The following is a 1,020,560-nucleotide window of genomic DNA, read 5'->3' as shown; positions in this document are numbered from 1 at the left end:
CACTGGCCTTTTTGCACACTGTGGAGCAATATTTTCCTCTACTAATTCAAAAATTTCTCTTGAATTAACTATTGTTAAATAAATGAATACCAGCCTTTTGTGACCTGTCAATGCCTGTCCACTCTAAGCAAGAATGATCTATGTACAACTTACTTGTTCTGGCCTCCAGAACAAGAAGCAAAGGGAGCTCTTCCCCCAGGCTAACACAGGTTCCTAATAGACTATAACAAGGAGGTTACAAATTCAAATCTCGTAAAGCAACTTCAGGATCTTGCTTGGAGAAAGAAGGCCAAGTATCTGGAGGACAGTGGTCTTTTGTTGTGTGTTTTTCATTACCTGCTCCTGAAGTTCTGATCACCCAGATATTGACCTTGTTCTATAATAACTGTGCAGAAGTCAGTGCTAATAAAGGTTAACAGCTTCTTGCTATACTTTCCAGGAAGTAAATCAGTGGCAGACAGCTACTTACTTCCTTATGGATTCAAAGCCCAGAGCATTGCTGAGGCCTCTCATACCTGCCCCCTTGGTCGTTCCTTCCTGTCAAAGCCAAGAGGGGAAGGAGAGAAGAGCCTCGTCTCACCATGCTCAGGAAGGCATTCATTCTCCTGAGAGTAGATGAGCCCATCTGTGTTCTGGGGCCCTGCCCTGATCTGGGAAGGTGTCACGGTCCCAACAGAGAATGAATCAGTCCCATAGTGGTGAGGGCTGGAGTAGAACCCCCATCTTTGAGCACTTCCCTGACACCTGACCCCCTCCCTTAGTTACAGTTGCCTGGTTCTACCAAAGCCACTGGCTACCAGACTGTTTCCTTCACACCCCAAACTTCTAGGTGATCTGTGGGATTTATACCTGGGCAGCCTTCAGGTACGTCTGAAGCCCCACCCATGAGGCTCCTCAAAGTGGAGTGGAGTGAATGAGGCCTGCTTTACTCCACCGGAAGAATATGCATTTGATAGGGGAGTAAAGAATAAATCAGACTAAGAAAAGCAATTTGGTCTACCTAGCACTCTCAGTCTATGTGGCCAGTGAATATCCACTTCAGTGGGGCTGGGATTTTCAGATCAAAAAACCAGAATAAGATGTATGGGAGCCAGGCCACAAGACTCAGGTATAAAAAAAGACTGAGGAAAACTTTCATGCCTTCCTCTCCCTCTGCCAGGATCAGTGAGTGGGTGTCACAGAAATACCCTGGCATTACCCCCTGGCAAGCAGTTGATAATCCACAGAAGGTCACTTTGTGGGTTTTGAGGACAAGACAAAAAAGAAAAAAGAAAATCTTTACCTCTGCTTTGTGCTTGGGCCCATGCTGAGTACTACACACATTATTTCATTTAATTCTCACAACAGCCTATGACATCATTCCTGCTTTACATAAAGACAGTTGAGAGATGTTTAGCCCAAGACCACACAGATGGCATAGGGAAGGCCCATATTTGAACTCAGCCAATTCTAAAGCATCTCTTCTTTCCATGCAAGCATATACTTCTCTGAAACGGCAAATCTGCCCACCCCGGGTCTACTAAATGAGAATTGGCATTTTAGCAAAATCCCCAGGTGATTTATGAGTACATCCATGTTTAAGAAGCACTGCTGAATTTCATAAGACTCAGTTCTGCGTGGTTCCCGGATGAGTTAATGTCAGGCAGCCTGGACGTGTGAATATCTGAAGGACCTGCTAGGTGACTCCCCTCCAAAATTCAGTAGAGGTGCAGTAAGACTTTCTAAATTTTTACTGGGTTTGACTCAAGCTATATAAATTATTCGAGGACTACCCACCCCAATAAACATGAACCATGAACTTAAACCCTCTGGTGTTGCTGCAGGGAGTAGTTACCTAGAAGCCCCTGGTCCAGGCACTAAGGATTCTGGACTATTGTCCAAATGAGATCCAACCTCCTGTGAGAGACCGCCAAGGCCAGGCGCTTCAGGCGGCCATCCTGTTCACTTGAGTCATCACTGAAAGCTCAAGCCCCCCAGGCCATTCATCCCCAGACTCATCCCCAACAACTCTACACACCCTTATCTGGCCGGCACCCCTATTCATCCTTACTGTCCCCCCTTTCCAATGTGCCCTCTGGAACTCTCAATCTGTGACAGGCAAATGACCCAAGACTCCATTTTTTCAAATGTTTCTTGACCTTTCTGCTTTACCCGAAACCTGGCTGTCCCTTGAGAATCTCTCTCCTTAAGTGTACCCTCCATCTCCCAATTGCTGCTTCGAAATAATTTCTCCTCTTCCCTTCAAAACCTCCAGCTCCAGTGAAACCTGTGCTAGCCAGTTCTACCAGGTACTCCCCTTCATTGTCCCTCTTCCTGCTCATACTGTCTTTGTCTCCAGCATTTCCCTGTCGTCACTCTCCACTTACGTTCATGTAGGTGATCTGTCCAATACCCTAGCCCAGTGTTTCTTAACTGGGGCTCTGTCATTTGGGGCAAGACAATTCTCGTGCTAGGCAATCCTCCGCAATATGAGCCTAATGGCATCTCTGCACCCTCCCTGCACGTTACCAGCCTTTTACCCCCTCCACAGTCTGCAACATCCCGTGTCCTTGTGCATCCCCCACATTTCATCCCGCAGGGGATTGGCAGGCCTGACCTCAGTTGAGAACCATTCAATGTCTTGATCTCATGTCAGCCATTCTTTGAAGGCTTCAACTTTTCATCATTAGTAACATTCTTTTTTTTTTTTTTTTTTTTTTTTTTTTGAGACAGAGTCTTGCTCTGTTGCCCAGGCTGGAGTGCAATGGTGCAATCTCAGCTCACTGCAACCTCCGCCTCCAAGGTTGAAGCAATTCCCCTGCCTCAGCCTACCTAGTAGCTGGGATTACAGGCACCCGCCACTATGCCCGGCTAATTTTTGTATTTTTAGTAGAGACAGGGTTTCACCATGTTAGTCAGGCTGGTATTGAACTCCTGACCTCAGGTGATCCACCCGCCTCGGCCTCCCAAAATGCTGGGATTACAGGCGTGAGCCACCGCGCCCGGCCCATCACTAGTAACATTCTAAACCACTTCTAAAAATCTTAATTTTAAGCATCACTAACCATGAACTTCCCAGCTCATGCTAGTACCCTACATTCCAAAAGTCTTCGACTTATCAAGATCCCAAATCCATCAATCCTAACATCACCTCCCTCCCATCTTCGTTTCTCTTTTCACTCAGCCTAAATTCCATGGCCAATAATTCAATCATTTCCTTCTCAGTACCCTCTAGATCTATGCCCCTTTCTCCATTTTAATAGCCTGGCAAACCCTGTACTGTTCTGAGACCTCTCTGCATCTGCGCCTGATGAGCTGAATGCTGCTGAAGAAAAACCACACAACTAGGCTGACTGATTACAGTTTACTGATCCTGTCCACAAACCTCACATGGGCACATGACACCACGCCATGGTTTACTATAGTCCCTTGTCAGCCTGCTCTTCTGCTCTCCTGGATGACACTCATAGCTTCCGTCTTCACCTCCCCCACACGTTCCCCGCACATTTCAGCTGAGAACCTCACTTTACGCTTCAGTGAAAATACAGAGACAATTTAGGCAATCTCCCAGTCTACAAGCTCACCTGAATTTGTGCCCGTCTCTATAAATAAATAAATAACGCCTTGTGAAATACGTATGCAAGAGAATGTATATGTTGGTTGGTTGGTTTATTTATTTAAGATGGAGTCTCACTCTGTTGCCCAGTCTGGAGTACAATGGCACAATCTTGGCTCACTGCAACCCCCGCCCCCTGGGTTCAAGCAATTCTCCTCAGCCTCAGCCTCCCGAGTAGCTGGGATTACAGGCGCGTGCTACCACACCCAGCTAATTTTGTTTTTTTTAGTAGAGACGGGGCTTCACCATATTGGCCAAACTGGTCTCGAACTCCTGACCTCAGGTGATCCGCCCGCCTCAGCCTCCCAAAGCGCTGGGATTACAGGAATGAGCCGCTGTGCCCGGCCAGTATATGTACAATTTAAAAAGTGATAAGACGAACACCTCCCTGAACAACCATTCAGCGTACAAACTAGAACATCAGCAGCCCATGTAGGCTTCCCCAGCCACTTCCTCTTCCCCCCACTGGAAGGGTAACCACAATCCTAGTTTTGTGTAATCGTTCCTTTGCTGCCTACATACGCATCCCTGGACAATACTATATGATTTGGTTTTGCCTATTTTGAACTTTATAGAAATGGAATCATAAATTTCAGTTATTTTTAAAATTTTTACATTATTTTTATAATTCATGCATATTATATGTATAGTTGTAGTTCATTCATTTTCACTGCTACATAGTGGGGTTTTTCTTGTTTTTTGTTTGTTTGTTTGTTTGTTTGAGACAGAGTTTCGCTCTCGTTGCCCAGGCTGGATGGAGTGCAGTGGCTCGTCCTCAGCTCACTGCAACCTCCGCCTCCCAGGTTCAAGCGATTCTCCCATCTCAGCCTCCCGAGTAGCTGGGATTATAGGTGCACCCTACCACGCCTGGCTAATTTCTGTAGTTTTAGTAGAGACGGGATTTCACCATTTTCGTCAGGCTGGTCCTGAACTCCTGAACTCAGGTAATCCATCTGCCTCGGCCTCCCAAAGTGCTGGGATTACAGGCGTGAGCCACTGCGCCCGGCCTGTATGGTATTCTGTTGGACTAATATGCCACAATTTTATGCATACATTCCACCTCTAACGGATATTTGGACTATTGCCAGTTTTTACTGCTATTATGACCAATCCTCCTATGAACATTATCATGCATATCTCCTGCTGCAGATGTAATGATTTCTCTAGACATGGGATTGGTAGATGGTAAGGAAAGTGCAGGTTTAATTTTATTAAAGTAGAAAAAAAGACATTATACTTTTATTAAATGAAGTCTTACTCAGCCCTCTCTCCATCTTCTAATCAAACAGCTCCACAAGCTAGTTATTCTTTTCTAATGTCGTATAATGAAATGCTAGAGCCTGGCCTTCAAAATATTTTTTACAATTAACTAAAAGAGTCAAAGAGATCAAAACTGGTGCTCCACACCCACGCAGCCACTGGGAAAGATGACACTCGGCATCACAAAAGTGGTTTAAAGAATCTGATTGATTTGGTTAAGAACTTTCAAATAAAAACTGTCTTGTTCTATGAAGAGTGGATATGTATGTGTACATTCATCACTCTTTGCAACTCTGTTTGAGCAATAGGGTCTTGTTAGACTCCTACAACTCTAGGAAATAAATTGATAAATAAAAATATTTGTGCAAATAACCACCATGCGAAAATAACCTCCAAAAAGAACCTCTATCTGCCTGCTTGTCTTGATAATTTGCTGTCTTGGTTATAATGTTGTAAATGACATCTTCATATTCCTAAAAGTTACACACACTTGAAAGACAGATGAGGCCAGGCACGGTGGGTCGCACCTGTAATCCCAGCACTTTGGGAGGCCGAGGAGGATGGATCACGAGGTCAGGAGTTTGAGACCAGCCTGGCCAACATGGTGAAACCCCGTCTCTACCAAAAAATACAAAAAACAGCCGGGCATGGTGGCGCACGCCTGTAGTCCCAGCTACTCAGGAGGCTGAGGCTGGAGAATTGCTTGAACCCACAAGGTGGAGGTTGCAGTGAGCCGAGATCGCGCTACTGCACTCCAGCCTGGGCAATAGAGTGAGACTCCATCTCCAGAAAAAAGAAAAAAGAAAAAAGAAAGAAAGGGAGGGAGGGAGGGAGGGAGACAGGAAGGAAAGAAAAGATAAGATCAGAAGACTGTGCACTTTTCTTCTACGTGCATGATGAAAAAATCAAAGCCCTTGACACCCTGCCAGATATATTATTTAAAAGATCATCTGACAGTTCCTGCTTCATAGCATCAATCAAAACTATTTTCCAAAGTGGCTGTAACACTTGACACCGCTACCAGCAGAAACTTTTAGTCTCCATTACTCCATATCCTTGCCACTTGATGCTGACCAAGTCTTTAATGTTTGCCAATCTGGTAGGTATTAAATTGGCATCTAGCTGTGCTTCTGATTTACATTTTCCTGATTATTAATAAGGTTTAGACTCTTTATATGTTTCTGAGCCATTTAAGTTTTCTTTTTCTGTGAAACGTTTGTCTTATCTTTTGCCCATTTATTTATTTATTTATTTATTTAATTTATTTATTTATTTTTGAGACAGAGTCTCGCTCTGTCGCCAAGACTGGAGTGCAGTGGTACAATCTCGGCTCACTGCAATCTCTGCCTCCCGTGTTCAAGCAATTCTCCTGCTTCAGCCTCCTGAGCAGCTGGGACTACATGCGCCCGCCACCACACCTGGCTAATTTTTGTATTTTTAGTACAGACGGGGTTTCGCCATGTTGGCCAGGCTGGTCTCCAACTCCTGACCTCAAGTGATCCACCTGCCTCAGCTTCCCAAAGTGCTGGGATTACAGGCGTAAGCCTCCTCACCCAGGCTTTTGTCCCTTTTTCTACTGGACTATTTATTACTTCTTATTTGTAGGGTCTCTTCACATATCTTGACTACTAATCTTTGACAGTTCTGTAGTTGCAAATATTTTCTCCCGGTTTGAAACTTGTCTGTTCACTGTCTTTAAGGTGTTTTGAGAAACAGAAGCCCATTTTAATGCAGTCAAAAATATCAATAGTTTTGCAGCCATAAAAAAGAATGAGTTCATGTCCTTTGCAGGGACATAGATGAAGCTGGAAGCCATCATTCTCAGCAAACTAACACAGGAGCAGAAAACCAAACACCACATGTTCTCACTCATAAGTGGGAATTGAACAATGAGAACACATGGACACAGGGAGGGGAACATCACACACCAGCGCCTGTTGGGGGCAAGGGGAGGGAGAGCATTAGGACAAATACCTAATGCATGCAGGGCTTAAAACCTAGATGGGTTAATAGGTGCAGCAAACCACCATGGCACATGTATTACATTCTGCACATGTATCCCAGAACTTAAAATAAAATTTAAAAATATATATATATATATATCAATAGTTTTCTCTATAGTAAATAATTTTTGTATCTTAAGAGATGTTTCTCCCTCTAAATCATATTCTTTTTTTTTTTATTTTAAGAGACAGGGTCTTGCTCTGTTAGCCAGGTTGGTCTTGAACTCTTGGCCTCAAAGCAATCCTCCTGCCTTGGCCTCCCAAAGTGCTAGGATTACAGGCATGAGCGATGGTGCCTGACCCTCCTATATTTTTTTCTAAGTATTTTGTCTTTTGCATTGGTCTTTAATTCAACCACAATTGATTGTGTGTGTGTGTGTGTGTGTGAAGTAGGGAGCCAATGTAATTTTTTCGTATGAATAACTATTTGTCCTAACACAATACACTGGATAGTCTGTCCTTTAGCCACTGTTCTACAATTCCTACTTTTCCATTAGTCAAGTTTCCATATATATTTGACTCTGTTTCTGGACTCTGTAGGTCCATCAGTCTATTTAAATACTCTCTCCAGACCAATGACACACTATCTTAACTACTGAAGGTTTATAAGTTTTACTATGCGGTAGAGCAAGTTCTCCTAACTTATTCAGGAGTTATTACGTGCTATTTTTTGGCCTTTTACTCTTCCATATAAATTTAGAATCAGCTTTTCAAGTAAAACACCCACATGTGTACACATATTGGAATTCTGGTGTGTGTGTGTGTGTATATATATATGTATGTGTGTATATATATATATCTATATATACATATATACATATATATCTATATATACATATATACATATATATCTATATATACACATATATACATATATATCTATATATACACATATATACATATATATATCTATATATACACATATATACATATATATATCAACTTTGGTTTTTCTGTTTGTTTGCTTGTTTGAGATGAAGTTTCACTCTGTCACCCAAGCTGGAATGCAGTGGTGCGATCACGGCTTTCTGCCACCTCCACATCCTGGGCTCAAGTGATTCTACTGCCTCAGCCTCCCAAGTAGCTGGGATTACAGGCGCCTGCCACCATGCAGGGCTAATTTTTGTATTTTTAGTAGAGATGGGATTTCACTATGTTGGCCAAGCTGGTCTCAAACTCCTGACCTCAAGTCATCTGCCTGCCTCAGGCTCACAAAGTGCTGGGATTACAGACATGAGCCACCATGCCTGGCCAAGAATATATGTATCAACTTGTAGTGAATCAACATCCTTATGATATTTTTCAGTTTTTAATTATGGTAGAGGCAGAGTCTCACTCTTTTGCCCAGGCTGGTCTTGAAGGAATTCCCGGGCTCAAACTATCCTCCCACCTCAGCCTCCCAAAGTGCTGGGATTACAAGCATAAGCCACCACACCCAGCCTGATATTGAGTCTTTACCAAGATCATGATATATATCACTCTGGCCAGGCACGGTGGCTCATGCATGTAATCCCAGCAGTTTGGGAGGCCGAGGTGGGTGGATCACTTGAGGTCAGCAGTTTGAGACCAGCCTGGCCTACATGGTGAAACCCTGTCTCTACTAAAAATACAAAAATTAGCCCAGCATGGTGGTGGGCACCTGCAGTCCCAGCTACTCAGGAGGCTGAGACAGGAGAATCGCTTGAAACCAGGAGGCAGAGGTTGCAGTGAGCCGAGATAGCACCATTGCACTCCAGCCTGGGTGACAAGAGCGAAATTCCATCTCAAAAAAAAAAAAGATATATATCACTCCATGTGAACTGATATTTAATGTTTTTCAATAAAGTTTTATAGCTTTCTCCATAAAGGGTTTTCATGTATTTTGTTAGATTTATTCCTAGGATCCTTATATTTTTTGTTGTTGCTAATATAAATAGTATCTTTTATTTCTTATATTTTCTGATCCATTGTTTCTCATATGTAAAAATGCAATTGACTTTTTAAAATAATATACTACTTTTTAGAGCAGATTTAGGTTTACAGAAAAATTGGGCACATAATACGGAGAGTTCCCACGTACCACTCTTCCCCACAGTTTCCCTATTATTAACATCTTGCATTAGTGCAGTACATTTGTTAATTGATGAATCAATATTAATACATTATTATGGCTTGGCGCGGTGGCTCACGCCTGTAATCCCAACACTTTGGGAGGCCGAGGAGGGCGGATCACAAGGTCAAGAGATCGAGACCATCCTGGCCAACATGGTGAAACCCCATCTCTACTAAAAATACAAAAATTAGCTGGGCATGGTGGTGCGCACCTCTAGTCCCAGCTACTCGGGAGGCTGAGGCAGGAGAATCACTTGAGCCCAGGAGGCAGAGGTTGCAGTGAGCCAAGATCGTGCCATTGCACTCCAGCCTGGCGACAGAGCCAGACTCCATCTCAAATATATATATATATATACACGCACACACACACACACACACATATACACACACACACACACAATTATTCACTAAAGTCCATTGTTTACATTAGGGTTCACTGTGCTGTACAGTTCTGTGGATTTTGCCAAATGCATAATTCATATATCTACATGACAAATGATAGAGTAGTTTCACTGCCCCAAAAACCACCTGTGCTCCACCCATTCATCCCTTCCCAATTTTCAACCCCGGCAACCACTGATCTTTTTACTGTTATAGGTTTGCCGTTTCCAGAATGTCATATTGTTAGAATCAAAGAGTATGTAGCCTTTTCGAACTAGCTTCTTTCACTCAACAATATGCATTTAAGGCTCCTCTTTGTCTTGTGGCTTGACAGCTCATTTCTCTTGTCACTGGATGATATTCCATTATATGGCTGTGGACCACATTTTGTTTATCAATTCACCTGCTGAAGAACATCATCTTGGTTGCTTCCCAGTTTTTGCAGCTATGAATAAAACTGCTGTAAATATTTATGTGCAGGACTGGGCAGTGGGGGGGTCACACCTGTAATCCCAACATTTTGGGAGGCTGAGGTGGGCAGATCACTTGAAGTCAGAAGTTCAAGACCAGCCTGGCCAACATGGTGAAACCCCATCTCCACGAGAAATACAAAAAAATTAGCCATGTGTGGTTGCCGGGCACCTAAAATCCCAGCTACACAGTAGGCTGAGGCAGGAGAATTGCTTGAACCCAAGAGGCGAGATTGTGCCACTTCACTCCAGCCTGTGTGACAGAGCAAGACTCCATCTCAAAAAAAAAAAAAAAAATTCATGTGCAGATTGTTGTGTGAACTTAAGTTTTCATCTCATTTGGGTAAATACCAAGGAGCATGATTGATGGATCGTATAGTAAAATTTAAACATAAATTTACCATATTAAACTAAACATGTTTTATAAGAAACTGCCAGAATGTCTTCCAAAGTAGCTATACCATTTTGCATTCCCAAAATGCAAAATCAACGAATGACAGTTCCTGTTGCTTGGCAGCCTTGCCAGCATTTGGTGTTCTCAATGTTTTGGACTTTATTCATTCTAATAAGTGAGTAGTGGGTTTATTTTGCAATTCCCTAAGGACATATGATACTAAGCATCTTTTTATATGCTTATTTGCCATCTGTGTTATCTTCTTTAACAAGGTGTCTATTCAGATCTTTCGCCTACTTTTTAATTGGGCTGTTTGTTTTCTTGAGTTTCAAGAGTTCTTTGTATATTTTGGCACAAGTCCTTTATCAGATATGTGTTTTGCAAATATTTTCTCCCAGTCTGTGGTTGCAATTGAATTTATAGACAGAGTTTTATCTAACGATCTTGCTAAGCTGTCTTGTTAGTTCTAGTAGCATATCTGAGATTCTTTGCAGTTTTCTACTTAGTTGTATCATCTGCAAATGACAATTCTGTTTCTTCCTCCCAAATCCATATAACTTTAAAAAGAATTTGTGTACGCCTTTGACCAAGACCTCCCAAACAATGTTGCCTAGGTTTTTTATTTTTTGGTAGGCGGCCAGGGGGAGGTTTGGGACGGCGTCTCCCTCTGTCGCCCAGGATGGAGTACAGCGGCACAATCTTGGTTCACTGCAACCTCCACCTCCCAAGTTCAAGCGATTCTCCTGCTTGAGTAACTGAGTAACTGGGATTACAGTCACACACCACCACCCCCAAGCCTGGCTAATTTTTGTATTTTTAGTAGAGACAGAGTTTCACCACGTTGGCTAGGCTATTCTCAAACTCCTGATCTCAGTTGATCCGCCCGCCTTGGCCTCCCAAAGTGCTGGGATTACAGGCATGAGCCGCCGCGCCCAGCCTACTTTGATCTTAAAAGGAGTATTTTCAGCATTTTGAGTTTTTGTCAAATTTTGCCTCATGTGTTTTGAATCTCTGTTATTGGGTGCCTACACATTTAGAATTACGTCTTCTTGACAAATTCACCATTTACTTATTATGAAAATCTACTTTATCCTTGGTTATATTTCTTGTTTTTTTGTTCATTTGTTTTTTTTGAGAGGGAGTCTTGCTCTGTCGCCCAGGCTAGAGTACAGCGGCGTGATCTTGGCTCACTGCAACCTCTGAGGCCCGGGTTCAAGCGATTCTTCTGCCTCAGCCTCCTAAGTAGCTGGGATTACAGGCATGCACCACCATGCCTGGCTAATTTTTGTATTTTAGTAAAGACGAGGTTTCACCATGTTGTCTAGCCTGGACTCAAACTACTGACCTCAAATATTCTGCCCGCCCTGGCCTCCCAAAGTGCTGGGATTACAGGCGTGAGCCACCGCGCCTAGCCTATATTTCTTGTTCTGAACTCAACTTTGATATTTCTGTACTGACACAACTTTCTTATGATTAGTGTTTTTTCAGTTTTTTCCATTCTTTCATTTTTAATCTGTGTACATCATTATAAAGTGCATTTTTTAAATACAGCATATTTTGATCTTACATTTTTATTTCAATCTGACAATCTCTACAATTTTTTTTTTTTTTTTTTTTTTTTGAGATACAGTTTTACTCTGTTACCCAGCCTGACACATAGTGGTGTAATCTTGGCTCGCTGCAACCTCCACCTCCCGAGTTCAAGCAATTCTCACACCTCGGCCTCCCAAGCTGGGACTACAGATGCGGTCCACTAGGCCCGGCTAATTTTTTGTATTTTTAGTAGAGACGTGGTTTCACCATGTTGGCCAGGATGGTCTCAAACTCTTGACCTCAAGTGATCCGCCCACCTCGGCCTCCCAAAGTGCTGGGATTACAGGCATGAGCCACCACGCCTGGCCCAATCTCTGCCTCTTAGTTAGAGTTCTTAGACATTTACGTTGACTGCGATTATCAATACAATTGAGTCTAAATCTACCAACTATTTTTTAACAATTTTTCCTCTATGTTTTTTGTTCCTCTTTTCTTGCCTTCTTTTAGATTTAGTATGTTCTAGTATTCTATTATATCTACTTTATTGGTTATGTATCTTTGTTGGGTTTTTTTAGTGGTTGCTTACAGTTTACAGTATGCATGTTTAGTTTACCACTATCTACATTCAAATATTTTACTATTAATATTTCATGTGTATTTTTAGAGCCTTAAAATGGTATACTTCAGTTTCCTCTCTCCCATTCATAGTGTAATTGTTGTCATATATTTTGCTTCTACTTGTTATAAACCACACAATAATTGGTGATTGTTTTGGGGATGGTTTGCTTGGTAGTATGCTTAGAAGCTGCCACTGTGTCAGAGTTGCCTTTCCCTTCCCCACTTTGCTGCTTCAGAAAAGGGCATTTTGGGAGCAAGGAACAGCCTTAAGTTTATAATCATCGTAGATCACTGGTGTGCAGGATGAATGGTCTGCAGTTCACACAACATGAAAGTCAATACATGTCTAAGAATGAGAAAAGAAATTAAAACAAATTTCTGGAGTCTCAGACATTCAGGTTCTTTTGTTTTGAGACAGGGTCTCACTCCCTCACCCACGCTGGAGCACAGTGGCACAATCACAGCTCATAGCAGCCTCGACTTCCCAGGCTCAGAGGTGATTCTCTCACCTCAGCCTCCCAAGTAGCTGGGACTACAGGTGTGTGCCACCACACCCAGCTAACTTTTGCATTTTTTTGTAGAAGCAAAGTTTTACCATGTTGCCCAGGCTGGTCTTGAACTCTTGGGCTCAAGCAATCCACCCACCTGAGCCTCCCAAAGTGCTGGGTCTATAAGCACGAGCCAACATGCCCCGCCCTTTGTTTTGTTTTTAGGACCTCTTTAAGCAGTTTACCAGAAATGTGCACATGGAAAGCCTTCCTGATGGCCACCAGGCTTCTCTTCCCCACCTGGAACTCTAGGGCCCTGGCCAGTGAGGGCCGTGGAGCTCGCACTTCATTAGCTTCATGGAGAACCCCATTTACTGGTGTTATAGAAGACAGGAAATTTCTGATATAGTCCCAGTCCTGACAGGTGAACAAGTACACTTCCCCTCTGTGAATCTGAGTTTCCTGCTATGTTGCTGGTCCCCACAGTCGCTTTCTACTGGTTCTGCCTAGAGGTGCCCAGGCAGCTTGCAGACTTTTGGCATAGCCTTGGGAAAAGGCCTGCTTTTCCCAGGAGGTGGGCCTTGGGGACGGAAGAGAATTAGCCAGTGGTCCACTGAGGCTATTCCCCTACAATTCCTACCCCTTCCACACTGTTCCCCAAACTGTATCCCTAAGAATCATCTGGGAAGCTTCTTAAAACACAGGTTCCAATAGGCATTATCTCCCCAATAGTCTGAGTCAATAGGCCTGGAGGGAGCCCAGGAATATGCTTTTCTTGGAAACGGGGGCTTGCTGCATCTCCCAGGCTGCTGGAGTGCAATGGCATGATCATAGCTCACTATAACCTCAACCTGCTTGACTCAAGCAATCTTCCCAACTCAGCCTCCTGAGTAGCTGAGACTACAAGTGTGCACTACCGTGCCCAGCTAATTATTATTTTTTTTTGAGACAGGGTCTCACTGTTGCTCAGGCTGATCTCAAACTCTTGGCCTCAAGGTAATCCTCCTGTCTTGGCCTCCCAAAGTGCTGGGATTACAGGCATGAGCCACCAGGCCAGGCCAAGCAACTTCCTGGGTGCTTCTGACTCAGATACCTGCCACCCATGCTTAAAGGAACATAAGGAAGGCTGGAGAGGGAGGGGAGTTGTGTTAGCAGACATGGGAAGCTTCTTCCCAGACCCGTCTACATCTCCCTGTTTGGTCGTTTCATCTCAAATTCTCTGGTAAAGCCTATGAGCCTCAAAGGAGGGAAAACAGGATTTGTTGAGAACCTTTCCCACCTTTACGTCATCTCATATAAACCTCACTCAGAAGTGAAAATAACTGGCCTTGGGTAAGGCAAAGAGCCTGGAGATGAACTCAAGTCTTACTTTGAAGCCTGTGGTCTTTTTCACATCTTGGGTACCTTGTAAGAAATGGAAAAGTGAGCACCTTCTGTGAGCCAGGCCCTCTCATGTGCATTTTCTTCATGTAGTCCTCATACTAGTCTATATAGATATTATCCACATTTTAGAGCTGCAGAATTGAGACTCAGCGTGGCTGAATCACTCCTCCAAAGTCAAACCGCTCACAAGCTGCAAGAACTGGAATTCTCTCAAACCCCAATCTTACTCTGCTGTTCCTCTGACTGGGAAGTTGACCTTCTCTCCAGGCCAGGGGAAGAGGTCAGTGTTGCTAGGCCATTAATGCTAATCCCATTCCCCCTGCTGTGTCTGGTTTAGAGGTGAGTGTGTTCTGGCCACTGAGACATGAGTGGAGTCCACTGGAGGGACTCTCAGAGAGGTTTCCAGAGAAGACTGGGGCCGGGTGCAGTGGCTCATGCCTGTAATCCCAGCACTCTGGGAGGCCGAGGCAGGTGGATTGCTTGAGGCCAGGAGTTCAAGACCAGCCTGGCCAACATAGTGAAACCTCGTCTCTACCAAAAATACAGAAAAAAAAAAAAGTGCTAAAAACAAAAAGTGCTGGCAAGGATGTGAAGATAACGGAACCCTTGTTCACTGTTGGTGGGAATGTAAAATGGTCCAGCTGCTGTGGAAAACAGTAGGACGATTTCTCAAAAAATTAAACCCAGCATCACCATAGGACCCAGCAGTTCCTCAGTGCAGGGCCTCGAAGAGATCTGTGTCTACCCATGTTCATAGCAGCATTATCCACAATAGCCAAAAGGTAGAAGCAACCACCCAAATGTCCATTGAAGAAGGAATGGACCAGCCGGGCATGGTGGCTCATGCCTGTAATCCCAACACTTTGGGAGGCCAAGGCAGGTGGATCACCTAAGGCCAGGAGTTTGAGACCAGCCTTCCCAACATGGTGAAACCCTGTCTCTACTAAAAATATAAAAATTAGCCAGGCGTGGTGGCATGCGCCTGTAATCCCAGCTACTCGGGAGGCTGAGGCAGGAGAATCGCTTGAGCCCAGGAGGCAGAGGTTGCAGTGAGCTGAGATCACAACACTGCACTCCAGCCTGAGTGACAAAAAAAGAAAGTGACTCAAAAAAGAAAAAAAAAAAAAACAGAAAAGAAAAAAGAAGAATTCAAGTCACATAGTAATTCTTAGGAACCTAGTGCTGTGTAAACTAAGGTCTACCAGTACCTGTATAAATAAAAATGTTGGGCTGCCTTAAATCTTACCTCTCTCCCCAGGGGCAGAAGCCTGCCTCACCACCAGGACTTAGCCCTAGGTATGTATGTACCTTGGAGGACCGTGGCAGAGCAAGCACTCTGACCAGTTATTGGCAGAGATGAGGCTTCTCCTCTTGAGCTCATCAGTGATAACCCAGCGTACCACCAACCTCCCCTTTTCCTTCAGACAGTTCAAAGTGTCTCCTGAATTCTTTTCTCCAAGGAACCCCAGCATCGTAGATTGGCCCCATCATTCCCACATGAGTGACCCCCTCTGCCAGCCACTACCACCCAGATACTTAGGATACTGGTCTGCTAGAGGCTGACATCCCTCTTCACGAAGACACTGGGGGGTGAGGTGAGATGGGGCTCCCTGTCCCCCACAAGCCCCTTCCTTCAGGTCCCCAAGACCACCACGCAAGACTGCTCAGGCCCACCAGGCCCTGGGTCCCATAGTCAGTGGGGAGCCCCAGTCCTGCTAGTCCGAGGCCCTTCATTCATCCCCAGCCACAAGCTGGCTAGATCCATTTAATTCAGCACAGATAGTACTTTTTCTTTTCCTTCAAGATCAGAAGTCTAAATAAACCATATTGAGAAAAGAAAGAAACTCTCATGTACCAAGTTGTCTCACTTTGTGGAGTTAATGCGTTCTCAGAAATTGTGTGACATAGCCTTTGGTGTCTTTCCTGCTGTATGTGGAATAGAAAAAGAATTGCCTTCAAGCTCTGAAGTTGATGACATTCTCCCTTTGGGGAAAAAAGAGTTTTCAAAGGAAGGAAGGTTTCCCAATTTCCCTGAGGTACTTTCATTGGCTCATTCACTCAATAAGCACACCAACCATGTACCAGAAACTTATAAACATGATTTCCTATTTGCAAAGGCCTTCTGGCATCACAGCTTTTCTGATCCACAAATTGCACTGGACTTGAAATAAGAAATATTTCCAAATCGCTGTTTGGTCATTAGAAGTTAGTACAACCTCTCTGAGCCTTGTATTCTTATTTTAAAATGTAGTAAGAGCCGGTGCTCCTACCTGTAAGCCCAGCACTTTGGGAGGCTGAGAAGGGCAGATCACCTGAGGTCAGGAGTTCAAGATCAGCCTGGCCAACATGGTGAAACCCCGTCTCTACTAATACAAAAATCAGCCGGGCATAATAGTGCACACCTGTAGTCCCAGTTACCCGGGAGGCTGAGGCAGGAGAATCACTTGAACCCTGGAGGCGGAGGTTGCAGTAAGCCAAGATGGCGCCATTGCACTCCAGCCTGGACAACAGAGTGAGACTCTGTCTCAAAAAAATATATATACATAGTAAGACTCCTTGTCCTGTCAAACTCACAAAACTATATGCAGATCACTTAAGAACAGCCAGTGAACACGGGAGTCATGCTGTCATTGTTATAGTTAAAGAAAAAGATTGGTTGATTATTTTAAAATGAGATGGGGTCTTGCCATGTTGCCCAGGCTGGTCTTAAACTCCTGGCCTCAAGCAATCCTCCCACCTTGGCCTCCCAAAATGCTGAGATTGCAGGTGTGAGCCACCACGCCTGGCCAAAATTTATTGTTAATTAGAAAGAGGGGAAGCAAGATGGAAGGGCCAAGCCACCTGTTAGGGCAGAAGCAGTTCTAGAAACCCCATCTCATAGAGTTCAGGGTGCAGAACTGCTGAAGGCATCCTCCTTCTTTCTGGCTGGGCACCTCTCAGGGCTTAAACACAATGATAGCCATGAGTTTTACTAACTCACATTGAACATGTCAATCACGGGGCCTGTCTTACCCAACAGTCTATTCTAATGAAAACTCTGCAGCACCCAGCACAGCCCCCACTGCCTTTTCAGGAAAGCAGTACTAGGCTTCTCTTAACTAGGGGTTTGGACCAAGGGTAGGACCCCTGATCCAAAGGCAGCTAGACCCCAGGAAGACAGCCACGAAAGTAGCCTGGCTTCACCAATAGCAATGGTGGTAATTACCAAAGTCAATCAGACCACATCCCTCAGACAGATCTGTCTGGGAGGATACAGAGTGATCGATTATCAATGGGAAGAGAGAAAGAGGACAGGCCTGCACGGGGAGCAGGGAGGGAGGCTCAGCCCACAGGAGGACTCAGCTCCAGCACGCCTCAGGGCTGTGATCTAGCCCCATTTTCAGCACAGTGTTTCCTTATAATAAACACATTTCCCCTAGATTCCTTTTTTTTTTTTTTTGAGATGGAGTCTCACGCTGTCACCCAGGCTGGAGTGCAATGGTGTGGTCTCGGCTCACTGCAACCTCCGCCTCCTGGGTTCAAGCGATTCTCCTGTCTCAGCCTCCCGAGTAGTTGGGACCACAGGCCACCACGCCTGGCTAATTTCTGTATTTTTACTAGAGATGGGGTTTCACTATGTTGGCCAGGCCGGTCTCAAACTCCTGACCTCGTGATCCACCTGCCTCGGCCTCCCAAAGTGCTGGGATTACAGGTGTGAGCCACCACGCTTGGCCCCCCTTTAAGGTAACTTTACCTTAAAGGAATCTGAGGCTAGATAGAAAAGTCTCTAAAAGAGGAAACTAAAAGAGCTTGACTAACACAAAAACTCAACCTGACTTACCCCCTGTGGCCAAGAGACATGTTTCTGGAATATCTACACCAGAAAACACTCAACCCCAGATGGCTGAATAATGAGGCACTACATTTTTGTTGGTTTTTTAAACTGGTTTTCAGCTAGAAAGAAGATGGATATGGGAGTAAGAAAAAGTCCCATGCTGGTCCTAATGCAGCTCTGCAAGATCAGAGATCAAAGTTGTCACCGTGAAATACTGCAAATTCCTAAGCTTGGGGGTGGAGGTGGGGCAGGGAGGGGGCAGTGGCAGAAGGGACCACCTGCAGGTACTCAACCCCAACGATGCAATGCAGCCTGGGTGCTCTCTCTGCATCCAAGGACCACGCTTCTGCTGAATTGGGGCCTTAGTGGGAGACATCTGTTGGTGTATCAACCCAGCAAATCTGGTAGAAGCTACCACTCTGCTCTTGCCCTGGGAGAGAGCCATTCTAATCAACAGCCAGGAGGAGCCAATTGAAGGCCGACAGCACAGTGCCAAAAAGGTAAGGCTTTGTGTGGATACCTAAGAGTGAAACTAGGAAGACAGAGGACACACGTGAAACCACCCTAATAAATTCTCTAAATAAGTTGAGCATTTACATTATGCTACGTGCTTATACACCAAGCCTGGGTGTGTGTGTGTGTGAGTAGAGAGGGGTCCCCACAGACCGAGACACAATCTAGGCCAATTTCCTCAGCCTAGTGAAGAGGAAGTACCGCCGAGGGCCACAAGACAGTCGAAACAAAAAGGCATGGCTACATTCAAATAAATTAAGGGTCAGAGAATTAACTGTACTTTGTCTCTTTCCTTTCGGAAACAAACAAACCCAGAAAACATTAAATAGGTGGAATTTCTTACACATTATTCAACAGCACCTCTATTCCAGGATTTGAGAATTCAGCAATTGGGCATTCTTCCAGCAGTCTTTTCTTTACCGGCCTCTTAGCTTCAACCCCTCGAAGCAGAGAGGGTTCAACTGGGCTGCTACCTATAGAACAGCTTTTAATTCAGGCATCACGGGACCCCCCCGCCCAGTCAGCTATAGACAGGATAACAGGATGGCCTTCCTCCTAAGGATGGGGCTATGAGGTTTAGTGGCTTTTCTGGTAAAAACGCCTTCCTCTATCACAGACCTACAAAGCAATTTCATCTATCTGGGCAATGACAAGAATAAAGAAGCTAGGAGAAATACAAAATGCACCTAACCAACCCCAAGTCACAGAATTACAGAGAATTCTTCCCTATGGGGCGCCGGCTCCTGGCCTCGGCTTTCTAGCGTATACCTTGGTTTTTCTGTTTTTCATCTTCCTAGGTTCACTGTTCAAGTATCAGGCATCATGATCCTCCACCTCCCACCCTTCCCCCAGTGATTTTTTTTTTTTTTAAGACAGGGTCTGGCTCTGTTGCCCAGGCTGGAGTGCAGTGGTACAATTACAGCTCACCGCAGCTGAACGCTGGGGCCTAAGCGATCCTCCCACCTCAGCTTCCCAAGTAGCTGGGACTACAGGTGCGCACCACCACACCCAGCTCAATTTTTAAATTTCTCTGTAGAGAGGAGGCCTCCCCATGTTGTCAGGCTGGTCTTGAACGCCTGGCCTCCAACAATCTTCCCACCTTTACCTCCCTAAACGCTGGCCCCTTCCCCAGCGTTGACGCTCTAGGTCAACGGGGAGGGGAAATCCCTGCCTGGAAGGCGCCAGGGACTCCAAAGCCGCTTCAACAGCTGCACCATCGAGTGGAGAGCGTCCAGGCTCGCAGTTTGGCGTTTTTAGCTTGCTAGTGAAAAGGGTAAACTGGGCAGGGAGCGGTGGCTCATGCCTGTAATCCCAGCACTTTGGGAGGCCGAGGCAGGTGGATCACCTGAGGTCGCGAGTTTGAGACCAGCCTGACCAAACTGGAGAAACCCCCGTCTCTACTAAAACTACAAAATTAGCCGGGCATAGTGGCACATGCCTGTAATTCCAGCTACTTGGGAGGCTGAGGCAGGAGAATCGCTTGAACCCGGGAGGCGGAGGTTGCAGTGAGCTGAGATCGCGCCATTGCACTCCAGCCTGGGCGACAGAGCAAGACTCTGTCTCAAGAAAGACGGAAAGGAAAGAAAAAGAAGAAAAGGGTGAGCTAGTGAAAAGCTTGCCAGCTTTGGCGCATGAGGCAGTGAGGGGAGAGGGAGGTGTGGATGCTAGTCTGGGAACAGCCTCCGGAGAGACCGTTATCACAGTTTAGTAACTACCTGTAAGGTGTGTCGCGCTTTCAGAGTCCCCACAGCACTTTCACTTCTACTATTTTACTTTCATCCTCACGAGTCTGTAGAGCCAGAGTATCATTAGCAGGTTTTTATTGATGAGGAAAAGGAAGACGTTCAAGACCCATCTGGGAGCCTCCAGGAGTCCTTTCCCTTTGCTCTTCTAAGTCTAGCCCTGGTTTCCAAACTCCCCTGTCCCACCCCCACCCCAAGCCACCCTTCCTAAATGCCTGTCAACAAAAGCATAAAAGTAGAGTTCGCTCACTTCAAAGTGGGATGTGAAGCTCAGCATCCTGCTTTAAACGATTTTTTTTTTTTTTGACGGGGCGTGGTAGCTCACGCCTGCAATCCCAGCGCTTGGGAGGCTTAGGATCGCTTGACGCCAGGAGTTTGAGTCCAGCCCGGGCAACACGGTTTTTTTGTTTGTTTGTTTGTTTGTTTTTTCCTGTCTCAAAAAAAAAGGCATTGCAGAGATTGAAAACCGTTTCCCACCTTCTCCCCTGCAGTGTTTAGGAAGAGACAATCCGCCCCCGATTCAGCGCTTCCCAGCCCGCAGCAACTGCGCAGCGGGGGGAACCCAGGGCTCCGCGGCACCCGCAGGCTTTAGTTACTGCTCCGAGGCCCTCGGACCAAAGAGAGGCTGCGAGGAGGACGCGGCTCGTTTAGCTCGCTGCGAACCTCAAGATAACCCTTGGTTTCCATGCACATCCCCCCAACATTGCATGTGCTTTCATTCCTACGGTGCTGGGTTTACTTTCATTTATTGCTTTTGTTGACCAAAAAAAAAAAAACAATCCTGAGCGTGCACAGGGGGCGCAAAGCGGGGCCGGCTCCTCGTGGCTGACCGGCGGCGGGGCTGGCGCGCGGGAGCGGCCTGCGCGGGCCGCCCGGGGACGCTGCTCTGGGGTCCGGCCGCGGCCTCGTGGCCGCCCTGCGCGCGGTCCAGCACCAGCAGCGGGATCTCCTCCTGCCGGTCCGGCCGCTCCTTGCGCCGCAGGTAGCGCCGCCTCCACGTCGCCAGCCTCTGAAGCAGCCTCTGCAGGCTCGAGGGGCCCCACAGACCGCGCTCCGGGGCGTCCTTGCCTGCGCGCGCGTGAGCTTGCCTGAGCTGCTTCCTGCGCGGGCCGCGGAACAGTCGCCGCCAGCACCAGCACCCAGAGCAGGAGCCGCCGTCGCCGGCCACCGCGCGCCGCCCGACCGCCTCCGGATCCCCGCGCGGAGGGGGACCCCGCTTCAGGCGCGCCGCCTTCTCCAGCAGCTCGTGCTGCGCGCCGCCGCGCCGGGGGCCACCAACCCGGGCGGCCGCCATGGCCCGCGCAGGCCTCTTCTCGGAGCGCGGGGCCCACATCTCGGGAACCGTCGGGCTGGACAACAACGCTGCCGCCTCCAGGACTCCAAAGGGCCCCTCGCGTCCTCTCCCGGGAATGTACCCACAGGCCCCCTCTACGCGCTTGGGTTGCCCAGGAAACCCCAACGGTGACCCCACAATGCCCAGCAGAGCCCTCGCCCTCTGCCAAGGACGGGGTCACCAGAATCCAGCGACCCAAGGAATCCCTCAAATAAGTCGGCCAAATTTCGCTGCGAACTGATTTACACATATGGCCTCACCTGGACAAGAAGGAATCTTGGAAGTTCCTGGGGCCCAACTCCTGGTTCACGAAGACACACAGCGTCCACGAGCAGGGGGCTGCGCAGCCTTCCCTGGGTCAAGGCGTGGGTTTCAGCCTCAGGCGTGTGTTGCGCTGGAGATTTGTATTTTGTGAACTGGTTTCAGGTGGTCTCAGCACTTTTCTGTTAACAGGGAACCAGAGTTTCAGGAAAGATCTCAAAACCTAATTTTCTTCATCTCGCCTCACTCAAAGGCCTCTTTCTTGTAAGACTATGATTGTTTTTTTTAAATAATTTTTTTTCTGATTGCAAACATAAGATTTTTGAAGAAATGTTGTAAAACTAATACAAAAAAGAAATACTCCTTTTTTCTGCTTTTTTATATATATTTTCGTGCTTATTAATTTTCTCCAATTCAAAGCAAAGTTAAATAATAATAGCTGCTATGGGGACTGGTCGTGGTGGCTTATGCCTGTAATCTCCGCAATTTGGGAGGCCAAGGTGGGCGGATCACTTGAGGCCAGGAGTTTGAGACCACCCTGGGCAACATGGAGAAACCCTGTCTCTACAAAAAATACAAAAAAATGTCAGGGCATAGAAAAAAAAAAATGCTACTCTGGGCACAGCCCTGGAGGGAGGGGCAGGGCAGTATCCAAAGCTCTTCTGGCAGCTGACTCCGTGGGGCCCCCTCCCCATGGAGAGTGAGTGGGATGAAGGGTTCATGCTATGCACTAAAATACAATGCAAATATTGATGCAAATAAATTTTTTTAATGAAATTGTTGCCCTCCTACCAAATGGGAAATGAATTTTATCACTGGATAGACACTTATGAAGAAACTGGACTTCAAGTTTGTCCATCCCAGTATTCTGGCAGAAAAGCATGAAATTGAGCCATTCCTTGCAAAGACCAGGAAATCCAGCATTTCCTACAAGACTGGGGATTGCTTGGAAAAGAAGAGCTGACAGAGTATCTCCAGACGCTGACAAGCTTGTAGGACGTATGCAGGACTGTTCATGAGGCCAACCAGAGAGGCCCAACTGTGAGCCCTGTCCCTGTCCTTCGGGAGAGGCCCTGCAGCAGACCCTGGGCCAGCCCTGGGAGGAACACATCTGCTTAGCTGTGTCCCTTCTGTATTCCCTTTCATGGTCCTTAAGTGACTACATCATCTAGTCCGGACCAACACGCTGTGCTCTGAGCAAGGTAGAAGATTTGGGGACAAGCCTGTGCCCACGGTTCCTTCTTCGCAAGAATGAAAATGACTTCACGCTCCTAAGTTTGCCCCTACCTGTCTTATTTTCTCCTTAACAACTCATGCACAGAGCAGTGGTGCTGAGGGGCTCTGCTGCTGGTCCTGTTCCGGATGGGCAGGGCCCCTGAGGAGGGCAAATCAAGAGGCAGAGGCCCAGAGAGAGGGTCTGGATGACCTAACCCAGCCTTAAAGGTGCCTGTTTTCATCAGCTCTTCCGTGTACTCAGCACCCTCCCAAGACCATCTGGGCCTGGCCCTTCCACCTTGCTCTGAGGGTCTGCTCTGGGATCCCCCACAAGTGAACTCTACTGAGGATGCCCAAGACCTGAAATGGGTTCTGGAAATCTTGGGTCCTCCATGGTCATCCCCACATGTGTCTCCCGTCTTTCTCCTGACAGACTCCACTCCCAGTAGTAGGGATCAACCTCTGCCTGTTAGAATAGACAGCTAGGCAGACATGAGCAGAGCAGGAGACCGCCCCTGCCAGGAACGTGAGACAACCACCAGGTGATGGTCAGGTGGTTGTTATACTTTCTTTCTAAAATAATAATTGGTCACAGCAGGCACCAGGAAAAGGCGGTCTCCCAATAGGTAGAAAACACCTGATGCTGGTGATTAGCAGCCTGCGAGTAAGTTCTCAGGAGCTGGGCGAGTAGGCTCAAGTATGTGCACTAAGAGGCAAAGCGGCGGAGTTTAACTGGTATTTGACCTTCTAGGAACACTCAGCTGACTCAAATGAGTATGCACACAACTTCAGTAAACGCATTGCGCATGCAGCCCCTGCTCTCAAGCGCGACATGCAGCCCACCACACGCGCAGACAGCCCACCCCACGGGAGGAACTGGGAGAAGGAACACAGCCCTCCAGAAGCATGCCAACGTATAAAGCCCCAAGTCAAAGGCTGAACAGTGCACTTGGATCGCTCAAGTCGCCCATTTGGCCCTCTTCAACTGTGCTTTACTTCCTTTAGTTCCTGCTCCAATACCTTTTTCCCCCCCGCTCTATCACCCAGGCTGGAGCGCACCAATCTCAGCTCACTGCAACCTCCACCTCTGGGTTCAGGTGATTCTCCTGCCTCAGCCTCCTGAGTAGCTGAGATTACAGGCACACACCACCACGCCAGGCTAATTTTTGTTTTTTTAGTAGAGATGGGGTTTCACCATGTTGGCCAGGATAGTCTCAAACTCCTGATCTCTAGTGATCCACCCACCTCGGCCTCCCAAAGTGCTGCGACTACAGGCGTGAGCCACCGCATCCAGCCTTACCATCTTCAGCTGAACCAAAGATAGAAGGGTAGAGCTGAGGCCAGGAAAGAGAAAGTGCCTGGGATGAAAAGGGTAAAAGAGGGCAAGATTTGTTATACAGATTAAATCAGCGCCTTCTCCAATAATCAGAGCCTCCAGTGATGCAGAGTCATCTTCCTCTTTCTAGTACCAGGAGGAAGACACTCTTACAAATGGAGATTCTTTATTTATTTGTTTATAGACATGGTCTCGCACTGTTGCCCAGGCTGGAGTGCAGTGTCGCAATCTCGGCTCACTGCAACCTCTGCCTCCTAGGTTCAAGCCATTCTCCTGCCTCAGCCTCCCGAGTAACTGGAATTACAGGCACGCACCACCATGCCCAGCTAATTTTTGTATTTTTAGTAGAAACGGGATTTCACCATATTGGCTAGGCTGGTCTGGAACTCCTGACCTCAGGTGATCCACCCGCCTCAGCCTCCCAAAGTGCTGAGATGACAGGCGGGAGGCACCAGGCCCACCTGTATTTTTTTTTTTACAAATGTAAATTTCTCTTACAAAAGGGTAACCACTCCTGTTTTCAGAGCTTCTCTTGTCTCTGCTGTTTCTCAAAACAACCAGCTCAAAATAATCCTTATACCTAAGAAAAGAAATGTAGCTCAGAGATGTCTGGGCTATGTGAGGTGTGCAGGCCCAGATCCACAAGGCTACAGGACTTCAGTTGTGGACCCTTTGCATCATCCCAGGCTCCTACACATGCCTGGGGGCAATTATTTAACTTTGTTCCTGACTAGCCTCACCCTTCATCTTCATGTTCTTGGAATTTGTGATACAAAGAACAATGTATGGCCAACCAATAGCTTAATGTTATTGTATTTATTTATTTATTTATTTATTTATTTATTCTTGAGACGGAGGAGTTTTGTTCTTGTTGCCCAGGCTGGAGTGGTACGATCTCGGCTCACTACAATCTCTACCTCCTGGGTTCATGCAATTCTCCTGCCTCAGCCTCCTGAGTAGCTGGGACTACAGGCGCCCACCACTATGCCAGGCTAATTTTTTTTTTTTTTTTTTTTTTGTATTTTTAGTAGAGACGGGGTTTCACCATGTTGGCCAGGCTGGTCTTGAACTCCTGACCTCAGGTGATCCGCCTGCCTTGGCCTCCCAAAGTGCTAGGATTACAGGCATGAGCCACGGCACCCAGCCAACTGCAGTGCAAATTCTTGGTAACAATTTAGGAACTGCCTCTTCTTTCCCTTTATTTTTTATTCTTTCTGTGGAGACAGTCTTGCTCTGTCGCCTAGGCTGGAGTACAGTGGCGTGACCTTGGCTCACTGCAAACTCTGCCTCCTGGGCTCAAGCCATTCTCCTGCCTCAGCCTCCCAAGTAGGTGGGAATACAGGCGGCCGCCACCACACTTGGCTAATTTTTGTATTTTTAGTAGAGGCAGTTTTCACCATGGAGGCCAAACTGGTGGCCATGGAGGCCTGACCTCAAATGATCCACCCACCTCGGCCTCCCAAAGTGTTAAGATTACAGGTGTGAGCCACTGCGTCTGGCCTTCTTTCCATTTAAAAACCCACTTGCAACTGCTGCTAATTGGAGCGTATCTTCAGGACAACTTGAATCTATGCTCACAGATTGCAGTTCTCAAGCTTGGGCCCAGATCAACTCTCTACTTATATTAGTTTTGCCTCTGCTTTTTCCTTTTAAGTTGACATATCCAGTGTAGTTGGCAGGATTCAGAGTGACTGTCCCCCCACCTCATCCCCACTGAGAAAGGAGAAAGGAAAAAATCCGGTCAGGCAGGCAGTTAGGGTGGGTCCTCAGTTGAATCCTTTCAAAGAACAGCCTGAAGGCACAGATAAGGGAACTTGCACAGCGGGGCTTGTCTAAGACATGCCCACAGCTGCACAGACAAGAAAGCCTACATGGGTGACTTGCCCAGACATGCCCGCAATGGAAATTTCCATCCCCTGACACATGTGCAGTAAGGGGAACAAAGCAATATGGATGAACTCAAGCTAAGGGCCCACATTCACATTAAGAGGATGGGGCGAAGCTACCAGAAATTGGCACCATATGCAAATGAGATGCCCAGCCCTCATCGGTTTCCTATAAAAGCCTTTGCATTCAACTGTAAAAACAGCAACCCTCCTCTGGTTCCCATCTCTGCAGCGGAGAGCTTTCTTCTTCCACTTATTAAACATTAGCTCCAACCTCACCCTTTCCTTTGTATCCACACTCCTTAATTTCTTGGTCCTGAGACAAAGAACTCCAAGTGATACCTCACAACAAGAGACTGCTACATTGTGGTGCATTGGCGAGACTAACACCACCACTGTTTCTGAAAATGGCCTTGATACTAGCATGAACTCTCTGTCTTCAGGAGTCCTATTGCAAATGCCCAATGGGTTCACCTTGCCTGCTGCCTAGACAGAACCGATTTATCAAATCAGGGGAATTACAATAGAGAAAGAGTTATTCAAGCAAAGCCAGCTGTGCCGGAGACTGGAGTTTTATTATTACTCAAATCAGTCTCCCCGAGCGTTTGGGGATCAGAGTGTTTAAGGATAATTTCGTGGGTTGAGGGGAGCCAGTGAGTCAGGAGTGCTGATTGTTTGGGTCGGAGATGAAACCGTCAGGAGTCGAAGCTGTCCTCTTGTGCTGAGTCAGTTCCTGGGTCGGGGGTGGGGCCACAAGATCAGATGAGCCAGTCTATTGAGCTGGGTGGTACCAGGTGGGTGGTGTCTGCAAGATATCTCAAGCACTGTTCTTAGATTTTACAACAGTGATGTTACCTCCAGGAGGAATCTGGGGAGGGTCAGAATCTTGTAGTCTTCAGCTGCATGACTCCTAGACCATAATTTCCAATCTTTTGATTAATTTATTGGTCCTACAAAGGCAGTCTAGTCCCCAGGGAAGAAGGGGGTTTGTTTCCAGAAAGGGCTATCATCTTCCTTTCAAATTATAAACTAAGTTCCACTTGGCTGGGCACGGTGGCTCACACCTGTAATCTCAGCACTTTGGGAGGCCAAGGCAGGCAGATTGCCTAAGGTCAGGAGTTTGAGACCAGCCTGACCAACATGGTGAAACCCTGTCTCTACTAAAAATATAAAAATTAGCTGGGCATGGTGGCTAACACCTGTAATCCCAGCTACTTGGGAGGCTGAGGCAGGAGAATCGCTTGAACCCAGGAGGCAGAAGTTGTAGTGAGCCAAGATCGTGCCATTGCACTCCAGCCTGGGTGACAAGAGCGACACAGTGTCTCAAAAAAAAAAAAAAAAAGTTCCACTCAAAGTTAGTTCAGCCTTTCAGCCTTCACCCGGGAATGGACAAGGACAGCTTGGAGGTTAGAAACAAGATGGAGTTGGAGTTGGTTAGGTGACATCTCTTTCACCATCTCAGTTACAATTTCGCAATGGTGGTTTCACTATTGGGTGTTTCTGGTGAGTTCTCCTAAATTCAGACCTCTCACTCTTTGGTTGAAGGTCTAGACTATCTGAGCCGTTTTGCAAATGCTTTCTTGTCTTTGAGCATGAGGGCCTTAGTCTCTGTCTTTACACAGGAAATTTGTGTAAAGAGCTATGCAGACAACTGTCTTTATTCTACCTCTGCCTCACAGCAGAGGTTCAAGTCAAAGGATTGGCAGTTAGGCACCAGTGGTTTTGTTTTATACAATATGCTTTTTTCTTTCTTTCTTTCTTTCTTTCTTTCTTTCTTTCTTTCTTTCTCTCTCTCTCTCTCTCTCTTTCTTTCTTTCTTTCTTTTTGAGACAGAGTCTCACTGTGTCATCCAGGCTGGAGTGCAGTGGTGCGATCTTGGCTCACTGCAACCTCCACCTCCTGGGTTCAAACGATTATCATTCCTCAGCCTCCCAAGTAGTACTACCATGTCCAACTAATTTTTGTATTTTTAGTAGAGACAGTGTTTTGCCATGTTGGTTAGGCTGGTCTTAAGCTCCTGACCTCAAGTGATCTGCCTGCCTCAGCCTCCCAAAATGCTGGGATTACAGGCATGAGCCACCACGTCCGGCCTACATAGCATGATTTTAAGATTACAGCTGTTTTCTATCATTTGAAAATTCTGACTTAGGGCTGGGCGCGGTGGCTCACGCCTGTAATCCCAGCACTTCAGGAGGCCGAGGCGGGTGGATCACAAGGTCAGAAGATCAAGACCATTCTGGCTAACATGGTGAAACCCCGTCTCTACTGAAAATACAAAAAATTAGCCAGGTGTGGTGGCGGGCGCCTGTAGTCCCAGCTACTCGGAGGCTGAGGCAGGAGAATAGCGTGAACTGGGGGGCGGAGCCTGCAATGAGCCAAGATTGCGCCACTGCACTCCAGCCTGGGAGACAGAGCGAGACTCCGTCTCAAAAAAAAAAAAAGAAAAAAGAAAATTCTGACTTAGCCTTTCATTTCTGACCAGTTATTCCTAACTGAAAGTATACCTACTTTTTGCTCTCCCAAACAGGTATGAGGGTCCAATCCCCCATAACTTGAGCACTCTGCTGCCACCTGGCAGGTGTAGTCACATTTTGACCCTAACCACATCCCTGACCTTGGTCACTTTTGAAAAGTTCATTGGCCAGGCGTGGTGGCACACACACGTAGTCCCAGCACTTCGGGAGGCCGAGGTGGGCGGATCATGAGGTCAGGAGATCGAGACCATCCTGCCTAACATGGTGAAACCCCGTCTCTACTAAAAATACAAAAAAAATTAGCCAGGCATGGTGGCGGGCGCCTGTAGTCCCAGCTACTCGGGAGGCTGAGGCAGGAGAATGGCGTGAACCTGGGAGGCGGAGCTTGCAGTGAGCCGATATCGCACCACTGCACTCCAGCCTGGGCAACAGAGAGAGACACCATCTCAAAAAAGAAAAAGAATACTCTAGCAATGTGGAAAAAGTTTCATGACTTCTGTTGTCTATTGTAGTATAACAAACCACCTCGAAACCTAATTGCTTAGAACAACAACCAATTCTAGGTTGGGTGTGGTGGCTCACGCCTGTAATCCCAGCACTTTGGGAGGCTAAGGCAGGCAGATCACAAGGTCAGGAGATCGAGACCATCCTGGCTAACATGGTGAAACCCCGTCTCTACTAAAAATACAAAAAATTAGCCAGGCGTGGTGGCAGGCACCTGTAGTCTCAGCTACTGGGGAGGCTGAGGCAGGAGAATGGCGTGAACCCAGGAGGTGGAGCTTGCAGTGAGCTGAGATCGCACCACTGCACTCCAGCCTAGGCGACAGAGCGGGACTGTGTCTCGGGAAAACAAACAAACAAACAAAACAATAGTTCATCAATTATGGGAAATTAAGCTTCAAAATCTAAGTGCTCTTCTTAGAGACACCGGCTGGATTTATGTATAGCGCTGATGGAAATTCTCTTGTAAATGTCTAGGTAAGTGAAACCATCTAACCCAGGAGAGCCACAAGCAGCAGTAGCCAAAAGAGAGATTCTCTGAAATGTCTAAAATAATTCATCTGCACACACAATTGGGGAAAAAAAAAATACTAGTTTTAGACCCAAACCAACCAAGTGGAAGACGTCCTTTATGTTTGTCCTTCCTGAAATCTGATAAGAGATTTGAAAATATTATTTTTTGGGTTATTTTTTTCTTTCTTTGAGACAGAGTCTTGCTCTGTTGCCCAGGCTGGAGTGCAGTGGGCCATTCTCAGCTCACTGCAGCCTGAACTCTTGAGCTCAAGCGATCCTCCTACCTCAGCCTCCTGAGTAGCTGGGACTACAGGTGTGCACCACTCACTCAGCTAATTTTTTGATTTTTTGTAGAGACTGGGTCTCACTATGTTGCCCAGGCTGGTCTTGAACTCCTGGCCTCAAATGATCCTCCCACCTCAGCCTCCCAAAGTCCTGGGATTGTAGGCATGAGCCACCACCCATGGCTTTTAGAGCTTTAGGATTGGAACTCAGCATAATTAAAAGCTGACACTTGGGCTATCATTTTTTAGACAAAGACAAAAAGTCCCTCCTGCTTTTTTCCTCTTTTGGATCTTCTTTCTGGGAATTTTCTTAGTTGACTGAAACCCCTTTTTAAATGTGTTTGATTCCTCTGTTTGCTTCCTACCTTGTTGGCATAATTTCTGCTGAAAAAAGTGTAAAATTTGTTGGCCTTTTAGAAAGCTTAGAATCTCCCCAAATTGCCTCTTTTAACACTTGTTCTTCTATTTTCTTCCACTTGAAACCAGCACTGCAAAATTATAACTGAGACAGTGAAAGAAATCTAGCTTTGCCAACTCCATCTCGCTTCTGACCTCTAAACTGTCCTTGTTCATTCCTGGGTGTAGACGGAACTAACTTTGGAGGAACTTAGTTTGTAGTTTAACTTTGAAACAAAGACAATAACAGCCCTTTCCCAGAACAAACTCCCTTCTTGCCTGGGGACTAGACTGCCTTTGTAGGACTAACAAATTAGCCAAAAGATTAGAAATTATAGTTTAGGAGTCATGCAGCTAGAGGCCGCAAGATTTTGAACCTCCCCAATTTGTTCCTGGAGATAACATCACTATTATGAAACCTAAGATCAGTGCTTGAGGTATTTTGCAGACCCTGCATTTATGACTCACCTGGCACCACCCAGTTTAATAAACTGGCTCATCTGAGCTTGTGTCCCCCAACCAGAAACTGACTCAATGCAAGATTCAACTCCGTATGATTTCATCTCCGGCCCAACCAGGCAGCACTCCCGACTCACTGCCCGCCTCCGCCCACCAAATTATCCTTAAAAACTCTGATCCCCGAATTCTCAGGGAGACTGATTTGAGTAATAATAAAACTCCAGGCCGGGCGCCCTGGCTTACGCCTGTAATCCCAGCACCATGGGAGGCCCAGGCAGGCAGATCACCTGACGTCGGGAGTTCCAGACTAACCTGACCAACATAGAGAAACCCCGTCTCTACTAAAAATACAAAATTAGCTGGGTGTGGTGGTGCATGCCTATAATCCCAGCTACTCGGGGGCCGAGGCAGGAGAATCACTTGAACCCGGGAGGTGGAGATTGCAATGAGCTGAGATCGCACCATTGCACTCCAGCCTGGGCAACAAGAGCGAAACTCTGTCTCAAAAACCAAAAAACAAACAACAACAACAACAACAAAAGGTACTTCCCTTTCCCCTTTATTATTATTATTATTATTATTTTTGAGATGGAGTTTGACTCTTGTTGCCCAGGCTGGAGTGCAGTGGCGCAATCTTGGTTCACTGCAACTTCCGCCTCCTGGGTTCAAGCAATTCTCCTACTTCAGCCTCCCGAGTAGAGTAGCTGGGATTACAGGTGCCCGCCACCACACCCGGCTAATTTTTTTTTTTTTAATTTCTTTCTTTCTTTTTTTTTTTTTTTTTTTTTTTTGTATTTTTAGTAGAGATGGGGGTTTCACAATGTTGGCCAGGGTAGTCTCGAACTCCTGGCCTCAGGTGATCCAAAGTGCTGGGATTACAGGAGTGAGCCACTGTCCCCAGTGGTAAATTCTTATCTTAAGGTGGAATGCCAATATAAGAAAGGAAGTGTAGGACAAAGCTGAAGGTTTCCAAGTTGTTGAAGGCTTATGAAAGATTAATCTCATGAAAAGAATTTTGTATGGCCGGGCGCGGTGGCTCACACCTGTAATCCCAGCACTTTGGGAGGCCAAGGCGGGTGAATCACCTGAGGTCAGGAGTTTGAGACCAGCCTGACCAACATGGTGAAATCCCGTCTCTACTAAAAACACAAAAATTACCCTGGTGTGGTGGCGCACACCTGTAGTCCTAGCTACTCAGAAGGCTGAGGCAGGAGAATTGCTTGAACCCGGGAGGCAGAAGTTGCAGTGAGCCAAGATTGCACTGCTGCACTTCAGCCTGGGTGACAGATGGAGACTCTGTCTAAAAAAAAAAAAAAAAAAGTTTACGGAAATCTTATCCTGTGTGGTCAATGCTGACTGAGATTAGATGAATTAATTTGTTTATTAGGTTTTATTAACATTAGCTTTAGGGTTGAACTCAGTAGCTCACACCTGTAATTCCAGCACTTTGGGAGGCCAAGATGGGAGGCTCCCTTGAGCCCAGGAGTTCGAGACCAGCCTGGGCAACATAGTGAGCCCTTGTCTCTACTAAAAATAAAAAAATAAAAAAAATTAGCCAAGCATGGTGATGCACAACTATGTCCCAGCTGCTCCAAAGGCTGATGATATTGGAGGATCACCTGAGCCTAGGAGGTCACGGCTTCAGTGAGCCAAATTCATGCCACTGCACTCCAGCCTGGGCCACAGAGTGAGACCCTTTCTCAAAAAAATAATTAGCTTTAGCATGAATAATATACTGACACAAAGATAGAATTTGGTTTTCTCTTTGAACATGATTTTCATATGGTATTAATAAGAGACAGGCCGGTGCGGTTGCGCACGCCTGTAATCCCAGCGTTTTGGGAGGCTGAGGCATGCAGATCACTTGAAGTTAGGAGTTCGAGACCAGCCTGGCCAACTTGGTGAGACCCTGTCTCTATTAAAAATACAAAAATTAGCCAGGCATGGTGGTGGGCGCCTGTAATTTCAGCTACTTGGGAGGCTGAGGCAGGAGAATCACTTGAACCTGGGAGGTGGGGTTGCAGTGAGCCAAGATCCTGCCACTGCACTCCAGCATGGGTGACAGAGAGAGACTCTATCTCAAAAAAAAAAAAAAAAAAAGAGAGAGAGAGAGAAAATAGGCCGGATGTGGGTCTCACACCTGTAATCCTAGCACTTTGGGAGGCCGAGGCAGGTGGATCACCTGAGGTCAGGAGTTCGAGACCTGCCTGGCCAACATGGCAAAACCCCGTCTCTACTAAAAATACAAAAAGTAGCCAGGAGTGGTGGCATGTGCCTATAATCCTGGCTACTCGGGAGGCTGAGGCAGGAGAATCTCTTGAACCTGGGAGGTGGAGTTTGCAGTGGGCCGAGATCATGCCACTGAACTCCAGCCTGGGTGACAGAGTGAGACTCTGTCTCAAAAAAAAAAGGGGGGGGGGTTGGTAATAAAAGATTTTTGTTCATCTTTTGAGTAAATTGCCAAAAAAAAAAAAGGAGGGAAAGACAGATTCTAGTAGTCTTATGCTATCTTTATTAGGTTTTTGTTGTTGCTGTTTAAATCAATAATTTTTATTGTTGTTTTAAATAAACATTGATTGATTTTTTTAATTAAATTTTTTTTATTTCCATAGGTTATTGGGGAACAGATGGTATTTGGTTACATGAGTAAGTTCTTTAGTGGTGATTTGTGAGCTCTTGATGCACGCATACCCAAGCAGCATACACAGAACCCAATTTGTAGTCCTTTATCCCTCACCCCCTTCCCATCCTGTCCCCCAGGTCTTTTGATTGTTTGGAAAACTGAGTCTCCTATCAAAAAACAAAGGTTTTTGCTTTCTGAAATCTTTGAATTATCACTTGGGCTAAATGACCTACTATTATTTTCCAGTGACTTATGATTTTTTTTTTTTTAGACTGGAGTGCAGTGGCACGGTCTCGATTCACTGCAAGCTCCGTCTCCCGGGTTCAAGCGATTCTTGTGCCTCAGTCTCCCAAGTAGCTGGGATTCCAGGCAAGTGCCACCATGCCCAGCTAATTTTTGTGTTTTTTTAAGTGGAGATGGAGTTTCAACATGTTGGCCAGGCTGGTCTCAAACTCCTGACCGCAAGTGATCCACCCGCCTCAGCCTCCCAAAGTGCTGGGATTACACGCGTGAGCCACCGCACCCAGCCCTATGATTCTATTTTGATCAAGTATTTTTAATCTTAAATATTTGACATGCTTTCCAAATCAAACTTCAAATTCTAAAATCAAGTCTTTTGCAAATGGAGGCCCTGGAAGGCTAAGAGGTACATGTTAGGCTATTTGTTATGTTAAAATCATACAGAAAACATTGTCAAATAAAAAATGGTGTTCAACTTTCTTTGAGTTATATTTGTATGAATACATTATTAATATGTGTCCCAAAATTATATGAGATTCCTAAAATTCTGATATGTCTTGATATTGTCAGACATAATTATGGTTTTTTTTTTTTTTTTTTTTTGAGATGGAGTTTTGCTCTTGTTGCCCAGGCTGGAGTGTAGTGGTGTGGTCTCGGTTCACTGCAACCTCTGCCTCCTGAGTTCAAGTGATTCTCCTGCCTCAGTCTCCCAAGTAGCTGGGATTACAGGCGCCCGCCACCATGCCCAGCTAAGTTTTGTATTTTTAGTACAGACGGGGTTTCACCATGTTGGCTAGGCTGGTCTCGAACTCCTGACCTCAGGTGATCTGCCCACCTTGGCCTCCCAAAGTGCTGGGATTATAGGCATGAGCCTGTAAAATAATAGTAGGTCATTTAGCCCAAGTGATAATTCAGTTTAGGCACCCGGCCTAAATTGTTGTATGTCATAGAAATAACCACATTCCTTGTCAATTGCATCTTTAACCATGACTTCTCTGTCTTTTGTCAACCACATACAATTATTATTTTACTTTGATTCTTCTCAAAAAGCAGTTTAAATTCATTAAAAGGGCCCTGACAAGTACTCTTGGATATGGTGTGTTTTGTTTTGTTTTTTTTACACGGAGTCTCGCTCTATCACCAGGCTGGAGTGCAGTGACACGATCTTGGCTCACTGCAGCCTCTGCCTCCCGGGTTCAAGCGATTCTCCTGCCTCAGCCTCCTGAGTAGCTGGGACTACAGGCACGCACTACCATGCTTGGCTAATTTTTGTATTTTTAGTGGAGACAGGGTTTCTCCATGTTGGCTAGGATGGTCTTGATCTCTTGACCTTGTGATCTGCCTGTCTCGGCCTCCCAAAGTGCTGGCATTACAGGCGTAAGCCACTGCGCCCGGCCGGATATGGGTTTCTGATAACTTTGGAGATCATATCATTGGACTAAGTAAAAACTTTTAGAACTCTGATAAACTGATGCATTCATGAAGATTGCTAACCCAACATCAAGCAGAACAAGAATTCATTGCATGGGACTGACCTGATAGAGGACTGGAATGATTTTTATGACTTTTTGTTAGAAACATTGCTGAATCTTTTTATATTTGTTTCCTAGAGTCAATAAAACTTTTTTCTTTTGAGCTCCTTATAACTTATAGCAACTAGGTAAAATATAACTTTAGGAACAAAATTGAAACAATTGTCTTTCTCTCTACCTCATTTCTCTAAACTTTGGAAACTATGAGTATTGTATTTTATGGCAATCTAGTTATTTGTAGAAATTCAATAAGAATCTGTTTTATGTAACAGGACCCAGTCAAGACACTAGGTATTTTACCAAGGCCTTCACTCTCATAGCATATTTTCAGATATCTTGAGACTGCTTTGAGGAACTGAGATTTTGACTTTACAAAGTCAATTAAAATCCCCTTCGAAAAAGTGGCCTGGTACCTTGTGTACACAGTTCCCTTTGAAGGTTTCTGATCTTGCAGTAAGTAAAGAATGTTACTTTCTGGCCTGGTGCAGTGACTCATGCCTGTAATCCCAGCACTTTGGGAGGCTGAGGCAGGCAGATCACTTGAAGTCAGGAGTTCGAGACCAGCCTGGCCAACATGGCAAAACCCTGTCTCTACTAAAAATACAAAAATTAGCCGGGTGTGGTAGCACATGCCTGTGATGCCAGCTACTCAGAAGGCTGAGGCACGAGAATTGCTTGAACCTAGGAGGTGGAGGTTGCAGTGAGCTAAGATTACACCACTGCACTCCAGCCTGGGTAACAGACCGAGACTCTGTCTCAAAAAAAAAAAAAAAAAAAGTCACTTTCTGATGGGCCCAAAAACATCAAGATGTTTTGGAGACCTTGAGAAGAGAGGAACTCACCCATTTTGCACAGGTATTACAGGTACAGTCTAATAGTGAATCCTTGGCTTGGCTTCTTAGCCTTGAGGCTTTTAAGAGTCTAGTTTGAAATTCTGTATGAAAGGTTCAGCGAAGCCGACCCAAAGGCGTCTATATGGCTGATCACTATTCTTGTACTTTATGCAAATAATCAGCCCAAATATAATACTAAAACTTATTTGCAAGTACATCAGTCCTAGTAAGATTTATTTTGGTAAAAACGGGGACTGCAGGGAGGGAAAAGTTATGTTTCAGAAGAAAACCATAGTACACCTGTTATTCTATTCTAACCCTGCCTATTGTTAGGAGTTTTTATTATTTTCCTACAATTTGGACTGAGTCTCCAATTGAATAGGTTTTTTTACTATGTATTTCTCGTTGTTTTACTTCTTCTGAGAAAACCAAAAGCGTGAAATTCTGAAGACTAGAGATGATTCAACAAGCAACATCAGTTGTATAAATTAGAGGCTTGACTGAGAACTATTTCGGAATAAGCCTTCCCAGGGCCGAGTTATGAAGGATGTCTATCACTCTCACCTGAGCAGAGATGGGTCACCGATGCTTTCATGGGAAGCTTTTTGATCAACAGTGGGGAAATGAGAAAAGAAAAGTAGCTCAGAGCAGTCTGAGCTATGTCAGGTATGCAGGCCCACAAAGACGTGAGTACGGACCAGTCCTGCTGCCCACACATCCACGCCTAGGGGTAGTTGTTTAAAGCCATTTTGTTCCTAACTAGCTGCTTTACCCTTTATCTTCATGTTCCTGGAATTTGTGACACAAAGAACAAGGTATAATCAATGAATAGTTTATGTTGTTTTAATGTTAATTCTTGAGAAACAACTCAGAAACTGCCTCTTCTTTGTCTTTAAAACTCCACTTGTAACCGCTGCTCATCAGACTGTATATTCAGGGCAACTTGAATCTATGCTGCCCAGCTGCCACCCCCAAGCTTGGCCCAAACAATCTCTCTACTTCTATTAATTTTGCCTCAGTTTCTTCCTTTTAGGTCACCATGCCAAAGAGGCATATTTTGGGGTGGCATATTTTGGGGTGGCATATTCTGGTCTGCACAATCATCCGGGCAGGAGTGTGTTCAGTTTCCATCACCTCTGATCACACCCGAACTGTCTTTCGCTTGTCCCCTCACCTTGGCATGACTGCATAGGAGCTGGTCCTTCCCCTACCCCATTCATTGCCCTTTAAGAATTGCTGTATGTGGACTGGGTGCGGTGGCTCATGCCTGTAATCCCAGCACTTTGGGAAGCTGAGGCGGGCAGATCACCTGAGGTCAGGAGTTTGAGACCAGCCTGACCAACATGGAGAAACTCCGTCTCTACTAAAAACACAAAATTAGCTGGGCGTGGTGGCAGGTGCCTGTAATCCCAGCTACTAGGGAGGCTGAGGCAGGAGAATCACTTGAACCTGGGAGGCAGAGGTTGCGGTGAGCCAAGATCGCACCATTGCACTCCAGCCTGGGCAACAAGAGCGAGACTCCGTCTAAAAAGAAAAAGAATTGCTGTATGTTTTATTTGCTCCTTCTCTCTTCTCCACTGGGTGCTTCCTCCTTGTATGTAGGCTGTCAACGCTTCCAGCCTCCTGTGGTATAAGGCACAAGGCCAGGCCTACAGACAGATTCAGAGGGTAGAAACAACAAGCCATAACTCAGGTTATTACTTACGTAGATGGTGAAAGGAAAAGTAGGCAAAGATGCTAGCTCCCCATCGCCCTCACACCAGGCAATGCTGAAGCAAAAGGGGTCAGGTGACTGCAGTGCCAATGTTGGGACATGCTGTCGCTGAAGAGCTACTGCCATGCGGCCACTAGTTTACCACCTGCAACTGTGCCCTACATGAGGGAGGGCAAGGGAGGAAGGCCCATACATCACCAGAACCTGTTGAACTAAAAGGAAAGGGCTGAGGCATAAAATAGAACGTAAAGAGGTTACATGAGCCGAAGTGAGGAGAGCAGCCCGGGACACACTTCCAGGCTGCCTTGGGGAGTGCGCCATTAGGCCTTTGTTACAAGCAGGCTTTTATGTTGTTGTTGTTTTGAGACAGAGTCTCACTCTGTTGCCCTGGCTAGAATGCAGCAGCACGATCTCTGCTCACTGCAACCTCCATCTCCCGGGTTCAGTTCAAGTGATTATCATGCCTCAGCCTCCCAAGGAGCTGGGATTACAGGCGCACGCCCCCATGCCCGGCTAATTTTTGTATTTTTAGTAGAGATGGGGTTTCACCACGTGGACCAAGTTGGTCTGGAACTCCTGACCTCAAGAGATCTGCCCGCCACGGGCTTCCAAAGTGCTGGGATTACAGGGGTGAGCCACCGTGCACAGCCTAAATTTTTTTGTGGTGGTTTTTATCTTTTCAATTTTTTTATTTTTGTTTTTTCTTTTTCTTATTTTTTATTTTTCTTTCTTCTTTGTTTTTCTCTTTTAGTTTTATTTCTTTATTTTAGTGTTTTTTTTCACAAGTAGGTTTTGTTTTGTTTTGTTTTGTTTTTTTGAGATGGAGTCTCGCTCTGTTGCCCAGGCTGGAGTGCAGTGGCACGATCTCAGCTCAACTGCAAGCTCCACCTCCCGGGCTCACACCACTCTCCTGCCTCAGCCTCCCAGGTAGCTGGGACTACAGGCGCCACCACGCCCGGCTAATTTTTTATATTTTTAGTAGAGACGGGGTTTCACCGTGTTAGCCAGGATGGTCTCGATCTCCTGACCTTGTGATCCACCCACCTCGGCCTCCCAAAGTGCTGGGATTAAAGGCATGAGCCACCACGTCCAGCCTCACAAGTAGGTTTTTAAAGGCAAAAGGAACAAGGAGTGGGCTGATACAAGGTTGTCTGCCAGGACTCCTCACTGGAGGACGGAGAGAACACTGGATGCTGATTGGCTCTACGTTGCTGAGCTATAGCATTTGATGCCAGTGCAGGGCATTTTATGGCTACTTGGCATCAGTGTGTCTAGAGCCCACATAGCAAGTGGCTTCAAGAGGAAATTATTTAGCTCAAGGGGGAGTGAGAGGCAGCTTCTGTCACATTTTAAATGTTTCTCTGGGCCTGATCTTTTAAAAGTGCTCACATTCCTCAGATTAAAAGTTTTCTTTTTCTTTCTCAAACCTGAGAAGTGATGGGAAATGATCTCATGCCATCCTCTCAGGAAGGTAGGAGTCGGGTTGAAAACGGTCTTGCAGCGTCTCACAAGCCTCCCATGACTCCATGCTCCCGGAGTATCACAGGCTAATCAAATTAAATCCAGACTCACCTTCCACTGCAATTCAAGCCTGGCCTCTGTGGCCTCTGTGGGTATGAACCAGGTCCCCAGGGCACTATTCCCCTGCACAAACCACTCCACACATTTCCCGAACTTTTCTCTGGCTGTAATGGGCTGAACTGTGCACCTCCTTCCCCAATTCATATATTGAAATAGTAACCCCTAAAGCCTCAGAATGGGACTATATTTTGAGATAGGGCCTTTAAAGAGATAATTAAGTTAAAATGAGGTCGTAAGAGTGTTCCCTAATCAAATACTAGTGCTGTCCTTATAAGAAGAGGGGATTAGGGCCAGGCACAGGGGCCCACACCTGTAAGCCCAGCACTTTGGGAGGCTGAGGCTGGTGGATCACTTGAGGTCAGGAATTGGAGACCAGCCCGGCCAACATGGTGAAACCCTATCTGTACTAAAAAATACAAAATTAGCCAGACATGTATGCCTGTAGTCCCAGCTACTCTGGAGGCTGAGGCAGGAGGATCGCTTGAACCTGGGAGGCAGAAGTTGCAGTGAGCCAAGATCACACCACTGCACTCCAGCCTGGGCAACAGAGAGCACTCACAGAGGGACGACCAGGTGAGGATGTAGCAAGAAGGCAGCCCTCTACAAGCCAACGAGAGAAGCTTCAGAAAAAAAGAACCCTGCTGACATCCTGACACTGGACTTCCAGCCTCCAGAATTATGAGAAAATAAATGTCAGTTGTTTAAGGCACCTATTCGTGGTACTTTGTTATGGGGGCTTCTGCAAATTAATACACTGACAGACTGGCATTTAACTGCATTTTATTTTGCCTCTCTTATTCCTAGGTCGTTCCATCCTCACGGCACCAAGAGGCACCTCCTCAGCAGCCCAGCACCCAGGCTCCTTCATGCAAAGATGCCCTTCTATGATTATCTCTGTGCGGCTCCTGCCAGGCCTGTGCATCTGCAGATGCTCTCAGGCCACCCAGGGCCCCTAGCAAAGGTTTGGGCAGCCGCAGACAGATCCTCAGGCCTGGCCTAGAGATGTGAATTTTCAGACACCTGTCGCCATCCACAGCTGCTCAGGCTAGTCCCAGAGGACCCCGGGTCTGGGCTTGCAGGTAAAATACAGGACGCCCTGCTGAAGTTCAGTGTCAGATAAGCAAGAAATAATGTTCTAATGTAAGTAAGTCCTAAATGATGTTGCATATATATATATATATATAATTATATATATATATATATATATATATAATTTTTTTTTTTGAGACAAAGGCTCACTCTGTTGCCCAGGCTAGAGTTCAGTGGCAACATCTTGACTCACTGCAACCTCTACCTCCTGGGTTCAAGTGATTCTTGTGCCTCAGCCTCCGTATAGCTGAGGCTACAGGCGTTTGCCACCACAACTGGCTACCTTTTGTATTTTGGGTAGAGATGGGGTTTTACCATGTTGGCCAGGCTGATCTTGAATCCCTGGCTTCAAGTGATCCACCTGCCTTGGCCTCCCGAGTGCTGGGATTACAGGCGTGAGCCATTGCTCCCGGCCAACATACTTAAAAAGTATTTGTTTACCTGAAATTCAGATTTAACTGAGCATCCTGTATTTTTATTTGTTACCCTACTGGGGCCGTGAGGAGAGCCCCTCCTCAATAAGGCACTTCCGGTGGGGTTTTCCTGCACATACCTGGGAGGATCTCTGGACCAAAAGCTGCCCAGAAGCTGGAGAGCTCGCCACATGCCCTGACTGCAAGCAGCGGCGGACTCTTCTCAGGCCACCCAGTCCTGGATCAGGAACTCTACCTAGCACCAGAGACCCGGAGTCTCCAAAACTGAGAAGAGCTCACCTTATAAAATAAAAAGCTGTGAGAACTTCCATCCCTCCTCCCCAGGATTCTAAAGAAATGACAGCAGATTTGGCCATAGCTCATGGTACCCCAAATCCAGGGAAAAAAAAAAAAAGGCAGACTAGAACAACTAAGAACTAAGCTTTGGGTCATACAGACCTGATTCTGAATTAGCAGTATGGCGTTGTGTGAGTGATGGGCCCACTCTAAACCCCACTTGTCCCATCAGAACACGGGATTCCTATTCCTATCTTTCTTATGGTGTCATTATGAGGAGTAAATGAGACAAGGCACGCCCGGCGCGGTGGCTCACGCCTGTAATCCCAGCACTTTGGGAGGCCGAGGCGGGTGGATCACGAGGTCAGGAGATCGAGACCATCCTTGCTAACATGGTGAAACCCCGTCTCTACCAAAAATACAAAAAAAAAAAAATTAGCCAGGCGTGGTCGTGGGCGCCTGTGGTCCCAGCTACTCGGGAGGCTGAGGCGGGAGAATGGCCTGAACCCGGGAGGCGGAGCTTGCAGTGAGCCGAGATCGCGCCACCACACTCCAGCCTGGGCAACAGAGCCAGACTCTGTCTCAAACAAACAAACAAACAAACAAACAAAAAGATGAGGCACATAAGGGCTGAAGACCGCGCCTGGCACGAAGCAAGTGCTCCGTCATTGTGGCTGCTGCGGCCGTGGAATGCCCTCCATTTTTGCCCTGCTCACATCTGCTCCAAACACTCCCCAGCCTGTGTGGGTTCTCATACATGAGCCCCATCAGTGCCTTTGCTTCTGAAAGCCTAGAGGTAATGACATGCTCGGCGAGCTCAAACTCCTGGAAACTCTCCCAGGAAAACTCGGGATGCGAAGATGTACCCTAGAAGGGAACAGATGGCTCCTGTTTTTGTGTGTGGTATGGAATGGATGGCAAAAGGTCAGTGAGCTCTGTAGGAGACAGCACGGTGCCAAGGGGACCCGTGTCACCTTCCTCACCTCTGCCTCTGTCTCAGACACCTGCTGACATATGACCAGGTGCAGATGGAGCAGTGCCAGCCACGCCCTGGGATGAGGAGATCAAGCTGGTGCTCAGCCCCAGCAAGGCGGGGTCAGTGACATCCCTATATGTGAATGGGGACACATTTGTAAGCAGAGACATGAAGTGAGAGAATGAGATCACCCACAGCGACATCTGCCACTACCCAGGTGACTGGGCCAAAAGTGGGCTGTGGAATTGGAACAAAATACAACAGATTGTATTTAGATATTGACTCCGTTCTAATATATAGACTTTGCAAGGTAAACATTTCAAAATTGCACTTTATTATGAGAACCAAATGTTTTCTCCAGATATTTTGATATAAATTTTTGATGAAATAAATACATCCTAGGAAAGGCCTTGCTCCCATATTAGGAAAGTAAATTCTATATCCAAGGACACTGGGTAACTACAGCCTTGAATGTTCATGGGCTACAATAACGACGATTATGAGGGAACCAGATTCTCTCTCCTTTACTGTGTTTGGGCAGATCCTTTCATCAGTATGTCAAGGCTACTGAAATGTTAGTGTAATCTTGATGTCAGACAGGGGACAGGGTCTTTGCTTGGAAGCCTCCCAAATCCAGGGCTTGTGGAAAGCTAAAGCATTCCCTCCGAGATTGCGGCGAATCTTTTGTCTCCTAATTCCCCTTTCTTTTTTCTTTTTCTAGTTTTTTGTTTTTTTTTTTTAGGCGGAGTTTCGCTCTTGTTGCCCAGGCTGGAGTGCAATGGCTCAATCTCGGCTCACCACAACCTCCGCCTCCCAGGTTCAAATGATTCTCCTGCCTCAGCCTCCCAGGTAGCTGGGATTGCAGGCGTGCACCACCATGCCCGGCTAAGTTTGTATTTTTAGTAGAGACGGGGTTTCACCATGTTGGTCAGGCTGGTCTCCAACTCCCGACCTCAGGTGATCCTCCTGCCTCTGCCTCCCAAAGTGCTGGGATTACAGGCATGAGCCACCACGCCTAGCCTCTTTTTTGTTTTGTTTTGTTTTGTTTTGTTTTGAGATGGAGTCTCACTCTGTCACCCAGGCTGGAGAGCAAGGGGCAATCTTGGCTCACTGCAATCTCCACCTCCCAAGTTCAAGCGATCCTCCTGCCTCAGCCTCTTGAGTAGCTGAGATTATAGGCACGCCACCACAACTGGCTAATTTTTTTGTATATTTACTAGAGATGAGGTTTCACCATGTTCGAGGCTAGGCTGGCCTCGAACACCTGACCTCAAATGATCCCCCTGCCTCAGCCTCCCAAAGTACTGGGTTTACAGGCATGAGCCACCGCGCCTGGCCCTAATTCTCCTTCCTATGTGATCTCTCCACCCCCTCTCTGACTTTCACAGAACCCTCTCCCACAGCAAGCATGAAACAGTTTGAAATTCACAGGCTGTCATCAAGATTTTGGAGGGAGTAGCCGGGCAGTGGCTGGCTCATGCCTATAATCCCAACATTTTGAGAGGCCAAGGCAAGAGGATCACTTGAGCCTAGGAGTTTGAGGCCAGCCTGGGCAACATAGCAAGACCCTGTCTCTATTTTTAAAAAAAAGGATTTTGGAAGTGGGAATGGATAAGGGGCTCACACCACAAAAATGTAAACAATTTCCCAAAGAATGACAAACATCATGGTTCCCAAGGTATTCTCTACCTCTGTGGAGCCGTGGAGGCCAAACTCTAGCCTCTCTCACTCTTCCTATCTCCATTTTTTTTTTTTTTTTTTTTTTTTTTTTTTTTTTGAGACCGAGTCTCCCTCTATTGCCCAGGCTGGAGTGCAATGGCATGGTCTCAGCTCACTGCAACCTCCACCTCCCGAGTTCAAGCGAGTCTCCTGCTTCAGCCTCATGAGTAGCAGGGATTACAGGGGCCTGCCACCATGCCTGGCTAATTTTTGTGTTTTTTTTTTTTTTTTTTTTTTTTTTGAGACGGAGTCTCGCTCTGTCGCCCAGGCTGGAGTGCAGTGGCGCGATCTCGGCTCACTGCAAGCTCCGCCTCCCGGGTTCACGCCATTCTCCTGCCTCAGCCTCCCGAGTAGCTGGGACTACAGGCGCCCGCTACCACGCCCGGCTAATTTTTTGTATTTTTAGTAGAGATGGGGTTTCACCATGTTGGCCACGCTGGTCTCGAACTGCTGACCTTGTGATCTGCCTGCCTCAGCCTCCCAAAGTGCTGGGATTACAGGCGTGAGCCACTGCTCCTGGCCTCCTCTCTCCATTTTTTTTAAGAGATGAGGTCATGCTCTGTCACCCATGCTGGAGTGCAGTGGTGCAATCATAGCTCACTGCAGCCTCTAACTCCTGGGCTCAAGTGATCCTCCTGCCTCAGCCTCCCAAGTAGCTAGGACTACAGGTGCATACCACCACACCTGGCTAATTTTTATTTTTTTTTTTTGAGACAGGGTCTCACTCTGTCACCCAGGCTGGAGTGCAACGGTGCAGTCTTGACTCACTACAACTTCTGCCTCCCAGGTTCAAGCGATTCTCCTGCCTCAGCCTCCCAAGTAGCTGGGACTACAGGCACACACCACCACACCTGGCTAATTTTTGTATTTTTAGTAGAGATGGGGTTTCACCATGTTGGCCAGGCTAGTCTCAAACTCCTGACCTTGTGATCTGCCCACCTCGGCCTCCCAAAGTGCTGGGATTACAGGCATGAGCTACCGTGCCCAGCCAATGTTTTTATTTTTTATTTTTTGTAGAGAAGGGGTCTCACTATGTTGCCCAGGCTGGTTTATTTTTTATGTTTTGTAGAAACAGGGCTCACTATGTTGCCCAGGCTGGTCTCAAACTCCTGGGCTCAAGTGATCCTCCTCCCTCAGGCTCCCAAAGCATTGGGATTGAAGGCGTGAGCCACTGCAGCTGGCCACCAGCTTCTTTTAATCCTGCTACTTCTCTTTTCTCCTCTTTTCAGGAAGAAAAATAAAATTAGTCCTTTTCCCTTGTTCATGGCAAAGGAGTTTCTCCTTTCTACTGATTTTTTTTTTTTGACACTTGTAGGCTGACTTCAGGATTTTACCTCCCTGAAGTATGCTTGATATTTTCCTAGAGATACATATTTCTACCTAAGAAGGATTCTTTTGCACCTCCTTACGTTAAGGATGTTTCTATTGTTATAATGTAGACCTTTGCAGGATTACCTCCCTGTAAGATCACAGGTGGTGGGTGGATGAATGAGGAAGGGGGAGAAATATTCTTGAGTCAGCATCGTTTGAACTAACACCACCACAACCACCATCATCACTTCCATTCATTAACTCTTGCTGGTGTTTTTTTGTTTGTTTGTTTTGCTTTGCTTTGTTTTGAGACGGAGTCTCACTCTGTCACCCAGGCTGCAGTGCAGTGGCGTGATCTCGGCTCACTGCAACCTCCGCCTCCCAGGTTCAAGCGATTCCCCTGCCTCAGCCTCCGGAGTAGCGGGGATTACAGGCGCACGCCACCATGCCTTGCTAATTTTTTGTATTTTAGCAGAGATGGGGTTTCACCATGTTGGCCAGGATGGTCTTAATCTCCTGACCTCATGATCCACCCACCTTTGCCTCCCAAAGTGCTAGGATTATAGGCGTGAGCCATCACGCCCGGCCAACTCTTGCTGTTTTAAGTAATGTAAGGGCATTGCATATAGGATCTCATTTCAGCCTCACAACAGGCCTATGAGATAGGTAGAAAGAGACTCCCATTTCACAAGTGAGGACACTAAACAACAAATTGCCACTGAATGCTCTGCAGCTGAGCAGAGATGACAGGCTGGCTAGGAAAGGCTTGTGGATAGAACCCTGCCTTGTGGATCAGCTGGGAATTTGACGTGGCCTCCCGGATGGACAACTAGAAACTACCAGGCAGGGGTAGAGGGAGGTCTGGAAGATTTCAATCAGGCACAGATATGGGTTTTTTTGTTTGTTTGTTTATCTTTTTGTGTATTTATTTTATTTTATTTTTATTTATTTATTTTTGAGACGGCGTCTCACTGTGTCACCCAGGCTGGAGTGCAGTGGCGCCATCTCAGCTCACTGCAACCTCCGCCTCCTGCGTTCAAGTGATTCTCCTGCCTCGGCCTCCTGAGTAGCTGGGACTATAGGCGTCCACCACTACCCCCAGCTAATTTTTTGTATTTTTGGTAGAGATGGGCTTTCACCATGTTGGGCAGGCTGGTCTCAAACTGCTGACCTCGTGATTCGCCTGCCTCGGCCTCCCAAAGTGCTGGGATTACAGGCGTGAGCCACCACACCCGGCCAGATATGGGATTTTTATGAGAGAAGGCTTTGCTACTGTTCTTACGGAAGGATTAGATGCACAATTAGATGCTGTCTTGTGTTGGGAAATAGGAAGGCCCTGGCCATGTGGAGACAGGGCGCTGGAAAGGAAGGACCCAGACAAAGCTGCACCAGGTTCCTGGGAATAGAAAATAGTTCCCTTAAACCAGGGATGCAAAGGGACCGGCTCTGTTTGCTTGTTAATCACATTAGCTATTGTAGATCATGAACCTCCAGCTCGTAAACATAGTGTTGTATATTCTGAGTTCTTTCTGTGGCTTATTCAATGTTTTTGCTGCCTTTGTAATCCTCTTAGATGATGGCAGCCTACTTCCTTTGTGATTAAGAAGATATACAAAGGGATTTTTTTATAGTCACTGGGACAGTTTTTTCTTTCTTTTTTTTTTTTTTTTGAGACAGAGTCTTGCTCTGTCTCCCAGGCTAGAGTGCAGTGGCGCGATCTCAGCTCACTGCAACCTCCACCTCCCAGTTTCAAGCGATTCTCCTGCCTCGGCCTCTTGAGTAGCTGGGATTACAAGTGTCTACCACCACGCCTGGCTAATTTTGTATCTTTAGTAGAGACAGGGTTTCACCATACTGATGAGGCTGGGCCTTGAACTCCTGATCCATGGTGATCTGCCTGCTTTGGCCTCCCAAAATGCTGGGATTACAGGCATGAGCCACTGTGCCCGGCTATCTTTTTAACATTATAATTATTTTGAAAATTTCAATAGTTTTGGGGGTACAGGTGGTTTTGGGGGTACATGGACGAGTTCTACAGTGTGAATTCTGAGATGCTGGTGCATCTGCACCTGAGCAGTGTACCCTGAACCCAACGTGTATTCTCTTATCCCTCATCCCCCTCCTCACCTCCCACTTCTCCAAGTCCCCAAAGTTCCTTATAGGGACAAAGTTTTAAAGGCAAACTGTACAGCTTGCATCCAGATAAGGTAATGGGAGAGCAAATCTAGAGAGAGTTTCTGAAAGAAGGAGAATTCAGAGGGGAGGAGGCTGGGAAGACACAGCCACCCTCCACTGCCTCTGCCCTTTGCCCTGAGTTCTCCTCCTAGAACTTTGAAGTCATAACAACCAATACAAGTGGGCTCTGTAAGCTTCCTGATTTAGATAAATTGGCTGTGAAATGGGAAGTCTGAATACGGACTTGGTATTAGATGCCACTGTATTAGGGTTCTCTAGAGGGACAGAACTAATAGGATATATATATATATACACACACACATACACCATATATAAATATATAAATATACACCATATATAAATATATATACACCATATATAAATATATATTAAAATATATATACATATATATATAAATAAAGGGGAGCTTATTAAGTACTAACTCACGTGATCACAAGGTCCCACCATAGGCCGTCTGCAGGCTGAGGAGCAAGGGAGCCAGTCTGAGTCACAAAACTGAAGAACTTGGAGTCTGATGTTCAAGGGCAGGAAGCATCCAGCCTGGGAGAAAGGTGTCCGCTGCGAGTCTAGGCCAGTCTAGTCCAAGGACAGCTGTGAAGCTCTTGGTATAGCTGTGACTACGGCACAGCAAACCAGGCGGCGATGCAGCCCACGCGACCCCGAGGCCCTTGGTGCCTTTTGTGGACGGCTAGGCCAGAGCCTTTTCTGTCGAAGTCAAGTGCTGAGTTCGGGCAATGCACCGTGTGAGTGTGTCAGCAATCTCCAAGTTCTCGAGGTGTGCACCGAAGAGGCCCTCCCACCCTGAGGTTGTTGGGCAGAAAATCCAGGTGATTCAAATAAACTGGGGCTGAGCCCTCAATGGCTAGGATAAGTGGTATGCTCCAGTCTCTGTTTTGTTCAAAAGGGACTTGGGCCAAAGGCTGCATTTATCTTGGCAAATGTTTTATTTAAGAAAGCCCAACACATTTATTTCAGTCAACACATTCCTTATTGAACACTCAACAGTCAACACAGCCTCAGAAAAAAATATGAGTAAGTAATTAATGTTGTATCTGACAGGAAAGAAAAGCTTCAATCTCTGTGGTTTCGATAACAGCTGCTAAAATGTCAGAACCAGGTTTTCAGAACTTTCCCACCAGTGGAGATGGGGCTAGATGGTGGATTTTGGAAGAGGCAGCCTAGTCATGGCTTTCTTTTGCAGCTCGGCGTCTGTTCATCCCCTCAGAACTGCCCCAGGCCTTCAGCCTCCCTATTAAATGACCCCCCTCCTCTCAGGCCAGAGGATAGAACCCAAACTGGGTCAGAGAAATTCTGTCCCCAGGGCCAGGCTTGGTAGCTTCTGCCTGTAATCCCAGCACTTTGGGAGGTCGAGATGGGAGGATTGCTTGAGGCCAGGAGTTTGAGACCAGCCTGGGCAACATCGTGAGACCCTGTCTCTATTTTTTTAAAAAAAAATATTTAAAAAAAAGAAAAAATCTGTCACCCAGGAGCTTGTAATTGGGACAGAGATTCTGGCTAGGTAGGTGTGGGTGCAGGAGCTGGAAAGTGATGTTGATTCAGGGGTGAAGAAACCATCATACCCACCGTTGTACACGCCACTGTCCCCAAGCTTTAGGGATGTGCAGCATTATATGTAAAATGCAGGGTGTCTGTCCCTTCAATACACTCACACTCTTTCAAGCAAGAAATATGACATATTCATTTTATTGAATACAACAGACTATGATTTTTTTTTGGTTTTTTTGGGTTTTTTCTGAGACAAGATCTCATTCTGTCTCCTAGGCTGGAGCGCAGTGGCATAATCATAGCTCACTGAAATCTCTAACTCCTGGGCTCATGCAGTCCTTCCACCTCAGCTGCCCAAGTAGCCGGGACTACAGGTGCATACTACTATGCCCTGCTAATTTTTTAAAAAAAATTGTTTTTTGTAGAGACGAGGTCTCACGATGTTGCCCAGGCTGGTCTGGAACTCCTGGGCTCAAGTGGTCCTCCCATCTCAGCCCTGCAGAGTGCTTGGGGTTACAGGCGTGAGCCACTATGCCCTGCTGAGACTAAGATTTTTCAGCTCACATGTGAACCAGTTTCTCAAGGTCATTTAGGAACTCACCAGAAAATCCAACTGGAACTTGGATTTCTCCAATCCAAAGTTGCTTATACCCTACGAATGAGAACCACTTCCTCCCTTGGAGTGCCACAAATACATCACTTCAGTCACCAGATAATGTGAATTTAAATGTCCGACAGTGCTAAATGCTAAGCAGTATTGTAACCTGAACCATCTAGAGGCTTAGCAAAACAGCCGGCATTCGGCAGAGAATTGCCAGCCCTGAAATCACTGTACGCAGCAGACCTTTAGAATTATGTATATTTTAGGTGATGAATTCAGCTCTATTTTTAGCTTCCCCAGCCTACAAAAGCATTTGCAAGAACAGAGAAAATCTCTGTGACAAAATCTATTAAGTGTGAATTGCTCACTTGGTATCTCAGAGAGAAACAGTACAAGTTCTCAGGTTGCACTTTTAAAAAAAAATTCTGGAAAGTAACGCAAATAGGTTTTTAGATTTTTACCTCTTCATAGAATACTTAACACCCTTTGTAATTAGAACATTCCTTAAGGTCTGCAAATTAAATCATTAGCACTGCGTCTTTTCAGGCGTGAAGCTGCTGAGAAGCTGAAAAAATAGGATTTCGTTTTCCTTGACATCCAGATTTTAAAACTACCGTAAGAATTGTTTCCACAACAAAGTATGGGGTTGGTGTCTGGAATTTCTGTAAGGAATGCACAGCGTTCGTATTTCCATGTGACGTGACGGCATCCACCTCACAGCCGGGCACTTCACCTGAGAGTTTAAGGAAACGCAACATGGCCCAGGCTGAATTTGTTATCTTCCACTCCAGCAACATTGACACAGATAATCCATCCACAGAAGTCAACCACTGAGAGGTCAGGATTCAGGGAAATAAACTGCAATTAGAAGGTTCCCTGAGGGCCAGGCATGGCGGCTCACACCTGTAATCCCAGCACTTTGGGAGGCCAAGGCGGGTGGTTCACTCAGGTCAGGAGTTCAAGACCAGCCTGGCCAACATGGTGAAACCACATCTCTACTAAAAATACAAAAAATTAACCAGGACTGGAGGTGGGGCCTGTAATCCCAGCTACTCAGGAGGCTGAGGCAGGAGAATCGCTCAAACCCAGAAGGCGGAGGTTGCGGTGAGCCAAGATTGCGCCCCGCACTCCAGCCTGGGCAACAAGAGTGAGAAACTCCTGAGATGCAGGCTGGGCGCGGTGGCTCACACCTGAAATCCCAGCACTTTGGGAGGCAAGGCGGGCCAATCACTTCAGGTCAGGAGTTTGAGACCAGCCTGGCCAACAAGGTGAAACCTCATCTCTACTAAAAATACAAAATTAGCCGGGCATGGTGGCACCTGTAATCCCAGCTACTCGGGAGGATGAGGCAGGAGAATCGCTTGAACCTGGGAGGCAGAGGCTGCGGTGAGCTGAGATCATGCCACTGCACTCCAGCCTGGACAACAAGAGCGGAACTCAGTCTCAAAAAAAAGGTAACCTGAGAAGCAAAAGGAACTGGGGGGTCCTGTAGGACATTTGCCCCTGACTGGTATAGGGCCTAAGAAAGGTGCCCCGTCCACCGTCCACCATGCTGCACCTTCCAGAGCCCCGGGCTGCCTCCCAGACCCTCAGGTGCCCATGTGCGCTGCTCTCAGAGAGTGGCTTCACATTGCGTCTTGAGGATTTCTTTCCACACAGCTTATGAAGAGAGCCAGTCTCCGGAGCACAGGTGAGGACACACTCCACAAGCTGTTCCAATTTGCCAGATGTCGATTGTTACCGTTACGTCTGACCCTGGGGCTGGTGTCATGGGGCTGACTAGGGAAGCCAGGGCCCTGGTGAGGCCACAAGCCACACCCATCCAGCCAGCCTCCATGTCAGGGCATGCCACGGGTCACAGCGGGCATCCGGCAGAGAAACTGGCTCCAGCAGTGGCTCAGAGGGGGCGTCCCCACACCACAGAAGCAGCAGCGGAGGGCTTGTGTTCACGCCCAGGCTCTGACACTTGCTAGGGGGATGTTTCTTCCCTTACTGATTCTCAGTATCTTCATTTGTAAAGCAAAGATGGTTATGATATCAACTTCAAGGAGTGAGAATTAAATGGGAGGTATGAAAGTACTTTGTGAAGTGCAATGAGAAGTGAGATATTATTATGAGTTCCTGAGGAAACTGAGGCTCATCATAATGTACTAGCACCCAGCACATAGCCCTACATAAAGGAAAGGCTTAATAAATATGGGATAAAAGGGAGAATTATTATGATTATTTCTTTCTTTTTCTTTTTCTCTTTTTTTTTTTTTTTTTTTTTTTGAGATGGAGTTTTGCTCTTATTGCCCAGGCTGGAGTGCAGTGGTGCGATCTCAGCTCACTGCAACCTCCACCCCCCGGGGTTCAAGTGATTCTCCTGCCTCAGCCTCCCGAGCAGCTGGGACTACAGGCATGTGCCACCATGTCCAGCTAATTTTTGCATTTTTTTTTTGTAGTAGAGACGGGGTTTCACCACGTTAGCCAGGCTAGTCTCGAACTCCTGACCTCAGGTGATCCACCCGCCTCGGCCTTCCAGAGTGCCGGGATTACAGGGGTGAGCCACTGCGCCTGGCCGTATTATAATTATTTCTAAGTGTGCTGATCCCCCGTCCCGCCACCCCGCAGCGGCAGACCACGATGTGCAGGGGAGGAAAGAGGGTGCTCCCTGCTGGGAGCTGGAAATTCCTGGGGGTGGTCTTTTGAGGAATGTAGGAGCAAGGAGACCATGGTCAGCCTTCTACGGGCATCGCATGCTTTCTTTCCTTAAAAAAAAAAAAAAAAAAAAAAAGTAACAATCGGATCGGGCTTTAGTTTCCAGGCAACCGTGTTGCATGAGCCCCACGTGGTGGCAGGTCTTCCACGCAGGAGCCATATTTACGGTGAACGGCGGCAACTCCATGCCCAGGAACACGGCTCAGACCCGCACTGAGACCTTAGCGGGTTTCTTAACCGTTTCTGTGCCACGGACCCCTTTGCCAGTCTGCTGAAGTTTATGAACCTCTTCTAAGAATAATGTTTCTAGACACATTAAAAGTAAAATGTATAGAATTATAAAGGAAACAAATCATATCAAATATTTTATTTTTATTATTTTGTTTTTATTTTTTGAGACAGGGTCTTGCTCTGTCACCCAGGCTGGAAGATAGCGGCACAAGCCTAGCGTACCGTAACCTCAAATTCTTGGGCTCAAAGAATCCTCCTGCCTCAGCCCCTTGAGTAGGTAACACTGCAGGTGTCCAACGCCATGCCTGGCTAATTTTTTATTTTCATTTTTAATTAAAACATTTTTTGTGGGCACATAGTATGTGTATATATTTGTGGAATGCATGAGATATTTTGGGACAGTCATGCAATGCATAATAATTACATCGGGGTAAATGGGGTATCCCTTTGTGTTAAAAACAATCTAATTATACCCTCCCTTCCTTCCTTCCTCTCTCTCTTTCTCTCTTGAGACAGTCTGACTCTGTCACCCAGGCTGGAGTGCAGTGGCGTGATCTCAGTTCACTGCAACCTCCACCTCCTGGGTTCAAGCAATTCTCATGCCTCAGCCTCCCAAATAGCTGGGATTACAGGTGCATGCCACCATAACTGGCTAATTTTTATATTTTTAGTAGAGATGGGGTTTCACCATGTTGGCCAGGCTGGTCTCAAACTCTTGGCCTCAAGTGATCCACCTGCCTCAGCCTCCCAAAGTGCTGGGATTAGATACCCTTTTAGTTATTTTTAAATGTACAATTAAATTATTGTTGACTATAATCACCCTGTTGTGCTATCAAATACTAGATCTTATTCATTCTTTCTATTTTTTTTGTACCCATTAACCATCCCCACTTTTCCACCAGCCCCCCAGTACCTTTCCCAGCCTCTGGTAACCATCCTTCTACCCTCTATCTCCATGAATTCAATTGTTTTAATTTTTATCTCTCAGAAATGACTGAGAATAAGTGAAGTTTGTCTTTCTGTCCCTGTCTTGTTTCACTGAACATAATTACCTCCAGCTCCATCCATGCTGTTGCAAATGACAGGATCTCATTCTTTTTCATGGCTGAATAATACTCCATTGAGTATATGTACCACATTTTCTTTACCCATTCATCTGTTGATGGACACTTTGGTTGCTTCTAAATCTTGGCAATTGTGAATAGTGCTGCAACAAACATGGGAGTGGGTATTTCTTCGATATACTGAATTCCTTTCTTTTTTACACTCTTGTATACACTCTTGCCAACACTTGTATGGCAGCTCTATTTTGGTTTTTTGAGGAACCTCCAAACCATTCTCCATAGTGGTTGTACTAATTTACGTTCCCACCAATAGTGTTTGAGGGTTCCCTTTTCTCCACATGCTTGCCAGCATGTGTTATTGCCTATCTTTTGGATAAACGCCACTTTAACTGGGGTGAGATATCTTACTATAGTTCTAATTTGGATTTCTCTGAAGAACAATGGTGTTGAGCACCTTTTCATATGCCTGTTTGCCATTTGTATGTCTTCTTTTGAGAAATGTCTATTCAGATCTTTTACCCATTTTCAAAATTGGATCACTAGATATTTTCCTATGAGGTTTTTTGTTTGTTTGTTTTGGGGGGGTTGTTTTATTTTGTTTGGTTTCAAGGCAAGATCTCTCTGTCACGCAGACTGGAGTGCAGTGGTACAATCTCTGCTCACTGCAACCTCCGCCTCCCAGGCTCAAGCAATCCTCCCACCTCAGCCTCCTGAGTAGCTGGGACTACAGGTACATGACCATGCCTTGCTAATTTTTGTATTTTTTGTAGAGATGGGATTTTGTCATGCTGCTCAGACTGGTCTCAACCTCCTCGACTCAAGCCATCCACCCACCTCAGCCTCCCAAAGTGCTGAGATTACAAGTATGAGCCACCACACCCAGCCTTTCCTACAGGGTTGTTTGAGCTCGTTATATATTCTGGTTATTATTATTATTATTATTATTATTATTATTATTTGAGATGGAGTCTTGCTCTGTTGCCCAGGCTGGAGTGCAGTGGCACGATCTCCGCTCACTGCAACCTCTACCTCCTAGGTTCAAGTGATTCTCCTGCCTCAGCCTCCTGAGTAATTGGGACTACAGGCGCCCACTACCACTCCGAGCTAATTTTTGCTGTTATTAATCCCTTGTTAGATGGAAAATCTGCGAACATTTTCTCCCATTTGGTGGAGTGTCTTTTCACTTTGTTGACTGTTTTCTTTGCCCAGTTCAATGTCCTAGAGAGTTTCCCCATTGTTTTCTTGCAGCGGTTTCATAGTTTGAGGTCTAAAATGTAAATATTTAATCCATTTTGTTTCTTTTTCTTTTAGAAACAGAGTATCGCTCTGTCACCCAGGCTGGAGTGCAGTGGCGCAATCTTGGCTCACTGCATCCTCCACTTCCTGGGCCCAAGTGATCCTCCTGCCTTAGCCTCCTAAGTAGCTGGGACTACAGGTGCATGCTACCACACCTGGCTAATCTTTAAAAATGTGTTATTGAATTCAGTTTGCTAGTATTTTTTTTTGAGGGGGGTGGTGCAGAGTCTTGCTCTGTCACCCAGGCTGGAGTGCAGTGGTGCAATCTCAGATCTTGGCTCACTGCAGCCTCTGCCTCCCGGGTTCAAGCGATTCTCCTGTCTCAGCCTCCCGAGTAGCTGGGATTACAGTCGTGTACCATCACACCCAGCTAATTTTTGTATTTTTAGTAGAGACAGGGTTTCACCATGTTGAGCAGGCTAGTCTTGAACTCCTGACCTCAGGTGATCTGCCCTCCTCAGCCTTTCAAAGTGCTGGGATTACAGGCGTGAGTCACTGCACCCGGTCTTGCTAGTACTTTGATGAGGATTCTTGCATCAGTCTTCATCAGGGATACTGGCCTGTAGTTTTCTTTTCTTTACTTTTTTTGTTTGTTTGTTTGTTTGTTTTTGGCAGCAGGATAATACGAGCCTCATAGAATGAGTTTGGAAGTATTCTCTAATTTTCAGAATAGTTTGAGTAGGATTGGTAATATTTTTCCTTAAATGTTTGGTAGAATTCAGCAGTGAAGCTATCAGGTCCCAGGCTTTTCTTTGCTGGGAGACTTTTTATTGCGGCTTTAGTCTCATTACTGGTTTTTGTTCTGTTCAGGTTTTGAATTTCTTCATGGTTCAATCTTGGTGTGTCTGGAATGTATCCACTTCTTCTAGATTTTCCAATTTATTGACACATAGTTGCTCATGGTAGCCTCTAATGATCCTTTCTGTGGTATCAGTTGTAATGTCTCCTTTTTAATCTCTGATTTCATTTATTTGTATCTTCTCTCTTTTTTCTTAGTCTGGCTAAAGTTGGTTATTTTTGTTTACTTGTTAAAAAAAACAAACTTTTCATTTCATGGATCTTTTGTATTGTTTTCTTCATTTCAATTTTATTTATTTCTGTTGTTTTGTTTTGAGATAGTCTCACGTTGTTGCCCAGGATGGAGTGTATTGACACACTCACAGCTCACTGCAGCCTCAACCTCCCAGACTCAAGTCATCCTCCCATCTCAGCCCCTCAATTATCTGGGACTACAGACATGTGCCACCACGCTCGGCTTAGTTTAAAAAATTTTTTTTTGTATAAACAGGGTCTCAGTGTGTTGCCCTGGCTGGTCTGGAGTTCCTGGGCTCAAGCCATCCTTCTGCCTCTGCCTCCCAAACTGCTAGGATTATAGGCATGAGCCCCTGTACCTTGCCTACTGTGATCTTTATAATATTTTTTCTTCTACTAATTTTGAGTTTGGTTTGCTTTTGCTTTTTTGATTTTTTAAGATGCATCTTTAGGTTGTTCATTCCAAGTTTTTCCTCTTTTTTATATAGGCACTTATAGCTATAAACTTCCCTGTTAGTACTGTTTTTGCGGTATCCATGGGTTTTGGTATGTTGTGTTTCGACTATCATTTGTTTCAATAAATGTTTCGATTCCCTTCTTAATTTCTTCATTGGCCCACTGGTCCTTCAGGACCATACTGTTTAATTTCCATATGTTTGTATAGTGTCTAAAATTCCTCCTGTCATTGACTTCTAGTTTTACTTCATTGTGGTCAGAGAAAATACTTGATATTCTTTCAATTCTTTCTTTTTTTTTTTTTTTTTTTTTTTTTGTGACAGAGTCTCACTCTGTCATGAGGCTGGAGTGCAGTAGTGCGATCTCAGCTCACTGCAACTTCTGCCCCCCTGGTTCAAGTGATTTTCCTGCCTCAGCCTCCCGAGTAGCTAGGACTATGCGTGCCACCATGCCCGGCTAATTTTTGTATTTTTTAGTAGAGACAGGGTTTCACCGTGTTGTCCAGGATGGTCTCCATCTCTTGACCTCGTGTTCTGCCCACCTTGGCCTCCCAAAGTACTGGGATTATATTTTATTTCTTCTTCACGTTTGAAGGATATTTTCATCAAATATACTATTCTAGGATAAAACTCTTTTATCCTTCAGCACTTTATTTTTATTTTTTATTTTTTGAGACAGAGTTTCACTCCTGTTGCCCAGGCTGGAGTGCAATGGCTTGATCTCAACTCATTGCAACCTCCATCTCCCAGGTTCAAGCAATTCTCCTGCCTCAGCCTTCCAAGTAGCTGGGATTACAGGCGTATGCCACCATGCCTGGATAATTTTGTATTTTTAGTAGAGATGGGATTTCTCCATGTTGGTCAGGCTGGTCTCTAACTCCTGACCTCAGGTGATCCGCACCCCCTAGCCTCCCAAGTGCTGGGATTACAGGCGTGAGCCACTGCATCCAGCCTATTCAGCACTTTAAATATGTCATGCCACTCTCTCCTGGCCTGTAAGGTTTCCACTAAAAAGTCTGCTGCCAGATGTATTGGAGCTCCATTGTATGTTATTTGTTTCTTTTCTCTTGCTGCTTTCAGGATCCTTTCTTTTTCCTTGACCTTTGGGAGTTTGATGATTCAATGCCTTGACGTCGTCTTCTTTGGTGTTCTTTAACCTTCTTGTACTTGGATATCAATATCTTTCTCTAGGTTTAGGAAGTTCTCTGTTTTTATCCCTTTGAATTAACTTTCTACCCCATCTCTCTCTCTGCCTCCTCTTTAAGGCCAATAAGTCTTAGACTTGTCCTTTCAGAGCTATTTTCTAGGTCCTTTTAAGTGTGCTTCATTGTTTTTCAGTCTTTTTTTCTTTTGTTTCCTCTGTCTGTATATTTTCAAATAGCCTGTGTTCGAGCTCACTAATCCTTTCTTCTGCTTGATTAATTCTGCTATTAAAGGACTCTAATGCATTCTTTAGTTTGCCAGTTGCATTTTTTCCGGTCCAGAATCTCTGCTTGATTCTTTTTAATTACTTCAATTCTTTGTTAAATTTATCTGATAGAATTCTGAATCCCTTTTCTGTGTTCTCTTGAATTTCTTTGAGTTTCCTCAAAACAGCTGTTTTGAATTCTGTGTCCAAAAAGTCAAATATCTCTGCTTCTTCAGGATGGGTCTCTGGTTCCTTATGTAGCTCATTTGGTGAGGGCATGTTTTCCTGCAGGGTCGTGATGCCTGTGGATGTTCATTGGTATCTGGGCATTGAAGAGTTAGTATTTATTATAATCTTCCCAGTCTGGGCTTGTTTGTACCTGTCCTTCTTAGGAAGGCTTTGTGCCTATCAGATGGGACTTGAGTGTTGTGATCTAAGCTTTCGGTCACTACAGCCATATCTGCCTTAGGGGCCCCCCAAGCCCAGTAACACTGTGGTTACTCTTAGAGGTAACCACAGACTCTTAGAGGTACTGCCTTGGTGGTACTGGATATAAGATCTGGAAGAATTATCTAGATTACCATGCAGAGACTCTTGTTCTCTTTCCTTACTTTTCTCCCAAACAAACAGAGTCTCTCTCTGTGCTGAGCTGCCTGGAGCTGGGGAAGTGGTGACACAAGCACCCCTGTGGCCACCACCACTGTGACTGCACCGGGTCAGACCTGAAGCCAGCGCAGCACTGGGTCCCACCCGTGGCCTGCTATAACCACCGCCTGGCTACAACCTGTGTTTGCTCAAGGCCCTAAGGCTCTACAGTCAGTGGGTGGTGAAGCCAGGCTTGTGCCCTTCCCTTCAGAGTGGCAAGTTCCCCCAGGCGCTAGGTGGGTCCAGAGATGCTACCTGGGAGCCAGGACCTGGAGTCAGAAACTTTAGGAACCTACCTGGTGTTCTATCCTATTGTAGCTGTGCTGGCACTCGCACTACAAGACAAAGTCCTTCCCAGTCTTCTCTCCCCTCTCCACAGGCAGAGGATTCTCTCCTCATGGCCACCACCACCGTGGACCCGGGGGAGTACAGCCTGGCTACCACCAATGCTCGCTTAAAGCCTAGGGCTCTTCAGTCAGCTGGTAGTGAATGCTGCCAGGCCTAGGACTCATCCTTCATGGAAGTGGGCTCCCCTCTGGCCTAGGGTAGGTCCAGCAATGCCATCCAAATGCCAAGGCCTAGAATTAGGGACCCCAAGAGCCCACTTGGTGCTGCACCCCACTGTGGCTGAGCTGGTACCTAGGCTGAGTTCTGCCTGGTTTTGACAAAGTCCCCTTTACCCTTCCCTCTCCTTTTCTCAAGCAAAAGTAGTCCCTCTTTATAGCCACCACAGTTAGAAATGTGCTGGGTCATACCTGAAGCCAGCACGTCTCAGAGTCTTACCCAAGGCCCACAACGTACTCCCTGAGTATTGCTGCTGATTATTCAGGGCCTAAGGGCTCTTTAGTCAGCAGGTGATGCATTCTGCCAGGACTGTGTCCTTCCCATCAAGGCAGCAGGTTCCCTTCTGGCCCAGGGTATGTCTAGAAATGTAGTCCAGGAGCTAGGGCCTGGAATGGAGGCCTCATGACTCTACCTTGTGCCCTGTGCTACTGTGGCTGAGCTGGTTTCCAAGTTCCCTCTCCTCTCCTCAAGCAGGAGGAAGAAGTCTCTTTCAGAGCTGTGAACTGTGCTGCCTGAGGTCGGGGGATAAGTGGCACAAGCTCTCCCTTAGCTGCCCAGGCTTGTGTCTCTGTAGGCCATGTGCCCCCAAGTCCACCGGTTCCAAGCCCAGCACAGCACTAGGACTTGCCTAGGAGTCGTAGTCCTTGTGGCCTAGACTGCCTTTCACATTTATTTAGGATCCCAGAGCACTTTAGCCCATGGTGGCGAGATTTGCCAAAAATCGGCTTTCCACCGTTGGGATGGGCAAGTCCCCTGTGGCTAGGGCTGATCTAAATGCTGCCTCCGTTGCTGGCTGAGTTCTGCCTGATTTTACTTTGTGCTGTGATGGGGCTGCACTGAGTTCCAATGCGAAGTCCCCCAGTCACTGCACTCTCCCTCCCCCAACACACAGGCTCTCTTTCTGTGCCACGCGGCCACTGTTAGGAGACTGGGGAGGGGTGGAGTCCGCAGTTCAAGACTATCTTTCCTACCCTCTTCAGTATCTCCTTCAGCAATGTGAAGTTAAAACCAGGTACTGTGATTGCTCACCTTATTTTTGATTCTTATGAAGGGGTGTGTGTGTGTGTGTGTGTGTGTGTGTGTAGATAGTTGTCAAATTTGACGTTCCTGTGTGGAGGACAATTGGGAGGCTTCTATTCAGCCATCTTGCTCTGCCTCCTTCCCGTTTTCTTTCCTCCTTTCTTTTCCTTCCTTCCTTCTTTTTTTTTCTTTTTTTGAGACAGGGTCTCACTCTTGTCCAGGCTGGAGTGCAGTGGTGCGATCATCGCTTCAGCAGTCCTTCCACCTCAGCCTCCCAAGTAGCTAGGATTACAGGCATGTGCCATCACACCCAGCTAATCTTTTCAGTTCTCGTAGAAATGCGGTCTCACTGTGTTGTTCAGTCTGGTCTCAAACTCCTGGCCTCAAGTGATCCTCCCACCTTGCCCTCCCAATGTGCTGGGATTACAGATGTGAGCCACCCCACCTGGCCAAAGTATTTTTAAAATTTCTGATCAATCATATATTTGTGAGAAATTACCACATTCAATAACAAGATAAAGTGGGAGGTCTCGTTTCACTGTTAAAATTGCAAAGTAGTAATAAGTGCAGAAGATAGTTCATGCTCTCTGAAACAACCGTAACATGATATAAAAATGTCTGTGATTTCCACTGATGGTGACCAAGTCACTGGGACTGATAATGCTACTGTGGTTTGTTGCCTGGATTTATAATAATGCTCAATTTCAGTTCAAGGTTAGTAAATTTCCTATCTAACTCCATGGATCTCTTGCAGTCTATCCATAGTCCTCAGGTTAAGAAGCCCTTCCTTAGAGTGAACAATTCAAGGTTCTAAATAACTTAGAAAAGATTCCCCTGCAGGCACGATGCAAGACAAATTCACTTACTATTTATTGCTGGGTCATTGGTAGCCCTTCATCCCTTGTCTAAGCAGAACCTCAGGGGGCTGTACCTGGGAGGCATGTATAGATGTCCCGGTAAGAATGAACACAGAAGATGAGAGAATGACAGCGGGAGAGGAAGGGAGGGATGCAGAGGGAAACACAAACATCCAGACTAAAAAGCACCTTTAGCCTTCACCTCCCGCCACTACCCTCTGATCCCAAGCAGGGCTTGGAATCCAGAGAGGGGCTGCCTCCCTCAAGTCATTCCCCCTTTCCTTTATTCCTGTGACCAATTAGAGATCAGTGATGCTTAAGTTTTTTGCATTCACCTTTTTTTTTTTTTTTTTTGAAATAAAGTTTTGCTCTTGTTGCCCAGGCTGGAGGGCAATGGTGCGATCTTGGCTCACTGCAACCAATAAGGTGGACTTCCCGGATTGAAGTGATTCTCCTGCCTCAGCCTCCTAAGTAGCTGGGATTACAGGCATGTGCCACCATGCCCGGTTAATTTTTGTATTTTTAGTAGAGACAGGGTTTCTTCATGTTGGTCAGGCTGGTCTCAAACTCTTGACCTCAGGTGATCCACCCACCTCCGCCTCCCAAAGTGCTGGGATTATAGGCATGAGCCACCATGCCCGGCCAGCAGATTTACCTTTCAATCTCCCTTCCCATTGCCCCTCCTAATCCCAAACACCCACATGTCAGTCTGAGTGCTTGGTTGTAGCAGATGGTCTCCCTTTTCCCCTCCAGTTTATCCTGTACGCAGCTGTCAGACAATTTTTCTGTGTGTCACTTTCTGCTCAAGGAACTTGCTGGGGAATCTCCATTATCACTGGTCCCACAGTCCACGTCTCTGTCTGGCTTTCAGGGCCCTTCATAATTTCACTCCATTCTCTCAACCAGGTTTATTTCTCATCAGTACTCACACTCACACTCCTTCTTGCCACACTCATGACTTTGTTGATGCTGTGCCCTTACCCGGAACTGTTCTCCTCCCACCACGCAGCCAAACCAAATTCAACCCATCCCACACACCCACCTGGAGATGGTTTTCCCCTGGCTGAGCTGAGCTGACCTGGCACTATTCTCAATGCCCAGTGCATGGACATTACCACATAGCCTGGCACTGAAGCATTTTCCAACTATTTCATGCTTAGTAATTATCTCTCCATGGACTCTAAATGCCTTGAGGATAGGAATCATCTTCTATTCTCCTATATATCTCCCTGGGCCCAGACTAACGCTGAGCAATAGAAATCATGTTATCACTCAAGTTATAATGAGAAGAGGAAACTTTTTATTTTGTTAGATCTCTTTAGGGAAGCGCTATATGTGCTTGGAAGAAACACGCTGACAAGCTTACTGAGGATAAGAAGGAGGCCTCCCAGGGCATTCTCAAGCAACGAAAGACGTTTGCTGAATTATTCGCCAGAAGATCAGGAGAGTACTTTATGGCGCTTGTGAGAAAAAGGAAAAGCAAAAAGAGAATAAGAAATGAGACAGGGATGCTGTACATTGTATTAAAATGAGATGCCTGTACCCCCAAACCCTGAGTAAAATTCTATTAAAACTCAAAAAACAGCTGTCTAGGTGGATTTCTGGTGGAAACCAGTGAAGGGGCCAAGATTTCTATGGAGGGTAATGTGAGGTTTTGAGATAGATGCAAACAGGAGCCAGGTGGACACGGAGGCCTTGACTAGCATTTGGATTATATTCCAGTATATGATTGATCCATTGGCCAGTATGGAGAATTATCATGGAAATGCGTGTGGTGGCTCACTGACCCCGGATGTATATTTCTCCTGCCTCTTCCATCTCACTACTATCTATTTGAGGAAGTATTAAAGTGAAGGCCACATCAGACTCTGTAGGATAACAGGTAGCCACAAAGTCTTTATTCATAAAATCCACTTCAGGCCGGGCGTGGTGGCTCATGCTTGTAATCCCAGCACTCTGGGAGGCCGAAGCTGGCGAATCATGAGGTCAGGAGTTCGAGACCAGCTTGGCCAACATAGTAAAACCTAGTTTCTACTGAAAATACAAAAATTAGCCAGGCGTGGTAGCACGCGCCTGTAGTCCTAGCTACTCAGGAGGCTGAGGCAGGAGAATCGCTTGAACTCAGGAGGCGGAGGTTGCAGTGAGCCGAGACCACGCCACTGAGCTCCAGCCTGGGTGACAGAGTGAGACCCCATCTCAAAAAAACTAAAACTAAAAATAAATAAAATAAAATCCACTTCCAAAACATTCTTTTTAAACTGTGAGTGTGTTTGGTTCTTAGCTCACCTCAAGGTTAGGTAAGTTATCCACTCAGTGAGCATACATCTGGCTATTAGCTTGGGTTTCGGTGGTTGCTTCAGGTGTACTCAGGGTGTAGGTGGAATTTGGCACTCACTGGTTGAGTCATTTATAATTGTCCAAATTTGAGGAGGTATGAATTATGCCATCTCAGCTAGATTAAAAATGGAATGCATGGTCTTCTAGATGCTTTGATTTCATCAATATTATAATCCTGGAGAAAATAAACATTTCATTTATAAGACATGACAGATGCTTGGTAAGTACTCCAGATACTGTAGGTGCTCAGTTCAAGTCTGTTAATAAATGCAGACTTTGTTCATTACATTAAGTAAAAATGTAAAAGCAAGCAGGGTATGTATTAGTGTTCTGCAGAGAAACAGAATAGGGAATGGATATAGGTATAGATGTTTCAGTCCATTTTTTTGTTGCTTAGAACAGAATACCTAAAACTGGGTAATTTATTTTTTTATTTGTATTTATTTATTTTTGAGACAAAGTTTTGCTCTTGTCGCCCAGACTGGAGTGCAGTGGTGCGATCTCGGCTCACTGCAACCTCCGCCTCCTGGGTTCAAGCAATTCTCCTGCCTCAGCCTCCCAAGTAGCTGGGACTACAGGCACCCACCACCACGCCTGGCTAATCCATTCATGAAGGCAGAGTTCTCATGACCCAATCACCTCTTAAAGTCCCCACTTCTCAATACTGCCACATTGGGGGTTAAATTTCAATGTAAGTTTCAGAAGGAGACAAATATTCAAACCATAGCAATAGATGTATAAAGAGATTTTTTATAAGGAATTGGCTCACACAATTATGGAGGTCAAGAAGTCCCAAGATCTGCAGTTGGCAAGCTGGAGACTCAGGAGAGTTGTTAGTGAAGTTTTTTGTTTTTGGTTTTTGGGGGGTTTTTTTGAGACAGAGTCTCGCTCTGTCGCCCAGGCTGGAGTGCAGTGGCATGATCTCAGCTGACTGCAAGATCCGCACCCTGAGGCTGAGATTCTCCTGCCTCAGCCTCTCAAGTAGCTGGGACTACAGGCATATGCCACCACACCTGGCTAATTTTTGTATTTTTAGTAGAGATGGGGTTTCACCTTGTTGGCCAGGCTGGTCTTGAACTCATGAACTCAGGTGATCCACCCGCCTCAGCCTCTCAAAGTGCTGAGATTACAGGCGTGAGCCACCATACCCAGCCAATGATGAAGATTTGATCCAATGTTTGGTAGGCTCAAGACCCAGGAAGAGCTGATGTTTTAGTCTGAGTCCAAAGGCAGGACGAACAGTCAATCAGGCAGGAGGAATTGTTTGACTCTTGGGAGGAGCAGCCTTTTGTTATATTTAGGCCTTCAGCTGATTGGATGAGGCCCACCAACATTAGGAAGGGCAATCTGCTTTATTCAGTCCACCAATTCAAATGTTAATCACATCCACAAACACCCTTACAGACACACGGAATAAGGTTTAACCAAATGTCTGGGCTCCCTGTGGCCCAGTCAAATTGACACATAAAATTAACCATCGCAAGGTACAACATTGAATTCCAATTATATAAAATATAAACTCAGGCAAAATTAATATATTCTGTAACAAAGTCAGGAGAGTGTCTGCTCTGGAGAGAAAGAGAAGGGGCTTGAATGGCTTCTGGTTATTGGTAATGTCTTATTTCCTGATCTGATGTTAGTTTTACAGGTATGTTCACCTTGTGAAAATTTATTGAGCTATCCACTAGGGATTTACGCCCTTTTCTCAATGTATACTATGCTTCAATTCAACATTATTTATTTGTTTGTTTGTTTGTTTATTGAGACAGAGTCTTGCTCTGTCACCCAGGCTGGAGTGCAGTGGTGCGATCTCGGCTCACTGCAACCTCCACCTCCTGAGTTCAAGTGATTCTCCTGCCTCAGCCTCCCAAGTATCTGGGATTACAGGTGTGTACTACAATGCCTGGCTACTTTTTGTAATTTTAGTAGAGATGGGTGTTAGGAACAGGCCCCCAAATCTGGCCATAAACTGGCCCCAAAACTGGGCATAAACAAAATCTCTGCAGCACTGTGACATATTCGTGATGGCCATGACGCCCATGCTGAAGGTTATGGGTTTACCGGAATGAGGGCGAGGAACACCCGGCCCACCCAGGGCAGAAAACTGCTTAAAGGCCTTCTTAAGCCACAAACAATAGCATGAGTGATCTGTGCCTTAAGGACATGCTCCTGCTGCAGATAACTAGCCAGACCCATCCCTTTGTTTCGGCCCATCCCTTTGTTTCCCATAAGGAATACTTTTAGTTAATCTATAATCTATAGAAACAATGCTTATCACTGGCTTGCTGTCAACAAATATGTGGGTAAATCTCTGTCTGGGGCTCTCAGCTCTGGAGGCTGTGAGACCCCTGATTTCCCACTCCACACCCTATATTTCTGTGTGTGTGTCTTTAATTCCTCTAGTGCCACTGGGTTAGGGTATCCACAACCGAGCTGGTCTCGGCAGACGGGTTTCTCTGTGTTTCCCAGGCTGGTCTCAAACTCGTGGCCTCAAGCAATCTGCCTGCCTCAGCCTCCCAAAGTGCTGGGATTACAGGCATGAGCCACCGTACCCGGCAATTCAACATATTTCACTGGGGTGATGGGAGTGGGCATGTGGAATGTCTTAGGAGATAACACTGCTATAAATTCCTTCCAACAAGCTTACGTTTTCTTGGCTAGAATTCTTCAGCCTCTCAGAATCCCTGGATAGGAAGTTGGATCATGCAGCTCCTGTCTGGGTTCCATTAAGTTAAAGCTCAGTTAGTTCGAGGGGCATCTCTTTTGCCTCAAGAGAAGTTCCTGAAAGGAAGGACAACAGTGAGCTCTGGCTATGGGACCCTTACTGCCAAAAGCACAGGAGCCCAGTCCAATCACAGCAGGTGCCGAACCTATCGATCTAGGAAAAGATGACCTAGCCGAGGTCACATCACGCAAGAACCTTGCAGCCATTGGTTCCTTCCATTTTTGTTGCTGTCGTGCTTTCTCAGAGTCTCCTTCTGAACATCGTTGCTTTGACATTTCTGGGCAGCAAGAAACTGATATAAGACCTGATTCCTCTCTGATTCTGTGGGAAAACCACAGCCCCAAAGGGAGTTTTGGTTGATTTTTTTGAAGACATGTTCCCAAAGGATTTTTTTTCCTCCTAGTTTTTTCAAGTGCATATTCGTTGAGACCCAATCCTCTGGCACCCAGTGAAGTAGAGATCCACTGACTAGGTTAGCCAAGGCAGAGAACGGATCTAAATGATTTGGGCTCCAAATTAAAATTTTGATCTGAATCCAGTGCCTTGTTAAAATTCTTCACATTGCGCTTCGCCTTGCATTCGGTAGAACGTTTATTTAGGCATTGTGTCATATGATGGGAAAAGGTTGACATGGTTTAGGATTCCGGCTCAGCCACTCACTTGCTGAGTAACCAATGGTAGATGATTTAACCTCTTTGAGGCTGTTTTCTCAAACTCAGTATTGAGGGATGAATTAAAATATGTATATGAGGCTGGGCATGGTAGCTCATGACTGTAATCTGCACTTTGGAAGGCTAAGGCGAAAGGATTTCTTGAGCCCAGGATTTCAAAACCAGCCTAGGCAACATAGTGAGACACAATCTCTACAAAAAATTATTAATAAAAAATTAGCCAGGGCCATGTGTGATGGCTCACACCTGTAATCCCAGCACTGTGGGAGGCCAAGGTGGGCGGATCATGAAGTCAGGAGTTTGAGACCAGCCTGGCCAATATGGTGAAACCCCATCTCTACTAAAAAATACAAAAATTAGCAGACATGATGGGGCACACCTGTAATCCCAGCTACTTGGGAGGCTGAGGCAGGAGAATCGCTGGAACCTGAGAGGTGGAGGTTACAGTGAGCCGAGATCATGCCACTGCACTTCAGCCTGGGCAACAGAGCAAGACTTCGTCTCAAAAAAAAAAAAATAATAATAATAATTAGCTGGGCGTGGTGGTGCACACCAGTAGTCTCAGCTACTTGGGAGCGTAAGGTGGGAAGATTGCTTTAGCCCAGGAGGTTGAGGTGGCAGTGAGCCAGGTTTGCACCATGGCACTCTAGCCTGAGTGACAGAGTGAGACTATGTCTCAAAAACATAAATAAATAAATAAATAAATAACATACATGCAAAGTGCCTAAACCACTTTAGTTACTCAGGTAAGTAATAAACATTCATCATCATCATCATTTCAATATCCTGTGAAGTCAGTGTAGACCTGGCCTAATGCAGTCAAAGTGGTTTAACTCAAAAAGCACATAAACGTCTTTATTCCATGGGAAGTGTGTAGCTTTACAGCCCGCAGGAGACATTTAAATAGAATCTAGACAACGTTCAGATCATCAACAGGTTTTGAATCTCCCAGATCAGAATATTTGTGATTATGTGAGCTTGACATCAATGAAATTGAATAAATAAAATGTTCATTGCTCTGTTGCCCAGGCTGGAGTGCAATGGCACAATTACAGCTCACTGCAGCCTCGACCTCTCAGTCTCAGGTGATCCTCCTACCTCAGCCTCCTGAGTATCTGGGACCACAGGCATGCACCACCATGCCCAGCTAATTTTTGTGTATTTTGTAGAGATGGGGTCTTGCTCTGTTGCCCAGGCTGGTCTCAAATTCCTGGGCTCAAGTGATCCTCCCACCTCAGCCTCCCAAAGCACAGGCATAAGCCACCACCCCCAGCCATTCTAATAACTTTGGTGTATATGGCTTGATGTTTATATTAGATTTGATTGATCTTTTTGATGACATGAGTGGGTGGTAGAAAAGAGAGTATTTACTTGTGTTTTGATGAACTGGTGGATTTTTTTAATTTTGAAAAATATAATTCACAATAACATAATTCAAAAATATCTAATAAATGTGTTTTAGAATGGCTATTGATAGTGAAGAAATCTTATGGGTTAGGGTGTTTCACACTGATTTATTTGTATTGCTGACCTTAGAAAAATTAATTTCTGGACCAGGAGTGGTGTCTCACGCCTATAATCCCAGCACTTAGGGAGTACCATGCGGGTGGATCACTTGAGGCTAGCCTGGCCAACGTGGTGAAATGCTGTCTCTACTAAAAATACAAAAATTAGCTGGGTATGGTGGCGCGTGCCTGTAAGTTCAGCTACTCGGGAGGCTGAAGCAGGAGAATCGCTTGAACCTGGGAGGTGGAGGTTGCAGTGAGCCGAGATTGCGTGCCACTGCACTCCAGCCTGGGCAACAGAGCAAGACTCCATCTCAAAAAAAAAAAAAGAAAAAAAATTAATTTCTGGCCAGGTGCAGTGGCTTACCCCTGTAATCCCAGCGCTTTTGGAGGCTGAGGCAAGAGGATTGCTTGAAGCCAAGAGTTCAAGACCAGCCTGGGCAACAAAGCGACACCTCTGTCTCCACAAAAATATAAATAAATAAATAAATAAATAAATAAATAAATAAATAAATAAATCAGCCAGCTGGGGTGGTGTGTGCCTGCAGTCCCAGCTACTTAGGAGGCTAAGGCAGGAGATTGCTTGAGCCTGGGAGTTTGAGGTTACAGTCAGCTACGATCACAACACTGCACTCCAGCCTAGGTGACAGAGTAAGACCCAGTTTCTTTTAAAAAAAAAAAATAATAACAGCTGGGCACAGTGGCTCACACCTGTAATCCCAACACTTTGGGAGGCCAAGGCAGGTGGATCACAAGGTCAGGAGTTCAAGACCGGCCTGGCCTACATAGTGAAACCCTGTCTCTACTAAAAATACAAAAAATTAGCCAAGCGTGGTGGCAGGCACCCGTAATCCCAGCTACTTGGGAGGCTGAGACAGGAGAATCACTTGAACCTGGGAGGTGGAGGTTGCAGTGAGCAGAGATTGTGCCACTGCACTCCAGCCTGGGCAACAGAGCAAGACTCTGTCTCAAATAAAATAATAATAATAACAAAAGAAATTAATTTCCTTCGCAGTAGTTTACCAAGTGTGACAGCAAAAGTACTGAGGTTAAGAAGCATTTTGGAAATGTGATTTCTGAATAAAGTAATGAGTTTTTTTTTCTTTGCAAGTGGAGAGAAACTTCCTCTTTGCAAAATTTCATGTCAGATAAACCCAAGGTATAAGCTGAAATAAAAACAATTATGTAATCGCTCTTCTTCATCTTATCTCCTTTTTAAGGAATATAAACTATTGGTAATATACTAGTGAGAATTCTGATGTGTGAGTCATAGCCTGTGAATCATGGTAACGCATCAGAAGGCTCTGATTGGGAAAACTGAATTATAGTCCTCTTCCTGCACTAAAAGAATAACCTCCTCCCACAGGGGCTCAAAGAAAAACATGGTTTTCCAGCAATGAACTTTAACTTCTCCTCTTTATTTTTTCCTGGTTTGATGTTTATGGGAATCTGCTCTAGGATGGCTGGCTCCTCTCTAAGACTTACATGATTTAGAGTCGTCTTCCATACCGGGTGTAATTCTCGCGCTCACGGTCTCTCTCTCTCTCGCTCTCATCTTTCTTGTACTTATTTGCTGTTATTTCTACAAAGATAAGACAATAACAGGTGACTTGTTTTTACAGCGTACAGTTTACAAAGCACTTTCATAAATATCTCATTTGAGCTTCTTAGCAGCTTTATAGAAAAACATAAATTATTACTCATTTCTACAGATCGGGAAACCTAGGCCCAAGAGAGGTAAGTGACTTCCCAAAGGACAGTCAGTGCCTCTTGATATCAAGTCAAGTAAATCAAATCCCTCTTCAGCTTGGTGGACACCACCCCGCATGGTTATCACAGCAGGAAGATGGAGGGTGGGTGGTCAAATGCTAACACAGTGAGAGCACTAGACTTTCTTTTATGGCAAAGAGCACAGTCACTTACAGAGATGTTTGTACCATGCAGGAGACAGCATGGCTGACTCCCAGGTGGAGTTAGGAGCTGCCCAGGTCTGCAGGTCCCCAGGGAGGGATAGCTTTGGAGGACACCCAGGCAAACTGAGGATTCCAGCAGACACAAGAAGCTCACCTCAGCTGCTCTAATGGGGTGGTGGCCAGCGGGATTAAACCAATCTATCCTGCCCCCCAAAACACACCCTTCTCAGCCGCCTATCCTGGGACAGGACACACCCTCTTGGCTCCCCACCCACAAGTTACTAGCATGAAACAAACCCAGCGAACTCCTGTGAATTCAAGGAAAGGGAAAGCTCGTTTTCTAGGCATAGGGTCCTGCAGTGGGGCCGGGCTTCCAGCCTGGCTGTGCTTCAGGGCTGCACACTCACACAAAATGTCTCATTGAGTAGATGACTCGTTCACTCAAGAACCAGCCATCGATGGCCTGTGGTTACAGAGTGGAAGACACAGTGAAGCAGGGGGAATTATAAATGGGGTGCTCAATGTAAACCAGATTGTTTGTTTTGCCCCTCTCCCCTTTCTCTCATCTGTCTTTCTTGTCCTTTATGCCCCAATGGCACCTGTGGGGTCCCTTCCCCAAGCAAAGCTGCTGGCACCTACACACAGAGAGCATGATGCTCATAGAGGCTCTCCAGGAGGACAGAAGTGCCCACAGAAGCACCAGTCAGTGTAGCCTGAGGCTGCCCAGGCCCAGAACCTCCACCCCTCCGCTCTCAGCCACCCAGAGTCGTACCCTTAACCTCATCATTATCCAGACCTACAGCGCCTACACCCGCTCTCCAACCACTCCTGACCATGTCCTCTATCTGTCCAGCTTACTCCCTCAGCCCCCCAGTTCCAGCAATCCTGTGAGCCACCAAGACCTACAGTCCTGCCCTATAGAGACCTCACCACCTTCTCACTGTCCCCCAGCCCCCACGTCCTCCCCTCCCTCCTGATCCAATCATGACGGTCATTCATCTGCTTATACCCTCCGACTTCTTCACCTCTTTCTCGCTCTGAGGTTCTCTCTGATGAAACCACACCCCTGGTTAAATGGAACTCTCCAGCCGCTCTGGGCCTGCATCGCCCCATGGCTGGAGAACAAACTCAGTCAGTCTCTGTTCACCCTTTGCATTGCTGACAAAATCCAGTGGGCCCTGACTGATGCTCCACAAACGTATCACACTTCTCTCGTCTCCTGTCTCCCACTCTCCCAGGTGATGATTTCATACCTTCTCCTCTCTCCCCACACCTTCAACAACTCCTCCCCCTCCTCCCTCTCAGCAACTTTGCTTCCTATGCCACCAAGAACATGGCAGCCACCAGAAAAGAGCTCCCACGCGCTCTCACCAGCGCGCCCACCCACCCCCCGGGTCTTTGTCCGAGCACTCAGCCTTCTCCCCGTGGCGTGGGTGAGCTGCCCTGCCCCCACCTGCCCCTCCGTGGGATGGGATCCCAGCCCCTGCGGCCCACTCGCGGACATCTCTCCTGCCGCTCTGTCTTCTCTCTCCTGCACCTCCGCATTTTCCTTCTCGATTGAATTAATCCCATCAGCTCATAAACATACTGTATTTCTCCCATCTTAAGAAGAAAAGAAAAAACAGCTCTCTTCACTTCCCTTCCCCCTCCAGCTTCCACTCCGCTCCTCTACCTTCTTTCACAACAAAACTCCTTGAAAGAATGGAGGACGCTCTTCTTCTCTCTGCCTCTGATTTCTCTCCTCGAATTCACCACAGCTGGGCTTTTGCCCCCACCATGCCACTAAATCGGTGTTCAGGTCACTGGTGAATTCCACGGTCACCTGTCGGCCCTCTTCTTGCTTGACCCGTTGGTGACATGACATGCAACTGACGCTGTCTCCTCCTTGAACCGCCTTCTTCTCTCGGTTTCCAGGATGCTGCCCACTCCTGGTTCTCCTCCTGCCTTTCTAGACACCGTCTCTCAAGCACTTTTGTTGGTTTTGGTGGTGGTGGTGGTGGTGGTTTTGAGACAAGATCTTGCCTTGTCACCCAGGATGGAGAGCAGTGGCCCAATCAAAGCTCACTGCACCCTTGACCTCCCGGGCTCAAGTGATCCTCCCACTTCGGCCTCCCGAGTAGCTGGGACCACAGGTGCCCACCACCACACCTGGCTAATTTTTAAATGTTTAATAGAGATGAGGTCTCACTATGTTGCCCAAGCTGGCCTCAAGCCATCCGCCCACCTCAGCCTCCTAATGTGCTAGGATTACAGGCGTGAGCCGCCGCGCCCGGCCTTGTTGGTTCTTTTTCCTAACCTTGACTAAAGTGCTGGGATTACAAGTGTGAGCCGCCGCGCCTGGCCTTGTTGGTTTTTTTCCTATCCTCCTATCCTTGACTAAAGTGCTGGGATTACAGGCATGAGCCGCCGCGCCCGGCCTTGTTTGTCTTTTTCCTATCCTTGACCTCTAACTGTCAGTGTGCTCCAGGGCTCAATCCTCGGACGTTCTCTTGCATACCTATACTCAATGCTGAGGAAATCTCAGCTTGTCTTATGGCTTTAAATACTGCATATCTGATAGGTGTAGATGGATATGATGGATATAATGATGATTCTCTAATTTTTTTTGCAGACGGAGTCTCGCTCTGTCGCCCAAGCTGGAGTGCAGTGGCGTGATCTCAGCTCACTGCAACCTCCGCCTCCCAGGTTCAAGTGATTCTCCTGCCTCAGCCTGCCAAGTAGCTCAAGTAGCTGGGATTACAGGCACCTGCCACCATGCCCGGCTAATTTTTGTATTTTTGTAGAGATGGGGTTTCAACATGTTGGCCAGGCTAGTCTCGAACTCCTGACCTCAAGTGATTTGCCTGCCTCGACCTCCCAAAGTGCTGGGATTACAGGCATGAGCCACTGCTCCCGGCCTGATTCTCTAATTTTTATCATCAGGAAGACCCTTTCCCCTGAGCTCCACACGCACCTACCCACTGCCATTAGACGATGGGCATCTCCAGCCTCACAGAGCTCCCAGTTCTCCACTCAGCCGGCCTTTTGGCAGTCTCCCCGTTTCAGTTCAAGGCAACTTTATTCTTCTAGTTGCTCAGACCAAAGACATTCCTCAGTTTGCATTCTCTCACCCCACGCAGCCAGCTCATTAGGAAGTCTTGTTGGCAATACCTTCAAAATACATCCAAACCCAATTCCTTTCCATCTCCCCCACTGCCACCATCATTCCTCACCTGGGTTACTTCAGTAGTGTCCTAACAGGCCCCACGGCTCTGTCTTCACCCCGTTGCAACCTACTCTCAGCAGTTTTCAGAAAGATCTGATTCAATTCTGTCACTCCCCTCCTTAAAAGCCTTCTCTAAATGCATTTTCAGTTAGAGAAAAGCCGTAGACCTTAGCGTGGGCCTGCAGCCCCTAGCTGACTCTGCCTCTTATCTCTCCGCGCTCTTCCCTGCTGACCCCCATCCCCTCTGCTGCAGCCACACTGACCCCCTTGAGCACACGCCAGGCTTTAGGGCTGGTCCTTTCCACTCTGTCTGCCTGGGCTGCTCTGCCCCCAGACAGGCTGCTCTAAAAAGGCTCACCCTTCTCCAGCCTTTCTTACTCACCCTGCCTGCTATTTTTTTCTCCTTAGCACTACTGCCATCAAACATACTATATGCGGCTGGTTGCAGTGGCTCACACTTGTGATCCTAGCACTTTGGGAGGCCAAGACACGCAGATCACTTCAGGTCAGGAGTTCAAGACCGGCCTGGCCAACATAGTGAAATCCCGTCTCTACTAAAAATACAAAAATTAGCCAGGCATGGTGGCAGGTGCCTGTAATCCCAACTATTTGGGAGGCTGAGGCAAGAGAATCACTTGAACCTGGGAGGTGGAGGTTGCAGTGAGCCGAGATCATGCCATTGCACTCCAGCCTGGGCAACAGAGCAAGATTTTGCCTCTAAATAAATAAACAAGTAAATAACATATGCTGTACTTACTAACTTTGTTAATTGTCTGTCTCCCCTCTAAAATGCCATTGGGAGTGGGGTTTTTTTCTGTTTGGGTCACTGCCATGTCCCAATGTCCACAGGCGTTCACGGCAGCCACGTGGCGAGTACTCACAAATGTGTGCAGTTTCGTGGACAGGAAGGTCTAGGCTGAAGCAAGTGGGATGATCCCACAGCCTGACTATCTTAGTAGTCACCCATGAGGATGGTTTTCAGAGCCCTCACCCTCATGTACCGCAGAGAAACGACTGCAGCCCGGCCCCTCTCCGACTTCCCTTCCTTCAAGCCACCGCAGAAACAGCAAGGCCGTGAAGAGCGTAACGAGAGAGCCAGCAGGGCCCGGGCTGACCTCAGCCGCTGACACTTCAGATTTTCATGCTGGGAAAAACATTTCATCTCTCTAAACCTCAGTTTGTTTTTTTTTGTCTTTGTTTTTTTTTTTTTTTTTTTTTTTTTTGAGACCTAGCCCACTCTGTTGTCCAGGCTGGAGCACGGTGGCGTGATCTTGGCTCACTGCAACCTCCACCTCCCGGGTTTCAAGCTATTCTCCTGCCTCAGCCTTTCAAGTAGCTGGGATTACAGGCGTGTGCCACCACACCCGGCTAATTTTTGTATTTTTTAGTAGAGATGTGGTTTCACCTTGTTGGCGGGGCTGGTCTCAAACTCCTGACCTCAAGTGATCCACCCGCCTCAGCCTTCCAAAGTGCTGGGATTACAGGTGTGAGCCGCCGTGCCTGGCCTACACCTCAGTTTCTTAACCAGTAAAATGAGAATAATGCTACCTACTTCATAGGACTACTGAAGGCTGAAATGAAACAGTGTGTGTAAAGTACTTAGTACAGTGCCTGACACAGAGCAGCCACTTGGAGAATGGAGATTATTTTTATTAGTAGTAAGAAAAGTTATAGGAAGGTGGGTGTGAGGGCTCACACCTGTAATCCCAGCTGCTCCTAAGGCCGAGGTTGGAGGATCGCTTCGGCCCAGGAGTTTGAGACCAGCCTGGACCACATAACTATCCCCCAACTCTGAAAATCGATTAAAAATTAGCTGGAGATGGTGACACATGCCTGTAGTCCCAGCTACCAGAGAAGCTGGGGCAGGAAAATGGCTTGAGTTCAGGAGTTTGAGGCTGCAGTGAGCTATAATCACCCCACTGCACTCCAGGCTGGATGACAGAGTAAGACCTCATCTCTTCAAAAAAAGAAAAAAAGAAAAAAAGTTACAGCAGCTGTAGGTTCTTGGCTCTTGACTTGGGAAGAATTTCACTGATAATTTTTTTTAAGTTGATATTTTGTATTTTCATTATTTTACCTTTGGTAGTATTATTCACAACAAAGCAGTGTCGAGAACAATGATCACATTTCTCCTCTTCTATAACTTATTGGTTGTCCTGGAGTTTAATTTTTAGTCTCCTTTTTGTTCTTTTTTTTTTTTTCATTTTTGAAATTGAGATATGTTTAGATTAAACGCAGAGATCTTAAATGTTACAGTTTGACGTGTTTTGAAAAATATGTACATGGCTGAAACTCATATTTCTAAAAAAAAAAATGAGGTTTCCAATATACCATTAAGTTCACTGGGGCCCCCTTACAGTCAAATCTTATACACCACAACCCCTCAGATGATCAAGGTTCAGATTTCTTTGAACATAAATTAGTTTTGCCCATTTAGAGATTCATCTAGCTGTGTAAGTTCTTCTTTCATTGAGAAAAAGATTTTAAATTCCTCCACATTCGTGGCTATATCAATCGTTGGAAACTTTAAATTATTGCCTAGTATTGTTTTATTTTATTATTATACTTTAAGTTCTAGGGTACATGTGCACAACGTGCAGGTTTGTTACATATGTACACATGTGCCATGTTGGTGTGCTGCACCCATTAACTCGTCATTTACATTAGGTATATCTCCTAATGCTATCCCTCCCCCCTCCCCCCACCACACAACAGGCCCCGGTGTGTGATGTCCCCCTTCATTCACTGATGATTTAAAAACAGCTTGTTTACGATTGCAAGGACCCAGATGGTTGCTCACTGTCTCCATAGAAGCTGACGGGAAGAAATGTGCTTGAGCTACAACAGGAAGGGGCCAAGTCAACCTACGGAGGTCTTGTCTGATCATAAGAGGTTGAAGCCACAGAAGCAGGCTTATCCAAAGAAGCTGTGACAGCTCATCAGGACAGATCCTTAAAGAGTGGCATACCCTAGGCCGGGCGTGCTGGCTCAGGCCTGTAATCCCAGCACTTTGGGAGGCTGAGGCGGGCGGATCGCCTGAGGTCAGGAGTTCGAGACCAGCCAGGCCAGCCGTCTCTACTAAAAATACAAAAATTAGCCGAGCATGGTGGTGCATGCCTGTAATCCCAGCTACTTGGGAGGCTGAGGCAGGAGAATCGCTGGAACCCAGGAGGTGGAGGTTGCAGTGAGCCAAGATCATGCCACTGCACTCCAGCCTGGATGACAGAGCGAGACTCTGTCTCAAAAAAAAAAAAAAAAAAAAAAAAAAAAAAAAAACTGGCGTATCCTGGTGTGTCTAGTCATAGAGTCCCTGCAGCTTTCTGGGTGAGAAGTCTGTGATGGAAACAGCATGGAAGCCTCAAACTCCATGGATAAATGGGGCAGCTGACCAGACAGCTGTGAACTAACAGGTCTACACTGCAAATGCAAAATATTGCAGGCCCCGTACTGCACTTGTTAATACTCCTCTCTGCCCTTTAAAAATATATATATTTAAAGTCTTCTGCTTCTCAGCTTGCTTCCATCCCCCTCCTCAGTGCTTGTTGATGGGATTCAAGCACTCACCCCTGAAAACTGCAGGCCCTGCTCTTCTGATGCCTGGTGAAAGAATCTTAAAGATGAGAAGGAGGGACGTACGCTCTCTTTTCCTGAAGCTAGAAAAAGTAGATGCTCTTCTGCATCATCAACCACCTGTCTTAGTTTGCTTTCTGTTGCGGTGACAGAATACCACAGACTGGGTAATTTACAAAAGAAAAACAGAGGCCGGGTGCTGTGGCTCACGCCTGGAATCCCAGCACTTTGGGAGGGCAAGGTAGGAGGATCGCTTGAGCTCAGGAGTTTGAGACCAACCTGGGCAACATGACGAAACCCCCTCTCTACAAAAAATACAAAAACTAGCCGGGCCTGGTGGCTGTCAGCCCTGGCTGGATATTACAATCACCTGGTGGTGATGAGTTAGATCAGTAATTAGTGAGTAAAGTCACCTAGAAAGTTTGGTCTGGGCTCAGCATGGATAGAATTCAATGAGAATTTCTGGGGATGGGGCCCAGGCACCAGTGTTTTAGTAAAGATGCCCAGATGATTCCAATGTACCACTAAGGCCGAGAACCACTGGAATAGCCTGGATGATTCCAATGTACCACTAAGGCCGAGAACCACTGGAATAGCCTGGATGATTCCAATGTACCACTAAGGCCGAGAACCACTGATATAGCCCAGATTATTCTAATGTACCACTAAGGCCGAGAACCACTGGAATAGCCCAGATTATTCTAATGTACCACTAAGGCTAAGAACCACTGGTATAGCCCGGATGATTCCAATGTACCACTAAGGCCGAGAACCACTGGTGTAGCCCAGATGATTCCAATGTACCACTAAGGCTGAGAACCACTGGTATAGCCCGGATGATTCCAATGTACCACTAAGGCCGAGAACCACTGGTATAGCCCAACTAACATATATCCAAGTTATTGCTGCAGAGTTTTACCGCTTCATTTCTCGGGAAAACCCTGACAGATGAAAGAAGGCTTGATTTAGCAAGAAAGAGAGTATTCAGATCAATCCAAATTCTTATGTCATTTATAACTATAATCCCTCTTAATATATTATTTCCACAATCCCCAAAACCTTTTTATTTTTGTCATTAAATTTTTATTTAATAGGATACAATTTTTAGAAAAAAAAACTCATTATTTTTAAAACACTCCAAATTTTTCTTTGCAAAAAGACCTCGGCCTGGTGGTTAAATTTTTTAAGGGAATTGATACTCTTTCACCTCATTAGCAAAAAAAAAAAAAAAAAAAAAAAAAAGACTTAAATTTATTTAGATCTCTCAAACTTTTAAAGATGATACCTTTTTTATTGCAACACTGTCCCAAGAGTAGACATGTCTTTGACATGGGAGACCTCTGGTGTCTCTATGTTTTCTATATAGAGCTGTACTGTCTGATACCATAGCCACTAGCCATATGTGATTCTGGAGTCTCACTCTGTCACCCAGGATGAAGTACAGTGGTGCCATCTCAGCTTACTGCAACCCCCACCTACCAGGCTCAAGCGATTCTTCCACCCCAGCCTCCTGAGTAGCTGGGACCACAGACTCAGGCCACCACACCAGGCTGTTTTTGTATTTTTGGTAGAGACGGGGTTTCACCACATTGCCCAGGCTCGTCTTGAACTCCTGAACTCAAGTGATCCTCCTGCCTCAGCCTTCCAAAGTTCTGGGATTATAGGCATAAGCCACCGTGCCCAGCCAATATGGGACTCCTTAAATTTAAATGTCTGGGGGCCAGGCACGGCGGCTCACACCTGTAATCCCAACACTTTGGGGGCCTGAGGCAAGAGGGTCACTTGAGTTTAGGAGTTAAAGACAAGCCTGGGCAACATGGCGAAGCCCCACCTCTGGTAAAAATACAAAAATTAGCCGGACATGGTGGTGCATACCTGTAGTCCCAGCTACTCGGGAGGCTGAGGCAGCAGAATTGCTTGAACCCAGGAGATAGAGGTTGCAGTGAGCTGAGATCGATCACGCCACTAAATTCCAGCCTGGGCAACAGAGCAAGACTCCGTCTCAAAAAAAAAAAAAATTAAATGGCTGAGGTGGCAGCTCACACCTGTAATCCCAGCACTTTGGGAGGCCTAGGCAGGAGGATTGCTTGAGCTCAGGAGTTCAAGACCAGCCTATGCAACATAGTGAGACCCCTATCTCCACAAAAAAAAATTTTTTTTTAATTAGGTGAGTGTGGTGGTGCACACCTGTGGTCCCAGCTACTCCAGGGGCTGAGGTGAGAGGATCACCTGAGCCCGGGAGATTGAGGCTGCAGTGAGCTGTGATCATGCCACTGCACTCCAGCCTGGGCGACACAGCAGGCCCTGTCTCTAAATAAATGAAGTTTAAATGAAATAAAATTAGAGGCTGGGTGCGGTGGCTCACGCCTGTAATCCCAGCACTTTGGGAGGCCGAGGTGGGTGAAGTGCCTGAGGTCGGGAGTTCGAGACCAGCCTGGCCAGCATGGTGAAACCCCGTCTCTACTAAAAATACTAAGATTAGCCGGGCATGGTGGCAGGCACCTATAATCCCAGCTACTCGGGAAGCTGAGGCAGGAGAATCGCTTGAACCCGGGAGGCAGAGGTTGCAGTGAGCCGAAATTGCACCACTGCACTCCAGCCTGGGTGACAGAGCGAGGCTCCGTCTCAAACCGCCCCCCACCCACCAAAAGAAAAAAGAAATAAAATTTAAAATTCAGTTCTTCAGAATGACTGGCCACATTTCAAGTGCTCAGTAGCCACATATGGCTGGTGACCACCATATTAGACGATGCAGCTACAGAATATTTCCATCATTGCAGAAAGCTTTATTAGCACTGAATTCAAGAGTGACTTTTAATTTATGCAACCATATATGGTTTTACTCCTGGACTTTAATGGAAAATGGAGGCCCACCATAACCTGCAGCAGATCCTATGCCAAGGGGGCAGGAAGTGCCATTCCACTTATGGTGGAAGGAGGTGGTTTGGGGGAGGTGGGGGTGACTCCTCTGCTTACTCCCTGTGAGAAGAATCAACCTCTCAGGGCCTGAGGGGTAAACATTTGAGGAGGGAAGTGAAAGTCCTTTCTTTCTGAACTGTTAAGCACCCCCACCTAGTGCTCGTAATATTATCATTTTATGTACAAATTGGATGCAAAGCCTACACCCTGTCAAACTACAGATTGCAGTGTGATCAGTTTCACTGCAAAGATTGGCCGGGAAAATCAACTCTCACCGTGGACAGCAAGGAGCCAAGTGCATCAGCAGACTCTCCACTCATTCCTCCCCGTCACTGAGAAAGAGCCCAGAGCGGTGTGGGTGACTGACGTGGAACGGAGCTGCTCTGCGCTGAGCGTCGGCACTTCGGAGACCTCGATTGAATCTATTCGGCAGGAGAGCTGAATTCAGAGCAGCCCACGGCTCACCCCAACAATTGTCAGCGCTGGAAAAGTCACCACCGTTGGTGTATTCCCGGCCACTCTGCTGGACGGATGGCAGGATTCCCAAGTAGTGAAGGGGAAGGCGGCCATCCTGCCCTTCCTGCTTCCTCGGGTGGGCCCCGCACCTCTGGGCCGGCCTGCCTGCCTGCTCTGCTTGCCAGTGGCTCAGAAATGCTGGCTCCCAGGCCGTCGGGCTGTTCCCGGGATGAGACCTGCTGCCTACACATGTCACAGCAGTGGGTTCTGTGCAAAAAGTGACATGAGAGAAGAGAAAAGTCTCTGCTCCCTCCCATGACAGTCATGGAGAGTTTCTACCCTCTGTCAAGAAATCCGACTCTGTGTGTGTGTGTGTGTGTGTGTGTGTGTGTGTGTTCACATGCATGATTGACACTTCGCTGCCTCAGCACCTCGCCGATCCTGCATCTTTCCTGTGAGTTCAAAATGAGAATACACCCACATTTCTCTACTGTCAAAAGTTTTAGAACTGTTCAAGTGTGTTGTTAAGTATTCAGAGAAAAGGAGCTTGGTCCTGGGAGAACTGTTGAGTGGCGGGGATTAGCAGAGGGTATTGAAAAAGAAGACTGAGGTGGCTGAAGGCAATGGCAGAGGTGGAGAGACCCTCACGCGTGAGCTGCAGGGTGTATGTGGCTTTGGGGATTCAAAGGCGTGAGACCTGCTTTGACTGTGGAGGAAACTGACCACATATCACGCCTCCACTGAAACGTTAATTAGCAGAGCCTGGGAGAAGAGCTGATATCCTCACTCTGGTAGGGGCTGTCAGCTTGTCAGAAGGAAAGCTCTGCTTAGCCCAGAAGCCCAAACCTCTAACCACAGCTCTAGATGTGTAACATTCGGAATGTCAAGGACTCAGCCAATCCAGATGATTACAACAGCCCTAAATATCTGATGGGAGGACAATTAGGCAAGACAATGATGAAAGGCGTCTGGCTGGCAAGGAGCAAGCAATACTATATTTGAAATGACATAGTCTTATGTATAGAAAATCCTAACGAAGCTACTAAATTATTATTGGAATTAATAAATAGGTTCAGTTGTAGGGCACAAGGTTACTATATAAAAATCAATTGTATTTCTATATACTAGCAATGAACAGTACAAATGTAAACTTAAGAAAACAGTTCTATTTATAATTGCATTGAAAAGAATAAAATACTCAGGAGTGAATGTAACAAAATAAATACAAAACTTGCACTCTGAAAATTACAACATATTGTTGGAAGAAATCAAAGATGAACTAAATAAATAGACATCCCACATTATGGATGGGAAGAATCAATATTGTTAACATGGCGATACTCCCCACATTAACCTACAGATTCAATCACATTATGGATGGGAAGAATCAATATTGTTAACATGGCGATACTCCCCACATTAACCTACAGATTCAATACAATTCCTATCAAAATCTCAGCTGAGATTGTGAAGAAAAAAAAAATCCCAGCTGACTTTTTTGACAAGCTGATCTTAGAATTCATACAGAAATGCAAGGGACCCAGAATAGCCAAAACAATCTTGAAAAAGAAGAACAAAGTTGGAGGATTCACACTTCTCAATTTCAAAAGAGTACAGAGTTCAGAAATCAAGACAGCGTGGAATGGACAGAAGGACAGACATACAGATGAATGGAGTTGAATGGAGTTGAATGGAGTGCTCAGAAATAAATCCTCACTTTTATGGTCAATTGTTTTTTGACAAGAGTGCTAAGACCTTTCAATGGGAAAGAATAATCCTTCCAACAAATTGTACAAAGACAACTGGACATCCTCTTCCTTACACCATACACAAAAAACTCCAAATGGATCATAGGCCTAAATATAAAAGCACAACCTACAAAACGTATAGGAGAAAACACAGGAGAGATCTTCATGCCTTTAGGTTGGGCAAAGCCTTCTTAGCTATGACACCAAAAGCACAAGTGACAAAGAAAACAGTAGATAAATTGGACTTCATCAAAGTTAGAAACTTTTCTGCTTCAAAAGATGCCATCAAGAAAGTGAAAAGGGCTGGGCACGGTGGCTCATTACAATGCTCAAGTAATCCCAGCTCTTCCGGAGGTCGACGCAGGAGGATTGCTTGAGACCAGGAGGTTAAGGCTGCAGTGGGCCGTGATGGTGCCACTGCACTCCAGCCTGGGTAACAGAGCAAGACCTCGACTGAAAAAAAATTAAAAATAAAAGACTGGGTGGGGTGACCCATGCCTGTAATGCGAACACTTTGGGAGGCCAAAGTGGGTGGATTGCTGGAGCCCAGGAGTTCAAGACCAGCCTGGGCCATATGGTGAAACCCTATCTCTTCCAAAAAAAATACAAAAAGCAGCAGAGCGTGATGTCATACACCTATGGTCCCAGCTACACTGGAGGCTGAGGCAGGGGAGGATGACTTGAGCCCTGGAGGTCAAGGCTGCGGTGAGCTGTGATTGTGCCACTGCACTCCAGCCTGGACAACAGAGAGAGACCCTGTCTCAAAAAAAATAAAAAATATATTAAAATAAATTAAAAAGAAAGTGTAAAAGCCAATCCACAGACTGGGAGAATATATTGGCACATCATATAGCTGATAAAGGACTTGTATCCAAAACATAAAGAACTATTACAACTCAAAAAGAAAAACAATACTACTTTCTGTTCACCAGACCTGAAAAAAAAAGAAAAAGAAAGACAAATAGCAGAATCTTAAAGTAGTCAAAAATCTGAAGGACATTTCTTCAGAGAAATATACAAGCGGCCAATAAGCACATGAAAAGATGCGCAGCGGCCACAGCGGTGCACCTGCAATCTCAGCTACTCAGGAAGCTGAGGTGGGAGGATCGCTTGAGCCTGGGAATTTGAGATCAGCCTGGACAACATAATGAGACTCCATCTTAAAAAAAAAGATACTGAAAAATGCCCCATTAGGAAAATGCAAATTAAAACTACCATGAGATATCAGTTCACATTCACTCAAAAAGTATAATCAAAAACACAAATAGGCCGGGCGTAGTGGCTCACACCTGTAATCCCAGCACTTTGGGAGGCCGAGGTGGGCAGATCACCTGAGGTCAGGAGTTCGAGACCAGCGTGGCCAACATGGTGAAACCCCTTCTCTACTAAAAATACAAAAATTAGCCAGGCATGGTGGCGGGCGCCTGTAATCCCAGCTATTCAGGAGGCTGAGACAGGAGAATCACTTGAACCCTGGAGGGGGAGGTTGCAGTGAACCGAGATGGTGCCACTGCACTCCAGCCTGGTCGACAGAATGAGACACCATCTTGATTTAAAAAATTAAAAAAGAAAAAATTGTGATAACCTAAAAGGATTTGGCACTCAGATTGTTTAGCATCTGTCTAAATTCTTGTTCCACTTACATAACCAAGACTGGATACTGTCCATGATGAAATATCAGTGTGTTTACACAAGAAAGGACACAGAATTCCACTCAACTGATCCATACTCAAAGAGAAGACCTTGGCCTTGCATTCAGAGATCAGCAAAAAACAATATTCACTTTATGTTTTAGAATATCAAATATTCTAACCTAATATGGCTAATAGGTTTTAATATCTAATGGCTAATTTGATATTCTAACCTAATAAGGCTGGTCTTGAACTCCAGACCTCGGGTTATCTGCCTGCCTTGGCCTCCCAAAGTGCTGGATTACAGGCGTCAGCCACGGCACCCAGCCAGGATCTCTTTTAAAGTAAGTACAACTACAATAGAAGCCCTCTTCTCAATGTGACCAGCATCGATGATTGGTGAGTGAATGAAGTCAAAGTGGGAATTTAAACAGACAGAGTCTCACTATGTTGCCCAGGCTGGTCTTGAACTCCTGGGCTCCAGCAATCTCCTACCTCAGCTTCCCAAAGTGCTGGGATTATAAGCATGAGCCACCACGCCTGGCCAGGGAAGGATTTCTTAAGGTGTAAATAATACAACTATTAAAAAAAAAGATTAATAGATATGACAATATTAAAATTAATAATATCTATTCACCAAAGACATCTTAAAGAAGGTGAAAAGACATGTTACTAATTGGGAGAAGATATTTGCAACAAATAGCATATTATGGATTAGTATTAAGAATATACGGGCCAGGCGTGGTGGCTCACGCCTGTAATCCCAGCACTTTGGGAGGCCGAGGTGGGTGGATCACCTGAGGTCAGAAGTTCAAGACCAGACTGACCAACATGGTGAAACCCCATCTCTACTAAATACAAAAAATTAGCCGGGTGTGGTGGCAGGTGCCTGTAATCCCAGCTACTTGGGAGGCTGAGGCAGGGGAATCACTGGAACCCAGAAGGTGGAGGTTGCAGTGAGCTGAGATTGCATCACTGTACTCCAGCCTGGGCAACAAAAGTGAAAACTCCATCTCAAAAAAAAAAAAAGAACTCCAAAAAAATAATAAACAGCAACAAAACAACAATAAGAAGGACAAATAACTCCGTTTTTTAAAAAATAGGCAAAAGACAAGAGTAGGCATTTCAGAGAAGAGAAAACACATACGGCTGATAAACATACAGAGAAATATTCAATCTCATTAGCAATCAGGGAAATGCAAATCAAGACCACAATGTGATCACATGGTAACTGCATCCAAAGGACAAAAATTATGATTGACAATGCTAAGTGCTAGAGAGGATGTGGATCAACAGGCTCGGTAATACATCACTAGAGGGTCCACACAGAACCATTTTGGGAAACCCTTTCAGATAATCTTTTTTTTTTTTTTTTTGAGACGGAGTCTCGCTCTGTCACCCAGGCTGGAGTGCAGTCGTGCGATCTCGGCTCACTGCAAGCTCCGCCTCCCCGGTTCAAGCGATTCTCCTGCCTCAGCCTTCCCAGTAGTTGGGATTTCAGGCGCCTGCCACCGCACCCATCTGATTTTTGTATTTTTAGTAGAGACGGAGTTTTGCCATGTTGGCCAGGCTGGTCTAAAACTCCTGACCTCGTGATCCGCCCGCCTCAGCCTCCTAAAGTGCTGGGATTACAGGCGTGAGCCACTGCACCTGGCCAGCTAAGCAATATCCTGCAATCAGGCATTCCACTTTTAGGTGTATACCCAAGGGAGCTCTTGCATTTGTACACCCAAGATACGTACCAAAACATATTTAGAATAGCAAAATCATGGAAACAACCCCAAAAAAAAGCTCATTGACAGGAGACTGAATAAATAACTTCTGCTATAGTCACAGAATGGAACAGTATATACCAACTTCATGCAGTCATATTTTCCAGCTATTTATTGCTGTGTAACAAACCACCCCAAAATTTAACTAGATTAAAATGTAATTGCTTAAAACTGTCATTTTATTATATTTTCTAATTTGTGGGTCAGGAATTCAGGCAGGGCTCAACTGGGCAATTAGTGACCATCTTGAATCTTCTGCAAATACAGGTAAATCTCTAACTTTGAGTAAAAAAAATAAGCACGAAAAGATTATCCACACAGGGCCAGGCACGGTGGCTGACGCCTGTAATTTTAGCACTTTGGGAGGCTGAGGCAGGCGGATCACTTGAGGTTAGGAGTTCAAGACCAGCCTGGCCAACATGGCAAAACCCCGTCTCTACTAAAAATACAAAAATTATCTGGGCGTGGTGGTGCACACCTGTAGTCTCAGCTAGTTGGGAGGCTGAGGCATGAGAATTGCTTGCATCCAGGAAGCGAAGGTTGCAGCGAGCCGAGATTGTACCACTGCACTCCAACCTGGGTGACAGAGCAAGACTCAGTCTCAGAACAATAATATTAATAATAATAATAAAGAGTGTTCACACAGGCTGCCCTTTATATAAAATTGGAAACAACCAGAACAACAACAACAAAAAATGTACCTTCTAGGAATACATGCACATGTGACAAAACTATATAAAAGGAAAGTAAGTGAATGATGAGTATGATTTGAAGCAGCTGTTTCTCCTAAGGTGGTAGGAAGCAGGGAGTGGGGAGAGCTAAGAGGGGAAGGATTGCTAGATAGTAGTAAGCAAATAGGGACCTGGTTTTTGTGTTGAGTGATGTATCCATCAAGATGGTGCCATCTTGGCTCACTGCAACCTCTGCCTCCCGGGTTCGAGCAATTCTCCTGCCTGAGCCTCCCGAGTAGCTGGGATTACAGGTGCACACCACTACGCCAGCTAATTTTTGTACTTTTAGTAGAGACGGGGTTTCACCTTGTTGGTCAGGCTGGTCTCAAACTCCTGACCTCAGGTGATCCACCCGCCTCAGCCTCCCAAAGTGCTGGGATTACAGGCGTGAGCCACCGCGCCCTGCCCATTTTTAAAATTTTTTGTAGAGACAGGGTCTCACTTTGTTGCCCATGCTCAACTCCCAGCCTCAAACGGTCCTCCTGCCTCAACCTCCCAAAATGCTGGGATTACAGGCTTGAAGCACCATGTCTGGCCTCATTTTATTCTTCATACTTTTCTGTCTGGTCATAATTTTTAAATGTTAATTTAGATAGATAGAGAGATAGATATAAAAATTTTTTTTTGAGATGGAATCTCACTCTGTCATCCAGGCTGCAGTGCAATGGCGCGTATCAGCTCACCACAACCTCTGCCTCCCAGGTTCAAGCGATTCTCCTGCCTCAGCCTCCGGGGTAGCTGGGATTACAGGTGCCTGCAACCATGCCCAGCTAATTTTTGTTTTGTTTTTGTTTTTTTTTGAGACGGAGTCTCGCTCAGGCTGGAGTGCAGTGGTGTGATCTTGGCTCACTGCAAGCTCCGCCTCCCGGGTTCACGCCATTCTCCTGCCTCAGCCTCCCGAGTAGCTGGGACCACAGGCACTCACCACCACGCCCGGCTAATTTTTTGTATTTTTAGTAGAGACGGGGTTTCACCGTGTTAGCCAGGCTGGTCTCGATCTCCTGGCCTCAGGTGACTCCCCACCTCAGCCTCCCAAAGTGCTGGGATTACAGGCATGAGCCACTGCGCCCGGCCTATATTATCTTCACAACAAATTTTAAAACAAACAAGTTCTTTTCAAAACAGCAATAAATGCTTACAGTTCATTTTCATTTTCTCCAACGTGTACATTTATCTTTGAACCCCAAGAGGGGTATATATGACTATGTACAACCTAAAACAACACAGCAGAAACCATGGCTACTTCTAAGATCAGTACTAGCTCCAAGACATGACTGATTCAATACAATCAACTCAAGTGGGGAAGACGCAACAAAACACGATAGCATTTACTCACGGTGTTGAGCAGCGAGAGATGGGACCTGGGGAAGCAGGGGAGAAGCCAGGGAGCCACCTGGAGGTCTGGTTTCTGGTGACTAGCCAGTGACAAAGTCAGATTTCATCGAGGGGTAGCAACAGCTGGTGCCATTGAGGACATGACAGCCTTGGAGACAAACTGTGTGACAATTTCCCCCTCTTCCCTCCTTCTTCCCAACTCAGTTCACCCTCCGCCCTCCACATGAATGAGCAAGACAGGAGGGAGACAGAATGAGAACGTGACTGTTCCTCTTCCGTAGCCTCCTCTCACACACCCTGCCCTCGCCTTCCTCCCGTCCCTCCACACCCAACCCCTTCCCCTTCCCCTGTGGTGCCCCTTCTTTTCCCCGGCCCTCTGTTGCTGTCACTCCAATCCACCCACATATCTCCCTTCCCGCGATGATGACAACTTCTTGTATCCAATGGGTGACACTGCGATGCCCCCACCTGACCACCCTTCAAAGGAGGATTTGTCGTCCCAGCTGCTTGAGAACCATGGAACTCTGGGTTCTGCCAGCCCAAGGTGAAAATTCCCCAAGGGAAGGATGGATGCTGGACACGGTCACCATATGTCCACCAGTTAGAATCAACTCCTAGACATGGGATTTCCGGTCAAATGGTTAGATATGCATGGAAATCAGACTTTAGTTTCAGCATTTGGCCCCAGTCTGCTAACTGGGCTTGGTTTAGTCTTGACCTTTGGAAGGCCAAAGAGCCTACTTCCATGTTATTTATGTTTATGGCCTCCACGAACTGTGACTGATCAATGATTCTGTGATCACTCTTCTCTCTTACTAGCATAAAAATGTTGGCCAGGCACGGTGACTCATTCCTGTAATCCCATCACTTTGGGAGGCCGAGATGGGTGGATCACCTGAGGTCAGGAGTTAAAGATCAGCCTGACCAACTTGGTGAAACCCCGTCTCTACTAAAAATACAAACATTAGCTGGGCATGGTGGCACATGCCTGTAATCCCAGCTACTCAGGAGGCTGAGAAAAGAGAATTGCTTGAACCTGGGAGGCAGAGGTTGCAGTGAGCCAAGATTGCACCACTGCACTCCAGGCTGGGTGACAGAGCGAGACTCCATCTCAAAAAAAATAAAAAAATTTAAAAAGTCAGTAATACTCAAAGCATGCCATTTTGATTTAGTATTAATATTTCAATATTCACTTCCTTTTTTTTTTCTTTTTTTGAGACAGGATCTCACTCTGTTACCCAGACTGGAGCGCAATGAGGCCATCATAGCCCACTGCAACCTCAACTTCCTTAGCTCAAGGGATTCTTCTGCCTCAGCCTCCCAAGTAGCTGGGACTACGGGCACCTGCCATCACACCTGGCTAATTTTTAAATTTTTTTTGTAAAGACAGTGTCTTGCTATGTTCCCCAGGCTGGTCTCAAACTCCCGGCCTCAAGCAATCCTCTCACCTTGGCCTCTCAAAGTGCTGGGATTACAGATGTGCACTGCATGATCCCCGTGAGCCACTGCACCCGGCCCTCAATATTCACTTTCAAATATTCACACCTTGTCTAGGGTGGCCTACAGCCACTGCCCATAAATGCAGGAGTATAAAGGTCTAGCCATCTCAGCCCAACTCAAGAAGACTCTGAAGGGCCATATTTGTGGCAGAGCTCCTCGGGGGTTGGCCAAGGCTGTCATTGGCCAACATCACAGCTTAGCTTCTCCCTCTGCCCTCTCCTGTTTCTGCCTCCTCTCTTCTATAGGTGCTGATCGCAAGGGCACTCCTTAATAAACATCCTGCCCATCAAACTCCATCTCAGAGCCTGCAGCACAACCCTTACTATCTGAAAAGTCATTTGGCCTTGATGCTAAGATGCCTTCCACAGGTGTCCAGCCTTTTGGCTTCCCTGGGCCACATTGGAAGAAGAATTGTCTTGAGCCACACATAAAATACACTAATGCTGTTGGGTGCAGTGGCTCACGCATAATCCCAGCACTTTGGGAGGCCGAGGCAGGTGGATCACCTGAGGTCAGGAGTTCAAGACCAGCCTGGCCAACATGGTGAAACCCTGTCTCTACTAAAAAATAAATATGAAAATTAGCTGGGCATGGTGGTACATGCCTGTAGTCCCAGCTACTCAGGAGGCTGAGGTGGGAAGATTGCTGGAACCCGGGAGGCGGAGGCTACAGTGAGCCGAGATCACCCCACTCTACTCCAGACTGGGCGACAGAGTGAGACTCTGTCTCCAAAAAAAAAAAAAAAAAGTCCATGCATAATTATAATTTTCATGATATCCGCCACCATAGAGAAGCAAAAATGTCCTCACATTCAAAGGGTTAGACAGTGCTCTTTTTCTTTTTCTTTTTTTTTTTTTTTTTTTTTTTGAGATGGAGTCTTGCTCTGTCCCCAGGCTGGAGTGCAGTGGTGCAATCTCAGCTCACTGCAACCTCCCCCTCCCGCGTTCAAGTGATTCTCCTGCCTCAGCCTCCCGAGTAGCTGGGACTACAGGCATGTGCCACCACACTCAGCTAATTTTTGTATTTTTAGTAGAGACGGGGTTTCACCATGTTGGCCAGCATGGTCTCGATCTCTTAACCTCGTGATCCACCCACCTCAGCCTCCCAAAGTTCTGGGATTACAGACATGAGCCACTGCACCCAGCCTAGACACTGCTCTTAGACTGTAGAGATGAGGTTTCACCATGTTGGCCAGGCTGGTCTTGAACTCCTGGTCTCATGTGATCCACCTGCCTTGGCCTCCCAAAGTTCTGGGATTACAGGCATAAGTCACTGCACCTGGTCCTCTTCACCTTTTAATCCTCAGTCTTTTCTTTGGACTGTTTCCTGCTGTAGGATACACTTACTTAAAATCAGCTGGCTGGCCACAGTGGTGCACACCTGTAGTCCCAGCTACCAGGATGGCCGAGGCAGGAGGATCCGTTGAGCCGAGGAGTTCAAGGCTGTAGTGCGCTGTGGTCACACCTGTGAATACGCACTGCACTCCAGCATGGGCAACATAGCGAGACCCTGTCTCCAAAAAATAAATAAATTAGCTGATCACTCCTTGGCGCATTTAGTGAATTAGGAATTCACCAATGGAAGAAACACGTGTGAGTATACGATGGCGACACCTGGTGGTAGGATATGCAATAACATCGTGAACCTCCCTTAATGGTGGATTCCTGGCTTATTGTTGGAATAAAATGTAATTACATGGAAATTGTAAGAGCCATTCTAAAAGGTTAGCAACAACAAGAAAAAGGTTGTCTGCATGAACTTGCATGTGTGTGTGTCTATTCTTGTGCATTAAGGACAGACAATGATCCAAGACACAGTTAATGAAGATGAGAGCCTGATCAAGAACCTGTCGTTCACTCTGCTGCTTACTGTTATGCTGACCTTGTGCAAGGCACTTCACTGCTTTGGGCTTTGGCTTTCTCATCTTTAGAGTAGGAAGATTTAAGAATCCCCACTTAGTTCAATAAATAGTATAAGTGAAAAGTGTTTTGTGAATTGCGTGAATATGTTATACTACGTTAATTATTATACTATTAGCTATTATTATAATAAAGATCATTGTGGCAGGACACAGTGGCTCATCCCTGTAATACCAGCACTTTGGGAGGCCAAGGCAGCCGGATCAGTTGAGGTCAAGAGTTCGAGACCAGCCTGGCCAACATGATGAAACCCTGTCTCTACTAAAAATACAAAAATTAGCCAGGCATGGTGGTGCGAGCCTGTAATCCCAGCTACTCGGAGGCTGAGGCAGGAGAATCATTTGAACCCAGGAGGCCGAGGTTGCAGTGAGCCGAGATCACACCACTGCACTCCAGCCTGGATGACAGAGCAAGACTCCATCCCAAAAAAAAAAAAAAAGATAATTGTTACAAAGTTAGCTCTCTGCTACAAATTTCCTGTCAAGGAATGTTAATATTGCTTGAAGATGAGACAGCATTAGTCTGGACTTTGAACCTTGTAATAGTCCCTTTTACTCAGGGATAACTGCTTAAAACTGCAACGTGTCCAATCTATGAGGGTCAAAACAGCAACCGGGTGCAGGGTTCTCAGCCAGGGGCAATTTTGTCCCCAGGGGACATTTACAAATGTCTGGAGATATTTTTGGTTGTCACGACTAGGGGGAAGAGTGCTACTGGCATCTAGTGAGTAGAGTCCAGGGACGCTGCTACACATCCTACAAGGCACAGACAGCACCCCCACCACAAAGAATTATCCGGCCCCACATACCAAAAGTGCTGAGGTTGAGGAACCGGTCTAGCGTAACAGAAGGGAGGAAGTAGACCTTTTTCCCTACTGTCCTAACCACCATTAACAGCAACCACAAAGATGGGATGGTGGGTCATCAATGTGAAATTCTCCAACATATATGTGCAAAAGAGCTCGAGAAATGTATTAAGTAGCATCATACAATGCCATTGTTATCTACTATGTGTAAACCGTCTCAACATGGGCACAACTGGTCTTGTTTTTCCCTCCTCTTTTTACAAAGAAAATGAACCTGACCTGAATAGAACTTTTGCTCTATTCAGACATCAAAATAAAAACTAGCGGTAACTATTAAATGTGTAGTTACTTGTGGAATTAAGACTAAGAGTTAAAAGGGAGTGAGTATACTTTGTAATGACCACATGCTCTGATAGTGTATAGTAGTGCCATTTTTTCACTTTTCATTTAATATTTTTCAGACAAGGTCTCACTTTGTCATCAAGGCTGGAGTGCAGTGGCACAATCACAGTTCACTGTAGCCTCAACCTTCCAGGCTCAAACAATCCTCCCACCTCAGCCTCCCAAGTAGCTGGGACTACAAGTGCATGCCACCATGCCCGGCGATTTTTTTTTTTAAGATGGAATGCCATTATGTTATCCAGCTGGTCTTGAATTCCTGCACTCAAGCAGTCCACCCACCTCAGCCTCCCAAAGTCCTGGGATTACAGGTGTAAGCCACTGCACCCAGCTGAGTATTGCCATTTTTAAAAATGGGACAAGAACATTTACAAATACATTTAAAGGCTGGGTGTGGTGGCTCACACCTGTAATCCCAGCACTTTGGGAGGCCCAGGTGGGTGGATCGCCTTGAAGTCAGGAGTTTGAGATCAGCCTAGCCAACATGGTGAAACCATGTCTCTACTAAAAATACAAAAATTAACCGGTGTGGTGGTGCATGCCTGTAATCCCAGCTACTCGGGAGGCTGAGGTGGGAGGATCACTTGAACCCAGGAGACCGAAGTTGCAGTGAGCCGAGATGGCACCACTGCACTCCAGCCTGGGTGACAGAGTGAGACCCCCTCTCAAAAAAAAACAAAAAACAAAAAAACAAGCACACACATTTAAAAATGTGTGAGCAAGCACATAGAAAAAAGCTTTTTAAAAAACATTTTTAGTAATTATATTAGTGATGGTAATATTAGTATAGCAGCTCCGACACTGTTATGAGTAATGCGGACAAATCAAATGCGCAAGATGAGGTATTCTGATTCCATTCTAGATTTTGGTTTTGAGAATCATATTTTCTACGTGGAAGAATGTGTATACAGGATTCTCAAGATGTAGAGGTTAAGTAAAATTCCTTGCTGTTCTGAATCTGAATGTAAAGTATCAGTGTGAATGCATGAGGTATTTTCTATTCTATTCTCTTCATGTGTCTATATATGCAAAATCTTCACTGAGAAGGCCCAAAGGCAAAGCAACGACCAGCACAGTAGCAGCCAGCATCTTTATGCCCAGGGTATTGTCTTCAAATACCATTTCCCACTAAAAGAAACAAATGCTTCATGAAGAAATGACTGATTCCCGGTTTGGGACACAAAATACACATTTTGACCTTTGTCATATCATCTAGTCACATCAGATAGCAACAAAACTACCGAAGACTACTAGGGCCATGTAAGAAGGATTCAGGAGCCAGTTGGAAAAGGCATCCACTTACTGAAGATGAGACAATTTATGCTTCAATAATTCCAAGGGACTGAGAATGATCAAATATGTTTAAATCCCTAAGTTCTTAATTATATTCAAACATTTTTAATCATCACATTTGGAGGATGTTAGGGAACCAATTCTCCTCCCGGGAGAGGAGGGTGGGGGACCCATTCCTTATCTTAGAAAACTTACGAGAGAAAAGAATCCAGTACTTTTCCCAACTTTCCTACATGGATTGTACCACTGGGTAACCTAATGGTAGATGAGAGGAGGCATCTCTTTATGAAAGTATTGCGACTAATAGACCGGCGGGCGCGTTGGCTCAAGCCTGTAATCCCAGCACTTTGGGAGGCTGAGGTGGGTGGATCACGAGGTCAGGAGATCGAGACCATCCTAGCCAACATGGTGAAACCCCGTCTCTACTAAATATACAAAAATTAGCCAGGTTTGGTGGCACACACCTGAAGTCCCAGGTACTTGGGAGGCTGAGGCAGGAGAATCGCTTGAACCCGGGAGTCGGAGGTTGCAGTGAGCCGAGATCATGCCACTGCACTCCAGCCTAGCAACAGAGCGAGACTCCATCTCAAAAAAAAAAAAAAAAAAAAGGTATTGCAACTAACAAACGAAAAAAAAAAAGCGGTAGAATTAGAGTATTACAGTTTTGTAATTGTCAGTGGATTAATGGCTTTAGGCATCAGGCATCAATGACTATTAACATAGCAACAGAGTTGACCTACGTTTTGCGCTTCCTGATTCAAGATCCAGTCGTGACTTAGTCTTGCCATAGAGTCTGAACCTAAGTCTCATCATACCTTGGGATCCAGCTGCTACATCGTAGGAAATCCAGAACACATTGAATTCCACCGAGAATAATTCATCAGCAACATCCAGATTGTGGGAAATGTCACAGGTCAAAGGATTCAGGTTTTTCAACAGATAAATTGTCAGAATAAGAAAGAGAGGGGAAACTTGTAGCTTCGGAGACTTAAAATCATAACTAATTTTCAAAAAATAGAGATGGGGTCTTGTTATGGTGCCCAGGCTGGTCTCCAACCTCTGCCTCAGCCTCCCAAAGTGCTGAGATTACAGGCATGAGCCACCACACCCAGCCACGACTTTTTTAACTGGACAACCATAGAGTCCCAGGTGTTCGCTATAAAGAAACACAACCAAGTGATTGTCTTCGTGGTTTCTTGGCGGCGGTGGTGGTTGGGACGTGATAGGGATGGGGCCCGTGGATGGTCTTCTCAGTGGCTTGCAAAATTCTATTCCTTGACCTGGATGGTAGTTACAAGGGTGTTTGCCTTCACTACACTATACATGCATTTTTGTATGATTTTCTGTATTTATGTTTTATTTTCCAAAAAAAGTTTTAAAAGAGTATAAAGAAAGTAGATGGCAGAAATTTGTGGAATCTTCCCCCAGCAACATAAAAACGCGGTGGGTTTTTGTAACTTGGTTTTTACACTTTACAATTAATATTGTAATGAGAAATACTCGTGTGGGCCACTAGGGTGCACAATTTGTTGCCCGCAGCATCTGCGGCACTGGCACTGATGAAAGGGGGATGCTAAATGCTTCAGTAACGCCACCTGAGTCTCGGAAGGAAGCAACATTATTCATCGCCCTTTGATCATGAGCTACACATGTGAGTGCCAATGCTGGCCAATCGTATTTGGAAAGTCGGGTCCAACATGTAATGTGTACATACAGGGTATACACTGAAAATACTGTAGTTTTATCCTCTTTTAAGATAAGCCTCAATTTATTCGAGTTATTAGAACAAAACCTCATAAACCACGGTAAAAAGAACCTTAAAACTTTTTTTTTTTTTTGAGGAAGTCTTGCTGTGTTGCCCAGGCTGGAGTGCAATGGCACGATCTTGGCTCACTGCAAGCTCCATCTCCTGGGTTCAAGCAATTCTCCTGCCTCAGCCTCCTGAGTAGCTGGGATTACAGGTGCCCGCCACCACGTCCAGCTGATTTTTGTATTTTTAATAGAGACAGGGGTTTCACCATGTTGGTCAGGCTGGTCTCGAACCCCTGACTTCAAGTGATCTGCCTGCCTTGGCCTCCCAAAGTGCTAGGATTACAGGCATGAGCCACGGCGCTCAGCCCAAAAACCTCAAGACTTAGTGTGTGGAGAATGGAGGTGAAAAGTTTTCGTGGTGGTGTTCTAATGAGACGATAGCCCACTGGCGGAGGGAGAGAAACACGTGAGAGCTATTTGGAGCCTCCCTGAAAGGTGTCACTGGGCTATGGATGGACTGAGAACCACACAGCGATGGGCCAGCCTTCGAGGGCCAACACAGAGTGAGAGACGGCCTCTGCAGGGCCCAGGCTGGGGAGGGGTGGTGAGGCCAGTCACGACTAGTAATCCAAGAGCCGTCTTTCCTTACCTGTGGTGTGGAAAGGGCTGCGGGTCACAGAATCTTAGTGATATGAGCTTAGGCGAGGCTCAACAGCACTACCTCTCAGGTGGGAAAGCAGCTCTCCTGTAATCGTTATCTTTTCTCAAAGGGGAAGAATAGGTGGTACAACTTCTTCCTGTTAATAAATCACAGACCTCAGATGCTTTGTATTGCTGAGGAAACAAAACGTTTATGAATTGTTCACAGGCTGAGAAAATAAGATGCTTTGAGTTTTTGTTTTTTTCTACAAGGCTGCAATAAATAACACAGCAGTAAATCCTAACCTTTAGCTCTGATTGGTATTATTTCATTTTGGTGCCTTTCCAGCCGGCCCAAAAGTGTGATGCCGTGATACACACAGTATGTGTGTATGTGTGTATATACATGACTATTGTGTGAGATTTCGCGTATTAGTTCATTAGTGGCGCCCTGGAATCACAGATGCTTCCTGCTGCGGTGATAGCGTGTGGGTGGCGCCGAGGTGGACTGCTGCTTGATGGTGAAGAAAGAAAAGAGGACAGGAGGACCCGCCAGGACCACACGTGGAGAGCTGCAGCGAAAGAATCCTCGCTCGGTGGACACCATGGCTTTTTGCTAAGCTCTGGTTCTCTCTATGGACCCCATGCCTCATCTCCAGAGCCAAAACCCAGCCTTTCTCATTCAAGGACACTCCCCAGAGCTTTGGGAACACATTTCATTCTGGGTCTGTTAAGTACCCCCATAGGGTCCGGAAAGTCCAGGCTGCTTCTTGCCCCTGCCAGCCTCAGGTCCCAGAGGCCCACTGCTGCGTCCAGGACGCCTCCTCCGACACGTGCTCTCCCAAAGCTTATGCAGCAGTTAAGCAAAGGGGCCGTGGCCTCTGCAGCACCGAGGCAGCCTCCTGGTTCAGCCACTCTCATGTGAGTGTGGACAAATTATTTAACCTCCCTAAGCTTCCATTCTCTCTTCCATTCAATATGGATGATAAGGATAATAAATATTAACCTCATAAGGTTGTTGTGAGAGTTAAATGAGAAAAGATATATAAAACGTAGGCCGGGTGCAGTGGCTCACGCTTGTAATCCCAGCACTTGGGGAGTCTGAGGCGGGCAGATCACTGAGGTCGGGAGTTCGAGACCAGCCCAACCATGGTGAAACCCCGTCTCTACTAAAAATACAAAATTAGCCAGGAGTGGTGGCGCATGCCTGTAATCCCAGCTACTAGGGGGGCTGAGGCAAGAGAATCTTTTGAACCTGGGAGGCAGAGGTTGCAGTGAGCCGAGATTGCATTATTGCACTGCAGCCTGGGCAACAAGAGCGAAACTCTGTCTCAAAAAAAAAAAAAAAAAAAAAAGATGTATAAAACTTAGTGTCATTCCTGGCCTGTAAATGGTAAGTAAAATGTAGCTCTCACCTTTACTCCAGATTTTAGAAACACTGCTCCTTTCAACAGAGATGTAGTGGATTCTCGATAAATGCTGAGGAATGAATGGATGGATGAGAGAATGTAGTGACCACTTCCCATGGATGGATGAGAGAATGTAGTGATCACTTCCCATGGATGGATGAGAGAATGTAGTGATCACTTCCCATGGATGGATGAGAGAACGTAGTGATCACTTCCCATGGATGGATGAGAGAATGTAGTGATCACTTCCCAAGGATGAAGATTGTGGCAAAAATTGATTTTAAGCTCCTACAAGATAGAACCCATGATTTAATTCTTTTTATTTTTTTCTTTAAGACAGAGTCTTACTCATTGTCCAGGCTGGAGTGCAGTGGCGTGGTTACAACTCACGGCACCCTCAACCTCCCCAGGCTCAGGTGATCTTCCCACATCAGCCTCCTCAGTAGCTGGGACTACAGGTGCATGCCACCACACTTAGCTAATTTTTCTATTTTTTTTAAGAGATGGGCTTTTGCCATGTTGCCCAGGCTGGTCTCCAACTCTTGGGCTCAAGCAATCCTCCTGCCTTGGCCTCCCAAACTGTACAGTCATGTGTCACTTAAGAATGGAGATACATTCTGGAAAATGCATCATTCAGCGATTTCATAGTTGTGTGAACATCACAGACTGTACTTACACACACCTAGATGGTACAGCCTCCTACTACACACCTAGTCTGTATGGTATAGCCTATTGCTCCTAGGCTACAAACCTGTACAGCATGTTACTTTACCGAATACTGTAGGCAATCGTAACACGATGGTATCTGTGTATCTAAATATATCTGAACGTAGAGAAGGTACAGTAAAAATACAGTATTATAATCTTATGGGATTCTAAGATTATAATCTTATAATAATATAATCTTGTATATTTGGTCCATCCTTGACAGGAACATTGCTATGCGGCATATGACTGTATAGCTCTTCGAACCAAAATAAGGCAAAAAGATGACTCCCAAAAAATAGATTATGAGGCCGCACGTGGTGGCTCACGCCTGTAATCCCAACACTTTGGGAGGCCAAGGTGGGCAGATCACTTGAGGTCAGGAGTTCAAGACCAATCTGGCCAACACAGCAAAACCCCATCTCTACCAAAAATACAAAAATTAGCCGGGCATGGTCGGTGCTCGCCTGTAATCCCAGTGACTCGGGAGGCTGAGGCAGGAGAACTGCTTGAACCCAGGAGGTGGAGGTTGCAGTGAGACAAGATCGTGCCGCTGCACTCCAGCCTGGGCAACAGGGTGAGACTCCATCTCCAAAACAAAACAAAACAAAATTATGAAGAGACTACGCTTAGATTAGGGACTGGGATTTAACACAGGTTCAATCTTCCTAGAATACATCTTTAATAAAGTATACACAGGGAACAGTGCCCAAAGCATAAGTGTACAGCTAGATGACCTTTTACAAAGTGAGCACGCATCTGCGATCAACACCCACAGAAAGAACATTCCCGGCGACCAGCACTGTGGCCCTCCCGTTCACTGACCCCGCCTTCCAACTTCCGGGGCATAGATTTTTGTTTTTGAATTTCGGACTTGTTTTTGTTTTTGTTTTTTGAGGTTTTCTTTTTTTTTTTTTTTTCCTGAGACAGAGTCTCATTCTGTCACCCAGGCTAGAGTGCAATGGTGTAATCTTGGCTCACTGCAACCTCTGCCTCCCAGATTCAAGCGATTCTCCTGCTTCCTGGGCAGAGGTAGAAAAAAAGTTTCAAAAATCATGAATTCATTAATATTCAAATTAGGACATTTACAATCTAGGCACTAAGGACAGGCATTGCTAGTAGGCGTCATTGCTTTTTTTTTTTTCTTAAGATGAAGTCTCACTCTGTCGCCCAGGCTGGAGTGCAATGGCGCAATCTCGGCTCACTGCAACCTCCTGGCCTCCCAGGTTCAAGCAATTCTCCTGCCTCAGCCTCCCAAGTAGCTGGGATTACAGGTGCCCGCCACCATGCCCGGCTAATTTTTGTGTTTTTAGTAGAGTCGGGGTTTCACCATGTTAGCCAGGCTGGTCTCCAACTCCTAACCTCAAGGGATCCGCCTGCCACAACCTCCCAAAGTGCTGGGATTACAGGCGTAAGCCACCTCGCCCGGCCTGTTTTTTAACTTTGGATAAATGGTAACCTACAGTGTACACATTATTCTGTCTCCTTTCTTTTCATTCAACCTTCTATTTCTGAGATTCACCCAAGTTGTCCCATTAAGTTCTAGACTTAAATATTATATGTGTTGTAGGGTTATTATGGACAAATAACACAGCAGAATGGAAAAGAACATGAAAGTGAGACCTCTGCAACCCATTAATGTGTGTTTCATTTAATGACGGTAACTCTACCGAAAAGGAACAAGAAGCAATGACACCTGGCCGGGCGCGGTGGCTCACACCTGTAATCTCAGCACTTTGGGAGGTTAAGGCGAGCAGATCACTTGAGGTCAGGAGTTCAAGACCAGCCTGGCCAACATGGTGAAACTCCATCTCTACCAAAAAATACAAAAATTAGCCGGGAGTGGTGGAGGGCAGCTGTAATCCCAGCTACTCGGGAGGCAGAGGCAAGAGAATCTCTTGAACCTGGGAGGCCAGGAGTTTGCAGTGAGCCGAGATTGCGCCACAGCACTCCAGCCTGGGTGACAGAGTGAGACTCCATCTCAAGAAAAAAAAAAAGCAATGACACCTACTAGCAATGACTATTCTTAGTGCCTAGATTGTAAATATCCTAATTTGAATATTAATATGAATTCATGATTTTTGAAACTTTTTTCTACCTCTGCCCACTGAAAGAGCCTAGACGAAATGGCTCTCAGTAGCAGTGAGCTCTCCTGGGGCCTGGTTCTTGGGTTCCAAATACTATATCCACTAGGAGAGGCCGGGTGCAGTGGCTCACGCCTGTAATCCCAGCACTGCGGGAGGCTGAGGTGGGCAGATCACGAAGTCAGGAGTTTGAGACCAACCTGGCCAACATGGTGAAACCCCGTCTCTACTAAAGATACAAAAAATTGGCGAGGCATGGCGGTGCAGGCCTGTAATCCCAGCTACTTGGGAGACTGAGGCAGGAGAATCACTTGAATGCGGGAGGCAGAGGTTGCAGTGAGCCGAGATCACACTCCAGCCTGGGTGACCGGGCGAGACTCCATCTCAAAAAAAGAAAAGAAAAGAAAAGAAAATGTACAAGATGTTCCAGGGATAGCCTTTGTGTCAGAAAGTAAGACAGCTTGGGTCCATAAGGGGCCACTGGGGGGAAACAACAAGTTTTTAAAATTTAAACAAATAGAAAAAAAAAGGAAGGAAGGAAACTATTAAAGACGTCTTGAATCTTATCAAAGATACAGGAACTAATTGGATGAAGTAAAAAATGGAATGATTTCCGCATCCAAAAGAATAATCGCTATAATGGATGGAAAACAACAAAGTTATAAAATTTATATAAAATATACAGAAAAATTTATATTAAATTTATGTAAAATGTAATGATATATCATTATATCAAGTCCTCTCCACCCCCACGAAAAATCCCTCATTGTTGTCTTTGGAGGTTGCTGAGGGACCAACACATTATGCTGAAAACTGGCAAATGAAAGGAGTGAGTCAAGCATTTATCCTGTGTCTTCCTATATACTCTGCATCTTTCTTTGTTTTCTTTTCTTTTCTTTCTAAGTTCTTTTCTTCTTTCTTTCTTCTTTTTCTTTCTCTCCCTTGCTTGCTCCCCTTCCTTCCTCCCTTCCTTCCTTCTTTCTCTCTTTTTCTTTCTTTCCTCTTTTTAGAGAGATGGAGTCTTATTATGTTGCCCAGGCTGGTCTCAAGCTCCTGGCTTCAAGTGATTCTCCCACCTCAGCCTCCAAAACACTGGGATTACAGGCATGAGCCACATGCCCAGGAGTCTGTGTTTCAAAGTAACCAAAGAGTTAATGAAGGAAAGTTCTTTATTTTTATTTATTTATTTTTTTTGAGACGGAGTCTCACTTTGTTGCCCAGGCTGGAGTGCAATGGCGCGATCTTGGCTCACTGGAACCTCTGCCTCCCGGGTTCAAGCGATTCTCCTGCCTCAGCTTCCCGAGTAGCTGGGATTACAGGCATGCACCACCATGCCCAGCTAATTTTGTATTTTTAGTACAGACGAGATTTCTCCATGTTGGTCAGGCTGGTCTTGAACTCCCGACCTCAGGTGATCTACCCACCTCAGCCTCCCAAAGTGCTGGGGTTACAGGCATGAGCCACCGTGCCCAGCCAGGAAAGCTCTTTTTAAATGAAAATCCAGTTAGTAAATCCAGAAGTAATGGTAGCAACTAATGAAATAATGTATTTAGGCAACAATCATCAACAGCTACTAAAACATCAGGCAAAAGGTTACAGAGAAACTGTAATGGGGGATCAGGCTGACACCACCTCAACCCACTGACCAGTTTTTGAGAGTGAGGAACAGGAAGTAGATGCCACCTCTATGACATATGCTCACCAACAAAATTAGATCTGAATGGAATCAAGCTTCTAGCGCTGCCTGCCAGCTTATGGGAAATATGGACAATAGAGGAAAAACACAATGACACAACAGAAATCAGTCAGCTGAATCCGATGTAGGGAAATTCTACAGGCATGACCTGGTTTCTTCAAAAATAAATGACATGGGGCCAGGCATGGTGGCTCACGCCTGTAATCCCAGCACTTTGGGAGGCGAGGTGGGCGAATCACCTGAGGTCAGGAGTTCAAGACCAGTCTAGCCAACATGGTGAAACCCCATCTCTACTAAAAATACAAAAATTAGCCAGGCGTGATGGGCACCTGTAATTCCAGCTACTCAGGAGGCTGAGGCAGGAGAATCACTTGAACCCGGGAGATGGAGGTTGCAGTGAGCCGAGATTGTGCCATTGCTCTCCAGCCTGGACAACAGAGCAAGACTCTGTCTCAAAAATAAATAAATAAATAAATGACATTGGGGAATGGCAGGTAAGAGTAGTGATTAAAATAGGCTTAAAAGGCTGGGTGCAGTGGCTCGCACCTGTAATCTCAGCACTTTGGGAGGCTGAGGTGGGTGGATCACCTGAGGTCAGGAGTTGGAGACCAGCCTGGCCAACATGGTAAAACCCCATCTCTACTAAAAATACAAAAATCAGCCGGGTGTAGTAGCACATGCCTATAATCCCAGCTACTCAGGAGGCTGAGGAAGGAGAATCACTTGAACCCAGGAGGCAGAGGTTGCAGTGAGCCGAGATCGTGCCACTGCACTCCAAACTGGGCAACAGAGACTTCATCTCAAATTAAAATAAAATAAAATAGGCTTAAAAGAGGCTGCAACCAAAGACACTTTGTGGCACTTATCTGGGTCCTAATTTGAATGAAGCAATTATATAAAGACATTTTAGAGATGTACAGGGAAATGTGAACATATTGGTAATTTTATTAGATATAATAATAACATCGAAGTTATTTCTCTCTCTCTCTCTTTTTTTTTTTTTTTTTTTTTTTTTTTGAGACAGAGCCTTGCTCTTGTTGCGCAGGCTGAAGTGCAATGGCATGATCTCCGCTCACTGCAACCTCTGCCTCCTGGGTTCAAGCGATTCTCCTGCCTCAGCCTCCTGCGTAGCTGGGATTACAGGTGCACACCACCATGCCCGGCTAATTTTTTTTTTTTTTTTTGAGACGGAGTCTCGGTCTGTCGCTCCAGCTGGAGTGGTGGCGCGATCTCGGCTCACTGCAAGCTCCTCCTCCCAAGTTCACACCATTCTCCTGCCTCAGCCTCCCGAGTAGCTAGGACTACAGGCGCCAGCTACCACGCCTGTCTAATTTTCTGTATTTTTAGTAGAGACGGGGTTTCACCTTGTTAGCCAGGATGGTCTCGATCTCCTGACCTCATGACCCGGCTGCCTCGGCCTCCCAAAGTGCTGGGATTACAGACGTGAGCCACCGCACCCGGCCTAATTTTTGTATTTTTAGTAGAGATGGGGTTTCACCATGTTGGTCAGGCTGGTCTCGAACTCCTGACCTCATCCACCCGCCTTGGCCTCCCAAAGTGCTGGGATTACAGGCGTCAGCCACCACGCCTGGCCTCTCTCTCTCTTTTTAAATTATTTTTTTGTAGAGACAGGATCTCATCTCTCTATGTTGGCCAGGCTGGTCTCAAATTCGTGGCCTCAGGCAACCCTCCCTTAGCCTCGCAAAGCACTGGGATTTGGGATTACAGGCAAGAGCAACAGTGCCCATATTTAAGTTATTGTTTTTCATGCCCATATATCTCAGAGATAGCTACTAAAGTATTTATGGTAAAGTAATACAATGTATATTATTTGCTTTAAAATATTCTAGCAAAAAAAAGAGTGGAGGGGAACAGATGAAATAAGGTGAGCCAAACATTGGGTGTTGAGGCTGGATCAAGAATGTTTGAGCACTCACTATGTTATTTCCTTTATCAGAGGCATTTTTGAAATTTTCCAAAATTAAAAAAAAAATTAAATTTTATCCCACATTTAAATGTATGCAACTGGTGTAAACTACATTAAAATCTCAAGAATTTTGACGAATGGAAATGAGGCCAGAGTAGGAGGAACACAGCAGAGAGGGCGGTTTGGTGGCAAAGACGATGGATGAGCTGAGTTTGAAAGATGTCAAGTTGAAGTGCCTGTGAGAGACGCGGGGAGAGTCGCCAGGCAGGGAGTTTGGCAGCAGCGTCTGGCGTTCAGGAAAGGGGATGAGGCCACAGGCTGACGCCGGAAGCCACGGGCCTGTGGATGGCGGCTGCAGCTTTGGGAAGGGTAGGCAGTGTGAAAAGGAAGGTCAGAGCCCTGGCAAAGCCTCAAGGAGCAAAAGCTGACAAAGAAAAGCTCAACTAAGGGCCGGGCATGGAGCCTCACGACTGTAATCCCAGCCCTTTGGGAGGCCGAGGCGGGTGGATCACCTAAGGTCCAGAGTTTGAGACCAGCCTGCCCAAAATGGGGAAACCCTGTTGCTCTACTAAAAATACAAAAATTAGCCGGGTGTGGTGGCGCACGCCTGTAATCCCAGCTACTCAGGAGGCTGAGGCAGGAGAATCGCTTGAACCCAGGAGGCTGAGGTTGCAGTGAGCTGAGATGGCACCACCGCCCTCCTGCCTGGACGACAGAGCGAGACGTTGTCTCAAAAAAATTTTTAAAAAAAGTTGGCTACAGCCTGGAGAGCAACCAAGAAGAGTAGGAAAAAATGGTGTCATCAAAGTTTAGGGACGTGAGTGTTTCAAGAAAGAAATAAACCCACAATGTCAGATAGGGTTGGTCAAAATAAAGACTTGAAATGGGCCTTGGAGAATTCTTCTGTTTTTGAAACACATACTGAAATATTTTGGGATAAAGGATATGCTATCTGGAGTTTTCATTAAACTTATCCAGGGTGAGGTGAGAGGGAGCAGGTGGAGATGGTGGCAACAAGATTGGCTGTGAGTTGTGACTGTGGACACCGGGCATGGAACACGTGGGAATTCACTGCACTGTTCCTTCCACCTATACGTATGTTTGAAATTTCCCATAATGAAGTTTTTTTTTATGTTTCTATGACAATCAGTAGCCTGTGGATTTCTCATCACGGAGACCACCAGTAACCTCTGCGTGGGTAGTTTGGGTGGCCTATGAAGGCAGAGGCCAGGCTGAACGGATGAAGGAGTAAGTAGAGGTCAGGTTCTCAAGACAGTGAGGAAGGCAACAGACAACTTGTTCAAGAAATTTAACTCCGGAGGGGAGAAGGGGCAAGGGAGTAGACAGGGGAGGATGTGAGGTTGAAAGATGGTATTTTATTTTTCACACTGGAGAGACTAGAACTTGGTTATAGCCTGATAAGGCGAGCCAGCAGACAGGAAAGTTTTTGAAAAAGGAGGGAGCCCGAGAAAGTAGGAAGTGATGGGAGGGAGGTTCCAGAAGAAGAAACTGGCCTTAAATTTGATAACATTTCTTCCTCTGGTACAGAAGAAAGTGGGCAAGGAGGCCGAGGCGGAAGGATAGGTTGAGACCAGGAGTTTGAGACCAGCCTGCACCATAGCAAGACACTGTCTCTACACAAGCAAAATAAAAACTGGTTTTGCGTGATGTAGTTCCAGCTACTTGGGAGGCTGAGGCGTGAGAATCGCTTAGACCCAGGAGGTGGAGGTTGCAGCGAACCGAGATCACACCGCTGCACTCCAGCCTGGGTGACGGAGGGAGACTCCATCTCAAAAAAAAAAAAAAAAAAAAAAAAATGGAGTAGAGGCAAAGAGGCCTGTGGCCAGAAACAGTGGAGCCAGGTGTGGTGGCACAGGCCTGTAGTCCCAGTGACTCAGGAGGCCAACGTGAGAGGATCACTTGAGCCCAGGAGTTTGCAACCAGCCTGAGCAACATGATGAGACTGTCTCTACAAATTTTTTTTTTTTTTAGATGGAGTCTTGCTCTGTCGCCCAGGCTGGAGTGTAATGGCACGATCTTGGCTCACTGCAACCTCCGCCTCCCAGGTTCAAGAGATTTTCCTGCCTCAGCTTCCCGAGTAGCTGAGATTACAGGCACCTGCCACCACGCCCAGCCAATTTTTGTATTTTTAGTAGAGATGGGGTTTCACCATGTTGACCAGGCTGGTCTCAAACTCCCAACCTCATGATCCGCCCACCGCGGCCTCCCAAAATGCTGCGATTACAGGCGTGAGCCACCACGCCTGGCCAAGAAATTTTTTTAAACTACCAGGTGTGGTGGTGCATACCTGTGGTCCCAGCCAGTCAGGAAGCTGAGGTGAGAGGATTGCTTGAGCCCAGGAATTCAAGGTTTCAGTGAGCTATGATCGGGTTACTGCACACTCCAGCCTAGGCAACAGAACAAGACCTTGTCAAAAAAACAAAAAACAAACAAACAAACAAAAACAGCCCAGGCATGGTGGCTCACGCCTGTAATCCCAACACTTCGGGAGGCTGAGATGGGAGGCTCACTTGAGGCCAGGTATGGTGGCACACACCTGTAATTCCAGCTACTCGGGAAGCTGAGGCAGGAGAATCGCTTGAACCCAGGAGGTGGAGGCTGCAGTGAGCCAAGATCGCACCATTGCACTCCATCCTGAGTGATAGAGCAAGACTCTGACTCAAAAAGAAAAATTTTTTAAATTAAGAAAAAAAAGGAGAATATTTGAAAATGAGAGAGTTCACTAGAAAACACTGTGAAGCAGTGTCGAGGATCCAAATGACATGGGTGGACATGAAAACGACATGCCCCGTTTTGTGAAATTTTCCAGCAATACTCAGCAGCCTGGTTCTGAGCTCACAAGAAGGTCCAGGCTCATTCCACTGCTGGAAGGTTACCAAGGATGTGGATAGGACAATTGAACAAGAGAGTCGAGAACTGTAGTTCTTCAATGTTGCCGAACAAATTACATCCAAATTTAGCAGCTTAAAACAACAAGCATTTATCATCGCACACAGTCTCTGAGGGTCGGGAATCCTGGAGCAGCTAAGCTGGACAGCTCCCGCTCAAGGTCTGTCACAGGGATAGGGTCCTCTTCAGGCTTGCCGGGGTGGAGGACCAGCTCCCAAGTTCACTGGCATGGTTGTCGGCAGGCTCAGGTTTATTGCTGATTACTGGCAGGAGGCCTTGCCACTGGGCTCTCCATAGGACTGCTTACAACATGGTACCGAGCTTCTCCCAGAGTGAAAATCTAACGGAGAAAAAGAGAGAGCGCCAGCCTAAGATGGTGGCATTTCATAGCACAACCCATTATCTCAAATTTTTACTTGCCTTTGCCCATCGCCCATCAGCTTCCTGAAAGGGGGGACTGACTGTGTCTGTCTTGTCCACTGCTGTACCCTTAGAGGAGTGCTAGGCACATAGCAGACGATCGAGTTTTTTTTTTTTTTTTAATCTCGGCTCACTGCAACCTCCACGTCCTGGGTTCAAGTGATTCTCCTGCCTCCGCCTCGTAAGTAGCTGGGAATACAGGTGCATACCACCATGCCCAGCTAATTTTTGTATTTTTAGTAGAGACGGGGTTTCACCATGTTGGCCAGGCTGGTCTCAAACTCCTGACCTTGTGATCCACCTGCCTCGGCCTCCCAAAGTGTTGGGATTATAGGCGTGAGCCACTGGGCCTTGTTGTTGTTGGTTTTTTTTTTTTTTTTTTTTTTGAGACAGGGTCTCACTCTGTTGCCCAGGCTGGAGTGCAGAGGCATGATCATAGCTCACTGCAGCCTCAAACTCCTGGGCTCAAGCGATCCTCCCACCTTAGCCTCCTGAGTAGCTGGGATTACAGGTGTGAACCCTGAAAATCTGAGACAGGTTCCAGTAAACTTAGAAAGTTTATTTTGCCAAGGTTGAGGATGCACACCCGTGACACAGCCTCTTAAATTGAACCTTGGGAGTTCCTGACACCGTGTGGTCAAGGTGGTAGGGGGAGAGTTTGGTTTTCCACATTTTAGGAGACATGAGACCTCAATCAATATGTGTAAGATGAACATCGGTTCAGTCTGGAAAGGCTGGACAAAGCGGGACAACTCCAAGCGAGGAGGGCTTCCAAGTCACAGTAGATGAGAGACAAACAGTTGCATTCTTCTGAGTTTCTGATGAGCCTCTCCAAAGGAGGCAATCAGATATGCATCTATCTCAGTGAGCAGAGGGGTGACTTTGAATAGAATAGGGGGCAGGTTGCCCTAAGCAGTTCCCTGCTTGACTTTTCCCTTTAGCTTAGTCATTTTGGGGCCACGAGATGTATTTTCCCTTCACACAGGCATGAGCCAGTGTGCCCAGCTCTAAAATACATCTTTAAGTAAATGAATGAAATGAGTGACTGAAACCCACCGGAGAAAACTGTAGCTACACTCAGTGAAAAACTTTCTTTTTGAGGGAGGGGCAGATCTTCCATGGGCTGGATTATAAATTTTTATAGGTGACCGGGTGCAGTGGCTCACATCTGTAATCCTGGCAGTTTGTGAGGCCGACACAGGCATTTCACTTGAGGCCAGGAGTTTGAGACCAGCCTGGACAACATGGGGAAACCCTGTCTCTACTAAAAATACAAAAATTAGCCATGCGTGGTGGTGCGCCTGTGGTCCCAGCTACCCAGGAGGCGGAGGCGGTGTCAGAGGTGTTTGAACCAGAGCAACTGCATCTTGAATAGGGGCTGCGTAAAATGAGGCTGAGACCTACTGGGCTGCACCCCCAGCCTGTTAGGCATTTTAAGTCACAGGATGAGATAGGAGGTTGGCAAAAAATACAAGTCATGTGTTGGCCGGGCGCAGTGGCTCACACCTGTAATCCCAGCACTTTGGGAGGCCAAGGCAAGCGGATCACCTGAGGTTGGGAGTTCGAGACCAGCCTGACCAACATGGTGAAACCCTGTCTTTGCTAAAATACAAAAAATTAGCTGGGTGTGGTGGTCGCGCCTGTAGTCCCAGCTACTCGGGAGGCTGAGGCAGGATAATTGCTTGAACCCTGGAGGCGGAGGTTGCAGTGAGCCCACATCCCACCACTGCACTCCAGCCTGGGTGACAGAGCAAGACTCTGTCTCAAAAAAAAAAAAAAGACACAGGTCATAAAGAGCTTGCTGATAAAACAGGTTGCAGTAAGAAGCCGGCCAAATCCCACCAAACCCCAGACGGCCATGAGAGTGGCCTCTGGTCGTCCTCACTGCTACACTCCTGTTAGCTCCAAGACAGTTTACAAATGCCACGGCAACATCAGGAAGTTACCCTCTATGGTCTAAAAAGGGGAGGCATGAATAATCCACCCCTCGTTTAGCATAACATCAAGAAATAACCATGACAATGGGCGACCCGCAGCCCTCGCGGCTGCTCTGTCTGTGGAGTAGCCATTCTTTTATTCCTTTACTTTTCCTGATAAACTTGCTTTCACTTTACGGACTTGCCCTGAATTATTTGTTGCACGAGATCCAAGAACCCTCTCCTGGGGTCTGGGTCGGGACCGCTTTTCAGTAACATCTTTCTGGTGATCACGGAAGAGACTATAGTGTGGAAACACCCGACCCAAAGGCTAACTTTGAGCCCGGTGTGGTGGCACGCACCTGTAATCCCAGCTACTCAGGAGGCTGAGGCAGGAGAATCGCTTGAACCCCAGCGACAGAGGTTGCAGTGAGCTGAGATCGCACCACTGCACTCCAGCCTGAGCGACAGAGCAAGACTCTGTCTCAAAAACAACAACAACAACAACAACAACAACAACAACAACAAAAACCAAAGGCTAACTTTGGGTAAGTGATGGGGTTCAGTAACATCTTTCTGGCAAATCATGGAAGGGACGATACTGAAGAAACCCCCGACCCAAAGGAAATAGACTGGAGCACTGATTGGCTGACTTTGGGTAAGCGGTGGGGTACTCTGGTACAGGCTGGGATGGGATTAGAGGCCAACTTAGGGGAATTAGAGTCCTCCTAAGACAGAGTGGGATAGAGGCCCCTCTTAATAAAAGGCAAGGACACGGTGAAACCCCGTCTCTACTAAAAATACAAAAAATTAGCCGGGCGTGGTGGCAGGTGCCTGTAATTCCAGCTACTCAGGAGGCAGGAGAATCGCTTGAACCCAGGAGGCAGAAGTTGCAGTGAGCCGACATTGCACCACTGCACTCCAGCCTGGGCAACAAAAGCAAAACTCGGCCTCCAAAAACAAAACAAAACAAAACAAAAAAGGCAAGGACGCTTGACCAACCTTGGGTTAGAAGCCCAACTTAGGAGGGTCAGAGTCCCTTCCAAGATTTAGGGGGTTAGAGGCCCCTCTCAGTAAAGTCCCTTTCAGCTAAGAATGGGTTTGGCACTATGGGATGTTAACTGCTGTTCTCTTTAGATTAATCTGCCTTGCACTCTTTGCTGATGGCTGTGGGTGACAGGATTAAGCGTGTACAGGATCGTGGGACATAGGGAGCTTTTTTCTCCCTAAAAGGGGAAACTTGAGAGCTGATGGGACTTCTGGAAAAGATCCCTTCACGACCAACAAGCAGCCGCCTGGACTTTTCAGTGTCACTGCAATGGGTGGGTCTTTCTCTGGCCTCCCCGAGCACCTCCTCACCTTCCTCACCTTCCCCACCCTGCCTCAGGCAATGCATTCCTCTCTCTCTGTGCAAATGGGTTAAATGGTAAAAATCACTGTTTATCTCCTCTATAAAGTTTTGATGAATGGAAGAAAGGATTTGCGAGGCTAATCTTACACTGTAGTGAATCTCGTGTGCTTTGCCTGTCTTTCTGTGTTCTGTGATGGAGAGGAGTATCTTAGGACAGAATGAGGGCCTAGGACACCTGTAAGCCCGCTGTTCAGAGACGGCCCAGCACACTGGTCAGTTAAAAACTTCGGCCGGGTGCGGTGGCTCACGCCTGTAATCCCAGCACTTTGGCAGGCTGAGGCGGGCAAATCACAAGGTCAGGAGTTCGAGACCAGCCTGACCAACATGGTGAAACTCCGTCTCTACTAAAAATACAAAAATTAGCTGGGCGTGGTGGTGAGCGCCTGTAATCCCAGCTACTCAGGAGGCTGAGGCAGGAGAACCGCTTGAACTCAGGAGACGGAGGTCGCAGTGAGCCGAGATCACGCCGCTGCACTCCAGCCTGGGCGACAGAGTGAGATTCCGTCTCAAAACAAACAAACAAACAAACAAAAACTTTGCTGCAGGTCCCTGAAAAAAGCTGGATGAGGTTCCCTTCTTGTCTTGTATGTCCTTGGGAGCTTGACCTTGTAATCATGTGGCTGTGCTTTCTCTTTTCACAATGGCAGCCTGGGTTCAGAGTCCAATTCCTGGCTTGGGGAATGAGTCCTTTATCTTCTGTCTGTCTGCATATTTATGTGTGTCGTGTGTGTGATGTTTACATATAAAAGAGCTTGGGTTGATTGGCTTAAAAACAAGTGCTTAAATCAAATATTTTGACAGAAAAGTATAAAGTATAATGCCTTTTAGTTCATGTGACTTAAGTAATCTTTGGGAAATAGTTTTAAAGATTATTGGTAAAATAAAAATATCTTCAAAAATGTAAATATTTGGTCTAACTTATGCAGGTCAGATGTTTGCTAAATGCTTTGAGGTTATAAACTGCTTCTTTGACTTTTGGAAATTGTTCAGTTTACCTACCTTGCTGTGTATGAACATATTGGCTAAAGTTGGGTATTATTCAGTTTTTGCATAAATTAAACATTGGAAAAAAACACAACAGGTTTTTCCTAAAGCAAAAATCTGCTTATGATCTGCTCTTTAACAAAAATTGTAAAGGGTTATAAAAAGTTTATGAGAATCTTACCTTAGGGTCAAACATTAAAATTGGGTAAATGTGTCTATAAGGTTTTATTAAGAATTGGGTTTGGCTGGGTGCAGTGAATCACGCCTGTAATCCCAACACTTTGAGAAGCCAAGGTGGGAGGATCACTTGAGGTCAGGAGTTCAAGACCAGCCTGGCCAACATGGTGAAACCCCATCTCTACTAAAAATACAAAAAATTAGCTGGGCACGGTGGCACATGCCTGTAATCCCAGTTACTCGGGAGGCTGAGGCCGGAAAATCGCTTGAGCCTGGGAGGCAGAGGTTGCAGTGAGCCAAGATCATGCCACTGCACTTCAGCCTGGACAACAGAGTGAGACTCCATCTGAAAAAAAAAAAATTAGCCAGGCATGGGGGCACACCCCTGTAATCCCAGCTACTCGAGAGGCTGAGGCAAGAGAAACACTTGAACCTAGGAGGTGGAGGTTGCAGTGAGCCAAGATTGCACCACTGCACTCCAGCCTGGGCAACAGAGCCAGACTCTGTCTCAAAAAGAAAAAAAAAAAAGAATTGGGTTTAACATTAATAGTACACTAATGTAAAGGTGAAATTTGGCTTATTTGGTACAAAACTCATACAGGAAACATTGTCAAATATGAAACGGTGTTTGCTTTTCTTTGGGCTGTATTTGTATAAATGTGTTATTGGCATATGTTCCAAATAATAGGAAATTCCTATAATTCTGATATGACTTAGTATATGTTATTAATAATTATAATTGTTACAGAAAATCATTGTATGCCACAGAGGTAACCAAAAAACCAAAGTCTTATCTAAGATTTCTTCTATGGAACAGAGTTCCATCAAAGCCAATTTAAAAACAGCTTATATGGGCCAGGTGTGGTGGCACACACCTGTAATCCCAGCACTTTGGGAGGCCGAGGCAGGCAGATTGTAAGGTCAGGAGATCGAGACCATCCTGGCTAACACAGTGAAACCCCATCTGTACTAAAAATACAATAAAATTAGCCAGACGTGGTGGCAGGCGCCTGTAGTCCCAGCTACTTGGGAGGCTGAGGCGGGAGAATGGCATCAACCCGGGAGGCAAAGCTTGCAGTGAGCTGAGATAGCACCACTGCACTCCAGCCAGGGCGACAGAGTGAGACTCCATCTCAAAAAAAAAAGCAAAAAAAAAAAAAGCTTATGTGAAAAATAGTTATTCTTGCTGCACTTTATACAAACAATCAGGCCAAAGAAAAACATCCTTTGTCAATCATGTTTTTGACTGTGGCTGTCCTAAGACATTTTGCCATCCACAGACAATTGTTGTCTTAATACTCTTCAAAAGGTGGTTTATAATCAACTAGAGAACTCTAACAGGTATTCTTAAATGCAGGTTTCTGATAACTTTGGAAATTGTGATATTAAAATGAGGAAAAAACTTTCAGAATTCTCACGGAGAACTGGAATGTCCATGAATATCAAACACAGCAGGAGATAACTGCAACAGCTCAACTCAGTAATTCTGAAGTAATCTTTTTGACTTTGCTTAAAATATTATTGATCCTTTGTTTTGCTTTTCAGAGTCAAGAAAACTTTTCTTTTGAGCTATTTGCATTTTTTTCTTTTTTTTTTTTTGAGACGGAGTCTTGCTCTGTCGCCCCAGCTGGAGTGCAGTGGCACGATCTCGGCTCACTGCAAACTCCACCTCCTGGGGTTCACGCCATTCTCCTGCCTCAGCCTCCCGAGTAGCTGGGACTACAGGCACCCGCCACCATGCCTGGCTAATTTTTTGTACTTTTAGTAGAGACGGGGTTTCACTGTGTTAGCCAGGATGGTCTCGATCTCCTGACCTCGTGATCTGCCCGCCTCGGCCTCCCAAAGTGCTGGGATTACAGGTGTGAGCCACCGCGTCTCGCCTGCATTTTTAAACAATTGAGTAAAATATACTCCTATGAACAAACTTTGAATCATATTTGTTTCTCTGTACCTGCTTTCTCCAGAATTTGCAAACTAGAGAGTATTCTTAACTTATGGCAATATAGTTATTTGCCTAATTGCAACAATAATTTTTCTTTTGTAACAGGACACAACTGGAAAAGCTGGTTATTTTACCAAGGCTTTAACTGGAATGGTGTGTTTTTCCTTTAAGGAATTAAACTTGACTTACAGAGCCAATAAAAGCCCCTTGGGAGAACGGGCCTCATACCTTGCCCACACAGTCCCTGTACAGGGTTTCTGACCCTTGGGAAGTAAAGAATGTCACTTTCCAACAGGCCCAGGAGCCCCAAGTTATCTGGGACCCCAAGATGGGAGGAATGTACTCATCCCACAGCTATTTGAGGATACAAACCCATGGCAGGGCTCGGCTCTGAAAAAGTCTTATCTAAGATTCCTTCTGTGGAACAGAGTTCCATCAAGGCCAATTTAAAAACACCTTTTGTGAAAAATAATCATTCTTGCTGCATTTTATACAAATAATCAGGCCAAATACAATAAAGTAAATCGGCCTTACCATGATTTGTATTTAGTAAAAATGAGAAACTGGAGAGAGAAAAATTATATTTCAAGAACTATAATACACTTGTTATTAGATTCTAGTCTCATGAGTTGTTTTTAAGTTTGTTTCTGTAATTTAGGCTAACTCTGCTTATTCCTGTGAACCAACCAGTGATCTCTGGCTGCAGCTCAAAAAAAAAAAAAAAAAAGGGATGGGTAATGTAAAAATCTGGATCAGTATTCTAATTCTGGGCATGCATTGGAATTGCTAACAACCCTGTATCAGCTTAGTTCCAACAGTTGCCCAGTTGATGGGAAGCCTTCTAATTTAGTTTACTTGGAACAATTTTACTTATTTTGCTTTACTCTTGTGGAATATATTGTTGTTGTACTCTTTGTGTAAAAATGAGGATAAGTTTACTCAACGTTTTCTTAAATTTAACACTTACGATATCACCTTTTGTCGGAATTCAAGAGTTATGGATGGCCCTCACCATATGGATGCTTTCTGACTGAGCTCCTCTCTACCCTGAATGCAAAAGACCCAGTAGTTGGGCAGTAATATAATTGCCCCTATTCAGCCTGAAGAAGTTGCAGAAGATGGATCTTTGTCCCTCTGCAACTCTTAGGATTAAGGATTCTCTTATAAAAGGGAGGGGGGAAATGTCAGAGGCATTTGAACCAGAGCAATTCCCTCTTGAGTAGGGGCTGGGTAAAGTAAGACTGAAATGTACTGGGCTACATTCCCAGGTAGTTAGGCATCCTGAGTCACAGGATGAAGTAGGAGGTCAGCACAAGATACAGCTGATAAAGACCTTGCTGATAAAACAGGTTGCAGTAAAGGAGCCGGCCAAATCCTACCAAAACCAAGGTAGTGACGAAAGTGACCTCTGGTCCTCCTCACTGCTACACTCCCACCAGCACCAAGACAGTTTACAAACGCCATGGCAACGTCAGGAAGTTACCCTATATGGTCTAAAAAGGAGAGGCATGAATACTCCACCCCTCGTTTAGCATATCATCAGGAATAACCATAAAAATGGGCGACCCGCAACCCTCGGGCGGCTCTTTCTGCGGAGCAGCCGTTCTTTTGTTCCTCTACTTTCCTAATAAACTTGCTTTCACTTTACTCTATGGACTCGCCCTAAATTACTTCTTGCCCAAGATCCAAGAACCCTCTCTTGGGGTCTGGATTGGGACCCCGTTCCAGTAACAGTGGGAGAATCTCTTGAACCCCGGAGGCAGAGGTTGCAGTGAGCACCACTGCACTCCAGCCTGGGCAACAGAGCAAGACTCTGTCTTAAAAAATAAAAATAAATAAAATTAATTAAGGGGCTGAGCGTGGTGGCTCATGTCTGTAATCCCAGCACTTTGGGAGGCCAAGGCAGGCGGATCGTTTGAGGTCAGGAGTTTGAGACCAGCCTGGCCAACATGGTGAAACCCCGTCTCTACTAAAAATATAAAAATGAGCCAGGCGTGGTGGTGGGTGCCTGTAATACCAGCAACCTGGGAGTCCGAGACAAAAGAATCGCCTGAACCTGGGAGGTGGAGATTGCAGTGAGCTGAGATCATGCCACTGCACTCTAGGCTGGGCGACAGAGCGAGACTCCGTCTCAAAACACAAACAAACAGGCCATGTGCGGTGGCTGACACCTGTAATTCCAACACTTTGGGAGGTCGAGGCGGGCGGATCATGAGGTCAAGAGATCGAGACCACCCTGGCCAACATGGTGAAACCCTGTCTCTACTAAATATACAAAAATTAGCTGGGCATGGTGGCAGGCGCCCGTAATCCCAGCTACTTGGGAGGCTGAGGCAGGAGAATCGCTTGAACTCAGGAGGCGGAGGTTGCAGTGAGCTGAGATCACACCACTGCACTCCAGCCTGGTGACAGAGTGAGACTCTGTCTAAAAAACAAAAACAACCAACTAACCAAACAAAATCCAAATAAGTTTGCACAGAAGTTCAATGGCTCCCTAACTGTATGCTATTATTTTTAACTTTTTTCTCCTTTTGTCTTTCCTTTTTTCAAATTTAATTAGCTGATATTGCTGCCCATGAAACAGTTCTCAGGGTTAGGACTTAACATCTTGTGCCTTTGAAAATTCGCCTTCAAATACAAACACAATTTTCCCATTCTAAATGCAAAACAGAAGTTCCACAAAGGATTGCTGGAAAGAAAGTGTCCACTTAGGGCCAGGTGCGGTGGCTCACGCCTGTAATCCCAGCACTTTGGGAGGCCGAGGAGGGTAGATCACCTGAGGTCAGAAGTTCAAGACCAGCCTGGTCAACATGGTGAAGCCCGTCTCTACTAAATATACAAAAATTAGCTCCCTCTCCCTCTCCCCCTCCCTCTCCCCATGGTCTCCCTCTCCCTCTCTTTCCACGGTCTCCCTCTCTTTCCACGGTCTCCCTCTCTTTCCACGGTCTCCCTCTCCCTCTCTTTCCACGGTCTCCCTCTCCCTCTCTTTCCACGGTCTCCCTCTGATGCCGAGCCGAAGCTGGACTGTGCTGCCTGCCGCCATCTCGGCTCACTGCAACCTCCCTGCCTGATTCTCCTGCCTCAGCCTGCCTAGTGCCTGCGATTGCAGGCGCGCGCCGCCATTGCTGACTGTTTTTCGTATTTTTTTGGTGGAGACGGGGTCTCGCTGTGTTGGCCGGGCTGGTCTCCAGCTCCTAACCGCGAGTGATCCACCAGCCTCGGCCTCCCGAGGTGCCGGGATTGCAGACGGAGTCTCGTTCACTCAGTGCTCAATGGTGCCCAGGCTGGAGTGCAGTGGCATGATCTCGGCTCGCTACAACCTCCACCTCCCAGCCGCCTGCCTTGGCCTCCCAAAGTGCCGAGATTGCAGCCTCCGCCCGGCCGCCACCCCGTCTGGGAAGTGAGGAGCGTCTCTGGCCGCCCATCATCTGGGATGTGAGGAGCCCCTCTGCCTGGCTGCCCAGTCTGGAAAGTGAGGAGCGTCTCTGCCCGGCCGCCATCCCATCTAGGAAGTGAGGAGCGTCTCTGCCCGGCCGCGACCCCGTCTGGGAGGTGAGGAGCGTCTCTGCCCGGCCGCCCCTTCTAAGAAGTGAGGAGACCCTCCGCCCGGCAGCCGCCCCGTCTGAGAAGTGAGGAGCCCCTCAGCCCGGCAGCCACCCCGTCTGGGAAGTGAGGAGCATCTCCGCCCGGCAGCCACCCCGTCCGGGAGGGAGGTGGGGGGTTCAGCCCCCCGCCCGGCCAGCCGCCCGGTCCGGGAGGTGAGGGGCGCCTCTGCCCGGCCGCCCCTGCTGGGAAGTGAGGAGCCCCTCTGCCCGGCCACCACCCCGTCTGGGAGGTGTACCCAACAGCTCATTGAGAACGGGCCATGATGACAATGGTGGTTTTGTGGAATAGTGGAGGGGGAAAGGTGGGGAAAAGATTGAGAAATCGGATGGTTGCCGTGTCTGTGTAGAAATAAGTAGACATGGGAGACTTTTCATTTTGTTCTGTACTAAGAAAAATTATTCTGCCTTGGGATCCTGTTGACCTATGACCTTACCCCCAACCCTGTGCTCTCTGAAACATGTGCTGTGTCCACTCAGGGTTAAATGGATTAAGGGCGGTGCAAGATGTGCTTTGTTAAACAGATGCTTGAAGGCAGCGTGCTCGTTAAGAGTCATCACCACTCCCTAATCTCAAGTACCCAGGGACACAAACACTGCGGAAGGCCGCAGGGTCCTCTGCCTAGGAAAACCAGAGACCTTTGTTCACTTGTTTATCTGCTGACCTTCCCTCCACTATTGTCCTATGATCCTGCCAAATCCCCCTCTGCGAGAAACACCCAAGAATGATCAATTAAAAAAAAAAAAAAAATTAGCCAGGCGTGGTAGCGGGCGCCTGTAATCCCAGCTACTCGGGAGGCTGAGGCAGGAGAATCACTTGAACCCGGACGCGGAGGTTGCAGTGAGCCGAGATCACGCCACTGCGCTGCAGCCTGGGTGATACAGCGAGACTCTTTCTCAAATGAAAAGAAACAAACAAACAAAAAACAGTCTGATATCCATACTAATTGCATAATTGCATAACCTTAAGCAAATCTCTTAACATCTTTGATTCAACGTCACACTGTGAGGGAGAGACACTAATACCTCCTTTTATAGAGGAGGAAACTGAGGTCCAGTGACTGGCTCAAGGTGGCAGACCTGGAGAGAGTTGAGGTGCAACTGTGGGTTCAAGGTGCTGGCAAGAGGTCCCCCAGCCCCTCCGTGTCACTCACTACCTGCCATCTCAAACAGTGGTATAAAGCCCAGTAAAATGTGCATGTTTTTATATGCACGTACAAACCAAATGTAAATGTATATTGGTTTAGGTGGGAAAAAATAATTCTAAAATTTGCAAAAGGAGTTATGTCAAAGTCCTTTAAATATTGATACGTTAAAAAGTTAGTAAGTATTCTGGGCTGGGTGAGGTGTCTCAGCCTGCAATCCCAGCACTTTGGAGGCCAAGGCGGGCAGATCACCTGAGGTCAGGAGTTTGAGACCAGCCTGGCCAACATAGTGAAACCCCATCTCTACTAAAAATACAAAAATTAGCTGGGTGTGGTGGTGCATGCCTGTAATCCCAGCTACTCGGGAGGCTGAGGTGGGAGGATCACTTGAGCCCAGGAGGTGGAGATTGCAGTGAGCCGAGATCACACCACTGCACTCCAGCCTGGGCAACAGAGCAAGACACTGCCTCAAAAAAAAAAAAAAAAGGGTAATAAGTATCCCTTCATCGGTGCTTAATAAATGTATTAGGAATATGAGTAATTTCTATGCACTTTGAGATAACTAATCTCAAATTCATATGAATATATTTCAGAAAAGATTGACTCTAAGGACCCTCATACAGCCATGGAACGTACCACTTTTTTTTTTTTTTTTTTTTTGGAGACAGGGTCTTTCTGTCAGAGACAACTGAAATTTTAAAATAATAATAATAATAAAGAGCTGGGAATTGGGGAGATAATGATGATGATGATAATGATGAGGAGCAGAGGCTTGCCCAGCTTGGGTCTCCAGGGACACAGCAACAAGAATGAGCCCAGAACTCTGCATATTCTATTTCTTGTCCTCATTTTCAGAGATGTATTATAATCTCAGTTTTGCAGATATGAAACCTGCCAGCCAAGATATAGCTTTAATATGCATTTAAAGAAAATAATGGCTCAAAAATAAGGTGCAATGCTTTCATTCTATGATCAGCAATGTAGATGGAACTGACATGTATATACAAAGCATTAGTGACTTTCTTTAATAAAATTGTATCAATGGTTTTTTCTTTTGTTTTGTTTGTTTTTGAGATGGAGTCTCGCTCTGTCACCCAGGCTGGAATGCAGTGGCATGATCTTGGCTTACTACAGCATCCGCCTCTCAGGTTCAAGCAATTCTCCTGCCTCAGGCTCCCAAGTAGCTGGGATTACAAGTGCCCACCACCATGCCTGGCTAATTTTTGTATTTTTAGCGGAGACAGGGTTTTACCATGTTGGCCAGGCCAGTCTTGAACTCCTGACCTCCAGTGATCCACCGGCCTCAGCCTTCCAAAGTGCTGGGATTACAGGTGTGAGCCACCGTGCCCGGCCTCAGTGTTCTTCTCATACTTAAAAAAAATTCATCTCAAGTGGCTTTAAGAAGCAACTTAATCCCCACTGAAACAAACAAGAGTTCCTTGAAGAAATGGCCAGGGAATGTTCAAGGAAAGGATGTGGGCTTCAAAAAGAATAACCATAATTAATTGAAACCCATTAAATAAATATTTCATATAAAGATACATGTATATGAAAAGGGAGGCGGGAGTGCTTCATAGACGAATGCTAGCTAATAAATGGATTGACAGAATAAGGTCACCATTTGCTAACTCCAGTGTAATCGCTGATTCCGTCAAGGATCCTCACAAAGTGCTAAAACCATTAGGTGAACAGATTTTTGGTAACAGGATATTTGCATGGGTTTTTAATTGAAAGCGAGAAGCGTATCTTTACAATGGCAAGTTCTGGCAGTCTCCATCTTAACCCAGTGATCAAAGTTAGCGTCGCTAATGGTAGCACAATCTGACGTCTGTGCCTTCCAATGTGATGCAATTTGAAATCCACATCATCTAGAAGTATTTTTGCCCAAAATGTTTAACCTAAATTGAATCAGGCTCCTAGACCAGCACGTCAATACAAATATATGTGAGCCACTTATGTAATTCAAAATTTTCTGGTAACTGCATTTGGAAAGTAAAAACAAAACAGAAAAACCCGGGGTGAAATTAGTTTAAAAACATACTTTAGCTAACCCAGTATATCCAAAATATTAGGATTTCAACATGTAATCCATATTTTAAAATTAATATTTTATATTCTTTTCTGTACTGAGTCATGTATTTTCAGCATGTGTTTTTACACTTTAAGTACATTTCAATTCAGATGCTAAATCTTCATTGGAAATACTTGATCTGTATTTAGATTTCATAAAATTTGCAATTGAAAAACTAGCTCCAAGTTGTTCCACACATACTTACATTTTTCCTATCACTGAATTGAGTATCAGTTTTTCAGTTTAAATTCAACTTAACAAAGATGAAATGAAATTTAAATTCAGTTCCTCAGCTGTATTCACCATATTGCAAGGGCTCCAGAGCTACATGAGGCTTGTGGCTATGATACTGGATTAGGCAGCCCTAGACTGAACTTCCAGTTTAGAGGAAAGAAAGGGATAGTAGACAGACAAGTTAAATGACACCAAGAGACAATCCAGAATGTGGGACATTTTACAAAACAATTGCCTTAGACTTCCTAAAAAATCAATGTCATAAAAAAAATAAGATGGGGAGATTGTCCTAGACTAAGGAAACCCAGAGATATAGCAACCATAGGCAGCAGCATGTCTGAAAACAACAAAAGCTTAGACAATTGGGGAAATTTCTTTGAACACTTGGGGAACTCTGAATATGTACTACATGCTAGATGGTATTCTGGAATTATTGCTAGTTTTCTTAGTTGTGATAACAGCATTATGGTTATGTAGGAGACTGCTTTATATCTAGGAGGGATAATCATTCTGGTGGAGAATAATTGTAGAAATGCAATTTTAACCAGGTATTGAAGTTGAAAGGAGCAAAAATATTGTGGGGCATATGAGATCTTAAAATATATACCTTCTCTGCAAAAAGTTCTCTTCAGTAACTTCCAGGAAGTTGCTGAAGGATACTCTTCTCCAAAATGAAGGAGTAAGCCAAGAAAAGAAAGCTGTGGAATGGAGGAGCAGGTGGTTCAGCATGAGGTTACAAGAACCTCCAGGACAACAAGTGGGAACTAGTCTTAGAAAGCAGCCATCATTGACTGGAGCAGGAAGACAAAAACTCCAGGGGAGGCCAGTCGTGGTGGCTCACGCCTATAATCCCAGCTACTCGGGAGGCTGAGGCAGGAGAATCTCTTGAGCCCGGGAGGTGGAGGTTGAAGTGGCCTGAGATCATGCCATTGCACTCCAGCCTGGACGACACAGAGAGACTCTGTCTCGAAAAAAAACAAAACAAAACAAAAAAAACTCCAGGGGAGATGTTTCCAAGAAAAAAAGTACTGACAGGTGGATCATGTGATACATTTGGCCATATTGTGGAGGGTTTTATAACTGTAGGAGAATTTCCAGGGAAAAATGGATAGGTATGTTCAGTGGTGTATTGGTAAACCACCTCTCTGAAAAATAACAACAAAAAGCCCAAAAAACAAGAGGCCCTGATTTGTAGCATTGTTTGATTTCTGTGGCATAAATACTTCCACCGTAGCTGATTTCAAACTACCAACATTTGCACGCAGAGTTGGCAAAGGATGTCCACCATCGGCTCTCAAGGGCCAGTAAGAGTTGGCTTCAACAAAATTCAGCAAATAAACAAAACAGTTATTAACTCCAGGAACAATAAAAAGTTTTATAAGCAATGAAATCATAGTACTGTGCATGGCTCAGCTATGAGCAATATTTACACCATCACGACAATGCACACACTGAATGCTGGTTTAACTTTTTTTAAATTTATTTTATTTATTTATTTATTTATTTTTGAGATGGAGTCTTGCTCTTGTTGCCCAGGCTGGAGTGCAGTGGCACAATCTTGGCTCACTGCAACCTCTGCCTCCCAGGCTCAAGCGATTCTCCTGCCTCAGCCTCCCAAGTAGCTGGGATTACAGGTGCCTGCCACCACGACCGGCTAATTTTTGTATTTTCAGTAGAGACAGGGTTTCACCATATTGGCCAGGCCGGTCTCAAACTCCTGACCTCGTGATCCGCCCACCTCGGCCTCCCAAAGTGCTGGGATGACAGGCACTAGCCACTGCGCCCGGCGGTTTTAACTTTTTTAAAATGTGATGTAACCACACTGAGAGGATGAGAGTAGAGAAGGGTGCAGAAAATGGAGCTAAATATTCATTATCAATAGATAACACCTCAAATGAAAAAAATCAAGAAATAGCAGAATGAACATTTTATTTAGAAATAAGAAGGTAAACTGGCAGAAGAAAGGGCCAAAAGAGACCAAAGTTATTACCTGCAGGGTGCAGAACTCCAGCGTAGAGAGAAATGTGCGGATAGAAAAGAGCTGGCTTTTTTTTTTTTTTTTTGGGACGGAGTCTCGCTCTGTCATCCAGGCTGGAGTGCAGTGGCGTGATCTTGGCTCACTATAACCTCCACCTCCCAGGTTCAAGTGAGTCTCCTGCCTCAGCCTCCCGAGTAGCTGGGACTACAGGCATATGCCACCACGCCTGGCTAATTTTTGTATTTTTAGTAGAGACAGGGTTTCACCATGTTGGCCAAGCTGGTCTCGCACTCCTGGCCTTAAGTAATCCACCCTCCTTGGCCTCCCAAAGTGCTGGAGTTACAGGTATGAGCCACCATGCCCGGCCAGCTGGTTTTCTTTACGAGCCCTGTAGTACTATTAGACTTACACATATGCACACACTCATGTGAGTACTCACATACACAAATACTACTGAGGCAGACTTCTGGTTATAGAAGACTGAACACAAACTTTTATCACTCTTTCCTCCAAAACCTATTGAAATGACAGAAAGAATATAAAAGGCCTGGCACGGTGACTGACGTCTATAATCCTAGCACTTTAGGAAGGCGAGGCATGTGGATCACTTGAGCTCAGCAGTTCGAGACCAGTCTGGGCAACATGACAAAACCCTTCTCTAGGCTGGGCATGGTGGCAGGCACCTGTAGTCCCAGCTACTCAGAAGGCTGAGGTGGGAGGATCACCTGAGCCCGGGAGACAAAGTTTGCAGTGAGCCGAGATCCCACCACTGCACTCCAGCCTGGGCAACAGAGTAAGACCTGTCTCAAAAAGAAAAAAAGAAAAAATATATATAAATATATATATTTGTTATTTATTATATATAAACTTGTATATGTATATATTTATTATTTATATAAATTTATATATATAAATAAGCTGGTAACTGCTGGGAAGCCAGGAGAATGCAGCAGCAGCAAACCAAGACAGTTAAAATTTTCTGAGTACAAGACACTTGGAATCACATTGATTTCTAATCCCAACATATTAAAAACAACCCCAGACAAGCCAAAGAAAGAACCTCAAAAAGTAAGTTTTGCCAGCAAAGCCCCCATCCCAAACCCCTAAAGTGACGTCCCTGTTTCCCTTCAGCCCATCCTGTAGCCTGCAGATAACCACACCACTAGGATGCGATTCCTGACACTGCACTTCCTCCCACAGGAGGGAATGAAAGCGGAAACTCCAGGCGGGGTCCCAGGGGACTGACAGCCACCGGAAGGAAGGCACCCCTTTAAGAGAAGAGTTTTTACTGGGCGCGGTGACTCACACCTGCGATCCCAGCACTTTGGGAGGCCGGGCCCTGTGGATTGCCTGAGGTCAGGAGTTCGACACCAGCTTGACTAACGTGGTAAAACCCCAACTGGACTAAAAATACAAAAATTAGCCAGGCGTGGTGGCACATGCCTGTAATCCCAGCTACTTGGGAGGCTGCGGCAAGAGAATCCCTTGAACCTGGGAGGTGGAGGTTGCAGTGAGCCAAGATCACGAGCCGAGATTGCGCTGCTGAACTCCAGCCTGGGCAACAAGAGTGAAGCTCTGCCTAAATAAATAAATAAATAAATAAATCAGAGGTTCTGCTCTGCCACTAAGCTAAATGGCCACCTCACTCCCGGCTTCTAGAATCATTACTTTTCTTTTTTGAGACAGAATCTCACTCTGTCGCCCAGGCTGGAATGCAGTGGCGTGATCTCTGCTCACTGCAACCTCCACCTCCCAAGTTCAAGCGATTCTCCTGTCTCGGCCTCCCGAGCAGCTGCGATTACAAACGCGCCACCATGCCTGGCTAATTTTTGTACTTTTAGTAGAGACAGGGTTTTACCATGCTGGCCAAGCTGGTCTTGAACTCCTGACCTCAGGCGATCCGCCCACCTCGGCCTCCCAAAGGGCTGGGATTACTGGCGTAAGCCACCGCGCCCGGCCTGGAATCATAACTTGTATCGACCGCCAGACACACAGGGAGTCAGTCTCACAAGACAACATGATAAAAACACAAAGCACAATATAAGGCGTCAGACTGGAGAGGCCACGGCCATGATTCCTAGCAGGGAATCCTGAAGAGCCACTCATTTTGTTCTTGCCAGACGTGTCCTGAATGCTGTCCCTTTCCAGACCTGGTTCTTCAGCTTTCTCTTCAATTCGATAAGTTTCTCCACATCTTCACAACAGAGGGAAGACCTTTTTTTCTTGTTCGTGATAACTAGAGTCAGAGTCTGTTGCTTGCAATGAAAAACCATTACAATACAAAGATGGCTGAATGATAAGCTTGACCGAATGCTATTATATTTTACATACTTATATATAACGATAATATACAACATATTACAATTAATAAGCTTGGTTTAATGCTATTATAGAGAATGCACATTCTTTCCAAATCCCCATGTAACAGGAACAAAATGATATCTTTTTTTTTTTTTTGATACGGAGTCTCACTCTGTTGCCCAGGCTGGAGTGCAGTGGTGCGATCTTGGCTCACTGCAACCTCCACCTCACGGGTTCAAGCAAGTCTCCTGCCTCAGCCTCCCGAGTAGCTGGGACTACAGGCATGCGCCACCATGCCCGGCTAATTTTTTTGTATTTTTAGTAGAGACGGGGTTTCACCATGTTGGCCATGCTGGTTTCGAACTCCTGATCTCAAGTGATCCACCTGCCTCAGCCTCCCAAAGTGCTAGGATTACAGGCATGAGCCACCATGCCAGGCCAGAAATGATATCTCTTAGGTAAGACCACACACACACACCCCACATACAATCAATAAACCCCCAAAAGTAGAAATAAACAGGCCACAGTATAAGACATAATAAGACAAAAAATAGAAATGAACAACAAAACATATCCAATCATATTCACTTGTGAAATAAAAGCTGAAATTATACAAAATTTAGGAAAGATTAACAGGAACATTACCTCTATGATAATCTGATATAATGAACAATAAAATGATTCTCAGAGGGAATTTTATAGTCATAATGACATTCATTAGAAACCAAAAAAGACGGAGAAAAAGTGAAGGAAGTAGTCAATTCAAAAAGCTAAAAAAAGACAATAGAATATATCAGGTAAATTTTTTAAAATGTAAAATAGAAAATGAAATAAAAAATAGTAAAACCAAAAGTTGGTCTTTTTAGAAGAAAAAATATTCAAAATTATGAATGAGAAAGGGAGTATAGGATTATTTTCAAAATCATGAAAGTATGTTTTCATTATGAGTCAAGAATGCCTACTTAGGCAAGACACAAGATCAAGCACCATAAAAGGAAATATTGACATATTTGACTCTGCAAGAAAAAAAGAGTTAAAACGTTTGAGAAATAAAAGACCCCATAAACAAAAACAACAAATAAGTGAACATGCAGAAAATATTCGTTACATATATAAGGACTAAAAACTATACTTGTAAAGAGCTACTTTAACAAGAAAATCACATACACAACCAATTTTATTTATTTCTTTATTTTGAGACAGGGTCTCACTCTGTCACCCATGCTGGAGTGTAATGGCACAATCTCAACTTACTGCAACCTTCGCCTCCTGGGTTCAAGCAATTCTCTTGCCTCAGCCTCCCGAGTAGCTGGGACTGCAGGTGCACACTACCATACCTGGCTAATTTTTGTATTTTTAGTAGAGACGGTGTTTCGCCATGTTGGCCAGGCTGGTCTCAAACTCCTGACCTCATGTGATCTGCCCACGTTGGCTTCCCAAAGTGCTGTCCCCAAATTTTTAAACACACAAAAGCTATACAAAGTTAATTCTTAGAAAAAGAATGGTCAATAAACATTTGAAAGAATGCTCAACCACAGTAGCAATCAGGAAAAGTTTAAAGCAATAAGATACCATTTTCCCCCCCATGAGATTCAGCTTAGAGACAGGGTCTTGCTCTGTCGCCCAAGCTGGAGTGCAGTGGCACAATCACAGCTCACTGCATCCTCAAGCTCCTGGACTCAAGCGATGCTTCCTCTTGCCTCAGCTACCCCCAAAACCCCCCAAAAGCTGGGATTACAGGGACATGCCACTGAGCCCAGCTAATTTTGTTTTTTTTTTGTTTGTTTTTTTTGACAGAGATGGGTGTTGGGAGGAGTCTCGCTTTGTTGCCCAGGCTGGTCTCGAACTCCTGGCCTGAAGAGATCCTCTTGCTTTGGCCTCTCAAATTGTAAGGGGATCGCAGGCCTGAGCCATCACGCCCACCCTCCCCCAAATTAAAAAATGTGAACATATGCAGTGTTGAAAAGGTGAGGAAACAGGTAACTCTCCCATACAGTTGATGGGGAATGTAGATTGATAGTATTTTTGGAGGACAAATTAGCAGTATGTATTACATTTTAAATTGTGTATACCCCTTTAAATCAGTTATTCCACTTCCAGATATTTACCCTACAGAAATACTTGAACATGTACACAGATATATATGTATGCATAAAGATGCTGATTGAAGCATTTTTGGGGATTAGTAAAAAATGGAAACTTTCAGAAATGTCAATCAGAGGCCGGGCGCGGTGGCTCACGCCTGTAATCCCAGCAGTTTGGGAGGCCGAGGTGGGCGGCTCACGAGGTCAAGAGATCGACACATTCCTGGCCAACATGGTGAAACCCCGTCTCCATTAAAAATATAAAAATTAGCTGGGCGTGGTGGCGGGCGCCTGTAGTCCCAGCTACTCAGGAGGCTGAGGCAGGAGAATGGCGTGAACCCGGGAGGCGGAGGTTGCAGTGAGCCGAGATCACACCATTGCACTCCAGCCTGAGCGACAGAGCGAGACGCTGTCTCAAAAAAAAAAAAAAAAAAAAAAAAAAGAAATGTCAATCAGAAAGAAAAGAAAGGATTACTAAGCAGTCATTAAAATGAATGAGTAAATCTGTAGTACATAAATCAAACAAGTTCCCAGATATATGGCAAAAAGTAAATTACTGAATGCAAATGATGTGGTACAGTGTCATTTCAGCATGTATCACATACAGATACATGTATACATAGGCGTGGAGGCAAGTGTGACATAGAGCCTTTCATTATTTACCCCATATATTCCAGTGTTGTTTTAATTAAGACAAAATATAGGTATTCGTGGGATAATTTTTTTTGTTTTTGAGACGAAGTTTCGCTCTTGCTGCCCAGGCTGGAGTGCAATGGCACGATCTCGGCTCACCACAACCTCCACCTCTTGGGTTCAAGCGATTCTCCTGCCTCAGCCTCCCAAGATGGGATTACAGGTGTGTGCCACCATGCCCAGCTAATTTTTGAATTTTCAGTAGAGACAGGGTTTCGCCATGCTGGCCAGGCTGGTCTTGAACTCCTGACCTCAGCTGATCCACCCACCTGGGCCCCCCAAAGTGCTAGGATTACAGGCATGAGCCACCGTGCCCGGCCTCATGTAATAATATTTAATTAAGAAAAAGCCGGGTGCCATAGCTCATGTCTGTAATCCCAGCACTTTGGGAGGGTGAGACAGGAGGATCACTTTAGTCCAGGAGTTTGAGACCAGCCTGGGCAACATAGTGACACACCATCCCCCACCTCCCGTCTCTACAAATAATTGTTTTTAAGAAGGATAAAGAAGAGTTTAGAAAGAGAGACATCAAACTGTGAGTTATATTTACCTTAAAAAGGAGAGAAAGAACTGAGATTTTTACTTTCCATTCTATAACTGTTAAACAATTAAAAATGGAAATATTATATGCAATTTTGTGAAAATAAAAATTTTAAAATAGGCCAGGCGCAGTGGCTCACGCCTGTAATCCCAGCACTCTGGAAACCAGAGGCAGGCGTATCACCTGAGGTCAGGAGTTTGAGGCCAGCCTGGCCAACATAGTGAAACCCTTTCTCTACTAAAAATACAAAAATTAGCCGGGTGTGGTGGCAGGCGCCTGTAATCCCAGCTGCTACTCAGGAAGCTGAGGCAGGAGAATCACTTGAACCCGGGAGGCAGAGGTTGCAGTGAGCTGAGATTGCGCCACTGCACTCCAGACTGAGCGACAAAGTGAGACTCTGTCTCAAAAAAAAAAAAAAAAAAAAAAAAAATTAAATCATCCTTATGAAAATACTTTTCAAAGACAAATGAAATAGACCCCAACAATGTCTACTCTAGCAAATTTTCAAAGTCACAATAAAAATAAAATAGGATGACTCGGTGGTGTTTTACCTGGTACTTTTCCAGTTTTCCTTTTACAACATAATCAACAATGACTTCAAAAGAATTCCCCACTCCTTCATGGAATATTACTACCTTCGACACGGCCTTTCAGATCTGGGGTTCAAAGCATAGTTAGAATTAGAATTTCAGCAAAGAATCCAGGATTGGCAGGATATCACCAGTAGGGTGACTTTTTTTCTTTTCCCTAGCAAACAGTAGAGCAGTATGTAGTTTCTCCCCCGGCCCAGACGGAGTTTCGCTCTTTCTCCCAGGCTGGAGTACAGTGGCACGATCTCGGCTCCCTGCAACCTCCGCCTTCCGTTTTCAAGCTATTCTCCTTCCTCAGGCTGCCGAGTAGCTGGGATTACAGGCGCCCCCCACCACGCCAGGCTAATTTTTGTATTTTTAGTAGAGACGAGGTTTCACCATGTTGACCAGGCTGGTCCCGAACTCCTGACCTCGTGATCCGCCCGCCTCAGCCTCCCGAAGTGTTGGGATTACAGGCGTGAGCCTCCGCGCCCGGCACAGTATGTAGTTTCTAATTACAATTTCAAAAACAAAAACAAAACCGCCCCCCCCCGCAAAAAAAACCTCAAAAAAAAAAAAACTGTGACACATAAATACACAACCTTAACTGTGTATTTTACTGGGATTGTAGAAAGGTATCGAATGGGCATGCAAGTAAGGTCGTTACGGAGTAAGAAAACGCCCAATGAACAGTACTTAATATGAATTCGACATCGTTAACACTGAGCGCTTGCTGTGTGCCAGCGCGCAGCATAATTCGAAGCAGCATGACTTTGCACAATGACATATTCTACAAGTCCAGTTTCCTAAGGAGTGCCCTTAGGTTACATATAACCTAAACGTGAAATGTAAAAGTACATAAAGGAGGTATAAGGTTAAAGGGGAAAAATTATAAATACCAGAAAAAATTGCATTGTATTATTTTGATGGCTGAAAAATGGGCTCGACCCTGCATGCACGCGTTCTCCATTGAGCTCGACAATATGCAGTATTTTGTTTCACGTTATGTCGCAGTCTTAGGGAGGAGTGAAACGTGGAACACGACTTCACATCAAAAATGCACGTTGCAGAGGCATTTTTCCTTCGGGGACGCCGGAAGACTTCGCCACACGCGCGCCCTCTCCGCGGACACCAACGTGCTGACGCATGTTCATTAGCGAGCTGCTCCCTCCATTTTGTCCCCAGTCTCCTTTAGGCGAACTGCGCGGTTCTATGTTAAAGCCACTTAGTAATGAAACTATAAAAGGGAGGAAGTGGGGTGGGCGTGGGAGCCCCGTTTGCGCAAGGCAGGCGCGGGGGACTAAATGGCTGCTGGTGCAGAGTGGGGCTGCCCCGGCACCAAGGGCTCGTCCCGTGGCCGGAAGGACAAAGGACACTTAGGGGACGAGGGCCGCCGAGCCAGCGCGGAGCGCCTTCCGGGTCGGTGGGCTGGGGCGGGCTGGGGCCGGGCCGACCCCCGCGGTGGGGCCCACCCCGCAGGACAAAGCAGCGGCTCCGCGCCCGCCCTCACCACCGCGGCCCCACCCCCTCGGCGCGCGCCCGAGGCTCGTGCATGTGAGCACGCGCGCCGGAGACGGTTAGAAATGGCGGTTGGGGCGGCGCAGGGGGCTGGCGCGGGAAGCGGGGCTGTCTGGCTCGGTTACGCCCCCACCTCGCCAGGAATCTAGGAGCCGGTTTGTTTTCCGAACCCTTCTCCTTCCGCTCTCCCGCCCCTGCAGGCTGTGTGCCAAGCTGGGAAGAAAGTGTGACCCGTTCGACGGAACAAAGGACATGACAGCCCGGCCCCGTGCGGCCACTGCGGAGCGTTAGGAACGTTCCCTAAAATGGCGGCCGGCGCGTCGGGACAGGGCGGGAGGCGGCGGCGCGTGGGGGCGGGACGGGGAGGGGCGGGGCCAGCCGGGCTTCTGTTTCCGCGACCCCGGCGGTGCAGGGCGGGTGGAGTCGCGGAGTAGTCCTCATGGCCGCCGCGCCGGAGCCCGGTGAGCCCGAGGAGAGGAAGGTAACCTGGGGGTCGGCGAGGCGCGCGCCGGGGGTGGGCGGTGGGTAAGGACGTTCTCCGCGGAGCTCCTAGGCCCGAAGCACGTGTCACTGGCTTCTCTGCCACCCATGGGCTTGAAACTATTTTAACTGTTCCTAGTCCTTATCCCAAGCCTCCAACATTTTAATCTAAGTGGCCGGGACAAAATTGACCAAAACTAGGGGGAGGAGGGGACCAGTAGTACTAATGACTTACTACAGGTCATTATGAAATAAGCTAACAATACTGAATCTTTGGCGAGAAAATTTTGCTGCTAAGGGCACTGCACTGTAATTTGTTAGTAAAGGCTAATAGTAGAGATTAAAGCTCCGTTGAGGACAGGTGCCTTGTCTTTAACACGTTGTATTCATCACATTTAACATAGGAGTAATTGCTGAGGGATGACTTGATTGTACTACGATGAGATGAAGGGTTAAGATTTCTTCCCCATCATCAGTAGCCTCCCTAGCTGGTGTCCCTGTCTCCATACTCTCCTGAATCCACCTTCCACTATTGTCCGCTGGCCCTTTCCAGCCTGTAAACTGGACAGTTTTCATTCCTCTGCCTAACATCCAGTCGTAGCAGCCCATCCTATCTCTTTAAGGATAAAACCCAAATTCTTGGTATAGTAAAGCTAAACCAAGCGCTCTCCCTGGAAGGGCTCCTGTGTTTCACCAAAGCTGACTTACGTACTTTCCCCATCTTCCCAGGCATCTTGTACGTCGTTACATTTATCATATTGGAAGGTAATAAATGATCTTGTCTTCCTCTTTTCCTGGGCTCCTTATTAAGAGCAGGGAACCTAATTTATATCCTCAGGGCAGAACAGGTATTCAGAAAAGAATAATGCAAGAGGAAAAAAGTTTAATATAAACTAGGGAGATCGTAACATTGGCTAATCACGAGCAAATATTTATAGAAGACCCACTGTGTGCTAAATGGCTCCTAATATATACTTAAGATATTCTCCCAGCTTGGAAATTCTGCTCACTTCTTGCTCTTGCTTGCTTCTCTGGTGGGCTTCCATCCAAATTTGGCCATGACATCAGATCATATGGTTAATATTAACAAATATTACATAAATTGTTTTCATACTTAATATCCAACAGGTTGTCAATTTATGTACTACTGGTGCCTTATCTGTTTTTACTGTCCCATACACTGCCCATCTGGAATAAGCTTAGTGTTTAAAAAAAAAAAAAAGATCTTTGCATACACACAGTAAATCCTAGATTCAGTTTTGTGATAAACACTGGAATCCTGAATGGGACTTTTGGTAGGAGATAACTGCTGTTTTTAAAGGTCATAAAGGTGGTTTAATCCATTGGAAATTAAAAAAAAAAACTTAAAAGAGGATCAACATTGACCTATTTAACTGGCCCATCAGTAAGTAGCAAAACAATACTGTAGTTGTTGAAATGAAGATAGTTATAAGCCTCAAACCGAGCACAGTCAGAGGTGGGAGGCCAAAAAAACAAAAATTGCTCATGAAACAGTAGTACCTGTCAGAGCCCATCAAAAAGCTAATTAAATTAATAGAAGCTATGACGAATTAACAGCCCAGGGTGCTGTCAGAAAGGAAGCCTGTGGTTATTTTTTTTTTAAAGAATTTGTCAGTGATCATTCCAGCACAACCCAGGGAGGATTATTTTATTATAAGAATTAGCAAACCTAAAGTAAAAATGGGAGTTACCAAGCTGGCATACCTCGATAGAACTAGCCCCTAAAAACTGTCCTCTGCCACATTCTTGTCCTTTAAGAAACTTTAAAATGTGAAATTTGGTACATACAGGTAAATTCACATTCAGGTAAATTCTTAATTCACCCATTCCAAAAATATTTACAGAGTACCTACTGAGTATTAGACACTGAACGAGGTACTAGACTGATTAAGACAGGAAAAATCCCTTTAAGGAGCTGACATTCTACTGGGGGAATCAATAAGCAAGACTTCTACTGAGCCAGTCATGCAAAGATCCAGGAGAAAGGCAGCATGTGTTCGTTCGGTAATAACCATCTCGGCTTGTTAGAATGGCAAGGCCACTGTACCTGGACTAGTGGACAAGAGTGGGATATGAAAGAGCATGGGATCATGTAGAGCCTTTGGAGCAATGGTAAGGATTCTGAGCATAATCGGAGGCTACAGAGGACTTATAGTCATCTGATACACATTTTTATGAGTAGAATCAAGATCTGAAAGGTACTGTTGATAGATGGTAATTTGATAGGACAGGTTGAGCTTCCCAATTCAAAAAAAAACCTTGTCTTTTGATGTATCAGTTTCAGATTTGGGATGCTCAACCTGTATTAGCAATGAAGTTGGTGGGCAGTGGTCTGGCTCAGGATGTATTTAGAATGTGGATCCTTCCAGACTTGCTAATATATTTGACGTGGATTTGATGAAGGAATCAAGGATGACTCTTAGTTTTTGGGTCTGAAAATTGGTTGAGTAGTGTGCCATTAAGAGGAAGGTTTGGAGGTGAAAATATATTTTGCAAATACGAGGTTCCAGGTGCTTTTTATACATAAAAGTGTCATTCACTAAGCAGATGAATGACGCTGAAGCTTGGGAGAGATTAGGGTTTGATTTAGAAATCTGGAGTCATCATATAATGGCATTTAATTGAAAGCCTTGAGATACCTAGGAAGAGACTAGATTCCAAAGGAGTTAAGAGTGGCACTTCAGAATCAGGTCTGTAGAGGAGGGAACAGCAACAAAAATGTCAATGAAATAGAAAACCAGGAGACGTATTTGAAGCCAAGTAAAAGTAAAAAAGTTTCAAAAACAAATGATAATTTGTGCCACATATGCTGAGATGCGGATTTAGACTGCAGTGGATGTCTTTTAGAGGTCTTGACTGGTGTCAAGTGAAGTTCAGTGGATAGATGCCTCACTCAAGTGAGTTAAAGGGAGAATGGGAGGTTTTAAGTAGAAAAGCATACCTACACTCAGGAAGTTTTGCCCCAAAAGGATGGTGGTTTAGGCGGCTGATGAGAGGAGAGGGGTGTATAGAGGATTTTTGGTTTTTTTTTTTTTGAGATGGAGTCTTCTTGCTCTGTTGCCCAGGCTGGAGTGCAGTGGTGCCATCTTGGCTCACTGCAACCTCCGCCTCCTGGGCTCAAGCGATTCTGCCTCAGCCTCCCGAGTAGCTGGGATTACAGGCATGTGCTACCATTCCTGGCTTATTTTTGTACTTTTAGTAGAGACAGGGTTTTGCCATGTTGGCCAGGCTGGTCTCGAACTTCCAACCTCAGGTGATCCACCCACTTTGGCCTCCCAAAGTGCTGGGATGACGGGTGAGCCACTGCACCTGGCCAAGAGGGCTGATAGTAAATTATTGCAAGTGAAAAAACTAACGATGCAAATGAAAGGGGTAGCTATAGAAGCCAAGCCCTTGAGTATGCAAGAGGGGAATCAAGTGCCCAAGTGGGAAGACTAGCATTAGGTAGGAATAGGGCCAATTCATCCTTTGCAACCAGAGGAAAGACAAATAGGGGCACTGAAGCAGATTTAGTGGTGGAAAATCAACTGTCTCTAATTTGATCAGATCTATTTCTATACATTATTGACATTCTGGCTTGGAAATCTCTTGAGCTTTCCTTAGATTGATCAGGGTGAGCTGGTAAAGCTGCTTTTCTAAATCTAAGCTTAAAAAATGTCTGACATTTCCTTAATTTATTTTTAAGGGTTCCCGTTTGTTAGTGGCAAAGAGTTAAATCTTAAGTATGCAGGCTACTTAAGGAATAGAAGAGAAATGTTAAAGGCATGTATATTATGAACAGAATATTTCTGTATATAAATAGAATACTTCAAAGGGAGTTATGCCCGGGATCCTTTATTCATCTCCACTTCTGAGCATTTTACAGTTCAGTGTACTTAACTGTAAAGGTATACAGGCTCAAGTTGTTGCGTATTCTTCCTGTTTTGATAGAAATTGCAGGGATTTATGTACTGAATCGTATTACTCCTTAGATATGTGACAACTGGAAAGCTCCCCACCAAACCCTCCAGCCTTGGTTACTTCTTAATGATGTGGTTTGGCACAATGGAAATGTCATAGGCTTTGCGGTGAAACTGACTTCTGCCTCCACTCCTGCCAACACTTATTATTAGCCTCTTAAGTCCCCGAGCCTGTTTCAGAGGTAATCTCACACAGAGGCTAGAGAATTACAAAACATGTAGAGAGCCTGGCACTAATACCTACCTCCCCCACCAGCAGCTCTTAATTATGAGATCAACCACTATTATTTTAGACCAGAGTTTTGTTGGGGATTGGGTTTGTTTCAGAAGGCACTATTTTAAATAAGATGTGTAGCTTCTATTTAGATATTTGCCTTTAAAGTCAGCTGAGCTATTTTCCTATTGTTTGCAAATTTACTTTTATTAAAAAAAATAAAATTTCCTAAAGCAGTGTTTCCCCAATATGACAGTCATCAGAAAAAACCACCTAGAGTTTTCTAAACATAGATTCCAGTGATTCTAAATCAGAATCTGAGAGTGGGACTAGAAAATACTTAATTCTATCCTGTGGTACAAGCTGGTCTCACACTTGCATCTTTGCACCTAAGACTAGATCAAACTGGTACTAATCCTCTGACCCCAGCATCCCATCCTTGGGGAAATAGTCTAGTTTAGAGGTAGTCCTGGACTGGAGCGCTAGGTCCAGCATTCCTCACCTGCATAACACTACCCACATGATCATATGTCCCCTGGGCTCTCAAGCTGATAGGAAAAAGTCATCTTGCTAAATGAAATCCCCCAACCTCTTGGTAATGTGAAGAACTGTACTGCAAAGCTTTGAAGCAATCCTGTGTTAGGCATGCGGGTGGGAACGGGGCCAGACAGGGAGAGGGAAAAAATGGAATAGAATGATCCGAGAGTAAATAATTTTTGCTTTATTATGAACCAAGTCACATTTTGTCTCTTCCAACAGATGCTTGAGCCAAAAAAGCAAACATAAGCAGAAATACAATTGAGAATATCTTCATGTTTCAACCTTTAATCTGACTTGCCTTTTACTATCCTTTCCCCATTTCTTCTAATCTCTTTTGCCTTACAATATATTACCTTCTAGGTATCACCTCATCCTATAGAATCCCTTCTAGTTTAATGTCCTGCCCCAAACAATACTAACCCATTGAAGATAACTATGAAACCTTTAAATGGACAGTGGTTCCTTTTAAAAGCAGCCTTACTGAAAATTTTATATACACTTAAATCAAGTAACAGTTACCGTGAGTTTTCTAAACTTTTGTGTTAACAGAAATGCCAGTTCAGCAGTGTGACTGTTACTTTTAAATGTCTGTCTTGCCGCCCTAGAGTGACAGACATCCCAGTTTAACATATTAGGAATAAGAAATACATAAATCCAATGAAGACTGTAGAAAAGGAATTTTAGCACTTGAAGGAACTTCAGTCATTTAACCCAACCCATTCATGTTATAGATTGAGACCATAGAAATAAAAGTAGCCTATAGGATACAAAAGTTAGCGGCAGATCTGAGATAAAAATCCAGCTCTTTGGATCCCCGCGTTTTTCACCACACTTAGCTGTCGTTCCCATGTATTACGAACAAAGAATCAAATATAATCAAGTGCAGCCTCACTTCACAGGCAAGAAAACAGACTAGAGTTTAATATATTGCCCATGTTTATCTTAAGGTGAAACATTTACTCTTACAACCACAGTTGATGTTAACCTAGTTAATAAAATATGAAAGGTAATTACTAGGGGAATTTTAAACGGCACTACATAAGCAAACATGACTCAAATTACTTTTTCCATTTCTGCTTCCCAAATTGTTGGAGTTACTGAAGCAAGCTATGCTGCTTTCAATTCCAATGATAGGCATATTCCCAAATAAACTCATTTAAAGAGCTCATAAAATGAATTCTCCTATTTCCAAGTCAGTTGATTAGCAAATTAAGATACAGCTCCAAGTTACCCTACTGCTTAAGGGTTTTCCGGTCCAATTTGTAAGGTTTTCGGATTTAAAGATTCAGACTGCATACCAAAGCTGGACAAAGACAATGCAAGCTGATTTAGGTTGTCATGTGGCACATACTCTAGTTTAAACCCTCAACTACAACAAAAGTAATGGTGTATTGTCATTTTTGCCAAAGCACCCCAAAATGAAATACTTTTCTTACTCAATCTAGGTTCTTTTTTTTCATTCTAGTCCCTTAAGCTCCTAGGATTTTTAGATGTTGAAAATACTCCCTGCGCCCGGCATTCAATATTGTATGGTTCATTAGGATCTGCTGTGGCTGGCTTTGGACATTTTTTGTTCACTAGTGAGTATCTGTGTTTTTTATTTCTCTATGTACTAAAAAAGCATTTCTCTACGTAATGAACTATTTTTTTCTAGATGGAGTAATGTATATAACATGTAATTATATTCTAATTGATTGTTATGCTTATTTTTGACAGGTAGAATTAGAAGATCATGTGATGTTGGAGTAGGAGGGTTTATCTTGGTGACTTTGGGATGCTGGTATGTTTGCTAAGTATTCAAGAACATCCATGATTATAGTAGGTTATCTAATTCAAAAAGCACATGCTCTTTTCAGAGCAGTCTCCCATTGGGAGATCCTCACCCTCAATGAAGAATCTTGATTTTTCAGGACATTTTCATGGAAATCTGTCTTAAAATGCTTGAACAGATAAATGCATATTAGACATCCCATTAAAAAGAAAGCTGTGGTTTTTACACTTCACTTAGGAAAGCCTCAGCCATTTCCCTTACCCTAATACTTATTTCATCCCTGCTTATTCATATCTGAAAATGCTACTTTAAGTTTACAACTACTGATGAGTGAATATAAAATATGGATGAACCTCAAATATTTGCCAGACCTAAGAGTATGATATGTATGTACTATATGGTTCCATTTATACATGAATTTCTACAGTGAGCTATTTAAGGTGATAGAAATCATTTTATGTAGACATGCCATTATTATCCCGTTAAAAACGAGAGCAAATACTTGTTTCTTATAATAGCCAATGCTATCAGAAGACTTAAAAACTAATGGATTTTATCACTTTACAAATTGTTATGTAGACATCCTTTTTTTCCTAATAAAAAAAGAATGTGTTGATAGGTATTCTGACACCAAAACTGCCCAAAAATAGCACTATAAATTAGAACATATTTTTCAGTCTCAGGGTAGTAGTCATCTGTATTTAAGTTTTGTGTGATTTAGAGAAATTTCATAAATTAATTTCTGTAGGACTTTATATTAACAATTTATTCATATTCTTTTCTTCCAAGGTTTCATTGTAGGTATAATTATGCAAAGCAAAGAATCCAGGAAAGAATTGCCAGAGAAGAAATTAAAAAGAAGATATTATATGAAGGTACCCACCTCGATCCTGAAAGAAAACACAACGGCAGCAGCAGCAATTGAATAATCTTGAGCATAGAAAAGAAGTCAATGTAAACGAAGTTAAGATCAACCACATAAAACATTTCATGTGCAGTAAGCTCTCAATCAAGTAAATAAAGTTTAAGTTGTAGTCATTTTTTTCCCACACTTGTATGGAATGAAAACTTGCCAGTTTATTCTGGCCCTGTGTCTACTGCCAGGATAGCATTCTTACGTGTTACATATAGTGGACTTGTCATCCTTAAAATGTGAACAGAATTTATTGGCAGTATGGCAAAGAATTATAAAACCTAGTGTTTAATGTACTTGGAAAGAGTTTCCTTGTAGTAATAAGTATAGAGTTTAATGATAAGTAAACGTCCCTTAACAAAAACCTCAACCTTATTACTATCCCATTAAAAAACAGCAAATACTTACTGAGTTCTTGTAAGAGTTAATGTCATTGTAAGATTTAAAACTAAGGGATTTTATCACTTTGCAAATTATTTTTTAAATGCATTCATCATTTGACAGTGTTCTCTCATTTCTTAAAATGTGAGTCATCTTCCAAAAGAGTTGTTTTTAACTGCCCTAAACATTTTTGGGGAAGTATGCAGGGTTTAAATTTTTAAGTATAATTAGTTCTGAATTTAAATATGCACATGGAACTTGTCTGGCAGACTGATGCAATAGAAAAACAACTGCAGAATTACTATTAATGTAAACAATCCATTTGAAAGTCAATCAGCTGCTCCCATTAAAATATTATTTAAAATACAATACCCACAGCATCTAACTAAATCCTCAGGATTTATTCTCCGGGAGAAATTATCCCTTTCTAGGAAAATGAAGTTATTTCTGGTTTTAATTCGTACAATACTTTAAGAAAATCTGTTAAATATAACAAAACACAAGCTAGATGCTTAAGAAATGCTTAAAGAAATATTGGGGGGAAGATACCAGCAGTCAACAGGATTGTGGCCATTACTGGTCCTATTATTTTGATGTACCATGGAAGGCACAGAAATCGAGCAAGGAAGAAAATATTATTTTGATCTACATCTTTTTCTAAAGAAAAGTGGAGCTTGCCTCCAGTTCAATTCACAAGAGCATTTTCCCTCCCATGCCCACCTTTTCTTGTGGCTGTCGCTAGGAAGGATTCAGAGGCTGTGTGGTTTACCAAATGCCTTAACTTAGCAGTGAATGACAACTGTCAAACACATGTTGAGGGAAAATTTTTACTGATTCACAAAAAGGAAGACAGTTTGCCCACTCTTAGTGGCACAAATCAAAGCTGCATGCAGTCTACATTATTCAAATTAGTTGTAACCAAATAGTTAAAAAATTCTGCCGGGCACGGTGGCTCATACCTGTAATCCCAGCACTTTGGGAGGCCGAGGCAGTTGGATCACCTGAGGTTAGGAGTTTGAGACCAGCCTGGCCAACAGGGTGAAACCCTGTCTCGTCTAAAAATACAAAAATTACTCAGGAGGCTGAGGCAGGACAATCACTTGAACCTGAGGTGGGGCAGGCGGAGGCTGCAGTAAGCCAAGATCGCGCCATTGCACTCTAGCCTAGGTGACAGAGTGAGACTCCATCTCCAAAAAAAAAAAAAATTCCATAGGATGTTCAACCATGTTTTCAGAGGCCACACTGCATGAATGCGGGAAAATGTTGATGATCACTAATCAATAATCTGATATTTAACAAAATGTGGACAGGCCACTTATGCTCAGTTTTACCTTAGTTATTCCTTGGTATCCACAGGCCCAAGTCCCTTTAAATAAAATACCCTCATATTTCCATATAATCTACATACATTCTCCCATATACTTTAAATCATCTCTAGATTACTTATAATGTCTAATACAAAATAAATGCTATGTAAATATAATTATTATACTGTGCATTTTTGTTGTTGTTGCTTCATTGTTATTTTTTGTCTTTTTACCTCCAGTATTTTCAACCCACAGTTGGTTGAATCCAAGGATGCAGAACTGGAGGACATGGAGGGCTGACGTGTAACATACATAACATGTAAAACAGGTCCCTTCCAGCGCTAGCACACTGCAATTACATCTTACCCTGAATAAGAGAGAAACTCTGTCTTGGCTGGTAAAATTTCCAATGTCTTCACCAATAACAAAGCTCATTTTCACAGAAGTTTGCATAAACTGGAAACCTGGATAAAAACAAAGTTGTAACATATTTGGTTGGATTATTTTTTAAATGTTTCATGTATTTGCATGATCACTAATAATTTTTATTCTTATGCTATTAAGATTTTACAAGTGTATTAATAAATTACCAAAGTCTGTAACACCCACCCTCAATAAGGAGAGACTGGTAGAACTTCCAGTCTCTCCTATCAATGTCTACCCTACCATCCAACTTCACGTCCAAACTATTTAGTTTTTTGCCAAACCTTCAATGCACTATGACCTTTTTTTTTCTCTCTTGAGATGGAGTTTCACTCTCGTCACCCAGGCTGGAGTACAATGGCGTGATCTCGGCTCACTGCAACCTCCACCTCCCAGGTTCAAGCGATTCTCCTGCCTCAGCCCCCTAAGTAGCTGGGATTGCAGGTGCGTGCCACCACGTCTGGCTAATTTTTGTATTTTTAGTAGAGAGGGTTTCACCATGTTGGCCAGGCTGGTCTCGAACTCCTGACCTCAGGTGATCCGCCTGCCTCGGCCTCCCAAAATGCTGGGATTACAGGCGTGAGCCACCATGCCCAGTGCACTATGACCTTTATATCGTATCCATGCTGCCACTCCCAACTTTTTCATTTCACTTGGAATGCCTTTTTTACCTCCTCTCTGTAACTTTCCATTCTTTTGCTCACTAGCTTCTGGGAATTACAATCACCTTTTCATTTAAGTTCTCACTATTTTGTGTCTTATAATAGTTGGTACTTTTCTTGGTCACCAGTATTTGGTACAATCACATACAGCCTAAGTTTCTCATTGGCAAAAACCTTGGCCATTTTTATCCTTACATTCTCATCCAAGTATCTGGCACAAGATAGTCAATAAATGCTAGACAAAAAGAAATAGTCCAGGTTCCTGGCCGGGCGCGGTGGCTCACGCCTGTAATCCCAGCACTTTGGGAGGCCAAGGCAGGCAGATCACACGGTTAGAAGTTCGAGACCAGCCTGGCCAACCATGGTGAAACCCCGCCTGTACTAAAAAAAAAAAAAATACAAAAATTAGCCTGGCATGGTGGTGTGCAACTGTAATCCCAGCTACTCAGGAGGCTGAAGCAGGAGAATTGCTTGAACCCGAGAGGTGGAGGTTGCAGTGAGCCAAGATCACGTCACTACACTCCAGCCTCGGCGACAGAGCCAGACTCGTCTCAAAAAAAATTAATAGTCCAGGTTCCCCTTCCCCTCTCATCCAGACTTTCACACTTTACAATTTCAAACTTTAAGAGTAACCTACCTTCCATGACCACCTGGAACCTCCAGTGTACAGCTTCCTTCATTGTTCCATTAATTCCGAAATGTCACACTAGGTGATATAGCAGTAGGTACCAGCTAAATAGCTGATTAAAATAGAATTATGGTTATTAGTAGTCTTAAAAACTTCTTGTGGCTTATCTATCATACCTACTTTTAAAAAATCTTTAAGTGCTTTATGCACTTTCCCCTTCCCTCACCCCTCCCTCTTTGGTTTTCCTTGACTGTTTGTGCTTTTCCATCTCAGTAAAAGGACCTCGGGGAATTTAAAATTAACTAGCTCTTCTCTGGACTTGTGATTATATTGTCTGAGTTTGGCAACAAGAAAATGTGACTATCCCTAGGTACCATCATTTGCAAGCATCTCTTTAGTCTACGTACCTCTACTCCATCGCTGGTTTCCCTTTGCTTCGATTATATAATGCGAGGAGGTCTATATAATAAATTCAGGATTCCTGTTTATGCACTTTTCAGCAAAGAGCTAGGGATCAAATAGGGTTTCAATCCTTCTATTCATAGATAAAAATCTGTGATGGGGATCAAGATACCCCTTTAAAAGTCATGTTAAGATATACACTATTCTTTGGGTAAGCAGAAGACCTTAACAAGGAAAGTAGAAAAATTAAAATGATTGCTGTAATTCTGATTTTTAGTGGTCCTCTAGAATAAAATAAGTTTTGGAAGTAGGTATCTTAAAATAGTCCAGTAGTCATCAACCCAGGTCAATATAATATACCAATATCCTCCACCACCCAAATACTGGTATTTTACACAACTTATTTTGCACATTAAGTTCCATTTTAAAATGTTTTAAAATGTTTTCTTAAAAAGGAAGCTGTTAGAACAAAAAAATTATGAAGATGGTTTTCAAAGTATTACATTTAAAGTTCATAATGTGAGCACTACAGATGTTTTACAAATATTTTTCAGTGCTTTCAACCGTTGCATTTGCCGTACACTTCCATGTTCTAGAATAAGGACATTTTTATGTTGAGAAGGCTACACTGATTACATTAATAGGCAGATACTAATTCTGAGAGAGGTTTCTATTGTTCACTTTAAAATGTAGGTCAATGTAATGGGTGATATCTGTTCTTAATTCTTCTAAGAATTAAATCCTGTATGTTATTAGTCACCTATTATATGGCACACCCTCAGGGGGTATCAATCATTCTTTGCATATACTGGTTTCTTAAAGGGTAAGTTTCCATAGAAATGTTTCATTTGACTTCTACCCTGAAGTCATGTGAAATAAAACATATATGCCTTACCATCTAAATTCAAAGCTTATTTTTGAAATGAATGTTTCCTTTTCTGTAATTTTATGATTTTTCTCAAATGAACAGAAATGGTAATGAAACCACAAGTTGCCTACTCTTTCGAAACCATTAAATTGCTTTATTTGTGAGTAGACCCATATTTCATTAAGCAAACTCTGATAGCTACGTCTAGAATCAGAAGACCCCAAGCCCTCTCATTTCACCTAAAGACATTCTGGAGCGTATAGTGGGGAAAATAAATTTCCTCTGAAGTCTTTTTCAGGGAAATGGAAAATTACATATTCTGGACTGATACAACCAAAACTCACACAAGCTCTCCCATTCCTTCAGTCTTGAATTTACTTCCTAGTTATTTTATATACTTCAATATATGAACTAATCACTTCATTATCCAAAAGGATGTCAAGCTATTTTCCAAACTTTCATAAGCTAGTAAAAATATGTATTTCTGAATTTAGTAGAAATGAAAAAGATTTTGGGCAACCAAGGACAGAAAGGTCTCCTATGCACTGTTTTACATTAGAACATTGTAAGGAAGTACTTACACTCTACCAAGTAGGGTGGATATCAAAACAAATGTATTGCCAAAAGTTAAAGATGAAATCAGAAAAATGATCTAACTTTGAAAAGACTCAGGTCTATTTTCACATACACCTGTAAACCTAAGCAAGAGGACTGCCAATTGCTAAGAGCACACAGAATACACACTTCACCTCAGATATGCAAGAGAAAACACCCTTTTTTTTCTGTTATAGAGACTCTGTCCATCTGGTTACCAATTACTCTCTTCCCCCATCTTTTAAAAAGAGTCCTATTTAAAGTGATTCTGGAAGCCTAACATAACTATTAAATGTACAAGCAGCAATTAATTTGGAATACCTATTGGAATCACTGGAACATTTAGTTGGGCCCTTTAACTCTTCCACACAGCACATTCACATGGACAGACTAAGGAAAAGGAGATGAAATGTAAATCAACACATTTGTTTGCTTTACTTTTCAAGAAAAAAAAAAGTTATGTTGGAATCTTTTTTTCTTGTACGTGACCATGACTCTCCCAATCTTTAACTACAAACAACTGATACAGGATACAAGCTGCCTCAAAAAATTTCTTTGTTAGTTGACATTTAAATAAGCCCCAATAACTCTTTAGGTATCTCTATATATGCTTTAACTTTTATAGCATTAATGTCACACTTATAAACTGGTGTCTGTACTAGCCACGTCTATTCTTGGTGTTTTAAAATTTTTTAAAATGTCTTGGCTGTCACCAATTTGTGGCAATGCTTTAAGTGTTTGTAACGTATATTTTACCAGACATAACTTATTTTACTTCCTGTAAGGTTCAGAATGGAACTGTTAAAGGAATAGCAGGAAAGAATATGCCCCAATAGTGCAGCACTTCTCTGTCAGATTAACTCTCCAGCCTGTGATCTCTGCATTATCCTTCATTAATGTAGACAGACTGGACATGCTCATGAGTAACTGTCATTGGCACAGTATGGTGATCATAATGGTGCAAAAAAACCCTGAATCTTTATAGAAGACATTTCTCTAGAGACTAGCCTACATTGACATTTACTTCACTTTCAACTACAGTACATAGCTTCTTATGCCCAGGATTCAGCTTTAAAAGCAAAGCCCCCTGCTCAAGACCTAAGTATATGCTGAATCCTGGCATGAAAAATAAAGTATCCTAATCAATAAAAATTAGGTAGCTACAAATTGACATGATTACAATCCCTGTCCTAATTACTTGCCTAACCAAGTAGTGATTACTGATGTCCTGGCCCATCATCAACATGTTTGCCTACCAACGCTAGGCTTACAATCAATAGATTCTACTACATAGGTGTTATATTTTCTGAATAATTCTAGGTTAACATTATGAATATCCATTATGAATAACCCATCTACCTATGTCCAATCTACTATCCCTTAAAACTATTATTAAAGACTCCTGGGGCAACTAATGAAAATTACTTCAATCATTTATATTTTTAGTCAATTGGTTAGGGTGTGAAAGCATAGTCCTGCTCAATAATGTAAGCATATCATCTATTTCCCACCTAACCTCTTTTCTGAGACTGTGCTATTTCTGCATGAATTGAGATTGACATAAGTGTGACGCCAAATTAGCACACATATTAAGCTAAACATAATGAAAACTAAATATTAAGATGAATTGTTTCTGTTCAATTTCAAAAATATACTCTTGGGGACCCCTGGTTTTTCATCTACTCCAACACACTCGAGATATATACTACATTAGTAGTATAGCTCACTTCCAAATTCTCAAGGGCTTATTCTAATTAACAAGTTTAGTAACAAAGGTTAGTAAGACAAAGGTCACTCCAACATGAGTTAGCTGGACAAAGTACTTTTAATGCTTATTTTACAAATACGTACCTGTAGTGCTAATACTAGGCAAAGAAAACAGGACGATTCAAGAGCAGCCTATGTAACTACCAACTCAAGCACTAACACTAGCTAGATCACCTTCATGCTTTAAAATTTAAAGTTATGGAGTAGCTGTGCCCCCCCCAAAAAAAAGCTTTAATAAAGGCACTGCAGCGTTAACTAAATTTTAGGGTAAATTTAGGCAATTAACAATTCGAAGAGACTTGTGGTTTATATATTAGTAATTCAAATTACTGTTTTAGAGATCTCAGGTAGTTAACCAATTCTTGCTCAAAGCACTAATGTTCAGTCCCTCACCATTTATGCTGGGTATGAGTCCCAATGCATGGGTATTGCAACCTATTATCAGGCCTTAACATATATATGTTTGCTTTTATTACTAAAATGTTAAAACTTAAACCCAATTATTCACCAAATTCTGAATACCTCAACCTCAGAGCTCCAGAATTAGGAATGAATGACAAAGTTTAGACTCTAATCATTTTAAGAATGTTAGGTGGGAAGAAATGGCTTCAGATGCAGTATTGTGTTCATCTTTCCAGGGGAACATCTCAAATGAGTATTCTGAAGCAGGTTGAGAAGTAGATAAAGTTCTCTGCTACAAGTTCCATCCACTTTTTTTTTTCTTTTTTAAGAGACCAGGTCTCACTATGTTGCCCAGGATGGTCTCAAACTCCTGAGCTCAAGTGATCCTCCCGCCTTGGCCTCCCAAAGTGCTAGGATTACAGGTGTGAGCTACCACACCCAGCCAAGTTCCATCCACTTTTGAAAACAAGACATTTTATATTTATGTATAGGAAGAGAATTATGGAAACACTTTGTAAAACATCCATTTATTATATCCAATGCTAAACACTACCACTTGGACTCTAAGATATGTTTATGCCTCTCTGTTTATTCTAGTTCTTAAAAAATCAAATATACAAGATCTACAATTATTTATATCCAAGATGTCTACACCACTGCCTAAGAAGCTATTAAAATATTTGTATTTGTGCAATGGAACCCATTATTCACATGGTCCTAGAATAAAAAGTCAATTTATATTGTGAATAAATTTATCAAAAAACATGTCATTCAATTCCCACAAATGAGACATTTTAAATACAGAATACACTCTGTTCATGAATATAAAATCCCCAGATGAAAGTCCCTTAAAACACTATTATGGTTATGTTTCCTAGAATAATTTTATAACTTTTTCAGAGAATTCCTTTAAACTTGTTAAAATACCTTGTTGCTAGTGCTCAGAACATCTAGGTTCAGTCTTTATTTTTAAGACAGTATCTATCCTAGGCAAATGAGAGCTTGTTTTTATATATTTAAGAGTTTCCTCTTGTCATTTCAATGTCAAATTGATTTGACTCAATTTCATGATTTCATCTCGCTCAAGGCCATCAACCGGTCAGAGCCAGAGCCCTTCAAAGGCTGTATGTGAGTATATGAGGGAAAACTTTCCACATAATTTTACATCATTTCTATCTCATAGCCGTTTTAGTTTTCTCATAGCTATCTCATAGCAGTTTTAGTTTTCTCAAATTCTATGCTGTTTTTGTACTACTGCAGCTGACCAATCCAAAGCCAGTTTACACTCAGCATGTTATTCTACTTTAAAATATAACCTCTTAGTGAAAGCACCCTTCAAATCAACAGCAATCTCACAGTGAGTTTCCTCTGGGTAGTCAGGATTTGTCCAGAACTACATCCTTTTCAGTTGTTCAGATTTTTGCTTGCCATTAGGGAGGCAAGGGAAGGATGAGCAATAAATCAGGTTTCTCGTTCGTATCTTACTTCTTACCTAATTTTCTCCCTGTTGCTTGCTATTTGGTACATTCCCTTCTCTGAATTCCTTAAACACTTTATAAGGTTGTTTCTGCCATACAAGTGTAGACAATTGTATTAATTCTAGTCTTGACTAAACATTTTAACATTTTTCTGGGTGCCATTTTTATCTATTCTCTCTCCCCCCAAATTCTCTGGGCTAAACAGGCATGATAGTCTACCTAGTGTTACTTGACCATTACTTTCCCACTGCAATTACAAAATGAATTCCTTAATAAGCAATTTTAAACTAGAGGGTATATCCAAAACTTTTTAAAGGCACAAAGGACAACTTTAGGACACAACACTGATTAGCATCAAAACCTGAAACTGTTCCTCTAGTAAGTCTATGCAATCCTAATAATGTATACTGAAGAGTAGTAGCTCAGGCCAGTGGTTCTTAGCATTACTTGCTAAAAAAGATAAAAATCCATGACACTATCTTCAACTGTTAAATATCTTATGTTAACTAAGGATTTGCCTGTTCCAAAAATGTCTCAACTGAACCTATACATCACCTAAACTCCAGCTTATAGCAAGAAAATTCCTTAGAAGTATGAATTCATATTTATGATCTGATTTTAAAGGGCTAAAACAAAATTCTAAGCAATCAGAAATATAGCAAACCTAAACTTACCAAAGCAACCTAAAAACACCAAGGAAACGCTAGACTGAAGTCAAATTTTAGTTCTACAGTTTGACTCCTGATTCCTCACTTCACATTGGTGAGGGGAAGATTAAAGTGTTCTGTGCAAACCCAATATAATTACAATTAGGGGATCTAATGTTATTACATAGCTACAGTCAAGTTAGCAGTGTTGTGTAGCAGTGACATCAATGACTGGCTTGCATGATGGCTTCTAAAAGCATCTGTTCCCAGAGTTTCATGTATCATATATATGTATATAAAATAATCAGTTGAGGACAGCATTAGCATTCTGTAAAGATGATAAACTCAGTGTTAACTTCTCCCAGCCAGTACCTTTTCCCCTCATTAAATATGTTAAAAGTTGTCTGGGGGGGAGGGGAAGGGAAGAATTCAACTTTACTTCATAATTATGTATCAATTGTCAGTATACATTTAAGTTTTTAAAACCTAAATGTTCTATGCAGAGTAAAGAATAAGCTGTCCAGAAAGCACACACTTAATAAATTTCTCCTCTTGGGAGTTATATAAAGGGATTTTGAACCTTGATGGCGAGAATCCCAAAACAAGAGTAAAATGAATTCTTTTTATTGCAAACAAACGTCTAAATTAATTTCTCCACCCACTTTCTTTAGAAAGAAAAAGAAATCAGCAGGCTAAGGAGATACCCATTCAAGAACTGACATGATTAAAAATTAAGATATAAATGGGTGACTCACAATTTCATTAGCTTACAAAGATGGTGGAGTTAACTACTACAAGCACACTAGTTATACAGTATTTTGTGGGAGAAGGGCATACAGACATGGCTAACTTCATATAGATCCCATTAGACAACTGGATTTACAACAAGTTTTTTTAATAAGAAATGGGCAAAGCCAGCTTTCTTTTCAGAATCAAAATGCAGAACAAATGGAAAAATTATGGTATTAACCTTCACAAGTTTGAGCCTCCACAAATAATGCAACCAAGTTTTACATTTTTAACAGCCCTTCTACATACACTCCATCTTCTCTATCTTAGTTCCAAGTTTTAGTTTTCAATCCCAATTATACCAATTCCATTGTTATTTTAAGAAAAAACCTTCCCAGTTATTGTCAGAAACTATGATTTAGCTTAACCCCTCCACTACCCAGCAAACTACAGAGAGGATGGAGTGTAATATGAGCAGTACAGAGTCTTAATGCAATTCATGAGGACCACTTAGTCCTTACATGAATCTGGTTGCTAACATTTCTATTATATTGTGACAATGACTCCCGACTGTTATTCTCTGTGAGAAATGGGGGGAGTAAATTCTTAATAAAAGACACCAGGTACAAAGCAACATTTTACTTCTGTTGTGATAAAAAAAAAAAAAAAGTCACATTTTACAGATAAAATGTAGAACCCTGAAATACTGACACATTCTCTTATCGTGCACAATGCTGAGGTTCTCTTACGATTCACTTTTAAACTGCAATTAAAAATGTACAAAAAAGAAAAGAAAAAAAATCAACCCACAAAGCTTCTAAAAAAGGAACCCGCAGGCACTTCCTCTTGTGGAATGTTTAAAAAGTTAGCCTACTAAAGAAAACAGTCGACTTCTTGTGAAGGTTTTGGAGAAATATGTATCAGTTCGTTTTATTTGGGTATTCAATAATATCCTTGGTGATAATGCTGACTCCATGGCTTCTGACCCCAGAATTGCTGTAAGAGAAAATTTTGTTTTTAAAGAAAAAACATCAATAAGCCACTCAAACTGTTTTTAGGAAATGACAATGAATCTAATTCAGAGTAATTTGCTGGAAACAAATTTATACCTGTCATACCTCTGATTTCTACCAAACCAGATTTAGTTTTAATATCCCATAATTATCAATACACATTACAAAATGAAACATCATGACTTTGTTAGTTTACACAATTAAAGCTAGCAGTAAAAGAACTGTATATATTAAATAATATTACTTTATTAAAAAAATTTAACTTATAGCAATCTTCAACCTATTTTGCCTTCAAAAGGTAGATTATGGCTACTACTGCAAGACGATTCACACTTTACCCTATTAACACTTATAAACACTTCAATCCCTGGACAAGATCTTTTTCAAGACTGATAAATCTTAGGAACTCAAAATACAATTAATGTACATAAAGCACATAAGAAATTACTTACACCCTGCTGCCACTGGTTGTAGCCCTGAGATTGATTTTTGTAGCCACGATTGTTTCCTCGTCCTCTGAAGTTCTACAAAAAGGAAATACTCTCTAAGAGCTCTGAGCCCAATTGCTTGTTAGGTTTGTGGGGGTGGGAGAGAGGAGCAGAAATGGACAGGTTGCTAGCCCCTAATCTTAGGGGGCAATACACAAATTCTGGATACCCTCTGCTGGTTTCTTAATGTTTTAATTTTTTATTCATTATGAGAAATGCATCTGACTTGTTTAGTACACCTGAAAAAACTCAAAAGTAAGTAGACTCATTTCACCATTACTAGTTCAATTTTCCTTATGTCAATGCCTATCACGTTCCTTACGGATTACTAAGACACCCCAACATAAAGCTCACACCTTTCCAGACTAAGCTACAGTTATCAATCATGCTTCCAGGGATCTTGAATCATTACCTGGTTGTAGTTCCCTCTGTTGGGCATTCCACCTCTGTTGTAGTTCCCTCTGTTTGAGTAACTACCACGGCCAGGAAAAACAGGGGCACGAGGGTATGGATAGCCGATTCCACCACTTCCTCCACCGCCACCACCTCTCTGTGGCATGTTGCCCCTCCTATTATATCCGCCACGATTCCCAGGGGCTAAAAAACAAGAGCTGTTTTAGTTTCATTGTATATTGTACCCTACTTATACAGAAGACTTAGGATTCCTCTAGATTGTTCCTTTTTCTCCAAAAATAATTGTTTAAAGACAAAAGAAATGTTTAATTCTAACCATTAACATAACCTAGGTGTATTTAACATCACATGAATACTTTAGTTACTGTGACAGTATACCATTAATGAGGAAGAAACTTCAGCTACATCCAAACTATAAAATTGTATACCATTAATGAGGAAGAAACTTCAGCTACATCCAAACTATAAAATTATCACTTGTTTCGATCCTGAACTAAATACAGAACACTCAAAATTAACTTGCCTCCTCCTCTGAAATTTCCACCACGCATATTGAATCCTCCACGTCCTCTATGGCCACCACCTCTGTTAAACTGGTTCTTGCCACTCTTATTTTTATTGCTTTTCTTTGAGCCAGTGTTCTGTTTCTTTTCTGGTGGAAGAGCCTTTTTGCTTTCTTCCTTATATTGCTCCAAGAGTTTTTGGGCTTCTTCCTTCTGAAGTTCAACATAGGTTATTTCATCAAAGCACTCAGCTACCTCTGGGAGGGTAAAGTTTCCTGCAGGAAACAAAGTCATATTAGTAACTTAGAAACCCACCACGAATCCTCACAATCCTAAAGCTGACAATTCTTGAGGTTTAGTAACATATTTTCCTAAAAATAAAAACAGACCAAACATATATGCATATGTAACAACTGCAATTTTAATTCCTGAAGCAGTATTGCTGGAAAAAATGTTAACTTTCAGGAGGCTTAAGTCCTAATAGATTTAACATAGTTACACAAGCAGAATATGTAGGAAAAACATTCTTTTAAAAAAAAGATTTCACACAGTAACAGAATTAAAATTCCATGCCTTTCATTTTGAGGACCGCATGTTCTGGTAGGTCTTTCCCCTCTACTTCTGCTTTCTTCTGTGTTCTTTGCTTATAGTCTTCATCTTTTGGGCAAACTACAACAGCTTTTCGCTGGAAGCCTGCAAACAGGCACATTTTTCTCCTCTGGGCAGCAGCAGACACATTTGTCTTTAAAAAAAGAAATTTATGTTTACAACCCCAAACATTAATTCTACACCAATCTATCTAAATTATCAGTTAATATTTTTCAATTTCAAAGCTACAGCGTACCTGATCCAGAATAAAATTTCGCTTCTTTCGGGCAGCAATCTCAATAAATTTCCCAAGACACTGGGGGGCTCTCTGCAACAGTGTGTTCAGTTTTCCAGTATCTGCCATTTGCTTCTTAAAACCTGCCACCTATATTCAAAAGTTAAAATTTCCCCTTGAACTTGTGAATTTTAGTAAGTTATGCTTTTTAAAATTCAACTCATATCTATATGTAAAGCAGGCAACATTTTATAATTTAAGTATTACCTTTGTCCATTACTGCTACAAAAACAGGTCACTTAAACTATGTAACAAGACCTTACACTTACTCAATTCTTTTTAGCTGCTAGATGTTAAGAGCTCAAAAACACTACGGAAAAAAACAGAAGCCTAGCCACTGGAAGGCAGTTTACCCTCAGAGTTGAAAGAACCAACTTAATCTTGCCTTTCCTCCCATCTCTTTAAGATATTAACAAAATGGATAGACACAAAGGCAAAAAGTTTACCTAGAATACCTCCCGGTCTATAATTTTTCTTCTTTTCTTTTTTTTTTCTGAGACGGAGTGTTGCTCTGTCGCCCAGACTGGAGTACAATGGCACGATCTCAACTCACTGCAACCTCTGCCTCCCAGGTTCAAGTAATTGTCCCTGCCTCAACCTCCCGAGCAGCTGGGATTACAGGAACCCACTACCACACCCAGCTAATTTTTAAATTTTTAGTAGGAACGGGGCTTCGCCATGTTGGCCAGGTGGGTCTCAAACTCCTGACCTCAGGTGATCCATCCACCTCAGCCTCCCAAAGTGCTGAGATTACAGGCGTGAACCACCATGCCCAGCCTCTCCCAGTCTATTTTAAACACTGAGATCAGGCCCTAAACATTTTACTTACCATCATCTTATCCATAATAGTATTTGTGCCAAGAATGTTATATTTCCCTGGATTTTCTGCTGCATGTTTAGTAACCCAGGTAGTTTTTCCAGCTCCTGGCAAGCCAATCATCATCACAACCTAGTGAAAAGAAAAGAAATGTCATTTCACTGTCAGTAGACACCACCTAATAATTCTTTAAATATTGTTTTTTAAGGCCAATTTAAATATCTAAGTTTTCATAGCCCTTACACTAAGGGACAAAAACTTGTTTATGGAAAGATTAACAGTCAACATAAGGGGGAAACAGTTACTTAAGAGCAATATGCACAGCACAAAGTAAATGAAACAGACTAATCATCTAGTTCTTCTAAATGTCATTTTGTGCCAGGCAAGCAATATTCAAATGCCACAGTTTTAAAAAAAAAATCCCTTACTTCACAATCTTTCTTCTCTTCAGGCCCCTTTGGTCCTCTAACTCGATCCTCTAAGGGGACGTTCTGGATGAAAGTATACTCTTCAGGTATTGGAAAATATGGCTTTTCCTTCTGACCAAAATTAAATTCAACTGCACAGTTGTGGCAGAGAACATGCGGGAACAGTGGCCGTCCAGCAAGAACTTCCTTACTGATTTTGAAGGCAACGCCAAGATCTTGTCCATTCTTAGCATACGAGAGTTCTACTTCATCACTTTCAAAGTTCTGTTACACAGAAAAAAATTCAACAGTTAAAATCTGCTTCCTTAAACTTTCTAAAAAACTAAGAATTAAAATTAGGAGCAAAGCTTATCCTGTGGAAGCTACAGGTTAAAGAACTATTAGGTGGCCTTTAAGGGCTACACAGTTAAGAAATCTGATGGTTGTCAACCATGAAGCACGTATCTCCAGAACCAGAAACAATACTGATCTAGAAGCTAGACTAAATTTTCTAGGTCAATTTCATGCTCACTGTTTTCAGTCAAAATGAATTAGTGAGTTCCTCAAAAATGTCCTGTGTTTTCCCAATTCAACTGCTGAATGAAGTCTTTACACTAATCCAGGGACTGGTGTATTTTGTTGCTCATATTGAAAACTGACCTCAGTAAAGCTTCTTTAAAGTTCCTAGATATAGCTACTAACTTTGCCATTTATACATAGAAAGTTAGCTTTAACTTACAGCAAAACATGTAATCACATCATTTTCATCAAACTTTTCTCCATAATCTTCAGTCTCACAGTTGCATGTTTTTATTCCTTTTAGAGAATACCCATAAGAAAATTCTTCTTCACCTAAGAAAATAATTAATCTTCATGAAGTAGATGTTTAAAATAGTCCAAAGACTCATCTATTTTACTACTTAAGATGTAGGCTACAAGAGAAATAAGCATATAACCTAATCACCTGTCACTGACACTATTACTTTTCTATCTCTGTACCAGAATTGATGGAAGTTAGGAGGGATATATACGCAGAGACCAAATTAGTTGACGATTTGCATATCATGGGTAAGATTTTATTTCAACCACTGGTCATAAACTTCTAATAAAGGAACAAAAACTAAAATGTAGCCTGTGCCTACTATGCGCTAATATAACCTGTCTGAAGTATTAACAGAATAGATAAAAACAGACAAAAAGCTTAGAATGCCCTCTAGTTAAAAAACACTGAAATCAGACCCTCCTGAACATTCATGAGCCCACATCAGTCAAAAAGAAGCTTTACCAAGTAACATTCCACTTGTAGTTAGTGACCAGCCAATACGAACTTCATGTATGTCAATATCTTTTGTATATAAATGCCTTACTGGGATCTTCTCTGTAACCTGAAAGTCAAATCATTAAATAATTAAAATAATACACCAAGGAGGTAACCCCTTAACTCTCGCATATTTCATTGCGCCACGGGCTAATCTTCCTCTAGCTATAAATACAAAGAAGGCACACTCTAGCCCACCCCCAATATTTGTAAGAACTTTAAACTGATGTGCTTATAACTTGAAATTTAAAGTTAAATACTTTTTTGACCCATATTTAAAAGAATACTTAATATTTTTAAAGTTCATGTTGTCAGTCTTTAACTTAAAGCCAATTAAAGGATACAATTAATGTTTTTCTCACCAACGAAAGCAGTAATCTAACCAAATTTTATTTTTAACTCTTTGGTGGCCCTTTCAAATGCTTGATAAAAATGAAGTACCCTAAATAAAAAATCGCCTAGCTCTGCATGGCAAGTTCTAACATAACAACCGTGATTAACTGTCACAACAAAATGAAGGTTCCAAGCTCCTCTTTTAATTTACAGGAAGCTTCAAAAATAAGTACCTTTGATAACTTAGCAGTATGAAGCACCTGTAATTCCAGCATTTTGAGAGGCTCAGGCGGGCAGATCACTTGAGCTTAGGAGTTCAAGACCAGCCTGGGAAACATGGTGAGACCTTGTCACTATTTTAAAAAGAAAAAAAAGGCTGGGCACGGTGGCTCATGCCTGTAATCCCAGCACTTTGGGACGCCGAGACAGTGTATCACCTGAGGTCAGGAGTTGGCGACCAGCCTGGCCTACATGGTGAAACCCCATCTCTATTAAAAATACAAAAATTAGCCAGGTGTGGTAGTGTGTGCCTCTAGTCTGAGCTACTTGAGAGACTGAAGCAAGGAGAATCGCTTGAACCCAGGACGCGGAGGTTGCAGTGAGCCTAGGTTGCACCACGGCAATCCAGCCTAGGGAACAGAGTGAGACTGTCTCCACAAACAAACAAACAAATCATAAAATTGCATTTACCTTCATCTCAAAACACACTTTGCCTTTTGACACACCATAGGATGCTCTTCCTCCAGCCCAAAGAAAAGCAAAACTCTCCATTGTAAGGGAAGAAGCACTGAGACGATCTCTTGATATTTTAAAATGTAGATCACAATTATCTGTAATTATATCAAATACTATGTTACTTTTGACATCCAATGTAAACATATCTGCTATATAGACAAAACTTGGTTACTTAATTTTTGCATGTACTTAATGCTGCACAACTTTTCTCCACATCATGCTGTTGTTCCAATTTTCAGTTTAAAGCCCCACTCCCACCAAGTCACTCCTGTTAAATTATGTACTGAAAAGTAAACTGCCTGTGAAACTAATACCAAGGTTTAACATGTATATTTTAAGTATTTAAAATAATCAAGACAATGTGACATTAATACATACCTGCTCTGCTCTTTACCTTGATTTAGAGGCAAGCAGTAGAGGATAGCAGGAAATCAAAGTGAAGCATGCCAGAACCAGGTAGATTTACCAGTGCCACATTAAAACTGAAGGGAGGCCACGATCAAATTATTTTAAAATAGGAGTATGAGCTGCTGTTGATCCTGCACCAGGGCTCTAGCTCCTAAATTCTTTTTCTAAAACTTGTGAAGAAGACAGCCTAAATCTATGAAGTACAAACCTGGCCGTCTAATGCTGTTAATAGTGCAGCATTTTAGGTCCTCTTTACCCAGGACTGCCTGTTCAACAATTAGGGATTAATTGCTTCCCGGATTATCCAAATCCAAAGTGTCTTTAACCCAGCTACCTATGGGTCACTGGCTCATTAACATGCACTTCCTCAGACTTCTCACTTGAACAGCTAAAGTCAAGCTGGAACTCATTTTCTTTTTACTGATCAGAGAAAAATAAATCTACAGTTTGGAATTTTTCTTAAATTAGAATTATTCTAATTAACAGAATTTAATTCAACAGATTGTTTGAATTCAACATTGTACTTATATATTGACATATTCCTGATTTGCTAAAAAATCTAACAATTACATTACCTGTGTGAGTCACCACTTCACTACCTTGCCAATTCCTAGCAACTTCTTATTTATACAACCCAGAATTTCACTAAAACTTTCAAATCAACTAACTCCTTTTTCACCTGCAGTTTTTTCTTTTAAAAAGGCTCAGATGACTATCTCAACCTTCTGTAAAGGATATTCCAGTAAGAAAGACTTTTACATTGACACTCTTACAAATCTGAATAAAGCCAATTTGTACAAGAAAACATGAGAAGCTAAGCTCCAATGCCTTCCATCTAACACAGCAGGCTGACACCATAGCTGATACTTTTGAAACAGTTATTTTTATCCTTTGGTCTATTTATCACACCCAGAGTTGTACATTCTCATCACTAAACCAACTACGTTTTTTTGTAACAACAACAAAAAAAAAACAAGTCTGACAGTCAAAGCCCACTTAGAGGTTTGCGATACTTTCTCACTCAATTGCAACCCAACTGGGTAAAGTAGCAGTATTTATTTACAGTGCTGCACTGCCATTGATACCATTCGCTGCTGAAGAAAGCTAGTGGCCCAGTGATAGCCCACTGCTGCTGCCTCAGGTCTTTGGAAGAAATCAACTTATGTTTAAAGCAGCAGCTACTGAACTGGAATTGAGAACAAAAGAGCAGTTATTGAAAAAGTAGTATTACAATCTTTTAAAATAGGGAATATACTTGTGTGCTAATGGGAGAAGTCATTAGTAAATATTTAACTAGCCCAAATAGCTCACTTAATATAATTCCACAAAAAAATGAATTACTTTATTGTAGAAGCCTGTAAGGCTAAATCATAGGTAGTGTTACAAGTTTCCGTTAGCTAATCAAAAACTGGCATTAATTTTACATTTCCTAAGAATGAGAACTTTCAATTCATAAAAATACGAAACTCCTAGAGCCTGTAAAATAATCCACTTAATACAACTGATGACGTGCTAAATATTAAACTACTAGGTTCTGAATGTAAACCATTATCTTCCTGCTTTTAAAAAAACTAACCCAAGTTTTGCTGCACTTAAGCATTAAGTTTTCTAACATTCTGGAACCAAAAAAAAAAAAAAAAAAAAACCACCATCACCGCATTTCATAATTGGGGAGAAACAGCTTCACTTACAAGTATCAAGACAAACCACTGTGTCATCGAAGTGTTCATCTTCTTCTTCAACAGGTGGCTGAGGAGATTTGGCTCTGAAAGACAGAATTGTCTCCTGATACAGCTTTCCGATCAACGAACGAGTAAGGGATGAGTAAAACTAGGTGAGCATCCTATACCTGCTATACTTGTTCTCTTCAATGTACTCAAAATATCCACGGCCATGATCTTCTCGTGGTCTTTTAACACCCCTCTTTTTATCTCCGCCTTTCTGTTCTGTTTTGCCGTCCCCTGAAACACACACGAGCCCCATAAAAGGCCAAGCCTCTAAACAACAAAAAAACGCTTTTCCGTTCCGAGAACCAAAGCAGCTCGACTTTATCCTGCTTTTTAACTGAGGTTTTAACCGAGGACTCAAATGTGAATTCAAAGAACAATCAACTACGAATTCGATTGGCGCTAGTGACGCAGTCTAAAGACGTTACTAATTTTGCCAGTCTCCTCGATGATTCGAGAAAGCCAAAGAAAAACTGCGCGGCCCAGGCCCGAAGCCCACGTGTATCCCGAAGAGGGCGCGGGGAGGGGGAGGGGCCGAGCCCGGCGCGGCGGCGCTCCCCTCCCCCGCGGGCCCGCGCTCCCCGCGGCCGCATTGTACTGATCTTCCGCCCCCCGCCCCGCCCGGCTCCTCCCGCCGGAAGTGACGTCACGCCGAGCCCCTGCGCTCCTTGCACAATACAGCGGCGAGGAGCCGCCAAAGCGCGCCCGCCCCGGGACCTGGGGCCTCTCCCCTCCCCCCGAGACATGTGCCCGCACCGCGCGCACGCAGCGCGACGGCGCCACCGCGGGCCGACCGGGCTCCCTCCCGCCGCCCGCCCGCGGCTCCTCCCCCTACAGCGGCAGCTGCAGCTCCCCCCGGCTCTCGAGCCACATAATGGAGGCGCTGCCACCGCCGACACACACACACACACGCGCGCGCGCGCGCACACACGCCCCGAGCCCGAGGCCTCTCGGCTCATCTGGGATTCCCCGCGCCCCCTCCCCCACCCTCACCGCGGCGCCCTCCCGCCCGGGGCTCCCTCCCCCTGCGGGGCTCCGGCAGGCCTGGGGCACGGTCCCCACCCCGCGCGGGCCTCCCGCCGCGCGCAACGTACAACGCAGCACTCACCCGCCGCCGGAGCCCCGGGGCGACCGCCGCCTCCGCCGCCTTCCGCCTTCTTCTTACCTCCCGCCTGCTGCTGGCCCTGCCTCGCCCCGGGCGGCGCCACCGTCACCGCGAACAGCGAGGTGGGGCCGCTGCTCTTCCCCGCGGCCTCCTTGGCGGCCCCGCGCTGCTGTTGGGGCTGTTGCTGCTGCGTCGCCGGCGGTTGAGGCTGCTGCTCCCCGTGCCCGTTCTCGTCGCCCGCGCCTTCCTCTTCGTCCCCGAGCTCATCTTCCCCTTCCTGGAAACCCTGATCGTCGCCGTTCTCGTCTTCCGAGGCGGCCTCCTCCTCCTCCATCGGGCCCGAGTCGGCCGCCCCCGCGGCCCCGTTCTCCTCTCCTAGCTCCATCTGGTCGCCGTCCAGAGCGGAGATTCCTTCCTCCTCCTCTTCCTCTTCCTCCTCCTCTTCATCGCCGCCGGCCGCGGCCTCCTGCTCGAGGCCTGCTCCCGAGCGCCCAGCGGAATCCCCGCCCAGGTCTAGGCTGCCGTTCCCGGGCTCCATGGCGGGGCGGCCCCCGGCCTCCTCGTCGTCCAGCGCAGCCTGGAGTCGCTCCATGAGCTCGGCCTTGAGACCCTTGTCAGAAAGGCGTCGCTTCTTGAGCTCCTCTTTCAGCTCCGACACCTTCAGCTTTTTTACATTAACAGGCGAGGAACTCATGGTGAGGGCCCCGATTCACCGCTAGGCGCTGCCTCAAACTCGGCTCCGCTCACTCGGCCACTGGTGGCGGCTGCTGCGGCTGCTCCTCGGCCGGGGCGGCGGCTGCGGCTGCGGCTGGAGATGGGTTCGTGCTGCAGAGCGGATCCGCCTGCTGTCGAACGGCGCCAATTCCTTTCACCGAGTTCGCGAGGGAGACGCGGAGACTCGCCTGGCGCGAGCGAGCACGCAACGTCCTCTCGCAGGAGCGGCGCCGCTCACGTAATATAGGCGCCCCGCCCCCTGCGCTGACGGGAGCGCTGCGCAGGAGGAAAGCCGGAGCGCGCCCGCGCTCGGCCCCGCCCATTACCGTACTTACCTCCCCGCCCCCACGCCGAACCCGGGCGGAGAGCGCTGTAGAGGCCGCGCAGTGCGCTTCCAATTGGGACTGAGCAAATGGAGGAAAAGGAAACCGCCTTTCAGTTCAACCGACTCACTGCATGATATATTGGCCTTTCTGGGTCTTTGGTGGCTATACTCGTTTGGCTTTTCTCCTTCCCAGCTTGGAGGCTGCTTTATCCAAATGCTTTCTTCAGTCCTCAACTTGGCGTTTCAACCCGAATCCGCCTTTTCTTCCATCTTAGATCTGCCTTCTTATGTGTTTCTCCAGCTCTTCGTTTAAAACTCCTTCAAATCGTATCTCAGTTTTGACTGGTATAGCATACATTGGCAACTGTTAACACGCAGCGGCTCTTTTCCTCATAATACTGTATTTGGTTTAATTTGTGTGAGTCCTGCCTTGCGAATTGGATTTTAAGTTCGAGAAGGGCAAGGGCAGAACCGTTCTTTTGTCTGTTCCACACCCCGGGTGCGGGGCCTGGGAAGTAGAGGCTTTGCTTACTACTCCGTACTGCAAACCTTAGTTTACCTGCCTTTGCAGGGCAGCTGTTCTCATGCTCTTAGTAGCCCTGAATAAACCTCAGAATTGCATTTCCAAGTTTTCTGTACCTACCACGAAGACGGACCTCCAGTAACACTTGTTCTGTCCACTTTAGGACCTGGTCATCAGCTACGAAGTCCCAGTAGCTAACCGTGAGGGTGAGACCCAGCTAAGTCTTTGATTATAGGCCCACTTGATTCTCTTCCTATTCCTGTAGAAATACTCTTGACCAAATTATTCTGAAACTTAAAGTTTATGAAAAATCAAGGGCTGTGATTTTGTAAAAAGAAAAATGGACTATCGCTCTTGAAAAGAAATCCGTTATTTTATATGTTAGAAGTTTACTTTTTCTCTTTAAATAAAAGATGTGATGTTCTCGAAGTTTTAGATAGGGAAGTCAGAATTTAGATTCGTGATAGAGGTTAACATCTTAAGCCCTAGATAATCTGCAGTGTCCAGCCAGTGTTCCATCTGACTAAGGAGATGGTTTATACCCACTGTTTGGTGCTCTAGGTGGCACAATAATATTGCCCCATTATTAATTTGAAATTTGGAAGTAAACACATTGAAATTTCTCCCATAGGCTAATATGATTTAACTAATTGATACATTTTATTTTTGAAGTTTATTTTCAGTAGCTTTTATGAAGCATTCTACCATACCTTGCAGTCATGTATACGTGAAATATTAACACTTGTGAAATGATTTGACTTGAAATTAATGGACTATGTACAGTACTACTGATAATCCCCAGTTCAAGTTCAGTGGTGAGGATAGCCCCCAAAATAGAAACTTCCAAACAGTACCAGAAACTCATTTTAGCCTTTGGTTATAATTTTGAAGGTATGAATAAGCCACAAACTGGAATTTGAAATTTTGTCTTCGTTCAGAAATGGGAAGAGAGCTACAGGGGGTTTACATGTTCACAAACTAGATAATCCCTTAATGAATCAGAGTTAAATACAATTATGATGGTTCCTTAAATTTATGTGTCCTAGATATTATTTACACCTTTAAATATTAGTTATATGAAAACAAATTTCATTTACTGGAAAACACTAAACTATGAAAACAAAGTTTGTATATCTACATATAGTAGATCTGTAACAGTCACTCTTGGAACATTAAGTCAGTTGCAATAATAAACATGAAATACAACTTTTGATGCTCACAAGAAAGTTCTATGGCTTTATCTCCAAAAGTTTTGGAGAACTTGAGAGCTGGATGGGGCCTGGAGATCGATCTGCAGTCCTGTTCATTTTACTGCCCAGGAAGCTGGGACCCTCACCCCCCACACCAATGGGCTTTCTATTACATTGTGCTGCCTTAGACAGCATTTGAAAGAAAAACAATTTCTGCTCAAAGAACCATCATCATACTATCCTTTTCACAAACAGAGGAAATATGCCATTCCATAGTCTTATGCTACCACTTCAAAGTACAAATGGTGACATCTTATTGATCATTTTTGCTTCTTATATTTTTAATGCTATCATGATAGTCCTGCTCTACAGAGACCTGTTAAAGTGCAGGTCACTTCCTGTAAATCTCTGAAGGACCTCTAAGACTATTTAAATTCCCCCTGTGTGAAATCCTAGAGGCTACCAAGAATACCGCGTGCCGGAGGAGACAAGTTAATTCTCAATAACAAAAAATGATTCAAGAATGACCTATGAATAATTGATCTGTGAGAGGTAACTACAAAGTTTTGGTGCTCTGCATATCTAGCTTACATTTTTGAGGTTTAAGCAAAGGAAATGCTATACTTTGTCACACAATTTATTCAGCAAATATTTTTTCAATACCTTCTCAAAAACATTTTATAGTCATAAAGATGAGGCAGTTCCAGAGATCTACAGTTAACAAAGCATCCTGCACTTAAAAATTTGCTGGCCAGGCCCAGCGGCTCATGTCTGTAATCCCAGCACTTCGAGAGGCTGAGATGGGAAGATGGCTTGAGGCCAGGAGTTCGAAACCAGCCTGAGCAACACAGTGAGACTCCATCTCCATAAAAAATTAAAATCAGGTGGCTGTGGTGGTACGCCTGTAGTCCGAGCTACTCAAGGGGCTGAGGTAGCAGGATCACTTGACCCCCGGCAGTCAAGGCTGCAGTGAGCCGTGATTGTACCACTGCACTCTAACCTGGACAACAGAGGGAGACCCTGTCTCAAAAAAAAAAAAAGAAAGAAAGAAAGAAAGAAAGAAAGAAAGAAAGAAAGAAAGAACCTGTTAAGATCTTATGTTAAATATTCTTATTCCCCCCCCGCCCGCCCCCAAAAAAACAAACAAAAAAAAACAAGATCGGGAGTGGTGGCTCACACCTGTAATCCCAGCACTTTGGGAGGCTGAGGTGGGCAGATCACCTGAGGTCAGGAGTTCGAGACCAGCCTGGCCAACATGTTGAAACCCCATCTCTACTAAAAACACAAAAAATAGCCAGGCGTGGTGGTGGCCGCCTGTAATCCCAGCTACTCAGGAGCCTGAGGCAGGAGAATCACTTGAACCTGGGAGGCGGAGGTTGCAGTGAGCTGAGACTGAGCCACTGAACTCCAGCCTGGGGGACAAAGCAAAACTTCGTCTCAAAAAAAAAAAAAAAAAAAAAAAAAAAAGGCCGGGCGCGGTGGCTCACGCCTGTAATCCCAGCACTTTGGGAGGCCGAGGCGGGCGGATCATGAGGTCAGGAGATCAAGACCATCTTGGTTAACACGGTGAAACCCCGTCTCTACTAAAAATACAAAAAATTAGCTGGGCGTGGCAGCGTGCGCCTGTAATACCAGCTACTCGGGAGGCTGAGGCAGGAGAATGGCGTGAACCCTGGAGGCGGAGCTTGCAGTGAGCTGAGATCGCGCCACTACACTCCAGCCCGGGCGACAGAGCGAGACTCCATCTAACAAAAAAAAAAAAAAAGAAAAGAAAAAGAGCCGGGCGCAGTGTGGCTCAAGCCTGTAATCCCAGCACCTTGGGAGGCCAAGGCGGGCGGATCACCTGAGGTCGGGAGTTTGAGACCAGCCTGACCAACATGGTCTCTACTGAAAATACAAGATTAGCCGGGTTCGGTGGCAGGCGCCTGTAATCCCAGCTACTAGAGGGGCTCAGGCGGGAGAATCGCTTGAACCTTGGAGGCAGAGGTTGCGGTGAGCCGAGATTGCGCCATTGCACTCCAGCCTGGGCAACAAGAGCAAAACTCGGCCTCCAAAAACAAAAGGGAAAATGAAAAAGAAAAAAAAGGACAAAGGTACACAAGGAAACTGTTGGAGGTAATGGATATGTTCATTTTCCTGAATGTGGTGATGGTAGCATGAGTGTGTATGTCTGTCCGAACTCACCAAATATGTATAGATTTATTAGTTATATACAGGGTTTTCTTTTTTTTTTGAGACAAAGTTTCACTTTGTTGCCCAGGCTGGAGTGCAGTGGAACCGTCTCAGCTCACTACAACCCCCGCCTCCCGGGTTCAAGCAATTCTTGTGCCTCAGCCTCCCTCGTAGCTGGGATCACAGGCGTTCACCACCACCCTCGGCTGATTTTTTTTTTTTTTTTTTTTTTTTTGTATTTTTGTAGAGACAGGGTTTCACCATGTTGCCCAGGCTGGTCGTGAACTACTGAGCTCAGGCAATCCACCCATCTCGGCCTCCCAAAGTGCTAGGATTACAGGCGTGAGCCACCGAGCCCGGCCTACATGCAGTTATTGTATACCAGTTATACCTCCATAAAGCTGGGGAGGTTGGGGGAGGAAGACAAAAGAATTCAGGCCTGCGGGGAATGATGGGAGTGGGTAGGAGAGGAGAGAGGGGAGAGAGGAAAACACAGATCACCAGCAGCCTCGTGGGTGGTTTTGTAAGGGACTTTGGCTTTTCCTTTCTGCTATGGACTGAACGTTTGTGTCCCCACAAAAGTCCTGTGTTGAAACCTAATCCCCCATGATATTAGGAGCTGAGGCCTTTGGAGGCAACGAGGTCATGAGCGTGGAGCCCTCATCAATGGGATTAGAAAATTTATACAGAGCTGAAGAGACCAGCGTTCGCGTCTTCTGCCCTGTGAGGACACGGCAAGAAGGTGCCCTGGGTGGGGAGGCGAGCCCTCACCAGTCACTGAGGCGCTGGGCTTCTTAGCTTCCAGAACTGCGACCAATAAGTGTCTGTTGTTTATAAGCTACTCGGCTTATGATGTTTGTTAGAACAGCCCAAATGGACTAAAACACCTCCAGGAGGAGGGAAGACATAGAACGTTGTTAGCAGAGTGACATGAGGGGACAAGAATGCTAAATTAAAAGGACTCGAGAGGCTGTTCTATTTAACTTGGTTTTTGTTTGTTTGTTTTGATCTGGAGTGCAGTGGCGCAATTTCGGTTCACTGCAACCTCTGCCTTCCGGGTTCAAGCAATTCTCCTGCCTCAGCCTCTCTAGTAGGTGGGGTTACAGGCGTTGGCCACCGCGCCCAGCTAATTATTTGTATTTTTAGTAGAGATGGGGTTTCACCATGTTGGTCAGACTGGTATTGAACTCCCGACCTCAAGGGATCCACCCGCCTTGGCCTCTCAAAGTGCTGGGATTACAGGTGTGCGCCACCTCCAGCTAATTTTTGCATTTTTAGTAGAGACAGGGGTTTGCCATGTTGGCCAGGCTAGTCTTGAACTCCTGACCTCAACTGATCCACCCACCTTGGCCTCCCAAAGTGCTGAGATTACAAGCGTGAGCCACCATGCCCGGCCTTAACCCCTTTTTTTGTTTTTGTGTTTTTTGTACAGCACGATCAAGCCCAATTTAAATTAATCAAAGACGCATAAAATATACTGAGATACATTTTCCAATGTATTTTACAAAAGATGTAAGAGTCAGAAACACCTCCAAAGTATTCTGTACTAAAAGTAGACATTTTCACATAGACAAACAGGAAAGCTCAGCTGCAGGGGAGGAGGTACCAAGTTCTGGTTAGAAGTGCAAACTTTCAACTCAGAAAGTCGAAGCTGTACCACATAGTCGCTGCGTGATTTTGCACAAGCTATTTTTCTCTCCATGCCTGAGTTTACTCACGTATAAAAATAATACTTGCCACCTGAAGTTGTTGGGGAAATTCAACAAATAACTGAATACAGTGCTTGGCACACAGTAAAAGCTCAAAAAATAGTAGTCTTCATCAGACACACTGAACAATTTTAGGCAGTTAAAAATCTATGATTGGCTGGGCGCGGTGACTCACGCCTGTAATCCCAGCACTTGGGGAGGCCAAGGCGAGCGGATCACCTGAGGTCAGGAGATCTAGAACAGCCTAGCCAACATGGTGAAACCCCGCCTCTACTAAAAATACAAAAATTAGCCAGTGCCTGTAGTCCCAGCTACTCCGGAGGCTGAGACAGGGGAATTGCTTGAACCCGAGAGGTGGAGGTTGCAGTGAGCCGAGATTGCACCACTGCACTCCAGCCTGGGCAGCAGAGCGAGACTCCATCTAAATAAATTAATTAGTTAAAAAAAATTCTACGATTGAGTGATTAATACTAAATCTTATCAAGGAAATTATAACTACATGTATTTTGTAAGTTATCAATGAATTGTTTGTGGTAAGATGTCAATCTGGGTCTAAACATAAGTATGTAGGTTGGGTACAGTGACCCACACCTGTGATCTCACTATTCTGAGAGGCTAGAGGTGGGAGGATCTCTTGGGTCCAGGAGGTCAAGACCGGCCTGGGCAACATAGCAAGACCCTGTCTCTAAAAATAAATAAATAAATAAAAATAAAAATTATTTTTTAATTAGCCAGGCATTATGGTGAGTGCCTGTAGTCCTAGCTACTGGGGAGGCCAAGGTGGGAGGATGACTTGAGCCTAGAAGGTTACAGTGAGCAGGCCGGGTGCGGTGGCTCACGCCTGTAATCCCAGCACTTTGGGAGATCAAGGTGGGTGGATCACCTGAGGTCAGGAGTTTGAGACCAGCCTGGCCAACATGGTGAAACCCCCTGTCTACTAAAAATACAAAATAATTAGCTGGGTTCGGTAGCAGGCACCTGTAATTCCAGCTGCTAGGGGGACTCAGGCAGGAGAATCGCTTGAACCCTGGAGGCAGAGGTTGCAGTGAGCCAAGATCTCGCCACCGTACTCCAGCCTGGGCCACAGAGTGACACTCTGTCTTAAAAAAAAAAAAAAGGTTACAGTGAGCAATGATCATGCCACTGCACTCCGGCCTGGGCAGCAGAGCAAGACCCTGTCTTCAAAAATACATTTAAAAAATAAAACACAAGTATCAGACTTGACTTCTAGGCCCAGTGCTGTTATGATAACCAACTCTGTGACCTTGAGCGAATTGCATGACTTCTCTGGATATTAGTTTTCTTGTCTATAAATGAAGCAGATCAGGCCAGGCATGGTGGCTCATACCTGTAATCCCAGCACTTCGGGAGGCTTAGGTGGGAGAATGGCTTGAGCTCAGGAGTTCGAGGTCAGCTTGGGCAATATAGCAAGACCTTGCCTCTACTGGAAAAAAAAAAAATTAGCCAGGTGTGGTGGCACATGCCTGTAGTGTTAGCTACCTGGGAGCAGGGAGGTGGGAAGATCGCTTGAGCCCAGGAGATTGAGGCTGCAGTGAGCTGTTATTACACCAGCACTCCAGCCCTGGCAACAGAGCAAGACCCTGTATCAGGAAAAAAAAAAAAAAAAAAGCGGAGTAAACTAGATTTGTAGAGGCCCCCTCAAGGGGAAACTTCCATGAGTTTCGTTTTTGCTGACTTGAAGACTATAAATGGGCAAGCTTCGTTAAACTTTGAAATAATAGTTTATTCATATTTAGCTTTTACTTGTTAAAACTTTGCTCTAGAGTCTCACAGTATTTTATAATTAATTAGCAGACATGAATTTTTTTTTTTTTTTTTTTTGAGACGGAGTCTTGCTCTGTCGCCCAGGCTGGAGTGCAGTGGCGCAATCTCAGCTCACTAGAAGCTCCGCCTCCTGGGTTCACGCCATTCTCCTGCCTCAGCCTCCCGAGTAGCTGGGACTGCAGGCGCCTGCCACCACGCCCGGCTAACTTTTTGTATTTTTTTTTTAGTAGAGACGGTTCCACCATGTTAGCCAGGATGGTCTCGAGCTCCTGACCTCGTGATCCGCCCGCTTCGGCCTCCCAAAGTGCTGGGATTACAAGCGTGAGCCACCGCGCCCGGCCAGCAGACATGAAATTTGAACTACTGTGCCATAGTTCAGTACTATAGGCTTTGAATTTTAAATGGTACAAAATATTCCTATTTACATGAGATTTGTGTACCACAATAGGCTAAAAGTTTTAGGTTTTTTTAGAGACAGTGTCTTGCAATTTTGTCCAGGCTGGACTTGAATTCCTGGGCTCAAGTGATCCTCCCACTTGAGCCTCCCAAGTAGCTGAGATTTACAGGCGCACACTGCACCCGGCTTAATAGGTTAAAAGTTTTAAAGTAAATGGCATTTATTTGAGTCATCTTATCTTTGATGTTGTGAATCTCTGTCTTCGTGTAAATTATGTAACTTCTCTAAAATAAGATGTGCCAATTAGAAAAGAAAGTGGTAGGAAAACTGGAATCATGTGGTTAATAGTAAGATGTCAGGGCTTTCCTGATAATTAAAATATTTACCAGGTGAAGACTGCTAACGTTCACCAAAACTCAACTTCCACAAAGGAAATAACCATTCTATCTTCGGATTGTCAAATTCACAGGCATCCAGTACATTCACCATTATACATTCATACATGACAAACTGTTGACCTACTTGTGACAGATGCTTCCGTGGAAAAACTAAACACTGTGACACTGCTCCCTTTGCACCTACTGTACCGTTTTCAAACTGTTGATGTTACTATCTCCCCCATTAGGTGATAAACTCCTGGCTCCTAGCACCGACTCACAACTACTCAGTTTATTTTATTTTATTTTATTTTATTTTATTTTATTTTATTTATTTTATTTTGAGACGGAGTTTCACTCTGTCACCCAGGTTGGAGTACAGTGGCGCCATCTCGGCCCACTGCAACTTCTGCCTCCTGGGTTCAAGTGATTCTCCTGCCTCAGCCTCCGAAGTAGCTGGGATTACAGATGCACGCCACCACACCCAGCTAATTTTTGTATTTTTAGTAGAGATGGGGTTTCACCATGGTGGCCAGGCTGGTCTTGAACTCCTGACCTCAGGTGATCCGCCTGCATTGGCCTCTCAAAGTGCTGGGATTACAGGCATGAGCCACCGCGCCCAGCCACTACTCAGTTTATATTTCTTTCTTTTTCTTTTTTTTTTTTGGAGACAGGGTCTTGCTCTTCTTGCTCTGTCATCCAGACTGGAGTGCAATGGTGTGATCAGGGCTCACTGCAGCCTCAACCTCCCAGGCTTGGGTGATCCTCCCACCTCAGCCTCCCAAGTAGCTGGGTCCATAGGCATGCACGCCACCACACCCTGATAATATTTTTTATTACTTTTGTAGATATGGGTTTTCGCCATGTTGCTCAGGCTGATCTCGAACTCCTGGGCTGAAGTGATCCTCCCACTTTGGCCTCCCAAAATGTTGGGATCACAGGGATGAGCCACCGCACCCCGCCAATTTATATTTCTTAAGCCCAAATGAACCACTTTTCTTTTTTCTGACTTTGATCCTATCTGACATAATGCTTAGCCCAATGTGAACAAGCAGGAAGTTTCCATAAAGCACCAGTCACTGAGGAAAAAGTGCTACCTATTCATAAGAAACTTCGGTTCAGATTACCATGAGGAAGAATTTAAATTCCTGAATGAACCAGCACCTTCGCAACTTGATAAACTGGGCTTTGCTGAACTAAAAAGCTTTGCAAGCACATAAAGGATTTTTTCCTCAAAACAATTTTATTGTGTTAAGAATAGTGCATGTAGGCTGGGTGCGGTGGCTCACGCGTGTAATCCCAACACTTTTGAGAGGCCGAGGTGGGCGGATCACTTGAGGTCAGGAGTTCGACACCAGCCTGGCCAACATGGCAAAACCACATCTCTACTAAAAATACAAAAATTAGCAGGGGGTAGTGGCGGGTGCCTGTAATCCCAGCTACTTGGGAGGCTGAGGCAGGAGAATCGCCTGAACCCAGGAGGTGGAGGTTGCAGTGAGCCAGGATTGTACCACTACACTCCAGCCTGGGCGACAGAGCAAGATTCCATCTCAAAAAAAAAAAGTCTTCCAACTCCAGATATAAGCGCCATCAAAAAGTGTTATCTGTGATCTAGCAGATGACTGTTATCTGGACAAGCACATAGAAATGTCAGAGATTCTAGACTGGCACTGACCAATACAGTAGTCACATGTAGCTATTTGAATTTAAATTAATTAAAATGAAATAAAATCCAAAATTCAGTTCCTCATTTAGACTAGCAACATTTCAAGGGCCTCCATGGCCATTGGTCTCATATTGGATAATGAATATTTTCATCATCACAGAAAGTTCTTTGGGATAGCACTGTTATAGACTGTTTCAAAGGTCTAATTTACACCAAGGATGGAACTATATAGTCTATATGTGACTCAGTAGCCAGACTAAATGGAAAGTTGGCCCGAGAAATGAGAGAATGGGAGTAAAAGTGTGTGAGATTGTATGTGTGTGTGTATATACATATATATAAAACACAACATAAATATATAATATATATGGAACAACATAAATATCTATAAATATCATGTATTCATAGATACGTACATAGTCAACTCCCAATTCACCCATTTATCTATATAAAAAATATTTACTGAACATCTGCTATGTACCAAGTATTATACTACGTGCAAGGAAAGCAGATGTGAATGACCAGTCCCGGGCCTCCAGGAGTTTGCAGTTTGCAGAGAAGGACAAGCCTTAGCTAGATGCCGTGGAACACTAGCATGGCTGCAAGGGGAGCTAGCCGTCCTGACCACCTGCTGAGCTATTGTCTGCAGGACTCCCATGGTGTAGGTTTGTAGGCACGCCTCCCCCCACACACACATTCACATGTGCAAAAACAAAACAAGACAAAACTTCACACACACACTCAAGAAGCCAGTTGTACGACATTTGCAAGTAAACAGTAATTAGCTAAGATTATCTTATATCATATTCATTATTCTATACACAGAGCTGCCTATCATTTGCAGACTTCTGCCAGCTGATAATTAAGCAAGTCTTCCATCAAAAGCTGTCAGGTTAAGGGGAAAAAAATCAAACTAAAAGTGTCTCCTGCATCGTCCTAATTGCCAAGACACTACATACTCATAACTTTTCCGCCTTTTTCCTGCTTTCACTTTGCTCCATCTAAACACACATTAAATAGGCTATTTTTTAAGTCTGGTGTGTTTTTTCCTGATCTGTTTATTTGTGCTATTAACTGCCAGTTATTAAGTGCCTATGCCACTGTACCAGGCATTTATACAAAATACCTCTAATCCTCATAGCAATTATGTGAGGTAGGAATTATTATTCTCAATTTATAGATATGGAAACGGAATCAGAGGGGTTAAGGAACTTGGTCAAGATAAATAAATGGTAAACTGAGATATCAAATCAGGGCTGCCTGACTTTCGTGCCCGAGCTCTTTCTCCTGCACCAAAAAGTTGGAATCATTAGAATTTCCCAGCCAGGCAGGGTGGCTCACGCCTGTAATCCCAGCACTTTGGAAGGCCAAGGCGGGCGGATCACGAGGTCAGGAGATCGAGACCATCCTGGCTAACACAGTGAAACCCCATCTCTACTAAAAATACAAAAAATTACCTGGGCGCAGTGGCGGGTGCCTGTAGTCCCAGCTACTTGGGAGGCTGAGGCAGGAGAATGGCGTGAACCCGGGAGGCAGAGCTTGCAGTGAACCAAGATCGCACCACTGCACTCCAGCCTGGGCGACAAAGCGAGACTCGATCTCAAAAAAAAAAAAAAAAGAAAGAAAGAAAGAAATCATTAGAATTTAGAATTTCAGAGTTATAAATGGCATACTCTGTTCCAGCCAAATTTTATACTATAGAGTCCTGAAGAAAGAGACAGGCAAATCAATGATTAAATTACAAGAGTCATACGTGATAGAGGTACATATTCAGTACAGGAGATGGAGCAAGGGGCTTATTGGGGGCAAAGGGACTTAAGTTGAGTCTTCAAAGAGTGAGCAGGGCTGAGAGAGAGGGAAGGGCATTCCAGGTAGGAGGAACCACCTTTACAAATGCATAGAGGCGAGGCGCATTCCTGTGGCTATAATTCAGTATGAATGGACATGCTTGCAGGAGCAGGGCTAGGAAATTATTATAGTGGACAAAGAGGTCGATTAAGAAGAACCCAGCCAAGCTAAGAAGTTGGAGCTTCATCCACTAATAAAGAGGCGGGTAGTGAGGGGATTAAAGAATGTTAAGCTGAGAAGTAGCTCGATCAGGTCTGAATTTTAGGAAGATCATGTAGGCATCAGAGTGTTGAAAATGCACATGTTCACATATGTCGTAAGCAGGAAACGTAAATAAATAGCAACAGGTGTAATAGCTGCCATCTAATAATACATGACAAGGTCATGCATTGGCTCCAGGTCAGTGGTGCCAGAGGGAGTGATGGAGATTGTGAGCTGGAGTGAGGGCCTCTATGGAAAAGGAGCAGTCGCCTAGGACCATCTGCAAATGGGACCCAGGATTGTCGGTTTTTTGTTTAAGGGAAGTGGGAAAATCTTTATTTTTATATCATATCTACTGAATTTTAGAGATGACCAACCTTATGTAGGCCAAAAACAAAAAACCACCTTTGGTGATATGTTTGTAAGCCTTGGGTTAAAGAATCTTGAAGGGGGCACGGGCCGGAAGATCAGTTAGGAAGTTATTTAAACAGGTGAGGGCCGGGCATGGTGGCTCATGCCTGTAATCCCAGCATTTTTGGGAGGCCAAAGCAGGCGGATCACCTGAGGTCGGGACCTCGAGACCAGCCTGGCCAACGTGGTGAAACCCCATCTCTACTAAAAATACAAAAATTAGCCAGGCGTGGTGGCACACACCTGTAATCCCAGCTACTTGGGAGGCTGAGACAGGAGAATCTCTTGAACCCAGGAGGCAGAGGTTGTAGTGAGCTGAGATCACGCCACTGCACTCCAGCCTGGGTGACAGAGTGAGACTGTGTCTCAAAAAAAACAAAAATACAAAACAGGTGAGAAGTACTAAAGGCCACTCTGACTCACGTCAAATGGATCAATTAATCCTGAGAAGAGTAAAGAGGGCTGTGAAGAAAGATTACTTAAGATTGCTAGGGTTTTCTTAAATTCCAGTGGTGTTTTGGACCCTCACATGACCACCCAATCTTGGCAACTATAACCATTTGGGTTAATTCTCTAAACAGTGCTGCCATTAGAAAGGAAAGGGAGGCCCAGCACGGTGGCTCATGCCTGTAATCCTGGCACTAATCCTGGCACTTTGGGAGGCCGAGGCGGGCGGATTATCTGAAGAGGTCGGGAGTTCACGACCAGCCTGACCAACATGGAGAAACCCCATCTCTACTAAAAATACAAAATTAGCCGGGTGTGGTGGCACATGCCGGTAATCCCAGCGACTCGGGAGGCTGAGGCAGAACTGCTTGAACCCGGGAGGCGGAGGTTCCAGTGAGCCGAGATCACACCATTGCACTCCAGCCTGGGCAACAAGAGTGAAACTCCGTCTCGAAAAAAAAAGAAAGGAAAGGGAATGTTTTGTGGTTGTGGGCACCGTGCTTACTAAGAAGAAAAAGGATGTACAATGTGCAGATTTTTCAGCTTTTTGGACAAATGTATATGAAGGTATTGAACCATGAAGCAGTTCATCCCCCTCAACCAAAAAGTGGCTGATTCAGATGAAAAGGCACATGAATTAAGTCACAGAACCAAAGCAAACCTTAGCAACACGTGAGGCTTAGGAAATTGTTTCTTCTCCCCTGCATCTTTATACCATTGAAATAAGATTGAACGGAACGCCAAGGAGTGTTCTGAAACAGAGTGTAGTCACAAAGGGAAACGTTAGTCCCAGAGGAGATGATGTGTGGAAGGAAGGCACAGTCCCATTAGGTGGATCTGGAGAGAGAGAAAGAGAATTTTACAACTTTTTTGGTTGTAAGCAAGAAGTAATGATGCCATATTCTCCACTCACCATCTCCCCGAGTCACTGCCCAGCTGTATCATGTGTTAATTAATTGTCATATGTATAATTTATTATTATTATTATTTTGAGACAGGGTCTTGCTCTGTCACCCAGGCTGGAGTGCAGTGGCACAATCATAGTTCACAGCAGCCTTGAACTCCTAGGCTTAAGCCATCCTTCTGCCTCAGCTTCCCAAGTAGCTGGGATTAGAGGCATGAGCTACCACACCCAGATAATTAACATCTTTTTTTTTTTTTTTTTTTTGTAGAGACAAGGTCTTGCTACATTGCCCAGACTGGTCTTGAGCTCCTGGCCTCCAGTGATCCTCCCACCTCTGCCTCCCAAAGTGCCAAGGTTACAGGTGTGAGCCACCTTGGGCCATTTATCCTTTATTAAACATAGAAATATCTCATTATCTGATCCCACAGTGATTCTGAGATTGTATGAGGATAGGCCTTGCTTATTCTATTCTGTTTTAATATTCAGTTTAGCTACTCAGGAGGCTAAAGCGGGAGGATTGCTTGAGCCCGGGAGTTCGAGGCTGCAGTGAGCTCTGATTACATCATTGCACTCTAGCCTGGGTGACACAGCAAGACCCTGTCTCTAAAAAAACTAAAAAAAAAAAACTTCTAAAAAAAGATTTTGTTTAGGTGTCACCTCCTCTAGGAAGATTTTCCGAATTACCCCCACGCATCCTCACCGCCGCTGAGTGGATTAGGTGTGCCCTTTCTGAGCTCCTAAAATCTCAGAATTTTTTTTTTTTTTTTTTAGACAGTTTCACTCTTTTTGCCCAGGCTGGAGTGCAATGGCATGGTCTCGGCTCACTGCAACCTCCGCCTCCCACGTTCAAGTGATTCTCCTGCCTCAGCCTCCCAAGTAGCTGGGATTACAGGCGTCTGCCACCACACCCAGCTAATTTTGTATTTTTAGTAGAGATGGGGTTTCACCAGTTTAGCCAGGCTGGTCTCGACTCCTAACCTCAGGTGATCCACCCACCTCGGCCTCCCAAAGTACTGAGATTACAGGCATGAGCCACCATGCCTGGCCAAAATCTCCAAAGTTATTCTTGCCCTGTGGTTTCATTATTTTCTGTCTCTGTTTCTATTTCTCCTACTGACTGACCTTCTAATGGGGGCTCAAGCTAGATGTCTAGTTTGTTTTGTATCCTTATCGTTTCCTGGAGGGTAAGCACTCAGGACATGAAACATATGGAATGAATGAGCCTGTGTAGATCCGACATTGCTTAGTAAATAACTATACCCCTTACCAGCCAGGCAAAGTTGCTCGTTTCTCTCAGTCTCAGTCTTTTAACCTGTAAAATGATAATTACCACTGTCCTGTCTACCCTGGGGGTGTAAGAATCACATATATAAAAATTCTAACCTGTGAATGCTATGTAATTACTACCTACTTATAAACATATACTTTTGGAGAAAAGGGAGGCAGAAGATTTTTTTGGTTTTTGTTTGTTTGTTTGTTTGTTTGTTTGTGTCAGGGTCTCATCCCCATCGCCCAGGCTGGAATGCAGTGGCACAATCTTGGCTCACTGCAGCCTTGGCTTCCTGGGCTCAGGTGATTCTCCCACCTTGGCTTCCTAAGTAGCTGAGACTATAAGCACGCACTACCATGTCTGTCTGATTTTTTGTATTTTTTAAGTAGAGATGGGGTTTTGCCTTGCTGCTGGTCTCAAACTCCTGGGTTCATGAGATCCACCTGCTTCGGCCTCCCAAAGTGCTGGGATTACAGGTGTGAACCACCATGTCTGGTTTAGGAAGTTTTTTTGTTTTTTGTTTTTGAGACAGAGTTTCGCTCTTGTTGCCCAGGCTGGAATGCAATGGCACGATCTTGGCTTACTGCAACCTCCGCCTCCCAGGTTCAAGCGATTCTCCTGCCTCAGTCTCCCGAGTAGCTGGGATTACAGGTGCCCGCCACCACACCCGGCTAATTTTGTATTTTTAGTAGAGACGGGGTTTCTCCGAGTTGGTCAGGCTGGTCTCGAACTCCCGACCTCAGGTGATCCGCCTGCCTCAGCCTCCTAAAGCGCTGGGATTACAGCCACAAGCCACTGTGCCCGGCCTAGAAAGTTCTTTTATTGCCAAGCATGGTGGCTCACGCCTGTAATCCCAGCACTTTGGGAGGCCGAGGCAGGCGGATCACTGAGGTCAGGAGTTCGAGACCAGCCTGGCCAATTTGGAGAAACCCCTGTCTCTACTAAAAATACAAAAATTAGCCGGGCGTGATGGCGCACACCTATAATCACAGCTACTTCAGAGGCTGATGCAGGAGAATTGCTTGAATCTGGGAGGCGGAGGTTGCAGTGAGCCGAGATGGTGCCACTGCACTCCAGCCTGGGTGACAGAGCGAGGATCCATCTCAAAAAAAAAAAAAAGAAGAAGAAGAAGAGTGTAGTGCTTTAAAATATGAAGATAAAGTCACTGACTGCCCATCAAGTGGGACAGGTTTTCTTCTGGTAATGGGGATACACCTGTGCGTCCCACTCTCACCTAGGACTCCTCAGTGATCCATGATTTGACATGAAGACACTATCAGCTAAAAAGCAGGGCAGTCTCAGGGTGCACTTTGGAAGTGCTTAAGGGATCTATATTTTGAACTCCAGAAACGGAACTTCCAAACTTGGACTTTATCACACATCCTCAGGCAGCCCCACACTTCTATAACAAACGAGCTTGAAGCAAACTCTCTCTCAAGTTATGATGGGTAATATTGCCTAGGCAATCTAATTAAGCGCTTGGTAAACAGAATCTTAATTTACGCTTAGTCCAGAAGGAACGGCAGGAATTTATCTCCCTTCCCCCAGGGAAGACTTGAATTGACAAGTTGAGGGAGGGAGGCCAGTTATATTTTAGGCTTATACATTGTATCTATCAGAGAAGTGCTATGATTTCTTCCCAGCACAGGGGAGGTTTGGTGGGCGGCAAAACGGGACTGATTTCCAGTTTTTTCCATTTGTCAGATCTTCAGAATCTGGTTATACTGTTGTGGTGGTCGTGGTCTCAAACTCCTGGGCTCAAGCGATCCTCCCGCCTCTACCTCCCAAAGTGCTAGGATTACAGCTGTAGCTGTGAGCCACTGCGCCCAGCCTGGTTGTATCATTTACTTAAGAGAAATGTGAATTCCCAGAACAGGAACTTCAGACATAAAACCAAAGATTTTACAACGTAACTACTAGTGATTTTTCTATCACAGGTGGTTCAAAGTTAGTGTACATGCCAGCAGCATGATAATAAAGAATGGCAGAGAAATGAATCATTTGTTAACTAGGGGCAGAGTGATTGATCTTTTAAAGGCTCTGCTTCACGCTCTGCAGCGGCTTCCCACGGCCCTGGAGGTAGAGCAGGAACCCTTCCCTGGGCCCTCCTGGAGGGAGGTGTCTCCTGCTACCTCTCCAGCCTTATCCCAGGCTTCTCTGAGCTTCATCGGGGAAGGGATGAAGGGACCCATTTGTTCCTAGAGCCTGCTTTGGTGTCCTGCCTGCCATGGAAATACTCTTGGCCTCCTAACCCTGACTCAGCCTTTAGCTCTCAGCATAACCCTGACGGCCCAGACCAACTAATGTCCTCCAGACTGAGCTTTCCTCCGCAGTCACAGCCCACAGCTCCCTTTCCGTCGTGCTTGTTATACTGGGAACTGTTGGGAACGTACACCTACCTCAAAGGAGTGCATCAGTGCAAAGGGCCTGCTCATGGGAGCATTCTGCAAACATTAGCTCTTCACCGTTTGTTTGTTTGTTTGAGACAGGATCTCACTCTGCTGGAGTGCAGTTGATTGCATGGCGCAATCACAGCTCACAGCCTCAACCTCGCAGACTCAGGTGATCCTCCCACATCAGCCTTCCAAGTAGCTAGGACTACAGGCATTCCCCAGCCGGCTAATATTTGTTATTGTTTTTGTAGAGCAGGGCTCTCACTATGTTTCCCAGGCTGGTTTTGAACTCCTGGGCTCAAGCGATCCATCCGCCTTGGCCTCTCAAAGTGCCGGGATTTACAGGCATGAGCCACCGCACCCATTGGTTATGTTTGTCTTTCTCCCTAGATTGTACCCTCTCATTTATTCTATAACCCAGACCTCCCACAGTGAGAACTGGGCTGAATCGCAGGTGCTCAATAAGTACTTGTTGAATGAAGGACTATATAAAAATTGGTTGGCCGGGCACAGTGGCTCATGCCTGTAATCCCAGCACCTTGGAAGGCCAAGGCGGGCAGATCACCTGAGGTCAGGAGTTCGAGACCAACCTGGCCAACTTGGTGAAACCCCCCCCCCCCAATTTCTACTAAAAATACAAAAATTAGCCAGGCGTGGTGGTGCACACCTGTAGCTATTCAGGAGGCTGAGGCAGGAGAATCGCTTGAACCCAGGAGGCGGAGGTTGCAGTGAGCCAAGATCGTGCGATTGTACTCCAGCCTGGGCTTCAAGAGTGAAACTCTCTCTCAAAAAAAAAAAAAAAAAAAAATTGGTTGAATGGGGAGTGGGGAGTTATTATGCAATTGTACAGAGTTTCCATCTGGGAAGATAAAAAAAGTTTTGGAGATGGAAGGTGGTGATAGTTGCAGAAGAGTGTGAATGTCTTTAATGCCATGGAACTGTACACCTAAAACGGGTTAAAATATCTATTGGACAAGAGATTGGTGTAAAAAAAAAAGAATTAAAAAATTTTTTAAATGGTTCAAATGGCAAATTTCATATTATGTGTATTTCACCGTAATAAAAAAGTGGCTCATGCCTGTAATCCCAACACTTTGGGAGGCCGAGGTGGGCAGATCACGAGGTCAGGAGATTGAGACCATCCTGGCTAACACGGTGAAACCCCGTCTCTACTAAAAATACAAAACTTAGCTGGGTGTGGTGGTGTGTGCCTGTAGTCCCAGCTACTCAGGAGGCTGAGGCAGGAGAATCGCTTGAACCCGGGAGGCGGAGGTTGCAGTGAGCCAAGATCGTGCGATTGTACTCCAGCCTGGGCTTCAAGAGTGAAACTCTGTCTAAAAAAAAAAAAAAATTGGTTGAATGGGGAGTGGGGAGTTAATATGCAATGGTACAGAGTTTCCATCTGGGAAGATAAAAAAAGTTTTGGAGATGGAAGGTGGTGATAGTTGCAGAAGAGTGTGAATGTCTTTAATGCCATGGAACTGTACACCTAAAACGGGTTAAAATATCTATTGGACAAGAGATTGGTGTAAAAAAAAAAGAATTAAAAAAATTTTTAAATGGTTCAAATGGCAAATTTCATATTATGTGTATTTCACCATAATAAAAAAGTGGCTCATGCCTATAATCCCAACACTTTGGGAGGCCGAGGTGGGCAGATCACCAGGTCAGGAGATTGAGACCATCCTGGCTAACACGGTGAAACCCCGTCTCTACTAAAAATACAAAACTTAGCTGGGTGTGGTGGTGTGTGCCTGTAGTCCCAGCTACTCAGGAGGCTGAGGCAGGAGAATCGCTTGAACCCGGGAGGCGGAGGTTGCGGTGAGCTGAGATAGCACCATTGCACTCCAAAAAAAAAAAAAGTGCTAAATAAATGTATAAATAAATTTGAACCAGCTCCTATCCGACTCTAATATTTCAATTCAATAAACATTCATAGGGTGCCTGCTCTTGGTAAGACATAAAGTCCACTCTTGGACTTATTTAATAGTACATAAAATAGACTAAAATTTGAAATCCGATTGCCCTTCGTGTGTAAAACATGTTTTAACTAGATAGCCAGGTCTTATTTATCTTTATACCCCGAGCAGCCAGCACTTAATATGTGCTTAATATTTGCTAAATCGAAAATAGTGCACAGACAAAAATTCAGTATTTGTTCAGGCCTTTCCCCATTACAAAATGCTCCCACAAACAATACAACATTTCCTGTTACCATTAAGATTCTTTGACTTTCACCCTTTCTTCTCTTTCCCCTTACTTTCGTGGTTTTTTTTTTATTTGTTTTTTTTGTTTGTTTGTTTTTTTGTTTTTTTTGAGATGGAGTCTCGCTCTGTCACCCATGCTGGAGTGTAGTGGTGCAATCTTGGCTCACTGCAACCACCACCTCCCGAGTTCAAGCGATTCTCGTGCCTCAGGCTCCTGAGTAGCTGGGATTACAGGCACGTGCCACCACGCCTGGCTAATTTTCGTAGTTTTTTAAGTGGAGACAGGGGGTTTCACCACGTTGGCCAGGCTAGTCTCAAACTCCTGACCTCAGGTGATCCACCCGCCTCGGCCTCCCAAAGTGCTGCTATTACAGGTGTGAGACACCGCGCCCGGCCTTCATGTTATCAGCCTCGTCTTCCTGACTTTCTGTTGCCTGAATCAACACATCTTCTTCAATTTCTTTATCCTTGTGTTACTATTTTCAACTGCCCATTTCTGGCTCTCATTCCCTCACATCTCAGCAAATGTTTCTATTTTATACCCAAACAGTTACATTTGACTCGGAGGTGGAAGGCACATTACTAGCGGAAAGGTCAGTTTGCCGGAAGCCAATTAGGTCACATGCCTGAGAATCCTGAGAGCCATCGCCCACCTGTCGCAAAACCTTCTGGGCATCCTTGACAGCAAGTATCACTCATCCAGTTTCAAAAAGGAATTGCACACTGCTTGTCTACTACCTGTAGTTTAAATGGTGATCATGTTTCTTCCTTTGTAATCAACTTCAGGCTTTTTATAAAGAAAGGAAGTATAGTTTAGATAAGCAACTTACTGTATAATAAAAAATTAGGAGGCATTATAAAAAGAAGGGAACACCAAAAGTATGAGGTTAATCAGAGTGATAAATAATATTTCTGGGCAGGTGTGGTGGCTCACGCTTGTAATCCCAGCACTTTGGGAGGCTGAGGTGGGTGGATCACTTGAGGTCAGGAGTTCGAGACCTGCCTGGCCAATATAGTGAAACCTCATCTCTATTAAAAATACAAAAATTATCTGGGCATGGTGGCACAGGCCTGTAGTTCCAGCTACTGGGGAGGCTGAGGCAGGAGAATCGCTTGAACCTGGGAGGTGGAGGTCACAATGAGCTGAGATGGTACCGCTGCACTCCAGCCTGGGCGATAGAGCAAGACTGTCAAAAAAAAAAAAAAAAAAAAAGAGAGAGAGAGAGAGAAAAAGAAAGAAAGAAAGAAAGGAAATAATGTTCCTTATTTTCAAGGTCTGATGTCATATGGTAGCTACTATCAGGAGGAAGGACCCCTTTAAACCCAGATTTTCAATGATAGACCAGGCTATAGTGTGAATATGGCCCCCAAAGTTCATGTGTTGCAAGCAGAATCCCCAAAGCAACAGTGCTGAGTGGTGGGAACTTTAAAAGGTGATTAGGTCATCTGCGTTCATGAATGGATTAATGCTATGATCTCAGGACTGGGTTCCGTTAAAAGGATGAGTTCAGCCTCTGTCTTCTCTCTCTCTCTCTCACACACACTCACTCTCTGCCCCCTCTCTTCTCTCTTCTCTTTCTCTCATTCTCTCTTGCCCTTCTGTGATAATGTGGCAAGAAGTACCTCACCAGATGCAGACCTCACCAGATGCCCTTCAACCTTGGACTTCCCAGCCTCCAGAAACTATACCCAGTCTCGATATCTGTTACAGAACACAAAATGGACATAGACAAAATAGAAACAAGTAGAGAGGAGACAATAGTTTCATAAGAAGCTGGGAGTCTCATTTGGCTTCCATATGCCTGATGCCTTTGACATCTAGGCAAAGGTCTCATTCTAATATCCCTAGTAGATTTGACACAGCACAGCAGTTAAGAGCACAGACCTGGCCGGGCGGGGTGGCTCACACTTATAATCCCAGCACTTTTCGAGGCCGAAGGTGGGCAGATCACCTGAGGTCAGGAGTTCGAGATCAGCCTGGCCAACATGGTGAAACCCAGTTTCTACTAAAAATACCAAAAATAATAATAATAACTGGGTGTGGTGGCAGATGCCTGTAATCCCAGTTAGTACCAGACTCTGGCGCTGGGCTGCCAGAGGAAGAAACCTTTTTCTTTTACTTACTAGCTTTGTGAACTCAGGCAAGTTTCCTAGCCTGTCTATGCCTCAGTTTTCTCCTCATTCAAAAAATGAAAACAACAAGATATACCATAGAGTTTTTGTGAGCATTAAATAAATTAATATTCGCAAAGCACTTAAAACGATACCAAGTTCCTGGCATTGTATCAATGTTTGATAAGTAAATTACATTACAAATATAGTTATCTCACATCTTAGCACCCTATAGTTTACAAATTAATTTTGGTATACTAGCCTCATCAAATTCTCGCAATTCCGAGGAAGGTATTATTACCTTGATGTGTGGATCAAGAAATAAAGTTTCCTAAGTGTTTTGTGAGGTTAATGATTTGGGACAAAGTTGACCAGAAAGAAAAATAATTTCATCTATTTTATTTCTATGCTTAGTTCAAGGGAAAAGGGTCAGCACCTTTTCTCCTATTTTCATAGCAGAGAGCACGGTGGTTAATCACTTACTTTTTCTTTGGTTACCAATATGGTTTGGCTGTGTCCCCACTCAAATCTCATCTTCAAGTGTAGTGCCCATAATCCCCACGTGTAATGGGAGGGACCTAAAGGGAGGTAATTGACTCATGGGAGCGGGTCTTTCCCGTGCTGTTCTCATGATAATGAATAAGTCTCATGAGATCTGATGGTTTCATAAAGGGCAGTTCCCCCGCACATGCTCTCTCTTGGCTGCTGCCATGTAAGATGTGCCTTTGCTCCTCCTTCACCCCCTGCCATGATTGTGAGGCCTCCCCAGCCATGTGGAACTGTTAGTCCATTAAACCTCTTTTTCTTTATAAATGACCCAGTCTCAGGTATTTCTTCATAGCAGTATGAAAATGGATTAATACAGTTACTATGATAATAAGTAGAATACCTTCCATTGAAACATAGTTTGTATATGTGTATCTGTGATATGTGACATATTGCATGTATCTCTTCCAAGAAAGTTTTCCTATCACTAAGTCCTTTATTACTAAGGACCTTTGGGGAACAACAGTAATTTCATACATATTAGTTTTAATGGTGAGTGTTACACTTATGCTCAACTTCTCGGCTGAAGTTCAGTCTTTGCCTGTAGAGGGAAGCTCACTGTAGACTCTGGACTGAGTCTTCCTCTTCTCCAACACACACCAGAGTTATGGAAGAAGTTTGTTTTCTGCTCTGCAGTATTGGTATTTCCTTTTTCCCTTTTTTTCTTTTCTTTTCTTTTTTTTTTTATTTTTATCTGGAGACAAAGTCTAACTCTGTCGCCTAGGCTGGACTGCAGTGGTGCGATGTTGGCTCACTGCAACCTCCACCTCCCAGGTTCAAGTGATTCTCCTGCCTCACCCTCCTGAGTAGCTGGGAATACAGGCACGCGCCACCATGCCCAGCTAATTTTTGTATTTTTAGTAGAGACAGGGTTTCTCCATGTTGGTTAGGCTCGTCTCGAGCTCCTGACCTCAAGTGATTCACCTGCCTCTGCCTCCCAAAGTGCTGGGATTACAGGCGTGAGCTACCATGCCCGGCCCCCTTTTCTTTTCTTTTCTTTCTTTTTTTTTTTGTTTTCAATAGAGACAGAGTCTTGTTATGTTGCCCAGGCTGGTCTCCAACTCCTGGCCTCAAGCAATCCTCTCTCACCTCAGCCTCCCAAAGTGCTGGAATTACAGGCATGAGCCACTGCACCCAGCCAGTATTTCCTATTTTAAACAGGATACTATGCATGGGCAAAGGTTCTCAGGGTAGCTGGACAAACCGGAGAGGCAGGATTGCCTTCCTCCTCAGGTCTTGGGTGCTCCTAGACACTGCAGAGTGGTGTCAAGCACACAGGTTTGGGAATGAGGAGCTGAACTGTCTGGGATTGAATTCCAGCCGTACAATTTTCTAGCTGTGTGACTTTCAGCAAGACAATCATTCTCTCTCCATTTCCTCATTTACGACGTGGAGATATTGACAGTATCTACCTTATTGGATTATTGGGAAGATTACGTGGTTAATGCCAGTGAAGCCCTTAGAACACTAGGCCCAGCTGGCTCATACAAACATTCCGTAAACGTTATCTATTAGTATTATGTCCTATTTTGCTTAACACACTCATCATCCTGTCGTCTAAGTCAATAGCTTTCAAACATTTTTGCCCGTGACTTCCAGTAAGAAATATATTTTGGCCACGCACGGCGGCTCATGCCTGTAATCCCAGCACTTGGGGAGGCTGAGGCCGGCGGATCACAAGATCAAGAGATTGAGACCATCCTGGCCAACATAGTGAAACCCCGTCTCTACCAAAAATACAAAAATTAGCTGGGCGTGGTGGCATGCCCCTGTAGTCCCAGCTACTTGGGAGGCTGAGGCAGGAGAATCATTTGAACCTGGGAGGCAGAGGTTGCAGTGAGCCGAGATCGTGCCACTGCACTGCAGCCTGGCAATAGAGCAAGACTCTGTCTCAAAAAAAAAAAAAGAAAGAAATATATTTACATCATAATCCACTACATACACACATAAAAAAACTAGATTGAAGTTTCACAAAACATGAATACTCTTACTAATACATTGTACTGTCTTAATTTCTATTCCCCTTTTAAAAATGGTGGTGCATTATTAAATTGATTTCACGACCCGATAATGGGTCAGTTAGAAAAACCGGGCTCTTTGATAGGCTATTCACTAGGCTGAATAATGACCCCTTGAGATGTCCATGTCCTAATTCCTGCAAAAGGGACTTTGCACATGTGATTAAGGTTACAAACCTTGAGATGTGGTGATTCTCCTGGATTATCCAGCTGGGCCTAGTCTGTCAACGTGAGTCCTTAAAAGTGGAGAACCTTTTCTGGCTGTGATCAGATAGAGAGGTGACCATGAAAGAAGGGTCAGAGATGCAGAAGGAAAAGGACTCAGTCGGCCATTGCTGGCTTTGAACATGGAGGAAGGGGGCCACAAGCCAAGGAATGTGGATAGCTGCAGAAAATGGAAAAAGCAGGAAGACAGATTCCTTCTGAGAGCCCCTAGAAAGAAACACAGCCCTGCAACACCTTAATTTTAGCCCAGTGAGACCCCTCTCAGACTTCTGACCACCACAATTGTTAGATAATAAATTTATGTTAAGACCCTAGATTTGTGATAATTTGTCCCAGTAGCAATAGAAAACTAATATATTATGTAAGCCAGAAGCCTTGACTTTACTGTTTCCCTAGACTTTTCTTTTTTCTTTTATTTATTTTATTTTATTTTTTTTGAGACAGAATCTTGCTCTGTTGCCCAGTCTGGAGTGCAGTGGCACAATCTCAGCTCACTGCAACCTCCACCTCCCAGGTTCAAGCGATTCTCCCACATCAGCCTCCGGTGGAGCTGGGATTACAGGCATGCACCAGCGTGCCCAGCTAATTTTTGTATTTTTAGTAGAGACAGGGTTTCACCATGTTGGTCAGGCTGGTCTTAAACTTCTGACCTCAGGTGATCCACCTGCCTCAGCCTCCCAAAGTGCTGGGATTAAAGGTATGAGCCACTGCACTGGCCTAGACCTTTAATTTAATGGTCTTTAATGTCATTAAATTTAATGCCACCTAGTCCTCTTGCTTCTATCTTTGAATATCTCTGAAAAAATCCATATGTTTCCCCAATTTCATGGCTCTTGCCCTCATTCAGTTCCTATTTATCTCTATCTTGAATTATTCCTACTTCTGGGCCCCTATCTGTCCTACATCCTCTTCCTTCTGGCTTCAGAGTTAAGTTAATAAACTACCAATATGATTACCTCTTGGCACTTTTTTTAGGGGGTTGGGGGAGATGGAGTCTTGCTCTGGTCGCCCACACTGGAGTACAGTGGCGTGATCTCGGCTCACTGCAACCTCCACCTCCCGGGCTCAAGCGATTCTCTTACCTCAGCCTCCGAAGTAGCTGGGATTACAGGCACGCATCACCATGCCTGGCTAATTTTTGTATTTTTAGTAGAGACGGGGTTTCACAATATTGGCCAGGCTGGCCTTGAACTCCTGACCTTGTGATCCACCCGCCTCAGCCTCCCAAAGTGCTGGGATTACAGGCGCGAGCCACCGCGCCTGGCCAGGCACTTTGTTTTTTTTAAGAGATTGGGGATGGGGGCATCTTGCTATGTCGCCCAGGCTGGTCTCGAACTCTTAACCTCAAACCATTCTCCCAAAGTGCTAGGACTACACGTCTGAGCCTCCACGCCCAGCTCTTGGCACTTCTGATGCCTCAACATGCTTCCAGAATAAAATCTGAAGTCTTCAGAGCAATCGCCAAAGCTTCGCAGATGACCCAGTTCAAATCTATGAGGACACATTTCTCTGCTGCCATTTTCCCCATTCTGGCCTCTCAGAGTATTATATTTATAAAGTTAGTTTTCCATGTCACTTTATTATAGTTGGTTATCTATTTTTTTGGTTTTAAAAAATGTGCTTCCTCAGGGCCAAAGAAGCCACAAAGAACATGCCCTGCCTGCCAGTCAGTCAGCTCCACCTGTGTGCCCGTCTAAGGCCTCATTTATTATGTATATAGAGTATGGCTCTCCAATCACAATGTGCTTTATTTTTTAATTAGGGCGTTAGTGGCCAAGAGAACTCTCTTTTCCATACTTGAGCAAAATAAATAAATCAATCAGGAGTGCATTTTTTATCTGCATCTTTTATTTTAATAAATCTCATCAAAAATTTGTATCAACCTATGCATTTGAACGGTCTTGCTAGACCTAACATCAAAACGTGGATGATAAATGCATGAAGGAGCCGGGCACAGTGGCTCATGCCTGTAATCCCAGCACTTTGGAAGGCCAAGGCAGGCAGATCGCTTCAGGCCAGGAGTTTGACACCAGCCAGGTCAACATGGTGAAACCCCGTCCCTACCAAAAATAAAAAAATTAGCCAGGTGTGGTGGCGCTTACCTGTAATCTCAGCTACTCAGGAGGCTGAGGCAGGAGAATCACTTGAACCCAGGAGGTAGAGGTTACAGTGAGCCAAGATCGTGCCGCTGCACTCTAGTCTGAGCAACAGAGTGAGACTCCGTCTCAAAAAAAAAAAAAAAATTACTTCTTTAAAGGCACTATCTCCAAATAGAGTCACATTCTTAGGTTCTTGGTGTTGGGATGTCAATATATGAATTTTGGAGAGACATAATTCAGCCCATAATGAATAGTGAGGATATCACCTCCTAACTCAGCTTTGCGCATACACAGAGTTCTAACAAATCTCTTCTAGGTGCATCTTCAAGCCCCTGTTATGATCCTCCTATTTGGGTACTACATTTCCATTTTCCTATCTCAAGGCTGAGTTCTACCCTGCAGCCCTAATTTGGGCTCAAAAGGAATTCCGTCTTTTCCTATGGTCCCTCACACACCCATCCCTTGTTCTTTGGTTATAACCCCTCCACCTGCCACAGCGTCACCACCAACTCAGCTTGCCTAGCACTGCCAAAAAATTTTTCCCCTTCTTTCTGACATTTCGGACTTGGATTCTTTTGAAAACTATCCTGAGCCCTTATATTTGCAATGGAATTTTTTTTCTTTTTTCTTTTTTCTTTTTTTTTTGAGACAGAATCTTGCTCTGTCGCCGAGGCTGGAGTGCAGTGGCGCGATCTCAGCTCACTGCAACCTCTGTCTCCCAGGTTCAAGTGATTCTCCTGCCTCAGCCTCCTGAGTAGCTGGGATTACAGGCACCTGCCACCACACCCAGCTAATTTTTGTATTTTTAGTAGAGACAAGGTTTCGCCCTGTTGCCTAGGCTGGTCTCAAACTCCTGACCTCAAGTGATCCACCTGCCTCAGCCTCTCAAAATGCTGGGATTACAGGTGTGAGCCACCATGCCCGGCCTTGCAATGGAATTTCTGAGAGATCGTGTTCCACTCTTGCTTCCCCTTTCTTCCCTCTATGCCCTGCATTTTTAAATAAGTAACTTTAGGCCGGGCGCGGTGGCTCATGCCTGTAATCCCAGCACTTTGGGAGGCCGAGGCGGGCGGATCACGAGGTCTGGAGATCAAGACCATCCTGGCTAACATGGTGAAACCCTGTCTCTACTAAAAAATACAAAAAATTAGCTGGGCAAGGTGGTGGGCGCCTGCAGTCCCAGCTACTCGGGAGGCTGAGGCAGGAGAATGGCGTGAACCTGGGAGGCGGAGTTTGCAGTGAGCTGAGATAGCGCCACTGCACTCCAGCCTGGGCGACAGAGCGAGACTCTGTCTCAAAAAAAAAAAAAAAGTAACTTTAATGTTATTAATATTATTTTTTTTTTGAGATGGTGTCTCACTGTTACCCAGGCTTGAGTGCAGTGGTGTAACCTCGGCTCACTGCAGCCTCTGTCTCCCGGGTTCAAGTGATTCTCCTGCCTCAGCCTCCTCAGTAACTGGGATTACAGGTGTGTACCACCATGCCCAGCTAATTTTTGTATTTTTAGTAGAGATGGGGTTTCGCCATGTTGGCCAGGCTGGCCTTGAACTGCTGACCTCGAACTGCTGACCTCAGGTGATCCGCCCACCTCGGCCTCCCAAAGTGCTGGGATTATAGGTATAAGCCACTGCGCCCGGCCAAAAGTAACTTTTAGAATTACTCAACTCCTGCTAGGCACAGTTATGTAGATTCCACTAATGGTCACATAACTTGAGTCCAGATTCTCAGGTGCATTATCTGTCCAATTAGAAAGTTGTAAAGATCATTTTCAACGAAGCCAGCAGGAACACCTTTCATTAAACATTTCAAGTATGTAATGTGGGGAGGCTCTTCCTCTTCTTCCTCCTGTTTCTATTTGCAGTTTATGTTTTTTTGCATGAGGCATTCTTGCTTCATGGACCAGGTTCAAACTTGACCAATATACCTGACCACCCAGAAGCTGTGTCCTAGTCCTCGGCTGTGGTCTGGGAATAGCGGTAGCTCCTCGGAAGGAGTGAGTCAGTGGCAGAGTGATGCGATGTGCTGGCAATGGGGATGCATTTGAAGACCAGTGGCTCATGCCTTGAGCTATCACAGGCCCAAGTTCAGTGTCCTCTCCTGGGAAACTTGGTGGTTTGTGCCTGTGTATGTTGAGAGTAGGCAAGGGTAGCATTCCTGATCTAGGCAGAGCCTTATTTGAAAGACTTCTGTTTTCATTTTTGTTTTATTTTAGTTTGGAGTGTGTGTGTGTGTGGGTGGGTGGGTGTGTATATGTGTGTGTGTGTGTGTGTTTTAAGTGCACATTAAAAATTCCAAGCCTGGCTGGGCCGGGCACGGTGACTCATGCCTGTAATCCCAGCACTTTGGGAGGCCGAGGCGGGCGGATCACGAGGTCAGGAGATCAAGACCATCCTGGCTAACACAGTGAAACCCCGTCTCTACTAAAAATACAAAAAATTAGCCGGGCGTGGTGGCGGGCGCCTGTAGTCCCAGCTACTCGGGAGGCTGAGGGAGGAGAATGGCATGAACCCGGGAGGCGGAGCTTGCAGTGAGCCAGGATCGTGCCACTGCACTCCAGCCTGGGCGACAGAGCGAGACTCCGTCTCAAAATAAAAAAAAATTCCAAGCCTAAGGCAGAATCACCCTGAAGGATGCTAAGTGCAACTCCAATTCCAGGATCTGCTGTCTAAAAATACAAATTCCATTTTCAGACACACGAAGCATCATATTAGACAGCAACAGTGTCTGCTTTGATCTTGGTTAGTTGAGATTGATCATTTGCATTCAAAGTTCATATTAATATTCAGGCTAACAGGTAAAGCTAGCATGCTGAGGTTGGAGAGCCAGCCCACTTGTTAACTATTATAATTGAGATAGGCTGTGGTCATTAATATAAATGACAGTGACTCCCCTTGGTCATCTGGTTAGTAATAAAGAAAAGAGCTCTGAATGAAGATCAATGGATCTGATTCAAATCCCAGCCCTAACTCAAACATTCTCTTAACCTCTCTGACAACATTCTCCTCTTTTGCCAAAGGATCATAAGAATAGCTTCCATATGCACTAAACTTGTATTTAAGATTTTTTTATCATTTTATAAAAATGATACACATACACTGTTTAAATAGTGAGATAGTACTATAAGGTTTATTACAAAAAACAGCAATTCCCTGCCTGTGACAGATTGTATTTTCCAAAGATGGCTACAATATCTCCCAGCTCACAATGCTTTTCTTCCAATGAGACCATGACATTTCTCCCACAGAATGGAGTAGGGGGCTCTGTGTTTCCTCCCCTCTAACCTGGGTGGATCTTGGTGACTGCTTTGACCGATAGAGCATGGCGGAAGTGATGCTGTATTCATCAGGGTTCTCCAAAGAAACACAACCAATAGGAGATAGCTACATCTCTCTACGTATTTATTTTGAGACAGTGTCTCACTCTGTCACACAAGCTGGAGTGCAGTGGCACGACCATGCTTCCCTGCAGCCTCAACTTCCAGGGCTCAAGCGATCCTCCCATCTCAGCCTCCTTAGTAGCTGGGACTACAGACACACGCCACCATGCCTGGCTATTTTTTTCCTTTTTTTCTTTTTCTTTTTTTTTTTTTTTTTTTTGCAGACAGGGTTTAGCCCTGTTGCTCAGGCTGATCTCTGAACTCCTGAACCCAAGGAATCCACCTGCCTCAGCCTCTCAAATTGCTGGGATTATAGGCGTGAGCCACCACACCAGCCAGGATGAAGGTATTCTACTCTCTTTCTCTTTCTTTTTTTTTTTTGAGACACAGTTTCACTCTTGTCGCCCAGGCTGGAGTGCAATGGCACAATCTTGGCTCACTGCAACCTCCGCCTCCCAGGTTCAAGCGATTCTCCTGCTTTAGCCTCCTGAGTAGCTGGGATTACAGGCGCCCGCCACCATGCCCAGCTAATTTTTTATATTTTTAGGAGAGACGAAGTTTCACTGTGTTGGCCAGGCTGGTGTCAAACTCCTGACCTCAGGTGATCCACCCGCCTCGGCCTCCCAAAGTGCTGAGATTACAGGTGTGAGCCACCGCGCCCGGCCTCTACTCTCATATTATCCCAGCCTGCCACTTCTACTTCCTCAACCCTGCAAACATAATTATATCAAGATATTGGTTAAGCCAATATTTATTATTGACCCTATTATTTCTATGTGAGTGTTGTTCACTGTTGAGCTAAGTAATGCATTAGCATTACATTCTCTTTCTTATACTATTTAATTTCCCATTTGCTCAATTTCCCATGTCATTATTACTATTTCTTTCCACATTCTCCAACTGAATTGCAAAACCCCCGCATAAGATTTTCTACGTGGTCAAACACACATGAAATAATGTTGCTATCAGTGTCCATTTTCCCCTGGACTTCAGGGTCCCAGTTCCTTTCTGGACTGGCTCCCTCTGGGTGTAGCTGCCGTCTGGAGGCCCCTTTCACCTCTCTCCTGGGTCAGATCCCTTTGTCCTGACTGTGGTCCTACTCTTCAGTGGGTTATCCCCTCATTCTGGTGGAGTGTAGTCTCTGGTGGCTCTGGAAGAAGGTGCCCAGGAAGTGAAAATGTCTTTTTTTTTTTTTTTTTGAGATGGGGTCTCCCTCTGTCACCCAGGCTGGAGTGCAGTGGCTCCAACTCTGCTCACTGCAACCTCCACTTCTTGGGTTCAAGCAATTCTCCTGCCTCAGCCTCCTGAGTAGCTGGGATTACAGGCATGTGCCACCATGCCCGGCTAATGTTTTTTGTTTTTAGTAGAGACGGGGTTTCAGCATGTTGGTCAGGCTCGTCTCGAACTCCTGACCTCATGATCCGCCCGCCTCGGCCTCCCCAAGTGCTGGGATTACAGGCATGAGCCACCATGCCTGGCCAGGAAGTGAAAATGTCTTTATTTTACTCTCTCATTTGATTAATGGTCTGGTGAGGCAGAGAATTCTAATTCAAAAAATTATTTTTTCCTCAAAATATTGAAAGCATTGTTTTGTTGTCTGCCAGTTTCCAATGCTGTTCTTGAGAGTTCCACTGCCATTCTGATTCCAGAATCTTTATGTGTAATACTTATTTTTTCCCTTCTATGGATTAATGTTTTCTCTTCATCTCCAGTGTTCCGAATTTTTTTTGTTGTTTGTTTTTGAGACAGGGTCTCACTCTGCCGCCCAGACTGGAGTGCAGTGGCACGATCATAGCTCACTGGAACCTCCACCTCCCAGGCTCAAGCAATCCTCCGCCTCAGCCTCCTGAGAAGGTGGGACCACTGGCCTGCACCACCACACTAGACTAACTTTTTGATTTTTTGTATAGATGAGGTCTCAACATCTTGCCCAAGCTGCTCTCGAACTCCTGGGCTCAAGTGATCCTCCCACCATAGCCTCCCAAAGTGCTCGGATTACAGGCGTGAACCACCGTGCCCGGCCTCTTCTGAAATATTATGAAGATATGACTTAGTGTAGATCTTTTCATTAATTTTTCTGGATAGGCCCTTTGAATCTAGAGGCCCGCTCTCCTGAGTTTTTTTTTCTTTGATAATTTTCTCTTCTCTATATTCTACTTATTAAATTCCTGGCCGGGTGTGGTGGCTCATGCCTGTAATCCCAGCACTCTGGGAGGCAGAGGAGGGCAGATTACCTGAGGTCAGGAGTTCAAGACCAGCCTGGCCAACATGGTAAAACCCTTTCTCTATTAAAAATACAAAATTAGCCGGGTATGGTGGTGGGTGCCTGTAGTCCCAGCTACTCAGGAGGCTGAGTCAGGAGAATTGCTTGAACCCGGGAGGCGGAGGTTGCAGTGAGCCGAGATCGCGCCATTGCATTCCAGCCTGGGGCAACAAGAGTGAAACTCTATCTCAAAAAATTAATTAATTAATTAATTCCTATTAGTTGGCTATTAGACTATCTGGATAATCCTTTATTTTAAAATTATTTTCTTGCTTGTCGTCCATTTATTTCTATATTATGGGAAATTGCCTCATTTCCCATAAAATTTGCTGTCACTTTATCTTATCTCTCTCTCTGAGAACAGCAATTTCATCTATTTCTGGAAGTGTTTGTCCATTTCCTGCATTGCCTTTTTCTTCAAAAATTTCCCCATCATTCGTTTGTTGATTTTAGTCCTTGTCTTTCATACGGGATCATGGAATGCCCAGCAATCCTTGCAGGACCATTCACATTAAACAGTGACTCACTACAAAGCTGAGAGGAAACATGAGCAAGGCTTGGTAATGTTGAACTTCACTCCAGGGTGATAGGGTCATGCCTGTTCAGAGAGTTATTTTCTTTTTCTTTCCTTTCTTTCTTTCTTTCTTTCTTTTTTGACGGAATCTCACTCTGTCACCAGGCTGGAGTGCAATGGTGCGATCTCAGTTCACTGCAACCTCTGCTTCCCTGGTTCAAGCAATTCTCCTGCCTCAGCCTCCCGAGTAGCTGGGATTACAGGCATTGGTCACCACACCCAGCTAATTAATTGTATTTTCAGTAGAGACGGGGTTTCACCATGTTGGCTAGGCTAGTCTCGAACTCCTGACCTTAAATGATCTTCCCACCTCGGCCTCCCAAAGTGCTGGGATTACAGGCATGAGCCACCGCGCCCGGGTATTTATTTATTTTAGAGACAGTGTCTCACTCTGTCACCTAGGCTCTCACTGCAGCCTCCATCTCTTGGCCTCACTCAATCCTCCCACTTTGGCCTCGCAAAATGCTGGGGTTACAGGCGTCAGCCACCACGCGTGGCCCAGCTATTTAATATTTTAACGCAACAGTTTTTCCAAGAAAAACTCATTCTTCTACCTGAGAACAGGGGTGGGGCTACCATACACTCTGAGGACAAGCAGGGATAGGGCCTGGCTGCATTTCATGTGACCCCTCTTGCTTTCAGCCCAGTGCCTCGTCCCTGCCTTCCAGAATGTCAGCTGTTCCCGAATCTGGACCCCTGCAGTTCCATTTCCCCACAAATTAGCTTCTGGACTCGTGCCGGCAGGGCGGGGGCAGGGTGGAGGGGAGGAGCGTTCACCTGGCTATGTGGAGAGGTGGAGGGAACATGATGGGCACTCTTCCACAGGGTTGGAACCAGTTTCCCTGTTTCCAGCCCCACTTGGCAGAACCTGTCTCTCGCAGTCCCGAGCCTTTAACGGTTTTTTGTGTACATCAGCGTCCTCCTCTGATCTGGTGCCGCTTCCCTGCTATGTGAGTTACTCTCTTCTTATGACTTCCATAGTCTCCAAATATACTGCTGTCATTCGCTGTAGTATTCTCTTCTGTTCTCTTCGATGCTGTGGGTTTAGACTCATTTTATTTCTTTTCTGTCATTTTAGTAGACCCCAGGAAGCCATGGAGACAAACATTGTGCTGACTCTGCTGTGTTTAATCAGCCATCTCCCTACCTACTTGGTAAGATTATCGTCAGTATCAAATTGGACAATATATGCAAGTGCTTTGCAAGCTCTAAAATGTCATCCACGTGTGATTTACTATCATTTGATCCCTAAGACACCTCGAGAGATTTTTTTCTGCTGTGACTTTTCTCTTGCTACTTTTGACAAAACGAGCACTTCAGTGCTGGCAGCTGTCCATCTAGCAATAATCTTTAAGGTCCCAAACAAGATGAAAATGACTAAAACGCTCACAATTGTATGTGTTATACAAAAGAAGTTGAAAATGCAATACTGAATGGTAGGCTAAATGAAATGTACCATGCTAGAATTTCCAGCAAAAGTCTCTTAAAAGCTGGGTGCAGTCATGTATTCCTGTGGTCTAAGCTACTTGGGAGATTGAGGTGGGAGGATCATTTAGGGTCCAGGAGTTCAAGACCAGCCTGGGAAACATAGCAAGACCCCATCTCTAAAAAAAAAAAAAAAAAATTCTTTCTGCTCCACTCACCCACAAAACCCCCAGGTAAGTGCGCTACTTGCCCCTGTGCTCCACAGGCCCCGTGCACAGAACTCTTACACCACTGCCCACTCTGTGGAAATTGTTTACTTCTTGTTGGTTGCACCCTCTGGTTATGGGTTATGTCTTACTCATCTCTTTATCCCCAGCACCTAGTAGAGTGCCTGGAATACAGTAGCTCCTCAATATTTAATGATTCGAAAAACTGCAGACAACCACATTCAAATAGTATCCCGTTTTTTTGGGAAAATGCTTCTAAAGGGGATGACCAGATATTCCACTTGAAATGTTAAGAAAACAAAAATTGGAAATTCTTTCTCCTTTTTTTTTTTTTTTTTTTTGAGACAGAGCTTCCCTTTTGTTGCCCAGGCTGGAGTGCAGTGGTGCGATCTCAGGTCACGGCAACCTCTGCCTCCCGGGTTCAAGCCATTCTCCTGCCTCAGCCTCCAGAGTAGCTGGGATTACGGGCATGCTCCACCATGCCTGGCTAATTTTGTATTTTTAGTAGAGATGGGGTTTCTCTATGTTGGTCAGGCTGGTCTCAAACTCTGCACCTCAGGCAATCCGCCTGCTTCGGCCTCCCAAAGTGCTGGGATTACAGGTGTGAGCCACCGTGCCCAGCCTTCTTTCTCCCTTATAAAGACAAAGGAGGCTGGGCTTGGTGGCTCACATCTGTCATCCCAACACTTTGGGTGGCCAAGGCAGGTGGATCACCTGAGGTCAGGAGTTTGAGACCAGCCTGACCAATATGGTGAGACTCCATCTCTACTAAAAATACAAAAATCAGCTGGGCGTGGTGGTGGGCACCTGTAATCCCAGCTACTCAGGAGGCCGAGACAGGAGAATTGCTTGAACCCGGGAGGCAGAGTTTGCAGTGAGCTGAGATTGCACCACTGCACTCCAGCCTGGGCAACAGAGTGAGACTCCATCTCAAAAAAAAAAAAAAAAAAAAAAAAAAAGACAAAGGAGAACATTTTGGATCTGTCTGACAGCTTGCTTCATCTTTTCATGCAATGGGAGAAGAAGGATAGAGAAATGAAACTCCAGTTCTGGCAGCACCAGACAGCCCAGACACAAGTGTTAAGCACAAAAGGAGAGGCAGCATGGATCCTGGCAGCTCTCGTGTTCCATGAAAAACACCTGCTCTGTTGGCAGCCAGGAGAGAAAGACCAGAATAGCACAGGCTCACCCACTCACGAAAACACAGGAACTCCCCTGTATGTAGGCAAGAGGGGCTGGGGAGCATCAGGAGACAGGCCTAGTGAAGCTTACCTGGAAAATGTACCCTATACTCTTAAAAAGGACTTGAGTTTCCTTCAGAATGAGAAGAGAATGAAATTCAACACCTTTCTTTCTTAGAGACTGCTAGGCCTGATCAGAGCCCACAAGGTTGCAAGCTTGCCGGAAGCTTGACTCAGCCAGGACTAGCCACACACGAATGAGGCCTGGGGCCAGAATCGCCCCTGGGGGAGGCTCCCTCGGCCACACTGTGAGGAAATTGCTGAGGAACATGCCATCCCCTCTGCTGGGGGTACCCCACAGTGGGCATTGCACTCAGAGTTCTGGGGGAATGGGGCAAGATTTGGAGATAACAGTATTGAGAACACTGAGGGCAGCAACCAAAATAAGCAAGCAAGGAGGCCTACAAATCAGGAAACAAGGGGACAGGGAAGGCCTGAGCCATGAAGACCACGGTATTAACCCGCGAGGATGACCCTCTTGTATCTTCAACATCATGTGTCCAAAATAGCCCTTTGAGATGTTCCTTAAGAAAAGCGTTCATGGGCCCGGCACAGTGGCTCACACCTGCAAACCCAGCACTTTGGGAGGCTGAGGCAGGAGGATCACTTGACCCCAGGAGTTCGAGACCAGCCCAGGGAAAATAAGGAGTCCCCCATCTCTACCAAAAAAAAAAAGACAGAGAGAGAAGAGTTCTACCAGAAAATCAATACCACATGTTTTCACTTGTAAGTGGGAGCTAAACACTGGGTCTGTACAGACATAAAGATGGAAACAATGGACACTGGGCACTCCAGAAAGAGGGAGTGGGGAGGCAGACAGGGTTAAAAACTGCTTCCTGGGGGCCCTGTGTCCACACTTGGGAGACAGGTTCAATAGGAGCCCAAACCTCGGCATTATGAGTATATCCATGTAACAAATCTGGACATATACCCCTTGAATCTACCTTTTTTTTTTTTTTTTTTTTGATGGAGTCGCACTCTGTCACCAGGTTGGAGTGCAGTGGCACAATCTCGGCTCACTGCAACCTCTGCCTCCCGGGTTCAAGCGATTCTCCTGCCTCAGTCTCCAGAGTAGCTGGGACTACAGGCGCGTGCCACCACGCCCAGCTAATTTTTTGTATTTTTTTTAGTAGAGACGGGGTTTCACCATGTTGGCCAGGATGGTCTCGATCTCCTGACCTCGTGATCCGTCCGCCTTGGGCTCCCAAAGTGCTGGGATTACAGGCGTGAGCCACTGCACCCAGTCCTAATTTTTTTTTTTTTAAATTAAAAAGAAAGGGTTCTATGGTCACAGAAATTTGGGAAATGCTGCCTGCAATAAACCCCCATAGGGATTTACAATGAACAGTAACCTCTGGAAGGCCCTGAGCAGTTCTTCAAGAAAGGAAAAAGACAAAAACAGAAAAAATGACACCTGGATTTCCCACTTTCCTTCAAGCAAGGCCTGTTAACATCCTGCAGAACTAGTGTTCCAGGGACCATAAAATGGTAACTGCTGTTCTACCCAGCCTTGACAGTTGAAGCTTGTCTTTAGCAATGACACAACTTTCAGAATGTTGTAGTGAAAGATACGTTTTGTTATAAACATTAGTTGTGAATTTTTAAATCCTTTTTTCTCAAATAACATCTCACAGCGGAAAATCCACCATGTTTCTGAAATGTTGTTTTGTTTTTCCAATTAACTTTTTTTTATATAGACTCAATTTGTTTAGCACTGTTTGGGCAAAACTGAGCAGAAAGCAATTGTTCCCAGATGCCTCCTCCCCACCCCTCCCCTTCAGACTCCCCCATATCAACACATAGAGTGCCCCACAGTGGCACATTCTTACGAACAATCAATGAACCTGCACAGACACGTCATTATCACCCAAAGTCCGTAGTTCACATTGGGGTTCACTCTTGGTACTGTGCATTCTATGAGTCTTGACAAGTATATGATGACACGTATCCACCAGTGCAATAATATACAGAGTCGTTTCACTGCCCTAAAAATCCTCCGTGTTCTGCCTGTTCATCCCTCCCTCCCCCTAACCCCTGGCAACCACCGAACTTTTTACTGTCATCATAGTTTTGTCTTTTCTAGAATGTCATATAATTGGAATCCTTATAATGTTTTTGTTTTTGTTAAATCTTATGGTATTTCTGTGTAAAAGGAAATTAGAGAGAGAGAGAGAGAGAAATAACACCCCTTCCATGGAAGATCACTGGCTCATTCTTTACTTTATAACAGGGTTTCTCAACCTTAGCACTATTGGTATTTTGGACCAGATAATTCTTTGGTGTTGGGCAGGGAAGGGAGTGCTGTCATGTGTGGTTTATTTATTTATTTTTTTGAGATGGAGTCTCGCTCTGTCTCCCAGGCTGGGGTGCAATGGAGAGAAGTCGGCTCACTGCAACCTCCACCTCCCGGGTTCAAGTGATTCTCCAGCCTCAGTCTCTCGAGTAGCTGGGATTATAGGCACCCACCACCATGCCCGGCTAATTATTTGTATCTTTAGTAGAGATGGGGTTTCACCATGTTGGCCAGGCTGGTCTCGAAGTCCTGACTTCGTGATTCACCCGCCTCAGCCTCCCAAAGTGCTGGGATTACAGGTGTGAGCCACCGCGCCCGGCCTGTTTTGTGTATTTTATAGGATGTTCAGTGGCATCCCCAGCCTCTATCTACTATATAGGAAGGACCACCCTTCCCAAGTTGTGACCATCAAAAACATCTCAGGCATTACCAGATGTCCCCTGGAAGCGAAATCATTCGGACTGAGAACCACTGGTCTAAAGGAGACATTCAAACTTCATCAGAAAATCTCACAAATATTTTATATGTAGTCATTTACCTCTGGTAAGCATTTGGCCACCTAAAATGTTTGGTAAGGGTTGGGCACAGTGGCTCACGCCTGTAATCCCAGCACTTTGGGAGGCCGAGGTGGGCAGATCACCTGAGATCAGGAGTTCAAGACCAGCCTGGCCAATGTGGTGAAACCCCGTCTCTACTAAAAATACAAAAGTTAGCTGGGCATGGTAGCAGGTGCCTGTAATCCCAGCTATTCAGGAGGCTGAGGCAGGAGAATCGCTTGAACCCAGGAGGCAGAGGTTGCTGTGAGTGGAGATCGTGTCACTGCACTCCAGCCTGGGCAACAGAGGGAGACTCCATCTCAAAAAAAAAGCCATGGTAAGGAGTAGGAAAATGAGGTATAGGGATCAAGGAGTTGCAGCCGAAATCTACAGGATGACCATGAATATGGACTTTTAATCTCACACAACAAACTGTATTATTCTTTAATCAGAACAGCACATAAGTAAATCAGATAATAAAAGTTTTTTGTTTTTTTTTTAAGAGGTTTTCTCCTTGAAACCTTGTTAAAGGAAAATATTTGAACCCTCGTTTTGGGGTTGTTTTCATGTCGTCTCTAGATCTGAAAAGAGTTTGATCCTGTTCAGATGTTCTTTAAATGTTCATAGAAGGTAAATTCTTGCTCTCTTTAAGAATTAAAAGCTAATACTTGACATAACCATCTTAGACTATAAAATACATCTGATAAAAGTCTACTTTAAAAAAAGCATTTGCTGGGTGTGGTGGCTCATGCCTGTAATCCCAGGACTTTGGTAGGCCTAGGCATGGTGGCACATGCCTGTAATCCCAGCTGCTTGGGAGGCTGAGGCAGGAGAATTGCTGAACCCGGGAGGTGGAGATTGCGGTGAGCCAAGATCACACCATTGTACTCCAGCCTGGGCAACAAGAGTGAAACTCCGTCTCAAAAAAAAAAAAGCGTTAGAGGCCGGGTGCGAGTTTCATGCCTGCAATCCCAGCACTCTGGGAGGCCAAGGTGGGCAGATCACTTGAGGCCAGGAGTTCAAGACCAGCCTGGCCAACATAGCGAAACCTCGTCTCTACTAAAAATACAAAAAATTCACTCGACATGGTTGTGCATGTCTGTAGTTCCAACTGCTCGAGAGACTGAGGCAGGAGAATCACTTGAACCCGGGAGGCAGAGGTTGCAGTGAGCCAAGATCATGCCACTGCACTACAGCCTGGGTGACAGAGCAAGACCGTCTCAAAAAAAAAAAAAAGGGTTAGAAATTTAGAGTGAGATACTTCTGCTCCAATAAACTGTGGCCCAAGCGTGTGAGACCACATACTAAAAACAGGCCAGGCCAGACACGGTGACTCATGCCTATAATCCCAGTGCTTTGAAAGGCTGAGGTGGGAGGATCGCTTGAGTTCAGGAGTTCGAGACCGACCTGAGTAACATGGGGAAACCCTGTCTCTAAAAAAAAAAAAAAAAAAATTAAATTAAAAATTAGCCAGGTGTGGTGGTGCATGCCTGTAGTCCCAGCTAGTCCAGAGGCTGAGGCAGGAGGATGGCTGCGATCAGGAGTTCGAGGCTGCAGTGAGCTATGATCATGCCAGCGTAGGCAACAGAACAGGGATACCCCATCTCAAGAAAGGAAGGAAGAAAGGAAGGAATGAAGGAGCAAACATCCCAAAAGGCAGTTTGAGAAGAGGGGGAACTCTTACAATGTCACTTACCAGAATAGACCAACAGCAATTTTTTAGTGACATGCTTTTGATTTTAGTCCCAAATCCCTAGTTTTTATTGAACGTGGCCAGCAAAGCCCTGCATGGTGTGATCCCTGCCCACCCAGACAGTCTCTCTCACGTGACTCCTCCCAGCCCCACCCCACTTCTCAGTCAGATTGGACTTCTTGCCACCGCAGGGTTTTTACCTCTGCTATTTCCACTGCCTGGCACCATTTCTTCCTCTTATCCTTATCCTGTCTCAGCCTATTCAGTCTTAGTCCATTCGAGGTGCTATAACAAAATACCATAACTGGCCGCTTGCAAACAACAGAAATGTATTGTCTCAGAATGCTGAAAACAGAAAAGTCCAAGATGAAGGCGCTGGCAAATTCCGTGTCTGGTGAGTGCACACTTCCGGTTCGGAGACGGCACCTTCTCACTGTGTCCTCACGGTGGAGGGGACTGGGGACTCGCAGGGACTCTTTTTTTTTTTTTTTTTTTTGAGACGGAATTTCGCTCTTTTTGTCCAGGCTGGAGTTCAACGGCGCGATCTCGGCGCGCTGCAACCTCCGCCTCCCCGGTTCAAGCGATTCTCCTGCCTCAGCCTCTCGAGTAGCTGGGACTACAGGCGCCTGCCACCACGCCTGGCTAATTTTTTTTTTTCTTTCTTTTTTTGACAGAATTTCGCTCTGTCGCCCAGGCTGGAGTGACAGTGGCGCGATCTTGGCTCACTACAAGCTCCGCCTCCCAGGTCACGCCATTCTCCTGCCTCCGCCTCCCGAGTAGCTGCGACTACAGGCGCTCGCCACCACGCCCATCTAATTTTTTGGTCTTTGTTTTAGTAGAGACGGGGTTTCACCGTGTTAGCCAGGATAGTCACGATCTCCTGACCTCGTGATCCGCCCGCCTCGGCCTCCCAAACGCCCGGCTACTTTTTGTATTTTTAGTAGAGACAGAGTTTCGCCATGTTGGTCAGGGTGGTCTCGAACTCCTGACCTCAGGTGATTCACCCACTTCGGCCTCCCAAAGTGCTGGGATTACAGGCGTAAGCCACCGCGCCCAGTTGCCTTTCAACTTTTCTCAAGATCTTCCTTCAGACTGAGGGCTGTGTTTCTGGCCCTAGCCCTTGAGGTTTTGTTTTGTTTTTTTTTTTCAATAATCAGTAGTTCTGATCATTTCATTTCCCAGTTTCTGTGTTCTTTCTGCCCAAAGCTAAATTCTAATATTTCAGTAAATATTTTCACTGGTTCTGGCAGCATAGTATTTTATCATGTGACAATGCCACTGTGGGTTTATAGAACCATTCGTTCCCCGTTGAGGGGCATTTATGTTGTTTCCAACTTTCTGATATTATGGTGAAATGCCACAGTGGGGATACTCGTAACCTAAATTTTCCCACATGTCTGATTATTTTCTCAGGATAAATTTCTAAAAAGAACTGCTAGGCTGGGCATGGTGGCTCACGCCTGTAGTCCCAGCACTTTGGGAGGCCGAGGCAGTTGGATTGCTTGAGCCCAGGAGTTCAGGACCAGCCTGGGCAACATGCAAAACCCCATCTTTACAAAAAATACAAAAATTAGCCAGGCATGGTGGCACGTGACTACAGTCCTAGCTACTCGAGAGGCTGAGGTGGGAGAATTGCTTGCGCCCAGGAGGTGGAGGTTACAGTGAGTGGAGATCGCACTACTGTACTCCAGCCTGGGGGACAGAGTGAGACCCTGTCTTAAAAAAACAAAAAACAAAACAAACAAAAAAAACCTACTAAGTTAAAGGGTAAGAACATTTTTTAAGGCTAAAGGCATATTTTGTCCGTTTTGTCCCATTACATTAGGCTTGCTTTTGACACTTAACTCAGTGGTCACGAGAGTTTTCCTACCAACTCTCCTCCCACTATTTACTTTTTCTGTGTCAGCTTCTTATCCGGTTTCATCTGTCTGATTTCCTGTATTCCTTTTTTTTTTTTTTTTTGAGATGGAGTGTCGCTCTGTTGCTCAGGCTGGAGTGCAGTGGTGCAATCTCAGTTCACTGCAGCCTCCCGGGTTCAAGTGATTCTCATGCCTCAGCCTCCCGAGTAGCTGGGATTACAGGCTCCTGCCACCAGGCCTGGCTAATTTTTGTATTTTTAGTAGAGACAGGGTTTCACCATGTTGCCCAGGCTGTTCTAAAATTCCTGGCCTCAAGTGATCCGCCTGCCTCAGCCTCCCCAAATGCTGGGATTACAGGAGTGAGCCACCATGGCAGTCCTAACACTGCTTGATTCTTACGTCTCATTAATCTTCGCATTGACTTGTTCATTAAATAAGTGCAGAGCCCCTATGCTGTGCCAGCACTTGTGCTTGGCTAAGTGCAGTCAACAAGATGATCAAATCATAACAGAATGTGCTCAGTACTCTATGGACACTAACATAACCCTAGGAAATAATTATATCGGAAAGGTTTACTTCCGAAAGTTTGTTAGGAAAGTTATTTTTTATTTTTACTTATTTACTTTTGAGACAGGGGTCTCACTATGTTGCCCAGGCTGTCCTTGAACCCCTGGACTCACGCAATCCTCCTGCCTCAGCCTCCTGGGTAGCTGGGATTACAGGCGTGCACCACCATGCTCCGTGAAAAGTTCTTTCTGAGAAGATGAAACCTGAAGAATAAGAAGGAACCAACTGGCCAATGAGCAAGCACATGAAAAGATGCTCAGCATCATTGGTCATTAGGAAAATGCCAATCAAAACCACAATGAGATAGCACTCATAACACCCACTAGGATGGCTATAATTAAAAGAAAAGGGGGAGGAGGAATAACAAGTGTTGGCAAGGATGTGGAGAAATAGGAGCCCTTGTACAGTACTTATGGGGATACAGATTGGTGCAGCTGCTGTGGGAAAGTAGTTGAGCATTTCCTCAAAAAGTTAAACCTAGAGTTACCACGTGGCCCAGCAATTCAACTCCTAGGTATGTATCCAAGAGAATTGAAAACACATATTCACACAAAAAGTTATAAACAAATGTTCACGAGAGAATTATTCATAAAAGGTCAGGTGCAGTGGCTCACGCCTGTAATCCCATCACTTTGGGAGGCCAAGGCGGTTGGATCACTTGAGGTCAGGAGTTCAAGACGACCCTGGCCAACGTGATGAAACCCCACCTCTACTAAAAATACAAACAAATTAGCTGAGTGTGGTGGCAGGAACCTGTAATCCCAGCTACTCAGGAGGCTGAGGCAGGAGAATCTCTTGAACCCAGGAGACGGAGGTTGCAGTGAGCCGAGATCACGCCACTGCATTCCAGGCTGGGGAACAGAGTGAGACTCCATCTCCAAAAAAAAAAAGGAATTATTCATAAAAGTCAAAATGTGGAAACTACTCAAATGTCCATCAACTGATAAAGAAAATGATAAAGTCATACAATAGAATATTCTTCAGCCATAAAAAGGAATGATGTGCTAATCCATGCTACGACACAGGTGAACCTACAACATTATGCTAAGTGAAAGTTGCCAGAAATAAAAGGGCACATATTGGGATTCTATTTATACGAAATGTCCAAAAGGGACGAATCTGTAAAGATAGAAGTAGATTAGTAAGTTTTGTTTGTTTGTTTGTTTTGTGACAGAGTCTCACTCTGTCGCCCAGGCTGGAGTACAGTGGTGCGATCTCGGCTCACTGCAACCTCTGCCTCGGGTTCAAGCAATTCTCCTGCCTTAGCCTCTGTAGTAGCTGGGATTACAGGCATGCGCTACCACGCCCCGGCTAATTTTTGTATTATTAGTAGAGACAGGGTTTCGCCATGTTGGCCAGGCTGGTCTCAAACTCCTGGCCTCAAATGACATGCCCGCCTTGGCCTCCCAAAGTGCTGGGATTACAGGCGTGAGCCATCGCGCCAGGCCTAGAAGCAGATTAGTATTTGTATAGGTTGCAGGAGGGGAAAACAGAGAGTGACTGCTTTTAATGAGTATGGGGTTTTGGGAGCCAGGTGATGAAAATATTTTGGAATTAATAGTGGTGACGTTAGTGGATGACTGGATGCAGGAAAAAAAAATAGTGGTGATGGTTGCACATCATTGTGAATATGCTCTAAAAAACAATAACCACTGAATTGTACACTCTAAGATGGTTAAAATGGTGAATTTGTTATGTGAATTATTATTATTATTATTTTTGAGATGGAGTTTCACTCTTGTTGCCCAGGCTGGAATGCAATGGCGCAATCTTGGCTCACTGCAACCTCTGCCTCCCAGGTTCAAGCGATTCTCCTGCCTCAGCCTCCTGAGTAGCTGGGATTACAGGCATCTGCCATCATGCCTGGCTAATTTTGTATTTTTAGTAGAGACAGGGTTTCACCATGTTGGTCAGACTGGTCTCGAACTCCTGACCTCAGGTGATCTGCCCACCTTGGCCTCCCAACGTGCTGGGATTACAGGTGTGAGCTACCGCACCTGGCCGTGAATTATTTTGTATTGAGATGCAATCACATGACATAAAAGTAAACATTTCTTTTTTTTTTTTTTTTTTTTTTTTTTGAGACAGAGTTTTGCTCTTGTTGCCCAGGCTGGAGTGCAATGGTGCGATCTCAGCTCACAGCAACCTCTGCCTCCCAGGTTCAAGCAATTCTCCTGCCTCAGCCTCCTGAGTAGCTAGGATTACAGGCATGCGCCACCATGCCCAGCTAATTTTGTATTTTTAGTAGAGACGGGGTTTCTCCATGTTGAGGCTGGTCTCGAACTCCTGACCTCAGGTGATCCGCCCGCCTCGACCTCCCAAAGTGCTGGGATTACAGGTGTGAGCCACCGCACCCGGCCAAAATTAACCATTTCTAAGGGTGCAGTTCAGTGGCATTTAGTATATCCACAGGAATGTGAAAAAAAAAGAAAAACTACACTTAAATGTAATATGCGGACTGGGCACGCTCATGCCTGTTATTATCCCAGCACTTTGGGAGGCCGAGGCAGGCGGATCACTTGAGGCCAGGGTCTGAGACCAGCATGGCCAACATGATAAAACTGTCTCTACCAAAAATACAAAAAAAAAAAAAAAATAGCCGGGCGTGGGGGCACGTGCCTGTAGTCCCAGCTACTAGGGAGGCTGAGACAGGAGAATCTCTTGAACTCTGGAGGCAGAGGTTTCAGTGAGCTGAGATTGTGCCACTGCACTCCAGCCTGGGCCATAGAGTGAGACTGTCTTAAAAAAAAAAAAAAGTAATATGTGGAAAGGATGTCAGTCTTCCAGTTACTATTTTACTAACTTAAAAATAACCTTCCAAGGAAAGGTATTAAGAAAAATTACTGCCAGAATTTTCATTTCGATTACATGGACAAAAATTGTGACACCACAAAATCAATCCCTTTTTAATGATTTTATACAGTTATGAAGTGTATGATCTTTTAGATACCGAAAGCAGGGGGGACAGTCACCATCAATCATAAACAGCACAGGCCAGGCACGGTGGCTCACGCCTATAATCCCAGCACATTGGGAAGCCAAGGTGAGAGGAAAGCTTAAGCACAGGAGTTGGAGACCAGCCTGGGCAACCTAGGGAGACCCGGAAGGAAGGAGGGAAGGAAACAGTACGGGGAGTCCAGAGTGACGAGATCCTCATCACCACAGCTGAGCTGAGAACGGGTGATGCAGGGCTGGGTGTGGTGGCTCACACCTGTAATCCCAGCACTTGGGAGGCCGAGATGGGCAAATCACTTGAGGCCAGGAGTTCAAGGCCAGCCTGGCCAACATGGTGAAACCCTGTCTCTACTAAAAATACACACACACAACAACAACAACAACAACAAAAAACAGGTGATGCAGGAGAACAAGACACAAGCAAGGAACAGAGCCCACCAAACACCAGAATTCACTGGTGCATGTATATCGATATTGATACTGCTGTGTATTTTCTCTTTTCTTAATAGTTTCAACATTTCCAATACTACATTTCCCAGGACAGTCTCCTAATTAAGTCTACTTCTTTGCACCTAGAGACCACTCGTCTTTTATATTCTGATAATTGACCCTCTCCTCAAATCACAAGGTACACAAAGAAGAATGAGGTTATTTATACATCCTTCCATCCATTCATTCCAACCGGCCATCCAGACAGGAAAGTATTACTGAGCAACAACTATAGAGAAGGTGCATAGTATCATTTTAATAAATGTTTTAAAATGGCTAGGTTGACTGCTAGGTTGAAGAGTTGCAACAGCAGCACCTGTGTGGAAATTCAATACCACGGCCAGGCAGGAAGACTTTAAAAAGCAACCACTTGTGGTCGGGTGCAGTGGCTCACACCTGTAATCCCAGCACTTTGGGAGGCTGAGGCGGGGGGATCATGAGGTCAAGAGATTGAGACCATCCTGGCCAACATGGCGAAACCCCATCTCTACTAAAAAAACAAAAATTAGTTGGACGTGGTGGCGCGCACCTGCAGTCCTAGCTACTCTGGAGGCTGAGGCAGGAGAATCGCTTGAACCCGGGAGGGAGAGGTTGCAGTGAGCCGAGATCATGCCACTGCACTCCAGCCTGGCAACGGAACGAGACTCCATCTCAAAAAAGAAAGAAACAAAAAGCAACCACTCGCATGAGGTGGGAACAGAGGTCTCCACTGTTAATTATTTGGAAAGATCATTCTCCAGGAGAGAAAAGGAAGCCTGACAAACTTTTTATATTTGTGTCAAGCTCTTCTAATACTAGAAAGGCAATTTGGGGAAATCTGCAAACTCCTGGGTGGGTGACCTCTGCCCCACATAATACACGGATATATTTTTCAAATGGAGTAGGGTCTTAATTTCCAATGATGGGTTTTTAAAATACAAAATTAGTACAAGTACTTTGGGTGAGTAACAGGTCTAAAGAAACTATGCAATCTGAAAATTGCGGCCTTAAATGTGCAGTCGTTTAGCAATTGTTTTGCTATGGTTGTTCTTATTTATTTGTTTGCTTTTTACTATAAGCAAGTGGCTTTTATCTCTCTGTCCCTCAATTTCTGTATCTGTAATATGGAAATTATAAATGTAACTGAAGAATCGGGTTGTTGAGATTATGAGTTAATGCATGTAAAGTGCTCAGAAAGAGCAGCAGCTGGTACGCAGTGAACACTTAACACATGTTAACTGCTATTATGGTTATTATTAGTAGTAAAATACATACAAAGTCACACTTAATTCAGGTCTACCAAGAATCTTTTAGTGCTTTCAGTATGTTATTTTAAAAATTATAGTGTGATGATTTGGTAATCACTATTTTCTTGGGGATTACCAGATTTTTTTTTTTTTTTTTTTTTTTTTTTTTTTTTGAGACGGAGTCTCCCTCTGTCGCCAGGCTGGAGTGCAATGGTGCAGTCTCAGCTCACTGCAACCTCCGCCTCTCAGGTTCAATTGATTGTCCTGCCTCGGCCTCCCGAGTAGCTGGGACTACAGGCATGTGCCACTATGCCCAGCTAATTTTTGTATTTTTAGTAGAGACGGGGTTTCACCATGTTGGCCAGAATGGTCTCGATCTCTTGACCTTGTGATCCAGCCGCCTCGGCCTCCCAAAGTGCTGAGATCAGAGGCGTGAGCAACTGTGCCTGGCCTGGAGATTACCAGATTCTTTGGCTAGAAATAGAAATTTGGATATTTCAATGAGTTCAATTTTCAGGTGAAAACTGAAACAGATAAGAGGGTTCAGGTGACTAAATATAGGCAAAGCACACAGAATCCTTGAAAGAATAACTTCTGATGGGAAAGCTGTATTTTACTCTAGATCAAGGAGAACATGAAGGAAGAATGGAAACCGTGGTGGGTCTGCAGAGAACTATAAAAATAGGTTACAATTTGAGCCATGTAGAAATCACAGTCACTGGGATTCATGCAATTACTCTGAGAGATAGAGATGAGAGTCTGCATCATCGTGACAGATACAAGAAGTGATATTGGGGCTGAGCTTTGTTATTTCCATGGGATAGTCAGGTACTGAGTCAAAAATTTGTTGAGATAAAAAAATAAAAATAATGACAGGGGAAAAACCTAATATAATTGACAACAGCACTGGTCTAGTATAGAGAGCACGGCAATCCCATGAGTGTTCATGGAAATGGCCATTTATTTATTTATTTATTTAGAGACTGGGTCTCACTCCGTCGCCCAGGCTGGAGTGCAGTGGCACGATCTCGGCTCACTGCAGCCTCTGCCTCCCAGGCTCAAGCAATCCTCCCACCTCAGCCTCACAAGTAGCTGGCACTAAAGATGCACACCACCACACCTGGTTAATTTTTTTGTATTTTTAGTGGAGACGGGGTTTTGCCATGTTGCCCAGGCTGGTCTCAAACTCCTGGGCTCAAGCGATCTGCCTGCCTCGGCTTCCCAAAATGTTGGGATTACAGGCGTGAGCCGCCCCACCTGGCCAGAAATGGCCTTTTAAAGGTAGCCATACTGTGCCTCAGTTTCTCAACTATCAAATGAGAATTAAATGGAGGCAATTTTACTCTACAAAGTTAGAAGACCGAAGGAGTAAATGTGAATGTTCCTTTTTAAGAGAGACCTTTGCGAAATTTAACATTGTATTTGGATACTGCCATGCATTTACTCTTCCAGATTAACTTTGGAGTCACTTTGCTAATTTCCAGCAAAATCCTTTTGGATTTTTTGTTTGAAATTGAGTTAAAGTGTAGATTAATTTGGAGACAGTGTTTTAATATGAAATCTTTCCTGCTGGGAACAGGACATGCCTCTCCATTGACTGAAGGCTTCGAGTGCTTCAGGAGAGATTCTTAGTTTTCTTCCTAAAGTTTTCTTACACTTCTCATTTTGTTTGTATTTAGACTTATATCCTCTTTGGTTGATATTTTGACTTCTCCCACTCTATTTTGTAACTGGTTTATAGGAAAGCTATTTTTTAATATCGGTCTTATAACCAGCTACTTTATGAATTCTCTTATTCTTTCCATCAGTGTTTCGTTGATTCTCTTGGGGTTTCTGACTACACAGACATAGCAACTGCAAAAAAAAGGGAATCATTTAATCTCATTTTCCCAATAGGCTCATTTCTTCATCATCTTTTTACATGGGCTAAAACTACCACAACAACATTGAATAGTGGTGGCGATGAGGGGACACACTTTGTGCTTTTGTTTCAGATTTGTAAATGAATGTCTATGGGATTTTATCCCTAAGTATAATGTTAGTTGCTGATTTCAGTTAGAAAAATGCTATCACATGAAAGAAGATTCCTTCTACATTTTCTTTACTAGTGGTTTTTCTTTTTTCTTTTTTTTCCCTTTTTGGAGATGGGGTCTCCCTATGTTGACCAGGCTGGTCTTGAACTCCTGGCCTCAAGCAATCCTCCCATCTTGGCCTCCCAAAGTGCTGGGATTACAGGCACCAGCCACCGTGCCCAGCCTCATTAGTGGTTTTTCAATTTATTACTTTACTGTATTAAGGTTCCTGCTTACTCAAAGTACTTTCCATAAAGCCCCACAGGACTCATTTTTGTCAAAAACCTATGCACCCATTCCAATTTAATATATAATTATTAGATTATCAGTTAGTACTGTCATAATTTGCATAATCATTAGGACCTGAAAATATGAAGCCCCTCTTTAATTAATATGATGAAAATTAAATTCAGGAAATAAGCGTGATACATAAGCGCCTCGTGTAAGGCATTTTATGAGACGCTCCTGAACAGTGTTGCTCACTGAGGGGCCTGCAGCTCACTTGAAGTGTCTCTGTTAGAATACAGACTGATGGGCTGCCCTCCGGACTTCCTGAGACGGAACTTGCAGAATAGAGGCCGGTGGCCGGGCGCCGTGGCTCACGCCTGTAATCCCAGCACTTCCGGAGGCCAAGGCAGGTGGAGCACTTGATGTCAGGAGTTCAAGACCAGTTCGAGAGATGGTGAAACCCCGACTCTACTAAAAATACAAAAATTAGCTGGGCGTGGTGGCGCGTGCCTACAGTCCCAGCTTCTTGAGAGGCTGAGGTGAGAGGATCATTTGAACCCGGGAGATGGAAGTTGCAGTGAGCCAAAGATCACACCATTGCACTCTAGCCTGGGCAACAGAGCCAGACTCTGTCTCAAAAAAAAAAAAAAAAAGAATAGAAGCTGGGAAGCTGCATTTTCAAGGAGATTCCCAGGTGATTCTTACACACCTTATAGTTTAAAACTCTGCCACAGAGAATGAAAGATCAAGTAAAACATACAGAACTTAAAAAAAAGAGAGAGAGAGACAGAGGCATGGTGCGGTGGCTCATGCCTGTAATCCCAGCACTTTGGGGGGCCAAGGTGGGCAGATCACTTGAGGTCAGGAGTTCGAGACCAGCCTGGCCAACATGGTAAAACCCTGCCTCTACTAGAAATACAAAAATTAGCCGGGCATGGTGGCAAATCACTTGAACCCAGGAGGCAGAGGCTGCAGTGAGCAGAGATCGCAACACTGCACCTCAGCCTGGGCGACAGAGCAAGTCTCAAAAAAAATTTTTTTTAAAGAGAGAGAAGAGTATATTTGAACTTACCATCAGAGAGGCAAAGCTAAATTCATCATGAGATAGTGATTAAACTGGTTGTGAACATAATAAAACAGCTCAGCCACGCTCACGCACCACTGTTTGTCTAGGCTTAGTTCTGACTGCTTCTAGGAATTCCCTTCAATCACTGGGTTCTCCAGCTGAGCCATACAGCCTCCAATGAAGGAAAAGAAAGGAGGCCAAGTCACTGGGACTCTTTTTTTTCAACTTTAACCAGAGCAGCTCCACTTACATCTGTTACGGTGTTTTAGGGTTCTGAGCAATATTTTTAAGAATAAAAGTTTGAAAATTATCGATTGACACTCTTTAAATTGTTTAGATTACATTTAGTAAGATTGCACCCCTGTCTTACTATCGAGTTTGATCCTTTATGTTGGTACACATGATTAAAACTCAAGAAGTTCATGGCCGGGCACGGTGACTCACACCTGTAATCCCAGAACTTTGGGAGGCCGAGGTGGGTAGATCACTCAAGGCCAGGAGTTCAAGACCAGCCTGACCAATAGCCTTTAGTAGAGACCAACCCTGTCTCCACTAAAAAATACAAAAATTAGCTGGGCGTGGTGGTGCACACCTGTAGTCCCAGGTACTCGGGAGGCTGAGGCACGAGAATCACTTGAACCTGGGAAGCAGAGGTTGCAGTGAGCCATGAGCGAGCCACTGCACTCCAGCCTGGGCAACAGAGTGAGACTCCATCTCAAAAGCAAAACAAAACAAAACCTCAAAAAAAATTGATTTGAACAAATTTGACAAAATCTGTTTTACATTTTTCTTTTCTTATACATCTCTCTCAAAAGATGAAATATCTTCCATATCATAATTTTGCATATAATACGTAATGCTTCTGTGAATTTGAGGGCATTCTATGACTATTATTATTATTATTATTTGGAAATTCTCTAATATTGTGTTTTAAAAGTTTTGGAAAGGGAGAAAAACTCCAGATGAAATACTGAAGGGGTAATTGATGTAGTTCTGTCCCAGTGAAGGGAGCTTATGTTCCCCCCTTCACTGGGACAGAACCTGCATCAATGACTAGGGCAGCAGCTGGAGCTTCTGACGCTCACGCTCCGGTCACCTGTTTGTTTTGGTGCTCGTCCTCTCACCACCCTGGGCTCCAGTTCCTTCTTGGATAAACTGAACCAGTTGGAGCATGAGATTTCCAAGATTCTTCCCAGCTCTACAAGTTGATAACTTCTTTGTACGTCAAAGAATCCCACATAGACTTAGATTACGGCAGGCTCTCTCTCATAACCAAGAAAAAGTTCTGGCCAATTTTCAGACATGGAATAATGCTCCATATCAATATACATTAAGATTAATTTATTCTAAGATTAATTAATTCAGCATAATAAGTATCTGCTTATGTGTAATTAAAAGGAAATTATTTTAAGGGAACCTGAGCTAATCATCGTGTTTGTGTTTTGAATATCAGCATGATAAATTAACTTCTTGTGTTCCATTAAGATAACCAGTTCATTGCGGGCAAGGATGGCATATGAAATCAAGCCCAGTATCTCATTTCTCCTCTTTAGGTTTTAGTTTCTCCTTATATTTATTTTTTAAGACAAGTTTTTATTTTACAGGCAGGACTTCCTCTCCTCCCACAGTCTCTGCAGAGCTGAAATTTTCAAAGCTTTCTTTTTTCTTTTTAGTTGTGCTCCATGATTTCTCACCAGTGCCCACTTCTTATAACAAAAAAAAATGAACTAAGTTGAAATAGGAGCCTCTTGTCTATTTAGCAAATACTCTCTGTGCACAGCCTATAGTCCTAGCAGTGTTAGAACACTGGAAGGGAATGGGGTGGCCATGACCTTGAGAAGCTCAGGCCTTCTCAATGCCCTGGAAAAAGTGGAAGCCATATTCAGTATATTGATGTCATGATAAGGATGATACTTAACAAATAATACTTTTTATCTTTTCAACAAAAAATCCTTAGCAACAATTGCTTATGAAATACACATTTGAAACTTTAACAATCACGGTATTGGTTTGAAGCAGAGCCTTAGTAATGTCCCTTAGTGGTTGTCGAAACCAACTGAAAAACAAGATAATTAGTGAATTGAAGTAATTAATAATATTTTGTGATAAGCACCACTAACAAAGAAGTAAAGACAAGTACATGAAATGACAGCTGCCGTACATAAGAATCACATTTCCCTTCCCCTCCTAAAGAATCCTAGTAGGATATCTTATAAAAAGAGAGCTTCTGGGGTAAGGCGACTTAGAGGGAGAAAAAAACATGCAGATATAACCTACAAAAGGCATCCCAGTCTATTCTTTGCTTAGAGACTGCAGCATAGACACTGTTCCCACGAGGCAGGGTCCCACAGGGTTGGGTAAAAAAACCTATCTAAAGCAATTCTGCAGAGGCAGACTCTGACATTGCGTTGAAAGGCTCCACGCACTCTGTGAGCTCATATTTATGACATAATAGGGTTCTCTTTGCTGGGCAGTTCTTTCCCTTGTGTTGAAGAGACAGTTGATAGTTGACCCTCACCTCACGGCTCCCTCACTTGTGAATTAAAGTCAGACACTGCCGTAAGGTTCTTCTGGTTCCTGCTTTGTGGAGAAAGCTTTCAGCAGCAATATCTGGGATCACTGGCGTATTAAATGTCAGGCCTCGCATCATTATTCTGCCCTGAGCTGATGGTAAACTGGGCACCCAGCCTTTTAGCTTTCATCCAGCACGAGGGAACTTGCCTTCAGATGTGACACGTACAAGTCAAAAAAGCTCAGAGTCAGCTCCAACGTCTATTGGATCCCACTCTATCGCCTTTAAAAAGGAAAAGAAAATCGAATTCACAGAACCGAGGCTAAATACGACCGTTAAGAATGGACTGCGTTCACCATATTTCCATGAGAGTGGCAAAGAGAACAAAGATAAATGCCAGGCTACATCTTGCATCCTTTGCCAGCTTGTGGAAGAACTTAGCAGAAAAAGATGTGAACTCTACTGTTTAGGAATAAAATAATTTTTAAAAATAAATTATTGAAAAGTGTTATTTGGCTGTTTCTTTTATGCATTCAAAAGCAAAATAGTAAGAATCCAGTGGACTTTGAAATCTTCCTATATGTTAAAAAATAGGCCGGGCGCGGTGGCTCACGCCTGTAATCCCAGCACTTTGGGAGGCCAAGGCGGGCAGATCACGAGGTCAGGAGATCAAGACCATCCTGGCTAACACGGTGAAACCCCGTCTCTACTAAAAATACAAAAAATTAGCCGGGCGCCGTGGCGGGCGCCTGTAGTCCCAGCTACTCGGGAGGCTGAGGCAGGAGAATGGCGTGAACCCAGGAGGCGGAGCTTGCAGTGAGCCCAGATCGCGTCACTGCACTCCAGCCTGGGCGACAGAGCGAGACTCCGTCGCAAAAAATAAATAAATAAATAAATAAATAAATAATAATTAGAGTCCACCTAAGGTAAGAATCTAGGACTCATTTTTGTATTGAAATTTCATTCCTTGTAATTCATATTTTTTCATGTGATCCCTGAAATAAATTAAAAAAGAAAAAAAAAGGTACCAGTGTTCGTAAGTAGAAAGTGGAGAACTAAACGACTCCAAAATGTGCAATATGTTGGGCCCTGGTGGCCAGCTGGTAAAAATCTTATGAGAGTTGCGGATTTTCGAAATATATGTAATTTAGTTATCTGTCAAAATGAGATCCGCATCTACATGGCTTTACCCAGGAAGGCAGAATTTGAGACTGGAGCGTAGGGAGAAGCCTATGGGTCTTGGGTTTTCCGGAATTGGATTATAAATACGAACAGGTTTAAAGAAATAATGAGGCCGGCAGTGTGCGAGGAGCCCCGCGCTTCCTGGGCACCACGCGGCGGGACCCGCGGAGGCAGGCGGGGACCCGGGGAGGCAGGCGGGGACCCGGGGAGGCAGGCGGGGACCCGGGGAGGCAGGCGGGGACCCGCGGAGGCAGGCGGGGACCCGCGGAGGCAGGCGGGGACCCGGGGAGGCAGGCGGGGACCCGGGGAGGCAGGCGGGGACCCGCGGAGGCAGGCGGGGACCCGGGGAGGCAGGCGGGGACCCGCGGAGGCAGGCGGGGACCCGCGGAGGCAGGCGGGGACCCGGGGAGGCAGGCGGGGACCCGGGGAGGCAGGCGGGGACCCGCGGAGGCAGGCGGGGACCCGCGGAGGCAGGCGGGGACCCGGGGAGGCAGGCGGGGACCCGGGGAGGCAGGCGGGGACCCGCGGAGGCAGGCGGGGACCCGCGGAGGCAGGCGGGGACCCGCGGAGGCAGGCGGGGACCCGCGGAGGCAGGCGGGGACCCGGGGAGGCAGGCGGGGACCCGGGGAGGCAGGCGGGGACCCGCGGAGGCAGGCGGGGACCCGGGGAGGCAGGCGGGGACCCGCGGAGGCAGGCGGGGACCCGCGGAGGCAGGCGGGGACCCGGGGAGGCAGGCGGGGACCCGCGGAGGCAGGCGGGGACCCGCGGAGGCAGGCGGGGACCCGGGGAGGCAGGCGGGGACCCGGGGAGGCAGGCGGGGACCCGGGGAGGCAGGCGGGGACAGGCACCAGCCCACTTGACAACTGCGCGCAGCGGCGCAGCCGGCAGCTCCGGGGCGCGCACACCCACACCGCGTCACGTGCGCGCGGGGGCTGCGGAGACTACCCGAGCCGCGTGGGCGCGTCAGAGCCACCTCCACTCTCTCTCACGTCGCCAGGGATTCTTGACGGATGATTCCGCTGTCAGATGCCAGCTTGCCTCTGTCACACCGTTTTCCTGAACGCAGTAACCATGTATTTGAAAGCCGTGTCATGTGTGAAACGAGTTTACCTTGTAGATTAGGATAAACAAAGATTCTCCGTGCTCATCCAAAAGTCCAAAGCCCCCTCCGCTCTGCAATTTCCACTTGTTATATGCAGAACTATTCTCACCTCGGGAATGTGATGGTTTTATAACTGTGGGGGCCCAAATGTACTGACTAGGACTGTTTTCCCGCACTCACCATGAGGAGGTGTTCAGTTTGACATGTGCCTAAGGATTTTTGTTGGCTTTTAATTTAGTATTTGCTCATTTTGGAAAAAAAGTACAAACTACCTTCAAGCTGGGAGCTACACAGAGAGGCTTGCTCAGATTCAGATTTGTTTTGGTATGTCTGTTTCATAGGCTGCAGACTTCCTACTGTGTCACATCCAGTGCGCATCATACCTGCTGGGGTGTCTCTCAGGGATGTTAAGATTGATCAGTGGGCTCAGATCCTGTCAACCCGATATGTCCACTATAAAGTTCCCCTTCAGCTCTTCACCTCTGGTTTCAGCAGCCATTGATAATCATTGCTTAGATACTTCATTTCATTAGGGGTTGCAAAATGGCAATATTTTAATTTATCATTTCTTTTATGTATCAGCAGGATCTTTTCCCATCAATTATTTGGTTACCCTAAATACAGTTCATACAGGAAAGGCAAAATAAATACTTGATCCTTACTCTTTATTTTTGGAATAAAGAGTTGTTTCCTTAGCACTCTCCAAAGGTGACCAATCCATCTATTTTTGGAGCATTACTCTCAACCGGTGGATGTTACCATACTTGATGTGTCTTAATATGCTACAGTATTTATTTACTTATTTATCTGATGGCCCAAATACCCCACTTTCAGCCAGGGCTCCTGTAGCCTTCTGACACAAACATAGAAGTCTTTGATGTATTATGAAAGACTATGTAATATTCCAGGGGTCAGAGGAAGATATTAAATGACATCATGGGGAAGCAAAATCAGCAAAATTTAGAAAGTGAGAAACTCTACAGCACGCATCATTCAGTTTCTTCAACAATAGATTGCAAGGGGGTAGAGAAGGAGGGCGTGAAACTCCTCTAGGGTCAGAAGAGACCAAGAAACTTCAGACAAAAGCAACGTCCGGACTTTGTTTGGATACTGGTTTTTTTTTGGTTTTTTTTTTTTAGATTGTAAAAAAAAGAGTTAAGGAGATGGATGATGGTAATGGTTGCACATTATGAATGGATTTAATACCACTGTTTACTTAAAAATGAATAAGATGGTAAATTTTATGTTATGTGTATTTTACCAATATAAAAATAATAAATTAAAAAAATAATAATTTGGCTGGGCACAGTGATTCATGCCTGTAATCCCAGCATTTGGGGAGGCTGGGGCAGAAGGATTGCTTGAGGGCCAGGAGTTCAGGACCAGCCTGGGCAACATAGTGAGACCCTGTCTCTACAAATAATTAAAAAATTAGCCAGGCGTGGTGGCACATGCCTGTGGTCCCACCTTTTTGGGAGGCTGAGATGGGGGGATTGCTTGAGCCTGGGAGGTTGAGGCTGCAGTGAGCCAGGATCACACCACTGCACTCTGAATGACAGAGCAAGACCCTATCTCAAAAAAAAAAAAAAAAAAAGCAAAAGTAAAATAAAATAATTTGTGAGAAAATCAAGGAAACTTGAATGCTGGCTGGCTTTTTGATGATATGCAGGAATTACTATAAAAATGCATAGGAGTGGTAATATGATTGTGGTTATGTTAAAAAATATTCTTTCTATTTTAAAGATGCATAGTGAAATATTATAGACGAAATCATATCTCGAATTTGTTTCAAAATAACCTAGTGGCAGTAAGGAGAGAAAGTAATTGTGGTATGATGGATCATCATTGAGGCTGGGAGACGGGTACCTGGGGGTTCACTGTGTTCATCTGTCTGGTTTTATATATGTTTGGAAATTGCATAATAAAAAGTCTAAAATTTATTTTAAAGTACAGATTACCCTAGAAGGAAGCCGAAGAGGAACTGATAGTGGTAGAACTACACAAACTCCATAAATAAAGTCTTGCCTAATTCAGAAATGTGCTACCACCTGCCAGCTGCAGTAGTGGAGTAAGAGGAAAGCCCAGTGACTAAGCAAGGAGAGTAACTGTCTTATATTATCGAGGGATGCTCCGGGCCGGTGCTAGGTGCTTTGTATGCTTTTAACTCATTTAATCCTTACAATAGTCTTATGAGATAGATACTATTATGTTAGTATAATATCCACACTACAAATGGAAAAACTGAAGTTCAGAGAAGCCATTCTCTTCATAAACAGCAAAGATAGGCTTCAAACCATGTGGTCTGGCTTTGGAGCCAGTCTATTGATAAGAGCAACATAAGTAGCTCTTAATAGATGCCAGCCCTGTTTTAAGTGTTTTCTGTCTATTAATTCATTTAATACTCACAATAACCCTATGAGGAAGATACTCTCATAGGACCCATTTTACAGATGAGAAAGTTGAGATACAGGCAGGTGAAGTGACTGTGTAAGATCACACAGCTGGCACACGGCAGAGCCAGATATTAAGCTGGGAGTTTGGGCTCCACCCCACCCTGCTGCCCCTCACATTATTAACCACTGAGCTACAGTGACAGCTAGCTATGCAGGCTCTTTCCTTCCTTAATAAACATTTATTGAGCACCTGCAAGAGGCAGTCTTTGTTAGAGGCGCTGGGATATGGTGATGAACAAGACACATCTTGCTTTACCTTCCGGTGACATACAGTCTCCCAGTCCCTGAATCTCTTAGGAGCTAATTTAGGAGATGAAGGGGTTAAACTCAGAAGCTCAGGCTACCGTGTTGGCACTTTCTTGTTTTAAGCTGAATTGGCCAGAGGGTGATGCATGCCTGTAATCCCAGCTACTCAGGAGGGAGGATCACGCAGGAGTTCCAGACCAGCCTGGGCAACAGGGCGAGACTCTGTCTCAAAAAAAAAAAAAAAAAAAAAAGTTGAATTGGAAAGAGCATTGGATCAGCAGCCCAAGAAGGGCGCTTCTGAACTTGAAAATGTCAGAGGTAAGGCTGTGAAGGAAGTTGCCTGTGGATCCTACTGCTCTACCCACTGGGTCCAGTAGGTCCCTTTCCGCTAGACACCATTCTCATTTCTTTCCTAGAATCCTCTCTCTCTTCTGCTGGGTTCTGTTCAACCCCAACTTCTTCTCTGCTTTGGAGCTCAATGAGCTCCTCTTCTCTGAAATCTCAATGCCCTTGTTGGTTGCACTAATCAATTCAATACTTAATTATATACAAAGCTTGATTGTTATCCAATAATTTTACTACGTATGTCTTGCCTCCTCACTTAAACTGTACATATTTACAAGACAGAGACTAGGTCTTATACTTCATTGATATTCTCCCAGCAAGCCCCAAGCCATGGAGTAGGTGCTCACTAAATATTATTTAAATGAATAAATCATATTTTAATAATATTGTGTATGTTAGATGACAATACATAGAATGATCAAGAGCACAGACTCTCTCTCTTCATAGTTGTGTGCCACCAGGCAAGTTATTAACATCCTTTATGCCTTAGTTTTCTTATCTGTAAAGGAGGGATAATAGTTTCTAATCCACGCACATGGAATTCTTAGCCTGGCGCCCAACAAATGTTCAATATATGCTATCAATCAATATTTTTATTATTACTACAACTGCCTAGTAAAGTAAGATTAGATTGACTAACCAGAGCATTTCTCCTACATGTGACGTCAAATTAAATCAGAGGTTTGCTTGATGAGCATGATTTGGTGAGCATGATTTGGTGAGCATGATTTGGTTGGCTGTGGAGGCCGTGGACTGTAGCGGAGCAAGAATGGGCATTAAAATCTCACCTCTGACTCTGGCTGTGAGACCTTGGCTTTCATGAGCTTCAGTTTGTTCATTTGCAGACTGCAAATAATAACAGATATATCCCATTGAGCTATCGTGCGGGCCAGATTTAATGAATATAAAGCACCTAGCCTGACACAAAATGGAACTTTGATAAACCATTCTCTAAATATCATCAAGCCCATAGCGTCCCTCTCTACAGAGACCATGTCTGCTTAGTAGATGAGACATTTGTGGTTGTTCATTGACTCCTTTTTTTCTAGAAAGTTCTAGTCCTCTAGAGACTCATTGTAATACCTTTGTCCCTCTGAATTCTTGGTATTTAACTATACCTCCTCCTGTTATATGCACCCAGGGTAATATGCCTCTGGCACATGGTAGGCACTTAATGAATTTATGTTGAATAATTCAGCAACTTACTTTTATAGATACATACAGACTATCCCTCTTCTATTAACTCATTCTTTCTCAGTGTATCAAACTACCAATCTGCTGAGCTCATTCACAACATTTTGGTGCTTCTTAATGTTCTCAGAGAATAACTTTCACTCTAGTGCTGGCTTCTTCCATCCATTGGTAGGGGTTTGGATCAGATGAAAGGGAGAACATCCCAGGCTGGGTGCATAATGTTTGGAAAGGGTTAAGGAAGGCCAAGTGAATAGTTCTTGACTGAAACTAAGAGTACAAGATGGGAGAAAAAATCAGAGATAAGATTATACAGGGAGGGTGGAGACAGATTGTAGAGAAACTTTAAGGTCAGGCTGAAGAATTTGACTTGATACATCAGGCAATTGGAAAAGTCAGGGGATAGTTTACACAAGTTATAGTAATTTTTAAATTTAATTTGTGTACGTGAGGTTGAAGAATTGAAGTTAGGACATGGGAGTCATTACATTTATAATGAAAAAACACATTTCCTGTCACACCTTCCCAACCCACTGCCCAGAGGCAACCATGATCAACTCAACCTATTGATTATTTGAATGTAATTGTTTCTTTCTTTCTTTCTTTTTTTTTTTTTTGAGATGAAGTCTTGCTCTGTCGCCCAGGCTGGAGTGGCAGTGGTGCAATCTCAGCTCACTGCAGCCTCCGCCTCCCGGGGATCCAGCGATTCTCCTGCCTCAGGCTCCCGGGTAGCTGGAATTACAGGCACATGCCACCATGCCTGGCTAATTGTTTTTTGTATTTTTAGTACAGACAGAGTTTCACCATGTTGACCAGGCTGGTCTCAAACTCCTGACCTCAGGTAATCCGCCCGCCTCGACCTCCCAGAGTACTAGGATTACAGGTGTGAGCCACATGCCTGGCCGAATGTATTTGTTTCTTTTTGAGAAGGGTAATTCCCAACTCTTGCTCCATTACCTTCCCCTCATTTTTCCAGTGTAGTCATATCCTTGTTTTTGTTAAATAAATAGCATTTCCATCTTTATATAGTTCACAGCTAATTACATTTTTCTTGTACACTCTTTTTGGTTTTCCTAATGTTTGTTAACTTTTACTTTTTAATGATTTTTAATTTAAAGTTTTAAATGTGTTTTTCCTGGTTAATAATTGTCTTGCTTTAAATCATTTAAAACATTTTTTTAGAGACAAGGTCTTGCTTTGTTGCCCAGGCTGGAGCGCAGTGGTACCGTCATATCTCCCTGGAGCCTCAAACTCCTGGGCTCAAGCGACTCTCCTGCCTCAGCCTCCAAAGCAGCTAGAACTATAGGTATGCACCACCACACCCAGCCAGTTTTTCTGTTTTTTTGGAGATGAGGTCTCGCTACGTTGCCAAGGCTAGTCTCAAACTCCCAGCCTCACTTTTTTATTTACTTCATTTTTTGTGTACTTACTACTAAATCAACCCTAAATGTTCCAATAAAGATGTAAACTGATCAAATACATGAAATAACCCATTAGTTTTATTCTTTTCTTGAATACTTTCTTACCAGAACCTTCTCTGCCTATTTTAACCAGGACTGACTGCTCTCTGAGCTCACCACACACCTGGGATTTTTCTTCACCAACAACTTGGAAATTTTCTTGAACTCCTTGCTGTGTGGGATTTCCTGTTTCTTGGATCTCATGTGCTCATCTTTCTTGATTTGCCACGTGTGCGTTGTGGTGGGGAGGGGTGTACATCTGCCCGTAACTTGCTGAGAAAAAGCATGGGACAAATAAAATTTTTGCTGTGCAAGAGCACGGTAGAAAATGTTTTTATTTTACTTTCTTCTACAGGCTGGGATTATGATTTTAGTTTGAAAAGCACATTTCCTCTGAATTTTGAAGGCATCTCTCAATTTCTTCTGTTGAGAAAACGAATGCTGATTTTATGTTGACATAGAGCAATATGGCGTTATTCCAATTCCTGATCTTTTATGTGTGACCTGTTTTATCTTTCTAGAAAGTTTTAGAATCTTCTCTGTAAAATGAGGATAATATGAGTACCTACCTCACTGGATTAGTACCTTAATTGTGAGGATTAAACCAATTAATATATCAAAAGCCTTTAGAATGGTCTCTGACCCATGGTTAATTTTAAATGTGCTTGTTATCAGCACATTTAAATTAATCCATGGTTAATTTTAAATGTGCTCATTTTAGTAGAATTTTGGGAGAGGTGATATAAAGACTTATGTTCAACTTGTCATATGTAACAGGGATTGCAGAAGTTAACATTTTTAAATTTTCCTCATAGCATTTTTGTGGAGGTTATTTTCTTCCAAGACTGAAAAAATAACCAAAAGATGAAATGACTTAAGGAACTATTACTCAGGGATATTGATCAGGGCAGTGACCCAGCTAATTATAATAAGTTGGTAAACACGTTAGGATATATAGAAAGAAAGCAGGATGTTACTGTCTGCTGAGGCTTAATGCTAACATTAAATCATGTTCCCCAGATATAGTGGGTTCATTTCTACAGTATACCTGTTCATAATTATTCATCTCTATGTCCTCAGCACATAGGCCACTATTTGATTCCTGGTAGGCAGTAGATACAAAGCCCTTGGCAATGTCTCTGACAGGAAGTAAGCAGTACCTATTAGCTCTTTATATATGTAACACACATCATCTACTTAGAAACTTTGTTTTAGTTCTCTTTCAAGTGACCTTTCTCGTGACCTTAGAGAAAGAATTTGTATGCAATTGCTAATTTCCCCATATATATTCGCATTCATTATTTTCATTTGATCCTCAAAGTGTCCAAAGAATTAAACTGAGTTTTGAAGATGGCTCTAGTGCTTACTAGCTGTGAACAAGTTACCTAATTTCTTCTTATTTTTCTCAAGACATTGGGGATCACCTCATGTGAGGATTAAATTAGATCATCTATGTCAAGCACTCAATGCATATATTAGCTATTGCCAGTGAGGTAAAGTATTATTATTATTATTATTATTTAGACAGAGTCTCACTCTGTCTCCCAGGCTGGAGTGCAGTGGTGTGATCTTGGCTCACTGCAACCTCCGCCTCCAGGTTCAAGTGATTCTCCTGTCTCAGCCTCTGGAGTAGCTGGGATTACGGGCATGCACCACCACACCCGGCTACCTTTTGTATTTTTAGTTGAGACAGGGTTTCGCCATGTTGGCCAGGCTGGTCTCAAACTCCTGGCCTCAAGTGACACCCCCGCCTTGGCCTCCCAAAGTGCTGGGATTACAGATGTGAGCCACCACACCCAGCCTAGCTAAAGCATTATTATTTTACTTATTTATTTTGAGACGGAGTCTCGCTCTGTCACCCAGGCTGGAGTGCAGTGGTGTGATCTTGGTTCACTACAGCCTCCACCTCCTGGGTTCAAGCAATTCTCTGCCTCAGCCTCTCAAGTAGCTGGGACTACAGGGGCCTGCCACCACACCCAGCTAATTTTTTTGTATTTTTAGTAGAGACAGGGTTTCACCATCTTGGCCAGGCTGGTCTTGAGCTCCTGACCTCAGGTGATCCACCCGCCTTGGCCTCTCAAAGTGCTGGGATTACAGGCGTGAGCCACCGCACCCAGCCAAGCTAAAGCATTATTAACCCTACTTGGTGATTAGACTCATCAGAACACAGAAATTAAATGACTTGTTCACATAGTTGTGCGAGTGGCTGATCTTGGCTTAAAGATTGGCACTGAATGATTCACAGTGCAAATGTTAGAGGAGTTTAATTTATGTTCTTGCTCACTGCTGTATCCCAGCACCTAAAATAGTATCTGGTAAATAACAGGCACTCGTATATGTGATTAATAAATTAACATGTACAAAAAGTTTTAATCCTGGAAATGGCTTCATAGATCATTTAATGAAATGAACCAGTTTTTCAAATTGGTAAACTGAGGCCCAGATGCTTTGCTTTAGGCATGTTTTGTGTTTGTTTGTTTTGTTTCTTTGCATCTTCACAGTGCTTTTTTTTGAGATGGATCTCCCACTGCCGCCCAGGCTGGAGTGTAGTGGTACAATCTCTGCTCACTGCAACCTCCACTTCCCGGGTTCAAGCAATTGCCTAGGATTACAGGCACCTGCCACCATGCTCAGCTAATTTTTTGCATTTTTAGTAGAGACAGGGTTTCACTATGTTGGCCAGGGTGGTCTCAAACTCCTGACCTTGTGATCTGCCTGCCTCGGCCTCCCAAAGTGCTGGGATTACAAGCGTCAGCCACCGCACCTGGCCCACAGTGCTTTTTAAACCACTGAAGTAATTGTCAAATTAGGTTTGGCCACATATGAATAGAAAAGCCAAATTAGTGGCTTATATAAGATGGAGGTTTATTCCTCTCCCATGTAAAAGACAAACCAAAGATAGGCAATTCAAGATGGTGGCTCCAGAGTCAGCCAGAACCTAGGCAGCCATCTTTCTGCTCCACCATTCTTGCCATATGGCTTTCACTCTCAGTACTGTCTTATGATACAAAGAGGCTGCCAGGGTTCCAGCCATCTGCATTCATTCTATCAGGAAGGAGAAAGACGGAGAGAGCAAAAGGGGACATTTCCCAGCTGAGGTGGCTGCCTTTAATTTCTCCATTTATCTTATTATCCACCCATGGTGCAAGAGAGACTGGGAAATGTATTATTTTATCCAGGAAGCTTGCTGCCCAGATTCAAAGCAGTGTTCTAAGGAAAAGGGGGAATGGCTATTGGGTAGGCCGTCTCTGTCAGAGTTGTCAACATTTTGCAAATCAGAAATTTCCAAATAGAAATCTGGATTTTTTTAGCTTTTCTTGAAGAATCAGAAGACGGAGCTGAGGTTTGGGGCCAGAGAGAAGGAAACAAGGAGCTGGATTTTGAAGGGAGGGCTGGATGAAATGGAGAAGGCCCATGAAACAGACTGGCGAGGGAGAAGGGAGCTGATGTTCTAGGACTTGAGAAGTGATTTAGGAATTTGCATCCCTCGTTTGGTAGAAGTAGTGCTTTGAAGGCTGGGTACAGGGGCTCACAACTGTAATTCCAGCACGTTGGGAAGCCAAGGTAGGAGGATTGCTTGAGCCCAGGAGTTCGAGACCAGCCTGAGCACCACAGCAAGATCCCATCCCTACAAAAAATTTAAAAAGATTAGTGGGGTGTGGTGGTGCATACCTGTGGTCCCAGCTACTCAGGAGGCTGAGGTGAGAGGATCGCTTGAGCCCAGGAGGTGGAGGTTGCAGTGAGCCATGATTGTACCACTGCACTCCAGCCTGGACAACAAAGTGAGACCCCATCCCAAGAAACTAAAATAGTGTTTTGAGAGGATTAAACTAGTAGAGAGTATGTATAACAAGAGAAGGCACAAAGAATAGTTAGGGAACTATTAAAGAGCTCCAAGCATGAGTGAGGAGGGTCCAGACCAGCAATGTCAATAGAAATATAGTATGAGCCATGTATGTCATTCAAAAAATTTTAGTAGCCACATTTTAAAAAGGAAAACAGATGAAATTAATTTTAATAATATATTTTATTTACCCAATATAGCTGAAATATCATTTCAACATGTAATCAATATAAAAAGTCATCAATGAGATGTGTTACATTCTTTGTTTTTTTTTTGTTTTAGTTTTTGTTTTGAGACAGGTTCTCACTCTGTCACCCAGGCTGGAGTGCAGTGGCACAATCTCGGCTCACTGCAACCTTCACCTCCTGGGCTCAAGGGACCCTCCCACCTCAGCTGCCTGAGTAGCTGGGATTACACAGGCATGCATCACCATGCCCAGCTACATTTTTTTTGATATTTTTAGTAGAGATGGGGTTTCAACATGTTGGCCAGGCTGGTCTCGAACTCCTGACCTTTAGTGATCCTCCCACCTCGGCCTCCCAAAGTGCTGGGATTATAGGCATGAGCCACTGTGCCCGGCCTGATCTGTATTTAGAGTGCATAAAATTTATAGTTGAAAAAGTAGATTCACATAACCAAGTTATTCTTCACAAACTAAAAAATTTTCCAACAACTAAATCAAGTGTATGCATTTTTACATTTAAGTTAAAATGAAATTAAAAATTCAGTTCTTCAGTCATACTGACCATGTTTCAAGCACTCAATAGCCACATGTGGCCAGTGACTTCCATATTGGATAGCACGTTCCAGACAGGGAAAGAAGACAGAAATAAAGGGCCCAGTTTGAGATATGGCTCATAAAGGATGCTCCTCAGATGGAACACTTCTGACGAAACCTGTATTATCCTTGTCTTCCAAAAGCATGGAAATTCTCTCATTTCCCACATCCCTTAGATTTGCCAGATCCTTTTACACGCCTGTGCCTTTGCCTGAAATGCTTTTCCCCTTCTTTTTGCACCTGGAAAATGTCAACTTACCTTTCCAGTCTCCATTTAAATATCATCTCTGTGAAATCCACCCCAGGTCCATCAGGACAGGCTAGTTGCCCTTAACACTGTGTTCCTATTTCATGTCTCATAGATCCGTCATGTCCTTGAGGTCGAGGACTATGTCTTGATTGTCTCTGAGTCCTTGGTACATGGCATGCAGACTTATAAGAATCGTTATTGAATGAAGAAGACCTTCCGTTTAACCACACCTGGCTAATTTTTGTATTTTCAGTAGAGATGGGGTTTCACCATGTTGGCCAGGCTGGTCTCAAACTCCTAACCTCAAGTGATGCACCTGCCTCAGCCTCCCAAAATACTGGGATTACAGGCTTGTGCCATTGCGCCCAGCCTCAGCACGCTTAATTGAAGATGTCATTGATTGTAAGGTGAACCACTGTTTTGTGCATCATTAAGGAAAAAACCTGTCAGTAATAATTGTGAGACCCAGCACAATGGCTCACGCCTGTAATCCCAGCACTGTGAGTGGCTGAGACAGGCAGAACGCTTGAGCCCAAGAGTTTGAGACCAGCCTGGGCAACATGGCGAAACCTCATCTCTACTAAAAATACAAAAAAAGCCAAAAAATACAAAAGCCAGCTGATAGCTTCTCTATCAGCACTTTAGTCAGCTACATTTTAAAAGGATATGCTTGGCCTCCTTAATTCAATTTTTGCTTTATTAACTTGAATATCATTGGACATGGCCCTTCTAAATAGCAGACTTCGAGGCTGGCTTCTAACTTTAAGCTCCATACATAAAATTTCCGTGGTGCAGGCTTATGTAAAACATTCATCTTCTTTAGGTTCGATATCAGTGCATACTGCTGCCCTGCGTCACACATTTGAAATTAATGTGTGTGTCTTTTTGACTGTTGTCTTTTATGAGGATAGACACCAGCATACAGCAGTACTTGAATGACAACCACGAGGATTTTTCAAAATATAGGAGGTATTCATTCCAGGGTAGCTTACCTGAGCGAGGTGCTGCAAAACAGACTGACAGCCCGAACAGACGCACCTTCACTCCTCAGGTAACAAGGAACACATTCCACTAGGTATTCTTAACTTGGGCACAATTAACTTCATGGGGATGGAGCAACTGATCTTCAGTGTAGCTGAATCCACCTTGGTCACATGCTCTAGATGGGAAGAAAGGAAAGGAGGCTTAGATGATCTCAAGTGGTAGAAAGGTATTTGGCAACATCAATTAAAAGGTCAAGTGCAGATTCCCTTTGGCCCTCCAAATTCCACTTTTAGGAAGCTACTGTGTGGAATATTTGCATAAAGACATAAATTTATGAAGAAAAGAATGATCCTTGTTTTTTTTTTGTTTTTGAGATGGAGTCTTGCTCTTGTCGCCCCTGCTGTAGTGCAATGGGAAGACCTTGGCTCACTGCAACCTCTGCCTCCCAGGTTCAAGCGATTCTCCTGTCTTGGCCTCCTGAGTAGCTGGGAATTACAGGCATGCAGCTCCATGCCCAGCTAATTTTTGTATTTTTAGTAGAGACGGGGTTTCACCATTTTGGACAGGCTGATCTCGAACTCCTGACCTCATGATCCACCCACCTCGGCCTCCCAAAGTGCTGGGATTACAGGCGTGAGCCACCGCACCCAGCCTATTTCAAGTTTTCAAAATAACAACCAAGAATACAAAGATCAGCCAGGCCCGGTGGCTCACGCCTGTAATCCCAGCACTTTGGGAGGCCGAGGTGGGTGGATCATGAGGTCAGGAGTTCAAGATCAGCCTGGCCAAAATGGTCAGGCCAACATTCCAACCAATGTTTTGTAAAAGCAATGGCAGGTAAGTGGCCTCCTCTCCAGAGCTGAAGCTTTTTGCGCTTGCTTTGGTGTCATGCCCATGCAGCTAACTCGTTTCCTCAGATTCTATTCCATTCCATTTCTTTCTTTTCTTTTCTTTTCTTTCTCTTTCTCTTTCTCTCTTTCTCTTTCTTTCTTCCTTCCTTCCTTTCTTCTTCTTTTTTTTTTCTTTTTTTTTGAGACAGAATTTCTCTCTTGTTACCCAGGCTGGAGTGCAATGGTGTCATCTCTGCTTACTGCCATCTCCACCTCCCGGGTTCAAGCAATTCTCCTGCCTCAGCATCCAGAGTAGCTGGGACTACAGGCACCTGCCACCACGCCCATCTAATTTTGTATTTTTAGTAGAGACGGGGTTTCACCATGTTGGTCAGGCTGGTCTCGAACTCCTGACCTCAAATGATCTGCCTGCCCCAGCCTCCCAAACTGTTGGGATTGCCGGTGTGAGACATCGCTCCCGGCCCTCAGATTCCATTTCTATGCTTTCTCTCTGGTTCACATTCAAAAGTCCTGAAGATAAAGGATCTGATTAGGTCAGTTCATCACCATTCAATATGGATTACTCCTGCTGTGTGGGGAGATGCGTGTACCAGGCCACCTCATGGACGGAGGTCTGCTTTTATAGCCCACTGGCTTTGGTGGAGCTGTTTCAGAGTACAGTCTGGTGTGGCCAAGGTTACAGCATTATATGATGCAAAGTAAGGTGATATGCACGAAGCATGCTCATGTCTTAGAAGGAAAATATGGGCAAGGCATATACGTAGCATTCCATGGACCATCCACTCTCCTCGGTTTCATTTATTTATTTATTTATTTTTCTCTTTGGGATGGAGTGTCACTCTGTCGCCAAGGCTGGAGTGCAGTGGTGCAATCTTGGCTCACTGCAACCTCCGCTTCCTGCGTTCCAGCGATTCTCCTGGCTCAGTCTCCCGAGTAGCTGGGATTACAGGCACTTACCACCACTAATTTTTATACTTTTAGTAGAGACGGGGTTTCACCATGTTGGCCAGGCTGGTCTTGAACTGCAGACCTCAAGGGATCCACCTGCCCCGGCCTCCCAAACTGCTGGGATTAGAGGCACAAGCCACTGTGCCTGGCCTCTCTTTGGTTTTATACACCTAAAGAGAAAGAGGGAAAGCAGGATAAACATTCACCTGCAGTCATTAAGAAATCCAGACAAGAACTTCCTTTAAAGATGTCCTTGTCAGTGGAGAGGAAGTTCATCTTCACATTTTCCAGGTGGATCAGTTGGTGTTCCCCAGACCACCAGGTTTGCACTTGTGCATGCTCGAGGACAACAGAGAAGGTTCTAGAAGCAGCTTTTCTGCAAGACTTGAAGCTTTTTTTCGTTTAAAGATGAATTGTTTGGTTGGATGCAGTGCTCATGCTTGTAATCCCAGCACTTTACTCCTAAAGTGGGAGTAAGTGGGAGGATCTCTTGAGCCCAGGAGTTCAAGACCAGCATGGGCAACATAGGAAAACCCTGTCTCTACAAAAACATAAAAATAGAAATAAAATGATTAATTGAGGTCGGGCATGGTGGCTGATGCCTGTAATCCCAGCACTTTGGGAGGCCGAGGTGGGCAGATCACTTGAGGTCAGGAGTTTGAGATCAGCCTGGCCAACATGGTGAAACCCTGTGTCTACTAAAAGTACAAAAATTAGCCGGGTGTTGTGGTGCATGCCTGTAACCTCAGCTACTTGGGAAGCTGAGGCAGGAGAATTGCTTGAACCTGGGAGGCAGAGGTTGCAGTGAGCCGAGATCACGCCACTACAGTCCAGCCTGGGTGACAGAGTGAGATTCTGTCTCAAAAAAAAAAAAAAAAAAAAAAAAAAAAGATTAGTTGCTGGATGAAAGGTAAGAAAAAACAAGCAAAACAAAATAAAAAACAGTGGTATTGCTTTTGCTTTTAAGACGATGACAAAGGTCATCGTATTTACAGGAATGAAACTGTGGCGAGCTGGGTGCAGTGGCTCACTCCTGTAATCCCAGCACTTTGGGAGGCTGAGGCAGACGGATCACCTGAGGTCAGGAGTTCAAGACCAGCTGTGCCAACATGGTGAAACTTCGTCTCTACTAAAAACACAAAAATTAGCTGGGTGTGGTGGCAGGTGCCTGTAATCCCAGCTACTCGGGAGGCTGAGGCAGGAGAATCACTGGAACCCGGAAGCTGGAGGTTGCAGTGAACCGAGATCACACCACTGCGCTCCAGCCTGGGCGACAGAGCGAGACTCCATCTCAAAAAAAAAAAAATAAAAAAAATAAAAGAAAAGAAAAAAGAAAATGCGGCCAAAATTTTTATAGAATCTGGGATTCCTGTGATGCTGTGTTCTTGAACTGTTTCAGAGCCTAGTCTGGGCACCTATTTTTAAACTTTAAAAGGCAGGTCATCGAAGCCCTTCAGAAGGAGGGAAAGGAAGCCAGAGAATAGGTGTATCCAAAAGTGCTGTAGGAGGAACAGGCCCTTCGCTATGTTTAATTCAAAAGCAGATATCTTCAAGCCTCTAGGAATATCGTTTATCGTCATTGCTGGCAAAATGTCCATCTGTCTCTGAAAACCTCCATAAGATGTATGTGTATTTGCAACAATTCCAAGCAAGGTAAGGCCCTTATTTCCTGTGGAAAGTAATACCAATATGGAAGGCAGCCTGTGACATGGTTTCTTTTTCTTTCCTTCTTTTTTTTGAGTCAGAGTCTCACCCTGTCACCAGGCTAGAGTGCAGTGGCGTGGTCTTGGCTCACTGCAACCTCTGCCTCCCGGGTTCAAGCGATTCTCCTGCCTCAGCCTCCTGAGTAGCTGGGACTACAAGCGCACGCCACCACACCTGGCTAATTTTTTTTTTCTTTTTGTTTTTGAGATGGAATCTGGCTCTGTCGCCCAGGCTGGAGTGCAGTGGCGCAATCTTGGCTCACTGCAAGCTTCGCCTCCAGGGTTCAAGTGATTCTCCTGTCTTAGCCTCCTGAATAGCTGGGATTACAGGCACCTGCCATCGCGCCTGGCTAATTTTTGTACTTTTAGTAGAAACGGGGGTTTCACCATCTTGGCCAGGCTGGTCTTGAACTCCTGACCTCATGATCCACCCGCCTTGGCCACCCAAAGTGCTGGGATTACAGGCATGAGCCACCGCGCCTGGACAACATAGTTTATTTTTCTATGCCTCAAAGCAAGCTGACCAATTTGCCAATGTATGTTACGTAAGCTGTTGGGTCACTGAAGTGTTCTTACTATGCAAAGTCAGTCCCAGATCTTTCAATTTCGGTGTACCCCCTCACAGTGTCTAATATGATGCTATGTACTAGGATTTCAATTTACATGAAACAAATTGGGATTGAATATCTATCTTGTGCCAAGCACAGTGGTAAGCACTGAAATAGCAAAGTAAGTTAGATATATTCCCTAACCTAAAGTTACTCATATCTACCAGAGAAAGCAGCCCCAATAACAACCAACTATGATGTAGTACAAGGTGTGCTTGTTAGAGATATTCACAGCCTGCCACCTTCACCCAGTTAAGGGAAGGATGACCTTGTTTCACCTATTCTAAGATGTACATTATTGTCTCTGAAGTCCAGATGCAGCTTACAATAGATGGTGTCTCACAATTATTATTATTATTATTAATTTTGAGACAGGGTCTCACTGTCACCCAGGCTGGAGTGCAGTGGCACGATTTCGGCCCACTGCAACCTCTGCCTCCAGGACTCAGGCAATCCTCTCACCTCAGCCTCCCAAGTAGCTGGGACTACAGGTGCATGCCACCGTGCTCAGCTGATTTTTTTGTATTTTTAGTAGAGATGAGGTTTCGCCATGTTGCCCAGGCTGGTCTCAAACTCTTGGGCTCAAGCGTTCTGCCTGTCTCAGCCACTCACAGTGCTGGGATTACAGGCGTGAGCCATTGTGCCAGGTCTCACAATTATTATTGACAGTTTTTTTCCTTAATGATGCACAAAACAATGGTTCACCCCACAATCAATGACATCTTCAATTAAGCATGTTGAGGCTGGGCGCAATGGCACACGCCTGTAATCCCAGTATTTTGGGAGGCTGAGGCAGGTGCATCACTTGAGGTTAGGAGTTTGAGACCAGCCTGGCCAACATGGTGAAACCCCATCTCTACCGAAAATACGAAAATTAGCCAGGTGTGGTGGTGCACACTTTGGCCTCCCGAAGTGCTGGGATTACAGGCATGAGCCACCATGCCCAGCCCACTTTTCTAGCTTTCTGGCTAGTGATACGCCTGCTCTGCCTCAACCCTCCTTCCCCCAAAAATCTTTAGCAAAAAGGAATTCCTGAATGCTTTAAAATCTTGTAGATTTTCTCATACTGCCCTCTTAACCTGAAAAGGCTTTTTCCTTGCATAATATAATAACTAACACTTGTGCAGTGCATTGCAACTCACAAAGGGAGGCTTTCTTACAAATGCTCATTTTAGAGGCTTCATGTCAGCAGTTAAGAGCTGTAGCCACACCCCTGGGTTTTAATTTACCACTTACTCGCTATGTAACCAAGGGCAATTAATTCAACTTCTACAGGTTCCTCACCTTTAAAATGGGGATAATAATAGTATCTTATTTCCCAAGGTTGTTGTGAAGTTTAAATGAGTTAATACATTGCCAGACGTGCAGTTTACATGAAATAAGTGTTCATTGTTATTTGTCTTTGCAGCATGCTCACTGTTAAGCAGCAAACAGTCCAAAGTCTCTGAATTTAGGGTTTAGGTTCTGGGCTTATAAGAGATGGATTCCACCATAGCACATTGCTTTTCTATCCAGCAAGAATCCTACTCATTTTTCAGAGACCCAAGCTCAAGAATCACTTTCTCTATGAGTCTCTCTTCACCTGTGTGTGACCCTGCTACAAAATCAACAATCAACAATCAACAACATGTTTTTTCTTTTTTTTTTTGAGACAGTCCTACTCTGTCACCCAGGCTGAAGTGCATTGGTGTGATCTCGGCTCACTGCAACCTCCGCCTCCCAGGCTCAAGCAATTCTCTTGCCTCAGCCTCCTGTGTAGCTGTGATTACAGGGGACAGAGGTTGTGGTCAGCTGAAATTATGCCACTGCGCTCCGGCCTGGGTAACAGAGTGAGACTCTGTCTCAAAAAAAAAAAAAAAAAAAAAGAACTTAAGATAGAACCACCATTCAACCCAGCAATCCCATTACTGGGTATATATCCAAAAGAAAATACATTGTTCTACCATAAAGACACCTGCACTCACATGTTAATTGCAGAACTTTTCCCAATAGCAAAGACACAAAATCAACCTGATGGGCATCAGAGGCAGATTGGTTAAAGAAAATGTGGTATATATACACCATGGACTACTACGCAGCCATAAAAAAGAACAAAATCATGTCTTTTGCAGCAACATAGATGCAGCTGGAGGCCATTAGTTCCTAGAGAAATTAATGCAGGAATAGAAATCCAAAAACCACATGTTCTCACTTATAAGTGGGAGCTAAATGTTGGGTACATATTGACATAAAGATGGCAACACTAGACACTGAGGACCACTAGAATTGGGAGGGATGGAGGGATTGGGAGGGATGGAGGGATTGTGGGGGATGGAGGGATGGAGGGATTGGGGCAAGGGTTAGAAAACCACCTATAGGGAACTATGCTCAGTACCCAAGTGACAAGATCAGTCATACCCCAAACCTCAGCATCACACAATATGCCCAGGTAAAAAACTTACACATGTACCCCTGAAGCTAAAATAAATGTTGAAATTATAATCAAATCAAATAAAATGTCTTTCAAATATAAATCCCCTATTCTTCATCCTTACCACTGCAGCCCTCCACTGTCTGGCCTGCACTAAAGAGCCAGCCTCCCACTGGTCACCCTACCTTTAGTCTTGCCCACTTGAATCCAGCTTCTCCACTGCCTCCTATCATCTTTCTGAATCACAGGTGTGATTGAGTCACTCCCCAGTTCTAGAATCTATAGATGTTGTCTATAATCTATAGATAACATTTGAAATTCAATATGAGATATACAGCATTTTGCAATCTGGCATTAACCAAATTTTCTAGCTTTCTTTTTTTCTATTTTCTTTTTTATTTTTTTTGATATGGAGTCTCACTTTGTCACCCAGGCTGGTGTGCAGTGGTGCAATCTCAGCTCACTGCAACCTCCGCCTCCCAGGTTCAAACGATTCTCCTGCCTCAGCCTCCCGAGTAGCTGGGATTACAGGCATGCGCCACCACACCCAACTAATTTTTGTATTTTCAGTAGAGAGGGGTTTCACCATGTTGGCCAGGCTGGTCTCGAACTCCTTACCTCAGGTGATCCTCCCACCTCGGCCTCCCACATTGCTGGGATTACAGGCATGAGCCACCACACCTGGCCAATCTTGTTAAAATCTTTGAGCTATCTCCAAACTGCTTTCCACAGTGGCTGAACTAATTTACATTCCCACCAACAGTGTAGAAGTGTTCCTTTTTCTTTGCAGCCTTGCCAGTATCTGTTTGTTGTTGTTGTTGATGTTTTTACTTTTTAATAATAGCCATTCTGGGCTGGCATGGTGGCTCATGCTTGTAATCCCAGCACTTCGGGAGGCCAAGGCAGGCAGATCACGAGGTGAAGAGATCGAGACCATCCTGGCCAACATGGTGAAACCCTATCTCTACTAAAAATACAAAAATTAGCTGGGCATGGTGGCGCGCACCTATAGTCCCAGCTATTCGGGATGCTGAGGCAGGAGAATCACTTGAACAGGGAGGCGGAGGTTTCAGTGAGCCAAGATTGCACCACTGCACTCCAGCCTGGTGACAGAGCAAGACTCCGTCTCAAAAAACAAAACAAAACAATAATAATAACAGTAATAGCCATTCTGACTGGTATAGGAGGGTATTTCATTATGGTTTTGATTTGCATTTCCCTGATGATGATGAGCATTTTTTGCATATATTTGTTGGTTGCTTGTATGTGAAAGACATTTTAGATAGATGAAAGCAAAAGTACCTCTCCTCCAACAGCTCATGTAGGCATAGAAACGTATCATCAGAGGGCAGGTCAACCACACAGTACTGGAGTCCAGGGCAGGGATCTGACATCCATATACTGCCAGGTAAACTTGCCTTGTTCATCATGACATTCTCATAGAGATTTTTATTTTATTTTATTTTATTTATTTATTTATTATTATTATTATTGAGACTGAGTCTTGCTATGTCGCCAGGCTGGAGTGCAGTGGCACAATCTCGGCTCACTGCAATCTCCGCCTCCCGGGTTCAAGCAATTCTCCTGCCTCAGCCTCCTGAGTAGTTGGGATTACAGGCACGTACGTACCACCACGTCCAGCTAATTTTTGTATTTTTAGTAGAGATGGGGTTTCACCATGTTGGCCAGGATGGCCTCGATCTCCTGACCTCGTGATCTGCCCCCCTCGGCCTCCCAAAGTGCTGGGATTACAGGCGTGAGCCACTGTGGGCGGCCAGATTGTTGTTGTTTTTATCAGATATGCAGAGCAATGATCCAGTCATGACCAGATATTGCCTCCTGTGTTTTGCATGCTAGCTAGAGTGGTCGTGATGGTCTTGTGCCTAGTAAATGACCTGGAAGTTATAGAGTGGAATGGCCTATACTGGTGGCCAAGACCTGTTTCCAGGGGAGTCCGATAATAGGTTCCACTGATAGTCAATAGCAATCGAGTGTCCACTGCGCCAGAACACTCAGGAACAGTCTAAGAGTAAGGAAGACAGTAAGCTCCTTAGTCAGATGGGAGGTCAGAATCCAAATACCTAGAAAAGTACCTTAAATAGCATATCAAACGATTAAACGAAAAATGAATAACGTGGTATAAAGCTAGCATAGAAAATATAGTATGCACTCTGGTTGTCTTAAGCTGGATGGAAGCTGAGTGGTCTTTGTGGAAGCACTGGATATCCCAGGGAGGTTGGTGCAGGGGTAGATTTGGGCTAAAGCAGATCCCTTTTTTTTTTTTTTTAACTTATTTTTTATTTTGGAGATAGGAGTCTTGCTATGTTGCCCAGGCTGGTCTCGAACTCCTGGCCTCTGCCTGAGCCTCCCAAGTAGCTGGGATCACAGACTCAAGCCACCGCACCTGGCCTAAAGCGGATTCCTGACAGTCATCTTAAGGTCTGGTCCAATCCTCATATTCCAAATACCCGTGGCCAAAAAGGTGGGGGTGGGGAGAGGGGAAGAAAATCTCTCTAGAAATGTGTGAATTTGGGAGTATAGTATTTACTGTCCTATGACAGTATTCATTAAATTCCATTGTAGGCTGGGCGCGGTGGCTCACGCCTGTAATCCCAACACTTTGGGAGGCCGAGGCAGGTGGATCACCTGAGGTCAGGAGTTTGAGACCAGCCTGGCCAACATGGCGAAACCCCGCCTCTGCTAAAAATACAAAAAAACGAGCCGGGCTTAGTAGCGGGCGCCTGTAGTCCCAGCCACTTGGCAGGCTGAGGCAGAAGAATGGTGTGAACAGGGGAGGCGGAGGTTGCAATGAGCCGAGATTGCACGACTGCCCTCCAGCCTGGGTGACAGAGTGAGACTCCATCTCAAAAAAACCCAAAAGTAATAAATAAATAAATAAATAAATAAATAAATAAATAAATAAATCAAATTCCATTCTATCACCCTGGCAGCCACAGCTGGCCCCTCATTAAAACTAGAGAGCCTTTCCTCCACCTCCCCCTTGGGGCAGTAGGATGGTGCCATTCTCTACCACTCTGAACAGGTTCCTGTCCTGGGGTTGCCCCCGTGGGTCCCGAGGGAGCTTCTAGGGACGCCTGCTCTGTGACGCCCCATGCAACAGCAGCTGAAGGGCGCCAGTCAGGCATGGCGGGAGCTGGGCAGGAAGGGGATTGACTCCAGGTCATCTGGGCAAACTCCCGGGAAGGGGACTGACCTGTCAATCACCCAGAGAGCTGGGGTAGGCAGGTTCCCCTCTCCCCACACATTTCAAGCAGTTCTAAGCACCTCCCCAAACTGCCAGAGCAGAGGAGAGGGAAAGTGGGGTTTTCTGGGAAACTCAGTCGGCCCAGACAAAGTGCTGCCTGATAGGGATAGAATGCAAGTCACATACGTAATGAAACCAATATTGGCAGTGACATTATAAAAAGTTAAAAGAAAGAGATGAAAATATTATCATTTCAACATATAGCTGACTAGGCGTGGAGGTGTACGCCTGAAATCCCAGCACTTTGGGAGGGCAAGGGGGCAGATCATCTGAGGCCAGGAGTTCAAGACCATCCTGGCCAACATGGAGAGACCCTGTCTCTACAAAAAATACAAAAATAAGCTGGGCATGGTGGTGTGCGCCTATAGTTCCAGCTACTTGTGAGGCTGAGGTGGGAGGAAGGCTTGAGTCAGGAGGGCAGAGGCTGCAGTGAGCTGTGATCGTGCCATCGTGTTCCATCCTGGGTGACAGAATGAGATCCTGTCTCAAAACACACACACACACACACAGACACACACATATGTCGCCAATATAAAAAATTATTAATGAGGCATTTTACTTATTTCTTTTGTACTAATCTTCAAGATCCAGTGTGTATTCTACGCTTACATCTCAATTTCGAATAGCTAAATGTTAAGTGTTCAACAGCCGTGTGTAGACGTTGGATGACGCAGGCCTACAGGCCTACGCTTGGTGCAGCCAAATGAAACAACCAAAAGACTTTCACTTCTGCACTGGGGATGTACCTGCATCTCTCTCCTGTAATTCCCCTCCACTCAGTAGTCATCAAATTCTAAAATCTGGCCGGGCACGGTGGCTCATGCCTGTAATCCCAGCACTTTGGGAGGCCAAGGCAGGCAGATCACCTGAGGTCGGGAGTTCAAGACCAGCCTGACCAACATGGTGAAACCCCATCTCTACTAAAAATACAAAATTAGCCAGGCGTGGTGGCGCATGCCTGTAATCCCAGCTACTCGGGAGGATGAGGCAGGAGAATTGCTTGAACCTGGGAGGCGGAGGTTGTGGTGAGCTGAGATCGTGCCATTGCATTCCAGCCTGGGCAACAAGAGCAAAACTCTGTCTCAAAAAAAAAAAAAAAAATCTAAAATCTTTCCTGGCCGGGTACGGTGGCTCACTCCTGTAATCCCAGCACTTTGGGAGGCCGAGGTGGGTACATCACCTGAAGTCAGGAGTTTGAGACCAGCCTAGCCAACATGGTGAAACCCTGGTGGGGTTAAAATTCTAAAAATACAAAAATACAAAATAAAAATACAAAAATTAAGGCTGGGTGCGTTGGCTCACGCCTGTAATCCCAGCACTTTGGGAGGCTGAGGTGGGCAGATCATGAGGTCAGGAGATCGAGACCATCCTGGCTAACACTGTGAAACCCCATCTCTCCTAAAAACAAATACAAAAAATTAGCCGGGCGTGGTGGCAGACACCTGTAGTCCCAGCTACTAGGGAGGCTGAGGCAGGAGAATTGCTTGAACCCGGGAGGTGGAGGTTGCAGTGAGCCAAGATCGTGCCACTGCACTCCAGCCTGGGAGACAGAGTGAGACTCATCTCAAAAAAAAAAAAAAAAAATTAGTGGTGGTGGGCACCTTTAATCCCAGCTACTCAGGAGGCTGAGGCAGCAGAAGCACTTGAACTGGGGAGGTGGAGGTTGCAGTGAGCTGAGATCACACCACTGCACTCCAACTTGAGTGACAGAGTCAGAATTTGTCTCGAAAAAAAAATTTCCTAAACTGACAGATCAATGTTTCTCCATTTTCAGATTTGTGATATCAGGGCCCTCCAGTGCAGGGTTCAGCGCAGGCCCCCTTGCTCTGGTCTAAGGATGGTGTTGGAGGTGGTAACATTATTTCAACTCTGGATCAAGCCAAGCTCAAATCCAGTTCCTCAGGACATTGCCATTATGCGCATCCTCTTTTCCCCTCGAGGCAGTTTATGAAGGGTTTTCGGCCAAGTGTAAGTAAAAGAGTCTCAACTGATGTAGGGGCCTAATATTTCCTTTCAAGGATCTGGGTAATCACAGAGGCCCCCTCCTCCGGCCCCCAAATTTCTCTGCTGTTGGTGCTATGCAAACAAGTTTCTTTTGAATTATGAATGATCCTATTCGTGTTTCTAATTGTTTATATATGGGGTACTTGCAAGTCTGTTCAGCCTTTTAAGCAAATGTGTATGTTACTGACATTCTGATTTCCACGGAATTCTCCATTTATTCCAAATGGACATCAAGTCCATAAAACAATTCCTCTGGAGCATCAGTAAAGAACAAAATAGCAGGAATATGAAAATTTCTGAACAGAAAAGTTGTATTCCTGTTTTTTTTTTTTTTTTGCTGTTGTTAATGGGATGTTTCTATGCATGAACGATGAACAGTCAGGAAAAGAAATTAAGAAAACAATTCCATTTAGGATGGCACCAAAAAGAATAAAATAGGAATTGGCCAGGCATGGTGGCTCACACCTGTAATCCCAGCACTTTGGGATGCCAAGGCAGGCAGATCACCTGAGGTCAGGAGTTCGAGACCAGCGTGACCAACATGGTGAAACCCCTTCTATACAAAAATTAGCCAGGCGTGGTGGCACATGCCTGTAATCCAAGCTACTAGGGAGGCTGAGGCAGGTGAATTGCTTGAACCCAGGAGGCAGAGGTTGCAGTGAGCCGAGATCGCCCCACTGCACTCCAGCCTGGGCAACAAGAGCAAAACTCCTTCTAAAAATAAATAAATAAATACTTAGGAATTTACCTAACCAAGGAGGTGAATGACTTGTACACTAAAAAGTATAAAACACTGTTGAAGGAAATCAAAGAAGACACAAATAAATAGAAAGACATTCTGCATTCATGAATTGGAAGATGTAATATTGTTAAGATGTCAATACTACACAAAGCCATTTGCAGATTGAATACAATCCCTATCAAAATATCAATGGTGTTTGTGGCAGAAATAGAAAAATAGATCCTAAAATTCATATGGAATCTCAAGAGACCCCAAAGAGCCAAAACAATTTTGAAAAAGAACAAATTTGTAAGACGAAAGCATCCTGATTTCAAAACACATTATGAATCTACAGTAATTCAAACAGTGTGCTATTGGTATAGAGAGAAACATATAGACCAATGGAGTAGCACAGAGAGCCCAGAGATAAATTCTTGCATAGCCAAATATTCTTCAACAAGGGGGCCAAGACCACTTGATAAGGAAAGGACAGTTTGTTCAACAAATGGTGCTAGAAAAACTGGATATCCACATGTAAAAGAATGAAGTTAGACCCTTATTTTATACCACATTACGTTAGTTAAAAATTAACCTCAAACTCTAAAACACCTTCAAGAAAACATAGGATAAAAACGTTATGGCATTGAATTTCCCATATACAATAATTTCTCATATACAACACCAAAAGTACAGTTAAAAAAATATGGATGTGAGGGTGATCTGGCTGTGGCACCTGTCACCCCATTGATTGCCAGGGTTGATTTGGCTGACCTGGCTGACTAGGCACGTGTCCCCTTCCTCCCTCGCTGCTCCATGTGCCTCCCTCCCGAAGCTGTGCGCTTGGTTTAAGAGGACAACCATCCCAGATAGAGGAGGACTGGTCTCCGATCAAGGGTATAAGAGTAGCTGCACTCCCCCGCTAGAACCTTCAAACAAGCTCTCAAGGTCCATTTGTAGGAGAATGTAGGGTAGTCAAGCTTCCAAGACTCCAGACACATCCAAATGAGGTGCTGCATGTGGCACTCTGCCTTTCTTAAAAAAGGAAGAAAGAAAGAAAAAGAAAGAAAAAGAAAGAAAGAAAGAAAGACAAATGAGACTACCTCAAACTTAAAAACTTGTGTGCATCAAAAGACACAATCAACAGAGTAAAAAGGCAACCTACAAAATGGAAGAAAACGTTTGTAAATCATATATTTGGTAAGAGGTTAACATCCAAAATATTCACAATTACTTAATATATAAGTAATTTCTACAACTCAACAACAAAATATCAAATAATCCTATTTAAAAATGGGCAAAAACCTAGGCACAGTGGTGCACGCCTGTAGTCAAAAGCTCCTCAAGAGGTTGAATTGGGAGGATCACTTAAGTCCAGGAATTCAAGGTGAGCCTGAGGAATATTGCAAGACCCTGTCTCTGTAAAATAAATAAATAAATAAAATAAAAATAATAAAAAGTTTAATGAAAAAAAGAAAAAAAACTATAAAAAATGGGCAAGGGAGTTATATAGACATTTTTCCAAAGATGACATACACGTGGCCAGCAGGTACATGAAAAGATACCCAACATCACTGATCATTAGAAAAATACAAATCAAAACCTCAATGAGATACCACCTAACACCCATTAGGATAGCTACTATTCCCCCCAATCCCCCACCCAAAAAAACCCCAGAAGATGGCAAATGTTGGTGGGGATGTGGAGGCATTGGAAACCCTGTGAATGGCTGGCGGGATAGCAAAATGGTGTGATTACCATGAAAAACAGCATGATGGTTTCTCACAAATTTAAAAATACCGTTACCATATGACCCAGCAACCTCACTTCTGAGTACATATCCAAAAGAAATAAAAGAAGGCTCTCGAAGAGATATTTGCAAACCAATGTTCATGACAGCATTATCCACAATAGCCAAGAGGTGGAAGCAACCCAAATGTCCATCAATGAATGAATAGATAAACAAAATTTGGTATATATACATGATGGAATACTATGCAGCCTCAAAAAGGAAGAAAATCCTGTCACAAGCTATAACATAGATGAAGCTTGAGGACAAATACTGTAGATTCCACCTACATGAGGTTCCTGGAGGAGTCAAACTCATAGAAACAGAAAGTGGAATGGTGGTTACCTGGAGCTATGGGGAAGGGAAAAGGAGAGCTGTTGGTTAATGGGTATTGAGTTTCAGTTCTGCAAGGTGAAAGAGTTCTGGAGGTCTGTTTCACAACAAGAGTGAAACTCCGTCTCAAAAAAAAAAAAAAAAACATGGTTAAGATTTTAAAAATAGTCCAGTGAAACATACAATGATCCTTTCTGTTATCCATCACCCAGCTCCCAAAATCAACAGTTCAAGGTCACGATCTGTGATTACTTTAGGCAAAATCTGTGTAGAGGTAGGGATAGACTGATGACTTTTTTCATTCATTATCCTTCTGCTGGTAACTTAACCTCGAATCCTAATCTTTTTGTAACCTAATTTCTTTGTTCTTCTTTTTTGTTTCTTTTTAGACAGAGTCTTGCTCTGTCACCCAGGTTGGAGTGCAGTGGCCTGATCTCGGCTCACTGCAACCTCTGCCTCCTGGGTTCAAGAGATTCTCATGCCTCAGCCTCCTGAGTAGCTGGAATTACAGGTGCCCACCACCACGCCCGGCTAATTTTTTGTATTTTTAGTAGAGACGGGGTTTCACCCTGTTGGCCAGGCTGGTCATGAACTCTTGACCTTGTGGTCACCTGCCTTGGCCTCCCAATGCATTGGGATTACAGGCATGAGCCACCACGCCTGGCCACAACTCACCCGGCTAATTTTTGTATTTTTATTTTATTTTATTTTATTTTTTGAGACAGAGTCTTGCTCTGTCACCCAGGCTGGAGTGCAGTGGCATGATCTCAGCTCACTGCAACCTCCACCTCCCAGGTTCACGCCATTCTCCTGCCTCAGCCTCCTGAGTAGCTGGGATTACAGGTGCCCGCCACCACGCTTGGCCAATTTTGGTATTTTTAGTAGAGACCGGGTCTCACCATGCTGGCCAGGCTGGTCTCAAACTCCTGACCTCAGGTGATCCACCTGCCTCGGCCTCCCGAAGTGCTGGGATTACAGGATTACAGGCCTGGCCCCTTTTTGTAACCTAATTTGTGAAGTGACATCATACTCAAGGGAAGGGAGTTACATAAGGGTGGGAATCTCAGCAGGAGAAGATCACTGAGGGCCACCCCAGAGGTTGCCCACCACGCTATGGGACTATTATTTGAAAGCTGTAGCTTTAGCACTTACGCTTAGCATGTTTTTACCATAACTTTTATTAGGTGCTTTGAATAACCATTTCATGAGGTATTGGTCTTTCCATTTTACAGCTGACTGTATTATGTAATGTGTTCAAGTTCACAGAACAATAATCATAATTAGAACTCATACATCTCAGACTACTGTTTTCTATTTTGCAGGGTATATTTTTATTACTATTACATGAAAATCATATTATTTAACATCAAAGTTTTCTATGGCACTATATCAATAATGGGTTTTGGAGAAATTTTCTTTTTGGATTGTTACTTGTAAACGTACTCTTCTTTGTATGTCACAATTGGTATGTTTGAATCAGAATGTACATATTACATTTGGCTGTTACAATATCTCAAGTTGCTTTTGATTCTGAGTCCTCTTCTTCCAACGCATCTAAAATTTTTTTTATTTTTAATTTTTGTGGATACATATTAGGTATATACATTCATGGTGTCCTACTTATTTAAAACATGTCATTGACTTATAGAAGATACTTGTTTAATTGATGTATAAAATATCTCACATCCTGGATTTGCTTGTTTGCTCCCTCCTGGTGTCATTTAACTTTACATTCCCCAGCATTTTCTGTAAATGAAAGCTTTGGAAGCTTGAGTAGATTCAGGTTCAATTTCTTTGGCAAGAATAGTTCGTAGGTCATATAGACATTAGTACAGAACTCCCTACAAAATGCAAGCAATGTTGGAGTATTCCAGGAAGCATTTGGAATCGCTCTCAAAAACTCACAATAATAGGGAATAAAAATAGCCCTAGTGTCCAGCCACTAGCTTCAACTTTTCTCTCCTCCTTGCTAATGTTAGCCAGCATTGATTACCTATTTTTGTCATTGTCCAAGCAGATATCATAAGCCAAGAACCTCGCTGAATATACAATGTGCACTGAAGAACAAGTAGATATATATCTTTCTTGTTTTTTATCACAAGCGACAGAAACAAACTGTGCCTAACATTAAAAGTACTGTATTAAAAAGTTGTAAGATGGATTTATGCTTTCACCACCCGTATTCAACATAGTACTGGAAATCCTAGCAAGAGAAATCAGGCAAGAGAAAGGAATAAAAGGCATCCAAATGGGAAAAGAAGGAGTCAAATTGTCCCTCTTTGCAGATGACATGCTTATATTTAGAAAAATCTATATGGTGTCAGACTCCTTATACAAAGAAAAAAAAATAGAAAAACCTAGACTCCACCACAAAACTCTTAGAACTAATAGACAAATTAAGTAAAGTATCAGGATGCAAAATCAACATACAAAAATCAGTAGTGTTTCTATACACCAATGAAGAACTGGCTGAAATGTAAATCAAGAAGGCAATCCCGTGTACAATAACTATGCACACACAAAAACCCTGCACACAAATTTAACCAAGAAGGTGAAAGCTCTCTACAGGGAAAACTACAAAGCACTGATGAAAGAAATTGTCGAGGACACAAACAAAAGGAAAGACACCCTAGGCTCATGGATTGGAAGAATTAGAATTGTTAAAATGGCCATACTACCCAAAGCAATCGACAGATTAATGAATCTACCAAAATACCAGTGACATTCTTCATAGAAAGAAAAACAACCCTAAAATTCACATGAAACCAAAAAGGAGCCTGAATAGCCAAAGCAATCTTGAGCAAAAAGAACAAAGCTGGAGGCATTTTTCCATCTGACTTCTGAACATATTACAAGGCTACAATAACCCAAACAGCATTGTACTGGTATAAAAATAGACACATAGACCAGTGGAACAGAATAGAGAACCCAGAAATAAATCCACATATTTATAGCCAACTGATTTATGACAAAGGTGCCAATAACATACACTGAGGAAAGGACACCCTCTTCAATAAATGGTGCTGGGAAAACTGGACAGTCATAGGCGAAAGAATGAAAGTTGTCTCTCACCATATACAACAATCAACTCAAGATGGATTAAAGACTTAAATGTAAGGCCCCAAACTGTAGAACTACTAGAAGGAAACACTCCAGGACATTGGTCTAGGCAAATATTTTATGGCTAAGACCTCAAAAACAGAGGCAACTAAAACAAATAGACAAATGGGACTATATTAAACTAAAAGGCTTCTGCACAGCACAGAAAATCAACAGAATGAAGAGATAACCTGTTGAATGGGAGAAAATATTTACAAACTATTCATCTGACAAGAGACTAATATGCAGAATATACAAGAAACTCAACTCAGCAGTGAAAAATCTGGCCGGGTGCGGTGGTGCACACCTGTAATCCCAGCATTTTGGGAGGCCAAGGCGGGCGGATCACCTGAGGTTAAGAGTTTGAGACCAGCCTGGCCAACATGGTGAAACCCCATTTCTACTAAAAATACAAAAATTAGCCTGGCATGGTGGCATGCGCCTGTAATCCCAGCCACTCAGGAGGTTGAGGCACAAGAATCGCTTGAACTCAGGAGTCAGAGGTTGCAGCGAGCTGAGATCGTGCCACTGCACTCCAGCCTGGGTGACAGAGCGAGACTTTGTTTCAAAATAAAATAAAATAAAATAAAATAAAGCTATGATCAGCACAACACAAATATCCTTATTCATTCATTAATTTGTTCAATAGTTATTTATAAGTTCTACCATATTTTACTTACTGCTCTGGTCTCAAGCATTAATAAGACGTTGATTAGAACAGGGCCAAGGACAGAGCCCTATTGTACCTACTCCCAGAAATACGTTGGCTGCGAATCAGCTCTTCAGAGAACAGGGTTATTTTATCTGTTATCACTTCACCTAACCTATTTCCTCTAGCATCCCTGACTCCATTTTGTTTAGGAACATGTCTTCAGGCTTTTGGCACGTGCCTTAATGAAGTGAGATCCACATTGTCAAGCATCCCACCTTTTTCCAGACTAGTAGATTCTGTGTTTCTAACAACACTGTGGACCAGGATGTGGGTGTGAACTAGGTGTACACCTCAGCTTTGCACTTCTTGCTGTGAACCTGTGGCAAGTCACTTCAATTCTCAGAGCCTCAGGTTCCTCATCTCCAAAGAGGGCAACAAACCCAATCTTGCAAGGCTGTTATGAGAATTAGACATAATATACTTAAAATGTCCAGTACATACTACTTGTTTTTCCCCCTTATTTCAGGTCAGTTTCTGGGAGCACAGATCGTACATACTACTTTTTGAACTTGCATATATAAAAAATTAGAAAAGCAGCATTGATTTCTAGTTAGGGGAAATGAGATTTTTTTCAATTCCTATATAAATTCATGAGAAGTTTTAATTCAAGAATTTACAAATCAGAGAAATAGTATATACAAAAATGATTATCAACTATTAAGACTATTATCTTTAATTTCAATGAGTTTTATATTTATTTAAAATATACAATATATGGTCATTGTAGTTATATATAATGATAGCTTACTATCATTATTGTATTAACGTGCAATAAAAGACTTTCCCAAGGCTCAGTGAAAACTAAGCAAATTTTATTTTCTCTGTGTTTCATATGTAAAATAAACACCTTGTACAGGATTCTGGAAAGATGCTATGCTATGCCGTTTTTTTTTTTTTTGTTATTCTAAAAGGAAGGTAACCAGACACTGCTCGAAGAACTTAAATATTTGCATCTGGTTTTTAAAAAGTAGAGAGAAACAAAAAGCTGACAACTATATCTAGAGAGGGATATCAGGTCGGGGGAAAGAAGGGAGGCAGGCTGCTTTTTCACTATATAGCTGTTGTAACTTTTGAATTTTGTACCATGTGCATATATTATTTTATTTATTTATTTATTTATTTATTTATTTATTTATTTATTTTTTGAGATGGAGTCTCGCTCTGTCACCCAGGCTGGAGTGCAGTGGTGCGATCTCTGCCCACTGCAACTCTGCCTCTCGGGTTCAAGTGATTCTCCTGCCTCAGCCTCCCGAGTAGCTGGGATTACAGGCGCCTGCCACCATGCTCAACTAATTTTTGTATTTTTAGTAGAGACGGGGTTTCACCGTATTGGCCAGTCTGGTCTCGAATTCCTGACCTTGTGATCCGCCCACCTTTGCCTCCCAAAGTGCTGGGATTACAGGCGTGAGCCACTGATTGAAAAAATAGTTAATCTTTTTAAATAGTGGCAAAATAATTTTAAATAACACTATCCTTTTCACTGAGTTTACTTCTATAAAATCTGAAAGCCTTAAATACAAAGAAAGCAAACTAAATTCCCTGAAAAGTCCCATTCAAGTCTGATAATATATGGATTAAATCAGTTAAATGAACTACATTAAAATAGATCGACTTTATAACAATTTCTAATCTCTGCCTGCTGGACATTCAAATGAAAACTAAACTGTTTCTACAAAGATGCCCAATTCATTGCAAATACTTTACCAAGAACACTAAAATTTTATACACGGACACATTTTAGATACAATGAACAGGATAGTAAGCTATATTGATTGATTGATTGATTGACTGACTTTGAGACAGAGTCTTGCTCTGTTGCACAGACTGGAGTGCAGTGGCACAGCCTCGGCTCACTGCTACCTCCGCCTCCTGAGTTTAAGCGATTCTCCTGCCTCTGCCTCCTGAATAGCTGGGATTACAGATGCCCACTACCACACCCAGCTAATTTTTATATTTTTAGTAGAGATGGGGTTTCACCATGTTGGCCAGGGTGGTCTCGAACTCCTGACCTCAGGTGACCTGCCTGCCTTGGCCTCCCAAAGTGCTGAGATTACAGGCATGAGCCACCATGCCTGGCTAGTAAGCTATATTTAGACATTAAAATTCAAAATCTATTTTTTCAGAATAGTTTGGGCAACTGTATAAGCTTTGTGATTGTATATTTGATTGTTGCTGATAAAATTGTATATGAACAATCAACAATTTACATAAACCCTGACTGCCTATTTAAGGCAAATAAAACAAGAGTTTTCTAAACAGGATTGTGCACAAGAGAGAGATATTAAAAATTTTGGCCGGGCACAGTGGCTCATGCCTATAATGCCAACACTTTGGGAGGCTGAGGTGGAAGGATCACTTGAGGCCAGCAGTTTGAGACCAACCTGGGCAACACAGGGAGACCCTGTCTCTACTAAAAATACAAAAATTAGCCAGACGTGGTGGCACACACCTGTAGTCCTAGTTACTCAGGAGGCTGAGGCAAGAGGATCGCTTGAGCCCAGGAGTTTGATGTTGCAGTGAGCTATAATTGTGCCACTGCACTCCAGCTTGAGAGACAGAGTGAGACCTTGTTTAAAAAGAAAAAAAAGCGACCCTCCCATCTCAGCCCCCTAAGTAGCTGGGACTGCAGGTGTGTGCCACCACATCCGGCTAATTTTTTGTATGTTTAGTAGAGACGGGTTTCGCCACGTTGCCCAGGCTGGTCTTGAACTCCGGCTCAAACAATCTGCCTGCCTCAGCCTCCAAAATTGTTGGGATTATAGGCCTGAGCCATTGCACGCCAGCCAGGAGACATAGATTATCAGTAGACACTCAATGGATGATGGCTCAGAATTTCTTTTCACTTTGTTTAGTTAACCAGAAGAAAATGATTTATTTCTTGCCATAGTCATATAAAACAATTTGCTTTTAAACTACTATGAAAGGCCTGGCATGGTGACTCAGGCCTGTAATCCCAGCACATTGACAGGCTGAGGTGGGTGGATCGCTTGAGTCCAGGGGTTTGAGACCAGCCTGGACAACATAGTGAGTCCTCATCCTACAAAAAATAAACATAAAGTTAGCTGGGTGTGGTGGAATGATCCTGTAGTCCCAGTTACTTGGGAGGCTGAGGTGGGAGGGTCACTTGAGCGTGGGAGGTAGAGGCTGCAGTGAGCCATGATCAAGCCACTGCATTCCAGCCTGGGTGACAGTGTGAGACCTTGCCTTAAAAAGGAAAGAAGAAAGAAAGAAAAGAAAGAAAAAAGAAAGAGAGAAAGAAGGAGAGAAAAAGAAAGAAGGAAAGAAAGAAAGAAAAAAAGAAAGAAAGGAAGGAAGGAAGGAGGGAGGGAAGGAAGGAGGGAGGGAAGGAAGGAGGGAGGGAAGGAAGGAGGGAGGGAAGGAAGGAGGGAGGGAGGGAAGGAGGGAGGGAGGGAAGGAAGGAGGGAAGGAAGGAGGGAGGGAGGGAGGAAGGAAGGAAGGAAGGAAGGAGGGAGGGAAGGAAGGAGGGAGGGAGGGAGGGAGGGAGGGAGGAAGGAAGGAAGGAAGGAAAAGAAAGAGAAAGAGAAAAGAAAACAGAAATAAGCTAAATATGAGATTTGATGCTAAGCAAATATAGTTGTGTTGGGAGAAAACTTCCCCCAACTTGCCTGGTGCAATGGTGTTACCTCCCTTGTGAAGTTCCTGGCACTATAGTAGGTACCCAGCCAAAATAAGACCCCTTCCTGCTTCCACATCAACCTCAGTAGCCAAGGTTTCCTAACTCCTGCCTTTAAACTGAAGAAACTGTATCAATGTCTCGTAATGTAATAGTTCCATAGCTGGCAGTAAAGAAAACCAAACTTAAAGAGCCACTTGAGCAGAGGAGATAGACCAAATCTGTTGTACTGGTTGGCATTCAGGGAAAACTCAAAGTCACAAGGCATCACCTCAAGACCATCCAGAAAAGCTCCTTGGGCCCTTGATCCAGAAAGCACCCAGTTGGTCTCCTAGAGGCGCTGTAGGGATTCTGAAATCATTACACGTGGTTTTTAACCCAGCCCCAGTTGGATGTAGATATAAGAACCAAGAATTTGCCCTGTAGGTGTATGACGAGTTGCTTCTTCGTAAGTTGTGTTGAGACCCAGCAGGCAAAGACACACCTGTTCAAAGTTAATATCCTGTTAAACAATAACCAGCGACTACTCATGAAATTCCTCCAGATGTCAGAAGACTCCCAGGGGCGAAAGGCCCCAACGGAAAGGCCTGGCAGTTGTTCAAAAGCCACACTGGATTACTGCAGCTTCCAGCTGCTCAAATTGAAACTGCCCAGGTCGAAGAGTTCTAGGAGCAGTGTAGCAACCCTTTAACTACATGCTACTTTAACCTGCATCTTCCAAACTCTTTGAATTTTTTTTCTTTTCCAGGACACGAAAAAAATTCAGAATCATAAAAAAAAAGAATAGCAGTAACTTCTTTTTCCTGTGTTACTGCTTGTGCCAGACCCTGTAGAAGTGCATAATATGCTACGTCAACTCCATCAATGTTTCTTCACAACAATTTGCAAGGAAGTATTATTGCTGTTATTTTACAAATGAAAAACCTGAGTCTCAGAGAGGTTTGGTAATTTGCTGAAGTTCGCGTAGCTAACAAGTGGCAAAGATAGGGTGTGAATTCAGGATGGATTGGCATGAATACCCACGATCTTTACTCTCAGTACACAGCTTCATACTTACGTGCAGGGTTACAATGTGCTTGGTAAGGCAAGAAATCTCTACCAACACAGGATTTTTTTGAGGATTAACTAAGAAAACATAAATAAGCACACAGCCTGTTGCCTGATACACGTTAGGAACTAAGTAAATGCTTATTTTGTTTTAAAATCATTACCCTACATTCTGGAAAATGTGCCATGGAATGGGACGGGCCCACAATGGTTTTTCTACAGAGTTTTTAGCGGGTTCTGGGGACAACTATTATATATTTTAAAATAGCAACGCTCACATGCTCCGTAGTAAATCAGTTGGCCAAGTTAAAAATAGATTCTAAACATAGCAAGAGCAGAAATTCAATCTAAGATACTAAGTCATGGAAAGCAGTTGACAGTGGTTGCAACAGAGAAAAGGAAGCGCAGGCACACACTGATTCTACATGTGGATAAAATTCTCCAACCTCCATTTCAGGTTTGTTCTATTCTCTACAGCAGAAAACATGCACACATATATATGCATACATGCATATACATATGCATGCAAATAAATAAACTAAGATGACACATTCTATTTATCTGCAATAGCACCATTTACAAACCTATTAATTTTGAGATTTTGGTACTTATTAGCACGTACTAGATACACTACAACAATATATAGTTCCTCAACATTTTTAGGTGTAAGAGAGAGGATGGTTAATATTTAAAATATTTGGGGTGCAGATACACAGATAACTGCACCCCACAGATATCTGGTAGATAACTAGAAAGGATGGGGACAGAAGCTATATACCCTCTGTGCTCAGTCAATGTACAGTGGCAGCCTTAGAGAGTTGGGTTAATGCTGCCATTCTGTCATTTGAAACCCCGGGAACTGGTATGCCAGATAAAACTCCAATCACTGTGCCAAGGACTCAGGAAAAGGCGTGGAGCTTAGGTTCTCCCTCAGCCTCCTACTTTTAAACTGTTGTTTGGAGCACACAATTACTTTCTCTCAGTTGCTAGGGTGGGTGCTTCAGCTGTGGGTGTGACTATTTAGGGAGGAAGCCATGAAATGTATATCCTTAAATCACATCGTCTTGTTCCATGTACGTCAAGAAGCGAATGACTGAGGGATGTCTATCATAAACTGGAGTAATGGCACATCACACCAAACAAACCTTTCCATGGGATACTAACATAAAAGCAGATCCATTATAAATATAAAAGAAGAATGATACAGAGAAGATCAGCATGGTCCCTGAGCAAAGATGATACATGAATTCATGAAGCTTTCCATATTTTTAAAAACACCAAAACAGGCCGGGGTGGTGGCTCGCCTGTGATCCCAGCACTTTGGGAGGCCGAGGAGGGTGCATCATCTGAGGTCAGGAGTTCGAGACCATCCTGGTCAACATGGTGAAATCCCCTCTCTATTAAAAATACGAAAAATGAGCCAGGTGCGGTGGCTCACGCCTGTAATCTCAGCACTTTGGGAGGGTGAGGCGGGCGGATCATCTGAGGTCAGGAGTTCGAGACCATTCTGGCCAACATGGTGAAACCCTGTCTCTACTAAAAATACAAAAAATTAGCTGGGCGTGGTGGCACGTGCCTGTAATCCCAGCTATTCGGGAGGGTGAGGCAGGAGAATTGCTTGAACCCGGGAAGCAGAGATTGCAGTGAGCCGAGATTGCGCCACTGCACTCCAGCCTGGTCGACAAAGCGAGACTGACTCTGTCTTAAAAAAACAAAACAAAACACTAAAATAACAACAAAAAAAACCTACAGAAAGACTTATGACACAATTGATAATTTAGGATCAATAACTTTCTCCTTTTTTTAAAAAAAAAGCTTGAAATATATTTATTTGTAAAACACCATGTGAAATAGAATAATTGAGGATAAAAACACAGGAGAGTGGTTAGCAGCGCAGGTGTTGGAGTCAGGCTACTTGTGTTTGGTCAATACTAACTGCAGGTCTTTGGACAAGAAGTCTCGCTTCTCTAGGTCATGGTGTCCTAAAATGTCCTAGCATACACTTCATAGAGTCATTGTGGGTGTTAAAGTCCTATATGCTAGCCATGATCCTAGCACACAGGATTCTAAACATTAGCTATTACCATTTTCTAAAAGTAACAGAGGCAAGAGATTACTAAATACTTGAGATAAGCGGATTACTGTAATTGAGGACTGATTTTCCTAGAAGCTAAGGGAAAAAAAAGGTTTTACTTTCTGACAAAGAAACAATCAGCATACATCAATGAAGACTGCCCAAACTTAAATAGGAGATTAGTAAAGGAATCTTTGAATACAGGACATTGCATCAAATAGCAGGTATCGCAATGACAGCTTTGCACACCGCGGAAATAATTGTTTACGTGTAGTGCCTGCTGTCCACTCTCTAAAAGAGCTGAGGGGGTAGAGCACTATATTGTAACTCATGTAGAGGAACTGAGACATATGCTCCAAATTCTTTGCCTTCTGACTTCTTATGGTTAGGACACGGAAAAATCCAGAAAACTGAACATATGAAACTTGCAAATGACTGATATCTTAAGTATATGTTTGGCAGAAGCGGATCATGCTTTATTCATAATTAAGTTATCTAAATTTTTGGCTCAACAAGTATTTGTTTCCGACATTGAACAAAGGTATATGGCTTATAAGGATGAGTAAGACACATTATTCTTTTTGCCCTTATATGGTCCACATGAGGATTAAAGAAACACCACATGCTGGTCAGGCGCGGTGGCTCACGCCTGTAATCTCAGCACTTTGAGAGGCCGAGATGGGCTGATCACCTGAGGTTGGGAGTTTGAGACCAGCCTGACCAACATGGAGAAACCCCATCTCTACTAATAATACAAAAATTATCCGGGTGTGGTGGCGCATGCCTGTAATCCCAGCTACTGGGGAGGCTGAAGCAGGAGAATCGCTTGAATCTGGGAGGTGGAGGTTGCAGTGAGTCAAGATCGTGCCATTGCACTCCAGCCTGGGCAACCAGAGTGAAACTCTGTCTCTGAAAAAAGAACAAAAAACAAAAACAAACAAACAAACAAAACATGCTTTAGATACTTGAGGTAAGGGAAGGAAATCTCAAATGGAAATGAGTCAAATTTCTAAGCTGGGCACGGCGGAGCACACCTGTAATCCCAGCACTTTGGGAGGCTAAGGCAGGAGGATCGCTTGAGCCCAGGAGTTCGAGACCAGCCAGGGCAACAGAGTGAAACTCCTGTCTCAATAAAATAAATAAATAAATGATGAAAAAAATGTAAAAAGAAATTTCTGCTGTCCTCCCAGATGGAAGGCCAGTTGGTGCTGCAGGGTATAAGGTTGCCTAAAGATAGAATCATGACAGCATTTTACTTAGGAAAGAGCTATGGATGAACTTGAATACTTGGATAAGTTCATGGTTAATATGTCAGATTACATATGCCACATAATATAAGGAAATTGTTATACCCTGAAAAACGTTAAGACCGGTTAATTCAGCCCTTCGCTTTATTTGCAAGTTGGCCCTGTAGACTTTGTCTAGTTTCAGGAAATGTTGGAGGGATTTTGGAATCAGATTTAATCGCTCCTGGTCTGTGCTACTTAACTTGCAAGCATTTCTCTGATATAGTATTAGGTTGGTGCAAAATTAATTGCGGTTTTTGCCATTACTTTTAATGGCAAAACAGCAATTACTTTTGCACCAACCGAATACTTTTCTTATTGTGCTTTCTTTCACCTGTAGAGTCCAAGGTACTTGTTCATTAATTGAGCCAAATTGTTTAGGTTTAAAAAAAGAGTTCTGGGACACAGCTCTCTTCGACGTGGAGATGGATGTCTTGGATGGATGAATAAATTAATTAATCCAGTATTTCCTGAATTTTTTCAGTTATACATTATGATATGGTTTGGATTTCTGTCCCCGCCCAAATCTCATGTCGAATTGTAATCCCCCATGTTGGAGGAGGGTCCTGGTGGGAGGTGATGGGATCATGGAGGTGGATTTCCCCCTTGCTGTTCTCGTGATAGTGAGTGAGTTCTCTCGCGATCTGGTTGTTTAAAGGTGTGTAGTCCCTCCCCCTGCTCCCTCTTCCCCTTTCTCCAGCCTCATCACAGGTGCTGCTTCCCCTTCACCCTCTGCCGTGATTGTAAATTTCCTGAGGCCTCCCCAGCCATGCTTCCTGTACAGCCTGTTGGACTGTGAGTCAGTTAAACCTCTTTTCTTTATACATTATCCAGTCTTGGGTAGTTCTTTACAGCAATTCGAGAACGAACTAATACACTTTACTTCTTTTTTCTCTCTCTCTGTCTCCTCCCAGGCTGGAGTGCGGTGGCATGATCATAGCTTACTGCAGCCTCGAACTCCTGGACTCAAGCCACCCTACTGCCTTTGGCCTCCCAAAGCGCTGAGATTACATGTGTAAGTCACTGTACCTAGTCACCCTTTACTTCTGATTTTTGTCAGGTCCATGTTACTTGTACTATTAGATACCAACATTTTCTTTAATTTGACATAAATTGTCCAATTTTTAAAACATAGTCTCATCTTAAGCAATGATATTTGTGAAATCTGAGTTTGAGGCAGATTTTTAAATATACCTTAAAATAAAAACAACTATATAAATAAATTAAAATCATGAGCTACATAAAATAGCCTTCCACTCACTTTGGAAAACAAAGTATTAATCAATTAATAAAATTTTGAACTGGAAAGGTCTCTTTTAGATTTTCTAATCCAACTCAGAGTTCCACAGAGATTCAGCCAAAGTCACCAGCTGAGGGAAGAGTTGGGAGTAGAGCCTCAGTCTACGGTTTAGTGTGAAAAGTTTAGGACTTTCTTTACCATGTTTGTTGCAAATTATGCCCCCAACTAGCTGAACAGCTGTTTAAATATAAGCATTCCTATCAAATACAATGATTTTAGTTTGGGTATAAATGGTGCCAAAGTAATTCTTCTGTTGGTAGCTAATAGGTCTGACTGCTTAAGCTCACTAAAATACTTATTTTCTTATTTGCAGAAGCAATAGCTGTCTCTAATTATTTAAAAATTATCAAATAAACTGGATTCAGTGGTGTGTGCCTGTAGTCCCACCTACTCAGGAGGCTGAAGTGGGAGGATTGCCTGAGGCCTGAAGTCCAAGACCACACCCACACATACGTGCGTGCACGGGTGCATGTTATAGAATAAAAAGAATGGGTTACACTAATTCATTCATTTATTTATTTTTTTGAGAGGGGGTTCTTGCTCTGTCACTCAGGCTGGAGTGCAATGGTGTGATCTCAGCTCACTGCAACCTCCATCTCCCGGGTTCAAGTGATTCTCTTGCTTCAGCCTCTGGAGTAGCTGGGATTACAAGTGCACACCACCACGCCCAGCTAATTTTTTGTATTTTTAGTAGAGACGGGGTTTTGCCATGTTGGCCTGGCCGATCTCAAACTCCTGACCTCGTGATCGGCCCACCTCGGCCTCCCAAAGTGTTGGGATTACAGGCAAAAGCCACCGTGCCCGGCCTACACTAATTTAAAATGTTACTAATAGGGGAGACCGGTGGGGAGGCAGGCAGAAAGGAGGTATAGGGGAACTCTACATTTTGCTTAATTATTTTGTAAACCTAAATCTGCTCTAAAAATAAAGTCTAATAGTAAAAGCAAAGATAGAATGATATTGAAGCATAGTCCTCTTTAAAAATAGGATTGTGTCTAGCTGAGATCACTCTCTTCTACTTTATCTTAGCAATAGTGTTTTGCTACGGACTATGATGAAGCATTAAGGGCCAGGAGCGGTCAAGGTTGGACAGTTTGGCCCATTTATGGTTTAGTACAGATATGGAGGGCATGTAGGTGTCTAGGCCCTGGACTGGAAGTGAAATTTGCCCTTAACGTTATCAACACAGTGATCCTATTTCACATTTTTGATCCCCAAATTCTTTTTTTTTTTTTTTTTTGAGACGGAGTCTCCCTCTGTCGCCCAGGCTGGAGTGCAGTGGCGCGATCTCGGCTCACTGCAAGCTCCGCCTCCCGGGTTCACGCCATTCTCCTGCCTCAGCCTCCTGAGTAGCTGGGACTACAGGCGCCCACCACCACACCCGGCTAATTTTTTGTATTTTTAGTAGAGACGGAGTTCCACCGTGTTAGCCAGGATGGTCTCAATCTCCTGACCTCATGATCCGCCTGCCTCGGCCTCCCAAAGTGCTGGGATTACAGGCGTGAGCCACCACGCCTGGCTGATCCCCAAATTCTATTAGTGTTATTACTAGGTGATACTTATGGAAAATAGACAATGATTATCCTAAGATTTCAAAGCATAAGTATTAAGTGGTAAAAGTGTCATACCCATTTTAAAGAAAGGGAGGCGTAGAGGTCTAACATTCCTAAATGACACTGGAGCAAAAATAGAAATAAAATCCAGGTGTCTAGGGCCCTGGCTTTCCCATCATTGCTGTTCACTGTTAAAGTGATCATTAAAAAATAACAATACAAAGAAAGACAGGGTCATAGTCTTGTGAGCACTCATATTTTAAAGAGAAAGGCGTTAAAAAGAAGCTATACAGGAGCCTCAATTCTGCATAGGCATGGTTTTTTAAGATCATTTAGGGAAGGTTTTGTGTTTGTTGCCATTAGTTTTAAAAGTATTAAATTCTTGGTTATATCCTTTTTTAAAAAAATTGTATTTGCCCTAATCATATAACATGAAAAACATATGATCAACGCAAAAAAATAAAGTGCTAGGTTTAGTTATTTGGTTTCAAATAAGCCACAACTAGTATGAAATTTCTAGTTAATATTCTACTTAAAGGTCTACAAATTCAAAGGCCTTGAGACCCACTTAAGGCACTGAAATAAAATAACTTAGTGAATAAACTTAGCCAAATTACTTAAATCCCTAATCCCTTGCTTTTTACAAATAGGAATAACTCACCACTTGTCTCCTGGGAAAGATACTATTAGTCTATTCTGATGACACTTCTATGGCATTTTGGATTGCCAGTTGATAATTTTCAAAAAAGGCAGATATGAACCATTGCTGGGTATGCTGTGGCCATGGTGAGGGCATAGTATACATGCTGTATACTATTTGAAGGAGAATGTAGTTTTGGTGGGTGAGTATCTCAAGTTTGTGAGTCATTGTTACCAGCTGTAAAAGGACCTCAGCAACTGCAGAGCGGCTATCAGGTTTGTGTACTCCCTGTTGGACCTAGAAGACAGTCCTGCACCTAGTAGGTGCTCCAGAAGCATTTTCTGAATGCCGAGTGAATCGTCCCCCTCCAAGACTGGAGAGGGAGGCTAAAATGAACAAGAGCCCCCCTAGGAGTTTGTGCCTGCCTTCCTTTTACTACTTGGTGAGGAAGGATTACGAATATGTAAGAAATGAGAGGCACTAGAGAATGAAGTAAACCCTTCAACAGTTACCCAGCTGTCCCTTGGCCTGACTTCCCCTAGCTCCATGCCCCAAATGCAACTCACTTTTCCCTTCCATCCAAGCCTTCCTAAAAATAACTTCCTTTTCTAACCTCTCACTCCTGTCACCACTATTCATTTCCAAATCTCACACCTTCCCTTACCTCCTTGAAAATATAGTTGACCTGAAAAAAAAAGGCGGGGCGGGGGGGGTAAGGGTGGGGGAAGAGTATAGAGAAAAACCCAGCCAAACTGTGAAGATGTTTTACTGTTATGTGTTTGCACTGCATTGCGTAGTGACGTTCTCTGTTGAAAATGGGGCTGCAGATGCTTGTTCTAGGGTAGTTACTAGGTAATGTGGGACTTTAGTAAGGAGTTAGCTTCCAACTCACAAGAATATTTAGTCTCAACTGATTTTTATTCTTAAGCATCTTATTAAGTGTAAGTGTCCATAACCCAGGCCTGCACAGTCAAGGTCAGGTACTGCATTGAGTCATTTTCTGCTCAATTTTTTTCCTTGCCCCACCTCTACTGTAACCTTTTAAAAAAATAAGATACAAGGTTTCACTCTGTCACACAGGTATGCAGTACAGTGGCAAGATCATTAACCTCAAACTCCTGGCCTCAAGCAATCCTCCTGCCTCTCAGCCTCCCAAAGGAGGCATGAGCCACCGTGTCTGGCTCAATTTTCTGCTCAATTTTAAGGCTCAAAATAGTATTGTAATTGCTCATAATATAAAACATAGTACAAATTCACTTTTTACTACTTATCTGCTTGTTGAATGCATATTGCAATTTAAAAATCCACATACTGCCGGGCACAGTGGCTCATGTCTGCAGTCCTAACACTTTGGGAGGCTGAAGAGGGTGGATCACTTGAGGTCAGGAGTTTGAGACCAGCCTGGCCAACATAGCAAAACCCCGTCTCTACTAAAAATACAAAAATTAGCCAGGCATGGTGGCGCATGCCTGTAATCCCAGCTACTTGGGAGGCTGAGGCAGGAGAATCACTTGAACCCAGGAGGCAGAGGTTGCAGTGAGCCGAGATCATGCTACTGCACTCCAGCCTGGGCGAAAGAGAGAGACTCTGTCTCATAATAATAATAATAATAATAATCATAACAATAATAAAATAAAAATTAAAATCCACATACTGTATACATATAACTGTTTATTCAGACCCAGGATATTTTTCCTTTGTCCTGTCAGAGCCTCATGGACTACCATTCATCTGGGGAAACTCTGGGAAGGAAAATTAATTATAGTGCTGGCAGCATTGGAATGGTCAGGTGACAGAGGAGCCACGTGTGCCATGTGTCAGGCATATCCTCTTACCATCTCAGAGGGACTCACGAACTTTCTGAATCAGGAGCCATGTTTGTAAAAATTTTCTAACATTCCAGAACCTTTATAATATTTCTGCTTGCTAATTTTATTATCCTATCTCTTTCCCCATAGCTCAGCAGTAAAACTCTTCAAATAAATTTTTTTTAAAAAAGTACATGTTTACATTCAAGGGTAACAAGGAGGGTGGAAGCTAGAATGATTGGGGGACTCTAGCCCCCTTCACAGTGCCCCTCGTCTGTCACCCCATTGGATGGTGTATGCCTCCCTCCGGGGGAGAAAAGCAGGCTAAGCCCCTGGGGCTTGATACACGGAGGAAAAGAAAAAATCCAGAGTAAGATTCTGAGGCACAACCTGGAAGAGACTCTTGGGGCTGAGCAGTAGAGAGGCTTTGCCTTTCAGAGAAGCAATTTGGGGATCTTAACTCTTGGTTTCCTCATGTTTCATATGGAAATATTAGTATATTTCTTACAGGGGTATTGTGATGATTACATAAGATAGTCCATGTAAAATGCTTGACATACTTCCTAGAACACAGTAAATGCTCCAAACATTACCACTATTGGCCCTCGAGTCACTGGAGGGTGACACGGACATAGTCCAGAAAAAGTAAATCAAGGCCTGGTGCGGTGGCTCACACCTGTAATCCCAGCACTTTGGAAGGCCAAGGTGGGTGGATCATTTGAGGCCAGGAGTTCAAGACCAGCCTGGCCAACATGGTGAAACCTCCATCTCTACTGAAAATACAAATATTATCTGGGCGTTGTGGCTGCATGCCTGTAATCCCAGCTACTTGGGAGCCTGAGGTATGAGAATTGCTTGAACCCAGGAGGCAGAGTTTGCAGTGAGCCGAGATGGTGCCAGTGCACTCCAGCCTGGGTGACAGAGTGAGACTGTGTCTCACAAAATTAATAAATAAATTAAAATTAAAATCAAATCAAGCCACAAGTAAGAGAGAACTATAGATTGCCTCCATGTCCACAATGGTGAATCAAGGCCGGACACAGTGGCTCACGCCTGTAATCCCAGCACTGTGGGAGGCTGAGTTGGATGGATCACTTGAGGTCAGGAATTTGAGACCAGCCAGAGCATGGCGGCACACGCTTGTAATTTCTGCTACGCAGGAGGCTGAGGCACAAGAATTGCTTGAACCCAGGAGGCAGAGGTTTCAGTGAGCCGAGATTGCACCACTACACTCTAGCCTGAGTGACAGAGTGAGACTGCCTCAAAAAAACAAAAACAAAAATGGTGACTCATCTTCTTATCTCCATTTTACAGATGGGGAAACTGATGTTACAGAGGGGAAGTAACATGTCCAAAGTCTTCTAGCTAATGAGTAGTGGACTGAGATTCAATCCTGGACCCCTTTACCTCCTAAGACCATTTCCTTGTTCTTCTATACAGCATTATCTCCTGATGTAAATGTTAACATAAATGAAACCTAATTTCAAAGATTTATTTTTGGAGCTGGAACTAACAAAACATTCCAAAATCAATTAGCAGCATATTTTTACACTTTTCCTCTATTTTCACACATGAGGAGGAAGAGGTTGTGTGAGCAATCATAAACACGTATTGAATCTTTGGATCAGCTACCATCCTTCACCTTTAAGGTTTTATTTTCAATAAATAAAGAACAGAGACTTAGCCTGGCAATAAGTGTGCCTGAAAAATGCTGGTTGGGATAGGAAGTGTTTAAGTAATGAATTAAATCGTGACTTGCTGTGTCAAGGTCTGTATTAAAGAGAAACAGAAAGGAACATGTGCTTTTGAGAGAAACGGCCAGGGTGTGATTTTTCCAAATGCTTTAAGAGCTGTGGTTTCATGTAAGTGTTACTCGCAAGCTGCCCACAAATGCTGCCACCCGGGCTTCCTGCGCCGGGTCTCCCTGGAAAGCCTGAATGAGCTTTGGCACTGAAAATGATCTTGTCCAGGGCCAAGAATTTAACACAATTAAATTTCTCCCTCTTGACTGAGAGGCCTGAAACCTAAAGCTGCAGAAAGGCGGGAAGGAAAGAGAAGTATGAAGGCGAGAGCCCACTACTAGCTCATGGTAGAGGAGTAAATTTCGCCTCCACTCCTGCCTTCCAAGAGCCAGCATCCGGCCAGACGTTTAGTTTCCCTCTTTGTCTTTCCAGATGAGGACAAAGTGCATGCCACTATCTGGTTCTTTAAAGTCTCTAAGAGTCTCTGCCAGATGCTTGGGTTGATACTTTGAAGCAGTAAAAAAGAAAGAAAAGCAGAGAGAGAGGTGACTAATTCTGTGGAGAATGTTTGCTCTTAACATTCTTCTCTAAATATTTGGGTTATTGAAAGGATCTAACAATATCTTATTTTATAAAGAAGCAGAAAAACAGTGATGGCTGGGCCCAGTGGCTCATGCCTGTAATCTCAGCACTTTAGGAGGCTGAGGTAGGATTGCTTGAGGTCAGGAGTTCAAGACCAGTCAGGACAACATAGGGAGACTCCATCTTTACAAAAAATAAAAAATTAGCTGGGCATGGTTAAACCTGGTTAGCACACCTGTAGTCCCAGCTACTTGGGAGGCTGAAGTGGGAGAATGACTTGAGTCTGGGAGGTCAAGGCTGCAGTGAGCCCACCACTGCACTCCAGCTTGGGCAACAGAGCGAGACTTTGTCTCAAACAAACAAACAAACAAACAGACAAAACAGTGACTCTGAAATCAGAACTAGATTCCTAACCAGCTCTCTTATTTACTGGCTGTGAGCTTTAACCAAGCCATTTATGTGAAGATGTGGTATTTTTATCCGTGAAACGGGAATACTAATACAATACAAAGTACCTCATGCAGCTTAATAAAGAAGAACTACTTTTATTATTATAACTGTAATGAAACTATGTCCTTATTCTGTTGTATTCTGATAAGGATTTCCTTTTGAGATCATAAGCTCAGGGACTCATCTATGAGGAGGGGTGGTGTCTTCCATGAAGGGCTGGATATTTTTGATGTTGATCATTCAGGGAAGGCATGTACCCTCAGTTAGGAAACTGAAATTAGACCAGAGAACTACCTCCCTCCCTCTCATTGTCCTGCATCTACAGCTCAAGGAATCCAGATACCCTTACGGGCCCTCCTGAATAGCAAGGTGGAAACAAGGAAGGGGCCACAAGCTGAAGATGATAAGCTGTACGGTGTAAACCAGATCGCATGTCATACAGGCAGCAGATTACAGCAGTGAAGGGTAGAAACCCTGAAGTCAGAACATCTCCCGTTGTGCATTTGAAGCATTAGAAAAGCAAACTCCCCTAGTGGAAGGTGAATTTCAGGACAGAAGGTGGGGTTTGGCGTCTGAGTGCTTCTGCCCAGGTGGAATGGGGCTTATTTCAGTAGATTTCCTTGCAAGTCCTTTAAACTTTTCGAAGCTTTCAGTTACATCTATTGCGCCTCGTGAAAACTCTAAAATAGGAAGTTTGGACATTGTTACTTCTATTTTTATGAGTTAACTAAGTTTTAAAGAGATTACATGACTCGCCCAGGATCATGAGATTAGTAAATGGCAATGCCCAAGGAAAATCCAGTTAAAAAAAAAAATTATTCCCAGTCCAGATTTCAATTATCTCCATATTAGGAAAGTAAACAGGGCATGAAGGATTTTTAAACTATCATTTTGCATTATTCACACCACTTACCCTTTCCACTTCACTCACATCTTAGGTAACTGAGTCAACTGCATTCAAAAGAAACATTTTCGGGGGGAGGGGGGAGGGATAGCATTAGGAGATATACCGAATGTAAATGACGAGTTAATGGGTCCAGCACACCAACATGGCACATATATACATATGTAACAAACCTGCACGTTGTGCACATGCATCCTAGAACTTAAAGTACGATAAAAAAAGTAAAAATAAGTAAATAAATAAATTCCTTTAAAAAAAAAGAAACATTTTCTGTGTTCCTCACGGACACATCACTGATGGCTGTCTGAACAGATTCAACTCACTATAAATTCAAGCATGCAAAAGGACATAACCTGTACATATCCACCTGGCTCCATAGAGTAATCAAATAAGTGTCATTGTCTAAAACTATGTGCTTGCTTTTCTGATTTAGCCCTAAGTTTATATATCCATGAGTGGGATCAGAAATGATTTTCCGATTCTAAATTTCTGAAAATCACTATGAGATGTTTAAGTGAAAAAATGCTTTGGCGGCATACAATATTACAAGTTACTCAAGTATTACAAGTTACTCAAGCTATAGCTCAGAAGCCATATACATATGTAGATGTATATATGTGTATATACACATATGTAGATGTATATATGTGTATATACACATATGTAGATGTATATATGTGTATATACACATATGTAGATGTATATATGTGTATATACACATATGTAGATGTATATATGTGTATATACACATATGTAGATGTATATATGTGTATATACACATATGTAGATGTATATATGTGTATATACACATATGTAGATGTATATATGTGTATATACACATATGTAGATGTATATATGTGTATATACACATATGTAGATGTATATATGTGTATATACACATATGTAGATGTATATATGTGTATATACACATATGTAGATGTATATATGTGTATATACACATATGTAGATGTATATATGTGTATATACACATATGTAGATGTATATATGTGTATATACACATATGTAGATGTATATATGTGTATATACACATATGTAGATGTATATATGTGTATATACACATATGTAGATGTATATATGTGTATATACACATATGTAGATGTATATATGTGTATATATACATATATGTAGATGTATATATGTGTATATATACATATATGTAGATGTATATATTGTATATATACATATATGTAGATGTATATATTGTATATACACATATATGTAGATGTATATATTGTATATACACATATATGTAGATGTATATATTGTATATACACATATATGTAGATGTATATATGTGTATATACACATATATGTAGATGTATATATGTGTATATACACATATATGTAGATGTATATGTGTATATACACATATATGTAGATGTATATATATACACATATATGTAGATGTATATATATACACATATATGTAGATGTATATATATACACATATATGTAGATGTATATATATACACATATATGTAGATGTATATATACACATATATGTAGATGTATATATATACACATATATGTAGATGTATATATATACACATATATGTAGATGTATATATATATACACATATATGTAGATGTATATATATATATACACATATATGTAGATGTATATGTATATACACACATATATGTAGATGTATATATGTATATACACACATATAGGTAGATGTATATATGTATATACACACATATATGTAGATGTATATATGTATATACACATATATGTAGATGTATATATGTATATACACATATATGTAGATGTATATATGTATATACACATATATGTAGATGTATATATGTATATACACATATATGTAGATGTATATATGTATATACACATATATGTAGATGTATATATGTATATACACATATATGTAGATGTATATATGTATATACACATATATGTAGATGTATATATGTATATATATACATATGTAGATGTATATATGTATATATACATATGTAGATGTATATATGTATATATATACATATGTAGATGTATATATGTATATATACACATATATGTAGAGTATATATACATATATGTATATGTATATATACTCTACATATATGTATACATATATGTATACATATACATGTATATGTATATATACATCTATCTATCTATCTATCTATCTATCTATCTATTTTAAGATGGAGTCTTGCTCTGTCGCCCAGGCTGGAGTGCAATGCCATGATCTTGGCTCACTGCAACCTCTGCCTCCTGGGTTCAAGTGATTCTTCTGCTTCAGCCTCCTGAGTAGCTAGGACTACAGGCTTGCAGCACTATGCCCACCTAATGTTTGTACTTTTAGTAGAGACGGGGTTACACCATATTGGCCAGGTTGGTCTCAAACTCCTGGCCTCGTGATCTGCCCACCTCGGCCTCCCAAAGTGCTGGGTATACAGGCATGAGCCACCGTGCCCGGCCGCAAAATATATTCTGAGGAATAAAAATGATTGTAGTTAGTTTTCCACAGTCCAAAGCAAGCTAATAATATTTAAAGAGTTAAAAGTGTAATATAATCATCGGTCATGTTTCTACAACCAAAGAGAGTTGAAAGGAGTCAAATATCAGCATAATGCAGATAATGTACTCACTGGCATTGTGGGCCTTTATTATTTGGATAATCATTTTCACCTTGTGGAGACTTTTCCAGAATTATATACTTTTATGCCTAATCAGCAAATTAGGCAGTTGAAAAGTATGTATGAAGCAGCTAATATGTGCCCCAATTAGGCTAGGTAGTGTGGGTATATAAAAAGGGTTTATAAAGGGGGAGGCTCCTATTCAAACCTTAGTGGGGTCAGGAGATGGGGAAGTTAATTAACATATATTAAATATTTTTTTACTCACCCACACCTAGAGAAACAGTACTGTTTTAAATGTGCTGTAGGAGTTCAGAGAAATACTGATTAATGTGGTTTGGAATAAATTAAATAATAAAAAGCTTTGCTGAATACAGTTAGTTTAAAAAATATAAAAATATAGGGGGATTTGCAGAGAAATCTGTTCAACTCTTAAAATAATTTTTAATTTATATATGTTTATATAAGAATTCCATTTTATTAACATGAAATACTAGTACTTTTTTTGGGGATGGAGTCTTGCTCTGTCATCTGGGCTGGAGTGCAGTGGCGGATCTCCGTTCACTGCAACCTCTGCCTCCCGGGTTCAAGCGATTCTTCTGCCTCAGCCTCCCGAGTAGCTGGGATTACAGGCGTGAGCCACCACACCCGGCTAATTTTTCTATTTTTAGTAGAGATGGGGTTTTACCATGTTGGCCAGGTGGGTCTTTAACTCATGACCTGAAGTGATCCACCCGCTTCGGCCTCCCAAAGTGCTGAGATTATGCGTGAGCCACCGCACCTGGCCCAGTACTTTTACTGATGAAAAATGTAATGTAAAAGGAAGGTCTGTCTTACATACAATAAGTGCTGAATCTGGGTCTTTTTTAAAAAAAAGTCATTGAGAAGACTTACTCCTTTCTTAATTTTAAAGACATTTATTATTGCAAACAGAAAAATTGTACTAGATACCGGGGATATATGAACGAATAATGCCGTTTCTGTCTTCAAGATCTTACTGTTTGGTAGGTGGAAATAAAGTGAACGAACGAAGGCACTGCAAATCAATGTGGGAGGCTCTATAAGCATGGGGCCACAGAGGAAAAGGCTGAGAGGGAAAGCTTCAATGAGTAGGTGACTTCAAGAAGGTCATCCTGGCCAGGCACAGTGGCTCACACCTGTAATCCCAGAACTTTGGGAGGGCGAGGCAGGCGGCAGATCGCTTGAGCTCAGGAGTTTGAGAGCAGCCTGGGCAACATGGGGAAACTCTGTCTCTACAAAAAATACAAAAACTAGCCAGACATGGTGGCGCGCGCCTCTCCTCCCAGCTACTTGGGAGGTTGCGGTGGGAGGGTCACTTGAGACCGGGAGGCGGAAGTTGCAGTGAGCAGAGATCGCACCACTGCACTCCATCCTGGACGACAGAGCGAGACCCTGTCTCGAAAAACAAAAGACAAAAACAAAAACAAAGGTCATCCTGCAGGACAACCAGGAGGGCACAAATGTTTGTCTGTGGGAAGCTGAAATGTTGGCGGGGGAAAAAAGCAGGGAAAGGCATTCCAGAAAAAGGAAACTGTAAACAGCACACGAAAAAGCATAGTGAATGAATAGGAAGCCTGAGACCAAACTTAGGGTTTCCTACACTTATTTCAAAGCCCTTCATTATCTATATGGAAAGGGGGAGTCTTTAAACACAAATATTTAGATCATATTGACTGAGATTTAGATATAAATGAATGCTAATAATTACTTTTCGTTTTTTGGGGTGTTAAAAATTTACTGTACAAGATTGTATTCGTTTTAAGTATCTTCTAACATGAGCCATTTTGTAATGATTCAGTTGTTTATATTCAATTTCAAGTAGAATGCTGATCACAGCGCCAAATGGGTATCTTCTACAGAAAAAGTTATTTTAATAAAGAAAAATATAGTCAGTTTTAGGATTTCCTGAGATTATAGAAACAATAAAAGCATTAAAACTGTTAAGTCATTAAATACGAGTACCTTGTATTTTGAAGGCTCTTAAAATTTAGTTTATAAATTGCTTTTACACAACATATGCACTGAAATACCATTTAAGATTAGTTTTGAAAATAGGTGTTCGTTTCAACCACATCATTACGTATTTTATTCAAAGCTCTTTATAAAAAGAGCTTTACTATGTTCCAGTACAGTAAACTTATCCAGAAAATAAGACAAAAATTTAACTTCATGCTATAGCTGCAAAGTTTCCGGAAAGCGGGATTTAAAACTTCCATTGTAACTTTAACCAGCGGTCATGTCAAATTTCACAACTAAGAACATTTTAACGCATGTAATACTGAGCACAACATGGGCACGTTTTTGTTGCTATGAGAACCTTCTATTTTGTATTAGACATTGCAGCCTTGACGACGCAATGTTTGTGCCTATTTTGCGCATGTTTTTCTGCAGCTATTCCTCTCCTCTAGCAATAGTCGAATGGCTCTGGTTTCCTCTTGCGCCCGGCCCAGTTTTTCCGTTTTAGCTTCGGTTGTCATAGGCTGTGCTGTCGCTTTCTCTGGGAAAGGACGGTGAAGACTGGACGGGAGAAACCGGGAGGGCAGGCGCGGCCGTTCTGCAGCAGCCGGGCTGTGAATGGGAAGCGGGAGGAGGAGGCTGGGCCGCGGGCTGGTTCTATCACCCCCTTGGGAGCCCAGCTCTTCACCTGGCTCTCCGGCGCTTTTCAAGATCTGCAGTTAACAACAAAGATCGAGCAACGCCACGTCGCACAAACAGGACAGGAGGGGGCGAGGGGTGTGTGCGCGCGCGTGCTGTCCCCAAATGGATGAGAAATAAGGGAAAGGAGGGGTTGGGGACCGTGTGATGAAGCAACATGCTAGGCCCGGGACAAGTCCGGCTCCGGCCTCGGGTCTGGAGGGACAAGGCTGGGGGCCGGGTGGCGCGGCGCCCGGGTCCCGGCTGGCAGACGGGCCCTCTGGTCTTCCCCCAGCGCGAGGGTCGTGGCGGGAAGCGGGGACAGGGCGCGCGCTCAGAGCCTCCTCCCCGCCCCGCCCAAGGGTCTTCCTCCCCCGGGATTCAGAGCGGCCCCTCCTCCAGGCCAGGCTCGCCGCGGGGCGCTGAGCAGGCCGGGACACCGCGGCCGAGGTTATCGTTAGGCATCTCCCAGGCGACCGGCCCCGCAGCAAGATGGCGGACGAGAAAGACAGGGAAGGTAAGGTAGGGGAGCCGGGGAGCCGCTGCCCTCGCCGCCCGCCGCGACCCCGGGCTGCACGGGGAAGCGCCGGGTGGGGTGGGCCCTCGTCCATCTGGAGTTCCCACCCGCAGGGAAAGGGCGGCCTGAGGAGAGGGCCACCCGGCAGCAGCAGTCGCCCTGCCCCCGTCCCCGTAGCCCGCCCGGCCCGCCGCTCCGCCCCGCCCCGCCTCTCTCCCCCGCCCCGCCTCTCTCCCCCGCCCCGCCTCTCTCCCCTCCTCCCTCCCTCTTCTCTCTGCCCTCCTCCCGCCGTCTTCTTTCTCCTCCCGCCCTCTTCACCCTCTTCCCCTCCTCCCGCCCCGTCCTCCTTCCCCCTCCCTCGGAGGCCGGGCCTTGCCTCCTGCGCGGGCTGCGCCGGAGGGGCCGGCAGGGGGTGCTGATAATGGCGTCGTTGTTCACGGTCGCGGGGAAGCCGCCGCCGCCTCCACACCCTCGCCTGGGGTCTCGGTGCCGCAGGCGCCACGCCGGTAGCTGTCCAGGCTGTGGGCCCCGGGGGGTGGCCTGGGTGAGGAGGAGTTCTGGCCGCCTGAATCTGACGGGATCCTCTGTTTGCGCCGAAACCCCGCCCTGGCGCAGCCTGATGGCGTTCGCGGCCACCATTTTGCCTCCTTAATGAGGACGCAGGAGGACGGTGTGGAGGTCACGGCCGCTGCCTCCGAGCTTCCCGGTCCTCCGAAATGCCTGCCCCGCCGCCGGCTAGCGCCGCGCAATTGGCCTAGTGTCTTGTCTTAAAAAAAAAAAAAGACACACACCCAAACAGCAATTTTAATAACGACGAAAAACCAAAACCTGGCGGAGATCTTGGAACCGCTGTGCGCCGGCCGGGCCTCTCCCAGGGGACCACCCAGCCCGGCGCGGTGGCCGCCGGCGGGACTGCGCTTCGAGGCTTAAGGTCGCCAGATCCGAGGCATCGATCTCCGCCTGTGCGGAGAAGCCAAAAAGTGATTACGTTTGTTTGCAAGACTGTTCATGTTGTTTTCAGTTCATGGTATGATGAAAACCCGATCCTTTATTACCATGCCCTTAGGTACTAAAAAATAATTGTGTTTGATAGTTGGCAGTCACCCACAAGTATCCAAAAACCATGAAACAGTAAAGGTAAACAAGTAGGAAGTGAAAATAATATTCCTCCTTTGTTTTCTTTCTGGAGTGCTCAAAACACCCTCTCAAACCATTTTTCTCAGCATAGAACCAAGTGTGGTCAAGTTAACAGCTAATATTTACAAGGGAAGAAACGAACCCTGAAATATTTAGTCACTTGTTCCGGTGATCACAGAAAATCGGCGAAGAAACACATGAAACTGCCAACGATCTCCCTATTGATAACAAGGATACCGTGATTTTTATATAATATTAATCTGAGAAGCCAGGATTATTTTGTAGGTATTACCTTTACGAAGATGCCCTTACATATAAAGAAAAGGGTAATTTTAAAACTTTCCCAGAAAAATGGATGGCTTATTTTTGTTCTTTATTTACCAAAAAAAAAAAAAAAAAAAAAACCATTAGGAGATAAACTAGCAAGGTAATTATGGATATTTATTTTCTTAAAAAAGACTTGGTTAGGTCAGCATGAGAAAAAACGCACTGGAGTATGGTACAAATACAATATTTCTCGTTTTTTAAAAATTGAGAGCTTTCCTGATTTTTCAGCTTTTGAACAATATTTTTCCATTTAAAGTAAATTCAGAGAAACAATTTTGTCGATAACTCATAGAAGTAATGACTGTTAAAAGCTGGATGCCATTCATTCAGAATACATATATTCAATGCCATTATGTAGATAAGGCATTCTACTTAGAACTTTGAAAGATACGAAAATGAAAGACATTGTCTTTGCTTCCAAGGAAGGTGAGATGAGTAAGGGAGATGAGATATATGCAAATGGGAGGAAATAGTTAACTGGGCTGAGTAGTCTGGGTGCCAACCACTGTGCTAGGTGTGTATCCTTGTAGTCCGTGGACAGCAGCCTGGACATCACTGGCTGCCACCGACCTAATGAATCAGTCTTCATTTTAACATGTTTGTAGGTGATTTGTATGTACATTAACGTTCGAGAAGGCCGGGCGCGGTGGCTCACGCCTGCAATCCCAGCACTTTGGGAGGCCGAGGCGGGCGGATCACGAGGTCAAGAGATCGAGACCATCCTGGCCAACATGGTGAACCCCGTTTCTACTAAAAATACAAAAATTAGCTGAGCGTGGTGGCACGCCCTTGTAGTCCCAGCTACTCAGGAGGCTGAGACAGGAGAATCGCTTGAACCAGGGAGGCGGAGGCTGCAGTGAGCCAAGATCACACCACTGCACTCCAGTCTGGCGACAGAGTAAGACTCCGTCTCAAAAAAAAAAAAAAAAAAAAAAAAAACAAAAAAAACCAAAATAAAGTTCGAGAAGCACTCATGTGCTGTATCTCATTTATTGTTAACAGTTTTATGGATTAACTAATTGCAGTTTGTGAAGGGTATTATGAAACAAAGGCATTTTGTCAGAGGATAAATAAGTAGAGACTCATTTTGGTGGTAAGATCTTTTTATGGAAATAGTCCATTACTATATTTGATTGTCAGCTACTGTATTTTGAATTTTCAGAAATTACGTCTAACCAATTAATCAGAATTGATTAAGTTTTGAGGATTCACTCAACTAAACTCATAAAAGACTGATGTGCAAACCTGAATGATTTATTAATTTAAATAGGGGTATATACATTGACTTGAAGGCTGATTTTGCCAATATACTAATATAATAATTTTGGCAATATACTAATATAATAATATACTGTTTTATGGGTACTAAGCTTCGAGTAGTGTGAATTTGTATTTCAGAAGTCATTTGATGACCATGGAATCACACAAAAGAAAGGATAATTTTGAAGGATGTGTTCATTACCCTCTAAGTTCCAAAAGATCTGGGACCATTTCTGATCTGTTAATACTGAGTGTTGTGCAGAGTGCTTGGAACGTGGTAGGTAATCAATAAGTATTTGTTGAATTCAGAACATTTGAATTAATCAAAGACAGCTTATGAGATTTTAACCAAAGCATTCCTAGCTATTTTCCCCAAACTTATTCTATACCTAAAAGTACACAAAACTTGTTTTAGGTCTCTTTTCCCCTCTGCTTTACTGGTAAAATACATTCTTCTATTCCATCTGGCTCAACAAAACGTTTTATTTCACAGTGCCACGGTATTCACTAGCATGTCTTTAAAAAACAACTACAAAAAACCTCATTGTAGAAATACACATATGTTTTAAATAGTTCATCCTTAATATTGAGATTTCTAAAAGTTCTAAAGGGGGAATAAGTTTCAGGGTACCCATCCTATCCACTCTTCTTCAATATTTAGAGATTAACTTTGATAGAAGTATTGAGAATATTGATAAGAAAAATTACCTAAATTAGAAGGGGCTATTGTGCTCATAAAATTTTTTTCTAAGATTATGTACGTTGAAGTTGTTATACTTATTTGTTGCATTTTTTGCTTTCATACAGTATAATTTATTTTTTCATAGATTAAAAATTATACAGAATTATATTAGCTAAAAGTTTAACCTTTAGAACCAAATTATTTTTAAAACCACTTTTTTAACTGAAAGAAGAATGTTTGAAACGGGATAAGAAAAAATATTTTTGAACTTTTGTTATTTTTCCAAAGTTTCCTCAGCCAGAACATTTTTTGTTTTGTTCTTTCTTTTCCTTCTGTTTTGTTTTGTCTGTTTAAATGGAGAGTCAATGCAATTGTTGATTCTTTGGCTCCTTAAATCTTATTGTTTCTGTCTCAGAGAATTTTATATAGGACTGGAAGGATCTTCTGTTTGTAATTAGACTCACGTCTAGGAAACAAACTGCTTAGTTATAAAATTCGAACTTTTGGCAGCCAGTGAGCTTTGGAAAGTAAGAACTTTTTAGTAAGCTGCAGATATTAAAAGCTGACTCTAGGATTTACTATTTTTGTTTCTATTAAAATATTCTTTGTTACTTTGCGTGCTTTGATAACATTGCTTGATAAAGTGCCTCTAATTCAATTATCGACTCCTAAATGGAAGAGGTTTTACAAGGTTTGTTGTTTTGTTTCTGATTTCCTTCATTGTGCCACTCTTTTGAAAACCCAACATTTGGAAATATAAAGTAAAAAACAGAAATTTCAGGTGCCTATTACTTTATAAAAAGGGTTCTCTTAAATAACGTCTTTTTTTTTTTTCTTCTTTTATTTTGAGACAGGGTCTTGCTCTGTTGCCCAGGCTGGAATGTGGTGGTGCAACCTCTGTTGCCTAAGCTGGAATGCAGTGGCGCCATCACGGCTCACTACAGCCTTGACCTCCTGGGTTCAAGCGATTCCCCCCACCTCAGCCTCCCAAGTAGCTGGGACTACAGGCGCAAGCCACCATGCCCGATTAATTTTTTTAATTTGTAGAGACAGGGTTTCACCGTGTTGGCTAGGCTGGTCTCGAACTCTTTATTTTTTTTATTTTTGTTTTTTTTTTGAGACGGAGTCTCGCTCTGTCGCCCAGGCTGGAGTGCAGTGGCACGATCTTGGCTCACTGCAAGCTCTGCCTCCCAGGTTCACACCATTCTCCTGCCTCAGCCTCCCGAGTAGCTGGGACTACAGGTGCCCGCCACCACGCCCGGCTAATTTTTTTGTATTTTTAGTAGTGATGGGGTTTCACTGTGTTAGCCAGGATGGTCTCGATCTCCTGACCTTGTGATCCGCCCACCTCGGCCTCCCAAAGTGCTGGGATTACAGGCGTGAGCCACCGCGCCTGGCTCGAACTCTTGAGCTCAAGTGATCTGCCTGCCTTGGCCTCCCAAAGTGCTGGGATTACAGGCATGAGCCACCCTGCCTGGCCTCATAGTAACTGTTGATAGTATAGAGTGTAGCCTGTGGGACAGTACAAAGGTTGAGCTTTGAAGTAAGACTTGAATTTGAATTCCGTCTTCCCCAAGCTCTAATTATCTGATCTTAGCCGAGATGCTAAACATAAGTAGCTTCAAGTTCCTCAGATGTAAAGTGGGGATAATTATACCCCCAATATTTCATAATGTTGTAGTGGGGACAATGTTTTCTTATTCATTTTTACATCCCCAGCACCTGCCACAGTGCCTGGCATCAAAGGAATGCTGAGGCCGGCTCACGCCTGTAATCCTAGCACTTTGGGAGGCCCAGGCAGGTGGATCACTTGAGGTCGGAAGTTCAAAACCAGCCTGGCCAACATGGTGAAACCTTGTCTCTACTAAAAATACAAAAAATTAGCTGAGTGTGGTGGCGCGTGCCTGTAATCCCAACTACTCAGGAGGCTGAGGCAGGAGAATCGCTTGAACCCAGGAGGTGGAGGTTGCAGTGAGCTGAGATCGCACTCCTGCACTCCAGCCTGAGTAACAGGGTGAGACTCTGTCTCAAAATAAATAAATAAATAAATAAAAAATACAATAAAGGAATGCTGAATAAATGGGAAGGAAAGTGTTTGGTACATATCTAGTGAATTAGTAAGTATTAGTATCTGCTTAACATAAAACATAAGAGTTGGCCAGGCGTGGTGGCTCCTGCTTGTAATTCCAGCACTTTGGGAGGCCGAGGTGGGGAGATCACCTGAGGTCAGGAGTTTGAGACCAGCCTGACCAACATGGTGAAACGCTGTCTCTACGAAAAATACAAAAATTAGTTGGGTGTGGTGGTGGGTGCCTGTTATCCCAGCTACTCTAGAGGCTGAGGCAGGAGAATTGCTTGAACCTGGGGGATGGAGGTTGCAGTGAGCCTAGATCGCAGCATTGCACTCCAGCCCAGGCAACAGAGCAAGACTCCGTCTCAAAACAAAAAAACAAATAAAACATAAGAGTTAAGAAAACTTTAAGTCTTACCAATTGGGATTATACATAATGCATTCCTGCATATTTCTGGGGTAATTTAATAAGTTTTCTTCCTGTTTTAGACCAATATAAATATCCGGTTAAGACTAAGCAAAGAAGAAGACTAGCTTTTTGAAGCCTAATTTGTTTCCTCTTATTCAGAATAAAAAAAAATTTGAAGAAAAACTGGACTGAAATTTGTTTTTGCTCTGATATATAAAATTTACAGAAATGTCTCAAGAATAGTCATAATTTTAAAGATCAAATGGACAGTGAGATACTACCTCACGCCTGTTAGGAAGGCTATTATCACCAGAAGTCCCCCAAATAATAAGTATTGGTGAGGATGTGGAGAAACTAGAACCCTGGTGGACTGTTGGTGGCAATGAGAAGTGGTGCAGCTACTATGGAAAGTGGTATGGCGGTTCCTCAGAAAGTTAAAAGTTGAGTTACCATTTGACCCAGCAGTTCCACGTATGGGTATATAGCCACGGTAATTGAAAGCAAGGTCTCGAAGAGATATTTGCCCAACCATGTTCATAGCACATTGTTCACAGTAGGTAAAAGGTGGAAGCAAGCCAAGTGTCCATCAGCGGATGAATGAACAAACCAAATGTGGTATATACATGCAGTGAAATATTATTCAGCCTTCAAAGGAGGAAATTCTGACACATGCTACCGCTTGAATGAACCTGAAAGACATCATGCTAAGTGAAATCAGCCAGTCAAAAAGACAAATACTCTCTGATTCCACTTACATGAGGTACCTAGAGAAGTCAAATTCATGGAGACAGAAAGTAGATTGCTGGTTGCCAGGGGCTGTGGGGAGGGGAGAATGGGAAGTTGTTTAAGGAGTGTAGAGTTCCAGTTCTGCAAGATGAAGAAAGTTCTGGAGATTGGTTGCCCGGCAGTGTGAATGTACTTAACACTATTGAACTATATGGTTAAAAGTGGTTAATACAGTAAGTTTTACATTATGTGTATTTTACCACATTTTAGTAAATAGAAAATGTTGAGTACATTCAGAATGAAAGAAATGGTACATTGTTTTTCAAAGGCAATTTGGAAATTTGTATTGAAGAATAAATGATGGCTAGGCAAGGTGGCTCACATCTGTAAACTCAGCACTTTGGGAGGCTGAGGTAGGAGGATTACTTGAGACCAGGAGTTCAAGACTAGCCTGGGCAACATGCTGAGACGTCATCTTTGCTAAAAATAAAATAAATAATAATAAAGAAGTCGGGGGTTCCCTCTCTCGGCTTTGGAGCCCCCATCCCTCTGTCTCTGTACAGGGAAGCTTCTTCCTTCTCCTTTCTTGCTCCTTCTTGCCTATTAAACTCTCCATTTCTTAAAACCAAAAAAGTAAAAAAATAAAAATAAAAAGTGATGTCCACATGCTTTGCGCTTTAATATACTTCTGGATATTTATCCTTAGAAATATATTCTGAAAAGAATAAAAGCTCTAAGCACAAAAATGATCAACGTAAAGTTATCTATAAATTTGAAAATATAGATAAAATTTGCATGTCCAACTAATCGGGCATACAAAATAAATTGTTGTATGTCCACTTGTTGGGTTGCAGCCAAATATATAAAAATTATATGTGTAAATGGGTAAGGACACGTGGGGGAGCCCAGGAGATGATGATGATAGCAGGGTGATTAGACTTTTAGGGGCACTTATTTTCACAATCTCATTTTAATGTCAGTTCTACAAAACTTTAAAAACCCACTTAAATATGCTAATTAAAAATTATTCTTACCCACTTGTGAAAGTGTGTTTACCAGATCCTGTACTTGACAATCCTTTGTAAACCTCTAGTATGGATTTTATAGATATTAAGACTGTAAAAAAGTAATTTTAGTTTTTATTTTTATTTTTTAAGAGATGAGATCTAGGCCGGGCGCAGTGGCTCACGCCTGTAATCTCAGCACTTTGGGAGGCTGAGGCTGGCGGATCGCCTGAGGTTGGAAATTCAAGACCAGCCTGACCAACATGGGAAAACCCCATCTCTATTAAAAATACAAAATTAGCTGGGCATGGTGGCGCATGCCTGTTATCCCAGCTACTCGGGAGGCTGAGGTAGGAGAATCACTTGAACCCGGGAAGCGGAGGTTGTGATGAGCTGAGAGCGCCATTTTACTCCAGCCTAGGCAACAAGAGCGAAACTCCGTCTCAAAAAAAAAAAAAAAAAAGAGACGAGGTCTCACTCTGTCACCCTGGCTGGGGTGCAGTGGCTCGATCACAGCTCACTGTAGCCTCTACTTTCTGGGCTCAAGTGATCTTCCCACTTTGGCCTCCCAAGTAGCTGGGACTGCAGGGGCGTGCCACTGTGCCCAGCTAACATTTTAATTTTTGGTAGAGATAAGATCTTGCTTTGTTGCCCAGGCTAGTCTCAAACTCCTGGCCTCAGGCAATCCTACCACCTTGGCCTCCCAAAGTGCTGGGATTACAGGCTTGAGCCACCACCTCTGGCCCATAATTTTATTTTTTTAAATGCACTAGTAAAATTGGGAGTTTAAAAACCTGGACTAGAATTTGGACTTTGCCTTTTTTTTATTCTTTTTAAGATTTTGCTTGTTAGTGTCAATTTATCTGACCTTTCGTTTGAAGAATTTCCATCTAATGAGGAAGATAGGCGGCTAAGGAGACAATGATACAATAATGTGATAAGTGCTATGATAGTTGCACATGTATGATGATTGGGTGCCCGGGGAGAGTCACCTGATTCACACACACCCTCTTTAAATTATAGCCCCTTTTTATTCCCTCTCATAGCTGTTTGTTTTTTTCCTCTGTCGTACTATGTTTTGTAATTACCTGTAGATGTGTTGTTTGATGTCTGCTTCTCCTAGACTCTTAACTTCCAAAAGGATAGGGGTCATGCTCATGCATATACCCAGAGCATGGCATATAGCTCAGTATTTGCTGAATGTTGAATAAAAGTTGGCTTTCTGAAGGAGATAACTGAAGCTTATCTTTTTATTTTTTATTTTTTTTGAGACGTAGTCTTGCTCTTGTCACCCAGGTTGGAATGCAGTGGCGTGATCTCGGCGCACTGCAACCTCTGCCTCCTGGGTTCAAGCGATTCTTATGTCTCAGCCTCCCAAGTAGGTGGGATTACAGACATGTGCCACCATGCTGGGCTCATTTTTTTATATTTTTAGTAGACGGGGTTTCACCGTATTGGCCAGGCTGGTCTCGAACTCCTGACCTCAAATGATCCGCCTGCCTCGGCCTCCCAAAGTACTAGGATTACAGGTGTGAGCCACTGCGCCTGGCCTAATTTTTCTATTTTTAGTAGAGACGGGGTTTCACCATGTTGGCCAGGCTGGTCTGGAACTCCTGACCTCAAGTGATCCGCCCACCTCGGTCTCCCAAAGTGTTGGTATTACAGGTGTGAGCCACGACTCCCAGCCCCAGGCTTATCTTGAAGGTGTAATAGCACAGAGAACAAGTAGGGGATGGATATTTCAGGAAGAGAAGAAATAACATACTTGAAATTGTGAAGACTCAATATGGCCGAAATTTAGGATGGGTTAGGAGATGTGGGAATTTTTATTCTTAAAGCATTGGTGAGTGATTAAAAGTTTTTAACAAAGCCGGGTGCAGTGGCTCACGCCTGTAATCCCAGCACTTTGGGAGGCCGAGGCAGGCAGATCACGAGGTCAGGAGATCGAGACCATTCTGGCTAACATGGTGAAACCCCGTCTCTACCAAAAATTTAAAAAAAAAAAAAATTAGCCGGGCGTGGTGGTAGGTGCCTGTAGTCCCAGGTACTTGGGAGGCTGAGGCAGGAGAATGGCGTGGACCCGGGAGGCGGAGGTTGCAGTGAGCCGAGATCACGCCACTGCACTCCAGCAAGGGCAACACAGCGAGACTCCATCTCAAAAAAAAAAAAAAAAAGTTTTTAACAAGATGGGAGGCTGAGGCAGGATAATCACTTGAACCCGGGAGGTGGAGGCTGCAGTGAGCCAGGATTGCACCACTGAACTCCAGCGTGGGTGACAGAATGAGACTCTGTCTAAAAAATAAAAATGAAAAAATAAAAAATAAGTTTTTTTAGCAAGAGACAATCATATTTGTTGTCTAGAAAAATCACTTGAGCAAGTGTGCTCAGTGGATTAGATGGACTCCAGGTTTGGGACTCCAGGTTTGTCCCAATATAGTAGTCCAGAAGGATAAGACCCTGAACCAAAGTAATGGAAGTCAGGAATGAAACAAGGAGATAGGCTAGAGGAAATGGATAGATTTTGTAATAGGACAGACATGAATATTGAGTCAGGTCAGGGACACGGTTTCTGATTGGGTAACAAAGAATAAAGAGGAATAGTAGAGTTATGTAAATAATAGTTCTAGTCTTGCACATGTTGAGTTTGGGTGCCTGTGAAGCATTCAGGTTGAGATATAACATAGGCAGCACTGTGTGCTTGGTACCTAAATATCTGTTGAATGAAAAATGACAATGATGTGTGTTGGATTGCTTGAACGTATTCCTCTATAAGTGGTTGTAGTCTTGGGAATGGTTGAGAATGTCCAGAAAAAATGGATACAATAAAAAATAATGTTGACTGAGGCCAGGCGTGGTGGTTCACGCCTGTAATCCCAGCACTTTGGGAGGCCCAGGCGGGTGGATTACCTGAGGTAGGGAGTTCGAGACCAGCCTGACCAACATGGCAAAACCCCCTCTCTACCCAAAACACAAAAATTAGCCAGGTGTGGTGGCAGGCGTCTGTAATCCCAGCTACTTGAGAGGCTGAGGCAGGAGAATCGCTTGAACCTGGGGAGGCAGAGGTTGCAGTGAGCCGAGATCACGCCATTGCACTCCAGCCTGGATGACAGAGTGAGACTCTCTGTCCCCACCCCACCACCCCACCGCCAAAAAAAAATGTTGACTGAAAGGAGAAGTGACTAGGATCAGAACTCTGGGTAAAAATCAGTAATTGAACAGAGAAAAATAACTTGTGAATAAGATTGAAAGCACAATTGCAAAATCATGGGAAAATGAGCAAATAGTGTCACAAAAGCCAAGTAGGAAGAATTTCATGAAGGAAGCACTTTAAAATGTTGGGAAAAACTCCCCAATGGTTAACATTTATAGAGCACTTACTCTGAAGTAGGCACCGGGCTGAATGTTTTACGTGTATTATGTCCTTTAATCCTTACAATAAATCTATGTGGTAGGTGCCTCTGTTACCCGCTTTCCACAAGTAAGGAAATGGAGGCTTAGATAGGTAAAGCAGCCTTCCAGTTTCAGCTCAAAAGGTAAGCGCTTGGAAGTCATCACTCCGGTTGCTCCTGGAGCCATAAACTGCAAGAAATATTTGTTAATTTTGACAAATTGCTGGAGGCTGCATGTGGACTGTCATGAGAGTGAGAAACTCCTGGAGGCCTGCAGTCTTAGGAGGTCCCTCACGCTTCCTCCGGTTTTACTCCTAGGAACCCCATGGGGTTATTCTGGTGAAGAGCCAAGCAAGGTTGGTTTAACAGGGGAAGGGGAAAGCAACGCTTTTGAAATATGCCAGTGCATTCTTCATAAAAAGGCCAATTTCAGTGGCCGCTAGTCTGGTCTTATCTCAACGGATGGGAAAAAGCTGAAAAACACTTGTGAAGGTCACAGCCCATTGACACAGGTCCACTAAAAGACTGAGATTTAATCGTAAGTTGATAGAATTCTCCTCACCCATCCCTTACCACCACATCAACAGGAATACAACTCAGACCAACTGACAGCGGCTTGCAGCTGGAAGACCTACAAGATGGAGACTCTATTTAAGGACAAGTTCTTAGGGAAGCCTGAAGAGGAATCTGGCACCTACAGCTACAGCAAACATTAAACACAGCCCTACTCCTAGCCAGATTGAGGTAAAGCCTCACACTAGTAGCTGATTACTATCACGTCTGGCTTCCAGCAAAAAATGACAAGACATGCTAATAGGCAAGAAAAACAGCCCGAAGAGACAAAGCAAGCATCAGAACCAGACTTAGATATATGATAATGGGTGTTTTGTAATTATCAAGGAATTTAAAGAACTGTGATTAATATGTTAAAGGTTCAGGCCGGGCTTGGTGACGCATGCCTGTAATCCCAGCACTTTGGGAGGCCAAGGAGGGTGGGTCACTTGAGGTTAGGAGTGTGAGACCAGCCTAGCCAACATGGCAAAACCCCATCTCTACAAAAAGACAAAGATTAGCCAGGTGTGGTGGCGTGTGCCTGTAGTCCCAGCTACTTGTGAGGCTGAGGCAGGAGAATCACTCGGACCCTGGAGTCCATAGACTCAATGTGGCTGAGGAAAGAATCATTGAGCTTGAAGGTATGTCACTAGAAACTTTCCAAACTGAATTGCAAAGAGAGAAAAGAATGAAAAAACAACACCCAAGAACCATGGGATAATTTAAAAGGTGTGAAATAACATGTAATTTAATGCCAGAAGGAAAAGAAAGAATAGAGCAGAAGAAATATTTGAAAAAATGGGCTGAACGGGCCCAGCACTTTGGGAGGCTGAGGCGGGTGGATCACCTGAGGTCAGGAGATCGGGACCAGCCTGGCCAACATGGTGAAACCCTGTCTGTACTAAAAATAAAAATACAAAAAATTAGCCAGGTGTGGTGGTGGGTGCCTGTAATCTTAGCTACTTGGGAGCCTGAGGCAGAAGAATTTCTTGAATCCAGGAGGCAGAGGTTGCAGTGAGCTGATATCGCGCCATTGCAACAGAGTGAGACTCCAATCTCCTAGGGAAAAAAAAAAAGAAAATCATCTGGAAAGCTTGTTAAAACATAGATTGTTGGGTCTCACCCTCAGTAATCTAGAGTGAGGGGGTCTGGAAATTTGCATTTCTAACAAGTTACCATAGGATGAGCATGCTGTTAAGAAACATTGATCTAAAATTTAAAGTGAATTTTGCCATTTCAGTGTATTTCCTTCTAGGTTTTTTCTAGGCAGATTTGTATTTTGTTTTGTTTTACAAACTTGAGATGATATTGAATATGGTTTTATGTCCAGCTTTTTTCACTTACTATTAGAAACATTTTTTCATGTCACAAGTATTTCTTAAAAACATATAAAGGAGTTGCATTCATTATATTAGGTTGGTGCAAAAGTAATTGTGGTTTTTGCTATTAAAAGTAATTGGGCCTGGCGTGGTAGCTCACACCTGTAATTCCAGCACTTTGGGAGGCTGAGGTGGGTGGACCACTTGAGGTCAGGAGTTTGAGACCAGCCTGGCCATCATGGTGAAACCCTGTCTCTACTAAAAATACAAAAATTAGCCAGCTGTGGTGGCGCATGCTTGTAATCCCAGCTACTCGGGAGGCCGAGGCAGGAGAATCACTTGTACCCAGGAGGCGGAGGTTGCAGTGAGCCAAGGTCGTGCCATTGTACTCCAGCCTGGGCAGTAGAGCAAGACTCCATCTCAAAAAAAAAAAAGTAACAGGAAATACCGCAATTACTTTTGCACCAGCTTAACCTAACATTAGTACTTATGGTCACTATGATTTATTTAAGGTTTCCCTAACTGTTAGATATTTAAATTGTTTAAAAATGTTCTTATACAAGGATTTTTTTTTTGACCCAGCTTTGATCCTCATCCTCTACCCACTTTGGAAAAATTTCTTTTTTTTCTGGAGAGACAGGGTTTCTCTCTGTCATCCAGGCTGGAGTGCAGTGGCCCAATCTTAGCTCACTGCAGCCTCAAACTCCTGTGCTCAAGCGGTCCTCCCACCTCAGACTCCTGAGTAGCTGGGACTACAGGTGTATGCCACCATATCTGGCTAATTTTTTTTGGGGGGGGAAAATAATTTTGTTGAATCTCATCTCTGTTGGGTCTTACTAGTTACAGAGGATAACCCAATTTCCAAATTCTGTGAGTACCTTGTGATCCTTTTGTACTAATTACATTATTTCTTTCCAATTTTAAAGAAATCAATCATAGACCCACATATTGCCATTCAGAGCTTATGATCAGGATAAAATACAGATTTGCTTATTGTCTCTCTATCCTGTTACAGTGGAAATGATAGGAAACCAGATATTTTGTTTCTTTTGTTACTAAATCCCTGGATTTAGAAAATGTGTAGGATATACTAATCACTGTAAATATTTGTTGCAAGAATGCAGGAACCAGGAGTAGCACATTGATGGCACCTTGCATCTTCTTATTAAGAGTAAATGTATTTTTCTGTGAATCCTTTTAAAATACTGAAAATAGGCTATGTGTGGTGGCTCACACCTGTAATCCCAGCACTTTGGGAAACTGAGGCAGGTGGATCACCTGAGGTCAGGAGTTCAAGACCAGCCTAGCCAACACGGTGAAACTCCGTCTCTACTAAAAATGCAAAAATTTAGCCGGTCGTGGTGGCGCATGCCTGTAATCCCAGCTACTCGGGAGGCTGAGACAGGAGAATCGCTTGAACCTAGGAGGTGGAGGTTGCAGTGAGCCGAGATTGCACCATTGCACTCCAGCCTGGGCAACAGAGTGAGACTCTGTCTCAAAAAAAAAAAAAAAAAGAAAAGAAAAGAAAAGAAAAAAGAAAAAAAAGAAAATACTGAAATACTGAAAATAGCTCGGAGTTACCACTACATTTGCCGAGGCACTCAGATTGCAAATCACATATTTAATCTAACCTCGTCATTTAAAAGACTGGAATAGCACCTCCACTTCAACATAGTGATTGGGCACACGTATTTATTTTAGTTTAGTTTAGTTTAGTTTTTCAAGACGGAGTTTCTCTCTTGTTGCCCAGGCTGGAGTGCAATGGCGCAATCTTGGCTCACCACAACCTCCACCTCCCGGGTTCAAGTGATTCTCCTATCCCAGCCTCCCAAGTAGCTGGGTTACAGGCACCCGACACCATGCCTGGCTAAGTTTTATATTTTGAGTAGGGATGGGGTTTCACCATGTTGGCCAGGCTGGTCTCAAACTCCTGACCTCAGGTGATCCGCCCACCTTGGCCTCCCAAAGTGCTGGGATTACAGGTGTGAGCCACTGCACCTGGCCCACATATTTATTTTTACTCCTGAAACCCCCCTATAATGACAGTAAAGAAGTAAAAAAGGCACAAATATACAGGGATGAAGACCATAGAAAAGGAGATAATGGTGGTATGTAAAAAGATAGAAAGTGAGGAGATAATGCACTATGAAACGGTTGGACCAGGTGCAGTTTACCTAGCATAAACAAAGAAAATACAAGCCTGTAGAAGAGGGAGCCAAAAAGAAACAAACCAATTTGAGCTTAAAAGCTTTGAAAGGCTCAGGATTAGACACAGCAGCCATCTCAGAAGGCATGTGTGTGGAGTCAGGCTAAATAGAGGAGATTTGGATGAAAGTCAAAAAGCAAATGATTAAATCTCTCATCCCCTGGAGTAACCAGGTGACCATGCAGAAGGCTGGTGGTTTACTTTGAATAATTTAAATCAGAGATGCTCAGGACTTAGGGATGATGGTACCTACCAGAGATGGTAGAGATGATATGCCATTATTATTATTACCATCTTTCAGGTAGTAGCTGATATATTGTTCAAATTTATATGAAATTCAATATTATCACAGAGGTTAAATATTCTGAGTAGGACCCAAGACAATAAACCTGAAAAATGGTAATATGTCTAATATATGTCAGAGCAATGGGGATTTGAGATTCTCTTATTTAAAATCTTCATTAGCTACGAGGAAGAAGAGCTATGTACCTCTTTAAATGGTTAGTTGATTTGCATTAGTAGCTAAATTACACAATAGTTATAAACACGAAAAGCCTCAAAAGTGAAAACGAATGTAGAGATTAAAAATCTTCAGGTGAAATCAGTAAATGCAATGAAGTTTCATATGAAATGATGCTATATGATGAAATGAGAGGAAAATTAAAATCTGACCTCAATTTTGGTGACTTTTTATCTCTATTACACTTCAGCCACCCACTTCCATGGCCAAACCATGGATATTGCCAATATTCAGGATCGTGCCACCTCTGAAATCCTGAATTCAGATAGTCCATTCTCGGAACATAACCTTATTCAATGCTGACTATTTCGAAAGAATTTTGTGAAATAAACTTTGTGAAGTAATTTCAAATTTACAGGACAATTGTAAGAATACTATACACAGAGAATTCCCACATTTCCTTTGTCCAAATTATTTTATCTTAACATTTTGCGTTTTTTTATCATTCTTTCTTTCTGTTTCTACATATATTTAAAATTTTTTTCCCTTCAACTATTTGAGAGTATGTTACACAATCATGCCACTTTATCCCTTAATATTTTGGTGTGTATTTTCCAAGAACAAAGATAGTTTCTTGTGTAAAGTCTCTATGAACTTTAACATAGATTTTTTTTTTTTTTTTTTTTGAGACGGAGTCTTGCTTTGTTGCCCATGCTGGAATGCAGTGGCGCGATCTCAGCTCACTGCAACCTCCAGCTCCTGGGTTCAAGTGAGTCTCCTGCCTCAGCCTCCTGAGTAGCTGGGATTACAGGCATGCACCACCACGCCTGGCTAATTTTTGTGTTTTTAGTAGAGATGGGGTTTTGCCGTGTTGACCAGGCTAGTCTCGAACTCCTGACCTCAAGTGATCTGCCCACCTCAGCCCCCCAAAGTGCTGGGATTACAAGCGTGAGCCACCGTGCCCCGCCAGCTATTTTTAATTCTATAGTCCATATTCTGATTTTATCAGTTGTCTCAATTGTCAATAGCTTTGTATAGCATTTCCGCCTCTAGGACAGGTTTCAGTCCAGCATCACATACTGCATTTATTAATAGTTGTCATGTGTCCCTAGTTGTCTTTAATCTAGAGCAGAACCTCAGTCTTTGTCTGTCGTGACATTGAGCACAGATTGATTCAGAAAAGGTTTTGATCTCCTATACAAATTCATGATCTCATACCGATAATCCTCTCATTTCTCCATTCACTCTGCAAACTTCTTCACTTATTATATGGCAGAGAAAATGCAAGCCATAAAGTATAAGCTCCTTGGCCAGGCGCGGTGGCTCATGCTGGTAATCCCAGCACTTTGGGAGGTCAAGGTGGGCAGATCACTTGAGGTCAGGAGTTTGAGACCAGCCTGGCCAACACAGAGAAACCCTGTCTCTACTAAAAGCATAAAAATGAGCCAGGTGTGGTGGCACACGCCTGTAGTCCCAACTACTCGGGAGGCTGAGGCAGGAGAATCGCTTGAACCTCGGAGGTGGAGGTTGCAGTGAGCCAAGATCATGCCACTACACTCCAGCCTGGGCGACAGAGCAAGACTCTGTCAAAAAACACCCCCCCTTCAAAAAAAAAAAAAACTCCTCAATTTCCTGACACATACATGTTTATCTGTACTTACTGGCTCCTTACAAAAACCTCTTACCTGGTTTACTTGTTTTCATTTCTTATGCTGTAAATCCGGTTATTGGTTAACGAATTCTCTGCCTAAAATCCTTAATGTCTTCCCATTACCCTTAGGATAGTCTGAATTCTAACAAAACAGACAAGGATGTCTTCTTTCTCCAGGGTTTTTTTTTTTTCTTCTTTTTTCTGATTACATGTTTGGTATCACCATTCACGCATTCTACACTTTATTATACGCTTCATCATAGAGAACAATTTCTTTGTTGTTCCCGTAATGAAAGTGCTAGCCTGCGCACATATTGTTTCCTTATCCCAGACTTCATTTAGTAAATAGCATTGCTTAGTGGTTAAGAACATGAAGTCTGTAGTTAATCCTTATGGGCTCAAATTCTGGCTTTGCCACTTCAGAGCTGGATAACTTTAGGCAAGGTACTTAGGTGTTCTAATTTCTTCACATGTCAAATGAGGAGCATAGCAGAGCCTGTCCCATGTGGTGGTAAAGGATGTTGTGGAGAACTTCACACGCCGTAAGAGCTCTAGAAATGTTATGAGTCCTTACTTACCGTGTTAGGCCTGGTGCTAGATGTTGGGGAATAAAACAGATTTGGGCCCTGTCCTCTTAGATATTGCTGTAGAGGAGAGAACCATTAAAGAGTTACATAATTATTGGGCCAGGTGTGGTGGCACACACCTGTAATCCCAATACTTTGGGAGGCCGAGGTGGGCAGATCACTCGAGGCCAGGAGTTCAGGACCAGCCTGGCTAATGTGGTGAAACCCCCGTCTCTACTAAAATACAAAAATTAGCCAGGCATGGTGGCACACACCTGTAATCCGAGCTACTTGGGAGGCGGAGGCATGAGAATTGCTTGAACCCGGGAGGCAGAGGTTGCAGTGAGCCGAGATCGTGCCACTGAACTCCAGCCTGGGCAACAGAGGGAGACTCCATCTCAAAAAAAAAAAAAAAAATACATAATTGTTATAAGCAGTTCAAAAAAGTTCAGGGTTCCACAAGAGGGACATCTGATTTAAATTTTTCTTTTTTCTTTCTTTTATTTTTTTTTCAGACAGAGTTTCACTCTTGTTGCTCAGGCTGAAGTGCAGTGGCATGATCTCAGCTCACCACAACCTCCACCTCCCAGGTTCAAGTGATTCTTATGCCTCAGCCTCCCGAGTAGCTGGGATTACAGGCGTGTGCCACCATGCCTGGCTAATTTTGTATTTTTAGTAGAGACGGGGTTTCTCCATGTTGGTCAGGCTGGTCTCGAACTCCTGACCTCAGGTGACCTGCCCACCTCGGCCTCCCAAAGTGCTGGGATTACAGGCATGAGCCACCATGCCTGTTCTGATTTAAATTTTTCTTACTTCAGTGGCTTTGAATGTGACATTTCCTCTACCAAAAACTACTACTAGTAACAGATGGAACTGCGAATTTACAAGCCTGAAGTAAGAAAGGAGCATAGCTTATTAGAGGAGTTGCACGAGGCTCCATTGTGGCTGGAATGGAGACATGAGGGTGGGAAGAATGGTGTGAAATGAAGTTTGAAAGTAGGCAGAGGCCAGGTCTTTGTGAAGACCAGGTCAGGGAGGCTGACTTCTATACAAGAGCAAGAGGGAGCCATTGGAGCTTTTTAAACAGGGAAATGATACAATTCATTATGTTTTTAAGAGGTCACTTGGCCAGATGTGATGGCACGAGCCTGGAGTCCCAGCTACTTGGGAGGCTGAGGTGGGAGGATTGCTTGAGCCTAGAAGTTCGAGGATGCAGTGAGCTATGATCACACCTGTGAATAGCCACTGCACTCCAGCCTGGGCAACGTAGTGAGACCCTGTCTCAAAACAAAAAAAAAGATCACTTGCTTGCACTGTGGAAGGGTGGAGCACGGCAAGAGCAGATAATGATGGTGGTGTCTTGGATTAGACAGCAGCGGAGGAAATGGCAGAGAAGGTTTGAGAGTCAAGAGAGTCTAAACGTTTTTGTGACTGGATGTGGGGACTGGAGGAGACAGGGATGAATGAACACCTTTCAGTCCAACTTCTGACTCTTGCTTCTCATCTTTATCTAAGGTCCATCCTCAAGTCTGAGGTGGGTGCCACTCTTGTGCCTCCGTAGGGCTGTCTGTGTACGTCACTGAGTTTTAGCACTGATCTGTTGTGATTTACTATAGCTGGTCTGTTTTCCTTTTAAGTTAGAATGTATTTATAGTAGATGGTAGCTGATCAACAAACATTTGATAAATGAAAGCACAGATTAACATAAAACTAGATGATGATTGAGTACAGTATTTCTTTTTTTTTTTTTTTTTTTGAGATGGAGTCTTGCTCTGTCGCTCTGGCTGGAGTGCAATGGCGCGTTCTCAGCTCACTACAACCTCCACCTCCCGGGTTCAAGCAATTCTCATTCCTCCGCTTTCCGAGTAGCTGGGATTACGGGCGTGCATCACCACACCTGGCTAATTTTTTTTTGTATTTTTAGTAGACATGGGGTTTCACCATGTTGGCCAGGCTGGTTTCGAACTCCTGACCTCAAGTGATCCGCCCACCTCAGCCTGCCAAAGTGCTGGGATTACAGGTGTGAGCCACAGCTACGGTATTTCATTTTAAGCCTAGTGTTTTGGTGGTATATTGTCTTTGGATCAAGTTGTTTATGAAAAAAGAATTCTCAAAGAACTATTCCTACCACCTCCCTCCCCTGACCCCCCCACCCAGCCAAAGGCCAAGAATCGTATTCTTGATTTTTTTTTTTTTTTGACAGCATATGTCTGGAATATGTGTTGGTATTAATTGGGTCAAATAGAACAATAACATTATCTGTACTTTCAGTTAATTAACCTTGAGGGCATTTCTTTACCTTCTTTTTTGTATGCTTTAAACAGTTCCCATGGTAAGTATTCCTCTTGGGGCTTATTATTTTATCTTAATTTCTGTAGGTGGGATTTTGAGTATCTAATTAGATATTTAAATATGTAAACAGACATCTCCATGTTAGAAAAAACTCAGCTGCGCTATTTGTTTAAAAAACTTCTCTTATATCCTTAGGTGATTTGACTTGTGTTTTGTTATGACTGCTCCTTTTGTATTTATTATCATTAATTTGTTCTTTCGAAATTAAGTTTAACTTTTTTTGTTGTTTTTCTCCTATGGTTTAGATTTTAACTTAGTGCAATATGTAGTTTTTTAGTCTTCGCAGCATTTCCATTGATGGAAAACAAATACAGTGTGAAATTGTTGGCTTTCATATACCAATATGGAATTAAAGTGAAAAGGGAACTATTTAATTAATTATTTTTTTAAATGAGATCGGGTCCCACTATGTTGCCTAGGCTGGCCTTGAACTCTTGGGCTCAAGCGATCCTCCTGCCTTAGCCTCCTGGGTAGCTAGAGAATTATTATATAATGGTATAACTTGCCTCAACTGGGATTTTTATCAATTAAGTGGCATTTTGTTATTATATTGACATACTAATTTAGTTATATTTATTTTATAATAAGCAACACTGCCGTTTATATTTTGTGGCCTATTAGAGTAGGAACAACTAAAAATAAGGTAAATAATATATTTTTAAAGGAGCATGAAATAAAAAAATTTATTTAATATTTAGGAAAGATGATATGCGTATCCAACCCATTGCAAAAATTATAGTAATTGCTAGTTCCAAAATATTGTTAGTGAACTGTCATCAGATTCCTATAAGGCTTATATCTTCATGAAAAGTAACGCTAATAACACTGAGTGTGACATTAGACCTTTGCCTGTTTTCTCTCTTTCCATATATGCCTCCTGTGAATGACTAATAGAAAACTTATTTTCTCTCAACCAAATCTGTATAACTTACTTTCCTGAGATACTAGGCAACTTCCCTACGTTACAAAAAATTAGTAATGATAATGGGTAACTTTGATTGAATATTCCTATAGTTCAGGTGGTAACCCTCAAAACAACCTTGTCAGCTAGATACTCGATATTGTGCTTTTCACAGATGAGAAAAACTGAATATTTGAGCAGTTATTTGTCCTAAAGATTACAGAGCTATGTATGTATGAATATGTATGAATATGATCTTTAAACCAGGTGGTCTGGTTCTAGAGTCTGTGATCTTAACCATGACACTGTATTGCAACCTAGAAATGGTGGCAAAATTTGTTCAAAGTACAATGTTAATAAAGTAATTTTGATTTATTTAGTTATGATTTATTTATTTTTTGTAGAGACAAGGACCCACTTTGTTGTCCAGGCTGGTCTTGAATTCCTGGGCACAAGCGATTCTCCCACCTTGGCCTCCCGAAGTGTTGGGATTACAGGCATGAGCAACCACACCAGGCCAATAAAGTAATTTTAAAAATTAACTAAAGTCCATACTTTACTCAGATTTTCTTAATTTTTACCTAATGTCCTTTTCTGCTCCGGAGTCCCATCAAGGACACCAGGTTACCATTTAGTTGCTATGGCTCCTTCGGCTCCTCTTGGCTGTGATCGTTTCTCAGGTTTTCCTTGTCTTTAATGACCTCCTTGACAGTTTTCAGAATGGGTCAGAATGCCCCTCTATTAGAATTTGATGTTTGTGTCCTGATTAGACTGGTGGAATGGGATTTTAGGAGGGAGACCACAGAGTTAAAGTACCATTTTCATCACATAACATCAAGGGTATGTACTATTAATATCAATACAATTGATCACTGTTGATGTTAGCCTCGATCGCCTGGCTGAGGTAGTGTTTGTCTGGTTTCTCCACTGTGGTAAGTCTGTCTCCCCATTCCATAGTCTTTGGAAGGAAGTCATATGTGCAGCCCACACTCAAGGAGTATGGAGTTATGCTTCCCTCCTTGAGGGCAGAGAATCTACATGAATTATTTGAAATTCTTCTGAACAGAAGATTTGTATCTTTTCTCCTATATATTTGTTTACAGTTTCCTCTATTCACGGTTTGGCTTTCCGTGGTTTTAGTTAACTAAGGTCAACCAAGATCTGAAAATATTAAATGGAAAATTCCAGAAATAAACCATTCATTTTAAATTGCATGCTATTTTGAGTATCATGACGAAATCTCTCTCTGTCCTACCAGGATGTGAATCATCGCTTTGCCCAGTTTATCCACACTGTATATGCTACCTGCCTTTAATCATTGACATCTTCTGCTTCTGACATTTAACCATGAACATCGTCATGGCTCGGGATGACCCGGGATCTCCCAAGGCAGGTGCTCTTCCTTTTGGTGTATCATCAGGTCAACAGTAGCCTGACACTACATCATGGTGCTCTGTGTCATTCACCTCACTTCATCTCATCACGTGGGCATTTTATCGTCTCACATATGACAAGATGCATGAGTACAGTACAATAAGATATTTTGAGAGAGGCCATTCATATAGCTTCCATTACAGTATGTTGTTATGATTATTCTATTTTATTATTGGTTATTGTTGTTAATTTCTTAATGTGCTTAATTCATCACAGGCATGTATGAATAGGGGAAAACATAGTATATATAGGGCTTGGTGTTATCTGAGGTTTTAGGCACCCACTGCAGGTCTTGGGACTTATCCCGCGTGGGTAAGGGGAGACTACTGCACTTGATCATTCATTCCTGTCAGTATGGACACATTGGATGTTTATTTTATACTTTGGGTTATGAGCCAGTACTACTTTATTCATTTTGTTGCTCAAATTGTTTCAGCTTTAGCCATTGGAAGCTCTTTTCGCTGGCTCCTATGTCACTATGACATAGCCCCATCAAGGTGTGGCGTTTTTGGGGGGTTCTATTGAGACAGTGTCTTGCTCTGTTGCCCAAGCTGGAATCTCGATTTACTGCAACCTCCGCCTCCCAGGCTCAAGCAGTCTTCCCACCTCAGCCTTCCTAGCAGCTGGGACTACAGGCATGAGCCACTGCGCCTGGCCTAATGTGGGTGGTGTTTTTTTTTTTGTACTTCTACTACTACTACTACTACTACTACTACTACTACTACTACTACTACTACTACTACTACTGCTAGGATCTAGTTCTACTCAGTACTTCTGGCACCAAATGTGTGGGTTTTCCACACCAAACAATTCTCCAGTTCCCTGTGGACACCAACTGGGAGTCCTACAATTCAACTCAATTTAATACCAACTACCCAGAGTTACTACAGATCCCACAGGTTAAGGATTTGGTCCCACAAGACCGTTCCCCAGGAAAGTAGGCTAACTGCTGATTAAAGGTAGTGGATCCTTAAGTTACTCACACTTCAGTTAGATGTGGCTACAAATTGGGGGTTTCCACAACCCCCTTCTTAGTTCCATAATTTGCTATAAAGGTTCACAGAACTCAAGGAAACACTTTGTTTAACATTTACTGGTTTATCATAAAGGATGCAAATGAAGAAACAGATGGAGTGACATAAAGGGTGAGGTGAGATCTGCCAGGTACCCCAGCTGAGGAGCTTCTGTTCTGTGGAGTTGGGTGCACTATTCTCCCGGCATGTGGATGTGCTTGCCATTCCAGAGCTCTTGGAACCCCTTTGTTTAGGGTTTTTGTGGGGGTTCCATTATGTAGGCATGGTTGGTTCGATCACTGGCCATTCGAGATTTGCTCAATCCCCAGCCTCTTCCCTCTCTGGAGGTCACAGGGTGGGGTCAGGGTGGGGGAATGAGTCGGAATTTTTGGCAGATAATTTCTATTTTGTATTAGCTTTCTGGATTATTCTGATTCCATTATTGTAACTTGTTTACTATGGTCCAGCTTTATGCCCTTTGTATACATTATGACTTTTAATCCTCGTAACAGCCCTGTGAGGTAGAGAAATAGAGCAGTAGGAGTCAGGGCCTGTTTGGTCAGCATTTTGCTATTACCACCTTTTTAAACTTTTATAGGAGTGGCTCTGAATCTCTAGAAAGTCATGTAAAGATCTTGATATTTATTTAAAATCAGTAAACAAATATTCACAAGGAAACTTTTTTTCTTGACATTCAGTATGTTTTAAGTAATTTTCATGTGGTTCGAGCCTTGTAAAGGTTTTTCTGGTTTTCATAGTGTAGAAAGTAAAGAAAGCTGTTACAATTGACTGTCTGGACTGATTTATTCAAGAGAAAATCACTTGGTTTATAGAAGGCCTTTAACATTTTGTGAGTATATGTTTTAAACCAAAACCCATAGATAGGAAGAGCCGACAGGGAGCTGGAAACTGCAATAAGCTTTCTTCTAACTAGCAAACGCAGTTGACAGACATCTTTTTATAGACGTATCTGTGATTGCACGCTGTTTTTAGGCTTGATAATTTTTTCAACAAGGAAAAACTTTTCTTCAATTTGAAAAAGCTGTTTACAGTAAAATGGCAAAGTATGAGAAGACAGAAAGCCATCCTGCTCATTCTAAAGCTAAATTGGGCCACATTTCCTTCAAAGTATAGACAACGGCAGCAGTGGAACACAGTTAAGTGTGTGTTTAGTGAAGGAAAGTTTTTTGAATACTACCGCCACAATAATTTTTCAAACCTTGAATTCTTTATTGAGAAAGTGACAAATCAGTGAGAGAGGGAAAGGGAAAAGAAAATTAATTGAATTTGCAAAATTTCTCAAACAACTAGGATTACAGAAGTAAAAGAATGAATTTGAAGGCTGGGCGCAGTGGCTCACGCCTGTAATCCCAGTATTTTGGGAGGCTCAGGCGGGCAGATTACAGGAGGCCAGGAGTTTGAGACCAGCTTGGCCAACATGCTGAAACCCTGTCTCTACTAAAAATACAAAAAATTAGCCAGGCATGGTGGTACCCATCAGTAATCCCAGCTACTCTGGAGGCTGAGGCTGGAGAATCACTTGAACCTGGGAGGCGAAGGTTGCAGTGAGCCGAGATTGTGCCACTGCACCGCAGCCTGGGCAACAGAGTGAGACTGTGTCTCAAAAAAAGCCCCCAAAAAAACAAAAAACAAAAAGAATGCATTTGACGTAGTGCCTGTGTCAGTTAGCTATCGCTCTGTAACCAATTACTCCCAAATCTAGCAGCTAAAACCCACAAATATTTATTATCTCTCATAATTTCTGGCTGTAGCTTTACTGGGTGATTGTGCCTAAGGGTCTCTCATAGTCTGGGGCTCACTCACGTGACTTTTGGCAGGAAGCCTTGGTTCCTTATTGGTTGTTGGCTGGAGGCCTCAGTTTCTTGACACATGAGACTCTCTATAGGCCACTTGACTGTACATGCAACATTGCATCTGGTATCCCATAGAGTGAGTCATTCAAGAGACAGAAAGAGATGAGACAGAAGCCACAATATCTTTTATAACATAATCTCAGAAGTAACCAATCATTACTTTTGCTCTATTCTATTGGTGACATAAACTAACCCTATATAATATCAGTGGTGACTGCACAGTGGTGTAAATAGCAAGAGGTGAGGGTCATCGGGAACCATCTCGGAGGCTGGCTACCACAGTCTGCCTTCTGGCCTCCAGTGATTCACGTTTCTCGCACATGTAGAATGCACTCACTCTCTCCAAAGGCCCACTAGAATGGGCCTTCCGTCCCATTACAGCCATTACAGCATCAGCTCAAAGTCCAGAATATCAGATCTAAATCAAGCCCAGGTGGTAATGAGGTTCCTTGGCTGTAGCTACTTATGTATGACTTCTTGAGTGGTTTCTCTTGATCTATAGACCTGTGAACTAGAGAGATGTTACTTGCCCCTTACCACTCAACATACAATGGGAAAAGGTAACATCCACAGACACTTCTATCAAAAAAGAGGATGTCTTCGTGTATTTGTGCTGCTGTAACAGGATACCACAGACTAGGTAACTTATGAAGAACATAAATTTATTTCTCACATTTCTGGAGGCTGGAAAGTCCGAGATTGAGGGTCTGCATCTGGTGAGGGCCTTCTTGCTGCATCATAACGTGGTAGAAGGCATCATATGGGGATGGGGAAGGAGGCTGAACTCATTCTTGTTAAGGAACCCACTCCTGCTATAACATACCTGCTCCTAAGATAACAGCATTAATCCATTCATGAGGGCAGAGGCCTCATGGCCTAATCACCTCTTAAGCTTCCACCTCCCAAAACTTGCATGGGGGATTCAGTTTCCAACACAAGAACTTTGAGGATACATTTTTTTTTTGGTATACTTTTTGGTATTCCTCCATAGTAAGGAGGAAATGGGAGGAACACAGGAGTCGTTGGTTCATAAAACTGAGCCTGGCAAGTATTGGACATTTATTGATTAGGACTCAGTCTTACTGTCCAGAAGTGATTCTAGGTGGCCTTTAGCTCTGTCCCCTGAGCTCTTGGTTCGACTCTTTGTTATCTTTTCTTTTACGAGAAGTAGTACATGTTTACAGCTAAGCAGTTTTCTAAGCCTGATTCCTGTCAATAGAAGTTTTGGGAGTCCAAAGAACGTTTTTCCTTTTGTGATCTCTTTGTCCTTTTTAGTTGAGGCTGAAGGTGTTTCTGCAAATAGCTTCCTTTTAAAATTTTTCATAGGTCTCCCACGAATCTTATTGTCCATTAGACAAAAGCCATATACACAAATTTGTTTGAGATAAGCTGTTCTCTGTCTTTGGCTCCTACTAAGATAGCTAAGAGACATTAAACTTCTTTTTTTTTTTTTTTTTTCTTAGATGGAGTCTCACTCTGTTACCCAGGCTGGAGTGCAGTGGCACAATCTCGGCTCATTGTAACCTCCGCCTCCTGGGCTCAAGTGAGTCTCCTGCCTCAGCCTCCCAAGTAGCTGGGTCTATAGGTGCACGCCACCATGCCTGGCTAATTTTTGTATTTTTAGTAGTGATGGGGTTTCACCATATTGGCCAGGCTGGTCTCAAACTCCTGACCTCGTGATCTGCCGGCCTCAGCCTCCCAAAGTGCTGGGATTACAGGTGTGAGCCCCTGCGCCTGGGACATTAAACTTCTTTTTAAACCCTGTTGTTTGAGTGAAAGGATCTGTAAGACTCACCCTTAAACTTTCTAGAGATTCTTTGCTAGTCTGAATGTTGCCTTGATGCACCACATTTGATAATTCTGAAGTCTTAAGAAAGGACTCTAGAACCATGTACTCTATTATGTTTTCCTGGCAGTGCCCTAAATTTGATCTTTAAGAAGCCACTTCTTAGCGTCTTCTTGCCATCTGGAGATCTAGGGAATTTTCACAACTAGCAATTCCTGGCTCCTTTTTGTTTAACAGGCTTTCCTTTAGGTTATCTCTCCTCTTGTATTTTATTTTTTGTTTGTTTGTTTAAAAGAGACAGGTTCTCGGCTGGGCGCGGTGGCTCACACCTGTCATCCCAGCACTTTGGGAGGCCAAGGCGGGCAGATCGTGAGGTCAGGAGATCCAGACCATCCTGGCCAACATGGTGAAACCCCGTCTCTACTAAAAATACAAAAATTAGCCGGGCGTGGTGGCAGGTGCCTGTAACCCCAGCTACTTGGGAGGCTAAGTCAGGAGAATTGCTTGAATCCAGGAGGTGGAGGTTGCAGTGAGCCGAGATTGTGCCACTGCACTCCAGCCTGAGTGACAAGAGCAAGACTCCATCTCAAAAAAAAAAAGAGGGACAGGTTCTCACTCTATCCCCCAGGCTGGATTGCAGTGGTGCGATCATAGCTCACTGTAACCTTGAACTCCTTGGGCTCAAGCGATTCTCCCACCTCACCTTCTCGAGTAGCAAGAAATACAGGTGCGTGCCACCGTGCCTCACTACTTTTAAATTTTTTTGTAGAGATGAGGTCTCTCTGTGTTGCTCAGGCTGGCCTTAAGTGATTGTGATCCTACCACCTCAGTCTCCCAAAGTGTGGATGACAGGCATGAGTCACCGAGCCCACCCATCTCTTGTATTTTATTATGTGCAACTGGAGGGAACCAGGAAGCACCTTCAGTGCTTTTCCTGGAAATCCCCTTATCTAGATTACCCAGTTTATTTTCTACTTTCCATGTTGATACAGGTGACAATGTTGCAAAATTTCTGCTATTGCATAAAAAGGATCTCTCCTTGCAGTTTCCAATGTGATTTTCCTCACTTTCCTTTAAGCTCTAACCTAGAGCCTATGGAAGGGCCAGTACTGCTTGGCTGCAAAGCCTCTCCCACATTTTTAGGCATGTGTTATGGCAGCACCCCGTTTTCCCGTACCATACCTCTAGATGTTATCTAGTACTATTACCTATTAGTCATCTATTTTGTGGTAACAAATTACCCCCAAAACTTAGTGGCTTAAGACAATAAACATTTATTTTTTCACACAGTTTCTTAGGGTCAGGAATCTAGAAGTTGTTTAATTGGGTGGTTCTGGCTCCGAGTCTCTCATGAGGTTGTAGTCAAGATGTTGGCTGGGGCTGCCGTAATCTGATGGATTGTTTGGGCAGAGACTCTGCTTTCCTGGGGTTACCCATAGGCTGCTTGAGTGTTGCTTGAGTCGGGGGTTACCCGTAGGCAGCTGGTTTCCCGCAGGACTCGTGATAAGAGGGGTGTGGGGGGGCCAACATGAAAATCTAGTATGAAAGTGATGTGCTGTTACTTCTGCCATATTCTGTTGGTCCCATGGGTCAGCCCTGGTGTATTGTGAAAGGGGACTACACGAATGTGTGAAAGCCAGGAGGCGGGAATCACTGGAAGCCATATGGACGTTACCAGGAGGCAGGAATCACTGGAAGCTATCTGGACGTTGTCTTCTACAACCCTGTCTTAAAGAATTTCGTAGCCTACTGGGCACGAGTGCCTACATGTTCTAAGCATTGTGTTAGACTGTCACATGTTGTTGATTTGGCATTTACAATCCAGAAAGGAACTGCTACCCCCAGTTGAAGTTTAAAGAGATCAAGTAACTTGTTCGCGACAGATTCGAATCTAGCCTGGGAATAAACGCTTGGAGCCTAGGCCTTAGGTAAAGGAGTGGATAAATATTCTATAGCATCATTGCCTTTGTATTTAAATATGAATTTTCTTCATTATACTTATGTTTAGCAGCAGCCATTTAATGTCTATTTTGTATGTGGACACCTCTGCTCAACTGTTTTTTCTTGTATTCCCTTCTCCATGCAGTCATCCCTTGGCATGTGGCGGGGATAGGCTCCAGGACCTCCTGTGGATACCAAAATCTACGGATGCTGAAGTCCCTTACATAAAATGGCAGAATATTTGCATATAACCTATGCACATCTTCTTGTATACTTTAAATCATCTCTAGATCAGTTATAATACCTAATACAATGTAAATGCTGTATAAATAGTTTTTATACTGTATTGTTTAGGGAATAATGATAAGGAAAAAAGACTGTACATGTTCAGTACAGACGCAGTTTTTTCCCCAAATATTTTCAATATACAGTTGAATCCATGGGTGTACAGAGGGCTGATTGTGTAGCTCTGACCTTTTTATTTTTTTTTAACCTATCCTATCTCGTTCTTCTACTGACTTTCCTTCCAACACTTTCCATAGAGTCCTTTGGAGCGTCAGACTTACTCTAACGTGAATAAACTTCTTTACAAATACTCTTTTTATAGACTACCCCTCTCATCTCTTTGTCTTAACTAAATCCTGGCTTTCCTGCTAGAATGCCACTTTTCGGGGACCATCTTGAATGAAAGCTGTTCATTCTTCCATACCATTTTGTCTTCAAGCCAGTAAGCTGAATCAGTCTACTTCCAATTCCAAATCATTGTTCTTTCACCCTCATATAAAAATTCTTCTTCCTTTGAAATTCGTGCCATCTTTTTTTTTTTTTTTTGGTTTATTTTTATTTTTTGAGATGGAGTTTCGCTCTTGTTGCCCAGGCTGGAGTGCAATGGTGTGATCTCGGCTCACCACAACCTCTGCCTCCTGGGTTCAAGCAATTCTCCTGCCTCAGCCTCCTGACTAGCTGGGATTACAGGCGCCCTCCACGACACCCAGCTAATTTTTTGTATTTTTAGTAGAAACGAGGTTTCACCATGTTGGCCAGGCTGATCTTGACTTCTTGACCTCAGGTGATCCACCCACCTCGGCCTCCCAAAGTGCTGGGGTTACAGGTGTGAGCCACTGTGTCTGGCCCTGAAATTCGTGTCATCGTAATCATTTTCTGTCATTCTTTGTCACTGCCATTTATTAGTTTGCCTGTAGCTTATCCCTTGTTTATCAAAGACTTTGGCACTCTTTTCTCAGTTTTCTGTCCATCTCAAATTCCACTATCATTCTGGGTGGCTTCAGTAGCCAGGTGGACTACCATGCAACATGCTAGTTTCATCATCCTTGTTCTTTTCAACTCCAGTGACCTTCACTTCCACTTCTTTCCAACATTTTACTCTCATGACTTTTAGACTGTAAGACACTCTGAAATCTTGACTCCTTCATTCTATTGACTGACCACCATCTCCTAATTTCCAGAGGTGCTCTGCTCCCTTACATATATATTTATTTTATTTTTCTTTTTTCTTTTGAGACCAGGTCTTGCTTTGTTCTCCAGGCTGGAGTACAGTGATGCGATCACAGCTCACTGCAGCCTCGAATGGCTGGGCTCAAGCAATCATCCCACCTCAGCCTCCTGAGTAGCTGGGACTATAGGTGTGCACCACTGCATTTGGCTAATTTTAAAATTTTATTATTAGTAGAGATGAGGTCTTGCTATCTTGCCCGGGCTGGTCTTGAACTCCTGAGCTCAAGCAATCCTTCCACCTTGGCCTCCTGAAGTGCTGGGATTCCAGGCATAAGCCACTGCGCCCAGCTCTCTTACATATAATACCAGTGTTGGATCTTACCAAGATGTCTAGGCTGTCCCCCTTCCCCCAACTGGCTTATCAGTCAAACAAATGGCTAATATCAAACGAGTCTGGCTAATGAAGTAGAAAAGGAATTTATTAGAAGATAGTAGGTAGCTCACAAAATCAACAGGGAAGCTGGAGAACCAGCTTGGAAAATGGGCAGGAAGCAAAGAGGCCCAGCAGCATGTACCCCAGCTAATGCCATGGCACTAGGACAGTGGTTAATGTGCTATTGCTCCTCCATTCTTGCTGTTATTTCTTCTGCCATTCCCATAAATAATTTTAATACTGTCTCTCCATTTTTATATTACCTGCTTAGGATTCAAAATCTTGCACAAGAACATCTGATTGGCTGAGTATAGGTCACATGCCTATTCCTTTGCTACCAGGGAGCTGGGAGAGGAAAGATCTGCCTTCTTTGGCTTACTTAGTGAGAAGGTAGACACTTTTCTGCCAATATTATATACAATAGGATTCCCTCAAAAGACAACGAATGTTTGGATCCTGGGTCCAAAAAAAAAAAAAAAAAAAAAAAGAAAAGGAGAGGAAGGGGAGGGGAAGAATAGAAGGAGGAGAAAAAGGAGGAAGCGGAGGAGGAGGCGGCAATATTGACAAATGTCTACTTTAGCCCACTACTGGCTTGGGAATGGGGAGAAGTCGCCTCTAAGCCTCCCGAAAAGAAAAAAAAAAGCCTCCTGATCCAACTTCAACCTCCAAATTCTCACTAGATGATCTTGCTTCTTATTTCAAAAATAGGAGCCATTAGGCCTGGAATCCCTTCACTTGTTGCCTCTGTCTGTAAACGTACCTAGTCAACATTGTCTTTTCCTGTCTCCCTTTAGTTATCTTAGTAGAAGAGCTCTTCCTGCTCTTGTTCAAGGCTCATTTTTCCCATTTATATTCATGATGTCATCCACACTTGTCTTCTCCAGGACCCCTCATCATTAATTAAGCCTTCCTTCTTACTTAAGATTATTTATTAATATTCCTTTTTTGTCAGACATTGCTGAATACAGGAGATATAAAGATGAATTTGATATAGCTTTGAAGTATTTATTATTTAGTGGGGAAAAGACAGACACAAATAATTGCTGTGCAATAATTTAATCATGATCATAATTATAGTAGTCCCTTACTTTATCCATGGGGAATACTACACCAAGACCCCCAGTGGATGCCTGAAACAATGGATAGTACTGAACCCTATATATACCATGGTTTTTCCTATACATACATACCCATGATAAAGTTTTTTTGTTTTTTTGTTTTGTTTGTTTTTTGAGGCGGAGTCTTTCTGTGTCACCCAGGCTGGAGTGCAGTGGTGCAATCTTGGATCTCCACCCACTGCAACCTCTGCCTCCCGGGTTCAAGCAATTCTCCTCCCTCAGCCTCCTGAGTAGCTGGGACTACAGGCATGTGCCACCACACTCAGCTAATTTTTGTATTTTTAGTAGACATGGGGTTTCACCATGTTGGCCAGGCTGGTCTTGAACTCTTGACCTCAGGTGATCCACCTGCCTCAGCCTCCCAGAGTGCTGGGATTACAGGCGTGAGCCACCACACCCGGCCAATAAAGTTTAATTTTTAAATTAGGTACAGCAAGAGCTGAATACTAATAACTAATGATAAAATAGATTAGTTTTAACAATATACTGTAATAAAAGTTATGTGACTGGTCTCTCTCTCAAAATATCTTATTGTACTGTACTCACCCTTCTTGTGATGATGAAGGGATGGAGTGGAATGACGTGAGATTTCATCATACTGCTCAACTGCGTGCAACTTAAAACTTAAGAATTGTATATCTCTGGAATTTTCCATTTAATATATTTGGACTATGGTTGACTGTGCTAACTGAAACTGTGGAAAGTGAAACTGTGGACAAGGGGAGACTACTGCATTTGTGTAATTTGTTTGATACATGATTTTCTATTAGAATGTGTCTTCAGTGGCCAGGCACAGTGGTTCAAGCCTGTAATACCAGCACTTTGGGAGGCCAAGGCAGGCGGATCATGAGGTCAGGAGATTGAGACTATCCCAGCTAACACGGTGAAACCCCGTCTCTACTAAAAATACAAAACAATTAGCTGGGCATGGTTGCAGGTGCCTATAGTCCCAGCTACTCTGGAGGCTGAGGCAGGAGAATGGCCTGAACCCTGGAGGCGGAGCTTGCTGTGACCAGAGATTGTGCCACTGCATTCTAGTCTGGGCGACAGAGCGAGACTCCATCTCAAAAAAAAAAAAAAAAATGTGTCTTCAGTGTCTAATACCTAAGAGGTGCTCAATAAATATTATTGAATGAATGAAGAGGGGTAAGCACAGGGTACTGTGGAATCATAGAGGATAGGTACTTGGCCCTCCCCTAGGAGGGAAGGAAGATTGAGCTTATGTCAGTGGAGGCTTGGTGGAGGAGATTGCAGCAGCCAGCAGGGGAAAAAAAATCAGGGGAGAGTACCAGGCAGAGAGAGCGGCATGAACAAAAGTTGAGAATGGTGAGGAGGTGGAGATGGTTTGAACAGTTAGGTGTTAAATAGAGTTATTAACAGTTAACATTTATTGAGTTTACATACATACATAGTATATGTTTATGTATACTTGTTAAGTACTTTACATATATTTTCTCATTTAATACTTACAATATTCTTTGATTAAGGTATTATTCCCATTTTAGAATAGAAAAATCTCTGCAATACATAGGGAAAATAGTTAACTTGCCCAAGACCATTTAGCCTATAAAGGATCAAGGAGGGATTTGTTTTGGGGTCTTTCTGGATGCAAAACTTGGTGCTCTTTATAAATGCCATGTTATACTAATATAGTGTGGTTCCCAAACTCGGCGGCTCATCAGAGTCCCCTGAGGACCTTTGTAAAAATACAAATTCCTGGCCATACCCCAGACCTGTTGAGTCAGAGTTTCCAGGGGCAGAGCTTATAGATCTATATTTTTGGGTGGTTCACATGTAACTGACCTGGTACTGGTTCTCTCACCCTGGGGAGTTATTGCAGCTGGTGTCAAGAGCAAGGCAGGAATAGCTGACTAGCCAGGGAGGTTTTCCTGTGTCTTGCTCCTGATCCTTGACTTTCCCCCGTAGATGGTGGGGCACTGAAGCTGAGAAGTGTCATCAGATACGCATATTGTGCCCACCACTTTAGCAACAGTGTGAAGGATGAAGTTGAAGGCACAGGTTACAGGCAATAAGAACTTACATCTTTAGACTGCTGTCTTGACTGAGTTCGTCCTTTTCCTCACATTCTCAAGTTTTCTAAATTTTTTTTCTCTTGGTTCTGCCAACCCTTCAGTTCTCTTTTCCCTAGCTAATTTCTTGAAAGAAATAGTTATACTCAATGTTAGGTTTCAGTCAGTTCAAGAAATGTTCCTTACTGACTCACTCTTCTTTGAGGTCGTCTTCCATCAGTAAATGTTTATTGAATGTTATTTGAAAGCATGATCCTTTCTCAGATTTTGCTTTGAAGTGAAAATACCAGGGATGATTTATTTCTTCATCACGTAATCACTCATATGACAATTTTTATTGATCACCAAGTACTCTTCATGTGTCTCCTTTATGCTAGGGCCTGGGATACAACAGTGATGAGATGAGGCCTCGGACTTTACTGAACAAACATCTAATGGAAGGTGGAAGAAGAGACCATCACACAATGATGGTGTTATGGGGAACACAGGGTACAGTGCATTCATACCTCCTCCCCATCACTGTGTCAATCGCTTAACCATTTCTCTGCCTCCAGCCTTGCTTCCTTCCAGTTAAGTTATCCTCATTGATTATACATCTAGCCAGATACTCCCTACGCTATAAATCTTCATTTGATAGCTATTGTCCTTAAAATAAAATCCAAACTCCTTCATTGTGTCTTATTAAAAAAACTTGAGCCTATCCCCACCTTGCGTTCTCTCATTCTGTTTCATTATAGGGAAGTTAAGGAGCAAGAATTTGAACTTTTCCTCATGTTTCTTTAGTTTCTTTTCTTTCTTTCCAACATGTTCTTGTTCTGTTGCCCAAGCTGAAGTACAGTGGTGTGATCTCGGCTCACTTTGACTTCCCAGGCTCAAGCCATCCTCCTGCCTCAGTTTCCTGAGTAGCTGGGACTACAGGTGCACACCAGCACGCCCAGCTAATTTTTGTATTTTTTTGTAGAGATAGGGTTTTGCCATGTTGCTCAGGCCTTAGTTTCTTTTCTGAAAGATTTTTTTTTTTTTTTTTAGTATTTTGAATTATTTTTAAGTAAGAGAAAAAAAAATCAACCTTGTTAATATAAAGGGTAATCACTTAAAAAGCACACCTAAGAATTAGTATCTCAAATTGTTGTGTAGCCGCCACCACCATCCAACTTCAGAACCTTTCTGTCACCCCAAACTAAAGCTCTGTGCCCACTAATCAATAACTTCACATCTCCCCCTCCTGGAAACTACCGTTCTGCTTTCTGCCTCAATGAGTTTGAGCACTCTAGGTACTTCAGATAAGTGGAGTCATACAATAATTTGTCTTGTGTCTGACTTATTTCACTTAGTATAATGTCTTCAAGGTTCATCTACCCTATAAGAATGTGTCAGAATTTCCTTCCTTTTCAAGGCTAAGTAATATACCATTGTATGTGTATGCCGCATTTTGTTTATCCATCTGTTGATGGACATTTGGGCTGTTTCCACCTTCTGTCTATTGTGAATAATGCTACCGTGAACACTGGTGTGTAAGTATCTGTTCGAGTTCCCACTTACAATACTTTTAGTTATTTACTCAGAAGTGGAATTGCTAGATCATATGGTAATTTGATGTGTAACTCTATGGGGAACTACGATACTGGTTTCCAAAGAAGACACTATTATTATCACCATGTGGCAAGTGGGGAGACTTGGGCACAGAGAGGTTAAGTAACTTGCCCAAGGTCTCACAGCTAGTACATGGTAAAGCCAGTGGTGGCTGGCTCCAGGTCAGTGCTCCTAACCAGCAATATATACATACTTACTGGCCTCTTTTGTAATCTCTGTTATAATTATGTTTTCCTATTTGGGGAAGATTGACATCATTTGGAGGTTTTTTTTGAGATGGGGTTTTGCTCTGTTGAGCAGGCTAGGGTGCAGTGGTGGAATTATGGCTTACTGCAGCCTTGACCTCCTGGGCTCAAGTGATCCTTCCACCTCAGCCTCCCAAGTGGCTGGGACTACAGGCATGTGCCACCATGCCCAGCCGAATTTAAATTGTAGAATTTTAACTTTTTTGTAGAGACAGGATCTCACTATGTTGCCCAGGCTAGTCTTGAACTCCTGGCCTCAAGCAATCCTCCCCCCTCAGCCTCCCAAAGTGCTGGGATTACAGGTGTGAACTACCGCCTGTTTTGTTTTGTTTTTAGAGGCAGGGTCTCCCTATGTTGTCAGGCTAGACTTGAACTCCTGGGCCCAAGCTATTAGCTTGCTGAGTAGCTGGGACTATAGGCATGTGCCACCATTGGTGGCTTGGAGTTTTGAGAATTGGACTAAATCAAACAATATTTTACTCGTAGAGTATTTCCTTCTTGGATTGATTTTTTTGTTTGTTTGTTTCTGAGATGGGGTCTCACTGTGTGGTCCTGGCTAGTCTCAAACTCCTGGGCTTAAGTGATCCTCCTGCCTTAGCCTCTGGAGCAGCTGGGACTATAGGTATGAGCCATGGTGCCCAGCTTTGGATTGATTTTTTTTTTTTTTACATGACAAAATTGTTATAGTTCTTACTCTTAAATATTTTTTAGAATAGTTCGAGATAAGTATACAGGAAACTCTTTAGGAATTTGTATTCTACAAAACAAAATGAAAAACAAAAGTATACTGACACAGTGTATCAGTAACAAATAGCCTGACTCTCAAAGTACTCTCATTACAAAACTTAGAATGATACTTTTTTTTTTTTTTTTAAAGATGGTATGTTACCCAGTCTCAAACTCCTGGGCTCAAGTGATCTTCCCACCTCAGCCTCCTGAGTAGCGGGGACTATAGGCATGTACCACCACACTCAGTGAATTATATGTTTTAAAAGGATATTTTGTATATTGGCCATTTCTCTAACATTTCCCAAAACTGCATGCTTTTGGCATCTGTGCTGTAAACTTAGACCAAAGTAGCTTCAGAAATACAGTAGAAGCTCCCCTTAACGTGTGTGCCAGATTAACATAAAATAGACATTTCCTTTCTAAGACATGCTTATTCTAAGGGCACGCAGAATACCTTTTGCCATTCATTAAGTATGATGTTAGTTGTGAGTTTTTCGTAAATACCTTTTGTCCTGATGAGGAAGTTCACTTCTATTCCTAGTTTTCTTTTAAACAATAACCTTAAGAAGTATTTTTTAATTGACACATAATAATTGTACATATTTATGGAGCACAGTGTGACATTTTGATATGTGCACATAATGTGCTATGATCAAATCACTATTCCTAGTTTTCCGAGTGTTTTTATAATGAAAAGATGTTATGTATCGTCAAATACTTGTTCTGTGTCTATTGAGATGACGTGGTTTTTTTGCTCCTCTTCGTTCTATTAATGTGGTGTATTATGGTGATTGGTTTTCATATGTTGCATTCTTGGGAGAAATCCCATTTGGTCATAGTGGATAATACCCCATAAGGTGGCTGGATTCTGTTTTGCAAGTGTTTTGTTGAGGATTTTGCATTTATATTTATAATGGATGTTGGTTTGTAGTTTTCTTTTTATGTCTCAGTTTTGTTTTGTTTTTTAAATCATGTTAATACTGGCCTTATAGAATGAGTTGGGCAGTGCTTCCGTCTCTTCAATTTTTGGGAAGATTTTGTGAAGGATTAGTAGATTGGTATTAATTTTTTTTTTTTTTTAGACAGAGCCTCACTCTGTCACCCAGGCTGGAGTGCGGTGGTGTGATCTCGGCTCACTGTAACCTCTGCCTCCCAGGTTCAAGTTATTCTCATGCCTCAGCCTCCTGAGTAGCTGGGATTACAGGCACACACCACCACACCTGGCTAATTTTTGTTAGAGACGGGATTTCAACGTGTTGGTCAGGCTGGCCTTGAACTCCTGGCCTCGAGTGATCTGCCTGCCTCGGCCTCCCAAAGTGCTGGGATTACAGGTGTGAGCCACTGGCGCCCGGCCTTATTGAGTTTTTAGTAGGTTTACAGGTACTATCAGAGTTATTCTCAAGGTGTTTACAGTATGGAAAGGGAGACAAATAAGTAAACTGCTAATTATAATATGGTTTGATAGACTATTATGATAGAGAGAGCATGTATGCTACATGATTACATAGGAGGGTACTTAACAAAAAAGAGAAGGGAAGCCTTCAAAAGGTCAGTTACTCTTAAACATGAGTGACGAATGGGAGATAGCCAGGAAGGAGGAGAGCAATATTCCAGGCAGGAGTGTCCGTCACAAAAGCGGAGGGCAATATTCCAGGCAGGAGTGTCCATCACAAAGGCACTGGGAAAAAGCATTATCACTGGGACACTACAGAGACTTCCTGCCTAGCGCATCTGTGTGGAAAAGTGTGAAGAGATCACATTTTTGAGATAGGTAGGAGCCTAAGTTCATAAAGGGCTTTGTGCGCCTGGTTAAGGAGTCTGAATGTTAGTTTGAAAGGCCTTGCGAACCATTGGAGGATTTTAAACCAGACGGTCAAATTACTAAATTTGCATTTTAGATCATCCTAGCAAAATGTGGATTATGGTTTGATGGGTGGAATGGGAAGTGAGAGAAAGGAGACTAAAGGCAAAAAGGCAGGAAGTGACTACATTAATTTAGCTGGAAGTGATGAGTGTTTATTTATTTATTTATTTATTTATTTTTGAGACAGAGTCTCGCTCTGCCTCCCAGCCTGGAGTGCAATGGTGCGATCTCCACTTACTGCAACCTCCACCTCCCATGTTCAAGTGATCCTCCTGCCTCAGCCTGTGATTACAGGCGCATGCCACCACACCCAGCTAATTTTTTTTTGTATTTTTAGTAGAGGTGGGGTTTTATCATGTTGGCCAGGCTGGTTTCAAACTTCTGACCTCAAGTGATCCACCCACCTAGGCCTTCCAAAGTGCTGGGATTGTAATCTAATCGTAAGCAATGACAATGGAAATGGAAGGGAAAGAACAGAGTTCAGAAGGGTTTATAAGTAGATGGCCAGGTGCACTGGCTCACGCCTGTAATCCCAGCACTTTGGGAGGCTGAGATGTGTGGATTGCTTGAACTCAGAAGTTTGAGACCAGCCTGGGCAGCATGGCAAAAACCTGTCTCTACTAAAAACACAAAAATTAGCTGGGCATGGTGGCACAGGCCTGCAGTCCTAGCTACTTGGGGAGCTGAGGTGGGAGGATTGCTTGAACCCAGGAGGTGGAGGTTGCAGTGATCTGGGATTGCGCCAATTCCAGCCTGGGCAACAGAGCAAGACTCTATCTCAAAAACAAACAAACAATAACAACAACAACAAAAAACCCAGAAAGGTTGAAAGGTGTTGATGATCAAATAGAATTAGGAAGATGAATTTGTTAGAATGAGAAATTTGGAGGACTGTGATCAGGGAATCAGTAGAAGATAGCAGTGAGAAGGAATAGTAGAGTATGTGTCCTCAAGTGATGAACCTTAATAGAGTAGTAGTGTTTAATATGAAGTTGAAACAAGGATGCTCCCAGACAAGTCCAGGATGTGGGCCATTCTGTATGATGCTATATAGCCTGGTCTCTTCAACAAGCTAATTTCATGTGTGTGGGGAGGGGTGGGGAAGGATGGAGGACTGTTTTAGTTTCAAAGAGAACAAAATAATATGTAACAGCCAAATGCAGTACATAATCTTTGATTGGATTTTAGTATGAAAAAAATACCTATGAGACATTTAGGGACAGATGGAGACATTTGAATATGGAATAGATATTAGATGATCTTAGTGAATTTTTGTTAATTTTTAAAGATGTCATAATAGCATTGGGATTATGCAGGAGAATGTCTTTATTTTTATGAGATATGCTGAAGTATTTAGGGATGAATTATTCTGATGTCTGCAATTGACTTAGAGACAGACAGACATGGAAAGAGGAATCAAAAAATGGCAAAATGTTAACAGTAGTTTAGGTGGTGGGTACAGAGTTGTTTGTAACACTAAGCTTTCAACTTTTCTGTGTGTTTGAAAATTTCCTTCATTAGAGAAGCTGGCAAAAAATATGGCAGATTAGGAGTATGGGGCTATGAGCAGCAATGGGGAGCTCTCTATTGCTAACCTTCCCCAAGTCCCTGAGATAGGTAAGCCACAGGAGAATGAGCAGCCAGTTCTGAAAGGGACTTCAAGATGGGTAGTGACTTTGGGGTAGTGCTTCTCAGCTTTTATCACTTTAAAACCTAAACATTGGCCAGGCTCAGTGGCTCACGTGTGTAATCCCAGGACTTTGAGAGGCCAATGTGGGAGGATTGCTTGAGGCCAGGAGTTCAAAACCAGCCTGGTCAGCACAGAGTGACCTTGTCTCTACAAATAAAAACAAAAATTAAAAAAAACTAGCCAGGCATGGTGGTCTGTGCCTGTAGTTCCAGCTACTCAGGTGGCTGAGGCGGGAGGATTGCTTGAGCCTGGGAGTTTGATGCTACGGTGAGCCATGGTCTCACCACGGCACTTCAGCCTGGGTGACAGAGCACGACTCTGTCTCAAAAACAAAGAAACAAACAAAAACCCTGAGCATGGAAAATAATATTTGTGTGGCACACAATATCTAGTAAAACTAGATGAGCTTTGGGACTCTATATGAGGCTTGATTATTAAAAAAATCATTATGTTAAAAATTTTTTAATGTATTTCATTATGTAAAAAAATTTATAAGAAAATAAAACAGAGCATTAGGAAATTTTAAAATGATGACCCTTTTTTAAAAGTTCCAAATGTATTTACAATGTTAAAGGTGGAACTTGAGCTTGCTTCCCAACGTGTTACTTTTTAATATCAAACTTTTTGCTTGAAATAGTTGTACTCAATTCCTGATTTTAAAAAATCTTTAATATGAGCTCTTCAATTTTTGATCATTTACTACCAATGAGTAACCGTTCATGCAGAAATGTAAAAGCATTTTTCCCAACCATTAAAAAATCAAAATATGAACTAGGCCCCTACCTATCTCAAACATGTGATCTCTTAACACGTTCTCACACTTTTTTTTTTTTTTTTTAAATTTTCAGAGCAAGATCCTTCAGGCTGCAGTGCAGTGGTGCTATCATAGCTCACTGCAACCTTGAACTCCTGGGCTTAAGGGATCCTCCCATGTCAGCCTCCCAAGTAGTTGGGACTATAAGCATGTGCCACCATGCCTGGCTAATTGCTTTTTAAAAAATTTTGTGTGTGTGTGTATGTAGAAGTGAGGTCTCGCTATGTTGCTCAGGCTGGCCCCAAACTCCTGGGCTCAAGCAGTGCCCCCAGCCTGGCCTCTCAAAGTGCTAGGATTAGAGGCATGAGTCACTGCACCTGGCCCTCGCACAAATTTTTGTAGTTTCCCAAGGATTATGCTTTTTTATTTATTTATTTATTTTTGAGACGGAGTCTCGCTCTGTCACCCGGGCTGGAGTGCAGTGGCACCACCTCAGCTCACTGCAACCTCCACCTCCCAAATTCAAGTGATTCTCCTGCCTCAGCCTCCTGAGTAGCTGGGATTACAGGCGCGCACCACCACGCCCGGCTAATTTTTGTATTTTTAGTAGAGACGGGTTTCACCATGTTGGTCAGGCTGGTCTCGAACTCCTGACCTTGTGATCTGCCTGCCTCGGCCTCCCAAAGTGCTGGGATTACAGGCATAAGCCACTGTGCCTGGCTGGATTGTGCTTTTTCACAGTGCCTTTGTGACTGATACTCCTGCCTGGAATATTTCAAACCAGTTGAAATTATATCATCTAAAAACTTTTCCTTTAATTAACCAATATAACTTAGAAAATTTTCTAATAATCCAAATGATTTTTTTTTTTTTTGAGACGGAGTCTCGCTCTGTCACCCAGGCTGGAGTGCGGTGGCACGATCTCTGCTCACTGCAAGGTCTGTCTCCTGGGTTTACACCATTCTCCTGCCTCAGCCTCCCAAGTAGCTGGGACTACAGGCGCCCGCCATCACGCCCGGCTAATTTTTTGTACATTTAGTAGAGATGGGGTTTCACCTTGTTAGCCAGGGTGGTCTCGATCTCCTGACCTCCTGATCCACCCTCCTCGGCCTCCCAAAGTGCTGGGATTACAGGCGTGAGCCACTGTGCCCAGCCCCCCAAATGATTTTTTAATCCAGTTGAACTGTCTCATATCAATTATTTCAAAGTAATGAAGATTTAATTTATATATGATGCATGTGTTTTTTGTTTGTTTGTTTTTGAGATGGAGTCTCTCTCTGTCGCCCAGGCTGGAGTGCAGTGGCACAATCTTGGCTCAGGCTCGCTGCAACCTCTGCCTCCCAGGTTCAAGTGATTCTCCTGCCTCAGCTTCCTAAGTAGCTGGGACTACAGGCGTGCGCCACCACATCCAGCTAATTTTGGTATTTTTAGTAGAGACGGGGTTTCACCATGTTGGCCAGGCTGGTCTCACACTTCTGACCTCAAGTGATCTGGCCACCTCGGCCTCCCAAAGTGCTGGGATTACAAGCATGAGCCACCGCTCCCGGCCTCTCATGCATGTGTGTTTAGGGCCCCACAAGCTTGGCTGCTACTGAAAGGACATATCAGTTACAGAGGCATGGAAGTAGCCCATAGTATGTGAAGATAAAGATTTGGGACTGCTTCCTAGAGCCATGAGCCCTGTCAGTTTGAAGTAGTTGCACACTGGAATGAACACTATGCTCTTTGGGCACCTGGAACAGAAACTTCTCCAGGAGCTCTCTACTGGGTAATGGTGCATTCTGTATCTGGCCTCTGAAGGAGAGGACCACATGATATGTCACACACTTGGCAATGGGGAGCAGTGGGTGCCTGATGGCATTTGTTGTGGTTGTCGCCTTGCAGAACAGGGGGCCTGCCATCGGAGCCTGTCCTGCCCTGGTCCCCCTGTGGGAAGCTCTGGAATAGACTGCTTTCTGGGGCCTGATTTCATCTGGCCACACTGAGAGATGAGAGATAAGAGGATCAGTATTTTGGGGTACCCCTTTAATCCATCCACTTTACAGGCTGAGTATCCCTTTTTCTTTCTTTCTTTTTTTTTTTTTTTTTTTTGAGACGGAGTCTCACTCTGTTGCCCAGGCTGGAGTGCAGTGGTGCGATCTCGGCTCGCTGCAAGCTCTGCCTTCCGGGTTCACGCCATTCTCCTGCCTCAGCCTCCCGAGTAGCTGGGACTACAGGCACCCGCCACCACACTTGGGTAATTTTTTGCATTTTTAGTAGAGATGAGGTTTCACCGTGTTAGCCAGGATTGTCTCGATCTTCTAACCTCTTGATCGGCCTGCCTTGGCCTCCCAGCGTGCTGGGATTACAGGTGTGAGCCACCGCGCCCAGCCTTGAGTATCCCTTTTTCAAAATGCTTGGTACCAGAAGTATTTTGGATTTCTAATTTTTTTGGATTTTGAAATCTTTGCATATACATAATGAGATATCTTGGGAAAGGGATTCAAGTCTAAACACAAAACTCATTTATTTTTCATATAAACCCTATAGACATAGCCTGAAGGTAATTTTATGTAGTATTTTAAATAATTTGTAGATGAAACAAAGTTTCTCTACATAGAACCATCAGAAAGCAAAAATATCACTATGTCAGCCACCAATGAGGACAAGCTGGTTGTTTGGCATCAGCATCATTCCTGACCCTAAATTGATAGGAATTGATATTGATAAGCAATCATCTTCTTACATTTATTCACACGGAAGTACTTACCAGTAAAAAATATGAGGTACCATTCATGAAGTGAAAAAATAATGTGTTCAAGGTAATGAAGCAGCACAGTCGCATCACCAGAATACCTGTGTCAGCTGTTAGCAACAGCAAACGCCGGACTTTCAGTCTCTGCCTGCAATGCTGTGTTTTGATTAGGTTACTGTATACTGTACAGGTTGAGTGACCCTTATCTGAAATGCCTGGGACCTCCAAATGTTTTGGGTTTTGGAGCATTTTGGATTTAGCATTTTCAGGTTAGGGATGGTTAACTTGTATTGCAGTGTCCAGTGGGTGAGGATTCCTGAGTTAGGGCAGTCCTAGATTTCAGTTAAGGCATTGATTATTCCTGATAGATGATAATTCGAAAAAAGAGACTCGATGATCCAGTGACTTTGGAAAATGCTGTGTTGAACAAAGTTAAGTTTCATGATTGTAGAACATTCCAAAGACTTTAATATACTAATACACACTATAAATGACCATATAGAACTACATATAAATATTATATATAAACCATAATATTCAGAGTTTTCCAGACATTTTTGATCACTGAAGCCTTTTATTGAGAAGCTCTGGCTGGGCACAGTGGCTCATGCCTGTAATCCCAGCACTTTGGGAGGCTAAGGGAGGTGGATCACGAGGTCAGGAGTTCAAGAGAAGCACCTTGAGGAATGAGTGTTAAACAGAACACAGTTTAGAAAATATATTGATAAGAAGTTATTAAAAATTCATGCCTTGCAGGCTGTAAATGCACTTTAATCAGAGTGCCATTTGTTTTGTTCAAATGTTTTAAATTATTGGAATGCACACTTTTTAAAATATGCAAATAAAAAGTTTGAAAACTAAAAAATAAAGTTAGTGCCTGTTCTTTAGAGATGGAAGGATAAAATTATAAATTATAAGTTTTACCTATTTCAAAACAAAAGTCAGCATTATACTTATTGGTAAAAGACTAGTGTTCCAGATTATTAATAATAATTATTATATTTTTATAAAATGGATTATTATCACTTTATGCATTAATATTGCTTTGGTAGTGCTGGCCAGTGCCATGAGTCATGACAGAGAAATAAGATACAATAAGAAGATAATACAAAAAGTATTATTAGAAAATATAAAATAATCAACTGAAAGATTTTAATTAATAAATTTTTCAGGAAATATATAATCAATAGCAAAAATTCAATTTTTACCTCAAACACTTGAAATTACAGGGCTCAAAAAAATATTTCATCACAATATCTACAAAACCCATAAAATACTCAGGCATCATCTTCTTGGAGGATTGTGTGTGACTTACATGACGAACCTCAAAATATGTAATATTTAATTTAGAGATCTATAAGGGATATATCTATCTAAATATACACCTCTTAGATGTGAAAACTATTCTAAAATGTTAATTCTCAATGTATAGCTGATTGCAATAGCAATAAAACTTTCAATGGTATTTCATTTGGAATTTCTAAATTGTATACGGATTTCTGTATTTCCTTTGGAATAATAAATTGGTATTGATGAACATTCCTAAAAAGAGGCTAATAGAGTGGCAATAAATAAAATACTGTGGTAATGGCACAAGACTAGAAATGCAAATCAGAATAGAATAAACAGAATGGACAATTGATAGAATTAATCTCAATCACATAAAAGATGATAATACACGATAAAGTGCAAGGAATCAAGCAGCTAGTAAATTAGGAAAAGCTAATCTTTCACTTTGAATCACATCAAAATAAACTTCAGATGAATTACTCAGTGTGTTGTCCAGTGTCAAAAACAAAAAACAAAGAACAAACAAACAAAAAAACCACAGTAAGTCTATCTGTAAGTTGTTGAAGAAAATAGAATTAAGTATTTGCCAGACCTCGAGAAAAAGGGTGATTTTTCTTTGTCTCCCTCTTGGGCCTTTCAAAGGATAAGTTTCTCAACTTTAAAGTATGAGAAGAAATCTCAACAGATGTGACTACCTAAAAATAAAGGATAATGTACTTTTAAAATGACCTTAAATTTAAAAACCAAACATCAGCTTTGTGCAGTGGCAGTGTCGTAACCAGAGAGATTTTCCCAAGATACTGTTATGGCTAATAAGAACCTTGCTAGTTCAACTGTGTTCAACTCGTTGAATTTCAGTGAGATAAGGCAAATGTACAAAGGTGAATTGGGCAGGATTGTTCAATAAAGAATTGATTATTGATTATAATAATGAAAAATCAGAAACAACCTAAACATCCACAATTGGAGGGTTGATTAAATACATTTTGATAAAGCTCTATAATGGAATATCAGGCAGTCACTAAAAATAATAAGGTAATGAATATTTATTGAGAATGAAAGATCCAATTTATTGCTGCGTGAGAAATTAGATTAGAGAACAACATTAAAAGTAGTTAACTCTGGGCCGGGTGTGGAGGCTCACACCTGTAATCCCAGCACTTTGGGAGGCTGAGGCAGTTGGATCATTTGAGGTCAGGAGTTTGAGACCAGTCTGACCAATATGGTGAAACCCCGTCTCCACTAAAAATACGAAAGTAAGCTTGGCGGTAGTGGTGCACACCTGTAATCCCAGCTACTCCAGAGACTGAGGCAGGAAAATCTCTTGAGCCTGGGAGGTGGAGGTTGTGGTGAGTCGAGATCATGCCACTGCACTCCAGCCTGGGCGACATGGCAAGACTCCATCTCAAAAAAAAAAAAAAAAAAAAAAAAGACAAAAAAAAGAAAAAAAGAAAAGAGTAGTTAACTCTGGGTAGAATTTGAAGTGATTTTAACTTAAACTTTCATCTGTGTCTTTTTTTTTCCTCCAGTAATTGTGTATGATTTTGATCATCAGAAAGGAAATGGAGCTGTTTTCATTTTAGAAAAACAAGTGCAAACAACTGACCTGGAAAATTGTTTGCAGTAACTTCGACATAGGGTTCAGTCTTTATTATTCAAACAGGTCATGCAAATTGTTAAGAAATAATTGAAGATCCCAGTAGGGTTGAGCAGAGAACATGAATAGACAATTCATAACATAGAAAACAGAGATGGTAAACAAACATATGGATCATTATTCAGATTCACTTGTAATCAAAGCAGTGTAAATTTAAATAATGAGGTAATATTTATTTGTTGTTAAATTAGCAAAAGTTTATTGCTGTGTTATAATAAAGAAAAAATAATATCAATAAATTGTGGTGTATTATTTTGGTACCGTTAAAAATGGAAGGTTGTGTAAATTATGTTGCAACCTGGAAAAATATAACATTGACGTGAAGTAATTAAGGAGTTAAGATTTTATACTGTAAGTACTAACAGGTGGGGTGGGGTGGAGTGAGGTGAGGTGGGGTGGGGTGGAGTGAGGTGAGGTGGGGTGGGGTGAGGTGAGGTGGGGTGGGGTGTAGGGGGAGAAGAGCAGGATTGTTCAAATGAGGAAGATCTGAGTTCAGTCCAGCTCTGCCACTCAATAACTCTGTGATCTTGGGCAAGGTGCTTAGCCTCTCTGAGCTTTGGTTTCTTTTTTTCTCTACGGTTGTAAAAGTATATACAATACCTGACATAGAACCTGGTGCATAGTGTTTATTCAGTATATATTTGTTGAGTGAGTGAATGGTAGTTATTCAATGCCATATATAAAAGAATATGTATGAAGAAAGATTGGAAGAAAATACAGCAAAATGATGAGTAGTTATGTTAGGGGGAAGAGAATGTGACTGATTTTAAAATTTCCTATTTTCTACTATTGGGTGGTATTATATTTCTAATTGAAATAATTACCTAAACTCATGCCTAATCTCTTTCTTTCTGGGTGTCCTACTGTATTTACTGTTTGATACATTTTGACACCTTTTTCTTTTCTTTGAGACAAGGTCTAGTTCTGTCGCCAGGCTGGCGTGCAGTAGTGTGATCATGGCTCACTGCAGCCTCGACCTCCTGAGCTCAAGCAATCCTCCTGCCTGGGGCTACCAAACTGCTATAGGCATGAGCTCCCATGCTTAGCACAATTTAGAGACTTAATTACATTATTGTCCTTTATTCTTTCACTCAGCCAAACACCTTGGAGTTGGCCTTGACCCTTTTCTTTCTCTCTGCACCTAACATCAAATTTATCAGCAAATCTTGTTGGCTCTGCTCTTTAGAATATATCCAGAATCTGCCGGGCGCGGTGGCTCACGCCTGTAATCCCAGCACTTTGGGAGGCCGAGGCGGGTGGATAATGAGGTTAGGAGATCGAGACCATCCTGTCCAACATGGTGAAACCTTGTCTCTACTAAAAATACAAAAAATTAGCTGGGCGTGGTGGTGTGCGCCTGTAGTCCCAGCTACTCAGGAGGCAGAGGCAAGAGAATCGCTTGAACCCAGGAGGTGGAGGTTGCAGTGAGCCGAGATCAAGCCACTGCACTCCAACCTGGGCAACAGAGAGAGACTCTGTCTCAAAAAAAAAAAAAAAAAGAATATATCCAGAATGCTGACATTTCTCACCACCTTCACTGCTACCATTCTGGCCCACATCTCTCACCTGGAGTATTGCAGAGGCCTCCTGACTGGTCTCTCTGCTTCCACCCTTTTCATAATAGCTAAAGTGATCAGCAGACTGCATCACTTTGCTGCCTGGAAAAACCCTTCAGCGGCTTCTCATCTCATTCAGAGTGAAAGCCGAAATCCTTAAAGTAGCCTACAGGGCTTTTTTTTTTTTTTTTTTTTTTTTTGAGATGGAGTTTTGTTCTTGTTGCCCAGGCTGGAGTGCAATGGCGCAATCTCGGCTCACTGCAACCTCCGCCTCCCAGGTTCAAGCAATTCTCCTGCCTCAGCCTCCCAACTTGCTGGGATTACAGTTATGCGCCACCATGCCTGGCTAATTTTGTATTCTTAGTAGAGACAGGGTTTCACCCTGTTGGCCAGGCTGGTCTCAAACTCCTGACCTCAGGTGAACCACCCTCCTCGGCCTCCCGAAGTGCTGGGAATACAGGTGTGAGCCACCGCACCTAGCCAAGGCCTCTTTACAATCACCCTCAAACTCATACCTTTCTGATCTTATTTCTTACTCTTCTGCACTTACTGTTCTCTCTGCCTGAAAACTCTGCAGTTGTTCATAAGGCTGGCTTCTTCCACTCCTTCAGGTGTCTGCCCAAGGGTTGCCTTACCACAGAGGCAGGCCTCTCTAAGACCACCGTATCAACCCATTCTCCCCCACCCACGCCCAGCACTCCTCGTGTCCCTACCCTGTTTATTCCTTCCTCTATTTTTCACACCATTTGCCTTACTATGTATTTTATCGAATATTACGAGCTTATATTTCTTTCCCAATAAAAGTAGCTCTATGGAGGCAGGAATTTTTTTCTATTTTGTTCCTTGCCATAACCTTAGCACACTGTAAGTACTAGGTAACTATTTATTGAATATATATATGAGTGTTTCATATATGTAAGTCATAGTCCAAAACTAGTTTGAAAGCTTTTTGAGAAAATGTCATGTTGGTTTTTATGCCTTTCTTCCCCCAACTCCGCAAGCATAGAATAAGGCAAGGTAGGCAGGGAACACTGTTGATAAGCAAACAGTATCTGTTTTTATTGGTTTCACTGTGCCTCTCAGGCTACGACTCTACCCAAAGGACTTGAGATAGAGAGGCCGCTGCTGGAAATATTCTGTCACCGTGATTGGAGTGGTTGAGTGGTTCCATGAGTATATGCGTATGTAAACACTTAATTAAGCTGTGTATTTAAGATCAGTGCACCTTTACCATATGTATATTTTGCCTCAGAAAAAATGTTTACAAATACAGTGTATCCTTTGACATCTCCAGAGGAAGTTAAACATGCTAAATGATACATAAATATAAGGAGAGGGTTCTTCATATGCTTACTTATTAAGATTGCTAGTCTGGTTATTAGAATTTTTGTTTTGAATTCAAAGCTAAAGTAAACTAATTTTTATTTATTTTGTCTTTTGCAGAGATAATAGTAGCAGAATTTCACAAAAAAATCAAAGAGGCATTTGAAGTCTTTGACCATGAGTCGAATAATACAGTGGATGTGAGGTTTGGAAATATTTTTTTTTTGTTACACTTTTAAATTACTGATACAAGTCATAAGATACAAGAGAGCTATTTTCTCTTTTTACACTGTACCTTGGATTTATTATGCTGTTTTAAGTATTTATTTTCCATGCTCTGTAAAAGGTCTTTGCTAGCTATTGCTTTGATAAGTACTGTTTCTTATTCTTCATACTCTGGTAGAAACAATATACTGTATTCTCATTGCCTGTTCCAACCTATAAATTGTAAACTCTGTGAGTGAGATGAACTCTATTTTAGCTTTAGTGCTTGGCACATAGTTGGTACTCAGGAAATAGTCGTTGAGTGAAGGAACAGCATTTGCTTTGTAAAACACATAAATATGTATTATAAGGCCACAAATAGGATATTGCAAGGAAACAGTAATGCTTATGCGATGACACACTCCCCCTGTAAAATAGCAAAAAGAACCCAAACAGAAGAACATAAAAAGACAAGAGAAGACATGAATACTGGTAGGTCTGAAATGGAGGACACAGCTTGGGACTGAAACAAAACAAACAAAAAACCCCTTAAGAGAAGAGATTAGACGCTAATAAGAATTGTAGGGTTTGTGCCACACACATCAAAGAAGAGCAATGAAGCCAGGCGTGGTGGCTGACACCTGTAATCCAAGTACTTTGGGAGGTCAAGGTGGACAGATCACCTAAGGTCAGGAGTTCAGGACCAGCCTGACCAACATGGTGAAACTCTGTCTCTACTAAAAATACAAAAACTAGCCGGGCATGATGGCAGGCACCTGTAATCCCAGCTACTTTGGAGGCTGAGGCAGAAGAATCACTTGTACCCAGGAGGCAGAGCTTGCAGTGAGCCGAGATCATGCCACTGCACTCCAGCCTGGGCGACAGAGCGAGACTCTGTCTCAAAAAAAAAAAAAAAAAAAAAAAAAAAAAAAAGGCAATGAAACCATCCTTTCAGGAGGCCGGGCTAAATGAGGGTTATTTGATGAGATTGCAATCTCAAGACCAGAACCTAGTAGAGAGGCCAGCAAAGCAGTGGGAAGTGGTTTGAAAATCGTTCTGGAAAGGAACTGTTTGATGCTCATAAACCAGCGCCATCAGAGCTGCAGTACCATACAGCTCCGGTGGCTGTGGTCACATTGCATTCTGTGGGAATGACACTGTGGAACACCAGGCCTTCCTGTGGGTATCCCAGTAGGAAATGAGTGGGCGGGGTGCTGGTGGTGGTGGTAGGGTTAGGGAGGGGGTGCAGCAGGCAGCCCGGCCTGCAATTTGAATAACTAACTACATGAATGACAAGTGCCTTGACCTCAGACCTCTCCTTGAAGGGTTCTCCTCCTGGGGGCGGGGGACAGAGGTATTGTTAGAGAAGTCAGGGAAAGTATGGCTTTATGAGAGAGAGGGAAAAGAGAGAAAAGAAACCAGCATCTGCTTGAGGCTTGTCATCTAACACACTACGTGTAGTTGGGTGCCAGAGGCTTCACGTGGATTACCTCATTTTAATCTTTTTATTTGTGGGTTAAGGGTTGGCATCTCCGGTTTCCGGAGACAAGGAGAAGGTAAATCGTTTGCTCCATGTCACACCAGGTTTCTCTAACGCCGAGTCTCTTGCTACACTGTGGGCATGCCACACTGCCCACACTCCCACTCCTACTCTTTAAAGACATCAGGGGCTTCTCTTCTGCCTTCAGGCTTCCTGACAGTAGCAGTGAAAAGAAAATCTCCCGATCACTGAGAGCAATGATGCCAGGCCTTTTTTGGTAAAAGGGCCAATTCAGTAAAAGAAAACATGTTTATGGGCTGAATCTTTTTTTCCATTGAAAGTTAAAATAACTTTACCGAGGCCCTGAGGGAAAGTGGATGTTCTTACAACCTAAAGAGTCTGCTTTATTAATTAAAGATGGTTACTAAGAAAATTGTTATTGTTTTTAGCATTAAAATATTGCTGCTGAGTATATTTGAGGAGTAACAACATGGATGAATGTAGCTTTATAATCATTTTTCCTGTGTTAATTTGTGTATCACTTTAAAGTTTATAATGAATGTTCTCATGCTGCTGGTATCATTACCATCCACTCTTTTTAAAAAATTCGTTTAAAGATAGGGTCTTACTCTGTCCTCCAGGCTAGATTATAGTGGCTTGATCATAACTCACTGTATGTAACCTTGAACTCCTGAAGTGATCCTCCTGCCTCAGCCTCCCAAGCAGCTAGGACTACCACGCCCAGCTAATTATTATTTCTTGTAGTGACAGGGGTGTTGCTACGTTGCCCAGGCTGGTCTTGAACTCCTGGCCTCAAGTGATAGACCCTCCTTAGCCTCCCAAAGTGTTGGTATTACAGGTGTGAGCCACTGCACTCGGCCACTCTTTATAAATTGGAAATTAAGCTTTGGGAGGCCAAGGTGGGTGGCTCACCTGAGGTCAGGAATTCAAGATCAGCCTGGCCAACTTGGTGAAACCTCATCTCTCCTAAAAATAAAAACTAAAAAATAAAAATAATTAGCTGGGCAAGGTGGTGTGCACCTGTAGTCCCAGCTGCTTGGGAGGCTGAGGCATTAGAATCTCTTGAACCCAGGAGGTGGAGATTGCAGTGAGCTGAGATTGCACCACTGCACTCCAGCCTGGGCGACTAAGTGAGGCTTTGTCTAAAAATAAAAAAGAAAGAAGCGTCTTTGAACGGAGGGAGAGATATGTAATGGCTCAGTGGGGGCAGGACAGAGAGAGCTGTTCCTGGAGAGCCCCACCCAGGCACTGGCTGTTCCTCCCCTAACTGCTTTATCCCTCAGGTGGAGGTTTGGTGTTACTTCCTGTGTAGGGCTGATCTAGGCCCCCTGAGAGGTCTAGGTCTTAGAATTTTGTGGTGGCTACTTTCCCTTTCCCTTATCTCTGCTTTGCACAAATTGAAATATTTGATTTGAAATTGTATTGCATTAGATAAAGGGAAAGTCTGGTATTGCAAATGCTGGGCAGCCACCAGCCCACTGTCAAAAGCATTATGAGCTGGGCTCCTGCTACTGCCCTTCCACCTCTGAGGGGCAGTCCTGAGGTCTGGAATCAGACTTCCTGGGTTCCCATCCCAGCTCCGTGACTGCGAGTCACTTTGTTATTCTCTTTGTGCCTCCATGTACCTTTGCCTCCTAGGTTTCATAGTATAAGTAATTAGTTCTCAGAGTGCCTCCAAGACCCTTTCCGGGGTCTGTGAAGTCAGAACTATTTTCATAATAAATTTAAGACAGTATTTGTTCTTTTCATTCTCACTTTTTCCACGAGTATATACTGGAGTTTTTCTTTCTTTTCTTTTTTTTTTTTTTTTTTTTTAGACAGGGTCTTGCTCTGTCACCCAGGCTGGAGTGCAATGGTGCAATCTCGGCTCACTGCAACCTCCACCTTCCGGGTTCCAGCAATTCTCCTGCCTCAGCCTCCCAAGTAGCTGGGATTACAGGTGCCCGCCACCACGCCCGGCTAATTTTTGTATATATATATTTTTTAGTAGAGACGGGGTTTCACCATGTTGTCCAGGCTGGTCATGAACTCCTGGCCTCAGGTGATCCACCCACCTTGGCCTCCCAAAGTGCTGGGATTACAGGCGTGAGCCACCACACCCAGCCTTATACTGGAGTTTTTCAAAGGCTACATGACGTGCAGTTTTACAACAGACTGAACGCAGAACTAGATATGAGAATGCAGCTGTCCTCTGTGAAGCCAAGTGTTACATATTTACATTGAACGTATGTAAAACAATGGAAAACAATGCCATTCTTCTAAATATACTTTTTGTTTTGGAAAATATAGTTTAAAAAATTAAAAACTATTTATGTAAACATTTGGGTTGATTTATGATTTTTAAATGAATTAATAAATACATATTTTTAAAATGTAAGCTTTAATTTCTAATATGATAGTAAATATAGATGCATATAACTCACACAAACATAAACGCTTTGAGCGCCTTGATAATTTTTGATAGTTTGTAAAAGGAGTTATCAGACCAAAAAGTTTGAGAACCACTATTGTGAGTGGACATTTTTAAAGCTCTTAGAACAATATTAGCTTGGGATTTAAAGCTAAGAACAGTATTAGCTATTATAATTATTCTACTTTATATATATATAGTTTTTATTATTATTATTTTGAGATGGCATCTCACTGTGTGGCTCAAGCTGGATTGTAGTGGCCCAATCTCGGCTCATTGTAACCTCTGCCTCCTGAGTTCAAGCAATTCTCCTGCATTGGCCTCCCAAGTAGCTGGGATTACAGGTGCCCACCACCACACCCATCTAATTTTCGTATTTTTAGTAGAGACAGGGTCTTGCTATGTTGCCCAGGCTGTTCTCAAACTCCTGGCCTCAAGTCATCCACCTGCCTCAGCCTCCCAAAGTGCTGGGATTACAGACGTGAGCCACTGTGCCTGGCCCCATTTTATGTTCTTAAAGTAAATAACTCAGACTTGTTTTGCCCCTGTTTAATCTGGATGAGCAATGTTATGCTATATGTAACAAAACTCTCATAAGAACTTTAAAATACATATTTTGTTTTAGAGACAAGCTCTCTTTATGTTGCCCAGGCTGACCTTGAAACCCTGAGCTCAAGCAATCCTCCTGTCTCAGCCTCCTGAGCTGGGACTATAAGCACGTACCACACCTGGCTAGAACTTTTTACTTATTTCCGTATGTTCCATATCGATCTCTTAAGATCTAAAGCATTTTATTTTCCTTTTTCATTTCCTTGTTAAATAGTTTTTGAAAGCTAGCGCCTTGAAAAACATTGGGCAGGTTTTCAATATCACTAATTAGGGACATTCTGATTTTGCCTCATATAAAACACAGACTTTTTTTTTTTTTTTTTTTTTTTTCCCAGACAGTCTCACTCTATTGCCCAGGCAGGAGCGCAGTGGAGTGATCTCGGCTCACTGCAACCTCCACCTCCTGGGTTCAAGCGATTCTCCTGCCTCAGCCTCCCAAGTACCAGGAATAGTGAGATTACAGGTGTGTGCCACCACCCCCGGCTAATTTTTTTTTTTTTTCCATACTTTTAGTAGAGACAGGGTTTTGCCATGATAGCTAGGCTGCTCTCGAATTCCTGGCCTCAAGTGACCCGCCCGCCTCAGCCTCCCAAAGTACTGGAATTACAGGCATGAGCCACCGCACCCAGCCACATTTTCATTTATATATATTTTCCTGCTCTGTGTTTAGAAGTTAAGAAGACTGATTGAAAATTAAATTTTTGAATAGATGATATATGTACATGGGATAAAATTCTAAAGGTAGAAATAATATAGAGTGATAAATAAATCTCTTTTTTACCTATCCAGTTCCTCTTTCTAAAGGCAAAGTTTGTTACAGTTTTCTCTAATTCTTCCAGAGATTCTCCATGCAAATATGTATGAGTATGTGTGTGCATGTGCGTGTGCGTGTGTGTGTGTGTGTGCATGTGTGTATTTTTTACTGTGGTAAAATATAGATAACCTAAAATTTATCATTTTAAGTACAGAATGCAGTGGCATTAACATTACAACCATCACCGCTATCCATTTTAGGCTTTTTCATCTTCCCAAAGTGAAACTCTGTACCCATTTAACAATAATTCCACATCCCACCCTCTCGCAGCCTGTGGCAACCACCGTTCTGCTTTCTGTGTCTATGAGTTTCATTATCTTAGGTGCCTCATATATCAATGGAAGAGTACAATGTTTGCCCTTCCTGTGCTTGCTTCGGCAGCACATATACTAAAATTGGAACGCTACAGAGAAGATTAGCATGGCCCCTGCACGAGGATGACATGCAAATTTGTGAAGCATTCCATTTTTAAAATACAAACAAACAATATTTGTCTTGTGTCTGGTTTATTTCACGTAGCGTAATGTTCTCAAGGTTCATCCATCTTGTTGCATGCGTCGGAATTTTATTCCTTTTTTGAATAATATTCCATTGTATTTATATCCCACATTTTGTTCATCCATCTGTCTGTTGATGGACATTTGGGTTGTTTTCATCTTCTGACTGTTGTGAATAATGCTGCTGTGGATACTGGTGTATGGATATCTGTTCCAGTCTCTGCTTTTAATCCTTTTGGGTGCATATCCAGGAGTGGAATTGCTGGATCATGTGGTAGTTCTGTGTTTGATATTTGAGGAACCACTGTGCTGTTTTCCACAGCGGCTGCGCCATGCTGCATTCCCACCAGCAATGCCCAGAGGTTCTGTTTTCTCCACATCTTTGCCAGCACTTGTCATTTCTGTTGGTTTTTTGGAGGGGGGTGTTGTTGTTATTGTTGTTTCTATAATAACCATCCTACTGGGTGTGAAATGGTATCTCACTGGGGCTTTGATTTGCATTTTCCTAATGATTAGTAATATTGAACATCTTTTCATGTACTTATTGGCCATTTGTACATCTTCTTTGGAGAAGTGTCTAGTCTTTGCCCATTTTTAAACCAGGTTGTTTTATTTTGTTGGTTTTTGAGTTGTAGGATATGTGTTTATTTTTAACGTGAATGGTATGATACTATATAAACCATTCTGCACTCTGCTTGTTTTACTTATCAATATATCTTGACTATTTATTAATATATAAAAATTGGCTGGGCGCAGTGGCTGAAACCTATAATCCCATCACTTTGGGAGGCCGAGGTGAGCAGATCACCTGAGGTCAGGAGTTCAAGACCACCCTGGCCAACATGGTGAAACCCCGTCTCTACTAAAAATACAAAAATTAGCCAGGCATGATGGCGGGTGCCTGTAATCCCAGCTACTTGGGAGGCTGAGACAGGAGAATCGTTTGAACCCGGGAGACGGTGGTTGCAGTGAGCCGAGATTGCACCACTGCACTCCAGCCTGTGCGGCTGAGCGAGACTCTTATCTCAAAAAAAAAAAAAATTATCCTTATTTCATTGTATGGATGAATCATAATATATTGAATTAATCTCCTTACTAATGGACGTTTAAGTTGCTTCCAGGCTTTTGCTATAATAGCTCATGCTGCAGAGAATATCTTAGCATGCATATCATCTCACAAAAGTGAGAACTTTTTCTTGGTAAATTATTGGAAATATGTCAAAGGGCTTGACAATTTTTGGTAGATGTTGCTATCTTGATGATAGAGTCTCTCATCTTGTGTGAGAGTACCAGTTTCTTCAGTCCTTCTGAAACAAGCTTTAATTATCAAGCATTGGGATTTTTTTTCCAATCTAATATAAATAGAAAAATAGAAACTCAGTGTTAATTTTCTTTTTCTTTTCTTTTCTTTTCTTTTTTTTTTTTTTTGAGACAGAGTCTCGCTCTGTCGCCCAGGCTGGAGTGCAATGGCACGATCTCAGCTCACTGCAACCTCTGCCTCCTGGGTTCACGCCATTCTCCTGTCTCAGCCTCCTGAGAAGCTGGGATCACAGGCTTGTGTCCACCTGGCTAATTTTTGTATTTTTAGTAGAGATGGGGGTTCACCATATTGGTCAAGCTGGTCTCGAACCCCTGACCTCAGGTGATCCACCCACCTTGGCCTCCCAAAGTGCTGGGATTACAGACGTGAGCCACCATGCCCAGCCTAATTTTCATTTTCTAAATTAGAACATCTTTCATATCTCTTAAAACTATTTGTATTTCCTTTTGTTTGACCTGACAGTTTATGATTTTTCCCCATTTTTTTCCCACTGAATTATTGATCTTTTTCTATCTGAAAGATCTCAGCCTTAGTCATGATGTGTATGTCATCTATCTTTTCACTCTACTTTTACTTTTCTGTCATGCAGATTTTTTTTTAATTTAGTCAAATTACACACCTTTGGAGTATGGATTTAATTTTTGGAAAGAAACAAATGTCATTTCGAGTAGTTTTAGTAGAATAAATTTAGGTTCCCCTAAATAAAGCTAATTTGGTGGGGACAAAATACACCCACAAGGAGTGCCTCTAAGGTAAAGAAGATAATTTTTCCATGTAGCTGATAAATTTAATTTGAAAATGACTCTAATCTTATTCACAAACAAATCCAGTTTTTTGTGATCTAATGGAATAAAAGTACACCACAAGTCAGTAGAGACAGTTGCTGGCTCTATCATGCATTTTCTATGTGTCACCCTCTTTTTATTTCATTTTCCTTATCTATAAAATTGAAATAAAAATGCCAGCACCACTTAAGCCACAAGAGTATAAGAATATCAAATAAAAAATATCAACTTACTTTTTTTAACACTCCATTCTAATCAATTTCAGAACAGGTTGATACTCAAGAATTTGGTGAGCTAAAATGAGATGGGGCCCAATCCTGGAATAAAAGTGCCAATCTTTCCCCTTTCCCAAGCCACACCCATCTGTCCTGTTCCTATGCTTCAATGCCTTTACAGTACGACCTTATTTTTAGTATTCCAGACTATTCTGTGTGATATGGTTTCACTGTGTCCCCACCCAGATCTCATCTTGAATTGTGGCTGCCATTATCCCCACATGTTGTGGGAGGGACCCAGTAAGAGGTAATTGAATCATAGGGGCAGGTTTTTCCCATGCTGTTCTTGTAGTGAATCAGATGATTTTATAAAGGGCAGCTCCTCTGCAGACGGTCTCTTTCCTGCTGCCATGTAAGATGTGCCTCTGCTCCTCCTTCACCTTCCACCATGATTGTGAGGCCTCCCCAGCCACGTGGAACTGTGAATCCATGAAGCCTCTTTTTCTTTATAAATTACCCAGTCTCGGGTATTTCTTCATAGCAGTATTAGTGGTATGAGAATGGACTAGTACACTGTGTTTACTTTATACCTGCCCTATCTATAGGAGATTTTCCCTAATATTTTCTTAATCTTTAGACAAATTTTGCAGTCCAGCAGCACCAAGTATCCACTTGCTAATACAGTGAGTCTCTTTTTTCATTGCTTCCATCTTCAACTCAGTATAAGTCTCTGAGGCTCTTGGTATCCAATATTTATTTCTTTTACTGATAGGGAGACTTCAGCTTCGTTAGCAATTGGCAGGAACCTTGAGTGTACTAGGTCCTGTCTAAAATTCTGTAAGAAATAGTAACAAGAACTTATTTGTAATGGATTAGAAATAACTTTTCCTAGGAGCACTGGAGGTACCATAAATATTACTTTTACTTCTTCACATATAGTGCTGTTTTTGAAGAGATATTAAAACAACATTTCGCAATTCATGTTTATCAGGTAGTAGAAAGTGTGAGCAGTGTGGAGAGATTGCATGGACAGTTCCCCCAAGACAGTTATTATCTGAGAAAGCTGGAAGCTACTCAGAGAGCTTTATAAAAGCTGTTATCGATACTGGGTCTGCATTTGTGCAATGGAAAAACATGGAAGAGGAATGGGGATTGCTGGGTCCACACACCCCTCAATAAGAAATGAATTGTAAAAACAGGTTTATTCATGCAGTGATTGTTCACATGTATGAATGAAGTGAATGATGAACTAAGACTACATGTGTAACTTGGATAAATCTCAAAAAACAACGTTGAATTTAAAAAATTACAAAAGGACAGAAACATAGTACCATATATATACACTTTAAATACACAAAATAATAGTAAATATTGTTTATGAATACAAAGATATGCATGGAAATGATAAGCATTATCCTCAGAATAGTGGTGTGATTGCATCTGAAGATGAAAGGAGAAGGGATGAGGAGTGGAATGTTAGCTGTTTCTGCAATGCTTTCTTGTCAGGAAAAAAATTCTGAAGAAAATGTGGCAAGATGTTAACATCTGTTAAATCTTGGTATTGGCTGTCATATTTTCTCCTGTACTTTTCTCTGAAATACTGTACAACTACACATAAAAATAAATATTTTTAAAGGAGTGATTTATATCTTATCTCTTTACTATCTCACTTTGTAGTTGCTTTGTTAAAAATTGGTTTCTTATCATGGGCCTTTTGATGAACTGGGATTAAAGAAAAGAGTCAAAGAGAATTTTTTAAAGTCATTCCAAATTCTACTTCCTGAAATAATAATTTTTAATGTTAGACTACTATTATTCTAGAGCTCTTTCTATCCCTGTGTAATAAAATAAATGGATAGAAGGGTGGGAAATTAATGAGAAAGGAAGAAGGAGAAAAGGAAAGGAAGGAAAAAGATATTGAAGAAAAAATCTAGGATATAATCTTCATGTGGGAAGGACTTACTTTAATTTTACTTGAATGGGACAAAAGAAAAAAAATTAAATTGAAGGAATTGTGGAATCTCAAATGTTTGTTAGCCATAAGAGATGATATTTATTTTAAGTTCAGAAAAGATTTTGAGAAAAACATTAAGAGACTGTAGTCCTTGTGTGTTTTTTTAAACTATCTATTTCGAATACAAAAAGTGTCAGTTGATTCCTTGCTGTGAAAGATAAGGACATTAGCACTTCCAAAATTCTGTCTACATTTTCTCTCCCAACCCCCAATTGATCTTAGGTATATTTTTATTTTTACACTGACAAGGTAGAATGTTCATACTTTGTTTAGTATTCGCACATGTTTTAGTAGTTTTGGATATTTCAATGAAATTACCACTAACCACATTTTCTCATTTTTTTCTCCATCCTTGAATTCTTTGATTTATTTTTGTGTGTTGATTCTCTTGTCAGTTTTTTTTTTTTTTTTCAGGAAGTGCTCATGGATGTTTTGAAACTGGGTCTCCGTCTGTCACCCAGGCAGGAATGCAGTGGTGCCATCACGGCTAACTGCAGCCTCGACCTCCTGGGCTCACACGATCCTCCTGCCTCAGCCTCCTGAGTAGCTGGGACCACAGGTACACGCTACCACACCCAGCTAAATTTTAGTTTTTGTAGAGACAGGGTCTCCCTATGTTGCCCAGGCTGGGCTTGAACTTCCAGGCTCAAGCGATCTGCCTGCTCAGCCTCCCAAAGTGTTGGGATTAGAGGCGTCAGCCACCATGCTGAGCCTCTTTTATCTTTTACATTTTTTTTGTACTTGAATACTTTTTACTTGAATGACATCTTCTAAATTTACACAATCATTTCTCATGGCTAAGAAGTGTTCCAATGTGTAACTATACTAGAATTTAACATATTTCCTCATTTTAGAAATGTAGGTTGTTTGTAATATGATGCTGCTGTAATTGTGACTGGGCTAGAATTATTAGTGTGGAACTTTTCAAAGATCTTCTTTCTTTCCTGCACTGCCAAAAAATAAACCCTGGATGCCCAATTTATTTTATATTTACCTTTTCTTAAAGAGGAATTTTTTTTTCTTGTTGGGAGAAGAGATATGTCAATCATTATAGTTACTTTCTGAGAGTGGGATGGTGTGCAGGATAAAGAAGAAACCCACTCTGACCGAGATTGGAAGAGGAGTTTGTTAAAGATGTGGGGGAAGTAAGATTTGAGAGAGAGGAGTGGAACTTGAGCAGTTACAGAATATGAAGGAGCAATCAGGAAAGGGGATTACAGCTTAAAAGTTTTTGAATAGATAATATGTTCACATGTTTAAATCCAAAGAGAATAAAATTCAAAGAAAAGTCCCTGTAACTCTTTTCCACCAGTCACCCAGTTCCCTCTAAAATACTGGCAACCAGAATACTAGTTTCTAGGGATCACTCCAGATTCTAGCCATACACAAGGAAATGCATGTATATTATTTTCTTATACCCTGTTTTTATTGAAATGGTTACTTACTTTCATACTATGGTATGATTCCCATGGAGTGGGGTCATATCTGTGATGAAGCTTGCTTTTATGGCTTTTCCATAGCGTTCGGGGATCTGGAATGGAGGTAGCTCTCCAGTTCAAGCTTAGGCTAAGTGGCATAAATGCCATAAGGGTTAATGTATTGGAGGACATCACAAAGGGCATGGGGTCGGTCCTAGATATCCCAGTAGGCTATGTTCCAGGCTTTACAGATGGAAGTTAATAGGAATGGCATTGTGACAAGAAAAATAACATTTGGATTCAGGCTTCCCTCTTCAGGGCCCATTACTGGCTGTTTTAATAAAGAAGACCATTTCTGTATCTTTGGAGGCCAACTTTGGTTGACTGTGGATTACAGGTATCTGTCTGTTTTTGTTTTTGAGATGGAGCCTCACTCTGTCACCCAGGCTGGAGTGCAGTGGCCTGATCTCAGCTCACTGCAACCTCCACCTCCCTGGTTCAGGCAATTCTCTTGCCTCAGCCTCCCAAGTAGCTGGGATTACAGGCACCCGCCACCATGCTCAGCTAATTTTTGTGTTTTTAGTAGAGAAGGGGTTTCACTATGTTGGCCAGGCTGGTCTGGAACTCCTGACCTCAGGTCATCTGCCCATCTCAGCCCTCCCAAAGTGTTGGGATTACAGGTGTGAGCCACTGTGCCCAGCCCTGTTTTTTTTTTTTTTTGGAAAAGCAATCTCGCTCTGTCACCCGGACTGGAGTGCAATGATGTGATCTCAGCTCACTGCAACCTTCATCTCCTGGGTTCAAGTGATTCTCCTGCCTCAGCCTCCCAAATAGCTGGCATTACAGGCAGGAGCCACCACGCCTGGCCGATTTTTGTATTTTTAGTAGAGATGGGGTTTCACCATGTTGGCCAGGCTGGTCTCGAACTCCTGGCCTCAAGTGATCCGCCTGCCTCAGCCTCCCAAAATGCTGGGATCACAAGCATGAGCCACTGTGCCCAGCCTATTGTTCTTATTGGACTGTCTTGATCAAGTGCAAATTTTGCTGTATGATTTCAAAAGTGGGGAGCCAGAGGCTGTCTGAGGATTGGTGGTTTCAGAGAGTGTACTTCCTGAGGCCTCTGGGTATAAAATTCCTGTGGCCTCTGGGTGTGTACCCTCTGTGGCTTCCAGATTCATTCGTCCTGCAGCCTCAACCTATTCTCCTTAACAGAGGAAATCTAATATTAGATTCACTCGAAAAGTGTGGAAGACTTAATGCAAATGCACCGCAAAGAACAGCTCATGGTAGTTTCTTTATTAGCTTTGAAATATAGAATGGACACATACCAAGAAAGTGTTACTGTGTATTCCTGTGGCCCCACACTTGTTTGGAAACGGGGCTCCTTTTTATCATTCTGTTGGTCATGCTCTGTCAGGTTGGATGGGACCAAATATTCTTTAAGTTTTCTCAGTTTGAGCAAGTTTCTTGTAAGGACGTATTTGGAAATAAGTGTAAGTGATAGAAGGTGTTATAAGTAATCCAGAGAGGATTTAAAGTATATGGAAGGATGTGCTTAGGTTATGTGCAAATACTATGCCATTTAATACAAGGAATTTATTTATATAAGGAATAGCAAAAAGTCCCCTCAGCAGCATTCCAGCCTCTCAGTGTACTGGAAGGACATTTATTGCCATTAGGGTAACACAGGGGCTCTCGTATTTCAAGTCACTCTGGTGACTCCACATCACCTGGTAATCTAACATGCTGGTGACTCTACTCGCCTGCTTTTATTTCTTCTTTTCCAGATTCTTCCTATTTTGCTCCCGACTGATTTGATCCTGCTGTGTGTCTCCCACTCCTTTGCGTCTACCTCCTCATGGGTTCAGATGCTTTGTGATTCTGCACCTGCCTTCTCTCTCTGTGCCGTTCCTCTTCCCTCTCTCTTCCATCTGTATGTCTTGCTTTAAAACTCCCAAGGAAAAAAGAAGAAAAGTCGGCTTTGGTCATTTGTCAATATTCGGTAGTGTATGCCTTTGTTGAGCAGAGCTCAACTGCATCAGCCCCTCTCTTGCAGACCTATAGAGGGACGCCTTGTTTTGGTTAAGTAGCCATCTCTGGTTCAAGCATCTGTGCCTAGGGAGGCAGGTCCAATGGTACAAAGCATAGCAACCTATACATTCAGAAACTCTGGGGAGGCAAGTGTGGATTTGGCAGGGACCTTACTGCTCATCTGATATAGTTACCCCAAATCCTAATGAGGTTGTTTGAGCCTAGTGTTAGGCCATTCCAACCCAGTTTCTAGGCCAACAGTTGGAATCTGTGGTAAACTCACCGGTTTATTACCATCCCCCTCCCTGGTAGTGCTAGTGATTCATGTCATGGCGGTCGGCTGTGGTGGAGATTGCATAGTCTAGTTCTGTTTCCTCTCCTTCTGAGCACATAGCTACACTGTAATTCCCAGATTCTCTTGCAGATAGAGGGGAGCTGGGAATTATGGTCTAGCTAGACCGTGTGACCTAGTTTTTACCAAAGAAATGTGGATGGAGGTAATGGGTGCTACTTCTAGGCCCGGTCCATGGAAACCTCCCACGTGGGAGGTGCTTTTCCCTTTACAGCTTGATATATACAGTAGAGTGACATTGGAAGCCATATGTTGAAAATTATGGAACCACAAGATAGAAGGAGCTGGGTCCCTGAATGAGTTTTCGGAGGAAAGCCATCCACCGATCAGGAAAATCCATTTTGGATTTTATGTGAGCCGTCTCCATGACTATTGTGTTAATCCACTGGAGGCTGGAGTTTGTTACAGCAGTGGCTGTTATCCTCACTTAGTGGCATTATTGATTTTGCTCCACAGGGACCCAAGGAAGGGTTTGGGTTCCTTAGGTATCTTGGTGAGCACTGTCCCAGGCGGAAGTTGGTTAACAGGATGGCCCCCTTCAGGGAGGGCTCATTGGGTATGGGAGAGCGACCATCGCTTTGCTACTCCTGATAAGCATGACGTAAAGAATGTCTCTCTTTAAGCCTTCCTCCCCGAATCCCAAGCTGTGGATATCAATACATTTGTATAGATTCATGCGAGAGTTCCAGAGTTTTCTGAAATTGCCTCTGACTTTATTTGCAGGAAGGTAGGGGTTAGTAACTAGTGGTACCACTTTATACACAGAGCAAGTAAACTCCGTCTTTACCATGGCTAACTGTAGCGGTAGAATTCAGTGTTTTCTATATCACAGATAGAAGAAGTAACAAAACTTCATCCATTTCATCTTCATATATAGTAAGGCGAGGTGTCTGAGAGGCAGAGGTGAGAAAGACAAGACTGGTATGCATGGTATTGAAATGGCTGTGAAAGGGAGATTTGCTTATAGTAGCAGGGCCCAGGTAGCATGGGAATTCATTACTTTTATCTTTAAAGGGGTTAGAAACAAGTGTTCAGAGGTGCCATGCAGTAATGAAACCAGCCTAGGAGCCAGGCTGTAATTCAAGTAAGCTTTTGGTTAATTTAAAGGGATGGTAGTTACACCAGCTCCTAACCCATCGCCATCTTCTGTTTCATGTTTTTGATTACTGAGAAGTGACACTCAAATGTTTATTTTTTCTTAAAACTACTGAGTACATTTTATAACAGCTCCAGTTTCTACTGAGGCTCATTTATGCCATATTTCCTTTGCTCACGTAACTCTAAGAGTACTTCTGTTTTTTACTGAAAGCTTGTATTTCTGTCTCTCCTAAGTTATAAACTTACTGATGACAAAATGTATTTATTATTTGAGTTCTGTAACGCATACAACATTGCCTTTTTTCTATATACAGTGTGATAATATTAGCTGAGGGTATGTAACTAGTCGTGTGGTGTTATTAGGAAATGAATCTGTAAAGGTGGGCCGGGGCCATTCGGTGAATGATCTTGTCTGTTGCTCTAGGATCCTGGATTTCATTGTGTAAGCCATACAAATCCATAAATGCTGAGAAGGGATAAGATGAGATTTGGGCTTTTAGAAAGAAAACCCTAGCCAGGTGTGGTGGTGCACGCCTGCTGTCCCAGCTACCCAGGAGGCTGAGACGGAAGATTGCTTGAGCTTGGGAGTTCGAGACCAGCCTGAGCAACATTTCAGGATTAAAAAAAAAAAAACAAAAACCCAAAAAAGAAAGCAAACTCTAGCTTTAGGATGGTAGATCCATTGGCGTGCGGACCAGAGCAGTAGTTCTTAATCCTGGGTGAGCTTCAGAGTGGCCTCACAGCGCGGCTAGTCCGGTACTGCATGCGAAGGAGCAGCACAGAGCTGGCACATGGCGGGCTCTCCAACCCAACTGGACCTGGTGACCTTTATGAACCCGCAGCCCAAAGCCAGGCAGAATCAAGGATGTCTCCAAGGTGCCGGTGTGGGTAGCTTATGGGCCTTAGCCACACCCTGGCAAGTAACTATCCCTTTTCATAACAAAGCTTTCCTGGGCACTCACCCTGCCAACTGTATTCTGCCGAGTTCTCCTCTCCCGGAGGCAGTGAGCGTGGAATGCCCTTGTCTGCGTTGGGAAAAGGATATAAAGGATTATGGATGAAATACCTTCCCACAAACGCCTTCTATATAAAACAAAACCAAAAAATTTCCACCCACTAAAACCCCTGGCTAATGCCCTATGATTATCTTTCTCTTTACAGCTAAGAATCTTAAAAAAGAGTTTGCTCTTTATTGAGCACTCTGTTCCTTCTTCAATGTGCAACTTGTAATTTCACTTCTGTCTCTCCATCCCATCCTGTTCAAACTGTTTTTCCTGAGGTTGTTGTCTCTTACTTTATTTTTCATACCATTGTCTTTTGTTTTCTTTTCTTTTCTCTCTTCCTTTCCTTTCCTTTCTTTCTTTCTTTTTTCTTTTTTTTGACAGAGTCTCACTGTTGCCCAGGCTGGAGTGCAGTGGCGCAATCTCGGCTCACTGTAGCCTCTGCTTCCCGGGTTCAGGTGATTCTCCTGCCTCAGCCTCCCAAGTAGCTGGAATTACAGGCGTGCACCACCATGCCCGGCTAATTTTTTATTTTTAGTAGAGATGGGGTTTCACCATGTTGGCCAGGCCGGTCTTGAATTCCTGACCTCAAATGATCCACCTGCCTCAGCCTCCCAAAGTGCTGGGATTACAGGCGTGAGCCACCACGCCCAGCATCTTTTGTTTTCATCCAACACCTCTGACTCTTTTTTCTCAGCCTCTGCTTTGGGATGATTATCTTTCTATCTGGACTATTAATGTCTGCTAGAGTTTCATCTCCATCCTTCTTTTCATTTACACCCTTTCTGGGAAATCTCTTCCATACCTAAATCTATATCTTAACCTGGAAAACATTTTTAAAGTCTATATAAAAAAAGCCCTTCTTAGTTCAAAGGTAAAATTTTAGGAAAATTAAATTGAAAACTTATAAGAAAATAACAATAATGGAAACTAGATTTGAAAACGGAAATGACAGGCTGGGCGCAGTGGCTTATGCCTGTAATCCCAGCACTTTGGGAGGCCAAGGCAGGCGAATCTTTTGAGGTCAGGAGTTCAAGACCAGCCTGGCCAACATGGCAAAACCCCATCTCTAATAAAAATACCAAAATTAGCCAGGCATGGTGGCATGCACCTGTAATCCCATCTACTTGGGAGGCTGAGGCAGGAGAATTGCTTGAACCTAGGAGGCAGAGGTTGCAGTGAGCCATCATTGTGCCATTCCACTCCAGCCTGGGTAACAGAATGAGACTCCATCTCAAAAAAAAAAGAAAGAAAAGAAAATGGAAATGATGTTAGAATCTATGAGATACAACCAAATTAAGACTCATTAAATGCCTATATAAAGAAAAATGAAAGCATGAAAAAAATGAACAGAACATCCAACTCAAAAAAGCTAGGGAAAATATGTAAACTGAAAGAAAGCAGAAAGGAGAAATTAATGAAGATAAAAACAGAATTAATGGGGTTGGGAAACAGTGTAGCAGTAGGAACCAATAAATGAAAGTTTTTTTTTTTTTTTTTTTTTTGCAAAAGTTTAATAGAAAGATAAATCACTAGCAGTGTCTTATTTGGGAAAGTACAAATGCAAGATAACTTGGGAGACAGAACGATTAAAACATAGGAAAATTTCAAATCTAATGTGAGTCATTTGTACAACTCTATACAAGTGAATTTGAACACCTAGCTAAAATGGTCAACTTTCTAGTAAAATACAATTTGCCAAAACCAGTCCTAGTCATATGTATGTAGATTGGAAGAGTTAATATTGTTATGATGGCAACACTCCCCAAATTGATTAACAGATTCATTGCAATCTCTATCAAAATCCTGGTTGCCTTTTTTTTTTTTTTAAACAAATTGACAGTTAATTCTAAAATTCATATAGAAATGTAAGGGACCTAGAATAGCCAAAACAATCTTGAAAAAGGATAACAAAGTTGGACTCCCATTTCCTGATCTCAAAATTTACTGAAAAGCTACAGTAATTAAGACTGTGATACTGGCATGATGACGTAAGGCTAGACACATGCATCAATGGAATAGAATTGAGAGTCTGGAAATAAACCCTTACACTTATGGTCAATTGATCTTCAATAAAGGCGGCAAGACAATTCAATAGAAAAAAGAATAGTCTTTACAACACATGATGCTAGGATGACTGAATATCCACATGCAAATGAATGAAGTTGGACCCTACCACACACCATATATGAAAATTAACTCAAAATGGATAAAAGGGCTGGGCACAGTGGCTCATGCCTGTAATTCCAGCACTTTGGGAGGCCAAGGCAGGCAGATCACCTGAGGTCAGGAGTTCAAGACCAGCCTGGCCAACGTGGCGAAACCCCCTCTCTACTAAACATACAAAAATTAGCCGGGCACGGTGGCACACACCTGTAATCCCAGCTACTTGGGAGGCTGAGGCAGGAGAATCACTGGAACCTGGAAGGCGGGGGTTGCAGTGAGCCGAGATCACACCACTACTGCACTCCAGTCTGGGCAACAGAGCGAGACTCTGTCTCAAAAAAAAAAAAAAAAAAAAAAGAAGAAGAAGATAAAAGATCTCAATAAAGAGCTAAAATTGTAAGACCCTTAGAAGAAAACATTGATGTGAATGTTTGTGACTTTGGATTAGGCAGTGGTTTCTTAGCTATGATACCTAAAACAAGCAACCCAAGACAAAAATAGATAAATTGAATTTCACCAAAATTAAAAACTTTTGTGCTTCAAAGGACACTGTCAGGAAGATAAAGAGACAAGCCACAGAGTGGGAGAAAATATTTGCAAATCATATATCTGATAAAGGGTCTAGTACCTGTAATATATAAAAAACTGACAACAATAAAAAGACAACCCAATTAAAATGTGGACAAAGTATTTGAATAGACATTTCTCCAAGGAAGGTTATTTAATGGCCAAAAAATCACATGAAAATATGCTAAGCATAATTAGTCATCAGGGAAATGCAAATCAAAACCATAGTGAAATACTACTTTAGATCCACTAGGATGGCTGTAATTTTAAAAATGAAAGATAGCAAATGTTGGTGGAAATATAAAATGGTGCAGCCACATTAGAAAACAGTTTAGTAGTTCCTGGGAAAGTTAAATGTAGAGTTACCATATGACCCAGCAAATTCATTCCTAGGCGTATACTGACGAGAAATGAAAAAATATGTCCATACAAAAACCTGTGGATGAATGATCATAGTAGCATTATTTATACTAGCCAAAAAATAGAAACAACTCACATGTCAATCAGGTGATGAATGGATAAATGAAACGTGATGTATTTATAAAATAGAATATTGTTCAGCTATAAAAGGAATGAAGTACTGATGCGTGTTACAACGCGGATGAACCTAGGAAACATTCTGCTAAGTGAAAGAAGCTGGACACAGAAGGCCACATGTGTATGACATTTATATGAAATGTCTAGAGCAGGCAAATCTGTAGACACACAGATCAGTGGTTGTGAGGAGGTAAGGGGAGGGAGGGATGGACATAACTGCTAACAGGTATGGGGATTCTTTATGGGGTGATTAAAATGTTCTAGGATTAGATAGTGGTGATGGTAGCTCAACCTTGTGAATATACTAAAGCCACTGGATTACACACTTAAAAAATCAATTGATGAAGAAAGCAAAACAAACTGATCTCATAACGATAGAAAATCTAAACACACTAATTTACGTAGAATCATTAGGCAAGTTTTCAGAGTTCTCTCACCAAAAGGCTTCAATCCAGATAGTTTCACAGGATAATTCTATCAAAGAAGAACATTTTAGCTCTAGTGCTACTTCATCTCTTTCAGAGAATACAAAGTAAGTATAATGTTGACACCAAAAACTTAAAACAGACTGCATTTAAAAATCTTACAAAACAATCTTATGAATATCTGTACAAAAATTGTAGATAAAATGTTAGCAACAAAATTCAGTGGCACACATAAGCAAATGGAGTTTATTCCAGAAATGTAAAAATAGTTCTGTGTTGGGAAGTTTATTAATGCAATTCATCATATAAACAGATCTGTGAAGAAAAACCATAGGATCATCTCTATAGAGGCATTTGACAGAATTCACACATTCATAATTTTGAAGACTCGATAAAGTAGAAATTAAGGACATGATTTCTTAGCATAAAATATGTGTGTTTCAGCCCAAAATCTAGTTTCTTACTTAATAAAGAAGGCACAAACAGCATTTTCATTAATGTCAGAAATAAGAACGATATCCACATTTGCTGTTATTATTTAGTATTGACTAGAGGTATTAACCAATATAATTATATAGGTGATAACAGACACGTAAGTATTTGACGTTAAATGGTAGAAGGTAGAAAAGATAGAAGAAAGAACTATCTTTATTCACAGATATATGATTAAATATCTGGAAACCTCGAGAAAATAAATGGAAAAACTACAAAGAAAAATAATATTTGCTAAAGTATAGTAGGGAATAAAATTAATACATAGAAATCAAGAGTGTTCAACTATACAAACAATGCCCAGTTGGATGATATAATGGAAAATAAGACTCATTTACAATAGCAACAAAAAAGCTAAAATTTATAGACAAAAATGTAACAAAAACCATATAAATGCTACATAATTCAGATAACTTGAAATATACAAAAATAGATGAACAAATAGACATACCATGTTTTTGGATAAGAGGACTTGAAATTATAAAGATGCCAAATAATTCTAAATTAACTTATTAAGTTAACACAGTCTCAATTAAAATATCACCAGATCTTTTCTGGACCTGGATAAGTGAATTTTAATTTTCATATGAGAAATAAGTTAGCAAGAATAGGCAAGAAAACTCTGATAAAGAGTAAGGTGGCCCAGCGCAGTGGCTCACGCCTGTAATCCCAGCACTTTGGGAGGCTGAGGCAGGCAGATCACGAGGTCAGGAGATCGAGACCACCCTGGCTATCATGGTGAAACCCTGTCTCTACGAAAAATACAAAAAATTAGCTGGGTGTGGTGGCAGGCGCCTGTAGTCCCAGCTACTCAGGAGGCTGAGGCAGGAGAAAGGCATGAACCTGGGAGGTGGAGCTTGCAGTGAGCTGAGACCGCGCCACTGCACTCCAGCCTGGGTGACAGAGTGAGACTACGTCTCAAAAAAAAAAGTAGGTTGGTGAGTTTAGCTTTGTTTGATATTAAAACATACTACAAATCCTCTATTGTTAAAACAGTATGGCATAATGGATCAATGAAACAGAAAATCCAGAAATTGTTCCAAGTGCATATGGAAAGTTAATATAGGATATAAATAGCATCTCTGATGTGTGAGGAAAACATAGATTTAACTGGATAGCTATTTGGAAAAATATAAAATTGGATCTGTACTTCATGCTGTATAGTAAGATAAAGTTTGTGTGCAACAAGTATCTAGGTTTAAAACAAAACCTTGTTAAGTATTTAAAAATATGAATGAATTCCATTATAAACTTGGAGTAGGAAAAATAAAACAAAAGCCAGAAGTAAAAAGATTTTAAAATTTAATAAAATTTTACATAATAAAATTGCAAGCCAAAAAAGAATTATAAAATCAAGAGATAAATAACACCTTGAGAAAAATCTTACATTGTAAATGGCTAATATCCCTGATATTGTGTAAAAGTGGTAAGTCTTTTAAAAATATTTGATTAACCAGAAATTTCCATTCCTTGACCACAGAGAAAAAAGGAATCTACTATGCCATTATTTTGAAATTTAATCTTTTCAGTGCACCCCCTTATTTACTGCATTATTCACAATAGCCAATATAGGGAATTAACCTAAGTGTCCAAACAAATGAATGGATAAGGAAAATGTGATATGTTTACACAGTGAAATACTATCCAGTATTTTAAAAAACATTTTATTTTGAAATAATTTTAGAGTTATATAAATGCAAAAACATAGTACCCAGGATGGGCAACATAATGAAACCTTTTCTCTACCAAAAAAAAAAAAAAAAAAAAAAAAAATCCAAGTGTGGTGGCACATGCCTGTGGTTCCAGCTACTCAGGAGGTTGAGGTGGTTGGATTGCTTGAACCCAGGAGTTCGAGGCTGCAGTGAGCTATGATGGCATCACTGCACTCCAGAGTGCAACAGAGTGAGACACTGCCTCTTAAAAAAAAAAAAATTGCACAAGAGAGTTTGTGTATCCTTCACCCCATTCACATCTTACATAACTACACTACAATGATCAAAACCAATAAATTAACGTTGGTTCAGTACCATCAACTGAACTAGAGATGTACTGGAGTCACCAATTTCCCACGAATTCCCTCCTCTCTCCCAGGATCCGTGCAGAACACTGTCCTGCGCTGTTGTCTTGTCTCTTTAGCCCTCCAGTCTGTGACAGTTCCTCTTTCATCACCTTGATACTTTTGAAAAATCCTGCTGAATTCTTTTTTAGAATGTCCCTCAGTTTGGGTTTGCCAGATATTTTCCTGTGATTAGATTGAAGCAGTATATTTTTGGCGAGAATACTACACACAAGTGAGTTTGTGCCCTTCTCAGAGCATCATGTCAGGGAATACATGATGCTGCTATGCTTTAGTACTGATGATGTTAACCTTAATTGCTTGCTTAAGATAGTGTCTGCCAGGTTTCCCCACAGCAAAGTTAGGAATTTTCCTTTTGTATTTGGTAAATATCTTGGAGGAGATACTTTAAGACTGTGCAAATATTGATTCCCCTCAAACTCTGGCCCACAAGTAGCATCCGTTGGTCAATCTTGCCTGTGACTGTTATTACTGTGGTTTTTCCCAAGCGGCGTTTTGGTGTTATTTTTAAAAAGGAAATTCCAGGACAGTGGGCTTGTTCTCATTTTGTTGAGTGGTCGGCAGCCACTGGGCAATGTGGAATTTAGAATTACTTAGGCCTTTCCCAACACAACAAAATGCCATAGTCTATTAATTCAGTAAACATTTATGAAACGCTTGTTATGACCAAGGCCTCTTGGTGAAATATGCAGACAGCATAGGATCTGGTCTGCACCTAAGTCTTTTTCTCTGCCACTGCTTTTCACCTTGAATCACACTCGCCATCAAGATTTGTTCTAAGATGTTATTGCAAAAAGTGCTGAGAGACAAGTCCAGGAGTCAGAGGATGGGACCAATTTCCAATTTTGCCCCAGACTAGCTATGTTACTAGCAGGGCGAGTCAGATATGGTCTCAAAGTTCTAGTCTCCTTATTTTTAAAATAGGGAATATAATATAGATTGACATTAGAATTAAATGAGTGGATATATATGAAAGTACTGTTTAAGTGAAAGGCATTTTTCAAGCTATAAAGTGTTCTACAAATTAATTATTGTCTGGGCACGGTGGCTCATGCCTGTAATCCCAGCACTTTGGGAGGTTGAGGCGGGAGGATCGATTGAGCCCAGGAGTTCAAGACCAGCCTGGCCAACATAGTGAGGCCCTGTCTATAAAAAACAAACACACAAACATGAATTATTCAACAAATATTTGATGTCTTATTAAGTGTGAGCTTTTTCTAGGTGTTAGAATATAGCAATGAAAGCCAAAGCCTCTGCCCTCCAGGAACTTATATTTTAGAGGAAAAAGGTGGATAATAGAAAAGTAAACAAGTAATAAATACAATTTCAAATAGTAATAAATGCTACACTGTAAATAAAACAGGATGATGTAACAAAATGTGCTATAAAGAAAATAAAGTAGGATAATACATTAGAGAATTGGGGTGTGGTTAGGTGGGATGGAATAGTTTAGACGTTCTGGTCAGGGAGTGCGTCTCTGGAAGTAATTTTTGAGATAAGAACTTTAGGAGTCAGCTGTGTGAGGTAGGGGAGAGCAAATATAAAGGCCCTTTGAAGGGGAAAGGATTAGGATGCTGGAGAAAAGCAAAGAGGATAGTGTACCTGTGAGGTCGCTAGAGAGTTGTGTAAGATCAAGCCAAAAACGTTGGCAGGGCCAAATGACGTAGAGCATTACATGCTGTGAAAAAGAAGTTTCTCGGTGCAGTTGATCAGGAAGAAGTTGACCAGAAAGCCATTGAAGGGTTTTAAGCAGGGCATTACATGTTATGATTTTCATTTTAAAAAGATTGTTCTGGCTGCTGTGAGAATGGATTGAGATGGCCATCAAGAGCAGAAGCAGAATGACAGCCTGTGGTCTATTGCAGTGGTGCAGGCAAGAGGGAATGGTGGCCAGGCAAGCTTGGTGGTGGCAGTAAGTTGTAAGATGTCATTATTGTTATTGTTATGGGCTGAATTACGTCCCCTCCAAATTCGTGTTTTAAAGTCTTAACCTCCAGTGTACCTCAGAATGAAACCTTAGTTGGAGATAAGGTCTTTAAAGAGGTGATTAAGTTAAAAAGCCCAAACAAAAGGGAGGTGATTAAGTTAAAATGAGGCCATTGTGGTGGGCCCTAATCCAATCTGACTTGTGTCCTCCTAAGAAGAGGAAGTTTGGACACCCAGAGAGAAACTGGGATGCTCATGCACAGAGGGGTGACCAGGTGAGGCACAGGGAGAAAAAGTGGCGCCTACAAATTGAGGAAGGCCTCAGAAGCAGCCAACCTGCTGACACCTTGATCTGGGACCTCTGGCCTCCGGAACCGAGAAAATCAATTTCTGTGGTTTAAGTCACACAGTCTATGGTAATTTGTTATGGCAGCCCTAGCAAACTGATAGAGCTATGAAAATCATGGGTATGGTGCTGATTTCTTCATTGTATTTATCACTACCTAAAATTCGCTTAGATTTATTTATGTTTATTCTTTCACTCCCTTGATTGTAAGTTCCATTACAGCAGGGATTTTGTCTAATTCATAGTAATCACAGTGCCGACGGAGTGCCTGCACCATGGCACATGAAAAGTGACTGTGTGGTTAAATTATTTCTCAGTCACTCTGTAATATCCAGTATTTTATAGAGCTTTTGTTTTTAATGATATACAGAAGATCCAGAGTTTTTTAGGGGGCTGCAAACTCCAGCACATAGGACTATATAAGAAATAACACTGCAGCAAGTTAGAACCAGGTGTTCAGGAAGCATATCTTAGCAGTGGAGACATGATCTCTTGATTAGAGGGACCTTGGATAAAAGAGGCCTTTTTTGAACAGAATAGCTCTGCTGAATAAAGAGATTTCGTCATTATTTTACCTTCATTTCATGGCTTTTCCAAAATAAGGTACATGTGTGAAAAATGCCCTCTGTAAGGGCGAGGTCTTTATTTTGTTCTCTGCTGTTCTGTAAACGATACCAGCACATCATAGGGTTCAAATATTTGTTAAATGAATGAAAACCATTTTCAGATCCTGCTTTGTCCTTAGACATTTTTGGATTGCTTTAAATGTTCTCTTATCCTTAGCATAATATTAGCTATTTAATAGAGCAGGTAAAATGTTTTGCCTATTTTTTTTGTCTCTTATAATTGTGTGAAATATTCTGAATCTGGTCTTCACTTTGGTGTTTTTGACCTTAGGCTGCCCTTAAACTGAAGTCACAGCCTAGCTCAATGGCACTGGCTCCCCCTTGTGTCAGGAACGTGATACTACACCCACTAAATGCCAGCCTGCCAAGAACCAAGCTTCCCCGGGTCAAACATTTTAAGTGGTCCAAATGCTATACATAATTAAATGATGACACCACGATTGGGCCACCTAATTGGGGCTCATTTGCTCCAAATAGTCTTACTCCTATGCCCACTACTATATATATAGCACAGGTACAGAAAAACATTTTTAATACTTGTAACCATAAAGGCTTTTGGAGTTAGTTTGTACTTCTCATCAGTATAAGACATCTACGTTGACAAAAGAAATCGAATGTTGACTGAGCGCGGTGGCTCACGCCTGCAATACCAGCACTTTGGGAGGCCGAGGCGGGCGGATCACTTGAAGTCAGGAGTTTGAGATCAGTCTGGCCAGCATGGTGAAACCCTGTCTCTACTAAAAACACAAAAAATTAGCTGGGCATGGTGGTGGGCACCTGTAATCCCAGCTACTTGGGAGGCTGAGGCAGGAGAATTGCTTGAACCTGGGAAGCGGAGGTTGCAGTGAGCCGAGATTACGCCACTGCACTCCAGCCTGGGCGACAGAGCGAGACTCTGTCTCGAAGGAAAAAAAAAGAAAGAAAGAAAGAAAGAAAGAAAAAGAAATCAAATGTCTCAGCATATTTTAAATACTTTATATGGAACAGTTGATTTTCACTTTCTTTCAAAAGCCTACCAAAATTGAGGAGTTAGCGTTTTTTTAATCCCATGAAATCGATTTAAAAGGAAGAAAATTATTTTTCAAAGGGACAAAATGTTTTTTTCAAGAGTAGTATTCGATTTCTGTTTTGTGTACATGGTAGAATACTGAGTGAGTTGCTCCTGGCCACTCTCGCTGTTGAGGAGATGAACCCGTGCAGGGACGGCCCCAGGAAGGCCTCTTTAGCTGTCTGAATGAAGTGATTTTGACTCTCACCATCAGTGGTGTGCTGGATCCAGACCGTGCCGACTTATCCCAGCTCACAAGAGCTAATGGTTAACTTTCAGGAATTCTGCAAAGTATTGTTAAAGCTAGTTCATATTAAAAATAAATTATATAGACTTAATTCAGTTATATTAAAAAGCAAGGGTGCTTTCTTCAGCAGCACTTATCTAAGATCAGAGCAACATCGAGAAGATGAGCATGGCACCTACACAGGCTGGCACACACATTTGTGAAGCGTTCCATATTTTTTCAGGTTATTCTGTATAACATGCAAAATAAATGCTTTTATTAACAATGACAAAAAGAAAGGTAATTGTAATAAATGCTTACAATTTACCACTTCGTAATTACTTTCCTATATTTTACTCATACTTATGCTTTGAGGTTATTTGTGTCTAGTGTATGTGTGGTGGCTGTACCATATAATGGTATGCTATTGTCATTTCTTCCAGACTCCACCTTTAGTGATTTCATGTTTGTAATTGGCAGCTTGAAATCGATCTTGGAACAATGGAAATAAAACCACAATGGAAATAAAAAAGGATCCAAATCAGGACTTTTTGCCTATGAGGAGCCAGTGATAACCAGCCCATTACTATATGCAAAACGAGTTTATATCTTTTTTCTCTACTCCAAAAGCTTAACAAAAGAAGGAATTATTAAACTTTAAAAAACGATTTTAATTTTATTTTACTACATTGGTTTCAGTTTTTTATTTTATTTTATCATTTATTTATTTATTTTTGAGACGGAGTCTCACTCTGTCACCCAGGCTGGATTTATTTATTTATTTATTTATTTATGTATTTATTTATTTACTTTTTTTGAGACGGAGTCTCGTTCTGTTGCCCAGGCTGGAGTGCAGTGGCGCCATCTCGGCTCCCCCTCCCGGGTTCAAGGGATTCTCCTGCCTCAGCCTCCTTAGTAGGTGGGATTACAGGCACCTGCCACCACGCCTGGCTATTTGTGTGTGTGTGTTTGTGTATTTTTAGTAGAGACGGCATTTCACCATGTTGGTCAGGCTGGTCTTGAACTCCTGACCCCAAGTGATCCACCTGCCTCGGTACCCCCTCCCCCGACCCAGCCCCAACAAAGTGCTGGGATTACAGGTGTGAGCCACCATGCCTGGCTTGGTTTCAGTTTTTTAAATAGTTTTTTGAAAAGATAACTTCAATAATTTTAAATTCTTTAATAATTTTAATAATGTTAAAAATGGTTTTAAAAGTTTGCTTTAATTTAATTGAATTTATTTATGTTGAGACAGAGTCTTGTTCTGTCACCCAGGCTGCGGTGTGATGGCAGCATCCCAGAGCTCACTGCAGCTTCAACCTCGCCTGCTCAAGTCATCCTCTCATCTCAGCCTCCGGGGTAGCTGGAACTACAGCCACACACCACCATGCCTGGCTAATTTTACATTTTTTTGTAGAAACAGGGTCTTACTGTGTTGCTCAGGGTGGTCTTGAACTCCTGGACACAGGTGGTCCTCCCGCCTCAGCCTTCCACAGTGCTGGGATCACAGGTGTGAGCCACCTTGCCTTGTCACTGGTCGAGGGTTGTGACTGCAAGTTGTCCAGGTTCTTGGCATTTTGAACAAAGAATTGGACAAAATGCCCAGCAAAGCAAAGCAAAGTAAAGTATGAAGCAACAAAAGAACAAAAGCAGGGATTCACTGAAAATGAAAGTATACTCCACAGTGTGGGAGTGGGCCAGAGCAGCAGCTCCAGGGCCCAGATGCAGAATCTTCTTGGGTCCAAATACCCGCTAGCAGTTTTCCATTGGCCACTTCATGTCCATCTCATGTAAATGAAGTGCTAGCCCACAGTCCGTCTGAATGGTTGCAGAAAGCAGCCAACCAGAGGCTGAAGTGAAGTTACAAAGGTCACACCCCTGTGCAAACAGGAGTTGGTTTTCGCAGCCAATCAGAGGCTAGGGTGAAGTTACAAAGTTATACCTCTATGCAAACAAAGACTTGGCAGGCCATCAGTCTGACTGGTTGTGGACAGCAGCCATCAGTCTGACTGGTTGTGGACAGCAGCCATCAGTCTGACTGGTTGTGGACAGCAGCCATCAGTCTCACTGGTTGTGGACAGCAACCATTCAGAGGCCGGAGTGAACAAAGATGCAAACGAAGACTCAACCCGCAGTCAGTCTGGTTTGTTGCAGACAGCCAATTTCCCATCTGCCTACCAGAAAAGGTAGTGAGTTTGCAAAGGGAGTAGCCTCTGGTCCTTTTGTTACTTAGGCTGGAAAGTTAGGGTTTTCCTTTCAATTTAGTTCTAGGAAGTCAGTGTGAAATAGCCTTAGGATCCCTGCCTCCAGACCCTATTGCCCTGCCTCAGCCTGGCCTAAAAGCTTTACTTTAATCTTCAATCAATTCACTTAATTCAAAGTTTCATTTAGTAGAAATAGGTTAACCAACCTTAATATTATATATGATTTTATCAATTATGTTATATTTTTGTTTCATTTTCTAGTTCCTGTCTAATGTATTGTTTTCTTATTTCTAAACTTCTTTCTTTTATTTTCATCATTAAGCTATGAATTTTTTTTCCTATCTCCTGTAACTTTCTTTTCACTTATTTCAGTGTTTTTACATTTTTTTCTTCAGCTGTCTCCCTTTGCAGACAGACCTTGATCTCTTTCTCAGAATGAATGGCCTGATCTTTTCCGACCTGTGCTCCTTCTCGCCGTCTCTTTTATTCTTAGCTCACCTTTAGGATCCTCACTACTCCTGAGGCTGAACTGTTAGCAATACGGTTTCCTCCACTGTGGCCAGGATCCCAGCTCCATCCGGATACCATCTGGACATGTGCAGGGCCCACCTGGCCCCTTCTGCTGTTTTCCCATGTCTTTGGCACCAGAAATACGATGCGAGGATAGTGCATAGGATCATTCGGTCATTTGTGCCTCTAGCCCCGTATTTCAGAACATGGGAGGACAAGAGAAGCTCCGAGTCGTTTTTGCTTCTGCTGTAATTTGTTTTTATTCTCATCTCAAGGAATTTGGAAGGCCTTTTGAAATAAATGCATCTCATTCCATTATCATTTGAGGAAAGAGACATTTGAGAGGAAAGGGCGATTAATATTTAAACACCACCTCCCTTCCCCTACCTCATTTGCCCTTGTATTTTTTTCTTCTCACTCGCTGTCTTATATTGCCTTTACTGGGCAACTACGTCAACAAATTGCCACTGAAAGGCACCTGACTGGTGAGCTGCCTTGAGCTGAGGTCAGTGTGATCCTTCAGCTGGGAGCCGCTGCTCCGTTTTAGAGGGCGAGCCATTGCTACCGCTGATGAGCTGAGCCTGGGGCTCAACGAGTCCATCTGAAAAGCCATCTCTCTTCCAGCAGCAGGGAGCCGCCTGCAGTGCTGCTTTCATCAGCCTTCGTGAAGGATGAAAAGGGCTTCGTCTTTTCCACACACACTTGACTCGAGCAGCGTGGGGGTTTGGAGCACTGATCTCCCCTACCGTTGAAAATCCACATGTAACTTTTGACCCTCCCGAAACACAACTAACAGCCTGCTGTGGACTGAAAACCTTACTGATAACATAAACATCAATTAACATATTTTGTATGTTATATGGATTATCTACTGTATTCTTACACTAAAGTAAACTAATGTTACTTTAATAAGAGAGAACATTAGGCCAGGTGCAGTGGCTCACGCCTGTAATCCTAGCACTTTGGGAGGCTGAGGCAGGTGGATCACTTGAGGCCAAGAGTTCAAGACCAGCCTGGCCAACATGGTAAAACCCCATCTCCACTAAAAATACAAAAATTAGCCAGGCGTGGTGGCGGGTGCCTGTAATCCCAGCTACTTAGGAGGCTGAGGCAGGAGAATCGCTTGAACCTGGGAGGTGGAGGTTGTAGAGAGCTGAGATGGTGCCACGGCACTCCAGCCTGGTCGAGAGAGCTAGACTCCATCTCCAAAAAAAACAAAACAAAACAAAACAAAACAGAAAATGTTATTAAGAAAATCATAAGGGGCTGGTGCAGTGGCTCATGCCTGCAATCCCAGCACTAGCACTTTGGGAGGCCAAAGCAGGTGGATCACTTGAGGTCAGGAGTTTGAGACTAGCCTGGCCAACATGGTGAAACCTCGTCTCTACTAAAAATAAAAAAATAAACTTAGCTGAACATGGTGACACGTACCTGTAATCTCTGTTATTTGAGAGGCTGCGGCAGGGGAATCGCTTGAACCCCAGAGGTGGAGGTTGCAGTGAGCTGAGATGGTGCCACTGCACTCCAGCCTGGGTGACAGAGCGGGACTCTGTCTCAAAAAAAAAAAAAAAAAAGGAAGAGAAAATATATTTACTCCTCCTTAAGAGGAGGTGGATCATCATAAAGGTCTTGATTCTCATCTTCACGTGGAGGAGGCTGAGGAGGAGGAGGTGGAGGAAGAGGGGTTGGTCTTGTTGTTTCGAGTGGCAGAGGCAGAAGAAAATCCACATCTAAGTGGGCTTGTGTTGTTCCCACCATGTTGTTGAAGGGTCCACTGTGCCTTTCTTTTACCTGCAAGGAATGGTAGGCTGATACACAGCCTCATCTCAACTTTTACTTCAGGAAACAATATTTTAGGTCTATCCAGGGTCGCCAAGTTTCTGAAGTACTGAGTGAAAATGTTGTAACTAATATATTTTGTTATGAAACTGAGGATTAAGACATCCTTCATAACCAGCTTGTCAAGCCAAAGTGATACAGATAGTATAACACAAGAGTAAATTGTTGTATAAGTAGTTTATGTATATGAGGCAGGGTTTCTGTTATCCTTTGTTATTACTGTGGTTTTGATGGATGAGAGTGAAATGTGCTTATCTTGTTTTTTTTTTAAATAAAATCTTTTTATTTAAAAAATTTCAAACTTCTAAACGGTAAGAGTGTTGCCCTGAACTCCTGCGCACTTTTACTTAGATTCGCCAATCCCTCATGATCTGCCACATTTGTTTTCGCCTCCTCTTTCTCCTTCTCCCTCTCTCCCCTGTTTCTCTCTATATATGCACAAACACACATACCTATTTATACATTTTATTATTATTATTTTCATCATCACCATTTTGCTAGACTATTTGAGAGTAAATTGTAAACATTGTAACCTTTCCCTGAAATGCTTCACTGTGGATCTTCTTTCTTTCTTTTTTTTTTGGAGAAAGGTGTCTTGCTATATTGTCCAGGTGGGAAATGGACATGAACTCCTGGGCTCAAGTGGTCCTCCCACCCCAGTTTCCCAAGTAGCTGGGACTATAGGTGTGCACTGCTGGGGTCTTCCTTTCTTTCTTTTTCTTTTTTTTTTTTTTTTTTTGAGACAGAGTCCCACTCCATCACCCAGATTGGAGTGCAGTAGCTCAATCTCGACTCACGCAACCTCCACCTCCCAGGTTCAAGTGATTCTCATGCCTCAGCCTCTCGAGTAGCTGGACTTAACAGGTGTGTACCACTACAGCTGGCTAATTTTTGTATTTCTAGTAGAGACAAAGTTTTGCCATGTGGGCCAGGCTGGTCTCCAACTCCTGGCTTCAAGTGATCCACCCACCTCGGCCTCCCAGAGTGCTGGGATTACAGGCGTGAGCCCCTGTGCCCAGCCTCAGTGTGGGCTTCTGAGACAAGAACATTCTCTGACATAAGCCACAGTGTCTGTGTGTGCTCTTAAAAATCATCTTAGAGTCAGATCACTTGGGTTAAGGTGTCATTTGGCTCATTCCTCTGCTTCTTGCAGGTGCATTTCTAAACAGTACAAAACTGATATTTTCTGGGAGTGATAGACCGAAATTCTTATGGGGGCCAGCCTGTGATATAAAAGTGAGAATCCGACAGAGTTCATACTGTACTCATGACATGTATGTATGCCCCACCTAAACAAATAAACACGCCAATCCTAGACTAAAAAAAAACTGTAATAAGAAAAAATAAACAACAACAACAACAACAAAAATATCCGATGGCCAAATTTGTCACTTGGGTCAACAATTTGCGGCCCTGGACCTACGGCCAAAGCTCCCGTGGGGTGGAATATCCACAGCTTTCTTTGGAAGCACTGTGTTATAGTTCAGAAGTTCTCCTTCAAGTCTGAATGCTTGACTGAGATTTGTGAGAGGCAGCAGTTGCAGTGGCAGGTAGCATGAGAGCTAGGCTGTGTGTGTGAATCCCGTTTCCACCATTTGCTACCCGTGTGATCTTGGGAAAATGTCTTAACCTTTCTGTGGTTCACTTTTCCTCATCTGTAAAATAGTACCTTTCACACAAAGCTGTCATGAGGAAGAAGTGAGGAAGAATATTTAAAGCACCTTACACCAGAGTCTGGCACGTGTAATAAGTCACTGTAGAACTGGATTCTGCGAAGACGAACCTGATGGCTAGAGGCTATTTTTTCTCACATCCATGCAGATCATGATCCTGGTATAAGGGGAGAGGGATGTGAGGACTGTTCCTCCTGGAAGACCCAGAGAAGATGTTCATTCTTGAGCCAGAAAGCTACTTAATCTACTTTTCTCCCATTGTGAGTGACTTTCTTTTGTTCTTATCCCCGTTTTCTTTTTTTTCTTTTTTCTTTTCCCTTTTTTTATTAGACGGATTTTCGCTCTTGTTAGTAGAGATGGGGTTTCACCATGTTGGCCAGGCTGGTCTCGAACTCCTGACCTCAGGTGATCTGCCCGCCTTGGCTTCCCAAACTCCTGGGATTACAGGCGTGACCCACCGCGCCCGGCCCTCATCCCCGTTTTCTACTCATCCTTCTTGTCAGACTTCTCCCCAGCTCTTTCCTATATTTCCCTAGTGCTGAGGGGGTCACTGCTTGAATATTAACTCTACGTGATCCCTGACAAGTTATTTAATGTCTTTGAGCTTTAGTTTTCTATCTGTAAAGTGGGGACAATAATAGTACCTACCTCCTAGTTGTTGTGAGGGTTCAGTGAGTTAATGTAGGGATTACTGTGTCAGGACAGTCCCTGGCACACAGTAAGTGCTGTGGAACTCTCAGCTATTGGGTAGGATGTGCATCATTCTCTTTAATAGCCATATTCCTCCACGGTGTACTCTATACTTGTGATCTCAATTTTCTTTTTGCTGGCTCTCTTTTGGAGTTTTTTCTTCCTCTTTTTCTCCTCTGCAAGTGCTCTTATTGAGGTCAGTCCTCTTCTTTTTGTCCAGATCTAAGATTCTGCTTATTCTCTTAGCCTTCTGAAATATTTTATTTTTTTACTTTGAGACAGGGTTTCACTCTGTTGCCTAGGCTGGAGTGCAGTGCCACGATCTCGGTTCACTGCAGCCTCAACCTCCTGGGCTCAAGCAATCCTCCCCCAAGTAGCTGGGACTACAGGCATGCGCCACCATACCCCAATAATTTTTTTTAAAATTTTTGGTAGAGATGGGGACTTGCCATGTTGTCCAGGCCACCTTCTGTAATACTTTAAACTGTAGCAACCTGGCCAGGCTCATGCCTGTAATCCCACTACTTTGGGAGGCTGAGGTAGGAGGATCACTTGATCCCAGGAGTTCAAGACCAGCCTGGGCAACATAGCAAGACTCTGTCTCTATTAAGAAAAAAAAAAAAAAATCAGCTGGGCATGATGGTGTGTACTTGTAGTCTCAGTTGCTTGGAAGGCCGAAGCAGGAGAATCGCTTGAGCCCAGGAGTTTGAGTAGGTAGTGAGTGTGATCGTGCCACTTCTCCAGCCTGGGTAACAGAGCAGACCCCATCCCCTCAATCCCCCCCGCCCAAAAGGAAGACAAAACCATTGATATTATTTTGCAGCCAGAAGCTTGGGGGTAGGAGACAGTAAGGAGGGTATTGGAGAAAGGGAAGTGGAGATGAGGAGGGAAGGGAGGGAGTGGGAGGGAGACGCTGGCTGATTGGCTGAGCAGTGGAGAGCTACTGATGACAGGATTCTGCAGCGCGGTGAGGCATGGGGTGGATGGTGCGAAATGAAGCTGGCAGTTACAAGATAAGCCATTTAGAAGAAGTGCTGTGATTAGTGAAAGGAAGCCGGGAAATAGAATAGAGTGGCGAAGCACCTATCAAGTTTTTTCAAGATAAGGAAGATACCTGAATATTTTAAGGCAAAAGAGGAAACAGCTAATAAAGAAAAGAATGAAGATGCTGAGAGGGAGAGGTAATTGTGTGAAGAACAAGAGCTGAGTGTGGAAACGAAAAACTAAGAGGGAGATTTGCTTCTTCGAGGAGGAGCACTTTTTATTTCTCCAAGGCTGCGAGCACGAGGCAAGAGCTATAGGACGTTCCTCTAAGGTGGTACAAAGTCAGCGACTGTAAAGGTGACGCGAGGATTAATCAAAGCACCCAGTGATCGTGCAGTTCACATCTGTTGAGTGCAGTGGGTGATAAGGACGTTTTCTGAGATGAAGGGAGGGAGTACTTTGGAGCTTGAGGCAAGAGATGCTCCAGAATAGCTGTTTTGAGGGAGTTTGCCAGGAAGTCAACAGACGACTGAGCGGATTGTTAGGCAACACCCAGGACAGATTCGATGTTGGATGGGGGTGAATTTGTCATAGGCCACGGCTTTTTATTTTATTATTTATTGCAGCAGTGCTTTGCAGGAACAAAGAAAGTGAAAACTGAGAGGTTCAGGATTATGGACTAACAGCAGGCAGGATGGAGGGTGAAGGGCCCAGAGTTCAGGGTGGTGACAGTGGCCCTTTTGAGTGGCTGAGTGTAGAGGACTGAGCAGCCGTGTGTAGATTAACTGCCAAGCACAGCTCCATGAGTGAGCCTAGGCCAAGCTAGCGGAGGAACCAGGCAGCCAACCCGCAGGATGGCGGAAAAGAATAAGCCGTGGTTGATTCCGTCACTCTGTGGCGGGCAGCTTGTTACACAGCAGTGGAAGATGCACGCCATGCCTCGTGTTGACTGCGCACAGCAGGGAGCCTGAGGCAAGGGAGCCTGGCACAGAAGCAGAGGTCAGTCGGCTGGAGAAGCTGGGCAGGTGGAGAAGAAGAGAGGGGGCCTCTGGGGAGCACCCAGAAATACCCAGCAGCTCTGGAGAAGTGCAGGTTTTAGAATGTGAGAGAGAGAAGGAGGCTTGCCATCTTGAGATACACACACCTGGTGGCAAGTTGTGGTGATGGTAAGTGCTCGAGGGAGCGCAGCCACAGCTCAGACTGTCTCTTTTCTTCCGTGCCATTCACTCTCAGCAGAGGACCTTGCCTTGTACTACACAGAGGACAGAGAAGTCTTTTTATGCGAGTTTCTTCATCATCCCATTTCCAAAGACAAACTAGGGATACAGATATGAATTGTGTGATGAAACTTGAGATAACAGATAAGTCACATTACTTTCTAAGTCTGATTAAATCTTGTACCCCTACTTGTCAAGACCAATAAAAAGTTAATATTAGTAGTTTTCGTGGCTTCTTTTTGTCTCTTATATTGTACAGTAAGTCTTCTCTTAACCTTTCAATCAGTTGCTGGAAACTGTGACTTTAAATGAAATGATGTACAGCAAGTCTTTGAATAATGTTGTCACAAAGTTGATGAGAAAAGAAATGGTTTTGTTATATGTCCTTTTGCTTACGGTTGTAGTTTCCAAGAACCCATCAATGATACTCAGAGAAGACTTACTGTTCTGCGACTCCAAGGCTTAGTGCAGTCTCTGGGGGAGACTGGAGAGAGGAAAAGCATTGTGCTCGTGAGCCGTCTAGGCCTGAGACAGGGACAGCATCCGTGTCGTCTGCACCAGGCTCAGCCACAGGGAGCCTTAGCACAGCTTCCAGGGCCCCAGAGCTCAATGGAGAGATTAGCTTTCCATAAGAGGAAGGAACCTCATCCAGTGCAGTAGAGGAGAAGAGAAGAAGATAGGTGAGATATAGGTGGGCTAGTGGAGCACTTTGTAGGTGTACAGGGAGAGTTCTTGAGGAAGCCGTGGCATTGTTCTTCAGGCCACTGTGGCCTCATCAGCAAAAGAATCTTTGCCTTTTTTTCTTATATCATCAGGCCTTTGTGATTCGAGACTAGAGAGAAAGAGGTTGCTTAATGCCTGGAAGATGTCAATCACGTGGGCTTTGTTTTCTGGGGTCTACCCCGGCAGGTGAGACCATAGCAGATTCGCTCAGCAGAGAAGAGGATGGTGATGGGTTCCTCAAGGGGATGTGGAAAGAGGGAGAGGGAAATTTCCTATGATAGGGAAGAACTTGCCATTCTCTCACATGTAGCACCTTGCAGGCGGCAGGACCTAGGATGGGGGTGGCTGGAAGAACACTGAGCGCTAAGTGCCTGGCCCAGGCCCTCCCACCCTCTCAGGAAACCCACCCACCCAGTGAACAACGCCCGCATCAGCCTTCTTCTTTGCACGGGCTCTTCCCCAGTAGCATTAAAATATGCTCACATCATTCAGGTCTTCAGTATCAAAAAAGAAAAAACATCCTCTTTAACACCATGTTCCTCTCCAGACACCCCTTCCCTCCCCTTTACTTCTGTTTGTTTTTTGGGGTTTTTGTTTGTTTGTTTTTTGATGTGGGGGTCTGTGTATGTTGCCCACGCTGGAGTGCCGAGTCAGTGGCTGTTCACCTCACGATCTCTGCTCACTGCAACCTTCGCCCCCACTTCCTCTGGGCTCAAGTGATCCTCACGCCTCAGCCTCATGAGTAGCTGGGACTACAGGCATCTGTCACCACGCCTGACTTCTCCCTTTCACTTCTTAGTTCCTGCTTGACCCACTGCAATCTAATTTCTCCTCCACCTTCAACGGAGGGTGCCCTTGTCAAAATCATAGCTGATCTCCTTTTTTACTAACTCCAGTGGCTGTTTCTCAGAATTTACCTCCCTCGACCTCTCAGCAGCATCGGAAAGCCAAGGATGACTTTCCATTTTCTTTTTCCTTAGCCTCCATGCCCCGGCCCTCTCCTGGATGTTCACTTCCCTGTCTGGCTGCTCTGCTCCATGTCTCATGCGGGTTCCTCTTTCTTGGATCGTTCCTTGAATGTGGGTACTCCTCAGACCTCTTCCTTCTCTTTCCCAGCCAATACATTCTACGTAGAGGAGCTCTTCTGCTCCTGTGGCTTCATGACCGGATCCACGTCTCCAGCCAGATCCTTCTCCTGCACTTCACACTCTTATGAGTAGCAAGTCTGTGGTTTGATTTTATCCCACTTGTAAGCTAGCAAGTTAGCTTGTTACTGTTTCATGGATGTTGCCACAAGACTTGAGACTCCTGGGTCAGTGACAAAGGACTTCATTCCTCTTGGCACAGCAGGCAACATGAGCATCAGCTTGTGGGTGACAGTTACTCCTGCCCTCACCTTTTCCTGGTGATGGGCCCAGCTGGATGCCTGCACAGGAAATGGGTGGCATCACAGAAAGGGAACAGAGCTTTCAGAACAGAGAATTTCAGGGAACAGAACAGGGGATATCTACTGCTTTTATAGCAAGCAGGAAGCAAGCCTGCTCTTTGGCCTGGAGGGAGACATTACATCATCTCTCAAGGCTGCTCACTGTGGCGTAACCCTGAGAGATGGTCAGGGTTTTCATGGCATAACCAGCAAGAACAAGCATGTTGAAAATTCAGCATGTCCCAGATTGAACTCTTCATTTCCCTCCACCCAAACTTTTTTACTTCCTTTTTAAAAATTTATTTTTATTTATTTTGCACATTTATTGGTATTTCTTTTAGAGACAGGATCTCACTCTGTCACCCAGGCTGGAGTACAATTGCAGGATCATAGTCCACTGCAGCCTTGAACTCCTCGGCTCAACCGATCCTGCCATCTCTGTCTCCTGAGTAGCTGGGACTACAGGCACGTGCCACCACACTCGACTAATTTTTAAAATTTTTTGTAGACATGGCAGTCTTGCTGTGTTGCCCAGGCCGGTCTCGAAATCCTGGCCTCAAGTGATCCTCCCATCCACAGCCTCCCAGAGTGCTGGGATTACAGATGTGGGCCACCGCGCCTGGCATGTTTCTCCTTCTATTTTCTGAACTCAGTGATTGATGCAGTCCTCGATATTGGTAACTCATTACCAACCGATAAGAAATTCTTAACTCTTTTGACTTTCCTCTCCCTCATGAAGTCTGATGACTCCTTCGAACTCTCTCTTAGGTTTATTTACTCTTCTTGCCCCTCGCTGCCTATCCCTGGGTCAGACTGTGCTTCTCTTATGTGTTTAAGACAATTACAGCCTTTTATCATCCAGCTAGAATATTCATTTTATGAAGTTGTAAGTTGTTTTATTACAAAATGTTTTTAGAGACAGGGTCTTGCTGTGCTGCCCAGGCTGGAGTGCAGTGGCCATTTACAGCTGTGTAATAGCTCACTGCAGCCTTGAACCCCTGGCCTCCAGCCGTCCTCCTGCCCCAGCCTTCCTAGTAGCTGAGACTAAGTTACTTAATTTAAAATGTATGTATTCATTTGTTTGTAATTCAAAAGATTCAAAAGGTAGATGCTGAAAAGACTTCCTCCAGCCTTTGCCCCTGCCACCCACTCTCCTCCAAGGCATTCTCCACCCTCCAGTTAATGTTACCAGCTCCTCCTGTATCCTGTTAATACTGTACCCAAGGTAGACATTTTATACTCAGGTTACTCAAGTACCGTATGTGAGATTGTGACACAAATTTCCATACCTTACATTTGTTTAATACTTTTTTTTTGAGATAGATTCTCACTCTGTTGCCCAGGCTGGAGAGCAGTGGTGCCATCTCGGCTCACTGCAACCTCCGCCTCCTACGTTCAAGCGATTCTCCTGCCTCAGCCTCCTGAGTAGCTGGGAGTGTCCCAGAGAGGAACACGGAGGCTTCTGTTGCTGACACAGCACAGTGGAATTCTCACTTTCTCCTTGTCTGCTCTCTTCTCAGTCTGACTTCGGATGGAAGCTCTTCCCTAGAAAAGCCCTGTCCAGAAGGAGTTTGCATAGTCTATCATTTTCCATTTTCTGTTAGCCACATTTTTTCAAGTAAAAAAGAAACAGGTGTTGGAAGAAAAACTTTAGACAAGGCCGGGCGTGGTGGCTCACGCCTGTAATCCCAGCACTTTGGGAGGCTGAGGTGGGTGGATCACGAGGTCAAGAAATCAAGACCATCCTGGCCAACATGGTGAAACCCCATCTCTACTAAAAATACAAAAAATTAGCTGGGCGTGGCGGCCCGTGCCTGTAGTCCCAGCTACTCAGGAGGCTGAGGCAGGAGAATTGCTTGAACCCGGGAGGCGGAGGTTGCAGTGAGCCGAGATTGTGCCACTGCACTCCAGCCTGGAGATAGAGCAAGACTCCATCTCAAAAAAAAAAAAAAAAAAAAAAAAGAAAAAAAGAAAAAGGAAAACTTTAGACAAATTGAATTTAACAGAATTTAATTGAGCAAAGAACCATCTGAGAATCAGCTCACCCCTCCAAAAAAAGGGAAGTGATGTACGGAAAATGGAAGTGAGGTGCAGAAACAGCTGGCGTAGTTACAGCTCGAAGTTGGCCTCCTTTGAACAAGGTTTGAACCGTTGGCTGTGATTGGCCGAAACTCTGTGATTGGGGCATGAGTAGGTTATGTCTGTTGTAACATCCAGTTAGGTTGCAGTTCACTATATATGCGGAAACCTCTAGGTCAAGCTTAAAACATGTAAGGAGGCAGCTTTAGGCGAAACTTATAGGTTGGTGCAAAAGTAATTGCAGTTTTTGCCCCTTTAATGGCAAAACCCACAATTTTGCACGAGCCTAATAATTTAACACAAGTAAAATTAATTTTAACAACGTATCTTATTTAACCCAATGTGTCTAAAGTGTTATCATTTCAACATGTAACCAATATTAAAAATTATTAATGAGCTATTTTGCATTTTCTTTTTCATACTAAGCTTTTGGAATCAGTGTGTATTTTACACTGACAGTACATTTCCATTTTCAGTAGTCACATTTCAAATGCATAATAGCCAGATGTAGTTGGTGGCTGCTGTTTGGTCTAGCACGGGCCTAGAATTTGTCTTTTCCCAATCTTGTCTCCTTCAAAAATCTTTTTTTTTTTTTTTTTGGTAATTAAAAAATCGATATACCATGGTTGTACATATTTATGAGGTCCGTGTGCTATTTTGATACCTGCATACAATGTGTAATGATCAAGTCAGGGCAATTGGGATATCCATCACCGCAAACGTTTATCTTTGTGTTGGGAACATTATAATTCTTCTCTTCTTGCTATTTTGCAAATAGAATAAATTGTTCACTCTAATTTTCCTACTGTACTATCAAATACTGGAACTTACTCCTTCTATCTAACTATACATTTGTTCCTATTAACCCAATTTCTCTTTGTCCTCCTTCTCCTCTTCCCTTCCCAGCCTCTGGTAACCATCATTCTACTCTCTACCTCCCTGAGACCAACTTATTTAGCTCCAGTAAGTGTGAGAATGTGCGATTAGCCATGCATGGTGGTGCACATCTGTAGTCCCAGCTACTTGGGAGGCTGAGGTGGGAGGATCACCTGAGTTTTGGGAAGTCAAGGCTGCAGTGAGCTGAGATTGCATCACTGCACTCCAGCCTGGGCAACGAAAGCAAGACCCTTTCTAAAAATAATAATAATAATAATAATATCTTTGCTATATGAAAGAAAAAAAAACAAGAAAATGGGAAAAAAGGAAATATACTTGACATGAGGATAGTACATGTTTTGTTGGCCCTTCATTTATTAAGAAGGAAGATCAGTAAGTGAAAAGAATCCTATATTCCACAGTTACTGACTTTAGGTTTCACTTTTAAGTTGATACTTATTCTGCAACCTCTTTCAGTGAAGAAATTTAAAATTCTTATTTAAAACGTTTTCTTTGTAAATAGGGAGTAAATATAATACCACTAAAATTATCCAGAGTGGTAAAGAAATTAACTAGTTAAGTGAATATTTGTGAAATTAAATTAACATTCAAACATTACAACTTTAATTTTGATAATTTTGAATGGAAGTATTTCGTAATCAATTATACATCCCTGTCTTAATATTCAGAGAGTATTGAATAGCATTTATACTTTTCTTAGGTTATTTGTGGAATTGAACTACGTTATGATGGGGGCAGGGAGAGGTGAATAACTCATATTTATTGAGGCGCTGCTCTGCCAGGAGATGTGCTTTGTATTATGATAGCTCTTCTTATTTAACCCTTAGTGTATCCCCCTTCCTGGTTCTTAGTGTTTGAAGGAAGTCACTGTGTTTTACCTACCAGGTAGGCTTATGCACACATTGATTAGGTAGGTGATCTCTTCAATCTAGTAAGTCACAGAGCTTGGATTTGAACCCTAGTGGTTTGGCGCTAGAGGCCATGCTTTTAACACTCTGATACTAATGTCAGCTTCACCACAAAACTCTGCGGTAGACATTATCATCCCCATTTTACAGGTGTGGAAACTGAGGCTCAAAAGAGTTAAGTAACACTTAAAGTCAGTTGGTACATGGCCAACGTTTCTTTTTCTTTCTAGAACTTTTTTATATTGGCCCAGGCAAGGCATTTGCCAGTCAATGAAACCATTTCTTTCATCTTTCTTTGGTTCACTTATCCTCCTTTTTCTTTCCCCAGAAAACATCTTTTATAATCATGAGGCAATGTCGGAGTGATTTGGTTTCCTACATTACAAAATATGCTCTGAGATAATTTGGAGAAACATGGCCTTTTCAGAGTTTATATTCTAAAACCATTGAAAACTTTTTTTTTTTCCAGAGAGATTGGAACAATTATCAGGTCATTAGGATGCTGCCCTACAGAAGGAGAGCTGCATGATCTGATTGCAGAGGTGAGTACGGCGAAAAGGTTTCATTCAGCCGGCTCTCTGTGTGACAGCTACTCCTTGTAATTAAAAACAATCCTTGCCTGAAACTAAAAAAAAGTGCCCCAAACTACTGAATGTGCTCAGTGGAAATATTAGGATAACTATTCATATTAGCCAACCAACAAAATCTGAAAGAATTGAGCAGATCTTGAAGAAATGACTATGAACAAGTAACACAACTGATCAAATAAAGAACCCACTGTAGAAATGATCCTCTCTGTAAAATTAGTTGAAAAGAGGCCAGTAGATGCAAGGGGCTGACCGTATACAGAAAGGCTATTGACAGAGACAGTAAGGAATTTTTATTTATTTGGGGAAATAAAACTAACTTTTAGAACAAGTAGTAAACAGAATAAAATATCAAGAATGAACTTTACATTGACCAGAGAGTCTAAGAAGTTTAAAAAGGAGTCAGTGTAATAGTGGAGATGAGTCTGTGAAGAGAATGATCCCATAAGGCAGTGGATGAGCAGCCCAAGATGAGAGTGCTTCATGCTCTGTTTGACTTTCCAGAAAGGTCTCTGATCTCATTTCAAATGCAGCATTCGGTTCAACAACAGAGACTTTAAGGGGAAAAAGCTACCTGGCCAGGAGAAGAATCTTTTCAGAATTGCTTATCTAGGCACAAAGATGTTAGTGGAGTCTGGGGATGGCAAAGGGGTAACAGAGACAGGTAAGGAAGTGGAATTTTATCTCTTTATTTCGCACCTAGCACAGTACCTGCTTGTTCAATATTAAGTTGGAAAGAAGGAATTGTGACCGTGGTGAGTCACTTAACCCCTGTTGAGTATCAGTTTCTCCATAATAATAACTACTTCAAAGTTTGCTTCAAAGATAAGAAAGAAGGTACAAGAATGCATGTTTTGAATCCTAAAGCATTATGTAAAGTTAAGGAAGGGAAGATTAGAAAGATGATTCTGCTGTACAGATATTAGCACCTTGGTGACCAAAAAGCAGTAGCAATTTTTTGAAGCATTTGGAAATATTCAGTAAAGGAATCTAAGTTGTAAGAACACATTGTTTTTACCTTTTGGGATTCAATAAAGCTGTTTTTACCAAGAGTAAGAGGAAAAGCTTGTTTTTCCTGAATTGATGCTCACATTAAAAAAAGATACTGATTACTGCCTTTAAGTGTTTCTGCACAAAGCTGGAATTAGTGTTAGGGAAAAGCAAGCTGGCAGTGTGGAAGAGGTAAGAACTAGAGGACGAATTTACAGCGAAATCATCACCATCACATGCTCAGGATAGTAAGTGAAGCAATAATGAAAAATACCTCCGAAGGTCAGAAAAGGAGGATCTCTGGGGTCTAGTCCCTTTATGGTTTGTTTGTATGTTTTAATCTCTGTCAGGAGTTAGCAAATCATGGCCCCTGGCCAAATCCTGCCCACCGCCTGTGCATGTAAATAAAGTTTCACTGAAACACAGCTAAACTCATTTATTTGTATATTATCTATGGTTGTTTCCTGACTACAAGGGCAGAGTTCAGTAGTTGCCACAGAGACCTACAGCTTGGAAAGCTTAAGATATTTACCATCTGGCCTTTGCAGAAAAAGGTTGCCAACTCCTGATCTATGGGCTTCTGTGCCAAAGTAGAACAAATACCACATCTAGTACTAGAAGATCTGAGTTCAAACTCCACAGCTACCACTTACAGCCATGTGGCCTTCAATGAGCCACTTAATCCTTCAAAGCTTCGTTTCACATCTGCAAAAGGAGTATAATAATATGAAAATGTTTTTATGAGGATTAAATTTAATAACCGAGGAATCAACTGTTACTTGGTGGGCATGCAGTACATACTTGAGTTTGCCTGCACTGCAGGTGGCTCTCTAGGATAATAATCTCCACTGGTTTGGGCAGTTAGCCACAGTGGGTGCTTAGGTCCTAAAGTTTTATTTTATTTTTACCCTTTTTTAGGGACATGACACAACCTTTGAAAATTACAGATTTTTAGAATACTTATGTACCAGTAGGGGTCACTGAGCTATTAAGCTCTGTAAATATTTTTCTATATTTGTATACCAACACAATTTACTCTAATTAAATTCTACTGATAAACAGCTTTGGGTATAACTACCTTTTAAGAAGTTTTCCAAATAAATGGGTGGGAAAAAAAGCACATGAAAAAATGCAGAAATTTGAATTGATAAATACAAGTATGTATGTATTTGTACATATTTAAATACATTTAATAGTGAATACATGTAAACACATTTAGAAAATCAAAGCCCCATAAAAGTCAACATCTAGGGGTAAATGTCATATTGCTAAATGTTCTATAATAGTTTCAGAGATCAAATTATTTAAATGTATGTGTGTATATGCTTTAAAATTGTTCTATAAGGCTGGGCACAGCAGCTCACGCCTGTAATCCCAGCACTTGGGGAGGCTGAAGCAGGTGGATCACTCGAGGTCAGGAGTTTGAGACCAGCCTGGCCAACATGGTGAAGTCCTGTCTCTACTAAAAATAGAAAAAATAGCTGGGTGTGGTGGTACACACTTGTAATCCCAGCTACTTGGGAGGCTGAGGGAGGAGGTTCACTTGAACCTGGGAGGCAGAGGTTGCAATGAGCTGAGGTCGTACCACTACACTCCAGCCTGCGTGACAGAGCAAGACTCTGTCTCAAAAAAACGAACAAACAAAAAATAGTCCTATAAAAAGTTGAAACCTTTGTAAAATTCTCTGGTTGTCATGTACTTGAACTTTAGTGTAGACACATTCTTTTCTCTTTAATTTTTATAACTTTCAGCCCTTTGCTTCCTGAAGATCAATTTCAAATCTGGTGTTTCTCTTGAAATAGATCATTTAAAAAATCATTTAACTTTGATCCATGCAGTTTATATTCTATAAATAGCAACTTCCTGCAAATACTTTCTGCCTTTTGGAATATCACAAAAACTGGCAACTGTGAGAAGGATTAGTGAAAAATCTTACCGACATATAGGCTACCAAATAATCCTTCTTTTAATATTAAGTTAGAGCCTTCTAGGATCTTCAGGGTATGGGAGCTGGGAGGAGATAATGGCATTTTCATACAAATGGAAAGGTTATTTAGAGGTCTATGTCTTCTGAAGTTCCAACCTAAGTGGAATTATGGAGAACTTCAACTAATTACAAAGGAAAACTAAAAGATGATTTAAAAGTAAGACCTGTGTTCGTCAGATTATTGACTCAGGCTTAGGCACTAAGCACGGATTATGACTTTTTATTGGGGTGACCATCTGCATCCTCCCCTTCCCCATCCTTGCCCTTTTTTGGTTGTAGATGTTAGGCAGCACCTTTGTTGGCTCCACATCTGTTTTGCTCCTAAGCATGCTATGTTCTATTAACCATCTCCACCTTTCCCCTTGACTCCCTCTTCAATCTGTCTGCTCATTATATGAGGCCTCTTAACTTCTGTGCTCAAACAACTCTGCTTGGCCTCTGTTACCTGGGTGTAGGAGAGCTGGCTAGCAAATCATTACATGGGTTTAACAAACCCAGGTCTACAATTACCTAATCTAGTCAACCCTGGCTTGCAGAAGACACCATCACAGAACTTAGTGACACCAGTGCCTTTCTCACCAGCCTGATACCCTTGGTGAGCAGTGCATCTGAGCCCTCGCATGGAACAGAATCCTCCAGTGAGTCTTCTGACTCATTAGATGCCCATTCTGCCCTCCCACTTCCGTCAGCTTGGTTTGCCACTTCACTCAGGGGTTGGTGTCGCTCGTTCCAGGTCTCCACTTCACTCAGGGTTTGGTGTCACTTGTTCCAGGTCTCACCCTCGCAGCAAGGGTGCCCCATCTCCTAGGGTCCTTGCCAGAGTGTTAAGTCTGTATCCTGAGAAAGTGCCTGAAGTCGATGAATTCTTGCTTATCCAGTTTTATATTCCAGACCTCTTGGTCAAGCACTCTCATCCAATCTCAGGGGTACTCCCCTAGCTCCTAGTTCAGGAGCCAATTCATATCTAATTCCTTTTGCGATTTTAGTGTATAGTCTTTTTCTTTCCTTATTAGGCCCAGCACTTCCTCAGCCAGATTATGCTGGGATTTAACACTTCATTATTGCCTGGAGCAGCCCATTGGATGGATGGCCTTGGCTCAAATATGATGGCTAGGATCATGATTCAATTACATTTCCTGCAACTGTAGATTTAAGAGGTGCATTTCATCGGGTGGCTGAGGTGAGAGGATTGCTTGAGCTCAGGAATGAGGCACAATCGTGGCCCACTGCTCTGCAGCCTGGGTAACAGAGCCAGATCTCAACTCTTTTTTTTGAGGTGGAGTCTCACTCTGTCGCCCGGGCTGGAGTGCAGTGGCACAATCTCGGCTCACTGCAACCTCTGCCTCCTGGCTTCAAGTGATTCTCCTGCCTCAGCCTCCCGAGTAGCTGGGGTTACAGGCACGCACCACCACACCCGGCTAATTTTTATATTTTTAGTAAAGACGGGGTTTCACCATGTCGGCCAGGCTGGTCTCGAACTCCTGACCTCAGGTGATCCGCCCACCTCGGCCTCCCAAAGTGCTGGGATTACAGGCGTGACCAACCGCGCCCAGCCCAGATCTCAACTTTTTTTTAAAAAAAAAAGAGAAAGAAAATTGAATTTTCATGGCTGCCATAGTTGTCGTCTGGAAGAGCTGTAATGTGAATCAGGTGTTCAGTGTCCAGTAGAATATGACCAAAAGGAGTTGGCTGCTCTATATATTTTATTTCTAAACTCACTAGGGCCTACCCCTGGCTTTCAGGATTAGATCAAAGCATAAAACTACTTAGGAATGAAATGAAGGTCCTCATCAGATCCAAGGAGTGGGGCAAGAGTGAGCAGAAACTTGACCAGCACATAGTAAAGATAGGTCAGTGATAGATAAGAACTGGGCCAGGCTTATCCTGGAATTCTGTTCTTGGATCAAAAGAGGATACCATGGCAGGGAGACCATGGTAATGATAGTTCTTAACAAAACTGTCCCTTTACATATGATGGTTGACCTCGACATCTGTGCACAGCCATCATTCTGGGATCTTTGTGATATTTCTGGGAGTCACTGTTTTCCTTCTGGGTTGGACTTCTTTCTATCCCAAGTTTTCCTCTTTCTAGTTCCTCTAGCATTTTAACATATTATCTGATAACTTCTTGGGAAATAGTGCCTTGGGGGTAAAATTTTTGAGATTTGTATGTTTGAAAGTGATTATGCTAATCTTTGGCTGGATATAGAATTCTACATTCAACAGATTTTTCTTCATTAAATGGATTTGGATTTTTCAGGTCTTCAGTAAGAGTTCTGAAGGCACTGCTCATCTTCATGTTCCTGGTAATGCTATTGAGATAGTGCAAATCCATTCTGGTTCCCAATCCTTTGTATATAAACATTAATTTTTTTTTTCCTGAAACTCTGGACAGTCTTTTTTCCCCAGAGTTTGAAATTTCACAATGATTTACGTTGGTGTAAACACATGTCTAATGTGTTAGGTACCTGGTGGGCCTTTTCAAACTAGTGACTTGTATTTTTTGGTTCCAGGAAGTTTTCTTGCAATTATTTTGTTTTCTTTTTTCTGTCTTTTGGAACTCCTATTATTCATTTTTGTGTTTCTGGACTGGACTAGTCTTTAACATTCTTCTTTTTTTTTTTTTTCCTTTTTTTGTATTTTTAGTAGAGACAGGGTTTTTACCATGTTTGCCAGGCTGGTCTTGAACACCTGACCTCAAATGATCTACCTGCCTTGGCCTCCCAAAATGCTGGGATTACAGGCGCATGCCACCACGCCCGGCTAATTTTTGTATTTTCAGTAGAGATGGCATTTCATCATGTTGGCCAGGCTGGTCTTGAACGCCTGACCTCAAGTGATCCGCCCGCCTCGGCCTCCCAAAGTGCTCGGATTATAGGTATGAGCCACCCACCACACCCAGCCTAATATTCTTATTTTTCACTTATTTTCCATCTCTGTCTCTGTGTTCTCTCTGGTAGATTTGTTGAACTTTCTCTTCCAATATTTTTATTGAGTTTCTCATTTCTGTTGTGTTTTAAATTTCCAGTAGCTTGTTTTTGTTCTTTGAATGTTCTTTTCTAAATAGCATCCTGTTCTTGTTTCAGATCTCTGAAGATAATAGTGTTACTTTATTTGAAGTTTTCTTCTCTTTGCATAATCTGTTTTCTCCAAGTTGATACCTGTGTCTGTTCTGGTCTTTGTTTTTGTTAGTAGCTTTCCTCCGTGTCTGATAAACCTTGGCTGTCAGTTCCTAACAAACACATGCGTGGAACTTGTCAACTTTAAACTTCATCACTGGGTAATCTGGGAATCACCTGCATCGGAGTGTTGGGGATTTTTCTCTCGTGCAGGCTTGATTCTTTGGAATAGAGTGTTCAGTCTTCTGCTTGGGAGGCAAAAGCGTCTAGCTGCCAGTTCAGACACCTTCTGTTTACACTCTTTAGAAGGTAAATCTCTAAACTCCTGCAGGGATGGAGGGAGGCAGTCACTTAGTGGGGAAAGCTGAGAGGGAATTTACAGCTTTTCAAACATATTTTACCCTAGTTCCCCTAATTTTAGTTCCTAGTCCCTCATCCTCATTTCCAGAAGCAACCAATGCTTTTTGAGGATTCTTTACTCACTACTGTCTTGGGTTCAGTTTTCTACATCTGCTAGATTATTGCCACTCATCCATCTATTTCTCAGCTTCCAAAATTTTTTTCCCATTATATTTTTTCCTATTCTTCCTAAGTAGGTGTATGATTATTTTAACAAATGTTTCTTTACTGCAATTTTAATAAGGTTTGAGAGAGAGTAAAGTTAGATGCAGATATACAGTTTGCCTCCTTAACACAGAAGTTTCATTGATATTTGATTAGTCAGAAAATAGCAACAGTACTCCTGAGAAAAGTATTAATAATATAAATCTAGATGAGACATTGTAATAGTCTTTAGAAAGAGAGCATTAGTAAATGTTGGGACTAAAGCACGGATAATTATAGCATATAAGATGTAATACATTGGAGTGAATTAAGTATGCATGTTTAAATATTAAGTGTAACTACAAAAGAGTATAAAGGGAATGCATAACTTCCAAACTGATATAGAGGATAAAAGAATTAGAGGGCATTCCGTCAGTCCAAAAAGACAGAAAAGAAGCATAGAATAATCAGAGTATCTAGAAAACACAAGATAATGGTACTTATAATCATAATAGGCCAGGCATGGTGGCTCACACCTGTAATCCCAGCACTTTGGGAGGCCGAGGTGGGCGGATCATAAGGTCAGGAGACTGAGACCATCCTGGCTAATATGGTGAAACCCCATCTCTACTAAAAGTAGAAAAAGTTAGCCGGGCTTGGTGGCGGGCACCTGTAGTCCCTGCTACTCGGGAGGCTGAGGCAGGAGAATGGCGTGAACCCAGGAGGCGGAGCTTGCAGTGAGCCGAGATTGCACCAGTGCACTCCAGCCTGGGTGACAGAGTGAGACTCCATCTCAAAAAGAAAAAAAATCATAATAAATGCAACTGGATTAAACTCACCAGTGACAAGAAATTGAAATTGGACTTCTGGAAAAATCCGGTATTATAATACATCAACACATTTCTGCCATCTCTACCTTCACATTATAAATTTAACTCTTTCTCATCATTTCCACATCCATCACCTTAGTCCAAGCCTTGTCATTTCTCCATGAATGACTGCAATGGCATTTATTTACTTATTTACTTATTTTTCAGACAGAGTCTCACTTTGTCGCCCAGGTTGGAGTGCAGTGGCACGATCTCGGCTCACTGCAACCTCCACCTCCCAGGTTCAAGTGATTCTCTTGCCTCAGCCACCTGAGTAGCTGGGATTACAGGCGCCGGCCAACATGACCACGCCTGGCCCAATACATGCATTTTTAAATATTTGAGATGGTATTCAGTCCCTACTCATTTCGCTAAGTGAGGAAACCCATAAACAAATGTTACAGTTTTTTTTATATCTGTGGTCAGTAGTTTAATGTTACATTTATAGTGTTGAGACAACTATGATGTCAAAGTGTGATAAATACTCCCCAGTAACCAGTTAAAATAATGTAATGACACTACTGAATCATTTCCTACACTTTTCATCTTGGATGGAAAGTATCATACTACTCCAGGCATACCACAAGCCCCAGAGGTCCCAAATCTCCATCTTTCATTATTCTTAATTGGTTAAGTATCCTTGGATTTTTTTTCTTTGAAACTTCGGAATTGGCTTTTGAGTTAGTAGAACAAGATCCACGTAATCTACACCCTGGTGAAGTGGGAATTTCTATCAGCCTGTACCTGGACTCTATCATTGAGCTTCTGGAAGAGCCCTGGGACTTTACATTGTTTGGAATTTGACTGTATCAAGTTTCTCAGAGAATGAGAAAGGGTGGGAGTACTTATGTTCTTATTTTGAAGTAGTTGGTGATATGAAATGTTTTATCTGTTATTGTTCCAACACATCCTGCCTTTGGGAGATGGGGGAGAATGGAATTGATCTGCTCTAATTTTTGTTTATGTTAGATGCTGGAATTTAATTATAGAGCTGATGGTACTTTGCAGATTAGTTAGTAATGGCTACCATCCAGCCGTTACTTCTGAGTAGAATCAGGTACATTTGGGGCAATGAGGAGAATACATTGTAAAAAGCGTATGCTGAGAGTATTGCTTACTTGTAATTGGTAGGAAAACATTTAACGATGCTAAAGCCATGATCAGCAGCGGGAAAACGTGACCCAGGGAAATCTGCAAAAGTGGTTTTTTCTTTATTAGATAAATAAAATATGTTTTTATATAGAACAGAAACAATCACGGCAATAGACTAATAAATACGGTTTTATTCCAGATTTCTTATTGTATAGGTAATATCCAGATTACAAAAAATTTTAAATAAATAGGAATTTCCTTTCCAACAATGCCATCACCTTAATATAATCATTGTTAATATTTTGGTACACTTCCTTACATATTATTTTTCTGTGTAGGTTTTTAACTGGACTGTAATTTTTTTTGTTGCTATCGTATTCTTTTTTTTGGAGACTGGGTCTCACTCTGTTACCCAGGCTGGAGTACTATGGCAAGATCATAGCTCACTGCAGCCTTGAACTCCTGGACTAAAGTGATCCTCCCATCTCAGCCTTCCAAATAGCTGGTACTACAGGTATATGCCACCACTCCCAGCTAATTTTTTTTTTTTTTTTTTTTTTTAGAAACGGGGCCTTGAAATGTTGACTAGGCTGGTCTTGAACTCCTGGCCTCAAGTGATCCTCCCACCTCAGCCTCCCAAAGTGCAGGGATTACAGGTGTGAGCATGTGAGCCACCATACCTGGCAGAACTATAATCTTATGGTATAATTCAGTAGGTAAAATTCTGAATCTTGCTTTTTTCCACCTAATTATATCACAAATTATATCTCCATGTTATTACAAAGCTTTCATTATAAAAATGCATGCTGATTAAATTGCACAAGAAAAAAAAGGAAGGGAATGATCTCTCTTCTGTGCATCACTCAGACACAACCAGAATATTTTACCTTTTTCACTCTCTATTACATCAAAATGATTTTTCCCTTCTGTTATCTAGTTTTTAGAAACCAACACTTTAAGAAAGAAATCCTGTTCTACTATAACATGGATGAAACTTAAGGATATTATGCTAAGCAAAACAAGCTACGGTTGGCCCTTAAACAACATGGGGGTTCAAGGCACCGACCCCCGTGCAGTTGAAAATCCAAGTATAATTTTGCCTCCCCCAAAACTTAAACTAATAGTCTACCATTGACTGGAAGCCATATCAATAACATACACAATCAATTAACAAAGATTTTGTATGTCCTATGTATTATTTACTGAATTCTTACAATAAAGTAAGCCAGAGTAAAGAAAATACTATTAAGAAAATCATAAGGAAGCGAAAATATAGTTACTATCCAACAAGTGGAAGTGGGTCATGATAAAGGTCTCGTCCTCATTGTCTTCACACTGAGTAGGCTGGGGAGGACGAGGAGAGGAGGGGTTTGGTCTTGCTGTTCCAGGGTAACAGAGGCAGAAGAAAATCCATGGAGAAGTGGACCCATGGCTTTCAAACCCATGTTTGAGGGTCACCTGTAGTTATAAATATTAATGCACAAATACAGCATGTGAGGTATCCAAAATAGCCCAACTCCTAGAAACAGAAAATAGAGCAGTAGTGGCCAGGGAATGGCGGAGGGGAAAAGGGGAGCTGCTGTTCAATGAGTCTAGAATTTCAGTTTTGCAAGATGAAAACGTTCTAGAGATCTGTTACACAACAGTGTACATGTAGTTAACACTGCTGTGCTGTACACTTAAAAATGGTTAAGATGGGCTGGGCATGGGGGTGCACCTCAATAGTTTCAGCTACTCGGGAGGCTGAGGCTTGAGGATTGCTTGAAGCCAGGAGTTCGGGACCAGCCTGGGCAACATTGTGAGACCCTGTCTCTACAAAAAAATTTTTAAAAATTAGCCGGGCTTGGTGGTGTGTGCCTATAGTCCCACCTACTTGGGAAGCTGAGACAGGAGGGTCACTTTTGCCCAGGAATTCAAGGCTGTAGTGAGCTATCGTGGCACCACCGCACTCCAGCCTGGGCAACAGAGTAAGACCCTGTCTCTAAATAAAAAATAAACCAATAAAGTATACAGAAGGATGTGCATAGGTTATATGCAAATAATGTGCCATTTTATATAAGGAAGTTGAGTATTTGCAGATTTTGGTATCCATGAGGAGTCCGGGAACCAATCCACCATGGATACGGAGGGACACCTATACTAATATCATTAATATTTTCCATGCCAATATTCTACTATAATAGGAGTGCAATCGCCTCCTAATATTTAATTATATGGCAATAACCATATTAATAAATAGAAACATAATATTCCATTAAATGAATATTCCATATTACATATCCATTCATCTATTGGTAAAGGTTGCTAACAATTTTTAATATCATGGATACTGCATGATAAACATTATTTGAATAAAGTATAGGCCCTTTTCAGATGTCAGAGGGCCTTGTGAAGCAAGCCAAGGCAGTGATGGGTTACTGAAGGGTTTTAAATGAGAATAACATGACAAGATTTGCATTTTATTTTATTTTAATTCATATTTGTTTTTATTGAAGGAGATTGTACTTTAGACAAACCAGTCTGATGGGAGTAAGCAGTTAGATTGGAATAATTTATAGTCATCCTTTCCCTGGGTCATATCTGACAGCTTGGAGCCCTTTGTACATTTGGGTAATTTTTTCCTAAATGGTTTTATTTATCCCTTTTATTCAGTAAAACTTAATTGCCATGTTTCTATGATGCTGTGGTCAGAATGTATGTGCCCCTTCAAAATTCATATGTTGGAGCTTAAACCCCAATGAGATAGTATTAAGAGGTGGAGTCTTCAGGGGGCGATTAAGTCGAGAGAGTAGATCCCTCACGAACGGGATTAGCAATGTTATAAAAGGGCTGGAGAGAATTAGCTAGGCCCCTTTTTGCCCTTGCATCCCTTCTGCCATGTTAGGACACAGTGCTCATCTCCTCTGGAGGCCACAGCATTCAAGGCCCCATCTTGGAAGCAGAGACCAGGCCTTCACCAGACACCAAGGCTGCTGGTACCCTGATCTGGGACTTCCCAACCTCCATAACTGCAAGCTGTTAGGTATGCTGTTTATACATTACCCAGTCTAAGGTACTTCGTCATAGCAGCACAATTGCACTAAGACCGAAATTGATCTTCGTGGGACTATTTCTATAACAAATACCTGACAATGTGGAGGTGGCTTTGGAACTGGATAATGGGTCAAGGCTGGAAGACTTTGAGATGTATGCTAGAAAAGCCTGGATTGCTGTGAACAGAGCACTAATGGTGATTCTGATGAGGGCTCAGAGAAGAGATCTGTAGAGAGAGCCTCAATCTTCTTAGAGATTATCTAAGTAGACAAGAACAGAATGTTCGTAGAAATGTGGATGGTAAAGGCAATTCTGTTGAGGTCACAGACATAAATAAGGGATGAGGTATTGGAATCCGGAGGAAAGGACGTCGTTGCTATAACATGGCAAGGAACTTGTCTGCATTGTGTCCGTGTCCATGCTTTATGGAAGGCAGAACTTAGAAATAATGAACCTTGGATATTGAAATTGGCAAAGAGTTTCTAAAAGTGGTAAGTTCCTGGCATTGACACTTTTGCACATTGCTAATAGCAGTAAAAAATGGTGGTATTCATACTCCCTTCCTGGACGGCATTTTAGCAATACTTATCAATAAGCTAAAAAAAATGTACAAGCTCATTGATCAGTTTCTGGAGGAGATACTGTATGGAGAACAAACAGAAAGATTTTACTTCAAAGATGTTAGTCACGGTTGTTTGTAACAACAACTGGAAACAACCTGAGTGTCCATTAACACAAAAATGGTTCAACAAATCTTGGTCTGTCTGTGGAATGGAATGCTGTGCAGTCATTACAAGTATGTCGTAAAAGACTGATGCCACCACACACCTATGAGAGTGGATAAAATCCAAAGCACCGACAACAAATGCTGACAAGAAAGTGGAGCAGCAGGAACTCTCCTTCACCATTGGTGAGGACAGTGCGGCACTTTCTTAGGAAACTAAACATCCTCTTACCACATAACCCAGCGTCTTCTCCTTTTATTTATGCAAAGGAATTGAAAACTTATGGCCACACAGAAACCTGCACACAGATGCTTATAGCAGCTTCATTCATAATTGGCAAAACTTGGAAGCAACCAAGATGTCCTTTAGTAGGTGAATGGATAAATAAATGTGGTACATCCAGACAATGGAATATTATTCAGCACTAAAATGAGTTATCAAGCCATGAAAATTCATTGAAGAAAGCTTTTTTCTTTTTTTTCTTTTTTTGAGACAGGGTCTCACTCTGTCACCCAGGCTGGAGTGCCAGTTCTCCCACCTCAGCTTCCCAAGCAGCTGGGGTTACAGGCACATGCCATGCCCAGCTAATTTTTAAAAATTTTTGTAGAGATGGGGTTTCGCCATGTTGCCCAAGCTGAGCTCAAACTCCTGGCCTCAAGTGATCCACCCACCTTGCCCTCCCAAAGTGTGGGATTACAGGCATGAGCCACCACGCCTGGCCTCAGAGGAGTTTGAGGTCAGTGAAACTACTCTGTGTGATACTATCATGGTGAAGACTTGTTGTTTTGCATTTGTCCACACCCATTGAATGTACAACACCAAAAGCGATATAGTTTGAATATTTGTCCCTGCCCAAATCTCATGTTAAAATGTAATCCTCGGTGTCAGAGATGGGACCTGGTGGGAGGCGTTTGAATCATGGGGGAAGATCCCTCAGGCATGGCTCGGGCCGTCCCCTTGGTGATAAATGACTTCACACAAGCTCTGAGTTCACACAAGCTCTGGTCATTTAAAACTGCGTGGCTCCTCCCTCCGCACTCTCTCTTGCTCCTGTTCTGGCCATGTGATGTGCCTGTTGCCCCTTCACCTTCCACCATGATTGGAAGCTCCCGGAGGCCTCCCAAGAAACCAAGCAGATGTCAGCACCATGCTTCCTGTACAGCCTGCAGAACTGTGAGCCAATTCAACCTCTTTTCTTTATAAATTACCCAGTCTCAAGTGTTTATAGCAATACAAGAACAGCCTAATACAAAGAATTAAACCTAATGAAAACTATGAACTTTGGGTAATAAAGAGGTATCAATGTAGCTCTATTAATTTTTTTTGTTTGTTTGTTTTTGAGACAGAGGTCTCCCTCTGTTGCCCAGGCTGGAGTGCAGTGGCATGATCTTGGTTCACTGTAACCTCTGCCTCCCAGGTTCAAGCGTTTCTTCTGCCTCAGCCTCCCGAGTAGCTGGGACTACAGGCATGCACCACCACACCCAGCTAATTTTTGTAGTTTTAGTAGAGGTGTGGTTTCACCATATTGGCCAGGCTGGTCTCAAACTCCTGGCCTTAGGTGATCTGGCCACCTCGGCCTCCCAAAGTGCTGGGATTACAGGCATGAGCTACTGCGCCCGGCCAGCTTCATTAATTTTTAACACATATACTACTCCTGTGGGGATGCTGATTGTAGGGGACGCTGAGGTTGGGGAGAGCAATCCGTGGGAGGGGGCGTGGCATATGGGAACTGTCTGGACGTTCCACTTAATTTTGCTGTGACGTAAAACTACTCTTAACAAACTCAAATTTATTACTTAAAAAAAGACTAATGGCTTGATAAGATGTTCACAGTGTGTTAAGTAAAAAAAAAAGACACTAGAATTCTATTTCTTGCTAAAATATATATACATGTATATATAATACATACACAAATATAATATGTGGATATAGCATTGTATCCAATAAATATAAAACTAAAACAAAGCTCTCCAGCACTGTATATACAGAAGTGATCTGTAGATGACAGGATCAAATCCCAGAGTGATTTGTATTCTTTGTGCTCGTTTCTATTTTTCACTGTTCCACAAAGAACATGTATTATCTCTGTAACAAGAAAAAGAAGAAAAGAAAACTGCATTATATCATTCAAAAAGTTGTCTAGTGGTCACAAAGACACTATTGAAGATGCATGTTGAAAGTTTGAATAAAGTTGCTTTTTAAAATGCAAAAATAAAGAGCGATATTTTTAAATTAACGTCGTTACATACATGATCTGAAATATATCTGTGGACGTAGTAAAGTTTATATATTTAACTTGACCAAAACTCCTTTAGGGGATTTTCTTATTAGGGAAAGGAGGGTCACTTTTTGTTCATCACTATATTCAGATATTTATTGTGTTAACCACTGCTCCTTTGCTTAATCACAACCCAGAATAAAGCTTTTCCTCCAATCATATTGCAACACAACTTTAAATCATTGTTTTTGGTCTGAGTGGGGTTGAAGAGTACCTTAGTGAGATGATTGCTGCAACACTTGCTGCAATCATCATCTCTATCAAATACAATAAAACTACATGGCGTGGGAGTGGCACTCACCCTTAAGTAGAGAAACTGGAGCTGGAGAGGATGAAACAATTAGTGTAGCTGGTGCTCCTGAAGCCCCACCCTCAGAGGATTAAAACAGGGAAATTAATGGTCTGACAGGCGCTGCTGCAACCTTTCCCCCATCTCTTCAAATTGGAGAAACTCTCAGTTGGAAGTGAACTTACTAAGTACCGGATTTAGCCACCTGTTGATTCTTAGACTCTCTGGTGATTCATCTATTTTTAACACTTGCACTTAAATAGGAAAGGAATTTATAACCCAGAAGACTCGTGTAGCCTCGTGGGTGCACAGCAGCCTCTGGAATCTTTAGAATAAATAAGTTTTCTAAAGTAAGTGGCTTTAAAATTTTTTCTTTGTAAAGACAACATTTTTGGTAGATGCCAATTAAAAATTGTGATTTTATTCTATTCAAGGTAGAGAAATATTTTCTAAATTGTGTTTATGTTTTGGTTTTGAAACATAGTTTATGTCAAAATTTGTATCTATACTATTTAGAGCCTAATGTGAACTATCTCATGGTTTTTATATTTTTTACTACAGTTTTTAAACATTCACATGTGTATCTGATTTGGTGACCTGGAACTAGCTGAAATGCAGATGCTTTATAAACCATCTTAACTACTGACATTATCTTGTTTTTTGTGAAGCATGAAATGGTTCAGTTTATTGACTGATTGTTATGTCACTGGGGAGAAAGGAATTTTCACGGTGTGTTTTATTGTGCCTATTTAGTGGGTTCAGCATTAAAATAAATAATGCTTTTATGAGAAAAGAGATGGCCTGATGATTTCTTGATGCAAGTGGAAGTTAAGAACTCCAGGCTGTGATCCCATCAAAACACCTGACGGACTCTGACGCCCTCAGATAGGCACTTAACCTCTCTGTGCCTGTATTTCCTCAAATCCAAAATGGATTAAGAAAATTGATTTAGACCAAAGTAGAGTGAGAAGCACAGTATTTGCCACACGCTTTGAGGCTGAGATAAATGTTGATATTATTAAAAAGTCCCACAGTATTTATTGAGATGGCTCCATATTGGGGAAGAGGAGGAGAGAGACTGTGGAGTGCCGGAAGGCACTGTGTTAGCCTCCAGAATTTGGGCCCCTTTGTGTGGCAATGAAGGCAGTATATTTTCTTCAGGTCACCTACTCCACCTCAATTCTTTGCAGGAGGAGAAGCCAGGCGTATCAGGGCCTTGGATTTCCAGGTGAGCATCTGCTGGCACACTGTTAAGATGAATTCCCTGCAAATGGTACTTTTAGCAGGCTACGCTCGAGGGGTCTTCTGGCAAAGATGTTTTTCCTGTACATTCATAAACGCTGCCTGGGTTACTTTTAGATTGTTACTCCACGTTAGCCCTTCTCATAGAAGAAACAAAGTAGACTTAACTTACTTTGCCTCGTTCATGTTTGCAGTAACAAGATGTATTTGTTTTGTGAGTTTCTTCTGTCTTTTGAAGGGAGGGATGTGGAGTTTGGTGGATATTTGTTAATCTCGCCTTTTTTTCAGTCCAAAGAGGCCATGTGGGGAAACAGCAGAGGTGGAGGCATCACTGCTAACCCTCATACCCTGTCCTCTAGACATGGGGCGAGGCAACAAGGGGTGAGGGAGAAGGTGTTAAATGCGCCTAGCAATTCCATACATTATCTTATTTAATTGCCACATTCCACGTGGCATTTTACGGATAGGTGGCAGAGGCAAACTTCTGTATAAACAGGTGGGTCTACATGGTGGGTCAGGGAGGATGTGCCTGAAATTTCAGCACCAGCGATTGAGTCTTTTAGGAAAAAGTGCCATTGCATGTCATAGAACCAGAAGTGTGTACACTGCTGGTACAAATCATCATCATCATCGTCATCATTGACTCTCGCAGTTCACAAAGCACCTTCATATCTCATGGAACCTTCACAACCATCCTGTAGGTTACTGGTCCCCCTGTTAGACATGAGCATGCTGAAGCTAGAGGATGAATTTTAATAACTTTCTTAACTATTATTGGTCTAACATGGGGAATATATTGTGATTTTTCTCTATAAGAAAGGTAATGTCTTTTTTATTTACTTTTCATACCTAGTACTGTAGAACATCTGTTTTTCAAAAAAGACTCTGACCAATACAGAAAGAAGTCAAGTGGATTTTCCCAACACGACTTTGCTTTAAGTGAAGAAATGCAGTGACTTTGTAGTCTTTTCAAACATGTCTGATATAATATACGGAATCTTTCTTGAATTCATTTCAGTATAATTGAGTTTTCTCCTGGAGAAAATAGGTCCTGATTGCACCATTTTTTCTGCATTTCTGCATCAACTCTGTGAAATACAGTTTTTTTTTTTTTGGTTTGTTTGTTTGTTTTTGGAGACAGAATCTTGCTCTGGAGTGTAGTGGTGCGATCTTGGTTCACTGCACCCTCCATCTCCTGGGTTCAAGAGATCCTCTTGCCTCAGCCTCCCGAGTAGCTGGGACTACAGGTGCACACCACCATGTCCAGCTAATTTTTGTATTTTTAGTAGAGATGGGGTTTCGCCGTGTTGGCCAGGATGGTCGCGATCTCCTGACCTCGTGATCCGCCCACCTTAGCCTCCCAAAGTGCTGGGATTACAGGCGTGAAATACAGTTCTGAATTCTGAATATCTGCTCTGCTTGATGATAGTGATTCCAACTTGATCAGACTTCTGCTTGATGATAGTGATTCAAAGTCTTTGGCTAAAAATATGTCATATACACTTAGAATATATGTTAGTTATGTTTGCCAGAGCCGCTTTGATAGTGCACCACACAGAGTGGCTTAAACAATAGAAATTTATTGTCTCACAGTTCTATAGGCTGAAAGTTTAAGATCAAGGTATCAGCATGATTAAACATCTACCCTATTCTTCTTGTTCTTTTTTATGACATTGGAATATACCATATTTGAAAAATGCATTTTAGAAAAACTAATGGAATCCAAATAAAGTTTGGAATTTAGTGACTAATAATGTATTAATATTGATTCATTAGTTATGACAAGTGTACCATAATAATGTAAGAGTTAACAATAGAGGAATTGTATCACAAATGAAATTACAAATTATGTTACAAAGCAAAAGTAATCAAAACAGTGTGGTACTGGCACAAAAACAGTCATATAGACTATTGGAACAGAATAGAAAGCCTATAAATGAAGCCATGCATAAATGGTCAGCTAATCCTCAGCAAGAGTGCCAAGAATACACGATAGGGAAAGGATAGTGTCTTCAATAAATGATGATGGGAAAACTGTTATTTACATGGAGAAGAATGAAATTGGATCCTTATCTCCTACCATACACAGAAATCAACTCAAGCTGGATTAAAGATTTAAATGTGAGACTTGGAGCCGTAAAACTAGAAGAAAACATAGGGAAAATGCTCTTTGACATTGGTCTGGGCAATGATTTTTTGGATATGATACCAAAAGCACAGGCAACAAAAGCAAAAATAAACAAGTGGCACTACATCAAACTAAAAAGTTTCTGCATGCAAAAGAAACAAAGAGCAACCTATGGAATGGGAGAAAATGTTGCAAACCATACATTTGACAAGGGATTAATATTCCAATACATATAAGGAACGCAGACAACTCAATTGCAAAAACAAAAATGACCTAATTTAAAAAAACGGAAAAAAGGACCTGACATTTTTTCAAAGATGATGTACAGATGTCCAACAGGTATATGAACATCATTGTTCATCAAGGAAATGCAAACCAAAACCACAATGGGATGTCACCTCACACCTATTGTAATGGCTACTATCAAAAAGACAAAAGTGTTGGTGAGGGTGTGGAGAAAAAGGAACCTGTTTGTGGGAATGTAAATTGGCACAGCCACTACGGAAAACAGTACGGAGTTTCTCAAGAAACTAAAAATAGAATTACCATATCATCCAACAATCCCACTTATGGGTATAAGTCCCAAAAGAAATAAAATCAGAATCTCTAAGAGCTATCTGTATTGCCATGTTTATTGCAGCATTATTCACAGTAGCTAAGATATGGAAACAACGTGTCTATAAACAAATGAGTGGATAAACAAAAGGTGTGTGTATACACACACACACACACACACACACACACACACACACGTATGTAATGGAATATTATTCAGCCTTAAAAAAGGAGGTCCTGCTATTTGCAACAACATGGATGAACTTGGAGGACATTATGCTGAGTGAAATAAGCCAGACACAGAAAGACAAATACTGCATGATCTCTGTTACATTTTCAAAAGTCAGACTCATGGAAACAGAGAGTAGATGGGTAGTTAACCGGGGGTGGGGGTAGAGGAAATGGGAAAATGTTGGTCAAAGGGTACAAACTTTTAGTGATAAGAAAAACAATTTCTGATGCACAGCGTGGTAACTATGGTTAATAATTATTCTATACTTGAAATTTGCTAAGAGAGTAGATCTCAAGTATTCTCACCACACATACAAAAAAGGTAACTAGTGAGTCGGTGGATATGTTAATTAGCCTGTGTGGTAATCGTTCCACAAGGTATATGTATATCAAAACATCGTGTGGCACACTTTAAATATATGCAATTTTTATTTGTCCATCATACCTCAGTAAGACTGGAAAAAAAATAGAGGAAACTGAGTGAGAGAGGTATATGGGAACTCTGTATTATATTTGGAACTTTTCTGTATATCTAAAACTATTCTAAAATCAAAAGGTTATTCAAATATAAAATCCTTTTATAATATAAAATAGTGTCTATATTAAACATTCCATGAATGCTGTACTTAGAATTATTGTATAATTTTATTGTTTTTAATGCCATTGCTTATACATGTTTTTGTACTCAAGAACAAATTGGATACGGCCTCTAGAGGACAGTGTTGGGTCATAGAAAGATTTTACAATTTCTGCCCAAGTTGAAGATGGTCATAACCATTTTTCTACTTCTTTTCTAACCACAAGTCCTGTTTATTCGTTGTCCCTCTGTAAAAACAACAATAACAAAGAACACTTATGACCCCTCTGCTATTCTGACTAGTTGGCTGTTTTGTTTTAACTTATTTTCGTATAATTTTGGTTCCACAAACATCTATTAGGCAAGAAAGATCTGCGGAGTTGGCACCATAATGTTCACATCCCTGAGGGTTTGTGAAAGTTGTGAGGGAACCCGGGGAAGCGATATGAGGCGTATATTATGTGTCATTTGTGAGTTCTTCCACGATGGAGACGGAATTATAGAGTTGAACTTCCTTTGGAAAAACAAACCACGGTTCGTAGCTTGATCAGGGTGCATGTAAGCTAAAGAGGGGTTTTGATCTTTTAAAGGTTGAGACTGCCTGCTCTACAGTGGTTTGTTGGTGGTGGGAGGAAAGGAAAAAAACCATTGCTCTTGCTTCTGGAGCAAATTTCTGGAGTAATCAGAATAGCAACTCAACATTTTAATTTTAAAATTCCTCCTCCGGAGATAACCTCGTGAGATTGCCATTGTATTTGCCCGGGGCTCCTGAGGTGGGGAGTTGCAGAGTGCCGCTGAAGTGCATCAGAGCCATATGAACATTCATCTGCAAACTGCTCGCCTTGGACTTAGAGGCAGCTGAAGACAATTGTTCATGAATGGATGGGCTCAGAAATTCTGAAACGCACAATTCTGTCATTGAATGCGCTCAATTTTCTGCCAAGAGTGGAGTCTGAGGGTTCTACCATGCTAGGTGTGAATCTAGTATAAACATTAAAAAATAGGAGTCATTTGGATGACGGTGTGTTCCACTTAGCAGCAACCTATAGTTTTTGTTTGTTTGTTTTTGCTCAAAGAATAAATCTATCCAAAGCTCATCTGCTGAATTGGGATCTTTGAGCCTTTTAGTAGGAGTCTTGAGAGGGAGTGGAAAATGTACAGCTCCTTATAGATAGCCCGACATGAAAGTTAAGGTCAATGGTGTTTTGTTCAGCCACTCCATCCAAGTCGAACCCACGGGCAGGGATCTGTTTTGTTCTCATTTACTAGTGCTAAGTGACAAACATTCTCTTTCTCAGGTATAGTCTTCTAATTTAGTGGTGGTGTGACAAAGTTCTATTTACCATATAGGTACTTAATACTCATTATGATGATTTAAGATGTAGTTGGTCCTTGAGATCGTGATTGGTCCCCTCAGCTGGTCCCTCACTCAGGATTCCTTATCTCAGGGAAAAGCATCACCTTATCCCAGTGGTATAAGTCAGAATCTTGGGAGTCATCCTTGAATCTTCTGTTTTTTTCCATCCTTACTCATAATGAATGCAGGACCAGGTCCTACCAATTTCACTTCTTAAATATTTTTTGAAGCCATCCATTTCTCTCTCCATGGCCGCCACTCCAATCTAAGCCCTTGTCATATCTGCTTAGACTACTGAAGAAGCTGCCTCCCCCTCAACCAGTGTGCTCTTCCAAAACATGCATCTATGAGACCGTCACTGATTTCCCATTGTTCTTAGGCTAGCAACCTTATCACTGTCATGGACAAGAAGGCCCTGCCGTCGGGCCCCTGTCTCTCTTTCTAGCCTCATCTTGAAGCCTTCTCCCTGCTCCTTGTACTCCAGCCTCCTAGCCTCCAATGTGTCAGCAGAGAGTCTTAGTGTATTCAGTTTCCTCTAGGTGACTGTCTCTCCCCTGCTGTCTCTGTCTCATTACCTTCTACTCATACTTTCTAAATCAGCTGGAGTGTTATTTCCTCGTGGATGACTTCCCTGGTCTCCTGGTCTAAGAAGTGTTCTTTATTTTTTTATTTTTATTTTATTTTATTATTTTATTTATTTTTTATTTTTTTGTTTATCTTTTTTTTTTTTTTTTTTTTTTTTTGAGACGGCGTCTCGCTCTGTCGCCCAGGCTGGAATGCAGTGGCCCGATCTCGGCTCACTGTAAGCTCTGCCTCCTGGGTTCACGCGATTCTCCTGCCTCAGCCTCCTGAGTAGCTGGGACTACAGGCGCCCACCACCATGCCTGGCTAACTTTTTGTAGTTTTAGTAGAGACAGGGTTTCACCGTGTTAGCCAGGATGGTCTCGATCTGCTGACCTCCTGATCCACCCACCTCGGCCTCCCAAAGTGCTGGGATTACAGGCGTGAGCCATCGCACCCAGCAATTTTTTTATTTTTTATTTTTTTATTGAGATGGAGTCTCGCTCTGTTGCCCATACTGGAGTACAGTGGTGCGATCTCGGCTCACTGCAACCTCCATCTCCCGGGTTCAAGTGGTTCTCCTGCTTCAGCTTCGCGTGTAGCTGGGATTACAGGTGTGCGCCACTACGCCCATATAATTTTTGTATTTTTAGTAGAGACGGGGTTTCACCATGTTGGCCAAGCTGATCTCGAACTCCTGACCTCAAGTAATCTGCCTGCCTTGGCCTCCTCAAGTGCTGGGATTACAGGCGTGAGCCACCACGCCCGGCTGAGTGTTCTTTATTGGCTGTTCTTACAGACCCATGCTCCTTCCCCTCACTGTACTTACATCAATTCACAGTGTCTTTGGTTGCTGTTTCTTGATTAATGTCTGTCTCCCTGATCAGAGTATCAGCTGTGTTCCAGTTGAATGATGAAGATAAATCTTAAAAAAATAAAATAAAGTACCATCTCCGTGAGCAGGGGTCATGCCCAAGTGTGCTCACCATCCAGAGTCTCTAGCACTTGGCACAGTGCTTGGAACAACTAGTTGCTGAATACATTTGTTGAATGACTAAATGGCTATTTACTTATTGAATGTTTAGGTAGAGGAAGAAGAACCCACTGGATACATTCGATTCGAAAAATTTCTTCCGGTGATGACAGAAATACTACTAGAAAGAAAGTAAGTAAGTAAATGCAATTGTTAAGGCAAAGTAATGGTCAGAATTATGAATCCATTCATTTCAGGACGCTTGGCTTTTTCACTTTGTGTATTATACTCAACCAGTGTATCCTAAGGTGGCCTCCCTCTAACCTTTCAAGCTACTTCTGAACTGCCAGTTGGTACCTGCTTAGAAATATCAACCACACTAGTGTTATCCTAAGCAAAGCATAATTAGAGGGTAAATAAGCTATAAAGATCATAAATCAACATTCTTAATATCTTCTGTTTTGAATTATCAATGATAAATAAGAATCGTAATATTTTTCTAGCAAAAATATAGCATTAGCTTACCATAGTTGGTTCATCATAGAAGTCTTGTGCCCAGATAAATTGATGTCCAAAAAGCTAATAGATAACCTCAAACATGTCAGTGATTTTGCACTAAATATTTCCTGTGGGGCTGAGGTATTTTCAACTTTCATATCCAGAAATCCAAAAAGATTTCAATGAGGCAAGTATTATCATCCCAGTATGTTAGCAGCTTTTATTTTATTTTATTTTATTTTATTTTTGAGATGGAGTTTCGCTCTTGTCACCCAGGCTGGAGTGCAGTGGCACCATCTTGGCTCACTGCAACCTCCACCTCCTGGGTTCAAGCGATTCTCCTGCCTCAGCCTCCCGAGTAGCTGGGATTACAGGTGCGTGCATGTCACCATGCCTGGCTAATTTTTGTATTTTTAGTAGAGACAGAGTTTCACTATGTTGGCCAGGCTGGTCTCGAACTCCTGACCTCAGATGATCTGCCCACCTCAGCCTCCCAAAGTGCTAGGATTACAGGCATGAGCCACCATACCCAGCCCTATTTTGTTTTATGTCGTCATGTATTACAGGGATCCCCAACCACCAGGCCAGGTACTGGTGCCAGTCCCTGGCCTGTTAGGACCCCTGGGCCACACAGCAGGAGGTGAGCAGCAAGAGAGTGAGCATTACTGCCCGAACTCCGCCTCCTGTCTGAGAAGCATTGGCATTAGATTATCATAGGAATGCGAACCCTATTGTGAACTGTGTGTGTTAGGGATCTAAGTTGCATGCTCCTTATGAGAATCTAATGCCTGATGATCTGAGGTGGAGCAGTTTCATCCCCAAACCATCCCTCCCCTACCCTGGTCTGTGGAAGAATTGTCTTCCATGAAACTGGTCCCTGGTGCCAAAAGGGTTGGAGACTGCTGATTTATTATGTAAAGACTGCGGTAAATACCATGGCATTTACTCATTTTATTGCATAATTATAGATACAGACCAATTCCAGAAGATGTCCTTCTTCGAGCTTTTGAGGTATGTAAACTCCAGCTTATATGCATATACATATATATAAATACATTTATTTACATACACACATATATGAAAAATTTATCGTGTAGAACTTATTCACCAAATGAAAAATATAATATCTATCTTTTCTTTTCCCCTAGGTTTTAGATTCAGCTAAACGTGGGTTTCTTACTAAGGACGAGCTGATCAAGTATATGACTGAAGAAGGTAAGTGTGATTTATTACTTATCACAATGACTTATGTGAGGAATTAATAATTTGTTAACAGTTATGCGAAAGTTATAGGGGATACTTTAAAATCAGTCATTCTGGTGAAAGTTATTTACTGTTCCTGCTATTTTGGCTTGGGGATGGTTTCTGTTCTGTGGGGGTTAAGAGGACAAAGAGTAGGGAAAGGGGAGATGGGTTGTTGTCTCGTAGAATTTTGTGAAGCACAGTGATTACTTCTATAATTTCAGGCATTGCATTCAGAGCATTTCCAGAATAAAAGATATGCCATCTGGAAAACATGAACTATCGATCACTGTAAATGAAGGCCTCTTCCTAGATTGAAGATTTGAATAAAGAATATAAAAATTCCCCCCCCCACCGGCGCCCCAGCTTTTTTTTTTTTGAGATGGAGTCTTGCTCTGTCACCCAGGCTGGAGTGCAGTGGCGCGATCTTAGCTCACTGCAACCTCCGCCTCCTGGGTTCAAGTGATTCTCCTGCCGCAGCCTCCCGAGTAGCTGGGATTACAGGCACAGGCCACCGCGCCCAGCTAATTTTTTGTATTTTTAGTAGAGATGGGTTTCACCATGTTGGCCAGGCTGGTCTCGAACTTCTGACCTCAGGTGATCCACCCATCTTGGCTTCCCACAGTGCTGGTAAAAATTCCCTTTTAAAGAGCTTTTCTGTCAGTGAAGTTACAGATAATGTAGCCTCAATTGAATACTGAGGTCATTTTTAACACTAAAAATGTCCTTTTTTAATGTTAATTGAACCATATATATTTGTTTTGAACGTGGCCCATCATACATATATGCATACACACACATAAAACCTGCACACTTATATATATGCCAACATATTTCCTTTAGGAATTCTCTCTGCTAGGCTGATGTGTAAATTGGTTTACGCTGAAGGTCAGTAGCCTGATGGACAGTCTCCTGAAACCATCCTCATATTGGTCCCCTTGCCTTCTCCCATACAGAGCTAGAGCTCTCTGGTTCACAGACTGAGTCCTGAATGACTCAGAGTTGCTAATCACTTGAGGCAGAATGAAAAGCGCAAGTGATTTTGAGTAGGGAAGACTAAGACTGCATCTACACGCACAACTGGTTTGACCATTCCAGCTTGATCCACCTTTAGGCGGAATACAGAGAGTGAGGGTCAGAATGGCACGGCCGTCACACCTGCCACCCAAGAACTCTAATGCCATTGTTAAAATTACCTTAGGGATTAATTTTGATGGGGATGTTATGACTTTGAAAGCATCAGCTTCTTAATCCTGAGGATTCGTTTAAAGAAAGTAAATCCTAGGTTATATATTAGGCAACATGAATTTAGTTAAAATGGCCAAAACAGTTAGATTTTCCTACTGTTGTGTGCCTACTATATGTTTCATATTTAGTAAGTGTAGTAAGGTATAATGATACTTAAATCTGCTTCCTCTCTCAAGGGTATTACACTCTTATTGGGGAAATAAAACTAACACAAAATAATTCACAATACAAGACAATAGAAAGCTAAATATCAGAAGATCAACTGGGGCCGGCCCAGCCTAGAAAACTTGGTCTGGGAAGACTTAAAGAGAAAATAGATTTTTTGAGATGGTAGAATGTATATGGTTAAATTGTTGAGGGCAAAGGTAAACTCTTGTGCATTATAATTCTGTCACACATGGTAGATATCAACAAATGTTTGTTGAATGAATGAGTGAATGAGTAGATGATGGAGACCAGGTGAAGGGGCTAATGAGAGGGAGACGTTATCGATGTGTAAAACAGTCTGAACAAAAATGGGGAGGTAGGAATGAACATGCTATTTCAGAGAGAAGATAAGCCTAGCTGGCCCAGAGGCTAATGTTGGCAAACAGCAGGAAATTAACTTCGGTAGACTTACTGCGACTAAATTGTGGAGTCCCAGGCTCAGGAGTTTGGAATTCATCCTGTGGGCAATGGAGAAGTATTACAGGCTTCTGAGCAGATGACTCACATGGTGTATGAGTGATTCTGAGAAGGTTTTTCTGGTGCTGGTCGGTTTGTTAGATGCATAAGAAAGAGGTTGGACTAGGGAGGCCACTTAGAAGGTTATTTCAGCATTTTGAGGGCACCCAAATAAGGGCCTGACCTGGCAGTGGGAATGGCAATGGGAAGAAGGGATTGGTACAGTAGGACTGTCTGCGGCAGGATCCATGGGTCATGATGAGTAACAGAGTGTAGGCGACAAAGGTGAGAGCTGAATCCGAAGTACCACCAAGGCTTTGCCCTCGATGGCGAGTATGATGGTAATGAGCCTGACTCAAACAGAAAGGTCAGAACAGACTGCAGTGTATACAGAGGCAGTGCGACCACGTGGTTTACTTGGAGGTGCTGTGTGATAATTTCAAAAATGGTATGTTTACAGAGAGTTCATGGTACTTAAAGATCAACTATTGAGTATCTCAGCGGACTAAGCATAGGACAGGTATGGTCAAATAAGAATACATATGTTTTCAATTATTCACTCAGCAAGTATTATTACAAACCTTCCACATATATGAACCAATATGTTTGGAAGTAATATGTAAGATGTAAATCTATACAAATCTAAGTTACGATTTAATATAACAGACCCATCAGCTAAGTGTAATAGCAGTTGACTAGTTTGGTAAAATAGGAGCTTAAGAATTGCTGCTTTGAGAGTCTCAGAATTCTACAAATTGTTTTTAAGTACATTTATGCTATATAACAATATGGATTCAAGCTACTTGCACACTCATCCTAATATCCACAAAGTATCAAACACACTAGTTTGAGAATATGCATTCCTACAGCCCAGGATGTCATATGATAAAATAAATCACACTGAATCAAGTTCCTACAAGATAGAAGTCCCTAAGTGTCCAGGAATGTGTATTGCATCAGACAGTGTTTAGCAGCTGGGAAGATCTCAGAACAATTTTTTAAACAAACACTTGCATGTTGCTGCTTATATGCCAGGTACTGTTCTAAGTCCCATTCAAATCATAACACGTTTCATTCTCATGACAACCCTATGTGACAGGTGGTGTCATTATCACCTCCATTCTAGAGACAGGTAAACTAAGGTGCGGAGCTGTTCAGTGACTTGCTCAAGATCTTAGAGCTCGTAAGAGGCAGCCAGCATGTGAGTCCAAACTTGTGCTTTAACCACTCGGTTATTTGCCTTCCATCTTTCATCAAATACCAGGGCTTCAAGTTAATCCTCTGGTAATTTCAAAAATTTTAATCTAAATAAATAACCTTGTTCATGATGTCTGTATGTCTTCCTACTGTTTTGCCCGAAATGACGTGTTCTAGAGGTTGCTTGATCTATGACATCTGCAGGCTTAAAGAAGTCCAGAATCTACCAGCGTGTACAATAGCCTTGTCTTTGAACCTCTGGACTGTCGTGATGTCCTGGCTCTACAGCTCCAGGGAGCGTAACTAGTGGCATTGTGGGAGCTTGTGGGGCTCCATGGCTATTAAGCTGGCTAGTGGAAAGAGAAAGAAAAAAATCAGATGATCATAAATGATAAATTTTCCTTTTTGTCTCTCTGAGGTGAGCCTTTTTCTCAAGAGGAAATGGAAGAAATGTTGTCTGCTGCAATTGATCCAGAATCAAATTCAATTAATTACAAGGACTATATAACAATGATGGTGATAGATGAAAATTAAATGTTCTAAAGATAATTTCTGATTGAAAGAACAATTTTAGAAATTGCTTGTTCTCGTTAATTTCACATCTTATCTTAGGATTCCTATATGTGATATTTAATACCTTGTGACATAACTATTTTAAGACACTTTGTTTTTAAAGATGATCGTAACACTTTAAACCAAATTTAGTATGTCTAGCCTTACAGAATGATAAATTACTATTTATTTAAAAACTATTCCTAAAACATTTTAACATTAGAGTGGATTGTTGTTTATTTTCTACAATAAAACTCAGGTTACCTTCGAATTAATTAAGCTGACAAAATGAAAGTGACTTAATTACCCAAGGTTTGGCATCTAGAGATCTTAAGAGGGGGCAGAATGAACCACTCGAAAACGGGTAGCAATGTAATGAAGGCTTCTTTTTTAAACAATAACAAACGCTTCATCAATCTGAGTGTGGAAGGAGATTTATCGAAATAAATATTACTAATTGATTTTTTATGAGTGCTAATTACAAATATCATTTGGGATAATAATAACTTAGTGTAAACATTTATATTTGCTGATCCAGCGTGTCACCATTTATGGAGTAGCTGAAGGAGTTGAGATCATTGGAACTAGAGAAAAGAAGGCTGAGTGGAAGTTGATAGTGTAAGGTAGTGGCAATTCTCCCTTTGTCTTTAGAATTCTCACCCACTCGGCATATCTGTCATGGGAGCATTGTCCTGAATACTGAGTAAGAATGCTGAGAAATGTTATGGTGTGCAAATGTACAGCTCCTGAAAGAGCAGAATGAAGTACAAGCAGTCACAATGGAAAAATATATGGCATGGCCACTGCCTCCTCCTTGCAATTCTCTCCGATCTTGGCATCTTATATGGCAACTATATGGCAACTTACAAGCAAAGGGGAAGATAAAGTAAAGGGAAGTGAACAATTTTCCAAACTTAGATATTCTTTTATGACAAGACGCACACACACACACACACACGTCTCTATTTAAAGATGGCTTTACCACTGTATGTGTGTATCTACATAGATGTGAACATTTAGAGTTGCTGTGAGCCTTCCTCAGGCATGTAGTCTTGCCCCCAAAAGAGGCGGCTGCTACCCAAGAGACTGTCGCTGTTGATTCATTCATGAAACACTGAAGGAGTACCATGAGATGATGTGCTGGGAACTGGAGTCCCTAACGAATCCAGGTCACAGTTTAGTGAGGGAAGCCTGCAAGGCAGTCAGCAGCCACATTTCAGATAGGGGCACGTTCAGGGTACCGTGCAAGTGCCGAAGAGAGGCAGCTACTCAGCCTTGCAGGGAGAGAGCTTTCTGGAAGATGAAAGGTGCTAGTGAGCGGAGAAGGCTTCCCAGGGCAGGAAGCTCCTGACTTTAAAACGAGTAGTTTAGTAAGTGGGCGGCGGGGCACAGGGCATTTCAGCAGGTGAGCAGCAAGTCCAGAAACCCTAGAGGTGTCATGAAACATGGAACCACCTGGGAATTGAAAGCAGCTCAGTATATTTGGAATGTGGGAGATTTGGGGGTCATGATGAGAGGTGAAATTGGAGCGGTAAACAGGAGTGGTATCATTAAGAATATCGTGTTAGGTGCTGAGTTAAGGTTTCAGTGTGAGAGTTTGGACTTTATTCTGAAGATCACAGAGAAAGATCATTTGTAAGCAGCATGGAAAATAGATTTGATAGGTGAAGACTAGAAGTGAGACCAGTTTGTAGGCTATTTGGTCGGTGGGAGGGGATAGACTGGGAAAAGTCAAGCATGAATCCCAGGTTTCTGGCTCGGACGATGGGTAAAAGTGCCATTCATTCAGATAAGAAGTCCAAGAAGTGGGGCATTTGGTAAACAAAATGATGAGGTTGGGTCCAGACACCTTGGGACACCCAGAGGGTGACATTCAATAATCAATTGGATATAGGAGGGAGATCTGGCTGGAGACCTGGATTTTGGAGCTGTCAGCATGTAAGTAGTATTAATGCCTTGAAAGTAAAAGAGAAGACAGTCTAGAACAAAACCATGGGGGATATCAGCATTTACGGGAAGGCAGAGGAAGAAGAGCCCACAAAAGAGACTGGGAAGGAGAAGCCTGAGAAGAGGGAAAGCTGGAAAGAAGCATCTTGGATGCCAAGATCGGAGAGAATTGCAAGGAGGAGGCAGTGGCCATGCCAGATGTAGTGGAGAGGAGAGGGAAGTTAAAGACGGAAAAAACGTCCATTGGTGTTAGCAATGGAGAGTTCATTGAGGGCCTCTCCCACAGCAGATGTGGGGAAGCAACAGGGTATGGAGTTGAGTGGATGGAGGAAGGAATGGATGTGAGAAGGTTGCAGCCTGGAGGACAAGTTATTCGGCGGTGAAGAGAAGGAAACGGACAACAGGCTCAGGGAGTGATTTTTGGAAGATGGGTGGATGTAGCAAGTTCATTTCTAGTCCAAGGGCTGAGAGCCCGCAGAGAAGGTGAAGGGAGGGGCCAGCTTCCAGAGCAATAAAGAGATTTAGGACCAATGAACCAACGCTTGTGGTCCCTACCTCATGGCCTCTACTGCCTTTTGGAGAGGAAGGTAGTAGGTTATAGAGTTTCAAGAGAATGGTGTAATTTTGGAATATCTCTTGTGGGAAATGGGAGAAAGAGTTGAGAAAGAGCCCATGTAAGGATTTTCAAGAAACCCTGGAAGATTTTGTGCTCAGGAGTGAAAAAGAAAAGAAAAAGGTAGACTGTTGTACCAGGGTTAAGGTTTTGTCATGTGGGTGAGGTGGAAGGAATCAAAGGCCGAGGAATCTGGGAGAAAGCAGTTCCGATGGTGTCCGTGGGGCTAACGCATGAGGGAAAGACCCAGGTAGGAGGAGTGGGTAACAGGTAGGAGGAGTGGGTGACAGATGGGAGGGGGTTAGAGGGCTCGGGGCCCTAAAAGGGCAAGTGGCTGGTGTTGGTAGCAAGGGGTGGTCTTTCCTGCCTGAGTGATAATTCCTGAGTGATAATATGTTTCCCTTGAAATTTCGCTTCGCTGTGTTCTTAGAGTGTTTCTTTTCTTCTCCTGTGTTATTATGTGAATAAATAGTAAGAGTGGCTGACGTTTGTTGACTGTTCTCTGTGTTGCAGGCACTGTCCTAAGTGCTTGACGTACATGAACTCATTTCATCCTCACATCCACCCATCGGTGCAGGTGCTATTAGGTTATCCCCATTTTAGAAAGGTGACAATCAAGAAGTTACACAGCAGTAAGTGGCTGTATCAGCTTTTTCTAGGTTATGTTGTGATAACAAAACTCCCACGTGTCAGAGGTTTGCAAGAATGAAGCTTATTTCTGTTTACGTTTTTTTTTTTTTTTGGTCAGCTGGGGTCATCCTGGATTCTGGCCTACGTGTCTTTGTCCTACTCATGGCCTAGAGAAGTAGGATGACTGTCTGTCCTGCTTTGCCCGTGGTAGTTCCAGACTATACCTGTCCCAGTGTAATTATTAATAGGTCTCCTTTGTACTCTTAGAAATGTTCCAGTTTAGATGATTAATATGTGGTCATCCCATTCAAAAAATAGTGAGTAAAAACGGTGGTGAGGAATCGTCACTTCTGGAAGGCTTCCTGACAGATAATTCCAGCAGTGGTAAGCATGGAAGGCATTTCTTCCTTCTCCAGTTTCCCAAGATCATTTTTTTCCCCAGGATAACCTGAGATTTTCCCAAGGTGAAATCCAAGAAGAGACCTGATGTGCCACTGGCTTGGCCGTGCATGCTAGAATCACCAGCCAGAGATGAGGATGACCCACGTGCCTTCAGGACAGGGCGGAGATGGAGGAGGAAAGGAGTGTGGTGACCCTCAGAACATCAGCAGACAGGCTGTTGATGATAGGAACACATTGCAGCGGGGAAGGAGGATGGCCGAGATATGAAATACCCTTCAAGATGGACGCATACCCAGGGGCATGTCATTCGGTGGCAGGGGCCAGCACGGACATGCAGCACTGAGGCGTGTGCTCGCGCCTAATGCGTCGACCCAGGCACGGACTTGTTTGGAGCATACAGGACAGCTCTGAGGCTCTGAGTTAAGCCCTGTAAGCCATTAAAGAAGTACAGTCTGGTGAATGAACCCTAATCTCTTGATGATCAAGTGATGACATCATATTCTGTCTCCGAGGAGACACCCTCGTGCACAGAAGGCAGTAGAGGAAGCTTGCGTCAAGATTGCCTACCTCCCCAGCCCCACCTTCGAGGATTCTTTCAAAAGTTCGGACTGATGTTCAACTTCACATCTTGTCTCAAGGCAATCCTCTCTGTTTAGTCTCATAGAGTTGGCTTTGTGGAATGTAATTCATTTTTATCTTTAGCACAAATTTGTCTGTTTCTTTTAAGGCCACCAGAAAGCACAACATAGACTCCCCACAGAAATCTCATTTTATCTCCTAAGTTGCAGAATAAACGTACCTTGTTTGCAAAGAGAACATTTTTTCTTTACACTCAAATCACTTCAATGTGTATTTTGCCTCTTCAGCTCACTGACCTCGCCTGCAGCATCTGATGTAAGTCACCATATACCATTTCCCAACTAGGAGAGTGCTTGGCCTCTTGTGCAGGAAGTTTGCTTACCCTCATGACTCCTGGCTTCTGCAGAGCCTGCCATACCCCACAGCTTGGCCGGGCCCTGTGGAAAGCCATCTCTATTCTCACACTGCTGGGGAAGGTGCATGACTCAGGGCCCGACACACAGGCCTGAGAGTCTGGCGATCTTGTGCTCTGATCCCAGCTTCATGTGTGACTCACTCTGGATCAGGCGCTTCACCTCCTGTGCACCTCTGTCTGTAAAACAGAGAGCCCAGCTCTAGTCCTTCTCCCTCCTGAGAAGCAGTGCAGAGATTTAGTCCCCTTTGCAGTCACCCAGTGTCTAAGTACCAAATGCCCAAGAGACAAAAAAGAGTCCAACATAGCAGGCTAGTTGGGATTACGACTGTTCGTTAAGGGCAGGAGTATTTTCTGTGGGATGGAATGTGTTTAGATCTTTCTCTCCTAGCTTCCTGTCTTCCTTCCTTTCGCTTTTCTAAATCCTTCCATATAAGAAAGTACCCTGTTTATACAGGCAGTTCCTTGAAGATCAGTGTTACTACCTTACCCTCCTGGGCTGCTTAAATAAACGGAGAGCCTCATGGGTGCCAGGCATGGTGGCTGCCTCCTAGGCCTGCCTATTTCTGAAAGCGTGGTTGCCAATCATCTGCTTCAGGAGCATCTGGAAGCAGGGTGTTAGAAATGGGAGGTGTGCCCCATTCCAGACCCCTGAAACAGAATCTCTGGAGGTAGGGTCCAGGAAACTTATATTTTTAATATTCTCAGGGGATCCTTATGCACGCTTGTGTGTAAAAAGCACTACCTGGGGCTCTGATATTGAATGAAAGTGTGGGATTTGGAGTTAGGCTCTGCTGCTTACTGATTACGTAATTGGCCCAGACATTTAATATTGCTGAGCTTCCCCGGAGGTCGAGGCTGCAGTGAGCCATGATTGTACCACTGCACTCAGCCTGGGTGACAGAGAGAGACCTTGTCTCAAAAAAATAAAAAAATATTGCTGAGCTTCTGCATCTTAATTTGTAAAGTGGAAAAAACACTTTTCGGGGCTGGTGTGAAGATTAAATGAAATAATAAAAGTGAAAATGTTTAAAAAGCTGTAAGCTATGACACAAATTATTATTTACAGAAAGCCAGCTAGGCAGAGAGGGAGAGAAAAAAAGAGAGAGGGAGGGGCAGGGATGGAGATCTGCTGCCTGGGTGTGGACAGCGAGGTGGGGAAGTCGGTAAATAATAGAAAACTAATTGGAGAGAACGTGCGCATACCTGGGCTGCTGGTGGGGAGATAGCCCAGGTTTGCTGTCATGCTGCTATTAATTGTAAGGCGTTAAGTTTATTTCTAGAATGTGAAAACAGGAGGCCTTAAGAGGTTTCTTTTTTTCTCCTTTTAAAAATGTGCTATCAGTCCTGGTACTTTTAGAGCAGCAGGAATTATTTACCTCATCTAGTGGAGAAAACACTCTTAATCATTTGAAGAAACTGTTATTTTTCTTAAAAAAGAAAAATCAGGCCAAGCACAGTGGCTCATGCCTGTAATCCCAGCACTTTGGGAGGCTGAGGTGAGCGGTTCACTTAAGGTCAGGAGTATGAGACCAGCCCAGGCAACATGGTGAAACCCCGTCTCCACAAAAGTACAGAAATTAGCCAGGCGTGGTGGCGCACTTATAATCCCAGCTACTCGGGAGGCTGAGGCAGGAGAATTGCTTGAACCCGGGAGACAGAGGTTGCAGTGAGCCGAGATGGCGCCACTGCACTCCAGCCTGGGCGACAGAGCAAGACTCCATCTCACAAAAAAAAAAAAAAAAAAAAAAAAAAAAGAAAGAAAAAGAAAAGAAAAGAAAAATCACAAGTTGAAAAATTGACGCCAAACCTAGTTCTGTGGAGAAGGAGATAAGATAAAATAGCACACTATGAAAATGGGGCCATGGTTTTATATGTGTGGCAGGTCAAAATGCCAAATATATCTTGCTGGCTCCCCCCCCCACGCCCCCGCATTAAGTTTTCAGCTATTAGTAAGAAATCTCAAAAGAGACTTCTAAGCATTTATCACCAAACTTAGGAAATGTACTGAAGTATAGGTGAGTATTGCATGACTTTAAATACAGCTTTTAAACGTGTCAAGATGTGTTTCCATGCTCTGAATGCCTAGTTTTAAACTGTCTTGCTGGCTGGTAACCATTCCTGGTTACTAACTCAAGGTATGATCCGCACTTAGGCAAAGCTCATTGTTAATGAGAATAGAGGTAAGTCTATTTTCCAACTAGTCTTGATAATGTTTAAGTTTTCTTAGTTCTTCTTTATCAAATCCGATTAGCGTGTCTTTGTTCTTACACAACATGATGAAGAGCTCATCCTGGTGGAATTGTCGGCCCCACCGTTCTCGGAAAACCCCCCTGTGCTTAGGTGTTGGGATATCTTCAATTCGAGGTTACTTTTTAGGAACTTTTTAAGCCTCTTATCAGTTTTTGAGGGCTGGTGTCATTAAAACCAAATAACATCTGCAAATCCTTCACTCAGTTGGCCACCTGTACGGTTAGTGATTGCACGGAAATAAGCAAGGTGGAATGAGTACACGAGCGAAGGCTCCCCGAGCTGCCTTCAGGATGGCCGCCTGCCTTCCTGATACGTTCATTCCTGGTACATGCATTTCTGCTGTATGGACCCCGGGAAGACGTCAATGAGATTTAACTCTAACACAGAACATAAATATAAATTAAAACAAATCCTGGTTTTCTTCCTGCACTCTGAGGAGTTATCTTGCGTTCCCTGCAGGGGCACCTCACTGTGAGATGGCTACGTTAGAGAATCTTCTCAGGAAAGGCTCTTTTGGAAAAACAATGTAAAGTGTAAAATACTCTAAAAATTACTAGAGTGGCTCCCAAGCAATAAAGAGAAATTGGAAAATGCCAGTAAACAAAAAAAGAAGAGGAAAACCCCTTAATTCCACAGAAGTCAACCACCATTACTAAGGCTTTGCTTCATCTCTTCTGAAAGCTTTTTCCAAGGATGTGTCTCTCTATAGAAGTTCTTTAAAATATCACTGTGGAACCTATCAGTTAGGGTCCTTGACCATAAGGACAGAAAGCAGGACTCACTGGAAGGCACCTGGGCTGAGGAAAGAGTGCTCACAGAGCCTACTGGAGACTGGGGCACCAGGCTCAGGCCAACAGGAGCCAAGGGGGCATCTGAGGGCAAGGAAGCATGGTGCAAGAGGATAGCAAACATCACACAACCGGAACAGCCCGTGCAGGGCCGCTGCTGCAGGGGATGGCTTTGCACTGGCTCAGGTTCAAGGCCTGCAAGACACAGCCCACTGAGCTGAGCTCAGTCTGGCCTGGGCAGGTAAGGAAGGACCTTGCTTCTAGGCAGCCATGTGGAAGGCAGGAATCCTCCAACCACCAGCTACACCCCGCTGGAGGGAGAAAATACTCTGGTGAGCCATCAGGGTACTACTGGGGAAGAGAAATAAATAAATAATAAACACGACAATACTACAGGATCAGACCGTATATGCTATTATGTAATCTGCTATTTTAAATGAATACATAAGGAACAATCTTTCCATGATAGTGTGTACTCACCTAAAACATAACTTTGAGTGACTGGATAGTATCTTATTGTTTGGAGATACCTTAATTAATTAATTAATTTAGAGACAGGTCTCGCTGTGTCACCCCGGCTGGAGTGCAGACGCACGATCATAGCTCACTCCAGCCTCGAACTCCTGGCCTCAAGCAATCCTCCCACCTTGGCCTCCCAAAGAACCAGGATTAGAGCCACCACACCTGGCCTATTCAATTAGTTCCTCATACTTCATAATTTAAATAATTTTCAGTTTTCACTATTATAATAAATTATGACCAACATCCTAGTAGTTAAATCTTAATTTAATTGTTCACTTAGAATACATTCTGAAAAGCAGAACTGTTGGGTCACCTTTAAAGTGATGGGGACCTATTTTTAAGTCTTTTGCTAATGTGTTTTCAATCTGTCCTGCAGAAAGATTGTTCCCATATTCTAAACCCTCCTCAGCATATTTTTGCTTTTTATTTTGCAATTAGATAGGGAAAAATAGTATCTCATTGATCTTTTAAAAATTTGCATTCCATTGATAAGTTTAGCTTTCTAAAGGCCCACAGCAATGTACTGAAAGATTCAACTGGATTAGCTCCAGGAAGCACCAAATTGGAGCCTCACAGATTGTTTCTTCAGATAGAAACAACAAACCCCTCAGCTGCTATGAAATGGAGCCCACAAAGCACAACGTGACAGACAGAATCTGAATTCCAGAGACACAGTTTCTTTCAGAACAAATATTATTTGCAGGAGGCAATTAGAATGAGCCACTATTGAACAGTAGACTTAGCAGGAAATGTCACAAATATTCAAGCAACAAAATAAGAACTGGGGAAATAAGCCTGCAAAAGAAGTGAAGAATGTCCAACACAGGCAGGACGAGGGGCCAACTGGCCGCCCGCGCTCACACCAAACTGCCAGCTTCTTAGGCTGTGACAGTGTTTCCTAATGCAATTCATTTGCTCATTCAGTCAGCATTCATTGAATTCCTACCATGTGCCAGAGACACTGTGCTGGGCACCAGAGATGCCAAAATGAGTATGAGACATAGCCCTTGTCCTTGAGAGATTTCAGCCTCATGGGAGAGACAGGAAGACCGATAATGACACTGAGCAAGAGTTGTTCAGCAATGTTAGCAAAGTGCATTGGGGTCAATGACAGCAGCTGGCTCTGCCTGTGGGACTCACAGAGGACTTCACAGAGGAAGTGGCAGGATGAACTGCAAATGTTTTATGTGCTCACGTTGGCAATTCTGCTGCCAATACTGGGGGGTGAGAATGTTCTAGAACGAGATGGCTTGAGGCTAATGCTGAAGTAGCTTTTTAATAGCATGGCTTAGGGAAAAGAGTGCTGAATTCCAGCTGTGCCAGGTATAGGATATGTGACCTGGGGAAAGTCATGTGATGTGTCTGTCCTCTGTTGCCCATCTGTAAGTGACAGAAATCATAGCTACCTTGTAGGATTACTCTGAGCATGATGGGCTGTCTGCACACAAGGCTTAGTAAGTGGTATCTATCATTACAAAGTGTTCAGTAAATATCTGCTGAATGAATGAATATAAATATTTTCTCCATATAGTTAATATCTTCAATTATATAACGAGGTTGGGTACAGGTATTTATAGGATGTCCGGGAGTAGGAAAGTCCATTTTCCTAAACTTGTGACCTCAGGGACTTCATGGAAAGGGTGTACATGTCATTTTAACTTCATTCATTCAATAAAATATTTAATTAGTGATATTCTATGCTAGAAACAGTTCTAGTAAACTGATCAGGTGTGGTAGCTCATGCCTGTAATCCTAGCACTTTGGGAGGCCAAGGCGGGTGGATCAATTGAGGTCAGGAGTTCGAGACCAGATTGGGCAACATGGCAAAACCCCATCTCTACTAAAAATGCAAAAATTAGCTGGGCATGGTGGCAGGCACCTGTAGTCCCAGCTACTTGGAAGGCTGAGGCAGGAGAATTGCTTCAACCCAGGAGGCAGAGGCTGCAGTGAGCTGAGATTGTGCCACTGTCCTCCAGCCTGGGAGACAAAGCAAGATTCCATCTCAAAAAAAAAAAAAAAAAAAGAAAAAAAGAAAAGAAACAGCGCTAGCAAACAAAACAAAGTCCCTGTCCTTAAGGAACTTGAATTCTGGCTGTGAGGTTGACAGTAGGAGGCAGATAATACATCAATAAACATATGTCATGTTGGGATTAACACTATGAAGAAAAATGAAGCAGGATAAGGGGTGAGAGTGATGGGGTACTGTCCTATCTAGAATGACATGGAAGTCCCCTCTAAGGAGGGAATCTTGAGCAGTGGCCTGAAGGAAATGAAGGGGCATGGGGAAAGGGCATTCCTTGTAGAGGAACATCAAGCACCACGTGTTTGGCAGCCAGCAGGATCAGCAAGGAGCACCCCAGGCCTTGGTAGCCTGAGTGAAGAGAGAGAAGCAGATGAGGACCGAGAGGTGGGCAGGGCCCTGAGCATGAAGGGCCTTGTGGGCCAGGAAAGGATTTGGAGCTAAATGTGGAGAGAAGAAGAGATGCCATTGAATGGTGCTGAGCCAGTTAGGGGACATTACAAGGGAGATGGCATCTCAGGCCGGGGAGATAATGGTGGATAGTGAAAGGCGGTTGGATTTGGGATCTATTTGGAAGGTAGAAGCAACAGGATTTCCCAGTGGATGGGATGGAAGTAGAGAAAAAGACACCAAGAATGACCACAAGGTTTAGGTCTCAGCAGCTACATACTATTCGTTAAGGTTTAGGGGGAAGATCGAGAGTGTGGTTTGAGATGTGTTCCCACTGAGAAGCCAACCAGACATCCAGGCTGTCTATATGAGCTCCGGAGAGCCTGGGGTTGGAGTGGTCAGTGCACAGAAGATGTTTAAAGCCGTGGGGCTGGATGGGATCCCCTAAAGAGGGAGGGTGAGTAGGGAAGAGAAGGGCTCCGAGGGCTGAACCTGGGGGCAACCCAAAGTTAGAGATAGGGAAGGAGAAAGATCAGCAAAAGATACAAGGCACACATAGTATCAGGGCAATCCCAGGTCCCATTCCGTCCCCCATCCTGTGTCCCCAGGGCCTCCATCACCCAGTTGTTTCTCTTCAGTGTCCTTCAGAGTCCCTGAGGCAAGCTGGACTCACATAGACTAGAAAATACTAGTGTATTTTCTGTGCAACCCAGTGGTAGCGCCGCGTTTTTCAGTTGCTTTGAAATCTACGAATATCCCTTCTCATCACAGTCTGAGTGAACTGTCCTGATGCTGTGGTTTCTCAGTGTCTCTGAAATTCTTGTGACCTTCAGTCCTGAGGACCATTCTTCTCTGAGTAGGGAGGCCAGGGGTCAAGGCCGGGCCTGACTGCCATTGTTCTGACTGCAGAACCGAACGGAGTTCGATCCAGTGGAGCCCGTGTGGCGGCTGTCGAAAGTAAGCCCTTCACAAAAATGCTGTGCTTAAAGGTAACTGCAGAGACACTGGGTTCTTAATTTTAAACTATCAGAAAAGAATGAGCGGGCAATATGTGATTCTCAGGTGTGAAATGCAACCATCACACCCTTGTCCCAGAAACACCGTTTCATTTTTTCTAAATCAAGCGTGACTCCAGTCCCTTACTGGCCAGTCATAGTAAGAGGAGGCCTGGGGGTTTATGTGGTGCCTCTGAAACCTAACAATACGGACCAAGAACATGACAATTGTTGAACACCAAAACTGGCTCCGTCACCTACATCATCGCCTGAGCAGCCCTGTCCCCTCCCCAGTCCACTGCTCCCGAAACTGGAATGACCCTTGTGAGGAAACCAGTGAGAAGCTTGAGTAGTTCTCTCAAGGGGGGGCTTTTTCAACAGATTGTTGAAGGGACTATATCGACACGACGTTTGGCAAAAGCCCATAGTGAGACTAGAGGAGAGAAAGCTGAGTGACAGCCAGACCCTAGGACAAGGGAAGTTCTTCCCTCCGGTTTGCCCGCCAACCAACAGCACAGCCACCAGCCCTGCCCACCCTTCTGATGCTGGGACGCAGCCCCGCCCTGCCCCGACACCAGGCCACAGGCCACAGGCCCTGTCAACAGCCTTCCCATTCCCGGCCCAGAGACCCTACCTGCTCTCTCCAGACAGTTCAGCTGTTTGTTCATGCAAAGCCTTTCTGAAAACAAAGGCCTATTAATTCTGCCCCGTTTGCAAGTGAAGCCCCAGTTCTGTGGGACTCAAAGCACATGCTGATCTCTTGAGGGGGTGGTGAGAAGAGGATGTGAGGAAGGATGACTTATTTTTTTCTCTTTTAACAGCAGAAAGAAAAAACAAAAAATAGTAACTCCATAAATCATCCTGCCAGGCAGAGAGGAATCTCCCATTTTTAAGCTACAATACACATGTTTTTGTAAAATGTTTTACTATAGAGAGTTAGTAGGCAATGGTACAGTGTATCTCCATGTAACATCACCCTCCCCGTCGGCCATCAACTCGAGGCCAATCCTGTCCCCATCTCCAGAGGTCACCTCCCTCATAATTTTGAAGCAAATATAAGGCATTATTTTATTTTATTCATAATTTTTTTCAGTAGGTATATTTAAAAGATACTTAAAAATAAAGGCTCTTAAAAATTACCTATAATACCATAATCATCCCTTTAAAATAATGATGGTTTGGCCGGGCACGGTGGCTCACGCCTGTAATCCCAGCACTTTGGGAGGCCGAGGCGGGTGGATCACCTGAGGTCAGGAGTTCGAGACCAGCCTGACCAATATGGTGAAACCCAGTCTCTACTAAAAATACAAAAATTAGCTGGGCATAGCGGCATGTGCCTGTGGTCCCAGCTACTCGGGATGCTGAGACAGGAGAATTGCTTGAACCCCGGAGGCGGAGGTTGCAGTGAGCCAAGATCATGCCACTGCACTCCAGCCTGGGCGACAGAGTGAGACTCCATCTCAAAAGTAGTAGTAATAATAATAATAATAATTGTTTAATGTTATCATATATCCAGTGTCGAAAAGATCAGTTTTCCCGTAAATGAATAAATGACCTTAAAAAAATACTATACAGAGGCCTGGCACAGTGGCTTATGCCTGTAATCTCAGCACTTTGAGAGGCTGAGGCTGGTGGATTGCCTCAGCTCAGGAGTTCGAGACCAGCCTGGGCAACATGGTGAAACCCTGTCTCTACCAAAAATACAAAAATTAGCCAGGTGTGGTGGTGCCCGCCTGTAGTCCCAGCTACTCAGGGGGCTGAGTCAGGAGGATCACCTGATCCTTGGGAGGTTGAGGCTGCAGTGAACAGTGATCGGTCTACTGCACTCCAGCCTGGGCAATAGAGTGAGACCCTGTCTCAACAACAACAACAACAACAACAAAAAATAATAATAATAATAATAAATACGTCACAGTTTGAATTAGGAGTCAAGATTCAAACTGTGAATCTTGTGATTGGCTAACATGGGTTTTTTGTTTGTTTGTTTTTTGAGATGGAATTTTGCTCTGTCACCCAGGCTGGAGTGCAATGGCGCAATCTTGGCTCACTGCAACCTCCGCCTCCCGGGTTCCAGCGATTCTCCTGCCTCAGCCTCCCAAGTCGCTGGGATTACAGGCACCCACCACCACGCCCGACTAACTTTTGTATTTTTGGCAGAGATGGGGTTTCACCATGTTGGCCAGGCTGGTCTCGAACTCCTGACCTCAGGTGATCCACCTGCCTCGGCCTCCCAAAGCGCTGGGATTACAGGCGTGAGCCACCGCGCCTGGCCTGGCTAACATGTTTTTAAAGTTTCTTTTAATGTGTAGTTTTTACTCCCAACCTTTCTTTTATCCTTGCAGTTTAATTATTGGAGGAACCAACTTGTTTGTCCTGTAGAATTTCCCACATCCTGGTTTTGCTGGTTGCATCATCATGGTGTATATAATTAATGTATTTGTCTGTCTTCTCTACTTGATAAATTGGCAATTGGATCTAGAGCAAATTCAGGTTTGATTTGGCGGGACCAGATTACTTTACAGGTGTTGTATCCTTCTATCAGGAAGTACATGATATCTGATTGTCTCTGTATGACGTCAGTACTATTGTTGATGAACACTAGGTCTATATTAATACATTAGGGACTGCAAAATGGTGATAATCTAATTCTATCATTCTTCATTTACTAGTATTTCCTTGATTTATAAGTATTTTCCTTTATCAGTTTTCAAAATAATGATTTGGTTTCTCAATATTCCTTAACAGCAACCAAGTAGTTTTTAAAATTATTTTTTAAAATTGATACATAATAGATGTACATGCTTTCAGGGTACATGTGATAATTTAATATATTTATATCAAGTATTTTTTGCTTTTTAGTATTATAAAGTCATGAATATTTGGTATATTTCAATCCATTGTCGTCATTATTCTTATTGATGTTCACAGTATCCCATTTTTGAATAGTGGGAGCTGCTTCAGGTTGGATTCTAAAAGCTTCCTGGATATATGGCATAAGACGATTTAGGTTCATCTTGTACCTATTGGTTTCCAATGACGTTATCAATCTTTTGTGACACGAGATCAGGGCCAACAGTGGGTTTTTGCTAACGATGTGTTATTAGGCAAGAAGTAGAGGAAGAGTTTGGTTTGTGTTAGAGATTTACAGATCATTTTACTTGTTTTTGCACCATGCTTCTACACAATAGTGCACAGACACACAGCTCACTGGTTAAATGGAGACCACAGAAATCTCTGGGACACTTTATGAGCAGCCTAATATCTCCTGATTCTACAAGCTAGATTGGAGAATGCGTCTGGAGCCTGAGGCCAAACTGTGGTCCTACTAGTTCTCAAATCAAGACAGGATTCACCTGTGGGGAAAACGATGTGTACAGAACCTCTGAATCCATTGTAATAATCAGTGTCATTAGGAACTTTATTTATTTATTTATGAGATGGAGTCTCATTCTGTCGCCCAGGCTGGAGTGGAGTTATGTGATCTCAGCTCACTGCAGCCTCCACCTCCTAGGTTCAAGCGATCCTCCTGCCTCAGCCTCCCAAGTAGTTGGGACTCCAGGCATGCACTACCACTCCTGGCTAGTTTCTGTATTTTTAGTAGAGACGGGGTTTCGCCATGATGGCCAGGCTGGTCTCAAACTCCTGACCTCAGGTGATCCACCCGCCTTGGCCTCCCAAAGTGCTGGGATTACAGGCGTCAGCCACTGCACCCGGCCACTTTTAAATCCCAGTGGCAGGAGTACTTATAGATTTGCCTTAAATTCCCATTCGTTGGTAGAAAAAAAACATACAAAACAGAGTAGGAGGCAGGTCCAATACAGACTTTCGAAAAGTGATAAAATGTGGTAAAAGCAAAGCTTCACACATCCAATCAGATGTCTTCCTCATAAGGGAAAGAACAAGTAACCAGCTGGAGAGGCCCAGCATTGTTCATTTCAGTCCTCCACCCTGTGAGGCTGAGGAGGATGAGAGGTGGTCCTCTATGGTCAGGAGGGGGGCCAGAGAGGCCAAGCATTGTTTATTTCAGTCCTCCACCCTGTGAGGCTGACGAGGATGAGAGGTGGTCCTCTATGGTCAGGAGGGAGGCCAGAGAGGCCCAGCATTGTTTATTTCAGTCCTCCACCCTGTGAGGCTGAGGAGGATGAGAGGTGGTCCTCTATGGTCAGGAGGGAGGCCAGAGAGGCCCAGCATTGTTTATTTCAGTCCTCCACCCTGTGGGGCTGAGGAGGATGAGAGGTGGTCCTCTATGGTCAGGAGGGGGGCCAGAGAGGCCCAGCATTGTTTATTTCAGTCCTCCACCCTGTGGGGCTGAGGAGGATGAGAGGTGGTCCTCTATGGTCAGGAGGGGGGCCAGAGAGGCCAAGCATTGTTTATTTCAGTCCTCCACCCTGTGGGGCTGAGGAGGATGAGAGGTGGTCCTCTATGGTCAGGAGGGGGGCCAGAGAGGCCAAGCATTGTTTATTTCAGTCCTCCACCCTGTGGGGCTGACGAGGATCAGAGGTGGCCCTCTATGGTCAGGAGGGAGGCCAGAGACGCCAAGCATTGTTTATTTCAGTCCTCCACCCTGTGAGGCTGACGAGGATCAGAGGTGGTCCTCTATGGTCAGGAGGGAGGCCAGAGAGGCCAAGCATTGTTTATTTCAGTCCTCCACCCTGTGAGGCTGACGAGGATCAGAGGTGGTCCTCTATGGTCAGGAGAGGGGACCAGAGGAGGGTGGTCTGGGAAGCACTGCTTGACTCAGAGCTTCCTAGTACCAAACACTGGATCCACTAAAGAAAAGGTGGGGAGAGGAAGAGTGGCTGCTTGTGGAGTGGGCTATGGCTGGAAACTGGTGAGAAGGTGATGACAAAAGAAGGCCCATTCTCGGTCTAAAATCTGTAAACAAGATCCTAAGAAGGGAGAGTGGGCTTAGGGATAAGACAGAGTAAAAAGAGGCGGGGAAGTTGCAGACGGAATACGCCGAGCCAGCGACAATGACTGGGTGGTTCAAACTTTCTTTCCTGGGACAGTGGAAATAAGAAGAGGTACTCACTTTGATGGGGATGTGGGGATATAGGAGAAGAGCCTGTGGATGGAGCACAACCAAACTGAGGTTATTGTGCAGCTGGTTTTGCAAGACACTGATCACCAGCATAGGTGATTAAAAAAGGACTTTCTATTAAGAAATGTTAACCCTTAAAGAGTAGGATAAATGGGCCGGGTGTGGTGGCTCAGGCCTGTAATCCCAGCACCTTGGGAGGCCCAGGCGGGCAGATCACTTGAGGTTAGGAGTTTGAGAACAGCCTGACCAACATGGCAAAACCTCGTCTCTACTAAAAATACAAAAATCAGCCGGGTGTGGTGGCGCATGCCTGTAATCCCAGCTACTCGGGCAGCTGAGGCAGGAGAATCACTTGAACCTGGGAGGCGGAGGTTCCAGTGAGCGGAGATTGCGCCACTGCACTCCAGCCTGGGGGACAGATCGAGACTCCGTCATAAAAAAAAAAAAAAAAAGAAAAAAGAAAAAAGAATAGGCTAAATGGACCCCCATGTATTTATTAGGCATTGCCATTAACATATGACCAATCTTGCTTCACCTATTCTCCCTCAACAGTTTCCCTCACCTCCATCCTCACTCCTGCTCGTTATTTCAAAACAAATTCTAGACATCACATCATTTCACCTATAAATGCTTTGATATTATCTTTACCAGATAAGGTAGAGATAAGGACCTCCTTCCCCTTTTCCCCACACAACCATTAAACCATGATCATATCTTAAAAAGCTAACAATAATTCTGTAATGTCCGATACGCAATATTTTCAAATTTCCGCTCTTGTCTCATAAATATGCTTTTACCATTGGTTTATTCCAATCAGGATCCAAACAAGGTCCTCGTGTTGCATTTGGTTGATGCGTATCTAAATCTTTAACTTTCCCTCCCCTTTTGTTCTTGTCTTTCATTTGTTGAAGAGCCTGGTCTTTGGTCCTGTAGAATTGTCCGCACGTTGGACTTGTCCGATTGCATTTCTGTGGTTGTGTTTAATACGTCCCTCTATTCCCTGTACTTCCTGTAGACCAACTTTTATATCTAGCGGCTCGATCAACGTCAAGTTCAGTTTTGTTTTTGTTTTTTCTTTCCTTGCAAATCAACTTCATTGGAAGTGGTGAATTTTTATTGCCTTCCTTCAGGAGGTAACATAATGTCTGGATTGTCTCTTTTTGTCACTCCTCAGACTCACTAGCTGTCAGCCTGATCTAGGCTGTATGAAGCTCTCCATCAACCTGTCACCTAATGGTTGCCATTAACATTATTTTAGTAGGAGTTGCAAAATGGTGATTTTTTAAAAAAAAGATTCTATCATTCCTTCTTCATTTATGCAGTGGAATTCCTCTATTAAAGATAATTTTCTGAAGACCAGCCTGGGCAACATGGAGAAAGCCCATCTCTACTAAAAATAGAAAAATTAGCCAGTCATGGTGGTGTGTGCCTGTAGTCCCAGCTACTCAGGGGGCTCAGGGCTCAGGGAGTATAACCTGAGCCCAGGACATGGCGGTTGCAGTGAGCCATGATCACACCATTGTGCTTCAGCCTGGGCCACAGAGCAAGACCCCATCTCAAAAAAAAAAAAAACAAAAAGCAAAAACAAAAACCCAAGATAATATTCTGCCATCAACTATTTGGCTTCTTTGAAATACTGTTTGTTCAGAAAAGGCACAGCAGTTTGCTTCTTTTCTTTAATTTTTCAAGCAAAATATTTCTTGATTTCTCTTGAAAACATGCATTTTTGGCTGGATGCTGTGGCTCACACCCATAATCCCAACACTTTGGGAGGCCAAGGCAGGAAGTTCACCTGAGGCCAGGAGTTTGAGAGACGCCTGGGCAACAAAGTGAGACCCCATCTCTACAAAAATTTTTTAAAAATTAGCTGGGTATGGTGGCACATGCCTGTAGTCCCAGCTACTGAGGAGGCCGAGGCAGGAGGATCACTTGAGCCCAGGAGTTCGAGGCTGCAGTATTGCACTCCAGCCTGGACAACAGAGCAAGACCCTGTCTCTGGAAAACAAACAGAAATATGCATTTTACTTTCGTAAGTGTGTGTGTGTCATGGGTGGGCCTTAAAATTGCCTGTATCCCTTATGAGACGTATAAGCCTCCCTTTGGCTTGTGTGCCAAACCACACTTGGTGACATTCTTCTTCCCTTATTAGTTTCTGGTGATTTACAGTGTTCGCATTAGCAGTTACACTGCTCTTTCTGTCACAGTGAATCTCTCTGGGAGGAAGTGAAGTGTTTGGAGTTGATTTAATGAAGCTATCACAGACTGACAAAACAGGTTTCAAATATCATAGGGTTATAAGGAAAAAGATGATTTAGAATAATTATTTAGATAAATGATAACAGTACACCATGAATTCCATAATAATTCTGAATATAACTCTTCCCTATGTTAAATAATTAACATTTACAACCATTTAAATATATTTCAATATTTAATATATTTAAGTTGTATATTTAAAAATAAGAAAAATGTTCACACAACTCAAACTTGCACCTTGTTATATCTATGTTTCTTCCATTTTAAATTTTGTCATTCATCGATATGAACTGGTTACCAATAAATTTGGATTTGTAAGCTAGGTAGAAAGTTGGGGAAATTTCTGCAGGAATAACCAGGATTAACCAGATAATTTCAAGATTTTCTTGACCTAGGAATTAAGAATTCATATGATATGGTGGCCTGGTGCAGTGGTTCACCCCTGTAATCTCAGCACTTTGGGAGGCTGAGGCTGGCGGATCACCTGAGGTGTTTGAGACCAGCCTGGCTGGCCAACATGGCAAAACCCCGTCTCTACTAAAAATACAAAAATTAGCTGGGTGTGGTGGCGGGTGCCTGTAATCCCAGCCACTCAGGAGGCTGAGGCAGGAGAATCGCTGGAACCCGGGAGGCAGAGGTTGCAGTGAGCCAAGATTGCGCCATTGCACTACAGCCTGGGTGACAAGAGTGAAACTCTGTCTCAACACAAACAAAACAAAAAACAAACAAAAAGGAATTCATATGACATGGGAACTAGAACTATTTCCAAACAGTTGTAATCCGATTCCAAAGAAACGCTGCACTTCTGGTTTCCTGATGATGTCACCCACATATATGGCTACGTCAAGGAGTCGGTCCTGAGAGCAGCGAGGCAGGAGCGAGGTCGAGTGGGCAGGCGTTGAGAGCCGAGCACAGGGGCAGAAATGAAGACTCTGCACCCAGAAAGCGGAAAGGAGGCAAGTGGGGGACGGGGGTGGGCTCACCGGCCCAGGCACTATGGGACTGCACATCGCACCCAACACTAACTTCCGTTAATAAACACTAAGTTAGTCTTTACAACTCTTCAGCAAGGCCGTGCACCCCTGGTCCTTCTGTTCTGATCGGGGGACCTCGCCTCTTATTCAGCAGAGAGCGTAGAACCTTTGGCCTCTAACACCGCCAAATCTCCCTTTCACAGACCAACTGGCATCTAAGAGCTCTAGGGGCAGAAGTGCCGCTGTGGGGCACTGATGGGGCAGGGACCGTGGCGCAGGTCACCTCCTGCCTTTGCTGTCTGATGCAGGCTCCCAGGGCTGCTTGCATTTGGCAGGGGCTCCTCCTCCACGCTGCCCTCTCCTGGTTCTCAGTCCTGCTCTGTTTCCAGGCAATCACAGCCCCCGGTGCACCACTCCAGGCACCGGGCTCCTAAAGCAGCCCCTTTTTCAGAGCTACCCTTTAGTTGGTGACACTCTCCACTACCAACCCCAGCCCAGCCCAGATTCCCTCCAAGCCCAATTGTGCTGGGCACAGTAGTCATCATCTCTAAGCTCACCTGTGATTTCATCCATCCTCACCTCGTCACCTCCACTCTCAGAAGCCCCACGTCCTCCTGGAGGCTAACTCCTCCTCTGCTGTTGTTCCCGCTCCGGGCTGCCTCCTCACTGCCCTTCCTCCACCAGAGATTCCCTCCATGCTCTCCCCTTGACTTTGTCACCATCCCTGTGCTTATCGCTTTCAGACCACAGTCTTAGTCAAGTCCACCCCGTCTTTTCAAAGAACACCTTCCTTTCCTTTAGAAGTCTCTCCCCGTCACCCACCCGTCACCCAGTCTCTCTTTCCCTCCCTCCACCGCCAAGCATTCTGAAGAAATGTTCCCCTCGTCCTGAGCTTGCTGCCCCTCCCTTCCATTTCCCAGCCTCCTGCAGTCTCACTCTGTCTCCAGCACTTACTGAGACTGCTGAGGTCCTCAGCGACATGCCCATTGCCAATCCCAGCAGCCTGTGTCCAGTTCTTCACGTTTTTTGAATTCACTGCAACATTGAATGCTTGCCAGTGATGCCTCCTTGCTGAAATTCTTCCTTGGATGAAAAGACACATTCTTTCCGGGTTATCCCTTTTCTCTTTGACTATTGCTTCTATGTCTTACTGAGGCCTCTTTCTATTTCCACCCTTAACCATTAGTGTTCCCAGGATTCTAGCCTCAGCTCAACTTCTTTCATCTCTCCCAGTGGCCTCATTCATCCCCGTGACCCCAGCTACACTTGCAAGGACTCCCAGATCCAAACCCTTGATCCAGCCTTTCACTAAGACATTCTCCAGCTGAATGTTGTGCTGGTCTCTCATATGCAGCAGAGTCTATTCCTCCTCCTCTCAGCTCTCTTTTCTGTCCAACCCAGACCACAGGCATCAGTCTCTAGGACTTGCCTCAGCGTCTCTGGGGTCCCTCCTTCCACTCTACTCCTATAATACGAGATGATTCCAGCCCTCATCCCCTCCTTCCTTGACAGTTGCCATAGCCTCCTAACTCTGCCTCTAGGCTCAGCCCAGTCCGATCCATTATTCCTCTGCTTTTAGAAGTATTTTTCTAAATAGATATGGCCATGGCTTGTACCTCAGTATGGGTTTTGTCAAAAGCAGAACCTGAAACGAGGATTCTGGTGTAGTTGTTGTATTTGGGAGGAAACAATAGTATGTGAGTAGGGAAGGAAGACAGGAAAGGGAAGCAGGCCAGTAAAGGGTGTGTTGTCAAGCCAGTTACCTCGGCATGTAACTGGAGCTGAATCTTGCTGGGCAACTCTAGGAGTCTCGTAGAATACATGCCTCAGAGATATCCTGCCTGAGGGGTGAGAGAGCTGGGTTATTTATACTCCGACTCTCATCAGGCAATGAGAGGTGTCAATTCTGTAGCAGTTCATTCCCCTCCTGCATGTACTTGGAGGCAGGGGGCTCATGAACCCCGTAGGCAGTAGAAGTCAAGCTAGGCAGTAGAAGTCAAGCCAGCTATTGCAATGGAAAGGCTCAAAGGGCTAGAGAGGGGCACAGATGGAAGGACAGGGACAGTATCTGTCTCATTACCCTCCTGCTTAATAATCCCCAGAGGTTCCCACTGTCCACAGCTGGCCTTTCTGGCCTCCTCCCCTGCACTGCTTCCCTCCATTCACACAAGGGTTCTGAGGTCTTTCCTGAAGAAGACAAGCACCCTCATGCCGGCACGCCTGGGTGTGCATCGCTCTTTCCTCCACATCACCCTTCGCTTTTAGGTTAACTGATAATACTGGCTGCACGTACTGGGCACCTGCTACCTGCAGAGTCATTTATGTATGTTAGTTGATTTAATGTAACCCCTATAATAGCATATGAGTTGACTAGCTAAAAAGAATGATCACTTCCATTCTACAGGTAAGGAAATCACAGCTCGGAGAGGTTATCTCAATGCCTCTGGCACAAAGCTAGCAAGTGGCAGGGCCATGTTGGGAGACCCGGCTCTCTGCTACAAAGCCTGTGCGAGGCACTAACCACTGGGCTGAACTACCTCAGACTTCCTGCCTCAGCTCGGCGGTGGCCTGTCCTTGCTCCTTCTCACCTAAATAGATGTGCTGTCAGCTCTGTCTTCCCACAGCCTATGGTACTTTTTTTATGTGGATGTCTTTCTTAAGCGTGTGTTATCTTGTAGTGTAAGTATTTATTCATCTGACTTCCCTTTTAAACCATAAGTCCCTCCCATTTTAATCTTCAGTGCTTGGCCAATTGCGTAACTCGAGTAAAGCCTTCATTAACTTTTAAAAGAGCATTACGTTGAATTCTGCTGGGCACAGTGGCTCATGCTTGTAATCCCAGCACTTTGGGAGGCCGAGGCAGGCGGATCACTTGAGGTCAGGAGTTTGAGACCAGCCTGGCCAACATGGTGAAACCTCATCTCTATTAAAAATACAAAAAATTAGTCAGGCATGGTGATGCATGCCTGTAGTCCCAGCTACTCAGAGGGCTGAGGCAGGAGAATCACTTGAACCCAGGAGGTGGAGGTTGCTGTGAGCCGAGATTGCACCACTGCATTCTAACCTGGGCGACAGAATGAGGTTCCTTCTCAAAAAACAAAACAAAACAAAACAAAACAAAGAATTAAGTTGAATGAATGTTGACTTTGTTTCAATACCATGCACACAAATACTGAAGAATGAGACTTCTTAAATAAGACAGGACCTAGTTTTGACTTTTCTGGGCATATTCTGCTGGGCAGGAAAGAAATAAGAACATTAACTCTAATGGACCACAGACAGATGGCCTGCCAGCCAGACAGCGCCCCGCTGAGGGCCAGAGCAGGGCCTTTGCCCAAATCAAGGAGGAGCCTATTGTTTCTTCCAGTTTGTGTATGGAAGGCAAAAACATATAAACAAACAAAAATTCTTTGAAAGCTCTTCAGGCTCTGCAATTTGGGACATGTTTATAGGGCATGCGTGAGTCACAGTGGTCAGTGGCTCTGTGGCCACAGAAGGCATTAAGAGGAAATGTTAGTGGCCTCCTCACCCTTTGTTCCTTAAAGGGCTTCTGCATTGACACCAACAGCCAGAAGCGTTTGCTAGCTTTTAGTGTGGTTATAGTGTGGACTTAGACACTATAAAATGGGAGGAAAGAAAGCTCCTTTTTGGGAAGAAACTTCTACCTATGTCAGCTATAGTATACCAGCTCACAGAGTGCTAAGAAAAAATAAAATTTTTAATTAAAAAAAAACTACATGTGCATGTTTATGAAAACCTGGTTTCACAATCAGAATACTGAACCTGCTAATAAATTTATACCAGAAAAGCATGCATGCTTTGCTGTTAAAAATTAACTTTATAATTTACTTTTTGGCAATAGGGGATAATGAGAAAGAGCAGCAAAGATATCTTCAAAAGGCAGCAGGGAGTCAGACCTCCTTCTCCTTTCTTCACCCAGGTCTGCACTCGCGGGCACCGAGTCGAGACCACCAAATGCATGTGGGTGGGTCTGATACCCGGTGACCTGCAGGGACAGCAGCACTCCCAGCCTCTGCCCACCTGCTGACCGCAGGGCAAAGTGTCTGGTTGTAAAAGGAAAGTATGGCTCCTTCTCCCCTCAACCCGGCTGAATCTTCCAAAGTCATTTGCAGAATATTGACTGCACAGAGCGAAGAACACTTTGTTTACAATGCAGTTGGTGCAAAATGAATAGACCAATGAAGGTGACATGAATGTCTTTGACTCATATTTATAGATTTTGGCTTCTTCGTTTCCTCTTGAACGTATTCACAGTGCCTCCTTTCTTTGTCTGTCTTCTCTTCACTTTCATCAAAGGCAGCCTGTTCCTTCTGACCTTGAAATTTCTTGTGTAAACATCATGTCTGTTGGCACCTGAACCCACCTAAAGTTTAAGGGGTCCAGGGGTAAGGGGACTTTTAGAAAACCCTGCTGTCCTATGGCCAACATCAGATAACTGGGGTGGGACATAGTAGCTCATGTCTGTAATCCCAGCATTTTGGGAGGCTGAGGCAGGAGGATGACTTGAGCCCAAGAGTTCAAGACCAGCCTGGGAAATGTAGTGAGACTCCGTGTCTATACAAATAAAAAAAAAATTAGCTGGGTGTGGCACGCACCTGTAGTACCAGCTACTCTGCAGGCTGAGGCCAGAGGATTGCTTGAGCCTAGGAAGTCGAGGCTGCAGGGGGAAGTGTTTGCGCCACTGCACTCCAGCCTGGGTGACAGAGCAAGATCCTGTCTCAGGAAAAAAGATAATCTGGAAGACGTTATTATTTGTTTTTGTTTGTTTGTTTGTTTTTTAGACAGAGTTTCGCTCTTGTTGCCCAGGCTGGTGTGCAATGGCACAATTTCTGCTCACTGCAACCTCCGCCTCCCAGGTTCAAGCGATGCTCCTGCCTCAGCCTCTCGAGTAGCTGGGATTACAGGCGCACGCCACCACACCCGGCTAATTTTGTATTTTTACTAGAGATGGGGTTTCTCCATGTTGGTCAGGCTGGTCTTGAACTGCCGACCTCAGGTGATCTGCCTGCCTCGGCCTCCCAAAGTGCTGGGATTACAGGTGTGAGCTACTGCACCCGGCCTTATTTGTTTTTATGGATGATCCTTATTCCTTTACTTATTTCATTTAAGGTTACCTTTAAGATTATTGGAGCTTAAAAAAGAAATATGCAGCTGAGTGAGAAAAGGTTATTGAAAATTTTACTATATATGTGTGTTCATATGCTTAGAGACATTGTGAAAGCCGGTAACTTTTAAACTTCTTTATACTTTTACTTAACTGTGGTGGAATATACATAACATCAAGTTTACCATTTTAACCACTTCCATGCATATAGTCCAGGGGGATTAAATAAATTCACACTGTCGTGCAGCCATCACCCTGATCCTTCTCTAGAACTTTCTCATTCCAAATGGAAATTCCATACTCCTCAAACAGTAACTCCCGTTCTTCCTTCATGTTGCCTTTTTTTTTTTTTTTTTTTTTTTTTTGAGATGGAGTCTCTCTCTGTCGCCCAGGCTGGAGTGCAGTGGCACGGTCTTGGCTCACTGCAGCCTCCACCTCCTGAGTTCAAGCAGTTCTCCTGCCTCAGCCTCCCAAGTAGCTGGGATTACAGGTGTCTGCCACCACGCTCAGCTAATTTTTAAATTTTGGTAGAGACAGTGGTTTCACCATGTTGGCCAGGTTGGTCTCGAACTCCTGACCTCAAGTGATCCCCCTGCCTCGGCCTCCCAAAGTGTTGGGATTACAGGCGTGAGCCACTGCACCTGGCCCCTGATACTATTTTGAGTGTGATTCTTACAGTAATATCTTATATTTTAAAAAACAGGATACACCTTACCTTGGTCCTTAAAGAATATGTTTGCTTATTCTGCTGTGGTTCCAAGATTATTTTTCCTATAAAGTTTCCCCCCTAAGAGCTTATCACCGTGTCTTACAGGCGAGTCAGCCAAGTAAGACATGATGAAAATGCCAGTGTTACGAGGTTCCCAGGCGCTCCTTCATAAAGATTTTGAGAAAAGCTTTTAAGAATGTATCTAAGAGTTGCTTTCAGGGATCTTAACTCAATTAGTGGAGGTTGCTGACCACAGGCCATGTCTAGAGCACAGACTATATCGTCACGTTACTCTGTTGTCTTCTCATTGTTCAATTCAGCAGCATTTTAGAAGGCCTGCTGTGTGCTCTGCACTGTGCTAAGTACTGCGAGAAATAGAAAAGTTGAAGACGTGGTTATTGTCTGAAATGGCAGCTCCTGGGAAAAAGTGCCGTAGAAAGAGGAGCTGGCTATAGAAAATATGGTAATTTCTAACCTAAAATTAATATGCCACTTATGATCATACAATACGAACATTAACGTGTTCAAATATGAGAACAGGAACGAATGCTGGAAATATATTAAAGTAATAACAATAATAATATTAACACCTAACAGTCACTAAGCATCTGTCATGTGCCAAACGCCACACTCGACACTTTACGCGCATTATCTCATTTAATCCCCCCAAGAACAAGAAGCTTACAGTGATGGCTCTTGTCCCCAGTTTAGTTAGAAAAGCTGTGACACACACAGAGATTAAGGGCGTGGTACTAGCAAGTGATGACGTGGGGCTCCCAACTCAGACCTGCCCGACTCCACGGTCCAAGGCTGGTGTTTGTCATTGTTGGGACAACCATTGGTACACTGTGATGTCCAGTCTGGAAATAAAAGAGAGTGGATTTTGTTCTGTTACATTTTATTTTTCACAGAAGTGAAAAGGAAAAGGAAGCAATTCATTTTAAAAGCATCCAAAAGCAGGATGTTGTTTCTGTCACGCCATTGCTTGGGGTCTGCTACCAAGTCCCTTACTGGTAGCTTAGGCCTCACTGGTTGGGATTCTTTTTTTTAAAAATTGTCTTCCTGGGCCGGGTGTGGTGGCTCACACCTGTAATCCCAGCACTTTGGGAGGCCGAGGCAGGCGGGTCACAAGGTCAGGAGTTCAAGAGCAGCCTGGCCGATATGGTGAAACCCTGTTTCTGCTAAAAATACAAAAAAATTAGCCAGGTGTGGTGGCAGGTGCCTGTAATCCCAGCTGCTTGGGAGGCTGAGGCAGAAGAATTGCTTGAACCCCGGAGGCAGAGGTTGCAGTGAGCTGAGGTCACGCCACTGCACTCCAGCCTGGGCGACAGAGAGAGACTCCACCTAAAAAAAAAAAAAAAAAAATTGTCTTCCTAAGATGTCCCTAGATTCCTTCATGTACGACATCCATGGGGACACCACCATGCAAAGCCAAGTGGTTGGCCAGCAGCCGGTTCCTGCCAGTCTTCCTGTCGGGCTGAGGACTCGTTCAAGAGGAAATTCACCGATGCGTGAACAGCCTGCCTGTTCGTTTGGTGAAATAGGGCAGATTTTTTATTTCATAAAAATGTAGTAAAGGGAGATGCTATTAATCAAGGATTTAAATTATGATCATTATTATTTATTATTTTTGAGACAGAGTCTTGCTCTGTTGCCCAAGCTGGAGGGCACAGTGATCTTGGCTCGGTGCAACCTCTGCCTTCTGGGTTTAAGCGATTCTCTTGCCTCAGCCTCCCGAGTAGCTGGGACTAGAGGCACATGCCACCATGCCCAACTAATTTTTGTATTTTTAGTAGAGATGGGGTTCTGCCATGTTGGTCAGGATGGTCTCGATCTCGTGACCTTGTGATCCACCCGCCTCAGCCTCCCAAAGTGCTGGGATTACAGGCGTGAGCCACCATGCCCAGCCGAGATTTAAATTATTTATTTTATTATTTATTCATTTATTTATTTTGAGACAGGGTCTCGCTCTGTCATCCAGGCTGGAGTGCAGTGGCACGATCTCGGCTCATGCAGCCTCGACCTCCCCAGTTCAAGCAGTTCTCCTGCCTCAGCCTCCCAAGTAGCTAAGACTATAGGCACGCCACTTCGCCTGGCTAATTTTTGTATTTTTTGTAGAGATGGGGTTTCACCATGTTGCCTAGACTGGTCTCAAACTCCTGAGTTCAAGCAAGCTGCCTGCCTCAGCCTCCCAAAGTGTTGGGATTACAGGCGTGAGCCACCCTGCCTGGCTTTAAGTTACTTATTTAAAAAAATTATTGCCCACTCTTTAGCAATGGTGAGGGAATAGTGTTTCTTCCTGGATCTTCAGGAGTGGCTGTCCCTTCTGGGAAGGTGCACTTTTCAGTTGAGAAGTGAAGTTCAGGGAACCTGGTGACAGTGGGTTAATAGTTTCTCAACTTACCTCTTTTTGCCAACTCTGACATGTAGGACTCATTCATTCTTTCAATCACTGTCATTCATTGATTTATTCATCAGTAAGTGCCTTCCTTGAGCATGGCACACCAAACTATGTAGCAGGGCTCAAAGAACCATCGTGCACAGTGCCTGCCCTCATAGGGCTGGCTGTCTAGTGAGGGAGGTGGGCGTGTGAACAGGCAAATCACACACCAGTGGCCAACACCAGGGCAGAATGATGGACAAAGCACTGCTGATGGGCAAAGAGCACAGAAAACAAAATGACGACCTGGGCCTGGTGCCGTGGCTCGGCAGGAGGATTCTTTGAGGCCAGGAGTTTGAGACCAGCTTGGGCAACAGAGTGAGATCCTATCCCTTTTTTTTTTTTTTTTGAGACAGGGTCTCACTCTGTCGCCCAGGCTGGAGTGCAGTGGCGTGATCTCAGGTCACTGCAGCCTCTGCCTCCCGGGTTCAAGCGATTCTCTTGCCTCAGCCTCCTGAGTAGCTGGGATTACAGGTACCATCGCCATGCCTGGCTAGTGTTTTTGTATTTTTAGTAGAGACGGGGCTTTACCATGTTGGCCAGGCTGGTCTCGAACTCCTGGCCTCAAGTGATCCGCCTGCCTCAGTCTCTCAAAGTGCTAGGATTATAGACATGAGCCACTGTGCCTGGCCTAAAGATCCTATCTGTATCAGGAAAAAAAAAGAAAGAAAATTAGCCAGGTGTGGTTACTCACACCTATATCCCAACTACTTGGGAGGCTGAAGTGAAGGCTGCTTGGGAGGATCACTTGAGGCCAAGAGTTAGAGGCTGCAGTGAGCCTTGACTGAGTCACTGCACTCCAGCCTGGGCAATGGAGTGAGACCTTGCCTCTTAAAAACAAAACAAAACAAAACAAAACAAACTCTGGCTTGAGGAGTCTAGAAATTAGGAGGTGACATCTGAGCTGTGTCTTAAAGGACAAATAGGAAGTTTCGGGTGGAGCTGGCACCTGCAAGAGCACAAAGCCTCAAGAGCTAGCTAGCGTCCACCTCGTCAAACAGAGGTGGCGTCAGAACAAGAAACTCTCCAGGGCAAGAGGAAAGTGCCTAGATTTCTTGTTTGTATTTTATACCATATAGATAAAATTGTTATTTGTTTTTTGTAAGGCTTTCAGTCACCTTGAGTATCTGGCTAAAACCTATTTTTTATCTTAAACTATAGACACAAAGATTAATGTTGTCAAAGTAGCATAAAAGCTGGTCTTGTAGAAATATTTTATCAACTAAATACACGGAAGAGCTGTATAATAAAATCCTGTCTCCTTAGCTTTTTCTTGTGTGCTGTGTAGTACAAAATATTTTGTTTTTATCTCCCTTCTGTGGTTAATACTTATAAAGCCAGCAACGATTTTATCTGACATTCAGAAATATCAATGTAAAAGCCTATAAGCCCTGCAAAGAAAATTGTTTTTCTTCATTCTTTTCACCAATACTGGGAAGCTCCCAAAGATATCCAAGGTTAAGCAATTTGCATTCAGATTGTTGTTATTAAGTCTGGTTTCCTTCTCTTTTTTGTGAGACAGAGTCTTGCTCTGTTGCCAGGCTGGAGGGCAGTGGTACAATCTCTGCTCACTGCAACCTCTGCTTCCCGGGTTCCAGTGATTCTCCTGCCTCAGCCTCCCGAGTAGCTGGGATGACAGGCACTCACCACCACACCCGGCTAATTTCTTTGTATTTTAGTAGAGACAGGGTTTCACCATGTTGGCCAGGCTGGTCTCGAACTCCTGACCTCAAGTGATCCACCTGCCTCAGCCTCCCAAAGTGCTAGGATTACAGGCATGAGCCACCGTGCCCAGCCTGGTTTCCTTCTTTTGATAAATGATAACAGAGAAAATAAAGCACATCCACTTATTTTTATTTTTATTTTATTTTATTTATTTATTTTTGAGATGAAGTTTCCCTTTTGTTGCCCAGGCTGGACTGCAATGGCGCAATCTTGACTCAGTGCAACTTTGCCTCCCGGGTTCAAGCGATTCTCTTTCCTCAGCCTCCCAAGGAGCTGGGATTACAGGTGTGCACCACCATGCCCAGCTAATTCTGTATTTTTAGTAGAGATGAAGTTTCACCATGTTGGTCAGGCTGGTCTCTAACTCCTGACCTCACACATCCACTTAGTTTTAAATATGCTTCAGGGCAGGCACGGTGGCTCATGTCTATAATCCCAGCACTTTGGGAGGCCAAGGCAAGCGGATCGCTTGAGGCCAGGAGTTCAAGACCAGCCTGGCCAACATGGCAAAACCTCATCTCTACTAAAAATACACAAATTAGCTGAGTGTGGTGGTGCGCACCTGTAGTCCCAGCTGCTTGGGAGGCTGAGGCATGAGACTTGCTTGAACCCAGAGGTGGAGGTTGCAGTGAGCCAAGATTGTGCCACTGCACTCCAGCCTGGGTGACAGAGTGAGACTCTGTCTCCAATAAATAATAAATACGCTTAAAATGGGAAATGATGACTTCCAGGCTGTGGAATGTTTACTTAAGTGAAAACCTCCGTTACGCTACCTGAGAATTACATTACTCAAGTTTGAATAATTACAAAACTACGTGATGGGCCTGCCCTGTCTGACCTCCTGCACACTTAGACCGAGAACTGAAAGACCCTAGTGTCAAAAATATTTAAGATCTGCCATGAGAAATAGATGAGGGAGAATTAGAGCAAACCCTGGCCCTAGGGTGCATTTTGAGATTGAAATCGCAGCCTAGTCTCTTCCATTACACCATCAGTAAATCTTGAAGGACAGAAGAGTAGCCGAGAACAACACAGGGACAGGTGCGCTGGGCTTGGCTGGGGAGGGAGCCAGGTGAGGTTGTGGCTTCCTGAATGCCCTCGAAGTTTGCCCCTGCAGCTTTCTTCGGAGAACTGGGAGAACACCATGTGTCACCTTGTGGAGCATTTTAAAAACGAGTGAGAAACCTTTATCGGGAAGATGCTACGTGCTGTAAAACAATGACAGTAAGCCGGGCGCAGTGGCTCATGCCTGTAATCCCAGCACTTTGGGAGGCTGAGGCAGGCAGACTGCCTAAGGTCGGGAGTACGAGATCAGCCTGACCAACAGGGAGAAACCCCATCTCTACTAAAAATACAAAATTAGCCTGGCGTGGTGGTGCATGCCTGTAATCCCAGCTACTCAGGAGGCTGAGGCAGGAGAATCGCTTGAGCCCCAGGAGGCGGAGGTTGTGGTAAGCCAAGATCGCACCACTGCACTCCAGCCTGGGCAACAAGAGCAAAACGCCATCTCAAAAAAAGAAAAGAAAAGAAAAAAATAATGATAATAACAGTTGATGAAATGCTTTGATTTCCAGAAGACATTATATAAAGAGAGAACTTTACTTGCATGGGACAGCTGATGAGCTCCTCAGCTAGGGAGAGGGGAGGGATTGACTCATTCTTGATGATGGGGCAGGGCCAAGGCTGTAGGGAATTGGGCATTGTCTGGTTGCTGGTGGTATGAGATGCTGGCGGAGCCCAACCCATGCCTCTGGCTGTTATGCGAGGGTGGGAAAATTCCAGTTTGCTAGAACCATTAATAACACAAGTGGAAATCATGGGTAAGTTTACAGTTTATTCAAGCAAGTACTTCTAATTAAACAGAAAAAAAGAGTGTAAACTCTTGACCAAGGCATATTCATGATTTTCAGTAAAATAATTTCTCACTTCTAGTGATCGAAATAATAATGAAGTGCGAATATGAAGTGAAATGCAACATTAAGGGTTGGTTAACCCCAAATTCTTTCATCAAAGAGCAATATACAAGAAATTGGAGAGTTTTTTTTTTTTCATACTAAAAGTAACCATTAAGGGTAAAGAACTGAGCCTGGCACAGTGGCTCATGCCTGTAATCTCAGCATTTTGGGAGGCCGAGGCAGGAGGCCAGGAGTTGGAGACCAGTCTCGGCAACAAAGCGAGGCCCTGTCTCTACAAAAAAAATTTAAAAGTAACTGGGCATGGTGATGCATGCCTGTAGTCCCAGCTACATGGGAGGCTAAGGCAGGAGGCTGAAGTGAGCCATGATCACGCCACTGTGCTCCAGCCTGGGCAACAGAGCAAGACCCTGTCTAAAAAAAAAAAGGAGGCTGGGCACGGTGGCTCACGCCTGTAATCCCAGCACTTTGGGAGGCCGAGGCATGCGGATCACAAGGTCAGGAGATCAAGACCATCCTGGCTAACATGGTGAAGCCCCGTCTCTACTAAAAATACAACGAATTAGCCACACGTGGTGGCAGGCGCCTGTAGTCCCAGCTACTCGGGAGGCTGAGGCAGGAGAATGGCGTGAACCCAGGAGGTGGAGCTTGCAGTGAGCCTAGATCGTGCAACTGCACTCCAGCCTGGGCAACAGAGCGAGACCCCGTCTCAAAAAAAAAATAAATAAGTAAATAAGTAAATAAATAAATAAAAGAGCAAGGAACTGAACCCAGTGGATAATGCTGGGGCATCAGATAGAGGCTGTTGGCCATTTAGTTAAAATAAGATGGATGACCATAATCTGAAAGATGTAAAAAAAGAAACTGACCTAATTTATTTTTTTGAATGAATAAAATATATGTGGTACAAAATTCAAAAGGTATGAAGGCTCATAGAGTAAAAACTAATTTTTTTTTTATAAATGTGTCCCAAAACCACTCAGATCCCTCTCCCCTGAGTGCACCGATTCCAGGGAATCCTTGTGTCAACAGGCAGGTAGCATCCTTATGCGCCCTTCACGCATCTCTACACATCACACTTTTCTCACTAAGCAACAGGTCCCATACGCTCAGTTCCTAATTGTATAAATACCCACCTCATCGATCTCAATGTCTGTGTAGTATTCTATTGCGTGAATGTGCCATATTTTATTTAACCAGTTCCCTTCTCAAGAATATGGAAGCAGTTTTCCATCTTTCAGAAACTCTGATTTATTTGTTTATTATTCGTATTTTTTTCCTGACAAAAATGCTCTTCAGAACAGAAATTCGAGTTTAAATTGCAGTGGCTGTTCTGGTTCATGTAGAACTAGACTCCAGCCTTTTCCTCATTTTCTTTTGCCTGGTAGATTTTTGCTTATCCTTTTATTTTCAGCATTTTTCAAACATTTTATTTTGGGTGTGTCTCTTGTATACCCAAGCGGTGATTGCAACATTTTCAGCAACTGCTATAATTTCCATTTTAGATACAGAGACACCTGTCACTTCGCACCTTAAATGAAGAGCTTCTGAGCTAATTTCTTCAATGGGAAGGCACCTCGGGGGTGATACATGAATAACGTGGAATAATGCAATTTGGGCAGATTACCAGTTAAGAGCAATGTTAGGTTTGGCCCACTTTGCCTTGCAGGCCGCTAAAGCCTCAAACAATATGACACCTGGCCTTTTACAAAAACCGGACAGTGGAGGTGTTGACAGGAATGGTGTTAAGCCAGGTTCGTCTGGGTTTGTCAAGCATAGACTTCTATTTTTAAAATATTTAGGGCAAATACAGTTCAAAATTAATTTGGTCAACTACATTTTTCTTAAGTTTCTTTAGTTTTGAAACCTTTGTATATTTTTATTAATTATGAAACTCATACAAATGTTATGTAGGCAGAATTTTCAGGAAGTTTTATGCCCCTTTTTATAAACCTGTAACAAAGAAATAAGTGATATAATGGGGAAATATGGAGGTGTATTTGCAGTCTTTGTATTTTACAAAATTGTCATTTGACCATAGATGTGATCGTTGCTGTTCCAAGTAACAGAAAGCTCAACCCATAAAAGGAATTAACTGGCTTATATGTAACGGAAGAGTCCAAAAGCAGACATAGCTTCAGATGCAGCTTGATCCAGGGCTCAGATGCCATCATCAGAATCCAATTCTTGGATCTGTTTCTTTGGGTTGGCTTCATTTTCAGGCAGCCCCTTTCCTCATATCCTCAAGATGGCAGAGACAGCCTGTGGTCTTTCCCTTGCAGAGACAGATCACCAGGAAACAATACTTCTATCCCTAGCCATGAAACAGTCTTGAACTTTATTCTGACTTGATCAGCCAAGTCCCTGCTGGAACCATCACTGCCTAGCTTAGGCCTGAGACAGTGCTGCTACCAAAGGCCGGGCTGGCCTTCCCTAAAGTATATGTGCTGCGTGGGGGAGAGGTACGGATCTGAACCAAAACGAGGGCTGTCCAGCGTCAGCAAATATCTCCCGCAGTCCCAGTGCCTCCAGCAGGAGGCAAAGCATCAACCCCTCCGTCTGGCTCCTCTACTGAAAATTCCCTCAGCAGCCTCACAGGCCTTAGGCTTGTCTTAGCTACTTCTTCATCTACTTTTTTGCTTTCTTAATTATTTTTCTTTTCTTTTTTCTTTTTTTATTTTATTTTAGATGGAGTTTCGCTCCGTCGCCCAGGCTGAAGTGCAGTGGCGTGATCTTGGCTCGTTGCAACCTCCACCTCCCGGGTTCAAGCGATTCTCCTGCCTCAGCCTCCTGAGCAGCTGGGATGACAGGCACACACCACCACGTCTGGCTAATTTCTGTATTTTTAGTAGAGACGGGGTTTCACCATGTTGGCCAGGCTGGTCTCGAACTCCTGACCTCAAGTGATCCTCCCGCCTCAGCCTCCCAAAGTGCTGGGATTACAGGCGTGAGCCACCGCGCCCGGCTGCTTCCTTAACTCTTGATCTCCTCTCTGTATCTTGCTTTGTCTCGCTGTTCTCTTCTCTCCATATTCATCCAAACATTTGCTTAGAAGTACCCAGAAGCATGGCGTTGAATGTGGTATACCTTGAACGAAGGGTGAAGAAACGAGGCAGAGTGACTTAGTAGCACGTGACAGCACACAGTTTAAATTTTAATATTAGCCCATTTACAAACAACAGCTTATATAATAGTCATTCACATACCTCAACACTCACCATCCCCTCCCCACTTTTTTTCTGGAGACAGGGTTTCACTGTCACCCCAGCTGGAATGCAGGTGGCATGATCACAGCTCACTGTAGCATCGACCTCCTGGACTCAAGGGGTCCTCGCGCCTCAGCCTCCTGAGTAGCTGGGACCACAGGTGCATGCCACCACGCCCAGCTAATTTTTTTTTTTTATATTTTTTGTAGAGACAGGGTCTGGCTATGTTGCTTAGGCTGGTCTCAAACTCCTGGGTTCAAGCGATCCTGCCACCTCAGCCTCCCAAAGTGTTAGGATTACAGATGTGAGCCACTGTGCCCAGCCAAAATTCACCCCATTCAAGTGTGCAATTCAGTGGATTCTAGTATCTTCACAGTGCTGTGCAACTATCACTCCTATCTACTTGCAAAGCATTTCCATCATCTTAAAAAGAATCTCCATGTCCAATAGCAGTTCCCCTTCCCCCACCGTCATCCTCGGGCAACCGCTAATCTTCCTGTGTGTCTGTGGATTTGCCTCTTCAGGGCATTTCACATAAACACAATCATACAATATGTGGCCTTCTGTGTCTGGCTTCTTTCATTTAGTGTAAGGCTTTTGAGGTTCATCCATGTTGTAATGTATATCCTTAGTTCATTCTTTTTTGTTAAGCTCACAAATAAAAAGCCTCACTTTTTATTTGAGGCAAGGAGACTGGCTACAGGGATTACAGTTCCAGCAGCCAAAATGCAACTCCAAGTGGCACTATTTGGACCGTAGATTTTGCTTCATTTTGGCTGGAAAAGGGTATTCAGGATGTACTTCTCCCAGCTGGACAAGAAAAAGGGCAAAGAAAACTGGAAGAGACGCCTCGTCTACACAAACTGCTCTTTGGACACAGCATCAACCTGACCACACCCGTGCTGGCCAGTCTGCAGGTTGCTGACCCGCCGTTAAGGGACACAGGCCATACTACACTTGCTAGAAAAACTGAGGCGGGAAAAAGAGGTGCAAGGCACTGGGGGAAGAGCAGGTGCCTGTAGCTTTAAAGCTCAGTGTTGAAGGGGTAATCCTTGCAGGAGGCACAGCTCACCAAGACACAGACCCTCCCGTTTCTGTTGTAGCTGACTACGGTGGTCACATCAGGCTGCTCAGCTGAAAGTCAAAGTCCTCCAAGTTTTCAGCAGTGCGTTCCAGCATCACCACCTAAATGATGATAGGAATTACCACCAAATTCCTATGCATGGGAAACCAGATCAGAACCTGGGCTGTGTTTTTATTTGTTTATTTTTTTTACTGTGCTTGGCTGTGATTGCTTTGGTGCTGGGATCCCCCAGACCTGTCACGAGAGCTGAGGGGACTATAGGCAGTCACCACCTTGCCTTTGGATTGGCAGCCCTGGATTAACTTCTCCTGACGTGGGTGCAGGTGGCACTCACTCTGGTTAACCACTGTTTTTAAGCCAGGTTTCTTTTTTTCTGTCTGTCATATATATATATATATATATATATATATATATATATATATATATATTTTTTTTTTTTTTTAGAGACAGGGTCTCACTCTATCACTCAGGCCTGGAGTGTAGTGGCATAATCATAACTCACTGCAGCCTCGAGTTCCTGGGCTCAAGTGATCCTCCCGCCTTGGCCTCCCAAAGTGCTGGGATTACAGGCTGAGACACCACACCTGGTCTTAAGCCAGGTTTCTTTACCATCTCTTGGAGATGGCTGCAGTTGGAGATACCAAAAGCTTTCATAGCCCTTCATCCACCAGCTCCTCCATGTGGCCACCCATGTGACATGAAGTTGGTGTCAGTAGGTACCACGTTGTCTGTCCCATCCAACAGGAAAAATAGCCTGTTGGCCAGTGAATAAGGTAGGGCTCCAGGTGGTCCCCTGAGGGTCTTCTGGCAGGCTCCTTTACCAGGCTCATCTCATGGTATGAGCACCGCAGCTTGCTGACAGTGGCAACGTTCTCAAGCTTCACAGACTCCATCACTTGGCCTGGAGGGGAATTCTAGGTGTCCAGCCCCAGGACAGGCATTTTGGCACCATGATTGAACACGATATGGTGAGCCATCCTCACAGGATTAAGAAGAATTCTGGACAGAAATATAGTTGTAATTAAGCATCAGTCAGCCTGCACTTTGACCCACTTCCTTGTAACCAACAGTGACGTAGCACCAGGTAACATTTGCATCCCCGTTGTTCCTATAGATACGATTTCTGACCTTAGAATCACAAGGCTTTTGTTTAAAATAGATGGGATCTCTGACATTAGAATCATAAGATTTTTGTTTAAGACTTGCTTAAGATGTTTTTCAGATCCTGAATTCCAGCAAAACAGCCGACACCAACCAGTTTGAAGACCCCCACAGAGGAATGTGATCAGCATGAAAATACAGCTTCATCTCCCTCTCCCATGACTCCACCCTGCACACTTCGACCAATCAACCATCTGCACACTCCAGTCTCCACTCCCAAACCCTTAAAAACCCCAGCCCCAAACTCCTCAGGGAGACGGATTTGACGTTTCCTCCCATTTCCTCCTTCGGTGACCCTACGATGAAACCTCTTTCTCTGCTCCAACCCTATGCCTCGGCGTGTTCACTTTCTGGTCCCATCCAGCGATGGACCCATCGTGGTCACCGTGGCTGGCCAAGCCCGCTGTGCCTCACAGACCCCACTCAGGATCACACCACTTCGTTCCACTGTTTGGAGATGCCATGTTTGCTTATCCCTGCATCAGCTGATGAGCATTTGTGCTGTTTTCACTTTTTGGCTATTACGAAAATGTTGCTATGAGCAGCCGTGATATTCGCCCATTTAAAAAAGTGTTTTTCACCATTACTGCTGTGGGAAATTTCTCCCTGGCTCTGTCCCTTCTTTGTAGCCCAGCCTTCCCCCAGGCTTTGGCTCTCCCTCTCTGGCTCAATGTCAGCTCCTTGTCTCACCTCCTAGAGCAATTCCACTCTCGCACCTCCTGCTGCGGCATTTCCAAAGCCTCTGCTTAGCAAGGGACCACCCATTCTGCACCTCTCCCCTTAGGGCTGCAAGCACCTGCACAAACTTGGTGGTTATCATATGCTTCAACTCAATCAAATTCTCTCAGTTTTCCATCAGCAATCTTTTTAAGCCAAAGGGAAGGCAAGGACTTGATCTTCACATCACATGAATCATGACACCTGCCTTAGAAGGCAGAAGCAACTATAGTTGGAATAGCAATTGTTTTTCAACATGTGGGATGATATCAAGGCTCTTTCCTCCCCATATGTCCTTCCCTGTTAGTGGCTGGGGCTGAGGGTTTTCCCAGGAAGCCAGATTGTCCTCACAAGTTCAGCAGGACCCTAGGGCTTCCACAGATAGTAGGACTGTTATCAGAAAGAAGTCTCGATCCAGACGCCGAGAGAGGGTTCTTGGATATCGCCCAAGAAAGAATTCAGGGGGAGTCCACAGACTGAAGTGAAAGCAAGTTTGTTAAGAAAACAAAGCAGTAAAGAATGGCTACTCCATAGACAGAGCAGCTCCGAGGGCTGCTGGTTGCCCTTTTTTTTTTTTTTTTTTTGAGACGGAGTCTCACTCTGTCGCCCAGGCTGGAGTGCAGTGGCACAATCTCGGCTCACTGCAAGCTCCGCCTCCCGGGTTCACGCCATTCTCCTGCCTCAGCCTCCCGAGTAGCTGGGACTACAGGTGCCCGCCACCATGCCCGGCTAATTTTTTGTATTTTTAGTAGAGATGAGGTTTCACATGTTAGCCAGGATGGTCTCGATCTCCTGACCTCGTGATCCACCCGCCTCGGCCTCCCAAAGTGCTGGGATTACAGGCGTGAGTCACCACGTCGGGCCGGTTGCCCGTTTTTATGATTATTTCTTGATTATATGCTAAACAAGGGCTGGATTATTCATGAGGGAAAGGGGTGGGCAATTCCTGGAACGGAGGGTTCCTCCCCCTTTTAGACTGTGTAGGGTAACTTCTTGACATTGCCCTGGCATTTGTAAACTGTCATGGCGCAGGTGGGAGTGTCTCTTAGCATGCTAATGCATTATAATTAGCATATAATGAGCAGTGAGGTCGACCAGAGGCCACTCTCATCACCATTTTGGGTTTGGTGGGTTTTGGCCACTTCTCTACTGCAACCTGTTTTATCAGTAAGGTCTTTATGACCTGTATCTTGTGGTGACCTCCTGTCTCATCCTGTGGCTTAGAATGCCTAACAGGCTGGGGACACAGCCCAGCAGATCTCAGCCTTATTTTACTCAGCCCCTCATCGCTCTGATTCAAATGCCTCTGACATGACCACGCAGATTTGAGAAACAGGCCCTCAGCCAACCAGACTCTGGCTCTACCACACACTTAATACTGTGAAAAGAAGATTACGGGTCATAGTCACAAATACCAGGGGTGCAAAACTTCAGATTAGAAGACACTTGTCAGACTCAGAGGCTCATCCAACTCCACGGAGATCATTATCACCACAAGCTCTTCAGACAGGTATGGAGGTTTTCTAAGGGATATTTTTATTTTCTGGATTGCAATTTTGTTTAGGAAGAGATGAAAGTGAGGATCAACTACTTTGAGGATTGTACAACTTTGTAAATTGCACAAATATGACGGCATATTTATATCTGCCTGCATTTGTGAAAACAAACTTGTCAAGGAGCTTATTTCTGGAAAGGGTCAATGATTCTAGAAAAAAAAAAAAGATAAATATGAGACCCTTCAGTAAAAAGAAACTTACTCTAGGGAAGTTTTTTGTTTTTTTAAAGAAGCAGTATTCACTCGTGTTTTTAAAAAGGAACATGGATTTCAACAATAATATAATGAGTAAAGCATCTGTTTCATTTATGAAATTAGACCTATTAAAGAACAGAATCATTGAGGGTTAAGGTAGGATGAGAGTGACAGGGAAAGAAAATGGAAGGAAGGCTAGGCACGGTGGCTCACGCCTGTAAGCACAGCACTTTGGGAGGCCGAGGCGGGCAGATCAGCTGAGGTCAGGAGTTCGAGACCAGCCTGGCCAACATGTTGAAACCCCATCTCTACTAAAAATACAATATTTAGCCGGGCATGGTGGCAGGTGCCAGTAATCCCAGCTACTCAGAAGGCTGAGGCAGGAGAATCGCTTGAACCCAGGAGGCAGAAGTTGCAGTGAGCCGAGATCACACCACTGCACTCCAGCCTGGGCAACAAGAGCATACCTCCATCTAGGAAAAAAAAAAAAAAGAAAAGAAAAAGAAAATGGAGAGGAAAACAAAGACCGAGGCACACCCAGGCCTTTTGAAAGTGAGGCTGTGACCCCGTGCAAGCAAGAGCCCTGTGTGTGGCTCCCACGGTGCCTGCCACATACTAGCTGCTCAATAAATGGCTGTGAAATAAATGCTGATCACAAAGGACAGAATGGGAAAGATTAAGAGAGAGAAAAGGAAGTGTGGAGGAGTACAAGCAGAAATAACAGCCTGGGCACAGTGGCTCATGCCTGTAATCCCAGCACTTTGGGAGGCTGAGGTGAAAAGATCATTGAGGCCAGGAGTTTGAGACCAGCCTGGGTAACAAAGCAAGACCTTGTCTCTACCAAAAAGTCAAAAAAAAAAAAAAAAATTAGCCAGGGTAGTGACACACCTGTAGCCTGCACTTGGGAGGATGAGGTGGGAGGATCACTTGAGCCCAGGAGTTCGAGGCTGCAGTGAGCTATGATCGCACCACTGCACTCCAGCTTTGGGCTATAGAGCAAGACCACATCTTGAAAATAAAATAAAAAATAAAAAAGAGAAATAATAACCAATTCCACTAATGTAAGGCTTTTCCACTTACAAAACCCTCGCCATGACTTGATTCTTATAGTCAATCCACAGGGTAAGAAAGAGCATTTGTACAGAGAAAGCAATAACATTTATGGTGGAGAAGTGAAGTCTGTCACCAGAGGCCACACTCCTGGGAGGTGGTAGGGCCAGTTCTAGACGAGGACTTCCATCTGCCAGCCCCATCCTGACTGCATGACACCACGCTGCTTCTGTCTTCTGGAGGCACAGCCTCAAAATCAGGCCAGTGTTGAGGGGCCTGGGGACAGGGCTGGCGATGGGGCTCTGGGAGGCATCAGCACAGGGAAGATTTTCGGAACCATGAGACTGGTGAGACCACCAATGAGCGGCGGGGAGCGCAGATGGAGAAGAGGGGTCGGAGGACCGAGCCCTGGGTGCCCATCCTTCAGAGGGCACGGAGAAGGGACGGATCTGAGAAGGTGACTCGGTGGAAGGAACCAGAGGGAGGGAGTGGGGAGTCCTGGGAGCCGCGTGGAGAGTGTATCAGGGAGGGAAGGGGGCCACCCTGCCAGAATATAACAGTGCCTGATACCTAGTGAGAGCTCCAGAAATAAGAGCCCGTTCCTATTTTTATTAATGTCTTGTTGAGAGGAGGAGCGAGCAGTGAGTATGGTAAGAGCTAAATTGTCATGCACCACAGCACAGAGTAAAGAGCCGATGTCTCAAATGGATAAATCAAGAAACAGCAGAGCAAGCGCATTTCGAAAAGCAGAGGTGAATACCTCAAAAACCTCAAAATGGTCACCTCAGAGGGGAGGAGGACAGGTGTGGAGGGGAGGGGCAGCCAGGACTGGGGATTTTTAAAAATAAGCCTTTTGATATTATTTGCACATGTATTTCTTTGATAAAGAATTTTTTTTTAATTTTTAAATTTTTGTAGAGATGGGCCCTCACTCTGTCACCCAGGCTGGAGTGCAGTGGCATGATCATAACTCATCGCAGCCTCGACCTCCTGGGCTCAAGTGATTCTCCCGCCTCGGCCTCCCAAAGTGCTGGGATTACAGGCATGAGCCATGCCCCCAGCCTGATAAAAAAAAAAAAAAAGCTTCAAAGGACACAAAAAGAGGGCTTTTGCACACGCAGTTGTCTAAGGTGATTGGTGAATGGTTTTGGGGGGCTGATTGCAGAGCCCACCAGGCGGCAGGGCTGGCGTGCACATTCTCCAGGACCCCTCGTTCACACTGACTGTCCTGGACATCTTCCCTGCACTGCTAAGACACCTCGTTGTTTATTCACTAAGCTCTTTCCTGGCTCAGTGAGAGAACATTCAGAGGCCCCAGCAGCAGAGGAATAACAGGCTCCAGTGGAGACGGGACCGGGAAGGAAGTAGTTGGAAATCTCTCTTCCTCCCAGGTTCTATCTCCTCTGCTCACTCCCCACTGCTGAGGGTCGGTACAAAGGGGGGTGACACACTCCCACCCCATCCTTGTCACACTGTGATCTCCCCCAACGCATCAGTGCCTGCACCTTCCAGGCTCCGGAAAGACGATGTGCCCTTTCTGCTTGGGAAAATCACAGTTCTCAGAAGACCAACAGAAATGCATGTAGAAAATGATGGAAATTACTGGGTATCAGAGGACACGATGACCTGAATGAGTAAGAAGATGGTGGGGGCCGGGGGGTAGGGCGGAAGCCAGCTAGGACCTGATAGTGACAAATGCATAACTATTTGCTTATTTTCAGTGCCTTTTGCTTCAAATGAGAGGTTTCTGCTCTCCCACGGTGAAGTGTGAGGCATAAATCCTGCTTCATTATGGGGGACTTCCAGGGGGGTGGCACAGAGCCCAGGAGTCCCTGTGGCATGATGAGGGGGAAGTTGGGAAAGAGAAGCAGAAAGAAAATGGAAGGGGGCCAAATGCAGGAGGTGTGAGGAGGAAAGCCAAGAAAGACGAGGGGAGAGGGAATGATAAAAAGGAGGGAGAAGCCGGGCGCGGGGGCTCACACCTGTAATCCTGGCACTTCAGAAGGCTGAGGCAGGAGGACTGCTTGAGCCCAGAAGTTTGAGACCAGCATGGGCAACATGGTGAAACCCCATCTTTACAAAAAAAAAAATATATATATATATATATGTGTGTGTGTGTGTGTATATATATATGTGTGTGTGTATATATGTGTGTATATATATGTGTGTGTGTATATATGTGTGTGTATATATGTGTATATATGTGTGTGTGTATATATGTATGTATATATGTGTGTGTATATATGTGTGTGTGTATATATGTGTGTGTGTATGTGTGTGTGTATGTGTGTGTATATATGTGTGTGTATATATGTGTGTGTGTATATATATGTGTATGTGTATATATGTATGTGTATATATATGTGTGTGTGTGTATATATATATGTGTGTGTATATATATATATATAAATTAGCTGGGCAGGGCGGCATGCACCTGTAGTTCAAGCTACTTGGGAGGCTGAGGGGAGGGTCACTTAAGCCCAGGAGGTCAAGGCTGAGTGAGCCATGATCACGCCATTGCACCTCTAGGCTGAGCAACAGAGTGAAACCCTGCCTCAAAACAAAACAAAACAAACAAAAAAAAGGAATGAGAGGTAGGGTCTAATAGGTAGGAGGCTGGCCCAGGAACGAGTCGGGGTGTTATTCTGTGCACTGATGCAATGGGTTAACGCACTAGCTTCCTAAGCCTGTCAGGGTGAGTTGCCACAAATGTGATGGCTCAAAACAGAAATCCAGAATCCAGGTGGCAGCAGGGCCACGCTCTCCCGCAGCAGGGCCACGCTCTCCCGCTAGGTCCTAGGGGAGGATCGCCCCCGCCCCTGCCTCTCCAGCTACTGCTGGCCCCAGGCGTTCTTCGTCTTGCAGCTGCGTCACTCCTGTCCCTGCCTCTCTGCCTTCACAGGACCTTTTCTCCCGCACTTCTCCACGGTGTCTGTGTGTCTCCAATCTCCCTCTTCTTTCTCTTATAAGGACATTAGTCACTGGATCTAGGGTCCACCCTAAGTCCAGGATGATCTTATCTCAAGATCCTTAATTTCATCCACAAAACCCTATTTCCAAATAAGATCACATTCACAGGTACGGGGGGCCATGGACTGAATGTGTCCCCCCAGAATTCCTATGCTGAAATCCTAATCCCTGTGTGACAGTATTTGGAGGCAGGGCCTTTGGGAGGTGATTACGCTGTGAGAGTGGAGCCGTCATGAATGGGATCAGCACCTTTATGAGAAGAGGCTGGAGACCCACCATGTGAGGCTATGGGGGGAAGGTAGTGCTCTTGAGCCCCGAAGCAGGTCCTCGCCAGAACTGACCATGCTAGCACCTTGATCTTGGATTTGCAGCCTCCAGACGGTGAGAGACGACTGTCTGCTGTTTAAGCCGCCCAGTCTTGGCATTTCTTATAACAGCCCTAAGTGATAACTGATTTGGGTGCCCCTATTCAACCCTTGTTTTGACTTAGATGACATTCTCTACAGGGAAAATTTCTTAGGACTATTGGACAAAATGTAAAGTTCTTTTCTTGCTTTTTGGTTTTGCAAAAAAAAAAAAGAAAGATGAATGGGTCAATGAGAACATCTGAAAAGTCTGGAGTATCACTGAGGAAATAGAGGGCGATTGAGAATCCGAAAGTGAATGGAAGCCTACAACAGAAGTGAGATATGCTTTTCTGTTGTCACCTCATCGGATTGTGTGTGATGACACAAATGCCAATAGCCGGCAAACAGCGAGGAAACGAACATGATCCTGACAGTCTCAGGAGTGCCCCCGCTGAATGATTTTTAAGTTGAATATCTGACTAAAATAAATAATTGTCACATTTCTTTGTTGATTTAACCAACTCTGAAGCCTAAAAGACACGTGTGAGGCCCTGTGAGGGGAACCAATAGGAATGTGGGCGAATGGCGTCCTTGGAGAGTTCACGGTCTGATAGGAGAGAAAGATTTTATAGGAAATCACAGCCACAAGAAAGGAGCCCACACCCCACACGAGATGGCTGTGGAGGTTTGGGGAAGCAGATAGTGCACCCAGTTGCAGATATCAGAGAGGGCTTCCTGGAGGAGGTAGCACTGGAGCTGGGCATGGTAGGAGGAAGGATCTGAATGAATATGTGGTGAGAGGAGGAAGGCCATTCTGGGCGAAGGCAAAACAGTGGTGGGAGGGGGCGAGCTCGTCAGGGAGTAATTAGTCGTTCAGTTTGGTTGGACCTTAGAGTCTGTGGACAAGAGTAGCGGAGGTGAAGCATAGTGGGGTTATTCCGGGGCCGGCTCCAGGACGGCCTTGAAGGCCATGCAGAGTTGATGCCGCAGACCCATGATTCTGAGGTTGGGAGAGAAGGTCCAGCTCACAGAGAAGCTCCAGGGGCTGGAGAAGTCGGAGAGAGCTCCTCCAAAATGCCTGATGTGCCCCGGGACATCCCTCCTACCCTGGAACTGATGCTCTAGACAATGAGATCCGCTAACTCTCTCTGAGCAGGGAATGGCACCGCCAAGCTGTGCTCCAGGAAAGATTCATCTGTAGCTCCTTTTAAGACTTAACAGGAGGCCAGGCATGGTGGCTCATGCCTGGAATCCTAGCACTTTGGGAGGCCAAGGCGGGCGGGTCACCTGAGGTCAGGAGTTCGAGACCAGCCTGACCAATATGGCGAAACCCTGTTTCTGCTAAAAATACAAAAATTAGCCAGGTGCGGTGGTGCACACCTGTAATCCCAGCTACTCGGGAGGCTGAGGCAGGAGAATCGCTTGAACCCGGGAGGCGGAGCTTGCAGCAAGCTGAGATCACGCCACTGCACTCTCCAGCCTTGGTGACAGAGCAAGACTCCATCTCAAAAACAAACAAACAAGAAAACCACTTAATGGGGATGGGACAAATTTCATGGGGCACTACTGCCATCTCCCCAGTTATGTGGAACTGAGGGCTGACCTAGCGGGGTGGCTGTGGGAAGAGGAAAGAAGCAAGCCGTGGGCTCTGAGCGCTTGCTCGTGAAGCAGGGACTGAGCTGTCTGGTGCCTGTGGGGCCGGGCACGGGGAGAAGCTTTTCTGGCTGGACGTTCACTCCTTGTTTGGGTTAAGATAATGTGTGTGCAATTGTCTCAGCCTCTCATCTCACAGGAGTTCCTAGTGCACTGCTGATCCCGAGGGTGTGCACATCCGTGCCTGAGACACCCGTCTGTTCTCTGATGCTCCTCCCTCATCTGTTCTCTGTTTTCCCTACACTGGCAGAGGGGAGGATGAATATCCACGGCCCCTCATTTCCTTCATTTGGATGACGGAAAGATGAAAATGTTCAGCATCTCTTGTTGACATGTGAGCTGCAGTAAGGCCTGAAGAATCCTCTGCCCTCCGAGAGCTGGGGCAGTGTGTGGGGTGTGGCAGAGACAGAAGAGACGGGAAGCTGGACATCCTGTGGACTCGTGTATCAGCTCAACTGCTACCAAGCATTCCATTCCTCTGCTCAGGCCCCAAGTCTCAGAATCATCCTTGCCTCCCTTCTTTCTCCCTCTCCCTCCTCATCCAATCCACCAAATCCTACCTTCACAATATGGCCAGTCAGCATGGGTGAACCTTGAGGGCATTATGGTAAGGGAATAAGGCAGTTCCCAAAGGACCAACACTGTGATTCCACTTATCTCAAGTACCTCGGGGAGTCAGATTCCTAGAGACAGAGAGTGGAATGTGGATGCCAGGGGCTCTGGGGAGGGGAAAATGGGGGGTTACTGCTCAATGGGTACCAAGTTTCAGTTCTGCAAGATGAAATGAGCTCTGGAGATGGATGGGGGTGATGGGTGGGCGACAATGTGAATGTATGTAATACCACTCAGTGTACACTCCAAAACGCTGAAGATGCTTTTATGTTGTATGCATTTTTATAATAAATAAATTATACAATATAGACCACCGACTTCAAGTTATGATCTCTCATTGGACAAGAGTGACACAGGAGAAGCGTGAACAAAGTCCCCCACTACCACAAATTATGCAGTTGAGTTTCCTGCATTTGGAGAAATGGCAGGGGTCAGCCTAACTGGAGTGCAGTGGATGAGCCTCACTCTGGGAAAACCATCTTCATGATCATGGCACCTTACCTGCCAGGGAAGTACGTTATATGGACTTTATCACAATTTTAAAAATACACCCACATATAGATTTATCTCTATCATCTATATCTATATCATCGATATCTATCATCGATATCTACCTATATCTACACCTAGATCTATATCATCTATCTCCAGTGCTCCTCCTGCATGGCTACTGGCCTCGTCCAAGCTGCCTTTATTTGTCATCTAGATGATTGCAATGACGTCCTTCCTGGTCTTTGCCTCTGTAACTATGTTCCCAACGTGTAGTCACAGTGATCTGAATAAAACATAAAACAGACGTGTCGCTGTTCTGCTCTGAAGCCTCCATTTGGCCTCTTATCTTTCTTGGAGTAAAAGCCAAAGGGCTTACCACGGCCCCCATGGGCTGTCCAGGCTGGCTGTCAGTATCCCTCTGCCATCACCTCGTACTGCTCTCCCCTGACTTGGCAGCCGCAGAGGCCCGTTGACTTTGCTGTTCCTCATGTAGACCACGCCGAGCACGCTCCTGCCTCGGGGCCTTTGTTCCTGGCATCCCCTCTGCTCTAAATGCCCTTCCACACAGCCTCCTGCCCAGGGCTCTCCCTTCCTGCAGGTCCCAGCCCAGATCTCCTGTTAGCAATGAACCTTCCCCAAATACCCTAGGAAATAAGGATGCCCCTTGCCCCACCCCACACTCTCTGTCCTACCTACCCTGCCCTTATCAATTCCTATTTATTTCCGCTAGAATGTAAGTTCCAGGAGGGCAGGTCTCTTTCCGTTTGGTTGGCTGCTGTATTCCTAACACCCAGAGCAGGGCCTTGCTTTTAGGCACTCAATATAGTTGTTGAATGAGTATATTGAGACTTCCATTCCTTCAGGCAATAAATCGATCAGAAAGACAGAGGCCGCTCTAGGTATTTCAAGCAAGAAGAAATTTTTGTCTTTTTTCTTGTGAATTTTTGTGGGTACATCGTATGTGTGTGTATTTGTGGGGTCCATGAGATGTTTGGTTCGGGCACGCCATGTGAAAGGAGCACATCATGGAAAATGCGGTGTCCATCCCCTCAGGCATTTGTCCTTTGAGTTACAAACAACCCAATTACACTCTTTAAGTTCTTTTAAAACGTACAGTTATTATTGACTACAGTCTCCCTGTTGTGCTATCAAATAGTAGGCCTTTTTCATTTTTATTTTATTTTTATTTTTTTTTACCCATTACCATCCCCACCCCCCTACTCCCCTTCCCAGCCTCTGGTCACCATCCTCCTACTCTCTATGTCCATGAGTCCTATTATTTTAATTCTGAGAATATGTGATGTTTGTTTTTCTGTGCCTGGCTTATTTCACTAAATACAATGATCTCCAGTTCCATTCATGTTGTTGCAAATGACTGGATCCCATTCTTTTTTATGGCTGAATAGTACTCCATTGTGCATATCCACCACATTTTCTTTATCCACTCATCTGTTCATGAACACTTAGGTTACTTCCAAATCTTGGCTCTTGTGAAATAGTGCTGTAACAAGCAGCAGTGCAGACATCTCTTCAATATACTGAGTTCCTTTCTTTTGGGTATCTACCCAGCCGTGGGATTGCTGGATCATACGGTAGCTCAATTGTTAGTTTTTTGAGGAAGCTCCAAACTGTTCTCTACAGTGATTTACTAATTTACCTTCCCACCCACAAGGGTTCCCTTTTCTCTGCATCCTTACCAGCATTTCTTATTGCCTGTCTTTTGGATGTAAGCCATTTTAACTGGGCTGACATGATATCTCATTGTAGTTTTTTTTTGTTTTTGTTTTTGTTTTTTTTGGAGATGGAGTCTTGCTCTGTTGCCCAGGCTGGAGTGCAGTGGTGCAATCTCGGCTCATTGCAACCTCCGCCCCTGGGTTCAAGTGATTCTCCTGTCTCAGCTTCCTGAGTGGCTGGGATTACAGGTGCGTACTGCCACACACAGCTAATTTTTTGTATTTTAGTAGAGACGGGGTTTCACCGTGTTACCCAGGCTGGTCTCAAACTCCTGAGCTCAGGCAATCCACCTGCCTCGGCCTCCCAAAGTGCTGGGATTACAGACGTGAGCCACCACGCCCGGCCCTCATTGCAGTTTTGATTTGCTTTATCTAATGATCATGGTGTTGAGCACCTTTTCATGTGCCTGTTTGCCATTTCTATGTCTTCTTTTGAGAAATGGCTATTCAAATCTTTTGCTCATTTTTTGATCAGATTGTTAGACTTTTTCCTATAGAGTTGTTTGAGCTCCTTATATATTCTGGTTACTAATCCCGTGTCAGATGGGTGGTTTGTAAATATTTTCTCCCATTCTGTGGGTTGTCTCATCTCTTTGTTGATTGCATCCTTTGCTATGCAGAAGCTTTTTTACTTGATGTGTTCCCATTTGTCCGTTTTTGTTTTGGTTGCCTGTGCTTGCAAAGTATTGCTTAAGAAATTTTTGCCCAGACCAATGTCCTGGAGATTTTCCCCAATGTTTTCTTGCAGTAGTTTCACAGTTTTGTCAGAGGCGTTTGAATCAGAGCAACTCCATCTTGAATAGGATCTTGGTAACACGAGGCTGAGACCTACTGGGCTGCATTCCCAGACAGTTAAGGCATTCTAAGTCACAGGATGAGATAGGAGGTCAGCACAAGATACAGGTCATAAAGACCTTGCTGATAAAACAGGTTGCAGTAAAGGAGCCGGCCAAATCCTACCAAAACCAAGATGGTGACGAGAGTGACTTCTGGTCATCCTCACTGCTACACTCCCACCAACACCGTAACAGCTTACAAATGCCACGGCAATGTCGGGAAGTTACCCTATATGGTCTAAAAAGGGGAGGCATGAATAATCCACCCCTTGTTTAGCATATCATCAAGAAATAACCATAAAAATGGGCGACCTGCAGCCCCAAGGGCTCTGTGTGTGGAGTAGCCTTTCTTTTATTTCTTCACTTTCTTCATAAACTTGCCTCCACTTTACTCTCTGGACTCTCCCTGAATTCTTTCTTGCACGAAATCCAAGAACCCTCTCTTGGGGTCTGGATCAAGACTCCTTTCTTGTAACAGTTTGAGGTCTTAGATTTAAGTCTTTAATCCATTTTGATTTGAATTTTGCATATGGTGAGAGATAGGGGTCTAGTTTCATTCTTCTGTGTATGGATATCCAGTTTTCCCAGCACCATCTATTGAGACTGTCTTTTCCCTAGTGTATGTTCTTGGCACCTTTGTCAAAAATGAGTTCACTTTAGGTGTGTGGATTTGCTTCTGGGTTCTCTATTCTGTTCCAGGGGTCTATGTGTCCTTTTTAATGCCAGTAACATGCTGTTTTGGTTACTTTAGCTCTGTAGTATAATTTGAAGTCACGTAATGTGACTTCTCTAGTGTTCTTCTTTTTTCAAGCAAGAAGAGATTTAGGGATCTAGGAATTAGGGCTTGCAAAATCACTGGAAGGCTAGAGGTGCAAAGGTTCAGGAAAGCCATTCACTGCACTCAGGCCCACCACCAGTTACAGGAAAAACAACAAGTTTCAGAACCTGCAGAAACCATTGCCAGGGTCACATTTGCCTGCAGTACCAAGGTGGGACTCACTGGGGAAATGCTCCAATGCCAAGGCAAACTCATGCTTGCCGTGTTTGCCACCTGTTGAAGGGGGAGCAGCAAGCCGGCTTGCCTCTCTTCTATCTTCCAAATTTCACTCGAGTGCCTCTCAGTGGCCCAATCTAAGTTGGAATGCTCCTAGTTGGTATACTGGGAAATATAGTCCCCAGGCTTTCTATTCCCCAGTACAGAGGTGGCACACCAGAGTGGAGAACCAGCTGATGACCCAACAGAGGCAGAAAATGCCACCCTGTGTTCTCTTCTTGCTTCCCCCCCAGTTATCCTTTTTGTGGGAAGAGACTCTCCAAGAAAGAGATCAATGATGCAGATGAATTTCAAGGATTGAGGTCTGTCAGATTTCAGAGTCCACATGTGGAGGGAATGTCTACCTTAAATTTCCAAAAGGTAATGATTATAGCTTAAGTGTATTGAGCTGTACTATGTGTCCAGTACTATTCTAAGCCTTTCATATAAATTACCGAATTTAGTCCTCATGAGGCAAGCATTATTATTCATCCTCATTTTATTTTATTTTATTTCATTTCTTTTTTTCTGAGACAGAGTCTCACTCTGTCACCCACGCTGGCATGCAGTGGTGCAATCTCAGCTCACTGCAACCTCTGCCTCCTGGGTTCAAGCGATTCTTGTGCCTCAGCCTCCCAAGTAGCTGAGACTACAGGTGCACGCCACCACACCCAGTTAATTTTTGTATTTTTAGTAGAGATCAGGTTTCGTCGTGTTGGCCAGACTGGTCTGGAACTCCTGACCTCAGGTGATCCACCTGCCTCAGCCTCCTAAAGTGCTGGGATTACAGGAGTGAGCCACTGTGCCCAGTCTTCATCCTCATTTTATAGATGAGGAAAGAGAAAGTGGAGGCTAAGTATCTTGCCCAAGGTTGCATAGCTAGAAAGCTGTGGGGCCACATTTTCAACCCTGGCTTTCTGACTTTGGAGCCTGAGCTTCTAAACATTAGATTACATTCCCCCTCCCCCATAAAGGGGTGGAAACACCAGTTCTGGGCATCTCAGCTACAAGAGCATACATGAAGGAAAGGCTTTAAACGTCTATGTAAATTTGTCAATAACATAAAAATAAAGATGACCTGAATGTAGCGCTTGGGAGGTCAAAACAGAAGCCATGAGTAGGTCTCAAGGAGTATGTCGCTCTGGGTCAGGGAATCCTGCAACAGCAAAGTCGCTTGCTCACTGTGGCACGGAGAGGGGTAAGTAGAGAGAAGCGTGGCTTGCAACTTGGAATTCGAACCCTTTCCTTGCCACACTAACTTCTTTGGTGGTGTTGGCATATCATTTAGGCTTTTTGTATTTTGGGGCTTCTCACAGTTCTAAGTGAAATAACGATGTTAACTTTATCCAGAGAAGAATATGGGGGAAGTCCTAATCACTTAGTATAAATTATTCTGAAAACCAAACTGCTAAAGCGTAATGCTCTATGCTGGCAGAGAAGTGAATATTGCACTAGAGAATCTTCCAGGTGTCATTTAAAATTCAACAGTGATGGGCTTGCCTCCAGTAACTAAGGAAGATGACTTCACAGTCTGCTAGATTTTACGGTCATTGTTTTTACCTTGAAAGCTTGCCTACACTTTCTTAATTTTAATTTAAATCCATCCCTCCTTTGAAACCTCCTAAACTAGGTGTGTTTCTCTCTTTGTTCTCACCCCTAGACATGGACTTCCTGAAAACAGTCTTGTTTTACCAGTTATTTTTAGATTTTATACATATTCTAGTTGCTTCAGTCTTCACTTTGAAGCCATCCCTTCTAAGTTGTTTAATTACTGTGATCATACACTACATTTATCTTTCGGGCAATAAGATGTTCAGAACAGAATGCAATATTTTAGATTAAGTTTCAGGCTGGGTGCGGTGGCTCACGCCTGTAATCTCAGCACTTTGGGAAGCCGAGGTGGATGGATCATGTGAGGTCAGGAGTTTGAGACCAGCCTGGCCAAGAGGGCAAAACCTCATCTCTACTAAAAATACAAAAATTAGCCAGGCGTGGTGGTGGGTGCCTGCAGCCCCAGCTACTTGGGAGGCTGAGGCAGAAGAATTGCTTGAATCTGGGCGGCAGAGGTTACAGTGAGCTGAGATTGCGCCACTGCACTCCAGTCTGGGCAACACAGGGAGACTCTGTCTCAAAAAAAAAAAAAGAAAAAGTTTCAACTGAGCTATTTCACATGAAAGCAACGCACTAGATTCATGATACATACTGAGTTCCTCCATATACCTGTAACCAGAGCCACACCCAGTGCTGTGCTGAGTGTTAGGGACACAAAGATTAAGGACCTGGCTACCAGCCTCAAGGAGCTTAGAGTCGAATGGTTATAATGCACAGATTTTTGAACCCTTAAATGGGTGTCTCAAATCTTGAGTCAGAGCTCTGTAATTAGCAATCATTTTGCACCTTAGCTTTGCACAGTGGGTTTAGAACTCTTCAGGAGTAATCAATTTAATAGAGAAAAGAGGGCAAATAAAAACACAAATGGATAGCACGTGCATAGCTATATTGTTAGTGATTAGGGAAGATCAGATTGCAGTCCCAGAGGGACTGTGAAGAGTGTCATGGATCAGTGGGACTCATCGAGAGACGCTTCCTGCAGGAAGTAGGCCTCCCTTAATGTAGCAAAAGTTTACATTATTTCTGAACATTAATTATGTAATTAATTTCATTAATGTAAATTATTCATTTACATAACTAATGTAAATTAAAGTTTACATTAACTACATTTAATTAATGTAAATTAAAGTTTACATTAACTACATTTAATTAATGTAAATTAAAGTTTACATTAATTCCATTATCTCTTGCCTGTCTTTAGGGAGAACTGCTTTATTTATTTATTAAAATTTTATTTTATTTCAAATGGAAGGGGTACATGGGCATGCTTGTTACGTGGGTACATTGTATACTGGGCTTCTAGTGTACACATTACCCAGAGAGTGAACATCATACCTGATGGGTAAATTTTCAAGCCTTGCTCCCTGCACATCCCTGCCCACCCACTCTGGAGGCCACGTGTCCACTGTTTCCATCTTCATGTCCATGTGGACTCACGGTTTTGCCTCCGCTTACAAGTAGAGTTTCTGTCTCTGAGCTAGTTCCTTAGGATAATGGCCTCCAGCTCCATCCATGTCACTGCAAAGGACATGATCTCATGCTTTCGTACGGCTGTTTTTTGTTTTTTGTTTTTGTTTTTGAAGAGATAGTCTCACTATGTCGATGAGGATGAAGTGCAGCGGCACGATCATAGCTCACTGCAGCCTCGAATTCCTGGGCTCAAGAGATCATCCCACCTTAGCCTCCTGAGTAGCTGGGATGATAGATGTACACCACAACTGGCTAATTAAAAAAAAAAAAATTGGCTGTGCGCAGTGGCTCACGCCTGTAATCCCAGCACTTTGGGAGGCCGAGGCGGGTGGATCATGAGGTCAGGAGATCAAGACCATCCTGGCTAACACGGTGAAACCCCGTCTCTACTAAAAATACAAAAATTAGCTGGGCATGGTGGCGGGCGCCTGTAGTCCTGGCTACTTGGGAGGCTGAGGCAAGAGAATCGCTTGAACCCGGGAGGTGGAGGTTGCAGTGAGCTGAGATTGGTCCACTGCAATCCAGCCTGGGTGACAGAGCAAGACTGTCTCAAAAAAAAAAAAAAAAAATAGCAATGTGGTTTTACGATGCCACCCAGGCTGGTCTCAAATTTCTGGCCGCAAGCAATCCTCCTGCTTCAGCCTCCCGAAGTGTTGGGATTACAGGTGTGATCCACTGCACCTAGCCAAGAACTGCTTTCCAAATGGCTACCATGCAGAGTCGGGGTCATTGTCTCCGTGAGTAGGAAGTTTGATGTTTTGGCTTGCCTTCGTGCCTTTGATTTTCTCATACTTTTGAGACTCCGTATTTTCACACTTTGTTTTCCCTTCTGCAGGAGTGTTGGCAACACCTCTCAATTTAGCTCATCCCTGCATTTTATCTGTTGCTTTTTATTCCCCCTTAAAGAACATTAAGATGAGAGCTAAGGCCAGAGCCAGTGCTGGTGTCAGGCCTCCCTTCCTGGGGACTGTGGGCCACATGTCACAATTTGTGGCCTAGAGCCTTTGGTTGTGTTTTCAATCCATGCACCTGTGTTCTTCTGGGAGCTGAGATTTGCTAAGATTTGCTACAGTGAAAGTTTTATCTAAGTAAACATCTCTCACCTCTTTTGGGGACTTTTCATCTGTGGAATGAGTGAAACGGTCCAAAGGTGATCAAGTACGCAAGACGGCCTCCTCTCTTGAGGACCCAGATCTTCCTCGCTCCTCATTCTCATGAACCATTACTGGGGTTTTTTTCTTCTTTCTCTTAGGACATGGTCACAGTTGTGTGCAGCAGTGAAGCTGGACATAAGAGAGCACAGCCAAACTGGGGCTGTGGGGTGTTTCCTCTCACCTGTTCTTCACCTGTTCTTGCCCACTCAGAGCATTGTGGCCCCTGGCTTTTATTACTGCTTCTTTAGTTGCCTGAGATGCAGTCTTCATTGGGAGGAGCTTGAAAAGAACTCACTAGCAGGACCTAGTGCACAGCAGGCATTTAATAATGATTGGTCTTCGGCTCTCTCTGCAACCTTGTGAGTGGCATTGCACCCTGCAGCCTGCTGTTACACACAGAGTCAGATTAGCTATGGCTAGTCACGGCTAGTTATGGCTAGTCACGGCTAGTCACGGCTAGTCACGGCTGGTCATGGCTAGTCATGGCTGGTCACGGCTGGTCACGGCTAGTCACGGCTGGTCATGGCTGGTCACGGCTAGTCACGGCTAGTCACAGCTGGTCATGGCTAGTCACAGCTAGTTACAGCTAGTCACGGCTCATCACGGCTCCTTGTGGCTAGTCACAGCTGGTCATGGCTAGTCACAGCTAGTTACAGCTAGTCACGGCTCATCACGGCTCCTTGTGGCTAGTCACGGCTAGTCACGGCTAGTCACGGCTCATCACGGCTTGTCCCAGCTCGTCCCACGACGGGATTCTCTGGTCATCATTCTTCTCCTGGGACTTGGTGTCCTCATCCTTCCTGTGGGAGCGAGGAGGCTGCCTCCCTCACGGGTGGCTGTGAGGAATTATAAACCAATAAAGTGACTGCTTAGCATATGGTTGAATGTGAAGGGCAATAGAAATGCTTAATTTCATTTATTTGCTAGTAGTTGGGTGGCCACGTGAATGTTGCTGTGGAAACCATAACTCCTGAATTCCCCGACACTTACCTATGCCGTTGTTTTTAAATGAAGCTTTACACTTAAATCTTGTGATTTTTTTTAATATTAGAAAAGTAGCAGGAAGGATCACAGCTTGCTCTCCATCTCAGCCTTTTCATAGGAAACTGTGAGCTGCTACAGTCCCCACCTAGGAGCATCTACTGACCAGTTACTCTCACCTGATCCCTCTCTTCACCCAAGGTCATATGTCTTCCATCTATCCATCCACCCATCCACCCATCCGTCCATCTGTCCACCCACCTGTCTGTCCGCCCACCCATCTGTCCATCTGTCCACCCACCCGTCTGTCTGCCCACCCATCTGTCCATCTGTCCACCTGTCTGTCCACCTGTCCACCCGTCCATCTGTCCACCCACCCGTCTGTCCACCCACCCGTGCATCCATCTGTCCACCCACCCATCTGCCCACCTGTCTGTCCACCCACGTGTCTCTCCGTCCACCTGCCCACCCGTCCGTCCATCTGTCCATCCACTCTGTCCACCTGTCTGTCCGTCCACCCATCTACCCGTCTGTCCATTTGTCCACCCACTTTGTCCACCTGTCTGTCCATCCACCCATCCGTCCATCTGTCCACCCACCCGTCTGTCCATCCACCTGTCCGTCCATCTGTCCACTCCCCCATCTGCCCACCTGTCTGTCCGTCCACCCATCCACCCATCCGTCCATCTGTCCACCCACTCTGTCCACCTGTCTGTTCACTCATCCACCTGTCCATCCATCTGTCCACCCACCCATCTGTCCACCCACCCATCTGTCCACCTGTCTGTTCCTCCATCCAGATACACTGCATTTCCAACTCATGAGTTGAATGGGCCCCATGTGAGTAGATCAGAACTGTTGATTTTCTAGTGAACCTTTAGAATTGAGAGGATGGAGACGTGATGGCAGATTCTGTGCAGCTGATGAGGTGAAGGGGGAAGTGGCAAAGGGAACATTTGCAGCAGTGATGGTGGAGGCTTTAGCAATTCCGTGCTGGTCCCCAGCCTCAGGCAGCACACAGCTGTGAGATGACAGTCAAGCCAGGGGGCAACAGCAGCACTGCTTAGAAAAATGGGTCTTGATTCTAGGCCCTCATTGAAGGAATCCTGGAATCCCACACCCCAGCAAGTCCCTCTCTTCCCTGAGCAGGTCCTCAGGTTGCTTCCGTGTCTCCACCACGGTCTTTGAAGCCCTTCTCTGGGCTGTGTGTGCTTCTCTGCCCACCACCCTTACGGCCGACTCTGGTGGCCATCGCTCCCACAGCTGAACCTGCTGCACCTGCTGCGGCTCGTATGGCTTAGGTGGAGACAGCCCGTGCCTTACTCCTGGCCACGGCAACTTTGTTCTGGCAGTTCTTTACAGAGTTCTTAGTATCACAACTTTTTTTTTTTTTTTAATTAAGCACACATTCTCAGTTCATTTTCTTTAATGGCTCTTCTATTCCCAAAGCAATCAGCCAGTGTCTTTTGATGATCTTCCCAGTGCTGGGGTCCCCTCTCCCAAGACAACATGAAGCTAGACCCCATGGGGACTCTAGCTGGACATGCTGGGATTCCTGAAGTGGGCACACAGGCTAACTCTCTCTCTGGGACTTTTGCTTCAGAGGGAAAAGACAATTGGATTATTGTGGCCATATCTTTTCTCTTTTTTAATGTAAGTTCTGGGATACATGTGCAGAGCATGCGGGTTTGTTACATAGGTATACATGTGCCATGGTGGTTTGCTGCACCCATCAACCTGTCATCTGGGTTTTAAGCCCCACATGCATTCGGTATTTGACCTAATGCTCTCCCTCCTCGACAGGCCCCGGTGTGTGATGTTCCACTCCCTGGGTCCATGTGTTCTCATTGTTCAACTCCCACTTATGAGTGAGGACATGCAGTGTTTGGTTTTCTGTTCCTGTGTGAGTTTGCTGAGAATGACGGCTTCCAGCTTCATCCATGTCCCTGCAAAGGACATGAGCTCATTCTTTTTTATGGCTGCATAGTATTCCATGGTGTATATGTGTATTGTGGCCATATCTTTTCTAAATCAAATGCATCATCTTCCTCCCACTTTTCCTGTTGTTGGAAATGGTATTTCATCTCTCTTGCCCAGCTCATATGCCTGAAAATCATCCTTGCCATCTCTGCACATCAGTTTAGTCTCCAAGCCTAGCCAATTGAGTGCCAACAGCTCTGAAATTGATCCCCAATTTCCATCCCCTCCTTTACCTCTCCCATCACTTTCTAAAAACAGCATTATTGACATATTTTACATATGATAAAACCCACCCTATTCAAGTGCACAGTTCAACATTTTTTGGTAAATTTACTGAGTGGTGCAGCCATCACCATAAATCAGTTTCAGAACATTTTCATCATCCCAATGAAGGTCCCATTTATAATTAATCCCTGTTCCTATCCCCAGTTTCAGGCAACCACTAAGCTACTTTCGGTCTACAGATTTGCCTTCTGAGCATTTCATATAGATGAAATCACACACCACGTGATCTGTCATGTCTGGTTTCTTTCAGTTAGCATGATGCTTTTGAGATTCATTTGTGTTGTGATGTCTATCAGTATATCAGTATTTCATCCCTTTTTATTGCCCAGTAATACTCCATTTTTGGATACACCGCATTTTGTCCATCCATCAGCTGAGGCACATTTCACCCCTTTTTGGCTATTTATAAATAATGCCACTATGAACTTTTGTGTGCAAGTCTTTGTGTGAATGTGAACATATGCTTTTATTTCTCTTGGGATAGATACTAAGGAATGAAGTTGATGGACGGTACAGTGATTTTATGTTTAACTTTTTGAGAAACTGCCAAACTGTTTTCCAACACAGCGCACCATATTACATTCCCACCAGCAACGCATGAGGGTTCCCGTTTCTCCACATCCTCAACAATGTTGTCATTGCCTGTCTTTTTGATGATAGTCGTTCTAGTGGGTATGAAGTGGTGTCCTTTGTATTTTTAATTTTCATTTCTCTAATGACGAATGATGTGGAGCCTCATTTCATGTGCTTATTAGCCACACACAGAGCTTCTTTGATGAAATATCTGTCCATGTCTCTCACCCATTTTTTGATTAGGTTGTTTGCTTTCTAATTATGGAATTGTAAGGCCCTCTCGTCCCATCACTTTTTTTTTTTTTTTTTTGAGAGAGGGTCTCACTCTCTCGTCCAGGCTGGAGTGCAGTGGCCCCAGCATGGCTCACTGCGGCCTCGACCTCCTGGGCTCAAGTGATCCTCCTACCTCAACCTCTCAAGTAGTTGGGACTACAGGTGCATGCCACCATACCTGGCTAATTTTTTAGTTTTGTGGAGACAGGGTTCTCACTATGTTGTCCAGGCTGGTCTCGAACTCCTGGGCTCAAGCAATTCTCCTGCCTGTAATTTGAGTGCTGTTTTAAAAATTTTAAATAAAAATGTTTCCAGGAACCCCCCCCCCGCCCCACCCCCCAGCAAGAAAATGATATTCTGGTCTGGTTCTCTTTTGAATTCATTGGAACAGTCACCAATCATATAGGTAGTGGGTTTTTTTATTCGTTATTTTAACTTTTATTTTTGGTTCGGGGTACATGTGCAGGTTTGTTATATAGGTAACCTTGTGTCACGAGGGTTTGTTGTACCGATAATCTTGTCACCCAGGTACTAAGCCTAGTACCCAATACTTATTTTTTCTGATCTTCTCCCTCCTCCCATCCTCTACCCTCAATTAGGCCCAGTTGTGTTTTATTCTAAGTTCTGGACTTCCGCAGCTTTTTAGCTTTTTATGCCCCACCTGCTACCCACGTCTTCCACCTCAGATCCTAAGCTGTGTGTGGTTCTTGCTTGGGGACCAAGGAAGGGTTTATGTTTTTCCCTGGCACTCTCCTTGGCTTTGCCTTAAAAAAAAAGAGAGAGAGAGAGAGAGAGATGAGGCTTCTGTCTGTTGCCCAGGGAGCACAGTGGTGCAAACACAGCTCACTGTAGCCTTGAACTCCTGGCTCCCTCTCACTCTGTTGCCCAGGCTGGAGTGCAGTGGCATGATCTCGGCTCACTGCAACCTCTACCTCTGGGGTTCAAGTGATTCTCCTGCCTCATCCTCCCAAGTAACTGGGACTACAGGTGCGCACCACACTTGGTGAATTTTTGTATTTTTCTTTTTTTTTTTTTGAGACAGTGTCTCACTCTGTCTCCCAGGCTGGAGTGCAGTGGCACGATCTCGGCTCACTGCAAGCTCCACCTCCCAGGTTCACGCCATTCTCCTGCCTCAGCCTCCTGAGCAGCTGGGACTACAGGTACCTGCCACCACGCTGGGCTAATTTTTGTTTTTGTATTTTTAGTAGAGACGGGGTTTCACCATGTTAGCCAGGACGGTCTCGATCTCCTGGCCTCGTGATCCACCCGCCTCAGCCTCCCAAAGTGTTGGGATTACAGGCGTGAGCCACTGCGCCAGGCCAATTTTTGCATTTTTAGTAGAGACAGAGTTTCACCATGTTGGCCAGGCTGGTCTTGAACTCCTGACCTCAAGTGATCCTCCTACCTCAGCCTCCCAAAGTGTCGGGATTACAGGCATGAGCCACCGTGCCCAGCCTGCTTTGTTGTATCCTGGCTTTGGCTAGGCATGCAGCTGTGTGTGTGTGCAATGTGTGCATGTTGCTCACATTGTGTGTGTGTGTGTGTCTGGATGCTTTGTGGGCACACACATCGTTTACCCTCTAGCTTCTTGTGATTCCTTTCTGACACTGAAACTTGCTTTAAGTTCCTTTTAAAGTAATCTTTTTCTCATAAGAATATTAAATTAAGAATATTAAATATTAATATTAAATTCTGTCTTAGAAAACAGAATTAGAGGCTGGTCATGGTGGCTGATGCCTGTAATCCCAGCACTTTGGGAAGCTGAGGTAGGGGGAGGATCACTTGAGGCCAAGTGTTTGAGACTATCCTGGGCAACATAGCAAGATGCTGTCTGTATAAAAAAATATAAAATAATTAGCCAGGTATGGTGGTGCGTGCCTGAAGCCCAGCAATTAGAGGTTGCCAGCTGCTTGGGAGGCTGAAGCAGGAGGATCACTTGAGCCCAGGAGTTCAAGGCTATAGTGAGTTATGCTTGTGCCACTGTACTCCAGCCTGGGCAACAGAGTGAGATCCTGTCTCAAACAAAAGTAAAAAGAAAACAGAATTAGAATTAGCAACTCCCCCCAAAGAATTGTTATGCTTTTTAATATTTTGGTGTTAAAATCTAATCTTTTTTTCCTGATACATATATATTTTTCTTTTGGTTTTACTGAATTATTATCATATTGCACATACTTTACTTTTTAACTTAACACTAATATATGATCAATATCTTTGCATTCCATTATTCTTTTATGAGCATTTGTAAGGGCTGCAGGGTATTCCACTGTCTGACTAGACTGTAAGTTGTTTATTTACTTTTTTTAAGAAATGGGGTCTCACTATGTTGGCCAGACTGGAGTGCAGTGGCACCATGATAGCTCACTGCAGCCTCGAACCCCTGGGTTCAAAACATCCTCCAGCCTCAGCCTCCTGAGTAGCTGGGACCACAGGTGTGTGCCACTGTGCCTGGCTTAGACTGTGAGTTATTAAACCCATCCCCACTCTTGTGCATTTAGGCTGTTTTTCTCCCCTTCGCTATTATAAACAGAGCTACACTGGATGCTGTGATCCCTTTTCAAAGCAGGTTACTTCTGTGGAAGGGGCAGCACAGCCCAAGGTTGTGAGCATCTGGAACCCAAGGTCAGTGGGCTGAGGACACATTGTCTGATCCTCCTCGCTCTTTTTAATCTTTTTAAAGTCTTTTAAAATCTTTTTTAAGTTTTCTCCCCCAACCCCAAAACAAAATAAAATTAACAACCAAAAAAAAATGTATCACTCTGACTACACAAATTTGGTTCATATCTTTTCTCTCTATATACCTTTATCATCTGAACTTTTAATTTCAGACTGAAATCAAGCCTTGGAATTTAGCGTGGAAGGAATTTATAAGGCTAAAATGATTAATGATTGAAATGATATTTCAAGAGTGGAAACCCTTTCTCAGCTTGCAGGATAACAACCCTCCTCTTATACCACAATAATGACCAGGCACACAGATTCATGTTACCAGCTTGCCGATGACTCTCTGGTGGCCCCCGCATGATCATACGGTCCTCAGAACACCAGAAGATCATATGCAAATATTGTCTGCATATTCATCAAGATACCACGTGGCCAGTGTAAGCTGCTTTAATTATTCTTCAAGGAGAAACACAGCCGTCTCTAGCACACGCACTTCGGTGGCTCTGTCGGCATGTTGGTGCCTGAACTGATACGGAAATTATTTCAAAAGCAAAATATTGAAGAGGAGTGAAATCTGCTGTACTGTACAGTCAACTTAGCAATTAGAAGTTGCCAGCCTTTTTTTTTTTTTGAACAGTCTTGCTCTGTCGCCCAGGCTGGAGTTCAATGATGCAATGTTGGCTCACTGCAACCTCTGCCTCCTGGGTTCAAATGATCCTCCCCTCAGCCTCCCAAGTAGCTGGGACTACAAGCATGCACCACCACATCTAGCTTTTTTTTTTTTTGTATTTTTTGTAAAGATGAGGTCTCGTTATATTGCCTGGGCTGGTCTTCAACTCCTGGGCTCAAACAGTCCACCCACCTCGGCCTTCCAAAGTGCTGGGATTATAGTTGTGAGCCACCGCACCTGGCTGGTTTTTTATTTCTGATTTATACTTTCAGACTTTCAAAAACACAATGATATAATATATTTTAGCTATAAAATTTATGATCTATTCACCCCTGAGTTATAAATAATGGGAAAGCTAAACTGCATTCTCTGAAATATAAAAGTCCCGTGAGGCATTCCCAAAGAAGTTATGTCCATTTAATAATTAAGCAACAAGGAATATGGAATAAAAATTTCATTCTTAGCCAGGTAATGGACTTTAGCTTTCTTTGCACTTTGTACTCATGGATACACCAGAAAGATATGTTTTTCACCTAGGGATATCAACGGAATCAATACATTGATGTTCATAGAAGCTCTTGGTGGCCGGGTGCGGTGGCTCACACCTGTAATCCCAGCACTTTGGGAGGCCGAGGTGGGCAGATCACTAGAGATCAGGAGTTCAAGACCGGTCTGGCCAACATGGTGAAACCCCGTCTCTACTAAAAATACAAAAATTAGTCAGGCGTGGTGGTGCATGCCTGTAGTCCCAGCTACTTGGGAGGCTGAGGGACGAGAATCACTTGAACCTGAGAGGTGAAGGTTGCAATAAGCTGAGATCTTACCACTGCATTCCAGCCTGGGGAACAGAGTGAGGCTCCGTCTTAAAAAAAAAAAAAAAAAAAAAAAAAAAGCTCTTGGCTTTTATAAGCCAGTATATAATTTTTTCATTCTTAAAATGAGTGTCTTTTCCCACCTAAATCTTGAAGTAATACTGTTAACATCCTCAAATGTGAAGAAGAAAAACGCATGTTTATAATCTATATCATTTATCTATCTATGAGTAATGAGTAAAGGTTTCAGTTGCAACACTGAAATTCCTCAGTCTAATAGAGAATCAAATTATAGCTACAGGCTGCTAATTCATAGAAAGAAAACCCTTGAAACAACAAGAATTCCAAAAGCCCAAGGTAGATCTGAAAAAGCCACCATTAAAACTAGAATTAGGGACTATCTTATGTACAACGTTGAATTTCCCAAAGAAAACTCTCATAAACTGACAACAATGACCAACCCATTTAAGGGCCCTGGAGAATGGCCAGAAGCAGGCAGAGACTGGAAGGGGTTCGAAGATCTAATCTTTAAAAGAAGGGTTCTAGGGCCCTTCTTCCAGTCTGCTGAGCACTGTGACTAGAGCACAAGAAGAAAGCCAGTCGTAGGGTTTGAGGCGTTCCATGGTGAAGTTCAGGGCTGTGAAGAGTAGCTGGAGAGGGGGAAGGAGAATCCAGGAAAGGAGAGAGCCACACTGGGGCAGCCCTGAAATCCACTAAAATTTCCCTCAAATCTGGCTGATGAGTTGAACTCTGAACACCCAGAAGAGCTGCAGGAAGTCGAGAGAAGGCAGGAACTGCATGGTGAAGGAGTTGAGCAGAGACTGCAAGTCCTGTCGAGTGCACGGAGCAGAGATGGAGTCTGAGTTCCAAGTTAGAGGGGACTGGCAAAGCGGTTAGGCTTTCCATTGAAGCTGCAGAAGGGCTGCGCCTCGGGGATAAAGAACAGTCCCAGGACTAAGGGATTTTCCTTAGATCTCAGGGCAAAAGCTAGTTAGAACCACTCAAAGAAAGCATGAAACCAAGCCTCCTCAAGTTCGAGGTGACCCATCAGTAACTTAACTGCCTGCTAGAACAAAAATCAATACTCCTCAAGGAAGGGAATAGAATCTAGCATCTCTATGATGTAGCATCTACAATATTCAATATACAGTTAAAATTTATTGAATATGAAAAGAAACAGGAAAATGTGATTCAGAGTCAGTAGAAAAATCAGTTAATACAAAGTGACCCCCAAATGAGTCAGAGGTTGGAATTCAGACAAGAACTTTAAATACGCTACTGTAAATATGTTTAAGGATTTAAAGGGGGGAAAAAACAGAGAAATGGAAACACACACACACGCACACACATATGCAATTTTTGGATCAGCTGCATCAGCTTAACAGCAGATTGGAGGCAGCTGAAGCAAAGGTTGGCAAACTTAATAAAGGAGCAATAGAAATGATTCCGTCTGTAAAGAGGTAAAAATGTAAATAATGAACAGAGTTTCAATAACCTATAAGACAATATCAAGCACTGTAATAACAAACATGTAATTGGTATCCCAGAAGGAGAGGAAAAAGAGAGAACAGGGCAGAAAAAAATATTTGACTAAGTAGTGGCTGAGAATCCCCCAAATTTGGTAAAAAACTTACAGATCAATTTACAGATCCTAGAAATTCAGCAAACCCTAACCAGGATAAATACAAAAAGTAACACATATAGAAATATTATAGTCAAATTACTGAAAACCAGAGGCAAAGAAAAAATCTTCAAAGAACTCAGAGAAAAAAAGACACATTACATACAGGAGACTGTCCATGTGAATTACTGCTGACCTCTCATCAGAAACAAGGAAGGCCAAAAAGCAATGAATGACATCCTCAAAGGGCTGAAAGAAAAATAACTGTCAATCAGGAATTCTACGTCTAGCTAAACGATTCTTCAAACACAAAAGTGAAACAAAGACATTTTCAGATAAGCAGAATCTGAGAGACTTTGTTGCCAGGAGACCCTCACTATAAGAAACACTAAAAGAAATGACCCAGTTAGAAACTTGCCTCTAAAGGAAAAAAAATAAAGAGCCCCAGACATGACAAAACTGGGTAAATATAAAAAACTTAACATTTTCACTGAAAGACAACAGATTGTTTAAAGTAAAATTGATGAAATTGTTTTGTGGATTTTATAATGCATGTAGATGTAAAATATATCAAATTAGTAGCATAAAGGAGGAAGGTAAGATGGAGTGGTTGCAAGTCTACATTTTAGGTGAAGCGGCACAATGTTAATTCTAAGTAGCCTATGAAATGTTAAAGATTCATATTATAGGCCGGATATGGTGGTTTCATGCCATAATCCCAGCACTTTGGAAGGCGGAGGCGGGAAGACAGCTTGAGCTCAGGAGTTTGAGACCAGCCTGGGCAACACAGGGAAACCTTGTGTCTACTTAAAAAAAAAAAAATTAGCCAGGTGTGGTGGTGTGCACCTGTAGTCCCAGCTACTAGGGAGGCTGAGGAGAGAGGATCATTTGAGCCTGGGAGATGGAGGCTGCCGTGTGCCATAATAGCACCACTGCACTCTAGCCCAGGCAACAGAGTGAGCCCCTGCCTCAAAAAAAAAAAAAATCCATATTATAATCATCAGAGCTAAAAAGTCAACAGAGAGATGAAACTGGAATACTGAAAAGTTACTCAATTAACAAAAAAAGGCATGAGAGACAGAAGAATGAAATAGAGATAGAAAACAGACCGATACTAGCAACAACATGAAACTCAAAAACCTGTGTTAAGTGAAAAAAGCCAAACCCAAAAGAGTACATGCTGTACGGATTCTATGAATTAAAAACCCTTCCAGATCAGTCCACACTAACCCATGCTGATAGAAATCCGAACAGTAGTTTCTTATGAGAGGTGGGGATTGCCTGGGAAAAGGTAGATAACCTTCAAGAGGGACAGGAATTTATAGATGTTGATTGAGGTGGTGGCCTACGCAGAGTACACGTTTGTCAAAATTCATAGAACTTAACAATTAAAATGTGTGCATTTCATCTTATGTATATACATTTTACATAAACATCAATTTTTGAAAGCTTCTTAAAAACTCTTGCAGAGCCTCCGGTTATAAACTTTAATCAACAGAGGGCGCTCGGAGCCCACCAAACACGCTTTGGGCCCCCAGCTACTTAGAAATGCAAATCAGAGCAGCTCTGGGCTCCCCCGTCTCCAAGGTGGATCGCGCAGCTCCCCAACACTCCCCCTCGACACCCCACCTTCCCCACCCGCGGCCTCGCCGGCTCGTTTCACCACACGCTGCTTTTTGGCTGATAAGCGGCTCGTGGCCAATGGCGATGATGTGTTTCGCGGCACCTACGCGAAATACAGATGCGGGTGGGAGCTGGCGCGTGCTGCCTGCAGGTGTACCTGCCCCCTAAGGTCCCCTATTGATAGGATCGCTTTTAAATTGGAAGTGGGAACGTAATGGAAACGTCCACTCTGTTCTTGCCATCTTCCTTTTGACCTTTTTACCTCGCTTTGGTGGCTGTGAAATATTCCCACGCAGGAGCTGGAGCGGGGAGGAGTGGGGCAGAGCACGGGAGGCACAGAAGAAATTGTCCCCGAGGAAGGCAGAGTGGGGGCGTGGCCCCAGGCTTCCAGAACCCCGAACCTTTGTCTTCTTGCCCCCTCCTGCGTCGTCCACAGCTCAGAAGGAAGTCAGCGACCAGAAAGCCCTGAGCGTCCCTCGCGCCCTCGCCCACCCCCGGGCTGGGTCTCCCCGCGGGCGCGGAGATGCCATTACACCCCACGTGATCCCTGCGCCCGGCCAGGCCTTCCAGAGGTGTCTCGCGGGGTGTTAATTAAAGGTCACAACAAAACAGACCTGCTGGCTCACCAGAAGAAATGTCCTCCCGTGAAATGAAAAATGACACCCCAGAGCAGCCACGTGTGCAGCCTGGCATACGCCGGCTTCCTGCGCTCCTGGGCGCTGCGCCGGGGGACTGGGGGCGGGGGGGGGCGATCGGAGAGGGAGCGATGACGGGGTGCTCCGGAGACCCCGCGGGGCCCAGGCGCAGGAAGAAACGGGCGGCGGAGGGCGAGGGGGCCGATCCCACGCAAGGAGAGGCCAAGGCCAGCTCGCGCCACACCCCCTCTCCAGGCCAGAGTCGTCCGCGTGCAGCGCGGCGAAGCCCTCAGTTTCCCCTGCCCGGCAGCGGCCCGCTGGGTCACCAGGCTCACCTGTCCCAGCCCCGGGCGGCTGAGTCCATCACAGACCGGGGCTCGGGCGGGCGGGGGACCAAGGGCCCTACTCCTGCGGCTGCGGTCGGGGAGGGTGGCCCCCCGGCCGGCCCGGGGTCGGTAGGGCAATTCCAGAATAGGTTTGCCGGGCAGGTCTCCGAGAACAAAGGGCGGGGGGAGGACCCGGCATGTTTGTGGACTTGTTTGTGACTCAATCCCTTTTGCACGGCGTTTCAAAGACAGACCTGCAAGCCTTGTCAGGAAGAGAAAGAACTTGGGGGCGGGGGAGGCTGGGGCACCGCATTTCCGTCCAGCCACGCTCGCTCGCTCGCGCGGCCCCTGAGCTCCAGGCTCGCGCAGCGGCGTTTCATTAGAGCCCCGGGCCCGGGCCGCGCGCCAGGAACTTCCCCGCACGCAGCGAGATCGACGATCCCCCGCCCCCAGCCCCGGCCCGGCTCCAGGCCTCGCAATGTCAGGCACGAGCGCCGCCACATAAAATGGATCCCGGCCGGCGCGGCGAGGGCGGCAGGTTCCCGAGGCTCCTCCGCGCTGCGCCCGGACGCACACGCGCGCTGTGACCGCCGACCGCTCCCGGGCCACGCGGAGCCGCCCCTCTCCCGGCCCTCGCGCAACTGTCAGGCGAAACGGGCCGGCGGATATTGGCTCGGCGACACGCCGAGGCTCCTCCCCGAGTCTGGATCTTTATATTTTGGGAGAATTTCTTTGAACTCAGTTACCAAGCTCGGTGAAGGAGACAAGTTCCCACAGCTGACTCGGCTCGGCTCTCCCACCTTCCCGGCCGCGGCCGCGAGCCCTGATTGTATCCCTCCCTTTCCTCGTGGGGGAGCACGGACTGACTTGGCTGAAGAAAATGCCAGTTCTGTGGATGTGGCCGTGACAAGAGGACGTGCGGCTGGAAGAGGCAGAAGGGGATGAGGAAAAGCATGCTTTGAAGAGAAGAATAAACCAGCGACCCCAACCCTTTCTGCAAATTGGTGCTATTACTTGTGGGATCCATTTGCTTTCATTCCCTCCCACCCCACCGCTGAAGAAACCTTGCCCTGAGGGCTGAGAGCCAGCCCCCTACAGCCGGGGGACGCTTCTGGGTTGGAGGACCTTCTGGATGTAGCGTTGGTGGAACCTTCAGATACTCTCCTCTGGAAAAGCCACCATGAATTCGGTAGCTGGGAATAAAGAGAGGCTTGCGGTCTCCACCAGGGGCAAGAAATACGGGGTAAGTTGTGACGGTACGACGCGGAGACGCGTTACCAGACCCAGCTCGGCGGGGGTCCCCCTTTCCCCGGGATCGTGCGGCCCCGGCCCCGAGCTCTCCCCGGCTGCAGAGGCGCCCCCGGGGCTGGCGGGGTTGTGAGTGCGCGGAGGCGGGTGGGCCGCGGGGACGCCCGCACACTCGCCTCGCTCTCGGAATTTTTTCAGCCCTCTCGTTCCTTCCTTTCCCCGCACCCGTAACTTTTGCAGCATTCTGCACTTCTAGGCAGAGTGAAGCCGAAGGGGAGGGTTTCCCATGAATGCTTGGCAGTACCTCGGATCGTTTAGCTGGAGCCGTGAGAGCCTCTCGTTTACCTGCAGGATCCGGAGAGTTGGACCCCGTATGAATAAAAATCCTGAAATCACAGCCCTCCCCCTCCCCCCCCATAGGGTCTTCCAGGATTTTGTTCCCGGGATCTTGCTGGGATAGGTGCCGGCTTCAAAAGCGTGAGGCGCTGAACCTATGGATCCCCCCCGCCTTGCAGAAGCCGTGGAAACGGCCCCGAGCGAGTCCCCTTCCTGACCCCAGGAGGAGGCCACCGGGGACCAGCGCCAGGGGTCACCTGGGCGGTGGGGACTCACTTAAGGACAATTAACGAGACAGATGGAGGGCAATTTGGCCGCAGGGCTTGGAGAGGTCCCCAACCGACTCCCGTGGGCGGTTCGAGCGGGTACTTGGTGGCGCACGTATGACCCAGCTCCTGGGCGCTGCGGCCCGCCGCCTTGCGGCCCCTGACACCGGCGTGTCTTCCCCGCAGGTGAATGAAGTCTGCTCGCCCACCAAGCCCGCCGCGCCCTTCTCCCCGGAAAGCTGGTACCGGAAAGCATACGAGGAGTCGCGCGCCGGCAGCCGGCCCACTCCTGAGGGCGCGGGCTCAGCGCTCGGCTCCTCGGGGACCCCGTCTCCCGGCTCGGGCACCTCGTCCCCGAGCTCGTTCACCGGCTCCCCGGGACCCGCCTCCCCCGGCATCGGCACTAGTTCGCCGGGCTCCCTGGGCGGCTCTCCGGGCTTCGGCACAGGCTCTCCGGGCTCCGGCAGCGGCGGCGGCTCCTCCCCCGGCTCGGACCGCGGCGTCTGGTGCGAGAACTGCAACGCCCGCCTGGTGGAGCTCAAGAGGCAGGCCCTGAAGTTGCTCCTCCCGGGGCCCTTCCCGGGCAAGGTGAGCGCCGCGCGGGGCTGGCTGGGGAGGCGCCGGGAGGGCGGGGCCGGGCCGCCACCCACAGCAGCTGCTCAGCCCGCCGCGACGTTGCGCGCCGGCTCCACGCGAGGGCCCCCGGCGGCGCTGGGGATGCTCCACACCTCACGGGGCTCTAGCACGCGGGGCGACCCATGCCCCTTCCTCAGCCAGGCCGCCCGGGGGGCAGGAGGACCGAGTCCCGAGCGCGAAGGGGCGCCCGTGGCCACAGGCCTCACGGCCCACGGGGGAGGCCCCCAGGTGGTCCCTCCTGCCGCCCCCTCCCAGCTCTCCCTGGCGGCTGCAGGCTGCGCTTCCGATGTTTCTCCCCACCCCCACCTGTGATCCTTTACAAAAATGTCAGCGGGAGCTGTAAAAGCAAGCTGATGCTGGGAGCTGGCATTTCCCACTGCCTGTTTGTGGTCCATCCTTTCCGCGGTTGCAGAAACAGAAACATACTCGAAAGCCAGCATTTTCCCCTTCTCAGTCTGTGTGTGTGTCTGAGGAAGATCCGGAGACGGGTGGCTCTTCGGAGCAGTGCTCCCAGCTGGCCTGCTCCTGCGCCAAGCACACTGGTTCCTCCATAGCAACCCTGCCCGCAGTGTGTGACTGGCCGGAGCCCCCAGGGGATAACAATGCGATTGTATTTGCACTGTTGGGTCCAAGTACTATCAAATGATAATATTTACTCTGCCACTTCAAAAGAGTTTTTATCAGTGGTTAGAGAGCAATATCAAGGAAATAGAGTGGATTGCTGTAGAGGTTTTTGACACTGTTGGTTCAACGTCAATTTCTGGTTTATTATTTCCGTGACTTTAGAAATGAAATACTGTGATTTCGAGTAGGCGTTTAGGAATGACTGCGTCTGCTGGCCCAACCTGCGTATGCAGATACACACGTTGATGTTTTCATAGGCAAGGGTTAAATTCAACAAATGCCCACAGACGCTGTGAAACTTAAAATGGGGAAAATGACCACCAGGAGAATTGGTTTTATGAATGCAGAACTTATCTCAAGAATAATGAACTCGTGGATTGTTGTCAGTGTACCGTTTTTGTAGAACTCGTGGATTGTTGTCAGTGTACCGTTTTTGTAGTTTGATACATCTGCCATGACATCCCAAGGATAAATCTCAAGGAATCAAAAAGCTTATTTCGCTCTTGCGTGCTAGACCTTCCGATTTAACACCGTTTCTTCACTCACAGATTTATTTGCTCTCGTGATCCTTCATCAATATTCATTGATTTTCTACTCCATCCGAGGCACTGTGCCAGGCACAGCAATGAAAATACCAGGTCCATTCATGCAGTCCTTGTCCACGTGGAGCTTAGATTCTAGTGGAGGATACAGATAACAACCACAAAACGCACAGTTCACAATGTCTTCACATTTGTGGAGGGAATGTAGGGTGCTGTGAGGTTGTTGAACTGGATGGGAGCATCTGATAAAGATGGAAGGGCCTTGGTTCTTAAAGATCTAATAGCTGATATTTGGCAGTCCTAATACGTTACAGCCTACCAAATTATTTTAGACCTTTCTTGAGGACCTATTCTTATAATAGGCTTATTGTGGCACTGGGTGTTCCTATATGCAAAGGCAGATCAAAATACACTCTTCTCATTTAAAAAAAGAGGAGGGGAAGGAAAATCTACAGAAGAAACAAATGTTGAAACTCATACGCATCCATCATGTTTTATGGAGTCCTGTGACCAGCTGGAATCTTGTTTTTATAGAAACAGCCTGTAACATTCACTCACAGTGTTACGGGAGGCAGCTCAATATATTTGCCAATTTTATGTGTGTGACAAGGTAAAACTCTTGTTGGTAAACTGATTGTATTGTCAGAGTGAGGTGATGGCCCCAGAAGAAACACTGGATTTGCTGAACCCCCATGCTCTGCAATGCCTTAGAGTGATCCAAGGACATCTAGAGAAGACCTGGTAGTCATGGGGGCAGTCACAGGGGATTACTTTAAGTGCATACGCAAATGTCACACAGTACCACAGTCGCCGGAGTTTTATATGTGAAGCAGCACAGTAAAGCGTGACATTTGGTGCAAGGGCATAGACAGGGCTCAGCCAGGAAGAAGGATGCTTTGCATCAGCTCGTTGTTAGTAATGAGATGTGGGGCCTCAATTTTAACTACAAAATTTCTGCAAGCCTTTGTGAATAATAATTGTGTGTGTGTGTGTGTGTGTGTGTGTGTGTGGTGTGTGTGTTTTAAGCATTTGTACCTTGCATTTAGGTACAATTTCCATTATACCTTTAGCATTTGCAACCTTATAGCCAAACAGTTGCCATGTTCTCTGGTGTACCATGGATGGAGGCCATGTAACTTGGATAAGACTTTTCTTCTTCCCGGAGCAATATTAATGAACAAACTGTGGACCACTGCAGCCCTCAGGCACAGAAGGAGTTAAGTTTCATTAGAACAAGAGGTGTCACTGTGACTCCAACATGCAGTTCGCTCAGTTCGCTCTGAAGAGTGAGAGTCTGGAAGATAAAGACATGTTTTTGAGGCGTAATTAACAAAAATCATCTGTGTAATTTGCTTAAGATGCTTCCCTGCATTTGGGAAATATTGTCTTAAATAGAGTGTTAAATTCTACTAGGTGGTATTAAACGTCTCCTAGGTAGATACTTAAAAGTCAAAAGCAGAATAGCACATCCAGGAAGCTTCATATTTTAGGATGGATTTGGTTCTGGTTCTTCCTTCACCACTGATTTACTTTGTGACATTGGGTAAATTAGTTTTCCTCTCTACTTTTTAACTTTCCTATTAATATCCTAAGGAAAAAAATGAATGAGACTGTTAAAACGTCATTAAAATGATCCAAGGTAAGGTCTGAAAAGTGCTTTCATTCTTTAGAGAAAGATATGAGGGTTGATGATTATTAATGAGCTCAGATTCTGTTAGATCTATGTTTTACAGAATTTAAGGTTTTTCTTATATTACTCCTGTCAGTTTCTAATTTCATCTGTATGTTTTCTAAACATGCTGCCATATGAGTTCTCACACTGTGCCTGTTGGTAGGTAGCAAGCCCTATTGAATCCCCCGTTCTGTCTTTGGAACAGTTGGTTAGGGAGGGGAGGTGAAGTAGTAGAGAGCCCATTCCGGGTATCTGGTTGGTTCCAGGAGCTAGTGCCTGGCTCTGGTGGCCTGAGAAGAACCATCTTATTCTGAGCGCTCCAATGGAGGATAGGGCTTCATGGTAGAAGATGACATTATTTGAACGTAACGGAGTGGGTGATAGTGTTGGCTGAGGTAGGAAATAGGAGGAGACATGGAATTGGATGGAGCTCAGAGGGAAGGATGATCATGAGTTTGGTTTTCCATGCAGCGAGTCTGAGCTTTCTGGAAAGAGATGGAGGCAGATTTAATAATAAAACACTTTGTTTTTGGCTATCTCAAGACTGGTGTGTAGAAGTGACAGCTGTGAGCTCACATAGCTCTGCTGTTGATACTCTGTATTCATCCTTTCCGATAGCAACTTACCTGGTGAGTAGACGTTTGTGCTTGGTGGCAGATTGTAAAACACTCAGATTGACTTTTATTACCTTGATCAGTACAAAAAGTACTTACTGGGTTTATATCATTTCTCTTTTGGTGCCGGTGAGTGGAAGTGGTCGGATAAAAGAATGTGGACGTGTAAAGTGTTGGGATTTTAAGTGAGAATGGCCCTTTTACCCATTGTAGCGTTCCAGTGTGTGAATACAAAACCATTTCATGTCCAATGGCAAGAGCATCTTTCCTGCTTTATACACAGTCAGGGCACTGAGCCAGAAATAGGGGCCAAGGAACGAATTGCTCAATTTTGGGCTAGCCTAGATCATTCTGATATCTGTGACAGAACTTTTGAATGGACTGGGCAAGTCCTACGAAACAACAGCCCAACGAAATTCCCTGGAGTAAGCAGTAAAGCTCCAGGTTGGCAAAAGGTTATCAGACATCTGTTCATTTCCATATCAATAAAAGAAAATCTTTTATGTAAAAAAAAAAAGTGCAGAACTATGTTCCTATCTGATTGTTTCTCAGTCAGATATTCTGAGTCCATTTATGCCCCAGAAATATCAGGAAGATTAGCCAGACATACTGAGAAGGGTGGCCAGGAATCACAGAGATGAAAGAAAGGAATGCGTCATAGGGGTTAAAAATGCCAAACGTGGACTCTAAATAGCCGGAGACCAAGTAAGTCTAGACTTGAGGAGATATAGATATCCCCACATGCATATTTCTGTATTTTGCCACCTCCAAAAGAGGGGTATGGAAAAATAACTAGACGCAAAAAGTCCCCCAAAAGCCATCATAAAACATTTTATAGATAGGATAAAACAGACATTGCACTTCAAGTACTTATTAATTATAAGGGACTTCTAGCTGAAATCTTCTCTTTCTTCTAAGAACATGTGGCTATTTTCAGAAAGCTTCATTTGAGTCTTTCTCATATCAGAAGTATTTTAGATAAAGGAGCAGTTAGTAGATAATAGCAGTCATGAAAAAGTCCTGCAGCATTTATCATTTGAAAATTTCTGAAACATTTTGGGAGTTTATAAAAACATTCCCAGGAGAGACATGTGAGCAGTAATCTCTTTTTAAGGCTTAGCAAGCTGTGGAATAATGGCAGTTCATTCTACCAGACTATTAATTGTGAAGCAACATGGTCAGTTTTTATAGTGACTTAATTCACTTTGCAAAAATCCCTGGCCTGCAATAATTCCTTCCACACCCATTGCAGATAGGATTACTACATTAGAAATGTGATTTTTAAATGGCTGAGACTGGTAGTTTGTCAGCATTTGGAAGGATTAAGTCAATTAAAATGGAGGCAACATCAGTTGCCATTTGTTATTTGGCATTATATCACAGATTGTACCATTAGTGGGCCAACAATAGCGATGATAGTAATAATAATAATGTGTAATAAATGGCTAACAACTATTGTCCTACATACCACGAACTACACACACACATAATCTCATATATTAAAGTGAAGATGAACGTGATTTTTTCTTTTTTACCCTGGAATTCCAAGTGCTTGATGTGGTTAAGATCATAGAAGGAAGCATGAGGAAAAAATATGCAAGGAACAGAGAAATCCAATCACACTTTCCCCCAGAAGCTGTTAAGGGTCCCTATGAGTAGAACTGACTGAGTGAGAGGCACCGGCTCGAGATGGTTATTATTTTTCCTGGGCTCACAGATGGGAATTTTACTTGCGGTGAGTGGGGAGGTTGGGGGAAAGTATGTGAGACTGTCAGGTTCTGAGGTGAGTAATTGTCTTGGCTGGAATGCAAGGGGCGGGGGGAAGGAACCTCCTTATATTTCCATGCACCCATTGGAGACCCTGTTGTCGTCCCTTCCTGAACAGAAAACCCTGCCCAAGGGCCCCGTCCTGACCTTCTGGGAGGAAGAGTTCTTCAGCCGGCCATTTCAGTGCCCCATCGGCAGGGCGGCCAGACCTCTGCTCTGTTTTGTCCTCAGAAAGATTGCAAATTGGCTGGTGTCTATGAGGGTTCTTGGTCATTTTGCAGGAATACAAGACAAATTTCCTTTTTACCACTCTCTCCAGTCACAAGCTATTCATCAGCATCCTTCCTGTTTCTCGTCTATGGTGTCATTGTGGCGAAGGAGCACTGTTGAGAATGCGCTCCCAATCGCTCTTTTATACCTATATATGCACCCATCAGAAATATCCTTTTTTTTTTTTTTTTTTTTGAGACGGAGTCTCGCTCTGTCGCCCAGGCTGGAGTACAGTGGTGTGATCTTGGCTCACTGCAACCTCTGCCTCCTGGATTCAAGCAATTCTCCTGCCTCAGCCTCCCGAGTAGCTGGGACTACAGGCGCCCGCCACCATGCCCAGCTAATTTTTGTATTTTTAGTAGAGATGGGGTTTCACCATATTGTTCAGGCTGATCTCGATCTCTTGACCTTGTGATCCACCCGCCTTGGCCTCCCAAAGTGCTGGGATTACAGGCAGAAATATCTTATTTTAAAGTATATCTGTGTAGATGCAAAAGGACTGGGGATACACCTGTATTCCTAATGTACTTGTGAAATATTTGTCAAGATATCAACTCAGTTTGTATCCATCATTGGCTTACCATTGCCTTTGGAGCTGCTCCAGAGCCTGTCTAAGAAAATTGGAAATGAGTCATTGTTAAAAAGATGTTTGTCCACCTCCAGGTCTCAAAGAACTCACCTGTGTTTTCTTCTAGGATTTAAATAGTGTCCTTTTTAATATTTAGATCTCTAATCCATTGAGAGATTATTTTGGTGCAAAATGAAAGATATAGATCAAATTTCATCTTTCTCTAAATGTCTATCCAGTTGTCCCCACTTTATTAAAACATTCTTCTTACTTGCAGACTTTTTCTTGTGAAAAAAAGAATTTATCTTTCTCACATTAATTGAAGATACCACCATTGTCATAAATCAAATTTTCAGTTGTATCTGGACCTATTACAGGATCTTCTAGAATGTTCTCACTCTGTTGTCCAGGCTGGATTACAGTGGCACAATCTCAGCTCACTGCAACCTCCGCCTCCCAGGTTCAAGCAGTTCTCCCGCCTCGGTCTCACAAGTAGCTGGAAATACAGGCACAGACCACCATGCCCAGCTAATTTTTGTATTTTTAGTAGAAATGGGGTTTCACCATGTTGTCCAGGCTGGTCTTGAACTCCTGACCTCAAGTGATCTGCCTGCCTTGGCCTCCCAAAGTGCTGGGATTCCAGGTGTGAGCCACTGTGCTTGGCCCACACTATTTTAATTATGGAAGCTCTGTAGCATGTTTTCATGTTTGGCAGGGCTAGCTCTCTCTCCCTCAAATAGTGCCTTTCTTTTCTAGGAGTTTCCTTGCCTAACTCCAATTTTTTTTTTTTGTTAGGACCGTGTTGAATGTATACATTAACGTGGGGGAATAGTTGGCATCTTTGTGGTGTTGAATCTTTCCCAAGAACATGGAATACCTTTTCATTTGAACAAGTCTACTTTTTAGCAATTTTTAAGAGTTTCTTCATATAGGCTTTGCACATTTCTTGTTAAACTTTTTCTTAGGTATTATAGCTTTTGTTGCTATTGTAAATGGAGTCTTCACTTCCATTCTCTCTTTTAATTGATAATTATTTATGTGAAGGATATTGATCTACATGTTTTATATCCCGTTGCCTTATTAAATTCTACTATATTCACTGATTTTTAAAAAATTGGTACTCTTGGATTTTCAAAAAATTTTGTCTTCTTCAAATATGGATATCATTACTCTCTTCCTTTGCTATTTTTATGCCTCTAATTGTTTTCTCTTTTTTGTTACATTGGCTGGTACTCCTGATACAGTGTTACATAATAGCGATATAGTGGGCATGTGTATATATTTTTTTCTATTAAGATGTTGGCTTTTGGACTGAGATCTGTCTATATTTTTAAAGTTAAGTAAATATCCATCAATTCCTATTTTAGTGTTTTATTAGGAATGGGTATTATATTTTGCCAAATGTCTTCTCAGTATTTACAGAGAAAATCATGCAATTTTTCTCCTTAAATTTGTTAATATTGTGAGTTATTATTATTGATTTTCTAATAGTGAACCATCCTTGTATTCCCATAATAAACCCCACTTGGCCACAGTGCATTTTGAAAAATATGCTTCTGGATCCAATTTGCTAATATTTCATTTATTGTTTTTGCTTTGATATTCATATGCCAATGAACATTTTTGATTCCTGTTTATGTGCCAGTTCTAGTACTATGCCACATTATAATCCAAATAGGAAAAATACTAAAATTCCTGCCCTGGAGCAACTCACAGTCTAGTGTCAGAGACAGGCAAGGAACGTGGCGAAGCGTAAGCGTTCCAGCCACAGGAAATGGCAGGCATAGGCCAGGAAGGGGTGATGCGTGCCCCCTACATATGGGGAACTGAAGTCGCACATGGTCATCATACACAGTATTTGCATGAGTGCGTGACAGGCTGGAAAGGAGGCAGATGGAGGATGAAAGGCCTTGTAGCCTATAGGCTGGACTTTATCCTGTAGGACGTGGTCAGCCATTGGAGGGCACTCATGAAGGGAGTGAAATGATCAGATATGCATTTAAGAAAGATTGCTGGCCAGGCACAGTGGCTCACGCCTGTAATCCCACAACTTTGGGAGGCCAAGACGGCTGGATCACCTGAGGTCAGGAGTTCGAGACCAGCCTGGCCAACATGGTAAAACCCCGTCTCTACTAAAAATACAAAAATTAGCCGGGTGTGGTGGCCCACACCTGTTAATCTCAGCTACTCAGGGGGCTGAGGCAGGAGAATCACTTGAGCCCGGGAGGCGGAGGTTGTAGTGAGCCAAGATCGTGCCACTGCACTCCAGCGTGGGTGACGGTGCGAGACTCCATCTTTAAAAAAAAAAAAATAAAGATTGCTGTGAGAATGAGCAAGAAGATGGGTTGGAAGAGTGGTGTCACCGAGACCAGTTGGGAGGCCCCTTGCAGTGGCTCGAGTGAAGAATGACATAGACTGAACTAGGGCAGTACAGACGGAAGGGAGAGGCAGCTCCAGCCTGACACATATCATATGTAGAAAACCCGCCATGGGGAGCTGCTGAGATACGGGGCCAGAGGGAGAAAAGATGATGCATTCTCCCAGGTTTCTGGCCAGGGAAAGTGTGTGGGTGGTGCTGCCAGTTATGGAGATGAAGAATACAGGCAGAGAAGGGGTTTTGTTATTGTGAGCCCAGTGTTCGAGGATGGCTGTGGATGTTAAATTGATTGGGGTCTCTAGAGCTTGAGGTGGAATGGTCCAATGGGCTCCTGTTGGCGCTCTAGAGCGGATTCTGAGGTGGAGATGTGGATCTGGGGGATGTCAGCATAGAGAAGGTGATGGAATCCACAGACGGCATGAGCTCTCCACAGATGTGTGGGGTGAGACGACAGACAGCTGAACATGAAGTGGTGGAGACCATTGACATCGAAGGGACCAGTGGCCTGAGGAGCTAAGAAGACAGACCAAGAAGGAGGGACCAGAAAAGAGGGATGAAAAACCAGGAGAAGGCAGTGTCATGGGAACTGAGGAAGGAGTGAGCTTCAGGGCATAGGGGTGACAAAAGGTCTGATGCCCTGGAGAGGTCAAGGAAGTAAGGACTGAGGTTTTCTTTGAACTGGCAAGGCGGAGGTCATGGATGTCTTTGTTGGAAGAATTTCTGGTGCCCTGGAGAAAGCCAATGGCATCGTGTCCAGGAATAGATTGAGAGGTGAGGACATCTCAGGCAGCATTTGAGTTGCTGAGGACACTGAGTTACAAGAGATCCACTTCTTGAGGCTCTTATTATCTTAAAATGAAGAACTACAATCAACAGACTTGCGTGCAAAACCAGGCTCCATCACTTAGGGTGTGACCTTGGGCAAGCCTTGGTCTTTCTAAACTTGGTTATTCTCATCTCTACAGTGGGAGTCCTGACAGAGCCCCACCAGGAGGATCGTGAGGATTAGGTGAAATTGTGAGTTGATAGTCAACCATCGCTTTCTGTTATTATTCCGGTGACTTTCCACAGGAAGTTGAATTTTATATAAGATTCCTACCCTCCTTCCTTCCCTCTTTCCTTCCTTCCTTCCATCTGACACCAAAATGGAGAAACAGCAGTCAGAGAAAATGAAAGCATTCAGTGCGTCTTTGTTTCTTCACCTCCAAGTGGATAAAGCGTCTCATACTTATTTATTCATTTGTGGAGTTGTCACCACAGAAAGTTTAAGGGAGCTCAGTGGATGTAAATAGCGACTCCTTTGGGTTGAGGTGCCATGAATATGGATTGAGAGTTTTTTGTCACAGATGGAAATCCCTTCTTTAAGCCCGGCCCCTCTCGTAGCCCCTCCAGGGAGACTTGGAGATGTGGCATTTGGCATTTCGGCTCCGGGGAATGAGGGAGAGCAGATTTCCTCCAGTGACTGCGCATGCGATGTGCAGATCTGAGCCGCACCAGGAATTTGGGCTTATCTGCCTTCCAATCCAGCTTTATCTGTTTCAGACGGTTTTCTTTGCAGTTGTACTTTGCTGATCCTATCACATCGATTCCAACCAGACCCCATGGGAAGTCTGCAAATAAAGAAGTCACCCTCCCCCACCAAGCAGGATATCCTGCACATACATCAGCTCTCAGGGCTGGAGTTGACCGTGGAGGAGAGGGATCCTGTGAGCTCTAATACAAAAAAACGAGACATTCTGAACGTTGCTATAGAGGTTAGCAAAGCAGAAGGCTCTGAGGGTAGAGTAAGTATTATTATTTTTTTAAATACGCAGAATGATAAATATGTCTTAAGTGTTATAGACCAGGTTACAGCTGAGGGACTATTTTGATTTTCCTTTTCTACTTATTGGAGTTTAAGTTCAATACTGTTGCCAACCACAAAAAGTTATTGGAACAAATTTTAGCTCTCCACACAGCATGGTTCTAAAATCTGTGATGGTTCTTACGTGTAAACTTTCTTTTTATATAATTTTTTTTTTGCTTGAAAGCATGAGCTGCAAATAATAAATTAAAATCCGCTTTTCTATCACAGGGGTGACAAATAGAAACTTTTATTTTGATATGTCCTTATCTAAGTGATGTCTGAGGTCTGTATATGCTAATTCAGGATTTTTTTTTCTGAGCTAACCTAGGAACCGATAGAACTTGAGATTTTTCTGCAGTGTAATTTCGTCTTTGAGTTGGCAGTGATGAGCAGCTACACTTCCCCATGAAACTCTATCATCGTATTTAGAGTGGTTGCTTTCTTTGGTGTTATAATCACTACTTCCCAACCCTTCCTCCACCTAACTGGTGGCTTCACACAACAATGGGAGACTCACCTATTAACTGATTAGAAGCCAGCAATAACAACCAGCACCAAAGGCTGTCGAGTTATCTAACCAAATGGTTGTACAGAAAATAAACAGCTGAATTCAGGCAAACAACTGGAAGCAGCCACCATTGTTTAAAAAAAATAATCACCTGCCCAGTTCAGTTGTGTAACTTTGCACAGCAGGGAGTCTCAGTCCTGAGCAGGTGGCAGAGTGTCTTCCCCATGGTACCATGGCTGGGAATTAGAGCATCAGGTGTCCTTTACCAAGACAGGCAGCGTGGTGATGGGGGCTGAGGGATAGATGGGAGGAGGGTAGAAAGGAGAGGAATAAGAGGGGAGGAGGAGGAGGACGGATGAGAGAGAGGGCGAGAAAACAAAGAAATGGGTGGTATACGCATCCAAGGTTGCCTACAATCCCAGATATTTAGGTGAAAAAGGACTGTCCTTGGATCTGGGGACAGAGGTGCAGTCCTGCTTCCAGCACTGATAAGCATTATGATCTTGGGAGAATCACGTAGCTGGCCTGTGCTTGATTTTTCTTTTGTAATCTAAGACTATGGTAGTCGGTGGGCTCTAAGCTTCTCCCAAGCCTGAGTCTCTGTGAAGCTGAGGCTTTGGGAGTCCACTCCGTGAACCCAGATTCCACAGGGATGTGCTTGGCAAAATCCAAGATGGGTTTCTGGCTGAAGCTGTTCTGTGGGCTGCCATGTTTGTGGGACATCTCATCTGCAGCCGGCCGCAGCGACCTCCTTGTTCGTCCAGCCAAGGGGAGGGACCGGAAGCCAAGGGGAGGGACCGGAAGCCAAGCGGAGGGACCGGAAGCCAAGCGGAGGGGCCGGTAGCGCCGTCGTTGCTGATGCTTCTGCTTTTGGAATTCGGATCATAAACTGACAGGGTTCTTCCTGTTTCTTAATCAAGCTATTTGTTTTACTGTCTAATGTGTTTGTAAGCAGAAATAAACTTAGACAAACAAAAGGACAATTGATTCTAGAAGAGCGATTTAGTATGGAATATTTGAAGAAAAGTATTGCCTTAGAAATAAGGATGTCTTGTAGTTAATTTTACATTAAAAGTTCTGCCATATTGATTAGGATTTAGAAATAACATAGGAAGAGTTCTTCCTGAGTAGCAGTATAGGAACACCAGAACTCTGTAAACATTTTATTCATCATTCTTCATCTGATTTTTTTCCAAAATCTTTTTGCTCCCTTTGATTTCTCTCTTTTTTTCTGCTCTTTCAAATGCCTAGACAGAGCCATATTGATTAGGCCAGTATTTACATATCACATGCCCCTGACGTGGGTTTAATGCCCCGTACTGTTTGATGCTGTGGTCTGGGAAAGAATGGAACAGGTAGCTGCCCGCTGAGTCAACGAGGCCCATGCAGTTATCATCGATTTTATTTTTCTCTTTAATCATTTAGCCAAGGTTGCCTCTTTAAAATATCTACTTCCTGGGGAATGTTTCCCTGACTCTTATTTCAAATCTAATACTTTGTATTTGAGTCTAAACACAATTCAGGGAATATAGCTATTAAAAGCAGAACTTGATTTTGTTTAACTAGTCCAGAGTGCGTGATGGCTTTGGAGCAGAGTGGAGAACAGGCACAGAGGAGCACAAGCCCCAGGAACACCGCTTGGTGCCCCTCCTTCGTCCTTCCACTGAGCTCTCTGCACGTATCTTACCAGGGCATGAATGGAGCATTCTGCAGCCAGACACATCCAACCCACAGCAAACCCTCCATGCAAGCTTGCCTGTGTCCTCAGACATTCTACCCTTTATTTCTCCTCTTGTTCTTTGCCCCTAAGTTTGTCCATGCACTCGACTTTCTAACGGGCCATGGTGTGTGTGTGTGTGTGTGCACAAGCACTTTGTGGAGGCCCTGAAGGCAGCAGGTAAGGTGGTAACACGGTAGACATTCTGCCCCAGGTTTCAGACATTGTTAGGCTGAAGCTTGTATTGGAGGTCAAGGCAGCTAATAAAGTGGGCCGTGCAATTACAAGAGCATTCAGCAGAGAAGGATGGCTGACTCTCGGCAGGCTGAGAGCAGAGGAAGCGGTTGGCAGCTCCTAGTCCTCCCGTGATGGCTTTACGAGCATTTTTTGCAGCCGGGGTGGTAAATGCGATACAAAGGCATGGTTTCAATATATCCAGTCAGGCACTCTGCTTCCTGTGTGAGGCATCCACTTGGGGGAAGGAAGTTGCCCGGCTGTGGGCTTTTTGTGGTGGTGGTTTCTGCTAATTTACCTTTTTTATAGAGGGCCCATAATTATTAGGGATCCTCCATAATGCCCCTTTATGGTGGTCAGGAAGGAGATAACAAAATGATGCAGAGGTTTAGGAGGCTTCCCCAGGGTCACCCAGAAAACCTCTGGATTCTGAATCTCCATCAGAGATTTAAGAGGATTTATTTATGCTGCTCTCTTGCCCATGTGGATCTCCTTGGCACTACACTCCGTGAGTGTAGTTAATGTCCTGTCTTGTTCACTTTGTTTTTTGTTTGGTGCCTGTGTACCAAGTAGATTTCTGGCGTTTTGAAAAAGAAATCACCTGTCCACTGCTGCATAACCAAAACGTCACTGGTGTGAAGGAAGAGGATGGTAGAGGGTGGGACGGTGGTGACAAATGGCGGGATGGGAGATGATGCCTGGGTGAGTCCTGGAAAGTGCCATGATGCCATCCCACTGACATGGCCTCCTGTATTCCAGCAAAGAGTGAAATTCACAGGGAGCACAGAGTAAGAGCAGCGCCTTCACCTCAGTGGAGCTTAGTCTAGGCATTTATGGGTCGGCTGGTTTGAGGGTCCTTGCATTTCTTGTCAGTCAATACGTCCTTGTTTTGGCTAAGTCTCATGCCCTCATATCCACTTCTACCCTTGCAGAATAAAGACATGTGGGAATGCTCACTGGATGCTTACAATTGGTTCCAGGTGTTCCAGGGAGGAAACTTATCAGAACCAAACATAGAGGGCAAATGTCTTAGCCAATTCATGCTGCTATAACAAAATACCACGAACTGGGTGGCTTATAAACAACAGAAATACTGATTTCTCACGATTCTGGAGGCTGGGAATTCTGAGATCAAGGCCCCATCAGATTGAGTGTCTTGTGAGGTCTGCTTTTTGATTCATAGATGGCACTGTCTTGCTGTGTCCTCACATAGTGGAAGGGACTGGCTAGCTCTCCAGGGTCTGTTTTGTAAGGGCAGGAATCCCAATTATGAGAGCTCTGCCTTCATGACCCAGTTTGCTCCCAAAGACCCACCTCCTACTACCATCACTTTGGGGGTTAGGTTTCAACATGATTTTGGGGAGAACATAAGCGTTCAGTCTGTTGCAGCAAGCATGAGGTCACTTGTCCAGACACTGACCCCTCAGGCAGTGTTCATGTTTGGTTTAATTTTTCCTTTATCTGGTAATTGATTCTGCACTGTCTCCATTATTTGGTGAGATGGTAACATGTGATTACATCCCAATGGAGTTGGGCATGGGAATAATAAAGAAATCTCCCTTCAAAGGCTTTGGACTACCTTAGAGTTTGAAGAGAGCGGAGGAATGCAGTGAGCTGGTTTTGATCTTTTGGTGAAAGTGACAAGGAGGCAGGATGGTTTTTCCACAGACATTGACAGGGTCGTGCTGGTTCTCCCAAAGAGAAATAGAGTAGAGTTCATCACATTAGTTAAGAGCACCTCTTAAGCACATTATATCTCTTCAGCACATTGTTTAAGAGCATCGTCTTTAATAATTCTTACATGGGGCCTGCACGGTGGCTCACGCCTGTAATACCAGCACTTTGGGAGGCCAAGGCGGGCGGATCACGATGTCAGGAGTTTGACACCAGCCTGACCAACATGGTGAAACCCTGTCTCTACTAAAAATACAAAAAAGTTAGCTGGGTGTGGTGGCACATGCCTGTAATCCCAGCTACTCAGGAAGCTAAGGCAGAAGAATTGCTTGAACCCGGGAGGTGGAGGTTGCAGTGAGCTGAGATCGCGCCATTGCACTCCAACCTAGGCGACAGAGTGAGACTCCATCTCAAAAAAAAAATTCTTACATGGGACAAAAATCACTATCCTATGTCAATTGAAATAAAGGCCATTAATTTTTAACACTGTATAAATTGCCTTTTCTCCTGGGAACTTCAGCATATTCTTTTAAATTATTAGCATTTTATAATCATAGAACGATGGCATAGAAGGAACCTACAGGGTGTCCAGCATTGCATTACAGTTCCCTGATGAAGAGCATGGTTCTTGGGGTCTGGCCATCCCATCAGGATTTGTATCTTTTGCTCTGCCGCATACCAGCTCTGGGAACCTAGAGAAGGCCTTAACCATTTTCCATGTTGGTTTCCTCGCTTGCACGATGGTGTTAATCATAATAACTGCTTCACAGGTGTGTTTTGTCTGCTGCATGGTAGTCATTCATTAAATGTGAGTATCCAAGCTCCCATCCCAAACTGCCAAAAGGGAAAAGTAAAACTTACACTTTTAGACAGCGACCTCCTGACTCCAGGGTTCATTCCATCTCATTAACAGTCAGTTCATTCATTTTTCATTTCCTTATCCATCCACCTGTTTGTTTATCCACTCATCTACCTGTCCAGCATTTCTTTGGCCTTCACCGTACATTCGTGTGTCTAGACTTGGTGGTGGGGATGTAAAGATGACTAAGACACAGCCCTTGCCCTCAAGTCCCTCCCAGTCTGGTGGGTGGGGTGGGTACAGAAGCCACGTGGTAAGTGCAGAGTTACGACACTTGGGGAGCAGCCAGCATGGCTCCGGGCTGCTGGAACATTGCATCTTTCTTTTCTTACAGGCCCCGCCTAAGAAGTGTCATGGCTGGGAGGGAGTCAGAAGGGGTAGCTTCCTAGAAGGGGTGATGATGGAGAGGAGTTAGTGAGAGAAGACTGAGGAAGGTGAGGAATCTCATAGCTAGAGACCAGAAACGGCCTTGAGGGGCTGCAGGAACCCAAAGAAATGCAGCATTGACAGACAGGAGGTGTCCAAAGTGGGTGGCCCAGCTGGGCACGGTGGCTCACACCTGTAATGCCAGCAATTTAGGAGGCCGAGGTGGGCAGATCACCTGAGGTCAGGAGTTCAAGACCAGCCTGGCCAACATGGTGAAACCCCGCCTCTACTAAAAATACAAAAATTAGCCAGACGTGGTTGTATGCGCCTGTAATTCCTGCTACTTGGGAGGCCGAGGCAGGAGAATTTCTTGAACCCAGGAGGCGGAGGTTGCAGGGAGCCGATATTGCGTCCCTGCGCTCCAGCCTGGGTGACAGAGCGAGACTCCATCTCAAAAAACAAAAACAAAAACAAAACAAAGAGGGTGGCCCACCACATCAATTTCACAAGAAGTGAAATAGCAATGTAAGATTTATATGTCAGTTTTAGCAAGTGATGATACTGTGTAATACATCAGTATAGCAGTACGATAGCCATGTTCATAGCAGCCTTATTCACAATAGCTAAAATGTAGAAGCTACCCAAGTGTCTGCTGACACATGAATGACTAAGCAAAATGTGGTATATCCATGCAATGGAATAGTATCCAGCCCTACAAAAGGAGATTCAGGCACAGGCTATGACCTGGATGAACCTTGAGGACATTATGCCAAGTGAAATAAGCCAGTCACAAAGACAAATATTATATGATTCTGGTTATATGAGATACTTAGTGTAGTGAGATTCATAGACATAGAAAGTAGGATTGTGGTTACCAAGAATTGGGGAAGATGAAAAGAATTCTGCATATGGAAGGTGGTGGTGGTTGCACAATGGTGGGGGCGTACATAATGTCACTGAGCTGCACGCTGAAAAATTATTACGAGAGGTCAATGTTATATTGTTTTACTGAGCGCACACACACGGAAAGTAGTATAAGTTGTGTCACAAAATTGTATTTGACGGAAGTGATATCCCTGTGCACTGGTCGTCCAGTGACGGCTCATGAGGGTAATCATGGTAATACTTACAATCTGACCACCAGAGACTCCCAAGCACATTACAAGCAGTCTCACATTTGATCCACCCTATGAGACAGGCCACTTTATGGGTAAAGAAGCTCAGTGAGGTTAGATGCCTGGAGACGCGGGCCGGGGAGGCTGTGGTCCTGCACTCACTGCACAGCCCTTCCTGCCCCGCTGCCCCCCTGCTCCCCTGCCTCCCTGTGAGGCTCACTGCAGTCCCTTGGAGGGAAAGGGGATGCTATTGAGAATTGGGGCCAGGTGAATGGCTATAGAGGGATGCAGGAGTCCCCCCCACCTTTTTCTCTCCTTTCTCTTACTTCCACGGACCTTCTGATAATAGGGCTGGCCCTGGCAGCCAAGAGCCCCTTAGCTCCTCCCTCTGCATTTGCCGTGGTACGATGTGTGACACGGGCCAGACCCACGCTGCTCTGTTCTGCAGGACTCAGTGCAAGACGGCTCTTTTATTTGTGCCTGTGGTCGTTAGAAAAGTTTTACACGGGCAGGGCAGTCATCATCACTAAGTAAACACATTGAGCCGGCAAATCAATCTTTGTGAGAGCCGCACATTAAATGGTTCCCTGCATAGTAGTTACTGATACATTACTATAATTACATCGCACATTTTGCAGTAAACTCCAAAAAAATGATTTATTATCTCTTGGGTGCTTGACAGCAATATGCTCAATGGCAGCATAACTTTTCCAAATTTGCCCACACATTTTATGTGTATGACTCTTTTGGAATTAGACTAAATGGACCCTTTTAAAGACCTGCTGAGTTAACACCACCTTATATTTATATGGCTGCGTTCTTCAGGCCACACTGTACTGGGTCATTGCCACTATTTTCCCATCTTTCTCTTTACACCCCTTTAAGGAGTATCATGGCCAGATGTGGCGTGGTCTCTCTTAAATTCACTTAATAGACAAAAGAGAAGGACATCTCTAACAGTAATATAAGAAAAAAAAAAAGAGAGAGAAGGACAGAGAGACCAAGAAACTCTTTTTTTACTCCTATTCAGCAACTATGTATGTACTCATTTATTTATTTATTTACTGAGACAGAACCTTGCTCTGTCATCCGGGCTGGAGTGCAGTGGTGCAATCATAGCTCGCTGTAACCTCGAACTCCTGGGCTCAAACGATCCTCCCGCTACAGCCTCCCAAGTAGCTGGGACTGCAGGCATGTGCCACCACACCTGGCCCCTCAGCAACTATTTTTACAGTATCGACTCTGTGTCAGGCGCTGTTCTAGGCTCTGGACCCTTGATGAGTGTCACCAGTGAGCTTAGGACAGAGCTGACGTCTTCTGCCTATTCTTTGGCTTTACTCCCCCTAGGGCTTTTCTGGAGAAGGGCCCTTTGGAGCTTGTGGGATTTCAGGGTTTATTGAAATTTATTTACCTTTTTGCAGGTGTCTCATGCTTCCTCGGTTAAGGAATGGGAATTATCATAATGTATACCATGGTGTCTGGCCACAGATGAAGTACCACAGTCATCAGATTATGAAGCCTCCAAGCTTCTCTTGCAGAGGACTCCTTCAAACCACTCTCGTGGACTGTGGCTAACTGGGAGTTTCTCCTGGGGGCCCATTGCTCATTCCTTGCTGTCTCTCCCGGTTAAGACTTCCCACCAGGGTGAAAAGCTAGAACAGTGGCTTTTGTCTTAAGCAAGGCCATTAGATGGTACAGTAACTGCTTTCAGATGCTGCTGATGTGGCCCAGATTCAGCAAAGTGACCCAGAGGTGAAAGGCTACATATTCCATTACAACCCCTAGCCAATCTGCCTCCAGACTCTAGTGCATTTCAGTAGAGAAAGGAAGGAGGATAGGGTGACATACACACTAGATAGCAGCTAGAAGTAAGTCTGGGAAAATCTAAGAATGGAGCTTCAATTTCTAGAGATGCTTTTGTAAAGTGCATTACTTATGTGCTGTGAACGTGATTATGATGGATTATTCAGGTAAGGTGGAGACGAGAACACAGAGAATCAGAATAGGGAACTTGGAAGAGGCAAAGTAAATAGGCATGGTTGCCTGTTTATTTTGAGGTTTCGGGTGGCTATTAGCCCTACAAATGCCAGCTAAGGGCAAATTTCTGTTGGTTGAGATTCTTTGAGATTCTGTCAATGCAAGATTTTTTAAAAAGCAAGTATAAAAGATGAGAAGATGCAGTTTTGTGGCAAAGCGTAGAAAGTCACTAAGTCCATCCATGATTAAAAATAGTGAAGAGACCATAATTCAAGTCATATGATCTCTTTTATTGTAATCATATTTACTCAAAAGCCTCTTCGTTTGTTCCATTTCTAATTGTTTTCTCTTCTTGTGTAGAGTTAAAAGAGTCACGGGCTTTATTGAAGGGTGGAGAAATTTTATTCTCAGAAATTTTGCCTCAATGTTTATTCCCTGTGAGACACTGACATTTTCTTCTCAAAACATATATATATATATGTGTGTATATATATATATATATATTTTTTTTTTGAGACAGAGTCTCACTCTTGTTGCCCAGGCTGGGGAACGAGCTCAGCTCACTGCAACCTCTGCCTCCCGGGTTCGAGCGTTTCTCCTGCCTCAGCCTCCTGAGTAGCTGGGATTACATGCATGAGTCACCACGCCCAGCTAATTTTGTATTTTTAGTAGAGACGGGGTTTCTCCATGTTGATCAGGCTGGTCTTGAACTTCTGATCTCAGGTGATCCGCCTGCCTCAGCCTCCCAAAGTGTTGGGATTACAGGCGTGAGCCTTGTAATTACAGGTGCCTTGAAGGCGCCTGGCCTTCAAAACATATTTGTTTAGGGAAAAGTAGTGTCAGATCTATGAAGGTCATACTGGAACTTGCTAATAAGTAGAATGCCATATTTCATGGAAGGAGACCAGAGTTCAGGAAGCATCCTTCCCACAGGGTCTATCATGGGATTCAGTTCCTTCTTTTTCTGCATCCCAGATGTTCCTGGAGGTGCATACTTGCTGGTAAGCCTGGAGTTGGAGGGATGAAAGCTACCAAAGGCCCTGATGGGTGTTATATAAGATGCCACGTGTGAGCCACTCCCCACAAGACGCCAACTAGGCAGGGAACCTAGTTCAGCACTTTCATACCCAGTCTAAAGGCTTCTAGGAAACTGTGGGTCAGCTGGCCCACTCCTATTAACCATGCCTTCATCTGTAGTGGAAGGAACATGGCTCACAGGTTGGGCTAGCAGGCGATGGGGCCTTTGACTTTCAGATTAGTCTTCCTGCGACTTTTAACGGTCATGTTTACTTTTGAATATAACCTGGGATGAAGCATTTAACAGCCTCTGGTACTTTTGTGAATTGGTCGTTTACAGAGGGCTTGCTGGTAGCCTTGGCCAGCTCTTTGCCATAAAGTCTTTAAGCATAGACACACAGGGGTATGGCCATTCCCTTTATTTTTAATTAATTAAGTAGTTTCTAGAGAGAGGGTTTCGTTCTGTCGCCTAGACTGGAGTGCAGCAGCATGATCCTAGCTCACTGCAGCCTCAACTCTCTGGCTCAAGCGATCTGCTTGCCTCAGCCCCCTGAGTAGCTGGGACTACAGGTGTGTGCCATCGTGCCTAGCTATTTTTTAAATTGCATGTAAAGATGGGGTCTTGCTGTGTTGCCCAGGCTGGCCTCAAATGCCTGGCCTCACGCCTCCTGCCTTGGCCTCTCAAAGTGCTGGGATTATAGGTATGAGTCACTACATCTGGCCCATGAGTCACTGCACCTGTCCCATTCCCCCTGCCTTTATTGATTCCTACTTCCCCCTAGGATAACACTATCTCTTAAAAGAGTGTTGCCAAGAAACCCCATTTTTAAAAATTCTATATTGTATTTTAAAGAGGAAACCCTATTTAGAGATATTTTTGTGGGAATGGTTTTGGAGTTTCAAACTTCTGAAGAACCTGGACTATGTTGGGGGCATTTACGGTGGCAGTGCACACGGCTCACACTGACGAATGGCTCGGCTGAGCAAGCCAGTGAAGCAGAGGGCAGGAGAGGTGACTTCCTGGCATCCTGGATCTCTGCAAATGAAGTTGCTGTAGCGCCGTTATTTACCTCACTGTATATGAAATGAAGGGGTAGGATTCATTGCCTTTTGGTTTTGATTTTACTTGTCCTTAGGGGTGTGTGTGTATGTGTGTGTGTGTTTCCCCCTGGCCTTCTGGTGACGGATAATGGTGATGGCAGTTTAGGCCTGTTTCTGATTAGTAAAATGACCCTTCAAATGAGACTAGGAGAAAAATGCTCTCCTGAACTTCTGGAACCCTGGTTTTTCCTATCACAAGTTTAATGGCTTCAGGTCCTATGTTTTTAGCCGAGAAAATGAAAGACTCAGTCAGCGGGGATTAGGGTTTTTTGTTTAGAGAGAAGGTAAAAAGGTTACATGAAGATTCGGTGTGGGTTTAGACTGGGGTTAGCCTCCACATAGGAAAGGTCTGAAGATCGAGAATGAGGCCAGGTTGTGCAGGCGAGCAGAGCTATCTTTGGCAGCTAGATTGGGATGTTTCTGGGCAGAGATATTTTGTCCCTTAGGAGTGTATCAAATCACAGAGGTCACATCTGACTGTCACTGCTTTGTTACAGGAGAAAGACCTGTTCATCAGAATAATTCCTACGCTTTGAGCTACTTAAGCAAGTGATGCTAGTCATGTTCAGAAAACAGATAACCTACTATGTGTTTGTGCTGTGCTAGGAGTTCTAGAGCTTTCAAGCACAACCGTATGTCCGAGGTTGACTTTGGAGCTGTCATCGTGGGTTTGGGGCTGTATTTTAAAATAAGAGGAGCGGTGTCTTTTGGGCTTTGCTTTTTTTTCAAATGTTTTTTCTTAGTCCTTTCAGTGATCCATTCTTGAGCTGTCTCTTCAGTCATCAGTCTCTTGGTAGTCTTTATTCTAAGTTTTTTTCCTTTTTGATTGTAGTAAAATATGTATAGCATAAAATTTCCCATGTTATTCCTTTTTAAGCGTATGGTTCAGTGACTTTAAGTACCTTCATATCATTGCACGGCCATCGCCACCATCCACCCACTTCCATCATCTCAAACCAAAACTCCAAATGCATTAAGCAATAACTTTTGTTATTAAAGTGTTTAATAATCACTTTGGTGCTGTTTAACCTCTTTACCCTGATTTCCTCCCCCTTTCTTGCTCCTTTTCTAGAAGTTTCTACTAATAGATCACCTGATTAAGACTGCCCGTGTCAAGCCTGGTGTCACCTTAGGTTTTGGGGATAAAGGCTGGTGGTACCGCCTGCGACGTGGGCTTGCCACATGCAGTGTCTGAGTGGAGGACACGTGGGGCCGGCTCTACAGCCATCCGAGCAGACGGGGGCTCTGCCCCTTACTCCTCAGGCACCTGACGTTGGACTTGCCTTTGGGTAAATAATTCTTATCAAGCATTTACTTGGAACAATTCTTAACCATGTTTTTTTTTTTTAAATAGTTACTGACATTTGTACTTTAAGCTGTATACAAATATTCATATTTGACAGATATTCTAACATTAGAGACATTTAATGAAAACTTGTAAATAGGCAAAACGACATTTAAAAAGACTGCCCCTGTCTTTGTGAAAGCAGCAAATAGTCCTCTTGGCTCCCATTTCCCCCTCTCCACTCTAAAATATTTTTAAATAAAATAGCGTTTGAAATTCTCCAGAGAATGCGTTAAAGAGAAAGATCCACGTGACATCATTAGGTCATTCATTCACGTATTCATTTATCACACATTTATCAGGCTCCCAATATGTGCCACTTTCTCTGTGTTAAATGCTATGGATTTGAAAACAAAGGAGGCTGGGCGCAGTGGCTCACGCCTGTAATCCTAGCTCTTTGGGAGGCCGAGGCGCGTGGATCACCTGAGGTCAGGAGTTTGAGACCATCCTGGCCAACATGGCGAAACCCTGTCTCTATTAAAAATAACAAAAATTAGCCGGGCGTGGTGGCGGGCGCCTGTAGCTGGGACTCCAGCTACTCGGGAGGCTGAGGCAGGAGAATCACTTGAACCCCAGGAGGTGGAGGTTGCAGTGAGCCGAGATCGCGCCACTGCACTCCAGCCTGGGCGACAGAGCGAGACTCCGACTCAAAAACAAAACAAAAAACAAAGGAGACCCCAACATTGGTCATGAGAAGTTTACCAACCAGGAGGGGAGATAAGTGTGTAAACAGACAAACAAGTGTCATAAAGGCTGTGGCACAAGAGTGGGTGGGTAGAATTCGGGTAATCCAGGAGGTGTCAGAAAGACCAGGGGTGGACCTTTCATCTGAGCCACGAGGACAAGCAGGTGTTTGCTTTGGAGACAGAGGGTGCACAGGATGTTCTGGAGAGCTGCAGTTGCGGGGCAGAGGCAGTGAGGCATGAAGCACCTGGCGCATGGCCTGTGCGGGCCTGGGTGGTGAGGGCAAAGACAGTGAGCAGAGGAGGCAGCGCCTGGGGGGCCTGGCCAGGGACCCCACCCCCTGCATCCTGATGAAGAACTGTAAGAGGACCATGTCTGTGTGCCTGGATAATCGCTGGCAGCAGCAAGGGAATTTCGAAGCAAGATCTCAGCTGGAGACAGGCAAGAGGCTGTCGCCATGCTTTTAAAGAAGTATCAGAGATATTTTGCTTTTGAAACATTTGGCTTCACTGGAACTTTCGTCTTCCTATGAAATATTGGAGGATGTCAGATCCTCCTCCATTTCTAAGAGTAGGAGAGACTCATGTATCTTTCTCTTTGGGGTAAACATTCAGCTTCAGATCCTGCAGGTAGCAGAGAGAGAGAGAGAGAGAGAGGAGTGGTTAAGAGTGTGGCCATTGGAGTCCAGGGAGTCTGCGTTCTACTTCTGGCTCTCCTCTTAAATAGTCCTGCAGCTTGGGCAACTTACTCAACTGTGTCCTTCCTCAACTGCCACATCTGTAAAATGGGAAGAACACCTTCCTTTCAGGGTTACAGGCAAGTGAGGTAATAATCTCTTTTAAAATACTTAGCCCAAGTAAATGCTCAGTACGTGCTAGCTATCATCTCCAGTTTCTATTTCCTGAACTGCGACCTTGACTAAATGTGGCCCAGTCCTTTAAGAGAGGGGATTTGTGGTCACTTGAAAAAAATCTTCAGCTGTGCTCATGTGGTCCGGAGTACTGTGTTAGTTTTCCTGCCTGTGGCTCACGGGCCAGTGGTCCCCATGGAAATGGTGGTGGTGGGGGTAGGGGTGGGGGAAGAGAAAGAAGCCGAGCTACAGAGACATTCATACACTTGTTCGTGACCACAGCAGGATTTGGGGTCCTTCTAGAGTCACTGCTGCAGGATTCTTTTTGTTTTTTTCTTTTTTAGAGGTGGGGCCTTGCTCTGTCACCCTGGCTAGAGTGCTGTGAAACGATCACAGTCCACTGTAACCTTGAACACCAACTGCAGGATTCCTATTCTCTTTTGTGGGCAAGATAGGGTGGGGGACATTGTGCACCCCCTTCTTCTCTGTCCCAGTCTGTGACAGACCCTGTCAGACATTGAGAGGCCTGAGAGCTGCAACAGTGATTGTGCCAGAGAGGAATTTGCCAAAGCTCTCAGCGATCTTTCTGCATTAAAGTTTCTTGTCATTATCTCTTTCACATACAAATTCAAGCCCTTTTTTTTTCCTTGAAATCACTTTTGTGCTGTTTAACCTCTTTACCCTGATTCCCCCCCCCCCCTTTCTTTCTTGCTCCTTTTCTAGTAGTTTCCAGCTAATGGATCACCTGGATAAGATTGCCCCTGTCTTTGTGAGAGCAGCAATTAGCTCTCACCCTGAGAAGGCGGCGTGTTCTGTTGCTTGGCAGCCTTGGTGTAGAGGATGGATTGGGTCTGCGTCTTTTCATTTGAAAGTAGGTTATCGATTAGCACGGATGCCAATTTACTACAGAGGCTGTTGCCAATGCCTCTTGATCTCATTGTGGTGTAAATTTTCAAGATTGTATCACATTAGCTCAGGAGAATTCAGGAGAGAAAAACGTAGTAAAGTTAAAAAAAAAGCCAAAAAAAAAAATTCTTCCATTATATTATAGCCCAGGCAAAAATAAACATGGCTACACCTGACCATGTTCGGAAAGGACCTGCGGTGTGTGTGTGGCTGGGTTGGTTATGAGGTGTAGGAAAACCTAGCGACAGGTTTCAAAGCACTTCATGTTTTTGGTTTATTCCTTTGATTTCTTTTAGGACTGATTTTCTTGGGAAATGGTGATTTTTAGGGAAACTGCAGACTGTTGGGTCTATTTTTTTATGGCAAGAGCCCTCTAGTCTCAGCTTTGTGAGACAGAAGAAGGAGGCAGGGACAGTGAGATGGCAGAGGAGGAGATGCTGGCGACCGTGCTAATGCTAGCTAATGCTAATTTTGAGGACCAGATAGTTTGGGTGCAGGCCTAACTGTTGTTCAGTTAGGAATCTGAGATCATTCCCTTCCAAAAAGTGGCTTTGTTGAGATACAATTTATGTGCCATTAAATTCACCTGTTTTAAACGTGTGCGGGCCTAACTCTTGGCCAATTAGGAATCAGATCATTCTTCTATAAAAAATGGCTTGATTGAGACAATTTATGTGCCGTGAAATTCACTTGTTTTAAATGTCCAGCTCGGTGCATTTCCATTTATTGCCAGGTCTGCAGCCATCATCGCTATCTAATTTTAGAACATTTCTGTCACTCCACAAGGAAATGGCCCATTATCAGTCAGTCTTCACCCTACTCCACTCCCAGGCACAGGAAAAGACTAATCTGCTTTCTGTCTCTGTAGATTTTCCTTTTGTAGCATTTTACATAAACAAAGTCATACAGTCTGAGGCCTTTTGCAGATCGCTTCTTTGAGTTGGTACAGTGTTTTCAAGGTTCACCCTGTTGTAGCATGTATCAGTACTTCATTTCTCTTTATTGCCTGGTAATACTCCACTGTATAAACATACCACATGCTGTATATCCATTCACCAGTCGATGGCTATGTGGGCTATTTCTAGTTTTTGGCTATTATGAATAATGCTGTTATGAACATTTGTGTGTCAATTTGTGTGGACATATGGTTTCATTTCTTATGGATAGATGCCTAGGTGTGGAATTGGTAGCTGATATGGCAATTCTATGTTTAACATTTTGAGAAACTTTTTTTTGAGATAGAGTCTCACTCTGTCGCCCAGGCTGGAGTGCAGTGGCGCCATCTGGGCTCACTGCAACCTCCACCTCCTGGGTTCAAGTGATTCTCCTGCCCCAGCCTCCCGAGTAGCTGGGATTACAGGCACGTGCCACCATGCCTGGCTAATTTTTTGTATTTTTAGTAGAAACAGGGTTTCACCGTGTTAGCCAGGATGGTCTTGAACCTCTGACCCTCGTGATCCACCCACCTCGGCCTCCCAAAGTACTGGGATTATAGGCATGAGCCACCACGCCCAGCCCCATTGAGAAACTTCCAAACTCTTTTCCCAAATGGCAGCACCATTTTATATTCCTCCCAGCAACAGATGAGGCTTTCGATGCTAGTATCACCCTGTAGCTTTGATTTGCATTTCACTAATGACCAATGAGGTTGAGCATCTTTTCGTGTGCTTATTGACCATTCATATATTTTCTTTGGAAAAAAACATTTATTCAACCTTTTGGTGTTTTTTAATTGGGCTATTTTTGTTGTTGTTATTGAGTTGTAAGTCTTTAATATATCCTGGGGTATAAGTCTCTTATCAGATATATGATTAGCCAGTATTTTCTCCTGGTCTGTGAGTTATCTTTTCACTTTCTTGATGGTGTTGTTTGAAGCACAATAGTTTTATGTTTGATGAGATCCAGTTGATCAATTTTTCTTTTATTCTTTTATTGCTTTTGGTATCTAAGAAGTTGTCTAATCCAAGATCATGAAGATTTACTTCTAGATTTTTGTCTTAAGAGTTTGTAGTTCTGGTTCCAACATTTAGGTCTGTGGTCCATTTCGAGTTAAGATCATTCATTTTTCTTGCATAAAGAAATTTTCCAGACTCATTCAGGTTTCAAGAAAATAGACTTAGAATGACCACTGTGGATTTTCTTTTCTGTCCTTTATTTTCTAACAAAGCATATGTAGTGGCCATCACATGCTGGGTAGAATCAAGATTGCAAAGACTGACGTAAGAATTTGGCACATGAGCAAGCTGGAGTTGGAGATCCTGCCAGAATCTCTAACACATCTTCTGAGGGTGGGAGAGCTGTCACAGAAGCAACCTGCAGGTGTGAGATGGACTCCAGGGCCTTGGCACTCATCAGAAGGAAGCTTGACCTCCTCACCTGCATGGGGTTGGGGAACAAAGCAAATTAAGCATCAGAGAAAGACCTGGCGGTATGACACGATTAAGCCATAATGGCACCAGGGCACAGCTGCCAAGCAGGTTGTCAGAAGGGCAGACAGAGTGATGGAGTTTTTTGTTGGGGTACTGTCATATAGTTATTTGATGAAGCCATCTCTCTGTTTTTGACTACATTCTTGCTTTCATTGGATTTTTTCCTATATCTTGACCCCTAACCTCCTGCAACAGGTATGGGTGGGAGTTGTTTTTTTTTTTTTTTTGAGCTTTCTTAAGTGTACCTGTGGTTTTCCTCCAAGTCCCCCGAGGATCAGTTATAGCTCTGCGAAAGTGGGGGGAGGTGAGATGCTAGACTTATTTTTACCAAAATCCAAGACTAGTGACACAAGGTGGAAGTCAGTGGATGGAATGAACTTGTAGGATATTCCCTTTTGGGGCACTAATCACAAAGGCAAATTGAATGGTAGAGTGTCAAGGTGAACTTCAATACTTTGTAACATGAGCTCCAGGCCAGGTCTTAAAACATCTTGGACATATTGCAAGAAATAACTCAGCCCTATAGCACATTGAATGAGAATGGAGAGTGGATCCTGGGTTGGCTTTAGACTCTGGCCTTGGCGTTTGTGTGTACACATGTGCGTCGTCATCTGTGCACACAGGTACACAAATGTGTCTTTATAATCTCTGGGGAAGCAGGTTCACTTTTAATGTTCTTTCATCTGCTATTTGATTTTAAAATCTTGGGGTAAAGTATTGAAAATCAAATGTACTCATCTGTCCTGTGTAAAAATAGGAGTCAAATTTTTAAAATCTGAATTTATGCAACAAATTAAATATGGAGTGTTACTTCTCATCACAAAATAATTTAGCCATTGTTACCTTCAAGAGAGCAGTTTCTCATTGATGCAATTAAAATGAACTTCTCAGGGATTCTTTTACTACAAACGGAGGTGCACCCAAACCTTATATCTCTGAGAAAACAGTGGCTGTGTGATGAGTGGTGAATTGTTTTTGGCGAGTGTGGCTGCCAGGTTGCTTCCTCCTAAATCTGAGATGGTAGACAGAGGTTTATTATTGCTGTAGCAGATAGAGAGCGTCTTGCTTGCACTGCAGAAGTCTGCCCAGAGCACTTAATTAGACATTTCTGTGGCTATTTGCAGCCCAGTACAATGGGAGATCAGGGGATTCCAGATTGGAATCCTAGACATCCAAATCCATAGTTAGTGTTCAGAGCCAAATTTTTTATTGCTTCTCTGGGATTATGCTAATCATTCAATTCAAATTTATTCAACTCACATTTTTGACATTCTGCGGTGTGCTAAGGTGGTGGAAATACTTTTTTTTTTTTTTTTAGACAGAGTCTTGCTCTGTCGCCTAGGCTGGAGTGCAGTGGTGCAATCTTGGTTCACTGCAGCCTCTGTCCCCCGGGTTCCAGCGATTCTCCTGCCTCAGCCTCCCGGGTAGCTGGGATTACAGGCACCCGCCACCACACCTGGCTAATTTTTGTATTTTTAATAGAGACGGGGTTTCGCCATGTTGGCCAGGCTGGTCTCGAACTCCTGACCTCAGGTAATCAGGTGGCGGAGATACTTAATGAAACCTGGTTCCAACCTTCAAGAATAGCACAAGGAAGGGAGGGGGGTCTGGATAAAATCAAAAGATACAAGTTGTGTTGGGACTAAGTGGATCTAAACATGCTTTCTGAGGCTGTCATTACCCCGAAAGTCAGCTTTGTGTCAATCAACAAACACTGTGGTCTGTCTTTTCTCTCAGCAAAGTCTGAAGGAGTGGGACACTCCAACTGTGTGTCACAGGAATGAGCTGTCATCTGGCAATTTACAGACCAGCTTCAAGGATTCCATTTACCACCAGTTTATTCACTTGTATTTCTAATATTTATATTTTCTTAAGATGGTCCCCTCTCCCACGTGTGCTAATTTTCTGAATAACAGCCACATCGACAAAATGCTCCCTTTGATGAGTCATGGGCTGAGCTGGGTTCTAGTGATGCCGGCTACAACCTTGAGAGTTAAAGAAAAGCTATTTATATTTTCTTTTTATTATTTTATTTTATTTTATTTTGAGACGGAGTCTCACTCTGTCGCCCAAGCTGGAGTGCGGTGGCGTGATCTCAGCTCACTGCAACCTCCGCCTCCCGGGTTCAAGCAATTCTCCTGCCTCAGCCTCCTGAGTAGCTGGGATTACAGGTGCCCGCCACCACGTCCAGCTAATTTTTGTATTTTTAGTAGAGACGGGGTTTCACCATGTTGGTCAGGCTGGTCTCGAACCCCTTACCTCGTGATCCACCCACCTTGGTCTCCCAAAGTGCTGGGATTACAGGCGTGGGCCACTGCGCCTGGCCCTATATTTTCTTAAGATGGTCCCTTCTCCCACGTGTGCTAATTTTCCAAATAACAGCCACATCAACAGAATGCCCCCTTCGATGAGTCACGGGCTGAGCTGGGTTCTAGCGATGCCGGCTGCAGCCTTGACAGTTAAGGAAAAGCCACTTTCGCAAAGAATGGACCCTGCTTCCGTAACCTTGGGTTAAATGTTGTCTGCGAGCACCTTACTGAGTTTCTTCATTTTTTGCTTTATTTGGGTGCCGCTAAACCAGCTAAACAGCCTTAATAAGTTACTCCCTGGGATACAATAAGCTCCCTGCATCTGTGAGGTGAAAGGCAGCCCAGTGAATCCTGTCGACAGTAGCTGTTCTGAGAAAGTGAGCTTGAAAGGGGGTGTAGGAGTCAAAGGTGAGAGGTCATGAGGTCAGTAGTCCAAACACCTGGAGGTTTTAGTCTAACTTCCTTTCTTGTTACTTAGCCGGGCAGTAAGTTATGTATCTCTAACTTGGCCTTCTGTAAAGTGGGAATCTTAGTACTTGCCCTGCTTATCTTTCAGACAGAATCAAATGAAATAGCAGAAGTGTTTTGTAAATTAAAGTGACATCAGATGCAAAGAGTATTATTATATCATCATCATCATCATCACCAAAGGAACTATGGTAATGTTGGATAAAAAGCCAAATACTTTTTTTTTCTTTCTTTCTTTCTTTTTTTTTTCTGAGACAGAGTCTCGCTCTGTAGCCCAGGCTGGAGTGCAATGGCGCGATCTCGGCTCACTGCAACTTCCACCTCCTGGATTCAAGTGATTCTCCTGCCTCAGCCTCCAGAGTAGCTGGGACTACAGGCGCGCGCCACCACGCTCAGCTCATTTTTGTATTTTTAGTAGAGACAGGGTTTCACCATGTTGGCCAGGATGGTCTCGATCTCTTGACCTCATGATCTGTCCGCCTTGGCCTCCCAAAGTGCTGGGATTACAGGTGTAAGCCACCGCACTCAGCCAAGCCAGATACTTTTCTAAGTAATTTAATTCTCTAGAATAAAAGATGATAAGATCTTTGCCTGGAACTGGAGGCCATTATCTTAAGTGGAACAAGTCAGACACAAAAAGACAAATACTGCGTGTTCTCACTTATAAGTGGGAGCTAAATAATGTGTACACATGGACAATAGAGAAAGACAGACAGTGGAGATTGCAAAGATGGGGGAGGTTGATGAGGAATGAGAAATTACTGAATGGACACCATGTAGTTTATTCCAGTGATGGATGCATTCAAAGCTCTGACTTCACCAATATGGAATATGTCCATGTAACAAAATTACACTTGGACCCCATACATTTATACAAAAAAAGACCTTTGACACTAGGCATAACTAGTGGTTTGGTTAATGCAGAGGAGTATTGCTGTGGTCGCTTTCTTTTAACCAGCCTGAGAGACAGTACAAGAGATGATTCAGGTTCTTGTCTTGACAGAAGTCTCAGTACACCTACCTGTACTTTAGGAGAATGTGGATTGGAAGGCTCTTGGTGTTTCAGTTTTCTGAGTGGGTTTGAGTAATTATGTTGGAGAGGGGGAGGGTGATGAGAGTGTAACACACTTTTCGTGGCTATAAGAGGTGATAATAAAGAGTTATTAGAACATTTATTAGACACATGATAGGGAAAGTTGGTTAAGGGCCTTGAAGAACAGGCAAAGGATGTGGAATTCATGTTTTTGAGCTCTAGATGATATGATGAAAATTGTGGTTGAGGATTATTTTTCTGATCTTGAGGAAATTCAAGTTTGAATGATGAGGATGAATGAGGTTAATCAACACTGAAATTGGAATCAGAGGCAAATTCAAGGCCGGGCGCGGTGGCTCATGCCTGTAATCCCAGCACTTTGGGAGGCCGAGGTGGGCGAATCACCTGAGGTCAGGAATTCGAGACCTGCTTAGCCAACATGGCAAAACCCCATCTCTACTAAAAATACAAAAATTAGCCAGGTGTGGTGGCACACCCTTGTAATCCCAGCTACTTGGGAGGCTAAGGCAGGAGAATCACTTGATCCTGGGAGGTGGAGGTTGCAGTGAGCCTGGATCGCACCATTGCACTCCAGTCTGGGCAAGAAGAGTGAAACTCCATCTCCAAAAAAAAAAAAAAAAAAAAAAAAAAAGAGTCAAATTCAAGACACGGTAGAACAGGGGTGTGGTCGGTGAAACCGGGAGAGTAGGCAGGAAGTGAGGCCAGTGTGGGAACCAGCAAAGCCCACCTCTCTCTCGAATAGCCCCTATTTGTCCCAAGATCTTACTTTCCTACCATCATGTTTGGTTTTGACTGAATAGCTCAATTTAGAGAGACATTTCAACTTTCCCTCTGTGCTTTGCAAACTGATGACGAAGATATGTTTTAAGGAACTAGCTCCCAAGTTAGTTCCTCTTACAAAGATGTACAGATTTTAAAACTGAACGTGTGTGTGTTGCTGCTGAGAATGTAAAATCATGCAGCTGCTTTGGAAAATGATACGACAGTTTTTCAAAAAATTAAACAAGGAATTACATATGATTCAGCAGTTCCACTTCTGGTATAAACCCAATTGAATTGAAAGCAGGGACTCAAACAAATATCTGTACAGCCATGTTGGTAGCAACATTATTCACAGTAGCCAAAAGGTGGGAACAGCCTAGTGTCCATCATGGATGGATGAGCAAAATGTGGTCTATGTATTTACAATGGAGTATTGTTCAGAAAAGGAATGAAATTCTGAAACAGGCTACAACATGGATGAACCTTGGAGACATGATGCCAAGTGAAATAAGCCAGTCACAAAGGACAAATGTTGTATGGCTTTGCTTACACGAGGTACATAAAGTAATCAAACTCAGACAGGAAGTAGAATGGTGGTTGTCAGGGGCTGGAGTTAAGGGGAATGGAGAGTTATTGTTTAACATACAGAGTTTCAATTCGGGAAGATGAAAAAGTTCTGGAGATGATGGTGGTGATGGTTGCGTAGCAATGTGAACGTACTGAATGCCACTGCACACTTGAAAGTGGCTAATATAGTCAAGTTTACATGTATTTTACCATAATAAAAATGGTGAACTGTCATTATCTTGCATTGTTGATGCTTTTGTTCAAATCCTGGGAAATATGATATAATAAATCTCTTCTTATGTTATTCCAGGTCTGGAAAGTGAACTCTGGTTAACTTTTCAATATCATTTTCCCCAGGAAAACAAAAGATAATGATGTTTCCTAGGCCAAACACACCTTGTTAACATTTCCATAACAAAACAGCAAACTGTAATTTAAAGTTTATCTCACTGTTATTCTTGAGCCACAAAGAAGCAATGTTTACAGACGATTTTACACTAACAATTGGATGTGCTGGAAATGGGTATTTGGGTGATCTCAGGGTTCGTGAACCTCAGGCTGTGGAGTGTTCTTGTTCTAGATGTCCGCTGAGAGTTTTCTTTCTCAAGGAGCTCCTAAATTAGAGGTAAGCCCCCTACCACCTGTGTGATCCCCCAGAAGTTAGAACTTTGCACCTTCTCTGTGGCAGGGAAGAGACCTGTCCTCTCTAGAGCTGGAAGGGTGTGTGTTAACAAAGTTGAAGGCAGTCATATTAGTCTGTTTTCACTTTGCTGATAAAGACACACACGAGACTGGGTAATTTATAAAGACAAAGAGGTTTAACGGACTCACAGTTCCATGTGGCTGGGGAGGCCTCACAATCATGGTGGAAGGTGAAAGTCACGTCTTACATGGTGGCAGACAAGAGAGAAAGAGAGTGAAGTGAAAGAGGAGAACTCCTGTGAGACCATCAGATCTCGTGAGACTTACTACCGTGAGAACAGTATGGGGGAACCACCCCCATGATTCAATTATCTCCTCCCCGGTCCCTCCCACAACACGTGGGAATTATGGGAGCTACAATTCAAGATGAAATTAACCTCCTATGAAACCATCAGATCTCGTGAGACTTACTCACTACCGTTGAGAACAGTATGGGGGAAACCACCCCCATGATTCAATTATCTCCTCCCGGGTCCCTCCCACAACACGTGGGAATTATGGGAGCTACAATTCAAGATGAAATTAACCTCCTATGAAACCATCAGATCTCGTGAGACTTACTACCATGAGAACAGTATGGGGAAACTGCCCCCATGATTCAGTCATCTCCCCCTGGGTCCCTCCCACAGCATGTGGGAATTAGGGGAGCTACAATTCACGATGAAATTTGGGAGGGGACACAGCCAAACCATATCAGCAGCCTATGGGGTGTTCCCCCGAGGGCTCCACAGCCGGGTGCTCAGATTGCTGGGACTCTCTTGTCAGGACTTCTTCCTTCTTTTTTGCCTAGGTCTTATCAGAACTAAGCCATTTGGTTTGTAATCTTTCCTGTAACACTGGCTGCAGGGTCTTTAGCCTGGATTCTAGATTGGAGGGTACAGGGCAGCAGCCTCACAGGTGCCCATTAGCACATCCCACAAGCAGTCACGGCACTGCACCTGCATTGGAAACAGCTTCTCATTTTCCCGGGAGTACCTTCTGCCAACTTTGAGAACACCAATTCCTAATTCCTGTTCCAGTATCCACTTTGGTTTTATACATAGGACATCTTTTCCTATAAGTTTTCCCTGAATGTTTTTTTTTTTTTTTACATTTCTTACAGATGTCTATTAAAATCTCAGCACCCTTATAAAATACTCTTTGATTTGAAGAAAGTAGTCATTTTCCCTTAGGCTTATGATGCCTCAGTCTCCCTATAAGAGATAAGAACCAGGCTGGGCGTGGTGGCTCATGCCTATAATCCCAGCACTTTGGGAAGCCAAGGTGGGTGGATCACCTGAGGTCAGGAGTTCGAGACCAGCCTGACCAAGATGGTGAAACACCATCTCTACTAAAAATACAAAAATTAGCTGGTGTGGTGGCAGGTGCCTGTAGTCCCAGCTACTCGGGAGGCTGAGGCCGGAGAATCGCTTGAACCCGGGAGGTGGTGGTTGCAATGAGCCAAGATCGTGCCACTGCACTCCAGCCTGGGTGACAAGAGCAAGACTCCGTCTCAAAAAAAAAAAAAAGAGATAAGAACCAGATATGCATAAATATGAATATTTGTTCATTTGTAATCTGGCTCTTCCTGTGATAAGATGCCACCAATATTTGGGTAGAACGCTGGGGAGAAGTTACCTCCCAACATTGAAAAGAGTAAAATCCCAGCACTTTGGGAGGCTGAGGCGGGCGGATCACCTGAGGTCAGGAGTTCGAGACCAGCCTGGCCAACATGGTGAAACCCCATCTCTACTAAAAACCCAAAACTTAGCTGGGCGTGATGGCAGATGCCTGTAATCCCAGCTACTCGGGAGGCTGAGGCAGGAGAATCATTTAAACCCAGGAGGCAGAGGGTGCAGTGAGCCGAGATCACACCACTACACACCCACCTGGGCAATAAGAGTGAAACTCTTGTCTCAAAACAAGCAAACAAAAAGGATTAAATATATATTTTAAAAATCTAGAAGGAAATATATGGATAAAGAAGTTTCTAAGCTCGATAGAAGGTATCACAAGAGAAAATATAGACGGGTTTGACTACATAAAAATTAAACTCTGTATATCAGAAAACATTTGTACGTTGACAAAATCAAAGGGCAGGCGACAATCTGCAGAGAATGTAAAAAATTACAATGAAGCATGAATATCTTTAATATAGAATTTTTAATACAAATTGCTAATGTCAACATTAAGACCGCAGTAGTTTAAGGGACAAAGGCAGTTGAACTGACTTTGCAAAAGGGGAAACAAACACACATGGCTACCAAATGCAAGAAAAATTGTACAACTTCATTAGTAATCAAATAAATGCAAATCGAAACAACAGTAAGCTACCATTTTTGATGCAGCTTAACAAAGATTTTGTAAAATGTGATATTCTTTCATATAATGAAGGATAAATTAATACCATTTTGGAAAGCAGTGTGATGAACCTTAAAATTATTCTTACTCCTTGACCTGGTAGTTCTATTTCTGGGAATCTATCTTAAGGGGATAATCCTAACCACCAGGATTAATGCACAAAAGTATTTCCTGAAGCATTTAAAAAAAATAATTATAAAGAATTAGAAAGAAGCTGCATGTTCAGCATTAGGGAAATGGTTACAGAAATTATGATCAGTCTATTTGATCAAATGCTGTGTGGTCTCTTAAAATAACATTTGTAAAATGTTTCCCATGTTTCAGGGAACATGCTCATGATATAATTAATGCTAAGTGATAAAAAAGCAGGATATAACCTCAAATGTAAGTATTTTCTGGTCTAGACAGTTTAAAACTTCACAGGAAAAAAAATGGATGCTTGCTACAATATTAGCAGAGAATAATATTGATGGCTGCTGGTCTCCCCTAGTAAACTGTGTTTCCTAAATAGGGCATACATTACTTTGAAAACATTTTTAATTTTGAGATATTTTGTAAAAATTTGATGCTCATATATCTGTCTTAAGAATTTATTATATAAATCATCCTTGAATAAACTAAGTTACATAGTTTTCAAACTCTGTATCCTGCTAAATGATCATCTATACCGATGACTTTTTAAAATAATATAAACTTCCAGGAGGGAGGAAAGAGGTATGTTTATTTTAGGTGCCTCCAGAGCCCACAGTAACTCTTCCTTCTTGGGGAGAGGAGTCTAAAGATAACAGGCCTGAGTTTGTGAACTCTCACCTCTAGTATACTTGACTTCTTCTATGTATTTATTGATTGTGTCGTATCATAGATTTGGGGGGTACGTGTGCAGGTGCACGTGTCCCGTTCTGTAGTGGTGGGGATTGGGTTTCTAGTGTACCCATCACCCCAATAGAGAACATTACACCCAATAGATAATTTTTTTTTACTTTTAGTCTCAGGGCACTGTGCAGGTTTGTGATACAGGTAAGTTGTGTGTCATGGGATTTGCTGTACAGATGATTTCATCACCTAGGTAGTAAGCATAGTACCCAATAGGTAGTTTTTGAGACTCACCCTTCTCTTACCCTCCACCCTCAAAGTAGGTCTTGGTGTCTGTTGTTCCCTCCTAGTATCCATGTGTGCCCATTGTTTAGCTCCCACTTATAATTGAGAACACCTGGTATTTGGTTTTCTGTTCCTGTGTTAGTTTGCTTAGGATGATGGCCTCCAGCCCCATCCATGTTGCTGCAAAAGACATGATCTTGGCTGCATAGTGTTCCATGGTGTATATGAACCACATTTTCTTTATCCAGTCTACTGTTGATTGGCATCTAGCTTGATTCCACGTTTTCACTATTGTGAATAGTGCTGCAATGAACATACGTGTGCATATGCCTTTATGGTAGAATGATTTATGTTCCTTTGGTACTTGACTTCTTATTGCCATTGTGTTCACCAAAGACAATCATATGACTCAGTCTGTTTCAATTGGTTTGAAAGCTTAGGCTTTACTTTTTAAATAAACCAGAAAGCTTAGGCTTTACTTTTTAAATAATCTTTTTTCAAAATTTCATATTTTTTTCTCATTTTAGGAATGTAATAATAGTCATCATGCGTTAAGAGCTTTCAAAGAACCAGATCCTGTTCTAAACACTTTATATGTGTTACATCATTTAATGTTCACAGCAATCCTCTGAGATGTAGGTACTGTTATCATCCCAGTTTTACAGATGAGAAAACTGAAGCACAGAGAAGTCAAGTAAGTGGAGAAGCCCATGTTCAAACCTGAGTCATCTGTCGCCAGAGCGTCCCTCCACTGCGCCAGATTTATGACAACTTACTTGTTCTTTATGAAGGCAGCAACTCAGGCACAGTAGGCCAAGGCTGCCATCTGATGAAACAACTGTCAAATTAATGGCAGAGAAAGATTCAGAGCAGAGACAGGGCTGCGTCCATTGATTGTGTTAGGACCTGGACCATGGGGCGCTAGAAAATGACATGGACGCCAGAAAGTTTCTTTTTGCTGCTGACTGATCATTTATGAACTTTCCATGGACTTTTGAAAATAATATCAAAATAATACCACTAGAATTGTTAAAGCATTCCACATAGGACACTGGGTCATTTGATTTCTGTAGGAAAATGTGATTTTGTAGGAAGGTGTATGGTAGTTTCTTCCATATAAGGCCATTATCTCGTCTTTGAACCTAATTTCTACTGCAGTTCAGGTTTGGAGAGGCCTAATTCATTGTGGTGGCACAGTTTTAAAATTTGCCCCTCATTTGGAATTGATTTAGAGTTTCCGTTTACATAGACTGCTTGATGCAGGAGGCAGTTATGGAAAGGGAGGCCCTCTCTGAGCACGGTGCATGGGGTTAGAGTTGCCTAGATTTTGGTAACATAGTGACACTGCAAACAAAACTCTATGGAAACAAAATAATTTTTTTTCTTTTTTGGAGACAGAGAGTCTTCCTCATGCAGCGGTGCAAACTCGGCTCACTGCAACCCCTTGGGTTCAAGCGATTGTCCTGCCTCAGGCCCCCAAGTAGCTGGGACTACAGGCATGTGCCACCATGCCTGGCTAGTTTTTTGTATTTTTAGTAGAGATGGGGTTTTGCCATGTTGCCCAGGCTGGTCTCGAACATCTGACCTCAGGCAATCCACCCACCTTGGCCTCCCAAAGTGCTGGGATTACAGGTGCGAGCCACTGCGCCTGGCCTGGTTTTTACTTTCAAATCTGATATTTTAGCCTGTTAGTGTTAACCATGTTTAAGTGACTCAAATGAAATGCTGGCCCTGGCTCCCATATAGCCAGAAAAATAAGAATGCTGGTAATCAAGTATTGGCGTTTCTTCAAAAAGCCAAAATCTGTTGTAATAGAAATACTGGTAATTTCTTCACTCTGTGAAGTACATGTGTATGGGTGTGTGTGTGTGTGTGTGTAGGAGAGGGTTGAAGATTTTAACAGTTGTTTGCCCAAGGTTACTATATAATCTAAACGTATATAAGGCTCCAAGGCATTTAGCTTATGGGGAAAATTAAATAGTGGCTATTTTATAAAGGCAACTAGTTGGGAGGCCTCAATCATTGTTACTTTTTATGGGCTCTGCTAGGATTTTATGTAGGAACCAGTGTGATCTGGGGAGGAGGGATTCCTTTACACACGTCCTTCAGAAAGCCACCATTGTATTCCTGTTGCATTTGATGAATATCCTAGTAGGTTTCTTTTCTCCACCTGCCACCTAGGTAGATCACCACTGCTGCATGTCACTTTTACTGAAGTGAGTAAAATCTCTGCTAGTAGTGTTTTCCAGTTATGCATATATTTTCTTAGTGCTTATTTGGCACTGACTTTGGGGAGTCGTAGTCTTTCTGAGATGGGAATAACATCATTTTTTGTTGCGCCTCAGTTCCACCGTCATTTAAATAGGAGGCGTGTCGTGATGGTGGGCAACCTTGTTCCCACCTGACCTTGTGAGATGTGCTAGGTGGATTATGGTCTTTGAACTACACATTGCTTGAATTCCTTGGGAGACGTGGGTCACATAAACAGGAGCCTGTGATTTTTCAGGATTGAGGGGGAGGGGCATCTTCCTTTGCTAAATCCTTCCTTTGATCTCCTCAGCGGAGGTCACTTAAGCAACAGCTGGCTCTTCTTTGCCCCTGGGGCTCCGCTTCAGGGCCGGGGGAAGGAGGCTGAGCATGTCCAGTGCCCTGGGAAGGCCCATCTGCCTGTCAGGTGTTGTTTTTCCGCCAAACACCGAAAGAGCTATATTTTGTTCCTCTTAAAGAGTTTACCATCCAGAAGGGAAAAATAAGATAGAAAATAAATAGCTACAGCACACAGTACCTCTGAGGATAGGGGTAACAGGATTGCGGTCAAAGCAGGGTGTGCTCGGAACCATTTGAGGCGACTGGCAATCATTTCCTTAAAAGAGTAGCCTTGAGAAAAGCTCTAATAGATGGGTAAGATTTTGATGGGATTTTGGTAGGAGCCAAGGAGAGTAATCAAAGTGGAAAAAGGAGGGACTGGAGCCCTTGCCTGGGGCTTGAGGTTATCCTCAAGGTCCTTCAGGATGTCCTTCTGTGGCAGGAGGATGATAGAACGATTTGTTTCTAGTGTTTTGTATGGTTTTAGAGCCTTATATATTATGGTGACAGATCCAAGGACACAATGATTTGATGGTGTCCCTGTAGGAAGACCCCGTTTAACAAGACCACTATTTTCCTGGTAAATGAGATATAAGATGTATAGTCTTTTGTTTCCTCCCAGCAGCTACTCTGTGGATACATCCTGTGAACTTCCCTTTGCAATGATTAGGATGACAGCCCCTGTCTCTAAGCTTCTACCTGGGCTCCCTAAGTCCATTTTCTTCCCATTCCTAATAGCTCTGAAAACAACCTTTCACTGTGTTTCCTCCAGCATATTTCTGAGTTGATTGTCAAGCACAGCTCTTATGATATCACTGATCTGCTCAAAGCCCTTCCCTGGCTCTCCTGTTGAATGGTGACCTGGGTGTAAATGCCTCAGACCTCTGGGTCTCCTCCCACCTTTCCAAGCCATATCCCCTTCATTGACTGTGCTCCAGGCACCACCTCCAGAGTAGACCTGGGGTGGGCCTCAGAACTCGCATTTCTAACGGGTTTCCAGGTGATTTCCGAGAACCACTGCCATAGCCAAGCCAGACACGTGTGGCTTAACGGACCTCAGAATTCTCCCTTGGATATTTTTTTAAGTGCATCTTCCTTCACTTTGATTACTCTCCTTGGCTCCTACCAAAATCCCATCAAAATCTTACCCATCTATTAGAGCTTTTCTCAAGGCTACTCTTTTAAGGAAATGATTGCCGGTCACCTCAAATGGTTCCGAGCACACCCTGCTTTGACCACGGTCCTGTTACCCCTATCCTCAGAGGTACTGTGTGCTGTAGTTATTTATTTTCTATCTTATTTTTCCCTTCTGGATGGTAAACTCTTTAAGAGGAACAAAATATAGCTCCTTCGGTGTTGGGCGGAAGAACAATTTTGAGATAAGAAATCCTACTCCTCATTGATTCTGTTCCGCATTTGGAGATGTTGGCAAGTGCGTCGAGCCACTCAGAGGGCACGGATTAGATTTTATTCATATTAGAATCCTCTGCATCACCCGACCAATTATTTGCCCACAGTAGGCCCATCATAAATATTTGGTGATTGAATAACAACCTTCCACACTCAAGATGTTGCAGGCCTGAGAAGTAAGAAGAAAGCGCTGCATAGTCTTCCTGCTTCTATTCTTGTAATCCTCTTATAAACCATGGGCCTTCTAGGAGAACAATTATTATTTTTAATGAACTGGTGTGTGGCATAGCTTAAACCTATTTATTATCCTTCGGCACTTAGCTTTGAATAGGATTCGTCAGCCAGGAAGATCTGAGGAGGGGCAGGGCAGGCTTCGTTCCCAGGTTATTGCTTTTCCAGTGAAAAGCACTTTGAAGAGGACAGTGGAGACTGATCTTTTATTTTAATTCAATGTAATTATAACTTTGTTTTTTTTACACACATCACACACACACACACGTGCTCACACACTTCAGAAGTCTCATGGCTAACGATGGGGCTGTGTAAGTTATTCATTAGGAAGATTTGAGAAGCAGGGTCAAGCAATGGAGAAAAGGTATATATTTTTGAGGATTTATTTTTAGTATTTGATATAAAAATGTATGAGTAATACATGCTCATTATAAAGAATGAAAATAGGACAGAAGAAGATAGAGTCAAAAGTTAAAGTGCCCCCGGGGAAGTGTATTTATATAAAGTGACACAGGAGATATTTTGAAATTTTAATGCCCAAAAGTAAAGTAAATGATGTTCACCATATAGACGACAACTAGGCACAGTTTCACCACCCGGGATAATTAATGTGTGATTTTTCTGGTGTCCTCAAAATTATTAGCACTCCCATGCGTACTGGAGTTTCACAGATGGATTTCACTTTCACATTTGAGCATTTCTCAGTGGTTTCCAGCCTCAGCTCTCTCTTAAGCAGATGACTTTAGCCAAGCTGAGGGCAGAAAAAGCTAAGGAATGAGATCCTGTCTTGTCTCTTCCTCTCCTGCTCCCTCCCTTCCTCCTACCACCCACACATCCTTCCCTTTTGCAGCAGATACTCGTTGAGGGCTTACTATGCTGCCTCACTGAGGCATTGTGCCAGGTGTCAGGAATACAGTGGTGAGCAAAACAGACCTCCAGTACTTGTGTTTTGGGAGATTCAAATCAGGATACCAGCGTCCATGCAGTCTCTGGAGCAGACAGCCTGAGTTCAAATTCCAGATCAGTACTTACTATGCTATGTGCCCTCAGACAAGTTACTTGTGTCTCTGGCCTCAATTTCCTCATCTGTAAAATGGGAATGATAAAAGCATCTACCTCAAAGTTATTTAATATAGGGATTAAAATAAATAATGCATGTAAAGTGATTAAAACAGAGTGTAATATTTGGTAAGTGCTTGGCTGGGTGCGGTGGCTCACGCCTGTAATCCCAGCACTTTGGGAGGCCAAGGTGGGAGGATCACCTGAGGTCAGGAGTGCAAGACCAGCCTGGCCAACATGGCGAAACCCCGTCTCTACTAAAACTACAAAAATTAGCTGGGCATGGTGGTGGGGGCCTGTAATTCCGGCTAGTTGGGAGGCTGAGGCAGGAGAATCGCTTGAACTTGGGAGGCGGAGGTTGCGTGAGTCGAGATCGAGGTCGCACCATTGCACTTTAGCCTGGGCAATAGAGAGAGACTCCGTCTCAAAAAAAAAAAAAAATTGTGAGTGCTCAGTAAATGTTGTTATTTACAGTCAGGGTGCGGGCAGACATTTAACAAATAATAATAAATAACTAGGAGGTTCTAACTGAGATAAAGGAAAGATGATGCTCTGGAGAGTGTAACGGGGGTTCTAATGTAGACGGGGGGTCAGGAAGGCGTGGTGTGCAGCTGGTGGTGGAAAGGAAGCCCCTGCGGCAGCGTCGGGGGAGGCGGGAGGGTGTGGTTGCTGAGCTGAGCTGAGCTGAGGCTGGAGTCCCAAGCGGGGGTGGGGGGTGGTGGGGGGGTGGGGGGTGGTGGGGGGGTGGGGGGTTGGGGGTGGTGGGGGGGTGGGGGGAGGCGGGAGAGTGTGGCCGCTGAGCTGAGCTGAGCTGAGGCTGGAGTCCCAAGCAGGGGACAGACTAGGTGGGGCCTCAGGGCATCTAAGTTCACTTCATTCATTTTACAGATGAAGAAACTAAGGTCCAGAAAGATAATTGCTTTGTCCAGATCACAGGCTGGTGACAGAGCTAAGGCAAAACACAGGTCTCCTTACTCCTGGTGCACTGGTGAGGAAACCTTTTACCCTCAAACTTTCATCATTTTCTGTCTCTATCAGATGCAAATCTAAATGTCCTTACACTTGTTCCCGGTAGGGTGCCCTCGTACCAACAGAGGGCAAATACACGCAAGTGTGCACATATATACTCCCCTCCCTCCTCCCTCCCTCCTCCCTTCTTTGGGGTGGTGGTGCTCAGGGTGTATGTTGGATGGTAGTGCGTAGTTGATTAGGGGAGAATTCAGGTTGCTTCTTTGTTTCCAGTTTTAAATAATCTGACCCATGTGTCTCTTTATTCATCCATCCACCTGTTCATATATCCACATATCTTTGGTTTTTTTTTTTTTTGAGATGGGCTCTCTGTTGCCCAGGCTGGAGTGCAGTGGTGTAATCTTGGCTCACTGCAACCTCCGCCTCCCAGGTTCAAGTGATTCTTCTGCCTCAGCCTCCCAAGCAGCTGTGATTACAGGCATGCGCCACCATGCCTGGCCAATTCCTTTGGTATGTTTAAATAGAGATGGGGTTTCACCATGTTGGCCAGGCTTGGTCGCAAACTCCTGGCCTTAAGAAATCTGTCTGCTTCAGCCTTCCAAAGTGCTGGGATTACAGGAGTGAGCCACTGTGCCTGGCCCATGTATCCACATATCTACTCGTCCATCTGTCCATCCATCCATCCATCCATCCATCCATCCATCCATCCATCCATCCACTTGTTCATTCATTTATTCATGCAATCCACAAATATTTATTGAAGGGCAGATATGTGTCACAAATTTGTGTTAGGTATTTTTGATGGTCAGCCAAACAAACCCGGCCTCTGCCCTCATGCAGTTTACAGTCTGTCAGCAGCAAATCGAAAGGAACATATCCTGTGTCTACACTTCCGTGCTATCATTGTGCGATGGGATTTTTAAAAATTCACGAGATTGTTCTAACACCCACAAGGAATGCACACTCTCGTTAATCCCACACGACTATTTCTTTAGTGGCTTATTTGTCTTTAATTTCCAAGATAGGGGCAGTGATATTCCCAAATCCCATTTCTCTCCTAAATCTCGTTTTCACAGATGCTCAGCAAAGGATGTAGGGCGACTACTGCAGCAGCACACAGCATTCAACCAGGAATGGAATTTCATGAACTGCTCTTTATTTCCCTTCTGGTCTCTTGAGTCTGGTTCATCTTGTCTAGAGCTCTGATAATCTCCGAGACAAAATATTTAAATCTTCTGCAGCTCTAGGGACTTTGAGGAAGGAATATTGTGGCTAAAATCCTAAATATTTTGGAATATCATTAATGCAAGGGTTATACAGCAGATGCTGTTCAGCACAATCTCCATCCCAAGAGAATGTGTCAATATCTTTGTATATGGAAATGTACATGTATACTCATAAATTTCTCCAGCCTCCCAATTCTGTATCTCTTTCCCCTTTGAGACTGACTTTTACTTCCCTTCTTTAGCCCCTGCTTACTTTAATATACATTTTTTCTCTTTGTTTTCAGAAAGGGGTAAAAAATTGTTACCATAAATGATTGATAGAGGCTTGAATTTTTATTGTTATCTCTTCCGGAGTGGAAACCTGCCTTTTCATAGAGAACGCAGCTTTAATCGAAAGGATTGACCGTCTAATTGTTGAATTTCAAATACAGGCAGGGCTGATTGAGGGTATAGGGTTTTTCAAACGTTCTTAAAATCACAATGTATGAGTAAAGGCATAATACTGATGGGACCACAGTACAGGACGTTTTCCAAAGGGCGTGAAAGTCATTGTGTGACCCACGTTGATGCCTCTTTATTCTTGTTTTGTAGAAAAAGTAACTGATTTCTTAAAAAGCGTATTAAGCCCACACCCTGTGCCCAGTATTTCTTTAGAACAACCCTAAAAAGGAGACAGGATTATCTTCACTTTACACCCAAGACAGCTGAAGACGACAGCAGCTAAGGGGCTTGCCCAAGGCCACACAGCTAAGAATTAGAGTTGAGCCTCAGAGCTGGCTCTTGGGTCTGGACCACCTCCCTGGGTTAAATATAGTCCTGTCTCAGTACACACACTGCCTCACCTCCTGATTTTTAAGGTATTACAAGTTAAACACGCAACAAATAGTCTAGATCAGTTTCATTTTGAAATAACATAGCAGTTATAATGTGGATGATATTATGCTTGAAATAAAATAATCCTGATCATGGAGCAAGCACAGTGACCTGCCTTAACAGTTAGATGTTAGTAGAGAGGACACAGAGATCATTTAAATGCTAGTAAGGGGTTGTGACTGCGTTCTGAATGCTTAGTATTTTTAGATTCCTCCAATCGCTTCTAACCTTCAGCCCTGCCATGGTTTTTTCTGTGACCACTGGAATTCTAAATTCAGAAAGCTTGTTAGCCACCTGGATAATTGCACCTTTGTAACTTTTAAGACAACAACCTAGAGGCAGAGGATAACTACAATAAATGACTTGTAATTTCAGGTCTTAGATCTCTGCTTTCACATAAAACCAGCTTTCCACTTCCTTAGGTTCACCACCTGAAGAAATCAAAGCTAAGCATTACCAGAAGTCATTATCTACTATTTAAAGCCTGTTCTAAGCGGGAGACAAGCCCCCTTTTTAGGAGGCGTGGGGGCGGGGGGAAGGGGATCCATTTCTCATTTTGCCATGTTTCTGCAGGAATGTTTTTAATAGGGATCCTTTTTACCCCCAGCTACTCTGCAGCACAGGAGTACGACTGTATCTGAGGAGGCAGCTTGACTTCATGCTCCAGGGAGAAGTCTTTTATTTCCTGTTGGGGTTTTAAAGTTGCCCTTGCTTAGGTTGTTGCTATTTTATAAGTCAGCCTGAATATTTAAAGGCAGGAGGCCTGTTTGGTCTATGTTATGTTGGCCTTGGGGCATTAGAATGACAGAGCAGCTTTATTTAGGATTGCGAGGCAGGCCATATGTACTCAGTTATCCCATTTTCGAGGACTTGGCCGTTTATACCACATCTCCCCGCAAGCCCTTTCATGAGAGCCACTATTATTATTCACATTCAGTAAGACCTGAGAAATATTATTAGCCAGGAAAGCTCTCATTTACCTCGCCATCTCTCGCAACGTTACTCACTGCCCTCACTGCAGAGCACTCCTTGTGTACCCTCTACCTTAACTAAGTTTGTCCCAAGAAAATGATGAGAAATTCTTTTACGCTGGCATACACAGACTAATCAGGTTTAGTGGGAAGAGCGTGGCCTCTAAAGTGTGGCAGATCCAGGTTCACATCCTGATCTACCCGTCTGAGCTTGGAAAACATTACTTCGTTTTTCTGAACCTCAGTTTCTCTGTTTGAAAATGGGTTGAAGTGGCCGGGCGCAGTGGCTCACGCCTATAATCCCAGCACTTTGGGGGGCCGAGGCGGGAGGATTCTTTGAGGCCAGGAGTTCGAGACCAACCTGGCCAACATGGTGAAACCGCGTCTTTACTAAAAATACAAAAAATTAGCCGGACGTGGTGGCGGGCGCCTGTAGTCCTAGCTACTCAGGAGGCTGAGGCAGGAGAATGCCGTGAACCCGGGAGGCGGAGCTTGCAGTGAGCTGAGCTCGCGCTGCTGCACTCCAGCCTGGGTGACAGAGCGAGACTCCATCTCAAAAAAAAAAAAAAAAAAAAAAAATACACACAAAAACAGCCGGGCATGGTGGCGCATACCTATAACCCCAGCTACTCAGGAGGCTGAGGCATGAGAATCACTTGCACCCAGGAGGCAGAGGTTGCAGTGAGCCGAGATCCCACTACTGCACTCCAGCCTGGGTGACTAGAGCAAGACTCTATCTCAAAAAAGAAAAGAAAACAAAACAAAACAAAACAAAAACAAACAAAAACAAAAAAGGCCGGGCGCGGTGGCTCATGCCTGTAATCCCAGCACTTTGGGAGGCCGAGGAGGGTGGATCATGAGGTCAGGAGTTTGAGACCAGCCTGGACAACATTTTTAGTCTCTACTAAAAATACAAAAATTAGCCAGGCATGGTGGTGTGCGCCTATAGTCCCATCTACTTGGGAGGCTGAGGCAGGAGAATAGCTTGAACCTGGGAGGCAGAGGTTTCAGTGAGCCGAGACTGTGTCATTGCACTCCAGCCTGGGTGACAGAGCGCGACTCTGTCTCAAAAAAAAAAAAAAAGAAAAGAAAATGAGTTAAAGTTACAAGGAAGCTGATTTTGGCATCCATAAGAAAAATGGGCACAACGATCGTTGCTTTTTGTATGGATTGCCACAAGAATGTTTTCGGATTCACAGATGTTTAATACTACACATCACTTTCTCCTTCTCCTGCTTTTCCCATAGGTTTTCATTCAACAGATATCTGTTGATTATCTTGTGGTGTTTCAAGATGTGTCCATCTGCATTTTAGCTGGGCATATGCCCAAACAGCATAGATTTCAAGCTGTCACAACCCACCATGGGACAGATACTTCTTAAAGTGTGTGTGGGTTGCGTTACTGGGACCCCCAATTGCCACACCGCTAGCATTTGTCCACTTGTAAAGATTTTCTTACTTGTCTTCCTTGTTGAATCAGGAAGTGGACTTTTACATGGTGCATGCAGTTTTTGATGCGCTTCCTCTCCCTGCTCCCTGGAGGTGCCGCATGAAAGCGCTTTTCCCTGGACGTTCAGCTCCCTCTCCACTCCTTGTCTCTGTGCATCCTGCCTCTTGGCATCTCCCCCCGTGACATTTATTCCTGTGAATCTGAAAACTTCCTGTATGTTTTGTGGCTACATTCGTATTCCAGTTGCTAGAGCAGAGGGGAGCGGGTGCTGCCACGTGAACTTTGGTGTTGAAAGAGCTTCAGGATAAAGTTTTCAGAGGACCTGCTATCAACCAAAGCTACTTGAATATAATTAGGAACTAGGTCCAGTTCCTAATCATGCTCCAGAGGAGGATAAATCCATAGGCTGTCCCCAAGCCAGTTAGCTCTGAGTCAGCAATGAGCTTACATCTTCACATGCAGATGCTGTAGGTTTACTTCATATGTCCTTCTGCAGTCATTGTCCTGCACGGCTCAGGTGGCAGTGACATACTGGCTAGGGACATGGAGAGGAGCTCTCACAAGGGATCTGGAAGGTACATCAGGCCTAGGAGAGAGGAACAAATGAAAACCGCACTGGGGCTTCATGGATGGTAATAATTCATACAGGAGACTTTCCAGTTAGAGCACTAAGTATTAACACTATTTGGAGCATCGCTCCAAACTGTACTCATTTCAAACGATAATGAAATGCGTCTTCTCTGTTGTAAGATCTCTTTTTTTTTTTTTTGAGATGGAGTCTTGCTCTGCCACCCAGGCTGGCATGCAGTGGTGCGATCTCGGCTCACCGCAACGTCCATCTCCCAGGTTCAAGCAATTCTCCTACCTTAGCCTCCTGAGTAGCTGGGATTACAAGCGCCCGCCACCATGCCCAGCTAATTTTTGTATTTTTAGTAGAGGCGGGGTTTCGCCATGTTGGCCAGGCTGGTCTCGAGCTCCTGACCTCAGGTGATCCACCTGCCTTGGCCTCCTAAAGTGCTGGGATTACAGGCGTGAGCCACCACGCCTGGCTGTTGTAAAGATCTCTTAAATTTCTCTTATGGCTTCGTCTCAACCACAAAGCAAATAATCCCCTTAAAAATCTTAAGTTTTTAGTTTTTCCAGGGCTTTACTTTGTGTGATTTTTTTTTTCTTTAAGAGATGAGGTCTCACTCTGTCACGCAGCCTGGAGTGCGGTGGCAGAATCATAGCTCGCTGCAGCCTCGAACTCCTCAGCTCAAGTGATCCTCCCACCTCAGCCTCCCAAGTAGCTGGGACCTCAGATGCACACCACCATTCCTGGCTAATTTTTAACAATTTCTTTTTGTAGAAATGGAGTCTTGCTATGTTGCCCAGGCTGGTCTTGAACTCCCGCCTTTGAGTGATCTTGCTGCCTTGGACTCCCAAAGTGTTGGGATGACTGGAGAGAGCCACCGTGCTGGGCCTTGTTTCTTAATTGTTCATTTAACAGGCCTGGTTGGGGTGTGAAATGGAGTCCATGTGTGTATTTTGCATCCCCTGTAAATATGGCCGTAGAGTACATTCTAAACACAGCCTTTCTGATCCACTGGCTTTTGTGCATACCAGGGTATGACACTGTGTTAAAAAGACCGTTAGTGTAGTGTATTGTTTTTGTAAATGCAGTTTATTCTAAGCACACTATATGCCGGAATTATTTCTAGAGTTCATAGTGGTATTATCATTAAGGTGTATGGAAAGTATACTAATTCCTATTCTATAGGCAAAAACAACTGGAGCACAGCAATACTACTGCCTTATTGAATCTTATAAGAATATAGGGGGAATAATACTTGAAGTGTACAATAATAATAATAATAATATGCTCAACCAGCAACACTAATTACCATAAGAAAGATGTGGTTGAGAACTACATTTCCACAATAATTACACAATTGCTACACTCACTTGGCAACCTTATGATATGGCTGGTATGCTAGCAACCAAATCTTCCTGTGTAAAACTACTTCCATGATGTTCCTGCCACAGGATTTCGTGCTGGACTGACAGAACAGAACAGTTTCCTGAGGAACGTTTTCTTTTTCTTTCTATCTTTTCTTTTCTTTTCTTTTTTTTTTTTTTAGACATAGAGTCTCGTTCTGTTGCCTAGGCTGGAGTGCAGTGGCAGGATTATGGCTCACTGAACACCTTCTGGGCTCAAGTGACCCTCCTGACTCAGCACTCTCCCCCACCCCCACCCACACCCCCACCAAGTAGCTGGGACTACAGGTGACCACATCTGGCTAATTTAAAAAACTTTTTTTAAAAAGAGATGGGGTCTTGTTATGTTGCCCAGGGTGGTCTGGAACTCCTGGCCTCAAGCAATCCTCCCACCTCACCCTCCCAAAGTGCAGGAATTATAGGAGTGAGTCACTGAGCCCAGCCCCCAAGGAGACTTTTCTGATTGCTGGTCTTTGCCATCCTCAGAGAACCAGGCGGGGCACCCAGGGTCCCTCTTTGTTGGCTCATACCTTGGGTTCTCTTATATTTACTCAAACATAATGTCCTGAAGTTATCAGTAGTCCCTTCTTATTCTCCAGCTCCCTGTAAAGGCTTAAAGCATAACTCTGGGAAAGTGTTTTGCTTGGGTGGGCAGAAATGGTATATTTGGGTACAGATGTGGGATGTGAAGCCTCAGCTGTCACTGCACCTGCACCCAGAGTGGTCCCCACTTCTTCCACTCTTTGCATCTGTCCTGGGCACCCTCCTTTATCTTTGCACAAAGGATTATGCATTTCATGTGATATGCCTTAAATTGATTTTCCTTATGAGTAGGGAAAGGGAGTGGGGATAGAAGACAATTGTTTAATCCAATAATCATGCAAGAATGTGTTCTTGACATTAAGAGAACAACTGTAGGCTGTGGAGTAGCCTAAGACACAGTTGCACATAGCTATGCAGGCAGTTATTGATCTGAAGAATGAACCGTCATGGCTGCTTTGAGGAATAAGATGCATCACTATTGAAGGAGGCCGGGAGAATACTGGAGAGTGGTCTCCAACCCTGGATCTGGATGCTGCTGTTTACTGCAGCCATGCAAAGGAATGTGTGCTTCAGGTCTGAGTGTTCAAGGCAGGACCAGCAAATTTCCATGAACTCTCTGACTGTAGGCCACTTCTGTTCCATTTTGCTTCTTTGCTCCTAAAAGAATTAAATATCTTAAGTTAGTTTATAAAACATTATACTTTAAACAGGAAGTGAAAATGTTTTTCTGTTTTTAAAAGTAATATATGCCATTGTAGAGAATGTGGAAAATACAGAAAGATTCAGAGATCACAGAATTAAGAATCCAAATGATTTTGACCAGCTAGAATTATCAAGTCTGAATTAGCATGATGATATTTAAATGGGATGTGTTTTGCTTTGACGATTTCGGCTTAGGGTCCTCAGAGAGAGAAGCCTGTGTCCCTTAAGCCTAGCAAGGTACTTGGCAGAGAAGGGCAGAGTGGGGCATTCCTGAATGAACAAATGGATGAATAAATAGAATAGGATGCATGGAATTAAGGCAGGACTCCCTGTGTTGGAAGCAAAGCTAGGAGTCACAAGGAAAACGAGCACTCAAAAAAGAGATTTCTCAGCAAGGCAAATTTACTTCTGCAGAAGGGTGCTTCTCACAGGACTGGTTGCCACGAGAGCACACCGAACACAGGAGGGAAAGGGTTTTTTTCATTCCTAACGCAGCTTGTCCTTACTGCTGTGTCCTGCCTCCATTGGCTGGAGTTGGACCGCACAATCTAAACTGAACCCGATTGGCTAACTTGAAAGACAGCTTTGGCGGGAAGAGCTGCCACAGCAGGAGGGGTAAATTACAGAGTGAGTAGCAGACGTGGGCTCTGTAGATAAGGACTTACAAGGGACTTACAGTCCGGTGAAGAACTAAACAGCAATGGCATCTGATAAATACCCAAGGATGAGCAGTTGGTTTCATCTTCGTACTCCCTAAGGACCGGTGGGAGAGTTGTTTACTGGACCTGGAAGAAACATGATAGAATTTCTGGGGCATTCACTTTGGAGGAAACCATGGGATGGTCTACATTGAAGGCCTGAGGAGCTTTTCCCTCCTCCGTGCTAGGTTGGTAGTTTCCACTTTCTACCGCCCACTTCCCACAGCTCCCCCCAAACACACGTACACATCGTTTTTCACACCATCATCTTTTTGGTAAAGAGATGTGTCCATTTCTGTCCTGCATTAGTGAGTTCCTTACCAGGTGCAAACACTGTTAGATCTCCTGAAAAATGTATCTCATAAAAGAGCTGTAGCAGGAGGGAGTATCAGAGAAGAGAGTAGCCTTCCTTTTGCTGTCTGGCTGCAAAACCATCTGGAAGCCCCTGCGGAGGTGGGCTGTGTGCCCGAGCCCTACCTTGGAGAGACACTTGGTTCCCTTTTCCAGCAGATTTCTTTTCCTGACAGATAATTCTCTGTTAATCGAGGGCTCCTCAAATCCGAATCTGAGCTCCCTCTTCTATTCTCACCTCTGTGCCAGGGAAATTTTCTTGGCAATTGAAACCAAAGCAGTAGGCTGGCAGTGGGACTCTACTTGGCTGGGGGTAAAATAAGCAATGATTGCACATAATTGCAGAAAACAATTTTGAATTTTATTAATGAGGTGCTCCAAACAACATCTTTTAGCCCATTGTCCCACTTAACAGCCAATTCACCGGAGTTCATTGTGCTGTAATTTACATCTATCTTCCCCCATTGATAACACCAGGCCCTTGTGTTCTGTAATTGACACAAGTTGGTCATTTTCAGGGGTGTTTCTCTCTCTAAGGACATAAAATAAACAGGCTTGCTGGCGAGTGGGATTGATTTAGCCTCATCCACAGAGCCAATTGGCTGCTGCTGCTTGACGCTCATTTTCCTTCCTCAGGAGAGGTGGCACAGCCGTGGGTACATGCACAGAAAGTCCTCAGGTTAAAGATGTTGAGGTGGAGGCCTGGGGAGGCAAGCGGATGTCGATAGTGAGAAAACGAGACTTCTTTCCCTTTCCTTTGCTTCTTGCCACCCAGGACCCAACATCTCCAGGTGGAGCTGATTTTTAGTGTGCGCAGCCAGGCTTTGGGGGCAGTAGAGGTAAGATTCAGGGGAGGGTTTCCAGGAGGGGATATAGGCCACCACCTCCTTCAGCATCTCATCTCAAAATGTAGCATGTGTGAGTCGCCACTATAGGTCCCAGTGAGCTCAGCTAGCCCAGCTCCTACCTTCTTTGTGTGTTTACAGCAAAAACGCTGTCACTGCTTTCATGTGTGGCCATCGGCTCTGTGTTGGGCACTTAGGGAGTATGAAGATGAAACCAACTGCTCATCCTTGGGTATTTATTAGATGCCATTGCTATTTAGTTCTTCACCGGACTGTAAGTCCCTTGAGGTCAAGGATCTTGTCTCCTCTGTTCTTAGTATCCTCTATAGAACCGAGAACAGAGTGGACACTTAGAAAAACATTAACAGGCCAGGCGCAGTGGCTCACGCTTGTAATCCCAGCACTTTTGGAGGCTGAGACGGGTGGATCATCTGAGGTCAGGAGTCTGAGACCAGCCTGGCTAACATGGTGAAACCCAATTTCTACTAAAAATACAAAAAATTAGTTGGGCATGGTGGTGCACACCTATAATCCCAGCTACTCAGGAGGCTGAGGCAGGAGAATCGCTTGAACCCGGGAGGCGGAGGTTGCAGTGAGCTGAGATCATGCCACTGCCCTCCAGCCTGGCTGACAGAGCGAGACTACATCTAAAAAAAATAAAAAAAGAAAAAAAATAAAAAGAGAAAACATTAACAAATGGATGAATCAAATGGAGAAGAAGAGACAAATACAGAAACACGTGTAGAAGTGGAAAAGAAAAAACAAAAACATAAAGGGAGCTCTAAAAGCTTACAGAAAGAGCTGTGGGACATAGAGAGAGGTGTTTCTTTTGCCTGGGGTGAGCCGGGAAGCCTTCATGGAAAGGCTGGCCTGGAGCATGAGAGATTCTCATCGGTGGACGGTGGAGGTTGAGCATTTCAGGGGTAAATTCCGAGAACATTGTACACACATAAGAAATAATGCAAGGTGCCTATGGCTTTGACTTGAGCATTTGGTAAGTGCAAGGACGTGACTGGAGATCAAAGGGGAAATGCAGATTGGAAACAGGGCCTGGGGGTCTTGTGGCAGCTTGTGGGTGGCCATGCTTTCCCTGGGCACTGCCCGACCCAGGGGACTCAGCTGCGGGTGGCGTTTGCTTACTGGAAACTACAGCCGTAAGCAGATACTGGGGTCTTGGGAAGGAAGGTGACTGTTAACCTGTGGGGGTCAGCTTACAGTGTGAGTGTTGGCCAGAATGATCAAGCTCTCCAGCCTTAGCCCAGATCAAAATCCAGAGGCCAGGAAGGATGTAAGCCTAGCTCTGTGCCATGCAGCTGGTTGGAACAGAGGTGCAGATACAGGCTCCACCCCTCTGGGACCATCAGCTCCCAGGGTGTTTGCAGCCTCACAGCCTGACTCTCTACCAGTCAGCCCACCCCCAAGGCCCCGCAGCTGCAGCTTCTGCTGTGCTTTCATTCCAGGGATGGGCAGGGTGACATCAGGCCACCCGCAGCCTCTGGCCTCAGCCTCTCTGCCTAGGTGGCACCATGGGCTCCAACCAGCCAGGGCAGCTGCTGGGACCACCCCGCACAGGCCCACTCTGCAGTGAGGGAAGGACCGACAGGCTTGCGGCTGCTGGATTACTCAGTATTTTTCACTTTAATATCCTAATCCTGAAGTTGTTCTGCCATGTGGTATTCTGGTGGTAAATATAATCTTTTGGCAGAGTTTTTGAACTGTCTGGAACCCAATATCCTAAACTTTTTTTTTTTTTTTTTACTGTATTTGGATTATATTGTTGGATTTTTTTCCCCAAGGAGGAAAAAATGTATTTTAAAATACAACATGAAGTGAGTGAAAAAATTTGCTTAATGCAAATAAAAGAATTGAAGCTGGAGGGTGAGTGTTTCCAGAGGAGGCCATCACCACAGGAGGAGAAGCTGGACTCAGAGCCAGGGAGTCCCAGAGCCTGTGGCAGGCCCTGTCCTTGCGTGGGGAGATCAGCCAGTTCCAAGTGCAGGGACCAAGGACATTCCCAAGCCCGTCCTCAGCCAGCTAGTCCTGCAGGGCTGTTCGGAGCATTCAGGTCTTCTGTCATTTTTTCTTCCCCAGACAAACCTCCTAGACATAGGAAGCCCTTTCAGAAGACACATTTGCCTCTCCACAGCTCCACCCATTATCCTTTACCACTGGCGATGTTCTGTTCTTCTTGGGACACCACAGCGTTATTTGTCTTTCCAGACCAAAAATATATCCCTCAGGAGTATGGCGGTTTTTAAGCTCACACCAAGGGAATGCTTGTATAGGCCTTGTGTCTTCTTGTGATGTTTCCCAGCAATGGGCCTGAACGGGAGAGGCTAGCCAACTGTTGCTGAACGCAATATTCTTTTGTGAATAAAAAGGCCCTGATTCCAGCCAAACCGGGATCTGGCTTGGCTGGGTGTGGGACGGGAGCAGTCACCGCAAGATCCCCAGACATGTGTCTGAGCCCCTGTGTGGCCTGAGGCTCTCCCAGTTAGTCATGGCAGTAGAAAGTCTCTCCCTGCTCGAGATGCAAAAGACTCACCATCCAAAGAGTTGGGCCATCCCCTGCCCACTGTGACTGTCTAGCTGTCTGCCCCTTGACAGGGCCCAAAATGATCCAGCGTTGGAGGCCAGCTTTGCAAACCCAAGGCAGGGTCTCACTGTGTTGCCCAGGCTGGAGTGCAGTGGCCCAATCAGCTCACTGTAACCTTGAACTCCTAGACTCAAGCAATCCTCCTGCCTCAACCTCTCAAGGAGCTGGGATTACAGGCATGCACCACTAAGCCTGACTCATTTCTTTACTTTTTGTAGAGATGGGGTCTTGCTGTGTTGCCCAGGCTGGTCCTCAATTCCTGGCCTCAAGTGATCCTCCTGCCTCAGCCTCTAAGAGCTCTGGGATTAGAGATGTGAGCCACTGTGCCTGGCCTCATGATAACTTTTTATAAAGAAAAAAATTTAAATCCTCTGTTTCTTCTCTTCCTCATCTTCCCTTACTTTACCCACAAACAGGGGAAGAACTTTCTAGTAGGAACCATTTAGTTCTGTCTTGGGAGCACTTGTTTCCTTCTCAGTTTCTTAGAAAGTGCAGAGTCTGCTTGCTGGCACCGCACCGTATCAAATGCTTGTGATTTCCATTCGGCCTGCACCCACGGCAGTGGGCTCTGCCCGACTGCTCCTCATGGGGGGGCCTGGGAGGGGGCTGAAAAGCCTGGGGCTGGTGGGAAGTGGTACTCCCTCCAGCATGGCGGTTTGGAGTCTTGAGGAAGGGTCCCCCCTTAGCCGTGGCCCAGGGACACTGCCCCTCCTCACCCCCAGACCCTTCCCGACAACACTGCCTGCTTGGGATGCTCTAGGCAGAAGTGGGCGTTGGGGCTGGCCTCCATTTCAGTGCTTGGTAATTTTACGGTTGGGGTCTCCGTCTTAGAAGCAATTTCCCATAATTCCACTTGGGAGAGAAGTGTCTTTATTGCTCATCCCCATTTTAAAGGTGGGTAATTGGGGGCCTCAAGAGATTAGGAGTCTTGCTCATGATAAAACAGGAAGCGGTGGGACTGCGATTTGGAATTCTGCGTTCCTGCAGGACACCCTGCCGCCCGTGCCACCTGTTCTCTCCCATGTGACGGGCGCAAACCCCTGAGAGGTCCCTTTTCAGCTCTTGCTCCATTCTCAGCTGTTGTGTTTCCCTCTCCAGATCCCCCACATTGACACAAGGGATGTGATGCCTCCGGGCAGTTAGGGGTGAAAAGCGAATGCAGGTTTTCTCTCTCCTCTTTGCCCCCAATCCTACGGGTGAATGAGGCTTGCATCTCTCTTTTGCTACCATCGAGAGCAGCAGCCCAGTCAGCTAACTTCCGTTTTCCTGCCGGCATGAGTTCAGCGAGTTTCCCCTTGGTTTTAGAGCCAAAGCCTGCGCACTTGGTGTAACTTTGCGTGCTGTCGCCCTGAGAGGCGGCACCGTCGGGCCCCGAGTCAGCCGTGTGCTCGAACCGCCCCACTTGACCATTCCCGTTCATCACCGGTCACTCTAGTAGAGTCCCGTCCACTTAAGGAGCACTTCATACCCATGAATTGAGTAAAATTATTTTACAGCATATGGCATTTTTCGTGACTGTAATTACAAAGGATTCTAGACGTCATTGATGGGGGTTCTCCCTGGCGCTAACACTGAGTGAGAAGTTGACCCAGTTAGATTAAAGCTCAAGTTAATAAACAGCATTCACACATTTCTAGGCCTGTTGACCAATATCCTTTAAATCAGTGTGGCTTTCCAAGGGGGGAGCAAATAAAACCCCAAGGTAGCCAGAGCGCTGCTTTTTCCAATTAACCTTGTTCGTTTTGATTTCCTTTCGGTTCAGAACAATTTAGGTCAATCTTAGATTTTTAAGAATGAACCTCTGGAGGGAAAGGAAATTAACTAGGCCCTAAGGGGGCTTGGTTACCACAATTAACCCCAAAAGACAGACTCTCAGGCTGGTGGGGGGCCTGGAGAGGGGCCACATGACCACTTCAGGCCATCTGCTCACATGGAGACCCTGGTGGGAGTGTCCTCTCTTCTTTCCTGCTGGCTGGTTAAATCAACTCTGCAGGCTACCACGCTGACGAAGGGTCTGCCCATTTCTCTTGCTCTTTCCGTCTTTTAGCCAAAGCTGTGTTCCCTCTCTTTCTGAGAAGAGGGATCAGCAAACCCTTAACTCCCAGAGATCGCTGGTGGAGTTCAGGGATGGAAGTGCCTGATCCAGGCAGACCTAAAGCAGAGGTAATGGAAGAGAGATGGGCGGACAGAGAAGAAAAGAAGGGCGTGGGGCAGGAAGGCAGGGCCAGACTCCCTTCTGTGTTAGGAGCAGAGCCTTCCTTCACCGGAGCCTGGGCAGTCAGTCACCCTGAGAGCGCTGGGAGCCTTTCATCATCATCAGAAGGCGTTGTGCGTGGTGTGGATGCACACGTGACCGTGTGCCGCACCTTTGTTCTGCCCGTTCCTTACTCCTTATTTAGGTGATGAAAGATGTGGTGCCCCAACTTTAAGTTCCACTTGACGCAGAATTTCCTGATTGAGGATGGAGCCTGGGGCTACCTTGAGGTAATTACGGGATAGTCGTTGTACCTGGAACGTACATTTTTCTAAAGTTGCCACACAGTAAGACTCCCACAGTTCTGTCCACACCCCTTCCCATGACATTATTGTTTCTTCAAAAGGGACCAGCCGCTGAGATTTTGTGAGCAGGGAAATCTGTTTCACAGGAAGGAGGGATGTGTAGATGGGACCTAAACATCGAAGTTTATAATTTGGTGAAAACCTGATAAATGGGAAGACCATTTGAAACAGATGTTTCAGTGGCTGGGAGTCCCAGATACCCTTGAATTTAACGCTGCTCATGACATACCTCAGTGACCAGAAATTGGAGACCAGCCTGGGCAACATCGCAAGACCCCATCTCTACAAAAAGTAAAAAAAAAAGAGTCAGGCTTAGTGGTGTGTGCCTGTAATCCCAGCTCCTTGGGAGGTTGAGGTGGAAGGATTGCTTGAGCCCAGGAGTTCAAGGTGACAGTAAGCTGATTGGGCCACTGCACTCCAGCCTGGGCAACACTGTGAGATCCTGCCTCTAAAAACATTTTTTTAATATCATCATAAACTCTGTCAGAAATACAAAGGAGCATAAAGAATGTAACAAACAATCTGTATCCACAATCTGGCCTAACAAATAACACATTACCATCCCATTTGAAGGCTTTTTGCCAGACAGAGGGCAAGTCCTTGAGCGGGCGTCCAGTGCAGGTGTGCTGAAGAGCCCAGCCTCAAGCCTAAAATGGGATAGTATAGGACATGAACATGTGAGGCAAGTGGATCACCTGAGGTCAGGAGTTTGAGACCAGCCTGGGCAACATGGTGAAACCCCGTCTCTACTAAAAATACAAAAAATTAGCTGGGCTTGGTGGTGCACACCTGTAATCCCAACTAGTTGGGAGGCTGAGGCAGGAGAATCGCTTGAACCCAGGAGGTGGAGGTTGCAGTGAGCCGAGATTGTGCTGTTGCACTCCAGCCTGGGTTACAAGAGCAAAACTCCGTCTGAAAAATAAATAAGTAAATAAATAACGAAATAGAAGACAGAATATGGTAGGCGGTAAAAGGGAAATGCTGAGCAGCAGAATGAGAGTAGTCAGAGTTAAGAAGAAGGAGGCATCTTGGGAGATCGGCTGAATGAGGGCAAACTTGATGAAGGAGGTGGCATGTCAGTTGGGCCACAGAGAACGGGTAGGATTATCTACTTGTTCTGCATACATCTCCCTAACCCTTCCCTTAAGCTTCTCTTCCAAAGTTTCTCTGGGAAGTTTCTCTTTCCCTTCCCAGACGAAAGCTCTTTCCCTGCTGTTTGTCCTCTCTTGCTTGGCTCAGGCTATGATGGAAAACGTCCTCAGGCTGGGTTTCTGGGTGCCAGATGGCAGCCACCATGGGAGGAAGGGTGGCCAAGTACTCTAAGGGCCCGGCTCCTTGGTGACCAGCCAGGTGCCCTCCAGCCAGCGGCCCCAGCATGACACGGTCCAGGTAACCTCCCTTCACCGTGCTATTGGGAGGGTGTTTTCCAGGACTGGTGTGAAGTAGATTCAGTTCCCGAGAAGGACAGAGCTGCCTGATGCGTGAACAGGCCTCTCTGAGACCAGGGAGGCCACAGCTCTGAGACATGAAGCAGATGCTGCTCCTCAGGGCCTGTGGAGAGAGAACTCTACCCTCTTCCATTTCTGAAAGCCAGTGGAGGCTTCTCCTCCTCTGGAGGATTCATTTCATTTGTTAGTTAACGCATCCATTCCTTCAACATAGATTCATTCCATGTCAGCTCTGCCCCAGGCCTTATGCTGGGCTCGGGGCGTGGAAAATGGAATCGAAGCTGGTCTCTGCTCCTGAGAGGCTTACAGCCCCTTTTAGGGTGTGTGCTGGATCTGGAAAGCTGGGATAGAAGAAATTGGGTGACTGTGTATTGTCTCTGTGCTTTTGTGTTTTTTTAGAGGCTTCTATGATCAGAATATTTTTGGACTAATGGTGTGAGTTCCTTAGATAATTTGAAAATGTGCCCCTATATTCTCTACTGTTTAGAGTGGTATAATGTTGGCATGACCTCATCTTCCTCTCAAGATTACATATTAAAAGAAAATTTGACTTTATATTAAACGAAGTCAAAGCTGGGTTCAGTGGTGAGCACCTGTTGTCCCAGCTGCTAGGGAGGCTCAGGCAGAAGGATCACTTGAGCCCAGGAGTTCGAGTCCAGCCTGGGCAACATAATGAGACCTTGTCTCTAAAAAAAAAATTAATTAATTAAAAAATAAATAAGTAATAGGAATCAGACCCCAGCATCATAGTTGTGCATATTACCTGTTATTTCTTTAAGAGATATCCCTTCTCCTTGAGTTCCATTTTTATGGGAATTACTTGCTTTAAAAAAAAAAAAACACGCACAAAAACTTCAAAGATACAGCATTGACATGACGATAAACTTCCATTTCTTTAAATAAGCTCCTTGCAACATCTGATGTATCTGTAAGAAAAAGAAGGGCAGGAGAAGGAGCTTGCATTTATGTTTATGAACAGGGTAAACTCAGAGACTGGCAACCTTTACCCCGCCCTCCCCCACCCCACCCTCAAGAAGTCCCGAAGAACAAAAGGCAATTCAGATGGCAGAATATTACTTCTGTTGCTGTAGCACCAAACTATTAAAAATAAAACTGTCCCTCAAGGCAAAACATTTCGTTTATTTTCCTTTGAATGAGTAACTTGTTTATTAAGATGAACTAAGTGGCTAAATCTAGATGGTACGCAGGCAAGAAAAATTGATTTATTGTAGCCTTTCGGAAAGTATGCTTTATGTTTCCTGGAATTATCTCTGGGTTTTAAATGAAGAAGAGCTCGTTTAGTCAGATGGGGAGCTGCTCTCCCTGGAAATAGGCATCACCCGGCTCTGCAACGTGGAATGTCATATTTGACCTTGGTTCTTTCGCAAATTGGTTCTTTCTGGGCTAAATCAGTGTGTTGAAAGAGTTAGCTAGGTTTAGTGATCTTCAGAGGAGGACCACGTTCCCGCCTCGACTGCGTCTGCAGTTTTTTGAAGTGTTTAATATAAAATCGTTTCACTTTTGCCTTATTTCATATTTGAGATCACTGTGCTACTGCATCTGTTAGAGAGGCAACACAGAGCACAGGGAGCCAACTGCAGTCCCTGGAGCTTCTGAGAGAGCTCCCTTTGTTGCTTCCTGACCCAGCCTCAGAGGCATCCCGCCCACAGGGAAGGATATTTGTCTCAGCAGGGAGGTTCCCCATTACTGTCTGCTCATCTGGGGACACAAATGTGATGTCCAATTCCCCTCTGATTGAGGTCTCATTTGCCCTAAACTAATGCAACTTGAAAGGAGAAAAGAGTGTCAATGGTTAAAACAACAACGGCAAGAACAACAAAAACCTCCACCCAATTTAGCAGTGAAACAGGAAACGCCGTATTGAGGAGAGAAGCTTTTAGTTGGAAAAAAAACTTCTCTTTAGAATTTGGACAACAAATGACTCTTACTCTCTTTTCTGGTGGTGATTGTTTTATTAATTTTTTTTTTTTTTTTTTTTTGAGACGGAGTCTCGCTCTGTTTCCCAGGCTGGAGTGCAATGGCACGATCTCGGCTCGCTGCAACCTCCGCTGCTGGGGTTCAAGCGATTCTCCTGCCTCAGCCTCCCTAGTAGCTGGCATTACAGGTGCCCATCACCACGCCCAGCTATTTTTTTTTGTATTTTTAATAGAGACGGGGATTTTTACCACATTGGCCAGGCTGGTCTCGAACTCCTGACCTCAGGTGATCTGCTCGCCTCAGCCTCCCAAAGTGCTAGGACTATAGGCATGAGCCACCGCGCCCGGTCGATTGTTTTATTTTAATATCACGACACACATATTATTCCTGATTTGTAATCTCACGATACCCGCCTTGCTCGCCAAGAGTCCTGAGTGCTGGCCTGGTAAAGATGATTATCTCCATCTTTCAGACGAGGAAACCAAAGTTCAGAGCACAGGTCCGCAGAACAGTCACAGCTGCCAGCAGTTGCACACCCACATGCGCCATCCCATTTGATCATCACCAACCTGCCCGTTAGGTTTGCCTGTCACCCGAATTTTACAAACGTGGAACAGAAGCACCGAGAGAATAAATGAGCTGCCTGAGATTCATCAACTGCTGGTGGAACTGGGCTTAGTCCTGCATTCTTTCCAAAGCCCCCATGCGGTGACTCAGTATTTGGCCATTTTTCTTTGTCCTTTTTGCCTGGTGACTCTGAAGAGAGCCCACCTACAGTCCAGCATGTCTGGATCCTGTGCAGTGGGCAGAGGCCAGAGGCCATGGTGGGGGCCCCAGAACTCAGGCTGGGAATCCCAGGGGCTACTCCAGCTTTCATGTCACCAGAGCAGTGACATCCGGGCCCTCGGGGGCAGACTGTGCCTGTGGCTTCTCAGTGGGGTGCCTTAGGGTCCCCTCAGCAGATGGATCCCATCTCCTGGTCTGGTTAGCATAAGATAAACAGGGATAGTAGCAGCAGTTGTCACCCTGAGGGAGGGAAGGGGAAGGGAGGGCTCAGGTGAAAAACAGAAGGGAACTCTATGGCTGTCTTTCTTCTCCCTGTTTACCTGTCCACCCATCTGAGAGATAAAAGAAGAGCAGAGGAGGGCGAGTGAGGAAAAAGCAGGAGGGTATTGGGTGTGGGGCGGATGGTTTTCACTCAATCCGCCGGGAGATCTGAATATCAACTCTCTATGGAAGAACAAGAACCAAGGTATCTCTTCTGCCCCATTTCTAGCCCAGGGTGACCCCAGGAGCTCTGCAGTGTGCCGCGTGGAATCGCCTAAGATGGGACTGCCTTGGAACAAACAGTTTCAATGTCTATTTCACATGTGCGCTGTAGCTCAGAATTTTAATAAGCAAATATACATGGTACCTTGCCGTAGGGGGGCTTTATGTTTCTAAATCTATGAATTAATAAACAGGATGAGCCTTTTTAAAAAAGGGAGCTTGGGGCAGAATGAACCACTAAAAAGTTATTGGCTCTTAACTCCTGCTTTTTGTAGAAGCTTGACAGGCAGCTGACTCAGCCAGACCTGAAACCCTTTCCCCGGTTCTTGTTGGCATTTCTGACTTTGCCATTTCAGTTGGCACTGACCCTTCCAAGACTGTGTATGCCAGGAGGGAGCATCTGCCCCCATCTACTCTCTGGAAAGATGTCCTCTCCCAAGAGTCAGGAGTGTCTTGTTCTGACCGTGGGTTACTTCTCTGCGTCTGTCTGAGAGGGGAAAGCATTGTCATCACACAGGAGGTAGCAAATACCTACCTCTTTTGTTTTTTTTTTTTTTTTGAGACAGAGTCTTGCTCTGTTGCCCAGGCTGGAGTGCAGTGGTGCGATCTCAGCTCACTGCAAGCTCTGCCTCCCAGGTTCAAGCAATTCTCTTGCCTCAGCCTCCCAAGTAGCTGGAACTACAGGCGCCTGCCACCACGCATGGCTAATTTTTTAGTTTCACTGTGTTAGCCAGGATGGTCTCCATCTTCTGACCTTGTGATCTGCCTGCTCCGGCCTCCCAAAGTGCTGGGATTATAGGCGCGAGCCACTGTGCCCAGTCTGCTCTGGTTTCTAATAGAAGTAGGTATTTGCAGCCAGGTGCGGTAGCTCATGCCTGTAATCCCAGCACTTTGAGAGGCTGAGGCAGGCAGATCGCTTGAGCCCAGGGGTTTCAGACTAGCCTGGGCAACATGGAGAAACTCCATCTCTACAAAAAATACAAAAAATTAGCCAGGTGTGGTGGCACATGCATGTAGTTCCAGCTACTCAGGAGGCTGAGGCAGGAGGATCACCTGAGCCTAGGAGGTCAAGGCTGCTGTGAGCCGTGATTGTACCGCTGCACTGTAGCCTGGGCAACAGAGTGAGATCCTGTCCCCTCCACCCCCAAAAAAAAAAGAAAACAAAGAAAGAAACCAGAACACCAGGTGTGTCTTCCTGAGTTTTCACCCTGATCACTGCCTCTCCTGCCAGCTCCCCGCTTTCCAGGGAAGAGTTGGCTGCGGCAGGGGACAGAGCACTGACTCCCACCCAGGCCACTGGGACAGCCCTATCTAGGCCTCAAAAGACCATGGGGGTTCCTAGCAAATTCCACCTTATTTGACTTCTCCGAACAGCCCAAACTCTGCTTGGCTCCTTCCCTTGCCTTCGTAGGAGACTTGATGCGGGGGGCAGAGGTGAGAGCCCAGGGGGACAGCTGGCCTTCAGGAGGGGTCCTTGCTGGGTGTTTCCAGGAGAGCTTCGGCTTCTCTCTCCGCACCATGTTCCAGGTGGCGTTGAAGACCAGTGGGTGATTTGGGGGGTGTGGGAACAGAAAATCAGAGGAACAGCTAGTGTTTTCTTCCCTGAGACTTGTTGTTTCCCCTTTGACAGTTTAGATGGATAGTAACAATAATCACCGATAGGAAAGTCATCCTGACTGGGGTCTGAAGCCTTCCGTGGATGTTCCCGTCTAATTCTCACGGTAACCCTGTGGGCTTTTAAGGTAAGAATGATCACTGACTCCACTTTTCACCAGTGTGGGAACTGAGACTTGGAGAGGTTCAGTGACCAGATGATGGAGTCCAGGGTCCAGGGTCCAGGGTCTGGGGTCCAGGGTCTTCACAGCCTGTGCTCCCTCCCCTTCCGTTTCTCCTCTTGCTTTGGGTTTGGGAAGCCTCCGCAGGGTGAGGTGGAGAGTGTGCCTCACTAGTCAGGCACCCCGAAGGAGTAAGGCATGTGACTGTACAATATCCCAATAAAGCATGTGGGTGGTGGGAATGGGTGGGCGAGGTTGAGATCCATTCTTTAAGGCATTAAATACTGTCTCTTTCAAAAGGAGGTTGTGCTGTTTTGCAGCTGGTTTTCTTTAACTACCAGAAACACCAGCATTGTTTCAGAAAGCCACAGAATTTCCAAACACAATGAGAATTCCAAGAGGATGGGGTGTGGGTTTTGGGGGCTGGGGTGGGTATGGACAGGCTTTTGGGGAGGGAAGACCACAGCCTGAGTGGTTTTGTCCCCCACGGGTAATGAATTTCACACGGCTCCACTGTCCTCAGTTTTATCTGCAGGATGCTCAAGTTGAAGCCTGGGAAAGAAGGGGATCGGGAAGGAGCAGGCCCCAGGGATTACAGTGGCCATAAAAACCAAACAATGACCCAGGACAGACCCATTTGGTGTGACCTCTAATGACTGCCTTCCCTCAGCTGGTGTCAGAGGAGGCACATGGTGTCAGTTAAGTTCCAAAGTGACATTTGTATAAATAAGTTTGTTAATGGGAAATGAGTTTTTTTTTTCTCCCTCTCCAATCTTAAGAAAGCGTGTAGCCTATATCCAAATATTTCTGAAAGAGCATCAACAGTAACGGCAAACAGGGGAGCTAATGTCACCAACAAAACTTGTGAGGTCAACCCAAAGAAAGAAGGGAATAAATGAGCAAAACTTTGGAAAGAGTTTCTCACATGCTGAAAACACTCAGCAATATTTCTAACAAGTGTGGTGGCCCTTCAGTCAGAAGTGGCCTTTCTCTGAAGTTTGAAGTAAAAAAAAAAAAAAAAAAATTCTGTTCTTCCTGCTTTTTTTTTTGAGATGGAGTTTCACTGTTCTCACCCAGGCTGGAGTGCAATGGCATGATCTCAGCTCACTGTAACCTTCGCTTCCCCTGTTCAAACCATCTCCTGCCTCAGCCACCCAAATAGCTGGAATTACAGGCCCCTACCACCACGTCCGGCTAATTTTTGTATTTTTAGTGGACATGGTGTTTCACCATGTTGGCCAGGCTGGTCTTGAACTCCTGACCTCAGGTGATCAGCTTGCCTTGGCCTCCCAAAGTGCTGGGATTACAGGTGTGGGCCACCGTGCCTGGCCTATTCTTCCTACTTTTTAAACTTTGTGTTTGCATTCAACTTGACAAACTCAGGCAGCCTTACCAGATAGCTTGGTATTTGTGAGATTCAGTTCTGAGTTTTGAAGTAAAATTTTAAATATGATTGTTTTTATCCTTTAAAGTATAGAGAAGTCAATAGCCTTGGCTTCTAGGTCTGACTGACTGTTCTATGGATAATGGATATGGATAATGTGAATTGGAATTTATATCCGTGGAATCAAACATGTTCAACTGCATGACATGCATGACAGAAAGTGGCACTTGGCAGAGACAGAGAGGGAAACAGTCATTCTCCCGAGCTGTGAAGAGTGCAACCCTAGAGTTCATTCTCAGTTCTTTTTATCTGTGGAGGAAAAGGCACGTTGTCATGGTTAAGAAATATCACATGCCAATTTAGTGACAGGAGAAAGACCCTCTTAACAAATGGTCTGGGCCGGGCCCGGTGGCTCACGCCTGTAATCCAGCACTTTGGGAGGCTGAGGCAGGCGGATCACCTGAGGTCAGGAGTTCGAGACCAGCCTGGCCAACATGGTAAAACCCCGTCTCTACTAAAAATACAAAAATTAGCCAGGTGTGGTGGTGGGTGTCTGTAATCTCAGCTACTTGGGAGGCTGAGGCAGGAGAATCGCTTAAACCTGGGAGGCGGAGGTTGCAGTGTGTCGAGATCGTACCATTGCCCTCCAGCCTGGGTGACTAGAGTGAGACTCCATCTCAAAAACAAACAAACAAACAAACAAAAACACTAACGTATACTCTAGAGGCTTACACAATTAATTGTAGAAAATGAAACTCTGAAAGAACTAGAAGAAAATATAGGTGAATTTTTATCTAATCTCAAAATAGAGCAGCCTTATTAAAATATGACAGAAGGGAAGAAAAATCAATAAATGAGCCTGAGGTTGAATTACAGATTACTTGTACAAGAATATTCATAGCAGCACCACAGCAAAACCTTGAAACAACCCAAATGTTGCATATTGAGAGTGGATAAACAGTAGAGTTTTTCACACAAAATTTTCAAAACTTTTAAAAACAATACCCCCAAATCGACAAACTGTAATGACATATAATCCTATGGCTAAACTTTACAATATAATATTAAGTGCAAAAAACGTTACTTAATACACAATAGCCTTTCTTAACCCAATGTTTTAATATGAAAAATTTCAAACATTCAGTAAAGCAGAAAGAATTTTCTCGTGAGTACCTGTATGCCCATCATCTTGTTTATCCCTTTCACGCTTCGTTATGTTTGCTTTCTCACGTACTCATTCATTATTCCCTCTAATTCAGCGGTCCTCAGCTTGGGGTGATTTTGCCCCCCAGGAATATCTGACAGTGTTTGGAGACAGTTTTAGTTGTTACAGCTGGGATGGGATACTACTGACATCTGGTGTAGGTAGAGGCCAGGGACGCTGGTCACAGCCTGCATTCCACATGGCAAGCCCCCACCACAGAGAATCAGCTAGCCCCAGATTGCAGCAGTGCTGAAGCTGAGAACCCCTGCTGGAATCCATCTTATTTTCTTTTCTTTTCTTTTTTTTTTTTACAATTATTTAAGACCTTTATTAACAGGTGCTTGCAGTTTGTTGACTTTTTTGAAAAAATCAAGTTGTAAACTTTTATTACAAATTAAAAATGAAGTTCTTAAAAATCTCAACTTGACCAGATATGAAACAATTTAAAAACCTTTAAAGGCGTATTGAGAAAAACCAGGCTTTTTAAAAAAACACGTTTGTTATTACCAAAAAGAGACGTCTTTAGGTAAAAATAAAAACCCCATGCTGCATAGATAATGCAGATAGTTCTATTTATCTGGTCAACGGGCAAAAAGCAAGCACTTAAGGTCTTCAGCTCCAATCTTTTGTTCATTTCTTATTGCTGGAATTTCATATTTCTTCTTGTTGGATGACTAAACCGGATGATGGTAGAGATGGTAAGCCGGCATTTACTCAGTCCCGCCCTGCTCAGCCTCGGGAGCGGACGAATTCTCAGCTGGTGGATCGGCTGCTTTTGTCTCTTTGCCATCTTGTGGTTTAGGGTTTTCTGGGCGTCTGCGTCGGTAATTGAAGTTGCGGCGGTACCGACGTTGAGGTGGCTGCTGACCTTGGGTCTCATCTCCTTGATTTTCTTTATCTTCTTCATTGCCGTCCTCTCTAGGCTGTCTTTGGCGAGGAGGGCCCCTGCGGAATCGTGGTCTATATCCCCGATACATATTCTGCCTCACTGGTCTACCTTGTTCTCCTGCACCCTGGTTGTCAGCACCCTCCATCACTTCTCCCTGCACAGGAGGGTTGGAACACTGTGGTCGACGCCCATAGGGTCTCCGCATGTAGTAAGGTGGGAACCTTCGCCTGCGGTAGGGCCGGCGTTGTTGGGCCTGGCCTTCGGGAGCACTCTCCGATCCCTCGTTCTTTTCCCCACTCTCACTGTTCTGGTAATTTTGCTGGTAATTGCGTGGAGGACCCCTACGACGTGGATAGCGTCTATAATGGTTACGGTCTGCTGCATATTTACTGCCTCGAACTGGAACACCACCAGGACCTGTAACATTTGCTGCCTCCGCACCCTTTTCTCCTTCAACAACATCAAACTCCACAGTCTCTCCATCTCCTACACTGCGAAGGTACTTCCTGGGGTTCTTCTTCTTTATGGCAGTCTGGTGTACAAATACATCTTCCTTGGTGTCATTCCTGTTGATGAAACCATATCCGTTCCTTACATTGAACCATTTTACTGTTCCCAAAACCTTCGTTGCGATGACCTTCTTGTCCCCGCCGGCAGGCGCCGCCGATGTGAGGCCGCCCGGGCCACCGCTCCCTGCGCCGCTGCCCGTAGTGCCGGGCTTGGTGTCGGCGGCGCTGAGGGCGGGGGCGGCGGGGGGCGCGGCGGGCGGCTGCTGGGTCTCGGCCTCGCTGCTCATGGTTGCGGTGATGGTGACTGGGGCCGGCTGCGGCAGCTGCGGCTCCTCCCGGGGTGTGATGGTAACTAGGCCGGCGGCGGCGGTGGGGCTGCTCAGGGCTCTCTGGGGTCCGCTCTCCGCTCCCGCTACCGATCGAACTCGGAATCCATCTTATTTTCTGATACATTTCAGAGAAACCTGGATTCACTGGTATACTTCCTCCTACATATTTAAGTATGTATATCATTAACTAGATTTCCATATTTATTTACAGTGTTTTTCTTTCGATGTGAAATGTACATGCAATGAAATGCAGAAGTCTTAAGGGTACATTCACTGAGCTTTGGTCAGGGCATGCACCTGTGTAACCCAGACCCCTGTCAGGACAGAGGACCTTACCATTGGCTTAGAAAATCCCCTTTAACTCGTCTCCAGTCAAGCCTTTCAGCCTCCTTTCCCCAGGAGGCAACGATTATTCTATTTTTTTTCCACCATAGAAAAAAGTTAGAACAGTGGTTCTCATAGTTTTGTGTGTTTTAGAATTGCATATAAATGGAATAACAACAGATGCACGCTTTGTCTGAGACTTCTTTCACTCCATAGCACAGCAGTTCTGCAAGTGTGTTCTGCAGACCTCTTAGGTTCTCCAACACTCCTTCAGGGGGTCCCATATGTCACAGCTATTTTCATTATAATTCTGAGACATTTTTCTCCTCTACACTGTGCTGACATGTACATAGATGGTGCAAAGGTAACGGTGGGTAAATTGAGGCAGTAGCACCAAACTGTACCTTTGTCAGTGTGTTCTTCATCACCACCAACTTACAGAAAAAGGAGTCAGCATCACTTAAAAATGCACTGGGTGAAGCAGAACAGATGTGCATCTTTTTAAATCTCAGCACCTGAATACATGTGCTTTTAATATTCCGTATGATGGCCGGGTGCAGTGGCTCACGCCTGTAATCCCAGCACTTTGGGAGGCTGAGGCGGGTGGATCACCTGAGGTCGGGAGTTCGGGACCAGCCTGACCAATAGGGACAAACCCTGTCTCTACTAAAAATACAAAAATTAGCCTGGTGTGGTGGCGTGTGCCTGTAATCCCAGCTACTGGGGAGGCTGAGGCAGGAGAATCACTTGAACCTGGGAGGCGGAGGTTGCGGTGAGCCAAGATTGCGCCCATTGCACTCCAGCCTGGGCAACAAGAGCAAAACTCCGTCTCAAAAAAAAAAAAAAATTCTGTATGATGTCATGGAAGGTACTCATAAAGCACTTCCACTCCACCGTAGTAGCACGATTGTCTTCAGGAAGGGCGTATACGCAGTTGTTTGAGTTGCCAGCCAAGCTAGCTGCTTTTTTCATGGAACACTGTTTTTACCTGGAAGAGCAACTGACCAACTACAGTTATTCAGGTTTGCGTATGTGGCAGTGAAGCTGTCACTTCAAGGGAAACAGCTGACAGCATTTGTTGCTATTGATACCACTTGAACTTGCAAGGAAGAATTAGAATTTTTGAAAACTTGTATTTGTCACCATGAACTTGAGAGCTTCCCAATAACTAACAATTTTTCTGACAAGATTGGTGGTGATATTGACATATGATTTAAAAACATAATGACATGCGTCAACATTTGCAAGATATGCATAACTCACTGAATAATTATTTTCTAAATGACCTGTGTAGGATATTATACAGTTATACACAGGTAAAAGTTCCATTCCAACTGTGACGTAGACCAGTGGAGTAGAAAAAGTTTACTGATACAGTTTCAGGGTCCACATTGCAACTAACCTTTAAGAAACTACCACTTTTAAAGTTTTGGTTTGTATCAAAGATGAATAGCCATAATTATCTGAAAAGGCTATTAAAATAGTTCTTCATATTCCTGCTTCATTATCTGTGTGAGGCTGAGTTTTCTCTATATACTCCAACCACAAAAACTTCCAGATGAGTTTCCAAGGTAGTTTACACCATTTTACACTTCTACCACAATGTCTGAGACTATAATAGCCTTTTTACAAATTTACAACAGCAAAACACACAATTTCAGAATTCATAGCGATGAGATACTACTGTGTAGAAAGCAAAGCTGGGGACTGATGCCCGCAGGACTTGAGGTGGCAGTAACCTTGGGTGGGAGAGTCCTGCATAGCCAGATGTGTACCTGGTGAAGGGCCAGTTAAAGCGCTGTTGTTTAAACCAAGGAGAAGGGTCCTGGGGGTGCCCTTTGCCATAGGAAACTATTTCCCATAGTATCAGTATCTGTGGCTAACAACATGGCCACCGGCTGTATTTTCCTGTCCAATCTCTGTGTATCTAAGTCTGCTGAGGCTGCAGATTCCTGCAAAGAGCAGTCGATGGCCCTCTGCAGGAGGGCTGATGGAGAAAACATGCGTCGGATGCTTACACCGGCCGTGTCAGAGAAGAGGAATGAGCCTATTGCTCCTGCCGTGTAATGATTCCTGTTGGGAGTCAGTGACTCCTTTTCTGTGGGGCTACCCTCACCCATCCACATTTCTGGCTTTCCTTGCTAGGGGTTCTTCTCCCATCTTCCAAGTCCTGTGCAGGTGGCTGGAGGCCAGAGAGGACTCATTTGGTTATAATCAGAGGCATTCCCCTTTCCTCGGTCCATAGGGATGGAAGGGTTTGAGCCCGAGTTTATTTACCCTTAGCAAAACACAACTAGGTTTTATTATTATTATTATTTTAGGACTTGGGATAAAAAGGCCCATAAAAACAAGAGCATAAAACAGCTTTTACTGATCAAACATCATGCTGATTTATTTGTGAGTGAAATCTGAACCATATGGTCTGGCTTCCCTTAAAATGCACACGGGGTTCAGGATTAAGGGAACAAACTCTTGGCAAATTTGTTTTGCGTTTCACTGAGCACATCGTGTTAGAAACAAAATAGAGCAATTGTTGAGTGCTTACTGTGTGCAGGAAATTGTGTTAGTGATCGATGTCCATGATCTCACTTCATCTTCACAACGATCCATGCAGTCAGCAGCGTTCCCCACAAGGGGCAGCAGCAGTGCTGAGCTCAGGGCCCTCATGACCTGCAGGAAGGTGGGCAAAGTGGGGAAGATCTGGAATCCAGTGGGGAAGAGTCGTCCACCAGTGACAGCACTTCCACCTAAAGTCCCCTGATCGTGAAAGAGATGAAACTGCAAACGAGGACGTGAACTTGGGGCCTGTGGATCAGCTGGCCTTCTCAGGTTGCAGAGAGCCAACTGTGCATTGTCTTGTTCCCTTGTCCCAGCGGAGACTGAATGCTAAGTCTTTCCCACCATCAAGGCATGAGGTTTCTCTCTTTGCCGCATTTGTGTTGGGCATCTCAGCCCTCAGTCTGTATTCTTGTGGAGGGTGCACCTCTTTTTTTTTTTTTGTACACACAGTTTTGCTCTTAGTTGCCCAGGCTAGAGTGCAATGGTGCGATCTTGGCTCCCTGCAACCTCCTCTTCCCAGGTTCTAAGCGATTCTCCTGCCTCAGCCTCCTGAGTAGCTAGGATTACAGGCATGCACCACCATGCCCGGCTAATTTTGTATTTTTAGTAGAGATGGGGTTTCTCCATGTTGGTCAGGCTGGTCTCAAACTCCTGACCTCAGGTGATCCACCCGCCTCGGCCTCCCAAAGTGCTGGGATTATAGGCATAAGCCACCGCACCCGGCCAGGTGCATCTCTTTGAGTTTGGGAATGAAAAGGGTATGATGGCAGAATCATGTGCTGCCAGTCATGATCACAATGATGTTCATTCTGGTTCCTGGGCTTAAGCTTCTAATTTGCTGTAAGAAAGCTCAGTGGGCTTGCCCTTTGCCTAAGTAAAACCAGCTTATTTCCACTTTTCTTCAGGCACCCTCACGGACATCCAGTGCCACGGTCCTGCTTTGTCAGGGAGCATCTTTCAGATTCTTGAAAGACAGGCAGCTTGTTTCGAATGACCCACGGGGAATGGTGCGCCATTCACTCAGTCCACCCCTAGCACGGGCCAGTCCTATGTTGTTTTTTGGCATTTTTGAGGAACAGCTCCCTTTTCAGTACCAGGTGACATTATTACCCAGATCCAGTTGCGGAGAGGCGTGTGTGTCTGTCTGGTTGAGCTGAAACGTGGGCAGATCAGAAAGGAAGGAAAACTGGATTAAGCCAGGATTTGCTTACCTGGAAGGTCCAGAAAGAAATTCCCCTTCCTTCCACAGCCAGAGGATTTCAAGTCTATAATGTTGCTAAAATTAGCAGTGTAACAAAACTTCCCATGTGATGTAGCACAGGTTGATGGGGTAAGCCAGTGTAACATGGAAACCCACTGGCACCTCTGCATCCGGGCCTAAGGCTGCGGCCTCTGTCCTCTTCGCCATCATTGGCCTCTCTTGTTTCTTCCCACCCCTGTCACACAGCCCTTGACCATGGTTGTCTGTCATGTGGATTCCTCACGGGCAGAGATACTACCCTCTGAGCTTGCTCCCTGCTTTGCTCTGGAGTGTGGAATTGAAAACTTGTAATGATAGGAGAAGGGAAGAACACAGTTACAGTATTAGACTCACTGTTTCCTGAGCCACTAAATGTATCAGACTGTTATATTTGGGTTATTTTCCAAAAACCTTTTGGTAGTCATTAAAAAAACACTCTGAGGCTGGGTGCGGTGGCTCACGCCTGTGATTCCAGCACTTTAGGAGGCTGAGGTGGGTGGATTACCTGATGTCAGGAGTTTGAGACCAGCCTGGCCAACATGGTGAAACCCCATCTCTACTAAAAATACAAAAAATTAGCTGGGCATGGTGGCGGGCACCTGTAATCCCAGCTACTTAGGAGGCTGAGGCAGGAGAATTGCTTGAACCCGGGAGGTGGAGGTTGCAGTGAGCTCAGGTTGCGCCTCTGCACTCCAGCCTGGGCAACAAGAGCGAAACTCTGTCTCAAAACAAAACAAACACACTGTGGCTATATTTATTCATGGAAACAATGATATAACATTCTTAGACTTGCCTTCAAAGGCCACCTGTATTAATAGGGTCCCACGCGTGCCACTTATAACATGGATTCTGTAGCACATTGGGACACCGGAAGCCTTCTCCATTCACTCTCCCTTGCTCTCCCTATTGTTCCAGCACCTCCTGAGGGGGCCCTCTTTCAGGAGCTTTGATCATTCCCTGCACTTGTACATTTCCATAACTAGCACCACCTTTGTATCTAGATGTTTGCATGCAAGGGGCATCTCCAGGTATCTTCCCATGTATCCTTAGTTGCCCAGGTGGGCAGATCACCTGAGGTCGGGAGTTTGAGACCAGCCTGACCAACATGGGGAAATCCCACCTCTACTAAAAATACAAAGTTAGCTGGGCCTGGAGGCGCATGCCTGTAATCCCAGCTACTCGGGAGGCTGAGGCAGGAGAATTGCTTAAACCTGGGAGGTGGAGGTTGCAGTGAGCCGAGATCGCGCCATTGCACTCCAGCCTGGGCAACAAGAACAAAACTCCATCTCAAAAAAAAAAAAAGAAAAGAAACAAAAGGCAGTTTCCGCAGTTGTAAGTAGGACTAGAGGAAAGAATGATAATAATATTGATAACAATAAAATACAATTATTGAGTGCTTACTGTATATAGGAGATACACTTAGTAATTTACATGTATTATCTCACTTAATCTTTGCAGTAATCTGAGGAGATAATGTTACCCTCATTTTGCAGCTGAAATGTAGCAGGTTGCTTCACCCCTGGAGGCTGCACGCCTAGTAGTGATGGAGCAGAGGCAGAAGCCTCGCATCGCCTGACTCCAGAGTTCATTCTCCAATCACCGTGTGATACTGACTCCTAATAGTAGCCTGATGGCTTTAACAAGAGAAAATAAGGTTACCTTCCAGCTAGAGGGATTTATTATTATTATTATTATTATTATTATTATTATATTTCTTTATTTATTTTGAGACAGGGTCTCGTTCTGTTGCCCAGGCTGGAGTGCGATGATGCAATCATGGCTCACTGCAGCCTCCGCCTCCCAGGTTCAAGCGATTCACATGTCTCAGCCTCCCTAGTAGGTCAGACTACAGGCACGTGCCACGATATCTGGCTAATTTTTAAAATTTTTTTTTAGTAGAGATGAGGTTTTACCATGTTGGCCAGGCTGGTCTTGAACTCCTGACCTCATGTGATCCACCCACTTCGGTCTCCCAAAGTGCTGGGATTACAAGCGTGAGCCACCGCCCCCTGCCGGATTTATCTTACCCATGTGTCTCTGACAGGATATATTGTCAAATTCCCAAACTGTATTTTTAGGGGGGTTGCAAATTTTGCTTCCAAATGATCTTCTAAGAGCAGGATATTCTCTGCCTGGAGTGATGAGGGTACAGTTTCTAAAAGAGGTACATTGTAGTTCAAACTCCTGCAGGTAAGGAGCCGTGACTTACTAACTTTCAACTTTGAAACATTCGCAGGTAAGAGCGGAGCTACGCACTACAGCAAAATCCAGGCTGTCCGTCAGCAGCTGATGTGCCCGGTACCTTTTGTCTTGGCCATCCTGTTGTTCATTAATCTGATATATACTTACTGTGTTTGCGTTTATTTTCCTAACATTTTTAGCCTCATCCTATTCCTATAAGTGACAGGCACTGTAACTATTGAAAGTACTGGTTAAAAGTAGTGTTTGATTATTCTGTAAGCAAAGTAATACTTTGGATTAAAACAAAGGGACTGTCATCTGAATCTTAATTTCTGTTATTTTCCAAATTTCTTTATTCATTCTCTTGTTGATGTATATGAAGATGAACAAAGAGAGCAAATAAAACCACTCAGAGGCCGGGTTCGGTGGCTCATGCCTGTAATCCCAGCACTTTGGGAGGCCGAGGTGGGCGGATCACGAGGTCAGGAGTTCGAGACCAGCCTGGCCAACATGGTAAAACCCCATCTCTACAAAAAATAGAAAAATTAGCTGGGTGTGGCGGCACGTGCCTGTAATCCCAGCTACTCTGGAGGCTGAGGCAGGAGAATCGCTTGAACCTGGGTGGTGGAGGTTGCAGTGAGCCAAGATTGCGTTATTGCACTCCAGCCTGGGCGATAGAGCGAGACTCCGTCTAAAAACAAAACAAAACAAAACAAAACAAAAAGCAAAAAAAAAAAAAAAAACACTCAGAACCCACACCTACAGTGTAACTAGAGACGAGGTGTACTGCAAACTTGGGGAAATAAATGTCCCGAAGCAGCAGAGCTAACTCCCCAGCTCCCACCAAAAACGATGTTACTTCCGAAGATACTGCACTTGAACAACTGAAGAGAGTGCTCTTGAAATAAGAAACTTAGAGGCACCCAAGGGATTTCAGACCTATTTTTGCTGGTCTAAGAAAATCCAATTGATGTAAGAATGACCAGAAAATGGCAGCAAACATCCATAAAAATTTGCTATAAAAAGAAAACTGCCGGGCGTGGTGGCTCACGCCTGTAATCCCAGCACTTTGGGAGGCCGAGGTGGGTGGATCACCTGAGGTCGGGAGTTCAAGACTATCCTGACCAACATGGAGAAACCCCATCTCTACTAAAAATACAAAAATCAGCCGGGCATGGTGGCGTGTGCCTGTAATCTCAGCTACTCGGGAGGATGAGGCAGGAGAATCGCTTGAACCCGGGAGGCAGAGGTTATGGTGAGCCAAGATTGCGCCATTGCACTCCAGCCTGGGCAACAAGAGCGAAACTTCATCTAAAAAAAATAAAAAAGAAAAAAGAAAAGAAAGAAAGGAAAAAGAAAACGAAGGAAGGAAATACTCCCCGAAAACAACCATGAAGAAAATGAAAATTGTAACACCACCTCCAACATGAACTAAATATCATTGCACAAGCATTTGAAGAAATGAAAGAAAACCTAATACCAGAAATTTGAAAAATCTCAAACAAAACGCTGGAAAATGTAAAATTAAAGATTATGACATTCCAGAAAGAAATGGAGGAAAAAGACAAAAAAATCATCTCAGGCATGAAGACAAGATTACAAGGTGTCCATTCAGATTCTACTGAAAAAAATTATAAGGGATATTGAGAAGAGGAACGAAACCATTCAAGACAACAAAAATGAGATAAAGAGAGGTGAAAAGAATCAGAGAAAAAGTGACATATAAGCTAGGCAAAGAAAATCCAACACACAAAATTGAAGTTGAAGAACAAGCAGATGGAATAAAACTAATATTTAAAACTACAATCCAGGCTGGGCGCGGTGGCTCACATCCGTAATCCCGGCACTTTGGGAGGCTGAGAGGGGCAGATCACCTGAGATCAGGAGTTTGAGACCAGCCTGGCCAACATGGTGAAACCCTGTCTGTACTAAAAATACAAAAAATTAGCCGGGCGTGGTGACAGGCACGTGTAATCCCAGCTACCTGGGAGGCTGAGGCAGGAGAATCGCTTGATCCCGGGAGGTGGAGGTTGCAGTGAGCCAAGTTCGTGCCACTGCGCTCTAGCCTGGGTGACAGAGCAAGACTTCGTCTAAAAAAAAAATAAATAAAACTAGAATCCAAGAATTCTTTATGGAAAAAAGAAGATGTGACTCTACATACTGAAAGTTTCTACATGCATCTGGGAAAATTGACCCAGCGTGATTAAATTCTAGATGTAGCCTCATAAACTTTGTGGTTAAAGATGAGGGAGGAGGAGGAGGATGAGGAGGAGGAGGAGGAGGAGGATGAGGAGGAGGAGGAGGATGAGGAGGAGGAGGATGAGGGAGGAGGAGGAGGATGAGGAGGAGGAGGAGGATGAGGAGGAGGAGGAGGATGAGGGAGGAGGAGGAGGATGAGGAGGAGGAGGATGAGGGAGGATGAGGAGGAAGAGGAGGATGAGGAGGAAGAGGAGGATGAGGAGGAGGAGGAGGATGAGGGAGGAGGAGGATGAGGGAGGAGGAGGATGAGGAGGAGGAGGAGGATGAGGAGGAGGATGAGGAGGAGGAGGATGAGGAGGAAGAGGAGGAGGAGGATGAGGAGGAAGAGGAGGATGAGGGAGGAGGAGGAGGATGAGGGAGGAGGAGGAGGATGAGGAGGAGGATGAGGAGGAGGAGGATGAGGGAGGAGGAGGAGGATGAGGGAGGAGGAGGAGGATGAGGAGGAGGAGGATGAGGAGGAAGAGGAGGATGAGGAGGAGGAGGAGGATGAGGGAGGAGGAGGAGGATGAGGAGGAGGAGGATGAGGAGGAGGAGGAGGATGAGGGAGGAGGAGGAGGATGAGGAGGAGGAGGATGAGGAGGAGGAGGATGAGGAGGAGGAGGAGGATGAGGAGGAGGAGGAGGATGAGGAGGAGGAGGAGGATGAGGAGGAGGAGGAGGAAGAAAACAAACCTCTGGGCCTCCAGTCAAAAATACCAAGTCACTTAAAAAGAAAAAAAAAATTAGATTGGCATCAGCCTTATCAACAGCTACGTGCAAAGCAAGACAAGGATGGAACAATGTTTTCAAGAAAGGTAAGGACCATCTGAATCAAGAATTTTAAATCCAGCCCATCTGTCTTTCAAGTATCAAAGTTATCGAAAAAAAAGTTTTAATCCTACAAGAACTCAGGGACTACTGTCCTAACAACTCCTTCCTAAAGAATATGCCAGAGGGTTGTTACCATCAAACAGAGAGAAGACTAAGGAAATTTGTCAAAATAACTGGTGGTTTGAACAAAAGATGCAAAACTACTTTGAAAGAGGGCTTCATGTTTCAGAGATTAATCGGACGTATCCATCCATAAGATCCTTGCCAAGAAAGTTTGAATAATAAAACAATGGAGCTAGATTGCAATGTTTTCACCAAATCCAGAATCTCTGAAGAAATTAGGATATGGCTTTGGCAGCTCTAGACGCCAAATTTGTAAAGCAAGAGAAGGGAAAAAGTGCAAGTAATTAATGGAGCTTGGAAAAGACCTGAAGCAGGACAGTCAGGAGTAGATGAAAGGGTTTTCTAAGAAAAGAAGTAGAAATGTGGAATTCGGTAAATTTTATTGAGAAGGCACCCGAGTAGATTTAGGCTTATAGTTCTTACAAACATTAAAAATGTTTTATTGTATTAAAGAGCTAATACTCCTTAATTATGACTTCATTATTTATGTTACAGAGAAGATCTAGATGCACTATTTACCTCCTTTTGTTCCTAACCTAGAAATGGTAGCAAATACATGTGGTTTCATTTGTTTTTTTTTTTGAGATGGAGTTTTGCTCTTGTGGCGCAGGCAGGAGTACAGTGGCGCGATCTCAGCTCACCGCAACCTCTGCCTCCCAGGTTCAAGCGATTCTCCTGTCTTAGCCTCCCGAGTAGCTGGGATCACAGGCATGAGCCACCACTCCCGGCTAATTTTGTATTTTTAGTAGAGACGGGGTTTCTCCATGTTGGTCAGGCTGGTCTCGAACTCCCGACCTCAGGTGATCCACCCGCCTCAGCCTCCCAAAGTGCTGGGATTAGAGGCATGAGCCACCGCGCCCGGCGGTTTCATTCCTTTCCTCCAAAGTCACTTTGCACATCAATATGTGATTTGGCAATGGTTCTCTTTTTCACTGAGCCCCAGTGAAGCCTCAGAATTCTACTCAACGTAGCACACGAGGCAGCCATTACTACTCTATCTGCATTTGTTGGAAGTTGAAATACATTTGCTATCCCTGCCCTAATTGTAGGGTCTGTAGCCTGATTACTTGGCATCTTCATCTCACTTGTGGAAACGGGATTACAGACACACTTTCTCAGCAAGCGTTCATTAGTCACTGAGTAAATGACAAACAATGTATGAGGCTCTGGGCATAATGAAATGATTAGGACACATTTCCATCCTCCAAGAGGCTCACAGGGCCCAGAAGGAAGTGAATGATTCTGTAGAATTTGCCTTGTGAATGTGTTACTCCTTAAGTTATATCGAACATTGCAGTGATCAAGAAATATTCTACTTTGTAGAAAGATCCTGGAAACACATAGACCCCAAGTTTTAGGCATGGCAAAACTTTATGCACAATTTCATACGTAAAGTGATTTTCTCTGTCCTCATCCTTAGTACCTTGCTACTCAAAGCGTGACCTGAGGACCAGTGGAAAGACATTACCTGGGTACTTGTTAGAAAATGCAGAATTCCAGTCCCATACCAGATCTCTTGAAACACAATTCTCATTGTATGAAGAAACCCAGGTGACTTGTATGTACATAAAGTTTGAGAAACACTGCAGACTCTTAGAGTGTCCAGCTAGAACAAGATTGATTTGCCACCTGCTACTTTTCTTTCTCCCTACACACACTTAAAAAAAAAATCTCTTAACTAACCACAGATACATATTCCAAATCTCATTTTCTCTCTGTCATAATTTTCTTATTTGTAAACTTAACATGGGAACACTATTAGTACCTGTCCTGTCTGATGAGAGTGAGCATTTGCTGAGATCATGCATCTGTGGTGTCAGTAGAGTGCCCAGCTTCATAAATACATGTTATTTGTGAATGATATACATGATACTAGTTTAATGGAAAATTGGGACTTAGAAATAATGTTTCGGGCTGGGTGCGGTGGCTCACACCTGTAATCCCAGCACTTTGGGAGGCTGAGGCGGGCAGATCTGAGGTCAGGAGTTTTGAGACTCCAGCCTGGCTAACGTGGTAAAACCCTGTCTCTACTAAAAATACAAAAATTAGCTGGGCATGGTGGCGGGCACCTGTAATCCCAGCTACTTGGGAGGCTGAGGCAGGAGAATTGCTTGAACCCGGGAGGTGGAGGTTGCAGTGAGCCAAGATCGCGCCACTGCACTTCAGCCTGGCCTTTAGAGCGAGACTCCCTCTTAAAAAAAAAAAAAAAGAAAAGAAAAAAGAAATTTTAACACCGTAGCCTGTTGTCAGTGGAGGAAATTCTGAACTTTCTCGTTGTTGGAACTTTGTTTGATACTTCTAAGTAAATACCCAATAAGATGGTATCTAACGCCCCCCTGCCGGGCTGGGTGGTACCCACACTTGTACCTCGCACTCACACACACACGTCGCACACCTGTCAGGGGGCACAGCCCCAGGTGAGCCTGAGTGCTGTGCTTGCCTCGTGGGGTGCTCCATGGAGATGGGTCTCCCAGGCCTCAGGGCTCCCTGGGTGCACCTCCCGTTTCTGCGTGCAGGGAGGGATGGCTACAGGACTGGGCGGGAGAACTTTCCCAGTGTGGTGAGGCGTGCTGGTGAGACAGCAGTGTTTCCTGGGTTACATGTGGGAAGGACTGGGTTGGAGATGGGCCAGCAATTTGGCCTCCTGACTTGGGGTGCTCCAGTCTGCAGGTGGAAGTTCTTCCCGGGGGCTTGCAAAGAAGAAAAGCAAGGAGAAGGGCACTGATTTATTCAGCAGGGAATTTCCTTGGTTTGGCTGAAAGCTTTTGACTTGCGTGAGCTCAGCAGGGGAGCGCCGTTTCCAGGCCTTGCAACACCGGCCGGCTATTAAGTGTTTCTAAGAGAATAAAAGCCTGTTGTGTTAAAAGGACTTGCCCTCCGCCAGCAGCAGTGGGCCCATTAGCCAATCTGTTGGACACCCGGTGGCACACAGGCTGGCTCTGCAGGAGGTCCTCCTGGCCTCCTGCCCCTGTGTCTTTCAGAAGGCAGAGTCCGTGGGAGAGATCTGCTTCCCCATCCTCCTGCCTGGTGGAGCTGAGAGTGTCAACTGACACTGTCCCTTCGGCCTCCTCCTCTGTCCCTACTGCGCTGGGTTGAGTTGCCTGTGGAGGGGCTCCGCTTCCCTTCCTTTGTGGAACTGATGTGTTCAGGAAAATATTCGAATATGTTAGATTTGTATAAACTAGGTCATTACTCTCTTGCTTTAAGGTTATACTTCAAAGGCCATAGTTAATGAAAGGTAGGTGTCCTTTGTCATTCAAAGTGAACATTTATGTCAGTTCAATAATATTTGCTTTTAAATTTCCGTTAAGACATACGGGTTGGGTGTGGTGGCTCATGCTTGTAATTCCAGTGCTTTGAGAGGCTGAGGCAGGAGGATGGCTTGAGGCCAGGAGTTCCAGACCAGTCTCGGCAACATAGCAAGATCCTTTCCTTAAAAAAAAAAAGAAAAATTAGCCAGGCATGGTGGCATTCACCTTTAATTCTAGCTACTCAGGAGGCAGAGGTGGGGGGATCGCTTGAGCCTAAGAGTTTGAGGTTGCAGTGAGCTATGATCACGCCACTGCACTCGAGCTTGGGTGACAGAGACTCTGGAAACAAAGAAAAGAAAAGAAAGGGAGAGACGGAGGGAGAGAGGCAGGGAGGAAGGAAGGGTTCAGAATATAGAAAGAGGGAAGGAAAGGAGGGAGGGAGGAAGGGAATAAGGGTTCAGAATATAGATAGAAAGGAAAAGTCCACAGAAAACTGGAGTAAAGTCTGAAGCTCCTGAAATAATAGTCAGTGTGCTAAGCAGGAACAGTGTGTACAATTTTAAGACATGAGAGTGAAATACCGGGTTTGTCATTTGCATAAGTTTTTGAGTAGTTAGAATAAACAGTGCTTATCGCCTTCCCAAAACACCCTACCACTATAAGCTGCTTGTACACACTGCATCACTTATTTATTTTTTTTTTTTGAGACAGAGTCTCGCTCTGTCACCCAGGCTGGAGGGCAGTGGCACCATCTTGGCTCACTGCAACCTCCACCTCCTGGGGTCAAGTGATTCTCCTGCCCCAGCTTCCCGAGTAGCTGGGACTACAGGTGTGCGCCACCATGCCTGGCTAATTTTTCTATTTTTAGTCGAGACGGGGTTTCACCATGCTGGTCAGGCTGGTCTCTAACTCCTGACCTTGTAGTCTGCCTGCTTCGGCCTCCCAAAATGTTGGGATTACAGGCGTGAGTGAGCCTCTGGCATCACTTATGTTTTAATGAACAAGGTGTATACAGGTAAGAAAGTTAAGAATGTAAGTGCCAAGTTCATGTCTTGGTTCTATCATTTACCAGCCATGGGCTTTGGGCAAGTTAGTTTTAACCTCATTCAGCCTCAACGTCTTCAACTCTAAAATGGGAATAAATGTTGCCTCCATCATAGATTTATTGTGAAAGTTAAAGGATATTGCATATAAAATGGCTTAGCATAGTTCCTGGGACGTAATTGACAATCAATATTATAATTATTAATATGTGAACTATAGGATTTTTATTATTTAAAAGAACCTTTAAGTGAATTTCTTATAAACCTCTAATGTTAGCAATGCTATGAATTAAATTTGTTTTATAAGGTTGAAGTTTGGTATGTTGTATTTTCTTGAAGCAAATTTTATCATGCATGCGACTTGATTTTTCCTTGTCCTTTCCTATTTTTGGTAAGAATGTCTGAACCTGAAAACAATGGAGTGTAGAAATAAAAATACATGATGCGGAATCTGAGAATGCCAATGCTAGGGGAAAGGAATACTGAGTGTGTGTGGCCGTGAGCCCCGTGGGGGCTGGGATTTGCTCACTGCTGTATCCCCAGGGCAGAACACCATGGGTGGCATGCAGTAGGTGCCTAATCAGTGTGTGTTGCTTGAATAAATGAATGAGACCACATAGCCCAACACCTTCATTTTGCAGATGGAAACATAAGGCACAGAGAAGTAAAGTGACTTGTCTGAAATTACTTAAGGCCGATCTGGGACTGAGTCTCTGGTCCGTGTGATCACAAATGCTTCTAAGGCTCACAACGTAGCAGAATTCGTCTGCAATGAAGATCGCGGTGTCTTCAGCAGCACGCTGGCTGGCTGGTTGTCTCCCTTTCTTCCTCCGTCCTCTGCTCCCTCTTTCTGGCTGGTTGTCTCCCTTTCTTCCTCCGTCCTCTGCTCCCTCTTTCTGGCTGGTTGTCTCCCTTTCTTCCTCCGTCCTCTGCTCCCTCTTTCTACTTCTTCCCTTCTTTGTTCCTCCCATTCCTGCCCATTGCCCCTGGTGGCGTGTCCTTTGCTAAATGAGGGCTGGACAGATGTAACTTACAGCTCTGTCTCATACCACGCAACTCTAAAGTCCATCCTTAGACTACGACTTAGAGCAGATGTGAATGTTTAACCTCCCTTCTCTCTGGACATATGGCATCATCTTATTTCTCTGTTAGCTGGTCTGCCCTCCTGCCACCCATTTCAAGGCACTGTTGGCTCCTGGAAGCCATCTGGATGGAGTTTTTGTAACGGGAAAGTGCTCCTCCAGCACCCAGGAAGCCTTGGGTGGGTGATGGTCCCTGTGATCACCCAGCCGTGGTAAGGCCTGCTTCCCTTGCTTAGCAAAACCATTCCCTGGTGGATGGTGATGCTGCAGCCGGAGCCCAGGGGGTCTATGAGCATCATGGCAAAAAAGCCTTTATGGGACCTCCCAGTTTACTACTTTCAGCCTTTCGGAAACACACACATTTCCTTCCATTGTTTACTGGCAACACTGTCTTTTGTACAGACTGTATTTGTTTGGATTAATACAGGGAGTCTGCAAATTTTTGTTCAAATAAGAATATTGTAGCTGGGTGCAGTGTTCCACACCTGTAATCCCAGCACTTTGGGAGGCCAAGACGTGAAGGTTGCTTGAGCTCAGGAGTTCAGAGCCAGCCTGGGCAACATAGTGAGACCTCATCTCTGCTAAGTAAATAAGTAAAAATTAATCAGGCATGGTGACATGTGCCTGTGGTCCCAGCTACTTGGGAGGCTGAGATGGGAGGATCACTTGAGCCCCGGAGGTCGAGGCTGTGGTGAGCCATGATTTCACTACTGCACTCCAACCTGGGCAACAGAGCAAGACCCTGTCTCAAAAAAAAAAAAAAAAAAGAATGTTGTTATTTGGCCAGGCCTGCTGGCTCATGCCCGTAATCCCAGCACTTTGGGAGGCCAAGGCAGGCAGATCACCTGAGGTGAGGAGTTCAAGACCAGACTGACCAACATGGTGAGACCCCATCTCTACTAAAAAAAATACAAAAATTAGCTGGGCATGGTGGTAGGCGCATGTAATCCCAACTACTCAGGAGGCTGAGGCACAAGAATCACTTGAACCCAAGAGGCAGAGGTTGCAGTGAGCCAAGATCGCACCACTGTGCTCCAGCCTGCGTGACAGAAACTTCATCTCATCTAAAAAAAAGAATGTTGTCATTTGAGAATCACAAAACTCTGATCTTTTTAAACATAGGAGAGTGATATAGAGCAGTGCTTCTCAAACTGTATTTGATGAAGGACCAGTTTTCAAATTTTCCATATCGTGTTGCAGATCAACCTATCCATCAAAGACAATAAAAATGAATAGAAAAATGGAAAAAAATCCCAAACCCAAAAGACATTAAAAAGTCCTCAATTTTTTTTATTACTCAGAACAATTGGGCTGGGCATGGTGGCTCACACCTGTAATCCCAGCACTTTGGGAGGCAGAGACGGGTGGATCACTTGAGGTCAGGAGTTCGAGACCAGCCTGCCCAACATGGCAAAACCCCATCTCTACTAAAAATACAAAAATTTAGCTGGGTGTAGTGGCAGGCGCCTGTAATCTCAGCTACTCGGGAGGCTGAGGCAGGAGAATTGCTTGAACCTGGGAGGCGGCGGTTGCAGTGAGCTGAGATGGTGCCACTGCACTCCAGCCTGGGTGACAAGAGCAAAACTGTCTCAAAAAACAAAACAAAACAAAAAAACCCCAATTGATCTAAAATTATACATATTGCTGCAAAAAATTCTAAATGCTTAGTCTCAATTTCTACACTTCCTTCTGGGTGTTGGTAGCAAACTCTCTGTAGACCCGCCTTTGAGGAGCTCTTGATATGGAGACGTGGTTTCTTACGTCTAATTTCGTTTTCCACCATCTACTGCAAGAGTTGTATTTTCTGCCTCACGTCGCTGTCCTTCTCCCAGCCCATTCATTTTACTTCCCCTCTCAGAATGGCCTGTGTAGTGGGAGGCCCGGGACATGTAGTGGAAGATGGACATGGGCAGGAGTTAACGCGTCCTCCAGAGAACGCCTCCATGTTCTTCCGTCATCCGTGCAGATATCAGGCTGCAGTCCCACAGAAAACGATGATGTTGCACAAGGCGAAGAAGCAGATATTGACATGAGGCCAATAAAACAGGTCATGAGCCAATAAAAATGACCATCTGATTCACTTTCCAGAAGAGCTACATTTTAATGATTTACTAGAAAGCGAATTCTTTCTTTGCATCAATTTTTATCAAAAACTTAATGCCATTAATAGGTGAAGAACACATTTTTGATTCATTGACTAGGATTATGGTTAGTAAAATGATTTTCTTTTGTTTGGGTTTTCATTGTTGTTTTAGACAGAGTCTCTCTCTGTCGCCCAGGCTGGAGTGCAATGGCGCGATCTCAGCTCACTGCAACCTCTGCCTCCTAGGTTCAAGCAATTCTTCTGCTTTGGCCTCCATAGTAGCTGGGATTACAGGTGCCCGCCACCATGCCTGGCTAATTTTTTGTATTTTTAGTAGAGACGGGTTTTCACTATGTTGGCCAGGCTGGTCTCAAACTCCTGACCTCAGGTGATCTGGCCTCCCAGAGTGCTGGGATTACAGGCATGAGCCATTGTGTCCTGACCAGTAAAATGATTTTCTGAATGTTTTAGTGTTTTTCCTTCCAAAAGTTGTCTTTCCTGACAGTGTATTTTAATTTTACTATATAAAGAGTCACTTTCCGGCCGGGTGTGGTGACTCACGCCTGTAATCCCAGCCCTTTGGGAGGCCGAGGCGGGCAGATCACTTGAGGTCAGGAGTTTGAGACCAGCCTGGGAAACATGGAGAAACTCTATTAAAAATACAAAGATTAGCCAAGTGTCATGGCGCACACCTGTAGTCCCAGTTACTCAGGAGGCTGAGGCATGAGAACTGCTTGAACCCGGGAGGCGGAGGTTGCAGTGAGCCGAGATCGTGCTTCCAGCCTGGGCAACAGAGTGAGACTCTGTCTCAAAAAAAAAAAAAAAAGAGAGTCATTTCCCGTGAAAACCACGTGGTCTTTCTGCATCCCTAGGGGTTATTCTGGTGCCTAACGACTTCCTGAGTCCACTTTCGCCGCTTCCATGGCCACATTCGCTTTATTTCTCTCTTCTTAGAGGAGGGGAAGGCAGGGCATAGTTGCTGTAATTTGTAGAGTTGGGTTGATCAGTCGCACCTTAGTGTATATACCTCAGTGTGGAAATGTCTGAAAATCGTAACTTTGGGTTTGTAGAATTTGTTTTCCATTTCATAAGTCCTGGAATTTTAAAGTCCTGCATTTTTGGTTCGTTTAGAGGAAGCTGCATATACGCATACATGTACAGACATACGAGTGTGTATAGAATGTGGAGAAATACCACTGCCCTCAGACTCTTGTGAGATTATATTTAATCTTTTTCCTTCTAGGGAAAATTTCAAAAAGGTAGGAGGGGGCTCGTGATATATTAACATTTCTACCAAAAGCTCTGTTAGGGCTGGAGGGGAGACAGCAGAGAAGAGCAACAAGGGAAGTTCTAGTGAGATATAGCCATATCAGAAAAGCAACAATACATTTAGGGAAGCTGGGAGAGGCAGGAGATGCCGCTGTGGGAGGGAGCTGGAAGGCTACAGGGACTGCCAGAGGGAGGCTGGAGGCTGTGGGCCAGGTGGCTCAGGGAGGCTGGAGGAAGGTCAGAACCAGCCTGGCAGAGAGCCTGAAGTGACTTGGAGAATGAGGTGGAAAGAAACTTGCTTCCTCTGTGCCCTGAGCTCAAAGATAAAGGACTCTGGCCCGGCCCAAGGTCCCTGCCCCCAGAGTCCCCGCCCAGGGATCATGGATCTCCACCTTTTCCTACTCTTGGGTCTCACAGGGCCTGGGGATTGGGAAACAGAGTATTGCGGAGCCTTATTAAGCAGCTGTTTATTGGGTCGGAATACACCTGTCAGGAAAAGCATTGGTAGTGAGCAGTTTCGTCCTGTTACCAGTAAATGTCGGAATTTCCTGAGTGCAGCTCTGAAGGATTTAGAGGTGTCATTCCCAGAGATTAGCAGGGACCTAATCTGTGAAGTGAAGGTGGAATGACCAGGATGGCCAGAGCCAGAGGAAGACCACGAAGCCAGAGGGTGCCCCGACAGAGGAAAAGCGGCCGGTGGGTTTTAGATCCTCATTTGGCTAGAGGGAGGCGGCTGGATCGGCTTCTCCAGAGCCTGCTGGCTGGAGGTTGGCTGTCCGTGGTGGTCTGGTTCTAGGTAGGAGAAGAGGTGGAACTCGGAGCTGGGCACCAGCTGGCACTGCTGTGTTCAGAGCATGGGAGGAAGCAGCAGCAGCAGAATCCCAGGACCCCCAAAGTGGGAGAAGGGCTCCCAGGTGCCTTACAGGTCACAGTCGAGGGCCTTCTTAAAAGCTGGCCCAAACCTGCCCTTTCCTTGCAGCCCAATGGCCTCAGGAGACAGTGACTCACCCTGCGTCCACCTGTGTCATCCTGTGGACAGCTGGAGGTCCACGGGAACAGCTGCTGTGGCGGCGGACACAGCCCCGTCCAGGGCCCGTGGCAGCCCCAGCTGGCTGCCCGCTCCCTCCTGTGGGCAGTGCTTCACAGTGGCAGCGGGAGCACTGGGCGCAGCCTCTGGAAGGTCTGGAAGGTGCTTGCTTTGGGGACTCGGCCCTGGTGGATCCCCTTAGCCTGTAGTATGAGCTCAGTCCCCATTTCTCAGGTGGCCTTCAAGGCTCATTCCTGACTCACCCAGCCTCATCTCCAGCCATTCGAGATGCAGGCGTTGTCATTCCTTGAAATTCTCACGCCTTCTAGATCCTCTGTGCTTTTCATCACACCATTTCCTCTGCCTGGAATGTCTGTCTTTGCCTGGGAAACAAAAGAGAAAAATGCCTGACTGTTAGATTTAAAATAGCATCTCAAAGCTCACGTTATTTTTAAATATTTCAAACACATAGATAAGAATAGAGAATAATATAATCCCAGTGCTTTGGGAGGCCATGGCTGGAGGATCTCTTGAGGCCAGGAGTTTGAGACCAGCCTGGGCTACATAGCGAGACCCTGTCTCTATGCCTTCCCCCCCAAAATAGGGAACATATTGAATGTCCGGCATTAGCGTTATCAGATCTTACTGCTATGCCGTATGTACTTCAAATCTCATTTTATTTTAAAGAATGAAACAATAAAGATTTAGCTGAGGCGCTCAGGGTGCCCTTTCCCACTCCTGGCCCCTTCTTTGCAAAGGATAATGTCTACCCTTGTGTTAACTAGCCCATGTATGGTGTTCTCGTTTGAGCTAGATATTCTACCTAAGAAATCTAAACACATACATTGTATTGGACTAATAAAAAGTTGTATGTAAATTATATATTGTGCATGACCAGCAATTGGCCTTTTCACTCAATATGATGTTTTTGAAATTTATTCAAGTTGACACATGTGTAGTATTAGCAGCTGCATGGTGTTCCATTGTATATATATGTGGTTTTTTGTTTGTTTGTTTGTTTGTTTGAGATGGAGTCTTGCTCTGTCGCCCAGGCTGGAGTGGAATGGCGTGATCTCGGCTCACTGCATCCTCTGTCTCCCGGGTTCAAGTGATTCTCCTGCCTCAGCCTCCTGAGTAGCTGGGATTACAGGCACGCACCACCACACCTGGCTAATTTTTGTATTTTTAGTAGAGACGGGGTTTCACCATGTTGCTCAGGCTGGTCTCGAACTCCTGACATCACGATCTGCCCGCCTTGGCCTCCCAAAGTGCTGGGATTACAGGCATGAGCCACTGCGCCCAGCCATATGTGGTTTATTTACTTCTCCTATGGATGGACATTTCGGTTTTTTCCCTCAGTTACCTACAGTGCTGCTGTGTGCATTCTTGCATATGTATTCTTTTGCACCTACATGGAAGTTCTCTGATATATTCAGAGGAGGGAGGAGGTAAATTGTCAAGTCGTAAGTTGTACACGTCTTCAACTTTACAGCTTATCACCAAATTGCTCTCCAAAGTGGCTGTTCCAGTTGGACATGCCCATCCTGTTTCTCCCTTGCCAATACTTGTCTTTATCAAACTTTAAATATTTGCCAATCACATGGGTGAGAAGTGCTATCTCATTGTTTTAACGAGCATCTCCCTGGTTCCTGGTGAGATTGACCATCTTTGCAAATGCCAGTTGTGTTTCCCCTTCCATGACCTAAATGTTCACATCCTTTGCCCATTTTTCCATTCGATGCATATGTTGTCCCTACTGATGTAGGGTATGGATTCTATATATATATATACACACACACACACACATATACACACACACACACACACACACACACATATATATATACACACATATACATAAAAGGATCTTTTGTTGGCTATGTGCATAACGTGTTTCTCCTCCCAGTCTGTGGTTGGTCTTTTCACGGTGTTTAAAGAGTCTTTTTAAACAAAAGTTTTAACTTCAATAAAGCCAAATTTACCCCCATTCTTCTGTATTGCTTATGCTTTTTGAGTGGTTTATCTAAGAAATACAAACTCCATCTGTAATAAAAATACAAAAAAAAATTAGCCAGGCATGGTGGCACACGCCTGTAGTCCCAGTTACTCGGGAGGCTGAGGCAGGAGAATCGCTTGAACCTGGGAGGTGGAGGTTGCAGTGGGCCGAGATCATGCCACTGCACTCTAGCCTGGGCAACAGAGTGAGACTCTGTCTTGTAAAAATAAAAAAGAAGAAAAAGAAAGAAAGGAAAGGAAAGGAAAAGAAAGATACCCTTTCTGTAGCCTTCTATTTTAATTTTTCCATTTTTTGACTTTTGAGACAGGGTCTCACTCTGATGTCCAGGTTGGAATACAGTGGTGTGATCATGGCTCACTGCAGTCTCCAGCTCCTCACTCAAGCAATCCTCTTGCCTCGGCCTCTTGTCCTCTTGAGTAGCTAGGACTACAGGCATGCACCATCATGCCTGGCTAATTTTTATTTATTTATTTATTTATTTTTTGTAGAGATTGGGTCTTGCTATGTTACCCAGGCTGATCTCGAACTCCTGGCCTCAAGCAATCTTCCCACCTTAGCCTCCCAAAGTGCTGGGATTGTAGGAGTGAGCCACTGTACCTGGCCTCCTTTTATATTTTTTTCTAAATATCATTCTATGTGTTCTTCTAAAAGCCCGTTTGTTCCATTACTCTCAAAGACAATCCAAGATACGTCAGAGTCTCTTCTTGGGAAATATGGAATGACGTCTTGCATATTGTCATGATATGTAGGGGGTGGGTAAAATCCGTGAAAGGGTGAGTATTTTGCTTTTAAAGTTCTGTGACTATGGGATCGCACTCTAAGCTTCAGCTGCAGTTGGGAAAGACTTTTGCTGTAGACCAATTTTATTGTACTTAGTCGAGTTCTAGAGGGAGCCAGGCCCAGAAAATGAGGGGGACATTTACGTCATGGAACACAGAGGAAGACTCATGAAATGGCAAGAGACCCTCCCCTCCCCTGACTTCCAATATGACACCCGTCTTCTCTGTCCTCTCTCTTCATACTGTTGTCTTAGGTGTTCCTTGTAACCAGACTTCAAACTATCTGAAAATGTTTGTGAGAAGGAACACACAGACACGCACGCTCACACACACACACACACACACACACACACACAGAGTTGCTTTGGACTTGGATACTTCTTAGTCCTCCTGTTATTCCTATGAACGATTCCTTCTGTTCTTCTAAGTCCCTTCTACTTTATTCAGAGAGTATCATCATGACTGCTCATGATGGCAGTCAGTTTATCCAGATCACAAGTCAGAAGGGTGAAATCGGCTGAAAAGAGGTTGAAATGTTTTAAACGCTCAAGAATTTCCAGTCACCACAGTCCTGAGGTTCGTTGTTTCTTTTCTGTCTGAAAGCTGTAGAACTCCATGCAGGGAGCCTGTGAGCCTCAGTGGTGGGCTGATGAAACACTCAGAAGAAAAAAGAACTTGATGGAGGCAGTTGCCTGTTTAGCAGACGGGATCTGAATGGAAGGTCCGAAGGTCTGCAGATGTCAGAGCTGTCCATGGCTTTGCCTGGTGTCTGTCTGAGCGATCTGGCCTTTGTCCCTGACGCCTAATCTGCCTGTTTGTCTCTCTCAGATAGCCACCAGGTGGTCTACTGATGATCAAAGCCCTCGATGGTGCAGCCTGCTGTCACCCCTCGGCTGAGTCCCAAGATGGGGAGTTTGAGAATGCCGAGTCTTGCTGTTGCCCTTTCTGAATGGGGTGATGCCTGGTCAGATTTCAGTTTCCTGGAACATGTGTTAATGGTTCTCAGCAGAGGGTAGGGCTTTATTTACACACCTGGCTCAGTCTAGGCTGCAGACCTTTCAAAGGTTTGCAGAGCGGCTGGGCGCAGTGGCTCACGCCTCTAATCTCAGCACTTTGGGAGGCCAAGGTAGGCAGATCACCTGAAGTCAGCAGTTCAAGACCAGCCTGGCCAACATGGTGAAACCCCATCTCTACAAAAATACAACAACAAAAAAAATTGCTGGGTGCGGTGGCTCATGCCTGTAACCCCAGCACTTTGGGAGGCCGAGACGGGTGGATCACGAGGTCAGGAGTTCAATACCAACCTGGCCAAGATGGTGAAACTGTCTTTACTAAAAATACAAAACCGGGCCTGGTGGCGGGTGCCTGCAATCCCAGCTATTCAGGAGGCTGAGGCAGAGAATTGCTTGAACCCAAGAGGCGGAGATTGCAGTGAGCCGAGATCACACTACTACAGTCCAGCCTGGGTGACAGAGTAAGACTCTGTCTCAAAAAAAAAAAAAAAAAAAATTAGCCAGGCATGATGGCAGATGCTTGTAGTCCCAGCTACTCAGGAGGCTGAGGCAGGAGAATCGCTTGAACCTGGGAGGCGGAGCTTGCCGTGAGCCGAGATCGTGCCACTGCACTCCAGCCTGGGCGACAGAGCGAGACTCTGTCTCAAAAAAGAAAAAAAAAAAAAAAAAAAAGAAAGGTTTGCAGAGTAACTTTGTGTGGCTTTCTTGATCAGCTGTGGGTGGACTTAAGATTTACAGCTGAATAAAGGACTTAAAAATACAGCCCTGGAATTTTTGCCTCTTCAAATGTCCTTCTTGAAAAGAACCCCTTTCAGAAAGTTCCACTTTTTAGGTGGAGCCCCCTGAGCCAATGCTCTGCTCTTCGGAATCATTGATCTGTCTGGGGATGAGCAATGCTGTTGTCTTCATCATCCTCATCTTCAGCAGCATTAACAGCAAGGTGAATATTTAGCTGGTACACATACAGGTGGCCACACCACTCACCACCTGTTAAAATATTGAGACGCTGCCACACGTGTTGGTCAAGAGCTGCTGCTCTGAGTCCCAGTCTCCCCACCACCCAGGCCCTGCCTCTGGGATCTCTGGGACCTCCCCACAAATCAGCAATGAAAGCATTGACACCTGACCCCACAGTGGGTCTCCAGGGCTCTGCTCAGCACTCCAGCTGGTTTATATTCTGGTAGGAAGACAGACACCCACACACCCACTCCCATAGTCATTGAGGAATCCATTCTGATTGATGCCCATGCCACAAAGTTGTTAAATATCGTGAATTTCAAGTCATCCTAAGACAAAAATCTGGGCTCTTTTCTTTGGTTAGAAGACAAAGGAATTCCAGCGTATGCAGAGCTGTGTGCTGGGTTCTTTGGAGACATTATAATATATTTAGATGGGCCCTGAAGGCCTTGCTTGTAAGGGCAGAACACACACACGCGCACACACACACACACACACACAGACACACACACACAGACACACACACAGACACACACACACAGACACAGACATACACACACACACAGACACACACACAGACACACACAGACACACACACACACACAGACACACACACACACACACAAACTTAAAAAACAACATGTCACCACATTGACACTGATGTAGATTGTAAGTGCAGAGGAGCCAGAGGGTAAAGATCTAGATAGATTGTTCAGAGTGTAAATCACTTAGTTTTCTGTGTTCTTAACACTGCCTGCCACTGTGGCTGCTTAGGATTTCTTTTCTTTTTTAATATTTAAAATTTTGGCTGGGCATGGTGGCTCGTGCCTGTAATCCCAGCACTTTGGGAGGCCAAGGCGGGTGGATCACTTGAGGTCAGGAGTTTGAGACCAGCCTGACCAACATGGTGAAATCTCATCTCTACTAAAAAAAAAAAAAAATTAGCTGGGCGTGGTGGTGCTCACCTATAATCCCAGCTACTCGGGAGGCTGAGGCAGGAGAATTGCTTGAACCTGGGCAGGGAAGGTGGCAATCAGCCGAGATCCCGCCAATGTACTCCAGCCTGGGCGACAGAGCGAGACTGCATCTTAAAAAAAAAAAATTAAAATTTGAGATGCTTGGAGGAATAGAAAATTGGTGAATGTTTGAGGCAGGACGTGCTAACGAAGAGAAGAGGCTGACATTCTGCCCGAGAAGCAGGGCACGATGGTGTGGCAGCTCTGGGCTGTCGCTGGAGCGAGCTTGTTTATGGAAGTAAGAGGAAGCGGGCCCGAGGGATGCAGAGCAGACTTGCAGGAGAGGAAGCGGGCCCGAGGGATGCAGAGCAGACTTGCAGGGTCCTGAAGGCTGGAAACTAGATTTTGGGTGTATTAGGAAAATCATGAAGACATGTTGAAGAACTATCAGCCATTTCTTAAACTAGAAGGCAGGCCTTGCCCCAGAACAATTAAGTCATCTGTTTGGAGAAGAGGGAACAGAGAGGAGCCTCTTGGCCTCAACCACTATTTTATCGTGACATTCTGCAGAAATCCTGGCCATTTTTTCTTTTGCTCTCTGTACCTTTCTGAACTTCTCTGCAGGGAAGTGTTGCAGCAGGTGCCCTCAGCTCACCAGAGCCCGTGTTAGCCCTGGTTCCGGTCCTCAGTCTCACTGGGTGATAAGGGAAGGTGAGGGAAAACTACTTCTATTAGTCACAGCACCTGCAGTGCCAACACGGCCACGCACATCCAAATGGCTTCATTATGCTCAACAGCCTGGGTGAGTCTGAGCCTTACAGCTAAGATGCATTGCTTCTTTTTTCCCCTCGGTGTGATAAAAATGCTGGTAGTATACTTTTATGCCCCAAAATAACTGAGCACATTGAGAAAGACACGGTGACCTACTTGGGAACTTCAGCAGTATTAGCTGGAATGCTGTCTGGACAGTGGAAGGACTTTTTGCAGGGAGCTGCCGTCAGAGGACTGAGAGCCAGCGTTCAGCACGGCATCACTGAGGGCGCCTGGCATGCCTCCGCCTGCCCGTGAGAAGGCACGCTTACCTTCTAGATTTCTCACACTCCTCCAGAGTTGCATTCTGCTTCCGTAACTGTCCTAGAACAGCGTTTCCTGTATGAAGATACACAGGTTTGGCCAGAGACTGAACTCTGGTTACTTCCTGAACTTGGGAACAATCCTCACCGAATCCACTAACTATTAATCATGGTCACAGACACTCTCTTGCTTTTGCATGCTCTGCTGTGATGAAGATTGTTGACGCCAAGAACTAAATCGTAATGAGCTCACGTGCTCTTCACAGCAGGCTCCAATAACACTTTGTCGCTTTTATGGTTAAACCTCCTCGTAAAATCTCTCTTTAAGCGAATACATGATTATCCCCACAGTAGTTTAAACTGAACTTGATTTGTGAGTTTATTTCTTCTTTTCCATCTGAGACATTTGCCAATATCTCTGACATATATTCTCCTATGGAAATAGCCAGAAAATGATGGATCGAGGAAATCAAGTGTAAATCAGTCTGTACCTCCGAGTGGAAACCAGTCAGTGGGATGTGAATATACTTAATATGTTCTGTTGTCTTGTGTATTGAAGGAGCCTTCATGGAGATTTTATATCTCTGGAGAAACTCCTGCAGGTTGCCTTTTTAGAGAGAGGTTTGAAATAAGAACAAAGAAAGTGAGTTCGCTTTAGCTGAGTAAGGCAGGGGGCAAGTGAAGCAGTGTCAGAGGAGGTAATGTCGCAGCTGTCTATAACAGGTGGAGCAAGGTGATTTTTGTTTGTTTGTTTGTTTTTGGTTTATTTTTGAGATGGAGTCTTGCTCTTTTGCCCAGGCTGGAGAGCAGTGGCATGATCTCAGCTCACTGCAACCTCTACCTCCCAGGTTCAAGCGCCTCCTGAGTAGCTGGGATTACAGGTGTGTGCCACCATGCCTGGCTAATTTTTTGTATATTTTTTAGAAGAGACAGGGTTTCACTGTGTTAGCTGGGGTGGTCTCGATCTTCTGACCTTGTGATCCGCCCGCCTTGGCTTCCCAAAGTGCTGAGATTACAAGTGTGAGGCACCGCGCCCAGCCACAAGATGAGTTTTAATGGCCAAACAGAATTCCTGTTTCACAACAATTGACATTGTGTCAGCTCCCTTGTTTGTGCATATGTGTTAATCTATTTTTTTTTTTTTTTGAGTCTCACCTTGTCGCCTAGGCCGGAGTGCAATGGCATGATCTTGGCTCACTGCAACCTCCACTTCCCGGGTTAATTATCCTGCCTCAGCCTCCCTAGTAGCTGGGACTACAGGTACCCACCACCACGCCTGGCTAACTTTTGTATTTTTAGTAGAGATGAGGTTTCACCATGGTGGCCAGGCTGGTCTGGAACTCCTGAGCTCAAGTGATCTACCTTCCTAGGCCTCCCAAAGTGTTGGGATTACAGGCGTGAGCCACTGCGTCAAAATGCAATTTATTTTGGATACTGAATGCACAGAACTGATCTGGGAAGGATTGCTTTGTTTTGGAGTTTGTCCAGGACAGGTTAGAATAATATTAACATTTGATCTGAAGGCAACCTTACCTAGATTATCTATAAATTGTTATACCACGAGACAGAAGAAATCCTATTTTCCCACTTAATATCTGTGTTAAAAATTATCCTCCAAATATCTATCAAATTTTAAAAATTATGAAACATATTAAAAAATTTAAATCTATAGGAAATAATATAACATGATCCGTGTAGCTTTCATGCATATTTAGCATGTTGACATACTTTCTTCAGATGTGTTTTTTAATAGAAACATTATTGTCGAAGGCTTCTTATTTCCCTCTTCTTTCCATCCTGTTGCACTTTCTTTTTCCTTAGAGATAACCAAAATTAGCCTCATACATACTTTTATGGGTACCTTCATCTCTTTGTAGGTAGGCGTATTATATATAGTAAAGTACAATACCGTATATTTTGTATGCTTTAAAATTATTTAATATGGTAAGATGCTCCACATATCAGTTGAGAACTTGACAGTTTCAAGATTTATCTATCCATTTGGTTTATTTGAACTGTGGTATAACTTTCTGATGAATGACTGTACCTTGATTTACTTAGCTTTTCTTCTTTTGATGGACACTGTTACAAGCAGTGCTATAATAAACTTGTGCAAGTAATTCTTCATACCTGTCTTGGTCATGTAATGTGCTGGCTCACAGGACACATACATAGTCTTCAGCTTAACTAGATGTTGCCAGTTTGTCCTCCAAAATGGCTTCTCTGCAAATCTCACTACCATTCCATATTTTCAGATTCTAAAATCCTGCCATCCTCAGATGAGGATAAAACGATGTTTTCTTGTTTTGAGATGGAACATCTTTTCATAGTTTTATTGACCATGGGAGTTTTCTCTTTTAAGAATTGCCTATTCATTTTCTTTGCCCATTTTTTTTCTCATTGTATTGTCTTATTTGTGTCCATTATTGTAATTGAATTTTAGGATATTTGAATGTAAATCTTTTGTTATCGTATTGGGGGTTCCCAAGACCACTTCTAGGCTCAGTAACTCACTAGGTTGCTCAAGAGGCTCAGCCTATAGTCCTACTCACAGCAAAGACTTATTACAGTAAAAACATATAAAGCAAAATTAGCCAGGGGAAAAGGCACAGAGGGTGGAGTCCGGAGGAAACCATGTGCAAGCTTCCAAGAGTCTTCTCCAGTCACATAGGACACACTTCGTTTCCCCAGCATCACATTATGACAACAGGTGTGAAGTGTTGTCTACCACGAAAGCTCATTAGAGACTTAGGGACCAAGGTTTTTGTTGGGGGCTGGTTATATAGGCAGCCTCTGCCTTGCCTGTACCCAAATTCCAGATTCTCAGAAGGTAAGCAGGTGTTTAGCATAAACCACACTATTTGTACAAATATTTAGGCACAGTGAGTCACTCTTACCAGTTCTAGGAATGGTAGGAACCCTCCTGAAATCTTAAGTTCTCAGATGCCAGCCAAGAGTCAACCTTGCAGGCAGGTCTTCTAACTTTCTAATTTTAACTTTTCTCTGCACGGTTATGTTCATTTCAAATATCTTCTCCTAATCTGTGTTTATATTGTCTTTTGCTCATCCAGCAGTAATATCTGTTTTTTTCAATGCTTTATAATTTTAATATCATGCAGAAAAATCCTTGCCTACCCCATTCATAAAGGTGCTCCTTATATCTTTCTCTAATAATTTTAACACATTCCTTTTTGTATTTAAGACTGTAACCTAACTGGAGGTTATTTTTGTGACTGGTAAAAGATATGAATCTCATTTTTCATTTTTGGCATAAAAGTAGCCAGTTGTTTCTGCACTGTTTATTGAATGGTCTATCATATCCTCATGGATTTGTGGTGCTTCCTCTGGCATACCAAGTTCTCCTGTTTGTGTTATCTATCTCTGAACTAAATTCCACACCATTTAATTCAGTTTATAAATCTTAATATTTAATAGCATAAATTGTCCCCTGCCTTGTCTTATTTATTCTTGGCTCTTATGACTAGCTTGTCAAGTTCTGCCAAAAATATATATATATGGTTAATATATATTAAGATTAATGTATATGAATTTTTCTATCAGAATTGCTTGGAATTTTTAGGTTAATATAAGGATAATTTACATCTTTACAAATATCTGGTCTTGGCTTGGCCTGGTGGCTCATGCCTATAATCCCAGCACTTTGGGAGGCAGATCACTTGAGCCCAGGAGTTTGAGACCAGTCTGGACAATGTGGTAAAAACCCATCTCTGCTAAAAATACTACTAAAAATACAAAAAATTAGCTGGATGTGGTGGTGCGCATCTGTAGTCCCAGCTACTAGGGAGGCTGAGGTGGGAGAATCACCTGAGCCCAGGAGTTTGAGGCTGCAATGAGCCAAGGTTGCACCTCTGTACTCCAGCCTGGGCAACAGGAGTGAGACCTTGTCTCAAAAATAAAAAAAATAATAATAAAAAAGAAAATTGGTCTTTCCATATATGAACATATTATATAGTTCTTCATTCATTTATGTTTTCTTTATTGCCTTTTGGTAAATGTTTATATTCTCCATAAAGACATTAACATGTTTTGTTGGAATTCTTCTTAGGTACTTTAGGGTTATTATTTGCTACTGTGAATGGATTGTTCTTTTTAAAACTTACATTTTCTAATCGATTGATTGCTGTTGACCTGTATGGGTTTTTACTATTAATGAGATATATAACAAACTGAACTCTTTTATTAAGTCTAATACCTTGTGGATCCTCTTGAATATTCCATGTAGATTATCATGTCTGCAATTATGACTCTTTTGTCATAATTGCAGATAATATGTCTCTTTCTTTTCAATCCTAATTCCTCTTATTGACTTTTCTTGTCATACTCTTCTAGCTAGGGTCTCTAGAACCATGTTGAATAGAAGTGATGATGGTGGGAATCCTTGTCAGTTCTAAGTTTTGTAAGGGACTGCTTCTATCACTTAGCCATTAAGTATGATGTTCACTGTGTGATATGGGTACACACGCTTTATCAAGGTCAGGAAATTTTTGTCCCGGTTTGCTAATATTTTTTAAATTTCATAAATCAGAATTGAATTTTATGAAATGTTTTCTCTACATCCATTGAGGTGATAATTTTTTTCTTAATTTTTTTTTTTTTTTTTTTTTGAGACGGAGTCTTGCTGTGTCGCTCAGGCTGGAGTGCAGTGACATGATCTCGGCTCACTTCAACTTCCACCTCCCAGGTTCAAGCAGTTCTCCTGTCTCAGCCTCCCAAGTAGCTGGGACTACAGGCACCCACCACCACGCCCAGCTAATTTTGTATTTTTAGTAGAGATAGGGTTTCATCATATTGGTCGGGCTGGTCTCAAACTCCTGACCTCAGGTGATCTGCCCGCCTTGGCCTCCCAAAGTGCTGGGATTACAGGTGTGAGCTACTGGGCCCTGCCTCTTAATATATTAATGTAGGAGTTACATTAAGAGATTTTTTTAGTGTTAAATGATTCTTATATTATTTGCATCAAAGATGCTTTGGTCATTATTATTATTTTAAAATATATTGCTGGATTTGACTTGCTAACATTTCATTTGGAAGTTTCACATCTGTTTGCTAGTGAATGTGGCTTATAATTTTCTTTTCTTGTACTCTCTTCATTTAGTTTGGTTTCAGAGTGATACTAGCTTTAGGAAATAAGTTGGGGTATGTTTCCTCTTTTTCTACTCTCTGAAGAGTTTACATAAGATTGGATTAATACAGTTTGGTAGGATTTGTCTCTAAAGGCATTTGGACATGGGGATTATTCATGTGTCAATTTTGAACTACTAAATTTTTAAAAATGGTTATAGGACTTTTCAGTTTTTATATTTATTCTTAAATTATATACAGATTTAAAAAATTTTTTTTTAATTTTCCTGTCTATAGACTTTGAAGTCCTGCTTTTTTTTTTTTTTTTGAGACAGAGTCCCACTCTGCTACGCAGGTTGGAGTGCAGTGGCGTGATCTTGGCTCACAGCAAGCTCCGCCTCCCGGGTTCACGCCATTCTCCTGCCTCCGCCTCCCGAGTAGCTGGGACTACAGGCGCCCGCCACCACGCCGGGCTGATTTTTTTGTATTTTTAGTAGAGACGGGGTTTCACTGTGTTAGCCAGGATGGTCTCGATCTCCTGACCTCGTGATCCACCTGCCTCGGCCTCCCAAAGTGCTGGGATTACAGGCGTGAGCCACTGCACCCAGCTGAAGTGCTGGTTTTTTTCTTTAACATTATGGGCATTTTCTAGATCATTCAATATTTACTGAGAAGATGACCTGTAACGCATTGACTTTAGTAGTAGTTTTTCTTTCTGATTAACTTTATTTCTAGAATTTCATCAGGTTGCATATGTCCTGTGGATAGGGTGGCATAAGTAGCCGTGCTGGGCACATGGTAGACATATAGTAATTTCTGCTGGATGTTGTACCCAGAACTACTCAGGCGTTGTAACTTTCCAGAGCAAAAAATTGGAATTTCCTCATGTTTTACAGGGTGAGGGTAAAGGCGATTCTATGAAAATTAACAAAGGGGGTTGGGGGAGGAGGGCTTTCCTTTATTGCTAAAGGAAAAATAACACATTCTTTTCGAATGATGACTTATTTTTGAAAGGCATCCTGGCTGAAATGATGAGCTCAGGTTTTTGGGTCTGAGCAGTTCCTATTGAAAGATACTTGTGGAGATTTCCAAAAGTGCATATAAGAATGGCAGGTTCTTAGTTCTGGGGGAAGAGTGACTGGGGAGGAAATATGTCTTCCCCTTTTATTGATCTCAATTACGTGCTATGACATCACATGTAATTTTTTGTGGAGCTGTTCTGATGCCCCACATGAGGCCCGTGTCCTTTGCTGCCAGTGCATTCCAAGAGGGCTGTACCCTGGGGGCTATGCAGGCAGCTGCCCTTGTGTGGGCTTTTGCCATGCCTGTTTCAGGTTTGGAACTGTATACCTTTCAGGAGCATGGCTTATGACATAGCAATTCCATTTTCTTAACAAAAACAAACCCTATTTTTACTTTAAAATAAACATTCCCTCTGCTGTGGTTTGAATGTGTCCCTGAAAGTTCACATGTTGGAAACTTCATCCTCCATAACAGTCTTAAGAGGTGAGACCTTTAAGAGGTGATTAGGTGGTGAGGACTCGCCCTCATGAATGGATTAATGTCATTATCTTGGGAATTATCTTGGGTTTCTGATAGAAAGATGAGGTTAGCCTCCTTCTCTTGCTCTCTCTTGTTCATGTGACGCCCTCCACCATGTTATGACCCAGCAAGAAGACCCTCACCAGATGTTGGCTTCTTGATCCTGGACTTCCTAGTCTCCAGAACTGCAAAGAAATAAGTTTTTGCTCTTTATAAATTACCCAGTCCAAGGTATTGTGTTATAGCAGCACAACATGGGCCAACACACCCTCTATCCATCTCTCCACTGGCCAAAATCAATTAAGTGTCCAGCTTCATTGCAGCCAGTGTCCTTTGGAGGAGAAGTCTCTGAACATTCCTGTTGAGATTCCTGATTGGAGCTGTGTGAAACCCATTTAGATTGAAATCAGAAACATGGTCAGGTTGTGAGTTTTCCTTTTGGAAAGCCCTCCCTTATTTTCACATGCTCATTCTCAAAAGCACTTTGTACATCATGTCATTTGTATGTTTTTTGCTTGGTACAATTACACAACCCTTTACAACCCACTGCCCACACATGAGCTGACCCAGTGGCTTCGTGATGTAAAGGCAGATCCAGAAGGCAGTGCTGTCAGGCTCTCTTACAAAAATCAGTTTGTCTTCTTTTGAGATACTCCTGTTCTGAGAGTTAAAACAAACTCTTGAAGGCAGCAGCATTTTATAGATGCAAAATCTCACATAAAAACCATTTAAGAAAATCTGGGGACATGGAAATTCTTTTTTTCCCTTTAACAAGATGGTACCACTAATGTATTCTTATTTTTTTGCCCACAGAGTAGCAATTTCTAAATTGTTAGACATGGTTCTTCTTTGGTTTCACATAACCCATTCCTTCATGGTACTTAAAGTTAGTAAATGGTTGAAATACTTCCTTGAGAAGTAGAAATGAGGAAGCATGAAGAGATTAAATGAGTCACTTAAAGCCACTGTAAGGAAGTTTTCCTTCCCTTTTATTGGTTTCTGCCTTTGGTGTTCTGCTGCTTACCCTCCCTCCTTCCTACCTGCCTTGTGCTGGAAAGGGCCGGGATTTGGGTATGCCCTTCTCAGTTGTGTGACTTCAAACAAGCTATTTGACGTCTCAAGGTCTTACATTTCTCATCTGTAAAATCTAAGATCCTTCTCTTCAAATGGCTCCCAGGTCACCCCTGCTGCAGACCAGGAATATGGCTAACATTTTGGGATTTGACATCAAATCCTGAGTTGACTTTACGTAACCTGGGTCCATGACATGTACTAGTTGCAAACAAGAAGCTGATGTGCACATTGTCTCAGGACACCTGGAAGCAAAATGTTGAATGTTAGATTTAGAAGGGACCTTCATCTTCCCTGAGTCCAACAGCCCCATCGTCCGGATGAGGAAGCTGAGGCCAAGGTTAGCCCTTGAGGGCTGCAGTGCTGAGGTTCTGTGTCCTTGCCCCTGGCCAGTGCTGTTCAGCCTTCCCCACTTTTAGGAGAGTTGGTTGACTTTTGGTAAAACCCAGGTGGGTATAAACCAACAATAACATTCTGAGCTCCCCAGCCAACTGAATGGACCTCTCCTCTCAGCGAAGGGCATTCTAAAGTCAACCTGAAATGCTAATCCAGGCGGTGATGGGAATGGGCTGTGGGACATGCCTCCGTTACAGCCTTCTCCCCTTGGAATTCAGGCACAGCTGACCAGCATTCACATTAAAATAGAGACTTCAGACTGACAAAGCAGACTCTTTGTAGCAATGAGATACCAACTTGACAGACAGCAGGCCCCAAAAGAAATAAAAGTATTTTGCCTCAAAATATATTTCTTTGATATATTTTGAAATGGCCCTGCAAAGCTGTCTCTTGTGGGGAAAATCTACATTCTGTAGAGCATCTCCTTCCCTTCCCAGGTCTTTTTCCTGATCCAGTAGAGAATTAACTGAGAATCTGGCACTTTTTGAAGTCTGATAAGAAACATTTACTATCTATTCTCTCCAAAGCCTGCTACCTGGAGGCTTCATCTGCATAATAAGAACCTTGGTTTCCATAACCCCTTATCTTAACCCAGACACTCCCTTCTATTGATTCCAGGTCTTTAGATAAACTCAACCAATTGCCAATCAGAAAGTGTTTGAATCCACCTGTGACCAGGAACCCCCTCAGCAATCCTCTGAGTTGTCCTGCCTTTCAGGACCAAAGCAATGTACATCTTACATGTATTGATTGACCTCTTATGTTTCCCTACAATGTATACAACCAAGCTATAGCCCGACCACCTTGGGCACGCGTTCTCAGGATCTCCTGGGGTGGTGTCACAGGCCATGGTCACTCATATTTGGCTCAGAATAAGTCTCTTCAAACATTTTACAGAGTTTGACTCCTTTTGTTTACATGGGATTGACAGATGATATCCCCTGCCTCGAGGGAATACATGTGTGGGCATCTGAAATGTCATCTCAGCTCACCTCTCAATGAGTGGGAAGAGACTGGGACACTTTTCTCCATGGTCCCTGAATTTTTGTCCTTAAACGAGTTACTCTTCAGGACCCGTCGTGTGAAAAGTTTTGCTGCACATCAGCCTGGAGGAAGGCTGGACAGGAGAAATAGCTTCCCACCAAAGCCCTCCGGTGTCTAGAAGCATCACAGTGCCCTTGCTTAGGCGGCAGAGGACAGGGGTAGATATTTGTGATCAAGAAAGTTGGTCAGGCCGGGTGCAGTGGCTCATACCTGTAATCCCAGCACTTTGGGAGGCCAACGTGGACGAATCACTTGAGGCCAGGAGATCAAGACCAGCTTGGCCAACATGGTGAAACCCCATCTTTACTAAAAATACAAAAATTAGCTGGGCATGGTGGCACATGCCTGTAATCCCAGCTACTCGGGAGGCTGAGGCTGGAGAATCGCTTGAACCGGGGAGGCGGAGGTTGCAGTGAGCTGAGATCGTGCCACTGCACTCCAGCCTGGTGACAGAGTGAGACTCTGTCTTTAAAAAAAAAATGTTGCTCAGAAGCTTCTCGATCTTGACACATTCTCCGCTGGTGAGTTGAGAGCAGCCCGGGCCTGGGGTCCTAGGGAGCTTGACGTGGCTACTGTTCTAGACAGTGCTGAGTTTGTCATCACCTTGCTTTCATTATGATTTCCTCCTCCTCGTCCCCACCTACGGTGTTTATGGAGTTCGCTGTACATGAAGCCCCAGCGTCCAGAGGTGTAAGACAGAGCCCCTTCTAGGAGCTGCTGTCCATCCCACTGAAAGGCAGGTCTGACACAGAAGAGACAAACAACCATACTGGGCCTCTGGGGCCCCGTGAGATGTGAACTTCAGGTACCAGAGTGCATGCGGGAGGAGGCCTGGGTGCCCTGGGGACCCAAAGCAGGAGCTCATTTCTGACCTGCCTCTCTCACCAAGCTTCCTTTGCTGAATGCCGTGGGCAAACAGTGGTGTTGGTATTGGAGCAGGATCAAAGCTCATTCCTGGCTAACCTGCAAAAATGAGCAGGTAAACAAATGGGATCCATAAAATAGAGACTAAAATGAAAGTTTGTCTTACTGTGATTAGCAACTGGCCTCTTTCCAAATTCCACCTGCTCTGCGTGGAGCTGTGGCGTCTCATTCCAAGAGCCTTCTCACAGCATCTGAACTGGGCCTGGGGTAACAGTACACTGGGGTTTGCCAAGGATAACAATAGCAAGGCAGCTACAGGAGCACAGCATGGTGGGGGGGGGTCATGAAATCAGAACAAGCAGGACCCACGGGCGGGGGTGAGAGCAAGTGGCTGGGAGGCAGAGGCAGAAGTGATGGCTGCTGACTCACCGTGTGTCTGCCAGGTTGCTTAACCCATCTCCACTCTGGTTTTCCCATGCGTGAGCCCTCTGCAGTGTGCGGCATGCTGATCGGCCTCTGGCATGAAGAGTAAAAGCAAGGCCGCATAAAAATCACAGGTGCCCCTCACTTCGTGCAACATGTGTGCCAGTCCAGTTTCTGCAACAGCCCCCCAGGCGCTGAGCCTGCTCCATGGGTTGGGAGATGTTAGACCTCAAGCTGTGCCCCTAGCTGGGTGGGTATGGGAAGTTACATGGCAGTCCTGGCTGCATTCTGCTTATCACTGAAAGAAGTGGCTTTGGAATGGGTGATTTCTTAAGGTGTTTCCCCACTCAGTTCTTCTGTTCATTTTTGTACATTATTATCTCTTCATTGTTGTACATTTGTTGGAGCTTAGCCCCAGCAGTGCCTGCCTAGGTGGTGTGGACTGAGGAATAGAGATGGAGTAATCATGGCATCCAATGTCTTATCTCAGTGGCCCCTCCCCCCCCACATCCCTTCCCATTGGACGGTGAGGACTGAGGCTCCATCACTGAAATGCACACATGTTACCAGGCAGGGTTGTGAGGGCCAGTTCAATGAACATAAATACCCTTGTCAGATCAGTTGTCATGATTCTAGAGAATAAGGCCCAAGGAAGTGAGCATGCTGATACTAAAGAACAGGGGAGAGAATACTGGGTTTGGTTGTGCCTGGTCACTAAAAGCAAACTTCACCTGCTGAGAACCTGCTAATCAACGTCCTATGACGTTCAGAAGCCTCTTGAATGTTGATAATAAATGGACAGGGTGAGCTTGGCCAGGGAGGCTGGCTCATGCCTGCAATCCCAGCACTTTGGGAGGACAAGGTGGGCAGATCGCTTGAGCTCAGGAGTTCAAGACCAGGCTGGGCCACATGGCAAAATGCTGTCTCTGGAAAAAATACAAAAAAAATTAGCCAGATATGGTGGCATGCACCTGTAGTTCCAGCTCCTTGGGAGGGTGAGGCAGCAGGATTGCTTAGGCCCAGGAGGTCAAGGCTGCAGTGAGCCAAGATTGCACTGCTGCACCCCAGCATGGGTGACAGAGTGAGGTCCTGTCTCAAAAAAAAAAAAAAAAGGTGAGCTTTTCTCTACTGAGTTTCTTGAAGTGTGGCACAACTGAGGCATAGCATAGTGGGACAGGATGCTGTTTATTTATCTGAGAGGTGAAAGGATGTACCTCCTGCTGCTTTTTTGGTGGGATGGGGGCGGAGGAGAGCCTGATGAGCCAGGCGAAGAGAGGAGGTAACAGAACACTGGTGGAGTTGATGGTGAGAAGCTGGACTCTCTCAGTGGGCTGTTTGCCTGCCCCTCCCTTCATTTCCCATAGGCTTCAGTAGAAGCTTGGCCTGCAGAATCAGGAAACAGTGCTGGTTAATCTGTAAGTATGCAACATTCTTGGGCCTTTCTGTCACTGAAGAGCATAATGTAATTCAGGCCAGTGCAGTACTGAGATATGGAGTGTGGCCAGCACCCACGGCAGGTGCTTGGAGGTTTATCCTAGCCTTTCTGCTAACTATCTGGCCCAAGTGCAGGTCACTTACCTTTTCTGGGATTCAGGTACCTGTAAGAAGAGAAGTGAGTGTGTTGGACTCCCTCTAGGGAACTGGAAGGAATAAGCAATAAGAATACTTTGACATTTTATAAATAGGACATGTTTAATACATGCATTTCAACGAGGCCTAAGGATTAACAACTTTGGAGGCATGTGTACCAGTTTGCGGTCAGTGCTCACACCACCTGGTGGAATTTCCTTCCTTTGACTGGCAGGAAGAGGGAAGTACTTCTCACACATCTGTTACCTTCTGCCAAGTGTAAATGTCATGCTGGCATCTGTGTCTTCATTGTATTGGCATTCCCTTGTACTGGGCCTGGATGGGGTGGGTGCTCAACCCACACAGACAGAACCAAGCTCCCGACTGCAGACACACATCATTAAGTTTCTGGACTTCAGCCACAGTATCTTTGTTATTAGATTATTAACTCAATAGCCTTCTTGTCTTTTAGCCTAGGACTCTGGACATAGCTCTCTGTAGATGCTTATTGATGACTGATTGGCTAACAGATGCAATCACAGAGCCACAGATGTCAACTCTTGCCTGTCCTTCCTTCCTTTCCTTCCCTTCCTTCCCTCCTTCCTTCCTCTCTTTCTTTCTTTTCTTTCTCTCTCTCCTTCCTTCCTTCCCTCCCTCTCTCCCTGCTTCCTTCCTTCCTTCCTCCATTCCTTCCTTCCTTCCTCTTTCTCTCTTTCTTTCTTTCTTTTCTTTTTTTGATGGAATTTCACTCTTGTTGCCCAGGCTGGAGTACGATGGCGCAATCTCGGCTCACTGCAACCTCCGTCTCTCAGGTTCAAGCAGTTCTCCTGCCTCAGCCTCCCGAGTAGCTGGGATTACAGGCCCGGCTAATTTTGTATTTTTAGTAGAGACAGGGTTTCTCCATGTTGGTCAGGCTGGTCTCAAACTCCCGACCTCAGGTGATCCGCCCACCTTGGCCTCCCAAAGTGCTGGGATTAGAGGCATGAGCCACCACTCCCAGCTCGTTCGCGCTCGCTTGCTTGCTTGCTTTTTCTTTCTTTCTCTTTCTTTCTCTTTCTTTCTCTCTCTCTCTCCCTCCCTCCCTCCCTCTCTCTCCCTCCCTCCCTCCCTCTCTCTCCCTCTCTCCCCCTCTCTCCCTCCCTCTTTCCCTCCCTCCGTCCGTCCCTCTCTTTCTCTCTTTTCTTTCTTTCTCTCAAGACAGGGTCTAGCTGTGTTGCCCAGGCTGGAATGCAATGGCGTGATCATAGCTTACTGCAGCCTCTGCCTCCTGGGCTCAAGTGATCCTCCCACCTCAGCCTCCCTATAGCTAGGACTACAGGCGTGCACCACCATGCCTGGCTAGTTTTGTATTTTTTGTAGAGACAGGGTTTTGCCATGTGCCCAGGCTGGCCTCAGACTCCTGAGCTCAAGCAATCTACCCACCTTGGCCTCTCAAAGTACTGGGGTTATAGACATGTGCCACCATGCCCGGCTCAACCCTTGTATTTCTTGATGGTTTTCACATGCAGAAGTCCAAAATCTGGGAGATACCGATGGCCCCTGGATCCAACACTAGAGTTATTTCTCTCCACAGCAGTTTGCCTCATGCTCCTTTGGTCACTGATAAGTGTTGTTAACATTTTTCAAATATCCTGTCTGCACTGGGGTGTGACACACACCAGGTGGAGCACATTATTACCTCTGATTCCCATGCTGACACACAGATCGGGCATGTCTTTGTGTTTGTCTTTGGAGAGCCTTATTTTTCTCATGTGATATATACACCGAAATACACAGGAATCATTATTGTACAGAACATAGGAGACAGCCACTATCAAAGCAACTGTCCGGCTGATGGAAGAAAAGTTCAGGGGCTGCTCATTTTGATTACCTGTGATTTTGCTTTGCATACAATTTTATTTCCTTGGTGAGAGCTGCTTCTTCCTTGCTGACTTTTAAGAGACATTGGAAGACATGGGGCGGGTCTTCTGAACATCTACCTGTGCGTCACTTTTTAATTTCTTTTCCAGGTAGAGTCTGCAGTGAGGGAATGAGTTCTTTTTTTGTTTATTTGTTTGTTTTTTATTTTTTTTTGAGATGGAGTTTCGCTATTGTTGCTCCGGCTGGAGTGCAATGGCGCAATCTTGGCTCACTGCAACCCACACCTTCTGGGGTTCAAGCGATTCTCCTGCCTCAGGCTCCCGAATAGCTGGGATTACAGGCATGCACCTCCACGCCTGGCTAACTTTTGTATTTTCAGGAGGGACGTGGTTTCTCCATGTTGGCCAGGCTGGTCTCAAACTCCTGACTTCAAGTGATCCTCCCACCTTGGCCTCCCAAAGTGCTGGGATTACAGGCGTGAGCCACTGCGTCTGGCCAGGAATGAGTTCTTAATGAGAGACTCTTGAGTCTTTCTCTGGAAGTAGAACGGAATTTTTAGAAGGATGAAAGACAGATGTTCATTTCACAGCGCAGGCTGCTCTATTCACATGCAAACTCAACACCAGTGACATTCCAACCAGTGTTTAGGGTTTAGTTGGGGAGAGAACTTCATCCCCATTAGTTCATATGTGTGTATGTTAAAGCACTTAGAACCATACCTGGCACATAAGAAAAATTCTGTAAGTATTCATTGTTCTTGTTATTACTATCATCCTTGTAATTCAGTGATTCATGGCGGGGTGCAGTCAAGGAGTGTCATGACAAGCGAACTTCAGAAGACTGCATCAGACTTACAGGTCACTGCTTTTGTAGTCCCAGTACGGTAGGAGAAACATCCACTGGAAGGTGGGTCGCTCGTTAGCCCTGAAGAGTGGATTGCTGATGCCTTCTGCTTCACCCTCTGCTTGTGCTCCTTCTTCCAAGCTGTTAATTTCTCTGAAATCTTGTGTTTCTTTACGCAGGGGTTCACATCCTGGTTGCTTGTTCCACTCGGAAGGGAAGGCAGAGGGCTTGCATCTGAAGCTATGCCTCCTTCATCGGTGCTGTATCGAGCTCTAGGTTTGGGTTCTTGGCACTTCGGTGCTTCCCTTCTCACTCAATAGTCATAATGTTAGCACGGTTGATGCATTGACACGCTCTAGTGAGCAGTTTGCAGGCATCTATCATGAGCTTTTCAAAGAGATATGCAGATACATCTCACAAACACTGATGGAATACTTAGTATGTGCTAGGAGGGCACTAGGGAGAGAAAGATGAAAGGCAGTGCCTGCTGTTGATTTCATTTGCATCTTGCCCTCAGGACTCAGGTTAATTGGTCTAGGAGCTTATAGACTATTAGGCTTCCTAGACCCCTTGGGAGACATGGGACTTGCCAGACCCATTTCCCCAAAAAAGGTAAGCACTGTGGAGGATTCTCCTCCTAGAGTCTAGCATCCATCATTTCACCAGTGTGGCTGATTCCAAAAAATGCATTTTGACAAGAATAGAAACACAGTTAGTTAACAGACGTCAAAATGTGAAATAACTTTGGCTGATTGGAGGAGTTAACTGGTTCTTTTGTCATCTTGTGGTCCGTTCTGTGTGTGTCTGCTTAGCTTTCTCACGCTTAGCCTTTTCCCTCAGGATCTTCAGCAGTTTTTTCCAGTATGTAGATGATTCAACTCACAGATGGCAGCTTCTAAGTTATTATGCCACTGATTAAAGAATTGTTAAGGCAGACTTATTTCTCTAAATACAAACACATGCAAAACTGAGATTTTGACCAAAACTTTGCTAGACACAATAGTGTATTGTTTCTCTCTTCAAAGTGTGTTCCATGATAGACTTGTGTTTTATAAAACAGCAGTGCTTGGCATGTATATTACGAGGTCTATCACCAAAGAATTCTAAGCTCTTTTTAAAAAGACATTTTTAAGTTAAATGACATTTTAAAAAGATACTTGGTCTCTTCTATTTTTTTCCTTCCTTATATCTTCAGCAACATCCTAAATGTAACAATGTACATAAAACACTGCTGCATAGAGTGAATGTTCACTAATGCTGATGACTGTCTTTATTGGTATCTCTAACAGTTGGATTTGTGGTTAAACATATATGCTTCTTGCCCCAAATGACTACATCTTTGTTTTCTGTTCGGGCAAACAGAGAACTGGAGTTCACTGTGATCTCTTCACTGTTAACACTATTTAAGTGTTATTCAAAGAAAATGGAAACTTTTGGTCTCGGTGTCATGCCAACTTTTTCTAGATTATTGTTCTAAAAAAAAAAAAAAAAACAGAGCCCCAGGCTGGGTGCCGTGGCTCACGCCTGTAATCCCAGCACTTTGGGAGGCCGAGGCAGGCAGATCACAAGGTCAGGAGATCGAGACCATCCTGGCTAACATGGTGAAACCCCGTCTCTACTAAAAATACAAAAAAAAATTAGCCAGGCGTGGTGGCGGGCGCCTGTAGTCCCAGGTACTCGGGAGGCTGAGGCAGGAGAATGGCGTGAACCCGGGAGGCGGAGCTTGCAGTGAGTGGCGATCACGCCACTGCACTCCAGCCTGGGTGACACAGTGAGACTCCGTCTCAAAAAAAAAGAAAGTTGAGAAATACGGAGAGACTTATTATGAAGCAATAAATAGTTATGACACGATGTTATTAACACTGGGAGAAACAAATAGACCGATGGAACAAAATAGATAGCTAGAAATAGACCTCTACGTGAGGAAACTTGGTTATGCAGATAGACATTGTGGACAAGTGGGAGAAGGAAGGATTATTCAATAAATAGCGCTGAGACAACTTAAACATCGTATTTTCAAGAGATTGCAATGAAGGTCCTCACATATCCTATATACAAAAAATTAGTTAGAAGTAGACCAAATACATCAATGTGAAAAGCAAATTCTAAACAGTTTAGGGAAGAATATAGGAAGATATTTTCATGAGTGGTGTAGAGAATGACTTTTTTTTTTTTAAAGACAGGGTCTCACTCTGTCACCCAGGCTGGAGTGTAGTGGCGTGATCAGCGCTCACTGCAGCCGTGACCTCCCAGGCTCAAATGGTCCTCCCAAGTGATCCTCCCACCTCAGCTAGGACTGAGACTAGCTGTGGCTGCAGTCACACACCACCACACCTGGCTGATTTCTTTTGTGTTTTATACAGAGATGGGGTTTTGCCATGTTGCTCAAGCTGGTTTCGAACTCCTGAGCTCAAGCCATCTGCCTGCCTTAGTCTCCCGAAGTGCTAGCATTACAGGCATGAGCCACCCTGCCCAACCCAAGAATGACTTTTTAAAGCATAAGCAAAAAGCATAAACCATGAATTAATGATTGCTAAATTTGACTGTATTAAACAAAGAATATCAGTTTATCAAAAGACACCATAAAGTAAAAGAGATCCACAAACTTAGAGAAGTTATTTGCAATATATATAACTGAAAAAGGATTTGTATTTAGAGTATATAAAGAACTATTAAATAAGAAAAAGATACTCAAAAGAAAATGGGCAAAGGACTTGAACAGGGATTTTAGAGAAAATAGGAATAGTTAATAAACCTATGAAAAGGTACCTAATCATCAGAATTTAGGAACCCCAAATTAAAGCCATAATGATACACCATTTGACACCAACCAGACTGGTGAAAATATGAGTCTGATAATATTAAGTGCTGACAAGGGATATTGGTCAGTGGAAATTCTCATACACAGCTGGCAGGACTGTAAGTTGGCACAACTTTTGAAAGCAATTTATTCTTACCCCTATTACCACACAGTTCTGCCATTCCACTCCCAGGAACAGACCCTGGTGGAAAGAGAATAAGCTTTGGAGTCAGTCCAGTATTTGAATCCATCTTTTACCATTTTCTTTTCTTTCTTTCTTTCTTTTTTTTTTTTTTTTTGAGATGGAGTCTCGTTCTGTCACCCACGCTGGAGTGCAGTGGTGCAATCTTGGCTCACTGCAACCTCCGCTTCTCGGGTTCAAGCAATTCCCTGCTTCAGCCTCCCGATTAGCTGGGACTACAGGCGCCTACCACCACGCCCGGCTAATTTTTGTATTTTTAGTAGGGACAGGGTTTCACCATCTTGGTCAGCCTGGTCTTGAACTCCTGACCTTGTGATCCACCTGCCTCGGCCTCCCAAAGTGCTGGGATTACAGGCGTGAGCCACTGCGCCTGGCCTATTTTACCATTTTCTGATTGTGTGCCCCTGAGTCTATGACTTTCTCAGTTCCGTTATCTGTACAGTGAGAGAATGTTGTGTTTAGTAACTGAAAATTCATGGCATATAGTAAACCTCACTAAATGCAGACACTTTTATTAACATGTGACTGAAGGGCAGGCCCCCTATGGGCCTGGTCTTATCCTTATCCTTTTTAGTATATGCACTTCTTCTCCACAGTGCATATCCTAATACTAGGTATTCAAGAAAGCAAGGTTTGATTTGGATTTGCAGTGTCTCCCCTAAATGCTCAGCTCCTGCTGTATGCATTTCATTCTGCACAAACCTCCTCGCCGCCTGCCACATCTAAGCTATGATACAAATATTCTTCACGTGTGAAATCCCTTGCTCACTGCTTTTACCTCACTGTGGCCATCTTCTCTACTAAGAAAGTCAGCTGTGGTATCAACACACAAGAATGTGTGCAGCTGGTAGTGTATACATTCAGAATAACAAAGGTTATTACACTGAAAGGGTGTGTTTTTTCTTTATTACTTGGCATCTTAATTGCTTCTTGGATGTTACAAGCCCAGCATTGCGAAGTACACCATAGAGCAGAGGACTAACCTGTGGATTGAGTTGAGGCACAACCCTGTGAGTGCCCTTTCTCAGTGCAGCAGTCTCAGAGGTAAATTTACTCTTTTCTGAAATCTCATTTCTTATTTTGGTGTGTGCAGAAAAGCTCAACTGGAGTTACCTGCAAATGCAGGCATATGTGATAGCTCTGCTCAGCCATGTATTAAGCCACAAGCAGCCAAGAACAGATACCACTGGCGACAGCTAAGTAATGCACACACACACACACACACACACACTCACACACACACAAAAGGAGAAAAGTGATAAAGAAGCAAGAATTCCAAGTGAGTTACAAACTCCAAGGACTTGGAACATATTCTGAGGAATTCTTAAATTGAGGCTTACGAGTGAGAATATATAATGTGTCTCCTTAAACGTTTTGGGGTGACAGATATTTCTGGGTTGTAGGTGATATTTTTAGGGAGCTTTAAAGAATGAATTCAGGAGACTTGCAGCCTGATGCTGGTTGTCTGGGTATTTTGGGACATTTCTTATAGCCCAGCTTTTTATTGCTCAACACAGATTTAGAAGCTTGTCCTAATCACCGGGAAGATCCTTAAAGACTGGCAATAAAGACAGGAATTTCAGGAGCCAGGCACAGTGCCTCATGCCTATAATCCTAGCACTTCGGGAGATGGGGGTGGAAGGATCACGTGAACCCAGGAGGTTGAGGCTGCAGTGAGCCCTGATTGCACCACTGCCCTCTAGGCTGGGTGACACAGCAGGACCCCGTCTGTAAAGAAATAATAACAGGCCCGGCGCGGTGGCTCATGCCTGTAATCCCAGCACTTTGGGAAGCCGGGCCAGGTGGATCACAAGGTCAGGAGATCGAGACCATCCTGGCTAACACAGTGAAACCCCATCTCTACTAAAAAATACAAAAAAAAATTAGCCGGGCATGGTGGCACGCGCCTGTAGTCCCAGCTACTCAGGAGGCTGAGGCAGGAGAGTTGCTTGAACCCAGGGGGCAGAGGTTGCAGTGAGCCGAGATCACACCACTGGACTCCAGCCTGGGTGACGGAGCGAGACTCCATCTCCAAATAATAATAATAATAATAAAGTTTTTTTTTAAAAAATTGGGATTTTAGACTAATGGGAGGGAAGTTAGCAGCATGGCCCTGAAAAGCCATGTTTCCAGAGTGCACTGTTAGGACTGCTGGAACAGTTTAAGTACAGACGTACAAGTCAGCACACAGGAAGCAGAGCCTGGGAGGATTAGACCTGACATTTGAACCAGTCCGAGCCCCTCTGTCTAGGTATCTCCTCCAATCCTCCAGTCATCCCGATTAAATATTTTGATTTCTTTTGTTAATACTGTATAATAATTCTAAATCTTTCTGAGCCAACATTAAGGTGACCAAACATCCTGGTTTGCATGGGACACAGGACTTTCAGTGCTAAAACTGGGACAGTTCTGAGCAAACTGGGATGCTTGGTCCTAGCGGACGACTGCTTTGTGTGTCTGGTACAGGTGAGCCACAGCTGTGTATACATGTGTAGTGGGTTGAATAGGGACCCACCAAAAAAGGTGTGTCCACCTAGAATCTCAGAATGTGATCTGATTTGGAATAAAGGTCTTTTTTATAACAACGACAACAACAAAATCTACCCTTTCAACTAATTTTAAAGTGTACAATACAATATTGTTAATTGTATGGACACTGTTGTACAATAGATCTCTAGAAATTTTTCATCTTCCATAACCAAAATGCTACTCCCACCCAACGGCCCCTCTCCCCCTCCTCCTCCCACCGAGCGGCCCCTCTCCCTCTCCTCCCTGCTCTGTGGCTGCCACCATTCTACTTTCTGCTGCTTTGATTTTGACTACGTTAGCTACCTCATCTAAACAGAATCACACAGTATTTGTATTCTGGGACTGGCTTATTTCACTTAGTATAATGGCCTCAAGGTTCATTCATATTGTAGTGACAGGATTTCCTTTTTTTGTTTTTTGTTTTTTTGAGACGGAGGTTAGCTCTGTCACCCAGGCTGGAGTGCAGTGGTGTGATCTTGGCTCACTACAACCTCCACCTCCTGGGTTCAAGTGATTCTCCTGCTTCAGCCTCCCGAGTAGCTGGAATTATAGGCGCCTGCCACCACGCCAAGCTCATTTTTGTATTTTTAGTAGAGATGGGGTTTCACTGTGTTGGCCAGGTTGATCTCGAACTCCTGATCTAGTGATCCATCCACCTTGGCCTCCCAAAGTGCTGGGATTACAAGCGTGAGCCACCGCACCTGCCCCCGCCCCTGCCACCTTTTTTTTTAAAGGCTGAATAATATTCCGTTGTCTGTATAGACCACATTTTCTTTATCCACTCATCCATCAGTGGATGTTCAGGTTGTTCCCACTGTTTCGCTATCGTGAACAGTGATGCAGCGAACATGGGAATGCAAATATTTCTTTGAGATTCTGTTTTCAATTCTATTGAATAAATACCCAGAGGTGGGGTTGCTAGATCACATGGTAGTTCTGTTTTTAATTTTCTGAGGAACCTCCATTCTGTTTTGCATAGCAGCAGCATTATATATTCTCATCAACAGTGAACAAGGGTTTCAGTTTCCCCACATCCTAATCAACACTTGTTTTCTGCTGTTCTTTTTTCTTCCTTCTTCCTTTCTCTTTCCTTCCTTCTTTCCTTCCCTTCCTTCTTCCCTTCCCTTCCTTCTTTCCTTCCCTTCCTTCTTTCTTTCCCTTCCTTCTTTCCTTCCATTCCTTCTTCCTTTCTCTTTCCTTCCTTCTTCCCTTCCCTCCCTTCTTCCCTTCCCTTCCTTCTTCCTTTCCCTTTCCTTTCTTCTTCCCTTCCTTCTTCCTTTCCCTTCCCTCCCTTCTTCCCTTCCTTCTTCCTTTCCCTTTCCTTTCTTCTTCCCTTCCTTCTTCCTTTGCCTTCCTTTCCTTCTTTCCTTCCCTTCCCTTCCATCTTCCCTTCCCCTCCTTCACTTCCTTTTTCCTTTCCCTTCCCTTCCTTCTTCCCTTCCCTTCCTTCTTTGTTTCCCTTCCTTCTTCCCTTTCCTTCCTCCTTCCCTTCCCTTCCCTTTTTCTTTCCCTTTCCTTCCCTTTCCTTTTTCCTTCCCTTTCCCTTTCCTTTCCTTTCTTCTTTTGTTTCTATAATCATGGCCATCCTAACAGGCATGGGGTGATACTTCATTGTGGTTTTGATTTGCATTTCTCTGACATTTGTGATATTGAGCATCTTTTCATATACCTGCTTGTCATTTGTATGTTTTCCTTACAGAAAGGTCTATTTAGGTCCTTTCCTTTATGTATTTTAAAAGTTGGTTTATTTGCTTTTGCTATTGAGTTGTAGGAATTCCTTGTATATTTTAGATATCAATCTCTTTTCAGATAGATGGTTTGCATGTATTTTCTCCCACTGCGCAGGTTACCTTTTCACTCTGTTGATGCTTTCCTTTGCTATTCAGAAGGTTTTTCATTTGATATAATCTCACTTGTCTATTTTTGCTTTTGTTGGCATATCCAAGAAATCATTGCCAAGACCAATGTTTTGAAACTTTCCCCCTATGTTTTCTTCTAGGAGGTTTGTAGTTTCAGGTCTACATTTAAGTCCTTTAATCCATTTTGAGTTGAGGTTTATGTATGTGTAAGATAAGGATCCAATGCTTCTTTTGCATGTGGGTATCTAGTTTTCCTAGCACCACTTTTTGAGACAATCCTTTCCCCACTGTGTTGTCTTGGCACCCTTGCTGAAGATCATTTCTCTGTGTATATGTGGGTTTACTTCTGATCTCTCTATTCTGCTCCACTGGTCTGTGTGTCTGTCTTTATGCCAATGTCATACTGTTTTGATTACAGTAGCTTTGTAAGATGTTTTGAGATCAGAAAGTGTGAAAATTCTAGCTTTGTTCTTTTTTCTTCAGATTGTTTTGGCTATTCAGGGTTCTTTGTGGTTCCATATGAATTTTAGGACTGTTTTTTTCTATTCTTCAAAAAATGCCATTGGGAATTTGCTAGGAATTTCATTAAATCTATGACTCACTTCAGGTACTATGGACATTTTAACAATATTAAGTCTTGTAATCCATGTACATAGGATGTTGAATTTTCAGATATGGACTTTATTATGTTGACTTTTTATATATGGACTTTATTAAGTCTTGTAATCCATGTACATAGGATGTTGACTTTTCATATATGGACTTTATTATGTTGAGGCAATTTCCTTTTTTTCCTGGTTTCTTGCAGTTTTTATAATGAAAGGATGTTGAATTCAGTCAAATGCTTTTTTTTTTTTTTACATATTTTGAGATGATCATATTATTTTTATCTTTCAGTCTTTTAATGTGATGTACCACATTGATTGACTTTTGTATATTGAACCATCTTTGCATCTCTGGGATAAATCCCACTTGACCATAATATATTATCTTTTTAATGTCCTTTTGATTCAGTTTTCTTGTATTTTGTTGAAAATTTGTGTATCTGTATTCATCAGGGATATTGGGCTGTATGTAGTTTTCTTTTCTTGTAGTGTCTTTGACTTTGTTATCACTATAATGCTAGCCTCAAAAAACAAGTTTGGAAGTGTTCCCTTCTCTTCATTTTTTAAGTAGAGTTTGAGAAGGATTGGCATTAATTCTTTAAATATTTGGTAGAGTTCTCCAGTGAAACCACCTTGTCTTAGACTTTTCTTTTTGGGAGATTTTTGGTTACTGATTCAATCCCATTTCTAGTAAAAGATCTGTTCAGATTTTCTGTTTCATCATGATTCAGTCTTGGTAGTTTGTATATCTCTAGGAATTTATCCATTTCTTCTAGGTTATCTAATTTGTTGGTATATAATTGTTCACTGTGGTCTTTTATTAATACTTTATTCTGTGGCATCAGTTGTAATGCCCCCTCTTTTATTTCTGATTTTACTTATTTGGACCTTTTCTCCTTTTTTCTTAGTTAGTCTGCCTAAGAGTTTGTCAATTTTTGCCAGGTACAGTGGTGTGTGCCTGTAGTTCCAGCTATTTGGGATGCTGAAGCAGAAGGATCACTTGAGCTCAGAAGTTCAAGACCAGCCTAGGCAACATAGCAAGACCCGCCCCCTTCATCTCTTTAAAAAACAAACAAACAAAAACCAGATCATTAATTTTGTTTTTCTTTTTAAAAAATCAAGTCTTGGTTTGGTTGTTTCTTTTTTCTATTGTTTTTATATTTTCTATTTCATTTCTTTCTATTATAATCTTTATTATAATTTCCTTCCATCTGCTAACTTTGGCTCAGTTTGTTTTTTTCTTTTTCTAGTTTCTTCAGTTATAAAGTTGGGTTGTTTATTTGAGATCTTTATTCTTTTTTAACATAGGTGTTTACTACTATAAACTTCTCTCCTAGTATTGTTTTTGCTACAGCTCACAGGTTTTGGTGTGTTGTATTTTCGTTTTTGTTTGTCTCAAGGTATTTTCTAAATTCCCCAGTGATTGTTTTCTTTGACTCAGTGGTTAAGAGTGAATTGTTTCGTTTTCACATATTTGTGAATTTTCCAGGTTTTCTTCTGCTATTGATTTTCAGTTTCATTCCATTGTGGTTGAAAAAAATGTGGTATGATTTTAAACTTCTTAAATCTGTTAAGTCTTGTTTTGTGCCTTAACATGTGACGTATCCTGGAGAATGTTCTGTGTGTACTTGAAACGAATGTGTATTCTGCTGCTTTTGGGTGAAATGTTTTATAAATGTCTGTTGGGTCCCTCGATCTGTAGTGTTCTTCAAGTCCTCTGTTTTTTTAATTAGCCTTTTGTTTGGCTGACATACTGTACTCTATACATTATTGAAAGTGGGATATTGAGCCAGGCACAGTGGCTAACACCTGTAATCCCAGCACTTTGGGAGGCCGAGGTGGGCGGATCACTTGAGGTCAGGAGTTTGAGACCAGCATGGGCAACATGGTGAAACCTTGTCTCTACTTAAAAAAAATACAAAAATTAGCTGGGCGTTGTGGCACATGCCAGTCATCTCAGCTACTTGGGAGGCTGAGGCCAGAGAATCGCTTGAACCCAGGCAGCAGAGTTTGCAGTGAGCCGAGATAGTGCCATGGCACTCCTGCCTGGGGAACAGAGCGAGACTTATCTCAAAAAAAATAAAAAATAAAAAAAACCCCAAAAAACAAAAGTGGGATATTGAAATCTCCTACTATTGTTGTGTTGCTTCCTATTTCTCTTTTCAATTCTGTCCATGTTTTATATCTTTGGGTCTCTGATGTTGGCTACATGCATATTTATAATTGTTGTATCTTCCTGGTAAATTCACTCTTTTATCATTAAATAATGTTGTTTCTGGTTTCTTGTGGCAGTTTTTGTCTTAAAGTCTATTTTGTGTGATATAAGTATGGTCATCCCTGCTGTCTTTTGGTTACCATTTACGTAGACTACCTCTCTTTACCCTTTCATTTTCAGCCTATGTGTGTTTTTAAATCCAAAATGAATCCCTTGTAGACAGCATATAGCTGAAGCTTGTTTTTAAAATCCATTTAGCTACTGTATGTCTTTTGATTGAGGGATTTAATTCACTTACATGAAAAGTCATTACTGATAGGCAAGGACTTACTATTGCCATTTTGCTCATTGTTTTTTATCTACCTTGTAGCTCTTTTGTCCCTCTCACTGTCTTCCTTTTTGTTTCCCTCATTTTTCTTCTAGCAATGTTCTTTGATTACTTTTTCATTTTCTGTTGTGTATCGTCTATAGATATTTTCTTTGTGGTTAACATGGGGATTACATAAAACATTTTATAGTTATATTAATCTGTTCTAAGCTGACAACAACTTCAGTCACATACAAAATCTATATACTTTTCCGCACACTTTGTTATTGATGTCACAAATTCGTGTTTTTATGTTGTGTATCCATTAACATATTTTACATAATTATTTTTTATACTTTTGTCTTTTTTAAATTATACTTTAAGTTCTGGGATACATGTGCAGAACCTGCAGGTTTGTTTCATAGGTATACACATGCCATGGTGGTTTGCTGCACCCATCAATCCATCATCTACATTAGGTATTTATCCTAACGCTATCCCTCCCCTAGCCCCCCACCCCACAACAGGCCCCGGTGTGTGATGTTCCCCTCCCTGTGTCCATGTATTCTCATTATTCAACTCCCACTTATGAGTGAGAACATGCGGTGTTTGGTTTTCTGTTCTTGTGTTAGTTTGCTGAGAATGATGGTTTCCAGCTTCATCCATGTCCCTGCAAAGGACATGACATGAATGCACCCTTTTTTATGGCTGCATAGTATTCCATGGTGTATATGTGCCACATTTTCTTTATCCAGTCTATCATTGTTGGGCATTTGGGTTGGTTCCAAGTCTTTGCTATTGTGAACAGTGCCACAATAAACATATGTGTGCATGTGTCTTTATACTAGAATGATTTATAATCCTTTGGGTATATACCCAGTAAGGGGATTGCTGGGTCAAATGATATTTCTGGTTCTAGATCCTTGAGGAATCTTTATAGTAGGATGATTTATGATCCTTTGGGTATATACCCAGTAAGGGGATTGCTGGGTCAAATGATATTTCTGGTTCTAGATCCTTGAGGAATTGCCACACTGTCTTCCAAAATGGTTGAACTAATTTACACTCCCACCAACAGTGTAAAAGCATTCCTATTTCTTCACATCCTCTCCAGCATCTGTTGTTTCTTGACTTTTTAATGATCGCCATCCTAACTGGTGTGAGATGGTATCTCATTGTAGTTTTGATTTGCATTTCTCTAATGACCAGTGATGATGAGCTTTTTTCATATGTTTGTTGGCCACATAAATGTCTTCTTTTGAGAAGTGTCTGTTTATATCCTTTGCCCACTTTTTGATGGAGTTGTTTATTTTTTTCTTGTAAATTTGTTTAAGTTCATTGTAGATTCTGGATATTAGCCCTTTGTCAGATAGATACAGTGCAAAAATTTTCTCCCATTCTGTAGGTTGCCTTTTCACTCTGATGATAGTTTCTTTTGCTGTGCAGAAGCTCTTTAGTTTAATTCGATCCCATTTGTCAATTTTGACTTTTGATGCCATTGCTTTGGTGTTTTAGTCATGAAGTCTTTGCCCATGCCTAGGTCCTGAATGGTATTGCCTAGGTTTTCTTCTAGGGTTTTTATGGTTTTAGGTCTTACGTTTAAGTCTTTAATCCATCTTGAGATAATTTTTGTATAAGATGTAAGGAAGGGGTCCAGTTTCAATTTTCTGCATCTGGCTAGCCAGTTTTCCCAACACCATTTATTAAATAGGGAATCCTTTCCCCATTGCTTGTTTTTGTCAGGTTTGTCAAAAGATCAGATGGTTGTATACTTTTGTCTTTTAATCTGTATACCAGAATTAAAAGTGATTTAAACACGACCGTTACAGTATTATAGTATTCTGTATTTGTCTATATGTTTACCTTTGGTAGTGAACTTTATACTTTTATATGCTTTCATTTTCCTATCTAGCATCCTTTCATTTCATCTTGAAAGACTCCCTTTAGTAATTCTTGTAAAGTCAGTCTAGTAGCAAGGAACTCCCTCTGCTTTTGGTTATTTGGGAAAGTCTTTATTCTTGGAAAGTATCCTTCGTTGACAGGTTTTTATTCTTTCAGCACTTTGAATGTATTGTCTCACTTGCTTCTTGCATGCAAGGTTTATGCTGTGAAGTCCACTGATAGCCTTTTAGGGGTTCTGTTGTATGTGAAAATTTGCTTATCTTTTGTTGCTTTAAAAATTCTCCCTGGGCCAAGCACGGTGGCTCATGCCTGTAATCCCAGCACTCTGGGAGGCTGAGGTGGGTGGATCACCTAAGGTCAGGAGTTCAAGGCCAGCCTGGCCAACATGGGAAAACCTCGACTCTATTAAAAAATTAGCCAGGCGTGGTAGCAGGTGTCTGTAATCCCAACTACTCAGGAGGCTGAGGCAGGAGAATCACTTGAACTCGAGAGGCAGAGGTTGCAGTGAGTTGAGATTGCACCCCTGCACTCCAGCCTGGGCAACAGAGACTTCCATCTTAAAAAAAAAAAAATTCTCCCTGAAAAGCTAGAACTTTGAATACGTGCTCCAACTCTTTTCCTCCCCAGGGAGAAGTAAGGAGTTAGGGGTTTTCTCCTGTTTATTTTGTGCTGAGCTAGAGGGCATGGACTATGGCAAATAAGTACATGCTGATCTAAACCATTTCCTTTATTCTCAGCATCCCTTGACCTGGTGCCCTTTCCTATTCTAAACCATCCCTTGGGCAGTCCCCTTGAAAAGCCCGAACATTGGACTATGATCCAGTCTACTCTTCCCCGCTCCCGGGAGAAGCGAGGAGCTGGCAGTTTCCTCTTGCTTACACTGTGCTGACCTGGGGGAGGGACTATGGTGAATGGATGCCATGAATTTCCCTGCCAGCTTTGATCATCTGGTTTTGCAGCAGCCTGAGATGCAGGAGCCTCTTAACTGGTTTCCGTATTTCTCACAAAGGGAAGTAGTCTATGTATTTTTGTTGAATTGGTGTCTCTGTAGGGACAAAGAGGGTCTTGCACTTCCTATTTTGCCATGTTGCCGAAGTCACTTCCTGGAATGAAGGTCTTTATAGATGTAATTAAGGTAAGGATCTTGAGATGAGATCTTCTTAGATTAGGGTGGAAACTGATTTCAATGATAAGTGTCATGAGAGACAGAGATGGAGGAGACACAAACACAGAGGAGAAGGCCATGCAAAGGTGGAGGCAGAGACTGGAGTACTATGTTTATAGGCCAAGGAATGCCAAAGATTGTTGGCCACCAGCAGACACTAGGAGAGAGGTTTGGAATGGATCCTCTCTTAGGCTCTCCAGAAGGAACTCACTTTGCTGACACCTTTGATTTTGGACTTTTGGCCTCTAGAAGTATGAGAGAATGAATTTCTGTTATTCTAAGCCAGCAAGCTTGTGGTAATTTGTTACAGCAGCCCCAGGGACATGGGAAGTGAGTTTGGGAGTTTTACTACAAAAATCTAGGAGGAGGATTTTAGACCTTTATTGGTCAATAGCCTTATCTATGTCTTCACTCTCTGTGAGCCCACCTGTATCTACGGCTGTTATCCACATAGGTGTTTTGACTAGGGATTTCTGTTCAGTGAGGTCCAAACTGCCTTCCTCAGTGCCCTGGGGCTTCCTGAAGGTGCTCTTGGTGCCCCCTGCAGGTGCCCTGTGGGCTGCTTTGTGGGGAGTGTGCGAGGTGAAGGCTGAGCCTGTGTGGCTCCAGACCCCTGGCCTCATTAACCAAAACAAGTTTTAGATAAGTTATTTTTAGGGGGATTAATATAGGATTTTGTTTGAAAACAAACAAACAAAAACCACTTAAAAAAAAAAGTAAAAGAAACATCCTAAAAGCTACAGGTTGCATTCTTGCTTTCTTTGTCTTCTAACGTGATTCTTTGTGCAACCATTTTCTGCCAACGCTCTTCTTGGGTGCAGCAGTGTCTGCAGTCATGGTGACTGGGAAATGGGAAGGGGGCTTGGAGTAGAACTGCAGGGAGGATGGGGGTTGGAAGAACCCCTGGTGCATCAGGTAAAACCACAAGGAGGTATGCTGCCCTCATTCCTGTCCCTGAATATCTATTGCAGATTCTTGTCCCCTTTCATGGTCAACATCTTGCAAATAATTTCATCATAGGCTGGTATCTCAATTTCACTGATGGCTCATGGCAAAGCATGGAGGGAAAAAATTAGGAAGGGGTGGGGTGAAATTATTAAATACTGGGAGTGAGTAAAAGTGGGCAGGCAGGAAAATTATTCTAAAAGGGTTAGGGGAAAAGGGAGGTGGCATAATAACAAAAGGAAGAACTGTACCTGCATTAGAGTGCTACAATTTTCCCCAAGTATTGCCATAGAAATCGCACTTCAGACTCTACACCATGCATCAATTTGAGGAGAACAATTTACCTGTATTGTTTACCATGTGTCATCAGCGTCCTCTTTCTCGTGTTTCAGTCAGCAGGACTCATTTCATCCATTTTCATCTGGTACTGTTGACTATTCATTTCTTTGCACTGATTTTGCTGCCAAAGTCCCCTTTTCAAGTCATGGACATTATTAAGTATACCCTTTATTTTACATCACTTGCCATTTTCAGAACTCCTTTATTTCATTACTTTGCATTCAGAATTTCCGGCCTAAATCAATAGCCTTGACATAAAGGCAGGTCTCTGCTTTCTGTGTTGGGCATGAACAGTTCCTTTCCTGAAACAGAAATTTATTTTTCTTTCTAGAAGTCTAGTGTGGGGAATAGTCAGCATGCTTACTAAGTCTTAATTTGTTAGAAGGAAAGATGAAGATAAATATTGGTGATGGGAGTTCCCTAGAAAATAAATTCTACCTACTCCTACCCTCACACGTTTACACTCTGCTTTTGATGCATCTCTTGTATTCTGCTTTTCCTCTCTAAAGAAGGGAAACTTCTTCCTGGGACCAGTACATTGGGCTCATTAGTTCCAGCCCCAGCTCTGCCACACGCTTGCTGTTTAGCTTTTAGAAAGTTAGCTCATCTTTCTGTTTTCTGGCCTATGAAATGGAGACTCACTGATCTCTTGGATGGATGAAGTACCAAGTAACCACTATGGGACTTGCCCCCATGCAGGAGTAATGAATGAATCAATTTCAAAACAGCTGGACACTAAGCCCACAGCCCAGGCGCTCCTCAGATTCATTCTGTTTACAGCCCAGCTTTCACGCAATGTGTCTGACAGCTAGTTCCCTACGAAGCCTCTGTCATGCTTACGGAGCACGTGACCCTCTTGAAGGAGATGGGGAAGGATCATGGAATGTTAACCACTGTCCCCATGCGTGGAACTGTGCTAAGAAATGTGCTCCCAGGTAGTTTTGGAGCCATATGTGTCTGAAAAGAACTCATAATTAGCTGAAGTCAAGGGAAGGGGTCTTCTTATCACTCCTTCTTTATTGTTTTAGGCACTCACGCTCATCAGCAGACAGAGTGCATTCACTTTCTTTTCTTTCCTTTTTTTTCTTTTTTCTTTTTTTTTAGAGAGGAGGTCTTGCTTTGTCACTCCAGGCTGGAGTGCAGTGGTGCAATTATAGCTCACTAATGCCTTAAATTCCTGGGCTCAAGCAATCCTCCAGCTTCAGCTTGCTGAGTAGCTGGGACTACAGACATGCACTATCACACGGGGCTAATTTTGTAAATTTTTTGTAGAGATGCAGTTTTGCCATCTTGCCCAAGCTGGTCTTGAACTCCTGGGCTCAAGTGATCCTCCCACCTCAGCCTCCCAAATTGCTGGGATTACAGGCATGAGTCACCGTGCCCAGACTACATTTACTTTCTTGATTGCACTTTGAGGTTTAGGGGCTAATGCCTGATGCTTTTATTTTATCTGTATGAAGCAGTGGCCACACAGATCTTCATCAAAAGCTGACTGTTCTCATTTCTCCCCAAGTAATCACTCTTTTTTTTTTTTTTAGCTTGTGCTAGATCATTTTTTAAAATTGTAGCTCTGAGGCATTTTATTATACAAAGTTAGTACTCATATACATAAACAAATAGGAACTTAAAACTCATTATACCTTTGCTTCTTTTTTTTTAGCTTGACTCCCTCGTAAATCTTTAGCTTCATTGATTTGGCTGCTATGTAAGCTTCATTGATTTAGCTGCTTAAATCACTCCATTGAGTGATTTAAGAGCATAATTTAGAAGAATGGTGTGTCCATGTGTGGCTCAGTTTACAGTACCATTTGGAGTTTGATTGCTTCTGTGAGTTGGGTGATCTCTCCTCTTGAGGTCCAGATCAACCCCAGGAGGAGCCTAGCTGCTGCTCCCCATTGGGCGCCCCATTTCAGCAGAAGTAGCCAGGAGTCGTCGCCCAGAACCCCCTAACAGCAGTTAGTGTGGCATCTCCACAGTGGGGAATGTTGTAGGAGTTATTAAGAAATTATTTTGGCCGGGCGTGGTGGCTCACGCCTGTAATCCCAGCACTTTGGGAGGCCGAGACGGGTGGATCATGAGGTCAGGAGATTGAGACCATCCTGGCTAACACGGTGAAACCCCGTCTCTACTAAAAATACAAAAAATACAAAAAAAAAAAAAAAATTAGCAGGGCATAGTGGCGGGCGCCTATAGTCCCAGTTGCTCGGGAGGCTGAGGCAGGAGAATGGCGTGAACCTGGGAGACAGAGCTTGCAGCATGCCGAGATCGCACCACTGCACTCCAGCCTGGGCAACAGAGCGAGACTCTGTCTCAAAAAAAAAAAAAGAAAATAAATTATTTTAGGCAGATAAAGAGGAAAAGGGGTCCTTGGGAAGTTTTCGTTTTTTAAAGCATCTCCGGAAAAGTTTCTCGTAAAGCCCAGTCTCTTAGAGCCAGGCTGGCAACCTTTGATATGCAAATAGAAGCAGTTAGAAACTGGGTCCACCCAAACATGGCGATTCCCACGCTTTCTTGGCCTTTCCCCACCTGTTCCTGGCAACATGGCCGCCCCCACGTATCCCCACATGTGTAGAACATCATGTGTCCTGCATTTGCATATTAGAAGGCTAGGGTGGGAGGGCCAGCTTTTTCCAGGGCTGCATCAATGACATGCCCAGTCAAACCAATCCCCTAAGCCCTATGCAAATCAGACACCGCCTCCTCCAGCCTCTGTATATATACCTAGCTGGTATCTGGGGCAGGTGGGGTTCCCTGTCTCTGCTTTGGAGCACCCCCTCCCTCTGTCTCTATACAGGGGAGCTTCTTCCTTCTCCCTTCTTGCCCCTTCTTGCCTATTAAACTCTCCGCTCCTTTAAAAAAAAGAAAAAGAGCATAATTTGTCTGTGAGCAGCAATTATTTTCCCTTACTGGCAGTCGGGCATACATGGAGTATTAATGCTGCTTCCCATTTTGTCATTTTGGGTTCAAACCCACCTCTGTAGTAGCCACCACCGAAGGCAGATTTTGGTAGACTTTGAAAAACTTGTTCTGCTTGAGGCTCCATGTGCTTCATGGCTTGCAACACCTAATGGCCTGCAAATTCTACAGCTACAATGGTGAGTCCAGCTGCTACCACCTACTAGCCATGGCTCCAGCCTGGCTCCCCCTGCCACCACCTGGAGCATGGACCATCCCAGCACAGAGGTCACTGTCAAAAACAACACGCCTTTACCGGAGAGCAACACAGCCACTGACAGCAAGCCCAATCCGCACAAGTCCACCGACAGCAAGCCCAATCCGCCCAAGACCACCCACCGTGAGCCCAATCCGCCCAAGCTCACCTACAGCAAGCCCAATCCGCACAAGTCCACCGACAGCAAGCCCAATCTGCCCAAGCCCACCCACCGCGAGCCCCATCTGTCCAAGCCCACCCACCATAAGCCCAGTCTGCCCAAGTTCACCCACCGCGAGCCCAATCCGCCCAAGCCCACCCACCGCGAGCCCAATCTGCCTAAGCCCACCCACCGCGAGCCCAATCCGCCCAAGCCCCGACTCATCAGTTCTTCACACCCCATATGCTTTCTTTTTAGAATGTTGCCCCCTAAACCATTCATGATGAGTACCTTCCACCATCTGTCTTTTCTTTTTATCCTCTTGGAAAAGAGGAAGGTCACCTGAAGGTCACCACTGGAAAACCTTGCTGGCTCTGGGGAGTTATTGGTCTGTGACACTGTTCAGACTTGGGCTGTAGGAAGTCTGGTACCTGTGCAGCCTCTCTTTTATTTGTTTACTTTTATTGTAAAACCTGTGTGCAAAAAAGTATATGTAGTGTAAAGATAAAGTTTAAAGAATAGTGGTGAAAAAGAACATCCATTTACCCTCCACCAAGCTTGAGAATTTTTTTTTTTTTTTTTTTTGAGGTGGACTCTCACTCTGTTGCCCAGGTTAGAGTGCACTGGCACAATCTTGGTTCACTGCAACTTCCGACCGCTGGGTTCAAGTGATTCTCCTGCCTCAGCCTCCGGAGTAGCTGGGACTACAGGTGACCACCACCATGCCTGGGCAATTTTTGTATTATTAGTAGAGACTGGGTTTCACCATATTGGCCAGGCTTGTCTCGAACTCCTGACCTTGTGATCTGCCTGCCTTGGCCTCCCAAAGTGCTGGGATTACAGGCGTGAGCCACTGCGCCCCGCAGCTTGAGAATATGAGCAGCACTTTTGAAGTCCCTATACAATGCGGCTTCCCTCATCCCTCCTTTCCCTCTCTAACCCATCAGAGGCAACCACGGTGCTGAATTTAGTATCAATCAACCCCTTGATATTAATGTAGTTTTTTAACCACATATTAAATATTTAAATAATGTATTGCTTAGTTGTGCTTCCTTTTGAACTTTTTATCAATGGTATACAGTATGTATTTTTCTCAACATACTGATTTTCTAAATGTTACTTTTAAAAAGATGTATCTGTGTTGATTTAGCTACAGTAATTTTAAAATTAGGATTCATATTCCTTATAATTTTATCTCTGGGGAATTTTTGAGGATCTTCTTCCAGAAAGGACTGGGGTTTTATTTCTCCAGATACCTGGAGTATTACCAGCCCAAGGCCTCCTACAAATACATTTTGGGTTTTTTTGAAAACGCAGGTGGTGTAAATTCTGACTCCAGCCCTAAACTTAGGCAGGCATTTCTTCATTTCATTTATTGCACCCAGAGCGAAGTCTGAGAGGGGCCTGTATCCTCAGTTCATTTCTGTGGGGCAGGTTTTTGTTTGAGTAAACCCACTGAGTGTGTTGACCTTTGGGGAATCCTAGTTTTTGTAGAGTTCTCTCATTTAGATTCCTACACTTCTAAAAATGTAAAGCAAATAGCAATAAAATAGCATACCAGATATTGGTTATCTTTTGCCCTAATGTGGTGTAACAAGTCACCACAAAACTTAGTGATTTAAAATAATAATTTGGCCGGGCGCAGTGGCTCATGCCTGTAATCCCAGCACTTTGGGAGGCTGAGGCGGGCGGATCACCTGAGGTTGGGAGTTCAAGACCAGCCTGACCAATATGGAGAAAACCCCGTCTCTAATAAAAATACAAAATTAGCCGGGCGTGGTGGCGCATGCCTGTAATCCCAGCTGCTCAGGAGGCTGAGGCACAAGAATCACTTGAACCTGGGAGGTGGAGGTTGCGGTGAGCAGAGATCGCGCCACTGCACTCCAGCCTGGGCAACAAGAGTGAAACTCTGTCTCAAAAAACAAACAAACAAGCGAACAAAAACAATAATTTATTTTTGCTCTTGTGTCTGGGAGTCAGTTAGGGTCTGCTGGTCCAGGCTGTGCTCAGCTCAGCTTGGTGCCTCGCTGTGGGCTGGGTTCAGCCTGCTCCACACGTCTCTCATCCTCCTCAGATCCATAGAGCATGTTCTCCTCATGGCAGTGGCAGAATTTATTCCAAGAGTGCCTAGCAGAAACATGCATGAGCAGAAACATGCAATGCCTCCTAAGGTCTAGACCTGATGTACTTCCTTTCTGCCCATGCTCCGTTAGCTAGAGCCACTCGTGTGGTCCTCAGTCCAGTAGGAAACATATTCTGCCTCTAGTGGAAGGAGCGGCAAAGTCACATGGCAGAAGGTCTAGATACAGGTAGAGAATCTTGCTCATTAATTCAATTTGCCACAGGGAAATTGCTTTCCTTTACCTCTGCTTGCTAGTGCTGTGGATCTGTGCTCATTGAATTCCATTCTCAAACGTTTACATTTCCTGAGGGTTTGATTTATTACTCAAGTATGTTCATTTCTACTCCTGAAGTCTCTCAGGTGGGATATTCCAGATGAGATATTTCCTAAAATTGAAAAAAAAAAAAAAAGGCCAAGTGTGGTAGTGGCTCATGCCTGTAATCCCAGTACTCTGGGAGGCCGAGGAGGGAGGATCACTTGAGCCCAGGAGTTTGAGACCAGCCTGGTGCCCCACTGTGGGTCGGTTTCAGTCTGCTCCACGTGCAAGCAACAAAGCAAGACTCCATCACTACCAAAAAATTTTAAAAAATGAAAAATAAAAATAAGCCCGGTGTGGTGGTACGTAGTTATAATCCCAGCTACTTGGGAGGCTGAGGTGGGAGGATTCCTTGAGTCCAGGATTTCAAGGCTGCAGTGAGCTATATGGCACCACTGCACTCCAGCCTGGATGACAGAGCAAGACCCTCTCTCTAAAAAAAAAAAGAAAAAGGAAAAGAAAAAAGAACATCAGGAGAATGCCAACTCAAGAGGTTCACTGCTTCCCCCAGCTTTGCTACTTTGGCAGGGTAGGGCTCCTGAGAACAGGAGTTCCTGTGGGAGAATCATTTCTTACAACTTACTCATCATACGTCAGGATGTCACCTGGTCTCTGGGGGTACCTGTGGATAACCTGTGGCCGGGATGGGTAGGACAAGGTGAAACAAAACTGAAACTCAGGTGGGTGTGGTGGCTCATGCCTGTAATCTCAGCACTTTGGGAGGCCAGATCCACTTTTGGGTGGATCACCTGAGTTCAGGGGTTTGAGACCAGCCTGGCCAACATGTCAAAACCCCATCTCCACTAAAAATACAAAAATTAGCCAGGTGTGATTGTGCACACCTGTAATCCCAGCTACCCAGTTGGGCGAGGCACGAGAATTGCTTGAACCTGGGAGGCGGAGGTTGCAGTGAGCCAAGATGGCACCACTGCACTCTAGCCTGGGCGACAGAGTGAGACCCTGTCTAAAAATAAAAACAATAAAACATGTCAAACTCACACATTTTAAATATTGATTCTTAAGCCACTGAAGAACTATATCCTAATTGTGCTGAAAAATAATGGGATACAAACTTGTTCTATTTTCAAGACATCTAGATCTTTTGTTATATTTACAAGAAAGATAAATTAGGTGGTGGCTATTCATAAATTAATGAAAGATTCCTCACTTTATAAAAGGAGTTGGTGCAAGGTAAATTTAAGTAGCAAACTTTTCCAAAACATTAAAAATTTCATGCAATTTGAAAATTTTGGCTGGGTGCGGTGGCTCACGCCTGTAATCCCAACACTTTGGGAGGCCGAGATAAGCAGATCACTTGAGGTCAGGAGTCTGAGACCAGCTTGGCCAACATGGTGAAACCCCATCTCTACTAAAAATACAAAAAATTAGCCAGCTATGGTGGCATGTGCCTGTAATCCCAGCTGCTCGAGAAGCAGAGACAGGAGAATCGCTTGAACCCAGGAGGTGGAGGTTGCAGTGAGCTGAGATCTTGCCACTGCACTCTAGCCTGGGCAACACAGCAAGACTCTGTCTCAAAAAAAACAAAATTTTTAAAAAAATTTTCTTACAACTTTTCAGAAACCTGTTTATCACATATAACAGGAAATATTTGCAGGTCTGGGGCTATTTTTCCATTGTGGTGATCAGTATATATTTTTAATGATTTCATTTCATTTTTATTAAACTTTTTTTTAAGGATTCATATATGGTTCATTTCATGTACTGGTTAATGTTTGTTACTTTAAGCCATTAAAAAGCAGAATTTGAGTCTTACAATTGGACACTGTTTGCATATTGTTTTAGTTATTTCTAGTTTTTTGTAAAGTATATAAATGCGTTTTTTTCTTCCAAATTATTGGTCGGATTGTGTAACTATTAAGAGCCTTTGATCTGAGGGTCCCTGTGTGTCTCATCTCTCTATTTTTTTTTATTTTCCTGTGGCGGAGTTTCGCTCTTGTTGCCCAGACTGGAGTGCAATGGCACGATCTCAGCTCACCGCAACTGCCACCTCCTGGGTTCAAGTGATGCTCCCGCCTCAGCCTTCCAATTAGCTGGGATTACAGGCATGCGTCACCACGCCCGGCTAATTTTGTATTTTTATTAGAGACGGGGTTTCTCCATATTGATCAGGCTGATCTCAAACTCTCGATCTCAGGTGATCCGCCTGCCCTGACCTCCCAGAGTGCTGGGATTACAGGCGTGAGGCACCGCGCCCAGCCTGATTCTTTACTGACACGTGCCCACAGGAGAGCAAGGAATTCCTAACTTCAGTAGTAACTTGGGAATTTCATTGAAAAGTGACAACTCCTTTCCATCTTTCATGCTTATTTTTCCCACCATCTTCTGGGTTTTGATAATTATCTTTTAGGTACTCCAATAGTACTATGATAGGCTTTAAAAAAAAAAAAAGAACAGAAAAGGAGACAGCTGGGAAATCCACCAGCAGAATCAAGTTCCATGTACCAAATTATTTTCTTTCATATTTTCTTACATATTGTTTGTAGTATCTCTTCATCCCACTCTACTTTCGGAGCGAGCATTATTCCTGGAAGAACTTTTGTATTTTCTCGGAGTCCATCTGCTCTGAGTACTTATCTCCCACCTGAGGCCATCATGTTCCATTCGGAGCATCGTAATCATTTTCACAGCAACTAAACGTGATTTCACACACAGCAGATCATGACTTCTGTGGGGAGTGAGCAGCGTAAAATGATTAACCCCTTAGGACAGGGACCCCATTTCACACTAATCTCCTTAGCAACCAACAGAAGACAGGACAATGGGCAGCATAAATGGATTGAGGATAATGCAGCATCCCATTTAACGATCAGTTCTAAATGTCTCCGGAACATACTTCCAACCAGAAATGATAGCTGATGCCAAAGAGTATTGAGCAAATGTCCCTGGAAAAGGTGGCCCTCGTGTGGAAGAAGGACATGGGAACATATGCCGTGAAGACTGGGGGTCCATCAGGGATGAAGTCTTGCCTGACTGTGGTGGCCGCTGGGCCGGTAGGACTCCCGGAGAGACAGCATCACAGAGTGCATGGATGGTGGGATTCCGGATGGCTTAAGTCTAAATGAGTTGATTCTACTTTTGTCTAGTTCCTTTACGTTTTGGGGAAGAAGAGCTATACCATGCATAGGTTTGTGAATTAGTTCTTAATACCTCCCTATAATTACAGAAACAAGGATAACCCAAAGCTCTGGATTTTTTTTTCCTAAAATATTTCTTTTTCCCTAAAAGACTTCATGGCAATTGAATACCCTGTTTTCAGTTTACTATTGCTGGTTCAAGGAAGGGAGTTTTTATTGGGAAGAAGAAAGTCAATCTAAACAATGCCACAACTGTTTTTTTTTTTTTAAATAACCTTCCATGCCTATGACACAGGCAGCTAACATAATGGGTTCCATTGTATTTGAATGCTTCTGAAGTTAATGCTACCTTTTTCTGCATGACTTACATATAGAGGAAGTCGGGTTGGTTTGTAGCCAATGGCTGTTAGATTTGATGACTAACAGTAGGTATCTCAGTAACAAAATGTTTCTCTCTCCATCGCCATTAATTTTGGAATCTTCACCAGAGCTGATTGATCAACTCAGACAACACTCTTTGTAAAATATAATGAAATTAGAATTTTGATTTAGTCGTAAATGTGGTTACAGGGTGGGATTTGAAAGCATCTTCTGTCGTTGAAGAGAAGACTATCATCAAAGAAATTACCGGCATGCTATAGGAATCCAGGCATTGTGGAACCTTCTGTTACCCCAGTCAAGTATTATTATTGTGATTTTTGACTCAGCAAGTGTATGGACTTGAAAAAATCATCTAATAAACATTTATTAGTAGCTACCCTTTGCCTGATAGCACAAAATGAGAAGGAACCAGATGCACCCACTTTAATTAATTGGTGTAATGAGGAGTGGTATGCAACATCAAGGGTGAAAATTGCTGACTTAAATTGTGGCTTTGTGGCTCCAATGAAGTCTTGAAGTCTTTTTTCCCCTTGAATAACAACAGAATCAGAGCCTCTGGATTTTCCTTTCTCATCCATCTGAATTTCTTTTCTTTTTTGGGGGTGGGGGTGTGTTCAATTGAAACTCTTTATGTGGTGATAGGTTCCAAATTCCCAATTTTTCTGCAGGAGAGTTGGGAGTTTATTCCTGAGTTTTCTCAGTTCATTCAAAAGACCAACAAAGAGAGGAACAACATCAGGAAATGTAATGGAAACAATACATGTTATCCTCCTTTTGCCTGCACGTGGTACAGATTGAAGTAGCAACCCTCTGCTTAGAAAAACCTTTTCTGTTGTTCCTGACTAAGCAAACCATCCTTTAGGTCTCCGCTTAGACATCACTTTCTCTGAGAAGTCTTCCCAAAATACCCTCCCTCCCAAACCACCCTACCCTCCATCCTTCCTCCAGCTCTGTTAGGCTTCCTTATTCCCGTCTTAGCACTTCATCCACTTTATTTTAGAATTGCCTATTTATTGTCTATATCCTCTTTTACTTGGGGTCAGGCACTGTGTCTTGTCACCTCTATATCTCCAGGATCTAATACAGAGCCTAGCATTCAGTAGGTGCTTAATCAAACCTTTATTGAATGAATGAATGAATGAATGAATGGAAGTAGTGTCTGTCTCACCTAGGTATACCTTACTCATGTCTGCATCTTCAGTACCTACTGTCACTGGAAAGGAGTTCCGATCCAGACTCCATGAGAGGGTTCTTGGATCTTATGCAAGAAAGAATTCTAGATGAGTCCATAAAGTGTAAGCAAGTTTATTAGAGAAGTAAAGAAACAAAAGTATGGCTACTGCATAGACAGATCAGAACTGAGGGCTGCTGGTTGCCCACTTTTATGGTTATTTTTTCATGATATGCTAAACAAGGGGTGGATTATTCATGCCTCCCCTTTTTAGACCATGTAGGGTAACTTCCTGATGTTGCCATGGCATTTGTAAACTGTCATGGTGCTGGTGGGAGTGTAGCAGTGAGGACGACCAGAGGTCACTCTCGTGGCCATCTTGGTTTTGGTAGGATTTGGCCGGCTTCTTTACTGCAACCTGTTTTATCAGCAAGGTGTTTATGACCTGTGTCTTGTGCCAACCTCCTGTCTCATCCTGTGATTAAGAATGCAGCCCAGTAGGTCTCAGCCTCATTTTACCCAGCTCCTATTCAAGATGGAGTTGCTCTGGTTCAAATGCCTCTAACCCTACTTGGTGTATCAGTTATCTATTGCTGCATAACAAACCACTACAAAACTTAGTGTCTTAAAACAGCAGCTATTTAGCCATGATTCTGCAGACTAGCAGTTTAGGCTGGCCCAGCTGGTCAGTGCTGGTTTCAGCTGGGCTCCCTCATGTGTCTGTGGTGAGCTTCCAGGCCGTTGAGTGCTGGGTGTTCTAAGTAGGCCTCAGCTGGGGGTGTTGTCTCTTTTCCCTGTGATCTTTTATCTTCCAGAAGGCTAGCCTGGGCTTGTTCAAGTGGCAACTGGGCAGGGCTGTAAGAAAGGGAGCAGAAGTATGCATGACCTCTTGAGGCCCAGGCTCAACTGGCACATCATCACTTCTGCTGCATTTTCTTGGCTGCAGAAGTCACAGAGCCAGTCCTGACTTAAAGGGAAGGAAAACTGACTTCTTTGAGAGGAGGAACTGCAAAGATAGGTTGCAAAGAGGCAGGGATACATGGAGGAGAGTAATTGAGGACATTTTTGCAAACAATCTATTATTCTTGGCATAGTGTAGGTACCCTAAAGCACTTGACTACTTTGAGTCCAACAAGTATTAGATTTAGCTGAAAAGAAGATAAAATTTCTCTTTGGTTGCATTCTGAATCCCTGCCCTTCCCCATCTCCTATTCCCTGATCCCTCCACTGCTTTGTGACCCAAGCATGCAGGCCTTGTGTTGCTGTCAGCGCCCAGGTCCTCCTATTCAATGGGTGATACATCCTGGATACCTACTGTTCTCCTGAGCATCTTGTATAAACTAGACCCCACACTCGACAGGACCACAGCAGTGAGCAAGAAAGACAGATTCCTGTTCTCCACTGGGAAAGATGGATGTTTGACTAGAAACTACGAGTTTTATTAGTTACAAAGACATGCAGGATTGAAGAACAGGTAACAGAGGGGACCTGCCTTGTTGAGGACCTGGCATTTGAGCTGCGACCTAAGAGGTGGGTAGGAAGGGGTGTTCTTGCCATGGAGGAGGTGGCGGTGACAGTGTGGGGCCCAGAGACGGTGCCGTGGAGCACTTTTCAGAGAGAGGGAGTGTGCAGAAGGGCCCTGGTGCAGGAAACTGGGAGAGGACAGAATGGCTTGAGCTCAGGGGTCAGGGATGGCAGAGGTGTGCCAGACCGGGTCTCCTGGGGCTGGGTGAGCCAAGGCACTTTCCCAAGAGATGACTGGAAAGCTGTTGAAGGGTTACAGACACGGGGGAGGTGACCCAATTTACTTTTTAAAATCATCCTGGGCTGCATAGATAATACATTTAGAGGCGTGCAAGGCTGCACATGAAATTCCTTCCATTCTCCACCATCAAAACACTCTACCCAGCGGGGTGTGAGGAAGAAAGCAATCCGATGACATTGAATTCGCGCTAAAGTTACTGAGAACCTTGTCATGGTATTTGTTCAAATCTTGAGTGTGCAGTCTTCGAAACCCTCTGAGCTCTGTTCCAGACTGTCCTCTCAGCCTTGAGTGCACATGGGGTACCGGAAGCTGGTGCACTGGGGAAGAGAGGGAGCCGTCACTGCCAGCTGCCCAGTGGTGCAACCCCCATTCATTCTGATGTGGGCTGGCTGGCGGGCAAGGCGGCAGAGGGGCTCAGTGTCGCCGTGTAAGTCCTCAAACGGTCCTTGCTAGTGGCTCACTTTAGAGGGGATGGTGCACGGCTCCTTTTCCTCGGGATCTCAGAGCAGGTGCTTCACCTGCCTCTACTTCCCCCTTGTCCATATTCCCCCCATTGGGTACTATTTTACCTTTTCATTGGATGTCATTTAAAAAATGTGGTAACTCAGCAACACCTTTCACTGCCTTAGGCATCTGGTTTTCTGTGTGACACAGAGGCCTTCCTTCTGGCGCTGTCTCTGGGGAGCATCTTCAGGCAGCATTTCTCTAACTTCACTGAATGATTCTGGAAGTGGCTGGCAGATCGCTGTCAGTGGAGTCAACCAGATGTGTATCCGCCAGGCCATTTCCCTTTCCACCTTCCCTCGGTTCTCGCTGGGTCACAGAAGCAATGTCATAACAACACAGCTTCTTCCTAATGAAACGTCTGCAGCCACCCTCTGGCTGACAGTTCATTAACCTCGTGGCCCAAACTGCTTCGGTGCCGTCCCTGCTCCTGAATTTTAACATTCAGAGTTTTCTTCAAAGCCCAGGTCTGCTTATCAATCATGTTCAATATTAGGTTACTTACAGAATGAAGTCATTATCTTTAATGTTTAATAACTGTGCCACAAAGCTAATATAATAAAATCTGAGAAATGTAATTTAGAGAGGCTTTTGACTCAAGTCTTGTGTGTGTGTATGTGTGTGTGTGTTTAATCTTTCCTAATCCTATCCCCAAGGCTAAGAAAAACCTTGTTTTCGCTCTGTCTTCTACTTGGTTTGTCTCTTTTGTTTTGTTTTTGCTTGGCAATGTCCTGATCAGTCTGTTTTGGTGATGGCTGAGTCTGGGGAGCTGGCAGCAGAGATGACGACACTGGGATTGACACTATGCTGCAGGAGGGGGTGGTTGACGGCCACAGGAGATGTTGTGGGGTTGGACCCTTGCAGGGCATGGATTTGGTCAGGTATGGGGAACAAATGACCAGCGTGGACTCTGCTCTTGACACAAATGAACAAAGTGCCCAGATCTGATTCCCCCAGCCCTGGTGGCTTCCAGGTCTTTGAAGGTAGAATTGAGCCTCACAGCAGATGGCTCCTGGTAGTGAAGAGATTCTTGGGCAAAAGCCTGGTCATTAAAGAAGGAAGATTTCTTTCTTTCCTTTTTTTTTTTTTTGGAGATGGAGTTTCACTCTTGTTGCCTAGGCTGGAGTGCAATGGTGCAATCTCCACTCACTGCAACTTCCACCTCCCGGGTTCAAGCAATTCTCCTGCCTTAGCCTCCTGAGTAGCTTGGATTACAGGCTTGTGCCACCACGCCCGGCTAATTTTGTATTTTTAGTAGACATGGGGTTTCTCCATTTTGGTCAAGCTGGTCTTGAACTTCCGACCTCAGGTGATCTGCCCGCCTCGGCCTCCCAAAGTGCTGGGATTACAGGCGTGAGCCACTGCACCCAGCTAATTTCTTTTTATTTTTTTGTTTAGGAAAATGCTTATAATGGAATGTAGTCATTTTGCTTTGTCTTCTTGGAAGAAGCATCAATATGAATAAGTCTTTGAATTTGCAAGTTAAAACTCTGATTTTCCATGGGCAGAATCTGGGTGAGAAATAAGTCTGTTTGACTGTTTTGAGTTCTTCCTTTAAAGAATATAGACCATGATGGTGGCCTGTGTTGTGTCCTGAGGGGCTGTGGACACGGAGTCTATGGCAAGGTTCATAAAACGCTTAGAGGTTTTTCAGAGAAAGGAGCTATAGAAATGGAAGGTGGCACAGTTGTGTTGGAAACCTCCCACGGGGTCTCCAGGCTCTCATTTCCCTCCAAGTCATAAAGTGAGAGGATCTGTGGTAAGTCTCCCCCTCTCCCCTCCCCTCCCTCTCTTATTCTGTTCTCAAGGCAAGAAGCAAAGTGTGAGGGTCTAACTATACAGGACAATCCTTCCACGGTTCCTCTGCGCAGTCCCATCTTACATCTTTGGAGAAGTTGGATAGTTTTCCTTTCAAAATTTTACAGTGATTCCTTTCCTTTTTCTGAATTGCTTTATGAGTTGACTTGTCTTCCTAAGGAGTCAAAGTTAACAAGACTACCCTTGAACAATGTAAAACTCAACCAGGTATGTAGCAGGCTTTTGGTTTTTTATCTAAATAGTTGAATTTCTCTTTTGGGTCTAGCTGTATTAGGAATAGAGAGAAGAGAATTTCTGGAAGTGGAGACCAGGAAAGGGTTCAGACTAGTTCTTTTTTTATTTTAATTTTTTTCTGAGACAGAGTCCCGCTCTGTTACCCAGGCTTCTGGAGTGCAGTAGCATGATCTTGGCTCACTGCAACCTCCACCTCCCGGGTTCAAGCGATTCTCCTGTCTCAGCTTCCCGAGTAGCTGGGATTACAGGCACCCACCAACAGACCCGGCTAATTTTTGTATTTTTAGTAGAGATGGGGTTTCACGATGTTGGCCAGGCTGGTCTCGAACTCCTGATCTCAAGTGATCCACCTGCCTCGGCCTCCCAAAGTGCTGGGATTACAGGCGTGAGCCACTGTGCCCGGCCGGGTTCTTGAGGGAGCCAGGCTGAGTTCCGCAGATGCTTCTGTTTTTGACTGCTCTCATATTTTCTAAAGTACATTCTAGTCTCTTTCAACTCATGGGGAAAATTGCAGAGAGTTAGGGCCCGTATAGTATGTGACACCAATCAAGACATAAATAATGAAGCATAAACATGTTTTTAAAAAACCTGTTATTTGGGATGGAGAGAAAATAGCCCTTTTCAAACATTCGATATAACTTTATACATCCTAGGGAAATGTTTACACACACCATTGGTTTAAAATTTTAGCTGAATTATTTTGATACTTCAGTTCAACAAATGGTCAATTCAGTCAGTTTTTTAATTGAATTTTCACAAAATGGAACCGGTTGACTGCTTGACTCAACTAGTCATTTGTGTGATACAGACGCAGGCCTAGAGGAATAAGGTTGAACTGGGCAGTGGCAGATGGCTAAGGTCGAGTTTAAGGAAGACACAGAGAACTCTACCCATGGGTCCGTATCATGGGTTCCTGTCCTCACATCCGTATCATCAGTTCATTTAGTGAATGAAATCATAATCCCTGCCTCTCAAGGTCTCATTTGATTTCACATTCAGTGGCGTTTTCAGTCTGTGTTGAAAGCACATGAGATGTTGACGCATTTGCGCACATGGTGAGCCAGGAAGGAGGTGACGAGAGTGAACTGGGAAGAGATCATTTGAACATTAGAGATGATGATTCTGTTTACTATTTTCTTAAGCCCTTACTGGAAATATTACTTTTCATGGACTAGAACTAATTGGAAGTAAGATATCCTGTAAGTCCATTTAGAAAAAATTCTTCCAACTAGTTCTGAGCATGCTGGATTTGCCTGAGAAACTCTTTGGGCTGCATTCTGAGGGTGGCTTGGGTGGATTTGCCTTGACCTGATGGCCTTGAGGAATAAGGAGGCCTGAATGGGCGTGAAACTGTGTTTAGAACTTGAGTTGGCCTGACACAGCTCCGGTTCACACTTGAACTTATGTGGACACTTCTCTGCCTCTCCATTATTCATCTTTGTACCTCCTGCATCTAGCGTAATGTTGAACACATGACAGACGTTCATTAGATGTTCAGAGTCTGGTTGTTTGCCAGCCTAAGATGCTTAGAGTTTATTGAATTGGGTTGTACATGCTGCTAGGACCTATGACTTTGGGGAAGGAAGTTTTAGGGTTCAGCAACCTTTCATGTTTTGTCTTTTTTTTTTTCTTATGGGCTAGGAAATTTACCCAAGGTAAATTCAGAGAACAGGGGTGTACAGTGTTACATATGGCATTCCCCACTTAGGAGCAAGTGACTAATATCTGTGTTAACTGAAGTCTGTCTTCTCACAGGTTCTGTGCTGAAGAACCATCTCACTGGCTGACACCCCTTAATAAGACATTCTGAATCTCCATGATTACAAGATTGGAGTGTGTTTAGAACCAGAGGCAAGCAGAATAGTTCAGAGATGTGGGTCATAATCTGAGTGGGGATATAAGGGCTCCAACACAGGTGCCACCAGGCAGCTGCTGGAAGTGGGTTTGGAGCTGCACAGTGTGCACCAAGGTCAGTCCTGGGTGGGGGACGTGCAGCCAAAGGACCATCCCTGTGGGATTCAGACTCCAGATCCCCTGCTTTCCCATCGCCATGGGATGCCCAGAATGTTAGGAACAAAATCCTTGCTCACAAAGTCGGCCTCACTTTTCCCTGCCCAGCTACTGGCTTCCACGTCCTCGTCTGTATGAACTTTCCATCACGTGTCTAGAATTCCATCCCCTCTGCTCCCTGCTGATTCATGCCCGCCATTTTCCTAGGGAGCTCAGTCAACATTCAGCTCTTCAAAAATTCTTTTTCTGGCCTCATCTCAGGACTGTACTTCATTTTGTAGTTTTTCCACACAGAACTGGTAAGCACCCTTGAATCATTTCATTTATGTCCCGACTTTTTAGCTAGCACGCTTAAGAGCAACACAGGCCTTGTTTTTCTGTGTATATGCTGAAGCAAGCAGAACTGACCTACCCAAACTTAATAGTATGAACTGTGTTAATATAAATTGTCGGCTCTGGAGATTTTATTTGATTCTCAAAGTAACTCTGTGAAGGCCAGGCACGGTGGCTCACGCCTGTAATCCCAACACTTTGGGAGGCCAAGGTGGGTGGATCACTAGAGGTCAGGAGTTCAAGACCAGCCTGGCCAACATGGTGAAACCCCATCTCTACTAAAAATACAAAAATTAGCCGGTCATGGTGGCACACACCTGTAATCCCAGCTACTTCGGAGGCTGAGGCAGGAGAATCGCTCAAACTCAGGAGGTAGAGGTTGCAGTGAGCCGAGATCACGTCACTGCACTCCAGCCTGAGTGACAGAGTGAGATTCTGTCTCAAAAAATAAAAAAGAGCAATTTTTATTATTTCCATGTTTACAGATGATGAAACTGAAATTCAGAGAGGCCAGGTGACTTAACTAAGGTCACACAGCCAAGTGGAAGGCAGAGGTGGGATTTGAGTCTTTGCTGATTCCATGTCTATTATTCTTTCTACTTCCATACACTGTCTTTCTGGTTGGCTGATTCAATAAATTTTGCCTTGAAAAATTAGAGTCACAATTTTCTTTTGAAAGCCTTTCTTTGGAGGAAATATCCTCTGAGAAACTATAATTTTTTAGAAAATAATTGGACTTAGAGAAAAGGAGTAGGCTCTGCCTAAGGAAAAAATGTATTACTTAGTCCTTTATCAAACATTTATGGGTTTACTCTGTACTGTGCTAGTTGATGGGAGTGGGACTAGGGTCAAATGAGGACATGGTTTCTGTCCTCCCTGAACCCATAGCCTCGTGGCTTGGAGATGGGACACCATGGTGGCAGATGTTGTGTGTGCTTGTGAATCTGAAAGACTGATGCCTGATGGGCATCAGTTTTTGTTTGTTTGTTTGTTTGTTTGTTTGTTTTTGAGACAGAGTCTTGCTCTGTTGCCCAGGCTGGAGTGCAGTGGTGTGATGTCGGCTCACTGCAACCTCCACCTCTCAGGTTCAAGTGATTCTCCTGCCTCAGCCTCCAGAGTAGCTGGGATTACAGGCTCCCACCATCACACCCAGCTGATTTTTGTATTTTTAGTAGAGACGGGCTCTCACCATGTTGGCCAGGCTGGTCTCAAACTCCTGACCTCAGGTGATCTGCCTGCCTCAGCCTCCCAAAGTGCTGGGATGACAGGCATGAGCCACCGCGCCCGGCCCTAATGTTCTAACTCATAAGGAAATTTTACCTTCATTCACTACGAGTAGGCTTATACTATACAAATATTAGTTTCTAGAGTCCATTGATGGATGAAGAGATAAACAAAATGTGGTCTATGCATACAATGGCATATTCTTCAGCGTGGAGAAAGAATGAAAGATACGTGCTATAGCGGTAACATGAACCTCGAAGACATTATGCCAAGTGAAATAAGCTAAACACAAAAGCACAAACATTGTATGGTATTGCTCATGTGACAGGCAAAATCGTAGAGAAAGAAAGTAGAATAGAGGTTGCCAGCAGCTAGAGGGAGGGAGAATGGGTGCCGAGTTTCAGTTTGGGAAAGTGAAAAAGTTCTGGGCATGGCGATTGGTGATGGTTGCAAAACAATGTATGAACCACTGCATTAATGTACTTCATGCTCTTGAATAGTACACCTAAAAATGGTTAAACTGATAAATCTCAGTTTTCAGAATAGCTGACAAGCTATGCTTAGATATGTCTTTAAGGCAGGAGGAAGATGGCAGTGGTCATAGCAGTGTGTGGAAAGCAGGAGAGACCCCACATGTCACCAATTAGCTCTCCAAATCCAGGAAACATCAGGACGAACAGCTCCGCTGCCCATGATCCGCGAGCTGTTTCGCTAGCATTCCGAACAATTCTGGCAAGGGTGGAAACACTGGACCGGGATCTGGGTAACTCTTTCACAGTTGATTGGGTAAGGAGAAGCGCTGTTCTCAGAGAAATGAGAACATGTGTCTTGGAAGGCTGCCTTTGCTTAATGTTCCACACGATCCAGGAGGCCAGATGGCATTTTATGTGGTTTTCACAACTGTGATTTTGGATTGATTACTAAACCTGTTTGTGTTCCTAACCCAGCTCGCTGCCTCCCGCCTGCCTTTAGCTTAACGCTCATTCCCAGAGCTCAGTTTGAACAGGCGCATTGTTTTTATTCTGTTCCTTATTATTATTGCATTGGTGCCAGCCTTTACTACCTTCAGCCCTATTTGCTGCCCAGAGTCTAGTGCAGAAAATGAAATCCTTTTTCCAATAAGTGTGATCAAATGAAAGGCTGTCACACTGCATTTATATCCAATTCTGGTTTTTTTTTTTTTTTTTTTTTGAGTTTGGGTCGCCCGCATGGTGGTTTGTAAAAGGATAAAGGATAATTTCTGATGTCATGCCAGCTTTTCCTTACCCAGCTGACCTTCTACTATCAGATGGTATTTTCATAGGAAAGGCAAATTAATTTTATATCTAATGTAAAAAAAACATTATTAGGAAGATTGTAATGAAAATTAAGTAGTTTGCAAAATGTTTTAGAATTTTCAAATTACTTTTGCATAAAAAACTTCTTTCAGTTCTTACAACAGTCCTGAGACAGAGTTCAGCAGGTGTCCCCATCTCATGAGGAAACGGAGGCTCAGAGAAGTTAGGGGGCATGCCCAAGGTTGCCCAGCTAACATTGGTCAGAGCTGGATCTGGAGAGCGTATCTGCGGGGTCCACATCCAGAATGCTTTCTACCGTTCTGCTGTACCAGCTGGAAAACAAAATCCCATTCGAGTAAATAATATCAGCAATAGCCACCATTTTAAGCAACTTACCAGGCCATTTACTAAATAAGTCTCCTTGTACTGTAGTAACTCTCATGACTAAGGTCTGCAGACGACCCATTTAATAGGCTGGCAAAGTGAGTCAGAGATTGCGAGGAGAGGCTGAGAGGTTCCTGGGAACATCTCTGTTGATGTCTTGAACTGGGCTCCCATTGTTCCAGCAGGGAAACCGAGGATAGCAGACATTGCAAAATGTCCTTCCGTGAAGAGACTTCTAGTCGTTTTGGTGAAAACACAGTGTCCTGCTGCCTAGCTGAAATCCTGGTATGGATAAGTTTATCTTATCATCTTTCTATTTCTAGTACTTGGCCCAGATCTGACCTAACAGCAACTATTTGTTGAGTGGAACCTCCAAAGATAGCAGTTTCTTCTTGTGGAGAATTACAGTCTATTGATTTGCTCAATGCAAGTTCATTTTATTAAGATTTCTTCAGCTGTGTGTTTATATAAATGGACAGCCAGGCAGTGCATGAAAGTGGCTGCCCGGCCAGAGTCTGGCTGGGCTGCTTCGTTCTACTCTGGGGATTGGACCCAGTAGAATTCTTGGACTTGGTGTGGAGTCCCAGGTCAAGCCAACTCATTACTTCTTCTACCTCTCCTTTTTAAAAAGGGTTTTCTGTCTTTGGTTCAAGTTCCTCTTAAAACACAATCATCATCCCTTCATTGATAGAGGCACAAATGAATTCTTTTTTTTCTTTTTTCTTTTTTTTTTTGAGGCAGAGTCTTGCTCTGTTGCCCAGGCTATAGTACAGTGGCACGATCTTGGCTCACTGCAACCTCTGCCTCCCGGGTTCAAGTGATTCTCCTGCCTCAGCCTCCTGAGTAGCTGGGATTACAGGTGCACACCACCACACCTGGCTAATTTTTGTATTTTTAGTAGAGACGGGGTTTCGCCATATTGACCAGGCTGGTCTCGAGCTCCTGACCTCCGGTGATCCACCCGCCTCGGCTTCCCAAAGTGCTGGGATTACAGGTGTGAGCCACCACGCTCGGCCGAATTTTTAATTTTTTTATTGAAATGGAGTCTCACTCTGTCACCCAGGCTGGAGCGCGGTGACGCGATCTCAGCTCACTGCAACCTCTACCTCCTGGGTTCAAGCGATTCTCCTGCCTCAGCCCCCCAGTAGCTGGGATTACAGGTGCACACCACCACAACTGGCTAATTTTTATATTTTTAGTAGAGATGGGGTTTTGCCATGTTGACCAGGCTGGTCTCGAACTCCTGACCTCAGGTGATCCACCCACCTCGGCCTCCCGAAGTGCTGGGATTAGAGGTGTGAGCCACCACGCTCGGCCGAGGCACAAAGGAATTTAAACCTCATTGAAATGACAGCGGATGGCCATGGCTCTACTGTGGTTTCCCTGGGCCACTTTCTTCTCCCGCCTTCCTGCCGCATGCAGGAGTGGAGGCTGAGGCTCCCTGGCCAGGCTGCTCTGGGTTATTACAGTGATATATCTTGGAACTGAGCTTGAGCAGGGATCCTCCTGTTTCCTGTTGGAATTGATTTTCTGTCCAACTTTCATTTCCTATTGTGCATTCCTTTGGGGTCAGAGCAGCTTTCTCAGACAAAAGCAGGGCTTTCTGTTTTGGAGATATTCCTGGCGTCTCTTCAGCTGCGTGTTTATAGAAATGGACAGCCCGGCAGTGCATGAAAGTGGCTGCCTGGCCAAAGTCTGGCTGGGCTGCTTAGTGGTACTCTGGGGGTTGGACCCAGTAGGATTCTTGGACTTGGCGCGGAGTCCCAGATCACCCTGTCATTGGCCCTGTATCTTAACTTGTAGGCACGTCTTCATCTGTCAGATGGGCTTTGTTCTCTGAAGCCCGCATCAGAGAGCTCTTCAGAAGAGAGGAAATGTTATATTGCTGTTATCATTTCAAATGCTTACCGCTAAGTGAATCTGGTTCAAAGCTTAACAGCCCGTGGGTGAACCACAAAAGCTCAATTGGATCTCAAAGAAATCCCTGGTCAAGCCCTGTGCCTTCTAGTACCCGATTATTTATCAATAAGTGTGAAGATTGCAACCTCCAGATTATTCAGCCATTGTTGAGATGTGTAAAAACGGTATCCCCAGCACCTTGAAAGGCTAAGTAGGATCAACCCCCCAGTTGTTGTTCACTTTCTGTGTCCTCAGAATCCACTTTTGTTTCAGTCCTTCTAACCCATTCCCATTGTTTTCTGTCAGTGTTGGAATAAGTGGAATAGCAGGGTCCATAAACTCTAGCACTTGATTGTCAGGAATGAAGAATTTGGTTTTCTCTGTTGTCATAACATTCGTGAGTACATCTGTAAGCAGGCATTTTCCCATCATCTTTCCCGCATTTCTAATGAATATGACATCAGTCTATTTGCTGCTTCATAGTCAAGGTCCTGTTTGTTGATATGTAATCAAAGCAACTGGATTATGTTTGTCAGTACGAGTCAGAAAAATCTAATATATATTTACTCTGATGCCATAAGGAGTGTCAGCCTTTTCTGGCCTCAATAATCTCGTCTTGGGAGAGAAAGCTCATAATGTGGTGAAGATACCGTTTTGGGATTATTTCTAGAACGTGATAGTTGTGCCATGCACATACATGTCCAAATGAATTGAGTCATGTGATAGCATCCAGTTTTATGCAACCAAAATTGGACATTATATTGTTTGGATAGAGTGCTCAAGATGGGTGGTTCCTGGATAGAGTGTTGAAGGCAGGTGGTGCCATCAATTCAGCAGCAAGGAACTTAATAGCTTTCTCATCACAGTCCTCACCTCCTCCCTCCTTTTTCTGTGTCACAGAAGCAGTAAGAAACATCGAGGAATTTCCCAAAATATCAGGGAATTTGTTATTTCTTCTAAAACATAAGGAAGTACCCGGCAATATAAATGGCAAATGTGCGGGGTGCAGTGGCTCACACCTGTAATCCCAGCACTTTGGGAGGCCAAGGTGGGCGGACCAAGAGGTCAGCAGTTTGAGACCAGCCTGCCCAACATGGTGAAACCCTGTCTCTACTAAAAATACGAAAATTAGCTGGGCGTGGTGGCGGGTGCCTGTAATCTCAGCTACTCAGGAAGCTGAGGCAGGAGAATCGCTTGAACCTTGGGGGCGGAGGTTGCAGTGAGCCAAGATCGTGCCATTGTACTCCAGCCTGGGCGATAGAGCAAGACTCTGTCTCAAAAAAAAAAAAAAAAAAAAGAAATGGCAAATGGACATTTACATGGTGATTAGAAAATTAGAATACACCAGGAAATCTGGGTTCTGTTCTCAGTCCTACTTGTAACACATCCACTGACCTTAAACACATTTCTTTACTTTGCTGCACCTGAATTCCCTTATCTGCTGTAAAATGAATTTGTTGAACTAAACTAAATGTTCTTAAAGATCCTTTCCAGCCCTGACATTGAACTCAGTACATCAACTTACATGATTTATTCGCACAATCTTAGCAGAATTAATTTGGATTTGTTAATTGTTTGCATCTGGCTAATTATTGCCTGCACACCCTAAGACTATCTAACAGTAGTAGTTTCTTATATTAACTAAAGGTGCTGTGAAGGAAACATGGAATTCCCCCAAAATCAAAACTAAAAGAAACTTCTGCTTTAGAGCAAACACTGATAAAATATACATAAGGCACCCTAGCTGCACTGGGCCCTTCTGCCCTCTTCAGCAAGTCCTGCCTGAGGTGCACACAATTATTACTGGCTCTTGTGCCACAAAGTGACATCGTCTTTGGCTGTGACACCACATGAAGAGGGAAGGAGGTGTGAGACTGTGAAGACACTCAGTACAGGTGCAGCCTCCTCCACAGAGTAAATGTGATACTTCTCGAGTTAATGACTATGTTGGGAAGTTTTCCAACCCCACCATCTTCCCTGCTTCAACGAGGATCCCAGGGGGAAGCTCACAGATTTGCAGATCTTTTTACACTAAGGAAGAATAAAGCAGCATTCCAGTTGCAGGAGTATAAGCCAGCCACAGACCCAGGGGGCACATCTTACACTGTCTTTGGGAGAAAGAAAAAGTACTAATAACAAATAAATCTGATGGGATTTCAGATGGATTCCAGTCTCATTCTTTTGTGATAGCAGGGAGTGAGGTTTTGATATATTCCCTCTAGAGATGGTTCTAAACATGGAGACCCATCGATATCTAGGTATACCTCCTCTCCTCTCTGATCAATCCAATTGCTAAACAAGACCGGAGCAAGGCTCAGTAGTTGATGGCAAGTGCTTCTGCTAATTGCCTTGCGATTGGGGAATCAGGAGGATGTTTTTATTCAGGAAGGCGTGTCTGACCAATGAAACAAAATGCAGTTGGTATCATTTTAGATTTGGCTCTCGAATCCTCAGAAATATGTGCCTTCACTAACTTTCAGGAGGAAGTATCCCTTCTCTTTGGGTATCTCTGGGAAGTTGCTTTATTGATTTTTCACCAGTTTGCAGACAAACCCAAGTCTAAATAAAATTCAGATGTAGCCTAATACTGCAAGCCTTTCTTTTATCTATCTATCCATCTGTCTGTCTGCCTGTCTGCCTGTCTGTCTGTCCATCCATCCATACGTCCATCCATCCATCCATCCATCCATCCGTCTACCTACATGCCTGCCTACCTCAGCCTCCCGGATGTTTGAGGCTGCAGTGAGCTATGATCACACCACTGCAGTCCAAACTGAGTGATTCATGATTGCACCACTGGACTCCAGACCAAGTGACAGAACGAGACAGACCCATCTTTTAAAAAAAAAATGATTATGAGAGGTCTCAGTGCAGAAATGGTTTCCTCCTGCCCATTGTGCCAGCTTGCCCAGGCCCAGAGGTTGAGTCATGATATGAATGTGCTGTGTGGTGTCCAGCACCGGAAGTGTGGGTATAGTGGAGGAAAAAGATACAGAGCCAGAACCAGGACATGGAAACATTTTTAAGCTATATGTTTTTAAAAATCACCACCTCCATGCTAGAGAGAGGACTGAATTAGGTTTCTATTTTCTCTCTAAAATTGATATAACAAAATTGTTGTCATGTGAAGAGAAAATCAAAGAGTATGCTGACAAAATATGTGGGAAAATCTAAAGCACAGGGACAAACGAAAAAAAATAGATGACTTGGGACTATATCAAAATGGAAAGCTTTTTTTATTGCAAATGGTACCATCCAGAAAATGACAAAAGCAACCCACAGAATGGGAGAAAATTTTTGCAAATCACATATTTGATAAAGAACCTGTACCCAGAATATATGAAAGACTCTTGCCACTCAATAATAAAAAGACAAGTCAATTATAAAAATGAGTAAAAGATTTGAATAGACATTTCTCCAAAGAAGATATACAGATGGCCAATAAACGCATGAAAAGATAATTCAGCAGCATTAGCTATCAGGGAAACACAAGTCAAAACTACAATGAGATACCCCTCATTTATACTCGCATGGCTAGAATAAAAAAGATAAACAATATGAAGTGTTGATGAGGATGTGGAGAAATTGAATCCTTATACATTGCTGTTGAAAATGTGAAATGAGGCCGGTCACAGTGGCTCACGCCTGTAGTCCCAGCACTTTGGGAGGCCGAGGCAGGTGGATCACGAGGTCAGGAGATCGAGACCATCCTGGCTAACATGGTGAAACCCCGTCTCTACTAAAAATACAAAAAATTAGCCGGGTGTGGTGGCAGGCGCCTGTAGTCACAGCTACTCGGGAGACTGAGGCAGAAGAATGGCTTGAACCCGGTAGGCAGAGCTTTAGTGAGCCGAGATCGCACCACTGCACTCCAGCCTGGGTGACAGAGCGAGATGACTCCTCAAAAAAAAAAAAAAAAAAGAGAAAATGTGAAACGATATAGCCCCTGTGGAAAAGAACTTGGCACTTTCTCAGAGAGTTAAACACAATGTTATCATATGACCCAACAATTCTACCCTTGTTATGAAAAAATATGTATCCACGAAACCTTGTACATGAATGTTTATTGCAACATTATTCATAATAGCCCCCAAATAGAAACAACCCAAATGTCTATCAACTGAAGAATGGATAAACAAAATGTGGCATGATCTATATAATGGAATATTACTTGGCAGTGAAAAGGAATGAAGTGTGGTTCATTCATTGAAATATTACGGTAAGTGAAAGAACCTAGACACAAAAGATGACATATTGTATGATTCCTTTCATATAAAGTGTCTAGAAGAGGCAAATCTGTAGATACAGTATGTAGATTCCTCATTCTCAGGGGCTGAATTGGGACGTTGCAGCTAATGCATATGGAATTTATTTTAGGAGATAATGAAAATGTTCTAAATTCGATGATGGTTGCACAACCCTCTAAATATACTAAAAAGCATAGAATTGTACAATATAAATGGATGAATTATATTTCAATAGAGCTGTTTTAAAAATATTGAAAACCAGAGATACCTGTCTGTGCTCTAAAATGTATCCACTGCCTTCTAGATACAGTCTAAACTCTGCAGCTTGGCTTTTAAAGCCTTTTATTTATATGGAATCCTCCCCACCCCCCACCATCTATACGTTTGTAAACCTTACATGTTATTCAAATGCCATAATTCGCCAAACTGGATATGTTTTCTCCTTCCAGAAAGATATTCCTTCATCCCTCTTATAAGCCTTAGCACTGTCTGCCTTGCGTTATATTTATTTCTGTATCTGTCGTATGATCTCTATCTGATCGAGAGCTCTTTAAGGCCGGGATGTCAGCTTGCTCATATTGGCATCCTTCAGGACACCTGACCCCTAAACTTATCTGACTGGTACATGATACATTTTTATCACTGGATAGAATGAATGGGTTGTGAAACTATTAGATGTGATCCCAGATAAGATACTGTTTTTACTGATCTCTTTCACAAGGGTCTTTCAAGAACAATGCAGGATCAAACTTATAAAGAGATTTTTGAAACTCTCAAAACTCTGTGCAGGGGATTATTATTATCTGTAATCCTGGTAACTATTCAAATTAGTGTCAATTAACTTTTGGCGGCACTCTTAAGATTCTTTATCATCTACATTAGTTTGTCAGATGAGGTAATGCACTTTTTCTGGGTACAGTTGTCTTTGAAGAGATTGGCAGCGTTTCATAGTTGTAAACAAAACCGTCTCATATGCCGGACCGTGACAAAGAGGGACTAGGACGCCAGAAGCTCTGTGAAAACACTTAAATCCATTTCAGCGAGGAGGAATTGTGATCTGGTAAATAAATTAGTGTTCTGCTCTGTTCCTTGGCTCCTCTGCTAATGAATGGGCCCCAGAGATTTTTTTTTGTCCTGGGTGATAAGCCCCTAATATCTATTCAAGTTCAGCATAAAGCTCATTTTCTCTAGAAATCTTTGTTTAAAAACAGAATTTTTCCAGTAAATATATTTATCAAATTAAAAGTATTTCAGATACACAGAGAGTGATATAACAAACAAACCACCGCCTGTGTCTAACAAATGCTGGCTTTTTGTCATATCTGCTTTGGATGTTTTTTTAGTTGAAAAACATTTCGAAGATAGTTGAATCATTCCTTTCCTTCCCAAATCTCATTGCCCCTCCCTCCCTTTCCTCTGAAGCCACAATTATCTCTACCAGGAATCTCTCTCTCTCTCTTTTTTTTTTTTGAGATGGAGTCTCGCTCTGTCGCCCAGGCTGGAGTGCAGTGGCGCGATCTGGGCTCACTGCAAGCTCCGCCTCCCGGGTTCACGCAATTCTCCTGCCTCAGCCTCCCAAGTAGCTGGGACTACAGGTGCCTGCCACCACGCCTGGCTAATTTTTTGTATTTTTAGTGGAGACGGGGTTTTACCATGTTGGCCAGGCCTACCAGGAATCTTTAACTGGTTAATCTTTCAGTCCAACTTTGATATCAATTGTTAACTCTTGAGACCATTTTCTATTTCAAAACTGTCCATCTGACTCGTTTCTATTACTCTGAAATAATAGAATCTCAGAATTCTGTGATCTACCTTCAAGCCCATTAAATGGGAATTTTTCCCAGAGAGAGTTTAAACCGGCCTCTGGGTTAGGGGAGAAGTATAGACCCCAAAGACCCTTACAGAGAAATACTTGTCATCACACTCCTGGAATTCTGGGAGAGGGAGAGGCATGAGAAGGCTGTGTGGCCTTGTCTTTGAAATACAGAAGTTTGGTGACACCTGGAACATTTTTTACATGACAAATATGGTGAAATTTAACAGGCTATCAAAGTGCAGATCAGGCCAACTGAATAGCAGTTTTGGGGAAAATGACAAGGTGCTAGGTAGTGGAGAGAGGAAGATTAAATAACCTACTTGGGTCTATGTGCCCATGAAGACACGCTCATATGTCTTCCTTGCATAGATACCTGCCTTGTTCTAAAATAAACTTGAAGTGTGTTTTTAAAAAAAGCATGTGTGCAGCCTGGGTAACATAGTGAGATCTTGCTTCTACAAAATACAAAATAAAAAAAGTAGCCGGGCATGGTAGCGTGCACCTGTAGTCCCAGCTACATGGGAGGCGGAGGTGGGAGGATCACCTGAGCTCAGGAGGTTGAGTTTGAGGCTGCAGTGAGCTGTGATTGCACCACTTCACCCTGGCCTGGGCAACAGAATAAGACCCTGTCTCAAAACAAGACAAAACAAAAACATGAGTGGAGCAAGAAAGAATCATGAGGTGAGGAAATGAAGGTTAAGGGAATATGAGGATCAGAGGGAGTAACAGGTTCAGTTCTAAGATGAGGTCCGCACGTGGAATACATACCATTAGGCACGAAGCTCGGGCTGGAAGTACCCTACAGACTGCACCATGAGCTTCTCAACAGACAGTGGGTAAAGGAGTCAGTGACAGAATCTAGGGCTTTTAAGATAAAAGCAAACCAGGTGGCCAAGGAAGAATGGCTATTTCCAGCACAGATGCCCTGAGGGCCATTTTTTCTGAGGATGTGGTTCTCACTCTTGATGGACAATCAGGACATTCTAGCAAAAGTGCATCGTGCTCTAGAGGGGTGTGTGCAGGGAGCATAGCTGAGGGATGGAGGGGCTCATGTGCATCAGGATTGCCTGGAATACCAGGGATTATTAGTGCCAATAATGCTGTCAATGACGTTGTGATGGTTAATTTCCTGTGTCAACTTGACTGGGCCGTGGGATGCCCAGATATTTGGTCAAACGTTGTTCTTGGGTGTGTCTGTGAACAAATAGCCCTCACTGGTGCAGGTGAGTCTCATCCAATCGGTCGAAGGCCTGAGTAGAACTGGCCTTCCCGTGAGTCAGATGGAAGTCCTTTTGCCTGACTGCTCGATCTGGGACATGCTGCTTTGGGACTCCAGCTGAAACATCAGTTCTTCCTGGGTCTCAAGGCTGCCAGCCTTTGGGATGGAATGACACCATCGGGTCTCCTGGTTCTCAGCCCTTTGGACTATCACTGGGACTGTGGTGATAGTCTCTCTTGGGTCGCCAGCTGGCCAACTGCAGATCTTGGGATCTGTCATTCTCCATCTTATGATAAATCAATAAATAGCTCTCTCATTATATATATAATATATAATATGAAATAAATTAATAAATATCTCACTATATATATAGTGATATATATACACTAGGTATATTTTATATATATATATCCTATTAGTCCTGTTTCTCCAGAGAACTCTGGCGAATACAGACATTCCATATGCAAAGAGAGACCGCGTGGTCTTAGGTACTAGTTGTAAAATTATAATATATATTATATTATATATAATATTTAATATTTAATATATATAATAAATCAATAAATATATATCTCACGATATATATCTCTTACTATATATATAAATCAATAAATATCTCTCTCTCACTATATGTATATATATCCTATTAGTCCTGTTTCTCCAGAGAACTCTGGCGAATACAGACATTCCATATGCAAAGAGAGACCGCGTGATCTTAGGTACTAGTTGTAACATTATAATATATATTATATTATATATAATATTTAATATATATAATCAATAAATATATATCTCACTATATATATCTCTTACTATATATATAAATCAATAAATATCTCTCACTGTATGTATATATATCCTATTAGTCCTGTTTCTCCAGAGAACTCTGGCCAATACAAACATTCCATATGCAAAGAGAGACCACGTGGTCTTAGGTACTAATTGTAAAATTATAATATATATTATATATAATATTTAATATTTTATATATAATAAATCAATAAATATATATCTCACTATACATCTCTTACTATATATATAAATCAATAAATATCTCTCTCTCACTATATGTATATATATCCTATTAGTCCTGTTTCTCCAGAGAACTCTGGCCAATACAAACATTCCATATGCAAAGAGAGGTCACGTGATCTTAGGTACTAGTTGTAACATTATAATATATATTATATATAATATTTATTTAATATTATATATTATATATAATATTTATTTAATATAATATATATTATATATAATATTTATTTAATATAATATATATTATATATAATATTTATTTAATATAATATATATTATATATAATATTTATTTAATATAATATATATTATATATAATATTTATTTAATACAATATATAATAAATCAATAAATATATATCTCACTATATATAAATATCTCTCACTATATATAAATCAATAAATATCTCTCTCTCACTATATGTATATATATATCCTATTAGTTCTGTTTCTCCAGAGAACCCTGGCAAATACAAACATTCCATATGCCAAGAGAGATAGCGTGGTCTTAGGTACTAGTTGTACAATTATTTTACATTTGAAGAGGTAAACCTTTGGGTTCATAGGCTTTCTAACTGATGTCATGGAGTGGTGGGAGGGTTTTGTTTTCCCTTATCCATTAACTTTATTCTTAAAATAACAATATCAATAATAACATTTATGGCATACTTGTAAGCACTTCACATATATTCTCTCACTCAGCATCATGACAATATTCTAAGGGGACTGAGGCACTCAGAGCTTAGGAAACTCGTTCAAGGTCACCTAGCTAGGAAACGATGTGCTGTTTTCAAGGCCCTCATCTGAATAAAACTATCTTCCCTTTACTCTCAGCGGTGAAAATGGGGGAGAGATCTGTATTGGAAGCTCATTCAGACGTTGCCTTCTTTTGCACTCGAAGGCTTTGCTCTCTGAAGGCAGGAAGCAGCAGGCACGTGTGCAGGGAAGGCTGTGTATGTGGCATGTGCAGGCAGCAGCAGCAACGCGGGACGGTGGGGAGAGAGCCCAGGGGAAGGAGGACGGCTGCAGGAGCGGCTGTGATGTATGGGAAGCCCCGCTGGGCCGGCACTGTGGAAAGGTGACCTGCAGAGCCACAGCTGCAAGTGAACCACTAATTTTCCCATCTCTGCTTGCAATTTACAAAGCACTTTCCTGGTGTCATGAGTAGCTCGCAAGTATCAGAGCAGGGATTGAAACTTAAGTTGTTTGACGCTACACTCTGATTTCCTCACCTCACTGTCTTGCCAGTTCCAACTGTACCCCTCAGGAATTTCTATCAGGAGTCTGTGTCAACATCAGCATGAAGCTGAAGAAGGAGAAAGGAAATGGGGCAACAAAGCACACAGATGTTCCTAAAAAGCAAAAGCGGAAGAGAGAAGCTAGACTCGCCTCTCTCTGGTTTTTCTCACCGCCTGATCGTTCCTTTCAGATGACCCGCGTCTCTCGGAGCTGACCTCAGCTCGGCAAGGGTGCCTGTGGCCCATGGAGCCGTGGCCACTATCTCTGCATTGTGGGAGGGTGGTCCGTGTTGGGTCTGCAGGGTCGTTCTCACAGCGATGAATGTGTAGATCTGTGCTTGCTGAAGCTCAGGCTGGTCGCTGTTTTGTCATCGTCTCCTGTTACGCAGCTTTCAGGCTGCTTTTTTGGGGAAGTTAGACTCGCCTGCTCTTTTTTGGGGAAGTTCCACCTCACTGCAGCCGAGTATGGTGGTTTGCTCCTGTAGTCCTAGCTACTTGGGAGGCTGAGGCAGGAGGATCGCTTGAGCCAGGAGTTCGAGGCTGCAGTGAGCAGAGATTACACCACTGCACTCCAGCTTGGGTGACAGAGTGAGACCCTGTCTCTAAAATAAAATAAAATAAAAATAATAAATAAATAAATCACCCCTTGGCCAGGCGCAGTGGCTCACGCCTGTAATCCCAGCACTTTGGGAGGCCAAGGTGGGTGGATCGCCTGAGGTCAGGAGTTCGAGACCAGCCTGGGCAACATGGGGAAACCCCGTCTCTACCAAAAGTACAAAAATTAGCCTGGTGTGGCAGGCACCTGTAATCCCAGCTACTCAGGAGGCTGAGGCAGGAGAACGGCTTGAACCCAGGAGACGGAGGTTGCAGTGAGCCGAGATCATGCCATTGCACTGCAGCCTGGGTGACAGAGCAAGACTCCATCTCAGAAAAAGAAAAAAAAAAATCACCGTTTAACTCAGAATCAGCCACGCTGAATTGAGGTGAGGTTTTATGCATATCAGATTGAAGACCTCCTCCGGGGAGTGGTAGGCTGATGGCTTAGTCATCCTATAAAGAGCCCAGCGTCTGACTGCACAGCTGGGTCTACCTACAGCATGGAGATGGCTATCTGGGAATAATGGGCACTAGAATTGGAGGATCCTGATGAACCACTTCCTGGCCCCTTGCTTGTGCCACCTCCCTTCCCGCCAGCTAAATATTGCTTAGACACCCAGCTTCTGATTAAAGCCACATGATGGAACTTGTCCTAAGGATGCAACTGATGGCCCGTGTCAGCTTGTTGGAGTTAAAAAATATATTTTAATTTGTTTAGCTCTCTGGGGAAATTATCTGAGCCTGCATGTGATAATCAACTTTCACATGAGCTTTCAAGAAACCTGAAATGATTTGAGCAACAAAATGAGATTTTTAATCTACATAAATACGGGAGTCGTTTGCCTCTCTTTTTGTGTGTATGCGAGAGGAGGGGAGATTAAAACAATTCTAATTCATTCCTTTTCTTCTCCCCTAGGACACTCATTAGCAATGGTAGGAAAATGGTCACAGGAGTGGTACCTTGCCTAACATTCTCACACACATTTTCCCTTTGGACTTTAAACTTCACATCAACTCTTAAAGGTGGGGGTGGGCGGTAGCAAGTGTTGCTTCCCCTTTTTATGGAAAAAAGTAGGTCTCAGAGAGGTTACGTGACATGCCCAAGTTCATGTGCTGGTGGGTTGCAGAGTCAGTTCTAGAGCCCAGTTCTTTTTGGAAACTGGATCAATGCTCTTTCTACCTCACCAGCTGTCTCATATTAATACTAGAGATACTAATGCAAAAACATTACCACAATAGTATCTGCAAGAGAACAAATTCAAGGGAAGATGGATGGATACTGGCCGGGCGCCGTGGCTCAGGACTGTAATCCCAGCACTTTGGGAGGCTGAGGCGGGCAGATCACGAGGTCAAGAGATCGAGACCATCCTGGCCAACCAGGTGAGACCCCGTCTCTACTAAAAATACAAAAATTAGCCAGGCGTGGTGGTGCGCACCTGTAGTCCCAGCTACTCGGGAGGCTGAGGCAGGAGAATCGCTTGAACCTGGGAGGCAGAGGTTGCAGTGAGCCAAGATCATGACACTGCACTTCAGCCTCGGTGACAGAGTGAGACTCCATCTCAAAAAACAAACAAACAAACGAACAAACAAAAAGATGGATTGACACTGCACCTGCCTGCATCAGCCAGGCTAAGCTGGGTTAAGTTGTGGCTACACCAGATGTCTGTGGCTTCACTGGTTTATGCAAAGTCCCCTGTGGGGCCAGGTCACTCTCCAGGGAAGATCTCATGACTTCCATGTCAGCAGGACTTAGGGTGCACTGAAGAGGGAAAGCAGACTGAAGAGCTTTGTCGAAAGGGCGTTTAAGTTTGGCAGTCCAAAAATGACAGAGAAGTTCATAGCCAGTCACAGCCTGTGGGCTGGGTCTAATTGTGCAGCCCTGCCTGATGCACGGGCGGTTGTGAAACTGTGTCTTCTGAGTGTGTAAGAAGGGGAGAAGACCCGGAAATACTGGTGACCACTAGCCATGAGCACCACATGGTCTGCAGGTCTGAGCGGTCAAAAGATCTGTTCTGTGGAGCAGGCTCCCCTTTAACCATGTCCCTGTCACAGATCCCGCGGCAAGCATTCACACCACCTGGAATTCATCGGGAAGAAAGTCGCAGTGTTTAGCAGATATTTCACAGATATAAACTGCGCGGTCTTCCTAAGTCTCTGCACATGATCAGCTGAAGATTGGGCTTCTTGTGGTGCACATACCATTTTTGTCATTAAATCCCCAGTGACTCACCTTGTCCTGAAACTGTTAAAGCTCCTTAACAAGACTGAGGCCCATCCTGATTTGGGCCCCGACACCCTCCCCAGTCTCTTCTTTCATGGCACTCCTCCTGTCATCTGGGTTTGTGAAGCTCCTTTCAGTTCTCTCAAAGGAGCGTTTCTCTCTTCCCCCTCTCGCTCTCCGCACCTGCTGTTCCCTCCGCTTTCAGGTATTTCCTCCTCACTCACGTCCCTCTTTGTCCAGGTCTCAGGAGGCCTGCTCTTGTATGTGAGTCCCTAGCTAGATGACAAACCCCTTGGGGTCAGAGACAGGGACTCTTGGCAGCACTTGCCCTTAAAAACTTATATTCAGGCGGGGGGCGGTGACTCACACTTGTAATCCCAGCACTTTGGGAGGCCTAGGCAGGTGGATCGCCTGAGGTCAGGAGCTTGAGACCAGCCTGGCCAACATGGTGAAACCCCATCTCTACTAAAAATACAAAAAAAAATTAGCCAGGCGTGGTGGTGGGCGCCTGGAATCCCAGCTACTCGGGAGGCCGAGGCAGGAGAATCGCTTGAACCCCAGAGGGAGAGGTTGCAGTGAGTCGAGATCGCGCCACTGCACTCCAGCCTGGGCGACAGAGCGAGACTGTCTCGAAAAAAAGAAAAAGCAAACAAACAAACAGCCCTTACATTCAGCATAGGGCTTAGCTAATACATGGAAGCAACTGACTACTGTGTGTTCAATAAGCAAATGAATGGTCGTGTGAATGGATAAATGAGGTCTGTGAAGTTGAATGCTTGTCTGGGTGAGGGGACGTCTCCTGGCTCACCCTCACCTCTGTTGGCTGTGCTGCAAGCTGTAGTCAGGATGGTCATTTTCCAGCTTTGACCATGATTGCTCTTGCTTTTGGTGTCAGCGCCTACCTGTATGGTGCCCTCCATTCGTCAGTTGCCTTATATCCCAGCACGCTTCCTCAAGAGCTGAAGAAACGTCTTACGTTTTCATATGAAATCATTTTCAAGCAACGTATAGATTCACATAATACATAATTAATGGTAAAATGCTATTAGCATTATGTACTTAAATTATTTGGCTTTAAGGCCAGGCGCGGTGGCTCACACCTGTAATCCCAGCACTTTGGGAGGCCGAGGCGGGTGGATCACCTGAGGTCGGGAGTTGGAGACCGGCCTGACCAACATGGAGAAACCCTGTCTCTACTAAAAATACAAAATTAGCTGGGTGTGGTGGCGGGTGCCTGTAATCCCAGCTACTCGGGAGGCTGAGGCAGGAGAATTGCTTGAACCCAGGAGGTGGAGGTTGCGGTGAGCCGAGATTGTGCCACTGCACTCCAGCCTGGGCAACGAGAGCAAAACTCCATCTCAAAAACACAATAAAAATAAAAATAAATTATTTGGCTGTAATCCCCATTGGAGTTACTGTTTAATGGGTAGAGAGTTTCAGTCTGAGTTGATGAAAACGCTCTGGAGATGGATGGTGGCAACAGTTGCACAAAAATGTGAATGTACCTAATGCCACTGAGACCCACACTTCAAAATGGTTCAAGGTAGATTGCTTGAGCCTAGGAGTTTGAGACCAGGCTGGGCGACAGAGTGAGACCTTGTCTCTAAAAGAAAAAAAAAGGCCGGGTGCAGTGGCTCATGCCTGTAATCCCAGCACTTTAGGAGGCCTAGGCAGGCGGATCACCTGAGGTCAGGATTTCAAGACCAGCCTGGCCAATGTGGTGAAACCTCGTCTCTGCTAAAAATACACAAATTAGCTGGACATGGTGGCGGGCACCTGTAATCCCAGCTACTTGGGAGGCTAAGGCAGGAGACTCTCCTGAACTCAGGAGGCGGAGGTTGCAGTGAGCCAAGATTGCACCACTGCACTCCAGCCTGGGTGACAGAGTGCAAAAAGAAAAATATCAGTCGGGTGTGGTGGTGCATGTCGTGGTCCCAGATACTCAAGAGGCTGCTGACGTGGGAGGATCACTTGAGCCCCGTAGATGGAGGCTGCAGTAAGCCATGATGGTGCCACTGCACTGCAGCCTGGGCAACAGATGAGAGAGAAAAAAATGGTTCAAATGGCAAATTTTATGGATACTTTGCCACAATAAAAATAAATTTCTATTAAAGTACATATCATTAATTCCACAAATGCAAATAGAATACCAATCAAAGTAAGTCCTCAGAATACAGACTACACAGTAAAGTGTGGGCCTAACTAGACCACAGCCTGTTTCATGTCACCAGGCTTAGTGGATGACCGCACTGCAAGGAAAATTGCTGAGACTGAGTCATGTTTTGGTTCCCTGGCTGCTTCTATTTTTTTTTTTTTTAGATGGAGTTTCATTCTTGTTGCCCAGGATAGAGTGCAGTGGTGTGAACCTCTGCCTCCCGGGTTCAAGCGATTCTCCTGCCTCAGCCTCCCAAGTAGATGGGATTACAGGCACCTGCCACCATGCCTGGCTAATTTTTTTGTATTTTTAGTAGAGATGGGGCCTCACCATGTTGGCCAGGTTGGTCTTGAACTCCTGACCCCAGGTGATCCGCCTGCCTCGGTCTCCCAAAGTTCTGGGATTACAGGCATGAGCCACCGCGTCCTGCCCCTGGCTGCTTCTTATTTCGGAAAATTCTTCCCCAAATGAGACTAATTTTGGCTCAGTAGAAAAATTCTCTCACCTCTTGTCCCAAAGGTGAAAATCCACCTCAATGATTTTCAATTTTTTAAAAATCATCATTGGCCTCTTTTATTTTTTTTCTGATAGAATGTGCTTTAAGAGACAGTTGTAGCCTGTTTCCTATTCCTGCATTTATAAAGTAACAATTCGTTTATCCTTGCCAGCTGTCTGCAAGCTTAAAATACCTAGACACATCTCACCACCCAGTAGTGTCCTTGACTGGCTTGGATGGCCAGTTTCCCTATACTGATTTGGTACAATTGCTCCATTTTATAGAATACTTAAATATGAATACAAGTGTGATTTCTGTGGGGCTTTTGACAAACCAGAACTAGTTCAAGGACCCCCACAATCACCTTCAAGGGAACAAGGACCCCCATGATCACCTTCAAGGGACAAAAACCTGCGTTTTGTGTGTTTCCTGGTGCGTTTCCTTTAAGAGTCCTGGCGCCTGGGTTGTCCAGCCCGGGTGGAGGGACTCCCGAGGCCTGGTGATGGATGCTGTAGTCAGGAGTGCATATTGGATCTGTTACACGGTGGTGATATACGATTTCAACATTTCAGGGTTGATTTGGATTTTCTGTACTCCCTGCCTGGAATTTTCCTGCTGTGTTGTTTTGTGCTTTACTGTTCAACAAGAGGAAAATAAATCTAGAAACCTGCTTAAAAATAGACATCCTGTATTCAATTCTCTATCATTAAAAGATCTTAAAAGCTAGAATTTAGTTCTCTTCCCGGTAGAAGGAAGGAGTTGCGCTAAGTTCCCTTCTTAGAAATTAGCTCTAGAAATTCTAAAATTCTAGCTAACAAATCACAGTATTCACGGGCCTAATATCCCTTACATTTTTCTTGTCTGACAGGCCCAGAGGGCTCACTGTCTGTGAGCTTTCGCGGGGTTGTTGCTATCCCCCAGGGTTGATTGATCTGTTTATTCTAAGCTTGAGGCCAGAGCTGGAAGGGAGGCCGTTTGTTTTGGGCACTGCTGAGAAAAACAGACTAATCACCTAAATACCACCTTGGGGAATGAAGTTACTTGAAAAGAAACTGAATGGAGCCTGGGCTTTTATTCGGAATGAGGAGGCAAACCTGGGAAGCTGCATGCCGCTGAATGATGATGAAAAGCACAAAGCTACTGAATGCCTCTGGCTTGGCCGCCAAAGAGAATTGGTTTCTGTAAGTGTCGGAGAGGGAAGACCCACATTCCAGAGCTGCACCCCTTTCTTCACATTTCCGGTCCCTCTCCCCCAGCTCCTGCACACCCTGATGCTGGACCAAGGGTGCTGGACCAAGGGGCCTGGGCAGAGGTGGGCGTGCTGGGCGGGAAAGTACGTCATGGATGCCTCAACTTGCCATGGATGGCAGGTTGACTTCCTTCCCAGCAACTTGCAGATGTTCAGATGCGCAGAGTTAAGGTCTAAAACAAGAAAAGTTTGCTAACGTAGAGTGGCCGCTGGGTCTTATCTTTCCGTCTTCAATGGACTTGAAAAATATGGGGCACGCATGGGGATTTCACACTCTTAACAAGCTAATGTCTCTAACACTGCAGGTTACACTTCACCTGATTTCCAGGTTAGTGCAGCGCCTGACCTCCCTCCAGAGGCACCCTCGTTTAGAAGCATAGATGATGCAAAAACATGGTTTCTCTTCTCAGTTCAGATTGCCTCTGTTGCAAGGACTAAGAACTCTGAGGAGATCTAGGAGATCCCTAAGTATATTAGGTTTTAATTCTGGGTCAAATCAGCAAATGTTTATTAAGTACACACAACAGACAGGGCACTGTAAGACAAAACAAATCAATCAGTCAACGTCAACTCTTGTCATTGCTTGGGGGGTAAAGGCAATACAAGGAATGACTGGCAAATACAGGTGTGAATTCCACTTACCCTCAGCAAGACGAGGGAAGAAGAAGATTCTGGAAAGGGAGAATTCTGCCAGCACCAACCTGATCATCCTTCTGGGCATGGCCAAATGCCTCCATTGTTCCTCTGAGGGGCTTCTTTGCCCTGAGGAATATACAAGTTGATAGGGCTACTTGCCTTCTTGCTCATTAATATCTGCTTGGCTCCGGATCTGCAGGTAGAGCAGTGCTGGAATTATCCCAGAGCTGTGTTGTGACCTCTGGATGCTAGCCTTTCCAAGCAGGGACTTTGCTGTGACTCCCTAAGTTCATAGGGAAAGCAGCAAGGATGAGTCCGGGAGACTCTGGCATACGCATCAGAGTTACAGGGTGAAAGGTGGCTCTGAAAACTTTGCAAACTGTGCATAACTCAATTCCCCAGGCTGCTGTGTGTCCGTCATCCCTGAAATTTCATGAGGCCAGAGTAGGTCAACAGGGCCTAATGAGACAAGATCTAACTAAACAGAGTAAAGAGTTTCTCAGTCACAAGGGAAACTTTTACTATTTGAAATCAGCCTGAGCCAAGATTGATGAGGAAAAAAAACCAAAAAAACAAAATCTATTGCATTTTACTCCTATTTAGGAAGAAGTAAACTTTTGTAAACAGAAAGAACACAGGGATATTTGCTCTTAGAATGGGGCAAATTGGCAATAGTTTTGGGTGCCTATGGCTTTGGGTTTGATGGAGTCACCCTGCCACTAAGGAAATAGACCCAAGGAGGTTAAACTCAGTAGAGAGCTATGGGTATTCCTTTCCTTTAAGTTACAGCTCCCAGGAAAGCAAAACACAAGCTGAACAAACATTATACAAGCCATGTATATGTGTAGAATGTGTCCAGATCCAATTCACTTATTTGCTCACGCTTCTAGGAACTCCATCCTTGTGCTTTTATCTCCCGGGCTCTCTGACTTTGAGACTTTTCACAGCTGTCATCATTTAGCATAAATAACAGCCTGCGGAAGAGTGGGTGACAATGTGGCATTTTGCTGGGCCACTTCTTGCTCAGCATTTGTCATGGAGTCTTCTGCCATTGGCCATGTGCCAGGCCTGACAAACAGCCATCAACACAACTTGTCACCAAGTGATTTTGAAAACTTATTGTTGAGGTGACTTCATTCTTACATCTTTCGTGCTTGGCAAAGTAATTACTACGCTAAGTTTTTTTTTTTTAATCAAAATAAAACACTGATTAAATGTTTTCCTATATCTGGATTACAAAGTATTCCGTGATCTCCAAACTTTGTCCTCTCGTGTGTGTGTGCATCTCACACAATCTCTGTCCTTCTTGGAAAAATGTCTCCATTAATTACTGGGGATGAACCTTGATTAAAATTGTAGGTCATTTCCCAGGGAGGTTTTCTGTGAATAACTTTAGTACTGTGATGCACTACTTATGAAGTCTCTGGTCTCTTTCTAAAATCAGGTTGGAGAAGAAGAGACTGTGCATGACAGTGCAGCCCTGTGGCTTGGAGACTATGTGAGTGGAAGCATTTTGAGGATACGATTTCTGAGTCCATGCTATTTCTCTGTTGTAGCTTAGCTGTGGATTCCTTATGTGTGAATGATTTGGGAGTATAAGAACACAGACTCAGTGTCATCATTTTGTCTACCATTACCCTTTTCTTTAGAAAATCTATTTGTGTCATTCATTTAGAATGTTGCCGTTAACAAAGTATTTTATGTATACTATTTTATTTGGACATTATGATGGTCCACGCTGTGAGGTCAGCCAGCTATTGTTCATATTTGTTCCAGATGAGAGACTGGAGGTTCAGAGCAGCAATGTGCCGTGCACACCTCCACACACCACCACACAGTGCTCAGAACAGCAATGTGCTGTGCACACCACACACCCTGTTCAGTGCAGAGGCAGCAGGCAGGACCCCAGGACTTCTGAGTCCTGATCCAAAGCTACTTCCTCAAAATCCCTTTACTACTTTATTATTATTATTTTTAAATAGACTTTTTAAAAAGCAGTTTTCAGCTTATAGAAAAAAAGTGAATGAAAAGTACAGAATTCCCATGTGCCGCCTCTCCTTCTCCTCAGTTTCCCCTGTTATTAGCATCTTGCCTTCGTGTGCTACATTTGTTTCAACTGATGAGCCAATATGGATACATTATTGTTAACTAAAGTTTATAGTTTACCTTAGGGTTCACTCTTTGTCTTGTACATTGTATGGGTTTTGACAAATGAATAATGACCCAGTGATCATGATCAAGTGTGATTTCCCCAGAGTGAGATGTGTTGTCCTTCACAGGGCACATTTAGTGCAGCGGCGGTCAGTCTAACTGGTTTTTTTGGTTGTTGTTTTTGTTTTGTTTTATTTATTTATTTATTTTGGTGGCTTAGTCTCCTCTGTCACCCAGGCTGGAGTGCAATGGTGTGATCTTGGCTCACTGCAACCTCCGCCTCCCAAGTTCAAGCAATTCTCCTGCCTCAGCCTTCTGAGTAGCTGGGATTACAGACACGCGCCACCATGCCCGGCTAATATTTGTATTTTTAGTAGAGATGGGGTTTCATTGTATCGGTCAGGCTGGTCTTGAACTCTTGACCTCAGGTGATCTCCCCGCGTCGTCCTCCCAAAGTGCTGGGATTACAGGCGTGAGCCACCGTACCTGGCCTGTGTTTTCAAATGTAAACAAAAGGCCATCAAGCAGTGACAGTTCATCTCCTGACTTCATTTTTATTGTCACAAAAGTGTTCTGGTTAGAAAGAAAAAATCACATATCCACCATTGCTGTATCACACAGAGTCGTTTCACTACCCTAAAGCCCCCTGTTCTCTCTCTATTCATCCTTCCCGCCTTCCACCCTCATCCCTGGCAGCCAGTCCTGTTCTCTCTCTATTCATCCTTCCCGCCTTCCACCCTCATCCCTGGCAGCCAGTCCTGTTCTCTCTCTATTCATCCTTCCCGCCTTCCACCCTCATCCCTGGCAGCCAGTCCTGTTCTCTCTCTATTCATCCTTCCCGCCTTCCACCCTCATCCCTGGCAGCCAGTCCTGTTCTCTCTCTATTCATCCTTCCCGCCTTCCACCCTCATCCCTGGCAGCCAGTCCTGTTCTCTCTCTATTCATCCTTCCCGCCTTCCACCCTCATCCCTGGCAGCCAGTGGTCTTTTTCTGTCTGCACAGTTGTGCCTTTTCTAGAATGTCAGATAGTTGTAACCATGTACTGTGCCTTTACCACCATGTTGAGCCTTGATGTGTTTCCTTCGTTGGTTTTATCAATAACAACGAACATTCACTAGGTTTCTTTCCATCGAAGTTACATTTTTTCATGAAGGTAAACTCTTAAACAAGTGTCTCTTTTTGTCACCGTCTCCTAGGCCTATTCTTGCTATTGGTTAGAATGTTGCCAATAGATTCACCTCATGGTAGCAATGTCCTTGCTGAATATAACAAATCTGGTGGTTGTCATCTACCAAGAATTTTGTTTCTCTGAGGAAAATCAGCAAAACTCTCATTTCAGTTCTAGTGTAGCCTAGCCATGCTAGGCTGTTTTGTAAATGATGACTATTAGGAGATAATTTTATCCATTGAGATGGAGAACACCAAAGGTTCGAAGGAGGAAACAGCTTGCCCAAGTAAAGACCATTAGGAGAACACAAAATAACCACCAAGGCTTCCTTATTCCCATTTGAGATGCTGCTGATTGAGCCGCAATTGGCCAGTGCTCTAAAACCGAGGCCTGGAAAGGACAGGCCATGCCAGTTTGCTCAGCCATTCAACCCAGCAGCCCTGACTATTGTAGCCAAGGTGATGGACTTGATTCCCATAGAAAGCAGCATCACCTTGGAGCTCACCTTTAACTCCTGGAGGCTGGCAGGGCCCCTGTGGCCACAACTAGACTGTGAGAGGAACCAAGAAAGTACGTTGAGATCTTGGAACCAACCCAAATGCCCATCAATGATAGACTGGATAAAGAAAATGTGGTACATATACACCATGGAATACTATGCAGCCATAGAAAAGAATGAGTTCATGTTCTTTGCAGGGACATGGATGAAGCTGGAAACCATCATTCTCAACAAACTGTGAGAGGAACCAAGAAAGTACATTGAGATCTTGGAACCAACCCAAATGCCCATCAATGATAGATTGGATAGAGAAAATGTGGCACATATACACCATGGAATACTATGCAGCCATAGAAAAGAATGAGTTCATGTTCTTTGCAGGGACATGGATGAAGCTGGAAATCATCATTCTCAACAAACTAACACAGGAACAAAAAAACCAAACACCGCATGTTCTCGCTCATAAGTAGGAGTTGAACAATGAGAACACATGGACACAGGGAGGAGAACATTACACACCGGGGCCTGTGGGGGATGGGGGATAAGGGGAGGGAGAGCATTAGGACAAATACCTAATGCATGCGGGGCTTAAAACCTAGATGACGGGTTGATGGGTGCAGCAAACCACCATGGCACATGTATACCTATGTAACAAACCTGCATGTTCTGCACATGTATCTGAGAACTTACAGTATAATAAATCAATAAATAAAAATCACACACAAAAAGGAAAGTACATTTAGATCTCATCTCCCTCTCACCCCAAATCCAAGAACAGAACAACTCAGACACACGTCCTACAGATCAGCACACAATTTTTTTGTGATTGAAGAAATGAATACTAACGTTGGTTGATGGAAGAGACAGTACTCTAAAGTCAGCATGATAACGGACAGAAGAACAAATGATGCATCTAGTAACTGATGTTTAACAACTGATTACCTGTTCGTACGGCATATTTAAACATTATTGTGTTTTCTGCTGTTTGGGTAGTGGTTGTTTATAATTATTAAAGATGCCCCGAGTGACAAAGAGACGAAGGATCATGAACATCTTAAAACACTTCTTGCTTTTTAACGAGGGCAGAGTAAGCTTGTTAAAAAGGTAACCGAGGGTCAGATAACCAATGATTCATTGATGATGAATGCTCATTCTTCTAGTGCCAACGTGATAAAATGTGGATGTTTTTAACCTTGTAAGTTAGGTGGCAGCATAGTCTAGTAGAAAACACCTCTAGCTCATGGATGAACGTTTCTCCAATTTGCTCCCAAGTCTCTTATTGATACTATATTTGGGTGACCCTGGGCAAGTCCTATTGATAGTTGGCTTTGACTTAGGACAAATGAGGTTACACAGACTGAGAGTTTTGTGTTGGACTTCAAGTACGCTTCTAGACTAAAAGCATTATGCCATTAATATTTATGTTATATAGCTTGTATGTAAGTATCTCTATTCCTATTATCTTATTAATGTTCACATGTATGGATGTGTATACACGCGTGGATTTGTGTAGATATGTGTGGTTGTGACATATGTATTTTGTGTCTTACAGTTTTGCAAAGCTCTTTTGCAGACATTACCTCATTTGATCTTTCAACAGTCTCTCAGAAGGGGGATGTTCTTGCTTTCATTTTATACATGTGGTTGAGAGAGGTTATGGTTCCTGAAACTTGATACAATTACCAAGTTTCTGAAATATAGCAAAAATAACTTCATTGTAGACAAGGTCACAATTTCAAGAGCCTTTGTAACCAAATTATGAACAAGTTTGGAAAAACTGCAAGAAATTCATTGAACAAAATTAAGAAGATCAGCCTTTTGAGAAAGGTCTCTCTTGATGGAAAGACCGAGCAGCATCTTTCACTGAGCCACAGATTTGTATGTCGGATTGGATTTCTGGGGAAGGTTCTCCTCAGAACAGTGCCCTTCAGTCCACCGGAAAGTGCCGCTCCAATTTTTAGTTAAGAAAGGCTCTGAAAAGACCCACTCTCAAAGGTACCACCTGTTCATGTAGTCATTAATTTGTTAAATAATTAATCGACCCATCTGTTTATTCGCTTATTCACTCAAAAGCATTTACCAAGCTCCTACTGTGTGTCCTCAAGGACATCCAGCTGTACGGGAATAAACAGGGGAAGCATATGGTGGACTTGAAGGTGGAGTTGGGGTGGACCCTGATGTGGGTGGTTGGAGGTGGAGGTGGGGTGGTCCTGCCATGGGTGGTGAGAGGTAGAGTTGGTGTGGACTCTGCCAGGGGTGGTTGGAGGTGGAGGTGGGGTGGGCCCTGATGTGGGTGGTTGGAGGTGGAGGTGGGGTGGGCCCTGCCATAGGTGGTGAGAGGTAGAGTTGGTGTGGACTCTGCCAGAGGTGGTTGGAGGTGGAGGTGGGGTGGACCCTGATGTGGGTGGTTGGAGGTGGAGGTGGGGTGGTCCTGCCGTGGGTGGATGGAGGTGGAGGTGGGGTGGGCCCTGCCATGGGTGGTGAGAGGTAGAGTTGGTGTGGACTCTGCCAGGGGTGGTTGGAGGTGGAGGTGGGGTGGACCCTGATGTGGGTGGTTGGAGGTGGAGGTGGGGTGGTCCTGCCGTGGGTGGATGGAGGTGGAGGTGGGGTGGGCCCTGCCATGGGTGGTGAGAGGTAGAGTTAGTGTGGACTCTGCCAGGGGTGGTTGGAGGTGGAGGTGGGGTGGACCCTGATGTGGGTGGTTGGAGGTGGAGGTGGGGTGGACCCTGATGTGGGTGGTTGGAGGTGGAGGTGGGGTGGTCCTGCCGTGGGTGGATGGAGGTGGAGGTGGGGTGGGCCCTGCCATAGGTGGTGAGAGGTAGAGTTGGTGTGGACTCTGCCAGGGGTGGTTGGAGGTGGAGGTGGGGTGGACCCTGATGTGGGTGGTTGGAGGTGGAGGTGGGGTGGGCCCTGCCATGCATGGTTGGAGGTGGAGTTGATGTGGGTTCTGCACAGTTTAGGCTGAGCAGGAAGTGTATTTTCAGACCTGGAATAGACTCCCTATGGTGGACAGAGTTGCTGGAAAAAATATCAGAATATATTGTTTAGGACATCTCATCTTCAAGACATAGATTCCCCTTCTTATGGAATTTTGAGATGTCCTAGCTGGAGGAAGAAGAATTCTTTCCATGGAAACAATAAACAGTCAAAATGTTTACTATGAAATTCATAGAAATGCTCTGCCAGAGGCTCGGGAATCTCTGCAGAGAACATTTTCTGTACTGCAGGATGACAGAGGCTGTCGAGAATAGAATGAAGCTGAGTGCTTGTGGTTGGGATTCCTTCTTTTTCCTCTTTTATTGTTTCTCCTTAGCTTTGTGCCCAGGTCATTTGTGTATCTTCCTTCCCTTGAGATCCCTCCTGCTTTGGGGCCCTGCACTGCCTCTGGAGCATCCAGTTCTGAGATTCCAATCACAGGGCCAGGCATGAAACACGGCCGTCCCTCAGGCACATGGCTGCTGGGATATGGCAAGCTTGTTAACACGGCAGGACAACCCAAGATGCCATGTTCCTAAAGAAAATGGGGGCCGGGCACGGTGGCTCATGCCTGTAATCCCAGCACTCTGGGAGGTCGAGGTGGGCGGATTACCGGAGGTCAGGAGTTCGAGACCAGCCTGGCCAACATGGTGAAATCCCGTCTCTACTAAAAATACAAAAATTAGCCAGGTGTGGTGGCATGCACCTGTAATCCCACCTACTCAGGAGGCTGAGGCAGGAGAATCGCTTGAACCCGGGAGGCGGAGCTTGCAGTGAGTCAAGATCATGCCACTGCACTCCAGCCTGGGCGACAAAGCGAGACCTTGTCTCAAAAAAAAAAAAAAAAAAAAAAAAGAAAAAAAGAAAAAAGAAAGAAAATGATATTCATTGCCCACCTCCTTACACACATACCCAGAGCGGAGTGAATCCTTTCCATATCTGTGTACCCATGCTTCTTTATATATATTAAGTTGAACCATATGAAATTGCCAGGATTCATGATCTTGACCTGCAAAAATAGGCAGTTTCATGTAGTTGCACCTGCTATGTGTGGCATTTGTTCTCACTTTCACCGTGAGCGTCATTTGTCGACTTTAGCTTAAAACCAACCTTATTCCACTGCATGCCACCTTGTCCTCAGAGAATTCATAAAGACAGGCTTAAGAATCCATTTCAGCTGGGCGTGGTGGCTCACGCCAGTAATCCCAGCACTTTGGAAAGCCGAGGCAGGCGGATCATCTGAGGTCTGAGTTTGAGACCAGCCTGACCAACATGGTGAAACCCCGTCTCTGCTAAAAGTACAAAATTAGCGGGCGTGGTGGTGCATGCCTGTAATCCCACCTACTCAGGAGGCTGAGGCAGGAGAATCGCTTGAACCCAGGAGGCAGAGGTTGCAGTGAGCCAAGATCGCGTCGTTGCACTCCAGCCTGGGCAACAAGAGTGAGACTCCATCTAAAAAAAAAAGGAAAAAAAAAGAATCCATTTCATCCAGCCTTCTGATTCTAGGAATAGGAACGTCAATTCGATCCAATGAATCCTGGGACAGCATTTGGTGTGCCAGGTAGAGTGTAGGGGGGTATTGTTTGTGACGTAGGTTTTCTGATTGGAACTACTGTTGCAGGCTTGACCATCACCTCCCACTACTGCATGTGAGGCTAGATGCTGTTCCCTCGCTTATTGCTAAATGGAGAGAATACGAGGGAGACAATGGGGAACGTGAAAGCAACAACATTGTCAACTGGATTTGATGCAGGGCAGTGGGCAGGGACTCAGAACTCCACTCCCCCTACTCAGACGGACAATCATGTCACAGTCAAGATGAGAAATACCCAACGAGATGTGAGTGCATGTGACTCTCTTAAAAGTAAGGCGTGTTCTTCACAGCGCACATTGAGCCCTGTTGCAGTCAATCTAACTGATGTTTTTCAAATGTAAACCAAAGGCCTCAGGCAGCCACAGTTTATCTCCTGACTTCCTTTTTATTGTCACAAGGTGTTCTGTTGAGAAAGAAAACAAGCTGTTAGAATATTCCAACAGAAACAGCATTAACATGATTTACTAGGTGGGTTATTTAGGGTTACTCCGCCAAGAAATGGCATTTCTGGACAGTGGTAGATTTGTTCAGCCTCTCACAAATTGAGGGAAGTGGCTTTATTTCTTCCCACCCAGCTAGTTCCCCTGTCCTCAGCCCAGAGATTCAAATGCCAACGGCTGCCAAGTTTACTCCAGGACTGCCAGGCAAAGGTTCCGGACCACTGTTTGTTTTCCATTTCTGTGGCCTCATCATGCTCAGAAATGCTGACTTCTACGAAGAGCCAAGAAAGGTTCAGATGTGTGCCAAGGCTTTGGTTGTAGGCTTGGCACAAGGAGCAGCAGCTGGTAAGGACCAGGAGACAGCCCGGCCTCCTCCATGGTGCCTGCCTCTCGTAGAAGCAGTCAGGAGGACAAGCTTTTGGTTTCCGCAGACTTAGCAGTCATTCCTGTGTTCCTAAGAATCATACTCGGGATTTAAAAAATTCATGTATTTAGTTATAACTGTGAAATATCATAGAACCGGGAGGTGATGTCCAAGTCATCTGGCCAGTCCAGTTTCTCCTTTTGCACATCAAGGATCAGGCCCCAAGAGGCCAAGGGATTAGTGGGAACCCTTCTTCTTGCCTTCACATCCATCTCTCCGTCTTCGTTTCCTATCGCTTACAGTTGTCTTTCACTTCTCTCTTTTCTTTTCCTACTCCTTACCATCTGAAGAACTGAAAAAATTATTCCAGGTTCAGCAATGTTGGAACCAAATTTTGTAAATGGACCTAAGCCTTTTACAATCTGGGGGACCTTCTTTAGGAAATGGAACACAGATGACCATGTATACATGTTGCTGGCGCCCCTCCTATGGCTTTGGAAGGGACCCAGGCAGGCGAGGAGCCCTGAATCTCGAGCTTCCTTTAGCTTTACAGTGATTCAGTCTCTGGTTAGGACCATTACGATTTCTTTCTTTATTTCCCCCTTACTTATGCCCTATATGAAATGAAACAGATGTGAGGGTTTGAATCAAAAAGACTTCCCTGATGTAGTGGTCTCATTTTAGATGCTCAGAGTGCAGAATAAGTGGCAGCAGACCTCACTTATTCCATCTGGTTTTCGCATAGACTGCTCGAGTTGTTTTTCCTTTCTCATTTGTTTTCCTCCCTTGCATTTTGGTCTGTCTGCTCCCCAAACTTTTAGCTATGAAACATCTCTAGAATTCAACATCTGTCAGAGGAGGCAGCGGAAGTTCTTTCTCTGGGATCCATGAGTCCTGACTCCCCTGATACTGTGTGCTGAGAGAGGGTTTTGTTTTCATAATTATGACAATTCCCATGTATTGAATGCTTCCTACATGCCAGATACTTCCAGAGCTCTGTGTCCCTGGAAGAGTCAAGAACCACTGTTTATAGCATTGAGAAGGAAAGAGTCTAGCCTCTGACATCTTTTCTTCTAAAATGACTGCAACACATGGACATATTTTTAGCTATTTTTTCCATGAAATGTATTTTCTAACGACTTAAGACATTAGATCAATGGGAAAAGAGAGCATTTATGTTTTTATGAAGGTAATATTTTCAGTGGCAAAATGAGCTTTATCAGACCTCAGGAACTTGTGACTTCCAGAAAACAAGAATGGTTCTGACCTGGGATCGTGAGAATGTCTTTATCCTAGACATGCCAATCCACAGTTAGCCAGTGTGAAGGGAAGAGTCCGCACTTAGCCAGCATGAAGGGAAGAGCGGCAGAGAGGGGACTATCTGAGTCCTGTCACGGCCTGTCAGGAGAGTGACAGGTGAGGGTGGGCAGCGGGTCTCCGAATGAACTGCTTTGCTGATAGGGCTGTGTTTCTGTGTTTAGCTGAGGAGAGGGCGGGAGAGAGACCCAGGCTGGGAGGTGGGGGTGCCTGAGCCTCCTGTGCCATTTGGAGCATGTCATTATGGGGGAGTCACTTATTTTGCAGGGGGGAGGGGGGGTCCCAGGCCTAACATTTGTAAAATTAGGGAATATGCTGGGACTCAGGGTTCGTTGTGGCCTGCAGTCTGTTTCTATTTATTTATTCATACTCATAAACATAGATCTCTAATATAGGCCAAGATATTGAAAGAATTAGTAGTTGCAATTTCACCTTGTAAGACTTTCTCTTTTAGGTACCTTATATTAGTTTTACTTGTTAGTTACCCAGATATGTCAAGCATAGAGCTAAACTGAATGCCTGTGTATTTGCTGTAAGCATTGCCTGCCTTAATTCATGCTGTGATGTGGTGTGGTTTGCGGAATTCCTAGAGTGGCCAGTGCACCATGACCACCAACTGACACTAGGCTCCTTCTAGCAAAGACCAGGGGATGTGGTGATGCCTTTAGTTGGTTTATAAAGGACTAGCACCCATGAGCAGGAAAGGGCACGACACTCATTTTGGCACTGTGACCGCCCTCCTGGTCACAACACCTGGTCTCCACACTGGCAGGGCTGTTCTTTTACAAGGAGGGACACAGGGTTTGAGACAGGTCCAGCTGTCGCTCATCGAGAACTCGTGAAGACAGACAGGGGAGCAGTGACCCTGGAAACCAGCCGGGAGAGTCCCTTCATCCACGTAGTGAGACCGTGTATCTGTTGCGGTTCTTATGTCCACCCACATTCTGTGATTCATTGTGTGTTCTTATTAGTATATTATAATCTATTAGAGGGTATTTTTCTCTAATTTTCTGTCATTTTGTAGTTCTGTGCAAAAGGCATGAAATTGTGGATTAAAATGAGGGCATCTGGATATTGCTAGAAAACACCAGCTGAATTCACAGGCTCGCAAAGCGGCCGTATGTTTGGAAAGCTTTAGCCATTGCTGTGGTTTTCTATTTTCTGGAGGTGGGGACAGGATAGGAGGTGGACCCTAGTCCCTAGAGACTATTTCCAAAGTGTGTTTCCCAGTTGGGATCAATTATTGTTTGTTAACTTGGTCTCAGGATTGGGCTGCGTTCTAACTCGAGAATTGCCAGGCCTCAGGGAAGCGTCTGCTTTTCAGGGAAGTCCGCCCATCATCTGCCACTAACACAAGTCAGAGGGCCACGGCCATCACCAGTGCTGCAAGTGGGAAGGGCAGAGTGGACTTACATAAACACCGTGGCATTCCTGCCTGCAGCTCTGGAGCTCCACCCTCATCGCCACTATCTCTCCTTGGACTTGAACCACAGGCAGATGAGGCCCCTAGAGAGTCTGGAAGTATAGCCCAACCCTCCATGTGTGGAAGGACAGGGTCCAGACCCCTCCCGTCCTGCTTCTCCAGTGGCTGAATGGCTGGAGGCCGCCATGACACCCCTCATACACATTCACTCACTCACCATTCACTCCCACTCTCCTGCCCCTGCCCCTTCCCAGGCTCCCAACTCTCTCTCTCATATATACCTTGAAGGTTTGCTAGATGATATCATAGTAGCCGCTAACTAAATCGTTGTTAAATAAACAATAGAGTGACATGTATACAATCAATAAGACCAAAAAAGGTGTTTAAAAAAATCTTTTATTTTTATTTTTTAAGAGACAGGCCTCACTCCGTTGTACAGGCTGGAGTGCAGTGGCACAATCACTGTTCACTGCAGCCTTGAACTCCTAGGCTCAAATTATCCTCCTCCCTTAGCCTCCCAAGTAGCTGTGACTACAGCTGCCGTGTCTGGCTAATTGTGAAATTTTTTGGTAAAGACAGGGTCTTGCTATGTTGCCCAGGCTGATCTTGAACCTCTGGGCTCAACTGATCTGAAGTGCAAAGATTACAGGAGTGAGCCACTGTGCCTGGCCCCCAAAAAGGATTTTAATGTTAGGAGCTGAGTTATCTGAGCAGACAGAGTCCACTGTCTGGTCCCAAGGCTCCATGTAGAATTGTCTGCTTTTAGTGCACAGGCCCACCTGGGCTGGCCTGAGGAGGAAATTCAGGAGTGGGAGATGCCATCTTTTCCTAGCCAGGAGGGGCTGCTGAGCGTGTGGGCTGAGACTCTTGGGGAGGGGGTGTGAGGGGCAGTCGCATGGCCTCATGTGAAATTCTCCATAAAGAATCCCAGGCAGAAGGCCGTGGACAGGCAGGCTGGTGCACCGCATGTGTGAAGATGAGCAGCAGGGACAACGGGCGGGTGGGGGGAGGGAGTGGGGGAGGGAGCGGGAGGACTAGAGGGAGTGGGAGGACTAGGGAAAGTGGAAGAGGGAGTGGGGGGAGAGTGGGGAAAGAGTGGGGGAGGGAGTGGGGACGGAGTGGGGGGACTGGGGGAAGTGGGAGAGGGAGTGGAGGGAGAGTGGGGGAGGGAGTGGAGGGAGAGTGGGGGAGGGAGGGGGAGGGAGAGTGGGGGAGGGAGTGGAAGGAGAGTGGGGGAGGGAGGGGGGAGGGAGAGTGGGGGAGGGAGTGGAGGGAGAGTGGGGGAGGGAGGGGGGAGGGAGAGTGGGGGAGGGAGTGGAGGGAGAGTGGGGGAGGGAGGAGGGAGGGAGTGGGGGAGGGAGAGTGGGGGAGGGAGTAGGGGGGTAATAGGGGGACAGTCGGGGGAGAGTCGGGGAGGGAGTGGGGGAGGAAATAGGGGGGTAATGGGGGAAGAGCCGGGGGAGAGTCGGGGAGGGAGTGGGGGTGTCGGAGGAGGTCTGATATATTCACTCCTTCCTTTAATGATTTCAAATGAAGTGATTTTTTTAAAAGGCAGGCTCACCAATGAGGTGCGGGAAGTCCCCGCAGAGAGAGAGCCCATGTGGTAAGTAAGGAACGGGGGCGGTTAGAGATTCTGGAGAAGATGGATGGAAAATGCACGCACGGTGAGCAGAAACCATGATCCTGAGACGCTGATGTCCAGGAGGGAGCAGCCTCAGAGCAGGAACGCAGCCGCGGCTGGGGGTGGTGGGAGTCTGCGGTATGACGTAGGGTACGAAGGGCCTGGGGGTGGCAGAGCAGAGCCTGCTGCAGAGGCACAGGCTTCTCATTCCGCGCGAGTGACTGAGAGCCTGGATCGCGCTCTTGCCGGAGGAGGGTGCACGTGTGGACCAGAGGCTTCACAGCGCCACGGTGCCAAGTTGTGGAGGTGCTGAGCCAGGAGCTTCAGAAGAGCCTTACAAGCAGGGCACAAGCTGAGAAAAATGACAGCTCACGACACTCTTTCTTCATATTTAAACCAAAGGACCAAACAACTCAAGGTGCTTTTAAGGAAAGCCCGCAGTCGTCCAAGACTTTAAACGAAAACACGGATCTGAAAATGAGTGAAGGAAATTTGAGGTACCCACATTTGCCAAAACATCGTGTCCACCCTGAAGTAAGGTGCTACCTGTGGCAGACACCTTTGTGACACTTCATCTCTAAGTGAGATAGGATTTCTAGGGAGCGTGGGACTGTCCCTGGATTGGTGGCTGCTGAGGAAGGATTTATTTTCCATGGAGCTCTGGTTGGCTGTGAGATTTTAGGTCAACAACTGGCTACAGATGATAGATGGAGAGATAGCCCCTGTACAATATTCACTGTGGACTATTATTATATAGTGCATAGTAATAAGACAATGTACAAAATGTGATAGCGTACACTTCTTTCGTATGTAGAAAATGCAGGGATTTTTAAAAAGTGAGATTTACTTTGGTCTGAAGTCCTCATCAGGAGGCCAGGCGTGGTGGCTCAGGCCTGTAATCCCAGCACTTTGGGAGGCGAGGTGGGCAGATCACTTGAGGTCAGGAGTTCGAGACTAGCCTGGCCAACATGGCAAAACCCCATCTCTACTATAAATACAAAAATCAGCCGGGCGTGGTGGTGGGTGCCTGTAGTCCCAGCTACTCGGGAGGCTGAGGCAGGAGAATCACTTGAATGCAGGAAGTAGAGATTGCAGTGAGCCAAGATGGCAGCACTGCATTCCAGCCGGGGTGACAGAACAAGACTCTGTCTCAAAATAAATAAATAGCAATAAAAAATGAAGTCCTCATCAGGAAATGCAGTAAGCAGATGGTTATGAACTGGATTACGCTGCTGCAGACCGTCTTCTAAGACCATTTGTGTATCAGTGGTTGGAGGAGTGTGTAGGCCAACTTCTCTTTGAACTGTTGTAAATTCATTCAGGCAGATGACTAAAAATGACATAACCCCCACCCATCTCCCAAGGGGGCAGGTGAGAGGCGGGTATAGCATTTCAGGTCAGAATGGGGGTTCTCACAATTCATCAGTGTTTGCTCCCCAAATCTGGATTTGCAGTCTGAAATGTTCTTTCTTTAGCCTCTGAATGCCAGAAGTAAGCACTTCCTTTTAATTTTTATTTTTCCCTAGCAAATTCTTTAGTGAGCAAGCTTTTGTCTGATCTAACCTTTCTCTCCCCTGTTGGTTTCAGCCTCCACCTTTGTCTTGCCTTCCCCCCCTACCACTTACTCCCACCCCCACTGCTGACGTGTTGTGAGTCGTCTCCTGGAAGCCACAACCCTGCTGGTTTTCACTCAGGGTGGTGGGTCCCTTATGTGTGTCATGCTTTGCACAAGACAGCGAGGAGTGCCGGCTGGTTTGCTGGCCCCCAGCACTATGACCTGGCTTCCATTCATGGCTCATAAGTTTCCAGTCTTTGGGGTATCTGTGGCTTTTATGTCATCTCACTGCCTCTCCTCTGCACAGAGACTGGCTTTGCTGTCGATGGCAGACTTAAGGCAAGTGCAGAAGGGAAGAGGACTGCTCAGAAACATCTCCTGGAGACACTGTATTTTCAATGGGTCTCTCCAAATCCAGCAGAAAAAGGGCAAAATGTAGGGAAGGGGTGCCAACATGAAGCCATCATGGTGGTGCCAAGGATTTATTGGGCAGCAAGAATCAAAGGACTGGTGGGAAAGAAGAAATCAGAGTCAGCATGCAAGAGAAAAGCAGAACAGAGACAGTGTGGCTGGATTGATAGAATACCGGAAGGCCCAACAGATAGTCCCACACCCATGTTCACAGCACATGAGCCACGATTAGCCAAAAGAGGGAAGCAACACCAGGGTCCATCACCGTATAAATGGATAAATGAGATGTGGTCTCTACATACAATAGAATGTTGTTTCAGCCGTAAAAAGGAATGAAATTCGGACACACGCTACAGCCTGGATGAACCTCAAAGACACGATGCTAAATCAAATCAGCCAGTCACAAAAGCGCAAATACTGTATGACTTAGGTGAGGCACCTAGAGCAGCCAAATTCATAGAGACAAACCAGACGAAGTAGAGTGGTGGTTTCCAGGGGCTGGTGGGAGAATGGGCAGTGAGTGTTTAGTGGGTGCGGAGTTTCAGTTTGGGAAGATGCAGAGCATTCTGGAGGTGGGCGGTGGTGATGGTTACACAGTCATGTGAATGTACTTAATGCCATGGAACTGTACACTTAAAAATGATTAAAATGGTAAATTTATGTTACATTTTTACACACACGTGTGTGTGCACATGCTTGTAACTCTCCATTTTTTATCTTTTGATCCTAACCTTGAACCTCTCCAGAGCCTTAACTTAAATATCTCCTCAGGCCGGGTGTGGTGGCTCATACCTGTAATCCCAGCACTTTGGGAGGCCGATGCCAGCGGATCACTTGGGGTCAGGAGTTTGAGACCAGCCTGGCCAACATGCTGAAACCCCATCTCTACTAAAAATACAAAAATTAGCCAGGCATGGTGGTGGGCGCCTGTAATGCCAGCTACTCGGGAGGCTGAGGCACGAGAATTGCTTGAACTTGGGAGGCGGAGGTTGCAGTGAGCTGAGATCCGCACTACTGCACTCCAGCCTGGGCGACGGAGTGAGACTCCGTGTCAAAAAAAAAAAATCTCCTCTATGAGTGGATGTCGGGTGAGGTGGGCTGGGGTGGGCGATTTATTTGGGGCTTAGAAGGAAGCAGAAAAATTCAGTCATCTCCTGTTACCCATACAGCAAGGTACAAGAAACAATGTGTGTGGGAGCAGCAATGGCCTCTCTCTCTTTTTATTTTTCAGAGGAAGTGGTGGTAATTCCTTTTAGCGTCTTGCATTCTACATGCAGCTTTAAAATCTACACTGACATGTTTCAAGCAATCTCATAGGTGCCTACTAACTTAATTTGTGTTTTGCTCATTCCTAATGCGCAGGAATGTTATGAAAATGTTCGTTCCTGGTGTTAACTAACTCTGTTCAGTCCTTGTATCCGGTTGATTAATGGCAAGGTAATTGCCCTTCATTTCTTTGCCTTCAAAGCAGTGCCACCTAGGTCTGTACTGCCCTCAAAACAGATGTCTTCTGCAAAGAGTGAAATTCCGATCAGTCAGTCCCTCCTCATAAAACACGTAGGTGAGAGGCCATTTGGATGCACAGGAAGGTTGCAAAGCCAGCTGCCCTGCAGGAGCCTTCAGAAGAGTGACCTCCATCTGGGGTCAGACCTGGGCTCCCTGGAGGGTCAGCAGAGGAGAAGGGGCATCTTCTGGAGAGGAATATGGGTGCGGGGCAGACAAAGGAACAGAAACAGAAACAATCAAGAATGAGGAGTGAGCCTGCAGTGCACCTTAGAGTGTGTGTCTATTTTCTGCCAAGGGTGAGATGTTTTGAGCATTTTCTCTGTGTCTACCTCCGTCAAGTACTTTCCATAATTGCTCTCATGTCAGCCTCCTACTAACCCTGTACAGTAGGTATGACTGCCGTTCCATTTTCATAGATGAGACCGAAGGGTAAAGAGGGTAGATAACTGGACCGAGTCTACACATGTATTAGGTGTCGGAGTTGGGATTTGAACCCAGGTCTCATGACCTTAAGTTGGGCGAGAACTGGATGTAATCTGGAGTGGCCAGCATGTTCCGCTGGGGCTGTGATTTCAGTTATCCGTAAGAAAGCAGGAGGCAGCTAAAACCACTGAGGCCCAGCACCAGTGCAGCATCTCTGATTTCCTTTTGCCCTGCTTGTGTCTGGGGACTTCAGACTGTCTGTCTGCTCTCTGGATTCTGCGGTCCAACTGGCACTTCTGTGCTAAAAATGAAGGCATAATTGAGGCATCACGGACCCCAGATGGGCCCTGCAGCCTGGGGCAAGGCTCAGCTGACCTCATGGCACCCGTCTCAGTCTAATCCAGTCTTGGATTGCCTCTTCCCCTTTTTGGCTTTGCCTTGTCCTCCCCTGGCCTGGCATCCCAGGCTCCTGCTTGTGGTTTACCTGTGTGACACACACAGACACATATACGCACTCTAGTGCCAAACATGACAGACCAGGAGGTTGGTTTTCTTAGCCTGAGAATCTGCATCATCTGAATGAGGTAGAATCTGGAGGAGTCTGGACTGTGAGGGAGGAAGCTTGGGAAGGAGTCAGGATGGGATGTGCTGCCCATCAACGCCTGCAGGGAAAGAAGAGTCCCACGTGGGGAAAGGAGAGTCCCACGCGGGGAAAGGAGAGTCCCACGCGGGGAAAGGAGAGTCCCACGAGGGGAAAGGGGGGTCCCACACAGGGAAAGAAGAGTCCCACGCGGGGAAAGAAGAGTCCCACGTGGGGAAAGAAGAGTCCCACGAGGGGAAAGGAGGGTCCCATGCAGGGAGAGTCCCACGCAGGGAGAGTCCCACGCAGGGAAAGGGGAGTCCCACCCAGGGAAAGGAGAGTCCCACGCAGGGAAAGGAAGGTCTCACGCAGGGAAAGAAGAGCCCCACGCGGAGAAAGAAGAGTCCTACGAAGGGAAAGGAGGGTCCCACGCAGGGAAAGAAGAGTCCCACGCGGGAAGAGCCCCATGCAGGGAAAGAGGGTCCCACGCAGGGAAAGGAGAGTCCCACGCGGGGAAAGGAGAGTCCCACGAGGGGAAAGGAGAGTCCCACGCGGGGAAAGGAGAGTCCCACGCGGGGAAAGGAGAGTCCCACGAGGGGAAAGGGGGGTCCCACACAGGGAAAGAAGAGTCCCACGCGGGGAAAGAAGAGTCCCACGTGGGGAAAGAAGAGTCCCACGAGGGGAAAGGAGGGTCCCATGCAGGGAGAGTCCCACGCAGGGAGAGTCCCACGCAGGGAAAAGGGAGTCCCACCCAGGGAAAGGAGAGTCCCACGCAGGGAAAGGAAGGTCTCACGCAGGGAAAGAAGAGCCCCACGTGGAGAAAGAAGAGTCCTACGAAGGGAAAGGAGGGTCCCACGCAGGGAAAGAAGAGTCCCACGCGGGAAGAGCCCCATGCAGGGAAAGAGGGTCCCACGCAGGGAAAGGAGAGTCCCACGCAGGGAAAGGAGGGTCCCACGCAGGGAAAGGAGGGTCCCACTCAGGGAAAGGAGAGTCCCACGCAGGGAGAGTCCCACGCAGGGAAAGGAGGGTCCCACGCAGGGAAAGGAGGGTCCCACGCAGGGAAAGGAGGGTCCCACTCAGGGAGAGTCCCACGCAGGGAAAGGAGGATCCCACGCAGGGAAAGGAGGGTCCCACGCAGGGAAAGGAGAGTCCCACGCAGGGATTGCTGTTCACTCTGCATAGCCGCTGGGTTTTCTGCTGCACGGATGCCATCTAGAAGAAGCACCATCCACTGTTCTCAGAAAGAAGAGAGAGGAAGGAGACAGGAGTGCGTAGAGTGAGTGGGCCATCAGAAAAAGGACTGCTCTGGGGATGCAGGAGACCCGCTTGTAGGATTTAGGGGCACCGTGCAAGACAGGGGTCATGGTATGCGGGTGCCTCCGACTGGCGGCTGCGTGGTGGATCTGACCACTTGGTGAAGGTCGCAGTGACCTTGATCTGCTCTGGGGAGGGATGCTGTTTTGCCTTTCTTCACGCACGTGGAATCAGGACTAGCTGGATTGGCAGGAAAAGGTTCTCTCTGGAATAATGGTTTGCTTCTCTGCAGGCTCGCGCGGCGGCTCGTGCGGAGCCCTATGAGCACTCATTCTTGGGAGAGCACCTGAAGCCGCCTCCAGGTTTAGTCATTTCCTGCATTTTCCTATTCACCTTCCGTATCAACATGCTTTTTGGCCTTCCTCACCTGAATACATCTGATACCCTATGAATTCTTACCTTTGTTTTTCCAAAGTGGCCAGAAACTGAAAATGCAACTTCATTAAACTGGAAAGACTGGCTCTTTGCTAATTAGTCCATTTGAAATGAAACTAGGCTAGGATTTTTGGTTCACCTCCCAGATCACAGGAATGTATTGCCTCATTAACAGTTGAAGAAGCAGTTTTAAATGATCCAAGAACAAGCTGACCACTTGGATTCCTGGGTAGTCGGCTGGGCCTCCTGTCTTTCTGCAGGTTTGTGACTTACCTTTGCTTCCATGGGGGCCCATGGGAAGAAAGGAGGCGGGAAATGAGGTACAAAGAGAAAATTGGAGTGAGTGGGCATTTTGGTTTATCAAGTAGAAGCAATTCTGTGTGTATGTTTGGGAGGATGTGGAGAGCATTTAGAAGTTTTATTTATTTATTTATTTATCTATTTATTTATTTTTGAGAAAGTCTTGCCCTGTCACCCAGGCTGGAGTACAGTAGTGTGATCTCGGCTCACTGCAACCTCTACCTCCTGGGTTCAAGTGATCCTCCTGCTTCAGCCTCCCAAGTAGCTGGGATTACAGGCGCTCCCAACCATGCCTGGCTAATTTTTGTATTTTAAGTAGGGGTGGCGGGGGTGGGGGGTTCACCACATTGGCCAGGCTGGTCTCGAACTTCTGACTTCAAGTGATCCATCCACCTCGGCCTCCCAAAGTGCTGGGATTACATGTGTGAGCCACCACGCCTGGCCATTCATTTAGCCTGGTGACCTAGAAGTACTTAGGAAGTGTGCGTGTGTGTATGTGTGTGTGTATGTGTGTGTGTGTGTGTGTGTGCGTGCGCGCATGAGTATATGTGTTTTGGTTTTCCAATCTTTGGTTCATGAATGTAATCCATATTCTTAGAACTGACTCACATATAGGAATTCAATAAATATTTATTGAATTAATAAATAAATGACTATGGTGTGTGTGTTTATAGGTGCACACACAAACACACACACAGAGTAACATCTCACCCATAAGTCATTTATCGAGCAACCATAAGTATTTAAAATAAATGACAAATTAGAAAGTCCAGAAGACCATGCAGTGGCTGCATAAAGGTGACAAAGCTCATGCTTGTGTTTCTTTAAAAGAAACTTATCACCCTTCGCAGCCAGGTCTCCTTTAGATAGTGTGCTTGGCCGGGAGCAGATCAGAAATGGCAAACTAAAGATAAAGACAATCACAAAGGCAAAACCAACAAAGCGACAGCTAACAGCTTGACAGGAAGAGAGGGGACAGAAAGCAGACACAGAGTCTCTAAGCACAGCCGTCTGGTTTAGGGCAAACAACTTTTTGCACTTTACCGTGCCTGTGGAAATTATGTCATGCGGCATGGAATGAAATTAATTAACATTCGTAGTAGACGCTGAATCATCAAAAGCTTGAATTATATCTCATAACTTTGTAGGAAGATGAAGTTACTCTAGCAAGATTCCTTCAGAATGGTTTACTTGTTTCCTAAAGAGTACAGGCTTCCATTACGTACACCAGGAGGCAGAAAACTGTGGTCAGCAGGCCAAATCCAGCCTGCTGCTTGTTTTTGTAAATAAAGTTTTATTGGAAACAACCATGCTCATTCATTTACATGTTGCTGATGGCAACTTCCTCCTTCCCCTCAGCAGAACTGAGTAGTTGAGACAGAACCCATATGGCCTGCAGAGCCAAAAATACTTAATGGTTATTTATAGCAGAAGTTTGCCAGTCCCCAATCCAGATGTTGGGTTCCTCTTGAATGTTGGTTTGTGCTTATGTATACATCTGATTCACTTGCACGCATTACCAAATGATCCATATACACGAGTGTGAACACATATATATTTCTGTGTGGTAGTAAGCACAACTAAGTGTGAGCACCACATTCTCAGACATAGCTCTAGAAGAGAGTTTCTAAGAAATTAGCTGTGAGTCTTTTCTGCTTCAGTCAGCTGATGGCATGGAGCAGTATGTTGTAACCTCTGACCCAAAGGGCAAAGGCCTTCTGGAGGAAGTGTACACCCCTCAGAAGCCTCCCTGTACATTCACCATCCCCAAAATAGCTCCTTGAGTAGAGGCGCATCAATCACCCCCAAAGCTTACATAAGATCCTAGCAGTCAGAAGGATTCAGTGATTAGGTATCCTAGACTACATAGGGTCTTGTGGGATATTTCACTGGTACTAGAAGTTGACTGCAATGGCAAGAAAGGTATGCTTCATAGGGTAGAATTTTGCTTTTAGGGTTTTTTTTTTTTTTTGAGACGTAATCTTGCTCTGTCCAGGTTGGAGTGCAGTAGTGCTATCTCGGCTCACTGCAACCTCCGTGTCCTGGGTTCAAGTGATTCTCCTGCCTCAGCCTCCTGAGTAGCTAGGATTACAGGCCTGTGCCACCACGCCTGGCTAATTTTTTTGTATTTTTAGTAGAGACGAGGTTTCACCATGTTGGTCAGGCTGGTCTCGAGCTCCTTACCTCGTGATCCACCTGCCTCAGCCTCCCAAAGTGCTGGAATTACAGGCATGAGCCACCGCACCTGGCCTTTTAGGCTATTCTTGTGGCCCTTGTCACTGACTTAATGGATAAAGTTTCTTCTGCTAAGGCGGCCATGTTGGTTTATTATTCTGTACGGATGTGGCTGATACCACATTAGTGTGAGCTTTCACTAGTGCTCACTTTGATAGACTCCTTGCACAGCCTAGCTAATATACGTCACTGGACTCCATTAATTTTCTAGTGTCAGTAGCCCAGAACTCATTATGGAAGACAAGTTTCTGAGATTGTAGATTCCTATGGGTAAAATATGTATATTATCATAAAATAGGTACTAAAACGTGATTTGGATTTGGGATGTGGAAGTAAGTGCCATTTTATTATTGAGATATTCATATACCATAAAATTGATGTTTTAAAGTAATTTTTAGTATAGTCACAAAATCATGAATATATATTTTCACCTTGTTTTAAATATAAGAAGATTGGTTCATTTTGAAGAATTCTATGTGACCCATATCAAAGTAGCTGTTGCAGTTGTGCAGAGATTCACACATGTATGCTCTGTCAAGATTTACCAGTTGGCATGTGTGCCATAGGATTTACTGAGTGTGGATTATGACAGTCCTAGGTCCCCTGATTTTATTTTATATACATATGGAATTGCTCTTCCCCATTGGGCCGTGTCGGAGAACACCAGGGCCCAGGGCCCAAGCCTCTAGCCTACCCCAGGCCCAGGGGTTTGAACAACCTCCCTACCTTCTGGAAACCCATTTCCCCCCAGTACTGGCTGGAAGGTATGAGGAGTCGTCTTTCTTACTGTCCTTATCACTACAGGAAACAGGGAAAGCATAAGAAAAATGACAAAATGTTCCAGCTGAGCTAGAGTCTCATTGGAGGGTACAATTGTCTCTGAGTATCAGTGGAAGAGTGCCTCCAGGACTCCTACAGAAACTAAAATCCACAAATGCTCAAGTCCCTGGTATAAAATGTCATGGTATTTGCGTATAACCCATGTACATCCTCCGGTATATCTGAAATGATGCCTAGATTACCTATAATACTTAATACAATATAAATGCTATATAAATAGTTGTTATTTTGTATTGTTTGAGGAATAATGACAAGGAAAAAAGTCTGTACGTGTTAAGTACAGACGCAACCATCCTTTTTTTTCTTCTGAATACTTTTAATCCATGGTTGTTTGAATCCATAAATGTGGAACCCACGGATACAGATGGCTGAGTATGTACTAACATATAAATAGGGCTAGCCTTGCTTTTCTGCAGCCCCTATCCCTAACATCTTATTCTAAGTGGCCCTGGGCAAAGTGACCATTCATTTATTCACTCATTCATTTGTAGGCACTACTGAGAGCCTACGATGTATACGGCACCATGCACCAGGCCCTGAGAACACAGAGGTAAGATAGACAGGGTCCTGCTTTCATCGGGTTTATATTCCAATGAAGATAAGAGGCATTCAACAACTCTTTATCTAATGAGTTGTACAGCAACCCTTGTGATATGTGCACTTAAAGAAATGTGCAGGGGTTTTGGATAGAAAGGCTCAATGTGGAGACAGACTTGGTCTGGAGGCAGGGCAGCTTCTCTGAGGGTGCGACGTTTCAGCCACGATCTAAGGGAGGGAACAGGGAAATGCATTGCGGTCATCCAGGTGAGAAATGATGGTGGCCTCAGTGCCCAAAGTGGGGACGTCAGTGGATGCAGACAGTGGATTTGAGACGTATTTAGGAGATGGAATTGACTAGCATCATTTTATTGATACTTTTCATTTCTACAGTTTGAGTCCATCCTCCTATCCTCCTTTCCCAATCCTAGTGCCTCAGATGTTCTCATTTTTCCCTTGGGGTGAGTCTGTACTGAAGCCAGATGGTTTCACTCAAACCCATTCAGTGCTCCAGAGTCAAGTGCTGGTCATCGCAGGGGAGCTCCGGAGCTGCGTCTGTAATGTTAGTGACCCTGATTTCTAAAGGGAAGGCTTCTTCAGTCTGTTTCTGAGATTATTCCTGGGAGCTTTAACTGGAAAAGCCAAGGGCTTAAAAAGATGCAGTTGTTTTTTTTTTTTTTTTTGAGACACTGTCTTGCTTTGCCACCCAGGCTAGCCTGCAGTGGCACAGTATGGCTCACCACAGCCTCAACCTCCCAGATTCCAGCAATCCTCCCATTTTAGCCTCCAGAGTAGCTGTGGCTACAGGCACACACCACCACTCTCAGCCAATTTTTAAAAAATTTTTGTAGAGACAAGATCTCACTAGGTTGCCCAGGCTGGTGTCAAACTCCTGGGCTCAAGTGATCCTCCCCCCTTGGCGTCCCAAAGTGCTGGGATTCCAGGAGTGAGCCACTGGGCCCAGCACGGTGCAGTCTTCAGAGAAGGTGAACTCTCCGGGCACCTAGAGAAACTTGTAGGGAAACAAAACCTTGTTTATAAACTTGATTCAACACAGGAGACTATGTTCTCCACATTAAAAAGTTCCTTCATCTTTTTTAAAGCATCTGAATGATTTGTGTCTCACTTCCTAAGCAGCCTGGTGGGCAGGGAGGGCCACCAGTTGGGGTAGAGCTCAGAGGGAGGTGCACGGCTGTGCGGTGTCTAAGCTCCTGTGTCTCCTGTCACTTGGTTCCCATGGCACCATCTACGCCCATCTCCCTCCCCCTTAAGGGTTAGCATGACATTGTATCACAGGGATGTTGATTTTCTTTTCACTTCAGTTCTGGATTTTCAAATTCTCAGACTACAAACCAAGTTGAAAGCAATCCTTTGTTTCCTCTTGAACCGTAAACCAGAAATTGTGCTTGGGAAACCATACCAGGTGACTAACTGGAAAACATCCCCAAACCTTGTTAGTCTTTGGCCGTAGACATTTAATTCTGAGTCCTTGATGGATGGTGATATTAAATACAGATTGTGTGCACATTAGTGGTAGAATGTACCCCTGACCAATTTTTCACACATTTAACCAAGTAAATGGCTTCTTGCCTTCAGTGAGTTTTTATTTCAAGACCAGCAACCATTGCACCAAGATGAAGAAGTGAGCCGCGTGGTTTTCTCCATCCAGGGGTGCAGAAGGAAAAGTGCAGAGACAGTCTTCAGTGTTTTTATATGAATTCACTTTTGCAAAAAGTATGTTGCTGTGTAATTAAGAGTGTTAATGATGCTGCCCAAAGCATCTAAGGAGAGCAGTCTGGACAAGGAGAGAATGGGACCGTCACCCCCTGGTGGCTCCTCCGTCTGTGGCCTCTAGTCATTTTGCCCCCTACCTTTCTTCTGAAGTCAATTCTGGTTTTTGTTTTTTTCCTATTTTTCCCAAAGACCCGGGGCTGGAGGCCTGTGAAGGGACCATGCTACAATTTCTGAGCAATCCAGTCCAGTTTACCAGAATTAGAACTCAGTACTGCAGAACCCTGGGAGGTGATGATGCAGGTCAATGAGGCCTTGGCAAGAAGAAGGGGAGGGAGGGAGGATGGAGACGTCAACCTGACATAGGATTTGGAGAAGAGTCAGAGATTAAGAATTTAGATTAATGTGCCAGGCGCCGTGGCTCACGCCTGTAATCCCAACACTTTGGGAGGCTAAGGTGGCAGATTGCCTGAGGTCAGGGGTTCAAGACCAGCCTGGCCAACATGATGAAACCCCGTCTCTGCTAAAAATACAAAAATTAGCCGAGCGTGGTGGTGGGCGCCTGTAATTCCAGCTACTTGGGAGGCTGAGGCAGGAGAATTGCTTTAAGCTGGGAGGCGGAGCTTGCAGTGAGCCGAGATCACACCACTGCACTCCAGCCTGGGCAACAGAGCGAGACTCCATCTCAAAAAAAAAAAAAAAAAAGAATTTAGATTAGTGTTTATTTTGGAAAGGGAGAGCCATAAATATATATTTCAGGTGTCTGTCTTCACTATAAGTTTGTTTATGGTTGAATTTGAAAAATGACTTCCTTTGGTCTGTGGAGTGTATTAGTTATTTGGGTGTGATGTGTTGAAAGAAGATAGTTAATGCATTTACAGGAGGATCATGTGAGATTTCAGATCAGGGCCACCTAATGCCTTTAATACATAAAAACCATTTAAAACATTAAAAAGTTTCCATACAATTTTTTTTTCCTACCACAATTTATGTCTTCATGAGGAATATCTCCATTCTGCCTCTGCTCTGCCAGGGTAATTATTATCCTGTATACACTCAGGTCTGTGTTCAAATCAGCATAACGAAGGCTGCTATGAAAATGAATATAGAATTTTCATAAAGTTCATGCTAAATTCTTAAACTTTAGCTTTTACATTTTTGGCAGTAGGTTATAGGTAGGAGTCATCTTTGTAATTGACATTTAAACGCAATTTTTCTTCTCATAATTGATAACGACTTCATTCGTGCCAGCCGCAAAACCCAGTGTATTATTCTTGTCAGTGCTTGACGGTTTTGACAGGCCAGAAAAATCGCAAGTAAAATCGATATATTTGGGCATGAGATGTTGACTTATAATTCATGAAGCTGCAACCTTCCACCTGTAAAGGAGAAGAATTGGCAGAGGTATGGTTTTGATTTATGTGTTGAAAGACAGAAAACAAATAAGAAAACCTTTGTTCTGCTGTCACAGCTGATGAAGGAACAGTGTTAAAAAATAATGAAATTCACAATACTTCCTACACATCCAGTCCTCTGTAGCTGCAATTCGGGGGGGCCAAGGGCTTCCTTAGCAGAATCTCTGGGCTTTCTTGGGGTGCAGGTAGGGCTCTGGCCTTGCTATGCTTTAACTAGAACTACTGTGATTTTTTTCCTTCCTTCCTTCCCTCCTTCCTCCCTGCCTCGCTGCCTCCCTCCCTCCCTCTTTTCTTTCCTTCTCTTTTTTTCCTTTCTTTCTCTCCGTGTTTCTCTGTCTCTCCTTCCCCCTCCCTGTCTCCCTCCCTGTCTCTTTCTTTCCTTCTCTTTTTTCTCTCCCTGTTTCTCTCTCTGTCTCTCCTCCCTTCCTCCCTCTCTCCTTTCTTTATTTTTCTTCCATCTCTTAATTTCATTCATTCATTAGACTTCTGTGTAAGATTTTGTTTGGAAAAAAAAGAGTCATATCCCCCTTTAAAAACAGTTCATAGAAATGTATCCTCTAGTAGTCCCAGCTGCTCGGGAGGCTGAGGCAGGAGAATGGCGTGGACCCCGGGGGCGGAGCCTGCAGTGAGCCGAGATCGCGCCACTGCACTCCAGCCTGGGTGACTGAGCTAGACTCCGTCTCAAAAAAAAAAAAAAAAAAAAAAAAAAAGGAAATGTATCCTGTACATGAATGTGGATAATGAGCTTCCCTGGCTGGAAAAGGGCAATCACTCTGGCTTCTGGGATGACCCTGGAGTCCTTTTCTGCTTCAGTAATTGCCACACTCCTGGGCTCCGCCACTTCTCTATTGCCCGGTTCTTCTGCTGGGATGCTGGCCTTCCGCCAGGCAGCCTTAGGTTCCGCTTAGACGCACAGATAATCTTTACCAGTGTGTGAGAAGCCTGAGGATACAGACAGACTGCATACCGCGGCCATGTGTTGTGTGAGTGGCATCAGGCTGGACGTATCCCTTGACAACTTGACTTTTTAGCTCACAGTTACATTTTTCGGACTGATCTACGTTGATTCGTGGAAAAACAGGTGATACCGCTTCTTTCCTTCTATCCCCCGGCTTGAGTTGAGTTCATTCTATACCCCACCCGATGCCTCCGCATACACACTGTAGCTAATTCTGCAGGAGATGGAGGGTTCCATGGTATCTTCACACGTGGAGATGGCACTGCATTCATATTCTGAGCTATTCCCCAGCAGCAAGGGCTACATTCGTATTCTGAGCTATTCCCCAGCAGCAAGGGTAAATTTTCTTGTCTTGCATTCTCTCGCTCAGTCAACCTTGTGACCATTGACTCATATTTGAATGTCGTGTTTGGGCCATAGGCGCAAGTGAGGAGATGTTCACGCTGGTTACCTTGCAGCTGTTTTCTCTAATGAAGAGCCCACAAGCCCTCACCCCACCCCTGCCCTACCCGCAGCTGGAGTGAAGGTGGCGCCCCAGAGGCCACTCCTGGTAGAAACCTCATCCCCTCCCTCCTTCTGCGACTTCATAGCCTCGCACATAGTTGTCTGGGAAACATCAGATCTAACCACCGCGAGCCTTGCGTCTCTGTTTATGCCTCTCCCAACAGGAAGCTGAGACTCGGGAAATCCTTGTCCCCCTCCGCACCTCTCTCCTACTCACCACGCCTTTCCATGGGAACACACAGCACGTTATCAGCAAAATTCCCCACACCCTCAGCGCCTTTCCTGAGAGGTCCTCGTGATGGTGTGGATCTGTGTCCCTGCCCAAATCTCATGTTCAGCTGTGATCCCAGCGTGGGAGGTGGGGCCTGGTGGGAGGTGGCTGGATCTCGGGGGTGGTTTCTCATGAATGGCTAAGCACCGTTCCCCTTGCTGCTGTTCTCGTGATAGTGAGTGAGTTCTCGTGAGATCTGGTTGTTTACAAGTGTGTGGCGCCTCCTTCCTTGCTCTTTCTTGCTCCTGCTTTCACGGTGTAAACTGCCTGCTCCCACTTTGCCTTCTGCCGTGATTGGAAGCTGCCTGAGGCCTCCCCGGAAGCAGATGCCACCATGCTTCCTGGACAGCCTGTAGAACCGTGAGCCAGTGAAACCTCTCTTCTTGTAAATTCCCCAGTCTCAGGTATTTCTTTTTCTTTCTTTCTTTCTTTTTTTTTTTTTTTGAGACAGAGTTTTACCCTGTTTCCCAGGCTGAAGTGCAGTGGCATGATCTCGGCTCGCTGCAACTTCTGCCCCCTGGGTTCAAGCGATTCTCCTGCCTCAGCCTCCTGAGTAGCCGGGATTACAGGCACCTGCCACCACACCTGGCTAATTTTTTTTTTTTTTTTTTTTTTTTTGTATTTTTAGTAGAGTCAGGGTTTCACCATCTTGGCCAGGCTGGTCTTGAACTCCTGACCTCGTGATCCACCTGCCTCGGCCTCCCAAAGTGCTGGGATAACAGGCGTGAGCCACCGCACCTGGCCCTCAGGTATTTTTTTATAGCAATGCAAGAACAGACTAATACAGTCCCTTTACCTTATCTTCCTAACTGCTCCCCGAAGTCCTCTCAAGCCACATCTGCTTTGTCCCCACACCCTGAACCACCACGTTTGGTGCTAGCGCCTCATCACTGCTCCATGATCATCCTTCCCTCCTCCTGGAGACCCCTGGCTTTGCATCTCCGGCCACCAGATCATTGTTGCAGTCATCTATTCATCTCTGATCCATGCCACCTTGTTCCTTGCGGATTGACGCTCCTGGAGTGCTATCAGTACACCAACCCTACTTGTCAGACAGTAACACCTGTGATTTCAGTGTTCTTGTAGACAATCCTTCGGTACTCTGGCTTCTCAGGTCCTTAATCTCCTCTTCTCCGATGACCTTATTCTTCACTCAACCTCAGCCACCCATTTCCGTAACTATACCCTAGAGCTTATTACCGGTTGTAAAGACTGATAATGCAGTCATTATCTGTTACTGCTCCAGCTCCATCATCTCATTTCAAGCATCCCATTCTCTGATCACCACCTCTTTCTTCTCTCCTAAAACCTTGACTGAAAACAATTCTTCCACCTCACTGAAGTGCAAAATCCATCCATCCTATCATCTTTTCCCCCTTTCTCACCTACCTCATGTCTTCATGTCTCTCATTGTCTAGTTTGGAGTCCTTGATTATCTAATCATTACCTGGCTTTACTATCTTATAACATTAACTTCTTTACCCATCTCTCTCTTCATCCCACTCTCCTTGCAAAACTACAGCCTTGGTAAAATCCAGTTGCCCACGTCCTCTGTACCTGTCTGTGCCCAGCTGAGCCTGGGTGGAACAGAACACAGCCATGGTGACTGTTTCCAGTTTATGACCATTAACTTCTAGTGGGCTCGAGCACCCTCTGGCAGAGCGTTCTCCTCTTTCTGTATCATCATTTCTTCTCTCTTGATTGAATCACTCCTTTTAGCATACAAAAATGCTATTATAACTCCCAACTTAAAAAATAAATTTCTCTTAACCTCACACGTCTCATTAACTACTGTCCCATTTCTTTTCTTTCTTTCTTTCTTTTTTTTTTTTTTAGAGGCAGGGTCTTACCTGTCACCCAGGCTGGAGCGTAGTGGCGTAACCACAGCTCACTGTAGCCCTGTAGCCTTGAACTCCTGGGCTCAAGTCATCCTCCTTCATCAGCCTCCAAAGTAGCTGGTATTACAGGTGCATGCTACCATACCCGGCTAATTTTTAAATTTTTTTTGAGAGATGGGGTCTTGCTACATTTTCCAGGCTGGTCTTGAACTCCCGGGCTCAAGCAATCCTCCTGTCTCCCCCTAAACGGATAGCAGGCGTGAGCCACTGCACTTGGCCTGTTCCATTTCTTTGATTGTCTTTGCAGCAAATTTATTTTTAAAATGCGTGTTTATACTCTCTGTTTCCAGTTTCTCATCTCTATCCTCTCTTGAACCCACTCCATTTATCTTTTAGCTGCCACCACTCAATCAAAAGCTCTTATGAAGGTCACTGATGATAATCAAGACTAAATAACATTTGTAATAGATAATAATTGTGATCTGATCATTATAACACGTTCATTCATTCTACAAATATTTGTTGACTGGCACCTACTATGTGCCAGTTACTGTTCTAAGTGTTTTACGTGTATTCACTTGCTTAAGCCCTAAGGTGGGTACCGTTATTTTCCCCATGTTATGGGTGAGGAAACTGAGAAACAGAGAGGTTGAAGAATTTACCTTCTATGCCATAAGTAGTATAAAATGGTCAGTTCTCAGTCCTCATTTTACTTGATCTATCTGCAGCATTTGCCTGTAGATCATTCCCTCCTTCCTGGATGACTTTCTTTGCCTTGTTTTCTGAACATCACTTTTTGATTTCTCCTTTTAGCTCACTACCTATTCCTTCTCAATACCTTGTGCTGGTTTCCTCTCATCTGCTCTAAATAAATCGTGGAATGATCATTCATCAGACCTTTGCTCTGCCTGCACTGACTCCCTATGCCATCCCTCCCAGTCCCGTAACTTCCAATGCTATCAGTATATTATTGATTTGCAAAATTGTATCCCTAGCCTGGACCTTGACCCTGAACTTGAGACTGTTGGTCTTAGTCTGCTCAGGCTGATATAAAAAAACGCCACAGTCTGGGTGGCTTATAAACGACAGAAATGTATGTATTTCTTACAGTTCTGGAGACTGGGAAGTCCAAGACCAAGGTACCAGCAACTTGAGTGTCTGGGGAGGGCCCTCTTGTTCATAGATGGCACATTATTGTGTTTTCACACAGTGGAAGGGGTGAGGAAGCTCTCTGGGTCCCCTTTCTAAGAGCACTAATGTCATTCCTAATGACTCCACCCTCATGACCTGATCACCTTCCAAAGGCTTTACCTCCAGCCATCATGTTGGGGACTAGGTATCAATATATGAATTCTGTGGGGGAACACCACGTTCAGTTTACAGCGGTCTCTCTGACCTCATGTCCAACCATCTCCCCTCCTCATTCATCCCACTCCAGCCACGCCGGCCTCTTGCTGTTCCCAGTTACGCCAACTCGCCCCCACCCAGTCCTTCATGTCTGCCTGCTCCCCTGCCTGGGTCGCTTCCCCACGATGCCTGCTGTGGCTCACGGCCTCACTGCCTTCCGGTCTCTGCTCCAGTGTCCCTGAATAGAGAGTCCAACTCTGAGCATGCTGTGGAAAAGGGCCTCATTCCAATACACAAAGTCCCTTTTCCCATGCCCTGCCTTACTGTTCTCCATAGGTCACACGTGACGTGACCTGTGTGTGCTTGTTTACTGGTTTTGCTTCAGAAGAGACCTCCGTGAGAGCAGGGACCTTGGTTTGTTCATGGCTCTATTGCACAACTGGGTATAATAGGTGCTCAATAAATATTCTGTTGAATGAATCAATGAAGTTGCCACAGGGAAGGCATAGACATATGTCTTTCAAAACTCCATGTGCTTGGTCTTTTTAAAAGTAAATTTCTTTGATTGTAAATAGATTCACATTGATACTTGAATAAAATCATAAAGGTATGTCTTCTTTCCTCTTCCTTTAAGTTTTAAGACACTTATAAATGTACCTGAAATTGTAATAAAAGATCCCAGAGGATTTTACAGCATGTTTTCCGTTGATGGTAATGGATGGAAATAATTTAAATAATAACATTAACAGGTTGTTTTACTACAGGACCACAATAATTTTAAAAGACAAACTTGAATAATCCTGTTTTACCACATCCCTAAACCTATGAAACACACAGTACTCACTCATTAATGTTGATTTGTTTAAGAGAAATAAACTTCAAAAAAAAAAAAACCCAACAAAACTCACTCTGATATTAACTGCCTCGGGTTTAAAGGTTTTTTCAGAATGCCTCAGTAATACTGGCTTAATGAATTAAGTTCTAAGAAAAATGGCCAGGCATAGTTAACAATAAATCAGATTATACTATTTGCAGAAAAAGCAACTAAAACTCTCCTTGTAAATAATAATGTGGAAAGATCTGGTATTAATCAAGCCACTGTCTACAGCTGAGCTCTGTTTTCAGCTTCTGAACACAGTGGAGTTAATATTGAGCATATCTTTGTTTGAAGCATAATGAACACAATTCTGCAGTCCTTTGAGAACAGGCTTTTGTGAAAAATCACTAAGGAATTGCACCTAAAACCCATTTACAAGATCATACTCCCAAAGGCTTTGTCTTAGAGCAGTTTTTAAAATCTTGTTGGTAACCTCCTGACCACATCATTGGGAGTACAAAAAAGTGCAGAGAGTGTATATATATATATATATATATATATATATATATATATATTTTTTTTTTTTTTGCATAAATACTTGCACATCACATTTCCCCTATGGAAATTCAACCAGCGGTTCCAAAGACTGCTGGGCTGGAGTTGTCCGGGTAGGTGGACCCGCCTGAGTCTGGGGTAGCTTAGCTTGTTCAGAGGTGTGCACAGGGCCGAGGACCTTCTGTGCATAGCAGAGTCATTCATCTGGTCAGTGGCCACATGAAGACACAGATCTTGCCATATCAGATTCTCCTTCTTTCTACTGGAGGTCTGGTGACTTTACCTGTGTTAGTTCAGGCACCTCTGGATAACTGAAGGACTCACCAAGCGGCAGGTCCTTATGTAGCTCCACAGACCACCATGAAACCCTTCGACCTTTTCTGAAGTCTGCCTTACGTCTTGGGCCACTGAACCTTCTGCCAGTCCTGAAGAGCGTGTTGATTCCAGTCTCATCCCAGTGCAAAGTGTCCTTCTCATCTTTGGGCTGCTGTCCCCTGAGCAGGAATGCCGTCCCCACAGCTGATCTTTGACCATGGGCAGACTCTTGTATATGTATATGACCTGGGACCATCAAAGCCCAGGTTAAGCTGCATCCCAAGTGTTTCTCTAGCCAGCCATGCCCTGGGGGTACTTTCCATTTTATTGGTCGCAGAGCACTCAGGCCCTGCTCCAGGATCCCAGGTGTGGTCTCTGGGGAAAACTGACCACAGATTGTGCAGGAGGAGCCACCAGACCTGCCCGAGAGGGGACATCTCTTCTCTTTGGTCTGCTGCTTTGAGACAATTCCAAGATCCCAGTGTATATATGTGTGAAGTGTTCATGGGTAACTATCTCCAAAGCATTTAATGATTCTCTTTCCTTGGCTTATAAGTAGGCTGATAATGGAAGTTCAAATGATGTGGGACTCTGTTGGTTTGTCCTTCTGGAAAACCCCACTCCTCTTCCTGGTCACCAAAGCACTGAGGGGAGGAGGACAAGGAATTGACTCCTCACATGTATTCTAACAAGCATGGAACAGAGCACACAAGACATGGATCTTACTGTAGAGCGGGGAAGACACTGAGCCACGTCTGGCTTTATCTCTTCTGACCTATGCATTGGGATAAACTTAGCTGAGTGCGTCTCCCTGTCCACATGGAGGGTCTGGAAAATGAGCCGGACATTGAGCTTCATACTTTGATCTTTGCCTCTCTCTAGAGCCAAACAAAGGCTTACCTGGGTGGGCCCTTTTTGGTCCTGTTTTTCTGTCATCACTGTTGATGCGTGGGCCTTGAGCTCCCTAGTTGCAAACTGGGAAGTGCATTGAATGAGAAGTGTGTGGCTTCTTCCCTGGCTATGCCTTTTCACGTGTTAAACATAGGGAAAACTCAGCTATGCCTTTTCATGTCTTAAACAAAGGGAAAACTCAGCTATGCCTTTTCTCGTCTTAAACATAGGGAAAACTCAACTATGCCTTTTCCCGTCTTAAACAAAGGGAAAACTCAGCTATGCCTTTTCCCGTCTTAAACATAGGGAAAACTCAGCTATGCCTTTTCCCGTCTTAAACATAGGAAAAACTCAGCTATGCCTTTTCATGTCTTAAACAAAGGGAAAACTCAGCTATGCCTTTTCATGTCTTAAACATAGGGAAAACTCAACTATGTCTTTTCCCGTCTTAAACATAGGGAAAACTCAGCTATGCCTTTTCCCGTCTTAAACATAGGGAAAACCCAACTATGGTTACACAGGGAAAACTCAGCATTTGTAATAACATGTTATGTTTATAGAGCTCTTCACAAAGTGCTTTGATGTCTGTGATTCCATTTAATCTTTACATCAACAGCAGGGGATAAGTGTTATCCCAGTCTTACTGATGAGGAAACCAAGGCTCAAGAAGATTGAATGATTTGGCCAAGGCTGTGATACTAGAAAAGGCAAAGCTTGGACTAAAACCCAGGTGTTCAGAATTCAGGTCCAGAGCTCTGGCCAGTCTGTTGACTCCTTCATCAGCTCCCAAGATGAAGATGAGGAGCTATTTTCTGTTTTGAGCCTTTGATTACAGCTTGTTTTGTAATACACCATAAAGGTTGAGACCATGCTTGTTACTAGCACTTACAAAAGGACCTAGCCCAATTAGACACTTAATAAGTGTTTTATAAATGAGTGAAATTAGTGAGTGAAGAGGTGAATGAATGGATATATCGAATGAATAGATTAACTAGGCAAAAACCTACCTGTCTGCATTTATATTGGAAAGCACTACATGAAAAAATGAGATTTGAAAGTTTTAGAATGTGGCTGTGTGTGTGAGAGAGATCGTCCCTCAATCTTTCATTTCTTCTGATTGTCTGTCAGTAGGGAAGGTCCAAGTCCCACCCATACCGTGTTTCTCAAATATTCTCAAATTGTATTGAAACCTGTAACCAAAACCAAAGTTAAAGTTGATTTTAAAGTGTCTTCTAGGTTTTTATTCTACCATTCCTACCTCCAGTTTTTTGTTTGTTTGTTTGTTTGTTTGTGTTCCTTTTTGAGACAGAGTCTCATTCCATCACTCAGACTGGAGGGCAATGGTGCGATCTCAGCTCACTGCAACCTCTGCCTCCCAGGCTCAAGAAATTCTCCTGCCTCAGCCTCCTGAGTAGCTGGGATTACAGGCACCCGCCACCACACCTGGCTAATTTTTGTATTTTCAGTAGAGATGGGTTTTCACAATGTTGGCCAGGTTGGTCTCAAACTCCTAACTGAAAGTAATCCATCAACCTTGGCCTCGCAAAGTGCTGAGATTATAGGCATGAACCACTGTGCCTGGCCCACCTACTTCCAGTTTAAAGTCACCTGGGAAATACTTGGAGTACAGTTTTGTCATTTTAATCCTTTTTTGGACCACAACAATCACTTTATGAACATTTTTTTAACTTTTTCGGAATCAATTCAAGGAAAAGTGATAGAGGCAGGTGGGGACAGGGAAGTGAGTTTTCTTCGCATTTTTGGGAATCTCAACTCCTGAGCCTGTCTTACTAGTATGGGTTCCCCAACCCCATGACTAGAACTATCTTAGTGGTTTCTTCCTAAAGAGACGTACACGTGTGTGTGTGTGTGTGTGTGTGGTGGGCGTGGGTGGGTGTGTAGAGTAGGGAGAAGGTGAGAAGTGGCTCTCTTGCTATAGACTTTTGCTTTTTACTCTTTTCCACTGAGTCTGCTCATATTCTTCATACGATTATCACATTAGAGGTTTTGGAGTTGTAGTGGCTATCGTTTTAAGTTTCTTGTAGAATTAATTTACATAAGTAGACAATGTACATGAATTGATTGATTCAAATCTGTATCTTATAGGGTCTGTTAAAGATAGTCAGAAGGCTGTCTTTTAAAATGTGAGGACAAATCAGTTTAACAGTATAGCAGAGAAGTACAGCTGTGCTCTGTCAAATTCTAGGCTCCTGTGTGTTGGAATGACTAGAGGCAGCAGGGAGAGGGGTCCTGGTTTACTCACCCCCTCTCCCTCTTTCACATACTAGCTTGGGCTTGTTGTGGTTGAGGTGGTGTGGGAACATCTAGAAGGTTCATTCAAAAAAGACAGCCTCAGCCTTTGCTCAGACGCTCAAGATGTTCTGCCGGCTCTCCCTACCATGAAAGTTCTCTGAGAAGCCAGTAAAAGTGGCAGCCTCTAAAGAGGTTAGCTTTATTTGGTGGAGGGGCGGTAGGGGTGGCACACACTGAGGAAGATTCGGATGGTGGCACATCCTTGTGGTCAGGCCCAGAAATCCTCACTGCCCTGCAGCCACCCAGGTCATGATTCATGAGGTGGGGGTCTGAGCTGAGAATGGCTGGCCGGTTCTCTGACTTCGTGGGTGTGTAATAGTTGGTTGCAACTGACTTCTCAAGAATGACAGTTACTGACTGGAGCTGGCAGAGAGGTGTGGCCAAGTTCCTGGAGAAATGCTTCCTGCTCCTCCCGCCCTCCCCACCACCACCCTGCTTTATTTAAAGCTGTTTTGGTGATGCTTTGCTCATCTCAGCGAATTTTCAGTTCAGACCTTTTCACTAAGGATCATTATGGAAGAAAGAGGGGTAAGAAGTATGGCTGAGTAGCCTAGGATTAATTAATCAGTCCCCAAATAAGCAAACAAGATGTCTCAGGATGGACGGTGAAATTCTGGACCTCACAGGTAGGTCTTGGAGTTGTTAGTTGTGAATACAGACCCCCAAGTTCAGATGTTGCCAGGATTTTACATCCTCTGCTTAAGGCTGTGTTGTTATTTCTGATGTTTATGAGTGAACACAAAAACATACAGCTCAGGTCCTTATCCTCTGAGGGTCTCCTCAGCCTGGGGCACCTCCCGCCAAACGCTTCATGACTCCCCCACCTAGCACATCCTGGCACAATCTGGCATGAGGTCTGAGCTACATAAATGTGGTTTTATGAGGGAACAAAGCAAGTTTGGGTTTTCTTTAGAATTGTACCAAATTATACCTTCAAGATGACTTTGCCTTATCGTGGCTTTTGTTTTGCTTCTCCGAGAAGGAAACTGCAAAGTTACCATGATGTAAATCGGGCCAGAGGCTTGAAGTGATTTCATAGTAAAAGCCACCTCAGCCGTCCCCTCTGAAACCCAGGCCAAGAGGCAGAGATGCCAATGACAGGCTCTGTGACCAGCCTCGTAAGCCATGAACCAGATCCACGGTTTCACATGGCCAGGACCTCAGGGCCTCATCAGCCTCTTCCACCACACTCTCTCGTAAACAGCTGGTGACACTGTCAGCGGTGCCTCTGTCACAAGGAAGGGCAATGTCCTGTGTAGCCAGATGGTGGGGGAGTTGGAGGCTGGGCCAGGCGGTCAGGATCTGCATTCCACCAGCCCGTGGGGTTTTCATAGCCAGGGGCACTGTGTCCACCTTGGGCGTGGCCATACACACCCACCACTTCTAACCCCATTGCCAGCTACAACGGAAGAGAGCATGCTGTTTAGAGTTCAGTACCTGCACACTAAGGGAAACTGAGGTAGAGGAGAGCCGGCATTCGCTTCTGGGCTTAGAACACCCACCTTGCTGTCCTGCACCGAGATTCATCTCCAGTGAGAGCAGGTGAGAAGGAATCAGAGGAGAGCACCTAGGCCCGCGTTTCAACCTTGACCCCACGGACATCTAGGACTGGATGATTTTTATTTTATTTTATTTATTCATTTTTGAGACGGAGTCTCGCTCTGTCACCCAGGCTAGAGTGCACTGGCGCGATCTCAGCTCACTGCAACCTGTGCCTTTCAGGTTCAAGCGATTCTCCTGCCTCAGCCTCCTGAGTGGCTGGGGCTACAGGCACCTACCGCCACACCTGGCTAATTTTTTGTATTTTGTTTAGTAGAGACAGGGTCTCACCATGTTGGCCAGGCTGGTCTCGAACTCCTAACCTCAGGTGATCCGCCCATCTCGGCCTCCCAAAGTGCTGGGATTACAGGCGTGAGCCACTGCGCCCGGCCAGTGGTTCTTTTTTCAGGTGCTGGGATGGGGGTGGTGCTCTGCGCGGTGTGTGATGTTTAGCAGCATCCTGGCCTCTACTCACTAGACGTCAGTAGCCCTCTCCCAGTTATGACAACCAAAAATGTCTCCAGATATTTCCTAATGTCCCCTGAGCATCAAAATCACCATCTCCAGCCTGGGCAACATGGCGAAACTCCATCTCTACAAAAAATACAAAAATGAGCCAGGCATGGTGGTGTGCAGCTCTAGTCCCAGCTATTTGGAAGCCTGAGGTGGGAGGATCATTTGAGCCCAGGAGAGTGAGGCTGCAGTGAGCCGTGATCACACCACTGCACTTCAGCCTGGGCAACACAGTGAGACCCTGTCTCAAAAAAAAAAAAAAAAAAAGAAGAAGAAGAAAGAATTTAAAAAACTTACCAGTGGTTAAGAACCATTGGAGTAGAGAGAGAATTTGGTGAAAAGACATCTGCATTCTACCTTTAGTCTCTGGGCTATGTCTCCAGGGCTATTTATCATCGTCTTGAATTATTTTGTATAAAAAGCAGCAGCCCCCACGCTCAGGTGTTTGGAGGAGTTGCAATTCATTGGGTGGAGGGCAGAGCGCCTCATGAAATCCTCGGCTCCTGTCTGAAGGCCACGGCTGGGGTGAGGCACTTGAATGGGACAGGCAGGTGTCCTTGTCCACTTCTTCCTTCTCCCTGCCTCCTCTTGGCCTTCCTTCCCATCCCCTCCTCTGTGACAGCGCACCACACCGTCACCTGGGTGCTCGTCAGCATGCAGATTCCAGAGCCCGGCTCCCCAGAGATTCTGATACAGGGGGTCTGAGAGGGGACCTGGAAACCTGCCTCACTGTGAGCTTCCCAAGTGACTCTGCACAGGGGGCGTGGTGAGGTCACACTTTGAGAAACAGGCCCTAGAGGCTTTTCTGAACACACAAGCCCTCCCAGTACTCCCAGGACACTAAAGTGTAGCAGAAACAAGCAAAAAAGACAACTATACTAGCAAACGTGACAAAAGCAAAAAGGGATAAAAATTCCTAAGAAAGGCCAGGCACAGTGGCTCATGCCTGTATTCCCAGCACTTTGGGAGGCTGAGGTGGGTGGATCACCTGAGGTCAGGAGTTTGAGAGCAGCCTGGCCAACATGGTGAAACTCCGTCTCTACTAAAAGTACAAAAATTAGCTGGGCGTGGTGGCAGGCACCTGTGATCCCAAGGTACTGGGGAGGCTGAGGCAGGAGAATTGCTTGAACCTAGGAGGCGGAGGTTGCAGTGAGCCGAGATTGCACCATTGCACTCCAGCCTGGGCGAGAGAGTGAGACTCTGTCTCAAAAGAAAAAAAAAATTTAAAAATTCCTAAGAAAGATGAAGCTATTCAATGTGGGAACCTCTCTCACTGAAAATGGATTCATCGAGTCATTGATTGATTCGACACATGGCTTCTGTGTGCCTACTTGACTTCAGGCATTATTCTAGGCATGAGGCATTCCGCAGTGAACAACACAGACAAATGTGCCTGCTGTCACCTAGTTTATATTTTGCAGGGGGAGACAGACAATGAACGGAATGTAGTTAGAAGGTGGCCATGCCGTAGAGAGAATTAAAGCAGAGAAAGGTGGTTAGGGAGTGTTGGGGCTAGTTTGCAGTTGTCATTAGATGATCCAGGAAGGCCTCACTGAAAAGGTGATCCTTGAGACCTTGAAGGTGGTAAGAGATGGCCAGGCAGATATCTGCAGGTGAGAGTTCTCTGGGCAGGAGGAAGAGCAAGTACAATGTCACTGAGCTGGGAGTGGACATTCCTGGTGTGTTCAAGGAACAGCCAGAAGGCTTTCATGGCTGGTGCAGGCTGAGTCAGGGAGCAAGTGTAGGAGCTGAGGGCAGAGAGGGACTAGGAGGCCGAGTCCTGCAGAGCCCATGGCAGGGACATTGACTTTGACTCTGAAGGAAGTGGGGCGGGGGCCAGGGGAGGATTTTAAGCCGAGGACTGCCAGGATCAGATTGAAGATTGAAAAGGATCACCTTGTCTGTTTTCTTGAGAGTGGACTCCAGGGGGGCAAGAGTAGAAGTTATCATTACTATTCAAATTATGGCACGGTTTCTGCCCCCTAGGAATTTACTGTGATGGTGGAGATAGAACATGTACAGCTTAAGTAAGGAAATGCTTGCTAAGTGCTATGAATGACTCAGAGAAGTGCTGTGCGAGTCAGTGAAGGGAGACATCCCTTCTGGGAGTCAGACTTCGCGGAAGAGCGGGGCCTTAGGATGAATGAACAAGACTTTGGTTTTTTTAGTGTGATACATAATTCACCATGCACATCCAGTGAATGGTACACATTTAAAGCGTACACTTTGATATTTTTGGACATATGTATCCACCCATGATGCTATCCCCACAATTATAATACTGCACATATCCATGACCCTCAAAAGTTTTCTCATGGTTGATGAGGGAGAGAGGGAGTTATCATCAGGGCAGGAACCAAAGTGAAGGTGCAGAGGCTGGGAAATGTAGGGGCTTCCCTGAGACAGAGGGAGGCTGGTGCTGGTGCTCCTGGGGGAAGTGAGGGACGTGTGACAAGGTGGCCTGAAGAAAATTGTGTGGGGCCCAAAACACTGGGTCACAGGGGAATGAGGCAAGTACTTAAATTTTTGTAGGACATGGTCAAATGATGTATTTGTTAAAATTCCATCTTTTTTCTTTTTTGTGTTGAGACATGGTCTCGCTCTGCTGCCCAGGTTAGATGGCAGTGGTGTCATCATAGCTCACTGCATCCTCAGCCTCCTGGGCTCAAGGGATCCTCCCACCTCAGCCTCCTGAGTAGCTGGGACTAAAGGCATGCACCACCGCACCTGGCTAATTTTTGTATTTTTTGTAGTTGGGATTTCACCATGTTGCCCAGGCTGGTCTCGAACTTCAGATCTGCCCACCTCAGTTTCCCAAAGTGTGGGGATTACAGGCGTGAGCCACCACACCCTGCCAACATTTTACTTTTTAAAAACAATGGCAACACCACCAAATTTTAGGTATTTAATCTTTTTGTAGTAAGTTTAAGAAAACACAGCCAAGGGCGGATCATGAGGTCAGGAAATCGAGACCACCCTGGCTAGCAGAGTGAAACCCTGTCTCTAATAAAAATACAAAATATTAGCCAGGCGTGGTGATCGGTGCCTGTAGTCCCAGCTACTCGGGAGGCTGAGGCAGGAGAATGGTGTGAACCTGGGTGGCCGAGCTTGCAGTGAGCCGAGATCGCGCCACTGTACTCCAGCCTGGGCTACAGAGCGAGACTCTGTCTCAAAACAAAACAAAACAAAACAGCCAAGTACATTTATGCAGTATTTCATGCATATGAAATCAATTAAAAGAAAAAGAAACATTAAGCAATTTTATAATTAGATAATTAACAGAATCCTTGATAGCCTTATACTAATACAACTACTTGCAGATTGAAAATAATTCCATTTGCTGCCTGCTGGCGCATTAAAGCCTACATGTAAAAAATACATGTAGTCTAGATGGGCTTCAGTCCTTTAAAAGTAATATTTTAGTGCATTCTACTATAATCTTGACTAGTGCTTACATGCGTATAGTTCAGCACTTTATTTTGTGTCATGTTGAACATGAACTTTAAAGTTAAGGGAAACATTTTAAGTACGTAGTAGGAATCTACTTTCCCATCTTAAGCTCTGAATCTATTTGTGAAGGGATCCTGTTTCCCAACAGCCAAGGGATATATTGGAGAACAAGATTTTCAGGGTTGAAGATACGCTGATGTGAAATCAGGTTTCTCTCTCTCTTTTTTTTTCTTGAGATGGAGTCACGCTCTGTTGCTCAGGCTGGAGTGCAGTGGCGCAGTCTCGGCTCACTGCAGCCTCCGCCTCCTGTGTTCCAGTGATTCTCCTGCCTCAGCCTCCCGGGTAGCTGGGATTACAGGCACGCACCACCACACCTGGTTAATTTTTGTATTTTTAGTAGAGACGGGGTTTCACTATGTTGGCCAGGCTGGTCTCGAACTCCTGACCTCAAGTGATCCTCCTGCCTCGGCCTCCCAAAGGGCTAGGGTTGCAAGAGTGAGCCACCGCGTCCGGGCCAGGTTTCTCTTTCTACATCTCCTGGGAAAAGGTTGGCAGCTCCTAGGAGATACTGACCAGTTAGTTGATGGGTCTGTGATTCAAATCGAACATCTAGCAAAGCCCCTACGAAGCATTAGTCACTCTTGTGGGAGAAATGAGGAAGCGTTTTCAGTAGGCTGTTAGAGTGAGAAGCATCAGATTCTTAGTTCCATGGAAATGAACGCCTCTTGGAGTGTTTCATCTTTTAAAATAGAGAAGGAAGCTGAGAGTCATTCAGGCCATGCTCAGAGATGTCAGCTCAGGAACTCCAGGAACCCAGTATTATTTCGATTCCTTCCTTCCTTCCTTCCTTCCTTCCTTCCTTCCTTCCTTCCTTCCTTCCTTCCTTCCTTCCCTCCTTTCCTTACTTCCCTCCCTCCCTTCCCTCCTTCCCTCCCTTCCTTCCTTCCTTCCGATATGGGTTTTCCTCATGTTGTCCAGGCTGGTCTTGAACTGCTGGCTCAACTGATCCACCTGCCTTGCTTTGGTCTCCCATAGTGCTGGGATTACAGGTGTAAGCCAATGGGCCCAGCCTATTGTGATTTCTTTCTTTCTTTCTTTCTTTTTTTTTTTCTGAGACAGGGTCTCACTTTGTCACCCGGGCTGGAGTGCAGTGGTGAGATCTGAGCTCACTGCAACCTCTGCCTCCTAGGTTCAAGTGATTCTCGTGCCTCAGCCTCCTGAGTAGCTGGGATTACAGGCACCTACCACCATGCCCGGCTAATTTTTTAATTTTTAGTAGAGATGGGGTTTCTCCACGTTGGCCAGGATGGTCTCAAACTCTTGACCTCAAGTGATCCACCCACCTTGACCTCCCAAAGTGCTGGGATTACAGGTGTGAGCCACTGCGCCCGGGCTGATTTAAGAAGGCTTTGACTTGACCAGATGTGGTGGTTAAGTGAATATGATACGTTCCCTTCTTTATCATCCTCTCTGTTCTTAATTGCAAAAGCGCCAAATCCTCCTAGATAAGACAGCCCTAAGATCACTGTCACCATCCTCCTTATCCTCATCCCAACATTATATGAAGTTCTAAATTTATACAAGTTACTGTATTAGATACTGAGACTAGTTACATTGATAATAATTACTACCATTTATTTAAGGGTGATAATAATTACTACCACTTATTCAGCATTTACCAAGGGCCAGGTCTGTGCTAAAAATGTTGCACATATTATCACATTTAATTCTTACTTAACTCAATAAAATAAGTATGATTATCGACTCCCATTTTTACATTAAGGAGACTGAAGCTTGGATAGATTTGTGAAAAATGGCTCCTGGTCACTCAGCTACTAAGTAATAGAAGCAGGACTCGAACCTCCCATACCCTTAACCAAAAGTTTTCAAAATAGTCAACACTGTCCATACCATCTAGTTGGAAAAGATGAGACCTGGACATAAAAACTGGCCAGGCAGAGTGGCTCACGCCTGTAATCCCAGAACTTTGGGAGGCTGAGGTGGGCAGATCACCTGAGGTCAGGAGTTCAAGACCAGCCTGGCCAACATAGTAAAACTCCATTGGTACTAAAAATATAAAAAAATTAGCCGGGTGTGGCGGTGAACGCCTGTAGTCCCATCCACTTGGGAGGCTGAGGCAAAAGAATTGCTTGATGCAGTGAGCCAAAATCACACCACTGCACTCCAGCCTGGGCAAGAGAGAAAGACTCTGTCTCAAAAATAAATAAATAAAAGCATTTTCAGGGGTTGTGACGAGAAATGCCTCACCCATTCTTTTGAGTCATTTATGAACTGTTCTTAATCATGTTACGTTCTAATTAAACATCTCCCTTTTCTTTTGACGTGGAAAAGTCTTTACCTTCTGCAATACCTTTTTCACATGTTGCAGCAAGCAGCCCTATTAATCGCATTCCCACCTGCCTTTGGCCCTCCCAGCTGCCTCGCTTGCGGAACACGATCGTTCAAACGGAAGTCATTCATGGGATCGCCTCTCCCTGCAGTAATCCAGAGCAGAATCACTTAGGCTGAGCACAGCCGCTACATCCCAGGGTAATTTGGTTTCTTATGTAGAACAACTGCGGTCTGACATTTAACATTTCCTCCTCTGGAGAGTGTTTTTTTCTTTTTTTGTCTCTGTGAACTTATTACCCAGCATGTCTTCACGCCTTTACATTCAGCGTGTGCACGTGCTCGGCGCGGTGTTCATGCCCGCACCATTGTGTGATCACCATCACTGGGTGAAGGGCTGTGGGCTTACAAAGCAGACTGGGAACCACAGTGACAAACCTTGGGTTCAGACTCCGGGTAGGACAGAAGGAAGTTTCTACCTGAGTTTCATGCTAATCAAGTAGGGGTGCAGGCGATCAAGCAGGGGTGCACCTGCGATCTCAGGGCATGGCCTCGTTGCTGTCACTACTGCGGTTGTTATTTTGGCTGTCCCAGGCCTCACCTGGAGCAAACCCTAATTCTAACACACCCTGTGTTCTTTCAGATATCACTCCCCTCTTCTTTTCCTGTCTTTCCAGAACGCGCTGTGCTTGTGTCCTCTTTGCCAATCAGAGTGAGCCGCTTGGGGACTTCAGTCCATGCACATGTCGTGTCAGTGCGGCTGATAGAAGCTTGAGGGTGGTGACTTCCCCACCCGGAGCCGTGGGTCGTGATTCCTTTGTCAGACGTTCTGATTGGTTCCTGGCTTCCCTCTGCGGTGGTCGTATACCTTGTGTGTGGTTCTGGGAGCTCATGAACAACAGGAATCAAGGACACTCACCTTTCGCCGTCAGCAAACTCCTGCTGTGTAGATTCAGGGGCGAAGAGAGTCTCGCGCTGAGAAATACTCTGGGTGAGAATGACCCTCTGTGTCTCCTTGGTCCTTCACACCCCATCAAGCGCAGGCGGAACAGGAGATGTAAAGGTCAGGGAGCTGATAAGCATCGACGAACAAAATCTTCCTGAGGAAGGGCCGGGCGTGGTGGCTCATGCCGGTAATCCCAGCACGTTGGGAGGCCAAGGTGGGCAGATCACGAGGTCAAGAGATCAAGACCATCCTGGCCAAGATGGTGAAACCCCGTTTCTACTAAAAAAAAAAAAAAAAAAAAATTAGCCGGGTGTGGTTGTGGGCGCCTGTAGTCCCAGCTACTCAGGAGGCTGAGGCAGGAGAATCACTTGAACCAGGGAGGCGGAAGTTGCAGTGAGCCGAGATCGCACCACTGCGCTCCAGTCTCGCGACAGAGCAAGACTCCATCTCAAAAAAAAAAAAAAAAAAAAAAAAAAAAAAATCTTCCTGAGGAAGAAGTAGCATCCCCGAGCTCGCATGTTGGGAGTATCCTTCAATTTCAGATGTTTAAACTCCCCTCTCTGACAATAGCTAATTAAGATTTGGCCACATTATCTTTATTTCTCTTCTTTTGAAATTAGTGAGGGGACCTGACCTCAGGTGATCCGCCCACCTCAGCCTCCCAAAGTGCTGGGATTACAGGCGTGAGCCACGGTGCCCCGCCACCTACGTATCTTCTTGTATTCCTCTTCATGGGAGAAGTAGGGAAAAAATGATTTGGTATATATTCCTGAAAGATAAGAGTGTTCTAAGTATCGAATCCTTAAACTTAAAACTTTAGGTTGAAAATGTTGCCCAAGTGCCAATAAAAATTGGGACCTTAAACATAGAAGTTCACCTTGTGGGTGGGCCCATCGCTGCTCCCGCGAGACTATCTCTGATCCAGGATGGATCAGAGCTAGGCGATACAGATGTCTCTGAAGCCCATGAGCTAGGCAGCACGACAGACTGGATGCTTCTTTTGGTGCCAGCTGATCCAGAGGACATGGCCCTAGTCCATCTCCTAGGGCCACTGCCATTCTTTTTGTGTCCATATCAGGAAAGCATGGTATAATTCGAGGCATCTATGGCTCTGAAGACTTCTTTTCTCTCTCTCTCTCTTTTTGAGACGGAGTCTCGCTCTGTTGTCCAGGCTGGAGTGCAGTGGTGTGATCTCAGCTCACTGCAACCTCTGCCTCCCAGGCTCAAGAGATTCTCTTGCCTCAGTCTCCTGAGTAGCTGGGATTAGAGGCATGCACCACCAACCCAGCTAATTTTTGCATTTTTAGTAGAAACAGGGTTTCACCATGTTGGTCAGGCTGGTCTCGGACTCCTGACCTCAGGTAATCCACCCACCTCAGCCTCCCAAAGTGCTGGGATTACAGGCATGAGCCATCACGCCCGGCCTCCTTTTCTCTTTTCTTCCTATTTATGACTACCCTCCCTTAAAGCAGTATCTTCTTTATTTCAGCACTTACAGAAAGCTATGGCTGTTGACCATTCCTTTTTGAAGTTGTGAGTTGTACTAAAATATTTATGTATAATGTGTGGATAAGCACTTGATTTACTGAGGCCTTTTGATGATAAGAACTCACAAAGGGTTTTAGATCAAGGGTGGCTTCATTGAAGAAACACCTCTGACATCAGCCAGCAACCGCATTTTCATTAAAGACTCTCAATCTCAGCCTTTCCCTGGACGAGAGAGGAATGGCTTGTTGGCTACTTCCTGGCTGTCTATGGCGGTCGTATTGATGGTGGGCCCAGCTGTGCTGAATGGCTCTGTTGGTGCTCGCTGGGCTTGCTTTGGCTGGCACAGCTGTGAGTGGAGGACAGCTGTGAGGAGCGGGAGTTGGTGCTGATGTCTTGTGAACCCCGGCGGAGCACTGAGCTCCATGTATGTATGGATTGGTCCTGTGAGTCACTACAGACTGGGCTAGAGGTGGCAGCAGAGGCATGTGGCATTAGGTAGTACAGGAACCAAGAAGGCCCTCTGGACTGTGAACTCTCAGAGAACGGGTGTTGTTCTCATGCACCCTCAGACCCCCAGCCTGGGGCAACACCGGGCGTGCAGGAAACCAAAGTCTCCGCTTGTTAAATGTCAGCAGCTGAGCCACAAATGGCAATAAGCTGAATAAAGAAGGTGGTGCTTCAAGGGAGAGGAGTAAAAACAAGGAAGAAAAGAGAAGAGGGGCCCTCAGAGCCAGGGATGGCTCATGCGGTTTCTGGAGAGTGGTTGTGTCCCTAGGTCAGAGTCAAATCCAGACTCCAAGGGCTAGCATTGGAAATAAACTGTGATGTGCAGACATGACTTCTCACCCTCTTTTTTTTTTTTTTTTTTTTTGAGATGGAGTCTTGCTCTGTCACCAGGCTGGAGTGCAGTGGCGTGATCTTGGCTCACCTCTGCCTCCTGTGTTCAAGTCATTCTCCTGCCTCAGCCTCCTGAATTGCTGGGACTACAGGCGCCCGCCACCACGCCCAGCTAATTTTTTTGTATTTTAGTAGAGATGGTGTTTCACCATGTTGGCCAGGATGGTCTCGATCTCCTGACCTTGTGATCCGCCTGCCTCGGCCTCCCAAAGTGCTGGGATTACAGGCATGAGCCACCACGCCCGGCTGAAATGACTTCTCTTAGAGCTGCCTCCTTTCTGTGGCACCTCTTCCATATGATTGGGTTAGTAAAAATATTCTAAATAAGCAATTGATTTGAGGCTTTTTGAAGCCAAACAGTTTGGTGCCTTGAGAGCATAAGCCATTGCTTATGTGAAAAAAAATAAGAAACTGTATCTTTGCATATACTGGGGCCCAAATAAATCCCGTTTGAATGAATGAACATTTCCTAGTGAAAACATGGGGCTGTAACCCTTCTGTGTCCGTGGGAAAATAGGAATCTATTGATGGATATGGCTCTTTGGCTTAAAGTGAAAAATCATGAACTGGTGGTCAAGAAATCTAGGCATAGTCCACGCTTTTAACCCTCTGGGACCTGTTTTTCTGTAAACTGAGGTGACGCTCTGTTCTGGAACAGTCCCTAAGGGGCCATTTCAGGTCCTGCTACACGCTCTGAGTTGTGATTAGAGACTCTCTGGCCCTGTCATCGAGGAGGACGCCTCGAGACAGGCCTCATATGGTTTGCATCACTTCCTCAACCAGACTCGCTCAACCTGAACCTCCCATTGCTTCCCATCATTGTGTCTGGCTGTCTTGAGTGTCTCCCTCCTGAGCCCCCCCTTGCTGCTGCAGTGTAAAGAGGCCTCTTGATTTATTAATCAATTAATCAGTGCGCGCTGAGGAGCTGTTCAGGGTAGTTAAACAGGGAAAACAAAAAGCTGCAGCCTGCAATCAAGATGGATCCTAATTAAGAACCACCCCCAACTGCTGATCTTCCTGCCCCGTCACTGCCTCACAACTCCCTCCCCGCCTACAGCTCAGCAAACCGCCTTCAGCTCTGATGGGGCTTCTACCCCATGCAAGCTGACAGTGAATTTCCGAAGGGCAGATTTTCTCCCTAATGTCCTAGAGGTAAATAAGCCTTGAGATGAGCATTATCAATTACCTGCAACAACTGTTGAGCCCCCAAATGGCGTAGTAGCCCCGTTCATATATGCACAGACCACACTCTCCTATCCCAGTTCCCCCACGAATGGAGTCATGGAGCTGGAAGGTCCTTACGATAAGGAGAGGCCATGGCGCTGTGGACAGACGAGAGGTTCAGTGAGTTGTCTGAGGTCACTGCAGAACTCCAAGGTCACAAGTGGCAGAACTGGAAACTATCTGATACTCAACGAACACTCCTGGTGCTTGTTTCTCTGTGTAATCCTAAAGCTAAGTAAATAAGAGACATTGTTCTCACTGAATCCATTAAATGCTTCTGTTCCAGTGGTACTTAGCACACAATGCTGAGAAGGCCAAGATTTTCTTAGAACAGAACCTCTGTTTGAGGTTGCAAGTTGCACCTCCATCTGCAACTAACTTTCTGTGGTAACAGGGGGCCAGGGGGCCTCAGTGCAGTGGTCCAGAATTGCACTCACCCCCCATCATGCCTGGACAAATGTTTGTTCCTTCTGATTGAACACCTTGGGAGAGCCCAGGCATGGCTATAATTCTTCAGTGGATGTAAGAATAAGAATGTTCTTGCCAGGCATGGTGGTTCACGCCTGTAATCCCAGCACTTTGAGAGGCCGAGGTGGGCGGATCACGAGGTCAGGAGATTGAGACCATCCTGGCTAACACAGTGAAACCCCATCTCTACTAAAAGTACAAAAAATTAGCTGGGCATGGTGGTGGGCACCTGTAGTCCCAGCTATTTGGGAGGCTGAGGCAGGAGAATCACTTGAATCCAGAGGTGGAGGTTGCAGTGAGCCGAGATCGTGCCATTGCACTCCAGCCTGGGTGACAAGGCGAGACTCCGTCTCAAAAAAAAAAAAAAAAAAAAAAAAGAATATTCTTGACCAGCCTGGCGAAGAAGGTACTTAGAAGTCTTATTTATTTTTTTAACTTCTTTTTAAAAGTTTTCACTATAAAATTCTTACATTTGTCTAATGTGTTTATCAAAAATAGAGGCTTTTCTGCCAGTGTGTCTTCTCATTTCTCTTGAATGCCAATCAAACTATCAAACTCTTTGAGTACATCTAGGGCTTGACTCGTAAGCCAGGTATCTGACTTGCACTAGCAGCCTTGGAGTTATAGAATCTCCTTTCCCTCTGCTTCTGTGTTCTGTAGGACCCTGCTTTCTCGGCTGTGATTCACGACAAACTCCAGGTCCCCAACACCATCCGGAAGGCATGGAATGACCGGGACAACCGCTGTGACATTTGCGCCACTCACCTGAACCAGCTGAAGCAGGAGGCCATCCAGATGGTGCTGACGTTGGAGCAGGCAGCCGGCAGTGAGCACTACGACGCCTCGCCCTGCTCCCCGCCACCGCTCTCCAACATCCCCACCCTGGTGGGGTCCCGGCATGTGGGTGGGCTCCAGCAGCCCAGAGACTGGGCCTTTGTGCCCGCCCCGTGTGCCACCTCCAACTACACAGGCTTCGCCAACAAGCACGGCAGCAAACCCAGCAGCCTTGGGGTCAGCAATGGGGCGGAAAAGAAGAGCGGGTCCCCAACCCACCAGGCCAAGGTCAGCCTCCAGATGGCCACCAGTCCAAGCAATGGGAACATCCTCAATTCGGTGGCCATCCAGGCTCACCAGTACCTGGATGGCACCTGGTCCCTGTCGAGAACCAACGGGGTCACCCTGTACCCATACCAGGTAAGTAGCCTGTGTGAGCCAGGAAGAGCAGGGCTGGCTGGAGTCAAAGCGGAGAAGTAGGCAGCACTTCCTTCCGCTGCCTCCTCCCGGGAACCCTGTAACTCAGAGCCCAGTGTTTCCATGTGGCCCCCACAGAGTTCTCATCAAGGTGCCCCACCCAGGCCTGCCTGCTTTGAGAGGGTGTTGCTACATCTTCCAAACTTTCCACACCTGCCCTTTCTCTGCTCTTCAGTGTCTCCTTCCTGAGAGACCCTCTTTGTGTAAGAGGTCCTTGCTGGTCCAGGTGATGCCAGCGGCTTCCCAGCCAGCAGATTTACCACATGGTAGAGCCATGAAGAGGTAGGCCACACAGATACTTGGACTGGGGTCCAAGCCCCGACTTGTCCACTTATTAGCAGTGTGACTTGGCACAAGGGGTTTGCCCTGTCTTAGGCTCAAGTCCCTCATTTATAAATGGATGTGAGTCACGAGAATTAAATAAGGTAGTGTTTGCATGACATGTAGGCCAACATCTGCCATATAGTAGGGGATCATTGTTGTGCCTGTTAACAGAGATTTTAGATATTAAGTGAGAGTGAGATGAGTGAGATGCTTTTGAACCAAAGGATATTGTGAGTCCCAGGAATCACGGTTTTAAAGCAGCCTGTGGAAGTGCTGGACATTGCTGAGAATAAAATATACGAAGGAACAGTGATCCGTGTTGGCACTCTGCCTTCCCTGTCTATACCTTCCAAAAGAGGTGTAGACGCCCTTCTTAACCTCTCCTCCCTTGACAGACCCAAATTCTTTTCTATTTGCAACTCACCTTAAGAACTACTGGGATTGGGCTGCCAAAACTGTTTCTTCCTTTTCAGTTATTTAAATTAGAACACGCCCCCAAGTTTCCCCATAGAAATAAAACACAGGTCTTAAATCTCCCAGGGAATCTTTAAAGACGTTCTAATTTTGCCTGGGTGAGTTTTCTGTTGGATGAGGACTGGATTTTTAATGTAAGTGGCCTCCATATCTCCTGCATCAGGGGTGTGGGAAGCAGCAGAGAGCATTGACCGTCACTGGAATGGAGAGGCGGCCACGGTCAAGGGTGTATTACTCAGAGAAGATAGTTGGTACATACAGCAAATGATCCTGGAGACCTCAGGCTTTTTCTCACTTGGGTCTGTCATGGTGGGTGTTTGGTAGGTGGCCTTCTGCTGTGATGTGAGGACTCAGACTAGAGACCTCAGGTTATTTCTCACTTGGGTCTGTCATAGGGGGTGTTTGGTAGGTGGCCTTCCGCTGTGATGTGAGTACTCAGACTTCTTCCACCAAATGCGTCACCATCTTCCAGGGGCCTCAAGAGTCCTTCACCAGACCTTCTGTAACCAGCCAGGAAATGAGGGAAGAGAGAGTGTGTGGAGGATCTCACAGGAGGATTTGGGGCCCAGCTTTGCCTGGAAGTGATGTATGTTGCTTACATCTATATTCCAGTGACAAGAATCCAGTCTTTGCTGGGCATGGTGGCTCACACTTGTAATCCCAGCACTGTGGGAGGCCGAGGTGGGTGGATTGCTTGAGCACAGGAGTTGAAGACCAGCCTGGGCATCCTGGCGAATACCCGTCTCTATTAAAAAAAATACAAAAATTAGCCAAGTATGGTGGCATGTGCCTGTAGTGTCAGCTACTTGGGAGGCTGAAACGGGAAGATCGCCTGAGCCCAGGAGGCGGAGGCTGCGGTGAGCCGAGATTGCACCACTGCACTCCAGCAGCACTGCACTCCAGCCTGGTGACAGAGCAAGACTCTGAATTGGGAAAAAAGAAGAGTGACAGAGAGAGAGAGACACAGACAGACAGTTTAGTCTCTTGACCTCACCTTCCCACTGGTGAAGCTGGGGAAGCCAATCTACCCGTGAGCCAAGGAGAAAAAGGAACAAGTCGAGTGAACACTTAGCATAGTTTTGTTACGCCGGACGAGATACAGGGAAACGTGAAGTGAGTTAAATGCGGTTGATAAAATGCCGGGTGACTTTCTCTAGAGTGTTTGAGAGTGTTCATGTCTCTTGCTATCTTGAAAGAAAGTGGGAAACGTTGATCATTATCCTAAGATATTAGCATTCTTGGACGGTCGAAATTTTCGCTTAACTGGGTGCTTTCTAATTTACAAAATCTAACATATGGATTATTTCCTTTAACCCCACAGTAGGCCTATGAGGTAGGTGGGGCAGGTGTTAGACCTTCCTTTTACAGATAAGGAATATGATGCTTAGAGAAATGGACTGATTGTGGCCACACAGCCAATGGCAGAACTAGCACCAGCTCTCCCCTTGCCCAGGGAATGGCTTTGCCTACCGCGGTTTCTTCCAATTTTCCTAGGCTACCCCAAAGTAAGCTGCCAACATCTTTTCCAGATATGGTTCCTTTTCAGACCTGGTGTCACAAAGAAAAGAACTCGTTTTACCTGCAGGGGCCTCACTGCCCCTAGACTTTTGGATAGAATCTTCTGGGATGTGTATATAAATATAATGAGGAACCAGTGGCGTCCTGTGCGGTGCTTCACGTTCTAATCTTGGAAGTAACCTTCTAGGGCAGGAACAGAGAAGGGCTTCTTTGCATCATGGGATAATTTGCTTTTTTTTGTTTGCAGTTTTAAATTATACCATTTAGAAAATTATCAAAAGTAACATATTTGTTGTAAAATAAAATTTAAAATACATGAGAAAGTTTAAATGAGACTTTAAAAGTCGATGTCACCCGGATATAAACTATGTAACATTTGGGGATACTTCCTCCTAACATTTCATACACTCACAATTTGTAAAATTGTGACCAGGTTCAATTCTGTGACCTGCAGTTCACTTAATACATTGGGTACATTTCCCCATGCCACTATATGTTTCCCTAAAATATTATCTTTAGCAGTAGGATATTTCATTATATGAATATTTTCCACGCTCTGGAGATGTCCTAATTTATTAGGTTGGTGCAAAAGTCATTGCGGTTTTTGTCATTACTTTCAATGGCAAAAACCGCAATGATTTTTGCACCAACCTAATATATAACCAAACATCAATTAATTAGAACTTAGGTCTTTGCTACTATAAATACAATGCTCAGGTGAACATCCTTTTACCCAGACCATAGTTTCAACACATCCCTGGGTTGTGTGAGCCACATACTCGTGTTACACAGACAACTCACATTTCACCTTCCAGGACTCCGAAGCTCTTGTCACATGTGGCAGGGGCCGGTTAGAAGACTCGGCGGCTGCGCCAGCGCTGATGAGCGAGGACAGAGGAGCATGAAACTGGTGCTTTCCTATAAAATATTCAAAGTGAGGTGAAAGTTTGTGTGTAAGGCGGAAACACTGAAGATGCTGCTTAAACGGCCAATTAGGGATTATTTGTGCGTTTCTTTTATTTGTGCAATGATTCTGTTCTTCCTCTTACTTCCCAAACTCAGATGAAAGAGAATTTGCTGTACAAGTATTTATTAATCTCTAACCAAGTACCAGGCACTGTGCTAGGTGGTGGGTGGGGCTGCAGCCTTGGGCTGGAAACCCTGGTTCCTGTCCTGAGGTCCTTGCAGTGGGACAGAAGGCAGGTGAGTGCAGAGGTGAAGAGATGTTGCGGTGCTTTGGGGGCATGCAGACAGGCTCCTAATCCCGCCCGATGTGGCAAAGCCAGATACAACCAAGATTCACACAAGCCACCAACTTGTGGTCATCCTGGGTATGTTCTGTTGCTTCTTTCCAACTCCAGAACAGACCAATTCATGCATTTCCCCTCAGTAATAAAGGGACCAGAGGAAATCTCTCTGGGATAAAGAGATTTGGTGCCTGGCTATGAATCTGCGTCCCCTGTGTTGTGACTGTGTCGTCCTGATGCCCTGGGGTGGGGGCTCTGGGTCTGGCCAGACTGAGTGTCTCCTGTTGCGGACATCTCCCTGCAGTAAATATTGTACAGTTCGCAGTCTAGCCAGCTCGTCAGAGACGGTTGACTGCTCTGAAAGCTGACCTCATTTTTCCTGCTTACCCATACTCCCACTTCCCTCCCCACAGAGCAGATGGCCTCTGGATCAGTGCCAGAGCCATTCCCCGGGCAGGGAAGCATCTAGACCTTGTCACTACCAAGGGTGCGGCTCCACACCCGCGGGACCTGAGCCTCTAGAAATGAGGGAGAAGACGACTCTGCCTTTCTGCAATTTCGATGTAGCAAGGATGAAAACGATGCGGACAGGCTTTCCAGCAGTGAGCCTGGTGAAATCTGCGTCACGTGGGTGATAGAAAGGTCCCTTGAATCCCTCAATCCCTGTGACCCACACCACTGTGTAATAATCTCCAAAGGTTGCAGTAGGAAGATTCTTGATTCTCGTTTGCTATATCCTTCATGTTTCTAAAGTACCTCCAGAAAGACCAGGAACCTGTAAGCATCTCAGATAAATAGGAATCGATCCAGAGAGATTTTAAAAAGAGTAATTTAGGAAGTACTGAGATGACATCAAAAATGTTGAACAAACCACAAAGATAATTCTCATTAAATATCTTAGAAAATTGATTTAATAGGAGATTATAAGATGGGCTTTCAAAGAAAGACTTTCTTCTGTTCATCTGCAGACATTTAGCACAATGTATACACACACAGAGAAAGCAGAAAATTCTCTAGCGCAGGGGTCCCCAGACCCCAGGCCACAGATTGATACCACTCTGTGGTATCACAGAGTGGGTGGGCATTACCTCCTGAGCTCCATCCCCTGTCAGAGCAGCAGTGCCATTAGGTTCTCCTAGGAGCAGAAACCCTACTGTGAACTGGGCATGTGAGGGATCTAGGTTGCATGCTCCTTACGAGAATCTAATGCCTGATGATCTGAGGTGGAGCAGTTTCATCCCACCTCCGTGCCCTATTTGTCTTCCATGAAGCTGGTCCCTGGTGCCAAAAAGGTTGGGAATCACTGCTCTAGAATCTTCATCTTTTTTCTTCCAACTTTTATTTCTGGTTTGGGGGTACACGTGCAGGTTTGTTATGTGGGTAAATTGTGTGTCACTGGGGTTTGATGTACAAATGATTTTGTCACCCAGGTAGTGAGCATAGTACCCAAAAGGTGGTTTTCTGATCCTCACCCTCCTCCCACCCTCCACCCCCAAGTAGGCCCAGTGTCTATTGTTCCTTGTCTTTGTAGCCATGTGTTACAACCTTCATTTGACCACATGAAATTGTGACTTTGAAAGGATGTGTCTAGATTAGTTCCTTGTAATCAACTACAGATTAGTTACCTCTTTTTGAATGGCAGCCGCTTTTGCCTGATTAACATTTATTATAGTCAATAACTGCAGGAAAGACTGTACACATAACACACGGAATTATAGGATGTTGGTGATGTTGGTGTTGGAATGCACCTCTGTAGGATGGTAACTGGCTTTTGCATCATGGTAGGAAATTTGGAGACAGAGTCTTACCTAGTTCAAGCCTGTGGTCCCACCAACTATTAAACCAGTTTAGTAGCTTGACATCTTAGTCTAGTTCCTCACCTATGAAATTCCTACCTCATGGGGTGATTATAGGGAACAATTAAGAAGAAGGTGTGAAAATATTTTATGAACTATAAAGCAGGAATACCAGTATAAATTATCTATTTCAACCCTTTCATTTACCAGAGGAGAAACCTGAGGCTGAGAGATTTGAAGCTTCTTTTGTTCAGAGTTTTCTAAATCCTAGTCTGATCTCTTTTGCTAAATCACACACTCTTGGACAACGGGGACTCATTTTATTCTCACGTCCCTCACAGCAGCTAACGTGAAAATGTTGTTCTTTGTTAGAGACAGCTCCTATCTCAGGGATGGACTACAATTACTTTCCATGACTGGCCCTAGTTTAGGAAAGTATTCCAGGCCAAAGACCTATCTAGAACCCAAGGATTTAGGTGGAAACCACCAGTTATTTGATTCCAAGCTAATCTTTAACCTGAAGTGTCTTAATCACACTTAATAAATCCTTAGATGCAGTGGAAAGAAGCTCGCTGGCATTTCGATGCCACACTCAATACAGGGGCATTTGAAAGGATAGAAGAACTTTGTTTCATAGGGTTTCACTCGATTGAACTTGCCAAGAAAATTCAGAAGATGTTAGCTTAATATACGAGTAATAAATCCGTAGTGGACCGTTGATGCAATGAAGGTCATCCATGTGCATTCCTTGAGTTGCAGGAAAATGCTCTTGATACAATTTTTCCTGCTTTCTCTAAAAACATGCATTGGAATGAATGTGAGAGGTAATGCTGGACTGAACACTGGCTGAAGTCATCATGAGGTAGTCTCTATTACAGCTTTAGAAATGATTGCGCCTATGAAGCACAGCCATTACTGGACTTTACATTTTAAGATATGAGCACAGTCTGGGCACGGTGGCTCGTGCCTGTAATTTCAGCACTTTGGGAGGCCAAGGTGAGAACTGCTTGAGGCCGGGAGTTAGAGACCAGCCTAGGCAACATAGTAAAACCCCTTCTCTACACAGAAATAAAAAATCAGCCAGGCGTGGTGGCATGCCTATAGTCCCAGCTACCCGGGAGGGTGAGGCGAGAGGGTTCCTTGAGCCCAGGAGTTCCAGGCTGCAGGAAGATGTGATTGTACCACTGCCTGTAACCTGGGTGACAGAGACGTGAGACCCTATCTCAAAAAAAAAAAATATATATATGGGCACAAAAGGATGTAAAAGCAACACCAACCTCAACATATATCAAGGTTTGCTAAATGACAGGACCTCTGCGGTGCATAACACCTGCTCCTCCGAGATCAGAAGCCCTGGGGGATCTTGGTGCTACAGGACTTCCAAGCGTCCCTGCAGGAGGAAGGTGAGGCTCTGGGAGGCCCACCAAGTGCTGCTGTACTCAGAGGCTTTGCCGATTGCGGCTTCATGGAAAGCAGAAGCGTGTGTTCTAGTATGGCTGATGTCGGGAGATGAGGTGTACACGTGCTCTTCCCGGCCGAACCACTTTTCAAGAAGGAACAGGGGTGGGTGTTTCCAGCAGGTCAGGAGTATAGGATTTTCATCCACGTTCTTCGCAGCTCTTGAGGGCTCATCCAGCCACTTGTGCCCTGAAATATGCAGCACACCCCTTCTTGGGCCAGCACTGGGGTCACCTGCTTCCCACTTGCTGCCGTGTCTGTCCCATCAGGCAATAGTGTAAGATGCCACGATTAGACAAATGATGACGTGGAAGAGATTCTTAAGACCATGGGTTTTGTTTTCTCCTGTTTGTAGATGGTCAAAGGGATATTAGGTTATGTATCTTTATGCTTTTTGACAAATTATGAACACGGAAAAAAGAATCAATTTGTATATTTGGTCATGGACACACATTTCTCAAGGCTAGAGTGTTCAGGGTGAAATTCCAAAAGGGTAGTCACAGCTTATGAATATGGATGGGGCCGTGGTCTGAAGGGAACACCCAGACTTCATTAGGAAAATTCAAAAATACGTTCAATCTGGGCGTTTGCTTGGTGTGGTAGACTGAATAGGGGCACCCCAACGATGCCCACACCCTAATCCCCGCAATCTGTGGATGTGTTACCTTACATGGTAAAAGGGCCTCTACAGATGTGATTAAGCCAAGGATCTTGAGATGGGGGATCATTTAATTTAATTTTATTATTATTTTTTGAGACGGAGTCTCACTCTGCCGCCCAGGCTGGAGTGCAATGGTGCGAGCTCGGCTCACTGCAACCTCCACCTCCCAGGTTCAAGCGATTCTCCTGCCTCAACCTCGGGATTACAGGCATGGACCACCATGTCCGGCTAATTTTTGTATTTTTAGTAGAGATGAGGTTTCACTATGTTGTCCAGGCTGGTCTCAAACTCCTGACCTCAGGTGATCTGCCTGCGTCAGCCTCCCAAAGTGCTGGGATTACAGGTATGAACCACCACATCCGGCCAAGGAGATCATTTTAGACTATCTGGGTGGACTCAATGTAATTACAAGGATCCTTAAAGAGGAAGGCAGGAGGATCAGAACCAGAGAGAGGAGGTGGAAGGACAGAAGCAGAGGTCAGAGAGGAGAGAGATACAAATCTGTTGGCTTTGATGATGGAAGAAGGAACCTCTAGAAGCTGGGGACGGCAAGGGTCTGATTCTCCCCTAGAGCCTCCAGAAGAAGCCAGCCCTGCAGGGCCATTTTTGAGTTCTGGTCTCCAGAACTTTAAGAGGGTAAGTTTATGTTGTTTGAAGCTGCTAAATGTGTGCTATTTTGCTTCAGCAGCAATGGGAAGCTATTACAACTGGTGAGCTTTCCGTTAACTGAAAAGCTTGGTAAGGAGAAGCGGGATGGGGTCTACAGACCAAGGAGTCCCTGCAGAAACCTGCAGGACAGCAAGAACGTGGGCTTTTCATCTCACACAACAAACCCCGTTACCCTGCGGATCGGCCGGTCCATGCACAAGTCAGATTCTTTCATCTGGGTGCCACCACAGAATGAGAGGTTACTCATACTGCACCGCTGGTTTGCGATTGTCTCAGATTTCCCTATTGTTATAGAATCATAATAAGTAGCACACCACAGCCACTCCCCATTGGTAGCTAGTCATTACAATTACGTAAGTCTCATACTGTTGAAACTGCAGAAATCATTCCAAGCTGGGGGTGGGAGGGATGGAAGGAACGGGAGGGGAAGGAGAGACTTCACTGAATTTCATGTAGAAGGAAGTTCATCTTTGCTAGAGGCCTTTTGATCTGATAGAAGGAGATCTCACAGAACTGCCCCAGCAATAATTCTTACCTCATCTGGTAAAGATCTTCATAATGCATGCACTTGAATGCACTTTGGACATTGTAGAGCAGCATGTGAGTGTTTGCTGGTATCACGTTTTATCTGGTAGGCAGGACACAGTCAATGGGGATTCCGGAGCAGGGGAATGGGAAGATTTCTTTGCCTGAAAGCAGAAATTCTCAATTTTGGCTTCACACTAGAATTACTTGGGAGATTAAAAAAAAAAAAAAAAAATCCTAATGCCTAAGCCACGCCCCAGGCGAATTAAATGAGAATATCTGCAGGTGGGACCCAGGCCTTGCTTTGAACTTGGCCAGGTCCAAGAACCACAGTGTTAAGGAAGAATTTATCTGGCACTGGCGTAATAGCTACGGGAAGAGAACAATGAATGTGTGTGGATAGATGAGTGATGGGCTGAGAGACAGGTGTTTGTTTCTCATGGCTGCCATCACAATTTACTACTAACTGTGTGGCTTTATTTTTTCATTATTTATTTATTTTTTTTTTGAGACTGAGTCTTGCTCTATCGCCCAGGCTGGAGTGCAGTGGCACAATCTTGGCTCACTGCAACCTCCGCCTCCCAGGTTGAAGTGATTCTCCTGCCTCAGCCTCCTGAGTAGCTGGGATTACAGGTGCCCACCACCACACCCAGCTAATTTTTGTACTTTTAGTAGAGACAGGGTTTCACCATGTTGGCCAGGATGGTCTCGAACTCCTGACCTCAGGTGATCTGCCTGCCTCAGCCTCCCAAAGTGCTGGGATTACACACGTGAGCCACTGTGCCTGGCTCACTGCAACCGCTGCCTCCTGGGTTCAAGTGATGCTCGTGCCTCAGCCTCCTGAGTAGCTGAGATTACAGGCACGCATCACCACGCCTGGCTAATTTTTTAGTAGAGACAGGGTTTCACCATGTTGGTCAGGCTGGTCTCGAACTCCTGACCTCAGGTGATCCACCCGCCTCAGCCTCCCAAAGTGCTGGAATTACAGGCGTGAGCCACCGCCCCCAGCCTGTGGCTTTAAAAGCAACAAAATTGTATTCTCATAGTTCTGGAGACTGCAAGTCTGAAATCAAGGTGTCGGCCGTGCTGTGCTTCCTCTGAAGGCCCCAGGGAAGAGTCCTTCCTCGCCCTTCTGTTGGCTCCAGGCATTCCTTGGCTTCTGAGGCATCCCTCCAATCTCTGCCTTGGGTCTCGCTGTGTCCTCTTCTTTTCTATAAGGACAAAAGCCATTGCGTTTAGAGTCTACCCCAATCCAGTAGGATCTCATCTCAATCCTTAACTACTGTATGGGTGCAAAAGCAATTGTGGGTTTTGCCATTAAAAATCATAGCAATCTCTGCAATTACTTTTGCACCTATCTAATAATTACATCTTCAAAGACCCTATTTCCAAATAAGGTCACATTCTAAATAGATAGACAGACAGACAGATAACTAGCTAGCTAGATAAGATAGATAAATAAAAAGAAGAAAAGTGAAGTTGCAGAGGTAAAAGGTACATGCGGGCTCTTTCCTTGCTGAACCACTTCTGAAGAAGAGCAGATGCAGCATCCACGGCTGGTCAGCAGTGGAGGATTCTCATTCATGTTCTTTGCTTGGAGGAAAAAAAGGAGCAAGTGGAAAAGATAAAAACGGGCCAAGTAGAGAGAGGGAGGGACGTGTCATACCTGCATACATCCTTATACTGGAGGGGAACCTCTCAAGAGCCAGACAAAATGAAAAAATGCTCAGGGACAAAGTCAGCGATCAACCTGTATGCATGGGTTTTTCATAGAATAACAGCCTCCTCTTCTGAACTTACAGAATACCTTGTAAGTCATTTGTGCTTTCACAACCACAGACATAAATGTAAACAGCACTTCTTGGGCCACCACCTGAGAGTAGATAAATTTAAGTTGCGAGCCTAATCAGACTGCTGCTGGGGGAGCCTTGTTCCTTCTCTACTGATCAAGCTGATAATTTGGTCTGTATTTTTTGTTTTTATCTTTAGTAACATTTCTAGGCTCTAAATGGAGGCTAGAAACAGCAGGTAAGATGCTGTGTGCCTTCAAGGGGAATTTCTTAGTTACTATTAATAGTTACCATCCCTCCCCCTTTTTGATGTGGGTGAGAGGGGTTAGGTGGGGAGGTGGGGGGTGGTGGGAATGTGGCTATTATCACCCAAGCAAGGGAGGAGTTATTTTCCCCTCCCAGGCAAAGCTTGGGTTGGGGGCAGAGCTGAGCATCCCTGCACAGGGGGTGAAACAGGTGGGAGAGAAGATTGCCTAGATGTAGATGCTTTTCACAGTCATCTTGTGTGTTAGAGGTCTGCCCACATCCTTTCTCACTCAGCCACCCTCCCCAGACCTTGTTCCCTCAGGCTGAATTTTCACTTTCCTATGGGTTGAAGAAAAGAGCCAGGGAGTATGCAGGCTCCATGGTGAGCAGGCCAAGGGGGAAACAACAGCTACTGCTTTTTTTCATTTTAATGACAAAGAAAACAGATCGTTTTAGAAAGTCTGGGGCTGATACTTATCAATGATTTTATCCAAATCTCACACAATGCGAGGTTGGGGTCATGCTGGATTTGCTGCTCATGCACCAGAAATAAAACACCAGGTTCCTTGCTGACTGTGTGACCTCAAGCGGGCTTCTTAACTGCTATGTGCCTGAATTTCCTCCTCTGCAGAGTGGAAACTTCCAGAGCTGTTGTTGGGATCATGTGAGAGGGCGTGTTTTGCATACTTAGTGCTGTGTGTGACACATGGCGACTTCTCCGTGAAGTTGATTGAACCCTGAGCGCCATTTTCTTTTACTCAACTCAAGTTCATGTGACTCAAGTTAAATGGAATCAGGACCCTCTTTTCCATTGTAAGAGCCAGTGGTAGATGAAAAGACATCAATCACCGATTTCATAAAGTGAATATCAAGCACATAAAATAAATGTTATCCTGCAAATCTGAAAACATTCCCTCCTTGACATATTGCCAAAAAATCAACTTTCCATATGTACATCACATCTCGTGTGAGAATGTCATATTTTAAGTAGATGTGATCTCATCTTATCATTAGTGAATTAATAAAATACTGAAAGGCTCATTGACCAGTTTTCCCCCATATTTGGGGATCTTTCTAAGGGAGGAGGGAAAGCAGCGAATAGATTCGAATCATTTAAAATTTTACAGCGTAGTGGACAGGTCACATTTAAAATAACCCAAACAAGTCAAACGTTATTATTTTGGAATTCATTTGAAATATCAAGCAATTCAGGCCTAGTTTATGATTTTTTTTTTTTTTTGGTTTGTGATTCTTACCGAACTCTTTGAAACACAGGACTCAGCCCTTTCATTCTTGGTTTCCTTATTTATATGCTTATGGTATATTATTAATATGTTTGCTTTCTTATTCTTTTATGTATTTATAAAATATAAACCTTTCTTTTAAAATTATTATATAATTTGCAAGTTTCGATAAATTGGAAAATTGAAATGTCCTCGGCTGGGCGCGGTGGCTCATGCCTGTAATCCCAGCATTTTGGGAGGCCGAGACAGGTGGACCACCTGAGGTCAGGAGTTCAAGACCAGCCTGGCTAAGATGCTGAAACCCCGTCTCTACTAAAATCACAAAAATTAGCCGGGCATGGTGGCATGTGCCTGTAATCCCAGCTCCTCAGAAGGCTGAGGCAGGAGAATCGCTTGAACCTGGGCGGCAGAGGTTGCAGTGGGCCGAGATTGTGCCATTGCACTCCAGCCTGGGCGACAGAGCAAGACTCCGTCTCAAAAAAAAAAAAAAAAGTCCTCACCTACCCCACCCCAGACATACACCTAATTCATTTCTAATTGAGATTTTACTGTGCTAACAGTCTTTAGTGTGATGAATTAGCATGCCTTTATCTTATAGAGGTATTTGTGAGGATTAGTTAATGAGTCATATATTTCATATGCTTAAGTCACTCCGAGGGAGTCATTTAGGTGTTTAGAAGCATATTAGTCACTAATTTTGGGACTCTGGAGACTTAGTCCATTTCTGCAGCACCACTGGCCCCAAGGAGTTAACATATCCCTCCATTGCTCATCTGAGAGCCTGGGCAATGACTGAGACACTGGGGAGAAGAAAAGATTCCATATGAAAAGCAAAGACAGCAGCAGCCATGTCTATATTCAAGGCTGTGGCTGGGAGTTGTCTAATTAGATGACTCATCTGAGCCAGCCTGATGGTTTCCGTCACCTTCACTAGGCTGCTCCCCACCGTCCATTAGGCTGCAAGGCGCTGCGTCGCCAGGGAGGTTGACCCCACCCGCTTGTTCATGACGTGCTCCCTTTTGGTTCAAGCAACAGACATGGTTGGAAGCAAGACTAGAAGGCAGCCCTCAAGAATTACAAATGACAGAACTGAGGCCCAGGCCTGTCAGGCGACCTGTGCCAGGTCACACGGCTAGGAAGTGACAGCGATGGGAGTCAAACACAGGTCTCCCATGCATTTGCCCCTGCCCCTGCCCCAGCCCCTCTCTGGAGGGAAGGGGACCGATTCCTCAGGTAGGTCAGATTTGCAGGCCTCCTGGGGAGGGTCACCCACCGCACACGCTCCTGACGTGATTTCTTTGGGGGCAATTTGGGGTGCCTAGGATTTCCAAGCCAGGTTTCTCGTCTTATTCCTCTGCATAGCAGTTTAGAACTCAATGCGCTGTATTGTATCTCCTCTTTGGGAGGTGGGGAGGTTGGTGGAGTTAAAACCAAAAGACACTGATGGGCCAAAAAAATGAAAAAAAAAAAAAAAAAGGCTGTGTGGGCAATGCTGCCATCTAGTGAGACATACTTTAGCCAACCTAAGAAGCTGAGTGGTCCTGGTAGAATCCCACCGTAAAGTATTTCGACGTCCTAAGCTTCATCAAAGGAGACAGGGCCATCTCCCTGTCAGTAGCATGGTCTTTAACACAGTAGTGAAGGGTTAAATTCAGTGTCCCAACATCTGTCCTTCAGAAAGGACCCGTGGCCTGAACAGATCTTCTGTGAGAATGGAGCTGGGTTTTGGCCTGGTAGAAAGACCACACAGATCTGCATGTGAGTGCTGGCTCACCTGCTTAGTAGCTGAGGAATGTTTGTTGTTGTTGTTTTAATTGTGGTAAAATATGCCTCATACAAAAAATGTGTCATCTGAATCATTTTTAAGTGTACAGTTCATCAAGCTTGTCCAACCCGCAGCCTGCAGGCTACATGAGGCCCAGGATGGCTTTGAACGCAGCCCAACACGAGTTCGTAAATTTTCTTAAAACATTACGAGATTTTTTTGGTGTTTTCTTTTTGTTTTTTAACTCATCAGCTATCATTAGTGTCAGTGTTTTTTAAGTGTGGCCTAAGACAGTTCTTCTTCCAATGTGGCCCAGGGAAGCCAAAAGATTGGACACCCCTGACTCTTCCATGGCATTAGGTACATTGACATGATGTGCATCCATCACCACCATCCATCCACCTCCAGAATGCTCTGCATCTCCCCAAACCGCAACTCCACACCCTTTCAACACTCACTGCCCATTCTCCCTCCCACCAGCCCCTGGCAACCACCATTCCACTTTGTTTCCGTGAATCTGACTGCTCTATGTACCTCATATAAGTGGGATCACACAGAACTTCTCCTTTGGTTAATGGCCTATTGCACTTGGCATAATGTCCTCAAGTTTCATCCGTATTGTGTCATATGTCAGAATTTCCTTCCTTTTAAAGGCTGAATAGTATGCTGCTGTATGTATATACCACATTTTGTTTATCCATTAATGTATCAACATTGAGTTGCTTCCATCTCTTGGTTCTTGTGAATAATTCTGCTGTGAACATGGGTGTACACATGTTTCTTTGAAACCTTGCTTTCAATTCTTTTGGATATATGCAGAAGTAGAACGGCTGGTCATATGGTGGTTCTGTTTTTAATTTGTTGGGGAGCCGCCATACTGTTTTCCATAGTAGCGGCCCCATTTTACACTCCCACAAGAGTGCATACGGGTTCCAGTTTCTCCATACCCTCCCCAGTACCTTTTTCCTCTTCACAGTAGCCATCCTAATGGGTGTGAGGTGGCATCTCATTGTGGTGTGGATCTGCGTTTCCCTCAACATGAGTGATGTTGAGCATCTTTTCATGTCTCTTGGCCATTGGTAAGCTGAGTAATATTTGGTAAATTACTTGACCACTCAAAGCCTCAATTTCCTCTTCCATAGAATGGGGATAGTATCTATCCCCTAGTATAGCATCTATGGCCTAAGATTGCTGTGAAGATTAAGTTCATTATTCTAAAAGAAATAAATTGTTTTTGGTTCTGTGCACTGTTCTAAGCACAGGTTTGTGTGTGTGTGTGTGTGTGTGTGTGTTTTGTTTTTTGTTTTGTTTTGTTTTTGAGGCGGAGTTTCATTCTTGTTGCCCAGGCTGCAGTGCAATGGCACAATCTCAGCTCATCACAATCTCCGCCTCCTGGGTTCAAGCGATTCTCCTGCCTCAGCCTCCCGAGTAGCTGAGATTACAGGCATGCACCACCACGCCCAGCTAATTTTGTATTTTTAGTACAGACGGGGTTTCTCCATGTTGGTCAGGCTGGTCTTGAACTCCCGACCTCAGGTGATCCACCCTCCTCGGCCTCCCAAAGTGCTGGGATTACAGGCGTGAGCCACCACTCCTGGCTAGCACTGGTTTTAAATTATATATATATTCTACATTGTATATATATATATTATTTTTATGTATGTCACAATTTTAATAAATATATACTTACATATATTTATATATAATTTATATATAAATTATTTTTAGTGAATAAATATATTTTTTATATATATATACACACACATATATATATATGTATATGTATATATATATACAGAGAGAGAGAGAGAGAGGCAAACTCTGACCTGAGAAGCTCTATAAAGTCAACCCACACAGATTACTCACAGAGCATGGCTCTCTGCTTATTGCAGCCCGAAGGCAACACATTTAAAGGTGAGGCAGACATACCTAAAATAATTAACATGCCCCTGAAAAACAGCAGTGGAATTGGTGAATTTAGAAAACTGAGGCATCCCTCATGTCTGAACATGGTATCCCTGAAAAATAGCGGTGGAATTGGTGAATTTAGAAAACCGAGGCATCCCTCACGTCTGATCACGGTATCCGTGTGTTTTTAGCAGTAATCTCATGATGAATATCCTGAACACAGCCTTCGTGCAGGGTCCACTCTCCAGCTTAGAGATTCATTCCCAGCCTACTTCAAAGGCAGCTGAGACTGTGTATTGGAGTTTCTGTTCAAGACAACGGTGTCTTGTTTTCCTCTAAAGACAGATTGTACTTTCTCATGTAAATAGCCTTTTTGATAGAATGCAGGTGCTTCCAGGGATTAACTGCTGCTATTAGGCTAGGTGGCCCACTCTCTCCACCCTGTTCAAACAGCCAGTGCTTCATCATAGTTTATGAAACTGGCAACTTAGAAGCAGCAGCCTCTTTGATGAGTCCATTAGGAGGTAGGAGAAGGATTGGTAGCAGAGAAATGAAAGTTCTTGCACACAAATAATGAGTAGAAAGGATGAACGGTGGTTGCTGGTGCTTTCTGAACAAAATGAGGGCAAGGGGTGCTGTCCACTAATAAGTGTCATTTAGAGGCTTTATTCTTCTAGAAAAAGGGCTGCCCATCTGCTCTCCACTGAGAAGGTGATTTGCCGACTGTTCCTGAGCGTGTGCCTGGGTTGCTAAAACTTGCGGAACGTGTATCAGCTGTTGAAATGGCCTTTCCTTTGGGAAAACTGTGCAGACAGCAAAGAGAGTACAAAACACGAAAATCTTAATTCCATTCCCTCTTCTGCCACTTTCAGTATGACCTCGGGCAGGTTTTCTACCTGCACAGAGAAAAACTGAAGTCACACGCTGCTCTTGGTTTTCTCAGCCTGGAGCAGATGCCTTTGAGCAGCTACCACTTCCCGTTCCCCTGAAAGTGTGCTCCGGCTTTAAGAGGCTGTTTTTCTCTCCACAGTCACCAAGTCCACTGTCTCTCCACTTTGGGGGCCATCTGTGAATATCACTAACTTAGCATTACAGTAACAAAAATAATAATTATAGCTACCACTTGTGTACTTACTATATGCCAGGCACTGTGCTGAGGGCTTTGTGTGTCTTAATGCATTCAAGCTTGGTAACATTCCTATGAAATAAATTATTCCCATTTTAATTAGTTAGTTAATTAATTCATCAAGACAGGATCTCTTTCTGTTGCCCAGCTGGATACTGTGGTGCGATGACAGCTCACCGCAGTCTCAAACTCCTGGGCTCAAGTGGTCCTCCCACTTTTACCTCCCACAGTGCTGGATTACAAGCATGAACCGCCATGCCTGGCCCATTCTCATTTTGAAGATAAAGAAAATGAGGTACAAGTTGATAGAAACAGACAGTACCTCACCACCTGCTTGGAGGAATCACATATTTATGGAGTCCTGAACATTTAATCAACAACTGTTTTATTGAGCATTTAGTTTGTTATTGGTTGAAATTAAGAAGACTGGTAAATACCATGAATTAATAAAAAGTTTTATGTTAATAGTAAACTTGTTTAGGAAATCTGGTTTTGTCTGACTTGAAATATTAAGGATATATGTGTAGGTTTAGGTAAGAATATATATTTGGTTTAGGACTGTTCATATTAAGTTACGTAGTCCTCAGCCTTAATTCACCTCGCATCTCCCCATACATCTTATGTCTTTTTCTTTCTTCTTTTTGCTATTAAATTACAGCATCACCTCTTGATCACTCTAAGACCTAATCATCTAGCTTGTAAATTATTCATACTTTTCCCCCTCACCTCACTCCTCTCTTTTGGATTTTATCCATTTATCTGCATCTCTGAGAATAGGTGGGCAACAGAGATAAAAGGATTCAGTGAAAATAAGTTCATTCTGTCATTTGTTAGCAACTTACACAACAGGTTTGGCAGAAAAGAAAATGGGAACTAAAATAGAGTAATTAAAAAGAAAGTCACTTATTTAAACATTGCACATCTTGCTACCTCTTCTAAGTAGAAATTAATTAGCTCCTAACAGCTAACTAATAGACTAAGTGGAAAATAGACCAGTGCAACATTTGGGGTTAGTTGGTACAAATATATTGATTACAGTAACTAGTCATTAAATGTTTTATAAGGTATATATGCTATTAGTATAATCTCTGTATGGACATCATCTACTGAGTGCATGGATGCCGTAAACACATCATGCTTAGAACCAGGCGTTTGAACGCTGTCTGGAGTACCTTTACATTGTAGTGCCCTGAATCTACATGCCTGTTTGTTATCACTGGGAGGGCAGCTCGGGACAGGATTATAAAGAGATGGAAAGAAGAGCAAACCTGGGGTGGCATGGAGCTGTCATGAGAGTGGTATTTTCGGGAGCTGGGGAAGAGGCAGAGAAGGAAGGGAAGACATTTAAAGAGGGCAAAACATGGACTTCATCCGTTAGCTCTACAGATACGGCCCTTGGTAGTTAGGCGACGTGAAGCCACGTGTACTCAGGCAGGTAGTGGGGAAGGCTGCTTCTCCAACACATGGAGACAGGGAGGTTGGCAGACCGCTGGCTTAGGAGGAAGACAGCAGCAGAAGGGTTGCGTGTGCGAAGGCAGGATCACAGATATTTAGAACGAAGCCCAAAGTCCTTGGAGATTGTTGGATGTGGGAAAAGAGAGAGGATGGTGAGGCTGAGACTCTGGTTTCTGTGCCAGGTGTTGCATGGACGGTGAGCTATTAACCGGTGCAGAGAAAGCTGAAAGAGTAAGGCTGAGCAGACGAGGGAAGAGGTCCGTTTTGGACACATAGGCTCTGGGGTGTCTGTGGGGCTCTCCCTTGCGGGACAGATGTGAGTGGGCATCTGGTCAGAGGCAAAGCTTTGTTGTGCATCGGATGTGGGTACAGATGAGCCTCGTGGGTCAGAGATTCTAAAGCTAAAGTTTAAAGTTCTTCTGGGTCCTCTCCACAGCACCACTGCCTTGTCAATACTGTAATAGACATAAGCTGTGTTGCTATGTTCTGGCCACACTGTATAAGGTCACACAAGTATTCATTCATTCAGCAAACATGAAGCAGGCCTCGTGCTCATTCCTGAGGACACAAAGGACCATGCGTCCGATGCTTGAGGCAGGGCTCTGCCTGTTACCAGTGCATCTTGGTGTAGGGAAACCAGTGGGGGCAATGGCTGTTCTAATTGCCTTTTCTTGATCTGCTCTAATGTGTGTCTTAGAAGGGAGGCAGCTTACGGATGCTCCTTTAAAAAAAAAAAAGTTCATTAATTATTTATTATACATTGACACATTATAGTTACATAGATATTTATGGGGTACAATATAGTATTATGATTTTTGAATACTATATGAAATGATTAATTAATGTATCCATCACCTCAGATATTTAACTTTTTTAGTGTTAAAAACATTAGAAAATTATCAACTTAGGCTGGGCCCAATGGCTCATGCCTGTAAGGGATTCCCAGCACTTTGGGAGGCAGAGGTGGGCGGATCATCTGAGGTCAGGAGTTCAAGACCACCCTGGCCAACATGGTGAAACCCCATCTCTACTAAAAATACAAAAATTAGCCAGGCATCGTGTCATACACCTGTAATCCCAGCTACTCAGGAGGCTGAGGCAGGACAATTGCTTGAACCTGGGAGGCGAAGGTTGCAGTGAGTTGAGATTGTGCCATTGCACTCCAGCCTGGGCAGCAGAGCAAGACTCCGTCTCAAAAAAAAGAAAGAAAAAGAAAAGTATCAGTTTAGCAATATTTAAATGTGTAGCACTCAATTATTAGCTGTATTCAGCCTGCTGTGTAATTGATCTAAAAAAAAAAAGACAGATTTATTCTTCCTATCTAACTGAGGCTTTATACCTTTTGAGCCCAGTGACTCCGGTGCCTTGATGGGGGCCGGGGGCTATGACCCAGGCTTTGCTGAGCGATGAGGGAGCGTGCTACTTCTGGGGTCAGGGCTGGAGGGCTCCAGCTGCCCATCTGGGCTGCCACTATGGAGGAGAGCTAGACGTTGACCACCCACCATACAGGATGTGTTTGCCTCCCCGTCACACCCTGGTTATGGCGTAGGTAAACACAGCAAGGCTCAGAGGGCTCCAGGAACCTGGCTTTAAGATTGCCATTAGCATCATTTCCTCCTTAAACAACCGCCTATTTACAGCTCTCCATCGATAAGATATGCAATGAACAACTTCATCAGGTTAAACTGCAGCAAATGTCACCACTTATTTTGTCACTCTCTGATCTTGGGGGGAGAAAAACAGTGCAGCATAAAATATTGAACGGTTTACTCAGTATTTAGTTCATTCAGTGTTTTCGGATGCCCGCTACGTGCCAGGGGGGAGTAAAGATGAGACAGGCTTAGTCCTTCTCTTGAGGGATCTCACCAAGTGCAGTGTTTGGTGACGCAGGTCACACTGGGGACATGCCATGGCAGGGGCACAGATATCAGCTGGGGGAGCAGAGATGAAGGCCAGATACGAATTCCCCTGGGCATCTGAAATAATGCTTCATAGCTTTGAATTAGATGAACTGTTTATACGAATGGTAATCCAGAAACAAATACTAAATGTTGTATGGTAGGGTGTACTAGAGGCTGTATTATCTGACCTAGGTTTTTTTTTGTTTTTTGTTTTTTGTTTTTTTTTTTGAGATGGAGTTTCACTCTTGTCACCCAAGCTGGAGTGCAGTGGCGTGATCTCTGCTCACTGCAACCTCTGCCTCCCAGGTTCAAGCGATTCTCCTGCCTCAGCCTCCCGAGTAGCTGGGACTACAGATGCCCATCACCCTACCTGGCAAATTTTTGTATTTTTAGTAGAGATGCGGTTTTACCATGTTGGCCAGGCTGGTTTCAAACTCCTGACCTCAGGTGATCCACCTGCCTTGGCCTCCCAAAGTCCTGGGATTACAGGCATGAGCCACTATGCCCGGCTCCAATCTAACTCTTGATTCCTCCTTTATAACTATTCATCAGACTGAGCAACATAGCAAGAACCCGACTATCAAAAACAAATTAGCCAGGCATGGTGGCACATGCCTGTGGTCCCAGTGCTTTGGCAGGCTGGGGCGGGAGGATCGCTTGAGCCTGCAGGTCTAGACTGCAGTGAGCTATGATCACGCCACTGCCCTCCAGCCTAAACAACAGAGTGAGACCCTATCTCAAAAAAACCCGCAACAAACTAAAAAAAATCCCCGATATTTCTGCTTCCCTAATATGCATGATACCAGCAGCAGACAGGGCTGCTCTGACACCTGCCCAAAGTGTAACTGGACATCTGTGTGGACTCATGGAGTTTGGGGAGAATAGGAGGGCGTCAAGGCTAAGTACAGGTCCCGTCTCACTCCCTCATCCACCTCCCCCAACCTCTGGTCATTCACCAAGAAACGTTCACAGTCCTGGGCTGCGGTTACTAACTTTGGTCTCATGCGTGCTTCTGTTTTTGAGGCCTGAATAGGCCATTTTGAAACCTCTGGTTCCAGCCCCCGCCTTAGGAAAGTGAGCGGCAGAGTCGCAACCTCTCTCCCTGGTGGCTCATCTCTGGGAGACGAGCGCTGTCCTCAGAAGTGACGTGGAAGCTATCGTGACAGAGGTGTTTTGGGTCAGAAACTTTCCATTAGTATTTGGAGAAAATTGATCTCATTGGAGAAAGGACCATGATACGAACAAGTCAGTTTTTTTTTTATCATAGTATTTTTTAAAAAACGTTCTAAGGAGAAGATTTACATGACCACTTTCTTTCTGGACGGATACTTCTTCCTGGATGGAAGGAATAGGAAAAGTACATAAAATAGCTCACATGGAAAATATTTTTCCTTTGATGAAAAGTGAAACTAAAGTAGCACTTGCAGTATGCACTTTTAATTCCTGAAGCAAAAGCCGCTACTTGCAATGCTAAGTCACATTGACGTCCCAGTCCTGATTGGGCCAGATTTCCTCTTTCTTTCTCATCTTGTGTTAGCATTTAAAACTGCCAAGATAATGACTATGTTAATTAATCTGGCCCGGGATATTTTCACCATAAACAGGAGTGTGACTGAGTAGGTCCCTCGTTCCTTCTACATCTGCCTCCTGCCTTCCCTAGAGAGAAGTGAATCTAAGTCATGCTGGAAAGGTGGTGCCTAAACGGTACCTTAAGGGGGAAAGGGCTAACAGCCCTTCTCCCATAGCCCTTTCAGCACTGTGATCAATCTGACCCTTACACTCAATTTGTCTACAATTGTATTTCTACTAGCAATGCTGCTCTGAGTCTGCTGGGTGGAAGACATCCAATTGGTGGGTTGTTTCTGAACACGGGACCAGCCCAAGGAATATTTCAAGGAAAGTCAGGGTGAGATTTGAACTGTGCGCACCTTTGCCTGAAGCCAGTCTCCTGTAATTGACTCTGGGACAGTAAGCATTGCAGAAGACAGCAGTGTCCCTGATGTTGGAAGGAAGTCAGGCTTGCAGTAAAAGCTTATTCCAAAGAATGTCATTCTCTCAGTCTGTCTCTCCCTCTCTGTCTCTTGCCAGGAAAGTTCCGTTTTGTTAGCTCTAGTGCTTAATGATTTCAGGGTTCACACTGTGTCCACTCTCAAAAAAGCCCATTTTCTTTTTTTTTGAGACAGAGTTTCACTCTTGTCACCTGGGCTGGAGTGCAATGGCATGGCCTCGGCTCACTGCAACCTCTACCTCCTGGGTTCAAGCAATTCTCCTGCCTCTGCCTCCTGAGTAGCTGGGATTACAGGCATGCACCATCATGCCTGGCTAATTTTGTATTTTTAGTAGAGACAGGGGTTCACCACATTGGCCAGGCTGGTCTTGAACTCCTGACCTCAGGTGATCCGCCCACCTCAGCCTCCCAAAGTGCTAGGATTACAGGCGTGAGCCACCACTCCTGGCCAAAAAAAAAAAAGCCCATTTTCCATGTACACACACTCACATGTGCATGCAAGTATACAGTCTTCCTGGCAGAACTGGAATGAGTTAAATTTTGTCCATTTTTATTACTAGAATTGGCTAATAGGGATCCATAGCTTATAATGCATCAACATTAAAAATGAAATTATATTTTGAGCTCACTGCATATAACCATGTTTACCCTCTGAAAAGATAATTGTCCTCCCTTGAATATTTGACGCAGTAAATTATGTTTTGGAGGAATGCTTAAGTTACCTATGAAGTATCCATTTTTTTAAATGTTGGTTTTTTCTGTTAGTTTTTCAATTAAATGGTACATGCGCATAATTTAAGGATCTAAGTCACTTGATAAGACTTGATATGAAAGACGCCAGCCCAGCACTGTGAATGCAGTGAGGCATTTCCTCCTTTCCCAAGGCTCATTAATATTCATCTCCCTATTTTAACATTCTTAGGTTACTCCTTCTTGATTTACTTAGTTAAAGTTTCCTATTACAGCAGTTCTCAAAGTGTGCTCCACAGACCATCTGAGTCCCTAAGACCCTTTCACTGGGTTTATGAGATCGAAACTATTTTCATATAATACTCCGACGCTATCTGCCTTTTTTATGGTGATGACATTTGCTCTAATGGTGCAAAGGCAATGATGGATAAAACTGCTGGCTTCTCAGCATGAATCAAGGTGGTCACGCCAAGCTATGCTGGTCATGCTATTACTCATTGTCATATATTTGGATATTTGGAGGGTTTTTTTTTTTTTTTTAAGAAGTACAGTGCTACTTGAATTTATTTTATTTTATTTTTTATTTTTGAGACAGAGTCTTACTCTGTCGCCAGGCTGGAGTGCAGTGGTGCAGTCTCGGCTCACTGCAACCTCCGCCTCCCGGGTTCAAGTGATTCTCCTGCCTCATCCTTCCGAGTAGCTGTGACTACAGGTGCCTGCCACCATGCCTGGCTAATTTCTTTGTATTTTTGTAGACACGGGGTTTCACCATGTTGGCCAGGATGGTCTCGTGATCCACTGGCCTCGGCCTCCCAAAGTGCTAGGATTACAGGTGTGAGTCACTGCGCCCAGCCTACTTGAGTTTATTTGATGAGGCAGTAAAAATAATTTTATTGAATCAAAAAATGTATGTTGACATGTGAAGTACTTGGGTGGCATAGGATGGTCAGTTGCATTAGTTGCAAGCTCTACTAGCCTTTCCCCCTCTGCCAGTAGAATACATTTTTACTTGAAGGAATATCAAACCAACAAACCATGGTTATTGAGAAGTAGGTATTATGAAGACGTTTTCTCAAAAGGAATTAAAGTTTGCCACTTAAAGGAAAATAACTAATGGTTATTTTCCTTTGGTTTGTTTATTAATCATAAAATTTTGGTCTAGCGTGATGGTACATGCCTTTAGTCCAAACCATTTGGGAGGCTGAGGCAGGAGGATCACTCAAGTCTGGGGAAGTTCTAGACCAACCTGGGCAATATAACAAGACCCTGTCTCAAAAAAAAAAAAAAAAAACCATAAAATTTTGAGCTTTCAATTAAAAGATAAAATTTTGAAAACTTGATTCTACTACCATGGGCTTGAAAGCTTTCCAATACTAAAATATTTTTCTGGTAAGATTTGTGGTGATATTAACAAATGTGATTTTTTGATACTATATTATGGAATGGGTCAACGTCTGGAAGATACAGATAACTCAGTAAACCAGTATTTTCCAAATGACCTTTGCATTATGTTACAAAATCTTGCAACATAAGATCCATACAAAGTACAAGGTAGCCTAGTTGATTTTAGTACAATGTGAAACCAAAAGCTTATTAATATATTTAATAGTTTCAGATTGCTCATTTCAGTGAAATTTTAAGAAACTACCACTTGTTGATTTTTAGTGTACTTTCTAAGAACAGTGTGCACAGTTATCTGAATACTCCTATTCAAATACTCCTCCATATTCCAACTACTTGTCTTTATGAGGCTGGGTTTTCTTTAGATATCTCAACGGAAACCACATATCCAGACATAAGCCACATAACCAAAATAATATAAGCAACTCATTAAAGAGATTTGTGGGCTGGGGATGGTGGCTCACACCTGTAATCCCAGCACTTTGGCAGGCCAATTTGGGAGGATCACTTGGGGCCAGGGGTTCATGGTCGTGCCTTCCAAGATCATGCCACGGCACTCCAGCCTGAGTGACAAAGTAAGACCCTGACTCAAAAAAAAAAAAAAAAAAGAGAGAGATTTGTGAAAGTGTAAAACAGCAATGCCACTTTTCTTACTAATTTTTTGTTTAGAAAATAATTACATTTCATACAATATTTATGCCAACATGTGATGGGTTTATTATTTTAAAATAAATACATGCATCTATATTTTAAAGTTTTCATTTAATTTCTAGTATGGTGACTATCAATAGGTATATAGTGTATTTATGGTTGCTCTTATGGCAGGGCAACCAGTCCAGACTGGAGCAGATCAGGAGACCCTGGGAAAGAACTCTTCAGAAAGATGGAATGATTCTTATAACTCCTATGCTGGAACATTTCGAGAGCAGAGTTACAGAACAAGAAGGAGAGTTTTGGATGGAATTCCCAATAAATACATAGAAAACAAAGCAAATTGAAAAAAAAAAAAAAAACAAGATAAAAAAATTGAACCATGAAGGAAGAGCTCTTTGGGGCTCTCCGTAATGTTTAAGATTATGAAGAGCTCCTGAAACGAAAGAGTTTGAGAATCACCGGCCTTCGGCGTAATTACGAAACATGAAGGGGTAGTTCTCTTTCGCCACCACCCACCCCAATCCTACGCCACAGAAATATTCACTTCTTGTCTTCCCATTGCCCTAACAATTTGTTATGATTTGGGTTGGATCAATATTCTATATTATGATTTATGTAAAGGTTATATAAAAATATTACTCTGAGTACATAGAGGCTGTTTGCAGCTGAGCTGTGTAATGTGGCTTTTCATTTAAATGTACAAAAGGGATACATGTTTTGATACCTTGGATCTGAAATATCTCTCTAATTTGCCTTAACACTTGATGGTTGGTTTTTGGCTTGATATTAGAGTTCTAGGTTAGATGTCATTTTCCTCAGAATTGTGAAGGCATCTCTCTATGGTCTTAGAGCTTCTGATGTTGCTGTTGAAAAGTCTGAATCTGGATCATTTATGTAACACATCTCCCTCTCCCTTCCCCTTTCCCTGCCCGTTCCTCTCCTGAAGCCTGTCTCTTTAGTGTTGAGAAATGTCACAGGGATGTCTTTTGGCGTGGAGCTAATGGCATCCTTTGTGCTGGCACTTGGCAGTCCTTTCGGTGTACAAATTCATGTTGGCCTGTTCTATGAAATATTCTTTAATTATTTTTTAACACTTTTTCCTTTCATTATCTTTTTTACTGTTTTTGTAACTCCTATTATTTGGTGTTATTGTCTAGTTTAAAAATTTTGGGGGGCTGGGTGCGGTAGCTCATGCTTGTAATCCCAGCACTTTGGGAGGTCATAGTGGGTGGATCACCTGAGGTCAGGAGTTCGGGACCAGCCTGGCCAACATAGTGAAACCCCGCCTCTACTAAAAATACAAAAATTAGCCGGGCGTGATGGCAGACGCCTGTAATCCCAGCTACTCGGGAGGCTGAGGCAGGAGAATCTCTTAAACCCAGGAGGCAGAGGCTGCCGTGAGCCAAGATCACGCCACTGCGCTCCAGCCTGGGCAACAGAGTGAAACTCTGTCTTAAAAAAAAGAAAAAATTTGTCTTTTCTTTCCTATTTGTCAAACTTTGTAAAAACTTCATCTTGTAAATAATTGGTTGAGATGTTCTTTTCTGCTGTAATAATTTTAATTTCCAAGAGCTTCTCTTTGTTGTTACTTTGTCTCTGTATCTTCCTTTTTTATGGCATTCTGTTCTTGCTTCATGGATGCAATATTTTCATTGATCTCTCAGAATGTTTGATACTTGGTTTTGTTTCATTCTGTTTCACTTTTATTCTTCCTGTATTGTTTCTCCTTCCGCAAAGATGGCTTCTGTTGTTTTGTTTTCTTCTCTTTTGTATCATATGTTTTCCTCAAATATTTGGTGATCCTTGGCTGACTGATTGTAATTTGGGAGTGAGACACAGAATAACTCAAGGAGGAGCATGGAAGGGATTGGTGAGTGTGGTCTTACCTGTGTGGTGACTTGAAGAAGCCATTTTCTTCCGTTTCTTTAGTTCTTTTCTTTTGAGTTGTTGAGATCTCCCAGGAAAGACTCTTCTAATTTCCAGCTTGCTGAGTGTAAATTTTGGCTGCCAGGTTTCGGGAGCTAAGAGGAAGAAGACAAGGGAGATTTCAAATTTAGTGTGTAAACTTTGACTCAGTCCCCTTGTTTTTGGTTTCCTGCTTCTAACTGAACCTAGTGTGTTCTAGCCTAGATGCCCTGGGTGTTATTCTCTCCAAGAACAAACCTTTAATCTCTGCCAGATGGGGAGGTACAGTCACCCAGCTACCTGGGGGAGGGGAAGGGGTCAGGGATTCGAACTGCTTCTTAAACAGAACTGCAATCAGTCCCCTTGGCCTGAGCTCCACCGTTGTCCTCACTGCCTGCATTATCTGGGGCCACCAACTCTTGAGCCTTTTGGGGGCTTTGAGGTCTGAACGGTGTTGTTTGCAGCTTTGCCTATCACTAGCTTGAGACTCATCTTTGGATCTGCTAAGTCAGTTACTGCTCACCTGTCTTGGCTCCAGCTGTTAAAATCCCGTTGCAGTTTCTTCCTCTCCCATTTTCTCTGTCGTCGTGAGTTTCTGCCATCTTAAAAATTCTTTATTGTCATTTTATTAGGGTTTCAGGAGAGAGCAGTGCTCCATGCATGTATTTAATCCACTAACTTTAACCAGAAGTATTTTTTTAAACATTTGGAAAGCAGGCTGCGTGCCGTGACTAATGCCTGTAATCCTAGCATTTTAGGAGGCCGAGGTGGGCAGATCACCTGAGGTCAGGAGTTCAAGACAAACCTGGCCAACATGGTGAAATCCCATTTCTACTAAAAATATAAAAATTAACCAGGCGTGGTGGCACAGGCCTGTAGTCTCAGTTACTTGGAAGGCTGAGGCAGGAGAATTGCTTGAACCAGGGAGGCAGAGGTTGCACAGAGCCAAGATTGCACCACTGCACTCCAGCCTGGGCAGCAGAGCAAGACTCTGTCTCAAGAAATAAAAAATAAAAATATAAAAATATAAAGCATTAAAAAGTACCTTCAAGTTTTTTTCTTTTTTTTTTTTTTTTGAGATGGAGTTTCACTCTTGTTGCCCAGGCTGGAGTGCAATGGCATGATCTCGGCTCACCGCAGTCTCCACCTCCCAGGTTCAAGTGAGTCTCCTGCCTCAGCCTCCCAGGTAGCTGGTATTACAGGTGCTCACCACCACGCCTGGCTAATTTTTTGTATTTATAGTAGAGATGGGATTTCACCATCTTGGCCAGGCTGGTTTCGAACTCCTGACCTCAGGTGATCACACCCTCCTTGGCCTCCCAAAGTGCTAGGATTACAGGACTGAGCCACCATGCCCAGCCAAGGTGTTTTCTTAGTAGGTGAAATTACTGAGTTAGAAGCATTTATTCAGGACCTACTCCTTCTTAAACAAAGTCATTGTTTTGTTTCTTCATTCGCCTATGTCTGCAATATTATAGAGCTAGTTCAAAAGTAAGCAGTTTGATTTTGGCTCCAAAATTGAGCAATCATAATGTAATACTAGGTTCAAATGTGAGTAGATTTGAGTGCATGTCGATGTTGAAAATAAACTCACTATTGGAGTGCTTTAGGATGCTCTGGTTTTCCAGGATGGATATTACTTAGGAGTAGGTTGGCTCTGGGTTTTTTCCTGGGTTCTTGATTTGCTTGATTTGGTTCTTATATAATCTATTCTTTCTTTCCCTTTCCTTTTCTAGAAACAGCTCAAATTATGAAATAACTTTCAAAAACAAGTTAGGTGGTAGTAGTGGAGGTAGTGAAGGAAAACAGGGAACTTTCCTGTTCGCTGCAGAGCAAACCAGGTGCCACGTAGACCTTCTCAGATGCCACTACTGGACGCAGCCCTCTAGACCTGGAGGTATGCTGGATAGACCTGGATAGACCCGGCGGGGTGCTGAGCCCAAGCGTGTGCCAGGGTGGGAGGATTTACACTTCAGAAACTGGCAGATGCTATGAAATCAGAACCTTTTTTCCTGGCAAGCTGGTATTTAGATCTTAACCAGCATGCTTCTGTCTAGACCTGACTTTACTCTTGGGGCAATCTGATATACCCCCCAAAGTGTCATAATCACGTCAGCCTACCCGTATGACATTGTATTTATTCACTGCACTGTGAGCTCCAGGGAGTCCAGGTGATAGAATAGGCAAAGGGCAAAATTTGGAGCCAGACAGCCTGACATTTACATCCTTCCTTGGCTACTTCTAGCTCTGTGACCTTTGGCAAACCTCTGAAAGCCTCGGCTTCAGTTTCTTAATCTGTAGAACGGGGGGGGAGATTTCTTCCTAGCGACGGTGTTGTAAAAAATTCACAACTGTGGCAGCCTCTGCTCTCCCAAAACCATGTCCTCTAGAAAATCCTGGCTTTATGGAGTAGGTTCCTCTGTGGCCTGTTTCTGTTTGGCAGCAGGCTTGTGACGTCTTTGCTTAGGGTCCTTATTTTTATAACAGAATACTGACTTTTTGTTTATATGGTTTCCAAAATTTATGAAGCCACTAATCAAAAATATGGGATCAGTGTACTTCAGACTCTTACAAGGGAATATAATGTTAGACAGACTTCTCTCCGGTGCTCCAAATCCCACCAGAGGAACAGTTTTGTTAAGGGGCAGTCATTTAAAGGATGACTAAAAAATTATCTGTCTATTCTAAGTTATACCTTTGAATAAAATTAAAATACCAAATAAAATATGTATACATTGGGACAACAGCAACATAATCATTTTTATAATCACTCAAAACTGTGTCTTAATCGTATGCCTTCAAACCTTTATTGCAAATTATTATAAGAAATGCTGTCTCTACTAAAAGTACAAAAATTAGCCAGGAGTGGTGACAGGTGCCTGTAATCCCAGCTACTCAGGAGGCTGAGGCAGGAGAATCGCTTGAACCCGGGAGACAGAGGTTGCAGTGAGCTGAGATGGCGCCACTGCATTCCTGGGCAACGACAACAGTGAAACTCCATCTCAAAAAAACAAAAAAAACAAAAAAAAAAAAACAACAACTATTTGACTTTTGCTTTAGCGTCTGCTATGAACCATGAATATAGATGCCAATTATCCATTACATGGTTCAGTTTTCCTGGCTTACACTGCCCTACACAAGACATCTGTCCTTGACACAGGGACTAACCTTGTCTCTCCTAAGGAATTAGTCATTTTTATCCTCTTAGTAAGGAGCTGTGAAATACATGATGTTTCCCTGTGCACCTCCGTGCCAGGAATGTTAGAATCAAGTTTTGTTATCAATCATAAGAACTGTCTAAGATTTTCATTTGACATGCTACATTTCTACTCTTTTTTTTTGGAAAGGGTTTCGCTCTGTTGCCCAGGCTGGAGTGCAGTGGCACAATCACAGCTCACTGTAGCCTCTACCACCCTAGGCTCAAGCAATCCTCACACCACAGCCTCCCGAGTAGCTGGGACTATAGGCATGTGCCACCACGCCCAGCTAATTTTTGTATTTTTTGTAGAGATGGGAGTTTTGCCACACTGCCCAGGCTGGTAGATTTCTCCTCTTGATCCTGTTTTCCACATGTTCATTTTTTTTTTCTTTTTTTGAGACAGAGTTTCACTCTTATTGCCCAGGTTGGGGTGCAATGGCACGATCCCAGTTCACCATATCCTCCGCCTCCTGGGTTCAAACAATTCTCCTGCCTCAGCCTCCCAAGTAGCTGGGATTACAGGCATGCACCACCACACCCAGCTAATTTTTGTATTATTAGTAGAAATGGTGTTTCACCATGTTGGTCAGGCTGGTATCGAACTCCCGACCTCAGGAGATCCACCCTCCTCCGCCTCCCAAAGTGCTGGGATTACAGGCATGATCCACTGCGCCTGGCCCACATGTTCATTTCTAGCTTGTTAACTTTATTGTATGTACCACACTCTCCCACTTTTTAAACTACAGATTCCTTGTAGAAAAATGAATAAATGAATGAACGAGTGAAGGAAAGTCAGTGGCAATAACTAATGATGTTTTTAAAATTGTGTAGTAAGTGGCATAGTTATGAGATTTGGGGGATTTGGGGCTAGATCAGACAGAGAAAACAGAAGGGGAACATGCCAGTGTCTTCAAATGTTTGAGACACTGTAGTTTGGAAGAGACAGTGGACATGATTTTTATTGCTCCTGAGAATAGAATAGGAGCCAATGAATAGACTATCCATTAATTGATTTGTTCATTTCTAAGTTATTTCTTATGCACCTGCTCTCTAGGGCATGTGGACGAGGTCCAGATGAGGACAAGTTTCCTGCTCTCAAATTTCTTGCATTTTAGGGAAGTAATTTTTGGCTGACTTGCAAAGAACTTTCTAATGAGAAGAGTTGTATAACCATGGGATGTGTTGCCTTGTGAAGTAGGGAGCTTTCCATCTTTGGAGAATCTCAAAAAGGGCTGAATGAATACCCTGAAAAATACTACTCCCTCGGGAGAGAAGGTGGATTTGTTGACCTCTAGGGTTTGGCTCTGCTCTGCTTCCATGTTTCTCTTTTATTTGTAGGTTTCCATCTTAAACTGAAGGATTAGGTTGTTTCAGGGAGTTCTGGGGGTGAGGTGGGGGGAAGCAATAAAAATACCTTCACAAACCAGTTCCTTTACTCTTTGATCCAGGTGGTTCCCACAGGTCCCTTGACCCCCGATAAAGTAATCCCGGCTGCCTGCGACGGAGGTGTAGGCAGCCAGGGTTCATGGAGCCTGTGGTTATCTCCTTACGGAGAGCCTTATCAGCTTGTGGAGCCACCGTAAAGCTTGCTTTGACCTTTGGCAGAGACTCCTCCTGTATGTCTGTCCACAGAAATGAGAGCAGGTGACAGACACCTGGGATGATGCTGAGACTCAGCACCCAAAGCCCAGGCTTCTTTCTATGGGGAAGTCAAGCAGAGGGACCCAAGCTCATAGCCAGTGGAGGGGTGGGTTGATGAGAGGCAAGCCCTTTACCAGATGTGAGCCCAGTCATCACTCTGCATTTTCTACGCAAAAGTCCAGGGGCTTGCTATTGAAATTAGGCAAAGAAGACAAAGAATTGCCGTCTGTAAAGTCCTCAAAAAATTATAAATTATAATTTTTATAAAATGATAGAATTCTAAAATAAAATTTTTATAAAATTATAAATTATATATATATATATAATTTCCTGGAAATAACTTACAGAAAAGTTGCAAGAATAAAAATAGTACAGAGGACACCCTTATTCACTGTACTCCGTTAGCAATTAACTATTTTTTCTGGACCATCTGTGAGTAAGATGCATATACCATTAGCGTTTATCCTGAAGCTCTTCGATGTGTATTTCCTGGGAAATGAGATATGCTGTCATGTAGCCACAGTACACTTATCAGCTTCAGTAAAATTAACATTGATGAGTACCTTTATGGCATCTATCATGCATGTTCCAATTTGTTTTCAGTTGACCTGATAATGTCCTTTACAGCATTGTCTCCCTCCAGTGAGGGGTCCAGTCTAGGATCAGATTGCATTTCGTTGTCATGTCTCTTTTTGAGGCTCTTTTAACTGTACCATTATTATTGTTATCTGTCATCTTATTAGCTTATTCAAAATTGTTAGAGGTATTTCTTATTTAGGGTACATCTCATTTACAATCATCCTTTCGTTCACTTGAAAATGAAGGCTAGGTTCTCTGGAGTCCAGACTCACTCCCCTTCTATGTGAAGTGTTTTCCTGTGTATGGTGGAAGGGATGGGGGTGAGAAATTTTGGATGTACATTATGTACATGGTTGACTTTTCTTTGTTTGATTTAAGTCATACAAAAACAGATCAGATCCTTTGAGATCATTTTCAAATTCCGCTGTCGTCAATCCGACTTATTGCCAAGGAGATCGTCCCTCATCCTTGAGGAGGAAGAAAGGATCATTTTGAGAATCTTCGTTTCATATCAAGACAACACACTCTTCTGAATCTAGAAACAGAAATACCTTTACATTTACTTACAGCCCTTATCTCAGCACCTTCAGGCATCTTATGAGAAGCAACACGCATGATAATTAAGCATTTCAATGCATGCAGAGCTTTGGTTAACTTGGTAAAGGGTATGTTCAGCAATTCTGGTCCCTGCCCTCCAGAAAAACTTGCTTAAGATGCACCAATATGCATTATTAAATATAATAACACATCAAGTGAAAACTATGCCTAACAGTCGCAGGCTATCATACAGACTTAGAATTATTGAGATGATTTTTCAGATGGTAACATTTAATCACAGAGAAGCTGAATAATTTGCCGAAGTTTACTTTAAAAAAAATCAGAGCTACAATACCAATGTTCAGTTCCTTTCTTTCTTAGTATAATCCCCTACTTTCAAAATACCCTTTCAAGATATTTCTAGTATCTACGCTAAGAAAAAGAGTAATGGCGAAAGACTGAGAGAAGACACTGCTTTTTAAAGGCTATAGAAATCTGGTACATGGCTTCTTTGAAGAAAAAAAATTAAATGGAAGGAAAATTGGCTTCTCATTTTCTGAGGGTGCAATTTTATATAGAAGATATTTCACTGTGGTCTGTATTTAACAAGCTGCGGGGACCCTAAGGCTGGTAGATGGTCAGACTGGTAACATTTTCTAATGTGACTCTGATAATTTTGACATAGGCTTTCTTTTTGGCTGCCCTAAGTATTTATCCTTTTCACCTGATTTACTTTACATTCACCTGTTTTACCATGGGTTACAGACAAGAAAAAATTGGACTCTTAAAATGGCATATAATTTTAATATTTTCTGAGTTTCTAGTATTCTAAATTCATAATTATAACCTGAGTGATGTATGCCCACAGGGCATAAAACAATCACATAGATAGTGAGTTTTTTTTTTTTTTTTTTTTGAAATTACCTTGGCTACTTGAGGATTCTCTACACCCCTGCTATCCAGTATGGGAGCCACCAGCCACATGGGGCTACTGAGCATTGAGACGTGGCTAGTCTGAACTGAATGTGACTGGTCTGTATAAAATACACATTAGAATTCAAAGACTTGGTACATTAAAAAGAATGTAAAATATCTCATTAGTAGACTTTTTATATTGATTACATGTTGAAATGATAATATTTTGGATATGCAGGGTCAAATGAAATGTTATTAAAGTTAATTTCACCTGTTTCTTTTTAACTTTTTGATGTGGCTACTAGAAAACCCCAAATTCCATATGTGGTTTGCATTTGTGGCTCCCATTATATTTCTGTTGGAAAGCTCAGCTCTAGAAGGAAAGAAAATACAGAAAAAAACAAAACAAAAAACCCCCAACTCATTCAGTGTATTTTAGAGTGAATTACGGAAGGGAAAGCTGAATAGCCAATGATCCCATTTTTTTTTCTTGATTAGGTTTGGAGTTCATTAAAGCTTCTTTAATTAAACATATTGTAAATCTGCTTCAAGTTCCCAGTTGAGATGAGAATTGAATCTTTTTGTTTAATTTTAAAAATTCTAAGAAAATCCTGAACTCACTTCAAATGTGACTTGTTTTTTGAAATCTTTGTAAAAAGCTTTCCATTTACATGGATTGGAGGTCTGATTAATATAGAGTTTTGAAGGGGCTAAAGAGGTGTGAAAATTATCCAGAAACTTCTGAAAGGACCTTTCTTATCTCACAGGCATCCAGGGAGACATAAGGGCCCTTAGAAGCCACAGATCAGCCATAAGCGTCTGTGTTCACAGCTTCCTTCCAATAAGCAAAAACACTGGGAAAGATAAAATATTTATTCCTAGGTGTCTATAACTGAATTTATGGATGTAACTTGCTGGATATTATTGCCCGTGTAAACCCATGTAACTGCACACGTAAAGCATGTTTTTATTAGTTCCTACGTAAAATTTTTATGATAATGGCAAACAGAGGACCAATTTAGTTTAGCTGAGTTTGTTCTTATTACTCCAGCTTCCAATAGATAAGCAACAGTGCAAACAGCAGGCTGGGCGCGGTGGCTCACGCCTGTAATCCCAGCAGTTTGGGAGGCCGAGGCGGGCGGATTGCTTGAGGTCAGGAGTTCGAGACCAGACTGGCCAACATGGTGAAACCCCATCTCTAGTAAAAATACAAAAAATTAGCTGGGCGTGGTGGCACATGCCTATAATCCTGGCTACTCAGGAGGCTGAGGCATGAGAATTGCTTGAACTCGGGAGGCAGAGGTTGCAGTGAGCCTAGATAGAGCCATTGCACTCCAGCCTGGGAGACAGAGCGAGACTCCATCTCAAAACAAACAAACAAACAAACAAACACACACGCAAAAAAACACCACCAAAAAAAAACCCCCGAAACAGCAACAACAACAACAAAAAAACACCCCACTGCAAATAGCAGCAGTCAACAGGGAAGAGTCAGTGCTTGCAGGGCTGGGGCTCCTGGCCTGTGGGTAAGGAGGATTGAGGCTCCCCTAGGCCTCATGGGACTGCAGTAGGGTGAGGCTGAGCTGGCCTGCCCTCAGCTTGCAAGCCTGTTGTTGAGCAGCCGTTCTCCATGTTGGTAGCTGTGGAGTATTCTAATTTAGCTTCTGAAAAGGCTTGCATAGCTAGTATTGAAAGAACTCCCACTTACTGTATTTCAGCTGGAGAATTACAGAGAAAAAAGGTTCAAGTGGCTTATTGTAGGTCATCTCCCACTCTGGGATTTAAACAAAGCACAAACAGAACAAAGTTCCTTTAAACTGGGTGCCTTCATCTGAGTCCCTCCTGTCTGCAGGGTTTGGCAGGCTCGCTGGATACAGAGCCCACGCCTCTCATTCTCACTGCTGCCTTTTTATGTTTGACCCTTGGATGTGGCCAACGATTCCCAGGGTGACCTGGATTGGAGGGAAGTTTTTCTAGAATTTGAAGATAAAGCATCTTTCATAAATACTGCCTGTTCCTTCCCAATGACTAGTTAAAAATTGATAGTCTGTAAACTAGAGTGAGTGCGATCCGTGAACCCAAATTCAGGAGACAGGGTTTGACGTGTCTAAATGTACGCAGGGGACAATAGCAAGAAATATTTTAAGCTGAATGAGCCTGAAATATACAAGACATAGGATTGTTATAGATACGTCATACTGAAGGCTGTCTTGGATGGAAAATCAACTGAAAAAAGGGCAAGCTTGGTACACACTAGGTTTATTCTGGGCTAAGGCCGGTCTAGGACATTCATGAAATGACAACTTAGTGATTAGGGGCTATAGTGGTTTAGATTCTAGACTTTAGAAGTATTTACACATCAAAAAACTCATGGCTGCGAAGAGTTTTCCTCCTAGCATCTGACACATCTCCTCATTTTGTAAGTCTATACTGGAGTGAATTCTAGACAGCTGGCTTGTTGTATTTATTTTTATTTTTAGAAATGGGGTCTCACTCTGTTGCCCATGCTGGAGTGCAGAGGTGCAATCGTAGCTCACTGTGGCCTTGAACTCCTGGGCTCAAATGATCCTCCTGCCTCAGCCTCCCCAGTAGCTGGGACTACAGGTGTGCACCACCATGTCTGGCTAATTTTTAAAGAAATTTTTTTGTAGAGATGGGGTCTTGCTATGCTGCCCAGGCTGGACTTGAACTCCTAGGCTCAAGTGATCCTCCTGCCTCAGCCTCCCAAGTAGTTGGGATTACAGGGACACACCACCCTGCCGAGCTTGACTAGTTGTATTGTTCTTAAAGGTTTATAGAAGGAAGGAGTTTCTGTAGCCTCCAACCCCATTTTTCGGATGCGTTCCTTTAAGGACTAATCCAATTTGAGGTTCTTTATTCTATTTCCTCAGTGGGCATGTTTACTGATCCTCAAATGTGCCTTTATATATTTCATAAGCTGTTTCTTTGCATTCTTTCCCCCAAAGGAGTAGTTTCCATTCTTTCTGAAAAACACTGCTTGAGCCTCCTCCCTGTTGGAAGAGCAGTTCTGGGGTGTGTGTGTGTGTGCGCGCGCATGTGTGTGTGTCCATGTGCATGCGTGTGTGTGCATGGGGGGTGTGTGTCTGCATGCCTGTGTGTGTCCACATGTGTGTGTGTTTCTTTGGCCTCCTCTCAGGCTCTGGGGGAAAAAACCTCTACTAAATCTTAAGCTAACTACAAAATGTGTGCATGTTTCACTCTCGCCAACGTTTTAGACTTCTGGTGTTAAGCCCTGTGGAAATGCAAATAGCATAGTTTTTAATACTTACTCTAAGAGTACTATTTAGGGAAGTAAAAGTTACTCTAAAGGCAAGATTGATTTCCTGCCCTCATGGAACTGACCTTTCATAATAGATAGCTTGTTGTCCATGCTAACAAGGGCTTACTACAAGTGCTATGTATTCTCAATTTGTATCAAAAATTGTAGTTTGGGGCCACTGGCTTCTTTTTGGAGATGGCCTGATTGATTCCAGACTCTGGATCTGAGAAGCTGACGGTTTTGTACCATTGCCCTACACACATGGAAACACTGCAGACTTCAAAGTTCCTTTGTTTTAAGTGCGGTGGAATCATAGTTGAGGGGACAGTGAAGGAAGAGGACAGACTGAGCTGAGGTGTTGTTGCTGCTTTCTCTCAAAAGGTTGTTAAGAGATCATTCATTTTTGAGGAATTGCAACAAGACTGATTTTTTTTATATAAAGCGTAGACTCTTTTAACTCAGGATTAGATGAATAGCTTTTCAAATGTGTATGAAAGACAAGAATCCCAAAAGATTGGCTCTATTTTAAATAGCAGACTCCAGGGACTCAAGGTTTGTAACAAAAGGGCAGATATGGAAGAGATGAACTCCCGGGTCCAACTCTGAGAATAGAGCACCCTCAGGGCTGGGGTCCCTGAGGTGTCAGGGAATGCCAATCTCGCTGGCTCTGGTTTATTAGCTCGGGGAATCTCGTTAGATATCCTCACAATAAGCTAGTTGGTATTGACTTTGCCTGACCCATATTATAAAGTTCTAACAAGTGGAAAGTGTAGCCAAGCTTTGGGAAATGCCATAGCATGCAGAATAGAAGAGAAAACCAGCGTCTTAAATGAACAGAGGAGAAATTTGAGCAGAACCACCAACTGGAGAAATTAGGACACTGGCTGGAATGTTACAGCCACAACAGGGGAAAAAAGCAGAATATTTACTTAGTGAAGACATAATGAGATGATACAATTCTCTGGTGTCAACTTTCACAGAAGAGCTTTGTCTCTGTGCTAATGATGCAGAAAGCAGGGAAGTGATGAGAAAATTGTATAGACCTCAAGAAATCCAACAACAGCAAAAAAAGAATTTGGAGTTTAGTTTTGTATCTTCTGAGGTCCAGGATTTTTCCATATCCCTAAATTTGAGAATTCAGGTTCAAGGAAGGACTTGGAGAATAGTCAAAACATTACTATACTTCTTAAAGCATTCTTAATGGTATTTTTACTAGTGAAATAGAAAATGAAAACACACACATGTAAATAAGCATATTTTATTAATCCTCCAAATGCCCTGGGTAAACCAGTTTAGAAAACCATCAGATGCAAAGTCTGTCATGGGTCTGGTGACGAGATTAGGATCAGTCCTAATTAGGATTAATGAAACAAGAGTTTCCCGGGAAGCAACCGTGACAAGCTGTTCTTTGAATTCTGGGCATGTAGGAATGATGTGAAAGTTTAGATGATCAGCCTCATGGAGTAAGGGATCCGAACCTCCACAGGGAATAGGCAGAAGAACAATTTCAAATATCTTCACAAGATCAGCCCACAAATGTTTGCCTACCCGTGTGCAGGTTTGCAATTAGAGGCTTTAGAGCATTGGTTTTGATTCTTAAGCCATTTTTATTTGAGGAGAAAGATGCCTGAGAGTGTTTTTAGTTAATATTCCTTATGGCAAATCTGTGATTTTGCAACTAGGATGCAGAGAGGTTAATTGACTTTATTAAGGTCCCACAGCTGGTCATTTGGGTAGAACTGAGCCCCTGGCTTATGGCTAACCTACAGAGACTCTCCCTCTCTGTATTTCTAGGATTTTCAGTCATTTCAGAGTTCTGCTGTCCTATTGATGTTTTTTTTTTTTGTATGCATGAATAAGTGCTGCAATTTATGGGCTGTGGCATGAACTAGGGGCGTGAATCAGGATCACTCATCCCACCAAGTTGGGCTTCTGTGTCTTCATGTTTCCACATGGAACTTGGCCTGGAATAGATCTAAGGGCTTTTCCAGCTCCATTTTTAAAAATTGCTTACTGAATTGTGTAGGATTTGGTATTTCTGCAGTTGGTAAACAGAATACAAGGTTTGGTGTCAAGTCGAAACTGGAACCATGTAAGCCATTGCATTACTCTGGAACAATCAGCTGACTCTGAAACAATTCTCATTCACCAATGACAGTTTGGGAATTTTTTCCCAGTTTGGTAGGGAATTTCTTTTTTGTCATTTTTGATATGTTTGTATGTTTTTGCACAAAGGCCACTCAAAGGTTAAGTCGGGGCATTTTTTAGAGATGTAATGGGAATATCTGTAAATGGTCCTGCTTTAGACTGGATTTCAGCTTTAGGAAGCACAGGGCACGTTCAGCTGCATGGCCCTCCAATCATTCTATGTGCAGTCTCACACGTTCCCCACTCTGGGGAAATTGAGGCAAAGAGAGGGGAGATGAGCTGCCCATAGCCTCCCTTGTTGCTCCCACCAAGCCAGGCCCAGAATTAGTTCCTAACACTTAATGTAACGTTTACCAGGGGCCTGATGCCTGACACACCCTTTGCTAGGCACCAGGATTACAGTGACAATTTAATTTGGTCCAGCCTGTCTCCAATTTGGGCATCTCCTTCGTGGCTGTGTTATGGAGTGGCTCAGGGTATAATGCACTGCTGGTTGCCTTGAAAGTTTCCCAAGCATTAGCCAAGACTTAGGTGAAGAACTTGGACATGGAGGTGACGTAGGCCCTGGGAAGGGACTGCCTAAAGATGTATGTTCATGGGCTCCACAGACAAGAAAGACATGGCAGATTAAACATGGATAGAAAAGGGCATGATGTGTATTAGAATTAAATGCTGCAGCAGTTCCAGCTAATCTAATTTCAGTCTCTTAATCTCATTGTCTTTCCCCTTGGCAGCATAACTAATAAACAATGCCACTCTGCAACAGTTACATAAAGCAAGTATTCAATAGTCAAAAATTCCAAGCTCTTTTCTTCAAAGGTTAGGTCAATTTTTTATTTTATTTTATTATTTATTATTATTTTTTTGAGACAGAGTCTTGCCCTGTCACCCAGGCTGGAGTGTAGTGGTGCGATCTCGGCTCACTGCAGCTTCTGCCTCCCGGGTTCAAGTGATTCTTCTGCCTCAGCCTCCTGAGTAGCTGGGACTACAGGTGCGCACCACCACGCCTGGCTAATTTTTGTATTTTTAGTAGAGACAAGGTTTTACCATGTTGGCCAGGCTGGTCTCGAACTCCTGACCTCAAGTGATCTGCCTGCCTTGGCCTCCCAAAGTGCTGGGATGACAGGTGTAAGCCACTGTGCCCGGCCCAGGTCTATTTTTTAAATGGATAAAAGAAAGAGGGTGGCTCACTTTTGTGACAGGGTCTTTAAATTTGTCAGTTTGTGCATTTCATCTTCTGGTGCCCCAGAGCTCTGAGTGTAGCTGAAACTCATGCCTGGTATGGGGAAGAACCGGGGCAGGGTGGGGCCCTTTAGCCTCTGGGTTTGGTTTCTCCTCTCCTGGAACCTGTATTCCTATGATTACTTGCCCCATATTCCAGAGAATTCCAGCTCTGCAGCTGTGGCTCTCGCATCTCACACTCAAACTGACTGAGATGAACAATTACTGGTTTTCTCTCCCCGCTTCTCATCTCTTTGTGTACATTGCTTTTTGTTTTTCTCTTTTTTCTTCCTTTTCCCATTTCTCTCTTTTTCTTTTTGTTCTTTTGTCTCGCTTTGTTCCTCGTTTGCCCTTCCTTCCCCGAATCCAGCAATTTGTCTTACTACCACTATATTGAATTATGTATATGCCGAAGCATCTTAGTTCATTCAATAAAGCTTTCTGTACCCTATTCACCATGTTAAAAATCAAGTGAAAACAAAGTTTTATCCCTTAAAAACAAACAAAACTCCAACAACCCCAACCCAACTAAATTAAGTCCATTCCTATTTGTATACATCTGTTAATTAATGTATGAATTAATGTATTTATTAGATAAATTCCATATCCAGACACATCCTATACTGGTAATACTAAGGAGAACAGACACAGTCCCTAAGGTCCTAAGGTTGACTATTTACTTGGGGAGAGAGACTGACAACAGGCAGTTACAAAGCAAGACATGCTGTAGGCCCTGGGATTGCACGGACAGTGTCCACTGTCAGTGGAGTCCTGTGGAGGGGGTGGCGCTGATCATTCAGTGCGGGGAACAAGTGGTCAAGACATGCTTCCTGGGGCACTGGCTCTTGGTTGACTATTTGGGAGTGAGAAACAGTGGTAGCCTTCGCCCAATAGAAGAGCCGCCCCCAGGTGATTCTGTACATAGGAGCTGGCCTAGGAGTAGCCTCTGGCCTGACCCTGACATCAGGGTTGAGTTGATTAGGGTTGTGATTCCATCTTGACTACTCAGTCTGAATTTGCTGAGTTGCAGATTGAAAGTGAAATCAATTACGTCCAGATTCAGACCATTTGATTTTATTTTCGTTTGATCATAAACATCACAAAACACTGGATAGAGAGAGCCTATTGTGCTCAGTTATTCAAATAATCCTAGTTATGATCACTCATTCAGATGATTCTTAAATGATTCTCTTTTTTTTTTTTTTTTTTTTTTTTTTTGAGACACAGTCTTGCTCTGTCACCTAGGCTGGAGTGCAGTGGTGCGATCTCAGCTCACTGTAACCTCCGCCTCCTGGGTTCAAGCAATCCTCCTGTCTCAGCCTCCTGAGTAGCTGGGCTTATAGGCACACGCCACCATGCCTGGCTGATTTTTGTATTTTTAGTAGAGACGAGGTTTCACCATATTGGTCAGGCTGGTCTTGAACTCCTGACCTCAGGTGATCCACCCGCCTCGGCCTCCCAAAGTGTTGGGATTACCAGCATGAGCCACCACGTCCGGCCCCAAATGATTCTTTTTTTTAAAATACAATCTTTTGCTGTTAGCACATTTTCTGAAGAGGGTGGCTCTACTTGAGCCATATGTTCTCTGGATGATGTGGGCCTGAGCTGCCCAATATGAACTCAAGAATAGCAAGAAACCAAGCCCACGGGCCTTATCTGCTCCAGGGCTTTTCCACCTGGCAGACGGAATTGAAACTCTTACTCGATCTCAGTTGTGCCTGCTTCTCAGGGTTGTTGTCAGGATTAAATGTGGCAATACATATAAAGCTCTCAGAACAGAAGCCGGCTCATGGTAAGTGCTCAAAAGTGGCAATGATGATGATGATGATCTATGAGCCCACCTGTTTCACATCCTCAAAGGCCTCTGAGGCTGAAGCTGATCTCATCATGTCAACTGGACTCCTTGTTTCATTATACACCCTGACTATGTCGCTGAAAACACCCCTCAAAACATCACGGAGGAGTAAGTATTGAGATCCAGCCTACCTGCAAGGTGAATTCACATGCATATGTGCAAAACTGCAAGCTTCATGGTGGGACCATATCACCTCTTCTAGGAGACTCTTTTTAAAAAGCTTGATCTCTACCTTAAGCCGCACATATTGGAACTTAGAAATCTAAGGGAGGAACCCCAGATAGAGATGCAGTTGGCCCTTTGCTGAATCTCGGTCCTTCCTGGAGCAGGCGGGCAGCCCTGCCCCTTTATCTTCTGGCAATACAAAGGATAAAAGAAAACAGTTATCAGGTGCTGAGGGGCCAGATCTGAGCCCCGATAATGGGAATCCTGAAACATGAGCAGCCTCTTCTGTTTGCAGAGTCTCATCATGCAAGGCAGAGCGCTGGAGGTAGGGCTATAAATTGAGGGTGAAGGAAAGGCAGCCCTCCTAGGCCCTGTGTATCGCCAGTTGTGGAATTCTCTTTTGCAAGAGGTCACTGAGTCAAATGCTGTGGATGGATAATTTTATGGCCACTAATAAAATTTATAGCCAAAGCAAGCTAAGATAATAAGAGTAATCAAACGTCCAGCCCTGGGACATAAGAATCCCATCCTGGCCTGGGGTGCTGGCTGGGGGTGCTGGACGGCACAGAGAGGAGTTTATCTGTCTGACTCAAGGCCAGCCTCAGAGTCTCAGAGGTGATTTGTGTCCACATGAGCTGCGAGGACTAGGCCAGGTCTGGGGCAAGCTTCAGCTTGGGCAGTAACTGCTGTTTCTCTGCAGACAGCATGCCAACAGCAGCAGGAAAAAGCTATATCCTATTTAAATGCCTAAAAGCAAATCGTGAGCCTAAGAAAAGATCTGAACCACCCCAGCTCTGGAATACTACATTATGGAAGGAATGCTAACTGGTCCTTCACGTGTGACCTGCCAGGTGTGAGGGAAGATAAAGAAGGATGCAAGTAATTACTCATGCACGTATAAAGAAATCAGATGACGTTTAACCAAAGAGTTGGGTTTGTGTGGGGGCTTTCCCCTGCCCATCTCCTCCCTCTTCTCCGAGCTTGGCTCCTCTCTGAGTTTCCTTCCCATCCCAGCTCTTCCTCCTGTAGGCCTGGGGCATAGGCAAAGTGGGATCTTGTCACTGCGGCCACCCCGCAGAACACACCTCGTGACATGTATAGAGGCATATCAGTCACCGGAAGACAGAAACCCTGGGTTCTTGGCCCTCTTCTCTTGACTCGGGCCTCACCGTTGATGGTCCTTATGACCACACTCTCTAAAATGGCACAGCAGGTAGGTAGCCACGTGGAACAAGTTGAGAACAAGTAACTCTCTGGTGTTGTGGGATTCTCTCTCTCTCTCTTATTTTTTGAGACAGGGTCTCGCTCTGTCACCCAAGCTGGAGTGCAGTGGCACAATCATAGCTCACTGTAGCCCCCAACCACCCTAGCTCAAGAGATCCTCCTACCTCAGCCTCCCGAGTAGCTGGAATTACAGGCGCGTGCCACCATGCCTGCCTAATTTTTGTATTTTTGGTAGAGACAGGGTTTCACCATGTTACCCAGCCTGGTCTTGAACTCCTGAGCTCAAGCAATCTGTCTGCCTTGGCCCCCCAAAGGCTTGAGCCACCCCACCTGGCCTTCTTTCTTTTTTTATTGTGGTAAAATATATATAACCTAAAATTTACCATCTTCACCATTTTTAAGCATGCAGTTCTGTGACATTAAGTATATTCACATTGTTACGCAACCATCACCACCATCCACCACCAAAAGAACTTTTTCATCTTCCCAAACTGAAACTCTGCCCCCGTTAACAATAACTCTATGAATTTGACTATTTTAGGTACTTCAGATAGGTGGAATCATACAGTATTTGCTCTTCTGTATTATTTTTAAATAAAAACTCTTTTGATGAGATAGGTCAGAGAAAATCCATTTTATTGCCCTAGTTTTTAGTACATTTTATTCAAACAAGAACCCAGCAATAGTTAACTTGCTGCAATGTCTACTGAGACGTCTAAACCAAAACATGTCTTGCTGATGCCAGCTTTTGCCCTCTTCACAAATCCTGCTTAGGAAAGGTTCATGACACTGCCACAGTAGGCCTGACCCTGCCAGGGAAAGGCATCACCGCGGTTCTGGGTAGCTCTGGTGTGCGCGAAGAAAAGAGACAAGCAGGGTGAGAGTGAAGTCTAAATGGATCAACAAGTTTGCTGATACCTTGGAGTCAGGAAGCACGGGAAGAAAGAGTTGAGTGGAACAGCTTAGTGAGGTCTGAGGCCTGCCTGATCCAGAGGAGACACTGACAAACACAGACGCTGCAGAAGAGGAAGCCGTCCCGGGTTAGGAGGCATCGCAGTGCTTCCCTCCTCAGTGAGTCATTTCATCTGTTTCTCTGCCTGCAAGGAAGAAATAAACATAACTCATAAAATGAAGCATTTCACCTCGCGGGGGGAGTGGCATTGAAGCGAGAGGCATGCATCTGTGGGTGTCAGAGCAAGAGTCCTCTGTAGCTGCTTGTCCTTGACCTGGAAGGAAGGGTCTGGTGGGGTGACAAAGTGACATCTGCTCCTTAGAGGGAGCCTGTTCTTGGAGACCCCTCTGCCAGATACATTTTTATAGTCAGCTCCAGAAGTGACTTGATGTGGGGATTGAGACATATTCCTGCAGTCAAAGACTCATACATAGAAAGGGACATAATTTTTTTTTCTTTCTCTCTCTTGTGAGCAAAGACTGAATAAGGCTTATGTGGACTCTATCACTGCATCGTGATGACTGGAGTAAGGTGTCCTCCGTCCATCATTGTCAGCTTTCTATTCTGTGTCTGACTGCAGTGGAACATCGGCGTGATCAACTCTACATTATTTAACTTTGATCCGGGCGTGCATTGTTTGATCTTTTCCTTTGCAGATTGACTTTCATCATTTATATTTTATAGAATACACAGAAATGTATTCTGGCATATTCTAAGAGCATAACGACTGACAGCATAGACACATCCTAAGACAATACTAAGGGTTTACAAATTAGCTGTGGATGGTCTTTTCCAAGATAATTGTGAGTTGATTTGTGCTAACCTGGATCAAAAATATTTATCAAGCACTCACTGTTTACAAAACTATAAAAGCATTAAGTAACAATGTAAGTAGCAGATAGCAATAAAAGATGTCCCAAGGCAGTGAGATATTAATTGTGTAAGAGAAAATGTTATTAAATGTTATTTTCTGGGATTTGAGGAGGGGGAGCCTGTCATTAAATGTCGTTAATTAAAGACTGAGTAGGAAGCAATTGCTCTCCGTAGATGTCTCTACACAGGAAACGGATACTGTTTGGTGTTCCCTGCTGTCTTGGCAGAGTCAGAGGGAGGTAGCTTTCTGGGTCAATAATGCCGTTTAAAATGAACGCCCATGCTGACACACTCTGGTAGCTCTCAGAGTCCTTCCTTCAGTGTAGAAGTTAAAGGTCAGCAGCTTACAGATTGCAATTTGCATTGTGGAAGCAACCTTAGGAAGAGCCACACGTCTTTTATCTTGATTCTGTGGTCAAGATGGTAACCACATTTGGGATTCTCTCTTTCTTTGGGATTCTCTCTTTCTTTGGGAATGAGTACCAAGCTCCTCATACTGAGGTATCAGTGTAGACATTTAAATGTGGTTGAAAGACGTGAATTAAAAGTTAAAATAGAAGGAGAAGCTTTATTTCGAAGTGGCCTGTGAAAAGCAGACTTTCACTGCTCGTTAATGGTGCATGGAATTCTCATGGACGTTGAGAATGTCACATGTACACGCACGTGCACACGTGTCGACACCTGCGCAGACACACATGTGCACCCTCTCCCTGCAGCCTGGCCCCTTTTGCTGCCACCTGTATTCATTTTCCCACCACCCCGAGGGATATGATGTGCTGTTTGGAAAGTAACAGGTATCCTTAAGGAGGGAAATGGTCCCCTGTAATCAAGATGGAGAGCTAAAAACAGGTTTCAGTCAGAACTAAACCAAATAAAATCCCGCGGTGAAAATTTAGTTCCCCCTAAAGCTTGTGATTAGGACCACTCAGCGTGTTTTCAGCCACTGCTTTTAGACGGTGACAGTGACACATACACGTGACCAAGATAATGAGGCCTTTCCACCACCACTGTAGGGTTTTCAAACATGTTAGATGGATATTTGGAGGTTTTCTCAGGAAGAATCATGTATCTTTCACAGTATCGCAGGAGAAGAAATAAATTCCTAAGAGTCTAACATGCAGATGTAGGCCATAGTCCTTTAAAAATAAGGCTCTTGGCCAGGTGCGGTGGCTCACGCCTGTAATCCTAGCACTTTGGGAGGCCGAGGTGGATGGATCACAAGGTCAGGAGTTTGAGACCAGCCTAGTCAATATGGTGAAACCCTGTCTCTACTAAAAAAATAGAAAAATTAGCTGGGCATGGTGGCGTCCGCCTGTAATCCCAGCTACTCAGGAGGCTGAGGCAGGAGAATCGCTTGAACCCGGGAGGCGGAGGTGGCAGTGAGCCGAGATTGCACCACTGCACTCCAGCCTGGGTGACAGAACAAGACTCCATCTCAAAAATAAATAAATAAATAACAAAAGTAAGGCTGTTGATTCAGAATTATGCAGTGAGGCTCAAGTTTCAGGAGAATATCTTCTAATAGTGGGCTGCAGGGAGGGGCTCCGAGGGCAGCCTCGAGTTAGGAAGTGGTCCTGAAGGGGAGAGTGGAGGGAGGGAGATGGAACTGAGGCCTGACATGCTGCACAGAAGCCACCTCAGCCGAATGGATCAGCATCCCAACCGTGGCTCCTCCTCCTACTAGCTGGTTTCCCTTGGGGAAGGAGCTCAACCTCTCTGACCCTCAGTTCCCTCTTTGGTGAAAGGGTTGAATTGTCTTGGAATCCACAGGTGACTGCCTCAGGACTGCAGTGAGGGATCTGTATGCATCCACTGAAGCCCGTCCTTAGCTCTGTCTTGTGGCTGCCCACCTGGCCTGGGGGCCAGAGATGGGGCTGGAGAAGGGGCAGGCTTCCTTCGGGAGCTCATCCCCACGCCCAGTGGAGTTAGCGTAGCCAAGGCTTCCGGCAGAGTTTTACATCCAGAGTCATCTTTGTTATAGGTAGCAGCAAGAAGCAGTCTCTCCTGGAAAGACTTGCTTTGAAGTGTGGGGAGTCGCACTGACTTGTAGGAAAGGCCACTGCCTTGAGATGAAATTCCAAAGCCAAGAGGAGAAGTGCTGTTGAGGAGGTGGGATGGGAGGTGGGATGCAGGAGGTCAACTCCTCAAGTCCCTCAAGGAATTCAGTGGCAGCCACTCCTGAGAACCGGCTGGAGGTGGGAAGGCTGAAGAATGAGGGAGTTCACGGTGGGGGCCCGAGGTGCGTGAGGCTTGTTTGTGTTGGTCTGAGCAGGGCTGAAGCCGTGGGCCCAGGGCCTCTTTCCTTCAGAAATAGTCGGAAGTGACCAAGCTTCAGCTCCTCCTCCTCCCCAGGCCTTGGCACCCAGGCCCAGTGCTGTGGGGCTCACGTATGGGAACTGAGAAAGGGAATATGGAGTCTTCCTTCTAGGCCCCACAGAGGCCTCTTTGACCTCAAGACTTGGCTAGAAACACATTTTGGAAGCTTCCACATTTCCAAGTCACAGATAATATTTCTACACACACAGACACACGCTCTTATTTTAGAGAAGGGACAGAACATTTGTCTCTGGCTGACTACAAGTTTCTTTATCTACCTTCCTTTCAAATCTCCTGAGGACAGAGACTAAGCAAAGTTTACCTTTTGTAATCCCCCAAGTCTGTCTGGTGCTCAGGTTATTCAGTAAACTTCAGTAACTGAGGTCAGATGGTAGAAGGAAGGGGGAAAAAAGGGAATCAGAGGCCTGTGTTTCCAGCTCAACTTCCCTACTTGACGGCTGAGTGGCTTTGGACCAGTCATCGGACTCCTCTCCTCGCCTCTGTTTTCTCATCTGTGAAGTGGAAACAATAGCCAACCAGTCTACATAACTTAATGTTGTTTCCAATGAGCCTTCTATGAGGAAGGAGAGGTTTATCAGCAGCAAAGGGATAGACACATCTGAGGGCATCCCTTATGCTGTTAATGACTGTTTAATTGTCATAGAATATGGATCACTGCCATTCTTTGCTTGACATAAAAACAACTCAGGGACACACTGTCACCGTTTCAGAGAGCTTCAGAAAGCATTTGGATTGGAGTGCTTCTTGCATAGCCAGATCTCATGTAGTAGGTCATTAGTTTGTTTCTTTGATTAATAGGACAATTCAGCTACAACCGAAGGTACTGTAACCCTGCAACCCTAGAGAGGGTTTGCAGGGCTGAGGAAGAGTAAATTCCTATTAGCAAGTATCTTGGTGGCAAGCAAGATGGCACCTTGGTAAGAAGTTATCCATCCAACTCAGCACTCCAAAGACCTGCATACCAGTGTATGCAGGAAAAACCAGAGCCGGTCTAACAGGGAGGCGCCTTCTCGCTCAGAATCATCTACAATGGATATGATTGTAATTGTTGAAGAAGCTACAGCTGCTTCTACTGAGAGCAAGCCTCGCTCTTCTGTTTTTCAGAATTATAAAAATGGAGCTAAACAGAGATAATGGAAGTTGCTTTTGGAGCGCTATCTTGCAGACTGTCTTTGCACAAGATATTGACAGGAAATGTCTGCACGTTTCTTAGAGCCTCCTGAATCTTCAGCATCTACTTTTCTTTTTTTTTTTTTTTTTTTTGCCTGACATATACCAAGCACCCAACACATGGTTGTTCATACGAATGAATGAACAAATGAACTAGTAGACTAAAAAAGAGGCAGCTCTTGATCCCCAAACATTGTGGAGCCAAAACACTATCCTTTGACAGTGATGAGGATGGGAGAAAAGACTGTCATATCTTAAGAATTAAACAAAATAGGCCAGGCGCGGTGGCTCACGCCTGTAATCCCAGCACTTTGGGAGGCTGAGGTGGGCGGATCACCTGAGGTCGGGAGTTCAAGATCAGCCTGGCTACCATGGAGAAACCCCGTCTCTAGTAAAAAAAAAAAAAAAAAAAAAAAAATTAGCCAGGCACAGGGGCGCATGCCTGTAATCCCAGCTACTCCAGAGGCTGAGGTAGGAGAATCTCTTGAACCCGGAAGGCAGAGGTTGCAGTGAGCTGAGATCACGCCATTGCACTCCAGCCTGGGCAACAAGAGCGAAACTCTGTCTCAAAAAAAAAAAAAAAAGAATCAAGCAAAATAGAAAAACAATGAAATGTTTTAAGGAAATGACTCTTACTTAAAAGACTTAAGAAAATTTACATAGATACATGTGAGCAGTAGAAAGTAAGAATAGCTCAGATTTATTCCACAAACATGTTTTGAGCATCTTTATGTGCCAGCCATTGTATTGACCTTGGTATACAGTGATGAGCAAACCAGCCGTAAACCTAGAGACCTGGGGCTTTTGTGTAGTGGGGGAAAATGACTTACTATTAAATGCATGATATGAACTGAAGTAGAGATACTGAGGGAAAAGATTGAGGCTCTGTAAAAGCACCCAGCAGAGGAAGCATAGGCTGGAAGAAGGCTTCTCGGAGGAAGTGAGGCTTGAGCTTACATCTGCAGGAAAAGTGGGAGCATTCCATATGGAGAGCAAAGGCCCCATGGCAGAAGGAGCAGGAGGTGTGTTTGAGGACCTTGCCCGAGGCTGGAGCCCTGGAGTGTGAAACTGAGGGGGAGGTAAATTAGCAGTTCCTGTAGCCAAATCCTGGTCTGTTATTTCTGAAAGTCTGTCATCTCTGAAGAGGATACTGGGCATAAATACAAATGAGAACATGATCTTTTAGGTGGTGAGAGTCTATAGAGCAGGCATTTGGAGGGATGCCCTCTCCCCATCGTGGAACTAGCAGAACAAAATCTGAAGAATGCACAAAAGAAACCAAAAAACGAGCTGTTAGGTTCTAAGGAGGGAGTGTGATGGAAAGCACACCATGAGAAATAAGGACATGGACCTGCCCCCGCCCCATCATGACACTGGCTGTGTCTGAAAAATGGAGCAGGAAAGGCAGCGTGACTAGGAAAATGTGCAGTTTTAATTTTACATAATATTTGGTTTCTTTTAGAAAATATTTTCTAAGATAAAAAATGCTAACATTTGTGAATAGTGGTAGTGGATACATGTGTATGTTTTATTATTGGATTTTTTTCTATATATCACATTTTTTTAATTAGAAGGGGAAGACTTTTTTTTCCTTAAATTAGAAGAGGGGCAGTTAAAGGAAGGAGGTAGGTGCTAGGAATGGTTTAGGAGTCAGGGTCCTATTCCTAGATACAAATTGGCTTGGGCAAATTGCTTCTCTGGTCTTCAGGTGTCTTATCTAAGGAGAAGAGTTTTGAAGATGATGACGTTGGAAATCCCTTCTAGCTCTAGAACGTTCTGTGATCCTGATTTTTAAAAACAATTGATGATTGAATAGTTCTATTTATAGGCTTGGGAATTTGGTGTCTCATGCTCACTAATCCCTGATTCTTTAAAATTAAGAGAAACAATCTTGCTTGGCACAAGGTAGCCAATAGCTCTCTAGTCAGGAAGCTCGTGCATTGAAATTCATTTGCCCAGAGACATTTTCAAAAGCTGTGAACCCACAGGTCACTGACATCCCTTCTGGACCAGATGTGGGAATCTGGACCCACCCAGAAAGCTGTGCCTCTGTGTCAGGCATCCTGCCATTCACCACACGCGTTCCAGCGGCTGCTCTCTGGCTTTGCAGGGCACCTGCAGGACAGTTTGTGCATAAGGAATCCCTTCCCTCCAAATTTTAGATGAGAAATACGGTAATGAAAGGAAATAACCCAGGCAGAGTGGCTTGTTTCACATGTCACGGTGTGTCAAAATCAGATGTATGTCTTAGATTCTTGGGGGAAAAAAAAGTTATCGCATGAATTTGGGGGTTTTGTTTTGTCTTTGGACACGGTCCGGGAGGCATGATGTGCCCCCTGGAGCTTCATCGATGCTGTTGAGTGGGGACGACGGTGTGCATCGCCACATCCTCAGCTTTCCAGTTGTTTCAGCTGCGCCCTCCAAGCTGCCCTGTTCCGCGGGGACAGTAGCAGCCAGTGGACGGGAGCCCGCATCCCACAGCAGCAAAGGAAGCCAGAGGAGAGGCTCTGCGGGCTCTCTGCTCCGTCAGCAGGAATGTCCTCCGGGCCAGCAGCTGCCTTTGCAGCCTCCTCTCCAGTTTCTGTCACTTGGGTCAAGTTTCCTTATAATGCGTTGAATGAATGAGAATAAGAAAGTGTGTGTTGGCAGAATTTCCGTTGAATAATGCCAAGGCTTTCCAAGTAAGAGCATGAATTTAAGCGGAGCAAAGTTCCCAGTCAATGGGACTCAGAGTAATGGCTATTCTGCTAATAATGAAAAGTACAAATGTTTTTACTTTTAAAGGTTCACAAATGAGCTGCTCTTAGGGCTCGCTGGCCTATTCAGTTACAAAGTGGAAACTGTTCCGGATCTTTGCTTTATTGCACTTGTATTTAGTAGGTGATTGGAAACATTTTCCACTTAGCATTTAAGGGTTTGAATAGACTGGTGACTTTTTTTCAACTAAAGTTTCCTCTTTTTTAAAAAACTGACATTTTTCTTTTTTTGCAAGTAGACTGAAGATTTCAAGTAACAGGTTTTCCAAATACTTAGACTCTGCCTGCATAATTATTATATTTGCCGTGGGGATTAGCACTTTTCAAAAGTATATTTCTCCACAAGATCCTTGTTTTGCCCCAAAGTTTGATTCTTCACAGCTTATTATGTAGATTTAGGCAAAATGGACCGAGCTCCATCCACTAGAACTTCCATTATAAAGGCAATCATTTCAAATGAAACAGAAGCCATTTATCTTAATGAACCAGCAGGAAAATGAAGTCTGTTGAAATGATCTGAACCCTTCAAAAAAAACTGGTAATTCATCGTGGCTATATTTATTTTTATTAGTTTCTCTATGTTGCCTGTTTTATTGACTTTCCACAGCAAACCACCACCCCCACCAGCACCACCAAATACTGTTGTATTTTGATTCCTTATGTTCTTTTATTAGCAGGCTTACTTCTCTCTTCATAAAACTATGCCTTTGCCCCACTGCTCCATTTCAGAGCATTCGGGGCTATTCCTGGTAAGAAGCCAGCATTAGTTAATGTTACTGTTCTGGTCTTGGGCTGCAAAGAGTGCATGGATAATGGTTCATGTTTTCCCCTCCAAATGGAGGGAAGACACAGACATAATTGAAACTTACAATGTCAGGGGATAATTTTATACCATTATTTTTAATGAAAACGGGGAAGTATCCTAGCTAAAATGCTGGAAAATAGCCTTCTAGTAGCCCTAAGCATCCACGTGTAACTGAATGCAGGTGGGATAGAAACCTGTTCCCTCTTGCCTCCCTCCCCCAAATAAAGAGATGCTGTCAGTGGTCAGGAAAAGCAGTGAGCCACAGGTAATGAGCTCCGTATCCACTTTCTTTGTCAGATCTCCCAGCTGATGACAGAGAGTGGCCGGGAGGGACTAACAGAAGCAGTGCTGAACCGCTACAATGCAGACAAGCCTTCCACCTGCAGTGTCCCAGCCTCGCAGGGCTCCTGCGTGGCCAGCGAGACTTCCACAGGCACGTCGGTGGCCGCCTCCTTCTTTGCACGGTAAGAGAGCTGTTCAGATCCTTGGTTCTTTCCGATGAGCCCAGCTGGTTAGCCCCTCACGTGGACTAGCTCAGCTGAAACACTAGAAAGAATTTGGGGCCGTTCTGTGATGTCATTCATTAAGACAGAGTTTCTCAGCCATGGCACTGTGACCTCTCGGGCCAGCTAACTGTGGTGGGGACTGTCCTGTGTGTTATAGGGTGGGCTGCAGCATCCTTGGCCTGTACCCCTCGATGTGTGCCCGCAGTACCCTCCTCGAGTCGTGACTACCAAAAATGTCTGCAGACATTGTGAGAGGCCCCAGGGTTGAGAACCGCTGCTCTCTTGATGTGTAGCTCCAAAGATGCTCTTTTGCAGCATCAGGACTTTGTAGAGGCATCCCTCTGGTGGGTGTTTCCAGATTTATCTTCTCATTACAGAAATTGAACTGCTTAAAAGCTATTAAATAGATGGCAGGTTTCCCGCCCCCCCCCTTCTTGACAGATTAGCCAGAGTGTTATCAAATACTCTCCAGCTAATCTTGGAAACTTCAAAAATACAAGAAACAAAAAAGAAAGGTATTTCAATAATGTTTTCTGCCTAATTTTAGCAACATGGCAGAGACGGGGCGGGAGACGAAGGACAGCTGAGCAGGAAAGGACTTCAGGGATTGTCTGGTTCCATCTCCTTATTTATGAATGAGGAAACCGAGGACCAGGAAGGTTCAACTAGGAGTGAGTTTATAGCACAGCCAGAAATAGAAACCGGATTCCTCTACATTTTTCTGTATAACTCATGTTTTAATTTAATGCTCAGAACTGAACCTTGGAAAACTTTCTCTGCCTAAGATTTGCAAGCTCCTGAGTAAACAGGACATAGAATAAATGCGATAGCATCAGATACGAAATCACAAGACCTTTTGGGTTCAAGTTGCAGTTCTGCCTCAGTTTCTTCATCTATAAAATGAGGATAATACCTACTCTGCAGGGTCGCTCCAAAGACTAAAATAAGATGATGAGAAATTATAAAGTACTGTAGAAATGGTTACTACTATGTCAGTAAGAAGGAATATTGTGTGGCTTTGCTTGTTATCTTTATGAATGGTAACATCCAGAACACAAATATGGGGAAGGGGCTCTGATTAGGACAGCGGCAAGGCAGAGGAGGGCAGAGGGCTAAGACCCTGGATGATGGGACCCTAAAGGCAGCACACAGGGCTTGTTGGAAGACCGGCTTTGAGGGTCCTCATTGTATTTTGGTGCTGTGTTTATTGTCCTATGAACACTTGGGACAACTTGAATGTGTGGGAAGTAATAGGAAATATGTATAGGCTGGCCACCCAACAATGGGGACCATTGTGTTAGCCCTGTCTGGACATGAATCTCTGTGTTGTCCCAGACCATTAAGCAGGGAGTCCAAGCTCACTGGGAGGTCATGTCCATGCCATTTAGGGAGAGAATAAAAACAGGGAACAGTTATGAGGAAATGTCACAAGCACAGAAGCTCCTAGGAGATTATTAGAACATGTTCAAAGGAGGCTGACTAAGAAGCCATGGCATGGCAGGTTCAGTTTGGAGAAGAGAAGGACTCTGGGGTACATCATGGATGCCCTCAGCTATCTCTCAGGCTATTGTATAAATGGAGACTTGGTTCATTCTGTAGAGCAACCAGGTATGTAGGCAAAGGCTAAATAACGAGGGAGGAGACGGACCTCCCAGCTCAGAATGAAGAACTTGCAATTCCGATGGCTTCAGGAGAGAGTGAGATTTGTGTCCCTAAGGGAGATCAAAGTTATGTTGAGTAATTACCTGGCCTCGATCCTAGAGGGAACAATCAATGCTCAGATGGGAATTGACTTCCGACGTGCCTTTCTAACCTGAAATTCTTTGAAAGTGGAAAGTCTTCCGTTCAGTTCCATCCAGAGAATTTTACAGAAGGTTGACTGACTCACAAAGCAACCCAGAAGATTTGAAGCAGGAAGAAATAAGAGGTGAGGGTTCCCAATGGGCAGAATTTAAGGAGAACATGAGTTCTCCTTAAATTCTTGGTGCAAGGAAACCAGCAGCGTCTTTGGAGCTGGGGAAAGGATGTGGAAATGAGGGGGGCCTGGGAACCTCATAGTACTGGACAAGGTGTGCCTGAGGCCAGAGGTCAGGATATCAGAGGAGGGTTTACGAACAAGCAAACACACAGCAGGGAAAGGAATAACAAATCACTAGCGAAAGCCTAGGGTGGAAGGGAGACACTGAGGCAAAACCTAAAATGTATGGGCCAGTGATGTCAACTGGGGCAGGCTCTGCAGGTGATGCTAGCAGCAAACAAAGACTTGAAACTCACGACTTCAGAACGACAAGGGCTTGCAGTATGAGCTTTCAAAGAGCTGGAAAGGATCCCTAAGGCTCCCCAAATCTTTACTATTACTTTCTGTGCAGTGAACGCTGATAGTACTTGGAGCTTCATGGTATAAGCATTAAAAGTACGTGGTTTGTATTCAAAGGGTTTACAATGTACAGTGGGAAACAAGTACCATGTGAAAAAGAACACTTCTTTCTATAGATTTTCCCCCCACCCTTTACTCATTACCATATTTTGCCATGTTATTCTCATCATTATTGATGAGAACTATTATTAGCTGGGCTTTCCCACCTCCCAGCGAGGGAGGCAGCATATTAATAACCCCCCTGTCACCGAGGGGCACCCAAAGCAGAAGTGTGACTGACTGGCTCCAGGCTCATCCTGTCAAGAGGCAGAACCAGGGATGTACCTGACATTTAGGTCCCCAAACGTCCATGTGATAAGCCAAAACCTGCCCAGCTTATGCTGTCAGACAGTCAACTGAGTTCAAAGAGCCTTTTGGTTTTAGCTGAAGCAAAGCTGTGTAAGGGGATGGTAATGACAGCTTTTGATAAGTGTCTGTCCTCATAGGGGTTTGGGGCAGAGTCAGCTCCTACACCTCCAATCTGTGCTCACCACTTTCCACTCTTCCTGCTTGACTGCAATGGAGAGAGAGTCCTCTGAGTCTGCGGGGCCCTGGAACTCTCCTATAGCTCCAAGTCAAGACACAGGGGTGGCCTGCTTTCAGGAAGCTGTCCTGGGCTGGGCGCGGTGGCTCACGCCTGTAATCCCAGTACTTTGGGAGACCAAGGTGGGTGGATCACTTGAGACCAGGAGTTCAAGACCAGCCTGACCAACATGGTGAGACCCCGTCTCTACTAAAAATACAAAAATTAGCTGGGCATGGTGGTGCACGTCTATAATCCCAGCTACTTGGGAGGCTAAGACATGAGAATCACTTGAATTAGGAAGGTGGGGTTTCGGTGAGCCAAGATGGTGCCACTGCACTCCAGCCTGGGTGACAGAGTTTGTACTCAGTCTCAAAAAAAAAAGAAAGAAAGAAAGAAAGAAAGAAAGAAGCAGCAGATATGCTGGGGGCCATTTTGTTTTATATGGGAGGGATGGCATTTGCTAAATTTGTGGCCAATGTGGCTGACGTATATTGAGCACTGAGTGGGCATCACTCACTATTAACTACCTCTTCATATGCAGCCCCCCTTCATCTTCACAGTAACCCTGTGAGGCAGAGCCTACCGTTTTCTCTGTTTTATGATAAAGAAGACGGTTCCCTGAGTTACTGACCCAGAGCCACATAGCCGGGAGTGGCGGAGTGGGAAATCCATCCTCGTTTCCTCTCACGTGAGACCCCAGGTTCCTATTCTCTGTGCTAAACAGACACAGGAAGACACTTTATTATAGGGTTTTTTTTTTTCACCGTAATCATGAACTGATGATTGCTTATAAAACAGGTTTGAAACTACTAGGCCCTGTAATTTGTTTGAGAAGATGAGTAGAACAACAATAACAAAAACAACAGAAAAACCCCCAATTTGTTGAAGATTTGAAGCAGGAAGAGATAAGAGGTGACACATTTGTTGTTGCTCTTGAAGATTCCTACCTTTACACGGTGTTTTCCTGTTGACGAAAAATATGTCTATCCTGGGTCTGGAATTTTCTGGATAAATGTTGGTGTTCATCTCCATATAGCGTCGCTCTCATTCGTGCAGATGTCCACTTTTCTTTGTGATATTAACCTTTATTTAAAATGTATTTATTTTTATTTTAAAATCTTTTTTTTGAGACAGAATCTCACTCTATTACCCAGGCTGGAGTGTAGTGACGTAATCACAGCTCACTGCAGCCTCAGCCTCCCGGGCTCAAGCGATCCTCCCACTTCAGCCTCCTGAGTAGCTGGGACCACAGGAATGCACCACTGTGCCCAGCTAATTTATTTTTATCTTTTGAAGAGATGAGGTCTCCCTATGTTTGTTGCACACGCTGGTCTTGAACACCTAGGCTCAAGCAATCCTTCCACCTTGGCCTCCCATAGTGCTGGGATTATAGTCATGAGCCACTGCACCTGGCCTAAAATTTATTCATTTATTTATTTTTGAGATGGAGTCTCACTCACTCTGTTTCCCAGGCTGGAGTGCAGTGGCGCGATCTCCGCTCGCTGCAACCTCTGCCTCCCAGGTTCAAGTGATTCTGCCTCAGCCTCCCGAGTAAGATTACAGGTGTGCACCACCACGTCAGCTAATTTTTGTATTTTTAGTAGAGATGGGGTTTCATCATGTTGCCCAGGCTGGTCTTGAACTCCTGACCTCAAGTGATCCACCTGCCTTGGCCCCCCAAAGTGCTGAGTATTGTTTTGATTGACTAATAAACATTGTATATATTTACGGAGTAAAATATGTTTTGAAATATGTACATATTGTGGAATTAGCCTGTGTTGTTAAATGCTTACTTTCTAGAACTGTGGGTGGAGGTCTGGGTGAACCTTGTTACATTTCAAATTCAATGCCTATACAATAAGAATTTCAATTTTGAGTAAGCAGTGTGTGGTCTGTGCTGGTCCACACACAGTTACTGGTCTGTGATAAGTATAGAAATGGAGAGGAAGCGTTTAGAAACATCTGCTGATGGAATAATTTTCTGTCTGTTGAATCTAAGAATAAAAAATCGGGGCTTGCATTTTGTGTGTAACTAGAAGTAAAAGAAAAAGTTGGTCCTTCACCCGGATAGTTTGAGATGCACTGCTATAGAGAACGATGGAGCATGAAGCACCTGTTCCGTGCTTTTCTTCCGCTCACGATTGTCTTTAAACGGTCAGCATCTTAGTAGCTGTCTTTGCTTCAGAATTTCAGTACCCTCCCTTTTTTTTTCAAGAAAAGACACTGTTTCTGGAAAAAATAGTAACAGTCACCCAGAAAAGAGATCGAGACAATTGATCGTCACGTTGGTTAACTATTATGTGCTGGCTTTGAACATCAAGAACATTTCAAACGAGGGCCTTTTTTTTTTTTTTTGCATGATTTTCACATTAATAGAAAATGGTGAAGTAGGGTATCATTAGATTTTCCCATTTGCTGACGGTTCACTTTGAATAAAGGTTGACTTAATGATGTACTTTACCTTATAAAGTATGGAGTGCATGAAACCCAATAAAAACTCTTGGGTGAAACCCTAGCTTTGTAGGTTGAGGCAGTGGAACCTTCATTTATGTTTGAAGAACAGTTAGTGGATTCTGGATTATGCATAGAATTGAACCCTGAAACAGAAAATGAATCTTTTGGGTGACCTCATATCTTTGCATTGATTTTCTTTCCCAAATAACCATTAAAACTCATGGGTTTTGTTTTTGTTTTTTTTGAGATGGAGTCTCGCTCTGTCGCCCAGGCTGGAGTGCAGTGGTGCAATCTCGGCTCACTGCAAGCTCCACCTCCCAGGTTCAAGCAATCTTCCTGGCTCAGCCTCCCCAGTAGCTGGGACTACAGGCGTCCCCCACCACACCCGGCTAATTTTTGTATTTTTAGTAGAGACGGGGTTTCACCGTGTTGGCCACGATGGTCTCGATCTCCTGACCTCATGATCCGCCCGCCTCCACCTCCCAAAGTGGTGGGATTACAGGCGTGAGCCATGGCACCCAGCTGTGTTTTTTTATTCATGGAGAAAATTAGCTTCTGTAGAATTTTCATCTACATTCAGAGCAAGAGTTTGAAAAATGGTGAAAATGGACAAAGATCACATGAGCACAAAGACACTGTCAAGTTTTGGCAGAGCGGGTGTCGCCAGTTCCATGGCGTTGGTGAGCACAGAGACTTCCAGTTCTGCCCTCAGACATCACTTCTAAATTGTCATATTTTTGGTGTTCAGCTTTTATGTTTAGTTGACAGCCTTTCTACCAAATTCGAATCAGATTTCCAAGTAAAATTATATTAAGGGCATTTTTTTATTATTCGTGATTTTATTTAAATTTTCCCGTTTTCTTAATATAAACAAATGCCTTTCCATTCTGTTTTCACAGGTTCTGATGACTTCAGATCAGAACTTACTCACTATCTTCAAATCCTTTATTCTGTTTTTTTGCTCATTATTGACTCTGTTACATTAGTTAGAGCTTCTTTCCCTCTCTCCCCCTTCCTCTCTCTCCCTCCCTCCTCCCTCCCTTCTTTCCTCCCTTCCTGTTTTTCCATCTGCTCTTGAAGATTCCTACCTTTACACAGTGTTTTCCTGTTGACGAAAAATATGTCTCTCCTGGGTCTGGAATTTTCTGGATAAATGTTGGTGTTCATCTCCATATAGCATCACTCTCATTCCTTTCTCTGGGATCCCTGTTGTCTGCTTTCTCTTCCACACTTGCCAAGCTGTCCCTCACTTTCTCCCACTGACTCCTCTAACTCCTTGCCATCGGCCCAAACACATTCCTTTCTCAGGACGTGATTGTTTTTCTGTCCATCTCAATCTCTTGTGTGGTATCTTCCATCGTTGTTTTTGAATGGCTCCCTGTGTTACCTGAACAGCATTCTTCAGTCCTCTTGAGCATGTCACTGACTGTTGTATGACTGATTTGACCAGTATCCCCTTGGGTCCAGAGGTTGCCGTAGTGTTAAAACCAAGCCCCGCTCAGGCCCTGGGGTCAGGGCTAGGCTGAGCAGAGAGGACTGACCTCTGGCTCCCAGGCCCTGCCTTCAGGACCACGTGGCTTCTCTTGTTAGTTCCCTGTGGGGCCTGCTCTTCGTGCTGTGTATCCTCACGTGACCGTATGGAGAGCTGTTACTGGTCTCATGACCATTATTGCCGCACTCTCGCTGAGAAGCAACTCAGATAGCGCCTTGCTGTGATGGTTTCAGCAAATGCTTTTCATATATGATCTTGTATGGTGAAGGCTTTCTTTAGTCCCTGGGCCCTTAACAGTGGTACTTGGTTATATGTTTGGAGTTGATGAAGTCAGAGAAGGATGGGAAGGAGCGTGGAACTGTTCCTGCTTCTTTTGTTCTTCTGTCAGGTACAGTCCCCTTTAGGGATGCTTCCTTCTTCCCCTTAGAAATACATCAACAATATTACCAGAGAAAAACTACCCTAAACATACCACAATTGGTCTCAGGTGATCTAGGCGGAGGAAAAATTGAGCTGGGTGTCTGAGATCCAACTCCTAGGTGTCAATTGACTGTGGAGAGACAGGGCACGAGTTCTGCCTCCAGTTTCACAACTTGGAACAGTTAATGTCCAGCACTGTTTCCATTATGATAGAATGATGCCTTTACAAAAACAAACAGGCCAGGTGTGGTGGCTTACACCTGTAATCCCAGCAGTTCGGGAGGCCGAGGCAGGCAGGATCACCTGAGGTCGGGAGTTTGCGACCAGCTTGACCAACATGGAGAAACCCCGTCTCTACTAAAAATACAAAATTAGCCAGGCATGGTGGTGCACGCCTGTAATCCCGTCTACTTGGGAGGCTGAGACAGGAGAATCACTTGAACCCGGGAGGTGGAGGTTGCGGTGAGCCAAGATCACACCATTGCACTCCAGCCTGGACAACAAGGGTGAAACTCTGTCTCAAAACAAACAAACAAACAAACAAACAAAAAGCCCTTTTAGGAGCTCATATTGTAGAACTTCACTGTATTATTTTTTTTTCCTGTTTCTTGTTTTGTTTTCACTGAAGCATATTTTGCTTACCCTTAGTTCCTTGCACTTGCCAGGGTCCCGTTCTGACTTGGTGTCTGTTCTTTTCTCCTTGCCCCAGTGTATCCCCTCGTTCTCACATTCCAGATCTCAGTCTGCCTATTCCAGGACTTCCCATGGAAGCAGGGCTACCATTGAGCTTCCTGTGGGACACTTGTGGTCAGGGCCAACATGCATAATTGTGCCATCTATTCACAGAACCAGGGCGCCCAATTGTAGGAGTGAGTGGGGCTTAAATCCAGCCAACACTGTGCCAGCCTGGTGGAACCACCTCCTCTGGGGCTCTGTCAATCCTCCTTGGATGCAGGTAATGTCTGGGCTCATGTTGTCCTGGCCAGCCCTGCCTCCTTCACTGGTGGCCAAGCAGTGTCAGGACATAGATCTTTGAAGGGCTGAACTGGAAGGCAAACCCCTACCCTCTGGTTTCTTATTTATTTATTTATTCCTGACAGGTCGTAGCTTTACTCTGCTTAGAAAATACTCCGTTGATTTCTTGGAAAAGAAGGGACTCTCGCTCATGTATATTGATGAAGTGAATTTTTAGGAATCATAGTTCTATGAATATGGTCTCACTTTAACTCACCTCATGAAAGGAAAACATTAAGAAGCAACCAAGGGTATATTTAGTGCCATCCGATTTCAAGGGCCCTAGAAAACAGTCTCAGGCATTTGCTGTGTGAAGCCGAACCTCCTCAGTTGCTTACGAGACAGCGAAAGCACAGAAGGAAAAGTGGTTGTAATTTAACGTCTACACTGTTTTCCCTTGTGCTAAAAACATGCCTAAAACACCTCAAATAGATAACCCTAACATCCAATATGCAACCCCAGCAACCCCCAACTGTTCTTTTGTGGGGGGTGCAGTCCGTAACAGAACTGGCATTCATAGCTTGGCACACACCACTCTGAGATGGTGAGCTACGCTGAAGAAAACGACCAGTGTTTGCGGCCCCTTCCCATCTTCTGCTGCAGGGAATGTGGTCAGAAGGAGCATTTTCTGATTAAACAAGTCCTTTGTCTGACTGGCGGCCGGTTGGGGTGTTGGCAATTGGCTCCCAACATCTGGGAATCATTTCCACAGCTTTGCCTAGGTTGAAAACTCAGTTCATGTCTTGATGTGAACGTCTGAAGGCAAAGCAATTTCAACAAGCCTCAAGAATCCCAGGGATTCTTGTAAGATACTCTCAGGGCTAAGGATTCTAGTTCTTATTGCACATTTTGCATTTTTTGTTTTAATTGATGCTGTGGTGGGGGCGGGGGCGGGGGGGCAGTGGTTAGGAGAGAAGGATATTGAATAAGCAAACAGAAAGCTGGAGAAGCCCAGGCTTGAATTCTCAGCCAGACGCTGACATTCTGACTTGAGGCAAGTAACTTAACCTTGCTGAGCTTCCGTTGCTTCTGTTCAATGGAGATCATCACATCTGCTTTATAGGATTATGGAGAGGTTTAAATGAAAATGTGATAGTCCTTGGTAAACGTCATCTAAATCCTGCAGATAATGTGAAGGTGGCACGTGCTGTAAAAAGGATGGAGTTCTGTCCTCAATGAATTCTCCGCGTTCCCTTTTGAGTAGATGACTTTTCGTTGAGACCTTTACAGGCTGTTTAGGTGGCCCTTTGTTATCTGTCTAATGACTGTCCAGGCCTTCTGTGGCAATTATAAAGATCTGGTATCATGTCTCTGAGAACAAAAACCACCTACAGAAGGAGCTGAGGAGCAATTCGCCCTTAAATCTCACCTGTTATGAACTAGATGCCATTGGTGATGCAAAATATCAGTGACCCATATGGAGAGAGAAACCTGCCCTCAAGTAGCTGCATTTTAGCAGAGCTCCAGGTAGGTCACTGCTCACCTCTAAATCTTCTGAAGAGGTTTCATTTTTTTGTTGGTTTTTGTTTTGTTTTGAGTTGCAGTCTCGCTCTGTCTCCCAGCCCAGATTGCACTGGCACAATCTCGGCTCACTGCAATCTCCACCTCCTGGGTTCAAGCAATTCTTCCACCTCAGCCTCCCAAGGAGCTGGGATTACAGGCACCTGCCACCACACCTGGCTAATTTTTGTATTTTTTAGTAGAGATGGGGTTTTGCCATGTTGGCCAGGCTGGTCTTGGACACCTGACCTCAGGTGATCTGCCTGCCTTGGCCTCCCAAAGTGCTGGGATTACAAGCGTGAGCCACTGCACCCGGCCTTGTTGTTGTTTTATAGCCCTAGAAAAATGGTACCAAACAATAAGGAAGAGACTGAAGGGAAAAAAGAAGATGGGGAGGGGCTTTAAGAATTCTGTTCCCATAGAACTTTGTGACTCACTGAAGGGCAGCAAGCTGGAATTGTCATGATACTCACAGTGGACATTAATGAAAACAGTGAATAAAAGTAAAAGGGGAAATGTTCTTTCTTTGTGAATACCCTCGTGATCTGAACTGGGGGCTGAAGAGGGAGGATGGGGTGACATGGAGTAGATTCAGGAAAAGCAGAGTAGAAACCTGTGAACTGAAGGAGAGGAGCAATGGATGAGGAGAGGATGCAATTTTATCTAGTATATGTTGTGTAAATTTGTTTCCTGGTCTACACTTCTACCACCACCCTAATACAGTACCGCTATAATATGTTTCCTTCCTTCAGCACTGACTCATTTAAAAATCATACTGGCCAGCCAGGTGGTGCCATGGCTCACAACTTGTAATCCCAGTACTTTGAGAGGCTGAGGTGGGAGGACAGCTTGAGGCCAGGAGTTCAAGACCAGCCTGGGCAACATAGCAAGACCCTGTATCTGGAGAAACATTTAAAAAAACAACCAAGTGCAGTGGCACATACCTGTAATCCTAGCTACTTGCGGGGCTGGGGCAGGAGGATCGCTTGAGCCCGGGAGGTTGAGGCTGCAGTGAGCTACGATCTCACCAGGGCACTCCAGCCTAGGCGACAAGAGTGAGACCCTTCTCTTAGAAAAAAAAATAATCATAATAGCCTACATTTTTGAGGGCTTCTTATATGCCACACACTATTCTGAGTTCTTGACACACATTTAATCTTCAGAAGCCCCCATGAGTTGGCCGTGTTTTTATCCCATTGTTTAGACGTGGAAACTGAAGCACAGAGGGCAGAAGTTGACCAAGTCCACACAGCTAGTAGGCAACGCATAGGGATCCGAGCCAGGTGTCTGATTCCAGAGGCCACAAGCCAGAATATAAGCTCCAAATATAAGGTGGGGACATTTGTGTCTTTGTTCTTGGCTGAAGCTCCAGCGCCTAAAAGAACACTCAAGAAATGTTTGTTGAATAACTCAATGATGGTCTTAGCCACCGTGTTCTCCTGCCTCCGAACTCAAGATGGGTTACAATGGACGGGGTCACTAAATAAGCGTCTCAATGCAACGATCTCAATGTGAGACCAAAGTAGAGAATGGGTACAAAGTGCACCACAGAAGCTATAGGGGGAAGCTTTTGGAACAACTGCTCTTTTTTTTTTTTTTTTTTTGAGACAGAGTCTTGCTCTGTCGCCCAGGCTGGAGTGCAGTGGCACGATCTCGGCTCACTGCAACCTCTGCTTCCTGGGTTCAAGCAATTCTCCTGCCTCAGCCTCCTGAGTAGCTAGGACTGCAGGCACCTGCCACCATGCCCAGCTAATTTTTTTTTTTTTTTTTTTTGAGACAGAGTCTCGCATTGTTGCCCAGGCTAGGGTGCAGTGCTGCGATCTCGGCTCACTGCAACCTCCGCCTCCCAGCTTCAGGTGATTCTCCTGCCTCAGCCTCCCAAGTAGCTGGGATTACAGGCATCTGCCACCACGCCCAGCTCATTTTTTGTAGTTTTAGTAGAGACAGGGTTTCACTATGTTGGCCAGGCTGGTCTCAAACTCCTGACCTTGTGATCTACCCACCTCAGCCTCCCAAAGTGCTGGGATTACAGGCGTGAGCCACTGCGCCCAGCCAATTTTTATATTTTTAGTAGAAACAGGGTTTCACCATATTGGCCAGGCTGGTCTTGAACTCCTGACCTTGTGTTCCACCTACCTTGGCCTCCCAAAGTCCTGGGATTACAGGCGTGAGCCACTGCGCCTGGCCTGACCAACTACTGTTTATGCTTCTAATTTTGTTAGTTACTAAAATATCACTTTCGGTCTCATGCAGTAAAAGCAAAAGGTTTTTCAGTGACTTACAAGGCTCTGTGCACACCGTCTGTCCCCTGCCCTCTTCCTCTGCCACGTTCCCACTTGCTTACTCTGCTCGAGGCATATTGACCTCCTTGCTTTTCCTCTAAAAGTGCCAAGGCCATTCCCTCCCCCTAGGCTTTGTTCTTCTGCTTGGCTTAACCAGACCTTCCTTCAGATCTTTGCTCAAATGCCACTTTCTTGGTAAAGCCTTCTGTGACCTCCCTGTTTAAAATTACAATAATCCCACCTGCGCACCCCTCCCTCTCGCGTGGTACCTGCTACATTAGGAATATTTGCTGAATGAATGAATCTCAGACAAATGGGAGACGGGCGGCTAAGTCTCCAGATTGTCCTGCATTGAAGTGCTTGGAGAAGTTTGCGAATTTTCCCACTCAGTTCAAACCACATGCTCAGGAATTAAAGTGTTCTTTTAGCTTTCAGATGTTTTGGGGGGATAGCATTGTAACAAAGCATGATAAAAAGTGGTGTTGGGAAATTGAGATTCTTATTACAGTGGGAGTACCTGCTTGTCACTTCAAGATGAGGATTTGTTAAGGGATGGGACAAGGGATGCTGCCTGGGACAATAAACCAAAGAAAGATTTAAAACAGAGAAAAGAGTTATTAGTTGCAGGACTAGCACAAACAAAGTAGGGCTCTCCATCTTTTTCCTGTCTCGTTGAAAACCCATCTCTTCCTCCCTTGAATAAACTTCTATGCTTTCTGTCCCCCTGCTTTGATTTATTATTTTAATTCTATAGCTGTCTTCGTGAAGTATGTAAAGCATTTGGGGGTAAAATCATGTGGAAGACATTATAGAAACTAAAGATGTATGATATTATGTGGTGTTGGGTAGAGGCTCAGCGTGCTTATGAATCACATGGTCGATGAAAACACCAATCTGTCCAGGGCCATTGTCTATCAGCTGTATAAGAAATTGGCTCATTGTTGAGGGTACAAGAAGGAGGAATGTAAGGGGGACTGCCGGAATACTTCGGTTAGAATTAGGTAAAACCGGAGCATACAGAGGTCTGGTTGACATCCCTCCTTTTTATACTGAGAGATGTCCCTGAAGGTGAGGTTTTTATTTTCTTGCCTCTAAAAGGGAAATAATGAATGTTTCTATTTCTTCTGTCCTATTACTCTGTGATGAATGTTTCTCTTATTTTTATCTGAGTCTAACTCCCCTCCACCATACTTAGCATCATGCCTGCATCATATCCATTAATAAATGGATGTTGAAAGAATGAATCAACCATGCTTGAAAACTTAGATCTCTCTTGCTTTTCAAGAGACTCAAATATTTAAAAGAAGCTGTGGAGCTGTGTGCGGCGGCTCCCGCCTGTAATCCCAGCACTTTGGGAGGCCGAGGCGGGTGGATCACAAGGTCAGGAGTTCAAAACCAGCCTGGCCAACACAGTGAAGCCCCATCTCTACTAAAAGTCCAAAAAAAAAAAATTAACAGGGCGTGGTGGTGGGCACCTGTAGCGCCAGCTACTTGGAAGGCTGAGGCAGGAGAATCGCTTGAACCTGGGAGGTGGAGGTTGCAGTGAGCCGAGATTGCACCACTGCCCTCCAGCCTGGGTGACACAGCAAGACTCTGTCTCAAAAAAAAAAAAAAAAAAAAAAGAAGAAGAAGTAAGAAGTTATGGGATTGTGCTTGCAAGCAGCACAGTTTATTGTGTAGCATCAGAGTTTTCATCATTCCAAGTATTAGTGATAAAAATAATTCTGAAGGATAAATGGCATATTTTCCATTGTTGATTTCAACACAGTTAGACTCAGCAGTGCACCATTTCTGATAATCATCTATCATTTTACTCAGCATATGCAAAAAATGATCTTAGCATCACATGGTAATTAGATGCTTTTTTTTCTGGCACCTGGTGTGCTTGTTCATGAAGTGCACTGAGATTCAGGAAATATAATTTCAAAAGCCTAGAAATAATGGCCCATGTCGTTTTCTTGGCATTCTTCAAAACCAAAGCCTTAAAAGTCCATGGTTTGTCCTTTTAAACCCCAGCAACAGAAAGAAAGGGCCTTGGCAGTGACAAAGAAAGAGAAATTCTCTTGGGGGTCTGCAGTGAAAAGGGATGTAATCAGTACCAGGCAAGCCACTTTGAATTTTTCTTAAAAAATGAACAAATATAAACCATTACTCAAAATTTCTTTCCAGTCTTTTTGGTGCTTCAGAATATAAATGTGGCTCATTTTTCTCTAATAAGTTTCCATTTATTATCATAGTCATCTCTTCAGTGCTCAATCAAAGTGGCAAGGTTGTATTTGTGGAGAAAACAGAATATTTTTTAACATGGCTATCCTGAATTTTAGAGGCACTTACTAGGGATGAAAAAACTGGTCTGAAGTTCTTAGGCGTACTCTTACCACCTAAAAGTGTTTAGCAATAAAAATAATACCATTGTGTTTACCTTTGAGGAACTCCAAGTATCAGGTTAAAAATTGAGAGAGGTAGTGAAAGAGAGTCAGTGATTCCAGTGTTTCAGAAAGTCTGACCTGGCCAGGGTCCAGCTGGGCTGCAAGAACCTCCTTTCTCTCCCTGTCTCTGCAGCTCCATCCCTCACCATTCTCTCCAAGTCCCTTGGGAATACATGGGGAGAACCTAGTGGCCATAGCAGATACTGCTGGTCCCCTTCTTCCCCCACTCCTTGCCACCTCATCATTTGCTTGCACAAAACCTTATGGTTCTCAAGGCCCAGCACCTGTGACTCTGCCCGAGGGTTTCCTCTGGCTGTGGGAGCCCCCTGCACCCACACAGGGGGCAGGCCACTTGGGAGCAGGCCCAGGTAAGACTGGCAGGAGTTGGTGGATAAACACCCCAGCTCTCTTGTCTCTTGGTGGGGATAATTCTGAGGCATGGTCTACCCTGTCTCCCATATTTCCCTGGTAGGATTGAGCCCCAGTTGTCTGTGTCCATAACCTGCTTGAGAACACAGACTCTGGTATCTTCCTTCCTTCCCTTCTCCCTTCCTCACTGTCTTATGGCTGTTACCTAGAGTCACCTCCCAGTTAACCTACCAGCACCCTCATCCTTGTACAAGGATATGTCTGAGGGAATTTGGTATAAGATATTGGAAGTATATGCTCTTTTGTCCATCCATCCATCCATCCATCCATCCATCCATCCATCCATCCATCTCTCCATCCATCCATCCATCCATCCATCCATCCATCCATCCATCTCTCCATCTATCCATTCATCCATCCATCCATCCATCCACCCACCCAACCATCCAACAAGCATTTGGTAAGCTCATGCTGTATGCCAGGTATTGTGTTAGGCACCGAGGAGAGCAAGAGGACAGCCACCGCCCTCAGGGAGCTCTCAGTCCAGCAGGGCAGCCAGTCCCAGGATAGGACAGTGAGAAAGGACATGGAGGTTCAAGACAGAAAAATTCATAAAGCCATCCAGTATGGCTTTTGCTCCCCCGGTGTCTTCAGGTTGTTTAAAAATTAAAGGTGGCTTTCCAGCACCTATTATTATCAGAAATGGTCTTATTGGTTCACTTGCTTACTAGTCTATTGCCTGTCTCCCTTCCTAGAATGTAAGATCCATGGAAAGAGGTACTTGTCTAGCTTATTCCATTGTTGCTTCCTCAACTCTTAGAACAGGGGCCAGGCTGGCGCATGATAAACATTTGGTAAGTGCATCTCATAGGCATTAAGGCGTCTGCTGTGGAAAGTTTGTCAGTTTCCTCCTGTTCCTCCCGGAGTAAGCTCATCCATGTTGAAATATACCCAAGCTCCACTCTGGATGCAGTGTTTCCAGTGCACTGTGGAAGTCTCTGCTCAGGACAGGAGGGATAGCAAGTGTGCTGCCCACCCTAGGTCCGAGGTGGCCACTTCCTGCTAGCCACTGCTCCTTGGGAACAAAGGACACTTGCCCAAGTGTGTCCCTAAGGTGAGCGCTTTAGCATCAAGAATTATTCAACTGAAAGGAGTTGGCCGGACCCAGTGGCTCACGCCTGTAAATCTCAGCACTTTGGGAGGCCAAGGTGGGTGGATCACGAGGTCAGGAGTTCGAGACCAGCCTGGCCAACATGACAAAACCCCGTCCCTACTAAAAATACAAAAATTAGCCAGGCGTGGTGGTACGCACCTGTAATCCGAGCGACTTGGGAGGCTGAGGCAGGAGAATCACTTGAACCTGGGAGGTGGAGGTTTCAGTGAGCCGAGATTGCATCGCTGCACTCCAGCCTGGGCGACAGAGTGAGACTCTGTCTCAAAAAAAAAAAAAAAAAGAGTTTTCTTCTAAATAGCTTGCTGAGTTTCTCTATTTTCTTTGTACACTGAATTCTAAACTCTCAGTTGGGAGATTCTGCCAATTAAACACTCTTTGCAGTCTCCTACCTCTGCTACCTGGGCTTGCTTGATGCTGGGTGATGAACCACCCAGGTACCTACACAACCCCCTGGTTGTCAGCAGTGGCAGTGGAAAGGAGAGTTTGAATTTGGAATGTAGACATTTTGTAAACAGGTTCAGAGAAGTAACTGTCCACCACCCTCCCCACTGTGGTGTGCAAAGCTAAAGAGCTGACTCATGTGATCGTGGGGGTTGGCAAGTCCAAAATCGGCATGGCTGGAAATTCCAGCAGGAGTTGATGTTGCAGCCTGGAGTCCAGAGGCAGTCTTAAGGCCTTCAGCTGATTGGATGAGGCCCACCCACATGAATGGAGGGTAATCTGCTTTTCTCAGAGTCTACTGACTTTAAGTGTTAATATCATCTAGTAAATACCTTCACAACAACATCTAGACTAGTATTTGACAAAACAACTGGACACCGTAGCCTAGCCAAGTTGACACATAAAATTCATCACCTCAAGAATCAGCACTAGGTTTAACATGAAAACAACTTATATTTAGTGCAATTTATCAAGTGCATATTGAGACTGGCTGAGGTTCTTCCTGGAACTTACTTCTCTCTCTCACTTTCTCCCTCTCTTTTGTTTTTTTTTTTTGTGAGAGAGTCTTGCTCTGTTGTCCAGGTTGGAGTGCAGTGGCATGATCTCAGCTCACTGCAACCTCCACCTCCTGGGTTCAAGTGATTCTCCTGCCTCAACCTCCCAAGTAGCTGGGATTACAGGCACGTGCCACCATGCCTGGCTAATTTTTGTAATTTTAGTAGAGATGGGATTTTGCCATGTTGCCCAGGCTGGTCTCAAACTGATGGCCTCAAGTGATCTGCCAGCCTTGGCCTCCCAAAGTGCTGGGATTACAGGCATGAGCCACCACACCTGGCCCCTGGAACTTATTTGTTAGTATTCAGGCTACTGAGGTGTTGCACCTGCAGACTCTCAGGTGGCACTCACCCATTCTCTCTCTCTGCCGAGCTCCCATGTTCCATCCTTTGTTCCTCAGTGTCCCCACCTGTTAACGTGTTGAATGTAATCCCCATGTCTTTTGGATAAATCAGAGAATCCCATATCATTTATTACTTAGGATCCTGAGCATTCAGTTTTAGCTTTCATACTAAAGATAGAGAAAATAAAAATAGATACCATTAATCTTTACACTTCTCCTGTGGTCCTGATTGCCAACCATAGTCTGAAAGATCTGCAGCGGATTTATTACTTTGCATGTTCTTTATTTCCTTTAAACCCAGGTGTGTGAGGAACGTTGATTTATGGAGCCTAGATCATGCTTGGCTGGGGAATGGGAGGAGGGAAGCAAAGTGTTGTTCAAGCTGCAGTAAATTTAAACATCACGAGTATTTCTTTACACATGCAAGGGGGAAAAGTCCTAACTTAAGTCCATTGCTACAGGAGCTCATAAATTAAAAATAACAAGACTATTTCCTATACACCTGGAGCTTCAAAATTACATGCCCTTAATTCTTTGATTGCCCCCTTCACAAAAGAGCCATTGAGGGTGACAACTCAAACAAGATCTCCACCACAGCCGTGAAATCCAAACAGTGATTCACCTCGTGTCTTTGACCTTGTTCAAGATAAGGAAGTGACTTGTCTGAAACATAGACTCTAAGAATTTAGTCCCATTATTTTTTTCCTCAAACTTTTCTCTCTCATTACTCTCTTCTCTCCTCTCTCTTTCTTGTTTTATTTTTTCTAATTTTACATACATTTTAAAACAAATCTAACAGCATCAGAAGACCAAAACACAGGAAAGTCTTCTTGACTTTCCACTATGTTCTGAGCCATAAATCCTTTCGTGTGCTCAAATAATACACCCCAGCTGGTCTGGTGGATGAATTTGGTTAGCCTCTTAAATGTTTTAGCACCTGTACACCACAGAGCTCCCAAAAGCGAGGAAATTATGTTTCCTCCTGTCCCCAGCGGATTGCTTTTCACCTGGGCCATATAGCTGCTGTGTGCCACTTTACAGAGGTTAAGACTGAGCAGTCCTGGAGGACGCAGAAAGTTCTAAAGAAGTACAGACACAACTTCAAGTCCTCATATATTTTACTTCTTCATCTTGTTCTTTGAGAACTACCTTTACTTTCTTTGAGAAAATGCATAAAGGAGAAAGAGAGGATATACTTTATTTTGATTTTTAGAGAACCTTAAAAGTGTCATGCCAGAAGTGGCGGAATTGAGTTTTCACTCTTATACCACCCAGACCTTTCACTCTAGGTATATATCAAAGAAAAATGAAACGAAGGCGTTTGTTCACGTCGAGACTTGCCCGTGAATGTTCATGGCAGTGTTATTCATCAAAGCCCCCAAAATGGAAACTACCCAAATATCCACCAACTGATAAATGAATAGACAAAAAAAACATGGATGTCCGTTCAGTGAGATACTCTTCAGAATCCTCAAACGATTGCTACACGCAACATGACTGAATCTCAAATAATGATGGTAAGCAAAGGAAACCAGATCCCACCTCTACAGATGGAAGGCTACATATGCTGTGATTTCCTTCAGTGCAGGATAGACAATAGAAACTAATAGAGTGACAGGAAGCATATCAGTGGTTGATGGGAAGTGAGGGTGGGAGGGAGGAACCGATTACAAAGGGCTGTGAGGAAATGTTTGGGGGTAATGGATTTGCTTATGATCTTGACTGTGATGATTTCACAGGTGGATACATATGACAAAACTCATCAAAGTGTGCAGTTTATTATATATCAGTTACATTTCACTAAAGCCAATAAATGATGGCCAGGCATGGTGGCTCACACCTGTAATCCCAGAACTTTGGCAGGCCGAGGTGGGAGGATCACTTGGGTCCAGGAGTTTGAGACCAGCCTGGGTGACATGGCAAGACCCTGTCTCTACAAAAAATAAAAAATTAGCCAGACTTAGTGGCATGTGCCTGTAGTCCTAGCTGCTCTGGAGGCTGAGGTGGGAGGATTGATTGAGCCCAGGAGGTTGAGGCTACAGTGAGCCATGATTGTACCACTGTACTCGAGCCTGGGCGAAGGAACAAGACCCTGTCTCAAAAAAAAAAAAAAGAAAAAAGAAAGGTAATAAATGAGTTTTGTTGGGATTAGAGAAAATGTTTTGAGATGGGGCGAGAATTGTCTTAAAAAGTAAATAGAGTTGCAATAAGTGGTCGTTTTCCTCTGGAAGGAAAAGTGTTAATAATAGCAACCCCTATGAAATGTATTGGATTGGCCTCATTAACTATTTTTTCCCCCAAGGGCTCAAGATAAGAAAGTACCACGGGAAATCTCCAAATTGGTACGCAAATCTAAATTATTTTAGGTAATAAAAAATCATCAAAGTAGAATAAACGGGAAGAAATGAGCAGACGAGCTTTAATGAGAGCAAGGAGAAACATTTTGGGTAAAATAATTCAAATTATTCTTATGAGATGATAGACTTGGAGAAACTGTTTATAATTGAGGAAGGGGATGTAAGGACTTTGTTGCCAGAAGATTCAGCCTAAGATCACCAGGAGCAACTAAATGTGTTGGACATCATCGGAAAGAATATTGAAAATATTGAAACAAAGTGAAAGGTACCATCTTACCCTTGGGCAAAGTGAACACTTCTTTCAACCTAGAAGTTCCTATAAAGTTCTGACAGGCCGGGCGTGGTGGCTCACGCCTGTAATCCCAGCACTTTGGGAGGCTGAGGCGGGAGGATCACGAGGTCAGGAGATTGAGACCATCCTGGCTAACACGGTGAAACCCCGTCTCTACTAAAAATACAAAAAATTAGCCAGGCGTGGTGGTGGGCGCCTGTAGTCCCAGCTACTCGGGAGGCTGAGGCAGGAGAATGGCATGAACCCAGGAGGCGGAGCTTGCAGTGAGCCGAGATCGCGCCACTGCACTCCAGCCTGGGCGACAGAGCCAGACTCTGCCTAAAAAAAAAAAAAACTAAAAAGTTCTCACAAGTTCAACTTATAAAAGGGAAGCAAAGCCCGGTGAGCGGGTAGAGACTCCCATTTGAGAACGGGCATTTGGAAGAACTCCCTAGTCCGGATGACAAGAGCTAGGGTGCAATCTGAGTAGCTCATTTGGCACGTGGATAGATTATTCATTAAGTTTTGGAACTATCTCTTAAGACAGGCAAGAAGCAGCCTTAGGGAACAACAAAACAAGCTGTATTCCACATCCTAAGACACAGTGCCGACTGAGAATATAAATCTGCAGGTCCAGATTAATCCACAGATGGCAGGCTGCTTGCAAGCTATTAGACAAAGCCAGGGGTGTTTGGGAGCAGATCCCCAACTTCTGACTCCATAGAGGGTCACAGCCTGCCTCTCTTGCACAGAAAGAGATGGAATTCTCAGCTGAGTGCCACAGGACTCCTGTCCAATACACTAGCCCTTCTAGTCTGTTTCTGAAATAGTCTTTTCTACATCATTTTTTAAAGCGGCTCCGTTATTCCGAGCACTTTTATCAAGTAACACATCAGCTGCCATAAAAGCTTGAAGGTGGCTGAAAGTGGGCGAGGATCTAGAAGCCCCTTGGGCAAGTCCAGATTGGAAACACGTCATGGGACCTCCTTTTAGGGACAGTCTCACAGGCAGGCTGCTGTAGGATGACCTCAGGTGTCCCATGTTTTGGGTGGGAATGTCAGCAGAGCAGATGCGAGAGGCATTTCCCCCAAGCACCTGGATTGTTTCATGCCCGAAAGGAGGCAAGACAGGAAGGTACAAAATCCAGATCGGTGCAGTTGCTCAGAAAAGGGACAGGTGACGGCCTGGCGTTCTCTCCTTGGCTTCCTGTGGAATTTCAAAGTTACTGCTTTGGGATTGTGAACTCCAGCCATCTGCGTGCTTGGAACCTGGAGAGCAATCCAGCTGGTGTCTACCACCGTAATTAAGAGGGGTGTGGAGCATGTAGGTGTTATACACCCCTGCCAATCACCAGGAAGGAGCCGAGTGTGGAATTCACATTTGAAAGTGAAGATGCAGGAAGCCTGATAGCTCCCAAAAGAAACGGCCACCAGATTTTGTTTAAAACAAACAACAACAACAAAACACACAAAAACAACGGAAGGGTACACTTTAGAAAAACGATTGACTTTTTCCCAAGATATCTGTACCTCACTCACAACTACAAAAAAGAGTCTCTTCCTCTGTTGCTGGCATCTAGTCTGCTGTAATTGTAGAATTTTCTGATGCTCCATGGCCATCGTTGCTTCTTTGTCCCCCCCACTATTTCATCCGCCAGCTCCTGGGAGGAGAGGGTTCCAGTTCACTCGGCTAACGTGTGTGATTCCGACAGTAACGAGCAACGCAGACCCCGGGAAGAGGAACAAGAATAGGACATTCCTATATTTTTATGTGGAGATTGATAATCAAGGCTAACAACCCCGGCAGAAGGTGAACAACACATTAAGCAGAGGGGAAAAGATAATAAAATATCTCCTGCTGCTTAACAATCGTTGGGTGGAAACATTCCCTGGAATTATACAGCTGTTGCATTTGATGGCTCATAAAGCCTCAGTAAAGTCCGTCAAGGGCCTTTTTTCTTGGCGAGGGACCATTCTTCTCATGCGGTTATGATAGCATCTGCTTCCTGTCCCTGGAAGTGCACAGAATCCACAGGCGCTGGCAGACGGAAGCAGGGGAGGAGCCCTACTGCAGAGGCATCTGGCCCTTTGATGGCTTTTGGGTAACTTCTGATCTACAGGGCATCGTATCAAAATGCAGACTGAGATTTAGTGGGTAGCCAGTGAGCACTTGCTAGGTGCCAGGCACTGGCTTAGGGTATTTCATTAATCCTGACAACTATGAGGTCAGTATTACCATTTTAAAAACAATACTATGGAAAACAGAGCCCTAGACTCCTTAAGAAACATACCCAGGGCATGCGGCTGACAAGTGGCAGGCTGAGGTCCCCACGCGTGGTGGCCTTTTTTCTGTTACTGCAAAGATGGAGGAAGAGGCGAGAGTTGCTTCCTGTCCGTGCTCTGGGTACGTGTGAAATCTTGTGCATCTTCTTATACCGGGTGTTCATGCACATGTGTGTTGAGAAGGGATGCTGTTTTCCAGAAGACTCAAAAACAATGATGGGGGTCCTAGGTGACTTACTGTTTTAGGTCGGGGTCCCCAGAAGCAGATCTTGATGAAGTGAGGATTTCTCTGCAAGTGATTTATTAAGAATGTGGTCCTCAGGGAAACTGGGAAGGGAGTAAAGGAGGCAGGAAAGGGAAAGAGACAAGCCAAAGATGAGTCCATTCTCAGGCAAAATCCGGTGGAGAGCAGCTTTTAGCTTCAGCCTGACCATACTGGGGAACTCTGGGGATTTGTCCTGATGGGAAGCAGCAGAGGTGAGCAGTCATCTCCCTCACTGTTCACCTACAGCGGTCATCTCCCTCACTGTTCACTTAGAGGAGAGGTCATCTCCCTCACTGTTCACCTAGAGCCGTCATCTCCCTCACTGTTCACCTAGAGCTGTCATCTCCCTCACTGTTCACCCAGAGCGGTCATCTCCCTCACTGTTCACCTAGAGCTGTCATCTCCCTCACTGTTCACCTAGAGCTGTCATCTCCCTCACTGTTCACCCAGAGCGGTCATCTCCCTCACTGTTCACCTAGAGCTGTCATCTCCCTCACTGTTCACCTAGAGCTGTCATCTCCCTCACTGTTCACCCAGAGCGGTCATCTCCCTCACTGTTCACCTAGAGCTGTCATCTCCCTCACTGTTCACCTAGAGCGGTCATCTCCCTCACTGTTCACCCAGAGCTGTCATCTCCCTCACTGTTCACCTAGAGCCGTCATCTCCCTCACTGTTCACCTAGAGCTGTCATCTCCCTCACTGTTCACCCAGAGCGGTCATCTCCCTCACTGTTCACCTAGAGCTGTCACCCAGAGCGGTCATCTCCCTCACTGTTCACCTAAAGCGGTCATCTCCCTCACTGTTCACCTAGAGCGGTCATCTCCCTCGCTGTTCACCTAGAGCGGTCATCTCCCTCACTGTTCACCTAGAGCGGTCATCTCCCTCACTGTTCACCTAGAGCGGTCATCTCCCTCACTGTTCACCCAGAGCGGTCATCTCCCTCACTGTTCACCTAGAGCGGTCATCTCCCTCACTGTTCACCTAGAGCGGTCATCTCCCTCACTGTTCACCTAGAGCGGTCATCTCCCTCACTGTTCACTTAGAGGAGAGGTCATCTCCCTCAGTGTTCACCCTGCGGTCATCTCCCTCAGTGTTCACCTAGAGCTGTCATCTCCCTCACTGTTCACCTAGAGCTGTCATCTCCCTCACTGTTCACCCAGAGCGGTCATCTCCCTCACTGTTCACCTAAAGCGGTCATCTCCCTCACTGTTCACCTAGAGCGGTCATCTCCCTCACTGTTCACCTAGAGCGGTCATCTCCCTCACTGTTCACCTAGAGCGGTCATCTCCCTCACTGTTCACCCAGAGCGGTCATCTCCCTCACTGTTCACCCAGAGCCGTCATCTCCCTCACTGTTCACCCAGAGCTGTCATCTCCCTCACTGTTCACCCAGAGCGGTCATCTCCCTCACTGTTCACCCAGAGCGGTCATCTCCCTCACTGTTCACCTAGAGCGGTCATCTCCCTCACTGTTCACCTAGAGCGGTCATCTCCCTCACTGTTCACCCAGAGCGGTCATCTCCCTCACTGTTCACCTAGAGCGGTCATCTCCCTCACTGTTCACCTAGAGCTGTCATCTCCCTCACTGTTCACCCAGAGCGGTCATCTCCCTCACTGTTCACCCAGAGCGGTCATCTCCCTCACTGTTCACCCAGAGCGGTCATCTCCCTCACTGTTCACCTAGAGCCGTCATCTCCCTCACTGTTCACCTAGAGCGGTCATCTCCCTCACTGTTCACCTAGAGCGGTCATCTCCCTCACTGTTCACCTAGAGCTGTCATCTCCCTCACTGTTCACCTACAGCGGTCATCTCCCTCACTGTTCACTTAGAGGAGAGGTCATCTCCCTCACTGTTCACCCTGCGGTCATCTCCCTCACTGTTCACCTAGAGCTGTCATCTCCCTCACTGTTCACCTAGAGCTGTCATCTCCCTCACTGTTCACCCAGAGCGGTCATCTCCCTCACTGTTCACCCAGAGCGGTCATCTCCCTCACTGTTCACCTAAAGCGGTCATCTCCCTCACTGTTCACCTAGAGCGGTCATCTCCCTCACTGTTCACCTAGAGCGGTCATCTCCCTCACTGTTCACCTAGAGCGGTCATCTCCCTCACTGTTCACCCAGAGCGGTCATCTCCCTCACTGTTCACCTAAAGCGGTCATCTCCCTCACTGTTCACCTAGAGCGGTCATCTCCCTCACTGTTCACCTAGAGCCGTCATCTCCCTCACTGTTCACCCAGAGCGGTCATCTCCCTCACTGTTCACCTAGAGCCGTCATCTCCCTCACTGTTTACCTAGAGCGGTCATCTCCCTCACTGTTCACTTAGAGGAGAGGTCATCTCCCTCACTGTTCACCCAGAGCGGTCATCTCCCTCACTGTTCCCCCAGAGCCGTCATCTCCCTCACTGTTCACCTAGAGCTGTCATCTCCCTCACTGTTCACCCAGAGCAGTCATCTCCCTCACTGTTCACCTAGAGCTGTCATCTCCCTCACTGTTCACCTAGAGCGGTCATCTCCCTCACTGTTCACCTAGAGCTGTCATCTCCCTCACTGTTCACCCAGAGCGGTCATCTCCCTCACTGTTCACCTAGAGCCGTCATCTCCCTCACTGTTCACCTAGAGCGGTCATCTCCCTCACTGTTCACCCAGAGCGGTCATCTCCCTCACTGTTCACTTAGAGGAGAGGTCATCTCCCTCACTGTTCACCCTGCGGTCATCTCCCTCACTGTTCACCTAGAGCTGTCATCTCCCTCACTGTTCACCTAGAGCTGTCATCTCCCTCACTGTTCACCTAGAGCGGTCATCTCCCTCACTGTTCACCTAGAGCGGTCATCTCCCTCACTGTTCACCCAGAGCGGTCATCTCCCTCACTGTTCACCTAGAGCGGTCATCTCCCTCACTGTTCACCTAGAGCGGTCATCTCCCTCACTGTTCACCCAGAGCGGTCATCTCCCTCACTGTTCACTTAGAGGAGAGGTCATCTCCCTCACTGTTCACCCAGAGCCGTCATCTCCCTCACTGTTCACCTAGAGCTGTCATCTCCCTCACTGTTCACCCAGAGCGGTCATCTCCCTCACTGTTCACCTAGAGCTGTCATCTCCCTCACTGTTCACCTAGAGCGGTCATCTCCCTCACTGTTCACCTAGAGCTGTCATCTCCCTCACTGTTCACCCAGAGCGGTCATCTCCCTCACTGTTCACCTAGAGCCGTCATCTCCCTCACTGTTCACCTAGAGCGGTCATCTCCCTCACTGTTCACCCTGCAGTCATCTCCCTCACTGTTTACCTAGAGCGGTCATCTCCCTCACTGTTCACCTAGAGCGGTCATCTTCCTCACTGTTCACCTAGAGCTGTCATCTCCCTCACTGTTCACTTAGAGGAGAGGTCATCTCCCTCACTGTTCACCCAGAGCGGTCATCTCCCTCACTGTTCACCCAGAGCGGTCATCTCCCTCACTGTTCACTTAGAGGAGAGGTCATCTCCCTCACTGTTCACCTAGAGCTGTCATCTCCCTCACTGTTCACCTAGAGCCGTCATCTCCCTCACTGTTCACCTAGAGCCGTCATCTCCCTCACTGTTCACCTAGAGCGGTCATCTCCCTCACTGTTCACCTAGAGCGGTCATCTTCCTCACTGTTCACCTAGAGCTGTCATCTCCCTCACTGTTCACTTAGAGGAGAGGTCATCTCCCTCACTGTTCACCCAGAGCGGTCATCTCCCTCACTGTTCACCCAGAGCGGTCATCTCCCTCACTGTTCACTTAGAGGAGAGGTCATCTCCCTCACTGTTCACCTAGAGCTGTCATCTCCCTCACTGTTCACCTAGAGCCGTCATCTCCCTCACTGTTCACCTAGAGCGGTCATCTCCCTCACTGTTCACTTAGAGGAGAGGTCATCTCCCTCACTGTTCACCTAGAACAGTCATCTCCCTCACTGTTCACCTAAAGCGGTCATCTCCCTCACTGTTCACCTAGAGCGGTCATCTCCCTCACTGTTCACCTAGAGCGGTCATCTCCCTCACTGTTCACTTAGAGGAGAGGTCATCTCCCTCACTGTTCACCTAAAGCGGTCATCTCCCTCACTGTTCACCTAGAGCGGTCATCTCCCTCACTGTTCACCTACAACGGTCATCTCCCTCACTGTTCACCTAGAGCGGTCATCTCCCTCACTGTTCACCTAGAGCGGTCATCTCCCTCAGTGTTCACCCAGAGCGGTCATCTCCCTCACTGTTCACCCTGCGGTCATCTCCCTCACTGTTCACCCAGAGCGGTCATCTCCCTCACTGTTCACCTAGAGCGGTCATCTCCCTCACTGTTCACCTAGAGCTGTCATCTCCCTCACTGTTCACCTAGAGCTGTCATCTCCCTCACTGTTCACCCTGCGGTCATCTCCCTCACTGTTCACCCAGAGTGGTCATCTCCCTCACTGTTCACCTAGAGCCGTCATCTCCCTCACTGTTCACCTAGAGCTGTCATCTCCCTCACTGTTCACCTAGAGCTGTCATCTCCCTCACTGTTCACCTAGAGCTGTCATCTCCCTCACTGTTCACCCTGCGGTCATCTCCCTCACTGTTCACCTAGAGCGGTCATCTCCCTCACTGTTCACCTAGAGCGGTCATCTCCCTCACTGTTCACTTAGAGGAGAGGTCATCTCCCTCACTGTTCACCCTGCGGTCATCTCCCTCACTGTTCACCTAGAGCCGTCATCTCCCTCACTGTTCACCTATAGCGGTCATCTCCCTCACTGTTCACTTAGAGGAGAGGTCATCTCCCTCACTGTTCACCTAGAGCCGTCATCTCCCTCACTGTTCACCTAGAGCGGTCATCTGCCTCACTGTTCACTTAGAGGAGAGGTCATCTCCCTCACTGTTCACCCTGCGGTCATCTCCCTCACTGTTCACCTAGGATGGTTGCCATGGGGAGGAGGTGGGTGGTGAATCCCAGGCCTTTTCAGTGGCTCTTCAGGCCTGCAGGCTCAAGCAGGCTCCAGTGGCCTGAGGGCAGGCCTTTGAGAAAGAGGCTGACTGTTAGAAGCAGAAGCCCTTGAAGGAGCACACAGAAGGGGTCTGGGCTAAGCGGCAGCGTAGTGACCTACACCTGCCCCTCCTCCGTACCTTGCGGGAGGAAGCGGGCGCTGAGGAAATGGGAAAAGAGCCGCAAGATTAACCAGATACCCCTGGTATTTTCAAGCAACACCATCTGCTGTATTTCCACAGAAAGGGTGTTGATTTTCCTGAATTCTAGAGGTGGTGTTTTCATCACTGAGTTCAGATGCCTTTGATTGATGAGCCACCTTCAAACCAAGTCAGCATGAAACAGAAGCTTGGGTTAGTTCACGTTGTTTGGTATAATAGGACAAGGCAGACTAATGTCTCTTGAGAATGAAGGGAAGTTTTTCCTACATAAACTTCCACATTCTCTCACAAGGTGGGAAAATAAAAAGGGAAAATGACGTGAGGGGTTGCCCAAGACAGGGATCCTTCCCATCTGAAACCATGCTGTGACAGGAAGTGCCACAGATTCCAAAATCCACGTGTGTCTTTCTTCAAAACCAATAGCCACGTGTAAAAAAAATTATATAGCATATAAACCCATAGCAGCAACATTTTAAGTGGAAACAGGTTTCTTCCATTTTAAAGAAATGTCAACTGTGTTAGGGAGTCTGGGGATCCCTCACATATATCCCAGCTGAACATGAACCCCAAATTCCTGAGTAATGTATCGCAGAATCTGTCCTTTGCCCACTTCGTATCTGTCATCAATCAACACTGCGGACTCTGGAAGCAAGCATGTTATGGTTTTACTCCTGTGACTAAGTGGAGACAAGAAGGCATTTTTCTCCTCCTTGGGCTGTTTGGAAAGCATAGAATGAAATCCAGGGCATGGTCATCATGAATTATAGCGCAGCCAGGCTGGTCTAGAATCTCTCATCTTCCAGGCAACCCCAGCCTTGGCTGCACCATCAAAGGGTCATGGATAACAATTTTAAAATGCAATGAATGAAAATGTTCATATGATGCTAATGGAATCATAATTTTTGAAGTGTCCTCATCCTTTAGAGATATAGACTAAAGTACTGGCAGATGAAATGCTATGATTATGGGACTTTTGTCACAGTAATACTACAGAGAGAAGTGCGTGCGTGTGTGTGTGTGTATGCACGCATGTGCGCACGTGAGGGGGATACACATGGAATAAGATTGGTTATGGATTGGTAATTATTGAAGCTGAGTGACAGACACATAGGCTATTCTATTTTTGTATATGTTTAAATTTTTCCATAATAATAGGTAAAATAGATCATAAGCATAGTGTATACTCACAGATCCCTCCAGAAGAATCTAAATGCCCAGCTACGCTGGTCACCGAGTATCCGCCTTGCTCTCCCAGGTATCCATAAGCCCCTGCCACAGGGCTGGTGAGGAAGCCTGGCTCCCAGCCTGTGGCTACCTTTACACCCATCACTCTGCTCTCCTCCCAGAACTCCATTCCTCCAGTCACAGGGCCCCCAGCATAACAATTCCATTAGCATCCTTCCCTCCCTTATTTCTTGCAAAATTACTCTTACCATGAATTCCAGGGACTGTGTTCATTTGAGTGGCATCATCTAAATTACTATTTCATTTACCCCATCACATTTCTTTTTCTCACATAAAGATACAGTCATTTGTCACTTAATAACATACACGTTCTGAGAGAGGCATTGTTAGGTGATTCTGTCATTGTGCGAACATCATAGAGTGTACTTAATATAAGCCTAAATGGTGTAGCCTACTGCACACCTCAGCTATATGATGTAGTGTATTCATTCTAGGCTATAAACAGTATAGCATGTTACTGTACTGAGCGCTTTAGGCAGTTGTAATACAGTGCTAAGTATTTGCATATCTAAACATATATGAACATAAAGAAGGTATAGCAAAGATACAGTGTTATCATCTTGGGGACTACAGTTGTGCATGTGGTCTGTCATTGACCAAAACGTTGTTCTGTGACGCATGGCCATATTAAGGTACACACTGGGTTTGGCTGCTTCTATACAAGGAGTTTGGATAAATTTCATATAGTGTCAGTCAAAAAAGTATAAGAAAATTAAGCAAAGTATAAGAAGCTGTGATTTGTCCCAGACATCATGACCTCGGAAACAGTGTCTGTGTAGGTGACTGCTCTACAATAGGCTCAGGAAGGCATCGTGTCTGAGGGCCCAGGCTACAGACTCCTAAGTGTGTTTTTAGCCCCCAAGGCCATCTCCTTTTAGTCATTATGGAGATTCTGGAGCTTAATTAAAAGGAACCTAGAGTGTAACCTTTAGATTTAAGAGTAATAGAAAGAATAACTCCAAAACCTCTTTATTGTAGGGCAGTTAACTCTTATGTGAGCTCTTCTTCTCATGATAGAAAAGGGTCCCTGGTGGAGGGGTCTGATACAATTGTAATTCTGCTCTCCCCCAATCCCCAAAGCATCAAAATAGAACTCTGGCCCCTCTCATTATATAGAGAGACAAATCGTTACTGTGATCACTAGGGAGTTCCCACCAGCACTGCTGTGGGTCCTGAAAGAGAAAAGGAGGTTCCGTGATTTGGGAAGTAAGTTTCATTTTCTTTCATATTTGGAGAGAGAGTTTCTGATTACAGCCAGTGGTCTCTTCTGTAAATATAGGTGGGCCATGGACTCTAGAGACTCTCAGGATATAATGTGAAGGATTGATTGCATATGAACCTGCCTACAGATGCAGCTCTTGGTTCTGTTTTGGCTTTGCCTCTTCCCCTCACTGTGTGGTGGGTGGAGCTGGCTCCTCTCAAGCTGGTGCCTTCCTGGTGTGCTTGCTGCTGCTGCGGTGCCCGTGGCCCGTCTGAATTAACATCTTCTGCGGTGCTTTAGGGTGCTTTGCACAAACTCACTTGAGACTGATGGTGCTAAGGACTCATGGGTAATGGTCTAGTCTTAATGTTCTGATTCAATCCAATCCAACTTTTTTGTTTTGCATATCTACAAAGTGCGTAGGAATATGCTTCGTACTGGGAGGAGAACTCATAGTGCTTAATAAGGACTGCTATGGTCTGAATGTTGGTGTGCCCCTACAATTCCCATATGGGAAACTTGATCTTCAATGCTATAGTATTAAAAGATGGAGCCTTTAGGAGGGGATCAGGTCTCGAGGGCTCCACCCTCATGAATAGGATTAGTGCCCTTATCAAAGAGGCCAGCGGGAACTTGTCCCTCCCTTCGAGGTGGGAGGCGGGGCTGGACTCTGGAGTTGGGCTCAGACACCAGACCAAAATGAGGACTAGATAAAACAGGGAAGGGGCAAAAGCAGCTTTTCATAAGACATGCCCACCAGTGTGCCATGTCCGTTTACTATTGTCCCAACAACACTCAGGAGTTACCGCCCCTTTCCGTGGCAGTGACCCCACGACCCAGAAGTTCCTACCCTTGTCCTAGAAATTTCTGCATAAACTACCCCTTAATCTACATGTAATTAAAAGTAAATATAAATATGACTGCAAAACTGCCTTGAGCTGCCACTCTCAGCACACTGCCTATGGGGTAGCCCTGCTCTGCAGGAGCGGTTATGGAACTGTAACACTACTGGAGCTGTAACACCGCCTCTTTAATAAAGCTGTTTTCTGCTACCCTACCACCAGCTCGCCCTTGAATTTTTACTGGGTGAAGCCAAGAACTCTTGTGGGCTATGCCCCACTTTGGGGCTCACATGCCCTGCATCACCTTTTGCCATAGGAAGACACATTGAAAGCACTATCCATTAGTAATGGCCCTTGCCAGACACCAAATCTGCTGGCACTTTGATCTTAGACTTCCCAGCCTCCAGCTGTGACCAATAAATTCCATTTTATTTGTATGTTTTTTTTGTTGTTGTTTTTTCTTGAGACAGGGTCTCACTCTGTTGCCCAGGCTGGAGTGCAGTGGCATGATCTTGGCTCACTGCAACCTCCGCCACTCAGGTGCAAGCGATTCTCCTGCCTCAGCCTCCCAAGTAGCTGGGACTACAGGTGCACACCACCACACCTGGCTGATTTTTGTATTTTTTTGGTAGAGATGGGGTTTCATCATGTTGGCCAGGCTGGTCTCAAACTCCTGACCTCAGGTGATCTGCCCACCTGGGCCTCCCAAAGTGCTGGGATTACAGGTGTGAGCGACCATGCCCGGCTTGAATTCTGTTGTTTTTAACTTACCCAGTCCAAGGTATTTTGTTATAGCAGCAGGACTGGACTAAGATAAGGACTAATCTTAGTAGGAAGGAATTAACATGGACCTTGTGAGTTATGGCTGATGCTCAAAAGCCTGGAGGACGCCTTGCAGCTCTTTCCACGTGGTGTGTTCTGGAAACACTGTCTTAACTCCTCTCAGTTTGGTCTGGAGTTTGATAGTCATGTAGATTTGGGATTGGCATCACAACCTATAGTCAAAGTGATGAATCCTCTTTTGCATAACACAACTACTTTGAATTTTAATAATTTTAATAACTTTGATAACTAAACATTTACTCAAAAATGTATTTCTTGAACATCTATGGAGTCCAGATATTGGGGTCTACTAGGCTTTGGCTGTCCTTGTGATTTTTAAAACCAGAAGCACCCAGAAACTATTAAATCCTTAAAGCAATACAAAATATTCACAGCCATAGCATGCTCAGTAGAGAACCTCTAATGCCTGAAACAAGGAGACTGTTTACTTTAGCACGTCAGTACTTGAGGATTTATTCTGTGTTGCGGTTTCTGGCCTGCGAGTTCAGAATAACATGATGTGGATTTGGAACCAAAATGAACACAGCAACAGACAGTCTATCACGATAATGGGAAGGAGCTGGAGTCTGCAGCTGCCATCGGCATCAAGGATCTAGCTTTTATTGAGCACTCTATATCCCGACAGATCCTTGTCGTATGGAAGTGATTCGCGTAGGCTGAGAACAGTGGGGTGAAAAGAACCAGGGCATTTCTAAAAACCAGTGAGAGCAATTTACAAGCCTGAGCCAAGAAACAAGCTGGACACACCACAAAGGAAATGCATTTTCCCAGTAACTTTTTTTTTTTGGAGGAGGCTTTAGAGGGCTGGCCTGTGAATTGCATTTGTTTATGAATTGTCTAGTAATCACTTGCATTGTCGCTGGATCAGGAGGGGCTGTGTTTTCTTCCCACACCTGATTTCCATGATTCAGTGCACCTCAAGAGCTCCATTTGTGTCACCTTCTCTGTGGCTGACGTGTGCGTTTCCACTTTGTACTGTTAATCAGTTAAGTGAATATGAGCTGGGAAGTGTGTTCACCAAACACCTGGCTAGCCCGAAGCTCTTTACATTTGACAAAACGGGAGACAGGAATTAGAATGGCTTTTCTATTTTAGTCTAGATTATGGAATTCTGTAATCAAGATTACTTTAAAACCATCATTTGAATGAGGAGGTAAAATAGCCTCGATACTTCACTGCTGGAGAGGAACAACAGACAAACTCAAAAGACAAAGACATGAATTTTAAATGACAGTTTGTCCCAAGGACATCATCATACTGTGTGCTTTTTACAGTCTGCTTGTTATCTTATGCAATTATTGCCAATGTGTTCTGCTAACGGATTCATTGCAAGTGGACTTACCCTACGTGGAATGAGGAATGTCCATATGTGGTAGATGTGTTATTTATTGATGAGGAGAGGAAAGTGGATCAATGTGGTCTTTAGATGTGCGTGCTTTGCCTTGGGAAGCACCAGTATTGTCGTCTGAACTACAATTGGTGTGTATCTGGGCGGAATGTGGTACCCGTGGTGAGTTTGCTTGTTCTCTTTCCATTGACCCACTTGCAGCAACGAACTGTTGCCTGGACTCAGTATTTTGGGGGCCATTTTCTCTTACTTTTATCTGTTGGCCTTGTGGTTCCATCTGTAGGTTGCTCTCTCCGTCTAGCTTGGAAACAACATAATGATTCCTTCCAAATCACTGGATTCACAGGGTTGAGGGACTTGCCTGCCACTGACATTCATTGACTGGGATTAGAATTTGAAAAGATTTTCGCTGTTGCCTCAGGTGTTCTGAAAGGTGGAATGAATCATTTCCACTCAGTTTTAATGCTAGAGGGAGAAAGGAGTCACGTTAATTAGATGGGAAAGATGATCTAATCCTTTCTCAAAGAGCCTTTCTATAAGGTTTAGGGTACTGTCCAGCCAGCCTGCGGCTGTGTGAGACTAATGATGGGTACTGGGCTGTTGTTCCATTTCTGCTACCATTCATTGTTGGTGCCTTTGGTAAATAATTCCATTTCATTGTGGCTTCATCTTCTCATTGGGAAAATGAGACTGGTGATGTTGCGCCTCTTGGGTTAGGCGTATTCTGTGGTAGGATTTAGAGTCAAAAGTGTTTTTTATACTAAAAGACACTATGGCACATCTTCGTAGGACATTAGCTTTTCTTTGAAGATCTGGTGGTGGGGGGAAGGGGAACCATTTTTTAAACAGTAAAACATAAAGAGATATAGTATGGAAAACAATGTGAAATGTGAATGAATTTTTAAGATAGATATTTTAAGATGAATTTTTAAGATATTTTAAGATGAATTTTAAGATGAATTTTTAAGATAGATATGCTGCTAAGTAATTTCTTGCTAGATTTCAACTGCTTTGGGGTGTGTCTTCCTATGGAAATGAATTCCTTGTGCCCACGGCCATTACATTTCCTACAACGGAAACTTTGACTTTTGTTTTTTTTGAAGAGACATTTTGACTTATTTTTTATTCTACCGTTTTTCTATTTGCTACCTCATTTATTTCTACTTCTAGTTTGTTATTTTCTTCCTTCTGCTTTATGTTATTCTTTTTTGTAACTTTTAGAATTTGGAATTTAATGCTTTTTAAAATTTTTATCGATATAAGTATTTAGGCCATAAATGTCCCACTGTTCAGTACTTTAATTGTATTTTATGTATTCAGATAGATAGTGTTTTTATTAACATTTCGTTTTAGAAATTCTGCAATTTGGGTTTGTAGTTCTCCCTTTACCCAATAATTACTTAATATCAAATTTTTAAATTTCTGAGGGTAACAGCCTCTTTGTTTTATTACATTTATTTATTTCTGTTTGTCTTCTATTATGATCAGATAATATTGTTTTTATTTTTTAATTTATGAATTTATTGAGATTTGCTTTGAGTTAGTTAATGTATAGTCAATTTTTATGAATTTCACTTGAGAAGGTATATTCTCCTTTGGGTACAAAGTATAACATGTATCCAGAAGATCTATCTTTTTTGTTTGTTTGTTTTTGTTTTTGTTTTTGAGATGGAGTCTTGCTCTCTCACCCAGGCAAGTGCAGTGGCGCAATCTCGGCTTACTGCAACCTCTGCCTCCTGGGTTCAAGCAATTCTCCTGCCTCAGCCTCCCGAGTAGCTAGGATTACAGGCACCCGCCATCATGCCCAGCTAATTTTTGTATTTTTTGTAGAGATGGGGTTTCACCATGTTGGCCAGGCTGGTCTTGAACTCCTGACCTCAGGTGATCCACCCACCTCAGCCTCCCAAAGTGCTGGGATTACAGGTATGAGCCACCATGCCTGGCTAAGATCTATCTTTTTTAAAAAATTATTTATTGTGGCAAAATACATTTAACCTAAGATATGTGATTCTAAGCATTTTTTTTTTTTTTTTTTTTTTTGAGACGGAGTCTCGCTCTGTCGCCCAGGCTGGAGTGCAGTGGCGCGATCTCGGCTCACTGCAAGCTCCGCCTCCCGGGTTCACGCCATTCTCCTGCCTCAGCCTCCCGAGTAGCTGGGACTACAGGCGCCCGCTACCACGCCCGGCTAATTTTTTGTATTTTTAGTAGAGACGGGGTTTCACCGTGTTAGCATTTTTAATTGTACAATTCAGTGGCATTAATTACATTCACATTGTTGTAGAACTATCACCATTACCTGTTTTCAAAACTTTTTCATCCCTCCAAACAATCTCTGTAACCATTAAGTAATAACTCCCCACTCTCCTCCCCTCAACCCCTGGTGGCCTCCAATCCACTTTCTGTTTCTGTGGATTTGCCTACTCATAAAAGTGGAATCATACAATATTTAACCTTTTGTGTCTGATTTATTTCACTTAGCATAATATTTTCAAGGTTTATCCATGTTGTAGTGTGCATCGGAATTTTATTCCATTGTATGGCTGAATAACAGCTTACCATTGTATGTATTATATATACCATACTTTTTTATTTATTTATCTGTTCATAGACACTTGGACTGTTTCCATCTTTGGCTATTATGAATAATGCTGCTATGAACAATGGTGTTCAAATATCTCTTTGAGTCTCTGTGTTCAGTTCTTTTGGGTTTATAACTATGAGTGGAATTGCCGAGTCATACAATACTTGTATGTTTAGCTTTTTGAGGAACCGTCCAACTGTTTTCCACAGCGGCTGCCCATTTTACCCATCAGCAATATACCAGGGTTCCAGTTTCTTCACATTCTTGACAGTATTTATTTTCCTTTTTTTTAAAAAAAGAAAAAGTTATGGCCATTCTATTAGATATGAGGTGGTATGTCATGATTTTGATTTGCATTTCCCTAGTGACTAAGAGATGATGTTGATCATCTCTTCATGTGTTTATTGGTCATTTGAATATCTTCTTTGGAAAAAAAAGTCTATTCAAATCCTTCGTCCATTATCTTTATATTGTTGAGTTTTAGGAGTTCTTTATATATTCTGGATACTAAACATTTATCATATATATGATTTGTAAATATTTTCTTCCATTCTATAGTTTGTCTTTACACTTTTTTGATAATGTCCTTTGGTGCACAAAAGCTTTTAATTTTAGTGAAGTCCAGTTTATCTTTTCTTCTGTTGCTTGTGCTTTTAGTGTCATGTTTAATAATCTGTTGTCAAATCCTAAGTTGCAAAGATTTACCTGTATGTTTTCTCCTAAGAGTTTTATAGTTATAGCTCTCATATTTGGGTTCTTTACCTATTTTGAGTTAATTTTTTGTGTATGGTGTGAGGTAGGGGCCCAACTTCATTCCTTTGCATGTAGAAATCCGGTTGTCCCAGAACACTAGATCTGTTTTATTGATCATGTTATTTAGATCTTCTATAGCTTTATTTTTTAAAAAAATCTTCCTGAATTACCTTGGACTAAGAGTGGCAGTTTCAAGCAGCATTATGAAGAGCCATACAGAAGCCTGAGGCAAAAGGAAAAATCAGTAATACTTCATCTTGTCTTTGTATAAAATATAAAATTTTCACATTTTATTCATCACAATTTTTTGCATTTATTTTTATTTTTTAAAGTATTGAATTAAAAGATTATTGATTTTTGTTCCTGAGTTTTTGCCATCACCTTGAATTGTGTGACCAAGAAGAGTGCCTTTTCACCTTACTATAGTCCCAGCCCTGGGGTAAAGGCTCCTAATTTGAGTGTGTTTCTGTCTATGTCTTCTTGAGGCTCATGTGGTTTTGCATTTTTGAAAGCGGTTGCCATGTATCTGGTATAAAAATATTCACAAGTGTTTTACTTCTGCTGTAAATTGTGACTTTTTGTATTACAGTGTTATTTGTCGTAATACTTTTTGGCATGGATTCTGCCTTGTCTGTTATCAGGATTACAAACGATAGGGGAAAAGATAAGACACTAACAAGTCTTCAGTTTACCAATGATGAAATCAGGGTCCAAGGACTCTGGCAACAGTTGAAAGAATTATGATCATTAAGTTAAAAATGTTTATTACTTCTAAATCCTGATATTAAAGTAACAGCCCAGCGTACTTCCATGTAGAAATGATGTCATTCTGAAATGGTATAAATAAAAATTATAGTCAATATTCTCATCATGTTCAAGCAGGGCATGGGCCACAAACCCACCTAAGGACCTGGGAAGGGCGGGTTTCAATAACCTTCAGGCTGAATGCCACTCATACAAATAAGAAGCGTGGAAGCTGAGGGAAGGCCAGTCAGTTGAAGTAGGATGATTCAGCCCACTCAATATTTGAAATATTGGTTTTAATGAGATCCTAGGGCTCCATTTTAGAGCTACTAGAAGTTTTATGAGCGAAGAAGGGAGCTGTTTTACTGCACTATACAGAGTCTCCTTATCTTTCCCTTTTGTCATTCTTGCCATAACCTTATAGCCTCTAACTTAATCAGCCTGGCTTCCTTCATGTAATACAGCAGCACTTAACGTTGCCTTCTTACTTTTCTTCTAAGTAGTTCTTGTTTCTATGTCTGAGCATCCAGGGAGGTAAATGCAAAGAAGGATGGAAATAAAATATGGCTCAGCTGTGGCCTGAGCAGCCCCTTCCAAATGCACTCGCGGCTTCTCTGCACATCTTGATATGTGAATGGGAAAGGAGAAAAAGCACATTTTGGTCCAGCAGATTTTCTTCCCTTTGTCTCCCTCTGAGGTGCTCAGAGGCATCAGTAACAGAGCAGGAAAGCCCTGGCCCAACAAACCTTAGCCTTTTCCTTTGATACCTTCCACTGGGAGCCTTCATACAATGCATTTGAAAGCACTTTGTCGGCAGACTCCTGCTTCAGGCAAACATTGAGAAAACTATTGAGGAGGCCTCAATGGAAAGGATCTGATCTGCCCCAGAAACTGCCCTAGTTCTCTGGCAGGAGAGCCACCAGCAGGAGAAGAGAAATCCTCTCTCCTACCCCCTTTTTCCTCTCCTTTCTATTGTAAGAATTGTGGGAACTCTCTTTAAATGAAAATAACTCTCAGGCTGAGCTTTGTCTCCCAATGTGGATAAATGCCCAGATATCTCATATCCCCTCTGTAAAGCTGGAGTCTCAATTTTGGATGATCACAAACTATTTGGGACAAATGTTTGAGCTCAAGGAGAAACACATGGTAGGTGGTGTGTGCATAGCTTTTTCTAAAGCACCTAAAAATTGAATACTTGTTCATCAGCCTACTGCTTGCGAGCCCTTTGCTACCACTTGCTGGTCTGTTGTTTGCGCCTCTGCAGGCTGGCTCTGTGTCGTGTTTGCATTGGTATCCGATCTCTCCCTGCACCACCCCTTGCTCGATTTTAATTGAATTTAATGATTTCTGAACCCCTAAGCGTCTATCACTTTTTAAAATCCATACTACAGGCCGGGCATGGTGGCTCACGCCTGTAATCCCAGCACTTTGGGAGGCTGAGGCGGGCAGATCACGAGGTCAAGAGATCGAGACCATCCTGGCCAACATGGTGAAACCCCATCTCTACTAAAAATACAAAAATTAGCTGGGGATGGTTACACGTGCCTATAGTCCCAGCTACTCGGGAGGCTGAGGCAGGAGAGTGGCTTGAACCCGGGAGGCGGAGGTTGCAGTGAGTCGAGATCATGCCACTGCTCTCCAGCCTGGTGACAGAGTGAGATCTGCCTGAAAAACAACAACAACAACAAAAAACACACACACAAAAACATACTGCATTAGTTTCTACCTACAGTTGCAGTATAAGCAAATGCTTAAGGTGACGATGCCAAGAGAAATAAAATCTCTCTTTAGCTGCCTTCTTCTCCCGTCATTGAGAAGAGCCTTATTAGATACAGATGGATGAATATTCAAGAAGCCAGAGAGTGTGAAGAAGTGAGAGAGGCTGACCCTTGCCCTGAGCAATGCTAGACTCTTGGTTGGGAAGTTCTGTTCTGCCAGCACCCCTGAGGCCAGAGAGGCCTTGCTGGTCTTCTCTGCGTCTCCCTCAGGACATGGCTGCCCAGTGGAGGACATTCAGCCACTCAGCACTGGGTATGACCTTCCCTTAACCTATTCCCATCTATCAAAATGAAGAGCCCCTTCTAGATCTAAATTTCTGTAATTATCTGATAATTTATGTTTTATTCTAATTACAAATCTGGCCCATTAAAAAAATTGAGACTGTATCAGGGTATAAAGAAAAAAGACACCCATGATTCCAGGAGTCAGGGATAACCATTAGTGGCTTTTTAGTGTGTTTCCTTCTCATCTGTTTTCGTACATCTGTAGTTATTTTGCAGAATTAGATTCCTGTGTGTATGCAACATTTTCTTCACTAACATTATCTCTTGAACATTTACCTGTGTCATTTAGTATAAACTGAAAAATATCCGTGAAGACTCTAGATCATTACATTATGTGGATTATATTTTATTTAATGAATACCTTATTGTTGTATATTTAAGTGTTTTGCTGTGATAAATGATGCTGCCATGAATGTTTGCACACAAATCTTTGTACACATCTGCGTTTATTTCCTTAGTATATAATTCTAGCAGTCAAGGTGTTTTGATATTTTTAAGGCACTTAATACACAATGCCAAATTCTACACCAGTACTATATGAATGCCCAGTTTCTGGAACCCACGCCAATACTGAATGTGATCTTTGCGTATTTGATAGTTTAAAATTATACCTCACTTTAAAAGTTGTTTCCTTTTCTTGCTCATTTGGTTGAATGTTTTCATGTGTCTATCAGCCATTTAAATTATCCTGCTAAATTTTTTCTGTGGCTTTTAGTCTTCCTTCCATTAGGATATTTGGGTTTTTCTTAGTGATTTTTAAGAACTCTAGGATTCTATTATTTTAAAATATAAATTGAGTTACCAAAATAGTTTAAATTTTAACAAAACTGCTGTAGCTGGTCTCCTTTTATAAGGTAACCTTGTTATAGTTTGCCAGCTGTTGTGCCTGGCATAGAGCTATGCATACCCAAGGGGCTACATAAATGCTTTTCCATTTTTTATTTTTATTTTTATTTATTTGTTTACTTATTTATTGAGATAGAATCTCCCTCTGTTGCCCAGTCTGGAGTGCAGTGGCATGATCTTGGCTCACTGCAACCTTCGTCTCCTGGGTTCAAGTGATTCTCCTGCCTCAGCCTCCTGTGTAGCTGGGACCACAGCTGCATGCTACCATGCCCAGCTAATTTTTATATTTTTAGTAGAGATGGGGTTTCACCACGTTGGCCAGGCTGGTCTCGAACTCCTGACGTCAGGTGATCTGCCCGCCTCGGCCTCCCAAAGTGCTGGGATTACAGGCATGAGCCACTCACCCAGCCCATAAATGCTTTTTTAATGAGAGAATGACCTATTATCTAAACATAATTGATGTACAGTGTTGGTTAGCAGAGCTAATAGGAGAATTTTTAGTCCATTAGGAGTTATAATAAGAAAAGCTTTTAGAATGAATTGTCCCAGAAAGGGGAGCTGGAGGAAAAAAAGCCCAAAACAATACTCCACATCCACATATATGACCTAATACTCCACATCCACATATATGACCTAATACTCCACATCCACATATATGACCTAATACTCCACATCCACATATATGACCTAATACTCCACATCCACATATATGACCTAATACTCCACATCCACATATATGACCTAATACTCCACATCCACATATATGACCTAATACTCCACATCCACATATATGACCTAATACTCCACATCCACATATATGACCTAATACTCCACATCCACATATATGACCTAATACTCCACATCCACATATATGACCTAATACTCCACATCCACATATATGACCTAATACTCCACATCCACATATATGACCTAATACTCCACATCCACATATATGACCTAATACTCCACATCCACATATATGACCTAATACTCCACATCCACATATATGACCTAATACTCCACATCCACATATATGACCTAATACTCCACATCCACATATATGACCTAATACTCCACATCCACATATATGACCTAATACTCCACATCCACATATATGACCTAATACTCCACATCCACATATATGACCTAATACTCCACATCCACATATATGACCTAATACTCCACATCCACATATATGACCTAATACTCCACATCCACATATATGACCTAATACTCCACATCCACATATATGACCTAATACTCCACATCCACATATATGACCTAATGTTAGCGGAACATCACAGAGGACAAACATCGCAAATCAGAACAAAAGGACAGCTCAGAGGTATTTTTCAAATTGAACGAAATTGTATGCATGCAAAATATAAATAGAATGATATTAGAAAGATTTTATCAAATCTTAATGTTTCGGCACCTTTTTCCTGCTGTTTTTAAAGAAATAAAACATGACAGAACAGTTGACACCTCTGCATTTCTCCTTTTATCTCATCCCCCTTTCATCTATAACAGAGGTGACTTTGATTTTGAATATGGTGCTTATTATCTGAGTGTGTGCTTTTATGCTTTGATGACATAAGTGTACAAATGGTATCATACTTTGTTTCCTATTGCAACATTTCTTTTCTCATTCAATATTATATATTTGAGATTGATCCATTTTAATAGTATTACATCATAGGAGATTTCACAACTTATTTATTCACTCTCTCATGTATGGTTATTCCAGTATTTTGCTCTTGCAAATGTTGCTACAACGAGCCTTGTTGATCATGCTCCCTTTTGCACACAGATAAGTTTCTCTAGGGTGGAAATGGAATTGATTGCAAAGTCATAGGTATGGATATCCTTCTTTTCTAGAAAGAGCCAAATCATTTTTCAAGTTTTTAAGGTATTATATAAATACCTGCATTTCCCCCAAGGACATTTTACGTAAATGATGCCAGTTAATATTTGTGAGTGCTTCCTATGGGCCAGGAACTGTCCTAAGGGTTTTATATGATTCCACACATTTGATCCTCAACTATTCATTTGACAAGTGAGGAAACTGAGATTCAGAGAACTTGAGGATCTTGGCCAAGGTCTTATAGCAAGTGCCAGAGCCCACTCAAACCCCTCGGCAGTGTCGTTCTCAAGCCCTCTCTCTTAACCCCAGGCTGTGCTCTAGGTGCTAGAAAGACACTACCCATGCCAGTTTATAGGGATATAAAGGCAGCGGCTATTTAGGCTGTAAGAAAGCTCCAACAAACCGAAGCAGCCTTCCTAGAGCATTGCTGTTGTACAGATAGGAAGAAGAACCAGATGGTTGCTCAATGTGTCCAAGGTCCGCCCGTCAGTGACTGATCCAAGACTAAATTCCAGGCTCTAGACGCACATGGCAGCCAGGTTCTTTGCTCCCTGGCTCTCGCTGTCTCACTCTCTCTTGCTCCCTCTCTCCCTTGCTCCCTCCTTCCCTGTGTATTCCTGAAGGCATATAGCTACATCTTCATGTGCTTTTAATTTCTTTTAGCCTAGAGTAGACGCTCATAATAGAAAGGTCAAATAAATTTTTTTAGGAGTAGTAATGGATGTAATCTTGTACATGTACATGTTAATTGCAGCACTTTAATCCCCATTCTAAGTACCAAGCTTTCCGGATTAATTTCCTGCATCTGTTGGTAACACGGGACTCAGTCTTCTGACCAGATTCTTTGCCCAAGGGCCCTCATTTACTAATGAGTAATCACTGCAATTTCAGAGAAAATGCTACTGGTACACTCATGTTTGAACATTCATCAAATATGACGTGAGCCCAGTTAGGAGAGATGTTAGCGTCCTTAGCCTACAAATAAGGGCATAGAATTAAATCTCCCCACGCTATAATTTTGTTGGGGTTATTACTTGCATCAATGTTTGGAACAGTTGGTGATAAAACGTTTCATGGTCTTACAGCTCAGTAGATAGGAGCATGTCATGAGTCAGGCTTACCAAAGGACTTACTGCAGACTTACTTCCCCTTGCCTCCTGTGATTCAAGCCAATTTTGCAAAGAGAAGACAGAGGTGGAAGAGGAAGTCCCTTCAGCAGGAATGCATTTCTCTTTGTGCACATATCACAGACACACAGCACTGACACACTAATTATAGCTTTAGGTTGAGCATTTCCAGTTTCTGCATTTTGTTTGCAAACAGCCCATTATTTCTATCCTGTGTGCTGGAAAAACACAAAATGAAGCAGTCTAATCACTACTGTTTCTGGTAGGTCCAGCTGTCTACCTGTCTCCCCTCTTTTGGTTTTATTTTTTTCAGGGTGGGCCTGTAACTCCTCTTCTGTCCCCACCCGATTGTGTTTTTTGGAATCTTTCTAACCTGCCTGCAGACCAGGGGTTGCAGTTCCAGCTTTCCATGATCTTACCTGTGTTCAGCCTTATCTATTTTGTATTGAAAGAAACAGTCAACACAGTCAAATCCTTTATACCTTCCTTAAGACTGCACTGGTGTGGCCTACATAGCCACCTGTGTGCCAGCCGCTGTTGGTCACTAGGAAGACAGGGTGGGATGTGCGGGTGGTATGACCGAGGTGTGAAGAATCTCAGGGTTGGCTGTGTCAGCGAAGGAGTGAACGGGCACTTTGGGGTCACCTGAACTGGGAGAACTAAGCTCTCAAGCAGCAAAAACAGAGGCACAAAAGTGGATAAAAACCCAATAGTGCAGACCTGGAGCTAGGCTTCTTCTCTCAGTGGTGGCACAGAAAAGGATGAAAGTCTCTGAAATGTGCACCTGTGACTCAGGTTGCCGCCCACTGAAAAATCATGATTCAAGATCTCTCCTCCTCGTAAACCTTTTTTTTTTCCCTGCCTGCAGTCTAAGATAGAATTAGGAAGTCAAGAAAGGCTCTAGATGACTTTCAGAGTGTTTTTTGTTGTTTGTTTTTTCTTTTTGAGACAGTCTCGCTCTATCATCTAGGCTGGAGTGCAGTGGCATGGCATCGTCTCACTGCAACCTCTGTCTCCCAGGTTCAAGTGATTCTCCTGCCTCAGCCTCCTAGCAGCTGAGATTACGAGTGCCTGGCTAATTTTTGTATTTTTAGTAGAGACAGGGTTTCACCATGTTGGTCGGGCTGTCTCAAACTGCTGACCTCAGGTGATCCGCCCACCTCGGCCTCCCAAAGTGCTGGGATTACAGGCGTGAGCCACCACGCCTGGCCCAGAGGTTTGTTTTTTTTTGTTTTGTTTTTGTTTTTGTTTTTCCAGAATTAGCACATCTTCTCTTCTCTGGATCATTTTTCTCTTAAATCAGAGATTGCAAAATGTGGTCCAAGGGTCAAATCCAGCCTGGAGTCCCCTGTTTTTGTAATGTTTCCTTGTAACACAGCCACCCCCATTTTTTACAGGCTGTCTGTGGCTGCTTTTGTGATACGATGCAGGAGTTGAGAAGTTGGACAGAGACCATATAGTTTAAAATATTTACCACCCTAGCCTTTGCAGAAAGTTCGCCCACCCCTTAGAGTACAGAAAAAGAAAGATTTCAGAGATGTCAGTTTGGGAAGGTCCTTGAAAAGTCACTTGGCAAAGAAAAGTTGTGAGAAGAAGGTTGATATTTTGTCAAAGAAATGCAACGATGACAGATGCCAACCTGCCTTTTCTTCCAGCGGCAGAGGACCTCAGGCCGTGGTGTGCATGCCTGTGTATCGGTGTGGGTATGTGCACCTGCACACATGTGTGCTTACACGCAGCTCAAAACGGTGCCACCCTGTCCAGAGTTATTTTGGCCATCATGGTTCAAATCAACAGACTTTTCTGGAAAGCTTCTGCACACATGCCATGCTCAGAACAGGAGGTGCAAAGATGGGAAAGGATTCTGCCTGATATGCAAATAGTGACCGAAAACAAATAGTAAGGAGTGAGGCTGATGGAGAGCTAGGGGAAATAACTCACTGTCCCTGGGAGGGCTGCAGAGGACCCAGCACAGGCATTCTGGGGTGTAATCTTCCTTTCATTCTCGTGAGAGAAGCTGAGTGGAAACCAAGAGCCTGGCTTTTCAGTGAGGACATGAAGCCTCTGATAGTTGCCTTCCCTCTGGAGGTGAAGCAGTCCGGGAAGAAAACATATTCTTACCTCAAATTCCAAAACAACATGTGGGGACTCTGTTGAGAAGCCTGGGTGACCTAGGCCTGACGTGGTAAAATCGAGACAGATTCTGCTTCTGCTTTCTCTTAAAGTCAGCTCAGTTTTCCCAATTTTTGTCTTTTTTTTTTTTCGGGGTCTCTCTCTGTCACCCCAGCAAGAGTGCAGGGCTCACTGCAGCCTTGACCTCCCAGGCCCAAGCAATGCCCCCACCTCAGCCTCCCAGGTAGCTAGGATTACGACTGCACACCACCATGGTTTTCCCAATCTTATAACCAATTAGATCCGCTCATCACGTGTCCTGCAAGCATGCAGTGGCATGTCACAGTGCCCATCTGACAGCAGGGCAGGGTCGTTTGTTGAGAGAAACCCACTGAGGAGGAAATAAATTAATGTCCATCCTTTGCTCCCATCACCTCCAGCTGCACCATCCTTCACCAGGACCCATCAGAGCTTCCCCGGGGATGCTGCCCTGTGGTTCTCGGGGAAGCTGAGAGCTCTATGTTGCATCTTCCAGGGCACCTGTGGTCTCCGAAGTGTTGGCTGCAAGAATGGCTAAGCGGCGCACTCTCTTCAGACAAGAATAGTATTTTAATTGCAGACAGAATGCAGATATCGTTTCCACTATTGCCTCTGACACTTAATTTTAGGCCGGGCATGGTGACTCATGCCAGTAATCCCAGCCTTTAGAGAGGCTGAGCCTGGAGGACTGCCTGAGGCTAGAAGTTTGAGACCAGCCCTGGCAACATAGTGAGACCCTGTCTTTACCAAAAAAAGAAGGAGAAGGAGAAATTAAAATTAGCCAGGCATGGTGGTGCACGCCTGTAGTCCCAGGTACTCAGGAGGCTGAGGCAGGAGGCCAGGAGTTTGAGGTTACAAGTGAGCTATGATTGTACCACTGCACTCCAGCCTTGGCAATGGAGAGAGACCCTGTCTCAGAAAAAGAAAAAAAAAATAAAAAAATTTAAAAAAGAAGAAGAAATTTAAGTTTAGGCATCTTGAAGGCCAGGAGTTTGAGGTTACAAGTGAGCTATGATTGTACCACTGCACTCCAGCCTTGGCAATGGAGAGAGACCCTGTCTCAGAAAAAGAAAAAAAATAAAAAAATTTAAAAAAGAAGAAGAAATTTAAGTTTAGGCATCTTGAAGGCAGGAGATTTTGACTGGTAATGGTGGAAGGATTTTGCAAAACTCCGTGAGTTCACCTCATTCCTCAGAAATTCCATTGAGAATGGAGGGTGTTATGTGAAAATCCGAACCACAGGGGATGGCTTTGAGACCTGTGGAAAGAATGCCGCCATTACATGTGCATGTGTAGTGTTTGCCCCAGAGGAGGCTTTTGAAAAGTTCATCTACAATGTACTAAGGTCGAGTTTTGCAGTAACTTCCTAGCGCATATAGACTGGGCATAGTTTACATTACTGAGTATTTAGCAGCCAGCAAATCAAAGCCAGAAATGGGTTACTCCTTTGTGGAGCAGGAGACAGTGACTGTCCTGGGAGGAAGTGACTGTCACAGCAGTGGATTCCTTTAGTAGCATCTTCACTGTGTATTCACCGGGTACCCACCGTGTTAGCGATGACAACCAACCTGTATCAGGTACTCCCAAGTGTCCGTTCCCCTGTTACTGAGCACTTTACAGGCACTCTTGTTTTGTGCTCACAGTAACCATTGAGAGAGATGAGGCACAGAATATGAAGTTAGTTGCCAAAAGTTGCCAGAGCTGGGATTTGGGCTCCAGGTGGACTGACTTTAGAGGCTGTGCCCTCCATCCTTGCCCTGAACAACCTCCTGTGAAGAAATCAGTGTGAATGAATGAATGAATGAATGAATGAATGAATAAGACCTGAAGAGGCAGGCAGGCTCTGGGAGACGCAGAGACAACTTCTGCCCAGTTTGTGCTCAGGTTGTGGAGACAAGGCTTCCTACGAGACGCACACACAGAAATTTGGCAGAATGGGTAAGTGGATAGCACACAGTATGAGGTGGGTCCAATGACTGCCGAGATTCCCTCTGTCCTCCACCCACACTTTCTCAACGGTGTCCTTCTCAGAAGAGAACCTGCTTCTTCGACCGGCCTGGTAGGAACAGCACTCACCACCCATTTGTGTGCCAGTACAGGTAAGTAAGAGTGCTCCCAGCCGCCCTTCAGCCGTGGTGCTCAATCTGCTGCATGCATCACCTTAGCCAATCCTCACGTCAATCCCACTAGGTAGGGATTATCACTGCGGTTATATAGACAAGGAACCTGTGGCTCAGGGAGGTTAAGCTACTTGCCAGATCTCATGGCTAAGAAGTGGCAGAGCCAGGATTCATGCAATGGTGTGGCCGTCCTTCAAATCCTGTGAACCTCCCATGGGAACCTCCCATGACATCTTGTGTCTCCCCTGGATATACATCCGTACCATGACGGGTTTTCTTTTTTCCTGGCGGGAAAGGGCAGCTGGGGGTGAGAATGCTCCAGAGAGTGGCAGAATGGAGCTATGGACATGAAAGTATTTGGATCGTTGGGAAGTGCAGAGGTCAGCTCCGCACACACTTCCTGGGACTTTGCAGTCAATGGTTACTGAAGTTACTTAATACCCACTTGTCCCACGACTGGTGAGTCCCGCCTATTGCCTGCTGTCCTGTGGTGCAGCTGCTGTTTGTCCATCTCCAGGGCCACCAAAGCCTGTCTGGATTGTGATTCAAGGTGTAAGAGGACATGGAAAAAGAACTGATTTGTGTTGTATGAGTTTAGTTTAACTTGATTACAGGAAACTGTTGGTGGGTGGATGTAGGATTTCATTGCATGTAAACATCTCAGAGACAAGTTCCTTTCAGCTACTTTCTACTTGGGAATACTTGTTGTGAGGTTTTTCACCTAAGGCTTCCCCGTAATGATTTTGTCCTGATGATTCATTCCTCAATTCGTGGTATTTTATTGCCGCTTTGCCACAGAGCTTTCAAAACCATCACCTCCTCCTCCTCTGGAAAACGTGCACAGACTTTGCCCACATTTAATCATGCCGTCCCCGCCCTTTCTAGTCTTTCTTCAAACTTCTACCAGTTCCTGTGTTTCTGAGAGGAGCCCAAGTCAAACACTATGAGATAAACATCAAGAGCTTAAAATGAATGCATGTTCAAAAAATATGCTGGTCTCTGATTCCAAACATGGCTACTGCTAACCCATTGAAGACCCATCAAAGACCTGACTATTCTGAATTGTTTTAATAGCAGTGAGGGGTGAGTCGATGTCTCAGGAGAGGACGGCCCAGACCTAGGTAATGTGTGTCCCGTCCCCCGACCCAGTGAGCACGTGGTGCATCTGTGGGTGTGTGCGTGTGTGGGTGTGTGTAGATGTGTGTGTGTGCACGCACGCGTATGTGGGGGGTGTGTGTGGGTGTGTGCATGTCTGGGTGTGTGGGTGTGTATGTGTGCGTGCGCGTGTGTGGGTGTGTGCCCGTGGGTGTGTGTGTGGGTGTGTGCATGTGTGGCACCGTGTGTGTGGGTGTGCGTGGGTGTGTCCCTGTGTGGGTGTGTGGGTGTGTGTGCACGTGTGTGGGTGTGTGCTGTGCATGTGGGTGTGTGGGTGTGTGCATGTGTGGCACCGTGTGTGGGTGTGTGTGGGTGTGTATGGGTGTGCGTGTGGGTGTGTGCATGTGTGAGTATGTGCATGTGTGTGCAAGTGTCTGGCACGCGGTGTTTTTGACTGGACTGAGGTTGTGGTACCAGAGTCCAGAAAGACAGTTGAAGTTGTGTCGTGGAGGGACACTGACATGAAATCTGGTAAGTCATGTCCAAACCAGGTCACTAATCAATTGTGAGCAGAGAGCAGTGAGCAGAGGGCAGCAGCTATGTGCAGAGCCAGAGGCCGGGGTTCGAATGCACAGGAGCCACGTGGACACTGCTGCAGGCTGCCCGGGCACCTAGCCGCAGATTACCTGTATTACCTCATGCCTGTTTTTTTTGAGACTGAGTCTCACTCTATCGCCCAGGCTGGAGTGCAGTGGCGCGACCGCGGCTCACTGCAACCTCTGCCTCCCGGGTTCAAGCGATTCTCCTGCCTCAGCCTCCCGAGTAGCTGGGATTACAGGCGCCCGCCACCACAGCCGGCTAATTTTTGTATTTTTAGTAGAGACGGGGTTTCCCCATGTTGGCCAGGATGGTCTCGAACTCCTGACCTCGTGATCCGCCCGCCTCGGCCTCCCAAAGTGCTGGGATTACAGGCGTGAGCCACTGCGCCCGGACACATTGCCTCATTTCTTCCTCCAGCCGCCTGTGGGGTGGGGACTGTTCCCGCTGCAGTCTCCTGGGTGAGAGATGAGGGAGCTGCTGGTGAGAGGCGGTTGCCCCATCACCTAAGCTCATGACCAGGGGAGGGGGAGAAAAGCATCACTGCTCAGGCAGGAGCCCCCATGCCTCCTGCTTGGGGTTCACTTAAAGGCACGGCTTAGAGAGATTCTATCGACCAAAGGATGGAAGGAGCCACGGAGAAAATATCTTTCCGGTTTTTGCTTTTCTCTGTGTTCCGTTTCCTTCCCATTTACAGGTGCCTTTAGCACGTAAATATTCACAGCTCTTTAGAGTCACCAACTCCTTGAATATCCCTGGGGTCCTGGCAGAAAGCGGATGGCGCGCTGCGTCTAACCAAGAGTTTTTGGAAAGGACTGTTTACAAAAGCTGTCGCAGGTGCAGGCAAGCCGTGGTGCGCAGTGCTCCTGCCAGCCGCTGGGGAGGCCTGAGGGCAGGAGGGGAAGCCACGACCACCACCCCGAGAGGGAGGACCCGGGAGCATCAGCTGAGAGGCACGGCGGCTTAGTGGCCTCATGGGACAGGAGCCAGGAGGACAAGTGCCCTGTCCTCTCCCATCTCCTTCTGCGCTCTCCAAGGGCTGAGCCCATCCTGAAGCCAGAAGGAAGTCTGTCGAGGCAGCTTGCATCCGTCTGCCTCCTGGCGCAGAGCAGAGTAGAGAGATTGAAGAGTGGACCTGGACGGGCAAGTATTCATGGAAGGCGCTCAGTACGAGCGTCTCATGAAAACAGTGGGCCTTCCGCTCAGAAACATGCCCAAACACACCAAATGTGGCATATGTTTTCAGGGGATCCATATACCCCTTTTAGCCAGTCTCTGGACCAGACTATAGAGTAAGAGTCTGATTTAGATCGATGGGAAGGTTTGTTTGTTTGTTTGTTTCCCTCCTGATAAAAAATCCTGGGGTTTGTGCTCTCCTTTAAGTCTGTAACAGCTGAGTGAACAAATGGCCTGCACGCCGGCTCCCAGGTCAGATGTCCAGCAAGCAGACGCTTCTTTTCTTGTTTCTCTATCTCAAGGGAGCAAGTAAGTCCAGAAGAAGAAAGGATCTGGTGAAGGAGACTGCAACCCGAAGTTATTTTAAGAGAGTGTTGAAAATGAGGGCTATTTAAAGCAGAACGTGTGGCTGGGATTTACAAGGTAAATCAAAGCAGCTGTAGGAAGGAAAGAAAAGATTTTCAATGACAAACGTTTTCCTTTTTACTTGTTCTTTTGAAAGAAAGGGGAATGTGTGGGCAGACAGTTGTGAGGATCTTGACTTAAATACTTGACTGCCTTTTCACATGCATGCTTTAAAAACTCTCTGGTTCCGGCGGGGCGCGGTGGCTCACGCCTGTAATCCCAGCACTTTGGGAGGCCAAAGCAGGTGGATCACTTCAGGTCAGGAGTTCGAGACCAGCCTGGCCAACATGGTGAAACCCTGTCTCTACTAAAAATACAAAAATTAGCAGGGCGTGGTGGTGAGTGCCTGTAATCCCAGCTACTTGGGAGGCTGAGGCACGAGAATTGCTTGAACCCAGGAGACAGAGGTTGCCGTGAGCTGAGCTGGCGCCACGGCACTCCAGCCTGGGCAACAGACTCCATCTCAAAAAGAAAGACAAACCAACAAAAAGAAAAACACAAAAACTTTCTGGTTTCTTAAATGAATGACACTCACTTCGAGAAGAAGGCCCGTCTAACCTCTGCCTTATTTTTGCATTCAGCTAGATAATAAAGTCACTCAAGGTCTTGGGTCCAACCAGATGCTAAAAATGGCTGTTTTTGCTCAACACTATAAGATTGGAAGTCAGGGAGCTTTGGACTTTGGACAGTTGGAACTGAGGATTCACCTAGAACATTAACGTTTTTGAACATTCCATAATAAAATAAATTCTGTTAACTCTTAGGCATTTATACCCCCAATGTGGTGGGATAAAAGGATGAGGAAAAAAGTGGCACCAAGATGACGCAAGCTCTTTATTCTGTGTTTCGGTCTCATCCCATTCAGATGCTCCTTCATGGAACATTTCCAGGCAGTGGTGCCTGATATTCTTCATTTCTTGAAAACTCTGGTTTTGTTGCCCTGAGAGTTTGAGATGAAAATCTGGTTCCTGGAGAAAAGGGTCTTCTTCTATCAATGAAGCCCGTCAGTATTTGGTTCTGGAGTGACTGCAAACAAAAAGAGCCCTCCAAGTCTCAGCTCTTCCCCTCTCTGCTGGTAGATGGAAATCTCTGGATCTGAATTCCTAATGGGCCCCATCAGTCTGATATTTTAATTAGTCTGGTTTAAACATGGTTGGAGGCCGGGCGCGGTGGCTCACGTCTGTAATCTCAGCACTTTGGGAGGCTGAGGTGGGCGGATCACTTGAGGTCAGGAGTTTGAGACCAGCCTGGCCAACATGGTGAAACCCCATCTCTACTAAAAATACAAAAATTAGTTGGCCATGGCGGCGTGTGCCTGTAATCCCAGCTACTAGGGAGGCTGAGGCAGGAGAATCACTTGAACCCAGGAGGTGGAGGTTGCAGTGAGCTGAGATCTTGCCACTGCATTCCAGCCTGGGCAACAGAGTCATAAAAAAAAAAAGTGGGGGTTGGGGGGTTGACAGTGGCCTTCACACACAGCAGTCTCTGCCTTTAATAATGGTTTAAATCATGTGTTAGATCTAGGCCCTTTGGTGAGAGCCAGGTTGAACACCCCTGAAGCATTTGCTCTTTGACCTATGGCCTCCTATTCCTTTGAACTTTCCCAGAAAGCAGGGTGGGGGTGGGGGTGGGGAACACTAACCCAGAATTCTTTAAATTTCTTTCTAATGATTTGGAATGATCAGAAACTTTTAAACCAACTTCATTTCCACCTTCCAGCCATGCTTATCCATCATAAGACGATTTTTATCTTCCATAAGAACCCATTCTCCAGTGACTCTTAGATGGAAAACACAACACTGCAGAGTTACCATAAACCACTTTTCCTTAATTGCTGACATGGAACCAGACAGAGGGGGGTCATTGGTTTGGAGAAGGAGAGGGAGGGAGAATATCTACGCCCTCTCTGTCCCCTTCCCAGACACCTCATTGCCTCTGAGGATTCTCTTCCCTTCACTCTCATCACAAAAGAGGTAATTACCTTATTTCAGGCATCCTTTTTATAGAGCAGGCAGCAGCCTATCACGGTAGTAGCATTTCACTCTTCCAAGAATGGAACCATTGCACAATGTCCCAGGAGTCATTTGTGATTTTTATGAGAACCTGAAGAGGTTAAAGAAAAGAACAGAAAAATAGAAAGCCTTTGCTGAGAAGAAGGGAGCTGTTAGCCAAAAGAGGGAATTTGGGCTGAGAAATTATTGTCTGAAATACTTATATCTTAGAGAGAGAGAGAGAGAGAGGTGAGGGAGGGGCTTTGTTATTGAATTGAGTGACATTTCTCTTTATTATAAAGTTATACCGTCCGGCAGTAGAACTGCCGGTAAAACTCGATCTGGAGTGTTTTCTTTCCCCCTCGCTATGCTCTTTTAGCAGTTTGCAACTGGACTGTTAAATTAAGGGTTCTTGCATGGGAAATACTTCTTATTCCTTCAGCAGGTGAAACTACTTGCTAAAGTAATTATTTTTAAATGCAAATATATATACACACATACCTTGTGTGTATGTATTTTTAAATATTTACACACATACCTTGTGTGTATGTATTTTTAAATATTTACACACAATATATATTCATGTATATGTATGTATGTTGTATTTTTGTGGTTTTGTGTTTTAACATCAGCTGGGGTAGAAAGAGAAGGGTGGCGCTGCTAAGAGTCCCTCCTCAACTGGCCTCTGGCTGCAACGTAAATGACCTCCCTTGTTCCCTACCAGCATGGCTGGAGCAACAACGCCAGAGTCTCACGTACAAACATTACCTGGAGTCTTCCTACTGCACTCCTGCACTGTGGCATCCACAGAAACAGTGTCACTTGGGGAGAATGTCATGCACTCCTGCACTGTGGCATCCAGAGAAACAGCGTCACTCAGGGGAGAATGTCAGGCAGGGATGAGCTGCCTTGACTTGAAATGGTCTTGCCTCTCATCTCAATTAAAATCAAGCCATTAACTGGCTTTAATGTGGAGATTTTGTGGTTCAGTTTTCTTCAGTGGTATCCATTATAAAAAAAGATGGGGGTTATAGGTAGCAGAACTGATTGGCATAGTTGTCAGGCATTTAGTATGTATTATTAATATTTAATATGTATTATTAATGTTCCCTACCTATAGTGAGAGCTACCCTGGCTTAATCAGTTATCCTTTACTCCAGGACGAAACCATGCTTTCTGTGGTTACCTGAATTCCAGGTGGGGCTAAGCACAGCTAAGAGTATCTGGTAGCCTCTTCAAGTGGCTTTTGTATCACCCAAACCTTAAAAAACTGTCACACAAACTGGTAAAAACGTATACTTCTGTCTATCCTTGATTGAATGGAATTGTCACTGTTTATTTTAAAGAAATGGACAACTTAGAGCCCTATTGCAACACATCCCAAACCCAGCTCACTTAAACCATTAATCAAAACATTTTTCCTGCCTACCTGTGGTCTGTAAGGAGGATACAATCTAGTCTCTGATTGCACAATTAAACAGGTGCAGAAAGCAGTCTATGGATTCATGCCAAGTGAGTGGTACTGGAAGGGAATTCTATGGGAGTTCAAAGGAACGGGAGGTCACAGTAGATCAGAGTTGGTTGGCGGGAGTCTCGGGGGAGAAATGGGGTTTGACGCAGGCCTTGAAAGAACCGATAGGATTCAGACAAACCTGAGTAACGGGAGGGTGTTCCGAGCCACACACACTGATTGTTCAGTTTGGTTTGCTCAGCTAGAGGACGTGTTGGGAAGATGGGTCTGATTGGAGGTGACGTTGACACCCAGACTTAGATTCTAAGGGCAGGGGGAGTTCCCTGAAGGATTTTAAGTGCCAGGGGCCTGGTAGTGCTCGTGTGTTAGGCAGAAGGGAGGTGAACTAGGCTGTCACAATCATCTAGATTGGAGTTACTGAGAATCTGGATCGGGTGGACATGAAAAGAAAGCAGTGGATTCAAGTTACAAAGGAAGAATTGGCAAGGGGTGGCAAAACAGTCACTGCTTGGAAAAACCATTTTTCTGAAGCATAATGCCACTTTGTTTTTGTTTTTGAGACGGAGTCTCACTCTGTCACCCAGGCTGGAGTGCAGTGGTGCGATCTCGGCTCACTGCAAGCTCCGCCTCCCGGGTTCACGCCATTCTCCTGCCTCAACCTCCTGAGTAGCTGGGACTACAGGCGCCCGCCACGGCGCCCGGCTAAGTTTTTGTATTTTTAGTAGAGACGGGGTTTCACCGAGTTAGCCAGGATGGTCTCGATCTCCTGATCTTGTGATCTGCCCGCCTCGGCCTCCCAAAGTGCTGGGATTACAGGCGTGAGCCACCGCGCCCGGCCACCACTTTGACCCCTGTCTTTGCTCTGTGTCTCCTGAAGGACAAGAAGGCCATCGTGCTAGGCTTCGGAATTCCCTGCCTATTCGTGCATAATTTGAAATCATCTCTATGTAGCTTTCAGATCCTCATTTCCTTCTGGACTCCCTAGTACAATTTCATCAATTTCATATTCTCTCTCTCTCTCCTCTCATAGGTATATAGTATATATTTTACTTGATGACTGACTCAAGAATTTGAAGATGGGTTCTGATCTTGTTTAACTGGAAGCATTTTCTAGAGAGCCAAAGCCATTGTGATTTTGGCTTCTACATTTATTGTCGTATATTCAAGCAGAACAGTGTAAAAATGATTACCAAAGTTGAGCCTATTATTTAGATTTTGATAGTATGTGTGTGTATATATATATATATATATATTTGAGAAGGAGTTTTGCCCTGTCACCTAGACTGGAGTACAGTGGCACCATCTTGGCTCACTGCAACCTCCACCTCCCAGGTTCATGTAGTTCTCCTGCCTTGGCCTCCCAAGTAGCTGGGATTACAGGCATGCACCACCATGCCCAGCTAATTTTTATTGTATTTTTAGTAGAGACGGGGTTTCATCATGTCGGCCAGGCTGGTCTTGAACTCCTGACCTCAGATGATCCACCCACCTCGGCCTCCCAAAGTGCTGGGATTACAGGTGTGAGCTACCACGCCTGGCCTGATAGTTATGTTTTTAACTCTAGATGACTAAAAGACACCTATAAAGATATAGAAGTTAAGACAAAAGTCACAATTGTGTTGACAACTGCTGTTACAGTGTTTTCAATATATTTATCCAATAGAAAAGTTTTATTTTACTGCACAATAATATGTTCTATTAAATTAATAAAAACGTACTCATGAGTGACTTCTTGTCATACAGATCTCTATATCTCTTAGAGCTGTATGTCGGCGTTTTCTCTCTGGATATATAATATACATATTAATTCATTCATTGAGCCTGTGCTTGGCATGATTCCAGGTGCTTCAGTATAATAGAGCAATAAAGACAAGCCCCCTGCTCTCTTAGATCTTGCTTTTTTTTTTTTTTGAAATGGAATTTTGCTCTTGTCTCCCAGGCTGGAGTGCAATGGCATGATCTCGGCTCACTGCAACCTCCACCTCCTGGGTTCAAGTGATTCTCCTGCCTCAGCCTCCCGAGTAGCTGAGATTACAGGCACCCGCCACCATACCCAGCTAGTTTTTGTATTTTTAGTAGAGATGGGGTTTCACCATGTTGGCCAGGCTGGTCTCGAGCTCCTGACCTCAGATGATCCGCCCACCTCGGCTTCTCAAAGTGCTGGGATTACAGGCGTGAGCCACTGCGCCCAGTCAGATCTTACGTTCTGATAGAGGGATATAGACAATAAACAAGCCAGAAAATACCTGCCAGTCAAAAAGCTGTGATGGGAACCAGCCAGGCAAAGATCTAGAGGGAGAGCACCCAGGCCTGTCTCCACTTATGTGAGACGTACATAAACACACGGCGCCTTGCCCGTGGGAGGTTCTCACCACGTATTTATTGAGGAATAAATGAGTGAATGGATGTATTCATTGGCCTGCTTGCGAAACCTTCACCAGTGGACTCTTGGCTTTTAGAACTTTATTACAGGTTGAGTAATATCTGAAATATCCCTTATTCAGAACACTTGAAACCAGAGGTGTCTTGGATTTTGAATTTTGAGGGGTTTGGAAATATTTCTACTGTACTTATATTTATCAGGTGAGCACCCTAAAATGAAAATCTGAAGTCCTGAATGCTGCGGTGAGCATTCTCTTTGAGCATCATGTTGGTGCTTAAAAAGTTTTGGATTCTGGAGCATTTTGGGTTAGGGATCTTCAACCGGTATGCTAATAATAGTGATCTTATGTAGTATTTTCCCTCCAAAGAGATTTGAGAGAGAAATAAGTGGCTGCCGTGGTTGGCCGTCTTTCTCTGGCTCACTTCACCTTGTTGCCCTTGGATAACTCCAGTGAACTCCTTCTTACTTTTCAAGGCCATGGCTCTTCCAAGCAACCTCCCTGAGCCCCTTGGGCTGGGTCAGGAGGGTTCCCCAGCCCTGCATGGACCTACAATGTGCTACTGAAATGATCATTTGTGTGTCTGTCTCTTTCTGTAAACAGTGGGCTCCTCCAGACTGGGCACAAAGTTATTTACCTAATGGAGCCAAGAGGTAGGTGTGCAAGAATTGTTTTCTGTTGAGATGAAAATCACCAAGCCTGGTCATTTGCTTTCTGTGTAGACAGCAGTGTGTTGTTCACTTAGGACTCTGCTCTCTGTCTCGTGCAACTTACCCTTTATTTAGGGAAAATGAACAATCTGTAAACAATAAGAGAACACTGGCAAATCAATACAGTCAAGACCTGTGGGAAAATGTAGAGGTGTCAAGAGTAAGAGAATAAGCTGAGGGAGCAGGTGTGGATCACCATGGTCTCCTTTGACTTGCTCAATAAAGACCCTCTGACCAAAGGTTAGCTGCAAACGCCTTTGTTTCGGAGGGCTAGTATGCAGTGGTTTCGTGATGTGTCTTTTATATGGTCTCATGGTTTTCAATTTCTTAATTGATGTTTCTGATTTACCTGAAAGCTTTAAATGTTCATGATCTTGGCTTGGTACACATTAGACATTAAGGTTTACAACCAATGCCTGTCATTGCCATTTGAATGTGTTGGTGACATTCCTGGTGTGGCAAGCTAGGCGAGTGTGCCCCCATCGACAAAAGAGGCTGAATTCTATATTCTGCACTATATGGACTGTCTTTCTCTTTCACTCACTTGCTTTTTAAATGACACAATTCATCCCATTCTTAATGGGGGTCGGGGGAGAAAAGAAGAAGGAAACGAAAGCAAGCAAAAAAACCACTCAATGCCCGCAACTGTTATTATTATCTTGGTATATCGCTCTAAATACTTTCAAAAATATACTTGAAATACTTTCATAGGTTTTACAACAAATAGGATTACACAACCAATTTTATCATAGTGAATTTCCAAGTCAATAACTGCTTTTCAGACTATGTTCCAAGGAGGGGCCGGGGTTGCCCAGCTCAAGAGAACAGGAATCCCTGCAAAGGGCCAGGAGCCCGTCAGTGGCTCCTCCTCAGTGCAGCTCTGCTCTCTCGGTTTTTTTATTGATACATAATAGAGGTACATATTTTGGGGGTGCATGTGATAATTTAATACATTCATATCATTGTAAAGATCCAATTGGTGTCATTGGGATACCCATTATCTTAAATATTTCCCCTTTCTTTATGCTAGAAACATTTGAGTTCTTCTGTTCTAGCTATTTTGAAATATACAGTAGATTATTGTAAACTGTAGTCACCTACTGATCTGTCAAACAGTAGGTCCTTTTTTTTTTTTTTTTTTTTTTGAGATGGAGTGTTGCCCTGTCACCCAGTCTGGAGTGCAGTGGCATGATCTCAGCTCACTGCAACCTCTGCCTCCCGGGTTCAAGTGATTCTCCTGCCTCAGCCTCCCGAGTAGCTGGGACTACAGGTGCCTGCCACCACATCTGGCTAATTTTTTGTATTTTTAGTAGAGATGGGGTTTCACCACATTAGCCAAGATGGTCTTGATCTCCTGACCTCGTGATCCACCTGCCTCAGCCTCCCAAAGTGCTGGGATTACAGGCGTGAGCTACTGCGCCTGGCTTTTTGTTGTTGTTTTTTTTTTTTTTGGAGTCTCACTCTGTCGCCTGGGCTGGAGTGCAATGGTGCGATCTTGGCTCACTGCAACCTCCACCTCCCTGGTTCAAGTGATTCTCCTGCCTCAGCCTCCCGAGTAGCTGGAATTACAGGCATGCGCCATCATGCCTGGCTAATTTTTTGCATTTTTAGTAGAGATGGGGTTTCACCATGTTGGCCAGGCTGGTCTTGAACTCCTGACTTCAGGTGATCCGCCTGCCTTGGCCTCCCAAAGTGCTGGGATTACAGATGTGAGCCACCGCACGCAGCCTCAAACACTGGGTCTTATTTCTTCTAGCACACTGTATACTTGTACCCACTAAACAACTTCTCTTCATCCCCCATCCCCGCTGCCCATCCCAGCCTCTGGTAACCACCCATCTACTCTCTGTCTTCACCAACTCCACTTGTTTAGTTCCCAAATATGAGTGAGAACGTGTGATATTTGTCTTTCTGTGCCTGGTTCATTTCACTTCCCATAATGACCTCTAGTTCCACGCATGTTGTACAGCTCTTCTCTCATTGGAATATATTTTGTAAAACAAACAAAAAAAAATTGGGGGGATGAAAGGTTTTCACTGCTCATATAAATGACAACTTGTAAACTACTGTGAATAGCAATATTTTCATTGAGTAGAGTGCTACCAATATGCCCATTCAGAATTTAAAACTCTGACAAACAGCTCTGTCCGTATATCCTTATCACTCACTGACAATCTTTTGATTGGCACTGGAGCACCCATCTGCTGGGTTTTGTGGAGACTGTGGCCATCTCTGCCTTTTAGACTGATCTGCTCAGACAGTTGACCCAACACTGGCTGCCTCCTTGCCACTGAATGGGAATGAGGTCGTACTTGTACATGCTTATTGGAAGGTTTTCAGGCCTCAGCTCTACTGAGCGAAGACTTGGTTGAGTAACAAGTGAGGAGGAAACTGTAGGGTTCCATTGTTTACAATGGGGACAGCCTGCGGCACCACTAGACATTCTGAGGCGGGCCCTGGTTGGGGGTCAGAAGGTCATTGGATAGGCGGGAAAAAAATCATTGCAAGGTTATGATTGCACCAATGCATTCCAGCCTGGGCGACAGAGCCAGACTCCATCTCTTACAAATAAATCAGAGGAATGGGAGAAAATATTTACAAATCATGCATTTGATATTTCTCCAATGATATACCGGTGGCCAATAAGCACACGAAAAGATGCTTAACATCATTAGTCATTAGGAAAATGCAAATAAAAACCACAATGAGATGCCACTTCAAACCGTCTGGGATGACTATCATCAAAAAGACAGATCGTGCATTGGGGGCATTTTGAGCATTGGTGAGGATGTGGAGAAGCTGGAACAGTCTATACGTTGTTTGTGGGAATGTAAAACAGGGCAGCCGCTGTGGTACAGTCTGGCTGTTCCTCAAAAGCTTAAACACAGAGTTACCAAATGATCTAACAATTCCATTCTTAGGGATATACCCAAGAGAACTGAAAACATACATCCACACAAACATTAGTACACGAATGTTCATGGCAGCGTTAGTCAAAATAGCCAAAATGGAGGAAGTAACCCAAAGGTCTGTCCCTGATGCATGAATAAACAATGTGCTGTATTTGCACAATGGAAAGTTATTCGCCACAAAAAGGAATAAAGTGCTGATGCATGCTGCCATATGGATGGACCTTATAAACGTTCTGGTAGCTGAGATAAGCCAGATACAAAAGGCCACATATAGTAAATTGCGTTTATATGAAATGTCCAAAATAGGCAAAACTATAGAGACAGAAAATACATTTGTGGTTGCCTAGAACTGGGGGTGTTGAGTGAGATGAGGAGTGAGTGTTAAAGGGTGTGAGTGAGGAAGATATTCCGTGTTCCATGATGATTACATCGTTACATGCATAGTGATTGCACACCTCTGTGAATATATGAAAAATCACTTAGCTGTATACCTATGCTGAGCTTTATGTTATGTGAATTTTATCTCAACATTAATTTTAAAATCCAATGAAGGGCAAATTTATATTGTTTTTGGCTTTTAAGAAACTGTCTTAAAAGACACATTTATATATTTATTTATTTATTTATTTACTTACTTGAGACGGGGTCTTGCTCTGTCACCCAGGCTGAAGTGCAGTGGCGTGACCTTGGCTCACTGCAGCCTTGACCTCCCGGGCTCAAGTGATGCTCACACCTCAGCCTCCCGAGTAGTTGAGACCACAGACACATGCCATCATGCCCAGCTAATTTTTGTAGACATGGGGTTTCACCATGTTGCCCAGGCTGGTCTGAACTCTTGGGCTCAAGTGATCCGCCTGCCTTAGCCTCCCAAAGTGCTGGGATTACAGACGAGAACCACCGCACCTGGCCACCCCTTTTATACTTTGTTAATGGAGAAGTAAATAAACAGCCAGGGTGTAAACAATACATGCACCCCCATAGTTCAAAGGGACAATGGAGCATATGTGTTGATGTGTCTGAGAAAAACAGAAAAAATGCTTGTCCCTGGAATGATGGAAAGAATTGTTACACCTTGAGAGGAGAGGTCAAGGGTGGAAGTCTGAAACAGGTGGGAGATGATATTTCTAAGAGTGAGCCAGTACATTTCTGGCAAAATAAAGACTTTAGCAGGCTACTAGTTTGTAAAAATTAAACTGCAAAACTGGAGCTGGTTTCACCCTTATTTTTTAATTATGTGGGATTAGTCATTTGTGCTTAATGCTCCCTCTTAGCTCAGCCCCATTTCTCTTTTCTAAATAAAAAACACTTGGTTCTAAATCCTGGCTTAGAAAGCACATTTTTGAAGCTCAAGACACAAAACTCATTTGTTTGTGCATTCAGCAAATACTTTTCAAGCATGCACTGTGTGCCGGGCACTGTCCCAGGCACCTGAGACACACTGGGGAACCAAGATGAAGACTCCTGCCTTCAGGCAGCTTAGATCCTGGTGGGGGCGGGGGATAGGAAGGGGCAGAGACAGATCATCCACCACAAACACAGCAGGTTAGTCAATCCTGTGGCAGATTGGAAGGTGATAAACGCTATGGAGGAAAAAGAACAAGGTAGCGCAGGTACGGAAGTGGAATGGTGCAGGTGGCGTGAGTAGCCAGGGTCCATAAGATGGTGAGATTTGGGCAGAGGCATAGAGGAAGTAGGGGAGGTGAACCAAGCAGGTGTCTGGATATCTCTGAGGGAAAAGCATTCCCAGCAGAGGGAACAGCAAGGTTAAAAGTTTGAAGGGAGAGCGGGCCTGTCATGTTCAAGGAACAGCAAGGAGTCCAGGTTGGCTGGAAAAGAGACCGAATGGTAGCAGAGCAAGTCGGGGAAGTCTCCGGAGGGTCAGAGTCTATAGGGCCTAGGAGGCCATTGTAAGTACTTGGCCTTTTTAACAATTTAAATGTAATTCATATACCATAATATTTGCCCCTTTGAGGCATATAATTTGCTGGTTTTTAGTCTAGTCATCATACTGTGCAAGCAGAACATTTTCTTCACCCCAAAAGTAAACTTTATACCATAAACACACACCCACACACGTCCCTCTTCCAGCCGCTGGCACCCACTCATCAACATTCTGGCTCTACGGACTTGCCTATTCTGGACATTTCATATTAATGGAATCATACAATACGTGAACTTCTGTGTCTGCTTTCTTTCACGTCACATAATGGTTTCAAAGTCCATCCATGTTGTAACAAACATTATTAGCACCTATTCCTTTCTGTGTCTGACTAGTATTCCATGGTATGGATAGACCACTTTTTGGTGCTGCATTCATCAGTGGATGGACATCTGGGTTTTCCCACGTTTGGCTGTTGTGAGTGATGCTGTGATGAACGTTCATATCCACGTTTCTGTGGGGGTGTGTTTTTCTTTCTTGGGTGTCTGCCGAGGAGTGGAAGGACTTGAGCATTGCTTTTCTCCTGTGTGAAATGGGAACCATCGCAGTGTTTTCACCAGGATCTGACTTGCATTTTTTTTTTTTTTTTTTTTTGAGACGGAGTCTCGCTCTGTCGCCCAGGCTGGTGTGCAGTGGCGCGATCTCGGCTCACTGCAAGCTCCGCCTCCTGGGTTCACGCCATTCTCCTGCCTCAGCCTCCCGAGTAGCTGGGACTACACCACGTCTGGCTAATTTTTTATATTTTTAGTAGAGATGGGGTTTCACCGTGTTAGCCAGGATGGTCTCGATCTCCTGACTTGTGATCCACCCGTATCGGCCTCCCAAAGTGCTGGGATTACAGGCGTGAGCCACCGCGCCCGGCCCTGACTTACATTTTAAAAGGGTCGCTTTGGCTGCCTGTTGGGTATCGACTGTGGGTGAACAGTGAGTAGCAGGAAGGAAACCAGGCAGGAGGTGATGGCAGCGACGTGGGTGAGAGTGATGATGGATCAGACCAGGGTGGGAGCAGTGAAGGGGTTGACAGATTCTGGATGTATTTTGAAGATAGCCAATAAAATTCTTGATTACTGTGAGAGAAAGTAAGGGTGTAAGAATCAGTCCGAGGATTTTGGCATAACCTATTGGAAAGATGGAGCTGCCATTAAATGAGATGGGGAGGGGTCATGAGGGATCAGGAGCGCAGCTGAATGCACCGAGGTGGAGATGCCTATTAGACATCAAGAGGAGACGTCCAGCAGAGGGCTGGATGGATGAGTCTGGAGTTCAGGAAGCAGCCTGGGCTGCAGATATAAATTTGGGAATCATTGGCATATAGATGGCATTTAGAACCCTGTAACTGAGTAAGATCACTAAGGCTCCCATTTATTCAAAGGACAAAACAACATAAATGTTGACAGAGAGTAATAATCTTTTCTATTTATTGAGTTCCAACAGTGAGCTCCTGTTATCACTAAAAACACACACCGCAGATAAGCTTCTCCAGAAATACATATTTCAACCTGGTTGAGCTATAGGCACCCAGGGTATATCTACAGAAGCCAGGTATTAATATCTTAGAGGCATATGCGTCGATATTGTGTGAAGTCTTTTTTGTTTGCTCTTTTCTAATTATGCTTTCAGAGTTTTGTTGTTGTTGTTATATTTTTGTTCTCCCATGTATACCTTGGTTTGTGATCAGTGTGTAAAGGAGGAGGAATGGTTGTTTGGTTGAGACATTTGCAAATAGTAAGTAGTCACCTTACCTAACTTGGCTAATTTGCATTGTTTCCCTACAGAGAATGTAGTTTGACAGTCAAGGATGATAGAAAGTCAGAGGATGATAGAAAACAATCCTTTCTTCATACAGATTAAGAAGAAGAAATGAATAATCTAAAGAAAGAAATAACAAGAGACAGATGGGATGCTGACTGGTCCAGAAACCGTCAGGTAGCAACAGTTGCAAATCTGAGGGAGTTCAGCCTGGAGAAGACCAAGGGGAGAGAGTAGAAAGGATACTCAAATATTTGAAAGGACACAGGCTTCTTTTCTGTTGCTCTATATAGAACTCGGATTCGTGGATAAGGATTGCAAATAGACAAATTTCCACTTAAATAAGAAAAAACTTTCAAATAATTAAAGCTGCCTGGCCAGGTGCAGTGGCTCACACTTGTAATCCCAACCCTTTGGGAGGCTGAGGCAGGTGGATCGCTTGAGCCCAGGAGTTTAGGACCAGCCTGGGCAACATGGCGTGACCCTGTCTCTCCAAACAAACAAACAAACAACAAACAAAAAACTAGCCTAGTGTGGTAGCATGCACCTGTAGTCCCAGCTACTTGGGAGGCCGATGAGGGAGGATCACTTGAGCCTGGGAAGTCAGGGCTGCAGTGAGCCATGACCGTGCCACTGCACTCCAGCCTGGGCAACAGAGCAAGACCCTGTCTCAGCGGGGGAAAAAGAAAAAAACTGCCAAACTACATGCAGGGAGGGATTGGGCATAGTACCTGGGCCAGCCTGTTGGCATAACATGTGGAAGCGGGTGACCCGCAGTCAGGGGTCAGTCAGAGGGACTGCCATACTGGGCTAGGGCCTCTGAGTGCTCTGCCAACCTAGGGGTTCCATGATTCTCAGCAGATTTCCAGCAGGCGTTTGAGGGTTTCTGCATTCAGTGACATAAACAGGCCCTTGTGCTTTTGTGGGTTATAGGCCAGCTTGGTACCATGTAACCAGTACATCAAGAGTTGAAGTGTTGCGCTAATGCTTTCCAAGAGTCAGAGCTGGCAGAGTGACCGGGTATACAGGCAGAGTTTGTACTCTTTCCTTTTAGAAACACACTCTGCTGTCTGTACCTGAATTGTTCTCACTCTGTAGAGGACTTGGGATTCTTGATGTTATTTATCTTATGTGTTCCAAGTGCTAAGTAGTTTAATCCTAATACTTTTAAAATGTTAAAAAAAAAAAAAAAAAAAAAGAGAGAGAGAAATGTTTAAAGTTTGGATACAAACCTTTAAAATCATTAAATATTCTCAGTGAAAGGGACCACAGAGGTCATCTGGGCCCATTTCCTCATTTTATAGAAAAGGAGTTTGCAAGATCCAGACAGCAGTTCACCCAGATTAGTTGGTTGATTCAAACTTTCCCTTCCTATTTCTCTCTACAGTGTTTTATCTACAATTATATTATATTTAAGATTTGGCAACAATGACCATATGAGAAGTCCTTGTAATATGCCAGGCACTGTGCTGGCCGTGCGTTGTGCGTGCATTTTCCTATTTAAAATGCCACCTATAAGTGCCATCTTTGGAATATTTGTCCTTTAGAAAGAAGCATCTGCTTCAAACCAATGGCAGAGACCAAATGGCTTTTCTCTTATCTTTACTACTGTGTGGATTTCTCCATAAACAAGAACTGGCAAAGGGCCTCATAACAGCTCTGTGGCCCTCTCTGGGCTCAGAGAATGCCCGTAGCCACCAGCCCAGCTGGCAACAAATGGTTGCAGGTTCTGTTCCCATGTTTCAGTCAATCTGTCTAGAGAACAATGGAACTCCTGAACCATTCCCGTGCTCAAATGTAACGTAAAAAGGACAATATAAAATTTCAGGCTTCTGTGTTTGAACTGCTCCCCTGGGGAAAGGAGCATGGTGGTTGGGAACTCAGCATTAAACAAGGAAACTCGATGTGTATCCAGCATCACTGAGTGCTCAGGTCTGCAGACTGCAGAGAGATGTAATGCTTATTCCTGTTCCCACATCTTTGATCTTTTTGCGTGAAGCTAATATTTGAGAATTCTTTATTTCCCTGGAGTGTCAAACCTCCTGTCAACTCGCCATAAAGACAAGGAAGAGATTTCCTTTTTCAACAAGTGAGGACAGATGTGGCCAAGCGTTGATTATTATTGTAAGAGATGAATACAAATGTTATCATTACTGAGTGCAAACTTTGTTTATTTCTTCAGAATTCCCCTAGTGCCTCTGGGCTGGGAATCTCACCCACAGACCTTGATCAATGTCCCCTGGCACTTTGAACAGTCCTTGGTTGTACCTGACAGCACGCTTCAGTCTTACCTTTCACTGGTAGCACAGCAGCGTCTAACCGATAGGCGCTCTTCTTGGCGCTGTGTGTATTTTTACCATCCTAGATAATGAAGACCAGAGCCAAGGAAGAGAAAGATAACAAACGAGAGAGCATATTTGATTCTAGGAGATCTGACTGAAGATGGAGATGGTCAGGTAGGCAATTCAATGGGGAAAGACACTTATTTTTTATTTATTGACTTATTTTTTGAGACAGAGTCTTGCTTTGTCACCCAGGCTGGAGTGCAGTGGCATGATCTTGGCTCACTGCAACCTCTGCCTCCTGAGTTCAAGCCATTCTCCTGCCTCAGCCTTCCTAGTAGCTGGGACTGCAGGTGCGCACCACCATGCCTGGCTAATTTTTGCATTTTTAGTAGAGAGGGGGTTTCACCATATTGTCCAGGGTGGTCTCGAACTCCTGACCTCGTGATCCTCCCGTCTCAGCCTCCCAAAGTGCTGGGATTACAGGCATGAGCCACCATGCCTGGTCAAGACACTGAGTTTTAAGTAAGACCTTCCAATGAGTAATCCTTTATAATCAACATTAGAACTAGATGAGTATTCAGAGATGCATGTTGTTTTATATGATAACACAAAGGACTGAATACAAACATCGTTAACCAAGCTCTTCTGAGAGCTTGGGGAAAAAGCTGCCTGAGGGTACCCTGCTTTGTGTGCATGTGATATGTTCCATCTGCCTGAAATGTTCCTTTGAAATAAGAAGCGAGGGCACAGCTGGGTAGGAGAGGGTTGGGAAGGGGCCCATGGAGGACTCACCTCACTGATGTGCTGTGGAGGTTTGATGAATACATTCCCCGCTTCCCTCCTACCCGGTGTGGGCTGATGATCACGACTAGTGTTCCTACCAGTGAATGGTTCACCCCGAGGCAAATGTGTTCCCTAAGGAAGATGTGTGCTGTGAGTTTCCAGTTGTAAGAAGCCAGTGGAGACGCCCAGGTAGTCTGTGTTGTTGAAGCCTCACGATCTGGGAGGGTGGTGTGATGAATCCCGGGCAGCCACACACAGTTTCCGGCAATACATTTCATCAATTCCGTGTTAGAACATTGAGTCCAAGCTGTTGGAAAAAGCTTCCCCTTCAGGTGTGAGGAGGCCCAGGCAGCAGATGCCAGGACTCACACTCCTGGACATCATTTATTTTGGAAGTTGGGGAAGCAGGTGCCGGACAAAGCTCTGGGTCCTCTTCTTTTGCATCCCCTCCAGATCTCACAGGGTTTCATGAGTGCCCTGTGTTTGATGTTCAGTGTGGAATCCAAGAGCCTGGTGAGGAGAAGCTGTCTCAAAACCAGTCACAATAAAAATAATGATCCACAGTTAACATGCATAGGGCATTTGCTTTGTCTCAAGGCATGTGTTGGGTGCACCATTTTCATCCTCACAGGTTCTGCTAGTGTCCTCATGCATAGATGCGGAAAACAAAGCTTAGAGAGGTCAAAAGAGCTGTCCGAGGTCACCCAACTGGGGTTGCAATCCAGGTCTGCCTGACCCCAGAGCCCCAGCTCTGAACCTCTGTGCTTCCTGACCTGGCTTCAGTGCCTGTGAGTGTCACAGTCTCACCACAGCTGGTGTTACCATAGCTACTTAACAGCTGGTGTTGGGGGAGCGGGGAAAGTGCAGAAATGAAGTTTGCATTGTTAACAAGAAATTTTGCTAATTAATTTTGGGGGGACACATTGAGCAAGTCAACCCAGGTGCATGTTCCCACGGTACCATTCCAGTGGGCAGTTGAATGCACACGTATGCATGAAGGGCGTGGGCAGTGAACTTGTAACAGCAGAGGAAGCAGAAGGTTAAAAGGAGAAGCTAAATACACCTCAGTGCTGGAACGTTCATTTTGCAGATTTTTGTCAGGTTTGGCGGAGAAACCTCCAAGCTCTAATCTTACAGGGCGACTACTTGGGAATCAATCGGGAAGCATATTTCCTGTTACCTTAGCGTAGCGAAGGCTTCTCCTTGTTCTTTTCTACTCTTAGTAATGTATTAGTAAAACGTGTTTATAAAAATCTGAGTTTCCTCATTCCACCTTTATGTTTTTCCTTATGTCTTTATAAAATCTGTAAGTTAGTTTCCTCATTCCACATTTATGTTTTTCCTCATTCTAATGCCCTCTCTTGAATTGTTAGTTCTTTGCTTTAATGACGCTTTGTTAGGCCTGGGCTGATCCCACGCCATTTTTTTATTTCTTCTGGTGTGATTTCTGCTTACACCTCAAAGATTTTTACCTTCATATCTTCTCTTTCCCTTTACCTGTGACCTCTCTGCCTTGCCTCTCTTAATAAGTGTTAATAATGCTGGGTTACACTTTAACTCACTTTGGGCAGTATTCTAAATCTTAATCTCTTCAAAGGAAGTGCTAATGAAATGTCCCACCATTATGTATCTGTGTTCTCTTACAAATGCAGATGAAGAGCCAAACATTCAATGGAGCCACATAACTGCCTTTCACATCAAGCCCTGAACTGCAAGTAAAGGGGCCTGATTGTGAGGAGTCAGACTCACCATCTAGGTCACCTGACAGAGGCCCCTCCTGACCCTGTCCCTGGACACTGTAACTTCCCTAAGACATTTGATGGTGACCAGGCACTCCACTCGTCCATGTAGTTTCTGGGATGGATTCCTCTCTGGAATATTAGACTGCCTCACAGATTAAACTGCTAAAGGAATTTTGCAGCAAAATGAAATAGATTTTGGAGCATTGTTTGGAGATTGGAGATTTGGACTTTGTTCCAAATTGCAGATGTGGAGATTGTTCCAACAATTTGGAGCTGCTTCTCCTCCTTCTTCTCCTTCTCCTTCTTCTTCTTTCTTCTTTCCTCCTCCTCCTCCTCTTCCTGTTCTTCTTCTTCTTCTTCATATTATTATTATTCTTCTTCTTCTTTTAATTCTTCAAAGGAGAAGCTCCCAAGCGAGTCGATTTGTGTGAGAGGGCCTGTGACTGGGCCCCTGAGAGTTGCTTTTTTTTTTAATTAACTGGGATAACAAAAGACAAGCAGGCATCTTGGTATTTTAAGTGTGTTTTCCCAATGGAAATAGAAATAAACACAACACTGACCAAGTATTCAACAGAGGGATGGCTAAACAAACTGTGGGGTATACATGGAATAGAATATTATTCAGCAATGAAAAAGGAATGCCATTCTGACACATGCTACAACATGGATGAACCTTGAAGACATTCTACTAAGAAGCCAGGCACAAAAAGGCCAATAATATATAAATCCACTTAAATAGGGGACCTAGAATAGGCAAATTCATGCAGACAGAAATAGTGATTACCAGGGGATGTGGGGAGGGAGAATGGGTAGTTAATATTTAATGGGTACAGAGTTTCAGTTTGGGATATGAAAAAGTTGTGGAACTTGATAGTGGTGATGGTTGCAAGACATTGTGAATGCACTTAATGCCACTGAATTATACACTTAAAGATGGTTAAAATGGTAAGTTTTATGCTATATTCCTAGCATCATTTTTTTTTTTGTTTTTTGAGACAAAGTTTCGCTCTGTCACCCAGGCTGGAGTGCAATGGCGTGATCTTGGCTCACTGCAACCTCCACCTCCCAGGCTCATGTGATTCTCCTGCCCCAGCCTCCCAAGTACCTGGGATTACAGGCGCCTGCCACCACTCCTGGCTAACTTTTGAATTTTTAGTAGAGACGGGGTTTCGCCATGTTGGCCAGGCTGGTCTCAGACTCCTGACCTCAAGTGATCTGCCCGCCTCGGCCTCCCAGAGTGCTGGGATTACAGGCGTGAGCCACCGTGCCTGGCCTTAAAAAGTTTTTAAATGCTGCATGTGAAGGTAACCTTAGGAGAAAACTCTTCTGCTTCTTATAAACTGGCGATGCTGTGTAGCCGTTTTCTGTGATCCCAGAGCCTGCAGGGCAAGGCTTTCAGAGGGCACGTGGTGCCCTTTCACACGAGTGATGCTGACATTTTCTCCAGAGCTGTGAGGAATAAATAAATGAAGGAAGGAGTTAAGATTCCTTACTACTTTGCATCTTGGTCAATAGTCAGTTTGTCTTCTGGTTAAATATGAGTATTTTTCTTGGTGGCAACCCCTTCCTCAGCTGCTATTCTTACATATACTGGCATTTACTTAAGTGAGCCCTCTTTTCAAACAGGACCTGACCTTTCCTAAAGGAGCTTTAAAGAAATCCATATTTCCTGATTACAAATAGAAAACAGTATGCTTTCTCAAGGGTTAATGTGGGCAAAGCAAAGCAATGTTGGTTCTAATTTAAGGACATAGTCTTTAGGCTTCTTTCGTAATCGTTCCCTTTTGTCCATTTGGGCTGAAACTGCTTCAGTAAGCATTTTATGAAATCAGTGAGAAATTCCAGAAAAAGGCTTCTGCCTCTTTTTATGAGGGTCGTATTTGGAGCAAAGGAGGGAAGAAAAGCATCTGTCAATTTGATAAATCATTTTCAGGAAAGAAGAAGTTTCAGCAAAGTATAAGATAGAGTTGGCAATTCAAGGGAGGAAAAGAAAAAAGAGAGGAGACCATCACATACAGTGCTCTATAAATGGTTTCTATAGAGAGCTTTTAAATATGTAAAATAATTTCATATATACTATCTCATTAGTGCTCACGGCAATCCAGTAGTTATTATAGAGCTTTTAAATACATAAGATAATTTCATACATATTATCTCATTTAGTGCTCACAGCAATCCAGTAAAGTAGTTATTACTTTATAGGTGATGAAATGAAGGTTCAGCTTTATTTCATTATTTATTTTACATTTTTTATTTTAATTAAAATTTTTTTTGAGACGAGGTCTCGCTCTGTCACCCAGGCTGGAGTGTAGTAGCAACAATCACAGCTCACTGCAGCCTCGGCCTCCCAGGCTCAAGCCATCCTCTCGCCTCAGTCTCCCAAGTAGCTGGGACCACAGGCACATGCCATCATGCCTGGCTAACGTTTCCACTTTTTGCAGAGACAGGGTCTCGCTGTGTTGCCCAGGCTGTGGTTCAGCTTTAGTAAGTGGCTTGCTCAAGGCCTCACAGCCTGTAAGAGGAACTAAACTTTTGCAGAGCTTCCTTCCTGTCCACAGAACTGTCCCAAAGTCGGACGTCCTGGGCCTGAGGCATGGGTTTGTCGCAAGGGGCTGGCTCCCGATAGCAAACCTTCACGGCTCCCTGTATGTGTGGAATGAGTCTCTAATTGTGGAGAATTGAGAATGGGGGGGTGGTTAGAGTCCCTTGAAGTGTTTTGCCAGTGTAGCTTGTGTCGTGATACCTCTTTGTGTCATTGTAAGTATGATCATGCCCACATCTTTCTGACATGGTCTTTTGCATCTGAATTTGCAGTTTCACATTTAACAGATTTAAACAGATTGGTGGCCCGTATGTATCTAAAAGACAAACGTGTCATCTCCAGGACCAACTATATCATTTGCAGGGCTCAGTGCAAAATGAAACAGAGGGACTCTAGCTCAAAAATGATTAAAAGTGTCAATGTAGCAACAGCAGAGTAGGCAACCAAGCGCGGCCAGCACTCTAGCCTGGAAAAGCGCAAGACCTTCTGCAGGTAGAAGCTTCACAGTGTGCCTTCAGGGTCTGCTTTTGGGCTTTCTGCCAATCTGGCTACATACTTACCCTTTGACACAATCAAGGGCAAAGAGTTAAAGGAAAGGTAGTCTTGAGGCCTGAACTCTCTTCTAACCCTATTTTTTTTTTCTTCTTTTGAGACAGGGTCTCACTCCATTTGCCCAGGCTGGAGTGCAGTGACACAATCTCAGCTCACTGCAGCCTGGACCTCGGCTCAGGTGATTCTCCTGCCTACGCCTCCCGAGTAGCTAGGACTACAGGCACATGTCACCACATCCAGCTAATTTTTTTTTTTTTTTTTTGAGACAGAGTCTCGCTCTGTCGCCAGGCTGGAGTACAGTGGCGCGATATCGGCTCACTGCAACCTCTGCCTCCCAGGTTCAAGCAATCCTCCTGCCTCAGCCTCCTGAGAAGCTGGGATTATAGGCGCCCACCACCATGCCCAGCTAATTTTGCATTTTTAGTAGAGATGAGGTTTCACCATGTTGGCCATGCTGGTCTCGAACTTCTGACCTCAGGTGATCCACCCACCTCAGCCTGCCAAAGTGCTGGGATTACAGGCATGAGCTGCCACGCCCGGCCATGTATCTTTTTAAGTACAGGTGGAGGTCTCATTATGTTGCACAGGCTGGTTTCAAACTCCTGGACTCAAGCCATCTGCCCATCTCGGCCTCCCAAAGCACTGAGATTACCAGCGTGAGCCACCACACTGGCCAACCCAGACTTTCCACTGGTACGCTGTCTTCATTGCTTTGATAGCAACTTTTAGGCTCACTTATCTTTAAAAAAGAATCCTCTAACCATACGGGGAAAAAAAAAAATCAGCAACAACTTTGTACCCACCTGACATTTGGCCAGAATTTTTCCAAAAGAACCTAACAATAGGTATGCTCTCTGAAAACTCTACCCAGATCGTACACTCCTTGCTGGGTAGGATTGTTTCAGAGGATATGAAGGACAAGGGACTGAGCCATGACACCTGTCACTTCCCATCTGAGCAGTTCCTGAAGAAACAGCCCCCGGGGAATGAACTACCCCCCCTGCCTTGGGGACAGGCACCTCCTGGTCCACGTCCATCCCTGGAATTAGATCGGAGCCACAGATGCTGTCACTCCTCTGCCGTGGCCCCATTCTCCTCTGTCTGGCTTTTGATGAACTGAAGACTGGGGTCCGGGTTGTAATGGAGACTTAGAGTTGAGTGAAGCATTTTAGCTTTAAGAAGATTATTATAATTATCTCAAGGCACTGAAGGGCTGCTTCATTTGCATTTCAGACACTAAAATCAGAGGGCAGATCTTTAAGAGGTTAATTTTGTGAGTGAGTCCTTAATAACAGAGGGACCAAGACTAGATTCTTTATGCCTTAGGCTAGGTTTGCAGTTGGTAGATGCAAAATATGCTGATAAGATTAAAGCTCCTCTAGTGACTCTTAAGCCTCAGGCTCTTTTATTTGCAAATGTCCTGCACCCTCCATCTCAGAGAACTCTCTAGGCTCCGGTACTCGAGAATCCCTTACAGTGGATTTGCATGGACAGGAAAGCGAATTCTCATCTCTTCCAATCACTGCAAGACATGGAACGGATAGTCCGGCTGCACGTCTGGCAGCTGAACCTCTTCACTGAGAATCTAGGTAAAGGCCACTTACTGATCATTATAAATGCACTCATCATAAAGCAGTCCTTCTGGATTTCTGGCATTTTCTTGAATAAACTTATTGAAACACCCTAAGGAGAACTCAGACATCCTTTTCAACCCTCAGGAGCGGATAAGAGGGTGCAGCTTCATTTGTTAAATTGCAGTTGCATGTCAGTTATGAATAAACATGGACTGGACTTCTGATGCTAATATAGGAACGATATTTGTACCTCCTGGAAGTAACTCCTATAGCTCGTTTTCTTTTAAAATTATGCAATCCACAGTCAAGTCCTGGGGTACAAGTCTAAGAGGCGTCAGCCACACAAGAGGCTAAAGTGACTTTGGGGTAGTCTGCAAGTATCTCAACCTGTCATTTCTCCAGACATTCAGATATAGTACATTTTAAACACAGCACTGCCTTTTTCTTGAAATATTTAGTTTCAGTGTTAGCTAAGTTTGTGATTTTTTAATGCAGAAAAAATGATTTATTTTTAATTTCCGATTCCTCGTCGGGCTATGTATATGTAAGGTCCAGGGTTATGAGAAGGCAGAAGTAAACTTGCTGGGGAGAAGGCGTCATGGTGTCATGTGATGTGGCCTAGATTAATATGGGCCAGAGCACTTTGTCTTTAGACATTGCTAATGTTATTCTTATTCTTCTACTATTCACAATAATAGCTAACATTTACTGAGTGCTTACACTGTGCTTGGAACTTTGCTGAGAACTTTATACCAATTATCTGAGTTTTACAGAAACATTTTAAGGTAGATATTGTTAATATCCCAATTTGACAGAAGGAAGAAACAGGAGTTCTGGGCAGGTAAGGAACATGCCCAAGCATTGCTCACTAATAAATGACTGAGCTGTGTGTAAACCTAGTTCTTTCCACGTCCAAAGCCCATACTTGTAACCACTGCACTGCTGTTTGTAGATTTGTTCGACTCCTCAGAGCAGTAAGTCAGTTTCATCTTACTTGCCTGGCCTCTCCATTGAGTATTGAACTTGGCAGGAAATAGTGTTGGGAGTGATTTGTGATGTCTGAAATAGGTAGATCCAGTACAGAGGAATGTTGAAATTAGACTTACTATTCCCATATTAGATTCTTCTCAGACTATCCACGAGAGACTTCTCCATGGACCCAATACCAACCAAGCTTCTGTAGAACATTTTTTTTTTTTTTTTTTTTTGAGACAGAGTCTTGCTCTGTCACCAGGCTGGAGTGCAGTGGCGCGATCTCGGCTCACTGCAACCTCCGCCTCCGGGGTTCAAGTGATTCTCCTGCCTCAGCCTCTTGAGTAGTTGGGACTACAGGTGCACACCACCACGTCCAGCTAATTTTTTGTATTTTTACTAGAGACAGGGTTTCACCATGTTGGCTGGGATGGTCTCGATCTCCTAACCTCGTGATCCACCCACCTCAGCCACCCGAAGTGCTGGAATTACAGGTGTGAGCCACTGCACCTGGCCTGTAGAACACATTTTTATTATGCAGTCCATGTTCATATGTCTAGCCTGTCAGTGGGCTACTTGTTAATAAAAAGCAGCCGTTTCATATTAGTGTCTCATTGAAAGCAGTGCCTGTTTTCCATTCATTCTACCTTGGATTTGTTTTCTTCCTCAATACTGAATTCTTAGAAAACGATACGTATGTTGAAAAATACTTGAGAATACCTGAGAACGGTTCTCTGTTGCATTTATTGCTATATGTGAACCTTTCTATCAAGAATCCCAGGTGTTTTGTGATTTCCGTGTGTGTGAAATACATTAACTCTCCTTATGGTTGGAGAAATCAAAACAGTGCAGGTAAATGGTGTTTTGAAATACCCGTAATAGTAGCGAATAAATCAGAGCCTCACAATGCTTCATTTTTTTATGGAAAATTTGAACACATACCCACCTCTTCAGTGTTGAAGAATTTTTTCCTGTTTGATTTTGTTGCTGAGATTGGAGTTTGTCCCATGAGAAATCACTGAACAGATTTAATTTTGTTTATTCTTTTTTTTTTAAGACAGCATATTTGTTCTCTACCAATATTATCCAAAGAATGAAATGAATTTCAACCAGAGATGTAGGACCTAAAAAATTTAGGTCAAAGCTTACATATAAGTGGCTTTGTCTTGCTGGCATCAGTATTTTCGTATTTCTCTTCTCAAAAGAAGATAACTTTATATCAATATTTCAGAATTCCATGTAGCCCACCCTACTGACTGCATTGTTGCCTGTTATGCTGATGATATAAAGATCTTTTGTTTTCCTTGCCTGGGATGTTCTGCCTTATCTCAGATGGCTGGATGGACACAGGTGGCCTAAAATTCCTGTGCCAGATTCAGCATGATCCTGACCTAACTTGGCCTGGATCATAAAGTAAACCTTGGGGAATGTTCCCGTGGCCTGAGCCGGAAACACTGGCCTCTGGGAGCTCCTTATGGAGGAGAGAAAACAAGGAGCTGTAAACTGGACAATGGATTAAAACTCTAGTAAACTGGCTGGGTGCAGTGTCTCACGCCTATCATCTCAGCACTTCGGGAGGCCAAGGTGGGTGGATCAACTGAGGTCAGGAGCTTGACACCAGCCTGGCCAACATAGTGAAACCCCATCTCTACTAAAAATACAAAAATTACCCAGGCGTGGTGGCGGGCGCCTGTAATCCCAGCTACTCAGGGGGCTGAGGTGGGAGAACCACTTGAACCTGGGAGGTGGAGGTTGCAGTGAGCCAGGATCCTTCCACTGCACTCTAGCCTGGGCAACAGAGCAGACAATCTCAAAAGAAAAAAAAAATCTAGTAAACTGAATTCTGGGTCAGATCTTACCTCCTGTGTAACCTTGGCTAAGTTACCAAATTCCTCTTCACCTCAGTTTCTCTGACTGTAAAATGGAGACACAAGCCAGAAAATCTTTAAGTTCCTGCCAAGTTTTAAGAGTTTGAAGCTTCTATGATACTCTGTGCCCAGGCCCTTCCTGATGTCTGCTTTCACAGCGGGTCAAGCAGCAATGCTGTTGTACTCTCTGCATCTTGGGGCTTGTTCCTCTGAACGCTTGAAGACAAGGGCTGAGCCGCGTCAGCTCTTTCCCAAAACACAATTTAAACCCGTCGCAGTGGTCAGAAATGCCACTTTGGGAGGCCTCCCTGGGTTCTCTGGGTGTTTTGTTGAAGCAGCCTCAGGTTCTCTAACGTTCTTTCTGTTGAAGATGATATCTACAAGCTTTATAAGCTTTCTTCTGACGGGGAGAGGGAAGAGGTTCTCTTAAATACAGCGTTCAACTGTCAACCGTCATCTTTAGGGAGACCCTTCAATAACCTCAGTTTCTCTTTGTGTATAACTAGAGCTAATAAGAGAATGTGGGTATATTGGGCTAAAACAAAGCCAACATTACAGTAGTGCACATGATATTCTTAAAAGAAAAACAAAGGCGGCACGCCAGACTAAATAAGGCTACCATGGCCACCGAAGTTTTGCATCAATTTGTGACCAAAGGACATTTTTCAAACTGACCTAAGCCAATTTGGTATCTGCAGTTATTTTTGGTCAATATCATTAGCCTCCCATAGTTCAAAGTAGGTGGGGCTATAGGTTTTCTCCTACAAAACCTTGTTTCCAGGTCATGTTACAAAGGAAATAAGTCTTTTATTTTTATTTTTATTTTTGGAGATGGAGTCTTGCTCTGTTGCCCAGGCTGGAGTGCAGTGGCGTGATCTTGGCTCACTGCAACCTCTGCCTCCCGGGTTCAAGCGATTCTCCTGCCTCAGCCTCCTGAGTAGCTGGGACTACAGGTGTGCCCCACCACACCTGGCTAATTTTTATATTTGTAGTAGAGACGGGGTTTCATCATGTTGGCCAGGATTGTCTTGATCTCCTGACCTCGTCATCCACCCGCCTCGGCTTCCCAAAGTGCTGGGATTACAGGTGTGAGCCACTGTGCCTGGACAGGAAATAAGTCTTAAACCAAATTCTGCCATACTTACAAACGTGTAGCAAGCTGACAGGAAAAGTCCTACAATTCGTTTTGTAAACTTGATGAAAAGCCACGCCCCTATCCTTTTAGGCAATCCTACAGCATTTTACATAAAGGGTACCCTAGAGGCAAGTGTGGTTATTGCACTAATGGCATGAGCCAGATAATCATCCAGTTAGTCAAGCAGAGAAAAGTGCTCCTGGAATGACCTGAACAATGGACCAATCAGTTCAAATCCCTAATTTGATTAATTGGGCTTGCTGGATTTTATAAAAGCAAGAATGCCTGCTCAATATTTCTAGCCAATCACTATATCTTGAACATAACCATTTTCACCAAAGAAAAATAATTTCTAACTGCCATGATTCCAGTTAAACTCTGCCGTTGACCAGTAATAGAGATAGCCAAGGCAGCGTGGCAACGGCCTTTGGAGTGTAACCTTCTGATGAGACTCTCAGATGATAACTTGGACTGGCCTAGGCACTGAGCAATCAGAACAGATTCTGGCCTCAGCTGATGCTGTGCAGAAGCTTCCTACTGAGCCGGAATTGTCTCAGAGAGCTGCCAAGGCAACCAGGTCTTGAGTGGCCAAGATCTGAGATAGAAGGGAACTATAGAGAGTGGAGAAGGTGCCTTTCTCTCCCTGTTCATCTGCTGAGAAGGCAGCAGAACTTTTGGCAGTATAATGAGGCTTAAAAGACAAAATTTGGGATTCAGACCTGCCAAGGTAGACAAGACTTAAGAGATCAAGATCCTGGGAGGAAGAGACAGAAAAGTGAACTGGATACTCCAGTCGTTGTCCCCTTTGAAGCATTTGCCAAATATTAGACTGCATAGTGCAAGAGACTAAGCAAAAAACCCCATTTTTAGTGGAGTTCTCAGTATCACAGTGCTAAGTGGAAAAAAAAAAAAATCACATGGCGGGGTGCAGTGGCTCATGCCTGTAATCCCAGCACTTTGGGAGGCCGAGGTGGGTGGATCACCTGAGGTCAGGAGTTTGAGACCAGCCATCACCAACATGGTGAAACCCCGTCTCTACTAAAAATACAAAAACTTAGCTGGGCATGGTGGTGGGAGCCTGTAATCCCAGATACTCAGGAGACTGAGGCAGGAGAATCACTTGAACCTGGGAGGCGGAGGTTGCAGTGAGCCAAGATCATGCCATTGCACTCCACCCTGGGCAACAGGACCAAAACTCTGTCTCAAACAAACAAACAAAAAACAATCACATTCAAAGCTTAGCCAGGAGAAGAGGCACTAGGAGATACCCCACTGGGATCCTTGAAGAATCATAACCTAAAAATAGATGTGAACCTGAAGTAGACAAGCGATACAAAATCTCAGTGAGCTCAGTCTGGGATTGGTTTAGCTTGATCACTCCCATTCAGCTGCCTACCAGAGGACTGGGTGAACGATCACTGAAGAAAGATAGGAGTGTCTACCTTTCTCATAAGTTGTTTCAATCAAAAATGATTAAGCATACCAAGAAATAGGCCTAAAAGAAAAAAAATAGGCACTGGAGAGATACCCATAACTTAGTGGCATTATCAGACATAAATTTCAAAATATCTGTGATTCATATGTTCAGGAAGATAAATGATACAATAAAGAATTTCACCAGAAAATTGGAATTCATAAAAAGAAACTGGGGCCAGGCGTGGTGGCTCACACCTGTGTAATCACAGCATTTTGGGAGGCTGAGTTGGGCAGATGACTTGATCCCAGGAGTTCAAGACCAGCCTAGGCAACATGGTGAAACTCTATCTCTATAAAAAATACAAAAATTAGCCAGGCGTGGCAGCGCACACCTGTAGTCCCAGCTACTTGGGAGGCTGAGGTGGGAGGATCACCTGAGCCTGGGAGGTCAATGTTGCAGTGAGTCAACTTCACTTCAGCCTAAGTGACAGAGATCCTGTCTCACAAAAGAGAAAAGAAAAGAAATAAAGAAAAGAAAAGAAAGAGGAAATTCTGGAACTTAAAAAATGAAATAATGGATATTAAGAACACAACAAGTGGATCTAATAGCAGATTAGATTTAGTACAAGACAGAATTAGTGAAATGGAATGCAAATCAGTTGAAAATATCCAGAGAGATGCATGGAGAACAAAAAGGATCAAAATACAGAAAAGAGCAGAAGAGACATATGGAACACATGTAACATATAATTGAAGGCCTAGAAGAGGGGAAGAGGGAATGAGGCAGAAGCAATATATTTTTCTTTTTATTTTTAGTTGACACATAATAATTGTACATATTTGTAGGTACATATTTATAGGATACAAAGTGATGATTTTGGTATAGGTATACAATGTGTAATGATCAAATCATGGTAATTAGCATATCTATCAACTCAAACATTTATCATGTCTTTGGATTGTGGACATTGAAAATCTTTTCTTCTAGCTTTTTGAAACATACAGTAAATCATCGTTAACCATATTCGCCTGAGAGTGCTGCAGGACACCAGAACTCCTTCCTCCTACATAGCTATAATTTGGTCTATAGTTTGGTATCCATTAACGAACCTCTCCCCATCCACCTCTCCTTCCTACCTTTCTCAGCCCCTAACTCCTACAATTCTACTTCAAAACGTGATTTAAGAAGCCGTAGCTTGCCCCAACCAGGATATACACAGAGAAAACCACAGCTGGGTACAATGTAGTAAAACTGTTGAAAACAAAAGCCAAGGAGAAAAATGATTAAAGCCGTGAGAAAAAAATTCATTATTTTTAAAGGAGCAACAATAAGACAGTAACTCATTTCTCAACAGAAACAATGGATGCCAAGAGACAATGGAACATCATATTCATGGGTTGAAAGAATGTAACCGTCAACCTAAAAGTTTACAAACTTAATAAAGATATTCGTCAAACATAGAAGTGAAATAAAGACATTTCAGGACAAAAATTGAAAGAATCCATCACCAGTAGACCAACACTAAAAGAAATACTAAAAGGAAGTATACGGATAGAAAGAAAATGATCCCAGAAATGCAGGAAAGAATGAAAGCTGACAGAAAGGGTCAACATGTGGTTAAGTTCAAATGTATTAAGAATATGAGATGTATTGATGGCTGGATAGAGGGATGGATAAATATGTGATAAAGTAAATGTAGAAAAAATTTTCACATGCAGAAATGTGGAAAAATTAAAGAATCTGGATGAGGGGCATATGGGCATTCACCATACCATTCTATTTTTGTAAAATGTTCAGAAAATAAATATAGGGCAAATATAAATGAACATTGACCATATGAAAGAACAAAAATGGGGTTTTGTGGGCACTAAAATATATGTAGCGTTAAATGCATGACAAAAACAATACAAAAAGTGAAAGGGGGTAAAGGGAGTTAAAGTGTAATAAAATCATAACATCTGGAAGTATTAAAACTCAGAATTTTACCAGACTATAGTAGGTCAAGGACACATAATCTGTAGAGCAACTAGTAAAATAATGCATAAAAGGGAAAATAGAATGAAAAACACTTGATTAATCTAAAATAATTCAAGAAAGAAGAGGAAACAGAACATAAACTAGGTGGACTAATAGAAAACAACTGTAAGATGGTAGCTATCAACTCAAGTATATCCGCAATTGAGTTACATGAAAATTGACTAAATACTCTAATTAAAAGATAATTATTGTTAGACTGTATTTTAAAGACAACAAAATCTAATTAAATACTGCTTATAAGAGACGCTTCATAAATGTAAGGACAAAAAGAAGTTGAAGATAAAAGAATGAAAAAAAAGATATACCTTGTAAATGCCAACCAATATAAGCTGGCATAGTTCTAATATCAGAGAAAATAGACTTTTCAAGAATCATCATGAAGTCAGGAGTTCAAGACCAGCCTGACCAACATGGAGAAACCCCATCTCTACTAAAAATACAAAATTAGCTGGGTGTGGTGGCGCATGTCTGTAATCGCAACTACTCGGGAGGTTGAGGCAGGAGAATTGCTTGAACCCTGGGGGCGGAGGTTGCTGAGAGCCGAGATTGCACCATTACACTCCAGCCTGGGCAACAAGGGTGAAACTCCATCTCAAAAAAAAAAGATAAGTATCTTTAATTTCTCATTAATGTTAAATAGCCAAAAATATACAGAATTAAAAGAAGAAACCAGTCTGTAATCATAGAAACAACATGTCTCTCTCAAAAACTGATAGAACAGGCAGACAAAAAATCAGTAAGGAGAGAAGATCTGAATCTCTCAACAATGACACAATTCATTTCCAAGTACAACTGGGACATTAGCCAAAATTGACCATATGTTGTCTCATAAAGCAATTCTTGACAAATTTCAAAGGACTAAATTCATTCAGAGTATTTTTTTTTTGACCAGAGAGAAATTAAGCTGTAAATCAATGACCATAAAAATAGAAAATCAGAAAATCACCAAATGTTTAGAAATTAAGCATTCTACTTGTAAATAACCAACAGGTTAAAGAAGAAATTTCAGTGGATTTCAGACAATAGTTTGAAATGAAATGATGAAAATTTTACACGTCAAGCGCTAACCACTCACCCCTGAAGTGTCTATTCCTAAGGTACTTCAAATATTAAATAACTACTCCTATAATGTAAATTAATAACTAACCCACACATTATTATACTATGTATACTGAAGGACTGTTATTTATTTATTTATTTTGAGACAGAATCTCGCCCTGTTGCCCAGGCTGGAGTGCAATGGCACGATCTCAGCTTACTGCAACCTCCGCCTCCCGGGTTCAAGTGATTCCCTGCCTCAGCCTCCTGAGTAGCTGGGATTACAGGCACGCGCCACCACACCCAGCTAATTTTTGTATCTTTAGTAGAGATGGGGTTTCACTTTGTTGGCCAGGCTGATCTCGAACTCCTGACCTCGTGATCTGCCTGCCTTGGCCTCCCAAAGTGCTGAGATTTATTCTATCGTATTATCATTCATCTCAAACTGCATAAGTAACTTGCAGTTGATTTTTCAACATTCAAACATCATTTATTATTATCCATCAAATTGCCATCTTGTTCCATTTCCCTGCATATCTCCTTTCTGTGTAGAAGTCTTCCTTCTGGGAGCAGGACGAGGTAAGTGAGATGAGAGCCTGGACTGCCACACTTTATATTCTAGTATTTTTAACCCAATTTGCTTTAGTGTGGTCAGAGAAGCTGGAAATTGAATCGGAGACCTCAGGGGCAACTCAGGTGATAAGTCAGCCTGGATGTGAAGGTTATCAGTCTTGGCTCCGTGTGTTTGATTAGAAGCTAGTGGAATGTTATCATTGACTCCGCCAGCAAACATCTTCACTGGAGAGGCAGCTGGGTTAAGGAAGAACATGCTGAAAATAGAGCTTATGAACATAGCTGAAAACTGTTTATCCACAGCAACCAGCAGAAGCGAGGGGTGGGAGAGAGCACAGCAGTTGGCAATCAGAGCGTGCATATAAGCAAAGGGATCATTTCTTCCAAGCTGTGTCTGAGGGCACGCAATCATGTATACTGAGCTTTCTTCCTGAAAAGATAGTTAAATCTGTGTGGATTGTCAAGTTTTCTTCCTCTCCATAATATGGTCATTAATATTTCACTTTCTTTTAGCCAGGAACTTTCAATAATTCAACATCTGCTCTTCCAGGCTGCCTGCAAGAAAGGCCAGTTTCCACCCACTGCCTCCTGGGTTTGTCCTTCCAGGTACAGAATCTGAGAGGTACTGGGGAAAAGAGGAGGTAACGAGGCTAGTCTCTCACTCCTCTCTCTTCCCTACCTGTGTTTCTTTGACGGGTTCACATTCTTCTTGCATCAGATAGTAAATGCAGTCAAGGAACTGGTGAGGAAAATGGGAAGTTTTTTTGTGCGTGTGTTAGATGGGAAGAGGAAAATCAGCAAGTGTTCTTTAAGAAAAGCAGACACAGTTACATTCATGAGGCAGCCGGTTGCCAGACTAGTATGACTCCTGAAGGAACAACTTGGATTGCCTTTTTTTTTAAATCAGTTTTTATCTAGACCAAATCTCTTTTATTTCAGTGATGTCAAGCAGCTCATGTTACCTTCGTCCAAAGAGAAAGATGTATGGGAGCTTCAAACTCAGGACAATTCTCGATGTCCTTAGCATTGACTCATATTAAAAATGTAAGAGAACACTAGAATAATAGTGATGTGTGTGTGTGTGTGTGTGTGTGTGTGTGTGTGTGTGTGTGGTTTCCTTTCCTGGAGAGGGTCATCCTTTACAAATATAACCTAGATTAATCCAACATAATGATAGTCTGAAGAGGTTGAATAAATCAGCCCAGATATGCAGGTGATTTAGCCAAGGCTACCTGGTGAGTCTAGGGGCACAGCCGAATCAGGGTGGAGTCCCTAATTCATAGCTAACCTGCACTGCCATAGTCTATCGGAATTGAGGAAGAGATTATTATCTGATTTTATTATTCCGGGACACGTAAACTTGGCTGAGGACACACAGCTCGGAACCCTAGCCCATAGATAAATAGACAACTTTATAGAGTATAATTTGAGTAAGCCAAAAAGTTTCCACTTACATATATTCTAGACCTCCACTTTAAAGTAATTTGAGGGGGACAGAGAGGCAAAGTGAGCAGCATTTCTTCAGAAATCACGTTGTCTGGAAATAGCTCAGTAGTGCACATGGCTCTCCGTTAGCCAATTGCTGTCCTGGGCCTGGAGGGCCATAGAGCCGGACAGAGGCCTTGTTTTGTTTGGTTCGGTTTGTGCTTGTGGTATTCAGGCTGGCAGGTCTGATGCCTGGTAAAGTGCTGAAGCAATCATGGGTGCGAGGTACACAGTGTGGAATGTATCACACGGTCACTTTTCTAAGGGAGACATTCTCCCCCTTCCAGGAATTTGCTGAGGGTTGGGCTGAGTGGAAGCGTTTCCTTCCTGCCTGTTCTCTGACTTCCAATGCGCACTTTGTTTTAGGCTGGATAGCTACACATCATCAATGAGATTGCAGACAGTCCCTGTGCTTGCTAAGAACAGTGGAAGGTTTTAGGACTACTGTGTCTTACATATTCATTGTCTAAGCCCCCAAGTGTACAGCATTCAAAGCTATTCCTTCCAGCTCTGAAATTTCTTTGGGTGAAAGCTGTCGACTTTCCTTAGAGGAAAAAGAAAGCCATTTCATCAGGGCACTGACCTCATTCCTGTAAGCTTGACTGGCTGAGCCCTGGGAGTGACACCTGTCCCAGTCTTTGGCTTTAGCAAGTGATTGATTTGAAGAAATGGTATTGGTCATTTAACCCACAAACTGATTCTGAAATAAGACTCATTTGTAATAAATACATCTCACATTTGAGGACTGAATTCTTCAACACACATTCCAAGTTTTGTCAGTTAGAAAAAATACAGTACTTTGTAAAGTATAAAATCCATAACTCTATATAACCCAAACAATAGGTTGAAAACTGGGTTTGTTGTAAGTAACGTATTAATAACACCTGGTGTAATACCTGTTAACATGCTCGGTGCCTGAAGCAAATTGGCAAGCGCTTCATCTCCTTTTGCCAATAACTTGTCAGAAACTGACTGAGGGTTCCTTCCAAACTCTCAGAAGAACATCCAAGGCAAGGCAGCTTATGTAGCTCTTGAACTTCACCAGGGCGAGGGCTGGGCCCCGGCCAACTAGAGAAGCCACAGCTGAATCAGAGGAGGAATTCCGAAGAGCTGGGCAGGGGCCTCCTGATGGCGAGATGCCGAATGGGATAAGAATGTGATGAATTAATTGATTTGTATCTTACGCAAGAGCTGCAGTGAGGATGGTGAAATTCATTTCCTTCCATAGGTCCTGCCCCTTTCTTTGTAAGTCAGTCAGCAGCGTTGCCAGAGCTGCCTAAAATGCCACCTCCATCCCCTGACAATCAAAGAGGAATCTTTCTATGCAGGCTGAGTTCTAATGACGAACTCAGCCTTCGTTAAAATCAAGACCACTTACTATGCATATGTGATGTGTTATAAGCACTTTCAGATGCATGATTTTAAACATTCTGGCCATCCTGTGAGGTCAGTACCATTATTATCCCCATTTCGTGGACAGAACAGTTGTTTAGAGAACTTCAGTAATTTACTCAAGGCGATCTGGTGTGAAAAGTTTGAGAGAGGACACTGCAGCCAGGCCACCTGGGTCCAGATCTTGGCCTTGCCACTCACGAGCTATGTGGCCTTGAGCAAAGGTCTTAACTTCTTTGTGTTTCAATGTCCTTATCTGTAGAATAAGGATAATAGTGTGGCGGATGTCACAGAGTCGTAATGAGGGTTAAGTAAGTTGATATATAGACAGCTCCGAGAACCCGGCCTGGCATATGGTAAGGACTAGCTACTTATTTGTGGTGGTGATTTGTTTTTACTCTGTGAGAGATCTGAACCCAGTTTAGTTTGATGCTAGGGTCAGAGTTCTTTGTCATCTGTCCTTAAGAAGCCAGTGGAATAAATATCTTCTTTCTCCTACATTTACAAAGAGATGATAATCCTGCTTTAGAAGAGTTATCATGCCTGCAGAGGTATCATAGAGATTAGTTTTTATCCGCAGAGCACTTTTTAATTGGAGGATAATTGCTACACTGGACTAGTGTGGTAGTAGGAATTCATATCAAAATTAGACTTTGTGACCGAAAGTATAAACAAATGCATTTTTGCTAAGACTAGCCACATATTTAGAGGCATATAGCAGTCTGAAATAATTCTATTCCTTTGTCAACACACAGACGGAGGACTGTGGAGCCTTTTGCTAAATTTGGCTCTGCTGCACTTCCGTCTTTAGAACTAGGCAATTGCTTCATCATGCCCACATTGTGCTACCCTGATATTTTGGTACCTACTGCGCTGCCGCACATTCATGGGACGCCAGCTGTACCATCTATATAATAATCTGAGAACTTGGCCATTCACCATCCAAAGTTTTCATACAAACCAATGAAGGCGGCGTGCACTTCAGATGAGCAAACACCAGACCCGTAGTATAGGTGGACAGATAACTAGATTTTGCTTTTCTGATAAAAAAGGAATCTTGTCTGTTGTTTTAGAACTACTTTATATGGACAGTGAGTGCAGCATGAGTTCTTCCAACTGGAGATTTAATGGAGGCCTGGATCAAACATTACATACTTTGTTACATCTTTTTGAGAATGAGTTGGAGTGAGGGGATGTTATGTTTAAAAAGAAGAGGCAGGCTGGGAAGGGTGGCTCACACCTGTAATCCCAGCACTTTGGGAGGTCGAGGTGGGCGGATCATGAGGTCAAGAGTTCGAGACCAGCCTAACCAACATGGTGAAACCCTGTCTCTACTAAAAATACAAAAATTAGCTGGGTGTATTGGCGCACGCCTGTAATCCCAGCTACTCGGGAGGCTGAGGCAGGAGAATTGCTTGAACCCAGGAGGGGGAGGTTGCAGTGAGCCGAGATCCTGCCACTGCACTTCAGCCTGGCAACAGAGTGAGCAAGATTCTGTCTCCAAAAAAAAAAAAAAAAAAAAAAGAAGAAGAAGAAGAGGCAACACTTGTCTTGGCAAACCATGACTAGTTTAGACTGCAAGCTCAATGAAGATCAAAACTAGGTTGGTCTTGTTTTGTTTCAGGCACTCTCTGTATGTATTTGTTGAATGAATGAATGAAAATAATAGTTATGATTATAGACATTATCTAAGTATGAAGAACATGCCTCTGGATAAGTAAAGACACATAAAATGGTAGGAGGGTTAAAGAACATCAGTGGGATCAGTGGGTACCAACTGTTTTGTCATGACAGGGGGATAGCTCTGAAAAATTTCTGTATTAATTGGAAAAGAAGCTTATGGTGAACTTTTTTTTTTTTTTCGAGATGGAGTTTCGCTCTTGTTGCCCAGGCTGGCATGCAATGGCGCGATCTCAGCTCATCGCAATCTCTGCCTCCCGGGTTCAAGTGATTCTCCTTCCTCAGCCTCCTGAGTAGCTGGGATTACAGACATGCGCCACCACCCCGGCTAATTTTGTATTTTTAGTAGAGACGGGGTTTCTCCATGTTGGTCAGGCTGGTCTTGAACTCCCAACCTCAGGTGATCTGCCCGCCTCGGCCTCCCAAAGTGCTGGGATTACAGCGTGAGCCACTGCACCCGGCCATGGTGAACTCTTTTTAAATGACACATAAAATTTCCTGATTTGTCTTTTAAAAGTTACATCTAGATTTTCATGTATCATCTTTCTCATAAGGATAGCTAATTAATATATAGATTTTATGTATGGATTTTCATATTTCATGTATATAACATGAATTAAACTGTTATTTGTATGAAGTGCCAAGCTCCTTTTGGGTAGTACCTACCACCCTGTATATACCTCATGCCAAATGAGTTTTTAAGATATTGGCATGTCCCAAATTCACCATTTACATTCTTGAAAGTACTTCCTTTGTTCCATACAGATCTAACTAAATATTAGAGGTATCTGACCTTTTATTTTTTGAAAAAATGTTTGATGTTCTGACTATTTGCAACAAAAGACCTCTGTTCTCAAATGCCCTGTATGGAGAGAATTTCTCGGTTCTTTTGAGAGGGATAAAAACCCTCTCTTAAGTCTGTGAGACTAAAGATAAAGGGCATCCCAGCACCATGTATCTGAGGGATAATGACTGTCGGTATCGGAGAGCTGGGCGGTGATGGGTGTGTTGGAAGCACCGGCTGGACCAATGGACTTGGAGCTAGAACTTGGTTTTGCTCTCGGCGTTGCCGCAGGGTGGCTGTCTTGCCTTATGCAGGTTTTGAGTCTCTTCTGTAACGATCTGGTAGCTATTCCCCATCTGTGCTATGGGATTTGACGCCACATGACTCCAGCTACCCTGGTAGGCCTTTCCCAGGTGTTGGTCAGAGATATGATCCAAAGGCTCTCTGTAGAAGATTGTTCTCTCCTGAGTGTTCTGATGCAGCCAGCACAAGGGTTTCCTAAGGAAAGGAACCTGGTCCTGCTTCATTCGTTTTCGTATCCCCTAGGGGCTGCTGAATAAAGTACTAGTTCCCAAGCTTTCTGTCATATCTTCTCTGCACACTTCTGGAGTAGAGTGGGTGAGGGCAAGGCCAGGAGGTCAGTGCCACAGTGTGGGAAGAGAGGAGGCCCTGGGCCCTATTCTCTCTGGGGAGCTTTACATCACCCATTGCTCTCTCCATCTCCCCAGGGCCCAGATGGCTCCATTCTAGAGCTTCTCCTCCAAACCCTTCCCACCTTCCATCCCAAACACTTTCCTCTCTCCTTCTTGGTCTCTCTCTCTCTCTCTTTCTCTGCCCTTCCTTCCTTCCCTCCCTCCCTTCCTCTCTTTCTCCCTCCCTCCTTCCCTCCTTCCCTCCCTCCCTCCCTTCCTCTCTTTCTCCCTCCCTCCTTCCCTCCCTCCCTTCATGTTTTCCTTTCTTCCTTCTTTCTTTTTCTTTTCTTTCTTTCTTTTTTTTTTTTTTGATACAGGGTCTTGCTCTGTTACCCAGGCTGAAGTGCCACCCCTGTGATGCCTAGTGGTACAAACACTACTCACTGCAGTCTCGACCTCCTGGGCTCAAGCAATCTTCCTGCTTCAGTAGCTGGGACTGCAGGTGCACACCACCACTCCCAGCTAGTTTTTTAATTTTTTTGTGCGGACAGTGTCTCACTATGTGGCCCAGGCTGGTCTCGAACTCCTTGCCTCAAGCGTCCTCCCATCTTGGCCTCCTGAAGTGCTGGGATTACAGGTGTGAGCCACTGCACCCAGCCTCTCTGCTCTTTCCCTTCCTTCTCCTCTTAGTTAAAATTGTAGCTGTGGTCAGAGGTGGCTCCATCTCCTCGTAGAAAGCAGGGAGCAAGGCTACAAAAGAAATGGTAACATTTTAATGAATTTTAAATGAATAAATCCGTAATTTCCTAGGAAAGACAAACTAAATGATGGTTTGTAGTTGGAAAATTAAGCAATAAAGTACTTTTTTATTTTTTGAGAGAGAGTCTCGCTCTGTCACCCAGGCTGGAGTACAGTGGCACACTCTCGGCTCACTGCAACCTCCGCCTCCCGGGTTCAAGCGATTCTCCTGGCTCAGCCTCCCAAGTAGTTGGGATTACAGGCACGTGCCACCATGCCTGGCTAATTTTTGTATTTTAGTAGAGACGGGGTTTCTCCATGTTGGCCAGGCTGTTCTCGAACTCATGACCTCAAGTGATCCGCCTGCCTTGGCCTCCAAAAGTGCTGGGATTACAGACATGAGCCACTGCGCCTGGCCTATTTTTTTTTTAATAAGTCTATAATAGGTATACACAAGGCCTGACTATTCCAGATAGTGTCAGCTGTGTAGTTTTCTTATTAGCAGACTTGGGAACTATATTTATAGACAATTGAAGTTTTAAAGATGTAAAGAATTTATTTATTCATTCATTTATTCTTTTGAGAGGGAGTCTTGCTCTGTTGCCCAGGCTGGAGTGCTGTGGCACAATCTTGGCTCATTGCAACCTCTACCTCCCAGGTTCAGTGATTCTCCTGCCTCAGCCTCCTAAGTAGCTGGGTTTACAGGTGCCTGCAATCACGCCTTGCTGATTTTTGTATTTGTAGTAGAGACGGGGTTTCACCGTGTTGGCCAGGCTGGTCTTGAACTCCTGACCTCAGGTGATCCAGCCACCTCAGCCTCCCAAAGTTCTGGGATTATAGGTATGAGCCACTGCGGCTCATACATAAAGCATTATATACAATTGTCATTATATACTGTAATGTACCTTCATTCCTTCTGTCTGAACAATGTGGATTTTAGAAATAATTACCAAATATAAACACTACTAAAATGTGTAGATTTGGTGGTGCAGCACATCAAGGAGCACAAATTTTACAAATTTCTTTTTAACCATCTCTGCGTTGTAGTTTCAGAATACGGATGATTCATTTTAATCCTGGTGTCTTTAAATGATTAAGGATTTTCATACATGAGGTATTTCCCACAGGGAAATTCTAAGGTAATTTGGGTATGATTCATTTAGAGTTTTTCATTATTTACAACAATTTAGTAACCATTAGAGATTCTTCCTCGCATGTGAATACATACATATATTTTTACATCAAGTATTTCCATCGAATTTTAGCTGCTTATATTTTCTTTTTAACCATTACTTGGAATGGTATTTTCCTATAAGTGGGGAATAAAGAAACTACTTCTGTCTCTCGGGTATATTAACAGAGACAGTGGGGCCTAATTTCTTATGTCCCCTCAGTTAGCCTTTGTCACAGACACTCCTGTGTTTTGGGGCCAGGAGGGAAGAGATCATTGCAAACTACAGTCATGGAATTTGATTCATTTAACTGAAAACTTTTTATTTTACTTTACCCATCTTAAGTCCTCCTGATAGCCCTATAAAGTAATAAATTGTCCAAACCCCTTCAGGAAACTATTCTTAATTCCATCATCATTTATAGTTGCCTATCTGTCCAATAAACCAGAATTTAGCCTTAAAGCCATCGCTCTCTTAATCTATGTTACGATCTTGTCTTTATATATGAGTTGATTTGTTTTTCAAATGAGTGGATGGCCTTAGGTACCATTTTGTTATTCTGCTTGTTTGTGTCTTCTGAAGACAGTCACAGCATCATAGAATACTACAGATGGGAGGGGTCTATGGGATCATCAGAACCAGTGCTTTTCAAAGAAATTTTAACTGCAAACTCCCCATTTGAAGTGAATTTTTGTTTGTTTGTTTGTTTTGTGACGAAGTTTCACTCTTGTTGCCCAGGCTGGAGTGCAGTGGCACAATCTCAGCCCACTGCAACCTCCACCTCCTGGGTTCAAGCAATTCTCCTGCCTCAGCCTCCCAAGTAGCTGGGATTACAGCCATGTAATTACACTCGGCTAATTTTTTTTGTATTTAGTAGAGATTGGCTTTCACCATGTTGACCAGGCTGGTCTTGAACTCCTGACCTCAGGTGATCCACACACGTCGGCCTCCCAAGGTGCTGGGATTACAGGCATGAGCCACGGTGCCCAGCCTGAAGTGAAATCTTCTAAGACCCTCAGTATTGGTCCAGGGAGGGTAGACTTCCTCATACCTCCCAGGAGGCCCAAGGGCTCCATTGCCTCTCATTTCCTCTAGATGAGAGAACTGACACCTCTAGAGATAAAATTAGCTGCCCAACATTTTGGCGAGGGAGGAAGAGTCCATTTTTGTTGCTTAGAAGCTTCGAAATTAGCAGAGATCAGTGTACGTGGAGATTGCTGGTAATAAGTCTGGAAACAGAGCAGAAGATTGCAGGTTGGAACCTGGCTTCCCTGGAAGCCAACACTCAGGTGGAGCTGGGCATGCAGGATGTTTACTGGAAATCCACACCCGTAGAAACCAGGAGGATGCAGGATTGTACCGAAGAAAAAGTCAAACTGCCACACAGGCTAACAAAGCCTTGGCCAGCCCCACAGGGAAGCGCTGGAGCATAAATGGCCCATCCTTGTGTCCTGCGTTGGACTTGATGGCTGGGCCTTTATACCCTCACTGCTATCAGTCTTTGGATGTGAACCACCCTGGGAAGGGCAGGCCCTTGGCCTTCTGCAGCATTCTGTGGCTTTCTTCAGTGGAAGCAAATCCTGAAGAAGCTGTCAGCTGGAAGCCAATTGCCCACAGCTGGGGCAACAAGTCCTCCCTTGAAGCAAGATCTAGAAGGCACATCTCCATGTCCCCTCCACATGGCCCCAGGATTGCTGGTGAACATGAGAGACAGTGGAGAGGAGAGTCCCGGGAGGCAGCCTTCCCAGCCAGGCCACCCCAAACTTCTGGTTAGGGATTCCCAGCTTCACAGCACTACGTAAGCTGCTTGCCAACAGATGTTTTGACAACATCTGTTGTCAAAGGTTGACAACAACCTTTGGTCCTTGCGATGGCTTTCTCCTGTGTTTCAAGATGGATTCCTGTTGGCATCTTTCATTTCCACCTCTGTTTCACCAAGTTTAGTGACCATTTTCATACATTGGGGCTTAATGTGGTGCAGTGGAAAGTGTAGCAGATTGAATGTGGAAGATCAGGTTCCAGATCTCGTTCAGGAAGTTAGTAGCTGTGTGACCAAGAGCAAGTCGTTCAGCTTTTCTGAGCCATGATTCCTCAGGTGTACACACCAAGTGATGAAACACTTTAAAAACTAAGAAAACAGTATTTGAAATGCCCCTCAAGTGCTGGTGTTTCCCCAAAGATGTTCTAGAGCCTTCACCATTCCATCCATTCATTCATTCATTCATTCATCTGTTCGATGATTAGTGTGATCCCTAACTTTTTTATTGTTGTTGTTGAGACGGAGTCTCGCTCTGTCGCCCAGGCTGGAGTGCAGTGGCGCGATCTCGGCTCACTGCAAGCTCCGCCTCCTGGGTTCACACCATTCTCCTGCCTCAGCCTCCCAAGTAGCTGTGACTACTGGTGCCTGCCACCACGCCCGGCTAATTTTTTGTATTTCTAGTAGAGATGGGGTTTCACCGTGTTAGCCAGGATGGTCTCGATCTCCTTACCTCGTGATCCTCCCGCCTCAACCTCCCCAAGTGCTGTGTGATCCCTAATTTTTAATCTACAGTTCCTCTTTTTTTTTAAGCCAAGTAGATGGGTGATTTTGTTTTCTGCTAATTATTTTGGTATCTTTCATTCCACCTCTGTTTCACCAAATTTAGTGACCGTTTTCATACATTGGGGCTAAATGTGGTGGTCGTTCTCCAGAAGAGTGAGTGTAAGTTTGCTCTTACTTTGAGCAGCTTATCTCTGTTTAGGCGATTTCTTTGTCACCATTAATGGAAGTGTGACACCTTTCTGAGTCCCAAATGTATCGGTTTATCAAAAACCACCTCTGCAATGCTGCACCTTGTACTGAGTTCGCCTCAGTCTGGTACTTTCTTTGCCTTTTGTCTTGTTTGCCTCCTTGTTAGATTAGCTCCTTAAAACTTTTTCTTTTCATTTTCCACTAAGTCATAACTCTCTAGACTAAATCCTATTAAAGAAACATTTAAAGTGTTTCTTTACTGTGAAGTGTATCATGCATGAAAATAGTGTGTGAAATGGAGGTAGATGTTCAGTTTAAAGACCAATAGTAGAGCAAACGTCTATATACCAACTCCTCAGGTTAAGAAATCCTCTTGTGATATATTTATGCACGTGGAGTAGCTACTTTTTCCAGAATTTGGGGACATGTAATGATGACTGAGAGATCGTATAGTCTACATAAAACAGCTCATCATCCTAGAATGAGAAAGAGAGAAACCAGCCAATAAGGAAGGGCAGTGTGTAGAGGTACTTACAATGAGAAATACAAACAAGATGGGATTGGAGCCGTTCTCTATGCCTGGGAGAGTTAGAAAAGTTTCCAAGAGGATGAGACTTTTGAAGGGATGGTTTGCCTGAGGAAGACGAGCGTTCCAGGTAAAGGGAACAGCATAGCACGTGTGGTGATTCTTCTCCCTCCTCATTCCCCTCTCACCATTCTGACCATTCACCTTCAGTTTCGTTTCCACTCTCCTACCCTCCATAAATGTTGGTGTTCCCATAGGTGTTGCATTAGGATCTCTTCTCACGTCATTCAATTTTCATCCATTCACTTGCTCAATGTCAATGAAGCAATGGGTCTCCAGAAACTCCTGCCTGCAGAACTATCTGTGCAGCTTGGTAAAATGCAGATGGTCCCACAAGCTCAATCAGAATCTTTGGGGTAGGGTCCAGGTATCTTTAGTGCAGATGACTGGGACTCCACATGGAGAAATACAGGTGAACAGAGCCCTCATAAAGAGAGGGAGGGTTGGAGAGACCACTCAGGAATCAGTCACAGGTGACCTTGTGCTTCCTGCTACCATGGCTGCCCCTCCCAGCCTGCCTCACCTGTGCCTTTCTCCCTTCTCCCTTCCTGCCTTCAGCTCCTCTGTTGCTTCTTCTTCCTTAAACATCTTCACCGGTTCCTGTGCTATTACAGAGCCCCGTCTGTGGGTCTCATGTCTCTGCTCCATGCCACGCCCTCCCTTGGGCATCATCTGGGCTTTGGCTGGGTCTGTGGAGGGTCCTGGGCTGCAGTGCCATGAACAGTGGAGTGGGGCATGTGAAGTTGACAATCACACTGAAAGCTCCTGCCTCGCCTCTCTACCTTCTTCTCTTTTGGGGGTTTCTTTCCTGAGGCAGGGAAAAAGAAACAGGAACCCAGACCAAACTGAGGAAAACACGATCAGAGATGAGATGGGGTCAGAGGCAAAGGGCTGTTTGTCGGGTTTGCACTTTCATTACTGAGAGCATTGGAATAGTTTTAAGGTGTGCAAACTGTGAGACTAGACAATTTCACTTAGAAAATGAAACATGTGCATGCAGATGTTATTCTCATGGGGATATATGTCTGCCTCTGTTTGTCTACAAGTGTTCCCTTGCAGAGTCACAGACATATACAAAACCTGGGTTCCATCAGCTTTGTCTGCACATACGTGGCTAAATGTGTACAGGGATGTACAATTAAAGATTTTAAACACTTGATTTTGACAGTATATTTTGCAGCTGCTGTGCCAAGAACCCTAAGCTACTGTGGGTTAATGGGAGTTGTAGCAAGTATTTCTTTCTCGGCTGTCTCTTTTAGCAGAGCTTCTCTCTCTCTCTCTCTCTCTCTCTCTCTCTCTCTCTCTCTCTCTCTCTCTTCCCCTCTCTCCCTGTTTCACCCCTCCCTGCCTGCCTGCCTCTGCCCCTCCCTCCTTCCCTCCCTCTCTCTCTCTGAGATAGCAGACACCAGAGTGAAACTGGTGCAGCTTCCTTTGAGAAGCGTGCTTGCATGTGCGGATTGGCAGGATTGTGTGAGCTCCTCTCCCATCCATGCACTATTCTTGGAGGGAAATGCAATGTTGGAGCAGGGGCTGAGCTGCACTGGGAAGGTGGCTGGGAGCTCAGTGAGGCCAGGATCATGGTTTAGCCAAAGGCTGGAATCACAAGAATGTTTCACCAGGGTCTGCTCTGAGAGTTCTCAGACCCCCATGGATTTTAGAATTTTCCAGCCTTTCCTCCTTCACCTTCGCACAATTTTACTTTCTCCTGAGATGGCCCCAGATCTGCAAGAGACATTTGAGAGAAGCTATTTATTAGCAGACGTGAAGAAATGGATTCTGCACTTGATTATTTAGCCATGACTTATCAATGATGATGGATTGGAAAGCAGTGTAAGTAACGCAGTTATATATGTTGCTGGAGTTAGGTGGTCTGTTTTCTTGCTATTTTTTTTTACTTTAACTTTTTCAGTTTCCTTTTGAGAAAAGTAAAAATAAAATGCATAAAGCATTTCAAAGAAGTTAGGAGGGTCCAGGTTGTGCAAGCTTTCTTCTTGTTCAATGGACTTGCAGAATACCTAGTTCTATCAGAAGAGACACACAAACTACCGACATAGAAGCTACAAACATCCTCCGGAGGATGGGAATGAAATGGGTAATAAATGAAGAAGGTTTCTGAACTGACAGTCATTGCTATAATCAGGCTTATTCAGAGTTGCTAAAATATTTGACATTGGCTCATATTAGAATCAAAGAACTGAAATGTATTCTCTTTTCAGGATCATAAAAATGAAGTTAGCCTGTGGCTTTCAGAGCAGGTTCTTTCTGGCTGCGTAAATGTGAGGGTTTTTGTTTGTTTGGTTGGTTGGTTGGTTTTGTTTTTTAACTAATGTCAAATGTTGACTATGTTTCCTGTCCATTTCAACTTTTCTTGAGGTCGGACATCTCCCTATTCTAGAGTACAATGTCTGGTCACTCTTGGGTTGCAGGCCACTGTCTGGTGGAAAGCTAGTCATTGCTAGTTTATATCAGTCAGAGACTTTTCCATCTTTCTGTGTGAGGGCTTGGTTTAAGCACTTCAATTCCTAAGTATTCAGGGAGGAAAAACAAGTCACTTGAAGACCAAAATCAGTTTATTTCACAAGAGAAAGGAACGGCTATTTAAAAGATGAGAAATTGAAATTTAAAAATATGATCTGCCTTTTCTTCAAAATCTGAAGTGAGGTTAATTTTGTATAGGAAGAGTAACATAAGCTTTCTTGATTAAAAAGCAGTATTTTAGAGGAGGATTTTAAGATCATAAATCACTTAGGTAAGGTCATCAAAAGAGATGGCTGATATTTTTTATGGTCATTTGCAACTTTTTTAAAAAAGTCCATACGGTAATGTTAATGCAGCTATTTCTGGCTTCTTAAAACTTGCATAGATTTGGAAGTGAGATTTCTAACAATAAGAGTCGTGAGTTTTTCTGAGCTATCATTGCCTTTCTCTCTCTATCACATTCATACCCCAGGCAGAGCTACTGCCCCTCCCACCTGTCCACCCTGCCTGTCTCCCAGCCCCCATCCTTCTCTCTGAGTCTTGGAACATCATGAAAGACTCTTCTGCAGATTTCCTTTTAACATGCCCTGCCCAGCCTTGGACAGAGGGAGTACTGTGAAGCAACATGCAGGGCTGCCAATTTTGGAAATGAATGAGCTCAGTTGATTCCTGAATATTAAATCAGTTCTGTGAGCAGTAGAATGAGATCATATCTTACCAACCTGACCCAAAGTGTTCCTAACTTTATGAATTGGGGTTTAACATCATCAAGGGCTGTAGCACTGGGCACCCGTGGGGATCAGCCTAAACCCAAATGAAATCCCCAAACTCCACTCGGATTCCTGCTGGCCAAATGCACCTAGGGCCACGCCTTTTAAAATATGTCCTTTGTTATCAAGGGAAATCTGAGACAGAAAACACATGTTGGCAGCATCACGTGAGCGCCTCTCTGCACATAAAGTGGTTGTATCACAAGGGGAAAAGCTTTCGATCTTGTGCCGTTTTGTTTTGGTTTCTTGTTTATGTGGACTCTGTTAGACTCATGCATCTGGAAGAGGCTTGAAGCAGAGTGGAAAACCTAGAGCAAAAATCATGCCGGGGAAAGGAAAATCATTAAAAAACAATGACTGAAAACAGAATAATTTTCTTACCCAAATTCCAGTTCTCATCCTTGTTTTGGGTTCCCGGTTAAAGCAGATACCAGTTATAGCCTTCCTGGGTTAGGGGAGACAGACAGTCTTTCATCATGCCCCTGGATTTTGAGCAAAGGAGAAAGCTTGCTCCAGAAATAGAAAAGAAAAGGCAAAAAGAAACCACCTTTCGAGTTTCTGCTCAGTAACAGAGGAAGCAACCCCACCCTCCTCCACCCCCTCCTCCACACCCTCCTCCACCCCCTCAGCCTGTGCCTCTCAAGTGCCCCTGGTGGACAGCTCCAACCCGCACCCCCCCCAACCCCCGCCGCCCCCTCTAGAATCTCACGTGTTTTTGTGGAGGACGGAGAGTGCTTTTTAGCAGTGAATGAGCAAAGAGACCAGATATGCTGATACCTGCACATGGTCTTTGAGAGAGGCAGCTGATTGACATCGGGAAAACTGCTGAGCAATTAAAAAAAAATACTAGAGTCAAGGTGAAAGGAGAGAAAGAGACAGACAGAGAGACAGGTGGGTTGTCTCTAAAGTTTCAAGCAAAGTTCTGTGAAGCACCTAGCAGGTCAAAACTGATAAGGGCAGATGGTGAAGAAAAGTCTTAAACTGATCAGTGCCTTACACATGGAACGGAGCTTTCATTTCGGCCCGATGTTCTGCCAGAAAGCTTTGCTTGAGATCCACCGCCAGTGTTCTTGCTTTGCTCAACGATCCCACTATGCTGGTGTGTTCTCTCTCTGGACAGCCGTCTTTCTAACAACGGGTGCTGTTCTGAAAAGCTGGGAGCCCAAGAAATGCTGTAAAAACCAAGCGTGGCCTTCAGCTGTTGGACCCTGAGGAACAGCGCCTGCATTAGGGCCTTGCTCACGTTTCTTACTAGACAGGTTGCCGGCTCTCGTTTTTGCCCTTTGTCTGAGCTAATTGGCCTTAGTGTTACATCGGCCCACATTTTTCTCCCTGTAAACTCCATTCCTCCCTCATTTCATCTACACTGCAGAGAACTCTCAAGCTCCTGGTGAGTTTTGCTGCAAAGCCTGTGGCACGCTGGAAGAATGCACCCCTTCCGAACCTCGTCTTCCCACTTCTTCCACTGGAGACACTGCGGGGGAGAAACATGTAAATATCGTTAATAACAATGCATCGCGTCCTTGAAAATTGCTGCTAAGAGAGTAGATTTTAAGTGTTCTCACCATAAAAAAGTATGTAAGATAATACATATGTTAATTAGCTCAGTCTAGCTATTCCACAATGTGTACACATTTTAAAACAATGTGTTGTACATGATAAATATATACAACTTCCACTTGTCAGTTAAAAAATAAAAAATAAGTCCAGGCGCAGTGGCTCACGCCTGTAATCCCAGCACTTTGGGAGTCCGAGGCGGGCGGATCACTTGAGGTCAGGAGTTCAAGACTGGCCTAGCCAACGTGGCAAAACCCCGTCTCTACTAAAAATACAAAAATGTTAGCCAGGCATGGTGGCGGGCGTCTGTAGTCCCAGCTACTCGGGAGGCTGAGGCAGGAGAATCGCTTGAACCCAGAAGGAAGAAGTTGCAGTGAGCCAAGATCCTGCACTGCATTCCAGCCTGGGCGACAGAGTAAGTGAGACTCCATCTCAAAAATAATAATAATAATAAAAAATGAAAAATAGACATTTATATAATGAAGGTTTTTAAAAAAGAAAATTAAAATAAATTCGGAGAATGACCTGTGAAAAATGCCTCTGCAAGTTTTCCTGACCAGAGGAAGGACTTGGCTTCTCTCCTAGACGTTTTTTCTCGTATCTTCCTCTAGGAGTCAGTGGAAGAGTGGCGATTAGGTAACATCTGAATGTAGTAGAACCCAGAGCTGTTACCTCCATTTGAGCTACTGCTGATCATTGCTTGACTTCTATTCTCTCCATCAGTAAAATGCACGCGAAGCTTACCTCATTAGGTTTTTCGAGAATTAAATGAGATAATGCATGGTGCTTAGCTTAGTGTCTGGCCATAGCCTTGATGTCAATACTGTCCTCATGTTCTCCTGTCAGTGGTAGATCTGTCTCTCAGACACTTTCCAACAGAGGACCCAGATCCTTAATGACAGGGGACGTGGAAAGACAGGGAGGCAATGTCACAGAATGGAAAGCATGCTCGAGTAGAAGTCAAGACCTGGGTGTTTGAGTCCCAGCTCTGTGCATAACCATTTGAGTGATCTTAAGAAAATGATCACCCCTCTTCCATGCTCCAGCCCTAAATGGGTTACTCCTTACTCCGCCACTCTCCTCACCTTGACTCATGCCGGTCCCTCAGCACGACGGGTCCTCCTCCTGGCTGGCTCCTTTCTTCTCTCCTTCTATGAGACTCTCCTGATCCCCTGAGCCCCAGAGGGTCAGGGCTTCTCCTCTGCCATCCTATGGCACCTACATCTCTCCACGCTTACCGTGCAGCCATCACTGTCTGCCTTTCCCACTCAACTGTCATCTCTGTCTTGAAGCTCTGCCTTCGGTGTCAAGACCGGGCAGCACTCAATGAGTGTTTCCCAAACGGATGCGTAAATGACAGAAGGAATGGATGAAGAGTCCCTGCCCTGCCTCAGGTCCTGAGTGAAGATGAAATGAAATAATGTGTGTGGAAGGCTTTGATGAGTAGAGTGCTGTGCAGTTGCCTTCAGTTTTAAGTTAGTATGAGGACAAAGCATTTTTTATACCAATATTTTAGTTGGTTTCTCAGATACTGAGATTCACACATTTTAGTGAAACAAAACAATATTCTCTTTTATACCATCCTTGCAGTGTGGGCCCATTATTTGTTGTAGAAGCAGGCCAGGCTTTACGTGGGCTAGAATCTCTGATGGTTGAAACTGTGAGCAACAAAACTTTTCATTGCAGAATGACAGGTAAGATTCTGAAAGCCAGTGGCATGGGAGGGCTCGCTCTGTAACTCGGCTTGGCCCAGGGTATGAATGAGGGAGTTCAGATCCCTGCCTGTGAGGGTGGAGAAGGGAAAATGGTTTCTAAAAGCAGAGGAGGAAAGAGAAAGAATCATCATGGAGGCAGCATGGTCAGGGAAGGGGCAGAGGGTGTTGCATCTGACAAAGCTGGGTTTGGACGATAGCCTCATACTTGGGTTTTTGTTGTATCTCATGAGTCCTCTCCCTGGAGGAGTATTTGGATTCTATTCTGCTTCTCCCCTGAGTTTGTTTTCACGGTGGGACTATCCAGGACTAAAGAGAATGGCACCGTATTGCTCTCTCTTTCTGAACCCAGACTTGCAGGCCATATCTGGATTTATCCTTTTTATCAGCAGAATGATACATTTCCCATAGCAATGCTTGAACTCTGGTCCATGATGAAGCAAGCTCTTCCATGTTGTTAGAGTCTGTTTTTCCTTCAGAAAATGTTATTTGCAGAACAGCAACAACAAAACGTGTAACAGGAATTGTCCATTCCCATGGCCAGTCCTCATGTGGAGCCACAAGATGGCGCAGAGGATGACATGAAATCATGTACGTGAGCGTGATTTGCTACTGGGCAGCTCTGTAGGGCTGTATGTATTGATACCACATGTGTCTATATGAACGCCCCGCTGCTGCTGCCTTTGCCATACAGTGAATACACCGTGGGTCTATTATTCGCCTCTTCAGGTCCAGCCCAGGAGTGGGTGCAGACTCGTTTTTCACTTTCCTTTGACCCTGGGTGTCTCCACAAATGAACCACCTGCTGTGTCTTGGTGGGGGTGGAGATGCGGGGTGAAGTAATGAGCCCGCAAGGCCTGTCTGTGCCTATTGGCTGCTCTAAAGGGAAGTTGAGGAATACTGCAAAGCCACAAATCTGAGATGTCAGCTCATAAATCTGTAAGCTCCTTGCTTAGGTAATACGCTCCTTGACAGCCAAAACTGTCATTTGCACATTCTCTTCAGCTGAACACAAAAGTTCCGGTTACCAGACTGTCCCTGGATACTGGGGACTAAAAGCTGGTGATTGGGGGGGTTTGGGGGTGGGGAGGGGGCGCTGGGCTGATTGCCCTGGCTGCTCCCCACAGCTCCATGGCTGCTGCTTTCACCCCCGCCTGACCGTGGTCGCAGCGGGGGGCTTTCTCTTGGTATTTAATTAGTAAGTGTAGGCAAACATTCGCATTGTGGCACTGGGATAGGAAGAGTTGAACATGAATATAAAAATGGGGATGGGGCCGGGTGTGGTGGCTCACACCTTTAATCCCAGCCGCCAAGGCAGGCAGATCACTTGAGGTCAGGAGTTCGAGACCAGCCTGGTCAACATGGCGAAAACCCTACCTCTACTAAAATACAAAAACATTAGCCGGGCGTGGTGACACGTGCCCCAGCTAGAGGCAGGGAGGCTGAGGCAGGAGAATCACTTGAACCCAGAAGGCGGAGGTTGCAGTGAGCCAAGATTACACCACTGCACTCTAGCCTGGGTGAGAGAGTGAGACTCTGTCTCAAAAAAAAAAAAAAAAAAAAAAAGGAAATGGGAGAAATAGTTTCCAGCATTTAGCTTTTGGTGACAATGACTAAATCAATACAAATGTTAATCTCTGTTGCATTATGCTTTTGAAACTCTATTGGCAGTTTAGGAAAAATCCAGTCAACAGTTTAATATGAAAATAGAGACCTGCAGACCAAATGGAGGGCAGGAAGCAGATATTTGCCACACAAACATTTATTGAGCGCTTAATGTATTATAGGTGCTGTGTATAGTTTTGGAGATTCAAAAATGAATCAAAGAGAGGAGTGAACACACAAATTATCCCAACTATCATACCTGTGATAAGCCACAAGGTAGCTCTGCTAGCACAGAACATATGGAAGAGATGAATAATTCTGCTTCGGAGAGAAGGAGTCATATTAGAGTTGGGTCTAGAAGAATGAGCAGGAGGTGGCTGGGAAGGGAGGGCGTTTGGGCAGAGGAATTGGCATGATTCTCTGTGTATGCACAGGACCATGAAAGTGAATGGTGTCACGTAATTTTTTTTTTTTTTTTTTTTTTTTTTGAGAATGAGTCTCACTCTATTGTGCAGGCCGGAGTGCAGTGGCACGATCTCGGCTCACTGCAACCTCCGCCTCCTGGGTTCAAGCAGTCCTCTGCCTCAGTCTCCCAAGTAGCTGGGATTACAGACACCTGCCACAACAATCGGCTAATTTTTGTATTTTTAGTAGAGACGAGGTTTCACCATCTTGGCCAGGCTGGTCTTGAACTCCTGACCTTGTGATCCACCTGCCTCAGCCTCCCAAAATGCTGAGATTACAGGCGTGAGCCACCGCACCCAGCAGGTGTCATGTAATTTTATTCATATTTCATGATGACTAAGACAACGTATTTTTCAGATTCTCAAAACAGGCAATGATTAGTAATAGATCACCTTAAATAGGATGTTATAATGGTGATGAAGACCAATCACAGCTGACTGGAAACAGTAGATCATGGGTCAATAATGAGCCCACACCTGGGTTTAGTTACTGAGTCAACCTACGCTACTTGTTAATGTATCTATTTATCTTGAGCTGGTATTAGTATATCCATTTCTAAAAATCCTTGCTTGACAAGGAAAAACTATTCAGGAGAAAGAAGAGGAGATAAAGTCTAAACAACTTGATTTCACTTGAAAAGTCCTAAGTCGTCACTGGGAAACTATCTATAGTAAAAAGCACGGGATTTTATACCGTGTTTTAGGCAACTGAAAGGCTTTTTTACAATTGTAGTAAACACTGACTGCCAGCATTCTAGTACCAGTTACTTTATTAAGGTAAATTCCCAAAACTCACAATAGTGGGAAAAAATACTGATGAGACTTCTAAAACACCAAAGAAGTGTAGAACAACATCTTGGATGCTTTTAGTCACGAGTCAGAACGCCGCGGTGGTTACAGAGCAATAGCATTTCAGAGCTGGGAGAGACCTTAGAGATCATGTATTTTGTGGATTTTCAAATCTTTGAAGAATGATGTTCTGGGTAAGGAAGCTGCTAAGAGTCCATGAGCTAGTTAGTGAGGACTGCTAGACTCTTACACACTCACTCCCGGACCCCTTTGTGCATGATTTCTGTCATTCAACCAATGTTCATAAAGCCCTTGTAACATGGAGGATAAATATTTGAATAAGATACTGGCTTTACCCCGCGGAAGCTTAGAGCTTTGAAAGGAGGTAAGACATATAGGTAAATAATACACATAGGAAGTTATTTTAAAAATATAATGAGAGTTATTAGAGTTCAGAAGATGGAAACTTATTTCCTAGTGAAATGGATGACTGTGTCCTGTAATAGAATATTTACTGTATTTAGTAACAGATTTATACAGTCTCATTTGTTTTAGTTAAGAAGTTTGAGTATCCAACAGAGAAAAAAGGTTAGGTAAAAATTAAGTACAGTGAGGCCAGGCACAGTGCACTCACACCTGTAATCTCAGCGCTTTGGGAGGCTGAGGCGGGTGGATCACTTGAGGTTAGGAGTTCAAGACCAGCCTGGCCAACATGGTGAAACCCCATCTCTACTAAAAATACAAAAATTAGCCAGGTGTGATGGTGGGTGCCTGTAATCCCAGCTATTCTGGAGGCTGAGACAAGAGAATTGCTTTAACTCAGGAGGCAGAGGCTGCAGTGAGTCGAGGTGGTACCACTGCACTCCAGCCTGGGTGACAGAGTAGAACTCCATCTCAAAAAAAAAAAAGAAAAAATTAAGTATAGTCATGTGTCACTGAATGATGGGGATGTGTTCTGAGAAATGAATCATTAGGTGATTTTGTTGTTGTTTGAACGTCAGGGAGTGTACTTCCACAAATCTAGATGGTGTAGCCTCCTACACACCGAGGCTAGAGGGTAGGACTGTTGCTGTACTGAATAGTGTAGCCAATTGTAACACAATGGTAAGTATTTGTGTCCCTAAACATATCTAAACACAGAAAAGGTACAGTAAAAATAAGATTATCTTATGGGACCACCGGTATATATGTGGTTCGTCCTTGACTGAAACGTTATACGGTGCATGACTGTATTTGGTTTAGCCCATGTTTTTATTCTGAAGAAATGCAGAACAAGTTTAAAATTGAATTGTTGAATTGTTGTCATTAGTTGATAGCCTAATAAGAACATATTGTTCAAGTACAAGAATATCATTGATTTAATTACCCTGAAAATATAATTTTGAAAAATATCTACATTTTTTAAAAATTAAATTTTCGTAGTGTAAACTAAAATTAAATACTCAACTAACTGGTAACTCAGTTACCAGTAAATGTGAGCAATAGCTAAAGGCATCGCTGTCATCATGCTGAGAACTACCCCAGGAAGAAGCCAAAGAAAATCTGGGCCTGGAGCCCCCTCTGCAGGAGAGAGAGAGAGAGAGAGCCCTCCCCAGCTAGTCTGGCATCAAGTGATTTCTAAAGGCCAGAAATAGGAAAAAAAAAATAATCAAATCAAATTGACTTTTGGAATTGTCCTTATGAGGCACAAGTCTACAACCTTTAACTCATAGAGAACACCGTGAGCATATCTGCTTTCACTGGCAACTTCAAAAAACCCCTCTCCCAGAGGCTTGGGAAAACACACGTTGGACACAGACTAATGATAATGTGGAACAATTATTACAATGAACACAATAATTGTTTTATGAACATGATAGCCTGAAGAAACCCATACCAAGAAATATTTAACGTGTTGTCATCATTAAGAAGTCAGCAAACCTTAAAGACAAACACAATCTATTCATCCATCCATCCATCCACCCATCCATCCATCCATCCATCCATCCATCCATCCATCCATTCTGTAAGTGTTTATTGAGTATCCACTGCATAGCACGCACCATTCCTGGCAGTTAAGAAAATAAAAGGCCTCACTCTCATGGAACTTACATCAGAAAGGGCAATATTAATGATCAGCCCTGACCACATGCCTTTCCCTATTAATGATCAGCCTGGACCACATGCCTTTCCCTTAGGGAACATTGTAGGATGAATGTTCCCTGTGGTCTGAATGTTTGTGTCTCCCTCTAAATTCATAAGCTGAAATCCTAACCCATAAGATGATGTCATTGTAACATTGTAGGGTGTATTTTAGTTGGTGTGGATATGGAGGCAGAAAAGCAAGGATACTGGTGAACCTGGGGAATGCTTAAGAGGTTGGACTGTGCTGTACCCTTTAAAAAGCAATGAACAGGCTGGGCGTGGTGGCTCACGCCTGTAATCCCAGCATTTTGGGAGGCCGAGGCAGGCGGATCACGAGGTCAGGAGATCGAGACCATCCTGGCTAACAGGGTGAAACCCCGTCTTTACTAAAAATACAAAAAATTAGCCAGGTGTGGTGGCGGGCGCCTGTAGTCCCAGCTACCCCGGAGGCTGAGGCAGGAGAATGGCGTGAACCCAGGAGGCAGAGCTTGCAGTGAGCCGAGATCGCACCACTGCACTCCATCCAGCCTGAGTGACAGAGCGAGACTCCGTCTCAAAAAAAAAGTAATAAACAGAATCTCATGCTTCTATACAATAAAAATAACCATCTTCCCTATAGATGATGAAGAGTCTGTTAATATAATCTGACAGGCTTGTTTTGGAAAATATTTAGATACTTATACATCCAGATATATTCCAAACCATAGCCTTGTAAAACCTCTGAGCTAGCGCAATCCTTGAGTGTAAGTCTACCTCCACCTAGACCAATCTTTCCAAACCATTCTGTGGCTGGGAAGACTGGAAGGACCCCCAGGCTGACCCTGTTGGGAAGACATGCAACAAGGCTTACTTCTTCAGTGGTGTCAGTGATTTTGAGCCAGTTCTGACCATCCACTCATCCGTCTGTATTTGTGTAGTGCTCACTATAGACAAGGCAATTTTGGGGAATGCAGTTGTAGGAAAGATAGACATGGCTCCTGACCTTATGAAATGTTCAGTCTTGTGAGGAAGACACAAATAATTACAGCCCATTGTAAGAAGCAGTAAGGTGCTTTTGTACCCTTTTGGTCCATTTTTCTTTTTGAGATGGATTCTCGCTCTGTCACCCAGGCTGGAGTGCAGTGGTGCGATCTTGGCTCACTGCAAGCTCTGCCTCCCATGTTCATGCCATTCTCCTGCCTCAGCCTCCCAAGTAGCTGGGACTACAGGCACCCGCCACCATGCCCGGCTAATTTTTTGTATTTTTAGTAGAGACAAGGTTTCACCGTGTTAGCCAGGATGGTCTCGATCTCCCGACCTCATGATCTGCCCGCCTTGGCCTCCCAAAGTGCTGAGATTGCAGGTGTGAGCCACCACACCCAGCCTGGTCCATTTTTCATCTTGACCATGGACCACGCTGGTAGATGCCTGGGGGGCATGAGGGACATAGCCATCAGGCTCTATCAGCCTTTGTGACCAGCACAACTTATTTCCAGTGCATCAAAGAAAATGATACTGCCTATGCCCAATTTAGATGTGGGCCAGCTGTGTTAGTTAGCTTAACACAGCATTTTGTTTTTGCATATGTATTGATTTTGCGCACATGCTCTCTAAGTGCCTCAGAACACTGCCTACAGCATCCTGGTGAGGTTGACAATCAGTTGTCCTGTCCCTGTTCATCTGGCGTGAGGACACACTGTCAGAGGAGGAACTACCAAGTAAGTGATTGCCTCCAGCACACAAAAACTGCAGACACATGGTTGACATAAGAATCTAGTTTCAGCTGGTGGTTTTCAGGGCAAAGCAACTGCACTAACAGGAGATTTCCCTGACAGCTGATTTAAGGCTGTGGAAGACCCCAGTTTATCAGCTCAAATTGAGAATGTCCTTTTTTCAGTCCTTTTTTGGCTAGAAACGAGATCCTCCCAGCCAACTGCACAACCAAAACTTATATTCAGGATGTCCAGGACCTGAAACTGACATGGGAGTCAATATTCTACAGCCAGTTGTGGTGTTGACAGTGTCTGGGGGAAATCTTCAGAGCTGACTTGTGATGCAGCAGGGCTTACAGCAAAGGCATCCCTTTCACCTTGCACTTTAGGATTCATATTCTAAGAAGCTGCTAAGAAAAAATGTCTAAACGGAGACACTTGGGATATAGTTTTCATATTAATGTTTTATTTTAACAATAATGGGAGCAAACACCTACCAGGTGTTTACTCTGCGTCAGGAACTGTTCTGATAATCTTATTTGAACTTTGCAACAATTCCATGAGGCTAGCTACTCTTACCATCCTGTTTTACAGCTGGGGAGACTGTGGCACAGGAAAGTTAAGGAACTTGACCATGGCCACAGAGCTCTGAGTGTCAGAAAGAAGATTTGAAACCACACAGTTGGCTTCGCATCCTGTACGCTTGACTATTTCTCTTTTCTGCCTCTCTTGGGAGAACTCTGAAATACTAAAGTACTATATTACTAAATAAATGCTTGCTAAAGCATTTATTTGGTCCCATATTCTCAATTTACACCATTCTTTTCTCCAGTCACATGTCATTTTAGACTTTATGAGCCCTGTTGAAATCATCAGCTTAAAAGTGCCCTTGAGCAATTCTCTACTCTAGATTGAGTTAAACAGAGTATTTGTAGATAATCTAGAATCACAGACAATACCTGTCTTAGTTCCTTTGGGTTGTTATAACAAAAATACCATAGTCTAAATTTATAAACAACGGAAGTTTATTTTGTACAGTTCTAGAGGCCGAGAAGTTAAAGATCAAGAGACCATCAGGTTCAGTGTCTGGTAAGGGCCCACTCTGGTTCACAGATGGTGCCTTCTCGCTGTGTCTTCACATGGCAGAAGGGGCAAACAAGCTCCCTGGGCTCCTTTTTTAAGGGCACTAATCCCATTCACCAGGGCTCCACCCTCATGACCTAATCACCTTCTAAATGCCCCATCTCCAAATACCATTATCTTGTGGGTTAGGATTTCAACTTATGAATTTAAAGAGGGACATAAACATTCAGACCACAGCAACATCTAATTTTGAGCCACCTAACTTTGAAAGAACAAGGATTGATTAATCCAATGTCAGCATACAGTATACCATTAGATGTGAGCCCCTCTTAGCAAACTTGATAAAAGTGTGAGAAAAAAATTACCTAGAAGACTAATAAATACAGAATAGTCACATATAATTTCTGTTTAAAGATTTATACCTTACCAATTTCCCCAAAATGATTTAACACAACTCATTAAATATTTGTAAAATAAATTAAATCTTAAAATATATATTGGGAACCAGTTAGGAGGAGAGAGAAAAAGACACCAGTTCCTAGACCAGCTTGGTTATTGTACTTGGACATTTCTTAGGCTCTGAATTTTATGGACACTAAGGCAAATGGATCACAAAGGAGTAAAAGATAGGGGAAGGGAACAAAAGCATTTAGTGTGCTCTCACTGTGTGCAGATCATTCTATTGGCCACTTTCCCATACCTTATGCCCTGTATTCTCACAACAGACCCTTGAGGTAGTTACCATTATTTTCACCCACATCAAAGTATGTGGCAGAGGCGGCATTTGAACCAAGCCTATTTGACTCCAAAGCCTGTATGTATTTTTTTTACTAGGTTTAGGTTTTATTATTCTTACCCAATAAAGTGACATATGATTTGTCTGGAGATACCTAGTCTTCCTTTGAGGATTTTTTAAAAAATGGATCCCTATGTAGAGAACATTGGGTAAAATCATAGTAACCTATAAATAGTAGGTATTCAATCAATGTTTATGGAATAACATGAGTAAATAAATGCATGGATAATAAGATGAAGGATATCTTCTTTAATTTTATAAGCTAAATAACTGTTTTTTTGTAAATGCTTCTATGTTAACTATTAACCTCTATAAAAAACAAAGCCATATCTTAGCTTCATAATTCAGTCTAAGGCAGTTAGGTAAATACTTAACAATTTAATATTTTATGTTTTTTTCTTTCATAGTTTAATTTCTCAAAAGAATAGCCGAGGCCCCCTTATCTTTACTTCTTCCACCCCCATTTACTTCTCAACCCACTGAAATGTGCTCCGTGTTTCCTCTGATTCTGTTCAAGGTCAATAATGAACTCATTAATTCTAATCCAAGGGACACTTTGCATTCTCTGTATTTTTTGGTCTCTCAGGGGCATTTAACATTCTTAGCCACTTATTCCATCTTCCTCTTTACCTCTCTGGCTGCTCCTTTGTAATCTTCTCTTTTATATTCACTCATGAAGTATTGAGGATTTTCATGGATCTGTCACGGGTTACGTTCTGCTTGCCTTCTACTCTGCACCTCCCTGGGTCATCTCATCCACTCTCATAACTCCAGCTGCCAGCTTCATGCAGAAGACTCTCAAATCTGAAAACTAGGATCAACTATTTTTTATATCCAAATACTCTAAATGAAGATCTAAGCCAAGACTGTCTATCTTGAAAGTAAGTTATTTCTGTCTATGGAGGCAAAGGCTCATGTAGGAAGTGAAGAATCTTATATATTTCTAAGCCATTTCTTGGTAGTCAGTCACGTATTAGGAGTCAGTTCTGTGTGTTTTTAAATACAGCATTGAACGACTCAGTGTTTATTGTTATTCGACTCAGTGTTTATTGTTATTAGTGATTTGTTGGACAGGCTAGAGAGAAAGCACAGTTATTTAAAGATAAAGTGTTTGTAGCCCTTCTCAATTGCATAGCATACATACAGATAAGATGTCTGTGGAATTTTAATAGAAATCAGTGTGAAATAAGATTCAATTTATAAAATCTCAAATTACAGACAACTTGTCAAAGCCTAGCTGTTGTGTAAACGTGGGAATTCACACAAGGAAAAGACGATTGATTGGTTGATTGATTATATAACATGAGTTACATTCTATCCAGTTGCACCTGAATATATTCACAGACGCAGCTGGATGGCTCTGATTTAGAGAACAAGTATTTTCTTCTTTTCACACAATCTGTTCCTAGAAGTGCCATCAAAACATAAATATTATTTTCTCATAATAATATAAGGCATAGTGATTTTATTCTTAGCCAAGGATTCAGTGTTGTAGAATTAGTTATAATTAATAATGTGTTAGTAAAGTTGAGATAGAATTTTAAACCTATCTGAGTACTTAAAATAATGTAATTTTGCTCCAGATTCTGCCAAAAAAAATGGAAATTATTTAACCTAGGATTCTAATAACTAACAGTATCCATAGCATTAAAAATTACCTTTACATATTGTAAATGTCACCTGCCTACAAATAACATGTCCATTAAAGTAAACATTACTTAAATATGCAGCTTAACAGGGCCTGATTTCTTTACAATTAACTAGAAAATTTGAACTAAATCTTCCTGAAGATTTCTTCTCTATTAAAAACAAAAGCTGCCTCCTTTCCTTGCTTCACAGCTTTTTGGACCTGCCTGTGATGAATGTCCTTTATTGCCCGGTGTAATTTTGCCATGGTTTTTAGCAATCTGCAAACACTCCAGCCCAGGTAACCTGACGGTAGCATAGACAGGAAAGGAGGGGATGTGAATTTCTGCCTCTCTGCCTCTAGTGAGGCTGCTAAGGTACCAGCCATCTAAACATCTGCCCAGGTCTTGGTGCAGTCCAGCTTTTCAGCAGAGTCAAGGGCAGAAATTCTGCCCGACTTCTGTGTCTGGTACCTATTTGTACAATGCAGAGGTCCCATGCAAATTGTTTTCCTTTGAAATAACCTTAATGATTTCTTCAGGTTTCAACTACAGAAAATAATTTGTTGAATAAAAATATTAGAATGAAAGGGGGGAAAAGAAATTACTTCCTCTAGCAAATGAGACTCTTGAATTCAAATTTAATTAACCAAGATGCCCCCAAACCACAGAGCATGTCACCCAGTGTTGACAATTAATTAGCTTTGCTCTGAAAGAGCTACAGGTACCCAGCAAAGAGTTACGGCTTAAAGGCTTTACTCGCTCTGTGAAGGCTGCCCATTTCTAGCTATCATGCCTTGATAGTGGTTTGCTGCTTCGGGCAACAAATTACATCTGAAGTGTGTGATTTCATGTCCGTTTTTAATTTCACACAATTGAAATATGGGAAAAATGAAAATAAAGCTCTACTTCTTTTCAAAATAAAGCTCTATTTCTTTCAAAATAAAGACATTGAAAGTGAACAACACTACTTCTTTTCGGTTTCTCATGCTGTTCAAGATAATTTTCTATCAAACGGTGAAGGAAGATAAATACTAAGGAAAACTCTAAAGGAATGAGTGGTCACTCTTGGCTTTTAGGTGGGCTCTCTGTTTATGGTAGACCATTCAGCTTCTTCCTTTTACCATTAAATTAGCATATGTATAAATGATTTAACTAGAAACTTGGAGCTAGCATCTAAAAGGCAGCATGGTGTGATGAAAAGAACATTAGATTCCTTCGATTCTTGAAATCAGATTATCTGGGATATGCTTATCCCTTGAAGGAATCTTAATTTTAGTTGGATAGTCCTTAAACTAGAAAAGATATACATACATATTTTATAGACAATTGCTTCTCAGCCGAAAAATCAGGCACTGACATTCCATGAGGAATGGACTTTAATTAGCCCGTGATTGTCTTTCTCTGTCTATATTTATAGGCAACCGAAATAGCTGGGTTGTAGGTACATGGTTTCATCAATTCCGTTTAATAAGACCAGCCAGTTCACTATCATTCATGTTCATGAAAGATAGGAATAATGTCAGTTAACTAAAATCATTTATATCTGGCTTTGGGATGGCTTTTTTTTTTTTTTTTTTTTTTTTGAGATGGAGTCTTGCTCTGTCGCCCAGGCTGGAGTGCAGTGGCGTGATCTCGGCTCACTGCAAGCTCCACCTCCTGGGTTCATGCCATTCTCCTGCCTCAGCCTCCCGAGTAGCTGGGACTACAGGCGCCTGCAACCACGCCCGGCTAATTTTTTGTATTTTTAGTAGAGACGGGGTTTCACCGCATTAGCCAGGATGGTCTCGATCTCCTGACCTCGTGATCCACCCGCCTTGGCCTCCGAAAGTGCTGGGATTACAGACGTCAGCCACCGCGCCCAGCCCGGGATGGCTTTTTAATGCATGTTTAAATGGATCTGGTGTCTTAGGTGTTTACAGTTCTTTTAATTTATGTATTAAGCCCAGTTTCCATAATTGCATACTAGGTGGGACTTAGGAAAAGGCAAGAAGCTATTAAGTTTCCCTGGTACTAAGCAGGCCTGGGGGTGGGCAGATCAGGCCAGGAACATAAAGATCTGTAGTCAGGGAGCATCTGATAAGAACGGATTGATGGTCAAAAGGTCAGCTGGCACAGGGAAAAGTACGTGTGCACCTAAGTGCAGATGAAAAAGAAAGTCAGATCCACCCACACTGGCGCCGAGGCTTGCAAGTGGATGTCTGGCAAGCAAGCAGAAGCCGAGATGCAGATCGGGAAGCTAAAATAAGGAAGCTGGGGCATCTGGGAAGACCGAGACACAGGGCTCCGCACAGGCTAAACAGCAGGAAGAAGAGCGAGTAGAATTGGGGTACAGGTGTGGCCAGGTCATCAGTTACCCAGGTGCACGGCCGCTGTCAGGAGGTCAGGCAGCAGGCAAAACTCTGTTCACAGGTAGGATAGTGTGAGGGATCCTGCCCGCTGTGCTTTCTCAAGTAGGGACTTCTTACCTCTCATTGTCCAACGTACTTCTGCTTTTCTCCTCCCTGATGAAGATCTTGTGACTGTGTACTGGCAGGTTGGAGCCCACCCCTCCAGGACAGCAGGGAGCAAAGGAAGGGTAGCTCTGTAGGTGTGGGTGGAGATAAATATTCATGCATGGGCAATGAAGCAGCTCTAAGCTATGGAATCACATGTCAACACATATGTCACGTGGCATCAAAGGCAGTTTATACATTGGTAAAATGTTCCTTTGAACTTTTCTATTCCACAGGAATTGGGAATAAGTTTTGGGTTATTTCATCTTCCAGTGTCCTTAAAAATGTGGAGCATGCTCTCTCTTAAAAATATGAATGGTTGCTGTGGCTTAGAGCAAGTGGCCACCTTCCCGAGGTCATCCAACTCTCAGAAACAGAACTTCTCTGTTTTAATGAGTGTTCTTCTCTAGATCTTGACCTAGAACTTGTTGTCTAGGCAGTATTTGGGTCTGACTTACTAGGTTTGCTGGACAGACAGAAATAGAAAAGTGCAATGAGACAATCGATATGTTCTTAGGTGCCCACAGAGTGTGGCACCAACTTGTCAAGTTCTGGACAAAATTAGATTCATTAGTGCAGAAGTCCTCAACCTTCTCTTGGGTCCTGAAGCCCAGCTTTTGCAGATGGCGTCTTAGTCATTAGTAAGGCCGCTCCATCAGAGTCCCCGTCATACAAAATATTAAAGGAAGCTGTGAAGATCGGTTGCAGTGTCTGCTATCCTGCTGTCGTCTGGCCAGAGGTGAGCCGAGACTGTGGGGCAGCGGGGTACTGAGCAGCTGCTGTATAATGAGCCGAGAGGGGTTAACCCCTGGCAAGGCAAGTAGAAGAGTCATTCTTAGCATGCTTAGAATCCCAATATTCATTGCAGCAGCTTCACCAAGCCCTGAGAAACCACAGCATCAGATGGTTTCTTAGTAAATACACTTATCAGAAACAGAGGCAGAGGGTGCTTCCCTTTGAACTTCTGAGACAAAAGCCCCCAGCAAGGCGTGGATTCTGCCACCGACGGAGTATTTCTTTGGTCTTTCTAAAATCCAGATCTCTGCAGCCAGGAAATAACAAACTCTTGCTTTGTACTTCTGTTTAGCCTTCCATGCCAATGACTATTTTTTTAATTAAATATTTTCTGCTTTATTTTTGTGTACAAAAGTGTCTATTTTCACACAGGGAGCTTGGCTCAGCAAACATTCGTAGTTACTTGGCTTTAAACAAAGGAGAAGGTTTTACATTGAATAGCTTTTATTTAAAAATTGGTTTATACTATCAAAAGGAAACATTGAGGAAACCCCCCAGGGCATTTGGACTGGGCACAGATTTCTTGAGGAACACCCCACAAGCACAGGCAACCAAAGCAAAAACGGACAAATGGGACCACATCAGGTTAAAAAGCTGCTGCACGGCACAGGAAACAATCAACAAGGTGAAGAGACAACCCACAGAATGGGAGAAAATATTTGCAAACTATCCATCTGACAAGGGATTAATAACCAAAATATATAAGGAGCTCAAACAACTCTATGGGAAAAAAATCTAATAATCCAATTTAAAAATGGGCAAAAGATCTAAATAGACATTTCTCGAAAGAAGACATACAAGTGGCAGACAGGTACATGAAAAGGTGCTCAGCATCATTCATCGATCATCATAGAAATGCAAATAAAAACTACAATGAGATTATCATCTCACCCCAGTTAAAATGGCTTTTATCTAAAAATCAGGCAATAACAAATGCTGGTGAGGATGTGGAGAAAGGGAACCCTCATACACTGTGGATGGGAATGTAAATTAGTACAACCACTGTAAAGAACAGTTTGGAGCTTCCTCAAAAAACTAACAATTGAACTACCACGCAATCTAGCAATGGTAGTACTGGATATTTATCCAAAGGATAGGAGGTCAGTATATCGAAGAGATAGCCAAACTCCCATGTTTATTGCAGCACTAGTCACAACAGTCAAGAGTTGGAAGCAAGAAAAGGTGGTACATATACAGAATGGAGTACTCTTCAGCCATAAAGAAGAATGAGATCCTGCCATTTGCAACAACATGGATGGAACTGGAGGTCCTTATGTTAAGTGAAATTAGCGAGGCCCAGAAAAACAAACTTCACATGTTTTTATGTGTGCTGCCCAGATGACACAATTCAGGAAAAGCTTTCAGCTCCTACCAGAGAGTAAAGCTCTTCAGCTGTAGTGGGTTTACCTGCTGTGTGTCTTCAGGCTTCTCCCAGTTCTTTATCTCTGCTGTGGAGCCAATATAAAGTTATCAATAACATTTGGTGGTGTAGATGCTTCTCATCTGTGCAATTTAGGAGTAGACTCTAATACAGAGCAGCTGCTGGGTGAACCAAAGATGGCTTTAGTGATATTTATAGCTTATTGATTGCATAGTTCTTTGTCTATGATTATCGTTCAATAAATACTGATGGACTGAGTTTCCCGGAACACTGAGATTCGTTTTAAGCAGCTTCCAGCATTCTTTCTGTGTATGTGGGGGGAGGTTCAGGAGGCAGTAGAAGGTGGCCATAATAATGTTGTCTTGTGGTGGTAGTAGTTGTTATAATTTCCCTTTTATATCCTAATTCTGGCCACGACCTAACTCACTGTACTGAGACATTTTCCCCCTATAATATGGAGGTATGTTGCTAAGCAACCAGATCAGTAATTGGTAAGTGCTTATGTATAATATGATTTGATTTGAGTTACATACAAAAATATGTAAATGGTTTTTTATCTTCATTATTAGATAAATGATTATCATTTGGTTTTATTTTGCCCAAATAAAATAAAATAACTGCTTTCATTTACCAAAATTAACATGATGTAGTAGAAAGGCCTTGGATTGAGAGGATGGAAACACGAATGCAAGTCCCAGGTCTGAGAGTCAGCAGTCCTGCGGCCATGGCTAAAGTCAGGGAACTTGCCAGGCCTTGTTCTTTTTTTTTCAACCTGTAACGTGTGGTACAAATACCTTCTCTGCTGGCCTCCCAGGGCCACGTTAAGGATGGATGTGATGATGTATAGAAAATGTTTTAAGAAAAAAAAAATCCAAGGTCTAAGCATTGTCTAGAATTCCAGGCTACTTAATCTTGGAACTCTGAGTCTGTTAGTATAATTCCAAAGGCTGGATTGACTAAGAAGTACTGTCCTCCAGCAGGGCACAGAGCCATAGGGCAGGTCTGCGCCTATAGAAGAAAGTAAACACATGGCATGGACCCTGAATAAGTGAACAGTGCAGTGATGGTGGCGAGGCAGAAGCAAAAGGCCACGTGGTCAAGCACCATGTCATTAAGCATTAAAACATAAGATAGATCATCTCAAGACCAACTGCTGGCCAGGTGCAGTGGCTCACACCTGTTATTCCTGCACTTTGGGAGGCTGAGATGAGAGGATCACTGGAGGCGAGGAGTTCAAGACCATCCTGGGCAACAAAGTGAGTCCCTGTCTCTACACAAAAAACCTTTTTCAATTAGCCAGGCATGATGGTGCACACCTGTAGTCCTCGCTACTCTCTAGGATCACTTCAGCCCAGAAGTTTGAGGCTGCAGTGGGCTATGGTCATGCCACAGCACTCCAGCATGGTGACAGAGCCAGACCCTGTCCTTAAGAAAAAAACAAAAGAAAGCAAACAACAAAAAGACAACTGCTATAAGACTTCAAGGGAAAGCACAATGATCCATGGGGGCTGAAGTCACTGATGAGGGCAACTTGTACAAGTCCTTGAAGCATAGGAAAATTCTTTTTTCTTTTCTTTTCTTTCTTTTTTTTTTTTTTTTTTAGACAGAGTCTTGCTCTGTCGCCCAGGCTGGAGTGCAGTGGCACAATCTTGGCTCACTGCAAGCTCTGCCTCCTGGGTTCATTCCATTCTCCTGCCTCAGCCTCCCGAGTAGCTGGGACTACAGGTGCCCGCCACCACACCCAGCTAATTTTTTGTATTTTTGGTAGAGACGGGGTTTCATCGTGTTAGCCAGGATGGTCTCGATCTCCTGACCTCGTGATCCGCCCGCCTCGGCCTCCCAAAGTGCTGGGATTACAGGCGTGAGGGGAAGATTTTTAAGGGTAAATTCACAGCGATGATTTCCATTGGTTAACAGTGTGCATTAACATGCAAATGTCAATCCATTTCCCAATGATAGCAGTGCCTGGCTGTAGTATTTTGAGGCTAATGGCCACCATGTTTGCCTCCTAGCAGTAAACATGTTATTTGAAGTCATGTCATGAATTACCTTCCTGCACTAATGAAATAGATAATTTACATAAAAATCAGGAAAAAAAAAAACCCAACCCCCTATGCTTTTCAATCTCTAGAGCCATGGAAATGACCTCCCTGACAGCCAATTAGAAAATACAAAGGTGAAGGTGGATGCTCTTATTCCCGATACGGAGAAGTTCCAGAATGACTAGCATGCTTCTTGGCTATGCCCAAATACTTTTAAGTAGGTGTTATTTCACAATAAAGCATTAATGGTGTTTGTTACATGTGGATGAATATCTTCACTGTGTCTGGAAGCTCTGCCTCAGAACGCAGGATCTTGTTCCCTATCCCTGCTGTTTATAATCTGTTTTATTACCTTCTCCCACTGTCATGGACCGGATGGTTTTTCTAGGGGCTGCTGTGATCTGTCATGTCATTGCTCATTATCAGATAGCCTTAATCCTCAGAACATTGAAATAGTTCTATAATGGCACGTGAGCCATGGCAGCCCACAGCAGCACTGGCCATTTTCACATGAAATGGCAGCCTGGATTGTCCTTTACATGCTGACAGGGGAGACTGTCCATCTGCCACCCCCGTCCTGGGTCGGGACCCTTTCTGTTCAGCAGGTGCAGTGGCTCTGAGAGTCTCACAGTTTTTCAGTTGATATCTCACCCATCAATTACCTGGGTTGGATTTGTAGAGCTCGAATGACCTCTTAAATTTTATAAACATTTTACCCACCTATTTGAGCATCCCACACTTGAGCACCCCTCAGACAAGATGAAATAGGATAGGGTTAGGAACACACAGTATTCCTGAAACTTTTAAAGATATAGAGGTCCTTAAAAATTACCATATTGCCTGATTTTCCTGTCTGTGCCCCAAGGAAAGTTCTATTCTTCATGAAGCAAATAATTTTTAAAAGATGGCTAGGTCAATATTTTAGTAATCTTTAGACACTAAGGATAGGAGATTTCAATTTAATTCTCATGAGATGCACTTAGAATGAAGGGTTTTCCATTTGAACACCCTGCAGTTCTCACAATCCAGGGTAATAGTCTGACAAATAGTCTATTATACAATTACAAAAAAAAAAAAAAAGTCAAAATCAAGTTCCCCCTCTAATCTATATAATTGAGACCTAAGACTTTCCCTGCACTTAAAGCCATTGAATCCACCAGATGAATACGGACCTCATTTTTTTAGGTTTGGGTAGATCTGGCCAATGAGAGCAAGTAACCATCCTATGTGAAGGTCATTTCAGTTCTAAACTGATCCTTGAATTCAGATATTGTCATATTGATGCATTAGGAGAATTGTCTTGGGTGTGAGATGAGTGAGGCTATGGAGAGAAAGGACTGGCACTCAGAGGGAAGACTGAGCTTACTGGGACGTTCTAGCCAAGGACAGGCTACTGCTCTTCTCCTCACTGCCTGATAATGCTCAGTGTGGCACCTTTTTTTTTTTTATTTCTGAGACAGAGTCTTGTGCTGTCCCCCAGGCTGGTGTGCAGTGGCATGATCTTGGCTCACTGCAACCTCTGCCTCCCAGGTTCAAGCAATTCTCCTGCCTCAACCTCCTGAATAGCTAGGATTACAGGTGTGCGCCACCATGCCCAGCTAATTTTTGTATTTTCAATAGAGATGGGGTTTCACCATGTTAGCCAGGCTGGTCTTGAACTCCTGACCTCGTGATCTGCCTGCCTCGGCCTCCCAGAGTGCTGGGATTACAGGTGTGAGCCATCGCGCCTGGCCCACTTTTTGTTTTTTTATAGGTGTTCAGGAAATATTAATTTCATCCTGCTAGAGAGACTTTTTCCTTGAAATAAGGCACAGATAATTATATGAAGCTAATGGATGTTTAAAGATGTATGCTGGGATAAATAGCTTTAGGAAATATATTGTACTATCCTTGGTAAGAATAAGACAAGTAAATATTGCTTATGGTAGTTTTTAAGTTAAATTTTCTGCTACTGGAAATCTTATAAAACAATCCATTCGTTTTTTCCTATGAAAGAAAGAACTTATCAGGCATTAATTACATAAAATATACTTCTAATCAAAATGTCTTTACCTTTTCTTTTTTTTTTTTTTTTTGAGATGGAGTGTTGCTCTGTCACCCAGGCTGGAGTGCAGCAGCACGATCTCGGCTCACTGCAACCTCTACCTCCCAGGTTCAAGCGATTCTCCCACCTCAGCCACCTGAGTAGCTGGCATTACAGGCATGTGCCACCATGCTCGACTAGTTTTTGGATTTTAGCTGAGATGGGGGTCTCACCATGTTGGTCAGGCTGGTCTCGAACTCCTGACCTTAAGTGATCCACCCACCTCGGCCTCCCAAAGTGCTGGGATTACAGGCGTGAGCCACTGCACCTGGCCGTCTTTACCTTTTCAATTCTCTCATGACTGCCTCTCCTTTATGTCCCTAAAGAATACAATTATACATGAATGATTTCTCAACCTTAACCTTCTCTTCTCTGTGTCATTGAAGTGCTGTATGAAAAGAACTGAAGCTGCTGACCTCTAAGACATTGGAATATATAAAAAAAGATCAAATAGCTGCTTATAATGATGTCAAAGATAAAATGCTATTATAGAATCTATGGCTATAAAAATGTAATTTATATTAATTTTTAGTATTCTGAAAATTTCCTGATATATTTATTTTATACACACATTTTAAGAAAATAATTTTATATGCATTCTCAAGATGACTTCCTCTATCACTGTTTTTCTGCATTGAAGCCAACGGAGGCTTTCCTAAATGGAGTAGAGTCCAGGAGTCATTGCAGAATCTCTATACTGGAAATCATTCTGGTTCCCCACTGCACGCATCCCTCTCCCTCGTATTCCTGGTAAGCAGTTTTCTACCCACCATTTGGATATTTTCAGTGACAAAAAACACTCACTATTTTATGAAGCCAACACATCACTAGTGGGTTACTCCAATTTTGAGAGAAATGTCTCTTATACTTATCAAGCTAAAGATGCTTTTACATTTCACCTGCTGCTTTGGTACCTGTATTACATAGGTTTAACCCCTATTCAGATACAATACGGTACAATACAGGACACATAGACCTAGATTCAGCCTTGGCTCTACTACTTATTATTTATTATATTCTTTCAAAGGGTCATTGATTAGTGTACTAAATGCTTTACATGTACTGTCATTAAATTCTCATAAAAAGTCTAAAAAAGTAGGTATTATTTTTGCTTCATCTTCCTATGTGGAAACTGAGGCTTGATAATAATATTTATAACAGTGATGATGATGATGATAGCATTGTCATATGCCAACTGTGTGCCAGGCACTGTGCTTGGGCCTTTATAAACATTATCAGAATTTAGGTAACTTCCCTAAGATTATCTACCTAGCATCTAGGAAGCTGGATGTTCAAACTAAGTCAGAAAAGCCTCAGGATTTAACTGCCTTGAGCTTCACTTGTTTGTCTGTTAAATGGGGTAATATTGTTCTCCTCACGAGGGCTTCTGAGATTCAAAAAAATGGCTTATGAAAGTATCTGGCATCCTTGCTTGAAAGTTACTTCCACATGTCATTTATTCATTTCTTTAAAGAGAGCTTTCTTGAAAGACTCTTTCCTTCCTCTTTCTGCAGGTTTCTTTTCTCCAGGCTAAATATCCCCAGCTCCTGTAGTCTTCGTTCATTCATTCAAAACATACCATGAGCTCTCTTCCCTGCTAAAATTTACATTCTAGAGGGGAAACAGATAGTAAGCAATAAACGTGGTAACTAAGTAAAGCATCTGCTATGTTACAAGATAATAGGTGTCATGGTTGTGAACAACCAAGATAATGGAAATTAGGAGTCTGGGAGTGAGTGGTGTTTTATTTCCTGTGGCTGTGTGACAAATTACCCCCAAAACTTAGTGGCTAAAAGCAGCAATGATCATTTATCATCTCTCGAGGTTTCTGGGGGTCTAAAATTCAGATAAGACTTAGTGGGTGTGATTTATCTCTGTTCCATGATGTCTGGGACCTCAGGCAGAAGACTTGAAGGATGGCATCTGGAATCCTCTGAAGGCTCATTCCTTCATATGTCTGGCAGTTGATACTGGCTGTCTTCTGGGGTCCTCAGTTCTTTTCCACATGACCCTCTCCATGTGACCTGGGCTTCCTCACAGCATGGAAGCTGCATTCCCAGGGTGAGTGTCTCAAGAAAGGAAGCCAGGGAGAGGCCATTATTGCCTTTTGTATCCAAAGCTCAGAAGCTCTACAGCATCACTTCCATTACATTCTGTTGGCCAGGGCAATTTCAGAGTTTTGCTTGGGTTCAAGAAGGAACATAGACGCCCACCTCTCAAGGGGAGAGTATCAGTGTCAGGTTGTAAGAAGTGCCTGTGGGAGACACATGGATGCAGCCATCTTTGGAAAGGACTGTCTCCCATGATGGGCAAGGTAGGTTCACGGATAAGGTAACATTTGAGCGAAGATTTAAAGGAGATGAGGGAGTGAGCCATATGCCCATCTCCATCTCGGCAGAGCATTCCAGGCTGACGCAAGAGCCTGTGCAAAGGCCCTGAGATGGGGATTGGACCAAGAATATTTGGAGGCTAGGATGACTGGAGCAGAATCATCAAAGAAGAGAGTAGTAGGAAAAGTGGTCTGAGGGATATGGGGGGAAGGGACAGACCACGTAGGCTTTATAGGCCACTGCAAGTACTTTGGCTTTTACTCTGAGTGATATGGAGAGCCAAAGGGAGGGCCTTGAGCAGACTTAAATCTTAAAAGAGTTACTCTGGCTCCTGTGTGAATAGGCAGGTGGAGAGCGAGTACAGAAGATGGGAGACAAGTTAGGAGACTGTGGCAGCAATTCAGCAAGAGAAGTCTGTGGCTCTGACCAAGATGGTAGTAAAGGTGGTGAGAGGTGATGGGATCACAGATCTACTTTGAAGTTTTAGCCAACAAAACTTCCTGACGGATTATGTGTGAGAAGAAGACAGGTCAGCATCGAAGAAGTCATTGGAAGGATGGAATTGCCATTTTCTGATACAGGAAATGCTGAATGTGTAACAGCTTTGCAGGAAAAACATGAGGACTTCAGTTTTAGGGTTGGCAAGCTTGAGATGTTTATTAGATATCCAAGTGGAATTGTTGAAGAGGTAATTAGATACATAAATAAGGATTTCCAGAGAGGGATCTAAGCTGGAAATAAAAATTGATTAATCATAGGCATTAAGGATGTTATTTAAATCATGATCCTGGAAGAAAACACCAAGGGATTGAGTGAAGCAGTAAAGAGGACAAGGACTGAGCCCTGAGGCCTCCATCGTTAAGAAGCTGGGCAGAAGAGAAGGAACCAGCAAAGGAAACTGGAAAGGAATGGCCAGGGTGTCCTAGAAACCGAGCAGAAAGTGTATCAAGGAAGAAGGACCTACTCACTGCTCTGATAGGTCAAGATGGGGCCGAGAACCATTAACTTGAGCAATCATGGTGGTCATTGGGAACCCAGACAAGAGCAGTTTCAGATGAGTCATGGGACACATGCCTGAATGGAATGAGCTCATAGATAATGGAAGGAGAGGGCCTGCAGAAGGCCAGCACAGACAACACTTTCCCTGAGTTTTGCGGCCAAGATGGGCAAGGAAGTAGAACAGTAGCTGGCTGGGGAAGAATCAGGAGAAGGATTTGTGTTTTATGTTTTAAGATGAGAGAAATAACAACATGTCTATGTGCTGTTGGGAATGATCTAGTAGCGTGAAAGTTTGTAGGAGGGAGAGGGAGGAGGGAGAGGGAGGAGGGAAACCTTGGAGGGATATCCTGGGGTGTGCTTTACTTTCAGGGATCTTCGCTTTTCTCCTCAGCAGGGGATGTGTGGGGTGGGCCTGGGTGGCAGAGATAAGAAAAGGGAAAAAGCCATGAGGCTACTCCCGTTCTAAGCTGCCTTTCAGTATCATTCCCTTCCCCTGTCTGTCTCTCCATGTGGACTGGGAACCGCAGCAGGTAGGGGAGTGGGAACCATAGCCATCGCCTGGTCCTTTTTACACTGTGAAAAGGAACCTTGAATGTAGATGGATAAACACCACCTTTTATTTCCGAGCAGATCACTGTCTTCCTTCTTGTTCTAGTCCTCTGAGACATAGGCAGGCTGGCTTGAGAGCAGGGAGGGATCGCTGAGCAGAGTTGTGTGCGGGTGTTAGAAGGCGACGTGATGCCTTGTGCCAATGACTGACCTGGGATGAGTCACTGTTCATTTAGGGAGAGAATTTCAAAAGGAATGACTAGTCATTGAATAATTCCATTTCACCCTTGATTTTAGAAGGAAAGTGCCAGGAAGGGTAGCAATGAGATGAAAAAAAAAAAGTATTCCTAGGTTTTTCTTTTCACTGATTGAAAAGAAAGTGTCCCGTGCCTTCCCTTTCTCATCATCCTACAATAGGGTGACTTAGGGTATCTTCCCATCAAAATCAGTAATTCCTCACATATCTCTTCCCCCTGTATTTCACTCTTGTGAAATAGATCTTCAGTTTTACAGATGAGAACAATTAAGCTTTGAAATGGTAACACCATTTGCTATATTTGTGCAGTGGCAATTTTTTAGCTCAGAATTTATCAAAAGCATGACACTTAATGATACAGAATTAAAACCAACTATCCCAGACCATTGAAGGAGACCGGGGTCGGGGAGGGAGAGGTGGTGCAGACGGTGTTGCTTTTGTCTTTCCGACCTGCTTCTCTCGTGATGTGTTCTGCAACTGGTAAGAACATTGGATGAATTATAAGATTTTAATCAGTAGAATAAAGTCAGGGTGGTCCTTTCATTTTAAGCAGCAGCTCAAACATTTCAAACATTTGATGAGGAAATTAGAATCCTTAGAATAAGAGTTTAGTGTGTAAACATCAAGAATTAATCCAGAAATGAGTATATTAGAGTCTGTGAAATGCCTTTGCCTCACACTGCCCCTTCCCCTGTTTTCTTCTTCTTTTCTGTGATAAGATTATCATGGATGTGTTTCGTTTTTCTTTTGAGATGGAGTCTCACTCTGTCACCCAGCCTGGAGTGCAGTGGCGCTATCTGGGCTCACTGCAACCTCCGCCTCCTGGGTTCAAGCGATTCTCCTGCCTCAGCCTCCCGAGTAGCTGGGATTACAGGCATGCACCACCATACCCGGCTAATTTTTGTATTTTTGGTAGAGACGGGGTTTCTCCATGTTGGCCAGGCTGGTCTCGAACTCCTGACCTCAGGTGAGCCACCTGCCTCGGCCTCCCAAAGTGCTGGGATTACAGGTGTGAGCCACCACGCCTGGCCAAGATTATCATGTTTTAAGTGTTCCAGGATACTTGGGAGAGCCTATGTCATTAATGATGCCGGCAGCCTCCCCTCCCACCCTTCCCTGCCTTCACACTCTGTGCCCCCTTCAGTGCTTTGATCCCTTACTCCTTGCACTTGACCATGAATTGCATTTTGTATTTAAAGACCTCCCTGCACAATATCCTCTTATCTACGTGAGCAGCCCATAGCCTCAGCGCCCTGCACCCTGGTTGGAGTTCACCTTCTGATTTGGTGGTATATTTCTAAAACCAGTTTGATTTTTCCTGTTGCACTGGGGCTTGTGTTTTTCTTCCAGTGCCCTGTACATAGCATGCCTTGACAGGTCTCCACATCGTTCTTCATCAGACTGGTTTGGATTTTACAAGGTGTTAGAGTTTTTAAATTAGCTCATGAGGTCTCTCGCACCTGAGTTTATGCCAGAGCAGTTGTGGAGTGATGAACTTAATGGGTGCCCTTATCCCCAAAGATGCCCAGCTTTGTTCCTGCTTAAGCTGAATGTTGGTGGATAACACATAATTCTTTGTAAATCGTGATTGCAGAATCCTGCTATTTTATGGCTTTGTTTTTCCTTTTGCCGTATAAATGATTGGGTAGCTCGTTAACTTCACTCTGTTATAGTAAGGGACTGCTACAGAGGACACTGAGCAGGAGGAGAGAAGGAATGATTAGGCCTCAGAAAGAACGAGGGGTTTTTTAAGAGAAAGAAAACGAAGTAAGCCTAGCATATCTGATTGTACAATCATTTTCCCCTTATTGTTCCTTTTTCCCCTCCAGAGCTGCCCAGAAGTTAAATCTGTCTTCTAAAAAGAAGAAACATCGGCCTTCCACTTCTTCCGCTGCTGAACCACCGCTCTTTGCAACCAGCTTCAGTGGGATTCTGCAGACCTCCCCTCCCCCAGCCCCGCCCTGTCTGCTGAGGGCTGTCAACAAGGTGAAGGACACCCCGGGGCTCGGCAAGGTAGGACCATCCGCCGTCCCTGCCATTTGCCCAGTGTGCGAGGTTCTGGATCAAGTTTCAGGAAGAAGAAAATGAGGCCTCCAATGTATTAAAATAAGACGGTGCCAGGGAGAAAAGGAGGCAAGATGAAATTCATTTGAAAGTCCTGAAAATTGTCATGGGTTGCATACACTAAGTAGTAAACTAAGACCTTCAGATTGTAAGAGATCTGATTTGCTTTTGGTGGGAAAAATCAGCTTTGCATTGTTTGACAGAATCGTAGCCATTTAAAGAAAAGACACAAAGGCACAAAATATCGAGGCAGGGGCAGGAGACCGAGGGAGGCCACAGCACAAGGTACAGAAATGAGACGTAATGAGGCCTCATAATTTCCCTGTGACACTTTCGAGTTTTTGCCTTCTCTTCAGAGAAATCCTGACTTCTGCTTTGAACCAGCCCACCGAGGGGATTGTGAGGAATGCTGCAGTCTTGCCTTTCTAGCCAACAAGTGCGATTTCGAATTGTTACAAATGCTCAGGAAGAGATGTAGGATCGTGCTTACAAGCTGTTGCTCAGCTACACTTGGGATCACTTTATTTTTAAATGTCATTTCTAAATTCTTTCTCCCTTCCGAGAAAAGCGTTTGGGTGAAGTAACTTACGGTTTACTCATCATTGGTGAATAAGCCAGGGCTTATACAAACATGTAGTGAAAGAAAGACGTGGCGGTTTAATTTTTTATTTTTATCAAAAGTAGGAGTGGTGCACACGACCTCACTGCTCCTTTACAGACTTAACGTGACTCCGGCCCTGGGCTTCATTTGGCCGGCGTTGCTAGTCTTGCTGAAGCTCCGGAGCAACTACTAAACTGTGCGGATTTAGATTTTACTTGTTCAGTTCGCAGACTGCCAGTCCCCTGGGTACCCAAACACGGTCATGCCTGGGTTTCTGGGCCTCAGAAGGCCTCTGTCTCTCTGGAGTCTCCCCTTACACACTCTACCCTCTCTTCTTTTCACCTTTCCCAGTTTCTCCCGTGTCCTTCCATGCTCTCCCACCCTCAATCTCACCACCTTGTTGGGAAGGTATTAACTTCATGTGGTACTTTTCCCAAGAAGAGTTTAAATTTCAAGATTACATGGAATAGGTCAGGCACTGTGGCTCACACCTGTAATCCCAGAGCTTTGGGAGGCCACAGCAGGAGAAGCACTTGAGGCTAGGAGTTCAAGACCAGCCTGGGTAACATAGCAAGACCCTGTCTCTACAAAAAATTTAAAAGTCTGCTGGGCACAGTGGCAGATGCCTGTAGTCCCAGCTACTCAGGAGGCTAAGGAGGGAGGATCACTTGAGCCCAGGAGTTAGAGGCTGCAGTGAGCAATGATCGTGCCACTGCAGTCCAGCCTGGGCCACAGAGTGTCTCTATTTTTTGAAAACTTACATTGAACAGAGCAGTGCTTCCTCTGAGGGGAAGCATCCAGTCCTGGAGCTTTCCTTGGTGGTGGGCAGGGCAGACAGTTTTCAGCTGAGGGCTTTCCCAGGCCCAGCAGCAAAGTAAGACCCAAGGAGGCAGGGCGGCGGCCTGGGCTGTCTACAGGGCCTGCCCCAGCATCACTGGACATGGAAGCAGGTGGAAAAAACAGTGTGGACCAGGACTCCTGTCCAGGAGAGGACTCAGTGGGTGGGAGCCCCTGAGGAGGGGCCATGGTACGCCACAGGGGCACACGGGTGTGATCGTGGATGGTTGATTCGCTGCCTTCTAAGGAGGGTGGGTCCAAGTAACTGCTGGGATCTTCTATTCTTTTTTACATTTTTTATTTTTAATTGTGGTAAGATACAGGTAACATAAAATGTACCATCTGAACTGCTTTTAAGTGTTCATGGGCTCTTGTTTTGCAAAGAGGGATTTGGAACTTCAGTGCCGGAGCTGAACTGCCCTGGACACAGTGAAATCAAGCTGTCAGTGCAGTGACCTTCCCCTCCTGTACTCTAAGCCAGTTCTCTTCTGAATAAGTGTGAGCAAATGTTTAAGTGGTATCTCCTTGAAAAGGTGCCAGATGATCAGCCAGCCTGGGGTGCTCACGTACCCCAGTACAGCCCTGTCCAGGGCACCTCAAAATGAAGCACATCAGAAACCATCCTCCTGCATCTACAGTACTGGCCTTGTCTGTGGTTCCTAAAAGGGCTGATGTGGATGCATCTTCAGGTGGCTCCGACCTCTCCCCCTCTATCCCTAATGACCTCCCTGGAATTCTGAGACAAGGACATCAGGGTGCCGAGGCCAGGGACCAAAACAGCAGAAAGAGTATCCCAGCCAGCGGGATGACCCAGCACTGACACAAAAATAGTTTAGAGGGCAAAGGACACTGGTCCAATCTTGATTTCATGATGTACCATATGTAGTGACCACAGATAAGGGGCCTTACAATGAGGAGTTATGCTTGTTAGTAAACTAAAGTTTGCATTTCACACTTTTTTTAAAAAAATTAAAGATATCTCTCTCACTGATTTGCAATCCAAAATGTAATCAAAGCCCTGAGTTCACCCATGAGACTGTGTCGTGGAGCGGGGCATCGGTCTGGGGTCACAGAACATAAGAGAAGGTGTGGCTTCCATCTGACCAGTGGCCACGTGGCAGCTGAGGCCACCCTCCTGATCTGCTCAGGCTTCTGGGGCATGGGTAACAGTGAGGGGGAGGAAGTGACAGTTGGAGAGAATGTGTACCATGATTGGAACAAGAAGTTGGCTGGGCGTGGGGGCTCACGCCTGTAATCCAAGCACTTTGGGAGGCCGAGGCGGGCGGATCACGAGGTCAGGGGTTCGAGACCAGCCTGAGCAACATGGTGAAACCCCGTCTCTACTAAAAATACAAAAATTAGCCAAGCGTGGCGGCACGTACCTGTAATCCCAGCTACTCAGGAGGCTGAGGCAGGAGAATCGCTTGAACCTGGGAGGCAGAGGCTGCAGTGAGCAGAGATTGCGCCACTGTACTCCAGCCTTGGCGACAGAGCGAGACTCCGTCTCAATAAAAAAGAAAAAGAAAAAGAAAAACGAGAAGTTACCAAGACCCTGCCTCTTCCTGCACAGAGCATCTGGTTCTTCCATTTCAGCAGGCTCTTACTCTGCCCTACCATATGGTGCCAAACTGTCTGACCTCAGCGAAGGCCCATCCTCCCAGACTCCTGCTTTCTTCACCTCCACTGATATCTCACCATCATTAGGAACAGCAGTTCTTTATACCCATGTGGAAAAATTTCCATCCATTTATCTGTTGCATAATTTATATTTTAATATCACCAAGAAATACAGTGGAGTTTAATATGGAACATAAATAATTGGCGCTATATATAAATCGGCGGGTTTGAGGTAGACAAGTTTGATTGAATTCCCAAAAGCAAGTTGATTGATTATTTAAACCTGACCTGGAGTCTCCTAGAGTGGAGGAGGGGAGCAGGAATCTCCAGCGCTTGAGATGGCCCTGAAGGTGAGAGTGTTGTCACCCAGCCCGACCACTGCCCCTCAGCCTCAGCCACCCACCACCTCCCTCTGGAAACCTGGGAGACCCTCCTCCATAGGAATGGATTTCGTGGGTTTATGTAGAGCAACTTCTTATTTAGTAGATAAGAAAACTGAGGCCCAGTGAAGGTAACAGGTTTTCCAGTGACTCCAGAAGCAGGGCAAGAAGTCAGGACCTTTCGGCCATTTTATTTCCTACTGTATCACTGGCTGTCACTAGATAAACATGACCCTTGACAATTTGGGGTGGAGACAAGAGTGTCATGGAACTGCAGTGGTAGCAAAATAACATTGGGAACCAATTGCCTTTGTCCAGTGGGGAAAGACATACTTTTCAGAGTCAGGATTGAGAGAGGAAGGGGAATAACAGCCAAGAATAGATACATAGAATGAGGGAGAAGGGAGGCGTGCTATCCCATCCCTTCCCTCCTTCCCACTCCCTGCTGTTTCCAGCAACAATCCCACTCCCCAGCCACCACCAGGGAGTCATTTCTGGCCACTGAGCACCTCTCGAGGCAAAAGCTTTTCTGGAGGCCATGGTGATGGAAGAAATGGAGGTAATTTCCATGTACTTGGAGTTGAGGCATGCACACGCACATGCGCACACACACACAAACCATCTCAGGATCCTCTGCCCCTAGAGCATTTCCTGATACACAGCAATTTTTTTTTTTTTTTTGAGACAGGGTCTCACTCCGTCCCCCAGGCTGGAGTACAGTTGTACAATCTTGGCTCACTGCAACCTCCACCTCCGGGGTTCAAGTGATTCTCCTGCCTCAGCCTCCCAAGTAGCTGGGATTACAGGCATGCGCCACCACACCCAGTTAATTTTTGTATTTTTAGTAGAGACGGGGTTTCTCCATCTTGGCGAGGCTGGTCTCAAACTCCTGACCTCCAGTGATCTGCCCACCTCGGCCTCCCAAAGTGCTAGGATTACAGGCATGAGCCACCATGCCCGGCCCACAGCAAATATTTATTAAGCACCTACTATGTGTCAGGTACTGTGCTGAGCGGTAGGCTTAGGTTTGAAATAATGGACAAGGCAGAGCACCTGTCCTTAAGGTACTTATAACTTAGTGCTTTATTCCAGTCAGTCTTAGAAAGCTCACCAATTTGGGCCAATATGAAGGACAATCTGATTTAAGGAAAAGTCAGGATTGTAGGCTTAAAATGATTCTGTCTCACTTCCAAGTTACATAAACAAATTATGCTACTAAGTAGTCTTATAGAGATATTCTTAATAAGCAGATAAAGATGATTAGTGGATCAAAGCAGCTTAGTCCCCATTCATATTTCACTGATTTGGCTTATATGTAAATGATGATTCTAATCTGTCTGAAAACGGTTGCTTCTCCTAAGTCAGTCAACGTTCTTCATGAAATTTGTTTGCACAATTAATTAACATCCATGTTTAAGGTTCATTTGTTAGTATGTCACAGCTTAATGTCAGAGCTTTCTGTCTTGGGTTAGAAGCTTCCAGAGCAAAGCATGTTATCTGTTTGACTTGCTAAGTATATGGCTCTGCAGCCACACCATGGTGCATCAACATTTTTAAAAGTGAGAATGGTAATGGTGACAGTCATACTGGATAGATGACAATCAACCTTTTACCCTTTTAGGGTAGAAGTCATTCAGTTACTAACTCCTTGTGACACTGTATGGAAGAGAAAGACAAGATTTCTGTTCAGTTTACATTCTTCTTAGAGGAAGAGGAAAACAAGATTTTTAAAATTAGATTAAAATACTGTGGTTTTTTGTTTGTTTGGTTTTTGTTTTTTTTTGTTTTTTTTTTTTTTGAGACAGAGTTTCACTCTTGTTGCCCAGGCTGGAGTGCAATGGCACGATCTTGGCTCACTGCAACCTCCACCTCCTGGGCTCAAGTGATTCTCCGGCCTCAGCCTCCCTAAAATACTGTTTTTAAAAAAGGTACTCGGTAGCTGTTATTCACTTAGTCAACAAGTAGAAACAGTGGGGATAGCTCTCTCTTGTTCAGGAGGTGATGCTAGGGGAAAATCTCATGCCTTTCAGCCCACCAAGGTGCAGTTTATTTACACACAGATTGTCCAATTCCTCATTATTATTGCTGTCCTTCCTCATCCTGAAGCATGACGAAAGAGAAAAGCTCTGAGCCAGAATTAACATCTTTACTTCAAGTATTCATAAAGAATTCAAATGTGATAGACAATTCTGGATCCCACTAGATCCCAGTAGATTCTGGATCCCACTAGATCCCACTACACTCACAACTTCATTCTTAAACACTAAAGTTGGGAAAAGCAAATTGTGAGTTCTCTTTTATTTTGGTTCACTGTTGGAGGGGGCGGGAACGGCATAAATAATACCTATTCATCACTATAGCTAGCCTGATAGCTTTGTAAATTAAATTGTTAGCTCTTCTGGGAAATTAACTCATGTGACGTTAAACTCCGTAGTTAAGCTTACGTAGAGTTGAGGGTGGTGGTTGTTTTCCCTTTCTTCCTTTATTTCTTATTTTGAGCCTTCCTTCAACCGATACCTCCAGAGAAAGGCGACTTGGGGAAAATGTTCTGACTCTTAATCTTCGCGGTTTCTTTTTTCCCACGGATGTAGATTTCGCCAGCCGCTGGACCGCACATGCGCAGTATGCTGCTAGCGCCACCCCAGGCGCCCGGAGCTCAGGAAGCGCAGGTGGCGCTGCCAGAAGGGCCATGCTATTTCTGGGGCAAACCTGAAAGACCTCAGTCACAGGGGCTTTCTTCTATGCCATGCCACTGTTGAACTTAGCACTCCCCATTCTTGCAAAGAGTGGGAACTATTAGGAGAATATTCTCCGTTAGAGGTTACTGGACAGGAAAGTCATCCCAAGGACGTGTATAAAGAAAGTGTGAGCCAGGCATGGTGGCTCACGTCTGTAATCCCAGCACTTTGGGAGACTGAGGCGGGTGGATCACTTGAGGTCAGAAGTTCGAGACCAGCCTGGCCAACATGGTGAAAACCCTGTCTCTACTAAAAATACAAAAATTAGCCAGGCATGGTGGCAGCCACCTGTAATCCCAGCTACTCGGGAGGCTGAGGCAGGAGGATCACTTGAACATGGGAGGCGGAGTTGCAGTAAGCCAAGATCGCCACCACTGCACTCCAGGCTGGGCGACAGAGCGAGACTCCATCTAAAAAAAAAAAAAAAAAAAAAGTGTGAAGCCATTTTCATTCATTATTAATATGATTACCTTTAATTCTGCTGATGAGGGTGTGTGGATATCATTTTCTGTTGTCTTCATTATCAAATGGAGAACTAGAAGGGGTAAGCAGCACATTTTGGTTTAATTAGATCAGATTTATGATAGGATGGCATATCGCTACATATAAAATACTCGTTTTCTGGCGTTCCTGGCCAGAGATGTCTACACAGAGCAAAATGGATGAAAGGACCCAGAGTGAGCAGGGAGGACTGGTTTGGTCCTGTAGCCCAGAGTCTCCTATCTTATATACCAGGTCTGTTCTTGAGCTTTCAGAGTGCAAGTAGAGAAACAGAATTTAGCATCCACTTTCTCCGTGGAGATCCTGCATTTCCTACTCCTCTGAACTTCCCCTGCCTGCTTCATATGAGTAGACAGGCTCTTCTGAACACATTTTTGTTTAAGTTTCAGGGACCTGACGCCTTCCAGGCACTGATATGTGTACATATACTCCACAAGACGTATCTATGGGCAAGCTAGAATTCAGCCCCTTATGTTTCTAGTGGAATGTTCATTTCAGTTTCCGTCACTAGGTTGTTAGCTTCTTGGGAGGAGGAAACATGTTCTTTTCATCTTTGTACCCTTTCAGTGCCAGCTCAGTGCTAGAAAGGATACACAATGTGGTTGAACTTAAAAAAAAAAATTCTATACAGTCCGTGTGAAGTCTTGATGGGGCGCTAAGCACTGTGTAGGGTCCGTCCTGAAAGAGGCAGCTGCAAAAATGAGGCAGAAACAGTGAAAACATGGACGTGACCAGAACCCAGTGGTCCTTGGCTCCACCTGCTCTTCCCAGGGTGCGAGTTGTCCCGGGGTTTTACATCAGGAAGAAGGTGACGCTTCATGCCACACGCTGGCAAAGAGGAAACAGTGTCCACATTCCTCACTGAGGAATTTTCTCGAAGACCTTCTTGTCCTGTCCTCTCATTTTGCATGTAAGGAAGCTGAGGCCCAGCAAGAGGCACTAACTTGTCAACCCACTTATGTGGGAGAAGACAAAAGTTTAAACTTTTGAATGTAAAAGATGATTTGTTGTGGAAAACTGTTAATCAGAATTTGAATAAGAGATTCGTAATCTTTTCCTCCCATTTTGCAACTTTTTTTTTTTTTTTTTAAACAGGGTTTCACTCTTGTTGCCCAGGCTAGAGTGCAATTGCACAATCTCAGTTCACTGCAACCTCCGCCTCCCGGGTTCAAGCAATTCTCCTGCCTCAGCCTCCCGAGTAGCTGAGATTACAGGCGCCCGCCACCATGCCTGGCTAACTTTTTGTATTTTTAGTAGAGGCGGGGTTTCACCATGTTGGCCAGGCTGGTCAACTCCTGACGTCAGGTGATCCACCCGCCTTGGCTTCCCAAAGTGCTTGGATTACAGGTGTGAGCCACAGCGCCCTGCCCCACTTTGCAACTTTTGATCTCAATTCTGCTGGCTCTATTTTAAGGTATTAAATGGAGATGGTAGGCTTGTGTATGTGTGTGCACGTGTGTGTGTAAGTGTGTAGGAGGAGGAGAAGAAAGATAATTTTTATAAGGGGACTTTTTAAAAGCTAGCAACCTTTATCATAATTGGTGGACAGCCTTGGGGCCTCCTGGAATACCTGTAATTCCTAATTAGCATCCTGATTTATGGAATAAAAACATGAGATAAAATGAGGGAATTCTCTCTGGAATAAATGCCACTGTCTCAATTAACCAAAGGGCAATAAGATGGATTATAATGCCAGAATAGGGCTTTTGATCAGTCTTTGTCCAAAAACCACATTTTAGTTAAGCTCAGCACAATTAGTCCATTACTGATATCAGGAGAATGGAAACAGTAGGTATATTTTAAGCTAACATTCCCAGCATCTTATCTTTCTATAGTCTTTCTCTTGTTAATGGATGAAAGGAAAGTTAAGCATGATTTGTTATAATTATCCCATTAAAATGGGATCGATAGAAATATTTTATGTTAAAGAAATGGTGAGTCCAAACTGCTGAGTTAATTAGAAAGTTTTCCTTTGTGCCTCAAACAGAATAGGAAATGCTGTTCTTGCCTACTGAATCGTTCGTATCAAATAGAAAATATTTGAATCCCTTTCTAATGCTTCATTGAACCAAAATGTATTATTATGGAGGGGGAGAATAATTCCGATACATTCTTTTTTTTTGAGACAGAATCTTGCTCTGTCGCCCAGGCTGGAATGCAATGGCACGATCTTGGCTCACTGCAAACTCTGCTTCCCAGATTCAAGCGATTCTCCTGCCTCAGCCTCCCAAGTAGCTGGGATTACAGGCATACGCCACCACGCTCAGCTAATTTTGTTTTTTAGTAGAGAGGGGGTTTCACCATGTTGGCCAGGCTGGTCTTGAACTCCTGACCTCAGGTGATCCGCCCGCCTCGGCTTCTCAAAGTGCTGGGATTACAGGAAAAACAACCAAAAATAGAACAATTACAGTAGCACCGAGTGCTAGAGACAAATTTCCTGCCAAATCTCTTTTCCAGTTCCCTCAGTCTGCCTCTGTGTTCTGTGCCACAACCAAGGATTCAGATATCAATTTTGTCCACTTGTAGCTCATTTGAGGTCTGTTAAGCAACAACAGTGAATGCTGGGTGGATTCGTTAGTGGAGCTCTGTTCCAGCTGTAGCTAATAAAGTTATTTTCTCGCTGAAATCGGTGATGGTAAAATTGGTCTGTTTTCCAATGCTAGCTTCTTCAGTTTCCGCTGAGTTCTTTTCTCCTGGAGTGTGAGATCACAATGGCATGCCTTACAAAAGAGTGCTCTTGCCTGCTCCATCCTGGCTGCTCCCAGGCCGACCCTGGCTCCTCACCAGCACCCTGCCGTAAATGCTCAGCTGCCCCTTCCCCTAGCAGCAGCGTCGGCACTACATTTAGGACCCTTTCTGTATGTACCCTGAAAACCCACGGCGCAGTGGTTAGGCTGGAGCAGCTCAGGCCAGCTTGGGGCAAAAGGCAGAGAACTGAGACCATGCAGTGAGATTGGTGCAGTCAGTATTGGTGGAGGAGCTGCTGGGGGCCAGGCACATGCTGGAAAAGTGGCGTGTATGTCCTGGGGTCTGAAGCAAGAATGGGATCAGGCAGTGTGGAACCAATTTGTAAACTCCTCACTCACTGACTGTCATTAGTAACTAAGTTGCTACAAGCTCTTTTTTTGTGAGCTTCAAAGCAGGAAGCCCAGAAGAGTTTACAGCAATGGAAACTCTCAGGTTTCTACAGGAAAAAGGAGAATGTTGTTTTCCCCAAAGGTTATTTCCTTCTGCAGCCTGGCCATGTGCCCCTTTCCCTCAAGTTTGGGAAGCAGGACAAAGGGCCCTGGGGAATGCCTTAGCCCATGATGAGCTGAGGGACAGTCATTTTTGTCCCGTCATCATGCATTTGATTTGCTCCTTGTTTTATGTAAATATATAATTTTAGACAGCGTCTTACTTCGTCACCCAGGCTGGAGTGCAGTGGCCCTGACACGGCTCACTGCAGCCTCAACTTCCTGAGCTCAGGGGATCCTCCCACCTCAGCCTCTCCGGTAGCTGGGACCACATTAGCCACCATGCCCTGCTAATTTTTTGTATTTTTTGTAGAGACAGGATTTCTCCATGTTGGCCAGGCTGGTCTCAAACACTTGGGCTCAAGCGATCCACCCGCCTTGACCTCCCAAAGTGTTGGGATTACAAACATGAGCCACTGCGCATGGCCTGTTTTAAACATTTTAAGAAAATATTTTATCATATTTGCACAAGAAGATTTTCAGTGAAGGACAATGTTTTGAAAATCCAATCAGTAAGATACTCGCTGGGAGGTATTTTTATAGAAATCCATGGAAAGCTAATCATAGGAAATCGGAAAAACAGAGAGCAGGGTTTGTAGCTTGGCCTTTCCCCTACCTTGTTCCGCATTCTATAAAAAGTGAAAAAGTAGCAAAGTAGCACCCTACAGGGGGCTCAGAGGTGCTGGAGGACAAATAACGCACCATTTGCATGTCCACGCCACGCGACCCTGCAGTCACGCTCTGTTACAAGTGTTACAGATGGTGAAAGTGTGGCCAGGAATGGATGCCGGAAGCCCAGAAGGAAGTTGGCTCTTGTCTGGAGGCTCCCAGGGTGGATCTGCACAGCCTTCCCTTGGCTGATTCCTGTCCATCCTGTGGATATCAGTGAAATGCCAATTCCTTGGGGAGGCTTTCCCTGCCAACCTCCCCAACCCCAGGTTATCCAGGCTGGGTGCCCCCTCGTGTGCTTCCGTAACCCCCCAAAGTTTCTCCTCATTGCATTCATCACTCTTTAGATGACTGATCTGCATAATTCCATGTTCAGTGGGTCTCCTTATCGAATGTAAGCTCCATGAGGGCAGGGCCATGTCCTTCTTGTTCCTCTTTGAATCCAGAGCACTACACAGTGCCCAACTGTCATAGGTGCTCAGTAAATACTAGGTGTATTAGCCAGAGTTCTCCAGAGAAACAGAACCAGCAGGATGTGTGTGTGTGTGTGTGTGTGTGTGTGTGTGTGTGTGTGTGTGTGTGTGTGTGTGTGGAGTGGGGGTGGGGGATTGACTGATTTTCAGGACTGGACTCCTGTGACTGTGGAGGTTGGCGGGCAGGCTGGAGACGCAGGGAAGAGGTGCAGCTGGAGTCCAAAGGCGGGCAGCCGACAAGCAGAATTCCTTCTTGCTCAGGGAAAGTCAGCTTTGGTTCTATTCAGGCCTTCAACTGGTTGGATGGAGCCCACCACATTATGGAAGGTCGTCTGATTTACTCAAACTCAGCTGATTTAAATGTTAATCTCATCTAAAAAAAATACCTCCACAGAAATATGACCAAATATCTGAATACTGGGGCCCAGCCAAATTGACACATTACCATCGCACTAGGGGAATGAATGGAATGATGACACTGGTTTCCATTCTGTTGTGATGATCCTTCCCATCCGTATAAGGCCTGACAATTTCCATGCCCTTGCACCTATGTCATCTTCCTGGATTTTTTTTTTTTTTTTTTTTTTTTGAGACAGTCTCACTCTGTCGCCCAGGCTGGAGTGCAGTGGGGCGATCTTGGCTCCCTGCAACCTCTGCCTGCTGGGTTCAGGCGATTCTCCTGCCTCGGCCTCCTGAGTAGCTGGGATTACAGGCACATGCCACCACTCCTGGCTAATTTTTGTATTTTTTATGGAGATGGGGTTTTACCACGTTGGCCAGGCTAGTCTCAAACTCCTGGCCTCAAGTGATCCACCCGCCTTAGCCTCCCAAAGTGTTGGGATTCTGGGTGTGAGCCACCGCACCTAGCCTCCCTGGATTCTTAATACAGCCCTGAGAGGTAGGCAGTGGGGCAGTGCGGGGAGGCAGGGGCTTGTTAGATGCTGCCCATAGATGAGAACACTGAGATTCAGAGAGGGCAAAATAATTCCTAGAGGTGACACCGCTTTTCAGAGTGGATGGGGTGACACCATATGTTTGTTTCTACCGTTCTTTTCCAAATCATACAACATATGAGCCATTCATCTTGTGCCAAGCACTGTTCAGAAGGCTCCATCCTCATGACACCCCTGTGGGAAGCTTCCACCATCACCACTCCTCTTTTACACTGGAGGAAGCTGGACCGGATCTAAGGAATCTGCCCAGCATCACATGCCTGGTCTGTGGTGGAGCTGGGCTATGAATGCCAACTCTGGAACCTGTCCTCTGGATGGCTGCATGAGACTGTCTCTCTATAGGCACCTTATGTGGTCATTTTGGTTTCAGAAGAGGTACAGTAAGCAAATGTTCCTGGCTGGCGTGCTGCAGCTGCCTTGGCGGGGTGGCAGGCAGGGGGCTGTGGTGGAGGCTGAGGCTGGTCGTCGTCCTCTGCCGCTGACAGTCCCAGGCTCTCTTCCCTCATCATCTCAGATAGCTTCGTGGTTGTCACTGTGTTGTTTTATATATGAATATTTTTTATGGATTTTTATATATGGATTGCCGTGTGACTTATGTTTCCCTGCCCTAAGCACACCGATGAAAGTACATTAATACCCAAAATGACTTTGAAAAGACCAAAAGAAACAAAAAAAGTCCTAAATTCCGTGGGAGGAAAAACCATGATCCTTTAGCCCTACTCCAGAATAGGAAGAACTGAGAGCCAAAGCCAAGGCGGGGACAGCACCCTGGGAGCCGATGGGCTGGTTAGTCCCATCCCAGATTATATGGAGGCACCCGGGTGATTCCATTTCATTGAGAATTCTGTGTCTAGAGCACCAGACAGTGACCACAGAGATGTTTAAACTTCAGCTTTTGTGTAAAGAGATGTGCTGTGAGTATTTATCGAGCCATGGTCTGTGGGGACACTGCTGGGAGAGGGAGCATTTCTGGAACCCATCGTGGCTTTCTTCCTTGTCTGGCCTCGGCTTTTACTTTCCTTTTTTCATGGACCTCTCTATCTCTTGTGTCCAAACCCACCTACTTTTCCAGATCTGGCTAAGTGCCTTCTTCCTCTAGTGTCCCACCCCTGTCCCCTACTGAGCCCCCTCTTTTCTCCGTGTTTTGTATCATGTACCATCCCTTGCCCAGATTTTTCTCATTAACGATTCACCACTCTGTTGCTGTCACCGCTTTATGGGTCTAGGTTTTCTCCTCACTGAGTCTTTAGGCTACTTGAGGGTGGGAATCTTTGTTCCTATTGCATTCATATCCCTGAAAATGCTTAGCCGTATGTCAGACAGACAGAACTCCCTGAACTGAAAAACACAAAGATGTGGAGAATAGCACAGTCCTTATATGACTTTTTCCCTGCTTGTCCCTATCATTTATCCGTCACCTCTTAGTCCATCTGGTCATCCATTGATTCATTCAGAAGACAGGTATTACGTATCTTCTATGTGCTAGTTACTTTGGGGATACCCAGATGAGTTAAACATGGTCTCTATCCTTAAGGATTCCAGAAGTTGCTATCAGAAAGAGTTAAAAATCATTCTTCAGGTAGATAGCTCAAACTAAAAATACCTGTTATTATGGCCATCACTCCGGCTTACCATGGCAGATAAGGCTGAAATTTGTCCCAGATAATTGGCTTCCTGGTGAGCTTTCTCCCTCCTTCTTTTTCACTGAGTATACGCTAATATTCCTCCAGTATTCATACTGCATGGTGAGGACAGCTGACGGTATAGCAGCCAGGGAAGGCTGCGCCTGTGTTTCCATTTTAGCGCTTTGATGTGCTGCATGCGGTTGCCCTGCAATTAGTTCATATGCGTGAATCACAATGGCATATGTAAAACGTGTGCTCATACAGACCCCTCTCCAAAGACCTCACGCATCCTTTGCTTCTGGAGAGAATTCCCCTGAATGTATGTGATGAGGAAGTTGGGCTTTTCCTCTCTGTGCCAGGCTGAAGTGAGGGGCTTTGCTCAAGGTCGTATAGAAAGTCGTCTGCCCTTCCAGGCCGTGCTGTTCCATTGGAGGCAACACCTGGGCGTTCTTTGTTTTGCCTTTGCCGCAGAGGGAGAAACGTCATATCTTTCAAAATTCCAGTGTTTCCTAGTCTTCTTTGAGAATGCCCCTGTTAAGATAGGTGAGAAGCACCAGGGGTAGGCGAGATTCTTGGATAACGTGTGTCCTGGAAGGTGGTGTATTCTGGAATGGGGATGGGAGGAGGGGAAAAGGAGGAAGAAGGGAATTCTTTTCGTTTCAAGCAATAGAAATTCAAACTGTGATGCCTCATGGAACCAGACCATGAGAAGGTCATGAGCGCCTGGAACTAAGATCTCTCGAGTGCTCCGGGACGCTTCTCGCCTCGTCTCTTACGTGTGCTTCTTCCCACATTTTGGCTTAATTCTTCATTTCAGGCCAGCTTTCTCTCTTACAGCTGCCACCAGCAGACTGGACAGACTCCTGTCCTCTCTGGCCCTAAACTCAAAACTTCCAGGAGGGGGCTCAGATGAGCGGGCGGTTGGGGGTCAGGAAGCAGCTGCTCAGATGAAGGGGGTGCTGGGGTTGGGGTGCTCAGGAGCATCTGCCTGTGTGGAAGACGCTATCCTACAAGAAGGCTGGAAAGACAGACAAACGTCACCCCCTGCATTTTTTGATGGTTTGTAGGAAGCGTCAGCGAGCATTTAGGAGAAAAACCCAAGACCAGGTTACACAGAGCATGTCGAGTCTCAAATCCCGACATGACTCCTGTCAAACCCAGTGCCAGGGAGGAGGGGAGCCCTTCACCCAATCCGTATTTACCGAGCATTGACTGGGTGCCTGTGAAATGAGGACTTGGGGGGTTCATTTTGTGGACCACTGATTTCACAATCATTTAGCAGTTTCCAGGGGGAGAAAAGTGGCCTGCGTATTCAACAGAGCTTAGAGAAGAGACTGTGTAGGGATTTGCCCAGGGAGTGCAGTAGGGAGAGGTGCATCACCAAGAATATCGGAGACTTCTCCTTAGCAGGCTCATCGTTTCCAAAGAGATGGAGATGCAGTCCCGAGATAGCGCTCCGGCTTGCTGGGGACACTGGCTCCAGGTGGACAGTCTTAGTCTGCCTGGCAATGCTGGCTGTGCTATGAGCTGCTTCCTCTGTGAAACAGCTGCTGAACAAAAATGCCCAGATTTTAGCACATCAGTCTCTTCCTCCTCCTCCTCCTCTTCTTCCTCCTCTTTCCTCCCTCCTCCTCCTCCTTCTTCCTCCTCCTTCCTCCCTCCTCCTCCTCCTCCTTCTTCTTCCTCCTTCCTCCCTCCTCCTCCTCCTCTTCTTCTTCCTCCTCCTTCCTCCCTCCTCCTCCTCCTTCCTCCCTCCTCCTCCTTCTTCTCCTTCTTCCTCCTTCCTCCCTCCTCCTCCTCCTCCTTCCTCCCTCCTCCTCCTCCTCTTCTTCTTCTTCTTCCTTCTTCCTCCTTCCTCCTCCTCCTTCTTCTTCCTCCTTGTTCCTCCTTCCTCCCCCCTCCTCCTCCTCCTCCTTCTTCTTCTTCCTTCTTCTTCTTCCTTCTTTCTTCTTCTTTAAGAAAGGGCCTGCTTTTGTCACCCAGGCTGGAGTGGAGTGGCGTGGACGAACACAGCTCACTGCAGGCTCAACCTCCAAATTCAAGCGATCCTCTCACCTTAGGCCCCCAAGTAGCTGGGACTACCAGCATGCGCCACCACGCCTGGGTAATTTTTGTATTTTTTTGGTAGAGATGGGGTTTTGCCATGTTGCCCAGGCTGGTCTCAAACTCCTGAGTTCGAATGATTTGCCGGCCTTGGCCTCCCAAAGTGCTGGGATTACAGGCATGAGCCACTGCATCTGGTGTTTTTTGTTGTTGTTGTTGTTGTTGTTGTTGTTTGTTTTTTGTTTTTTTGAGATGGAGGTCTCTGTATCATCAAGAATGGTCTCAAACTCCTGGGCTTAAGTGATCCTCCCACCTCAGCCTCTCAAGTAGCTGAGTTTACAGGTGCAAGCCACCATCCCCAGCCAAGCACATTAATCTTTATGAAAATGTTTTGTTTCTGCCTTTCCCCACTCTTGCAATGGCTCACCACAGTCATCCCATTTTCCCAGCAGTGTGGAACTCACAGTCAGAAGGGCCCATTCTCCCAAATTAACCCCACCTGAGAGTTACATTATGTAACACACTGGGAATGGGGGACAAGGAACATCTGTCTCCATCTGTGCCAGGTGCTAACTTCCTGTGTCGCCCAGGAACACTCACCTAACACCTCCGAGTGCCTCCACAAAAGTGCCAGGCCATGTATGTGGGACACTTGCTCTGCAGTGTAAGCAAAAATGGGTGCAGTTTTAAAAATATTGTAGAATTCTAGAACTTTCCAAATAAGTTGGATAATATCAGCAGTTGGTATTCATATAGGTTGACCTTCACTTGGCAGAACAGTCTGAACAGGTGCGTAGATTTTGAGTAGACTTGAATTTGAAGGCTAAGGTCATCCAGATCTCTTTGCGGATGTGGAGCTGGAATGAAGCCCTCCTGGCTTTGCCTCCTCTGCCATCATCGCAGCCGGCAGGTCCCAGCTCTCCTCTTTCAATCGCTGTGTGACCCTACGGAAGATATTCAGTTTTTCTGGGCCTGAACTTCTTTATCTGCAAAACAGGAAAACGAATCATACTTCCTCAGAGGGTAATTGTGAGGCTCCAATAACTGTGCTGGAGAAAGTGGGGTATGAGGCCCGGTTTGGGGCTGTGGGAGCACCTCTTCCTTCTGTTGGTCCTAGGAGCTCAGCGCTTGGTGGGATGTTCCAGACCAGGAGAGGCTGGGACTAAAATTCCAGGGTGACCTATGGGTGCAGAAGCTTTAGACGCCTGTTCAAGAGACGGGTATCAGGTGAGGTGAGTCCATATTTAGGTCTCCAGCTAGGATTTAAACCTATAAGGGGAAGAAGCACAGGTGAGCTACAGTAATTTTGGCTAAAGGTCCAAACTGAGGCCAATCTCAGGGCATGTCCCTCTAACTAGAGGTTAGGCATTTAGTCAACAGCCCTCCAAGCTCAAATAGGCAGAGGGTAGAACTGAGGGGGAATAGCAGCTGTTACTAGGAGGCTGGTCACTGGCAACCTTGGGTTTCAGGAGCAAGAAATCCATCCTGGATACTGCGAACGCCCTTGATTCTTAGAAAAGTAGGGTCCTGGCATCAAAGCTGGAGCAGTATGGAACGGATGACTGCTTAGACACAGGGCCAGTGGGTGATCAACTACAGCCTCGTAGATTTCTCTTTGGAGGACTGGAGTGACTCCCAGGCTCAGTAGGGGACTCTGTAGGGGACTGAGCTTGGAGAAGCCCACGGCCACCCTGCCTCCATTCCAAACAAGATTATTCACTCCACTCCTGTTTAGCTGGTCACATGGCTCCCCCATTCCTTGCTCTCCATTGCCCTTAGTCCAAAGTCCAAATTCCCCAGCCCAAGGCTGCAGGGGGCTCCCTGGCCTCTAGTTCCTGCTTCTCTCGCCTGCCCCCTTGACTCCAGTGAGTAGTTTTTGGTGCTGCAAAGAGGACACACTTTCTCTCACCTTCGGGCCTTTGACCTGCCCGGGCAGGGCCCTCCCCATCTTCCTCCTTTGCTCTGAATTCATCCTTCTTCTTCAAGCTTTAATTTGGATGTTATCCCTTCACCCCGCTTCCCCAACGAAGTTCCCTCCTGCCCCTGAGGCCTCTTGCCATGCTGGGCTCTAAGTGGGCATTTATTTCTCTGTGCAGAGCTTGCCCTTCTTTGAACCAGGTCCCTCCTGGACGAGGAAGGTGCTAGATACATGTTTGTCTAGCCACAGGGATCAGAGCTCAGAAGGTTGCGGGGACGGGGCATCCTGCCTGCCCTCTCTGAACGTTCACTTTGAGTTACTTCAGTTACTCTTTACCTGGACAACATAATGTCGGGGAAAACTCATTTATTTGCAAAAGGCAAAATACATGACACTGTTTCACTCGGAAGCCCCTCAGACCCAGCATCTCGCCAACCTTTGGGCTTAAGAAGTGGTGAAAAGACGGGGAGAGAGTGACTGAATGCATTTTTCTGTCTAGGCAATTTAGTATTACAGGAGATGCTCTCAAATCCTTGACCAGAGTGAAGGCAGAGTTCTTGTCAGTTATGTAAGAAAAACAGCTCACTGTTATATGATGCACACTGAACACCATCGTGTGTTTTCTCAGTCTTTCTATGTGCGGACACGTGGCATTTAAATTAAAATTTGGCCAGGCACAGTAGCTCATGTCTGTAATCCCAGCACTTTAGGAGGCCAAGGCAGAAGGATCGCTTGAGCCCAAAGTTGAGACCAGCCTGGGCAACGTAGGGAGACCCCATCTCTACAGAAATTTAAAAAGTAGCCAGCCATGGTGGCACACACCTGTAATCCTAGCTAAGGCTGAGACAGGAGAATCACTTGAGCCCGGGAAGTCTAAGCTCCAGTGAGCCTGTGATTGTACCACTGCACTCCAGCTTGGGCCACAGAGCGAGACCCTGTCTCAAAAATAGAATACTAATTAATTAAAATTTAAGGAATTCTGTTTTTACTACGGTGAGTAACAAGGTTTTTGTTTGTTTGTTTGTTTGTTTGGTTTTTGGGTTTTTGTCGAGACGGAGTCTTGCTCTGTCGCCCACGTTGGTGTGCAGTGGTGCGATCTCAGCTCACTGCAACCCCCACCTCCCGGGTTCAAGCGATTCTCCTGCCTCAGCCTTCCAAGTAGCTGGGAGACAGGCGCATGCCCCCACACCTGGCTAATTTTTTGTATATTTTATTAGAGGCAGGGTTTCACCATGTTGGTCAGGCTGGTCTTGAACTCCTGAGCTCATGATCCACCCACCTTGGCCTTCCAAAGTGCTGGGACTACAGGCGTGAGCCACCGTGCCCAGCCTATTTTTGTTTTTGTAGAGATGGGGGTCTTACTATGTTGCCTAGGCTGGTTTTGAACTCCTGGACTCAAGTGATCCTCCCACCTCAGCCTCCCAAAATGCTGGGATTACAGGCGTGAGCCACCACACCCAGCCTAACAAGGTTTTTTGTTTTGTTCCTGTAGGTCTATTTTTTTTTTCCAATCAGTATTTTCAATGTTTTGGCTCCAGACAGATTTTAGTGGTGCATCACATGTTACCGACGTGCCTCCCGTGCCTCCCTGTCTGTTCATCTGCTGTCGTCTCTGCCAGGGATGCTCGTCTCTCATTCGTTTTTTTGGCCTGGAAACACGCTGCTCAGTCCTCAGGCCCAGCTCCCGTGTCACCTGCCACCTGCAGGCCTTCCTCTTGTCCCTTCTCCGGGCACTGTGCCTGTGTCCCCTACTCCAGACTGTGAGTTGTGGATGAAAGGGGCTGTATCTTACTTGCCCCTTTTTGCATTTATTCATGTGGATACATAGATGCTCATTCGCTTCAATTCATTGAACATCTGCTACTGGCCAGGGACTTTTTCCCTTTTGGAAGGAGACCCAGATACCCTCCAGACATAGGTCCTGCCTCTCAGGAGTTTTCATTCTCCTGAGAGAGGAGAGAGACTTGTTGAGCTACGCGTGGAGTGCTGCCTGACAGCTTGCTATTTTCTTTCTTTCCTGTGAGATAAAAATGTACCTTATGGTATTACTTTATTTTAATTCTGCCATGACATTTGTGGCGGTTGTTTTAAGATTCAGAGATTACTGGGTGTTGATCTCCTTATGATACTCTCGGTTCCTAATTATATTAGAAAAAAAGCAAAGCGGGAACTTGGCTTTTGTGTTGCCTTCACAGAGTGTGGAGGTTGAAAACATCTCAGCGCACTTCACGGAGGTTCTCAGGGACCCCATAAGTTTCTGGAAAAGTGGGAAACGCAAACCTGTCAACCTGTCAGTCTCTCCCCTCTCACGGAAGCCTGACATGTAAATCTCAAGTTGTTAAACCTGCTGTCAAATGAGCTGCCTCCACTGAAGACTCCCCTCCGCTCCTCGCACTCTCATCACTGCCCCTCACTCTCTGTCCCCACAGCACAGGGACAGCCTCCGCAGACTCCCATGTGTGTGCTCTGGAGAGAAAAGATTCTCGATTTGGGTGGTCTCACCTCCAAAATTGCAGCCCCTAAGGGGAGCCGTGCTAAGGCGTGATACAGGCCATGCCCCTTCTAGCCCCATGGGACACCTGACTGATAGCAGCCCGTGCAGATGCGAGGAACAGAAGGTGGCCCCAGACCCCTTAGGAGAAACCAAAGTGCCTCAGAGACAGGACAGGTGCTACCCCGGAGGCCAGTCACCAGGTGCCCTGGGAGCTGGGAACCTTTTCAGCCTATGGGTGGCTGTTTATCACGAGGGGCATTAGGCAGACAGGAGGCAGTGCTGAAATGCAACAGCACAAAGCAATTTCCAGCTTCATCTTGGCTTATTAATAATGAAACAGCAATAGCGCAGGCACAAATCAACAGTAAGTAGGTGGGTGGGTGAGACAAGTTGGACATTTGGGGAACAGCCTGGGCAGCTACAGATACAGAGGGAAGCCATTTGGTGTGTGTACCTCCCCTCTTCCCTGGGATAGGAGCAAACCTGAAATGAGAACGGCAGTCATCTGCACACAAAAACTAGGTTAGGAAACTGTTTTCTAAGGGGCCAGGTTGGGTCACTCTTTGTGACAAGAACCGTGTGAACCATTTCTTACCTGTAATTCTGACTCAGCATTGATATTTGAAAATTCTTCCCTAGGGCCGGGTGCTGAGTACTGTTCTAAGTGCATTACATACAACAGCTCATTTACATACGTAATACATTTACATACATCAATCATTTGCATGTATCAACTCATTTATGTACATCAACTCATTTGCATACCTCATTTCATTTGTACATAACTCATTTGCATATACCAACTCATTAAAGTTGTCTCTTTTACTAGTGAGGAAACTGAGGCCTAGAGAGTCATGTGCATGCTGCATCTCTGCATGCTTCCTCTGATGGTTTGATGTGGGTCAGTCCTATGTCTGTGCACATCTTAACAACTATCGTAGGTGTAGGGTGCCTTTGGTTTACTAGAAGTTTCATCAGTCCACCTGATTCTCACTACTGACGTAGATATCAGAGGTGGTCCTGCCTCTTCTCAGTCTCCATCTCAAGGCTCTTTACAGCTTTCTGTGGCCTGATTTTCTTGCTGTGCATGCTGAAGGGCACTCTTCAGTGGTTTCTCCCAGGGCCGTTGTGGATTGCAGCTGTTTCATACCCAGATGACCTGGGGGGCATCTTCAGTGTGTGCAGATCAGACTCAGCACTGATACTCGTCCTCCAGCCGTACTTTGTTTCCGCGGTGGGACTTTACCGTGCTCAGACTTAAAGCACTTCTCAGCTGTGCTAGTGGTCCCATCAGAGAACGAATTATGCTGAGGCAGAGAGGGACCTGGGGAGGGTAGGGAAGGTCACAAATTATACAGCAGATTAGAGGACAGAAATTCGGTTTGTGGCTTTAATATTTTATACTCAGTATGACAGGCAGACTCTTCAAAAAAACATAACCTAGTGGCCCAAATCGCAATTTTACGTTATACTTTCAATATAGGAGGACCCTCACATTGCTTAAAAGGGGTCTTCAGGGAGAAATTTACCCAAAATTTCACGCTTGGCTCCGTGGTGACGGCACATCCTCACTCTGAGAACCAGGACCGGCCTCGGGAGTCCAGGCTCTGTTCCCAGTTTGTATGCACGCCGATTTCCCCACTGTCTGTCACAACCAGTCAACTTCCCATGTGTTAACAGTTACTGAATCTACCTGTCCGCACGTGGCCAAGCCCCACCCCCCCCTTCCCCCATGCTCTTCTCTCTGCCTGGCCAACTCCTCAATCTTGGCAAAGTCCTTCAGAACCCTTGGGTAGTGTGAGTTACCTTCCTTTGTATAGAATTTGAAAAATCATTGCCCTTTTTTTTTAGAGTCAGGATCTCATTGCTCTGTCACCCAGGCTGGAGGGCAGTGGTGCAATCATAGCTTACTGTAGCCTCAAACTCCGGTAGGTCTGAAGTGATCCTCCTGCTTCAGCCTCCTGAGTAGCTGGGACTATAGGCATGCGTCACCATGCCTGACTAATTGTGTTATTCTTTGTAAGAGATGGGCTCTCACTGTGTTGCTGAGGCTGGTCTCGAACTCCTGGCTTTAAGGGAATCCTCCTGCCTCAGCCTCCCAAAGTGATAGAATTACAAGTGTAAGCCACCACACTTGTCCATCATTGCCTTTTAATCTTTGCATCCTGCCACCTCCCCAGCACAGCCAGCATAGGGGCCGGCACTTAGTACATGTTTGTTTGGGGAATGAATGTGAGGTCACTAGTCAATGATTCTGAAATGAGTCTATTGAAGGTGGAAACCAGCACAATTCAAATGCTTTGCATTAAATGCCAGTCAGTGTCTCTTCCCAAAGACCCCCACTGAACCCATCAGATGTAAAATCCCCCATTTTATCACCGAACAACCTGTTTCCACCCATTTCCCTTATTCACTAAACAACCCATTTCCACCCATTTCCCTTATTCACTGAACAACCCGTTTCCACCCATTTCTCTCATTCACTGAACAACCCGTTTCCACCCATTTCCCTTATTCACTGAACAACCTGTTTCCACCCATTTCTCTCATTCACTGAACAACCCGTTTCCACCCATTTCCCTTATTCACTAAACCCGTTTCCACCCATTTCCCTTATTCACTGGACAACCCGTTTCCACCCATTTCCCTTATTCACTGAACAACCCGTTTCCACCCATTTCCCTTATTCACTGGACAACCCGTTTCCACCCATTTCCCTTATTCACTGAACAACCCGTTTCCACCCATTTCTCTCATTCACTGAACAACCCGTTTCCACCCATTTCCCTTATTCACTGAACAACCCGTTTCCACCCATTTCTCTCATTCACTGAACAACCCGTTTCCACCCATTTCTCTCATTCACTGGACAACCCGTTTCCACCCATTTCCCTTATTCACTAAACCCGTTTCCACCCATTTCCCTTATTCACTGGACAACCCGTTTCCACCCATTTCCCTTATTCACTGAACAACCCGTTTCCACCCATTTCCCTTATTCACTGGACAACCCGTTTCCACCCATTTCCCTTATTCACTAAACAACCCGTTTCCACCCATTTCCCTTATTCACTAAACAACCCGTTTCCACCCATTTCTCTCATTCACTGAACAACCCGTTTCCACCCATTTCTCTTATTCACTAAACCCGTTTCCACCCATTTCTCTTGTTCCTTCTTATTGCAGTGGGGGACGTGTCTTTGCCTTCTTTCAAGGGTTAATGTTTCCAAGTGGGTTCTATCTTCTCAAGGATCACTGGTCTTTCGCATATACCCTCTTGCTCCTGAATCATTAAGAACTCCTGCCCATTGGATGATGTTGCTGTATCTCCAATTATATTTTGAAACTTTCTCCCTCTCACTTACTCCTCCACGTGTCCCGTTTCTCTGCCTTCTTAATGGCCACTTCTCAAACACATGGCTGACAGATTCCGGAGGCCTTCAACTCCGACCTCTGAAGCAGCCAGTGGCCTCGGGAGTGGGGCTGCTTGAGACCGTGGGAACGATGTTTTCGTTAAGAATGGACTGCCTGTATAATGGTGGTCCCATAAGATTATAATACTATGTTTTTACTACACCTTTTCTATGTTTAGGTATGTTTAGATTTAGATTAGATATGTTTAGATTTAGAATATGTAACGCAATTACCACTGTGTTACCAGCAATCCCGAGAGGACCCCAGACCCTCTGAAGGAAGCGGGCTCCTGCAGGACCCGGGAGACAGTGTTAAACTTGACCTTGCTCTCCTCCTTGGGTCAGGCCCACAGCATCTTTCATGGGGACTGCACTACAGGTTCCTTTTTCTCTCCCTGTCCGTGCATCCATCTGTTTCTGCACTCTCTTCGGTGTGTCCTCTGAACCACCAGAATTAGGTTCCTCCACACCAAATGTGATCATTTCATTTCACAGCTAGATTGCTCATAAACAGCTAAGCAGGTCACGCTAAGCTCGACACAGTCCAATCCCAAATACCAGTCAGGCTCCCACCGTCCCTTCCTATCCCAAAATGTCACCTCCCCTGTGTTGCAGCCACACTGAAGCCTCAGTGTCCCCTAAACATTCCAGACCCTCTTGTGACTCTGAGTCTCTGCCCCTGGGTTCACTCCACTTAGAATGAGCTTCCCCCCATTTTCTGCGATACACACTGTCACTTTCCCTGTGAACAGATTCGACCTGGTCAGAATGCTCTTCAGTTTGTTCCTATCTCTGCCGGGATCTATATGTTCTGGACTCTCTTCTACGACACGGAGACCTTTCCCGGAGCAGGAACAGGGCCACGGCCATGTTTGCATTTTCTGAACCCAGGATGATGCCACTGTGGTTTGTTCTCCCCGTTCAAGTGTTGCTGACTGGTGGGGAGGGACAGCATCGCCTCATTGAAAGTTTTGGGTTAAACACTGTCTGCAGTAATTCAAAGGGATAAGAAGGACTCCTTTCACTGTGCATCTTTAGACGAAGCATCAACAAAGGCTTTTTCACTGAAATCCAAACTCAAGGTGTATACGTGTCACCTCCCAGCACAGCAAACGGCACCGACTCGAGGGAATGTTTTCCTTCCGGAACAACATTATAAAGCAGCAGCCCCCAGCCTGTAGGCACCAGGGACTGATTTCACGGAAGACAGTTTTCCCACGGACCAAGGGTGGTGGTGGGGGATGATGATTTCAGGAAGATTCCAGTGCATTCCATTTATCATTAGATTCTCTCAAGGAGCGTGCAACCTAGACCCCCACATGCACAGCTCACAATAGGGTTTGTGCTTCCATGAGAATCTAATGCTGCTGCTGATCTGACGGGAGGCAGAGTTCAAGTGGTAACGCTTACCTTCTGCTGTGTGGCCTGCTTCTTAACAGGACACCGACTAGCACTGGTCCGTGGCCTGGGGGTTAGGGAGCCCTGCTCTGTTACAGAGAACAAAATTTGTTACGTAGGGATCACTTGAGCCCAGGAGTTCAAGGCTGCAATGAGCTATGATTGTGCCACTGCTTTTCAGCCTGGCTGAGCGAGACCCTCTCTATAAAAATTTTTTTTAAAGAGTAAAATTTGTATCGTTTTTGGGAATTTACTATGGTGATATTTTATAGCGCTGTCAGGAATGCTCTAGCTATTGGTGGGCCCTCAGAGCACAGTGAATTCGAGGGCTCTGATGTATTCTGTTGTTTTTTTTGTTTTTGTTTTTTGTTTTTTGAGACAGAGTCTCACTCTGTTGCCCAGGCTGGAGTGCAGTGGCACCATCTCAGCTCACTGCAACCTCCACCTCCCGGGTTCAAGCAATTCTCCTGCCTCAGCCTCCTGAGTAGCTGGGACTACAGGCATGCACCACCACGCCCAGCTAATTTTTCCTATTTTTAGTAGAGACGGGGTCTCACTACGTTGGCCAGGCTGCTCTCAAACTTCTGGCCTCAAGCAAGTTGCCCTCCTGGGCCTCCCAAAGTGCTGGGATTACAGGCATGAGCCACTGCGCCGAGCCTCTGATGCATTCTTGCCGGTCATTTGTACAGTGTTGCTTGCATGTGAGTTCTTCAGGTCAGGGATTAAGGGTGTGACATTAGTACTAACCATTATTCAACCTCTGAAATATATGCACATGGGACAAAGGAGATAATTTCATTTACTTATGTGGCCTTACTTTGAAGATATTCATATGTTAGTCCATTTTGCATTACTATAAAAAATACCTAAGGCTGGGTAATTTATAAAGAGGTTTAATTGGCTCATGGTTCTGCAGCTGTACAGGAAGCATGGTGCTAGCATCTCCCTGGCTTCTAGTGAGGCCTCAGGAAGCTTCTGATCATGGCAGAAGGTGCAGAGGGAGCAGGCATGTCACATGGCAAGAGTGGGAGCAAGAGAGAGAAGGGGGAGGCCCCAGACTCTTTAAAACAACCATTTCTCACATGAACTAACTGAGCGAGAGCTCACTGATCACCAAAGGATGGTGCTAAGCCATTCATAAGGGATCTGCGGCCATGATCCAGTCACCTCCCAGCAGGCCCCACCTCCAGCACTGGGGATTACATTTCAACATGAGCTTTGGAGGGGCAAACCCCTGAGCCATATCACCATAGTTAGTGCATGCCAGATGATTTTTGCGTTTCCCACAGGATGTCAGTGAGCCTTTTTCTCAGTCATGGCCAGCCCCGACAGAGAGGCCAGATGAGTTCCTCTTGGTTGTGATGCCTCTTTTCTTTTCAGTTCACACTTTATGCCCTTTGGCTTGCTGCCAGGTGCTACCTTTCACCCAAAAGAATCACAGGCTCCTCACGGATTTTGCATTCCTTCAGGGTCCTGCCAGTTACTGGCAAATTCAATGATAATTGTGCTCACTGTATAAAATACTTTCTGGAATAAGGTAAAATATGAATGAAAAAATGCACAAATGCCAAACAAATACAGTTGCTTGTGCTGAGATTTTGTTTTAAAGAAGAAAGAGAAAAACAAAGAAATTAAGGACAGCATTGCTATCACTTTTCTTCCTCCAAACAAAAGCTTTCAAGCGCAACATGTTGATTTTTAAAATTCCTTTCTGGGCTGGGCGCGGTGGCTCACACTTGTAATCCCAGCACTTTGGGAGGCCAAGGCAGGCGGATCAGAAGATCAGGAGTTCGAGACCAGCCTGGCCAACATGGTGAAACCCCATCTCTACTAAAATACAAAAATTATCCAGGCATGGTGGTGTGTGCCTCTAATCCCAGCTACTCAGGAGGCTGAGAGAGAAGAATCACTTGAATCCGGGAGATGGAGGTTGCAGAGAGCCGAGATTGCACCATTGCACTCCAGCCTGGGTGACAGAGTGAGACTCCAACTAAAATAAATTAATAAATACATGAATAAATAAAAAATAAAATTCCTTTCTGTAGCCACATGTGAGCCAAAAGCACGGGCTTAAACTGCAGAGTGCTGTGTGTGCACTCACAAATCCCAGGTTCCCAGAGTGGAGAGCCCTGCACCCCAGCCGCGGCCAAGGGTCAGAAGTAGCAACTGGTGATTAATCAAGTGGCTCCTGTCTTAGGACAGTCAGCGTTTATTGTCTCTGCAGGCCAGACTGTAGAAATAAGCAGACCCACAAAAGCCAGCAATTAATATTTCCCCGGAGAGATTCCAGATGCTGCTGGGTGGACTATGACATGCCAGCACTCTTCCTGCTCCTGATTTATTCCATTGTGTGGAAGAGCTTCCACAGAAATGACTCTTTGGATTTTTCAGGAAATGTTTCGAGCCTTCTTATTCAGACACCCTTTCAGCGTCCAGTGATGGACGAAGCTGTGCCCTAGAGTCCCACCTTCCCAAACAGTGGGCAACTTGCTTTCTCCAGCCTCCTGTCCCCTTCCGAGCACCCTTCACCCCTCCCATCCCCAGGAGTCGCTGAGTAGGTCCCATGGGAGAGAAATGACAGCTTGAAGGAAGACCCATCCCACCCCATCAAATGTTGGCATTTTACTCTGGCCTCCAAAGGCATGGGGGGATGACCCATGGCAGGAATACAGGCCTTACAGAGAGGTTCACTCCCACCAAACCATGCTGCTCCCCCAGTGGCCCACCATGAAAACCTCTGGAAAACCAACTTATTTGCCAAATGACTCCCATGAGCAGGCCTTTGCAAAATTTCAGAGTGTTGTACAGCTGCATCCCAGGACAAAACTCTTTCTTTTCAGTACTAACAGTGCAAGTAGAATAGGGTCGTGGTGGAGCATCCCATTGTCTTCATTCCTGGTCCACTAATTTTCATCTGAGTTAAGAGTTTTGGGTTTGAATTCAAGGGAAATGAAAAGTTCTTAAAGGGGCCGGGCACGGTGGCTCACGCCTGTAATCCCAGCACTTTGGAAGGTGGAGGCAGGCAGATCACCTGCGGTCTGGAGTTCGGGACCAGCCTGGCCAGCATGGCAAAACCCTGTATCTACTAAAAATAAAAAAAAATAATAGCCGGGGTTAATCCCAGCTACTCAGGAGGCTGAGGCAGGAGAATTGCTTGAACTTGGGAGGTTCAGTGGAGGTTGCAGTGAGGTTGCAGTGAGCCGAGATCATGTCCCTGCACTCCAGCCTGGGCAACAGAGTGAAACTCCGTCTCAAAAAAAAAAAAAAAAAAAAAAAAGAAGCTCTCAAAGGGCCTGAGCCAGGCACCGTGGCTCATACATGTAATCCCAACACTTTGGGAAGCCAAGGCAGCAGGATCACTTGAGCTCAGGAGTTCAGCCTGGGCAACAGAGTGAGACTCTATCTCCACAAAAAATGTTTTTTAAAAATTAGCCAGGTGTGGTGGTGCACGCCTGTAGTCCTGGTGGGTGGCCAAGTCAGGAGGATCGCTTGAGCCTAGGAGGTTGAGGCTGCAGTGAGCTATGATCATATCCCTGCCCTTCAGCCTGGGCAACAGAGTGAGACCTTGTCTCAAAAAGGAAAAAGAAAATGGCTTGAAAGGCATGTGAGACATTACATAGTTTGAGGTATTTCCTTTGCTATATGCAAAGGCATAAAAATGAACAGGGAGCTAGCGGTTTATTGCTGGTCCAAACCAGCAACGTCATAGCTGACCCTGGGCGTCACAGGGTCTCATGGGGGTACCTTAAGAGGATTCTTAAATGAAACTCAGAACACAGAGAAGTAGTTGATTTTGTGTCTTGCATGTTCTGACTCTTCATTTAGTGTCACAGCAAGGGTCAAGGATATGGGAAATCATAAACAATCCCAAGAGTTTCATGATCTTTGAGAATCTTAAAGCTTCATCTAAGCTGTGCTTTTGAATTGGGCAGAACCAGAACGGATACAAGATGAATACAGTTCAAATGATTCTAAAACTAGAGATTAAATCCTGTGAATTTCCTACTCTCAGCAGGAGGAGATTACAGCTATTTCCAGGTTTAAGATGATGAACATGATTGGTTTTGCCCCGTGCTCACTGGGCTCAGATGAGAAATAGCTTTAAGGTGCATCCAGGGTTTGGTTGGTTGTGAAGAAGAATATTCCTTGTCATCAATGAATAAATGTTGTGATAGGTCATTAGAGGAGGATCTAGAGCCCTTTGCTGGAAATTGTTTGAATTTGAAGCCAGAGAAGTAAGCAAGTAACCACTTTGTTCTCTTTCTTTCTCTTTGTTTACTCCATTGTACATTGACTGTCTCCCAAAGTATCCCACCGAGCCTTAAGAAAAAGTTCCCCTTAAAGATAACAGAACTGGAGGATTCAGCTAGGGGCTTTTTGATTAGTCAAGAAGCCTTTGATTGGATGGACGTGTAATCCCAGCACTTTGGGAGGCTGAGACGGGAGGATTATTTGAGTTTAGGAGTTCAAGACAAGCCTGGGCAACATGGCAGAAACTTGTCTCTACAAAAAGTACAAAAAAATTAGCCGGGCATCGTGGCGGGCACCTGTAATCCCAGCTACTCGGAAGGCTGAGGCAGGAGAATTGCTTGAACCTGGGAGGCAGAGGTTGCAGTGAGCCAAGATCCTGTCACTGCACTCCAGCCTGGGCGACACAGCAAGACTCCATCTCAAAGAAACAAATAAACAAACAAACAAAAAACAAAAATTAGCTGGATGTGGTGGTGCATGCCTGTAGTTCCAGCTACTCGGGAGGCTGAGGTGGGAAGATCACTTGAGTCCAGGAGGTGGAGGTTTCAGTGAGCCATGATTGCACCACTGCACTACAGCCTGGGTGACAGAGTGAGACCCTGTCTCAAACAAAACAAACAAACAAACAAACAAACAAACACCTTGATTGATGATCCAATATAGTTCTTTTGTTGTTCTTTGGGCCTTCTTTTTTTTTTTTTTTAATTATCACTTATCTTTCCCTTGAGGGAAACCTACGTTGTAAATAGAGAATTTTTTTTTTTTTTTTTGAGACGGAGTCTTGCTCTGTCGCCCAGGCTGGAGTGCAGTGGCATGATCTCAGCTCACTGCAAGCTCCGCCTCCTGGGTTCACGCCATTCTCCTGCCTCAGCCTCCGGAGTAGCTGGGACTACAGGCGCCCGCCACCACACCCGGCTAATTTTTTTGTATTTTTAGTAGAGACGGGGTTTCATCGTGTTAGCCAGGATGGTCTTGATCTCCTGACCTCGTGATCCACCCGTCTTGGCCTCCCAAAGTGCTGGGATTACAGGCGTGAGCCACCATGCCTGGCCTGAGAAAAATATTTTTGATTTCCACTTTATAGATGAGAGAATTGAAATTCAGGTTAATGATGCCACTCAGGCTTGAAACTTCAGCATCATTTTTGTGTTTCTTCTGCACATCCCACATTCGGTCCATCATCAAATTCTGTTAATTTTTTCCTCGTGATGTTACTGGCATCTGTCTTTTTCTCATCACATCCACTGATACCAACTGGGGCTTTCTGGATGATTATACTGGATTTTTCCATTACCTTCCACATGCTGGTCTTACCTCCTTGATGCCTCCCGTAAGTATTTTGGATCTTGGGAATATGAATTCATGTCTGTTCCCTTCGTTTGGCACCCCCATGGGTTGTGGGCACAGAGGCAGGGAGGCTCTGAGAGGCATGGGCCAGGAAAGGCTTTTCAGAGATTTCTGAGCATACCTGTGTCCCTTACACCTTATTCTAATTCACACCAGCTCTTGGTGTTTGCTCTTGGACTGTGGACCTCTGTGGATGGTAGACAATTTGTGTGAGTCCACGAGCCCTTCAGTGTTAAACATCATTAAACATAAGGTCACAAAAGTCAGCTGATGCTCAAACTGAAATTGTTGTATTTTGTTTTATGTTATTTTGTTTCCCAGAGTGAGGATATATTGGTCTTATTGTGCTATGTGTTAGAGCCACATATTCTTTCTTCTGATTCTGTGTTCACATTGCCTTCCAGATATCGTCAAATCTAACATGTTAAAATCTAACATAATGAGTGAAAATATATCAGCAAGAATGATAATAGCATCTGCTTTCTAATCCACGTGTTCATCATGTGAAATAACAAAGCTGCATCATATCCTGTCTTGTTTCTATCATGTCCTCTTCTCCAGTTAGATCCTAAGTCCCTCCATGACAAAGACCTGGATTCGTTCACACATTTAGTGATTCAGCAAAACACCTAGTAAGTACCCCTTGTGTGGAAAGCCCTGTACTTGCCTTTGGTCCTATGGGAGTTGCGTTGCTTGATGTTAGTGATGTACCTAAGGGTGGTGTTAGGACTGACCGGGGCTCCCCTCCCAAGCCCCACCTATGTTTTTAATCACAATACCATGCAACTTCCAAATCAACGCTGTTGATAGAAAGACACCTACCCAGCTCTGAAGAGTTATTTGGTCCCTAGATCAAGGGGCAGATAAGTCAGATTTCCAGAAAGATAGAGCCTGCCTCTTTGTCATTCCATCTCCACTATTCCTTCACTGATGAGAAAGTGATCAGAACTGATGTTGTATAAACTGCTCTGTAATTCCTGCCTGATTGGCTTTTCTTGAGAGGTGCCTGTCCGTTAGCTTTTGCCTTCCTTTTGTCAGGCTCTCTAAACACTTTAAGTAACAGAATCAATTAAGCCTTCCTCACGATTTTAGAAAACTAAGTGGTAGCTCAGGAGGGGAGTCATCCTGACAAGCTGTCTGTGTAGACAGTGGATTCTGTATTGTGGCTTTTGTTTCTCAAAGGTTTGGGTTTGGTCAGAGGTTACCAGGGAACCTTCGCTATATTTACACAGATTCCTTTGTGAGCCTCTAGTTCACGCCCTGTAAGGACATTCATCCTTCTCTGTCCTTGGGAGACGTAGGAAAATTATTTCCTGGAGAAATCAGGCGCTTGTAAGAGCCAGCCTTTCAAAGAGGTATCTACCATCAAAGGGGCTAATCGTCCGAGTGACAGACACGCATGGTTGGCTTCCCTCTTTACTCTGCCTTGATTGAGACAAGATGAGCGTGCTGCTGGCCTTAGCAATGGGGGATTCTGTTAGAACAATATCCTCAGGGAATAGCTTTTATCTGCTAAGTATGACAAGTGTGGCAACTGTGCACAGAGTCCAGATCTCACGACCTTGCTTTGCAAAGGCTACAAGACCAAGGGCCTGTGTACCTGCCCCAACGGAGACAGGCTGACTCTTACTACCTGGCCGTAGGAATGGTTTGCCCTTGCTCAGGACTTATTTACCTAATGTCGTTTGGCCTGGAATGTTTCAGAGCACCCTTTCATGCCTGGTCAGGGTTGTGATCCCTTTTGGAGACAGAAGGAGGTAGACGTGCTTTTGTGTTTCCGACACTGAGGACATTGAGGTTCTGGGGGATTCATCACTTAGCTCCCAACTCTTATTGGGAGCAGAAGTGCCACTGGAGTAGGGTGGCTGGTTTGAGGGTGTGGCCCCGGGAAAGGTGGCAGGACACACTTCTCTTGTTCTCCAGCCCATTTTCAGGCATGGTGTCCTGCGCTGCTAGCACCGTAGCCATCACTGACCTCACAGAGGACCCTCCCCTGAACACTCAGTTAAAATTCCTACTCGCTGCAGTGGGAAATTTTATGTTATGTGAATTTTATCTCACGATTAAAATTAAAAATGAAATTTTAAAAATGAAATATTCAGTTGCCTTTCCTAGAAGGAATCATCCCGATGATACTATTCCTTACTTCTCACATTCATCCCATTCTAATGCCCACATTTACTTCATAATGTATTACCTACGTATAGTGTATGTTCGCTTCATTTAGCATGACCCTATGAAATGCCTGTGTGACCAAAAGCAGATCAACTGATAAGGCCTTTTGTGGCTCAGATGTGTCTTTGCGGGGAAATGGTCAGGCGTCCTCTGTTGGCAAGGGCACCTGTTCCATGCAGAAATGGAGAAACACGTCCTCACCTCCTCCTGCCACCTGCTCTGAACAGATTCTGTAGCGTAAAATTCTTTATACATACACATATCAATGGAGTTCTTGACATTTTGCCCAGAACCTGAGGAAGAATAAAACCTTTCTTGTCCAACTAAAACACACACGGAATAACAAGCAAAAGCAAAAGAGAAATCCCAAGAAAACAGACCAGAAACAAAGGGTTATGCTCCGTCATTGTCCCCAAGAGGGTTACACATGAGACTCACAGGGCAAATTTTATCTAAATTAAAATGCTGATTTTTCACATTACAGGCCCAAAGTTTACTGAGGTCACAGTGCTTTTAAAAATTAATGAGGCTGGGAGCAGCGGCTCACGCCTGTAATCCCAGCACTTTCGGAGGCCAACGCGGGCGGATCACGAGGTCAGGAGTTTGAGACCAGCTTGCCCAACATGATGAAACCCCGTCTCTACTAAAAATACAAAAAATTAGCCGGGCGTGGTGGTGGGTGCCTATAGTCCCAGCTACTCAGGAGGCTGAGGCAGAAGAATCGCTTGAACCCAGGAGGTGGAGGTTGCAGTGAGCCGAGATCGAGCCACTGCAATCCAGCCTGGGTGACAGAGCTAGACTTTGTCTCACAAAAAAATTAAAAAAGAATAATAATAATGAGTGAAGATTAGCTTCCTCTGAAGTCAGTTCCTTGTGGATCATCTTATTGCTTATTTTTTAACTTATTTGATATCTCACTGACCCCTCCCGAGGCAGAAATTTGCTTTTGCTCATTGAAAACTGGCCAAGGAAAAAAAAAGAACAATTTCCTCTATAGAGTAGTTCCCTGTTATCCTCAGATAGCCTTCCAAGACTCCCAGTGAATGCCTGAGACCTCAGAAAGTACCGAGCCCTGTATATGCTGTTTTTCTGATCTGGTAACCAGGGCGGCTACTGAGTGGTTAACAGGCAGGCAGTGTAGACAGCAGGAGGTGCTGGGCAAAAGGAAGACTCACATCCCAGGCAGGACGAAATGAGATGGGGTGAAATTTCATCACACTACTCAGAATGGTGTGCAGTTTACAACTTATGAATTATTTATTTCTGGAATTTTCCACTTAATATTTTCAGACTAAGGTTGACTGTGGGTAACTCAAAACTTGGAAAACAAAACCGTGGGTAAGGGAAGACTGCTTTAAGATCTGAGAATGAGGATTGACATGTTTTGGTTTGGCTGGTGGTTTCAGATCCAACCTCAGTAGTTCCTAGAGAACATTTAATTTGTTTTTGAGATGCAGTCTCGCTCTGTTGTCCAGGCTGGAGTGAGTGGCGTGATCTCGGCTCACTGCAAACTCCACCTCCCGGGTTCAAGCGATTCTCGAGCCTCAGCCTTCCGAGTAGCTGGGATTACAGGCATGTGCCACCATGCCAGGCTAATTTTTGTATTTTTGGTAGAGATGGGGTTTCACCTTGTTGGCCAGACTGGTCTCGAACTCCTGACCTCAGGTGGTCTGCCCGCCTCGACCTCCCAAAGTGCTGGGATTACAGGTGTGAGCCACCATGCCTGACCGAGACCATTTAATTTGAATAAGTGCCCAAGAAGCAAAGGACTGAGCCAGGCAAGATGATCTGAGAGCAGGAAGGTGTGGCCAGGCTGGCTGAGCCATGAACAGGCTGGTTGCTCCAGGGCCGGTGTCTCCCCTGGAAGGTTCTGGAGTTCAGGCTGTGTTGGAGGCCACCTTCTGCCCCTCAAGTCCATGGCAGGGCCGTTGACTGCTGCTCTTGCCTGAGTCTCCTGGTTGCAAAGGCCAGGCAAGGCACTGCCTAACGTTGTGACTAACATCGTGGGTGTGACGGGGAGTCAGGGTGGCTTCTCTGTTGCCCCAAGTATGCCCTGCACATCACCATCTTCCTTTTCAAAGAATGGTGAAAACAGGAATTGTGCTCTTTAGGGAAGATTGTCTTTTTTATATCTTTTTCTTTTTTTTTTTTTTTTTTTTTGAGACGGAGTCTCGCTCTGTCGCCCAGGCTGGAGAGCAGTGGCGCGATCTCGGCTCACTGCAAGCTCCACCTCCCGGGTTCACGCCATTCTCCTGCCTCAGCCTCCTGAGTAGCTGGGACTACAGGCGCCCGCCACCACGCCTGGCTAATTTTTTTGTATTTTTAGTAGAGACGGGGTTTCACCATGTTAGCCAAGATGGTCTCCATCTCCTGACCTCGTGATCCGCCCGCCTCGGCCTCCCAAAGTACTGGGATTACAGGCTCAAGCCACCGCGCCTGGCCTTTTATATCTTTTTCAAAGAAAAAGGTAGGCTGGGGGCGGTGGCTCACGCCTGTAATCCCAGCACTTTGGGAGGCAGAGGCGAGTGGATCACCTGATGTCAGGAGTTCGAGACCAGCCTGGTCAACATGGTGAAACCTCATCTCTACTAAAAATACAAAAATTAGCCAGGCATAGTGGTGCACACCTGTAGTCTCAGCTACTCGGGAGGCTGAGGCAGGAGAATTGTTTGAACCCGGGAGGCAGAGGTTGCAGTAAGCTGAGATCGTGCCACTATACTCCAGCCTGGGCAACAGTGTGGGACTCCATCTCAAAAAAAAATGTAGAAAAATAAAAACAATCATCTATTCATGGCTAGGTAGAGGTCAGATTTCACTCACTGACCTGTTTTTAGATTTTCCTTCGATATTCCAACTCTTAGATATGTCAGGTTGCTGACTGCACTAACTTCTGCATTCTCCAACTTTCCCCTCAGAGAGTGGCTTGTCCAAATCACCCAAATTACCATGTGGGTGAGAATGTTGGGGAAATGAGGATTTAAAATCCACAATATTATTAGTGCTGTCAATATCATAATATCATAAATGTCCATACGAGGAAAGGAGACCTTGGCAGAGGCTACCTTTTCTATCTGTTTTGTGTGTGTGTGTGACATTCTTCATGAATGACTTCTTGAACTATGAAAATGAGGCAACTGTGGCCTGAACTCTCTCATTTGCCTCCTCCCCTTCCTGGCATTTACTTAAGACATTTCCTGATGCTTCCCGGGGGTGTTTCATGCTGGTGTCTAAGCCAGAGATCACACCTCCCACCCACCATGCCTGCACCTCCACTCCTGCAAAGGTTTTTAGAGTCAGGGTCCCTATCAGTGTCTAAGCATCAGGCTCTTCAGACCCTGACCTTTGAAAAGTCCAAATGGCTCTTGAGTGCCCCATTTTCTCCCAATCTGAAAATTGTAAGAATGAAATATAACAATTAAGCCTCAGAGGATCACAAGCGCAGGTGATCCTCATGAGCCCAGACTGATATTTCTAAATTATCTAGATCTTCCTTGAACATAGACTCCAGAGTTACCGGGACGCAGCGTTCCCATTCCACTGGGCAGCCATCTATACGTGAAGTGTCATTGTTGGTGGTTTGGGAGTTTTATTTTCCCTTTCATAACACGTCTCCTGTCTCCTCAGCTCCCCCAGAACTCCCTGTAATCATATTTGCCATCAGTTGTGTTTGTGGAGGTGTAGTGAATTTTTCAGGGATGAATACCAATGCTGAGACCCTCCAAGAAGACCTGTGAGGTCAGCCTCTGTCAGCGTGACAGCCCAGTGGGAGGGGGCCCCAAGCTACACAGCAGGAGATGATTGTCACACGTCCTGGTGAGAGAGCCTGCTCACGAGCTCTGGACCTGCACTCCGTGTGCCTGGCCAGTAGATAGGTTTCCCTGGTGTTCCCCAGGCCTTTTCTGCTTCATGACATTGATTATATAGCTAGCATTTCATTTCAGTAGGGCTTGGGAAAGGGGGTTCTTTATTGCAGCTCCTGTAAAAACCCATTTCCACACGAATCACCTCTGGCCTTTTTCTGTCTGGCACATTGTTTAGACAGGAGGGGTTTGTGTGTATCCCTTCCCTCCAGCCTCTCCTAAGTGGAAGCCTGGGATTTGGAAATTGGGATTTTTTTCCTTCTCTCTAAATGAATGCCTTGTTGGATACCTTGTTGATAAAATGCCATTTCTCACATCTTTATAGCTTACGGGGCTACCTTAGCCACAAGGCACAGTCCCTTATTACTGATAAGAGCTACTGTCATTTCACTTATATACTTTGGGAGATTCATTTTTGCTTCTCAGCATCATTTATGTTATGATTCATATCTAAATTTAAGGTAAAATTTTATGCTTCACCATCGACTTTTCAAAGTTTGTCTTTGAAAATGATTTTTAAAATGATCTAATCCAAACCTCTCAGTTTACAGGTGAGAAAACAAATCTAGGGCAGAGTTTTTCCACAGGGGCACGAGTGATGTCATGGACCAGATGTTTGTGTCGTAGGGGGATGCCTGGTGCACTGTAGGGTATTTCCTGGGATCTCAGGCTTCTATCCTCTGGATGCCAGTAGCACCCTTCAAGTTGTGACCAACAAAAATGTCCCCTGTCACACAGCCAAGTCATGACAGAGTCAGGCATAAGACACGGGTGTCCCGACTCCCCCATCTGCCCTTTCCAGGTTGGGCAACAGAATTAAGCTCTCAACCCACACAGAGCTCAGAGAATTAGTCAAGAGCACTTCCACAATCTCCAGGGAGAGAAGAGGGTTTAGGAGACAAAGGAGCCAACAGCATGGAAGAGCTTTGTGGAACTCCAGGCGATGCTTCGCCTACACGGAAGAGCTTTGTGGAACTCAGCAATGCATCCCCTCACCGGAAGAGCTTTGTGGAACTCCTGGCAGTGCATCCCCTACACGGAAGAGCTTTGTGGAACTCCAGGCGATGCATCTCCTCACCGGAAGAGCTTTGTGGAACTCCGGGCGATGCATCCCCTCACCGGAAGAGCTTTGTGGAACTCCTGGCAATGCATCCCCTACACGGAAGAGCTTTGTGGAACTCGGCAATGCATCCCCTAACCGGAAGAGTGGAACTCCAGGCAATGCATCCCCTAATCGGAAGAGCTTTGTGGAACTGCGGCAATGAGTCCCCTCTCCCCAGTCTCCCTGTCTACGAATAGAACTTGGCCCAGTGAGTCACTGACCCAACTTCTGTGATCTTCTACTAGACGATATGGTTTAGAAATTCATAAGATGTGTGTCAGGAGTTAACAGGTTTAGGGGAAAGAACAGAAGAGGCGGAGGAATGTCTCCCCATGAATGCTGACCCTCCACATACCCAGAACCTGGGACTAGCCCCTTGGCAAAGACTCCATGAGCCTCATACAGTGAATGGGACTCGTTCTCAGCCAGGTAGACATCAGCTTGGGTCTGACCCCCATCCTTGTGTGCAAGTCCTGATTCACAGAGTTTCTTTGGCACTTTTGCTTAAGCTGTAACAAACAGCCAGTCTGCACAGGGCTCCCTTCTGTCTTTCCCTTTAAGTCGGCTCACATTTCTCTCCTGGTCACAGCTGTAGAGGACACACACAGCACGAAACATGAGGAGTGTGGCAAGTAATGAATGCCCCCAGGGTATTGCCACTTTCTGACAGATGAGGACAAATGTAATTTTCAGGGATTTCATAGCTGAGAGATTAGAAGCTTTCCTGCTGGGCCTAATTCTGGAGCCAGGTATGAACCTGTGTTTCCCTTGTATAAAGGTAAAAGAATTCTGTTACTGGGGCTGTGGATGGAGCCGATTTTAACATTTGTTTTTTGAGCTCCATCTATAGCTCGTAAGGTCCACCAGGCTGGTCCAAGGTGCCTTTCCTCTAGACACAGGATTTCATTTAGTGGCTGTGCCTACATGCAAAGCAGCAACTTCATTCAACTCTCTGGGTCTTTGTCTTAGTGATGCCAGAAATAACAAAATAGAAACTGAACTATTACATGAAATGACTTTTGGGTTGGAAAAACAGGCTCTAAGAACAGAGTTAATGAACTGAGAGAAAATAGTTTCTGGTTATGCTACTAGAAACTGTGGTTTTTATCCTCATAAATCATTGCTTTAGGAAAAAAAAAGTCCTTTCTAAACTTTTCCTGTCCTGTTTCCTTTTCATATTTTGAATGAATGAACAGTAGGGTATTCTCTGTCTTTGAGTTATTTTCTTCCTAGCCACCTGGTCATAATCCAGAGGGAAAAACAAATTAGATGGATTCTGTGAGCTATATTTCATTGCTATTGGTGTGTGGATCACAATGCTTTATTTTCCACCAGTTAAACGAAGAACATTCTGGAAACTTTGCACAAAGAAAAATTAGTGTTTATCCCTACAGTTGAAATTTTCTAGGAAAAAAAAAATAGCAACAAATTAAGTTTTGAAAAAGGAGAGCCAGGTGCAGTAGGGTGCATCTGTAGTCCCAGCTACTCAGGAGGCTGAGGCGGGAGGACCACTGCAGCCCAGGAGTTCAAGGCTGCAGTGAGCTATGATTGTACCACTGCACTCCAGCCTGAGTGACAGAGCTAGACTCTGTCTCTAAAAAAAGAAAATTTAAAAAGGAGGCTTGGCTGGGTGCGGTGGCTCAATGCCTGTAATCCCAGCACTTTGGGAGGCTGAGGCGGGTGGATCACCTGAGGTCGGGAGTTCCAGACCAGCCTAACCAACATGGAGAAACCCCATCTCTACTAAAAATACAAAAAACAAACAAACAAACAAACCAAATTAGCCCGGTGTGGTGGCACATGCCTGTAATTCCAGCTACTTGGGAGGCTGAGGCAGGAGAATCACTTGAACCTGGAAGGTGGAGGTTGCAGTGAGCCAAGATTGCGCCATTGCACTCCAGCCTGGGCAACAAGAGTGAAACTTCATCTCAAAGAAAAAAAAAAAAAAAAGGAGCTTTGATTTTCATGAATACCAGTCTATTTCTGAAGGTTTCCCCCTTGGAGGAACAGTGGTGGCGGGCTGGCCCTCTCAGTCAAGGAGACATGAGCATTCCATGAGACACGGGTTTCCTCTAGGGTCTGCCCCTGAGGTACCTGAGGTTTGGATACCTCTGCCCACTCCCCTCTGCCATGTTTTTCCAGCTGTACCGTGCCGATAATCACTGTGTCAGCTGTCATTACCATAATGCTCTGAGCACAACTGCTGTAACAGCTGGGAAAGAACTCTGCCTTTGCAAAACAATGCTGCGTCCTAACAGGCTAAAATCCCCAATGTGCCCACCCAATATTTCCTATTCATTTGCCCCTTCTGCACTCCACAGGCATGATCTTCCCTTTGCCAGTGGGACATCAGAATGAGACTCTCCTCTGTCCTCCCTCTCCTTCCCCAAGAACAGTCCTTGCTTGCAAATGCAAACAGAGAAAAAGATACTACCTGAGTGAGCAGGTGTTTCCGTTGGGGTCTGACAGGAGAAAGACACCACACTTAGATCGGGACTATTGAGAAAAGTATGGATGGGGTGTAGAAAATGAAAAGGGCTAATTAGATAGGCCAGGGCTAGTCATAGCAGAGCGCCAGGATGGCCTAGGTCCGAAGGGTCAAAAGGAGGGAACCATGTTGGGGGACAGAGGAAAGGAAGGTGTGGCGGAGCCTCCGGACTCGCCTCCTCCCTCCAGAGGGCAAGGGGGTTCTGCTGATGCAGTCCAGGCAGGCCCACTCCCTGGACACCAGGAGAGTGGAAAAGGGTGGAGACTGAGTCTGGAGGGCACGGAGGAAAATTGGCTCAGCATGGATTAGAACAGTCTTTCGCTTCCTGGAGCTTAAAAGCCCTCCTTACTTACCCTTAGCTCCTGCCACCTCTCTTTGTCCTTGGATGGATACAGCGCATGCCTCCTGCCTGCCACCTCATCTGTGGTTTCTCATCTTGTTTGCTGCCCTCCTTCCTCGTTCTGCCCATGCTGTCATAATGGATGGAAAAGCTAAAGGTGATTTCCAGTTATCTCTTTTGCTGCTGACAGCATGAAGTTTGTTCTGCTATTAGAATGACGCAGACCCGAGACAAGGGTTTTGTCCTGAGTTCATTCCATTAATTTCTCTCTGCATAGAGCATCTTTCCAGCAGCTCCTGCATGATTAAATTCTGGCTGTGTGGGACACAATGGCACAGGAAGAGCGTTGGCCACTCATCAGCCAGGTCACTAAAAGGCAAGTTCCACACATGAGGAGAAATCAAATGCTCACCCTTTGGACATCCATCCTTTTGGTCCTTTGAGTAACATTTAAACAATTGTTTCTTCAGATACATGGTCCACACTCAAGAGACCTACAACAGTTGGTATCACCTGGATAAGTATTCACCAGGCTCTCTATGCCCAGTTTTTTCCCAAGTTCCAACCAAGAGCTATTGATGGCTTTGCTCTTGATCAGAATAGCATTGGGTTTTGCTGCAAATATATTCTTGAGCATTATAGTGATGAAGAAAGAAAGAAAGAAAGAAAGAAAGAAAGATAGATAGATAGATAGATAGATAGATAGATAGATAATAGAGAAATAGAAGATAGGTGGATAGATAGAGAAAGAAGCTTGCGTGTGTTTGTTTCAAAGAATGGGGTCAGTTTTCTTACAGCCACCTATTCTCTCGCCTGGACATATATTCAGTGAATGCTTCTGCTTGTAAGATGGCTAACTGGGATATGGGTCTTACAGGTCTTCAGTTCCTATAAGAGTCTACAACCACAGCCTCATTAACACATGCTCTCTGGTGAAAAGACATGAAATGGGGAGGGAGGAGGTGTGGATGCTACGCTGGCTTCACCACATGTAATTATTGAACTTTGTGTATCACTTTACCTTTCTGGGTCTCAGGGACCTTGTCTAGAAACCCAACAAGGCAGGCTGTGGTAGCTCATGCCTGTAATCCCAGCACTTTGGGAGGCTGAGGTGGGAGGATTGCTTGAGCCCAGAAGGCCGAGGCCACAGTGAGCTGAGATTGGGCCACTGCACTCCAGCCTCTGCAACAGAGAGAGACCCTGTCAAAGAGAGAAAGAGTCAGGAAGGAAGGAAGGAAGGAAGGAAGGAAGGAAGGAAGGAAGGAGGGAAGGCAGGCAGGCAATAAGCAATAAGCATGAAGTGGCAGTTATTCTCCAAGTGAACAGTGTGGAGTAACTGCCATTTTACTAGTACTTAAGTACTTGGTGTAACTGCTACATCCAGGCAACTGCTGAGACTTGAGCAAGGACCTTTACAGCCTTTGGAAGTCCCATCCGTCAGACACACCAGGGAGCCCGATGCTGAACTTCATGTCTGTGTTTGCTGAATGATGAGCAGGTCCTCTTCAGTGAGAGCTACACGAGCTGTGAATTTACCATGTGCCTGTCAAGGGGGTCATTGTGTTCCTCACTCTGTCAATAAACCACACAGTAAAGATTTGGATAATAGGAGCAGAACAGTTTCAAAGGACTTGTTACAATGTATCAAGTCAATAACTTATAATTTTAGAAAATCCCTGAATACAAATTTGCACAATTTTGAGTTGTTTTACAACTTACCAGGCCGTTAATCTAAGTTTTAAAAGTCTCTTAATATACTTAATCATAGCCTGTGCTTTTTTTTTTTAAAGTGCTGAAATATGTTTCAGCATTACTGAACCACAGCAGCACAAGGAAAAAACGACTTTAACTCGTTCCATAAAACTTGCAAAGCAACCATAAATATATACAGTGTGGGGTCTGTTTTGTGCACAATTTATATGCAATAGGCTGGGCTTGATCGAGAGGATTTGTGCTTATCGTCTTGCCTTGTCTCCCCAGGTAGACAATTGTGGTAGAAAAGAAAATGCACAGGACCTAGAGTCAGGGCTGGGTTTCAATCCCATTTCTGCCACCTGCTTTTTATGAGACCCTAGGGAAGCCTTTTGCTCCTTTGAACCTGTCTCCTACTTAGCAATAATATGCCCACCTTAGAGGGCAGCTGTCAGGATTGCCACAGAGCAAGGCAGAGGTGAGCCATCAGCAGATGCGTGCTGAATTTAAACCAATGCATGAGTGACACGGAGCATGAGAGTGGCCAGCATCCTTCCTCTCTCCCTGCACCCCGCAAAACAACTCCACCCCCCACTCTCTCTCAGAGGTGGCAGCGGCCATAATTCAGACACACACAACCCAGCCAGCGTAACCACCCCCTACCCACCCCCTGAAAATAGAAGAAGAAAGGATTTAGAGTCTGGGCAGATTGCTTTTAAAACATTTCCAACCTTCGATCTAATTTGTCATTATTATTTGTAGAGCTTTCTTTCTCTTCCTTCGTATCTCCTTTCATATCCGGAGCATTCCCAGGGAAGATCCCGTTGCTGAATACTCGTGTCTCCAGTTTCCTACCCGGACTTAAAGATCTACTGGTCCTGCAGAGCTGAGCTCCAGTGGTGTGAAAGGCACGTGAGCGATGCTGGGCTTGTGGAGATGAGTAACACACAGGCTTGCTTTCAAGGCACTCACAGCCTTACACATTTGAAAATGAGTTTTTCACTGGAGCCTGAAACTTCCAGATTTGAAACCATCTCCGGGGCCAAGCCTGGCTGAGACTCTCTCTCTCTGCATGAGCTGCCTGCCACCATCAGTTCCCCACCCAGATACCCAAGCCTGACCTTGACCTGCTGGGGGAAATTCATTATATTCTCGTTTACTCCATTTTATAGACGAATGTTTCTTATCATGAATGAGAGTTCGTTAAATCAGCTGGTTCTAGGTGGAGTTCACTAGAGCCCTCTCCAATGCTGCCGGAGGACCTGTTGCCGTCTGGGCTGTATTGTAGGTGGGTGGTATCATAATAAGATCCGTGGTACCCGAATGGGCTTCAGGGCAGGCCTGGGTTACATCACCACCTCACTTTCAGTGTGTCAAAGCTGGAAAAAACAGCTGGAAGGTGGCCAGTGTTCGCTCACCCAACGAAGCATGACTTTGCATCTCCTCTACCCTGCCCAGTGAGGGCTCCCTGTTTTGAAGGACTGGCATATTCTGGAATGCTTCCACCAAATCCAAACATCATTCTGGATGAACTGTGAAGCAGTTCACCGTTCACAGTTCACAAAAGGACCCTCTGTAGAAGCAGAGGATCTTTCCCTGGGGAAATTATCCTAAGTCTTCTGATTTTAATAACTGATATAGTTCAAGTATTTGTCCCCGCCCAAATCTCATGTTCACTGTTAATCCCCAGTGCTGGAGGTGGGGCCTGGCAGGAGGTGACTGCATCATGGATCCCTCGTGACTCGGTGCCATCCTCATGATAGTGAGTTCTCCCAAGATCCGGTCATTTAAAAGTGTGTGTTTCCTGCCCCGTCTCATGCTCCCATTCTCATCACGTGATGTGCCTGCTCCCACTTCACCTTCCAACTTGAGTCAGAGCCCCCTGAGGCTTCCCTAGAGGCTGAGCAGATGCCAGTGTCATGCGTACACAGCCTGCAGAACCATGAGCCAATTAAACCTCTTTTCTTTATAAATACCCAGACTTGGGTATTTCTTTATAGCAATGCAAGAACGGCCTAATACAATAACTGTTTTCCACATGAAATAAACATTGACCATCTTATCCAACTATACATGCTTCTTGACTCTAGCACTTGTTGAATGGAAGTGCTAAAGATTATCCTCAAACACACTCATGTGCACACACCCACCCACCATACTCATGCACACACAGTTTCAGTGCCAGAACAGTGTCCTCTAGGAGGAAAGATGGTCCCAGAGCAATTACTGGTTTCCTTTAATTTTGGCTTCCTAATGAGTATCATTTTGGTACAATTCCAATGAATTGTTTATTTGAGGACAGAGAAAAAGAAAATAACCTATAGGAAGAGTTGGTTTGGATTCTATTGCGGGCAGTTAATGCTTCTACAATAGTAATAAAAGCAATGAGAGAAAAAAGCTACAGAACCAAATAAATATAGATCCAGGAGTTGTACAACTTTTAAAAGAAAAATTCTTTAGCCTATTGATCCTTCCTAAGGCAAACATTTATTTTATTTCAGTTTAGAACTCAAGAATTTTTTTCAAGTACAACTGAGGAATAGAGTCAGAAGCCACTTCGATTTTGACACCATAGAAACATTCTTTCTTTAGTTACTAGAATCTTTTAAATTGATAAGATTGGCATTTTCCCAGGATGTAACATTCACCTCCACTGTGTTTTTAATTTGCAATAGATTTTGAGGGAAAGATTCCACAAGGATTTGGCCAACATGCCTCCTGAGCAGTGGGTCTCAAGTGTGGTCCCCAGACCAGCATGATCCCCATCAGCTGGAAACTGTTAGAAACGCAAATTGTCAGGCCCTACCCCAGACCCACTGAATCAGAAACTCTGGGAGGGGAAACCAACAATTTGTGTTTCAACATGAAGTCTGAGAACTTAAACTATGCACCGTTCTTGGTAAGAAAATAAGAGTTTTCCTTTGTGTGCGTATGTGAAACCAATTCCCTGCAACCCACAGTCGTTTAAACAAAAACGTGTCTAGGGAGTTCAAATTAGGTGGCCAATTGCCTTATAAAAGTTTACAAAGTAAAGAGTCTGTGCTGTTTCCGTTAGGAGACAGAAACCCAATCACTAACTTGGAGTATGAGTCAGAGGCGGGACAGAGAAATGTCTGTCTAGTCGGTGAGCTAATTAATACGTGATCCTGAGGATGGAGGAGCCAGGGCTGCCGTTCCTTCTCCACTAGGGAAAAAATAAAAAGATGTTTCTCTGTCAGGCAGCTCCCTAGCTACCTCCAGTATGTTCTATTCCATGGCTAGAGGAGTGCAGCCTACATCCTGTGGATTTATGTATATTACTGTAAAACAAGCTTTCTCTTCTCGAGAGTTCCGAAGCAGATCTGTCTCTGATTCTTTCCATGAATTCAAATACATTGTCATCCTTAGGTTTCCTAGGTAAAGGAGACTGCATTACTCATCAGCATTTAATAAATATTCATTTGTTGGTTGACTGATTCATTATCCTTCATGCCAATCACATGGCTGCTACTAGCATGCATACAGCCGACTCTTAACTACACAGTTGTGTCATCTACACAATCCCTGCAGAAAACTCATTGAACACGTAGTCGACACATTTAAAAATGCTGTGCTGTGGAAGTGCAAGTTGCACAAACATTTTCATCTTTAGCTTCATTTAGAATAAATTTTTTTAGTTTTTTAATGTTTTTAGAGACAGGGTCTGCCTCTGTGACCCAGGCTGGAATGCAGTGCTGTGTGATCATAGCTCACTATAACCTCAAACTTCTAGGTTCAAGTGCTCCTCCTGCCTTAGCCTCCCAAGTAGCTGGCACTATAGGCACACACCACCATGACCAGCGTGTGTGTGTGTGTGTGTGTGTGTGTGTGTTTGTTTTAATAGAGACGGGGTCTTGCTATGTTGCTGATTTCAAACTCCTGGCCTAAAGCAATTATCCTACCCTGGCCTCCCAAAGTGCTAGGATTACAGGCATGAGCCACCTGGCCCATCTTTAACTTCATAACACTCCAAATTGGAAGAAAGTTGGTGGTGTTATTAGCATTATTTTACAGATGGAGAAATTAACACCTGGAGTTTTGTGATTACAGAGCAGTGGTAATCACCCAGTTATTTTCCTTCTCTGTCCCTCCAGTGGCCCTCTGTTGTCTGGGTTAAGTACAGACTTTTTAGTTTGAGGAAAGGAGTCCCTCCACAATTTGTCATTCCTCTATTCTTCCAGCCAAATTTCTTACTTCTCCTCCACCCTAAACTACAGTCAGAGTAAAACATCAAACAATACTCACTGAGCCCTTCCCACGTGCCGGGCTATTTGCCAAGAACTTCTCATGCATTATCTCATTGAATCCTCATCACAACTTCTCTCAGGTGGAGGCATTATTGCCATCCCATCATCCGGGTGAGGAAACTGAGGCTCATAGAAGTACCTTGCCCCAAGCCCCATGGCTACTTGCAGGTTCCAAGACACCGGTCAGCCTGCCCCCCTGCACCTTGGCCATGCTGCCCACTCACCTAGAGCGCACAGCTGACACTGAGTCCTCTTCTGAACCTCATCCATGAACATATTTATGAAATCTTTCCTGGCCCCAAGTGGAAATGCCCCCTCATTTGGGTCCTCACTGAACCCCAGTACACAACTCTTTTGTACTACTCTATTATGCTGGGGTGTTTTTTTATTGCCTCACCTGATAAACCGTAAGCCCCTTGAAGACAGCAACTGGTTTTTAAGCTCTTTATAACCCCAGAGCCTTGCACGGTACCTGGACCAGACTAAGGGGTACTTAACAGATGCTTAATGAAGGAAGGAATGGATTTCTCACCTGGTTGCTTATCTTCTAGACTCATTTGGGGAGTGGCCAGGAGTCGGGGAGAGCTGCCGGCCAGTGTTCCGTCCCGTCTGTATCCCTTGGGCTAGTTTCTTCTAGACTGAGGTTTCTAAGTCCGAACAAGATGAACTGTGCACAGTGCCTCAATTAGGGAACAGCAGCTTGAGTGCTTTGGAAATACAAAAGTGTAGTTTGTAGGTTCACCTTGAAGGCAAGATCAGACAGCTCTATGTAAGCCAGAGCTCTGAAACAAAGCTTCAGGCTGGGACCACTTTGCAGTCTCAGTGCCTGGTGGTGGGGACTGTTCTACAGAGCCATGATCAAACCTCCAACTGCATTCTGGTCTTGGAGGAAAGCTGATTCCATATGAAGAGAAAGGGCCTGGTGAGAGTATTTGCAGGGCTGAAGCAAAGTTAACATCTATAGTTTGGCAAGCAGCAGCTGCAAAGCATCCGTCCCAGCACATGATAAATGCTTCTGACATTTCCTTCAGACACAGTGTGCTAGGAAGGCTTTTAAGTTCTCAAATGCAGGAGTCTGCCTTATTGATCAGGTGCCTTTCATTAAAGGTTTCCAAGCCCCTCGGCTACAGAGGGAACGCTCCCCTCAGCCTCCTCCACAGCCCCAGCCTTTCATGCAGAGGGGATTATCATTGTTGGAATACGGCATATACTTTAATTTGGTGAGGCTTTTTGTTTAATGCTTATGATATGCACACTGGAACAGACTGGGATTAGGTAATTTTCACATTGAGTTGGTACTTCCCTCCCTAACCCCCATCTGATCTTCCATATACACATTTTAAGAAGAAAATAAAGAGAAGACACGTCCTCCTAATAATCCTCTGTATTAGAACTTATCATTCTGCTTTGAACTCCTGCTGCTTTGAGTCTCCCACTGCCAGCAAGCACTTCTCTGCCAGGCGGAGGGGCGGTGAAGGGAATTAAAGGGGCAGTCAGTGGCTTGCCTCTGGCGGGAGGTGGCGGAGCATCTCATTAGCGTTTGCTCCTTTCCTCCAGCTGGGCTTCACTGGGCCCCTCTTCTTATCAACCCGTCCTTCACTTCACCCAGGCTGTCCCCTGCACTCAGACCCCCTCCAGTCCTTCCAACAAGATGGCAGCAGGATGACTGGGACTCATTGGAGCTAAGCAGAGAATTAAAGTTGCTTTTGTTCCAAACCTAAAACTTGAAAATGAAGGAACTCTTACATGGAAATGCCACCATCTCCCTTTTGTTTTATGCATAAACCCAACTGGTTCCCCATCCTCTGGGTCTCCTTCCTGCCCCTCGCTGGCTCAGGGCATTGTACATACTGTGTGTTCAACACATGCTGAGTGGAATTGAACAGATGCAGTCCTGGGAAAGGGGGCCTTTTGGAAGAACTGATGGGGAAAGAATTGGGGTAACTGTGGGCAGTTACTGGACGTTCTTGCTCCTATTTATTGGTTGAATGAGAATGAAAGTATCTAAGATGTACCAAGTCCCAGGGATACTGGCATAATTTCTCTGTTCCTCCTTCTGACTCCCTCTTCTCCCCTCTTTTAGTGTGGGGAAGTTACGAGAACGTAGCGTTTGGTGCAGTGATCCATTCAGTATACGTCGGGCTCTTAAGAAAGTTAAATTTACCTAACATCCTACATTTTAGATAAGACCGTTCCAGATTTCCACCTCTTGACCCAAAAGATCCCTTCGGTGGTTTTCCTTACTAGGGCAATTCCCTTAGTTTCTTGGATTCTTCCTTCCTCTCCTTCCTGGAACTAAGGCTGCAGAGTCCCAGGCTAGAGAAATAGCCCACTGCCCAGGGGTATTTTAGAAAGGGCTTCCCACCTTCCGCAGTGGGCCTGGAGAAGGACGCTTCTTTTCACCACCGGGCTGTGATCTCGCAGGCTGGCAAGGCCTTAATGATGAACTGAATGCGGTCTGTATTTACGTGCCTGCCATCTGTCCCCAGGCGGCACTGAGAAGGGGGCTGATGCTGTCACCCCTAGCTCCTTCTGCAGGTCTCCTCCGTACGTGCCACTGCCAGGAACAAAATTATCATCTCATGGGAGCTGCACACATTTAATGGAACTTGGGAGCCAGCACAGACCGTTTTCCTCAAAGACAGTTTTATAAAGAAAATGGACTTTGGGGAACAACGCCAGAAAGACATCCAGTATACCTAATTATTAGGCGAGTGTGGTCATTGCCTCTTTGTCTTAGATAACTAGGTTGTTGATTACAGTGCTTTGCCAAACTCCACGGTGGATCTGGTAGCTGGTATTTCTGGGCAGACACCAGACTGAGTTACTTCTTTTCAGAGTTCTGGACGTTACTGATCTAGGTGAAAGGCCAGAAGCAGTGGGATATTGAAATTCTCAGAAGTGGAGAGACTGTGGCAAGGAGGTACAGAAGACACTAAATCGGGTGCCATGTTAGCAAGCTCAAGTTTTCATATTGATCATGCAGTGAGCTGCAGAGAAGAAAAACAGCTTTCCCTGGGTCCTGTTGTTCTCCAAGCCAAATAGCATCTCTGTGCTGACAGACGAGTCTGCGTCTGCAGACGCAGCATCTCTTGACTGTTTGCTATTTAACGACAGTCGTAACACATGAGTGAGCTTTACTCATGTGGGCCCTTTATTATGAGCTTTACTCATGTGGCGGCTGGGCCCTGCGGGGTCGGGGGGTGGGGGTGCCCAACGTGGCAGGGAGGCCTGCAAGGGGAGGCCGAGGCGCCGGTGGAAGCACAAACCACCCGGCGAGTCAGAGCAGGGGTCGGGGCCCCTGGCCGCACCGTGCGGCGCATGCTCAGGGTCTCGGGGTCCCTGGGGTCCCGGGTTTGTGCCCCCGGGGCGGCTGGGCCCCGCGGGAGGGGACGGCCAACGCGGAAATGGGCCCTTTATTCACAATAAGTGCCAAAATCCAAACTGAACACATCTAAAAAAATTCTAATAAAGGAGCGTCCACTGCTGCTTTCTCAAAAATTCCTTCTGTGCTATTAAATATTTTCTCTTTCAAATGGATATTTACCATTTCTACTCACAGTAGTTTTTCTACCAAGTATTCAGAAAAACCTCCAGTTGTCACTTACCCAGTGTTTACCAAAAATCAGGCAGAAGAGCGTGGTGGAAGGTGGAAGACCTTAGTGTAACCCGCGTCTATAAAAACTGGGCGTCCAGGCCGGGCACGGTGGCTCACGCCTGTATTCCCAGCACGTTGGGAGTCCAAGGCAGGAGGATCACTTGAGTCCAGGAGTTCAAGACCAGCCTGGACAACATGGAGAAACCCTGTCTGTACAAGAAATTTAAAAATTAGCTGGGTGTGGTTGTATGTGTGCGTCATCCCAGCTACTTGGGAGGCTGAAGTGGGAGTATCACTTGAGCCTGGGAGGCAGTGGTTGCAGTGAGCAGAGCTCACACCAGTGCACTCCAGCCTGGGTGACAGTGAGATCCTGTCTCAAAAAAAAAAAAAAAAAAAAATTGGATGACGTTGGGCAAGTGTGGTGTCTGTCTCAGCTCTGTGAGTGTAGGATGATTCAGAATCTAATGATTAGGTCTCGTGAACTCCTAGGTCAAACGTGGTTAACGGGAGATCCAGGGAAGCAGTGAGGAATGGGCTCTTACAACACTGTCATGGACATGGGTTCAATATGATGACAATTATTATTTATTGAGGACGTACTTTGTTTTAAGTGCTTGGGATAATTATTTGCTTAATAGTCATGTAAGTCCTTCAAGATAGGCATTATTATCGCCATTTTACTAATGAGGAAACTATGTTAAAATAATAGATTCCTGGTCACACAGCGACCGAGAGTCAGGATCTGTCTGCCTTCAAAGTTCATGGTCTTTCCAGTAGCCTCAGTAAAAAGTAATAATAGCTAATATTTACTGAGCACTCACTATGTCACTGACATTGTGGAAAGGGATGTTATGGGCATTTGCTCTTTTAATGATCACAGTAACTCTGCTGGGCCAGTACTGTTATTATGGCCGATTTATAGATGTGGACAGAGGAGGTTAAACGCTCGTGCATGGACACATACTGATCAACGTACAGCCAGCACTCAAACCCAGGCCGCCTGTCTCTAGAGCCTGTGCCCCCAAGCTCTAGGCCATGTGCCCTGTAAGTCGCAGATGGGACGCTCTGACAGCGTGTGTCACTGAGATCGGAGTGGGTCATCAGGCATGCCTCAGAATCCCGTTCCCCACTTCATTCACACCTGAGAACGCCTGTCTCTGGATGCATCTTTACACCAGCTCATCCATTTAAAGTAAGTTCCCTACTACAACAAGCTGAGGATGAGGCCTCTTCTAACTAGGCCACTGTCAGAGTCCCAATCCTTTCTGACAGACCAGCCCCTGATATGTGTCTGTCTCCATCCTTGCAGCCTGGCCAGCCCTGTCCCACACCTGCTAATTGGTGGGGGGACCTGGCCCCCCAAGCCTGCCGGCCATTAGCAGTGCCTCACGGGGAAGGGCTTTCTTCCTTGGTTTCAACTCCCTCCCTCCAGCGCGCAGTCCCTTGCCGGGCTTGCCTGGTGACAGACGCGTGTTGATGAAGACCTTTAGGGAATTTCCTTCCCCCTCCGCTCCCCGAAGCGCTTCTTGGACTACATCTCATTACCGGGCTCCATTCTCCCGTCCTGCACATGCTCCCTCACACTTAGCTTTATTGTGCCACCACTTGTCACCTTTCCCGGCCCCGTTTTTAATAATGTAAATCTTCCCTCTCTGATGGCATCGCTGCTCATTATTTGCTGTCTGGCACCACGGGAGCTCACCCAGCGGCACCTCGGAGAAGCCAGCCGCCCAGGGTGCAGGCGCAGGCCCCGCTGCCCGCCCCAGTCTCCTGAGAGATGGCTCCGCTCTGGCTATGACCCAAGATGCTCATGGAGGGAAGAGCGGTCCAGGGCCAGGGCCCTTCCACCTTCGCCAGGCAGGTGCCTTTGAGCAAGTCAATCTCTGCAGCCTCAAAATAGGAAAGATGATAATAATTATTATAATAATATCCCCTTAACAAAGCAGTTATGGGGCAACCAAATGGAAGTAAGATATGAGAAAAGTCTGTATAAACTGTAAGATTTGTAAAACTTGTAAAGAAGTTGTGGTGGTGTTGCTGATGGATGATTGATTGATTTGGTCAACACGGAGCAGTCGCTGCCCCAAAGTAGGCCTGGAGGGCACCCCAGCCCCCTCATCTGCCCTCCCACCCCCAAACTCAGCATGGAATCATATGGCTTTGGACTTTCTCCAGGTGGATAAAGCCCCCTGATCTTTGAACATGTCATGCAGGATTATTATTGTGTGTTTTGTTTGGGCAAAGAAATTTAAGCCAATTTACTTTTGTTCTGTAACTCATAACTGAACTGTGCTCAGAATCTCTGGGGTCCTTTCAGGCATGGGTCTGTGGTTCTGTAATGGTAACTGTGGGTTGATGGAGCAATGGCTTTGTAAAATATGTTTAAAAGCTCCCTCTGAATTGAGGGATCACGGCCTCCTTAGTTGTCCCCTGGATTTCCTGGCATTGGAGTTATGTAAGACCTCCATGATCACTGCCATCTGGAATATGACTCTTTGGTCCCCCAAAAAACTTCTGGAGTCTTTCAGTCATATGGAATCAAAAAGATCTTCCTTTGGAAGAAGCAATTTTAGATCACTGATGGAAATTTTACCAGAAAAGTATTCAAATCTTTTCCTTTTATAAAACCTGGGTTTGTTTTTTGTTTTTTGTTTTTTAATTATACTTTCAGTTCTGGGATACATGTATAGAATGTGCAGGTTTGTTACATAGGTATACACATGCCATGGTGGTTTGCTGCACCCATCAACCCATCATCTACATTAGGTATTTCTCCTAATGCTATCCCTCCCCTAGCTCCCCAGCCCCCAACAGGCCCCGGTGTATGATGTTCCCCTCCCTGTGTCCATGTATTCTCATTGTTCAACTCCCACTTATGAGTGAGAACATGCAGTGTTTGGTTTTCTATTCCTGTATTAGTTTGCTGAGAATGATGGTTTCCAGCTTCATCCATGTCCCTGCAAAGGACATGAACTCATCCTTTTTTATGGCTGCATAGTATTCCATGGTGTATATGTGCCACATTTTCTTTATTCTGTCTATCATTGATGGGCATTTGGGTTGGTTCCAAGTCTTTGCTATTGTGAACAGTGCCACAATAAACATACGTGTGCATGTGTCTTTATAGTAGAATGATTTATAATCCTTTGGGTATATACCCAGTAATGGGATTGCTGGGTCAAATGGTATTTCTGGTTCTAGATCCTTGAGGAATCACCACACTGTCTTCCACAATGGTTGAACTAATTTACACTCCCACCAAAAGTGTAAAAGCATTGCTATTTCTCCACATCCTCTCCAGCATCTGTTGTTTCCTCACTTTTTAATGATCGCTATTCTAACTGGTGTGAGATGGTATCTCATTGTGGTGTTGCTTTGCATTTCCCTAATGACCAGTGATGATGAGCTTTTTTTCATATGTTTTTGGCCACATAAATGTTTTCTTTTGAGAAGTGTCTGTTCATATCCTTCTCCCGCTTTTTGATGGGTTTGTTTTTTCCTTGTAAATTTGTTTAAGTTCTTTGTAGATTCTGGATATTAGCCTTATGTCAGATGAATAGATTGCAAAAATTTTCTTCCATTCTGTAGGTTGCCTGTTCACTCTGATGATAGTTTCTTTTGCTGTGCAGAAGCTCTTAGTTTAATTAGATCCCATTTGTCAATTTTGGCTTTTGTTGCCATTGCTTTTGGTGTTTTAGTCATGAAGTCTTTGCCCTTGCCTATGTCCTGAATGGTATTGCCTAGATTTTTGTCTAGGGTGTTTTATGGTTTTAGGTCTTACATTTAAGTCTTTAATCCAACTTGAGTTACTTTTTGTATAAGGTATAAGGAAGGGGTCCAGTTTCAGTTTTCTGCATATGGCTAGCCAGTTTTCCCAACACCATTTATTAAATAGGGAATCCTTTCCCCATTGCTTGTTTTGTCAGGTTTGTCAAAGATCAGATTATTGTAGATGTGTGGTGTTATTTCTGAGGCCTCTGTTCTGTTACATTTGTCTATATCTCTGTTTTGGTACCAGTACCATGCTGTTTTGGTTAGTGTAGCCTTGTAGTATAATTTGAGGTCAGGTAGCGTGATGCCTCCAGCTTTGTTCTTTTTGCTTAGGATTGTCTTGGCTATATGGGCTCTTTTTTGGTTCCAAATGAAATTTAAAGTAATTTTTTCTAATTCTATGAAGAAAGTCAATGGTAGCTTGGTGGGAATAGCATTGAATCTATAAATTATTTTGGGCAGTGTGGCCATATTCACGATATTGATTCTTCCTATCCATAAGCATAGAATGTTTTTCCATTTGTTTGTGTCCTCTTATTTTCTTGAGCAGTGGTTTGTATTTCCCCTTGAAGAGGTCCTTCCCATCCCTTGTAAGTTGTATTCCTAGGTATTTTATTCTCTTTGTAGCAATTGTGAATGGGAGTTCACTCATGATTTGGCTCTCTATTACTGGTGTATAGGAAGGCTTGTGATTTTTGCACAATGATTTTGTATCCTGTGACTTTCCTGAATTTGCTTATCAGCTTAAGGAGATTTTGGGCTGAGATGACGGGGTTTTCTAAATATAGAATCATGTTATCTGCAAACAGGCAATTTGACATACTCTCTTCCTATTTGGATACCCTTTATTTCTTTCTCTTGCCTGATCGCCCTGGCCAGAACTTCCAATACTATATTGAATAGGAGTGGTGACAGAGGGCATTCTTGTATTGTGCCGGTTTTCAAAGGGAATGCTTCCAGCTTTTGCCTATTCAGTATGATATTGGCTGTGGGTTTGTCATAAATATCTCTTATTATTTTGAGAAACGTTCCATCGATACCTAATTTACTGAGAGTTTTTAGCATGAAGGGGTGTTGAATTTTGTTGAAGGCCTTTTCTGCATCTATTGAGATAATCATGTGGTTTTTGTCATTCGTTCTGTTTATGTGATGGCTTACATTTATTGATTTGCGTATGTTGAACCAGCCTTGCATCCCAAAGATGAAGCCGACCTGATCGTGGTGGATAAGCTTTTTGATGTGCTGCTGGATTCAGTTTGCCAGTATTTTATTGAGGATTTTCGCATCGATGTTCATCAGGGATATTGGCCTGAAATTTTCTTTTTTTGTTGTGTCTCTGCCAGGTTTTGGTATCAGGATGATTCTGGCCTCATAAAATGGGTTAGGGAGGAGTCCCTCTTTTTCTATAGTTTGGAATAGTTTCAGAAGGAATGGTATCAGCTCTTCTTTGCACCTCTGGTAGAATTCAGCTGTGAATCTGTCTGGTCCTGGGCTTTTTTTGGTTGGTAGGCTGCGAAATTACTGCCTCAATTTCAGAACTAGATATTGGTCTATTCAGGGATTCGACTTCTTCTTGGTTTAGGCTTGGGAGGGTGTATGTGTCCAGGAATTTATCCATTTCTTCTAGATTTTGTAGTTTATTTGCATAGAGGTGTTCATAGTATTCTCTGACGGTAGTTTGTATTTCTGTGGGATCAGTGGTGATATCCCCTTTATCATTTTTTATTGTGTCTATTTGATTCTTCTCTCTTCTTTGTTAGTCTGGCTAGCGGTCTATTTTGATAATCTTTTCAAAAAACCAGCTCCTGGATTCATTGATTTTTTGAAGGATTTTTTGTGTCTCTATTTCCTTCAGTTCTGCTCTGATCTTAGTTATTTCTTGCCTTCTGCTAGCTTTTGAATCTGTTTGCTCTTGCTTCTCTAGTTCTTTTAATTGTGATGTTAGGGTGTCGATTTTAGATCTTTCCTGCTTTCTCCTGTGGACATTGAGTGCAATAAATTTCCCTCTAAACATTGCTTTAAATGTGTCCCAGAGATTCTGGTATGTTGTGTCTTTGTGCTCATTGGTTTCAAAGAAATTATTTATTTCTGCCTTCATTTCATTATTTACCCAATAGTCATTCAGAAGCAGGTTGTTCAGTTTCCATGTAGTTGTGCAGTTTTGAGTGAGTTTCTTAACCCCGAGTTCTAATTTGATTGCAGTGTGGTCTGAGAGACTGTTTGTTATGATTTTCATTTTTTTGCATTTACTTCCAATTATGTGGTCGATTTCAGAATATGTGGTGCTGAGAAGAATGTATATTCTGTTGATTTGGGTTGGAGAGTTCTGTAGATGTCTTTTAGGTTCACTCAGTCCTGAGCTGAGTTCAAGCCCTGAATATCCTTATTAATTTTCTGTCTTGTTGCTCTAATATTGACAGTGGGATGTTAAAGTCTCCCACTATTATTGCGTGGGAGTCTAAATCTCTTTGTAGGTCTCTAAGAATTTGCTTTGCGAATCTGGGTGCTCCTGTATTGGGTGCATATATATTTAGGATCATTAGCTCTGCTTGTTGCATTGACCCCTTTACCATTATGTAACGCCTTAATTGTCTTTTTTTAATCTTTGTTGGTTTAAAGTCTGTTTTATCAGACACTACGACCGCAACCCTTGCTTTTTTTGTTTGTTTTCCATTTGCTTGGTAAATCTTCCTCCATCCCTGTATTTTGAGCCTATGTGTGACTCAGATGGGTCTCCTGAATACAGCACCCTGATGGGTCTTGACTCTTTATCCAATTTGCCAGTCTATATCTTTTAATTGGGGCATTTAGCCCATTTACATTTAAGGTTAATATTGTTATGTGTGAATTTGATCCTGTCATTATGATGCTAGCTGGTTATTTTTCCCATTAGTCGATGCAGTTTTTTCATAGCATGAATGGTCTTTACAATTTGGTATCTTTGTGCAGTGGCTGGTACCAGTTGATCCTTTCCATGTTTAGTGCTTCCCTCAGGAGCTCTTGTAGGGCAGGCCTGGTGGTGACAAAATCTCTCAGCATTTGCCTGTCTGTAAGGGATTTTATTTCTCCTTTGCTTATGAAGCTTAGTTTGGCTGGATATGAAATTCTGGGTTGAAAATTCTTTAAGAGTGTTGACTATTGGCCCCCACCCTCTTCTGGCTTGTAGGGTTTCTGCAGAGAGATCTGCTGTTTGTCTAGGGAAGATGGGCTTCCCTTTGTGGGTAACCCAACCTTTCTCTCTAGTGCCCATAACATTTTCCCATCATTTCAACCTTGGTGAATCTGACAATTTTGTGTCTTGGGGTTGCTCTTCTCGAGGAGTATCTTTTTGGTGTTCTTTATGTATTCTGAATTTAAATGTTGGCCTGTCCTGCTAGTTTGAGGAAATTCTCCTGGAGAATATCCTGAAGAGTGGTTTCCAACTCGGTTCCATTCTCCCCATCACTTTCAGGTGCACCAATCAAACATAGGTTTGGTCTTTTCACATAGTTCCATATTTCTTGGAGGCTTTGTTCATTCCTTTTCATTCTTTTTTCTCTAATCTTGTCTTCACGCTTTATTTCACTAAGTTGATCTTCAATCTCTCTTATCCTTTCTTCCACTTGATCGATTCAGCTATTGATACTGTGTGTGCTTCATGAAGTTCTCATGCTGTGTTTTTCAACTCCATCAGGTCATTTGTGTTCTTCTCTAAACTGGCTATTCTAGTTAGCAATTCCTCTAACCTTTTTTCAAGGTTCTTAGCTTCCTTGTATTGGGTTAGAGCATGCTCCTTTAGTTCAGATAGAGAGATGATAAGGGATCAGAAGAGGCCAGTGGTGAATTTAACTCTGTAGCCTAGAACCTTGTAGGGGTAAAAACTATTTATCATCACCTACACACTCTTACTGGGCATTTATTGTGGCCAAGACTCGGGTTCCTGTGTGTCCATAGAGGGCCTTCATTGTGGGTATCCACAAAGTGAGTTGAAACAAAGCTCATGCATGAGAAGCGCTGATGGAGTTCTCCCTTGCTCCTGCCACCTTCTCATCATCTGTAGTCTTTTTCTTATTGCTGAGGGATCCTTCCAGTGGTCACATTTGCCCATAGCCCTCCTGAACGCTTGAGTCTGCAGAAAACCTCTAGCTGGACAGCTTCTGGGTAGAGAAACAGGCCATGAAGAGCCTCCTATATGTGCACCATGTGGCTGCGCTCCGTGACGAGGGAAAAACAGGAATATCTGTCTGCTGTGATCACGTGTAGTGGTCACGGTGAGTGATGACGGGGCTGCTCCTCCTCAGCCTCCAGTCAGGCTGTGTGGCAGCGATCGCCTCCATGTTGATGGAGCGTCTGTGCAGTTTGGGAGCGAGGCTCTGCCTCTCTCGGTGAGTGTCTCACAGTTCCTTTCTCCCTCAGTCCCATGATGCCGTCCAGAACAAGGTGCTGAACTGATTAATGAGCAGGACATAAAGACAACTGCTGCCCAGAGCAACAGCTGTCCCAATCCATCCGTGGAATAAACAAACAGGGCAGAGCGAGGTCCCGACCAGTGGGGACTTGGGTGCAGGAAATGCCAGTCTCTTCTTGCTTGAATCAGGGTGTCAGGGGGCCTTCCTGGCCACCACTCAGGCTGTTCCTTTAGCTTTCTGGATCCCATTCCCTGCAGGTCTACCCTTGGGAGTGAAATAGTGACCGTCCCTTTGAGCCTGAGAGCTGGGGAGAAGGCGGTGCCTGTTAACAGCTGCCTGGACCCTCTCTGGAGAGCAGCAGGGGGAGGCGGGGTTGGAGGAGATGTTGCCAAGAACCTAAGGGCGTTAGTGACAAAAGCAAGAACTCCTGGCAACAAGTCCGAGGGACTTTCTTGATCACAAGTGGTATCTCCTAAGCACTTTAATTATAGCAGATTAAGCAGGAAGTGGAGTGCTGGACTAAAGGAATAATGATACAAAGGAGGTGAAGCAGAAAAACTTAATTTCCTTCCTTTAAGGAACAAAAAAAGTCCATTTATTTAGACGCATTGCAAAGAAAAGAATGGAGTGTGGCCTTTCCCCCAGCTCGGAGCTCAGTGGGTTTTTAAAGAACTGTGTGTATCTCTTTGGCCAGACCAGCGACTGGGATCTTCAGCCTCTCTGCAGAAAATGAGCTGCAGGCTCGGGATTTCGTTAAGATGCAGGAGCATTCCTTCTGGACCAATGACTCACTCATTCAGCCCCTTCTTTCCCGCTTCTCCTTGTCAGCCCTCGCCTGGCTGAGCTCATATTTTACATTCAGCACCTCTAGTTACCCAGAAATTGCATGCAAAATTGTGAAAGAGAAAAGCAGTGGGCCATGGGCTCCATCAGCTCTGCCTGGCGTTGCATCATCCTTGACTTGCAATGCTCAGAGGCTGGGCTAGGAGATTTGCTTACAGAGAGCCTGAAGGTCCCAGGGACCTTCCCAAAGTTGCGATTTGAATGCATGCTCTTAGCACACATGCTGTGTAACTGGGGCAGATCTGTAGGAATGAGTGGAACTGAAATCAGACCTTAGAAAGTCACAGTGAATAAGAAAATTGCCAGAATGGAATGCAGATATACCTACTGGTTACTGTCCTGTATGGAGCAGCTGTGTGGGATTTGACTGTGTTTTACTAATAGGAGCCTTGTTGGGCCCAGTGCTTCATAACTAGCTCTGTCTGTCAGGAATCCCCCATGGTATCCTGCTTGTGATTCATGCTATCCAGAGTCCAGGGCAAGGAGTTCTAAAACCTTATCATGTTTTGCTTTGTTTTGATACAGAGTTTCACTCTTGTTGCCCAGGCTGGAGTGTAATGGCGTGATCTCGGCTCACCACAACCTCCGCTTCCCGGGTTCAACCGATTCTCCTGCCTCAGCCTCCTGAGTAGCTGGGATTACAGGCATGCGCCACCATGCCTGGCTAATTTTGTATTTTTAGTATAGAGGGGTTTCTCCATGTTGATCAGGCTGGTCTCGACCTCCGGACCTCAGGTGATCGCCCGCCTCGGCCTCCCAAAGTGCTAGGATTATAGGCTTTTTTTTTTTTTTTTTTTTTGAGACAGAGTCTCACTCTGTCGCCCAGGCTGGAGTGCCGTGGCGCGATCTCAGCTCACTGCAAGCTCCGCCTCCCAGGTTCACGCCATTCTTCTGCCTCAGCCTCCTGAGTAGCTGGGACTACAGGCGCCCGCCACCACGCCTGGCTAATTTTTTGTATTGTTAGTAGAGACAGGGTTTCACTTTGTTAGCCAGGATATTCTCTATCTCCTGACCTTGTGATCTGCCCGCCTTGGCCTCCCAAAGTTCTGGGATTACAGGCGTGAGCCACCACCCCTGGCCGTTTTGTTTTTGAGAGACAAGGTCTCGCTCTGTCACCCAGGCTGGAGTGCAGTGGCATGATCATAGCTCACTGTAACCTTGAACTCCTGAGCTCAAGTGACCCTGCTACCTCAACCTCCCAAGTAGCTGGCACCTGTAGGTGTGCACCATCACACCTGGCTATTTTTTTTTAATTAACTTTTTGTAGAGATGGGCTCTCACCATGTTGCCCAGGCTTGTCTTGAACTCCCACCTCTGCCCACATGCTGGGCATTCAATTCCTAGATCTCTTCCTCCCTCCTCTCTTGACTTGCCTCCTCCCGGATCATGATATCTTATCATTTTCCAATCACAGCGTTAATGGTAAGGCTTGAGGCTGGGCGTGGCACCCATGCCTGTAAACCCAGTGCTTTGGGAGGCAGAGGTGGGAGTTCAAGACAAGCCTGGGCCATGTTCAGCACTTTACATGCCCATTCACTGAGTTTGCACAGCCGCCCATATGACGGGCATTGTTATTCCTACTGTACAGGTGAGGAAATGGGGGCTCTGAGAAGTGTGACTGTTTGTGGGGGGCAGCAGCTGGCATGATGGAAAAAGTGTAGGCATTGGAGGTGGGATCCAAGTCCAGTCTTCCACCCACAGGTTCAGTGATGTGGGGCAAGTTGTATAACACAGTTTTCTCATCTGTAAAATCTGGACAGGCACACCTACACCCTGGAGCATTGGGAGGAGTAAATGAGATCGTGTAGATAACAGCATAGTCCTGGCATATGAGAGAAAATGGCAGGGATCTTTCTATGGCCTCAGTGTGAGAAGCAAGATCTAAACCCTCAGAGGTGGAGCGCGCCCCACACTCGGGCTCCTTCTAGATAACAGCATAGTCCTGGCATATGAGAGAAAATGGCAGGGATCTTTCTATGACCTCAGTGTGAGAAGCAAGATCTAAACCCTCAGAGGTGGAGCGCGCCCCACACTCGAGCTCCTTCTAGATAACAGCATAGTCCTGGCATATGAGAGAAAATGGCAGGGATCTTTCTATGACCTCAGTGTGAGAAGCAAGATCTAAACCCTCAGAGGTGGAGCGCGCCCCACACTCGGGCTCCTTCTAGATAACAGCATAATCCTGGCATATGAGAGAAAATGGCAGGGATCTTTCTATGACCTCAGTGTGAGAAGCAAGATCTAAACCCTCAGAGGTGGAGCGCGTCCCACACTCGGGCTCCTTCTACTGGGACACTGGCTTCCGGATCTCCATGGAGAACTGTTCTTAAGTTAGAAGGCAAGCACAGCGGGGACACGGTGCAGGACACCTGCGGACCCAGTGCCCTTGGAATTCTTTACCTTCAGCTTTGCTCACTGCAGATTAGTCCTCATGGCTCAGCAGAGAGAGTCAAGATTGGCAGGAGGATCTCCGTCTTGCACAACATTATGATTCTCTGAGCATTTCTATATGTTGAAAATATTTTATTTAAAAATTACAACCACCCCTCCTCCTCAAAATTGCATGACAGAGATTTCACCAAACCTGACAACTGATGAGACAAAGAGAACAAGACACAGAGAGGAATTTAGAAATAATCCTTGTGCATACCGTCCGAAGTTGCCACATATTACTAAAATTACCTGTATCTGTGTCTATCCTGCTACTCTATGCATTACGTATCTTTGCATCCCCCATGCCTAGCACAGTGCCCGGCAATAGTAGGTGCTCAAAAAAAGTGCCCATCATTTGTTGGACTGAACTCACAACACAGTAACAAAGAGCCAGTTAGAGCAAATGCTGTCCCTTTTCCCAGGACTGTAGCTTCCAGACCCGTGTGAGGCCTCAGCCTGATTTCTGTTCACCTTAGGACCCCAAGGCTGACTGTGCATTTCCATAAGCACCTCGCTCGCCTGCAGGACGGGGCTGGGTTGGTGGAGGCCACCAGAGGTGCTCAGTGTTCAGTCACGCGGAAAGTGGGCTAAAGGGCAGCGCCTCCTGCTCCCTCCAGAGATGCACTTCCATTCTCTGAAACGACAACTTCTCTGCACTCGCTTAATGGGATCCCAAATAACACGTCGCAGACCAGTCTTTTATCACTGTTGCCCCTTGGAACACATTTCGAATGCTGGCCATTAAAAGCAGGCCATTTCACGGTTCTTTAATGATGACACTAATAACTGTGGATTTTTGTCTCCCAGAGTCCTGATGAGCTGAGCCAAGGAGTAAATTACGGAGCTAACTTTTATGTGCATGGTTTATTGATCTGTGAGCTTCAAGGAAACTGCACCAGCCCCTATAGTTTGGCAGTCCAGACTACCTTTTCATCTGTGTAATTGGGCCACGAGGGCGCAGTTAATATTCAATTTATATTAATAGGAAGACAAAGAACATGATGTGCCAGCTCCATATTGAAGTAATGGGCATATCAAAATATTCTACCTGGTAATTATAAATAAATCAGTTTTCCCGTGACCCAGCAAGGATGATGTTGCTAATTCACTGTGCATTTCATCATAATTTATCCTGAGAAAGTTCAGTGCTGCCATGTGCATGTATATCGCAGAGTATACAAGGGTGCTCCATCGTAAAACACCCAGCTGTCTTCATCCATGCTGTCACCCATCTTTTCTTAACAGGTGAAAGTCATGCTTCGCATCTGTTCCACCTTGGCTCGAGATACTTCAGAATCCAGCTCTTTCTTAAAGGTGGACCCACGGAAGAAGCAGATCACCTTGTACGATCCCCTGACTTGTGGAGGTCAAAATGCCTTCCAAAAGAGAGGCAACCAGGTTCCTCCAAAGATGTTTGCCTTCGATGCAGTTTTTCCACAAGACGCTTCTCAGGTGGGTATCGGCCCCCTCTCAGGCTCAGGCAACGTTGATGAAAGGGCAACGTTTACTCATTCACAAGGGCCCTTGAGCTGGGAGGGTGTCTTCTGGAGCATTCTGATGGACCAGTTCCTTCAGGAGTCAATCTGAGCTCCATCGAATGGTCCAGTGCTTTTGAATTACTGGTGTCAGACCTTGGGCAGGATCAGTGTGCACGGATTTCAATAAAATCTATCCTTGGGGAGAAGGAAGTGTGAGCCAGTCAGTGGATCACACACAGAAGCAGGAAGATAACAGAAAGGGACAAGGACAATGCGTCAAGGTGCTGGTGACAGATCTAGTAGGACCCTACTCCTGCCTGGGCATTGTACGAAGGGAAAAAAAAAGTGTTTCAGGGAGCTGATTAGAATTAGGCCATCTCCTAGGCCCTGTATAAGCACACTGGGGTTGAGGGCAAGCCTGTAGCCCTAGTAAGGAACCAGAGTGCAAGGCAGGGAAACCGAGGCTGACATGCATCCTGTGGCCTGGCTCAGTGGAGTGAAGGGGAAGAAGAGAGGCTCAGGGACAGGTGTTGTATTCGCTGAATTGCTGCCTTACAAATCACCCTAAAATTCAGTGCTTAATACAGTAAGCATTTATCATTGCTCATCGGTCGGCTGAGCAGCTCTTCTGGTCCTAGCTCAGCTCATTTTTATGTCTATGATCAGCTGTGGGTTGGGCAGGCAGCTCTGTGGATCTTGGCTGGATATTAGCCAGGCAAAATAAAATCATCCTATATCACACCATAGGCACATGTCTTTGGGGGTTGGCTGGCTTTACACTGGTCTAGAATAGCCTTGACCAGGTCAGCTGGTCTCTCTTCCACATTGTCTGTCATCATCCAGCAGGCTAGCTTGGGCTAGTTCTCAAGGCAGTATCCAGGACCCATGCATGCAGGTCTCTGGAGGCCTAAGCTCAGAATTGACCCAATATCACTTCTGCTGGATTCTACTGGCCCAGCTTCATGAGATGGAGAAGAGATTGCTTCTAATGATTGGACGAGCTCCAAGTCACATTGCAAGGGAGTTGCACCCAGGCTGGGGTGGAGAATTGGGGCCATTTTTATTAATCTACTATGAGCATAATTGGGAGGCTACTTGGGGGCCCAGGGTACCAAGATTACTGAGCCATGGGCAGCCAATGAACTGCAGACCTCACCAGATGCTGCAACTAAAGCTGCTAGTAGATATCTGTTCTCCTTTGGATTCACCCTGGAGCTTTGGTGAAGATGGGCCTCTAAGTGGCACGAAACAGCACCTGTTCCTTCAGGGGAGGGAGCAGGCACATACGTGTAGAACTGATTGCAGAAATGAATAACTCAGGTTATAGAATATAGCCTACTTTGCCTGGAGTTTGCATCTTTCTGGTAAGTTTCTAGTGCTTATCAAGATTTACATTAAACAGTGTATAGGATAATAACTAATAACCTATAGCAGAACCTGACGATAACAGTGCGAATAGTTACCATTTGCAGCCTCTGTGAATTTCCTCCAGGCTGCATCTGAGTAGAGGAGGTGGCGATGTTCTCACGGGCTCCTATATTACACCGTGGGCACACAGCACATGTTACAGGCTCCATTCATTAAGAAGTTGAGCATGTGGTTTCCCCAAAGAGTTTTACCCAAGAAGACAAAGTACTTTATGAATAAGTTCTATGGTTTCTCTCCTTATTACATTTTTTGTGTGGCATACCACCCAATGGGCTCAGTAATTTAAACCTGACATTTGGTCTAACAAATGGCCTACAAATAATTTCATTAACACAGTTAAAACTTTTCAGAAGCAAATCTCCACAAGTTGTAAGAATTCCAAAGCAAACCCTAAATCAAGCATGGACTATGAACGCGTTTTAGATTTATTCCAGAAAAAGGGTCCATTTTAATTGCTAGTCTTTGTTTACATTTCACACTCGGCTGCAGAGCTCAGTATGCTCAATACTGGAGTTTCGCTCATTTCAGAATGCCTTACTTTCATTCAAATTTCCAATGTTATAATAAATTACATGTCTGTATAAATTTGCAGTTTTCAAGACATTTCGCAGACATTAACACATTTGACTCTTCCTAGAATTCAGTGGGGTAGGAAGAGAGGCACTGATGTTTTCATGTGACACACAAGGAAACCGAGACTCAAAGATGAAGTCACTTGTTCAAAGTCCCTTTCCCGAGCAGACGTCCTTCCTGGATTCCCCCCATTAACCTCTCTGTATCCTGCTCGGTATGGTGTTGTATCTTTGACCTCCCGCCATTTTATCCAATATTTCCTAGCAGTGTGGCCTCAGGCGAGTCACTCAACCTCTCTGGACCTCAGTGTCCTTCCTCATCTGTCAGGTGAGGACATGACCACAATGTTCCTCATCAGGCCATGTGATTCCTCGAGTTGACACACAGGAAGTGCTCACAGCAGAGCCAGGAACACAGCAAGTGCTCAACAAATGTGGCTATTTTTACTGTTATCACTGTCAATATTAGCAGCATGCTGCTGGCCAGGGCAAACTCAGCCCCACAGGGTGGGCACCCCTGGAGCCCCCAAGCCTGAAAGGAGGGAGTGTGCGGAGTGGGCCTGTGCTCTCCAGTCCTCATTTTCAGCCTGTGAAGCCGCAGCCACCATGGTGACCCGGGCAGTTAGAAATTGTGCTTTCTCTTCGTTTCTAAGGAAATCAGCTTCCTGAAGCTAAACAGTGATTAGAACAGTCCTGTTTCATGGTTGCCTTTGAGAGCCATATGACCCTTCAGTGGCTTCGGCAGTCGCTGGCTGCCCCTGTTGGGACACGTCTCTGCTGGGACACACCCCTGCTGGAGAACCTGGACTTGTGGGCAGGCAGAGCCTTCCTGCAGACCTGGCCCTTCCCATGGGGGCTGTGCTCGAGAAGACTGCATGCCTCTCCAGGTCCCAGGGGAAGCAGCAAGGGGCCTCCGGGGCCCCTGCCAGCTCTTAACACACACCAGATGGACAGCCCGCTGACCACGCTCTTCTCAGTGGAGAGCCGGGTGGGAACTGTGCCAGGGGATGCCGCCCCAACTCTGCACAGCAGGTCTCCTCTCGCCCCCGGCCTCTGCACGGGTGACTCAGTGTGGTCCACACACAGCCAACATTCTCCCAGGTGGCTCAAGAATCAAATACAGCTTATTTTATGTATAGCTCAAGGTGATTTCTCAGCCTCCTGCCTCCCATCCCACTTTATGTCCAAAGAAGGCTTAGTCCATTGGGCAGCCTTCTGCCTGCTCTGCAGACACGCCTCTGGCAAATTCCATCAAGACGCTACTGCTTCTGTCTCAGGGTTAGCACTGGGCTCTCCTTGCCTAAGTCCTGGGGGGTTTGAAAGATCCTGTGTGCCCCACAGCAGCCCTGTCCTGCCACCCCCTCTGGCCCAGGAGGAGCCCCCCGCCCCCCGCAGAGTTGCTGGGGACCACCCTGGAACAAGTGACAGCTGTTGGAAGTGTGGTTTTTCAATTTTAGTTTAGGAGAGAAAACTGATTTCCAAATACTTGGGTTCACTGTGCTGCTGAATAACAACATTCACGGCCCGGGTGCCCACCGGGAGGCACGCTGCCCCGAGGGCTGCAAAGCCCCATGTCAGCACTGCCTCCCGGAGCTCGCACGAGCCCTGACTCTGGCCCCGAGACAGAAATGAAAGCAACAGGGCACAGCGAATAATGCTATCTTTCTGCTTCTGTGACAAGTCTCAGGTGCTAAACAAAGAGAAGGACATTTCCCAGATCTCCAAGTTAGTCCACAAAACCGACAGCTCTGATGGCTCGCAGAGCTCTGTATTAGCGGGTGTTCAGGGGAAATACAAAACATCATCGAGAGCCTGGTCCCTGTCTAGGATTTAATAATCAAATTGGAGACCAGACACACACACCCGGCCAAAGAACACCTAATAACATACCATGTGGTGACTGATACTCTGTATGTTGAATGTATCTGTAGCAAAAGGAAGAAAAGGCAGGTTTTGAAAAGAGGAGCATGGGCCGGGCGCAGTGGCTCACGCCTGTAATCCCAGCACTTTGGGAGGCCGAGGCGGGTGGATCACCTGAGGTCAGGAGTTTGAGACCAGCCTGACCAACATGGTGAAACTCCCTCTCTACTAAAAAAATGCAAAAAATTAGCCAGGCATGGTGGCACATGCCTGTAATCCCAGCTACTCGGGAGGCTGAGGCAAGAGAATCACTTGAGCCCAGGAGGCGGCGGTTGCAGTGAGTTGAGATCGTGCCATTGCACTCCAGCCTGGGCAACGAGACTGAAACTCCGTCTCAAAAAAAAAAAAAAAAATGAGGAAGGTGTGAATTGAAAATGAGGAAAGAGATCAGGAGAGAAAGCAGATATATATCACAAACCTCTTGCTTACGTGAGAACTACGGTGTTTCTCAAGGTCTCACTTGTGAAATGGTGGGTCACCTTTTTCCCTCTCATAAGCCTGGCCTGTTTAATAAACTCTATGTATACGTGTTTCAGCAGAGGGTGAGTGGAGAGTTTAAAGGCCTTATCCGGGAGCCCAGAATGGCAGATGAGGGAAGGGAATGAGGTTCATGAGCACACTGTGCCCCCATTCCAGCCTGCTCCTGCCTGCTCTACAGACGCATTCGCTGAAACATACCACGGATTAGCAGAAGGGTGGTTTGCAGTTCACGTGCATAATGCTCAGGTTTGCAAAGGGCGGAAGGTCGCCAGGGGTTCTGAGCATCTCCAAAACTTCACGACAGAGGCCAACCCACCTGGGAACACAGTGACACTGGGACCCGAAGCCCCAGGAAGGTGGGCTCACTTTCGTTGTTAGTGGTGTCTCTGCTGCGAGGTCCATTCACGGCTCGTGTCTCCTCTTGTGTCTGACAGGCTGAAGTGTGTGCAGGCACCGTGGCAGAGGTGATCCAGTCTGTGGTCAACGGGGCAGATGGCTGCGTGTTCTGTTTCGGCCACGCCAAACTGGGTTCGTGAGAGTTTCAGTTTCTCATGCGGCTCGTTGAGCTGCCTGTCATCCCATGCATTCCTCTGTCTCCCTCCCAGAGTTCTCTGATGACAGGAAGGGCTGCGTTTCTCTTAGGTGTTGAGCTGAATAACCAATAACAAGTTATACGACGAAAACCTATGTTGTTCATTGTAGGTGGACACCCATTCATGTAGGAAAGCCTTCAAGTCCAAATAGATGGAAAGAGAAGTAGCAGAGTTGTTCCCACTTGGTCCAGGTCAGAGTCAAGCCCAGAAGGCAGGCAGGAAAATATTCATTTCCTGAGCAGCCGCTGTTTGGGAAGCAGATAGGGCCCCTTGCACCACCCCACCCAGGAGGATGTGGGTTGGTGGTTGGACCCCTGTAAAAGCCAGAGGAGCAACCTCCAAGCAAAGCCCAGAGCCCAGGATGCGTCTGGAGAAAGCAGTGCACACCGTCGGGAACACTCCAGCGCTGAAGCGTCTGGGAAAGGAGGCAGCAGAGCCCCCCAACAAGGGGTTCATAAATCCCCCCACAGTCCCATCTTACTTCTGACCTGTGGCCATCTGCTCCCCAGGCCTTGCCCTTACACGCTTGATACGTTTAGTGAATTGAGGAGCTTCAAAAACTGTCCCTTGGCAGAGATTCCAACAGAGGCCTTGCTGGAGCTCACAGAGGCCGGTTCTCAGCCAGGACAGGAAGCCATTGCCTCTCTCTGCACTTCCGTCCTCCCCAGCCCTTCCTCTCGATCTTGATGTAAGCAGTCATCTGGGTTTTAATAGAATTTGCTCATGCCATAAAAATATACACAGCATTTAACTTGAGACAGGATATAAAGTGTGAATACATGGACTTAATCTGGGGGGTGACTATAAAAAGAACCATAATGATGATGAAAAAGCCCAGCCTTCCCACTGTGTGTAAAGCAGTGCAGGAACTGGATAGCATGTGATATTTGGGGTCCTCCTCAAGGTACATGGTGATTTAATCTTGTCACGTGTCTGGGCTCTTGCTTTGTTTCTTTTTTTTTTAAGAGATGGCTCTCAGTTGCCTGGGCTGGAGTACAGTGGCATGCTCATAGATTACTGTAACCTCCAATTCCTGGGCTCAAGTGATCCTCTCGCCTCAGCTTCCCAAGTAGCTGGGGCCACAGGCATGCCCCACCACACCCAGATAATTTTTAAAAATTTTTCATAGAGGCAGGGTCTCCGTATGTTGCCCAGACTGGCCTGGAACTCCTGGCCTCAAGCAATCCTCCCATCTTGGCCCCCACAAAGTGCTGAGATTACAGGCATGAGCCACTGAGCCCAACCAGCATTCTTTATTATAGCCATTTAGTTAGTAATAACCAGAAAATGCCTTCTGTTGTTGTCAAATACTATTTCTCTCATCTTTTTGTCCCTTCTCTTCCCTTTTCCCCCCTTCCCTGTGCCCTTCTTCTATATCCTTGGCATCTATTTTGGAGACTCCGTGGAATGATGCCTGGACACTGAACCTGCTTTTCTTCCTTCCCTGGTTCTCCCAGGAAAATCCTACACCATGATCGGAAAGGATGATTCCATGCAGAACCTGGGCATCATTCCCTGTGCCATCTCTTGGCTCTTCAAGCTCATAAACGAACGCAAGGAAAAGACCGGCGCCCGTTTCTCAGTCCGGGTTTCCGCCGTGGAAGTGTGGGGGAAGGAGGAGAATCTGCGAGACCTGCTGTCAGAGGTGGCCACGGGCAGCCTGCAGGACGGCCAGTCCCCGGGCGTGTACCTCTGTGAGGACCCCATCTGCGGCACGCAGGTGATTGCTTCTGAAGCCTGGCTCGCCCCAAGGTGGCTCCCTCCCCACCTCAGAGGCTGGGGCAGCTCCACCCGTGAATCACTGAACCTGTAAACTCAGAGGCTTACGGGTGTTTACTTTAAAGTGCACTGGAACTTTATGGCCTGCAGCTGTGGGGCCATCGGCTTGCCCAGTCTAAATATTTGTACCTTGACTCTAATTGACAATGAGCAGGGACCACAATTACAGCATTTGGGGGAGAAATGGAATTCACTTTCTTTATGCCCCTTTCAAAAAAAAAAAAAGTAACAATCTTTCTTTTGTTTGACAACAAACCGGAATATTTACTGCTCTGCACAAATAGCTAGAGCCATTACGGGGCTGTTGATGACTCTATAAACTGTGTTTCTGGCACCGGTTTACAGCCGGATTAGCAGTACTGCAGGAAAAACTAATAACCACTTTCTAATTAGAACCGTGATATAATTGCTAGAACTATGGAAGCCAAGAGAAGCTCCAGTTCACCGTTTCAGGATGCTAAGCCTCTTGGGAGGGTCTCTCCTTTGCTGTTTGACAACAGATGTAGGAATGACCCGGGAGCTGCAATTCATTCATATCCAGAATAATCAATCCTTCCAGTCTCTAACAGCAGGCTTTATTTTCCCGTGTTGTCAGATGCCTCCTTTTGTAGATAGGTGTTCCGTTTGATAAGTACCTGCCTCTTCCCAACTGGGATTGTTTGCACAGGTGAGGATACCTCCCGTGGCCTGTTATACTCATTACTCAAACCTGACCATGCTCTTCCCCTGCTTAAAGCACCTCAGATCCCTCCATTTCCCTGAGTCCTCTTTCGTCTGCATCTGTCACCTCGAGGACTTGTTTAAACACTGATCGCTGGGCACCCCCCCAGAGTTTCCACTTCAGTAGGTCTAGAGTAGAGCTCCAAAATGTGCATTTCCAACAAGTTCCCATGAGATGATCATGCTGCCGGTCCAGGGATCACAGTTGGAAATCACTGTTCTGAGGCATCAAATGTGCAGAGACAGTATCTACACAGTGTCTGTGATGCAATCAGTAGGACCCGACCCACTGCTCCTGTTCCAGGCATTTTCTAGACATTCAAATATGCTTTCACCCCCATTCGTTTTTAGAACTTCATTGATGAAGTTCCACTAAGGGGTGAAAAATCTGGTTAAATGAAGGCTAAGAAAAAGAAGAAAAGACCAATATTCCCTTTAATTCTTGTTGAAAAATCTTTTAAATTCTTTGGTTTATTTTTCCATAGCGAGACAAAATTGTGAACACAAAAGAATCTCTCTTTGAAGTCTGAGGATTTTGATGGCCTCAGGTTCTAAATATTGGCTCTTACAGTTCAAAATTATTTGTATAGTTAGAGTAGAAAATTGTCAGAATTTGTACCAACTTTAAGACATGTACTGCAAATTAGTTCTTTGAACAAATCAGAAACGTGAGTTGCCTTTTCTCCCCAAAAATAGGAGTGCTGGTTCAGTTCTGTTAATGTGATCGTTGTGATTCAGGTTTAAAATAATTGCCAAGTGTTTTCATAAGATTCAGACACATTACCCCGTGTGCTTTCTTTCATCAATTAATGAGTATGCCGGGAGCATGGATTCAGGAACTAAAGGTAAATAGGTATCTCCTAAATTTAGATGAGACATTCAAGTATCGTGAGTGTTTGAGGGTGCCCTTTACACTGGTTTCTTATTTATAACTATGCTAGTAAATATGGCCTAAAATTGGCTTTAATTAAATAACTGCAAAACTAGGAGTCAAATGAAAGCTAACCAAGTTTTTTTACATCTTTGGGACACCACTGCTATGAGGCCTCAAATCACATTTTGCAACCTACCTGTCTCCAAACAATCTAATCTTTGGACTCAAGATGCAGTCACATCGCTCCTGTTTTCTTAGGTAAATGGATAGCCAGGGGTGTTGGTTTGCCGCCCTCTGCAGAGATAAGGATGAGCCATCTGCTCCCAGCTTTTCACACCCACTAGTTCCAGATTCTATTTAGATTGTAAAGTAGGTAAAAATAGGTTTCATCCAATAAGTATGCTCAATATTAATTTTCAGAAATGAATTAATTAAGCTGAGAATTGCACATGAGCATAGCACCTTGTTTCAGAAGGGTTTTCGGCCTTAGAGGGGCACGTGGCTTTACTATACAGAACACACAGCCAGCTGAATGGTGCTGGGGACACCCAGGCATGAGTGACAGCAAGCCCTCCTCAGCCTGCAGCCTCATCTCTTGGCTTCTGTCTTCCAGCTGCAGAACCAGAGCGAGCTGCGGGCCCCCACCGCAGAGAAGGCTGCCTTTTTCCTGGATGCCGCCATTGCCTCCCGCAGGAGCCACCAACAGGACTGTGATGAGGACGGCCACCGCAACTCACACGTGTTCTTCACACTGCACATCTACCAGTACCGGATGGAGAAGAGCGGGAAAGGGGGAAGTAAGTCGGCCACTCCACCCTCCTGCCTCCTTAGCGGCTCTGGCCCCAGCCAGAAACCCCTTGGGCAACCATGACCTTTGTGTATGTGTGTGTGTGTGTGTGTGAGAGACAGGGTCTTGCTCTGTCACCCAGGCTGCAGTGCAGTGGCACGATCACAGCTCACTGCAGCCTCAAACTCCTGGGCTCAAGTGATCCTCCTGCCTCAGTCTCCCAAGTAGCTTGGGACTACAGGCTCATGCCACCACACCTAGCTATTTATTTGTTTATCTTTGTAGAGATGGGACCTTGCTATGTTGCCCAGGCTGGTCTAGAACTCCCGGTCTTGAGATCCTCTTGCCTTGGTCTCCCAAAGTGTTGGGATGAAAGGTATGAGCCACCATGCCTAGCCAAACTTTTCTTAATAGACTACAATATGCAGTTCAGTGATTCGTAATTCAAGATAATTATAGTATCTGGGCTGAAGTTCACTTTTGAACTGTCCAGGGAAAGGAGTTTGCTTTGGTAAAGGTAATTTACAAATGTCATTGCCATGAGAATGTGAGAGGTCAAAGTTACAAAAAGAAAACAACTGCCTGACAGTATCTTTTTGTTCACAGACCCCAAAAATGCTCCTCAAGAAAGACCAACATTTATCCACCAAAGCACTCCGGCAGTGTGTTATTATCATTAGCTCGAGGCCACTGTATGGACCATGTTTTTTAAAATAGCATAGAAATCAGGCTTTTGAATAACTACCCAGACCCCGGCTGCCTCCCTCAAATCGTCAGTGAAGGTTTACTGTCAAAACCCAGGTGCGGTGCCTGCTCTTCGAGTGAGCTGCCCTGCCAGGAACCCAACACTGTGCCCCTACAGACACCTCTTGGCTGTGTTTCCAAAGTCAGCCCGGGCTGGGGTGCAATTCTCTGCCTTCTGTGAAGTAGTGTTTACTCTATGCCCAAAAGAGTTGAGCACCAGATCAGCTGAATGTCTCCAGTGGGGATCTTGGACCAGGGGCAAAGTGGTCTGTTGATTTCACTGGGTTCCTAAGGCAGGTTGTGGGTAACGGGGCTGCTGGGCTGGCCGGGCAGTGGCTTCCGTGGTTCCTCCATGTCCCGCTCTGCCGGGCTTTCAATACACAGGCAACTGGCTCCCAGCGCTTTCTGCATGATTGTCTCAAAGACACTGGATGCCAGAAAAACAATCAGAAAACTGAGTTAAGAGTCTAACCCTGGACTGGAAATTGTAAAGCTCATTGACTAAAGCAGAGACGGTCCGCAAAGCTGTTGTAGATGAAGCCTAGAATTAAGACATCCAAGTAGGACCAGGCGTGGTGGCTCACACCTGTAATCCCAGCACTTTGGAAGGCCAAGGTGGGTAGATCACTTGAGGTCAGCAGTTTGAGACCAGCCTGGCCAACATGGAGAAACCCCGTCTCTACTAAAAATAAAAAAATTAGCTGGGCGTGGTGGCACACACCTCCCAGCTAGTTGGGGGTCTGAGGCAGGAGAGTTGCTTGAACCCAGGAGGCGGAGGTTGCAGTGAGCCCAGATCGTGCCACTGCACTCCAGCCTGGGTGACAGAGCAAGGCTCTGTCTCAGAAAATAAAAATAAAAAGACTTCCAGCTGGGATCTATGGACAGGCTCCCCCTGATTTCCCCCTAAGCCTCCTCGTGGCTCAAAAGACCTGGACAACAGTACTCCTGGGGAGAGAGCTCTTGAGGACTTCTGCTGTCCCCAGGCAAAAGCGCCTCCCTTCCCCCACCTCAGTGCCTCTCTTCCTACTCTTTAGTTACTGTTGTTAAAATCCAGGTTTATTGCAGTATAAGGTACATTCACCAAAACATCACTTTGATGTTTTGTCTTTAAATGAGTTTTGGCCAATCTATACAGTCATGTAGCCACCACCATTATCAAAATAGAGCATAAGGCTAAAGTGCCCTCTTGCCGTTTGTCCCTTCCCCTGACCTCTAGCCCCTGGCAACCACGGATCTGACTGTTGTCCTGGTTTTGCGTTTATCCAGGATATCGTGGGAATGGACTCGTGTGGCCCAGATGTGGCCTTTTGTGTCTGGCTTCTTTCACGTAGTGTCCTAATGCATTTGAGACTCCCCCATGCTGCAGCACGCGTCTCTTGTTTCTTCTGGTTCCTGCTGCCTGCTCTGCCTGCTCCTTTAGTTTTTTTGTTTGTTTGAGATGAAGTCTCACTCACTCTGTTGCCCAGGCTGGAGTACAGTGGCGTGATCTCGGCTCACTGCAACCTCCGCCTCCCGGGTTCAAGCGATTCTCCTGCCTCAGCCTCCTGAGTAGCTGGGAATACAGGTGCCCACCACCATGTCTGGCTAATTTTTGTACGTTAAGTAGAGACGGAGTTTCACCATATTGGCCAGGATGGTCTTGAACTCCTGACCTCGTGATCCACCCGCCTCAGCCTCCCAAAGTGTTGGGATTACAGGCGTGAGCCACCGCACCTGGCCTCTCCTTCAGTTTTGACTGGGCCTGGAGGCTTGGTTCCTACCCTACCACCAGGACAGAATGAAAATATCCACAGCTGGGGCTGGAGTTTCTCTAACTGGGGCTGCTTTTTATGGCTCTGAAAATCAGCCCTGAGCTGCCTCCAGTGGCTGCTGTGAAGAACCCAGAGGTTCTGGTCCTCACTTACAGTGGGCGAGGCGCCCCAGGGAAGTGGCCCATTAGCTTGAGGGCAGCTCTCTCGACAGCTCATGATGGTGAGCAAAGTCTCACTGGAGAGGAGCCGAGGATAGTGAACGGGAATCTCTCGGGAGATGTATTCTTGGTAACAGGCTCACACCATGTAGAGCGCTTCCGTTTAGAATCACATTCTTAAAGAAGGAAACAGGGATTCGGATAGGGATGAGGAGATCCAGACCTTTAAAATCGACAGCACAATTGTATCCACATTTCTCCTGACTGTGTGGGAGTTGGCCTTGAACCCTGCCCTCACCGTTTTCTCCTGGGTAGTGTCTTCACCCTGTCAATGTAAGAGTCTGACAAATGTTTAGTTTATTCTTTTAAGCAGCTGTCAGTAATCATCATCATCAGAGCCTGCAGGACTTTCTTGTACTTTCAGCAAAGAGTGACTTGCAAAACATCTAACCGTTGAGCCAAATGACTCCCAAATGGCACTGATCAGAAGAACTTGGGAGATGGGATTATCTCTCCTCCTTCCAGGTTTCAAACCAAACTGAGGACAACTCTGTTTTCAGTTTTGTACTTTTTTTCTTTTTTGCAGTTCTGCTTTCGATTTGGAATCTGAAAGTAGGGAGAAATCTTGAAAACAAGGAAACAGTTCATTAAATGACTTCAAATATAAGAACTTGAAATTCAGATTCCACAAAAGTTTAGGCCAAGACATTCCCTAAACCCAGTGATCCACCGCAAATCAGTACCTAAGGAATCCTGCACCCTTATTAAATATTTAATAACCAGCTCATCTTCTTCCTATTTTTAAGTTGTGAAAGAGAATTGCTTTTAAATAATGCATTCAGGTTAAAAGAAAGGGCAAATACCACGAATGGTTTCCAAAACCTCTGTTAGGTCCTTCCTAATGTTTCAGTAGATGAGAACAAAGAAGGGGAAGGAGTCCAGGGGTCGTGCGATCGGCAGACCTGGGGGACATCTCTTTCCTCCCGAGGGGAAAGGATCCCGGCCAGAATGCACACGGCCTCCCCGCCTGGGACTCACTTGACTTCAGTGAATTTATAACTGTTTAAAATATAATGAGGAGATTTGGAGGGTTGTTTAAAATGGAAATTTTGTTTACTTACATATAAGTAATAATCCCTGCGGACCTGGCAGCCAGAACTCAATTAGGGGGAAGTTTATTAATTAGTCACCCTGCAGGGAAGCCATTAAAAGAGATCTCTGCCGCAAGAACTAAATAGACTGTGTGTGCGCCTCTGAATCTCATATGCACACATGCATTTGATACATTTTACACACAAATACATCTTACATTTATAATTTTACACACAAATGCGTTTTACACATATAAGTAGACAGACAGAAAAATGTTTTAAACATTTCCAGTCAAAATAGAAAAGTCTTTGTTGATGTATCCCTGTTTTGCAGATAGCACTAGGTTAAGCTTAAAATATCTCCCTGTTTAAAAGCTCATTGGAATTAGTGGGACTGATCCTTCAGCCTCATGGAGGCCTTCCTCTGCTTTGCGAAGCTAAATCTGTAATAGCTTGAGAGCCTCCTCGGGAATCCCAGCACTGGGAAACAGACCCTGAAGCCCTACTGATCAGAGAGCTGCTTCTCGTAACGACGCGTGTACTGGGCACCTAAAACAAGGTGGTGCTTGGGACCAGAAGTGTTTCAGATTTCAGATTGTTTTCAGATTTTGGAATATTTGCATATGTAATGATCCCTTGGGAATGGGACCAAATCTAAATACAGATTTCATGTATGTTTCATATATGCCTTATAGACATAGCCTGAAGGTAACTTTATACAATATCTTCAATAATTTTGTGCATGAAACAAAGTTTTTACTGCATTTTGACTGCAACCCCTCACGAGGTCAGGTGTGGAATTTTCCCCTTGTGGCATCATATCGGCCTTCAAAAAGTTTGAGATTCTTGGAGTATTTTGGATTTCAGATTTTTTGGGTTAGGGATGCTCAGCGTGGACTAGTGATACTTCAGGGTAATGCGCTAATGATACGGAGATCGCACCTGTCCTGTTGACAAAGATAATTTCAAAAGCCCCACTTTTATGTGTAATCTAAGCATGCAAGCAACTGTTGCTCAAGGTCCAGAATGACACCGGGTCTCTGATTTGTTCATTCACTTTATTGCCTCTGTGGGGAGGATTAGAGGGCTTTGTAGGCTGGGCTGCTGTGTGCGCACACAAACAAATGTATGTGCACATGGGCACACATCTGTGCTACACTCCTCTGTCTACACATCTCATCAGACTCTTTAATCTGTTTTTTTGTTTGTTTGTTTGTTTGTTTGTTTGTTTTTAACACTGAGTCTCGCACTGTCACCCAGGCTGGAGTGCAGTGGCGCAATCTCAGCTCACTTCAACCTCCACCTCCTGGGTTCCCCACGATTCTCCTGCCTCAGCCTCCTGAGTAGCTGAGATGACAGGCGTCCACCACAACACCTGGCTAATTTTTGTGTTTTTAGTAGAGACGGGGTTTCACCATGTTGGCCATGCTGGTCTCGAACTCCTGACCTCAAGTGATCCACCCACCTCGGCCTCCCCAAAGTGCTGGGATTACCATACCTAGCCTAGTCTGCTTTCTTTTGACAACGCAAATGTTTTCTTTACATGTCATGGAATGGCTTAAATCAACTAATGCTGTATTTAGGGCTGTGTGGTGGATATGACTCTGGAGATCCATTCTTTGGGTGGCAGATGTGGGAAAAGAGGCTTAGGAAAGAACCTTGCTTCTAATGGAGCCACAGCCAGTCCCCTGCTGTCCCCAGCAGCGAAGCCCTGTGCAGCAAGGATGTCCACACACTACAGGGCTCTCATCTCCCGCTTGGTCAATAATGAAGTGGCAGTTTCATCTTTTTAGGTTTTTGTAATCTATATGTTTTTAAATGTTGGCCAGGAGACACTATTCTGAAGAGTGCAGCCTGGAATTCCCATCACCGCATCCGTTTCTAATCTTCTCAAGCCTCCTGGCCACTCTCAGCAGGTAACTAGCATCTTAGTCAATGAGAAGACAGAGCTGACCTGGTGCATTCCTCAACTTCTCTTCTTTTGGTTTCATAGTCTCCTGGTCCCTTTACCTCAGTTTCCCCCCTGCTCCTTCCCACAGGCCTGCTGCTCCCGTCTCCTGGCATTCTTCCTCCTGCCCCTTCTGCCTCTTCTGGGACCTCACCAATTGGGACCCCGTCAGTGGTCTTTTCATGCTTATGTTTTCAGCCTTTCCTCCCACCAAAGTCAAGGTTACAGAAGGAAGAGAAGGAGGCAGGGAGGGAGGGAAAAGGAAAGGAAAGGAACCACAACGGCACCTTGCCTCTGCCACGCTCCTCTCCGATCGCCTCCTCAACAAAGATGTCAGATTCCCCTCTTTGTAATGTCTTCTTTGAATTTCAGCAGTGTGGGGGATGTTATGCTTTTGCCTTACTCCGCCTTATATTTTGGCTGTTTGTGAGCTAGTCCAAGCCCTATTGGACTATAGGTTCCTTGAGACAGAGTGCCACAGTGCTGGGGCTGTGTCCGCTGCGTCAGTGCTCAGGTCTCCTTTGTCCAAATGAAATGTGTGCTGTGGTTTTAAAAATGAATCTCTGCTCTCGAACTCCTGACCTCAGGTGATCCACCCACCTCGGCCAGCCTGGCCAACATGATGAAACCCCCTCTCTACTAAAATTACAAAACTTAGTCAGGTGTGGTGGCAGGTGCCTGTAATCCCAGCTACTTGGGAGGCTGAGGCAGGAGAATTGCTTGAACTCAGGAGTCAGAGGTTACAGGGTTGCAGTGAGCCGAGATGGCGCCACTGCACTCCAGCCTGGGCAATAGAGGGAAACTCTGTTTCAAAAAAAAAAGAATCTCTGGGCTGGGCGTGGTGGCTCACACTGTAATCCCAGCACTTTGGGAGGCTGAGGCCGGCGGATCACTTGAGGTCAGGAGTTCAAGACCAGCGTGGCCAACGTAGTGAAACCTCGTCTCTACTAAAAATACAAAAATTAGCCAGGCATGGTGGCGGGCGCCTGTAGTCCCAGCTACTCGGGAGGCTGAGGCAGGAGAATCACTTGAACCTGGGAGGCGGAGCTTGCAGTGAGCTGAGATCACGCCACTGCACTGCAGCCTGGGTGACAGGGCAAGACTCCATCTCAAAAACAAAAAATGAAAAATAAAAATTAATCTCTGTGTTATCTAGTAGAGCTGTGATTCAGGAAGAGTAAGACCACCCAATTACCTTTCACGTAAGCAGATGGTATTAGGTCAGAGAAGCCTCATAACGCAACAGAGTCAGGAGGCAGTCAGCTGACTGGGCAAGTATGTTAGGGAATTATAGAAAATGATGTATTCATAAAGGTGTTATCTGAAATTAAATAATACAAATGTATTTTTATTCATTGATCTTACGAACCACAAAGGGCCAAGGCTCTCTCTTTGAGTTTTCAATTCAAAATTTGACTTCCATGAACCACATTTGTATTAACAGTTCAGTTTTTGCTTTGAATTTCTTCAAAGAGATTTAAGAGCTTAAAAAAACACTTTACAACCAACTGGGTATAGACTTTTTCTAGATTCTTACAGTATTTTCCACTCTATAATTCCTCATTCACACAAAATTCAACAAGGTTAAAAAAAATTTTTGTTTTTGAGACAGGGTCTCACTCTGTCACCCAGGCTGACGTGCAGTGGCGCTATCTTGGCTCACTGCAACCTCTGCCTCCCAGGCTCAAGTGATCCTCCCACTTCAGCCTCCCACGTAACTGGGGCAACAGGTGCGCACGACCATGCCTGGCTAATAGTTTATATTTTTTTGTAGAGATGGGGTTTCACCATTTTGCCCAGGCTGCTCTCAAACTCCTGAGCTCAGGCAATCCACCTGCCTTGGCCTCCCAAAGTGCTGGGATTACAGGTGTGAGCCATGGTACCCGCCCAAAAAATCCTCATTTTTTATCACATCTTTTCAAAGCATTGAGTTGAGTTTTTATAAAAACATTAACTCTCTTTACAAAATCATTTCATTGGCTTATACAGTATTTTATGTTTTTATTTAAAATAACAAGTGGCAGAAACCGATTTAGGAGGAAACACAGCTGACCTATTAAGAACTATGCAGCTGATTCTTTTTGGAGCAAAAGTGCACAAACTAGACCACAGCCTCCACTAACCACGAGCCCTCAGCGTGCTGTGGGCGTCAGGCAGAACTTCTTATGCAGGTGACCCAGAGCATTGCTGAACCTGGCCAGGTGGTAAGGCAGTGGCTCCCAAACTTAGCTACACATTAGACTCACCTGGAGGGCTTTTAAAAGCATCCCAGAGTGCGTGCTGCCCTCCAGCCCAATTAAATTAGAAAGGCTGGGAGTGGGAACCAGACGTCAATATTTCTTGAAAGATTCCAGGGTGATTCCAATGGGCAGCAAAGTTTGGGAGGAACTACGACGGTGCGGGAAGGCGAGTTGAAAGAGCTTCTGCATGCTTTCTGGTTAGCTTCGGATTTTCATCTTAGATTTAGCATTAATTTTCTATGAGATCTTGGGTGATTTATTTAACTTCTATGAGCCTCAGTTTCCTTATATGTAAAATGGGGCTAATTTCTTCATTGTGGGATATTATAGGAATTAAGTGATATTAGGAGAATTTAGGATTTCCTGCTACCTTCCAGGTGCTTAATAAAGTGTGGCTCAGGCGTAGGAGACGTTATTATATTGTTTCCTGTGGGTAGAATAAGGCATGTGGGTAATTTGGTTTGGTCAAAGTCTAGACTTAAAATATTGTGTATTAGAATATAACTAAAGGATTACTCAAGGCAGACTGAGTTGTGTTCCTTTAACCCTGCAGTCTTGACCTCAAAATCTGGAAAGTCAGTGAGGAACCTGCTTCTTACCTGCTGTTAATTATCACCTATTGTGTTCATTTGCTGTGTAACTACACTTTCTCCCCAGCCGCTGGAAGTGATGGAAATTCTTGATAATAGCAAGTGGCCTGTGCTGACTCACGTTGTACTATTTCAAGTTAAGCACCATGTGTGAAATTCAGAATTCTGTGCCTATGGCAACTCCAATGGGCACGGAGCAGAGAGTAGATTTTCCATTGTCTAAATGTGACTCTTACTTTGAGTCACGCAGGTATAATTATAGGTATTTTATATTATCATCCTCAGCACAGTCTAAACTGTGCCTTTTGTTCTCGTGTTCTGTTTTACTACATGTACATTATACATTTTATTCCATTACATCAAATGGACTATTAGAGTCAGAATTGGTCTCTGTCTTTGCCCTTTAATCTGTGGTGCATGTGGAATATCTGAGCTTCTCCTGTCTATATAATTAGGCTGCAAAACAGATGATATTTTGCTTTAAAAATAACTATTTCCATAGCACGCTGCTGTGACCCAAGCTTGCAGGGTACAAAATAGCATAAAACAGAAGTGACACATTATATCTTCCCCTTAAAGGGGTTTTACTGGGAATAGTTGAAGAGAAAATATAACATCCTTAATGTAAAAAGTTCTTTGCCATAGACGTGCCAGTAGCTGGAGAGCTGGAATTGCAATGCTTTCTGTAAGTATTTCTCACCTTTTTTTTCTCAGTACTAGATATGGAATTTGAGGATAGGAAGGGGTGGAGGCAGATTAGCCTTAGGACAGCGGTTGCCGAATATTTTCATCCTACAGCATGAGCAGTGCTGCGTCAGCCCTGTCCTTCCGGCTCTTCTGCAGACGCGTGGACGCCTAGATCCCTCCCACGCACCCCGAGTGCCACCTGCAACGGTCCAGACACACGCGGGTCCCACACGCTCTGCTCGCTTTTTGTACCAACACCTTTCAATCTTGCCCCAAATTACTTGGCCTCCACAACAGCTTTGGGAAGTTTCCATCTCTGCCTTTGCCATTTTCCTTCTGTGCAGAGTAGGGAAAGGCAGAGGGAAGAGTTGCTGTCCTGGCAGTAACAGGAGGCAGGCCAGGTATGAGGCTGTAAGCTGGGCCGCCTGGAAAGATAGGGATCCAGAGGCCTGGAGGAGCAGCATTCTGCTGCTGCCTGGGATTGAGGCGGGGGGAAGGGAGACAGCCAAGGAGTGGGTGATGTACCCAGAGACACGCCTCTCTGGAAGAGTGGGGCCTGGGGCAAAAAGGCGGCCTTCTCCGGCTGCCTCGTGGAGCTGATGGAGGCTGCAGGATGTAGTTGAGAGCTCAGGTCTTGCAGTCAGTCTGTGGTTTGAATCCTAGCTCTACTACTGGCTGCAGGATCGTGAGCAAGTTTTTTTTTGTTTTGTTGTTGTTGTTGTTTTTTAACAACTTTAATGAGATATACCTGAGCTACAATAAACTGTACATATTAAATCATATAACTTGATGTTTTATCATATGTATATGCCCATGAAACCATCCTCAATCAAGATAATGAATATATTCTTCACCCCCAAAAGTTTCCTCGGGAGCCTTGCAATCCCTGCCTCCAGCTTCTCTTCCTTCCTGTCTCCAGACCCAGGAACCACTGAACTACTTTCAGTTTCTAGACATTAGTGTGGATTTCCTAGAATTTTATATAAAAGGAAACATATCTTGCAGACGGTACTCTCGTGTGTGGCTTCTTTCACTTAGCATAATGATTTTGAGATGTAATCATTTCATTGCCTGTATCAATAGTTCATATATTTATGTTTCTGCATAATGGTCCACTGCCCAGATATACCACAGTTGGCCGATCCATTCATCTCTTGATGGACATTTGTGTTGTTTCCAGTTTGGGGACATTACAAATAAAAGTACTAAAGGTTGAGCATCCCTAATCTGAAAATTCAAAATCCGAGATGCTCCAAATCTGAAACTTTGTGAGCGCCAAATGACATCACAAGTAGAAAATTCCACATCTGACCGCATGTGACAGGTCACAGGAAAAACTTTTTTGTGTACAAAATTATCAAAAATATTGTCTAAGATTATCTTCAAGCTGTGTATATAAGATATATGAAACATAAATGAATTTAATGTTTACATTGGGTCCTATTTCCAAGATATGTCATTAGATATATGCAAATACTCCAAAATCTCTGGTTCCAAGCATTTCAGATAAGGGATATTCAGCTTGTGTGAGCATACATGCACAAGTCTTTGTATGGTTGTATGGTTTGGCTCTGTCCTCGCCCAAATTTCATGTTGAATTGTAATTCCCAGTGTTGGGGGAGGGACCTGGTGGGAGGTGATTACATCATGAGGATGGATGTCCCCCATGCTGTTCTCATCATGGTGAGTTATGAGATCCGATGGTTTAAGAGTGTGTGGTACTTTCCCCCCTGCTCACTCGCTCTCTCTCCTGCTCTGCCATGGGAAGATGTGTCTTCCTTCACTGTGAGTCAATGAAACATATTTTCCTCATAAATTACCCAGTCTCAGGTAGTTATTTATAGCAGTATGAAAACAGTCTAATATATATATGGACATATATTTTCTTTACTTTGGGGTAAATACCTATAATAGAACTGGAATCTTATCAATGTCTGGGAATATTTGAAAAAAAAAAAAAAACTGGAATGGCTGTACCATATAGTAGATGTTTAACTTTTTAAGAAATGTCTCAGCTGTTTCCCAAAGTGCTTGTACTATTTTATATGGGGAGTTCCCGTTCCTCCATACCCCTACCAGCATTTGGTGTGGTCAGTCTTTTAAGTTTTGCCTGTTTACGTAGTAGGTTTGTAATAGTGTCTTGTGGTTTTAGTTTGCACTTCGCTAATGACCAATGATGCCAAGCATCCTTCCACACGCCCATTCGGCATCCATACCTCTTCTTTGGTGAAATGTCCCTTCAAATCTTCTGTCCTTTTAAAAACTGTTTTGAAAGTTTTTAATATATTCTGGATGCAAATCCTTTATAAGATATAGTATTTGCAAATATTTTCTCTCAGTCTGTGGCTTCTGTCTTCATTCTCAACCGCATCTTTTGAAAAACAAATACTTGTTTTTTTATGAAGTCCAATTTATATGTTCTTTTATGAATCATGTTTTTGCTGTCACATCTAAGAAATCTTTGCCTAACCCAAGGCCAAAAAGGTTTCTTCTTATGCCTCCTCTAGAAGTTTTGTAATTTTAGGCTTCAAATTTAGGTCTTCGATCAATTTTTAGTTAATTTTTGTATATTTTGCAATGTATGGACTCAAGTAGTTTTTTTCAGGGGGAGGGAGGTTAGGTGTTTTTTTGTGTGTGTGTATGAATATAGTATCCAAAATTTCCAGTATCATTTGTTGTAAAAAGCTATTATTTCTCTACTAAATTACCTTTGTCAAGGATTAGTTGGCCATATTTATGTGCAACTATTTCTAGACTCTGTTCTGTTCCATTGATCTATTTGTCTGTCTTTACACCAATACCACACTGTTTTGATTATGGTGGATGTATAATAGGTCTTGAAATTAGGTAATGTTAACCTTCCAACTTTGTTCTTATTTTTTAAAGTTGTTTTGGCTATTCAGTGTATTTGGCATTTCCATACAAATTTTAGAGTCGCTTTCTAAATGGATTACGTAGAAAAAATTTCTATCAAAGAAGTCTACCAGGATTCTGATTGGGATTGCACTGAAGCTATAGCAACTTGGAGATGATTGACCTCTTCACAGTATTGAGTGTTCTGACCCAGGAGCACAGTATCTCTCTCTAGTTTAGGTTTTTATTAGTTCCCTTCAGTAATTTTTTAAAGTAGGAAAGAGCTATTATTTAAAAATGTATTTCTTTTATATTGATATATAATTACACATATTTATGGGTGATATTTTGATGCAAGCATACAATGTGTGATGATCAATCAGGGAATTTAGGAGATTCATCACCTCAGTTATCACTTCTTTGTGTTGGGAACATTTCATTATTTTCTTCTAGCTATTTGAAAATATACAATAAATTATTGTTAACTATAGTCTCCTACTGTGCTGTCAAACACTACCGCTTCCTCCTTTTATGTAACTGTGTATTTGTAACTGTTAACCCACCTGTTTTATCCCCCTCCCCCCGGCACCCCACGCCCCGCCCCTTCCCACACACACACATTCTTCCCAGCCTCTGGTATCTACCATTCTACTCTCTACCTGCATGAGATCAACTTTTTAAGCTCCCACATATGAGTGAGAACATGCAATATTTGTCTTTTTGTGCGTGGCTTATTTGACTTAACATAATGACATCCAGTTCCATCCATTTTGCTACAAATGACAGGATTTGAGTTTTTGTATAACTACTAGTATTCCATTGTGTATATAGAGCACATTTTGCTACAAATGACAGGATTTGAGTTTTTGTATAACTGCTAGTATTCCATTGTGTATATAGAGCACATTTTGCTACAAATGATAGGGTTTGAGTTTTTGTATAACTGAGTATTCCATTGTGTATACAGAGCACATTTTCTTGGTCCCGTTCCATTCATCCATCCATTGTTGGACACTTAGGTTGATTCTGTATCTTGGCTATTGCGAATAGAGCTGTAATAAATATAGGGGTACAGGTATCTATCCCTTTGATATACTGATTTCTTTTCCTTTGGACAAACACCCAGTAGTGGGATTGCTAGATCATATGGTAGTTCTCTTTTTAGTTTTTTTTTGAGGAGCATCTATACTGTTTTCTATACTGGCTGTACTAATTTACATTCCCACCAACAGTGTATAAGAGTTCCCTTTACTATGCATCTTCACTAGATTTCATGGTGGTTTTTTTTTCTGTCTTTCTAATAATAGCCATTCTGAATGGGGTGAAATTATATCTCATTGTGGTTTTGATTTGCACATCCCTGATGATTAGGGACATTGAACATTTTTTCACATACCTGGTTGCCATGTGTATGACTTCTTTTGAGAAATGTCTATTCAGATCCTTTGCCCAATTTTTAATGGGATTGTTTGGGTTTTTTGCTGTTTTGAGTTCCCTGGATATTAATTCCTTGTTGAATGAACAGCTTGCAAATATTTTTTTTTCCATTCTGCAGGTTGTCTCTTTGCTCTGTTGATTGTTTCCTTAGCTGTGCAGAACGTTTTTAGTTTAACATACTCCAATCTTTCTAATTTTGGTTTTCTTACTTGTGCTTTCAAAGTCTTAGCCATAAAATCTTTGCCTGGACCAATGTCCCAAAGCATTTCCCCTGTGTTTTCATCTGGTAGAGTTATTGTTTTTGGTCTTAATATTTAAGCCTTTAATCAATTTTGAGTGGATTTTTATATATGGTAAGAGATAGCGGTCTAGTTTCATCCTTCTGCTTATGGATATCTAGTTTTCCCAGCACCATTTATTAAAGGGGATGTCCTTTCCCCAATGCATGTTCTTGGTGCCTTTGTCAAAAATGAGTTGGCTGTAAATAGATAGATTTATCTGTAGGTTCTCTATTGTGTCCCATTGGTGTATGTGTCTTTTTATGTCAATACCAGCCTGTTTTATGTTACAGTAGCTTCCTAGTAGTGTATTTTGAAGTCAGCTAGTGTGATGCCTCCAGCTTGTTTCTTTGTTTTCCAGTATTGCTTTGTGTGCAAGGTTTTTCTGTGTGTGTTTAAATTCCATGAAGAATGTCATGGATATTTCGATAGAGACTGCATTGAGTCTGTACATTGCTTTGAGTAGGATGGTCATTTTAACAATGTTAACTTGAACTCAGGATTCAGAAACTCACTCAAAACCACACAACTACATGGAAATTGAACAACCTGCTCCTGAATGAGTCCTGGGTAAATAACAAAATTAAGGGAGAAATCAATAAGAACAAAAAGACGATGTACCAGAAGCTCTGGGACACCACTAAAGCAGTGTTAGAGGGAAATTTATAGCACTAAATGCCCACATCAGAGAGCTGGAAAGATCTCAGATCGACACCTTAACATCACAATTAAAAGAACTAGAGAAGCAAGAGCAAACAAATCCAAAAGCTAGCAGAAGACAATAAATAAGATCAGAGCAGAACTGAAGGAGTTGGAGATGCGAAAAACCCTTCAAAATATCAATGAATCCAGGAGCCAGTTTTTTGAAAAAAAAATTAATAGACCACTTCACTAGACTAATAAAGAAGAAAAGGAGAAGAATCAAACAGACACAATAGAAAATGATAAAGGGGATATCACCCCTGATCCCACAGAAATACAAACTACCATCAGAGAATACTATAAACACCTCTGTGCAAATAAACTAGAAAATCTAGAAGAAATGGATAAATTCCTGGACACATACACCCTCCCAAGACTAAACCAGGAAGAAGTCAAATCCCTGAATAGACCAATAACAAGTTCTGAAATTGAGGCAGTAATTAATAGCCTACCAACCAAAAAAAGTCCAGGACCAGATGGATTCACAGCCGCATTCTACCAGAGGTACAACGAGGAGCTGGTACCATTCCTTCTGAAACTATTCCAAACAATAGAAAAAGAGGGAATCCTCCCTAACTCATTTTATGAGGCCAGCATCATCCTGATACCAAAACCTGGCAGAGACACAACAAGAAAAAGGAAACTCGGCCCGGCACGGTGGCTCACAGTGGCTCATGCCCATAACCCCAGCACTTAGGGAAGCCAAGGCAGGTGGATCACTTGAGGTCAGGAGTTCGAGACCAGCCTGCCAACATGGCAAAACCCTGTCTCTACTAAAATTACAAAAATAGATGGGCATGGTGGCGGGTGCCTGTAATCCCAGCTAATCGGGAGGCTGAGGCAGGAGAATCACTTGAACCTGGGAGGCAGAGATTGCAGTTAGCCAAGATGAAGTCAGCTTCATCCCTGGTTCAACATGCAAATCAATAAACATAATCCATCACATAAACAGAACCAATGACAAAAACCACATGATTATCTCAATAGATGCAGAAAAGGCCTTCAATAAAATTCAACACCCTTAATGCCTCAATAAACTAGGTATTGATGGAACGTTTCTCAAAATAATAAGAGTTATTTATGACAAACCCATAGCCAATATCATAATGGGCAAAAGCTGGAAGCATTCCCTTTGAAAACCAGCACAAGACAAGGATGACCTCTCTCGGCACTCCTATTCAACATAGTGTTAGAAGTTCTGGCCAGGGCAATAAGACAAGAGGAAGAAATAAAGCGTATTCAAATAGGAAGAGAGGAAGTCAAATTGTCTCTGTTTGCAGTTGACCTGATTCTATATTTAGAAAACTACATCATTGGAGCCCAAAAACTTCTTGAACTGATAAGCAACTTCAGCAAATTCTCAGGATACAAAATCAATGCAAAAATCACAAGCATTCCTATACACCAACAACAGACAAACAGAGAGCCAAATCATGAATGAACTCCCATTCACCATCGCTACAAAGAGAATAAAATACCCAGGAATACCTTACAAGGAATGCGAAGGACCTCTTCAAGGAGAACTACAAACAACTGCTCAAGGAAATAAGAGAGGACACAAACAAATGGAAAAACATCTCATCCTCATGGATAGGAAGAATCAATATCGTGAAAATGGCCATACTGCCAAAATAACTTATAGATCCAGTGCTATTCCCATCAAACTACACTGACAGTCTTCACAGAATTAGAAAAAGCTACTTTAAATTTCATATGAAACCAAAAAAGAGCCCATATAGCAAAGACAATCCTAATCAAAAAGAACAAAGCTGGAGGCATCACGCTACCTGACTTCAAACTATACTACAAGGCTACAGTAACCAAAACAACATGGTACTGGTACCAAAACAGACATATAGACCAATGGAACAGAACAGAGACCTCAGAAATAACACTACACATCTACAACAATCTGATCTTCGACAAACCTGACAAAAACAAGCAATGGAGAAAGAACTCCCTGTTTAATAAATGGTACTGGGAAAAGCTAGCCATATGCAGAAAACTAAAACTGGACCCCTTCCTTACACCTTATAAAAAATTAACTCAAGATGGATTAAAGACTTGAATGTAAAACCCAAAACCATAAAAACCCTAGAAGAAAACCTAGGCACTACCAGCCAGGACATAGGCAGAGGCAAAGACTTCATGAAGAAAACACCAAAAGCAATTGCCAACAAAAGCCACAATTGACAAATGGGATCTAATTAAGTTAAAGAGCTCCTGCACAGCAAAAGAAACTAGCATCAGAGTGAACAGACAACCTACAAAATGGGAGATAGTTTTTGCAGTCTATCCATCTGACAAAGGTCTAATATCCAGAATCTACAAGGAACCTAAATTTACAAGAAAAAAAACAAACATCAAAAAGTGGGCAAAGGATATGGAGAGACACTTCTCAAAAGAAGACATTTATGTGGCCAACAAACATGAAAGAAAGCTCAACATCACTGATCATTAGAGAAATGCAAATCAAAATGACAATGTGATACCATCTCATGCCAGTCAGAATGGTGATTATTAAAAAGTCAAGAAACAATAGATGGTGGCAAGGCTGTGGAGAAATAGAAACGCTTTCACATTGTTGGTGGGAGTGTAAATTAGTTCAACTTTTGTGGAAGACAGTGTGGTGATTCTTCAAGGATCTAGAACCAGAAATGCCATTTGACCCAGCAATCCCATTACTGGGTATATACCCAAAGGAATATAAATCATTCTACTATAAAGACACCTGCACACATATATTTATTGCAGCACTATTTACAATAGCAGAGACATGGAACCAACCCAAATGTCCATCAATGATAGACTGCATAAAGAAAATGTAATACATATGCACCATGGAATACTATGCAGCCATAGAAAAGAATGAGATCATGTCCTGTGCAGGGACATGGATGAAGCTGGAAGCCGTCATCCTCAGCAAACTAACACAGGAACAGAACACCAAACACCACACGTTGTCACTCATAAGCGGGAGTTGAACAATGAGAACACATGGACACAAGGAGGGGAACAACACACATCAGGGCCTGTCAGGGGGTTGAGGGAAAGGGGAGTGAGAGCATTAGGACAAATACCTAATGCATGTGGGGCTTAAAACCTAGATGACAGGTTGATGGGTACAGCAAACCACCATAGTACATGTATAACTATATAACAAAACTGCAGGTTCTGCACATGTATCCCAGAACTTAAAGTAAAAAAATAAATAAATAATATTAACTCTTCTGATCCATGAGCATGGGATGTCTTTTCATTTTTTTCTATGTTCTTCAATTTTTTTATCAGTATTTTGAAGTTTTTGTTATAGAGGTATTTCACCTCCTTACATTTATTCCTAGGTATTTTTTAGTAGCTACAGTAGATGGGGTAGCTTTCTTGGTTTCTTTTTCAACTATTTGTTGCTGGTGTGTAGAAACACTACTGATTTTTGTATCCAGCCACATTACCAAATTTATCAGTTCTCAGAGTTTTTGGTGGAATCTTTAGGTTGTTCTAATTATTATACGCCATCTGCAGAGAGGAACAATTTGACTTTCTCTTTTCCAGTTTGGATGCCTTTTATTTCTTTCTCTTGCCTAATTGCTCTAGCTAGGACTTCCAGTACTATGTTGAATAACAGTGGTGGAAGTGGGCATCCTTGTCTTGTTCCAGTTCTTAGAAAAAAAAAGGCTTTTAGCTTTTCCCCACTTATTATGATGTTAGCTGTGGGTTTGTCATATATGACCTTTGCTATGCTGAGGCATGTTTTTTCTATGCCTAACTTATTGAGAGTTTTTATCATGAAGGATGTTAGATTTTATCAAATATTTTTCCTGTGTCTATTGAGATGATCTTGTTGTTTTAGTCTCTCATATGTTGATGTGATGTGCACGTTTATTGATTTGCATACGTCGAACCATCATTGCATCCCTAGGATAAATCCCACTTGATTATGGTGTATTATGTTATTGGTGTGTTGTTGGATTTGGTTCGCTAGTATTTTTTAGATGATTTTTGCATCTATGTTCATCAGGGATATTGGTATCTCATTTTGGTATTAGGATAATGCTGGCCTGGTTGCGTGAATTAGGAAGACTTCTCGCCTCTTCAATTTTTTGGAATAGTTTGAGAAGAATTGGTTTTACTTTACTGCTTAATTCTACTGAACTTTTAAAGTCCTGGGCTTTTCTTTGTTGGGGAACTTTTTATTACTGATTAATTCTTGTTACTCATTATTTGTTCAGATTTTTTTATTCTTCCTGATTTAATCTTGTAAGGCTGTATGTGTCCAAGAGTTTATCCATTTCACCTGAGCTTTCCAATTTGTTAGTGTGTAGTTCTTCATAAGACTCTAATCATTTGTATTTCTGTGGTATTTTTTTCATTTCTCATTTTTTAAAATTTGGATCTTTTTTCTTGGTTAGTCTAACAGTTTAATCAATTTTGGTTCCTTTCAAAAATCAAGCTTTTATTTTCTTGATCCTTTGTAATTTTTTTTTTTTTTTTAGTGTTTATTTTGTCTCTGATCTTTATTCTTTCTTCTGATTTTTGGCTCAGTTTGCTTTGGCTTTTTTAGTTCCTTGAGGTGCATCATTTGGTTGTCTATTTGAAATCTTTCTCCTTTTTTGAGGAAAACATTTATTACTCTAAACCCCTCTTACTACTGCTTTTGTTGTATCCCGTAGGTTTAGGAATGGTGTTTTTCCATTTTCATTTGTTTTAAGAAAAAAGATTTTATTTCATTCATTTAGGAGCATGTTTTCATGTAGGAGCAAGGTTTTAAATTTTCATTTATTTGTACAGTTTCTAAAGTTCTTGTTATTGATTTCGTTTTACTGAATTGTGATCTAAGATGCTTGATATGATTTCAACTTTTAAAAATGTGTTGAGAGTTATTTTGTGGTCTAACACATGGTCTATCATGGAGAATATTCCATGTACTGATGATAAGGTTGTGTATTTTGCAGCACTTGAATGAAATGCTCTCTAAATATCTGTTAGATCCATTTGGTCTGTAGTGCGGATTAAGTTCAATGTTTCTTTATTGATTTTCTGTCTAGTTGATCTGTCCAGTGCTAAAGTGGAGTGGTGGACCAGGACCAGGCACACTGGCTCACACCTGTAATCCCAGCACTTTGGAAGGCCAAGGCGGGCCAATCACTTGAGCTCAGGAGTTTGAGACCAGCCTGGGCAACATGGTGAAACTCTGTCTCTAGAAAAAATACAAAAACTAGCTGGGTGTGGTGGCATGCACCTGTAGTGCCAGCTACTCCGGAGGCCAAGGTGGAAGGATCGTTTGAGCCTGGGAGATTGAGGCTGCAGTGAGCCAAGATCACACCACTGCTCTCCAGCCTGGGTGACAGAGTGAGACCCCATACCAAAAAATAATAAATAATAAAATGGAGTGGTGGAGGCCTCAACTGTTACTGCATTGGGGTCAATCTCTTTAGCTCTAATGATAATTGTTTTATATAATATATCTGGGTACTCCAGTGTTGACTGCATATATATTTACAATTGTTATAGTCTCCTGCTGAATTGATCCCTTTATCATTATATTAATATAATGACCTTATTTGTCACTTTTTATGTTTTTTGGCTAACATTGTATTTTGTCTGATGTAAGTATAGCTACTCTGGCACACTTTTGGTTTCTATTTTCATGGAATAATTTTTTCCATCCCTTCATTTTCATTCTATGTGCATCTTTACAAAAGAAATGCATTTGTTGGAGACAGCATACAGTTGGGTCTTTTTTTTAAAAAAATAAATCCATTCATCTTATCTATATCTTTAACTTAAGGAATTTAAACTGTTTACATTCAAGGATGTCATTGATAGGTAAGGACTTACTTCTGTGATTTTGTAAACTGTTTTATGATGGTTTTGTATATCTTTTGTTCCTTTCTTCCTCTTGTATGGCTTACCTTGATGATTTGGTAGTTTATTGTAGTGATGTTTGACTCCTTTCTCTTTCTCATTCGTGTATCTGCTCTCCCAGTGAGTTTTTTAGTCTTGCGTATTCTCACGGTGGTAGTTATTGTCCTTTTGCTTCCAGATGTAGAACTCCCTTAAGCATTTCTCACAGGGCCTGTGTAGTGGTGGTGAATTCCCTCCATTTTTTCTTGTTTGGGAAAGACTTTATTTTTCATTCATTTTTTTAAGGATAGGTTTCAGCAATATTTCATCTTTTTTTAAGGATAGCTTTCAGCAATATTTTATAGTTTTTATGTACACATTTTAATCATATCTCTAAATCATGTGTTTGATGTTGTTGTAAATGGTATTTTTAATTTTTTTTGAGTTGGGGTGACAGAGTGACACCCAGGCTGGATTGTAGAGGCACAGTCATAGCTCACTGCAGCCTCAAATTTGTAGTGATCCTGCCACCTCAGCCTCCTGAGTAGCTAGGATTATAGGCACATGACATCATACCCAGCTAATTTCTTTTTGTATCATTTTTCTGTAGAGATGGGGTCTCACTATGTTGACCAGGCTGGTCTTGAACTCCTGGCCTTACGTGATCCTTCTGCCTTGGCCTCCCAAAATGCTGGAATTACCGGTGTGAGGCACCACACCCAGCCTTATGTTTTAATTTCTAATTGTTTGTTACTATGATAAAGAAATGCATTGATTTTTGTCCATTGACCTCATATCCTGCAACCTTCCTAAACTCACCTATTAGTTCTAGTAACTTTTTTGTGGATTTCATCCATTAGATTTTTCTATAGGTGACTATATCACCAATGAAGATCATTTGACTTTCTTTCCAATCTGGATATCGTTCATTTATTGTACTTGCCTTATTGTACTGGCTAGGACTTCCAGTATAATGTTAAATGGAAATGGTGAGAGTGGACATGCTTGTCTTGCTCCTAATCTTAGAGGGAAGGCATTTAGTCTTTTACCATTAAGTATGATGTTAGCTTTACTTTTTAGTAGATACCTTTTATTAAATTGAGGATATTGCCTTCGACTTATATATTGCTGAGGATTTTTTATCAGGAATGACTGAATTTTGGTAAATGCTTTTTCTGCATCTACTGAAACAATCATATAGTTTTCCTTTCAGTTTGTTAATATGGTAAATTATATTGATTAGGTTTTTTTGTTAACCAACCTTGCATTCCTGAAATAAACCTCACTTGCTCATGGTATAAAACCCTTTGTATTTGTTGCTAGATACAATTTTTTTTGAGTTGGGGTCTCACTGTGTCACCCAGGCTGGAGTGTAGTGGCGTGATCACAGCTCACTGCAATTTTAAACTCCTGTGCTCCAGCAATCCTTCCTTCCATCTCAGCCTCCCAACTAGCTAGGATTACAGTGTGCACCACTGTGCCCAGCTAATTTTTTATACTTTTTTTGTAGTGATGAGGTCTTGCTATGTTGCCCTGGCTGGTCTTGAACTTCGGGCCTGAAGCACCTCAGCCTCCCATAATACTGAGACTGTAGGAGTAAGCCACCATGCCTAGCCCTAGATACAATTTTCTAATATGGCTCTTTAATATTTTATTTAGAATTTTTTTGGCAATGTTCATGAGGGATATTGTTCTGCAGGTTTTTGTGTTTTTTTTTTTCAAACAACATACTTGTTTGCTTTTGGTATCAGATTAGTATAGTATAGCTTGGGAAGTATTTCTTCCTATTTTCAGGAAGACTTTGAGTAGAACTGTTATTATTTCTTCCTTAAATGGTGGGTAGAATTCACCAGTGCCTCCATCTGGTCCTAGAGTTTTACCTGTGGAAAGGTTGTGAACTACAGATTCTATTTCTTTAATGAATCTAGGGCCATTTTTATTATCTATTACTTCTTGAAAGAGCTTTGGAATTTTGCATCTTTCAAGACATTTTTCCATTCTTACACATTGTTTAATTTACTGGCATAATGTTTCTTTATTATCTTGTTGATATCTGTAGGAACTTTAGATGAGGCCATCTCATTCCTGATATTGATCATTTGTGTCTTTCTTTTTCCAGATCATTTGTGCTAGGGATTTACACATTTTGTTGATCTTCTCAAAGAACCAACTTTCGATTCATCGACTTTTCTCCATTGTTTTTGGTTTTCTGTTTCGTTGATTTCTGCTATTTTTTTTCCTTTCTGCTATTGTTTTTTTTTTCCCTTTCTGCTATTATTTTGTCTATAATTTGCTCATCTTTTTTCTAATTTCTTAAGGTGTAAGCTGAGGTCATTGATTTGAAGCCATGGTTGCTTTCTGATATAGGCATTTAATGCTATACATTTGTTTTAAGTACATCTTCAGGGTTATTCACCAATTTGGATGGGTTGCATTTTCATTTCTATTCACTTAAAAACACTTTAAAATTTTCATTTTGAATTTTTCCTTGACCATAGGCTGTTTGGGGCCAAGTTGTGGAGTTTCAGAATATTTGGAGGTTTTTCAGATATTGTTCTACATTGACTTCTAATTTAATTCCATTGTATCAGGCAACATGCTTTGAGTGACATGAATCCTTAACATTTATTTAGACTTGTTCTGTGGACCAGAATACTGTGTATCTTGGTAAATGCTTTGTGTGCACTTCAAAAGAATGTGTATTCTGCTATTGTTGGGTTGAATGTTCTGTGTCAAGTAGATATTTGATAGTATTGTTCAAATTTATATCCTTATGGTTTTCTGTCTACTTGTCATATCAGTTTTGAGATGGGGGTATTTGAAATTGCCAACTATAATTAAAGACTTGTCTGTTTCTTCATGCAGTTCTATCAGATTGTTCTTCATGGATTAGAACATGAGCCACATAAATTTTTTTATTATGACCTCTTGATGAATTATCTCATTTCTCATTATAGAACGTTCTTTTTTGACTCTAACAACATTTTTCATCTTCAGTCTTTTTTGGCATTTTAAAATTGTGTGTCATAGTTGTACATATTTTTGGAGTACACATGATATTTTGATGCATGTATACAATGTGTAGTGATCAAATTAGGAAAATTGGGATATGCATCACCTCAAACATTTATCTTTGCTTTGTGTTGGGAATGTTTATTATTAACTATAGTTCTTCTACTGTACTATTGAATACTAAAACTCATTCCTTTTATCTAACTGTATGTTTGTACCTACTAACCAATTTCTCTATCCTACCCTCTGCCCTTCCCTTCCCAGCCTCTGGTAGCCACTCTTCTACTCTCCATCTCCATGAGATCCACTGTTGTAGCTCCCACATATGAGTGACAACATGGGATATTTGTCATTCCATACCTCACTTATTTCACTTAACATAATGACTTCCAGCTTCATCCATGTTGCTTAAAATGACAGGATTTCATTATTTTTATGGCTGAATAATATTCCATTTGTGTGTGTGTGTGTGTGTGTGTGTGTATCTATCTCACATTTTCTTTATTAATTTACCCATTGATGGACACTTAGACTGATTCTATATTTTGGCTATTGTGAATAGTGCTACAATAAACATGGTAGTACAGATACCTCTTTGATATACTGATTTCTTTTACTTTGGATATATACTCAGCAGTGGGATTGCTGGATCATACAGTAGTTCTACTTTTAAGTTTTTTGAGAAACCTCCAGAATGTTTTCCATGATGGCTGTACTAATTTACATTCCCACCAAGTGTATGAGCATTCACCATTTCCTGCATCCTCTCCAGCATTTGTTTTTTGTTTTTTTGATAATAGCCATTGTAACTGAGGTGAGATGATGGCTCGTTATGGTTTTGATTTGCACTTTCCTGATGATTAGTGATGTTGAACATTTTTTCACATACCTCTTGGCCACTTGTATGTCTTCTTCTGATAAATGTCTATTCAGGTCTTTTGCTCATTTTAAATTGGATTATCTGGGGGGTTTTGGCCCATTGAGTTGTTTGAATTCCTCATATATTCTGGTTATTAATCCCTTGTCAAATAATTTGCAAATATTTTCTCCCATTCCATATGTAGGTTATCTTTTCACTTTGTTGTTTCCTGTTCTGTGTAGAAGCTTTTTAGCTTGATGTAATCCCACTTGTCTATTTTTGCTTTTATTGCCTATGTTTTTGAGGTCTTACCCCAAAAATATTCGCCAATGTCCTGTAGTATCTCCCCAGTGTTTTCTCCCAGCAGTTTCATAGTTTCAGGTTTAAATTTAAGTCCATTTTGAGTTGATTTTCATAATGTGATAAAAAATGAAGCTCTAGTTTCATTCTTCTGCATATGAATATCCAGTTTTCCCAGCACCATTTATTAAAGAGTTTGTCTTTTCCCCAATGTATGTTATTGGCGCCTTTGTCAAAAATGAGTTGGCTGTTAAGTGCATAGATTTATTTCTGGGTTTTCTATTGTATTCCATTGGTCTTCTATGTGTCTGTTTTTATGCCAGTGGTATACTCTTTGCTTACTATAGCTTGTAGTATAATTTGAAATCAGATAGTATGATGTTTCCAGCCTGGTTATTTTTGGTCAGTATTGATTTATCTACTACGGGTTTTTTGTGATTCTATAAGAATTTTAAGATTTCTTTTTTCTATTTCTGTGAAGAATGTCATGAGTATTTTGATAGGGATTGCATTGAATCTGTAGATTGCTTTGGGTAGTATAGACATTTTAATAATATTAATTCTTCTTTGAGCATGGGATATTTTTCCATTTGTGTGCTCTTCAATATCTTTCATTGGTGTTTTATAATTTTTCTTGTAGAGATCTTTCACTTCTTTGGTTGAATTTTTACTAGGTATGTTTTTGTAGCTGTTGTGATTGCTTTCTTGATTTCCTTTCAGATTGATCACAGATAGCATATAGAAATGTTACACATTTTGCATGTTTATTTTATATCCTGCAACTTTATTAAACTCATTTATCAGTTCTAAAAGTTTTTTGGTGGAATCTTTAGATTTTTCTAAATATAAGATCATGTCATCTACAAACAAGAATAATTTGACTTCTTCCTTTCTAATTTGTATGCCCTTTATTTCTTTCTCTTGCCCTATTGTGCTGGCTAGGAATTCTAGTACTATACTGAATAATTACAGTTTATAGTTCACCACTGAGCATCCTTTTCTTATTCCAGATCTTAGTGAAAGGTTTTCTATTTTAACCTATTCAGTATGACATAAGCTGTGAGTGTGTAATATATGACACTTATCTTGTTGAGGTATGTTCCTTCTATAAATTTGTTGAGGATTTTCATCACGAAGGGATATTGAATTTTACTGACTACCTTTCCAGCATCTATGGAAGTAATTCATATTTTTTCCTTGATTCTGTTGATGTGTGATGTATTAAACTTATTTGACTTACGTATGTTGAACTATCCTTGCATCACTGGGATGAATCCTACTTGATTATGGTGAATGGTCTTTTTAATATATTGCTGTCTTCTGTTTATTGGTATTTTGTTGAGGATTTTTCCCTCTTTTTATCAGAAATATTGTCCTGTAGTTTTCTTTTGTTATCTTTGGCTTTGGAAATAAGGTCAGGGTGGCCTTGTAGAATGAGTTTGGAAGTATTTCCTCCTCTTCAATTGTTAAAAATAGTTTGAGTAGAATTGGTATTAGTTATTCTTTAAATGTTTTGGTAGATTTCAGCAGTAAATCCATCAGTTCCCTGGCTTCTCTTTGATGGGAGACTTTTTATTACTGTTCCAATCTATTACTTGTTATTGGCCTATTCAGGTTTTTATTTCTTCACAGTTGAGTTTTGGTAGGTTATATGTTTCCAGGAATTTTTCCATTTTTTCCTAGATTTTCCAATTTATTGGCATATAGTTATTCATAATGGTCGCTAATGATCCTTTGTGTATCTGTAGTATCAGTTGTAATGTCATCTTTTTCATCTCTGATTTTATTTAGTTGGGTCTTCTGTTTTTTCTTAGTCTAACTGAAGGTTTTAAAATTTTGTTGCTTTTCAAAAAAACAAACTTTTTATTTTGTTGGGGTTTTTTGTATTGTTATTTTAGTCTCAATTTCATTTATTTCTGCTCCATCTTTACTCATTTTTTTCCTACTAATTTTAGGTTTGGTTTGTTTTTCCTTTTCTAGTTCATTGAGGTGCAACATTAGGTTGTTTATATTTGGAGTCTGTATTTTTAATGTAGGTATTTATTGCTATAGACCTTTCTATTAGTGCTACTTTTTCTGTATCCTGTGGGTTCTGGCATATTGTATTTCCATTTTCATTTGTTTCAAGAACTTTTTAAACTTCATTCTTAATTTCTTCATTGACCCATTGATCATCCAGGAGCATGTTATTCAATTTCCATATATTTGAATAGTTTCCAACATTTCTTGTTATTAATTTATAGTTTTATTCTGTTGTGGTTAGAAAAGATACTTGATATGATTTTGACTTTTTAAAACTTGTTGAGACATGTTTTGTGGCCTATGATATGGTCTGTCCTGGAGAATGTTCCATGTACTGATGAGAAGAATGTGTATTTTGTAGCAGTTGGATAAAATGTTCTGTGAATATCTGTTAGGTCCCTTTGGTCTAGAGTATAGTTTAATTCTGAGGTTTCTTTGTTGATTTTTCTGCCTGAATGATCCACCCATTGCCAAAAGTGAGGTGTTGAAGTCCCTTACTGTTATTGTATTGTAGTCTACCTCTCCTGTTTAGATCTACTAATATTTGCTCTCTCTCTCTCTCTCTCTCTATATATATATATACCCTGCTATTTGGTTATATATATTCATAATTGTTATATCCTCTTTCAGAATTGACTCCTTGCTGAATTATTATATAACAATTTCCTTTGTTTCTTTATATAGTTTTTCACTTAAAGTCTATTTTATCTGATCGAAGTATAGCTAGTCTTGATCATTTTTGGTTTCCATTTGTATGGAATGCTTTTGGTTTCCATTTGCATGGAATGCTTTTCCCATCCCTTCACTGTTAGTCTATGTGTGTCTCTATAGGTGAAGTTAGTTTATTGTAGGCAACATATACTTGGGTCTTACTTATTAATCCATTCAGCCACTCCATGTCTTTTATTTGGAGAATTTAGTCCATATACATTCCATGTTATTATTGATAGGTAAGGCCTTCCTACTGCCATTTTATTACTTATTTTCTAGTTGTTATATAGTGTACCTCCTTACTTCCTTTCTTATTTTTGTGGTTAAGTGATTTTCTTTGATAGCATGTTTTTAATTTGCTGCTTTTATTTTTTGTTTATCAATTATAGATTTTTGCTTTAGGTTACCATGAAGCTTACAAAAACATCCTGTAATTATAACAAGTTATTTAAAAGTGATACCAATTTAACTTTTCATTGTAGCAGAAGAAAAGAAACAAATCAAAAAGAAAAAAACACATGCATTTTAATTCCCTTCTGTTCCTACATTTAAAATTTTTGATGTCACAAGATCAAAATTTGCCTACCTCAAAAATTTTATAGTTGTTATTTTTAATAGTTTTGTCTTTTAATCTTCTTAATAAAAATTTAAATGGTTTAGATGCCATGATTACAATATAACAATCACATTAGCATTATTTTTCCTATGCTTTTAAAAACTTCTTTAGCATTTATCGTAGGCAAGGTCTGGTAGTGATAAGTTTTCTCTGGAAAACTCATCTCTCCTTCATTTCTGAGGAATAACTGCTTGGTGCAGTATCCTTGGGGAACATTTTTTTTTCCTTCAGCACTTTGAATAATATCATCTCACTCCCTCCTGACCTGTAAAATTTCTGCTGAGAAGTCTGCTGCCAGGTGTATTTGATGTCCGTTGTGTGTTATTTGCTTTTTTCTTGCTCGCTCACTGTTTTTAGGACCCTCTTTGCCTTTGACCTTTGTGAGTTTAATTATAATATGTCTTGGGGTCTTCTCACTTGGGTTGAATCTGATCGGTGACTTTTGACCTTTGTGTACCTGGATATTTATCTTTTTCTCCAGGTTTGGAAAGTTCTGTGTTATTTCTTTGAATAAGCTTGCAACGTCTTGTCTTTCTCAGTTCTCTCTTTAATTCCACTAACCCAAATATTTGCTCTTTTGATGTTGGTCCATAGGTCCCATAAGCTTTGTTCATTCCTTCTTATTCTTTTTTTTCTCTTCTGACTGTCTGTTTTCAAATAGTCTTGTCTTTGAGCTCACTGATCCTTTCTTCTTTTTGATCAATTCCTCTGATACGCTCTATTGCATTTTTCGTTTCATTTATTGAATTTTTTACCTCCAGGATTTCTGTTTAATTTTATTTTTTAAATCTTTTCTGTGAACTTTCTCTGAGAGATTTCTGTGAGCTTTCTTGAAGTTCACTGAGCTTCCTTAAAACTGCTATTTTGAATTATTTGTCTGAGAGATCACATATTTTCATCACTTTAGGGCCAGTCTTGGTGCCTTACTTTGTCCCTTTGACATCATATTTCCCTGAATGTTCTTGACGCTTGAAGTATGATGATATCTACACATTGAGAGATTAAATATTTTAGTCTTCCTAGTCTGGCTTTGTTTGTGCCCGTACTTCTTCAGAGGGTCTTCCAGAGATTCTAAGCCAACTGACTATTGTGTTCCCTGTGATCACCACAGTAATCTCAGCATTAGAGGATACTCTATTCCCAGGCTTGCTGTGAGTCTCACAATGGCTTTCTGGCCCAAACGGACCTGGGGAAGACCCAATGACGGTACTTGTGTTATGTGGGAACACTGGCCACCAGGGACCTGAGTCCTGAAGACTGTCCTAGTTTCCCAGACAAGTATACTTCCCAGCAGGTCTCTGCACAGGTAGGTTGTGTCCCCAACTATAGCAAGAGGGGCAGAAGTTGAGACTGGACCCCTTCAGAATCTGCTGTGGGAAGGAGGCTGATGGGCCTTTCTCATTGGCTGAGACAGGCATGTGTTACTCAGCAAGTCTCTGCACAAGTGGAGTAGTTTCTTGCCCATAACAGGAGGAGCTAAAGCCAAGACTGGGCCTCCTCAGGGTCTGCTATAAGATGGAGGCTGGCCGGGTGCCTGTAGTCCTAGCTACTTGGGAGGCTGAGGCAGGAGAATGGCGTGAACCCGGGAAGCAGAGTTTTCAGTGAGCCGTGATTGCAACACTGCACTCCAGCCTGGGGGACAGAGCGAGACTCCGTCTCAGAAAAAAAAAAAAAAAAGATGGAGGCTGGCATACCTGCCACATTGGCTCAAATGGGCATGCATCTTCTAGTAAGTCCCTGCATAGACAGGATAGTTCCCCAACTATCAGCAGGAGGAGCTGGAGCAGAATCTGGGCCCTCATAAGATCTGCTGTGAGACAGATACTGAAGGGGTCAGTCTCAGCTCAGAGGGGTGTGTGTCACCCAGCAAGTTCCTGTAGAGATAGAATAGTTATCTGACTACAGAGAGAGGGTCTGGAGCTGTGACTGGGCCCTCTTGGGATCTGCTGTGGAATAGAAGCTGGAGAGCCCAGTCTTGTATCAGAAGGCATGTCTTTCCCAGGAGGACACTGCATCAATAGGATAGTTCCACGACTGCAGCAGGAGGTGCTGTACATGCCTCTCTGCGGGTCTTAGCACAGATGGGATAGGTCTTTGACTGTCTTCAGTCTCTTTTGTCTAATATTGGTAGATCCACTCCAGCTCTTATGGTTACTGTTTGCCTTATCCACACTTACACGTTTAAATGATTGTTTATTTCTATTTGAAGTGTATTTCTCCTATGAGAAATACACTTCTATTTGAAATGTATTTCTCAAGCACATAGTAGAGCCTCACTTTTTTATCCAATCTGACGATTTTTGCCTTTTAATAAGGGTATTTTAGACTATTTCAATTTCATATGATTATTGATATGGTTTGGTTCAAAATATTATTTTCTGTTTTCTATTTGTCCCATCTGATCTTTGTTCTCTCTCTTTTTTTTTTTTTTTTGCTTTCTTTTGGATTTATGAAACATTTAAATGGTTCCAATTTCTGTCTTCTGTGGGTTTATTAGCTATTACTTTTATTGTTTAATTATTGCTTTAGTGTTTGTAATATATATGTTTAAGTTACCACAATCTAATTTAAAGTGATATTATACCACTTATATAAGGAATAAAAACCTTACAATAGTATACTTCCATTTCTCCCCTCTGACTTTTGTGTTATTGCTATCAAACATTTTAATTTTACATATGTCATCATTCACACATTACATTATGATTTTTGTTTTAATAATAATCTTTTAAAGAGATTTAAAGTAATAAAAATTACATATTTACCCATGTGGTTATCATTTCCAAAGCTCTTCATTCCCTTGTCTATATTCCTTGTGTTTTTGCTTATGGTGAATTCTTTTAGGATTTTTAAGTCAAAAAATATCTTTATTTCCCTTTTGTTTTGGAATGATACTTTTGCTGGGTGTGTATTTCTAACTTGACAGTTTTTAGTACTTTAAAAACATTGCTCCACTGTCTTCTCACCTGTATTTCCAATGAGAAATCTGCCGTTGTGTTATGATATGCCTTGATATAGTTTCTTCCTTTGTGCTTGGGGCTCACTTAGCTTCTTGGATACATGGGTTTATGACTTTCATTACATGTGGGGAAGTTTTAGCCATTATTTTTCTCAAATATTTTATTTGTACCACACTCTGTGTCTTCTCCTTTAGGGACTCCAATTACACATAGCAGACACTTGAAGTTGTCCTACAGCTCTTTTTCTTCTGTGTTTTATTTGTTGTTTTTTTTCACTATATATTTTATTCTGAATAGTTTTTTTGCTAGATCTTCAAATTTGCTGATTTTTCATTCTGCAATATCTAATCTGCCATTCATCTCATCTAGTATATCTTTTTTTAATCTCACATATTGTAGTTTTTATCTCTAGAGGTTCAGTTTTGTGTCTTTTTAAATATATATTCCATGTTTCTACTTAACTTTTTGAACATCTGAAATACAGTTGAAATAACTGTTTTAATAAATAGCTGCTTCTGTCAATTCTAACATCTATGCTAGTTCTAGGTTGGTTTCAGTTATCTCTTCATTATGGGTTTCATTTTCCCGAGTCTTTACTTTGTAAATATTCTTAAGCTTTGTTTTAGAATGCAGTTGCATTACTTGGAAACAGTTTGATCATTTTTTTGTTTTGCTTTTAATATGTGTTAGGTGGGATCAGGTCAGTGTTCAGTCTGTGGCTAAGTATGGGAAAGACTTCTGGGTATTCAACCCAATGCCCTGTGAATCGTGAAGTTTTCCAGGCTGGCTGTTAGGAAGTGGCACTATTCCTGGCTTTGTGTGAGTGCTGTGCACCATTATCTCCAATCTTTTTAGGTAGTTAATTTCTGAGCCTTGAATAGTTTTCTCACATGAATGTTGTGTTACCTCCCTTTTGCATTGCTGTAAAAGATACCTGAGGCTGGGTGATTTATAAAGAGGCTGGGTGATTTATTCTGCTCATAGTTCTGCAAGCTATACAAGAAGCATGGCACCCAGCATCTGCTTCTGGTGAGGCCTCGGGAAGCTTACGATGATGGCGGAAGGTGAAAGGAGAGTAGGCGTGTCACATGGCAAGAGAGAGCAGGAGAGAGAAGGGGGAAGGTGCCAGCCTCTTTTAAACAACTAGCTTTTGCATGAAGTTAAAGAGCAAGAACTCACTCATTACCATGGGAAGGGCACTAAGCTGTTCATGAGGGATCCACCCCCAAGACCCAAACACCTCCCACCAGGCCCCATCTCCAACACTGAAGATCACACTTCAACACGACGCCTGTGATTCTCAGTGTTGGAACCTGCTGGGAGGTGTTTGGGTCATGGGGGTGGATGACACATCTCCAACATTGAGGATCACATTTCAACATGAGATTTGGAGGACACAAACATCCAAACTACATCAGGTGTGCTGATCAGTACTCAGCTGAACCCTTGAGGGACCTTCTGCAAATCTCTAGAGTTCTCTCCTCTGCAGTACTCTGTCTTGTAAATTGTTGCCACCTTGGTCTCCCTGTACTTCAGCAGCAGAGGTATTCATGAGCAAGTTACTTAAGTTTTGTGAACAGTTATTTTCTCATCAATACAGAAAGGATAATAGTATTTGGCTTATGATTTTATCGTGGGAACTGAACGAAACTGATGTTTGTACAGCACCTGGCACTTGGCAGATACTCAGCAAATATTTGGGTCTTCCCTGTCTCTGCACCTGGTCGTTATTTCTTCCTGATTTTTGTCTTGGGTTTGCAACCTGATTCCTGGCTGAGCTTTAGGTTGGTTTCTGTATAACGATCAACCAAAGCAGGTAATCACTCATGAGCCATTCAGGTTTTAACTTGATGAGTTTCAGAATTCTGCTATTCAAATGGCATTTAGGTAGAAACATATCCTCCTTTAATTTGACATTTATTTTCTCCAAAATCTCATTCAGTTCAACCTGCAAGAATTATTTGAATTCACTTATTTGTAGTGTGAATGTCGTAGGCTTTAGAAGGTCAGTGGTGCGTGGTGGAAAGAATTTAAGAGGACCAATGCTATTTGCAACCCCAGCGTGATTTTTCTGGGGTTTCCTAGTAGGTCATGAACGTCAACCTTTTACTTCCCCTTCTCATTTTGCCTCAGATTTCCCAAGGAGCTACATGAAGAACAGATGAGTGTTTGTCAGAACTTAACCATTTCTCTTTTATCTTCTCCCCTGTGGTAGTGTCTGGAGGTCGCAGCCGCCTGCATCTCATTGATCTCGGCAGCTGTGTGAAAGCTCTTAGCAAAAATCGAGAAGGAGGCTCAGGGCTGTGTCTCTCGCTGTCTGCTCTGGGCAATGTCATCCTGGCTCTCGTCAATGGCAGCAAACACATTCCATACAAGTAAGTGACTCTTCTACTCAAAGAATGTGGTGGGGTAAGCATGGTGTGGGACGCTTTGTTCAGTGCCATCTGTGGAGAGGTGTGCCACAGAGGGACAGCCTGGACCCCATTATAAGTTCAGTGCCAGAGACCAGCCTTAGCTAACAGTTGTGTAATGCATGATCTCCCAAATTCAAAACTTTTGGAAATACTTAAATCTATTCCAGTTCTAACTTTAGGCTGCTCAAATTAGAGGAAATAGGAAATTATCTCAGTTGAGGTCTCCACTCGCAAATGAAGGTGGTGGGTCATTGTCACCATAATAAAGATGCGCCTGTTTCATAGTGATGAGAGTGAGGGGTGGAAGACTGGCTTATCCTTAGGGGTAGGGCCACCAGACTTAACCAAAAAAATATAGGATATCCAGGCAAATTCAAATCTCAGATAACCAACAAATAAGGTTGTATTATAAGTATGCACCCCAACATTGCATGGGACACTCCTGGTGACATGTATTTTATCTGGCAACCCAATCTCAGGAGTTCAGAAAGCTAGGGGAGTTAGCACCTGCCTTCCCATGCAAATGTTTAGTCACTTCCAGGATCCTTCCCGTCTCTTTACTACTGCTCCAAGACAATTAAATTACAGCCGCTCCTATGTCTGGCAGAGACAAAGCCACTCCACCACCATCACCCCAACTAAGCGTTCTCATTGGACCGTGTGGTGGCAGGCCATTGACTGGCTGTCCAGGCTTCTGCCAAGGCCTAGCTGAGCCTCTTACTAGCTGCATGAACCTTCATTCTTCCTAAAATGAGGGTTAAAGCTATACATGTTACATCACAGAAATATAAGGCTCAAAATGATAAAACATGTATAAAAGTTTATTGTAGGCTGGGTGCAGTGGCTCATGCCTGTAATCCTGGCACTTTGGGAGGCCGAGGCGGGTGGATCACAAGGTCAGGAGATTGAGACCATCCTGGCTAACACGGTGAAACCCCATCTCTACTAAAAATACAAAAAATTAGCTGGGCATTGTGGTGGGCACCTGTAGTCCCAGCTACTCAGGAGGCTGAGGCAGGAGAATGGCATGAAACCAGGAGGCGGAGCTTGCAGTGAGCCAAGATCGCGCCACTGCACTCCAGCCTGGGCAACAGAGCGAGACTCCTTCTCAAAAAAAAAAAAAAAGAAAATTTATTGTAGAATTTAGGACACTATGGCCAATAACCAATGATGAAAGTCCGGTTACACCTATCTAGTCAAGCCTATCCTCACCTATTTAAAGGGAAAAAACACCGACCTTATAGAGTTGCCATGAGGTGAAGATTAGCTAAATATATGTGGATTCATGGTTTTATCTGTAAAAACCCTACAAAACCTACGTTGCTATTGTGTAGGAGGAAAAAGCCGGGCAGTGTATTCTATAATTACTGAGATTCACGATGAGCGCTGGAGTTTTTCTTCCCCTCAGCCCTATTTGATGCCAGACCCCCCACCAAATACATTGTGAGTTTATTTCCTACCAGGAGAACCATTACTGGACTGACTTTAGGAGCTTAAATGGTGATTATAATCCTGTCCATCTCATTTCTAGAAATTTGGAATCCTAGCTGGATAAACCCAGAAATGGTTTTCCCGGCTCTTGTAACAACCCTTTTCTATGGGAAAATATTTTGAGTTGAAGAATTACAGAGTTTCATTCGATGTCATTTCTGTAGTTGAGTAAATTCAGCTTGTGGGGAGAAAGGGCGGGGGAGGGAAACCGTTGGAGTTGGAGATGAAGGGAAGAGTTACTATAGCACTCACTGGTTTCCATAAAATGAGAATCATGTCTGTTAATGTCATAACTTCATAGATCATGATATAGATAAAACTCCAAATTGCACCTTATTAGGAGGTCATTGATTACATATTTTACTTATAGCTTTTACACTGTTTCTGCAGGGCGACGTGCTTTTATGATTTCTATAAATAGTTGTTGAATTGATGGCGGGAAGATAGATGCATGTAAACATGAAATTATTTTTAATTTAAAGTAACTTCCTTTTAGTTAGAGTTGGATTTTTTATAAATGAGTAGGGAAACATTAAAAATTGTTTTTATGGCCCAGCGTGGTGGCTCACACCTATATTCCTGGTACTTTGGGAGGCTGAGGTGGCAGGATTGCTTGAGACCAGCCTGGGCAGCATGGCAAAAACCTGTCTCTACAAAAAATACAAAAATTAGCCGGGCATGGTGTTGCGTGGTTGTAGTCCCAGCTACTTGGGAGACTGAGGTGGAAGGGTGGCTTGAGTCCAGGAGGCAGAGGCTGCAGTGAGTTGAGATTGTGCTACTGCACCAGCCTGGGCAACAGAGTGAGACCCTGTCTCAAAAAAAAAAAAAAATAAATAAATGAAAGTTTGTATTAATCGTTCAAGCTTCGTGTTAATTAAGCATATTTTTAACATGCTGGCCCTACCAACTGGCCACCTGCCCTCCTGGGAGACATCTCCACTCACCAGTCCCTGCAGACAGCTGCCTGCCTTCATTCCAGGAGCCCCCTTCTATTCTGGTACCAAGAGAGTGATCATTAACGTGTTTCTGTGTCTCAAGTAAGCAGACTAGCTTCCATGCAGTGTCAGCACAAGACCCAATCCTGGAGCTGTCCCGTGGCCTGGTTGAGCTGTGGATGGCGTGGGTACAGACTCACCAGCTGCCCTTGCCCTGCCCTGCCTAACACACCTCATGGAGACCTTGCTGGGTTGCCTGGTGCTGGAAACACGGTGGCCCTGGCCATCCAGCCGGCGCTGTCCTTCCCGAAACATCCATTGGCCAGTGCGTTTGTTCTGTCACCCCTCAGTGTCCTAATGCCCTTCATTGTATGTGATCTTAAAAAGACCCTTGCCGAAATGTTTTCTCCGAGTCTGGACCACGGCCTAGATGCAATATTTGGCATCTGCAAATGTACATTTACAAAGTGATTCATCAACTAGAAACTGTCCTCTTTTGAGGTACAGGAGGATAAGGCAAAGCTTTACTCAAATCACCCAGCCAGTGGGTGGCAGGATCAAACTGCCTCGCTCCTCACAGCTTCAGAGGCCTCGACGGTTCCCAGCCCTCGCTGCAGGCCCAGCCTACTTCTCATCAAGCTCCCGAAACGTCGGAGCTGCCTTCACTGCGCACGCACGGCAGGGGAGCCCCGATTTCTTTGATCAGTTCCGTCAGTGCTCTGAAGCCACATTATGCAGCATTTTGTTAGCATACTAAACACCTTCAGGGTGTCAAGCCTTGTCTTTGCAGTGGGTTCCTTAGAGAAGGGGAAGTTTCCTGACCTTGAGGTTTCCTCTTACTCCTCCTGCTCACTTACGGAGGGTGGCGGGGGGAACAAAAATAGAAAACCAAATTCCATATTCTCTTTCCTTCCCCCACCCCCCCAAAAAACACAGACACCCCACTACCTCTTCATTTGTCTCCCCAGACAACTCTGTACTTGGAACCCGCGTTACTTGTGCTTGCTCCTGGGAAATTCGCTGGAAAGTGCACAGAGGGGCTGTAGCCTGTCTTCATTCCTCATCATCATCTTACCAGGCTATTTGTCATGTGAGCAAGCTGGAAAGTGAGTTTGGATTCATTACCCATCCCAGGCATTCCCACAGGCACCCTCCATGTGCGCTGAATGCTTCTGACTTTGCAAATGATATTGCCCTTGAAGATGCAGGAGGCGTGGAGCAGGTTTCCGATCTCAGCCATTACACGGCACAGGCACATTACATGGCACGGGCTTGCCGGCCAGTCCAGGTGCCATAAATCAGTTCTAAACGGTGGCACCATTCAGAAAAGCATGCAGGGAAGGCAGGGAGACCACCAAGGGCTCCAACCCCTCGTCAGTTCTGCACTGACAGGCTGCACAAATTACTCTCTAATTTTTGAGAGCCTCCACCTCCAGGGAACCCTGCCCTCGTTCGATCATTTTGACAGTGCATTTGCAAATTTTCTTTATCCGGTACATTCATTTGCTGTTCCTTACTGCTCTTGGGCACCAAGGTGCTAGGAATCTTCCCATTTAATGGATAAGAAAAAATAGGCAGAAGCGTTGAAATGACTTCTCAGGCCAAAACCCAGTGTTGCACATCCCACAGGAGTTGGCCCCAGGAGAACGGCCACAAGGATCTGTCAGGGTGAACTGAGCTTCGGCTAACGGGTGTTATGTCCCAGCTCATCTGAAGGACCACAGCCTTTCGAGACTCAGATTCTAACCACGACCCGATTATCTCAAAATAGAATTTCTGGTTCTCTTAGATGTTGCTTTGCAAAGGGCACAGGCCCTTAGGAAGCACACACCTGTCATGCAGGCGTCCTTCAAGCCCTGAAGCATTTACCGTCATTGATGACTGCTGCTCCATATGGAGAAAGAATTTCCTTAATGGGTCATACGACCTGTTTGCTTATTTGCCAACACGGTGTTTCTAAACACTGTTTCTAAACAACAGCTAGTTGCTAATGTCTTGGCTGCCCTTTAACAAGAGTTCATGGAAAGTCCTTCTGTGGCCCTCTCATGTCATGCCTGTCTGAGATGCTTCTCCCAGTCATCTTGAAAAATGGTGCTACATAACGATCCCGTCGTGGAAACGATGCCCGGTACCTCCCTCTCACGGGTTTGGTCTGTGGTTCAGACCCAGACCTAATCCTTGTTTGTTGAGATCAGTCACTGAGACACTTTGGGTCTCAGCAGCTGTGCTGAGCTCGCCTCCTCCTCTCTCTGGTAGAGCCTGAGGCAATCTGTGATCCAAGCTGCAGGCCACGAGCAAACACCGCAGGCAGCATCCACTTCCAGAAGGCTGTGTTCCACAAAAGCGATGAGGACACCCATGCTCAGGGGCTATAATGGGAACTCTTTTCCTCCTAAGGCCCTAGTGAGGAGTCAGGAACCAAGGTCATCTTTAAGCTTGTAGCATTGGGACACACCAGTTCATTCAAAGCAGCAGGCAGCACTAGAAGCTCAAGTTCAAATCAGTGACTTGAAAGGAAATGACACTTCATAAGTAGAGGCAGCTTTTTCAAAACGCAAGCACCTTCTCATCCAAGAGAGGGTGGGGTGCTGGCACCTGCGGGTCACACTTGTGGCAGCAGGCCCAGCATTGGCAGGAACTTCAGGACGAGCCTCTCTGAAGGATGCGGACATTCCCTTCCTTGCCTGGAGAAGTGTTTCCTCCTAGAGCCCATGGAGATTTGGGGTTAGCCTCTCCTTTCTCAGAACTGGAAACCCAGTACTCAAGGTCTGGGAAGCTGGGGAAAGGGGCTCAAGATTGCTGTTAGCTAGAGCGGGGTTCCAAACCCCCAGGCCACAGATTGGTACAGGTCCCTGGCTTGTTAGGAACCGGCCTGCACAGCAGGAGGTGAGCAGTGGGGGAGCATGACCACCTGAGGGCCGTTGGCTGGCTGATCAGCGGTGGCACTGGATTCTCATAGGAACCTCATGCTATTGTGAACTGTGCGTGCGAGGGATCTAGCCTGTGCGCTCCTTATGAGAATCGAATGCCTGATGATCTGAGGTGGAGCAGTTTCATCCCCAAACCATTCCCTATGGAGTGGTTTGTCTTCCATAGGGAGAAATTGTCTTCCACAAAACCTGTCCCTGGTGCCAAAAAGGTAAAAAGGTTTGGGACTGTGGAGCCACGGCGTTGGATTCCCATCTCACACAGGAGAGGAAAGGCTCTTCCTCAGGACTTGGATGTATATTACTTAGACCTACCATGAAATTAAGTAGATATTTGCCAGGAAAAATGCAAAGGAGTATCAGTTCTCCAGATTTAAGATAGCATGAAACGGAGAGGTTCATGTAAGAATCTGTGTGTGTGTGTGTGTGTGTGTGTGTGTGTGTGTGTGTGTGTGTGTGAGAGAGAGAGACATATGCATATTTAACCTCCTTTAAATGTACATTAATGCTGTATTTTCTCCCCCTGATTTACAGGGAGAATATCAATTTAGAACTATTTGCACAAACTCCAGATACCAGTTTAGAGTGTTCCCTATTTAGAAATAAAATAACCAAAGTCTCAGGTTGCCAGGCAACTGCAGCAATGATAATTCTTAGTATTGCTGCTTTAGAAATACTCATTTTTATACATTTTAATGATGGTTAGGATGCAGAGAATGTGAGTTCAGAATGTCGCTGGGACATCGAAGTCCCTTTTCTATGAGATTTTTAGCATTCTCACTTGCTTTTATTTTTTCCCCCTTAGCTCTGTTTGCTTCCTTGGCTAGCGGTATCTTCATATTTAGCTATAGAAATCTCGAGAGATTGTTATTATTTTCTTAAGAGTTGAGGCAGAAGCTGCCACTACATTAATTCTGCCAGGCTCATTATAGAACCACGCCAGTCACTCAGGGAGAAATGACACCGTCTGGGGATCGGCCGGGGTCGCAAACACTGGGTTCAAGCTTTGGTTGTTCTGCCGCTTGTTTGACACATGATCTCTGCACCTCGTCCTTTTCATTCTCAAGAGGACCACATTCTGGCCCCTCTCAGAGCTTCACTGAATTGGGAACAGAATATCAGGCCCCAGCTCTGTCATCATCTCTTGGCAGCAAAGCCACGGCTCATGTTTTTGTCTGTCCACTGCAGCAGCCGCTGTGGCGTAATGGCACATAATGGTCTCGGGGCTGGGCAGAAATTGGAAGGCGTCTTCCTTTCCCTTTTGGCCTTTCAAGTTTATCTTCCTTTATGTCTAATGTCTGGTGTTACTATTAAGCTCTTTCTGAATTCTGAACCAACGATCAGATAGATACAAAAGAATGATTGGGAATGAAAAGCCTGCTAATCCTAGCAGAGTAGGAAAGGGTAGACAGCCCCTTCCCCAACCCCACGGCCTCAGTGGAGGAGAGAATGGTGTGGCCTGCAGGGGAGGGACAGGCAGACAGTGCCAGCTGTCACCCAGGCTCACGTTCACCAGCCTCAGCAGTCAGACCTTCTTCCTTCCTCCCTTGGAGGAAGTGAATAGAAGAGCAGAACCGAGAGCGGGAACTCTGTCTTGATCTTGCTAAAGGGGTAGAAGTTCCTAATTCGTGGACTTGCTGGACCACAGGGAGGAGGAGAAAATGATTTCTAGTACTTATTTCCTGGCATTTCAGCTACATGGAAGGTACTTAGCACGGTGCATAAATGAGCCCCCGGTGAGAGTATTTCCCATCGTGAGCACCACAGCCGGGCATTGTTCTCACTGTGCCTCACAAGCTCTGCTAAATGCCTTATGGATATTTCATTCTGACAACCTGTGACATAGGTACTGTAATCATACTGGTATCACAGATGGGGAAACTGAGACACAGAAAGGTTGAGTATCTTGTCCAAGTTCACACAGCTAATAGGCAACAGGGCCTCACTGCCTCCCAGTTTATCACCCCCCACCGAGTACAGTTTCTGGAATATTGTGCTCGGTCAACATTTGTTGCAATAACAAGTGGGGTACAACAGAGGATCAAACATACCAGCAAAGCTTGCATATGTGTAGTTGATTATAAGTAAAAGCACAGGCTGGGCACAGTGGCTCACACCTATAATCTCAGCACTTTGGAAGGCCTAAGCAGGAGGATCACTTGAGCCCAGGAGTTTGAGACCAGTCTGAACAACATAAGGAGACCTCGTCTCCACAAAAAAAAATTAAAACACTAGCTGGGCATGGTGGCTCATACCTGTAGTCCAAGCTACTTGGGAGGCTGAGGTGGAAGGATCGCTTGAACCCAGGAGGTTGAGGCTGCAGTAAGCTATGATCGTATCACTGCACTCCAGCCTGGACAACAGAGCAAGACCCTGCCTCTAAGTGAGTGAATGAATGAAGGCACAGACCCGAGGGGCAGGGCTGATGGTAGCCAATTCATACATTCAGGTCAGTCTTCTGGTCTCACCTGTTTCTGTGATTGCTAAGCCAGGCTGATGGCTAGATACCCATGGCAATGAAGAATGTGAAATACAAAAGGTAGAAAAGGGAAATAAATCTTCTTTTCAGGACCCAAGCTACTTATCAGGGCTAAATAAAAAATACCAAGTAAGAATGTAATGATGAGGGGTGGGGAGGGGGGGCAAAAAATAAAATTAAAAAGAATGTAACAAGCAATGAGACGCTCCTGACTTTGAACCTGTGTGCAGGGCTCCAGGTAGATTAGAAGGCATCCTAACCTCAGTAAATGGCTGTCAGTGGGGCCTGACAGTCTGGGTCCCATGTTCTGGGCACCACCAATGGAGAGTATCCTCTCAGAAAGCTTCACCCTATTTCATGAGCCTTTAATAAAATATGTCTATAATCTTTCTCGTGAAAGAGCCTGAAAGTTCATGGAGCCACTTCCCATGCCGCACTGATGGGAGAAACTGCAGGACTCCACCAGGCTTTCTCCGGCTCCAGGATCCCCATGAAGGCCTCCTGATTTATCTGGGGCAGCTCCTGCGTAAGAAGGGTGACCGTTTCCCACAGTGGAGAACCAGACACTGGGCACAGCCCACTTGATAAGACAGCTTCCATCTCCCGCCCCTCCTGGGTATGCAGAGGCATTCCTGAGTGAATAGGTTCAGGTCAGAGCAGGAGAGGTTATCACCCAGGCTGTGCCTTGAAGCTTTGCTGAGTACAAGAAAGGTAAGGAAGAGATAAGTGAGAGGTGAGAATGACGGCAGGGCTGGCAAGTGAGATCACGAGCTTTTCCTCAAACATCTGGCTAAGAATAGAAGCTTTGGGAAATTCCACAACTGGCAGATTAAGGTGATCAGCCTCTCAGCTGGAATTTGTGAAGTTTCTTCAGACCGAGCTCCCAGAGAAGCATGTGTGGTGGAATCGCTGTGCTTTCTAAAGAGATGGATTGCAACCTGCGCCGTTGAGCTAGTGCTGAGCTGAGGCCCGGCGAGATGGATTCTAGCGCCCCTGCCATGGCTAACCTCACACACTCAGATGCTCTCCCTGAGCTTTTCATTTCTCCATCAGCAAAATCTCAATCATTCTTACTCCTCGTCCACCTCAGAAACATATTGTAGGTTCCATGGAGACGATGTCTGCGGTAGACAAAGAGACGTGCTTCAAAGGCAGAAAGGTCACTGTTTTATCATCTTTCAGAATCGTGTAACCCATGTGGTTCTGCCACCATCCTGTCTTCTGTGCATTCCTTGACTTTGAAAGTATGCATCTTTTCTTTTGGCCGAGTAGATAATTACCGTCTGTCGAAATGAACCCTCGTGCATTTATTCAATGAGAGTTTGTGTGCCTAACACACAGCATGGCTGCCTGATACAGATACTTGGTTTAAGAGAATTCTACAGGCTCTGCGCGAAAGTGAAGTCATGATGTAAGGAGGCAAAGGACTCTGCCCTCAAACAGTCCAGTGGGCCTGAGAATGAGCCTGGGGTGGGGGTCCGATGCTGCTGCACCCCCAGTTGTATGTGTGTATCCCAGTGACTGGGGCGTGATTTGAATATTTAAAGATACTCCTTTTTCATGCGGCCTTTACATGCAAGCCGAGTACTTCTGCTGCACAGCCGGAGAGGTGGTATGTTTTTAATGCTGGAGTAAAACTTGTCTGTGTTGGACTTAGTGAGAGAATGGTTTTCGTTCAGAGATTGTCAAGGCCAACTTTGATATAAATTTCACTTCACATTTTACACCCCTCGTGACTCATAACATTTAACTCTGTCATCCATAGAACTCGGTGCTGTTCTGATCAGCAAGGTAGATTCTGGCCCAAAAGAACTGGTGGAGGAATTTAAGGAACTGGTTCTAAGCCTAACTGAGGTCACCAAACATACAGAGAAAATAATTTGAGAAATGTATAGCAGAAATCTAAGTTTTCCATTTATTCATTTACTCAAAAATACCCTACAATAAATACCAGGAATATAACAGATGATCTGCATTCTTGGGCAACTTACAGTGTAGCAGGAATACAGACACTGAGCACCGAGTAACTGATAATATACGCACATGAGCGCTGAATCGGCACTAAGGGAAGAAGGGGTCGGGTGGGGCTGAGGAATATCACAGAGCGGTGATTCTCAAGCTCTCTCCTCCTCGAGTCCCACTCATTCTCTACTCACGCTCATCTGTGTCTTCCAAAGTTTGCCACAGTCCGTCCTCTAAACGCCTGAGTCATTCACACCTGTTCTGTCATTCCCTGCTTTGATACAGAGATGATCCAACACAAATCATGACAAACCACTAAGCCAAATGCAAGATTCTGAATCCACAGCTGAGTGTGATCTTTAATGACGACTAATCCTCATATCACAAGTTGTGTCGTCACCAGAAAGAAAACAGCCAAAGAAGGAGGGCTTTAGGTTGGTCTGGGGACAGTGCGGAGAGCCCAAGACGCCCTTGGGCACCCACAGGAGGCTGTGATTATTCAAGGATGGCTTGATTTAGGCACAATTAGGCATTGGACAGGATGGAGCATACAAATGTGTTGGGGATTAATTCATTAAAAATCTGTCTTGAGCTTTAATAGAGCTTCAGTCAGAGTGTTCAACCATAAATTCTCACCTGTTTCACAACTGGTTCAGGCCCAATTGAGCATTAACAGATTTTTTTTTTGTTCATGCAAATGAGGTTTTGTGTGTAATTCATTCATTTCATTCATTTCGTGTGTAATTGAACAATTTTTGAATAGTTACATTTGTGGAGTAGTTAAGTTGTATCAAATTGTCTAATGTACCTAGTAATTTTGTAACTAAAACAGAGCTGAATTTCATTTTGATATAACAAAAGGAGAACCACAGAAGTAGAGGTGGTTTGAGGAATAGTCGGCTTTTAAGAGACTTTATGATACTCTGTTCTTTAGGGCAATGACCACAGTTGCTGTTTCTTTTTATCCTCACTTTTCTTTCTTTTCACTCCCTACTGATGAGATCAATGAAAATTTGGGGGCATTTCTAGATTTGGCAGCCTCCCATTTATAAGCATACATTTTTTTAGTTTTGTGCCCTGACATGCCCATTTTTCTGAGGGTCAAATGTGTCTGTCTTTAAAACACCGCGTTGGTGTCTTTCAAACCACTTATCAAGGGTTGTTTCTCCCATGAGACCTTGTCATCCCTGAGCCTGAAATCGCGCGCTGAGAACTAATTGCAGTAGCTGCATACACTGAAGGTATTTTTATATTGTTTCCTGAACAAAGTTCACTGCTCCCTTCGTTAAGGGCACCTGCCATATCCACTGTTTCCTTCCGAGAACTCTTTTGGTGAAGACGGGATTTTTGTTTTCTTTACATTCCACATAGCTGCCAGAAGGCCCCTTTAAAATGCAAATCTGATGTCTCTCAGTCTTTAAAACCTTCAGTGGCTTCCTGTTGGCTACAGGATAGTTGAAACCCTTTTGTGGCCTATGGAGCTCTTCCGAATTTGGGCCACACCTACCTTTCTGACCATAGAAACTACATAGAGATGACTGGACACCCCACCCCACCCCCACAGTCACATGCTTTGCCGATGCCGTTTCTTCTGCTTCCAGTGGCTGTTCATTCACTCACTCATTCATTCATTCAATCAATAGTTACCAAGAACATACCCTACTCCAGTACGGTACTGGAGCTCCTCCCCCATTTGTGAGATTCTTCTTATGTCTTTGACATGTTTTGATTGTAAGATGTGTTGCATATGCAGATGTAGAAACACACCTGCTCAGTCTATAGAATGACAAAAAATCTGTGTGCCCACCACCCAGGTTAGGAAATAGAACATTCCACTAGCTCAGGTGCCCTTGTGTGATCGTCTGCCTTCCGTCACCCTCCTGCCTGTTCCAGCGGTGACCACAGTGCTGAATTTTCTGGTTTTGATCCCCTTGCTTGTCTTATAGGTTTTACCACCTAAGTATGTGTCCCCCCAAAACATACTGTTTAGTTTTGTCTGCTGTTGAACGTTACGTAAATGAAATCATACTCTATTCTATGCCCTTCCATACCTTCTTTTGATCAGTATTTCATTTTTGAGATCCATCTTGATGCGCACAGCTACAGGTTCTTAATCTTCATTGCTGTACGATTTTTCCATTGTAGATGGATATTGCAAAATATTCTTCTGTGGCTGGATTTCTAACAAGTTTTTAAAAACTGATTGTTGAAGTTAATCCAACCTATTTCTGCTCTAATGAGATGCTCACTTGGTTCCTCCATTAATCATTTCATATGGTCAATTACATTGTGAGTTTTCTTTTCTTTTTGAGACAGGGTGTCACTCCGTCACCCAGACTGGAGCGCAGTGACACAAACAAGGCTCGCTGCACTCCCAGGCTCAAGTGATCCTCCCACCTCAGCCTCCCATGTAGCTGGGACTACAGGTGTGCACCACCATGCCTGGCTAATAGTTTATATTTTTTGTAGAGACAGGGTTTTACCATGTTGCCCAGGCTGGCTTTGAAATCCTGAGCTCAAGCAATCCTCCTGCCTTGGCCTCCCAAAGTGCTGGGATTACAGGTGGGAGCCACTGTACCCGGCCAATCAGTTTTCCATTAATAATACTAAAAATTCTTGGATTCCTTCCTACTTATTCTTTGAGGCTTATCTCAAATATCATCTCCCCTCTCAAGCCTTCTCTGATCTCCTTTCCCCCCTCCTAATTCTTTGCTCCAGGAAAGTTGTTTCCGTCTTCCAACTCAATAGCATTAAAATGGTATTTGAATGTAGGCACTTATATTTTAAATATTTGTTTACATATACCTCTCCTATCATATGAGCTCATCTAGATAATGATAGAGGGCACATGCAGTGGCTCACACTTGTAATCCCAGCACTTCAGGAAGCCAAGGCAGGAGGATCACTTGGGCCCAAGTTCAAGACCAGCCTGGGCAACATAGTGAGACTCCATCTGTACAAAAAAAAAATTTAAAAGTATAGTAGCCATGCATAGTGGCACGTGCCTGTAGTCCCAGCTACCCGGCAGGCTGAGGTGGGAGGATTGCGTGAGCCTGGGAGGTTGAGGCTGCAGTCAGCTATGATCATGCCACTACACCCCAGCCTGGGCAACAGAGCAAGACCCTGTCTCAAAAAAATAATAATGATGGAATCTTGTTCTTCAGCTTCCTTACGATTTTGCACTAATCTGAATGAAACCAGCCTGATCTAAACCCTGCATCTTTAGTGATAGATATGAGTCTGACACCCACCTTCAACTTTGTGGTAGCCTGCCTAGCTTCCCAGAGGACACCTTTGTGCCCGCAGGCTTCCTGTGGCCATCGGATCCCCAATCTAAACTAGGATAAAGTATATGTTTTGTGGTATTGTCACCTGTTTAGGATGAGAAGAGGCACTGAAGCTATAACCCTATTTTCTGAGCCAGATAAAATAGCAAACATATATTTGCTCTACCGGGTTATTTTGACAAATTTATCAAGCATCTTCAAAATATACAGTACTAGTCTAAGCATTAGGGCTAATGCAGAGAGCTTTTGCACCAGTAGGACAGAGGAAAAAATGTACACAAATTAGAGTACAAGGCATAAAGCAGTTAAAAGTCACATTATCAAGTACATTCAAGGAAAGAGGTAAGCAGTTCCAGCAAGTAGGCCGGGCACGGTGGCTCACGCCTGTAATCCCAGCACTTTGAGAGCCCAAGGAAGGCAGATCATTTGAGGTGAGGAGTTTAAGACCAGACTGACCGACATGGCAAAACCCAATATCTACTAAAAATACAAGGAAAAAAAAAAAAAAAAAGCCAGGCGTGTGGAACATGCCTGTAATCTCAGCTACTTGGGAGGCTGAGGCAGGTGAATCGCTTGAACCCCGGGAGGTGGAGGTTGCAGTGAGCCGAGATCACGCCATTGCACTCCAGTCTGGGCAACAGAGCGAGACTCCATCTCAGAAAAAAAAAGTTCCAGCAAGTCAGCTGTGAATATTTTTTCTATGGCAATAATAATAAATACAAGATGCAGGTATAGATTCCTATTTATGACTACAACTCTCCACATGTCTAGAATTTGGTGGAAGCAAATAGGTCTTAGAATTTACCCCAAAGCTTGAATTACTGAAACTGCCTGTTAGTAATAGTCATTTATCACATGGATTTGGCGCTGGTGTCCTGAGGATCTAAGTACAGGGAAGTTCTGGGCATGCATTAGTGCTCTAAGGAGAGGCCTTTGCTGGTTAATGTCCCCAGGTTTGGGTTGGTAGCCTACCATTTGGTATCATACCGAGCTCCCTAATTTTGAGCTACATCTAGAAGACCACGTGCCTGGTGCCAAGAAGGACACTTAGACTATGTGTGGATGGAGCTTCATCAGCTGTTCTCATGAACGTTTTGCAAAAGACCATTGTGAGTGAGATGGGAGTTTCTCTGTTTTCAAGCCCAGGGCCCTGCCTGCTGGTGTGTCCCTCTCCTGAGTCATTCAGCCTTGACCCACTCTAGGGAACCGGAGGAATCCACAGCCCAGAGCTCTCCCATGGTGGCCTGTTTGACAGTCACATTCTGAAAAAGCAAACCTCTTGGCTTGATTTCTTGCTGGAATAATGAAACCCAGCTCGGCCCCTGCTTGACAATTGCCTTTGGGAAAAAGGTAATAGCCACCTTGAAACACCATTCAGTTGGACCTTTCCAAAAGCCACGGGTTTTTCTTCACCGAAGTCCTTCATTTGAGCCTATAATCTGTGAATGGAAAGAAGCGATGATGCCTCTAAAAGCCTTTTGGTTGGAGTCAGAGTCACCCTTTGAGCACTGAGTTCTCTTTCCAGGGACCTCTCCCGTGTGCTCTTGGAGCCATGGGTGTTGTACAAAAGCAACAGGCCTAGCAGAGCTACCAGTGTGTGAGCGTTTGCTGTGTGAGCCCAGGCTCTCCACAGGACGAAGATTCTCTCACCAGAGTGTGAGCATTTGCAGTATGAGCCCAGGCTCTCTACAGGACGAAGATTCTCTTACCAGCATGTGAACATCTGCAGTGTGAGCCCAGGCTCTCCACAGGACGAAGATTCTCTCACCAGCGTGTGAGCATTTGCTAGTGTGAGCCCAGGCTCTCCACAGGACGAAGATTCTCTCACCAGAGTGTGAGCATTTGCTAGTGTGAGCCCAGGCTCTCTACAGGACGAAGATTCTCTTACCAGCATGTGAGCATTTGCAGTGTGAGCCCAGGCTCTCCATAGGACAAAGATTCTCTTTTCACCCTCACGTCAACCTCACGTCAAGATGGGAGATAAAGAATAGCAAAATAGGGCTGGGTGTAAACTCTGGATAGCTTCTTCAGGTATCCAGGGATAGATGCTGTGATTACTCCTATTTTATAGATGAAGAAACAGATGAAAGGAGCCCACGTCCCATGCACGATACTGGCAAGCTAGGATTCAAACACAGTGGGGCTCCAGCACCTTCCCTTTCAGTCCCCACATTAGCCTCTGGCTGAGGTGTGGGGAAAAGCACACAGATCAGACTGGGGGGACCTGAGTTCCAGCCCCAGCTCCTCGCGGGCTGCCTGTGTGACCTGAGAGCCCCGAGGCTCCATCTGTGAAATGCAGAGGGGGTGGCAGACAGCTCGTCACGAGGAGTGAATGAGATCCTGCAGATGAAGGTATTTGGTATACTGAAGAGCTCTGAGAATGATGAAAATGATGTGCAAGTCTCTTCCAGGACTTTTTGTGTGCCTTTCGTAGTGTAATACAGACCCTGGCACATGGGTGTTCACACTTAGGATATGACCAGCCTCACAGCTAAGTTGCTTAGCATATGGTACCAGCGAACCCAAGTTTGTAAACCAGAACTTCCCATTGCTTTCTTGATTGTCAAGTTTGACCCTAGCCAGCATCCTCTGATACACTGAAAATACACTCTGTGTGTCCAGAGGCAGCTGAGCTTTTGTCTCAGGCCAACCTCACATTCAACCCACTATCCTCCGTCTTGTTCCTCCATGAGGAAAGGGACGTGAATGCCTATAGGCCATCAGAGATTCAGGTGAAACAAACCTCAGTGCATCACTGCACGGGGCCAGATGGGGGGGCCGGTGTTTCCCTGCGGAATCCGGAGGACAGCTGTGCCAGCCACGTGTCCAGGCCCAGGATCCACAATAGGAAAGGGGTTGCTGATGCATTTCAAACTATCTCTAAAGTCGTGAGTGTATATGGCAAAATCCCATCCTACCAAGCCTTCTTGCTATATACATTTGAGTAGAAAATGACATGAGCCAGAAGCTCCAAAGCCTGAGATCCAGAGCATAAACTCCTGCTGTCATGTTGAGGCTGGGGCAGTCCAGTCGCAAGCAGTGCTCCAAAGGAATGCAGTAGGCTGTTCTCGTCTTGCCGTAAAGAAATACCCGAGGCTGGGTAATTTCTAAGGAGAAAGGTTTATTTTTGGCTCACAGTTCCACAGGCTGTACGGGAAGCGTGGTGCCGGCATCTGCTTCTGGTGAGGCCTCAGGAAGCTTCTAATCAAGATGGAAGGTGAAGGGGGAGCAGGTGTGTTACATGGCAACAGAGGGTGCAAGAGAGAGAAGGGGGAGGTCCCAGACTCTTTGAAACAGCCGGATCTCGTGTGAACTAATAGAGCGAGAACTCACTCATCAACAGGGGATGGCTCTAAGCCATTCAGGAGGGATCTTCCCCCAGGATCCAGCCACCTCCCGCCAGGCCCCACCTCCAACACTGGGAATCACATTTCAACCTGAGCTTTGGAGGGTACGAACATTCAAACCATATTGGGCTCTATCGTTTTTGAGATTGTACTCACTGGGCGACAACGTAGAGCACCCACCGCTGGGCTGATATGATTTGTTCCCGTTTCCTGGGCACCCAGGTGCGCAGGGCCACGAGATGAGCCTCTTGTGACAACTAAGCCACCTTGATGATGGCTTTAACTCGGGGCCTGGAAGTCAGACTCGCATGCTTTGAGGATATTTTTTGTGGTGGTGTCATTTGTTATGAGGGTTATTCTTTTTTCTCTTGGTACGTCCCAGCCTCATTACTTCTCTGTGCCAAACTGTGCCAGGAAATCACTGACTTTATCATCATGATCATCATCATCATCACCATCACTCAGACTTTGGTAGTGCAGTGCAGTGCCTGCTAGCGCCAAGCTCTAGACTCGGTTCTTTATATATATACTCAGTCATCGCATGTTCATGGCAGTCTCATGGGACCAGCACTACAAATGTGTCTAAGGAGGTTTCCTCGAAATCTCCTTTGTCACAGCAGCCTGGAGCATGCAGAAGCAGGTAACAGAAATACCGGCAGCCACTCCTGACTCATCACTGATAGTGGAACTGGTAAGGGACAAACTTGTAAATGAGCAAAGTTAGATTTCTGGGCCTCCTCACCACCTCCCCACTCAGTGCTGTGTCCCCACCCCACAGGTACCCGGTACCTTTGTGCTCTCCAAGAATGCCCCGTGCTGCCACTTTCCACCCCCATCCTCCTGCCTGTACCTTGTTGCAAATCCCCAACGCCCTGAGCCTCAGTTGACTCTATACCTACCCCAAAAGGCATCTTTCCTGCGGGTGCTCCTTCCCATGAAGCCCTGTGGTAAGGTCATGTGCTGTCTTCGGTCAAATCAAAACTCCAGTATCTGATAAGAGTCTAAAGATATATGAGAGTTCCCACTATTCCCAACCTTGTCAATATTTGTATTGTTTGATTTTTAAAGTTTTTGGCCATTAGGTGAATATTTAATGGTATGTCATTGTAATTTTAATTTGCAATTTTCCTGATGACTGCTAAGGTTGAGTATCTTTTCATGTTTATTATTCTCTGTATAGTTCTTGTTCATGTCTTTTGCCTGCTTTTCTGTACAGTTGCTTAGCTTTTTGTTAATTGATTCGTAGGAATTCTTTGTAAACTCTGGATACCTTCTGCAGGCACCACTCATTGAGACCCCACTGACCAGGATCGATCTTTCAGTCATTTAAGTGACTCTGTGTGGAGTTGTCTCTGGGTTCTCCAGCCCTGCGCTGTTACCACAGTCTTAATAACATTGCCCTTTGCTAATTTTCTTTACGGCATGTTCATTTGCCATTGATTAATTTCTGTTCTTTGCTATTTTTTGGGGGGGCGGGTAGGGGAGACAAAGGTCTTGTCACCCAGGCTGGAGTGCAGTGATGTGGTCATAGCTCACTGCAGCCTTGATCTCCCGGGCTCAATAGCGATCCTCCCACCTCAGCATCCTGAGTAGCTGGGACTACAGGTGTGCACCACCATGCCTGGTTAATTTTTAAAAATTGTTTTCTAGAGCCAGGGTCTCACTGTGTTGCCCAGGCTGGTCTCGAATTCCTGAGCTCAAGTGATCCTCCCATCTTGGCCTCCCAAAGTGCTGGGATTACAGGCATGAGCCACCGCACCCAGCCCTACTTTGCCATTCTTTATTTCTCATCTGAAGGTGGCTACTTAGCTTAGCAGTTTCCCCTTCTTGTTCTGTAAGCACCTACGTTGCTCTCTAAGTACTGCTTTGTCTGTATCCTCAAGTTCTGGTAATGACAGGTATTTTCACTATCATTCACTCAAAATATTTTCCATTTCTCATTGTAATTATCATTTTTTGAGACAGGGTCTCATTCTGTCACTGAAGCTGGAGTGTAGTGGTGCGATCTTGGCTCACTGCAGCCTTGACCTGCTGGGCTCAAGCAATCCACCTGCCTCAACCTCCTGTAGCTGGGACTACAGGCATGTGCCACCATCCCTGGCTTTTCTTTTTTTTTTTTTTTTCTGGAGACAGAGTCTCACTCTGTTGTCCGGGCTGGAGTGCAGTGGCATGATTTTGGCTCACTGCAACCTCTGTCTTCTGGGTTCAAGTGATTCTCCTGCCTCAGCCCCCCGAGTAGCCAGGATTATTGGCGCCTGCCACCATGCCCAGCTAATTTTTGTATTTTTAGTAGAGATGGGGTTTTGCATGTTGCCAGGCTGGTCTCAAACTCCTGGCCTCCAGTGATCCACTCCCTGCCTCAGCGTCCCAAAGTGCTGGAATTACAGGTGTGAGCCACTGCGCCTGGCCCATTTTAATTATTTTGTGATCCGTGGGTTATTTAGAAATGTATTTACTAATCGCCACAGTTAAGTTACTTGGAATTTGTTCCTTTTGAGCTTTTTAAGCCTTGCAAAGGCAGGTGCAGCAGAGCCTAGGGCTGCTTTGATCCCACTGTTAGGCAGTACCCTTCTGAGGACTCTGAGGAATGATTTACATACACTCACATATATATGTACACCCATTATATACACCATATATATATATATATATACCCAATGATATATACAATATACACACATACCCAATATGTATATACACCCAATGTTATATATATATACACACACCCCCAATATATATATACACCCAATGATATATATATACACACACACCCAATATATATATACACCCAATGTTATATATAGACACACACACACTCTCTCTCTCTATATATATATATACACTCCTAATGTTATATATATACACACACACCGCCAATATATATACACCCAATGTTATATATACACACACCCTATATGTATACACCCAATGATATATATACACATACACACACTCAATATATATACACCCAATGATATATATATTACACACACCATATATATATACACCCTATGATATACATACACACATACCCCCATATATATACACCCAATGATATACATACACACACACTCAATATATATATACACCCAATGATGTATACATACACACACCCCATATATATATACTCAATGACATAAATAATACACACACCCAATATATATACACCCAATGATATATATATTACACACACCATATATATATATACACACCCTATGATATACATACACACATACCCCCATATATATACACCCAATGATATACATACACACACACACTCAATATATATATACACCCAATGATATATACATACACACACCCCATATATATATACCCAATGACATAAATAATACACACACCCAATATATATATACCCAATGATATATATAATATACACACACTATATAGATACACCCAATGATATATCTATACACACACCCAATATATATATACACCCAATGATATATATACACACACCCTATATATATTTACACACCTAATGATATATACACACACAAACCCTATATATATACACCCAGTGATATATACACACACACACACCATATATACACACACACATACACCCAGTGATATATACATACACACACCCGATATATATATACACCCCATGATACATATATACACACACACCCAATATATATATGTACACACAATGATATACACACACACCCTATATTATATACACCCAATGATATATACACAGACACCCAATATATATACACACCCAGTGATATATACACACACACATCCAATACATACATATACCCAATGATACATATATATATATATAAACCCAATGATACATATACACACACACCCAATATACATATACACCCAATGATATACACACACACACACACACACACCCAATATATATATACCCCAGTGATATACATATACACACACACACGCATGCCCTGGGTATAAACAGATCTCCTCACTCTGTCTGCTTGAACACAGACTTCCAATCCCTTCTTGGCTTCAAGGATTATTCCAACTCTCCTTTCTGTGGCCTTGCTTGTTTTTTTGTACACATGCGGATTAGAGCTCAACCAGAGGGCTCCAGAGAGCTCTTGCTTGCTCTCAGGTCATCTCTGTCTTTTTTTTTCTTCTCTCTTATTCTCTCTCCCCTCTTCTATCTCTCCAATTCTTTCTTTTCATCTCTCTCCATTCTTCCCTTCTGCTATTTTGTCCTACAAATTTTAGCTGCCCTGATCTCCCCAAAGTCTGGACTTTTCCTTGTTCAGAAGGATGTGGCTACCTGGCTCTGCTTGGGTCCCCTGTCATGTTTGGGGGCCTGGAACCTCTCTCCTAGCAGTAAGCTGGGGCACTTACAAGGCTCAGCTCATCTTTTTCCCTTCTCTCAGACATGACTTTCCTCTGCTGCTTGTTACCCAGTATCAGAAACCCATTTTTTTTTCTTATAGTTTGTTTGGTTTTCTAGTTGCTTAAGGTTGGAGGGTAAATCCAGTTTCTATTTTTCAAACATGGCCAGAAGCAGAAATTTCGTCATTTGTGATCATTTTTTTTGTTTATTTCTTTAAACAGTTTAATTGTCTCTGACATGTTAATCAACTTTTTGTTGTTTATTTGTGATCTAGGTTTGAACATCTCATTCTTCCATCTGTGGTTTCTGCTGGCTCTTTCTCATGGTGCCGTGTTTCTTTGTTTATTTGTGTCTGGGGGCTACTCATTTTCACTGGCATTTTATTTGTGAGAATTCTGCAAGCTCTGGGATAAAGATAGTTTACTCCAGACAGCATTTGTGTTAACTTCTACCAGGTGCCAGTTGAGGATAGTCTAAATTACATTCTCAGCTTGAAATATTTTTGGCCACCCAGATATGGAGAACTAAGCCTGCAAACCTGCATGTAATTCAGACCAGGGTTCACAATTCTCAGGACAGTTTCTTTCCCCTCTGCTCAGTGCTTATTTCAAGACAGCCATGTCTTGAGTACCTAAAAGGGACAATTATTGGGGGTTGATTTTCCTGTGAAAATTCACATGTGGAGCAGGCCTCCAGCTTTAACTGCTGCCACATAAAACTCAGCAGGGTGTTACCTGGCTGGGCAGATGTCTTTGGGGTGAAAGAAAGCTTGCCTGTTCTGCTTATTTATCTTGAGTTGCCAACTTCACTTGATTTTTTTTGGCCTGAGGATTCTTTACCTTTTTGCAGGTTCAACAATGCATTTACTAAGACTTAAAAATAATATCCACGGCCAGGCATGGTGGCTCATGCCTGTAATCCCAGCATTTTAGGAGGCCGAGGCAGGCAGATCACCTGAGGTCGGGAGTTCGAGACCAGCCTGACCAACATGGAGAAACCCTGTCTCGAGTAAAAATACAAAATTAGCCGGGCATGGTGGCAGGCACCTGTAATCCCAGCAACTGAGGCAGGAGAATCGCTTGAACACGGGAGGTGGAGGTTGCAGTGAGCTGAGATCACGCCATTGCACTCCAGCTTTGGCAACAAGAGTGAAACTCCATTTCAAAAAAAAAAAAAAAAATCCACAACATTTAACTGTACTTGGTAAGAAGGTTTTCCTAGGAACCCAGCCTATCATATTGCTCCTTTGCTTTTTTTTCCTGTTACACACCTCTCCTTCTTTTAAATAAGTAAGGAGATCATATAACTTATTATCGAAGCCGCTTTTGAGAGTGAAAAGGGACACTTAATTATTATTATTTCATGTTTCGAAATATTTTCTGACACAGCCGTCTATATTGGTGAACCTATAAAACAGTTCTATTCAAAAATTACTTTCAAACATGAAATGCTTTCTTAATAAAAGAAAATACATACATCAAAGTAGAAAAAGGTTAAAACTGCTTTATATTGTTCATCTGGACATTAAAAAATAAGCAGAATAATCACTTAATATACTTTTGTGTATTTTAATCATTGTCTTCACTATCTTCTTCTAATACCACTTCAGTAGTATTTTTCTTAACACTATTTTTTCTATTGTTAATGTCAGGGCGTTTTTCTCCTTCACATAATCCAACTGCCTTACCTATATATTTACATATATGTTTATGTGCATTAACACATCAAACCATCTGTTTTTGATAACTGTGGCTTCTGTTTCTCTTGATAGAATATCACAGTTTGGTTAAAAATAAGTGTGAATTTATTCGTACCACCACCGATTACAAGTTTATTTCAGTGAAATACATTTCTCGATTCAGTGAGAATATTGTGTGTTAAAGTTTCAAAGGATCTTCCCACAAGTCAATTTCCAGAGCAGAGTTGTAGAATTTCACATTTTAATCTTCTATACAGTTTGAGCTCTTGTAATCTATATTTCAGGGTCCCCTGTTTGCAAATTTTGTTTTTAATCATTGCAATTCATTACAGGCTTCAGAGGCTGAGCTTTTTGTGTTTCATTGGTTGAACACTTGATTATGGATTACAACTTATTTTGAACCACATGCCATCAAAATTTAGATGACTTGTTTCCAAAACTCGAGTACTTTTTTTGTAGAGCATTTGGATTGACTCATGAAGTATGTTTTAAAGTTAAAAGCTGCCTAATGTCAGCAATTTCCTATCATTTCATTATTTCAAGTGTCAAATATTTCTCAAATCCAACTGTTGACAGGCAGCAAAGAGAGAACCTCACACTCTACTGATGAAATGTTTTTAATCCAATTTAAACTTCATAAAAAATTTTTGTAGTTCAGTTACTCTCAGTTTATGTAAATTTTACACATTTCAACAACTATAGCTTGTGCTTCTCTGGGTAGAATTAGAACTGTGTTTGAGCTCAGTTATGAATTACATAGGTACATCAATTACAGGTACATTTCAGCATAATAAGTTTCTCAGCTTGGAACATTATATCTTTTTTTTATTTTTTATTTTTTTGAGACTGAGTCTTTCTCCATTACCCAGGACTGCAACCTCCGCTTCCCGAGTTCAAGTGATCCTCCTGCCTCAGCCTCCCAAGTAGCTGGGACTACAGGCATGCACCACCACGCCCAGCTAATTTTTGTATTTTTGGTAGAGATGGGGTTTCACCATGTTGCCCAGGCTGGTCTCAAACTCCTGACCTCCAGTGATCCACCCGCCTCAGCCTCCCAAAGTCCTGGCATTACAGGCATGAAGCACTGCTCCTGGCTGGAACATTATGTCCTTTTTTTTTTTTTTTTTTTTTTTTTGAGATGGAGTCTCTCTCTGTTGCCCAGGCTGGAGTGCAGTGGTGCAATCTCAGCTCACTGCACCTCTGCCTCCTGGGTTTAAGCAATTCTCCTCCCTCAGCCTCCCAAGTAGCTGGGATTACAGGCAGGTGCCACCACACTTGGCTAATTTTTTTTGTTTTTAGTATAGATGGGGTTTCACCATATTGGCCAGGCTGGTCTTGAACTCCTGACGTTATGTCTTAAAGTGCTAACTCTGTTCACTGCACATACCTCATATGTTCCTAGATGAGACCACTGAAATAGAAAGTGAAAGTCTATCCAATTCTTCCATCTCATTTTAATAAGTCTTAGTAATAACTACTTGCATTTTGAATAAAGAAATGAAAAATCCAGGACAAAATAAACCAGACAGGATGCAGGGTAATAGGCATACACTGAGACTTCTAGGCAAGTGAGCATCTGGTCAGCCGAATTAAAGCCCTTGGAGGGGTTCCTGTACCCTAGGTTCTTAATACACACTTGTTGAATGAACAATCGGAGGTAGCTTATTTGTTTGAATAAGGCTTTCTGTGTGTTAGTGCAAAGGAATGACGATGGGACAGGTTTAGGCTTTGTAACAAGACCTCCCAAAGGCTAACACATAGGCGGCTGCTTCCTCTGCAAGCAGAGATGACGCTTGTGGCCCTTTTTGAAACACCTTTTTTACATGCCAGAGGTATTTAACTTGACCATACCAAATGGCTTTATCAGCCCTTTTAACTCAAATATCCCGTTGGGATCAAACATTTTTGCTCTGGAGACCTTTGTACCTGTGGAGCATCAGTATAAGGATAGCCTGGGGGTGGTAACCCAGACACAGCTAACAGCGGGGCCTGAGTGACTTGGCCAGAGTCTTGGCCTCAAATTGAGGGCACAGCAGTGGTTCTGACTGTTCCTCTTCGGGGAACGTTGTACATCAGGAGGGGCCTGACGGTAACGTTGGTGTAAAATGTCTCTGCTGTGATCCACCCTTGAAGACTGTGAGCTGTGCAGAACGAAGCAGGTCATGGCTTGTCCTCTAGGATGTGATGGGAGGCTGAAAGCATCTCCCTGCTGTGATGTAGGAGGGACCATGAGCCTTATGCTAGGCACTCCTTCCAGCCCAAGGCAGCATCGTCTGCTTTGGTTTTCTTTCTTTCTTTTTTTGAAACACTCTGCCCAGGCTGGAGTGCAGTGGCACGATCTCGGCTCACTGCAGCCTTAACCTCCTGGGCTCAAGCTATCCTCCTGACTCAGCCTCCCAAGTAGCTGGGACAACAGGCGTGTGCCACCATGCCCGGCTACTTTTTAAAATATTTTTAATAGAGATGGGGTTTCGCCATGTGGCCCAGGCTGGTCTCAAACTCCTGGATTCAGACAATCTGCCTGCCTCGGCCTCCCAAAGTGCTGGGATTACAGGCGTGAGCCACCGTGCCTGGCCTGCTTTGGTTTTATTCTGACTGTGGCTCCTAGGAAGAAAAAGAAAAGATGATGCTTTGGAAGCTGTAGGGTTGGGAAGCTGGAGACTTCTTCTGATGGAGAGGTACACCCAGTAGATACTTATTTAAATACTTATAGAAAGACAACTTTATGCCGGACACTGTGTTAGGTCCTGGCTATACAGGAAGAAGAGAAGTGGCATCTGCCCATCCTATGCAGTTCTCCAGGAAGGAGGTGGCAGGAGTGGCATTTGGGCCATCCAGGCAACTCACCAAGTCCCTTTGCAGCACTCCTGAAAAGCTCTGAGACGTTTTGAAGCTAAAACAGACAAACAAAAGGGACCAAAGAGGTGGCATGAGTAGCATGAGTCAGATGTGATTAATTCCTAATTCCTTAGCTGCTTCTTTTTGTTTGTTTTGTTTTGTGTTTTTGAGATGGAGTCTCACTTTGTCACCCAGGCTGGAGTGCAGTGCAGTGGCGCAATCTCAGCTCACTGCAACTTCCACCTCCCAGGTTCAAGCGATTCTCCTGCCTCAGCCTCCCAGGTAACTGGGATTACAGGCACACGCCACCACGCTTGGCTAATTTTTGTATTTTTAGTAGAGACGGGGTTTCACCATGTTGGTCAGGCTGGTCTTAAACTCCTGACCTCAAGTGATCAGCCCGCCTCGGCCTCCCAAAGTGCTGGGTTTACAGATGTGAGCCACCAAGCCCGGCCCCCTATTTCCTTATCTTCTTATCAGCAGCAGGACTTTGAGAAACGGCTCCGTTAGGGTCTTGCAGGGATAACAGTGATTAGAGCCTGAACACAAACTACATTTATCCCATGTCAGAAATGAATAGCTTATCAAACGTACCAACTTAAAAGATGCAAGAATTGTGCAACAATAGCTGCCTTCTTTTCAAACAAAATAAACATCACTAAAAAACTCTAATCTTAATTCTTTTTCAAGAAATGGATAATTCCTCCACATCATTCTCCTTTAAAATTTTGTAGATTCTCCCTTAAGTTACTTAATGTATGAGTTGTGGCTTCTGTGTAACGTCTTTTCTCAGACTTGTATTGGTAATGGAAAGCATTCTTCGGCTTAATTTCCTTTTAATTCCTTCCAATTACTATGCACTGTTCTTTGTGCCAAGTGCCAGTCCAGTTATCCAGTTGGTGCATTTTGTGAAAACTGTAGGATCATGGAGATCATGTTTCTTTTCTTTTCTTTTTGAGACAGCATCTTGCTCTGTCACCAGGCTGGAGTGCAGTGGCACAATCTTGGCTTACCGCAACCTCTGCCTCCTGGGTTCAAGTGATTCTTCTGCCTCAGCCTCCCAAGTAGCTGGGATTACAGGCACGCACCACCATGCCTGGCTAATTTTTTGTAGTTTTAGTAGAGATGGGGTTTCGCTATGTTGGCCAGGCTGGTTGCGAACTCCCGACCTCAGGTGATCCGCCTGCCTCAGATCACCCAAAGTGCTGGGATTACAGGCATGAGCCACTGTGCCTGGCCAGGATCATGTTTCTTTAAACCACACATGATACCCAGAAGGCATCATAATAGAGTTGGCTTCATCATCTTCCTTATCATAGGTTATGCTTGATTTCGAAAGAAATTTGTTCCTGGACAATACACAGAAAATGCACTTAACAATAGCCCCTCAAGTTTTCCCCAGCCAATGACTGGTTAGCAGTCTAATAAGGATCACATTGGACAAGTATCTTTAACACAAAACAGCACAGGGAATCCTGGGCCACTCTCATTGTTAGGCTCTCTTCACAGATATAGCCTATGTTAGAAGGCTTCTGAACCACAGATGCTAAAGAAAAATTACTTAAATTTAAGACTGATGAAGTATTCCCTACAAATGAAAAGGCAATCTTATATGACAAAGGACACTATCAGGAGGTTGAAAAACAACCTATAGAATGGGAGAAAATATTTGTAAATCATATGTCTATGATTAATATCCAGAATATATAAAGAACTCCTGTAAGTCAACAAACATCACCACACCCAGTTCACAAATGGGCAGAGGAATCTTATGGACATTTCTCCAGCGGAGATATATGCACAGCCAAGGAGCACGTGAAAAGATACTCAGCATCATTAGTTGCTAGAGAAATGCAAAGCAAACCCCAAGAAGGTACCACTTCCTAGCCAGCAGGATGTAGCTATTAAAACAACAACAGAAAATCAGTGTTGGCAAGGGTGTGGAGGAATTGCAGTCCGTGTGCGTTGCTGGTGGGAATGTAAAATGGCATAGTCATTGTGGAAAGGAGTGTAGCAGTTCCTCCAAGAGTCGCATACAGAATTGTCACATGGTCCAGCAATTCCATTCCTAGGTTACCCAAAAGAATGGAAAGCAGGGGAGCTGGAGGCCATTATGCTAAGTGAAGTAACTCAGGAAGGGAAAGCCACATTCCTATGTTCTCAGGTATAAGTGGGAGCTAAGCTGAGGGTCCACAAAGGCAGAGTAGAGGAATGGACATTGGAGACTCCGAAGGGGAAAGGAGATGGAGGATTAAAACGCTACATTTTGGGTACAATATATACTACTTCGGTGACAGGTGCACCACAATCTCAGACCTCACCACTATACGGTTCATCCACGTAACCAAAAACCACTTGGACCCCTAAAGCTACTAAATAAAATAAATAAATATAAACATTCAGTAACATTATCTTTAGAAGAACACATTTTAATAAACTTGGGCATGAAGAAAAAAGGCTGAATAATATTCCATCGTATGCGTGTGTATATCCATATATATATATACGCACACACACACAATGTATATGTCTAGTGTTACCAACTTAGTTTCCTTTCCTTCAATATTAAACGTCTCATATTTCCACCAGACTTTTTGAGAGATAGTTGAGAAATAAAGCTATGTAAGTTTAGAGTGTAGTATGTGATGATTTGATATATATTGTGAAATTATTAACACAAGTTAGGTGACACACCTGTCACCTGTCCTAGTTATCGTTTTTTTTTTTTTTTGTATTGTAGTGAAATAAATGTCTCATTTGAAAAAAAAAGAATTGAAAGCAGGAAATGAAACAGATACTTGTACACCAGTGCTCATAGTAGCATTAAGTATAATAGCCAAGAGGTAGGAACAACCCAATTGTTCATCCACAAATGAGGAGAGAAAATGTGGTATGTAAATATAATGGAATATATATTTCATTGAAAAGAATGTATCTTTCAATTTTTAATTTTTGTGGGTACATAGTAGGTGAATATATTTATGGGATCCATGAGATGTTGGGATACAGACATGCAATGTGAAATAAGCATGTCATGGAGAATGGGGTATCCATCCCCTCAAGCATTTATCCTTTGAGTTACAAACAATTCAATTACACTCTTTTAGTTACTTAAAAACGTACAATTAAGTTGTTATAGTCACCCTGTTGTACTTTCAAATACGAGATCTTATTCTTTCAAAAATTGGTTGAACCTATTAACCATCCCCACATCCCCCATACTCTCCCAATACCTTTCTCAGCCTCTGGTAACCATCCTTCTACTTTCTATGCCCACGAGTTCAATTGCTTTGATTTTTAGGTCTCACAAACAAGTGAGAACATGTGATGTTTGTCTTTCTGTGCCTGGCTTATTTCACAAAATGATCTCCATTTCCATCCATGATGTTGCAAACAACAGGATCTCATTCTTTTCCATGGCTGAATAGTACTCCATTGTGTATATGTACCACATTTTCTTTATCCATTCACCTGTTGATGGACATTTAGGTTGCTTCCAAATCTAATGGAATATATTATTCACTCATAAAAAGTGTGAAATTCTGATACATGCTGTTAATATAACATGGATGTACCTTGCAAGCATGTTGAGTAACATAAGCCACACCCCAAAGGACAAATATTGTATGATTCCACTTATACAAGGTACCTGGCACAGGCAAATTCATAGAGACACAAAGTAGAATGGTGGTTACCGGGGGCCGGGGGAGTAGGGAGTGGGGAGTTGTTACTTAATGGGTAGAGTTTGTTTGTTTGGGAAGGTTCTGGAGATAAAGGATGTGATGGTTGCACAACAGTGTGAACAGGCGCAATGCCACTAAACTGTGCACTTAGTTGCAAGGTTACAATAGGACATTTTATGTATATTTCACCACAATAAAAATAGGAAAAGGCAGGTGATTTCTAAGGACACAAGTCCCTTGGGGTTGCTAGTTCTGTCAGACTTCTCCCCTTGTTTTTCTGAATGACAAGGATTAGTAGTGGATAAGAATGAGTGGATTCATGGATTTGAGCAGGACATGAAAGAATTTCCATAGACAGAGATGAAAGGGCATTTCTGACTTGAAACCTGGGATGAGCACCGATGCAGGAGAGGCACGAAAGCTCACGGCGTGTTCAGGGCGTAGTGAATAGAGGGGTGCGTGCCCCGAGCCTGCAGAGCGGGCAGGGTTGTGTAGGAAGGCACCTTCACCCTCCTCACTCAGCCGCCCAGCTCCAGGTCCAAAGCCACCATATCATCTTTCTTGTCACCATCACATGATAAGGGGGAGTCCTTCCAGACTGCCAGTCAATGAAGTAACACACACAGCCACGGTCATGCCAGTCCGAGCCCATCGGGCGAGCCCTGAGGGGAATAACAGTCTTGGTGGCACTGGGCAAGTCCCGAGGACCCCATCTCGGGGAATAACTGTCTTGGTGGCGTCGGCGCTTCACCAGGCCTCCTGGAACCATATTCGGGATCCCCAACTGAGTGCTGGAAAGACCACTGGTCAGGAGCAGGGAGCAGGGGTGGAAGGAGATGGCTCGTCCTGACCTTGACAATGAGAATCCTGTTTTAAGCTTCACGCTGCTGACTAAACAGAAAGGCCACGGCACAGGGACAGACGTGCGCATGAAATCACAGGAAGAAAGACATTTCACGAACAAATGCATCCTCCCAAACCAGTCTGAATCCCTCCCGACAAGGTGATGTTACCACGCAACTGGCCTGGCCTAATGAGCTGGTTTCTGTCATCCCTCCTGGAAGGTTACCCTGTAACACAAGGCGTGCCCACTGACATGCAGCCTGATGGAGCAAGGTTACACCTGTCTGCCTTTTGTGTGCACAAGATCAGAACACAGTCAAGTGAATACAAATGCAACAGCTGCTTGGGGCTCAAACTTGCATAGTCTATTTTATTTGGATAGAGAGCATAAAATTGGCTCTACCAAAGTCTGGAGGCTGGAAGTAATCATAATTGTAATCTAGTATAATTACCAAGCCTAGACCTTTCACCTAGTCCTATTTAACCTCCCTTTCACCTTTCCAAGGAATGTGGAGGGATAAGAGAGTCACTGAATAAGTTGGTTGGTAATACTGTATTGTATCTCTCAAATCCATTGTTTTTTTTTAAAGAATGAGATCAATAAATATAAATATAAATTCCAATATTTTCTTCCCCAAAGCACCATCTTGTACCGCTTTGGAGAACATTAGAGGGACTCACCTGGGTTTCCAGAGCTGGAAAACAAAAGCCCCATAATGTACCCAGTCCCCACTGCACGCTGTCATCTTAGGCCCAGTCCCCGCTGCGCGCTGCCACCTTAGGCCCAGTCCCCGCTGGGCGCTGCCACCTTAGGCCCAGTCCCCGCTGGGCGCTGCCACCTTCGGCCCCGTCCCCGCTGGGCGCTGCCATCTTAGGCCCAGTCCGCGCTGCGCGCTGCCACCTTAGGCCCCGTCCCCGCTGCGCGCTGCCATCTTAGGCCCAGTCCCCGCTGGGCGCTGCCACCTTCGGCCCCGTCCCCGCTGGGCGCTGCCATCTTAGGCCCAGTCCCCGCTGCGCGCTGCCACCTTCGGCCCCGTCCCCGCTGGGCGCTGCCATCTTAGGCCCAGTCCGCGCTGCGCGCTGCCACCTTAGGCCCCGTCCCCGCTGCGCGCTGCCATCTTAGGCCCAGTCCCCGCTGGGCGCTGCCACCTTAGGCCCAGTCCCCGCTGCGCGCTGCCACCTTAGGCCCAGTCCCCGCTGCGCGCTGCCACCTTAGGCCCAGTCCGCGCTGGGCGCTGCCACCTTAGGCCCAGTCCCCGCTGGGCGCTGCCACCTTAGGCCCAGTCCCCGCTGCGCGCTGCCACCTTAGGCCCAGTCCCCGCTGCGCGCTGCCACCTTAGGCCCAGTCCCCGCTGGGCGCTGCCACCTTAGGCCCAGTCCCCGCTGCGCGCTGCCACCTTAGGCCCAGTCCCCGCTGCGCGCTGCCACCTTAGGCCCAGTCCGCGCTGCGCGCTGCCACCTTAGGCCCAGTCCCCGCTGGGCGCTGCCACCTTAGGCCCAGTCCCCGCTGCGCGCTGCCACCTTAGGCCCAGTCCCCGCTGCGCGCTGCCACCTTAGGCCCAGTCCCCGCTGCGCGCTGCCACCTTAGGCCCAGTCCCCGCTGCGCGCTGCCACCTTAGGCCCAGTCCCCGCTGCGCGCTGCCACCTTAGGCCCAGTCCCCGCTGCGCGCTGCCACCTTAGGCCCCGTCCCCGCTGCGCGCTGCCACCTTAGGCCCCGTCCCCGCTGCGCGCTGCCACCTTAGGCCCAGTCCGCGCTGCGCGCTGCCACCTTAGGCCCAGTCCCCGCTGCGCGCTGTCATCTTAGGGTTTTGCTTAGGGGGCAGATAGAAAATTGTAAATGAAACCCTTTCAGATATTTCCTGGCCTTATTTAGTAAACACATCTTTTTGAAAGAACTCTGAATACACCTGCAGATTTTTCAAAGCCCAGATTCTACACACTTCTAATGTCAACCTTGAAGGGAGATCATAGATTGAATTACAGAAAGGGGTGCTGTCAAAATGCCACATCAAATATAAACTTCACGTATGTTTCTTACCTGAAACAAACACTCACACTCATGGAAAAGCACAGGAATGTTCTAAAAATGCAAGTTTATCACGAAGGAGACACAGGAGGTTCAGAGATCATGAAGCGGCAAGCCGGGAGGAAAGATCTGAGAGAAGCCACCAGGCTGGGGCAGGATTTCATTATATCCAGAATTCCACTTGGGCTCTGCAGTTTCTTTCTTCCTGAGAATTATTTAAAAGTCCCTGGGGAAGGACAAGAGTAAGAAAAAATCAAGGGAGAGCCTCTGGGTTACTATGACAACATGACTCTTGACCCCTTCTCTCTCACCCAGCAGTGCCTAAGCCCCTTTTGCATTGCTGCAGAGATCTCTGGCATTATGATTAGCACATGCTCCTAAACCTGAGGATGATTTAAAGTGGAAGGAGATCAAAGTTTCTAAATAGTACAGTGAGCTCATCTTGACTCAAAAGATGTGTAATGGTTATAATGCAACATAACTGAGATGTTTCCTTATCCCCCCCACCAGTAAAGCCGGTCACAGACTGTTGCAAAGGCTCTGTAAAAAATGACAGGTCTATGGAAATGTCTACTGCAAAGCACTGATAACTCAGGATAATGGTTCAGGCCAAAAAAAAATTTAAAAGGAAGTGAAACCTCAGACAATGTGAAACATGTCAGAGTCGTGTTTGCATTCTAAATTGCAGTAATGATATAAACATCATTATTCCTAATCTGATCCTGCAGGTGGATCAAATAAGCACGCATCTATTAAAGAACAGTCTGCACGCTCAGTAAGTGCACAGGGTCTTATTACCGAATCTTTCAGCACATCTTCGTTTCATCTTTAACTTCATTAGAATATGTAAGTTTTGGCAGTCTATTGATTCAGGAGAAATCTATGGATCTATTATTTTCTATTTGTCTATAAAGTCCACTAATTTACCTTCTAAGTTGTTGTTTTGGGTTTTCATCAAAGTGATGACATTCCTAGCTCCTGATTATGCTACATTGAATAAAAATAAATGTAGGATTTTCTCCTTTTTGACCTAGAGCTAATAAGTCGTACATATTGGCTGAGTTACTGCAAAGAAAGGGCAAAATGAAAACACAGCTCTTATAGTCAAGGTTCTTAGGATCTTATTGAGATGAGCTCCTCAGAATCAGCCAAACTTCAAACTTGGAGAGCACGGCCCCCAGTCTGCCAAGTCTGCCCAAGACTACTGACACCAACTGCAAGCAATTAGGGTCCAACTACAAAGTTAGCAGAAAGAGCCCACCCAAGACCACTGTCACGTGTGACAACTGCATGTTTGGAGGGTTCCCAAAACCACCCTCAGGCTCGTAATTCTCTAGAGGGACTCACAGAATTCACGGAAAATACTCATGGCTACAATTTATTATGTTGGAAAGGAGACAGATTAAAATCAGCCAAAGGAAGAGACACATGGGGCAGAATCTAGGAAGGTTTCAAAAGGGACGCTTCCATTGTCGTCAGGACACATTACATTACCTTCCCGGCATCCGTGTGTGATGGTACATGTGGAGCACTGCCAACCCAGGATGCTCACCTGAGCCTTGTATCCAGAGTTGTTACTGTGGTTTCATTACACTGGCATGATTGATTGATTGATTTCCCATGTGGTCTAACTCAGTCTTCAGGTGGACTGGTACTGTGTGACCCCAAAGCCCCTGCCCTAAATCCCATGGTTGATCTTTCTCTTGCAACCAGCTTGGACCATATGACTATCAGGTATGGCCCATCCTACCCTAAGATCTTATGTGGCCAACCCTCACCATAACAAAGGCACTCCCAGTGAGTATGATGTTGTTTACCTCCCAGAAGCTCATGGAAAAGGCCACATCTATCTTTGGGCAAGGTCAAATTTTTTACTACCCAAGCCTGACCTGAGAAGTGCTAAATTGTGAGGGTGGAAAGGGGCTAGTGTGAGCTTGGATGAACTAAGTATCTGAAGAGCAATGGAAGGAACATGGAGTGTTCTTAAACAACAGAACATTTTTAGGACCATAGAGTATTGGAGTTGAAAGAATTTGGGAGATTATTGCATTTCTTAATAAGAGCACTGCCATGCAGAAGTGGCCTTGTCTTGGTAACATGATAGAAGCACGTGATAACTGTCTTTAAAGTGTGAGGGGCCCGTGTGAGCAACAGGGATTATTTTTACCCCATATAATCCTAGAGAACAAAGCTAGTGGCCATGGGTTAGAAGTTATTAAAAAGAAGATTTAAGTTTAATAGAAGAAAGAGCTTTCTAATAATTGAGGCTATTCAGAATATTACACAGGCTGTACTGGGAGATGGTAAGTTCTCCCAAGTTAAAAATATTCAAGCAGAAAGCAGATCACCTGTTACCATGGCAGTGCTTTTATTAGGAAATGCAATAATCTCCCAAATTCTTTCAAGTCTAATACTCTGTGGCCCTAAAAAGAGTTTTCAATCTTGACAGAATTGTATTCTGGAATTAGTGGACTATTTCTTTCATAAGTCATTATGTGAATTACCTTGAAAATTTCTGATATCGTACCTGAGTGCCATGGCCTTGGCATGAATATACACTTCCTGAGCAGAACTTAAGAATGAGAATATCTGGAGTAATTCAGATTCTGCTAATTCTGCATGGTTGTCACTGCGATGATGTTCATTGTTCTAGGTAAGAAGGATAAATGGGTAATAAAAGTTTCATGGGACACATATAAGTGAACTCATGTTTTATATCCACTTCAGTCATTGCAAGCGAGTCTTGTTCAATGAGATCAAAGCAGATTGGTTAGGATTTTGACTTGAAACCTTCTGTTATTTATAAATTGGAGTTATATATTTCTCCTAAAAGATTCTATTGAGACTGTTTGCTGTCTACAGCTGGTCTTTCTCCAGAAGTAGGTTGAATTGCCATGAATTTTATCTTATTCAGATAAATAGAATGCTGGTATCTAGGATCCAATAGATTCATGTGGCCCAAATTTCATCCAGACTTCATCTTCCTCTGTGTACAGTGGCAACTATTAAAATCATAACAGAGACTTGTTGGCTCCAGCCCATACTTGCAACGTAAAACCTCCACTCGGTGCAAACTCTTTCCATCCAGTATTTTCTGATGTCCCTGAGGGCTCTCATGAATGCTCATCACACGTCTCCTCCTGGAAACAACTGCTGCTTCACCAAGAATCGCAGGCCCCACGGGGAACCATCGCTTCTCTCCTGCCTGTCACTGGGCACAGCCACCAACGTTCCAGAGCCATCATGGTGCCAGCCCCAAATGACCAGGATGGTGTGGGGAAGAACACGTCTCTCCCGCGCATTATCCTGCCTCAGAGGCATCTCAAATGATGCTGCTTGCACCTCAGGGTTCTACAGTGTTTCATAAAAGAGATCGATGAGCAAATAAATAGATTAACTTCATGTACTCTTAATGGTTCAAGACCTCTGCCAACCAGCGGTCTTAGGATAAGCAAGACATGACCTCATAATAGGAGGTGTGCTGGTTGGATCACAAAGGCTGGTCCTTCAGCCAGAGTGGGTGGTTCTCTGCAGGGACCTCTTCTGAGCTCTCCCTGATGAGACAACTAATCATCGTGTACACTGCCGAATGACAGTGTTTGCAGAACCTCTAGCATGCATGCTGGCCTCGGCGATCTCTGCCAACACTTTATTACACAAGCCAGAGTCACCTTCATCGGAAGACTTGAGAACTTGGCTTCTCTATCCCACGAATGTTATGCAGTCATCTTCCCAGCATCCTGCAGGACAGACCTGCTTATGCCATTTGCAGTACAAACAAAGTACTATCTATCTGAAATTGAGCAGCAAGTGCTTTAACTTCACGTACCTCTCCTTCTGAAAATGCCATCAGGATAGCTCAGCCCATACCAAGCTTCTGGTACTTCTCTAGTACCCCAAAGCAAGTAATTCATGCCCTAAGGCATTAGCATCCTTGAAGGGAATGTTGCCAAGACAAGGCCACTTCTGCAGAGCAGATACCTTCCCCAGAGGGGAGGCGTGTAAAGTCTTGCCTCAAACGTAGGGATGTTCAGGAAGCGGTCATGGACAGCGAGATCATCAAGTCCCTTAGGAATAAGTAAACTCAAATAAAATAAAAATAAAGTGATTTTCCCTTTTGGAGGTATGTGTTTCAGTCTGGCGCAACTCAACACTGTCAGAAATAATAAAGACACTTACTTGAGACCTAGGAGACCCTTTGGGGCAGAATTGCCCTCAGCAGAGCTGGTGACGGTTCCCCTTGAGAACAGCCTTTCCCATGAGGGATAAGGAACTGCGGAGATACTGCTCACCTTGGCCAGGAGCATTGGGCCAGGGATGATGGCTTGGGACCTGGTCCCTGGTATCTCAGGCTGGTCTCCAGGGGTCACTGGTGAGCTTTCAGGGGACAAAAGAAAAGGATCTTCACAGATAGTTGGCTGTAAATAGGAAGGAGGCAGGGTCAGTGGCGAGGAGGATATTTGAATAGTCAGCATGTATTTCAAAGCCGTGGTTCTGTCCCCCTCTGGTGTTGCTTCCTTCTCCTCTTCACTCTGCAGCCGCCTCTTGGTGGTCAGAGGGTGAATGCAGGACCCTGGGGTTTGGGGCCTAGGGCTGGGAGACCAGAACTCTTGGAGCTGGCTTGATACCTGGCAATCCTCATCGAGCATCTCCATCTGTCTACGACGCGTTCTGGCACGTTGCAGGTGAAGTGGGTAGAGCGTGGGATGGTTACTGGAATCGATGCAGTTCCAGGGTGCTGTCCTTAAGAGTGCGAGTGGTACCAGTCAGTGTTCTCGGCATTTAAATATTAGTTGTTGTTATCTTGGCTATCTCATGCGTGTAAGAATTCTGTGTGTGTAGTTTCCATCCTTAAATTCAACCAAGGTATTACTGTAAAAAAAGCAAGACAGGCCTGGTGCGGTGGCTCACGCCTGTAATCCCAGCACTCTGGGAGGCCAAGGAGGGCAGATCACAAGGTCAGGAGATTGAGACCATCGTGGCCAACATGGTGAAATCCCGTCTCCACTAAAAAATACAAAAAATTGCTGGGCGTGGTGGTGCATGCCTGTAGTTCCAGCTACTCAGGAGGCTGAGGCAGGGGAATCGCTTGAACCCAGGAGGCGGAGGTTGCCGTGAGCTGAGATCACACCACTGCACTCCAGCCTGGGTGACAGAGCAAGACTTCGTCTCAGAAAAGAAAAAAAAAAAGCAAGACAAAAACTCTCTCCCTTTTCTAGAAAAGAGCATGCCTGTGCGTATGGCTGGCTGTGTGCCTACAGTTCATGTGCCTGTTTCCATTTTTGCTGCTCAAAGCCATGGATTGGTGTGTAGTCAGGACCTGCATTCTCTGCTTGGTGGTTCAGTGTCTGGGATGATACTGTTTCCCGGTTACTCTAGAGCAGAGGTCAACAAACTTCTTATGCAAAGGAGCAGGTAGCGAGCATCTTTGGCTTTGTGGGCGACACAGGCTCTGTTACAACCACTCAACTCTTATTGTAGCACAAAAGTAGCCACAGACACTATGTAAACAAATAGATGTGGCTGTGTTTTAATAAAACTTTATTTACAAAAGCAGGCAGTGTGCCAGCTTGGGCCTGCAGGGCCCTGGTTGGTCAGCCCTGTGCCTGAGTGATAACATGCTCTTTCATGCCTTTAAAAATGATTATTAAAGTGTGTTCATTATCCTGTTCTTTTTGTCCTTTTTCTTGTTTAATAAGTGTTCACTGATTTTAAAAAGACATTTTTCTAAAAATCTGGGGTTTTTTTTGTTTTTTTTTTTTTGTGTGTGTGTGTGTTTTTTGACACAAGGTCTTGCTCTGTCACCCAGGCTGGAGTGCAGTGGCGCAATCTCGGCTCACTGCAACCTCTGCCTCCTGGGTTCAGGTGATTCTCCTGCCTCAGCCTCCTGAGAAGCTGGGATTATAGGCATGTGCCACCATGCCCAGATAATTTTTGTATTTTTAGTAGAGATGGGGTTTCACCATGTTGGCCAGGCTGGTCTCAAACTCCCGATCTCAGGTGATCTGCCCGCCTCAGCCTCTCAAAGTGTGGGGATTACAGGCGTGAGCCACGGTGCCCAGCATAAATTTATTTTCAAAGGCAAGTGTGGTCAGTGTAGGCAGGGAGCGAAACATGTATGTGTAAACACAGCTACTTGAAAGAGCGGTGCGGTCCTTCCTCAGGCTCCCGTCAGCTCTGCTCCGTCCCCAGTCCCTTCCTGTGCCTGCCCAACCTGTCCTCCATAGCCAGGGCCCCCCAACCAAAACCCCTCCAGGCACCACCTCCCTCCATCCCTCCCGCCTGGCTCTGGGGAGGGGGTGGCCAGCGGCCCTGCACGCTTCTTCCTCTTTTCTCTTCCTCTCTCTTCAGACTTGATGGAAAGAGTGGGCTAAGTCTGTGCTGACTGTTGCCCTGGAAACTCTTTTGAACCTTTCTCTTTCCCTCCAAAGATTCCGAGTTCCTCCTACAGTTTGCAGCCTTCAGTACCCTGCCCCTTCCCTCCCCTGCCCTCCCTTACTTGGTTGTCTTTATTCCAAGTTAAATGATCATCATGAGGTTGGGAAAGCCGCAGCTTTCTATGCACCATGTTTTACTCCCCAAAGGACATCTTTTAGAGTCCGTAGAGGCCCACATGAAGGGCTCACCAGCAGCTGTACCGGTTTGCTTTCCACAAGGAGAGCTAAAATGCCAGTTGCTAAGCAGCATACATGCCGCTGCTTCTTTCCACAATGTAGACTTAAAAAAATCACTGTAAACATTTTACCATATGATTGAGTCATGGGTGGGGAGTCACGGAAATACACAGGGCAGGCAGTTCGCTATCACGATGTTCTCTCTCAATTCTGTCTTTGGTCTGTCTTCCTGGGTAATGTCACGTGGAGACCCAGGGGATCTGCCGTCAGCTGTGTGCAGTGGGTTAACAAGACGACGGGGAACTTCAGAGTGCAGGCAGTCCTCATCTTTTGCAGATTCTGTATTTGCACATTCACCTACTCACTGAAATGCATGTGTAACCCCAAAATCAATACAGCGGTTTCACAGTCATTCTCCGACACGGGCAGAGGGGTGAAGATACTGAGTCGCCAGATGCACGCGTTCCCCGCCGAGGTGGAGTGTGCAAAGCTCTGCCTTCACGTTTGGCTCTGATATCGTGCACATGTGTCCTTTTTGCAGTCTCCTTAGCACTGTGTTTTTCATATTTTTGTGCTTTCTGATGGTTTTTTTGCTGTAAACGGCCCCCAAGAATGGTGCTGATGTCCTATTTAGGGTCCCTAAGCACAGGAAGGCTGTGATGTGCCTTATGGAGAAAATCCGTGTGTTAGATACGCTTCTTTCAGGTAGGAGCTACAGCGCTCATGGGGGCCTAGTGTTAATGAATCAGGAATACACACACCCAGGAAAAGGAAGAGGAAGTGCACAGGGCAGCCAGCTTGATGTCACCACGTTACATCCTTTTATCCGGTCTTTGGTAAGTTTTCTTTTCTTTTTTTTTTTTTTTTGAGACAGAGTCTCGCTCTGTCGCCCAGGCTGGAGTGCAGCGGCGCGATCTCGGCTCACTGCAAGCTCCACCCCCCGGGTTCACGCCATTCTCCTGCCTCAGCCTCCTGAGTAGCTGGGACTACAGGTGCCCGCCACCACGCCCAGCTAATTTTTTGTATTTTTGGTAGAGACGGGGTTTCACCGTGTTAGCCAGGATGGTCTCGATCTCCTGACCTCATGATCCACCCACCTCAGCCTCCCAAAGTGCTGGGATTACAGGCATGAGCCACCGCGCCCGGCCGGTCTTTGGTATGTTTTCTTGGGGACTTACACAGGGTCATGTGGAGATACAGAAGGATGCGCCTTCGGCCCATCTGTATGTGGGGCCACTCTGGAAAGTGCTAAGGTAACAGCTGTAGTACATGAGGAAGCCATGGAAGAGATGAAAAGTGGCTGAATGTGTGGATTCATCAGATGATGAGAACATTTAATGTGATAGATAGCATTGGTGTGAGGCTAGACACCAAAGAAATTTACAATCATGTTACTCAAGGGAAGGAAAGTATTAAACCCTTCTTGGCTAGTGTTTTATTTTAAAGAAATACCAAATATAATTCATTATTTTGAAGAAACATATTAAATAAAGCATCTTATTAACAAGGTTATGTATTGACCAATTGAAGAAACTTTTGTCATGAGAGGTTCACAGAAACCTAAACCATATGTTAGGTTGGTGCAAAAGTAATTGAAATGGGCCAGATGCAGTGGCTCACACTTGTAATCCCAGCACTTTGGGAGGCCGAGGCGGGCGGATCGCCTGAGGTCAGGAGTTCGAGACTAGCCTGGCCAACATGGGTGAAACCCCGTCTCTACTAAAAATACAAAAAATTAGCTGGGTGTGGTGGCGCGTGCCTGTAGTCCCAGCTACTCCGGAGGCTGAGGCGGGAGAATCCCCTGAACCTGGGAGGCGGAGATTGCAGTGAGCCGAGATCGTGCCGTTGCACTCCAGCCTGGGCAACAGAGCAAGAGTCTGTCTTAGGAAAAAAAGAAAGAAAAAAAAAGTAATCAAAAAAAAATGACAGAAACCGTAATTACTTTTGCACCAAACTGTATTTCCCCTAAGAACAATGGCCCAGTATTTACAAATTCAGTGTTCACAAATATTTTATAGAACACAGCTACCATGAATAACAAGAGCTGACTGTATATGATCACAACCTAACTGAGCAGAACTCACCCTCCACTGCCCATATTGAAGACAGAGCCCAAGACGCATCCAGGTGCAGTGTCTCTGCTAAGAATGTGTGCCAGGAATGGGACAGTGCGGCTGTCCATGGATTTCTGCTAGACAGATAGATAGCGTTTGGAAGGAGTTAAACTTTCACAGCTCCTGTTCCTCCTCCTCTATATCCCTTACCTCGCCACTTTCATCACTGGTCATTTTGCTGGAAGGGAAGCCCTGGTATATTCTTACATTGCTCTGGAAGTGAGCCTTAGCCCAGCGTCGCCAAACTTACACCTTAATTGGTCCCAGATGAGAAGGAAAAACTATTGCTCTTACCCCACAGTCTTCCCCCCCTGAGGCCAGAAGCAGGTCACGTGTAAAATGGTCTGCTCTCTGCTGACAGTGGCCTGAGTCTCCCACAGTGTCTGCTGAGCTGGATAGTCCCTCTCCAGGGAGCTTTGCAGGGGATGGATGATGACACATGGACATGGGGACGAATCCGTCTCATCTGGAATCGCAGACACAGCATGGAGATATGAGCATGCGGCATGGGAAATAGGCTTCCTCAGCCTTCAGGATCAGGGAACATGCCAGAGATGCAATGACATTTGGCAGCAGTTGAGAGTATGAGTGCTGTTGATGAAATAAACAGAGGCCTTTAAAAGCAAGGCAGGAAAAATGTTGGGACGAGTACAGGAACAGAAAAACAGCCATTTCTCCAGGTCCATTCAAAGACTTAGCAATGCTCCCTGCAAACCCCAGGGCCTCATTATCACTACTCAGGGCAGTGGCCCCGCACAGCACCTGCACAGTTGCCAGAGGAGGCCTCTCTATAGGAAGTGCTGCTTTCTGTTGTGGATAGAGTGACTGGCTGGGCCTCTCTCTGTGTTTCTCCCCTAGTCTTCAGGAATATGAATGCCTTTTCCTTCAGTGCTACTAGGTGCAAATATGCGAGTTAAGGGACAATGCCAATAAAGTAGCCGCAGTTTCCTGGCTAAAGGAACTGTGCAGGTATTAAAAACCCACAGATCTTCAATCCAGGTTCGTGGCAGGGGGACTCCTTTTTGTTGCAAGATTGTCTGTGTGTGGAAACCCGGAGAAAGGCCACACATGCAGTTAGCATGCCGAGTCACCAGGCACAAAGCCCTTTCTCCTGATCCCCTCCTCTTGTTTCTATTCCCAGGCCTCATTATGTGTAATGTCATAGACACACACGCCCAGGAACATCCCATCACAGCCAGGACAGAAGCGCCAAGGGAGGTGCTTTGCACAAATTCCATCTTGGAGTTAGAAGCACTTGCTCGGTGCTTGCCAACTACAAATAGCCCCATGCTGGAAAATGATGCTAATTAGTATGCCATTAAAAAGGGGGGGGGATCACCACCCACAACAAAATGGCCGTGTGCAGGCCTGAAGCCCTGCCCTGAGGGCCACAGGGAAGCATGGCCGCTAATGCAGCCTAATTCACTTTGTTTGGCAGAGAGAGCAAGCTCGCCATGTTGCTGCGGGAGTCTCTGGGGAACATGAACTGCCGTACCACCATGATCGCGCACATCTCGGCCGCGGCCGGGAGCTACGCGGAGACCCTGTCCACCATCCAGATTGCATCGAGAGTCTTGAGGATGAAGAAAAAGAAGACGAAGGTAAGGAGCTCGCGGGGTGGGGGTGGGGGGGGGGGTGAGGGAGCCTTTGGAGCCGTGCCCTGGAACAGAGTCAGAAAAAGCTAAATCAACGTTGCCAATCCCCCAGCATCAGGAGATGTGACTTGGAGCTGACAACACGTGGCTCAGGGTCCACTTTGGGGCAGGGAAACCTTGGGGCTGATACAAAGTCATGTCACCTCCCCACACCTGGTGCTGGCCCTGGTCACCCAGCCTGGACTCCTGACCGGAAGCACTTGGTCCGCTTTAGAGAGTATAAATGGATTGCTACCTCAAGAGGAAGAACGTTGGAGGGATGGAAAATATTGTTTTTCTCATGCATGGCCTTGGTCCTGTGTAGGTGGAGACTGTGTCCTTCGGGGGCTTGGCGCCAAAGAGGTTCTCAACTCCCTGCTCTCAGGGCCCCTCCACTGCTGCATGTCCAGGAGTCACTCCCTGGCTGCGGCTTTTGTCCTGGCAATTCAGTGGTTTCTGGATGATACTGAGTCTGCTGGACATCGCTGGGCTCATTTTCTCAGGCAGAGGCCAAGCCAGGATGGTGGCAGGGTGGCAAGTATTTGAGAAAACCATCATGATCGTGGCCACTCAGTGGCAGGGGCAGCTGCTGAGGTGGGGGCCTTTTTTCCCCCCTTCTCTGTTTTGTACCTTTTTTATCTTTAAATAGCATTTCTTAGCCAGTGTTCGGCGGCACAGGGTGCCAAACATTGGTGAGCCAGCAGCCCTTAGCTGGTCAGGCAGGGCCTGGATGGTCACCTCCTTTCCTGAGCAGCTGTTTCCCCAGCGTGCCACACGGGGCTTCCCCTTCACAAATGCAGTGGTGATGTGACACCGGGCACGCGGGCATGGCACCCCGAGTGGCCCACGTGCAGGAGGCCAACGGGGGTGGCTGTCAGTAGCCTGTGTCGTCAGGGGCCTTCACCACTTGCCGCGCACAGCTGGGCTCCCGGGGAAACTGCCACGGCAAGGCCACCACGTTAACTGCTGTCTCACTCACAGTACACATCCAGCTCGTCCGGCGGGGAGAGCTCCTGCGAAGAAGGCCGCATGCGCAGGCCCACCCAGCTGAGACCCTTCCACACCAGGACCACGGTGGACCCTGACTTCCCCATCGCTCACCTGTCCAGCGACCCCGACTACTCCTCCAGCAGCGAGCAGTCCTGCGACACCGTCATCTACATCGGGCCCAACGGCACGGCCCTCTCTGACAAGGAGCTCACCGACAACGAGGGCCCCCCAGACTTTGTCCCTATCGTGCCGGCCCTGCAGAAGACCCGGGGCGACAGCCGGCCCACAGAGGCAGGAGAGGCTGCAGCCAGCAAGTCAGAAAGGGACTGCCTGAAGTGCAACACGTTTGCCGAGCTGCAGGAGAGGCTGGACTGCATCGACGGCAGCGAGGAGCCCAGCAGCTTTCCTTTCGAAGAACTGCCTGCTCAGTTCGGGCCAGAGCAGGCAAGCAGAGGCCCCCGGTTAAGCCAAGCAGCGGGGGCAAGCCCACTCTCTGAGTCTGATAAGGAAGATAATGGGTCCGAAGGTCAGCTGACCAACAGAGAAGGCCCTGAACTCCCAGCCTCCAAGATGCAGAGGAGTCACTCACCTGTGCCCGCCGCGGCACCCGCCCATAGCCCCAGCCCGGCCTCACCCAGGAGCGTCCCGGGCAGCAGTAGCCAGCACAGCGCCTCCCCACTCGTGCAGAGCCCCAGCCTCCAGAGCAGCCGGGAGAGCCTCAACTCCTGCGGCTTCGTGGAAGGGAAGCCCAGGCCCATGGGCTCCCCCCGGCTGGGCATCGCCAGCCTGTCCAAGACCTCGGAGTACAAGCCACCCAGCTCTCCTTCCCAGAGATGCAAAGTCTACACCCAGAAGGGGGTCCTGCCGTCTCCCGCCCCACTGCCTCCCTCGAGCAAGGATTCCGGTGTGGCGTCTAGTGAGTCCTTGCTGCAGCCCGAGGTGCGTACGCCCCCGGTTGGAATGAGCCCCCAGGTTTTGAAAAAATCCATGTCTGCTGGGAGCGAAGGGTTCCCGGAAACTCCTGTCGATGATGAGCAGCAGGCAGCTACTCCTTCAGAGTCCAAGAAGGAGATCCTGAGCACCACGATGGTGACGGTGCAGCAGCCACTGGAGCTGAACGGTGAGGACGAGCTGGTGTTCACGCTGGTGGAGGAGCTGACCATCAGCGGGGTCCTGGACAGCGGCCGCCCCACCAGCATCATCAGCTTCAACAGCGACTGCTCTGTGCAGGCCCTGGCCTCGGGCTCGCGGCCCGTCAGCATCATCAGCAGCATCAGCGAGGACCTGGAGTGCTACTCCAGCATGGCCCCCGTCTCCGAGGTCAGCATCACACAGTTCTTGCCCCTCCCGAAGATGAGCCTGGATGAGAAGGCCCAGGACGCAGGGAGCAGACGCTCTTCCATCAGCTCCTGGCTGAGCGAGATGAGCGTGGGCAGTGAGGGTGAGCAGTCGTGCCACAGTTTCATAGCCCAGACGTGTTTTGGGCACGGGGAGGCAATGGCAGAACCTGTGGCCTCGGAGTTTGTCAGCAGCCTCCAGAACACCGCTGTGGTGTGCAGAGAGAAGCCCAAGGCCAGCCCCGACAACTTGCTCATCCTGTCTGAGATGGGAGATGACTCTTTCAACAAAGCAGCCCCCATAAAAGGCTGCAAAATATCCACAGTGAGCAAGGCCATGGTCACCATCTCCAACACGGCCAATCTGAGCAGCTGCGAGGGGTACATCCCCATGAAGACCAATATCACAGTTTACCCCTGCATTGCCATGAGCCCCCGGAACATCCAAGAGTCCGAGGCCCCCACTGCCACCCCCAAAGCAGGCCCCACATTAGCCCAGTCCCGGGAGAGTAAGGAAAACAGTGCAAAGAAAGAGATGAAATTTGAGGACCCCTGGCTGAAACGAGAAGAGGAAGTGAAAAAAGAGACTGCTCATCCCAATGAAGGAGGGACGATGAGGTGTGTGACTGCCACGGGCCCCTCGAATGCTGAGACCAGAGCAGAGCAGGAGCAGGACGGAAAGCCCAGCCCGGGAGACAGGCTCAGCAGCAGCAGCGGAGAGGTGTCGGCCTCCCCGGTCACTGACAACTTCAGGAGGGTCGTGGATGGGTGTGAGATGGCCCTGCCTGGTTTGGCCACCCAGAGCCCCGTGCATCCCAACAAAAGCGTCAAGTCCAGCAGCCTTCCCAGGGCCTTTCAGAAGGCCAGCCGGCAGGAGGAGCCGGACAGCCTCTTCTATTACTGCGCTGCTGAGACCAACGGGGTGGGTGCAGCCTCGGGCACCCAGCCCTCCAAGGCTACCCCGGAGAGGAAGGTGGCTTCCCCCAAGCACTGTGTTCTGGCTCGGCCCAAAGGGACTCCCCCTCTGCCCCCTGTCCGAAAGTCCAGCCTGGACCAGAAGAACCGGGCCAGCCCTCAGCACAGTGCCAGCAGCAGCGGCACCAGCAGCCCCCTGAACCAACCAGCCGCCTTCCTGGCGGGCCTCCCAGACGAGCCTAGCGGCAAGACGAAGGACGCCAGCAGCAGCAGCAAGCTCTTCAGTGCCAAGCTGGAGCAGCTGGCCAGCAGAACCAACTCCCTGGGCAGGGCGACGGTCAGCCACTACGAATGCCTCTCCCTGGAGCGGGCCGAGAGCCTGTCCTCCGTGAGCTCCCGGCTGCACGCAGGCAAAGACAGCACCATGCCCCGCGCGGGGAGGAGCCTGGGCCGCAGCGCCGGGACCTCGCCCCCCAGCTCCGGGGCCTCGCCCAGGGCCAGCCAGTCCAAGATCTCCGCCGTGAGCAAACTCCTCCTGACCAGCCCCAAAGCGCGCAGCCTGTCCACCTCCACCACCAAAACCCTCAGCTTCTCCACCAAGTCCCTGCCGCAGGCGGTGGGCCAGAGCTCCAGCTTGCCCCCCGGTGGGAAGCACATGTCCTGGTCCACGCAGTCCCTCAGCAGGAACAGGAGCTCGGGCCTGGCCTCCAAGCTTCCCCTGCGGGCCGTCAATGGGCGCATCTCAGAGCTGCTGCAGGGTAGCGCGGGCGCCCGGGGCTTGCAGCTGCGGGCCGGGCCCGAGGCGGAGGAGCGCGGGGGGGCCCTGGCCGAGGACAAGCCCGCGGCCGCGCACCTGCTCCCGTCGCCCTACAGCAAGATCACGCCCCCGCGGAGGCCCCACCGCTGCAGCAGCGGCCACGGCAGCGACAACAGCAGCGTGCTGAGCGGGGAGCTCCCGCCGGCCATGGGGAAGACGGCCCTGTTCTACCACAGCGGCGGCAGCAGCGGCTACGAGAGCATGATGCGGGACAGCGAGGCCACCGGCAGCGCGTCCTCAGCGCAGGACTCCACGAGCGAGAACAGCAGCTCCGTGGGCGGCAGGTGCCGGAGCCTCAAGACCCCGAAGAAACGCTCCAATCCAGGTAGGCGGCAGGGCACAGGGACGCGGGTGAGGAGGGCGGCAGGTGGGCGAACTGCCCAAACCCCACTGCCAGGGTGTCCCGTGCCCGTGGGGAGGGGGCGTCCAGGCCTGGCCTCTCCTTTCCCATGGCCCGGCACCCCGCAGGGCTCCGCCACTGTGAGAAACTGCCCTACTGTGTGCCCTCATCAGGCTTAGGGCTGTGAATCCCTTGGTGCTCAGCAGGGTGGAAAGGCGAGGGCCCGGATGCAGATGGCAGCATGACCCACACCTGCTCGCTCTGGGGGAAGCCTGGCTCTTCGCCATCCATTCCCTCACCCCTGCCCCTCTGCTCAACAACCAAGGATCCTGTGGACGGTTTACAGCCTGTTGAGGGATCAGGTGAGGGTACCTACCCTCATGACCTGGTGGCTTCAGAAGCCCCTCCTGTGAGGTTGGTGGCCTGCAAGACTCTGGCAACCTCTCTCAGGGATGTGGGATAACGCACAGATTGTCCCATTGAAAGTGGAATGGCGAGGCCCTTCCTCCACCTCCACCCCAAACATATTTCTGGACAGTCATGTTTGCACACCTGCCACAGGGCCTGCAGTGCCCCCCACCACACATACCATGATGCCTGAAATGCATGATTTTGGAGAAAGTCTTTGCCATTTCTTTTTTTCCTTTTTTTGAGACAGTCTTACTCTATCGCCCAGGCTGGAGTGCAATGGCGTGATCTTGCCAAACTGCAACCTCTGCTTCCTATGTTCAAGTGATTCTCCTGCTTCAGCCTCCTGAGTAGCTGGGATTACAAGCGTGCACCACCATGCCTGGCTAATTTTTCTATCTTTAGTAGAGACAAGGTTTTACCATGTTGACCAGGCTGGTCTCGAACTCCTGACCTCAAGTGATCCGCCCGTCTCAGCCTCGCAAAGTGCTGGGATTACAGGCGTGAGCCACCACGCCCAGTCAGTCTTTGCCATTTTTAAGAATCTCCTATCAAAAGGCACGTACTCCAGAATAATTAATATATAAAGCCCACAGACTTGTTAATTGGAGTCTTGGGTGGCACATGACAGTAAGTTATGATGGGCAAGGAGAAGAGGACCCAGGTCAGAGCTGGTGGCCCTGGAGGTCTTGGGGTAGGTGAAATGAAAGGATGGTAAGGAGAGAAAAAGACAGACAGAGGCAAAAGTTCCCAAGAGCAACTGAAGCTACTTGAGAATTTTGCCTGGAATCATCTCTGCTCTTAAGTGGCTTCCAAAGAAATTACCCCTGCTCATTCTTTAAGGGCTTAAAAAAAATAAATGAAATTTACGCAGAACCCCACGTGCAATTCTGTGGCTTGGTTGAAGCCAGGGCGGCCGGGTTCCTGCCCTCCTGGCCTGTCTCTCCCCTCCCGCTGCCCTTCTGTGCAACACTAGGCTCTTCACATGCTCTCAGAAGCCAGGTCCCTGTAGGGATCCGTGCCCGCAGCATATCTGGAAGTAAAAGATGGGGTGAGACACAGATGTAGGGCTTCCCCTTTCCTACTGCTCCAGCAACTGCCCCACAGGCTTGTTCTCTGTCATGGGGTGGCTTCTTCCTGTTCTCCCACCACAGGCGAGCACAAACTCTGGAATGTTCCAAATGTAAGGGCTGTGGTCAGTGAACATTATAAACCATTCCTCTTCCTAGAATCAAAGAAATCCACCTTAAGGGATGGTGTAGTTATACAGATGTAGTTTTATGACATAGACAGCCCCATCCGCTCACCTCATCACAGATCACAGAACTTGGCCATGGGGATGTTAGGCTCTAAGCATGGTAGGGAATCATCGTGGCTGTCAGTACCTTGACATCTTTATTTGCTGGGGGGGTATGCTTCAGTCTTTGATACGCTTTGACTCTGCTTTACTTCACCCCTCAATCTCGGTGACAGCACTTGGAGCAGAACCCCATTTAAGACAAGTTGAAAAGGAAGAGCCATTCCGTGTAACATAGCAGCTGCTGTGTCTTATGGTCAGGGCCAAGGGCATTGAAACGTATTGATGAGAGTAAAAATAACAAGCAGGAAAGCATCTGCCGGCCTTCCCAGTACCTGGTTAATGAACTCTTGTTATTCTAATCCACGCAGCCTCGGTCTTCAAAGTCCAGATGACTGTGTGGCATCGGCCGCGTGGCCACGTGTGTTTCAGTGTCCCACAGTGCTTTCATGGACTCAAATTTAGTGCCTTGCGTCTACCAGTCCATTTCATTATTTCCGTGGCTTTCACAGGTTTTTGTTTTTTTTCCCAAGACTTTTATTTTTTGGTTTGGCGGTTACACTAGAGTAAAGAGGAAGAACAATGATGGAAAAACAAACGTGTGAAGTGACTGCTTGGCGAGCAGGCAGCAGGCTCTGCATACGCCCTTGCTCTGGGCTAAGTGCTTTCGTAAATGCTGTCCTCTAGGAGCCTCTGGTTAGGTAAGGCTATTGGAGGAAAACAGTGTAAAATTAAAATGCCAGGGCAGGTGCTAGAAATGGATTTCATGTGGAATGTCAAGAGCAGAAGACCTTTGTGATGAGCTGCTGTAGATCCAGGCTCCATGATGGATGTGGCAGTGGAGATGTGCTGGTTTCAGGTTAGGTGACCTTGTCTTGCTTATTTATGATTATTATTAAGAGAAACGGTGGCTGTCAGACATGATCAGCATAAATCAAAAGCAACTTCTTTAAGAGAAGCTATAAAACTCCTCCAAGGAAATTCCTACTAGATGGCTAGAGTTTACAATTATGAGAGGTGTTTGGAACCAGAGAGGAGACATCTTTTGTCTGAGATGGCTTTTGAATTTGGAAAATTTTAATGCTTATTTCCTTAGTAAAAATGAACTAGAATTATTGGGAAAATAACCTTGACCTCTCTGATTCCTTGGTAGTACATGTAACAGCAGAAACGACCAAATATTACTGTGGTTCCTTCTTGTCTTCTCATTCTTGGAGGTCCATGTCGCTGAGGAGTGCGCAGCATTGGGCTTGTTCCACCGGCCATAGCAGGGTGCAGTGAATTAAGTTAGAAAGCAGGAGGAGGCTTAGAATCTTGAGCTGTGTGACCTTTGGGGAATAACTGTCCTCTTTGAGCTTCAATTTTCTCATATGCAAGTAAAACGAGAAGATTGATAGATAATAGCCATGGTCTCTCTGCTGCCCACATCATATGAGACTATGCAGATAATTTAAATACTGTTAGGGTCATGTGATGTCTTTTCCTTAGAGCAATCTGTAGTCAGTGGGGTTTATTTTCAGTTGTTCAACATTGACCAGGTATCTTCTGTGCTCTTAGAGCTTGGTGATAGTTTCTGGTGTGTGGGTGGAGGTGGAGGCAGCCGGCACAGGGGACAAGGCCACTGTAAGAAGTTTGTAATCTAATCGGAGAGAAAGGGTGAAAAGCGTGGAATAGAGAACAGTGAACTGAGTGCATTCCCAGATGCTGAGTGGGGTAGTGAAGGCCCAAGTGGAGAGAGCATTTAGACAAAGCAGGATCCTGCAAGGCAGAGGCTGCAGAGAAACGTCGGGATTGAGCTTGGTCCGGGAGGGTGCTTACATCGGGACAGGCAGAGAGGGCGCAGGGCATCGAGGCTGAGGCAGGAATGGGACCGCAAGCTCCCAGCGGCAAGAGCCTGGCCTGTGGGCGACACAGCGAGATTAACTCAAGGAGGGACCGTCCCAGCAAGCAGAGCAAGACGCTAGCAAACGCAAGCCACAGTCACACCCGGAACAAACGCAAGCCACAGTCACACCTGGAACATCTGGGAGCTACAAGAACAGTACACATTATTCTATATTCTACATAGTTCTAAAAGAATATCAATATATTATTGTAGTTGGCAATGGGGAGTCATTACAGGCTCTTGACCAACAACGTGATAAAGTGAGAGAAATGATGTTGCTTTTATTGATGGATTTTCATTGCTTCATCAACAGCTCCTTGCCAGCCCCTCTATGGTCAGCAAGATGAAATTGTGTATAGCCCAGAGCCAAGAATGAGCCCAGGAGGGAAGGGAATGTCTGTCCTGGCCAGTGCACATATCAGCAGCTGAGGATGTCAATCCATGATACACAGTTGATGCCATAATTACACCAGCTGAGCCCCTACCCTGAGCCCCCAGTCCTCGCGCTCCCCCGTCCCCTATCATCCATTATATGTTATGTCAATTCTATTTTCTTCCTCCAGTCTCTTAACATTTCACCCTCATCCTGGTGTGTTACTTCCTTGGATTCTTTCCCTTGCTTTCCTTTTCTTGGACTGGATGGGGAAGTCTGACAGTTAGATGAGCACCTTGGTCTGAATTAAATTCATTCCCACCACAGGGAGGCTCAACACCAGAAAAGCCCTGGAGTGAGGGAGGGTCTGCCTGAAGAGAAGCCCCTCAGGGAAGCATGGAGGTTCTGGAATGCTCCAGGCCTTGGCCCGCCTGGACATGAGCAAGGCCTGTTCTGCGCTCGACCCAGCCTGCTTGGTGCCCAGCACTGGGCTGGTGCAGGTTACTGTTGGATATTATTGGTTGATTCATTGATGGGCTGGTTGCTTGGTTGGCGGCACAGTCCTAAAAGTTTACTCATGTTTATTTTCTGTGTATTTCTCATATCTTTTTCTGCTGGTGCTAAGTGCTTTAAGTGTTGGGTCTAGTCTGCTACTTTGTCATTCTAAGCATCAGACCCTGTGCCGTTCTCTTGGTGCTGAGTCAACATTACTGACTGATGGGCCTGTCTTGTGAGTTGTGACTTGCACCTGTAGTGAATTGAGCTCCCAGGCTACCAGGTTCAGTTCCCAGGGCGCTGCACAAAAACTTGTGACTAATTGCTCCTCACCGAGGGCACCATGGTTTGCTCTGCCAACCTCTCCTATTCATTTGGTTCTCAGGCACATCCTGGTTTTGTTTTAATAAATTCAAGCAGCACAGTGGTCACTGGCTTAATGAAAACCAGAGGAAGGCAAGCCGCTTGCTGTCAGACTTCAGATTTCCAGAATGTTTCTAAGCGAACCAACCTAGAGCCAGTTGAGAATAGGTTCAGAATGAGAGCCTTTTTGAATACACGGTTGGGGAAAAAGGAGGAAAGTCATTGATTCTCTCAGACACCAAGGAAGCTCCTTAGACTAGAACCCCAAAGACAGTGGGTGGCGCTGATGCTGTGAGGTGGCACTGTGGTCCTAGGAGCAGAGTTCAGAATCGCGGAGAACATGGGAGGAAGCCCAGGCTTGGCATCGAGGAGAGCTTTGTGGCCCCAGAGAATCTGCCTCTTTCTCATCCCCAGCACGGGAGCACTTGCCTTTTCAGCTGAAACATGACAGCAGGCCATACAGCCAGCGTCGTTCTTCATCATGGAGCTGGCCCCTTCCTGGTCAACAAAATCACATGGATTGATTCACATTCTCTTTCCCTCTCTGCTCTGATATCATCTACAGTTCCTTTCAACATTAGTGCTTTGTGCTTTTTTGACTGTCTTCCTAGTGCCTACTCTTTGAGTCAGAATGCAGACAGTGGGCGATGGAGTGAAAGCCATGCTGGAGGGCTCTCAGGAGCAGGAGTTTGGGAATGGGCAGAAGCATATTCCCCAGGGGGAGCTGAGAGGCCTCAGCACTCAGAACACCCATGTTTCCCAACACTTAACCTCAGCAGCAGCATCTGCAGACTCGTGTGGGGACTTCTGTCTGGACTCAGGGATGTTAAGAGTAGAAGGCCCAATGTCAGCTTCTCACGTGGGCTGTCAGCACCGCAGATGATACCGGAAGATGGACTGTGATGGGTCAGCGATCCCTCTGACTGCACGCAGCTGTCGGCCAGGCCTGGAACAGGAGGGGCGAGGGGGTGGGCTCAGCCTCTGTTAGTGGGAGAGGTCCTGGTTGGAAGTTTCACTGAAGTATCAGTGTTGACTTTCTCAGGTCAAATCTGGGCCATTTCATGCGGTAAATCCATGTTGGCAGGTATCAGCCCAAGTGTTTTGAACATGCTGCACTTGTACATGCCTGGACCAAATGCCAGGCTGATGAGCAGGGAGGGGTTGAAAAGCAGAAGGGAGCCCAACCCACCGGCATCAGCAGGAGGCTGGCCCTGGCTGTGGCTCCCCGATCAGACAGGCGGCGTCCAATGGGGCACCACACGACTCCCGCCAGGGTGGGGCTTCCCCTGTACCTTTCTTAGAGCTGATGGTCCCCTGACCCCACTCGCAGCCTGGAAGGAGGGGATCCCTGGCAGAGACCGGGCTTGGCAGAAAACTGGGCATCTGCTTGAGAGGTGGAAATGCTGGAGCATGCAGAAAATCTAAGAACCCTTATTTATATGGGGCCCCAGACCAAGACCCTCGGGTCAGTCTTTGCCCAGGGATGGCATAGCAGTACCATCACTTCCTGTGCCCTTTCCAGTAATGTGAGGGCACCATCTCTGCCCCTGAACTCCCTTCAGGCCACTTCACTCCATTTCCTCAGCCTGCCCACATTACCCCTGCCCCAGTACTTGGCTTCCCTCATCATCACCTCAGTGAAGCTCACATGCACCTCTGGAGGGAGACAGGCGCGGGGAGAGGGAGCCTCAGCTGGAGGTGCAGGAACTGAGTATCAGTCCATTCACGGGATTGAGGTTCTGGTACCCAAATTCAGAATTTTACAAAAATCCAAGACACTTATTCATTCGTGTGCAGGAAAAAGGTATTCCTAGCCCCCAAACCACACCTAACCTGACAGTGGGCACTCACTTCACCTTGGGAGGGATCGACGTGGTGAGGAAGTTCAAGGTTGCTAGATGGCATGGAAAGGAGGCAATGGGAAGTAGATACCCGCCAGGATATTTCTGTGAAGCTGTTGTAGCCCAGTGAAATGTCACTCTCCAGGTGTTTTTATCTTCTCTACTCCCAGCTCACATGGCGCGCTGGCATGGGTATTGGCAGGACTCTCCAGGTGTTTTTCTCTACTCCCAGCTCACACGGTGCCCTGGCACGGGTATTGGCAGGACTCTCCAGGTGTTTTTATTTTCTCTACTTCCATCTCACATGGTGCCCTGGCACGGGTATTGGCAGGAGATGGAGGGTGGCTCTTATCCAAGACATTTTCCCATCCGATCATATCCCATCCGTGGTAGCCAGGCTCCAAGATGGCCCCCATGGTCTCTGCCTCCTGGTATTCACACCCTTGTGTAGTCCCCTCCCGTATTTACCAGAGTTGGTCTCTGTCGAGTGAGATAAGGCAGAGTGATGGTATGTCACTTTCAAAAGTAGGTTATAAAAGACACTGCAGCTTCTGTGCTGGGTGCCCCTCTTGCTTTCTTGGGTCATTCCCTCTGGGGGATGCCAGCTGCCATGTCATCAATAGTCCTGTGTAGGAGAGGCCTGCATGGCAATGAACTAAAGCCTCCTGCCATGATGACATGAGTGAGCTTAGAAATGGAAGCTTCAGCCTCAGTCAAGCCTTCAGATGAGTGCAGCCCTAGCTGACAGCTTGCCTGTGACTCCAAGAGGCTCTGAGCCAGAACCACCTGGCAAAAATTGCTCCCAGATTCCCAACCCACAGGGATATGTGAGATAAATGTTTGCTGTTTTAGCCGCTGGGTTTGGGGTTTATTTGTTACACAGCAGCCATTTGGAAGCTAGAGTTGAGGCACACAGAAGCTAAACAGTTTGCCAACAGTCAGCTAGCTTGATCAGACTGATTTAAAAGAAAAAAACCCCTCTGATCTGGTCACTCCCCAGGGTAGGTGTCTCACGCTAAGGAGACAGACATTTGCTTTATTCCCGTGGTTGATGTTAGTTTCGTTAGTTGGGGCCTGCACTTTGTTGGAAACTAAATGCGATTGTGTATGTGTATACACAAGATCAAATCTGGGCTCTAGAAAGTGAGGTTTTGGCCGGGCACAGTGGCTCATGCCTATAATCCCAACACTTTGGGAGGCTGAGGCAAGCGGATCACTTGAGATCAGGAGTTTGAGACCAGTCTAGCCAACATCGTGAAACCCTGTCTCTACTAAAAATACAAAAAATTAGCCGTGCGTGGTAGCGGGCACCTGTAGTCCCAGCTACTAGGGAGGCTGGGGCAGGAGAATTGATTGAACCCAGCAGGCAGAGGCTGCAGTTACCTGAGATCACACCACTGCACTCCAGCCTGGGCGACAGAGTGAGACTCCCCCTCAAAAAAAGTGAGGTTTAATATGAAGCCAAAGGAGCTCGGAGCCCAGAGTTCACTTCATAGAGAAAATTAACACAGCAGTGAGTGTTCCTTGTTGTCTCCTGGAGGAGACATGCTTCAACTGACATCTGTTCATCAAAACTTCAGTCCCCTGTACCATGCAAGAGTTTAGTCTCCATTCTGGGAGCCATGTGCTTCACTAATAAATACCCAGGGTCTCTTCTGCTGCGAAAGAAAGAGGATAGATACTGGGAGAGAACTAGCAGTCCTCGTCACAATGTGTGAAGCGTGTGAAATAGTACCAGGCACGTAACCAGTGCATGTGAGTGCTACTGCTGCTGTTATAAGCAAATAAACAGTGTTTTCTGGAACTCCTGTAATGACATCAAACGCTAGGACCTTTTGACCTATCCATGCTGAGGATGCCCCCTAGGCTGCATGTTTTACAGGTGGAAACTAGGAGGCAGTTCTAAAGATTCCTCAGGGAGTTTGCTGAGCTAAAGCCCAAGTGTTGGTTTAGGGGAGTAAAGGTGGAGGTGGGTGGTGGGAAGTGGGAGTGTTTAGCCCTACCTCAGATCCTGGGGTGCTTGTCATGACCTCCTCTGTTACATCCACAAAATATTTAAAAGATTGAAATTCAGGCTTCAACTGAATTTCAGGGTATAGTGGCTCACACTTGTAATGTCAGCACTTCGGGAGATTAAGGTGGGAGGATCACTTGAGGCCAGGAGTTTGAGACCAGCCTGGGCAATATAGCAAGATGTCGTCTCTCAAAAAAAAAATTTAATTAGCTGGGTGTGGTGGTGTGCACCTGTTGTCCCAACTACTTAGGAGGCTGAGACAAGAGAATTGCTTGAGCCCAGGAATTCAAGGCTGCAGTGAGCTATGGATCGCACCACTGCACTCCAGCCTGGGCAACAGAGCAAGACCCTGTCTCAAAAAAACAAAAAAAAAAAATTGAAATTCAGAAAGACTAACTCTCTGGGCTTATCCCCCTCCTCAGGTTCTCAGAGACGGAGGCTTATCCCAGCACTATCCCTGGACACCTCTTCCCCTGTGAGAAAACCCACCAACAGCACAGGCGTCCGCTGGGTGGATGGCCCCTTGCGGAGCAGCCCGAGGGGCCTTGGGGAACCCTTTGAGATTAAAGTCTATGAAATCGATGACGTGGAGCGCCTGCAGCGGCGACGAGGGGGCACCAGCAAGGTGAGGCAGCCTCCTTCCCACCCCCTGCCCACGTGGTGGCAGCTCCCCACCAAGCCTGAGCAGGCGCCAGGCAGGGCCCTGGGGAAGACAACTCAGACCCGGGCTTCCCAGCGGGCTTCTGGCATGGGTGGTGGGAAGGGGGCTTCTGTCCTAGCAAAGGGCCTTTGGACAGAGGCCTTGGAGAGAGCCCCATGTTTCTCTTCCTGAAATGTTTTAAAGGCTTCAAAGCCAGGGGTGGGGGGGCTGGTGATCTTGGGGGCTTTTCTGGCTCCTTGAGGCTCCCCGTCTTAACCAGCCTTTGTCCAACTTGAACACCCACCACCTGCTTTCTCAACTTAAGAATGGCCTGTCATAGTCCAAAAATGGTCTGTCATAGTCCAAGAATGTTCTGTCATAGTCCTACCTTGTGAGGTGTCTGAATTGAGGTCTGTCAAGGGAGAATTTGGCAGAGATGACCCATGTCCCTCCCACACGTCTCCAAGCCCAGCCTGCTTTCCATCAACGATACTCACAGGTGCTCCTGTGGTGTGGGCTGGGTGTGAGCGGAAGGGCCCTTTCTCCTCTCTGTCTGTGTGCTAGGAGGCCATGTGCTTCAATGCAAAGCTGAAGATTCTGGAACACCGCCAGCAGAGGATCGCCGAGGTCCGCGCGAAGTACGAGTGGCTGATGAAGGAGCTGGAGGCGACCAAACAGTATCTGATGCTGGATCCCAACAAGTGGCTCAGTGAATGTAAGGCCGGGGTGCCTTCCCACCCTTGTGACTAATGGGTTCACCTGCTCAACCGGGCTGGCGTGTAGCCCAGGGTGACAGTGACACAGGCTGTGTCCTCGTCCTCAGTCACAGGATGCCCATCAAATGGAGGAAGTTGCACCGAGCGAGCAGCCCTACTCCCCTGGGGATGGGCGGGAGGGGCCGGGACAGCAGAGGGGTGGTGAATATTGCTCTTGCAAGATTATTTCTACGTGTCTCAGTCCAAAGCACCTGAAAATGAGATCTTTCCCCCTGCATGTGGCAGAAGATCACCCAGACATGAAGGCTGTATTACAAATCTCCTAGGCCACAAAATCACACTGCATATCTAGCCTGAAATAGACAAGAATTTATAGAGCCCTTAATAGGGTAGAGTGTACAGTCCTCGAAAAGCCACGCAGAGAACCCAGAAAGCAAGGAAAACATTTTTGAGTGGGGGAAAAAAAAAAAAAGACAGACAGCCACAGTGTTATTTCCATTTAATAGAAAGCCCAGGATGACCATAACCATCTAATAACAATTCAGGACAATTTTGCTCTCTTTGAAAGGTGGATTCAATTGTCTTATTAGTTCCTGACCATTCCATTTAGCACAAAATAAAACTTCAGTCTGGTCCCAGCTATTACACGGATATAGGAGCTAATGCTGGAAGACTCAGTCTGTGACGTGAAATACATTCCTGCCATTCAAGTTCCCTCTGCCTCCCCTTCCCATCCAGCCCTCAGCCTCCGGCAGGCCTCCTTTGTACAGCCCCTCCCCTGCACTGCCCCAACCCTCTTCCAGTCTTCCCCGGCCAGTGCGGAGGGCCTGCAGGTGGAGGCTGGAAGCTTAGGTTTATGTTCCAAAGCAGCTGGTTGAAAAAATATTGGTGTGAAATGGTCCTGGGTGAAGGTGCGGAAGAAAGTGGCAGGACTTGTCAGCCTCCCAGCTGTGCCTTCCACATGTAACTGCAGTCTCGCAGCAGCTGCCTCTCCACAGGGATAAGGTGATAACATTTCCCTAAGTTCTCATTGGATTCTTGGGACAGTCTGTGGAGCATTCTATAATATTAAGTTGCAGCACTTGCCACTGTGGCCACAGGCATACAGACCTGCTTTGGCTGCTGGCTTTCTCACATACTAGCTGTGGGACCTCAGGTAAGACACTTCACTCTGAGCCTTGACTTCCTTAGCTGTAAAATGGGGAAAATAATGGTGACTACACCATAGGGCAGTTGTGAGGTATCAATCAGTTCCCGTTGGTCCTCTTGGTGCTTACTACACTGCTTGGCCCAGGATGAGAGCTCAGGATCTCGTAGTAATTATTACTATTATCCCAAAGTTCAACAACAGGAGACATTTCCTGGCCGGGCATGGTGGCTCATGCCTGTAATCCCAGCACCTTGGGAGGCCAAGGTGGGCAGATCACTTGAGCCCAGGAGTTCAAGACCAGCCTTGACAACGTGCTGTGAAACCCCGTCTCTACCAAAAATAAAATACAAAAATTAGCCAGGCGTGGTGGCGGGCACCTGTAATCTCAGCTACTCAGGAGGCTGAGGTTGCAGTGAGCCGGAGATTGCGCCAGACCCTGTCTCAAAAATAAAAATAAAAAACAGGAGGCACTTCCTTCGTGTCTGCTTGCATGATGCACTGAGGAGCTGGATCTTCTGTTAGAAATTTGAGCAAAGACATGAACTAGTCCTGCGAGGGCCTTTCATCGAAGGCGCTAATGGGGAGGGCAGACGGGCGAGGGCGTTGGTTACTGTCTGCGCGTGACATGCGCACGGGGCGCTGTGCTTATCCCTCCCCGCTGCGGATACCGTTTTCCTTGTTTCAGGAATCCCTGGCCACTTCAAGATCCCAGGGGCCTCCTTTCAGTCAGTTCTCCTTCATTTTTGCTATTTTCATTAACATTTTATTTTCAAGAACTGTTTATGCCCAAGGCCGACTTGAAAATTATCTTCATCTTACAAAGTCATATTTTTCCCAGGATGGGAACAAGCTGAAACATCAATACATATGTGTTTAGATGCTTCCAGGAAACAATTGCTTCCTTCTAGTCTTTGTACATGTCAAAAATCACGTGTTTTTGATGCTGAGAAAGAAAATGAACAGAAAGCTACATGAAAGGGGAAATACAGATTGTTTCTTGAAGATGAATTGAAAACAGTAATGAAAAAAAGGATCAATGAGCTGCCTGCTGACTATTCCCTGTGGGCATGAGGCAGGGGACTGGCATGGAAAGATCCATTTTTAGTTCTATTTCTTCGTTCTGATGCCACTTTTAAGGTTGTCCAGTAATGTAGTCTGAGGTGGTCATAGAATGATGGCTCCTTTTGCTTTTTTGTTTTGGTTTTTAAATATTAAACTGGTATTCAGGGCCTTCGGTCTCCTTCCAGCTCTAGTCCTGGTTAACTGTGTCAGCCTCAGTGAGTCACGTCACTGTCCAGCTCTCAGGGACCTCATCTGCAGAAAGAAGACACTCTGCAGACAGCATCCACTCTAATCCCCACTGTTTCCATAGCACGGCATCGTTTTCAAATCAAGTTCGTGTTCATTATCACATTTTATTCTTCACAGCAACTCAAGGCAGGCAGGGCAGGCAGCGTAGGAGTTACTATTCTCACATGCCTTTAAAGACACTGTCAGCAGAGGTGGAGGTCCCAGAGCTTGTCTCTTCAGAGCTTGTCTCGTGCCTGGGGTTCCAGGGCCATCCCACCACCTTGGGCTGCTGTCCATGCCTCTCCTCCTCGTACCGGGAGCCTGCTGGACCCCTGGACCTGGGCCAGGGAGCCCATCCCTCTGCCCGGCCACCTCTGGACAAAGCAGGGGACTTGATGCCAGAGGGGTTGATCCCAGATACCTGCTCTTCAGGCCTGGAAGGATACAGACTTTACTCTGTGCAGGCCTGAACATCAGGAAAGGCATCTGGGTTATAATCCAGAAACGTCCTTTCATATAAGGAGGCAGAGGTATAAATGTCACTCAACTGAGACCCCCAAAAGGGAGGGACTCTCCCCACCTCAGCTTGAACTATTTACTTGATAGTGAATAGTGTGGTAGCATCTCTCAAATCCCGGGATCCATCCTGGATCCTCCATGGCTGGAGGTAGGGGGAGCTAGAATGTCACCTTATTGGTCAGTAGACTCTCAAAAAAAACCTTAAGGATCTAAACACTGGTAAAGAGTGTTCCATTCAACCCAAAAGAGGCCGAGAGTCAGGCAGGAGGGAGCTCTGCGGTGGCCTAAGGCAAGCGAATTAGACCTTTAGGCCAAGGGGTAGATGTGGGGGTGGCAGCTCCAGGCTGAGCCGTCGGGAGTTGCTTCTCACCCTGTTTGCTCTGCATCTCCATCAGGCTCTTCCTCTCTTGCAGTTGACTTGGAGCAGGTTTGGGAGCTGGATTCCCTGGAGTACCTGGAGGCACTGGAGTGTGTGACGGAGCGCCTGGAGAGCCGTGTCAACTTCTGCAAGGCCCATCTCATGATGATCACCTGCTTCGACATCACCTCCAGGCGCCGGTAGATGCGCCAGACCCTTGTCCTAGTGGTCCCCCGCTCCCCAGGACTTCAGAGATGTTGCACGCCCCTAGGCCCTCTGTGCTGGGGCATCAAAGACAATGAATGAGGATGAAGGTTGGTGGCAAGTCTGGAGCGAGCGTTGAGTGGAAGGCGAGTTTTCTTTTGTTTTCTGTAGGAAAGGTGCAAACGTCAAACACCGTGGAAGGAGAAAAGGATGGGAAGCCCGAGGGGTGTCCAAGCCCTGTGAGACTGAAAAAGCACTTTGAGGAACCTTAAAGACCTTGTTTGTACATAAGAACTGCTAGCAAAAGAGACCTCACTCTTCTCTTGCTTTCGTGAGAAAGGAGGGGGGCGGATGTAGGATTGCTGTGGAAAGCGAACACAGAACAACAACAAAAAGACCCAGAATGACTGATTAAGTGCCTTGCAAATCTTTATTATTATCCAAACATTTATGTTCATACTTTCTTGTGTACAGATGGTGCTAGTCAAGATGAAAACAACAAAACAAACAAGAAAAACATTTTGGAAATGTATTCACAGCTCGTTTTCTCTTGGTGTTTTATCCTATTTCTGACTTGCTGTTTTTAAGTAAGTTGTGTTTGTAGAGCTATTTCCTAATCAGTATTGCTTATGAATAAATGTTACCTGTCTTTTATGGTTATTCTGGTGAGGCCACTCAAACAGAGAGACTTCCTCGGCACGAGCCAGTGTGTGTGTTTCCAAAGTAGGTTTGGAGCAGCAGGTGACCTCGATGCCACATCCCAACAAGCAGTGCGGTCAGGGTAGACCCAGAAGGTTGATTGTGGGGCAGGTGCTTTAGAGACCAGGTGAGGAGATGGACCCTGCAGCACAGGGGAGGAGGAGTCCTTTGCGACCCGGGCCCTCCCTGCTCCTGGGAGGTGGGCTGTATGTTCTGTAGACAGTTTGCCCCCCTCAAGTCCTCCACATGTGTGGTTCCTTGACCCACAAATCCACAGTTTGCATGGCCCTCAAAATTCATATTCATTTTTATTCCAAAAAGTCTTGAAGGAAAGCTGGAACCAATTCACCAGAGCCATATTTCTTTAGTATTTTCTAGTGTTGTGTTGTAGATTGATTAAAGTGGGTTTTTCCCCAGCTGAGAGACCTTCTCAGGCTTGTTCAGAGACTTCAACTGTATTGGATTAGAACAAGGATTCTTGAGACTGTACATCTTGTCTGTTGTCCAGAGTACAAGGATTTCAGCTCTCCTATGTCCCAAAGCCTCTATGCCAAGAAGGGACAGGCTTGTCCTCTCAGTCTTTGCTCCTGCCCAAAGGCAGAGAGAGCTTCCCCTCCATAACTCACACAACCCTGGATAGGCAGAACATAGCTGAAGACTATGGATGTCCAGGTCTTGGCTCCCAACAACTCAGGACCTCAAATTCAGATGTTCCTCCTTATAACAATTCCCTTAGGAATTATGATACCCATTTTAGTGATTGATAGAAACCTGGGGTACAGAGTGGTCAAGGGATTTCCCTGATAAAAGCTGTGGTGCTGATGATAGTGCAGCCCAGAATCTAAGAGTCCCTGCAGCCTTCGCATCGAGGATGGTACTTAGGCGTGTGCAGAGCACGCTTCCCTTTTGCCCTCAAATGCAGCATATCTTCATGAGCCTATTTATTTCCAAGCTAGGCTGTCTTTATTAACCAACAACTCAGCCCCAGCCACTCCCCAAGGGGGGAAAAAACACTACATTTCTTGTCAGTGTAGCTCTGGACACTGCAGCCCACACAGCTGGCTGAACTCGGTAAATGGGAACCGAAGTCTTGTGAGCTTCACATGACCTGATCCTTTGTTATCAGAACAGGGTTCAGGTGGCCCTGTTGGCTCATGTGCTTTGGAAGCCAGCTCCCTGGGTCACGAGTCCGGCTTTGCACTTTCCATAAAAGTCTGCTTCTATGCAAAGGTGCAAACAGGAGACATGCCCAAATCTGCTGGCTGAACAGGCTAAACTACAGTGAGAGGCTGCTCTGGCATGGCTCGTTCTTCCTTCTATGCATCTCCCAAGTCTGACAAGTGTGTTGCCCTGGGAAGCAGGACCTCCCTGAGCTCCTTAACCTTGACCCCATTCTGCAGGACAGTCGCGTGCTCTGGGCTCGCCTCTGGCCTCAAAGCACTTGTGTAAGTGGGCTTGCTTAACAGTAATATCCTTGGAAGCTTCTGGACCCAAAGGGAAGCCAATCCTTCGAGTTTGCCGTTGGGCTGCTGGTTGCTGGTTTCAAACATATAGTTCATGAAAAGTCTTTAATTGGAGATTTTCAAAGGTGAATATTCTGTTTTTGTTGGAAAGAAACTCATCTGATGAGTCATCGGTGAGTTTGGCTTTTGCCCCTGCCACATCCTCCCCTGAGGTTCCTTCCATGCTGCACTGCCTTCCTTTAGCCAGTGACAGAGCCTGGTGCCCTTCCTGGACTGAAACCGATGGAATCCTTCCGAGGGGAGTGGCATTCGGCTTGCCTCCTGCCTAAATCTGCTTTTATCCATTTGTAGCAACTTTATGCTATAACAAAAGGTTGAATGAAACCAGGAGTTCTCTTAGCAAGTCAGACTCCTTCCCAAGATGCCAATCACAGAACACCTCGCAGGACCTCGCAGGCCACAGTGAAGGAGAATGCTTTATGTTGATGTTGTCCATTCTCTCTCTCTTCTCTTTGCTTTTTTTTGACCTAAATAAGCTGCAAACATGTTAATTTACCAATATTGATAAACCACATGAAGAAATCAGGCATTTTACGTTATGATGTGCTTGTTCCTGTCTCTGCCTATAAATTGACTGTATTGATGATGAAGGAAGGAGTTCCGGCTGACCATTCTGAAGCAGTCCCAGTCACGGGAGGATGCCTTACCCAGTGGCCGGACATGATAGTTCCAGGTCTCCCCTTGGTTTTGATGATAGAGAACCCAAGGAGGCAAGGGGAATGTCAAAGAACCCATTTCTATTTCATTACCCACAAGCGAAAGGACTAGAAAAAAATATTTGAAATTAACATTTAGATGCATAGGTCTTAATTCCTTGTGTGAACCTGTCCTCCTCACCCCCTGCTCCAAATATATGAGGTGGAAGCACTAGCAGTGGAGCAAAACTAAGACCTAAGAACGGGCGATGGTGCTATTGTGTCCCTGGGAGTCACTCCACATCGCATTGCATGGTGGTGCTGAGGAGCGAGAGTTTGCTTTATCATGGGCTTTCAGTTCCCACCTGCGAGCTGCAAACTTTGATCTTGTTGTCCTTGAATTCCCCTCTACATCATGAGGAAGCTGTCTCTTTCATCTCTTCCGGATTTGAAATCAGAACACTCTGCCTGTTGTTTATTCGCCAGTTGCCATTCTTAACATGGGGGAGCATTAAGATGCAAATGCAGAGATGTGTCCCGTCTTGACAAAGGTGGGAATCCCGGAGCCGGAGAAGGGGCTCCTCGCATGAGAAGCTGGGGTAAACAGCCAGGCATCGCAGCGTGGGGAATTAGACAGGCAGGAATCTGGCCTGGTTTGTCATAAATTAGCCTTCAACTTGAAGTCTATTATGTTCTTATAAGGCGGTAGTGACTTCAGTCCAGCCGCATCTACCACCCAGGGTGGAGGTTCAAAAAGTCTTATACGCACCTACAAGTCTCAGGCTTGCTGCTCAGACTTTCTGATAAAATCTCAGAGTTCTGTTTGTATTGACCAAAAATGCAGTTGTGCCCACTTGGGTGTGTATCTCATGTCCTTGTAAACCAGCCACCTTCTTTGGATAGAAGGCAAGGCTGACAAATCTGCAGATTTGTTCAATGCAAACACAGCCGTCTATATCATTGGCCACTGCTGATTATATTGAGTGTTTTTAGGATTTCTAGGTTTCTTATTCCAAAAAGGATTTTAGACTGTAAAATGGCTAAAGATGAGTTAATTTCCAAACTAAAAACGGAAGGAGTCCTGCCTGTATTCATCGTTCTTTCCTGCTGGACTAGTAACCCATTCTTGGAGCACACACAGAGTCCCTCGCTTCTAAAGACAATACGTCTTAAACCCTGAAAACTTGCCAGCGAGAAAGAGGTTGGAAGTCCTGTTTGCTATTAGTTGAGGCTAAGCCGTCTGCTGCCACTGTCCCTGGGGCCTCCATGCTGCCACCGGGGTGTGTGGCCCAGCTGTCCCCCCATGAAGGACACTCTTCAATGCCACCACACGGGAGTCTGGGCAGGGAGGAAAGGCACACAGCCCACTTTTCTCTGCACCAAATGAAACAAAGCTGGGTGTTCAGTGTCACTGATGCAAGTAAATGGGTCTCAAATTTTGGTGGGGGCAGGTGGTACACTTAGTGTTTCTTTGGATTCTGATACCTCTTTTTCCACCTCCAGCAAGTATCTGTCAACATTGGTGGGTAACAGCTTATAAAGTGCATCACTTAGCAATCTTCCTGACAAAATGACACATTTTAAAATTACAACCTGTTCATTATTTCCATCATAATGCAAGCGTAATTCTAATCCAGGAGAAGATACTGTCATTTAAGCTCATCTTCTCGAAAAAATTTTTTCTGAAAATTCCTGGAAACTAATTTATCCCTCCCTAAACAAACACATTCTGCTTTTGGGTGGCCCTACCCAGAACCTGCAGCAATGTCATAACACTGGACACAGTGCGGCTTGGGGCAGTATCAAGCCTTCATTGCATACAAACCTTATTCTCTAAGCATAGTTGTTCCCAAGGTCCACACGTGTGGAGGCGAGTACTGAAATACCACACTCACACATGTATTCCATGCGTACCTAGAAATTACCTTCAACACTAAAAAAGGTTCCTTCTTTCATTCCCTATCCTGCTAACAGCCCACATTGTCATATTTGCTTTATGAAGAAGTTCTAATTTATTTGTGAACTCAGGATGTTGCTTTACAGCATTGCTCGTGTTCTCTCATTTACTTATTATGCATCACGGTTGGAAATGCTATCCACGTGCCGTGCGTCGAGGTGAAGATTTGCTGGATCTGTCTGTGGCTATTTTTTTCCATGTTTTTCTCACTCAAGCAAAGTCTGTTAGTGGAAACATGGGCTGGGAGATGGGGAGAGGACAGATAAATCAAGAGAATAGGGATTAGGGTCCAGTCCTCAATGCACAGGGCTTAGTTCAAAATCTAAGCTGTTTCTGTAGTAAGCAGCCAAATGGGAAAGATCCCTTCGTTTTGAATTTGATGAGAATGGGCTTGGAAATCCACGCCCACCGGCTTGCATGGAAGAGGATCCAGCCTCTTCCTAATGGTTCAACATTAAATTCCTGAGGAAAGTGCTGATAGTATTAGTTCCCTCCATTTCCCTAAGACTCCCATCCAACCCCTAGTGCTACTGAAGAGGGTTTGGGAAAGCAACTGGAGTTCCTTAGCTTGGATATATATTGGCCCGAGTTCACAGAGTGGTTTTATAGCAAAACAGGGACTTGAGTCCAGCTTATTGGATTCTTCCCATTAGATCATACTGCACCAGGTATGTGTAGACATGAACACATATCATTCCTCTAAGGTGTGTGTACATACACGGATGTGTGTGTACAGGAGGTACCTGACATGGTGAAAGGCCATAGGACAGAAAACCTGAGTTCTAATTCCGGCTTTGCCAGTCGTCCCGTCCGTGATATATTACCTAACTCCTCCAGAACTCAGTTTTCTAACCTATAAAATGAAGACATTGTGCTAGATGATCTTTGTGGTTCCTTCAAGCTCTGGATCTCTAATTCCATGATTAGTAATGTATGTATGTGTATGTAAATATGCTTATCTGTAGAAATGGGCCCATTTGAAAAGTGGAGACAAGGCCTGCCCAAGTGCATTTATTGTGCCAGAAACAGCGAATTCCTAAATAAGTTCATAAAATCTTGTTTTACAATTCAATGGTAGTGCTTAATGTTATTGTCTGAAATCCACTGTTTAACCAGATGGAAGACTCTGGGGCCACTTAAAACATTGTTAGTTCACAAGTGTTTGCTGTTAAAATGCTTCAATAAAACTCATTTGTTAAAGTCAGAAATTCAACTCTTCTGTACTTGGGCAGGTCCCAGCAGCCCCTTGGCAGGCTAGTTTTGTGCATGGGCCTTTGCAAGCTATATAAACGTTAGGTGTTGGCTTGATTATGATAAATATGAGCAGGCTCCCTGGAGAACAGTCCAGAAAAAAAGAGTTATAGTTCTCACAAACTGGTGACATGAATCCATTAAGCTGTGTGGCATTTTCCAGTGTAAAGACATTGTTTGCTGGCTACGATCTCTGACTTTTTGTGGCATATGAGGTGTAAAATGTTGTCAAAAAAGAATCTGGTGTTTAAAAAAAAAAATCAAACTATGGTGGCATTAAATGTTCACTTTTATTCTACCCAGAGTTGTGAATTCCTCTATCCAGCTTCTCCTTCTGTGCCTTGGGGGAAAGCAGTTCAAGAGCTAGGGGTGGGTGCTTCTCACGGCAGCAACACCTTGGCCCAAGTCTAGCCCCCAGGCCTCTCAGGACCTCATGGGATGAGGCCTGTCTAGTCGCCCTGTGGAGCTGGCCCCCAACAAGTTCAGCAGCTCAGCCAGGAGTGAGTAGAGGTGTCAGCTAAGTCCCAGAGTCCCTGGACTTGTTCTGCACGCCTGAGAGCCAGACGCTGGGGAAA

The 1,020,560-nt window shown here is 44.4% G+C and overlaps 6 protein-coding genes, 2 long non-coding RNA genes and 4 other non-coding genes across 19 annotated transcripts; 6 read left to right on the top strand and 6 right to left on the bottom strand.

The window, feature by feature from the left end:
* Window positions 1–20,346: 20,346 nt before the first annotated feature.
* Window positions 20,347–23,119, bottom strand: C1H1orf202 (chromosome 1 C1orf202 homolog). The gene has a single exon (XM_054661003.1). The coding sequence runs from the start codon at window positions 21,616–21,618 to the stop codon at window positions 21,031–21,033; it is 588 nt and encodes a 195-aa protein (XP_054516978.1). The 5' UTR covers window positions 21,619–23,119; the 3' UTR covers window positions 20,347–21,030.
* Window positions 23,120–130,342: 107,223 nt separating this feature from the next.
* COX20 (cytochrome c oxidase assembly factor COX20) lies at window positions 130,343–140,064 on the top strand. Of its 2 annotated transcripts, XR_008537777.1 has the most exons (5): window positions 130,360–130,469; window positions 136,668–136,782; window positions 136,919–136,982; window positions 137,763–137,970; window positions 139,814–140,064. XR_008537777.1 is itself a non-coding variant. In XM_003949732.5 (4 exons), the coding sequence occupies exons 1-4, from the start codon at window positions 130,428–130,430 to the stop codon at window positions 137,896–137,898; spliced, it is 357 nt and encodes a 118-aa protein (XP_003949781.2). In that variant the 5' UTR covers window positions 130,343–130,427; the 3' UTR covers window positions 137,899–138,011. The 2 variants fall into 2 exon arrangements, 1 of the variants encoding a protein (XP_003949781.2); XM_003949732.5 differs by lacking the exon at window positions 139,814–140,064 and having other exon boundaries at window positions 130,343–130,469; window positions 137,763–138,011.
* LOC134809868 (uncharacterized) lies at window positions 139,444–145,623 on the bottom strand. Its single transcript, XR_010156482.1, has 3 exons — window positions 143,473–145,623; window positions 141,297–141,399; window positions 139,444–140,038 (listed from the first exon to the last, which is right to left on the bottom strand). It is a non-coding gene; the product is annotated as an uncharacterized LOC134809868 (long non-coding RNA).
* A 2,430-nt stretch (window positions 145,624–148,053) lies between these two features.
* On the bottom strand, window positions 148,054–162,098 carry HNRNPU (heterogeneous nuclear ribonucleoprotein U). Of its 2 annotated transcripts, none has more exons than XM_016922581.4 (14): window positions 158,329–162,098; window positions 157,343–157,454; window positions 157,185–157,258; window positions 155,041–155,180; window positions 153,985–154,084; window positions 153,439–153,551; window positions 152,721–152,984; window positions 152,305–152,424; window positions 151,437–151,565; window positions 151,166–151,334; window positions 150,613–150,867; window positions 150,088–150,272; window positions 149,640–149,711; window positions 148,054–149,170 (listed from the first exon to the last, which is right to left on the bottom strand). In XM_016922581.4, exons 1-14 carry the CDS (start codon window positions 159,017–159,019, stop codon window positions 149,117–149,119), a joined length of 2,478 nt encoding a protein of 825 aa, XP_016778070.1. In that variant the 5' UTR covers window positions 159,020–162,098; the 3' UTR covers window positions 148,054–149,116.
* An 88,488-nt stretch (window positions 162,099–250,586) lies between these two features.
* On the top strand, window positions 250,587–250,692 carry LOC112207042 (U6 spliceosomal RNA). The gene has a single exon (XR_002941524.1). It is a non-coding gene; the product is annotated as a U6 spliceosomal RNA (small nuclear RNA).
* A 16,377-nt stretch (window positions 250,693–267,069) lies between these two features.
* Window positions 267,070–429,902, top strand: EFCAB2 (EF-hand calcium binding domain 2). 5 transcript variants are annotated; one of them, XM_063809405.1, is made up of 8 exons: window positions 267,070–267,555; window positions 302,029–302,140; window positions 317,207–317,291; window positions 359,412–359,484; window positions 382,191–382,270; window positions 383,545–383,587; window positions 383,725–383,791; window positions 429,572–429,902. In XM_063809405.1, exons 1-8 carry the CDS (start codon window positions 267,217–267,219, stop codon window positions 429,808–429,810), a joined length of 1,038 nt encoding a protein of 345 aa, XP_063665475.1. In that variant the 5' UTR covers window positions 267,070–267,216; the 3' UTR covers window positions 429,811–429,902. The 5 variants fall into 5 exon arrangements, with proteins under 5 accessions (XP_063665475.1, XP_016797453.3, XP_063665474.1 ...); XM_016941964.4 differs by lacking the exon at window positions 429,572–429,902 and adding an exon at window positions 387,345–387,939; XM_063809404.1 differs by lacking the exons at window positions 302,029–302,140; window positions 429,572–429,902 and adding an exon at window positions 421,901–422,972 and having other exon boundaries at window positions 267,112–267,555.
* On the top strand, window positions 322,990–323,096 carry LOC112206969 (U6 spliceosomal RNA). The gene has a single exon (XR_002941446.1). It is a non-coding gene; the product is annotated as a U6 spliceosomal RNA (small nuclear RNA).
* LOC112207073 (U6 spliceosomal RNA) lies at window positions 343,929–344,032 on the top strand. Its single transcript, XR_002941551.1, has one exon. It is a non-coding gene; the product is annotated as a U6 spliceosomal RNA (small nuclear RNA).
* A 4,213-nt stretch (window positions 429,903–434,115) lies between the features above and the next one.
* LOC112207655 (U1 spliceosomal RNA) lies at window positions 434,116–434,278 on the bottom strand. Its single transcript, XR_002942089.2, has one exon. It is a non-coding gene; the product is annotated as a U1 spliceosomal RNA (small nuclear RNA).
* Window positions 434,279–454,794: 20,516 nt separating this feature from the next.
* KIF26B (kinesin family member 26B) lies at window positions 454,795–1,020,283 on the top strand. 2 transcript variants are annotated; one of them, XM_514315.8, is made up of 15 exons: window positions 454,795–455,777; window positions 456,571–456,972; window positions 669,650–670,183; window positions 722,960–723,126; window positions 848,209–848,392; window positions 911,138–911,344; window positions 916,205–916,298; window positions 917,821–918,083; window positions 920,350–920,533; window positions 953,542–953,701; window positions 995,773–995,935; window positions 996,950–1,000,352; window positions 1,009,466–1,009,668; window positions 1,010,248–1,010,398; window positions 1,013,772–1,020,283. In XM_514315.8, exons 1-15 carry the CDS (start codon window positions 455,715–455,717, stop codon window positions 1,013,918–1,013,920), a joined length of 6,327 nt encoding a protein of 2,108 aa, XP_514315.4. In that variant the 5' UTR covers window positions 454,795–455,714; the 3' UTR covers window positions 1,013,921–1,020,283. The 2 variants fall into 2 exon arrangements, with proteins under 2 accessions (XP_514315.4, XP_016797485.2); XM_016941996.4 differs by lacking the exons at window positions 454,795–455,777; window positions 456,571–456,972; window positions 669,650–670,183; window positions 722,960–723,126 and adding an exon at window positions 818,166–818,585.
* LOC104004819 (Y-box-binding protein 1-like) lies at window positions 523,760–525,265 on the bottom strand. The gene has a single exon (XM_054661010.1). The coding sequence runs from the start codon at window positions 525,129–525,131 to the stop codon at window positions 524,157–524,159; it is 975 nt and encodes a 324-aa protein (XP_054516985.1). The 5' UTR covers window positions 525,132–525,265; the 3' UTR covers window positions 523,760–524,156.
* On the bottom strand, window positions 985,657–989,588 carry LOC107970780 (uncharacterized). Its single transcript, XR_001713654.4, has 2 exons — window positions 987,159–989,588; window positions 985,657–985,832 (listed from the first exon to the last, which is right to left on the bottom strand). It is a non-coding gene; the product is annotated as an uncharacterized LOC107970780 (long non-coding RNA).
* Window positions 1,020,284–1,020,560: the final 277 nt, after the last annotated feature.

This window comes from Pan troglodytes, chromosome 1 (genome assembly GCF_028858775.2).
Source record: "Pan troglodytes isolate AG18354 chromosome 1, NHGRI_mPanTro3-v2.0_pri, whole genome shotgun sequence".
NCBI classification, from domain to species: Eukaryota; Metazoa; Chordata; class Mammalia; order Primates; family Hominidae; genus Pan; species Pan troglodytes.
Note: the sequence above shows the minus strand (reverse complement) of the source record. Positions and strands in the feature narration are given on the sequence as shown.

Bases quoted from the DNA above. Each gene is read 5' to 3' on its own strand.
- C1H1orf202 (XM_054661003.1), bottom strand. From the start codon at position 21,618: ATGTGGGCCCCGCGCTCCGAGAAGAGGCCTGCGCGGGCCATGGCGGCC.
- COX20 (XM_003949732.5), top strand. From the start codon at position 130,428: ATGGCCGCCGCGCCGGAGCCCGGTGAGCCCGAGGAGAGGAAG. The intron at 130,470-136,667 runs GTAACCTGGGGG...TTTTCATTCTAG, and splicing joins GTGAGCCCGAGGAGAGGAAG to TCCCTTAAGCTCCTAGGATT. The intron at 136,783-136,918 runs GTGAGTATCTGT...TATTTTTGACAG, and splicing joins TGGACATTTTTTGTTCACTA to GTAGAATTAGAAGATCATGT.
- HNRNPU (XM_016922581.4), bottom strand. From the start codon at position 159,019: ATGAGTTCCTCGCCTGTTAATGTAAAAAAGCTGAAGGTGTCGGAGCTG. The intron at 157,259-157,342 runs GTATAGGATGCT...TCTGTCTTTCAG, and splicing joins GAAGAGAACAAGTATAGCAG to AGCCAAATCTCCTCAGCCAC. The intron at 149,171-149,639 runs GTAAGTAATTTC...TTTCTCTTACAG, and splicing joins ACAACCAGTGGCAGCAGGGT to CAATTCTGGGGTCAGAAGCC.
- EFCAB2 (XM_063809405.1), top strand. From the start codon at position 267,217: ATGCTAGGCCCGGGACAAGTCCGGCTCCGGCCTCGGGTCTGGAGGGAC. The intron at 302,141-317,206 runs GTACAGTGCATT...TGTCTTTTGCAG, and splicing joins GGTGTTATGGGGAACACAGG to AGATAATAGTAGCAGAATTT. The intron at 359,485-382,190 runs GTGAGTACGGCG...TTGAATGTTTAG, and splicing joins TGCATGATCTGATTGCAGAG to GTAGAGGAAGAAGAACCCAC.
- KIF26B (XM_514315.8), top strand. From the start codon at position 455,715: ATGAATTCGGTAGCTGGGAATAAAGAGAGGCTTGCGGTCTCCACCAGG. The intron at 456,973-669,649 runs GTGAGCGCCGCG...TGTGTTCTGTAG, and splicing joins CGGGGCCCTTCCCGGGCAAG to GACCCTGCTTTCTCGGCTGT. The intron at 953,702-995,772 runs GTAAGTGACTCT...TTTGTTTGGCAG, and splicing joins AGCAAACACATTCCATACAA to AGAGAGCAAGCTCGCCATGT.
- LOC104004819 (XM_054661010.1), bottom strand. From the start codon at position 525,131: ATGAGCAGCGAGGCCGAGACCCAGCAGCCGCCCGCCGCGCCCCCCGCC.